The following is a 1,153,433-nucleotide window of genomic DNA, read 5'->3' as shown; positions in this document are numbered from 1 at the left end:
GTTTTTAACTGTGTGTTAATAAACCGCATCTTTTAATACTATACTTCCCCCCTTCTTTCTCTTTTATCTTATGCAGAGCTGGCCAAACTCTGAGGATAGCAGCTGCCGGTATTACAGCCATATGTCTATTTAATATGGACTACGGACATTTATGGACTCTTTCAATACTTGTCCAATCTTAGTACTATTTTTACATGTTATATGCCTGTGGGCATGTGAACCTCTGTTCACCAGTCACAATTTCTATCAGCCACTCATTACCAGCCTTTGGCTTGTGTACTGACTATGCTGTTGCTTATCCCTGCCTGCTATATCTGTGACTTGCCACTGGATTGCTCACCTTCTGGTAGGGTGATCATTAAGAACCATGACCTGATACTGACATGCAGCAAAACCCAACTCCATCATCAAGAGCCCTGGTGAACACTGGTTAGTACTTAGACTCTGCCCCTTAGAGGAGTCCTTGTCATCCTCTATGGTGGCCTGCTTCTGTACTTATCCAGCTGATTGGTGGGTGCCTCGCTACTACTATAGCTACTGGCATCTGAGCCTAATTCCAGATCATGACATTTTATGGTTGCTATGCAGTTTCTAACTGATTTACTTTTTTACGGTAAGGTCCTACAAAGTATTAGTGCTCTGCCCATATTCTGTTTTATTAAAAATAATATATACTGTATATATGTGTCTGTGAACCTCTCAATTGTGGAAAAAATATATATATTTGGTGTGTATACGGGTGTACTGTATACTGCAAGTAGGCTCAGATTACAATTTACATGTCCATTTAGAACACTCCCAATGTTCAGTGCAAAGTACCCTTATCAAACGCTGGGTGCTTGGCATGTTTTTTTCTTTTCCAGGTTTTCCCTCCATCTCAGATTCTGATGTTGTAAGAGATATCCCGATGGCTAAAAAAATAAAACAACTAATAGTGATAGTTTTTCTGATGTCTTAGTGTATAGTCTCTTTCTTTTCTGACCATATATCAGTATGTGCATTGCTGGTTTTTAATGTTTGAGAAATGATAAAAATAGCTAAGACATCGCCTCTCAGCATGCATAGATTAAAGCACCAGGTGTAATGTTATTTTTTCATTTCATAATAATATCATACTCACATTGCTGAAGCCAGGCAATTCACTTGTTGTGGGTATTCTTATTTTTACATATTGTTTATACTGCTTCAATATTGATTGGCTAGTTCCTATTAGCATCCCTTGTTGTCCCCTGTTGTCAGTGAAAATGGGCTCTGTATAAACACCATATTGCCAAAAGTATTGGGACAACTCACCAAATCATTGGATTCAGGTGTTCCAATCACCTGAATGGCCACAGGTGTATAAAATCAAGCACCCTTACTGTACTGTTAGCTTGGATCTCTGTTGATCCACCTACTATTTGTTTTGTACAAAAAAGTGATTTGACTATTGCAATGTTGTATTGTTTGTTGTTTTCAATAAACATCTCTTTGGATGAAAAAAACCAAGCACCTAGGCATGTAGACAGCTTCTACAAATATTTGTGAAAGAATGGGTTGCTCTCAGGAGCTCAGTGAATTCAAGCATGGTACCATGATAGGTTTTCACCTATGCAAAAGGTCTATCTGTGAAATTTTTTTGCTACTAAATATTCCACGGTCAACTGTTAGTAGTATTTTAACAAAGTGAAAGCAACTGGGAACAACAGCAACTCAGCCACAAATGGTAGGCCGCGTAAAATGACAGAGCTGGGTCAGCGCATGCTGAAGCGCTCGGTGAGTAGAAGTCACCAACTATCTGCATATTCAGTAGCTAAAGATCTCCAAACTTCATGTGGCCTTCAGATTAGCACAAAACAGTGAGTAGAGAGCTTCATGGAATGAGTTTCCATGGCCGAGCAGCTGCATTCAAGCCTTACATCACCAACTACAATGCAAAGCATCAGATGCAGTGGTGTAAAGCACGCCACCACTGAACTCTAGAGCACTGGAGACGTGTTCTCTTGAGTGACGAATCACGCTTTTCTGTCTGCCAGTCTGATGGACACGTCTGGGTTTGGTGGCTGCCAGGAGAACAGTACTTGCCTGACTGCATTGTGCCAAGTGTAAAGTTTGGTGGAGGGTGGATTATGGTGTAGGGTTGTTTTTCAGGGGTTGGGCTTTGCACCTTAGTTCCAGTAAAGGGAACTATTAAGGCATCAGCATAGCAAGACATTTTGGACAATTTCATGCTCCCAACTTTGTGGTAACTGTTTGGGGATGGCCCCTTCCTGTTCCAACATGAATGTGCACCAGTGCACAAAGATATTATTATTATTATTATTATACAGGATTTATATAGCGCCAACAGTTTGCACAGTGCTTTACAAAATGAAGGTAGACATTACAGTTACAATACAACTTGGTACAAGAGGAAACAGAGGACCCTGCTCATTAGAGCTTACAATCTAGGAGGAAGAGTTGGGCGATACAAAAGGTAATAGTTGAGGGGGGATGAGCTGATGGAGGAAATAAATGGCAGTTTAATAGTTAGAAGCAGGATAGGCTTCTTTAAAGAGAAAGGTTTTCAGGGATCGTCTAAAGGTGGATAGATTAGGAGATAGTCGGACAGATTGGGGTAAGGAGTTCCATAGGATGGGAGAAGCTCGGGAGAGGTCCTGGAGGCAAGCATGGGAGGAGGTGACACGGAAACAGGAGAACAGAAGGTCTTAGGAGGATCGAAGAGAGCTGTTTGGTTGGTATTTTGAAATCAGGTTGGTGAAGTATCTGGGGGCAGAGTTTGGATGGCTTTGTAAGTTGTTGTTAGCATTTTTAATTTTATTTGTTGGGCGAGTGGAAGCCAGTGGAGGGATTGGCAGAGAGGGGTAGCAGACACTGAGTGGTTGGTAAGGTGGATGAGCCTGGCAGCAGCATTCATGGTGGACTGCTGTGGGGATAGCCTATGTAAAGGAAAGCCAATGAGGAGGGAGTTGAAGTGGTCAAGGCAGCATGATTTGGACAGGGATTGGATGTGGGCTTGAAATGATAGTTCAGGATCCAGCACCCTGGTATGCAGGCATGGTTGATAGTGATTCTATTGGTCCTGACCGAGAAATCAGGGGAAGAGGCAAATGGACAAAAACATGGATGAGCGAGTTTGGGGTGGAAGAACTTGACTGGCCTCTTGACTTCAACCCGATAGTACACCTTTGGGATGAATTAGATTGGAGACTGTGAGCCAGGCCTTCTTGTCTGATATCAGTGCCTGAACTCACAAATGCACTTTTGGTAGAATGGTAAAACATTCCCATTGACACACTCCTAAACCTCGTGGACAGCCCTCCCAGAAGAGTTGAAGCTGTTACAGTTGCAAAGGGTGGGCCAACTCAATATTGAACACTACGGACTATGACTGGGATGTCATTAAAGTTCATGTGCATGTAAAGGTAGGCGTTCCAATACTTTTGGAAATATAGTGTATATTTTCTGTTTTTTCAGTAAAGAAAAGTTTCTGTGAGTTGGAAACCGTGGCAGATCTTTAATTATGACATATGATTTTTGTTTTTGTCACCTATTTTTCTATTATTTTGTGCCATTGGACTCTGAACTGCAGGGAATCAAAACTTTTACTTGACAGTGTAAAATCAAATCTACTTCTGATTTAAATAGTTCCAAAAACTGTATCACTTAAAGCTACACTTCCAACTGCAGGTGTGTGGATACATCAGGGTTTGTCCATTGCCGGTAAACATCCTACAAAATTCCTAATTTTCAAATCAACACTAGTACCACTCAGAGACCACACATCTCCCTACCCAGGACTTAGTCATAGAGGTACAATAAAGGAAATGTAACATTTATAGTGATCACATTACCCTAATTACTGGTTTTACACACTGAAATGAGATAGATTTTATTTCATTAGATTAAATGTGCCATAAGTCTAATATACCCACCATCCCTTATAAACAACTCACTTTAATAAGTAGATCTAAAACTGAAGCATAATTCTGAAAACAGCAGAAAATAACAAACAAAACCAAAAGTCAATGTTGGCATGATTCATTAATTGGTGTTCTTGACTGCAATTATCCACTTTCAAGATATTCAAGTAGCACTAGCAGGGATGTTTATGAGAAGAGAGCGCAAGAGAAAGAAGTTGATTCCTAAGCCTATGATCTAGGTTCCAAAAGGAACGTAAATAAGACAAAGACTAAAGCACATGCAGATGCCACATTGAAAATGATTAGCATTATTGTCTGTCTATGCACTTTTTAAAGTCAAAACATGTTTATTTAAAAAAAAAAAAATATTTGCGCTTAGTAAAACAAAAAACAAAAAAGAGTGCTGTTCCCAAAAAAAGTTGAATAATAACCTTATAGTAATCTATACATGTGCTTGGTGCGCATCTCTACATTTTATAGCAATACAATATACACTTATGAACCCTCTTAATACAAAAAAGGTGGTTTGTTAGCCTTTTTTGTATTAAGAGGGTTCACAAGTGTATATTGTATTGCTATAAATGTAGAGATGGGCACCAAGTGTTTGTTTAGGTTACTATATGTTTATTTTAATGCAGAGGATGCAATATACTGTATCATTACCAATACAATACAATACAATTACCAATACAACTAGCATACTTAGTACTTCTGACTATCTAAATCTTCAATCAAAATTAGAATTGTAGCATAATAATATAATATACAGTATTGTAACCTTTTTGCACTATCACATCTTTATATATTATCACATGTTTACATTATCCAATCATATGTTGTAAAACTGGTTATAAATTAGTCCAAGTAGATTACCTTTGGATAATATAGTTTACTGGAACAGAACAGAAATGCTTAATGGGCCATACATTATAGAGAACAAATATGTGTGCTGGAAGTGTAGAGAGATTTTCATAGGAACAAGCAGGGAAATCTGCCTGCTGACCTCAATTTATGTTAAAAATGCATCCAAACTTAAGTGTAGAAATTTCGAAAGCTTATGAAAGTATGAGTCACACCAGGAAGAAAGCACAGAAGTAAAATGTTAACTAACAGTGACAAGCAGTCTACGACTCAAAACACTCTACAACTCTCTGTAGGCCATTTAAAAGAAAATTCCTTTCTGTTATCATTTCAGTTTAATTGTACTGACTAGACATCAGGTGAACAAGTTAGTCTCTAGAGACTGGAACATCTGCTTAAAGCTGGGACCCTGTATTTCTCATTACATCTTTTATTATTATGTTATGTACACTAATGCTCTTACTAAAGAGCTGTTAAAATTGCTGACACACATCTGGGCCATAGGCTAAGCACCCAAGTGACAAAGAGCATGTTGTATAAAATGTTATTGAGTGAAAGTATATGATTGTCTACATTACATTTTAAAACATAGTTTTTATTTACCTATCCACTGGGAAGAGGACATTTCAGAAAGGTAAGCAAATTCCAGATATTACTTTGTGTTAAAATGTTTTAGTATTGTACTGGTCTGTACCTTCAGATTTTCTGCTTGTTAATGAGGTTTTAGCTGGTTTTGTATAAAAGAAAAAAGTTTAGAGGGCAGGCAGATAGGCAAAGTGAAGTTTTAAGTAGAAGAAGAAGGGGAAGAGAGAGTCGAGGGAGAAGATTAGGGATGAGCTCAAAGTTCAGTCCGAACACAAGTTGGGATTGAACATTGGCTGTGCAGGCATTCAAATGATCGCCCACACTTTTACCCATTTGGCTGGAGCAGAACCTTATGCATAACCACTTCAAAACCACGGTCATGAAACACTGTAGCCATATGAAATTTTTACCATTTTTTTTTGATAAATATGAAAAACGACTGAATATTTTGAAAAAAAAAATTCCTGTTTTTATGCAGTTTCTGTTATAAAATTTTGCAAGTAATTAAATTTTCTCCTTTAATGATATGCACTGATGAGGCAGCACTGATGGGTACTGACGAAAAGGCACTGATGAGGCTGCACTGATATGTGTCACTGATGGGCACTGATAGGCAGCACTTATGGGCACTTATGGGCACTGATAGGCGGCACTGATGGGAACTGATAGGCAGAACTGATTAGGAGGCAGTGATAGGCGTCACTGATGGGCGCTGATAGGCAGCTCTGATGGGCACTGATAGCAACACTGATGTGCACTTATAGGCAGCACTAATGGACACTTATGGGTACTGACTGTCACTTATAGGGCTGCACTGATAATCAGGGCACTGTGTAGATGTCCCCATGAGAATCATCAGTTACTGGTTCTCTTCTCTTCATGCTGTCACAGTGCATGAGGAGAAGACTGCAGATAAGCACATCGCCTACCTAAAACATTGACATTGACACTGGTGCTTATACTAAGGCCTGATTCACACAGGCATACCTAAGCCTATGCCTGTGCAAGGGTTGTGTCTGTCCGCATGGGGATACATAGGTGTTTCATGCATCCCCATGTAGGCAGTCCCATTCATTTCAATTGGGGCACAGTGGCTGAATGGACACATGGTTTGCACCCAATTTGACAGCTAACCAGGTGAGGGGGTTGGTTTCCGGATGCAGACAGTGTGCATCTGTGGACACGCACCCACACTGCTGTCAAATTGGGTGCAGCAGCACAGCTATATCTATTAAATATAAAATTACCCCTTTGTTGCCACTTTAACAAATCAAAAAGTACTACCCTATGTGACCTTGGAGTTGCTGTTAACTCCCTAAATGTGTTCTCACATTAAACATTTAAAAAAATATTAAACTATGTGCAAAACCAAACCATATTCATAGGCTATATCACAAAGAAACAAAGGTGTTTGGATTACCATAAACTAACATGGGTGCATCCATAAATAGAACTATTTTATTAACAAGGGATTCTTCAAAAAAGATACGTTTTGCCTAAAAAATATGCTACAATGAAAAAAAAATCCTCAAATAAAGAGTGTTACAACTCCAGTGTTATCACTAAAACTGTGGTCAATTAAATAAATAAACAGAATCTTGAGCGCTTCTATGAATCACACACAAACTTACTCACAGTGATCGTGAAAACCACTGTAGCAGTTTTGTAGCTGCTATTACACACAACCCCTATCTCATAAAAGGCAAAATCAATCACGTAGTGAAACCAGTGCAGTGCTACAAACCAAACCTGACCTAAATCCAAATGTGTTAAGGAAAAATTTAACAAATGGAAATAAAAAGTCCAAATGTTTCTTCTTTATGGTTTTCCCTTCCTCCTGTGATCACCAAGTGTTTCAAACACAAGAATGCATAATTCCACCACCAGATGTTTGCTCACCTCCAGCAGTGTGACCTCACATAATATTTTGTTTGGTGTAACTGCACTTTTGGTCCCACAATGGACACTGAAGATAAACTTGATGGATTTCAGCTGCCCTTTGAGGACCAAGGGACGTATTTGTCCCATGTTTTTAACCTCCTTAGCGGTATTCCCGAGTGTAGCTCGGGGTAAAATGTCAGTACCAAAAGCAGTAACCCCGAGCTACACTCGGGCTTACTATGCGGTGTTGCTCTGGGAGTCCCTGCAGCACTTACCTTGTCCTTCGCTTCCGCGATGTGTCCCCTGCAGCATCCCGGCCATCTCCTCCGGCCAATGCCGACATCCAGCTTCCATGTTCTGGTCCCTGTGACATCGGAACCGGCGGCAAATTTGAAATTTTTAAAAAATGTCATTTTTTTAAAAATGACTATTACATAGTAAAACATTGCTGTTTCAGTGCATTTCACATACATTTTGTCCCTACTGCTTTGTCCTGTGCCCTGCCTGCATTTTGACTGTTCTTTCTGCCTGGAAACTTTGAAAAGTCCATGGCGTCCAAAAAGCGTCCCTTTATATCAAAAAGTGGTTTTAGACCAGCTAGAGAACAGCGATAGTAATTCAGAACCACTTGCAGAATTGAGTGATAATAATTCATGGGGAAATTCGTCATCAGACACTGAAAACGATTTTGCGACTTTACTCAGCGATGTGCGAATTTGCCTCTGTATTTCAAATTTCAGTGTTTTTGGTTTGATTATATTATTGAATTAAATTTATTATTATTATATTATTATTTTTTATGATTATTTAATAAATTATAATTTATGATTTCGTGTTTCAAATTTTATCATACCCGGGATGTTTACTAGACTCTTGTTCGGGCAGATTTCAGTGAGTTATTCCTAAAAATTACAGCCTACAATAAAAAACTACATATTTCCATGCAAAAAAATGGTACCGCTTTCAGCACAAAAAAACGGAAATAATCAGACCGCCGAGGAGGTTAATTGCCTGTATCATCTGATTAAGAACTTAAAATACTTTTTTTTTTTGGTTTGAGTCAAAATATTAGTTCTTATCAACAAATGGATCTAGCTTTTTGCCAATTATTTCATGAAATGGCTTAGTTACAGCAACTGAAGTGTACGAACTTTAAAAACAAAAAATTGATTCTTTTGGCGTTCCGTAATCTTATGGTCCTCAAAGGGTTATCACCTTGTTCAGAGTACAACTCTCACCACCAATTCACCTTATAAATAAAAAACTTCACATAGCGTGTACAACTTTAAAACATTTTATTGCCAAAAAATATATTCAAATGTGCAAAAGTGTGAAAAGCCTCTAATATTGCTCCATAATTTGGAGAAAATGTGCTAAAAGGAGTCAGCTATAATAAAACTGCAGCAGTGTTTCCTCCAATATAATCATCCTTTCATGTGTGAAATACCATAATATGCAGGTGCCGTAATGCTTAGATAGCAGTGTGTCCTCCGGTATGAATGAATATGGATCAATGTGCACTACCACTGTAGTAATCGCTGACTCCGTATTGCCTCGTGACATCATCCAAAGGTCCTGCCCGATGTGTTTTGTCACTCGTCATGTGACTTTCTCAACAGTGGTTTTACACTTTTATGTTTATATGCATTTATGCAAATATTTATGAGCATATTAATTTGAAAAATACTGATGGGCAGCAATGTTATTGTGATATCACTAGCTGTGTCTATGTTATCGCACGGGTGTATGCAGAAATGCAACAGTGGCCTTAGATGTGTGTTTTGGATCATTGTCATGTTGGAAAAGTTCACGTCGACCAAGGGCAGGGAGTGATAGTAGCATCTTCTCTTATAATATAGAGCACACATCTGTGGATACATGAAACCATCAATGAAATGCAGCTCCCCAGCACCAGCAGCACTCATGCAGCCCCACAGAAGGACACTGCCACCTCCATGTTTCACTGTAGGCACCATGTATTTTTCTTTCTACTCCTCGCCTTTGTGACTCCATACAGTTTTGAAGCCATCAGTTCCAAAAGCATTTATCTTGATCTCATCACTCAAGAGTACACAGTCCCAGTAGTCTTCTTCCTTTTCAGCATGGGTCCTGGCAAATTCTAGGTGGGCTTTGGCTTTAGGAGAGGCTTTCATTGTGGACGACACCCATGCATGCCATTCCTCTGCAGTGTATGACATATTGGCCCTGATTCACTAAGATGTGAGTGTAATAGCAGAGACTGACCATTCAGGCAGACTCCGGTCAATCAATCAGTGGTCTGACCAGCGTCTAGCAAGCTCATTAACGAGCGTCTACTGACTACTTTGCCATTAGTGAATTAGGTATCCTGTCTGGCACATTTTTAGGTGCAATACCGGATATATTCGCTAGATGGCGCACAAGCGCGGGCTTTATTAACATTGGCGTTTTTCTGATAGAAAATTCTAATACAGCTGTACTATTACATTCTGAAAATTCTCTTTTGCTATTTTTTTTTTTTTGCTGTTTCTCCAAAATGATCAGGAAAGTATTGCATTTACTAATGAATGGCATACATTCTATTTTCAAATGTTAAACATTTTCACACTTATATCTCAAATAATTTATATACTTCTAATTTCCCAATATAGTTATATATCTTCATTCTCTTTAATCACATAACTATTCTATGTTAAAGACAAGTGCAGCGCTATAAATGCATGTGATCAATAATGAACGCATGTAAGAACCAAAAAGTGTAAAGAATTGCAATAATGATGTAAACTGGTAAATCGTGCTAAAATAAGTTCATATAATTATTCCTGAATAATGGAATGTCCTTGGTGTGAGAGTACCAACTCAGAGAGTGCCTATGAATGGCACATGTGTTCTCTCTGTGACGGACAGTAGTGCATGAACTCGTGAAAGGTAAACCACCCTTGGGACTGGTCTACACTCACCAGAACAAAAGTATTAATGTGCATGGGTTATACACATCGCACATCTGGGGGTGCAGCGGTATGCTGGCAGCTATGGGTTAGTCATCCAGCTCCATCCATCCATCCATCCATCAGGGTGGGTGCCCAAATGGTCCTGGGGAGGAATTAGCTCAGCCACAGGAGCCAGAAAGGTGCTCAATAGTGTAGTACACTGTCACAGGGGTGGATGACCTTTCACGAGTTCATGCACTACTGTTCGTGGTTATATTTATCTTGTGTAAGACCATTTTACTAGTCTATATCATTTGACCAGCGCTCGCTTTATCATTTTTAAACAATGTAACTATTCTACATTATAACTCAAACTGTGTTTCCCACAGTGGTTTAGTGGTTAGAGCTCAGAACTTACAGCACTTGGGTCATGGGTTCTAATCCCAGTCTTGGCAACATCCCAAAAAAATGGAGATCAATTTTCTGGGTTGTGGCAGGAATATTGATCAATCAATTATGATTTTGCCTAATGACTAGAAAGTGGATGAATGTTACTTGCGTACTGTTCTTCTGCCAATTAGGTCATGTGCAAGTTTCATGCCGTGTATATTTCATTGTAACTTTTTTCTCTTTTAAATCTGTCTCCTTATACAACTTGACCCCCTCCCCCACCCCATCATCACCTGTCCCATATGCAAATCTATGGATCACCGCCCCACTCTTTAACTATCTATTTACTGATCAAGTGAATGTGTCTCATTTTCTATCAGCTACAGCTCAGATCTCACATTATTATACAATTGCTGATTGTATCTCACCACTAGTCTGATTGAATTCACAATTCCTGGTCAGTCCTGTTCCCTGACCTTTAGGGCCAGTTCACACTACATGTGTTTCAGTTGCTTTTTCAGCATCACAAACGCACAGAAAGAAGGTTATATGGTTGTCAATGTCATAGTTCACATCAGCGCTTGCATTTTCAATGCATTGCAGGTGCTGTAAACAAAGTTGACCACGCTGCATTGTTTCTGCACAGAACTGTACTGGAACACATTGAAACGTCCTTGAATGTACTAAAACGCACATGTCCCTAACTACATTGAATACAAAGAAAATAGAAAAAAATAAGTGGAAGGGATACAAAAATGCAATGTAAACATGTCCAAAACGCATCCAAAATGTACTGGAACACACTAAACATGCATGCCAAAAGGGCATGAAAAAAACCCATCAGGAACACATCTAGACTGTTTCTATAGTGTGAACCAGCCCTTAGGACTTGTTCACACCATTGGTGGTGCAGAAACGCATGCAAGAACACACATTTTCCAGCACAGCAAAGAAATGCAATGCCCTGTGTAGATGTGCGCAGGTACCATGATGAAAACGTTGTTGCACCTACACACGTCTATTAAAAACAGCCCCATTCACAGCCACAAATACGCATGGCACCACACTACTGTGCGGTTAGGTGCGATACACTTGGAAAATAACATAAAAATAAGCCAACATGGCTAAAACATATCTTGAAAATATGGGGACTCTGATATCCGGTGACAGTCCGTTCACGAACGAGAAGCAATTCTGCACCCCTAAAACCAACATAGAGGAAAGGGATGGTCAAATTGCTGTGCTGCTTCCAAACCACCTCTGGCATGCCAGGGTCATTATGCAGGTCCTCGATGCCAGTTCTTGCCTGCGGCCACAAAATATCCACTGGCCACAAGTGAAGGTGAGTGGAGGACGTGAAGGTGGATTTCTACCAGCTTCAACCGCAAGCAGTACCACTCCTGAAAAATGAGAGCAAATAATCATTGACACGTCATCATGACAGTCAATTCTCAGTGCAGGCTATCTAGAGTGTCTTTCCTTTTTAACCATTTCAAGAGTTTAAGGAAACATTCTTGGAGCATCTACTGTGTTTGGAAAGGCCAAAGGTCCCCCCCTCCCCCAGGCACACTAATGCTTATGCAGGCCATAGACGGGGAGAAAAACAGCGGATTTTTCTTTTAAAAAATGAAAAATCGGTTGTTCAAGCGGCCGACGTTACCAGCAATGGTAAAAAAAAAATCGGCCGATTTTCATCCCGTCTACAGCCGGCAAAAAGTGTCCCTGCAGAGAGCTCCGCTATTTCTTTGACAGTTCTTTGACATTTATAGCGGTTGCAACAATGTATTTGTATCCATTTCGGATACAGATGTTTTTATTCGGAAACAAATAGATACAATGTTGCAACCGCTGTAAATGTCAAGGAACTGTCAAAGAAATAGCGGAGCTCTCTGCAGGGACACTTTTTGCCATACTGGAATTCCTCTCATTTTTCATCCTTCTTCTTCCTCTTCTTCTTCCTCTTCTTCTTCATCATCATCCTCTTCTTCCTCTTCATCATCTTCTTCTTCTTCTTCATCATCATCCTCTTCTTCATCTTCATCATCATCATCCTCTTCTTCTTTTTCTTCTTTTTCTCTTCCTCTTGCAGGTCACTGCTCATGTGCAGATTTTTTATCAGTAAAAAAATCGGCCGATTTGCCCATCATTGCCGCGAAAATCGGCCGATCGGCAAATTCGGCCGTTTTTTTCCAACTTTACCGAAAAAAAAATCTGCCAAAATACCGAAAAACGGCCGAACAAATAGCCCACCAACGATCCGAAAATCGGCCGATTTTATTTTCGGCCGAAAAATCGGCCGATTTTCGACCCATCTATGGCCTGCATAAGATATGGTGTGGCCCTAGGGTCAATGTGTGTTTAGAATACTTCCAAAATGCACATACAAAAACACTCCATCCAAATGCATGTTGCATTTCTATAGCATGTTAAACAGAAGAAAAATGCACTTACATAATGTTAACATGCGCAAGTAAAAATAGACAAAATCCACATCCTTTTATTCTGGCTTCACATACATGCATTGTGGTCTAACACCGCACTCCTGGGCAAATCACATGCAATTTGTGTGCGTTGCAATTAGAGACAAACATTTTGCACACCTCAAATTGCACCGCATCCGGGCCAAAAATGTGCAGGACCCTTTTTCAGGGTATGCACATGGGTGTGAATAGGCATGCCATCCAATTTGGCAAATCGCAATACGCTTTGTGTACCAATATTGGTGTGTTGGTAACTTCACCTAGAAAGCCGCAGCAGGTGGCATGAAGGGGTTGCGGTTGTGATGCGGTGCAGCGCTTGCACAGAAAACACTGCAAATTTCACATCGCATCTGTGTGACACCAGAATGTGCCAATATGTGGCTTGACAAAGCACAGTGGTCAGTGCAGATTATTTTCAATCCATGTTTTTTTACACTTTTCATTCACTGGTTTAACTCAGGTGATCATTAATCACAATTATCTCCGGAGATCACATGCAGCCCCTCAACCATCTACACATATCTCTGGAAATCTATACAGATCTCCTTGAAAAAAAGTCTCCTCTCCTCTTCGGAAAACAATTGTCCTCCACCTCATAAACAGGGGGACAGAGAAGACTTCTCCTTGATAACTAAAATCAGATGAATTATCTGTGCTTAATAAACATACACCAATACTGCAAATGCATTGTACTGTCCAAGGCATTGCACACTAGAAATGTCAAATGCGTTAGTGTGTACAGTGCATGAGTGTAAAATGCTTTAGTGCACACTGCAGTGTACAACGCATTGCATACTGTAATACACTGTACAAAGTAATACCGTGTACACCCACACATTGTAGACTGTAATGCACTGTACACTGTCATGCAGGATGGAGCAACGCATTGCACACTGTGATACCGTGTACACCCACACATTGTAGACTGTAATGCACTGTACACTGTCATGCAGGCTGGAGCTACGCATTGCACACTGTGATACCGTGTACACCCACACATTGTAGACTGTAATGCACTGTACTCTGTCATGCAGGATGCAGCAACGCATTGCACACTGTGATACCGTGTACACCCACACATTGTAGACTGTAATGCACTGTACACTGTCATGCAGGCTGGAGCTACGCATTGCACACTGTGATACGCTGTCCACTGTCATGCAGAATCCAGCAACACATTGCACACTGTGATACCGTGTACACCAACACATTGTAGAATGTAATGCATTATACGCAGTATACATGTCCAGATATTCAAAGATTAGCCATGAAGGCCTAGCTGGTTACCTATTTGGCGACCGCAGATAGCCGAATAACGCTACACTGCATCCAGGCAGCTCTGGGAGGGTGTCATATGACATCCTGGCAGAACGCGCTCTCCGTGATTGCTGTGTCCTAAGGACACAGCTGATCACGTGATGTGGTAAAGACCAATCACAGCGGCTTTTTACCATGTGATCAGCCATGTCCAATGACACACTGATCACCGGGAAATGCATTTGCCGGGTCTTGGCTGCACTTTCATCACGCTGTCAGAATGTGTGGAAAGTACTGCCGAGAACCAGCAGTTATCAAAGCAGGGGTCGGCCCCGATGATCAGTGCCCACCAGTGCCACCCAACAGTTCCACCCACCTGTGGCCAGCAGTGCCGCCTCATCAACGCACATCAGTGTTGCTAAATTACCAGTTTACCAAATGTTATAATATAAACAGCCTTTTATTCATTATGAGCTATTTTGTGGTTTATCGAGCAAAAAGTAAAACTCACAGCAGCAAGTCAATACCACCCAAAGAAAGCTCTATTTGTCTGAAAAAACTGATACAAATTTAAGATGGGTACAATGTGGCATGACCGCACAATTGTCATTCAAAGGGTAACAGTGCAGAAAGATGAAAATTGGCCAGGACAGGAAGGGGGTATGAGTACCCAGTAGGCAAGTGGTTAATATAATTGACCCATCAATACCCAGGAGCTAATGTACAGATAAGTAGCATGTGCACCAAGTGAGATTCTGCTAGGCCCCACCCACAAAATTACAATTACTTGTCCCTCACATGTTCTAAACATATTTGCAATGGCCACAGTTACTTTACATATAAGGATCATCTCCTCAGTTGAGAACTGTGCTCTCGCCATGTCCAAATGCCAATAAAGTTATCAAAATTTTCAACCAACACAAAACCTCCAACCACTTCTCATCCACTTACACTCCCCACAACCACTTCCGGGTGCGTGCGCACCAGATGACGGACTTCCAGGAGGATAGCTGCTCGTGCGCCATGGGGGACACCTGTTTGGCGTTTATTTGTGCACGATCGCGCATATCTATGCACGATCGCTCATTTCTATGCACGGCTATGATAGCTTTCGCGAATGTGTGTTTTAGTGATTTTTTTCTTTTTAAACCTTGGCTAATATATCTTTGTTGCCAAAGGCCAAAAATCAACATACAGTGGGGATTATTTTATTACTGTAAATCAAATTGTAGAAAACCTGTAGCTGGCTGCACAGTGAATGTGACATATTCATTAGTACATAATATTGTGGTGCAAGCAGGTTTTTTATTTTTTTGTTTGGTTTTGAAAAAGCCAGTTTGCACCCACTTGCATATTCACGCTCTTACAAGCTACATTTGAGCAGATTATATAAGTATACAAAGTAACTATTAAGGTTGTTCATATATTGAACATAAAATAAACACAAAAACATCAGTCAAACATTTATTGATCAAATATATCTTCATTTATTTGGTCAGCAGGAACAAGTAGGTACAGTCAATATCTTGGTGAGTCACAAAAATAGGATTGATGTGGCAAAAATAAACCACTCCTGCTCATAAGAGCTTACAATCTAAAGATACTTCTAATGAACTGTGTGTGCTCAGGTTATAGCAGGAAACAAAGGGGAAGATGAATCAAGTAACATTTTCGTGCACATAAGGTTTACTTACACAATCATTTAGTATAAAGATCCATTCACAAAAAAGTCTACACATCAAAATATAAAGAAAACAAGACATATGTGAAAAACCCCTCCCACCTCTACAAATCCCCTCCCACCTCTACAAATCCCCTACACATACATTTGTCAGCAGGTTTGTAAGAAAAATGCATTTGAGTCTAAATAAGCAAGCAAAATTAAAACAAGAGCAGATTTTAAACAAAACGATTGACATGTGTGAGGCTTTCAATGCAAAAAGAAAAAACACAATCATTGTGCAATAACACACAAACACACTTTACAAGGCCAAAAATATGCAAACATTTCCAGCCCACTTCCAAACACAGCCTGAGTGGTGTCTGGGGCAATTCAGCACAAAATCTCTTCCTCCCCCAAACCACTACAAGCAAGGACTTAGTCACAAACCACCCGGCCTAGTAACAGGCCAAATCACTCCCTACTGCACATCTTTATATAAGCTAGGTTGTATTTGGAGCGTGCCAAACAAGGCCCCACACCCAATGAAGCCACACCCACCACTGACCTTAGTTTGGTCAGTGAAAGTGTTTTCACCTGATGAATCCGCTTCCTACCTGCATTAACCCTTGGTATACAGGCCCCACAAATCAGAAAGATATATACAGTGAAATGTACGTGTGCAGCATACAACAGAACATTGAGCAGGGATGTGAAAGGGAACCCCAATTGGAACCTTTATTGCTACTATGGTCACAATTCCCTCCAGATTCTCGCATGAGTTAAGACAGTCACATGACCACATCTTGTATGCAATACTGAAAATGACAAATCGATTTGACTAGTATGGTGAATTTCCCATCAATTGGTAAAACACTCCAGAAATCAAACATCACCAAACATTACACTCTGGGCAAAGCTGATTTACAAATCATGCAACTTACAGTAAAGTTGACCATTTCAATGCAATTTTCAAGACATCTGACACAGATCTCTATGCAAATTGCCACTAAAGTAGTACATGTACTACTATAGAAATCAGTGTTTGAAACGCACCCATGTGGTCACTCTAATAGCAGACAATAGGGTGCGACTTTGCAGACGATTTACAGCTTGCATGTTGTGCAAATCACATGCCAAGTCCCACTCAATGAGCACGCTATTGGAGCGTTCATATTGTTGTGGTTCAAACTTGGTAGGAGCCGCAAGTAATAATAGAGTAATGAATACACTACTTTTCATGCAATTTGCTGAGAGATCGATGTCGAATGTCTTGCAAATTGCACTTGAAATCACCATGTACCCCGACTTTGAAATCATGCAACCTCTATGCAAGTCACATGATGTGACTGTGGTGTCAATAACACCACTTAGAAATCTGCTTTAATGTGACCGGGTAGCCCCCAGTAACATTGTTTGCGATTGCCATGCAATTGGCATGACAGGCGACTTGCAAATCGTAGACCAAGTCGCACCCTATTGGCCACTGTAGGCTCTGTTCACATCCAATTGGATTGTGAACTCGTGCAACTTCACTGTAAGTTGGACAATTGCCGCATCGGATTAGATGTGACAGTGGTGTTGGCCCCCAGTAACATTGGGTGCAATTTGCCATGCAAAGAGCAAGCTGCTGGCCATGCCAATCACATGACAAGTCACATCCAGGGTGTGCAATTTCAGGTGCGATTTGTGCATTGACATCGTACCTGATATTGGGTATAATGAATGTGAGTGTATTAACATACACCATTTGTTGCAGCGAGAGTTCAAAGGTATTTGAGAATTGTGGCCATTTATTAGCAATTTAACATCTAGACTCAAATAGAAATCGCAATGCTACACACAATTGAAAACACAACTAGTTAGTAATTCTCTAGAAAACACAGTAAAATTGGCAACTTAAAGAGTAATTTTCAATTGCATATAGTGTGAGCGAAGCAGGAAAATCAACAAAGGAAATAAATCTTTGAAGGCGTGCGGTACCTGCCTGCTGGGATAAGGGTCTGCTATGCATTTGGGGGAAAAATGCACGCCAGGATTTGTGACAAGTTTGATGTGTGGATTCACCAACCAAGTCTTTTCTCTCTCTTTATCACTCTTCTGAATGTCTCTCTTTATCACTCTTCAGTATGTATCTCTTGCTCACTCTTCTTTGTCTCACTGGCTCGCTCTTCTCTCTCGCTCACTCTTCTGAATGTCTCTCTTTATCACTCTTCATATGTATCTCTCGCTCACTCTTCTTCGTCTCACTCTTCTCTCTCTCTGTCAGCTCTTTGCTTGCCAAATCCTTCACAAAAGTGGGTGGAGTGTAAACCATCATTATCAAATCTATTAGTGATTCAGGCCCTTATCTTATCCCATTGTATGACATTCACATAAGGTGCAGCTTTGAAGGTGTTTCAACAGACAAGGCCTCATTCTAATTCACATTTTAGGGATCATTTAGACAGAATGCAAAGATGTTGCCAGAACATGTATGTGAAGACAGCCACACACGGAGATCATGCTACTACCTCGCCGGGGTTGGGATTCGAACCGACAACCCTAGAGTTATGAGGCAGTAGTGCTAACCACTAATCCACGGAGCTACATTGCTAACCCAGCCTGTATTTCTGTGCTGTGAATCAATCCTAGGTCCCTGGGCATAGTCAGTTTAACTAGCCAGATATCTCCAATGTGACACAAATGTTGTGCTATGTTGCCAATTCAGATGTATGTTGGTTCTATGTATCCCAATACAAAGGATTGCAATACTAATACAGGCGTACCTCGGTTTACCAACGCCTCAGGGAACGTCATATTTGGGGTACAAATGTCAAACCATTTCAGTTAATTGGTCTGTTTACAAATGTTTGAATAATTTGGTATGGGCATGTGGCCTGGTATGGTTCAGGAGGGGGGGAGGCACTCGCTCGTCGTCGTCCCCCCCTTTCCTGACCTGCCGGGCTGCATGCTCGGATAAGTATGTGTTATGGATTTAGGGGGGTACCCCATGCTGTTTTTTATTTAATTTCAGCGTGGAGTTACCCCTTAACATCCATACGAGACCCGAAGGGCTTAGTATGGATGGGAGGGGGGACCCTATGCCAGTTATTTAAAGAACTGTTTATAAATCACTGCAATACTTTGACATTCAACTGTCAGTGGGGAAATCCGCCGACAGCTGAAACATGAGCGCTGCATTGGTTTTCATTACTAAAATGCTGCATGAGTTGATAACATAACTCATGCGGGATTGTAGGAGCGACAGCCATGAGTTAATGTTTCATCTGTCAGCGGGGTTCCCCACTGACAGCTGAATGTAAAATAATTCCCTTTATTGCATAAATAATAAAAAAAAAGCGTGGGGTCCCCCCTCCCATCTGTACCAAGCCCTTCGGATCTGGTATGGATATTAAGGGGGAACTCCACGCTGGAATTAAAAAAAAAACCAGCGTGGGTCCCCCTCAATATCCATACCAGACCCTTATCCGAGCATGCAGCCCGGCAGGTCAGGAAAGGGGGGGGACGAGCGAGCGCCCCCCCCCCTCCTGAACCATACCAGGCCACATGCCCTCAACATGGGGGGGGTGCTTTGGGGCAGGGGGGGCTCCCCCCCCAAAGCACCTTGTCCCCATGTTGATGAGGACAAGGGCCTCTTCCCCACAACCCTGGCCGGTGGTTGTGGGGGTCTGCGGGCGGGGGGCTTATCAGAATCTGGAAGCCCCCTTTAACAAGGGGGCCCCCAGATCTCGGTCCCCCCCCCCTACGTGAATGATTCCGCGGTACACGGTCCGCAGACTCATTCACAAAAAAACTAAGTGTGGTGTAAAAAAAACACAGTACAGGGTCTTTGACAAGTCCTTTATTAAAACAATGTCCCCCGAAGTAGATCCAACGTCAATCGCGGCGGCGGCGACCCGAAAAAAGGAAAAAAAAAAAGGTTCCGCTCCCGTCCGAGGCTTCCAGCCTAGTGAAGAAAAGCCTAGCTGACAGTTCTTATATAGGTATGGGCGGGGCCAGCCGGGAACAGCAAGCATGTGACATGGGGCGGGTCACTGGGATGATGTCCCCGGCTGGCCCCGCCCATACCTATACAGTTGTGTCCAAAATTATTCAACCCCCAATGCTGTAAAGGGGTTTAGGGACTATAGTGTACATTTGGAATTGTATTCAGAATCAAATCCTACAAGGACGTTGTAACTACCCAAATGCAACTAAAATGACATCAATTGTTTATGTAATACAGTAGTAAATGGTTCTTATGTGGTTTCTTCATTGCCACAATTATTCAACCCCTTAAAGACTACCACTCTGAAGAACAGAGGTTCATACAGGTGCTTTCCATCAGGTATTGAAAACACCTGTGGATGTCACCGAGCAGCAATCAAGCATAATAAGCACCAATTAGGCAGCTTTAAAATGACTGTGATACTCAGCTCCTTCTAGACATTTACTGGTGTGGTTACAAACATGGTGAAGGCAAGAGAATGGTCCAGGAAGACAAGAGAAGAGGTGATTTCTCTTCACAGGAAGGGCAATGGCTATAAGAAGATTGCAAAGATGTTAAACATACCAAGAGACACCTTAGGAAGCATCATTCGCAAATTCAAGGCAAAGGGCACTGTTGAAACGCTACCTGGTCGTGGCAGAAAGAAGATGCTGACTTCGACTGCTGTGCGCTACCTGAAGCGTAGAGTGGAGAGAAGTCCCCGTGTGACTGCTGAGGAACTGAGAAAAGATTTGTCAGATGTGGGTACAGAAGTTTCAGCCCAGACAATAAGACGCACACTGCGTAATGAAGGCCTCCGTGCCAGAACTCCCAGGCGTACCCCCTTGCTGTCTCCAAAGAATAAGAAGAGTCGACTGCAGTATGCCAAAAGCCATGTGGACAAACCACAAAAGTTGTGGGATAGTGTTCTGTGGACTGATGAAACAAAATTAGAACTGTTTGGGCCCATGGATCAACGCTATGTTTGGAGGAGGAAGAACAAGGCCTATGATGAAAAGAACACCTTGCCTACTGTGAAGCATGGTGGAGGGTCAATCATGCTTTGGGGCTGTTTTGCTTCTGCAGGTACAGGGAAGCTTCAGCGTGTGCAAGGTACCATGAATTCTCTTCAGTACCAGGAGATATTGGATGGAAACGTGATGCAGTCCGTCACACACCTGAGGCTTGGGAGACGTTGGACCTTTCAACAGGACAATGATCCCAAGCATACCTCCAAGTCCACTAGAGCATGGTTGCAGAGGAAAGGCTGGAACATTTTGGAGTGGCCATCGCAGTCACCAGACTTAAATCCGATTGAGAACCTCTGGTGGGACTTAAAGAAAGCAGTTGCAGTGCGCAAGCCTAAGAATGTGACTGAACTGGAGGCCTTTGCCCATGAAGAATGGGCGAAGATACCCGTAGATCGCTGCAAGACACTTGTGTCAAGCTATGCTTCACGTTTAAAAGCTGTTATAACTGTAAAAGGATGCTGTACTAAGTACTAAGATTGAATGTCACTTGGGGGTTGAATAAAACTGATAATGCTGTGAGCACAGAAAAGACATTTGTGGTTATTTCATTATAACTGTTATGTTATATTTGTCTGACCTACAAGTGCCTCTTTAATGTAAATGTAAGCAAGATGACTGAATGATCAAAAGCAATGTCAAACTGGCCAAAACACTCAATTTCAGTGGGGGTTGAATAATTTTGGACACAACTGTATAAGAACTGTCAGCTAGGCTTTTCTTCACTAGGCTGGAAGCCTCGGACGGGAGCGGAACCTTTTTTTTTTTTCCTTTTTTCGGGTCCCGCCGCCGCGATTGACGTTGGATCTACTTCGGGGGACATTGTTTTAATAAAGGACTTGTCAAAGACCCTGTACTGTGTTTTTTTTACACCACACTTAGTTTTTTTGTGAATGAGTCTGTGGACCGTGTACCGCAGAATCATTCACGTAGGGGGGGGGGACCGGGACCTGGGGGCCCCCTTGTTAAAGGGGGCTTCCAGATTCTGATAAGCCCCCCGCCCGCAGACCCCCACAACCAGCGGCCAGGGTTGTGGGGAAGAGGCCCTTGTCCTCATCAACATGGGGACAAGGTGCTTTGGGGGGGGGAGCCCCCCTGCCCCAAAGCACCCCCCCCATGTTGAGGGCCTGGTATGGTTCAGGAGGGGGGGGCGCTCGCTCGTCCCCCCCCCCTTTCCTGACCTGCCGGGCTGCATGCTCGGATAAAGGTCTGGTATGGATATTGAGGGGGACCCACGCTGTTTTTTTTTTAAATTTCAGCATGGAGTTCCCCCTTAATATCCATACCAGACCCGAAGGGCTTGGTATGGATGAGAGGGGGGACCCACGCTGTTTTTTTTTTTTTTTTTTTTTTTATTGCGGACCTTTATTTTTACATTCAGCTTTCAAAATAAATTTTATCTAGACCTTCAAAATAAGTAAAATCATAACAGAAATAATTATAAAGGATAAGAAACAAAAATATAATCACTAAAACGAAGGAAATCTAATTAGATTACATGAAGATATGCTTAATGCTGTTTATTAAACACAGTAGTCGCGACCGAGTGCCGGCTGTCAGAGGAATCCACAATCAGATTCACTATTAGTCAGTGGCTAAAAAGCAAACGCCCATGGCAGAGGACTAAAATGTGTTCTGCACATGCTCAGTTCTATCTGCCAAAGACACTGCACGGGCATCTAGATTTTTACTGTGTCGATTTCCTTGAGAAAAACGATTTTTAACACATTCTTAATTTTTTTGGAAATAGCAGATATTGTTTAAAGTGAAGTCCTGATATTTGGCAAAGCAAATTTTTAAGTGAACATGTCTCTACAGTGATTTTTCATGGTGTTAGACGTGCTTCTTAGCAAGTCTGCTTTTGTGAGTCTGATTCCGGGCGTGTGTCTTTTTGTGAATTAGATTGGGCGTCTGCTTATGGGCTCTGCTCAATAGTGAATTAGGTTGCAGGGTCAAAAATGGACGGACGCCCATGAAAATTGGGCTTAAGCCCATAAATATGCGCCCACGCCCAATAGTGAATCAGGGCCATTGTGTCAGGGGAAACAATCACCCCAGTTTGGCTTTCTACTTCTTTTGTTAACTGCAGTGAACTTGCCTGGTGATTTTCTTCAACCCTTCTCATCAGAAGACTCTCCTGTCGAGGTGTTAACTTCTGTGGATGGCCTGGACATCTCTGTGAGATGATTGTAGTTCCATCTTTTTCAAATGTTTGTATCACTTTTGCTATAGTATTCTGACTTATAAGTAAAGCTTTGCTGATCTTCTTGTAGCCTTCACCATTCTTGTGTAAAGAAATTATTTTCTTTCTCAGGCCTTGTGCTATTTCTCTTCCATGTGGTGCCATTGCTGACAGCATGAAATGGGAAGGGGTTTTCTTTGTTAAGTAACACCCTTTTATAGTCCACTGTCTGCTGGATACCTGTTTAATGAATATTTAGACTCACCTGTAGTTAAATTTGTGTTACTTAGGATTTTGTTGTCTAAAATTTAGCTTTGCTTCAAAGAATTTCATTGGGGTGTATTCATTTTTGCAACATGGTATTGAATAAATCTGTTAGTAAAAATACTTTTTTATGTGTGCAAATTAACAAATCTTGTTTTCAATCAATGGCCCGCATTTGTGGGAGTATTTTGTAGTACATACTTGGCCCCAGAAAATGTTGATTCTGAAAGGAAAGTAAATATTTTCTGAAAAATCTGTTGGGGTGTTCTCATTTATGCTGAGAACTGTACATGGTCCCTTTCGCTGATGGTTGGACGTGTCTACCTTTGGCTTATGTGTGATAAAAAGAGGTCAAAAAAGAAGATACGACTGCCAGAAGATTTAACCATTGTTGGGAAAAGTGTCTTTTGGCCTAACCGGTAACACAGGGGTCATATTTCTGAGGTGAGTGGCCAAAAAATTATTGGTGGTGGAGGCACGAAGAGCACGTTCTGATTAATTAGACACAGAACGCTTCACTTTTCTTTATCAAAGTGATGACATTGAAGAATTTTGGACTATGGTTCAGGAGGAAGGGGGCCACAAGCTTGTTTCTACCTTTCCTGACCTGTCAGTTTGAATGCTTGTATAAGGTTCTAGTGTGGAATTTGGGAGGGGCCATCAACATTTCCTAAATATCAGACCCTCATCCAGGATTAGGAAGCTACCAGGATCAGTAATTTAACTTAAACAGCAAATGCAATTTAAACCGCATTTCTTTCTTTTTAAATGTAAATGTTTCTGTTGTTGTGTACATCATACAGATGTGGCACTTTAAAGAAAGCTTAAAGGAATTTAGAATTTTTACCATTTCACTTCAAATGTGAAACTTGCTGATCCTAACTAAAATCTAAACAGATTTTTTTTTTTACTTTTTTTTGCTTTACTCATTACTCATTTTTAAGTTTCTGCTCCAATTGACTTCAAAGGGGTTCAAATTTAGCATTGGAATTCCAAGAAGTTTGTTGAACCTGCCCTGGTCCAAACCCAGTTATTTTCAATCCATCACTAATAGGAAGAAAAGAAAAAAAGAAAAAGAGACATAGTACGTTTTTATGTGTAATATTAATTTGAGTGTTATGTCTGATGGACAATAGGCTTGGTTAGGTCACAATGTAAGAGAGATGAGACAGGTTTTACCTTTAAATGGACAATAGAGTGTATCATTTCAGAGACAATAGTACCACTGTCGTTCAGTGGATGGACAATGCAGCTTCAGATGACAGCAGGATCAAATAATTAATACGGCCTTTTCCTTCTCCTCAAGAGTATATAGCAGCCATCTTTTCAACTGCTAATGCACCCTTTTATTATTTCTCCTCCTCAAGGATTAAAATAAGCCAGTTAGACTGATGATGCACCTTTTTTGTGGCCTGTGCTACATCAGTGGAAGGTATGCAGTCGCTGTGGCTTTGGTCAGACTGACATATGCCAATGATGTTATTTTGCACATGACATCAGGAAGCAGAAGGAAGAGGATGAATATGAGGAGGAGGAGTTTTGGGCTGCTGGTGGTTAGGGGGAGGGGGTGTTTGGATGCTGGCAGTGAGGATGAGGAGGAAATGTGTTGGGAGGCTTCAAGGAGAACATTTCACCCCTCTCTGATACAAAGGGGGGGGGGGAATCAGGGGGGGATCTACTGCCACTAACTCAGAAGGAGCCCAAAATGCCCCAGTTTGAGGAGACAAAAATAAACTTTTTGCTGCATTTCCTGATGGTGACAGGATCCACCACACTGGAGACATAGCTGCATAGCTTTTACTTTACTAGGGCATTTTTATGGCTTTGGCAGCATACACATGTTTCTGATAAATGCTAAGCTACCCATTGATTGCAACAATGACTGCATATTTACGAAGTAATGTCTGTGTGTACCAAAGAACCACATATACACTCACTGTCCACTTTATTAAGTACACTTGCTAGTGCCAAGAAAATATCCCCCACACCACTATACCACCACCACCAGCCTGAACCGTTGATACAAGGCAGGATGGATGCATGCTTTCATGTTGTTTATGCCAAATTCTGACCCTACCATCTGAATGTCACAGCTGAAATCAAGATTCATCAGACCAGGCAACATTTTTCCAATCTTCTATTGTTCAACTTTGGTGAGCCTGTGTGAATTTTAGCCTCTGTTTCCTGTTCTTAGCTGATGGAGTGACCCCCGGTGTGGTCTTTTGCTGCTGTAGCCCATCTGCTTCAAGATTTGATGTCTTGTGCATTCAGAGATGGTCTTCTGTCTACCTTGGTGGTTAACAAGTGGTTAATTGAGTTACTGCTGCCTTTCTATCATCTCAAACTAGTCTACCCATTATTCTCTGACCTCTGAAAGCAACGAGTCCACACAGCTGCTGCTCACTGGATATTTTCTCTTTTTTGGTCCATTCTCTGTAAACCCTAGAGATGATTGTGTGTGAAAATCCCAGTAGATCAGCAGTTTTTGAAATACTCAGACCAGCCCATCTGGCACCAACAACCATGCCCCGTTCAAAGTCACTTAAATATTCCCCATTATGATGCTCAGTTTGTACTTCAGCAAGTCATTTTCACCATGTCTAGATGCCTAAATGCATTGAGTTGCTGCCATGTGATTGACTGATTAGCAATTTCTGTTACCAAGCAGTTGAACAGGTGTACCTAATAAAGTGGCCAGGGAGTGTACAGTACTGTGCAAATCTTTTAGGCAGGTGTGAAGAAATTCTGTAAAGTAAGAATGCTTTTAAAAATATATGTTTTCATTGTTTATTTTTATCAATTTACAAAATGCAGAGTGAGCAAACAGAAGAAAAATCTAAATCAAATCAATATTTGGTGTGACTACCATTTGGTTTTAAACCAGCTTGAGAGCGGTACATTATTGGCTGCCTTTAGGCAGCAGGTAAGCATGGTGGATGTTCCTTGCAAGTTTGGGGCTGCATTTCGGCACATGTAGTTGGAGATTTGGTCAGGATCAATGGTGTTCTCAATGCTGAGAAATACAAGCAGATACAGTATTTATCCATCATGCCATACCATCAAGGAGGTGCATGATTGGCCGCAAATTTATTCTGCAGCAGGACAATGACCCCAAACATACATCCAATATAATTAAGAACCATCTTCAGCATAAGGACGAAAGAGTCTTGGAAGTGATTTTATGGCACCCACAGAGCCCTGATCTCAACATCATTGAGTCTCTCTTGGAGTACATGAAGAGACAGAAGGATTTGAGGCAGTCTACATCCACAGAAGATCTGTGGTTAGTTTTCCAAGATGTTTGGAACAACCCACCTGCCAAGTTCCTTCAAGCACAGGCTTAGTCAACATCTGGTTTGGCAGCCAAAGGTCTAGTTCACTTCCAGTCTATTCACATTGTTGTCAATCAAGCCTTAATGATGGTGCACTGTTATAAAATTAGGAGGATTTGTTTAATCTCTGTGTATCACCTGTTGTTTGCCACTTTAGTAGGTATATGTCAGAGTTTACAAGCTCTTTAAGTAGCAATTTTGAGTCCAAATTTAAAAAAAAAAACAGCACAGGAAGAGGGAATTATAAAGGGAATACAGCAATGTCAAATTAGCTGACAGCAATATCAAATAGCAATTTTATCCCCAAATTCACCAGAGACAAAAAGCACAGGTAGGAGTTTTACTAGAAAAATTAAGAGATGCTGCACAGAATAGACCATACTCAAAGCGATAAGGTTTATTGAGTACACAACACGCGTGGAAAGCAACGTATACACAGCAACCTACACAACACCAATGAACACATATGCAAAGTACAAACCACCCCATAATCTAACAAACTATATACAAACTGTTTACAGACTATATACAAACAGAATATAAGAGCAAGTCAGGAAAAGCAGGTCCAGACAGTGGGTACAAAGCGCAATTGGTTTAGGAACAGGGCAATAATAAGTTCAGGAACAAAAGTATAGCAGCAGGATCAGGAGATTCACGTGGAGCAGGGATGGGCAGAATCAAGATCAGAATGTTCATTGGGAGCAGGTGAAGGCAGCAGGATCAAAGATTTCTAGGACCAGCAAACAGAGTATGGATACACTGATAAAACATTGAGGCACCAAGAGATTCTAGAGGAGGACCTAAATAGCCTCCCAGCAGCCGGCATCAGGTGAATAGCAATTCCTGGAAACTGCTGACTGCTGGAAGACTGCTTCTGGTGAACACCAGAATTGCCGCTCCATGGACTAAAGTGCCAAAAGCAGGTGTACCAGCCCCTAAACTTGTATTTGGGGCTGAGAAAGGAAATTTTATTCCTTATTAAAGAACATTGAACCACATTTTATAAGGTTTTTTAACACACCCATTGTTCCTAGTCCGTGTATTCCTGCCTATGTAGTGTCTTCATGCCTCTTGTTCCTCTGTGTGCCAATACATTGCTCCTATATCTCCAGTGTGCTACTGTGTCTCTACTGCTCCCTTGTGCTCCACTGTTGCTCAAAGTGCACCCCTGGGCGTTTCATGTCTTCAGAAGACCTTTTTGAGCCCCTGTCAATTTTTATGATTCCTATGCACCCATGCAGCCTCAGGTAAACTCCTAATTACTTGGACTGTATTTTCATCTATGGATATGGATCCTTGTCTGTGACACTTTCAGGGGAGAATGGAATAGATAAGAAGAAAGAAGCCAGATGATGTCAATTTTCAATATCAATTTTCAAAGGTACATTTAGAAAGCAGAAAGCTGTCAAGGCTAGTTATGGGAATTAAATCCTGGGAAACTTATTCTGAATGCTTACCAGCAAAGTAAAAAGCATTTTGCAGAGTCTTTAGCATTTTGGCTATGTTATGAGTCCACCCATACATCCACACAATATTTTCTTTATGTTGTAGGTCCACTTTACAAACACAAATATACAATTTAAGGGAATATTATTATTTTTATTCAGTATTTATATAACGCCAAAAGTTTGCTCAGCGCTATACATTACAATGGGAGACAAAACATGAGACAGTACAATAACAATACAATACACAAGGGGTTCGAGGGCCCTGCCCCTTGGAGCTTTCAATCTAGGAGGGAGGGGATAGTGGTACAGGAGGAAATGGCTGTGGGGGATGAAGTGGTAGGAGGAGTGGTGGAGATTGGCAGTTAGGTGAGGGTGGGGTAGGCTTCCCTGAAGAGATGGGTTTTCAGGGTGCGCCTAAAGGTGAGGAGGGTACGTGACAGTCTGATGGATTGGGGTAGTGAGTTCTAGAGGATGGGGGAAGCCCTGGAGAAGTCCTGGAGCCGGGCATGGGAGGAGGAGACCAGGGAGCTAGAGAGTAGGAGGTATTGTGAGGAGCGAAGAGTATGTGTTGGGTGGTATTTGGATATCAAGTCGGTGATGTAGTTTGGGGCAGTATTATGGATAGCTTTGTATGTCAAAGGGACAAAGGGATGAGAACTAATAGCAGTATTTTATCTTGTAAGGATTAAGTGCCTTACATATCACATATTTAAAGTGATATTAAAATAGTCCCCATATTATGGCAAATAGTATATAATTTAAAACCAATTTTTATTTTACAATAAGTTCACAAAGATATACACACAAAAATGATTGAGTTCACACAAATCCAATCATAATGATTAAATGATGAACCATTTAAAAATCCTAATAGACAAAGATTTTATTTTGCTTAATGGATTGGACAATGATATGAATCTGTGAAGGACATGATAATATCATATGGACAATGCCAGAAACAAAAAAAATGCCTTCAGTATTTACTAAATTGTCAGCTGTAAAAGGTCATTTTAAGGAGAATGGGAAAAGTAATTGTGAAAATAATTCATTTGTTACAGAAAGGAGAACCTTGTTGACCCTTGAAATGAAAGCTGATTTTTGTGATAACTTAAACTTGTGCTTGCAGTCTTCAAGGTATTTATTGTTCTAGGCTAATCAGCTCTTCTTTTTATGGCATCAGGAATACATTTCCGGAATTTGGCTGCAGACATCAAATGGTGGTAAATTCTTGGTAAGGAGTGAACCATTAATGCACAAATACCTCTTTAAGGTCGAGACTATAAAGTCACTAATGGTAAGTGGGTTGTGACAATTAGGCAAAGTCAGCTAAACAATTTTTAGTGTTTATGCCTATATCATCTTGTACCATAATGTGTAATAACTGCAAAACAAAAAGTGTGAATGTTTTGCAACAAAACATCTGTTTGTAAGGATATTTTGATTAAATGTGTACAGGGTGTATGCTCTACTAGATTTTAAGTTTAATTGGCTGGAACCAGGGGCGGACTGACCATTTGGAAACTCAGGCACTGCCCAGAGCCCGGGGTCAGTAGGGGGCCCCATGAGATGCCCCTGGTACCTTTTTCATAGGCTTTTTTTAGTTTGGGCTAGGACACAGGGGCCCCATGACCCCCTATTGCCCGGGGACCCCATGAGTTGTCAGTCCGCCCCTGGCTGGAACTGCAATACTGTATATCTAATATTCTGTGAGCATAATTTGTTTAAAACTGTTAACATGCACATAGATCTACAGTAGTTTTTGGTTTATTTGGAGCAACATGCTATGAGTGAGTGTTAACAATCACCCCAACTGTGGAAGTTGTGCTCAAAAAGGCATGCAGAGGGCAAAGGACTAAGCGACAGTATTGTCTGTGGTCTACCTGCAGCTGGTCTTTTCCCCATTACTGGCTTTCCATACCTTACTGTGCACAGTGTCACTTTGTGGGGGGGTAGCCATCTTGGTAGAGGCAGAACTTTGTTGCCCCCCCCCCATAATTGGTGTTGTGATCATTTTGATATTGTAATGACTGATGAGACCTTATTTGAGTAGCAGCAAGACAGGAATACAGATTAAGAGAATGAATGATGTAGAAGAACAGAGATCTTGCAGATCATCTGATCAGCTTCTTCTCCAGCAGGGAGAACAATGAGTCGCACAGAACTGCCATCACTGAATTCTACCTAAAATCTAGTGATACTTAAGCTGGCAATACATGGATTGAAATTCAGCCACTTCAGCAGAGAATGACCAAGCTTCGATCCAAGTGTGCCCAGGCTGATTGTACTCAAGTTGATCCATTGATCAGCTGGGTACAACTAGCCTGCTGGATTTTTTACATTTGATTACTGGCAGTGGCTATAGCCACAGTAAGTAACCATTGTGTTCTGCTGCCCGGGAAGGCCCCCTGTGCAATTCCTTCCCCACCCCAGCAGAACACAATACCACTGCAGGAGGGATTCCCCCCATCAACACTGACTTTGTTGAGGAGGGAAATAAGCATTTTTGTTTACCTCCACTCATGGTGAAAAGAAAGAAAATTGAGTTATCTATGGGACAATCAATGGGACAGAGGTAGCAATACCTTGCAAAACTTTGTATGCAGATGAATCACCATGAGACTGTGGGTAAAGGGGTGCATTTGACATGCACTGCTATTTTTAAGAAAGAATTCAAAACAAAAGATATAATAAGTGTACAGCTTAGGTATAATTAAGAGTACAGCTTAGAGACAATTCACATGTTTTAGATGTCCTTATTCATAGAATTCATATTACTTTTTAAAACACCTGTACACTTTAATTCTGCTCAGCAGACATGTTATCTGCCTTTATATTACAATAGAAACTCTAGGAAATTTCAGTAACATTTTTATGGATAAACTGTGATTATCTATAAACTTGAAGTGTTGGTTTTAATTTGCAAAATATCAACTATATGTGTTCAACTGCTAAATTACTGAAAATCAACTTCAAACCATGTTTATAAATATAAAAAACTACTATAGAATAAGAAGAAGCAGACACAACTCCGCTGAGAGGGTTTTAACTAAATGAAACAATAACAATCTATCAGATAAGGAAAAGATTAGCTGTTTTAGCTTCTGGCTAGAAATCTACAGGAATACTATTTTCTAGAAATCTGACAAACAGTATCAAATAAAACCATTAAACCAAAAATGTAAGCTTGGGAATTCAGATGGTAATGGGAATGTATGACATGCTCTGTTACCATGTGGAAGCAAAACAGTTCTTCTTTGCTGCAACCCAGTGCAATGTATTTAACCCTTATAGCTGTACATGTCTACATGGATTAGAAGTACAAAACAGAAAACCTGTGTCAGTAAATAACTAAAATACTAAATAAGTAAAATATGAAACATTGAAAAAAAAGCCACAGGCTTTAAGTCTCATAATGTGATTTAAAGAGGCAACATTAAATATACACAATTTGTGCTTGCTTTGGAATGCCTTAAACATGCATGTGAAGTTAAGCACCAATAAAATGTACACCTGACAAAGTGATATTTAAAAAAAAAAACTATTGCCTCTAAATTACAGTTCCTGGCTGGCATGTAGTCCCCTTGAAATCCAAACCAGACCCTTATCCAGGCATGCAGCCTGGCTAGCCAGGAAAGGAGAACAGCAAGCATGTGGCCCCACCTTGAACCATACCAAATTCCTCAACAATGGGAAGATACTTAGTGGGGAAGGCGGCAATGTAACTTAAAAAAAAATAGAAAAACGTATGAGCTGCTGTGTCTAAAAACACCCAAAAAAAGGCAATGTAACTACTGAAAATGGTGACATCCAACTAAATAAATAAATATATATACTGTGTGTGTGTATATATATATATATATATATATATATATATATATATATATATACACAATAGTCTGCTGTTATATGTATGTGGAACTGCAGCTACCACTAAATCATTTTACTCATTCACTTAAACAAAAACTTGTGATGTATAGGAAAAAAATGGTGCGCTGTTCCTTTAAAAGTCAATAAATCAAATATACACTGAAAATGCTAATTTCAAAAATAACATACCATTAGTGCACAAGAGCTTGCATTCAATCGTGATAACCATCAGGGTATATATATATATATATACAGTACCCTGAAGAAGTCACATGATTAGTGATGAAACTGGTTGGGCAGAGACAGTGATGTAATTTCCTAACTTGTGCTATTCAGCAGTTTGGTGAGATAACTCCATGTTTCAGTTGGATCCAATACTGTATTTTACTATACCATTCTGAGTACATTTGTAGTGAAATATTTTTTTTATTCAATACATGGGGTTTGCCATGATCGCTATTTTCTTTTTTTGAGCTTGACTAACAATGGAACCAGTAAGGTGAGATCTCTTAAAGGGACTACATTTGGAAGTGGCTGCAAAGAGCTGGAGGCTGATCTACAGACGGATATTCACCTAAGCGCTGTATGACCTATTTCCTTTAGGTCTAATATTAAGGTGAGCAGACAATGCACTTAGAGGTGAATATTTGCAGCACTGAAAATTGGAACACTTATACCAGCATGTTTATGTTGTGTTTGGAGGACTGATCACATTGTATGGACACTTGCAAGTGAATTAGTGTTTAGCATCACAGATCACAGTAAACTGTGTAGAATGTACTTATATTTTACACATGTATGATTATTGTATGTTGTATGGTTATCAAAATTGATTGCAAGCATTTGTGCACCAATAGTATGTGATTTTTTTATATTAGAACTTTCAGTGTATATTTGATATAGACTTTTAAAGGAACAGCCCACATTTTTTTCCTATACATCACAAGCAATGTAACTTGTTCCCATGTTAATGGGAACAAGGGTCTCATACCCTCATTCAAAGTTGAGGGGGTCTGCATAGGGGGATTTATCAGAATCTGGAAGCCTCCTTTAAAATCGGGAGACCTCTAAATATCTTTTTCTCCTCTCTACATTAATGAGTAAAGGTAGTCATAGTTGGATCAAAGTTCAGCAGGGATGGGTCAAAATTGAATTCATGTGTGGCCACTGCAGTTGAACAGAAGTTCATCTTCCAATCAACTTCTGTTCAACTGGCTGCAGTGATGATCTGTGTATTCTGACAGCGGGGAGTCTCTCTGCAGTCAGAATACAGTAGTGCAGTGGGAAGGATTTCCCCATCCACCTCGAATGTGTGGATGGGAGAATCAGTTCTGTTTTTTTTTTTGTTCAGCCCACTAGCTAATTGAAAAAACTGGACCATGTATGGCCAGCTTAAGAGGTACAAAGCATAACTTGTTACTTCACAACAGCGATGCAGATCCAACATCAGTCATGATGAATGCTACCCCTATGTCCCACTAACACAACATCCCATGGCATGGTGATGTCTTCTGCCACTACTCCCACTACTCCCACTTCAACACTGCTGGTGTCAGGGAAGGCCTGCCCATAGTGCAGGTGAAGTTCCGCGGCGCACAAATAGGTGCATGCGCAGAGTCCTTACCAGTCAAATAGATGTGCAGGTACTTGGACATCAGCGTGCACACATGCGTACTCGCATATGCGGGCACGCATCTGTCACTAATGCTGGTGCCAAAAGGGCTATTTAAACTGGCTGCAGTAGTTGTCCCATTACCGTATGGACTTTTCCCTGCTCATGTTCCCTGATTCCCGTGATTGGCTCCTGTTGCCAAATCAGCCTGTTCCTGATCTCCGCTTGATTACTTCCTGCCCTGACCTCTGGCTTGTCTTGGATTATTATTCTGTCTCTGCTCCTGTCTGATTGATCTTCCGTTGCTGACCTGGCCTGTGACCTGACTACTCTTCGTCCTGCCGCTGTAAGCCTGATCTGCCTGACCGATATTGAACCCGGGTCATCTGACTCTACATCCTCAGCATCCCGCACGGCTACATCAGAACCCTGCTCCTTGCCTGCAACTCATCAGCTCACCTGCTATTACCGGACTGATCTCAGGCACTCATACCCCACCATGCCCCTGCGACCGCTGTCTCACCATCAGCAGTCCTTGAGCCAGAGTTGTACTGGAAGCCTGACTTACATCAGGCTCACTATCCAGGTACGTAACAGCTAGAATGTCAAAACAGCACTGGGGAACTTGGGTGACATCATTACCCAAATATGGCCATAACCATATATGGTCCATGGCATCACCAGCAATCCTGGCAGCTTGTTTGCAATGTGAAATAAGCCACCGGTAAGTTGTCATTTAGTTAGTGATACCATCCTTAAATGAATGATGTTGGGAAAACTGACCAAATCTTGGCATTCAGTTAATTTGTTTGCCAAACCAAACACAAGTTGGGCTCGGGTCCAACCCAAGGTGGACCCTAACCCTAAGTTTTCCCTTCTTGCTCAACATGTATTACATTCTCAAAAAGTGTGCCGGGAGTCATGGAGTTCAAAGTCCTAAAGACCCACACATTCAAAGAATCACACATGCAAATCTTAAAAAATAAACCAGATGTCATACTCTCTTGATGGATTTCCCCCAGTGTCGAATAAACAAATAATTGGAAACTCTAGCTCCAAGACAATGATACCATTGATTTTTATTCGAGGGAGGGATAGGAGGCAAATTGCTGAAGGTAAATCTCATTACTTGGAGTCTCATACAGGTGAAACTCGAAAAATTAGTATATCGTGCAAAAGTTAATTTATTTCAGTAATGCAACTTAAAAGGTGAAACTAATATATGAGATAGACTCATTACATGCAAAGCAAGATAGTTCAAGCCGTGATTTGTCATAATTGTGATGATTATGGCTTACAGCTCATGAAAACCCCAAATCCACAATCTCGGAAAATTAGAATATTGTGAAAAGGTGCAATATTCTAGGCTCAAAGTGTCCCACTTTAATCAGCTAATTAAGCCATAACACCTGCAAAGGGTTCCTGAGCCTTTAAATGGTCTCTCAGTCTGGTTCAGTAGGAATCACAATCATGGGAAAGACTGCTGACCTGACAGTTGTGCAGAAAACCATCATTGACACCCTCCATAAGGAGGGAAAGCCTCAAAAGGTAATTGCAAAAGAAGTTGGATGTTCTCAAAGTACTGTATCAAAGCACATTAATAAAAAGTTATGTGAAAGGGAAAAGTGTATAAGAAAAAGGTGCACAAGCAGCAGGGATGACCACAGCCTGGAGAGGATTGTCAAGAAAAGGCCATTCAAAAGTGTTGGGGACTTTCACAAGGAGTGGACTGAGGCTGGAGTCAGTGCATCAAGAGCCACCACACACAGACGGATCCTGGACATGAGCTTCAAATGTCGTATTCCTCTTGTCAAGCCACTCCTGAACAACAAACAACGTCAGAAGCGTCTTACCTGGGCTAAAGAAAAACAGACCTGGTCTGTTGCTCAGTGGTCCAAAGTTTTCTTTTCTGATGAGAGCAACTTTTGCATCTCATTTGGAAACCAAGGACTCAGAGTATGGAGGAAGAATGGAGAGGCACACACTGCAAGATTCTTGAAGTCCAGTGTGAAGTTTCCACAGTCTGTGTTGATTTGGGGAGCCATGTCATCTGCTGGTGTTGGTCCACTGTGCTTTATTAAGTCCAGGGTCAACGCAGCCGTCTACCAGGAGATTTTGGAGCACTTCATGCTTCCTTCTGCAGACGAGCTTTATGGGGATGCTGACTTCATTTTCCAGCAGGACTTGGCACCTGCCCACACTGCCAAAAGCACCAAAACCTGGTTCAATGACCATGGGATTACTGTGCTTGACTGGCCAGCATACTCGCCTGACCTGAACCCCATAGAGAATCTATGGGGCATTGCCAAGAGAAAGATGAGAGACATGAGACCGAACAATGCAGAAGAGCTGAAGGCCGCTATTGAAGCATCCTGGGCTTCCATAACACCTCAGCAGTGCCACAGGCTGATAGCTTCCATGCCACGCCGCATTGAGGCAGTAATTGCTGCAAAAGGAGCCCAAATCAAGTACTGAGTACATATGCATGCTTATACTTTTCAGAGGTCCGATATTGTTCTATGTACAATCCTTGTTTTATTGATTGCATGTAATATTCTAATTTTCTGAGATTGTGGATTTGGGGTTTTCATGAGCTGTAAGCCATAATCATCACAATTATGACAAATCACAGCTTGAACTATCTTGCTTTGCATGTAATTAGTCTATCTCATATATTAGTTTCACCTTTTAAGTTGCATTACTGAAATATATGAACTTTTGCACGATATACTAATTTTTCGAGTTTCACCTGTATACAAGCAATATATAGAAGCTAATAGTGAAAACCCAAAATAATAATAATAATAATAATAATAAAAATAATAATAATAACAATAATACTAAAGTAGTAAGGTTTATTATTACATCAAAGTAGTGGAGAAGGAAATAAAATCTGTGTTGTACATCGCAATCAGGTCTATGTATCTTTTTTTTTTTTTAAGTGCCTCTTAAACATTTTCTAAAATAAGAGCACCTTGGAAAAGATGGCTGTTCATACTTACCTTTCTCAGACAGGCGCTGACTAGGAAAGTTATTTTGCCACAGAGACACAGCCACTGACTACTTTGGCATCTGACAAGCTTGCAGGGTGTCAGGTGCCTGGTTCCTCACTGTGCATTTTAGTTTGTCCCACTGGTCAATAAATCACTACAGGACACAGTGGTGGCGCAGCAGCTAAAATGAAGACCCAGAAAGCACAGTGGGAGACGCAGCCATACGACACTGCCCAATGTGCTGCATTGGAAAATTTTCCTAGAGGCCATAGTTATTCAGCACAGGGAAGTCAGAACCCACCACAGAGTTAAGTATCTAAAGTTTATTTTGCAGTTGCACATATTTAAAAAAAAAAAATTTAACTGGGTGACACATTCCCTTAAATAGCAGTAAAAAGGATTACAGCTGGATTCTAATTTCTATGGGAAACTTATTTGTTTTCCTCCTGATTTTTTGTCTTCATTAAACTAACTAACTAACTATATATATATATATATATATATATATATATAAAGTCTTACAGCAGCTGCACTAAATCAGCACAAGGTATCTATATACCTTTATCACATTTCAGGTACATTGTATCTGCTATGTTAAATAGTGAACACTGTAAGCTTTAAAATTACTATAGGACATAGGAAATCGCTCCACTCTTACATGCTATATGTTCTGTCTAATTGTTGAAGTACAGCACTATATCTCTACACAGAACTTCTTCATCAGTTGAATGTAAAACTACCAGAGAATAAATGTTATTGAAAGAGTAATAAAAGATCACAGTCAATGAGCTGTCCGCAGGTCAAAGGATAGGTTCTGGATCATCAAAGCTGCTTTCAATGTTCTGAAACAAAATGTGAAAAGCAGAATAATACAGACAGTTTGTGACAAAGCTGACACCCAGTCCTCCAAGAGGAATGGAATCAATTGTGACATTTTTCATTTATTTGTAAATGCCTCTTTGGTCGTACACTCACTCAAAACGACAATTGCCTCTTGCAGAAAAAGGGAGGTGATGGCAAAATGGAGGAATCCTGACAGTTGTTTTAATGAGATTCTGCATTAGGGCCACTTTCTTACACTCTCCCCCGACAAGTAGCATGCCCCTCACTTTCAATCTCATATCCTAGTAATTTAAAAAACGTTAACCCTATGAAAATCTAAACTAACCTCTCTTAAATCTGCATGACTGCTCCATTTTTTCATCACATCGTGCAATTATATGTAAAAGTCAGGATTCCTAAGATGTTATTTGTGCATTTGTTTTCAAAGAGAGGAATGATGCACTGCTTCCTGCAAGTGATATATTATGTAAGCTTCTTGTCTGATGAGTTTAATGCCCTTCTTTTCCATAGTCAAATAAACTTAAAGGGACAGATAACTCATTCTTAGTTAGAAAAATTGCTTTCAGGACCTTTGTGATTTTAGCACAGTGTTTCTCAATTCAATTTCTCAAGTACCTCAAACTGGTCGTAAATGGATTTGGGAAACATATTTGAGATTTGCAAAAAATTTAAAAACTACAGTAATTAACTATGCAACTATTTGTTTTTGTCCACGTGGCAGTCTGGCTAGATTGCTTTTATTCTTTTATGTTTTTTTATAACTCGGATGCAAGGTTCCCATGCACAACATAACAGTCTTTTTATGCCCATAAGAAGAACTAGGGCCTTCCTTAAAAAAATCTTTGCTTCAACACTTAAAATCCAACTCCAGGTAGCTGTTAAAATTAACCATAAACAAAAATTGGTGCAGCGCTTAAAAAATGAATATATAAAAGTGCAATATTCAAAATATTATTAATATGAAGATATTAAATACAAGTGATAACATAGGAGTGAATGAAGTGCTGCAATGAGTGCAATTAAACAAGTTCGGCTGTGAAAGTCATAAAGCAAAAAAAGTGTTCATATGATGGTGAGGGTCTGACAAACACCGGTCATATAATTGTGCTGCACGCGAATCCTGTTGCACAGGTGGTATGAAATTATTCCATGTGACTTTAATCCATGCAGGGAATTGATAAAAATGCGCACTCACCAGATAATGCATAGTAAAAGCACAATGTGTTGAATCATATAATGACCTAGGATCTGCAGGAAGCCCCCTTTAAGTGGACCAGACAGACAGCATGGGAAGAGACTCCCTCCTCTGGATCTGAGACTGCTCTGCCACCGTTCTCCAGCTGGAGTCCTGGAAATCAATTAGCAATTCTTAGATGTGATGGCTGTATTCATTTTCTTTTTTTAGGCTTGATTATATTTTCATCTAATGATCTGGCCAGTAAGTCAGAGTTTCTGCCTTTAGGGGATGTAAAGAGAAGTTTTAGTCCAACATGTGCCCTTATCACTGGCTCCTTCTCTCTCAGTCTCTAAGATGGAGTTAAAATTAACTATGCACCCCCTGCACAAACAAACACACCAACACACACAAACTGCAAGGGTTACATGCGTGTTTAGTCTAGGTGTTTAGAAAAAAGCAGTAATACTTTATTCTTTGCTCCTGCAGGCTTCTTCCCTACTGTTCACTTGTTCCACAAAGCTGCTTCTCTTCAACACTCCTTTGTTTGGAGCTCCTCTAATGTCATCATGTACAATGCACACCAGTACTCCCATATTGTATCTGAGGATGCTAAGGTTTCACCCACAGAAGTGTCAGGGAGCAGAGAACAGCAATGGCTGTGGGGGAACAAGGTATAAATCCAGTGATTGTGCTTATTCCATTACCCTTTAGACTAAACCAATATTTAACCCTTGCAATGTGGCGGGGCACTGCATTATTACTTTTTAAAGCTCACTGGAGTTCTGCTTTATTTACAAGTTTATCTTACAGTTTTCTATTAATCCATATACATCTGTTTGTTGGGCCCATGAAATCCAGCTCATGCAGCTTCCTGTAATGGGGTGACAACACTGCTGTATTAAGACACATAAAAAAAACTCTTGCTCAGACAAGGGAGGTTAACATTATTTTTTTACTATAGTTTTGGACAGAGTATGATAGGCATAGATCTCTGTAAGATTTTTTTTTTTTGCTGCTTTTGGCCCTTATCAAAAAGCTTTTGTTACATTTTCTGTCTCTTGAGATGACAGGAAGTAAGAGGAATTCTCCCAAGTTTGAAGGGAATAACACCTTTAAGATGTGTTTCCAGAACAGGTGTACATTATTACATTACATTATTCCTTACACAAAAGGTGTAAGTGGAGGCAGATAATGGTAACTCATTCAGCATCATTTTCTGCAGAAAGCACACAGAGAGCAATGGCAGCACAGTGTCCTAATTTCTCTGTCCCCATGCTAAGCATTTGGCTATAGCTCTGAATTGAGCTAAACAATTTCCAGAACTCCAGCAGGAGAACAGTTGCAGAGCAGTCTCAGATCCAGAGGAGGGAGTCTCTTCCTATGATATCTGTCTGATCCACCTAAACGGGGCTTCCTGCAGATCTTGTGGTCACTATGTGATTCAACACATTGCGCTTTTACTATGCACATCTGGTGAGTGCGCATTTTTATCAAATTGCATGCACAGATTAAAGTCACATGGATTAAAGTCACATGGAATTCTTTGATACTACCTGTGAGACAGGATCTGTATGCGGCACTATTTTCTGATTGGTGTTTGTCAGACCCTCACCATCATGTGAACACTTTCTTTGTTTCTTTTTTGACTTTCACAGCCGCATTTATATACTTATTTGCACTCATTGTAGCGATTCACTCCCATGTTATCACTTGTGTTTAATAACTTATTCATATTTTTAGGGCTCATTCACACTTTACTGTTTTTCCAACTCTTGCCAAACACCCCTATAGCATTTGACAAGCGTTGGTCCGGTGTTTGAGGAGTGTTTTTAATGCTCTGCAAAAGCCGCATGCGCAGTCCAGCGGTGGTTGCTAGGCGTTTGCCAAGCATTAAAAATGCCCCACAAGCGCCTATAATGAAGTTTGAATGGTGCTAATGCTCTGCAAACGCCCTGCAAACGCGTTACAACCGCACCGCAAACGTCAGCCGAGCGTTTGCGGAGTGACACCATAGACTTGAATAGGAGGCTTCAACTCCTCCTGACTCAACCAGAGGCGTCCGTTTTGCCGCGACACAACGCAATGCTAACGCTCCCGTTTGAACAGCACTATGTGCTGCAATGTGCAGAATTTTCCCAGGCATTTGGAAAACGGTAAAAACGCTTCCCAAACGCCTGTCTGCTGCTTGCTTACAAGGCTAGTGTGAACGTAGCCTTATTAGTACACTTTTATATATTAATTTCTTCAGTGCTGCACCAATTTTTGTGCATGTTTTATATAAGGTTTTGGGTTCCTTTCTAGTGCATATACTGCTGGCCTTATCAGAATCTTGAGTGCTCGCTGATCTTTCATCATTTAGCTTACATTATTCCTGCCTAGGTGAGGAAGTAGAAGGTGCTGCACTGAAGCACAAAAAAGATACTAACTGCTTCCAAGATTGCTGAAATATTTTCCAGTTCTGTAAAAGGAAAGGGGACAGGATCTAGAAAAGAAAAAAAAATAGGTAAAGGTCTGCTTTGAAATCTTAAAGGCTAAGTTCACCTTTTGAAAAAAAAAAAAATACCCCTATTTTTGGAGGTAAGAAAATACTTTTATTAATTTTTTCTCTCAAGGAGCCTACAGAAAATTGCACCTACGCTCAGCAGATCACAGGTACAATCTCAGGCTCCTGCAGACTCTCAGGATAGCTGTCTGCCCATATATCATACAGTCAGGAACAGGGGCGGACTGACCATTTGGAAACGCAGGCACTGCCCGAGGGCCCGGGGTCAGTAGAGGGCCCCATGAGATGCCCCTGGTACCTTTTTCATAGGCTTTTTTGAGTTTGGGCAAGGTCACAGGGGCCCCATGATCCCCTATTGCCTGGGGGCCACATGAGTTGTCAGTCCGCCCCTGGTCAGGAAGTTACCTAACAGCAGGAAGAACAATGAACTACCAGAGTGCTCACTAGCACCCTCGCAGTTCATTGAAAACTACAAGCCATCAGCTGCAATGGCTGACAGTACCTGTAGTCTATCCATTCACAGAAAAGAGTGATTGAATGATGTGGCCATGTGGACAGTGTCACACATGGCTGCGTTATTTTAAAATTATGACAGTGGGTATGGGAGGATCCCCATCTGCTGTCACCAGAATGGGGGGGAATGTTACATGTTCCACCCTAAAAATGTGGGGAACCTGTAACATGTTTTAAAGGTGAACCTATCCTTTAAGGGATTACAGGGCAATTTCTAAAAGAAATTCACATATTTTGTGTGTACAGAATGTCACTGACAGATGTATCTTCTATACACTAGTCATCATATACAGTATATTATCCTACATAATATGACAATAATAGGAAGAGATCTGAAGCAATAGACATTATGCATGCATCAGTATCTAGTTCTATCCTGGATTCCCTGAACTGCAAATGAATTATTTTAAAGTGCATATCCAAAAATGAAAAGCCCTCATTTATTTATCTTATTGTAGAAAGTAGAAAAGTCTACTTCTTATAATTGCAGTCTGGTTTGACTTGTAGCACCAGCTGCTGGTTTTTTCTTCTATTACAATATAACCATTAAACACAATGGTTTGCCATGGGAACAAAATCATTTTGCTGTCCATGCTCTGTTTTAAAAAGTATGTCCTTAGGTACTGTCTCCAATTACAGCACCATACATACACAACTCAGTGCTACCCTTCCTGTAGATTTCACTGCCTCCTTTTCCTAACATGACAGCTAATATACAGCAATGGGCTGTACAGCTGTAGCTTTCATGTCTGTTTCCCATCCTAATTAGAGCTTTGTTTTTCTTACTAAAACAATGATATTTCCAGAATGATTTCACTTCTCTTGTTCCTTTTGCTAAAGTCTCTAAGAAACATGATTAATTCTTTAGCATCTACCAAACACCTGAAAAATCACTCTTAGGAGGAATGGCTGGTATTCTTAAAGGATAAGTTCACCTTTTAGACAAAAATAATAAATGCACATTTTTTTGCAGGTAAAAAAATGAGCATTCATAATTTTTTTGTGCCTACAGGAGCCTGAAAAGCATTGCACCAGCGATCAGTATTGGGATGTACCAGCAAGCAGATATTCTGACAGGAAGCATCAATGAACTACCACTAGCCACTAAGGCTGTCGGGACTTGCAGTTCATTCATTCATGGAAGTCCATGAATGAATGATGCAGCCGTGTGGGCGGAGCCCCATATGAAGGCGTTGTTTTAAAATTTGATAGATAGTATGGGGAGTCTGTTCCCTGTACTATCTGTCAGAGGGTGGTGGCTGCGGCTATGGGAACATATTACATTTTTCACCCTAAAAATGGGTGGAACACGTAACATGTTCCCATAGGTGAACTTATCCTTTAATTTAAAAGTAAAACAGAGAAGGATTTGAATCATTGTAAGTTTTTTTTTGTGGTTGTTGTTGTCTGTATCTCCACTTGAAATAGTTTTTTCTCCTGGTGATCATTGTCACTGAATAAAAGAGTTTTAGGAAATACTCTACATTTGTCACCATGACAAGAGGTGAGGGTAAATCTTTCGCTGAAGACACCTATTTTAGAGAGGAAGTTTTGCCAGTTTGAGAGATTTCCTCTCCTTTCCTATTGGGGTTGATTTACTAAAGCTGGAGAGTGCAAAATCTGGTGAAGCTCTGCATAGAAACCAATCAGCTTCCAGGTTGTTTTGTCAAAGCTTAATTGAACAAGCTTAAGTTAGAAGCTGATTGGCTATCATGCACGGTTGCACCAGATTTTGCACTCTCCGGTGTTAGTAAATCAACCTTACTCTGTCTCTGGAATGCAGGTAAACAGAAGTATCTCCAATAGGACACAAACAGTGAATAATAAACTGACAGGTGTTTTAATTCTTTAATTTTATCCAAAACAAAAAATGGTTTAGCATTACGTACACTAGGGGTGATAAAGCGGGACCTTGGTACACAGCCCAGCAAGTTTCCCAGTTCATGTATTTTTTCTTTTATTAAAGTGTACGTTTACCTTTACAGAAAATCTTTCTTTAAGGACCTTGCACTGGACTCCCTCCCCACCCCCCTGGTCCCACTGTACCAGTGTCCCATCACCCCCTGCTGTCAGACACCGCTTCACCGGTCCAAGAATTTTAATTAATCTCCTAACATACCTCTCCACATGTACAGACAAGAGGCATTTTAATTGGTCAGCACTGTCACATGGATGGCACTGGCCAATCAGAATCTGTCTAGCCTTTCCTGTCAGCACTGCAAGGAGAGGAGAGAAAACCAGGAGGATTTTTAAATCCTTAGACCAAGGAAGCCCTGTCTCGGTGCCTGACAGTGGGGGATCACAAGATACTGAGGGGATTGGGAGGGGGTCCAGTGTAAGGTCATCTTACATATTTTCTGTAAAGGTGAACTTACACCTAAAGGGTCCATTTGCACTTCCAGCACAATAAACTGGAGTGGTGTAGCATGGGCAGGTGTTAGTTTTGGCTGCAGTGAGCTGTGATGTGCATTTTAGCATATTGCACAGTTACCTCTTTTTCTGAACTTCACTTGAATTTTACAAAGTGACACTTTATTCATGTCGCCTCCAAGCAGCGTGGTGCATTGGGCTGCTGTGAGGTGGCATGCACTGCCATCCAGAGATGATGCACCATATCTGCATTTTATTGCATTTTACTGCACTTTACCTCACAGATGCATGAATGGCTTTTACAAGAATTCAGTTATAATTTAAAGATAATTTAAATAAGGAACTTTCTGATTTACAAGTATCCAAATTCAAGAGAGACTGCAAATCAATACTGAACCCAGGAGGTAACTTTGCGAATATGCAGACTATTGCAAATAAAACAAAAGATTACGGTTACATTTAATAGCATGATCCCACAAGTAAGAACCACTTCCATAGCATACGTCCTAATCTTTAATTAATTGATTGATATTGTATTGATACTGCACTGCAAAACTAACTAGCTGAAATAAGTGCATAGAAAAGTGAACTTGCCTAGATACCATCACTTGCAAAGATTTACCAATCTATCAAAATTCTTTTAACACTTTGCAAGTGATAAATAAATTCCCTGTAAACATATATTGTATTGAATCAATCTTGTGTTCTTGTGGTCATGAAGAGGTTGTGCATTTTTCTATTATAGTGTTGTGATAATAGTATTTTTCTGCAGTTAACACACAAAAGGGAAACCTACCTTTTGTCAGAGAGTGACCTTGAATCTGAACTAGCCCGGCCATGAAAAAAGGCAAAGAATTTTCATCTCTAAAGCACTGGAAACAGTCATCTGCTTGAAGTGACCTTTTTTGAGGCAGTGTTAAATTGGGCAGCACACTCACACAGGCAATGCGGTTTTTAACAAGAGGGGAACATTTTTTCGTTCATTGTTTGCTTAAGTTGAGCATTCTTTATATTCTTCATGTAACGTAGTCAGTGCAGAAGCAAGAATGGGCAAATATAAAAAAATTAATGTTTAACAAGCTCCTTCCCTATTTTTAATGTGTTCCTAGTGTATGAGAGTGAAGTAAAGTGACAAATTATAATGGCAGGGAAATCTGCAATGTCATAATTTACTGTGAGCATGCAGGGAGATGGAAGGAAAGCAGTAAATATTCATTATGTGGATGTCAGTTTACTGCAACTTTTACCTTTTAACAGAATGTTATTCAGTTATATAGTGATTTATATCACATTTACAAATATGAGATATTAGAAGGATAGAGTGCCCACCTAATAACTGAATATCCAAGCAAAGTGTTGTGATCAAATATATCAGCTAGAAAAAGCCAATGCATTTTGGGGTTCTGAAAGATACCCTTCATCGGGTTGGTAAAATGTTAATGGACCCATGAGATGCCCCTGGTACCTTTTTCATAGGCTTTTTTGCATTTGTGCAAGGACACAGGGGCCCCATGATCCCCTATTGCCCGGAGGCCCCATGAGTTGTCAGTCCGCCCCTGTCCAAGAGATAAAAATTTAGGGACTTAAGTGCCTAAGCAGAGACTTTACACCTCTATAGGGAGTGCCTTCTTTTTTCCCTGCTTATCTGTCTATATCAAAAATCCCTTAAATTAATGGTAAAACCCAGAAGACTAGCTTATTTTTTCAGCAAGCATCAAATATGGCTACAGCTAAAAAATCTTTCCCACTATTATCTACCACTCCTCTTTAATTACCTTGTAATATTTAAATTTTTTTTACCAGTTAAATATTTTGTGGAAGATACACAGAAATATTTAAATGCACTATATTCAATAGTTCTCTCATGACCTTTAACAAAAAGGCATGGCCTGATCTGTACTGATACCCTTGGGTATACCTGTATGCATAAACATGTGTAACAACACCCTTGGATATGCATAGAGAAAGGTCCCAAACACTGCACACCTAGCAAAGTCATTAGTAAACAGATGAAACCAGCCTCAACCAACTTGATGCATAGCCGTGCACCCAACCATAACTTTCATATTAGAAGGGCTCAAATACCATAAATTAATGCCACTCTACCATACTGGTGCTCTGGAGCTATAGCAACCCTTTTGTGGCTATGGGAACTTGAACTATGGATCATCAATGCCATTTAGGGCAAGTTAAATAACCAGCAGAGAAAAAATATGGGACTTTTTTCTGGTGCTTACTCTCAGGGACACAATAGATATATGCATATCACTTTTAAAATTCAATAGTTTATAAACAAATAGTATTCAACAAGATACATCATTAAAATGGATAAAAATTTGATGAATAGCATCCATAAGGCTAGACCATATTGTTATTGAAGACATTGTATCTCCCTAATCACATTAGCACACATTAACTCTAGTACGTGTATTAATCTATATCTATAGATCCATATTATATAATATTCAACAGCTCCACTGTGTGTAGTTGAGACTACATCTCTATGCATTTCACATTTTAACTTCCTCTAGAGCACCAAGGTGTTTAATGTCTAACATGTTCCAACAAGTAGGATCAATGTGGTCAACAAACCAACCAGGAAGGGGGAAACACCTAACATGGTACCCCTATAGGGAAGAAAGCCAAGGTAACTACTGGCACAGATAATTAATCTGCATTTGCATATAATTAGCATAGGGTACTTATTCACTATCTTCACATAAACTGAATCCCCAACAAGGTAAATTCCATCAAGCAATTATCAAGCAATTATGATGTGTTTCTCCTTCTGTCATTGAACCAACATTCAATTTATCAACATGCCAAGTTGTAGCTTCAAGTCCTTAGAGGAAACATTTAGACAACAATGGGAATTTTAGGTTCCTCATTTATCGCTCTAATGTTTTCCTAGACTTTATTTAACCACTCGCCCTCAGGGGAGATTTTACCCCCTTCATGTCCAGGCCATTTTTTGCTATATGGCACTGAGCTACATTAACTACATGCCCTCCTGAGGATTTACCCCCCTTCCTGACCAGGACTTTTTTTTTGCGATACTTTTTGCATTACTTTAACTGACAATTGCGTGGTCATGCAATGCTGCACCCAAATGAAATTTACGTCCTTTTTTCCCCACAAATAGAGCTTTATTTCTGTGATATTTGATCGCCTGTGCAGTTTTTTTTGTACTATAAACAAAAAACCCTGACAATTTTGAGAAGAAAAACAATATTTTTGACTTTTTGCTATTAAACATGTCCAGTAAAAAAATTTTAAAAACCAATTTTCATCATAAACTGTCTTTGCTAAAAAAAAATACGTGTAAATTCATTGGCTCACATGGAAGTTATAGCGTTTACAAATGGCATTATATATACTGGAATTTAAAAAATCTTTTTAAAGTAGTAATGGTGGCAATCAGTGACTTATAGCGGGACTGAGGGTCTGCAGCAGGCATTCTGACACTGGGGAGAACTGACTTGGTGTCACTGACATCCTCAGTGACACCAATACAGTGATCTGTGCTAATAAAAAGCACTGACACTGTATTAATGGCACTGGGCAGGAAGGGGTTAACATGTGGGGTGATCAAAGGGTTAACAGTGTGCTGTGTGCTGTTTCGCTGTGTGCTGTGTGTGTGTTTTCCACTGTAAGCACACTGTTTTGCAGAGCCATACAAAGCTGTGTGCAGGAGCTGACAGGGGAGAGATCTGTGTTGTTTATACACAGGTCTCTCCTCCTACAGTAATTCTCGGAAATTGCCGGGTGATGGCAGGGAATCACTGTCCGGGACCCGGTGATTGACAGCCAAGGCCACAAATGGCGGCGTGGGTAGGAACCCCTACCGGCGACTGCAAAATCACGTATATATACGTGATTTTGCGCACCTGTGCCGCCCTGTAGCAATATTTCTGCTATAGGGCGGAGCGGAAGTGGTTAACTGACAATTGCAACATCATGCAATGCTGCACCTAAATTAAATTTATATTATTTTTTAAAACAAATACAGCTTTCTTTTGGTGGTATTAGATCACCACTTTTTATTTTATATTATATAAACAAAAAAAGACCAAAAATTAAAAAACACGTAATTTTTTTACCTTCTGTGATAAAACATAGAAAATTTAAAAAATCTAATTTCTTCATAACATTTTGGTCAAAATGTTTTCTGCGACATATTTTTGGTAAATAAAATCCCAATAAGCATATATTAATTGGTTTGTGTGAAAGTTATACCCTCTACAAACTATAGAATATTTACTGTAATTTTTATTTATTTATTTTTATCCTAGTAATGGCAGTGATCACTGACTTATAACAGAACTGTTATAGTATGGAAGGCAATCTGACACTAACTGGCACTTTGTGGGAGCTAACTGCCACTGACATCTCCAGCGACACCAATATAGTGATCAGTGCTAATAATATACACTGATATTGTACTAATGACACTGGGCAGGAAGGGATTAACATCTAGGAGCTATGAAAGGGCTAACTGTGTGCCTAAAAGTGATTGGTATGAACTGTGTGCTGCTTTTACAGAGGGACATGCTGTTTTTTTATTCTCTTCTTTGCAGGGAAACAAAAATCAGCACATCCCTGCTGACAGGACAGAGATCTGTGTTGCTTCCATTCACAGAACTCTGTCCTGTCATCTGCTTCACCGATGGGTGGGTCCCAGCCATCAGTCATTGACTCACTGATCAGCTTGTGCTGTAACTAATCACACAAGCCCCCTACCTGGAAGAACTGGATCATGTATTAGATAGGTTATCCAACACAGAGAGGCCGCTTTTCCGCCAAACTCCTATGTGAGACAGCGGCAAGCAGTTTCAGTAGGGCCTTTTAATAGGCCTGTCCTAAATTTGTCATAGGAAACATTTAGGTCAGGTATTACTCCTATAGCAAGACATTATGAGGTGCATCTATTTTACCTACCCCCTCCCCTCCCAAAAAACGGAAATGTCCTCAGACTCCTTATCATTTACCAGTCTTTTTCTCAGAATCAGGTACATATGGTTTGGAATATACAGTGGGGATATATCATCAATATTATGTTACTTTTTGAATAGTTTTATCTTCCCCACATGTTCTAGAGCAATTGCAATTATCATGTTACAAAATTCATCAATGAGTAGAGCATACCCCTTCTTTACTTTGCAAAATGAATTTTTACTTAGCTTAAACTAAGTAAAAATTGACTTTGCAAAAAATACTCCTTCATGTGCAAGGATAATTTTAAAAAAGCAGTATTTTTGTGCACACAGGATTAGAACATTGAAGCAAGTTTCTCTCCAATCACTAAGCCAATACAAAATGAAAAAGCACTTAAAAAAGTAAACACGTCATGTCATGACCATTTTATTCTGGAACATTACACCTATGCTGTGCTTATTCAGTTTGCCTATGTTCACCAAGTCACTATGTACAATAGTCTATCTATACGCTTTATCTACTATCTGCAACCCTTGTGAGAAACCTAATTTAACCTCCCTGGTGGTTTAATTATGTCAATATTTTTTTATGTCAAAGTGTTTTGCATGAAATTTTGTTGTTTTACATTGTAGGCTTGTAATTCTTAGGACTAACTCACTTAAATCTGTCCAAACAAGATTCTAGTAAATATCCTGGGTATGATAAAGTTTCAAACACGAAATTATAAATTATAATATAATAAATAACTATAAAAAATAATAATATAATAATAAATTTAATTCAACAATGTAATCAAATCAAAAACACTGACATTTGAAATAGAGCGCCAAGTTTGCACATCACTAAGCTCAGTCGCAGAATCGTCGCTGTTGCCACTTTCAGTGTCTGATGACAAATTTCCCCACGAATCACTATCGCTCAATTCTGCAAGTGATTCTAATTCACTATCGTTGTCTTCTAGCTGGTCTAAAACCTCTTTTGACCTAAAAGGACGCGTTTTTGATGCCATGAACGTTCTCTAGTTTCCAGGCAGAAAGAACGGTAATAGTGCAGGCAGGGCACTGGACAAAGCACTGGGGACAAAATTTAGGTGAAATGGTTTAATACAGTAATGTAATCCTAACAGATTACAATGTATTGTGTGTATGTCATGTTTTTACATTTTTGAATTTCCAAACCGGTTCTGCTCCGTGCATCGCGATGCTTGCAAGGAAGGGAACCCGGAAGACGGATGCCAGCATTGGCCGGAGGACATGGCTGGAGGACACAGCGGGAGGACATCGGGGGATTGCAGGATAAGGTAAGGATCGGGGGATTACAGGACAAGGACTACAGTGTAACCCCGAGTGTGGCTCGGAGTTACCGCTTTTGGTACTGTAAATTAACCCCGAGCCACACTCAAGATTACCGCCAGGGAGGTTAAAGTGGTACTGAACCAAAAAGTGTTTTTTACCTTAATGCATTGCTTGCATTAAGGTAAAAAAACATTTTTTAAGTTTCCAGAAAGCGCCTCATCCACCAGCGGGAGAGGATGTCTATTGAGGACTGCCGCAGACTGATCCTCAGTCTGCTCAGAGACTATACCTTGATGGACTTTAAGGAGGAAGCGGACGTCTGAAGATTTCCCCCTTCCCCCTACTCCCCCTTGCGTGTCTTTGTCCTTTCAATATAGCTTCGGGCCTGTGTTTTTCCCCCTCCCCCCCCCCTTCCCCCCCCCCCACACACACCCGATGCCTATTGTAGATCGTAATATTTGGTTTTCGTTTTTTGCATGCATTAGTGATATTAGGAAACGTAATGTGTATTAGGATGCTATGGTTTCGGGGTAAGCGGCGTCATGCATGACGTGTTGGTCTGGGGGATTCATCCTCTACGCACATCACGTCAGGCATCATACCGCTGAGCGAATGTATTTATTTCTGAATGTATTTATTGTATGCTTAGAACTGTATTGCAATGTGGTGTGCTGCGTCGCAGTACAGGGTGAGATGTACCCCGATTACAAGTATCATGTTGTTTTTGATGCTTCTGTAATAAAAGTATCTTTTCAATCAAAAAAAAAAACATTTTTAAGTTTCCTGTGCTCCCCCTTCCCTGTGTAAAGGGGAAGAGAGGGGAGAAGATATCAGAGCTTTGCATGGCTACATCTCGTCTTCCCTCGCTTCCTCTACACATGGGGGCTCAAACTGTAGCAGAAGGCATTGGCTCTTGCTACTGTCAATCAAGTGCGGTGAAAAGGAAGTGGGGGGGGGGTGTGCAGCTCCGTAGACACACAGGTCGAGAGCAAGTGCACAGCGTTTGTCCTCATAGTAAACGGCTTGCTATGGGGATACACAAAGAAGAAGAGGAGCCAGAATCTCCAGTGGGGTACCTGAAAAGAGGAGGATTGGGGCTGCTCTGTGCAATAACACTTTAACCACTTGCCTACCGGACACTTATATCCCCTTCTTTACCAGGCCAATTTTCAGCTTTCAGCGCTGTCACACTTTGATTGACAATTGCGCGGTCATGCAAAATTGTACCCATATGAAATTTTTATCATTTTTTTCTCACAAATAGAGATTTTTTTTGGTGGTATTTAAATGCCGCTGGACACTTTACTTTTTGTACTATAAACAAAAAAAAAATGCAAAAATGCAACAAGAAAAGTGCAAAAATTTGGAGGAAAAAAAAAGTTTCTTTGTTCCTATTATAAAATTTTTCAAACAGGTAATTTTTTTCCTTCACTGATGTGCGTTGATGAGGCAGCACTGATGGGCACTAATAGGTGGCACTGATGGGCACTGATAGGCAGCATTGATGGGCACTGATAGGCAGCACTGATAGGCGGCACTGATAGGCAGCACTAATGAGGTGGCACTGATAGGCGGCACTGATAGGCAGCAGATCGCCGGGTGCGCGCCCTCAGGGGCGTGTAGGAGAGCACGTTCTGGGAGGACGTCATGTGACGCTCTCCCAGAACTAGCCGGACGCAGTGTAGCCATCATTCGGCTATCTGCGGTTGGCAAGTAGTTAAGGAACTTGTTTCCCACACTACCAAAAACTCCCATGTACTCGCCAGATTTGGGGGTAGCTCATCTAGAAGAAAATCTTCAGTAGCTTTGTAACTCTCCACGAAGCTGACCAGCTATTTACTATTTTATTTTTATTACAGGTACTGTAATTTATGCAGCGCTTTACTTATATGTTGTACATTCACATCAGTCCCTAACCCTCAAAGGGGTACAATCTAAGGCCCTAACTTACATTCATACACATACTAGGGCCAATTTAGACAGGAGCTAATTAACCAGGCAGCATGTCTTTGGAGTGTGGGAGGAATCCCATGCAGGCACAGGGAGAACATGCAAACAGACAGACAGGTGGTGCCATGGTTGAGATTTTAACCAACGACCCTAGTACTGCTAGATGTAAGTGCTAACCATTTAGCCACTGTGCTGCCACTATCATCAGGATTTCCTACCGGTCACCACATCTCCGTGAGCAGAAAGCAGGTATACTTGCCCAATACTAATATTTCAACAATCAAGCCTGTTGTTGAGTCAAGTAATTCGTTAGAAGTCAATGGGCCTGAATTCACACCTGAGCCAGACTGCACTGCTCAGAAAACTGACAGGACTCTCTCAATTTTCACTGAATACGCACTCTGACTGCACTGGACATACAGTTGTGTTCAAAATAATAGCAGTCAGACATCACTAACCTGATCAATTACTGTTTTTGGTAGAAATATTATTTGTACATGGCAAATAATTTACTAGCAGGCAGGGGTGGACTGACAACTCATGGGGCCCCCGGGCAATATTGAATCATGGGGCCCCTGTGTCCTTGCCCAAACTCAAAAAAACTATGAAAAAGGTACCAGGGGCATCTCATGGGGCCCCCTACTGACCCCGGGCCCTCGGGCAGTGCCCGAGTTTCCAAATGGTCAGTCCTCCCCTGCTAGCAGGTGTAGTAGAGTAATAGAAATCCAACAGACCCAACAGTCATGACATGCATGCTGCTGATTCTGTGTAATTGAATCACTAATTGAAAGGGGTATGTTCAAAATAATAGCAGTGTGGAGTTCTATTAGTGAGGTCATTCATTCTTTAAAAAACAGGTGGCAATTATTGCTCTTATTTAAGGAAGGAAGGCAGCAAATGTTGTACATGCTGGTTACAGTGCATTTCTCTCTGAAATTATGAGGAAAATGGGTCGTTCCAGACATTATTCAGAAGAACAGCGTACCTTGATTAAAAAGTTGATTGGAGAGGGGAAAGCATATAAAGAAGTGCAGAAAATAATAGGCTGCTCAGCTAAAATGATCGCAAATGCTTTAAAATGGCAACCAAAACCTGAAAGACGTGGAAGAAAGCGAAAAACTACCATTCAAATGGATAGAAGAATAGCCAAAATGGCAAGGACTCAGCCAACAATCAGCTCCAGGAAGATCAAAGAAGGTCTTCCTGGTGAGCACAGGGCCCACTAGAAGACGTCGGACCCTCAGGCCACCCTCATAAAGTCTTTTTATGATTGTTTGGTCAGAGACATTCACATCAGTGGCCTGCTGGATGTCATTTTGTAGGGCTCTGGCAGTGCTCATCCTTTTCCTCCTTGCACAAAGGGGCAGATACAGGTCCTGCTGATGGGTTAAGGACCTTCTATGGCCCTGTCCAGTTCTCCTAGTGTAACTGCCTGTCTCCTGGAATCTCCTCTATACTCTTGTGACTGTGCTAGGAGAAACAGTAAACCTTCTGGCAATTGCACGTATTGATGTGCCATCCTGGAGGAGTTGGACTGCCTGTGCAACCTCTGTAGGGTCCAGGTATCGCCTCATGCTAACAGTAGTGACAATGACCCTAGCCAAATGCAAACATAGTGAAAAACAGTCAGAAAAGATGAGTAGGGAAAAAAATGTCAGTGGGCTCCACCTGTAAAATTATTCCTGTTTTGGGGGTTCTTTCATTGTTGCCTATCTAGTGCACCTGTTGTTAATTGCATTAACACCAAAGCAGCTGAACCTGATTAACAACCCCCTTTGCTACTTAACTGACCAGATCAATACCCCAGGATTTTAATTGACTTGATGCTATACTCTGGTTAAAAAGTGTTCCTTTAATTTTTTTCGAGCAGTGTGTGTGTATATATATATATATATATATATATATATATATATAAAATAGTGAGTCACACCTGTTACTTGTAATTTTGAGCACCAGAAAGACAGGCTCCCAATATTCCATAAAAATCATATATAGAAAAAAGGAAATGCAGTATCCAAACTTACTTCTTGATTGGTATGCCATCACAATATTAGCAACTGTACAGTTTCAGACAACCATGCTCTTCTTCAAGCCATGTGTAAGTTTCAGCTAGTATGGAGCCTACTAACTAGACAGACAGAGCAAAAACAACACAGATGTATCCCATGTCATTAATTATCCAATTAGTGTGCTAATGATGGAACCAAAAACACCAAAAATCTCTTCATTTTTTTTAAATTTGTGAGCAGTATACCTGTCAATCCTCCTATGTCAGTTACACCCTTGCAATTTATTGTATGTGGGTGAGACAACACATAAAATGAAGGATTGATTGGCACAACACTATTCATCAATTCACAGCATGCAACCTGGTCCCCTTGTTCTGCTACATTTTGTGGAACAGGGACATAAGGATAGTGACTTAAAATTTACAATACTGGAAGAGATTGCCAGAGACAGGAGAGGAGGGGACTGGATCCTGAAATTAAAACAGAAGGACGTGTGGTGGATAACAAACTAACTAATATTTTTTTTTTTTTCACAAGCAAGGTGGATGGAGGAATCATCCCCACAGCGACATTGTATTATGACAGTAGGCACACAGACTGAAATTCAGCCGGTACCCACTGAACTGGGCAAATTTTGATCCATCTATACCCATCTTAAGAGTAACAGAATCATTCAAGGTAATCAATCAAGGTAAGTCAGGGATCATTCAAGGTAAGTCAGTCATGTGAGAAACTATGACAAGTTCAGAAGGAAGATAAAGGCTTCAGCTGGCCATAGACAGAACAAAATTTGGCTGGCTTGGTTCAGACCTGCCATTTTTAAATTTTTCTATGGCCCTCCCCACTCATGAGAAGTTGACCTATTTATTGACTTTTCATGAACGGCTTGCTGTAAAAGTTTGCTTTGATCACCATTGTAGCCAATCTGCTGCAATGCTGATTATATATTCTGATGGTGGGGCATCCTGCTGTCAGAATAAAATGACACAGTGCGGAGGATTCATCCTATCGGTCTCAAATCTGTGGATGGGGGAATTGGTTCCGTTTTTTTCATTTGGCCTTCTGGTTGAACGGAAAAAAACTACTAAACCATATATGACAAGCTTAGGCACTGTTTGTTGAAGTTGCAAGTGAAGAGAGGCAGAGGAAGGCTTCCTGCTAGTAGGTCAACAATGTATACCGTTGCCTGTAGAAGATAGCTCTGCATTTCCAATGTCTTCTATGGTGAGTAATCAGCTGTGCCCTGCCAATCTGTTCTCAGTCCCTGCCCACATAGCAAAATAGCAGATTAATGAATTGTTGCATTTTAGAACTTGCTTCCAGAACCTGCATTGTATTTATATTTGATGGTTCCATAAGGGAAAAACAGTTCTGTTAATGTAAATCTTCTGTGAGGTTGCACCTACCCTTAGCTACTAACTTGCTGTGGGTCTGTGTAAGGAAATAGTGCCTGATATTGCTGGCATATTTTTACAAGTTGGATTGTATCAAGGGACTAACAAGCTGTTGACCATGTCTTGGAGGGGCCACAGGATGCAAACAGTGGCCAAGAAAAGTACCTTTTTCTGCTACATGTGCAATATCATCGTTTACTGTTTGCTAATATCTCTTCAGTCACCAGTTCTGCATCTGTGACCTTAAAGTGGATCAGTCTATCTTCAGTGCTTTGGGGACCTATTCTAACTTAATGTGATGGTAAGGAGTTTTAGCCAACTTCACCTATACAACATAAGAAAACAAGGTTGGAAAATCAGCTTTGCGGACAAGAACAGTTCGAAAAAAGCATAACTGAGTGCCTGCTCTAAAACATGCCAAGGCATCTTATGCTACTCCACATTGGTAGGAACACACATTGTGCCTGTGGATTTTAATGCAAATTATTTGTTTACTACAAGCTTCATTGAGCCTCAACTCTTTCTGTTCATGTTTACATATGTGTTTCATCTTTTTCACTTGCTAAGAGACTTTTTTTTACAACACAAGCTTGTTATACTTGGGTTTACCTTGCCTTTATTATACACATTTCTATGCCAAATCATAAGGTACAATGTCCGTAACTGCTGTGTGAATTTACCACTTTTACTCGTATTAAGTATTTGTGCAATGGGTTGTCTAGTCACTTTACTTCCCTCCTAGAATTGCAGCCCCACCCCAAACAAAAACTATACTGTATATATATATATATATATATATATATATATATATATATATATTCTATATTGCCAAAAATATTGGAACACTCATCCAAATCATTGGATTCAGATGTTCCAATCACCTCCATGGCCACATGTGTATAAAATCAAGCACCTAGGTATGCAGACTGCTTCTACAAACATTTGTGAAAAAATGGGTCACTCTCAAGAGCTCAGTGAATTCAAGTGTGGTACCGTGATAGGTTGCCACCTATGCAATAAGTCTATCTGCAAAATTTCCTTGCTATGGTTAGTGGTATTATAACAAACTGGAAGCAACTGGGAGCAACTTAGCCATGAAGTGGTAGGCCACGTAAAATGACACAGCGGGGTCAGCGCATGCTGAAGCACACAGTGCGCAGAAGTCGCCAACTGTCTGCACAGTCAATAGCTAAAGGCCTCCAAACTACGTGTGGCCTTCAGATTAGCACAATAACAGTGCATAGATAGCTTCATGGAATTGATTTCCATGGCCGAGCAGCTGCATCCACTGGACTCTAAAGCAGAGGGGACATGTTCTCTTGAGTGACGAATCTTGCTTCTCTGTCTGGAAATCCAATGAATGTGTCTGGGTTTAGCAGTTGCCCTGAGAACAGTACTTGCATAACAGCATTGTTCCTAGTGTAAAGTTTGGTGGAGGGGGGATTATGGTGTGGAGTTGTTTTTCAGAGGTTGGACTTGGCCTCTTAGTTCCAGTGAAGGGAACTCTTAAGGCGTCAACATACCAAGACATTTTGGACAATTTCATACTCCCAACTTTGTGGGAACAGTTTGGGGATGGCCCCTTCCTGTTCCAACATAACTACGCACCAGTGCACAAAGCAAGGTCCATAAAGACATGGATGAGTGTGTTTGGGGTGGAGGAACTTGTCTGCACAGAGTCCTGACCTCAATCCGATAGAACACTTTTGGCATTAATTAAAGTGGAGACTGCAAGCCAGGCTTTTTCGTCCGACATCAGTGCCTGCCCTCACAAATGTGCTTCTTGAAGAATGGTAAAACTTTCCCATAGACACACTCTTAGACCTTGTGGACAGCCTTACCAGAAGAGTTGAAGCTGTTGTAGATGTAAAGGGTTGGCCAACTCAATATTGAACCCTACAGACTAAGACCGGGATGCCATTAAGGTTCATGTGTGTGTAAAGGTAGGCATCCCAATACTTTTGGCAATATAGTATATATACTGTATGTTATCTAGTGCATTGGTGTGTTCTGGGCACCATTTAAAATGTCACTGCTGAGGGAAGGTAGGGAGACCCGCAATCAAATTCAGCGACTCCTATGATGGTAGACTACATATATAGCACCTTTTAAGGCCCACTCATATCATATGCATTGAGCTGGACAGCAATGCCCAATGCTGTCCCAAAGCATATACGAAGCAAGATGCCTTTAGTCCACTGCACTGCAATGGTGTGAGCTGAGAAAAGTAGGAAATGCCTTAATTTTTGCAGTGTAGTGCAGTGCAATGTCTTGCTTATTTCTGTCCCAAGTGGAGGAACTTCTCCAAACCAGTCTGCAGGAAGGTCACCATATTTCATCTGACCATCAACCTGTACAAGATTAACATTACACCTTTCCATTCACTCCAGAAGATAAACTTTATTGTCTTTATTCAGAGAATGAATCCAAGCCTCGCTCTCAGCATTCATCTCGTTGTTGTCCATCATCATTCATCTTCTCTCTCCATTGGATCATAGACTGAACTGAGCTCTTTCCCATGCTCTGACCAGGAGAGGCAGACAAATCCTTGGTCTCTTCCTTGGGCCATAATCAATGGGCAGAAGGCTAGCACCCAGTCCCCTCTAAAAGCCCATGTCCCTGTTGGGTCTGTCACACCTGGGGTACCCCAAAACTATAAAAATTGTATTATTCTTGAATATACACTGTGATTAAAAGCATAAAAAGTAAGACATTTTTTAACTGCAGGAAACAAAATACAAAAAAGATGAAAAAGTGTATAATATCTTCAAAAGACTACTGAGTTCATGGTGTGCGTGTGTAAGAATAACAATATATAACATATGACCTGAAAAATGAACTCTGTGGATAAATCTGAGCAACCTACCATTACCCTTATTCTAGTACACAGTAGCCTTCAATGTCATATAAACTAGTAACATAGTTCAGTGGTTTTAGGAATTTGTAAGTATATTCTGTTAGGCATGGGGGACTTGTAAGTGGGTCTCCAATATTTCATTATTAATGTGAAACTGTATTATTTGGAAAATCGGTTTGCTTTAGGAGAAATACAATTCTCCAGACAAATGCTGAGATTCGACTTTATAATATCCATGAAATCAAAGAATACTCTCAAATCGTAATTGACAGGAAAATTTTGAAGATTTCACATAAACTTTCTTTCAGCCTACAAAAAAACACACTGAGGTTATTGAAGCAGACCAAGAAATACATAACAACACCCTGCAGGTGTCAGGTCAACTGCACCATTCATAAAGGAAACCTTAATTTGAAGTGTCAGGAAATAAAAAGTGTTTGGATGAGTTTCACATAGAAAGAATACTAATGGTGTGCTTCTTTATTTTTACACTGTGAGAATAGCTGGTTTAGATGTACCGTTTATCCCATTAGGACACAGTCTATGAAAAGAAAGCTTACTGGTCTATTTCCACGTTAAGTTGAGTACAGAAATGGGATTTCTTCCAAAGCAAAACACAAAGAGATATAGCAACACATTACATTAAAACCTGAGATGCGCAGATATTATTACAGAGCAAGTGTATTTTATTTTTCAAAAAATCAATATATCAGATGTAACCCAGTATCTCACTGCAGTTACCGTTGTCCAGGTTGTTCAGGACCTGCATAGTTTTGTTCTTTTTTAATTTAGTTTTTATTGAGTTTTAAGAGGCATACAACAAGCAAAAAGTTGCATATTATTAGGTAATAGTCACAAATCAACAAAAGAAGAGAGGAAACAATTTAATCGATGAAAATGCAGATAAATGCAATGTCAGTGTGTAACAGTGGACTAGCTAGCAAAATCAGACATCTGAGTAGACATATTGGAAATGGAAAAATCCCATGGTTCCCATACTGGTTCAAAAAAGGGGACAAGATTAGCATGCATAGCAGCGAGGTACTCCATTCTTCTAATCTCAGTGACAACCGTAACCAATTCTGACCTTGTAGGATATAGGGCATATTAGAAAGCCAATGCATGGGAATGCTTCTCCTGGCCGCTGTTAGAAAATGGGAAGATAGTTTCTTGGCAAATTTAGAGAGGCCTGTAAAAGGTAGGTCCAGTAAAAAGTGAATGGGGTCAAATGTGATGTGGACCTGTAAAAGTAGCCTCAAAAGACTAAGGACCTCTCTCCAGAAAGGTGCAATGTGTTGGCAAAGCCAAAAAATGTGGAAAAGAGTGCCAATATTCTCGCCACATTGCCAGGAGACAGAAGAAACACTCAGATTGCGAGCATGGAGAACCTCAGGAGTCTTGTACCAGTACATCAAAATGTTGTAAGTATTTTCTTTATATACCACACATATAAAAGATCTAGAGGTGGCCTCCCAGATCCTGCTCCATTGATCTAAGGGAATATCTTGTTGGAGGATTTAGGGCCACTTTTGCATGTAAAGATGTGTTTCAGTAGAAAGAGGGCAAGTGACTTGAAGCAATTTATAGATAGAGGAGATTAAGCCCCGTTGGTATGGACCCTGAATGCAGATGCATTCAAAAAGAGTAGGCTTCTCTAGGGTCAGGGAGGGAATCTTAGAGAAGAAGTGCCGTATCTGTAGATAAAAATAATACTGATGAGGAGGCATGTGTGATGTTTTTTGTAACTTGATAAAGGGTCTAAGCTTTTGGGTCACTGGGTGGACCAGGTGTCACAGTTGGAATAAGTTGGCTTTAGCCCAGGGACTTTTACGGGCCGGGGTCAAACTATCAGGAAGATTAGGATTAAGGATGACATTGGTAGGACCTGCATAGTTTTAATGGCCCCCATACTGAAAGCTTAAAGTGGTTCCTAAGACTTGGTGTTTTTTACCTTAATGCATTAAGGTAACAATCACCCCACTAACTATTTCCCTTCCCCTCTCTAAATAATTACCTCTCTTAACCCAGTGCTGTGTCTAGCTGCTCTCTCCTTTTCCTGCTCTCACAAGCCATATTGAGAATAGCAGGGTCCATTAGCTCCTGCTGCTATCAGTTAAATCCTGTGAGGAGGGAGTAGGAGGCATGGCCAAATCATGCTGTGTGTGTCTATGGATGCCCATGACTTTCTATAGGGACACTCATAAGAAGAAGGAAGGTAGAGTGCAGTGGGGGACAGCCAAAGAAGAGGTAAGGGACCGGGTCTGTGCAATATCATTGCACAGAGCAGGTAAGTGTATCCTCTTTTTTATTTAAATAATAAAAAAATTGCTTTGGGAACCACTCTAGGTTGGAATCATATGTTTGCTCCAAATATGGGGTCTCCCTCCCATATTTTCAAATCAGCAAATTCACACAATTCTTCAAGTGCTATTGCTAGTAGTCATTAAGTCAGTATCAAGCAGGCAAGGTGGTGGAAAGAAGACTTTTTTCTGCATGGTGGTATATGGGGTTATATTGTACTTAGATTATAGCTGCAGACGTCAACAGTGAAGGGAAATGAATACTGATTTTTTAAAAATATATAAATATCCTTGAAAGAAACTCTATCATTATTGGTATACTCATTTCTGATTTTGGTCAGCTTATTGTAAATAATAACATCAACACATCTAAAAATATTTTACTTTTTACCTGAATGTGGGCAGAACCATAATTTATTAACATACAGTATGTGTGCTATTCTTCTTGCTTAGATTAAAAAATTAAATGGTTGTGCCTTACATGGTAGACATGATTCGATTTCCCGCTGCCCTATAGCAGAAATACTGGTACAGGGCGGCAGGGCTGTGCAAAATCACGTATATATACGTGATTTTGCATTTCTGGGTAGGGGCACACCACCACTGGCTACCTCAGCTGTCGATCACCCAGTCCCTGCCTGTGATTCCCAGCCGGCACCCGGCAATTGCTGAGTATCATTGACGGGAGAGAGACCTATATGTAAACAATACAGATCTCTCCCCTGTCAGCTCCTGCACATTGCTTTGTATTGTTCTGCATAGCAGAACAATACAAAGCAATGTGCTGGCACAGTGAAAGACACACACAGTACACAGTAAAACAACACACAGAAAAACAGCACACAGTTAACCCTTTGATCGCCCCACATGTTTACCCCTTCCTTCCCAGTGTCATTAGTACAGTGTCAGTGCTTTTTATTAGCATTGATCACTGTATTAGTGTTACTGGGGATGTCAGCGACAGTTAGTTCCCCCCAGTGTCAGAAAGCCCACCGCAGTCCCGCTGTCCTGCTATAAGTCACTGATCGCCACCATTGCTAGTATAAAAAAAAAAATCAAGTGTATATACCTCCATTTGTAGACGCTATAACTTTCACGAAAAACCAATTAATTGACACGTTTTGGGATTTGTTTTAGCAAAGACATGTAGCAGAATATATTTTGGCCTAAATTTATGGCGAAATTTGGTTTTTGCATTTTTTTACTGGACATGTTTAATAGTAAAAAGTCAAAAATATTGTTTTTTTTCCTCAAAATTGTTGACCTTTTTTGTTTATAGCGCAAACATTAAAAATGCACAGGCAATCAAATACCACAGAAAGAAAGCTCCATTTGTGGGAAAAAAGGACATAAATTTTATTTGGGTGCAGTGGCATGACTGTGCAATTGTCAGTTAGTAAAGCAGTGCCATATCGTGAAAAATGGCCTGGTCAGGAAGTGGGGTAAATCCTCAGGAGGGCAAGTGGTTATTCTATGGACAGCTCACAGCATCTCATTTAATGCTGAGCTTCAGGCTTGCAGATACAGACACAGTGAATATACATATATGGGAATAGTTTTAAAGTCCAAATAATGATTTAATTCTGTGCTGAAAGTTTTTTGAACCAGGGATCCCTGCCAGAAAGCACAGCCATGCCGTTCACCTCCTCCTAAAGCACAGCACATTTTTGTCAAACTTACACCCTGTTCTTCTTGCTGGTCAATGAGAGAACAGTGGCACAGTGATGGGTCCTGTCAGCATGTTCAGTGACAGTACATGAACATTCAAGCAGTGCCTAATTGGCTCCCATTGCTGATCCTCCTACTACCAGCCTGCATCTTGCTTTGAATAAGATTACAGGAGGATTTTGTTCAAGATTTCCAACATAAATAAAACTAGAGAGTAGTTTTTTTCTTCCCCATTCTATCTGAATGTCAAAACAAAGTTTTTGGTGGTTATTCACTTCATTTCGGAATAGTAAATTACTTTATATTAATACAAATAGATTCTGAATTCATACAATGAATGCTAATAAATAGATATGGATGTACCATAGTATGAATGTTTTACATGCTGGGTTCCAAACAAGAAGTCCCATTTTTGGTGCAATATGGCTTTAATAAAATAGTTTACTATAGTTAAATAGGATAGTTCAACATAATTCAATAACATAGTTTGCCACAGTCCAGTGACATCTACTATCATTTCAACCAAAAAATACAGCAGTTAAAAAGATATCACCAATTAATAGCCTGCCTGTCTGCCTGCAAAGGTAGGGGAAGCATAAGCATGCCTTTAAAAAAGCTTTTGTTCGTGATTTCATTTTCTTTATTTTGCCATAATTTCAGGATATTAGTCAACAAAAGATACATTTTTATCAGACACCAAATATGGAACTACCTCTTTCCTCTTTATACATTTCTTTTTTGCAAGTGCATTGCTGCCTCTTCACACTATATAGTAACTGAAAAAAAAAATGAAGGTTGCTTGGAGATAAATGTATGTATATATATATATATATATCAGGGGCGGACTGACATATGGGGCCCCCGGGCAATAGGGGATCATGGGGCCCCTTGCCCAAACTCAAAAAAGCCTATGAAAAAGGTACCAGGGGCATCTCATGGGGCCCCCCACTGATCCCGGGCCCTCGGGCAGTGCCCGAGTTTCCAAATGGTCAGTCCGCCCCTGATATATATATAATATATATATATTTATATGATTTATATAATCTTTGCATTGTTACTTGTCCCCTTATTTAAATCATATTCATGCAAGGCCACCTAGGTTACTATAGATCAGCAATTTCCTTGTTAAGATACAGCACAGAGCTAAACAAATATAAAGCAAATTAATCAAAGAAATACATTTCTATAAAAGTGATGTATCTCCTTGTTTCCATTTAACTTTGATTAACATACAGCTACGTAAATCAGGCATGATTTTATTGTTTCTGGCTTTTAGGAATGAAAATACCATTAAAATATTCAACTTCAATTATATTTTACACTTTTTTTTACCTATCGTGTTTTCTAAAGTGTGATGGACATTTTAGTCTTTTTTTTTTAACTTCGGTATTGCTGCGCCATCTTACCTTTTGCCATGTTAGTAGTAGAATGTTTTACCATAATAAAAGCAGAAAATTTGAGGCTGAAGTAAAAACTTCTATTGGATAACTCAGTAGATTAAAACTGCAAGCTTCTAAAGCAATATTTCTCAAACAGGTTATCTAATAAACAAATGTAACCACCTCAAAACTGGACATTTTCACCCCCTTTCTGCCCAGGTAAATTTTCAGCTTTCAGTGCTCTCACACTTTGAATGACAATTACTCAGTCATGCAACACTGAACCCATATGACATTTTTATCAGTTTTTTACACAAATAGAGCTTTCTTTTCGTGGTACTTAATGTCAGGGCAGGAGCGGTGGAATGGGCAGGCAGGCCTAGTGGTAAGTGCATGCAGCGACTGACGACAGCCGCTACTCACAGACCAGAGTCCCTCAGGGCACAGAGTCTATGCCCCAGGCTGCCATTCACCAGGGCCCCTGATGGTGGGGATGGACTTGACGCAGCCTGAGACCAGGTTGCGGCCCCTGAATAACTCCAGCTGCGGTAACGACTGCCGCCAATGGCGTACAGTTGGTGGGAGCCAGATGGAAAACGCATAGCGTGGTCGGACAGGCCGGGTCAATAATAACGGAGCAAACAGTACAATACAGTAGACAAGAATACTCAGGTGACAGGCCGGTTTCAGCAACGGGAATGGGATAAAGCAGAGAATAGTCTTGTCCAAGCCGAGTCGGTTACCAGGAGAGCAACGAGAACAGAACAAGAGCTTACTGCAAAGGAACATACAGGACACGAATGCAAAGAGCAACTGCAGACAGCAGGCTTAAATGTGATCAGCCACACCCTTCTGGAGGACGAGCTGCAGAGGCCAGAAAGCATAAAGGCTCCCACCATGCTTTGCAGGAACTTAAGATGGATGCCAGCACATGGAGCAACACAATCTCTGAGGAAAGGTTGGACCTTGACAGTACCTCCTCCTCAAGGACCCCTCCCTGGCTCCACAAAAGGCTTCTGAGGAAATCGGGCGTGAAAAGCGCGGAAGAGGGCAGGAGCATGAACATCCGCGGAAGGAACCCAGGAACGCTCCTTGGGGCCATAACCATGCCAATGGACCAGGAACTGCACCCGACCGCAGACCAACCGAGAGTCCAGGATGCGGCTCTCCTCATACTCCTCATGACCGTCAACCCGGATAGGCCGAGGCGGAGAGGCAGTAAAGCGATTACAGACCAGAGGCTTCAACAGGGATACGTAAGCTGAACCCCTATGACTATGAGCAGTCGCTCAAAACGCGTCAGACCAGAGCTACAGAAGATGTGACGCCATGCCGCCGGTGCCACGAGGGGCCCCGGTGGCCATCTTGTTACTTTATGGTCAGTATTGTTTTATCAGTACTCCTCCTTTGTATATTTGCCTTTATAAGGAATAAACATCCTAAGGATACTGCACTATGTGGCCCCCTCTGTTCTTTTGAGCTCCCATGGGAGCTAGCTACATTCACAGAGCAGATGCATCCATTAAGAGGTTACCTCCAAGTGTGACAGTACCACCAGGCAGTGAGGGATACTTGACCAGATCTGACCAGACCAATCTGATGATAGCTAATGTCCTGTGGTTATCTACTATTAATGCGCATTGAGATTGAGTATCTGGTGAGTGCGCAATCTTTAAACATTTTGTCACCCTTTCCACGGTTCCAGCTATTGGATATCTGAAGATCACCTGAGATCTTACCAACACTCCTGTCTTGGACTTTTTTTTATTTATAGTGTTTGACACCTTCTTCACGTTAATAGCCACCATTCAGTGGCTCATTTATTTGCACATTATCACTTTATTTTATACTGTTATTATTCTTCAACATAACATCTGTGGATTCTCTCTAGCGCTGCACCCCCCTCCTTTTACTTGTTCTTGTGGCATAAATTACACATCCAAATTCCTGACTACCTATTACATTTCTGAAGGCACTATTCCATCCAGACAGTGGAAATATCCACAAAATGACAACATTTTGTAAAGCAAACACCCCGACGTATTTTCTATGAGGCATAATGAATCTTTTGAACATGTAATTTTTTTGCAATAAACTTTTGGGAATTGTGGAAAGAAAATGAAAATGTTTTTTGTTTTACACAAAGTTGTCAATTTCTAAGATATTTCTAACACACAGCAGCACAGGCATACTTAGAATTACACCCCAAAACACATTCTAATACTCCTCCTGGGTATGGCAATACCACATGGCCCTAATTATTTGTGGTGAACATGACAACCCACTACTAGTACCTGACCTACCATCTGGGAGTACTGCACTACTGGTGTTTGCCACTTCACCAGGATTTACAGCACTGCTGGTGGTTGCTTGCTCCTCCTCAGATCACCTGAATCTCTTTGTTGGAACCCCTTCCTCCTCTAAGTAAGTTACTGACCCACTGACACCGACATGTTGATGTTGCACTGGGACACTATTGCAGATGATGCTGGTGCAACAGATGTTGATGGTTCTCTGGCGCACAAAGATGTTAATGTGCACTGGGACACTATTGCAGCTGTTCTGCACTGGGACACTGACAAATGTTGATAATGCATTGGGACACTGACAGATGTTCATATGCACTGGGACACTACTGCAGATGTAGTGCACTGGGATGCTATTGCAGATGTTCTTCACTGGGATAGATATTGATGATCCACTGGGAAACCAACAGATGTTGCTGTGCGCTGGAAATTTGTTTTGGATAGAATGGTGAGAAGTAGGAACCCCTGTCAGATTATTGTTGTGTGGGTCCTTGAGAGGGAGATTCACTTTATGTATTTGACCTGGTCACTATTTTTTGTTTGGACTGAAAGTGGAAGACTATCCAAACTTGTCAGCTGTTATCAAGACAGGAATAGAGGGGAAATCGTCAAATGGGGACACTTTTGGCAAGAACAAAAAAAAAACTGGACTCATCTACAACCAGCGTAAGGGGGATAACCCTCTCTTTGGAAAGATATCCTATAATTTCCTATTGTGTCTATAGGACAGGTAGTGAAGAGGTGCTGTTTCTCCACAATTGAACACTGATGACAAAAAAAAAAAGATAGAAGCTTTAACCATTCCTTACTTTGTCCAAAATTAGGAAGGAAAGCTTTGGATTTACTTATGCGTTTAAATGATAAATATGTAGAATATGTATTCTACCAACCTTTCCTTCTGAGAATGCTAGTTTCCTGTGTCAAGGTCCTACCTTTTCCCTGAGGTTATGTTACTCCATGTGCTGGTGTCCATCTTGGATTCTGCTGTGCATGGTGGGAATCCTTTTATGCCTTCAGGTTTCTGTGGTCCATCCCCCAGAGGGGTGTGGCTGATGACATATAAGCCTGTGGCCCGCACATGCTCTTTGCACTTGTGTCTTGTGTCTTTGTGTTGCTATTACTCTGTTCTGACTCTCGTGACTCTCCTGGTATCTGATTCGGCTTGTGACTTGACTATTCTTCGTATTCTCCTTTGATCTGACCCTCTGTTTCTGAACCCGGCTCATGACCTGTGATTCTTGTCTGCTGTCCTGTACTGTTTTGTCCTGTTGTTGTTGACCCCGGCTTGTCTGACTACTCTTTTGTCTCTTCCACCAGCTACACGCCATTGGCGGCGGCCATTACCGCAGCTGAGGTGTCTCGGGGGCCGCGACCTGGTTCCTGGCTGCGTCAAATCCATCCCCACCATCAGGGGCCCTGGTGAAGGGCAGCCTGGGACTTAGACTCCGCTCCCTGAGGGACTTCGGTCTGTGGGTGGTGGTTGTCGTCAGCCAGTGCGTTACATTGTTAGGCCTGCCTGTCCGTTCCTCAGCCCCTGCCCTGACAGCCTGGCAGTTATGCTGATACTGTGGATTCAGTATTTTTCTAGTCACTGCTAAACCAAGCATAGAGATGAATAATTATGACTTTTCACTAACCTCCAGTTGTTGCATGATTGCATTTGACCGGAGACTCAGAAGTATTATAGCCATACACAGGCAGACTGCTATCATTTTCAAGAGGAGGTCAACAATGGAAGTATTTGAGTAATATGTTAACATGATTCCACAGCTGGAATGTTCAATCTTCTGAGTGAGCTAATAAAGTATATTACTTTAACTTCAAAAGTTGAATCTACCATGTCAATCACTTGAGAACTTTTCAAATAAATGACTGACTACAAGTAATAAAAAACACTTCTTGGTTTTCCTGCATGTTTTAAATAAAGACTGTAACTAAATTCAGTCCAAGTACAGGCCATAATGTACCCAAACTCAGACAAGAAAATATAATTTAAAACAAACAAACAAATCTACTTTCTTAGAAACTGAGATACAGTTATTCATATTAAATATACTAGGAAGTAGAGAACAAATTATTCCTATTTTAATCAAATTTACAAATGATTAGTTGCTCTTTGTGCGCACAAGGTAACTGACATATTCACCCAATAGAATGGGTTAAAGATTGCAATGGGTATTAATAGTTTAGTTATCCTGTCTCAGATTGGCTAATGAATATAGCACAACATTTATTTATGCACCATCCTACTAAAAACAGCAGATTTAACACAATATCAAAATATTTTATGACAAATACATTATTAAAAAATGTTTGATTATATGTAGAGTACGTAAAACGTGACTGCAAATTGAGTCAAGGCAAACAGCTAAAACACTGTTGAATTACCTACATGTTTACAGGTTTACTTGCCAAAGGATTTGTAATTGTGAATAGCCAGTTTTGGTATGTCCACACATTTCTCACAATGTATAGCCTAACAGGTCACACACATTATTTTATTAATGAAAGAATCATCTAGCTTCTGCTATGTTGCTTCCTGGGTCTACTTCCGAGGGTTAGAAAGCTCAGGGGTGGCAACCCTGGATGTCACTGCTATCCCTAACAGCCGGAATGGTAGACCATCTGGGAGGGGTGGTGAGGGTAGTGCAGGCCTAGACAGGTGGTGGTAATAGGGGATAATATTATCAGAAGGACTGATATATTTGTCACCAGGATCACCTCAACTGAATGGTTTGCTGTCTCCCTGATGCCAGGGTTCGGCATGTGGTGGACCGGGTTTATAAATTACTGGGAGGAGCTGGGATGACCTAGCTGTCTTGGTCCATGTTGGAACCAATGACAGAATACATGGAAAGTGGAGGCTCCTTAAGAATCAATTTTAGGAGCTAGGCTGCACGTTGATGGGAAGGACTCCCAAGGTGATACTCTCTGAAATATTACCTGTGCCATGTGCAACACAGGAAAGACAGAGGGAGATTAGAGAACTAAATGCATGGTTAAAGACATGGTGTTAGAGGGAAGAATTTTGCTTTCTAGAGCACTTGGCTGACTTTTCATTGGGGTGCAACCTACAGTATATGCTAGGGATGGTTTGCACCTAAATGGAAGGGGTGCTGGTGGAGAGGTTTATGGAATGGCTGGAGGAGTATTTAAACTAGGATTGAGGAGGGAGGGAAGGAGAGTTTAATTATAGTGGGGCAGACAGATCAGCCAGGGGTCAGTCCTTATTGGTGGGTGGAATGGGGAAAAATGGGGGGAGGACTATGGCAGGTGATAAGAAGGTCCCCATGTAACAAGCAACCATTGGAATTGGTACCATTTGTATGAAAATAAAAAATATGCAACATACATGTGCACAAGGTGTCAATGATATAAAGTGTGCACCAATGCCAGAAGTCTGCCAAGCAAAATAGATGAGTTGGAAGCTTTGGTGCATGAAGAGAAATATGATTTAATTGGTATTGCTGAAGTTTGGCTTCATTCTTCACATGCCTGGGTCATTAATATTCCTAGCTATGTTCTCTTTCGGAGAGACAGGGTAAAAAGGAAAGGTCTCTATGTGAGAAGTGATCTCAGAGTGACTGTGAAAGAGGACCTAGTTGATGGAGAGTGTGATGAGGCTGAAGCATTATGGGTGGAACTGCACATGGGCGTGCGTACAACAAAGGTAATCGTTGGAGTTTGTTATAGGCCACCCAGTGTTAATGAGGAGGTGGAGACTCAGCTCCTTGTACAGATCAAAAGGGCAGCAAGGGCTGGGACACTGATAATAATGGGGGATTTTAACTACCCGGAAATTGACTGGAGAAATGGCACTGCAGGAACAGTTAAAGGGCAACAATTTTTAAACCTACTACAGGATAATTTTATGGTACAGTTCATAGAGACCCCAACTAGGAATGATGCTCTGCTGGACCTGGGAATATCAAACCATGCAGAGCTTATTACTAATGTCTATATAAAAGAACATCTGGGTGGCAGTGACCATAACTTGATTTCATTTATTGTTAGCTGTAAATAACAAGTATATATGGGAAAAATAAAAATGCTCAATTTTAAGAGAGCTAATTTTCAAAGGCTGAAAGCTGCTCTCCAAAACTTAGACTGGGAGGGAATATTGGCATCGATGAACACAACACAGAAATGGGAGTTATTCAAAAAGAATGTAAGTGAACACACTGCAAAATATATTCATATGAGTAACTAGTTTAAAAGGCTAAAAATCAAACCTATGTGGCTTACGGCCAAAGTTAAAATGGCTATAGATAATAAGAAAAGAGCTTTTATTAATTATAAAAATGAAGGAATGCTATAATCTTTTAAACATTACAAAGAACATAGCAGAAAATGTAAAAAGGAAATCAAGGCTGCAAAAATTTAAAATGAAGGACCAACCCCCCAAAAATTCTTCAAATATATTAATAGTAAAAAGGTCGGGTCCGAGCATAAAGGCCCTTGACAAAATAATCTAGAGTGGGTGACTGGGGACAAAGAGAAGGCAAATTTATTAAATACCTTCTTCAGCTCTGTGTATACAAAGGAGCATGGGGGAGCTCTGGTCTGTCACGTACCTTGCTTGTGAACCTGACGGCAGAGGAAGGCCTCTCGTACAGCTCCGGCTTGGGGGTCACTGAAGGTGGAACAGCAACCACAAGAGCACAGCGGGGTATGAGTGCCTGGTCAGTCTTGTATTCTGTGCAGGAATTGTTGGCACTTCAGTGGCAGATGGGACAGCTAGACCGGCTGGCAGAAGAGCAGGCTGATAGCAGGCAGACGTCATGGCTGGACAGGCTGGTGGCAGAGCAGGCTGGCAGCTGGCAGAAGTCATGAATGGACAGGCTGTTGGCAAACCAGGCTGGCAGCAGGCAGACATCACAGCAGGACAGGTAGGTTGCAGAGCAAGGTAGCATGCTGCATGCAGAGTCAGACAGACTGGGTCAGTAACGGATAAAAGGATCAGGCATAAATGGCAGGCAGAAGAATAGTTGGGTCACAGGCCAAAGTCAGTAATGGTGGGAGCATTTCAAGCAGAGACAGAAGGCAGAGGCGGAGTCCAAGAAGCAAGCCACGGTCAGTCACAGGTATCACTCACAGGAACAGGCACATGAATACACGAGGGGGAGCTGCAGATCAGACAGCACAGGCTAATTGTTTAAATAGTCTAATTGGTGCCAACATTAGCAATGGGCAGCCGCGGGTGCGTGCTTGTGAGACGCAAATGTGCATGACTATGCACAGCAGAACGGGCCCTCGGACATCTACACCTGCATCATTGTGTAAGCTCAGAGACTTCAGCTGCACTATGGTGAGCATCTTCCTGACATTGTCCATAATGGGCATGGTATTGACACAACCCCAGATGATCCACATTTGCTCACAATTGATATGATCCAGAAATATTTAGACAGAATAAAGGGTGAATAAAGCACCTGGGCCAGATGGCATATACCCACGGGTCCTTAATGAATTCAGCTCTGTCATTTCAAAGCCATTATTTCGAATTTTTAGAGACTCTTTAATGACTGGGATTGTACCATTGGATTGGCATAAGGCCAATATGGTTCTTATATTTAGAAAGGGATCAAAATCATTACCAAGTAATTATAGACCTGTTAGTTTAACATCTATAGTTGGGAAGATACTGGAGAGTTTAATAAAAGACCGTATAGATGATTTCTTGCTGAAAAAAAAAATATTTTAGGCAAAAGACAGTATGGATTCATGAAAGACGAAAGTTATCAAACAAATCTGATTTCTTTTTTTGAGGATGTGAGCAAAATCTTTGACAGAGGGGTGGCTGTGGGTGTGGTATACTTGGATTTTGCAAAAGCGGTTCGCACAGTTGCCCACACACGGTTAATGTGTAAGGTAAAGTCTACAGGCTTGGAAAAATCAGTATGTAAATGATAGAAAACTGGCTAAAATAATGAATTCAGAGAATAGTGGTTAATGATTCATACTCTGAATGGTCTAGGGTGTAGCAAAAAAAGGGGTGCGTGAAAAGAAATTCACAAGAAAAGCTGTTACATCATGGACAGAAAGCAATAAATACCCAAAAATTTCTCAAAAATTATGCTTTATTGCAAAGAATGCACATGTTAGACATTTAGGTAAATACCTCAGTTAGCCATCACCACAAGATGAGACAGTACAAAAAAGTATGACCTAAAACAAAAATGATTAAAAGCAAGACGTCATGACCGGCCATAAGTACAGTTGTGCTATAAATACAATGACACTAGGTCTAGTGTATATACAGCACAGACACATTGGAAACACCACCATGTAGGCAATGTATGCAAAAATTGTAACCTTAAAAGGCTATACACCAAATATGCAATTGTATGAACATTGGTACCAGTATAATATGGACTGAGCAACCCCATTAAACAATGCTTATATGCTAGTGAAAAATCCAACTCAGGGCAAGGATTCAAAAGAGACATATGCAGCACAAAAAATTGGATTGCTAATGTACGCACCAGTGACCTGATGCTGTAATGTGTTAACACACTCTTTCATGTAGGAAAAATATATAGCGCTTTCAACAGGGATGAGTGGTTCTTGACTGATGAATAGACAATAATGTCCAGAGATAACACTATGGAAAAAACTTAATGACAATGATGACTTCTCCATATGACATCCATCATCTGTAGTTGAAATGGCAGGGCCCTGCCAGTGTAATATATAGGGATTCTTCACCGCCTGCATGCGGACTAGATGTCTCCCTTATTATATATCTGTTGTGTAGATGATAAGTGAAAGTAGGTAGGTGGTCTTTTTCCTTTTCCTTGGGGGCCCCCTCAAGATACCAACGGTCACACCTGGACACAGCTACGAGATCTCGGAAAGTGAATGCACTCAAATCACCTCAGTTGCGATTGCAAACACTTCAGTTTTATTGGCATAACATCAGGGTTATTATACTGTAGTCTTTAGGCAAACACACCCTCAGACCTTCCAATCAAATACATGGACATTATTTTACCTTAACTCAACAATTATTTGTATGAGGTTTGCATTTTCACTCTTCTGCTTTATCTATCATACCATATCTGCTCTATCGCCCAGACCATGGCTGTAATCTGACCCAACGCCCAGACCATGGCTGTAATCTGACCTAACACCCAAGTTGTGGTTAAAACTTTTCAGAAGTGAGAGTAAACCTTATCTGCTTTTTTGTAAGGTTTGCAAAAACACTCATTTCTACATGAAGCTGACATAGACAGTTTTGTTAGTGTGCACATATCTCATATATGTATATTAAACTAGCATCTTGTATTAGTGTATACAAAATGGATTCAGTTATATTCCACTTAATCCTTTCAATAAGAATATCCATGCTGTATAGTGAAAATAGGGTGCTGTGCACCATCTAAGAAGTATGGCATGATGTCCCATACTGTAGTGAATAAGTGACATAAGAGATAGTCAATATAGTTGTCACTAAGTAAATCAGATATTGTGGTGATGGCTAACTGAGGTATTTACCTAAATGTCTAACATGCATTCTTTGAAATAAACCATAATTTTTGAGAAATTTTTGGGTATCGCTTTCTGTCCATGATGTAACTGCTTTTCTTGTGAATTTCTTTTCATAGCCCACTTTTTTTGCTGTTTAGTTTTTGGTTACTTGGCATATAATATACGTCCAGCGATAATGATAAATATACATGGCCTCATGTTCTCTTGTTATTAGTCTAATTGTCAGTGGTGCACCCAAGGTTCAGTGTTGGGATCCTTACTTTTTAATATATTTATAAACGATATAGGGTCTGGGATTAAAAATGCGGTTTCAATCTTTGCAGATGACACCAAGCTGTGCAGTGGAATAACATCCTTACAGGTTGTCTCCAACTTACAAGCCAACCTCAATGCACTGTTTAATTGGGTAACTATGTGGCAAATGAGGTTTAATGTTGATAAATGTAAGGGTATGCTCTTGGGGGCTAAAAATATGCATGCATCATATATACTAGGGGGGGTACAACTGGGGGAATCAATTGTGGAGAAGGATCTGGGAGTTCTGGTAGATCACAAGCTTTAATAATGGCATGCAATGCTAAGCTGTGGTTTCTAAAGCAAGCAAAATCCTCTCTTGTATTAAAGGAGGTATAGACTCCAGAGAGAAAGATATCATTTTACCCCTGTACAAATCATTAGTAAAACCTCATCTGGAATATGCAGTTCAGTTTTGGGCACCAATTTACAAAAAGAATATTGAGGAACTGAAGAAAGTGCAGAGAAGGGCAACCAAACTGATAAGAGGCATGGAGGAGATCAGCTATGAGGAAAATTTAGAGGAACTGAATTTATTCTCTCGAGAGGAGGAGATTAAGGGGGGATATGATCAACATGTATAAATACATCAGTGGTTCATATAGTGAACTCGGTGTAGAGTTATTCACCCTGAGGTCATCACAGAGGACAAGGGGGCACTCTTTACGTCTGGAGGAAAAGAGATTTAATCTCCAAATACGGAAAGGTTTCTTCACAGTGAGAGCTGTGAAAATGTGGAATAGACTCCCTCAAGAGTTGGTTCTGGCCAGCTGATTGGATCTCTTTAAAAAAGGCCTGGATTTTTTCCTAGGTATACATAATATAACTGGATACTAACATTCATACATAAAGTTGATCCAGGGAATATCCGAGAGAATGCATATTGGGGGATCAGGAAGGAATTTTTTCCCCTGCAGGAGCAAATTGGATCATGCTTTGCTGGGATTATTGCCTTTTTCTGGATCAACTGTGGGTATAGGTTTATAACTTGTTTTTTTTATGGTTGAACTGGATGGACTTTTGTCTTTTTTCAGCCAAACTATGTATCTACTCTCCTCCTCCTCCAGCCACCTAATTGGACAGGTAACAGAAATGTTATTTTATTTTATAATAAATATTTGCAATTTTATATATAAATATGATTGTGTTCTTTTTCACGTTTCTAGATAAATGGCAGTTAGTTAACACTAGCTTTGTCAGCAGGCATCAGACAGGCATTTTGGAAGCGTTTTTAACGCTTATCAAATCCCTATGAAAATTCTGCACATGGCAGCACACAGTGCTGTTCACACTGAAGCATTAGCACCGTGTCACATTGCGTCGCAGCAAAACTGACACCTCATGTTGAGTCAGGAGGAGTTGAAGCCTCCCATTCAAGTCTATTGTGCCGCTCTTCAAACGCCTGGCAGGTGTTTGCAAAACATTAATACCATTTAACTTCATTATAGGCATTTGTGTTGCGGTTTTAATGCTTGGCAAATGCCTATCAAATGTCTCAAAAACGGGCATAGGGCGTTTGGGGAGCATTTGTGGCACTCAGTACCCGACTGCTGTGAGAGGCCAGGGTATCGTGCGATTGCTATGACCAATCATCATCATCATAACATGATTACAGTATAGGAAAAACTGCCATTAATGGCTTCCATTCATGACAACTTGCTTATTGGTGAGATGATGTGATTGGCCCACAGCTATCACGTGGTACCTGGCACCCTGTACCAAGTGATTAGCTGTAGCCAATCACAGCGTCACAATGGCAAGCCAGCTGTCATGAATAAAAGCCATTCAGTTAAAACTATTGCTTATAACAGGGACCATCACTATTATAAGAAATAATAATGCAAAAAAAATTCCCAATCACTATGGTAATAAAAAAAGAGGTATAGAAAGAAAAAAATAAAACAAAATTGAAAAAAAAGTTTAAAAATTATTTAATCTTTTTTATGATGCTGTACTGCACTTGTATCATTATGTAAAAAAAACTAGAAAAAGCTCAAATTTTAGTTATTTTTTTCTTTTTTCCAAAGAATTGTCAACAAAAAATTAGAACTTCAAATAACATGCCATGCTTCTTACTAAATACCTCGGACTGTCAAATTTCACAAAACAGGAAATGAGGCCATAAGTACATCAGGATTTGATAAATTTTCAATTATATATACTATATATACCATAGTTTGTAGACCATATAACGTCCATACAGACTAAATAATATACACTGATTTGGGTTGTTTTGACCAAAGAAATGTTGCAGACTACATTTTGGCCTACATTTATGAAGAACATTTATTTGTTTGCAATATTTTCTAATAGAAACAAAGAAAAATGTGTTTTCAAAATTTTTGGTATTTTTATTTATAGCAACACATAAAAAATGCAGTGGTAATTAAATACCACCAAACAGAAACTCTATTTGTATGAAAAAAAAAACTTAAATTTCATTTGTGTACAGTGTTGCATGACTGAGCAATCGCCAGTTAAAGTATTACAGTGCTGATTAGCAGAAAATGCCCTTGTCATGACAGGGGTAAAGTGGTTAAACCTTCAAAGGAGGGAATGTTGTGATAATGATGGAAGAATGATATTTATCTAAGTGCTAAAAAATCTAAATCAATTACTTTTGGTATTGAAATATTGTTATAACTATTAAGAGATTTCAACAGGAATTCTTTCAAATTATTGATAAAGCCTATTAGGCCCAGATAATTATCCAACACACTAGAGACTTTTTGAAGGTAGACTACCCAAACTTGCCAACATTCTATGTACTTCCCAAAACTAATAAATTCTTGAGTGATCCCCAGGAAGACCAATCATCTCAGAGGTAGGCTCACTGACTCATAAGGCCAGTAAGGTCACTGATGACCATTTAGCCCCACATGTTGAAAGTCTTCCAAACTATTTGAAGGATATGAACCATTTACTTACCATTCTTGATAATCTGCATGTTCTGCAATACACAATTTTAACATCTGTTGATGTAGAGGCATTACATTCCAGCATTCCTCATTTTAAAGGTCTCTCTACGGTAGCTTCTTTCATATCAGAAAGAAGCGATAAATTTGTGGCATGCAACAAATTAATTGTTCATAGGCTTTCATTTCATTCATTGTATTCAATGGCTCCCACAACCTCCAGGTGCAGGGCATGGAGATGGGGACTACATGTGCCCCGTCCTACATGAACCTGTACCTGGGGGGATGGAAGCACACTTTCTATTGATGCCTTGTCAATGTATCTGCGCCACGTATGTTGTGGTGAAGGTACACCAACAATATCTTCATCATTTGGACAGGCTCTAGCTAAGAATTGATCGAGTTTGTCAATTGCCTCAACAGAAACAATTTCAGTCTAATGTTTACTCTGTCATAACACAATAATTCCCTCACCTTGTTAGATCCACAAATCTACTACTGGTAATTCACTATTACATTTCAACAGTGCTCAGTCTAAACCAGCCTTTTTCAACCTTTTTTTAAAAAGAGGAACCCTTGAAATGTTTTTTTTTTGTTTCAGGGAACCCCTTGCTTAAAATGACTATATTTACTACTTAAGATACATTAGTGTGATGGTCAGTGGGAAGAATGCTTCTTATACTTGTCATTGGGAAGAATTACCCTCTTACAGATAGCTAAAATGATCATTGGTGTCAGTGGGAACTTATCTGAGAGGTAGAAATTGCTAATTGCTCAAGGAACCCCTAGCAACCCCTGGAGGAAACCTGGTTGAGAAACCCTGCTCTAGACAACTGATTTGATCAATACCCAAGGGGCAGTATCTTAGAGTCAGGAGAAACTGCATGCATCAAGGTGACTTTGAAAAACAAGCTAAATTACTCCATAGGTGGTTTAAAGAGAATGGTTATGGTAGTAAACCCCTAAAGTTTGTTTCCACATGATAACACAACTTAAATTCAAAATATTAATCCCGTTACTACAACCAAAGTGGTAAACTCAGACATATCCTCGGTAAAAATTGGCACCTACTGATGGATAATCCATTAATTCGCACATTTGTAGATGAGTTATCACGCATTACTTGATGTAATAGATGTAATCTATTGATATGTGATTTACTAGTCAGCAGCTTTTTTTGGGAATAGAGCAGTTGATCCATGTCACAGATTACAACAAGGAACATTTAAATGTGAAAATTGTTCTTACTGTTGTTTTATTAAAGAGGGGAACTTAGTGTCACTACCAAATCATAATATCTAGCAGTTGAGACATTTTGTCAATTGTGACATGATTGGGATCGTGTGTTAACACATGCATGTGGCTCATTTTACATTGGAAAAGCTAAGTTAAACTTTTGGAGATGAATTAAGGATCACATCTTGGAATTACTAGGAGAACTCTTAGAATACCCAGTAGCCAGACACTTTGCAGGATGTCAGAATTATAAGGTGAAATTATTAAAATTCCAAGCTCTAGTTAGGATCTACCCCCATTTAAGGGGGGGGGGTGATAGAAACCAAAGAAAGAAAGAAAATGGAAATACACCATAAAGTCTACTGAGCCTCCGGGAATATGAGTTAACCAGTTTTGCTCCATTTTTGGATAGCTGATGAGGATGGATTATATTTAGGAGTCCTGTAATATCCCTCGGGATACCCATGTTTACTGAATATTGATTATATATTAGATGTAAACACACATAGCTATGTGTCAGGCATTACCATTCTGTACTCTATATTTATTATTTTTATTTTTAAGATTTTCTTTTTTATTATATTACATGGTGCATGGGTTAATTGCTTATTTTGAGTGTCATTTAGATTCTAAAGCTTATAGGAAAAAAATCCCTTTATTTTTGTGCAGTTTGTTCTGGTTTAGTCTTTTGTGTGGGTGAGTGTATGTTGTTTTGAGTGATTGTCTTTTTGTGTTGTGGTGTGGTCCCCTCCCCTGAATGGCCCCTATGTGATACCGTCTGGGTGAGCGTTAGGTGAGTATTTTGTGGGGCAGCACTTGCTTGTGTCTCTTGGCCCATGTCCTTGTCCTTACATGTATTTCCTAGTTTTAGTGGAGGCATATATATATTTGTTGCATCATCTTGGCATCCTAGGATGTCTTGATGTGGGCATTGCTGTGGTTTCTCCAATTTGGCTGCTCCTGTTGTTGGGAGTTCCGCTTGCTGTTTCCTGTGTTGATATGGCCACTGACAGATGCCAGACAGATTTATATTGAGCCCAAACTGTTGCATCACTCACGGCCCTGACATCACTTCCAGTTTCATTGGTTGCCAATCCGCAGGAACACTATGGAGGGGGGCAAGAAGGAACTTGTTCCACTCCCATGAGCATTTTTGGGCCAAGCAAGTGGCTTGGCTCTGCCCATGGGAGGAGCCCCTTGTTAGTTCACTATATAAGTCATTGATAGTAGGATGTGGTTGTCGGCTTTACAGATGGTAGGATGCAGGTTCATGAGAATTGTTGGACATATGTCATTGTCAGCTTCTGGTGCATGTGGCAAAGAGGGGGGTCTTTTTAAATTAAATGTCTTCATGTTGGCCCATGGTTTCTATTTTCCTGTCGGGCCTGTTTGCTCTCTTTTGTTTGCTCTTTGTTATGTTTATATATCCTATTCTCCTTTTGGGGACTTTATAAGATATATGACTTTTTGGTGACCTAATTATGAGACATATTTGTTTATTCAGACATATGTATCTCTTATTTTAGTGGTTGCTCAGAGAGAATAATTAGAAATCAACCACCTCCTATCCTACTATAATTACCCTATAACACAAACAACACCTTCCCCTGAAGGTGTACCAAACTATATATATGACAGTGTTATTAACAAATGTTCCAAAGCAAATATAATCATATAGATACCCAATTATTATAAAATGAATCCACTACCAATATAAAGTCCACTATGATTTATATGAAAATACGCAAAATGTCCCATCAATAACTCCAACGGTGTTCAAAATTAGTCCACCTCAAAAAAAGAAAAAACTCATATAGTGCATTAACCTTTAACAAATAAACTTTATCTATATTTCATCCAGTGAAAATAAGTAAAAATTGTGAAAAACGTGAACCACACGTGATCAGTGAAAACCCACTTCAATGTGCATAACACTATTTCAGTGCCACATCACAAAAAACTCCAATATAAAAGGGTGTATCCACTTCTAAAAGCAGTGAGGATACCCTTACCAACTTCCCACTATAATGGGCTTTGTAGTCATCCAGGGAATTCACAGGCTGATCCACTCAGGAAACTCTGCTGTATCACGCAGCCACCCCACTCTCTGGATTCCTTAGACACTTTGCTCCCAGTGTCACCACAAAAAAACACAGGACATAGTGTGATACCGCCAATAAAATAAGTAACATACACTTTATTAAAACTGCTCACATTGCCAAAGCTTTATAACCGCATTAGAGGGAGTACAGAAGGTGTAGGAATCTCACGGTCATCCAGGGAGACACGTCCCGTTGCTCCTGCTCGATCTCTCCCTTATTAGAAATGGCCGCCAGGTAACTTCCGGTTTCCGGGAAAACGTCTTGACGTCACTCCACCTTGACGCGTTTCGTCATCGACTTAGTCATAAGGGGTGTGAACGTCAAGCAACACAGTTCTATTTAATCCCCTCCTCATCATGGCGCCGGAACACTCGCCGCCATATTAGAAATGGGAGCAGTGCCAGTACTATCCGGTAACTGGTTAAAAATGATCCGGCAAACATTATCTAATATACAAAACGTCCATCAACATACCATACTGCAAAACTCTACCTCATAATTTCCTTTTAGCAATCTATAAATATTCAATAATTATTTCATACCTAAGATTATATCATTAACCCCTAAAACCACAATCTACTAATCTCCTGAATACATACTATACATTCTAAATGACATAATATGTATATTAATTTCCCTTTTAAAACAATGCGGTTATAAAGCTTTGGCAATGTGAGCAGTTTTAATAAAGTGTATGTTACTTATTTTATTGGCGGTATCACACTATGTCCTGTGTTTTTTTGTGGTGACACTGGGAGCAAAGTGTCTAAGGAATCCAGAGAGTGGGGTGGCTGCGTGATACAGCAGAGTTTCCTGAGTGGATCAGCCTGTGAATTCCCTGGATGACTACAAAGCCCATTATAGTGGGAAGTTGGTAAGGGTATCCTCACTGCTTTTAGAAGTGGATACACCCTTTTATATTGGAGTTTTTTGTGATGTGGCACTGAAATAGTGTTATGCACATTGAAGTGGGTTTTCACTGATCACGTGTGGTTCACGTTTTTCACAATTTTTACTTATTTTCACTGGATGAAATATAGATAAAGTTTATTTGTTAAAGGTTAATGCACTATATGAGTTTTTTCTTTTTTTGAGGTGGACTAATTTTGAACACCGTTGGAGTTATTGATGGGACATTTTGCGTATTTTCATATAAATCATAGTGGACTTTATATTGGTAGTGGATTCATTTTATAATAATTGGGTATCTATATGAATATATTTGCTTTGGAACATTTGCTCAGAGAGAATGCCTTACCCGTTACGGTTGGTTGTTATTGTTGTAAGATTATTGATCCTTACCTTTCCTTTTCCCTTCTCATCCCTCCTCCTTATTTTCCCTTCTTTTTTCCTTCTTCTATTTTTCCCTTCCAACTTCTTTTACCTCCTCTTTCCCCGTACTTTTCCCTCTCTTCCCCCTTCCCCTCCTTTCCCCTCTCCCAATCCTCCATATACATATATTTCGTTTTCACAGGATGTACCAATTTGGATAGTATATGTCCTCATCAGTAGCCTTGGGTTGTGGTGATTTGCAAGTAGGCTCACACCTGCCCTTGTTCATGTGTGCATTCCCCATGAGGTAGGAATCACTATTATGTTCCATAGGGTAGGATGTGTTGGTGGTGATTGGTGTGTTTGTTTTTTTTTAATATGGGTGAGTTTGTGTATTTATTATGTTTTGATACATTTGCATAAATACTGTGTTAAATAATGTGATGGCTATTATTATTTATAATAGTGATGGTTATTATTTTTTATACTTATCTCCAATATGATCTTGTGATGTTGACCAGAAGAGTCCTGAAGTAGTAGGGAAACCCCTCAAAATGCGTAGACTTTAGTCTTGAATTTAAATACTTAGGCTGATTGTATTTGCAATCATGTGATTTTGGTCTTCTATATATATATATATATATATATATATATATATATATATATGTGTGTACAGTACATCTATTCAGCACTAATATGTGATTCTAAGCCTTGTTTTGGCACAGTTTATATGGATTTTGTAATAATAAAAATGTGATTTTTTTTTTTTTTTAAGTGTAAATGTGACAGTGTTAGTTACTATTGGAGGCATATTTAAAGTCAGATATGGAATTAGTAGCTTTTCTGGATAGGTTTGTACTGTTGGGCTGTTGAATAAATGAATTTGAGGAATTATAAAACAGTGAGTAGTTCCCTTTTTTTTCTGAAGTTGCTGCAGAGTCTATTTTAGTGGCTGATGACTACAAGAAATCTTCTCCCGATATTGATGAGAGTGTGAGGCATTAGTCTTTTTCTTTTCCCTCCTTCATAGGTTTTTCCTTTCCCTCCACTCCAATGCTCAGGACAATACTGGCCAGAGGACTATTTTTGCATAAACTATGCCTTTTATAGGAACAACTAATTAAAAAACTAATGACTGATGTGGTGTATGATTTAAAAAAAAGTTGTTGGGGGGCATGGCTTGGCACATGGAGTGATAGCAGCAACCCTGCACAGCTGACGGCCCGGATCTCTCCATTGCAGGCTCCCTCACGGGCTTTCCTATATGATCTCCATGGGGAAAAATCAACACCGAACCCCCCGGAGAGCAACGGGGAGCAGGTCCGGTGGTGACATGAGCCTCTTCCTGACCCGATCTTCAGCCGAGGCCTTGGATGCCCCAGCCTCCAAGATGGTGTCAGCACCTCTCCCCTCCTCGTTTCCTGTGGATGCAGGGATCCATGCAGAAGAAGGGCAGGTAAGCCCTCGGGCTGTATCTCTCTCTCTCCACCTGGGGATCCTGTTCTGCAAGCACAGGGCACTTAGAGATCCCGCAGCCCCTCTCCAGCATCTCTCTGCTCTGAGGATGGCTGGGGTCTGCAGTCCCACATGCGGTCCCTGCACACCTACATTAAATCCCTTCCTACAAAGGCATATTTTGAGCTTTATGTGAAACGTATTGAAAGCACATACAAAAATACCGCTGACGGTCTGTGTAATGCTTTACAAACCCATAAAAGAGACCCTTAACTCCCATACGGTTCTTGTACAACAGCTCATGTACCAACAGGATGACATTGAGAACAGGAACAATATTCGGATCAGGGGCATACCAGAATCCATTGAATCTAAAGATGTAGCTGCAGCTGTTACCAATCAACTGCTCCAGCAACCTAAAGACACCTATATTGAGTTGGACCACGTACATCGCATGATGTGCCCCAGGAATCCTGATCCATCTTTTGTCCGTGATACCCTGTGCAGGGTCCTCTACTTTAAGGTCAAGGACGCCATTATATATGCGGCCAGCCCGCGAGACACCATCCTATGCAAAGAAGTGCCGGTGATGATCCTCCCTGTCCTTTCCCCCCAGACTCTGGCTATGCGCAGGGCTCTGTGTCCTCTCACTCAGATGTTGCAGGAGAGGCATATCCGCTACCAGTGGCGGTTCCCATTTCAACTTCATGCCTCCCAGAACGGTAAATCTGCTCAATTCCGCACCCTTGACTACTTGCCTACATTTCTCGGTGTGTTCAAACTACCTCAGGTGTCCCTCCCGGACTGGCTCTTTAAACTCCTGACCCTTGGCCTTCCATTCCCCTCTTCCTGGCAGTGGTCCGATTGCAAGAAGAAAAAGCGTTCCAGATCCTCCTCCCAAAAGATCCCTAAGGGATGATTCCCTATCTGCGTGAATTGAGAGGTTTCTCCCTTTCTCCCTCTTCCTACAGTTTTTGCACATTCTGATGGTTACTCCTGTTGGATCTGTGCCTTATATTTGTGCCTGTTGTTTTTTGGGTTCTGGGACTGTGGCCTGCGGTTAATCCCCGAGTTCCGGCACCGCCATTTGCTGTGACGGGCGGGACACCTTCGGCCCTAGTCTCGGGGGCTCTGGGTCCTTCCTTTATTTGTTTCATCCATTACCGTGTTCTGTTTATGTTTCTTTGTCATGGGCAGGGGCTTATTTTCTCATGCCTGTTTGAGGGTTTATTGAATACGTTTTGTAGGGGGGGGGTCGTCCTCATCTGAGGGTGACCTTCCTCAAGTTATCATTTGCCTGCAGGAGGCCTGGGTCAGGATCGGATACATGCACCACTAACGTTCCCCACCTAGGCCTTCGGCGTAGTATCACACTGTATGTTATTTTGACAGCTCCTTCTCATTTCTCTCTTTTTTCTGCTCTTCCTTTCTTGGCTTTTTTTCCTTTTTTCACTAGTTCTTTGCCTAATCCCCTTCTTTTCTTTCCTCTTACTTGGTTTTTTCTTTCTTCTCTCCTCAGGGGTTGGGGGCGGTTCGGTGGAGCTTTATTGGTGACATACTTTTTTCCTATTTGTTCTCCCACAGCCAAATATGGCTCCGATTAAATTTTCCTCTATTAATTGTAGGGGCTTTAACACTCCGGAGAAGTGGAGCCAGATGCTCTACCATTTCCATAAACATGGATCGCAGATCTTGCTCCTCCAGCAGACTAATTTTCGCTCTGATGGTATCCCAGTCCTCCACAATCGTCACTATAATCAGTGGTATCATAGTACTAATCCGCAGGCTAGGTCTATGGGGGTGTCGATGGCCTTTCATCACACCTTCTGCCCAGAGGTCTTGGACTCCCTAGTTGATCCAACTGGTCGCTACCTCTTCCTTAAATTGAAATACCAAGATTTTGTTTTTACAGTGGCAAACGTTTACGCTCCCAATCTAGATCAGGCTCTGTTTCTAGTGGCGGTCCTCTCTAGGCTGTCTACTTTTGGGGTCCCTGTTTCATTGTCAGAAGGGACTTCAATGTAGCTCTCTCTCCAGACTTGGACACTTCAGCGGGTAAATCTCCTTATCGGTCTTATCTCAACTTAAGTCGTATTTGCATGACTTACACTTAGTGGATGTTTGGCACATCCAACATCCTTCGGAGAAAGACTATAGTTATTATTCCGCAGCTCATGCATCATACAGTCATATAGACTATTTCTCTGTTTCACAGTCTTTTCTAGATTGTCTGACTTCATCCTCTCTCGGTCATTTCTTATGGTCAGACCATGCCACAATCCATCTTACGATTCAGGACTGGCCATCGTCTTTGCGTCGCTTTTTGTGGCGCTTGAACGATACCCTACTCAAAGATTCTCTATGTATCGCGGAGGTCGTGAACACTATCCAGGACTTTATTTTGGACCACACATTGGACATTACTGGCCCTCTCACTCATTGGGAGACCCTCAAATGTGTTCTTAGAGGGGTTCTTATTAAGCATGGCTCTCGCTTAAAAAAAGCTTGTACGATGGAGATGCATCAATTATTTTCGCTCATTGCATGTCTAGAATTGTCCGACAAATGTACGTTGGACCCGGTGCTCGTGGTAGACCTATCTAACGCTCATAGAGATTTACTCCAACTTTTAGATTCTTCCTTTCTTGTTGCTCGAGACAAAGCACGCAACACTCATTACTCCTCAGCTAACAAATGTGGCCAACACCTGGAGCGTGTACTCCACCCTCGTCCGTCCCATCATCCGATCCAACACATCAAGACGCCTGACAATACTAAACTCTACCACAATAAGGGAATCTGTTCTGCGTTTGAGCGCTATTATTCCTAACTTTATAATCTCTCCTCGGCGAATCCTGATGCTCCTCCCATTTCCTCCCTGCTGGCTATGTACCAATATATTGTGGAGACGGTGTTACCTGTTCTTGATGTCCAAGATGCATTGGATCTAGGGGAGCCCTACGTCCTAACTTTTCCTTTCAATAGCTACCAAAGGCTATCATATACCTGGGGGTCATGATTTTGTCCGATCTTAATGCTCTATATTAACTTAATTATTTACCCTTACTTTCAAGTATCCAAAAAGATTTGGCTTCACGGGGCGCTTCAGCCCTGCCCTGTTTCGGCCACATCAACACCCTCAAGATAGATACCTTACCTAAACTACTATATGTTTTTCAGACTGTACTGATCACTGTCCCTAGGAGTTTTTTCCTTTCTCTACGGCCCCTTTTGATTAGATTTATTTGGCATCTTGGGTTTTCAAGGTTAAAACACAGGTTACTTACTTACCCGAAACTCGGTGGTGGAGTGGGCTTACCGGACTTTGAGCTTTATTACAGAGCCAGGTTACTAGCCCAGATGCTTGATTGGTTTCCTAGACCCTTCTGTAGAGCCACTTGTATGACTGAACAAGATCTTTCTCAGGTTGATCTTCAGGCATTACCATGGGGGTATGACCGGGACTATTGGCATTTTTTCGGCATGTCCCCTTTGACTTTAGCTGTAATGCGGTTGTGGTATAAACGAGGCATACTTGCTCTCTTATCTTCTGATCCCTCTCCCTTATCACCCCTATTTGATAACCCCACTCCTCCTCAGGGAATTGGCTGTTCTATTATTGGACCCTTTACATGTGCCTCCTGGCCCATAGCTCGAGACTTTATCTGCCCCCAGTCGGGTCTTCCGCTCCTTCAAGGTGGGTCTAGGGATTGGCATACCACTTTACACCTATCCTCATTTTGCAAGCACTTACACTCTTCCTCCAACATTCATCGCCCACTTTTTGAGATTGAACGGTTGTGCTCCCTCTCTGAACCACCAAGACACGTCCTAGCTTCCCTTTATAAAGTGCTCCACAATGCTCTTCACTCTGAACTCCCTCCCTACACTAAGGCGTGGGCTCGAGACCTAGGTAAAGACATATCAGCGGAGGACTGGTCCACATCATTCCACTTTACTCATAAATCATCTATTTCTTGCTATTCACAAGAAAAGAATTTTAAGCTTCTTTCTCGATGGTACAGGGATCCTGTCGCGTACCTGATGGGAGACTGAATTGACAAGGTCGGCCTCACTTGTGTCACTAATCCTGAGCCTGCTGAGGTTGGAACAGAGGGCGTCTAAGGACCAGGGGGACAAGAGCGCCAGGGTTTTGCTTAGGCTCTTGCAGATTATGACCTTGGTAAGCAGGATATCCACTGATTCGGATACTGTAGAAATAGATCAGGCAGGTACAATGGATTGTCAGATGCACAGCAGAGCCAGGTTTGCAGCCAGGACACAGGACTGGAGTGGAGTCGTAGGATAGCCAGGGTCATAACAGTCGGGCAGCGTGGTACAGGATCAGGGGAAAAATGCCAAAGTCAGGAACAGAGCCGAAGTCAGGAACCGGGGGGCAGAAGAGAACTCAGAGTCGGGTTAGGAACAAGCCGGGTCAGCATTAAAGGAATCACACAGGAAACAAGCAGGACACTGGGGGAGCTGAAGATCAGTCAGCACTGAATCAGCACTGAGGTGCTCTTTAAATAGCCCGCCCAACACCAACAGGCATGCCTGGGTCCTAGTGCCTGCCCGGTTCCGTCAATGGTGACAGGCGTGCCTGGGTCCTAGTGCCCGCCTGCCTGTATGCCTTGTCGGGATCCTGCGCCTGCGCAGATTCATGCGCTGTGGCGATCTTCTTGTTCCCTGATATTGCCCCCCCTATGGGCAGCCTCCAGATGCCCACTAGGGCTCATTTCTCAGGATGATGACGGAGGTAGGCTTGAAGTATCCGTGGGGCATGGACATTAGTGGACGGTTCTCAGGAGTCATCCTCTAGTCCATAACCCTTCCATTTGTTGAGGAATTGGGTCTGTCCGCCGCTCTTCCTACAGTTTAGGATAGCCTCCACTTTGTATTCTTCATTTCCATCCACCAACAGTGGAGCAGGTGCCTCAGAATTCCGGTTGGGGAACCCACTTGGGACGTGTGGTTTCAGTAAAGAACAATGAAATCCTGGGTGGATCTTTAGGTTAGCTGGTAGTTCCAATTCAAATGCTACAGGGTTAACCCTTCTCTTGACAGAAAATGGTCCCAGGTATCTCAGACCCAGCTTTTTTGATGAACAATTTAATTTCAGATCAGCCGTGGACAGCCAGAATTTATTCCCTTGTTTTAGTTTCAAGTTGCACCTTCTTTTTCTATCAAAAAATTTTTTGTTACTTTCTTGGGCCTCAGAAATCGTTTTTGGTAATATTTTGCCGTTCCTCCTGAGGAACTCCATCTTTTCTTCTACTGCCGGGACAGCGGCCTCCACTGGTATTTCTGGAAGAAAGGAGGGGTGGTATCCGTAATTAGAGTAAAAGGGGCATTGTTTGGTGGCGGAATGTATGGAGTTATTATATGCGAACTCCGCTAAAGGAAGGAGTGATGCCCAGTCATCCTGTGAGTATGAGGAGAAGCATCAGAGGTATTGATCTAGCGCTTGATTTTTCCTCTCCGTTTGTACATTTGTTTGAGGATGATAAGCAGAGGAGAAGCGTAACTCGATCTCTAATGCCTCACAGAGAGCCTTCCAAAATTTAGACGTAAATTGTACCCCTCGATCCGACACAATATTTAAGGGAACACCATGTAGCCTTACAATTTCCTTGATGAAAGCGGAAGCCGTTTCTGTAGCGGAAGGAGGAATGAAGTGGGTCAACTACTACTAAAATAGTGGTGAATTCCTCAGATGGGGGGAGTTCCACAATAAAATCCATGGAGATCATGCTCCAAAGTTTTTTTCTGGTACAGGCAGGGATTCCAGCAGGCCCCAGTCTTGGCTCTATCCAACTTATTCCTCAGACAGACTGTGCACGATTTTACATAGTCCTGGCAATCCTTTGCTGCGTTGGGCCACCAAAAAGAGAGAGAGACTAACTCAGATCTTTTGCGAATCCCAAAGTGACCTGCGAAGGGATGGTCGTGACATCTCTGGAGAATAAGTGCTTCAAGTCCTTCGGGCACAAAGATCTGTCCCTTGTGGAAGTACAGGCCATCCTTAAATTGTAGATGCATATTTACAGGAGGTGGGATATTGTCCATGGCTTCTTTTACCTGAGTTACAAGATCCATTTGCAGAAGTAGAAAGTTCTTGGCTGGCAAGATCGTATCGGGTTCTGACTGAACAACTGGGTCAGGAAACATGCGGAAGAGTGCATCAGGTTTACCATTCTTTGATCCCGGACGGTAGGTCAGATGGAAGACGAAGCGTGAGAAAAATAGTGCCCACCTAGCTTGTCGTGGCCTGAGTCGTTTTGCAGTTCTTAGGTACTCTAGATTCTTGTGGTCAGTAAAGATGAGAATAGGATGGGCTGCTCCCTCTAGTAAATAGTGCCATTCTTCTAATGCTGCTTTGATGTCTACTAATTCCCTGTCTCCCACATCATAATTTCTCGCAGAGACGTTCAGTTTCCGGGAGAAGAAAGCGACAGGATGCAGAAGGGATTTGGGCCCCTGCCTTTGTGACAAGATGGCTCCTACTGCATTTTCTGAAGCACCAACTTAATGGATGAAGGCTAGCGCAGGGTCAGGGTGTTTCAGGATGGGTGCGGTTGTGAACATGATCTTTAGCTGCTCAAAAGCTGTTTGGGCCTCAGGAGTCCATTTGAAGGGCACATGTTGCCTGGTGAGCTGTGTCACTGGTGCTAGGATTCCAGAGAAGTCCTTGATAAACTTCCTATAGAAGTTTGCAAAGCCTATAAAGCGCTGCACAGCTTTCCTATCTTCAGGGACGGGCCATTCCAATATGGCGGACACCTTCTGAGGGTCCATGGAGATGCCTTCTGGAGTGATCACTAGCCCAAGGAATTGGATAGATTGTTTCTCGAACTCGCATTTTTCAGCTTTTGCATAGAGTTGGTGTTGGCGTAGTCTCTCCAGTGTCTTTTTTACATGGTCACGATGACTTTCGATGGAACAAGAAAAAACCAAGATATCATCCAGACAAACGATTAAAAATAATTCCAGGTAGTCCCGAAAAACATTGTTTACCAGGTGTTGGAAGGTTGCTGGGGCGTTGCAGAGACCAAAGGGCATTACCAGATACTCAAAATTCCCAAATCTGGTTCGGAAGGCTGTCCTCCATTCGTCTCCCTCCCGAATTCTTACTAGATTGTAAGCACCCTCAGATCCACCTTTGACAAAAAGCATGCTCCTCACAATCTTTGGAACAACTCGGGGATCAAAGGAAGAGGATAACGATTTTTGACCGTGATCTTATTCAAGTCCCGATAATCTATACAAGGTCTCAAAGTGCCATCCTTCTCCACGAAGAATATGCCGGCTCCTGCTGGTGAAGTAGATGGCCAAATAAACCCTTTTTCCAGGCTTTCATCTATATATCCCCAGAGTACCTTTAGTTCGACTTCGGACAGAGGGTAAATCCTACCCAAAGGAATTTCGGCGCCGGGCAGGAGCTCAATTGGACAATCATAAGGAAGATGTGGAGGGAGGGTGTTGGCTCTTCTTATTGAACAAATCCAGGTATTCGTGATAAACCATAGGGACAAGCTTCAGGGTCAGAATGAATACTGAGGAGAGGGGTTGTCCCACCTGTCTCTTTGAGGGTGCAGTGACTCTGACAATTTTCAGAAGGGAAAGAGATCTCTCCGGTCAACCAATTGATGGTTGGATTATGTGCTTTTAACCAAGGCATACCGAGGATAATTGGAAAAGTTGGTGAAGTGATAATGTCCAGACATAGGAGTTATTGTTGTCCTGACTGAGAATAGCAAAATATTGGCAAGGTTTCTTGTGTTACCGGACCGGAACTAATACCAGACCCATCCGCCAGATGAACTGCAAGCCTCTGTGTTTTTGTGCGGAGGGGAATCTGATTCTGAGTAGCAAAATGGGAATTCATGAAGCAGCTACAGGCACCTGATTCAATGATGGACGGGACCGTGATAGTCCTTTTGGCCAGTTGTAATTGCAGCTGGAAAGAGAGGTGCGTTCGGTCAGTTCCCTGAGGATGCATCATGTAGAAGCAGTTGGGCAAAGATTTGTGAGATTTGATCGGGCAGGTAGCCATGAAATGTCCCGCTTCACCACAGTAGAGGCAGAGATTGGACTTCTGCCAACGGAGACGTTCTGCTGAGGATAACTGTGGTCTCCAAAAGCTCCTTCTAGCTGGATTGGTGGGCGACTCAGACGGGACAACATTCTTAGCTGGCCCAACTTCGGGGCATACCAGAAGTTTACCACTGGTCCTTTCATTTAACCTTTCCTGAATCCGCCGATCGATATGGATTGTTAGGTCTATCAGAGTCTCCAGTCTTGTTGGTACCCCCACACGGGCCAGCTCATCCTTGAGGGTGTCAGAAAGACCAAGGCGGAACTGATGATGGAGAGCAGACTCGTTCCACTGAGTATCAGAACTCCAGATATGAAAGTCAGTGACATAATCCTCCACAGGCCTTTGGCCTTGTTGTAGTTTACTGATCATAGCCTCCGCAGATTGGCGCTGGAAGGGATCTGCATAAACTTGCGCCATTGCTGAAAAGAATGAATCCACAGAGGTTAGGGCCTGATCATGTTGTTCACGAAGATGGTATGCCCAGGACTGGGGTTCATTTCTAAGAAGCATGATGACAAACCCTACTTTAGTACTTGGTGAGGAGAAGGTCCTGGGGAGCAGAGAGAAATATAACTCACAGGAGTTACGAAAAGTCCTGAACTTCCGGCAATCTCCTGTAAAGAACTCAGGCATAGGTACCCAGGGTTCCAGTAGAACCGGGGTTTCAAGAAACATACTGATCTCGGTTTGAGTGGCTGTACCACAGGTTACTGTGTCGGAGAGGACATTAGAGTCGGTTCGCAGTTTGCGCTATAGGTATTGGAAGTTTCTCTGCAGGTCATGTATTACGTTGGACAAGGAAGTCACAGTTTGGCGAATGTCCCCCAGTTGTGAGGCCTCCCTTTCAGACTCCATCATTGGCTGATTGGTACTGTCACGTACCTGATGGGAGACTGAATTGACGAGGTCGGCTTCACTTGTGTCACTAATCCTGAGCCCGCTGAGGTTGGAACAGAGGGCGTCTAAGGACCAGGGGAACAAGAGCGCCAGGGTTTTGCTTAGGCTCTTGCAGATGATGACCTTGGTAAGCTGGATAGCCACTGATTCGGATACTGTAGAAATAGACCAAGTAGGTACAGTGGATTGTCAGATGCACAGCAGAGCCAGGTTTGCAGCCAGGACACAGGACTGGAGTAGGTACAGTGGATTGTCAGATGCACAGCAGAGCCAGGTTTGCAGCCAGGACACAGGACTGTAGGATAGCCAGGACACAGGACTGGAGTAGGTACAGTGGATTGTCAGATGCACAGCAGAGCCAGGTTTGCAGCCAGGACACAGGACTGGAGGATAGCCAGGGTCATAACAGTTGGGCAGCGCGGTACAGGATCAGGAGGAAAATGCTAAAGTCAGGAACAGAGCCAAAGTCAGGAACCGGGGGGCAGAAGAGAACTCAGAGTCGTGTCAGGAACAAGCAGGGTAAGCACCAAAGGAATCGCACATGAAACAATCAGGACACTGGGGGAGCTGAAGACCAGTGAGAACTGAATCAGCACTGAGGTGCTCTTTAAATAGCCCGCCCAGCGCCGACAGGCGCACCTGGGTCCTAGTGCCCGCGTGCCTGTATGCCTTGTCGGGATCCTGAGCCTGCACAGATTCATGCGCTGCGGCAATCTTCTTGTTCCCTGATAGATCCCCTCTCCCTACACAAAATGTTTCCTTCTACGCCTGATCTTTGTTGGCACTGTAATAGAGCTGTTGGTACACAGCTCCACATTTGTGATCAAATACAACCCTTCAGGCGACGAGTCTTTGCTATATATAACAGGATCTATGGTGAGTCCTTGGCCCCTTCTCCGGAAATTGCTCTTCTCTCTATATTATCGGGCTCATTGGCAGCACAGAAGAAAAGTCTGTTGTGTTACTTTCTGTCTGCGGCCTACCAATTGATACCCCTCTTTTGGAATATGGCCACTCCCCCTCCCTTTCCGATATGGGTTTCTGTGCTTAATGATACCATGCGTATGGAGGAAATTCTGGTGTTTACCAGTGATACCTATGATAAACATAAGTTGCTGTGGTCAGTCTGGCTCCATTTCTCCTCCTCTGCGACTCTCCGAGATATGTGTTCCCCTGTTGTGCTCTAGTGGAATCGAGCCTTGCTCCTTCAACTCATTTTCATTTTGGCTTGTCCGCCGAGAGGGCCCTGCGGTCCGTGCCGGGATGCAGGGGCAGGGTCGCTCCGGAGAGATACAGGTGGGGAGCCACCCTGATGATGCTTTCTGCCGTCCCCTTTCTCCCAATCCACTCTCTTCTCTCTCTTCTCATCCTTCACTATCCTTACCACTGGCTCCACCCCCCCCCTTTTTTTTTTCTTTCTTTTTCCTCTCCCTTCTCTTTCTTATTTTGGGTTTACACTCTTGGTTGTGTGGAGTTCTCTCATATTGTTCCATACATGTCGCCAGGGATACCCCCCTGAAACTATGTTATATCTCCGTAATATGGGTTATCGATCCATCCCTCTTGCTGTTGTACTGCATCATTTTCATCCATGCACATGGATCATAGCCACATCTGTGATGTTTTTCTGTTTACTTACTTGTACATGTTCTTTAAACTTCTCATTCTCTGTCTGCTAAATTTGTGCAAAATAATAAAGACAAATTTGCCTTTAAAAAAAGTTGCCTTTTTAAAAAATGTGTGTTTCTATGAAATTACATTTTCACAAATGTATTAAGTTGGAAAATTACCATTCATAATGATACTTGTTAACTGACAAAGATTGATGGCTACAGACCAGTATTATCAGGCTTCCAGGTAAAGGCAATAGTGGTTTACAAGGCTCTTTGTTTAGATACATGCACAACAGGTTAATTTAACTAGTAGTACATGGATATGATCAAGTGTTTCTGGAGGGTTTACAGGGTACATGACACGTCTACTTGTGCTTTCATCAACAGTGTAGAATATTAGCAAACTTTTTTTAGTGTATTAGTTAAACATAGTGGATACAAAACAGGCCAATCATTTTAATCAGTTTTTAAAATATAGTAGATTGTTTGGAGATAATTAACAATGATTACTCAATCAAAAAACATTAGAGGGTCTTTGATTATTCTGATTTGATCATCACTGGTAATAAATGTGTGCATAATGAAAGTTATAAATCATATATCATTATTAAGTACAATTTGTAATCTATGCAGGCTTCAAAAGTCAAAAGGTCAACTATTTTCAAAGGTAAACCCCATATGTTTATAAATAATTACAGAAAAATATATGTTTTATTAATTGTATTTTTGCTAAGGTGGCTTTTTCACTTCCATTTATTTGAAAACACAATAAAGAATTTTAGCACAATAGGCAAGACTGCACAATTTATCTATTAACACGTCTAAACAAAGAGAGCTATGGAATCTTGGAAAAATGATTTAACAAGATAATTTCATCTCATGCTGATGTTCTATATGTGTAAAGCAACCCATTTTGCAAAATACAAAACATCTATTCTATTCATAACTACAAAAAAAGTAAATCATCTGGAAGCATATCATATTAATTTATTTTGAGAAAGAATCTGGACCTTTGGAGTGTGCTAATGCCCTATCTGGAACTTGCAAATACTCCTTTAAAACAAATGTCATTTCAAGTGTAAAAAGCTATTTGGCATAAAGCATTACAGGAAACAATTTTTATTTGAACTGAAATAATTGAATAATTGAAGGCATAACAACATACTAAGGCACAAATACGTTTAACATTTACGTACATTCATTCTTCATAGTTTAAATATAATGACCCATTAAAATATATTGCAATTTTGGTAAAAAAAAAAGCTGAATTTGAAAATAAAAATATTTGAATATACAAACCCTATTGGGGTTATTTACTAATACTGGATAGTGCAACATCTGGTGCAGCTCTGCATAGAAACCAGTCAGCTTCCAGGTTTTATTGCTAAAGCTTAATTGAACAAGCTGAATTTAGTAACTATACTCCATCCCCTGGTCTTTGAAAACCAATTCAAAGTAGTGCCGCATATCTATTATAGACAGATATATAAAGGCATAGATTTTGGGGGGACTTTAAAGGCACCATATATATGTAGAAAACAACTGTCAAAATTAAATGGTATTTATTTATTCTTTTCTTATTAAATTAAGTAAAAAAAATCACTGTACATACACCATATGTACGCATAGTTTGAGCTAGCCTTCAATGTATGAAATTTAGTTGTGGCAGTCTAATTGTCCACTGGTGGGAGCATTATGATTGATGCTATGTATTTTTTTTACAGGGATCGATTTTTGTTCATCTTTATCAAGTCTTCTATGATTTGAAAATACTGCAGCCCATCTCACTTGATTATTCCGAAAATATAGGTTTTTTTTTTCCTTTCCATTTTTATTGTACACCAGTTGTTAATTGAAGTGTGATTGGATGTTTTGAAATATATATATATATATATATATATATATATATATATATATATATATAAATATATACTGTTGATTGTCATTAGTCATTAGCATTTATTGCTCCTCTCTCCCATTCTCCACCTGACGGGGGGATCACTATGAGGTTTTTTATGTTCCAACGCTGCTGGTGGAGTTTTATGGAAAAATAGTTTTTTTTTATAAACTGACAAATGATTGTGTGAGTTTATTACCGTATATTACTCTATGTTTATCTTATGCAACATAAAAACAGTTTTTCTATATTGTTTAAATGTTTCATTTTGTAGAAGCTTCTCTTTCCTGCTTAGGAAGATTCTAGTGATGAATTGAAGTGCGTCAGTATTTGTAATTGAGGGAAGACTTCTTGCTACAGATGAAGCAGTTTGCTTGACCATTGAAATTAATATGTATACCATGTTGTCCGCTGTGGGTTTTTTTACTTATTATAATACGAAAAGAATAAATAAAATAGGTTTTTAACAGTTGTTTTCTAAATATATAAGTACCTTTAAAGTCCCAACAAAAATCTATGCCTGTACATATCTGAAGTTAGTAGCTGATTGTCTACCATTCATAGCTTCAACAGATTTTGAGTGCTCTGGTTTTTTTAAATCTCCCCCTATATGTCTCTTCTAAGGAGAATTTTAATTGTTTGATGTTAATTGTGTGTTTATAATCTGCATTTGTTATTATTTATTTATAAAAATCTTGTTTCATGATACTGTAATACTAGTTACACACATGAGAAAGGATTCCCAGAGCACTGTTTTTTTAAAGAGAAACAGTATTTGCCAAATTTCAGACACTCTGATGGAGATTTAATAAAACTGAAGCATGCAAAATTGGGTGCAGCTCTGCATAAAATCCAATCGGCTTCCAGGTTGTATTGCTTAATTAAATAAGCTGAAGTTAGAAGCTGATTGTCTACCATGCACACCTGCACCAGATTCTGATAGCTCCAGCTTTAATAAATTTACCCCTCTGTCTATAATTGAAACCTCAGACAGAGATTTATAAAGAGAGGTAAGAGATTCTCACTTTAGAGATTTCACCTAGAGCTACTGAGCTCAATGACAAATAAACACAAACAAAAAGACTGGAGCTCCATCTATGCGAAAAAATATCTAGAATATTGCTTTTTTCCTGATAAAAAAAAAACAAAAAAAATAAATTTTGGTCTAAAAAGTATTTTTTTCATGACCACCAGCAACTGCAAAACCACTATACAGTCACTTTAAGTATGATGATAATGAGCTAATTGTTCATAGGCAATAATAATTGTTATAATTAAAATTGATTATTATTATTTGATTTGCTTGGCATCAGCAACAGCTAAACAATTCCAACAGACAACAGACTTATAAAGTTGATCTCCATATAATATACTGTTATTTGCCCTTAGTTTTTCTTTGTTACCTTCTACAGTACTACTAGTATAGCAAAGGGGTTGAAAGTTGAATCTACAGTGTGTGCCTAGGTTTTGTATAAAACAAAGCAAAAAAAAAAAAATATATGTATATATATGTTTACAGGCAGGCCTCAGACCTTTATGGAGAAATATTTTCCTCTAAACAGTGCATCCAAAATGAAAATTTGGGCTTATTGGTCATTGGGTTGTCCTTCTCTTGGCATGTTTTCTTAAAATATTTTACAATAGTATGTTATTAAAGTGCACCTCTATGCAGCATACAGTTTTTTTGTATCATCGCCACTGCTGCAATACACTAATCAATATTAACAGAAGCTGTAAAACACTTACTTTTATGCAGGACATTGGAATTGTGGCTCCTTCCACCGGTGGATCATGTGGCCAATGTGAAGACTGGGAGGGTCCCTGTTCAGATAAAACATTGCTTGGTTATACCATCATATCAGTCCTCCAGAGAGGATGTAACAGCCTGTTGGTCATGTTTGCTCAATACAGACTAGCTTAAGGTAAACCAAGCAGAGCTTTAAATATTAACCAACAGTTACTGTGTATTGACACACAGTAGATATTATTATAAAACCAAAATAGATGTTCTTACAGCTATATGACTATTTCATGGTTCCATTTCCTACTGCTTGCAAAATATGAACCTCTGGCAAAGAAATCATTCTAATATAATTTACTTTATTCCGTGCATGCTATATATGCAATATGCCTATTTTTTAAAAAATTTGCATACAGACACATGGAAATGCAAGCTTTGATTTATTTCAGTAGATATAAATGAAACAGAGAGAGATGAGGTAAGTAATAGTATTCATCAATGCAGTTTAGATACCTGACACATCTACAAAATATGTTACATTATTCCTGTATAAGCCAAGGCAGTATTTTCCATAAACATATACTACCTGAAGGTTTAGTCAGCAGCAGTTATTTACAAACACTGTCAATTGATTTATGTAGTATCCACCAATGTCCTTGGTGAAATGTTAAGACAGGTTGCAAATCTAGTATTTTAATGGTAGAACAAGCAGGATTGATGACTGAATTTAAAAAGGCAGCATATATATTGTTACAACCTTTTGTTCTGCAGAGGTGTTTCATAACATATTTAATACAAAATGAAAAATATTAGATAAAATAAATAAATTCAAGAGCACTTAGTAATTATAAACATTAATCAAAATTAAAAGGTATGCGCTAATAACAAACTTATACAAAAGTGCATGTCATCATCCAAAAAACATTAGTGTTTTATTAAATAAATTATAGTGTCCAAACATAAATTAGTGTCCAAAAAAAAATATATATCTTCAGTGACTTGAACCAATTGTGAGAAATCCACCACCAAAGGAGATTAAATAAACTCACCAGAGCTAATGGCTGGTCAGATTATAAACCAGCAACAGCGCTTGTGCTCTGGGAGCAATGAACCCGATGTCCAAATAGATTTGGTGATGTTTCAGATACTTCCAGATAATAATCACAGCCAAACAACTTTGCAGCCCAAGCTCTTATGATGAACGTCTCCACTCTTTCTCATACCTCCATGAGATCATGCAGTACACTCAGGGACAAAAAAGAGAACATAATGGTGCAATACGTTTTTTTCATTTATCTCTTTAATAAAAAAAGGTATAAGGAAACTCACAAACAAGGTGTCCAACAGACACCAGCTTCAATCGCAAAAAAGGGTTGAGATACAGTTAACGCTCACCGCAGATCTCTCCCATACAGCACAGACCAGCAAGGCTCTCTAACGTCCACATCAAATAGGCTACGCCCAACCGGTTTCGTCACACCGACGTCATCAAGGGGCAGTACAGATGGGAACGTCAGACAGCTCTTATAAATACCACCCTTCATCTACATAGTTTTAACACCCAGCCAATCACTGCGTTCCTAGTCTCCTTAATCACGCCGGCTAGAACAGGTGTTTCCCAATTTAATTATACATATACTGTATTATATAAACAAAAAAGCTAAATATATATACCCTGCAGGTTTGAATCAGCACAATACCGTTCTCCTTCAAAATCACCCACAAAAAAATATAAATATAAAAACATAAATATATGCAGAAAAGCAATATATACCATCCTGTGCATGGCTCTTCAAACCACAGAAAAACCCTTAAAGGGCCATGCACAGAACTTAAAGCACAACTCTTCTCATACACAAAAAAATTAAAAAAATATATATATTTTTTTTTTTTTATAAAAATATAAACCAAATTAAAATAAACTATATATAACGATCACTACATATAATCAATATTTTAAAATATTTATCTTAAAAAGTAGTCAAAAAACAATTTAAATCAATATCTATGTTTAAACCTCTTGGTACTAAAGACTCCAATTCATATATCCAAAAAGTCTCCTTTTTTGATATTTCTTTAATCAGATCTGAACCCCTCCAATGACTTTTTACTCTCTCAATTCCATAAAATGTCGCTAAACTCGGATCACTATTGTGTCTTAATTTAAAATGTCTTGAAACACTATGTTTGTCAAACCCTCTCTTTATATTGTTCAAATGTTCATTTATCCTAGTCTTCAACTGTCGCCCTGTTCTTCCAACGTACTGAAAATGACACGGGCATTCCAAAACATAAATCACATGAGAGGAATTACACGAAATAAGTTGTTCGATCTGATATTCTTTCTTAGTTATATTTGAAATAAATTTCTTCCTCTTTATTTTATTCGATCTATTTATCGTTCTACATGCTTTACACCTGTTACAATGAACAAATCCCTTCAAATCGGGAAAAAAATCCACCTCTTTTGGTGGATCTAAAACATTATGCACTAATTTCATCCTTATAGATCGATTTTTCTTATAAATAAATTTAGGTTTTTTTAGGATGATCTTTTTCAATACCTCATCTTTTAACAAAATCGGCCAATATTTCTTGAAAATACCCTCAATCTCTTTATACTGATTATTAAAGTTGGTAATAAAAGCCATATCAAAGTTGTTATTCTTTATCTTTCTATTAGACAGAAAAGTACTTCTATCCTTTTTATCAATCATTTCCCTTTCTGTTGACAAAAAAGGTTTTTTATATCCTTTCTCAATAAACCGATCGATCAATACATCAGTTTGATCAACAAAATCTTTCCTTAAACTGCAATTCCTTTTAATTCTTGTAAACTGACTTCTTGGGGTATTATATAGCCATTTAGGATGATGTCCACTTGAAACCGGGATATAGCTATTTTTATCAATATCTTTAAAAAAAGTTTTAGTATAAATCTGTCCATCATATTTATATAAGATCAAATCCAAAAAATTAACCTTTTCAAAATCTTTAGTAACAGTAAACTTCAACCCATAACGGTTTTTATTAATATAGTTTGAAAATCCTTCAAGATCTATTTCAGAACCCCTCCAAATTATTATAATATCGTCTATGTAGCGCCTTTACAGCGCCACCTGTGGCTATTTTTCAAATATACATTCTTCTTCCCATTTATCCATAACGATATTAGCTACACTGGGAGCATACTTAGCACCCATAGCAACGCCCCTACATTGCTGAAAAAAAGTATTATTATACCAGAAGAAGTTATTCGACATCACAAATTCTAGTAATTCATAAATAAATGCTCTTTGAGTTCTTTTAATATGTGATTTATGTTTCAATGCCCATTTAACTGCTTTCAAACCATCATCTTGTTTAATGCTGGTATATAAGGACTCAACATCAATAGTGACCAAGTAGCAACCTTCAATATTCTCTAAATTCGCCAAAATACCAATAAGTTCTCCACTATCCCTTAAAAAGGAACGATTGTTCTTCGCTATCGGTTGTAAAAATGAATCTATGTATTCTCCGACTCGAGAGAAAATAGAATTAATCCCACTCACAATGGGTCTACCAGGGGGTGTTTTTTTATTTTTATGTAATTTGGGTAGGTAGTATATAGTAGGAATTCTTGGATTATTAATACATAAATATCTCGCCTCTTTCTTGTTTAAGACTCCTAAGTCTTTACCTTTATTAATCAGCAGTTTTAATTCACCCTTCAATCTTTTAGTAGGGTTTGATGCAAGAATTTTATATGTATCTTCAACTTTAAGCAATCTATCCATCTCAAGTTCATAATCTTTTTTATTTAAGATAACAATGCTACCACCCTTATCAGCCCCTCTAATAACAATCTCTTTTCTTTTTTCTAAATCTTTAATACCTTGTCTGAGTTCTTTTGAAGTATAATATCTCTTTTTAAGATTCATATCTTTAATTTCAGTCTCAACCATTTTTTAAAAACATCTAAATATTCATTCCTTGTATTTTTGGGATTAAACGTAGAAGAATTCTTCAGATTACTATGCATGTAGACCTTTGCAGGTACTTTACTGATCCCTTCTTTCTTATTATCTTTATTTTTCTCAAAAAAATTTTTTATAATCAACTTTCTAATGAACTTTTGCAGATCGATAAAAACATCGAATTTACTTACATTTTTTCTGGGTATATATTTTAGCCCTAAATCTAAAACTTTTAACTCTTTTTCAGTAAGACAAACATCACTTAAATTAAAAATTCCAGTGCCTATAGATCTCTTTTCCTTTTCTTTTCGTTTTAGTTTACCTCCTCTTTTTCCTCTATACCTCCTCCATTGTTTTTCATACCATATGTACCTCTTTGATTCCATCCCCTGTAATTGGGATTGTAATATCTCATCTCTGGGTCCCATCCTCTGCTCGGGTCCTGAAAACCCCCTCTATTGGAAAAATTACCCTGAAAACCTCCTCTCTGAAACCAATTGCCTCTAGCTCTCCCCGCTCTCCTATAATTGAAGGTCCCTCTATATACCCTTCCTTTTCCTTCATAATAAGGTCTATGAGTGGGATTATTCAATTCGAGGGTATTCATATCATTTTCATGAAATTTTATCTTTTGTTTTTCTTGGGGAGCATTGGGAGTTTTTTTCTTAACCGAATTTGTATTGACTGACTTTTTCTGGTGTAGATTGTCGAGAATCAACTTCTTCAATACTCAAATTTTCTTGCCATTTGTAAACTTTATTACTTTTATAGTCATCTGTATCTCTGTTATATTTTTTTACTTTTTTATTTTTAGTATCTTGATCAATTTTTGTAATGTATTGTTGAACTACATCTGATCTCTCTTTATATTCAGTAGTGTCCACAAAGGGCAACATAATATCTTTAAGTTCTTTAATCTTTGATTCTACTTTCCTCAATTTCACCTGTCTCCTTTTTATGATCAACTCCAAAAGTTTACTCTCACAGTGATTGAAAAAACAAAACCATTCTTCCATCAAATCCTTATCCTCTAATCCATCATTAGCAGGTATATCCCATCTAAGTCTTCTAGGTGTAATTTTCTCTTTTAAATATAATTCCAAAGTGTTCACATCCCACCAAATACGAATCTGTTTTTCTAACAAGTGCTTTAAATTTTTAAAATTATCTTCCAATTTCACTCCATTTTTTCCCCCTATAGGGTTAAATACTTCAACTAAATCCACCTTTCTTTTTTCCATATACCCAAAGATATCCATGGCAGCTCTTCTTAATCACTTCAAAAAAGTTACAACCAATACCAAATTAAAAAAGAAAAAAGCGCCACTTACAAAAAACACCAAAGTGTCAGCAGCATATCCCACCCAAAATAAATGTTGGCAACGAAAACGAAAAGAAAAGGAAAAGAGATCTATAGGCACTGGAATTTTTAATTTAAGTGATGTTTGTCTTACTGAAAAAGAGTTAAACGTTTTAGATTTAGGGCTAAAATATATACCCAGAAAAAATGTAAGTAAATTCGATGTTTTTATCGATCTGCAAAAGTTCGTTAGAAAGTTGAATATAAAAAAAATTTTTGAGAAAAATAAAGATAATAAGAAAGAAGGGATCAGTAAAGTACCTGCAAAGGTCTACATGCATAGTAATCTGAAGAATTCTTCTACGTTTAATCCCAAAAATACAGGGAATGAATATTTAGATGTTTTTAAAAAAATGGTTGAGACTGAAATTAAAGATATGAATCTTAAAAAGAGATATTATACTTCAAAAGAACTCAGACAAGGTATTAAAGATTTAGAAAAAAGAAAAGAGATTGTTATTAGAGGGGCTGATAAGGGTGGTAGCATTGTTATCTTAAATAAAAAAGATTATGAACTTGAGATGGATAGATTGCTTAAAGTTGAAGATACATATAAAATTCTTGCATCAAACCCTACTAAAAGATTGAAGGGTGAATTAAAACTGCTGATTAATAAAGGTAAAGACTTAGGAGTCTTAAACAAGAAAGAGGCGAGATATTTATGTATTAATAATCCAAGATTTCCTACTATATACTACCTACCCAAATTACATAAAAATAAAAAAACACCCCCTGGTAGACCCATTGTGAGTGGGATTAATTATATTTTCTCTCGAGTCGGAGAATACATAGATTCATTTTTACAACCGATAGTGAAGAACAATCGTTTCTTTTTAAGGGATAGTGGAGAACTTATTGGTATTTAGGCGAGTTTAGAGAATATTAAAGGTTGCTACTTGGTCACTATTGATGTTGAGTCCTTATATACCAGCATTAAACAAGATGATGGTTTGAAAGCAGTTAAATGGGCATTGAAACATAAATCACATATTAAAAGAACTCAAAGAGCATTTATTTGTGAATTACTAGAATTTGTGATGTCGAATAACTTCTTCTGGTATAATAATACTTTTTTTCAGCAATGTAGGGGCGTTGCTATGGGTGCTAAGTATGCTCCCAGTGTAGCTAATATCGTTATGGATAAATGGGAAGAAGAATGTATATTTGAAAAATGGCCACAGGTGGCACTGTATAGGCGCTACATAGACGATATTGTAGTAATTTGGAGGGGTTCTGAAATAGATCTTGAAGGATTTTCAAACTATATTAATGAAAACTGTGGGTTGAAGTTTACTGTTACTAAAGATTTTGAAAAGGTTAATTTTTTGGATTTGATCTTATATAAATATGATGGACAGATTTATACTAAAACTTTTTTTAAAGATATTGATAAAAACAGCTATATCCCGGTTTCAAGTGGACATCATCCTAAATGGCTATATAATACCCCAAGAAGTCAGTTTACAAGAATTAAAAGGAATTGCAGTTTAAGGAAAGATTTTGTTGATCAAACTGATGTATTGATCGATCGGTTTATTGAGAAAGGATATAAAAAACCTTTTTTGTCAACAGAAAGGGAAATGATTGATAAAAAGGATAGAAGTACTTTTCTGTCTAATAGAAAGATAAAGAATAACAACTTTGATATGGCTTTTATTACCAACTTTAATAATCAGTATAAAGAGATTGAGGGTATTTTCAAGAAATATTGGCCGATTTTGTTAAAAGATGAGGTATTGAAAAAGATCATCCCAAAAAAACCTAAATTTATTTATAAGAAAAATCGATCTATAAGGACGAAATTAGTGCATAATGTTCTAGATCCACCAAAAGAGGTGGATTTTTTTCCCGATTTGAAGGGATTTGTTCATTGTAACAGGTGTAAAGCATGTAGAACGATAAATAGATCGAATAAAATAAAGAGGAAGAAATTTATTTCAAATATAACTAAGAAAGAATATAAGATCGAACAACTTATTTTGTGTAATTCCTCTCATGTGATTTATGTTTTGGAATGCCCGTGTCATTTTCAGTACGTGGGAAGAACAGGGAGACAGTTGAAGACTAGGATAAATGAACATTTGAACAATATAAAGAGAGGGTTTGACAAACATAGTGTTTCAAGACATTTTAAATTAAGACACAATAGTGATCCGAGTTTAGCGACATTTTATGGAATTGAGAGAGTAAAAAGTCATTGGAGGGGTTCAGATCTGATTAAAGAAATATCAAAAAAGGAGACTTTTTGGATATATGAATTGGAGTCTTTAGTACCAAGAGGTTTAAACATAGATATTGATTTAAATTGTTTTTTGACTAATTTTTAAGATAAATATTTTAAAATATTGATTACATGTAGTGATCGTTATATATAGTTTATTTTAATTTGGTTTATATTTTTATAAAAAAAAAATATATATATATTTTTTTAATTTTTTTGTGTATGAGAAGAGTTGTGCTTTAAGTTCTGTGCATGGCCCTTTAAGGGTTTTTCTGTGGTTTGAAGAGCCATGCACAGGATGGTATATATTGCTTTTCTGCATATATTTATGTTTTTATATTTATATTTTTTTGTGGGTGATTTTGAAGGAGAGCGGTATTGCGCTGATTCAAACCTGCAGGGTATATATATTTAGCTTTTTTGTTTATATAATAGAGTATATGTATAATTAAATTGGGAAACACCTGTTCTAGCCGGCGTGATGAAGGAAACTAGGAACGCAGTGATTGGCTGGGTGTTAAAACTATGTAGATGAAGGGTGGTATTTATAAGAGCTGTCTGACGTTCCCATCTGTACCGCCCCTTGATGACGTTGGTGTGATGAAACCAGTTGGGCGTAGCCTATTTGATGTGGACGTTAGAGAGCCTTGCTGTTCTGTGCTGTATGGGAGAGATCTGCGGTGAGCGTTAACTGTATCTCAACCCTTTTTTGCGATTGAAGCTGGTGTCTGTTGGACACCTTGTTTGTGAGTTTCCTTATACCTTTTTTATTAAAGAGATAAATGAAAAAAACATATTGCACCATTATGTTCTCTTTTTTGTCCCTGAGTGTACTGCATGCTCTCATGGAGGTATGAGAAAGAGTGGAGAAGTACATCATAAGAGCTTGGGCTGCAAAGTTGTTTGGCTGTGATTTATTATCTGGAAGTATCTGAAACATCACCATATCTATTTGGACATCGGGTTCATTGCTCCCAGAGCACAAGCACTGTTGCTGGTTTATAATCTGACCAGCCATTAGCTCTGGTGAGTTTATTTAATCTCCTTTCGTGGTGGATTTCTCACAATTGGTTCAAGTCACTGAAGATATATATTTTTTTTTGGACACTAATTTATGTTTGGACACTATAATTTATTTAAAACACTAATGTTTTTTGGATGATGACATGCACTTTTGTATAAGTTTGTTATTAGCGCATACCTTTTAATTTTGATTATTGTTGCCAAAATTTATTTTGGGTGGGATATGCTGCTGACACTTTGGTGTTTTTTGTAAGTGGCGCTTTTTTCTTTTTTAATTTGGTATTAATTATAAACATTGTTCAGATTTTTTTGAATTACCTTCTGCAAAGCTGCATCCCCTGCATTTCTTATTTTAAAAAATCCAAATTTTGAATATTAAGGTGTGCAGTGGCATCTGCCTACTCTTTTGTGTACTAGGAGTAAGTTAAACTGCCCTGGATTCAGTTCAAGCAGGGTTTGGTGAAGTTCAAAGATGTTCAGATGTTTATATTGTAAAGCGCTGAGCAAACTGTTGGTGCTATATAAATCCTGTATAATAATAATGTTGAACCCCATTCAAATCAATAGAAGCAGAATCTGTCAAATTAACCACTTCCTGTACCCCCCTTCCTGTCCAGGCCATTTTTTGCTATACGGCGCTGCGTTACTTTAACAATTGGGCAATCATGCAATGCTGCACCTAAAAGAAATTGTCCTTTTTTCCCGACAAATAGAGCTTTCTTTCGGTGGTATTTGATCACCTGTGCGCTTTTTTATTTTTTCGCTATAAACAAAAAAAGACCGACAATAGTGAGAAAAAAACAATATTTTTGACTTTTTACTATTAAACATAAATTTAAGCCAAAATATATTCTACTACATTATTACTATATGAACCGTATATGCACCACGCAAATGTGATGTGAATATATATAAAACCTAACACCTGAAAAAATGCACAATAAATCACTCACCTAAATAAATGAGTACATAAAATGTGTAAGCATGCAGCTGCCCTAATAGTGAATAATCCAATAATCACCTCATGAAACAATGACAAATAAAAGCAGCACATAAAAAAATGATAAAACACAATAGCAAAGTGAAAATATGACACAAAATATAACACGTCAATAAATATACACAAATATTTAAATCATTTGATGTAAGTCCACCAACTGAAAAATGAAAATTGTGATGAAGTGCAAAGTCCTTATTGATCCACCAAAATCACCACTTGCACAACATAACAATAATTGGTTGAATAAAATGCACTCAAATATCACCACGTGCTCCAGAAGAAAACCTCCCCCAATTCAGTGGCACTCACCAGATATTGTGGCCCATCCAAGCCTGATAGGCAGTAGCACTTGTGGTGAGTGTCAGTGTAGTACAGATCATCAATCAACAAACCCTTCATCAATTAGAGACTGATATGATGGCGGGACATCCTCCAAACTATTACACTATGTAAGCAGAGAAAGATGTGAAAGGAAACTCATAGTGTGAATCCATTAAAAACCATATATTGGATAGAAAGTATTGCTCTCACATAAAATAAATGAAAGCATGCCAGAATATCCACAATAACCGTAGAGGCTATCTGTATATCACATGGAGCGAGCATTTCACCCGATACTCCTCGCTGCTCGCAAGCGATATGCCACTTTCGACAGGGGATGTAAGGTGGATGCCTCATTACAGAATAAGTCGTGAGGCTCAACCCTGACACGTGTTTTGTCACCTGACTTTATCAAAGGGTTCTGCTATGTCTTTGCTACAAAAAAATCCCAATATGTGTAAATGAATTGGTTTACGTGACGGTTATAGCATGTACAAACGGTGGTATATACAGTGGAATTTGTTTTATTTTACTAGTAATGGCAGTGATCAGTGACTAATAGTGGGACTGCGGTGGGCATTCTGACACTGGGGGGAACTGACTTGGTGTCACTGACATCCCCAGTGATACCAATACAGTGATCAGTGCTAATAAAAAGCACTGACACTGTACTAATGGCACTGGGCAGGAAGGGGTTAACATGTATGCTGTGTGCTGTTTCACAGTATGCTGTGTGAGTGCTTTCCACTGTAAGCACACTGCTTTGTATGGCTCTGCTATTCAGAGCCATACAAAGCAGTGTGCAGGAGCTGACGGGAGAGATCTGTGTTGTCAGATCGGCAATCACCGGGTGCTGGTGAGTATTCACCGTCCGGCACCTGATGATTGATAGCAGAGGCCGCAAATGGCTATATATATGTGATTTTGCACACCCGTGCCATACTGTAGCAGTATTTGTGCTACAGGGCAGGATGGAAGCAGTTAAAAATATACATTTTCCTGACTGATAGGCAAAGGAGTATAAAAAAATTTCATGGGGATGGGCACCACCCTGGGGATTATGTACTTATGTTTTTTTTTTCTAAATTTTTGTTCTTTCTGGAGCAGTGATTTTTTAAATGCTTGAAAGTGAAACATTAAAAATGTTCAATTCCTTTAAATAACATGTGTGGGGGTTGTTCTAATCCTGTCTGTGAATGGGGCATATCTTCATGGTGTACAGAGAGTGCTGCAGCAGCATTGACATTTACAAAGGAAAATCATTACAATTGCTTGTGAATAACATGTCATTGACAGCTTTATAACAAAAACAGAAAGCACTCAGACCCCTCTAGGGGTCCATGATGTATTTTGGGGGACATTTGGAGGGGTCTGTGTCCTTTTTCAGTGAATGCAATTTGCTGGCAATTTAACCTGTATCTTTTTTTTGTAAATGTCACTTTTGCTGTAGCACATTGTAAATTAACAATGGAAAAAAGTGTGTAGAGTCCCCCCCCCCCCAACCAAAATACATACCAGACCATTTGAGCCTGGTATGGATTTTAAAGGGGTACCTCATGGGGTGCAATTTAAGAAGGATCCCATGAAAAGAAACAAAAAAAAGCATAAGCCCCCCCCCCATTAAAAAAAAAATCATACCAGACTTTTTTACCCAAGCATGCAGCCTATCTAGCCAGGAAAGATTATCCATCTGGAAGCCCCGTTTAATAATAAGGAATGCCCCAGATACCAAGTTCCCCCCCCCCCACGTAAAGTGTATATAAAAATTGTAACCTAGAAATAAAGACACTCAAGCATTCTTTATTAAAAAAATGCAAATCCCGAAAAAGTCCCTTGTTATAAATCTTTAGTCAATCACGATGACCATCTCCAACCAACTCAACTCAACTAGCTGTATGTATCAAAGTATATTTAACCACTTCCAGTCCAAGCTAATTCTAAAATTTTTCTCATACATGTAATAATCAGCATTTGTTTTGCTGGAAAATGACTTAGAACCCCCAAACATTATATACTGTATATAGTTCTAACCAGGGGTCTCTGGTGAATAAAATGGTTGTTGTTGCAATTTTGTTATGTCACATGATATTTGTGCAACTGTTTTTCAAATGCCAATTGTCAGGAAAAAAATACACTCTAATGAATTTTAGTGCATACAAACACAATCTAATACTGACCTTTTGGTAAAAATATAAGATGTTACACCAAGTAAATAGCTACCTAACATGTCTTGCTTTAAAATTGTGTACGCCCGAGGAACAGTGACAAAAAGTACAGTACCATAAAAACTCCATAGGCAGCAAAATCTCAATCAAAGTCAAAAGAACACCAGGGCTCAAATCTTCGTGCTCCGCAGAATATGACGGAAACTGTCACTAGTTGAGGTGCAGCCCTCTGAAGACGGGGAAATCTTAGCACTGACAAGAAAAAACAGAACAGGGAGCACTCTCCTCTTGCATTACCATGGTATCAAATGCTTTATTAGAAAAAAGTGAAAAGTGCATACTCACAAAAGAACCATGAAAACAGACATGTAGCCAAGTGAATCAGTCCTAAGTAGCGGGGGTCCTGTAGAACAGGTTACCAGTTGTAATAGCTGACACATTTTGGGAGACGCACTCCCTTCCTCAGATTGGTCTATAAATGGCCTTCCTCTATATATGGGTCATTTGCTTGTCTGGTTGCCTTGGCTCTGAAGAAGGGAGTGAGTCTCCTGAAATGCGTCTGATATTACAACTGGTAACCTGTTCTACAGGACCCCCGCTACACCCAATTTGCTCCTGCAGGGGACAAATTCCTTTCTGATCCCCAAGAGGCAATCGGATATTCCCTGGATCAACTTTAATAAATGTTAGTATCCAGGTATATTCTGTGTATCTAAGAAAGACTCCTGGCCTTTTTTAAAGCAATCCACTGAGCTGGCCAGAACCAACTCTTGAGGGAGTCTGTTCCACATTTTCACAGTTCTCACTGTGAAGAAACCTTTCTGTGCTTGGAGATTACATTTCTTATCCTCCAGACGTAAAGAGTTCCCCCTTGTCCTCTGTGATGACCCCAGGGTACTTCAAAGTCAGGCTCTAATAGGAAAAGAGGTGGTATCCAGTGAGAGCACCTGAACTCCCTGAGTTCACTCCAGCTCTTTGCAAGTATGGTTATGATGTCCATTCCATGCATGTCACCTGCTGAATGGCAATGGCTACTACTTGATGACCCTACCTAGGGTCACTGCCCCTGGAGATTGCTTGGGACTTGAAGGTCTCTCCACCTACTGAATGCATGCTGTATATTTCCTCTCATCCTATGTACGGCTGGTACGGTGAGACACAATATAATTACTCCCTATTGTGATTGTCACATCTAGGGGCTAAATATCAATAGTATAACTATAAGTGGTTCGCAGTTAATGGTTGAATGACTAAAGCTGCATGATATCTATCATGAAGCAGGCTTTCTTTAATAAGACATTTGTTCTCCTCTTCAAGCATGGGCACAGCTAGACCTATGATCAGGGAAATAACAGAACAATAAGAAGGGCCATGCTCTTAACAATTGTGTTAAGGCCTAGATAGACATAAAACAGCATTATCTAGCATACCAGATGAGAACAAACAGTAGCCTATTATACCATTATCAATCCAATTATTTGGTGGTGGAAATTCTATGTGTTCTCAAATCTTTTCAAGAACCTTATCTTTTGCTAGATTGTGTACCTGTTTTCATATGTCCTTGTCAGCTACAATACTCAAGTTATGATGTTTATTGTGAGACAGCTACCCTCTGGGAAGCTTAGGCTGTGAGATTTTAATGTACACAATAGCGAGTGATTAGTGTCACTCGAAAACCATTGAGAAAACAAGACTTGTAGTTTATTCATTCACAGATCTATGAATGAGTGACATGACTGTACACTAAAAAGCCTCACAAAGCAGCACAAATTTTAAATGTGACAGTGGCTGCAGGGGAGAGGAACCCCCATCAGCTATCACAGGATTGGAGGCTCAGGGAGTGAGGGTAGAGGTGCTTAGCAACACGTTATATGTTCCACCTTAAATGCGGTTGTAACATACAGTATAACATGTTATCCACTGGGGTGGCCTGCCAGTGTACTCTTTCTCTTGACCTCTCTACGGCTATAGCTGCTGGACTCTGAGCCTGACCCCTGACCCCTGACCATGGCACTAGGGATATGAAAGACATGGGGTAGGTTGGAACAGAGCAGAAAAATAAGTTATGTAGCAAGCATAGCATTGACTTAGTGGCATAGAAATGAAATAAGATTCTGGTTTAGGCTGAATGTAGGGAACCCTGACCATGACACTAGGATTATGAAAGACATGGGGCAGGTTGGAAAAGAGCAAAAAAAGAAGTTCTGTGGCAAGCATAGCATTGACTTGGTGGCATTGAGATTGGATGTGATTCTGGTTTAGGATTAAAGTGGGTTCATGGTGAACCTAGTTTATAGCTATTGCTCTCTGATCCTGACCCCTGACCATTACACTAGGATTATGAAAGACATGGAGCAGGTTGGAACAGAGCAGAAAAAAGAAGTTCTAGGGCAAGCATAGCATGCTGTGGCAAACAATGTGGATGGCTAGTGGGAGGCTCTTAAAGGAGGACTGAACAGAATCTGTGTCTGCTGTATACATAGCACACATATACTACAACCCTTGTACTCACAAAATACTAATTACTGTGCCAAACCTGACAGTCACACAGAGACAAATAAACCTCAGGACAAAGGATTTTATTTTTAATTAAACATTTCCATTACAAGTGTTTTTATGCACACAAAAAGCATTTTTTTGTTTTACACAGTCTACCTTACAGATAAACTTCATTAAAAGAAAAGTATTGGATTATTTTTTTTAAAAACATACTTACCTAACTGGATGCAGCATCTATCCCTCGCTGGCTCAAAGGCTGAGAACTGAGCGATCAAACACCACTTATCACTTAGTTTTCCCCGCTGCTCTGAGCAGAAGTGGTGACTGTCAGTAACCGCTGTTTGCTCTGCCCCCCAGCGCTCACTGGAGTGTTTGGCTGTGAAGGGGGTGGGAGCTGCTGGGTCACACATATGTAAATTGCATGTGAGGTATTGACACAACTTTATTGTGAGAGCACTATTCCTAGCACAAAGCCTTCTGTGTAACTACTTACCTATAAAGGCTTTTAAAGCATCGCCTATGGAAGTACTGTTGTTGCCATTCCACGAGCGTGCACAATTTTAAAACATGACCTTAGGTATGTATTTACTCTGCATAACATCTTATTTTATATGTTACCAAACAATTGGGTATTATATTGTGTTTTTGTGCTTTATAATTCATTAAAGTGTATTTTTTCCCAAAAAATTGCATTTGAAAAACAATTGCAAACACTGTGTGACATAAAACAAATTGCAACACCCACCATTTTATTCTGCATGGCCTCTGCTTAAAAAATATATAATTTCTAACAAAAAAGCTGTTTTTACATTTATGTGTGAAGTGTCAAAATAGGCTTGGGAAGTAAGTGGTTAAACCAGCAACTGCTGACAATGAACACCTTGGTCAGGTCTATGTACAACATGATGTATAGAGTCAGGTGTAAGTAAAAAACAAAAAAGGCATGGAATGCTGCAGTCAGGCTGATTACTACATTCACATCAGAGTCCTCCTGTCAGGGAACTAGCTCAGCTAATGCTAATTCTTCTGCAGCTTATGCAAATTCTTCTTCAGCTAATGCTAATTCTCGCACAGCTACTGCTCATACCCATGCAGCTAATGCTCATGCACATGTACCAGCACACAGATAAGCCCAGGCTTCCCGCATTGGTGTAAAGCTGCCCATATAAAGGAGACTCTGTGTACTAATCGCTGGATGTTCTTCAGCTTCCTGTGTTCCATATTCCTGTATTCCTGTTTGTACTGACTGATCTTCTGTTGAATATCCTGGTGCTAACCTTGGCTTGCATCTGGCTATTCTCTGCCTGATCTCCTGGTGCTGACCTCAGCTTGCAACTGGACCTCTCTCTGCTTGCTAACCTGTTACTGACTCCTGCCTGCTTCCTGCCTATGCTGCTGTCTCACTGTGTATGACCCTGGCTCATCTTGACTACATCCCTGACCATGACAGTCACCTGCTATCAAGCTATCAGCACCCATGCTTCTTTGAGCCTTGTTCCTCTGTCAACACATTCAGGGGTGCTCAGACCAGTGCCACAAGGGAAGCCCTCTTGTCAACTCAGCCTTCAATCAAGACACATGACACCTCCCTTACATCAAAGTCCCCAACTTTCTCCCTATACATCAGAGTCTACAAAATCCCCCCTACATCAGTGTCCCCTTACAATAGTCAGTGTCCCCAGAGTACCCCCTTACATCAGTCAGTATGCCCTTTAGGGCTCCTCCTTACATCAGTCAGTGTGCCCCCAGAGTGCCTCCTTACATCAGTCCATGTGCCTCTAGGCCCAGTGTGCTCCCTTATATCTGCCAATGCTACTTTACATCAGCCATAGTACACCCTTACATCAGCCAGAGTGCCCCCTTACATCAGCCAACATGCCCCCTTAAATTAGCCAGTGTGCTCCCTTACATTAATCAGAGTGCCCCCTTGCTTCATCCAAAAGTGCCCCTTACATCAGCCACAGTGCACCCTTACATCAGCCAGAGTGCTCACTGACATCATCCAGAGTGCCTCCTTATATCAGTCAACGGCATGTCCTCCCCTTACACCTACCTTCATCTTGGTGTGGTGGCTTGAGGGAATAGAAATATCCAGTCACAGGCTCTGAACTGCTCATGTGCAGTTCCAGAGGATGCCAAAGGGTGGGTTGGGTAGTGGGGCATGTGAATGGCCAATGTGTGCCATGATGTCACCAAGCAGACATGCACCCAGAACTGCCCTACTGCCCAATGTGATGCTGAATTCAGCAGTTCATTTTTCAGTGGGATCCAAAAATGTGCATGTGCAGTTCAGAGTGCAGTAACAATATGATTTTTTGGGCACTTTTCTCCTGTCTACAGACATTTATGGACAGGAGAAAAGTACCTGGTTTTTACAATCCATCCGTAAACTTACAGTTGGAAAGACTGGTTGGAAGCATATTTTTTTACACTGCAAATGTGATTATAACATTGTATAAATTGTATTGTATAAATAAAAAAATGTGTAGTTTAAGTATAATTTATTGTCAAAAGTTTAAACACTATTTTTCTAAAGTTTACTCAGTGGAATAAGCTGAAAATAATTCACTTTACAACAATAAAAAGGGTACTTTTTTCGGTGTGTTAACTTTGTGAATTGAGATTTGTTCTGTTAGACTGTACTTTTATTTAAAAGTTTAACATGATTGGGTGATTGCTTAATTTTTAGTGCAGCATTTATTGGTGCTTAAGAATAAAGCAAATATTTCCAGACTAAATGGAATATTTTTGAACTGCCTAAGCTAGATATTGGAAAGTCAAATGAAGGTATGCATATGCAAATAGTTTGGTAAACATGTTGGTTTTGCTCATAGAACTGTAATTAGTGTGACAGAATAGACTTAAGCTTGTTTATGTTTAATTTTCCAAAAGTTCAGATCTTTGTCATAATCCAGTGCTTTTTGCTATTAATATTAAAACATAAATGACAACTATTAATACTGGCACTGTCTAGCCAACCACATTGCTTATTTATTTATTTTTCCACCATGAGTTGTATACACTGTGCTTCACTGCTGTCTTTGCTGCCTATTTTAATCTCCATTCCTTTATACAGTGTTCCCTGCACGTCTTCTATATGACTGTTCTCTTTTCCTTTATACTACTGTACTATTGCATCTATTTTTTAGCCTGTCTTCCTTGTGTCTCTTGATTATTGAAGATATAAACAAAGCTTCTTATCTGTTTTCATAGTTGCAATTTTAGAAGTACAGTATTCCCACCAGTTCTTCCTTGGCAAAGATGGAAATTAGGCTATTTAAGATGCACCTGAGTCTGTTCTCCTAGGCACAATCAGCGGGCTACGAAGAGGAAAAAATAAACCAGAAGGGAGAGATCACAAAATGTAACAGTAAAATACCAATAAATATTTAGATATTCTAAGGCAAACACTTATACTTGGCCTGAAACTTGCAAACATTTTAAACACAATGTACTTTTTCAGGTTGATATACAAGCAACCCATACACAGGTTACAGTACATACAGCCTTTTTTTTAAAAGTAAACTATAGTGGTGATGGATTATTTTCATTTAAATGTTTACAAGGTTTTAGGATACATATACATTGAATGCTAAAAATCAACTTCCACGGAAACCACTTCTGGTAGCAAAAAAAAGCTTGACACTGGTAAATACGTGTACAGTCAAACTTGCGTGTTTATTCATGTCCAGTGCTAGTGCACGTTTAGTCTCATTTACATGTGTTTATGCTGCATTTGGTGTTTTTCTGCCAAAACAACACTCTCCTGAATGTGATTCTTCTGCATTCAGGAGAGGAGCGTTTTGCTGCCTCTAAACTCTGCTGCTCCTAAATTCTGGTAAAGTCTTATGTGTGCATGGAAACATATGCTTGAGTTCTAGGGCTTTGGCAAAAATTGCCAAAAGCTCCAAAAATGTGAGTTTAGGAACAACAGTGTGCATGGGGCCTTGGGATAGTTTAACAAGGTTTAGGAGCATTTGCTGTTTTAGAATTTATTTACTTAATTGCCCAGTTTTTTAAAAATTTATTCTGGCCATTGAAATGAATAAACGCTGAAGTGCTAAAGGCACCTAGTGCTTAGGCAAGTTTAGATGCGTTTATCCATGTTTGGTGGTTTTTCATGTCCAAACACTCTTCGCCTGAAAGCAATTCTTCTGCATTCAAGAGAAGAAGCTTTCACTGCCTCCAAACTAAGCTGTTCCTCCTCTAAAAGTCTATGTGTGCATGGACACATAGGGGGGGATTTACTAAAACTGGAGAGTGCAAAATATGATGCAGCTGTGGTGCACAGCAGTCAATCAGTTTTTAACATCAGCTTGTTCAATTAAGCTTTGACAAAACTCAGAAGCTGATTGGTTTCTATGCAGCACTGCACCTCATTTTGTACGCTACAGTTTTTGTAAATAAATCCCATAGGCTTTTATTGAAGTGTGTTCAGGGGCTTAGGCAAAAAAGGCCCAAAGCCCCCAAAACATCAGTTTAGGAGCAGCAGTGTGCATGAGGCCTAAACTGATGTCATATACCTGCGTTTTGTCTATATAGGCACCATATCAGTCTTTTTTAGGTACCCTGGGATGCCTTCAGGTGTCTCCAAAGGTGCCTTGGCAAAATGCCTAAAAATTGCCCAAAAATTGTATATAAGGCAGCAGGTTGATCAAGTCTGCCTTTTATTTACACAGCACCCAAACTTTCATTGTGCACTATTACAACCATCTAGCCGCTGTCAATCTAACAACCAACAACGTCATCAGTTGATAAGGAGGACGTTGGGCGACTGCACAGCATCCTTGTTTGCCCATCCCCTGACCTTCTCTGCCCACACTGGGGTCACATTAGCTGACTGAGGGAGAGAAACTGAGGGAGAAGAGAAGCACTGGAATACTAGTCAGTATCAGTGTGCAAAGGTATATTTGTTTTGCTGCTTTATGGAAAACTATTAGTTTAGTTTTTTACATTTTAGAATGGGGTGCCTTGAGATTGTGCATAATTTTAAAGAGTGTCTTGACTGAAAAGGTTGAGAAACACTGCTCTATATGCAATCATTGTTTTAGAAATAAACTATTACTACAGGGTACACATGCATTAAGGGATTCCCCTAGCACTATGGGTTAGCTAAACAAGGAGCACAGCAAAAGCTCCCTTCCTTAGATCTATGGTTTGTCTGACTGAAACATCCAATAAATCAATCTAATATTGATAATAATCATCTAAGAGATGAGTGACACCTCTGACTTATTGACCTGTGTCTATGAACTCTAGCTTGTGCTAGACATTATTAACAAAAGAGCAAAAGTGACAGAGTAAACAAGTGAAAAGGAACTCAAAGTTCCACCTCTTGAATGGATAATTCAGTGGTTAATTCATGTGCAATATTTCATATTTGCACAAAAAATGTTTTTTAAATATGTAGGACCATAATAAGTAAATGTGATATATTTAAAACCACTTTACAATTGACATGGATGTTTTAAATCATTTATATGTACTGTACGGTGCATCTACTAAATACAACATTAAAATCTATGTCTGAATGTTGTCCTATTCATTTTAAGTGGTGTTCTAGACAGTGAATACCAGACAGTGAAGAAATGTAATAAGAGGCTGCATGGAACCAAACAGTTGACACAGCAAAGATCTCAGTGGAGCTGGGATAGGTATATAACTTGCTATGTAGTCCAATACAGTTAAGTAAGTAGAAGTGTGTCTACAATTTAAATAACAAAAATGTCCTCATTCTTTGGATATTTAAATATTTTCTGTTTTTTATACAGATACTGCAAATGTTATCTTTTCCTTTAATACCACTTCAGTCCCTGAACCATTTTCGAATTTTTATGTTTAGCTTACAAGTTATTTTAGGGTACACAGACATAACATATTAGCAAATCTTTGGTACAATACAAAAGATGAGGTTCACCAAGTAAATAGATACTCAACATGTCAAACCTTCTGATAATAGCTGAACCATCAGCATCACGTTCCTACTGAATTAATCAAAAGAAAAAGAAAAAAGGGTATATGGAACTTTTTGGGTGCCATAGTACCCTCAGGAAAGATTACTCAGACATAAATATGTATATAAAAAAAAACTAATTTTATTACACATATAAAACACAAGATTTGTAAACCCTCCCATAAAAACAGTGGTAACATGAGCTCTTCAGTACAGTGAACCCCAAACCACCTTCCTTAAATAAAAGTAGTACGTATGGCATAAAATAGCTTTTTTATCTACATTGAAAATGCGAATTAGGTGGTATGATGGTAAATTCCAACGCGTTTCACTCAATTGGCTTCTTCAGGGGTTCGGAGGGGGAAACACTATAAACACAGTGGAAATCATGAGATACAAACAAATAGACCATCACCCATAATTGCATATAATAAATTGCTATATTAGACATCATAACCTTATATTTTTATCAAATAGGATAGCAAGATTTACATTATTTATAACATAAATTTACCCATACTGAAGACTGTCCACACCACATGACCAAACTAGAGGAGAAGTTGGGTGTAAACAGGTGAGATATGGGTAAGAAGTTCCTGGGCGGGGCCACACATGGGATGAGAGCCAACACAGCGCGAAGGGAAGACAATTCCCACAATCAGAGGTAACAACCTTTAAATCAGCGAAAAAAAAAATCATATATATATATATATATATATATATATATATGTGTGTATGTATCCACCTAATCCTACTTCATGATGTAATAGTATAGTACCATTTATACATCATTCATAAGCCAGCTGCTCCAGTTGTCACACTTGAGACATAAATGTATTCATTCATTCCTTAAAAAGACAAAAGACAATAAAGAGCAGGGCCCTTGAATCCCTTGTGTTTTGTTTTGTTACTGTATTGTCTCATGTACTGTCCCCCACTATAATGTACAGCGCTGAGCAAACCTTTTAGCGCTATATAAATACTGTATAATAATAATAAATGCATATTTATCACCACCAACCCATTTCAGTGCTCATGTTACTAACACCAAACCACGTATACTATGACAGATAAAGAAAAATACATCTGGTAGCTTTGAATGTAAAAGTCACAATAGGTAAATCCCCAGATAGTAAAGAGTGGAAATATTGCTGCAATCAATGGAGCATATCTGCATAACATAATCAATAGAAGAGATATATAAGTCTCAATAACAGATCACTTCATCACAGTTAAGTGCTCCAGAAGCTCCTAATATAAATGCCATAACACCAGTCTGTCATAATTTCAGCTCACTCCAAAGGAAGGGTGCAACACTGACACTAATTCAAGCTTGGGATTATATAGCAACACACTATATTGCAACACACTCCATTTTCGAAGTCCAGCAAGGGAATATCCCAGCGTGTGTGGATGTGCCTCCATGCATGCGCATATAGAACAGCATGCACCTAAAACGCAGATACGCTGCTGGGCAGCCTGAATGCACAGTGGTGGCAGGGTAGATTGAACTGCCAACATTCCCGCAATGTTGCTCCAAGCCAGACAACCACTCATCCTCCCCCAGCCAATACAAGTCAGAGCTCATACTGCATGGGAACAGAGGGGCCGGGCCACTGTCTCAACATGAAGGCAGCCAAGGGGAGGCAGAGTGATAGCCTCCCCACCTCACCCCACCATGAGCCATTACCATGACAATACAATGCCTTTACTCCACAATCTACTTACAGGCTCCTTGATCTAGTGATAAAAAAAGCAATATAGCATTCCTGCCAAGGCAGTGATCAATAACATATGCAAAATATTGGGTGCCATCATTGTCAGAACAAATGTATCGCAATCAAACTCAGCCTGAGAGATTCTCCATCAAAGTAACCAATAATAAATCTTGTCCCCCCAATGGGGGCATCCACATATAAACCGAATTAATAGAAGAGATTGAAAGAGGGATGGCTCACACATCCAATTGTCCCCCACAGCCATCTATGTGCGCACCATCCAGGAATTCCCAAAAGCATAAACCCGATGTCAGGAATCTAGGAATGACCAGAAAGGTGTGGACTGACACAGGGAAACGCAGGTCTCAGGTACAGTATAATACAGTTATTATTAGCCACCCAGATATATATATATATATAAATAAACGCACAGTGAACAAACCAACCTTTCACTACTCTTAGTAGGTGCAGGAACACAGGCGCAGTCAGGGCTGGAGAGGTGGAACGGTCAGGCCGGCCGTAGGGTTCTGTAATGACCGTTTGGTGGTACCTCTAGTGGTCCCCAGGACAGGATTCCCCAGGGCGCGGAGTCTAAGTCCCAGCCTGCTTATTCACCAGGGCCCCTGATGGTGGGGATGGACTTGGAGCAGACAGGAACCAGGTCGCGGCCCCTGAGTACACCTGCTAGTGGTAGAGGGATCCGCCAGAGGTATGTGCAGGTACGGCTGGATCCGTGCAGGATGGATGGATGGCAGAGTAGTTAGCGTGGTCAGACGGGCCAAGCCAGCAACGTGCAGGCAGCAAGGTACCAAAGGAGCAGGCAGAGAATAGTCAAGGTCACAAGCCGGGTTCAGTAACTCACAGACAGCGCAGTACAGGGGATCAGACAGAAGGATGGTCAGGCAAGCCAGGGGTTCAACAGTAGACGGTCAGCAGAGGTCAGAATCAAGCCGGGTCAGCAACGAAGCAGGAACTCAAGATACTAGGTACAGAGGCTCATGGGAAAACATACACCAAGGCCCAGAGCACAGGCCTGGTCATGCCTTATATACACCTTTCTGCAATCAGCCCCAGGTTTGGCTGATTGTGAGCTTCTGGCTGCTAAGAGCACCCGCTGGTCAGCTCTGGTACTGCAGCCCACACGGCAGGTGAGTCCCACTACCAGCGCTGAGAGCACCCGCTGGTCAGCTCTGGTACTGCAGCACACACGGCAGGTGAGTCCCACCACCAGTGCTGAGAGCACCCGCTGGTCAGCTCTGGTACTGCAGCCCACATGGCAGGTGAGTCCCACCACCAGTGCTGAGTCCATTCCTGACACCCCCTATCACTTATCAATTCTCAAGCTTCAGGGTCGATAGAACAATCACCAGTATACAAAGGAAACCATCAATAGATAAAGTATGTATACAGCTAGAACATTTATAGAGATAAAATAATAATGAAGATAGTAATATTTGTTATGGCAGATGAGTATTATCGGACAAAAGGCTAGCTCCACAGTACTAGTAACCAGGGATCTTTAAAAAAAGGCTTAAAACTGATGTAAACCTGGTGACTTGATAGCTACATGCAGAAAAATCTATTTTGTTTCCAATTGAAGGAGACGTTTGTCAATATTGGCTCTTCTAGGAGAGTGTGGCACATGTTCTAGAGCAAAAAACTTGATAGCATCAGAGTTAACCAATGGTACATGCCTACATGTCGGCTTATGATGTAATCATTTTACTATTCTTGATTAAATAAATGATCTCTAATTTAATACCAAAAAGGCCTTCTTCTTTTGCCCACATAGAACGCATTGCATGAACATTGCATGTAATAGACTACTGCAACAGTCTCTGACAATTAATTGCTTACCGTGGGGTCCATGTTCTGCCATTTGGCAGAGATATGCTCTATCTCATGTGGATCCAACTGCAGAATTTGCAACAACCACATGGGAGAGTTCCTTTCCATTTAGAAACAGGAGGCATGCAATTTTGTAGATGACTATGCATAAGATAGTCTCTTAGTGACCTAGCCCACCTAAATGTAATCTGGGGCCTGCCATTCACATATTTGGCTACCACCAGCTCTTCCCTCAATAGATGCCAATGTTGATTAAGGATGTTAGACATCAATGCTTGATGTTGAGATAATTGCGTAATTGTATGTGTAGTATTTGGCTTAGAAATGTTCCCAGAGGTGTGAGTCAAAGATTCTCGTGATCTGAGTTTGGCTTTTTTATATGCCTTCTTGAGACTTTTTTTTTTGCTATATCCCCTCTGTAACAAACAGTTTTGTGACTGTCTTGTTTGAACAACAAAATCCTCTTCTCTAGAGCTGTTCCTCTTAACCCTTAAATATTGGCCATACAGTACACTATTTTTTAATGGCAAAGGATGGGCACTGGTGGCATGTAATATCATATTTGCAGCGTATGGATTGCAATATAAGTCAGAGGTTAAGTGACCATCATCACTGACTAATATTTGAATGCCCAAGTACGTGACCCTTGTTTGGTCGCATGTCATGGTGAAATTCAAGTTATATGTATTTGTATTGGCACCCCCAATATGAATACATGGGGGGAATTTTAAGTGCTTGGGTGTAACTTTATTTTGATACACCTTTTTAACAAAACTTTTTTTTTCATCACATTGGGTCAAAAATTCATGATTCTTTGGTGACATATTCTCTTTAATGAGATATCAAGGGTCTCAAAGACCGTTAATGTCTCACCTGTCCTCCAATTAAATTAATGGGATGCAGCTCACATTCCATTATCTTCTTCCACAGCCTTACTGGCTGGGGAAAGTGACACAGGGATACAGAAGTGATGTTTTACACATCACTTCAGAGTAAGAGGAAGGGGAGACCATTGATGGGAAGTTTGCAGGTCTCCTTCCCCTCTACCTGGTGGTACCTGCCATGCTTGTCTTGGGTCCACTGATGGTCACTCGGGGGACAGCATGTTTTGATAGGTGTGGAAATGACTGAATGGCTTTATCACCACCAATATCACTTTTACGTGAATCCAACAGTTGGATTAACAAATGTACACACATTCCCAGCCACTAGAGCAGTCAGGAGTTTGCTTAAAAAGCTGCTGATCCTAGTGCCACTTTAAAACAGTGCTGGGACTGAAGTGGTATAAAAAAAAAAATCAATGGTGTTATTGGAAATCTGAGAGGTAGAAATTGCCCATTGCTCAAGGAATCCTTAGCAACCTCTAGAGGAAAAATCAAATACTAGACGGCCAATAGGAAATGTCTACACCTATTAGGCCACCAAAAGAACTCTTCTACTCTGCTGTAGAATAAGAAGAAGATTCAAGAGTTTTAGATTTTAGATTTTTTTCAAGCCATAAATTAGTTAGAGAGGGTGGGGGTGTGGGGCCTTGAGAACAGCTTAAAAGCAGACCTATATATGTATTTGGATTTATTGCATACTGCCAGGAAGAAAATATGCAATTATTCTTACTTACAAAAGTGTCCAGTTCCATGTAACTGCATAGGTTCCATGTTGTATGTAAGTAGAGCAGCCAGATCTTGTAAGGACATTTAGCTGTCTGCAAGTGGGTTGTGCATAGCGTTTGCTAGAATATTAATAATTTTTATTATTATTATACAGGATTTATATAGCGCCAACAGTTTGAGAAGCACTTTACAATGTGAGGGCAAACAGTACAGTTACAATACAATTGAATACAGGAGGATTAGAAAGCCCTGCTCGTTAGAGCTTACAATCTAAATAACTTGTATTTCTGACCATTCAGTCGTGAGTCTTACACAGCTCTGTCCCACAGCACACCCCTGTCTATCAGAGAAGGGGTTCTAATCATTCTTTACTGCAGATTCCCTTTTGTCTATAGGTCCCCTATCCTCCCCAACCTTGTGACAGGACAGTGAAAGGAAAATCAGAACATCGATGGGCTCATCTCTCTGTCATTCTTCCTTCTTCTCTTATAAGCATGATCCTTGTGCTGCTTCTCCTTCATCCTGATCTCTACTGTACAGACATTACAGCAGACTGCAAGAGGCTGCTACCAAGTTAAATTCAGGTACCCACTCTTAACCACTACCATCCGGAAGTACGCATATATTATTATTATACAGGATTTATATAGCACCAACAGTTTGCTCAGCACTTTACAATATAACGGGAGACAATACAGCAACAATACAGTTCAATACAAGAGGGATAGGAGGGCCCTGCTCCTTGGAGCTTACAATCTAGGAGATATATGCGGCCTCTCGGCGGGTGGGCTTTAACACTGAGAGGCTGCATAAATGTGGCTCTATGTAAACACTTTTCTGTGCTGAGAGCTCACACCTAGCTCACTTCCAGCACAGTTACCGGTGGGGACCAAAAAGCTCATGATCACAATTATGCATCAGGTCACATGATCAGAATGCCTGCCTCTGCCTCCCTGCATTTACACCCTATTAAAGGGCCAGGAGTCAAAGTGAAGGGAAGGGGTTAATGACATATTAATGATTAGAAAGTTTAATTAATTAGTGTTTTTTTATCTGTCTTTGTATGTAAACTATAACATTACAGTACAGGGCAAAAAAAAACGTAATGCAAATACATTTGTTTAAATGCTAACTGAGCTTCACTCACTGTGCTAAACTACCCCAATTTCCCCTGCATAGATGCATATGTTTCTCACAATAATGCTCAGCCTTTACTGTTTGTCTAAATCCAGCTGGCAGATCTTCAGAGCACTGACTTTATCTGTGCAGTACCTCCTCATGGGGGTTATTTAATAAAACTGGAAAGTGCAAAATCTGATGCAACTCTGTATAAAAACCAATCAGCTTCCAAGTTTTATTGCCAAAGCTTAATTGAACAAGCTTAAATTGGAAGCTGATTGGCTGTCATGCACAGCTGCACCACATTCTGAGTGCACCAGTTTTAGTAAATCTCCCCCATAGAGTTCTGTAGGAATGTCTTACAAAGGTTGGGAAGAGGCAAGGTATTAAAACATGGGTGTCCTGCCTTTCACAATGTGTGTCACTACAATTTATTTATTGAATTATTTATTACAATGTTAGCCATATCAAGCACTATTTCTATAGAAAGAGAATTTTATTAGTACAAGTCTAAAAGAGGTGTAAAAATAGGTGCTAATGTTTGCTTTACTACATTAGCCTCTTTGCAACTATATAGTACAACGTATTATAGTTGTACATACAGTATATTACTGGTTATAGTGATTATACCTTTATAGAGCGAGAAACAATTGTATGTTTTTTAATCATTTTCTGGGTGTTCATTTGATTCACATTTTATTTACCCAAATGTTTAATATTCCATTTTCAGTTATTATCTTGTTGTACAACCTGAATAAAATGAATTACCTTTAAATTTAAAATACATTTGTGCATTCAAGTTCAAGAAAACAAGCATCTCTATGCCCTGCACAATGGTATGTTCATTGTAGACAGTTTCTATGATAATGAAGCAGGGTGACCCAGAATGAAACTATCTTTACTCCAGTCTACACATCTACACGTCTAAAGCAGCATTATAGGGATGTTTACCTCTTTGCTACATCTCGTATTCACTGCTATTTTACCAGCTGGCAAACTACACAGTATTACATTTCATGTTAATGTCTCTGTAGCATTCATCAACTGAACTCTTTAATTATTGCCCAGAGCACTAATTTTCAACCAAAAAATGAATTCAGACTACAGCAATGGTAAACTGAAAAAGATAAATGTTTCCTTTCAAATGAGAAAAACCTAAGGGGTAGAATATGATATCACTGAAACATTTTGCAGTCATATTGTACAGCACTTGCATGGGTGCCTAACACTGTTCGTAAAATGATTTTGAACAAAACTCTTACAATAATGTATATATATATATATAAATATTGTGTGTGTGTGTGTGTGTATATATATATATATATATATATATATATATATATATATATATATATATAAATATTGTGTATCTATATATATATATATATATATATATATAAAATGTATGCATTTATTTATTTTAAATAATGAGGTGATAGTATTAGAGATGTGATGCCAATGCAATGAGCAAAAACAAACAATCAATGACCAATCAACAATTATCAATTATCTCACTTATAACTTACAACTGACCTACAAAATTTAAACATATTTACCCCTGCAGTGGTGGCCCCCCTCTTTACTTCAAGGATTAGCTGCTTGTTTTGCCTAGATTATGATGAAGGCGATATTTGTACTTTATTCCTCTCTCATATAGTTGATGCCCAACCAATCACATCACAGATCTCTGATGTCATCCAGCAAAATGTATGACCAGCAGTGCTACATTTTATGGAAACATGCCAAGGGACTATCCACATTCTAGAGCAGCAGGGGCGGACTGACCATTCGGGCATTGTCCGAGGGCCTGGGGTCAGTAGCGGGCTCTTGAGAGGATCACTGTCCAGTGACAGTGTGGGGAGCAGAGGAGGAGGCAGTCTCAAATCCCAACCCAGAAGTAGCTCACCTTTCACTTCAATGATGGCAGAGTGAGTCAGGTGATGGGTTCAGACACAGTGCTGGTGATGCAGCCGGTGGGCAGTGGGAAGGAGAGAGGCATATCATCCATGGGTGTGAGGTGTTCACCGCACATACCCTGCATAAACCCCCCCATGGATGATATGTATCAGGAACAAAGTCGGAGGTGATCAGTGCAGTGGAGGGACAGTGAGAGCACCGATCTCCCTTCATGGATTTCAATGAAGCAGCTGAAAACCACGGGAGCGAGAGACTTCTAGCTGCCTCATTGAAATCCATGCAGGGAGATTGGTGCTGTCCCTGTCCCTCCACTGCACCAATCATCCCTGACTGCATTGGATTTCCCTCCTGGGCCCCACCCTCTGTGATCCTCAGCCCCCCCCCCTCACAGGTCTCTGATGCCTCATCTTCTCTGACAGTGTCCAACCCCTCCCCCCCTACCAGGTCAGTTCTCCTTCTCTCTCTCTCTCCATCTCTCTATCTCTCCCCCTCTCTCCCCCTCACTCTCCCTCTTCTCTACCCCCCTCTCTTCCTCCCCTCTCTCTCTCCCTCCCCCCTCTCTCTCCACCCCTCTCTCTCCCCCCTATCCCCCTCTCCTCCCTCTCCCTCCCTCTTTCCTCCCTCTCCCCCCTCTCTCTCCCTCTCTCCCTAACCCTCTCTCTACCCCCCTCTCTCCTTCACTCTCTCTCTCACCCCCCCCTCTCTCTCTTCCTCTCTCCCCCCTCACTCTCTCCCTCTCCCTCCCCTCATCTGTTCTTCCTTTCTTTCCTCCACCCCCTCCTTTCATTCATTCTTTCCTCCCTCCCCTCCTATCATTTCCTTCCTTCCTCCCTTCCTTCATTCCTTCCTTCCTCCCTTCCTTCATTCCTTCCTTCCCATCCCCTCCTTCATTCCTTACTCCCTCCCTTCCCTCCCCTTCCTTCATTCCTTCCTCCATCCCCTTCCTTCCTTCCTTCCTCCCCCCCTTTCCTTCCCTCCCTTCCTTCCTTCCTTTCGCTCTCCCTCCCTACTCTCCCATTCCTTCCTTCCTTCCTTCCTTCCTTTCTCCCTCCCTCCCTCCCTCCCTCCCTCCCTCCCTCCCTCCCCTCCTTCCTTCCCTCCCCTTCCTTCATTCCTTCCTCCATCCATTTTCTTCCTTCCTTCCTCCATTCCCTCTCTCCCTTTTCTTCCTTACCTTCATTCCTTCCTCTTCCTTCAATCATTCCTTCCTTCCTTCCTCCCCTCTCCCTCCCTTTCCTTCAATCATTTCTTCCTTTCTCCCTCTGTTCATTTCTTCCTTCCTTCCTTCCTTCCTCCATCCCCTCCCTTCATTCTTTCCTCCCTCCCCTCCTTTCATTTCCTTCCCTCCTCCCTCCCCTCCTTTCATTTCCTTCCTTCTTCCATCCCCTCCTTCTTTCCCTCCCTTTCCTTCATTCCTTCCACTATCCATTTTCTTACTTCCTCCCTCCATCTGTTCCTTTCCTTTTTTTTTTTCCTTCCTTCCTCCCTTCATTCCCTCCCCTTCCTTCCTTCAATCATTTCTTCCTTTCTCCCTCTTTTCATTTCTTCCTTTCTTCCTTCCTCCATCCCCTCCCTTCATTCTTTCCTCCCTCCCCTCCTTTCATTTCCTTCCTTCTTCCATCCCCTCCTTCTTTCCCTCCCTTTCCTTCATTCCTTCCACTATCCATTTTCTTACTTCCTCCCTCCATCTGTTCCCTTCCTTTTTTTTTTTCCTTCCTTCCTCCCTTCCTTCCCTCCCCTTCCTTCCTTCCTTCCTTCCCCTTCATTACTTCGTCCATTTATTTTCTTTCCTTCCTTCATTCCTTCCTTCCTCTATCCATTCACTCTCTCCCTTTTCTTCCTTCCTCCATCCCCTCCCTTCATTCTCTCCTCCCACCCCTCCTTCCTTCCTTCCCTCCCCTTCCTTCCTTTCTTTGTTCCTCCCTCCATCTATTCCCTCCCTTTTTTTCCTTCCTTCCTTCCTTCCTTCCTTCCTTCCTTCCTTCCTTCCTTCCTTCCTTCCTTCCTTCCTTCCTTCCTTCCTTCCTTCCTTCCTTCCTCCCCTCCCTTTCTCCCCACCCCTTCCTTCCTTCCCTCCCCTTTCTTCCTTCATCCATTCCCTCCCTCCCTTTCTAACTTCCTCCCTTCCCTCCTTTTCCTTCATTTTTTCCTCCACCCATTCCTTCCCTCCCTTTTCTTCTTTGCTCCATTCCCTGCCTTTATTCTTTCCTCCCACCCCTCCTTCCTTCCCTCCCCTTTCTTCCTCCATCCATTCCCTCCCTCCCTTTTCTTCCTTCCTTCCTTCTGTAAGGGATTTCTGGCAAGAAGAATTGCGATCGGAAATGCGCATGTGCATAGGTATTCCCGCAGAAGAATTGCTGGTTGTGTGCATGCACGCAGGAACGCGCACGTGCACACGCACTGCAAAGATTGTCGCCAGACGGCCTATTTAAGGAGTGCCTCTGCTCATGTTCAGTGCTGACTGGTCTTCAGCTCCCCCGTGTCCTGCTTGTTCCTGTGTGATACCTTTGTTGCTGACCCGGCTTGTTCCTCACCTGACTCTGATTGCTCTCCTGATTGATACTGGTTCCTGACTTCAGCTCTGCTCCTGACCTTGGCTTTTCCTTCTGTTTCTTTACCGTGCTGCCCGACTGTTGATGACCCTGGCTATCCCATTACACTGCCCCTGTCTCTTGTCCTCACTACCTGCCATGCTCTGGTGCACGCCTGGCAATCTACAAAACCTGCTCTGCCTACTACTACTGTGCCAAAATCAGAGGATCATCAGGCTTCCAAGGTCATCATCTGCAAGAGCTGCAAACAACAACTACTGGCGCTCTTGTTTCCCTGGGTCCTAGACTCCCTATATTTCACCTCCTGCGGGGTCAGGGCTAGTGACACAAGTGAGGCCGACCTCGTCATTTCAGTCTCCCATCAGGTACGTGACACCTTTCTTTCTTCCTTCCTTCCTTCTTTCCTTCCTTCCTTCCCTCCATCCATTTCGTTCCTTCCAATATAAGGGGGTACAGGTTCTGTTTATATATCCCAATCTAATGACAGCCCAACATATACTAGTGCTCCCTGTTCACTCCCTACTGACACGGTCCACTGCCCCCACAAAATCATTGTGAATAAAATAATACAGAAATAAATTGTACAAAATAATTAAAAAATTAGATCTACTGACACCATCCACTGGCCACCCAAAAGCATTTTGAAAAAAATGATAAAAATAATAAAACATTAATTTGTATAAAAAAGCATAAAATTATAAAACAAATAAAATAATACTAATAAAAATAAAGAACCTCTGACACTCCTCTCCATGTACATACTACTCACTGTCATGAACTCCAAACTGTACATTCCCTGTTTAACAATACCTCATTCTGCACTATATAAGTAATCTCAGACACTATTTAACCACACCCCTTTTAAGCCACGCCCAGTTTTTAGCGCAATTTAAAACACACCCCTCCTCTCTCATCCCTTCCTATCTCTCTCACTCCTCCTCCTCCTCTCTCTCTCACACCCCTCCTCTTTTTCACTCTCTCACTCCCCTCTCTCTTTCACTTCCCCTACATGCCAGCCATCTTTAAACCGGAAAGTGCCCAAAGCGCCCAAAGGCTTCTAAGGAAAGAAGCCAGGAACATTCATGCAGTTTTTGCTGCAGTAAATATTTAAATGCCCCTTCTATGCAGCTGAGCTGTAATATGTAGGTCGGGTGTTGTGTGGGTGTGGTTTGAGTGTAGGTGGGGGCACAGAAGGCCCCATTATCTCTTACTGCCTGGGGGCCCCATGAGTTGTCAGTCCGCCCCTGTAGAGCAGCCTTTCTCAAACAGGGTGCCTTGAGGTTTCTACAGGGGTGCCTTGGCAAAATGTCTAAAAATTGCCTGAAACTTGTATACAAACCAGTGGGTGGAACAAGCCTGCCTTTTAGTTACACTAAGGCACAAGTTTTCATTGTGCACCATTACGACCTTCTAGCTGTCAGCATCCTGACAACCAATGATGTCATCAGTTGATAAGGAGGATGTCAGCTGCCTACACAGCATCCTAGCTTGATCCCCCCCTGCCCCTCTCTATCAATGCTGGGGTCACATCAGCTCAGTGATGGAGAAAAACTGAGGGAGAGGAGAAATACTGGAATACTAGTCAGTACCAGTGTGCAAAAGTGTATTTGCTTTGGAAGAATAAATCACATCTAACATTGGGTACCCTATGTGTGTGGATGTTGCTGCGTTATATGAAACTATTAGAAAAGCTATTCGCATTTTGGAATAGGGTGCCTCGGGACTATCCATCATTCTAGAGGGTGCCTTGACTGAAAAAAGGTTGAGAAACATTGTTCTAGAGTGTCAGACAGCAACGGAGAATGCCAGTTGCTTGAGGATTGAGGAATAATGTAATATATATATATATATATATATATATAATCACTGCAAATGTAAAGATTTTTTCCTCCCTGGATTTAAAATACATCCAAAAAATAATTACTAAATTCACACATAAACATTACCATCCTAATGTAGTTCCAAAGTTGTTTTCAATATTTTTAAAACTGCACATATTGCATAGGCATAGTTTGCCATTATCACCATCTTGAAGCCAAAAGTTCACATTCATTACTAGAGGTAAAGTCTTATAGGAAAGACAGAGGAGGAGTGGTGAAGTTGCATGCATTCAGCCTATAGTGCCTGCAGGCAGGAACCAGCAAACTTTAGGCCCATGTCTACAGCTTTGTGTTCTACAGAGGTTATTAACATAACCAGCTTCTGTCAAATGGGCATGCTGGAAAACCAGCACTCAACTAGCATCTTATCAGTACTCTTGTCTGTAAGGCAAGTAACAAGTGACATAAATTATTATATTTTTAGCTGTCCTTTAGGGGGCACTTTTCCACTAACCAGCAAAGTTAGGTGCATTCTTCCCACTGCCCACCAGTCTAAGAGGCATTTGTATTACTGACCGTGAATATAAGGGTTATAATACCCACTGACCCACTGACCATCAATACAAAGGGCATTTTCCCTCCCACTGACTACTGTAAGTGGGTTCTTCTTCCACTGACCATCAATATAAGGGTCCTTTGCTGCATTCACTAACAATGGCATAACCTGACCTCCTCAAAATTTCCAAGCAGTAAACCACAGTGCAGTTTTATTAGGTATCTACTCACCTGAGTCCATTTAAGCACAGTCAAAATTCTTAAGCCATAATGAAGGGAAAGGTTTTTGGCCCCCGAAATGCATTGGCTCTATTCTGCTATGAATCGATTTTATCATTAAACTACCTTGGACTCTTAGATGTTTATTTGGCGCTCTTATTGGATTGTATGATCACCAGTATACAGTATAAGGGGCAGTTTTCTACCAAAGGGAACTCCACTAAAGGGGAACTTCCCAGACTACAAATATAAGGGGTCACTTCTCCACTGCCATCATTGTTAGAGGTCACTACAATGACCATCAATTTAAGATACAATGTACAATGATGGCTAATATAAAAGGACACTATGCTGACCACTAATGTAAAGGGGGATGTTTCTGCTGACTACCAATGCATGGGGACAGTACAATTTTCACTGTGCTTTGGTTTTTTTTTTGGTTATTTTTATAAGTTTAATTTCATCTTCATTGCACAAGATAATTTTTTCCTTAAAGTCATCAGCATCACATTTATTTTGATTGGATTACTATTAATCATTAATTTTTGTTGGTACTGGATTTGTAGGGGGTTGTAGGGGTATTTTCCAAAGGTAATATGCTTTCTAATATTTAGATGCTAATATTATTAAACATGATAGTAATCATCAATATACTTTTTTTCAGTTCTGGGTTTATTTATACAGATTCTATGCAAAATGCTCAGCTATGTATTTTAATTAGTATCTGATGTTATTTCTTTTGCCATTAGAGGTCAGTTTGCTTTTTCAGCAAATTCACATGATTTGCCAGTTAGCCTGGCTTCAAAACAATGTAATGAGCAAGTGTGAGGAGCAAGTCAAATGTTTCTGTCTTTATGCTAATGTGTTATAGCTCTCAAGGGGATGGACAGTGAGAGCTGTGTTTATTTGCTGTCACGCTCTTGGACATTCAATGTAAGCGATGGTGTTTTAATAGATCTCATTGTGCTCAAAATTTGCATCTTTATTTTAGCAATACATTTTTTTTCTGAGTTGTCTTCTCTAATATTGCAGTATTATTACATTTCTTGCTAAAAGTTATTCTCATTACATTTTCAATGTCATGTAAAGAATCAAGCACTAGGAATGATAAACTGAAAGCAGCTTACAGTGTGCGTTTTCTTATTGTGATTCAAATTTCTGTAGAAAATTGATAAAGCAAGGCCACTTTGTCAATGCAAGTCTCTCAGGTAAGTCCTGTCTGTAAGGCAAGTAATAGATAGAATGATTTTCGGGAGATTTGATAACAATTTGACAAATGTTTTCAGTTAACATGAATGACATTGCAGCAATCAAGCTACAAAAACAATTGCTGATGACAGATAAAATGGGAGTATTAGTCAAAACTATTTTCAAAATAGAAAATCATTCTTTGCAGACACATGCATTTTCAGAAATTGTATCAGTAAAAGTGATTGTGAAAGCACATGGGGCAATTACAGTATTTGAGTTTTCTGCATTCAATGTGCATGCTTTTGAAGGAAAGAACACCAATTACTCACACAAGTTGTATAAAATACCCACACAATATGTTCCTGATGTTTGCCACTGTCAATGAATTTGATAAAGAACATTTTTACTTTTTAGCTAAGGAAAAACTTTTCTAATGCAATGTAGACTATAAAGCCCTGCCTAAGTTTACCAACTTTTCTACCACACCAATTTTTTACAGTTTTTGCACACATTAAAAAATGCACATTTTAGGTCTGAAAGTTAGTTAAACTCTCCAAATATTTTATATTTTCTTAAAGTATAGACCCTGGAGATTAAAACTTTGGTATTTGCAACTTTTCTGTCATATGATATTTAGCACATATGTTTATCAAATGCAGATTTTCAGTAAAAATACCCTAAAATTATGGAGTTGATTTACTAAAATTGGAGAGTGTAAAATCTGGTGTAGCTCTGCATGGTAGCCAATCAGCTTCAGCTTGTTCAATTAAACTTTGAAAAAAAAACTGAACGCTGATTGGTTTCTATGCAGAGCTGCACAAGGTTTTACACTGTAAAGTTTTAGTAAAGCAACCCCATTATATTACCTACATTTCTGGTAAAATATAACAAATGAGGATGCAATGAGTAAAATACATAAACATGTCAAGTCTTTAAATTGTGCATGCCTGTGAAACGAGGACAAGCTTTGGTACCCAAATTTGTCCATAGGTGTAGATTTAAAAGCCTTTACAGGATATCAGTTTTGCATTCAACATGAATGATGGCCCTAAAATCATTGTTCTTGGTCTGACTTTCATAGCAATACAGTATGAGTAACGTACCTGGTGGTAGAACCTGAAGTACAGAGGAAGGCCTCCCTTACAGCTCTGGCTCGGGGGAGCTGGCAGAGCAATAGGGAGCGCTGGAGCACAGAGGTGCATGAGCACCTGGTAGGATTTCTGCTGACGGATGTTGATGTGCATCTGGGATGCAGGAGCTGCTGGTAGATGGCACTCTGGCAGAAGTGCAGCAGCAGACTGGCAGATGGCACGCTGGCAGAAGTGCAGGAGCAAGGATAAGTTGGTTCAGGTGTAGGAGGCAGAGTAAGGCAAGGTCAGACCGTCCAGGTTGGCAACTAGCAGGCAGAGCAAGCATAAACAATAGGCAGAAGAATAGTCAAAGGGCAGGCCAGGGGTCAATAAAGGCAGCGTTCAGTCAGAGTCAATAACAGATCAGGTCGACAACAGAAGATCAACACAGGAACAGGATGCATGGATGCCTAAATGTAATAGACCAAACGGATCTAATATAAGGCACTAACTCAGCTTATATAGCTTGCCTGGCGCCAATGTGCAATCACGTGCACTTGTGTGCGTGATAGCGCATGTGCACCTTCTAATTGGCCACGAGCAGGGCTTAGATATGCGCATTCCGTGACAGTATGTAACATATGTAGTGCAATCATCATTTTGGTTTGTAGGCACACATCTCTTGCTTTTATGTTGTTTTGTGTGCGAGCATGAGGTTGGGGACTCTATTTTTTTTTATTATTTGCTATATGTTACTTAATTATTTTTTACCTTTTTTTTAATTTAACCTGCCATTACAGTATGCTATCACATAGGGGCTATTCTGTTCTTGTGACAAATGTAAAATGTTAGATTCCCTCTCATTCTCTCTCTCTTTCTCTGTGACACTGGCCACTGAGATGACAAACCTCCACAATGGGTCCACAAACAACAGCAACAAAAATTTGTGAAACGAGCCCTAGTGGTTCATAATTTTATCCAAAACTAGGAAAAAAACACTTTGCTTAAACTTATATATTAGATACTGTACATTTATTACACCATCCTACAGATTTTATTAGAAAGCAGTACTGGTTCAAGAAGTGCTAAACGTGAGGTTCAGAATTAAATTGTATGGGCTGTCAACCTATACTCTCAGCTATCTGCTGTTGATGCTAGCTTTGCAGTTTGTATTGTATACAAGTCCCCCTCAAATATATGCTTCCATTTCACTTTTTTTTATATAATTTACTTTTTATTGATTTTTAAAGAGGTTAAAACAAACAGAGTTGCATAGAACTGCGAAATAACAGTTGTGATGGGCACGGCGTCAGAATCCAGTCCTTCTCACCAACTTGTGACTGAAGGACTAGCCAATCTAAAACTGCGCTGCCACTTGTGTAACAATTCCACTCTTAGCTGCACCCTGCACAAAGATTTTCCAGCTCACTGGACCCCAATCTAGGTGCCAACAGCCTGAGAGCAACTGTTACGGGGTCAAGTTAATTACGCAATTAACCCTTCACACTGCCACCACCACCTTTTTACAGAGAAGGAGGAAACTCACAAATCTTAGCAGTAACACTATGATGTTTCAATAAGCGTCTGTATACACCCTGTCACAGCAGACAGATGTATCCAGAGGTTTTAAAACACACAGTAGCACTCTTCAGAGACAGGGATTCTTAGTTTGTATTAAAGAGCTTTAGAAACAATTCAACACTTTTCAGAAAATAGGATTTATTACTAAAAAGGTCAAAATGGTGCAATAGAAATATTTACAGCAAATATGTAACCAATATATAAGTAAATAGAGAGAGCAATAACACAACAGAGAGATAAAAGAAAGCAGTTTAAGAAGGTAGAATACTTGCAGAAGTCCTGGTTTAAGCAGCGTTCAAGTGTCCTAAACAAAGGGGTAACTTTTCTCCCGAAGTTGGTTCCTGATGTTAAAAGGGAGAATCTCTTCATCTTCCTCTCCAGGCATGACAGCCTGTTTTCTAGGAACCCAGCAGGGTGTCTCCTTAAAGCAGAGAACCAATCGCCTCATTTGGGGAGGGGTGTTTAGGCGGGGACTCAGACTGTGACCCAAATCCCTCCCAAGTTTATACCATGGTCAATAACATTCCATAGGTGCATGCAGCAGCCTAGCCACTGGCAGGTTAATATGCAGAATGATATTATGAACGTCCATACATCAAATATGACATATCTGGCTGTGACGGTTAAAGAGATATCGCTTTCTGCTCTCTGGTAGACATTATCTAGGGGTGTGAGGTATCAGGTGACTCATATTAAACTGACCTATTTGAATATATGCTTTGATTTATTGTACCTTGTTCCTGCCGGGATCTATGAACTTGTATGAAAAAGTATTTTCAAGTGGGATGTATGTTTTACTGCCACTCGGGAATGCTTTCATGTCCAGTGACTGACTGGTTTATAGATTTTCAACCAGGCCAAGGCAAGAACCTGACAGACACCCTGGAACCAGTTAATTGGGTTTATAACCATGAAGCGTATCCAGCTGTGCCCTGTGCACTCCTGAACTCAGCACACACTCAGACCGCATTCCATTCAAATAAAAGGAGGGGGAGAGAATGATATTTGCAGAGTATGATCCAAATTATGGTTGTCATTGTCCATATCTGTGCGCACAATTATCACAACAGTCAAAAGTTAATGAAAAAAGAATGAAATAGGCTCATCGATGAAAGGCATATAGATACATACAATGTCAGTCCATAACAGTGAATTAGCCAGCATTTTTAGACAAGCGAGTTGATAAATCGAAAACAGAAAGATCCCACAGTTCCCAAACTGCTTCAAAGGTGGGGACAGAGTTAGCATGCATAGCAGTGAGGTACTCCATTCTTCTAATCTCTGCTATAACCTTCACCAATTCCAATTACATAGGAGGCATAGTAGAAAGCCAGTGCATAGGAATGGGACATTGTCTTTGGAGACAACTAGCTTAAAAGGAAATCCCCACCGGTGTTTCTGGAGATGAGTGGTGACCGGTTTTAAGACATGTCGTTTTGCCAAAGTGATGGGAGATAAATCACTGAAAATCTGAAGCCTTTCTCCTTTAATTTCCAGGGAGGACTTGTTGTGGGTAGAAGAAAGCAAGGCTTCTTTGCTGTCAAAGTAGTGAAAATGAATGATAACATCTCTGGACCTGGTGCCCTCAGGAGGCTTCAGGCCAAATGACCTATGGGCCCGATCCGTGTGCAAATCAACATCTGGGACTTTGGGGGCCAGAGTGGTAAAGAGAGACAGCAAGTAACACTGAAGTTGGGAGTCAGGAACTGTTTCAGAGATGCCACGAACACGAATATTCTGGCAGCGCTTCCTGTTTTCCAGGTCTTCCTGCCGAAGCTATAATTGAGAGACAGAATATTTCAGATTCACATTATCCTCTTCCAGGACATGTACATATTGCACCAGTTCATCAAACTTTGATTCAAGGTGGTCTGTGCGGTCTCCCCTGTAAGCTCCTGAGCCAGCTTCCCAATTTCAGCAGCGATAGTGTGGGTAATATTGTGTAAAAATACTTGCAGTTTGTCCTCCAGGATATCCAATATCAGAGGGGGGACCACTGGAGTAGGGGCATCTGTGTCTGTCCCCTCCATTTCAGCGGACCCTCCGGAGCACTCACTTGGACTGCCGCAGCTACTCGAGGCCAGGGATGCAGGCCTAGTAAAGAAGCAATCCAACATGGAAGGCCTCGGGTCTGGAGGAGGCTGCATAGGGGGCTTCCAATGCCCAATTTTGCCCATGAGGGATGCCTGGGAGTGTCCTGACTTGGGGGACAGCACTCCCGAATCTGTGGCTGCTGCAGAAGCATAACAGGAGGTACGTCAAGGCTGAGGAACGGAAAAGCTCACCCTTCAGACGTCCGCCATCTTGGGATGCCACCGCTTCCATTTTACTTTATTAAACCTCTTCAGAGCAGATGTCATGCACATCACCAGAATTTTCTCTATTTTAAATACATGTTGGATCATTCTCAGATCTCCTGAGGACTGAGGAACACTAACTTGGCTTTAAAGAATCTAAACCTTCTAGACCTTATTTAGTAGTGTAATGCAATCAATGGCAGCTATACATGAGCTTTTTCTTCATCCAAGTAAAGCTGATCCATTGTAGATTTGTCTATAGTTTGAAATACACATGAAGTCCAAGGCAGAGACACCACTGGTACTTGGTCCCTAACTAAAACAGCCATTTTATCGTCATGACACAAAGTGAGAATGTTTGCCTCATGTTCTATCTCCAAGGAGCATCATGAGTTAAGGATCACATCCTGCCTTATGTCCTACAGTTGTCTCAAACATAACCGCAAACAGAATTTACAAAGTTGAAAAAGCCCAAAATTCACTAAGTTCAACATCTCTGGCTAATGTATACAATGTATAGAAATCTGTACTCCTGTGCTGTTTCCCTAGATCACAATTAGCCAAGACTGAGCAAGAATGGGGTAATTAACTGAAACAAGATGCCTACTGCAGATGGCATTGACTATGGACATTTTCATGAAAATTAAAATAATATTTAGCAATATCTTTTGGAAGTGCATTATTTTTTTATACTCCCATTTATTAGTTGCCCAGAAGTCATGTAAGTCTAAAACCAAACTTTTTTTTCTGATCTTCTAACAATAAAAATCCAGTGTTTTTAAGAACATTTTTTCTTCTTTTTGATAATAGATGTTAAATCAAAACCAAATCAAGACTTTTTCTCCATACCATTTTGCTCTTATCATCTAATAATAAAATTGTGTTTTTAACAAAACCCTTTTCTTTTTTTTTCTTTTTTGATAAAACACGTTACATCACTACCACTGCAAGGATGAATAACATTTTCATCAAAATGTTCAGAACACATTTGACAATGACAGTTACAAATTGGTCTCAATATCTGACAAAATTAAAACACAAATTATCATTGGGCACTTAATAGAAGCTTTATTTTTAGATATTATTAGTTGCATCGAAAGGAGCTTTCAATCCAAACAAAGTAAATATTTCACTTAGCCTTAGTTTCCATAGCAACACTGCCATCTGTAGTATTTATCCTTAGTAGAAACACATATAAATATTCATGTGGGTAATTTTAAAAAATGCATCAGTAACCCATAACCTTTACTTGGCAAATCCATTTTATGTATTATTTTATGTAATTTTAGAACTTTTAATAAGATTCTAGTCATACAACAAATTGAATAGTACATCACAATTGCAAAAACATGACACATCTGTCATAAGTAATTTTGTCAATATGCAGAGCATGTAAACCAAATTAAAAGTAAGTTCATAACTATTAAAGACAACAGTTTTAAACTTTTGATCTCAATATACTTTAGGTTAAAAGCAGTCTTATTCAATAAGGAGTAATACTTCTTAATGCCCTAGACTATGTTATTGTCATTTTTGTAAACTATACATGGTGTAACCCTGGTTAAATAACTATTAACCACTTGCCCTCCTGAGGATTTACCCTCCTTCTTGATCAGACCATTTTTTTCGTTAAGGCACTGCATTACTTTAACTGACGATTGCGCAGTCATGCAACTCTGCACCCAAATGAAATTTACGTTGTATTTTTCCCATGAATTGTGCTTTCTTTTAGTGGTATGTGATCACCTGTGTGTTTTTTTTTTTGCACTATTAAAAAAAAAAGACCGTCAATTTTGAGAAAAAAACAATATTTTTGACTTTTTGCTATTAAACATGTCCAGTAAAAAAATGTTAAAAATCAAATTTTGTCTTAAATTTAGGCCAAACTGCATTCTTCTACATGTCTTTGCTGAAAAAAACAATACTTGTAAATTAATTGGTTTACGTGAAAGTTATAGTATTTACAAATGGAATTTGTTTTTTTTTTACTAGTAATGGCAGCAATTAGTGACTTATAGAAGGACTGCAGCGGACATTCTGACACTCTGACACTGGGGGGGGGGGGGGGTACTGACTTGGTGTCATTGATACCAATGCAGTGATCAGTACTAAAAAAATAAGCAGTGACACTGTACTAATGGCACTGGGCAGGAAGGGGTTAACATGAGGGGCGATCAAAGCGTTAACTGTGTGCAGGGAGTGTTTTACTAGGGGGCCGTGTTAGTGTGCTTCACTGTAAGCACACTGCTTTGGATGGCTGTGCACAGTCATCAAAAGCAGTGTGCCTGAGCTGACAGGGAGGAGAACTGTTAGTAAACAAAACAGGCCTTCTCCCTGTTGGAGATGCTCGGTAATCACCAGGCGCCAGCAGGTAATCACCGGGCGGGACCAGGTGATTGACAACCATGTGGTTTTGCACACCCATGCCTCACTGTAGCAGTATTTCTGCTATAGGGTGGACGGGAAGCAGTTAAGGAAAGTGTCCGCTGTTGGATATAGAATTATCGGTTTTAGAGCTTTGGCTGTATTACTTGCCTGGGGAGATTCCACATTATTGTTGTGCAGTTTATATTTCACCTTCTGCCATCCCAACGTTGGCAAGTGATGCCATCCACAGTGTTGTAAAACTTCAAACTAAACATCCCATTGCCCTTATCATGATCTCAGGTTTTAAACATGTCAGATCTTGGATCTGCTGTATGCCAATGTAAAGAATGCACACATATCTTCTCCTATTTCACTTTTGGGCAGATCAGTTAATAATTTGGTCTACCTCAATCCTTGTAATGTGCCCTTGATTAGAAGACAAATGGGGACTACCATATTGGCAAAAAGATGGTCTGAGGAGTTCTATGAATTATTGTGGGGCTGTTTTTGAGGTGATTGATTGGAATGTTCTTTGTGAACCACATGGAAGGGATATTCATGGGCTTACTAAGTGCATAGCACATTATAGTAATTTCTGTGTAGACCTATGGCTTCAACAAGAACTGTTCATTGTTGTTTAATAAACTGTGAGTGATCAGGGATATTAAGGACATTCTTAATTCCAGGAAGATGGTTTTTAGAGTAGGACAAAGGGAGGAGTTAAAACAATTCAGAGGAACCTGAAGAAAAACATTAGAGAGGCTAAGGAGAAATATAAGAGGACACTGGAGTGGAAACTCCAGAAACACAATGTGAGAGAGGTCTGGACTAGCATGAGAACTGTTACAGGTTTCAAAACATTTGGTGGAGGAATTGGGGGAGGTGTGTGGAGGGAAAATATTCTGAACTATTTTTAATAGATTCAATTTAGCAGCCCTTGCCTTGATTCCCTCAAATTTAATTCAAAGCGGTAGACAATCAGTGTTGAGACAAGTGCCCTCTACTTATCATGCTAGATGTCCTCCTTCCTTTAGTGGGTGTTCAACTTCCACCCTATTGGATGCACTCACCAACTGTTCTCTTTATAAAAAAATAGTTCTACTTCTCCTTCATGGGAAAGTACAACAATGTTTTTTTACTGCTGATCAGGTGAGTAGACAGTTGAGGGGATGTATGGTAGGAAAATCATCTTTCCCTGATGGTGTTAGCCCCAGGGTGCTTGGGGTATGTGCAGACCAGCTGGAGGTGTGCTTCAATGGATCTTTAATCTGAGCCTGAGTCTCTGAAAGGTCCCTGTGGAAGATATCTTGCCTTGTTCCTGTGCTCTTGTGTCTCCAAGAATTACAGATCAGTGGCTTTGACCTCCCACATCATGAAGACCTTGGAGAGATTCCATTTACATCAGTTACAGTCCATGTAGTGTATATTTAGACAGTTCGCCTACCAGCCTAGATTGTGAAATGAAGAAGCTATAAACTTCATACTAAATTGCATATATGCACACTTGGATAAGCCGGCAAGCACTGTGAGGGTAATTTTTTTTACTTCCCCAGTGCTTTTGATACCATCAGGCTGGCTCTTCTGGGTTATAAGATAACAGTGATGCAGGTTGGTGTCTCCCTTGTGTCATGGATTGTTGAGTACTTAATTGGAAGACCACAGTATGTGCATTTGCAAGACTGTGTGTCAGAAACGGTGATCAGCAATATTTGGGTTCCACAGGGGACAGTTCTCTCTCCCTTTCTCTTTACTTTCTATACCACTGATTTTGGCTATTAGACAAAGTCCTGCCATCTTTGGATGTTTTCTGATGACTCTGCTGTAGTGGGATGTATTAGGAATGGGGATGAGTATAGGACTGTGGTGGAGAACTTTTTCACATGGTGTGACGATAATCATCTGTATCTAAATGTGACTAAGACAATGGAGCTGGTTGTGGATTTGAGAAGGAGCAAGTTACCTGTGACCCTTGTTTCCATTTGTGGAGTGGGTGTGGATGTAGTAGAGAATTCAAGTATCTGGGGGTGCACATAGATAATGAAATGGACTGGAGTAAAAACACTGAAGTACTCTATGGGAAGGGCCAGAGTTGCCTTTATTTTTTGAGGAGGCTGAGGTCTTTTAACATCTGCAGGATGATGCTGAAGATGTTTTAAGAGGCTGTGGTGGCCAGTGATCTCCTGTATGCAGTGGTATTCTAGATAAGCAGGCTATGATTGGCCAACACTAAGAGACTCAATAAACTGGTTTGGAAGGCCATTGATGTTGTTGAATTGGAGATGGAGTCTTTAACAATATTATAGAGGAGGATACTGTTCAAGGTACGTTAGATCTTGGGCAACTTCTCCCACCCTTTCAACAACATGCTTGTTGCAGGTCAGCTGCTTGTTGCAGGGAAGATTAGGTTTATTGGGAGATAGACCTTTTTTTTACTCTTCAGAAGCTATGTTGGACCTTGTGCAATTTAAAGGGTCATTTGCTAAAGGTGAACAGATTTGATGTACTTTGGTGAGGAGTGAACACACTGGATTACTGCACATTGTGAAGAGCACTTTGAGGAACTTGTATGAAACATGATATTTTGAGTGGAGGTTTTATTTAGAAATATTTTTAATGACAACAGTGAGCACTATAATGTATCCTTTTCTTTGAGCTATTGTCGTTTTGGGAAAAATCGGTAGATGAGAATCCTTTCAAGATTGAATTTTGCAGTTGATAAGTAGTGGCAGAACCCCCTTTTCCTTCCTTGATGAAAAAATGCTCTTTTCTGTAGGAAGAAGTCTATTTATGAAGGTGAGTGATACAGGCACACAGATTTGGTAGTGCTCCTTGTGAATATACCTCATATATGTTGATAATCTTACTGAAGATAGAATTTGGAGACTTTTTTGAATGATGTGGCCTTTTGTGTTTTGGGACTAGTATATGAATTTATGACATGGTTTTGATGTATTTTATGTTTTAGCAAGTTTAAGGTATCGGTAATCTATTAAGATACTGTAGAGTTATTAGTGCTGCACTGTTATTTTGTTTTGACTTTTGAACTTAGGTGTAAAATACTTATCATTGCTTGCTAGCTTTAAATATTTATGTTATTGGGATTAGGCATAGTTGCGCACACCGTTTTTCTTGTATTATATGAACAAGATATTACTCATGGACATAAGCCACAGTGTGGTGGAATGCTCTAAATTTTGAGCAATTATTAATCACCCCACAGAGGGCCTGGAGGCATGATTTTGCATACGCCAGACTGGATTAACCTCCCCGAATAAAGAATTTTAGGAATTATTGTTTGCATCTAAACAGAGACAGTGCTCCAAGGTATGTGAGGGAGGGAGCAAGCAACAAAAAGTGCGCTGACATACCTGCAGTGGCTAAGATTGATTAGTCTGTCCTAGTACAAACCTGCCTCATTTCATTATGGAAGAGATGCTAGTAATATTATGTGCATGGTAAAAGAAAGCAGTATCACAAACTTTTCCACTTCCAGAACAGAGTAGACTGAACACTTCCGTATGTGAAAGTTGCATTGTGGAACATGGTAAGTTTTGGTATTTTTGGTAAAGAGCTGCATAGCAGATATGATTAGTGTTATGGGTTAGAGATTGATAAGTTACATTTATGAGCGGACCTTACTAGATGCTAGCTTATTCAAGTGCACTTATATAAAAGAGGGAGTTGAGGTAATCTTAACTGTTATCTTTGTATTACATTTACATTTATATTTCATGAAACAGAAAAATGCATTAGTGTTGTTAGATGTTTATAGCCTACAGTCATTTAGTTGCTATGGTATTACAAGAACCAGTAAGATACAGTATATATATATATATATATATATATATATATATCCATAGCAGCTGTAAATCTACAGGTTTTAGAGTGATGCCTTAAGTACAAAAACGTGTGTATTTTGTGCAAACATGTTGTCATTCATGAGAAACGTGATGCTGTGATACATGTGCAAAAATTTATTTGAATATGTGCTTAGACCATTTTTGCCCTGTCCACTACCTAAGTCAATTTCGTTTTCACTTTTTGCTCCCCCCTCTTTCTCACCTTCACAGTAAAACGTTTTGAGGAACAGTGTTCTTGGTCGGCATGATACCTTATGAAAGTCCTTGGGAAAAAAGGCAGAAAATAGTAAGCCCACTTATCCTTTAAAAGAATAAGCCTATAATATACCTACTAATCATGGAATACAAGCTGTCATAAACACTTGTCAAGACTGTAAACTGTGGTGCTCTGTTTGCCCCATTCTCCAACTATAGATTCTATCAATGAAAAGTAATATTTGAATGGAGGACAGGTGGATGAAAGAAAAATCTTCCTTCTCTATTCATACATTGCATTTCATTCATGGTTACTATTTGTATATGTTGGTGGCATTTTGGAACATTTAGTAAGTATATACTTCGCTTATCTGCAGGTTTTAAATAAGCTTTTAAATAAGCATGTTCAATTTGAAGGAAATCTATACAATAATAAATAAATACAAATGCTGCCATTCCTTCTGCAAATGCTATTTGTGTTGTTTTCTCTAACTTCTATCCTTTGAGAAAATGTCCCAGAACAAACTTGCAGATTACAAGAGGTAGAAAGAAGTGAAATGTACTGAAATTGATGGACCATCATGGTAAAGGGCAGCCTCCAGATGATCTCATCGAAAATGGCATATATGTATACTCCTGCTTTGGGGGATGGACTCCACAGAGGCTACAGCCACATATGGGATGCCTTAAAAAGTGCCCGCCTTGCTGCCCTCATTGGACCATGGAAATCCAAATGTACTGCATGCAAAGAAAACAAACAGAGGGTGCACAGGCCTAGTGAATTACCTTTAAAAAAACATTTATTGTAATATGGTAATATACTCACAAAGGACAATAGTGTCAAAAGCACATCATGTAAAGAACAGCTTTGTCCAGTCTCATTGAGTGATATCTGTAATGGGAATTTTGGACCTCCAACCAGCTAACATGTTTTAAGGACTTGCCTCTTCCTCAGAGCCTCTTCCTCAGAGCTCTAAGAAAGAGGAAAGTCCTCAAAAAATGCGTTAGCCTGTTGGAGGTCCAAGATTCCCATTATGGATATCACTCAATGCGACTCGATATTTCTGTCCTTTACATGATGTGACTTTGACACTATTGTCATTTGTGAGTATATTACCACTTCTTTTATTATAATAAATTGATTTTTTAAAGGTAATGCACTAGGTCTTTGTGCCCTCTGTTTGTTTTCTTAGCATCCAGATGTTCTCAGCATAGGTTTCCTTTGGCTCAGAATATTAGTTCTAACAACAACACATATTGCACATTTTTGGTTGGTCACATAGTTCACATAATTGTCATCTTGGATAATATGCTTGTTTATAAAAGGTGTGCAGGATATTTTTAAATTTCATAAATGCTAAACAATCATGAGATTCCTCCTCACTTCATGTATCTTACACTACTGTCTTTGTGACTGTTCGATGTATATTATTAGCTGCCATCTGCAGGTTTAAAATTAAAATTGTGAAGGGATGTTACAACACGTCTGAATTTATGTTGTTTAAGATAATATAAAATTATCAAGTAAAGCAGTGTGAACTGTAGGTATGCTTGGGGTACCTAATTCTTTTCTGTTGATTATATATTTAAGGGTTGTACTATAGTAGCTCACCATAAGTGGTATATAGGTAAGTGAAAAACAATATAGGGTTTTTTATATACAGTAGTTAAAAGAAATGTTTGAAAAGTAATGTGTTAAGTATAAGTATTATTTCCTTAACCAGGAAACCTTATTTCAGAAAACAAGTCACTGCAGTCCTGTCAGACAGTGCTCTGCACATGTTGCCCCACTGCTTCAGACAGTGTGTATCAAAGAGTATAAGTGAATTGATTGAGGCAGTATTTACATCAATTGATTTAGAAAGCATGCACATTGACTTTACTATAATCCTTTTTACATCTCATTTGCACATGTTAAAGGCTTCACAATCTTACTTTTCCTTGAACTTGAGTTTTTTTTGATGAGGAAGGGCTAATTGTATCAAAGACTCATTTTAAGAGCCCATTTAGGGCAGTTCTTTGCATGCTATGAGTGGACATCAAACCCGGCGAATGTGCCATATACCTCTGAGTCAGTTTTGTCATTTGAGGAGGACCTGTATTATGTGAAACATTAAGTTAAGCAGATTGAAGTGTTGAAAGAGAAATTTAGGGGAAATCATATCTGAGATAAAAACTGGAACATGGGGTGATAGGCAATTTAGATCACAAAAGGGATGTGTGCAGAAAGGAGGGAGATTAATTTCTGTAGCAAATAAATTGGGCCTTTATTGTTAAAAGACGTGAGTGGGAACTGGGGAATTTTGAAAAAATACCCCATTCTAGATAAATGTTTCCCTGACAAACCCACAGTTATCTATAAGAAACTATGGAATTTGAAGAGTCCTTAGTAGAGTTAAGAACCTTCCGTAGAGAGAAATCTAACCCTAACCCTAAGTAAAAAAAAGCCAGTGTGAAATCCTAATACAGGTAGCATATCATCCTTCTAGGCACCATTCATGCTGGCATGTTGCCATGCTTTGAATGCCAGTAGCAAGAATTTAATGATTTCTGCTACTAACAGTGGATACGAAGCCCATACACTGCAAGACAGGCTGTTGGCTATATATGCCTGTTCACACAATCAGTGATAACCTGTGGTTTTCTCAAAGTCAATGTGCCAGTATAAGCATACATATCAGCCTCTCTAATTCAACTGGATGCATACTTGTCTCAGGTAATTTACAGACAGGAAAATAGCTGTTTCAGAGATCAGCAATGTTTTTCTCAAAACAAGTTTACTTTAAAGGAAATTCCATCCCTCAGCATAAAGTCATAGAAAAACAGATAAAGCAGCTGCATTGTCATTACAGTGATTGCTTTAATTTGGCCATTATATTTCACTGTACCACTGACATGGTAATGCAGCATAAAATGACCCCAACTTATTTTCTGCCTACTGTCCCATATCAGTTAGAGGTAAATTCAGTAGATGTTCTGAATATGCACCAGAATATCATTCACATTTTAGGTCAAACATAGATGAAACCTTTAATGTCTCTAAAGGGGGAATGGACACTTCGGAGTGAAGATTCTCTTTCAAGTCAGGAGGATTTGAAGTGCATAGAAACATGTTTTGGAAGGGGGAATGAAAATTTAAAGGTGATGATTATTTCCATAAGGGTTAATGCATGGGACAGAATAAGGAATGTCACTGGTAGGTGAATGGATACTTCAGAGTGAGGAAGCTGTGTGGACACTGCAGAACAAGGAAGTTTGTCAATACTGTACAATGGGGAAGGACATTGAAAAAAAGGTGTGCATTCATACATACAATGGGGACTGACATTGAAAAAAAGGTGTGCATTCTGCAGAGTGATGAATATCTTAAGTGGAAGCATGGACATTGCGGGGGTGGCATCTGGGAGCCCAATTATTATTAAAGGAAGTCCAAGATTCAGATAAGCCCCATCCTGCAGACCCCCCACAACCACAGGGAAGAAACCCTTGTCCTCATCAACATGGAGAATAGGTGTTTTGCCAGAGATTTCAACCTGGAAAGTCACCCCCATCATTGAGGGCATATGGCCTGATATGGTTCAGGAGGGAGGAGCATGCCCACCCCCCCTTCTCTAGCCAGCCAGGCTGCATGCTCAGATTAAGGATCTGGTGTAGATTTATTTTTTTGTTTTTTTGTCCACGTCAAAATCTGTACCAGATCCATAGGGGCATTTTTTTGTGTGAGGTACCCCTTACAATCCATACCAGAGTCAAACAGTCTGGTATGCATTTGGTGGTGCTGATGGAGGTGGGGGTTCTACACAAATGTTTATTTTCATTTTTGCTGTAGGATGTGCTATTGCAAAAAAAAAGAAATTTACAAAGAAGAAAAACAAAAACTGCATTGCTGGCTTCTTAAAAAAAACCCAACACCACACAGACCTCCCCAAAGTTCCTCCACAACTCATAACAAACTCTTAGGTGTCTGCTAGGTATTCTGGGGGACCTTTTGGCTCTGTATGCTGTTTTTTACTTTTAAAAAAAGAAGTGAGAGGGAGATGCCTTTTGAGGTCAATTTAAAACTCTGTATTCATTTGTAAATGTCAGTGGGTCATCGCTAGTCTTTAGGGGTGTTTGCATTTCAGAGCAATCAATGTCTCTGTAGGGTGCATCAATATCACAATACAAAGAGCACCCAGCTTCTCCTCTTCAAAGCTCCTTGACACTATATGAGGTTCGCCAGCCTCTCAAGTTCATTTACTTGTGTGGAGGAAGAAGGTTATTTTTGTTTGTTGCTGGTGGAATTGACATTAAAGTGATACTCCATGTATGAGATCACTATCCTAATAAGGACTGGGTTATTGATCAAGGTGGATTCATTAATCCAAAGCAATTGTTAACCCAGTAAATGTTTTGGTATTCTCTCATCTATGCACATCAGTAATGGCCAGTCTTTTTCAATGATAAAAATATAAACGCAGATTTTATTTTTTTTTCTTGTGCTATTCTAGAAAAAGAGGATACATTCTATTCTGAGAACACAATTGCCCACTTGTGTTTTTACAAAGATACAAGCTCCCATACTTTTACTGATGCTCTAGGCAAATGTCTTTAAGAATCCATTTGGACTATGCCTTGCATTTATGTATGTGCATTACCACAACATGTTTTTGTTTATTGAAACTTTAAATCCATTAACAACTTGACCAACTTGGAAGATTTTACCCCCTTCATGACCAGGGCATTTTTGCTATTCAGCACTGTGCTATTTTAATTGGCAATTGCTTGCTTATGCAACACTGTACCCAAATTAAATTTATATAATTTTTTTTCACACAAATGAGCTTTCTTTTGGTGCCATTTGATCACCACTGGGTGTTTTATATTTTATTATATACATGAAAAAATACCAAAAAGTTTGAAAAAAAAACACATTTTTCTTAGTTTTTGTTTTGCAAACAAAATGCTGCAAACAAATAATCTTTCTTCATAAATGTAGGCCAAAATGTAGTCTGCATTTCTTTGCTAAAAATAACCCAAATCTGTGTATATTATTTAGCCTGTGTGAAAGTTATAGAGTCAACAAACTCCAAATTGACTCCTGTTAAATTGGTACTAGTATGTGTATGTATGAATGTCAGTTAGGAACCTTAGATTGTAAGCTCTTGAGGGTTAGGGACCGATGTGAATGTAATTTATATATGTGTAAAGTGCTTTATAAAATTGATGGTGCTATGTACCTGAATTAAATACATAAATAAGTGCATACATATATAAACAAACTATCGTATATATATGTATATATTTGAGAATTGATCAGTACTGGTGGACTGACTGCTTATCTAATTTCTTGAGGCCCTAAAATGCCAGGACAGTACAAATACCCCCAAATTACTCCTTTTGGAAAGGAGACAGTCCAAGGTATTTAATAAAATGCATGAAAAGTTTTTTAAGTCGTAATTTTTTTTCTATTTCTTTTTCATACTGTCACTAGTGCAGTACAGTGTCATCATATGACTGCTGTGGAAGTGATCAGGGATACTGACGTGATAGAATGTAAAACAAAAAGATTAAATTTTTTTTTTTTACATACTGTCATCAGAGTCCTTCAGTAATCATCACTGTTATAAGCAATCTTTTTAACTCTCATGAATGGCTTTCATTCATGACAGCTTGCTTACTTGCTGCGATTTGCTACAACTATCACATGGTATAAGGCCACTGTGAATGTCTTTGTACTATGTGATCGATCACAATAGTAAGCAAGGTGTCATGAATGGCTGCCATTCATGACAGTTTTGTTTACATTTTATCATGTGATTGCCTTGATTAGTCATAGCAATCACATGATACCCCAGCCTCTCAAAGTGGCCAAATACCAACCATGTGATCCACTGTGACCACCAGACACAACGGTCACAGAATCATGCCACTACTCACCCCAGGAGCTCATGGAGCCAGTGTGCTTGAGCGGTGCAATGTACAGGTATGTCACTGTGCCTGCTCATGCCACTGTCCAGCAGTAAATGTACTATTGCTGGCCAGCAAGTGGTTAATTATGAATGGACTGCCAATTCCTCTTAAGGCACAAACAATGCATTTTTTGGCTTCACAGCACTAGCTATGTGCATTGTTGTGGGCTGTACTTCTTGTGCACTGAGAGCTATTGTTCAAGTGCATTGGATTGGCACTCAATAAATGGCACTGCATATGGCAAATGCATGTGGTAATGTGTGATAAAGTTTGAATGAGCCCTAAATAGACCTTCACTAGGTATACTGTGGCAATAATATAGGAGAATCATATGTAAGCATTTTATTTAAACAAATTGATCCCCATCTCTGTATTCATGTGAAAACAAATCTAACACACACGCTTAAATCCTGCAATGTGTTATAGAAGTAATCCACAGAAAATGTCAATCTTCATGAAATTCTTTGCAAAATGATTTGCTTTGCAAAATGACTTTCTTTCAAAAGATTTGTACAGAAAAACACGGCAAAGTGATGTCGCTGTCATGATTTTTGATGTTTTTAACTAAAATACATATGGTATGTGGGAGTTTGCATTTAATGGGAGGAGGGTGGAATCTTTTTTTTTGTAAATCTTTGAAAATATAAAGTAAAAAAGAGAAGAAAATGGCAATGGTAATGTACAAGCTTACTTCTAAAGCTATTATGTAGAAAGTAGCTTAAGACTGGCCTAGTTTTAACAAATGAATGTGGGGACCTAACCTTTACCTCAGCACACAAAGATTGTTTTTTCCCATTCATAACATGGTAATGTCCAGGGACTTGCAATGTAATGTGAATGTGTTGGAATGCTTTAAAGTTAGGTGTGTTTGTTACAGACAAAATAAACATTTGTTAAAGCATTTTATGTAAGAAGTATACTGAACACCAGGCTTATTCTGAGACAGTGCACAGAACAGCAGCAAACCAGATTTTACCAATCAATAGGTAAGAGCAGTCAGCCCACTGAAATTGTGGATTTGTTGCCATTGTGACTGAATGGTTGCTTACAATTTTTTTTGTTACTCTACTTTTTATAATTTCAACCTGTTAGTGACCCAATGTGTAACATACTCAGGAGTGGTGCCCCATACTGAAAGCATTCTAATCTATATTCCATTGTATAACCAGGGGCGGACTGACAACTCATGGGGCCCCCAAGCAATAGGGGATCATGGGGCCCCGTGTCCTTTCCAAATGGTCAGTCTGCCCCTGTGTATAACTAAGAGCATCATTGGCCTCATATCTTGGGGTCCCCTTGTTGTTAAAGGGGGTTCCAGATTCCATTAAGTCCTACCACCAACACAACTACCAGACCAGGGCTGTGGGGAAGAGACCCTTGTACCCCATGGGGACATGTGGCGTAGTATGGTCTTGTCTGACCCCTTTCCTGACCTGCCAAGATGCATGTTTGGATAAAGGCCTGGCATGTATATTTGGGGGAATATGTAGACTTTTTAGGGAATTTCAAATTGTATTGTTTCACTTTAAGCATTACTTAAATTGCTGCTCCTAGCCATATTTTTTTGTGGGCTTTGATGCCTACTGTATCCCAGGGCAGTGCTTAGCCATTTGTTTAACAATCCCTCGCCTGTTATTCCATTAGAACATTCCCATTGCTGTTTTTTCTGTTTTTTTAACATACGTCTCTCATGGACCTCAAAAGGGTTCAGATTCTCATCTGAACTTTAGCAATGTTTGCAGAACCTTCCTGGAACCAAATACAGGTATGCTCAGCTCATTATTACCTGTCTGATTCTTTCTCTTACACGCACTTAGAAGCCATGTCCTACAAAATATGGTTATATGAAGTGATTGTAAATCTGCTGCTGATCTGATGGTCCATACAACAAAAATCTGACCCTTTGCCATTCCACATTATTCCTTTGACAGATCTGCACCACAGAGCTTTATGAAACTTGCATATTTGTATTCTATGAAACACTACCTACAGAGTTAGGACCAAACCTTACACCTCCCTCAACTCTCCCTAAAAGATAAAGAAAAAAAGAGTGATACAACCCATAGAGGCAAGTCAGATATTAGAATACTGGAGGCAAAGCACTCAAAAATAATTTCTATTTTTTTCATTTTTATTTTTTTTATTTGATTTATCAAGTACACTTAAAATGAGCTATTGTTCAGCTTGAACAATGAAGTCATTGTTATTTCCTTATCCTATGGAGTAACTATCAAGTTTTAAATCCAAGAACATTTTTCCTCCTTCATACTTCAGTCATTTTCCTTTAGATATTATCATCAGATTATAAAGATATAGCTCAATATTTAATTGTGATCATGACAGGATGGTTAGGAATGTGGCATGCCATGATGAAAAGTCACATGCAACTAGTATGCAGTCATTTGGGATGGTATTGTAGATATCACTGTAGATTGTAGATAACACTGTAGATACATGCAGCTGATTAAATAAAGCACAAACAAGTGTAAAGGCTGAAACTGGTGATCATATCTTATAGAATTTTCAACTCTATTTTGTTCTTCAAAGAGCAGAATTTGAAACACAATAGTTTAAAAAATGTGTATATGATGGCAAAAGGCTTTTGTGTACATGCTGACAAGAATTTCATAGGAAGTTAAACTGTTATACTTATAGGTATATCTAAAGGGAACATATAGGTATAATATCTAAAGGGAACAAGGTTAAAGTGTATGTAAATGCAAACCTATTTTTCAGTATCTCCAGCATCATGCTTGCTGTATAAAATTTTCTTGAGAACATTTTTTATAGTAGATCTGTTTTTATAGTACAAAGAACAGAGACATTTGGGATTTTTCAGATCTTACCTGGAGTCACAAAAGACCTTTGTTTAAAATAAACATATATGTTATTAATATAAACATGCTCAAGGTTTTGTAAAAAAATTATCATATTGAAGATCATCGTACATAGTTAAATGCACAGATCAGTAAATAATTATAAAACCAAAATCATTATCCCACAACACCAGACTATAAAAGCCAAACAGCCTGGATCATATAATACCACTACTATTCTCATAAGCGGGCTTAAAGGGGTTGTAAAGGCTCAAGGTTTCTTACCTTCATGCATGAAGGTAACAAACTTTCTGTGTGCAGCAGCCTCCCCTACAGTAATACTTACCAGGGTCCCATTGCGATCCAGCGATGTGCACAGGAGCCTCAGCTGCCCGAGAACTCTCTGCTCATTGAATGAGACAGCATGAGACCATTGACTCCCTCTGCTACCAATCAAGCCAGTGAGCTAATGGGGAGAGGGGATGGAGCCAAGTCACAGCTCCATGTGTGAATGGACATGCAACGCAGCAGCTCGGGAGCCAGCCTGCACGGATGCCCTCATAGCAAGTGGGGCACTTAGCAGGAGGGAGGGGCCAGGAGCATCGGAGGGAGGGTGATGAATTTAATATCACTTTAAAGCTTAAAACCTCATTTAACCCTGGTAGCCTATAATAAATTAAACAGGCTTCTTTCCTCAAGATTAATTGGATCCGATCTCCACCCCTAGCATCCTGATGTACATGATCCAAGGCCAAAAAGTCAATCTAATAAGTATCAAAATGGTGTTTTAAGCCAACATTGCAGATAGAGTTGGATCAAGCTTAGAAGATCAACCTCTATCTGTGATCGTACAAGTGGAAACAATATCATGGCACAGGTAGAGGTAACCTATGTACAATATAAATAAGGAGAAGCATACCTTTAAATGCGGAAATTGTACTTACTGCCTATGGGTGAGAGAAGAACATAATCTTCTACTAACGAATGTAAGTGTATGATCATATTTATCTTATGAGTAGTGGAAAAATCATGACTCCCATCAGTAGATATGTTGGCTCAGAAAAAAAATTTGATAATTCTTGGAATTACTTTTTGGGCTTAGATTATGTACATTAGTATCTTAGGGGTGGAGACTGGGACCAACTAATCTTGAGGAAAGAAATTAATTGGGTTTATTTATTAAATATTACAGTTCAATCAAAGTTAAATTTGTTTTATGCCTTAAGGCCATTTTATGAGAATAGTAGTGAAATAAGGGATTGTATGATCTGGGCAGTATCGCTTCAAATGTTTCTTGTTGTGGGATAATAATTCTGGTAGTAGAATTTGTTACTGATCTGTGGTTCCAACTATGCAGGCTGATCTTCTGTAGTGAAGTTTTGGATTTACTTTACTCTACATTGACAACTCTATACATAAGAAAGTTAGTATTATGTTTCTGCAAATAAACTGTGGTAATTTAAAATTGTTAACATTGTTGTGTGATATATGTTATACTAAGATAATTATGCAATGTTTTCACATATTCATTATATATTGGCTTTATTGCAATTTTGTGATTCTCCAAATCCATGGTTGGCATTGTGCCCTTTGCAGGGATCTGTAAGGGGGAAGGGACTCTCCCAGTGGGTCTGCTGTAGCTTCCAGAGGTGACACTCAGAAAAGCGCACATAGATTGAGTTCTTTGTAGTTCTTCTCATTTCTGTTTTTATTCTGGTATCTTCCCTCCATATTTATGGCAAGGATAGGAGGTGCCCATATAGTTTGGCTTCTCTTTAACCAGAGCTTGGGTTTAGTGGGGACATATCCATCTCAGGATGCAGGGGGCTGAGTATACAACTGTGTATGTGTAAGCCGTGTACCGGGATGGGCTCCCCAGGATACAGTGAAGTCACGAACGAGGAAAGCAACCCCAACACCAACTTTTACCACAACAGAATTTTACTTAGATGTGGCAAATAAACACAACCACAAATGCTGGAAACATACAATAAATTTACATACACCCAGCCCAAAGGCTGAGACCCTTGTGCTGCACAGCATGGTGCCTTCTGATGGATGAAGGTAGAAAGTGAAGTAATTTACCTACTGGCGGGCACAAATAAGCTGCCACACCTTACCTGTTATTACCCTAAAAGAGCAGGAATCAGTGTATGGGTGTACGGTATGGACTAGCCTGCAGCGCAGTACAACAGCTTACAATCTTACACAAATTTACAGAATTCCCCCTCCCATAACTGGTCCTGTAGCTTGTGCCTGAGTATTCCTTCTGAGCAAAACGCCAGTCTGGCTTGAGTTTGTAGGATTTTATCAGCTCTCCAATGTGAAATGTCACTTTAAGTTGTGGAGTCCTTCCAATAATCAGTAACAACATTTGTGGCCTGACACAAACAGAGACCCTAATTAACTAACTAACTATAGGCCTGGACTCAGTCTATAGGCGCCAACACTGAAATGAGGTGCGTGCACGATCTTACCGACCCGGGTCTGCTTTGCATCCGCTGGTGACTCTGAACAGAACAACTGTCTCTCCAACAAGCATGCGGTCTTGCCGTATATGTTGCTTAGTTCCTCTGCTCTCATCAGCCTTCCTGGCAGCAATCTCATCAGCTTCCTGACAGCAATCTCATCAGCTTCCTGGCAGCGATCTCATCAGCATTCCTGGCAGCAATCTCTGGTTACTGAGGGACGCATTCACACCTGGATGTCATCGGATTCTCAGCTCACAAGACCCCTTCATTCAGCATCGTCCCAAAACATGGCTGCAGTCTCCTCTTCGTGTTTACTAAACTCCAATTCTGAGTGCAAAAACCCCACCTCTTCATGAATATACAAATATCTATGCAGTCTGAGCCTGTGTTAGAAAAACAGTGACATCTTGTGGCTAAACCGCAGAATGTCAGTCAAAACATTAATTTACTTCCACACAGTGTTCAAACAATGAGAGCTGTTTCCCCATCTCACATATGTCTTCCCCTTGCACATGCATGCCGGATATGATGCCACCTCTGGATGGGCTCTGGAAATGACATAAGCTGGATGCAACATCACACCTGGAAATTATGTTACTCCTGATGTTATGTCACAAGCTGCAGTTTGCAGCATGGTTTGATTTATCCTAGTGACATATATAAGGGAGAGTAGTGTGGCTAGTTGCCTCAGGACACAGGGGATAGTGTACCACCCTCTAATATGTTTGTGCTTCTCCCAAACCCTTAAGGACCGTTGCTGGGCACATCCATGGATACTGGTGGGTGAATTATTAAATGATTCTTTAAACTTGCCTTCAGATCTACTAAACTATCATATTATTGCAGGACTAGAGATTACATCTCATAACTTGCTTATCAAATTTTTCTGGTACATTTCTGGTGCATTTTTCCATAAGTACCTATACTTTGAAAGGTGCCCTTTTTAACAAAATATTGAGAATGTATGTATTAATAAAATATATGTTTATTTTAAACAAAGGTGTTTTGTGGCTCCAAGTAGCACCTGAAAAGTCCCAGATATCTTCCTTCTTTGTACTATAGATATATATTTAGAGGATGTGGTACAATGTGACAACTTAAGCCACTTCATATTTATTGTTTATATAGTGAGTCTGTTACAATATATCTTGCCTGAAGACCCTGTCACTTCATATTTCAGGCTGACAGCATTAAGCAACTGCCTTGCAAGTGCAGAAGAGAAGGAAAGCTGAGTATGTGGTGTTTGGAAGGGGGACTTTAAAGTAAACCTCTTAACTTGCCTATCCAGGAGGCATAACAAGTAAAAAAAAATCTACAAAATGAGGAGAAACCCCTCTTATACAGTTGTTACCAGCACAGGTACCTCATTGGACAATGTACCCTTGTATCAGGCTGTAAGCTCCCTTAATGTAGAACTCCCATCTCCAGGTTGCTTAATGACCTTTTCCTGCTATCAATATTTTAGATATGGGATATATAAGAAATGGTGGAGCTTCTGGGCTCTTTGGGGGCAGAGGAACAGTAGATGACTCATTTCTTCTTGTTAATGGTCAGTAAACAACATGTAAATGCAGGTGCTGGGATGTATGACCTCTTCAGGAGGAGTGCTGGGATTAGGAAGAGGACCTGCACTGTGTTGAAATGGGTCTCTCTACTGAGGTTTAATTATTTAGAACCTTGCAAAATGTATAAATCAATAAGTACCCATACCCTCTACTGCTGTTGGTTGTCATGTTATCATTATTTTCATACAGGATTTAAATAGCACCAAGTTTGCACAGCACTAAAGGTTTGGAAGGTTTTGGAAAGGTTGGAGTTCATTTGATCACTATTCTGTGTTGGCTGATAAAGGGACAGTTATGGGTGAAGGGTGGGCTGTAATCTGGTTTGGCCAAGCAGGACCTTGCCCAGAGTTCCCAAGAGGGTGATGTTGTCTCATTGTTTCCACCCTTAGAGAATCTGGAAATATGGGCATCCTCTTGCAAGATATTGTAGTGGCACCATGGCAAGACTTTGGTTTCATATCTGACTGTCCTAATCTTACGCATGGTATTCTAAGCCTGGTATTCTGAGACTGAAGAGGTTAATTCTTCCATGAGGCGCCCCTTTATGCTTCCATTTATGTCATATGTAACACCCTTAAAGGATAAGTTCACCTTTGAAACATGTCACACTGTTCCACACATATTTAGTGTGGAACATGTAACATGCTCCAGCTTCTGTCTCCTCTCCACCGAATTCCCCTCCCCTCCGTGACAGTGATCAGGGATCTTCTCCCCAGATCTGCTGTCAGAATTTTAAAACAGTGCTGCCGTGCGGATCTCTGCCCACACGGCAGCATCATTCATTCACAGAATTCTGTGAATGAAGGAACTTTGAGTACAGTCAACTGCCGCAACAAATGGCTTGTAGTTCTCAATGATCTATGAGGCTCCTGGTGAGCGCTTTCATAGTTCATTGATTCTTTCTGCAATTCAGTAACTGTCTGTACGAGATATGAAAGACAGCTGACTGAGAATCTGCAGGAGCCTGGAATTGCACCTCAAATCTGCTGATCTGAGGTGCAATGCCTTACAGGCTGCAAAGTAAAAGAATAATACATGCACATTTGTTACCTGAAAAAAGATATGCATTCATTATTTTTTATAAAAAGTAAACTTAGTCTTTAACTGATGATTCTGTGACAATGCAAACATTTTGCATTTCCCCCCACTTTCTGCAGATAACAAAAAGAAAACTTTACAGAGATACTTTTCCTTATCTAGTCTCGAAAAAAAAAGTTTTGTCTATACATACACTTCAAGAAATGATTGCTTTTACCTGCTATAGACTGATGAGATCATCTAAGCCTAGGGAAAGTAATTGAATTGGAGCTCAAGGACTGCTTTTTATTAATGCCATTTCAAACGATTTGTTTTTTTTAATCTAAATTTTTTTGTCATTTTTCATTCATTCAGTTAGGTTTCCACAAGTGATTCTTCCTGTGCTGGTATACCATATATTAAGCTTGTTTTAGTGACCAAGCAATTTACTGCAGTCTTTGCTGCATACGATGATAATTATGCATTTTCTTTGTAAGTGCAGTATTTTATTTCATTTGTCATACTTTCAATTTTATTTCTTTATACTGAGAAAAATGTCTAGAGATAGTTTCCTTTTCTACTGAAAACATTTAGCCTTTTGTGTTGTTTTACCCCTAGCTTATATCAGTTGTCAGGCTATTCTTCCTAAAAATGTCACTTTATAATAGTTTCCTTTGTAATAAATCCATTGAGTTTCTTCATATTTTGTGCCCTTTTATCTTGTATTGATAGGGTATACCATCCTTCCCAAAGCATGCTAATCTTGCCCTTTGAAGAAATTTAATTATTTCCAGCTTAAGTTATGTTTCTCCAAATTGTCATTATTTTAATATGCACAATTGCTTGTAACTAACAGAGCTACAACAAAGTGCAAGACAAGAACATAGCACAAAATATAGTATAACTTTTATTACAGGAACAAAATCCCTCAAAAACTAAAGCTTAAAGAGGATTTCTACATTATTCAAAGAAGTCCTACTACAACAACACAGTATGGTGAGTCCCTCCACAGAATATGTTAATATATAAAGCTATGCCGTCTTTAATATGAATTTTATTACATTATCCAGCTGATTTTATTTTCCTTTCAGTTAATATACAATAAATGGCTGGATTTTTTCACTCAGTGACACACATTTAACAGGTACTGTTTGCTAATTATTTTCTTTCCTCTTGGAAGGGCACCATTATCCTAGATACACTTAGTGAACAAAATACAATTTTGATAATGCTTCGGGACATTTTACGTACTAAATTCTCTTATAACATTAAAAAACTGTTACAATCAAATTGTCTGTTTATCTTCTAATATTAAAAAGCAATGCACATTTGTTACCTGAAAAAAGATATGCATTCATTATTTTTTATAAAAAGTAAACTTAGTCTTTAACTGATGATTCTGTGACAATGCAAACATTTTGCATTTCCCCCCACTTTCTGCAGATAACAAAAAGAAAACTTTACAGAGATACTTTTCCTTATCCTTAACAAGTTGTTATGCATTTTAGAAAGTCAAGAGAATTCAGTGGGTTTCTCACCCTCCATATATCCAACCACCTCACCTCCTCCATGAAGCACTCCCGAAGAGTATCTCTACTGATGAGACCCATGTGCAAGTGAGGGTGGACCACCCCTTTGAAGTCTCTCATGACAAAAAGGGGAAGGTCTGGTTTATCCAGCAAAAAGTCCATTAGCTGTCGCAGGACCAGATTAGGGAAAGGAGGTGGTACATAGACCAAGGAAAATACACTGAATTGCATATAATTTAAAATGTACAAATGTAAATCTACCTTCATGGTCAATACTAGAAGAAAGCATTTGGAGGTCCAAGGACCGGTGAACTAGAAGGTGAGAGTAAAGTGGTAAGAGCAACCAACCCAAGCATACTCAATACACTTTAATGTGTCCCTGGTCAGATGTGTCTCCTGCAGCCCATACATCCCCGGAAGGTATTTACACATTGATCATGGAACACTTCAAGGTATCATGCAGCCCCCTAACATTCCATGACAAAATTGATGTATTAGCCATTATAAAAAGTGAATACTATTAGGATGCCCCCTGGCAAGAGGGAGTCCCTTGCCAGGATAGAAGACCACAATATCAGATCATGTGCTAATGTTAGCCTAAATAGAGGAAGGTTAAATACAATCACTTTAGTTATTGCTGAAGTCATCTGCACCAAAAATCTCTTTGTGACATATTAATATTCAGTTTCAAGAAAAAAAGGAAAAAGTTAGGAAACAGGCCACAGCACAACGGTGCTGGGCCAAACCTTGGAGGACAGGTAAAACCCAACAGGAGTATCCAGGCAGAGCCCACCTAAACAATTCCGAAGAGGACCAGGCTGCAGGAGCTGGAAATACCATATCATTCAAAACAAAAGAAAAATCATCTTTTCCAAACGCATGGAATACAGGAAAGAGTTCATTAGCTTGAACAGTTCCCAAAATATAAAGCGTTGTAACAGGTTCCCTTGGCACAGACAATAAAACTTAAAACATATGTCTCTTGATCACCGCCAAGCATGTAGAGGAAAGGTCAGAAAAATGGCAGAAGTAAATTGGGAAGGCATATTGGCCTGCAGCATCTTGGTGCCATGACTTTAGGGAGGCTTCATTAACATCCTGCCACTGCACCTCCTCACCTGCTGTTTCAAAGAAATTAGATCATCATCACACAGTATTCCGCAGGAAAGTCGGGTACAGCATGGCTAATTTGACTTGACACTCTGGCTCCATTGTACTGTATGGGTGACCTCTCTCTAGCCAAAAGAAGAATGGTTTCTCAATCTCTGTAGTGTAACATGCGCACCGGAACAGGTCTGGACACATCTCTTGGGATGGTTCTGGCAGGAACACGGTGTTCTTGTTCCACAGCAAATAGTGGGGTAAAGGAAACCTTGCAGAATATGTCCAGCAGCCATGTCTCAATAAAGGTTGTGAGGTCACTCCCTTCAACACGTTCAGGTAGCCCAACTATGCAAACATTATTGCGTTGCAGTCTATTTTCAATATCATACGGTATATAAGTTACCACATGGACTTGGCGGGCAGTAGCTCGGGTCTCAGCTACTAGCGGAGGTAGCTGATCTTCCAAGTGCCTAATGTGGCCTTTGGTGGTGGTTGTTCTTTCTCAGATTTTTTGTAGATCCTGTCTCAGGATGGAAACCTCCTAGTTTACCGATTGTACCAAGGCTGTACATTTAGGCTGTACAAAATATTACTCAGTGTGGGCTGTTCACCCCCCTCCAGGGATTCTGCATCCTCCTCTGCTGTGTCATTTGATGCTTCCTGTATAGCAACTAAGTCAGGGCTGGGGACAGTGAAAGCCATGTCCCCAGACAACTCTGAGCAGCCCTCTCCAGCTCCTGCATCAGTCTCAGTCTGCTCCTGCACTTCTGAAAGTTTGTGGATGAAACTAATCATGTTGCCATCCTTACTGGTGGAGCAGCCATTCCATCCTGCTATGCTGGCAGACTCCTTGGGGTTACCAGAGCCTTGTGGTGTCCTCAGGGAGTGCTCCAACACCACATTAAGTCTCCAGGACCACCGCTTCCTCCTTGGATTTGTGGGTCATCATGTGTGATCCAGATATCAGCAGAGAGCTAGAGCTGAGAGGAAGCCAGCGGTGGTAGTGTGGAGAAGGTCCAGTGCCAGGGAATGGATCAATATAGGATTAGAGCTGGAAGCCTTGTGAAGCAGGTTCCCTCACATGCCCGTCTTGTCCATGCCCCCTTCCTAGAATGTTTGCAGAAGTTTTTTTTAGAACATACATCCTACGTTTAAGGTTTTGAAGTAGTTAATGAGAACATACATTGTGTAAGCTGCACCCAAAATAGGCAAGCAGAGTTAACCCCTTGTCTACCATGGTATGGTCATAAACTTTTTGGTAAACAAGGCGTTAAGAAGCTGCAGCTTGGTATTGATTTTTTTTGGCAGCTGTTGCTGCAGCTTGGTATTGATTTTTACAGCCAGTGAGGCATTTTGAGGCAAAAGTGATCTGGGTGGCTCTAAAGCAGTCCAATCACTTTTACAGGGCTCCAAATGTGCCTGCCCCTCCACCAGCGTCCACGATAGTTCCTGTGCCCTATCGTTTCTATTAGACCCTTGATGTCTCCGTAAAGAGGACCTTTTACCTGCCCATACTATCATAGGAGGCTTGTGATAGCAAAAAAAAAATTAAAAAGTGTAGAAAAAAATTGTAATAAAGCAAAAAAATAAGAAAATTAGATTAAAGAAATTTTAAATCACCCCCCCCCCCCATACAATTCAAATGCACAGAGTAGGGTGTGCACGAGTATGTACGCATAAATTTCACCATACATGTGAAATACCACTGTAAATGTCAAAATCAGAGCAGTACTTCTAGTGCCATTAATCATGCTGAACTTTAAACTGGTAAACTGTAAAAGCTTTCAAAGTATTGCCTAACAAGAAGTTTGATTAACAGTTTTTCATGATTTCATGGGCACAAATAATTTTAAGGCTTGACATGTGGGTGTCTATTTACTCAGTTCAGCTCAATCTTCTATATTTAAAAAAAGGAGGGGGGTATCATATTATGCCTGTTTGAACAAAAATGAATTTCAGGGTTTTTTTAGATGAAATAATGCATGTTATAAACAGTGGTGCCAATATCATACAACATGAAAAGATTCAACTGCCACCATTTTATTCTATAGGGCCTCTGCATTCACAAAATGTTAAATTCTTTGGGGTATAAGGTAATTTCCAGTAAACAAAATGAAGACATGTGTGTGTAAACAAATCTGGTAGATAATGGGTTAAAGCACTAGTTACAATCTTTCCTGTGGGCTCCCCATCCCCATTAAGAATAAGGTTGCTCCCGGTAAATTCAAATGCAGAACTGATGTTTCTTCACAACCACTTTCCTTTTTAATCTCCCTCAAGGGGATGCACCAGTGTAAAAAATCAAAATGCTTGACCTGCAATCACATTAAGCATGGCCAAAAACAATTTCAGGTAAAAGGGAAAACATATGATATTCTATAATTGCTCATCAGAATTAGTGGTTTATTGCCTCACGTGTCAGTGTCGTCTGTTCTACATTGGTAGAACCATATGGACACTGAGGAGGTGTTTGGTGAACACTGCCGCTTTGTGGAAGAAAGGGAACAACAAACATAGCATTCCCCGACACTTCAAAGAACATCACAATAAACTCTACGAAAGTTTGAAAGTGTGGGTCACTGAAGGCATCCCTAGAACTTACCCTCCAGGTGAATGTTTCAAAAAGTTTTGCCAACAGGAGACCTACTGATTCTATGTTCTTGATACATTGGCTCCAGTGGATCTCAATGAGAAGATCAAAATAAGTTTGATCCTTTGAGTATATCATTCTTGTAGCATAGCAATTGTTTTCATTTCGATCAATCTTCTTTCCTTATTTGCTGTTACCCTCAGAACCAATTTTGTCTGCTACTGGTTAAGATAGATGGCTATTATACATAGTATTATGCATTCTTCATAAATCCTATCATTTTCCCTTTTCCTAGCTACCACTTTCTGGGATATGTGCACAACCGTTGCCAGACTATGATATTTTAATATAATTTCACCATATCCTTTTATGGTTATTGTTTTTTGTTAGTTTTTTTGTTTTCATTTTAACTGTATCATACCAATTTAAATGTAATTTGATCATTTAGCAATTTTCAGTAACATATGGTGTATTTTGGTGTATGCTGGCAGTCCGTGTCCAAGTCTGTGAGATGGGCGGTCATGATGTTTCTTCGTGGTCTCCTCTGTGGCTTTTTGCCCTTTCCTTTAGTGCTCGTGTGGCCCACCTCTTTTGCCGTTTCCATCAGTCCTCTCCTTATATTTAGAAAAACAGCCACACACTCCCTATTGGGTTTGACAAAGGAGCCTATTGGGGCTCTGAAATGTGCTACCTTGGTTACAGGCCATCCCCCAGCCCAACCTTTCTTCCGATTCTTCACTCAAGGTGGTTCCCGATTACTTCCTGCCTTGGCTGACATGCAGCTTCAGGCTCTTCCATGCCTGCTGGATGCTGCTGCTGACAGACCTTCCCTGCTACAGCTATTACAAAAGTGACAAGCACTTCTTATGTGGATTTATGTAAGTGTTCATTTAATAATAATACTGCACTTAGCTGGTGCCCCTTCTGTTCTTTAGCTCCCCATCCCCACCTGTGAACTGGCCATCTAGGTAGAGTTGCAGACCTTTTTTTTTTCATATTAGAGCTGGCCCTTGAAGATTGGTTATCCAATAACTGGCTGGGTAATATTTAAAAAGGAGCAGAATACATGGTGAAAGCAAAGGTTCACAGAATGAATGAGGAAATAAGGGAGATGCAGTACTAGAAATGAGAGTCCTCAGGTACAGATATCTTTTCGGCAAGCAACATAGTGGTAACATCACCAAAGCATGCTCCATCAGTGCTCTATATATCACACTGCAGACATGATACAGCCAGGGGCAGACTGACAACTCATGGGGCCCCCCGGGCAATAGGAGATCATAGGGCCCCTGTGTCCTTGCCCAAACTCAAAAAGGCCTATGAAAAAGGTACCAGGGGCATCTCATGGGGCCCCCTACTGACCCCGGGCCCTCGGGCAGCGCCCAAGTTTCGAAATGGTCAGTCCGCCCCTGGATATAGCTATGAGGCTCAAGGCCCAGAAGTGCACAGACAAATAGATTCAAGGGATAGGTAATTTTTCAGCGTTCTGTTTAAGCAACTAAAATTTCTAGATGTTACCTATAAATTAGAAAGTATTTACTCTTTTAGTTCAGGTCAATTTTAATTGCTTACAGAAGCCAATGGGCACACTTTCTTTTGGATCAATGACACAGCAAATGGTAAAGCAGGGATAAGGATAAAAGCCTGAAAACATGAAAAATATTAATTAAATAATAATTAAAAAATAAATTGTCAGTGGCAGCTCCTATATTTCTGTGCTGAAAGTTTCCCTTTAAACTTCATGTACACAAAATACTGTTACTATACTTAGCATGCTAGGGAAACTTGCACTCTAGTCCCGCCAAAGGGGAATTGTACTAAAAATATAACACCAAATGCATCTGTGAGTAAGTGCATGTTAGTTGTAAATAGTATGCTGTTTCACAGTTTTTTTTTCTCAAGAAAGTAAGCTTGCTCCAATATCAGTATTTCACCTGGGATCCATCAATTCAATCACTGCTAGATCTATTATTCAATACTTTCTTATTTAAATGCAATATTTTCTCTGATAGTTTTCTGACACACAGTGATGGATTTCCTACTATCATTTCCAGTATGGTGCACAGGTGAGCATCTGTAATAAATATCAAAGTTATTATGTTATATCTAAAAATCATCAATAATTTGTACCACCATTTTATTTAACGAGAATGACCTTAACTTTGACTTCTTTAATCATCTTCATGACTGGTGGTCTCTTAGGCTGCTGAGCTTAGAGAACCTCTTGTGAATCATTTAGTCTAATTTAGTCTTTCACAAAGTATTAACGCGCTTTGCAAGATTCCTCTTTTCTGTTTTTCTCTGTGTGAACAGAGAGGGCACAAACAGAATAGCTCTTCATACAACTGTCTGATATGCACCAGGAGAATTGTGTTTAATATTGTAGGTACATATTTAAAGGGAATCTGTCATGGGGATATAAGGGAGGTTGCCATAACTAATTTCCCTTGCTGAGACTACTTATTGCCTGTCTGTAATGCTGATGCTTTGAATGCTGTGTAAGTCACAGATCTAAAACTAGTTTAAAGATAAAGAAATCTGACACTAATTTATAGCCTGCTTGTTCCAAGTTTGTGACTAAAAAGTAACTAAGCCAGGCATCTAACATTTTCAGGAGACCATCAATTGTACTTTTTATGATAGAGTAATTTTAAAGTAGACTTAAAACCCACTGATTTAATGGTTTCAAAAACCAGTTACATTCCTTTTATGCTGGGAATGCTAACTGTCACATTTGCTTGTGTTCTCAACCAAATAGTCAAACCATCAAATGGCTGGTGTCATAACTGATCACATGTGCAGCATCATGGCAGTTTCAGATCATACATAGGCTAAGATGGAAGTTTCCTTTGCTGAAAAGGATATGAGGGTTTAGTTCTGCTTTAAGGCCTCATTCACGTTGTCATGGAAATTTTGTATTGTTGGTCGAACTTTAAATGTGTCATATATTCGTGTTATTCATATGTCTCTTGTGTGGCTTAATTAAAGCTCTGAAGGCTGCAATTGGGCCATGCGCATGTACAATGTATGTATTACATTACTCAGCTTGGTAATGGATGAGATGGCAGATCTGCGCTTATAGACCGGCGTGTATACCACCACGGCATTCGATGCGAATGTCGCTGGCAGTAGACCGTGGGCCTGTATCCACATATCAGCAGCATAGTACCACATGGGCTTCATAACGCAAGGCGCCAAGCGGTACGAACTCCGCGTGTAGGCTTATGCATATCTTACAACCCATTACCAACTTGAAACTGTATCTTGGATGGATGTGTTTTAATAAAGATCGTATCGGGCCCATCCAGGTACAGACTGATATTTTTAGGGAGTGCTTGTACATAGAATTTACATACCAATAGAAGCTAGTAGGACAGGAAATATGACCTCAGATGGCTCATGGGGGGGAAGGGGAGGAGATATGCTCTCCACAGAGGGCTCATGGAAAGGGGACGAAGTCTGCTGACCACAGAAGGCTCATGGGGGAGGACCAGTGATAGATAATAGGAAAGGCTATGCTCCAATTGGAATGTACATCTTGTGTATAGGCACTCCCCATTGCATTGTTCGGTGGGAGGGGATTGACTTTATTCATGTGGGGGGCATGTGTGTATTTTTAATAAAACAGAGAGCTGGGTCTAAAACCAGCCCTTATGTGAGTTGCAACCATCATCCTGAGAGTGTCGTGTGATCATTCCTGGGTAACAGAGCTCTAATTCCCCCACATCTCAACAGAGCCAAAGTATTTGGATGGGCAGGAATCGTGTAGTTTGGCTGCGGTCGTGGTAAGCGAGATTCGCACAGCTTTATGGGGGATTTCTGCGCATCCAACTGCGAGTACTCACGGTAAGGAGAAATTCGTTAAAGCGAATTTCCAAGACAGTTTGGCGAGCCTGGTGGATACTAACGCGTATTCTTGCATAGCTAACCAAGAACGGGGGGGGGGAATGGGCCATCATGAACTAGCAAAAAGTATGCCGGCACATTTCAGGTCTCTCTGCCATTAAGAGGATCGCTTTTTGCGTGTTCGTGTGGCTGATTTCGCTCTCTGTTAGCTAACAAGAAATACCGCTTGGCAAGGACCTAGTTTTTTGTCCTAAACTCTTGATTTGTGGGTGAAAGACAAGGGTTTGTCTCTGCGGAGAGCAGCAGAGGGGTGGGTTTGGTTGGCTGGATTTGGTCAAGTTTAAAAATCTTCCAACCAAAAATTAAACGGGTATATGTTTTAGCGGGTAAAAGTTGTTGCATAGTGTTAGGTAAGTATTTGTGGGTTGTAGGTACTGTGGTGATTGCTTTACCCCCTCCACGTGAGGTCATTATTACAGTGCTGAAAGGTTTAGGTTAATTGTTAACTGCTGTAAGATCTTTGTATGTAGTCTGTGCAATGTTTTGTGGTACTACTGCTCCCAGCAAGCATGCAGCAGGGGGTCCTTTCTGTTACATGTGCATGTTAGTGTGATATGTTGGTGTTTTATGTCCGTTCTGTGATTGTGCCCAAATTGTGTTGTATGTGTACTGCATATTGTTGTGCAATTGTCCAGTGTATGTTCTGTCCAAAAGTCTGTTTTATGTAAGAGGTTAGAGGCAATTTTGAGGCTAGAGTCTGCCGTGTGCTCCTCTGTGGGGGGGCCATTCTAGTGTTACCATGTGCTTCCCTGTGGGGGGTCACTCTAGTATCTGCCATGTGCTCCTCTGTGGGGGGTCATCTTCTTGACTAACCACATGGACTCCTTTTGTTTGGTGGCCATTTTGTTGACTACCATGTGCTTTCCCTGTTGGTGGCCATTTTGTTGACTACCATATGTGCAGTAATCTCTATGCAATGTGCATGAAGTTTCCTATATGCATTTGACCCATATTGTGTTTTTAATCCAAATTTTTTACAGTTTCATTTGTTTGCTTTTAGCTTTAAATTTGCATATTGCCGGCCAATTTAAAGTGTGTTAAGCGAGTTTTCCCTTCAGTGTTCCACATTTAGTGAGCGCGGTGAAGTCTGAGTTTTTGCACATAGATTTCTTGTATAGTGATTATGTTTTTCTTGTGTTTTTCCTGTTAAAAGTAGTTCCTTATTGTAAAGCGGGTTTGTTTTAAGCTGCTGTGTCACGTGTTTCGCGTCCAGCAGACTTTTTGTGTAAACGGTTTTAGGTGGTTGCAGCGAAGATTGCGTGTGTAACGTGGATCGTTTAGCGGTGCTGATAGGAGTGATTTTTGCGTCAGCAACAAGGTTACTTTTGGCGCAGTTTTTCGGTTTACCTCTGTGTAATTGTTTTACTGTGAAACGTCCCGTGTTTTTTCATAAGGATCCACTTTGTCCTTTTTAACAGTTTTTCAGGTTGAAAAAGGGTTTTTCTGTGTGTATTAGGAAAGTTTTTTTCTTTACACAAATTTCCTAAAGGTCAGTTAGCAGGTTTCCGGCCAACCAGTGACCCCTAAGTAACATCCAAGAACCCCTCTTTTTGTTTTGACTTGTGTTAGCTACTGTGTGCAGGGAGAGAAAAGCCACTTTCATCATTGTGCGGTGTGGCCTGCCAAACACAGTGGGTGATGAGAACCACATAAATTGCGCTGTGCGAGTGGGCGGTCCAGGGAAGTATAACACTTAACCTGGTTACCACAAACACTTCGGGTGGTCAGGATCACATAAATTGCGCTGTGGGAGTGGGAGGTGTGCTCTCAGTCTGACCGCCACTTGATGCGCTTCGGGTGATCGATAAGAATCACATAAATTACGCTGTGCTGGGAAAGTGGTGGAATCAGGCCTCTCGGTAGGATCCCACCGAGTGCTCCAGGGAGTAAACAGGTACCCGGACGCGGGATATATACCAGTGACTAGTCACGATGGGCAGTAGTCAGTCCATGAAGAGAGAGGGGGAACCAGCCCTCTTCAGGGTAAGGACAGCTGCACAACTGATGAAGGTGAGTTTGGGGGGGAAGTCTACAGAACCCCTCAAAAGGTGGAATAAATGGTCGAAGGGTACCAGATGGGAAATTCCCCGGGAAGGTACATTTGACGCATGGAGGTGGGAAAAATTCATCTCTGAATTTGAACCACGGATGCAGGCGTCAGAACTAGAGATCGCACAGCTATGGCTTCACAGGTCAATCCGATTAGGGAAGCAGGGCATACATAAACTGGTGTCTGTCCGGAAGAACCAGGTGATGTATACCTGGCCTCCAGAGAGAATAAAACAGGAGGATCCAGTGTCAGAGGTGGAGGAAGCTCTTTCAGGGCTGACTCTACTAAGGCAGGCAGGATCAGGGTCTGCTGGGGTTCCCCAACAACCAACAGTGGCTGAGAGAAGTATAACTGCACCTGTCTCTTCTGTTAGTGACATCACTCTTGATGTACCTTCCGTGTCTTCTGTATCTATGCCTCAGCCTCTACCTCTACCTCTCCCTTCTTCCTGCTTCACCCCAGCTCCTTCTGTTTCCAACTATGAAGCCTTCTCAACAACCGATTTGCAGACTATCTGTGAATCAAGGGGAATAGACACCCGGTTAAGAAACAGGGCGGATTGCATCAAAGCGCTACGAACCACTGATCAGACCCCTGCCCCCCAGCTATACCCTGATCTGAGGGACCTCAAACCTGAAGGTGCAGTAAGCGAGGTGGTTAATCTAAGCCCACCGATGAAGCTGGGCCAGCCCTTGCACTCTTCCCAGACCGAGGCCTATCCAGTCAGGGTGCAGCAATTTGAAGGTCCTCCCAATGCACAGGGGGAACGGACTTTAGGGGAACGGGTAGTTTGGCATGTCCCCTTCACTCCGGCAGAGATCCGCACTATTCTGGCTGAGCTCCCGGACTATCGAGTCAATCCGAGAGGATTTGCTCGAATGTTTGGACAAAACCAGTTCAGCTATGGTATGAGCGGGTCAGATTGTGCGCAGATCCTGCGGGCTAAGGTGGGCATGGAAGTGGCCAGTACAGTGATTGCAGGGTGCTCTATAACCACGCATGAGGAGATGACTTCAGGGGGCAAAGAGTTCTGTACACAGCTAAAGGCAAAGCTTCCAGAAATGTATGGTGCTACCTCTACTACGGACATGATGAAGCTCACCCAGGGTCCTAATGAGGAAAGCGCCTGCTTCTGGCGCCGTCTCAAGCAGACGGCACTGGATGCGGATCTGGAAGTTGGACCTGATGCTCCAACTGAAGGGGTAAAGGTGACCGCGACGCACATTCTGTTGCGGGCCAAATTTTTGGAAGGCATCAATATTAAAATTCGGGAAAGGCTGGTTCTGGCCCGACCCGAATATAATGAGATGTCTATCCCTGCTATCCTTTCCACTCTTGCGGCAATAGAGAGGGAAATGTATAGAAGAAAACAAGACAAGGCCAAAGTTCTTATGTCCCAGACCCCACACGAAAAACCAAGGGATCTGGGTCACAGGAAGGATAGGCCCCCACCCAGGTGCTTCCAGTGCCACCAAACGGGGCACATGAGGAGGAGCTGTCCCCAATTACCTAAAGGTCGGTGGCAGTTCATTCCTGATGAGTCCTCCGCCCCTATGACCACCATGGTAAGTAACTCCTATGAATCCTCATAGGAAGTTGGCAAATCGGTGTCGGCCCAGATCCATCTTTTTCTCGAGGAATTAAAATATCCCCTCCCTTGCCTCATCGACACCAGTGCAGCAAGAACGGTCCTGCGAAAACAGGACATCCAAGGCAAGGTACCCCTCTCAGGGGAAAGCCCTCCTAACCCCTACTAACCTCACTATCAAACGATGCACTATTCTTAAACCAGCTTCTCTTCTTCCTGTGTTGGAAGATGAGAAGGGGGGGGAGGACAGCAATGACAGTGCTGAATTTTGCAACACGACTAACAATACTAACACCTCTTCTGCTAACATGTCTTCTTTGTCCACTACTAATCTCTCTTCCAAAGGACACGACTGCATTTCTTTGGTGGAACTGGAGTCAGCGGCGACACACCCCATATCACCCCGAGAGTAGCGGTAAGGTTGAACGTCTTCCGATACCCAAAAACCTTGGCCTGAGTGTCTCCCCATTGCCCCCTATTCCATCCGGAATGCCCCTCGGCAACCACATGGGCTGTCACCCTACGAGGTGTTGTTTGGGGGACCTCCCAAAACAGGGTTGTACTTTCCTCAACAGTTGTCGTCTTTGCATTCACAGCTTACAGGTTATGTGCAATCTCTGCAACGGGAGCTGCAGAAGATACACCATCGGGTTCGCGAATCGCTCCCCGATCCAAATGCAATAACAGGTGTTCTTTCTATTGAGCCAGGTGATTGGGTCGTCCTAAAGAAACATCAAAGAACCGGACTCGAGCCACGGTTCACCGGACCATACCAAGTCCAGCTGACGACACCTACCTCACTCAAACTCGAGGGACGAGACAACTGGGTGCACGCAAGCCACTGCAAGAAGCTTTTCAGCTACACCAGAGAATGAGGGGTGTCATTTTCCTTTTTCTTTTTGTTTGTATGTCTTACATGTGTGTGAACGGAGGAAAAGACGGCAGATACCCCAACCTTTTATTTAAAATGCACCTGCGTTTAGCCAGAACCGCCAACAAAACCAACTGTTGGGTATGCTCTAAGCCCCCACCCAGTCATCACATGTCCGCAATGGCCGCTGTTCATGGCCTATATGACATCCGCGTCGGCATGAAAAAGCAAGGGACCCCTGGTCAGCCCCCACATAGACATTTGTCGGTAGAACTTAATGACACATTTTTAGCAGGTAACATCAGTTTCAGCACCAATATTAGCTCTAGCTCCTGTAGGGCCCTCACCAGTCCATTATGGGTAACTGGGCAGCTAGGCAGCCCTCAGGTGTGCTTTAACATCAGCTTTGGCACAGGTAACAAGTTTGTTGGGACTACCACCTGCGAGGGAGGTATAACTGTCAATCTGACTAACCAGACTTCCCTTCTGAGTAACCACACTGACCGACCAGACCACGTGTGTTGGAAGGACGGATGTAATGTGCAGACTGAGGGAGCAATCCCCCAGTCTGTGCAACTGTTGCTCAGTGCCAGAGGCCGAACGAGGAACTCCTCCTGTTCTGCTCTGACAGGTCCATACTATTTTCTGTGTGGTTCGGCAGCCTATAGAACATTTCCCCAGAACGCGAAAGGTTCGTGTGCCCTCATAAAGCTAGTCCCAGCATCCTATGTAGTGATGGATCATGAAGAGTTGATGGTCCACAAGAAGGTAAGGATGGCAGGGAGAGTTCGCAGGGAGCTGTTCTCTGAGGGCGACCAAGCATGGGCTTGGTTCCCCTCATGGACAGGATGGGGAATAGAACTTATGAAGCGCCTGAACAATTTTTCTGTCATCGTGGATAGTATGTTTAATGAGACCGTAGAGGCTGTCAGAGAAATTGCCCAAGAACAACGGCAGATGGGAATTTTAGTGCTTCAGGAGAAGATGGCCCTTGATTATCTTTTAGCCGCCAAAGGGGGGTTCTGTGAGTTCATCGGAGAGGATTGTTCTACTTGGATAGAAGACACCGATGACAAGGTCCAGGCCCATATGGACAAAGTTAGTGAACTACAGGGAAAAGCTAGAGCTATAGCTAGTGAGGGTTGGAATCCGTTCAAGGGTTTGGGAGGATTGGGAGATTTCCTGTTCTCCATCGGATCTTGGTTGAAGGAAGTGGGAGTGTATGTCCTGATGCTTCTCTTTTTCATCTGCCTTTTATATGCCGCGGTGAGGTGTTCCTGTTGCCTCATCGACCGTGTAAGCCAAGCTCGGGCAGACGACCACATCTCCATGCCCGCTCCTGGGATCCCACTCCAACCACTGATCGGAGGAAGACCTCACCAACCATCCACCTTCTCTACAGATTACGTCCTGGCTTCCCTCTAATTTATCTCTCTGAAGACCACATTCTCCAAGACCTTCAAGCAAGCTTCAAGCCTCATCATGGTTTGTGTCTGCAATTTGGAAAACCGTCTGGGTCGAGACCAGCCTTGTGTGGCCCCGTCTGCAGGGGCAATTTGAGAATCTATTGCTGGATCTCCCCAGACCACCGTGGGATCACAAGCCTTATTCATACCACAAGTCTGTTTGTGGTTTTTGCAAGAGCCTTCCTGTAGTGAAGGTTCCAACGCTCTTGAGGATCATTGCTTCAATCAAGCCTGTTTGCGTCGAGTCTTGTTGTTTCAGGTACCCCGTGGAGCTTTATTCTCAGGGACAACTACAGGAACTCTTTGAAGTTTGAGACTACACCCATCAAGCTGAAGAAGATCAAGAAGGGACACGAGGAGAATATGATAAAACAGGAGGGAATGTCATGGAAATTTTGTATTGTTGGTCGAACTTTAAATGTGTCATATATTCGTGTTATTCATATGTCTCTCGTGTGGCTTAATTAAAGCTCTGAAGGCTGCAATTGGGCCATGCGCATGTACAATGTATGTATTACATTACTCAGCTTGGTAATGGATGAGATGGCAGATCTGCGCTTATAGACCGGCGTGTATACCACCACGGCATTCGATGCGAATGTCGCTGGCAGTAGACCATGGGCCTGTATCCACATATCAGCAGCATAGTACCACGTGGGCTTCATAACGCAAGGCGCCAAGCGGTACGAACTCCGCGTGTAGGCTTATGCATATCTTACAACCCATTACCAACTTGAAACTGTATCTTGGATGGATGTGTTTTAATAAAGATCGTATCGGGCCCATCCAGGTACAGACTGATATTTTTAGGGAGTGCTTGTACAGAGAATTTACATACCAATAGAAGCCAGTAGGACAGGAAATATGACCTCAGATGGCTCATGGGGGGGAAGGGGAGGAGATATGCTCTCCACAGAGGGCTCATGGGAAGGGGAGGAAGTCTGCTGACCACAGAAGGCTCATGGGGGAGGACCAGTGATAGATAATAGGAAAGGCTATGCTCCAATTGGAATGTACATCTTGTGTATAGGCACTCCCCATTGCATTGTTCGGTGGGAGGGGATTGACTTTATTCATGTGGGGGGCATGTGTGTATTTTTAATAAAACAGAGAGCTGGGTCTAAAACCAGCCCTTATGTGAGTTGCAACCATCATCCTGAGAGTGTCGTGTGATCATTCCTGGGTAACAGAGCTCTAATTCCCCCACATCTCAACAGAGCCAAAGTATTTGGATGGGCAGGAATCGTGTAGTTTGGCTGCGGTCGTGGTAAGCGAGATTCGCACAGCTTTATGGGGGATTTCTGCGCATCCAACTGCGAGTACTCACGGTAAGGAGAAATTCGTTAAAGCGAATTTCCAAGACAACGTGCATGTACCTATGCATACACCCATGTAAAAAGTTGTCATTGCCCACATGGGATGCACAGGTATTATGTGCTTCAGCATGCAGGCAGGCCTTTAATGTCTATTGGAATGCAGTGGCTGCACAAACACAATCTCTGGTCTTGATCTGACAGTGTGCATTTGAGGTAGGGTTGCCACCTCATCCCTTTAAAATCGATCACATATTAATTACACAGGTTCTGTAGCTGATTAAGGTGGTGATTGAACTCAGTGCCTTATCTGCATTAAATTAGCCTCAGAGACTGTGTAATTAATATATGTTTGGTTTTAAAGGGATGAGGTGGCAACCCTAGTTTGAGGACATGCACCCACACAACTGTTAAAGTGGTAGTAAACTCTTTTTTTATACTTTTACCTACAAGTAAGCTTAAAATAAAGCTTACCTATAGGTGGAATGAATATCTCCTAAACATGCATCATTTAGGAGATATTAATTCCTTTTGAGAGCCGGCGCATGGGCTGTGAAGGAACGGCAAACCCTTGCCATTCCTTCAGAGTGCTGTGCTGTGGCCTGGGACTCCCGACCAGTCAGACGGCCGAAGCTTGTGAACTTGTAAGGAAGACCAGGTGAAGATGAAAGCCACTGCAGTGATGACAGCTCGTCGCTGGAGGGCTTAGTTTTAAGGTAAGTCCTTCATAATCTGCTAGTATGCGATGAATACTAGCACATTATGACATTACCATGCAGGGGATTTTTTTTTTTAAGCTACGGTTTACTACCACTTTAAATTGGAACCTGCAGCTGTATATGTGCATCAGCTTCATCCCAATAGACACAAATGGGCTGCCTTCACCCAAATGCATGTAACTCCTGTGAATCCCATAGACCATAGACCATGAGACCATAGATGGGTAGAATGTTGAACAAAAATTATTGGAAAAAGAAGGCTCTAAGAAATTTTGTTTGTTTTTCTAACCATTAGTGGGTCAAATGGATTTTCATTTTCAACCACATAGAGGGGAAAATTGGAAGCAGAGGGATGACATTTTTTTCTTTAACCAATAATACCAGTGTATGTGGTTTTTGTTCAATAAAGTCCATTCATTCCAACATTAAATAGTAAAAGCAAAAATGAAATCTTTCAAATGCTATAAATTAATGTTCTGATAATGTTCATACAAATTTTTAAAGATTTTTTTCTAAGAATTTTAATTTGAAATTCTGTCCATCTGTGGCCAGCTTTAGGCTGCACTCCAGGCAGATTCAGTAGATTCAAAAATCATTTGAAAAAGAAAAAAAGACAAAAATATAGTTTGAAACCTTGCCTCCCCACTGCTGATAAACATGCCTCATACAGTATACAGTTTAAATACCCTTCACCAGCTGTGTGTCAGTGACAGGCTTGCTGTGCCTGGTGGGGCTGAACTCTCTCCCTTCTTCACAACAAATAGCACACTGGAAGCTGCTGGGTGACATTACTGCTCAGTGTACTTAGCCCCATTTTCAAGCCTCTCACTGACACACAGCCGACAGGACCAGGGACGGACTGACCATTTGGAAACTCGGGCACTGCCTGAGGGCCCGGGGTCAGTAGGGGGCCCCATGAGATGCCCCTGGTACCTTTTTCATAGGCTTTTTTGAGTTTGGGCAAGGACACAGGGGCCCCATGATCCCCTATAGCCCGGGGGCCCCATGAGTTGTCAGTCTGCCCTTGGACAGGACTGTTCAATCACATGACTACTCCAAGAAAAAACAAAGTATTTACATGCAATTTATTTCTATCAGTGAGCTGCATGTTTATCAGCCCACTGGAAGCTGCTGGGTAACATCACTGCTCACTGTACTCAGCCCCAATGTCAGGCCTCTCACTGACACACAGCAGACAGAACTGTACAATTAAATAATCATTCTAATCAAGTTATGGATGACCACAGTTTCAACTGACTTTTGTTGATGGAGCAGGGTAGGAAATTGCTGGCTGAACACTGACTGTATCCAATCAGATGCAGTCACTGTTAGGGTATTCATCAGCCACTGGTCCCACAGGATGATGAATACAATATTTGGCAGGGGTGATTCCTTCATCCATCCTGAACAAAAGAAGCCTTTACATATTTGGTTAAATCTGTAATATCACATCAAACAACAGTAATAAAAGGTATACATAATTTTATTGGTTCATTATTAAAAAAAACAAAGTCACACTTCACATTTTAAAACCAAATGATCTTTGAAGATGATGTCAGCATGTGGTTACATTCAAATAGCAGTAAGATGCACAATAAGTGTATAGTATTAGTGCGTTTTGCTGCATTTACTTGCTTAGGATCCACGCTTTAGATGAACCACTATAACAATAGAAATATAGTCATAAAATACGTCAAAGCTAAGGTAAGAATATTGACATCACATGAATTAATAGTCATAACAAGTAGCCAACAGTTGGGCGGAAAAAAATTCAGTTATGCTCCAGTTTTGTGATAGAATTCAGCATCCTGTTGAAAGGTGTATAAGATTACTTTGATGTTTATATAAGAATTTGTATAATTTATGTTTTATTCTGTTATGTAATTTTATCTTTTCTATGGCAACAAATGAAGACTTCTGGTATGGGTTTTTTTCCCCTTCCCCCTCCCTTTTTTTTTTTTGACCCGGCTTTGGTGAGTGACCCATGTTTGCATATCAACTGAGGTAGTTTTGTTGGTTTGATTTATGGGATGAGTATATGTATTTTTTGTATTTGGATGGTGATGGCGACAGGGTACTCCTGTGCCCTGGGATGGGCATTGTGTATGGATGCAGCCAAGAGATTTTGGCTGTGGATGTGAGGGGTTTTTCTGGCTGTCTATCCACGCCTTACCCTGTGTTTTCCCTCTTTTGGAATTTTCAAGATGGCAGTTTTGATGATTCCAGTGTCACACCGGAGATAATGTCACCGGATGTGATGTTGGTAGTGCTGCCATCTTGTGACTACATAGTTAATATGCAGAAGCATCCACGCCATCTCTCCCTTGATTACAATGTGGGAGAGTATTTTTAGTGCGGAACGATAGGGGTTAAAAGACCCAATGGGCAGCACAAGAGGCGGGGAAGATATACATTTAAGGCAAGCCAGGGGTAGCGCCCTTCCATTTGTTGTTTGGTATCAGTGGAGGGTGGAGGCAGTTTGAATAGACATCTTTGGTGAGTGTGGATTTTCCATAATCTATGTAGCTTTTTAATTATGGTTGGTATACAATGTTGGACTATGTGTACTCTCCATTTCTATATTTAGCTTAGCCAGCCTAATTTTTTCTCCTTCCCTTTGTCTCTTTATTGTTTAAGGTCAGTGTTGAGGCCTGGTGGCCAGTCCATTTGTGATTAGCTAGCAAGTGGAAAGCATAGTATATTCAGCTGTATGGTGGAAGCTGGGTTTGGCCATTTGAGCTTGTAGCTGTTGATGAGCCATATGTACTTTTTACAGACTTCTAAAGACATTAGGTGAGGATGCTTTTGGATGAAGAAAGGCATAAATCTGTATAATGAAGACTGGCACAACTTATATGGTTTGTGCTTTTCTGAGTGTTACAAGAATACACTCTTATCTTTCTAATCATCATTAGGAACATTCCGAGAAGGGCTTATGACCCTCCCTTTATACAACTAAGTACTGCTTACTAAAGTCCAACCCTTTGATATACTTGCAGTCGATACTAGGTAAGTGTTATTGTCAGGGACCATCGCGACGCATGGGTCTACACAGGCGTAGGTGTCTACCAAGACGTGTAGGTGGCAGGGCACTAGGACCCAGGCGCACCCGTCATCTTGACAGTACTAGGCAGGCACTAGGACCTAGGCTGCACCTGTCAGGTGCAGGGCGGGCTATTTAAAACAGCCCTGCACAGACACTTGTTGCCGAATGGTCTTTGTATGCTGGTACCTGTGTTTGGTGGTTTGGTCTATTGCTGGGAGAGCTGCCAGGGGGTTCCCGTTTTTTTAGGGGCACCTTCCGGGTGTTATTCTATCTGGAGGCGAGACACGATTGGGTGTCGAACATGGGGACTCGTGGAATGAGAGACTCACTGCGCTTTACGGTGAAGCCGGAATTTAAGGATGTCGTGGATTTAAGGATGGTCGTGGTGGATTTGTTGCTGGATTCCCTAGGCTTGGCGGTAAGGGATATTATGTGTTTGCAGGATTTTCCGCAGCAGAGAATTTACGACATTACTTTTATATCTACCGAGGTGTGTTGGAATGCGTACGAGAAGGCCAGAGGAGCTGTGGATTCTGCTGTCATGGGAAAGTTTGAGGAAACACCACTGTTCATGCAAGAAGAAAAGGTAATAACTGTGCATATGTACAACCCCTTTGCGGACTTACATCTGGTGTGGGCATTCTTGCACACCTACTGTGATGAGTTGAGAGGTGGAGAAAGAGTCCTGAACAGATATGGGATTTGGTCTGGAAAGTATCATTTCATGGGAAGGTTTAAAATGGATCCTGACTGTTTAGGAGGGGTGCGGAGGCCCCCTGCAGTCTTTACTATTGGAGGTGAGAGGGGCTTTCTCTTTTACCCAGGGCAGCCTAGTTACTGCAGGAAATGTCTTGTGTATGGCCATACAAGTGGAGACTGTGAACTGAGACCTAAGTGCAGATTTTGCAAGAAAGAGGGTCATCCCTCGGGAGAGTGCAGAGATAGGAAGCTCTGTGACATTTGTAAAAAAACAGGCCATTTGGCTAAACAGTGTGAGGAATACTTTGCAGCGAAGAGATGGGCTGCGGTGGAGAAGAGACTTACTGGACAGCAGGAGAAGGTGGGAGCTAAAGGGCAGTCGAGGCCGGGGAGGAAGGCATGGGAGGTGAAGGATGGTGCGGGACCCATTGGTAGGGATCCGCCTGTCCAGCCCCCTGTCTTTTCGGCTGATGACACTGCGCCCGCCGAGGTTGCAGCGGAAGTGAACGGAGCCGGGGGTTCCAGTGTAGCCACCGCGTGTGCGTGGGTGAGCGGGAACGCCAGCTCCGGGAACGCTGTGCCCGAGGTGGGGGAAGCCGGCACCGGAGTGGAAGGGGGCGTGCCTAGAGTCTTCGGTGGAGAGGAGGAGGAGCGGCGTCTACTGTTGTCTCCGCCGGGAGAGGAGGATCTGCAGCGGGAGAAGGACTTCATGTTAACCAGTGCCTCCGGTCCTGGAGTGTTGGAGGCGCTGATGGGTGGTCTCTCCTCGAGTGACGAGGGGGAGGAATTTGAGGACGTTGACAGAGAAGCTAGCCTGGAATGTGGGCGCGCGGCTGGTGGTGTATGTGCCGGGGGCGGAGGCTCTGTCGGCCAGTAAAAGAGTGCGGGTGGAGGTGCAGGAGGCGGGCGGTGGTAGCAGCACTCCCACACCATTTGATGGGGATTCCGAGGCGGAGTCTGCCAGCTCTCCTGTGCCGAGGAGACGTCAGAAGAGTCATGGGAGTGGCTTGAGTTTGAGTATGGATGGGTCACAGATGGACCATTAATATTCTGTATGATGGCTGTCTGTGGGCTCATTTATTTCATTATGATGGCGCTGACCATTAGCTCCATCAATGTAAGGAGTGTCATTTCTAGGGAGAGGAGGGCTGTGATCTTGGAGGAGTTAAGTAATGTGAAGGCAGATGTGACTTGTCTGCAGGAATGTGGAATGGGGAGAGGTCTTGAAGCGGAGTGGAAGCAGGGGGCATCCTTCTGGGCTCCTATGTGTGGGGTACGGAGTGAAGGTGTGGGGGTTCTAATTAAGAATGCTGCTGTGCAGTGTGTGTCCCATGAGGTGGTGGTGCCCGGTAGACTGCAGGTGGTGATGTTGGAATTTCTGGGGAAGAGGTTTCGTGTGTTGAACTGCTACACCCCGGCTAATAAGAGAGAGCGGTGTGATTTCCTGAATACCGTGAAATTGTGGCTGCCTGGAAGAGTCCCAACAATGCTTGTTGGAGACCTTAACTGTGTGAGGACGAGTGCGGAGAGAGAGGGGGTGAGTGGAGAGGGAGGGAGAATTGATGTGTCCTCTAAGGTGCTAAATGAGATGGTGGGGAACTTTCATTTGAAAGATGTGGGGATGGAGGTGGAAAAGGGGAAGCCTTCCTCTACCTTTTTTTCAGATAAGGGATCAGTTAGGTCCCGGATAGATTTTATTTTTGTCTCACATTTTGTTAAGATTAAGGGGTACCGTGTGGAGCCTACTCTGTTTTCTGATCACTGCCTGATTACTGCTTCTTTTGATTTGGAAGCAGGGGTGCAGTTTGGAAGGGGGCTGTGGAAGTTGAACTGGGCTTGTTTGGAGGAGGAGGGTGTGTTTGAAGCCTTTGTGTCCTTCTTTGAGGGACTCACCTTCAGGAAACGTTTTTTTGAGGATGCTTTGGAGTGGTGGGATTGGGCAAAGAGACGGATTGGAGGTTTTTTTAAGAAATTGGGGAGTGAGAAGGCACGGAAGAAGCGGGAGGAGAGTCGGAACTTGATAGACAGGCTGCATTTTTTGCTGCAGTGTAAAAAGATGGGAGTGGAGGTGGAAAAGGAGATAAAGGAGGTTCGGGAGGAGAGGAAGGTTTTTCTGGAGAAGCGGGGCAGGGAGATTGTCTTCCGGGCTAAGATCCAGGTGATGGAAGAGGACGAACAATGCTCCAGATTCTTTTTTAAGAAGACCTTTGGCCCAAAGAGGGTTTTTCAGACTGTACTGGAAGGAGGCGAGGAGGTGTGTGGGGCAAGGATGGAGGAGGCGGTCAAGGAGTTCTATGATAGATTGTATGATGGGAGTGGAGGTGGTAAGGAGGAGGAGATTGAAAATTACTGTGCTGTGGTGGAAGGAAATCTGGGTGATGAGGAAGCTGAAACTCTGTTGGATCCTGTGACGGAGGTAGAAGTGGAGGGTGTTGTGAGGAGTATGAGCAGGAACAAGACCCCAGGGGAGGATGGATTGCCCATAGAGTTCTATGTGAAATTCTGGCCAGTGGTGGGAAAGTATGTGGTGGAAGTGATGAAAATATGTTTTGAGAGGAAGGTGGTGTCCAGATCAATGAGGGAGGGTATAATTACATTGTTATACAAGAAAGGGGATCAAAGGGAGGTTAAGAATTGGAGGCCAATCACGTTGCTCAACTGTGATTATAAGATCTTGGCAAAACTTCTGGCCAATAGACTGAGTGGTATTATTTCTGGAGTAATTGGAAAATGGCAGGTGTGTGCAGTGCCTGGCAGGCGAATCTCTGATAACCTGATCCTCTTGAGGGATCTGATATATTACGCTCAGAGCAATAACACCCCTTTGGCGGTGGCTGGCATAGATTTAGAGAAGGCGTACGATCGGGTGTCTCACAGGTATTTATTTGCTGTATTGAGGCGGATGGGCTTGCCTGGAGGTTTTGTGCCTATGGTGGAGGGTCTGTACCAGGGTGTGCAGAGTAGGATCCTGGTAAATGGCACTTTGACGGGGGCGGTGGAGGTGAGGTCCGGGGTGCGCCAGGGGTGCCCCCTGTCGCCGATCGCCTTCATTTGTGTCATGGGGCCGTTGCTGAGGCATCTGCAGAAGGACAAGGTCTTTCAAGGGATGTTTGTACCGGGCTGTGGGAATGAATGCTCCAAGGCTCTCTGCTATATGAATGATATCACGCTCTTGTGTGGGTCCGCTAGAGATCTGGGAAGGGCTGAATTGCAGCTTAAAATTTTTGGTGGAATGTCTGGTTTGAGGATTAATTGGAGTAAGAGCGAGGTTTGTGTTCTTAGCGGATCCTGTGATGTGTCCCGGAGTAGTTTGGAGAAGGTGGAGGAGTTGGATGTCCTGGGAGTCCATTTTGAGAGGAATTTAATGAATCAGGTGAATGCTGAGAGGAGTATAGGGAAGGTGGTCAAGAAGCTGGGGCTGTGGAAGATGAGGAGGCTGTCCTTATCTGGAAAGACTCTTATTGTTAAAGCGGTAGTTCTCCCTGTGTTGTTATACTTTGGGGTGATCTTTCCATTTAATAAGAGGATGTGTCAAACTGTGACCCGGATGTTATTCCAGTTCTTTTGGGGGTCCAAAATGGAGAGAGTGGCTAGGGAGGTGGTGATGAAGGCTGTGTCTTTGGGAGGTTATGACTTTCCCAATATTGCCCGGTTCCTGGAGATACAGTGGTGGTTGGTGCATTGGAAGGCCTTTGACACGGGTGGTGCTGTAGCTGCCTTAATGAGGTTTTTGATAGGATGGCCTCTGTTGAGATGGGGGTGGTGTGAGAAGGACCTTACGCGGCCCATGTCCCTAGTGTCCCATGCATATTATCTTGGCATGGGGAAGTTTTTTAGGGACCACTCTTTGGGTGAGTTGGGGCAGGAGGCGGGGAAGAAAGAGAGTCTTTGGAGATGGCTGAGGAGGGCAGAGCTATTAACTAACATCAGGGGCTTGGGCTCGAAACAGACGGAAGATTGCTGGAGGAATATGGGAATGGTAGGGGTGACAAATAAACAGAAGGAAGTTGTATGGATGTCGTTGCATAATGTCTTGCCTACAATGGATTTCCTGAAAGGGAGAGCTTTGGTGAGGAGTGAGAGGTGTCCAAGAGAAGGTTGTGGGGGAGTTGAGAATGTCAGGCAAGTTTTTTGGGATTGTGGCTTTGCAAAGGAAGTGTGGAGGAGGTTGGGTGGATTTGTGCATAAGGTGGTGGGTGTTCAGAATATTACTTTTGAAGCTGGAGTGTTTGGACTAGTGGAAGGAGGGAAGGTGGTACAAAGGCGGGCGTATGTGTTTTCGGCTATTTTTAGAGAGGTGATGTGGGAGGCCCGGTGTGCTTTGCAAAAGAGGAAGTTGGATCTGTCGGAAAGTGATTGTGTTGACTGGTGTTTTGCTAAATTGTACTGTATGCTAGTGGTGGAAAGAAATCGGATGGGAGAGGATGGTGCGAATGCGTTATGGAGGTATAGGAGGTGGTGGGAGGGGAGGCGGGAGCCTCCCTGAGAAATTGGGGTCTTTTAGCTTTTGTATTTGCCTTTTACTGTCCTAGATGATGCAAGGAACACAGCTCAGTTAAGTTCTTGTTTTTGACAGTTACTTCTGAGTAGTTGTGATTCAGTCTGATGGGGAAAAAAAAAAAAAAAAATCTTGATCTGGATTATTTGACCTTGCTGCCTTCTCCTGTCCTGACCTGACTCTGCTCCTGGATGTTTCCCTTTAAATCTGATCTTTTGGTATTGACCCTGCGTGTGACCCGACTATCCATTGCCTACCATTTTGTACCTCACCGACCCGCTAATTACCGACCCGGCCTGTATGACTCTGATTTGGCTCATCCATCCCACAGGGATCACTGGGCTCCCTCACATCAGACTCTTAGCCCCCTGGAGCTCCTGTCAGACTCCTCTACCCCTGTTGGAGATACCTAGCAGCTGCGACCTGGTACCGGAGCGCTCCAAGTTCATCCCCACCATCAGGGGCCCTGGTGAACAAGTGCTCCGGTGCTTAGACTCCGCACTCTGGGGAGGCTCTGCCAGGGGATTGATAGAGGTGCTGTCAGGCGGTCCGTTACAGTTATGTTACATGTGCATCCTGCACCCTTTGTGTCTTTTCTACTTGGCCCTTTACATGTTAGTCGCCCCCATGGATCGCCCCTCAAAACTTGGGGAGATTCCTTTTGCCCCCCCAACTGTTGGCTACATGTTACTATTATTAGTTCATTTGATGTCAATATTCTTACCTTAGCTTTGTTGTATTTTATGACTGTATTTCTATTGTTATAGTGGTTCTTCTAAAGCGTGGATCCTGAGGAAGCAAATGCAGTGAAACGCGTTCATCCTATACGCTTATTGTGCATCCTACTGCTATTTGAAACTAACCACATGCTGATACCATCTTCAAAGATCATTTGGTTTTAAAATGTGAAGTATGACTTAATTTTAATGATGAACCAATAAAAGTACATATATTTTTTTACTGTTGTTTAATGTGATATTACAGATTTATTCTCCTGGTGGCTGACACATATAAAGTCCCATTTTCACTGGAGATAGAACAGGACCACCCGGGTTCACCGGATGCAACTGTATACTCTGGTTTTCTGTTCTAGACATATGTTGGGATGGTGCCACACCAGGGGTAAATATATTAAAGTCCAGACCCATCTTTTGTCTTATAGATACAATGGCTTTCATATAAGTGCCCTGAGGCTGCTTCACTATTTATTTACAGGTTGGAGCAGAACTTCCTGCCCCACATACCTTAGTAAACCTTAAAACTTTCAAACACACTCTTAAAGGAAAGCTATTCTTTCTTACAAAAATAGTTTGCTATTACCTTTCAAATTCACTCTGCAACCAATTACAGGTTTCAGACAGTAACAGAATATAATATGCTGCCTCCTTGCATATATGACTTTTCCCAGTATGTTTTACTAATTACAACCCTGGAATAGTACATGTCATTAGAGCAGAGAGGTTCTTTTACCCATGGGAGGCCACATGGCAGTAAAAATAGGCAGCTGAGTCATGGTTTTACTCCACCCACCTAAAACATAAAACTGTCCATACATTATACAATTTCCATTTATTCAATTTCACTCAGCAATTTGTATGCAAGGGCATGACTGATTGCATACAAATTGAAAGTGTTTAGGGTTGATCTCATATTTTATGGTTTTGGTAAATCCAAAGGAAAATTGTATAATGTATGGCCAGCCTTACATGCATCTGTAGTGGACTTTGCAAATGCTATTGTCATGATGCTTTGTTTCATGGCTGCAGAAAAGTTAACCCAGCATGCTAGGTGGCACCACCTGTCAAACTTGCCCATTGAATTCAATGGGGATGTGCCACAGCTGTGAGACAAATCCCCCTTTGGTTATTAAAAAAAATTGTCAAGAAAATAGATTGCCTCCTGAAAGCCCAGAAGCCCTTGATCTGCCACCTACCTATCCACAGTGGGTCACTTTTCAGAGGGCGATAGAAACTGCCGCCCATGTAAAAAAAGACTCAGAAGGATGTTGTTGGGTTTGTATATCACAGTATTCAAACACCAGAACACACGTAGGGAAGCATCTATGACCTAATTTAAATTATTTGACAGGCACATCATCTTTTATATGTACAACAATCACACATTAACTTTTAAATATGCCAAGCAGCAATAGATTTGAATGCAAATCATGAAGCTATAATTGTAAAGTATAATTTTCCTTCTCAGAAATGGACCTCTTCCTCAGCTTCCAGGTTTTATTGTGAAAGCTTAATTGAACAAGCTGAAGTTAGAAGCGGATTGACACCATGAACAGCTGCACCAGATTCTGAGTGCTCCAGGTTTAGTAAATCTTCATTGTCTCCTTAATCAAGGACTGATCTTGAGGCAGATCTCAGGCAGGATCACCATGTATGTTTGGGGAGTTACCCCCGGTTCACATATATGCGGCTGTGCGGGCCACGTTTTGCACAGGCACGAGAGCCCATTCATTGGAATTGACTCCCGTGCCAGTGACACTCAGGGAAGAAGTCTCTACACTTCTTTGGAAAACGCAGCCTGCATGGGAACCTTGGTTCCCAGTACGGTTGGACTTTCCATTAGAACTAATGTCACCCGCGGCGGGTCCGCATTTCTCTGTGTGGGTGGTGCCTCAAAAGCAGCATTTATACTCCTAACTGTACACATGATGTCTTACACAGTTCAGTCTCCTGCCTAAACCTCTTAACTTTAAGCGGAACATTACACATAACAACTTCATAAAAAATAATGTTCTTAATTAAAAAAAATACATTCTACATTAATAAATATGCTACCATAATTAGTGGGTGCTGTTTCCTCTTGCTGGAAACTGCCATTTTGCTGACATTCAGAGCCCCTGAGCAGCAGTAAATCATTAGGCTGTCAGCAGAACAAAGTTGGTACAGTGCCTAAAAATATAGAGCAACTGAGCATGTGCAGAGCAGGATGAGACAGTGTATTGCTGGATTTTAAACAGTATAGGCACTTATTTTTAATGGTTTACATGGTTTTACCTGCAAAAGGGGCCAGCCTGAAGTGATTTAGCAGGACAACATTTTCTGACTAAAATTCCAATTTATTATTCTGTTACAGTATATTTGTTCCTGAATGTAAGGGGGCAGAACTAATTGCAATGTATTTGCTTAATAGCGGCGATTTTAGCTCAATGCAGTAAAAATAAAATCATCAATTGCAAAAAAAAAGGGAATTGTTTCAGTGGGTATTGCTCATCAAGACTGACATGAATCTGCAGCATTGGACAATGTGATTGATATTGGATTTACATAGTTGGACATTTTTGGGGTTATCAATTTTTATTAAAAGACAAAGTGTTTGTGACACTCTTGTCTGTCCCCTTTTCCTGGCCAGCCAGGCTGCATGCACAGATAAGGGTATGGTAGGTATATTGGGGGGAACCATGCCTTTTTTGCATGTGTTTTCCTTAAAGTAGAACTAAAGGCAAAACTTTTTTTTTTTTTTCATTTTGGATAGAGTAAGGGAGGGTTATAACCCCTGTCAGTTTTTTTCCATCTGTGTTCCATTGGGGAGATTTATTTCACTTCCTGTCCCATAGCCAAAACAGTATGTGAATCTCTTGAAAATGAGAGAAATCTTGAGATGTCACCAGGGTCAAAGGAACTAGTGCCCCCATTGAAAGACTTCCCCTCTATTACTGTTCTGGTGTCAACCCTAAATTTGAAATTTTCTTCTACTTTTGATTATAACTATAAACATGACAAATAGAGAAGGGGAATCTCCATAACGGGGCACAGACAGCATTCAAAACCTGAAGGATTTAGTCACTCTCTACTCTGTTCAAATCTAAAAAAAAGTTCCAGTCAACTTATTTTTGTTGCACCTTTTTCTTTTAGTACATCCAACCCCCACCCTATTCCCCAACCATGGCATTTGTTTAACAATCTCTCATTAACTAGAAAATAGTCATTATTATTCTTTAACATTCAACACCCATTTACTTAAAAGGAGTTTAGATTTGGCACCTTAGCGATGAAAAAAAAACCATCAGCATGGTTTTGATATGGGACATGAATGCTTTTCCTGCAAGGTGAATTCTTTGTTTTCTTCTGTGGGCTCTGGCATTTTGTTTCTGGATCATACTGGAAACACCATGTTTCATCAGCAGTAATAACTCTTTTAAACACCTCTGCATTCTTCAAAAGATCAGATGAAATTTAAAGATGACGTTCTTTCTGATCTTCTGTCAAGATTCAAGGCACCATCTTTTGTGGAAATCTTTCTCATTCCCAAATCTTCAGTTTCCCTGTTCATGTGTAATTCTTCTGTCATCATTCGGACACACAATCTTCACACTTTGTCCACATTTGCACCCATCTTTAGCATTTTTGGCTGCCCACTTGTTGCATCATTGTGGATATCTTTCTGCTTCCCCTTCCTTAAACCACCAATGCCATTTGAAAACACTTGATTTCTTGCAATGATCACCATAAGCCTGTTGTAACAGCTATAATTTCCTCCTCACTTTTGTCAATTTGCACACAAAATGTGATGTTTAGGCATTGCTCCAGATTCCTGTCTCATTTTCCACCACAATAAAGCATACAAGTATTATTTCTTGTATGTATGTAGAATATTATTCTATTCTACTTCTCCATAAAGTCAACTGGTCTGTGACCCTGGTGAGTGCAAGCTAGAACATGTAGGAACATGCACATGTGTAAATGGCTGTGTGACTAACCAACACGGTACGATACTACACTGTGAACATTCCGGGAATTAAATTGTCTCCCCTCGTATGTGGTCATTAAAGCAAAACTTTCACCCTTAGCGCTCGGTGCTATATTTTTGTAATATGCTTGCTATGCAGCTGTATGTACTTGTGCATTTGTTTTATCTGTATATCTCATTTATGGGAAACATTTTCTACAGTTCCACAAGAAATGCTGAGGCTACATAAATCAATGACATTAACTATTTTTTTCAACTTCCTATTACATAATCTCTTCTAAACACTCTGCACATGTACATATTACAAAATTCAGTTACACTACATATCTTTTTTTGTAAGGAGCAAGACAGAAGACTTCTACGATAAAAAAAGAAAATGTTATCTTTCCTTAATTACCAAGTGCATGTGAGAGTCTTGTTTCCCCTGGATGAGGGTATAACATTGAAAATTAAAATCAAGACGGCAGTTCACACGTCCACAGCTGCTTCAGTCCTCATGTCAGGAAATTGTATGATGATGGCATAAAATAACATTGCTATTATACATTCATGTTATTATATAACTTTGATGACATTTGACTGTTGCTGGAATTTAGAAACATTGTCAGATGCAGAGGGAGAACAGCTTTTACAACATCTGGTGAGAGAAAAATCTTCAACTTGCTGGAAATCTGTTTGGATACTCCAGAGACAATCAAGGCAGAAGGAGCCTGTAACATTGCTCTATGTTCATGAACTTCAAGAGAATGTCAAAAAAGGCACAGCATCAAAGCAGGTGATACTTTACTATTTGTTTTGTGTATGGATAAATTCATCGACTGATGCTGTACAATGTTTGGGTAGGCCACTTGTGGCACTACAGCTGTTACTCAATTATAATTGCCAGAGCATATACATAAATGGCAGCTATCCCCATGTATAAATGTGATATCAAACTGCTTTGATTATGTAGACAAGTTTGCAGTTCAGAAATGATTCTAATTTGCCTATACAATTATTATTGGATTTATAAATGGCTATTGTAAGCATTAAACTGTAAATTGTTTTGTTAGCTGCAGGTCAAATACACTAGTCGAAACACCATAAAGTGAATATACAGTGCTCAGCATAAATGAGTACACCCCTTTAGAAAAGTAAGATTTTGATCAATATCTCAATGAACACGGGAACAATTTCCACAATGTTGACAAAACTGAGTTTTATATAACATTTGTTTAGCTCATTACATGAAAGTAAGGTTAATAATATAACTTGGATTACAAAATCATCAGTTTTACTCAAATTATTTGATGCAATAATGAATACACCCCATAACAAAAACGACTACATCTAGTATTTTGTATGATCTCCATGATTTGTAAGGACAGCACCAAGTCTTCTAGGCATGGAATGAACAAGTTGGCGACATATTGCAACGTCTATCTTTTCTTCAAGAACTACCCCTTTTAGAGCCTGGATGCTGGATGCAGTGTGATGCTCAACTTTTCTCTTAAGAATTCACCATTGGTGTTCGATTGGGTTCAGATCAGGAGACATACTTGGCCACTGAATCACTTTCACCCTGTTCTTCAGAAATGCAACAGTGGCCTTAGATGTGTTTTGGATCATTGTAATGTGGAAAAGTGCACAACGACCAAGGGCATGGAGTGATGGTAGAATGTTCTCTTTCAATATAGAGCAGAACATCTGTGAATTCAAATGAAATGCAGTTCCCCGACACCATCAGCATTCATGCGGCCCCACCGAGGGTCACTGTCACCTCCATGTTTCACTGTAGGCACCATGCATTTTTCATTGTACTCCTCACCTTTGCAACACCATACAGTTTTGAAGCCATCAGTTCCAAAAACATTTATCTTGGTCTCATCACTCCAGAGTACAGAGTCCCAGTAGTCTTCTTTTTCAGCATGGGCCCTGACAAATGCTAGGTGGGATTTTTTGTGCATGGACTTTAGGAGAGGCTTCATTCATGGACAACACCCATACATGCCATTCCCCTGCAGTGTACGCCATATTGTGTCATGGGAAACCATCACCCCAGTTTCTACTTCTTTAGCTAACTGCAGTGAACTTTTATGATGATTTTCTTCAACCCTTCTCATCAGAAGACACTCCTTTCGGGGTGTTAACTTCTGTGGACAGCCTGGACGTCTCTGTGAGATGGTTGCAGTTCCATCTTTGTTAAATTTTGTATCACTTTTGCTATAGTATTCTGACTGAAAAGTAAAGCTTTGCTGATCTTCTTGTAGCCTTCATTTTTCTTGTGTATAGAAATTATTTTCTTTCTCAGGCCTTGTGATATTTTTGTTCCATGTGGTGCCATCCCTGACAGCATCAAATGGGCAGTGGTTTTCTTTGTTAAGTAACGCCCTTTTATAATCAACTCTCTGCTGAACACCTGTTTAATGAATAGTTAGACTCTCCTGTAGTTAAATCCTTCTTAATTAGGATTTTGTTGTCTAAACTTTAGCTTTGCTCCTAAGACTTTCATTGGGGTGCATTCATTTTTGCAACATGATCTTGAATGAATTTGTTAGGAAAAATACTTTTTTGTGTGTGCAAATTACCAAATCTTATTTGCAATCAATGGCCCTCATTTGTGGGAGTATTTTGTAGTATAGTGTTCCATAGAAAATGTTGATTCTGAAAGGAAAGTAAAGGTTTTCTGACAAAGCTGTTGGGGTGTACTCGTTTAGGCTAAGCACATGCAGGACTCCACCCACATGCCCCCTTCAATCATTCACAGTGTCCTGTGAATGAATAGATTACAGCTGGTAGTTCTCAATGATCTATGAGGGCACTAGTGAGTTCTTGTAGTTCATTGATTTTCCTACTCTCAAGTAACTGCCTGCCTATACAGGGGTACATGCAAACAGCTATCATGAGAGTCTGCAAGAGCCTGACATTGCACCCACAATCTGCTGATAGCAGGTGCAATACTCTGAAGGCTCCTGAAAAAAAAATCTATTTTAAAAAATGCAGATTTTTTTTTTACCTGCAAAAAAATGTGCATTATTTTTTCAAATGTGAACTTTAAAGTTGTTGTACAGGCTAAAAGTGTTTTGCAGAGAATGCATTAAGGTAAAAAGCTCTCCTTGTTCTGCTCCCCCCGAGCCTCCACAATAACTTACCTGATCCCAATCTTGATCCAACGATATGCCTGAGAGAAACATCTCTGCTGTCTCTCCTCACATGACTCTGAGGCAGCAGTGGAAGCCATTGACTCCTGCTGCTTTCAATCAATTAATGTGAGGAAGGAGTGTGGGCGGCAAGCAATACTGTGTGTGTCAATAGATGCACACAACCCAGCTTGGGGATGAGTGACTCCATAGCCAGCTGATTGCTATGGGGGCACTCGGAAGGGAGAAGGAGCTGAGAGAACAGGATAGGGACCCCAGAAGAGGAGGTTCAGGGCCATTCTGTGCAAAACCAGATATAAGATCTTCATTATTTAAAAAAAAAAAGTAAACCTTTAAAATCACTTTAAAACTACAGCTTTGGGAAGCTGGTTAATAAAACAAAATCTCCGCCAGCTAATAAAGAAGTTAATACTTGTTTTGCCCAGGAGCAAAAACAGAGTAAAAGAGTAAAACTTATTTCACAGTCCCACGTCCGTGTCCTGCAAAGTCACTTTTCTTGCACATCTCGACAATTCTTGTCGCTGTCCATCTTGCCGACATTATCATGTACATCACTGCCATACAAAACTATAGGATCTAGCTGCAGTGGCCATCTCTAGCATGGTGCAGGAAGAGGAAAGAGCTCTGCTTCTGATAACAGAGCAGAAAACCAACATGTTCCTCTCATCTGTGCCCTTATACCTCCCATTGACTCTTAGGGGTTGATTTACTGACAGCAAACAGACTTTCCACTTTGCAAGGAAAGTTGCATTTTACAAGGGAATTTTCCCCAGAGCTTAGTGTATGCGATGAGGCTCCACTGACTTCCATCATCCAATCATATGCAAGCAAAAAAAATGTTTTCATTTGCATGTAATTGGGTATTATTATTATTATACAGGATTTATACAACATCAACAGTTTGCTCAGCGCTTTACAAAACGAAGGTAGACATTACAGTTACAATACAATTTATTACAAGAGGAAACAGAGGACCAGGGGCGTCCCTAGGGTTAGTGTCACCCGGTGTGGTAACACTTGGTGTCACCCCTCCGACGATCCCCATAGGATGGATCGGATCTTCGGATTGAGCATTATGGATTGGAGTCCGATCCATTATAGATTGCAAGCTGACGATCCCCGCAAGATGGATCAGATCTACGGATTGGGGAGCATAATGGATCGGATTCCGATCCATTATGGTCAATCCGCAGATCTGATCCATCTTGCAGGGATCGTCGGCTTGCTTTAAAACTTTCCTTTTTGTGGAGCTCCTGGAGAGGGTCCGATGTCATCCGCATAGGGACACCACTGCAGAGGGCCCTGCTAGTTAGAGCTTACAATCTAGGAATTCTTTTCAATGTCAAATTTCACCAAGTTCACTAAGCTCTAGTAAATTCCCTTGTAAAGTGTGCCTTCCTTAACAAAGTAAACAGCCTATTTGTCTTTAGCAAATCAAAGTCTTTAATTTTTGACAGCTTTATTTGTGGATGTGTGTTTTACTTATATATACAGTATTTTAGATGGATTACTTTGAGGCATACACACAGGGGTTGCTCAGCAAAAACAGGTTTAGGGTGCAAATGTTTGTAGGGACAGAAAACTAATTACAGTACAGGGAAAGAGCAAAATAAATATGGAAAAGATTTCAGCCTCGGTGTTATTTTATTTTTCAGTAAGACCAGGGGAAAAAATGAAGTACATTAATCATATACACATGGCAAACATGTAAAACACTACAACCTTTTAATGGAGACACATAGAAGTGCAATGCCATGGTTCTTGTCTATTGTGGTTCTTTCTTACCCCAGCGGAAAGTGAATGTATGTACATATTCTTTGCATTCTTTGTAATCCATTTGTTTTCTTATAAAAAGGATATAAGGCATTCATATTTGCATCATTACCATTCCAGACGCTTGTGTCTATTTTTAGTCTTGATAACAGCATTATAGCAGTAATAGAATAGAAAGCGACAAAAGACTCACACAACGCCTTTGGTTAACTTCAGGCTACTTTCTCTTTTCACAGTGACCCAAGGGAAATTCTCATTTGCTTAATACTCTTCAGCAGAACAATTACTGCAGACTAAATAGGGCTGCAGGATCTTGTTCATAGTATTTCTCTCTATACGGGCTTCTAATTCTAGGCACATTATTGAAACTGTAAAATGGCCACCAGTGTAAATTTTCATAATGATATTACGTGCCATTAAACTCAATGAAGTGAAAAGGTAAGCAAAGGAGATAAAGATATGTAGATTTCTATTACTGATACCAAATATCATTACAAAGGAAAGATGATTCGGTCACTTGCAGGACGTAATTCTGTTAGACAGAACAAAATGAATCATAGCAAGATGAGCCACCCTGCAAGATCTCCTTCTTGGCCCTTTGCTGTTAATTGTTTCCGGGACTGAGACTTATGCATGTGCTATTAGGTAGATCTGCATATTTTCCTGCCAACTTCTACAGTACCGTGCCTTTGTGGTTGCCTGCCATATAATTGTCATTCTGAAGAGGAAACTGACAAAGGTATATTTAGGTTAGACTATAAAACCACTAAATTTACTGTATATTTTTATTTCTCTTTTCTTTTTTTTTTTTGAGTTTTAGCGCACTTGGTATTTCATGTTAGCTCATATCTAGGAAGCAATTTAAACACTATCTGCTATAATATTTCTGCATGTTTGTAGTGTGCCATTCAAAAATAAAAGCTTTTTATCAGTGGTTAGTGAGTGGATATATGTCTGGAATTATCTAAAGGTTAACAGGTACATTTGTTCTCATTTGCAATTCATTGTTCTTATAGTGCAATCACGTGTCTTGTTTTCATATTTTCTGTGTATCAGAAAGTCGTGTGATTAAATAATGCTAGATTTGGAACTATTTGTATCTGGGTGTGCTCACTGATTGCAAAGGTCCTTTTCCTCCATAAATAATAAACAACACCGCAAGATAGCTATGTCTATTTATTACATTTACACATTGCTGTCCCCTCTATGGGTATCTTGAAATCAGATTTCTTGTGAATTAGGAAGATAATGGAGCTAGGTCATGAATACAGGAAAAAAAAATGAGCACACAACTGCGACTGCGTCTGATACTAACCAGCAATTCTTGTAAATTATTTTATAGAATAAGAAGTGAGACCAGATTGGTTTCTATTGGTAACAACATAGATATTTAACTTTTTTAAAAATAGCCCCTAATATGTCCTGTTTATTTAAAGGGAAATTCCAGTTAAATCCAAATTTTGACAGAATCACTACATTTAAATATGTATATGCTATTAATTTAGTGAAACAGTGGGGTGATAAAAAATTAGCTACACACAAAGGTCTAATTTGGTATAATTATTTGACCTTTGGAATCATATCTGGTTAACCTTGTTGTACCCAGGCTTGTCATACAGCCAGGGGCAGACTGACCATTTTGAAACTCGGGCACTGCCCGAGGGCCAGGGGTCAGTAGGGGGCCCCATTAGATGCCCCTGGTACCTTTTTCATAGGCTTTTTTGAGTTTGGGCAAGGACACAGGGGCCCCATGATCCCCTATTGCCCGGAGACCCCATGAGTCGTCAGTCCGCCCCTGCATACAGCATAAGATGTTGTAAAATTATGAACTTCACTCCTGGTCTATATACAGCTTTGTTAAGCACTTCAATACCGGACACTTTTGCCCCCTTCCTGTCCAGGACAAGTTTCAGCTTTCAGCACTTTGAATGACAATTGAGCAATCATGCAACACTATACCCAAATGAAATTTGTATATTTTTTTCACACAAATAGAGCTTTATTTTTTCAGTATTTAATCACCACTTGGGGTTTTATTTTTTGCTAAATAAACAAAAAAAAAGGCCAACAATTTTGTTTTTGTTTCTCCTATAAAATGTTGCAATAAATATTATTTATTCATAAATTTAGGCCAAAATGTATTCTGCTACATTTCTATGGTAAAAATAACCAAAATCAGTGTTTATTATTTAGTCTGTAGGAAATTTATGGAGTGCACAAAACATGGGATATATCTAAAAGTTGATCCTGATGTACTGACTGCCTCATTTCTTGAGGCCCTAAAATGCCAGAATAGTACAAATATTTCCCAAATAACCCCTTTTTGGAAAATAGATAGACCAAGGTATTTAGTAAGAGGTATGGTGCATTTTTTGAAGTTGTAATTTGTTATGATTTTTCTGGAAACACAATTTATAAAAATATTTTTTTGCAGCATGACATCAACATATAACTGGTATGGCAGTAAGCAGGGACACTGACTGGTAACAGTATGTAGGGGGAAAAAAATATAATTTGTTTTTTAACTTTTTTTTTAAATACTGTCACTGTGAATACTGCTATACTGTGCATATCACTGCTATAAGCAAGCATGTTTACTGCATTACATAGATTCAGTCTGTATGTATTGTAATTAGCTGTGATTGGCCACAGTTAATCATATGGTACAGATTCGGCTGTGATTGGCCCTGTCTGTACCATGTAGTCACTATGACCAATCCCAGCTAGCAACACAATTGTACATGAATCAAAGACACTATTTGTTTACAATTGTCATGTGATCTGCTGTAATTGGTCGTAGCGTTCACATGGTACTGGCAGTGGACCGGTACACTGACCAGTCATCCACCATGTCCGGTGGACACAGTGGGTGACAGATTGCGCTAGAGCATTCTGGGGAGGACATCATATGAACAACAGAGCTCCCACTGTGATTTTAGAATGGCCTATTACTATTGCAATAATATGTTTGTTTCTTGTATTTCTCTAATAGAAATGAGCTGAATGTACTTGGAGCCAGTTTCATAGATGTTTGCCAAACTGTACTATACTATTCTGAACCCACTAAAGTCAATGGGAGCTGAATGTTTGAAACCAGCCCTGGCTATTTTCAAAACAAATAGGCAAGGGATTGCAAAACAATTGGCATGAAGGCCTAAGCACTGCCTTGGGGGACATTTACTAATGCAAAACACATTTTAAAAAAAACACCATTTGGTGAGGAGCAGCAATTTTAATAATGCTTAGTGTTTAGTGCAAACTGAAACATTAAAATGCAAATTCCTTTAAAGGAGAAGTACAGCCAAAGCTCTTTTGGCTGTACTTTTCCTGTGGATCACAGGAGTGCAGTTTGTTCTGCACTACTGTGACTCATTTTCAGCTGACAGTGGGCTGAAGCCCACTGTGAGCTGACATCACTCAGCCGGTCCAGGTTGGGGAAAGATCCCAACTTAACCACTAGGGGTCCGCCCACAGTACATATACTGCGACAAGGCGGCCTCTGTGTGCAGGATCATGTATATAAACGTGATCCTGCATTTCCGAGTAGGGGGCGCGTGTGACCGCCCTATCAGCGCAGCTGATCATGGCCCCGGGAGTCAATCACCGTGTGACCCCAAGTCAGTTCCCCCCAGTGTCAGAATGTCCACCGCAGTCCAGCAATAAGCCGCTGATCACTGCCATAAGTTGCTGATTGCCGCCATAAGTCGCTGATTGCAGCTATTATTAGTATAAAAAAAAATCCAGTATCTATCACTATTGGTAAACGCTATGACTTTCACGTAAACCAATTAATTTACACGTATTGGGATTTTTTTTTAGCAAATACATGTCACAGAATACATTTTGGCCTAAATTTCTGACGAAATTTGATTTTTGATTTTTTTTACTGAACATGTTTTATAGCAAAAAGTCCAAAATATTGTTTTTTTCTCAAAATTGTCAGTTTTTTTTTATAGTGCAAAAAATAAAAAACGCACAGGAAATCAAATACCACTGAAAGAAAGCTCAATTTGTGAGAAAAAAAGAACGTAAATTTAATTTGGGTGCAGCGTTGCATAACTGCACGCTTGCCAGTTAAAGTATCGCATCGCCGTAATGCAACCTGCTTCTGTAACCGCTTCCTGACAGAAATACTGCTACAGGGTGGCACGGGTGCACAAAATAACGTTTACATACGTGATTCACGCTCCCATGGTTTTCACGCCCCTTCCAGATTGTGTCAGATTGCCCATCAGTACACCAGTAATCACATTTAACCCCTTGATTGCCAGGAACACGCTCATAAACAATAAACTTCTATTGCTAGTATAGTGTCTGAATGGATCAATATCTTTTATCAGATCAGCACTATACCAGCGTTCAAATTAGTATAGTGTCCCCAAAAACACAGCTGTTGTAATGGTCCACAGACCCAATTCATCATATGCCCGTGTTCTCTGCTGCCATGGCCAGGCAAAGATATGAGAGTATAATGTGTTTTATGCATTTCAATGACAATACACTCTGTCATCCGTGGGGTGACCCTGAATTTGATCAGCTCCACAAAATTCAGCCCCTCGTAAATCACCTTAACCAAATATTTGCAGATGTATATACTCCCTAGCAATCCTAGTGGCTAATTAGCTGCAGGATTTCTTTTACAAGCATTGGGAGATGATACCCCCCCTCCCCCGTTACCTTCCACGGCCTTCTCGGGCAGTCCCATGCCATCAAGGGAACCTGAGAATGCAGCTGGTGTTTCTGCCAGCTGACCATAGAGCTGATTGGAGACAAGAATGGTGCCAATCATCTCTATAGTCTAAGAAATCATAAGCTACGAGCATTTCATCACTTCAGTTTCGCAGGATATAAACAGCTCCATTTGTAAATTGGGAAAGCATCTGATCACACCGATCTTGGTTTAATTAGATAATGTAAGAGCAGAGGAGATATCTAGAGTCTGATAGACCTCAGATTTCTCAAAAACAAATATATGACAATGCCCATTGAAGTTATAGGGGATATTTGCATTCCCTGTGATAGCATTAAACATGATAAAAAAAATGAAAGGGACAGTGTAAAAATTATTTAAAAACTCAAAATAGCAAAACAAAAAAAAGCACCCTTGCCCCCCCCCCCCCCCCCCGCGCACGCACACCTGTGTGCGCAAGCAGTGACCCTGTGTGGATATGTAAACAGCGGTTGCACCATGCATGTGAGGTATCGCCGTGAACGTCAGATCAATGGCAGTAATTCTAATGCTAGACCTCCTCTGTAAATCTAAAATGGTAGCTTGTAAAGGCTTTTAAAGCGTTGCCTATAGATATTAAAAATGTATGCAGTTTGTCACCATTGCATGGGGCATGTGCAGTTTTACAGAATGTCATGTTTGGTATCTATTTACTCGGCATACCATCATCTTTTATATCTTACCAAATAATTGGCCAATATATTGTGTTTTTGTGCATTAAAAGTAAAAAAAGTGTATTTTTTTTTTAAATATGCATTTGAAAAATCGCTGCGCAAGTACTATGTGACATAAAAAATTGCAGCACCCACCATTTTATTCACTAGGGTGTTTGCTTTAAAAAATATATAATGTTTGGGGGTTTAAATTTTTCATGTGAACAAAAAGTGTCAGAAAAGACTTGATCTTCAGGTGGTTAGAAGAGTGAGTGATGTGTGGCATAAACTTCTAATCATAGCATAGGCTTTTTGGAAAGTAGACACCCAAAACTATTTGCTTAGAGGCATGTTGAGTCAATAGAAGAATTTCTTTTATCACAAGTTTTTGGAAATTGACAAAGTTTTTATTTTTTTACGCAAAATTGTCACTTAAATGATTTATTGCTCACACATGCCATGGATATTTGTGGAATTACTCCCCACAATACATTCTGCTACTTCTCTTGAGTATGCGGATACCACATGTGAGAGACTTTTTAGCAGTCTAGCCAAGTACAGGACCTCAAAATCCAATAAGAACCTTCAGGCTTTTAAAAGGCTTTATTTCCTCATTACACTTCCTCACTACAGTTTCAGAGGCCCTGAAATGCCAGGATAGCACCAAACCCCCACAAATGACCCCTTTTTGGAAAGTAGACACCCCAAGGATATTTGATAAATTTAAAAAAAGGCATGGTGAGTATATTGCAGATTTTGTTTGTTGCCACAAGTTTTTGGAAAATGAAGAAAGAAAACAAAAATATATTTTTTCTTTTCTTTTTTTATATTTCAAAACCTTGTAAGAAAAAATGAGATCTGCAAAATACTCACCATGCCTCTTTTTAAATTTAAATAAGTGAAATAAGGAAGTTGTGCACCTTCAGGCTTTCAAAGTGGTCATTGGATTTCAGGCTCCTGCATGTGGCTAGCCTCCCATAAAGCCTCACGTGTGGTATCCTCATACTCGGTTGAAGTAGCAGAATGTATTTTGGGGTGTAATTCCACATATACCCATGGCATGTGTGAGCAATATATAATTTAAGTAACAACTTTGTGTAAAAAAAATGTTTTTGTCATTTTCCAAAAACATTTGGAAAAAAATAAATCTTCCATGATCTCAATGTGCCTCTCAGCAGATAGCTTAGGGTGTCTACTTTTTCGAAAAGGGGTCATTTGGGGGTGTTTGTACTATCCTGGTATTTTAGCACATCAAGAAATGTGATGGGCAGTCAGAAAGTAAAAGTTGGTGTAAATTCCATTATCTATACCATAGTTTGTAGATGTTATAACTTTCACACAAAGCAATCAATATACACTTATTGTGATTTTTTTAACCAAAAACATGTAGCAGAATACATTTTGGCTTAAATTTATGACGGAATTTGAGTTTTTTGGATCTTTTTTATGACATAAATGAGAAAATATAATTTTTTTCAAAATGTTTTTTTTCAAAACTTTTTTGTTTATAGCACCAAAAATAAAAAGCAGGCAAGGAAAGGAGGGGGAGTGAGTTTGAACCCTTTGCACAACATCAGGCTCCATGCCCTGAATATGAGAAGGATACCTTACCCCTGGCAAAGCAACTTCTTGCTAAATGACAGATTCCTAGATTACTGCTGGTTTGTAAACAAATGGGAGGGGATGGTGACTGATGTCATCAACCATATATGGCATCCCTGACTGACAACTAAATGGGCTGGGTTGCTAGGAAGCTGGCAGACATTGACTTCTCAGCAACCAGCCTGAGTGGGAAGTTGTAACATTTAGCAGTGGTGATACTATTGTTAATTGTGTCACTTTCCGCTGCTGCCTGAGCTTTGGCAAACACTCTATTTATTCCAGGTGCTTGCCAACAGGCAAAGTTAGTACTGAATTCTGCTTTGGTTTGAACCAAAACTATAATAATCTACCTGCAATAAAAGACAATAGAATTGTTTTGTTTAAAAGAAATAAGGGGGTGCTGTTGCGCTTAGGAAAACAATTAATTACCATATATATGAAAGAATTATGAAATTAACTATATATAAGATACCTATATAGCAGTCCTAAATGTGAATTTCTAAACACAAAATCTTATATATATCAAAAATGGACCATGCTAAGGTCACAAATTGACAAGATAAACTGTGCAATCTTTAAAGTGATAACACTGAGCAAAATACAAATAAAATATTATTATTCAGTCCCAACATGTGAATAATTGGTGCAACGGTGCTGTATTCAGTAACGTTGCAGTCATTTATAGCAAAAAAAAAAAAGAGTGCCACAGCTGCAAAATAATTGGAAATTCAAGTGGTGATTGAAGGGTGTAAATACCCTCTTCAATATGGCAGATTTTGTACTTCCTGCAGACGATCTATTGGTCGAACCTAGTCAAGGGCTTATGATACAACTTCCGCTGACGTCACTTCCGGTATTTGGAACGCACTCTGGAACGCGGTGGCCATCTTAATTCCCATTCATAATATACAAAGCTTAATACACCTAGTGCCAGGAAAGGCACTTGTTTTGTGAGTGTCATTTTTATTGTTTGACCCCATATTAAAGTTTTATACAGTTTTAGACTATGGGATGTCTGCTTTTGTTTTGATTTATGCTGAAAATATGAAATACTGCCTGTGGAGGAGAGGAGTTTCCTAACATTGATGCAGATCTAGTGGAAAGTTATTGGTAACTACCAGCAACCACGGTTATAAGGGTGAAGGAATATCGGCCATCAGGACAGGAGTGCATACAGGGATAGTCCCAAAAAGTGAGTGTGACTTACCTAGAGATAGGTGGTCATGAAATGACAGTGAGTTTACATCTATGTGGGCACCAGTGTGAACACAGTGAAGCACTTGTTATTCCACTATGGAGCATCACCATTAGAGATTGCACCAATTATTCACATGTTGGGACTGAATATTAATATTTTATTTGTATTTTGCTCAGTGTTATCACTTTAAAGATTGCACAGTTTATTTTGTCAATTTGTGATCTTAGCGCGGTCCATTTTTAAAACAGAATTGTTTCAAAGTCTAATAAGACAATCCTCCACATTCACAGGACTTGCCCATGGTGGACTGGGTGGAAAGATTTCACTCTACACAGATCATGTAATTTATATAGATGAGAAGAGGCAGTCACTTTCTGAATTGTTCAGGATTATTGAAATATTTTGTATTTTCCTAGGTCTAAAACTTAATCTAAAAAATCTATGATCTCTTTTCAATTGGACCAACACAACCCCAAGTCTTCACTGTGTGTGTTGCACTATGCTGTGCTCGCATCAACTAAACACGGTATGCTGCGTCATGTTCTGCAGAAGTATAGGAGCTTCCTGTCTGCTTCCAAAACTAAATCTATTTGGCCTGAATGCTTCTCAACCATTCAGAAGAAGCCTTGTATTTTTTAACAATTAATGCAAGAGCATTGGAATTGGTGGAAATTGTGACATCATCCACCCGATCAGAGGACAACTTTATTCATTGATTAAACCATCACTTTTACAGATACCTTACTCTTCAATACTTAGTTCAGGCCAAACAGGGAACAAAAACTCTAAATATACTGGCTCCTCCCCTTAAAAGTATCCTAAATACAATGACTATCCCCAATAACAGACCCCTGCTCCAATTGACAAAGCCTGATCCAAGTGACCTAGAGAACATCTTTAAAAAAAAAAAAAAGGAAACTTCAGAGAAAGTATATAACAATAATACATGATCCAAGTTGAAGCTTGACATCACTGGCAGCAAATAACATGATGTGAAGTGAGCCCATATCCATACTATGGACAATAAACCACATATTATTAACAAATTATTCAGGAGCTTTAAAACAAACCATACATATGCTTTTTAACTGTTGTTATATGCATCTATTATTTCTCTAAGATCCTTAAAGTGAACCTTTACCCACACAGGGATGTTTTACTTTCCTACTTCCACCCCCACTCCTCTACCACTTTTGGATTTTTTTTTTTTGGGGGGGGGGGGCTGGTACCTGGTTTTTACATGTACTTCCACCCAGATCTCCTAGGTAATCCAAGCATAAGTTCACCCCCCCATCTCTGCCCTCAGCCTCTTGGGATGCATCATAGATCCAAGAAGGCAACAGGAGGATTCACACAGAACAGGGTGGTCTGTGTATGCGCAGTGGAAAGCCAACTGTGAAGATGCAAGGAGTCACAGCTGGCTTCCAACAGTTAGCATGGCATTGCCGTGGACCGGAAGACCATCATAGAACAAGCCTGGGTGAGGACAGGGTGAGTAACTTTTATTAAAAGTCAGTAGCTACAGTAATTGTAGCTGCTGACTTTAATTTTTTTTCTATTGGGGAGGAGACCGAGGAACTGCTTTAAACTTCACAACAATAACTCTAGAGTCCAGTTTTATTGGGTCTCTAAAAGCTTAGAAACAGTTGCTGGTTATTTACATTAGAGGACTAACAGCCTGCCACGATTCTGTTATCATATAAATTCTACTGCCCATGGTGTGAGCTTTGAAACTTAATTTATTCAGAATGTTTAAAATGTTACTAAACCCAGGACCCTGCATTCACTATAACTGCTCTTCCACAGTACACAGAACATGGAAGTGCAATTATTTTAGTAAATATATACTGCTAAATACATTTTCTCATCAGCAATTAGAGCAGTCTTGTGACTTCTATCAGTGTCCAGCAGAGCACTGGTTAAAGCTTGTAGGAGGAGTTTTCTTGCAGGACCCCTGACCTCTTTCTGGACAGTGCTGATCACATGCACTCTCCCAAGAGAAAAAAAAAACCCTCTCTAGCAATACACACTAAACTGAGCATGTGCACAATGGCTACGGCTTAGTTTGTCTCATCAGAAGATAAGACGTGGACATTTGAACAAGAGGAGGAGCAGAGAAGTCAGGATAAAATTACTTTTTTAGACAATACAGAGGATTAACACCTTCGGTTTCACAGTAAGTATAACAAGCATGCTTTACTGCATATACAGACTGAGTTTATTGTTGTGGGTTTAGTAACACTTTAACAATACAGAGATGAATAGGGGTTTGTTTTAGAGTGTTTTTATTGCTTGCACAGAATAGATACATATGTGAATTGGGTACAGGTTCACTTAAGAAGTAGGTAATAGCCTTAAAACTTAAATCTAGCAATAACCACCATTATCTTTTTGAAAATGTAAGAGAGGACTGAATGCATTATGGATTAAATTGTAAGTCTTTATTGATTCCAAAATAATCATATGTTTCGAAAATATTTGTCCTTAAATTTTCAGTATAAGTAAATACTGTCTAAATGCAAGAGGCATGTGTATGTTTATTTAAACCTTGGTGTATGTCTTGTATTTCTTTCAGATCTTTGCAGTAATCCCATGTAAAACTTTACCTCTGTTCACAGAGTTTTGTATATCAAGGCTCCTTGTGCAGGGTGACTGGTCTTGTATCAGTCCCTTGCTGTAGTTTTCTGTAGGCAGCCTGTAGTGAGTGGACATGTTTGGTTCCTCCAACAGCTCTGCCCTTTATATAGTTTATGGGCATCTCTGTGATGATATCACCACTACTGGGTTTGCAAAGGCACGCGGTACACATGGATTTATATCCTTGACTATTAAGGAATATATATATTAAAAAAAACATTTTTGTGCCCAGAGCTCATCTTTATTATTTCCTATAACGTATACACCAGGCATCATTTTGGCAACAGGGGAACATGGGGCCCCTGTATCCTCGCCCACACTCAAACCATACCCAAAAAAGCCTATGAAAGGTACCAGGGGCATCTCATGGGGCCCCTTACTGACCCTGGGCCCTCGGGCAGAGCCCGAGTTTCCAAGTGGTCAGTCCTCCCCTGCTAGTGACCATTACCAACTGAACAGAAATAAAGTTTTGAATGTAAGTGGTTGTACTATGTTGACTGTTGTTGATAAATACAGGTTCTTTATGACAGGAGTGGAAAAGAACAGACAAGGGCGCACACTCATCGTGCATTACCGTGGTATAACACATATTTATTGAATAAAAAGAGGATATATACTCACAAACCAACGTGATATAAGGCAGTAAAAGTAGTCCACAAAGACAGTCACAATGCATCTGTGTCTAATGATGCAGAGTGAAATGTCAGCTGAGTGGGAGGGTTTCATCCACCCTCCTTCTGACATTTCACTAGTATATAAGCTTGTGGCCAGCAGGCACATCTCTAGCTCTGAGGAAGGGGGTTCAGCTCCCGAAACGCGTTAGATTATCTGCATCATTAGACACAGATGCATTGTGACTGCCTTTGTGGACTACTTTTACTGCCTTATATCACGTTGGTTTGTGAGTATATATCCTCTTTTTATTCAATAAATACGTGTTATACCATGGTAATGCACGATGAGAGTGTGCCCTTGTCTGTTCTTTTCCGCTAGTGGTCAGATTTCCCGATCTTAGAAGGGCAGCACCTCTTCGGTTGGCATTTTGGCATCGCCTTGGTTGTATGAAGACTGGAGCACCGGTTTCGTTCGTTTATCTTTATGACAGGAGTTACAGCACTCCATGCCAGTTTGTGTCTGCATATATATACAGGTGTACCTCGGTTTACGCATTTAATGTGTTCTCTGTGATGTATCGTATTGTGAAAAATTTGTAAACTTAAATGCGGTTTCCCATAGGAATGCACTGAAAACCAATCAATCCATTCCGGAGGTCAGAAATTTTTTTTTAATAAGTCGCTGTTACTATAGGTCAGTGCCGGCTTTTAAATGTAATTACCGGCGTTTTTTTTCTTCACTATAGCTCAGAGAATCAGCTATCACTTTTCCCCCAGCTAAAAGAAAGAAAGTTTCCTTTTAGTTTATTTTCCCGAGTTAAAAGAAACAATGTTTCCTTTTAGTTTGTTTACAAAGATAAAAGAAACAAAGTGTCCTTTAGCTCTGGGGAAAGTGACAGCTAATTCTGTGAGCTATAGTGAAGAAAAAAAAAACCAGCAATTGCATTTAAAAATTGGCACCGACATACACTTCGTATTGAATAAAAATTTGTAAAAAATGTGTAAACCGAGGCATTATTTTAAATGGATTTTCATTCATAAACTGAAAAGTATGTTAATCAAGGTGTTCGTAAACCGAGGTACACCAGTACATACTGTATATAGTCTTAGGTATCAGGCATCGTCCATTCTCAGATTAAACAGTTTGATTGGGTGGAAAGGGGTAATCTTAGCTCAGAGAGGACAAAATAATACACTGCGCATCTCCCATTTGGATAAGCTGTAAAATAAATTTATTAAAATGGTAAGCAGATTGGATGATAAATATAGTACTGGTGAAACAGTTGATTGCTATAGAGTTAGCAGGTGGGGTGATAATTACATTGTCAGAGGATTGGCTAATATATAACTATGTACACAAATCATAAAAGCAAATATAATTGCTCTGAAGGAAAGACTGAATACAAGAGAAAAGTGATTTTAAGTCCTGGTAGTATCACCAGATCAAATGGCAGAATCAATTCTTTAAATGTGTTTGTTCCAGCTGCAACTGCTTCTGGCACTGAGTAAATGTTATTAAAGAAAAAGTGATTTTATCCTTGTTACAAAAATATATGTTACTACTGTTACTAAGAATGTGTTGGGTTGGAAAAGAGCAAATAGCTGAGCTCCTGAGTGGTATTATTTCATTAGCAAGTTGCTGCTAACCTTGGATTATTGTCTGTTATTGTTACTGCCTTGTTCAGGGCATTTTCAAAGTGTTCAAGCAGTCTGAAAGAGAAACACATGGCTTCCAGATTCAGTAATCGCTTGCTGAGTTTTTACTGAACTCTGGTACTCACAAACCTGAGTTTTCTGACTGCTTTACGTGATTTTAAAAAGAATGTTGAGAGAGAAAGAAATTTCATCTATGAAAAGGTAAAAAAGCACCTGTAGCTCCCTTTAATGTGCTTTCTTTACCTTTTCCTTCCTAAGCATCTAAACATTGGGATAAAGTAGCTATAGGTTGCTATTCATACAGTAATTGCTCCTTTAACTGTGCAATTTAACTGCTTCCCAACCGCCTATAGCAGATATACTGCTACAGGGTGGCATGTGTGCGCAAAATCACGTATATATACTGTATGTGATTTGCATTTCCGGGTAGGGGTACGTGCCCTACCTGCGCCGCCGTTCGTGGCCGTGGCTGTCAATTACTATGTACGGGCCCGTGATTACTCGCCCATGTCTGGTGATTGCTGAGCAGCTCCGATAGGGAAGAGAACTGTTTGTAAACAAAACAGTTCTTCTCCCTGTCAGCTCGTGTACACTGCTTTGGATGGCTGTGCACAGCACAGCCATGCAAAACAGTGTGATTACAGTGAAGCACAAACACATGGGCCCCCTAGTAAAACACACCCAGCATACAGTTAACCCTTTGGTCGCCCTCATATTAACCCCTTCCTGCCCAGTGCCATTAGTACAGTATCAGTGCTGTTTTTTAGCACTGATCAGTGTATTTGTGCCACTGCAGATGTTAGTGACACCAAGTCAGTTCCCTCCAGTGTCAGAATGCCCGCCGCAGTCCCGCTATAAGTCGCTGATTGCAGCTATTAGTATATATATATATATAAATATATATATAGATATATATATATATATATATATAGATATATACTGACATTTGTAAACACTTCAACTTTCACGTAAACCAATTAATTTATACGTATTGGGATTTTTTTTTAGCAAAGACATGTAGCAGAATACATTTTGGCCTAAATTTATAATGAAATTTGATTTTTAAATTTTTTTACTGAACATATTTAATAGCAAAAAGTCAAAAATATTGTTTTTTTCTCAAAATTGTCTGTCTTTTTTTTTTATAGCGCAAAAAATAAACACCGCACAGGCGATCAAATACCACCGAAAGAAAGCTCAATTTGTGGGGAAAAAAAGAACATAAATTTAATTTGGGTTCATTGTTGCATGACCGCTCAATTGTCAGTTAAAGTAACGCAGCTCTGTATTGCAAAAGATGGCCTGGTTAGGAAGGGGGGTAAATCCTCAGAAGGGCAAATGGTTAATAAAGTTCAACAATTTTTCTAAATTATTTTATGAACAATAACATAAGAGACCAATTGTTGTGTAAATCTAGATTGTGCAACACCACTTAAAAGTAGAACTAAAGGCTAAACTTTGTTTGCATTTTGGATAATGTAAGGGAAGGGTATACCATTTGTAGGATTTATTTTTGCCATCAGTGTCCCGCTGGGGAGATTTCCCTTCACTTCCTGTCTCATAGCCAAAGCAGGAAGTGAGAGAAAATCCTACCAAAGTGAGGGAATTGCCAGGGTCACCAGAATTAGCATCTTCATTGGAAGATATCTCCCTTGAACTGCTGTAATACTGACACTCAGTGGCTGAATATCTCCTGCCATGGGAACTCTGCCATACTGAAGTTTCTATCTGCCAAACCCAGCTCTGATGAAGAAGGGAGCACCCTTCGAAACGCGTTAACCTTCATACCCCCCCTTTTTGATTTACCTGTAACTCTGTTTGGATTATGGTTACTTATGCCTGTTATGCAATCATTTTGTGAGTATATTTCCTTATTAATAAAATTAGTCACTATTTATTGAGGTAATGAGCAAGGTTTGTGCGCTCTTTCTTTCATCTTCCTCTAAAGTTTTATTAAGCTTCCCCAGCTTCATGATAGAGCTGCACAACCTCTGATCACCAGTGGATGAATACACAACTCGCTGCTTGTCACTAACGCCTGTTTGATCTGAGTCCTTGAGCGCAGGAGATAATGGATCTTTGGTGACTTTTTTCAGAGCACAGGGGATCCAGGATGGAACAGTACAGGGGGGCCAGGAGAGAACAGTATAAGGGAGTCAGGAAAGAACAGTATAGGGGTGCCAGGAGGGAACATATAGGGGGGCCATTAGGCTCAGTACCTGGGATGGACTGACCATTTGGAAACTTGGGCACTGCTCGAGGGCCCGGGGTCAGTAGGGGGCCCCATGAGATGCCCCTGGTACCTTTTTCATAGGGTTTTTTGAGTTTGGGCAAGGACACAGGGGCCCCATGAGTTGTCAGTCTGCCCTCGCACAGTACAGTACAGGAGGCAAAGGGAAAACTGTACTAGAGGGCACAATACTGGGGTCTGTAGTGGTTTTCCTCATGCAAAGTAGATCAGGAATGCTTTTGGATTGTATCTGGTGCTCTAATCCCCACCCACCCTCCTCTCTTGCCCCTGCCAAGTGATGTAACACACAGGCACTTGGGACATGCAGGAGGAGAGGGCTGGTTGGGATTGGCATAATACAGTGATGCAAGTTGTTTCACTCTCTGGCTCTGCTGCTTGACTGTCAGCAATGTGGGGATGCAATCTACCCATCTTCTGCTCGTGATGGACAAGCAGATTGTGACGGAACCCCTGGGGACCTCTCGTGGAACCCGGTTGAAAAACACTGCTCTAGATGTTGGTCTCACCATTGTACTGAGAGGAGGAAAAGAAAAAACAAGATGGTAGAGAACATTAATAGGATGTTTTAAAGTTATAAATATAAACTCATTTGTCAAATGTACCCTTTTACCTTTCAATTAAGGCCTGAGAGGAGAACAGAAGCTATCATCTACTGTATCCCAACAATCACCCAACTGTAGGAGGTACAAGATGGAGCTCATAAGCAAACTAAATTGAAGCCTTTCCCTTGCAGTGTCCCCTAGTGGCAGAAATGCATATTTCTCTTGTTTGAGAACTGCATTGAGAAGTACAGTGTTACTTGAATTGTATTCCAGGATTTGCTTGTCTTCAGCTGAGAGAACTTTACATAAAGTCTCAGAACCTTTCATTAAGGTCTTCATGCTATGTAGTTTTAATACCATGTCATGGATATATTATTTATCACTTTAAAAAAACATATTCCACACTTTTGTTTTTTTTATTTTTTTCCGACTTTTCCTTTTTTGCCCTACCTTCCATCTCTAGTCAGGAGTAGGAGAAATTATTTAGCATGAGTTTTTGGTGGTGAGCTATGGTAAAGGCATAAAAATACAAGGCAAAAATAAAAATTATATATATTTTGGGACAATTTTCCTTTCATAAAAAAAGGTAAAATCCACCTGGATACACTAAGTAATCGTGATGATATGTTTAGTTCTACTTACACATGTCAAAGGTGCAAATAATTGGGTTTAGATGTTAGGATTTGTTTTGGTACTGGTCATGAAGGGGTTAGCATGTACCTTTACTCAAAAACAATACTTATTATCTTACCAGGACATGTAAAGTGTTCATTGTTCCCCAGCAGTGTCCTGAAACACATGTCTTCAGACACATTTCTTGAATTCCTCCATAAAAATGGCAGTTAATTTCCTGTGTCTAGACAATCCTTCCTAGAGCCTTACAGCTGCACTGTGTGATAGTCTAAGGCATACCTGCCTGTAGCCTTTAGTCTTTTTACTTGCCATGCTCCATCCATTCTGTGCATTCTACACCATTCTGCACCTCCCCTGATGCCACCAGCCATCAGGGGTTAGCTTTGACATGAGGAAGGAAATCCCCCTATCCTCTACCAAAATGGATGCCTTCACAGTGCGGAAGAAGTTATGGTAAGAATGTACTGTGGAAAAGATTGCATGAAGCCTCCAGGCAAGGTTTGCTCTTCATTTGCCCTTTTGTGGCACACCTTTTATGGTTCAGATCATCGTTAATTTTATAAACTGAAAAAAAGTATCTGGGTGCAAAATTGCTATTTAATACTACTGTATTGCAAGGAATTTTTAATCTCACAATCTCCTAAATCTCCAAAAATAAGCAATTTCTTAATAGTTAATTTGCTATAAAAGAAAGAAGATTCAATACTACACTATTAACTGGAGGCATTGTGAAATTAAGAGGAGACCAATTACTATGTTGCACCTCTTCACATCTCTTGTGTAGCAACTCACATTAAAAGTAACATGATTTGAATAAAAAAAAAAGATCAGTTTCAGGAAATTTGTATCAGCTAAACTGATCTAGTACTAAGAGACTCATGGGGGTGGGGCCCCTTTGGCAGCCTCCTTCAAACAATGCTAGTAGTCTAGCTAGTACACTGATCTAATGGACTCCATAAGACTGGCTTACTGTTATCTTTAAAGTCAGTATAAGAGCTGATATCTTTATTTACATGCTTGTTTCAGGTAGAGAATAGTATTGAAGTAAGGATGTAAACATACCATCTAAGAACCTAGCATTTGCAGAATAAGAAGAATCGATGGCAAGAAACTTTCAGGAAAGTTTATCTTTAACCCAGGATGGTCAAACACAAATGAAGCAGGTATGCAGATATAGTAGAATAACTCTTCAAGGGGCCAGAAAAGATCTACTGAGGTCCACACCCATCTAATTCCAAAATCTGCTGAAGAGTCATAACAAAAATAGTAAAAGCTTCCCCTAAAATATCTGCTACTGATAGTTCAACATTGATAGAAGTGTCATAAAACACTATCTAAAATATTTAACTGCAAAATTATACAATAAACTGCAGGATTTATGAGCCATAGAACAGTTTTGAGACATCACTCAATGCAAATGAATGAGAGCAACAAAAAAGTTGTAAGGAATCTATTGTAGGCCAATATTACAAGTTTGACACGGCTGCTTTGACCCCTACTGGTTAACTGCTGCAAAGGACAGGGAGTTTGACAACCCATGTAAAGACCCTGACACTGCAGAGGTGGAGGTGACAAGTGTGTGGAATAATTATTGTAAATCACCACGTTTGAATCAAACTGATCTGGGTTAAATTATAGGCAGTGTAAATTGATCTGTTGACTAGTAATCATGCACAAATTAAAAAAAAAAAATCACTTTTTATAATATTTGATTTTGCAAGCTGTGCTAATGTTAGTAATATTTGTAAAATTATACCTTAGCTAGGTGAATTTGATTTTTAAATTAAAATGTGCAGTCTAATAGTATTGACATTTTTCCAACAAAATGTAACTAAATCTTGAGAGACTGCCCATGTAAGACTTTGGGGGTTTACTATACAGGTGCAGTTATCAGCAAACATTTTGTTCACAGGATGGAAACATGGTGGCAGTTATGTTGCTATAATTAGATTGCAAAGCAGTTGGGGGATCCGAGTTAGGTTGGGTAATTAAGGTCAGATGGACAAGTCAGGTTGGGTACACACTAACTTTTTTCTTTTTTTTTGTGTGTTCATCCCAGTGGGCTGAACAAAAAAAAAACTTAAGAGCTCAGGAGGAGCTCACTGTATTAACTATCTACTCTGAGCTAATGTGTTCTGACAGGGGGACTGCCCCCCCCACCACATTACACTGGTCAGCGTTCGCAGCCAATGGCTGCCGGAATTGATCGGATGCCAATCAGATGCTGGGTTTCCAGCATGCCTGTTTGACAGAAGCCGGCTGTTCGGCTGGCTTCTCTCAGACAGGCTGTTGTACACACGGCCAAATGTAGGCCTGTTTCTGTTGAACCGACCGATACCTGCATTTATCTTTACGGCAGACATATGGAAAATAATTGGAACATTAATCATTTGTTTTTTAGATGCATGCCCCTTAAAACTTAGAAAGAACAGAGATAATCATCAAATAATTATCATTTTCCATTTTCCGCTTGCATTAAGTCTTTAAGATATGACTTCCAGTATTTGTACTAGTAATATTTTTTAAATATTGCTCTGTCTATGATATTGCGATTCCCTCAGATTGCAGGATACAGATGAGTTATCACATTAGAAACTCATCTGTGAAGTAACATGAAGCCAGCATGTCATTTTAATGTATATGTCATTGGTGTATGCTGCAGAATAGAAACCATCATTCTCTATTTCTAATAACAATGCAAATAGATTTGCTAGGTAAGCTAAGTCTGCATATCTTGTTGTACATGCCATAAATAATAAAATGTTAAAGTGTTAAATACAGTTTGAAAGCAATGCATCCCTCTCACTGGTAAGTTGCAGTTGTAGGATATTACGAACACACTATTTAAAGGGATTCTATCAATATAATTGTCAATTGTACACCATCTATAATATAATTCAGTCAAAAAGAATCTTGAGTTTTGGAAGTGCCAAGTTTTTTTTTTAAATATTCCTTGAAGACATAACACATCAGATTAGGTTGTGTGACCAGGGCAGAGCTACTGATAGCAAAGTGTACCTCTCAAAAACATTAGGGTTGATCACTAAAGAATGTTCACTTTGCTAAGTACATTTTCCCTTTGCAAGGGATATTTGACTTGGCTTAATAAATGTGGTGAAAATGCACTTTGCAAAGAATACCCAATCAAGTGCATGAAACTTTTAGTCCTCATGCACACTGGACGTTTTGATAATGCTGGTAACGTTAGATGTAAAATCACGTTAAAAACATGAGTTTTTCAGCTTTTTTTTAGCATTTTTGCATTAGCGTTTAGCGGCGTTTTGCCACGTTTAGAGTGGTTTCCCGTGTTTGCATTTTTTACCCCCCAAAAAATTTTGAGGGGTCCAAAATAGTCCAAAACTGCAGATTTGCAGCATTTTATTGCATTTTGCTGCATTTTTCAGAGTTAAAGCGTTTTTACAGCTAAAAAAAACTCCTCTAGAAACCCACTAGTCCTGGGGTTTTTTAGCAGCCAAAAAACATCTGAGGCAAAAAACTTTGATTATAGCCTGTGTGCATGGACACATAGGATAACATGCTGGGGGCTTTACTAGCTGTAGAAAAAAAAGTCAAAAGCCAAAAACAGCAGCTATAAAAACGTCAAGTGTGCATGAGGACCTAAAGAACAGAATGTGTTTGCACAATATTGGATGATTGAATTTATCTGGGCTTTCACTAAAATTCATTTTCAGTGTGTAAATTCAGTTTGCTTAATGAACAGCCTACACTCATCTAGTAAATCACCTCCACTGGGTATATGTCAAATGTCACTGACCTCTGTACAGTATGTAAGCTTCGGTAAAGCTTTTCTTGAGCAGAGGGTTTGACCCAGTCACAGCACACTAGCTTATGAATTCAATGGAGATTTTAATTCTTAGACACAGTGTGCTATTCTGAGAAATTCAAGATTCAGCATTGTTCTCTAATTGTCTATACTGTTGTGCCATTGTTAAACTCTCTGTAAGGGTTGCTGGGCATCTTAGCTCATATATTTACAAGATGCAAATTTACCTGGTAATTTTTTCATTAGTGGTAGAAAAACATTTGTGATTTATGTAAAACCATATCAAAGCCTAACATAAAAAGTTGCAAAGGACAGAACAATCCATGCAGTGCTGAGTTGTTGGCATTTTCTAAATGTTTCTGGACATTGATAAAATGAGGACTGCTAATCACTTTGTGGGATTTTACTGAACTCTGGGACAGGTATATTCAGCAATAAATTAATGATTCTATATACAGCTGCTGATTATGTAATAACATAAACTTACTATCAGGGGCAGACTGGCAACTCATGGGGCCCCCGGGCAATAGGGGATCATGGGACCCCTGTGTCCTTGCCCAAACTCAGAAAAGCCTATGAAAGAGGTACCAAGGGCATCTCATGGGGCCCCCTACTGAACCCGGGCCCTCGGGCAGTGCCCAAGTTTCCAAATTGTCAGTCCGCCCCTGCTTACTATTGCATTGCAGTGATGTGATATATTACTCTGCCTGTTTATTTACTGAGTGTGTCTACTGACCTGTGATGCAGTGTGTTTGTTTTGCCCTTTTCAAATATGGCTGTTGTGCCTTCTGTGTTGTGTGTTAAAGTCATCAAGAGTGGCCTGCCTATTGCAAGAGATCACTGGGCAAGTCCTTAGAGCACATGAGAAATACATGAAAAGGCACAGACTATAAGATATTGTAAAGTTTGATGGTCTACTGGATTTTACTTGTTCCTTCTATTCAATTTCAATACTTTGAAATACAATAGTCTTTGGATTATTCTCTATGAAAAATTAGGCATTTTCTGAAGTGGGACTGCACTTGTTATCCATAAGACCCTATTGAGTGGAATCACTGGTAATTATTAGAGAATATAAAACAATACATTTAGGGAGGCTTTGGGAACCTTCAAACTTGTAGAGTATGTGCAGTCAGATGAAGAAAGGAAAATTCATTAGTTCCTGCAAGGCAGTTCCTGCACCACATGGCTTACCTAAATAGACACCCAACAGTAGCTCAAACCATATAAATTACAGAAATAAATGCCACAGAACCAAGCGGGAACACGGAGGTACCGCCAGCACTGAATATGTGTAATGGCAGGGGTTGCTGGGGTGGGCTGGAGGGTTTATTAATGCTGGCTGCTGGGTGGTCTATTGTTCCTGGGAGTATCTATTTTTGCATGGCGGTCTATAGGTGCTGCGATGGTTTATTTTTGTTGGTGGGGGGCTTATGTTGCTAGGGAGTCAGTTGTTGCTGGAAGTGATCTACTGTTGATGGGTGGATGGGCTTCTACTGTTGCTGGCTGCTGGTGGTCTATTGTTGCTGGAAGGCATCTATTATGGGTGGCTGTCTATTGTTGCTGGGGAGATCTATTGTTACTGGTGGGTAATCTATTTTTGCTGGGGGGTTAATTGTTGCTGGAAGGGATTTACGGTTGAGTTAGGGGTCTACTGTTGCTGGCTGTTAGAGAGTCTATATATGTTGGCTGCTGGGAAATCTGTTGTTACTGCCAGGGGTCTATTGTCACTGGGGTCCATTGTTGCAGGGGGTGGAATCTATTGTTGCTGGGGAGGGGAACCTATTTTACTGCTTTTCTTGTTATTAAGAAATTCCATACAAATTACTTAGCACCACAATATGATACTTGGCTCTATATTCTTTAAAAGGGTGGTGCTGTTAGGTGGGTAGGGGGTGGAACCAAGGGACAATGCTTGGAGGTGGGTATGGGGTGGAGACAAGACATAACTCTGAAGGGGGAGTTTCTGCACCTATTCTCTGAGAAAAAAAGCCCTACAAACAACAATAAATGTATTTCATGGAGCAACACCACTCCCCCTTCATCAGCGTTCAACACAGGAAAACTTAAATGGCAATAACAGTATGACAACTAGTTACTGAGTAGAAATGGAGCTTCTGCTGGTGTTTGGATGCAATCACACATAGAACAATTACTTGCAGTTAGGAACAGATTACTATCCCCAGATGCCAACTGTTTGTGTCAAGGGCCTGTTCCTAAATGCAGGTAATTGCTCTATGTGCGATAACATCTCCATAATGGTGGACAGCTGACCCCACTCTCAGCCTTTTATTGCTTTGTACAGATTGAGCAGCTGCAACTGTCTGCCATTAACTGTAATTTCAGCCCCAGAAATCCATTGGATTTTTGCTGTAGTTGGCACTAAAAATACAGTGTAAATGGGGCTTAGTGAATAAATTAAAGCTGTGTTCATGTCAATCAGCCAATCATGTGCAAGAAAAAAAGGGATAAGTTCACCTTTTGGAACATGTAACATGTTCCAGCATCTGCGGGGGGATCTTCTTCCCTTTGCCCACTGTCTCCATTTGAAGATAACGCAGCCATGTGGAACTCTGACCACGGGGTTACATTATTCTTTCACAGGTTCCTGTGAATGAATGCCTACATGTACTGTCAGCATTTGTGGCTGATGGCTTGTAGTTCTCAATGTACTGCAAGGGCACTGGTGAGCCCTCTCAGAGTCCATTAACACCTTGGCACCGGTGCCTCCTGGCCCTTTAAGGGTTTCAGAAGGCGGGAGGAGGGGCGTGTTTTAGGGTCATATGACAGCGAATCACGGCAGTCACATGATTGGGAAAGGTCCTGATCGCAAGAGGAGATCGGGACCTTTCCGTGAGTATCGGACATGTGTGCTGGGAGCGCGCAGGGTACGTCCTCTCAGCACATATGTTTTTCTTAATTGCACGCAAATGTGCGGTCGCTCGGTGTCAAGGCCCAGACGCCGGGAGGCTTCACATTTGTGTGCGGCCGGCGCCAGGAGGTTAAGTTTCCTGGACTGCAGTAACTGCCTGCCCATATTATACAGTCAGGTCCATAAATATTGGGACATCAACACAATTCTAACATTTTTGGCTCTATACACCACCACAATGGATTTGAAATGAAACGAACAAGATGTGCTTTAACTGCAGACTGTCAGCTTTAATTTGAGGGTATTTACATCCAAATCAGGTGAACGATGTAGGAAATACAACAGTTTGCATATGTGCCTCCCACTTGTTAAGGGACCAAAAGTAATGGGACAGAATAATAATCATAAATCAAACTTTCACTTTTTAATACTTGGTTGCAAATCCTTTGCAGTCAATTACAGCCTGAAGTCTGGAATGCATAGACATCACCAGACGCTGGGTTTCATCCCTGGTGATGCTCTGCCAGGCCTCTACTGCAACTGTCTTCAGTTCCTGCTTGTCCCAATATTTATGGACCTGACTGTAGGTACAGGCAGACAGTGTACTGACAGTCTGCAAGAGCGTGACATTGAACCCGTGATCTGCTGATAATAATAAATGCACATTTTCTACCTCCCAAAAATATTTGCTTTTTTTTAAGTGAACTTATCCTTTTAAAAAATTACCATTTCATAAGTATGACTTTACCATATTTATCCAGCTAAGTGTACCTTTACTTTTTTAAGTGAACAGCCGCTACTCATTTAGTGAAGCAGCCCTTTGAATGACAATAAAGACACCTACAGAGTTATACATTCATGGAACCCTATTGTGTTGCAGGTTCCTGTTCTGGAACCACAGCATACTGTGTAATGAAAAGCCACACCAAAGGTGTGTGTGTGTGTGCGTGTGTGTATATATATATATATATATATATATATATATATATATATATATAAATTAATACAAACATATGAATAGAAACAAAATTTGCCACATAACATTTGACAACAAAGGATAAATTATAAATGCAGAGTAGGTAGTCTTCTTTCTTATCATTTATATACTCTTCAAAAATGTTTTAAATTATGTACATCAAGAGGCCATTACATAGCTCCTTAATATAACAATTTCTGAAAACAATGTGCTTGTTCCAGCACACAGTGCACCTACATAACTGCTCTTGTTAGTGTACATTGCAAGGACACCATGTCACTTGCTGCCTCGGGCAGAGGAATGATTAAATCTTCTCCCGCATTTCAGGGCTTACTATCCCTTATGTCCATGTTGAAGATCCACCTGTAGATTTATACTCACCGTGGTAATTATTTTTTGTTTTTAGTGTTGCCATTGCCACTGACAGCACACGTGTTTGTTCAAAGCAGCTGTTACAGGAAGATGAAAAGATTATTATTTTTGCTCCTGAAGAAATAAATTTCAGTGTCAGTTGATTCCTTGCATTAACAGGAATAAACACCCTTCATATTTACTTAAGCATCTTTTATTGTGGATGGTTATCCCTGCTTGTAAGCTGATTATAACAAGAACATTCCAATAACTAGAGGCTTACTCAAAAGGTATTAAATCAACTGGATGTTGAGAACATGAGTATCCTTTCATTCAACCTCCAGGTGGTACTGAAGGCTAATGTTATTTATAGAAATACAATACAGACCAGCAAGCTTGACTCCAGTCATGAGTAAGAATTAAAACAAATGAAGGGATTTTCGAAGACAGAATGCAGGGAAAGATTTTATAATATAAATTGATACCAGCATGATTTTATCAATAACCTGTCCCAAACATCTGTTCAGTTTCTTTGAGGAGACAACATCAGCTACAAATCATAGAAATGCAGATTATTCCAGGTAATTAGATTTCTATTGCATATATCTGCACACAATGGAATAAGACAGAGAATCCTAGAAAATGCCCAGTTAACGAGCCCTCTGCCTCCTCCTAGCCTCCGATGTTAGGCTACATACACACATACATTTTTACATACACCTATGTTGTATGAGGTGCTCTGGGTGCACGTCAATGCTCCTGTCAATCATGGCAGTATTGACAAGGTAAAGATTGCATCTTCCATCCGCACAAGGATATTTTAAAGGATAAGTGCACCTTTAATAGAGGTCTTTGCATTTCTAACCCCAAGCCTTTGCAGCGGCTTTGTTAACTGAATCACTTAAGAGATGTGTTGAAAATTGGACCAGTGCTGCTACAATCCAATTCAGTTTACAAATCCGTTGCAGAGGATGGAAAGGGGCTAAGGGGTAGAAGTACAAGAATTTCTATTAAAGGCTCACTTATCTTTAGTGCACACTTAAGAACGGATATGTGTATTTTATCATCTTTCAATGTGCATTAAAGACTTCCCATGTGAACAGAAGATTTGATATTCCTCTTGACAGTGCTACTACATTTTACAGGTTCAGTGTGCTTGCAATGAGACAAGCACATGTGAGCATGTGTCAGTGGGCCTACTGAAGAGCACTGGGCACATATATAAATATACATGAAAAAAAATATATAAAGTATGTTTAGACATCTTGGTAATTTAGTCTGATTTAAATACATTGTTGAATAAATAAATACTATATTCCTTAAAACTGAAAAAAAAATATTCATGCAGGTACTGTGCGTGTTAATTAAATTGGGTGTGAAATGAAGGAACTAGTTTAATTAAATAGTTAGTCTGACTGAAAAAAAGACAAAAGTCCATCCAGTTCAACCCCAGAAAAAAAAAATAAAGTTATAATCCTATACCCACCATTGATCCAGAGGAAGGCAAAAAACCCCAGCAAAGCATGATCCAATTTGATCCTGTAGGGGAAAAAATTCCTTCCTGATCTCCCGAGAGGCAATTGGATGTTCCCTGGATCAACTTTACCTATAAATGTTAGTATCCAGTTATATTCTGTCCATAAACACAGAGAATGGCTTGGCCCCACCCCCACTCCCTTCTCACTGGCTTTGATTGACAGCAGTGGGAGTCAATGGCTCCCGCTGCTGTATCTGAGCCAATAAGGAAAGAGAGAGCCAAGAGAGCCTCTGCTCTCATCCACATTCCTGGACTGAGATCGGGCTCAGGTTAGTATAAGGTGGGGCTGCATACTGAAAGTTTTACAGATAGAATAAAATATCAAATATCATTGTAAATGTAAATAACAAAGATGTCATACTTACCTGCTTTGTGCAAAGTTTTTGCACAGCAGCCCCAATCCTCCTTTTCTTGAGTCCCCCGTCAGTGCTCCTCCCCTCCGCTGAGTGCCCTCGTAGCAATATGCTTCCTATGGTGGCATTCATGCATGCCTGCTCCCAAGCCCTGCCCTGTGAGTCCATAAACACACAAAGCGTGGCTCGGCCCCACCCCCACTCCCTCCTCACTGGCTGTGATTGACAGCAGTGAGAGCTGCTGTGTCTGAGCCAATAAGGAGGGAGAGAGCCGAGAGAGCCAATAAGGAGGGAGAGAGCCGAGAGAGCCTCTGCTCTTGTCCATATTCCTGGACTGAGGTCGGGTTCAGCTAAGTATAAGGTGGGGCTGCATACTGAAGGTTTTACAGATGGCATAAAATAACAAATATCTGTGAAATTATAACAGTAACACCAAGGAGCAAGATAGCACTTGGAAGTGATAACGCTTCACCTCAGGTTGAGCCAATAACAAATTATGTAGTTCAGCGCTAACCTCACTAAACTCAATTCACAGAAAAAGCTTTCAATAATCAAGTGATAGAAAAATAATGGTGAGAAAACTGTAAACCTTACTAACAAAACAGCACTGTGTGCAGACTAAAGCAAAATCATAATAAATTCAACAAGTGTGTTAATATATAAAATACATCTCAAATATTACAAATGAAGTGTTATTTATCCTGAATGCTGTGAACAATCCACAAATATATGTGAACAACAAAATATTACAATCCCAATCCAGATGAGTCCACAGGTTTTGTGTATTCCTTTAAATTACACACTGTGAAATGCAGCCCAATCATCAGTGTCACTCCAACAGGCTCACCTTCATAATATGACCTCTACAAGGAAATGAGGTCTAACATGCCTGTATCCTCACATGAATGAAATACTGCTCATTCATCCAGATCAAGAGTTGTTTTTAGGTCTTCCAGAACTAAAACTCCTCTGCATAATACTCATCACCACATGTGTCCATATGAAACAGAAAAAAATTAAAATTCTTACTGAATGTTTTATTCAGCAATACTAATAATTAAAAACACAAGTAGATTACAAAAAACCTCACAAGGCAACAATTGAACAATTCAACAATTCAACAATTAAAGCTCACCACTGCTCTCATGGATCCCGAGCACCCATTAGCATGATGGCATCAATCAAATTACAGATTCCACAGCTTTATGTTTATCCTCCTGCAGCAGGACATCTTCAGAAGTTGATTCACCTGGATTTAGATTTTTATTATTTTCATGTGCACCTATATTTGTGTATTGTTCACAGCATTTTTTTACTTAACACTTCATATAAGAGGTATTTTACACATAAACACACTTGTTGGATTTAATATGATTTTGCCTTAGTTTTCAAACAGTCATGTCTTGTTTTTTACAATTCTTTTATATCACTAGATTATTGAAAGCTTTTTCTGTAAATTGAGTGTAGTAAAAGCAATGCTGCATTACATATTCTGCAATTGCCTCTAACAGATAAGTCTGCTTTAGTACATTACTAATGGCCAGGGGCGGACTGACAACTCATGGGGCCCCTGGGCAATGGGGGATCATGGGGCCCTGTGTCCTTGCCCAAACTCAAAAAAGCCTATGAAAAAGGTACCAGGGGCATCTCATGGGGCCCCCTACTGACCCCAGGCCCTCAGGCGAGTTTCCAGATGGTCAGTCCGCCCCTGCTAATGGCATTACTAATGGCAATAATTAACCTAGAGAAACCAGCCAGGATGATCAGAGGTGATCAGAGCTGGGAGCATGGCTGTCTTTAATGCAGGGCAGCTGCCCAGGGCCCAGTCATTGTTGTGGGACTCAAAGCAGCTGCACATTGAGCCCGCACTGTCACAGATTTGAAAAAAACTGTCCTGATATGACCTTGTGCAGACCAATCATAGACAGTGCTGTGGATGCTGTGCACAGATCTGGCTGTGTCATGTCAGGGTAAGCATGACAGGAGCTCAGGTGTGCTGGCTACAAAAAACAGAAGAAGAGATCTTCAAGGAAAGATCCCTCTGCCTACCTGCAGACTGTGAGAAGTTGGGAGGTAAGTTCTGTGGCAGTTGAATGCTGAATAATTAGCTGTAGCACGGAGAATGTACTTTAGGTGCCGCACGGAGGATGTACTGTAGGTGCAGCAGGGAGGATGTACTGTAGGTGCAGCACGGAGGACGTACTGTAGGTGCAGCAGGGAGGATGTACTGTAGGTGCAGCATGGAGGATGTACTGTAGGTGCAGCACGGAGGATGTACTGTAGGTGCAGCACGGAGGATGTACTGTAGGTGCAGCACAGAGGATGTACTGTAGGTGCAGCAGGGAGGATGTACTGTAGGTGCAGCAGGGAGGATGTACTGTAGGTGCAGCACGGAGGATGTACTGTAGGTGCAGCAGGGAGGATGTACTGTAGGTGCAGCACGGAGAATGTACTGTAGGTGCAGCACGGAGGATGTACTGTAGGTGCAGCACGGAGAATGTACTGTAGGTGCAGCACGGAGGATGTACTGTAGTTGCAGCACGGAGGATATGCTGTAGGTACAGCTTGAAGGATGTACTGTAGGTGCAGCATGGAGGTACTAGGTGCAGTACGCAGGAGGTGGGTGCAGTACAAACAATAAGTGGTAATGATGCATGCTTATCTCTAGCAACCAATCAGTTATCAGTAATGATGTGCTTTAACCTCTAGTAACCAATGAGTGGTAATGATTTGCTGTAACCTCTGGCAACCAATAAAAATCACTGCCTAATCTGCTGCAGTATACTGATTTTGAGTCTAGCTGCTATTTGTTGTATGTCTCAGAGAAGGTGGAAAGCAAAATTGCATGAGGGTGGGGCCCAAGAAAATGTTTTCCCAGGGTTAAATCAATATTAAAGGTGGTCCTGGCTGGATGTGTGCTTTGTTCATGTTTATTTGCCTTTTTTCAACTGCTTACTAGCAACTTACAGTGGGGTGGGTAATTTTTCAAGTTGTCTCAGTAAACTGTTAGTTTTAGACAATTATTCATGCATTCTTTAAATTAAGTGAGTTTCCAGTGTTTAAAATATCCTACACCTGAACAGTATTAAAAAAAAAAAAGAAAAAAACTAGGTTCAAGTGTAATTTTAATCCATCTTAATGACAGGGGAAACTACTGTACTTTTAAAAAACAAATTTGTATGGCAAAATATTTGACCTTGCCCTGAAGTGATCTGTAGCCAACAGCAGCAGAAATCTTACGATTAGAGCTTCTCATTACTGAAACAGATGTTACCAAAATGGATGAACTATTTTAATAGATGTATTGTGATCATTCAGTATAACAATAAAAATCAACAAATTAAATTTTGTGAGGTGGAGTCTAGCATAGTTAATCACAAATGGAATGGATAAAATGTTATAATGGTAGAGAACAGAGGATATTAACTAGGGGTCATTTCAATTAAAATTTGAAATAAACACAAAATAGTATACCTAAATATATAGCCTGTTCTTGAAGAATGTTGAGGAAAATTGAGTTTATATTGTCATATGAACAGTGTAAATTGCATTTTAGAATCTGTTTTCTAACTTTCTAACACTTCAACAAATAAGAGTCTGACATAAATATTCTGCTCTACATATGAGTCAGAATTGAATGACCCCTGTCCTTGATAACCCTACTATTTAAAGTGTGTCTAAAAACAAATTATATATTGCAGCTTGTCAGTCCTTAGTTGTTGTGGTCACCTTAGATTCTATTCTTTTGATTGCTACCTTTATTTTTACCCGATGATCCTGTTATTTAACACATTCTGTTCAAGGGTGGTAACACTCACTTTCCATAGTGTATCTATGGAGAAGCAGCGCTGTCAACCTTGGACAAGACCACAGAACACCAACCCCTCTTATTCATACCATAAGAAAGAGATGTTCTGTAGTCTAAAAAGATAGCTGGAAACAATGTGATTGATAAGAGTACAGCACAAACAGAAAGCACAATATTTTTAAAGAATCAACAGGTATGTTTTTGCACTTCTCTACTAGATATAAGAAATTATTCCAATGGTATATTTAACCACTTGCCCTACAGAGGATTTACCCCCTTCCTGACCAGGTCATTTTTTACGATATGGCGCTGTGTTAATTCAGCTGACAATTGCACGGTCATGCAATGCTGTACATAAATTAAAATTTGTGTCCTTTTTCCCCACAAATAAAGCTTTCTTTCGGTGGTATTTGATCACCTCTGCGGTTTTTATTTTTTGAGCTATAAACAAAAAAAGACTGACAATTTTGAAATAAAATCCCAATCTTTTTGCTATTAAACATGTCCAATAAAAACATTTAAGAAATCAAATTTCACCATAAATTTAGGCCAAAATGTATTCTGCTACATGTCTTTGCTAAAACAAAATCACAATGCGTGTAAATTCATTGGTTTACGTGAAAGTTGTAGAGTCTACAAATGGCGGTATATATACTGGAATTTTCTTTTTATTTATACAAGTAATGGCTGCAGGACTGCAGCGGGCATTCTGACACTGGGTGGGAACTGATTAACTGCCACTGACATCTCCAGTGACACTAATACAGTGATCAGTGCTAAAAACAAACACTGGCGCTGTACTAATGACACTGGGCAGGAAGGGGTTAACATGAGGGGCATTCAAAGGGTTGACTGTGTGCTTTGTGCTGTTTCACTGTGTGTACTGTTTTATCTTGGAGACATGCTGTTTTGTATTTCTTTTCTGTGCAGATAAATACAAAACAGCATGTCCTTGCTGGCAGGAGAGAGACCTGTTTTGTTTACACACAGGTCTCTCCCCTGTAAGCTTTGCATGGCTATCACTGGGTGCCGCTGGGGAATCACTGGCCGGGACCCAATGATTGACATGCCTAGCCGCCAATGGCGGTGCTGGTAGGACGGTCGGGTACGCGTGCATGCTCGCTACCCGGAAATGCAAATCACAAATATATACGTGATATATAGTATTTCTGCTGTAGGGCGGCGGGCAAGTGGTTAACAGTGTCAGGAATGGACTGGCCAGCAATGGTGGGACTCACCTGCCTTATGAGCTGCAGTACTAGGGCTGGCCAGCGGGTGCTCCCAGCAATCAGAGACTCAACCTTGCAGCAAGTCAAACACCTGGAACTGATTATACTGGTGTATTTAAGGGATGGCCAGACCTGCAGACTCTGCCTTGGTGTGTGTTTCTCCTGGGCCCTGTATCCTGTTCCTGCTCCCTGTTCCTGTTCCTGTCTGATTCGTTGCTGACCCTGCTCTGATCCCTGGCTTTGTCTGACCATTCTCCTCTGCCTGACCCTCTGTACCACGCTGCCCGCTACCTGCTGAACCTGGCTTGTGACCCCGACCATTCTCCGCTTGCTCCCCTTGTACCTACCTGCCCGATTGATATTGACCCGGCCTGCCTGACGATGCTTGCATTGTATGTACTGTTATCTGTGGGTGGTTGGTTTGGTTTGTTTGCACTGTGTTATGTTTTAGTATTGCACTGCGTTTATGTTTGTATTGTTAGTGTTAATAAATTATATTTATAACATATCTGAAGTCTGCGTTTCCCTGCGTCAGTCACAGACCTCTGGTCATACCCGGGAGCCCTGACATTACACCAAGGCCAATCCTGACCAGAAGTGGCTGCACAGGGAAGCCATCTTGGTTTGTTGATGGGAAGGATGGATCTTGATGAGGTTGTGTATTTATATCTGCTAGTGTTTGATGACAGAGAATATGCTTATCAAACTCTGAAGGAGTATCCCCGGGATGAACTGCTAGAATGTATACGGCTCGCTCATGTTCTAGTAGATCAGGGCACAGAATTCTCTGAGGTGCAGCCATTGATTCAGGTTTGTGCGGAGTTGGTTTCATCTGGTACCCCCGAATGCAGGGATGAATTTTTGCCGCCATTTAGTGCCGACCAGGTAGAGTCCCTGGTATGGTTATTAGAGGATGATGTGGATTACTCACCACAGGTACTAAGAGATTGTATAAACGCAGTGCAGTCTTTGGTCAGACAGGCTTTGTGTAAGCTCAGCTTTGTTCAACCCATACTGCAGACATGGACAGATTTGTTGCACCCAGCCTCAGTCAGCCTACAAAACCCAGTCCTGCTTCTAATATATTTCCTCAAAGCTCTATTCCTGCATTCCCAACAGCTCCTCCTGCCCTGCTATCTACTGCATGTCAGTACCCTGTTCCCACTCGCTGCACCTGTCCTGCCTTTAACCCTGTAAAAAAGCCCTCTGTAGCAACTGCTCCCTCCTCTGTCCCATCCTCCAGCTCTTCTCTGTCTCCAGCTGCTCCATTCGTTTGCAGACCTGCGTTTACTTGCAGTGCTCCAGTAGTTAAAACCAGAAAAAAGCGAAAATTCTTTCCAACCAATACCATCCTGCCAGTATCCAAACCGGTGAGCCTGCCGTCTGAGAACCTGCCTTCTGTGGTTCAGCCTGATGCCTCTCTTCAGCCTGATGCCTGTACTCAGCCTGATGCCTCTACTCAGCCTGATGCCTCTCTTCATCCTGATGCCTCTACTCAGCCTGATGCCTCTACTCAGCCTGATGCCTCTACTCAGCCTGATGCCTCCACTCAGCCTGATGCCTCTACCCAGCATGATGAACTGATCCAGCCTGATGATCCTATTAGGCCAGTTGACTCGATGCCCACTGTGGATCCAGATGATCCGGTACCTGATCCGGTGCCCACTGTCGTGCCAATTGACTCAGAGCCCGCTGTCAAACCTGGTGACTCGGTGCCCACTGCCTTGCCAGATGACGCGGTGCCCGCTGGCGAGCCAAATGACCTGATGCCTGGTGACCCAGTGCCCGCTGTCATACCTGGTGACCCGATGCCCACTGTCGAGCCAGACGATCCAATGCCTGGTGACCCGGTGCCCACTGCCTTGCCAGATGACGCGGTGCCCGCTGGCAAGCCAAATGACCTGATGCCTGGTGACCCAGTGCCCGCTGTCATACCTGGTGACCCGATGCCCGCTGTCGAGCCAGAAATCCGGTACCTGATGACCCGGTGCCCGCTGTCGTGCCAATTGACTCAGAGCCCACTGTCGTGCCTGGTGACTTGGTGCCCACTGTCTTGCCAGATGACGCGGTGCCCGCTGTCGAGCCAAATGACCTGATGCCTGGTGACCCGATGCCCGCTGTCCAGCCAGACGATCCAATGTCTGACCCAGTGCCCGCGGTCATACCAGTTGACTCGGAGCCCACTGCCTTGCCAGATGACGCGGTGCCCGCTGGCGAGCCAAATGACCTGATGCCTGGTGACCCAGTGCCCGCTGTCATACCTGGTGACCCGATGCCCGCTGTCGAGCCAGACGATCCAATGCCTGGTGACCCGGTGCCCACTGCCTTGCCAAATGACGCGGTGCCCGCTGGCAAGCCAGATGACCTGATGCCTGGTGACCCAGTGCCCGCTGTCATACCTGATGACCCGATGCCCTCTGTCGAGCCAGACAATCCGGTACCTGATGACCCGGTGCCCGCTGTCGTGCCAATTGACTCAGAGCCCACTGTTGTGCCTGGTGACTTGGTGCCCACTGTCTTGCCGGATGACGCGGTGCCCGCTGTTGAGCCAAATGACCTGATGCCTGGTGACCCGATGCCCGCTGTCCAGCCAGACGATCCAATGTCTGACCCAGTGCCCGCGGTCATACCAGTTGACTCGGAGCCCACTACCTTGCCAGATGACACGGTGCCCGCTGGCGAGCCAAATGACCTGATGCCTGGTGACCCGATGCCCGCTGTCCAGCCAGACGATCCAATGTCTGACCCAGTGCCAGCGGTCATGCCAGTTGACTCGGAGCCCACTGTTGTGCCTGGTGACTCGGTGCCCGCCGCTCCGCCTGGGGGCCCGAGACCTGTCGCTCCGCCTGGGGGTCCAGCGCCCGCCGCTCCGCCTGGGGGTCCGGCGCCCGCCGCTCCGCCTGGGGGTCCGGCGCCCGCCGCTCCGCCTGGGGGCCTGAGACCTGTCGCTCCGCCTGGGGGCCTGAGACCTGTCGCTCCGCCTGGGGGTCCAGCGCCCGCCGCTCCGCCTGGGGGTCCGGCGCCCGCCGCTCCGCCTGGGGGTCCGGCGCCCGCCGCTCCGCCTGGGGGCCTGAGACCTGTCGCTCCGCCTGGGGGCCTGAGACCTGTCGCTCCGCCTGGGGGTCCGGCGCCCGCCGCTCCGCCTGGGGGTCCGGCGCCCGCCGCTCCGCCTGGGGGCCCGAGACCTGTCGCTCCGCCTGGGGGTCCGGCACCCGCCGCTCCGCCTGGGGGCCGATGCCTGTCGCCCCGCCTGGGGGCCTGATGCCTGTCGCCCCGCCTGGGGGCCCGATGCCTGTCGCCCCTCCTGGGGGCCCGATGCCTGTCGCCCCACCTGGGGGCCCGATGCCTGTCGCCCCTCCTGGGGGCCCGATGCCTGTTGCCCCACCTGGGGGCCCGATGCCTGTCGCCCCTCCTGGGGGCCCGATGCCTGTCGCCCCTCCTGGGGGCCCGGCGCCCGCCGCTCTGCCTGGGGGCCCGATGCCTGTCGCTCCGCCTGGGGGTCCGGCTCCCGCCGCCCCTCCTGGGGGCCCGATGCCTGTCGCCCCTCCTGGAGGCCCGATGCCTGTCGCCCCTCCTGGGGGCCCGGCGCCCGCCGCTCCGCCTGGGGGCCCGATGCCTGTTGCTCTGCCTGGGGGTCCGGCGCCCGCCGCTCCGCCTGGGGGCCCGATGCCTGTCGCCCCTCCTGGGGGCCCGATGCCTGTCGCCCGTCCTGGGGGCCCGGCACCCGCCGCTCCGCCTGGGGGCCCGATGCCTGTCACCCCGCCTGGGGGTCCGGCGCCCGCCGCTCCACCTGGGGGCCCGATGCCTGTCGCCCCACCTGGGGGCCGATGCCTGTCGCCCCTCCTGGGGGCCCAATGCCTGTCGCCCCTCCTGGGGGCCCGGCGCCCGCCACTCCGCCTGGGGGCCCGATGCCTGTCGCCCCGCCTGGGGGCCCGGTGCCTGTCGCCCCGCCTGGTGGCCCGGTGCCTGCTGCTCCGCCTGGTGGCCCGGTGCCTGCTGCTCCGCCTGGTGGCCCGGTGCCTGCTGCTTCGCCTGGTAATCCGATGTGCCTGCTGCTTCGCCTGGTAATCCGATGTGCCTATGCCCGGAGTCCAGCCCGATGTGCCTCTGCCCGGAGTCCAGCCCGATGTGCCTCTGCCCGGAGTCCAGCCCGATGTGCCTCTGCCCGGAGTCCAGCCCGATGTGCCTCTGCCCGGTGTGCCTCTGCCCGGTGTGCCCCTGCCCGGTGTGCCGCTGCCCGGAGTCCTGCCCGGTGTGCCAGTCTTTGATATCCCGCCAGTTACCAGACCCGGGCGGTAGAACATTTTGCCCAGCTAGGACTGTTTGGAGCATCCTGAGGCCGCTCCTTGAGGGAAGGGTACTGTCAGGAATGGACTGGCCAGCAATGGTGGGACTCACCTGCCTTATGAGCTGCAGTACCAGGGCTGGCCAGCGGGTGCTCCCAGCAATCAGAGACTCAACCTTGCAGCCAGTCAAACACCTGGAACTGATTATACTGGTGTATTTAAGGGATGGCCAGACCTGCAGACTCTGCCTTGGTGTGTGTTTCTCCTGGGCCCTGTATCCTGTTCCTGCTCCCTGTTCCTGTCTGATTCGTTGCTGACCCTGCTCTGATCCCTGGCTTTGTCTGACCATTCTCCTGCTCCTGATCCCTGGCTTGTCTGACCATTCTCCTCTGCCTGACCCTCTGTACCACGCTGCCCGCTACCTGCTGAACCTGGCTTGTGACCCCGACCATTCTCCGCTTGCTCCCCCTGTACCTACCTGCCCGATTGATATTGACCCGGCCTGCCTGACGACGCTTGTATTGTATGTACTGTCATCTGTGGGTGGTTGGTTTGGTTTGTTTGCACTGTGTTATGTTTTAGTATTGCACTGCGTTTATGTTTGTATTGTTAGTGTTAATAAATTATATTTATAACATATCTGAAGTCTGCGTTTCCCTGCGTCAGTCACATACCTCTGGTCACACCCCGGAGCCCTGACAAACAGAATAAAGGGGAATACATAATAGTTATTAGGAATTACATGTGGTTTACTTTACTGCATAGTATATATTTTCTTTATTATGCTCAGGACTAAACTTACTAATTTTTAACATATGTCTCAGTCTTTAGACAAGTGAATATAAAATACTGCATATGGAAATTTGCTACTGTAGAGCTCCTACAGAATCTAGAGAAATAGAGGAAGGCGTCTCTAAGCGCAGTATTGACAATTTATTTAGTAAACAATGGATAAATTGCACTTACAAGATAAATAGTTAAAAAGAATAATCATATGGTAATTAGATCCAGGTGGGACATCCAGCCGTCCAGCAGGAAACTCTATCTATAGGATCAGGAAGTAGAGTCCAGGATGTGCCTGTGCATCAAAAGCTAGGAGAGCAGAGTCAGATATAGGAGCTGAAGGGGGCAGTAATGCATTTCGGAGCATGCTCAACATGCTCCTTCTTCAGATCCAGAGAATCTGAAGGACTCTACTTCCTGATCCTATAGAAAGAGTTTGCTGCTGGACGGTTGGATGTCCCACCTGGATCTACCACAGGATGACTCTTTTTAACTATTTATCTTGTAGCTGCAATTTGACCATTGTTTATTAAATAAATTGTCAATACTGTGCTTAGAGGTACCTTCCTCTCTTTTTCTTGTTACTGCATTAGAACCTTGATTCCACTCTAAGAAGAGCTGCCTCAGTGTTACTGCTCCCATCCATCCATCCATCCCTCCATCCCTGATATCCATCTGGCACCTTTATCCTACAGCTACAGAGGTTGGGCTCCAACAAGTGTGCCCTATATAATATACATCTCCTACAGAATCTATAGCTTATGTTGACAGAACTCAATAGCTCAACCTCAGACCAAGATAGAAAGTTGAATTATGAAGTCAGTGCAGTTATCATTTCCCCCTTCCCATCTGTCTTGAACATCTACATATTTTTCCAACTACAGCGATACAGTCTGGTAAAAATAAAACACTTGTGCTATGCTGTATTTTTAGAAAACCCATAATGCCATAGGACACCAGAGTCCTGGGTGCCTCCTGTATTAAATGTTTATTCGCAACAATAAAAATGTTATATGAATAGTAAGAGTAAAAGTTTGAAAATATTTAAATATATATACATTAAAAACTATTTTTTAAAATTAACCAAGCATTTATAGTTTTCTAGGTCCATGAGTGTGCTGGCCTCTTGCTATTAATACAAGCCACACATATCTGAATCACATTAGTTTAATGCACAGGACATTCTACAATTCTAGGGCTGATGGGGGAGGAGATCTGGTATTTGTAGGTGGTTGGATTATACAGTGAGGAACAGACGTATTTGAATACCCTGCGATTTTGCAAGTTCTCCCACTTAGAAATCATGGAGGGGTCTGAAATTCACTTTGTAGGTACATTCCCACTCTGAGAGACAGAATTTAAAAAAAAAATTCAGGAAATCACATTGTATGATTTTTAAAGAATTTGTCTTGCACTGCTGAACATAAGTATTTGAACACCTGAGAAAATCAGTGTTAATATTTGGTACAGAAGCCTTCATTTGCAATTACAGAGGTCAAACGTTTCCTATAGTTCTTGACCAGGTTTGCACAAACTGCAACAGGGATTTTGGCCCACTCCTCCACACAGATCTCCTCTAGATCTGTCAGGTTTCGGGGCTGTCGCTATGCAACACGGAGTTTCCGCTCCCTCCAAAGATGTTCTATTGGATTTAGGTCTGGAGACTGGCTAGGCCACTCCAGAACCTTGATATGCTTCTTACGGAGCCACTCCTTGGTTATCCTGGCTGTGTGCTTCGGGTCGTTGTCATGTTGGAAGACCCAGCCACGACCCATCTTCAATGCTCTGACTGAGGGAAGGAGGTTGTTGTTCAAAATCTCACAATAAATGGTCCCATTCATCCTCTCCTTAATACAGTGCAGTCGTCCTGTCCCCTTCGCAGAAAAGCACCCCCAAAGCATGATGTTACCACCCCCATGCTTCACAGTATTGGGATTCAACTCATCCTTCTTTTTCCTCCAAACACGACGAGTGAAGTTTAGAACAAAAAGTTCTACTTTGGTCTGATCTGACCACATGACTTTCTCCCATGCCTCCTCTGGATCATCCAGATGGTCATTGGCTAACTTCAGACGGGCCTGGACATGTGATGACTTGAGCAGGGGAACCTTCTGTGCAATGCATGATTTGAAACCATGACAGCGTAGTGTTCTACCGACAGTGACCTTTGAAACTGTGGTCCCAGCTTTCTTCATGTCATTGACCAGCTCCTCCCTAGTTCTGGGCTGATTCCTCACCTTTCTTATCATCAGTGATACCCCACGAGGTGAGATCTTGCATGGAGCCCCAGTCCGAGGGAGAGTGACAGTCGTCTTGAGCCTCTTCCATTTTCTAACAATTGCTCCAACAGTTGATCTATTTTCACCAAGCTGCTTGGCAATTGCCCCGTAGCCCTTTCCAGCCTTGTGGAGCTCCACAATTTTGTCTCTGGTGTCCTTTGACAGCTCTTTGGTCTTGCCCATGGTAATAGTTGGCGTCTGACTGTGGGGTGGACAGGTGTCTTTAAAGAGCTCAGACAGGTGCTACTAAGTTAGATTAATGAGTGGAGTAGAGGTGGACTTTTTAAAGGCACAGTAACAGGTCTTTGAGAGCCAGAATTCTTGCTGTTTCTTAGGTGTTCAAATACTTATGTTCAGCAGTGCAAGACAAATAAATTCTTTAAAAATCATACCATGTGATTTCCTGATTTTTTTTTAAAATTCTGTCTCTCAGAGTGGGAATGCACCTATTATGGAATTTCAGACCCCTCCATGATTTCTAAGTGGGAGAACTTGCAAAATCGCAGGGTGTTCAATTACTTCTGTTTCTCACTGCATGAAAACTATCATTAGGGTTACAGTTTTTTTAGTATCCTATGAACCCTATGAACAGACTTATTATTATTATTATAATACAAGATTTACAGTATATAGCGCAACAGTTTGCTCAACGTTTTACAATATAAAGGATGACAAGGTATTAATAGGAGTGACAAAGTAGGCTTGTTTGGCAACATGGAGGGAGGAATTGTATGTTAAGAAAGCAGATTTATATAGGATGAATGCTTGAGTTATTTATACTGCATGTTTATCCATTATAAGGAAATACCAACAAACATGTTTTCTATCACTTTATTGACATTAAACATGACACCTTATGTGGGGCATATTTTAAATATTTACTAGTACAATGCTGTCTGATACTGCTGCAAAGAAACCCTGTCAGTCAATCATTTTTCTAAAATCTGGTATACAGGTAATGTATACCAGATACCTTTAAATTCATGCCTTGATGATGAGTTAGCAGCTGCATTGAGATTCTAGTGATGTATTGTCACTGGAGGGGGGACAGCAGACATTCAGCAACAAGGAGCAGAATTTCACACCTGGCCATGTCGATTTGGCCCCCAAAAGAACAGTAAATAGGACAACAGAGGGGGAAAATATGAGTACCAAAGTTGCATTACTGAAACATATGCTGAGAGTAAGAATGATATCTGGAGACAGGGTCCCTTTAAAACACCATGGAGACACCTAGGTGTGGAATGACAGGCCTATCTGCTCACTGATATGATGAGAGACGCATTTCCCTTTTTAATGTGAATTTATAGTGCTTTGTACATTTTCTTTTTTTATATATATTGTACCATAAATTAAACATTCACATCTCTTTTAGCCAGGTAAAAATGAAATATTGCCTATGAATATTTCATATGTAAAAACTGCCGTCAGCAAGTGATACAGTCACATTAGTTCTCTGCCACCTAGTGTTAATAATTTTACCAATTTGCTGTCAAAGTATATTATTTGCTCAGAATACACAAAGAGCTCAATAAATAAGAGGACAGATCCCTTCCACTCAATATGCTTTGCCTTTCTTCACATGATGTTTAATTTATACAGGGACAATCAGAGTACGAATCTTTAGTTTGACTTTGTAATTAGAAAGCTATGTGTGCTCTGTAAATACTGTCTCATTAAAGAATCCTATATAAAATGTTGAAGGAAAAAGGTAATAGAATTAGCCAATGCATTTCAGGGAATGACCTCCCCCTTCATCAGGGCTAGATTTCTGAATTTATTTGGAACAATTAATAGGCCTTAACTGGGAGTTTATAAAGCTTTAAGAAGAAACCACTGTTTGTTTCACCATGTCTCAGACATGATAAAACAAACAGCAGTTTCTTCAGAAGGCTTTATACAAGGCCAATTTAAAGTGGTTGTAAACCTTTACATATATCTAATGAAATGACTAGCCTTAGATGATATAAAGAGATTAAACAAATCATCCTACATAATTTGGATCTGTTCATCTGCAGCCTTTTCTCCTCTACAGTCTTTGAAAACACTCATTTTATACAACATCTTTCAGCAGCAGAAAGTAGAGGGCAGAGATTTGACATCACACACTGCAAAGGTAGAGCACACAGCTCTGTGAAATCGGAAAGCTGATGGGAGGACAGTGACCCCTCCCCCTTTCACAGGGCTAAGGGAATTAGTCATCTGCTGAGTGCTGGAGAAGGGCAGGCATCTCTTGGGAGGCTGAGGTCAAGTTAATCCATTAGGAGTGATTCATGTAGATAGCAGAGAGAAGAGAGATCAAACAGGAACCAGACTCAGTGCTTTGGATTTGGGTTAGTGCAAACTATAGTAGGATGTGCTTTGTTAATTTTTCATGTCTGATGTTTACAACTACTTTAAGCCTCTTTGCTGTTCCAATTAGATCCAGAAACATATTGGCTAAACCTTCAATAAACTTCTCAAATAATCCTTTGAGTGAGATGAGCTTTTGGTACTGAGTGCTTCTTTATAACCAATCAAGTGTCTACTGCTGAAATGTCCTCACTGTCATATCAGAGAGAAAACAGCCCAAGACCATAACAGGTCTACTACCATTGCACATCTATTGGATATCAAACCCCAGCCCTACCCAAAAAATCAATCCATCAAATACCAAACTTTGGTTCCATCAGCCCAGTGTTGTCATTACTGCACACCAGAGCAGTAGGATGTGTCTACTTGCACTACAATGTGATAAAAAATATCAGAGAAAGCGTGGTTATCAGCATTGTCACTGCTGATTCACAAGCCAGTTGTCAATTGTCAGTTAGCACCAAGCCCCACCTAGCCCTGCCCACTGCTTTCTGGATTGCCAACACTGCCTGTTACTTAAGCACCCTCCCACTGTAAGGTGCCTGGGAAGAGAGCATATGAGCCACAAATGAGCTACATCACCAATCTTGTATCCCTTGTCACATCCTACCATGCTTACTTCCAGGACTTCTCCACAGCCCATTTCATATTCTGGAACCCCCTACCTCAGTCTGTCTGGTTATCTTCTGCTCTGTCCACCTAGGCGATGTCCATGATGAAGTACTTGGGGTGGGATGAAATGCCTCAGTGGGCGTGGCTTGATCAGAGACTGCTGAGATTTCTTTTAGCCTCATAACATATGACTTTACACTGTGTGCTGCAATTGAAACCTTTTTCACTTGTTCACCTTTAGTTGATCCCTGAACACTCGTTTCTTTAGGGAAGTCTATCCCGACTCAACCTAACAGCTGAATTCCTAATTTTTCCGACTCATCTACACACAGTTATTATCTTTTCATATCACTTTCCCCACCCTTTTATATTGTACATTCTCACTAGCAGGGCCCTCCTAACCCTCTTGTCTTAATGTGTATTGTAACAGTACTATCTTTATATTGCAAAGACTGTGCTAACTGTTGATGTTATATAAATTCCTGTATTATAATAATATTAAAAATATTAAATGAATTATAATTTGGTTCAGTCTGAGAAGGTAAAGAGAAATTTATTTGTTGACTTTATGAGTCTTGTGTATCATATACGGTAGTAACAGAGTTTGGTACTTGTTTATATTGTCGTACAGAAGCCTTTAGACTTCATTTACACAGCTGGGCCATAAACAAACAAGAATATGTGAAAATCTCAGGTAGGATCCATAGGTACAATCAACTTCATCTGTACAGACTGTCCAGCGCTGCTCAATTGTCTCTAAGCGCATGTAACAACTCAGGCCATTCACATGGGAATAGCCATGATGGAAACACTGAGGTGCAAGTTTCAATGGATTTTATCGAATGCCTTGCCTAATATAGAGCCAACATATAAAATTAAACTGTCGGTGGAGAGTTCTTTGAGAGTGCATCAGGACAGAAGTGCATAGTTTGAACAGCAGTAGCTGGATATTGTAAGTTTCAAGTATTTCTGATTGCTTTTCTTAAATGTGTTGCTTGTTTTAACTTTTGTATTGTGCATGTTGCTATTGGTGATTGTTTACTAGGTACTGGAGTAATTGTGTATTATGCACTGTTGATTAAGTGTTGGGAGTACTGGGTGTGTTCTTATTAGTATCTGTAAGAGAGGTGAGCTATTATGGTAATTACTGTGGTATATAAGAGGAGTAGCAACTCTGTAGAGTTTACTGTGGAGTTTGCTCATTGTGAGTTCATCAGGACATACGTGCTACGGACAGAAGTGCACAGTTTGAACAACAGTAGCTTTAAAACAGCAGGAGTTTGGAGACAGCCAGCTATGTTTGGTTAGTACCTGTGTTTGGTTTTAAATTAAAAAAAATGAAAATGTCTGGATTAGTTCAGTGCACTTGCTTGGCATTTTTTTTTGTGGTACTTTTATGAAGCCTGATTGCTGCCTTTTCTGTATGCATATTTCTAGTCTACATGGTGACCTTATATAAATTCCTTGGTTTGTGCACTACGGTCTGAGATCTAGAGACTGTCCAAGACAATATGTTCTGTTGAGATGCCTTGCAAAATGCCACCTCTTCCTCATATACTGCACAGAAGAGCAGTGTGGACAACTGTTGGGTCTGTAGGAGAGAGTACCATGGCCCATAAAAGATGTAGCTTTTTGTGTGACACTGTATAACACTCATTGTGTTCTTTATGAGCTAGAAAAAGATAAAAAGGCTGCAAACATACCGTATTTTTCGCTGTATAAGACGCACCTGACCATAAGACGCACCTAGTTTTTAGAGGCAGAAAAAAGGAAAAAAAAAATTCTGAACTAATGGACTGCAGACACAGTACAGGAGATTACCAGAGACTGCGGACAGCACAGGGATGTAGAGACTGCGGACAGCACAGGGATGACCAGAGACTGCGGACAGCACAGGGATGACCAGAGACTGCAGACAGTACAGATGACTGCTGACCTTTGGGGAGGTGGGGAGCGGGTACCTGTCAAATTCACTTCCGCAGAGTTTTTGTTTGATCTAACCTGTTCCTCGATCCAGCCGTGCGCTGTCTTCCCGGCTTCTGTAATGGCGCTCAGCATGACAGCCGGGTGCCCAGTGCGCATGAGCAAGAAGCACTTGCGCTTTGTGATTGGTCCGGCGGCTTCTGGGATCTGTCATGTGTCCCAGGTACCGCCTTACCATTCACAAAAAGCACCGCTTCTTGCGCATGCGCACTTGGCACCCGGCTGTCATGCCCAGTGCCCACACTACAGAAGCCAGGAAGACAGCACGCCGCTGGATAGAGGAACAGGTAAAGTCCCGCTGCAGAGCTGAGAGGCCGGCCCGGTATTCTGACACGGCCGCGGTGGAAATACCGGACCAGCCGCTCCATATTCGCTCCATAAGACGCACTGACATTTCCCCCCCAGTTTTGGGGAAGAAAAGGTGCGTCTTATACGGCGAAAAATACGGTAGCTGTTTGTTAGAATGGCAATCCTTCTTTACATAGGAAGAAATTGCCTGAGAAAAAAAAAATGATTTGCCAAAAGTAAATTTTCTGATATTGCAAATTGGGCAAGAGTTGTGGATAAGTGTTTCTTTAGGAAATCATGTGAATTGTCAAAAGAAGTTAGGCGTCTACCTTGTGCTACTGTCAGGAGCGATAAAAGGTGCATTTTAAATATTGTCAAGAAAGTTAGTCATGAGTGCAATGATATGTGTTCTTTACAAAATAATTTTGAGAATGTGGGCCAGGATCTTCACTAACTAGGCTGCACTCTTACATGTCAGAGGTCTTACCTGTTAGCTGATGGGGTAGTTAATCCAGTTTTTGGTGTTAATAAATACAGCAGTAGATATCAGTGTTTGTCAGGTAATATGCACTAATGCTCATGGTTTAGGCAACAAGCTTTGTGAGCTGGCAGTGCTTATGTCTAGGAACAACTTGGACCTTGTTGCAATTACAGAGACATAGTTCAAAGATACAAATGTCTGGGAAATAACTATACCAGGATATGCACTATAAAGGAAAGACAGACTAGGAAAGAGTAGAGGTATAGTTGCTATATATGTAAAAAATAGCATAAGTTTAGCATTCATTTAAAATATAAATGAAATACTTGAAACCCTCTGCATCTGCATTCCAACCAAAGAGAGATCTTCCCTTAGAACTGGCGTAGTATAAAGACCCCCAGGACAGACTGACAATTCTGATAACCTGTCGACTGACAAAATAACTCAAATAGCAACAAAGAGGGAGGTTTTAATTATGGGTGACTTCAACATGCCTGACATTAATTAGAATTCTCAAACTGCAATTACAAGAAGGAGTAGAGGCACTGAATGGGATTTCTCTAAAACAGTCATGAAGTTATGTTATTAAAAGCCCAAAGAAAGAAGATCATATTATAGACCCAGTACTGACAAATGGGAATAAATTGTCTGATGATGAGGTAGGAGAACATTTGGGTACTTCTGATCACCAATGTCTTTGGCTTGATTTGAAAAAATCCTAAAACTAAAGTTTTGGATTTCAAAAAGACAAATTTTGGTGAAATAGATGAACTTCAAAAGTTTTCAAGAATTAAAAGACTGCAGTAAAACACTATAAATCAGTAATCACAGCTAAAGTCTACCATCCTGAAGGCAACTAGAATATATATCAGGCAAATTAGTAAAAATAAATGTGGGGAAAAAACAATATGATTCGCTAAAGAGTTAAGTAGGATAATAAAGGAGAAAAAAAACAGCTTATTGGAGATTCATGTAAACAGAAAGTGTAGTTGATATAGAAGTGTATAAACATAGAGAAAAGGAGGCCAAACATATTATCATTGCTACCAAAGCACAGGTAGAGGAGGAAATTACAAAATATATATATAAAAAAATACTTTTTTAGGTAAGGTGATAGAAAGAAAAATACAATGGGATCAGTAAAATGAAAACTGTGCACTTATGTTGAGGGAGATCTGGATGTAGCATATCTTCTTCCCCCTAGTCCTGCTCTGTATGGACAAACTGCATCACATGACAGCTGTCTTTTCAGACGTACATTGACTATAGGACATTGTTTGCATTACCTGAGTAATACTTTGTGTGCTTGGCTTGCCCTCTCACTCCATTGACATTCTGCCTTTCAGAATAAAGATTCAAACTTTAACAATAGATCTTTCAAGGTAACAGCTTTTCATCTCATCATTAAAAGACAACAGTTTTACCTATTAAAAAAATATACAGGTCAGTGCATATACATGGATTCCACTTAATGAAGCCCATATTTGATTACCCTCTTTCCAGCCCCATAACCTTCTGCTTGGCTAAGATAAACATTTGTTTTGCTGGTTATTATATGCTCTTTCAAGTTGATTGTTGCAGAGGAGTAAAGGTTATTCTCAAGCATTATTCTCAATGCTTCTCGGATATTGAAATATGCTACAACAGTGTGTGTGTGTATATATATATATATATATATATATATACGTATATATATATATGTATACATATATATCGATAGAAATGGTAAACGAGCGCTAGAAACGTATAAATGTATAAATAGCAGCTGGCATAAAAAGGTTAAACCTCCAACCCTCATAAACAATAATATCCAACAATGCAGCGCTCAGATAGAATGATCCATAAAATTCATCACATAAAAATAAGTGCATCAATGTATAACGTATTTATAAACGCATGCGAAAAGAGCTAATGCTCAGTCCAGTATAGAAAATAGTTATCTTAGAATCCTAAGAAGTGTCACATAAGGGTGCAAGTCTGCATCTAAAGATGCCAAATGGTGTATTAGTGACATATAAATCTTCAAAGAGGTGCAGATCCATGCATCAGGTGCATGTGGGAAACAGAGTAAGTTGCACTAACCAGACAGCGCAAATTATAGCGCTTTTGAGTAATCAAGACCACTCCTGGTCATCATCATCCTGGAATGTATGGAACACCTCTGGCAACAGGTCTGCACACAGCCTCTCCTCCACTGACACTCTCCGGATCACGGGGAAGATTCACTTTTACGCACCCAAAGGTAAGCACTTACAAGGGATCCACCTTAGTGGCTCAAAATGAATTAGCCAGAGAAGAAAGTGCTATATAGTGCAGTAAGTTTATTGAATCATCAAAAGAACCATCAATATGAACAAAGTGAACTCACATCTGGACCATAAGAATGCAGCTATGGTGTACAGGAATGCAAAACACAGATCCAAGATGGCTTCCAGCCTCCCTTGTGGCTCAGGCAATCTAGTGTCACTGGCTTAGGCTCCCCCCTAATGCATTTCGTGCACTTGCACGTTTTCAAAGGGCCCTTTGATCTTGGATCTGTGTTTTGCATTCCTGTACACCATAGCTGCATTCTTATGGTCCAGATGTGAGTTCACTTTGTTCATATTTATGGTTCTTTTGATGATTCAATAAACTTACTGCACTATTAGACGCAGGCTTGCACCCTTATGTTACACTTCTTAGGATTCTAAGATAACTCTTTTTTATGTGGTTTCATACTGGACTGAGCATTAGCTCATTTTGCATGTGTTTATAAATACGTTATACATTGATGCACTTATTTTTATGTGATGAATTTTATTGATCATTCTATCTGAGCGCTGCATTGTTGGATATTATATATATATATATATATATATATATATATGCATTGTACCTCAATATAATATCATGTGTACAGGAGTTCCAAAATGCCAGTGCCATAAGAAATACTTGACCATAGTTATTATAGTTTAAGTCATTGCACTATATGTGCTATATTTCACTGAATATGTTATGCTCAGAATAGCTGAATCAATTGAAATTACGCTGTTGTACTCCGAAAGTCCTGTTGTTACTCTTTGAATCTTTGGCTAAGAAAATAATGGATGTTGATACCTTTGATACTTATCAGCCCTGCTACTGTACTGGAGTACTGGATGACATAATGCATAGGGTGAAGCTGTGTTCACTTCATACAAGCATTTTTTTGTTTTTAATTTGCTTTCACATGATAGGGTATTCAAAGTGAACACAGCTTCACTGGATTTTTTAAGCTAAGTTTGCATTTACTTAGCTAAGCAAACCACCTCTAATACTGTACCAGACATCTCACACATTGCCAAGTAATTTTTTTTTCTTATTAAAACAAAAAATACAAACTAAAGTTTTTTTCTTCTACAAATATAAGCACATGTTTTACAAAGAGCAATTGACTTTTATATGTTAATTTTATATTGTTTTAGATCCCACCAGTTACTTTCCATATTCATTTACAAATATTGTGGATACACAGAAATTAAATAGTTTGTATTGTTAATATATTAGGAATATAAGGAAAAACAACTACATATTATGTGGTATTATTCATTTCTTGAGGTATATTTGGTACTAAACGGTAAACAAATGACAAAACAATAGTCAACAAATTGGCTCTTTAATGAGCAAAGTCATCTTTTCAGCATTGGAATAATATTGGTTATCCAGATTATTTTTATTTCACTCAATGACCAGTATGCTAGTCAAGAAGTACAAAGTCATTTTCATTAAGTAATTACAATTTCTGTGTGTAATAAGCTTTTATTCTTGAAAAAGAGTAACTGAAAAGAAAGTTACTGCAGTTAGTTTGTCAGAGAAACGTATTTGCATTATCTTACAAACTATCAAAATTACTAATAATTTTGAAAAATGTAAAAAAAAAAAAAAAGAAAATAATAAGGGAAAAAAGAAAAAGCGCATTAACTGTTTTCTATTAGAAATATACAGGTAAGAGAGAAAAGTATTTCTTAGTGATGTGCTCTTAACTCCACCTTTTATCATTTTCCATATAAATGTACATCTGTTACATATACAAACACCTTGAAAAGACTGTGATAAATATTTTCCTGATAAACAATAGGGAAATTAATACTTTTGTGACTGGATAGTATTAGTATAAAATTACAGACCCAGAACTGGGTTTATAAATCCTGTTGGCACCCTTCATTATAGTGTATTCTTCATATCTACATATGTATACATTTTACCGATAATACTGCTGTGAGGTAACATCAATATATAAATAAATTTACAGTGATGTAGAATAAAATTCATTTTTGAACACTTGTGGACATGCATCATGAGAAAAAATATTTTAAAAATTTCAGTAGTGGGAAAATACTTGTAACTCAAATTTTTCTTTGGACACATTGTTACTTACCAACATCATATGTCAACTATTCTAAATGAAACTGGACCTGTTTTCTAGAAATTGTTTAGAATTAGCACAATCTATAATAAAAATTTAAATACACATATCCTTTGGGATTTTGCACCAGTTTTTCACTTCCATCTTTAACTTACAATGTACCTTTCAGTTCTAGTTCAATGCCGAGGACAATACATTGAATTACTGAGCTTCAATTACTTATCCCTCCCCTCTAAAATCATCCTGAGGTTTGCCAATCGATGTAGTAATCTGGTATAAAAACTTTAATGTGATGAGAACAACTTTAATTGTGGCTTAATCAGCAGCGCAGCCACCAAGCATACAAATTATCATGCACTTCGTGCTAAAAATATCATTTCCTTTATTCCCACATTTGATAGTGACAGCACTTAAGTGATAATATTGTACCTGCCAGGACTTAAAACTCTTTGCTCAATTGGCAGTTAATAGAATGGGGCCAAATTAAGGCCTTAACAGCATCGGTGCTTTGTGCACTTATATATGATCTACACAGTAAAACAGTTGTAAAATAAAAAAGGTGAAAAAGATCAGACATTCCATGAGTGAGTCCCTTGTGCATATAAATACATTTAAAGTCTTTGTCCTCTCTTTTTGTGAAGCACATGCCTAAAGCCAATTTGTAACATAAATCCTAAAAAAAAAAAGAAACGAAAAAAAAAAGTTGAACATGAATTAAAAAACAAAAAATATTGACAACAATTGTTTCAATTGTTGCTTTTGTCCACTTTGAATATTTACATTTTTGTTTCAAAAATCCAAAAAGTTTTTTTGATATGTATATGCAGTATGCACATTGTAATTTTCAACGTTTAAATAGCATAAGTCTTGCAAGTTTGAAAATCCAAGAAATTCCCAGTAAGGTCAACTACTGTAATACATCAAAAATAAAGTTTGTTTTCCATCTAGTCTGGCTATACTCTGGTTGTAGAATGTGAATGTGGATGCGGATGTGGATGTGGATGAGGATGGGGAAGTGTGTTATTTTGTCCCGTAGTAAAAGTATTAAAGGCATGTATAGGTTGAATCCCTGGTATGGTGTTAGGGATCATTGTTATAGTATTGGGGGTCATTAATGGAATATCATCTGGGGACCTTCTCATTGCTAAAGTGTAGTCCGGAGGGCAGGCATTTCTGAGGACAACCTCATGAGGATGGATGGATTCACATTCATGGTCCAAGTCTGTGTGCTTCATTTGAAGAGACATAATTTCCTCTTCTTGTGCATGGGCTATGTCATTTGTAGTATTGCGTTGAGGACTACATCTCCTATGCACATCATGTCTCCTTTTGTCCTTTTTGTAATATAGTGCTGCAAAAGCTAAGATGTTGAGAAACAGCAGAGATGCCCCAACAGCAATAGTGACACTCAATTCAGTAGAATAGTCTCTTTCCAATGAAAATGGACTAGGCTGTTGCTTAAACGTATCTTCATTTATTGTTGGAATAGCTGAAGTTACAGGCAAAGGAGGTTTCCTTGTTTGTGTAGAAGTGATGTCTGTAGATGGCCCTTTTGTTGTAGTGAGGTCATTAATAACATGAAGATGTGGAACCAGCTCTAACCAAAGATTAACTTTATTAGCCCTATAATGCTCTTTAACTCTGGGTTTTAATCCAATATGGAGGTATAATTGGTCCTTTTGTGAATATCTAGTCCATGCAACTTCTTCAAAGCGATTTGGCTTTGTGTGGATAAATTTTGTGTCTTGTGGTACAGGCTGATTTGGATCTCTAAAACAGAAACAAAATGAATCATATCAATATGGGATAAATATTTAATTACATGCAACTGTTCAACATCCACTGTTTAACATGTTTAACATGTTTAAAACCTAACTTTACCTTTCTTGAAAATCCAGTAGCATAACTAAAGCTAATGGAATAAGTAACACCCTCAACAGTTGTATTATAGCTGTCTGTTTAGATTTCCTAGCAAAGTTGAATTTTGATATATTAAGGCAGCATGCAAATATTAAAATTCTTTAAAACGTTTGGAATAGCCTTCTACTGAATCTGTTCTTTGCATTCTAGCTATAAGCATGATCAGCAAACGGGAACAGAGCTACTGATATGTGTCAGATAGGAATTTTCCTCAGCAAGAAATGTCGACAGTTAAGAACCTGTCAATAATGTCAGCTGAAGAGTCTAACTAAACCACTGTGATGCATAAGTTACTATGAGTATTTTCTGATAGTCCAGGTACTAAACTAATGTGCCAGTCTCCCATAGCAAACAACAACAAATCAACTCCAGGTGACAATAAAGGATAAAAAGGGCTAAAAAAGGAAGATAATGCAGCCACAACATCTAAGGACTGTATACGTACAATATATTATATTTTGTTTTGTTTATACCTTGTTGCTAAATTTACTATAGTAAAACACACTGATAAAGTATAAGTGAGCCTTACCTCATAAAATAACCCATTCAGTTTAAAATAGAAACGAAAGGCAAAACATTTGTAATGTATACTGTATATATTGGCAGGATCACCAGGTATTTCACACAAAGGAAGAATTACAAAGAGAATGCGATATTTTTTAAGTACATGGTACAACAGACACTTATCAGTAAAATGAAATGTTGGGGTAATATATTCTTTAACACAAGTTATAAAAAAAACAAGAGAGAGCACACTGGCTCTGATGCAATAAACCTTTATTAGAGAAATAAAAACAAAGTTACACTCACAGCCTTGAAACTTGAAAAAAGGAGACCACACCTTTGAAATGCATTGTCCTAACAACCACTAGCCTATCCTGCCCTCTGTCAGCCAGACTAGATGGTAGGAACTGAACTGGCTTGTTAGCTGGCTGCTGTGTCCTGCACATCTGCTCTCTGCGTTCCAGGCAGTGGTGTGTCTACATGCAGAGCAGCTACTCCAGGGAGGTCACAGTCATCATCGGCCCAGGACTATTTAGAGGATCGACTGTGACAGCGGAGGAGCTCAGAAGTACAGCATTGTCATGGAGGTCTGAAACAGTGGGTTCATATTATGATATGCCGGACACAAGTTTCAAGTTTGTTTTTTTCTTTATTAAAGGTTTATTGCACCAGAGCTGGTGCACTCTCTTGTTTATTGTTTTACAGTTACTGGTCCCTGCTGGTTCAGAGAGCTGCAAGACTTGGGCAATTATCCTATTAACTGTTTAAAGGCTGGATTCTCTATTGAACATTGGACTTAGTGCTGCAGGTTACCATTGGCGCTAGCGCAATTTTTGTTTTTATAGTTAGTTTAGCATAAAATGCTAATTTAGTAAAATGTATATTTTAAATGCATCCTTTCTGACATATCAAACATTGAAAGTCAGACATTTATTGGAAATTAATTTATATTTGTATACACTTCACAGCACAAGCTGCACCCACTGTGAAAACAGTAGAAACTCTGCTGTTTAACATCCGAAAGCAGGGATGGGTTTTATGGGAAGGAGGGGGCTAGGATTAACCTTGATTAGGGTAGAAGTTGAGCTTGGCCTTGGCCTAGGATTCAAAGGGTCTCCTCAAGGGCACTAGGATGAATTAAAGACTAATCCTGGTTATTACACATCAGCACCTTTGTCACCTTAGCAACATTTTAGGTCAGGTTCACTTTAAACATTAGAAGCCACTTAATTTTGTCCAAATCAACATATTAACATTTAATAAGACCATAGTGGGCGCCATCATGCTATAGAAATCAGTGGGACATTTAAAGTGTTTACATACATTGTCATGCAAAAAAAAAGAAAATACAAGCAAATAACGAATCAGAAAGAAACTGAAAAAACATCTAATGTAGTAATATTATTGCATAGAATTGTTTTGTTTTTAATTATTTAATGCAGCAGACTTTGTGTGCACTAACAGGAACTACCAACGATAATTTGATCATGTGCCCAAGAATACCACATTATCACAAACATTGCTTGAAGTTGTCACATCACTTAATAACCTATTTGTATAAGGATGGAACACAATATAATAGTTTCCATTTAATTAGCAAATGATCAAGCTAATTAAAGTAACTGCAGCCTAGATAAACCTTGCCTGGTGTAAGCTGTAAATGGTAGTGCAGGGTTTAATGGTTTATTTGATCAAAGGGCATTGATGTCTACATGTCCAGACCATGTTTAGCGTGTCAGTATGCATCTGTTAACTTGGAAATAACTCGATCACAAATTTTGTTTTTAAAGGACATACTATATAAGGATTTGATTTTAGCAGTCTCCTTTTAAATATAATCTTTGTTGTGCACAAGTAGTCAATAACAGCTGCTTAAAAGCAAAGTCATAACTACCATAGTGATCACATGATCGGAAAATGTGCTGATTTGTTTCAGTCATTGGTGGGGACCAGCAGAGGCGTAGCTAGGATATTTTGCGCCCGGGGACGAACTATAAAATTGTCGCCCCAGCCCCCCTCCCCGTTTGATCACATCAGTGACACCAATGATAGGGCACTATTCCTCCCACTGACACCAATGACACATACCTTGCTGACCCATGCTCCAGCCTAGGCTCCTTCCCTCTCCCATCCACAGCCAGCATACCTGGTTGCAGCAGCACCATCTGCACGGCACACTTACTGGTCAGCTGTCTTCTTCACTTTCTCCGGCCGCTCCCTCACTCGATCTTCGCGCTGCCGCTTGGCTCCTCCTTTCCAAGCTCCGCCTCCTCGCAGGTGATTGGCCGCCTGTGTGCCTTTCCTGAGCTACAGTTCTGGCACCCAATCACCGGTGAGGAGGCGGAGCTTGCAGAGGAAGGTACAAGCTTCCATAGGCTGTCTAGTGATCCCGAGGGTGTGGTCAGATGACAGGGGCGGAATTTCATACTGCCCACACATCGCGTCCAGGGAAAAGAAGACACCGGACCTGCAGACCTCTCTACCCCTACTCCAGCAACGCCTCCTGGACTGGATCGTCGTGGGACTGGGACACGGAGCCAGGTAAGACACAGCAGCCCGCTGCCCACCCCTGTAATGTATCCCTTCTGTTGGAAGGGGGGGTGGCGGCACCGCGCCGCCCCCCTAAAAAGTGCCGCCCTAGATAAATGCCTTGTTTGCCTCATGGCAAATACGCCCCTGGTTGTAAACCTCATTTTGGCGCCCCTGTACCTTGGCGCCCGGGTACATATGTACCCCCCTGCCCTCCCTAGCTATGCCTCTGGGGACCAGACCATCAGTGAAAGCCCAGTCAGAAAGCTGGCAGTCGGGTACAAGCTGTTAAAGTGGAAGTGTAAATCTGTGTAACCTCTGCACAAGGTATTTTGCAAGAGCACATTAATCTACAGATTACAATTGGGAAGGGTGTAATACCCAACAGTGAAGCAAAAGTAATTAAAGGATAAGTTCACCGTTAGGAGCATGTTACATGTTACACCCATATTTAGGGTGTAACATGTTCCTATACACCCACTTCCCACCACCAGCACTCCTCTTTGTGACAGCGGGCAGGGGATCTTCTCACAATTTGAAAACAGCATGGCTGTGTGGGGCTCCACCCACATGCCACATCATTTGTTCACAGTTTTCTGTGCAGGAATAAACTACATGCACTGTCAACCATTGCAGATGATGGCTTGTAGTTCTCAATAAACTGTGAGTGTGCTGGTGAGTGCTCTCATTGTTCATTGATTCTTCCTGCCATTCAGTAACTTCGTGACCATATGGGAGGTATGGGCAGACAGATTATTGAGAGTCTGCAGGAGCCTGGCATTGCACTGTGCTCTGCTGATTGCAGGTGCAAAGCAGGGCTGCAATGTAAAAAAATAATAAACAGTTTTTTTTACCTGCAAAAATATGAGCATTTATTATTATTTTTTTTTTTTTAACAAGAAGGGAACTTGGGCGTTAACATAGTAACTGTTCTACAGGAATTTAATGGATGAGCTAGCAAGATACCCATTTATTTAAAACAATATGATGTTCATATTTTGAAATGTTTCCAAAATATAGCATGAAGTTTCTGAACAGTGGTATATAATTTAATATGTAAGAATGGAGAATTTCTACAGCTTCAACTAACGACACTTGGGTAATTTTGTCAAATGTATAGTTTTTTTGTCAAAACTGGTACAAAGAAGTGACAGTACTCTGTCTTAATTGGCTTTGATAATGAATGTGTGAAATGAGATGTCTGGTCATTAGTTCTGGCATTCTTATGGTAGTAGTTAATAGAAAGACTTAAACAAAATTTTGATATATGATATACTAGTGGTTTTGCAGTCTGAATTTTAGCCCTTCTACTAGATGTGTGCATTCAGGGTTAATGAAATGGCTAATGGCATATGTGTTCAAATATTGATACACTAGCATAAACTATGAAGAGTAAATTTGCAAAAGGAATGCTACTTACCCAGTTTTTGCAAAGTTTGTCCAATATGTCATTACCACCGCACTGAGCATAACATCATTTTTGGAGAAATTGCAAGGAAATAACTCTGTAGGTCCAATCATGGGAATCCCAAAAACATAGGGAACCTCATCTCCATGAGCTGTATCTGCCCAAGCAGGCACTTGATCAGATTGGCAATGATGGAAAAAGGCATAGAAGTATGTAGGAGAACCAAAATTGGAGTGCAAATCCGCAGTTGCTACTGCTGGTGCAACCCATTGGTGGTCGGTAAACAACGCCAACAATGTTTTTCTTCTTGTTTCAGGATTATGTCGATCTGCCCAATCTGTATACATAAATTTTATAGTTTCCCTCATTATATCTTTTCCCTCTGTATATCCATACAAGTTATCCACAAAATTTGAAACTGCAAAGTCAAAATCACTTGCAGAAATTCCATCCTCGTGGTCCACAATGCTTTCCACAAATTTAAATCCTTCTCCTTGATTTACACCCAGCATTATATCATAGTTTAGGAATTCACCTTGCTCCATCAGAATCTGAGGATCATCAGGAATAACATCCCCATCAATTACTGGTCCAAAAGCGATGTGATATCTTGCTGGCTGTATGTCTTGGTCAACAAGTTCTCGGTAAGGCTTTTTCTGCAGACATTCCACTAATTCTACTGTATCTGTCATGTTGCATCCTACTTTTGTTGCTAAAATCCGGGTATATTTGGCAGGCTGAAAGCTTACAGCCCAACTAGAAAGGGCAGTTCCACTTTGTGCAATTGCCCTTTGAAAAAGTCCTATGTAAAAAAAAATACATAAACAGATATTCAATTAAATTTTACAAGACCAATAATCATCAGTAACTAACATTTTTGGAAGAAAACCATCAGAAACCATCAAAATCTATTACATGCAATTAAATACATGCATTAAATGAAACAGAATAGATACACACATGGACATTGCCTTATCAATGCCTTTGAAGAGGAATCAATTAAAGGGAACCTAGCATCAGATATATTTTATATACCTGTATATTAAAGCTAAACTCTAGCCCCATTATAGGAATCTATCTAAATGTATGAGAGAGCTACAACTAAGGCCACTCATCCAAAACATGTTTGCTTTTGTACCACTATCTTAACAATTAACTTTTAATAGTAAAGGATTTTGACATTTTCAATCAAGCTATTGGCATTTTCAATTTCCTCTACAGCAATTGCTTACTCTTATTTCACCTCACACTGTAAGTTTCTCACAATGTGCATTGCAAATTTCAGCAAGCTAGATAGCATCATCTAGCCCTTTCCTGCCCAGCCTCGCTGTTCTTGGCCTGCTCCTTTCTTTTTTTAGCTTTCATTCATAAAGGCTCACCTAGGGTAGTCTGAATCCAAATGCAGCCTACCTAGGAATACCCACTCCTCCATAAAAAAAGAGAGAAGCAGTGCCATCTAGGTTCAGCAATATATGCAAATAATTTATTTCCACAAAATTGGCAACGCACAATAGTAGTAGTCAAATGAGTGCTTGTCGAACTTCTGGTGGGTCCTGATGCAGGAAAGTCTCCAATGCACTGTCCTTGGCTATGCTGGTGGTTCCCAGTACTTCCAGGTCAGTGTGGATCCAAACGGACAGCCAAGGACAGTGCATTGGAGACCTGCCTGCATTGTGACCGGTCAGGAGTTGCACAGCGGTTGGCACCAGTTCAACAAGTGCTCATTTTACTGCTGCTATTGTGAGTTGCCAATTTTGTGGAAATATATTATTTGCTTATATTGCTGCACTTAGATGGTGCTGCTTCTCTCTTTTTATAGTTCACGCAGGGTCTCTTCTAGCTCTTTTTGAATCGGCTGCCACTGAGTCAAGTACTGTTGGATTAACCCTTATCCACCTTTAGACGTTAAGGACTTTACTTGTGTGGTTAATATACTGTATATATACGTGATTTTGCATTTCCGGGTATCACGCGTCACCCTACCTGCACCACCATTGGCAGCTACAGTTTTTGATCACCGGGTCCCAAACGGAGATTCGCAGCGATTGCCAAAGAACACTGACAGGGGAGAGGTCTATATGTAAACAATACAGATCTCTCCCCTGTCAGCACCAGCATGCTGCTTTGCATTGCTCTGCATAGCAGAGCAATACAAAGCAGCATTCTTACACAGTAAAACACACACAGCACAGTTAGTAAAACAGCACACAGCACACAGTTAACCCTTTGATTGCCCCAGATGTTAACCCCTTCCTGCCCAGTGCCATTAGTACAGTGTTAGTGGTTTTTATTAGCAATGACCACTGTATTAGTGTCACTGGGGATGTCAGTGGCAGTTAGTCAGTTCCCCCCCAGTGTCAGAATGCCCGTCGCAGTCCCACTATAAATCACTGATCGCTGGCATTACTAGTATTAAAAAAAATTCCAGTATTTATTCTGCAATTTGTAGACGCTATAGCTTTCATGTAAACCAATTAATTTACACGTATTGGGATTTTCTTTAGCAAAGACTTGTGTGGTTAATATACTAGCCATCACATTATACATCTGGTGTTTTTCTTCTTAGTGCACCAAATATTTCTCTTCTACTCACTCCTCCAGACTGACATCAAGGCATTTTGATATTTGCATAATTCCTCCCAAGAGCCACCCCACTGTTTGCATCAGGGTTGAGCTTTTCTAAAATGAGTACTGAGGCCGGGTACTGTGATATACATAATTTCCAGCTATGTAAAGCACTCTGAAGGCCCCTCCCACCAGCCATGATCTTCGTGCATTGTAGAAATGAGTAAAATGACCTACCGTATTTGCCGGCGTATAAGACGACTTTTTGACCCTTGAAAATCTTCTCAAAAGTCGGGGGTCGTCTTATACGCCGGTACACATGTTAGGGGGGGCTGCGGCATTAAGTACAGGGGTTTGCAGGGGCTGACGTCTCTTACCTGGATCCAGTCCCACGACGATCCGGTCCAGGAAGCGCGGCGTCTCCTTCAGTTCGGCCACTGGATGTTCGTGCGGCTGCGCGGCTCCGCCTCCTCACCGGTGATTGGCCGCCAGAACTGTAGCTCAGGAAAGGCACACAGGCGGCCAATCACCGGCGAGGGGGCGGAGCCGAGCGGCCCCGCGAAAATTGAATGCCGGAGCAGCAGGTAAGTGCTCTGTGTAGAGGTGCTGCTGCAACCACATATGCTGGCTGCAGCAGCACCGTACTAGAACAGGGTCAGCAAGTGTCAGTGGGAGGAATAGTGCCCCATCATTGGTGTCACTGATACCAATGATGGGGCACTATTCCTCCCACTGATACCAACGATGGGGCACTATTCCTCCCACTGACACCAACGATGGGGCACTATTCCTCCCCCCCACTGACACCAACGATGGGGCACTATTCCCCCCCCCCACTGACACCAACGATGGGGCACTATTCCTCCCCCCACTGACACCAATGATGGGGCACTATTCCACCCCTCACTGACACCAATGATGGGACACCATTCCTCCCACTGACACCAATGATGGGGCACTATTCCTGCCACTGATACCAATGATGGGGCATCTATTCCCCCCACTGATACCAATGATGGGGCACTATTCCTCCCACTGATGCCAATGATGGGGCACCATTCCTGCCACTGATACCAATGATAAGGCACCTATTCCCCCCACTGATACCAATGATGGGGCACTATTCCTCCCACTGATACCAATGATGGGGCACTATTCCTCCCACTGACATCAATGATGGGGCACTATTCCTCCCACTGACATCAATGATGGGGCACTATTCCTCCCACTGGTGTGCATTGGAAGAGGGGTAGTCTTATACGGCGAGTATAGCCCAAACACTACATTTTAGCAGGAAAAGTAGGGGGGGCGTCTTATACGCCCAGTCGTCTTATACGCCGGCAAATACGGTAGTTATGACATAACTTGGTCTAAAATAAAGTATTCAAAGAAAACAAAGTTTTTGTTAAAAATTTTCAATAGGATGTAAATGAGGGTGAATGGAAGAACCAGTGGAGGCAAAATAAAATAAGTATAAGTAATGTCAATGTAATGACAGGTATTTATTACCACTCACAAAGAACATCACATTTCCCATGCCATTGCCTACATCTGTTTTTCTCTTCATCAGGATAACATTGAGGGCCAGCATCTACTGCTTGGACTGACATGCTGATTACATGATTGATAGCACAATCATGTAAAGCACAGTGCCCGTGGACTGAGCAAATGGTTCCTCCTATGTCCAACAGGCTGATGACATTATCTCATCCTAGACAAAGTCACTTGGTTGGAACTCAAGCACAGCTTTTTAATGATTAAAGGTACACCTTTTTTAACAAGAAAACAAAAGCTATGTCTTATGATTTAACAGAAATTGAAAGAACTGCAAAATTATGGAAATGTAATTTTATTTGAGCCATACATTTACAATAACCAAGAAAAACTTACAACAGACATATGGAAAATGTGAAAATAATTTATTTAATTTAAATGAAGGAACACATGGGTACATTTATACAACTAAAATCAAGCTCTTTTGAAAATGTGAAAACTACATTAGAGCATGGAAACACCCTAACATGCCTGTTATAAAGCTTTTACTCAGCGCTGATCAGATGACGATCGGCTGCTGTTTTTCCAGCATACCCATTCGATAGAAGCCAGATGTTCGGCCGGCTTCCGTCTGACATGCTGCTGTATACACAGGCCAAATGTCAATATAAAGGTGCGTAAAGTTGCCATAAAGGTGCCCAAAGTTGCCATCATTTAGATAAACTAATGCCTGGTACACATAGGGCAAATATCAGCCGGTTCAACAGAAAGTTTTAGTTTTTTATTTTTACTTCCCTCCACCTAGAAGATTTCAGTTTGTTGTTCAATTGAGTTGTACAGTTTATAGGTTACATTAAAGGTGGAAAACGTTCTGAAATGATTTATCTTTGTCTCATTTTTTTACATCACAGAAACTTGACATTTTAACAGAGGTATGTAGACTTTTTATATCCACCGTAACATGGCTATACAACCCATCTTGTAACCTGTTTATTTCAGTTGTTTCTCCCTTACAAAATGACAACCCCTTATATATGCACATAGTTCCCTCAGAAATATTACTTCCTGCATATGTGATTGGCTTGCCGATTTTGTCTCTGAACTGAGCTTTAAAAACAAGTTTCCTTGCAAATATGGATTACAGGCATTCTTTGCACTCTCTAAGTCTCATACTTGCATGGAAGGATGCAGACACTGCAACATTTCATACCCGAATGCTGATACTAATGCTAACAGATGTTCATCCTAACATTAAGAAATCAGCTTAAGAAAGCATGTATTAAAACATGTATTAATTGCTTCAAAACAAGGAATGTTACGAAACTGTAAAAATGTTTACTAAATACTTTGCAAAGTGTTTGCCTGGAGTGACATTTTTTTTTTTTTCTCACAAATCTGGAGTTACATATTTGACTGCACTAAACGCAATTACCGGGCTCATAAATATAGAATCTGCCATGTTTGACTTTTTTTTTTGAGGATGCAGGTTTCAGGGCTGTGATTTTTATCTTTCTTCACATTATTTTGCCCATCACTTACTTAACCGCTTCCCTGCCATCCTATAGCAGAATTTCTACTACAGGGCGGCAGGGCTGTGCAAAATCATGTGTATATATACGTGATTTTGCATTTCCGGGTATCACGCGTCACCCTACCTGCACCACCATTGGCAGCTACAGTTTTTGATCACCGGGTCCCAAACGGAGATTCGCAGCGATTGCCAAAGAACACTGACAGGGGAGAGGTCTATATGTAAACAATACAGATCTCTCCCCTGTCAGCACCAGCATGCTGCTTTGCATTGCTCTGCATAGCAGAGCAATACAAAGCAGCATTCTTACACAGTAAAACACACACAGCACAGTTAGTAAAACAGCACACAGCACACAGTTAACCCTTTGATTGCCCCAGATGTTAACCCCTTCCTGCCCAGTGCCATTAGTACAGTGTTAGTGGTTTTTATTAGCAATGACCACTGTATTAGTGTCACTGGGGATGTCAGTGGCAGTTAGTCAGTTCCCCCCCAGTGTCAGAATGCCCGTCGCAGTCCCACTATAAATCACTGATCGCTGGCATTACTAGTATTAAAAAAAAATTCCAGTATTTATTCTGCAATTTGTAGACGCTATAGCTTTCATGTAAACCAATTAATTTACACGTATTGGGATTTTCTTTAGCAAAGACATGTACCAGAATACATTTTGGCCTAAATTTATGATGAAATGTAATTTTTTTAATTTTTTTACTGGATATGTTTTATAGCAAAAAGTCAAAAATATTGATTTTATTTCAAAATTGTCAGCCTTTTTTGTTTATAGCACAAAAAATAAAAAATGCAGAGGTGATAAAATACCACCAAAAGAAAGCTCTATTTTTGGGAAAAAAAGGACATAAATTTAATTGTCAGTTAAAGTAAATTGTCAGTTAAAGTAAAGCAGTGCCATATAACAAAAAATAGCCTGGGCAGGAAATCCTCTAGAGGGCAAGTGGTTAATACTTGTTTATTCCTGATCACCAACACACTGGATAAGGATGCCAGCTCTAAGCATACCCAAAAAAAAAATTTCCGTATTTTTATCCTGAGCACTGGGCTAGGCAGCAAAGAGGGGACCTACAGCCTGCAGGAAGGAATGTAACTTAATAATAGGATACATAGCTATTCGGACTAATCACAGCATTACAGATCACTACAAATTGCAGCTTCATTTTAAGAACATGAGATATAAATGTATATTTGTATTATCATACCTTTAAAAAGTATAAAACACCTAAATTAATGTTCAGTATTAGGATTTTAAACATTAATATTTGGGCTTCTTCCTAAAAGTGCTTACAACTGTCATGTATGTTCAGTTGTCACTGTGAACGGGAGGGAAATTTTTTTCTGGCGACAGATATCTAAGAGGAAATCTACCTCACTTTGGTCAGATTTTCTCTATCTTTCTGTTATGTTTACAGGGCAGGAATTAAATGGAACTCTCAGACACGGATAGAAAAGAATCCACTACTCTATTAAAAAAAAACATTTTGGCTTTAGATATACCTAAATGCATTCCAAAATAGTAAAGCTTTAATGACTCAGTATTGACTTCATTATATTTTATAGTTTGATTATTTTCTAGGCATGTGTTAGTTTATGCCTTACAATGAATTCCCTTTCAGAGATTCTCTAATATAAGTACAAAAGTAAAAAAAAAAGGATCTTAGGTTTAAAATCCCAGTATCAGTTTAGATTTTTGTAGCATTTTACGGGGTCAGATATCAAAGACCCATAGAGCTACAGTATATTTGTAAGTGAAGGTACTGTGCCAAAAAACTTTCTGTGATGCAGGCGTATCCAACTTGAGAGATGTCCCACACCTATAAATCAGGAGTAAATTAGGGCACCTTTGTTATGTTGAAAGATAAGTTGTCCTGCCATGACCACTAAGACAGACAGATGAAAGAGTAAATTATTAAATAGACCATGTTACATATTTAAACCTTTACATCAAAGCACATAATATCTGTAACGAATATATTAAATACTTAACTTTCTTCCTGCCTGCACCACTAAACACTGCTCCACTGCTGAGAACTGGTTCCTTAAAGTTTGCTGGGACACTCCCTAAAGTGCTCATGGTTCTCCACACATCCCATTGTTTTATTCTCTTGACCTCCACATCACTGCATAAGAGAGCAATAACATGGAGGTCAGCAGACAAAAATGGTGAGAACTGTGGGGAACCATGGAGATCAACAGTCCCTGATGTATCAGTTTACCAGTGGATTGGTGGAACGGAGTGGTCCACTTCTCTGCAACTTGGCAGCATTGAGTTTTATCGGCAGCAAGAGAAGTATTTCAAGTTGACCCCTTGGTTTGAAATAACTTTTCCTCCAAACCTTTCTCTGCAGCATTTCCCATTAAGAATTTTTGGTTTGTCTTGTTCTTGTCTTGAGAAATATTTGTTTTGATCTTCTGTGACATCAACTGCCTATTAGAGCATCCACTACCACTGTGATTGCTGAAAGGAGGATCTGCATAGCACATGATATTTACACAGAGTATCCTGCAGAATTACATGTCCCAAGAACCCTCATCCTTCACACAAGTAGTGTGTGGGTAGGAACATGGCAGTCTAAAAAGTGGTGGTTGGTTGTGTGGGCAGTAACAGGTAGCAGAGGATTCCCATCATTGTCCTCATGTAGCTGCTTGCAGAATTTATAGGATAGGCAAAGGGAGACAGTGATGGGTGTGTGGGCAGTGACAGGGAATAGAGTATTTGTGTCATTTTTCTCATGTAGCTACTTGGCAGAATTTCTGTTATAGACAGAGAAAGATATGGATTGCAGTGTGGGCAGTGACTTGGGAGCAGAGAACGTCTTTGCCATCACTCTCATCTGTCTGCAGAAAGCATCACTGGAGAGGAAAACGCGCTAGAAGCTGTGTGGGTGATAATATACAGTAAAATATAAATAAACGACAGACAAAATTAATGCAATAAGCAACAATGTCACTGTTTCTGAGGACAGACCACAGCTAAATGTTCCCTGCTATCAGTGTTGCTGTAGGCTGCACAGAGAGAGACACATGGCAGCTGTGTGGGTGGTGAAGGGAGACAGATAATTTCCTTTCATCATTCTCTTGCTGCACTAGGATGCACTAGCTGGGTGGAGGCACAGGCTCCTCCAAATCTAGATGGCAGTGACACTCCTCAAAACTGAACAACTACCAGGGGTTGATCAATCGATGTTACTGGGAAGAATTATAGGCAAAAAAATACCCTTTCATTGTCGCCCATCAGCAGCATGGATAACATCATAATATCACCTTTGTAGTCTCTAGACTACAAACTACAAAGAATAAAAAGACACCAGGAGTGAACAATTTGTATGAAGCCCTGTGAAATATTTGGATGGCAGTTGCGGATATGCTGGTCCTCTACGAGGTGATATCATTAAAGTTGAACTTCACTCTCTCAAACAACATATACTATTTTTAATTCCTTAATGCTGCTAGCATTAGTAAATAGATTGGAAATTTCTTTAGTTACTTCCTGGTTTCCAAACTTAGGCAAATGATGTCTCAGAAAAAAAAACCATGGAGACATGGATGGATGGTTGAGTTTACTTTGATGAATAAAATTGAATTAAAGCGGCAGTAAACTCCACTGTAAAATTTTCTTTTTAGGGCCTCCCAGGTGGGTTAAGCCACAATGTACTAGTATGCATGGCATATTAGTATATTTTGGCAGACTTACCTGTCAAACGATGCCCTCTACTGCTACAGAGGGATCGATCTGGAGAGCCCCCGGCACTTCCATATTCACCCGGTCCTGGGTCCTGTGCCTTTGGCCTTGCGATTAGCCAGGCCATGATGACGTCACTCCCGTGCATGCGTGCGGAAGTCACATTGCCACGGCATGGATCAAGGCCGTAAATGTTCGCTGAGCTGTGCATGTGCAGCTCAATGAACATGATAGCTGAAAGGCAGGAGGATTCATTTATGGCAGATGAGACCAACAGGGTCTCTTCTGTCATAAATACCCTGCACGTCAGCATCAGCAACTTTTTAAAAATTAACTTTACTTCCATTTTAAGGTATTTTACTATGCTATCATAGTTCTTTTCAACAAAGTTGAAGTTTTACTTTAATTATTTCTTAAAAGCATGTGCTTTACTGTAACAGTTTTCTTGCATAACAGGGTTTTTTAAATGATGGTAATAACTGAGTAAATACATCCACTTCTACACCGAGCCAATTCTGACACTTCTCAAATACTGTATATGTAAAATATCTACCTTTTTTTTATTGAAAATTACTTAGAACTCCCAAACATTTTATATATACTGTACTTTTTTTTAGCAGAGGTCCTAGTAAATAAAATGATGGGTGTTGCTATTTTTTATGTTACACAGTATTTGCACAGCGGTTTTTCAAACTCATTTTTTTTGGGGGGGGGGAATAAACTTTAATGAATTTTATTGCACTCATATGCTACATGATACCCATTTTTTGGGTGTAAAATACAAAAGATAATACCTAACATGTCATGCATAAAATTGTGTATGCCCGTAGAATGGCGCCAAATGAAGGCACATAAAGATCTCCATAGGCAATGCTTTAAATGCCTTTACAGGATATCAATTTAGGGCTGGAGTTAAAATTATTGCACTCACTCTGACATTTACCACGATACCTCACATGTGTGGTTCAAACTTTTACATATTTGTGCAGGACATACGTGCACGTTTGCATGTGCGTGTGAGCATGGGGGAGGTCAATGTATTATTATTTATTGTATTTAAAACATTTTTTACACTGTCTGTTTATTTGAATTAATTCATTTTTTCATCAACATTATTGCTATTACAAGAGATGAACAACATCCCTTGTAACAGCTTAGGCCATGACAGGTCCTCTCTATGGAGACATTTGGGGTCTATTAGACCCCAGATCTCTCCTCTGGCCTTTAGTGCCACTGATCAGAAGAAAACCTGTCTGGCTGCTTTCCTGGCTGCCAGTGGCCCGGAAAACAAAGACCCCAAACTGGAAGTGACTATATCCTCATCATTCCTGGTTTCTGGGGTCACAGAGAGGGAGGAACAATATAATTTCCTCTCCCTCTGTGTAGTGCTGCTGTTGCAACCAATTGGAGCAGTCCCAGGCTTCCCAATCAGATGGGAGAGCATGGGAAAGGTGGCAGTGGGGAGGAAGGAGAACCCCTTCCAACACCCATAGAAGTGATTTAGCAGCTTTTCAGCCACTCTAATCATTTCTGCAAGCATCATCCCAGTATAACCCCTTTACTCCTAGGACGTCATAGGATGTCCACCCAGGTGAAGTAGTTAACTTATTAACCCCTTTATGACCAGAGTTAAAATAAAATCTGAAAGCAGTATTAAACCAAAAAGCAAACATTTATTATATTGCAGCTTACCAATTCTTAGATATGATTAATTTTTTTAGGCTTTCTTTCTTCTATTTTCATCTGATAATCCACCCAAAAAGTCTGTTGTTCTTCAAAAACAAAAGCTCTCTAGCGAAATGTATCAGTTGCAGAGATGAGACATACCATTTACCACTGACAAGGGTGCTTACAATGATCATCTTTTATATTTTTATGTAAAGCCTTTATTCCAAAAAGAAAATAACTGTTTGCTGTAACTGATTATAAAGTATTAGCTGGAGTTCAGCATAATTTGTTACTGTATTTATTATAGTACATCTAACACTTCCCTCCCCCCGACTGATAATGCTGCTATCCAAATCTGCCCCCTGTGCTGTGTGTGGGGGCACTCTAATACAGGAGGTGTGTTATAGACCAGATGACCAGGTAAAAACAGAGGGAGGTAAGCTTACAAAACCATTATGGCCACCACATCTAATGATTGGTAAAATGCAATATATTACATTTTTGGTTTTTGGGTTTAATACCGCTTTAATGCTCAAACCCAATTTTGTAATGTTGACCTGTTAGTATAACTGTGCTTATCATGCCAACTGCTCAGTGTATCCAAGTGGATTATACCTTATTTTTTCAGGACAGACCGAGCTTTTATTTGTTGCTAAATGCTGATGGATATCTCTGTAGTGGATTGTGATAGACAGTCCACGTTTTATTAGATGATCAGTAAAATGACAATTTTATAGTCTTGCTACTTTCTGCTTCTTGCTCTTTAAATTCCTTACTCTCTTAAGTAAACAATCAGATATAAGTTGACAGAACAATGATAATTAAGATGGCGCCTTCATCCGGAGTCTCACCCTAGGTGACTCATTAGAAGGAAAGTATCTTTTAAAGTAAACAACCCCCCATAAAAGGGAATGAGTCGTTTTGGGGACAGTGATTGGAAGATATCAACACGGATGGATGAACACACAGAAACCTAGTGGACTTTTCACCCAATCAATGTATATGCTTTGCCTGCATCATGAGACCTATAAATGTTACTAAGAACCAGCAAACACAAATGCTCCTGCGTTTGGGGATGGACTCGATGCAGGCTACAACCACATTAAGAATGTCCTGGAACATGCACACCTTGCTGCCCTCAAATGGACCGGGGGAATCCAAATATACTGAGTGGGGAAAGAACAAAGAGAGGGCGCACAGGCCTAGTGCATTACCATAAGAAATGTTTAATAAAAAATAAAGTATGTGTTGTACTCACAAACAACAATATAGTCAAGGCACATCATAAAGAACAGCTGGGTCAACACCGCGCTGAGTAACAGTCCACAATAGGGAGTTTAGACATCCAAAAGGCTGACGCGTTTCGAGGACTTGCCTCTTCCTCAGAGCCCTCGTTTGTGAGTACAACACCTACTTTATTTTTTATTAAACATTTTTTATGGTAATGCACTAGGCCTGTGCGCCCTCTCTTTGTTCTTTCCCCACTCTATAAATGTTACTGTTAGTTCCTCAATAAAACAGAATTTTAGGAATTTGGCAAACTGCATTTATGTGCCATTGTCTTACTTCTATGTGCACGTATTCTCACATTAATTAGGCTCACTGGTAGATCACAACAGCTGTGTTCGGTAAGTGACCGCATCCAAAACATTTCCTGAGTTTGTTTTATTATGAAAGGAAAACTGGGCCAAAATAGAAAAAATCATTTTTAACTGCTTCCCGACCGCCCTATAGCAGATATACTGCAGGGGTGTTTCCGGGTAGGGAGAGCCACACATGCACCCTACCCATGCCGCCATTCCCAGCTGTCAATCATTGGGACCCGGTGATTACCGAGCATCTCCAACAAGGAGGAGGACTGCTTTGATTACTAACAGTCCTCCTCCCTGTCAGCTCAGGCACACTGTTCTGGATGGCTGTGCACAGCACAGCCATTCTGAGCAGTATGATTACAGTAAAGACCACACACACCACCCCCTATGTAAAACACTCCCTGCACACAATTAACCCTTTGATCATCCCTCATGTTAACCCCTTCCTGCCCAGTGCCATTAGTACAATATTAGTGCTTTTTTTTTAGCACTGATCACTGTATTGTTGTCACTAGAACAAAAAGTCAAAAACATGTTTCTTTTCTCATCCCAGTATAGCCATTTTTTTTATAGTGCAAAAAATAAAAAAACTCACTGGTGATCAAATATCACCGAAGGAAAGCTCAATTCATGAGAAAATTGAATTTGGGTGCAGCATTGCATGACTGCTCAATTGTCAGTTAAAGTAATGCAGCACCGTAACACAAAAAATGGCATGGTCAGGAAGGGGTAAATCCTCAGGAGGGCAAGTGATTAAAAAATGTAAGCCTTATATGTTTATGCATTTCCATAACCTAGCACAAAAAAAACTGCAAAATAAATACTCCTGATGATCTCAGTGATACCACATATGTCTGAGTTCCTTGTTCTTTGCACCTGTGGTAGGGCAAAGAAACAATAGTAGGCATTTTGGTCTTCTTTTTGTCCTACTTAAACATACTTACGCTGACATAAACACTCTCACTGACACTGAATATAAACCTTTTTCTTACCTGAAACACACTAACCCTAACGCTGTCACTAACTGACACTAATACTGACACTAACTGCTATGGCCATTAACAATAACTGCTTCCTCTGACCATGCTGCATGTCCCTGATCGTGGTAGTGGTGGTTGAAAATGTTCTTGATATACTAAGGGTTTAACAGTCTGCTTTATATGGATAAATTGCAAATATAGGAGGTTGGTGAGGTGGTGGCCTGGTCTGTCCTAGTATGCCCCAGTGGTCTCGCTTTGGGGATGGTGCATGGTTCCAGGGATATCTTTCCCTCACTGGGTGGTCTTGGGCTGATGGTTACACCTGGATAGCCACATGCATCTTGGATTGTAATAGATTCTGACATGTACTGCTCCTGATAGAGCTCATCAGTGACCCACTTTTCCTCAGTCATTGTATAAAATGTTATTATAGTATTGTACATGGTCCTTTCTTGGACAGACCATATGGCTATCTTGATTTACAAGTGTAATACGGTTATAGAGGGTTGGATATTGTTTTGGATGCACCTATATTAATGATTCAGAATCTTTTCCCTTTTTTTAATGTGTTCTATGTACCCATGTATAAACTTTTTTTTGTGTAAAAATATTGTATGTTGATACGCAGTTATTATTTGATACCTGGTGCCTTAAAAGCCCAAATGTTTTGGGATTCTGTGACTGTAACTAATAGGGTGTGGCACCTTCCTCCTGATTTGAAACAATAACTGCCACTGACACCTACACTGTGGTTAACACTGACACTAACACTTACAAAATTAGATCAAGCCCTGATCTAGTTAATCTGTATTTATTGATTTTTTTCAATATACCTTTTTTTTTTTTAACAGACTTCTCCTCTTGCGAGTAAGAAACAAAACATTTTATCTTTTCCTCCTCACTAGAGGAGAAACCTGTTGTTTCTCTTTTACACAGAGGAGAAACATCACAGGGCCAGGCTACAAACTGAATGATCAGTAGCCAATCACAGACAATCACAGTGCTCATGTGATTGGGATCTGTTTTCCTCAGGTTCCTATTGTTAGAACGAGACCCAGGGCTGTCACCGACAGCTTGGTCACAGTGCTGGGAGCATACGATCAAGCACGTTTTAAGAAAAAACAGAGGGACACATATATGTGGCACCCACTATTAAAATCCACTTTCTGGACACTGCATACATATGTAATGTGGCCATGGAAGGGTACATATTCCCTTCATTGTTTTACTTTATTATTTATGTATTTAAATCTCATTCTCTGATTAAGATAATTTATGAATATATTGTTTGTGCTTAAAAACATGATCTGAAAGAAATTGTGGCAATTACTTTTTACACATTTTTACACCTTTAATAAACCAATTTTTAGGCCCTATTCACACTTAACAAGGCTTTGACCATTTTTAATATCACCTGTTTCCCTATTTTACATAAAGTCTGCAAGAAAACAATTTTATTCTTTTCATTGGGTGGAACTGAAAAGGACAAGGAAAAAATAACTAAAAGTAAAATAAAATATGACTCAGAGCTCAAGGCTTTGACAATTTGGAATCATGCATGCAAAACATTTAAACCTACTTCTCACAGACAGTAATAAATTCAACTCATGAATTTTCAGTGAGTGTGCGTTATCGTGAAACTCCTCTTTTAACCTAGATAATGTTTCTTGAGCATCAACCATTAAAATAAAATTGTATTTTGCTTTTACAAGGCAGGGTTTCTTGTGAGAAGCTAAACTTGCCAATGAAGAATGACAGAATACAATTGACCTCATTTAGTACAGTTCACTGGATCTTTTCCAAAAAAAACACCTTTAAGAAAAAACATGCTTTTTGGAAATGTGCTCACGATGTACAAGTATTCTAAAGCTGTCCTTCGAAGTTTGTACAGTAAATACAAACATGTCATTCACCAGCACTTAATCATGCACAGGAATGTCAAAACAAAAAAAAGTTAAGATTCTCTGCACACATTTGTGAAAGTCAAGCACAGTTACAGCAGTGTCGCAACATGCAAGACAAGCCAATAGTGACAAAAATTAAAATCTGCATTATACCTTTGGTGGAGTTGCTCCAACGGTTACCTTCTGAATAATGGGACAGAGTCAACAGATTCACACATGATGCACCTGCACCAGATCCAAATACTGTTATTCTTAAAGGATCACCCCCAAAAAACCCAATATTTTCACTCGTCCATCTTAAGGCTTGGATAAGATCAAGGAGTCCATAATTTCCTTTTGCAGCTTGGTCACCAGTGCTAAGGAAACCTGCACAGAAACAAAAAAAAAAGAATTAAAAAGGATGATCACAGGGACCATAAACTGTTAATATTAATAGTTTCCACTGACAATACATTTAAACTGCTAGAATTATTATCATCAGCACCACTTTTCCATCAGTATGGCCCTTTAAAAGGTCCTGTGCCAGATTCATAAAGCCCCAAGCCCTTTACAGAAATGTGCAGCATACTGAGAAAGAAAGCAGGCAGTGGGTGAATTCTATGGCCAATAGAAAGCCAATAACAGGCCAATAGTCTGGCGGGGTTCTCACTAGACCAAATTAAGACCCACCCCTGTGCTCTTGTTTTCCTCCAAGAGCCTTGTCCTCCTCCAAGAGCCTTGTCCTCAAACATACCTCATTGATAACATTGCTACCTCATTGATAACAACCTTCTCAACTCCCTACAGTCTGGCTTATGCCTGCAACATTCCACTGAAACTGCCTGGCTAAAACTCACTAATGGCCTTATAACTGCTAAAACCAATGTACATTGCTCCATACTCATACTCTTAGACATTTTTGTTGCCTGACACTGTTGATCACCTATTCCTTATGAATAAAATCCACTCCCTTGGCCTCTGTGACTCTTTCTCTTGCTCTTTCCTGGTTCTCCTCCTACCTATCTCAATATCACCTTCAGTGTCACATACAAATCTATCTACTTTACTCCTTTCCTCTTTCTGTTGGGGTTCCCCAAGGCTCTGTCGTTGGGCCCCTACTATTCTATCTCTCTACATCTCTTCCCTGGGCCAGCTGATAACTTCCAACAGCTTCCAAAACACCTTTATGCTGACAACACCCAGATCTATCTCTCTACTCCCCAGCTCACCCCTTCAATCTCTTCTCATCTCACAAATTTACTAAGCGATATATCAATATGAATGTCACATCGTTTCCTCAAATTCAACCTGTCTAAAAATGAGCTTGTAATATTTCCTCCTCCTCAATCCCCCCTCATGACTTTACCATTGGAGATCAATAGCACAATAAGGCCCTCCTACTCCTTCTGCATTGAACTGTATTGTAATTGTACTATATTCCTTTAAATTGTAAAGTACTGTGGACAATGTTGGTGCTTTATAAATCCTGTATAATATTAATAATACATAGCATGCTGTCTGTTGGCTAAAGATCTGTCCACTGCCTGCTGTCAATCACAGGGAAGTGGTTATGATAAGGGAACTAGTGTCTTTGAATTCTCATCAGGCTCCAACTACCCAGCTTTAAAAATCTCATAGCATACTAATTGGTATCTCCATGGATGTACAAAGTAGTATGCTATATGTAATCAGGAATGATAGCAGCTACATCTTCTGACACAAAGACTCTCCTTTTTAGCTTCAAAAATACTTGGCTGCTGGGCTGTCTGTGTTACAGCTGGGAGGGAGCTCAACTGCATTGAGAATGGAGTGGATGTATGGAAACTACAGTTTCATTGTGCCTCTGTATGCAGTACTTGCCCCAAGATTGTATACCTGTTTCCAACTGATACATGACTCTGTCACCTATGCCAACTGTGGAGACATGATGGACGTCTAAAGAGTCTACTTGTCTATTTAGGCACACTGTTTTAAAGTGGAATGCCAGGATAATCCTAATTATTCTTAGCAGTTACGTTCCCCCCTCCTAACACCTATGCTTACTGTACTGTGTGAGAAAGATCTGTATACTTACATACAGTATATATTTTACTCTAGTCTGGTCACTGAGCTCCCTTGTGTCACCCAGCACTGGCTTCATGGGAGAGGAGAGAACAACAATGGCTGATAATGCCTGGGAGCATGACGTCACACCTAGGCTTCAATGGCCCATCTATTGTGGATACTCCCTCCTCAGCCATGCTGGCTGACACAGGGGAGTGGGATCACATGACCAGACCACAACAACTTGAAAATAGGTAAGTATATACACTGCTCAAAAAAATTAAAGAAACACTTTGAAAACACATCAGATCTCAATGGGGAAAAATATAATGCTGGATATCTATACTGATATGGACTGGGTAATGTGTTAGGAATGTAAGGATGCCCCATTGTGTGGTGGAAATGAAAATTATCAACCTACGGAGGACTGAATTCAAAGACACCCCAAAAATCAAAGTGAAAAAATGATGCAGCAGGCTAGTCCATTTAGCTGAAATTTCATTGCAGCAACTCAAAATGGTACTCAATAGTTGTATGGCCCCCACGCGCTTGTATGCATGCCTGACAACGTGCTCCTAATGAGGCGATGGATGGTGTCCTGGGGTATATTCTCCCAGATCTGGGCCAGGGCATCACTGAGCTCCTGGACAGTCTGAGGGGCAACCTGATGGCACCGAATGGACTGAAACATGATATCCCAGGGGTGTTCTATTGGATTTAGGGCAGGCAAGCATCAAATACTTCATCCTCCAGGAACTGCCTACATTGTTGTGCACCAAGAGGAACCTAGGACCTAAGGTGCCATTGTTTAGCCTGTAGAGGTCTGTGTATCCCTTCATAGATATGCCTCTCCAGACCATCACTGACCCACCACCAAAACAGTCATGCTAAACGATGTTACAGGCAGCATAACATTCTCCACAGCTTCTCCAGACCCTTTCACGTCTTTTACATGTGCTCAGGGTAAGCCTGCTCTCATCTGGGAAAATCACAGGGTGCCAATGGCGGACCTGCCAATTCTAGTGTTCAATGGCAAATGCCAATCAAGCTCTGTGGTGCAGGGCAGTGAGCACAGGGCCCACGAGAGGATGCCAGCCCTCAGGTCACCATCATGAGGTCCGTTTTGATTGTTTGGTCAGAGACATTCACACCAGTGCCCTTCTGGAGGTCGAGGTCATTTTGTAGAGCTTTGGCAGTGCACATCCTGTTCCTCCTTGCACAAGGGAGCAGATACCAGTCCTGCTGATGGGTTAAGGACCTTTTACGGCCCTGTCCAGCTCTCCTAGAGTAACTGCCTGTCTCCTGGAATCTCCTCCATGCTCTTGAGACTGTGCTGGGAGACACAGCAAACCTTCTGGCAATGGCACATATTGATGTGCCATCCTGGAGGAGTTGGACTGCCTGTGCAACCTCTGTAGGGTCCAGGTATCGCTTCATGTTGTAATGACACTGACCCTAACCAAATGCAAAACTAATGAAAAACAGTTAGAAAAGATGATTAGGGAAAAAAATGTCCGTAAAACCATTCCCTTTTTGGGGATCATATCATTGTAGCCCATCTAATGCACCTGTTGTTAATTTCTTTAACACCAAAGCAGCTGAAACTGATTTACAACCCCCTCTGCTACTTAACTGACCAGATCAATATCCCAGGAGTTTAATTGACTTGATGCTATACTCTTATTAAAAAGTGTTCCTTTAATTTTTTGGAGCAGTGTATATCTTTTAATTACAGGTTAGTAAGCATAGATTTTGTGTGGAGGGGACAGTATTAAGAGTAGTAAGGCTTATCTCATAATTCCACTTTAATAATTAAGAAATAAGATTACTATCTGTTAGTAATACACGTAAGTAGAAGCAACCTAATGTAAAACTTGCCTCCAAATAATACACATGGGGTCTCAGCTGCAATCTGCATACTGTTATAGACAGGGTGAAAGCTTTTTAAGCACTGATGCCAATTTAGTAATTTCTTTGTATATCTAAAGGCTAAAGTTTTCCTTTTTTTTTTGGCTGTTCTGGAGATGTGACACAAAATTATATATAATCTCTATAAAAGTAACAGAACTATCTTTTTGCTCTGTTGACAACACCAAAATGATGGTGTCTATGTCTCACAATGTGTTTGTAAAGGTATGCAATGGAGGCCTATGCCTTTATTATTGCTTTAAGCACAGGTTTTACATTTTATTCCATTTATTCTATTTTATGCATTTGTAGTAAAAAATGTTCTCCCACGCATACCTTTGCTGGTTTTAAAATAATTTATCAGTGTGCAGTTTTTACTTATGGAAAATGACCCAGCCACAATTAGGGGAGGGCAAACTTTTAATACTAGCTAGGTTTAGTCTGGAGTTCTACTTTAAGTATAGAGAATAAACATTCAGTAACACAGTCAATGACAGGCAAACTTACAATAGTCTGGCAACATTAAATTGTTAAGGATGAATCCTTTTTGTTGCTGTACTGTAAGCTGCTGTAAGCACTTATGTACTGTTTGAACTATACTCTTAAATAAACTTATTTTCGTGAAAGTCATGAGGGCACTACTTTTACCACAAACATTTTTAAAAGTTAAAAAATGTTAATTTTATAACTTTCACAAATATAACTTTCAAAAAATGGATTGCTGCAATTGACAGGTCATGAGGTGCCATCACTGCACATGTACAGTGGCTAGTACACTAATATTTGCACATTTTAGAGTATCTGCAATCACAGAAATGTATCTATTTTTTTTCTTATAGCTATATTAAAAGGCTCCTTACATGGCTCAATATTAAGCCATTAAAATTAAAATTGAAGCCTCCATCTAACTGTACTCTTTTAAACATGACACCAGCACCTGCTATAATGTGTAAAAAAGCACAGGAGGCTATGCATGTAAAGAAGCTAAAGCAATACAAGAGCAGATGATAAAACAAAACTAAGTCTAAATGACTACATGATAAAATAATAGCATAATAATTAATTAACCCAAACTAATTACTGCACTGTTCAAGAACTTTGTGTATGCCATAATTCTGTGAAGCTCTGCTAAACAGAATAACATTTCAATTAGCAGTTCTAAACCAGAGATTTATGGGATCAAACTCGGGCCAATACCAACGTAATTTGATACATGTGACAATTAATTTTGTTATACATATGCATCTCTTTTGCTCATACATGCAATTATGCTGACATAGATAAATATGGCATAAACTGTATTTACTGCAACTATATTTAACTTTATGTTAAGCAATTATAATGGTAATTTTTGGAGAAGAAAATAAAGAGAAATAGGCAGTGGCATAGCAATAGTAATAACAACCCACATTGTTTTCTTCACTGCTGACCAAATGTCTGAAGACCTACACACTTAGCTAGGTAATCTCTTCTGAAGGGGAGAATCAAAGCTTGGCCAATCCACCAATTCAGCAGAAATCACTTGACCAAATGACCATAGTTATACTCTATGTGCTGAGGGTCTACATTCATTGCCAAGTGATCTTCTTTGAAGGGGAGAATTAAAATTCAGTTTTACCAATTTTTATTTTCAGAAGAAAACACATGACCAGGTATCTAGATCTTCACATATATACTGTAGATAGTACAGAAGGGAGCCTGAAGCAACATTGTCATGACATATTTTAGCCTTTTCTTGCTCTTAATCCATCCATCCATTCAATCAAGGATTTTAACATAGCCGTTTGTTAACATCAAGCATGTAACCTTTGAGGGAAAGCAAACTGAAAGGTGCTAGGTTCCCTCCCCTTTTTAAGAAACATATTCTATCCTTCCCCAAGACAGCTTTTCTTTATCCAAACATTTCTACCCAATACCAAAAAATCGAATTATTGAGACTTGTTATGTCTTTCACCAGGTTTTGGAATAGTCAAATCCTGAATAATATTGAGCTATCAGTAAAGGTCTTGTTTCATACTACCAGCTACCACCACTCAGATTATAATTGCATTAATAGGCAAAGTTAATCATATATCAGCCCAGTGTTTTATTTTTTTCTAGTCAAAAAAGAACATGCTATGGAAAGCCCTGGCTGCTAGGATGGAATGAGAACTTTACTTGGCAACAGGAATTGTCAATTCCCACCTGGAACTTCTGTTTTTTAGTTGAAAATTGTTGTACTGGAAGATATCCCCCTATTTTCTTTGATGACATTGAGTGCATATTTGTACATCTCTCTCAACATTCCCTGCATTTTGCAGGATTTACAAAGTTGCTTCTGACGTTCTGTCAGTGTGATCATAAGGCACTAGTTCCAAACAACGGTCATTATATAGGTGACAGAAATATGATGAAAGATAATGAAAGCTACAGGAAAAAAACTGCATACAACCAGGGGGAGCAAGCTTTTCTTAGTCGTGTAGTGCTAGAAATCCTGTCAGAGGTTTATTGTTGTCTGTTTTCCTGTTGCAGAAGTTCCCTCACTTCATATCTGATAAAAATAGAAAGTGAGGCTAAATCTCTGTAACTAAGCCCCCAATAGCAGTAAAACCTCACTGGGGTTCTAACTTTTCTCATTCTATCCAAACCTAAAAAAAGTTTTGGATTTAGCTATTATATCAACTGCCATATGCAGGAGAGTCTCTACTTTAAATTTAGTATTGCCAGACTGCAGGCAGCCTGGACTGCTTTGAATAGCCTGTCTGCTCAGGTAATCATTTGTTTCCTTCTGCTGCAGGAGAGTGTCCCTAGCATGATACCCTAAGTGATGAATACATATTCCCCCTGGCCAACCACTAGGAGTTTTGTTTAGTAATAGTGCATGCTGGGGAAGAGGACACTTGAAGGACCTTTCAGGAAGCTCTGTCATACCCCCTGGGTTCTGCCCTGGATGTATGTGTGCTCTCTGTCTTTTGCCTCCCAAGCCTACTCTCTGGAGAGGATTGTTGCAATAAGATGGGCATGTCTATGCTGCCCTTCTTAAAGGTGACTCCAGGGGAAGGGGAGCATAAGGATGGCTGCCAGTTAGGAGCATCCTACAGAGGGAACTTTGCTGTTTTGAGAGACTGCCAACAGACCACACAGGAAGCCAGTCTCAACAGTCATTGCATAAAGCACACCAAACTAGCCACTGAGAGAAGCTGAAGTTGTCTGTCATGCTGGAGTTCTTTTCTCGACTTGAACTAGTCATAGAAATAATTCTTTGGAAACTACTGGGTGCCCTGTGCACCCTAACATTCACTACCTCATAGTTATCTAAATAAACTTCTCATCAAGCTAAGATAAATGGAATGGAGATCCATTTGTGGGTTGTTGCTGAGTAGTTAGTGAGATCTGCGAGGTATTGTGGAACTGTTACCACTAGACTGGCTAGGACTCATAATACACATCAGCTCCTTAGGCGGTACCGCTACACAAGACCCACTAAAAGATAGATGAAGAGAAGTATAGATAGAAAGATAGGTAGATAGATATCATCACTAAACATAAGCTAAAAAGTCCAGGAGTTTTTATGTTTTAACACTGATAATTGTTTTTCTTTCACTAAGGTATATTTAGATGAGCTACTAGAATTTATAACATTTAGAGGACATTTACCGTGTTTTTCTTATTTTTCCAATTATAATGGACAATAAAAGTGCTCCCAGCTACTGCCAAGTGACTGCTAGAGCTATTTTTTATAGCTATAATTATGTTATTTGGGGAAACATGGTTCATAGATGTCTTGGCAATTGAAGTTGAGCTTTGACCTTTGAAGCAAATCAAAAAACAGCAGCACACATGAATGTCTTCATCCTGCACACTTGTCATTGTGTGCTCATAAAGACAGATCTACCATCTCATATTAATTCTCACTCGCAAACAGGTTGTGTCCTCGGGTCAGGAATGAAGTAATCAGCTCAGCATGAACTGCAGGAAAACTGACAGTAAATTTGGCAGTCCCATATCGTACAGCGTTTATCCTATAGCTTTCTGCTTCCCTGGCTCATCTGTACCCTTTATAGTCACCTTTATTTGACATAATAAAAATGTGAAAAGGCATCTTGTTGTTTATTTATGCAATACAACTGTGATTTACTGATTAAATCATAGCAATTTTCAGATTTCCACACCACATATAGGTGAGAAAAAATACTGTTTAATCCAGTCAAATATTTTATACTGTTAAATAATGCAGTAGCTACTTTAGTTAATTGTGGAGTTTAATGTGAATGTTGTCAAGTTATTAGTATGCAGTGCTAAGTAGATTCTAAAATAATAGGGACTAAGGAGTGTCCAGTATATTTCTTCTCATACATATTCATGTAAATAAGAAAACATAAAACATATAAATGTGCTCTGCACTCATGTATAAAAACAAAATCTTGCTGGAGGTCAATATGTTTTAACCCTACTGTGTAGCTCTTTACAAAATAAACCATGATGTTGAGTGAAATTTTATAAATCTGCTCAACCCCCCCAGTTTTCAAGTGTGGTCAGGAAAACCTGGGCAAATTGTTCGAACCTAATGCTAACAAATATGTACTTCAGCAGTGTGAATATTGTACATTTCTACGTCTGCACAAAGGAGCAGAATGATTTAGTAAGGTAGCTCAGTGGCCAATCATGCGTGAGGAAAATTAAAATAACAGGGTTTTTTTTCCTAGTGATGATTGATTGAGGGGAATACAATTTCACTTATTTACTAAACTCAATGAACATTCACTTTCCAAATAATTTAGAAAATCAACACCACTGACATCGAACAATCATTCTACTATGTAAAGGAGACAGAATTAGGATAACAGCCCAAAACTTGCACAATTAATAACTCAACTATCGCCAGTTCTTTATTTCTCTTCTCAGTGCATTCCTTTGAGGTTGCTTTGTTTATGCTCAAAATGAAATGTTCATACTGTAATACTATTGTAAATGTTTGAAATAAACAAATATAGATGTAACTACTTGTTTAGGATCAGTATCTCATTAAAATGAGAAGGGTACGATCACTTGCAAGGTGGTCTTATCTTTGAGAGCAAAGTAATCTTATTAAAAAACAGTCTTTAGATCAAATCCCCTTGACATTCACAGTTTACTAATCTTTTAATACAAGAGATTAATCACTCGTAATGCTATGTGGGTAAACCTTAAGGCATTACTATGACTACAGGAACAGTCTTTCACTTATCGTTGCTTATGAACATGAGCTTAATGATAAGGTACCAAAATGAAGTATGCATAGTACCATATCTAGACAGATATTTCTAGGTTTGTGGAAATTGCTCAAAGCTGAATGCCTGCCATAAAAAAAGAAATCCACTTGGGGCAGCTTTTATCTTTCTTCCATAGCTTTTATCATTCTTCTATAGCATGTACCCAACTACAGGATCACTACTACCAGTAACATTAGCTATAGGACAGATAAAATGAACCTATTCAATGGCAGTGATGCCATTACCTACCACAAATACGTAACCAGGAAGTCAGACATCATAGGAGGATTGAGGATTTTTTGATATATCTGACATTCATCTTCCCTCATTACAAAATCCTTTAAATTCTATGTAGAAAGCACACATTACATAAACGTGATACAGGACTACAAACAGTTTATTTATATGTATTAAACATTCACCAGTCCTAACATGCAGAGACCTCTTGGAAGGTGCCCATGTATATTAGTCCTGAGCTATGTAAATTCAACACAAACAGGAAACTGTAATTACTAATAAGTACTTAAATATGATACATATAGATCAGATAGATTAATAATGAGAAAAAGAGAGGAAAATTAGGAATAAACTACATGCAGACAGCTGCATATACTTAGATAAATGCATTGTATGTTATAGATATTGCACATTTATCTTACAACTAAACTGTGTATTTGCCAGCAATTCGAATATGAAGACATATTTTCCAATGTGTTATGTAAACGCATTACCTTAAAGTGGAACTTTAGGCTAAGGAATTAAAATTGGCAGACAGGCAGGATTTTGGATGCAGAAGAAACATGCTTCGTCTCCTCTGCATTAAAGCTACTTACCTGCCTGTCTGCCCTTGTACAGTGAGTTGCACATGCACAGCTCACTTTAAAAATGTGTCAATGCTAAATCTGACTGAACCCTGCCTAGCCAATGACAGAAAGAAGATTGTACAGCATTTATCTTTAACAGACATTTTATTGTTTACAAGGTAATTCCACCCAAAGTAGTAGTGATAGCTTTATACATCTGCCACGGGGGTTACTCTACTAAAGGAGTTGAGGCAGTTCCCTTAGCAAAGACTATGGTCACTTAAGCCAGCCATAGATGGTTTGAATGTCAGCTGGTTTAGTAGCGACTGGTTGAGATTAGAACCTTGTATGAGTACAATCAGCCAGTTGGATTTTACATGCAATTATTGCTAGCGGCTATTATAGCCACTAACAATAATCATTGTGTTCTCCCATTGGGAATGGATCCCCCCACCACTCCCTGGGAAAATACAATGGCTCCGCGGGAGGTATTCCCTGAACAACACTGACTGTGTTGATGGGGGAATTGAGCAAGTTTCTGTGGCTGGCTTAAGAAATATGAAAATTGTGTAATCTAACAGAGTTCACACAAAAAATATTTATATTACCCAAACATATGATTGGGTATTTGAAGCCAGTTTGATCTTTTTCACTAAGATAAGTGAACCATCTCTACTTCTTTAGTAATTCAACCCAAAAGACTCTGGTTGTAAATCCTCTTTATCTTTTCCAATCCCCTGCCACCCTCCAATGCAATTACACAGATGTCTTTCTTTACCTCTACTATTTCGCAACCATTTCATACTATTTAGAATGCAATGGGAGAAGGGAGACACTCATACTCTTGCAGGAGATATTATAGTATATCTTCTAACTAGAGACCCCAGAGTGGTAAAAGCACACAAGGGATGATTCAGTCTGCCAAAGTTCTTATCATAATATCTGTTTTTGTTACGTTTGTCCTTCAATAATATGACAGAGGTATGTACTCTAAACATTTTAGATAATCAATTGTACATGAAAAATAAATGTTTTGGGCACGAAAGACATATTCACACTGAATATACTAATGTGTATTACTTTTACTAAAGCACAATAAATGGTTTAATCAAAACTGTTTTGAATCTAGTAAACGAGGAAATGTCTGTTAGTCAGAAAGGGCTCTGAAAATTGTGTACTATGCATTTGCAAATGAAAATAATGTTTAACACCCACAATTGTCACTAATTTCCTAGCAACTGTTTAAACAACTACAAGTTGTTAAGCAACAATCTTCACTCAAAGATTAAAAAAAAAAAAAAAAACTCAATTCTACACAAGTTAATTGAGGCTAGAATCATTTCTGCTACATCTATGGCAATTTCACATTGGTGCACTTCAATTAAGAAATAATAAGACTGCAAAGTAATTTATACTCATAGATTAGATGTCGTCTGTGAAAAATTGCTGATTAACTTCAACTGGTCCTCTGGTGTATTGCAAAGCTACTTAATAGTGGTCTTAGTCCATCCCAGCCCCCAACCCAACAACCATTTCCATACAAGAGAATAGCAATCTTCAATTTACAGTCACGGTATGAAAAGAGCTTATTGTGAAATATCAAATATTAATATGCAAAAATAAAGACCTATTATTTCACAATCTTGTAAATAACCTGTTGCATGGTAAATATAAAAATATACCATGGCTTAAAATTATAGATGTCTGGTATTTAAATTAATCCATCCGTAAAGACTATGGTTATCACTATATCCAACATGCTATTTAATTAGGCAAAAACAACCTAAGGAACCAAAATGTAAAAAAAGGCATAGGGGAATTTGTTTTCATGTTTTTTTAACTTATGACTTAACATATCTGATAAAGCAAGTAAAATATGTAAGGTTAGCAGGTGAGAATATGCATGTTTTCAACTGATATAAAAACAGATTGTGGGGTTTATTTCCTAAAAAATATTTATACTAGTTTTGTTTTGGAATTTTATTTTTAAAAGCTGAAGCCAGCAAGTGAGGTTCTGACTTGGATAGTGCTGATTTTTGTAGGCAGACAATTGCAGAATGTAGCCATTTCCTGCATACTTTTGTGCCATTTGTACATTACAGTGTTGCCATGCAGCCTTGCCATTCTGCCCCTGTCTTTACCTCCTTGTTCAACTGCTATCCACGAGAAGACTTCATCAGACACAATGTTCCATTTCTGTGTTTGTCAGTGCTTGAAAACCAACCTGTCCCAATTTCATTGCTGGGTAGAGGCCACCACTAAACAAATTAATTTCTCTTTATGCTTACCGTCATTAAAACTTCCTCTTCCATTGTATCATTCCAGTTCCCTGTAAAAAAGCTGATGCTGCTGATATTGCCTGTGCTGACCAGTGCTGAATTAACTGTACATCACCTTTTGCTGATGTTATGTATAATAAATTTCATCCCTACCAGCAGCAAATTAATCTTTTTGCTTCTTTTCCCCTTTTTCTTCCTACCAACTCTATTCATACATCAAAGAGTCTCTGGGCAGGATTCAAATACATAGCCTGTCACGTACTTGATCAACAGACAAAGCTGCTGGTGGTATCATCACCATTGACTCATTACTCAGTTCCATAACCTTTAGAAAACCATGCTACCTGAACCTTGCTGTGTGCCCAGATACACTTTGTACTACCAGCACCTGCAAAAGGCGCCGTTGACAAGGACAATACAGTATTTGTCATTAGGTCGGTTTGGTAAGTGGCAGTGAAGCACTATGGCAAAATATATTTAATGTTTGCTCATTTGTAATATTATTATTACATATTATTGCATTTGGCGACTGATTTGTTAAAGTATTTGAAACTGTTCACACAATAAAATTCTATCATCTGATCATGTGAAATGAACAATCCTCTTTGATTATTTCATTTCATTTGAACATGACTGATTGACTGAAACATATACAGTACATATATCAGATATATATATATATATATATATATATATATAACAATTTCTGTGTAGGTTTATTCTGTTATGTGGAAGAGAATGCAGCAATGCGAAGGCTGTATTTCCACACATTTCTGTTTTCATTTACAGTCAAAGCATTATCCTTTGCTGGAGTTCTTTGGGATTTCTCTCCTAATACAAAAGACTGCCATGTTTTATAACTAATAGGGAAAAGTAATTTACCTTGTAAGGCGAAGGAGCATGCTTATCAGTCAAAAGTGATAACAATCTGTGTTACTTCAGGGGCTTGTTTATCAATGCTCTCAAAATAACCACAAGTTCATAAATCAGCCCTGCAGGATATCATTCAATTTACAGAGTGTCTTTCCATCTTGGTCAGTGTTGTTGAGTACAGACATCTCAATGTATTTTTTCATAGTATTCTAATTGTGCCTTCATGGATTTGATTATCCTACTGGATTTTGTAAATTATCATCTCACCTTTAATTTTATTATTATTTTCAATATTATCCCACTGCAAAAATTAAGTAAATGTACATTTACCAAAGTTTAGTATGGGTATGTGATTATTTTCCATATACACATCTATTTTGGGTCGCAAAACATTCAGCATCTAAAAAAAGTTAATAAGTGTTGCTTTTGTGTAAAAGTGCTATATACACTTGCATCATCATCAAGGGTTGTAACACTACTTAAAAGAGAAGTTCATGATTGTAAAATAATAAACATATATACTCAATCATTTGTTCAATGTTGCATCTGTTTCCCAGCACTGATCACTCAGTTTTCAGTCTTCAGTGAGCAGAGCTGGTCACTGTCAGTCACTGCCTTCTGCTCTACCCCTCCAGTGCTCACTGGAGTACCAGGCTATATAGGGGGCGGGGGCGGGGGCGGGAGCTGGCTCAGGCTCTTAGCGGCTTGCCATCCGGGTGGATCCAAACATTAAAGATAGAGTGACATCAGCCAACAGCAGACTTTCGCTCGCTGTCGGCTGAATCTGGGCTACAGCAGTGCAGAACAAAATGCACTCCCAGTGGTCCCCAGGAGAAGTAGGGCCAAAAGAACTTTGGTCCTACTTCTCCTTTATGAATGCATTTTTAACATGCAGTTCCCCAGGAATTTTCCCTTTCTTCCCTCTGATTTGCCAGTGCCCCTGAAAATGCTACTGCCCACCTATCTCCAGTTCAGCAAGAGGGTTTCTCTGGAAGGATCAATGTTACCATCAAGGCTTAGCTGTCCAGGACTTGCTCAGTAGTATAAGCCTTTTTTAAAATGTTGTTATTAACTGAAGAGAATGGCCTTTAAATATGTCATCAAAGAATATGGCTAGGGCTGCACTGCCAATTAAATCTCTTTGCTAATTAGAGATTTATCTGTTTGTTGTCAGTAACCAATTTGGTAGTACACTAAAATGAATTCTGGGTGGATAAATCTCTCAGTAGCAAGGAGTTTTAATAAACAATGTAGTCCTAGCCTAATGCACAACAACTCACAGCAACCAGAACTCATGTCTTACCTGGTTGGACTTCAGTAAAAATAGAACCAATTGGACCATTGGTTGCCACCATTTGTACATCTCTGTTTAGCTTTGAGCTGTTTATTGAATACCTTTCACATTAATAACATTTGATATGAAGAAACTGCCCAATCAATAACTTTGACAAATATTGCAATTTTTAATAGTATGCATTGGGCACCAGGGGACCACCAATATTCCCTGTTTGCAAGGAGTGCATTGAAATACAACCATTGGTTAAGACTGGTGAAAAATATCAGCACATATTTGGTTGGGGGGAATGCATTTTCCTTCTATGGGAAGAATCAAGGATATAAAACTCAACTTCAGAATGAAAAGTAACTATTCAAAATTTGTCAACCCCACAATACACCACTTCTGTAGCAGATATGTTTATGTTGAATCTTATTTTACTGATTTTTCGTAGAAAGAAAGTACAATCCACAGTGTATTAAACATACATAATTAAAGTATGAGATTCAACTTCTACGATGTATGTCATAACAGAAAAAATATACACAGTCCATGTAACAAAGTTTACGTTATGGAGTATAAAGTGTAACTGAGATATTTGATAACATTGTAATAAAAGCAATTATATAGTCAGAATTGGGTTCCCTAATTTTTAATTCGATGGGTAAATAGATGCATGCATAGCACAAAATGTATTCAAAGGGTAATGTGTATTTGATAAGGAGAAGAAAAGAAGGAAGGAAAAGGCATAATAAAATGATGCCAAATATGTAATTTCCGGCCTACAGTTTTGAAAGTTTAGGGCTGCAAATATGCATTAAGGAAGGAAGGAAGGAAATTACAGAGCCTAGAACCACCTCTAAGTTTTCCACATGGTTAGAGAAGAATAGGCCATTTAACACTATCAAAAATGTCTGAAGAGTGTCTGTAGCAAGTCCATACTGACCATGTGACCTTATAGGCATCTGATCTGTCATTTTTCCAGAAGATCATTCACTCTATCTGACATAGGGAGTCCATTTCACCCATTTCCCATTCTGTTGATGGGTTAATGACTGATAATAATTTGATAATGATGGGTTGTCTGATTGTACCACATCCTTTTAGACACAGTAATCAGTCTCAGGCATAGCATTGATTATTCAGACTGATAAAGTTAGAGGGTGCTGTCCACCACAGTCAATTTGCAATCTTGTCCTGCGTGATGGATCAGTGCCTTTATTTCATAAACAATTCTTGTCTATATCTAAGAGATATGAATAGTTTTACTGTTCATTCACTGCTAAACCTTCTGGCCATTAGCAAGTGTACCAAAATTGACACTACAGAGCAGATAATTTCAAAAGACCCCTCTGCAGCAATGTAAATACAAAGCCTGTTTTTGTGTCTGTGGTTGTAGCAACTCAAGAATCATGGCATATTTGCTTCAGGAATTGTAGAAAATACATATATCTGCTAAGCTATCAATCCATCTATCTAGAGAAATATTTAAAAAGTGAAATTATTACATGATCTATTGCAATTTTCTAATTATATTTACAGAATCAATGAGTTCATTAATCGTTCTGACATCTACAAATCATTTAATAGGTTTCATGCTGTTCTTCCATCTCGTTTACGCTATATCACTAAAACACTTAAATCCTGCAGTTTTTTAGTTGCCAGAGATGATTAATTGGTGTAGGAAAATCATTTTCCTATGAAATAACAAATGATTGCTTTATAGATCACTTAATGCATTTGTTCCACACATAATGTAATTCTTTTATTGATTTATTTACAAATGCAGTCCACTAGGATTAAAAAAAAAACAAAAAACTATAGATATATATGTACTGATAAACTGTATAATCTCATAGCGCAGTTAGTAAATTAATTATCCTGCAGTATTGTTTTCTTTTTTTGCCTCTAGTCAGCAGTGGATTAAGACATTATTTGGCCCTGAGTAGAACAATATCCACTGTCTAATCACTCTAAGTCAAACTGATGTAGCCATATATGAGTTTTTATTAACTAGGCACAAGAAATGTACATTAATTGGCATGCAGCAACCCATAGCAACCATTTAGAACTTACTTTCACAAATCCATTACTAGTAAGCAGGGGCAGACTGACCATTTGGAAACTTGGGCACTGCCCGAGGTTAGTAGGTGGCCCCATGAGATGCCGCTGGTACCTTTTTCATAGGCTTTTTTGAGTTTGGGCCAAGGACACAGGGGCCCCATGAACCCCTATTGCCCGGGGGCCCCATGAGTTGTCAGTCCACCCCTGCTACTAAGGTAAAATCTGACTAGTAACTAGACCATTTTTATTAGTAGCAGACAGCAGATAAAAACTTACCCACAGTCCCACCTTTTTTCACTGCAATTTTCTGAACTTGAACAGGGAGGGGCTTTGTTGCAGGATTACAGCTCTCTTGCTAAAGGAAAGCCAGGTTAACTTTAAGCTATGTACTCATTGGCTTGCTTGCTAATCTTTTTGGCAGCATAAAAGGAACCTTCCAAAGGTGACTGGGAAAAACTGAATTAAATATTGAATAGACAGACAGCTGAGAAAATCCCAATGGAGCACAGCTTAGTTCTTGCCATCAGTCTCTGTCACTTTGCAATCAAAGTATTGTGCAGTACACTAAAGGTAACTGGAAAAAATTATATTGTTCAATTACATAGTTGCTACATATTTTTTAATCCATATGCATATATTATTTCATCTGTTATCTGGCTGGTCATGTCACATGTCCTCTTTGGTTGTTCTCTGGGGGGGGGGACGGGCTCTGAATAGTGTAGACAAGCTCACATAGTGACTTGGCTTCTGTTCTTTGAATTATTTTCCTGTTAGCCTAGGTCCACATGATGATGCAGCCCCCCCAGTAGTGTGCATCCTGGACACAAATGATATGGTTTGCATATGCTGGCTGCAATTCAACTCAGAAGAAAACTAGCATCATTGGGCAGAAAATTGAGATTGTTGAGGAACTTTACTGGAGACAAGGTGAATATTGAAGCCGTAATTGCCTCTTTATTTTTTACCACCCTGGGCATTTGATTTATTTAAAACATTTAAAACAAGTTCTTCTTTATGGATACTTTGTAACACAGGGACACTTAGGTAAACTGTAGGATTTATACATGTATTGGGCACTGACAGCACTGTACTCAAGAAGTAACATATGTACAAAGTGACAGACAGCCAAACACTGGATCACAGCACTTCATGAAAATATGACTTTTATTGCCAATCTACACAATGCATCATGTAAGAAAAAGAAGAAAAACTGGCATCCCTATGTTAAGTCACAAAACTCAGCATATCATTTAAACATGGTTTGTGAGTCACAAAAAATCATGGCATTTTTAGGTACCAACGTGCCTAGGTATTCTGTGTGATCATAAATATTTATGTACACATACAGAATAATTATATTTGCTCACATCAAAAATTGAGTGCTACAAAACTTAAAAGAATAATGAAGATGAATAAGAAGACATCATTTAGAAAAACAGAAAATCTTCTCAATCTCCTTGATCATTTAAAAACTGCTCTATATTAATAAAACATATGAAACACATTTGCCTAATGTTTACTTTCTCGCCTCCAGCACTTTTTTACTAGAAACGGTACAACAAGCAAAAATGTCTTGCAGTGTTTGACAGTTGTTCTATATATCACAGAGCTGCAAAAAGTTCTGTTCTTTAACTCTGTTGTAATCTTAGGTTCCCATTTCATAGCTAGAACAGATTATGGTTTATTTTTAATAAAAAATATATATATAATTTTGGATCTGTCAGCTGGCTGTTGTAGGGTTTTACTTCTTAAAGGACAAGGCAACACTCACATTAATTTCCAGGAAACCATTTGCAATTTACAAATAAGATGCACAATATGATAACTAAATCTTATTAGGCATTAGTCAAAAGGCAAGTCTAAAAGCTAATGGGAGACTTTTGGGAGTCTATGGGCACTGCTCAACATAATATAGTCACATTTATAAAGCAGTGATATGGCCTTACCATGACCATACTGCTGCTTAAACCCCCCCCCCCCCCCCCCAAAAAAAAAACAAAAACTCACATTGATAAAGCACATCAGCTTGTGCTACAAATGTGTATTGGGCTTTGCTTGCTTTGACAATGCAGGCTTCGCACCATAGCCTGCATTTCGTGAATGGATCACAAAATTCAGGCCTGTGTGGAGTAAAATTGGTATGTCTAGGGTCTGAGATTAGTATCAATATGTCCCTTAGTGTTAATAAAATAGCACAATGGCTCCAGCACTATTATATATATATATATATATATATATATATATATATATATATATATATATATGTACAAACACTATATCCCCTCCAAATCATTGGATTCAGGTGTTTCAATCACCTCCATGGCCACATGTGTATAAAATCAAACACCTAGGCAGACTCCTTCTACAAACATTTGTGAAATAATGGTTCACTCTCAGGAGCTCAGTGAATTCAAGCATGGTACCGTGATAGGTTGCCACCTGTGCAATAAGTCCATCCGTGAAATGTCCTTGCTACTAAATATTCCACTGTTAACTTTTAGTGGTATTACAACAACGTGGAAGCAACTGGGAACAACAGCAACTCAGCCACGAAGTGGTAGGCCACGTAAAATGACAGAGCGGGGTCAGCGCATGGTGAAGCGCACAGTGTGCAACTGTCACTAACTGTCTACAGAATCAATAACTAAAGACCTTCAAACTTCATGTGCCCTTCAGATTAGCACAACAACAGTGCATATAGATAAAAAGATATATGGAGGAGAGCCCCCATAGAAAAGAAGGTACTCTCATGTGACCAGGTAGATTTAATGATACGAAAATCCTTTATTGATTCACATATTACACATATGCACAAGCATGTACAAAATTTGAAAATAATCTCCACCCATCACCATTAAAATATGACAACGTTGTCACTTAAAACTAGGAAAGCCCGGGTAAAATGTAAAATTGTAAGATGTCAATCCCCAAAATGGTATATCAGGGCGTTTTCCTTACTGATTGGTTTGCCTGGAACTTCTATTAGTCTATTGATTCCAAGTTAGGATCTTTTCCCTCTGAATTACTCATAGCACAACCTTTATGAGGGTGGTAGGACTTTTAGGTTTTTGAGTTCCTAATTTAAATGGTGAATTTCTTCAATTATATACATGATTGAGAATTATATAATCTCGATTGATACAAACATTAATTTATATGCATGACTTCATCTCTTTTGGATTAGTTATTCCCCTATTTGCCATGTCTGTGCTCCGCCCCCACACATCTTCTTTACCAGGTCATATGGGATGACTTTGTGGTGGTGAATGTGAGCCTCGTGATATTCCATTTTAGGGATTGACATCTTACAATTTTACATCTTACCCAGACTTTCCTAGTTTTAAGTGACAACATTGTCATATTTTAATGGTGATTGGTGGAGATTATTTTAAATTTTTGTACATGCTTGTGCATATGTGTAATAGATGATTCAATAAAGGTTTTTTGTATCATTAAAACTACCTGGGTCACATGAGAGTACCTTCTTTTCTATGGGGACTGTCCTCCATATATCTTTTTATCTAATGTCTTTTGAGTACTGTGATCCGCACCTTCATTTTTGGTGAGTTAGTTAACACAATAATATTTCATTCCCCTGTGTGGTGTTACAGTGGTTTCATCTGTATAGTCCCCTTTTTTTTATATTTCAACAGTGCATAGAGAACTTCATGGAATGGGTTTCCATGGCCGAGCAGCTGCATCCAAGCCTTACATCACCAAGTGCATGGCAAAGCGTCAGATGCAGTGGTGTAAAGCATGCCACCACTGGCACCAAAGCAGTGGAGACATGTTCTCTGGAGTGATGAATCACTCTTCTCTGTCTGGCTATCTTGTGGATGTGTCTGGGTTTAACAGTTGCCAGGAGTATGGTACTTGCCTAACTGCAGTGTGCCAAGTGTAACGTTTTGGTGGAGAGGGGATTATGATGTTGGGTTGTTTTTCAGGGGTTGGACTTGACCCCTTAGTTCCAGTGATGGGAACTCTTAAGGTGTCTAAATATGAAGACATTTTGGACAGTTTCATGCTCCCAACTTTGTGGGAACAGTTTGGGGATGATCCATTCCTGCTCCAACATGACTGCACACCAGTGCACAAAGCAAGGTCCAATTAGACATGGATGAGAGAGTTTGAGGTGGAGCAACTTGATTAGCCTGCACAGAGTCCTGACCTCAACCCAATAGAACACCTTTTGGATGAATTAGAGTGGAGACTGCAAGCCAGGCCTTCTTGTCCAACATCAGTGCCTGACCTCACAAATGTGCTTCTGGAAGAATGGTCAAACATTCCCATAGACACACTCCTAAACCTTGTGGACAGCTTTCCCAGAAGAGTTGAAGCTGTTATAGCTGCAAAGGGTGGGCCAGCTCTATATTAAACTCTACGTACTAAGACTGGGATGCCATTAAGTTCATGTGCATGTAAAGGCAGGCATCCCAATACTTTTGGCAATATAGCATATATATATTTATATGGTGTCTGGTGTCAACAATTCAAGGTAATATGCCTGATATTTTGCATTTGTAAGAATTAAAACCTCTATCAGGTTTAAAATACTGCTTTGCAGTTTATAAAAGAAATCTGAGAGATTTTATTAGCTGCCTGTATTCCCAAAAAAATGAAATGTCTTTATCTGTGTAATTTAATAACTGTCACCAGAACAGGGAAAGAGGTGAAATCCCCATTATTAGGGCACACAGAGAAATTTTATTCTGATGGCTAGTCTAAGGGCCTGTGTTGGTGGACCTTTGGTCACTTCAGATAGGCTTTTAATTTCCGTACAAGTCTATGAGGATGCAAAACTCCCTTGCAGCAGGTAACATGCCGTTTAGAAGGAACTGCAGGTGAATTGAACCCGTCAATGACTTCTGAATAATCTCAAAATCATCTCAAAATAATTTCAAACTGATATCATGGGGACAAGAAAATAGAAGAAAATAGGAAAATAGAAAAAAAAAATCACATTTTTTAAATTCCCATTACACGTAATTGGGTATTTAAAGTGAACACTGCTGCCCCTTATCTACTAAAATCAGTGAACATACAATTTGCAAAGTGAACATTCACTTTGTTAAGTGCAAAATCTCTACTAATTTAGTATATTAACCCCAATGTGTCTAGCTCTCAGCCCATTCACTGTAGCCAAAGCTGCCAGACATGTACACAATGAAATAAAGATAGATCTTCACCTAGTAGTAGTAGTAGATGTTTCAATAAATTCTTTATTACAAACTTATATGTCCATGTTACAAATCACAAAAATTGACATAGTAAATCTTTATTAGTTAGAAGCCATGCTAATTTGTAGAGGAAATACCATAAAAATAGTAGTTATGATGGACATGCCACTATAACAACAGAAGTTCTATTTGAGCAGATTTTCTAGTGTAGAAGAGACATTCCTTTTGTCAGCTTTGCGTTTTCATAAACATTTTGGCTTCATAGCTAGTGAATGAGTTTGTAAAGGTTAGAAATACATTTGGGAAAAATGGTTGCAAATGTCTATTGAAGCACCATTGTTGAACAACAAATTCCATAAAAATGTCAGAAGCAACATCAAACTGACCTATTGAATCCTTCCAATGACTTGTTTTACCCCAGAAACATCAATCAAAAGAAACTAGGAATGTTTTAAAGGGACCAAATATGAGTATGTATTGAAAGTGTTTGTAAAAGCTAATTTTTCTTTTTCTTTTTTGGAAAATAACAAACATGTTATATTTACCTGTCTTTGTAATTGTATTGCACAGAGTGGTTTGGAACCTCCTTTTCTGGGGTCCTCCACTGGTGTTCCATGTTCCTCCTCTTCTCAGTTTGCATCCATAAGAAATTGCTTCCTATGGGGGTGCTCCTGCAGACTTGATGCCGAGCCAGGATCAGACCTACCCCCAACTCTCTGCTCATAGAATCTGATTGACAGCAGCATGAGCCAATGGCTCCCACTGCTGCCTATGTGAGCAGAGAGAGAGAGGAGAAAACCACTGTAAATGGGCACAGTGCTAGATTGAGATAGGACTTGGGTAGGTATAAGGGGGCAATACAATTACTGGGACATTTTTTACCATAATATAGAGACTGTATTAAAGATAAAAAATGTTGAGCCTTTAGAGCCACTTTAAGTCAAATTTCAGGCCAAATCAATGAGCCTGTGTTGGTCACTTTTTTTTCTAATATTGTATATTGATTAGGCTTAGTTTGGGTGCAGATCAGGAAAGAGTTGAAGTGGGTTGTGCATTATGCATTGTACAGATGCCCACTGTGCGACTTACTCTGATACTGTCCAAAATATAATATGAGTTAAAGAACATTCAAACCATGTAGCAAGCGCTTTACCTCACATTTGGGCTGGAATTTACTGCAGATGATACAGATATAGCCTAAACATGTATAAATAGGTGTGGAATTGAGAGTGAAATGCAAAATAAATAATAGTGTTTCGCTTGAATTTGGCAGCTGCAATGTTCCCAAGTAGATACAGTACTCCCAATAGGCCTGAGGTTCAAATGTGAAACAGTAAACTGTAATACAGAGCTGTGCTTTCCGACAATGAATGGTGGTAATAAAGAAGGAAAAAACAATCTGTAAATGGTAGACTGAATACTCACTAACAATATTCACATGAAATGAAGTAAATAAACTGTATCCAGTGTAGATCACGATAATGATTCAATGCAGTGTCACTGTAACATGAGAAGTAGCTGTGGGAGTGATGGAAGTATTGCGGTAATCCTCTTTAGGGAAAGTGAAAGCCGACAATCCTCTTTGATATGGCAGTATCTAGCAAAAAGGAATGCTAAGCAGCAGTAGAAGTATAATGTACAATCTCAGTACTTGATGTTAGGCTGACTGGACATCGCTGTGGCTAGTAGGTCAGTAAGTCAGCTATGCAGAAAGAAGTCCATCATATACACACCATGTGCATTTTTGTGTAGATACAGCAATCCAACACCCCCATGCAGAGTCAAAAGCAGCATTCTCCAATATCAGAATAAGGAGCATAAGTTTTGCTGATTGCAGAGCTATATGCTCTCCATGTGATCAGCTATGAAAGCAGCTATTTGATCGTTTGATAGTTCAGTTGAGAGCTAACATAAGCACACCAACATCTGCCTATGCAGATAAGGGGCATCTGTAGATAAAAACAAACTGTGCAGCTGTGACTGAAGGTAAATAATGCCCCTGCTATAGATGTAGGCCATTTCTGTACCTCATGAAGCCTGACCTGAAAACCCTTTAAGGTTTGGGTTTTAAAGGTTTAAAGCTAGATAGATGGTTTAGTTGGGTTTTGGGTTTCCAAAAATGTAATGTGAAAGTAAACACAGGATACTCACAATTCTTACATTCAATCAGTTGCTCCACAATATTTTAGTATCTGTTGGATGATCGCAGGCAAAGGAATGCATCAGACTAAAGCTGGGTATACATATATCAAAAGATGGCAGGTTCAACAGGACTTTCGGTGCATGTGTAACGCTGTCTTTTTGACAGAAACCAGTCTAACGCCTGGCTTCTGTTGAAGAGTCATGCTGAAAAAGCAGCATTCGATGAGCACTTGCAGCCAAAGGCTGTAGCGCTGATCTGTGTATTCTAATGGAGGGGAGAAGCCCCCCTGTTAGAATGCAATAACTCATCAGGATAGATCCCTGCATACACATCATTTCTGTTGATGCAGGGATCTGTAATTTTTTTTTTTTATTCAACCTGCTAGTTGAATTTAAAAAAAACTGAACGTGTATACTCTGCTTAACACAACAACCTGATCTATTATAGTGTGAAATCAGAAAAGTGCAGTGAACTGGCTTCACTTCAAACACCCAAGCATGCACCTGGAAACATAACCAATAAAACTTTGCAACTGGGTATTATAGGTTACCCTTAGTGCGGTTCACTGCATTTCACATATTAGTAAGTCAGGCCTATTGTCTCCAGCCACCAGGTGGAAGACAATGAATGACAAAGTGAAGATGGTGTTCTAATGTAAAAAAGGTCCTTTATGGTTCAATGTATACTTTGTGCAAAATCTAAAAATGTCAGCTTAGACTTGGCACCAGTATATAACAATACTAGTAATTTTAAACATTTCACAGAAGAAGGTACTGTCTTTTATGATACCTCTTTTACAATACATAATCTCAATGGTGCATAACAGCAGCAAAGAGAGTGGGCATAAGGCATTTTTCACTGAATACAGGTCTCTTTGAACATCTGACTTATGCAGTAAAGAAGGTGGGAATGCAACTGTGTAGTGTAAAAAGGCCTAGTCTCCAAAGAAAAGATTAATGGATGTGGAAGTTATATTATGAGACATGTTCAGGCACTGACATTAGCACTAATACTTTAGAGGTCATGTCATTTAAAACTGCTTTCAAGGAAGCTGTTAATCCTTGGAAAGCATAATACAGTCTAGAAAAATGTATTTATTTTAATATCAAACCTTTAGGAGATTCCTACAGCTCATTGCTCTTGGAAACATCTAGTTCTGAAGAAATAGTAAAGTGCCGTACACAAGGCCCCAGGCCTAAAATCAATAATGGGACATGACAAAAGGTGGAAGACAAATGAAGTGTAAATTCTCCACATTTTATAATGCTACTTTTTCTAAGTAAGGCATTTGGCAGAAAGTACTATGGTTTACGTGACTTTTTTTCCCATAGCAGAGAATATATTTACTTACTATCAATACATATTTATTAAATAAATACAGGATGGATAGATAGATAGATAGATAGATAGATAGATGTAGACCACTGTGTGGAGTGCAAACGGAGTGTCCAGGGGAACGTTTAGTGTTATTAAGCCCTTTAACAATAATAAAATAGCAAAATGGCTCCAACACATACTACATCAGTTATGGTGGCAATAATTTAATGCAATGCATACTTTTTACTGTAGATAATTGCAAAAACAGATCAACTTTTTATAAATAATGTTTTATTATGTGAAAACATTATCCTTTGCATAGTTTGCAAGTACAGTGTCTAAGTGATTAGCACTTCTGCCTGGCAGCACTAGGGTTGTCAATCTTAATTCAAACCACAGCACTGCCTGCCTGGAGTTTGCCTGTACCTGCGCCAGTTTCCTCCGAGTACTCTGGTTTCCTTCCACACTCCAAAAGACATGCTGGTAGGTTATTTGGCTCCAGTCTAAACTGGCCCTTGTATATGTATGTATAAATGTGAGTTAGGGACCTTAGATTTAAAGCTCCTTGGGGGTAGGGCATGAATATGAATGTACACTATAAATGTAAAGTGCTGCATAAACTGTGGGTGCTATATAAATACCTGTAATAATAATTATATACACACATGGGTCAACCACTTTTATTCATTACCTGCTTAGGTTCTACTTCTAGCCTTGCAGTACCACACAATGGTTGTGCTTCACTGCTAATTTTTATAATGCAAGTCTATGTAGGAAATTTTAATTAAAACGGTGCACAATCTGGTGCAGCTGTGCATAATAACAAATCAACTTCTAACTTCAGCTTGTTCAATTAAGCTTTGACAAAAAACCTGGAAGCAGATTGGTTTCTATGCAGAGTTGCACCAGGTTTTGCACGGTAGTGTTGGTAAATGGTATACAAAAGCTCTAATCAGTTTATTGAATAAGATGGTATGGGCCCTCAAGGAGCCTTGGGCCCTTATGGCCTACTCAATCATCAACAGAAACCTGCTACTGGATACTGTTTCAGTGCTAAGTCTATTTGATTAGTTAGTTAAATTCTATACAAGATATTCTAGATTTCACCCAAACGTATTGCTCACTATAAAACAGAGAATTTCCTCAAAACATTCAGTGAACATAGGTAAGTTATCAAAGGTGGACTATCTGATTGCTTTATATTGTGCATTCCAGTACATGTAGTGTATATACTCATACATATATTGTACTGTATGTATATATATATATATATATATATATATATATATATATATATATGTATATAATAGTAAAGTATACTATACTTTTTGTTTATTCTTTTTTTTTTTCCAATCATGTTTACTCATTGTAGTGCTCATAGTGCTCACTCTAACATTTTCTCACAGATTTGTTTTTCAAACAAAACAGAATCTTTCATCTAAGCAATCCCATCCCGACCTTTAATCAATCTTTGAGGAAAATGTCAGAGCTCTGCTCTAGAGGACAAACACGCATGTAGCATTATTTTGCTATATAGTATACAGAACACATTTCTTTCCCAGACGGCAGTACTTTACTGTAGCTTTCTACACAGACTACACATATTAACTATACCATAATGTATCCATTGAATGATTAGCATTTTTCTTTCTCTATTGCCAATACAATTTGCAGTGCAATACAATTAAATTCAAAAACATTCATTCCTTACTTTATACTGGCATAAATACAGCACAGATAAAAACCTAATTATCCAAAAGAAAAAAAAAATTATATATATATATATATATATATATATATATATAAATTGCCAATTGCCAAGTGCACCAATCACCTCCATGGCCACAGGTGTATAAAATCAAGCACCTAGATATGCAGACTGCTTCTACATACATTTGTGAAAGAATGGGTCGCTCTCAGGAGATCTGTGAATTCAAGCGTGGTACTGTGATAGTTGCCACCTGTGTGATAAGTCCATCTGTGAAATTTCCTTGCTGCCAAATATTCCATGGTCAACTGCTGGAGGTATTATAACAAAGTGGAAGCAACTGGGAACAACAACAACTCAGACACAAAGTGGTAGGTCATGTAAAATGACAGAGCGGGGTCAGCGCATGCTGAAGCACACAGTGCGCCGAAGTGGCCAGCTGTCTGCAGAGTCAATAGCTAAAGACCTCCAGACTTCATGTGGCCTTCAGATTAGCACAACAACAGTGCATAGAGAGCTTCATGGAATGGGTTTCCATGGCCGAGCAGCTACATCCAAGCTTTACATTACCAAGTGCAATGCAAAGCATCGGATGAAGTGGTGTAAAGTACATCGCCATTAGACTCTAAAGCAGTGGAGACGTGTTCTCTGGAGTGGAGAAACACACTTCTCTGTCTGGCAATCTGATGGACGTGTCTGGGTTTCACGGTTGCCAGGAGAACAGTACTTGCTTGACTGCATTGTGCCAAATGTACAGTTTGGTGGAGGGGGATTATGGTGTGGAATTGTTTCTCAGGGCTTGGGCTTGGCCCCTTAGTTCCAATGAAGGGAACTCTTAACCTCCCTGGCGGTATGATTATTTCAGATTTTTGGTGCTGAAAGTGGTACCATTATTTTGCATGGAAATTTGGGGTTTTATATTGTAGGCCTGTAATTCTTAGGAATAACTCACTGAAATCTGTCCGAACAAGAAACTAGTAAACATCCCGGGTAGGATAAAACTTGAAACACGAAATCATAAATTATAATTTAATAAACAATCATAAAAAATAATAATATAATAATAATACATTTAATTCAATAATATAATCAAACCAAAAACACTGAAATTTGAAATAGAGCGCCAAGTTCGCACATCACTGAGCAAAGTCGCAAAATTGTTTTCAGTGTCTAATGATGAATTCCCCCACAAATCATTATCACTCAATTCTGCAAGTGGTTCTGATTTACTATCGCTGTTCACAAGGTTGGTCTAAAACCGCTTTTGACCTAAAGGGACGCTTTTTGGACGCCATGGACATTTCTCAGTTTCCAGGCAATAAGAACAGTAAAAATGCAGGCAGGGCACAGGACAAAGCACTAGGGACAAAATGTATGTGAAATGGTTTGATACAGTAATGTTTTACTATGTGATTTTAGTGATTTTAATGAATGTCACTTTTTGTCATTTTCAAATTTCCCGCCGTTCCGTCCCCCGTACATCCCGACGCTCGCAGGGGACGGAACCCAGAAGACAGATGTTGGCATCTGCTGGATTACATTGCTGGGGACACTGCAGGAGGGACATCGCGGGAGCGCAGGACAAGGTAAGTGATCGAGGGATCTCGGAGCAGTGCCGCATGGTATTCCCGAGGTTACCGCTTGTGCTACTGAAACTTTACCCCAAGCTACACTCGGGAATACCGCCATGTTAAAGCATCAGCATACCAAGACATTTTGGACAATTCAATGCTCCCAACTTTGTGGGAACAGTTTGGTGATGTTCCTGTTCTAACCTTACTGCATGCTATTGCACAAAGCAAAGTCCATAAAGACATGGCTAAGCGAGTTTGGGCTGGAGGAACTTGATTGGTCTGAACTCAATCCAATAAAATACCTTTGGGATGAATTAGAGCGGAGACTGCGAGATAGGCCTTTTCGTCCAACATCAGTGCCTGACCTCACAAATGCGCTTCTGGAAGAATGGTCAAACATTCCCATAGACACATTCCTAAACATTTTGGACAGCCTTCCTAGAAGAGTTGAAGTTGTTATAGCTGCAAAGGATGGGCCACCTCAATATTAAACCCTATGACCTAAGACTGGGATTCCATTAAAGTTCATGTGCGTCTCAATACTTTTGGCAATATAGTGAACAGTGTGTGTATATATATATGAAATGGAAAACCAAAGCCTTAAATTTTGGAAATACAGGGCTGCCATTGCTGACCTCGTTTTGAAAATACTTTAAAGCAATATTCTCTAACCCTAGAAGGCGTGTATGGCATCTTGCTGAGGTGCTAAAACAAATCATTAGAACTCTGTTAAGAACAGTTTAATGTGTTATGAATCTCTATATGCACTCTAGGAGATTTATACCGGTATGGCCATTTGTTATAGTACATAAGCCAATAACACTATTCATATTGCCTGCCCACAGTTGATGGCTCAGAGAATATTACAGGAACTTTAACATACATATTTATAAATAGATACCATACATTGTATTCTAGCAAGGACATAGCTAAATTTTAAAGAGGGAAATGGCTATATGTAACTTTCACTTGTAAGTAAAGCTTACTGTATATTAAAAATGTTCTTCGGAGGGAAAAATACATGGAAAAGCTGTTTCAGATTATATATGATTAAATATTTCAGTCTGAATCCTGATTCACAAGGCAAGGAACACTTCAACAAGCTGGGAATGTCTCTTGAGATTTTTATTTCAAACTTGTCTAGAAATGCAAAAGCAGCTTTTACCCTGGAGTGTGCAACCACTAAGCTTTACAGAGGATCTCAGTGTGCTATGCCGTTAAGGTTTAGAAATCAAAATTTGAAAGCTCTTGTATGTTTCTACAGAAATGTTAAAAATATTTCTGGCCTATGATTATATTAGTGGGAGCTACAGACAACATCTTTATTACATCCCAGTTAAATGTTATACATGCAAATAATATTATAGTCCAAAGGATAAAGAAGTGACCATGGGCCAAGTTTCCTTCAGCTTACTTTGCAAATGCTATCCTATGGTCCTACCAAAGTCTGTACATCCAGTATCAATAGATCACTGACAGGCCGCACAATTAATAAACACAGTTGTGTAGTGACACCTGACCCCACTGGCTAGAATAAAGATTAGTCTTTAGGCTGTAGTAGGTGATGAAGCTGAACCTCAATCATTCCCATTTTGTCACATGGGTCTGTGAAGTGTTATATAGTACGAGTTGCATCATTAGCATACATATGAAAACAGCAAAATGTATATTTTTTTTAGAATTGTATCTTTGGGAAGATACCTCTCCCTCTCCACTGGCACTTTCCCCTCCCCTCTAAAGCACGCGCACATCACCCCCATACTCAAAAAATCCTCCCTTGACCCCACTGACCTTAAGAACCTTAGACCCATCTCCCTGCTGCCATTCACTTCCAAGCTCCTTGAGCACCTGGCCTACAATCGCCTAAGCACCCACCTCACTGATAACAACCTCCTTGACCCTCTACAGTCCGGCTTCCGTCCCCTGCACTCCACCGAAACTGCCCTACTTAAAATCACTAACGACCTGCTAACCGCCAAAGCCAATGGCCACTATTCTGTCCTCCTGCTTCTTGACCTCTCCGCGGCCTTCGACACTGTTGACCACCCTCTCCTCCTTGCTAAGCTGCACTCCCTTGGCATCAGGGACGCTGCTCTCTCCTGGTTCTCCTCCTACCTTTCCCAACACTCCATCAGCGTCACCTATAACACTGCCACCTCCCCCTCCCTCCCCCTCTCTGTCGGAGTCCCCCAAGGCTCTGTCCTCGGACCCCTCCTCTTCTCCATCTACACCTCCTCCCTTGGCAAACTAATACACTCCCACGGCTTCATTTACCACCTCTATGCCGACGACACACAAATTTACCTCTCCACCCCCCACATCACCCCCTCATTCTCCGCCCGCATCGCCCACCTCCTAAATGACATATCAGACTGGATGTCGCTCCACTTCCTCAAACTTAACCTGTCCAAAACCGAGCTCTTGGTCTTCCCCCCACCCCGCGCCCCCCCACCCATCCTCTCCATCACTACTAACAACACCACCATCACTCCCACCCCAACATGCCAAAGTCCTGGGTGTCACTCTGGACTCCCACCTCTCCTTCCTACCCCACGTCTAATTTCTTTCAAGATCCTGCAGGCTCCACCTCTGCAACATCTCCAAGATACGTACATTCCTCACCCCGGACACTACCAAACAACTCGTACACTCCCTCACCATCTCACGCCTGGACTATTGCAACTCCCTTCTCACTGGCCTACCCAAACAAATGCTATCCCCACTCCAGTCGATCCTGAATTCAGCAGCAAGACTCATCCACCTCACCAACCGCTCCACATCTGCCACCCCCCTCTGCCAATCCCTTCACTGGCTCCCGATTGCCCAACGCATCAAATTCAAACTGCTAACCCTGACCTACAAAGCCATTCACAACGCCGCCCCAAACTTCCTAACCGACCTGATACCTAAATACCACCCTACCCGTGCCCTTCGCTCCTCACAGGACCTCCTACTCTCTAGCTCCCTGGTCTCCTCCTCCCACGCCCAATTGCAGGATTTCTCCAGGACCTCCCCCATTCTCTGGAATTCCCTACCCCAGTCCATTAGACTGTCTCCTACCCTCATCACCTTCAGGCGCACCCTGAAGACCCACCTCTTCAGGGAGGCCTACCCCACCCTCACCTAACAACTGACCTCCTCCACTCCTCCTACCACTTCATTCCCCACAGCCATTTCCTCCTGTACCACCTTCCCCTCCCTCCTAGATTGTAAGCTCGAAAGAGCAGGGCCCTCGAAGCCCTTGTGTATTGTATTGTTTCTGTCCTGTCTCATGTTCTGTCCCCCTGCTATTGTACAGCACTGAGCAAACCCTTTGGCGCTATATAAATACTATATAATAATTTATTGGAGTAAAACTGGCAATGCTGGTTATTCTCTTGATCCTTTGAAGAAGTCATGTGGTTAGTGACGCAACACATCTGGTAGAGATGGTAATATCACTTCCAGTCTCAAGGGAAAACTGGAAGTTGGTGAGAAACTGCTTCTGTGCATAACTCTACTGAATCATATTACTTGCTATTTAATGTAAGTGTATTTTTAGTGAATAAAAAATAATTTTTTAAATGTATTACGCTATTGGCGATTTTCCCGTTTATTTCTTTTATTGCCCCTAGCTGCTGCAAGCTCGGGCTTGATCTCTTAAAAGGACCTGCACATCCATTTTTTGGGTCTAGGAATTATATTTTGGTGGATAAGATCTCATATATATTATCCGGATAAAGAGCATATGACTTGTGTGATAGATCTTGAAGTGAATGTGTAATCTGCACAGAGGTGTAGCACTGTATATTCTGGAGTGTAGTGGAGCATGGGAAAGGCATCATGTGTAATTATGTTTCACTCTTTGATATTATATGGACTTGTGTCTTGTATATTTATACACATTGAGCTGGGTTGACAGCACTAGTTCTGGGAGAGCAACTGTAGACGGTTTAGGTTGTATGGAATCTTGAATTAATTTTATATATTAACAGTAATCAGCCACTTTTACACCTCATTATTGAGTACTGGTGTTATTTTATCACTCACTTAATTACATGGTAAGTTTTATGTATATGTGTAACTTTGCTTTCTGTTTATTTTTTCATTTGAAACACATACTGTAAGAGCTAGTATAGGAATATTGAGAGTATTGCATAATTTGTACTTAAGAGGTGATTCGTGTTTTATCGCAGAGATTTCTATTTATTGTTTTAAGATAGAGCAGCGCAACACAATATATCATCTCATTTACGGGTTGATGTGGGAACACATTTAAAGTGTTTATGGCAGCTTTTAAGCATATTTAAGGTGTTTGTGAAGGTAGAAGTCGCAGCTCATGAGTAATTACAAAAAAAATGATGGTGATCAAAGATGTATGGTCAAAGGCTAACATATGTTCATGCTTAGATCTGCAGTCCAATAAATAAGTACCCCATGCAGTCATAATTAGCTGGATACACAAAAATTGCTGGTGGGACTACGGAGTGAGGTCAAATAATGCACTTGTATCTTACCTAAACGTGACATTTTCCTTATATCTGTCTTGAGTTTTTAGCCTTTCTTCCAATATCCTATGGTGAGCCCTATCATCCAGCATTATCCCAAATGTGACCCAATTACTTCCAGTTACTATCACAGAGCATTGTGTCTTATAGAGGGAAGAGAATAATCCAAAAATGATGGTTGATTGGATGATTTTGCTGTCTTGCGGAACGTGTGTGAAACCAAAGAAAATGGACAGTGTGCAGCACTAATACAGATTGTTCTAAGCTAGGACAGCAGGTCTTCTCTTCCAAGAATAAAGTGACTGTGGACCCACTCCTCCCCAAGAAAGTGGAAATGAGGCTACATTGGTAGTTATATTAGCAGTCTCTGACAGTCTCATGTGTTAACCATCTGTTTATACTTGGAAGTAGTCTTTAATAGTCTATTTTCACATTTAGTCTGTCTACCCAGCTGTTACTTAGAACAAGAGAGCAGTCTCTTGTAACATGCCAGTAAAAGAAGCAAATTGTTAGTAGAGTTATCAAAAGCACCCTATCAACTTCTATTATATTTATAAAAAAAAACATTTCCCCAAAATGTTACTGTGTCATCATCATTTTATGATTCACACCTGTTAATGTCTTGGACTTGCTATTTTAATTGCTACCACTACACTAAAAGTGGAACTTTAGTCAGAAAATTAAGTCCTTCTAGATTACTTCAGGCTGGCCCATTTTGCTGATATAGCTATGAAAAACATTAAAAATAAGTGCCTATACTGCTTAAAATCCAGTAATACACTGTCTCACCCTGCTCTGCATATGCCCAGTTGCTCAATTTTTAGACACTGTACTGAGTTTGTAGAGGTCGATCTGCTGACAGATTTACAGCTGCTCAGGGGCTCCGGATTTCAGCAAAATGGCAGCCTCCATCAAGAAGAAACAGGAACAATGCTAGAGGCAATTTAAAGCTCATACAATGTTTGTAGCATAATTATTACTGTGGAATGTGTATGTTTCATGTTAAAGAACATTATTTTTTATCAGGTTGTTATGGGTAAAGTTCCACTTTACATGAGTTGTGGTAACAGCTATACCACAATCAAATAAGACAAATAAATCATGATTACAGCACATGTGATCACTTCCTCTGTTTCCCCTCCATGATGTCATGCTTTTCCATTATCCACTGCTACAACAATATTCAGGAAGAAGGCAATAAAACAACTTGATTATTATGTATTTGAACAAAATATTCTGTAAACAACTTAATCAGCATCCTTTTGTTTCCCCGTTGCAAATGTTATTGCACATCAGAATGAACAGACAGATTCAGCAGCATGTAAAATTTGGCTCATCTGAATATTTACAAAGATTAATTAAATGGCCATCACACAAGATTTTCCCTGTCTGCTAACCAAATATATCACTATGCAATGTTTTCAGGATATAAACAACAAACAGCTAAAAATTAAACACAGGGCAGCTGTTAGAAACCACGGGTCCCAATACAGCCAACCTGACAGGGCCCCCACCAAAAAAAAAAAAAAAAAAAAAAAAACACAGTTATGAATGAAAACAGTGAGTGATCGGTACCGATCACGCATTGTGTTCGTTCAGGAAAGAAGGGGCTTGTAAATAGGACAAATTTACCTAACCCTTTCCCCACTCTTTATCCTGATTGATCCTATTGTGTGTCTACAGCTGTTAGAGAGGAGGGAAGCCGACAGCACTCCAGGAGTGGGTGCACACAGAGTTGGCATGGGCAGCAGGGGGAAATGTATGGTGAACAGGGAGGGTGATGGGTGTAAAAAAAAGGGGCAATTACTTGGACTCATCCCATGTATGGATGCAAAGCCACTGGAAAGAAGAGGAGAAGATGCCAGCTTTCAGCTGCAGCAGAGAGAGCCATACAGGAGATAGTTTCAAGCAATTCCACCCACACCATGCCGATCACCCTCCCTGCTCACATATGATTCACCCAACTGCCTGGGCCCCCCTGCTGGTCTGAGCCCCATACAGGAAGATTGGTGGTACCCCCTTATCCACAGCCCTGAATACAGTGCATTAAAGTGAACTGAAACTATAGGACAAATGGCTATCTGAGCCCCATACAGGAGGACTGCTGGTACCCCCTTATCCACAGCCCTGAATACAGTGCATTAAAGTGAACTGAAACTATAGGACAAATGGCTATCTGAGCCCCATACAGGAGGACTAGTGGTACCCAGGGGCGGACTGACCATTTGGAAACTCGGGCACTGCCCGAGGGCCCGGGGTCAGTAGGGGGCCCCATGAGATGCCCCTGGTACCTTTTTTATAGGCTTTTTTGAGTTTGGGCAAGGACACAGGGGCCCCATGATCCCCTATTGCCCGTGGGCCCCATGAGTTGTCAGTCCGCCCCTGGTGGTACCCCCTTATCCACAGCCTTGAATACAGTGCATTAAAGTGAACTGAAACTATAGGACAAATGGCTATCTGAGCCCCATACAGGAGGACTGGTGGTACCCCCTTATCCACAGCCCTGAATACAGTGCATTAAAGTGAACTGAAACTATAGGACAAATGGCTATCTGAGCCCCATACAGGAGGACTGGTGGTACCCCCTTATCCACAGCCCTGAATACAGTGCATTAAAGTGAACTGAAACTATAGGACAAATGGCTATTTGCCTTGTTCCTGCATTGGGGCTATGTCAGACAATGCAAACCTATGCAGCCCAATACTATTAGTGTGGATGGGCCCAAAGTGGATAGAAATAAAAAATCAGAGATATTTCTCTTCCCTATTCTATTTGAAACTAAAAAAAGGAAAAAAAAATGTTGGTAATTGTGATTACAACTACTATTTAGACAATTATCATGCCTGCAAATGTGATGTACATTAAAAAAAAAAACACGTATAGCCACTCTCCTTTTATAGCATTTCATTGGTTTCAGTGGTAATGATAGCATGGCTCATGCTGACTTCCACTGATCGTAAAGAAAAACTTTCACTTCAGGTTTTTCAATGTACATATAGTACTTTGTCTCATGTTCCTACATGATTTGTAAGCCTAGCTGTGTGATTGAATAGGGTGATCCCCCTTCCCCCATCATTGTCTGACAACATAGATAACAAGGAGACAGCTGCTCAATAATTGTGTTGCTTTCAATATCACAAGGTGAAAATAAAGAGGAAAAAAGCCAAAAAGTGAGCAGTACCACCCGCTACTGCAATTCAACAGCATGAATGGGATTTAACAGCTTGAAGTGGAACTTTAGTCAGAAAATTAAGTCCTCCTAGATCACTTCATGCTAACCCTTTTCCAATTATAGCTATGTAAAACATAGAGGCCGATTTGTGACAGCCTCAAGTTGTTTGTAAGTTCTGCTTTAGGACCTATTTCCAAATGAATGCTATGTACCACATTAGGCAGCCCATTTCAAATGCATGGGATATAACACACCTCAAAGCATAAAAATTTAGGTCCTGCTGTTTTGTTTTTTCTTGCAGTGCAGTGCACCACATATACCACCTGCAGGGAATTTTAACTATGGATGAGCTCAAAGTTCATACCAAACTTATCTTGTTCATCTGAATACCAAACTTTTGCTCATTTAGTATGCGCTGATGGTCATGTATAGTAGAAGTTTTTATACCGCTACTCTATATTACAACTTCCTTGTTGTCAATAGTTGATAAGAAAGCAGCGTGTGCAGAAATCTACTTAGCAATTAGTGAAGTCACTTAGCCCTATTTATTTGTTGGTCAGAATTCACCAGCCATGTAAACAAACAGGTGGGGTTAGTGTGCCCTCAAGAGAATTTACCCCAATTCCTGACCAGGCCATTTTTTGCAGTATAACACTGCGTTACTTTAACTGACAATTACGCAGTCATGCAATGCTGCATCCAAATGACATTTACATCCTTTTTTTTCCCCACAAATAGAGCTTCTTTTGGTGGTATTTGATCTCCTTTGCGTTTTTAATTTTTTGCACTATAAACAAAAAAAGACTGACAATTTTGAAAAAAAACCCTATATTTTTGCTATTAAACATATCCAGTAAAAAAATAAAAATCAAATTTCGTCATAAATGTATGCCAAAATGTATTCTGCTGCATGTCTTTGCTAAAAAAATCCCAATACGTGTATAAAAATAGCAGTATATATACTGAAATTTTTTCTATTATTTTTTTACTAGTAATGGTGGCAATCAGCAACTTATAGCGGGAATGCGGCGGGCATTCTGACACTGGGGGGAACTGATTGGTGTCACTGATAATAAAAAGCACTGGCACTGTACTAATGGCACTGGGCAGGAAGGGGTTAACACGTGGGATGATCAAAGGGTTAACTGTATGCTATTTTACTATGTGGGCTATGTGTATGTTTCACTGTAAGCACACTGCTTCATTTGGCTCTGCTATGCAGAGCCATACAAAGCAGTGTGCAGGAGCTGATAGAGAAGAGATCTGTATTTTTTACATACAAGTCTCTCCGCCGTCGGAAGTCTTCAAAGATTGGCAGGTGCTGGCGGGGAATCAGCGACCGGGACACGATGATTGACAGCCGAGGCCACGAATTGCGACGCTGGTAGGGAGTGTGTGTCCCCTACCCGAAACATGATTTTGTGCACCTGTGTCACCCCGTAGCAGTATTTCTGTTATAGGGCAGCGCAGAAGTGGTTAACCAATATGGCCATGTTGTACAGTTCATCAATAATACAGTGATTGTAATTAGACTCACTACTGGGGGTGAAGCCATTGTCAGTCGAGTGCAATGGTCCACCCCGACAGATAATGCTGCCTGTAATAGAGAAACTTGAAGCATATAGGGGCAGTAAGGCATACATAGACACAGTTTGTCTTCTAAAGATCCTCAGCATGCCCACAAGATAGTCACTGTTGGGATCAAAAGATATTTTCTACAAAGCAAAACCTAAATCAAACTAAAGGAAAATATTGTAAAAAATGTTTAATGGCGAATGCTTAATGAAGTTTTTTGGGGAGTTCACAACTGCTTTTGTGTTTACCAAGGCAGCCAGTAACTTTGCACAATCAGAAAGTTTATATATGTGGGTGAATCTTACAATCTTTCAAACACACAACCATTGACACTTCATTAAAGTAGCATGCAATCAAAACCTAAAACAGAAGACTGTAAGAAAAAGATTTTAACATATGCTGGCACTCAATACTCCATTGTAACAAAGACTGGAATATTCACAATGCCGCAGTCTCCACACTACAGACACAAGGATTTGAAATAGTACTTGCTAACCAACAAAAGACAAAAGACAAAGAGAGACGTCGTTTTGGATGATAGCAGTTTAGTTCACAGCAATCTGAACGCACACCAAATTTATCTTTTCAATATTTTCCAGATGAATGTTTGCTGAGATATGCTGGAGGAATTCCATGCTTTCTAAGCAAGATCAGTCGAGTTCCTTATTCTGTGCACGGCGTCAGCAAAGATTAAAACACTACTTATGCACATTTATACTAAGTGAATCCAATACACTTTACAGGCCTTGCAGAACTACTTTGCATTTTGTATCTGATTCAAAGGCTGTTTTATGTGTGTCAGGTATTTCAACAGGATAGCAGCACCCATGAGATCTGCACTGAAATGCTGGCTACAATATAAGCATGAAAAGGAAAACAACAGATATTCTCATCATGCAGATTTATTTCACAGGCTCACTCCACAAATTGCAGCAATAAATTAGATATGCAATTTGCAAATGTACATAACATGGAACACTGTATCGCAAGAGTTCTTTCCAAATAATTTTTCTGACATATAAAAGGCTAGCTTGTCCATCAAATATATGGCTGTAATTATTACATTTAAAGAATGATGTGTTATGTTCATTAAACCTTAATCAATCAAAAATAATCTTTTACCTTTTCACAACACTATTAGTGCTCAAACCTAATTTTTCATGAGATGCCCTGGATTACCACACACTGAGGTTAATTTACTAAAGGAATAGAGGCTGTTTATTGCAAATTTATACTTAGATTAACGAATAATGGAAAGCTTCAAACATCCAATTACATCCAAGCAAAAATTCATTTTTTTATTTTTTTCTCACACTTCCTTGGATATGAAAAAGTGAAAAAATGTCACCTTTATTTTCTAAGTTAAAGCGGAGATTTAGTCAAAATTTCAAAAAAAATTAGAGTAAGCTGTCCTTTCACCGAACGTCCTGTGTCCCCAGCGCCAGCATCTTCAGTGTGGGCACCCAGTTGTGACAGCTTGTGGCTTTACAGCCGGGTGCCCATTGCGCATGCGCAAGTAGCTCTGCACTTTGTGAATGGTCCAGTAGTCTTCTGGGACCTGTGACTTGTCCCAGAAGACTACGGAGAGGACAACTTCACTGCCTAGGTGATCTCAGTGAAACTGGCAGTGGTTACCTGTCAAATTTGGGTACTCCCTTCCCAAAGGTTCCAATCCTTAACAGGGAGCAGGGGTCGAAGCCTTAAAGTGGAACCTCCCCTTTTGGGTGGAGCTCCACTTTAAGTAAACAGTCTTTACTCCTTTAGCTAACTCAACTGCATGCCTTATGGTATTATTATGGCATAAATATCTCTTTTTTTGTCACTACTACCTAAAATGTTTACATGAAATAGTGCAGCACTAGGTTTACATAATAAAAAATGAATCACTACATAAAAAAAAAAATATATATATATATATATACTGCAAGTGTTAAAACATGAGAAAAATAATAAATGATCATAAGTAATCCAAAGTCCTCCACGTTTGTTAATACAGCGTCCTTTTCTTTAAATATAGTGTCCTTTTGCTTTTAGATATAAGCCACCTTCTGTGCTCAAATTGACAATCTAATGTGCTGCATGCATAAAACTACCACCTGATGTGATCTCGCCTTCCTTTTTTGACCTCATAATATAGTTTGGTCAAAAAGCTCCTTTGTCCCTTAAATGGATCAAGATAACTTCCTGGGTACACCCAATGTAAATCTCCACAGTTGTATTATCATCTGCTCCTTTACCTCCGCTCCATAACATGTAAACGGAAACACAGAAAATAGTGCTTTATTCCTTATAAGGTTTATTCTTTAAAAAGCCAAGTATTATTATTATTACTATTATTATTATTACACAGGATTTATATAGCCCCAACAGTTTGCTCAGCGCTTTACAATATAACGAGAGACAATACAGCAACAATACAGTTCAATACAAGAGGGTTAGGAGGACCCTGCTACTTGGAGCTTACAAAAAAACACAGTCACATTCAAAAGGTGACAAAGCGCACCAACTAGATACAGCCTGTGTAAATAGATATGGCAATCTTGTGCTTTATCACCTCATGCAATGTAAAGGTTACCACACTTCTGCGAGCATTGTGACATCATCCAAGATCCCACCCCAACGTGTTTCATCACCACCATGTGAATTCTTCAGGGGGATCTTATTTTTTTGGTTGATAGTTGGTGAGGGAATCTTATGTAGCAGCTATCAAAATCTGTACTATATACCTAGATTTTGTAAACCTGGGAATGGGGAGAGGACTTAGAAAATTAATGTAATATTTGGGGTTTGTTAAGACCAAAGGTGCGATTTAGATAATGCTTTTTTTTACTGCAAAAGTGAGCACTTCGGTTGACTGAAAAACAGGAAGCCTACAAATGCTATAAGAACTATTTATTATATTGGGGGATCAATTTACAAGTGTTAGACAACCAGTATGCTAGTGAACAATAGTGCACCATAGTGTTATAGTTTGTTTTCAATTTATTTCTCTTATAGTTGTTGCTACATGCATCTTTAGACCTCAGATCACTCCCAGTTCCTGTACCTTCAGATGTCAGATCAGCCTTTATTCATATGCCTTCAAAATTCAGATCATCCCCTTTCCTACACCTTCAATCCTCTGATGAGCCTCAATTCCTGCACCTTCAGACATCAGATCGGCCTCAATGAACGCATGTACTTCAGACCTCAGATGAGCTGCAATGCATACATGCACTTCAAACCTTAGATCAGCTTCAGTATGCATACACTTCAGACCTTTAGATAAAACTCATTATATACGTGTCAAACTTCAACTGAGTCCCAGTCTATATACTTCAGACCTCAATCAAAACATTTCAATCCTCAGATCAGCCCCAAACCCTGTACATTTTGAAACACAGGGTACCTCTGGGCATTCCCAGCACAGGCACTTTGTCTGATATCATAGCCGATGAGCCAGGCTTTGCTATTGACAACCCAAGGAGCTATCAATTACAACCAATGACATTACACACCAGCACAGAAGGCATACATGTCATGAATTGCCAACCCCTGTGTTAGATATATGGAAATTATTTTGAAGAAAGATGCCTCACGTTCATTTGGGCTCTTCCCCTTGTGATAAAGCTGTGGTGATAAAGCTGTGATAAAGCTGTGGTTTAAATCATTGTGTTTTAGGGGTCAGCCTCCTAAAGTTGCGATTCCATAAGTTAAAGCCCAAGTTATGGGCTTTAGGGCAATACAAGCAAAGAGGGGAAGAGATTGGAGTGATGGTTTCATCCGTTTATTGCTACTTCTTTAATGTTCCATCACAGGCTGGGGAAGATCTTAGACTAGGCTATATTGCTCAATTGTTGTGAAGTCTGCGCAACGACCTTATGATGTACAGAATTGGGTTGTGCTGTCTCATAGTGTTGTCTGGATCACAAAACTGAAAATGTTTTGGTAAGTAGAACAGTTCACAGATATACAGTATATGTTAAAAACTAAAGGCAAACTAAATGTATTTGTCATCTTTTTTGCTTTGTTTTTGCATTTAAGCTTTATATAGTCTCCCTATAGCTTAGGACTATTTATTGCTTTGCTGACCCTGCAGCAAGTAAAATAAATCAGGTATTTTCCATACAACCTTATATAGGTTTTTTATATATTTTCTATAGCTAATAAGGGAAAAAAAGGTTTAACCAAATGACTTGGCACGGAGAATATTCTTTTTAACATTTGCACAAGCCTATTACGCTTCTGCAAAGTTCAGCCCTGTGTACCTATATTCAACTCTTAGAATGTTGTAAAGATAAAGGTTTTTTCACCTTAATGCATTCTCTGCATTAAGATAGCAAACCTTTTACATGCAGCTCCCCCCGCAGCCCCCCCCAAATACTCACCTGAGCCCAATCTTGATCCAGCGATGTGCATGTCTGCAGCAGCTCTTCTCCCCTTTCCTGCCTCTCACAGGCTTGGCTGAGAGCAGGGAGGGCCATTGGCTCTTGCTGCTGTCAGTCAAAACATGTGAGCAGAGGGGAGGGGGTGGGGCAGAGCTAGGCTGTGTGTCTGAACAGATACACAGTCTGGCTCGGGAAAGGGCCCACACGAGTGATCACCACTCGAAGATCTATAGTGGGCCCCCGGTGGAGGGGAGGAGTCAGGAGTGTCAGCAGGATACCTAAAAAGAGGAGGATCGGAGCTGACTGTCCAAAGCCATTGCACAGATCAGGTAAGTTTAACATGTTTGCTATTGTAATTAGAAAAAAAATAAGCTTTAGTATTACTTTAGGTCAATATGCTAAACTACTAAGGAGTACACATTCCACTATTAAAGTATCAAGAGAGAGAAGGGAGTAAGTATCCCGAAATGAGTTTGCATACCCTGTTGCCAGACTACTGTTTGCTCAGACTGTCACATTAGTTCCTAGCTTGTTTTATGAATCTTGGTTTGTGAGTATATACTTTGTAATTTTTAAATAAATTCCTTTTTATCACGGTAATGCACGAGGAGAGTGCACCCCTTCTTTGCTTTCTTCCACTATTAAAGTGTATGTAAACCCTAATAACAAACTCATCTTATTTTGTCTCCAAGCTTTGAAGTTTGTTGATGACTGGATGTCAGCAGTGCTTTTTTTCAGCAGGAATGTGGGGGGAACGCAGCCTCCAGCACTGGATGTACAGTTGCAAGAAAAAGTATGTGAACCCCTTGGGATTACGTGGAGTTTTGCATGAATTGGGCATAAAATGTGCTCTGAACGTCATCTAAGTCACAACAATAGAAGAACACAGTCTGCTGAACATAATACTACACAAACATTACATTTTGCCATGGTTTAATTGCACATAATATGTAAACATTCACAGTGCAGGGAGGAAAAAGTATGTGAACCTTTGGACTTAATAACTGGTTGACCCTCCTTTGGTAGCAATAACCTCAACCAAACGTTTCCTGTAGTTGCAGATCAGACCTGCACAACGATCTGGAGTAATTTTGGACCACTCCTCTTCACAAAACTGTTTCAGTGTAGCAATATTCTTGGGATGTCTGGTGTGAATCGCTCTCTTAAGGTCATGCCACAGCATTTCAATCTGGTTGAGGTCAGGACTCTGGCTGGGCCACTCCAGAAGGCATATTCTGTGCTGTTGCAGCCATTGTTTTGTTGAATTACTTGTATGCTTTGGGTCATTGTCCTGTTGCATCACCCATCCTCTGCGGAGCTTCAGTTGGCGGACAGATGGTCCTACGTTTTCCTGCAAAATGTCTTGATAAACTCTGGAATTTATTTTCCCATCAATGACAGCAATCCGCCCAGGCCCTGAGGCAGCAAAGCAGCCCCAAACCATGATGCTCCCTCCGCCATGTTTTTCAGTGGGGATGAGGTTTTGATGTTGGTGTGCTGTGCCATTTTTTCTCCACACGTAGTGTTGTGTGTTCTTCCCAAACAACTCAATCTTGGTTTCATCTGTCCACAGTATATTTTGCCAGTAGTGCTGTGGAACATCTAGGTGCTCTTTTGCAAACTTCAAACGTGCTGCAATATTCCTTTTGGACAGCAATGGCTTCCTCCGTGGTGTCCTCCCATGTACTCCATTCTTGTATAATGTTTTCCTTATTGTAGATGTGTCAACAAAAATGTTATCACGTGCCAGAGATTTCTGTAGGTCTTTAGCTCACACTCTGGGATTCTTCTTTACCTCATGCAGCATTCTGCACTGTGGTCTTGCAGTCATTTTTACAGGACGACCACGCCTAGGTAGAGTAGCAACAGTGCTAAACTTTCTCCATTTGTAGACAGTCTGTCTTACCGTGGACACATGAACATCAAGGCTTTTGGAGATACTTTTGTAACCCTTTCCAGCTTCATGCAAGTCAACAATTCTTGATCGTAGGTCTTCTGAGAGCTCTTTTCTGCGAGGCATGGTTCACATCAGACAGTGCTTCTTGAAACCAGTAAACCCAAAACAGGTGTGCGTTTTTTAAGGGCAGGACAGCTGTCAGCAACACATCCAATATCATCACACTGATTGGAGTCAAGGTTGGCTCACTCCTGGCTCCAATTAGCTCTGGGAGAAGTCATTAAGCTAGGGCCTCACATACTTTTTCCTCCCTGCTCTGTGAATGTTTACATGTTATGTGCAATTAAACCATGGCAACATCTAATGTTTGTGTAGTATTATGTTCAGCAGACTGTGTTCTTCTATTGTTGTTACTTAGATGACGTTCAGAGCACATTTTATGCCCAATTCATGCAAAACTCCACGTAATCCCAAGGGGTTCACATACTTTTTCTTGCAACTGTATGTAATGGTAAGGGGTGCTAGGATGTGCTGGAAGGTCTATTCATGCTGGCTTCTGGGGGATATCTTATCACTGGTGGGGATTTATATTTGTGTGACAGCCTATTGTTGATGGGGAGGTCTATTGTTGCTGGTGGGGGATCTATTGTTGCTGGGGAGTCAATTATTGATGGAAGGCATCTGCTGTTGAGGGAGTGTTCTATTGCTGCTGGCTGCTGGACAGCCTATTGATGCTGGTTGTTGGGAGATATGTTGCTGCTGCTGGGGTCTATTGTTGGTGGGTTGGTATTTTGTATTGGGGGTCCATTGTTGATGGGGGAATCTATTGCTACTGAGGGGGAGGGTGTCTATCACTGATGGGTGTGGGGAATCTGTTTTACTGCTTTCTTTTTTATCATTAACAAATTCCATGCAAATTACATAGCGCCACAAAATGATACTTGGCTCTGTACTCTCTAAAATGAGCAGTACTGGAAGGTGGATAGGGGGTGAAACCAAGGAATGGTGCTCTGAGGTGAGCAATGGGGGGGCGGACACAAAAAGTGATCTGAAGGGGAGAGTTCCTGCATCTATTTACTGAGAAAAAAGCCCTGGATGGCAGACATATTCTATTCAAAATGGCAATTTCGTAAGAATTAAAGGTGCCAAATTTGCATTTCCACCAACTAATGTTTAATTGTAAACATGTATAGCATTAAATATTATATTTTATATATATATATATATATATATATATATATACAGTGTATGTACTGTATGTGCATGTATAAAGTTTTCTTACATTGCTAACCACTCATTTTGCCAAGTTGTCACTTGGAACTTACACAAGGCTGAAGACACCAGGTTGAAGATTCTCTCTCTCTACCCCTTGTGATTGTACTGAATGCCTAAATAGCCAATCACCAAATACCACTGTTGTCACAATGCAGGATGGACAAGGGGAAACATGGACCCATACCTGGGACTATTAGATATTTCTCCTTGCTCCCATGGATGAACAGAATGGCAAGGGAGCAAAGGGTAGGTATATGCCATGGGGCTAGAAATGGTGAACATCAAGTGACTTTGCTGCTTTGTCCTGCATGTGCAAAGCACAGGTTCACTTTAAACTTAATTAACTATTTACCACACACCTTTGTCCTCAGTTACTGGTTACAATACTTATAACACAACAGCTTCATACGTTTATTAATTTAATAAATGTTAAACAGAAAAGAAAATGAACAGTGCTCTAATACACTGTGTGCAGGGTATTTTTCTTTTCTTTTCAAATATGCCATACATTTAGATGAGTCCAGAAAAAAGAGGTCTGTGTGCTATAGTGGGCAGTAAAACTGATGAAAATTCAGCCTCTCTGTGCTTCTCACTGTTTTATGTGTGTACATTTGTGCTCTGATTGTTGCCCTAAATTGTATCAATAAAAGCACAGTCTGAATAGAGTAGTAAAACGCACAGCATCAAGATAGAACTATCTTCCTTCTGGATAACAGCTTTGATATAATTAAGGGCTTTACCTTTACATATTTAAATGAACAGTCTGATAATATATGTACCAATGGACTTCTAAAGTTTAAATCAGCTCATATACATTAAGTAGCTACCTAGCAAGGCAGTTATGCACTGAACACAGTAATAGCTAGGGAGATAGATGCATAATATGCAACTTTAGTCTGCTTCACTAGAGGGCTCTCTTAACCATTTCTGTATAATGAAGAAAACTGGGAAGGCAGAAAAGACAGAAACACAAACAAATTTTGTTTTTTTTTATCTTTAGCTACTTTAATGTTGTAATATCTGATGAAAATAAAGCTTATGCATATGCATATGCCTTTAATATAATACTGGTGGACTGATAAATTGATCTTGTGAAACATATGACTTGGGATTGCTAGATTTTACGATATGTCATTTAGCGCAGTTATGTATTCATTAAAATAAACATTAAAGTAAATCTAACATCTAACTGGATGACATTTAGTTTGCTAAAGCACCGTATATCATAAATAATTTCTATTCCTTGGCTTCACTAACCCTTCTAACATGAGCATGCTAGCGCAGGCACCTGGCGCACCTACCCCACATCTCTTGCCCCATATGTTCACACCCTCTATGGTAGCCAGCATCTCTCCCCACCAACTGCCTGTATAACCATTCACTGTAGAGTGGACCGAAGCTGCCTCCACCCTGCCTCTGATGATTTCATGTATACAGGTCAGAAGAAGGAGCCGGGGAGGAGGAACACCTCTGTGTATGAACCTGTGCGGATCTGATGTCTGTTCAAGAAGAGAGAACACAGTGATCGGGAAGGGGAGAAAACAGTGACTGGGAAGGAGGAGAAGACAGTGACTGGGAAGGGGGAGAACGCAGTGACTGGGAAGGGGGAGAATGCAGTGACTGGGAAGGGGGAGAATGCAGTGACTGGGAAGGGGGAGAAGAGAGTGACTGGGAAGGGGGAGAACGCAGTGACTGGGAAGGGGGAGAAGACAGTGACTGGGAAGGAGAGGAGACAGTGACCAGGAAGGGGAGCAAATAGTGACTGGGAAGGGGAGAAAACAGTGACTGGGAAGGTGGAGAAGACAGTGACCAGAAAGGGGGAGAAAACAGTGACTGGGAAGGGGGAGAGAACAGTGACTGGGAAAATGGAAAACAGTGACTGGGAAGGGGGAAAAAATAGTGACTGGGAAGGGGAGAAGTCAGTGACTGGGAAGGTGGAGAAGACAGTGACCGGAAAGGGGGAGAAAATAGTGACTGGGAAGGGGGAGAAGACAGTGACTGGGAAGGGGGAGAAAACAGTGACTGGGAAGGAGGAAAAAAACAGTGACTGGGAAGGGGAGAAGTCAGTGACTGGGAAGGGAAGAAGACAGTGACCGGGAAGGGGGAGAACACAGTGACTAGGAAGGGGAAGACAGTGACTGGGAAGGCAGAGAAGGCAGTGACTGGGATGGGGGAGAAGACAGTGGCCAGGAAAGGGAGGTAGGTTGCAGGTAACAAAGTTTCTTGCGAGGAGTGATTTGAGGGGAAGATATTTTGTTGCTGGGGGGGCACTTTGGAAGGGGAGAGAACTTGTGCTAAGGAGGTTGGATTTAAAGTCTGACCTCACTCCAACCCCCCCTCCCCCCTTCTAGCACAAGTACACTCTGCTCCCATACCACCATCCCAGCACATATCCTTCTACTCCCTCAAGAGATGCCAGCTGCCAAAAAGGGGGCCATCATGGTATCTGGGACCTCGGGCACCCCAAGCTAGGCATGTGCTCTGGGTGCCCATACCAGTGCACCCCTACCAGGCAGGTTAGTGAAGCCAAGTGCTAAAACTTGCTTTGGCATCTAGCTCTGGAGCTAAGCCCAGATTTGTGGGACAATGTGATTTTCTTGAGGAAGGTCCTGCCAAATCCAGGATGGTTTAGGGGGTTTATGGTAAAAGTGTGGAAAAGATTCGTGCTGGGAGGAGGGACTAGGGGAAGGAGGATTTGGGATGGAGGATTTGAAGAGGGGGAAGAAAGGTTTGTGCCAAGACAAGAAGGGGTAAGATTTGTGCTAGAAGTGGGGAGAGGATTTATGTAAGGAGGGGGGATTTGGGGGAAGGAGGGATTTATTCTGGGAGGTGGAGTTGTGCTGGGAGGTGTGATTTGGGGGGGTGAAAAATATTTGTGCTGGGTGGCCAGATTTTGGGAAGAGGATTTGTGCTAGAAGTGGGGAAAGGATGTACTCTGGGAGGGGGAGGATTTGTGCTAGAAGGGGGATGGGGGGGATTTGTGCTTGAAGAGAATGTTTGCTGGGAGGAGGAATATGGGGGGTGAGTGGGTTGTGGTTCTGGGAGGGGGGTAAGGAGGATTTGTGCAGAGGGGATTTGAAGAGGGGAATTAGGTGGGGGAGGATTTGTACATGAATGGCTGTTGTGCTGGGAGAGAAGATTTGGTGGTAGAAGATGATTTATTTTGTAATGGGCCATTGGGGGGAAGAGTATTTATGTTGGGAGGGGAAATTGAGAGGGGTGAGGATTTGTGTGAGGATGGTAAAGAAGAGGAATTGTGCTCGGAGGGGGAATTTGGGGGATGGAGAAGGATTTGTTCTGAGGAAGGGGGAAGAACATTTGTACTGGTAGAGGGATTTGGAGGGATAATTTGTTCTGAGAAGCAGATAGAGGATTTGTGGTGGGGGACAAAGATATTCTCTGGGAGGGGTGAGCTTATGTTTTTTTTCTTGTTTGCGGGAGGAAGTGGGAATTGTTGCTGAAAGGTAAAGCACGGGATACACTGTCTTGTACATTACATACTTCTCACCAAACTGTTTATTGTTTCACTAGTTACTGGTTTCTAAGTAGTCCTTGACTATTTTAAAGAAGTTCTTCTATAAGGCAGGCTCAGCCAAAGTATTAGCGCTCTGTCTATTTTCAGGATATGCAAAACCATATATAACGGAAGTGGGTTTTTTTTGTTGTTTTTTTAATTAATGACTGTGCTGGAGTATTTATGTGAGACTCTTGCCTGTCGGGTACAAGGGTACAAGGAAGCCCAGGATTTGTTTAACCATGCCCCTTAAGCCTGTCCCACTGTTAACACCCACTTTTTGCTGCAGCTCAGTACACTGCCTCCCTCAAGTGTCTCCCAAGTGTCCCTATACATCATATATATAAATTTAAACACTATGCTAATGATGACTGTGAGATGCTTATGATGATGATCATCATTATCATGATGATCACAGTAAAGGTGTTTAGGTGTATATGTATGATGTATAGCTTTGCATTATGGTGCAACACACGTAGTTTAAGGGATTAAGATAGGTGGTGAGGAGGCAATATAATTCCACCTCACTGCCTGTCAAATGCTCTGAATGCAGATCACTTTTCAGACAGCAACGCTAGTGTAAGCTAGCCCTTAAAGATTTTCTAATAATTACTGGAGTGAATTCTGTAACTGATTTAATGGAATAATAGATTTGCCTTAACGACTTCCGCTTGACCACTATACATAAACAGCCAGGCAAGAACTTCCTAGTTCCAGGGGAACATACTGGTATGTCCTCCCATTCTAGGCACAATCTGTGATTGCTGTGCCCCCGGAACCAGAGGATCACAGATCAAGGTACAAGGCCATTGTGATTGGCCCTGTACGATGTGATGCTGTGACCAATCACACAGCCTGTAGCAGTACAATGTCACCATAGTGACATTGCACTGCTCTGGGAAGAGTGGTCTTTTTTAACCACTTCATGTCCGGACACTTTTACCCCCTTCCTGACCAGGGCAATTTTCAGCTTTCAGCGCTATCACACTTTGAATGACAATTGCGCGGTCATGCAACACTGTACCCAAATGAATTTTTTATCATTTTTTTGAGACAGATAAAGCTTTATTTTGGTGGTATTTATTCACCGCTGGGATTTTTATTTTTTTTGCTATGTAAATGAAAATGTCCAAAATTGTTTGAAAAAAAGTGTTTTTTTTTAATAAAATTTTGCAAATAAATAATATTTCATCATAAATCTTGGCCAAAATTTATTCCGTTATCTTTTTAGTAAAAAAAAAAAAATCCAAATTAGTTTATAACCAAAAATTATAATTTTTAAACATTTTTTTTTACATCTTTATTTTATTTTTTTATATTATTATTTTTTATTTTTATTTATTATTTTTACATACTGTCACCCTAGCAGTACACTGTCACCATGGTGACACTGTACTACTTGTGGGGGGTGATGAAGATTTTTTATTTTTTTTTACACTGATTGCTTTTACACCCATATAGCATGTAAAAGCAATCATTTCTCTTTCTCTCTGTCTGCATTTTTGCAGTCATTGAGAAGTACTGAGTGAGCTGTGATTGGTCACAGCTTGTCACATGGTACAAAGCTGTTGTGAATAGCCTTGTACCATGTGACCTCTGTGATCATTCACAGATTTCACACGTAGTAGGCAATGATGTCAGAAGTGACATCTTGCTTACTACTTTGCATGTGATCACTGATTGGCCAATCAGTGATCACATGATCGGGACCTCGTACAGAGGTCCCGTCCGACGATCGGTGTTTCACTGTGTCCGGAAGACACAGCGGGCACCGGATCACGGTGCTGCGCGCTTCCAGGGAGCGCGCACAAGCAGGGTGCGGGGAGGCCGTTTATAAACGGCCACCCGACCCTGCGCTGCCACTGTCCGGCCGTTTATATACAACGGCCAGTCGGGAAGTGGTTAAGAAATGTAAATAAATAAATAAATTGAAAAAATTATTAAGGACTCATTCATGGTGGTGGTGCTGAAAATGACTAATGTATAGCTTAGGCAGAGCTCAGTTGCCTTCACCACCTGTTCAGTGAGGGACATTTATACCTAGAGAGCTTCCACCCAAGTCCCTTCTTCCACCCTCTCTATCTTTTCAAGTTGTGATGTGTTCTGTTGGCTCTGCCACCCGCTGATCCAGCTGAGCTTGCAAGGATACATAACATATCACTGCATACAGCAGGGCTGCACATTGCCACTCTGTTTTTAGGATGCAGGCAGGCCAGTTGCACAGTGCCAATGGTTGTGATAGTGCAGAGGCTGACTGCATCCTAGGAACCAAAGATGAAGTATTTTAGGAGTCTCCTGTACCCTAGCAATGTGCAACTCTCAGGAAAAACAGCTCTTCAGAACTGACACTGTCAATTGGATAGAAGAAGTACAGATCACTCACTTTCTGCACAGAGGTAAACTTGATAGGTGGGGGAGCGTCTGTTCCCTGTTGATTGGGTTGAAGCAATTCTGCTGCTGATAGGTAGGAGGATTTGTGCAGTGTTTGCTAATTAGCTGTATTGGCTGCCTATTAAGGACTAAGTTCACTTTTGGAGCATGCTACACCTTACAGCAGTATTTAGGGTGTAATGTGTAACATGCCCCAGCACCTCCCTCTTTCCTCTATTTTCACATTCAGAATGGGCCTGGCTGTGTGGGGCTCATTCACAGAGATCTGCGGCAGACGGCTTGTAGTTTTCAATGGACTGTGAGGGTGGGGGTAAGCTCCCTCATAGTTCACTGACATTTCTTGCAGCTTCCTAACAGAAATCCAATACAGAGGTAAGGGCAAGAAAGCTGGAGGATGCGTCTGCAGGACCCTGACATTGCACATGCAATACACTGATTGTGGGTGCAATATTTCGCAGACTCTTGAAAGAAAATATAATAAATGCACATTTTTTCCTGGATGTATTAGTTTTTCCCTAAAGATGAGCTTATCCTTTATTACAAGCAGACAGCACAGCATCATAGGCTATTTTGGTGCACATGGACAGCCTGCACCAAGGACACCATGCAGCAGGAGCTATCTGAATCCTATCAACCAATAAAAAGACAAAGAAGGTGGGCCAAGAAATTGACACACTCCACCTCCTGTGCACCTAACCGTGATTGACAGCAATTGTGTTGGGGGCAGGGGCGGACTGACCATTTGGAAACTCGGGCACTGCCCGAGGGCCCGGGGTCAGTAGGTGGCCCCATGAGATGCCCCTGGTACCTTTTTCATAGGCTTTTTTGAGTTTGGGCAAGGACACAGGGGCCCCATGATCCCCTATTGCCCAGGGGCCCCATGAGTTGTCAGTCCGCCCCTGGTTGGGGGAAGAACCTGGTTGCTGAGAAGACAAGGGATGTCAGTCATAGTCAAATAAATATTCATATGCTTGCTAGATGTAGGGGGTTTTGGGGTGTTTTTGACCATGCTATCTCAGCAATGAGACAAGCTAGAAAGATAGGACAAAGTGCAACATAACCTTGTTGCCTGGGGAACAATAACAAAACATTGTAGTGAGTCTTCCTTAAATTTTCCACACACATTCTGGGATATAATACACTTGTGTTACAACCGTCAATCAGGAAGGACACCAACTGTACTGTTTGTTATATCAACAGGTGTACACTCTAGTGGCTGTATATAGTATATGAAATATTGTAAACAATCATACAAAAAAGGTGTAATTCAACATGAAAAACAAATATCAAACATAATATAACAGTAACTGTTCCAATCACAACAGCAGAGAACTGTACTTATAAATATATTCTAGCTGTACTTTACGTCAAGCTATAAACCCATTGTATGCTGAGTAACTGAAAATTAAACTTTTCAACATCTAAAGCCCATCTACAGTTATTACCACTGGTGTTATACGTAGCATTTAAATTTAAGTTCCCTTTCCCTAAGCAGCTTTGTTTTCTTTACTGTTTCAACATCATGCTAAGAACTATTATGGCTTTTATTTCATGGGAAATGTTTGCTGGATTTTACATCAGCCCAGCAAGCCTTTTATCCTGTTAAGCACTACATGAGTGAGTCCTGCATTCTGTAAAATAATGTGATTCTGTGCTAAATGTTATCTATGCACAGCGGTTCCTGACATCAGCTGGCAGGAATTCTTGTATTAGAGAAAACAAAAGCACTTTAATCAACATGCAACGCTAAGGTGTCAACGCTAAGTTCCATCACAGATGTTTGTTTCAAGGCACCCCAAACAGAGTTGCTATTAGGCAACACGCTAGGAACAGTGAGAACACTGGTCTAAGAGGGTTTTTCCTTTACAATAATGCACATATAAATATGATAGGTCAAAGAATTTTCAAGATAGATATCCAGCAGGGACTGCATTTAAGCTGGGAAAAGTCAAGCATTGATCAGCTGGAGTTCCCCGTTCAGTTTAAAGGACACCTGTCATCTAGATATAGTGCAATCCACCATTTTCTAGGCTAAATGTATATTGTTGAAATGCAATCTGTCAACTGTCTTGGAAATAATCTGTTTTGGGCTCTTAATGAGGATATTTATTAAATACATACGGTGAGTATATTGATATATAATATTTTCTACTGTCTACAAGAATCAAAATAATATTCTATAAAGCCAAACCATATTGATAGGTAATGAGTCTAACAACATAAATAAATAAATGCACAAATAAATAAAGTTTATGAAACTCCACTTTTTGTAAATTAACACAATGTAGAGTATGTTTATAATAATTAAAAAGCACCTTAAAAAATGCAAAAGCGCTTTTTGCAGTTTTTTCAGTGGTCATGTGACTGCTTCCTCAGTTCTTCTATAAATGCATGGGAAGGGCAGTGGATGAAAAGATCCTGTAGCTGATGATTGCTTCCTTTCTGGTATGGGAAGTTACAGAAGCCATTACCACAATTTTCCACTGCTATAGGGGAGGGTAGAAGGAGTCTGACATTTTTGCCCCCTCCCTTTGGTTTTCATCAGTAGGAAGTGCTCTAACAACATGGGGAACACAGACTTGTTGTGTCAGCCTTTTAGGCATTCGTTCTTTAGTCTGCACAATATGGACGTTGCTATTGACCTCATGGATATCTGTTAACATATTTTCAGTGTTGGTTTGCCACAAAGGATCAATCTGAAACACTGTCCAGTAATGTCAAAGATCAGTTTGATCTATATTTACGTGATATGTACATTGCAACAAGCCACACAACATAATCCATTGTAGTAAAATATGGGTAGTTCATCCTTACATATCAAATAGACATTTTGAAATTCATAAAACTTTAATCAAAGACACAAACTAATAAAATAAATAAATAAATGTAGACATGAATAATACTAATGCTATGGTTACAGTATAGAACATGACCTCCTTAATGTGCTGGTTCAACCAATCCTTCACTGTATTCTCATTACAGCCTAGTGAGCCTTGTTAAAATGGATTCAACACTAACAGCATATAACATTCAAAAAGGATAGCCTCAAGCATGCCGAAAGCACAAGGTCAGATTAGTTCAGTGAATTTGAAAGTTAATTTTGAAACATGTTTATGATTTTAAAGATTTATTTTTAATTTGTACTAATAAGAATGAGCACTCATCCTTGACAGTAAAAGCTTTTAAAATTCATTATTTACTTATTAAATACCACCTGCTGTATTAAGATTGCTGTCAAACATTTTTTTTCTAAATGTCTCAACTCCAAGGATTCTTAATGTTCCTTGCAAAAGAGCTGCATTAGCAGATATAATCATGGAAATAGAAATTCATTTTCTGTATATTCATCATCTTTCTGTGGTTCATAAATTAATCTTCTTATGTCTAAGAACAACATATTTAAAATGTTAAAATATGCAAATAACATTATATGCATTTTAAAATATATATATACAGTACCACTGAAGTTAATACATGCTACCTCTTTCTTTTTGTGTATGTGAGAGAACGTAATCAAAAACACAATGAGGTAGATTTACTAAAATTGGTGCAATCAGAATCTGGTGCAGCTGGGTATGGTAGCCAGTCAGATTCTAACATCAGCTTGGTGAATTAAGCTTTGACAATAAAACATGGAAACTGATCGGTTTCTTTGCAGAGCTGCACTAGATTTTGCACTCTCTAGTTTTAGTAAATTAACCCCAATGTTTTAAAATAGCCCCTAAACATTAGAGCATGATATCGTTATATTCAATGCAAAAGCACAAAAGATTTCTGTTTAGACTACAGGTATACAGTATATTATGTCCTTATAGTCTGCATAATGAATAAATACCAGTAAATATTTCACTTTCTGTATATATGTTAAAAAGGTATGAAAAAGACAGTACAGTGCACACATGTAAACTTTGTTACAATATAGCCTATTGCTTTTTACATCCTGCAATTCCACACCAGGGTATGCATCCAATAGGAAAGCTTTAGCTATGATGATCTTATCACAGCTACTACGGATGTGATGGGGAATTGGCAACAACATAACCTCACAAGCTCTATGATTGTGCATTGTTAAATACAAAAAAAGTGTGTTATTATTCACCTGTCAGGAACAAGGCTACCAAGGGTGCAGGGACAAAGCTGGCTGATCAATATGGAAAATGACCAGCATGCTGGTAAATTATCACAAATTCCCTAATCCAGGCACAGGTAAAAGCAAAACAGTGCATACCCTCTAATCGCCCACCCTTGCCACTAGATGTCAAGCAACCACACCCACAATGACCCGCTTACCCATTAAGATCTTGTTTGGTGGAGAAGGACTGAGGAGAGAGCTTACTTTGGGAAGGTAAAACCAGCTATGACATAGTTATCACAGTCTGCAATTCCGCTTGCCCCACTAAAGGGACTCACTCGGAATCTAGCTACGTAGCTGGAGAGGCAGGCAGATACAAGTTTTGCATGCAATCTGATGCATTCTAAAGGCCGTGGAGCAGGAGTGATTACCACACACTTCTTAGATTCCTCAGGCTAACCTGTGAGATACAATCCCTTTGCTATCAATTTCCCACTGCCACACACCAGACACAAAACTTAGGGCCCTTTCATATGGACATTCCGATCGGGTCCACCTGCCCATTTTTCAGGCGGATCTGATCGGAACTTCCATTCTCCTCTATGGAGCAGCAGGTATAAAAGGACATGTGTTCGTTTACACTTGCCGACATCCGATCTGCCAAAAAGGGATAGATAGGGATCCAAATTCTCTTCCGTCCGTCGGATCAGGTCAGATGAAAATGGAGAGGTGGTCCGTTTTCATCCGACCACCCATTAAGGAGATCGAGCAGCTCTGTGTCTGCTCTGCAGCAGACACAGAGCTGTCATCCGCTTGCTCAGCAGAGAGATCCGCTAAACGGGTACACTCCATCTAAAAGGACCCTTAGGCTAGCCATACATCAAGCAGTTATCTTTCCTTCAACCATGGGTTGAAGGAAAGAAAATTGCTTGAATTCCCCATCAACACAGTCAGTGTTGATGGGGGAGTCCCTCCCACTGTGCTATTGTATCCTGACAGTGGAAGGTTTCCCCGCCATCAGAATACAGTGATTACTGCTGCTGGCTATAACCGGCAACAGTAGTGGAACTAAAAAACAAAACAAAAACAGACTGGTTGTACTGAAGTCGATCGATAGATAAACTTCAGTATAACGAACCTGTCCAAAGAAGGATCAAAATTTGATCAGTCTACGGCTGGTTTTAAGGAAGCTTGCCACCACCTGCAGTTCAGCTGTCTCATTTGCTAGGCAACCACACACACACTCATGTCTAGCAGATTCACTAGTTTACTCATGGATGCTAATCTACACGCATTCCACATCAACACGATGCAATTTCATACAGGTCAATAATGAGCAAATACCAATCATACAGACACTGGTAACATAATGCACTAAGCTCTCTAGGAGTATAGATTCTTAGCTTAGAACACAGAAAGCACTTACTAATTTTATAGTTTGATGTCCCTGAGTGGGCAGTGTATAGAAATGAGTACAAAGGTAAAAATTACACAAACACAAGAAAGAAAAAGGCAAGACAGAAATTTAGACTATGGCTATACATATACTAAAAGAGGAGAAACAAGAAATAAACTTAACTATTTGGTCAGTATTATTTTATTCTGTTGGCAGAAGAATGCAGAAAATCTGTACACACAGTGTCTTTGACTACACACTCCCAGATCAATACAATGTTCGTTTTTCAGACTACTTAATTTATAGAGGAAAAATGTTGGATGGACTTATCCATTTTGTCCAATCACCGTCAGGGGTGTTACCTTACCCACTGGTAGGAGAGATTTTGGCCTCCTAAACTGGGCCAGGTTTTATGGACCAGGTTAGGATTTATAAAATCAATGCATCAATCACAAGTGCCCTACACTGCATGGCTGTGCATGTGAGCAGGCCTCAAATAACCATTTTGTTAGTCTCTGGGATATTTTGTACAATCAAACATTTTTGGATTTGCACATACGTCATAATACATGCTTCATCCCTCAATTAATATTTTGGATTTTATTAGAGATAAAACACAATCCCTCTGATCTTTAAGTAAATAAATGCGGCAGCTGACTGGCAGGTGCCTCCACTATGAGATGACATCGGCCCCCTGCTAATTCTGATGTCAAAAGGTCTGAAACACCCCTTTGGAGGCTTCTGAGGTGATATTGAATAAAGGCCTGCAAGACCTGTCAGACGTTCTATAACAGCACAATATTAGTTCCTTCAGTGCCCAGACCTGAGCTGCCTATTCAGATTCAAAGAATTGACAATTGTCAAAACTATTAACTACTGAATTAATTAAAATGTTACTACACCCAGGACCCTGCATTCACTAAATCTGGTCTCCCACAGTACACAAAACATGGAAGTGCAATTATTTTAGTAAATATAAACTGCTGAATACCTTTTCTCATCAGCAGTTAGAGCAGTCTTCTGACTTCTATCAGTGTCCAGCAGAGCACTGGTTAAAGCTCGTAGGAAGAGTTTTCATTTTGCTGTAGCAGGATACAAAACCCCTGACCATTGTCTGGACAGCACTGATTGGCCCTGTGCTGATCACATGCACTCTCCAAAGGAAAAAAAACTGAGCATGTGCAGAGTGTCTCCACATGATATATATAAATAAGAGGGGGACACTGGAAGAAGAGGAGGATCGGAGAAGTCAGGATCAAACAGCCTTTCTCACACAATCTCTAGTGGAACTGATATAAAACATATTTTTACTCATTACCTTCCTTCTCATCTGCACAATGTACAGTTAAAAAGAAGAGGACTTTCCCATTATAGCTTATGGAACCAAGCAGTGCAAGTGCATTCTGCATGCTCCAAATATGTTAAATACACTGCCAAAGTTAGGAAAATGCCCATGTCTTAGGTCTTTTTTTTGTGTACATGTTATAAAAATGTGAAGTACACTACCGCAAATATGTATTATTTTAGCCCTATTTTAATAATATGAGGCCTCAGATCTATCACACCCCTAAGATTAAACCCTTAACAACGCCATCTTCTGGCCCTTTAAGAGGTTTCTGATTCCGGGGGGCAGGGTTTCTGATCATATGACCACCGTGATATGCTGTCACAGCGGTCACATGATCAGAAACTCTCGGCACAGCTGTGTTTACATTCTGGTATGCATATGTGCACCCTTTCAGCATTAAGCAAAAGAGTTAAGCGCCACTCCTCCAATATTCGACTTTTTATCATTACCTACTGAATTAGTTATTAAATACTCAACTCCTGACCTTCTCACTACCCTTTTCATTGTAAGCATCTGAGCTAAGTTAGTGCAAGCTTGTGAAGAGTTTCATTAATTGTAAGCTCCAAGGAGCAGGGCCCTCCTTTCCCTCTTGTATTGAACTGTATTGTTGTTGAATTGTCTCCCTTTATATTGTAAAGCGCTGAGCAAACGGTTGGCGCTATATAAATCCTGTACAATAATAATAATAATAATTAAAGGAGACTTTAATCAGACAGCTAAAGAGAAAATCAGGAGCAAAAAATATCTGTACAGTATTATGACCACTATTAAATTACAGGTACATTTTGACATAACAGTATATATAAATATATATATATATATATATATATTTTTTTTTTTTTTTTATAACGTAAGAAATCAAATTCATAATGTAAAAAAAAAAATAAGAAATAAATGGAATTAGAAAAGTGGCCTAAAAAAACAACAAATCCTAGTTTAGCAAAAAACAGCATTTTATTCTGAGTCCAGATACCAACTAAATTCGCTTTTATCTAACATACTTATATTTAGCTGCGCTTCCATGGATGTAATTACTGCAAGTTTAGGAAGGAGACCAACTGTAAAATAAAATTTTGTTGGAAAAATGCAAATACTGTATAATGTCATGACTATTTCCAGTTTTAGACCTTTTTATTCTACATATATATATATATATATATATATATATATATATATGCAACCAATGTAAGCATCAACTTTAATCCTTAAAGCTATCTTGGAATGGCTTTAATTAGTTGATAACTGTTGTGACCACACACACGCACACACAAAAACTAAAACAGGTAAGAACACTAGAAGCCAAAATGAGTAATTTTTGAATTTACAACAAGTAAATATACTATGGTCGTCTTATATTTAGAATTAGCTTAGGGGATCTTTTGAGAGTGTATTTGGAGAAAAAAAGTAGTGAGATCATATATATTTGATTTTGAGCAAATAAAAATCACTCTTTACGTTTGTCATAAACTGTGATACATTACTATGAGATCTGACAAAGGAAAGTGTGTGTGTGTGGTCAAGGGGTGGCAAAGGAGAGTCATTTACACAGGTTTAATGCACAGAAGTGCACTGATGGAATTCAAAACAGAATGTTAATCTTCCTAGATAAATGTAGAGCACAGGGTTTCAGAAATAATTAATAATTTTGGGTACTCATTAAAATATAGCAATGTTCACTTTTTTAATTCAGGTTCATGTTATGTGTTACAGGTTCATTTTTAGTATTAGGCTAAGGGTTAAGGTTAGGCTGACATTAATAGTTAGATATTAGGTTGAAATGAAGTGTAAGGGTATGTTAGAGTTAAGTTTAAAGGTTTAGGTGGAAGAAATAAAGTGAGGGGTTGCCCGAAGTTCAAGTTAAGGCTTACATTTATTTTGGCATGAAATGTTTATTGCAGTATTTTGTTGAAGTTTAAATATGAAGAAATACCAGTAACACATCTTTAATTGCATGCAATAGACTGGTGCATTCTGTGTTTCAACAAGCTCTAGGCAAGCAGCCTTTATAACACCTGTTTTTTTCAAGGCTTTATTTTCAGAAATGTTTATGCATTAATCCATTACGCTTAATCAAAAAATAGTTATTTTATCAGGGTATCTGGTCATACTTTCTAAACATCAACTATTAGTAGAGAATCCTCTACTAACTGCTTAGCAGTGTCTACTTTCAGTAAGGTGGTTGATACCATCTACATCCATTGACAGTATAAAGCCTGTTGAATAACCATTGCTCTGAGCTAGACCAGAAAAATCATACAGAAGCACCAAGAGTCAAAATCTCAATACAGAATTATGTGGCACCCGGCAGCAAAAACTCTGTAAGACACCTGATAAACATTTTAACAACAATACAGAGAATGTATACAGGCCATCTGGAAAATTGCAAAGTTTTGCAGTAGAGATGTACTGGCAATGTGGATGTGAAAACTGCAAAAACACAAAGGACTTATAACACTCAAAGGTATAAAAATGTCCACAATTTAAAAGCTGTTCCCAGCCCTTGAATATTGCTAGTACCACTATAATCATCTGGCATTTTTCTTTATCCGTTACCTCATAGGAATTGTTTTTCAATGCATCAGAGAAAGAATGACTATTGTCAAATGCTATGCTAAAACAGCTATGCACCACGAAAAAGTACAAAATTACATATCAGCTCAAAACCAGGAACAAATCTGGAAGGAAACATTTTCAGTACTTCTTTGCAACACATTCTATGAAAGAACCTTAAGTCTGTGATCTATAAATCATCTGTGATTATAATAACAGTTATATTTCATAAAATCGGTTTTAATAAAAGCCTATTATTTGGATAGCAATAAAACATGACAAAAAACACCTTTTTAAAGTTATTAAAAGCTGTTTTACTGCAAAGACTGAGATATTTTTTCAACTGCTCAGAGGGTAATATAGCACAGATTTGTCAGATTGCAAACATATATCCCCTTTTAAGCACATTTAGGAGAAAAAAAAGCTTTCAATAATACAGCCATTCTCAACCAGAGTGCCATGAAATCATAGGGTCCCACTAAAGATTGCCAGGGGTTTTTCAAGCAGTGAGCAATGTTGGGTTGCTCTCCTGTTTGACAGTGCCTGCATAATTCTGGCAGTAATGTTAGTGTCACCATCATGGTCAATGGTATGGGACCAGTGTAGATGTGTTACCTTTAAACTGAATATAAGTTATAAGCACATTTGTCTCCAAATGGTTATTAACAGCAGCTGCCTTCTTTTGTTGATCATGTGATATCTCATAAAATATCAGTATTCCCCTCAGTGTTATCGCATTTCTTTATGGTGAATGAAAATGATAACAAAGGTGGAGTTTTGTTCACAGAGACCTGTGAAATTTCCTGTTTCATTTTCCAAGTGAATGGAAGATAAAACCTGATTGGTTACTATGAGCACAGATTTTACTTCTGTTTCCATTTTCTTCATTTTTATACATAGTCTCTTTTTCCAGTCCAATTATTTAAAAATAATTTCTCTGTCAGAGCTTTTTTTTTTGCGTACATAATGCACATTCTAGGCCTGATGACACCTTAAAACTCCAAAATATTATATATTTTCTGAAAAGAGAGAAACTGTAAAAAAAAAATGGTGGCAGTTGCAATTTTTCATGTCACACAAATTTGTGCTACTATTTATCAAATTTATATTTTTACTAAAAATATCCTAAAATCTATTTTTGTGATGCACACAAAAGATGAGGTTGCATTGAATAATGTGTACCAAATATGTCAAGCTTAGAAATACTGCATGTCTTTGAAACAACAAAAATACTACACTCCCCTATAAAAGTCCATAGCCAACATTTCAACCCACTCGCTGTTATGCTGCCAATGAGAGATACGTTGAATTCCAACACAATTTTATTTTAAATTAATGCAGCATAAAGGATGTGCTTCCAGTCTTTTAAAGTGTAAGAAGGCAAGGACCTTCTATACCTTGTCCCTGCAATGACTAATGCTCTCTGAGGAAATGTGAAACAAGCAGGAAGGGTCTAGCTAAGAGTAATCTAACTAGAACTAAAACAGGAGGGGAGAACAGAGGGAGAAACCAAATAAAGAATAAATAAGCTGTAGTTGTCCAGAACTAGTGGTAAATTTCATAACACATCAGAACAATGATAACATACATTTATTAGCAATAAATACATGAGGGATACAACATAGGGAATCTAAATATCAATGAAATCCCTAAAGGTAAGAACATTGACAGCTTGCTTTGTGGTATACTTATTAAGCTGGATGATTGAGGTGTTTGCAGTGTACAGAAACGACTCATCAATAAAATTATTTTTCAAAGGGAAAAAGCTTCTTCACAACGCCTTCCATAGGTTGTTTCCAATCTTTGTAGGGGAATGTTTTTCATACAAAGTGTATTGGAAATGTCTTTCCAGCCATGAGAGCTCTAAAAGACCCTATGCTTGAAAGAGCAGGATGATCTCCAATATGTATTGAATTAATATGATAATTAAGAACTCCTTGTAAACCTGAGTCATATGAAATTTGCTAAAATACAGTTTTTTCAGTAGATGTCTATGGGGATTGCAAATCCAAATCATAGATTGGCAATAGGGGCCTCAAGCACACAAGTAGACACAAGTACTACACAAGTAGAGGTCCAGTAGGGTCAGAGTTAGATTCTGTTGTGGACGGCACAAGACCACAATTAGAGCATCTGTAAGCAGCTTGCTCCAATAATCTTGTCAAACCAACAAAAAAATTCCAAAATGGATATTTAAGGTCTTGTGGACATATGGCAGGTCTATATAAGATGACCATATAGTAATAGGGGCCCCATGATTTAGGTTACAGGCATTGGTCCTTTCTGGGGATACAGAGAAATTGCCTCTAGGAACAACTGAGTATGGGCTAAGATTACCCACTAAAAATGGACCACACACTGGGAGAGATTTACTAAAACTGGTGCATTCAGAATCGTGCAGCTGTGCATGGTAGCCACCCAGCTTCTAACTTCAGCTTGTTCAATTAAGCTTTGGCAATAAAATTTGGAAGCTGATTGGTTTCTATGCAGAGCTGCACCAGAATTTGCACTCCCCAGTTTTAGTAAAAAAAACCCCACTGTATGTCTTTTGCAAGACATGTTGCCCCACGTAGCGTTTAACAAGTAGACCCAAAGTAAAGCAAAGTCATATGCGCTCACAAATTCAAGCAGCTAATGCTGAAGAGAGTCTTAGATGGCTGGAGGTGACCATGCTACTGGAGGTGGCAGTGGAATGAGACCAGTTGATTCACAAAAAACTTCAGAAACCAGAACAGCAGTGGGAAGTTGCTGAATCTAAGCTGACTGGCAAGAGAATGAGTGTAACACTCTTTCTAGCAAATAACATCAGTGTTCAGTTTCTTCAGCCTTAACTAGTACCACTGTAAAATGGCAGTGCTGTGAATTTTTAAAATGGTATCCAACCTTACCACATGTGAAGTAGTTCCCAATGTTTTACTTAACCCAACCAGCCTTACTTAACATGTGAGTCCTCAGAGACTGGGTCACACTAAAGGCTGTGCCACAGCTCTGAACAAGGAGAGTGCTCCTAATTCACACAGTACACATAGGTCTGGAAAGAGTCACAATGAGGAGCCCAGTGCCTAAAGTTCTCATTCCAGGCAAGCCCCGAAATCTTCTGATCCAGCAGGATTCAAATAGAGGCTACAAAGCTGTTGCTGAGGATACACTAACTGGATAGCTAAAGTGTGGTAATTAGCTCAACCAGGGTTTTCAAAGCTTTGATTAAAGTTACAAAAGAAAAAATAACAATGTTTTACTGAGGGTCTTGAGTGAAGAAATGAATAAAATTAAAAAGTAAGATTAAATAGGCTAGCAAAAATACATTTGGAGCACAGCAAAGGAAAAAGGCATCCAATCTCCTATGACATTAGCAAAGAACTGAGCCATGACAGTTAGAGACTGACGTTATTTTTTTTTCCTTTGCCGGTGTCCCAACCTCCTTTAGGTGGCAGTATAGTTGATACAGGGAATATCCAATTGCCCCTCGAGGGATCAGAAAGGAATTTGTTCCCCTACTGAAGCAAATTGGATCATGCTTTGCTGGGCTTTTTGCCTTCCTCTGGATCAACTCTGGGTGTAGGATTATAACTTTTTTTTTTTTATGGTTGAACTGGATGGACTTTGGTCTTTTTTTCATGCAGACTAATTATGTAACTATATATACCCACATGTTTAGGAATTACTTTATTTCTGTGTCCCTCAATGGATTATATCAAATGCTAATTATTATTGTGAAAAAATATGAATACCATTTAAAATAAATAAATAATGTAACTCGCAAGGTAGCAATTTTTTCAGTTTGTTAATAATATATGTAATCCATGTATATCATAAAATACACATTGTAGGGATAATAGTTTTTTTATGAAACAAACACAGAATATTTTTTAACAAAGATGTGTTGTCGGTAACCTCAATAACTCATATTATCTAATCAGAATTATCTCAAAAAGGCCACAAGGAATGGATGATATACTTCTACATTCAAAGCTGAGCAAATCCAAGAAATGCTCTGAAAGATGACATTTTACACTCAGCAGGCACAATCTTCTTAACTTGAAGCCCAGCACTACACATTAACCAATAACATATTTTCTTTTTAAATCCAAGTGGAGCAATATAACAGGTTTCCATTTTTAGCTGGCAAAACAGATAGTCAAATGAGAACCAGCAGGGTTGTGGTAAATAGAGCAATATGAAAAATGTGCTAGTTAACTATTCAGTGGATCCAGCCATGATTTCCATGAGTTCCCATCCAAAAATAGATTTTAGGAGTGAAGGATCCTGGTGCTAAATGTATTGTGTTTCATTAAATGCTATTTTTATTTTTCACATTCTTATAGTTTTGCCATTTAATTATAATAATTAGTGTGCCGTAATAAAGTGATTTTTCTAGTCTGTCCAAGACTGTACTAAATGAGTTACCTCTTTATAAATAAAAATCCATAGCTAGAGTAGTGTTGCTTGAAACCTGAAATCCCTGATACTATTGTGACATCAAGCATGGATGACATTAAGCTTAAAATGACCCTGTCATCACAGGGTCACTTTCACAAAATAAGATACTGGTAAAAGAAGCATTTTTATACTTGCTGGCAGGCTGTGAATTGAAAAGCTGATGAATCTCTGCTCCCCATTCACTGCAAGTAGTTGACCATCTTTTACACCTTTTACCTCCTGTAGTGGCATACAAGATGATGGAAGGAACCACAACAGCTGGAGGGGCAGCAAGTATTCAACACATTTGAAAATGCTACCAAAACGTATACAAATACGTTGTTTTTGTTTAACTGCCCCTATGGTGAGAAAGTCACTTAAAAATAGGTGTAAATGCTAAATGAACAATATTTAGTTTGCTAAAACACTGTGTATCATAAACAATTTCCAGTTATTAAATCAAATACTTTTTTCACCTTTGTTTATACTTTGTTGCATCTCAGTGCTGTTGACCTCATGCAGCTTTTTTGCAGCCAATTCCTGCCTATATGTATGCACTATAGTAATAGTTGCTTGGGATTTCCCAGGATCAGTTTCCTGGTTGTTAAATAAGAGGAAGTGCCTGAATAAGGACCTTTATGGCAGGATAATGTTATTATTTTAATGAAATCTGCAAATTAAAATAAAACCTGAAAATTACTTTTAAAATTGCATTGCCATGTTAAATGTTATATGAAATTTTGCTATTCAATTACCACTACCCACAATTCAACTACTTTTGTCCCCATTGTCTACATAAAATGATCAAAGCCATAATACAGATCACCAATCCTCACATTGCACATTACCATTTTTTTAATTAAAATGGCATGTAACTTTTGCAATCTACCAAATTCACAAACTCTTTTATTCTATATACAGTAGTTGTAAGTAATACAAATCCTATGGAGTCTATAAAAATACCAATGTTCAGTTTGATGGCTTTCTTTGTTGAGCCTTGACACTTTAATTGTAGTATGTAAATATGTTTTCCTATTCATCTGTCCATTTTCCTGACCCATTGTTGAATTATAGAACATTAAAAAAAATACACCCAGCAACAGTGAATTTGAAACTTTAGGAACTACCGCATCTGTAGAGGTTGACAAATCTTCCACAGCATTAATGTTTAAAGATTTACTCAAACAGCCATCACATGACTATATGTGTAACTAAAAAAAAAAAGTTGTTTTAATTATCAAGGAAACTGAAGACTAATTGGTTGCCATAAACAACACTTTTTTTTAACTCTTCTGATCCATAGGTCTTCTACTACCATCCACAGTTGGAAGTCCATAATAGGCTCCCTTTGGAGCCATATTGTAAGACTTAATTGAAGGTTAGACAGTTATGCTCAGGGTATCAGAAGTGACAAATGTCAAACCTTTTGACTTCATGACATGCATGCATGACTGACAGAGCCCACTTCTATAGCTACTCTTTCAGAACATCCAAAATGTTGGCAGAATACAGATAAATTAGTCATTTGCTATAATGTCAGCCCTTTACTTTATATTATTGAAGTAAATCTCCATCAATTTGAAATGTGCTTACTTTTAATATACATTTTACATATCTATGACACTGCTGTCCCCAGAATCTTTACTGTGTCATCTGCACAACCCTTTAAGATGTACTGCGCCTATGCAGCATAACCTCCTGGCACTGCAGTTTGGAAGATAACATGTCAGTCTGTTAAATTGGTAAAAAAAATTCTGGGGACAGCCGTATTGCAGGTATATACAGTATGATGCATGCAAAATATAAGCTTGTACAGCTCTGTTTAATCCATGTGGGTTTTATTACTATAAAGTAGGAAGCCGTGGATATCCCTATGTTTGAATTGCTGAGAGGGGAGTAGAATATAAAGTGCGCTGTTAGAGACCCTAAACACCTTGTACACTTATCTATACCATAAAGTCTATCACATTTTAATCTGTCATGGATATGCATATTCAGCAGCAAAAATACCCATAATTCATTCCAGGCATTTCTTTTATACTGATGAAAATGAGATTTCAGCATTTTTCACACTATGAACGCAAATGAACATTACACTGAAGTAAGGCATCCAAACCTTCAATCTTGTCATCTCCCTTGTAAGACAAATATTAGGTTATATGACACCTGTGTTATTATATTTCAGTAACGGAATAATGTTTTATCTTTATCAGCCTTATCATTACATTATGGCTTATTTTTATGTTAAAGACACACAATGACATAATAAAATTAGGTGGGTGAAGGCAATTTCCTATTTCGATCATCCTCGCCTCGCGTCTGCTCATAATTAGGAACACTATAAACAGCAGGAGCTACCAATTGCTGTACTGCATTTATTTTTCCATGCTTCATTATCTATGCAGCATGGTGGTTCAGACAAGCTAGTGCAACTGGCATGAAGGAAATCATACACAGTGTAATGGACTGGCACAATTCCAAACTGCTAATCTACCATGTGATTGATATGACTCGCGTTCCCTATGAGAGTGAAGTTTTCACATCTTTTCCATTTCTCCAGAGTTATTAGGATTTCAGTTTAGATTGTCAAGATATAATGCTTGATAATATAAATCAGATTATACATGAATATATATTTTCAACAGGTTCAAAGGAAATCTCAATATCAAGGCTAATTGAGTAAAAAGTGTACGATCCTTATGCCAGTTAGGTTTTTAAATTACTTGTTTTCTGGAAACAAGAAAATATCATGCTGGCATGGATATATTAGCAGCTGTACAGATGGAGCTCTGTGAGATAAAAGTTGCTTTCCGTTTGACATTTCAGTCACACTATGGACCTCTTTCTACATAATACATATCTTTGATAATGTACTTTTTGTAGTAAATAACAGGTATTGAATCTATTGCAGAATGTTTATAGTCCAGCTCTAGCTTTTCTATGCTTTGTTTCCTTTCTTGTGGTTTGCAAAGCACCAGTGACACTTCAGCGATGCCCTCTGCATCATCTTCTTCTACTGCTTGTCCCTACTGGTCACTCAGTCTCACCCAGCTCCTTCCTATAATTCTAGGCTTTCAATGATTCACCACTGGGCTAGCTTTATCACACAGCCTAGGTCCACAATGTAATGTGGTATAGGACAGCACTCACACATCACAATGTGAGCACCATATTATTCAGTAGTAAGGGCTGTCTTCCACAGAGAAGTGAAGAAAACACTAAAGAAGAGCAAGAGAACAGTGCCTGTAATGTGCTTGTGTGTGTAAAAGACACCTCAATGTAATTTATGAATGCATGTTAATTTTAAAAATTAGGTGAAGTGAAGGGAAGAGAAGGAGTTAGGTGTGGGTGAATATGGGGGCATGGGCTTTTATTTTTTTATTACAGATATTTATATAGCATGAGCAACTTACACATTTCTGTACATTCACATCAGTTCCTGCCATAAATGTGCTATCAATCTAAGGACCCTACCTTGCAAGCATACATATATATACTAGGACCAATCAACCTACTAGCATGTCTTTGGAATGTGAAAGGAAACCCACACAAAAACATGCAAACTCTATGAAGGCAGTGTCCTGGTTTGGATTCGAACCAAGGATCCTAGTCATACAAGGCAGAAGTGCTAACTACTAAACACACTGTGCTGGTCTCAAAGGGCTTTAAAATAAATTTGGTAAACATCGAGAAAATATGTAGTTAGCCATTCTGGACCTTGCCTTCTGAAAATGTTACTTATGTCAAAATGACCCTAGATAAGTGTGCACATCAAAGGTTTGTATATCACTTTCTAATCTGTTTGCTTGATGCAGGTTAGTGCCTTAGAAAGTACCAAAGCATTTTCGAAAGGAGGTCAGCAATGGCAGCCCTGTATTTCCAAAATTTAAGGCTTTGGTTTTCCATTTTTATATATATATATATATATATATATATATATATATACACTGTTCGCTATTGCCAAACGTATTTGCACACCTGCCTTTACACGCACATGAACTTTAATGGAATCCCAGTCTTAGTCCGTAGGGTTCAATATTGAGTTGGCCCACCCTTTGCAGCTATAACAACTTCAACACTTCTGGGAAGGCTGTCCACAAGATTTAGGAGTGTGTCTATGGGAATGTTTGACCATTCTTCCAGAAGCACATTTGATGCCAGACAAGAAGGCCTGGCTCACAGTCTCCGCTCAAATTCATCCCAAAGGTGTTCTATCGGATTGAGTTCAGAACTCTGTGCAGGCTAGTCAAGTTCCTCCACCCCAAACTTGCTCATCTATGTCTTCATGGACCTTGCTTTGTGCACTGGTGTGCAGTCATTTTTGGAACAGGAAAGGGCAATCCCCAAACTGTTCCCACAAAGTTCGGAGCATGAAAATGTCCAAAATGTGTTAGACATTTACTGGAACTAAGGGGCAAGCCCAACCCCTGTAAACCAACCCCATGCCATAATCCCCCCTCCACCAAACTTTACACTTGTCACAATGCAGTTAGTCAAGTACTGTTCTCCTGGCCACCACCATACCCAGACACATCCATTGGATTGCCAGACAGATAAGCGTGATTCATCACTCCAGAGAACATGTCTCCACTGCTCTAGAATCCAGTGGCGCTGTGCTTTACACCACTGTATCCGACCTTTGCATTGTACTTGGTAATGTAAGGCTTGGATGCAGCTGCTTGGCCATGGAAACCCATTACACAAAGCTCTCTATGCACTGTTGTTGTGTTAATCTGAAGGCCACATGAAGTTTGGAGGTCTTGAGCTATTGACTCTGCAGACAGTTTGTAACTTCTGTGCACTGTGCACTTCAGCAAGCACTGACCCTGCTCTGTCATTTTACTTGGTCTTTTGCTGTTGTTCCCAGTTGCTTTGTTATAATACCACTGACAGTTGAGTGTGGAATATTTAGTAGCAAGGAAATTTCATGGATGGACTTATTGCACAGGTGTCATCCTATCATGGTACCACGTTTGAATTCACCGTGCTCCTGAGAATGACCCATTCTTTCACAAATGTTTGTAGAAGCAGTCTGCATGCCTTGGTGCTTGAATTTCTACACCTGTGGCCATGGAGGTGATTGGAACACCTGACTCCATTAATTATTTGTTGGGGTGTCCCAATATTTTTGGCAATATAGTGTATATATATATATATATATATATATATATATACATACATACGGGCTGCTGCCATGTTGCCGTGTGCATACCCCAGTGAAATATAAGGCAGAGTGGATAAATGGCCAAGGTCATGCAGTAGCCCAGTTATGATAGGTTCTCTGGAAACCTTCATAAAAGAAAGTAGTTGTTTGTACTTATTCATGTTAACCTTTCTTATTTCTTTTAATTCCTTATTTGTAAAGGCTATCAGAGAAGATAAAGTTGTTGACAATGTTCCATACCTACAAAGAACACTGTATACTCCATGGTCTACAAAGGCTCTGAACCAAAGATGCATGCAACAAAATAGTGATCCACAGATCATATAGTATATAGTATATATATATATTTATTTATTTTTTTAAAGAAAAGTCTTGATGAAAGAAAAACATCCTTGTGAACAGATCAGCAGCAGCTAACAGTGACTAGCAAACTCAAACCAACCACAATTTAAAATAAAATTTAAAAAAATCACATGGGTAATAATAAAAAAAAAACAAAGGATAAAAACAAGGAAGCTAATGGGGTGAATGTCTATCATCCAAATTTGTTGCTGAGCTAGTAATACTAAATAGTTAACTAAAGATTCGTACCCCAGCACTGCAGTTCACAAACTTTTTGCTACGCTAACCATTAACTCTCCCTGCCCTCTTACTAAAGCAGCTCCAACATTCTGAACTATGGCTGATCTCAATCTCCCATTCAATAGTGATGTTCAGGTTTATACAGCTCCCCCATATCCTTGGTATTCTTGGTTGCTGACAAGGATAAAATGTTGTGCAGGGCAATATGGATCAATTTTAAAATGTATTGACTGTGAATTCAACTAAAATTCAACAGTTTAAGGGAAATTCCAGAAATCTGTCACAAATTTATGTTTGTGTGAAATTTAATCTCATTACTAGTGATTAAAAGCCCTAATACATATTTTCTATAGCCACTCCACAGTGAGCATGACCAATCCTTTTCACACATTGAACTGGCATTCCCCATGGCAACTACAATCAGTTTAGTTTTTGAAAGTTATATTTTCTAATTTTATTAAGGTCTAAACTAGTTGCCGATAGAAACCTTTTTTCCTTTATAAATTAAGAATCTGCCAAAGTGAGCATAATTGTTTCTTTTCTCATTAATATAACAAGTTGTGTAATTTCACATATACACTTATCTCATCATGAATGGAAAATAAAGGAAAAAACAATAATGAAGCTCAGAAAGAGAAGAAAAGCTTCCATCTTCTTCCAAATTATATGTTTTACTGTATGCCAAAACCAATAAAATCAATTAAACAAGAGAACACAAATACCTATCTATCTACAATCTACCCGACATGCCGTTTAAAATGAGTCTAACAGGTCTGTTATCTTTCCGTGGTTTTGAAAGATTATTAAAACAAAGCCTTCCTTAAATCGGACAAGACCTAAGGTTAATTGGCAGGTATGTAGGAAGTGTTGAGGAAGATAATGGTAACATTAATTGACCTTTACATTTTCAGAGAAACACAGAGTGATACAACACATCTCAGACAGCTAACAAGGCTTAATCTGTCTCAGACAATTTATGAAGGCTCCTTTTCTCATGAGCAGGAACATTGCATATTCAAATTATTTTATCAGTGCAGTGCATGCTCTTAAAGAGCAAATGTTTGAGATGGATCATGGCAGCCAATGAATTTCACTGAGCATCAAGTTGCCCATTAACAGCAGTTCAAAAGGTCAGTATTTTTACACACATGTATTAGCGTTTACAGTCTCAGATGGCACATGTTATTTTACAATATGCCTTTATTGTGGCTCATTTCATGAAGTCATTGCAGTAATTAAAGTTTTACAACCTTTAGCCGATCAGGTGTTTTCTTCAAACAACAAATCACAGTAGACAAAACGAAAAGAACAACACAATTTTGCCACATTTCACCTGGCTCCTTGAATATAAAAATAGTTCACTGTAGCGGCTAAAGGATATCTAAACAAAGGAACAAAAATGTAATATATTGCAGCTTTTTAGTCCTTAGATGCAGTGGCTGCATTCATTTTTTTTTTGTTCTTTTTTTAGTCTAAGAACATTTTCAGTAAGTACAGAAAATCCCAGTTGATCTTGACAAAAATTCAGTGTCTTACTCACTTCCTTTGAGATAAACTAAAAGCATAAAGCAATTTTATCTTCCTTCTGTAAACTTCTAATCTTGTTACTCCCCATGTAATGAAAGCAGAACAAAAGAGATCAATACTCACCATTTCAATAGTCCCATGTGAGCACCAACACTTTCTCCTGTGTACTGGTGTATAGTCATCTTTTTTGGCCAGCAGAGGATGGCATCACTTCTGTGCATGCACAGGAGCTAGTCATTCTGGCAAACAGGGACTAGGCAAGGCAGTGTAGGCTGAGCTACACATGCATGTCTATTTTGAAATACAAAAGCAGCCTGCTCACAGTATGTAACAGCAGAGCTTTAGTTCTGTTTGAATATGAAAAAAGGAATACATGCTTGAAGTCCAACCTACTGTATGTGGCAACCATGTCTCCCTCCTTAGAGACGGTGGAGGACTGAGCTTATTTTCTGAGGCCTGGAAGTGTTCTATTCACAGCATTACTGGGTGAAAAGAAGGAAAAAGGAAGGAAAAATATAACTAACACAGACACCTTATTTAAAGCCCAACTACAAGCAAGTAAAAACATATCCCTAACAGTTGGTTTGTGCCTGCACTGCAAGGGTTAGTTGCTTGTTTTGTCTAGGGAGGAGGAGAAACAGTTTTACTTACCTGACCCTCCACTTCCCTGGCAAACATCGCTCCCCATAATGCAGCAGTGGACTGTCCCTCTTTGTTCTTTAATCCAGCGTAGGGCTATGGACCCTGCTTTGGTCTTGATGATGTGCAGATGCTGCAGGGACTGGTCTAGATGTGGGGAGGAGTTGAGGATCAGGTAAGTAATCTGACTTCTGAGGTGGAAGGAGCTTTCCTAGAGATCCTCATGTTGAGGGAATGCTGGCTCACTTGGCTGCCGCTCCTCAAACTAATTACAACTTTTTCTTCTAAACCTTTACTTCAATTCTGGTTTAAAATTCTGATTGCAAAGATTGATTTATCTGGGTTTTCGGTTCCTTGGATGGAATTATCTGCTTTCTTGGATTTCTGGGATTGTTTCCCCATAATCTGCTGCAGTTTTCTGCTGACTCACCTCTGAATCTTTCCTAGATCACCGGATCTCTTTTCTTGCCCTGCACTGGACCTATTTCCTTACACTGCACTGTGAATAACTGGACTTTTTATACTGTACTATACCCAGATCCTTCAGTCATGCTGCTCAGGTACACTGCACTGGAGCTCCTGCAATTATAACAGAATTATTTATTGGCTAAAGGCGCATATGATCTCTGCTGGAATATTGGAATTTTACAATCAAAGTGATACATGCATCATGGTACAGGATAGAGATGAGCGAAGAAATGAAAAATTCGATTCGACTGATTCGGCGAATTCGTGGACAATATTCGATTCGAGTCGAATAAATTCGCTGTGAATTTAACTTAAAAAAGGGTGTTTCTAGGCTTCAGAGAGACTTAATATTAGTGCAGAACACTGTACCTTTAATTTAAATGCCCTTGGAGTCTGCTGGGGAAGAGAAATAATACTGTCAGTCAGTATGACATGCAGATGAGTGCCGTCGATCTTAGAATCACCGCACACTTCACTCATTTGGGCAGTCACGGGGCCAAAACCAGAGTGTGGAGCCACAGTGTGGCGGTGGAGGCAGCAGCAATGGGAGGCCATACAGCACCCTATGACAAAAATGGAAACCACCAGCAGTGTGAGGAGACCTGAAAGTGGCACATGGCAGAGTGTGGCGATAGAGACAGCAGCAATGGGAGGCCGTACAGGGACCCATGACACACTCTGGACCTGGCAGCAGCATGAGGAGGCGGTACAGGGGCCCATGACAGATTACGGGCCTGGCAGCAGCATGAGGAGTCGGTACAGGGGCCCATGGCAGATTACGGGCCTGGCAGCAGCAATGGGAGGCCGTACAGGGACCCATGACACACTCTGGACCTGGCAGCAGCATGGGGAGGCGGTACAGGGGCCCATGACAGATTACGGGCCTGGCAGCAGCATGAGGAGTCGGTACGGGGGCCCATGACACACTCTGGACCTGGCAGCAGCATGAGGAGGCGGTACAGGGGCGCATGACAGATTACGAGCCTGGCAGCAGCAACTTGGACAGGAGGACGTTCAGCTTCTGCACCGTCGGGTGCGTGCTCGCAAACTGTTGTCTCTTGGAAACGGATTCCAAGAAAGACTGCTGACGGAATCCGTGAAGAGGAGTAGCAGGAGAAGGAGCATCTGAACGAGCGGAATATGCCAACAAGCGACAACAGTGGCCCATGACAGATTACGGGCCTGGCAGCAGCATGAGGAGTCGGTACGGGGGCCCATGGCAGATTACGGGCCTGGCAGCAGCTATGGGAGGCCCGTAATCTGCCAGCACCCTATGACAAAAAATGGAACCCACCAGCAGTGTGAGGAGACCTGAAAGTGGCACATGGCAGAGTGTGGCGATGGAGACAGCAGCAATGGGAGGCCGTACAGGGACCCATGAGAGACTCTGGACCTGGCAGCAGCATGAGGAGGCGGTATAGGGGCCCATGGCAGATTAGGGGCCTGGCAGCAGCTATGGGAGGCCCGTAATCTGCCAGCACCCTATGACAAAAAATGGAACACACCAGCAGTGTGAGGAGACCTGAAAGTGGCACATGGCAGAGTGTGGCGATGGAGGCAGCAGCAATGGGAGGCCGTACAGGGACCCATGAGAGACTCTGGACTTGGCAGCAGCATGAGGAGGCGGTATAGGGGCCCATGGCAGATTAGGGGCCTGGCAGCAGCTATGGGAGGCCCGTAATCTGCCAGCACCCTATGACAAAAAATGGAACACACCAGCAGTGTGAGGAGACCTGAAAGTGGCACATGTTTGGGGCATGATTCATGGCGGATTTAGTCAGTTGTGTCAGGAACTGGTGGTTTGAAATCCAGACTAATCCACGCCTGATTCATTTTCACAAACGTCAGTCTCTCCACACTTTGGGTGGACAGTCGTGTCCTCCGCGGAGTTGCAATACCTCCTGCCGCACTAAACACGCGCTCCGATGCCACGCTACTGGCCGGGCATGACAGCCTTTCAAGGGCAAATTCAGCTAGTTGGGGCCAAAGGTCAAGTTTCGTTGCCCAGTAGTCAAGGGGATTGTCTACCTCGGTTGGCAGGGTGCTGTCCAAGTAGGCCTAAGCCTGTTGTTTGAGGTCCTGCTCCAGGTCCACCTGATGCTGCTGCTGCTGCTGCGGCTGGTTAGTAGTTTCCTCACTGCGCTGGTGAAGAAAGCTACTCATCATCGACTGCAGACTGAGGCAGCCGCTGCTGGTGGAGCTGCCACTGCTCCTACCACCCCACCCCTCCCCTGCTGCCATGGCAGCGGAACACGAGCGCACAGGGCCCACAGTGTCTGAGGATGGACGTTGGCGCAGACAGGCAGAGACCAGCTGACTACATAGGTGTTTTTTATAGTACGTTATTTTGGCCTCCCTCTCAGCAGGTGTGAAAAAGGCCACCATTTTTGAACGGTAGCGAGGGTCCAACAAGGTGGACAGCCAAAAGTCATCCCTCTGTCTGATGGTTATTATTCGGCTGTCGCTACGCAAGCAACCGAGCATGCTATGGGCCATTTGTGCCAAGGAATGCGAGGGACTCCCTGCCTCCATCTCCACAGCATACTGCCACGGTGCGTCTAGGTCCTCTGTCTCCTCTTCCTCCTCCTCTACCAGATGCTCCTGCTCCTCCACTCCTGTCCGCTGAGTGGAAAAACCACCCATTTCACTCAATAATTCCTGAGCACCAATGTCCTCCTCTACCTCCTCCTCTTCTTCCAGTCCTGCCCCCACAGGGGCCATGTGGCGTTGAGATCTGTGCGCCACGTCTACCGCACCCTGACCAGCCATTGTTAACAGCATTTGTTCCAGGACGTGCAACAGAGGAATGACGTCGTTCATCCCATAGTCCTGCCGACTCACGAATAGCGTGGCCTCCTCAAAGGGCCTGAGCAAGCGCAGGTGTCACGCATGAGCTGCCAATGGCTGACATCTAAGTTACACAGGGAGTACCTTTATCTGCTTTTAACATCAGGAAATCTGTGATGGCCTTTTGCTGTTCGTAAAGGCGGTCTAACATATGTAGGGTTGAATTCCACCTTGTTGCAACGTCACAGCATGAGGAGTCGGTATAGGGGCCCATGGCAGATTAGGGGCCTGGCAGCAGTTATGGGAGGCCCATAATCTGCCAGCACCCTATGACAAAAAATGGAACACACCAGCAGTGTGAGGAGACCTGAAAGTGGCACATGGCAGAGTGTGGCGATGGAGACAGCAGCAATGGGAGGCCGTACAGGGACCCATGAGAGACTCTGGACCTGGCAGCAGCATGAGGAGGCGGTATATAGGGGCCTACGGCAGATTAGGGGCCTGGCAGCAGCTATAGGAGGCCCGTAATCTGCCAGCACCCTATGTCAAAAAATTCAACACACCAGCAGTGTGTGAGGAGACCTGAAAGTGGCACATGGCAGAGTGTGGCGATGGAGACAGCAGCAATGGGAGGCCGTACAGGGACCCATGACAGACTCTGGACTTGGCAGCAGCATGAGGAGGCGGTATATAGGGGCTTATGGCAGATTAGGGGCCTGGCAGCAGCTATAGGAGGCCCGTAATCTGCCAGCACCCTATGTCAAAAAATTCAACACACCAGCAGTGTGAGGAGACCTGAAAGTGGCACATGGCAGAGTGTGGCGATGGAGACAGCAGCAATGGGAGGCCGTACAGGGACCCATGACAGACTCTGAACTTGGCAGCAGCATGAGGAGGCGTTATATAGGGGCCCATGGCAGATTAGGGGCCTGGCAGCAGCTATGTGAGGCCCGTAATCTGCCTGCACCCTATGTCAAAAAATTTAACACACCAGCAGTGTGAAGAGACCTGAAAGTGGCACATGGCAGCAGAGTGTGGCGATGGAGACAGCAGCAATGGGAGGCCGTACAGGGACCATGACAGACTCTGGACTTGGCAGCAGCATGAGGAGGCGGTATATAGGGGCCCATGGCAGATTAGGGGCCTGGCAGCAGCTATGTGAGGCCCGTTATCTTGCAGCACCCTATGTCAAAAAATTTAACACACCAGCAGTGTGAAGAGACCTGAAAGTGGCACATGGCAGCAGAGTGTGGCGATGGAGACAGCAGCAATGGGAGGCCGTACAGGGACCCATGAGAGACTCTGGACCTGGCAGCAGCAGGAGGAGGCGGTATATAGGGGCCCATGGCAGATTAGGGGCCTGGCAGCAGCTATGTGAGGCCCGTAATCTGCCTGCACCCTATGTCAAAAAATTTAACACACCAGCAGTGTGAAGAGACCTGAAAGTGGCACATGGCAGCAGAGTGTGGCGATGGAGACAGCAGCAATGGGAGGCCGTACAGGGACCCATGACAGACTCTGAACTTGGCAGCAGCATGAGGAGGCGGTATATAGGGGCCCATGGCAGATTAGGGGCCTGGCAGCAGCTATAGGAGGCCCGTAATCTGCCAGCACCCTATGTCAAAAAATTTAACACACCAGCAGTGTGAAGAGACCTGAAAGTGGCACATGGCAGCAGAGTGTGGCGATGGAGACAGCAGCAATGGGAGGCCGTACAGGGACCATGACAGACTCTGGACTTGGCAGCAGCATGAGGAGGCGGTATATAGGGGCCCATGGCAGATTAGGGGCCTGGCAGCAGCTATGTGAGGCCCGTTATCTTGCAGCACCCTATGTCAAAAAATTTTACACACCAGCAGTGTGAAGAGACCTGAAAGTGGCACATGGCAGCAGAGTGTGGCGATGGAGACAGCAGCAATGGGAGGCCGTACAGGGACCCATGAGAGACTCTGGACCTGGCAGCAGCAGGAGGAGGTGGTATATAGGGGCCCATGGCAGATTAGGGGCCTGGCAGCAGCTATGTGAGGCCCGTAATCTGCCTGCACCCTATGTCAAAAAATTTAACACACCAGCAGTGTGAAGAGACCTGAAAGTGGCACATGGCAGCAGAGTGTGGCGATGGAGACAGCAGCAATGGGAGGCCGTACAGGGACCCATGAGAGACTCTGGACCTGGCAGCAGCAGGAGGAGGTGGTATATAGGGGCCCATGGCAGATTAGGGGCCTGGCAGCAGCTATGTGAGGCCCGTAATCTGCCTGCACCCTATGTCAAAAAATTTAACACACCAGCAGTGTGAAGAGACCTGAAAGTGGCACATGGCAGCAGAGTGTGGCGATGGAGACAGCAGCAATGGGAGGCCGTACAGGGACCATGACAGACTCTGGACTTGGCAGCAGCATGAGGAGGCGGTATATAGGGGCCCATGGCAGATTAGGGGCCTGGCAGCAGCTATGTGAGGCCCGTTATCTTGCAGCACCCTATGTCAAAAAATTTAACACACCAGCAGTGTGAAGAGACCTGAAAGTGGCACATGGCAGCAGAGTGTGGCGATGGAGACAGCAGCAATGGGAGGCCGTACAGGGACCCATGAGAGACTCTGGACCTGGCAGCAGCATGAGGAGGCGGTATATTGGGGCCCATGGCAGATTAGGGGCCTGGCAGCAGCTATGTGAGGCCCGTTATCTTGCAGCACCCTATGTCAAAAAATTTTACACACCAGCAGTGTGAAGAGACCTGAAAGTGGCACATGGCAGCAGAGTGTGGCGATGGAGACAGCAGCAATGGGAGGCCGTACAGGGACCCATGAGAGACTCTGGACCTGGCAGCAGCAGGAGGAGGTGGTATATAGGGGCCCATGGCAGATTAGGGGCCTGGCAGCAGCTATGTGAGGCCCGTAATCTGCCTGCACCCTATGTCAAAAAATTTAACACACCAGCAGTGTGAAGAGACCTGAAAGTGGCACATGGCAGCAGAGTGTGGCGATGGAGACAGCAGCAATGGGAGGCCGTACAGGGACCATGACAGACTCTGGACTTGGCAGCAGCATGAGGAGGCGGTATATAGGGGCCCATGGCAGATTAGGGGCCTGGCAGCAGCTATGTGAGGCCCGTAATCTGCCAGCACCCTATGTCAAAAAATTTAACACACCAGCAGTGTGAAGAGACCTGAAAGTGGCACATGGCAGCAGAGTGTGGCGATGGAGACAGCAGCAATGGGAGGCCGTACAGGGACCCATGAGAGACTCTGGACCTGGCAGCAGCAGGAGGAGGCGGTATATAGGGGCCCATGGCAGATTAGGGGCCTGGCAGCAGCTATGTGAGGCCCGTAATCTGCCTGCACCCTATGTCAAAAAATTTAACACACCAGCAGTGTGAAGAGACCTGAAAGTGGCACATGGCAGCAGAGTGTGGCGATGGAGACAGCAGCAATGGGAGGCCGTACAGGGACCCATGAGAGACTCTGGACCTGGCAGCAGCAGGAGGAGGCGGTATATAGGGGCCCATGGCAGATTAGGGGCCTGGCAGCAGCTATGTGAGGCCCGTAATCTGCCTGCACCCTATGTCAAAAAATTTAACACACCAGCAGTGTGAAGAGACCTGAAAGTGGCACATGGCAGCAGAGTGTGGCGATGGAGACAGCAGCAATGGGAGGCCGTACAGGGACCCATGACAGACTCTGAACTTGGCAGCAGCATGAGGAGGCGGTATATAGGGGCCCATGGCAGATTAGGGGCCTGGCAGCAGCTATGTGAGGCCCGTAATCTGCCTGCACCCTATGTCAAAAAATTTAACACACCAGCAGTGTGAAGAGACCTGAAAGTGGCACATGGCAGCAGAGTGTGGCGATGGAGACAGCAGCAATGGGAGGCCGTACAGGGACCATGACAGACTCTGGACTTGGCAGCAGCATGAGGAGGCGGTATATAGGGGCCCATGGCAGATTAGGGGCCTGGCAGCAGCTATGTGAGGCCCGTAATCTGCCAGCACCCTATGTCAAAAAATTTAACACACCAGCAGTGTGAAGAGACCTGAAAGTGGCACATGGCAGCAGAGTGTGGCGATGGAGACAGCAGCAATGGGAGGCCGTACAGGGACCCATGAGAGACTCTGGACCTGGCAGCAGCAGGAGGAGGCGGTATATAGGGGCCCATGGCAGATTAGGGGCCTGGCAGCAGCTATGTGAGGCCCGTAATCTGCCTGCACCCTATGTCAAAAAATTTAACACACCAGCAGTGTGAAGAGACCTGAAAGTGGCACATGGCAGCAGAGTGTGGCGATGGAGACAGCAGCAATGGGAGGCCGTACAGGGACCCATGAGAGACTCTGGACCTGGCAGCAGCAGGAGGAGGCGGTATATAGGGGCCCATGGCAGATTAGGGGCCTGGCAGCAGCTATGTGAGGCCCGTAATCTGCCTGCACCCTATGTCAAAAAATTTAACACACCAGCAGTGTGAAGAGACCTGAAAGTGGCACATGGCAGCAGAGTGTGGCGATGGAGACAGCAGCAATGGGAGGCCGTACAGGGACCATGACAGACTCTGGACTTGGCAGCAGCATGAGGAGGCGGTATATAGGGGCCCATGGCAGATTAGGGGCCTGGCAGCAGCTATGTGAGGCCCGTTATCTTGCAGCACCCTATGTCAAAAAATTTAACACACCAGCAGTGTGAAGAGACCTGAAAGTGGCACATGGCAGCAGAGTGTGGCGATGGAGACAGCAGCAATGGGAGGCCGTACAGGGACCCATGAGAGACTCTGGACCTGGCAGCAGCAGGAGGAGGCGGTATATAGGGGCCCATGGCAGATTAGGGGCCTGGCAGCAGCTATGTGAGGCCCGTAATCTGCCTGCACCCTATGTCAAAAAATTTAACACACCAGCAGTGTGAAGAGACCTGAAAGTGGCACATGGCAGCAGAGTGTGGCGATGGAGACAGCAGCAATGGGAGGCCGTACAGGGACCCATGACAGACTCTGAACTTGGCAGCAGCATGAGGAGGCGGTATATAGGGGCCCATGGCAGATTAGGGGCCTGGCAGCAGCTATAGGAGGCCCGTAATCTGCCAGCACCCTATGTCAAAAAATTTAACACACCAGCAGTGTGAAGAGACCTGAAAGTGGCACATGGCAGCAGAGTGTGGCGATGGAGACAGCAGCAATGGGAGGCCGTACAGGGACCATGACAGACTCTGGACTTGGCAGCAGCATGAGGAGGCGGTATATAGGGGCCCATGGCAGATTAGGGGCCTGGCAGCAGCTATGTGAGGCCCGTTATCTTGCAGCACCCTATGTCAAAAAATTTTACACACCAGCAGTGTGAAGAGACCTGAAAGTGGCACATGGCAGCAGAGTGTGGCGATGGAGACAGCAGCAATGGGAGGCCGTACAGGGACCCATGAGAGACTCTGGACCTGGCAGCAGCAGGAGGAGGCGGTATATAGGGGCCCATGGCAGATTAGGGGCCTGGCAGCAGCTATGTGAGGCCCGTAATCTGCCTGCACCCTATGTCAAAAAATTTAACACACCAGCAGTGTGAAGAGACCTGAAAGTGGCACATGGCAGCAGAGTGTGGCGATGGAGACAGCAGCAATGGGAGGCCGTACAGGGACCCATGAGAGACTCTGGACCTGGCAGCAGCAGGAGGAGGCGGTATATAGGGGCCCATGGCAGATTAGGGGCCTGGCAGCAGCTATGTGAGGCCCGTAATCTGCCTGCACCCTATGTCAAAAAATTTAACACACCAGCAGTGTGAAGAGACCTGAAAGTGGCACATGGCAGCAGAGTGTGGCGATGGAGACAGCAGCAATGGGAGGCCGTACAGGGACCATGACAGACTCTGGACTTGGCAGCAGCATGAGGAGGCGGTATATAGGGGCCCATGGCAGATTAGGGGCCTGGCAGCAGCTATGTGAGGCCCGTTATCTTGCAGCACCCTATGTCAAAAAATTTAACACACCAGCAGTGTGAAGAGACCTGAAAGTGGCACATGGCAGCAGAGTGTGGCGATGGAGACAGCAGCAATGGGAGGCCGTACAGGGACCCATGAGAGACTCTGGACCTGGCAGCAGCAGGAGGAGGCGGTATATAGGGGCCCATGGCAGATTAGGGGCCTGGCAGCAGCTATGTGAGGCCCGTAATCTGCCTGCACCCTATGTCAAAAAATTTAACACACCAGCAGTGTGAAGAGACCTGAAAGTGGCACATGGCAGCAGAGTGTGGCGATGGAGACAGCAGCAATGGGAGGCCGTACAGGGACCCATGACAGACTCTGAACTTGGCAGCAGCATGAGGAGGCGGTATATAGGGGCCCATGGCAGATTAGGGGCCTGGCAGCAGCTATAGGAGGCCCGTAATCTGCCAGCACCCTATGTCAAAAAATTTAACACACCAGCAGTGTGAAGAGACCTGAAAGTGGCACATGGCAGCAGAGTGTGGCGATGGAGACAGCAGCAATGGGAGGCCGTACAGGGACCATGACAGACTCTGGACTTGGCAGCAGCATGAGGAGGCGGTATATAGGGGCCCATGGCAGATTAGGGGCCTGGCAGCAGCTATGTGAGGCCCGTTATCTTGCAGCACCCTATGTCAAAAAATTTTACACACCAGCAGTGTGAAGAGACCTGAAAGTGGCACATGGCAGCAGAGTGTGGCGATGGAGACAGCAGCAATGGGAGGCCGTACAGGGACCCATGAGAGACTCTGGACCTGGCAGCAGCAGGAGGAGGTGGTATATAGGGGCCCATGGCAGATTAGGGGCCTGGCAGCAGCTATGTGAGGCCCGTTATCTTGCAGCACCCTATGTCAAAAAATTTAACACACCAGCAGTGTGAAGAGACCTGAAAGTGGCACATGGCAGCAGAGTGTGGCGATGGAGACAGCAGCAATGGGAGGCCGTACAGGGACCCATGAGAGACTCTGGACCTGGCAGCAGCATGAGGAGGCGGTATATTGGGGCCCATGGCAGATTAGGGGCCTGGCAGCAGCTATGTGAGGCCCGTTATCTTGCAGCACCCTATGTCAAAAAATTTTACACACCAGCAGTGTGAAGAGACCTGAAAGTGGCACATGGCAGCAGAGTGTGGCGATGGAGACAGCAGCAATGGGAGGCCGTACAGGGACCCATGAGAGACTCTGGACCTGGCAGCAGCAGGAGGAGGTGGTATATAGGGGCCCATGGCAGATTAGGGGCCTGGCAGCAGCTATGTGAGGCCCGTAATCTGCCTGCACCCTATGTCAAAAAATTTAACACACCAGCAGTGTGAAGAGACCTGAAAGTGGCACATGGCAGCAGAGTGTGGCGATGGAGACAGCAGCAATGGGAGGCCGTACAGGGACCCATGAGAGACTCTGGACCTGGCAGCAGCAGGAGGAGGCGGTATATAGGGGCCTATGGCAGATTAGGGGCCTGGCAGCAGCTATAGGAGGCCCGTAATCTGCCAGCACCCTATGTCAAAAAATTCAACACACCAGCAGTGTGAGGAGACCTGAAAGTGGCACATGTTTGAGGCATGATTCATGGCGGATTTAGTCAGTTGTGTCAGGAACTGGTGGTTTGAAATCCAGACTAATCCACGCCTGATTCATTTTCACAAACGTGAGTCTCTCCACACTTTGGGTGGACAGTCGTGTCCTCCGCGGAGTTACAATACCTCCTGCCGCACTAAACACGCGCTCCGATGCCACGCTACTGGCCGGGCATGACAGCCTTTCAAGGGCAAATTCAGCTAGTTGGGGCCAAAGGTCAAGTTTCGTTGCCCAGTAGTCAAGGGGATTGTCTACCTCGGTTGGCAGGGTGCTGTCCAAGTAGGCCCAAGCCTGTTGTTTGAGCTCCTGCTCCAGGTCCACCTGATGCTGCTGCTGCTGCTGCGGCTGGTTAGTAGTTTCCTCACTGCGCTGGTGAAGAAAGCTACTCATCATCGACTGCAGACTGAGGCAGCCGCTGCTGGTGGAGCTGCCACTGCTCCTACCACCCCACCCCTCCCCTGCTGCCATGCCAGCGGAACGCGAGCGCACAGGGCCCACAGTGTCTGAGGATGGACGTTGGCGCACAAAGGCAGAGACCAACTGACTACATAGGTGGTTTTTATAGTACGTAATTTTGGCCTCCCTCTCAGCAGGTGTGAAAAAGGCCACCATTTTGGAACGGTAGCGAGGGTCCAACAAGGTGGACAGCCAAAAGTCATCCCTCTGTCTGATGGTTATTATTCGGCTGTCGCTACGCAAGCAACCGAGCATGCTATGGGCCATTTGTGCCAAGGAATGCGAGGGACTCCCTGCCTCCATCTCCACAGCATACTGCCACGGTGCGTCTGGGTCCTCTGTCTCCTCCTCCTCCTCCTCTACCAGATGCTCCTGCTCCTCCACTCCTGTCCGCTGAGTGGAAAAACCACCCATTTCACTCAATAATTCCTGAGCACAAATGTCCTCCTCTACCTCCTCCTCTTCTTCCTGTCCTGCCCCCACAGGGGTCATGTGGCGTTGAGATCTGTGCGCCACGTCTACCGCACCCTGACCAGCCATTGTTAACAGCATTTGTTCCAGGACGTGCAACAGAGGAATGACGTCGTTCATCCCATAGTCCTGCCGACTCACGAATAGCGTGGCCTCCTCAAAGGGCCTGAGCAAGCGGCAGGTGTCACGCATGAGCTGCCAATGGCTGACATCTAAGTTACACAGGGGAGTACCTTTATCCGCTTGTAACATCAGGAAATCGGTGATGGCCTTTCGCTGCTCGTAAAGGCGGTCTAACATGTGTAGGGTTGAATTCCACCTTGTTGCAACGTCGCAGATCAGGCGATGCTGTGGAATTCCGTTCTGCCGCTGCAGCTCAATGAGGGTGTTCTTTGCGGTGTAGGAATGGCTGAAATGCATGCACAGTTTACGTGACATTTTAAGGATGTCTTGCAGTGGGATGGTGGATTTTAGGAACCGCTTGACAACCAGATTGAACACGTGAGCCATGCATGGCGCATGGCACAACCTTCCTTGACGCAGAGCAGACACCATGTTCTTTCCGTTGTCAGTCAACATGGTTCCGATTTTTAGTTTGCGCGGAGACAGCCATCTGTCGATTTCTCTGTTCATTACACTCAGCAGTTCCTCCCCTGTGTGACTACGTTCGCCAAGGCATACCAGGTGCAGCACAGCGTGACACCGTTGCGCCCTGCACATGTGATATGCCGGTCGGGTAATGGGACTTGGCACGGGGGTGGCGGCTGAGGACACGGCGGAAAAAGAGGTGGTAGAGGCGGACATGCTTGCTGGACCAAGGACGTGCAAACGTGGAGGCAAAAGCGTCGTGACCTGTCCAAGTTGCTGGTGCGGCTGTGCCGGCACCACGTTCACCCAGTGGGCCGTAAATGACATGTACTGTCCCTGACCGTAGTTACAGCTCCACACGTCGGCGCTGCCGTGCACTTTGGCAGAGACCGACATGCTCAAAGACTGGCCCACCATCTCTTCTACATGTGAATGCAGGGCTGGCACTGCCTTTTGGGCAAAGAAATGACGGCTTGGCACTCTCCACCGCGGCGCGGCACAAGCCATCATTTCTCGGAAAGGTGCTGAGTCCACCAGTTGGAAAGGGAGGGACTGCAGCACCAGCAACTTGGACAGGAGGACGTTCAGCTTTTGCACCGTCGGGTGCGTGCTCGCAAACTGTTGTCTCTTGGATACGGATTCCAAGAAAGACTGTTGACGGAATCCGAGAAGAGGAGTAGCAGGAGAAGGAGCATCTGAACGAGCGGAAGATGCCAATGAGCGACAACTCCCCTCAGCAGAGGTGTTGGAGCCTTGACTGGCTGATAGAGGGCGATTGACGACGTCGGGTGACGGAGCAAGTAACGGAGCGGGTGATGGAGCGGGGGCTGGGGCAGGCAGAACCGCCGTATGTTTATCACGGTTTTCCCAGGCCACCGAATGGTGACGCTGCATATGCTGACGCAACGCTGTAGTCCCAACATGGGCCCCCTGGCCACGCTTGCATTTCTGGCCACATAGTCGACATACGGCTACGTTTACTTCCTCGGGCGGCTTGAGGAAAAATTGCCACACCACCGAGTAGGAAACTTTGCCCCCGCTACTCTTCACTGGCTGACTGCTACTTCCTCCGTGCGCACCGGCACCACTACTGGCCGTGGTGGTAGGCTGCAGTGGAGCTGGTGCTCTACTCCGTGGACGTTTGGCTCCACTGACACTGATGCGACCCTGCTGCTGTCTCCTGGGCAACCCACCGACTGTTTTGCTCGCTGCCAAGCTGCCACCCTCTTCTCCTGATGATGCGGAAGAAATTGCCTGATGACGACGAGGCTGCCAAGTGCGATCAACCTCCTCATCATCAAGTAGGGTCTCCGCCTCACTACTAGCCCCCTCGGCTGCGTCTGGGTCAGGAGACAGACCTGTCTCTAGACCGGCTACCGAGCCACTCTCCTCGCCAGTACTTGTTCGCTTGGCTGCTGAAAAGGCCGATGTCTCCCCCCGTTCCTGACCGCCCTCTGTTAGCTCTTCCTCACTGTACAGTGGGGCTGAGCCCACAGCATGCGATACTTCGCTTGGTGAGGGAACAGCAAAGGACAGGGGCAGGTAGAGGACACGTGATTTCAGTGGGCTTGGTCCCGGGCCATGCCAACTAACGGTTGTGTCTGACGTACCCACCGACCGTTGGCTGTAGGTGTCAGAGGTGACCTGGGAAGAGGAAGACGACCGAGCCAACCAATCAATGACGGCAGGGTTGTCGGTGGAGACACGACCGCTGGATGACACCGGGAGCACTGGCCTCTGGCTGCGAATACTGCTGCCTCGACCCCTTCCTCTGCTGCCACGTCTGCTCGCTCCTAAAACATTGCCTCCTCTGCCACTCCTCTGCATGTTGTCTGACATACTATTTAATTCAACGATTAGGTGTCCCTGAGTAACAATTCTCTGGCACTCAGTAACAATTCTGTCTGTCCCTGAGTATGAATTCTGTGGCCCTGAGTAACAATTGTGTGTCTGTGCAAGTAACAATTCTGTGTCTGTGCAAGTAACAATTTTGTGTCTGTGAGAGTAACAATTCTCTGGCACTCAGTAACAATTCTGTCTGTCCCTGAGTAACAATTCTCTGGCACTCAGTAACAATTCTGTCTGTCCCTGAGTAACAATTCTGTCTGTCCCTGAGTATGAATTCTGTGGCCCTGAGTAAGAATTCTCTGGCACTCAGTAACAATTCTGTCTGTCCCTGAGTATGAATTCTGTGGCCCTGAGTAACAATTGTGTGTCTGTGCAAGTAACAATTCTGTGTCTGTGCAAGTAACAATTTTGTGTCTGTGAGAGTAACAATTCTCTGGCACTCAGTAACAATTCTGTCTGTCCCTGAGTAACAATTCTCTGGCACTCAGTAACAATTCTGTCTGTCCCTGAGTATGAATTCTGTGGCCCTGAGTAACAATTCTGTCTCTGTGCGAGTAACAATTCTGTGTCTGTGCAAGTAACAATTTTGTGTCTGTGAGAGTAACAATTCTCTGGCACTCAGTAACAATTCTGTCTGTCCCTGAGTAACAATTCTCTGGCACTCAGTAACAATTCTGTCTGTCCCTGAGTAACAATTCTCTGGCACTCAGTAACAATTCTGTCTGTCCCTGAGTAACAATTCTCTGGCACTCAGTAACAATTGTGTGTCTGTGCAAGTAACAATTCTGTGTCTGTGCAAGTAACAATTTTGTGTCTGTGAGAGTAACAATTCTCTGGCACTCAGTAACAATTCTGTCTGTCCCTGAGTAACAATTCTCTGGCACTCAGTAACAATTCTGTCTGTCCCTGAGTATGAATTCTGTGGCCCTGAGTAACAATTCTGTCTCTGTGCGAGTAACAATTCTGTGTCTGTGCAAGTAACAATTTTGTGTCTGTGAGAGTAACAATTCTCTGGCACTCAGTAACAATTCTGTCTGTCCCTGAGTAACAATTCTCTGGCACTCAGTAACAATTCTGTCTGTCCCTGAGTAACAATTCTCTGGCACTCAGTAACAATTCTGTCTGTCCCTGAGTAACAATTCTCTGGCACTCAGTAACAATTGTGTGTCTGTGCAAGTAACAATTCTGTGTCTGTGCAAGTAACAATTTTGTGTCTGTGAGAGTAACAATTCTCTGGCACTCAGTAACAATTCTGTCTGTCCCTGAGTAACAATTCTCTGGCACTCAGTAACAATTCTGTCTGTCCCTGAGTATGAATTCTGTGGCCCTGAGTAACAATTCTGTCTCTGTGCGAGTAACAATTCTGTGTCTGTGCAAGTAACAATTTTGTGTCTGTGAGAGTAACAATTCTCTGGCACTCAGTAACAATTCTGTCTGTCCCTGAGTAACAATTCTCTGGCACTCAGTAACAATTCTGTCTGTCCCTGAGTAACAATTCTCTGGCACTCAGTAACAATTCTGTCTGTCCCTGAGTAACAATTCTCTGGCACTCAGTAACAATTGTGTGTCTGTGCAAGTAACAATTCTGTGTCTGTGCAAGTAACAATTTTGTGTCTGTGAGAGTAACAATTCTCTGGCACTCAGTAACAATTCTGTCTGTCCCTGAGTAACAATTCTCTGGCACTCAGTAACAATTCTGTCTGTCCCTGAGTATGAATTCTGTGGCCCTGAGTAACAATTCTGTCTCTGTGCGAGTAACAATTCTGTGTCTGTGCAAGTAACAATTTTGTGTCTGTGAGAGTAACAATTCTCTGGCACTCAGTAACAATTCTGTCTGTCCCTGAGTAACAATTCTATGGCACTCAGTAACAATTCTGTCTTCCCTGAGTAACAATTCTCTGGCACTCAGTAACAATTCTGTCTGTCCCTGAGTATGAATTCTGTGGCCCTGAGTAACAATTCTGTCTCTGTGCGAGTAACAATTCTGTGTCTGTGCAAGTAACAATTTTGTGTCTGTGAGAGTAACAATTCTCTGGCACTCAGTAACAATTCTGTCTGTCCCTGAGTAACAATTCTCTGGCACTCAGTAACAATTCTGTCTGTCCCTGAGTAACAATTCTCTGGCACTCAGTAACAATTGTGTGTCTGTGCAAGTAACAATTCTGTGTCTGTGCAAGTAACAATTTTGTGTCTGTGAGAGTAACAATTCTCTGGCACTCAGTAACAATTCTGTCTGTCCCTGAGTAACAATTCTCTGGCACTCAGTAACAATTCTGTCTGTCCCTGAGTATGAATTCTGTGGCCCTGAGTAACAATTCTGTCTCTGTGCGAGTAACAATTCTGTGTCTGTGCAAGTAACAATTTTGTGTCTGTGAGAGTAACAATTCTCTGGCACTCAGTAACAATTCTGTCTGTCCCTGAGTAACAATTCTCTGGCACTCAGTAACAATTCTGTCTGTCCCTGAGTAACAATTCTCTGGCACTCAGTAACAATTCTGTCTGTCCCTGAGTAACAATTCTCTGGCACTCAGTAACAATTGTGTGTCTGTGCAAGTAACAATTCTGTGTCTGTGCAAGTAACAATTTTGTGTCTGTGAGAGTAACAATTCTCTGGCACTCAGTAACAATTCTGTCTGTCCCTGAGTAACAATTCTCTGGCACTCAGTAACAATTCTGTCTGTCCCTGAGTATGAATTCTGTGGCCCTGAGTAACAATTGTGTGTCTGTGCAAGTAACAATTCTGTGTCTGTGCAAGTAACAATTTTGTGTCTGTGAGAGTAACAATTCTCTGGCACTCAGTAACAATTCTGTCTGTCCCTGAGTAACAATTCTCTGGCACTCAGTAACAATTCTGTCTGTCCCTGAGTAACAATTCTGTCTGTCCCTGAGTATGAATTCTGTGGACCTGAGTAAGAATTCTCTGGCACTCAGTAACAATTCTGTCTGTCCCTGAGTATGAATTCTGTGGCCCTGAGTAACAATTGTGTGTCTGTGCAAGTAACAATTCTGTGTCTGTGCAAGTAACAATTTTGTGTCTGTGAGAGTAACAATTCTCTGGCACTCAGTAACAATTCTGTCTGTCCCTGAGTAACAATTCTCTGGCACTCAGTAACAATTCTGTCTGTCCCTGAGTAACAATTCTCTGGCACTCAGTAACAATTCTGTCTGTCCCTGAGTAACAATTCTGTCTGTCCCTGAGAATGAATTCTGTGGCCCTGAGTAAGAATTCTCTGGCACTCAGTAACAATTCTGTCTGTCCCTGAGTAACAATTCTCTGGCACTCAGTAACAATTCTGTCTGTCCCTGAGTAAAAATTCTGTGGCCCTAATAACGTTTCTGTGGCCCTAAGTAACAATTCTCTGGCACTGAGTAACAATTCTGTCTGTCCCTGAGTATGAATTCTGTGGCCCTAACTAGCGTTTCTTTGTCCCTAAAGAACGATTCTGTGGCCCTCATTAACAAGTCTGTGTCCCTGAGTAATGGTTCTCTGTCCCTAAGTAACTTCTCTCTGTCCCCAAGTATTGTTTCTGTGGCCCTAACTCTGTCCCTGTCCCTAGTACAGAGCGGTCTGCCTCTGTTCAATGACTGCAGGCAAATGAAGATTTCCAAAATGGCCGCTATATATACCTCGACCATTACACAGTGCTGGCTGGCTGGCTGCTGATTGGCTGATGCGATCACATGTCGTTGAGGAATGCATTATGGGGCAGCGCGCCTTGTCTGCGCGCCTTCCCCGACATCCCCGCTCCGTCGCCGCACATGTCAGCCGCCATTTTCGGAAAAATTTCGATTCGCGCGTCCGAATTAGGCTGTTTTTCGGATTCGGCACGAATCGAAATTTTTCCGAAATTCGACTCGAATTCCACTTCGGATACTTCGATTCGCTCATCTCTAGTACAGGACGCCGTCTCCTCCCTTCCGGTACCTGTGCTGTCTTGATCCCTGCTTATCAGCACAAGGTTGCAAGACCATCCCACACTGGCGCCAACCTCAAAAGCCTTCTTTCGCTGACATGCCTTGACTTCACTCCGATTCCAATGGATCCTCCAAGGAAGACCAGATCAGCTATCCCGAACACTCGCTCTGCTAATGGCAGTAAGTTAGACTGTGCTTAAATAAAACCTGGCAAAAACAAAAAGATGGCATCCTTTTCAACCAACTCGCCCTTTCGGGGTAGATTGTTTGACCTCCCACATCTCTCGGGCAAAGGTGGAGTTATATTTGTTATTTACAGGTCGCTCTACTGTTTATCCCCTGTTAATGTACCCTCTTTCTTTGAATACTTTGTTCTCAAGGTATGTGTTCCCCACTCCTCTGTTATTATTACCGTTTACCGACCACCCAAGTCTTGTGAAGCTTTCTTAGAAGAATTTGCTGACCTGATTTCATTTTTATGCCTTAGTTTTAAGAGAACCCTTATCCTTGGGGATTTTAATATACACATTGATTCAGGGTCTTGCAGTTTAGTTAAAGATTTTTTGGCTTTTCTAAGATGCTTTGACCTAACTCAATTTGTTTGCAAACTGGATTCTACTTTGACTGCTTCTCTTCTATCTAAGTGTATTTGTGATACAAAAACATGGATGGCCCAAAATTTCCTTTGATTAAACTGTGACAAGACTGAAGTCATGCCTATTGGCACCCTCTTCCGTTATGTAAGGTCAGCCCTGCTAGCCTATCTATAAATAGCACTGTACTTGAGCTTTAGTCTAAATTGAAATATATTTGATGCTAGGTTAACTCTTGATCCAAACATACAAAATTGTGTCAGAACATCTTTTCTCCAATGGAGAAACAATGCTTGGCTTCATCCTATGCAATCATACACTAGCTGAAAAGCTAATTTATACATACTGTATGTGTTCTATTGACTTGACTTCTTCAATGTTCTACTCGCTGGTGTACGTAAACCCACAATTAATCAACTATAATATGTACAAATTTCTGCAGCCAGAATCTTGACCAGACGTGTGTTTCATTTCATTACTATTAGTTTTTCGGACAAAAATGTATTTTTCAAAGATTTGGATGTATACAAATCTCCAAAAGGACATACTAATGAGTGTCAATGAAACAAAAAAAGGAATTATGAAATTAATGAATGCATTTGTTTATTTCATTTCATTTGGATGATATTACATGGTGTGGTAGTAATTAGGTCCCTCGGGGAAATTAATTCAATTTTCAAAGTCATTTGATAATTTGGTTTTGGATAATGAATGGATCCAAATTTTGTCAGTCTGAATGCACATGACGCCAGTCAATATTGTCCAATGGACTAGCATCTGAAAATATTGAATCCTTCTGATTTGAATCCATCTGGTTCAATACTATATCAAATATATAACAATCTTCCAGAAACACTGAAAAATGTTTTGAATCCACCCAGACCAAAAAACATATGAAAGGAATAGTAAAGATTTTGACTTTTACATTCTCTTGCTCACCTACAAGGTTCTGCATGGCTTTGCACCCCCTTATCTGTTTGACCTTTTATCACCCCCCCCCCCCTTGATCTCCACTCCTCAAATTCTGGTCTTTTGTGTGTTCCCTTTACTCACCTACAGTACACTCGATGGGAGACAAAGCCTTCTCCTGCTATTCCCTAAAACTCTGGAATTTACTTCCAAAGAACATCAGAGAGTCATCTTCTCTAAACTAGTAAATCTCCTATTAATTTTGAATAATACTCCTCCTGAGTGTTGTGATACCACATTTGTGAGACTTTTATACAGTTTAGCATCACAGGAGGAGCACCTTAAGGAGTTCCATTGGCATAAATTACACAGGACAGTAGGAATGTCACAAAATGTCCACATTGATTAGAAATCAAACACCTTAAGGTATTCAGTTGCTGCACAGAGCCACGTGGGTGCAAGAAAACTCTGATGGGAAGGGGGAAAGGTAAGTCATCCTCTAAGTTTGCCTAGCATGAAAACAATACATAGTAGACTAGATGCCACATAAAGGTAAGGATAAAGAGTAGTGATTTTTTTTTTAAGGTGTCTGAATCATACACATTGTGTATCTAAAGAGAAGATCCTATGGAATATACTGCATATATCACATGAAACTGCTGCATCCAGATCATTAAATAGATCAAGCCTAGTGATGAGCAACATTTTAGCAAAAAACTATACATCTTGTTGACATTTTGACAATTGAAAGAAATGTATTCAAGCCAAAGCGGAAGGCCCATTTAGGGTGCAAAAGACCTTGTGCCAAGAATGCCCGTCATTAGCTGGAACAATAAAGTCAGCACTATTTCAGTAATGAAGCAAAGGAAAACATAATGGGAGTTATTTACTAAAACTGCAGCATGCAAAATCTGGTGCAGCTCTGCAAAGAAACCGGTCAGCTTCCAAGTTGTATTGTCAAAGCTTAATTCAACACTGAGGATGGGATACAGGACCAGCGATGTACTCGTACATCACTGTGGATGTCCTAACACAGGGGGTGCCTGAGAGTGCACGCAGCACTCCCCCACAACCTGTGACCAGCGGAATGCAGATCCCGGTAATCGGGACCTGGTGGTCATGTGATCGCTATGCGATCACATGATCATAATGCTAGCAAAGCTGTTGTGAATCAATCTGATTCATAACAGCTTTATTTCTCTTTCTTGTGAGCTGTAATTGCCCACAGCTCTTACATGGTGCATGGGTCAATCACAGCACCCTGTACAATGTGATCAGCTGGGGCCAATCAAAAATCACTGTATTTTGCACTGTCATGAACGTAACCCATTCATGACAGTTCAAAGCAAGCATAATCTTTATGGTTCCTGCAAGTGTAGAACAATTTTAAAAATCCCTGATCACCCCCCCAGAGTGATACAGTGTTACTATGGTAACATTGTACTACTCTGATGAATGTATTTTTTTTAAATAGTAAAAAAAAAGAAAAGTAATGCGAAGAATTAAAATAAAGTTTAAAGGTCTTTTTTTAACTGCTTTCCAACCGGCTCTGGGCAAAGCAATGTACCCTTATGCTGCTTTCTATTTCCTGGTGTGAGCGCACGAGTGCGATCTCTGCTGCCCCCCTGTTTGTCCAGGGAGAGAAGAGAGAACACTCCATATTTTACACACACATTAGATTGGCAACCCTTTGATCGCCCCTATTAACCCTTTGATCACCCAGCCAGTGCCATTAGTACAGTGTCAGTATATAGACTTTTTCACTGATCACTGTATTACTGCCACTAGCGACATCAGATAGCATCAGGGTCAGTTAGCACTCCTCTCAACCAGGGTCAGCTAGCGTTAGACTGCCCACACAATATTGCACTCGTGCTGTAGGTTGCTGATCACACCCATTAATAGTATAGTGTTTGTACAGATCAATATATTGATCATGAACCAAACTATACTAGTGCCTCCTTAGTATGTGTCCCCAAAAACTCAGTGTTAGCAGGATCAGCCTCGTTTACTTCCAGCACTAGTGTTTAGCCCCTCAGCTGTTTTTCACAGAAGATTTCTATCAATTGATTGTGGACGAAAGCAATTTATATGCACAACAATACATAGCTCCCACCCAAATTCAGCTCTCGACAGACAATTAGCATGGGAACCTATCATGGTTTCTGAATTTAAAACTTTTTTGGACATAACCCTCAACATGTGCATTGCAAAAAAGAATGAATTGTGGTCATATTAGTCCACCGATTCATCATATGCACATGTTCTCTGATGTTACATATATGCCTCAACAAGGACCAGCAATGTATTGGTACGTTGCTGGACTTTCCCACATGGAAAAAAATATATAATTTAAATATATTTTAAAAATATACTTCCCAAATGTATTGATATATTTTTGAAATACTATAATTTTGGCCGTATTCAATATATATATATATATATATATATACTGTATGTTGGAATGTATTTTTTATATATTATAAAATATATGAAAAATATTTTTAAAAATATATATTTTTTAAATATATTCTTCAGATTTTTTTTAACATATAAAAAAGTAATTTTAACATATGTTTTTACATATATTTGTATATACATTCCAAAAATGTAGATTACATGTATTTTTACAGACATACAGTATATTTGATAATGTATTTAAAAAATAAATATACATTTATATTGAAATATATATTTAAATATATTGAATACGGCCAAAATTTTAGTATTTCAAATATATGTCAATATATTTGGGAAGAATATTTTTAAAATATATTTAATATATATTTTTCTTCCATGTGGGTTGAGTGGTTATACCAGGATGATGCCTGTAGTTACAGGCATCATCCTGGTTTAATTTTTTTTCAGCTTTCATGTAAAAGCAATCCTAGTTGCTAATTAGCTGCTGGATCACTTTTGAGAGCAGCAGAAAAGGACGACCCCCTGCCACCTTCCTCTGCTTTCTTGGGCTCTCACGTCCCACTGTGCAGCTGGAGGTTTTACCTGCTGGCCATAGACCTGATTAGAGACCAAAATGGCTCCAATCATCTCTATGGCCTAAGAATCCAGAAGCTATGAGCATTTCATCATTCCCATTTTCTCAAATATAAACAACACAATTTTAAAATTGGGAAAGCATCTGATCACACTGATCTTGGTGTGATAAGCTGCTATAAGGGCAGAGGAGAGATCTAGAGTCCTTTAGACCCCAGATTTCTCAGGAAAGTGTACCTGTAACTGCCTATTGCTATCACAGAGCATATTTACATTCCCTGTGATAACAATAAAAGTGATCCAAAAAAATAAAAAAAGATAGGCAGTCAGAAAGTAAAAGCTGAGTAAATTCCAATATATATTCCATAATTTGTAGATGCTATAACTTTCACACAAATCAATTAATATACCCATATTGTGATTTTTTTTCCAAAGACGTAACAGCATACATTTTGGCCTAAATGTATGACTAAATTTGAGTTTATTGAATATTTTTTATAACAGAAAGTACAAAATATTGTTTTAATTTTTTTCATAATTTTCAGTATATTTTCGTTTATATCACAAAACATAGAAAAATCCAGTGGTGATCAAATACCACCAAAAGAAAGCTCTATTTGTATAAATGAAAGGACATTAATTTTGCTTGGATGCGGCTTTGCATTGCCGTGCAATAACCAGCTGAAATAGCACAGTGCCGAAAAGTAAAAAATGGCCTGGTCAAGAAGGGGGGGGGGGGCAAATCTTCTGGAGCTGAAGTGGTTAATAAAAGCCCCATATTTTTAAAGATACAAAATAAATGTAATTATATTATCATTTAATGTAATTAAATTAGTTACATTGTTTAGTATTTGGGTTTACATTTACTTTCAGAACAATGAAGGATATGTATGAAACAAATTTGCAACACAATAAGACACAAACCAGTCTGCCTGTTAGTTAACAAAGTTTATGTAATGGTTTTTATGGGTATTTTTAATCCTGGGCTGAAAAGTCGGCCGTACATGGAAAAAATGTTTCCTTGTTCAGCAGGGACCAGCTGATTTTTGATTCATGTAGTCAATCTACCAATTGACTTCTCTACAATCAGCACTGAAGGCTATAGCCTGCAAGTGTGTGGATGGTGGATTTTTTTTTTTCTTTCAACTCACTGGTTGCACAACAAAAAAAAAAATCGGACTCAGCTTTGACTTCCTTAAGACAGTTTTGTAAAGATCTGCAACAGAATTACAACAGGGGATGTTGTATTGTATATACATTGTACAACACATTACTGAATTTAATGCAGGGTTCTGTAGTAAATCAGTGGATTGCACCATGTATTCACAGGAAAATAAGGATCTTATGTTTTATGTCAACAGAGAAAGATTATCACTATATCAAGGTGTTCTGGTGAAGATCCTTATTTACCACAGGAGATGAGACAGATTTTCACTTAAAACAGACACACAAATAAAGGATAAGTTCACCTTCCATAACGTTACATGTTAAACCCATATTCAGGGTGTGACATGTAACATGTTATGAATACACCAGGCCCTGCTCCCTCACTTTGACATCTAGCGGGGATCTTTCCTCCTCCCGCTAGCTGTCAAATTTTTAAAAAGTAATCTGTGAATGAGAAACTACACAGAAAGGCACAAAATCAGGATCCGGAAGAATAGTCAAGGACAGGCAGAGGTCATACACAGTCTGACAGAGGAAAGAAGAATATTGTGTACTTGTCTCAATTAAGAGCACAAAGTATAATTTCTGTCTGTTGTCTAGCTCCTTTGCTATCAACATGAATCACTTATGACAAGTTTTTCTGACAACAAGAGAAAAAATGGTGACAGGGGAGCAGGGGCAGACTGACAACTCATGGGCAATAGGGGATCATTGGGCCCCTGTGTCCTTGCCCAAACTCAAAAAAGCCAATGAAAAAGGTACCAGGGGCATCTCATGGGGCCCCCTACTGATAAACTGTTTAATCCTATTACCACTGTGAGTAGCTGCCGCAGTGGCCCTGCCAGCCCCTGAATAATACTAGAGACCAGTAGTTGTCTATGACGGCTCACTCACTGTGCTGGGAGCATGTAGTGAGCACACTTTCAGATCTTGACCCATAGATGCATATGTGCAGCTTGTAGGTGCTTGGATATTTAAAGCCCACTCTTTTTGCTGTTGCATATAAGCATTACATGTGTGACTAGAGGTTAAAAAAGCATGATGTGGTGAACCTTCCAATCCATAAGTAATTTCTTTAAATAAGGTCCTGTGACATCATATGTATAGATACAAGAAATGTGTATTTTAGTAAATCAAACTGTGGAACAAATATGCATACAAATTCCCTAATATTATTTGCTTAGAATTATAGTGTTAGAATTAATAGGAAATAAGAGATTTTTTTCTATGTTCAGTAAACAAATACCTTTAACTAGGTAGCCAAGGAAAATAAATAACCGAGTGGTGTATTTTAAGACATTGTTGGCTGATAAAGACCACATGGCAGAAAATAAATGTAAAAGGAAAAATGTAATTACAATTAGAACAATTCCGGTTCGGCCTTTGGGAAGGCAATGTCTACTTTACTTACAGTACATGGTACATATAGCCCTGCTCACAGCAAGATCTGTTGCTGCAAGGTATGTAAGATCACCACTGAGAACCTACTGGTAATAAAAGTTGCATTACATTAGTAATGTTAACTGACCCCTTTAGGCTGAAAAGACAAAACTGCTTACGTAAATAAAACAATTACATTGGATTGCTTGTAGTTAAAACATAAAAAGGAATTTTACTTGTTTTTCTTGATATTTCTCACCTGGAGGGAAAAAGCATTGAAAATATCATTTTTATCTAGTCATTTGTTATTTTTATCTTAGCAAATTGTTTTTATTTCTGTAAAGAAGCAAGTTGATAAAGAGGTTTAATTGTCTGTCAGTGTGCCTTATGGTGCAGTTGCTTCATTTACTTCAGCCCTGAATCCTATTACTAGTTCAATTCTCTAGACTCCCCTCAATCTAAAAGTCGGGCTCTTAATTATTGCAGTACTGGCAATGCAAGCAAATAAAGCACACTCGTTCTCTCTCTCTCTCATTCTCATTCTGTTTCTCTCTTTCCCTGTCTTCCTGACCAATCTAATAGACTATTGATTTTTCATCCTCCAAGAGATCAGGCTCCACTTTTACCATTCAATCATGATATTAGCTGTCCATTAACTTGAATTTCATGGCCTGACAACATGTTGACACTTCCAAGGCTGTTCACTCGTCCAATCAACACAAAGGTATTGCTTTCAATATTAAACTTCTGTCAGGAACGTTACTCAGTGTTTTGTCACATTAGGCCAGGCAAATTCCACATTCGTCACAGTTTTCCTGTCATTCTACTTTCATATGCTGTGTACTGTACATAATTGAAAGTCTATCGAAGACCTTACATATTCTCTACACAGCATCACATCACATTGAACAACTGGAAACTGGCAGAGTGTGCTGCCTTACCAAACCTATAATATGTAAGTTTATGGAACACAGTACATTTACACTCTTACTATCTGATAAGCTAGAAAGAGGTAATCAAGACTGTGTTTGATACAAATAGGTCAGGTCACTTTGTCAAGTTACTTTGTCAAGTGATCCCTGTGAACTGATATTAATCGATATCTTCTAGGAACCTTTGTTTACTGTTTTTTAGACTCGCGGACTATGTAATGTAGGGTAGGGCTGGTAATAAAGCACAACCCTGGTATATTTAGAACAGAAAGCATCATTTATGCACATGCTAATACACACTGTAGTCCATGTGGAACTTATCAGAGATGCCAGATTTGCAATCTACATCTGTCCCTGACTTTGGCTGATGATAACTTTTAAAGGCTAGCAAGAAGAACATGAAAGATAATTTTCATGTATTTTCTCACAAGCATGGGCAAGCACACTGGAGTATAGGTTTGGCATTTGAATATAGAATGTGAAGATAGCTGTCTTCTTATGCACATGCCTATTGCCAGCTGTGTAAAAAATGGCCACAATTAGATACTAAAAGGTTTGTAAAGACAGAACTTTTGCTTCTTACAAATAGGGAGAAACACATAATTAAAAAAAATAGCTCTGTCAATAGTTCAAAGTAAAAATATACTGCCAGTGTTAACTTTGACTTAGGTGATGATGTTCCTGGTTATTTCTCTTTACTCGCATCCAGCAGCTATAAAAAGAGTTAAGACATCCTGGAAGCTTGATGATCAGGTACAGTGCAATCTGTCTGCATGCCTGCATTCCCATAAGAGGGGCTGTAGAGCCATAGGTATTACATGTAAATGAGGTCGGCTTTAGGAATAGGTAACCTAATGATGGTTCCAGAGAATTGAAGATGATCACAATAAGCTCCACTGCCTGTGACTCCACAGCTCCAAAAGCTGTGTGATGCCCATTTCCCTAAAATTTAGCTGTATTTGGATACCTGCAACCACTACTGTTCAGGGAAAAAAATATAAATTGGGTTTCACCTAAGTACGTAGCTCAGAAGATGTACTTTAGAAGTTAGTGAGAAGTTCACAAGTTATTTGTAAGTTACCTCTATGAAATGCCATGACAACTTTCCATGTACCCTCAAAAATGAAATGATTGCTATCTGATACTGTCTGAATTAAACACTATAGCCTATTAAGGGTCTCAGTGTAGATTCTGGGGACACTCTCTACCCAGTAATCTTAAGGCACAGCATGAATTGATTGTTCTGGATTAATGTTCCAGATGATCTGTAAAGATAAAACAGTTCATTTGGCGTCTGACTGAAATTTTTTATGCCATGGTAGTGTTCAATGGTCAGGTCTCCATGTCAAATTTTATGTTTAGAAGTATCCTTTGCAGGCTTTGTTTCCATTTTAGTACTTTAAACGTATTTGTAATTGTTAAAATTGATAAAGAAGAACTTAAACATGTAATGTCAGTTGCTATGCGCTGCTAACTTAAGTTCTGTGCATGTTTTTAAGACAGCCAAAGAAAATCAATTCTTATTTGCACTTCTGAACTCCCGCAGTCTCACAGCAGCAAGTTGTCTAGTGCTTTCTTGTGCATTATAAAAACCATTGCCATAGGACTTTGCAGATACTGAAATACACTGTACCAATAGCAAAATCAGGAAATTCCAAAATTGCACAACTCACATGCAAAAAACTACATGAAGTTGTGTATTCCTTTAAAGAGGAACTCCAGGCACATATCCCTGTATGCCCCCCCCACACACACACACACACTCCTCCATAAAGCCCACCTGCATTTTGATTAAGCAAAAAAAAACCTATACTTCCCTGCAGTGATATGGCCAGTATAGCGATGTCATGGTTCCCTCCCCTTCCCTCTCGCCTCAGCAGTGGTGGGGAGGCCTCTCTTCTTGAACTGGACAGTGCTCACTGACACACCAATAGGATGTGTATCACCTACAGTTAAGCCTCACAGGAAATAAGTAAATTAGGCTGGCTGTTATTCAACCCAGAAGAAGCCCAATGCCGCTGGATGGGGGAGCACGGAAAAGGCAAGTAGAGCCTGCTCACTTTCTGTCAACATCATATGCATATTTTGTTTAACGTAATCTTAAGCATAAGTTGGTTAATAAATATACTACATTTATTTGATTCCTGAAGTGTGGACATTGCATTGCTGCTTGTTAATGTAAATGCAAAATGATGTTAAAGAGTATAAAGATTAAGTCTGGACAATACTGCCCAAATGTCCCAGATTTTTTGTAATTAACTGTCAAAAATGACCCGACTTTGTTAAAAATGGTGATATCTTTGCATATTCCTGTGGTAGCTTGAATGGATCCATTCGTAGTGTAAGCTGACTAGGTCTATTACATATCTTGAGCATATTTTCCGATTGGTGTTGTTAACTATGTTTTTTCAGCCTAATTACACAGTTTAAACTCATGACTTGTTGACAGACCAGAAAATTGTTGTTTAACTATTTCTTCTTTCTCACCTGTAATACTGTTTTATAAACGTTCTGATCTGGATGTGATCTAAGCATAGAGTAAAAGGCTTAATGCTTAAAGCTTACATTTTCGGGAAAAAAATTCCATCTCACACTGTAAGGGTTCACTGCTTTTTTTAGCTAGAAAATTATGAATTAGGTGATATACTTACCTTATTCCTTGATCCCTCAGAAGGAATATTGGTGGCCCCTTTCTGTCCTCCCATACAATGCAGAACTGCTAATTCTGCATTGTAGGAGGTTGTATCAGAGAGATGCAACCAGGGAACCAGTCACAAGAACAGAAGGAAACATGCAAAAGCATGAAATAGGGTAAGTGTATCACTTTATTCTTCATCCCCTAGGCAGGAGAGCCACTGCAAGGATACACCTTTTTTCCCACAGCTCAGCTTTACTCATAGGGCATCTCACGTCTATCCTCTGTGTGACTAACCTCCCTAATTATACTATAATGTCTCTCCTCTCCTTTTACTATAAACCTGTTATCATATCCACAGCAATAAAAATGTGATCATGGCTATTGCCAGGCATCAGGTGTTGCTGGGGTGTAGATAAGGGAAGGGGATATGGGCATCCAAACCCAAAGAGTGCCCATCCATGGTGCATGCTCTCAGACACTTTAAGGAGCAGGAGCTGCGCAGCATAGTTATTGATACTTGATTGGCTACATAAAATTGACTGTTTTTTTAGCCCCACTCACTGAACACACAATGTATGCTGCATAGTACAGAGAGCCTTGGAAAGCTGCTGTATCGGAAAAGAATGGAAAGCATCACACGGTGAGCTATACTGTTCATGGAGGAGAAAATCCCAGAGAGTTTGCAGGGGGAACATGTTCATATGACATGCTTCTGACCACTGCAAAATGGACTATGGGTTGTGTATGACTTGTTCCTGACCACTGCACTCTGAACCTTTAGCTGTATTTTATATGTTTCTTTGCACTACCCTTTGGTAAAATATGGCATATTCATGATCATTTCACTCTGTATGCTGAGCTGTATATGACATGATCCTGACCACTGCACACTATATTATATACTCCTAACCATTGCACTCTTCATATTGTACAACTGATGCTCATTGCTAGTCACTGTTAACAAAGTCCTTCTTCAAGGTTGGTTGTGTGCAGAAAAAGTATATGTAATGGGAGGTTTTTGTTTTTTAAAATTATTGTCCTGAGGTTTATACATGTGTCTGTTAGACGCTTGCTTAGGCACAGTATTTAAAGCATATTTTTATAGATACAAGACCTCTGCCATATATTATTGTGTGCATAGCGAGCAGGTTCCCATTTTAAGCCCCTTTGGCTGTAGCACAACTTTGCCACAATTTGCCTTACTATTTTCTGGGTACCCAAGATAAAAATTCACCCGGAAAAAAATATCTATGGCCCTGATGTGCTGTGAAGGGATTTCAACTTCTCCATCTCTATCTAAAACTATAATATATATATATATATATATATATATATATATATATATATACAGTATATATATACTTTAAAGTGTATGTATAACCAGCACCTTTTCTTGTTTTAGCTAGAGTAAGCAAGGGTTAGAACCACTGTCAGTTTATTCTCTGCTCTCTCTGTATCCTAATAGGGAGATTTTTCTTTGCTTGTTGTACTGGAGAGGCTATCTCTCCAAAAGGAGGGTAATTCCTCTTTTAGGCAGTTTTTCACTTAACAGGTGCTTCCATTGTTCCTGTTCTAGTGCAGAGGGTAATTCTCCACAGTGGGGACACAGAAAACAGTAAAACCTAACAGGTATTAACCCTTCCCTACTTTCCCTACCCTATCCAAATGGTAAAAAATGGGCTACAAACACACTTTAAAGTAATTACTTGCGTATATTGGGAGACTCTGAAAAGACATTGATTCCTATTAGAATACTGGAATTGATTATGTAATATAAATGTAAAGACAGGAGTTTCCACTTTGCACACATTTGAATTTTAGCAAGTGCACAGCAACGCTCTATCTCAGTGGTTACAGAACAAAATAAGGCAATAAAGTCAAATATATTTTCCTGAAAGCATTGCAATGTATATATTTGATCTAAAAAAAATTGACTTTAAAAGTAAATAGATTTTATTACAAATGCACATTATTCTTGAGTATACAATACACTAAGGAGTAGTATTTTGACTCTATACATAGCAGCTTTTTCATTTTTTTCTACCATGTTCTGTAATAGATGTCTTTGCTTGCATTCAGAATAGGCGCTTGTACTTTATTAATCTTGTCACAGACCCTGTCTTGGGCATTGAAAGTTATTGATTTTTTTTTACAGACATTCTTCCCATCTATAGCCTACTTGAGATCTATTTCAAGTTTTCTCATAAACAGCAACCTCAATTTATAGAACAAGTTAACCCCCACACATATAAGAGGCACTTTTATGAAGTGATTTAAACATAACCTACAAAATACACCTCCAGAATAAATAAGGCTTTCAGAGGTCACAGACACCAATGTCTGATGCTGAGTACAAAACCTAAAACCTCCTGTTGTTGAGTTAGTGAGGAGGCCTTTCACAAATCCTTCAAAGTTTTCCTGCACAATTACTCTGAGAACTTATCACTAAATCATATGTGGACGCCTGCAGATATTCATAAGGCTCAGGTGATTCGGGTCGAATAAAATTTGTGCATCCTACTACATTATCTTTGCAACCATACTAGATAAATGAATCTCTTGTTCAACTTAATATTGGCTACTTTACACACATATTCTACTATATATGGTATATAATTTGTTCTTATGAGCTATATATAACTATATTGTTAGGGCCTTAAATTGCAACTGAAGGTCCAATGTACCACCACTTCATTAAGAGACCAATGGCTGACAAATTTAGCAATTTGCTTTGAAAATGTGTGCACATGCTTCACATCTACCCTGGATCACTTTATTTACTGACATACAATTTTCAAAGTGAACATTCACTGTGCTAAGTGAACCAGCTCTATTCCTTTAGTAAATCAAACCCAGTGACTCTACACATCACTTTTCTGCATGTGTCTGAGAGTTTGAAGCCACTGCACTTGGAATCCCAACACTTGTTATGTTTGTGCATGACCGACACTCCCCCCAACACTACTGTATATTACAAATATTCTAGCCCATCTGAGCATGTACCAGACTAAAAAAGATGGCAGCATCAGGGGTGGAGCTAAAGTTCCTCTTTCAAAACAATGTTGAAGTATGTACCCCATTGTGCTCTGTAAAACACATGGTGCACACCTGGGACTTTCTCTCCTATCATTACTGACTGGCATTTTTGAGAGATCAGTGAAAAGGTTTGATGCCAGCATCAATACAGAACCTTCAACATAACAAAGTGCAAAGATAATGGAGGGATTAACAAAGACGGGCACAAGCCCAAAATTGAACAATTTCTATATTCTTGTTTTAATAGGACTTTCTGCAACAAATTGTTAAATGCGGCACATTCCAATTCATCCAGTTGTTGCATGGTGATGGTAGTGAGCCAGATTTGAGCTTGCTTACTCAAGCATAGTCCAAATTTGTGCTCAAATTACAGGAAGTCTTTCACGGGGTTCACCCTAAACTTTCTACTTCTCCTCTCTTTCCTGTATATCTGCACATCGCTGGCTTCCAATACATATTCCTCTCTCCCCTCCTTGTTACAATGCTGATCATCGCTGTCCACTCCTCCTCACAACTGTATTTTACTGGACAGCTTAGCCTATTCAAAGGAAGTAGAAAGTAATGGGTCTACTGGCAGGATCAACTGGTAATAAAACTATATTATAGGGAGGACTCAGAAAATCATATAGGTTATTTTTATGTAGCCTATTGTTTCACTTTAAGTATATAATGGGCTAGGAGCTTTGAAGATCTTAACTTCCTGTGGTAACTAACAAAATAGTGCATTGTGTTGTGCTGTGATTCATATTGAATGGTGTACAAATGCACCTAGCCAGTGTACAACGACACACATGCACTTTAGAGCACCACGACCAAATTGTGACCCATCGGTGCATTGTGCTAAACTGTGTTGGAAGCAATAAAGTGAGTAGGATGCTGCTCAAACCAGCCCAGTCAGGTTGGTATATGTGATGGCTGCTCGAGTCATGCCCCCTGATGAGTTTTGCACCACCCACCGTGTTTGGTGGATTAGTATAGGGACACCGGCTCCAGCTTTCTGTGTACTGGCAGGGTCATTTTTGTGCTGTCTGGCTTGGAGCGGCTGGTTGGAAGCAATTCTGTAGGTCCATTAAACCCTGTGTTGTGGAGCATTGGAATCTAATTTAAAACGAATGTGCTACCTTACCTCAATGCACATTACCATGCCAAAATCTAAATATTGACAGTAATGCATCACAATACAACAGAACGTTCTAAATAATTATGTTATTGTATACAACTATACATAAGAACTATATTAATATTAAATTAGAAAAGTGAAAACGTTTTATTTATTCATATTTTTATCAAATTATTGTTTACTACTTTTATAATTTACAAATGTTTGCAATATATTTTTAAAGGGAATTTTTAACAAAAGCATTGTACTGAAAGCTGAAGAACACACTGTTACTTATTTTTTTTATAAAGATAAACTGTAATAAAGTAGAAGGAATGGCTACAATATACCTAATTTAAAATGCTTCCTCTACATTTCTCTACATTTCCCTGTTTACACTTTAGCATAAATTGCCATGAAAATATCTTTTTTTCAAGCGTTCTTATGTGGTCACAAAAACACAAGTCTCCGGATCTTCAGTGGAAATGTGTGAGCCTGCCAGGAAGGCAGTGATGTCACGCACTGGCTTCTGCTGCTCTAGCTATTTGCAGAAGGGGTGAGAATTCTCTCCCACCAGTTCTCTATTTACTCTGAAGAGCCAGAACATTGTGGTCATGTGACTACTCAGAAAAACATGAAAAAAAATGTATGCTTTATGCTAAAGCGAATATGGGACAACAATGGAAATCTGCTCATTCTAAATGAATGCATAGCATTCTCTGATTGGACGAGGTGCAGTGGTGGGGAGGTGACTTCACACTCCACCTTATTTAATCAGAAATTGTTTTGAAAATTCAAAACATTCTCCAAATGGTGCCCATGCTGAGTGGCCTGCCTCCTGTACTCACAAGGCATCAAGCCGGCAGGTCAGCTTAGGAACCAGAAGCAAGTGGAGATCCCTGAAGAAGCAGTGTCTGCTTGAGTGGTTTTCAGCTTGCAGCGGCATTGAGCAGGTATGTCATATAAATTATTACATTGGTCCATGCTGAACCAATGTAACTATGTATAACATGCCAATGCCTGGAATTATTCTTTAGCCGCTTCCCCGCCGCCCTATAGCACAAATACTGCTACAGGGCTGCACAAAAATCACGTATATATACATGATTTTGTATTTCTGGGTTGGTAGCTACAATGTCAATCATCGGGTCCTGTCTGGAGATTCCCTACCAGCACCCAGTGATTGCCAACTATCATTGACGGGGGAGAGGTCTCCATGAAAACAATATAGATCTCTCCCCTGTCAGCTCCAGCATACTGCTTTGTATTGCTCTACATAGCAGAGCAATACAAAATAGCATGACTTCCTAGTAAAGCAACCACACAGCACACAGTAAAACACACACAGTACACAGTTAAACCTTTGATCACCCCAGATGGTAACCCCTTCCTGCCCAGTACCATTAATACAATGTCAGTGCTTTTTATTAGCACTGATCACTGTATTAGTGTCACTGGGGATGTCAGTGACAGATAGTCAGGTCCCACCAGTGTCAGAATGCCCACCGCAGTCCCGCTTTAAGTCACTGATTGCTGCCATTACTAGTATAAAAAAAATTCCAGTATCTATACCGCCATTTGTAGATGCTATAACTTTCACGTAAACCAATTAATTTACACGTATTGAGATTTTGTTTTTAGCAAAGACATTTAGCAGAATACATTTTTATCTAAATTTATGATGAAATTTTATTTTTTATTTTTCTACTGCATATATTTTATAGCAAAAAGTCATGTTTATAAAAAAAAAAATAATGTTTTTTTTTTCAAAATTGTTGGTCTTTTTTTCTTAATAGCGCAAAAAATAAAAGACACAGAGGCGATCAAAAAACACCAAAAGAAAAGCTCTATTTGTGGGAAAAAAGGATATACATTTCATTTGGGTGCAGTGTTGCATGACCACGCAACTGGCAGTTAACCACTTGCCTACCGGGCACTTATACCCCCTTCCTTACCAGGCCAATTTTCAGCTTTCAGCGCTGCCGCACTTTGATTGACAATTGCGCGGTCATGCAACATTGTACCCATATGAAATTTTGATCATTTTTTTCTCACAAATAGAGCTTTCTTTTGGTGGTATTTAATCGCCACTGGGCGCTTTACTTTTTGCGCTATAAATTAAAAAAAGTGCAAAAAATTTGAAAAAAAAAATAAGTTTATTTGTTTCTTTTATAAAATTTTTCAAACAGGTATTTTTTCTCCTTCACTGATTTGCGTTGATGAGGCGGCACTGATGGGCACTGATAGGCGGCACTGATGGGCACTGATAGGCAGCACTAAAGGGCACTGATAGGCAGTACTAATGAGGTGGCACGGATAGGCGGCACTGATAGACAGCACTAATTAGGGGTCACGGATAGGCGGCACTGATATGCAGCACTGATAGGCGGCACTGATAGGTGACACTGATGATGGGTACTGATAGACGGCACTGACTGGCATCACTTCTGGGCACTGACTGGCACAACCCCTGGGCACTGACTGGTGGCACTGACTGGCAGCACTGCTGGGCTGCACTGGTGGGTGGCACTGGTGGACAGCACTGGTGGGTGGGCACAGGTGGGTGGCACTGGTGGGCACAGGTGGGTGGCACTGGTGGGCACAGGTGGGTGGCACTGCTGGGCACATGTAGGTGGCACTTCTGGGCACAGGTAGGTGGCACTGCAGAGTGGCACAGGTGGGTGCACTGCTGGGCACAGGTGGGGGCACTGCTGGGCACAGGTGGGGGCACTGCTGGGAATGGGTGGGCGGGGCTAGTGGGCGCACTGCTGATCGGAACTTGCGGGGGTCACTGCTGGGCACCGATCATCAGGGCACTGATCATCAGTGCCCTGATGATCGGTGCCGATCCCCGCTCTGACAACTGCCGGTTCTCGGCAGTACTTTCCTCACGATCTGACAGCGTGAGGAAAGTGCAGCCGAGAACCGGCACTTGCATTTTCCTGTGATCAGCATGTCATTGGACACCGCTGATCACGTGGTAAAAGGCCGGTGGGATCGGCCTTTCACCACATCACGTGATCAGCTGTGTCCGTAGGACACAGCGATCACGGAGATCGCCGGGTGCGCGCCCCCTGGGGCGCGCAGGAGAGCGCGTTCTGGGAGGACGTCATATGACGTCCACTCAGAACTGGCCGGCCGCGGTGAAGCCGTCTTTCGGCTATGCGCGGTCGGCAAGTGGTTAAAGTAACGCAGCGCCGATCACAAAAAATGGTCTGGTCAGAAAGGGGGATAAATCCTCTGGAGGGCAAGAGGTTAAGCTATGTTTGTGTGTGCCCATGCAAATATATCTGGGCAAGGAGGCACAAGTAATATTCTGCAAGAAGGAGAGATTAAACTCTGCTCACCCATACTCGCAATGTGAACTCAACATTAGTGGATAAGGTCCTCAGGTTCAAAACTTGATACACACATACAGTCTAGCTGCTGGTAGTGTCCCTGGTCAGAACTAAACCTATACCTGCAGCAGAGCAAGGCAACTATATCAATCAAACACTAATATTTGCACTAATAAAATGTTCCTGTACCAGAGTCTAAAAAATTCTGCCAGTAGTGTGCATTCTATTGCTCAGTAAATAATCTATTATTTAGGTAAATAAGTAATTAGGTATATCTTAAAATAATAGCTGTGACCATGCTATGCAATCACACAACACACAGGAGGCATTATAACCATACCTTGGAACTTAACTGAAATTTTGATGTGGTTGTTGGGTCAGAAATTCCCTGACTGGCTATAATTCCAGAATGTACGACTGGTTACACATTACAATGAATACGTACATTTCCTGTAAAATATGAAGTCATTTAGGCAGGTCTAAGTGCTACTGGGGAAATAGAAGGTGGGCTTAGCCTAAAGCTTATTAACAGCTTATAAACAGTATATAGTCTATAAAACAGGAATGTCTTTTTTTATTTTGATTTATAATTTACTGTAGACTCTGGACCTACATTAAAGTATATGTAAACCCACAACTTGCAACACATTCAGTTTAAAATAGAAATGAAAGGAAAACATTTGTGTACAGTATAGATATAAAAAATCTAAATACCTTTTTTTATGTTTTTATAAGTGATCAGACACCCTCTGTTCTCAGCTGCATAAGAGCTGGAGAAAGAGAAATAGCAGCACTCTGGTCTTCCCAGTGAATGGCTGCGCAGAGTGGTGTATCAGGACAAGTCTCATCAGGTGCAATAGCATAGCTAGAGAACTGACCGTGGTGTGTTCTCCTGCATAGTGTGGTCAATTTTTAATAGGAAAGCAGAGGGACTGGCAGGTCCAAGTATTTCACACAAAGGAACCAATACAAAGAGAACAGGATACTTTTTCTTACAAGTCCCTTCCACTTTTCACCCTTATTTGGCTACACCTACACCCATGTCAGTCTACAAAATTATGATCTTCAAAATTTCCCTTGGTATAATTATTACAAGTTTTAGAGGATAGACAAAATAACCAAGATTGTGTTTTCCTCTGATGATTGCCAATTTTAAGACAATGGTCTCTCTACCCTTAATGTGTAGCAGAATGGCAAATTACTTTACTTTACATGGTCACCAAATGCCACAAGATATTGTTCTATCCCCTATAGCAATTCTATACCTTACGGTAAAATTGTGAATCTAGGAAGCATTACCTATATACCAGCAATACGTTCCTAAACATCATGAAATTATAGAGATGATGAAAAATATGTTTATCAGTTAATTTTGCATTACAATATCCTTTAAAATATCAAAGCAAAATTACAGGTTTAAACAACTCACAGATGTTAACAAATATGTAACAGTAAATGGATACAATACTTAAAAAAAAAAAAAAGAACCCTGAGTAAATCAATTATCAGGGAAATGACTGTCATTATACATGACGTTAGACATTTGGTAACAATATCAATCTAATTATAATAATTATGAAAAATACATACCTTTTATGCATGAGGAATCCAGGAAAGCAATTTTAATTTAGTTTTTCTTCAAGACTGCTTTTTTTCTTTTCTTCTATTGTATATTCAAGGTAAACTGGTATTATGGGAGCAACTGTACATTATATTGTTAGACACACAGATGAATGATGTAGAATAGCTAGAGTGTATTATCATACAAAGTTCGCTAACAGAACAGAAAGCTGAGAATAAATTCTATTCTTTTGTTGCATGTCTCCTAGAAAAAGGCTAGTGCATGAATCTTTTTACAAAGAAAGAAATGGGAAAGGAACCTTCACATTCAACGAATGCCTGTTATATCATCTGATTTTCTAACAAGGTTGATATTCATGAACTCCCAGCACAACCATTACCTTTGTATTTCAGAGACATTTAAAAAGTTTTCAATGCTGTTCTGGATTTCATTTTTATTGTGTATTGTTGTACAGTGTTATAAAGTCAGTTAACCCCATAGCTGCTCATTTTAAATCTCTATTGGCAATAATAAGATAGCTGTGGAATTTATGTGCACTTGTTCAGTTGTGGATTAAAGGGGCGTCTATGCTCTTTTTTACATTAAAAAAGAGCATTAAAAAGGCATTTTTATAAGAAGAGAATAAAGTGAATTTCTAAGACATAAGTCTCCTATTTGTCTTTACTATCGCCACCTAAAATGCTTTTGTAAGCAACCGCAAGACCCCCCTGACCCAGCTGGGAATGTTTTCTATAGAGAGTTGCTGTATTTTATAGGTACGTTACAAAATCAGATTTTAGCAGCCAGTGAACTGTGTGAATTATAGCTTTTGGACTCAGTAACATGGGCATCTAAAACACCACATTTAGATGTGTGCAGTTTTGTATGCTCTAAATGCAGCACTATAGGAATCAATGGAGCCATACACGTAGCTGTGTCTACAAACATAGAAGTTGCCACATTTAGCACACAAAATTTTAGGACACGGAGGAAGGGACTTAAAGCCTAACTTCAGAAATACTTTGACGATAAACAGTTTGTTTGGATCGAGCTGGCCCAAACTACTTATTTTACTAATCAATGCAGAGGTTGTCAGCACTGTATAAACTATACGTAGCATCAGCTACATACAGTATACAGTGCTGTGTTCTGACAACAATATAGGGAATTCCCATCCCTTTCCTGTAATAAAATAGAGTAGGGTGGAGTGCTGCTCAGCCACTCACAAGAACTCTTGTATCAATGAATACAAGGGTACCTCTCGGATTGGCTAAGGTGCAGATTGTAAAGTTATTCGCCTGCCTCTCTATCTCAGCAAATCAGAAGAAATCTTGTATTCATTAATAAAAATACAAGATTTTCTATCAATGGTTGAGCAGTGCTCAGCTCCACTTGATTTTGTTCTGGAAACAGGACAGGAAGTACCTGCACCAATACTGTAATACAGTGCTGTATACTGTATGTAGCTGATGCAAATGAAATGTACTGTAGTTTACTAGAGTTCCCAACTTAGAAATTAATTATTTGCTTTAAAAAGACAGGCTAAAAATAATATATTTTATTACTCAGTAAAATGAATTACTAATTGCAGCAAAGAGACCAAGCACCAGAAATTTCAAAGTATTCCACATCCCGGTACTATTATAGATTTACATGGATTACAGCTTCAGTGCTGTGCAGAGAACTGGCCACTATGAGGAAGAAAAACATTCTTTGATTAAATTATCATATTATCTAATTCAAATTTCTTATTTTTCTTTATGTGCCTCAAAGTTGAAGGTGGGGGTGTAATAGTCCCCATTTAGCTGTATCTGTCAGTATCTGCTTTTGACTTGGGTAAATATGGAGTCATGGAGTCCACTGATGATTGACAATTGGCTGTTTTGAACAGATAATATAATGTTTTTAGGGTCCCATCTTAAAGCACCCATTTCTTGCTTAGAACATAATAGCATGTATTACCAAACTGAAGGCCTGCATGTTTCTGACCTAGGTGCATCGTGTACCAGTTTAGTAATTGTGAACTGATTAAATGCAGGTCAGACATCGTGGAAAATTTGGTTCAGTCATCTATGGTCACAATTTTTAAAAACAGTCACAGTTCCCTTTGAAAATGGTGTGAATGTTTATTTACTTTAAAGAGGATCTTCACCTTAAGAACAAAAATGTTAAAGTCAGCAGCTACAAATACTGTAGCTGCTGAATTCTACTTTAAGTTCAGATGCCTGAAATAGCTTTGATAACCAATATTTTTGAACACATTGAATCCTATTGCTCAAAACATAATAAACGTAATAATATGTAGGGTTTAAAAAATTAAATATGATATTAGTCTATATCCAATAAAAATTATACATTAGATTTCTACTATAACCCATACCTTGAAAGTGCAAGTGCATGGCTATTTATGACAACATAGGCTATCCACTTTGTGTAAACCAGTATAGATTGGATTGTAGTCATATAGTAGTAATAGACAAAGAAAAAGCCTTTGACTTAGGTACGGATAACAAAATAATTTAAAAACTCCAGTCATACGGTGCCAGTAATATGTAATCTTGTGGTATATACTGTTCCCTTATGATAGTGCATCTGCACTTATCATATTCCCTTAGCTTCAGTAGTAACAATGCTGCACTGCTTCTGGATTCAGGGCAGCATTACCACTGTCATGTAGGCTGTGCCTTCTTGCACTACTATGGGATTAAAAAATGTTGACATCACTGCTTCTATTGCTGAAACCTTCCCATTGTGAGTTGCAATTTCTGGGAGAGAGAACATGTGAAATACATATTTTCACAACTCAAGAACGGCATAAAACATTTTTTGTTAACTCTATGAGACTTGTACATCACATAGTAACTGGAGTTGGTACTTGTCTAGACTGTCACAGAGGAGCAGTTGGCTGTTCTTTAACCACTTGCCACCCAAGGACATCCCTGTACTTCCTTGAGTTGCAGTGGTTATACAGGGATGATGTCTACAGCTACAGCCATCATACTGGTATAATTTTTTTAAGATGGAGATGCTCTTTTGCTGCTGGAACGTTTTTATATATGGTGGGAGGGGCTCCTCGACGGGATGGGAGAGTCTGGGACTGCAACCAGTAGTTTTGCCATATGACCATAGAGATGATCAAGGACCATAATGTCCCCTATCATGGTCTAAGAAACCGGAATTGATAAATATTTTGTCACTTCTGGTCTTGGTTTCACGTTTACGGGCTGATTACCATCCAGTAAAGCAGGCTATCAGATTGATCAGTATCTGATTGGCTGTTTTGGAGGCCAGAGGAGAGATCTGGAGTCTTATAGACCCCAGATCTCTTCATAAAGAAGATCTGCCACAGCCCATGCTATGTTGTTGATCCCTTGTGATAGCAATAATTTTGATAAACAAAAAATGAAGAGTGTAAAAAATAAATAAATACAATAAATAACATTGAAATTAAAGCATCCTCACCCCCCCTGTGCTCAAAGGCAAATGAACACCGAGGTTGAACATGCATATGTTAAGTGTGTTTGCACCACACATGTGAGTTATCACCATGAATGTCAGAGCAAGAGCAATAAGAGCACCAGACCTCCCGTTACTCTAAACTGGTAAAGGCTTTTAAAGTGCCACCTATGGACATTTTTAGGTACCGTAGTTTGTGGCCATTCCATAGGCATGCAAAATTTTAAACCAGCACAAGTGTGAATCTAGCTTTAGGCCTTGTTTACACTTATGGCCGGGGGGGGGGGGGGGCAATAAAAACAGGATAAAAACAGGTGGTTGCTAATTGTCTTTATCCCCCCCTGACTGTCCTCTTAACCCAAGGCGGCCACAGGGGGTGGTACACATGTACAAAATGTATACCACAGGCCACATTCGTTGGGCAGTACTAACACCAAACATGGGCCATTCAAAAGAATGCACATTTTTTTGGTCCGCAATCCACTGCGAACAGCTGCAAGTGTACATGAACACTCAAGCTGTTATTTTTTGTTGCTCATCAATTATACAAAAACATTTAAAGTGTTACTAAACCCACAACAGTAAAATCAGTCTGTATATGCAGTAAAACATGCTTGATATACTCACTGTGGAAGCTAAGGGGTTAATCCTCTGCATTGTGTAAAAATGCTGTTTGATCCTGACTTCACTGATCCTCCCCTTCTTCCAGTGCCCCACTCTTATCTCCTGATAAGACATATTGTATGGAAACACTCTGCACATGCTCAGTTTGGTGTGTATTGCTAGAGAGGTGTTTTTTTTCTTTGGAGAGTGCATGTGATCAGCACAGGACCAATCAGCACTCTCCAGACAGAGTTCTGCATCCTCCTAGAGCCAATTGAAATCTCCTCCTACAAGCTTTAACCAGTGCTCTGCTGAACACTGATAGAAGTCACAAGACATCTCTAACTGCTGATGAGAAAAGGTATTTAGCAGTTTATATTTGCTAAAATAATTGTACTTCAATGTTCTGTGTACTGTGGAAGACCAGATATAGTGAATGCAGGGTCTGGGGTTTAGTAACACTTTAAGTTCAATGTTGCCTAAAACTTATTGGTTGCATGCAGTGTTTTTTAATGGCTTACATTTTGAACAGTTTTCTAACTTTATTCAATAATGCTTATGTGATTTTAAAGTTCCCCACTGTTCATCCTGTAACCATTATACATTAACATAACAAACTAACGTAGGTACCAGAGAATCACAGTTACTCTCTAAATACGTGTACATTGATTTAAGTGTAAAGAAATCTAATATCCACCACTGATGCATATGATCTGAAATTGCTTTTGTATGTGCTTCATTTCCACAATAAAGTTGTCTGTACACTAATAAAATTGTGTAAGAAAATTTTCCATTTAAAGAATATTCATTCAATTTTACACACAGTAGTTTGGTCAAACTGACATTCATTTTCAACCACAGTGATGAGAAAATTTAAAGGAGCAAGATGCAAACACTTATTAAAAAGTGAACAACTTTCTAACAGTGTATGTGGTTTTCATGAGGGAAATTACATGCATTCCAAAATCAAATGTTAAAACAAGCAAAATTTTGAAGCACTTTCTAGTGACATTTATCCAGCCTTCAAATTAACAACAAATTTTCATTTGTATGTTTGTATGAATATTTGTTGTAACACTAGTTCAAAGATGTACTAGCGTATAGCCAGCCTGAAAAGGTTCTTCACCGTAGAACCAAAAAATTACTAATACTGTAGCTGCTGACTTTTAATACAATTACCTGTCCAGGAATCCAGTGCGATCCTCACCCAAGCTGGCTCTTTGGGTCCCCGGCATGTTTACTTTGGGAAGCTGCTTACAGCTTCACAGCTGGCTTCCCATTGTTGATGCACAAGCCACTATGTGCTTTGTGAATGATCTCACAGCTTCATGGAACCTGTGATGTGTCCCAGAAGGCTGCAGGAGAAGGGGGGGCAAACTTTCACTTGGATTATTGTGGTGATCTGATTGGAAATGGGAGCGATTACCTGTCAAAACTAACCCCCCCCCCCCCAATAAATATAAACAGAAAAATCCTAAAGAGAAGGGGGAGGAGGCTGACAAGCCAGACTTGAGGTTCCGGTTTAAGGGTTAAGATTGGTGATTTAACATCTACTCACCTGCACTGTCATTGTCATGTTTATGATGCACAGGGCACGTACAAACACTTTGATGTCTCCTTGGGCATGATGAAAGTTATCCAGGTAACATAAAAAGTTACTTTTGTTCCCCCACCTGCTGCAAAGGCTACATCATTTTTGTGTAGGGGAAACAAAAAAAGCAATTTTACACACTTTATTTCTTACTCCCATAGGCTTCCTTCCAGCTGCATGATCAGTCTTCTAAAGATCCTTTTGCCGATTTATCAGTCACAGACACTCTGATGTCATTCTGTGAGTGTAGCCAGTAGTCCTACCCTACAGTGTGATGGAGGGCACTGAAGGCCCAACTGCATTCCGGAGCATCAGAGAGTGAAGAAGATTGTCGGCTGCCGGGTTGAAGGATAAGGTAAGTATGAAAGCTTTTTATGTTCTACCCCAACAAAAACAAGCAATTAACCTGTGCAATGTGGGAGGTGCCCCACTGCAAGGGTAACCTTTTATTGTAACCCTGAATTCAGCTAGTAAAGTAAATTAAACAAAATATACAAAACTTTTCTTTAACATGAGCTAAAAAAAGCTGAATGTGTGTTCAGGTACATATGCAATGGTAATGTCTTCCCAGTTGTTAATCTAATCTCCTTAAAGAAGATTTATATAATGCTGTTGTCTGCTACAAGGGCCATTTCGGCCATTCTGTGGTAGCCTCACCATGAATGATAAATGCAGATGCATATTTTCTTTTACTGCACAATACAGCATCCTGCAAACACATTTATATTTCCAGTAGAATACCAATTCAGCATGAATACTTCATCCAGATTATCAAGTGGTCTCAGTCCCCTGCTATTACATTTTACACTTTAGAAAAGATGAATGTGCTTACATCGAGTATTGAGATTACAAGTTACTCAGCATCGGCAAGCAAAGTGGTTTAAATACAGCGCGATGGATTTTATTTCTAAGTGTGAAAACCCGAGGCATGATTATATTACTTTGGGAGGAAACAGTTTTTTCTTGCATAGAAATGTTGAACACAGTAGGATTATATGTAAACGAGAGCATTAAATGTAGTCTTGAAGCATTAAATTGTCAGAGGCAGCATTTGATCCAAAGGCATATAAATGGGATGACATTTCCCTTGCTCTATTTTAGTTGTAGCCATCATTTTATGTTCTATGTATTTATTTTTTGTGCTTGATTGCAATTCCTGTTTTCAATATGAAGTTTAATTTGCTTCTGCACATTTGCTGTTTAACTGAACATATTTGGAAAGACACAAATATTTCCACCTGCCAAGACTTAGAAATAACTTATTGAGGGAGGTCACTGAATACAGGACAGAAATCCTCGAGAAAACAAGTCAGATCAGAGATGGCATATTAACGTGTATTATTTTTTAGTAAACAGCATAGACCAGCATATTTTCCTTAAAGTTAAACTCTAGGCATAAAAACTTTATTTAAATAAAATCCAACTTAGCCACAAAAAATGCAAATCCACTTTGTGTGCAACAAATGCCTTTACAAACTCAGATATACCTAAATATAGTTATCAATGGGCTGTGCATAGCATGTACAAAGAGAAAACTTGTTGGAGAGGCCCAGTACATCCACTATAGGCTCCCTGCAGAAAACTACAAGAGGGGGCATCTACAAGACCGGTTGCCCTGCACAAGGAGAGAGCTCATCAGTGACTGGTCTTAATTACAGGAAACTCCTGCACAGCTAAAGTAGTGTCATGCTAAATTACTTCATGGTTATGGAGGAAATATACAACTTGTACAGAATACACCAAGATTTAAGTAAGAAAACACATACCTATTGTATTTAGACAATATTTATTTAGCCTTCACACTTTAACTTTTTTTTTACCTATTTACATATACAGTATTTGTGACTTTTAGAGTAATTGTCTCCAGGTGTATTATACTCACTGAAATTATTTAATGTCACTTTATGTATCTGTGTTCTTCAGTTCTTTCAGTTGTTTATGCTCAGCATATACACAAAAGAAAGACTGACATGAATGACATGAGTCATTTTTTTTCACTCAAGCAGTTGATTGAACAAAAGAAACTGACTCAATTCCCCCAGCCACACAGGCAATGTGCATGAGGGAATCCCTCCTGCTGTCCTATTGTATTGTGTCAGCTAGGAAACTTCCTTACCCTCAGAATACATTGATTAGCACAGCTGACTCTAGCCGGCGGTGCTGATTGAGAGCAAATTTTTGAACAGGCTGGTTGTACACAAGTTGATCAATAGATTGATTTGTGTACAACCAGCCTGCCCATACATGTATTGAAATGCACCGGGTCCCTGCTGAACCGGATGGATTTTGTTCTTGTATGGCTGGCTTAAGGCACAGTATTTTCTATGATATGTCGCACACTCATGTTATCTACATTTAAATTCAGGCTCTGTTCAGCTATGCATTAAACCCTTTCACTCTTAAATTGGTGACAATGCCAGTATGTAAACAAACTTCAGGCTGCTATAGCTGTCAGGAGTTTGTTTACCTTTTCTCTTCAGGATGCATGCTTTCTCATAAAAGTGATTAAGGTGGCCATAAAGCTGCCCAATATTTTTTACCTTTGTGAAGGTGCTTCCCCCCATACCATTGTCCCAAGTTTACATTGTTCTCTTAGTTGCCCAGGACCTTCATGGCAGGTGTAAGGATGGAAAGCAGCAATAGATCAGATTCTCTGCTTTCTCTAGGGTAGTATAAATCTCTGAGCACTTTTGAGGTCAGTTGTGAAACCCTAGCAACAATGGCCAGGGGAGGAATTAATTGAGTACAGTCTGTACTAGGTCAGCTCCCTGACCACCCTATAGCAGATATACATGATTTTGCATTTCCGGGTAGGGGGTGCATGCAAGGCGCATGCGCGTGCCCTACCAGAGCCGCTGTTTGTGGCCACGGCTATCAATCACCGGCGCCCGGTGATTGCCGAGCATCTCCGATGGGGAGAAGAAATGTATGTAAACAATATATTTCTCCTCCCTGTCAGCTTGTGCACACTGCTTTGGATGGCTCTGCATAGCACAGCCATCCAAAGCAGTGTGATTACAATGAAGCACAGACACAAGTAAAACAGCTCACAGCATAAAGTTAACATTTGATCACCGCTCACATTAACCCCTTCCTGCCCAGTGCCATTAGTACAGTTCCAGTGCTTTTTTTTTTAGCACTGATCACTGTATTGGTGTCACTGGGGATGTCAGTGACACCAAGTCAGTTCCCCCCAGTGTCAGAATGTCCACTGCAGTCCCGCTATAAGTCGCTGATCACCGCCATTACTAGTAAAGAACAAAAATTTCAGTATCTATACCGCCATTTGTAAATGCTAAAACATTCATGCAAACCATTTAATTTACACGTATTGGGATTTGTTTTAGCAAAGACATGTAACAGAACACATTTTGGCCTAAATGTATGATGAAATTTGATTTTATTAAGTTTTCTTACTGGACATGTTTAATAGCAAAAAGTAAAAAATACTGGGTTTTTTTTCAAAATTGTCAGTCTTTTTTTTATAGCGCAAAAAATAAAAATGCACAAGTGATGAAATACCACAAAAAGAAAGCTCAATTTTTGGGTAAAAAAAGACATACATTCCATTTGGGTGCAGCGTTGTATGGCTGCTTAATTGTCAGTTAAAGTGATGCAGCACCATAACGCAAAAAATGGTCTGGTCAGGAAGGGGGGTAAATCCTCAGAAGGGTTAAAGGATAATTTCATCTTTAACAAAAAATATTAAATGCACTTTTTTTTGCAGGTAAACAATTACTATTTTTTTTTGTAGGAGCCTCGAAGGCATTGCACCTTCAATCAGCAGATTGTGGGTGCAATGCAGGACCCTTTCAGACTGTCAGCATAAGCTGTTTGCTCATACCTTATACAGGCAGGCAGTTACACAATGACATGAAGAATCAATAAATTATCTAGAGTGTTCAACATCACTCTGGTAGTTCATTGAGAATACAAGCTGACAGCCACAAAGGCTGTCGTTACTTGTAGTTCATTCAGTCACAGAAATATGTGAATGAATGACAAGGCCATGGGGGCAGAGCCCGGTACGGCCGTGCTTCTTTCAAATAGAGACAGCGGGTGCGGGGAGAAAATCCCCTGCCCCCTATCACAGGAAGGGGGGATCAGGGAGCAGCTGCAGGAGCGGGAACATGTTACATGTTCCACCTTAAAAACGGGTGGAACATGTAATATGTTCCCAAAGGCGAACTTATCCTTTAACTATACAAGCTACAGAGTAATAAATACTTATAGCCATAGCTTAGAACTTTTCTCTATATTATCCGTACATCAAGTTTACATACCTGCCTCCTCTGTTGACCTGCAAGCTGTCATTCTTTTCCTAGACTGATACGGCTTTGAGGTATCAAACTGAATATATGTGTTATGTATATGTCATTTTTTTCCTGAAAAGTCAGAATGATTCAAAACCCACCACCACATTCTGTATCCATGATTTCCTACCTAGTGCTTTTATCACTGTGGCATTAGAGCTTTTAAATTCATTAATAAATATATTCATTTTCTATTTTTCTGAGTATACAATATATTAATGTGTTCCTTACTACCCTGATTGCAACATGAATCCCTTATTTTTAAAATGCTAATTGCCTGAATGTCATATTGATCCAGTGGTTTATAAATGTTCACTGACCAGGAATGGATGCAGATTAGGTGATATGACTTCAGTCTGACTTTCTCATGTGCATGCTTGTTCCAGATCAGTAAGTCAGAAAGTACTGAAGGGACAGCAACCAGGCAACCTACATTATCAGAAATTTGTAAGCAATGGCAGATTCTATATTTCTTTCAGAAAAGGTTTCTTTTAGCCAATCCTTTCTGTTTTTCACAGGTATCACCAGTGTTATGTTAAGTGATGCTGCAGTATTTCCTATGACTATCAACAGGCTGTCTGAGATATCACTGGCTGATGTTTGTTTTGTGAAATAAACATACATCAACTGCTTTATTGGCAAACAAGGCTTCTGAATATGTTTCTTCTATGTGCCTTCAATTTTACTGAATCTACTCTGTTTTTTTTTGTTTTGTTTTGGTTTGTTTTGTGTGTGTGTGTGTTTTTATTGGATATATTATTGAGTATTACATTGAGAAGCCAATTAGAAATAAAAATACAAATTTAATTGGTCAGGTAATTAAAGTCTAATTGAGTGACAGAGTGATAGCAGAATAGTAAAGGATGTGTCTGGCACCTGAGGTCATATGCAATAGAGATTTAAATGCTATAAACCCATATTAATTTCAAACAAAGCAATATGAATTTATTTCATTAAAAATGCATAAACTATGCACATGCATGATTTAACACGGTAAAACATAATTTACCCATAAAGCACAATAAAGCATCTCTGCACTGGCCAGGAATCTAAGATGCTTATGATTTTAGTTAACAGACTGACAATGGAATTTTAAAGTTAATTGAATGAGTTCTTTTAAATGTTGGAGGTTGTTAAAATCTATAATTGCAATAGTTTTTTTTTGAAGATGTGCACAGTTAAGCAAACATCAATTACTTTCTAAACAGGTCCTGAACAAGAAGGAATGGTTTGTACATGACAAGCAGCCAGGTTTCAGCTTCCTGAGAATTAAAGTAGATGGACTAATACACTCTGCTCTCTGATTGATTGGTTGCTATGATATGTATACTTTATTTATGAGAAACAATTGTATTTTACCATTTGTTTTTAAACATTTTTAGAGCATGATTGCTGACATATTACCTCATAAAAATGACCACTAGAGGGAATATGTTGAAATCTATTTGATGATATGAAAAACAATGGTAGATAGGGGTAGGATTTATGATTGGTTGAAAAGGGATGTAGTTAGTTTTGCATAAAATGAGGAATTATTCAAATCCCTGTTGGTTTTTTTCTGTTATCTAAGACTTCATGGCAGAGCTTTCCTATCACCTTCACAGTGACAATGGTTATACCAGACAGAAAGTGAGGGGAAATCTACAAAGGGACAGAGACTGCACTAAACAACTGATAAGTGTTCTATCTTTCCCCTACTCTCCTATAAAAACATAATTTTTTTATTTCAGCTTCCTGTTTGGTGAGCCAGTTTTCACTGGGCTTCATCTCTCTAATAGAGCCCCTGGATAGCAGTGACAACCCAATTGGTGTTTTAATCCCAATTTTTGTTATAAACAATTGATTTTGTTATAAACAATTGAGATGGTTAAATATATTTTCCAGCGTAATGAAACTAACCTTTTCTCTGCACCTAACCATATTATTTGTGTGTACGCATCAATAAACTCTGCAAGTTTTATTGTGTAAATGACAATCATTGCTTAGCATGTATGGTCCAAATTCATATATCACCTTCAACTCATTATATTGAACTGCAGTTATGAGCTTGGTATTTTTTTTTTATGTAAAAGTGACCTGGGCAGCTGAAGAGCTGCCTGATCACTTTTACAGTACCCAAAATGGAAAAGTGATCCAGGTTACCATCTCCAGGGGGCTTGTTACCCTATTGTGATAGCAATTAAGATAAATGAAAAAAATTATTAAAAAGGAAAATTATAATAAAGCAAAAAAATAAATAAAAGTAACACCAACAGCCTGGGGAAAAGGAGATAGAATGCTGCATTCCAAGAAAACAGCCCAGGACTATTGAAAGTGAAAGTGGCCTCAGACAGGCTCCTCCAAAGCCACATCCTCTGACCAGTTACACCTCAACCATGGGCTTAGTCATGTATATATATATTAGCATTTTTCCTCAACAACATAAAGTACTGTACAGAACAGGGTAAACATTCAAACAGTATCATACATGCCAATGGTTAGCAATTCAGATGGGCTTCAGTGTTTAAATATTTCAAAGTATAAAGGCTAAGTTCACCTTTTGGGGAAAAATAATAAATTTTTGGAGGAAGAAAATGTGCATTTATCATTTTTCCCCTTGGGAGCCTGCAAAGCATTGGATCCATAATCAGCGGGTCAGGGATGCAATATCATGCTCCTGCAGACAAGTCATACAGCTTTTAGCCTGTACCTGTTTCCAACCATAAGGATGCTTACACTGTAATGTCAAGGAAAGTGAAAGATGTAGTAGTGCTAATAGGGTAATGTAGTGTTTCTGGATTTTTTAACTGTTGTCTTGCTACAGTGTCACTATCCTGACAATGCAATTACTAAATTAAGTTTAGATAAGCAGATAAGAAGACTATCTCATCATGTACATTAAACATAAATATTAATATACTTAACATACTGATTAACACTAGGTTACTGTATGTCTGCCTATGATTTCATGTACAACATAAAGTATTGTAGTACTGTCTTTTAATCCATCTTTCTATTCCTTTAAAGCTTGCGACATGCTTATTTTATTGCTACAAGCTTCTTACCTCCTTTAGTTTATGAGACACAGCTTTGTGAGGTCAATCAATATTGGTTTTATCTCAGCGCAATTGTGTTGTGTGAGATTAACATTTTGGTACTAAACATTATAAAACAGATGCTACCTAGTGCTGTCATTAAACTTTAGAAGATCTGTTGTTTTCTAATCATTTGAGTTGTTTATGTTACCGGGGGGAATTTTTGCCACCAAAGACCTTTAATCAGCAGCAGAACCTGTCCTCGGTACACCTTTTTAATGAAAGTCAGTCAAGGTCGATCAGTTTGAATTACAAGTACAAGGTGTTTTTACAAGATCAAAAACCCATATGTCACTCTTTAGAGGTCTTGTAAATTTAACAGCTGGATTTATTTATGAAATTAAATTGTAAAATGTGCACCATGGCTTCTATATATTTTCCAAAATGTCTTCCCAAAAAGAAATAATATTGCTATTCTTATTTTATCTATTGTACTTTTTGTCTTCTAGCTCTGCAGTCTAAGTAATACAAATTTTATATTTATATTTAAAGGTTTGATCTGTGATAGAATTGAATTTATTAACAATTAATTTTATATTGATGCCACTATCCTGGTGTGACTCTTTAAGGGCCCTTTCACACAGATGGACGCTACTAAGTGGATCCATCTGCCCAGCGGGGGAAACTGTCCGTTGATCCCCGCTGAGCATGTGGATGACAGGTCTATGCCCACTCTGCTTGTGCAGAGCAGATATGAAAACAGCCCACTGTTCTCTATGGGACGGTCGGATATACACGGACCACCTGTCCATTTACATCTGTCATCTGATCCAATCTGCTAGACGGATGGGGAACGGACCCCCCATCCATCTGCTGTTAGCAGATCGGATGCAGGTGAGTGTAAACTGACACATGTCTGTTTACATCCACCTCCCCATAGAGAACAATAGGTAGCTTGATCAGGTTCATCTAAAAAAATGGACAGGTGGACCCGATCAGTTGGCCCGTGTGAAAGGACCCTAAATCAGTAGTTAAAAAAAAAATTATTATTCCGCCTGCAAGTTACTGTTATAATGTGTTAGTATGCATTGCATACTAGCACATTATGAGAGACTTTCCTTAAACCGAAGCCCTCCAGCAACACGCTGTTGCCGCTTACAGGGCTTCCATCTTCACCCAGTCTCCCATCTGGATTTGTGGTCTCTGGTCATTTGAATGGCCGAGTTGTGATGGCATGCGCATGGGAGCCACGATCGCAGCAGTGTTCTGAAAGGGTGGCATGCCATCCCTTCACAGCACACTGTGCATGTGCAGGTAAAATCACCGACAGCAGAAGTAGTAAATATCTTCTATACAGCGCACATTTAGGAGATATTCCTTGTACCTACAGGTGAGCTTTATGATAAGCTTACGTGTAGGTACAAGTGGTCAAGTGGTGTTTACTACCCCTTTAAAACAGGAGGTGAAAACTCTGGGCATGCAGTACATAACATTTTCACTACAGGTAAAGTTAGTACACAGTCACATTTTTATTGATAACTAAGGTTTAGGTTTTGAAGGGTGGTTAAGACTTATGCTGGGAATAGATGGATTGAAATTTAATGGGTTCAGCAGGGACTAGCTGAATTGTGATCTGTGTGCCGCCATACCTGTTCGACAGAAGTCAACTATTAGATCTACTTTTGTTGAACAGACATGCTGTAAAACTTTTGTCAGTCAGTGGATGCAGCCAATCAGCTGTTCAGTGTATTCTGACAGCAGTGGGAGCCTCTGTCAATTTACAATGTCTCTGCAGGGTGATTCCTCCATCCACCTCACTTGTGTGGATGGAGGGGTCTTTTAGTTTCTTCATTCAATCTGCTGACTGAATGGAAAAACTATACTATATGCCCAGCTTTAATGGGATCATTTAGGAGTTACATCTTGGAGTGAGGTTAACAGACAAAGGGATAGTTAAGGATTTGGCCAGGGACTATGTGTTAAGAATTTAGCCAGGGGACTGGTGAGTGTGGATAGGGTCTGTAAAGCAGAACTTTGACTTAAAAAAGCCCTGCCAACCATCATGCTATGACATCATTGTTGCTTTTTTATGTCTAATGTGGTAACATACCCCGGGTATTTCCAGAACAGGGTTAAATGGCTCTGGCTGTCATTCACCCTGAAAGAGAACTATTTCTGAAATGGTGAGTTTTCAGTGGACAACACTGAAGAGGAGGTGAGTATTGCAATGAAAGTTTTTTTTTTTGTTTTTTTTTTTACTGGGCTACTTAATTACTGTTTATTCTTGTAGAGGCAGTTTTCCTCCTATGGATAGTACACTATATTTCCTTAAGTTTTTAGCACCAAATGCCCTGGGTCAAAAACAAAAGAGATGGGCTGATATTACTAAAATATAAAAGTATTGTATATGGAATTTATAAAATGTATTTCCAAAATGTTCTAATATCTAGATGCTAAATTGAATAGTACTGAATTCCAAATTCTTTAAATTTCCCCTAATTTGTTTATGTGTTTGAATAAAGCCCAAGTTTTCTGTGCCAAAAACAAAAATAACTGCTTTAGTAAATCAGTCTGCTGATTCCTGTCAAATAACCATGCATTTCTTATAGGGTAAAAATCAAATGTCAATTTCAGACACCATGCTCTTTTGAAGTGAGTCAGATTTGCAGCAGCAATGTAAAGACCTTACACAGTTATAATGACAGTATTTTCGAACAGCAGCATTGTGTGCTTTTGGAAATAACAGAGTCTTTACTCACTTTGTTGAAAAGTACAAACTAATTACCAGCCATATTGAGAAATGGAAAAACAGCTCAAAGGATGAAGTAAGTGGCCAGCTTTGACCATTGTTAACAAGTCCCACTAACATCAGATGTATGCAAAAATAAAAATGAACTATCTTGTTTGATATGAACCAACAATATATGTTTTACAAATTTGTAATTTATACTTGTTACATGGACCTGGTTTGTCATAGATAATTTAGGATATGAGATTTGTTTCTCTATTTTTTTATAGTGCTATCCATATTACTTATTGCTTTTATCAAAAAAAGTATCAACATCTGGGATATGGCAACCTCTTGTGCACCAGATGTGCTCCAGTACACACATATACATACCGCAATATCATACTTCTATATCACATGATCATACTAGCATTTTATCCAAGAGACATTCAATTTTGAAATGGATAAATTAAATTCATAATGTAATAGTACACTCTAGAGCACCAGGTTTTTTATATGGCTCACTGCTATACAGCTGTAACTGCGCACCCTTCTGGAATATCTGAATAACTATACGTCAGCATGTTTGTGCTAATTGGGTTCTGCACAGTAAAATACAAAACTACATGTGAATTATAGTGCCATGACCTGCTGGGAGGAGGTGCTTTTAAATATATTCTGTATTATATATGTGCACGTTACTTATTTTGATATGGATAAAATAATCTTTTTGATATGGATAAAATAATCTTAGCTGCAATCTAACTACTTCATTTGTGTGCAAAAGACAAAAAAGGTAAAGTTTTATGTCAAATACTGCAAAAATAATGCCACCAAATGGCTGTAAAGTTATTTATGAACATTGGATTATATAGAAAGATAAATGCCTTTAGCACAGAAATGGACACAGAGGGGGTTAATTACTAAAACTGGAGCTTGAAAACTCTGGTGCAAATCTGCAGAGAAACCAATCAGCTTTTATTGCCAAAGCTTAAGAGAACAAGCTGAAGTTAGAAACTGATTGGCTATCATGCACAGCTGCACCAGATTCTGAGCGCTCCAGTTTTAGTTTTAGGAAATCTACCCCAGATACTTATGAAGTGTGTGTGTGGGGGGAGACAAATTCTAGTTTTACAGGAAAAGTGAAAATTTGCAAAAACAATCAGTAGTTCTTCAGATTGTTTTGACATTAAGATTTTACTAGAGGTAATCTCTAATTATGTATTTTTTACATCCTGCAATTGTCCAGGATTATGAAAGGTTAACTTTAAGGACTTTTTAAATGATGGCCTTGTGTCGTAAACCTTGTATGAACAATTTAGCTTGTCTTGTACCATTCCATCTAAAACATATTTAACTGTCCTCGTTGCTTTCAATAGACTGTAATGACTTTTCTCGCACTCTGGTAAAATACATCCCCACAAATCAAAAGGAAGCAGACTTGGACTAAGTGGCAGAAGAGATTTACTTTCCATTGCTAGCCTAGTTATTACTCTGCCGTATACCCTATAGCATCAATATAATGAATCCCTCAACCATTCCACAAGCACTATTTTTCATCCCAACCTCATTGGTTCCTAACTTTTTACTTGCCCTCTCTGTATTCTGTGTGCATCACAACCTCTTTACAACAATTTAATGATACAAAACACACACAAATAAAACAAAGGTCACTTCAAATCCCAACTGAAAACAGTTCAAACATTCCCTGAATAAACAATGTAAATACACGGGATAGAAAAAAACTATGACAGAATACATCATCAATAAGACACAGTATATACAGTATGCTCAGTGCCTTTCTTTGTAATTTAGGACTAAAAATGCTTTATTTTAATTCTTGTCCAGTGGTTCTGTGCTTGCTAAACATATTTTTAAATTGAACCTCTAAATAAACCCATATCATTTCTTGGTCACCCCTCTGCTCAATCTCCTGGTTGCTGGCAAACTGGTGTTCTAGGTATTCCTAATACTGAGTCTGTGAAATTGCAAGCTATGTAATCTCAAATCAGTGGTGAACATACACCAATGGACCTAGGTGCAAGACCAATTTTTTGGGGCCAAATTAAACTATTGGTCATGTTAAAACACATATTTACTGTTTATCAATACAGCTGGATAAAAGTAAGATGTGTCCAGGTCCCTTCTACAAGTTGAAGTTATCCAAGCATCCATCTGACCTACATATAGTATAAAAGAAACCTCTTAGGCCTTGAGGGCCCTTGTGCAGCTGCTCAGTCTGCAGATATGGAATGCCTACCCTGACCCAAATTCATTAAAGTATTTCTGTAAAAGAATCATATACATCTCTGATGCATTATTATCACACACATTCCAGAATATTTGAAATGATTAATGCATCTGCTTCACCTACACTGTAGTCTGCAGTAAGACAGGGAGCTCTATTCTTGAGTTCTCAACTGCCTGCTCTTCCACAAACCAGAATACCAGATGAAACATTTCTTTCATAGCTTAGAGAATCATCACCAGCACCTAGCGAAATCCTAACACTCCAACCACTTGAAATGTGTGCTCCTCTGGTTCACTTAAGAGTAATTCCATATTCAACCTCCTTCCTCCACTTCAGTATGGAAAACTGTATATGCCCATCTCTTGTGTTTTGTATATTTGTACTTGAGTTTGTTACACTTGTTTATTAGTTAGTTAAGCAAATATAATAAAAGTGAAGATTCATATTTCTACATAGGTTGTGGCCTAGGGCTACAGGACTGCCAGGGGTGGCACACACCATGTTAAATCTCAGTAACACTTTCTTGATAAAATAAAGAGTTTTGGATGGCTGCCCTACCTGCCAGAGTAATTCAAATAGTTCTTCATTGTGGTCCCAGTGCATTTTTGTTGGTGGAATAATATACGGTGTAATTATAATTCTCCAACTATTATCCATATACTTCTAGATGTTAGTTCTAGGTGTACTGTTGCAGAGTGGTCAGTGTGCCTCTTTTAGCTTTTATACCCGGGCTTCATCGTGCCTTGCATGGCTATGAAGTCTGATATTGTTTGTGTGATGCTAAGGCTAGCCACTCAAGTGAGGTAAGAGAAGGAAGAGCAAGTGGGCCTAGAAGGGCAAAAAGTAAAAATCTGGACCTTGCTATATGAAGAGCAATATGAGGAATGAAGAATGGCTGACTGAAAGAGACTGCAGTTTTGCTTTGAAGGGACTATTTAATCTGGCTTTAAACAGTCATAGAAGATAATCTTTAGAGAGAATCTGTTGGAAAACATAACAAGCAGATGAAGCAGAAAAAAGAGAACACATGACTGCTTATTTAGAGGTTGCACACAAGCACTTCACTACACATGTATCATACATTAGTAATGAACCCAAGTTCACTTCACAATTTAGTAAAAATCTATCCCAAACAGTTTTTCCATCTAGTCTGTTGGATATTTGAGGCACATACTGTAGAAGGTGCTAGACATCAGTGTGGTAAATTCCTACTGAAAGGTTGCTAAGAAGAAAGGGGAGGTTAAGTTGGAAAAGTGTCAGTAGTTTGGCCTGAAAGAATAAAGCACTTGCAGAGGGCATAGTCTTCATTTCAGCTTAATACTGTATATAACAAGGTGGCAGTAGTAATGTAGCAGCATTAAAATTATGTTGTCAGTTGTCACAGGGATGAAAAAATGTCACAGTTGCTCAGGAAGTCTGCTTGTTATCATGTTATGTTTGAACTTGTTATGATGTCAGCAATTATATTGCTCGTGGTCAGTACTATACATAAATCTTTTCTATATTTCCTGACATTAAATTCTTTAGCAACATTTTTTTTTCAATAGATCATGGGACATGAAATTGAACATCTGTAAAAACTCTCAACATATGGATGCAAAATTCATAAAGTTCTGTGATTTGTTGTTATATACAGTAGGAGTTTTAACTAATTACTGCTATGCATGCTTGCCATTTATATTTGTCAATTATGTAAACTGACCATTGAGTTTTCTGTAGCTAAAAAAAAATAATTTGCATATAATTCGAAAAAAATGTCAACACTGTAACATGAAGTGTGTTACATAATGTAGAAATATTCATATAAAAGTGATGCACTTTAATTTGCATACACTTTGTTACACAATTAAAATGTTTTGTGGTTTTCTCTTTTCAAAATGAATCCTTGAGAAACTCTGCAGAGAAGAATTGTGTAATGAAAAAATGTGGATCATAGAGATTCATAAACTAAACTATTAATTACTAGTTAATAATTAAAGGAGAACCTTTTTTATATAGTTTTTTGTTGCTCTGGCAAAATAAATCAATGTTTTTCAATTAAAATGAATTGTCTGATGACTGCCCTTTCCTGAAAATATCAGGAAACAACCATAGAGCCCAAAGTTATTGTCGTTTTTCATATAATTGCTTTTATTGCAGATTTGTTTACTTATGCGTAACCAGCTCAGCAATTGGGACATTAGAGAAAAGTTCTAAAAAACTTTAGCAAATTTTTAGGATGCATCTCTAATATCCAGCTGTTATTGCCAGCAACTACCAGTTGTTAATTGCTTTTTGTATTATACAGCAAAGGCAGCTACTGTGTAAAATAACACTTGCAGATAGTCTGCAGCTGCCAATGGGTAAAACTGGCCATACACAATTCAGTTTTTCATACAGTCAGCAGGCTGAGTGAAAAAGACTGAACTGAGTCACTCATCCACACATTTGAGGTGGATGCAGAGCTGATTGTGGCAAAATGTTCCAATAAGCCCATTAAAGAGCAGTTGGTCCTTAGATAAACTGCTGTCAAATGGGAACAGAAATGGATTGATCAAAATTCAGCTGGTCCTTGCTGAACCAACCGAATTTGAATCCATCCATGGCCAGCTTAAGTGCAATGAATCAATGAATTGTTTAATTGTATTTAGTATTTTATTCATATGTACAACACAGATTTAATGCGCGATCCATGGTCTGTATATGGCATCATTTAAAGAAACTACAAGTATTTTTTGTTTTTTTTATAAGCAAATGTTTTTCTATTTAACACCTTATTAATCCATAGTTAAGACAAATCATTCCTAAGCAGCTCTCTTCTACCCTTTCCTACCTGTAGCTATTGGTTTCCTGTTTTTAATTGCTATTGTTTTTTACTGTTATTTTTTAAATTTCATTTTCATTCATTTTGTTTGTTACTTTTTTCATTGTTGGATAAAAGAAAATGCAATATTGAAAGTAACATCTTGTTTCATTTGCAAATAACTTTGGATATTCTGACCCATTGCAATACTAAAATCGGCATACATCAATTTCTGACATGTACCAACATGAAATAGCAGAATCTTATAGTCTGCTTCTTAGAAAATATATAACAAACATATTTTATTTAAAAAGGATTCCAGCTTGGACCAATATAACTATGTATATACCATACCTAGCCGATGCCCCTGGAACCTGGAAATCACTGAAGTGAACACCGCTACTCCAATAATCTCCACTTGCTTCTGGGTCCAATGCCGAGTGGCTGCCCTGCTGCATTGTGAACACATAATCTCAGTCGCCATGGGCAAAACAATTTCTGATAGGATGAGATGGACAGAGAGACATCACTGCTCCACCTCTCCACCTTATTCAATCGAGGAACACTTTGCATTAATTCATAAAATGCAAAGCATTCTCTGAAAGGTGTCCATGCTGGGTGGCTGACCTCCTGTGTTGACATCATCATTTTACACACTGTCTGTGTTTTGGTTGTCTCCTGGTGGTGGTATTACAACTGAAATACTATGTATATCGTATGCTTTCCATGCATATGACAGTGCCATCAAACACTCCTTTAATGTGAGTATATGGATTATATTTTTAATTAAAATATGTACTGTATAGCAGCTTTTCACTATGAGGAGTATGCATTTTCTTATTTGAGTATATTGCAAAAAATTATTTTTGGGAAGATTTAAAATGCTGATGGGTTCCTACTTACTATTTAAGGTGAGGATTCCCACATCTTGATTTACATTGCTGGTGATTTCAAGCATTTTTTGACCCTCCTAGAAATAGGGGTCATATAATAGTGCTTGCCATAGGTGGTGGGTTGAAATGCTCAGATGTATGTGGCAGTGAAGCAAGATTAAAAGTACTTTTATTTAGATTGATAATGATTGTATGTTACTTGTTATATATTATAAAATATTAGAATATTTTATTTAGTTTTTAGGATTCTGGTATCAATGATATGAGTTATATTCACTGCTGAGCACTTCCTCTTTTCCTTGGCATATATATATATCTATATATAGATATATATATATGTATATATATATATATATATACAGACATAAACACACATATCCCAGGTTGAATGCTTAACCCTTTGAGGACCAAGGGACGTATTTGTCCCACGTTTTTAATTGCCTGTATCATCTGATTAAGAACTTAAAATACTTTTTTTTTTGGTTTGAGTCAAAATATTAGTTCTTATCAACAAATGGATCTAGCTTTTTGCCAATTATTTCATGAAATGGCTTAGTTACAGCAACTGAAGTGTACGAACTTTAAAAACAAAAAATGTATTCTTTTGGCGTTCCGTAATCTTATGGTCCTCTTAAGATGTCTAATTTGTGTTATGTGCAGAAAGGGGCAGTAAAGTAAAATAAACCTTTGTTACCTTAAAACATTCAATCAGGCATGCCATTGTGCCAATTGTGCACAAATAGGATTTTGAAATGATTATAGGTTCACTTTAGCCCATTTCTCATTTCAATTATTTTAACTTCTACAAATCATGCCCAAAAAAGTCACACTGCCATTGCATTAAGTCACATTCTGATATCTACAGTTCTTTGGAGTGCTTCCTCTACTTTACAACCTCATTCAGTTAGGCATCATGGCTTCCATTGAATTAATTACTAATGAAATAATGTGATAATTTACATGACACAAGTTTAAATTTTGAAGGTTCTGCTTGTTTCACTGTAAAGCCTCCACATTCATAACTAACCTTCCTTTGGCTCTGATTGCAATTTAAGACCAATTTAAATCCAATTACATTTAGCAGATTTTTCTTTTATACCGCTGATAAAAGACACTAAATTACAGTATGAAAGAAGTAGTGGTTCATGAATTTGTTCAGACAATACTTTCTCCACAGCAAGTAGTCAGCCTAATATAAAAGAAAACAAAACAGTCAGATCTAATTACGAAAAAAAATAAAACAGCTTTGAATTGTGTCTAATTAAACATGATGACGAAGGATAGAAATAAAACAAATCACACCTAATATCACATTTTTATTGGAAAGTGCAAGAAAGACCTTTAATTCATTTAGTTGGCACTCAGGTAACCTGTAATGGAAGGAAACTTTTGTTTAAACAAAGCTAAAGCCATAGGGTAAGCTATATACATCTCCTTTGGATATGCCCTTCGGTTATAGTTTAAACTATCCACCTTGACCAGTTTTTGTATGCAAATTATTGCATCCTGGCATAAGTATTAACAACTACCGAAAGTATAGTAACAACCATCAATCATATTAACACCTATCCTGGCCTATGGCATCTCATACCAGATGTTTTTTGTCCTGCTTGAGACATAAGATAAACAATTTTCTAAAGATGAGGCTGCAGATATTTCACAGTTTGTAGCAGCAAAATAATCTACTGCAAAAATACTAACAAAAAACCTGAAAACAGAATAACAAACCCTCAACGGGGCACTAGAATTGTACTGATATTGATTTTGCATAAATCTGAACCTGGACCACTTTTGGATATAGTGATATTAACTAGTAGATGTCTTAATAAAAGTGATGAAAAACTGTTAACTGCTGATACATTGCCTTCAATCTGCCTAGGGAGTATCAACTTAGAGGTACACTCCAGTCAAGCATGAAAATGTTGTATTAAAACTGACTCAGGGGACACAGCTTATCTGCTGAGAGTTTATAATTCAACTCCTGACATTTATCTTAACATCTGGCTATCCCAGTAGCTAAATCCTTGGTTTAGCTAAGGCATTTTCTGCATAGGCCTGAATCTGAGCAAACGATGGTGTCCGATATGTTCAATGGTTCATGCACTGCCAGCTGCAGTCTTACCCACAGATTGGAGTATGACAGTACGCTCTAACAGCAAATAATAGTGATAAGAGACAGAAATCCCACACAAAAGCCTTCAGAGATGTCTACTAAATCTAGATCCTTAGGACATATCAAACTCAGACTTCCAGACTTTCAGGTTTCTACTTAAACTATTGTTCTTTAGAAGACTTCTTTAAAACTATACCTCCTGCTAAATCTGTCACAAAAGTTAAATAAGAACTCCAACAAAAATTTTTTGGGGTGGGTAGGAAGGGTTAGAAACTTTGTGGGTATATGTCCCCATTGTGGAGTTATTCTCTTATTTCCAGCCCAATGACAGTGGACACTAAGATATGTAGTGAGGAATTATCTGCCCAACAGAGTTACATACAACAATAAAAGCATCAACTGCTTCATGATTCCCAAAAGATTTTTGACTGTACGTCAAGTGTTGATTATTTCCCTTTCAGAAATTGGTGTAAGTTTTGCTCACCTCCTCATAAAAAGAAATCAGATTTGTTTGACAACTTCTGTCTTTCATGAATCCATGCTGTTTGTTGCTTAAAATATTTTTTTCCAGCAAGAACTCTTCTATTTGTTTTTTATTCAACTCTCCTGTATCCTCCCAACTATAGAAGTTAAACTAACAGGTCTATAATTACTTGGTAAAAATTTTGACCCCTTTTTAAATATTGGCACTGACACAGAACCAACACAATCACTGATTCAGGCCTTTCTCTCTCCCTTACATCTCCCCTCTTTAATACTACTCAACTAGAAGCCCTTTCCCACCCATTTACACATCAAGAACTATGGGTTGCAATCAAAACCCTTCCTTCTCACAAAGCTCCAGGGCCTGATGGTTTCAGCAATGCATATTACAAAACCTACCATGAACAACTTCTACTTTATCTATGCAACTCTTTCAATAGATTTTTATATACAAGAGAAATACCATCAGAATCACTTGCAGCGCTTGTCATTACTATCCATAAACCTGGGAAATCCCCTCATGATCCTGAAAATTACTGCCCCATCTCTCTACTCAATACAGTTCTTAAATTATACACCAAATTATTAGCAACTCATCTTGCTCAAGCTATGCCCCACCTCATACACCCAGAGCAGGTAGGATTCATCCCTCTTAGACAGGCCTTCAGATGGGACCCACCATTTTATTGATCTAATTCACTGGGCCAAGCATCATCGGATGCCTTCTCTGCTGATATCTCTTGATGCAGAGAAGGCATTTGATAGAGTGCACTGGAAATACCCAGAGGTTGTTATAATCTAATTTGGTATCAAACCAACTTTTTAAAAGCCATTCTCAGCCTTTACTCCTCCCCCAGTGCTAAGGTCTGGATGTCAGGTATCCTCTCTGATTCCTTCTCAATCACCAATGGATTCCGCACATGTTAACCCTGCAAATGGGTGTCTTTGGTCTAGACTCTTCTTTTCTGGCCCACTAAATTTCTCCCTATTATCATTATGGCATGACTATCCCTAGTACGTACCTAAAAGATTCCTCTCCACCGACGTTCTCATCTGTCATATCTATAATTGTCGAATGGAATCTCTATTTACCAAATCACACTTGACAGGAAACAAATTTACTGAACACTGGTTTCCATGGTTATAAGATCCCAGATTCATTAAACTCTCCTGACGTAAATTTCCCAAAGCCTTTGATTGATCCCTCTTTCAGGCCCTGTAATGCTCATTTCGACCAAACAAAGCCAGATGCATATGCTCATCTATTGTTTTATATATGCAGTTTGATGCTATTCCACCTACTCAGTGATACTCTAACCATCCCTTCTCATCTTCCTTCTTCTCCTCCTTACATTTGCCTCTCTTTTTTTTCTTTTTTTTTTTCTTATCCTGACACTACCTCCGCTCCCGGGAGTAGTGTAATAGTTTGACTCCTGCACCAAATGGACAATCTGTTCTACCTCTGATTAGTAGCTGTTAAGAACAGTTCAGATAGTACAGTATGTTGTTATAATGTCACCTGTTTCTGTACTGTGTATTGTTGGGGGATATCCTTCCCCTTTTACTTGGAACTTTTTGAATTTTTTTTAATAAAAATGTTGAAGATAAATACATATCTGTGGGGGAATCTCTCCAGCAGGGACACAGACAGGAATAAAAAAAATGTTTTTTTTAGTAGAGATAACAAGGCTTAGAACCTATATGATGCTTTTACTGCTGTCCCCATTAGGAATATTTTTGCTCATTTGTATCAGTGGGATACAATATTCCTAAAGGAGACACAAACAGCTTTAACAATACATCACTATATTGTGTGTTAGTTTGAAGTTTTCAGTAAAAGAGAAAGAAAATAACAATGTTAAACTTTCTGGTTTAATGTGCAATGTGTAGTGACAGATTATGTAGTCTACACAAATAGAAGCCACCTCCTCACTGAAATACTTCCTATCTAATCAGTGAGACTGATCAAATGAAATAAACTACATTTCTCCCAAATTATGCAATTATTGCTTGTCAACCCAGTCCAGGGATTGGGGATGTTAAGGAATTTGGATCTTTTTCCACCTGTGGAGCTCAGGAGGGGAAGACCATTGACTAATAATATGAAGAACAAAAAGGGTGAAACTGGAGTCAGAAAGAAGAGTACAGTAACGCTCATTCTAGGTGTCTGCAAGTGTGTGGATACCAGTGCAGCAGTAGTATAACAACTGGTTTGTGTATGGTTTTCAAGATTATACAAAGTGAGCAGGAAAGCAAGAAATGGGGCTGCCTGGTTAAAAGCTAAACAAATGGCAGGCAACTATACTTCTATTGTGGGAATATTGGTGAAAAGAGGTTTCAGTTTATGTACACCTTTCAACAGCTGTATAAACTGATGAAATTCATAGGATTTGATTTACTAAAACTGGAGAGTACAAAATCAGGTGCATTGCAGCACAGAAACCAATCAGCTTCCAGGTTTTATTTTCAACGCTTAATTGAAGAAGCTGAAGTTAGAAGCTGATTGGCTACCATATACAGCTGCACAAGATTTTGCACTCTTCAGTTTTAGTAAATCAACCGCATAATGAGGCTTCCTTGGCAAAAGCTGAGAAGATACCTACCATAATATAAAAAGCATATCCTTATTAAGAGAATTAGAAGTCTGTGTGGGGGCAGCATCTCTTGACATCTCTGGACATCAGCAATCCTTGCATTGCTAAGCAATATTTTACTAAAAAAGCTAACAATAATTAAAGCATTTACAAGAATGTTAACTTTTTTTAAGAGGTAGTCAAGTTTTAGGCAAAGATGGTAAATCAGCTAGCAGGAGCACTTTTTAGCTTCTTCAGTAGAAATGTGTGATTATATGCAATGTTTTTAATTTAATCACAAAAACAAACAGACAGAACACCGAAGTACATGCAATAACTCTGGGTCATACCAAAGGTGTTTCTTAGCACAAAGAAAATAAACTGATAAAATAAAAAGGATTGATGACTATAATGGGCAAAGTAGTAAATACGGTTTTAAATCTGGATAAACCTTTTGATTGTCAGAACTTTCAAAAACCAACACTACTCTGTTCAAGAACCAAAAACAACAGCATTTATAAATCTTTTCTATCACAGGGATTTTGTTCTGATTTCTTCTGTGGCTGGTAGCATTAGCACCCTGCCCTGAAATGTTAAGTGGTAATTTTCTGAAGTTCATTCATACTGGCAAGGGTCAGTTTCCTTATTCTATTTTGATGCTTCAGGGAAAAAATGTTCCTGTAACACATCCTTTCCATCTAAGCTTAGTTATTTGTACATCCATTTCAACAAAGACTCAAGTTTTTTGCTATAACCTATTTTTTTGTACATTTTCTTACTGTTCCATCCCATAATACTATAATTATGTATACATTTTTTACTGGGGTACATGTACTTGAGGCAAATAGGCTGTTCCCTCTGCAAGTAAATCTTCCCTTTGCTTAGTAAATCTGGTGAAAATTTGCTTTGCAAAGAATAAACAATCAACTGCAAGGAAGATTTTATAAAATGTATTTTTGTTTCCACATGATTGAATGATAGAAGTAAGCAGAAAATCATCTCATTCACTAAGCTAAGGGAACCTTTTCTTCTAGAATGACAATTCCTATGCAAAGTGAACAACCCATTTGCTTTTAGTAAATCAACTGCATTATATCTATATGTTTTACTTGTGTTACTATTATTAAAACTGGAGAGCACAAAATCTGGTGCAGCTGTGCATGGTAGCCAATCAGCTTCTAACTTCAGCTTGTTAATTAAGCTTTGTCAAAAAAAAAACTGGAAGCTGATTGGTTTCTATGCAGAGCTGCTCCAGATTTTACACTCCTAAGTTTTAGTGCAGTAAATCAACTCCTCTGTGTTATGCCTCAAGCAGATATGTGGGTCCTCCATTAGATATTTTTTAAGTGTAGGAGTTGTTGTTTATAACATCTAGAGGCAGATGATCATTAAGAATTCTACATATAGGGACGTTCATCAATCTTTAGTAGTATGTGGAAGTATTTTCCCCATTTTTGTCAAAATTAAAAACCAGTTTGTAAAAACAACTTATAGGTAGATGGTAATAATGGACTATATTAAAACATATACAATTCCAGTTAGTTGTTAGCATGCAAGATTAATGACGGGTCCATTTATTTAACTTATTATCCCCTTCCTCTCCAGAGTCCATAAATTAAAGTTCCCCTACACAATGCCCTGCACTAAGGGAACATCAATCTATGTTGCTGCATGATTACTACCTGTCAGACCTGACTGTCACTGACAGGTTCAGTCCTCACTATAAATCAAAAACCAAGCAAAGTGATTTTCAATGACACCCAGGCTGAAGGCTACAAAATAAGTCTTTACCCTGAAGGTTTCACTGTACAGTAGATGTAGAAGTGCAACATTACAGGTGGCAGTGCACCTTTGTTTAATTCTATAATTAACAGATACAATACTATGATTAAAAAATTAATAAATTATTAAAATGTTTTACATTGTTGTATATTTGTCAGCCTATAAACAAGTCATACTGGACATTTTTTGTTTAGATTATAACCCAGGGCATCAATAACACTATTAAACAATTAAACTATTACATAGCCTATAAACCAGAACATTTTTTAAATAAAAATCATGTACCAGATAAAAGACTTACACTGCATATCCTCAATGTATTAAAAACTAGAATAAATACAGTTTTGTAAATTAATCATAGAGTTTAGCCAGTACAGCATTTAACCAACACATACGGAATCTATTAAATTTGTCTTGGGCATCTAGACCTCAATAAAATCACCCCGGTCATGAAAGTGTTATTGTTTTTGGAGATGATAGATGTGTATTACTTCTAAATGTTTTAAAACTCATTTACTGTTGATTTTTTTCAACAATCACTCTTTCTCTCAATATGGGTAGGCTGATGGTGTATAGTGTGGTCTTTTGGTGCCAGGGGACATGATGGGCAACAGTTATCTCATATATTAGATCCATTGATGGAAGTAACGACTTGTTCTGCAAACTAAGCACACAATGGTGGAGATTTCCTAAAACTACTACACAGGGAATCTGGCTGCAGTTGTGCATAGTAACCAATCAGTTTCCATGGTTTATTGTCAAAGCTTAATTGAACAAGCTGATTGGTTACTATGCACATCTGCATCAGATTCTGTGTGCACAATTTTTGTTGCAAATCTCCTCCAGTATGTACAAACTATCATAGTTCCACAAGTATTATCATAAAGATGTGTTCTGCTCTACTGTATCCCCAAACTGACTTAATCATTACTTTTAAAGTATATACCACACAGAGATATTACAAAGTATATACTGTTTTATAAGTGTTATTTATTTCCAAGTATGCTTTGCTTTGCTTTGCTTTGTAGCAGTTGATGTAAAATTCATATTGTAACAAGTTTAGCACATTTCTTCAAAATGTCATAAGTAATAGATTTCTTTATAAAAAAAGACATTAAATTTCATTATTTAGAACAACAGCTCTGTAGGAGTGAGACCTAAATGTTGAAATAATTAATTGGGATTGTAGAACTTTCACAGCTATGTTCTAATGAGCTAATAAAAGTGAGACAATCTGAAAGTAAGCTAGAAAATAGTTCTAATTTAAGTTTTTAACCTTGGAAAGGACACTTGGTTTTTGTATAATAAAACAATAAATGATATTTACAACACTGATGTCATGTTTCCCTTATGACAAAGGGACATTTATTAGCATAATTGCACATATAATTTGTTTAAAATTTTAACACAAATGTAAATTGACAGCACATACATTTTGCTTCCTCAAGCATTCCTTGGGCTGAAATCAATTAACGATGAAGTTAATTGAAAACAATAAAATTGCTAATTGAGCCAAATTATTTGTGGTAATTTTATAAGATGAATAAAAATGTGACTTAAATGAATTTAAGCCCTTTGAACCTACAGTCAATTATTTAATTAAATATGATGAGCTGAGTTTAAACTAACACTCTCTCACATATCCTTACATTCTGTTTATATAAACTTTTAACATGAGATAGGTGGGAAAAACATTTATATATTAACCATTTTCAGTTCCATACAGGGGTTTATTTCTCAATTAAACTCTATATATGAAAATACAGTTTTGGGTAGCTGTGGGGCAAATTGTGTATATAATGCATGAAGCTATAGCTACCCAAGAAATTGCCATTGTGAAGGCTACTCTCCAATGTTCCTATCAATGTATAAAAAGCACATGCATCTCCAAGTGCGAGTAAAGGGAGTATCTGCTTGTACAACCTTTTTCCAGCCAGTAAGATTTCAACTCATTGGGCATATAGGCGCCAAAGCAAGGGTGCCCTAACTTTGTAGGTTCCAGCCATACAGATATTAGTCTGTAGTTTATTTAGCATTGGGCTGAAGTTTCAAGGGTAAAGAACCCCCATGCCTTCCCTATAATTGGCATCATGCCTCAAAACGTCTGATACAAACAAGCACAGGGCTCTCCTGCACTGAACGTTCCTTGGTGTCTTTTATGGTGCTGGAGTTAGGTGTAATTTACCTTACTTAAGTAAGACATTCAACGAGGAAAGTAAATTACTTTTCTACTTCAACATGAGTAATGATCTATAAGTAAACTCATGGGCATTCACTAGAATAGTGCAGACTGAGATCAATTCACTAATTGCTTCACAGGAAATACTGCAATAAGGCATGTTAACTGAGGCCCTTAAACTGTCTCAGCACCTTTCTCAACTTTCTTTACATAGTTACATACTGTAGTTGGTAAGGTTGAATAAAGACACCAGTCTATCCAGTTCAACCTGTGTGGATTTGTGTTCATGTTAAAAAATCTTCATATCCCTGTATACTGTGTTCGCTAGGAAGCCCATCCAAGAAATTTTGAAACTATCAATACTTCCCGCTGATACCACCAATTGTGAAAGGGAGTTCCACATCCTTACTTCCTTGACACTGAAAGATCCCTTTAGACTCTGGAGCTGCAGAAGAGCCAGATAACTATCACCAAATAAAAGAAAGCCTTCTGAATTGAGTTTGAACTTGGTGCAAAGGACTACGGGAGTAGGTCAGACTGGCAGCCAGAAGTATAGATTGTCCTGCTTGTGTGAGTGCTTTATTTGTTCAGGTACCAAAGTCGTTAGTTAGCAGTCTCCAAATCCTCCAATAAAAGGACAGATTAGTGGAAAACCTAATATCTATGGAGAAGCCACAGTGTCCATTACTAGCATTAGATTCTGATTGGGCTGGCAATGTAAGATAATTAAGACGTTTGCTTGGCAGTAAGCTATTTGGGTGAACTGAGACATACTTTAAATGATCTTACATGAGGTTTCTTTTTGCTGATTTTAGCTACATCGGCAGTGCCCACCCTCTTCATTAATTTATTTTGACATCCCTTTGCCTATTAGTCCAGGAAATGTTTTTTTTTATTTGACAGATCTGGCTCCTGATGATTTCAATGATATTCTGGTTCAGCGTAAAAACTTCTTTAAAACAGTATTAAACTCAAAAGCAAGCATTTATTGTATTTCAGCTTACCAATTCATACAAATGATAGCTGCATTAAATTTCTTTTTTAGGTTTTCTTTCCTTTATTTCCAAGTAAAAAAAAATTAATAAGACGTGTGTACTCATTCCCCTGTAAGGTGTGGTCCTCTAACATAAACAATACTCATAGACTACTTGTGAGAAAGACCACAGAAATCAACATCATATATGAGGATTCCAGAGCTTACACTCTTTTCCTAAAAAATTATTAAAGTTTATTATCAAAAAAAAAAAAATCTAAAAGGTATCAGACCAATACAAATAAATATCTCCACCTTTTTCCTTTTAAAAAACATCATGACAACGTTGTCATTACACTGGATGTCCCCATCCTCACCATATCACACACTTAATATGATAATGTAACAATTTTGGCTGCTTCTTGTGACACGTGCCTCATAGATCGCACAGCATGTGTGTATCGGAATTAGTTGTCATGGAGGCACATCATTCTCCTGCATCCAAATTTATATATACTGCATCAGTAGCAATGCATTTCTTAAGAACTGGAATTCGCTGTAGCCTCTATGGCAGGAAAAAAGCAAGCAGAGTGTTACTAGGCAATCAATGCTGGAATCCAAAAGTGAGTATACATCCAGCCGCATGGTTCAATTTGCATAGATGTGAATCCACTGTAGTGTCTCAGACCCTTTTAAGGAATAACACCATGCCAGCTTTAGGATCCACAGTTCACCTACTATATACAGATCACTGATGAAAATGCAAATAACAATAGATGGCAAGGCATACCCGAAGCACACTGGTATAAGGTGATTCTATAGCATATGGCATAGAAATCAAGTAAGCAGATTTGTAGATATATGTAGTCTGCACATTTCTGTCTGTCTGTCTGTCTGCGGTCTTTCCCACAAGTAGTGCATTTATTTCTTTAATTTCACCTGGTGTTCTAGTGAGTGAGTCTCTTGTTTTTCAACAAAACAATCTGTTGTGCAGATATAGCAGTTAGAGGGTTGAGAAAAGTCATTTTACACTGACAGGGGTGTTTACAATGATCAGTTTTTAATTATTTATGCAATACCTTTATCCCAAAAGGAAAAGTGCTGCTGCAATTGCTTAAAAAGTGTCAGCTGGTGTTTGGCTTTAATTTGTTTAGTGTATCTGAATCTGCTTGTTCATCCTACACTCTCCTCCTCCCAGACAATGCTGATGTCCAAAGGTGTCTCTTATGCTTCTCCATACAGAGTGTAGGCACCCTAATACAGGGAATGTGCTACTGGTTGGATCACCAGGTGAAAACAGAGTGGACAAAAGCCTAAAGAAAGAACACTAATGCAGCCGCCACATCTAAGGACTGGTAAGCTGCAATATATTACATTTTTGGTTTTGGGTTTAACACCATTTTAAGCCTGGGTTCACATATATATGCAGTGCGGTATATCGCATGTGATTCGCACAGGAACCGCACCGCATTCCAGTGCAAATCACATGCGGTTTGTGTGCGGTGCGATTGAAGCCATACCTGGCTCTAATTGCACCACACCCGGACCAAAAACGTGCAGGACTCTTTTTTTGGTCCGCACTAGAATCGGATCGCATGGGTATAAACACCTATGCGTTCCAATTCTGCACATCGCACCGCGTTTTGCAGACCACTTTCGGGGTGTTGTTAACTTAACTTTCACACCCACAGCAGTTTACATGAACAGGGTGCGATTTTGATGCGGTGCGGAATTTGCACAGAAAACGCTGAGAATCCCGCACCGCAACAGTGTGAACCAGGGCTAAAGTTTGCCGTACCCAGGGCAGTTTGGCTTATACCTATAGCAAAGTCTAAATGATGTCAGAAAACAATCCATGGCACTAATAATTACAGACATTGTGAGATGTGGAAATAGCAGGTAAAAATTGTAGGAGTGTTATCATCAGAAAAAAATAGGTTTATGAATATTGAGGTACCCAAAGTCATGTTGTCATTATTCACATGAAAACAAGTATTTTGTTTGTTAGATTTGATTCTGATTTTGTTTAATTTACATGATCTTAGAGTCACGAGCATAATATGAAATGAAGCTCAACTAATTATAAATAAATAAATACATTTTTGGATCTAATACCTATACTATATGTGTCAAAGCTTATTTTTGGATCCAATACCTATACTATATGTGTTAAAACTTATACATACTGTACATCATTGATATGCTTGTAATCAAGACATACTGTATAAAAAAAAGAGAAAATTTAAGCAATTGTACAATATTAAAAATGTGTGGTTGCTAGAAATAAAAAGTGTATATAGTCTACCACATTAAAGCTTATCAGGTAGGTATGCATACAGTTAGAAAGTTGTGATGAGCCAACCTTCTAAAATTGGGTATCACCTCAACTGCATGGAAAATAGGGAATGCACTTTAATGGTCAACTTTGGTTGCAAGCAGTTGTAACACAAATAACATTGGACCCCACACACACACACACAGCCCTCCCATTGAGTGTTCATCTGTTTGTTTTTGGATGTAGTTTGTTGTTACTTTGTTACTTGAGGTGCTTTGAACAAGTAGGTGTGAAAAAATGTAATGATAGCACCTTGAAAACTGTACATAGACAGTACACTGTATTGAGTTCCAAAATAGCATATTTTATGCTTCTCAAAGCAGATCATTACCTCGGAGACAAGGTTCATGTACTCAAGCTACCCCTCTCTTGTTCTATAATATGCTGGATGGAAATGGGAAAAAACCTCTGGGGGAAAAGTTAGCTAATATACTTGCCTTTCTCTGGATTTGTTCCACAGCACTAGCCAGGGGTCACACCACCCTCATTCCAGACAGATCTTACAAGAAGATGACCCTGCATTGTGATGCAACATCCTCTTGTGAGATTTTTGCTACTTGGCATTCTCAGGGATCTGGTCAGCAGGAACCCTACACTACGGTTGTAAAGTAAAGTTACCTGCTCATAGGTTCAATTCACACATTCATCATTTGCCCTAACAATCTATTTTTAGTCATTTTGCTATTATTTATGAATCTCATTGAGTGGACAATGGGGCTGGTCCTAAATCTAAAAGGACCAGCAGCGGGGCTCCCTGTTAGAAGTGCTGTTAGCAGTAAAAAGCAGGGACTGCGTCCAGCAGCAGGCCTTATCTGGCCAGACAGCCAGCCATTACACCAGCTAGGATGGGAGATGCCACTTGTCCTGCCCATAGGAGGAAGAAAAAGGAATGATGCGGCTGAGATGATCTCAGCTGCAGGAGTATGGGAACGGCGTGCAGAGGAATAAAGAGCAGCCACCAGAAAAGGGGACATTCCCAATCAATTGAGCATTCCTTCTTAGGCTCTTGGCATAAAAGCAGTTGGTTCAAGGAGAGAGAGAGACGGAGCTTTAGATCGCTGTAATATAGGCTAAAGACCAGCAAGTTTTCTGGGGAGTGCAATATGGTGGAGGATTTTGCACGGAGGAGCAACACCTTTTTGATTCAGCTAGTTTTGTAATTTCTTCACTTTCATTCTCTTTTGGATTGTCACCTGAATGAAAATTTTTTACAGGATTGCACGTGACACTTTTAATGCAGTTATTACTGCATGCATATAGAGGACATTTTTTTTTATAACATTGCACGTGACACTTTATTTTGCATAAGATATATGTATTTGAAAAAAAAAATTTATGTTACTGCATGTGGCACCTTATCTAAAACTGTGTATATATTTTGTGTACTGATGTATCATAATCTGATTTATTTATTTGGGTGATTATATTTATAACAGCACTGCACCATTTTGATACATATAGATTCTTTTGGTATTGTCTCTTACCTTTTCTGGCAAGCAGCCAGTTAGCTTTGGATTGAAGGTGCTGTGATTTCTTTAATAAACACCCCGTCCTCACCATACACTTTAAAAGGAATTATAGTATACTGGGCCATTATCATTCTGCCCTTTAACACCATCTTCCTTGCCATTTCCTTCACTTCTTTTCAACTACTGGGGGCTACTGAAGATGGCACTCCTGTGGATACACACAGGAATCATCATCTATAGCACCTGGCTGTATCTCAGCATCTGAAAACTGTTAAAGGTAAGTGGAAGAAGTTGTTTGGTGAAAGAGACTTGCATGTATCTCCTGTCAAAAAACCCCTCTAATTTAATTTTAATGTAATTTCGGCGTTTAGTTCTGCTTTTACATGGATCCCCAATGTTCTCCTTTAAGCACCATCCCACTTACACTAATACAAGTAGCACTAGTTACAAAACTTTTAAGGTTCTCAAAGTTACATAATAACTCACAAATGTGATTATTCCTGTTTTAAGAATTGGCAACACATTTATCAATAATATACAACGAGCAAATGACTTTTATGAATATGTAGAAGTAGTTGTAAGAATGCATGCTATTCTTGTATGTGTATTATAATTTCTTTATTCCCTTGAATATACTTTCCAAATCTGTTTTGCTGATCTGAAACAAAAAAGGCAATTTAAAACATTAAAAAAGTGCACAGTCAAAATGTAGTTTATTATAGTAATTCAGAAACTCCAAGTGTTAGGAGCACTCAGGAATAACTATCTTCTGCTTCATAAACATTTACGACAAAACAGACATTTACTTCTTCATACATTCAGCGGAAGCAGGTTATAACTAAAGTAAAAATATTGTACTGCAGGTAATATTATTTTGTTGGCAAGTGAGTCCAAGCAACTGCAAAGAAAAACCTTCAGACACTGAAAAAATAGCTGAACACTTTGTTTTCATTGATTCATAGTCATCAATATATATAAAATCCATTATCCAATTGGGAACAAGATTTAAGAAGCTCTAAAATTAAAATGAGAATGTAGAGCTCCTGCTTTAAAATGCTATTCATAAAAATTAGAGAAAAAAAAAAAGCAGATCTGATGCTTATAGTAATCAATCAGACAATTGATCCTCACTAAATTTAATAAAAGAAACCTGATTGGTCACCAAGGGCAACATCTTTGCTTTAGTTTCTGTTTTCTCCAATCGCTATGTAGTTTTTTAGTTTTACTACACTTCTCAGCCTCTTCATTTTTATAGAATGCCAACAACTGTGGGAAGTGTGTATTCAGCCATGATGTACTGATTACCATATATGAACATAGTCATCTTTCACGTATGTGTTAAAGTATACACTTTTAGAATGCATGTTGACAAAAAATTTTAATTTCAGCTGCCTTCAAAATGTAGTTTTTTTATGTATTGTATATAATTTACTGTTTTTAGTGAGGTAAGAATTAAATACTGCATTTTAGTATACTGTATTCTTATTTTTAGCCAGCAGGTGGATCTTTATTTCATGTTTTCCTCTTTCTCCCTACCACCTGTTGTTAAGAAAAAAAAAAGATTTTTGATTTCAGAATACAATAGTTAAATCTGACATTTACACACACAAATGAATGCATCAGAGCAGTAAAACATCTCTCAGCAGGCGTCCCTGTCCAAGTTTTCAGTCAGGCAAACCAAGCCTTAAGGCATACGGATTCTCTTGTGCTGTCTCTTTAGCTTATGGGCTCAATCAATCCTTTATTTTGTATAAAATGTGCATGTGTAAAATAAAGCTAAGTGGCCATACCAATGTCAAAGCCCACCCTGAGCAATGACATGTAGGTGCTGAGTGTATGTAGCCAGGGAGTAGCTACAAAAAGGTTGTAGGATATCAGCAGCACTGACACAAGGTAAAGAAAGGCAAAAACAGTATTTTCTAAAAGAAACAAACATAGCAAGTGTTTATGACACAAAGAGCTTGAGCAAGCTTAGAATCAGTATTTGCATATATATAAATAAGAGGTCTCATGCCACAGTTACTTTGCTGCACTTGTCTTCCAGGTGACAAATTGCATTTAGCACTTTGCCCCTTCTTTCTAGCTTGTCACATGGCTGAGAAAGTGTAGTTGACAGAAAACCATCCCTCTCCAACCATGCAGCTAGCAAGAGGATTGATATTTAACTGGTTATGATTAACAGCAAATGTCTCAGGCACCGTCTTGAGACAAGTGGTGTTGCCAACTACGCAGAGGTCAGGGGTTGTCAGCTTCCCTGTTCCACCCCCTCCATTTTTTCATTGGTTACTATGATGCAAGCGGCCGGGCTGTGCAGTATTGTTGGTTGCTAGGAAGCAGGTGGTAGGTGGCACAGCCTCTGGTGTTTCCATAGTGTGGCTAGAGAGTGGAGGGGGATGTGCAGCATAAGAAGGACAACAAAGGATAACCTGTGTCCTAGCAACCAAGGACATTGTGCAATCTGGCCACCTGTGTCCTCACTCAGCAGGATTCCACTGGATAGGTAGCTGACATGCCCCTTTCCCCAAGTGTGCTCAATGAACAGGGAGCGGTTGAAGCTGAACTCTGCATGAGCTCAACATTAGTAACACCCACAAATTGGGCTTCTATCAGGAGAAGAGCAATAAGCTGTAAAGCAAAGAATAAAGAAGGGATTTTCATCACATTTCAATACCATTTCAGAGTTTTCAGAGTTTATGAATGTATGAACCTATATTTAGGTTTTGTAATGCTCATGAGAGTTCTTCTTTAACAGTCACATCAATATTCCATCAGAGACTTTGACCCATTGTAAACAAAACTCTTATGCAGTAATATAACACAAACATATAATGTAATATTATATTTCATAGTTCAGTGTTCTGTTCTAACCTGTTCTTTCACTTTCTTTGTACTTTATGAATTTTACGTATCAAAAGTATCTTACTAAAATCTTATAGTTTTGAAATAAAAGTAATTTAAACACTGACAGCATACTCCTTTTAATATTTCAATACATTGTTAACATAAAAAGTTGGGTTTTACAGCCTTAGCACAGCATTTTCAGTCATAACATTAGGAAATTGAACAAGTAATGCACATAAGGAAAATAACAGAGCCTCAGAGGAATTATTAATATGTGCTGTATAAAGAGCTGTAAAACCAGTTAACTTGTACATGTTAAGTTTGTGAGTGAGGCAAGCTATTGCAAACAATTATTATGTTATGAAGAAGGTAAGGTATACCTAAAGCCAAAACGTTTTTTTTTCATTTTGGATAGAGTAAGGTAGGGTTAAAACTGTGTTCAGGTTTTTTTTTTTTTCCGCAATCTGTATCTCATTTTGGAGATTTGCCTTCACTTTCAACCCTCAACAGGAAGTGAGAAATTATATTTACAATGTGAGAGCTGTCTCTCCTTAGACATGGCAACAAGTGTTGTCATTGGAACAAGTGTCCCCACTGAAAGATGGCCCCTCAGTTCCTAGTCTAGTGGACACTCATACATTTAGATTTACCTTCACTTTGTTTCTGGTGACATTAGGGAACAGTACAATGAAAAAGTGTAGATTTCCCCAATACAGACACAGACAGCAATAAAAAATGCTTCCCCTTGCCATACACTCCAAATCTAAAAGATGAAAAAATTTTACCCTTTGTTATAGTTGGATTGAAAAAATAATAAATAGCAAATGTGAATATCTTACACTAACTGTAATTGTTAAAGCCTACGTTTAGGTAAAACAGGGACGGTACTTAGCATTAATCTGTAGAGTCCCTTGTGTTATGCTGACTGTCATAGTTGGAATCCTGTGTTCTTTTCTCTCCTTTCTATCTATGGATGAAAGGCGTGTAGATGAAAGAAAGGTCTGCCTCCTCCATTCACAGAGTGCTTTTCATTCATGAAAGCTATAATAGTTTCTATGAATGGAGGAGGGAAGGAAAGGATGCGTATAGTTGGCATTCTTGATGAGTGCCTGTGACAAATCTCTAAGTTGTGTTAGCCCCTCCATCACCAGAAGATTGCATCTGTGGGGGGGGGGGGATAGAGGACAGAGGATTTCAAATATGACAGCTGGCACCAGCACATAGGACACTTTGAGGTTGATTTACTAAAGGAAAATATACTGTGCACTGCAAGTGCAGTTGAACTAGATTGGAGGGAAAGCTCTGAAATGAGGCAAAGCTCTGCTGATTTCTATCATCCAATTATGCGCAAGCAAAAATGCTGTTTTTTTTTTTAATTTTCCTTGCATATACCCCTCAGATCCAGAGTGACTGCCTATTTGCTTTTAGTAAACCAACCTCTTTAAATTAAAAGTAAATACCACCCCTTGCTGAAAAAAAAAAAAAAAGCAAAAACTAAGGCTTTAGCTATTGGAAAAATGGTAATACCTATATTGAACCTAAGGAAATTTCAGCAAATTGCACCAAAAGGTGCATGTGTAGCCCTAGAAGGGTTGACCAGGTGAAGCAAGGGGTAGAAATTTGTACACACAGTCTCCAATTAATGGCCAAGAATACATAATGGAGTAATATTTATTCTAATGGGAACGAAGTGCAGCATTAAAAACAGTATACTTACCTTTTTCAGGTATCTTTAGATGGGTCCTCTTCACCTCTGGCAGTGGGCGGATACTAAATGCCGCAAAGAACAGTACATGTAGCAACATGGTACCACTCTCTGCAGAATTTTCCTATGAGTCCAGGGTTGGGGGCATTCTCTTGCTGCATTGGGCTCAATGATTTATTGCTGGAAACCAGAGCAGCAAGTATGTGGGGGACAGCACTGGAGATTGGGTAAGTATAACAGTAGGAGCATATTTACATATTTTATTTTTTTTTGAGATGTAGCATTTTTGGCAGAGCATTGTACTGTAATAGATCTGTTGGCAAGACAATTAGGTCACCATTCAGAATGAATGGCACTACAATGCACCAATGTTCACAATTTGGTAACACGAGCAGAATCATGTGCCTTACCATGGATTGATATTGTACAGTATATGGGCTCTTAGTGATTTAGCAAAACTTTCTAAATTTTGTTTACATATTGTTTATTATGCTGAAAGTTCTTGTGAGGATAAAGTTGATACCAGGGGCAGACTGACAACTCATGGGGCCCCTGGGCAATAGGGGATCATGCGTCCTTGCCCAAACTCAAAAAAGCCTATGAAAAAGGTACCAGGGGCATCTCATGGGGCCCCCTACTGACCCCGGACCCTCGGGCAATGCCTGAGTTTCCAATTGGTCAGTCCACCCCTGGTTGATACCCTTATAACAATGTTAACAAGAGTAAAAGGCTAACTAATTTTCAGCAATGTAACCATTAAAAGCATCCAAAGATGAACAACAACTTTCTTTTGTTCTACCTAAGGTGATTTCCTTCCCGCATAAACAATGTTCTTTATGGAAAGTTACTTGTATGTTTTAAAAATGCTGGAAAAAAGTCTGGTAATAGCTGTTTTTAGTAGCATTCAGCAGCATGTAGGAATGTTTAGGAGCCTTAGCATTTTATTAGCATTTTTACAGTACATGTAGAGGGAAAAGAAAGCTAGAAAAAAAGCCAATAGGACTGTCCTAGTAGCGTTTAGGAGCGTTTCATGTTTTTTTCTGCTAAAAAAATGCTCCAAAAAAAAATTCTAAAAAAAGTTTTTTTTCTGCTCCTAGACACTGAAACTCAGAAACATGCTAATATCCTAAAGTAGTGTGCAAGGACACATAGGATAACACCATTTAGCTACTAGAAGCAGAAACAAATGTTATAAACAGCTTCTAGGAGCTTAAAAAAATGCTAGTGTGCATGGAGCCTCAATCAGATAATGAGACATAAAAATGTAATAGATACAGTAGTATTTAAAGATCAGCTAGAAATGAAAACTCAGCTTGTGTTAATATACATACTTAGCAGCAGAAAACTAAGTTATAGCAGATTACTTGCATCTTTCATTTAAATTTTTTCTGGCCCTTTGTGGGTTGCTAAAATATCTTCTCCAGCTATCATGACTGTCTAAAGAACTGTATGCCAGACCAAAGATAGGCTGCTGACATGACTGGTTTACATGTGGCCAGCAAAGCCAATGCTTGGCCAACACTCTTTTTCCTTACTCTAAACACCTACTTTCCCTTACTAAAAACAGGCTACACCTGAGGTTTAAAGAGGTATAAAACTTAACAGAATTTTTTTTTTCAAAATAGACTGCCTGCATTTTTATGCCATAATGTGCTATTACAATATAAAAAGCACCAATCCAATCAGTTTGTGTTACCAAATTTCATATGGAATGCACACAAAGGCATCTAAATGGTGCCAAAACCCTGCCTACAAGAACCAGAAGAATCCCACCACCAACTACTTTTTAGAGGTGATTACATTTAATGAATAATGTTCATAATAGGACATATTCAGTCAGAGGCAGACAAGGTTCAGACACACATATCCACATTCCTATAAGGAGCACATTTATGTATTACCCCTGTTGATAGATCGGAATGCATAAAATCAGAAAGATCCGCAGTGGTTTTAATGTACTAAAACAAACTTGTTTCAGAATTAAACAGGAGTTCAGATAATCTAACACATACTGTCACACATTACAGCTTTTCTAATAAATTTTAGAATTGCCAGATTGTCGGTTTGATCCTGCAGTCTCTTGGAAATTATAAAAGTGCTTACTATGATAATAAATTATAAATAATTTAATTTTAAATTAGCATTAAATGCAATTATTTCCTCATAATCCAGGTGTATTGAAGAACATTATAACATGCAGCAATTCTACTACATGTTAGTTCCTTTGTGTTGGTAGTCAAGAGAATTACATTATATCAACACAGGAAAAGGTAGTATTAAAATGTAATGAATATTCATTTCACAAATGAATTTTTACACTAGAATAGCTGTGATCCGTTTACTAATTCCCATTTTAAATCATTATGACATTATCTCAACAAGACGCATATTGCTATAACTAGCATCACAAGTGAGGATTAATCCAAGTGCCAATAGTGTAACGACTACAGTGATATTGGCTTTCAGGCTTCTTTCTATTGCTGATACAATCTTTTTTCCAGCATCTCCTAGAGAATGAAGAAACACTATCTTCCACCAAATTAGTCTTACTGAAGTAAGGGCAAATCAACCAATAATTATTTCTCTAATGAGCTGTTTCAGAGTACCATCTCTTATTGTGTACACTTGATAATGTTTACTTTGCTTTAGCTATGTTTTTTTTTTTTCTTTTAACTGTTACCATGTAAGCTGTAAAATCATCGCAAAAACTGAATACCCGCTAGTCTTATGAGCATCTGAACACTAGAATCTTATCATGCTTAATATGTTGATGCTGTGTTATTATACACCATCTTTATCTCAGCCATAGTCAGAGCCTTCCTATACAATAGACAATGCCTAAAACATTTAAATTTTTAATTTAACCTTTTTTAACTTTAAAGTTATGAATACTAAGTATTATTACCTGAGTAAATCATTACTTTCTTGGGTTCCTACTCTTGTGAGTTCCTATGCATGGTCTTTTTACCTAATCATTAGGGAATGGTGGGAGATTATCTGCATTGCCAATACGTCATGACTGAAAGCCTGATGTGTTAAGCTGCCCATACATGGATCAGAATTAATCCGGTTCAGCAGAGACCAGCTAAATTTTGATCCAACTATGGCTGTTCCAGCTTGACAGAAGTCAATCTAATGATCAAATTCTATCAAACGGGACTGTTAAAAATTGTTTTTCAATTAACTGGCAGCAGCCAATTCACTGTAGCCACAGACCAGTATATTTTGACATCAGAGGAGTCCTGCTGTCAGAATACAATGGAACAGAAGGAAGGATTCCTTCATCTACATTGCATGTGTGTGCATAGATCAGCCTGCTGGCTGAAGAGTGAATTTCTTTCCTGAGTACTGGTGGAAGCTGTCCCTGCAGGGAGAACACTAGCAATAAATGCATGTAAAATGCATGTAAAACCTGACAGGCTGGTTGCACCCAAGTTCAATCGATCAACTTGGATAGATTCAGCCCGCCCATACATGCATCGAATCTCGATCAGTTCCTGCTGAAGCGGCTGAGTTTTGAACCATCTATGGCCAGCTTTACTCCAGAAACAACAGCTCTCATGATCCCCTATGCATGTATACTGAATCGGGTGTACTGTATCACTGGAATAATTTTTTAGTGGCACGAAGATTAGGTATGGATTAGGTATTGTTTGCCAATGAGTGCTTCACCCACATCATGCTGTAGTTCCAGCTTACTACAGCTGGTGCAAATGTGTCAAGTGGCCATCATTTGTGGCATATTGCTACAGTATTGCCAAAGGATTAAGGAAATTGAGGGAAGCCAATGCATAATGGGGAGTTTGTGTTAACTTATTAAATTGAATTATTTTTGATAAATTTGCTTTTAGACCATAAGCGTGCTTTACATTTTTCATGACCAGTTGCCATTGATGCCTAGATGCCCATGTACTGTACCTCCATATTTAGTGGTATAATCATGTGTCAGTTAACTTGCATAATGCATAATGGGGAGTTTGTGTTAACTTATTAAATTGAATTATTTTGATACATTTGCTTTTAGACCATAACTGTGCTTTAAATTTTTCATGACCAGTGGTCATTGATGCCTAGATGCCCATGTACTGTACCTCCATATTTAGTGGTATAATGATGTGTCAGTTAACTTAACATTATCTCTATAACTAATTCTCTGGCGAAAATAAATGTTCTACATATTTTTAAGGAAGATGAGGATTTTATATGGTACACTGTTTTACTGTTTTAATAATAAAATAAAACTGCTCTGGTTTTATTATAGGCTGGCAAATGCTAAAACAAGTAAAAACAATCCCATTGTTTAATGCATTATCCATTTTAATTGTGAAACTGTATTTGTTAATAACACTATTAAATGAAGGGCACTCAAGCCTTTCAGTTTTGTCAATGGAGCCTCCAGCCTCCTTGTGATCCTTATGCCACAGCTGACACAGTCAGCAGGGACCCTGGCTGTCAGAGACACCAAACGGTCAAGTGCTAACTCTTAAATTACAGGAATTTTATTAACATATTCTTGATATTTGTCATCCTGCTGGGGAACCTTAGATACAGATTTCATGCAGGAAAGGGTTAAACTCTTCATATAGTGAGATGTATTATACTATTATCAATTATTATAAAAAATAATTGAATGCTCAAAGTAATCTAAAGTAATCTACTCAATTTAAACCTGTAGCATCCACCCAGTATCATGCAAAGTTGCCTCTACGTAAGTTTACGGCTTACTCAATGACAGTGATTTCACAGAAATTATATAACTGTCATCTATTTATTAAATGCTAATGATCTTTCCAGAAGATCTTCATTGTAGTGGTTGCATGAGATCCCGCAGGTCAATATATTTTGCTGAAATGGCTTTGAACTCTGCTGCTAAAGCATTGATTGAGATGTGCTACACTGTACTTTGGAGATTGCCCAAAAGACACTAAACAGTGCTTGTCCACTTAAAGTAGGTTATTCAACAAAAATTAAACCCTCTTTATCTCCTTCCTCTCCCTCCTCCTTACCAAAACATATTTTCATCCCTTACAAATACTTTATTTTCCCTTTTTTTCATTGGTTAGTATCATCCACCTATTCTCTCCTAGATGATGGTTATATGTACTATGCCCTCTAGATGTCCTCTGTAGCAGGACACACTGCTGCTACTACTACTACTACTACTAACATGGCAGACTTATCCAGTGGATCCAGTGTTTAGCACCATTCATCACTTGTATGTTACTGAAGTCTTTATCATACAGTTATCTTACATGTTGTAATTTATATTATTACATAATACAGTAGAGGGATATAAGAATAAAGCACTAACCACACATTTCTGGCTGCATGACCTCTTTAAAATGGCCTGTGCCACATAATAAAATCTGCAGCAAGTTTAAGTAGCTTTACCAACGCATGCAGCAGATTCAGGTAGTTTTTATTAGTGCCACTTTGTATGGCTGCACTAGTTTAAAATAAAAATTACTTCCTGTTTGTAGATTACAAAACTGAAAGTAATTAGGACCAACTCAAACCTGTGTACATAGACAGGCAGAGTGCCTAGCTCTGTATCATGAGTAGCAGATTGGCATGTTTGCTGTTTCAACCCTTTCCCCACCTGCCACTGATTATCAAGGATGCTGTCGGCTTCACAACCAACATGTTCCAAGCAACCCGTGGTGCTAACAGCAGGTGCAGCCTGATGGGAAAGGTGAGGGACTAGATTCCCATCACGTTCAATATCTCTGTTTGATTTACAGCAGTCAGTGGTTGGATTCCACAGCCAATTGCCAATATCTCTAAATCTCCATCAGACTCCACCCATCCTATCTGAGTGACAGCTGCAACAATGTGAAGGGAGGTTACCTGCATTGAGGATGGAGTGTCTGTACCCAGGGATTGATCATAATTCATATATGTACCTTTTTCCAACAGGCACTTAAATCTGTCACCCACATTGAAATTTGCAATATGAAGGCAAAACAGAATAGTAAAGAGTGTTGTGGAATTTGTCTGTTGCCATGCATTACTTGGCAGTCTAGTCTGCAAACATTTTTATAAATGTAAAATCACTAGACTTTAAACAGAATGCAAACCTCTAAAGGTAAAACAAGTAGTGTCACACCATGCATCTGATTTCTTTTTGAAGCACCCTGGAATGCCCATAACCTGGGGTCCTCTGTGATTCAAACTGCCATTTACCTTCCTGATGGCTCATTCTGGAATTCCCCTTCTTTCATTATGCCCTTGCAACAGAACCATCACTATGGTAGGACACCATTACAACCAGTAATAAGGCACAGGATGCAGGAAGCATTGGGCCAGACCCTCTGACTTGGAAGCTGGTTGATACTTTGCAATACTGTGTGTTTGACATTCTGGGGTAATCTAAAAGCAACATGCAGGCAGCTGGAGGTACTTGCTTATCATAGTTAGTGCAGCTTCATTTTTTATTTTTCCCCACAGGTGCACTATTTTTAGATACTGTATTATAAAATTGCGTATTATGTAAACAGATGGTTTTCCATTTTTGAAATTTAGTCATTTTAAGCTGAAATTATACTGTTCTAAAGACTTAAATTAGCTGGGCAACCAATGCATCATTTAATATGGTTTGATCTGCTTGACATTCTTAATGACCTTAGGATAATACATTGTTAGCAATGGCCTTCCACAGTTTGTGAAATAATTGGTATATTTCTATGTGACTAACAGATGTGTGCATGTGGCTTCTTAAAGGAAGTAATCACCTCTTCCTTCACAGTTCTTTACCACAAATATTTCAGCATTTCAGCCCACTGTTTTTCATAGTTGGATCCTCTGACATAATTTGGCTTGCTGGTATGAAAATCATCTCATTAATTGAAGAACAGGAATCTTTGGTCATTAAAAAGGCAGGATTTCATGTTCAAGCTTTGCTGGGAATGTGGATCAGAACAATTTACACAATAAAAAAATCAGTATTTTAACCTGAGGTTTCCAACAAAATTGGAGAAATAGGGCTTCTTTTATGCATTAGTTCTTAAAGGTAAACGTGTTAAGTACTACCTGTATCTAAAAAAATCATATAGATCAGAAATATCAGTCAATTCAACATAATGATGAGGGTGGGAGGCTGTTTGGTATATTAGCTGTTTTCCTCATTTTAAAACAATATAATTTATAATTAAGTTAAGACTCAAGTTCTTTCTTAAAATCGCTGTTATTAAATTTGGGTATACATGTGCAGCTTTTTTTTGCATTCAGCCAGAGGCTTGAATGCAAAAAAACTGACAGATCTCACATCAATACACCTGATGTGTGATGCAGGGATCTCCCCTGCTGCACTACTGTATTCTTACAAGTACCCCCCCCCCCCTTTCCCAGAATACACTGATCAGTGCTTGCAGCCATTGGCCATTGCACTTGCTTCTGCTGAACAGAGAGCAGTACACATAGACTAAAAGTTTTTGGTCCCTGTATACCTTGCTTAAGTTACACAGCATTAAATATTTGATGGTGATTCTCTAGTTGTGAAACCTAGCAAAACTAGCAATACTAAAGATCAGTCATATCAATAAATAGTTTTAATCAGTAGTGACAAGAAAACAGTTTATACAGGACTTGTTAAACCCTAGGATACTATAAAAATGTTTTATTATTTATTAGACCTAAATTAATAATGTCATACACAAAATAGAAAAAAATATAAAACTGACAACACCATGATGGTGAAAGCCAAGATATTCATTTATTACACATTTTATTTATTTTCATATGATTCGACTCCTATTACTTATTTGACTTGTTCCCTCATGTTTTTATTTGTACATTTTTAGGCCCCTTTCAAACGGGCATTCCTTATGTCCGTTTTTCATCTGTCCATTTACGGATGAAAAATGGACACTTGTGTATTTCTATGGACTAGTGGATGTAAACGGATGATCATCTGCTTACATCCATTAATGTCCGCATCCATTAACATTCCTTTTTTTGAACGTAATAAAACTGTAACAGATGAAAAATGGATGTAAATGGACAAAAATGGATGTAAACGGACAAAAATGGATGTAAACAGGTGTAAACGGACATACTGTCTGTTTTTGCATTAGAAAGGGTTGAAAAAAAAACTTATGTAAACTGATCTAATACGTATGTAAACTAATGAAAAACTGCCGTAAACTGATGAAAAACTGATGTGAGCTGATGAAAAACTGATGTAGACTGATGAAAAGCTGATGTGAAGTGGTCTTTTTTTCTTGGAAAAAACGTGACTGAACTGATGAAAAAAAACGCATGAAAGGACCCTTACTTAGTTTAGCAGCTAGGGGTGAATTGCACTCCTGTTAGCTGCTGCCTGAATAATGATAACTGACATGGACTTTTAGAGGTGGCCCTTCCATTGTAAAGACACCTGATATATGTCAATTGAGAGTACTGAGGAAGTGTTCAACAGTTACATTAAAGTACTTGTTACCCCAGCACTTCATACTCCTGATATACTGTATGTCTGCTGTACCATGTACTTGTGTTAAAAAGTATCCCTGCATTCCTATTTCAAACTGACCACGCTAGGCATAAAAGCACATTCGTCTCAGCATGGTCAGCTTTCTAGCTGTGCTGGAAGCTTAGGTTGCCTGTCCTCCAATGGCCAAGACTTGTGCTGACACTTCCTTCTGCACAGTTCTTAACTGAAAAGATTAGAGAATTGCTCTTCACCTGTCTTCTGCTCCTGCAATCTCCACCCCCAGCTCTAAAGCAACTGAAAACAGAGGTTATATGATAATTTATATAAGAAAGAAAAAAGTATATTTATAATATATATATATATATATATATATATATATATATATATATTTATATATATATATACAAATGTTGTTACATGGTAAAGGTTCACATATACTTTAAGACAAGACTTGCGGATATGAGTCTCCTGACATCTAACAAGGTACAAATAGTCAAATGTTATGTATCGTACACACTATAAGAAAATCGGAAGAATGATCGTCCAGTTAGCATTGATTGTACGCTGCTGGTCGAAAGCGATGTGCTGTCATGCATGAGAATATTGTATGATATAAAGGCATTGCGTACGAACATCGTAGCGTAGCTGTGGAAATGATGTAATGTACGTGTGACCCTGTAGCCACGCCTTTCGGTGCCATATTTGTTTTCCCTCAGCAACGGATCTTTCATGATGAATTTTCAGAATAGTCATGGATACTGTATCCAAACTGTTTAATGACATTAATGGCTGTAATGCTACGAATATTCCATGGTGTTTATTTTCTTCAGGTTCTTCCGGTTCATAAGCAGCTTCCGATTATGAGCGATTTTTCGTATCCAATTCTTCTCGTACGAAAACTGTACACATTAAACGAAAATCGTTCGTTCTGTTCCCAAACAACAAAAATGTTGATGTTTGCACTATCGTTAATTTTCATTTGTAAGATCAGAATCAGCTGTCGAAAATGATGTACACACCGTCAGAAAATTGCACGATTGCTCGCAATCTACCCCTGGTTAAGCAGTTCTTCCCTCTTTTGCATTTTTAAATTCAAGAGCAGTGCTTTCAAGATTTGCACCTGCACTTGGCTGCTTTGACAAACATAGCCAAGGTAAGGAGAAGTTGACCTTTGAGTCTTTGAAATCCCATGTACATCTACCCTATCACGGAGGGATTGTCTCCTTAGAACTTGTTATTTCCTTTACATCTGGCCATTTAAGCTGTAGAAAGACCATGTAAAATACTATGAGCCTCAGACAACAAGGTTGATTTACTAAAGACAAATAGACTGTTCATTTTTAAAATAAACTTTCTCTTCGCAAGTGAGTTTTCCCTTCGCTCAGTGAATGTGCTGAAAATTCAGCCTTTCCTCAGTCTGAGCTGTATAGTATAGAGAATAGCATACCTTGGAACAGGACTGAGACCAAGGAAGACACACAGGGATGTAGGAATGTATTCAAATTTCCACAATTGATGGTGTGGAATTATACTGGATGGGGAGGGAGGCAAGACACAACTAAACCTTTACAGGTACTGTTTGCTTTCTATTAGTTTCTGGTTCATTTCTCTAGTGATCCTACGATTGTAGTGAAGACTATAAATCATCATTTATGGCTCCTGGCACTAAAGACAAGCACATCAAGCGGGTAGATACTGTCTATACTGTACTGTTGATCAGAGTAAACTGCAGACAAAGCAATGTTTTCACAGGTCTGAATTTGTGAAGCTAGCATAGGGATAAAAAGGCAGAGATTTTAGGTTACATTTGCAAAGTTGTTTGCTGTAGCTGCATATTTTAAAAGAGCCCATACATTTTAAAAGTGCAGTTATTTTTTAAGCCAGGCAAGGTATATGCATGCACATGAACCATCCAGGCAGAATTTTTCAGGTTTCAGGTGTAACTGTAATTAAAAATAAAGAATGTCAGATGGATATCAGCCAGACTTCCACATTTCAATATAAAAAAGCACAGGGCTTTTTACAGTGGGAACATGGGGAAACACAGCTCTGGCACCCCAGCGCTGAATGAACGTAATTGCAAGGGGTTCTGGGGTGTGCTAGAAGGTCTATTGTTGCTGACTGTTGGGGTAGCTATTGTTTTTTTTGGGATCTATTGTCGTAGGGGGTCTATTTTTGCTAGGGAGATCCATTTTTGCTGGTAGGGGATCTAATATTGCTTGGGGGGGTCTTATATTACCTGGAGGGGTCACTTGTTGCTGAGTGATATCTACTTTTGAGGGAGTGGTTTATTATTGGTGGCTATTGAAGTTGGCTGCTGATAGATCTATTGGTGCAGGTGGGGGTGGTCTATTGTCGCTGGTTGCTAATTTGTTGTGTGGCGGGCTCTATTGTTTTTTGGGGTGGTCTGTTGTTGCTGGCTGCAGGGGATCTATTTTATTGCTTTTCTTGTAACCACCAACAAATTACATACAAATTACTTACAGTACAACCACAAAATGGTATTCTCTAAAAAAGGGGTGGTATTAGGAGGTGGGTAAGGGATGGGACAGTGCTCAGAGGTCAGTAGGAGGTGGAGACAAAGGGATGACTTAGAAGGAGGCAGTACCTGCGCCTATTCTCTGAGAAAACAACCTTTTAAAAGCACATTTACATACTGTACACCCAAAGGGATTTACCATTTTTTTGGAAAGGCTAGTCAGATACTGATTGATCTGCACTTAAGAAAGGGTTACTCCTTTCTATATTACAATACAAGTGTAAGAGTGAATGATGTTGCAGTTAAACTAGTCTTTCTACAGTTTAACCAATTTAGGATTGAGATTGCTCCCACATTTTTAAATTCAATCTTCACATATTTTTAGTTGAATACCAGTAAAAGTTAGATTCTTATTGGTCCTAGGGATTGACATACAGAGTATGTCGCTATATTTTTTTTTTTTTACAATCAAATAGGAAGGACATTACTTCTACATAGTTAGTCTGAGTTTAATAATGATGTGTTCATGTTGCGTATTACAGATGGTTTCTAAGGGTTCTATAAAACATATGTTGGGTGAATGGCACACACTTTCATGCAGGCTGCACCAATTTGGGGTGTAATTTCCATAATAGAATGATTCCCAAGATCATCAGCTCTATCTAGTGGCCAAAATGCAGCATAGTTTTCTGAAATACCCTAAAATTAGAAAATATAGAGCATTTTGGCCATTGGATGGAGTTGACAATCATAGGCATTAATCTATTACAGAAATTACAGCCAAACTTTGTGCAACCTTCATGAATGTGTGTGACATTGATCCAATTAATGTTTTATAAATAGAATATTTTATAAACAGACCCCTAAGTGAACGGGGAAGGCAATTAAAGAATGTCAATTCCAGGAGCCTGATTTAAAAGTTCTTAATGCATCCATTCGTAAGAGATCTATAATGGCTTAAAAATTGACAGCTCAAAACTGTGGCCACTGCATTGCTAGTTTGTTAATAGCTTGTGTGAAGAACATGTACTAAGGTGCACTCTCCTTGGCGCCGTAATCTCCTGTTTGCATATCCTATATATCTGGGGCCATCGGGCTGGTCCTGCATTGACATGCACATGAGCGCTTTATGAAAGAGTGCTTTATTGTCTCAAAAACCAGGACTGAATGGGGATGTAGACTCTTTCAGTGTTTTTAATGACAAATTAATATTATTATTATTTTAATGAAAGTATCATTATTGACACTATTATGAACTGACTTTTTTCAAATATAGTACTTTACCTAAAACTTTTATTTTTATGTATTAGCTCACTTTCATATACTGAAACAAAAATGCTAAATGGTCCTTTTACATATTTTTTTTATGTTTTACATATTTATTAACTAAGCTGGTATATACTGTTATTTAATACCATAATTTTTCATCATTACATAGATAGAATATTTTGAAAAAGAAGCCCAGCATTATATTGCACTGCTCAATTTTAATTAAAAAGCAGGTTTGGCGTATGGTAATCATTTTTGTCCTTAACATCCATTTTCAACTGAAACTTACTCCTGCTTAAACTGACTACTTGCCTTCAATTTTGCTTTATGGTAATCATTGCTGCTCTTAACATCCACCTCTAACTGAAACTGACTTTGTACTAATAATGATGTCTTAAGGTAATCATTGCTGCTTTTAACAGCCAACTTTAACTAAAACTGCCTTCTTGCTATCGATTATGCCTTATGGTAATCATTGCCACTCTTAACACCCTTTTTAACTGAAACTGACATTTTGCTTCAACTGGATTCTTACTATTAATGTATTATCCACCTTTGACTGAAAACGACTTCTTGCTATCAATTTTGCCTTATGGTAATGATTTTTGCTCATAAACATCTGTTAGACTTGTCCATATTATTGTGGTTTTTTCCTTGCCTAAACCATAAACTGACCTTAATCTTTGTAACTCTGACCTCCCTTTTGGTATGTCTTTATTGTTCAAAGTATGCTCTGCTAGCTATGTGTCTTAACACTTCTTGACTGAATAATTGACATGTACTATGCTCACGCCATCTCAGAATAAATTTAAATCATCTTTAAGGGACAAGGCACAGGCTGAAGTTGTGCAGGCTGGAGTTGGTAATGGCATATAACATATTGTCTAAATAACATCTTGAACAAGTACCAAGGGCACTTAAGCACATCACCAAAAGTGCAAAAAGAATATCAGCAACAAACTATGCATTAAACCGAACAGATTGACCCAACCAGCCCTTATTCTTCATCCAGCTTATTCAATTCTTTCTTTCTCAGTCTGCATCCTGCTCTCCCCACCCTGTAAAATGCTCTCTACCTTTTCTTCTTCCAATAGTATCTTCTTTCCTTAAATTCCTTTTCCTTCACCTGTCCTCTCCACCACCCAGCTTCTACATATCACCTTCATGCCTGCCCTCTCCTTATTACTGCATTCATCACTCACCTGCTAACTCTGAAACCATATGTGAGCAAAGCCTCCAGGACACTGGAGCATATGCATTCATATAAATCACATTCCCATTCTACCTCCCTTACCTTGCTAACTATTGGAGGTATATCCACATTCGTGTACTACATCATCTAACTTCTACCCTCAAACCTGACTCCTCCCATCCCAGTAGCCACAATCCAAACACTGCAATTTCTATTCCTCTTCTTTCTAGAACCATCTCCCTTCCTTCTCACCTGCCCTCTGGAACACCCACTCAGTCTACAACAAGCTCACCTCTGTCCATGGCCTTTTTATCTCCTTCTGTGCCTACAAAGTATTTTTCATGTTCTTGCCTCAACTTAACCTTTCTGGTGCTTTGATAAAGCTGACCACCTACACTTCAAACTTTGGTTTTTGAGACTCTGTTCTTTAAACTAACAATATCATACATAGCCATCCGCAACTTTGTAGCGGGTAACATCACCAACCTCATTTCAAAATACCACTCAAACCATCCTTTTTACACCTCTTAAGATCTCCTGTTCTAGCTCCCTCCTTACCTCCTCCCTTGCTCACCTCTAGGACTTCTCCAGAGCCTGTCCCATCCTCTGGAACTCCCTACCCTAATCTGTCTGGCTTCTCCTACTGTGTCCACCTTTAGATGATCCCGGAAATCTTATCTTTTTAGGGAGGACTGCCCTGCCTCTATTTAATAAACTCTACTTTTACTTTTTCCCTCAACCTATCCCTAACAGTATTAACTTTTATATCATTTGACCCTTCCTTTTAGAAAGAAAGCACTCACCAGCAGGCCCTCTGAACACTCTTGTACTGCATATAATTGTACTCTCTCCCTTTATGTTGTAAAGTGCTGTGCAAACTGTTGGTGCTACATAAATCCTATATAGTAAAATTAATAATTATATTTAATATCCAGGAGAAGGGTAATCTTCTTTCTTACTCAGCTGTTTGCTTGTTTTTAGTACAACAAAATAGTTAGGGATAAAATCAAAGCCTTTTATTTAGGACCTTGACAGCACAGAAAAATTACACTGCTGAAAACCTACACCAACAATTACTACTTGCTGAATACAAGTGGTAAATATAAGATGTTCGCATGCATGGTTTCATATGTATCTACCTAAAGGATAAAAACATAAAATTAATTTGCATTTTTAAATATAAAGAGAATGTATACAATAACTATATCCTTGTAGGATTGGGCCAAGAAAAGAGAATGTAAATATTTTAAATGATGGAAAATGTGGTCCAAGGATCAAAGCTTGATACTGACAACCAAATAATCACACTCAAAAACTGACAACCCCAAATTCATACCTAAAATTCAATCGCCCTTTTAAATATTTCTGGTATCTTTTGTCAAACTTACCAGTGCCTCAGTTGACTGTATTTGTAAACCACTAAACTAAAGACATCAGGCGATAGAATTCTTAGGAGAATGATGAGATTACTAGATTATTTACTTGGTGATTTTCTTAGCACTGCTGTGTTCTCTTGATGCACTTTAATTAAATTATTCAGGCCTTCCAATAATTATGTAATTCAGCACATGTAATTGAGCACTCTACTACCACTTCCCTGGTTCATGACTGTGAATACAAGTAGAACTTCTGTTAAAAATAAAATATGATGTTATGGATTTCAAACTTTTCATTTCATTTATTTTTACGTGATAACATTTCTGAAATACTGCTATATCAGAAATTAAGTAAACTGTGACACATCTGCATAACAGTTGGAGTCAACTGTACATGCTGTGTTTTAAATGAATATCTGTTTCTCTAAACATGATATACCAGTCCATATTAGTGAAATATCAAATATAATATAGTGAAACACTATTAAATCTTACTGCTGCCTGGCCCAGATGTCTTCTGCGTACAATTCCACCAGCTGTTGGATCTCATGAGAACCTGATCTGTGAGGTGATCATTAAAATGAAAAGGGGGGGCGGTAATATGTCAGTTGCCTTTAAACAGCACTATTTGTTCGAAAGAGATACACTGTGTTCTAAAAATCTGTTAAAACTGGTGCAATAAGTAAATAATGGCACTCTCTGCCTTTAGGGGGCATGGCATACATTCCTTGCTGAAATAGTTTGTGGTTAAAGGCCTTTTGCTGGCTTGCATAAGTTTGCTTTCTCCTGCCTCAACAATGGTTTAAAAAAGCAGAACTAAACATTAGCATGTAAGAATTTGGGGGCTTTATACATTCTACAAAATTTCACATCCAAATGAACAAGCCACGGCAAATGTAGCTGGCACTTTTTTTTCCAAGGAAAGGTGGCAACTTTGATGCCCTACAGTGCAGGTTCCATAACAAAATCCTGGAGCATTGGACACAATAATTACCAAAAATATAGATCACTGTTTAGCAAAGCTAAAAGGCTAACTTTCATGATCTTAGAGCAGTGACCATGTGATCAATGCTACAGCATTTAACCTTATAACTAACAGCAACAAAGGTATTATTACTTTTCTTACCATTTGCTAGATTATTAGTCCAGAATGAGAAGTAAAAAATACCATTACAATTTAAGTATAATAATATTCGTATACAGTGTTGCTGAAACTTATCAGAGAAAGCCGTGACTATCCCTGCCACAGAACACACAAATCTCCCATACACCATAGATACAATTGTATTTATGAAACACTTTACTTATAAGTTACATTAATATGATATTTAGTGACAAATGTGTTTACTGATGGAGTAATACAAGCATTATGGTAAGATTTGAACTGGCCTTATTTTTTTTTTTTTTAATTTAGATATTTATTAAATTTTTCATATTATTACAAAAACCCAAAAAGGGAAAAAAATTTTCATACAAATAAACATTTCTAACATTTCTATCTATCCCTTACTATAAACTCTTTTCTTTCCCATCCCACTGTCCCCCCTTCCCACCGCTCCTCCCCCCTCCTCCCCCTCTGCAGACTCTATCCCATTCCACTCTCTTGAGGCTTATTAAATTTTTTTTTTTTTTTTTTTTTTTTTTTGCTAACATCCTGGTTCATATTTTCCTATATTTCTCTTTCAATCCTGCTCTTTCCCATTTTTCCCATCTCCTGAAATAAACTCTCATCTTATCTTCCTGCATATGATATGATCTTTCCATTCTACCTATCTGGTTTACTCTATTAATCCAGTCTTCCTCCTTTGGTACCTCAGCCCTCCGCCAAAACTTGGGTATCAACCCTTTTGCCGCATTCAAGAAATACCAAATACCTGAGTCTTTATATTTATTTACTGATGTCTCTACATTGTGTAGGAGGCACGTCGTTGGGTCTAACCCTATGTCAATTTCAGTTATTTCTTTAATCAATTTGACTATTATCTTCCAAAAAGCCTGGATTTTCGGACATTCCCACCATATGTGAAACACCGTGCCCATCTCTCCACACCCTCTCCAACACTTATCTGAGTCCTCCCCATTCATCTTGTGCTCTACACTCGGTGTAATGTGCCATCGTGTCACACACTTATAATTAACCTCAACCTCTCTCATACTCACATTATCGTGTATCAATCTAAACATCTTTTTCTGTCTATCTTCGTCAAACCCAACTCCCATATCTCTTTCCCATTTTGTGATAAAGATTAACTTTGTGTTTGTGTCTAATTCTGTGAGTATTCTATACACTTTTGAAACACCGTGCTTCCCATCTCTTCGTGTCTCTAACAACCTTTCAAACATATTCCACTCCTGTTTTACTCTCAAGGGTTTCGGAAGATTTCCAATAAAACATTTCAATTGATGATATTTCCACTCATCTATTCTAATAAAAATATCTCCCTTATTCTCCATTAAATCTTTAAGTGGTCTCAATTCCCCCCCCACCAAAACATCTCTCAGTTGGGTATCCTCCTTTCTAACCCATCTCCCCGATATCTTATTTTTTCCCGGAGGAAAGTAATCAGTATTTGTGAGAGGCATTAATATAGAATTAAATTCCCATTTCATGTTTTTGTGTAAATTATCCCATATCCTAAGAACATTTAGAGTGTAGATACTTGTGCTTTCTTTAATTCCCCTAAACTGTGGTGGAACCCATATCGTCTGGTTCAATCTAGTGCCACTAAGATCGTTTTCAATTGTTACCCAACTTTTCCCCTTATGGTTAAATGTCCAGTCATATATTCTTGCTAAGACCACTGCTTTATAGTATCTCTTGACATCTGGTAGACCCAATCCCCCTTTCTCTTTAGTCCTGCTCAATGTTTCATATGCTATTCTAGGTTTTTTATTCTTCCATATGTATCTTGTTAACATTTTTTTCATTATCTTAAAGAAGGCTTCTGGGATTTTAATTGGTACCATTTGAAATCTATACAGTATTTTAGGCATAATTACCATTTTGACTAAGTTTATACGTCCTATCCAGGATGGATTTCCTCCTTCCAGTCTTTTTAGATCTTCCCTGATCTCATTTATCAAAGAGATATAGTTTAATCTATACAGGTGCTTAGATGAGGCAGTGAGTTTTATTCCTAAGTATTTTATCTCTTTTTCTCTCCATATAAAGGGGAATTCTTTTTGTAGTTTTTCTTTTTCGTTCTTTGATATATTAATATTCAGGATCTCTGTTTTCGTTGGATTAATTTTTAAATTTGATAGTTCACCGTACTCCTTCAGAATCTTCATTATATTTGGGAGAGTTATTCGGGGGTTCCCCACATAGAACAATAAGTCGTCCGCAAAGGCCGCTACTCTGTGTTCTATAGATTCTATCTGAATTCCCTTTACCGATCCGCTATTTCTTATTGTTGACAACAAAGGTTCGAGTGACAATACATATAGCAGGGGGGATAGTGGGCAGCCTTGTCTTGTACCATTGGACATTCCAATGGGTTCTGATCTCTCCCCATTTACCGTGATGATTGCAGTAGGCTCCCTATATAATTTACTTATCCACTCTCGCATTCTATCGCCTATCCCCAGCACTTTTAAGTTGTCCATCATAAAGCCCCAGTCCACTCTATCAAATGCTTTCTCTGCATCAATTGACAAGAGCACTACCGGGGCTTTCCCTTTTCTACTTTTCTGAATAAGCATGAGGGTTCTCAAGCCGTTATCTCTACCTTCTCTCCCCGGTACAAAGCCCACCTGATCTCCATGTATCCATTCAGGCATCAAGTCCCTCAACCTGTTTGCTAACACCTTTGCATACAGTTTAGTGTCAGTGTTCAATAATGAGATAGGTCTGTAGCTGGAGCACTGAGATGGATCTTTTCCCTCCTTATGAATAAGCACTACATGGGCCTGTAGGGATTCTCTCCTCACTTCCATCCCACCTCCCAGAGCATTCATATATTTCTCCAGTTTGGGTAACAGTACTTCACTAAATTTCTTATAGTACTTAACTGTATAACCATCCGGGCCTGGGCTTTTTCCCCCCCCTGTGCTTTTTAATGCTGTTTTGATTTCTTCCTGGGAAATTTCTGCGTCTAGGGAGTTCAACTGTGCTTCACTTAGTTTTGGTAATCCCGCATTTTTTAAGTATGTCATCTTTTTTTTGTTAATTACCTCTTGAGTTTGTTTTAGAGGGCCTTGGGGACTAATATTATATAACTTTTTGTAATACTCCGTAAACACTTTAATAATCTCTTTATTTGAGTGGACCAACTCCCCCTTTGAGCTTTTTATCTTTTCTATATAGTTCCTATTTTTCTTTTTATTCAAAGCTCTCATTAAATATCTTCCTGGTCTGTCTCCCCATCTATATCTCTCATTCAAAACCCTGTTGTATACTCTTCTCTTCTCCTCATCCATCAATCTCTCTAGTTCATCTTTTTTATCCAATAACTTCTGTCTCGTATCTTTTGTTATTTTCTTCTTATGTATCTGCTCTAAATCCAATATTTCTTTTAATATCCCACTGACCCTCTCTCTTCTTTCCTTTTTCTTCCTTGCTCCTGCCGCTATCAAGATTCCTCTTATGAATACCTTATGGCTTTCCCAGACTGTGGCTATCGATACTTCCTCTGATTCGTTCTCCTTAAAGTATACCTTAATCTCTTTCTCGATTTTCTGAACTACCTCCTCATCCAGAAGAAGAACCTCATTTAACCTCCACCCTAATCCTCCAGTCCACCTTCTTCCCCATTCCATTTTCATTACGACCGGAGCATGATCCGAGAACGTCCTTGTCTCTATGTCAATTTTAACCAGGTGATCTATAAGTTGATGGTCTATTAAGATGTAATCTAATCTCGAATATATCTCATGTGCATTAGAGAAGAAGGTATAGTCTCTGTCTTTCATATGCGTTATTCTCCAGGTGTCCACTAGTTGACATTCATGCATCACTTTCTTCAAAACTCTCAGAGACCTACTCCCCTCTCTCTGCACAGAAGAGGTATTATCCCTTTGTGGGTCCATACAGAAATTTAGGTCTCCAGCTACTATCAAACGCCCTTTTTTGAATTCCATTAATTTTTTCAACAGACCCTTCATATATATCTCCGGGTTTCTATTAGGGCAGTATATATTGGCTAAAGTACACTCTATCCCCTGAAGTCTACCTTTTAGGAATAAAAACCTCCCCTCCGGGTCGGTTCTTCTATCCTGCAGCTCAAATCTCATATTCTTTGCCAAACCTATTGCAACCCCTTTTGCTCTTTTTATTGGAGAATCTGCATAGTACCATATTGGGTAGTATTTGGATTTTAATTTCACGTTTGCCTCTATCTCAAAATGCGTCTCCTGTAAAAATACCACTGACGTCGCCCTATGATGTAACTCATTAAACAACCTAAATCTCTTCCCTGGACAACTCAGCCCATTCACATTATAAGTTATAAACTGTATTTCTTCCATCTTTCCCTATTAACTCCATCTCTCTTCTAGATTGCCTCTTCCTCTTTGTCCCTTCTGTCATGCAGAGTATTAACCCAATACCTCCTCCCCTCCCTCCCACCCAGCTCCCGTCCCACCCAACTCCCCTCTCCTCCCCCCTCCCACCCATTTTCCCATCCCACCCCCCTTCCTCCCCCTCCCCTCTTTTTAGGCCTGTTGATTGCCTACCAATCATTTGTGGTAATACTATCCACTTTTGATTTAATCTATAGGGGAAAAACTCCAGCCCTGGACAGCATTCCGCCCCTTCCCCCCCTCCCCCTTAACCCCTAAATCCTACCAAAATATCTCAATAACAGTGGTTTGAGGGCGGAAGGGACAAGGCGGAGAGAGAGAGAGAGAGAAAAAAAAAAAAAAAAAAAAAACACTATCTCTCTCCCTCTCCCCCTCCCCCCCTCCGCCCCCCCCCCACCAACCAGTTGCCAGTCCTCTTTTCTTTTCGTTCTAATTTCCCAGTGTTCTTCTTCCCAGCCAGGAATCTCCATTCTTTGTAGATTGAGTCTGTCGCAAAAATTTTTCAAATCTTCTGGGAACCTAAGATATGCTGTATTTCCATTTCTCCATCCTATTAGGCACTCAGGGGTCCCCCATCTATATTGCACCTTTTGTTCTTTCAATCTTTCCAATAGAGGTCTAAGGGTTCTCCTTCTCCATAAAGTCTCTGGTGACAAGTCCGCATATATCTGTAAGTCCTTTCCTTCATACATAATTACTGCTTTTCCCTTTATCCTCTTCCAAATTTTATCTTTATCTAGGAATTCACAAAATTTGACAAGTATATCTCGTGGCCTATCTTTTCCCGAATTTCCTTGGATTTTTCCTTGTCTAGAGATTCCTTCTATTTTAGTTTTTTCCATATTAGTACTGTCCATTATGGAGTTTAATATTTTACAGACCATCTCTTGCAAATTTTCTCCTTTAGAATTCTCTGGGACTCCACGTATCCTAATATTTCTCCTCCTATTCCTATTTTCTTGTATCTCAGCCTTATAAAACAATTTTTCTTGTGCTTTCCTCATATTAATTATTTCTTTTTCCAATTCGGCAATAGTTTGGGACTGGTTTTTGACTTTTTCCTCCGTTTCTTCCACTCTCACCAAAAGGTGACCCAAATCATTTCGAATATTTACAATTTCTTGTTTTATTGTTTTCTCCAGATCTTTGAACATTTCTGCCATTTCTTTTTTGTTTGGTATTTGTAGCTCTGTCTCCATCTCTGTATTAGCAGATATTTGTTGGCTGCTAATGTCAAGGCCTAGTGATAGTCTAGGGCTACTTTCCAGGCTTAGATCTACTTCACCTTTTCCACTTTTGCCCTGAGTCCTTTCTGGGGTTATATTTCCCTGGGAAGTGTATTTTTTAATAGTGCCAGTCTGAGTCCCTTTTAGCCCACTTCCTTTTGTACTTTTATTTTTCATTCTTCTATTGCTCTTATTCTTCTTTATTGGCTCGGGGGTTAAGGAGAGATAACTATTAATATATACGTCACTACTTATCCACTCATTTGATTTTCCAGCTTTTTATTCGTTTTTCCTCTTCTCCTTTTCACTATTTTATATTTCCCACTCAAGGGGCTCCCCTCTCTTCTCTCACACACTGCCTCTCCCAACAGCCCACAGGAAGCACATAATTTTGTTGAGACTCGGTCAGAGTCACTCACCCTGCTCGTGTCTCTCTTCTTCTCGGGGCCCAACCAGCATTCCTCTCTGTCCTTCAGCTGGGCAGTGTGATCATTTTAGGGGTTCCTCCAAAAAGAATCCTCCTCCTTTCTCTCTCCAATCCCCCGTGTCTCTCCTCCTTCAGAAGCAGGACTCAGAGCAATGGACCAACCAGCAGGGCCCCAAACAACGGACCGACCAGCACAGCCCCCAGCAGTCCAGCAACGGTCAAGATCCCAGCCAACAAGCCGGCAGACAGAGCTCCAGGTAGAAACCGGCTGACAGGATTCTGAGCACTGGGCTAGGATGCAGAGCTCCGAGCAGTGAGCCTATTAGCAGGGCACCAGACTATCGGAGCTATAACAGGGGACCAGGTATTGGGTCTGCAGCCGTGCACCAAGGGGTAGATCCACAAGCCGATCAGCTCCTCTCTCTCTGCACCAAACACCGGCCGGCTTCCTGGTTTCCCAGTGGTGCTTAGCGGCCGGTCACGTGTCTGCACCGCTCCACCTTGTCTCCCCGCTGCCCGACACACCTTCACCCCGAGCACCGGAGCCGGATCCCTTCTCACAACTCAGCTCTCCCGCAGGGTTCCTCCATCCATCCAAGGGGGACCACCGCACCGCAGCTCCACATCACAGGTAGGGGTTTGGGGAGGTGGGTGAAGGAGCTTGCCCGAGAGCTCCTACATCGGGCTCTCGTCAGCCGCCAGGGTTAGGCTCCACCCCCCGAGAATCCGATTGGATCTAGCCCAAAAAGGCCAGTATCCGGCTGAACTGGCCTTATTACCTTTCATTTTTCTACTATTATTGTTGAATGGGTCCTGTTACTGAAAGCTCATCCATGCATATATCTTGAGTTCTAACAACTACTACATAGTATTTCACAAACACGAAGCAATTAAAAAAAAGAAACAAAAAGAAAGAAGAAAACCATATTATGGACTTTTTAGGCACATACACAAAAATATAAAATTATAACACAGTATATAAAAGTATATAATGTAACACAAAGCTGATAAAATAAAAGAAATAAAATAATGTACCATTACAAAAATGTAATCTATGGGTGTCCCCTAATTAAAAAACTGTAATCTCTAGATCAAGTTGTAATATAGGTAGACTTGATTATATAACACATGGGGGTCCCCAGTTCCAGATACTTGTGGTTCTATATGTTTTGTGACTTGGACGTATCCTCAGGAACTTTGTGGTGCATTAAATTATAAGGAAGAGTACACATATAAGACTGAGCGGGAGCACAGGGGCCAACACAGGCCACAGATCCCCAAATGGATGAGGAGTGCATACACAGTATGTACACCGATCAGGCAGGAAAAAAGCATGTTCAACAGGAACTAACCCATTTAGGGGTGTAAAAAGAGTTGTGCAGATAACCAAGCCTTGAATAATCCACTATATTACCATACTCCAGATGTCACCCGCATTCTTGTATATCACATTTGCCAAAATAATAGAAGGATACCTATATGCCAAAAACAGGGCCAAATAATGGGGGAACCAGTGGGGGCACTGAAATGATATGATATTCCTCTGCCAAATACACCATCAAAAATATCCCTAGGGTCATTCTTGGTTGGCTCTATTGACCAGCTATAGTATGTACGTTAGTCATATAAATAAATGAGAGGCTAGCTCTCTAAAAATGCAATTAATGTGATGTATTGAAAGCTAAATTTATGTTACTTTAAAACACATTTTCCTCGTTAGCAAGGGCAAGTGCAATGCAACTGATATAAATATACTGTGTGTGAACTGTTTTACGTGTTGAGGATTTATAATTCCGTTTTGACAGTCTTGTGATTCACATCCTTGCAAGACTGCATAGCCAGGAAGATGGCTGTTAATTTCCTTGTCAGTTTCACAACTTTCTGTGCCACTTGTCTGATCACTGCACTGTGAATCAGCAGTCTGTCACCTTACTGGCTGTATAGTGTGGTAGGCAATCACAAAACTAGCTGAGCAAGATTAAAAATCCTGTGCCAGGTAACACAGTCATGTACATATATTTTAATTGTGTATTTAGCTGTGTTCCTGTAGTGTAGTTATAAATTTATACCTGGAACAGTGTTTCACATCGAACTTTACTTATAGTACTGCTTGGACCTTGAAGAAGGGGACATACCCCGAAAGCTTGTCCTCAAAATTGTATGTTAGTGCAAATAAAAAAAGTATCATGGACAGTACACAATTGTTTACATCGAACTTTAGATGTGAGCTAAATACATTTTTACCCAAACTCTTTCAGCCAAAGGTACTTTCTTGACTTAAAGTAGCCTTTTAGCTAGAGCTCATCAACATTTTCCAGTGAATATTTTGTAATTTCAAAAGTTGAAAATATGTAAACAATCAATACATGTATACAGCTGTTATAACGATCAATGCAGGATGACATTTGGTCTTCAACAAGGTTTCAGCAAATCACACGGACTGATTGAAACCTGACCTTAAGCAGTTACCACACTAGAAATGGTCTCTTAGCAACATTTGCTAAAATGAAATTTAAACCGCACTTTAGAGCTCAGTAACACGGGGCTATATATAAATTGTGCGCTTAAGATCTATTTTCCAGTTGATTATAACTAATACCATCCATGTAAAATAATTAGTAAAAACTGGTTTTGACTCAAATGCTTTAATTAGCATAAAAATAATGCTTGACTAACAATAAGCTGCTTTTTTCCTAAGTCTAGCTTTGTAATAGCACCAAAGTACAAAGTCTACTAATAAGAGGTCTGAATAGAACATGAAGAAGAAAGCATAGAGAAGTCAAAGCAGTTTATTTAATGAAGAACAATCTGCAATAAATATATTTACATATTGAGGCTAAATTTATATTCTGCCAGGTAAAAAAATGGTATTGGTATCTAGTTAAGCCACTAGCTATAAATTGCCCTCATTATAAAAGATTTGGGATATTAAGTCTGGCAAGAGATTAAGGCGCTTAGACAGTATGGAAAATAAATCATACTACAATTATTTCTTATATTCTGTCTCAGTATAGTATAATTTAGTATAATGAAGAAAGCCAATACCAGGCATATTTACAGATATGATAAGCATTCAGCAGGTTTAACCACTTCAAGTCCAGACACTTTAATCCCCTTCCTGCCCAGGCCAATTTTCAGCTTTCAGTGCTATCACACTTTGAATGACAATTGCGCGATCATACAACACTGTACCTGTATGAATTTTTTAGCATTTTTTTGAGACAGATAAAACTTTATTTTCGTGGTATTTATTCACCACTGGGATTTTTATTTTTTTTCTATATAAATGAAAAAGTCCAAACATTTTGAAAAAATGTTTTTCTTATACAATTTTGCAAATAAATAATCGTTCATCATAAATCTTGGCCAAAATGTATTCGGCTATCTTTTTAGTAAAAATAAATAACCCAAATTAGTTTATAACCAACAATTATAATTTTTTAAAATTTATTTTACATTTTAATTTTATTTTTTTAATTATTATTTATGTTTTTTTGTTTTTTCTACATACCGTCACCATAGCAGTAGTGTCACCATAGTGACACTTTACTACTTGTGAGGGTTGAAGAAGATTTTTTTTCTTTTTTTACACTGATTGCTTTTACACCCATAAAGGCTGTACAAGCAATCATTTCTCCTCTCTGGCTGCATTCTTGCAGCCATTGAGAAATACTGTGTGAGCTGTGATTGGTCACAGCTTGTCACATGGTATAAGGCTGTTGCCTTGTACCATGTGACCTCTGTGATCATTCACAGATTTCACAAGTAGTAAGCAATGATGTCAGGAAGTGACATCTTGTTTACTACTATTCATGTGATCACTGATTGGCCAATCAGGGACTACATGATTCGGGACCTCACACAGAGGTCCTGTACACTGACTAATGTTCCGCTGTGTCCTCCGGACTCAGCGGGCACTGGATCGCGGTGCCTCATGCTCCCAGGGAGCGCGCACAAGCAGTGAATGCGGGGGTCATTTATAAGCGGCAACTGCTCCCATCTGGCCGCTTATGTACATGGGCTGGAAGTGAAGTGGTTAAACAGCAGAAATATAGTAAATAAGGTTATACAAAGATGGAATGACAAGGGTATTATGGATTAAATGTGCCTATACAGTAGGTAAAGTAGGTAAATTGTATGTACAGCCAAAACTTTTTTTTTAATATGGTAGGGAAGGGTTAAAACCCCTGCCAGATTTTTACTGATGTCTACGTGTAAATTAACCCATTGATGCATGTGTCACACACATATGTGACATTTTGGCGGTGCAGGCACTGCACATATGCGCACTGGCATCTGTGCTGGCAGCACAATCCATAATGCACTGCCAGCATGGAGGCTGAGCTATCAACAACAGCTCCAGATCTATTACCAATGATCGGGAGCATGGAGAACTGGTTCCCGATCACGTGATCCCTGTGATAGCCTGTGATTGGCTATCATAGCCATCACTCTGTAAAACCCAACTTTGTACTCTCGTTCACCTTCTGAATGGAGAAAAAGCTCCATCATATCTTTTTATCTTGGGCTGAGAAAAAGAACATCAGCAAAAAAGCCTATGTGTAACAAATATTAATAAAATAAATGAATAAGATAAAAAGGGTAAATCAGAGCTTGATCTAGGTTACTGCCAGAGTATGTGTCAAGGTCAAGGTCAAGGCTGCGGTCAAAGGTCAGGGTCAGTATGTATTAGTTAGAACTAATAAAGAAAAACTTTTACTTGGTGTCAGTGTGTTTTAGGTAGGATCAAAAATGCACACTTTAACCCTAGTACAGATACAAACAACAAATAATATACACCTATGAGTTTCTACTGTGAACACCAGTAGCTGAAGAATTTATTTTGAGTTTTTCTGGTGGTGGGTCATCATAATAGAAATAAATATACAGCTATATTTATTTTTTTTTAAACTATTCTGGGAAAGTTTTTCTTTGATAATAAAAAATATCAGGAGATACTATTTAAGATTTACCACCAAATTAAGGCCGAATTATCCTAAAAATAAATTCCCCTAGATACAATAAGTAGTTGTGATGATATGTAGAATTAATTAACAGATGCCAAAGTAGCAAAACTGTGTTCAGGCACCAAAATTTGTTTTACCTTCAACATTAAGTCCCTGTTTGAACTGTGCGTGTCTTGGAATGTGATTTGCATGCCATGCAACTTGCAAAGCGCATGCCAAGTTGCACCCTATTGTCCACAATTACAGCGGTCGTATCGGTGCGGTTCCAACTTGGTCAGAGCCGCACCAATTTCTAAATTAGTACATGCACTACTTTTGCTGCAATTTCCATAGACATCTGGGTCAGATGTCTTGCAAATCACACCAGAAATCGGAATGTCCCCTGAATCTGAAATCATGCGACTTTACTGTAAGTCGCACGATTTCAAAGTCTGGCTTGATGTGACCGGGGTGTAAGAGGATAAGAATACAAAGTAAACAAAACAAAGGTCACACCCCACCTAGTACTGAAATCCCCAGTTTTCGAAAAAACAGGCATATTTTGCATACAAAAACATGCAGTCCACCCTCCCTAGGCCTTCTAACCTGAACTAGATAACGGACACGTGGGGATTGATTTACTAAAAGCAAACAGGCTGTTTACTTTGCAAGGAAATTTTCCTTTTGCAAGGGAATGTTCCCTTAGCTTAGTGAATGAGGTGAATCCATGCTGACTTCCATCATTCAATTATATACCAGCAAAAATATTGCTTTTTTAAATTTCCCTTGCATGTAATTGGCTATTCTTTGAGAGAGAAATCTCACCACATTCACTAAGGTACCGTATTTTTTGCTCCATAAGATGCATTTTGTTCCCCGAAAATAGTGGGGGTAAATGTCTGTGCGTCTTATGGAGCGAATATGAAGAGGCCGGCCCCGTATTCCCCCCATCGCCGCCATGTTAGAATATCGGGCAGGCCGTTCGGCTCTTCTTTGGCAGCGCCAAGCAGGGCCCAAAGCAGCTGCCCCTTAAAGCAGAGTTCCGGCTGAAGAAAAGAAGTCAGCAGCTACAAAAACTTTAGCTGCTGACTTTTAAAATACAGCCACTTACCTGCCCCTTGGTTCAGCGGTGTCCTCACCACTGCAGGTTTCACCGACTGTCCTCTCTCCCTGGCGCCGGCATCTTTAGTGTGGGCACCCAGCTGTGACAGCTTGTGGCTTCACAGTTGGTTGCCCACTGCCCATACGCGAGAAGCGATGCGCTTTGTGAATGACCCCGTAGTCTTCTGGGACCTGTCACGTGTCCCAGAAGACTACGTGGAGGGATGACAACTTCCACTTCTGATCGCCTAGGCGATCGCAGTGGAAGTGGGAGCGGGTACCTGTCAAATTCGGGTACCCACTCCCTCCCCCGCTCCTCAAAGGTCTAAACTTTTAATAAAATGTTTTTTTAGAAATGTATTTAGCCTTTAAAGGATAAGATTGCTTAAACAAAAAATTATAAATACAGATGTGCATTTAATATTTTTTTTGTAGTAGCCTGGAAAGCATTGCACCAGCAATCAGCAGATCGCAGGTGCCATGCAGGACTCCTACAGACTGTCAGTGTAAGCTGTCTGCCCATACATCATACAGGCAGGCAGTTTCACACTGATGGGAAGAATCAATGAACTACCAGAGTGCTCAACAGCACCATGGTAGTTAATTAAGAACTACAATCCAACAGCCGCAAAGGCTGTCATTACTTGTAGTTTTCACATTTACAAAACTCTGTTAATAAATGACACAGCTGGGTGGGAAGAGTCCCGCAGGGCCATGTTTTAAAAAAAATCCCCTGCTGTCTGTTACAATGGGGAATCTGGAGGGGTGGGGGTGTGGGGGCTGGTTACATGTTAATATGGGTGGTGGGGTGGGGGCCGGGAATACCCTTAATATGGGTGTAACATGTAACATGTTACAAAAGGTGAATTTATCATTTAACAACCTCCTGCCCAGCCTATATGCAAGTGAGGGATGAACAGGAAGTTTTTTATCCTTGGTGGACATCATATGAAGTCCTCCATATGCGCGCCTCCTACAAGCTCTAAACACAGCAGATGTATAGACAGTCTAGGCACAGCAGATGACAGCTCATTGTACTGGGCCAGCCCTGGTACCATGTGATCGATGTAACTAATCACAGCCATCACATGTCAAATGTACACAATGAATGGCTTTCCATTCATTTCATTTATTGTGTATTATTGTGACCTCTGTGATTAGTGATCACAGTGCACCTGTAGCATGTGACAGCTGTGCCCAATCACAACTGTACGTAATATCACCTGAATGGATGCCATTCATAAAAATTATTTCTTATAACAGTGGCCATCACTGCTATAAGCAATCATAATGTAAAACAAAAATCTGATCACCTCCCCAGAGTAGTACAGTGTCACTATGGTAACAGTGCATTGCTCTGGTCACAGCATGTAAAAAAAAGACAGTTAAAAAGAGAAAAACATGTTTAAAACATTGAAAAAAATATTATTCATATTTATAAATTTTATATCATTAGTATTTACATTTTTTTACATACTGTCCCCAGTCAGTATCTCTGTTCATGCCCCCCACCAGTCATAGTATGATGTTGATGATGTTGTATTGCTTTGGTGACGGTGTGTAAAAAAATTGTGAAAAAAACTAATTTTCTTTATTTTCTTCATTTTCTAAAAAAATTGTTATTGAAATTCAAATTGTGACAGCACGTAAATCTGAACATTGGTCTGGGCATGAATTGGGAGATAGTGACCAGTATTGAAATGGTTACAGAGAATATACAGTATTTTGGTTTTGGTCAATTTTATTCTACACTTTCATTCACTATTTTTTTTTTACATATTTTTTAGAAAAAATGTCAAATCAGGCTTATATTATTAAACCCCAGAAGTGGCAACAAGCTTGGAAACATTCTGTGTGTAGTTTAACATCTGCTACATTTATTGCTATACATTTAGTGCACACATTGATAAAAGCTCAGTTGTATGCAGTGTTTTTGGAAACAGTCCCTTTCTGGTTTCTTCTATTTCTTGCAAAATATCTTCTTCAGGTCTTCTTTCCATGCTTTCTGGCTCTGTATAAATATAAAGCCAGTTTGAAATTTTAGGTATTCCTAAAAATCCTACTGGGGAAAATGGGCCCCCCTCAAAATAGTTATGGAAGGTATACAGTCCTGGAATTCAAGCAACAAAACCTCACTATTTGAATACTCAAAAGAGAAATTATTAAGTCTTTTAACATTTATATGTATTAATTATGTAATAAAGTATTATTATGTAATGAATAAATAAAGTGCTATAAACATTTTGGGCTAATTTGGGCTAACTCTTTAAGCTAATAAAATTCTATAAAGGTTTTATGTCCATCACAAAACATATGAATACATAATGTATTAAAGGGTTATAGTAACAGGACTGCTGAATGTAAATCACAAATGCTTTACAATATTAATGGCTTACGTTAATGAACACATACTTCTAAAGTCTAATTTTATATAGATAAAAGTAATGGTGTAAAACAAATGTATAGTAAGTGAACCTTTTTTTAGCCTTTTTCTCACCATTTTAACATTTAATCAGCCCAGGATTTGTTGATCCCCAGTGTAATTATTTTAGCTCTGGCTAAAGGTCGTTCAAATCTGCAGTCACACTGTCCTGGTTCTAACGGTTTGAGTTCATTTAATAAAGATATGCTCCGTAGATATTCACAGGTCACTTGTTTAAAGGCAAACAAAGGCTACAGTTGTAACGAGCTTGTGACCCTATGTCATAGCGCAAGCACTTATGTGGTCACGTCAGCAAAACCAGACAGCTTTTATACAGATAATAAATTACTGCTCCCAAAATGATATCTTGTAGAATATGCTTGTGTTATAGAGGTGAGATATACAGTACATTTATTTAGGTAATATTTTTTACTTTTTTCCTAAGAAGTTATCGATGCATACAGAAGCAATGCAGAAGATGCAATGAGGAATGTTTAAATCTTGTTATATATAAAAAAAAAAGTCTATATATATATAAACCTTATAAAAAAAAATAATAAATAAAAGTTCAAACCAACCCTGTTACGTCTCCATATAAAGACTGATTTACTTAAAATGTGTGTCAGGATAAACTCCACTGTATAAAAAGGTCCCCACACCAAAAGTTAAATTAACAACAAAAACAATTTAAAATGAAGATGATGCTAAAAATAAATAAATAAATAAAAAGGAAAAAATACTACAGATCCAGCTTTGAAGGATCAGGGAGGCACGGATGACAACATTGTGCCTTGCCACTGCTTCCTGGGATAGCTGTGTTCTCATAATTCAGTAAGAATACACCTCTGCAATAGGCTGGAGTGCTTTCTTGTGAGATTTCAAGTGCTCAGCTATCCCAGGAGGGAGAAGTGAAGCACAGTGACCCCACAAGCATCTCCTAGAAGCTTTGATAGCTGAGGCTGTGGTAGTTTTTTTCTTAAGTCAGCTTTAAGTCAGCTTTGCAGGTAATTTGACTTTGAAAGGTATTCAATAGAGTGTACCTTCTATTTTCATGGAAGATCCACTTTAAATGGTGACAAGAATGGAATATGCCTGGGCAATATGCATCAGCACAGCAGCTTATACTTTTTGTTTGGGAGCACATATGAGAATGATTTACAGGCAGGGTGGAAGTCAGGGCAGAGTGTTAGCACCTCGCAACACAAACTGTAAACAATACCTCAATATAACTAAGTGTTAATTTCATTAAAGATAGCATCTAAAATAAAAATAGGCTTTCCATTGTGCCTTGCCTGTGTACAAATCTGAACATCCAAAAATCTTTTAAGGACTGATTGTCTGTCCTCAACAACTGACTGATAACTGGCTCTTCAAATGTTAACACCGTGGTTACTTTTCCTTTGTAATTAGGGTGTTTCCCCTTTTTTTTAGATGATCACTTTTAGATTGAGGTGATTACAGGTTTAAAGGGACTCTCCCTCCTCATTGACATCTCTTAGTGGGGCTCTTCTGATCTGGAATATAATGTTGTTAGATGATGGTGAAATTCATCTAGAGTCTGTACAGGACTGGATGTGGTCTGGTCTTGAGAAAGAGAATGGGCTGCTTAGGAAGGAGTAATACCTATAACACTGGGATGTGGGAATAAATTCATGCCAAGCACTGATGAGGTAATGTGACTTAAGTAATGAGGCAAAAGTTTAGGAGGCCATTGAAGGGGTTGAGGAGTCCAAGTGAGACTTATCAACACTCGAAATGATATGATAGAATATCCATGGAGTAATCATTTACCATTACGGTGAGCTTATTTAGTACAGGTGATATCTACAGTGTTTTTGTTTCTAAGTGAGGGTATAGTATGCATATATAGTGACCTCATTATCATGGAGACCCCCTTGCAGTTTTAATTATCTGCCTTGAAGGTCTTTTATAGTTTAATGGCACCTAAAGGACATATGTTTGCAAAAGGCAATAAGTATACTGCTCTCCTTCACTGGAGCTGTTTCATGGAATATTTGTGCATCAAAACACCATGGAACACGTGTAAGAGATAATTGTGTCTCTTGGAGGTATGCTATATTCATTCTATGAAAGAGGGAGTATTTAAAAGCTTTACTCTTTTTCTGGGTGGATTTCAGGCCATGTTAGCCAGTTAGCACTGTTACTGTTAGCCAGTTAAAAGCCATTGTGGATAGTTTAAAGGTGGCTTGGTTAGAGGTAGATAAGCAGCCTCTGTGGGAATAGAGAATAAGTATTAGAAATAAGTTAGCAAAGAAAGTAATAGAGAGAAAGTGGTGCAGATTGTAGTATACCGTGTATACCAAGTGCATCAAAATGAGCATGTGAATCCTTTCCCTGCATTTCAAGGAAGGGATGGCATGTGTGTCCTCAGGTGCCTGGCAACTCCCTCCCAATGAATGTGAAAAAGGTGGGAGGGGGTGCTGAAGGGAAATATAAAATGAGAAATGGAGAAAAGGGTGGGAAAGGCAGATAGATAATGTGTGTGACACCAGAAAATTTTGAGAAAAATCTTGCAATACCACTCTTATCATCAAAGTATCTAGATCATAAAGCTTAATGCTTAAGGTCCACAATAAGCTAACAGAACGCTGATCACAGTTATCCCTGCAGTGGGGAATAACAATGCAGTAGTGTGAGGCATAATTTAACCTTTAACCTCCCAAGATAGTCAAGCTTAGAGAATAGATTCCATAAAGCCTCACTCACCTAGCAAAGAATATCCAATAGTGTTCAAAGAAAAAAACAAAACAAAAAACAGCATTTTGCTTGGACATGATTGGATGATGGACATCAACTCTAGAGAAAAATCCCTTGCAATCCGAACAGCCCACTTGCCTTTAGAAAAACAACCCCAGTGTATTTATGATATTAGGGATAGTAAGAATGTTTTGCTTGTTGCTAAGGATTTGTGACCAAGGAAAATCTGTAAAGTTATCTAAACACTATTAACACTTAGGCCTGTTGATGGCAAACCATGGCCTAATTTTATAACAACTCTATTCATGGTAGAATAAGCCATTTGCCAAAGAAGACCCAACCCAAAGTTATATTAAATCTGCCATGACAAATGAAACTATTCAAATGATGAAAGCATGCCTGAGCAGACGTCCCCTTCAGAGAAACAAACCCTTAAGGAATATAGGCACCTACATTTACATGCAAAATTTGATTTCTTCTTGAAAAAAAAATAGGCTTGGTCTTGCCCATTTTAACGACAGGGGGCTTTATGAGACATAAATGGGAGGGGCATACATAACAGGAAAATGTAAATTAGCATATAATAACATCTGTCATGTCTTGATCTGCCTTAAGCCTTTTTACTTTTTTTTCTATGCATTGCATAATTAAGGAAGATGTGATAGTGTAGGAAAAAAGGGAGCATTCTACCCATGCCTAATATTTTATTTTTTGTTAACTTTGTATGGTTCCTTTTATTTTAGTCTTTTCTTTAGCTTTAAGACGTTGCTTGCATCTAGCAGCATCAATTGGTTGTGAATAATACAGTTTATGAGCCTATTTTGTGTATTTCACAGTTTTGTAAACCAAAGCCAAGATTCCAAAAGGTGTATTTTTTACTTGCACACATAAATGCACACTGTTTTTTTTTTACATTTTGACAGTTTAGCTTTGATGGTACAGTATGCAAAGTATAATATTTATTTTAGGAGATTTTAGCTGTAACAAAGTTTTTGAAACGTTAATACAAATAAAACCCCATCACATTACACGTGCCCTAGTTAGTTAATTTACTGAAGTAAGGTTTTGTTCACACTTTCTTAGAATTAAAGCTGTGCAATACTTGTGGTATGGTGGCTTTTAAAAAATATCTCCATAGAAACAGTTATTAAAGCTCATGGACACTGAAAATGTGTGCTTGTATTTGTAGTTGCAAGGTTCCAGGTTCATTATCCTCATCTTCACTTTTAGTAGCTCACTAATGACAAGTATTCAGCTAGCATAGGTGGAACTCCTGACCAGCATACTGGTAAAATGGCAAACTGTTAATAATACAGAAGGCATAAATGTAACAGGTACACCTGGAAATGAGGTTAAATGCTTACTTTTATTGGCTAGCATCACTTCTTCAAGCATGGTGTAGACAAGATTTGAGCTCTCTTAAAATCTTGAAAATTATAATCTACTCAGATAGCCAGGTATCATCTAACTGAAAATATTCCTGGTACTATCAGTGGTTAACATAATTCAACAAACTACTACAAATGAGAACCTGGCAGTTTGCAGTTTCTACAACATGTCAACAATGGTAAAACTCACATACTAAGATATGTCCAATTTAATGCACTCATTGTAATTACTATGAACCAAAATGATTCTTATTTGGATAGTCTTAATCTACCAACAGAGGTCATGGTTGCTTCAAAGTCTACATCATTCCATGTACTATTTCAAGCTGAACTTCAGTATGAAATAACATTGTAGGTTTTCAAAAGCTTTAGCTTCCTAGGAAGTTATAGATAACAGTATGTAGGTCATATAATTTCAACATTACATAAATAGAACAAATGCGTAAATGTATTTTTAAAAAATGTCTGTTTTTTGAACAGTATAGGACTCATGAGATTACATGGAGATGGAAGAAGAAAATGTTTTATTCCACTAACTAGGACAGGGATAAATTAAAAGTAATGATATTGGTTGTTTGACATGTATTTTGTTCACGATCATTAAAACAACTGAGCAAAGCGAATGTCACGTATAACATTTTATAATATATTAAACTTTCCTATAAATCATAAATCAAAGAACTTGAAAACATGGCATTTTAGAATCTTTGTGTGTGAAAGCATTTGCAAAGCAATTGGGGTCGCCAATGAAAAATAGACTAACACAGCTTAACTGGTAACTGATTAACCAATAAATAAATGCATTTCTATGACTGTACATAATCTAGTAAAAATATAACAGTTTGGGCTAAGACAGAACTGGAAGTGTACCCTTGCTCCCTGACATAAATCAGCCGAATTGAACCTTTATTGGGTTTGATTTGCAGGCACATTTGGAGAACTTGTTCGAAATACCACAAATTGTGAATTGAAGTCAATAAGTCCACATTTAATGCTAATAGGCAAAGAATTGTCAAATAAAGGGCATAAGGAGCTGGATACTTCTCTAGGGGACGTCTACTACTGCCACAAAAAAAACAAAAGAAAAAATACCATTCAGCAGGGAGCAGGTATTTTAATAAAGCTTAGAGTGATATTAAAGGAAGATTTTAAAACAATAATAAAAATCATGTTATTCTTATCTGCTCTGTGCAATAATTTTGCACAGAGCAGCCCTGATCCTTCTCTTCTCGGGTCCCCCAGCAGCACTCCTGGCCCCTTCTTCCTGCTGAGTGCCCCCATAGCAAGCAACTTGATCTGGGGGCATCCAAGCAGGCTCTCTTCCGAGCCACTGCTCTGTGTATCCATTCAGAACACTAGCACAGCTCTGTCCCACCCCTGCCCTTTCCTCATTGCCTCACTAGCTGTGATTGGCAATAGCAGATTTTGGGGAGTACCCTATAACATTTTTTTATGGTGTCCTCCTTAGAATCCATACCAGACCCTCATCAAAAATAAGGGTCTAGTATATTTTTACGTCATTCATAAAAAAAACCTTAACCGTGCATATCACATGATCAACAAATATGTAATCATAAATATAAAATCAATGCGGTGAAAATAAATATATAGTGTTCAAATATGTGTTGAAAATGCTAGCGTTCAAATGAAACCAGTCCTGTAACAATTATATAACCATAAATATGGCATCAATCCTGTGAAAATAAATATATAGTGTGAAAATAAATATTGAAAGTGCTCAAATGAAACCAGTTCTGTAAAACTTAAAATATAATGTCTCAATTGATGCAAAAGTGCCGGAGCTCAAATGATAATAAGGTGCTCAACTTGACAGTGCTCATGTGCCCCACTTACACCCACCCTGTATTAGTGACCACCTATCTCTAGTATGGTCAGCAGTGCTTGTGGGGAAAACCATTTCATCATCTGCGCCAGCAAACTTTCAAAGCCATACAGTTTGGGAGGACAAGTTTTCTCAAAAGAGAACATTAGATCCTATAGCGTAAAACTATAAAGGGGTTTGCCCCACAAGCGTTGCTTACCATACTAGAGATACTAGAGATAGGTGGTCACTAATACAGGGTGAGTGTGAGTCCATGTGGGGCACAGGAGCACTGTCAAGTGAAGCACTTTATTATCATTTGAGCACCGGCACTTTTGCACCAATCAGGACATTATATATTAAGTTTTACAGGACTGGTTTCATTTGAGCACTAGCACTTTCAATATTTATTTGCACACTATATATTTATTTTCACAGGATTGATGTCATATTTATGGTTATATATTTGTCACAGGACTGGTTTCATTTGAGCACTAGCATTTTCACATTTATTTGGACACTATATATTTATTTTCACCAGATTGATTTCATATTGATGGTTACAGATTTGTTGATCATGTGACATGCATGGTTAAGGTTTTATATCGATTGTGTACTGTGGTTACATGCAATTATATTTAATTGCAGCAATGACTGATATATTTTTAATTTATTGGTCACTTTTTAGTTACGTTCATCCTGGGGGCAGAGCTGCTTACATATTTATCCACTATTAGAATATATTTACACTACAACAACCAATGACTGTGTGGCCAATGACTAGAGACTCAGGGGGCATCCTGCACTGTGTTTTTAGTTGCAGAAATGCAGGAAGAAAAGTGGGGAGTTGTTTTTTAGTGTCAGTAGTTTTACACCCACTAAATGAATAAATTACTGTTACAGCTAGAGGTGACAATTTAGTCAGCCTCTTCTGAGAATCATGAACATGCAGAGTCCAAAGCTGAACTTCATCTCTAGTTAGCATATGAAGAGGTAAACAACTAATGCAATGTCCACTGTTTGTTCTTCAGCTCACCACATTCACCTTCTTCAAAGTTTGACTCTGAGCAGTTTCAGGCATATCACAAGCATAAAGAGGTTTTGAGGTAGATGTATTTATAAGCATACCACATTGACCAAAATATCAATGGGAAAACGGTGTGCAGCCGTTGATGTGTGGATAAACTCTCCTGTCATGGTGAAGAACACTTCTAACCTGTAAGCCACAGGTTAGGACATGGAGATGAATGGGTGCTGGAATACTAGAAAAATGGGAATGGAAACTGAACACCTAGGTGGACAATATGAAGCAAGGAGAAGTGTGGAACATCAAATAGTTCCATAGAGATAAGAGGGCACATTTGTCATGTAAAGATCAATATTCATTCATGTAGGGGATCCATATATGGCTTGTCTCATCTTTTCTGTCATTGCACTTCTTTTAAAAAGATGATTTGGCTATTTTGTCCAGTTTTAAAACATTAACAAGTTAACCCAGTATTCAGTCTACAGTTGGAAACCAGTCTTTCAACCTTATTCACTTCCCTAAATTATGATCGTTGCTTATGGATATTCAAGGAAATTAAGTGGACACGGATCAAATACATCATTACATGATCTGGCCTACTACTTCCTGGCCAGAGCCTTGGCATGGGCAGGATTAGTGTGACATAGAAGCATCGACTGGCTTAGTGTGTCATTGATTCTGCCCCTGTGGCTGTAACCAGGAAGTAGTCAGCCAACGCTAAACTGATAAAGAAAGACACACTAAAAGATAGATATTTAAGGATTATTATTATTACTTTTGAATGGGTCCATTTTAATTTCCATTGACATTCAATAAATGAATGAATTAATGAAATCACAGAGTGTTTTCAGAATGAGAAGAAATTTTCAATATCTCTATTTCCCAGGATCTTCATGTTTAGAAACACTGCTGTATATCTAGTCATAAGTGTGTAAACAATGTCAATTAACATCATAAAGATATCAGAAAAATATTTTTATACCCAGCTCAAACACATCTGTGTCTCACAACCATAGGTTTTAAAACATGCTGTGGACTTCAAATAGTGATGAACAAACCAACAAAGAATGACTCTTCTGATGGTTTCCCTGTAGATCATAATTAGGAAGTATAATGATTCCATGTTTGAGCACTTACATCAGAGGGAGAAGGTCTCTTGTCCCTTTGTAGTGTTAAAAGTATGAGAATGCAAAGCTTTTTTTTTTCAGGTAAAACAGTTAACATGTTTGCATTTGAATTTTGTATTTAGTGTTTTTTCTGGAGTTCGGTTTTAAGTAGATATACTTATTACATTCCTAGGTATACACTTAACAACTAAATGGAGGAATTACGAATCAGCATATAAAGTACAAACACCAAACTTTTGATCACTAATTAAAGTATTAATAAAACAGAATTTTAAAAACAATTACTTTATGTTGATGTTACAAAATGTAAAAATTAAAGAATGAAAACAAACTATAGGATAACATAAAGATAAACAAATTACACCATCTACATATTTAGCACTTAGCTTTGTATTGTACAGAAAAGCAAAGAAGAAAATTATAAGGAAAATGAGCTTCCTTGTAAATGGTTTCCATTATCCTCATAAATTCATTTTTTACAGCTCTTACACAAAGAAGCAACTCGTGTGCATAACAATGAAGCGGCTTAGCTGTCAGTCATGGAAACCTTATAGGTGCCCAACATAAATTAGGCGCCTGATATGTGCTGTTGACTTCAGTGAAACAAAAAAGGCCCATCAATTTCATATGACTCTAGTAAGCAGGATTTGAAATTAATTCTTAATTTCTTTTATGTTTGCTATGTGTTGTGAAAATGACCTGCCATTCAATTTTCTTTGGTTAATCTGTGAATTAAAGGTGGCAGTGAATTTAATTTGGAAAATAATGTGATGGATATTTTTAAAGTTCTAGTCTACCGTGCTTTTATTGCAGACTTTGCTTTGAAAATGAATTTCAGGACCTTATTTTTTTATTAACGACTTCATCTTTCACACCTGTGTACCCCCATGTAAAAGAGCAATTTTTTTATTTCAACTATGGGTCTATTGATCCTGCAATAATTTTGTCTGTTCTCTTTTTATTTCTTCCTCTGTGTAAAATACAGGGTGATCCTGGTAGCCCCCCTATATTCCTATTTAAAACTCAACAGGCTAGATTGAAGTACTGAATAAAATAGCAATAAAAGTGAGCGCTCTTTAAGGTAAGCAGTTGAACACTCAAGGAAACCAAACAAAACCTTGTCATAAACGTATAAAATTATGTGCAGCGCTAATCAACTAATTAAAATAAAGTATATGTGAGAAATGTCCCCAATATTAAGAACATAAATCAGTGACAGTCTCTATGATGAACATAGTGTGATATACAGCTTCAATCCAGTGGTGGTGCTCTCAGTGGTAAGGTAAGAATCACGCACTCACCAGAAGCATAATTTAATTACGCAGAATGTAAATCAACAGATTTTATAGATTGAAGTACTGTACATCCTTCCCATCGTGGCCAGTTTTCTGGCTGTGCTGGGTTCACAGCCTGCCTTTCCTTCAGTGGCCAAGACTAGTGCTGACACACCCGCCCACACAGTTCTTCACTGGGAAGATCAGTGTATTTATGCTCTTTCTCTGCCTCCTGCTGACCCCCACACACAGTCTTCACCCACACCTCTTACGTAGTTGAGAATAGAAGTTATGTGATTATTTCATTTATTAAAAATTTTTAAAAAGTTTATAATGTTTTTATATATACACACGTTTAGCCTTGAATTTCTATTTTAAGCTGAATGGGTTGTTTTACAAGGTGGCGATTCTCCTACTCATGCTTTCCAGGTAGTGTTGCCATCTAAACAGGAAGTGAGGGGAAATCTACCCAATAAGGATTAATCCTTCACCACTCAATACATTTTAAATGTTTCTTACACAATCTAGCCACTCAAAAACAATTGCACTTTCTAAACAATAGCAAAAAATATTTTGATTGCATTATGTAAAAGTACTTGTAGATGCTGAATTCAACTGCTTATCAATGCCTATAGCATTTTTAAAGCATTTAATAAATTGTATGTGTTCCTCAGAAAATGCTATTACAACAACAACATTGCTGAAGCTTTTTGGACAGTTTGTAAACTGGTTAATGACTACATGGTAGCCACTTTCATTATTTCTGTTATGAGCTGCTTCTCAACTGCTGGCATGTGTACTATCCAGTTCATGTGTAATACAAATATAAATAGTGAGCTGTAGGCAAGTTGTTCAATAGTGGGCCAACTGCTTATGTCACCTATTATATAACAGGGAATGTTCCTATGTGCCTCTACAAAACCCTTTACAGCAATCTCTAAATATATGTAGTTTTTTATTCAGACTCTACCACTTTATTTTTCTTTTTTATTGCAAGGTATGACCCAGCTCTACCATTTTATTTTACTTTTTAATGCACAATATAAACCAATCTCTGTTGTCTCACTGTAAAATACTATTATATGCACATAATATTATGTTGTATCATACATTTTCAGTAGCCAAGTTGTCTATATTTGTGTTTTTTATTGAAGTAAATAGCAGGAAAGATTTTTTTCTCCAAGGACATCTGCAGTGGCATCATTTACTGTTGTGGGTGGTTGCTGGTAGTTCTTTATTTTTGTCAATAAAAAGATCTTATTCATGTAGCTTTTGCACAACAGTTTGGTTGCTTTAATGCTGCTGAGAAAATGGTGTATGCTTTATTAAGCATTGAAATGTTTGCTTTAATATAAGTTACAAATGTTATTTGCCAGAGCCACTGCTATAGCACAAACGGACCCAAAGTGATAAGAGAAGATGCGTGTAAAAAGTGTTGCTATAGAGGTGATTAAGCCCAATGTGGATGAAACATTCAAAGGGATGTAACTGATGGTCTGGGATCTGTGCTGAAATCTGTTTTTTATTTATCTTACATTGAAGTTGAATACAGTGTGCAGTGGTACCTGCATGCCATATGCTTTTGCATGTCATATGCTATAAAGGTGCCAATGCACCATTTATCAATGCACAGCCTGCAATGCTCTTAATAGACCACACCTTGTCTAAATAGTAGAGTACCTGTGCTCAGTTGTCTGTAGAAGTGAAGATAGGAATACTAGCGCAGAAAACACACCTTATGATGAGATCATAAAGCTAGCTATCACATTGACTGACCAATCATGAGACAAATGATATAGAAAGGGGCAGGGCCAAATGCATACTTTCAAATAGAATTGTATTTGTCAGTTAGGACTCAACAGAGTTGGGGGCTCCAGAAGTGTCCTAGAAGGTAAAAAAGGAGCTTTATCAGGCATTATTGAGTGTGACTGCCAACATTTTCATGCCAATTTACATAAACAGAGCACAGCCCAGAAAAGGTTTCCCAAAAAAGTTTGAGCATAGCAACATTCTTGCACAGAAATTATATCCACAGAATATGAAGTATCCATTGGTTGTGTCAAAAATACACAGAACAATTTGATAACAGGTACAAATATATACATTGAAGTTCATTCAGGGTATTGCAAGGTGCATCCTATTACAGGCTAAATATTAAATACATGATAGAATAATATTAATTACAAATTAAATAGTTAGAAAACAAGTACAAGTCACAATCATGATTTAACCAATTCAACAACAAGGTATTTAGTTCAAAGATCCAATATACTTCTCTGCATCTGAGAGTAGTAACTATTTATTAACTTCATCAATTAATATAAATGTTAAGTTGGTATCATTATGTCCAACTTCCAAAAAATGTCTAGGTATTGGAAGCTCCATTTGTTCCACTTTAATGGAGTACCTGTGCTGTGATATCACTTCACTGACTTTCTAAGTTGTTTCACCCAGATAAAAGAGGTTCCAGGGGCATTTTAGTAAGTATATGGCATGCATGCTCTGACATTTAGGGTGTTGTTTAACCCAATAACTCTTGGAGCCATTAGAGTTGGGGACAGTGTTACCTTTAATAACATGGGTATATTCAACTCACATCAAACATGGGTATGAACCCAACCTTACAGAACCTAGAAAAGTGAGGGGAGTCTTGCATTTAGGTTGATCTATCCTTTCCCTGATCGTGGGATTGTGCCTTTATAGGCATGTTCTTAAATTCCTCTGTTTTAGGGTATGCTGTGCAAAGGATATGCCAATGCTGTTTTGAACAATAAAATCCATGATATTGACATACAAATGGTATCCACCTTTTCTTTATTATTTTCTGCATATCCTCTGAATGCAAACTGGCCTGGACACTTTTCAAAAGGGGTGACTGAAAATTTACTTTCCATTTCTTGTTTCTCTACTTCTAATTGGTTTGGGGGATCCACAATTCTCTCCCATCTCATAGTTACATAGTTAGTCTGGCTGAAAAAAGACAAAAGTCCATCCAGTTCAACCATTAAAAAACAAAAGTTATAATCCTACACCCACAGTTGATCCAGAGGAAGGCAAAAAACCCCAGCAAAGCATGATGCAATTTGCTCCTGCAGGGAAAAAAATTCCTTCCTGATCCCCCGAGAGGCAATTTGATATTCCCTGGAACAACTTTACCTATAAATGTTAGTATCCAGTTATATTCTGGGTATCTAAGAAAGAATCCAGGCATTTTTTGAAGCAATCCACTGAGCTGGCCAGAACCAACTCTTGAGGGAGTCTATTCCACATTTTCACAGCTCTCACTGTGAAGAAAATGTTCCATGTTTGGAGATTACATTTCTTTTCCTCCAGATGTAAAGAGTGCCCCCTTGTCCTCTGTGAGGACCTCAGGGTGATTAGCTCTACACTGAGTTCACTATATGAACCACTGATGTATTTATACATGTTGATCATATCCCCCCTTAATCTTCTCTTCTCAAGAGAGAATAAATTCAGTTCCTCTAACCTTTCCTCATAGCTGAACTCCTCCATTTTGGTTGCTCTTCTCTGTACTTTCTCCAGTTCCCCAATGTTTTTTCTTGTGAATTGGTGCCCAAAACTGAACTGCATATTCCAGATGCGGTGTTACTAATGATTTGTACAGGGGTAATATGATATCTCTCTCTCTGGAGTCTATACCTCTTTTAATAAAAGAAAGGATTTTACTTGGTTTAGAAACTGCAGCTTGGCATTGCATGTCATTATTAAGCTTGTGATCTACCAGAACTCCCAGATCCTTCTCCACTATTGATTCCCCCAGTTGTACCCCTCCCTAGTATGTGTGGTGCATGCATATTCTTAGTCCCCAAGTGCATAATCTTACATTTATCAACATTGAACCTCAGTTTCAACATAGTTGCCCAATTAAACAGTGCATTGAGGTCGGCTTGTAAGTTAAAGACATCCTGTAAGGACGTTATTCCACTGCACAGCTTGGTGTCATCTGCAAAGACTGAAATAGGATTTTTAATCCCAGACCCTATAAATTGGCTTTTCACAATTGACCCAAATGTAGTAGATAAATAAAAGCTTTCAAAAGTCAATAACTGGTTACGATCTGTGGATTTCACATACAGATCAATAACCAATTAAGAATTTATCTAACTAATCCGATATCCAAAAAAGACACACAATCCTTATCATATGTCATGGTAAATTTTATCTGGGGATGAGCCCTATTAATATGTTCATCAAAGGCTAATAAGGATCCCATGTACCCAAACACACTGAATACATATATGTGTAGCACGGGTCACTTTGGAGAACCTGGACAGTTGTTCAAGTTTGTTTACAAATGCATCCACATATGCCAGGGCAACATTGGGTCCCATAGAACTGCCCCTTCACTGGCCATTGTTTACAACTGTAAACAAAAACTGTAACAGTTTACAACTGTTAAACAAATGAACTCCAATAGTTTCATGAGGAAGTCAATCTCTAACTCACTATATAGACCACAATTGTGTAACAGTATTTTACATTCCAATATCCCATACACATGGGTAATAGATGTATATAAACAGGCTACATCCCAACTCACTAGGTAAGTTTCCTCATCTAATCTTACTCACGTATACTTAAGTTTTCTGCACCAAAGGTGACAGTACCTTATACAGTAACAGTTATTAGGGATAGGATACCTTAGTTACCGCTTACATAATACTTTTTTAACATCTTTGTCAACCAAATTAATAAACATAAACTGCAGTAACATATGTAGTGAGTGATGTAAACTTACTTTTTTTCTGTAGTAAAAAACAATGAGTAGGTCTGTCTTAGGTTTACAGACAATACCTCAATATCTGGTTTTAAAGGTACAGTAATATAATGTACCTTCAATCTAATGTTCCTAAAAACTATACAAGTTCTGTGCCATCAACAGCCCATTTATTTTAGCTTTAGGACTAAAGCCCAGACCTTTGCTCAGCAGGTCTATCTCACCCAATGTCAGTTCAGCTAAAGATATGTTGACAACTATGTCTGTTACTATTGATGATGAATCTCCTATTGGCTGAGTGTCAGATCACTTATTGCAACATTGATGTTTCCTGCCTCCCCTGTGGCCCTATCTCTGCTGCTTCCTTGATTCTGATGTACAAAACAAGGCCAGTGTTGTCACTGTGTAGCTTCTAAAAAAATGCCACTAGCAGAGGAGGAACTGATGATTCAGAGCCTGTACAAGAGGCACTGGTGACAAGTATGGATTGACACAGGAATCTTGTGTAGGTGCCTGTCCAAGAACACACCTGATTACAACAATAGTCCTCTAAGTGGAATTACATGGGATAACATCAACTCAATATTATAAAGCACGGTGTATCCCAAGGGGACTGTGTTAAACTGATACCAACTTTACTTTCTTCTATCATTTATTTCAGATTTATCCTGAAGTAGGATTCACCTTGCAATATTCTGAGTGAACTTGAGTGGATACACCTGTTATAACATTGTTTTAAATGTTCTGTGAATTATTGACACAACTAATGGACACTTTTTACTCTTTGGATATCATTTCCAGTATTCAGCTTTACAGATAATTTTACACTTTGTTGCAATTAGCTTGAGAAATAGCAGGGATTCCTGAAACATTGCTACATGCAATCATTTTTGAATGCGCAATAAAAGAGTTCTCTATGTTGCAATACATTCAGCACTGATAACTGAATTTTGTGTGGATGTCAGTAGGTCACCTGCCAATACCTCATAACATTCTGAGACTCAGAAAATGATACCCCTCTAACTGTGTTTTTTTTTTTGTTTGTTTTCAGGAGAGTAAGATGAGAATCCATTAGAAACTTATTAAGCAAAGACTTAAACATAAAATAGCCTGACTGAATGTTGACTGTCTAAGAGGTTTCTAATAAGATGACAGAAATAGCCAGGTCCCAAAATTGTGACACTAGGCATGAGTTACCAATTTCTGGCTAGTGTTATAAATATATAAACTCACCGGCCAGTTTATTAGGTACATTTGTTCAATTGGTTGGCAACAAAAATTGCTAATCAGCCAATCACATGGCAGCAACTCAATGCATTTAGGCATCTAGACATGGTGAAGACAACTTGCTGAAGTTCAAGTTGAGCATCAGAATGGGGAAGAAAGGAGATTTAAGTGACTTTCAACGGGGCATGGTTGTTGGTGCCAGACGTGCTGGCCTGAGTATTTAAAAAACTGCTGATCTATTGGGATTTTCATGCACAACCATCACTAGGGTTTACAGAGAATGGTCCAAAAAAGAGAAAATATCAGGTTAGCAGCAGTTGTGAGGATGAAAATGCCTTGTTGATGTCAGAAGTCCGAGGAGAATGGGCAGACTGGTTCGAGATGACAGAAAGGCAACAGTAACTCAAATAACCACTTGTTACAACAAAGGTTTGCAGAATACCATCTCTGAATGTACAACATGTCGAACCTTGAAGCAGATGGGCTACACCAGCAGAAGACCACACCGTGTGCCACTGCAGTCAGCTAAGAACAGGAAACAGAGGATACAATTCGCACAGGCTCATCAAAGTTAGAAAAACATTGCTTGGTCTGACGAGTCTCGATTTCAGCTGTGACATTCAGATGGTAGAGGCAGAATTTGGTACAAACAACATGAAAGCATAGATCCATCCTGCCTTATATCAATGGTTCATGAATGTGCAGCCAAAAAATCTGCAGCAACTGTGTGATGTTATCATGTCAATATGGACCAAATTTTCTGAGGAATGTTTCCAACACCTTTTTGAATCTATGCCACAAAGAATTAAGGCAGTTCTGAAGGCAAAAAGGGGTCCATCCCAGTACTAGCAAGGTGTACCTAATAAAGTGGCCGGTGAGTGTATATTGTATATGTACACACAGTATATATACATAAATAGAAATAGATGTATACTAAAAGGTATCCATTCCTACATTGTTCTGACTGATATTATTAATTAATTTATTTAAAATAACTAACAGTGTAAATCTGGTCATACATGGCTTGCATTTCAGCCTATTCCTGTGAATTGGCCAAATTGTAAGCCATTGGTGGCAATGCCAACACTACCTGACTCAACAAACTTCAATTTAGAAATCAATGGAGCATGTGGAAAAAAAATTGGCCAGTGACTGTAGCACATCAACTGCAGTCACAGCTCAGGTTTACAGTAGCCGACAAGTGAATATACAATACCCACACTCAACTGCCAGCTTATCTTCCTATGGTTGAAGACCGGTGCTCTAGCAGAAGTGTTCCCACACTTAAAGTGATAGTAAACGCTTTTGTGTCATCTTTGCCTACAGGTAAGCTTATAATAAAGCTTGCCTGTAGGTAAAATGAGTATCTCCTAAACATGCACCATTTAGGAGATATTCCAGCAAGCAGCAGCCAGTGACATCACCGGTGCATGCACTCTGAAGAAACGGCATACCTGTGCCATTCTTTCAGAGCTCTGTGCCATGCCGAGGGCTCCTGCGAGCATGCGCAGGAGTGATGACATTGCAGCTCGGCCAATAAAACGTCAGGAGCCCTCAAACCCAAAAGAAGACCAATCAGCAGTGACAGGGCGCCACTGGAGGGATCCATTCTAAAGGTAAGTCTGTCATAATGTGCTAGTATGCAGTGCATGCTAGCACATTATGGCTCAAACCTTCAGGGGGAACCCTTTTATTTTTTTGGTACCTTTACTACCGCTTTATGCAAAGTAGTCCATAATGGAATTAAACCGGCACTCCGTATGATCCTTGAAACCAAGAATCTTTATTGGCTACATGTAAAAACATATTAATAATGACATGTTTCAGCTATAAAGGCCTTCCTCATAGCACCATACAGTAGCCGGCAGGCAAAATTCCTTCAACAATGCTGAAAAAGAGAAATCTTTATGTATATGGTCAGCTTAATTGTATAAGGTAGGGGAACCCACATCACATAGCCTTGGGACATTATCTACTGTACAAAATCAGAAATGATCAATTCAGTTACTTCTCTATTAGTTTTACAGTTCAGACATCAGGGTAATCCCATTACTTTACAGGTAAAGAAAACACAGCAGCAGCAACACTGGGTTGGTTTCTTGAGTATCCTTATTCCATACGATTTTTATACGATACTTGACTCCTACTAAATGAGTATGGACAGCTTAATGAACGGTTGAGAGAATGTATAGTTTGTTACTGTTTGTTTTATGTTTTTGACTAACAAATGTTTTTATTTAAATGATTCTTATTTTTAGTCCCATACAAACAAAATATACCATATTAATTATATCAACATACTGGCTAGAGCTAGTGTGTGGCAAAAACAAGGTAACAGAACCATCTAATCACAATCTGACTTAATACTGTGTTGTGGTTATATCTAAATAGCAGCATTCCAGATTATGCAAACTGCTAATTAAGCTGGGCGAAGATAGGGGGGTCAGGGCTCTTTCTTTGTCAATAGATATGGAAGCCATATGGATGTGCATGTTGAGTGCAAAGCTAGTGCTGGACTTTTAACACAGCATGCACTGCAAAAAAGAGCAATGTAGTACCACCATGGAGTCTATTTATAACAAACTCATTAAACAGATGTCATTAACATTCGCTAAGGCGTGAATTCTGACCATACTGTACTTAACCACTTCCCGACCGCCCTATAGCAGAACTACTGCTACAGGCGGCTGGGCTGCACAAAATCACGTATATATATGTGATCTTGCATTTCCGGGTAGGGGGTGCATGCTGCCCTACCCGGGCCGCCATTGGCGGCTACAGCTGTCAAAAAAAAATTCCAGTATATATTCCACCATTTGTAGATGCTATAACTTTCACGTAAACCAATTCATTGGGATTTTTTTTTAGCAAAGTCATGTCACAGAATACATTTTGACCTAAATTTATGACAAAATTTGATTTTTAAAATTTTTTTATTAGATATATTTTTTATGTTTATAGCACAAAGAAAAAAAATGTAGAGGTGATCAAATACCACCAAAAGAAAGTTCTATTTGTGGGAAAAAAGGAAATAAATTTCATTTGGGTGCAGCATTGCATGACCGCGTAATTATCAGTTAAAGTAACGCAGTGTTTTATCGCAAAAAATGGCCTGGTCAGGAAGGGGGGTAAATCCTCTGGAGGGCAAGTGGTGAATGTGTTAATTTTGTATGATTGTCAGCTACATGGTGCATCTTGTGCTCAATATGTGATATTTTCTCGAGAGAAGTATGTCAGGAAAAAAATGCATTATGGCCACTAGATGGAACTGACGATCATAAGGATTCAACATACTAAACATTCATCCAACAATTTCTTTTTATACATAGACACCCACATGTTTGTTCAATACAGATTGAAATATGAAAAATTACATAAACATGTTTGTTAAAAATCAAAGAATGTCAAATACAATCATAACTCTTTTAGACAAACAATAACATTTACATAAAAAAAACTATTGTAAGGAGGAATGGTGGTCACTCCTAGGTCTGGCATCCTATTAGGTTAAAAAGAAGCAGGGTAAATAAATCCAAGATAATAAAAATGGGCATTATGTACAGAACAAAATATCTCATCACCTGTCATTTAGTGTAATAGATCTTGCCATATCATTTTGTGTTGGGGGGTGGGAAGATGAAGTATTTTATTTCTGACATTCTTATGGTAAAAGGTGTACAGCGGGCTTGATTTACCAAAACAGGAGAGTGGTGCAGTTGTGCATGGTAGCCAATCGGCTCCTAATTTCAGATTGTTCATTTAAGCTTTAACAAAAAAAATGGAAGCTGATTGGTTTCTAAGCAGAACTGCACCAGATTTTGCACTCTTCGGTTTCAGTAAATGAATCCCACTATGTGACATACAGATTATATAGCACCACATATTTTAGAAGATTTCCCTGTACAAGTCCCTTTTAAAATAGAAGTAGTGTCATATAAAAAGATCAACACTTAACATAAAATCATTGAGATACAATTAGAATAGAATGTGATTGTGTGTATGTTTGTTGACAGCTTTGTATCTATGCCATATTGTAATCTATACTCTACATATGAGCCTGGAAAGCTACTTTGCACTGTGATCTTTAAATGACCTCAATTACATCATATAAGTACAGCAATTCAGCATTACTGAACCTGCCTAATACTTCTGTTTTCCATAAAACATCTCCACTTGTCTTGGCTGCATAATATGAAGTAAAATAGTGGCACAAACTGATTTCTGAAATAAAATTGCTTCAACCTATATTCTTATTACATTACCTTAACCCACATTTCATTTATACTGAAGCACTGCTCAATGAATATTTATGAGCTCACTCAGTAATGCCATCCAATGAGAAAACTCTTCATGGCAGAGTACTGATTTACATTTAACACATTACAGAGATGTTAGTCATTTGAAGAAAAAATGTCAATCAGGTTATATCATGGCTAAAAATAGGTGTCTACAGGTATAAACCGAGCCTACTAATTGAGAATTTCACAAGCTGATATTTAGGCATTGCAAAAATGAATCTATTGAAAAGTACTTATTCAACTACTAATGTGTTTATTGAATATACAAACTGGGCAAGTACGCTTTTAAACTGAATTTCAACCAGATATTAAAAAACACTGTTTAATCCAGCTATGTACAATGTTTTTATATGTATTCACTCCACTTCAATCAAATTTTCCAAATTTTGTAGAGCTACAATCTGGAATTAATAGGAACTGAGTTTATATGTTAGTGATTTACAGAAAGTCCCATATTTAGCTGAACAAGGTCCATTTGTGGATAAAATGTAACGTTCGAATAGAAAATAAATGTTGCTAAAAGGCCCCTTAATTTGTACAAGAACATATCTAAACACAGTGAAGTTTATTTACTGCAGGCTGTTAATTTTGCAAGGGAAGTTGTATTTTGCAAGGGAATTTTCCCCAGGGCTTAGTGAATGTGGTTACATTTACAAAAAATACCCAATCACCTGCAAAGAAAACTTAAAAACAGCATTTTTGTTTGCACACGATTAGATAATGAAAGTCCACAGAGCTTCACCTCATTCACAAAGCTCTGGGGACAATCCCCTTGCAAAGTGTAACTTCCCCTGTAAAGTGAATGCTTTGCCTTAAGCAAATCAACCCCTCTGCATCATGAAGACCAAGGAACTTGATAAAAGCTCTGGATAAGCTCCAGTCAGAAGTGGGGTATTAAAAATATGTCAAAGTTTGAACATCCTGAGAGGACCATTAAAATGGCATTAATATTAATGGAACCAACCGAGATGAAGATGGTGAAAGTGAAGGAGTTGCAGGCAATCACAGTTGAGATGGGAAAACCAATTCAAAGGGCACATATTGTTAACCCAGATTCTTCACAAAAGCTGACCTTTATTGAAGAATGAGTGGTAGAACATAATTTACACAGTGAAGAACAACAGTATTAACATTATGCGTGGGGATGTTATTCAGGTGCACAGACTGGGAGGCTAATCAAGACAGATGGCAAAATGAATAAAGCCGAATCAAGGGCAATTGTAAAGAAAAAAAAATATTCTAGACAGCAAGGCCTTAATTCACTATTGGGCGTGGGCGCATATTTATGGGCTTAAGCCCAATTTTCATGGGCGTCCGTCATTTTTTACCCTGCAACCTAATTCACTATTGACCAGAGCCCATAAGCAGACGCCCAATCTAATTCACAAAAAGACACACGCCCGAAATCAGACTCACAAAACAGACTTGCTAAGAAGCAAGTCTAAAACCATGAAAAATCACTGCAGAGACATGTTCACTTAGAAATTTGCTTTGCCAAATATCAGGACTTCACTTTAAACAATATCTGCTATTTCCAAAAAATTAAGAATGTGTTAAAAATCGTTTTTTTCAAGGAAATCGACACAGTAAAAATCTAGAAGCCCGTGCAGTGTCTTTGGCAGATACAACTGAGCATGTGCAGAACACATTTTAGACTTCTGCCATGGGCGTTTGCTTTTTAGCCACTGACTAATAGTGAATCTTACTGTGGATTCCTCTGACAGCCGACACTCGCTCGCGTCTATTGTGTTTAATAAACAGCACTCAGCATATCTTCATGTAATCTAACTAGATTTCCTTAGTTCTAGTGATTCTATTTTTGTTTCTTATCCTTTATAATTATTTCTGTAATGATTTTACTTATTTCAAAGGTCTAGATAATATTTATTTTGACAGCTGAATGTAAAAATAAAGGTCCACAATAAAGAAAAAAAAAAAAAAAACAGCGTGGGTCCCCCCTCTCATCCTTACCAAGCCCTTCAGGTCTGGTATGGATATTAAGGGGGAACTCCACGCTGAAATTTAAAAAAAAAACAGCGTGGGTCCCCCTCAATATCCATACCAGACCCTTATCCGAGCATGCAGCCCGGCAGGTCAGGAAAGGGGGGGGGCGAGAGAGCGCCCCCCCTCCTGAACCATACCAGGCCACATGCCCTCAACATGGGGGGGGTGCTTTGAGGCAGGGGGGGCTCCCCCCCCAAAGCACCTTGTCCCCATGTTGATGAGGACAAGGGCCTCTTCCCCACAACCCTGGCCGGTGGTTGTGGGGGTCTGCGGGCGGGGGGCTTATCAGAATCTGGAAGCCCCTTTTAACAAGGGGGCCCCCAGATCCCGGCCCCCCCCCTACGTGAACGAGTCTGCGGTACATGGTCCCGCAGACTTATTCACAAAAAAAAAAGTGTGGTGTAAAAAAAACACAGTACAGGGTCTTTGACAAGTCCTTTATTAAAACAATGTCCCCCGAAGTAGATCCAACGTCAATCGCGGCGGCGGCGGCAGGGACCCGAAAAAAGAAAAAAAAAAAAAGGTTCCCGCTCCAGTCCCAGGCTTCCAGCCTTGTGAAGAAGAGGCTAGCTGACAGTTCTTATATAGGTATGGGGCGGGGCCAGCCGGGGACATCATCCGAGTGACCCGCCCCATGTCACATGCTTGCTGTTCCCGGCTGGCCCCGCCCCATAGCTATATAAGAAATGTCAGACTGTCTCCTGCATTCAGCTAATTAGCCTCAGTGGAGAGACAGGGTGACATTTCTCAAATAGGTAAGGGGCGGGGATGATGTGCCCGGCTGGCCCCGCCCTTAACCTATTTAAGAAATGTCAGCTAGCCTCTTCTTCACAAGGCTGGAAGCCTCCGACGGGAGCGGAACCTTTTTTTTTTTTTTTTTTTTTTTTTCGGGTCCCTGCCGCCGCCGCCGTGATTGACGTTGGATCTACTTCGGGGGACATTGTTTTAATAAAGGACTTGTCAAAGACCCTGTACTGTGTTTTTTTTACACCACACTTAGTTTTTTTGTGAATAAGTCTGCGGGACCATGTACCGCAGACTCGTTCACGTAGGGGGGGGCGGGATCTGGGGGCCCCCTTGTTAAAGGGGGCTTCCAGATTCTGATAAGCCCCCCGCCCGCAGACCCCCACAACCACCGGCCAGGGTTGTGGGGAAGAGGCCCTTGTCCTCATCAACATGGGGACAAGGTGCTTTGGGGGGGGAGCCCCCCCTGCCCCAAAGCACCCCCCCATGTTGAGGGCATGTGGCCTGGTATGGTTCAGGGGGGGGGGCGCTCGCTCGTCCCCCCCCTTTCCTGACCTGCCGGGCTGCATGCTCGGATAAGGGTCTGGTATGGATATTGAGGGGGACCCACGCTGTTTTTTTTTTTAATTTCAGTGTGGAGTTCCCCCTTAATATCCATACCAGACCTGAAGGGCTTGGTAAGGATAAGAGGGGGGACCCACGCTGTTTTTTTTATTATTTATTTAATTTGAAATTCAGCTGTCAGTGGGAAACCCTGATGACAGCTGAAACATTCCTTCTGTCCCTGCAGAGAGCTCCGCTATTATATTTGACATTAAAAAGTATAGAGACTGCAACATTGTATCCATTTGTATCCATTCCGGATATAGATGTTTTTATTCGGATACAAATAGATACAATGTTGCAACCTTTATACTTTTTAATGTCAAATATAATAGCGCAGCTCTCTGCAGGGACAGAAGTAATTACTTTGCTATTATATTTGCAGGCCGTAGACGGGGTGAAAATCGAACAATTTTTTTACCATTGGTGGTAACGTCGGCCCATTGAACAACCGAATTTTTTTTTTTTTTTATAAAACGGTCAGTTTTCGCCCCATCTATGGCCTGCATTTTTCTTTTTCTTCTTTTTTTTTATTCTTGCAGGTCATGGCTCATGTGCAGATTTTTTATCTGTTAAAAGATCAGCCAATTTGCCGATCATTGCAGCTAAAATTGGCCGATCTGCAAAATCGGCCAATTTTTATCCAAATTTACCAATTAAAAAAAGTTGCAAAATCCCCAAAAATGGCTGACCAATTAACCCACTAACGGGCCGAAAATCAGCCGATTTTTTTTGCGGACGATTTTAGACCCATGTAAAGCAGGCCATAGATGGGTCTAAAATCGGCCGATTTTTCTGCCGAAAAAAAAATCGAACGATTTTCGGGCCGTTAGTGGGTTAATTGGTCAGCTGTTTTTCGGGATTTTGGCACATTTTTTTTATCAGTAAATTTGGAACAAAAAATTTTCAACTTTACTGGTAAACAAAATATGCTAAAATCCCAAAAAATGGCCGACCAATTATCCCAATAACGGAAGAGGCCCTTGTCCCCATTAACATGATGATGTGCCCGGCTGGCCCCGCCCTTAACCTATTTAAGAAATGTCAGCTAGCCTCTTCTTCACAAGGCTGGAAGCCTCCGACGGGAGCGGAACCTTTTTTTTTTTTTTTTTTTTTTTCGGGTCCCTGCCGCCGCCGCCGTGATTGACGTTGGATCTACTTCGGGGGACATTGTTTTAATAAAGGACTTGTCAAAGACCCTGTACTGTGTTTTTTTTACACCACACTTAGTTTTTTTGTGAATAAGTCTGCGGGACCATGTACCGCAGACTCGTTCACGTAGGGGGGGGCGGGATCTGGGGGCCCCCTTGTTAAAGGGGGCTTCCAGATTCTGATAAGCCCCCCGCCTGCAGACCCCCACAACCACCGGCCAGGGTTGTGGGGAAGAGGCCCTTGTCCTCATCAACATGGGGACAAGGTGCTTTGGGGGGGAGCCCCCCTTCCCCAAAGCACCCCCCCATGTTGAGGGCATGTGGCCTGGTATAGTTCAGGAGGGGGGGGCGCTCGCTCGTCCCCCCCCCCCTTTCCTGACCTGCCGGGCTGCATGCTCGGATAAGGGTCTGGTATGGATTTTGGGGGGATCCCCAAGCTGTTTTTTTTTTATTTCAGCGTGGAGTTCCCCCTTAATATCCATACCAGATCCGAAGGGCTTGGTACGGATGTGAGGGGGGACCCCACGCTTTTTTTTTTTTGTACATTCAGCTGTCAGTGAGGAACCCCGCTGACAGTTGAAACATTAACACATGGCTGTCGCTCCTACAATCCCGCATGAGTTATGTTATCAACTCATGCAGCATTTTAGTAGCGAAAACCAATGCAGCGCTCATGTTTCAGCTGTCGGCGGAGTTCCCCACTGACAGTTGATGTAAAAGTATTGCAGGGAATTATAAAAAATTTGTAAAAAACCCGGCGTGGGGTCCCCCCTCTCATCCATAATAAGCCCTTCGGGTCTCGTATGGATGTTAAGGGGTAACTCCACGCTGAAATTAAATAAAAAACAGCATGGGGTACCCCCCAAAATCCATAACAGATACTTATCTGAACATGCAGCCCAGCAGGTCAGGAAAGGGGGGGGGGGACAAGCGAGCGCCTCCCCCCCTCCTGAACCATACCAGGCCACATGCCCATACCAAATTATTCAAACATTTGTAAACAGACCAATTAACTGAAATGGTTTGGCATTTGTACCCAAATATGACGTTCCCTGAGGCGTTGGTAAACCGAGGTACGCCTGTATTAGTATTGCAATCCTTTGTATTGGGATACATAGAACCAACATACATCTGAATTGGCAACATAGCACAACATTTGTGTCACATTGGAGATATCTGGTAGTTATACTGACCTTGCCCAGGGACCTAAGATTGATTCACAGCACAGAAATACAGGCTGGGTTAGCAATGTAGCTCCGTGGATTAGTGGTTAGCGCTACTGCCTCATAACTCTAGGGTTGTCGGTTTGAATCCCAACCCCGGTGAGGAAGGAGCATGATCTCCATGTGTGGCTGTCTTCAAATAGATGTTCTGGCAACATCTTTGCTTTCTGTGTAAATGATTCCTAAAATGTGAATTAGAATGAGGCCTTGTCTGTTGAAACGCCTTCAAAGCTGCACCTTATGTGAATGTCATACAATGGAATGTCATACAATGGGATAAGAGCCTGGAGCACTAATAGATTTGATAATGATGGTTTACACTCCATCCACTTTTGTGAAGGATTTGGCAAGCAAAGAGCTGACAGAGAGAGGCAAAGTCTGCAAAGTCGCACCCTATTGTATGCTATTAGAGCGACCACATGGGTGTGTTTCAAACATTGATTTCTATAGTACATATAGTATATGTATATAGTATGTAGTATATAGTAGTACATGTACTACTTTAGTGGCAATTTGCATAGAGATCTGTGTCAGATGTCTTGAAAATTGCATTGAAATGGTCAATTTTACTGTAAGTCGCAGGATTTGTAAATTAGCTTTGCCCAGAGTGTAATGTTTGGTGATGTTTGATTTCTGGAGTGTTTTACCAATTGATGGGAAATTCACCATACTAGTCAAATCGATTTGTCATTTTCAGTATTGCATACAAGATGTGGTCATGTGACTGTCTTAACTCATGCGAGAATCTGGAGGGAATCGTGACCATAGTAGCAATAAAGGTTCCAATTGGGGTTCCCTTTCACATCCCTGCTCAATGTTCTGTTGTATGCTGCACACGTACAGTTCACTGTATATATCTTTCTGATTTGTGGGGCCTGTATACCAAGGGTTAATGCAGGTAGGAAGCGGATTCATCAGGTGAAAACACTTTCACTGACCAAATTAAGGTCAGTGGTGGGTGTGGCTTCATTGGGTGTGGGGCCTTGTTTGGCTTGCTCCAAATACAACCTAGCTTATATAAAGATGTGCAGTAGGGAGTGATTTGGCCTGTTACTAGGCCGGGTGGTTTGTGACTAAGTCCTTGCTTGTAGTGGTTTGGGGGAGGAAGAGATTTTGTGCTGAATTGCCCCAGACACCACTCAGGCTGTGTTTGGAAGTGGGTTGGAAATGTTTGCATATTTTTGGCCTTGTAAAGTGTTTGTGTGTTATTGCACAATGATTGTGTTTTTTCTCTTTGCATTGAAAGCCTCACACATGTCAATCGTTTTGTTTAAAATCTGCTCTTGTTTTAATTTTGCTTGCTTATTTAGACTCCAATGCATTTTTCTGACAAACCTGCTGACAAATGTATGTGGGAGGGTTTTTTTTTCACATGCTTTGTTTTCTTGATATTTTGATCTGAAGACTTTTTTTTTGTGAATGGATCTTCATACTAAGTGTATAAGTAAATCTTATGTGCACGAAAATGTTACTTGATTCATCTTCCCCTTTGTTTCCTGCTATAACCTGAGCACACACAGTTCATTAGAAGTATCTTTAGATTGTAAGCTCTTATGAGCAGGAGTGTTTTATTTTTGCCACGTGAATCCTATTTGTGTGACTCACCAAGATATTGACTCTACCTACTTGTTCCTGCTGACCAAATAAATGAAGATATATTTGATCAATAAATGTTTGACCGATGTTTTTGTGTTTATTTTATGTTCAATATATGAACAACCTTAATAGTTACTTTGTATACTTATATAATCTGCTCAAATGTAGCTTGTAAGAGCGTGAATATGCAAGTGTGTGCAAACTGGCTTTTTCAAAACCAAAAAAAAAAAAAACCCACTTGCACCACAGTATTGTTATGTACTAATGAATGTCACATTCACTGTGCAGCCAGCTACAGGTTTTCTACATTCGATTTACAGTAATAAAATATTCCACACTTTGTTGATTTTTGGCCTTTGGCAACAAATATTAGCCAAGGTTAAAAAAAACAAATCAATAAGAAACACACATTTGTGAAAGCTATCATAGCCGTGCATAGAAATGCGCGATTGCAAACAAATAAGCACCAAACAGGTGTCCTCCATGGCGCATGAACGGCTATCCTGGAAGTCCATCATCACATGTGCGCACACCCGGAAGTGGTTGTGGGGAGTGTAAGTGGATGAGAAGTGGTTGGAGGTTTTGTGTTGGTTGAAAATTTTGATAACCTTATTGGCATTTGGACATGGCGAGAGCACAGTTCTCAACTGAGGAGATGATCCTTATATTCAAAGTAAGTGTGGCCATTGCAAATATGTTTATAACATGTGAGGGACAGGTAATTGCAATTTTGTGGGTGGGGCCTAGCAGAATCTCACGTGGTGCACATGCTACTTATCTGTACATTAGCTCCTGGGTATTGATGGGTCAATGATATTAACCACTTGCCTACTGGGTACTCCTACCCCCTTCCTGTCCTGGCCAATTTTCATCTTTCTGCACTGTTACACTTTGAATGACAATTGTGCGGTCATGCCACATTGTACCCATCTTAAATTTGTATCCGTTTTTTCAGACAAATAGAGCTTTCTTTGGGTGGTATTGACTTGCTGCTGTGAGTTTTACTTTTTGCTCGATAAACCACAAAATAGCTCATAATGAATAAAAGTCTGTTTATATTATAACATTTGGTAAACTGGTAATTTAGCAACACTGATGTGCGTTGATGAGGCGGCACTGCTGGCCACAGGTGGGCGGAACTGTTGGGTGGCACTGGTGGGCACTGATCATCGGGGCCGACCCCTGCTTTGATAACTGCCGGTTCTCGGCAGTACTTTCCACACATTCTGACAGCGTGATGAAAGTGCAGCCAAGACCCGGCAAATGCATTTCCCGGTGATCAGCGTGTCATTGGACATGGCTGATCACATGGTAAAAAGCCGCTGTGATTGGTCTTTACCACATCACGTGATCAGCTGTGTCCTTAGGACACAGCAATCACGGAGAGCGCGTTCTGCCAGGATGTCATATGACACCCTCCCAGAGCTGCCTGGATGCAGTGTAGCGTTATTCGGTTATCTGCGGTCGCCAAATAGGTAACCAGCTAGGCCTTCATGGCTAATCTTTGAATATCTGGACATGTATACTGCGTATAATGCATTACATTCTACAATGTGTTGGTGTACATGGTATTACAGTGTGCAATGCGTTGCTGGATTCTGCATGACAGTGGACAGCGTGTCACAGTGTGCAATGCGTAGCTCCAGCCTGCATGACAGTGTACAGTGCATTACAGTCTACAATGTGTGGGTGTACACGGTATCACAGTGTGCAATGCGTTGCTCCATCCTGCATGACAGTGTACAGTGCATTACAGTCTACAATGTGTGGGTGTACACGGTATTACATTGTACAGAGTATTACAGTATGCAATGCGTTGTACACTGCAGTCTGCACTAAAGCATTTTACACTCATGCACTGTACCCACTAACGCATTTGACATTTCTAGTGTGCAATGCGTTAGTGTGCAATGCCTTGGACAGTACAATGCATTTGCAGTATTGGTGTATGTTTATTAAGCACAGATAATTAATCTGATTTTAGTTATCAAGGAGAAGTCTTCTCTGTCCCCCTGTTTATGAGGTGGAGGACAATTGTTTTCCGAAGAAGAGAGGAGACATTTTTTCAAGGAGATCTGTATAGATTTCCAGAGATATATGTAGATGGTTGAGGGGCTGCATGTGATCTCCGGAGATAATTGGGATTAACGATCACCTGAGTTAAACCAGTGAATGAAAAGTGTAAAAAAACATGGATTGAAAATAATCTGCACTGACCACTGTGCTTTGTCAAGCCACATATTGGCACATTCTGGTTTCACACAGATGCGATGTGAAATTTGCAGTGTTTTCTGTGCAAGCGCTGCACCGCATCACAACCGCAACCCCTTCATGCCACCTGCTGCGGCTTTCTAGGTGAAGTTACCAACACACCAAAATTGGTACACAAAGCGTATTGCGATTTGCCAAATTGGATGGCATGCCTATTCACACCCATGTGCATACCCTGAAAAAGGGTCCTGCACATTTTTGGCCCGGATGCGGTGCAATTTGAGGTGTGCAAAATGTTTGTCTCTAATTGCAACGCACACAAATTGCATGTGATTTGCCCAGGAGTGCTGTGTTAGACCACAATGCATGTATGTGAAGCCAGAATAAAAGGATGTGGATTTTGCCTACTTTTACTTGCGCATGTTAACATTATGGAAGTGCATTTTTCTTCTGTTTAACATGCTATAGAAATGCAACATGCATTTGGATGTAGTGTTTTTGTATGTGCATTTTGGAAGTATTCTAAACACACATTGACCCTAGGGCCACACCATATCTTATGCAGGCCATAGATGGGTCGAAAATCGGCCGATTTTCGGATCGTTAGTGGGCTATTTGTTTGGCCGTTTTTCGGTATTTTGGCAGATTTTTTTTTTCGGTAAAGTTTGAAAAAAAAGTCCGAATTTGCTGATCGGCCGATTTTCGCGGCAATGATGGGCAAATCGGCCGATTTTTTAAAAAATCTGCACATGAGCAGTGACCTGCAAGAGGAAGACAAAAAGAAGAAAAAGAAGAAGAGGATGATGATGAAGAGGATGATGATGATGAAGAAGATGATGAAGAGGAAGAAGAGGATGATGATGATGATGATGATGAAGAAGAAGAAGAGGATGATGATGATGAAGAAGATGATGAAGAAGAAGAGGATGATGAAGAAGAGGATGATGAAGAAGAAGAAGAGGATGATGATGATGATGATGAAGAAGAAGAGGATGATGATGATGAAGAAGAAGAAGAGGATGATGATGATGAAGAAGAGGATGATGATGCAGAGGATGATGATGATGAAGAAGAAGACAATGAAGAAGAGGATGATGATGAAGAAGATGATGATGAAGAAGATGATGATGAAGAAGAGGATGATGATGATAATGAAGAAGAAGAGGATGATGAAGAAAAAGAAGAAGAAGAAGAAGAGGATGATGGTGAAGAAGAAGAAGAAGAAGATGATGATGATGAAGAAGAAGAAGAAGAAGAGGATGATGATGATGATGAAGAAGAAGAAGAGGATGATGATGATGAAGAAGAAGAGGATGATGATGATGAAGAAGAGGATGATGAGGATGATGATGATGGTGAAGAAGAGGATGATGATGAAGAAGAAGAAGAGGATGATGAAGATGATGAAGAAGAAGAGGATGATGATGAAGAAGAAGAGGATGATGATGAAGAAGAAGAGGATGATGATGAAGAAGAAGTAGAAGAGGATGATGATGAAAAAGAAGAAGAAGAAGAAGAGGAAGAAGAAGGATGAAAAATGAGAGGAATTCCAGTATGGCAAAAAGTGTCCCTGCAGAGAGCTCCGCTATTTCTTTGACAGTTCCTTGACATTTACAGCGGTTGCAACATTGTATCTATTTGTTTCCGAATAAAAACATCTGTATCCGAAATGGATACAAATACATTGTTGCAACCGCTATAAATGTCAAAGAACTGTCAAAGAAATAGCGGAGCTCTCTGCAGGGACACTTTTTGCCAGCTGTAGACGGGATGAAAATCGGCCGATTTTTTTTTTTTTACCATTGCTAGTAACATCGGCCGCTTGAACAACCGATTTTTCATTTTTTAAAAGAAAAATCGGCTGTTTTTCTCCCCGTCTATGGCCTGCATAAGCATTAGTGTGCCTGGGGGAGGGGGGGACCTTTGGCCTTTCCAAACACAGTAGATGCTCCAAGAATGTTTCCTTGAACTCTTGAAATGGTTAAAAAGGAAAGACACTCTAGATAGCCTGCACTGAGAATTGACTGTCATGATGACGTGTTAATGATTATTTGCTCTCATTTTTCAGGAGTGGTACTGCTTGCGGTTGAAGCTGGTAGAAATCCACCTTCACGTCCTCCACTCACCTTCACTTGTGGCCAGTGGATATTTTGTGGCCGCAGGCAAGAACTGGCATCGAGGACCTGCATAATGACCCTGGCATGCCAGAGGTGGTTTGGAAGCAGCACAGCAATTTGACCATCCCTTTCCTCTATGTTGGTTTTAGGGGTGCAGAATTGCTTCTCGTTCGTGAACGGACTGTCGCCGGATATCAGAGTCCCCATATTTTCAAGATATGTTTTAGCCATGTTGGCTTATTTTTATGTTATTTTCCAAGTGTGTCGCACCTAACCGCACAGTAGTGTGGTGCCATGCGTATTTGTGGCTGTGAATGGGGCTGTTTTTAATAGACGTGTGTAGGTGCAACAACGTTTTCATCATGGTACCTGCGCACATCTACATAGGGCATTGCATTTCTTTGCTGTGCTGGAAAATGTGTGTTCTTGCATGCGTTTCTGCACCACCAATGGTGTGAACAAGTCCTAAGGGCTGGTTCACACTATAGAAACAGTCTAGATGTGTTCCTGATGGGTTTTTTTCATGCCCTTTTGGCATGCATGTTTAGTGTGTTCCAGTACATTTTGGATGCATTTTGGACATGTTTACATTGCATTTTTGTATCCCTTCCACTTATTTTTTTCTATTTTCTTTGTATTCAATGTAGTTAGGGACATGTGCGTTTTAGTACATTCAAGGACGTTTCAATGTGTTCCAGTACAGTTCTGTGCAGAAACAATGCAGCGTGGTCAACTTTGTTTACAGCACCTGCAATGCATTGAAAATGCAAGCGCTGATGTGAACTATGACATTGACAACCATATAACCTTCTTTCTGTGCGTTTGTGATGCTGAAAAAGCAACTGAAACACATGTAGTGTGAACTGGCCCTAAAGGTTATTAGAGGTCAGGGAACAGGACTGACCAGGAATTGTGAATTCAATCAGACTAGTGGTGAGATACAATCAGCAATTGTATAATAATGTGAGATCTGAACTGTAGCTGATAGAAAATGAGACACATTCACTTGATCAGTAAATAGATAGTTAAAGAGTGGGGCGGTGATCCATAGATTTGCATATGGGACAGGTGATGATGGGGTGGGGGAGGGGGTCAAGTTGTATAAGACAGATTTAAAAGAGAAAAAGTTACAATGAAATATACACGGCATGAAACTTGCACATTTCCTAATTGGCAGAAGAACAGTACGCAAGTAACATTCATCCACTTTCTAGTCATTAGGCAAAATCATAATTGATTGATCAATATTCCTGCCACAACCCAGAAAATTGATCTCCATTTTTTTGGGATGTTGCCAAGACTGGGATTAGAACCCATGACCCAAGTGCTGTAAGTTCTGAGCTCTAACCACTAAACCACTGTGGGAGACACAGTTTGAGCTATAATGTAGAATAGTTACATTGTTTAAAAATGATAAAGCGAGCGCTGGTCACTGATATAGACTAGTAAAATGGTATTACACAAGATAAATATAACCACGAACAGTAGTGCATGAACTCGTGAAAGGTCATCCACCCCTGTGACAGTGTACTACACTATTGAGCACCTTTCTGGCTCCTGTGGCTGAGCTAATTCCTCCCCAGGATCATTTGGGCACCCACCCTGATGGATGGATGGATGGATGGATGGATGGATGGAGCTGGATGACTAACCCATAACTGCCAGCATACCGCTGCACCCCCAGATGTGTGATGTGTATAACCCATACACATTAATACTTTTGTTCTGGTGAGTGTAGACCAGTCCCAAGGGTGGTTTACCTTTCACAAGTTCATGCACTACTGTCCGTCACGGAGAGACCACACGTGCCATTCATAGGCACTCTCTGAGTCGGTACTCTCACACAAAGGACATTCCATTATTCAGGAATGATTCTATGAACTTATTTTAGCACCATTTACAATATTACATCATTGTTGCAATTATTTGCACTTTTTGGTTTTTACATGCATTCATTATTGATCACATGCATTTATAGCGCTGCACTTGTCTTTACCATAGAATAGTTACGTGATTAAAGAGAATGAAGATATATAATTATATTGGGAAATTAGAAGTATATAAATTATTTGAGATATAAGTGTGAAAATGTTTAACATTTGAGTACAGAATGTATGACATTCATTAGTAAATGCATTAGTTTCCTGATCATTTTGGAGACACAGCAAGAAAAGAAAGAAGAATATAGAAAATTCTAATACAGGTGTACTATTTATTACATTCTAAGAATTCTCTTGCCATCATAAGAACGCCAATGTTAATAAAGCCCGCGCTTGTGCGCCATCTAGCGAACATATCCGGTATTGCACCTAAAAATGTGCCAGACGGATACCACATTTAGTAATAGCAAAGTAGTCAGTAGACGCTCGTCAATGAGCTTGCTAGACGCTGGTCAGACGACTGATTGATTGACCGCAGTCTGCCTGAATGGTCAGTCTCTGCTAATACACTCACATCTTAGTGAATCAAGGCCCAAGAGTCCTGAGACTGGGGTGAAGAATCATTTTCCAGCACTGATAGTCGAAGCTATACTCTACTTGTTTGACATCAAAAACTGAATTAAAATCTTTTAGAATGGTCCAGCCAAAGTCTAGGCCTCAATCTAAGTGAGAATCTGTAACACGATTTTAAAATTGCTATTCAACAACCCCATATGATTACAGCCAAAATCATGTGTTGACCTAGAGTGGAAAATATATACACAGCCAACCAATGTCTGCGTTATGCTTGAATAACTTCTGTCACAAGAAAAATATATAAAGTAAGGAATATACTGTAGCTTTGGTGTCTGGAAGAGCTGCTGGAATGACAACACTTAATGCACAGAAATGCATTTTTTGGCATGTCAGATAGTTCACATACAGTATATGGGTGGTACTGTTATTCAGTTGTTTGGTGTTCAGAATTAACATATTGGATCATTATATGGTTTGGGTTTGCAGTTCTGAATAGTCTTTAAATATAATATATAAGAAAGTCTTACTATGTAACTACTTCAGCTCTTTGGACATATATAGTACTTCCAGAGACTGAGGGGTTAAGCACAAGCTCATGGCTTAGAAGTAGCAGCAATAGGTTTGTTCCTGTTTGGTTCAGCTGGCTTCTGGCTGTAAAGTAAAAGTAATCCAGGTGGCTTTATAGCCACCCGATCACTTTTACAGTGCGGGAGATGTTCCTGGGAGCCTGGAACCATGTTGGAAGGCTTCAGGATGGTGAGCAGAAGGAGACAGAGAAACATTAGTTTCTGCAGAGAATGAAGCCATAAGCGGTGATGATTCCATTTCGTATGGTTTCAGAGCTGTCATTCTCTGGCTGATACAGCCAGAGAAGAACTTGACTGAGCAGATCTGTGCTTGGCTCGCTGATTTGGAGAGGAGGAGACACACTGGGGTCTAATAGATCCACAATGTATCAATAAAGAGTACCTGTCACCTGACCAATGTTATTACATGGGGGTTTGTTAACCCCCTTGTGATATCAATAAAGCTAACCACTTGAGTCCCAGCACAGTGCTTTTTCTGCAATAAATGTTTTGTTTTGTCTGGAATCAAACACCTAGTTTGGTTTTTTTTTCATAGTTATATCTTGGAAAATATATTGAAAGGCCGAAGAAATTGCTCCATTTTACAGCAAACAGTTTGAAGTGTTAGACTGTGAATGTTTTGAATATCTGTAATTCATACTTTTATATTAGGGTTAATTGAAATTAAGGCAAAACATTTTTAATTAATTTAAAATTGTTGGGGTTTTTTTCTGTCTCTTGTGCATACAGTATACATTGGTAATGATGCTATAAAATACTTTATAATACAATATTACTGCTATACGTGATTAAATCACATAAGTCTGTCTAAGTTACATTGTAAAAACATGGCAGGGCCCAGAAACATGGGAGGGCATTCTGCTGTCAATGGCTGAAAACTGGCATGTCTGATTTTTGGCACAGTTTTGGAACTGTAACAGGGAAAATTCACACATGTGCCTTGTCTGACACATGTCTTCAACCTGATGGTACAGTGGTTCCTAGTTAGATAGCCTGGTTTCCAGGATGCCCTATAACAGACTAGAATAGTATGTAGAAAATGTAGGAGGTCATACTCAGCAAATGTTTGGCTGGCCAAAATGTCTCAGCAACATGAGCTGCCTGCCAACTGCCTGCTATCCAATACACACTCCTACATTATGGAGCTGGATGCTGGCCATGCTGCTTCAGCCACTCATGCAGCCGTGGTCTGTCAACAAGCGTTTGTTCAAGTATGGTACGAGGACTGGTTTTGAGGTTCTTTTCACCATGTGATTCTGGACACATATAAAATTATTTCATTATTTGAAGTAATGACTAGAATGGTGAGCCTCAACAAAGCAGGGATCGGTGACATGATCCCTCTTGTGTTCACATTTGACTTAATCCCTATGAAGCAACAGCAGGGATGAAGTACAAAGAGGAGAGTTGGGTGCCAGCAGTGAGGAGGAGGATGATCTGGGTAAGGCTCCCAGGAGTACATTTCCTCTGCCCCAAACCATGGAATATGCACATGGGTGTGGCAAGATTGTTGAGGACACCATTGTCCTTAGCAACACCAAGAACTTGGGGTCCTCTGCTGCAAACAATTTGTGGTGAATGGGTTCATTCATGTTATAGAACCTGTAGCCCCCCCCCCCCCCCACCCCAGGATTTGAACAAAGAAGGAGAGGGACCATTAATTATTGGCTATTCCTTTGGATTCCTAATACAAGGAGAATATATAGGTTTCATGTTACTATCTCAAAGAGAGTAAAACTGTACCACTTAGAAGAGGTTCTGAAGATGAACATCTTGGCTACCTTTCCATAGAGTTGCAGGATACCCTTTCACACATTGACAAGGTCTGTGCAGCACCTAAACCATATGATCTTGGATGACCTGTGTCAAGACCTGATGCAGACAACCTTTTAACTGACTGAACATAGAATTTTGGGTCTCCAGGCTGTAGCATTGGTCAGAGCTATGTCGGTACCAGGGGCTGACTGACAACTCATGGGGCCCCCGGGCAATAGGGGATCATGGGGCCCCTGTGTCCTTGCCAAAACTCAAAAAAGCCTATGAAAAAGGTAGCAGGGGCATCTCATCGGGCCCCCTACTGACCCCGGGCCCTCAGGCAGTGCCCAAGTTTACAACTTGTCAGTCTGCCCCTGGTCGGTACAGAATGAAGCTTGCCCTGCAACAACGTATCATGAAAAAAAAAAATTGCCATCCAGGCATCAAACTAATATTATGCCAAAAAACATATGCAATTGTTTGATCAGATTTCCTTACTTAGTCATTTACATTCTGTGTGCAATTTACAGAGAAGCCTATAATATGAAAAATATGCTCTTAAAGCAATATTAAAGGTTCATTTTTTAAAAAAAATAACAAATATGTTATACTTACCTGATCTGTGCAGTGGTTTTGCACAGAGCAGCCGCAATCCTCCTCTTCTCGGGTCCCCGTTGGAACTTCTGGCTACACCTTGATATGGGGGCACCCGCTGCTACGTGTGTCTATTCATACATGGAGCCACAGATTGGCCCCACCCCCTCTCTCTCCTCATTGGCTGACTCTGTGATTGTATGAAGGTAAAAAATGCATAAAGGTAAAAAACCTTGAGCCTTTACAACCACTTTAGCCTTCAGAATACATCAAAAATTGCTCTTAGTGATACTGTGATTTGACTGATCATTATCTTTTCCAAATAAACACTCTTCCTGTCTTCTCAAACAGGAACTCAAGTCAAATCTATTTTCAACTTTGGATTGAGCCAAATAGAGTTCCTCTGGCATTCAATCCTTAGAACCACCTGTCCCCAGGCCAGAAAGTAAAGGAAATCTCCTCAAATGCGGATACAAACAGCAATATAAACCTGACAGACACTTAAAAATCAAATATCTTTTATTGGTTCTCACTGAATAGTTGACTGACAATCCAGAAATGAGGGCATGCCTGAGAGTATTATGGCCTACTCAGTATTAGTGTTTGTTTAGTTTATTTACTATTTTTAAAATGATAAATTAATGACAACTTACAGTATGTCATAATGTTAATCATAAGAATCGTATGTCAGAATGTTAATCATACTTTGGGACCCTTTCACACCAGTTTGGTGTGGTAACGCAATTGGCAGTATTGGGCATTGGATGCACTTGAGTAACATGTGTTCTGATCATTGGTGAAATTCCTTCTGAGTGGAACCCCAATGCCCATTACCAGGGAACTTGCATGGCTGCACAGCACAACACATATGACAACGGACTTGCCCAAATGATGCAGGTCCAATTTTTGATTCATAGCAGTGAGTTAAGCAGTCTGTTAAAATGAATGGCTGCCTTATTACAGTGCATATGAACACATGATGCAACAAACATTAATGTGTCTGTATTTAACACACAGCAGGAGGTCCTTACACATACAAACATTTAGTATCACTTTTAATGCAGGTAAACTCTTGCCTTTCTGTGCCCATGTCATAAGTCAAAATGAAAATATTACCAATATTTTCAAGTTGACAGCCCTACTATTTATGCCTCTGAATGTAGCAGATAACATATTCTACAAACCAGAAAACATGTGCGCTGAATATAAGTCTGTGATTAAAACAAGACAGGTAGATTAGTGCCATTCTGATTAATAATGAACTCTAGCTAGGTCTGCATTGCACTGAATCTGTGTTGCACATTTTTTTACAGCAAAGGAGTTAGCTGTGTTCTCATTATAGGTGATGTGTATTGAACAAACATATATTCTTTTTTCCCGTTGTTTGGAAAAGTGACAGATATTGGCTTATCGTCCAAAGAGAAGCTTTCTACATTTTCAATCTTGATTTCATTACACCTACAGGCCTAAATGCTGAGCTGTTGAGCTTGCTTTATGGAGCATAGGACTTAATGACGGACTGTACATAAAATTATATTGTGCGCATCTATTTGTTACAGCATATTTTACATACTACCATTTGATTTTCATTCCAGATTACTATATTTTTTGACATTCATTTTGGATTACTGTATTACTTATACCTCAATTTCTTTTTATTGCATTTATGTTATCAATGTTACTTTGCTGCAGTTCAAAGACAAATTTTTAATTAATATTGAGCACTCATACAAAGATACTGTACATACATACAAACCCACACACATAATCAAACAAAAACAGTATTTTTATATAAACTAAAAACTGATCATACATTGTATATTTCAAATCTTGCTTATCAAATGCATCTGTTTAACCTGTTACCCCCAGCCATATGCATATATGCATATTTGTGCCCCAAATGTAAACATTTCTGTGCTGAAAGCATGCACCTTGAGTGCTCCCACCACAGTTACTGGCGGGTACCAAAAATCTCCCGATGTCTACTTGCAGGATCTTTCAGATCATGCGACTGCTGTGATTGCCAATCACAGCTGTCACATGATTGGAATGCCTAATTCTACCTCCCAGCATTTAGAACCTCCTAAATGGTCGGGAGGTTGTGTCAAGAATTAGTTAACATTTTAACTCTTTAATATTCAATCAACGATATCTTCAAAAATCTAAATGCAAAATAACCAGGGCTTTTTTCAGCAGGAGCGTGGGGGAATGTAGTTTTGGCACCTGCAGCACTGAATGTATGTAATTTCAAGGGATGCTGGGGTGTGCTGGAGCGCCTATTGATGCTGGCTGCTGGGGGATCTATTGTTGTTGGAGGGGATATATTTTTGCATAGGAGTCCATTGTTACTGTTGAGGGCTATTGTTGCTGGTGGGGAATCTATTGTTGTTGGGAGAGGGGAGGGGTCTAAGGTCCTGGGGGGTCAACTGTTGCTGGGAGGGATCAACTGTAGTCTATTGATGCTAGCTGCTGGGAGATCTGTTGTTGCTGCTGTGGGTCTTTTTTTGCTGGAGTGGATCTATAGCTGACAAGGTGGTATTTTGTTGCAGGGGTCCATTGTTGCTGTATCAGTCTATTGTTGTGTGGAGATCTATTGTTGCTGTGGGGGCTTCTGATTTTGCTGGCTGAGGGGGATCTATTTTACTGCTTTTCTTGTTATTATAAACAAATTCCATACAAATGACTTAGAAACACAACATGATACTTGGTTCTGTATTTTCAAAAAGGGGTGGTACTGGGAGGTGGGTAGGGGGTGGAACCAAGGGACAGTGCTCGGAGGTGAGAAAAGGGCCAAGATAAGGGGTGGCTCAGAAGAGGGGAGTTCCTACAACTATTCTCCAAGAAAATGCCCTGAAAATAACCTTTACTCTCAACTCAAAGGAGAACTCCAGTTTACCAAAAAAAGAAATTGGGACACTAGTTTGTAATTATATATATGAACATAAATATCAGACACATCTGCTCATTACATATATGGGCTTGTTTTCTGAAGTGAAGGCAGGCAATTGGGGAACGATACTCTTTTCTCTTTAATATTATATAAATGTAATAAATGTCCTCACATATTATAGTTCTGCAATACTTCCTATTATTTTCCTGTATAACCTATAACATCAATACTACCAATAAGAAAGTTATTTCTTTGATTCTAACTCTGTTCTACTGAACCTAGTTCAGTTTCATAGCTTCAACTTATTTATTTACAGGGAGAAGAAACAGCCAGACTGCTGTTCCCTTTACACAGAGTTCTGTGATTTTGTAAACAACTTACGTTCAACTTACTTCAGCCAAAATTAGTGGCTGAAATCAGCTGCCAAACTCTTGCTGTGTCCAATCACAACATGGGTTGTCAGGGGGCGTGTGCATGGGCACCGCTGAACCTAGAAGAATCAGCCGATGTACAGGTATGTGATTGTGCCTACATCTATCGTCTGCTCACAGTATATTTACTGTGAGCAGTCGGCAGGTGGTTAAGAGTGACAGCAAAAAAGAGAAGTTGTTTGTTAGGGTTAACTTATATAAATTAAAATTCACAATAAAAGTATACAAGCTACATTAAAAAACATAAAACTATAAAAAAAAAGGTACTGCTGTTTTTAAAAAGGTATTGTTACCATTGTTTTGAAGACAAAAGTTTTTGAGAGACATAGCACAGTAGCCTAAATACAAAGCTAGCATCTGGCTTTATATATAAATTTAAGTATATTATCAGGGCAATAAAACTTATATACAACACCATACAAGGAAAAACCTCAGCCTTTACCTTCACAGTTATTTAGTGAGCAGAAGTAGTCAGCAGTGTTTTATGTACTTGTTCCCAAGTCTGATCATTTATTTTCTGTCTCATTATTCTCCTGTTTTTCTGTGGTTAAACAGGTGCAGAACAACAGCATAGTATTAATGATCAGTGGCCACTATAAACAAAAAAACTATGATAAAAGTGCCACATTCAGTTTACTAGTTATTGATATGTATGGAAGTAAACAATGCATCATTTAAACCTAATTTGTGTATGACCTAAATCTAAGAACCTATTTAAAATGTTATTCAACCAAAACATATAGAAAACATAGTGATTAGAAGCAAGAATTGTGGATATGCTTATTTTTAAAGCTGCAGATTAATTGTTAAAGTGTACATACAGCTAAAACTTCTTTTCACTTCTGGATACAGTAGAAAAGGATTATATCCCCTTTCAGTTCATTTATTGCTGTCTTTTTAGTTTTAGAAATGGTAGGTAAGGAATAGATCCCCTGTTAGTTGATGTATTGCTTTCTGTGTCCCGTAGGAGAGATTTATGTTCACATCGTGTTCCAAGAAGCAACAAGAAGGAGAATCACCTTAAATTCACATGAAAACATGACCCTATTTGAAGAATTCTCACCTCTATTTTTGACATTCTAAAAATTTGGATTTCCCATCACTTTTTCCTGCCAATACAAATAGGGTACATTATAAAACATCATGTCAACAAGTGGTTATAGCAAGCTGCAGCTTCGGTATCATTTTTACAACCAGTGATCAACTATTCAATAAAAGTGATCTTGGTGGCTCTAGACTTTTACACTTAATAAAAAGTGTCCGCCCAAAGCTAAAGTCACGATTCAAGGGTTTGTACATCACTATCATATCCCCTATTAGGCATCTCTTCTCCAGAAAGAATAAAGTAAGTTTAATGTTTCTAGTCATTTCTCATAAGTGAGGTCCTCCAGTTCCCTTACTAGCTTTATGCCCTTCTCTGGATTCTCTCTAGTTCATGCACATACTTCCTGAGGATAGGTTTACATAACTTTACAGCATACTCAATGTGGGGAAATATGCGCTAGGGCTATTGATTCAGGTATACCATGTTGTATTCATTATGCTTGCATTGTGATAAGAGTTAGAGTGATGTTTTAAGTAGATGAAATTATGATATCTTAAGTAAATGATATAAGAAATGTCAGCATTATTTTTCAAGCTTATATGGAAAATTTTAATATGTGTATGTATGTAACAAGTACAACCGCAAAATGTAACAGGAAGAACGCTACACTGCAGGTGTCTGCAAAATATCGTAGAAAACATAGATAGATGTTCAGATAAGAGATCTGGGGACACAGCCAAAAAGGCAGGATGTACTGACTGAGGTTTAACAGTTTAACAGTTTAAGAAAAGGTGAACCTTGTCTGGTATCTGGGTGGAAGTAAAAGGTACACTTTACTATTGGATAAGTTAGGTTTACTTTACTATTGGATAATTTGAGTTTGTCTTACTATTGGATAATTTGGGTTTGTGGTTTTTACCTTTATAAACTGTAATGTACGTAATAAACTTTGCAATCTTCCTGTATCCTACTTGAGTGTTGGTTACTTTGATTGCCCGATCGCGATCGAGCCCGTGCCACACCCAGACGCTGTGCAGCACAAAGAAAATATAAGAAATAAGAATATAAGGATTCCAGGAAAGGGGGGAATACCTTACACTCAAGATGTTGCTGGACCAGAGTTTTGCAATGTGGTAGAACTATAGATTTATATCTTGGATAAATACCCTTTTGAATGCATGCTATTAGTCTGCTGGTGCTGTGTGCTTCAATTTGACCTTGCATGCTGTTTCTGAGTCTGTCACCTACTAGGATACCCAGATCCTTTTCCATCCTTGATTCCCCCAGATGTTCCCCCCAGCATGTAACTTGCATGCATACTTTACATTTTTCTGCCACAATGCTGCCTACCCTTCTGTTTTAACTAGGTCTTCTTGTAAATGTGCTATGTCCTCTTGTGACGTTATTGGCCTGTTTAATTTGGCATTTGCAGTAAATACTGTCAATTAACTATTTATTCTAACCTCTATATCACTTATGAAAAAGTTAAACTGAGTTGGTCTCAGGACAAGCCCTGGGTAACTGTGTTCACAACTCCAAACCATTTAGAAAACATGCTATTAATCACCACCCTCTGGACACACTCCTGCAACCAGTTTTTTATCCAGGTACATATATCATCAATGCTAAAAGACCCTAATTTGTAAAGTAATGATTTTTGGGGTACTGTATCAAATTCCTTAGAGAAATCAAGATAGATTATGTCCACAGGCCTTTCTCTATCCAAATTACAACTCACCTCATCATAGAAAGGTTAAAGGTTGGTCTGGCAAGAATGGTTCATTATACAATCATGTTGGTTGCTACTAATGATACTATTTTAATCAGCAAATTCTTGAATATGGTCCCTAACTATTCCTTCCAATAATTTACATATTACTGATGTTACTGTCTATAATTTCCAGATATATATCTCAGGCCTTTCTTGAATATTGGCACCCCATTTGCTTTTCACGAATCTGTTGGTACAATTCGTTCAGTAAGTTGTCCTTAAAAATTAGGAACTATAGTCTGAGTATAGCATGACTAAGTTCTTTGTGAAACCATCCATTCCTGGTGATTTGTTCACAATAATGTTTTGTAGTCTATTATGAACACTGGTCTCTGTCAGCCACAAGAGTACATTCAATATACTAGTACTAACATTACTGTCTTGTTTATTATTTCCCTCCTTTTCATTCATATAAACTGAGTAGAACAACACACTAAATACAGTAGCCTTCTCTCTTTCGTAATTTATTTTAGGTGCCCTAATTGCACTCTTGCATTTCTTACTGCATTCTTTGTAATTTCGGAATGCCACTGATGACCCTTCAACATTATATGAGAGGGATTCAAAGTCAAACCGGGACTTTTAATTGTACAGGTATAAAAAGGAATGCTAGCGTGGCAGTACTAAATGCAGTACAAAGTGTCAAGTGTGTCCTATTACTGATAGATGGCGCGAGCCAGTCCAGAGACTGCTAATCAAGATGGCAGACAACAATGTTAGTGTGTGCATGGAACAGCGTGTGGCAATGAAGTTTCTTCTGAATAAAGGCATAAAACCTGTGGATATCTACAGAAGACTTCAAGCACAGTATGGTGATGAGCCACGTGGCTCAGCTATGGTAAGACATTTAAATAGTGTAAACATTTCAAAGATGGCAGTACATCAGGGGAGGCCAGGATTTTCTGGATCGCATCATCACATGACGAAACCTGGGCACATCATTTCACTCCAAAACTAAATAAGCATCAAAGCAGTGAAAGCATGCAGACTCACCCCCACCAAAAAAAAAAAATTTAACAATTGTGTCTCCACGTGAGGTGATGGAAATATCCATGGTGCCACTATGAACAGTGAATATTTCTGTCTTGTTTTGAGTGATGTGCATATTTGTCTGCGGAAAAAATGGCCTAGTTTGATCACTAAAGGAGTTCTGTTTCTCCATGGCAACGCATAAGCTCATACTGCTCACCATACTACGTACACATTACAGCAACTCAGCTGGGAGGTATTGCTACATCCCCCTTACAGCCCTGACCTCGCTCTGAGTGATTTCTACCCATTGGGACCCATAAAAGAGTTCCTCGGAGGTTAGCATTTCAACACTGATGACGAATGAAGCAGGCTGTCCTAGGATGGTTCAGGTGTACTAACAAACCTATCTTCACCGAAGCTTTCCAGGCATTGGTTAAACACTTTGATAAGTGTATAAATGTAGAAGGGGAATATGCTTAAAAATAAATGCAGTTTCAACTTCTTGAAATTTGTTCTTTTATTTTACAAACTCAAACGTCCCAGTTTTACTTGAATGCTCCTCGTATTTATTAAATGACTGTTTTTTTCTCATTAATATGGCATTTTTACATTAGTATTTAGCTATCCAGGTTTACCTTTTGTTTTTTATATATTATTATTATTATACAGTATTTATATAGCGCCAAAAGGTTTGCTCAGTGCTGTACATTATAGTGGGGGACAGTTACATAGACAATACAGTAACAAAACAATACATGAGGGGTTCGAGGGCCCTGCTTATAATCTAGGAGATATATATGTTGCCCAGTGGATTGCACTGGTGAATACCCTTGAGGAATAGGTCCTTAAAGCACTCCAACTTAAGTGTTCCTTGTTGCAAGAATTTGATCCCATTTAGTGTAATATAATATGGAGAACAACTTATTAATGTTGGCTTTTTTAAAAATTCAGCATTGTTGTTCCCACATATTTGACCCAGAACGTTGTTAAAGTAAACCTAACCCCAATCACTAAAATTTTATATAAGCTTTAACATGTTAATGTGGTTTCAATGTTGTTTTCAATATTTTTTAAATCTGCAGTTTTCCTTAAAAAAACTTTAGAATAACTTACAGGTTCATGGACTTAATGTTATGGGGTAACAACCATTTTTCAGTTATGTTCTTACAGTTTGACCCTGTCACACATTCCCCCTATGTTGCCCAGCCATGGTCCATTAGTCCATTCTTGTAAAAAAACAGTAACAGTAACAAAGCAATGATGTGCAACTGACACTGGAGTGAGGGTGTGTAGACTTGAACTGGCTAAAAAAGGCAGAAGGAAAACAGCAATGCTTAAAAATGGCTGAAAAAAGGTAAAAACAATAATATAAATGCTTATGATAAACAGTGCTGCAGCAAACTAAATATCCCCCAGTTATGGTGTACATCTATTTTAACCTAACAAAAACAGTAAATCACTTCAGCATTCTTAAAAAAATCACACCTTCAGAAAAATTCAACAAACATTTATTAATGAAGTAGTAAAGTGCAAAGATCCACTTTGTAGTTTCCTGAGTATGTAAACAACAGGGGTAATTGTTTGTATATTTAAATTGAAGGCATAGTCCATCTTTTGAGAAAAAATAATACATGCACACACACTGAAAAAATAAATAAATGTGCATCTATTAATTTTTTTGCCATAAAGTATACAAAGCATTGCAGCCATTAAGGCAGGCCATAGACAGTGTGAATTTCTTTCCTACAACCACATGGCAAGCCATCCCTGCTGGGAGAAGACAGTGATTATTGCTAGTGGCTATAACAGCTGCTAGCGATAATCACATGTAAAAACCATCAAGCTGGGTGTACCCAAGTTGATTGATCGATAAACTTGGTACATTCAGCCTACACATACATGGTTCAAATCAAACTGACTATGGCCGGCTTTAAAGTGTATCATGAGTGCAATGCACAGGCTCCTGCACTGTTTACATCCCTGTCCCATATTGGGATGTCACTGCACTTGTGTTCCAGTGAGCTCTAGGAGCTCATCTGCCACTGTGGCAGTTGGGCTTGTAGTCTTTCAATTCACAGATCTGCGAATGGATTTTTGAAAGAATAACATGGCTCTGTGGGTAAAACTATGCACAGCTATGCCAAATTTAAACACAGACAAAAGGCTTCATAAAGCACCCTGTGGAGGCAGTTTGAGGTGGGGGGGGGGTGAATGTGACCATGATTCTTGTTACACTGGCGCAGCTCTGCATGGTAGCCAATCAACTTCTACCTTTAGCTTGTTTAGTTAATCATTGGCAATAAAATCTGGAAGTTGATTGGTTTCTATGCACAGCTGCACCAGATTTTGCACTCTCCAGTTTTAGTAAATAACACCCACTCTAACTATGGGTGTACAAAGAAACCTGGTCCTAGACGTGTACCAAGCCTTTAAAGGTTATTTCATATTTATTCTTCTTAGTATAATTAAAAATGAGTATGAATGCAGTTCTTTCACAACTTGTGTCATAACTTGACACTTTTAGAAAAACTGTAATGTAAAATATAACTAACATGAAACTGTTTAGCTGCAGCTAATAAGGATTTATTTCAGGTATATTTACTTTAATATAATCATTGATGTATAATGGAGATACCTTGCATGTGTTTACAAAGTCAGGAATAAAGACTTAGAAAATCAGTTGTGTCTATAATGGCTCAAAAATGATTTACAGTGAACCAATAGATCAACTGTACTCTGCTGGATGACTGGAGATTGTCATGAGTATAGTTTATTTACAGAAACACATGGGCCATTGAACACATGTGCAGTACAAAGGATGTGCAACTTTGCAAAGAATGTGCAACTCTGGGCAAGACCACATAGTGAAAAGGAAGTTATTGGGGAGGTAGTTATGTGTTTTAACCTCCCTGGCGGTATGATTATTTCAGATTTTTGGTGCTGAAAGCGGTACCATTTTTTTGCATGGAAATATGTAGTTTTTTTTATTGTAGGCCTGTAATTTTTAGGAAAAACTCACTGAAATCTGTCCAAACAAGAGTCTAGTAAACATCCCGGGTATGATAAAATTTGAAACACAAAATCATAAATTATAATTTAATAAATAATCATAAAAATAATATAAAAATAATAAAAAATTTAATTCAATAATATAATCAAACCAAAAACACTGAAATTTGAAATATAGCGCCAAGTTTGCACATCACTGAGCTCAGTCGCAGAATCGTTTTCAGTGTCTGATGACGAATTTCCCCCACGAATCATTATCACTCAATTCTGCAAGTGGTTCTGATTTACTATCGCTGTTCTCTAGCTGGTCTAAAACCACTTTTGACCTAAAGGAACGCTTTTTGGATGCCATGGACATTTCTCAGTTTCCAGGCAGAAAGAACAGACAAAATGCAGGCAGGGCGCCGGACAAAGCACTAGGGACAAAATGTATGTGAAATTGTTTGAGACAGCAATGTTTTACTATGTAAAATGTAAAAAAAAAAAATGACATTTTTTAAAATTTTTAAATTTCCCGCCGCCGGTGGCGGCGCCCGTACGTCCCGACGTCACAGGGACAGGACACAGAAGCCGGATGCCGGCATCAGCCGGAGGAGATGGCTGGGGACGCTGCAGGGGACACATCGCGGGAGCGCAGGGTAAGGTAAGTGAAGCACAAATGCCGGAGCAGTGCCACATGGTATTCCCGAGTGTAGCTCGGGGTTACCGCTCTTGGTACTGAAATGGTACCCTGAGCTACACTTGGGAATACCGCTAAGGAGGTTAATAAGCAGGCTACACTCGAGGGGATTAATGAGCAATTGTCAGTTAAAGTAGTGCAGTGATGCATAGCATTAATGGCCTGAACTGTTGCTCTACCACCCTTCAGCCACCCACCCAAGTTTTAACAATACAGCCAGACAGGGCTGTACACATGCTATGACCTTAATGGTTTGCTTTGAAGCTGCAGAATTTTTAACTCAGACTGCAGAGTTTTACAAGTGCACTGCTGAGCTACAACTGAGTGCAATGCATGTGATTACAGCATGGTAGTGTGGCATTACAGGGTTAAAGGCAATAGTACACCTTCTTTCCACCTGTCAAATGTTCTCTGAAATGCAAACCAGAATGGATCACTCTTCATAGGGCACAACAAGGCAAGTGTGAAAGAGCCCTTAGACTTTTGTTTTGATTTGAATTTGAAGGTCAATTGGGATTTAATTGCAGCATGCATTAAATCAAACAGAGAAAAAAAAAGAAATCACAAAATGTAACAACACTGGACCTGGCACCTGAATTTGTTAAATGCTTAGGTAGAGCATGCAATTGTATCAAGCAGTGAAAGCAAAAAATCAAACCCTTTGTATATTTTTTACTCAGATATCCTGTTAAAATATAAATTGCAGTTGCCCTTAAATCAACAAATACTGTAGCTTGAAACTATGATTTTTACAGACTTTTTACAAACTTTAGTAATACTACAAAAAATTAAGTTGCTTAAAAAAATGACAGAACGTTTTGTAGTCATACCATGATTTCATGGGTCTGTTTAGCAAACAGATACAAGCCAAACATACATGAAATAAAATGCAGACAGTTTGAAATTCAGACAGTAATTCCTGGTCCAAGAGGAAATGAAGGCACTCTCATTACAGCTGTCAAATTATTATGGTAGGACTGTATTGATGATGAATACATTTTACTTGTTATCTACCAATACTGCACATGCATCAAGTAATTACTCAGAAACTTCTAGCAGAAAAAAAGTCATCAGTGTGTGCTTTAACCATGAATGGGAAAATTTCTATTAATATTTAAGATAAAAGAAAAGTGAATGAATTAGCCAAACACGAGTGAAGCAATCTTTGGAATGCAGATCAGTCTAGGCACTCTTCCATTTGGAAAGATTATAATAACAAATAAGGACTAGAGTATTTTAGCTCCCATAGCTGTGTGGAAAGAGCATATAAAGACAAAATTTCCGTGGAAGAGAGCCTATTGTCCTCTGCACTTCTGTATTATCAAATGTAATCTTTTATTAATGGGTAAGTCATGCTATTCAGATATTCATGTTATTCATTAAATCATCTCAAGAAACCACAAAAAAGGAGACTGCATTTAAGGGAAATGATAAAAATGCAGTATACGAAACCAAAAGGTTAGCTATACTGTTCATAAAAGTCTACAAAGAATAAGTGAATCAACTAATAAGCATAAAAGATTTTTCTACAATAACCTAATTTATACATACAAAGTCGTTTAAGGATAATGTTAAGCAAAATGGAATAGAAGAGAATTCAAAGATAATAGCAGAGTAAAAGCAATAACAGTGCGGAGATTATTATTATTTGAAGGCAGCAGATTATAGTTGTGCAAATGCTTAATGTAAAGGATACATAAACATGAAAAAAGAAATGAGGCCTTACTTCATATAACACTGGTTATCCAGCTCTCAGGTGCCTAACCCAAAACAACACTTAGTGCCCGTTCACATATATGCGGATTGGATGAGGTTTGAGTGTGGATTCAGTGAGGCTTTAAAAAGAGTTATGTCCAATTTCTGAGCAGTGCGGTCCGGTTCAGGTGCGAATTACAGGCTATTGACTTCTATGGGAACCGTTCCTAAACTGCATATGTGTGAACAGGATAAGATCCTGAGCTAATCCTTTCCTGAACCTGATGTAAACCTGACGTGAACCTGTGAACAGTTGCTGTATCAATTAGTTCTGAAACCTGCACCGCATATGTGTGAATCAGCTCTTAGGGCCCATTCACACCACTGCACTGTGTTAGAGCAGACGGTTCATTTTATGTGCTGCCTAATGATTATTTTACAAATGTAGGTCTTTTGGCATTGGTCATATGACATGTACCTGGATTGAAAACTGGTGACAGGGGTGTGTCCAGAGGTTAGTGATGAATGGCATATTTTCTGAATGGTCTAGAGTTGTGAGTGGGGTAATCCAGGGCTTTGTACTGGGACCAATTCTGCTTAACTTGTTTATAAATGATTTAAAGGTTGCAATAAATAGCTCAATTTCAGTATTCAGTGATGAGACAAAGCTTAGCAGGGCACTAGCTACACCACAGGATATAGTAACTTTACAACAAGACCTAGCTAGAATAGAGGGGTATTCAACTATATGGCAGATGAGATTTAATATTCAAAAATGTCTCTTACTGATGCCCAGAAGGATAAAAGTCTGCAACTCTCTCATACGTTTTCAATTCCATCAAGATTGGATAAAGTCCTTACTCGTTGGCACTACACACCTATGAAACTCCACACTATGTTTCCTTCTCAATCTTCATTGTGCTGGAGGGAATGTGGTGGGAGTGTCCACTAATCCACCTCTACTGACATGAAGAGCTTCAGTTTGATTCATAGGTGCAGTATCCCTTCTGACCCTTGTATCATACTGTTCCACTGTACAACCAAACTAATCTGTCGATATAAACAGTCCGTTACTCCTCATTTTTTGAATGCAGCCAAATCCCTTATTTCCACAATGTGGGGACGGTTCCAACCCTGGTTTAATGGCTATGTAGAGTAGACGATATAGAGATATCCAAAATATGGGCTTGTTGGTTTGAGTTTAAAACTTCTACTGTTTACAAAGATATTATTGCTGACATAGTAGCATGGTGGCTGCATAAAACCCACAATTTATGTTTCTATTTGGTGATGATGTTTGTGCCATCTGAAATTGGTGCCCCTCCCTTCCCTTTCCCCCTCTTACCCTATTCTATCCCTTCTCTTTTTCTCACCGGATTTTCACTTCCTACTCATGTTTACATATCTTTTTCACCACTTCTCGTGATGTATTTTTGATTCTGCAACCATAGTGATTGCCTGAGACCATGGTGTTACTGTTTATTACTGGTCTTCCTGTCCTGATAGATCTTCTGGTTCTTGGGTTTCCCATTCCTTGTGAATTCTTCTACCTGAGAATTTATATGACTTCAGGTTCACACTTGAATGTGTTCTTTAAAAATTGTTTTAATGATTTGTATGTCCATGTTTGATTTTCAATAAACAGTTATTAAAAAAAAATTAAAAAATGTAAAGTAATGCACTTGGGAACTAAACACATGTATGCCTTTTACACACTAGGTGGAGAACCTGGAGAAATCGAGACTGGAAATGGATCTAGGGGTCCTTATAGATCACTAACTCATCAATAGCATGCAATGCCTAGTTGTAATAAACAAAGCTATCAGACTATTAGTATGCATTAAAAAGGATAAAACTATAATTCTACCACTTATAAAACTCTGGTTTAGCCAGGTCTGGTCATCGATCCTCCAGAAGGATGTGCTTGAACTGGACAGAGTCCAGGGAAAGCAACAAAGCCAATACTGGGGTTGGAGGATATCAGTTATGAGGAATGACTACAAACATTAAACATATTCTCCCTGGCGAAGAGACACTTAAGAGGGAATATGATTGCAATATGCAAATCTTTGAATGGTGACTCTAGCATTGAGAGAAAAACTAAACTAAGGTTTCTAAAGAAGACACATGGCCACACAATGAAGTTGGATGAGAAGCACTTTAATCTTAAACTGCGCAAGGGGTTCTTTATTGTTACAGCAGTAAGGATGTGGCACTCCCTTCCACAGTTGGCGGTATCAGCAGACAGTGTGGATAAAGTAAAAAAACTTTAAGATGTGTTATTTAGAGAGTGCAATGTGCAGAGATATGGAAAATTGTAGACACACACACACTGAACTGGATAGACTGGTGTCTTTATTCAACCTTGCCAACTATGTAATTATGGAACGTGTAACGTATAGTGTAAATGGGCCCTTATTGTTGACAGTGTTTAGCAGAGTAAAATTAACAGATCAGTTATCAGCAGCACATACTGATTACATTGTAGCCGAAAGTTGAATCACAAGAAGGATGAGACAGAGCCTAAAGCAACCCTGTCATAAAATAAAATGTGCTATTACACAGCGACCCGTAAAGAGGAAAAAAAAATACATACCTCTTCCTGGCTGCTTCCCCATCACTTCTACTGTATGTCCTGTATTGACATAACGGTAAACTGAGAGAAGCACTGCCACAGGGGACACAACAGATCAATACTCACAGAAGTATCAGTCTCAGAAGACACTTCAGTGGGCGAACTACTTTACAATGGATGGATGCTTGCTGGCATGGGCTGTCGGAAATGTAAGTATATAAAAAGTGTGGCAGTTTTATTACTATTTTCAACACTTGTGCAACACTTTTACTGCTATGACTGCAACAAATTCATTAAGAAATACCACTATATCAGGTATATGAAAAGTGTATGTAAATAGGTCTTTAAAGTGATACTAAAGGTTCTTTTTTTTGTAAAATAACAGACATGTCTATACTTACCTGCTCTGTTTAGTGGTTTTGCAGAGAGCAGCCTGGATCCTTCTCTTCTTGGGTCCCCCACAGGCTCTCCTGGCTCCTCCTTTCTGTTGGGTGTCCCCATAGCAAGCAGATCAAAGAGATTGCTGGGTGCACGCCGCTGGGGGTGCGTGGGAGGGTGCATTCTGGGAGGACGTCATATGACACCCTCCCAGAAATGGACAATCGCGCTGTAGCCATAATTCGGCTATAGCGCAGTGAGAATGTGGATAAATAAATGTCTAAAACACTCTTCATGAGCTTCTCAGTAGTGCATTTTTCAGGTCACAGGTTCACATTTCCCATGCCTGCAGAAAGAAAAGACGTGTAAAATGCACAGAAAATGCTTTTAAAAAGTGTCCTATATTGCGTTACACAATGCACTTTGGGATTCTGTGGAGCTCAATAGTTCCACTCTACTGGTCAATTGCTGGTAACATTCTAAGATTTAGTACTGAAAATGTTCCTTAAAGTAAAACTGTCTCACAATTGAGCAATTTTAATTATGAAACTTTTGGTTACAAATTCTTTTTTTCTACAATTAATAGAGTGCATGCTGCTTTTAACTGCAGTTAATTCCACTCTGGTGTATTTGCTAAACATTAGCAGCAATTAGTGTTGTTTCATTATATGCACCTGGGATGTGGATAACAGGCTCTATGAATTACATTTTATAAGGCACTGTTTCTTTTCACTCATGTGGAGGTCCCAAGACAAATTTTCTTGGAATCATAGGTAAATAACAGCAGTACTTAGAAAAAGAGATGGCCACTGGGAGACATGTACTACATCACAGCTATTAACCGATTTCATGTATTCTGCACTTAAATTACTAATATGGTTAGGCACACCACAATTTATTAATAATGACAAATGTATACAGGTCACTTATCCCAATGCAGTTTAATATAGCTTATGAGATATTTAAATATAATTCCAAGGTTTCTGTAGAAAGACAGTGTGGAAGTTTTAGGCAATGGATCAGTTACATAGTTGGTAAGTTTGAAAAAAAGGCACCAGTCCATCTAGTTTAACCTGACAGTGTGTGTGTACTATTTTCCATATCCCCGTACATTACACTCTATCTACATTCCCCGCTGACATCACCAACTGTGGAAAGGAGTTCTACATCCTTACTGCTCCAAGAACCCTTTACACAGTTTGAGATTGAACTGCTTCTTGTCAACCTTCACTGTTTGGCCACATGTCTTTTTTAGAGACCTGAGATTAAATAGTTTCCTCCCTACGGGGCAGCACAGTGGCTAAATGGTTAGCACTTCTGCCTGGCAATACTAGGGTCATTGGTTTGAATCCCAGCCATGGCACCACCTGCCTGGAGTTTGCATGTTCTCCCTGTGCCTATGTGGGTTTCGTCCGGTTACTCCAGTTTCCTCCCACACTCCAAAGACATGCTGGTAGGTTAATTGGATCCTGTCTAAATTGGCCCTAATATGTGTATGTATGAATGTAAGTTAGGGACTTTAGATTGTACACCCCTTGAGGGTTAGGGACTGATGTGAATGTACAATATATATGTGTAAAGCGCTGCGTAAATTGACGGCGCTATATAAGTACCTGAAATAAATAAATAATATGTTAGAATTGTATATCATGATCATATGTCCTCTTAAACGCCTCTTCTCCAGAAAGAATATATTTCATTTATGTAGTTGTTCCTAATAACTGAGGTCCTCCAGCCACCTTAATAGCTTTGTTGCCCTTCTCTAGACTCTCTCCAGTTCAAGCACACCCTTCCTGAAGACTGGTGACTAGAACTGGGCAGCATACTCAATATGTGGCTAAACCAGAGTTTTGTAAAATTTTAGAATTATAATTGTATCTCTTGAGTGAACACCCTTTTGAGTGCATGCTAATAGTCTGCTGGCCTTGCTTGCTGCAGCTTGGAATTGTATGCTGCTGATCAGTCTGTGACCTACCAGGACCCTTAGATCCTTTTCCATCCTCAATTCTCCTAGAAGGTCTCTCCCTAGCATATGCATTCATATGTTTAGCTCCCACGTGCATTACCTTACAATTTGCAGTATTAAACCTCATCAGCCATATAGCTGCTCACCCCTCTATTCTAAGTAGGTCCTCTTGCAAGGTTGCTATGTCCTGTTGTGACTTCATTGCCCTGCTTAAATTTGTATCTGCAGCAAACACTGAGATTGATCTATTTATTCCAACTTCTGTATAATTTATAAACAAGTTAAACACTATTGGTTTACCAAATGAAAATATTGTAACTGTAAACTTCATAAATTTACAGCAACATATATAGCAAGTATTCTTACTATTGCTTGTAATCTCTACATGAACTGCTCATTGACAAAATGCAACCAACACTGAATGAACCCACAAGGAGGGCCAATGGAAAAAGAAGGTTTTAAAAAAATATGGGTCCTCTATGGGCACTTGCTGATTAGACAGCTTAGCTAAGATGGTGTATTGCAAACAACCAAATAGCCCCTACCAACACCACTATAACAGTTTGCTGCCTTTGTACATTTGCCTTATAACAATATTTTAGTTGAGAATCTAGAGATTGTTCAAACCCTTGGCAAGACATCTGCCAAGGCGAAAGATTTCTATGGTTTACAAAGTACATTTTTATGGCAACTACAGCTATCCTTTCCTCCTACTGCTGATCCTGAGAAAATGTTAATCTGCATAGTACATTACTGCCACTTCTAAGCTGTGCACAAATGCATAATTCCTGCAATAACAGCTAGAAACTTTAATTCACTGCACAAACTTGCAGTTCTTACTTGTGTCACAAGTAGAAAGAAGGGATATACACTCAGATAGGTGTACACAGATACGCAAGTCACAAATAATCATGACTGCACAAAAAACAGCACAAAGTGCAAAGCAATCCCATATTAATGTTGACTTAAAAATCCCTGTACTTCTGGGCAACAAATCATCCTATGTCAGAAAGGTATATAAACCCTAGGATCCATCAAGACATTGTAGATATGACTGCAAAGCTATACTCTTCTGCATCTCTAGCCTCTTGAATGCTAGACAGCCAAATCTCAACTTTTGTATTAGGTTAAAGGCCAACTGAAGGAATATTGTCTATGAACTATTTAGAAAATGTTCCCCTCATTGTTATCCCTGTGACATCAGAGCAAGAAAAAGCTTCAGCAGGAGTCACAGAGTCAGGACAGACAGTAACAAAAACCTCACAAAACATCTTATCTTTCCCATTTTACTCACAATCATTCTTGCTGTTCTCTATGTCCCCATTCAAGAGATTTCTCATGTTTTCCTGCCCTACTGAAGAATGATTGGGGTGAGCTTTAAAGTGACCCTGCCAAGCATATCAAATCGACCAAAATGAACACCCTGCAGTAAGTAAAATACTGTGTCCTGTAATGACATGAAGGTCAGCAGTAGGAATTAGAGCCAAGCAGTGATACAAGAGATTGACACTCCTAGGAAGTGTTGATTTCCCAACAGATGCCTATGCTTCAGTGGTGTTTGGCTGCATGGGCAGTGACAAAGGTGTTTGCTCAACTATACTGCAGGGTATTCTTTTTGATCAATTTGATATTTCGAACAGGGTTGCTTTAATGCATAAACAGTTAAAACAACTTTCTAAAAAAAATATTTTTTTAACCTTAAAAATATTTTAGGCCATCTCATGCTGCAATCTTCACCTAACCCTAAGCATCTGGCATTTGAGATGAAAAAAAAATCACCCAAAATGTGTGTATATAAAATATGTCATTCTAAATACAAATAAATCAATCCTAACTAGTGTATCACATTGTATGTTCTATACCCATACACCTACTATATATCATCAATTGTATTAATACATACCAACATGTACTGCATAATTAAAATCAACACATTGGGGTTGAATTACTAAAGGCAAATAGGTTGTGCACTGCAAGTGCACTTGGAAGTGCACTGCAAATGCATTGAAAGTGCAGTTGCTCTAGATCTGAGGGGAACATGGAAGAAAAATTAAAAAACAGCATTTTTGCTTGTACATGATTGAATGGAAGAAATCAACAGAGCTTCAGCTCATTTCAGAGCTTCCCCTTAGATCTAAAGCAACTGCACTTGCAGTGCATAGCCTATTTACCTTTAATATAAAATACATTAATACATTAATATAAAAATAAAATCACAATAACAAATCTTCAAATGTAAACATAGAAAACCAAAAACTTGAAAGCAATGGGGTTGCTGTATTAAACTGGAGAGTGCAAAATCTGGTGCAGCTGTGCATGGTAGCCAATCAGTTTCTAGCTTCAGCTTGTTCAATTAAAGTGTTACTAAACCCACAATACTAAAATCAGTCTGTATATGCAGTAAAAGGTGCATGTTATACTCACTGTGGAACCTAAGGGGTTAATCCTCTGCATTGTGTAAAAAGGCTGTTTGATTCTGCCTTCTCTGATCCTTCCCTTTTTTTTTGTTTACAAACGTTTTTACTGAAAGATAAACTACAAAACTGCACATCATAGATGCGGTAGGGTAAACAGTGAAAAGGCACATACAAAACAATTATTCACAAAAAAATTAAAGATCAAGTAAATGAATGAGGTAGTCAACAATGTAGACAGATTAACTACATGATTGACAAAGAATCAAAGAGAAACAATGGTATAGCAGAAATTTAATCTATCATTAAGTGCTGATGCGTCTTCCAACCATCCCATTTCCTGTTGGATAAATGCATCCTGTCCAGTAATGTGTACTGAATACATTCCAGGAGCATGACCATATCAACTCTCCGCAGTACAGAGGACAGAGGGACTAATGGGGACTTCCAATGAAGGGCAATGGCCCATAGGGTGGAGACACAAATAGTACGGATTAGCCTCATTATGTTCGCTGGAATCCCCGCAATGGGTGCACCTAATAAACAAATCTGCAGTGTCAAGTCCACCGGGGAACCCACCAAGGCAGAGGCCACCTCAGATATTTTACACCAGATCAAAAAGAGGCCAGGGCAAGCCCAAAACATATGCACAAGAGTTCCGGTAAGGCCACAACCCCTAAAACAGAGGTGTGACATCCCAGGAAACATGTAATCTAGAGGGGATGTAATATCAACAGGTTAAGACCTTAAGTCCCGTCAAACAGACCGAAAGGGATTTAGAACCCCTACATATATTATCCAACATGGAGTCCCAGTCATCATCTGAGAATGTAATGTTACAATCAATCTCCCATTTCAATCTATATGAAGGAGGTGAGGGATAAATGGTGCACAAAAATGAGCGGTATAAATCTGAGATAAGGCACCTACCCCTGGGCGAGTCATGGCAAATACATTCAAAATATGTAATCGGGGACAATAGCGATAGTCTAAAATGGGATTAAAAAAAGTGACATATTTGCAGATAACGAAAGTGTTCACGGAGCAGAATATCAAAAAGTGTGCGCAAGAGGTCAAAAGATATAAACGACCCGCCTCTTTGAAAATCCATTAGTTTGATGAGGACATGATCATACCACCAACGATACGCTAGTGGATGTGAAAACACCGTGGCAAGATTTTGGCCTCCGAAAAATGTTGACCCTGGAGGGACAGGGGATATAACACCCAATTTAGATTTATAAAGGAACCAAAGTGTCAAGCAGTGAGATACAATCAAATTGTAACCCGACAATGAACGAGGGGGGATATTTGTCCACAATAAACCTGGTAAATAAAATGGGTCTGTCGAATCCTTCCCTTTTTTTACTGTCCCCAATCCATCTGCCGATTGTACAGAGCAGTGGCGGCAAGTCTGCCCATGTTCTGTTTTGTGTGCATTGTTAGAGAGAATATAGGATCGGCACAGTGCCAGTCAGCGTTGTCTGGACAGAGGGTCAGGGGTCATGCAGCCTCTGCTAACATACAGATGAGATGTCAGAAGAGAATGAAAACCCCTCCTACAAGATCAACCAGCACTTAGCTGGACACTGACAAAAGCCACAAGACTGCTATATAACGTTGATGAGAAAAGGTATTTAGCAGTTTATATTTGCTAATGAGAAAATGTATCTAGCTGTTTTACTTTGCCAACATAATTGCATTAGTATGTTCTGTGTACTGTGGAAGGCTGGATATAGTGAATTCAGGGTAATGTGTTTAGTATCACTTTAAGCTTTGACAAAAAACCTGGAAGACTATTGGTTTCTATGTAGAGCTACACCAGAGTTTGCACTCTCCAGTTTTAGTTAATCAACCTCTAAGAGTAAACAGGGTGATTACAGCTTCAGGCATCACTGAGAAAACAACGTCTAGCTAGTCTAGTTGAATTCAATTAGAAAAAAGTGTGATCCTGGGAGAAAGTTTTTGAAAAATAGGTAAAATGAATTTATTATTGACCCCCTAGTCTGTGTTTGTTAAATATTGGTAATAAAATGTAAGATTTTTACAAGCATGCTGGATATTGAATGTATTATACCACAACAAGACAAGAACACAATAAAATGTAGTCATCTGATTTGAGACACACACCTTAATAAACACATTTTTATTCCAGAAAAGATCTTTAATGGAAGTCTTGTATAATAAAAGAAAGAATCCATAAAAGTTACAGTAAGTATATGATACAGATGCTGGGGGATTTACCTGTCCTGGTGACTTATGTCACTGGATAAAGAAGTGATGGGAAATCAAAATGTTACAGTTGTTACCAGAAAAGGAAGTTAGGGCAAGCTTTCCAATCTCTGGAAAGTTTTCTTTTCATTTCTTTTTGTATTTCCAGCCAATATGTGAAGGAAATTCAGATAATGGCACACAAAAAAAAATGGCAAGGATTAAACATTTTATAGCTACAGTATATCCAAAGCTAAAAATACTTTAGGCCATACATGTACAGAAAAGGACTAGAAAATAGAGAATATGTTTTAGGCTTCATGTACGCGGGCAGCTCCTAAACTCGAGTTTAGCAACTCTTGGCATTTTTTTGCCAAAGCTCCTAAACTCAACTCCATAAATGCCTATATGTCCATGTACACATAGGCTTTTAGCAGAGTTTAGGAGTTGTTGTGTTTAGATGAGGTTAAACCTCCCTCTCCTGAACACGGAAAAATTGCGTTCAGGATAGGACCGTTTTGACCGCCAACTGCAGGAAAACGTGGCAAAACCACGGTTACCACTTTTTGCCGCAATTTGAGTTTTCCCACAGCCGGCAGTCAGGGTAGGCTCATGTACATGGAACCTTATAGTGGAGAATGGGCAGTCTTTGGAGCATTCACTGCATATTTACAACTAGGACCCCAGTGCATCTGTCATTCAAATTATATATCATGTTTGCTGGCCTGTGTGCTCTTTCTGATGACTCACATTTGCCATTCCTTTTGGATTTCTTCTTTTTTTATTTTAATGTGAAAATGTGATTAACAATGGGAGTTGCCACAACATTTGACCAACATGACCATGTAAGAAAAGCAATGCACAATTTGTTAGTATAGTTTGATCAAACAAACTATCTGTGCTGGGTCTAGTGATGAACATTAATAAACACTTAAATGGATGGTGGTCAGATCTAACAAGTAGCTGGCAAAAGAACAGCAGAGGGGCCACGGTCATTAAATTAGAAAGTATAATTTGGTTTATGTGGAAGGTGGATCATCAATTGGGGGACCATTAATTAAGACTCTGAGGTGATACCATTGTATATTGGAAACATTGCACTATGGATTGTTGAGTTTCTATGGGCAATGTTTTCTGCATTCTTATTGAGAAGGTCTCCTCACTTCCTGTTTAGTCACCTGGACAAGAAGTGGATTGATAAGTTGGCAGTGAAAACCTGACAAAGTTTATACCCATTTCCCACCCAAGTCAAAACAAAAGAAAAAAATATGTATGAGGTTGGGGTTTAAGTGCATTTACTTTTAAAGTCAATACTGAAAACTGAAAGTTTATGAATTTACATATAACATGTTATGCAGAAACAAGAGGCAAACCTCATTTTATCATATTGCTAATTTCTGTTGAAACCTTTAAAACATTAGGAAATGGAAAGTTAGTCATCTGAATGTGATACTGTTGAACACTTCTGGAACAAATAACCTCAGAGAGGTGGAAAAGTGATCACCCCAACAGGAGCATGTCCGTCTTTTAAGAGTAGGCAGATATCAGATATTTTATAGAGATCATCCAAAGATCTGTACATTTAGCTACAACACTTTTTATTTCCCAGATGCAGTATCAAAATTAAACTGCAGATTACTGAACTTTTCTAGAGAAAGGAAAGAGTGTGGATGAGCACAGAACCTTATAAAGTAAGCTCGAAAGGGCAGGGCCCTCTAACCCTCGTGTATCGTGTATTGTTTTGCTACTGTATTGTCTCATGTCTTGTCCCCCATTTTACTGTACAGCGCTGAGCAAACCCTTTGGCGCTATATAAATACTCTATAATAATAATAATAATAATAAAGTTACCAAACCCCTGGTGCCCAGCCTACATCCCAAAGCCCAAACATGGTTCTTTGGTACTTACTGTGTGACCAATGGACCCCAGCACCGAGTGTTTTTATTACCTACATGCTTATTCAGGTACAGTATAGTTAATAATAACATCCATTAAACTGGTTTCTAATAATTACATGCCTTTATTATTTTTTCACATTTCTTATTTTTTTCTATCTATTCTTTTTTATGTTTTTGCATAATTATTATTACGTCTTTGTATAGTGAATCGCGCTGAAAAGAATATCAAATGTAGTGCTAGTAATTTCTTTTTAGAGAACTGTTGTAAAATGACTGTAATGTCCTTGATCTTCAGCCATCTTGTGCAACATGTCCCCAGTCTTTGAGAGTTTACTGTTACATACCCCTAGTTTCTGACAGACTCCTGCATTATATAACCTGTCTCTGACAGTGTCCTGCAACTTAACACCAGTATCCAAACATGTGTGTAACTTGTCTACAGTCCTTTGCTCTGTCATGCATGCAGTTTCTGAGCATATACTGTACCATCTACTGTACTATGTCTAGTCTCTGACCACTTTCTTTGGCATTATATGCACTGAACATTAGGTGAGGTGTCTATAAAGAACTGTCTTTGGTGGCCTATCAGTTGAAAACTTGGCACTGGCAGAGCAAAACACAAATCTTTCAGACACACTCAAATAAAAGACAGAAATACATTTAGTTGTTGATTGCAGACTTGCAATTATGTAAAACAAAATAAGAAAAGTTCTAATATGGGTATTATTTTAATGGTCTTACTGCCACACCCTGTGATCTACTGTGGCAAGACATTTTTTGATATTTTTCAATTTTTATTTTTTCCTTACAGCTTGCAGAGATTGTGAAAGACTCCCATACCATACATTTTCAAAAAACAAAGGACCAATAGAATAAAAATATACTAATAATGTTTTACTAGCCAACAGTTCATATTTTATGCTAATATTATTTTTATCTCACAATAGTTGTGCAAATGTTTATCAAATGATATTTTTGCTAAAAAATACACTACAATTATAATTAGCAGATATAAGCAGAGCACAGCTTACAAAATTCCTGCTAAATTCCTACTAAATCTAAAGGATAAAACTGTAATGAGTAGGGACTGAATGCCGCTCAAACCAATCCCCAGGAGTCATTAAACAACGTGTGTGTGATAGATGGCCTCTGGCCATGCCCTCAGATGCATTTCTCCCTGCCCATGGGGGCTTGGTCATAGAGGCTTCACAGAGGTCACAGTAGCCTGCTTGCTGCTATCATCTTCATTGTACGATGTTTTATGCTCTGGTGCTCTATGTTTTAGCAATATTTACCTAATAAACACCATTAAATACTACACTATGGGCATCTATGTTTCTTGCTCTGAACCAAGCAATTAAACCCCATCCCAGGACCCCAGGTGATCTATCCGGACCTAAAGAGGGAAGCCTATAACCAGACCCCACCACAGACAACCGTTAAAGGGGTCCTCTGAGTGACATCTTTAACACCCAGATCTACAGAGGAGGGGATCTTGCACCAGGCTGTACCCTAAAGGAGACCGCCATATATTTGATCAATGCCCATTAAGATTACGCTTCCGGTGAGTGCGCACTCTTACCACTTGTCGCTTATCCCTGGATCACCAAAAGCTCACACTGGGATTTTGTAGCTGGCACATCTGCTATTATCCAATTTTGAACTTATATTGTCACTTGACACTTTGTCACGTTGTTATATATATATATTTATAATTGCATTTAATATTGCATTCCTATTGGATGAACACTTTGATACACCTTATTGTTACGCATACCACTTATTATATGGTGGTTACAGGACTTTATATTGTTCCTTTGAGGTATCTTATAGCATGTCATAATTGTGTTTTTAGCGCTGCACTGTTTTTTTTCCTCTATCACAGTAGCCTCTGTGAACAAGCCTCCTATGGGCGGGGTGAAACGCATCTAAGGGCATGGCTAGAGTGACAGCTGAGACCATCTATCACACACATGTTGTTTTCTGACTCCCGGGGATCAGTTTGAGCGGCGTTCACTCCTACATACTACACCAAGTCTCTGGAGTAACTTGGAACGCTGCCCTCTCTTTCTTTCTCTGCTGACAGGGTGATTATCATTTACATACAGCCTTGAGTGGTGCCACAAGCTCCTCAGTGGTACTCATAAAACTGGAAAAAGTTAACAAAAAACAAATATTTGAAAATTTTAAGTTGTGGCTTTTTGCGAAATGGTGAAAATCAAAGGTACACAAAACTGTAAAACAATCTGGAGGGTGGTTTTCACTTATGCATTTTGTTAACTTCCATTCGAAGTGCCATGTGTACACTGCACTGCTGTACATTATGATAAAACAATGCAGGCATACAATTTATTGCAAAGCAGTGTGTTACAATGCGCATCAATGCAGATTTGTGTTGTGTTTAGGCCTTATTGACATGGCCACAAAGGGCCTCAAAAAGGAGCAGATTTCTGTGCCCAGGAGTCAAAGGTGTTTGTGTACAGTCATGGGCAGAGGCCTGTACAATTAGGCTGACAAATACTATGGCTGTATGTAACCACATCTAAGTGGGATTTATGAGCACCCCAGTTTGTGTCCAGAATGTGAGCTTTCATGTGTACAGAATCTCTCAGCCTGTTGATTCGTACATTATGCTGCCTGTGGTGAATGAAATCTTGGGGCTCAGTCTTATGGGTGATGTGGCCTGTATGTGAATGTAGCTGTGTGCAGACAGTCTATGTTACTATAGGGACCCAGCAGCTATACAAACACAGCTGCAGGTCCTAACTTAACAGGTGTGTGGGTACATAGTCCTGAATGCTGAAAGAGTACATTTGGGATCACTCACCTGCACCCATGCACCTGCCAGATTAGGACTTGTGGCTGTGTTAGTCAGTCACTGTATTCCCATAGAGTAACATAGGCTGCCTGCATGCAGCTTCAACCACATAAACAATCTGCTCAGTATGCTGTATGGGCCAGAGCACCCTTATGAATGTACCCTAAGGTCTTGCTAACACTGGAGTACTATGGTGTTTGCCCATGCAAGGGCTGTGTTTGTCCATATGGGGAAGCACAGGTGTTTCTTGCATCCCCATGCAGGCAGTCTCATTCATGTCATTGGGACCCAGCAGCTGCACAAACCCAGCCACTGATCCCAATCTGACAGCCATGCAGATGCATGTCTACAGCTTTGAATGGGGACAGTGTGCCAATCACTCACTGTGTTAATTCAGGAAAGGAATGGTTCAGCAATAAACCTGACAAATTTATCAGCCACTAAAGTGACCATAAGCTCACAGCAGAAGGGGAATACAAGAGATGTAATGCACATTGATCTAGCCAGGTGGAAATGGTTCTGTCCCACATTATGCCTTATGTTGTTGACAGCAAGAAAGTTAAAATGATGTAGGGGCAGTGACAATTTGTTCCAATGCTATTTTAAAATGCTGCCTACACTCAGCAGCTCCTGACGGTCCTTGCCAGCACAAATACTAAAATAACTAGCACCAAACACAGAAGCTGAAATGGTAAGCTCCTAAGCTTCTGATGCTTCTACAAACCACTCCATAGGAGAGTTTCTGCATTGTGTTTACATCTAGAGAGTAGTGATCTCACAAGTGACATGACAACACTACCTGTCAGTACTGAGCCTTGGGCAAAGCGCTTTGTCCAGCCTCTCCATGCTATAGTGATTGCTTTCTGGCTGATTGCAGACAGCAATAGATCACTTAAGAATAGTGGGGTTGATTTACTAAAGGCTGCAAAACTACAAGTGCACTTCAAGCATACTTGGAAGTGCACTGAAAGTGCAGTTGCTCTAGATCTAAGGGGAATATTCAAGGAAAATGAAAAAAATTAAAAAACATAATTTTTGCTTGCACATGATAGGATGAAAGAAATCAGCAGAACTTGGCCTCATTTCAGAGCTTCCCCTCAGATATAAAGCAACTGCAAGGTGCACTTGCAGTGCACAGTATATTTGCCGTTAGTAAATCAACCCCAATGCAATGTGTTAGCAACCGTAAATCTGTGAAAAAGTTGCTATTGTGCTAACTGGTGCTTTTGTGAACCTGACTTAAGCTTATACTAATGTTACAATAACAAATGAAACAAGCCATTTATTTTCTTGTACGTGTTGCAGTGTAGCATTGAGAGAGGAATAACATTCTATCAAAGAACACATACATTCACTTTGATGTTTACCATTAAAATATAATACGTTAAAGTCACATTAATGTGATATAATTTTATTCTACAGGCTTTGTTGATTATATTTTGGGGTACATTTATGGTGATACTTAAATTACGTAAATGTTGCATTCAGGAAAATTAAAGGAAAGATGTGTTTTTTCCATGTTTTTACAAATTAAAAACCTATCTGTACCATAACGGAAAAAAAAAAGAAGCATAATATGATAGGTTAGACCACAAAAGGTAAAAGGTATACTGTGCAAAACCAAGACATAGCCGAAACAAAAAAAAACACCTCTTTTTAGAGATAAAAAGGCATGTGGACTCAAGTGGTTAGTACAGTTCATTCATGTACATAGAACTCAGAAAACCCAATGTCCTAAAATGCCCACATGCATTACCATTTATAAATTCTCATGATGTGACTCTTTACTCCTCATGTACCCCTCAAAAAACACAATTCATTCTTCTTTTTGCACAGGCATGTTTTTATAATGAACGATTATAACTTCAGATAATAAATGGAATTCTCCAACAATACATCTAGGGGACTCTTAGACATCAATTGAAAAGCATCATTACTGCTGCTCTGAAAGCAATTTATATTTCTTCTGAACACGACAAAACCTCCAGCGTATATATTCAGTGTTGTGGTACATTATTCAAACTAACCAATGCAGGTGGATATTTTAAGAACAAGAAGAAATATGTGCACACAAAATTGCACAAGGACAGATTGTGACTTAGTGATAGTCGGTTTTGTTCTCAAAAGAAAAGAAGAAAAAAAAACAAAACAATAAAAACGCACACAAACAGAGCAAATGTAATGGCAAATGATATTTGATATTAATGATAACTGAAAGTTGTGACTTATATTAGCAAAAAAATAAAAAATAAAAATATAATAACATTCCAAAGTGGAACTTTATGGAAGGTGTTTAAAGCTTTATGTATTTATTTATTTTGCTACTCATTGTGACAGATGTGTCCTTGACTTTGATATCTAAAAAAGAGAAATTGGAAACAAGCATATTTATTTATTTATTTCAGGTACTTATATAGTGCCGTCCATTTACACAGCGCTTTACACATATATATATATTATACATCCACATCAGTCCCTAACCCTCAAGGGGCATACAATCTAAGGTCCCTAACTCACATTCATACAAACACATACTAGGGCCAATTTAGACAGGAACCAATTAACCTACCAGCATGTCTTTGAAGTGTGGGAGATAACCGGAGTACCCGGAGGAAACCCATGCAGGCACAGGGAGAACATGCAAACTCCAGGTAGGTGGTGCCGTGGTTGGGATTCGAACCGCCAACCCTAGTACTGCCAGGCAGAAGTGCTAACCATTTAGCCACTGTGCTGCCTATTTCTACCTATTATCAAAACTGGTAGTGAAAATGGTAAAATCTTGGATGAAAGTTGAGTGAATCTTGGGTGAAAACATTAAAGTGATATTAAAATGATTCTAAAGCCTCAAGGTTTTTTTTACCGTAATACATCCTATGCATTAAAGCACAAAAACCTTTGTAACCTGTGTAACAGAATGCCCCCCCCTTATAAATACCCAAGCCCCATCGTAATCCAGCACTATGCATGAGAGCTTCTGCTCTCCTTTGTCCCTCCTCACTGGGCAGATTGATAACAGCTGGAGATATTGGCTCCTGCACCTGCAATTCAACTCCAGTAACAAGGGAGTGGGGAGGTGGGGCCGAGTTGCTGTCTGTGTCAGTGGATGCAGCACTGGGACTCGGGAATGAGCCCACACAAGTGCCCCCATGGGAATCGACTTCTTATTGAGGGCACCAGCAAGAGAGGAGAAGCCAGGAGCGCAAGCAGGGGACTCAAGAAGAGGAGAATCATGGCTGCTCTGTGCAGTTATATTGCCCAGAGCAGGTAAATATAGACATGTTTGTTATTTTAAAAAAAATATTTTACATCCACTTTTCAGGTTTCATTTTTGTAAAAATTTAAATAAGATGTCATACTTACCTACTTTCTGCAATGGTTTTGCATAGAGTGGTCCCAATCCCCCTCTTTTTGGGTCCCCTGCTGGAGCTTCTGCCTCCCCCACCCCACACTATAAGGTGCCCTTATAGGAAACTGCTTCCTATGGTGGCAATTATGCAGGAACACTTCTGAGCCAGGCTGCTTGCATCTATTCAGACACACAGCCCAGCTTGGCCCTGCCCACGGTCTCTACTCATTGACTGATTTTGACTGACAGCAGCAGAAGCCAATGGCACGTGCAGCTCTCAGCGAAGCTTATGAGAGCTGGGAAATGGGAGAAAAGCTGCTGCAAAGTGTACAGCGCTGGACTGAGATTGGGTTCAGGTGAGTATTTTGGGGGCTGCGGGGGGAGAACTAAGCTTAAAAGGTTTTTTTACCTTTATGAATAGAATTCATAAAGGTAAAAAACCTTTTACCTTTACAACCACTTTAATAAATAGACCCCTTAATTTGTACTTGATTAAAGTTTATCTCCACCTAATGGAGGATAATGTTTATTTGTTTTTGTGCTTAATGGAACACTTGGAAGAAAGTTACGAACACAGCTAATGACCTTACAAACACCTAGTCCAACAGAGTGCACTAAGACAAATGGTTAATTTCATATGTGGCTGATCATCATTTCTTTGATTTCTTTGGTTTGTAAAACATTTTAATCACAACTAGAACGCCCCCCCCCCCTCACTTTTTAATAGTCAACTAATCCCACTATCCTTCGCTGTTACCCATTTATATGTATTTTCTAATACTACCTAATCTAAATAGGAAAAAAGGGCAACAGGTAGCACACCAGTCGTCCCTGTGGCCCTGGTGGTGAGTTGAACAAAAATAATGGTCTTTCCTTTCCAACAAACATGTAGACAGCATGCGCAAAAGTTCTACTGAACAGAATTGAGACTCACTGTCCAAACCCACACCGAGCCTTTTGATGGCTATATAGGGGCCAAGCTACAGCTTCCCCTTATAAACAAAGATCATGTTACCTAATTTAAGAGAGGAGATGCAGTTGAAAACTACCACCCCCCCCCCCCCAGATAGGGTGTCCTTGGCTGTTCAAAAGACCCTATGCAATTATGCCCGTCTCCCCACCCAAACACCACTAATTTATTTTCATTCATCTACCACCAATATCTATATTTGGGGTAAGTCAGACCGATGTTAGCTAGACCCAATCATTTAGAAAATCAAGACACATGGATATGCATGAATAATATTAGAATGAAACACATTCCTTACACTTTTCTATCCAGCTATCAGAATTTTCGGGAAAAAATCATGTCAATACATTCCTTTCAGAAAGAGGAATAATTTCAGTTTCTTTATGGAAGTAAATGCTTATTATCGGAAACATAAAAGATCAATTAGAAGCAGAATACAGAAAGGTGAAATAATTAATAACAATGTAATGGTGGAGGAGGTAGAAAAATAGAATTTATTATATAAAATGGGGAATTATAGAGAAATGGTAGCTGACTTTCATAATAATAAAAGTCAATTAGAAAAATCAGAAGCAAAATGAGATGAGAACACGTGCAAAGAAAATACAATTAAAATATTAAGCTGCTGTACATTTTTTTTTAGAAAAAATAAAGAGTGTTTCTCTGTATAATTTATTAAAGTTCCTATGTATATTTTATAAAGCTTTACCAATGTTAATGTAGTCAGACCAACCAAATGAAAAAACTTGAATATAAATAGCTAAACTTCCTAGGACTGTCAGACACACCTTTAAAGGAACCAGCCAGATAGGTATATGGCAGCTGCTGTTGCTGCATAGATAAGTTTGACATCCCTGATGAACGCACTTTTGAACACAAGTCAGCAGGGACAGCTCCCATATTCCTATCCTGACAAGTTATTTTTAAGATGCTCATACATGGGCTGATTTTAGGATTCAGATTTTGTCTGCCAATAATTTCCCTCTTTAATTAAGCTGACCTCTCTCACAACTAAGCCCTGTTCCTCACTTAACAATCCAATGCTAACAGAGGCCATGTCATCACTTATAAGAAAAATAAAAAAGGTACTTATAAGCAAATACACACACACACACACACACACACACATATATATATATATATATATATATATATATATATATATACTGTATATACGAGGGGTGTTCAAGTCAAACCGGGACTTTTGGATTTATACAATAAAAGAACACATTTCAAAGAGTGAAAACTGCATTTATTTTTCAACATAAGTCCCTGCTACATTTATATACTTATCCCAGTGTTTAACTAATGCCTGGAAAGCTTTATATTTAATTTTTAAATTAAATATAAACCATTGCATACAAATATTATGCAGTCTTCTATCTAGTCAGTAGGTGGAGCTCTTGGTTCTTTTCAAATTTTCCTTTTTCTCTTTTGTACCTATGTTGTAAAAGTGTAACATCTGTTTGTAAAACTGCAACATCAAAAAAAAATAAAATAAAACTGATACAAAAATGATGGTTTGCCTTGGCCTAGGAACTAACAATTACGTGTTCTAAATTGTGACACTAGATATATATATTATATACCCACATATCATTCAGTTATTTTTCCTCTTGCAGTGGATAAACTGACCTTTTTTCTTATTTACTATGGTCATTGTCATGCAGTAAATGAGAGGACCTCAACATTCTTTTTCCATAGATGCAACCTTATAATTGAATCCATAACAGAGCTGTTTTCCACACAAAACAATTATTGGTCTATGTATTTGTTGTCAGGATAAAGCTAACAAAGAAACCATTGGGAGTATCTTTGTTGTTCATTACACACACATTGCAATTAGACTGAGACCACAATGAAGTCAATTATTTTGCAATCAATGCTGATCGCTAGCCCCCCACAAATTTGCTTGCAGAGAAATATAAACAGCTTGTGTAGATAATATACATGACATTTTCATTAGAACATTTACATTCACTCCTGTTGCATTTGGCAACATGCAGGGATTTCTATTTGAAATTCCAATTCATTTACACAACGTGTCCAAACAATATTTCAACAATACATTTGACTAAACTAAACAAAAAAAACTTTTATTTTCAGAACTGTGCCTGTTATAATGCAGCAATCCCTGAAATTAGCATATTAGTTTTAATAAATAATAAGTTAAAGGTAAAGTTCAGAAACCTTTACCACAAGATGCATACAGAGCAGATAGCTGCTGCTGCAATGTACCAATCCACCTCACACCTCAGTAAGCAAGCCATCTGAAAAGACCTTTTCAGATGTGATCATCTCAGATTTTACCTCAAATATCTGAATCCTGCTTAACCCCCCTTTGTCCCTGAAATGTCTTTAACCCAGCTGACACCTCCACCCATCACTACTGAACAGCACAAGCAAAAAATCTGCAACTGACCAAGCAATTAGCTGCCAATTGGACGCCTGCCCATCATCCCACATGTAATGATCTGCCTGGAATCTAATTGCAAGGGATTACAGAAAAGTCAGAATAAGGTAAATTGTGTGAACTTTCTATTCACTTTTAAGTTCAGTTTTACTTGTATGAAATTAATATATAAGGAGCAGCTGCACTCAAAATAGATTTCTCCATATTGAAACAAAAAAAGTTTCACATAAAAATGTAAATGCGCCTCACTGCTACCTCCTGCGCACTCAAAATCTGAGAATAATGTACTGTAATAGGGGCACATTATTTTGGAATTTTGAGTTTCCAGTTACTGTATACCAGGAGACAACGGTGAAGTGCTGAAATGTCACTCACACAGCCCAGAAGAGTCAGAAGCTGGGACCCAAAGAGGTTTTTTTTACATTTTTCAGAGAAGACTTTACTTTTAAAGTTGTTTTTGTAGCAAGAGCTGACAGGAAAGCAGAACTTTTTTTTCATGAAACATTCATGTTAATACACAATGAAAATCTGGGGTAAGGGGGATTCACATTGCGGGGATTAAAAACATTGCTTTCATGGTATCTAAGGTCTGTATTTATATTTATAAAAGTTAACAAGGGGTGGAGCAGATTGTCTATTGAAGGATTTCAATGTAACCTCAGCCCATACATGTACTTGATTAGCATTTCATATATGTAATGTGAGCTGCCTCAGAATATTTATTATTTGCAAACATTTATGCACTGCTGAAAATGTATACAGTGCTTTACATATTGTACATTCAGATCACCCCTGTCCTCAGGGAACTTACAACAGAAGGTCCCTAAACCATGTTTTAACCAAAATAAAATATCATGGATCAAGTTCTATGAAATACTGGTGAGCATTTTGAAAGACAAACAAGCCACATTTGATAGGGTGTGAAATATCTAGATTAAATATCTGCAGTCACCTGAATAGCGGGGGAGACTCTAGGGGGGCATATGGGGATAGGCTGACAATAGTGCTGCCAAGTCGCCTTCTTTTTGATTCTTCTTTTTTTTGCTTTTTCCTTTTTCTTTTAATGCTCTTTCTTTTTTCCTCTTTATTCTTTTTCTCTTCCCTTCTTTTGTTTTTATATGGTATATAACCAAAAGGTTAATTGTATCTTCATTATGAATACCTTTAATGAACATTCCATATATTATGACAGGAGTTGGGCCTATATTTACCTCCTATGGTTACATTGGGTTTTTTGTGCCCCTCCAGGGGCAGCAGGCCCTTTAATTGCTTATTTTATCCCCCTGTAATGGGTGGTGTTACTCACCCTTTTGATATCGTTTGTCAGTCGTCCTGATTCATGATCATGGTTTCCCCCCCCCTTTCCTCTTTCCCTTTCCCTTGCTCCACAGAGTCAGGAGTTGCCTCTTTGCATATAAACGACAATCTGTGGTATTTATTCTGAAAGGTCAAAGTTTATCAGATTTTGATTCTCTTTAAAGCTTTTTTTTCATTAGATAACACTATCTACAACATTGTGTCATATTTCTTGGTTGTATGTTAAAACTGATAATAAAATGATGGAATCAGACAATAGAAGTCATATAACCTAACAGCATGTCTTGAGTGTGGGAGGAAACACACAAGCATCCCTGCCTAGGATTAAAATCAATGCTCCATGTGCTCCAAGGCAGAAGTGCTAACCACCAACCCACTGAGCTGCCCACACAGAAGTTGATTACCTACTTCATAGGCATTCTGTTATTTTGGGAACATACCATGGGACATCTTAGATACACTTTATCATTGGTTCTCCATGCCATATTATTGTGTTGCTTCATATGTGTGCAGAAAGCTTTAGCCTGGATGGCTTTGAACATTTATTGTAAATAAAGTTAAAGGCTTAGTTCACCTTTACTTACTCTCCCTATACATTATTAATTAACCTCCTTGGCGGTATTCCCGAGTGTAGCTCGGGGTAACATTTCAGTACCAAAAGCGGTAACCCCGAGCTACACTCGGGAATACCATGCGGCGCTGCTCCGGCATGTGTTCTTCACTTACCTTACCCTGCGCTCCCACGATGTGTCCCCTGCAGCGTCCCCGGCCATCTCCTCCGGCCGATGCCAGCATCCGGCTTCTGTGTCCTGTCCCTGTGACGTACGGGCGCCGCCGCCGCCGGCGGCGGGAAATTTAAAAATTTTAAAAAATGTCTTTTTTTTTTTTTTCATTTTACACAGTAAAACATTGCTGTTTCAACCTAATACACATACATATTGTCCCTAGTGCTTTGTCCTGCGCCCTGCCTGCATTTTGTCTGTTCTTTCTGCCTGGAAACTGAAAAATGTCCATGGCATCCAAAAAGCGTCCCTTTAGGTCAAAAGCGGTTTAGATCAGCTAGAGAACAGCGATAGTAAATTAGAACCACTTACAGAATTGAGTGATAATGATTCGTGGGGGAAATTCATCATCAGAAACTGAAAACGATTTTGCGACTGAGCTCAGCAATGTGCGAACTTGGCGCTCTATTTCACATTTCAGTGTTTTTGGTTTGATTATATTATTGAATTAAATTTTTTATTATTTTTATATTATGTTTATGATTATTTATTAAATTATAATTTATGATTTTGTGTTTCAAATTTTATCATACCCGTGATGTTTACTAGACTCTTGTTCGGACAGATTTCAGTGAGTTTTTCCTAAAAATTACAGCCTACAATAAAAAAAATACATATTTCCATGCAAAAAAATGGTACCGCTTTCAGCACCAAAAATCTGAAATAATCATACCGCCAGGGAGGTTAATAGGTAAAAATAGTAGTAGTGACCGCTTCTCTATAATAGCAGCTAGAACACTCAGGTAACCATATAAAACCTCTGGTATAAAATAAACAATAATATAGTGCAGCACTAAATAGATAAAATTAAGATCATAGTCAGATTCAGTATGAAGTTAGAACAGTTCATAATGCCAATAAATGTATCTTTCTTTGCGGTGCTCCAAAATAAAAGGACAAAAGAGCAATTTATGCGCTTATCAGAAGTGCATGGATCATGCGCATTGAGATATCCAAAGCCAGGGGCATCAAGGTAATAGGGTATGCATCTGGGGCATCCGTCTCCAAGTGGGCAGCTCAGCAGTGACTGGGTAATGTGTATTCCAGAGGCCTCCTTTAAGGATCAGCAGGGTCAGCCACCTGATTACAGGAATTCCCCTTCTCTGGATGGTGAAGTACTTCCCAGGGTCTGCATACTTAAAAGCTCCATGAAGGAGCCATAAAGAAAGTGCCCAGGCTATTTAAAGAACCACTGAGGCACATTTAACAGTGTTGATATTCCTCTGAAGACGTGCGGTTGCACGAAAGACTTAAGGAATCAACACACTGTGGCATATAGCCACCGGAGCCTTTTATTGGTCCGGTGGCCATCTGAATTTATTGGTCAGTGTACCTTTTTTTACTGTCATTTTTTATATAATTGAATATTTTATTTGGCAATATTACGCTATGGGCACGTAGATCTAGAACTCCTGATTTATATCTGAAATGTAGGCTAAATTTATAGAGTTTTGTATGCCAACTCACACACAGCTAGTTCAATCTGTGTGTTCCTTATTAGAGCAAGATATGAACCCTATGACTTTATAAAGTGGGGATTAGGGAGTATCCAGCTATGAAGTTCCAGAAACTAAAATTAGGCTTTAACCACTTGAGTCCCAGCAGCCTTTTAAAATGGCACAGAGATGCTATTCATGCCAGCTCCTTTTTAAAATGGCAGCCAGGCTCAGTGTCCCCCGCAAGCCCACACACTACTGCTGAAACTGCGGGCTGTCAGTGACAGTTGGAATCTAGTGCTATGGCCAGAAAAAGAAAGGATAGTACACTAATAGTTTCTGTAAACCATTTCTGCCCTTGCATTCATCACAAATTAACATTGAAAGGGAAATAAAGCTCTTTTAATGTAGAATGCAAACATTAAGTTTGAGCTTTGCCATTCTGCTATGTTACATAAAAGTTGTACTAATGTGATATAATTTTGATCAGCAGAGCTTGCTGCTTTTAATATGTAATATATTGGAGTATGTAAATTTGGTTTTGAATTTAAAAAAATACATTTTCACCAAGCACAGATGCATGGTATTGTGCTAATGGATGCTTTGTTTTTGTTCACTCAGGATTCAATTTTCCAATGCCAAATGTCCATTTGAAAGAGTTCAGTGCATCTTGCTTATACAACATACAAGGGGTAACGTTTGTTGGAGGTACTAACATTCTGTGCATTACTTGCTTTCTTATGTTCTTTTCGGTATATGCTCTCTTGATGATTGATCATTTGTAGAATTATTACACAAGATGTCTGCCATTGTCACTTTCCATAAATGTCAGTGTTTAGACCAACCAAGAAAAATGATTATCGAGAGCCATTGATAGCGAGTTGAAGCAGTGACATTTAAAGACATCCAAGCCTTTCTCCAATCACATGGAAACTTTCAGTGATTTAGAACTATCCATATGTGTAGCACCTTGACCACTTAATGTCATAAGCAGTTAATGCTATTGCTCAATGAATGGCTTAAGTGCACTTTCAATTGCATGCTTAGATCAGAAGTAGAAGATCAAAAAAGCAAATGCTGATATGAATCAGCATACATCCAAAATAATGAAATAAGTTTTTAAGGTGGCTGAAAGTCCTTGAAATTGCTATGATTTAAGTGTAATAGCATGCACACTGCAAAACCCTAAAAGTACTGAGGTGAACTAAAGTTTATATATATTTTAATAAGAGTATTATACATTTTATATGAGTATATGTAAATTATAGTATTCTTCATCTAGGACCTGCATACCCATACTGATGGGTCATCCTGTCTGGTGGGCCACACTAGTATTTTAGGGGAAAACACTTTTAGGCTTAAAAACATGCAACAAAATGAGGGTGCATTAAAAATGTGCCCAATCTCAGGCAAATTATGATTTATTTTATAGGATTGTGCATCTCTAGAATAGATTGCATCATAAACAATGCAGGGCAAACACAGTAATGATTCCAGTATGCCCTCAGGTCTTGCAATCTAAACTTTCACAACAATGGTTTTAAACAAAAACAAAATTTTTTTCGGTATGTTTGGCATCATGCCAATATACTGTTTTCTGACGCAAAACCAATTTTGTACATTTGTTGCAAAATTTCCTGCCTGGAGATCCTAACAGTAACAGCACTTCCAATTGCAGGCTGACGATGCTATGCCACAACATTACAAACTGCAGGAGCATTGTCAGTCTGCTATGGAAGCTCCTCCAATTGGCCTCAGGTTTGCCTATCTGATAGACCTGCTAAGCATACCAATGGTCAACTGGAACAGTGATCATGACAGGCTGGTAGTGCTGCTACTAGCACTGAATAAAAGTCAGAATCAGAGTGGCATAATCTGTGCCAGCTATAGTTCTCCTCAAAATCATATTAGCACCCATGAATATTTATTTAAATCTATCTAGGTAAAAGGAAATTCAAATATTTGTAAACAGAAATGGCTGCAAGGACTACTATTCCTTTATGATGAAAATTAGGCTACAGTATTAATTACCACTTTAATCACCGTGTCTCCTCTGTGATTTTTGGAGGGCTTTCAGTCAATAAAATCATTGGTGTTAAATTACTAAAGGAATTGGAAGTGTTAATGTTAAAGTGCAAAGTGAATGTTTATTTAGCTTAGCGAATGAGGTGATGCTGCTTTAACTTTAGTCTTCCAATTATCCAATCTGTTATATATTTTGCATATTTAAAGTAAAGTAATTTTATCTTATTCACAAAAAAAATAGCTTTAGCTAAAAACTAATTTACACCTTCATCATTTTTTGATTTATCATTCTTATTTATGGTTCACATTATTGGCTAAGTGAGCAAAGGAGACACTCTCTTTTGGTAAATCAACCCCATAGTTGTTTCTCGATTTAAAGCTGGTTTTAGACGGGTCGTTTTTTTTTTTGTTATGCTTTTTTCATTCAGCCAGTGGGCTGAATGAAAAAAAAACAAACAAATACATTTCTCCAACCACACAAGTGAGGTGGATTAAGGGATCTCCCCACTGGCACACTGTATTCTGACAGTGAGACGGTCTGCTGTCAGAATACACTGATTATAATAAGCTGACAGAAGTTTTCCTGTGTTGCCATTTGAACAAGACCAATTTTATCTATGGCCAGCTGGAATAAAGGCAAGTAGAAAATATCCATAAAACTATAACCTAGTATACATCATAAAAGTTTACTGGTCTTTTAACCTGCTGTTTACAGGTAACAGGTCTGCTTTAAACATACATCTATTTTATTTTTTAACATACTCTGAAGCATATAATAAGCAAATAATTTTTTTTACTTAAATGCATGTTTATTTGTATTCACATTATGTATTCTGTACCCTGTTTATCCAAGAAGCAGAAAAGATTACATTCTTAGCAAGATTCCTCTTCCCACTTATTTTCCTCATTAACAGTTCAACTTGTACACTGTTAGAACATGTTAAACATTAGCAACTTGAAACTTTAGAACTTTTTTATCACATGTGAATACCTAAAATACTAATACTTAAAGCATAAGACACAACTTCATAAAACAGCGGGGCCATATTTTCCAGTAATTGCTTGGGCTATAAAAACAAATTTACATTTTGTTTAGAAAAGTCCTCATGCAAACTTTTAAGCCAATACCTGTCATATTTCATAACAACAAAATTAAATGATTTCTATAGCTGGTCATCTTTAAATGATGGTTTAAAGTTTGGTAACCTCACCAGCTGTTGCTTTGCAAAGCATCCTCAGCTGTACATTACACATCACATGCTACATGCATGGCTTTCCCTATATTTTTCATACTGTTTTTCAAGACATAATGCCTAGTTTGTGTATATGGCTGCAGTGATAATAGCTGTTGCCTTTGACCTATTCAAAACAATTTATTACTACTGATGAACCAAGCAACTAATATGAAAGAAAGAAAAAAAATCACATCAGCCCAGAACTTAAAGGTTTAGAATTGACATTCAGCATGAAATGAAAACCAATATTGTGTGGGCAAGGGATTACCAAGGGAATGGACTACCAGACACCATTTTAAATTAAAGCTGTATGTTTACTGTAGGATAACCAGCTATAAAAAAAAAGCATGAACTTTTAATTCCATTAACACAGAATGTATGCCATGGATTCCAAGACGAAATTAAATTGAATAATTCAAGCTTTGACATCTAATGTGTATGATTTAGAAAATGCAGCTCACTAAGTGTGCATAGTTCAGTTCCAGTGCACAGTGACATGTTCCTGATTACTAAAGGCATACAAAATACAAAGTAAAACATATAAGGAGCATCCAGTCTTCAATTTGTGTTTGTCTTGTAATAAAGACTGATGTGTCATGTCTTGAAAGCTCAGAATCAGCAGTTTTAAGGTAAATACACTATATTGCCAAAAGTATTGGGATGTCTGCCTTTGCATGCACATGAACTTTAATGGCATCCCATCTTAGCCTGTAGGGTTCAATAATGAGTTGGCCCACCCTTTGCAACTATAACAGTTTTAACTCTTTTGGAAAGGCTGTCCACAAGGTTTAGCAGTGTGTCTATGGGAATGTTTGACCATTCTTCCAGAAGCACATCTGTGAGGTCAGGCACTGATATCGGATGGCCTGACTCACAGTCTCTGTACTAATTCATCTCAAAAGTGTTCTGTTGGGTTGAGGTCAGGACTTTGTGTGGGCCAATTAAGTTCCTCCACCCCAAACTCACTCATCCATGTCTTTATGGATCTTGCTTTGTGAACTGGTGCACAGTCATGTTGGAATAGGAAGGGGCCATCCCCAAACTGTTCCCACAAAGTTGGGAGCATGAAATGTTCCAAAATGTCTTGGTATGCTGACATCTTAAGAGTTCCCTTCACTAGAACTAAGGGGCCAAGCTTGAAAAACAACCCCACACTATAATCCCCCCTCCAGCAAACTTTACACTTTACAAACTTTACACTTTGCACAATGCACTCAGGCAAGTACCATTCTCCTGGCAACCATCAAACCCAGACAGTCTATCGGATTTCCAGACAGAGAAGCGTGATTCATCACTCCAGAGAACACTTCTCTACTGCTCTACAGTCCAGTGGAGGTGTACTTTACACCACTGCATCCAACATTTTGCATTGCACTTGGTGATGTAAGGCTTGGATGCAGCCTCTCGGCCATGGAAACCCATTCCATGAAGCTCTCTATGCACTGTTGTGCTAATCTGAAGGCAACATGATGTTTGAAGGTCTTTAGCTATTGACTCTGCAGACAGTTAGTGACTTCTGTGCACTGTGCACTTCTCTGTCATTTTGTGTGGCCTACTACTTCGCGGCTGAGTTGCTGTTGTTTGGTTGCTTCCACTTTGCTATAATACCACTAACAGTTGACTGTGGAATATTTAGTAACATGGAAATTTCACAGATGGGCTTATTGCACAGGTGGCAACCTATCACGGTACCGTGCTTGACTCCACTGAGCTCCTGAGAGTGACCCATTCTTTCACAAATGTTTGTTGAAGCAGTCTGCATGCCTAGGTGCTTGACTTTATATACCTGTGGACATGGGGGTGATCGGAACACCTGAATCCAATTATTTGGAGGGGCATCCCAATACTTTTGGCAATATAATGTATATCTACTGTCTTAATCCTTAATGTGACCCTAACACTTAAAGTGCTAGTAAACTCCTTTTTCTTCACTTCACTACTTACAGGTATGCTACCACTTTAACATAACTCGAATATATATCCACGGTTATCCCCTAATCTAAGCCTTAAAATTAAGACCTATTATAGCATTAAGATATTGAACCGACTGATCCAAATATGCCACTGACTGTTTGTATAGGAAATAATGAAATCTTAATGATGGCAGCAATGAATCACAGATTACCATTATCACCATCAAATTCCATTCACAGTAGCTTTCAGTGTCACTGAGCTGAGCTAACACAACAGTTAAATTAAACTGATAGGAATCTTACTATACAACAACCCTGGGTAGGTCATTTATACAGCATTATTAAAATGTTACATCTTTTTAAACCATGTCCTCAAATGGAAAATTCATGTGTTTTAAATAACTCTCAATGGAATATCTTGAACTGATTGCAACACCATTAATACAACTTGAATTATTAATGAGATGAGTTTTGAACTTCTTTTTTCTCCATAAATTTAATATCTAAAATTGTTACAAAGCATTTTAAACACTGACAAGCAAAACAACCCAAATGAAACAAGAAGAAAATTAAAACATATTCACTACAATATTTATATTTTGCATTTAGAAAACAAATGGTTTTCCACATTTGAAAACCTCCAAAATACACTTCAAACTTCAACCAAAATACACTTCAACTACTTTTGCATTTAAATGCATCAAAAGGATAAAGCAAACATCGGCTAATAGATTGTAACTTCCCACTGAACAGATTCCTAAGCTTTTTGTCTTGATAAACACCTATTTTGCTCATAAACTGAAGAACTAGTACATTTGGCAATGTGACTAACATTTTGAGAACTAAGTGCTTGAAGCACTTAAAAAATCTAATGTTTCCAAGCAACATGGCCATTAGGATAAAATGAGTATAAAGTCCATTTATATTGCCTTTTTGTATAATAACAGTGTGCATATTTTGTATATGAAGTGCTATTAAATATTGTGTAAGATACATACATTTCATAAAGCTTGAAATTACATTTGTTGCATTAAAGTTAGAAATGTGCAGCTCAATTTTCTTTAGAGATTAAAAACCTAAAAGGCTAAAATAGAAGTTGGTGATAGAAGGATTTAGTATAGTTTCTAAGCTGTAAGACTGCATGACTCTTGTAGAGCAACCCACTAACAACTTTGTTTTACAGAGGTCTGATGAAAAGGCAGGTTGCCTAGAAACGCGTCACCGCCCCCTTGGAGGATTCCCAGCAACGTCCTGATGTCATTTCCTGCCCGGCAGCCATCTTGGATGTGCCTCAAGCTGGCTACTGTACCCACGCTGATGTGAGAGATCAGCAGTTCCTGCCCTGGATCCCGGTTCTTATCTGCGCCGCGACTCCCGGTTACTGCGCCTGCCATCCTCGCCTCCTCCTGTGGGACCCGCCTACAGCGCCAGCCGTGCAACACCTTGGCATTGCAGCCATCCATTTGTGAGGTTCAGCACAGATGACATCCTCCTCCTTACATATTGATGCCTGATATCTACCCACGTCTTGTGAGTTTTTATAATCTTGTGTGCAATAAACTTATATATTCATACTGCACTTAGTCTGGCGCACTTCTCTTTCTTCTCCATTTACCACAGAGTCCGGTTTACTCTAGAAAGTGCAAGCCTCACGACGGTGTCTACATTGCAGCGTTGTATATATATGTATACACATATATATACCATCTATCTCAATCCAGTACTGTTTGCATCACAAGGCCTTTTTTCCCCTCCTTTCCCTACCCCCCTCCCCTCCCCCCTTCCCTTTCCTCACCACTAAAGCTGCATCATTTACTTGTTGTCACTTTATTACTAGCATATATGATTATATATTTTAATTTCTGTTTACTGGATTATTTTGTTTAAGATTTACTGAGTGAACGTTATATCCACTACAAATTCTCTTGCGCCAATTGCATTTTTATTTTTGGGATGTAAAACTTGTGGACTGGTATTATGGGTTAAATTAAAATGGCAAAATTGGAACGCCAAAAGGAAAAAGACCGAACTTCACTGCTCTAAAGGTCATCACATTCAGATCTCATCATGGTATAATCCAATTACTGATGCTAAGTACTGAAATGTATGGAATGCTTTTAGTCTAGCGCTGAGTTGCAACATTAAAATAGAGTTGCCAGTGACGTTCACCTATTTCAGCTTCCTGTGATAAAGTAGCAATGATGCTGCACTGCTACTAAATTTAGAGCACTGTTGCCATTCTCATGTAGGCTGTGCTTGCTTGCACCACAGTGTAAATGGAAGGTGTTGCAGGCAGTGTGGCCATCAGCATTGTCACTGATGATTTACAAGCTCAGAGCTGGCCACACTTAGTCTCACCTTTGCTTTCTGGAATGACCACACTGCCTCCATTGGTGAAAACCTCCCACTGTGAGCTGAAGTGTTTAGGAGGGGAGACATAGGAGGCACAAATAAAGGAAGATTTTAGCTCAGTCTGGGTAGCTAAAGGAAATATTTTTGATTACTTCATGGGGCTTGTGCATCACATAGTTACAGGATGTGGGACTTGTTGCGTCTGTCATACCGGAGTATTTAGGAAAAAAACAAATGGTAACTGAACCATGATAATTCTCACATCTAGTTTTAGTTTAAACAATTCATCCATCCCCAACCTCCCATCTATCCCAACCCTTATAACTGTGTTATCACAGCTACCAATAAAAATCATATCTCCTATGTGGACATGCAGTCCATTCTGCCAGGCCATATAATCTTTAAAACACATTATTCACCATATTCCCCACTATGTGATCTATAGTCTATTTACTAAACCTCATGCAGGTGCTTGGTGCATGCAACCAGGAAGATCTTTGTACCCTATAGCTGCCCAAAGTCCACAACTGGGATTTTGTGCACAGGCCACAGAGAATGCTTTGTAGAAAAGGACAGTTGTTGCCTGTCCACAGTATGCTGGCCAAGGAAAACAGTATGCTTACACTGAGAAAATATGATTCTTATTACCAGCTGCAATGAGGAAGACCCAGAAGTGACATAGGGTCACTTGTAATTTTGCCCTTTTAGATATGAATAGGAATTAGTGGTATCCCTGGAGGATGGAAATATGAGAGCTGTCAGTGCTAACTTTCCATTAGACTTGAACACTCCATAGTTGTTATACTGATCTTGAGATAACTACATTAAATCACTGCCTGGGAACAAGCATGTTGAATGAGACTTTTCAAACTTATGGGCTACATACTTGTCCTGGATCAGTGTCACTGAGTCACTGAGTAGTGATAAAGGGTCAGGATGACAGTCTTGGAACTTTTAATTATAAAACAAATCACCCATAGCAGTTCCTATATTTCCATCTGCATAGGTTTTCTTTTTTTCTTTTTCTTTAAATGATCACTATTAGTCTTCATGGCTGTGGCAGGACTGAACTTTGGCTGTGATGTTTATGGCAATTTTCAAACCTTTGTTGATGTACTAAAAATTAAATACAGTTTTTTTTTCAGAAAAGTACATGTTCACTGAGCTTTATAAACAATGTGAATTTTTGTTTCCTTCAATCTTTTAGTCACATCCACTAACAATTTGTTTTATTATATTTATTTCACTTTCACATAATGGGGAACTCATAGTGAACACAGCTGTACTAAACTCTACTAAAGCAGTAGAGAACAATCACACTGCAAAATGAATGTTCACTTAGCTTGTTGAATAAGGTAAAGTGGTAAATAAAATATATCCAATTATATGATTATATGCAAGGGATTTTTTTTTTCATTAAACACACTTGTTTGCTTGCACTTGATTGAAAGATAGAAAGTAACACAACTTCACCTTATTTACTAAGCTAAGTGACAATTCATTTTGCTATGTGAACCTTTCTCTATTGTGTTAACTAATCAGTCCTTGCTGCACAGTGACTCACCAGGTTAGAAAGACACCCACACAATAGAAGTGTTTTTTTTTTTGGTGTGTCTATTGAAAGTTCTGCTATGTGCAAGTCTTCAACCTAGTAAATAATTAGAAAATGGTTATAATATAATCTCATAGTCCAGGAAGCAGTGATGAACAACCTAAGTTACCTACTTAACCTTTTAAGACCTAATAACATTTACACAAAAGTTGTGGTTCCGACATATGTGCAGAATGCTCATTTCTCAAAAAAGACATCTAGATCAATTTTGTTTAAATATACAACATGACCTTTAAATCAAAAAATCTTACATATATAAAATAAATAATAACAATACATGTACACTATTACATGTTAAAATAGAGGCCCAAAGGCCCGAACAATATGTGATATCAACAAACAATATCCTGCATCAAAGTTCATCCCAGTGGAAAAAGTGACAAAACAAAATGTTCTTGTGACATCCATATCCACCACCATCCATCCAATATTAATCAACTCAGTGTATGGTTACAGCCAACCATCAGCTCTCCTCCTTTTCTCATCTCTACCACTAGGGACAGTAGAACTGGCACATAGCTCCATTGACAGGGCTCACAAAACAGAGCAAGCAAGGGGGGCCATGCTGTAGTATGTTTATTTAAAAGCCAATACATATGATTACATAAACGAACATCTGCAATGAAATCTAAAATTTGTGTAAGAAAGAACTCACATGTAAGGTCACCGCTCGGAGACTGATGCGGCAACATTGAGTCAACATGTAGACTCCACCTTACGTGTTTTGTGCAACAGCACATCATCATGTCAACCTTCATATCTCAGAGATACTAAACAAGTAGTTAATGATCTTAAAAGTGTATGCATACAAGATTATGCTTTTTAGGTTACAGCTGATGTAGTGTCACTGTATACTAATGTTGTACATGTGGATGGGATGGAAGCAGTTGACCACTATTAGGCTTCATGTACATGAGCAGCTCCTAAACTCGAGTTTAGGAGCTTTTGTCATTTTTTGCCAAAGCTCCTAAACTCAACTCCATAAAATCCTTTATGTCCATGTACACATAGGCTTTAATCAGAATTTAGGAGCTGCCATGTTTAGGTGAGGTTAAACCTCATGATACTAACATTCTGACCACCAACCGTGGGAAAATGTGGCACACCACGGTTTTGCCGCGATTTGTGTTTTCCTGCTGCCGGAGGTCAGGGTAGGCTCGTGTACATAGAGCCTAATACTCCATCTACACAAAAAAACAGTTTATTCTGGAGCTTTTATAATTTGCCATGTCTCATAAATGCAGGTTTGATAGAAAGTTTTACTTACAGAAAAAGGGCGTGGCCAAGGGAGCCAAGTTTGCGCCAGCCTGACAACTTTACTTATTAACACCTTTTTTGATTAGATTTTTTTTTACTGCAATGGCCTGGTTAGTATATAGTAATGTATATATGGCAGTAAATAAATAACCTTTTTTTTTCTTTTTTGTCATCTAAACAATGAGTTAATGATATGCTTTTTATCTATACAATCATGGCTGGATGTAATTAAGGTTTTTCCTGTAATAAATAATTAATGGTGCAGCGCTGAATAAATACTAAATCAATATACAATCAAACTAATTAAATAAACATAATTTAGTAAAAAATGGTGTATTACTAATTAGTGCTCACACATATAATCAAAAATTATTTTCACCCCAACATTAAGATCATATTAAGTGAATAACATAATTCATGCATGTGTATAAAACACTCTGTGAAATAATTTAAACTATGTATATATATATATATATATATATATATATATATATATATATATATACACATATATCCACTGCAAAAATGTCCCAGCAATGTAAATATAAATCCGTGCTCCACAGCAATGACTCGCGTGCAAATATTGTGAATTCAGTGCCCACAACTCGTGAATCCAAAACCTTCTAAAGTGGCCCCTCACCTCCCAATAGTGACCACAAAGGCCAGCTCGCTTTTGGGTAAGTAACTCTTTCCCAGGAACAATCTTGTCACCACTAGATGAATCCTCCTGGATATCCACAGGCCTTTATCCTCCTGAGTACTCCCCACCCCTGGTACTTGTCTCAGTAGTTCACCCACACAGGATCATGATAAAACAGATAGAGATCCTCCATAGTGTAAATCAGTATTTATCAAATCGATAAATCAAAGAAATCCTACTCACATGTCTCACAGTAACATCAGGCATTTCCCCATACTATGGGTGTATGTGCATGGTTCCGGGTGTATAAAGATGGCCCCCACACCGGAAATGACGTCACCGCGTATCGGAAGTCCTGTCACCGTGTACCGACACGTACCGACGCGTTGCGTCACGATAATCACGTAACCCTGAAGAAGTCACGTGATTATCGTGACGCAACTCGTCGGTACACGGTGACAGGACTTCCGGTACGCGGTGACGTCATTTCTGGCGTGGGGCCATCTTTATACACCCGGAACCATGCACATACACCCATAGTATGGGGAAATGCCTGATGTTACTGTGAGACATGTGAGTAGGATTTCTTTGATTTATCGATTTAATAAATACTGATTTACACTATGGAGGATCTCTATCTGTTTTATCATGATCCTGTGTGGGTGAACTACTGAGACAAGTACCAGGGGTGTGGAGTACTCAGGAGGATAAAGGCCTGTGGATATCCAGAAGGATTCATCTAGTGGTGACGAGATTGTTCCTGGGAAAGAGTTACTTACCCAAAAGCGAGCTGGCCTTTGTGGTCACTATTGGGAGGTGAGGGGCCACTTTAGAAGGTTTTGGATTCACGAGTTGTGGGCACTGGATCACTGGATTCACAATATTTGCACGCGAGTCATTGCTGTGGAGCACAGATTTATATTTACATTGCTGGGACATTTTTGCAGTGGATATATGTGTATATGTGTGTGTGTATATATATATATATATATATATATATATATATATATATATATATACATAGTTTAAATTATTTCACAGAGTGTTTTATACACATGCATGAATTATGTTATTCACTTAATATGATCTTAATGTTGGGGTGAAAATAATTTTTGATTATATGTGTGAGCACTAATTAGTAATACACCATTTTTTACTAAATTATGTTTATTTAATTAGTTTGATTGTATATTGATTTAGTACCATTAATTGCACCATTAATTATTTATTGTTGTTTTACACTTTATGGTTGAAGGGGGGTGTTAGCAGCTTAGTGGTAGGTTTCTCCATTCAAGCGCAGGAGATTACATTTATTCATTAAGGTTTTTCCTGTAGTCTCCAAAAACATAGCTGAAGGTTCTAGTCTCCTTCCTGAGAGGTGGAGAATATCAGGCTACAAAAAATGGCAGTGTGTCAGCACTAGAAGCCCCTGATCATATGCTGTTGCATGAAACCTGTACGACTGAGGCTACCTGCTGATGTCACGTTGTATGTTTTTTCTACATGGTTTTTAGATTTCATTGTGGACGTTCGTTTATTTAATTGTATCTATTGGATTTTAAATACATATACTACACCATGGTCTCCCTTGTTTGCTTCATTTTTTGAGCCCTGTCAATATAGCTATGTGCTGTTTCTACTGCCTTTAGTAGTGGAGAGGAGAAAAGGAGATGAGATGGGTCCACTGGTCAGAGACTGATACTGACAGGACAAGGAAGTCCACCATTCTGAGATAATCAGGCTGTTTTTGCTGCTAGTTCTTGAAGCCCTGGCTTCTGGTGAGTGTGCAATTCACTTAGTGGTTGGCTGTAACCATACCCTGGAAGATTCAGCTTATTAGTGGATAAGGTGGTGAATATCACAAAATCATTTTGTTTTGTCACTTTTTGCACTGATATGAACTTTGATACAGAAGATTCTGTGTTGTTTGGAACTTTATTTTATACCTTATTTCACATGTAATAGTGTATACTTATTTTTTTATATGTAAGAATTGTTTTGATTGAATGATCACGGGCACTGTGATAGGCACTTCAAAACCTTTTTACACTTGATTTCTCTAGGGTTTGTATATCTACCTTTTTTTACGTCTGCCTTCCAATTCATGCTGTAGCACTGACGTTATATTTCCCTTTGTTTACTTTTGTTTAATTGCAAGAAGACCACCGTCATTTTCAGCCTATGCAAGTGGTGATTCTGGCAGACAAGGCAATCATTCCATGTGTGCTTCTATAGTTAAAGCTGATATTTCTATACACTGTATATATAGACCTACTACTGCCACATAAAACCCTAACTCAAAACTATACCAACCATGGGGCATATATAGCAATGTGTAAATTGACTGCAGGCTTACCAGAAGGATGCCCTCTCCTCCGTGTTGATAGTATGAAAGGGCATCAGACTGGGGATTTGTTCTTCATCAAATTTGGCTGCAATGGTGGTCATGGACAAGGCCGTGCTGCCTGGACCACAAAGTGCACTTAAATATAAAACCTTTCACCCATAAGACAGTTCCCATATATGTATTTCAACTGTAGATCAAGCTGGCTGACTGGAGCAACACATTATTTATGTTCTTATATGATTTATTCTGCAACAAGGCAGTAAAATGGGCAGTTGGTTTGGCAAGCACAACTGTAGCTCACTAAAATTTTAAAAGCAGATACAACAGATCCTAACACATTACACAAATTCAACAAAAGTAATTGCTATACTTATGTACAGTAAGGATCTCTAATATCCAATAACTATATGTATTCATGTATCCACATGTAGGAAGAACACATCTTTAGCACAGATTTCACTTTGGCCACAGAACTGGTAGAAATAGAAATAACAGTACATATTGAATATGGAAATGTTTGAGGACGTGAATCATTGTATGTATAATTCACGTTTCCAGCAGAGAAAACAGATTTTTCTAGCAGTGGGTGTTTGTATGCAAAGTGAATCACTCAAACTAGAGATCTTATTCGTCATATTTCCTATCCTTTAGCATGCCCAGTATTTAATGTTCTATGGAACAGAACTGAATGAATCTTCTGCTATAGATTATAGTCTATTTATAACAATGAACTCTCAGGATACTTGTCTATGGAAATAAAAACACCATGTAACATATTGTAAGAATAGCTGGTTGTTTTGTATTTATTCAAATTCTGCATCCTGCATGATCATCAGGACAATATTCTCATCTATTCAAGCTCAAAAAAGATCATGTCACACTTGTATATACAATAGGTACTGTGTGTGTGTGTGTGTGTATGTATATATATATATATATATATACAGTGGGGATAAAAAGTTTGGGCACCCCAGCTAAAAATTTGTATTAATGTGCATAAAGAAGCCAAGGAAAGATGGAAAAATCTCCAAAAGGCATCAAATTACAGATTAGACATTCTTATAATACGTCAACAAAAGTTAGATTTTATTTCCATCATTTACACTTTCAAAATAACAGAAAACAAAAAAATGGCGTCTGCAAAAGTTTGGGCACCCTGCAGAATTTATAGCATGCACTGCCCCCTTTGCAAAGCTGAGACCTGCCAGTGTCATGGATTGTTCTCAATCATCATCTGGGAAGACCAGGTGATGTCAATCTCAAATGTTTTAAATGCCCAGACTCATCTGACCTTGCCCCAACAATCAGCACCATGGGTTCTTCTAAGCAGTTGTCTAGAAAACTGAAACTGAAAATAGTTGACGCTCACAAAGCTGGAGAAGGCTATAAGAAGATAGCAAAGCGTTTTCAGATGCCAATATCCTCTGTTCGGAATGTAATTAAGAAATGGCAGTCATCAGGAACAGTGGAAGTTAAAGCAAGATCTGGAAGACCAAGAAAAATATCAGACAGAACAGCTCGCAGGATTGTGAGAAAAACAATTCAAAACCCACGTTTGACTGCACGATCCCTCCAGAAAGATCTGGCAGACACTGGAGTTGTGGTACACTATTCCACTATAAAGAGATACTTGTACAAATATGGTCTTCATGGAAGAGTCATCAGAAGAAAACCTCTCCTACAACCTCACCACAAAAATCATCGTTTGAACTTTGCAAATGAACTTATAGACAAGCCTGATGCATTTTGGAAACAAGTTCTGTGGACCGATGAGGTTAAAATTGAACTTTTTGGCCGGAATGAGCAAAGGTACGTTTGGACAAGAAGGGGCACAGAATTTAATGAAAAGAACCTCTGTCCAACTGTTAAGCATGGGGTTGGATCAATCATGCTTTGGGGTTGTGTTGCAGCCAGTGGCACAGGGAACATCTCACGAGTAGAAGGAAAAATGGATTCAATAAAATTTCAGCAAATTTTGGATGGTAACTTGATGCCATCTGTGAAAAAGCTGAAGTTAAAGAGAGGGTGGCTTCTACAAATGGATAATGATCCTAAACACACCTCGAAATCCACGGGGGATTACAACAAGAGGCGTAAACTGAAGGTTTTGCCATGGCCTTCACAATCTCCTGACTTCAACATAACTTAAAATCTATGGATAGACCTTAAAAGAGCAGTGCGTTACAGACAGCCCAGAAATCTCAGAGAACTGGAAGACTTTTGTAAGGAAGAATGGGCAAAGATACCTCAAACAAAAATTGAAAGACTCTTGGCTGGCTACAAAAAGCGTTTACAAGCTGTGATACTTGCCAAAGGGGGCAGTACAAGATATTAACTCTGCAGGGTGCCCAAACTTTTGCAGACGCCATTTTTTTGTTTTCTGTTATTTTAAAAGTGTAAATGATGGAAATAAAATCTAACTTTTGTTGACATATTATAAGAATGTCTAATCTGTAATTTGATGCCTTTTGGAGATTTTTCCATCTTTCCTTGGCTTCTTTATGCACATTAATACAAATTTTTAGCTGGGGTGCCCAAACTTTCAATCCCCACTGTATATATATATACACAGTATATCCAGTGAATATCTATTTAAAATGTCCACATTCCAGGAACAGCCCTCACCGGGAAGTGCACCAGGTAGTGTCTGTGAAGAGGGACATCCTTGCATTACTCTGTTCTGTATGTTTTAACACCCTTGGTACCAGCATTTTTCTTCAGTTCCAAAAATTCTGGCAAAAAATTAGATAACCTTGAGTTGACTTCTTTCCACAAAGGATCATTTCTGGCATGTTTTTAGTTTTCTAGCTTTTGTATTTGCTATCTTTTACAACAGAAAGTAAGGAAAACTTTTTCAAGCAATTATTAAATTCTAAGTTCTATCTGTCTCAAAAATGATATAAAATTCATTTGGCGACAATTTTGCAATTTTCAAAGTATAACAGCACTGAAAAGTGAAAAATTGGTTAGAATACCATTTTTGGCACCTTAGCCACTATTTAAGTCCCTATGATAGACACAAGCAAGGGGCTGAACTGCAGGCTTTATTGTGTCTTGGGCATACTAATATATTTACCATCTTTGGGTACATTTATGGAGCTGAAGTTTTACTTTGGAAAGGTTTGTGATTGTGGTGAGCACTGTTGTTTACTATCTGGTATTTATTTATTTATTGCTTTCTCCTCCATTTAAAGTAACTAAGTGGGCTTGTCTTGCCTAAATATAGATGAGTGAATCATGGTCTTATAGATGGAGATTTGCTGTCATGTAACAACTTGAATTTATGTATGGTGTCCCAATCTATTGTATTGTTTGGGGAGTGAGGTTGTACTTTGGAAATGCATGGGACACAGTGGTAACCTAGATGAGTGAATATATATAACTATATGCCTTTAAGGGACAAGGAGGGGGGGTCTCTCCTCTCCATCCTCTTTCTCCCCCTCTCTCCTTTTTTTTTTGATAAATTAATTGTATATAATTTTTTCTTGTAGACAGTATGGGCCTAATCCTATTATCTGGCAGGCCCATACCTCCTTTCATTTTTTGTAACTGCTGATAAAAGGGTCTTCTGGGAATCATATGCTCATGGCTCCTTGGCTTCCTCATGAAAAACTAAATGCCATCAACTGGTAAAATTTAAATATTTTGGTGATGGATGTCTTTTGTTTTCCAATATATATGTTTCAGATTGTTTATTATTGTTTTATTTATCATTTTAGAACTGTGTGTTAAATCTCCCTGAGGAAACAGGCATTTGTACTGTGAAACGCATTGTCGAACATTTTCAAGACATTATATACAAGCTGTACATGCACCCACTGCATAGTATATGGGAGTCTTTTGGAAATAAGCCTGATGTTTCTGTATAGTCACAATATGTAATGGCTACATGTTTTTTATACACAGAGCTATATTTATGTTCAAATCTTCTATTGCAATTTTTTATTTAATTTTTGTTTAATAAAGCTATACATTTTTTTATCATTTGTATATGGTGCTTTGTTGGTATGGTGTCTATTTTTCAGTGTCTTTTCATTAAGGGGTGTGGCACCAGTAAAATCCATTCTAGGGGCCATTGTATATATGTGTGTCTCTCTCTCCCTCTTTCTCTGTAAATAGCATCTTGTAAGGAAAATTATCTACAAGTGGGGTACATTTTAAACACTTTCTAATTTGTCCAGAACTAGTCAGTCCAGCAAATTCAACCTAAAAACTAACAAGATTATGCTAATCAAAGTCTTCAAGAGCCAAAACATTTGTTGTGGGGTGCTCAGATAACTCTTGCAATAGTTGGTGTCAAAGTGCATGTATCTACAATCCAAAGGAGATTGTACCAATTTAACCTGCATAAGTGGTATTGATAAGAAAATTGCTTTTGCTGTGAAAAAAAATATTAGAGCAAGATTACAGACCACCATCGAAAATAGAGGCAACACCAGACCTTCTGGAACATGTACAAGAAACTGAGCAATCAAAGATAGAGTTGTTTGGTCAGAATAACAGTAGACATGTTTGCCACAAACTGAAGACCATTTTTTTTAGAAGAGATGTCTCATTAAAACTGTGTGGTATGGTCATGGAAATATTTTATCATACATTCTACATCATATCAAAGTGTGATTGATGAGATTGTGAGACCATCTGTCCAAAAGGTGAAGTTGAATTGAAAATGAGTCTTTCACCATAATAATGATGTGAAACACTAGCAAATCCAACAAGGATTGCCTTAAAAAGAAGAAATAGAAAGTTAAGCACTTGCTTAGTCAAAGCCCTGATCTGATTCACATTGTAAATTGTAAATATCTTTGTGAAGAAATTTTGCATGATGAAGTGGTAAAAACAATTTCACTGGTGTCAGAGACTAATGGGCAGTTATAAACAATGTGTACAAGAAGTTATTTATGCTACGGAGGGTGGGGGTAACCACCCACTTCTTATGCTAGGGGTGTACTTAATTTTTCCATAGCACATTATCATCTATTGAAAAGGAAAATTTGTTGTGTTCTTATTCAAATATGTCCCCTCTATCCTTCAGCACTGTTTGAAAATATCCAATATTGTTGAAAATATCTGTTATAAAATTTAAAAAAAAAAAAACATATTTACCTTAAAAGAACCCTGGACTTTGGCAAAAATAAATTGATATGTTTTAACAAAAAGGTTGCTTTAAAGTAGAACTACTTGCAAAACTTTTTTTTTTTTGTAGCTTGAATAGGGTAAAGGAGAGCTACAAACCCTGTAAGGTTTTTTTGCTGTCCTATTTTGGAGATTTCCCTTCATTTCTGTCCCATAGCCAAAACAGAAAGTGAGGGAATCCCTGGTTGTCATCAGAGCTAGTGTCCTCGTTGATAGATTTACCCTCTATTACTGTTTTAGGGAAAACCTAAAATAGGGATTTTCTATAACTTTCACTTTTGGCAATAACAGTAAGACCTAAGGTGCAGGCATCAATAAAAATATCCTTACACTCTATTTAAAACTAAAAAAACAGGTTTGAATTTAGTTAAACTATAAATCTAAACTTGGGAATTGAGTCAGAGGCGAGTTAATACTTATTACATCCACCTGTCATCTATTTTCTTGTTCAATATTTCTATTAGCTTTCAAATATATACACAAGAGGACAATTAAAATGTGTCACAATGCTATAATGCATCCACTGTACAACATAAGTCATAAAAGTAAAGTACAAGGTATTCATAAAATCATGGAAGCAAATGGAAATATATAAGCTGTGAGAGGCAACAAAGAGAGTTATGCCTAGTACACATGATCACAAAATCGGACAAAGTATACCACTTTCGAAGAGATTATATGATACTCTAACCATTGGTACACAGCTTTCGAGAGCTGATCCCGACATTTCGTGTAAAATTATCTGTAGGGATGAATACGAAAAATGTTTTTGTATGATGCCAGAATAAACTATTTTTGTTTAATCAGTGCTGTATATTCCGAAAAAAAATCGGAAGACCAAGAATACACATGCACAGAAACGAAAAAAATACATTACAATACACTACATCACTTCCAGTTGTATTCTGTTGTATAGGAATTTTCATAACTTTAGTAACATATTGTTTTTTGATATGAGACTAGCATACAGAAAAATAAAATGGACAATCATTTGTCCGATATTCTCATTATGTGTATAGGGCTTTATCCAAAGGATGTGTCAGTGAACAATCTTCTGTGAGAATCCAAAGATAGAGAGTAGGGAAGGAGGGCAAGGAAGGAAGGAGACTGTAAAACAAATATAAGTAAAAATGGGTGGTGGGTAGGGGTGGGAGTAAATGAGAGACAGACCCACTCGGCATTTCATAAGGACAGAAGGTCCATGTCAAAACCTACTAGAGGGTACCCAGATGGCCTAAAATTTGACCAACCTATTATTGAGCTTCACCTCTATTTTTTATGCAGGAGGACAGAGCTAATCCTGGATTTTGTGTCACCTAAGGGAAAGGATTTTGTCTTCCAGGCCTTAATGATAGTCTGCTTCACTGCCGTAAGGACAAGTAAAAACTCAATTTGGTAATGCCAGGACGTTTAAGGTTCAGGAGAGCATATTGGGCAGAAAAAGGGACTGGGAACTCTGAAAATTCAGAAATTATCCGTAAAAGATTTTTCAAAAATTAACATGCCACATGACAGGTCCCTTCTGTCATCTCTTTTATAATTTTTCTCCTGAAAGGGGGTGTCACTGGTGCAGAGCAAAAGCAAGCTATCTTCCGTGGCTAACTCCCCCATCCCCAAGTTCCAACTAAAGAATGAAAAACTTTGTGGGTGAAATAAAGGCTACCCTAAAAAGTCAACCTTACCTAGAAACCCTACAGAAGTGTGTGAATTTCCCACAAGCATCATTGGTTACTGTTGTCATTTGTTACCATTAACTTAAATAAATCAACGCTAATATTTTATGCAAGGGTGTGGATTGGTTGTTGCATACAAATGTCACTAACTTAACAGATCCAAGACAATCTAGTCCCAGGAGATTTTACTTTGTTGAACCAAATTCCCCAGACATGTATTTCAATTGTGCATCATGCTGCCTCACTGAAGCAAAGTATTAAAAGCTAGGTTCATTTTTTGAACATGTTACATGTTCCCCCATTTTTTTGGGTGGAACATGTAACATGTTCCAGCTCCTGGCCTCCCTGACATTGCACCCCTGATCTACTGATCATAGGTGCAAAGCTTTCCAGGCTTTTGCAGGAAAAAGTAATAAATGCACACTTTTTTTCTGCAAAGATATGTGTACTTATTATTTTTTCCTACAAAGGTGAATTATCCTTCAATTATGTTCACATATGGTTTATTCTGCAACTAAACAGTAAAATGGGCAGTAGGTTGGAGGAGCAAAACTGACTTTGCACTGTAGCCTGCTAATATTTTAAAAGAAGCTGGCACAGCTTCTCTAACACATTACATAAAATTCAACAAATGTAATTACTATACTAAATGTGCAGTAAGGATCTCTAATATCTATTAGAGATTATGTGGTCATGTATCCACATATAGTGAGAACACATTTTTAGCATACATTTTACTTTTGGAGTAGAACTGGTAGTAATAAAAACAGCTGTATATATTGAATATGGAAATGTCTGAGGAAGTGTATTAGGTGAATCGGGGCCTTATTTCAGGTCCCACTGTCCCATGAATTTTACTTTGTTATGACAAATTTTGGAGCCATGGAAATAACTAGCAAACTAGTAAATTTAGATGCAGATGTATACATTCTAAGTTAATATACTGACCAATTGAAAACAAGGACAAAGCCATGTGAATAATGTGCTTATGTCTTTTGTAAGCCCTCTAGTAAACATCTCTTTTATACAAATTTCTGTCATTTCTTCTACATCATAGATAAAATGATATTCCAAAAGGCGTCATTATGAATGACTGCCCATACCATGTAACTAAAATTGGTTTTCTACATATTTTCGGAGTTTTTAGAAAGTGTATAATAAATCATAAATGTGTATAAGTACATGATCTTTCTGAAGCTGTTGGATAGGGAGAAAATATATTAGTACATGTCCATTGTGGTGTATCCTTGAAAATAAGTTAATTTACAGAAAAGTGAAAGGGCATAGGCCACATCAACAACAAGCAGTAAAACAAAAACATCTTTTTCTAAAGATTGGGTAATCAGCTACAGTGGATATAAAAAGTCTACACATGCCTGTTAAAATGTCAGGTTTCTGTGATGTAAAAAAATGAGACAGATAAATCATTTCATAACTTTTCCACCTTTAATGTAACCTATAAATTGTACAACTCAGTTGAACAACAAACTGAAATCTTTTAGGTGGATGGAAGTAAAAATAGAAAACTAACATAATATTGTTGCATAAGTGTGCACACCCTTAAACTAATACTTTGTTGAAGCACCTTTTGATTTTATTACAGCATTTAGTCTTTTTGGGTATGAGTCTATCAGTATGGCACATCTTGACTTGGCAATATACCAGTGATCCTCATTGTCTTCGCGCAGCGCTTGTACTTTAAAGCAAGGGCATCATCCTCTTTTTCTTAGAGCAAGTTTTCAAGTTCTCAGTATCGCACCTACTTTCAATATCTCTTGAAAAGCAAATTCTCAACATTGAACTTCCAGATCTCTTCCCCTGCCACATAATCCCCTGCACCCCTTTTGGCTGTATAAAACACTGATCTCCAGTGAATCCTGATCAAAATGAAAGTTATGGATATTGAAAAATAAAGTTATTTTATTAAGGCCCCTTTCTTGGCCTCCTCAGTTGCGACCGTTCATTTCATCAGTTCAGTCATGTTTTTCAAAGAAAAAACAGGATCAGATTAAATCAGTTTTTCTATCCACTTAACCACTTGAGTCCCAGAGCAATTTTTTCAATGTTTTAACATTTTTGGTTTACATGATTAAAAAATAATTTTAGGCCTGAAGATTGCGTAAACCTCCGCAAAATTATTTTCTAAAAACAGAAATATCACATGATATTAGCGCAATGGGTTATAAAATGCAATATTTCAGTAAAAAATTACACTAAAGTTAATTTTAGGGCACAAAAACAAAATAATGTACCAAATTTTTTGGTAAAATATAACAGATGAAGTTGCACCGAACAAAGACATACCCATCAAGGATTAAAATTGAGTACACCTATGAAACAGAGAAAAAATGTCAAAACCCTATAATTTCCATAGTTGATGCTTTAAAAGCTCCTACAGGTCATCAGTTTAGCATTACCCATAAGCTCTGGTGCTAAAATGATTGTATTTACATTTAAAGCCGGCAATGACAGTTAGCGCCAGGAAGTGAGAGAGCCCATCCGTATACACTGCTCCCTCACTGTATATACTGCTCCTCTCCTCTCTCTGGTCCCCCAACCTATCTGCAGTACACCAGTACACACAACACCCCCCCCCACACACACACACACACACACACCGCTTTTTCTTTTCTTTTGCTTACTTTCTGCTGTCAGCAGAATCCTCGCTGACAGCAGAGATGAGTCACTGGTTGTTAGGATGCTGCCAGCTCCTAACAATTAATACAAAAACACATGCAAAAATTAACTGTTTGGCCATTTATATTTATTTATCTTCCGTTCTGTTTTTTTAAGGGATCAAAAATTGAGCTCTGATCCGTTTAAAAAAAAGGATATGGAGGGATGCATATGTAAATGGATGTTAATAGGTGATCATCCCTTTACATCTGTTTTTCCATAGAAATGCCTTGATGTCCGTTTTTCTCTCGTTAACGGACAAACGTGCCATAAGTGTGAAAGGGGCCTATCTGTAGGTACTTGTTCATTTTAGGTTTTTTGCAAATTACTTATGCCCACATTGTCCACTAAAACAGAACTAACATAGAACTGTAAGTATGTGAAGAAGATATATTTAATAATATATTCCTTCTTACATGAAAATAATACAACACTGGCTGGATATCACATATTAGATATTAAAACAAATACTTCCATGCTAGGCCATACAGACGATATATGTTTGTGTGAGTCCATATTGTCATTTTAATGACACAATCTTCCCTTGTCTTTCAGCATCATTACCCATATGATTCCCTTCGGATACATCCACAGACGGCCAGCTAAATGTCATGATTTTCAGCAAGCCAGAAAGCTTGTGCTAATCATATGAACTGACCTGTGGTATTAGAGGAATTACAAATGTAAGAATATTGTATTTTGTCCGTTTTTTTCTTAGGGTCATGCACAGATGACTTGTACTCTTGCTAATCTATCTGAAAAGCAAGAGGAATTTCAAGCCGTACTAATTAAGGTAAGTGCAGTGGCAGAACAGATGGATAACCCAAGACACTGATGGATATATCTAGTCATTAACCAGAGGTTCCTAGATACCATACTCATTAAAGTAAACTGAAATTGATTTTTAGAAATAGTGCTGACAAACTGTGGCTTGGGGTTTTGCGCGGGAAGGTAACAAACATGTATAATCTTTTGTCAGAAGGTATATTTAAGTAAAATTACCTTTCAGAAACAAGACCTACCAAATGCAAGCACCATTTTTCAGATAATTTTCTGTACAGGTATGCTTAAAATAGATTTTACTGAGCTTTATAGCACAAGGCTTTCTACAAGAGGAACTACTGCTTTTGCAACAGATAGGGGGATAATTTACAAAGAAACTAAGAACTAAAATTAACAAATATCTACACCCCAGTTAGAAATAGAGATTGATATGTCTACCTAAAGTTTAATTAAAAGGGACATTATCTAACAAGAGCATTTACTTACATGCAAACTTTCTTTGCTCATTTTTTGAAGGGACTCGCATAACAAGCTTTCTTTTCTTCTTGGTGGTCACTAGTTTAATGCTTCACATAAAATAAAATCTTAGGATTAAAACAGTAAACACTCACCTTATATGCTGCTCCATTGTCTCTTCTTTAGTACCTATAGATAAAATTGTTGACTGGTAGGGACTGCGGGAAAACTGAGATTGATCTCTTCAAAAGCAAAACAAACTCTCTTGTATCAATTCCAAAAAACAAATCTTTACTCTGTCTTGAAAAAAAAGAATATCTTCTCTACTATTACTGTTTAACAATAGGACTAGGTCATTAGGCTGAAAATGTTACAACGCACCAAGCATGCAAACATTTTTCCTGTTCCATATGTTTAATTGTATTTTTTTCCCCTCTACTGACTATTGTCCACAGTAAGAGGTATGACAAATCTTTATTTAGTATTATAAAATCTCATACAGCAGTATACTACACATTTTGTAATATAATTTGCTTTAGTGTAAGGTAGTGTAGGTCCTTTGTTCGACCCATCCTACATCCACTCATAGCCATATATTCATCTCTCCCCCACTATCCACAGCCACATATCTAGACCTCTATTCTACAGTCATATGACCATGTATCTCCTCTATCCCACAACCATATAGCCCCCTCCCCCCAATATTTATACTAAAATCTCCTATTTAAACAGGTTTATTACCAGGATGTAAGAATCAATATTTACTGTGTTGCCATACTGTTTCAGACTGGCTTACTGACTCCCATATATATTTTGCATTATTACTTTGAATTTAGGCATTATATAATCTATTTTAACTGTCTTAAACTTCATAAAATATAGATGTAATTTATGAATTACCTAAGTGTATGTGAAATAATGTTTTCATGTTTACATATTTCTAACATCTATAATTATTCAAGATAAAGATCCCTCTTAGCATTACTAGAATATATTCTGTAAGTTATACTCTAGGGCATCTGAAAATATGAAATCAATCCTTAACCATGCATTTTATCTTATGTGAAACCATATTATTTGTTTCATAAACTATAGGGGATTAAAAGAAAACAGTCCTGTGAATTGCCACACTGATTTTTAACTATAAAGGTACTTGAAGAGAATGAAACTATGCTGTGATAGCTTTGAAAATGCCATATTTTTGGAATGATGGAAAATGGAATGGAATGAGTAGGTCAATTTAACAAAGAAAACCAAAGAGAGTCAACACACAGTGGAACACAGATCTGAGAGATATTTATGCAGGGTTGCATTTCTAGAAATTAAAAAAAGGATAACGTGTAGCTGTAGTTCATGCATAAACCAGCAATGATTACAGATAGAGTGCAGATTATTGTGACTGCAGGGCTGTATTTACCATAATGGTATTTGTAAACAAGTGACTAGGGCAGTTGGAATTATAATGGGAAGCACCAAGCCTCAAAATATACTAAATGTAATAAACTTTTACATATTCGATTTTCCTCTCCTGGCCACCACAAAACACTTCTTCAGAAAATTAAAAGGGGAAGAGATTGGAGTGTATGTTGAGAGGAGTTAGAAGGCTTTTATTGCTGAGGAAACATGATACCATTCTCCTTTCCCTCATTTGATGGTATGCACAATTTATAAAATACATAAAATTATCACATTTGAAGAGCGTGTAGAAAAATGTATCCTTGTTCAGGTGTGCATAAAGCTGCATGATATCTAAATGCAGCCTTGTTGGGCTGCTAATAAACAGACAGATGTCTCACCAAGAAAAATGAGCAGTAATACATCTGTCCATTCTCAAATAACTCACATACTGTAGATCAGCCACAATACTCTTTCAGATTTAATCACCTAATAGATGCAGCATATGTATGCTGAGAGCTTTGTTTCCTTATGGCTATTGGTTGCAAAGGGATTTTACAGCTTGTGAGAAAATCTGTTTCTGCATATACAGTTGCTTCCAACAATCATGAGCACTCTCGGTACCATACCTTTAGAAGGCCCAACTGTTGCAAGTGATGCCTGAATTACATGCATTACCTGCTCTTCTGTAGTAGTATATGCCTCGAAATAGCAAGCACCTGAATTACAACGTATTTGGATCACCAAATTAGTAACCCTATAGATTGTTATCGATAACTGAACATTGCTCAATGCTATTTGCCTCGTTAAATGTATTTAGTTATGCTTGTTTTTTTTTCTTTTTATGAAAAATGTGCTTATATGATTGAACCAGCATATTGATATTGGACCTTATTGTGTTATATTTTTGTTTTTCAAAAAGGATTTTTACTGTTTTAAAGTCGGCTATTCTGCAAGGGCAAAATATTCAATACTGAACAAGTAGACTCAAACTTGGGGATTTAACGTCCTGATATGCAGCCATAAGTGTGGTGAACAAGGTAATATTGATAATATTTGAAAAATGTTGTATGATGGAATTGAAAACAGTCAAAGGGGTAGAAAAAACGTATATGGTTATTACTTCACGGGAGCTGTTTATAGAAAAATACATTTAAAAAAGCCAAAAAAAACCAAAGAACTGCACTTGATTCTAACTACAGAAGTATTCTGCCAACAAAGCACTTTGGAAAACTGAAGTGAGCATTTGATTTTTTGCTATGGACAAATCAAAATTTGTATGATACAACAGTTTCAATAAACAGCACTTGTTATACTGTATTTAATTGCATAACACCTACTGAAAAAAAGATATTAAAAGTGTCCTTTGCACTACATCACCTGCTCTAAGTCAAAGAATGCCACTGTAGGTTCTACTATCCTTGCATTTCCTAATTTTTTACCTATTTACTGTATATGTTAATTTTCTTTCTCAGTGCTCATGTTTTAAGTGAGCCATTTGCATGTGAAAATGCTGTAGCTGAATTTTCATGGGTCAGTTTTAATAGCAAGTAGAATTTCTGCAATGTAACTTTTAATATTTTGACAAGATAACAAATTAACCTTGAAAATAAACAATGCGTGATGGTAATTTTTAAATTACTTTGGGAACACCATGAGCAGCTGCTTGATGCATCATGAAAAAATCCAACAAGTTTCTTTGAATATGCTCTTGCCTATTTTCTCCCCCAGCAATGTTATTTTAATGACAAACTGCTTATTTTATTATACACCCTCTGTCTGATATAAATGCAAATAGGATTAAGAATGGCATTTATCATTAGTGGATAACAGAATGATTTCCTTAATTCTTAACCTCAAACTCACACAATCTCTCAGCATTTGTTAATGTTGAACATTGTTTTAGGCATATTTTAACAACTATGATAAACCAGAATTTCAGAAATACTAAAATTCACTACAGGGTTCAAGTTCTGTTAAGTAGAAGATTTTGCTTATTAGATCCATATCCACCCATATATAAGAAGATAGCTTGAAGCTTTAAACCTAACCTGCAAACTGTTGTTTGGTCTGTAGTATTCCAGGTTCCACTGTTGCTGTTTTTTTCTAGTTCTTAACAGCATGAGGAGAATTTGAAACATAAAAGAAATTACTGCTGGGGGTGTTCCTTTAGGGAGAGATTGTCTTTTGTACTGTTGACCACAAAGGTAAGTAGGAGAAATCCCTGCAAAGAGGTCACATACAGTATCAAAATGCATAACAAAAGATCAAATCTTTCTCCACTCTATAACTAAAAAGTAAAATGGTATTCAAGGCATAATGCATGTAGTACTGCCACTATATAACCATTTCTCTTGCTCCCTCCAATCTGTTTGGCCTCAGAGCAAAAGGTTTGGATTTTTAGCCAAACTAAAATGTACAGTGTACCACAGGGTAGTATTCCTGTGCAAAATCACACACACACACACACATATATATATATATTGTGGGGTTAGCTCAGGTGGGGGATCTCCTTCCCTGGGACAAAGGTAGACCGCACAGCAGGCTTTCGTCAAAATCTGACTGGTTGTCAGTTTTATTAAAAAGGTTTGCAAGAAATAGCAAAATAAACAAAACATCAAAATAAACCCTTGCCATCCAGGCACTAACTAAACAGAAGATGATTCCTCTCTCAGAGGTGAAGGGCTTCTCCCTGTCACCAAAACAAAATAACAGCAAACCTTTTCATGTAGGTATAGTCCATACACACAGCTCTCTCAGAATACCTCTCTGAGTCCCAGGCCATGAGCGGCTCCTTGCTCCAGCCCTGCCTTTTTTATACCACCTGTTGGTGGTCATTAGTGGAGTTCAAACTCTGGTTCGGAACCACCTCTGCCATTGTGGCCCCGAAAACCCGGAGTGGACTCCACCTTACACCTCACAGTATAACCTCATGCGAGGTGACACATATCTTCCATCCATCACTTTGCCGTTCATACTGTCACATATCCCCCCCTCTGCTCAAGCCCCTGCGGCTGAGCAACTGTCCCAACCAGGCAATGGACCCGGGAAAGGGCATCTACATTACTTTGCAGTTTCCCCGCTCTGTGTTCCACTGTGAATTTGAACACTTGTAGCGCGAGAAACCACCTTGTCACTCGACTGTTTTTCTCCTTATTATCACACATCCATTTGAGCGGGGCATGATCAGTAATCAACTTGAACGGTCTTCCTAACAGGTAATATTTCAGGGCCTCCAAGGCCCATTTGATGGCCAAACATTCCTTCTCCACAATGGCATAGTTTCTCTCATGTTTGTTGAGTTTTCTACTTAGGTAGACCACAGGGTGCTCCTCCCCATCTCTGATTTGGGACAGTACCGCACCTAGTCCCACATCAGAGGCATCAGTCTGTACCACAAACTCTGTTGTGAAATCTGGAGTCACCAGCACAGGTTGGGCACAGAGAGCTTGTTTCAGCCTTTGAAATGCGGTCTCCGCCTCGGGATTCCACTTAATCATGACCGACCCCCTACCTTTCGTCAGATCTGTCAGTGGGGCTGCAATGGTGGCAAAATTGGGGATAAACCGCCTGTAGTATCCTGTGATCCCATGAAATGCCCGGACTTAGTTTTTATTTACAGGTTGGGGCCACTTTTGAATCGCCTCAATTTTATTGATCTGAGGCCTAATGAGACCTCGACCAATGATGTAGCCAAGATATTTGGCCTCCTCTAAGCCTATGGCACACTTTCTGGGGTTGGCGGTAAGACCTGCTTCCCTCAGCGAATCTACTACCGCTTGCAGGCAGGACAAATGAGACTCCCAGTCTGGACTGTGGATGACGACATCGTCCAAATAGGCAGCTGCATATTGGCGATGTGGTCTTAACGTTTTGTCCATCATTCGTTGGAATGATGCCGGAGCACCATGTAGACCAAACGGCATCCGCTTATACTGAAAGGACCCCTCGGGGGTAGAGAATGCCGTCTTTTCTTTTGCAGCTTCCGTTAAAGGAATCTGCCAATAGCCTTTGGTTAAATCTAAGGTGGTTATGTACCGAGCGGTTCCCAACCTGTCAATGAGCTCATCCACCCGAGGCATCGGGTACGCATCAAATTTAGACACACTGTTCAGTTTTCTGAAATCATTACAGAAACGAATAGTTCCATCGGGTTTTGGGACCAACACTATGGGACTCGACCACTCACTGTGAGATTCCTCAATCACTCCCAGCTCTAACATGTCCTTTATTTCCTTTGCCACCGCTTCCCGCCTGGCCTCGGGTATTCTATAGGGCTTGACATTTACGCGGACCCCGGGCTGGGTAACTATGTCATGCTGTATGACCGTCGTCAGTCCAGGTAGGTGGGAGAAGAAATCTCCATTTTTCCTCACAAACTCCTTAACATCATTTTGTTGGGCTACTGACAAGGTTTCAGTTATAGGTACCTGAGGGGCCACGTCCTTTTGGGGGCTTGGTACTGCCAACAAACTTTCCCTGTCTTTCCAAGGTTTTAAGAGATTAACATGATAGATTTGTTCGGGTTTCCTTTTTCCTGGCTGGTAAACTTTATAATTTACTTCCCCCACTTTCTCCCGAATTTCAAAGGGACCTTGCCACTTTGCGAGGAATTTACTTGTGGGGACTAGCACCAGCACTCTATCGCCAGGGTTGAAGGTACGGATCCTGGCACCCCGGTTATAAACCCTTCTCTGGACCTCCTGGGCTTGCTCCATGTGTTCCCGAACAAGTGGCATGACAGCTGCGATTCTATCCTGCATCTGTGAGATATGCTCGATGACACTTCTATAGGGCGTGGACTCTGTCTTCCAGGTTTCTTTTGCAACATCTAGCAATCCCCTGGGATGTCTACCATACAGTAATTCAAAAGGTGAATATCCTGTAGATGCCTGAGGTACTTCCCGTATAGCAAACGAGATATGGTAGCAAAAAATCCCAATTTCTCCCATCTTTGTCCACCACCTTTTTTAACATATTCTTAAGGGTCTTGTTAAACCTTTCCACAAGCCCATCGGTTTGGGGGTGGTAGACCGAGGTACGGAGATGGGAGATTTTGAACAATTTGCATAACTCTTTCATAACTCTAGACATAAATGGCGTGCCCTGATCCGTTAATATCTCCTTTGGAATACCTACACGACTAAACACCCGGACAAGCTCTTTGGTGATATTTTTAGCAGAGGTATTACGCAAGGGGATGGCTTCAGGATACCGGGTGGCATAGTCAAGTATAACCAGTATGTGCTGATGGCCCCGGGCAGACTTTACTACTGGACCCACTAGGTCCATGCCCACTCTTTCAAACGGTACTTCAATTATGGGTAGAGGTACTAGCGGACTGCGAAAATGGGGTGAGGGCGCAGAATATTGACATTCCGGGCATGACTCACAATGCGCTTTGATGTCTCCATGTAAGCCTGGCCAGAAGAATCTCTGGGTTATTCTCTCCTTTGTTTTCTCTACACCCAGGTGTCCACCCATTATATGCCCATGGGCTAAATCCAGTACCATCCGGCGAAAGGGTTTGGGGACCACTAACTGTTCTACCACCTCCTCCCCTTGCTTTACCACTTGATAGAGCAAGTTATTGTTAAGAGCCATGTAGGGAAAAGACACCGCTACATCATTTTCCACTGGTTCCCCATCAATCATTTTAATGTTTTCACGGGCTCTATTAAGTGTGGAATCTTTCAGTTGTTCCGTACAAAAATCCTCTTTTCTGACCTCTAGGTCAGGCACCACATTCTGTCCACTCTCACTAGAGCCAGCGATCATCTCTTGTTCTATATCCTCAATGTCTGGGTTTGGATCCAACTCCTCCTGCTCCCCAGCCATTACAGAGAAAGGGAAAAGATCTACGCCTTCCTCGGACACACCCACAGTTTCCACTTCCACTCGGCAGTCAAAGGGGTCAGGAGTGAGTTCAGGAGTTTCCGGCGTTTCCCCAGCAGGGGGAGCTCGGTCTTCCTGACTCCCCTCCTTATCCCATAACTTCCAGAAATGGGGAAAATCTCTCCCCACTATGGCTTCATGAAGCAGAGAGGGCACCACCCCCACAGAATGGGTCACAGGGCCCCAGGGAGTACCAATCTCCACCAGAGCAGTCTGGTAATTACGTGTATCACCATGAATACAAATAACTCCAATCATGCTAGGGTGTAGGCTGGCAGGGTTTACCAAATCACTTTTAACTAAGGTCACAACACTACCCGAGTCTAGCAGAGCAGTTACTGGCTTTTCATCAATGGCAATCACACACATTTGCTTTTCCATGCGTTTCTGACATGCTGCAGTACATACCACCTGTGAAAAAAGAGACATGCGTTTTCCTAAATAAGCATTTTCACATTGCATAGGTTCATCATTTAAAGGACAGTTTGCAGCAATATGACCCAACGCATGACACCGATAACATTTGATATGTTCAGTACCTAAACCCCTAAATGGCTTTGGGGACCTTCCTGACCTATTTGGCCAGTCTCTAGGTCCTAAGCCTACAGTCTCATTATCTGACACAATAGTCTTATCATTTTTTTCTGAGCCTTTGGTCCATGGAACAGTCTTACCGGATCTTCCGGATAGTTTTCCACCCCTAGTGACATTGGGGTATGGCCCAGGTGAATGAAAAAAGTCCTCAGCGGCTGCATATCTCTCCACCAGGTCCACCAGCTCGTTTGCAGATTTAGGGTCTCCACGGCCGACCCACTTCCTCAAAGTGGCAGGGAGTGCACGCAAATATTGGTCCATGACCACACGCTCCACAATCTGAGGGCCTGACAATACCTCTGGCTGGAGCCACTTTTTGGAGAGATGTATCAAATCGAACATCTGAGATCTGGGTGGTTTGTCAGCCCTGTAATGCCACTGATGCACCCGCTGAGCCCGGACTGCAATGGTGACACCCAGGCGTGCAAGGACCTCAGCCTTCAGTTTCTCATAGTCCTGGGCATCCCCTGGTTCCAGGTCATAATAGGCTTTTTGGGATTCACCTGTCAAAAATGGTGCAAGCAGTCCTGCCCATTGCTCCTTTTTCCATCCTTCCCGAACAGCAACCCTTTCAAAAGTTGTGAGGTAGGCCTCCACATCATCCGCAGGTGTCATCTTCTGTAAAACATAGCTGGCCCGTGCCATTTTCTGCTCCACTGGCAGCGGATCTGCAGATTCCTTTTTAATTCTAATAGGTGTTGGGCCACCTGCTTAAGGAGCTCTCGGTCTGCTTCTTGGGCCTCCGCAAACTGGCGATTTGTCTCCCGTTGTGCTGCATTGGCCTGCAGCAAGGCTCTTATTATTTCCTCCATCTTCCCACTTGCTCAGGAAGTGCCCGCCAAGTCCACCATATGTGGGGTTAGCTCAGGTGGGGGATCTCCTTCCCTGGGACAAAGGTAGACCGCACAGCAGGCTTTCGTCAAAATCTAACTGGTTGTCAGTTTTATTAAAAAGGTTTGCAAGAAATAGCAAAATAAACAAAACATAAAAATAAACCCTTGCCATCCAGGCACTAACTAAACAGAAGATGATTCCTCTCTCAGAGGTGAAGGGCTTCTCCCTGTCACCAAAACAAAATAACAGCAAACCTTTTCTTGTAGGTATAGTCCATACACACAGCTCTCTCAGAATACCTCTCAGGGTCCCAGGCCACGAGCGGCTCCTTGCTCCAGCCCTGCCTTTTTTATACCACCTGTTGGTGGTCATTAGTGGAGTTCAAACTCTGGTTCGGAACCACCTCTGCCATTGTGGCCCCGAAAACCCGGAGTGGACTCCACCTTACACCTCACAGTATGACCTCATGCGAGGTGACACATATCTTCCATCCATAACTTTGCCGTTCATACTGTCACAATATATATATATATATATATATATATATATATATATATATATATATATATATAATTTTTCACTTTCATCACAAGGGGGGGGGCACGTGTGCCGCCAGAGGATTGCTTCTGCTGTAAAATGTCACAGCACAAACCGATCTACAAGTCTTGGTGAGCAGTTGCTCAACAGCACCTCCAGATCATCAGTCAGGGAGAAAGAACAGTGCTGTGTCTGTGTTTCCATAGATACCGTTCTGTTGTGACAGGGGGGAGTCATGAACAGTGTGTCTCTGCAGAGCTGAGAACAAGATCCATCATTTCCCATAGTAAAAGCACCACCTAGTGTACACCAAGCACATAGCTAGGCACACACTTAACCCTTTGATCACCCTAGATGTTAACCCCTTCCCAGCCAGTGTCATTAGTACAGGGACAGTGTGTATTTTTAGCACTGATCACTGTGTTAGTGTCACTGGTTCCCACAAAGTGTCAGTTAGTGTAAAAATGTCCTAAGCAAATCACAGTCCCACTGATCGCCAATCGCTTATTGCCACCATTACAAAAAAATTCCAGTATATATACCATAGTTTGGAGACGTTATAACTTTTGCACTAATCAATATACAATTTTTTTTTTACTAAAAATATGTAGCAGAATACATTTTAGCCTAAATTTATGAAGATATTTGATTTTTAACATTTTTTTATTGGATATGTTTTATAGCAGAAAATAAAAACAATATTGTTTTGTTTTTTTTTTAAAAAACTGTCAATCTTTTTTGTGTTTAAAGCGCAAAAAGTAAAAACCACAGAACTGAGCAAATACAACCAAAAGAAATCTCTATTTGTGAGAAAAAAGGACATCAATTTAATTTGTGTATAGCGTTGCATGACCGCACAATTGTAAGTTAAGGTAACGCAGTGCCATATCACAAAAAATGGCCTGGTCAGGAAGGGGGGTAAATCTTCTGGAGGGCAAATGGGACTAATATTTCATGTTCTAACCTGTACTAATATAGCAGCAGCTGGAATCAGATTATCTGCTAATAACTCAATAATACACAATATAAACCAACAACATTTCTTTTAGAAATTGAACAAAATTTTATACTAAGGCTGTTCTTCTCTCAGTACACCAAAATTTTACAACAGTTTGTCACGTTAGTACATAATTGACTGAAAACCACATGTGCCATCAAACTGTTCAAGTGGATCTGAAACTAATTATTATTATTATTATTATTATACAGTATTTATGTATTTATTAACAGTTTGCTCAGCACTGTACATTACAATGGGAGACAGTACACGAGACAGTACAGTAACAATACAATTCGATACACGAGGGGTTCAAGGGCCCAGCTCCTTGGAGCTTACAATCTAGGAGGGAGGGGATAGTGGTACAGGAGGAAATAGCTGTGGGGGATGGAGTGGTAGGAAGAGTGGAGGAGATCGGCAATTAACTGAGGGCGGGGTAGGCTAATTAATAATTACAGCATATTATTTTGGTTAACTGATACTAATATGGCATTTTATATACAAGTAAAATGGCAATAACATGTTAGTCATAATGAATAGCAAAGAAAGTCCGGTCGAATGCACTCCAATCAATCCACTTTATTAGGCATACGATAAAACCAAATGACAAACAAATACAGTAGGGGACAAGCAGGTAAACTAGTTTCCCACTAACAACAGTGCTTTATCATTACCCCAATATTGCAGTCATACATATCTGTATTTATTTTGCCATTAATTGCATTTATAGTCCATTAAAAGGGTAACTCATTAAAAAAAATGAAATAATGTATATCATGAAACAGTGGGTTTATTTACTAAAACTGGTTCACTCAGAATCTCGTGCAGAAACCAATCAGCCTACAGGTTTTATTGCTAAAGCAAAAATTGAACAAGCTGAGATTAGAAGATGATTGGCTACCAAGCACAAGATTCTGAGTGAACCAGCTTTAGTAAATAAACCCCAGTATGTTGAAAGTGCATTAAGTCTCAACAAGTGTTTTAATGTATACCTATTAGATTAGGCCAGTTATTATTTTAGATTGAGCAGGGTAATTGTTGAAACCTCTAGCTATTATATTCCCAGAAAAATGAGGGAAATGGCAGCATAGACAGTTGTCACTGCAACAAGTGTCCCTATTGGAAAGTCTCCCCTTTGTTCCTGTACTGGTAACATCTTATAATTCCAGATACTTAGTTGCAGTGACAATAATCGGCCAGACAAATTGTGAAAGTAAATATCACAAATAGAAACATAGAAAGCAGTTAAACTCTGAAATGTACTGTACCTCTAAATGGCTGAACACTTAAAAATACTTAATGATCTTCTTTCTAACTCATAGAATATGAAACCTTCTATTAGAACCTTTCATTTTTTTTTACTTGTGAGAGAAATGTCACCATAGACAATTGTCAATGGAACAAGTGTTTTCCCCTAATTACTGTCCTCAGGACAATTCAAAATCATATTTTCAGTTCCAGTGACAATAATAAACAAAACAATTTGTAAGAGTAAATCTCACTAACAGGGGCACAGAAAGCACAAAATCCCAACAGGGGTTCGAAACCCTCACCACTTTTTCCATGAAAAAAAAATGCTTTAGATACTTTAGGAGCTCATTCACACAGCTATACCTGACTGTATGCCATGTGGTTCACACCTAGGTGCTTCCGCTCATCCTGTACAAATCAATGACAGGCCCAGAGGCTTCACTGCTATCCGCAATTGCACATGTAGTAAATTCCTGCAGTTAAGGGGCTAGATGATTTATGCTCTGGATAATAGGATTCTAGGGTATAGGATTCTGTATATGGAGGTTTTATAATTATTTATTCTGTTATTTTTGGGGTTTTTTTGTTTATTTTTTTTATTGGTAAACTAGATGGACTTTTTCAACCTAAAAACTATGTAATTATGTGCAGTCCTAGATGCAAACGGTGGAGTAAATGGCCACTTATCTGCCCCTAGCTACATGTAAACACTCCGTGAATAATAACATCTTAGCTAATCAGAAACAACTGATCATACCACCCCTCCCAAAAAAATGCTGATATGGGTAGTGTATGCCAGGAATGGCTCTGTAACTAGCTATGGGATTCCATACTTATCAACTAATCACTATGCTTGATCTGCTTTATGTATGTTTTGTTATTGTATGGCTATTCTTATTTTATTGGGTTATTTACTACACCTATGCTAAAGTGGGACTTCTAAATGGAAGTCTAGAACACTAATCTATGAAGCCATCACTATAGGCATATGTACTGTATCATACCTCTGAATGGTTTAATCACTTGACCTCTGGAAAGCTTTTACCCTCTTCATGACCAGGGCATTTTTTTGCTATTCAGCACTGCGCTACCACTATAACGGGCATTTGGTCAGTCATGCAAAACCCAAATGAAATATATATAATTTTTTTCACACAAATAGAGCTTTCTTTTGATAGTATTTGATCACCTCTGGGTTTTTAAATTGTTGCTATATAAATGAAAAAAGACCAAACATTTTGAGAAAAAAAAAGATATTTTATACTTCCTGTTATAAAACATCCAATAAAAAAATAAAAATATCAAATTTCTCCATAAATGTAGGCCAAAATGTATTATGTTACATATCTTTGGTTTAAAAAAAAAACAATAAGTGTTTGTTAATTGGTTTGTATGAAGGTTATAGTGTCTACCAACTATGTTATACTGTATACACTGGAATTCATGCAGCTATAGATGCTATACTGGTAATGGTGGTGATCAGCGACTTATAATGTGACTGCAATAGTGTGTGGGCAAAGTAATGCTAACTGACCCTGGCTGGGAGGGACGCTAACTGACCCTGATGCTATCTGTTGTCACAAGTGACACTAACACAGTGATCAGTGATTAATCATTTGTCTGTGTTTACAGAACCAGACACAGAACCCTGCTGTGATTGGCTACAGATGATCAGCAAGGTCCCGGACAAAATTATTGGCTGGGACCTGCTGACAAACCAAATGAGAAAACAGGTCAGCAGGGGGCACATATGTATATACGTGACTGTGCCTGCACCTGCCACTCTTCCACAGTAAATGTACTGTAACGGGGCTCCAAGTGGTTAACCTCTTGAAATCTCTTATTCCTTGCTGCAGTCAAAAGACAATCCACTATAAAAAAAATAAATCTCTATATCAGCAGCCATCACTGCATGCAATGCTTTTCATATTCTTATCAAACAGGAACATGTACTGTTCTAACAGAAGAACAAGAATCATGTGTAGCTGACTTTGTTTATAAAGGTACCCTGCACTGATACAATCTTGGGGCTGTTGGTGCTCTGAAGTTTTCTTCCTGTCCATAACACAAACACTTATTTCCCTGCCTTACATATTAATACATACATCAGTGCAATATAAAGTGTTAATCGATACTCATATAAATAAATACCAACATACACTAACACATTTTAGTTTCTTATTATTTTATGAAAAGTCCATGCTGAATGATGGAGAATCCTTTTTATTTCTAACCATTGTGTGACTTTCATCTCAAGCATACTGTAGATATAATGAAGGCACAAGGAAAAGTCATTTAATCTTAGTAATTTTTTTTTTAATATATTTTATCACTAGAACTACCGAACAGCACTGCTAGTTTTACATTGCTGCTCTTAATAATGCTTTCTATTCAATTCTGAAAATAACCTTACATAAAACAATTACTTTGCCTCAACGCTTAGATGGAGACATACACAGAACTGGAAAATATATATATATGCAACTGAAAAATTTCCATAGCAAGTTCTTATTTTCCACACTCTTACACATGCATGAGGAATATGCTGCCTATTTATAAATGTATACAAAATTAATTTCACGTTTCAACTTCAGGCTGTAAGCAGAAAACAGTACGCTAGGTAATAGAAAGAAATGTGACAAATATTTATAGATACTGATAGAAAATACAAAAATAGAAAATCATTGATTCATTTAATTTATGTAATCATTTTTATCCACACAGTACAAATGGTAGGTAAGAAAAATAATTTTATGTATATTTATAAACCTAATAAGGCAATTAGCTAAGCATTTTTTTTCCTTTCATGTAATAACTATTAAATTGTATCCCAATCCCAACACTTAAAGGATAAGCTCACTTTTTAAAAAAAAAAAAGTAATAAATGCACATTTGTTTGCAGGTAAAAAAAATGTGCATTTATTATTTTTTTTCTTGTGAGCCTGTAGATCATTGCACCCGCAATGAGCAGATCACGGGTGTAATGTCAGGCTCTAGCAGACTGTCAGTACACTGTCTGCCAATACTTCCCATACAGACAGGCAATTACCTCAATGTTTATTACTGCAATTACTGCAGTCCAGGAAGCTCAATGGACTACGAGAGAGTGCTCACTCGCCCCTTCACAGTACACTGAGAACTACAAGCCATCAGCTGCAAAGGATAACTGTACTTGTAGGCATTCATTCACAGGAATCCATGACTGAATGACACGGCCATGTGGGCGGAGATGCAGCTACTGGAATATGTTACATGTTCCATCCTAAAAATGGTTGGAACTTATAACATATTCCAAAAGTTGAACTTATCCTTTAAATTAAATAGGCAATTGCTCATTGGCAGCAGTGGCAGCATCTACACACACTCCCAGCAACTAAAGAGCTTAGTATTAGTGAAGCACCTATGCACACAAATGATGACTATATTACACATATTAGGTATTGCCGTGTGCAAAGGAGTGGGAGCATAATGCTGTGGTTATCATTAATGATTAATTCTAAAATGCTGACCTGCAAAGACTTTTGAAGTATTGCCTATGGACAATTTTGGGTATTGTAGATTTCAGTCACATGCAATTTCAGGACTTGACATGTTTGGTAACCATTTAATCAACACAAACCTCATCTTTAATGGTTTACCAAAAATAGGGAAATATATTGTGTTTCTGTGCACTAAAATTCACATCAGTGTATTTTTACTGGAAATACAAATTTGATAAACCACTGCTATTAATATTGTGTGATGTGTTGCTTTTGGAAAATATTTAGGGGTTTGATTTACCAAAACTGGAGAGTGAATGCAAAATATGGTGCAGCTGTGCACAGTAGCCAATCAGCTCCTAACTTCATCTTGTTTAGTTAAAAAAAAAAGTGGAAGCTGATTGATTACATGCAGAACTGCAGCAGATTTTGCACTCTCCAGTTTTAGTAAATCAACCCCATAATGTTTTGGGGCTTTTAACTAATCATCTTGCCTAAAACGTGCATTTCGACATGTGTGCAAAAATGCAAAAATGGCTCTGGCAGCAAATGGTACATTAGATGCAAATAAACATTTAACCCTTGCATTGTGGGGGTGCTCCACATTTAACATTTAACCCTTGATTTCAGCTTTAAAGTGTATCTGGTGATTCTACCAGCAAGGGGTAGCTACATGTCCTTACTTTCCCAGGGTACTTACGCAGTTCAGCTGTAGTGTTGTAGCTCTTTCCTGTGTGTTCCTATGGGCCACTAATTTACACAGCAAGCAACTGTGCCAATGTTCTGGCATATTTACTGTAGGTGCCACAATAAAACGGTGCCATTCATTTACTACTGGTAGAAACACCCTCAAGAAAGTCACACAAAGAGTATACAGGATGTGAAAAGAACAGAGAGCAATAATGTGAACAAAGTAAGGGAAAACTGGATTTGTATTAATTAATAACGCAATTCTATTTTACTTACAGTGCTTTTAAAAGCTACATTTTTGTAAGACTTTAATTCTATTTTAATTATGTTCACTAGATCCCAATATAACCTATAATCATGCACATCCATAACTTATGACCACCCACTTAATATTGAGCAGGTCACTCTTTTACCAACATATCACCCTAACCATCAAGGCATGGGTTCCATTTGACCTCTGAAGCTATGCTGTGGTATCTGGCATCAAGCCATCAGTAGCATATCCTGTAAGTCCTGTAAGTTGCGAGATGAGGCCCCCATGGGTCTGACCTGTTTTTTTAGCACCTCCCACAGATGCTTGATGGATTGAGATCTGAGATGGCCAACATCTCAGACTCGTTGTGTTCCTTAACTCATACTTTAACTGTTTTTGCAGTGTAGTAGGACACATTGTTCTGCTGAAAGAGGCTACTGCCATCATAGAATACTGTTTCCATAAAGGGGTGTACTTGTTCAGCAACAATGTTTAGGTAGTTACTACATGTAAAGCAACATCCACATGAATGGCAGGACCCAAGGTTTTCAAGCAGAACATTGCCTAAAGCATCACACTGCCTCTACCAGTTTGTAATTTTCCCAAATTACATTTGGGTACCATCTCTTCCCCAGCTAAGCGAGACACACACACACAGCTATACACATGATGAAAAAGAAAACATGATTTATCAGACCAGACCACCTTCTTCTATTGCTCCGTGGTCCAGTTCTGATGCTCATGTGCCCATTTTTGGCTGTGGTAAAGGGTCAGCATGGGCACCCTGGCCAGTCTGTGGCTACACAGCCCCATACACAACAAACTGCAATGCCAATACAATCTGCTTTCAATACATCAACTTCAGGAAAAATATGTTTACTTTCTGCCTAATATATCCCACCCACATTAAGATGCCAAAAGAGATAATCAATATTATTTCCTTAACCTGTCAGTGGTCATAAAGTCATGGCTGATTGGTGTATTTTTTTCAGTTTTCTACAGGTACTCTTAAATTATTGTGGTCTGATCCTGGCTCACAGGGTACACAATTCCATTTCAGCAAGCATCATTTGCTTATCTACCTAGGCTTGGCCAACAGAATAGAAGCCAGCATACTTTAATAAATACATTTGCCAACTTTTTAAATCTACTTAATGTAATCAATTGACATTCATGTTCCCTGGCGCCTTTCAAAGACACATGAGTATAATATTTTGGTTAGTGCTCATTTTTTAGCTATTATTGTAAATAGTGATGGGCAAATATGTTCGGTCCTTGGATTCACAGCTGAGGAAAGACTTTGGGGCGTATTTATAATATAATTTTCACCAAACATTCACTTGTGGTGAACCTGTCACTCTTATTTTAAACACATGCATCAGAAAGATTGACTTGCAGTGAATATTTGGTTAATTTCAGCTTTGCTACATTATAAATATGCTCCTTTATGTAATTTCACTCTGTCTATCTTAAGTTTAATGGTCTCCATTGGCAAACTCAGTCTATCCCTAGGAAAGTGTTAAAAATAAGAGCCAAGGGCAGCCTGCAAAACATGGGGCCTAGATCCTCTCTACCATCAGTATGAATATTTCTTTAGGGTATGGGGAATATGTTATACCACCACTACCTTCCAGAGGTCATGGATTCAAGTCTCACTTGGCCCAATGTTAATTTTTATCCTTAGGAAGCCAAAACATGCACAATAATTCTGGAGGGGGAGGGGGAGGGGGCGGTCTAGTGGCAGATAAGAAGGAGAGAACAGAAAAGTTCAAAAAGAAGTATGGTATTTTTTTTTTAACTTTACTTACCTAGGTGGATGCAGCATCAGGTCGGATGATGCTGCACCTGCCCCCCTGCCGGCTTTATGGGTGAGATCTCAGCGATCACATGGAAGCTAGTTGCTGAGTTCTCACAGCCGCTCTGAGCAGAGAATGGTGACAGTTATGCAGGCCATAGATGTATTTTCGCACCGTTAATGGGTTAATTGGTCAGCTGTTTTTCAGGGTTTTGCCCCTTTTTTTTCAGTGAAGTTGGAAAAAAATCGGCCATTTTCCCGGCAATGATGGGCAAATCGGCCGATCTTTTTACTGATAAAAAATCTGCACATGAGCCGTGGCCTGTAAGAAGAAGAAAAAGAATAAAAAGAAAAAGAAGAAGAAAAAGAAAAAGAAGAAGAAGAAAAAGAAGAAGAAGAATTCCAGTCCGCTATTATATTTGACATGAAAAGTATTGCAGTTGCAACAATGTATCTATTTGTATCTGAATAAAAACATCTGTATGCAAAATGGATACAAATAGATACATTGTTGCAACTGCAATACTTTTTCATGTCAAATATAATAGTGGAGCTCTCTGCAGGGACAGAAGTAATTAGATGGGACGAAAATCGGCCAATTTTCTTTACCGTTGGTGGTAACGTTGGCCTATTGAACAACCGTTTTTTTAATTTTTCTTTTTTTTTAATCGGACGATTTTTGACCCGTCTATGGCCTGCATTAGTCATCGCTGTCTGCTCGGCCCCTTTCCCCCACTCTCACTAGAGTGCTGGGCTATGGAGGGAGAGGGAGCAGCTGGATCAGACTCTCAGAGGCTCGCTGAGAGGCTGAGCCAAGTGACACTTCAGAGTCTTTTTCTAGACTGAACCAGCTGAATGACATCAGCTGACAGCGGGCTTCATCAAAAGAGCTTTGGCTGTACTTCTCCTTTAAATACAGAAACCTTGTGGTGCATGCTATGCAGCAACATAACTATGTTGGTTAGTGTAAGAGATTTATATTAAGGAGGGAAAACATTTGCTATAATATGTATAAGATGAAATATGTTGTAAAAAAACTCATAATAAATACTTTCAAAATGAAAAATATGTTTGCACCTAAAGGATAGATACAAAAGTCACAATTTTGATTATAAAAAAAATCAATAAAATGAAAAAAAAATCTTTATTATTCTTTTTTCACAAATTGCATCTTGGAGAACACAGTAAAGGAAAACTAGACATCTGGGGCTTATATTCTGACATAAATTAGGCAATCAGTTTGACTGTTGTTCATCTTAATAGTGTCGTATACAGTACCACATTATCATTTAAATCTATAAAGTATGTTGAAAAAGGCATTTTAAGGATAAACTATAAAAGACAGTCCTGCAAAGCAACTATGAGAAAATATCAACACAATAGGGTTGATTTAAAGTGATAGTAAACTCTTTTTGTATACTTTTATTTACAGGTAAGCTTATAATAAATCTTACCTGTAGGTAAAATGAATATCTCCTAAATGGAGTCAGCGCATGCACTCTGTATAGCCTTGCCGTTCCTTCAGAGCACTGTGCTGTGGCTCAGGACTCGCAAACCCGGAAAAAAGACTAGGTGAAGATGGAAGCTTCTACAGTGGTGACAGTGTGCCGCTGAAGGGCTTCATTTTAAAGTAAGTCCTTCATAATGTGCTAGTATGCGCTGCACATTATGACATTACCGTGTATGGTTTTTTTGGTTGTTTTTAGGTGCGGTTTACTACTTTAATAAAGGCAAATAGACTGTTCACTTTACAGTGGAATTTGCCCCAGAGCTCAATAAATGAGGCAAAACTCTGTTGACTTCCATCATCCAATCATGTGGAAACTAAAACATTTTTTTTTCCCCAGCACGTGATTGGGAATTCTTTGTATAGTGAAATTTCACCACATCCATTAAACTCTGAGGAGCTAAGTGAACAATTAATTTTCCTTTGGTAAATCAACCCCAATGATTTCTTAGTTTTATTTTAAACCTACTGACATATCACAATAAATAGCAGCATGTCAGTCGTCTCTGTATTCTGATGTTTTTGCCCTTAAAGTTGTTCTTAAAATGTTAAAAAAAAAAGTGGTCCTAATAATTTTTAGAAAAGATGTAAAAATTATACCATTTTAATTGAAAATAAATATGTGTTAGACTTAATAGTCTGATTCAGATATTTCCTGAATTTTCTAGAGCCAGAGGCCATTCTGCAAGAGACATATTTATGTGTAGCCACAGACTGCACAAAGATAGCTTGTTTGGTAATTCCTCCCTCTCCCTCATATACTCAGACATCTCATGAAATTACAAAAATATCAATGCCGTTTGTCTGGGAAAGAGGGACACTGTTAACATTGCATATCACATGACCATCGCACCATGAAGTCTGGATATCGGCTTTGCTGAGGAGTATCTAGCAATGTACAGCAGCTGGTGCCAAGGGCTGCACTATACTACATAATTCATCTACTTTATACAGCTATGCGTATACTAAGAGAATGTAAGGTCTGTTTTGAAACCATTGTTTTAAAGCTTTTTTAAGAATGTAAAGCATACAGTATTACCTAAACTTACTCTTCAGTTTCTTCTTTGTGCAACACTTTGGGGTTTGATTTGCTAAAAGGGAAAAGTGAATATTACTTTGCTTAGTTAAAAAAAATAGTTGAATTGGGTATCCTAAGTGAACATAGTTGCTCATGACTAAATTACTGAAAGGATATGAGTACTTTAAACGCAATATTATTTTCATTTCCTATAGCTACCCTGGCAAAATTACATCCATCTTTACCTTCAAATATCTGTACTAAGGTTAAAATCATCACTGTTGTGCACTTGACCTCCACAGACATTTATAGGCTTGTCAACAAACTACCTTTTATGCCAATAGTGGTCTAAGGGAAGTATGTATGCAGTCATTGCTGGGACTAAAAAGTATGACATTCAGGTAATTATGCATCTGGGTTGAAGGAGGGGTGTTTCTTTTGACAAAGGAAGCTAAATCATAAGTATACCTTAAAGTGTTATTAAACCCAGGACCCTGCATTCACTATATCTGGTTTCGCTGTACACATAATGCGTAAGGAGTTTTCATTCTACTTCTGCATAAACCTTTATCCTTTGTCTGGACAGTTTTGATTGGCCTTAGGCTGATCACATGCACCCTCCCAAAAAAAAAAAATGCTCTAGCAATAAACACCAAACTGAGCATATGTAGAGTTTCTCCTAGGGCTCTGTACTATCAGCAGATAGATTGGGGACTGTGGAAGAAGGGGAGGATCAGAGAAGTCAGGATAAAATAGCATTTTAATACAATGCAGAGGATTAACCCATTAGGTTGTGGAAGAGTATAACAAGCATACTATACTGCATATACAGACTGATTTTACTGTTGTGAGTTTAGTAACACTTTAAGTGAAAGTGCACCTAATAATTCATGCTGATCCAGAGGACCTATGTTTAACTCAGATACAAACATCTGTCTACTGGAATTTTCTTTTTGTATTGAGTGCCTGCATTCTCATTCGCACACAATGGTTCAATCCACTGACTTCTACATTGCTACAAGATACATGGTAGATTGAACCGAAAGGTGGGGGATGAAGGTATCTGATATACCCAGAAGTGCATCAAATGTGAAGACACTTTTGGCAGTTTTGCTCTTCAAGGGAATGAACAAGGTTTGGGCAGAAGGATGTGTAAATATAAATTATTTTGTTTTGCGCCTTTTTTTTACATAGAAGACAGAGCTGTGTTAAAGCCGAAGTCACATTTCTGAGGTGTAGTAATGTGTTATTGCAATGCACTGTAACCTGCAGGTACATGTGTATTGTGGTCCATTGTCTTTCATTCTAAAGGGCATCCCAAAGCACATACAAAGTAAACAAAGGACCTGCACTAAACATCAAGACATACACTGTGAATAGTATGTGCATTGTGGTGCACTGTGTTGTCAAAATAGTGCAAGTGAAGTTTTTTTCTGCCTCGAGCCACACTGCCTGCTGCCACAACACAAAACGCTTCAACACACAAAAATGTGACTGGTAATGCAGGCACATCAATGCATGCAAATGTGGCGCTTAAGGGTATCTGTCATGAGAGAAACACCAGTTTGATTTATTAAAGGCAAATACCTGTAGGCTATTCTTGTTGCAAGGAAGGATGCAGTTTGCAAGGGAATTTAACCCAGAGCATAGTGAAGGAGGTAAAGCTGTGCTGAATACCATTATCCAATAATGTGCAAGGAAAAATGCTGTTTTTTTTCCTTTGCACATGATTATGTAGTCTTTAACAAGTAACATTTTACCACATTCACTAAGCTCTGGGGCAAATTCCCTTTGCAAAGTCTGTTGACTAGCTGTCAGGATGAACTTCTTGCTTCAATTATGAAGTTATTGACATTGATTAGGTATAAAGATCTGAACTTCAGACTCTTACACAGACTTAATGCTTTTTGCAGGTCAGTGACTATAAAACAATTGAAATCAGTGGTTCAGCATGGTGTTCTGGACACATGTATTGCTGAGAAAAAAAAACCAGATATTTCCAAGGCCACCTAAAAGCTTATCTGACCCAAGGGGGCCAAACAACTTCCTGAAATCAAACTGCAATTGACCAAAACTTTATCTTTAAGTATACAATTCTCTACAAAAAAGACTTTATTCCTAAAGATTAGTTCTACCCCAAACTAATGTTTTATGTGGGTACTTATGGATTACAACATGCTTCATTGACTCCTGTTGTATGTGGTACCTGTGTCAGTTTGTGTCTCTTCTCTCTCTCACAAGGTCACATGATGGTGTCCTTAACTCACAGCTAGACCTCTTAGTAATCTGTTTATCCTACAGTTTGAGAAATCCCTAAATGCGCTAGAAAATTCCTTAAAAGAGATCCATATGAGAGTAAAAAGACCAGCATGTAATCAATTTGCCAGCAAACAAACCAAACAAAAATATTTGGGGTTTTAGATGGCCCAAACAACTGTATATGTCTATGAGAGTTTTACAGCAGATGTTCTAAATAAAGAAATATGAAATATAAATGATTGGAGAATGTTTTCAACTAGAATAAATATGGAATTAACATATCTTGATTCATACAGCAACTGTTATCACACTCTTTCTAAGGTTGCTAGGTAACACAGCAAAGAAATCAGTTGTTTAGTACAGAGCCTAAGTATCTAATGATAAACAAAATATATATTTGAATGGATAATTGTCATCTCCAGGAGATAAAGGACAAAATAATTTGAAAATAAAAGTAGTAATATCCACATTTCTAAAAATTATTTACACCATAGTTTTAAATACAGGTTGAAGACAATTTCCAGTCATTATGGGGTTTATTTACTAAAGCTGGAGAGTCCAAAATCAGACTCCCTTCTACATAGAAACCAATCAGCTTCTAACCTCAGCTTGTTCAATGAAGCTTTGGCAATGAAACCTGGAAGCTGATTGGTTTCTATGCAGAAGGGAGTCTGATTTTGGACTCTCCAGCTTTAGTAAATAAACTCCTATATGTCAAGATAATGTTTACTGGATACACGTGACAAAGACAAAAAAAACTGGCCAGAAATGTAGACCTGTAAAAACTAGTGTAAAGCCGAAATGTCAACAACTACTCTCATATAAAACACAAACAACAAGGTGCAATGTCCAGGAAAACCAATTTTTTACTGCTCTAACCTTGGTAAACCAAAATCTGTGTATTGTCTGTTGTTTATTACAGTTCATGCAACATGAACTTTTTGTACTGTCTTATAGAACAAGGCAAAATATAGTGAAGTATCAAAGAATCATGAGATAGTAAAATATTTTTATAGATAAAACAGTCTAAAAAAAATCTGTATATATACCACTTTTTATTCAATGGCATCGCAGAACGCCAAGCAACTTCAATAATCCCACTGACAAACCAGACAACAAAGAAGAAAATATTATAGAAAGAAAGAAAGAAAAAGAAAGAAAGAAAGAAAGAAAGAGAGAGAGAGAAAGAAAGAAAGAAAGAAAGAAAGAAAGAAAGAAAGAAAGAAAGAAAGACTTGATGATAGAAGCAGATGCTCATAAACCTGTCAGTAATAGTTACATTGATGATAAGGCCTGCCAAGTTCAATGTGTGTGTGTGTAAGTTTTACATGTTTGGGCCAGAAGAAAGCAAAAACAACTCCGACAATCATAGGCCAATTTCCTAGAAGAGGAGAAAAAAAATCTAAAAAAAAAAAACGATTTTGATTCATACAATATATTCATCATGTGCAGTATAAAAGCAAAATGCATGAATCTACATAATTAAAATATGCTTTGCATTTTCTAATACAAAAATATGATATAAGAGATATCATTGTTTTAACATGGACACTAAATAATGCACTTTGAAAATTCAACTGTTTAGTATTTGATCTCAATCTTTTAGCAAAGTATATTGAAACAGTCTAACAGCAAATAGTGTTTTGTATCAAAGGTCAAAGAAAAATGTCCTTCTTACCAAGTACCCCAAGGCGATAGTTGACAGTGATGACTATAACATTTCCATAACTTGCTAGGACACTTCCATCAAATAAATTACCAGTTCCTTCCATATAGGATCCTCCATGAATATACACCATCACAGGCTTGGGACCTCCGCTATCTCTGATGTCTGAAATAAAAACATTTTTAAATATAATTCTGGCACGTTATCACATAAAGAGGAAATATTAGCTTACCCCATTTTCAATGTTTCTTAAGTTAAAAATACAATTAAATTATTGTCATTAGAGTAATCAAATGTAGCAAATATACATCTAGTACTCCTTAGGACTTTCTTTTTCTTCATATTTTTCGTTTTTGCTTTGTAATATTAATATGAAAAAAATGCAAATTAATGCGATTTTACTTTTGAGGTGTTTTTATTTTTCAAAGAAGGTATCTGAAACTGGACATATAGTTCAAGAAGCATATGTATGTATTACATAAATGACATATTATCTACCCTATTTTAACAACTAATAAAAATAGATTATGTTCCTGTTAATATAATAATTACATAAATTAATGACGTAAATACAGAAGTTTATTGTTATTATTTTAAGATATAGTTCAAATAAAATATGGGAATTTTTGTACAAATCCAAAATCCACAATCTGACAAATTCATGGTTAATTTAAAAAATGCATAATTTAAAGTCTGAGACTATTGTTTTTAGCTATGTTGCAGTTGTAATCTTGAATAGTTACACTTTTTTCATAAAGTATACACTATTATTTTGGCAATGCTGCAGCTGCTATTTACTCAAAGCGGAACTTTACTCTCTCAATCAACATTGATTATTTTAAATCCTCATGCTGCTAGCATTGGTAAATTGATAGGAAAGTATATCATATTTACTTGTTTTAAACTTGTTTTTACATTTATTTGGTTACTTCCTGTTTTTCTACCGAGGCAAATTATGTCGCACAAAACGAAAAAAGATATTGGGGGATCCAGAAGACCCCTTCAAGAAAGAGATTTTGAAAGAGAACCAACAGCGGTTTAAATGAAACCAACAGCTTTATTAAATTCACAAAAAGGTAATAGACCTATTAGGCTAACAGATCCTCTATTCACATTAATGAGGTATGATAATGTTATCACCTTAAAATGACCCGGGCCACACACAGTAACAAATTGAGCGCTATACAACTACCATCCATCTTAAATGAGCAAAGTTGATGAGTCAATTCTATTCAGAGTCTCAAACATCGGGAACACCCGTATTCAGCCACATAGGCAGGTAACTGAGCTCTGTATGGACTCACCAAACAGACCAAGGCCTTCATAAAATTAACAACACATTAAGTTGCATGTATATGACAGGGAACTCGACTGAAAACTCAGTATGAATATAGGGCCATACAAGTCCTGATCGGTTCCACTATCGGAATATATCTGTCAGGGATCCCGGTCTTCACCGCGGTGCGTGAATCTGCACATGCGCGGATCGCCCACGTACATTGCGGCCGCGCATGCGCACTCGCGCAGACGGGCGAGCGCCTGGCGCGCGCTATTTAAACCGGCCAGGCAATGTCCTCATTGCCGCAAGATCTTGTTTCTGTTCCTGTGTTCCTGTAAAGTACGTTTCCTTGTTGCCAAACTCTGCCTGTCCTGACGTATGCTGACCCTCTCCTGCTCTGACCCCCGGCTCGTCCCTGACCATTCCTCTGCCTGTAGTTACTGCTATTTGGACCCTCTGTTACCAGGCATGTGACCTGACTACTCTTTGCCTACTGCTTGGTACCACACCTGTCCCCACTGTTACCGACCCGGCTAGTCTGACCACGCTCACTCCTAGCGGTCATCCATCCATCCCGCTCGGACCTGGACCCGTCAGCCCCTTCACAGCAGGCTCATCCCGGGCACATACCCTCAGCGGGACCCCTCTACCATAGCTGGGTGCGCCCAGGGGCGTGACCTGGTTCCAGTCTTGCACCAAGTCCATCCCCACCATCAGGGGCTCTGGTGAAAAGGCAGACTGGGCTGGGACTTAGACTCCGCGTCCTGGGGAATCCCGTGCTGTGGACCACTAGAGATCCCGTTGGGCGGGGTCTGACAGTACCTTGCGGCCATGACTGAGCCTGGAAGGGGAAATTCCCCTCTGGATGACATCTGTCAACAGCTGACGACCCTTACACAAGGAGTTAGGCCCTACAGGAGGGTTATACGGAGTTGGAGGGTCGCATGCAGACCTTAGCTACACCAACCAGGGGGTCTGGGGAACCCACTGGGGAGACACTGGGGTTGTTACCCATTTCGGAACCCCGTGTCCCCACACCAGAACATTTTTATGGAGACCGAAGTAGCCTTTTGTAGTGCCTGTCAGCTATACTTTAACCTCCAGCCTCGGACATTTTTCTCAGAATCGGTGAGGGTCGGGTTCATCATTTCCCTACTACAGGGTGAACCCCAAGACTGGGCCCACCAGCTCTTAGAGAACCGAGACCCACAGTTGAGATCAGTGACAGTATTTTTTGAGGCAATGACACTCTTGTATGACGACCCTCAGCACCCAGCGACTGCCGAGAGGGCCCTACATACACTGAGGCAGGGTCACAGAACAGTGGAGGACTATGCCGCCGAATTCAGGCGTTGGCGTAGTGACACCCAATGGAATGAGGCGACCCTGCACCACCAGTTCCGCATAGGGTTAGCTGAATCACTGAAGGATGAATTGGCCCGAGTAGACATACCCAGTACTTTGGAGGCCTTAATAACCTTGACTATCCAAATTGACCGCCGGTTGCGGGAGCGCAGGCAGGAAAGGTCCAACCAAGGACAGAGGCCAACTGGAATACCCCCTCATGCTTTAAACCAGTCACACACGCGGCAGGTCAACCAGAATCAGGATGCTATGGATACACCAAGGCCCGGGCTATCAGGAAGGATACGGCAGACACTTACACCTGAGGAACGCCAGAGGTGTCTGGCCAACCATCTTTGCCTCTACTGTGGGGGAGCAGGTCATGTGGTACGTACCTGTCCAGCCAAGATGGGTAAGTGTTCCGCTTTTTTTTCTACGGCCACTTCTAAAGGTATAGGCAACACCAGTTATCTAGCGGTACCTGTTTCACTTCAGCGGCCTGGGAGAACTGTGGTAACCACAGCAATCGTGGACTCTGGGGCATGTAGCTGCTTTATAGATTTGGACTTTGCAGCTCAGCAGCAGATTCTCCTACAAACGAAAGACGTGGGATTGAATATTTTTCTAGCAGATGGGTCCCGTATTAGGTCAGGGGTGGTGGACCACGAAACCCCACCTATCCGTACTACAGTATTGACCCATCATCAGGAACTCCTTCGGTTGGACGCCATAGCATCCCCATTATTCCCAATTATCTTGGGGCTCCCTTGGCTACGAACCCACAATCCCCAGGTGGACTGAAAGACGGGATCTATCCAGTTCCATTCAACCTATTGCCAGCAGCATTGCCTCCCTAGGACCTCCCCGATTCCGCAGGCCTTGTTGTGTCTGGAGACAGATACAGAGCTGGCTCAAGTTATTCCGTCAGCCTACCATAGCTTTTTGGATGTGTTTAGCAAGCGGGGGGCAGACACTCTTCCCCCGCACCGAGCTTATGACTGCCTAATTGATCTTCTCCCAGGGTCAGAAATTCCATTTGGGCGGATATTCCCCTTATCCAAACGGCAGTTAGGGGTGCTAAAAAGAATATATCGATGAAAACCTCCGTAAGGGGTTTATTAGACCCTCCACATCACCAGCCGGGGTGGGCATTTTCTTTGTGGAAAAAAAGGACAGGTCCCTACGGCGTAGGGATTATCGGGACTTAAATAAGGTCACAGTCAAAAACCGCTACCTGCTGCCACTAGTCCCCGAACTTTTTCAGAGGTTGAAGTCAGCCTCTGTCTTCACTAAACTAGACTTGAGAGGTGCCTATAATTTAGTCCTTATCAGAGAGGGGGATGAGTGGAAGACAGCATTCCGTACCAGATTCGGACACTTTGAATATTTGGTTATGCCCTTCGGCCTATGCAACGCACCAGCCACTTTCCGGCATTTCATAAACAATGTGTTCAGGGACTACCTGGATATCTTTTTCGTTGTGTACCTAGACGATATCCTCATCTTTTCCATGACCTTGGAGGACCATAGAGGTCATGTGAGGCGTGTGTTAGAACGGCTTCACCAACACAGCCTATATGCCAAGGCAGACAAGTGCTGTTTTGAACAGTGTAGTATTTCCTTTTTGGGTCTAACCATCTCTACCACGGGAATAGCCATGGACCCCCAGAAAGTTTTGGCCATCTTGGATTGGCCAGCACCCACGGATAAGAAGGCGGTCCAACGCTTTATCGGCTTCGCAAATTTTTATAGAAAGTTTATTAAGAACTTTTCGGGCCTGGTGTCCCCTATCACCCAGCTGACTAGGCAGGGGGTTCGCTTCCAGTGGACACCTGAAGCACAGAGGGCATTCGAAGCCTTAAAAGAGTTGTTTACTGCAGCTCCTATTCTGAGCCACCCTGATCTGTCCTTACCATATATCTTGGATGTAGACGCATCCAAAAATGCAGTCGGGCGATCCTGTCTCAAATGAAGGGCATCAAGGAGCTTATGCACCCGGTGGCCTTCTTCTCCAGAAAACTAACTACTGCCGAAATGAACTATGATCTCGGGGATCCGGAACTCCTGCCAATCAAGGTAGCACTAGAGGAATGGAGATACTTATTAGAGGGGGCGGTACACCCAATATTGATTTTCACTGACCACAAGAACCTAGAATATTTGAGAACAGCTAAACGTCTAAGGCCACGTCAAGCCAGGTGGACACTTTTCTTTTCACGGTTCTCATTCCATATTACCTATAGGCCAGGGTCAAAGAATAGAAGAATAGAAAGAAGCCAGGCGCGCTCTCCCACATGTTTGGGGATCCCGAAGAGATTCCCAAGCCAGATACTATCCTTTCCCCAGGGAATTTCCTAGTCCTCCAATCAGAGCTCCGTTCTAGATTGCAGACCGCGTCTGTAGGAATGCCAGGTCTACCCAGTGTCCCCTTACTGAGTAGGGAGGGACTTCTCTGGAAGGAGGATCAGATTTTGGTCCCTGAGGAAGCCCGTACGTTAGTACTAGGATACTGCCACGATCACCGGGCACTTTGGGGTACGTAAGACCCTGGAGCTGTTGCAGCGTACATTTTGGTGGCCTAATTTGGCCAAGGAGCGCGAATCTTATGTGAAGACCTGCCCCGTTTGTCAGAGAAACAAACCAACTAGGGACAAGGCTTGGGGTCTCTTGCGTCCATTACCAATACCTGACAGACCATGGACAATGATCTCCATTGATTTTATTGTGGAACTTCCACCCTCTCAGGACCACACAGCAATCTTTGTGATTGTAGACCGCTTGTCCAAAATGGCCCATTTTGTACCTCTGAAAGACACACCTATGGCCTTGGAGACAGCACGAGTTTTTATTAGGGAAGTGGTAAGACTCCACGGGATTCCCAGGGATATTGTATCTGACAGGGGGGTTCAGTTTACATCTAGGTTCTGGAAAGCTCTATGTGAAACCCTGGGAAAGCTATCAATCTCCTCAGCTTACCACCCACAAACCAATGGCCAGACGGAGCGAACGAATCAGACCCTAGAGCAGTACCTCAGGTGCTATACCATCTTTCTCCAAAACGACTGGTTAACTCTCCTGCCACTTGCGGAGTTTGCATATAACAATGCGAGTCACTCTGCTAAGAAACAATCCCCGTTTTTTGCAAATTACGGGTTCCACCCTGTATTCCTGCCAGATCTGATCCCAGAGGTCGCAGTCCCGGCCACGCAGGATATGTTGAACTTTTTGTCTTCTAATAGCAAGGTGTTACAGGAAGCGATGGCAAAGGCCCAGGGTGACAATAAGAGGGCATTTGATAGGAAAAGACGAGGGGAATTAAGTTTGCAGCCGGAGGACCAGGTTTGGTTGTCAACCGCAAATCTAAAAATGTCCTGCCCATCGAGGAAATTGGCACCCAAATTCCTGGGCCCTTTCCGGGTAAAACATAAGATCAATGAGGTGGCATACGAGCTCGCACTTCCCGAGTCTCTGAAGGTTCATCCGGTCTTCCACGTGTCTCTATTGAAACCAGCAACCCCAGACCCCTTCCCAGATCGAAGGTCTAAACCACCGGAGGCAGTGAACGTGGATGGGGAGGAGGAATTTGAAGTTGAAGCTGTCTTAGATTGTAGAAAAAGGAAAGGCCAAACTCAGTTTCTGGTTAAGTGGAAGGGATATGGGGCTGAGGAAAATTCGTGGGGGCCGGCCCAAAATGTGCACGCCCCAAGACTTGTGCAGGAATTGTTTCAAAACCAGCCATCAAGAAGGGGTCGGTTGGGCATCCGGAGGCTGCCCGTGGGGGGGGGGGCCATGTCAGAGATCCCGGTCTTCGCCGCGGCGCGTGAATCCGCACATGCGCGGATCGCCCACATACATCAGCGGGCAAGCAGTAGGACCTGGTCGTCCGCGGCGGCAATTGTGGCCTCGCATGCGCACTCGCGCACATGGGCGCACGTCTGGCACCAATAATGGTGCAGGGCGCACTATTTAAACCGGCCAGGCAATGTCCTCATTGCCGCAAGGTCTTGTTCATGTTCCTGTAAAGTATGTTTCCTTGTTGCCAAACTCGGCCTGTCCTGACTTATGCTGACCCTCTCCTGCTCTGACCCCCGGCTCGTCCCTGATCATTCCTCTGCCTGTAGTTACTGCTATTTGGACCCTCTGTTACTGAACCCGGCATGTGACCTGACTACTCTTTGCCCACTGTTACCGACTTGGCTGGGTGTACTTGCTGGGTTCTCTAGCAACCCAGCAAGTACACCCATACATGAGGTTCTATATGCTCTGTACAAGAAGAGGATAAATGTGAGTGTCCTGTATATGTTATTTTACTGTATAATAAATGATAATGCACTATGGAGGCTTTTCTCTTTGTGGATTATGTGGGAGCTGATAAATCTGGATAAGAGCCAATAAGGATATTACTGGTGGATACGCTTTAACCCAGGAGGATCCAGGAGTGATCCATAAGGCATTTAGGCCCTTTTAGGGTCGCAGCAAGGAGGTGAGGGGCCAATCTAGCTGAGTGTGCTGTCATCACCAGGACCTACCAACACACGAGATTCACCTGCATGTGTATTTATGACGTGGACACTGGTGGCACATTTTGTTTATATATCAAGTTTTTTTGAGTGATGTGTTCACTTATTGCATTTTTATGATTTAGTAGTCATTCATATAGAGTGTGTTGATACTGAGCACTATTATTATTAGATTTATCCCCTGGTATAGGGGGCCTATTATTGGTTATTTCCACTTGTAGCACTATTGTGTTGTTGCACTTTTTTTCTTCAATTCAACTTAATGTGTTGTTAATTTTATGAAGGCCTTGGTCTGTTTGGTGAGTCCATTTCCAAGTGGCTGAATACGGGTGTTCACGATGTATGAGACTCTGGATAGAATTGACTAATCAACTTAGCTCATTTAAGACAAAAGGTAGTTGTATAGCGCTCAATTTGTTTCTGTGTGTGGCCCGGGTCATTTTAAGGTGATAACGTTATCATACCTCATTTAATGTGAATAGAGGATCTGTTGGCCTAATAGGTCTATTACCTTTTGTGAATTTAATAAAGCTGTTGGTTTTATTTATACCGCTGTTGGTTCTCTTTCAAAATCTCTTTCTTGAGGAGGTCTTCTGGATCCCCCCCCAATATCTTTTTCACTTTGCTTTGGTTTTTGAGGACCCCACCATGTTACAGTAAGGTCAATCAGTGATTACAATAGCAACCAATTTTTGGCTCCCTAGCTAGGGAGAGGTAATATATATATTTTTTTATTTGATTATTAAATTATGTCACACATGCTAGGAGGGGAGGGAGGGTTCTAAGCTCAGCCTGAGCTAAGTGCAGATGGGTTCCAGGAAGTAAATGCTACATTAATCATCTGCCCTTTCTGAAGATGACCACTGCCAAATATACCAGGGGGTGGTTTTCAAAATGAATTCTCAGCAAAATAAAGCATGGAGACATGGATTGATGGGGGAGTTTGCTTTGAATTTTAACAATTAATTAAACAGCATTTTTGGTTTGTAGTGCTCAGATGAAGTGCAGTTCCTCTTTATTCTTGTGCATGTTAGGAATAAGCACAAGAAATGGCAAACTTTATAGCTTATAAAAAAGACAGAATATATTTGCAAAATTTTAAATTATTGTGAGACATGCACTATAAACTGAAGTACACATTCAAGTAATGTTACTTCACCTGCTTTTTTAATGACAGCAAAGTTAAATCTTAGGAATTGCAAAGCATCACCTGTTGAAATTTGGTCTTCCTGATAGTGACATTGATATGATTAGGAATGAGAGATAAATTATTAATCTGAAATCATTAGCTGCATGTTCACAGCAGAATTGTACACTGCTAATTGTATGCTTGGAGGTAACACAGAGGGAGATTGTTTCAGAACTCTTCCTTAATTAAAATTACATAGAATTAGTGAGTACCCACTGAGAACAGTAATGAAATGTTAGCACTACAGTTAAACCAGTTAACATTTTTAGAGTACTTGCAAAAACTGTTGTTTATTTCATATATTGGGTAATTTCTGGAGATCTTTTACCTAGACATGTCCCCTCTTGTCTTGATGAAGTGTAAATCAGTGGAAACGACCATGTAATTAGATTCTTATAGGTACACTCTTCAAGCTGTCATTGAAGACAAGCAAGCAAACCATTGTGCTTCCTTTTCTGTGTCAATTAGATCCAATATAATTGATTGTTTGCTGATAGTTATCAGTTTAACAAATCCCCCAGTTTATGAAGGCCACTCGTAATATGGGGTCTAATCTATTTCTGTACTCTCAAAGGGGCCTTTTTCATGTGCTCAGCACAGCAGTATTAAGTGGCACAAGCAAACAGCAGGCTTATCACCAATGGTAACATTAATCACTCTGGTTAGCATCAATGTTCAGAAAGCCTAGAACACACTGGATTATCTTTGTATTTATTTGTATTAGTTACTTTATACTTAAACAAGCAAATGCCTCAAAGACTTGTGTTATTTTGGTAAAGCAAGAAATATAAGCAAATACAAGAAGAATGCTAAAACAACTAAATAAATATGGATATCTGTGTTAGAATTTCATAGGAAATATAAAGACCATGGGGTAAAAATCATAAGGGGAATTTACTTAAACTGGAGAATGCAATATCTGGTGTAGAGCTGCATAGAAACCAAACAGCTTCCATTTTTTTTTTGTCAAAGCTTAATTGAACTGGTCTGGTGTCTGGTCTGGTTTTGACCAACCTCCCCCAAAATTCATGTGATCCTTATCAGTTCCTAATTTGGGCATAAAGGAGTTGCTCATTTGATCATCTCCCTATAAATTTAAAGCAGCTAATGGGGGAGGTCACAGACGGGAGGGGGTACAGTCGCAGATGGGGGCATTGTCCTGCGTGAGTGCATTTGCTGCTGGAGTGCAAAACAGCAGTTGAACACAGCAGTTTAACTAAAGCAGAATAATTCAAGCAGCAGGTAGATACAAAAAAGAACTCTACTGCACGCTGGATGGATTGTAAGCAAACACTCTGGGAAACATCTACAAGTTTGATTCCCACTCCAACTACCTTATAAAATGCCCCCTCTACTCTTCCTTTTCATATTACTATCCTCTGCTCTCAAAATTTCCTTTCTTTACCAGTCTGCTCCACACCAAAGCTTATACATATCACCCGCACTTCTACCATCTCCCTACGACTGCGCTCATCTCCTCCTGCTAATACTTTACTCACCTGCTGACCCAAACACCAGGACAGGAAGGCATGGGCACTCATATACATCCCGCTCCCATCTTACTTTCCTCACCCTCCTTCTTCTCCTAACTTCTTGGGATATCTACCCAAACCCTGGTCCTCCCGTATCTCACCCCCACACTAGGCACCCTCCTTCCCCTGGGAATAGCCGCAATCCACTCAACTTAATCTCAAACCCCATGCTCCTAAAAACCACTATCCCTTTTTCATGTGCACTCTGGAATGCCAGCTCTGTCTGTAATAAGCTCACATCTGTCCATAACCTTTTTGTCTCCCACTCCCTTAACCTACTAGCAATTACAGAAACCTGGCTTCAAGCATCAGATTCTGCTTCTCCCGCTGTACTTTCCTATGGAGGCCTTCTCTAGACCCACTCACCCAGACCCAGTGGTCCTAAAGGAGGTGAAGTTGGTTTGCTTCTATCCCCACTGAGCACCTTTCAAGTCCTCCCTAACTCTCCCTTTCTATCCTTTTCTTCTTTCAAGACTCACTGCATTCGGTTGTTTTCTCCCATTTCTCTGAGGGTTGCAGTGATCTACAAGCCTCCTGGAACGGTGTCATGCTTTCTTGATGACTTCTCTGCTTGGATATTTTAACATCCCCATTAATGTGAACAACCCAGCTATATCCCAACTCTTCAACCTAACCTCATCTTTTGCCTTAACACAATGGATACAGTCCTTCACTAACTCTGATGGGAATACATTAGACCTTGGTTTCCCCCACCGTTGCACTCCCTACAACCTCAAAAACACCCTATTTCCTCTCTCTGATCACAATCTTATCACCTTTACAGTGTCCTTGTCTTCAAACACTTATCCCACCAAGCAGCAATTACCCGCAGAAACCTTCACAACTTAAACCCTTCTCTTTTCCACTCTGCAACTGACCACTTCTATGACAGAATCTCTCCCCTGTCCTGCCCTGACCTGGCCACTGCTGTCTACAACAGTTCACTTTCATCCACTAGACTCACTTGCTCCTCTAACTACACGAAGTATCAGGCCCCGACCATTACAACCATGGCAGACTGACAACACCAAAAATCTTAAGCAACATAGTCGTGCACTGGAGCGACTGTGACGTAAAACCAAATCTCAGCAAGCATTCACTCTAAATAAATCTGCTTTTTTAATATACAATTCCTCCCTCTATGCTGCCAAACAAGCCTACTTTGTCACTCTTATTAATAACTTGTCATCCAGTCCTCATCATCTCTTCTCTACTTTTAACTCTCTACTTTCTCCACCTCCATCTCCACCCAGTAACTCACTCACTCCTTACAAGATTGCCAATCATTTTAAAAAAAAAGATTGATGCAATTCGTAGGGGCTTCTCCACTACACAGACATCTATCCAACTTAGCATACCTTATGCTAAATCTCCCTCAACACTTTCCTCTTTTGTCCTTGCTACTACTGAAGAGGTCACAAACGTTTTCTCAGAAGCCGTGTCACCACATGCCCCTGGATCCTGTCCCCTCTCAACTACTATGGTCACCCTCTTCTTCCATCCTATGCTCCCTCACTCACATCTTCAATCTCTCCCTCTCTAATGGTGTCTTACCCACCCCTCTAAAGTATGCATAGATGACTCCCATACTTTAACCCTCCCTGGACCTCACCAACCTGAACAACTTAAGACCCATCTCCCTGCTCCCGTTTACCTCTAAACCTTTAGAACACTTAGTCTACAATCACCTGAGCTCCTACCTCACTGACAACAACCTTCTTGACCCTTTACAGTCTGGCTTTTGCTCACTACACTCCACTGAAACTGCCCTACTAAAACTCACTAATGATTTACTAACTAAAACAAATTGCCACTACTCCATACTCTTACTACTTGACCTCTCTGCAGCTTTTGATACTGTTGACCATCCCCTCCTCAAAAAACTCCACTCTCTTGGCCTCTAAGACTCTACTCTCTGCTGGTTCTCCTCCTACCTATCAAAACGCTCCTTCAGCATTACCTATAACTCTGTATCCTCCTCTCCACTTCTTCTTTCTGTAGGGGTACTTCAAGGTTCTGTCCTTGGACCCCTTCTCTTCTCCATCTACACCTCCTCTCTTGGTCACTTGATAAACTCCCATGGCTTTAAGTACCATCTGTATGCTGATGACAAACAAATCTATCTTTCTACTTCTCTACTCACCCCTTCAGTCTCCTCTCTCTTTACTAACCTACTAAGTACATATCAGCATGGATGTCACTCCACTTCCTCAAATTAAATCTTTCCAAAACAGAGCTCATACTATTCCCACCAGCTCCTGCTCCCTCCTCTGACTTCTCCATCAAGATCAACAATACAACCATCAGTCCCTCCCCTCATGCCAGGGTACTAGGTGTAATCCTAAACTCCCATCTGTCCTTTGAGCCGCAAATCCAAACACTGTCCAAATCTTGTAGACTTCACCTCCGCAACATCTCCAAGATATGCCCGTTCTTAACCTCTGAAACCACTAAGCAACTTATTCACTCTTTTGTTATCTCTCGCCTTGACTATTGTAACTCCCTCCTCATTGGGCTACCTAATCACAGGCCATCCCCTCTTTAGTCTATCATGAATGCTGCTGCCAGACTCATCCACTTTACTAACCGTTTCATATCTGCCATCCCTCTCTGCCAATCCCTCCACTGGCTTCCCATTGTCCAATGAATACAATTCTAAACATTAACAATAACATATAAAGCTATTTATAACTCTGCCCCAAATTACATCACCAAATTTGTCTCCAAATATCACCAAAACTGTCCCCTCTGTTCCTTCCACGTCCTCCTGCTCTCTAGCTCCCTTGTCTCCTCCTCCCATGCTCATCCCCAGGACTTCTTGAGAGCCTCCCCCATCCTCTGGAACTCTCTACCCCATTTCTCTTCAGGGAAGCCTATCCCACCTTCAGCTAATAATGAAATCTTCTGTTCCTCCTATCAGTTCATCCCCCACAGTTATTACCTTTTGTGCCACCAGCCCCTCCCTTTTAGATTGTAAGCGCCAAGTAGCAGGGCCCTCCTAACCCTCTTGTACTGAACTGTATCATTGCTGTATTGTCTCCCTTTATATTGTAAAGCGCTGAGCAAACTGTTGGCACTATATAAATCCTGTATAATAATAATAATAATAATTGAACAAGCTGAAGTTAGGAGGGGGTTGGCTACTATGCACAGCTGCACCAGATTCTGAGTGCTCCAGTTTTAGAAAATCTCCCCCACAGCATTAATGGTTGACAAGCTGGTATTTTCTACCTGTACATTTTTCAAGAATATTAAATTGATTGTTAATAGTCATCTCCTATCTTAGAAATTTTTACAGGTGGAGCTATGAAATTACATTTTTAAGGCCAACATGGGACAAGAAAAACAAAGACAGTAAATTACCTAACCCTTGTTCATATAATTCCCTGATTAAATAATATTCTTCCACCTAATTATATAGGTCTTTTTTCATACTCAAAAGGAGATGTCAAAGGGGAATTTTCTATTCATGCAAATTGGTTCTACTAGACAAGTCTGTTAGACTGATTGCGGGTCCCATTTAATTGCAAAATTGCTGTTGTACAGCTTTGTCAGACTTTATATTTTTTTATTTATATTAACATTACATCAAAGGTGTTAACCTACATTTGGGCTGACTTTCACAGAATAAAATCAAAGTTTATAGTTTTGTTACGTAGTGCCTTTCATTCTATTTTTAATGCTAAATATGGGAAAACAAAGTTATTTATTTGTTCAGATGACAAGGTTCAGGCCCTGTGCTATGTAATTTTCCAGCTGTGTTACCCAGTTACATTTTATTAATTACTGACTGAATGGTGCACAGAAGTAATCACAGCCTAACGCTAGTCTGAATAAAGCCTGACCATGTTATTTAAACTAGAACTGTTAAAACTAGCTTACCTTCTTAAAAACTAAAAATAGTTTACTAAAAATACTAGTATAAAACAGTAGAGAATGTGGACAGAAAATTCTTGAAAGCTGAATTCTGGGAGTAAAAATCTTTGTTTAAATTATTTTCCTCATTAGCAAAGGTCATACAGCCACTTTGTGTACACCAAATGCCTTTGAAAATCCAAATATTGGCTTGTAAAAAGAGGAATGACATTGTCATTACTGTGAAGATTGAAGGAGATAGACACCGCATCAACCAGTCCAGTGAAGGTAATGGTGTTGGCCACAGACACCTCTCCAGCCCCGCCCCCTGATACATTTCACCCTGCCCAATGGGGCTTGGTCAAAGAAACCAACACCATTTTGTTCACTGGACTGGTTGATGTGGTGTCCATCTCCTTTAATTTTCATTGTTCTAAAATCAATGTAAGGACACCAGCCTCTCGGTGGGGCTACTTCAAGTCAATCCAGCTTCGAGTGGCTACTGTGCTGTACATAGCCTGTGCAAAGGACAGAGTTATTGGTAAAGACCCAACAGGTCCAATCAGTACACAACTCGTTACAGAATGTCAACAGAAAACTACAGAAGACTGGTACAAAACCAGTCTTCCTGCACAAGGAAAGAGAGCGGCAGTTGACAGCCTTTTTTATCAGAAACTCCAGGCAAAGTGTAGAAGTTGTTTCATGCTATATTACTGCACACTTTGGAGAATACACAGAGGACAGCCTTTGATTTAATAAGGCAAATGTGTAAAATGTAGCAAACAAAAATAAGAATTTATGTATTACTGTCCTGACAAGTTTTAGATGTTGAAAGTTGAAATCTCATTAACTTTTTTAATTGAGACCATGTTAAACACACCCAATAGCATGAGAACCTAAGTAGTAAAATTTGAAAACCTTTTTTTGAAGTTCTGCAACTAGTTAAGTTTAGGAAAATGCTCTTAAAATGTTTATTACATTAAATTTTAACATTAAAAGGTTAAATCTCAAGGCATACTGGATAAAAAATGTAATATGTTTATGTATGTCAGTGAACTATACTGCTATATTTAGGTTAAAATATACATACAGTATATACACTCACTTTTAAATGGAGAACATACACATATGATGCTTCTTGATCTAATGTGTTGATAAATTATTTTTTAAAAGATAAAACAAATGTCTACATCTTAAGAAACATCAAACCTTTAGATAATTAAATATCATAAAAGTTATTGCCAGCTGTTTGAAAATAATATAGACACTGTATATTGTCACTAGCAAGATTTAATATTCAGGGAATGTTAGAAAACATGCAAAAAAGGGTATGTTGGGAGACTTAAAACAGTGTTAGTTGAAAGATTTCACAAAATATATTCAAGAAGTGGGATGTAAGTTATCAAAAATTCTTGTCAAGAAAACAAGAAGAGCTTTGGTGTATACACTTACTGTTTGCATAAAAATGAAAACGCAACAACATTCAAATCAAGAAAAAAATGTAGAAAAAAATATAAAACAAGCAAGAAGACAAAACACATCAATCAAAAATGGGATAAAAAGAAAAAACTCTTCAAAATAGATACAAGAAGTCAAGAAAAAGTAAAGGAGATATATTTTCAGGGGTTCCTTGTCATGCAAATTGGTTTGGTGGCAAAAAAAATACCTTCATCTTCAGCACCTTCATTATCACCTAAATCATCTGTCTGTTTCTTTGTAAGGGGACCTAGGATTGAGAATGGAAACATGGAGCAAAACAGTTCAAGAATATAGCACACTAAAAAAAAAGAAGAACAGCAAAATACCACACATCCCCAATATATTGCAAAATGCAAGAAAAAAAGGAAAAAAAAAAAGAAAAAAAAAAGCATATACAGTATGCTTTCAAAACTGTCAAACACTAAAATATTGCATATGTTTGATATGTTTTCAGTCATTTAATTTTTAAAAGAAAACATGACTCCAACAAAATATTGTGATTTCTGCTAAATCTGGGTCTGTTAACAGTATCTATCTATCTATGGGGGTGTCAAAATAAAATCTTTTTCTGAGAGAACGTATCAGTAACCCCTAAAAGGTTGATGTAATAAAACAAAAACAATTATTTAACAACAAAAGAAATAAATGGCATTCCACCTGAAACAAGAGAAAGACCCCTAATTCAGACCAAGCCATGGAGCAACATAGGAGAGTAATGCTGCAATGCTTCTCACTCTAGCATTGCAGAATCAGTGCGCCCATACTAGTGCTCACAATATGGGTGTACCGCAATATTAGATCATGCCTCCTGTGTTGTTTTAGATAAAATATGACCATTACTGATCCAGGCCAATGGAAAAAAGGTGATGCAGACAGCATGGGTAACTCTGTCTTGCTACACAGAGGGGTCTGAATCAAAATCTACTTATTCCGAAAAGCAAAAACTGTTTTAAAATTAGAAGATTTACCAAAATAGTTGACCAACATACAAATATGTTCTTTAAAATAATATTCTATATTGTAAAAACTGAAAAATATTTGGTGGGAAGCATATAAGTACATTAGTGTCTGTTATCTGTTATACTTAATCAGTATAACTCAAACTGTATTAGTGACATGAAATTTACTGAACAGCTGAACACATAAAAATTTCACGTCCACACATGATGAAACAGAAGCATGATGAAGATGTGTGAAACATCTGGCATGCACAGAATATTAACAACACATATGCTCAGTAGCTGCAAGAGTAAATAAAACAGAACCATGCATTAAAAAATAGCACTGCAAAGCAAGTGGGAAATACAAAGGTGAATGTCAACAGCTTTTTATCAAGATGCATGCATTGCGTCAGAACATAGTCCACAAGGAAACACTGGCAACACTCTGTAAATATACTTTCTAACTGTCAAGATGATGTATTTTTTAAAAAATGTTAAAATTCCTGGGGACAATAGAAGTGTAATATATCACTGAGCACTTTCAAAGTATGTCTCTAAAAGACTCCATCTTAGACTAGAACTGAGGTCTAGGCTTGGAGTTTTGCCTAGAGCAAATAAATGTTATCTAAAAGAAGTTAATTTTTTTTCTGTTAAATCAAACAATGTGTAAACATTAATATTCCATCCAACCACAAGGTTAACATCACAGGCTACATTGTAGCACTGAAGTTTGAAATGTTTGTTCTAAAAATTGAGAGTTTAATTATTTATAGAAATTTGTATAGGTATTGCAAGTGTTTTGACATTAAATCTTTTTTTTCACTGTATGTCACTGAAAAAGAAATAGAGAGAAATATGATTAGACCACCATATATAAAAAAGCACCAAAGGCTACTTCCTACTATAAATATATCATAGACAAACCCTTGCACAGTGCATGTACCAAAAGTAAGCACTTGGGAACATATCCCTACTGGCATTTTCAAATATATTTCTGCTGTCCTAGCTGTGACAATAATCATGCATTATTTAGCTTGTTGCAAATTGTTTAAAATCAATGTTTTCTGTACTAGCAAAGGTAACATAATTTACTATAGAAATAAAATGAAATCAATCCTTAAACACTACCTGATCCATTTGCTTGCACTCAACAAAGGTATTACTGCAATTCAGAAGTTTTGGATGAACATTTTCCTGTTAAATAGACAATCTGTCCTAAAAAAATACTTATTTTATAGGATGGGCTTGGCAGATTAAGTTACCTGATAGATTTTTTTTATATCATTTAAGGATTGTACTGGAAAAATCCTTCTACCACAGTTTTGCTCTGACTCTGCTTAATGGGTTGAGAATTTGTGCTGCCCACCCTAAAGTGTTCCTCCTTTTCTGCATTTTCCATTAAAAAAACAAAGTTCAGTATCCAAATGGGAAAATAGACATTTCTACAGAGGCTTTAGCAGCTTGACAGAGCTGGGAAATCCAGAGTGAGGGGATCTAGCATTAAAGGTCCCGTACAACCAAAACTAACTTCTCAGTTCAGTTTTGAAAGAGTCATTCTCCACCTTCTAAAGTTCCTCAGAGACGCCAGTATCAGCTTCTCACCTATCACAGCAGTCACAGTGTTATGTATGATCTTTACACGGCTTTTTTATTTTATATTATGGAAACTTTAGATGGAAAGGTGTTATTTTCCATGCTACATGACTAGGTTTCATGGGTATCAAGGTGATAGCAAAGCAGATGAATATATCACTTGCTTTTCTTTATAACTGGATACCATGAAAAACATAATCATGGTCCTTACAGATAATGGCACACAGGTAATTTGGTAATCAGTTACCTAATTTGGAGCAGTATCTCCGAAGTGTTGGGCTTATCTATAATAACTTATCTATATATTTCCATTTTGAAACACATTTTTTAAATTAAAAAACATGGCATGGCAAAGCTGTTCACTGTTCAAAATGCATGTTCACTTTGCAAAGTTAAAGTGGAACTTAATCAGAAAATGAAGGCCCACTAGATCACTTCAGATCACTTCAGGCTGGCCCATTTTACAGGTATAGCTGTATAAAACATTAAGAATAAGTGCCTATACTGTTTAAAATCCTGCTCTGCACATGCTCACTTGCCCTCTATTTTTTGGCACTGCCAATGTAGAGATCGATCTGCTGACAACCTAAAGATTTACAGAGACAATGTTGGGAGCAAATTACAGCACACTGTAATTTTGGTAGCACAATTATTAACATGGAATGTATGTTCCTTGCTAAAGAACATTATTTTTTTATCAAGTTGTTATGGGTAAAGTTCCACTTTAATCTCAGTAAATAACATGAACCTGTGTTAATTTTGTCCACACAATCAATTCAATCAGAACCCTTTTTTGTAGCACATGACTTACTGACTTAATTGAGCACATCTTCAGCTTATTTAGTAAGTGAATATTCACATTCAAAGTAAGGTCAGTGAACATTTATTTTGCTAAATGACAGTCCTTACACCTTCAGTAAATCAACACCATCGGGGAAAAATTAGGAATCTTGACCATAAGAAACAATCACATGTTAAACTGTTAGTTAATTGCCAGAAAAAAAAGCAATGCTCCCCCCCTGCCCTGCAGGTTTAGGACATCTTCACCCTGTCTTCCTTCCGGGATGAATGGGCCACAATGACATCACTCCTGCACATGTGCATGGGAGTCCTCAGCTCTGGCATGGAGCACTGAAGGTCCTGAATGGTATGCCACCCCTTCAGAGCGCAAGCACTGGTGACAGCACCAGTTGCATGGTATATGAATATCTCCTAAACAATGCAAGCGAGATATTCACTGTACCTACAGGTAAGCCTTAATATAGGCTACAGGTAGGTACAAGTTCAAAAATGGACTTAACTTCCATTTAATTTTTCATCAGCACAGTGACCTAGTGGTTAGCACTTCTGTCTTACAGCATCGTGGTTCCCAGTCTTAATCTTGGTCAGGATACTATCTGCATGAAGTTTGTATGTTCTCCTTTGTGCTTTTGTGGATTTTCTTCAGGTACTCTAGTTTCTCCCACACGCCAAAAACATGCTGGTAGATTAACTTACTGTACAAATTGGTTGTAGCATATGTGTACATGTATGTATGCATGTCAGATAGAGACCTTAGACTGTAAGCTCATTGAGAGAGAGACTGATTATAATGTTTAAATTGTAAAGTGCTGTGTAATTTGCCAGAACTATATACTGTAAATACCTGTAATTAATAATAATCAGCTTAAAGTAGAACTAAAATTGCTCTATGATAAACTTTTAGCAGGTAGGCATTTTATTGCAGAAGAGACAAGCAAAGTCTCTTCTGCAATACAACATACCTTCCTGCATGCTCACAGTGAACCCCAGATGGTGAACTGAGCTGTGATTGCACAGTTTGGCTTACAGTGGCTGGCTGATCCTGTGTGCCAGGACGCATGCTACTGCGCATGCACAGAAATGACATCACCCCACGCCGGATAATGAAGATGGCCAGAACCCAGCACACAGGAGAAGTGCTGGTGAGGGAGCTTTGGGAAGGTGAGTATCCTCCCATTAGTTCAGCTTTACTAACTCTAGAAAAATTATAGCTGGATTAATTGTGCTTACTATATCCAACCTAGGCAATTTTATCCCAAGTCATACTGCCTTTATTAAACATTTATGATACTCATGGCTTGGCACCCATATTGCATGTCTCCATAATGCAAAAAAAATAACACACCTAGTACCTTATTACTGGTTAAGTATTCATGCTACTGGCTTTTTGAATCCTTTTTCACGTTTATTTAGGCCATAAAAGCACAATCAGCCCAATTGATGCTATTTCCCAAATGCAAAACGGAAGATCCTAAATATTCATTTGTGATAGCTATGTCATGCAAACTAACTTTTTTCTTCACAAATATTTATATTTCATTAACACAGAGGACTTTTAATGGCTATTACAGGAAGTAGCTATTTTACTGTATTTTATAAAAGACCATAATAAACGTTTAACATTATTTCTGACTGTGATAATGTAGCTTGATGATAAATTCATTTATTATACCAATTATTTCCTTGTACGGAATGAACACCTTTGACATCTACAGACAAGAAGAAAATACTTTGTATTGCTTTATTTTGAATAGGCTGCCACAAAAGATTAAACAGCCGCAATTAAGCACATAGAAATGATGGGTTGAGCAGTTACAGAACTGGTACATTCTTTATAATATCCTATTTATCTATGCTGATAACAAACAACTCATCTTTACCTCCTAATGCCATCTAATAAACCCACACCTACCATGGCCAGAGCTATGAAACTAACTTCATTACATTTAATTTTAAATACGCTACTTGTTCTACAATAAGCTGTTCAGTTAATATTCAACAACAAACTGTATATTGTCACATTTATTTAAATCAGTCTGACACAAACAATACTGCTTAAGGGTAAATCCACCCGCAAACTGATATTTTAGGTATAGGTAAAGCTGGCATCTTATGTTTTAGATACTCCAACATTGAGATCTTCCTGTCACAATTTCCAGCTCTTGAGAGTTTTTGGTGTTTCTTCCCACCTTGTTGTATTGCAGCTCCTCCTGTTGTATTTCTTTTAATACAAAAAAAGGAAAATCCAACAGTGAGAGTAAACATTCCTCATACTGGCTATAGCGGAGGTGCAGGCCCAGTAACTCAAATGCAAAGAATGTATCTAGAAAGTCCTCAAAGACATGTCAAGTATTTAACTTTTCAGGATCTAGAAAAAGATTAAATATACATTTTGGGATGCCTGGTACTTTACAAATTTTGTAAGAAAGGTTATGACGGATACAAATGTGAAACATACTTTCTTGCAGTTGCTCCTGCTATTTCTTGGTTTTAGAGTAATGAGCAATGACTTATCGCCTTCCGGTTATCTCTATACAGTTTTTAAGGCAGTTTTATTAACACTGTACTGTAAAACTGAACAATGTTGTATTGTAAATTAGAACTCTATTGTGTTTTATCTGTGCAAGTAAACACACCAATGATAGGATCCACTACTACAGTGCTAGTGTCCTACACAAATTACCTTTTGCCTCAACAAAAGGGCAATTGGCACTCTGCAGCACTGCATTTAGTTTGAGTTCTCCTATGACTCCTTTAGATTCTTCTGAATACTCTTGTTTCTTTTCAGGACCTGAAAACATGCTGCTAAGTTAACTGACTTCTGACAAAAAGGGGTTTATTTACTAAACCTGGTTGACTCAGACTCTTGTCCACTTCTGCATAAAAACCAATCAGCTTCCAGGTTTTATTGCTGAAGCTTAACTGAACATGCTGAGGTTAGAAGCTGATTGGCTACCATGCACAGGTGCCCAAGATTCTGAGTCAACCAGGTTTAGTAAATAAACCCCAAAGTGTCTTTAAGTTTTTATTTGCACATGAGTTTATATAACTGTGGAAAGAGCATTACCTTTTAAGCTGTATATAACATTTATAATATAATAAAGCTGTTTACTTTGTGCACCACTGAATAGTACAATGGCACTACATAAATAATACAATTTAGTATAATATAATATTATATAATCCTATAGAGCCAGGGTGAAGGTTAAAAAGGGTTTACAACAACAGACAGACAGACAAAGGAAGAGTATGAACAAACCAAAAATCATGTCAACTAAACCCCCTGTACCCAAAATTAATGGAAAGAGTTTTATTTTACCATAGGCGTAAAGTAAAACATTAACATTTTCACTTAAAAAGATCACTTTTACAAAACTAAACTCCATCACTATATGATTGATATCATCAGTCATTATTCATAATTTTTTACCTAAAATATTTCATCTTGTGCTTTTTGAGTCTTATTCAAATAATTCAAAGTATTGGCATACTCTCTTTCTGTTCAATGTCCTTCTTTTAATTTCTGTCTTTCACTTGTTGAAAAAAATCTCTTTTAAAGTTATTTGAGTTGAGAACTATGACTTTGCTTTTTGAGAATAAGATGATAGATGGTATATAGATCTTGAGCTGGTCTATAGTTGGTTAGCCATTATTATTTCAACTGGTAATGTTGAGTTTTGATTTGGCAGTATTCATTGTTGGTTGACCTGTGAATTTTACAGATGCTATGATGTTTTACTAACTGTAAATTTATCATTTGCATGCCTTTTCACATATCTCTTAATACAGTTTATATTGTGAATAAAAAAATAGGGTCATACTATTGCAACTCTCCAGGAACTGTAGTCAAGTGTAACATGGTAAATTCAACTAAAACCTACTTTTAAATACTGAGTTTAGGCAGGCCATGAAGGAAGCATTCAAGTCTACAAACCTGCATTTCCCATCTGTCCTAACAGCAAAGACCAATTGTTACAGGCAATCATAATCAACTGCAGATAGGAAACAATAGTAACTACTGGACAACTTATCTGTGATATTTGATATCCAATATAATAGCGGGTAATTTATGTGCACAGTTCCACTCTGCTCACAAAATTAAAAAGTTCTTAACTGATTGCCTGTACCATACATTGTTTGTAATTTCTTGGTTTAGAGTATTTTCAAAGACTCTTATAGGTCCAGTAACCAGGGCACACAAATCTAAGCTTACAGAGTTAGTCCGCCTTTACTAAAAAACTGCATATGCAGGTAAAAACAAACTGTGCAGCTTTGACTAAAGTCGAATAATGCCATTGATATAGGTATGCACCATTTACGTACCTCTTGTAGCCTGACTGGAAAACTCCCAGGATGTTGATAAGGACTTTGCTAAGACAAGCCCAACTGTTAATGTTCAAAATCACCATCACAAGAGTGAGTTTTCAAACACTAAGCTCAGAGCTACTGCATCAGAGAGAGAAAGTGCATGTGAGAGGGTTTGAGTCAGAGAAAGAGATCACTCCTGTGATGGTGAAGGTGAACAGTAAAAGCTGGGCCTCATTTAGCCAATGTCCTTAGCAACATCTTGGAGTTTTTCAGTCAAGCTTCATGAGGTATGTAACTGGCCTACACTTATAGCAAGGGCATTATTCAATTTTGTTCAAAGCTGCACAGCTTGTTTTTATCCACAAACATTCTTATCTGCATGGTTGTTTTTTTTTTATAAAAGGTGAACTATGCCTTTAATGCTCATGGAACCCCAATGTATTTGCAGAAGATCTAGTAGATCAGAAGAATGGAGGCACTGGAATTAACCTTGCTAACACACTACACTCATCCATTTCCCAATAGCCCAACCATGGTTAGTGGAGTCCCCCTTTTAATCATACTATCTTTTATAATTTAATTTTGGTTTTTTTAAAGCTACAGAGTTAGTAATTTGAAGAAATAACAGGAACACATCAGTACAATCACCTGCATTTTAACCAGTGTTTTCTGTGCAGAGTAGAAAAGGATAAAGCACCTACAAGGAACAATGTATGTGTATTTAAATTGCAAAGTAATCTATGATCTGTACAACATGTGCTAGCACAAGTAAATAAGGAGTTTCCTCTGAGATTTAGAAGTTAATTAAACTTTACCCTCAACATTAAAATTTGCATATTCCTTTATTAGTTTGAAATGGCATTTCAATGTACATGGAAAATAATAAAATATCAGATAACATTTAAGGCTTGTTAGCTTTAATCCTCTCTCATAAATGTTGAACATGTGAGTGTTCATGAGGAAATTACCAGTTAAGGGTGAACGATTATTACAACAACTTTGGTGGCTCACAGAGCACTTATTATACTTAGTATAAAAAGTACAAACACAATACCAAAGAAAAAAGAACAGTTTTACCTAGTTCCCAGGAAATAACAATATATTTTATTTTAATAAATTATTTTATGAAATCTAGGATCATCAATACTTTATCTACATTAGAAGAACAAACTGGAAGATCATGGTCTACAGTGTATGTATAGCAATACACATATGTTATTATCCTGTCTGTATATGTCATGTGTTTTGGTGTTCCCTAAAAATGCTAAATTATACTGTTTACACTTTCCAAAATGTTTAACTGTAAGGAAAACAGAGTAAAAGCAAATATTCAAGTTTTTAGATCCTGTGAATAAAAAATCTATAGACAGTAAAAGAAGGATATATACCAAACAGGCAAGGTAATTATAAATATGGGATTTCCAGCTTTTTTTAGACGCTGTGATTAGAATGGATTCATTCTAATCACAGTGTCTGGATAAATACATACTTTGAATCACTAGTGAAAACAAAACCTTACCCCAGCTGCTATACTCCAAATTCAACAGCTGGAAGGTGTTGCTCTGACTGGGATGTTCAGTCCTCGATACAGATAATCCATAGCAAATTAAACCGACTACTAGGTGTACTCTGAAAGATGAATCTTTATTGGCTACATAAAAAATGACACAGCATACATACATACATACATACATACATACATACATAAATACATACTGCTAATGCATTTTGGCTTATACAGCCTTTCCCATAGCATCCTGCCACACGGAAGGCTGTATTAGCTGAAACGCATTGGAGGTATGTATGCTGTGTAATTTTATATGTAGCCAGTAAAGATTCATCTTGAAGAGTACATCTGCTTTATTTGCTATGGATACTTTGTATTATTGCCTCCATTGCGTGGAAACTTATTTCAGAGTTACACATGCCTCTAAAATCTTCAGCATCCAACACTTAGGCTATATATTTTTCTCCCTAAAGAGACACTTGGGCTGATTTACTTATTGAGAATGTTCACACAAAATGTAAATATTTTAACTTCATTTATTTTTAGTTATGCAATCACATAAAGATACTTTACATATGATTGGGTATTCAAAGTCAACAGGAATTTGGTTTTCACATGATTGGATTATAAATAAATAAATATTTACAATTAGTTTTGAGCGAAGATTGTCAACTTCACTCTTCTTGTTATTAGGAAACATCAATCCTACCAAAAGTGCCACTTTAAATGCAAGTCTCCTGCCAATGCCATTGATCTAATTGGGCCATATGGCCATATTAGGTCAATGACATCATGAGTATCCCTGCCCCTTTGTTTATATTTAGCTGCAGCATGGGTAGTGCCCTAGGCATTGCTGTTTAGGCCAGTGGGGATGCAATCATGGGACAGCTTACCACAGGTTCTGCTGAACTGTGTTTGGACCAGGTTCAGACCGAACTCAGCTGAACCCTGATCTCAGTCTCCTGGGTTAAATAACACTCGCCTTCATTCAACCCAGAAGACCGAGGACAACTGGTGGTAGAAGAGAATTATTGTAGGGAACAATGCTAAAGATTAGGTGAGTATTGCAGGTCAGAGTGGCTTTTTTCTTTTATACCCATTGTGGGACTTTTTTAAAGATGCAGTTTCTGCTACAATGCAACACAAAAGCTAAAATGTATAGTGAACAGTGACTGTTTAGTAAACCTTATCATTTTTACAGTCTGCGGTTGTGCCTGGGTTCACATATGTGTGGTATAGCGCATATGATTCGCACAGGAACCGAACCGCATTCGATCTGTGTGAGGTGCGATCGGAGCCATACATTTTGTATGGCTCTATTCGCACCGCACCCGCACCAAAAACGTGAAGGACCCTTTTTTGGGTCTGCACTAGAATTGCATGGCATAGGTATTCACACCCATACAATCTGATTCTGCACATCGCAATGCATTTTGTGGACCGCTTTCGGGTTGTTGTTCACAATATACACACCTGCAGTGGTTCGCATGAACGGGGTGTGATTCTGATGCGGTGCAGAATTCGCACTTAAAACGCATCAGTGTGAACCAGGGCTTATTGAGTAAGGTCAATTCAAACAGTTCTTGTTCATCAAATAGTCTGCAGTATATTCCATGTTACAAACAGCTGCTGACTTATGCAAAGTGACCAACCACAGACAGATGCCCTCATTAGTTGCAGGTGACAGTTTTGATCAAAAGAATGCATAACAATCAGTCCTGTAAATAGAAATGTCCTATATATTTCTGTATCATACAGTAAATGTATGATTTTCAAGTGAGGGAAGTGTAAAAGACCAGATGAAAGTTTGGTAGATATTGTTGCACTGAAAGAGAATGCAGAAACATAAAAGGCACTCTTTGATAAAGGATTGCTTTGTCTTGATGTTCGAAAATACATTTGAAGCAGGCCCACTGACACACCAGTATAATGTACAAAAAAATTTCATAAACAAAAATGTGATTTACTATTAAGATGATACAAGTGACCTTTATTGCTTAGGGCCTAGCTGTAGCTCTCTAACGCTCAAGGGCTTGTAACTGACAAGATTTAACACAAACCTATGTGTAAGCACTTTTGTTTCAATAAGTGCATTGCCAGTTTGATTGACACACTTGTGCTTAAGGGACGTTTTCCTCCATTTCCTATAACAATTTCTTGAAAGTCAAACTTATTTCAGGCGTACCAAGGGTTAAGGGTAATATTTCATCAATAGGAACACAGTAGAATTACTGAATAGCAACCAATATAGGTGGAATAATGTAAATGCATAATCTACAGTAATTCTAAAGTAAATGTCTTAGCACTGTAGATTAATTGAATTGACATTTTGAGGCTAGAAGATAAATCGACATTTTGACACTGGAAGAGTAAATAAGATGCATTACATTCACATTGAAAACATCATAGATGATAACTTAAAGGGTAACTCCACTTTCGTGGGAAAAAAATGAGCAAATAAAAAAATATATAGCTTTTACAATTGTGACTCAACTCATATTGCAATTGAATGTTATTAAAAATTAAGTTTCCTTTTTAACCGCTTCCCGCCCACCCGCAATGTACTGCGGACTGGCGGTAGCTACAGTTTAAAGCGTGCATGCCCATACCCCCCCACTGTCATTTGTTGTAGGAGGTGTATGTCAGCAAGTCTCGGTCAGTGATTTTGGTCAGGACTCTGACGATCTCCTACAACGAATGGAGATGCAGAGCTGTGTCTGTATTTGTAAATACAGGCACAGGATCTAGCTGGTTCTTCTCTCCCTGGAACCATTTTGTTTCAGAGAGAGAAGAAAGACATTACACATGAGTAAAAGCCGCACACTGCATTCACACACAGTAGATAGAGACATTTTAACCCCTTGATTGCCACATTTAAACCTTTGATTGCCCCCTGCCACCCTGCCAGTACCATTAGTACAGTGTCAGTATACAGTGTTTTTCACTGATCACTGTATTAGTGCCACTAGCGACATCAGATAGCGTCAGGATCAGTTAGCATCCCTTCCAGCTAGGGTCAGCTAGTGTTAGATTGCCCACACACTATCATACTCACGCTGTAGGTCGCTGATCACCGTCATTACTAGTATAGTGTTTGTACGAATCAATATATTTATCACGAACAAAACTATACCAGTGCCCCCTTAGTATTAGTGTCCCCAAAAACGCAGTGTTAGCAGGATCTTCCCCATTCGCTGCCTGCACTAGCATTTAGCCCCTCTGCCCCCCACCCCTAACAAGAAGTTCAGTGTCAGTATAACTTCTGATCACTGTCACCTGTAATACATTGCACACAGAACCGCAGTGCTCGCAGAATCAGGCCTGATCCATGCCAGCATTAGCAGGTGAATTTTATTGGTAGTGGTTCAAGCAGTCCCTGACAGTCAGGTGCTCTTTTTCCAATGAGTAACACTAGGTACCTATAAATTTAGAGCCCAAAATGTCCAACCAAAGGTACACTAGTGAAGAGGCCTACAGGATTCTGAGCATGTCAGGTAAGAGCGAAGGGGAATACTCCGTGACACAATCCGCCTAAGAATACGAACCTGTAGACAGCAGCGGCACCCTGACAGGTATCTCGGACAATGGAGAAGAGGTCCCTGTTAAGATCAGGCATACCCGACTCCATGAAGCTAAAGTGCTAGGATCACATGACTTGTCTCATATGTAGCAAAGTGCCAGTACTAGTGCCGCACTACCTTTTGGTGAACTGGCGAGCACCAGCGGCCTAGTATATCCGCGTCTTTTGTTATACTAGCACTGCAGTATCACTTGGTGACGTGACAAGTCCCATAAGTGCACTACAAGCTGGTGTGGTGGCGAGCACAAGTAGTACCCCGCAGCCACCAAGAATTTGCACACAGGCCCTTAGAGCCCCTAGTGTCCTTACAGATGTGCTTGCAAATCCTGATTGGCAGCCGGCAGATTCTGCAGCACCCGTACTCCCCCCATTCACTGCCAAACCCGGAATTCAGGTAGAAACAGCAAATTTAAATACTCCCCTTGATTTTTTGGAGCTGTTTTTCACAGAAGATTTGTACAATTTGAATGTGGGCAAAAGCAATTTATATGCTCTATAATATATAGCTGCAAACCCAAATTCAAACCTTGCCAGACCATTTGCATGGAAACCTATTACGGTTTCCAAATTTAAAACTTTTTTGGGCCTAACCCTCAACATGAGCACAACAAAAAAGGATGAGTTGCGGTCATATCTGTGGATATCTTCCTCTGCTTAGGATGCATGCTGGCAGTTGTGGTTTTACATTATATGCTGTCCAGAAAAGAGCTTTAGAGCACACAGGACCAACAGTGTTTATTTGGGTGTTTTTTTTTCCATCCATCCATCCTTTTTTTTTCATGTTAGGCAAGCAGTACATAATGTGGTGCCATCCTATAAATATACAGTATAAAATAATATTAATGACGACGCATAATAATAATTGTTATTATTATTATTGTTATTTCAGCACTGTAACAACCAAACTACTTTTCCTCATTCTACATAAAAGGTTAACATACTACTTAGTAAGAAATATTGTGTACTGAAATTTGCTTTTGGACTAGAAAAGCAAATGACAATTGCCTAGTGATAGTGTTTCATATCTGCAAACTGTAATACCATTATATTTTCAAAGATTAATGTCTATTCCATGTTTTCTATTTCTTTATATCACAGCAAGGTAAAGCTAGTTTTTCCAGCATTAATATTAGCCATTGAAAAGGCTAAGTGTGGTATGATGACCAAGAAGTTTGCATGCTGGTATATAACTTTGCATTTAACTGGTGATTTTGTGTGAACATGGCATAACTATAAATGCCTTGCTAACGACACTACAGAGAGTCCAGTCATCATTTCTGTAAAATTTATACTGGCCATGGCCAGACAGATGTTTTATTGTGGACAGTTAGACATTTGTCTGTGTTTGCATCCATCCGTACAGGGCATGGTGTACTCCCTAACTTGCAGCACAGATGCTGTGCACATGAAGTAAAGGCTTCAGTCCATTTTCTCATTTCACATAGATAGAAAATGGAACAGTTGGCCCTCATTCAAACATATTTGACAACATATTGGAAAACCACAATGTCAAATAATGAGTGCTTTCCATACTTCCAGGAATTGTTAATTTCTTTATGGTTTCATAGTCGCCCCATAGCGGCAAATGACATTCAAATCTCTATGATCATGTCAAACTATAATAATGTGTATGTATAGTCAGTCATAAGGAAATGTATGTCACAATACTGATTATATACCCAGGAGATGCAACTGAAGCCAAGTCCTGAAGTTGCCAGCACATCAAAATGGAAGCCTACTGCCTGCCAATGAGAGAAGTATGAAGCCATGTGGGTGCACAAAATGTGGAGGCATCTCTCCTGGAAGAGAGGACTATTACACAATTTCACATGAGTCTTTGTGCTCTTAAATGACCACATAATTAGGGCAAGCATTGTTAAATTATTGCTTAACAACTACAATGATGTGACTGCAGCACCAAGACCTCTTCAGGATTTAGTTAAATGTTTAGCCTAACAGGTTAATCCAACCTTTCAAATCTCCCTTTCCAAATTAAGTTATATTAAAAGGTTCAGATTTATTTTTTAGCAAACATGTCATACTTACCTGCTCTGTGCAATGTTTTTGAACAGAGCAGCCCCGATCCTTCTCTTCTTGGGTCCCCAACAGATGCTCCCCCCTGCTGAGTGCGTGCTTGCTCCTGAGCCACCTCTGTGTGTTTATGAACCCCCCATTCCCTCCTCAATGACTGTGATTGACAGCAGTGGGAGCCAATGGCTCCTGCTACTTTGTGTCAGCCAATGATGGTGAGAGAGACCCGGGAGAGCTGCTGCTAATGTGCACATTGCTAGATCAAGATCAGGCTCATGGTAAGTATTGGGGGGGCGCTGAGATGGCAGCTGCAATCTGAAGTTTTTTTACCTTCTTGCATAGAATGCATGAAGGTAAAAAAAACCTTAAGCTTTTAGAAGCTTTTCCCAGTGGACACCTATGAAAAAATGTTGGGTCTGCGATAGGATCTTCACCTGCTGGAAATGTGAGAATTGGCTCCAGCTGGACCCTTCCAGGCTATACCTCAAAAGGAACAGCTGATTTACTTGGCCTGCACTGAACAGTATGCAAGCCTGAAGATACACCTCAGTTTATTTCCTAATGATTGACCTTTTCCTTCCACCCATTACATGTACCAGCATTTCTGTCAGTGGAAGGCTAGGACCAAGATATAGGTCATTTACCTTCATACCTTTGATCTATAAGATTTCGCTAACATGCATATAAGTAAACGGTGAAGAAAGTTTCCTTTAGCAAAGTTATTGTAAATAGAGTTAAAGCAAAAAGGTTACCTGCTACATTACAAAAGTTTTTTTTTCTAATTCAATATTTCTCAACTCCATTCCTCAATTACCCCCAGGTTAAAATGGGTGTTTCCCTCAATAAACATCCTTCTAATTGTCAAGCCAATAATCAAGCAATAGCAATTAAATTAATCAAATCAGCGTATATCAAAAGAAATTCAGAAAACATCACTTGTTGGAAGTACTTGAGGAATTGGAGTTCAGAGGAACCTATCAAAAATGAATCCCAAAATATATAATGTATATATACAGGCTGAACTAAAGTGTAATGCACTGATAGTAAAACTACAGATACCACTTGTCATAAATAGTAATTTCTGAATAAATTATAGAATGAAATAAAATGAATTCCATAATAAAAAAACGAGTGGGAGAAAAAGAGAAAAAGAAACCTTTAGGGTCAAAAGAAATGTTTGTTCCTTCCTTAGAAAAGATATCATTTCAAATGCAGCTTGATTCTGTAATCTTTAGCTTAATTAATTGCAGCAAAGAGGATAATGGATATCTTGTATTATCGCATATGTGTTAGTGGTGCTACAAATCCATTTTTGGAGAATTTTTCAGTAAAACAAGTCATCATTTTCAAAGAATAAACTCTTATCCCAAATTTTACAATGAATATGTTATATAATCAAGCAGCTTACTGCTTCCAGAGTACGTACATTAGTCAAAATGTTAATTAACATGTAACAGGAACTGGAAATAAGCCAATGCCATTTGAAATCTGTTTTCTACTTTTAATGACTAAAAACCAATTAATAAAAATGTGCTATGGATTTTGTTTCCTTACCAGTCACTATGAGTGATTGATGTAATATTATACGATCGAAATATAGGATTAAAAATCTGATAGATATATACAGGTGAAACTCAAAAACTTAGAATATTGTGCAAAAGTTCATTTATTTCAGTAATGCAACTTAAAAGGTGAAATTAATATAAGAAATAGACTCATTACATGCAAAGCAAGATAGTTCAAGCCGTGATTTGTCATAATTGTGATGATTATGGCTTACAGCTCATGAAAACCCCAAATCCACAATCTCAGAAAATTAGAATATTGTGAATAGGTACAATATTCTAGGCTCAAAGTGTCCCACTCTAATCAGTTAATTAAGCCATAACACCTGAAAAGGGTTCCTGAGACTTTAAATGGTCTCTCAGTCTGGTTCAGTAGGAATCACAATCATGGGAAAGACTGCTGACCTGACAGTTGTGCAGAAAACCATCACTGACACCCTCCATAAGGTGGGAAAGCCTCAAAAGGTAATTGCAAAATAAGGTGGATGTTCCCAAAGTGCTGTATCAAAGCACATTAATAGAAGGTTCTGTGGAAGGGAAAAGTGTGGAAGAAAAAGGTGAACAAGCAGCAGGTATGACCGCAGCCTGGAGAGGATTGTCAGGAAAAGGCCATTCAAAAGTGTTGGGGACTTTCACAAGGAGTGGACTAAGGCTGGAGTCAGTGCATCAAGAGGCACCACACGCAGACAGATCCTGGACATGGGCTTCAAATGTCGTATTCCTCTTGTCAAGCCACTCCTGAACAACAAACAACATCAGAAGTGTCTTACCTGGTCTGTTGCTCAGTGGTCCAAAGTCCTCTTTTCTGATGAGTCAACTTTTGCATCTCATTTGGAAACCAAGGACCCAAAGTATGGAGGAAGAATGGAGAGGCACACACTGCAAGATGCTTGAAGTCCAGTGTGAAGTTTCCACAGTCTGTGTTGATTTGGGGAGCCATGTCGTCTGCTGGTGTTGGTCCACTGTGCTTCATCAAGTCCAGGGTCAACGCAGCCGTCTACCAGGAGATTTTGGAGCACTTCATGCTTCCTTCCGCAGACGAGCTTTATGGGGATGCTGACTTCATTTTCCACACTGCCAAAAGCACCAAAACCTGGTTCAATGACCGTGGGATTACTGTGCTTGATTGGCCAGCAAACTCGCCTGACCTGAACCCCATAGAGAATCTATGGGTCATTGCCAAGAGAAAGATGAGAGACATGAGATCGAACAATGCAGAAGAGCTGAAGGCCACTATTGAAGCATCCTGGTGTTCCATAACACCTCAGCAGTGCCACAGGCTGATAGCTTCCATGCCACACCGCATTGAGGCAGTAATTGCTGCAAAAGGGGTCCAAGCCAAGTACTGAGTACATATGCATGCTTATACTTTTCAGAGGTCTGATATTGTTCTATGTACAATCCTTGTTTTATTGATTGCATATAATATTCAAATTTTCTGAGATTGTGGATTTTCATGAGCTGTAAGCCATAATCATCACAATTATGTGACAAATCACGGCTTGAACTATCTTGCTTTGCATGTAATGAGTCTATCTCATATATTATTTTCACCTTTTAAGTTGCATTACTGAAATAAATTAACTTTTGCACAAAATTCAAATTTTTCGAGTTTCACCTGTATATATATATATATATATATATATATATATATATATAGTATATGGCAAGGTTAATATGATTAGACTTCTGCATGAATCTGAATGTTCAGTCTTAAATTATAATGTATGTGCAGGCCTACCTATGGAAAATTCCCATTTTTCTTTTTCTCCTTTATTAGACTTTGTTCATTCTATCTGAGAACAATTAGTTATGGGAACTAGAAGTGAGAGGTAACCGGACTTTTGCAAGTTGCTGCTCTGCTAACCTCCTGACCTCATGCTAACACACACTAGGCTCAATTCACTAAGCTAGAATGATCATGATTTGCCATAAGAACTGTTATTTTCAGCAATGGCCACCAAAAGATGTTAAAATTACCATCACATGGCTGAACATTACAGCCTTTTTGACAAATAACACGTTTTACAGTTCAGTGACTTGTGTCTATCATATCCTAAATATCTATATATAACAGTATCACGTAAAATAATCTTTTGTAAACAACTGCCGGGCTTTGTGTTGGATACATTTGTGCTTTCTTCCTCTAACTCTTAGGTCCGTAAGTCATCATGCACTGATAACCTAATCAGAGGACAGTGAAGCTACTTTGAGCTTTGGCTTTTCATGCATTCTTCCAGATTCTCAGAACTGCAGCACCAGTCACACAAACCAAATTGTAGCACTTTATTAGAAATATACTGTATACAAAAATTATGTGGCCTTAAAGTGATACACACTCTGTTTAATTTACATTGTCCCTTCTATTTCTGTATATGGATGATTGCACTGTAATTGTTAAAAAAAAAAGCGCCTTTTTCCTAATTGTTATACAGCTGTCACATGACCCAGCTCTTTCCCAGCCTGTCTTCAGGGAAACATAAGCAGGAGGAGCCTCTAGTCCTTTGCTGCTGGTCCAAAAAAAAAAATACAGCCTTTGGAATACAGAGTAAAAATAATTAAGTAATATCAATAAACTTTTTTAAGTAGGCATACATATATCTATTTGAAATTATATCTTTATTATTTTTTGTAAATACCATGGTGTGGACAAATTTCTGCAAGTCACAGGCTGTGTCAAGCCCCTCCAGCCTGTGTCTTATTATAAGAGGAAGGTGAAGCAACCATTAATCTACATGTAATATCTCGCCCCCATTGTGTTTAGCTAGTTAGTGGACATGGAGGAGGAGGAGGGAGTGGGCTGTATATTATCACCTTGTATACACCCACATGTGTGACTCTATAGTCACATGGGCTGCTCAGATGTGATAGGGAGAAAAAATGCTCAGCATAAAAACTCTCTGAAAACTGAGCATGTGCAGAGTTGCCACTACAGCTGCAAATTAGGAACATGAACAGAAGGTGGAGATAGAGAGCAGCAGGCTCAACCAGTTTTTTTAAAAAATACAAAAAATTAATCTCATAGTGACTGATTGACTAGGAACAGAATTTAATACAGCATTCATTGATAATTTTTCATGATGTAGGTTTAGTGACATTTTAAAGTAAATCCGTTCTTAACTCATATAGGGCAAAGTAACAGGTTTTCTGCTGCTTACCTTCCCTTCATGTTTTCACCAATCCATTTGGCTGTCAGGTGACAATAAAATCTCCAGTAGTTTCTAGTATGAGTAGCATGTGCCGCACTACCCATCTTTTCAAGTGACAACAATGGTTCTTGGTGAATGGTTCCTTTGAACTAATGAACCAAGACAAGACATCTTTCTTTGAACATAGCAAATGAACACAGAGGCTGGGGAGCAATAAAAATGTAAGTATGAGCAGCTGGTGGGGGGTCACCATTAAAATTAACCTGTTGTTTGCCCTACATGGTCAAAACACAGGTTCACTTCACATTATATGCAAAGGAAAGGATGGGAAAGGCGCCACTGAGTGCAGACTGTAAAACATGTTTATTAGAAAGTGGACATAAAATGCACTTACATACAAGAGTAGAAATACAAGCACATCTGGGATCTTGTGATGGACCGGGACTGGTAAGCGTAGGGCTACTTATGTAGTCGCCCCTTTCCTTTCTGTGCCCAGAGTCGGCTGGATGGTAGAGAGGACCAGAATAGGAATGGTAGCGCTGGGTGGAGCACAGCGCGAGCGTGACTGCGTCTACCGGAAGTGATTCAATGGCGTTTCAGAGAATGTGCACCATAACAGGGGCGCGCTCCTTTATCAAGCTGACAAGATGGGAAGATGTACTGACTAATATACTCTAGGGCAGTAGTCCCGCCCTTTACTCTTTCTCATGGGGTAATACAATTGAAAACAAGAGCATTGATAGACAATACTAATGCCATCTAGTGGCTGGATAAAATATCAATAAATACAAGAAAACCTACAATGTAGTCCGGCTGGAGATCTAAAAGGTAATTGTGTTGGCTGAAAAAACTAAGAAAAAGTTTTTTCATGGGTGAGGATATTCAATAAATTGCCAGAAATTTCTGTATAACAGAACAGGAAATGTGACATATGAAAAAAACATATAAAAACATATTGGTAGTGTATGAAAACAGCTAGTAACTGTCAGCTTTTTGCGCCAACACATAAAAATGTATCACTTCACATTATATGATGCTGGTCTTATATGAAGCTGATTATGGCTTTAAAGTTGATGTAAACCTGAGACATGAAATATGACCAAAGCATATCCCTCTAAGAGCACTAAGTGTCGTTTCTGTCTTCTGCCCTGTTCCTCTGCTATCAGCATGAGTCACTTATGACAAGTTTTCCTGACACCAAGAAAAAACGCTAACAGGGGAGGGACCTCCAGCCTCAGTTCTGTTCTTGTGTGCTGTGTGGAGGTGTGTGGGTGGGTGTCTCTTCCCCACAATCAGCTCTCAGAGCTATCCTCAGCTCTAAGCCCCCTTTTTTCTGAGGTCTCAGATAAGCTTCGTAAATTTAGCACTTTGAACGGATTTAGAGAGGATATTGTTGCAGATAGACAGGTACAACTTATGTAGGTGGATTTGTTTCATCTCTGTGTATCACCTGTGGCTACTCAATTCTCTGGGTATATGTAAGGGTTTACAACCACTTTAAACTTTAAAATGGAAGCAAACCAAAACATGCATGGATAAAGCAAGCCTACTGCCTGCCCTTCAGCTTTTCAGCTCAATATCTGTTACAAAGTGACATGCCAGCCTTTAATTCAGAACATACTTATTTATATTCCTAAAATAATCCATGTTGTGCCATATATACAATCTATATAGGGCTGCAACAAATTAAAAGGTATCATTCTGAGGGGGTATTGTTTAACAAAGTTCATTGCAAATGGCCTTGTATTCCTACATAGCATAATGTTGGTATGTAAAACACGTTAGAGGTTAATGCATGGTTTACACAGCATGGTAGTTTTCTTTATTTTGTTCTCTTTGGTCTTTTGTTCTAAAAGCATCTTAGCAGAATTGAAATCCATTAAGATTATGTCCTTACAGGGTGTGATATTTCTCACTTAACAAATAACATATCCAAAATGATAAACTATAGCTGACTAATGCTGGCATAGACAGTCAAAGATTGATCACACATTTTTGTTACAGGATATTTTTCACAAACTCATTTTTAATCTCCCCGAGCTTTTAGGGTTGTTGGAAGTTTCTAGTTGCATTTTAGATGGATATCAACAGATTTGGTACTAAATAATGGAACTCTTCATAGAAATATATGGTCGAAGGTGGCACATGTTACAGCAAAGGTGTCACAGCAAAATAGTAAAAAATGTACCAACATGTTCACTGCAGTCCAAGGACACTGAAAGGAAATGTTAAAACATTTCTTCATGGGCTAAATTTACACAAAGGGACACTGTAAGAGAGATTAATGGAGGCTTCCATTACTGAACTCTCCTTTGAGATTTCGATGTCTATGGCTGTCATTCTGATGCTTTGACTTCAATACTGTCTGAATTGCTGACTGGGAACCTCTATAAAAATAAGCAGTTTTGACACTTTTCTGACACTTCACACAGGCTTCAGACATACTGTTTTGCTATGATTTAACCACCGTCATTTTGCAATAGGTCAGGCGGGACATTCATCATTCCAGGTGACTCTCATATAATGTCCTCCCATAATGAAGCTTACGTGCAGCCGCGCGGCCACTCTGCACGTATAGATTGTCACTTGCTGTGTCCACTGGAAATAGCCAATGACAGATCACTGTACTTGTCCACTGCTGGTACCATGTGATTGATGTGACCAATCACAGAAGATTACATGACAAATGTAAGCAATAAGTGGTTTCAATTCATGTCATTCATTGTGTACAATTGTATTGCTAGCTGTGACTGGTCACAGTGATCACACGGTACAGACAAGGCCAATCACAGCCCATCTTTACCATGTGATTAGCTGTGGCCAATCACAGTTAATCACATCAATACACACAGCATCAATTTCATTCAGTAAAAAAGGTTGCTTATACCAGTGAAATTTGCTGGTATAAACAATTATACTATGTACAAAATGTTATGGTAACATTATATTGCACTGGTCACAATGTGTTAAAATGATAAAAAAATAAAAAACATAATATGGTTTTTTGGACTGTCACCAGTCAGTGTCCCTGACCACCACCACGCCAGTTACACAATGATGTTGTACTGCACTGGTGACAGCATGTAAAAAATTAAATTATGATTTTGAAAATGTCCAGTATTGAAGTAGTTAAGGCATATCTAAAGCCAAAACGTTTTATTTTGGGTAGGGTTGGGTAAGGTTAAAACCCCTGTCATATTTTCTTTTGCTATCAGGGTCCCATTAATGAGAATACCTGTCCTGTAAACACAACAAGAAATGAGAGCAAATCTTTTCAGTGATCCTGTCAAAAGCAAGGCAAAAAACGATAGGAAATGCAGGAAGAATACATAGTATACCTGCCATGTCACTCTGCAGGTACTGAAACTGCAGCAAAACCATTGCCTTGCCTCACCAGCCAGCAAGAAAGTGATAAATGCAAGTAAGTGATCCAAAGTGATCCTGTCAATGCGGAATTATCACAAATGAAAGGATCAGGAATGGCTCTTGTTGCTAGAACAAATTGAAGGATTTCTTGTCTATTGCTGCACTGTGAAAAATTAAAAATTTTGGATATTCTGGCACTTTCAGTCCTGTGATGGGGGGTCAACAGGACAAACAGAGAAGGGGAATTTCCTCATCATAGACACTGGCAGCTTCTTGCTTCTCTCTGTGTTACAAAAAAAAATGTTTTGTTATAAATCAACGCTAAGTTGAACATAGTGGGGGTTATTTACTAATACTTTGCATAGAAACCAATTAGCTTCTAGGTTTTATTGCCAAAGCTCAGCTGAAGTTAGAAGCTGATTGGCTACCATGCGCAGCTTCACCAGAATCTGAGTGCATCAGTTTAAGCCCGCATGCACACTGCACGTATTGATAACGCTGGTAATGTTAGCTGTATAAAGTCACGTTAAAAATGTCAGTTTTTCAACTTTTTTTTAGCGTTTTTGCACTAGCATTTGGCGGTGTTTTGCCACAATTAGCAGCGTTTTCCCACGTTTTTCTGTGTTTGCGTTTTTCGCATTTTTTAACCAAAAAAACCTGTTTTTTTGGTCATAAAACTTCCTAAATGCCAGTTTGCAGAGTTTTACCGCTTTTTGCCGCATTTTTCAGCGTTAAAGCATTTTTACAGCTAAAAAACTCCTCCTAGAAACCCACTAGTTTGTGGGTTTTTTCCTGCCAAAAAACATTGATTACAGTCTATGTGTGCAATGACACATAAGATAACATGATGGGGGGTTTACTGGCTGTAGAAAAAAAACATCAAATGCCAAAAACAGCCGCTGTAAAAACGTCCAGTGTGCATGAGGGCTTAGGAAATCTATCCCACCATGTCATTTATTGAAGATTGGAATCTTCTGCATGAAATAAAAGGTATAGGTGACCCCCCACCCCATAAATGTATATTCACAGACTCAAAAAAACAGATAGCTCTTGTGAAAAAATGAAATGTGATATGGATATGAGATTTTAAAGAATATATACATTGTATCATATTAAGTTTAAGCAACTCTTAGCATTTCAAATGCACATGGGATTATACCAATTGCTTGGTAAGTACATATAAACCAATCAGGTGTGCTGCATGCAAATGTGCTGAAAAGCCACATGCTGGCAGGGGAAAGCAGAGTAAGTCGACCTCATCAGTATGCTACATCTCATTCACTATGCAATCAACAGGCTGAGAGTGGAGAGAGGAACTCACTGTATTCTTTCTACAGTCTATAACTGCAAAAAAGTGTTGCCATCCACTTTGAAAGGCTATGCAAGAACTGGATAGACAGATACACATACACTTCAGCAGCTGAAGGGCTTTAAAATATGTAATTGATCTGCATATTTAGATGTTTGCCTAGAGTTCAGCTTTAAAGGATAATTTTATCTTTCATAACATGTTACATGTTACACCCATATTCAAGATGTAATATGCACCATATTATGAACAGACTGTCCCCCGCACTCCCCCAATCCCCATTGTGATAGCTATCGCGGGATTTTCTCCTCCCCGCTAGCTGTCACAATTTTTGAAAAAGCGGCCGAGCGGTACCAGCCCAGTCACGTCACTCATTCACAGTATTCTGTGAATGAGAACACTACAAGTTCCATAGTAATTCAGTTCTCAATGGCATCAATGATCTTGGCATTGTGGAGCGCCATGGTAGTTCACTGAGTCTTCTTGACAGTAAGTATCTACTTGCCCATATAGGATGTACAAGCACACAGATACACTTACAGCTCTGCAGGAGACCTGCATGGCACCAGTGATCTGCTGATCCCTGGTGTTCCTGCCAGTCTCTATGCTTTCCTACTAAAAACTGACCACACATTAATTATTTAATTTGTTGTTTTATCTTGGCCCCATCTAGTCTCCTCACTTGCTCATCCCATTCCTATGGGCGGGGATATACCCTGTGGACTCTTCCATTTATGTCCCGCATACTTTTTTCAGGAAGCGCTCTTTACTTCTCGTACTGACTATGTATAGTATTATGTTTGTTTGCCAAGGTCACTTTACTTTGAAGTTTCATCCTGTAACACTCCTGTTTTCACATCATGGCTATGATGGTCAATGTAATGTCTTTTGTGAAAAATCAATAACAAATATTAAAAAGAAAATGATCACATTAGGTATGAGAGCACAACATAGTAAGTTTTCTGTGAACTCAGCCTGCTCTCCTCCATTGATCAGACTTTCGCTGACACACTCACTCTGCACAGCCATTCACTGGGAAGACCAACTATTGTTTCTCCTCCCTGAGCTCCTTATGCAGCTATAAACAGGAAAATGGTACTTGTTGTTCTATCTCATGCCTAAGTATTATATACATTGTCTATAGCTTATTAAAATAACACAGGCACTTCATGCTTCACCTAAAAACGGCATACATTCTATAGATTGCCTAAGAAGTCTATACAATGCCTACTTTTCACACATTGCTGGTAACATATACAGTGTAATGAAAACAAAGCCTATGAGTATAGTACTGCAGTATAAATAACCAATAAACCAAATCAATATGAATATATGAAATAATATAAATGTGTATAAAAAGTGCATGTAATCAAGTGCAAAGAATAGCAAAGAATAGCAAAACTAAAGTGTATACACAAAACACCATTTTAGAGTTGTATCCCAGTGCGAGATAAATAATAATGTCCAAAAAATATATACTCAACACAGGTGTGAAACGTCAGGTTAGAAACATCCATGAAGACCACCACCAGGGACCTCCAAGGGTATGTTTTCACCTCACAGATGGGCCCTACTCATAACGACAACTGGAGCTTTTTTTTTATCATATTATTGATTTGTGGATGTTCTTTGCACTTGTTTACACAGTGTTTTTTATATACATATATATTATTTTACTTATTCATATTGATTTGGTTTATAGTTATAGAGCAACACTATACTCATAGGTTACACCTTAAAGAAGCATAATTTAATCTCTAAAAAAATATGTTTCAGTTCATATTTCTGGAAAATGCCATTTATGTTTACCTGGCAAATATTTGCCATCACTGTGCAAAGTGTACAAAAGATGTCCTATGGTTTGAGTGGTAAAATAGAGCCATATCATTAAATATAACTGTGATACTTACTTGACTCAAACAACTTAAATCACAGGCTACCACTCTTAGGTTGGCCATACAATTTATATACAATTTTCTTACAATTTTCTGCCCAATTTCTTTTGGATTTACCTTCAACTATGTAGTGCAAGGGCCTGCCTAACTGGATACAATTGAAAGTGTTGTTTAGGTTTGACCTCATATTATATGGATTTTGGTAAATCTAAAGCAAAATTCTCAAGAAAATTGTATAAAGTATGGCCAGCCTTAGACTCTTGTCATAACAACAAAAACATAATTGTTCTTCACATTTTCTCAAATCCGTGTTTGTTGGACCAATAGTTAAGTTAGGTTGAGTTAGATGCCATTATTTCTAATATTTAGGGACTCTTTAATGACTAGCATAATACCACTGGATTGACGTAAGGTCGATGTGGTGCTTATATTTAAAGAGGGATCAAAGTATTTACCAAGTAACTATATACCTGCTAGTTTAACTTCTATATTTGGGAAGATACTGGAGAGTTTTATAAAAGACCACATGGATGAGTTCTCACTGAAAATAAATATTTTAAGCAACAGACAGCATGGATTTATGAAAGACAGAAATTGTCAAACAAATCTGATTTCTATTTATGAGGAGTGGAGCAGAACCTTAGACATAGGAATGGATTTGGATGTAGTATACTTGGATTTTGCAAAAGCGTTTGACACAGTTCCCCACACGTCTAATGTGTAAGGTAAAGTCTACAGGCTTGGACAAATCTAAATCCTTTCCTGTATTAAGAGAGGTATGGACTCCAGAGAGAGAGAAATAACATTTTACCTCTGTACAAATCATTAGTAATACCTCATCTGGAATATGCTGTTCAGTTTTGGGCACCAATTCATAAAAAGAACATTGGGGAACTACATAAAGTACAGAGAAGGGCAACTAAACTGATAAGAGGCATGGAGGAGCTCAGCTATGAGAAAAGATTAGAGGAACTGAATTTATTCGCTCTTGAGAAGAGGAGATCAAGGGGGGATATGATCAACAATCACCTCCATGGCCACAGGTGTATAAAATCAAGCACCAAGCATGCCGACTGCTTCTACAAACATTTGTAAAAGAATAGGTCGCTCTCAAGAGCTCAGTGAATACATGTGTGGTACCGTGATAGGTTGCCACCTGTGCAATAAGTCCATCCATGAAATATCTTTGCTATTAAATATTCCACGGTCAACTGTTAGTGGTATTATAATAAAGTAGAATCAAGTAGGAACAACAGCACAAAGTGGTAGGCCACGTAAAATGACAGATTGGGGTCAGCACAGGCTGAAGTGCACAATGCGCAGAAGTCACAAACTGTCTGCAGAGTCAATAGCTAAAGACCTCCAAACTTCATGTGGCTTCAGATTAGCAAAACAACAGTGCGTACAGAGCTTCATGGAATGGGTTTCCATGGCCGAACAGCTGCATCCAAGCCTTACATCCCTAAGTGCAATGCAAAGCGTCAGGTGCAGTGCAGGTTGCAGTGCAGTATAAAGCACGCCGCCACTGGACTCTAGAGCAGTGGAGACGTGTTCTCTGGACTGACCAATCACGCTTCTCTGTCTGGCAATCCAATGGACGTGTCTAGGTTTGTTGTTCGCCAGGAGAACGGTACTTGCCTGACTGGGTTGTGCCAAGTAAAAGTTTGGTAGAGGGGGGATTATGGTGTGGGGTTGTTTTTCAGGGATTGGACTTGACCCCATAGTTCCACTGAAGAGAACTCTTAAGACATCAGCATACCAAGACATTTTGGGCAACTTTGTGGGAACAGTTTGAGGATGGCCCTTTCCTGTTCCAACATGACTGCGCACCAGTGCATAAAGCAAGGTTGATAAAGACATGGATGAGTGAGCTTGGGGTGGAGGAACTTGACTGGCCTGCACAGACTCCTGACCTCAGTCTGATAGAACACCTCTGAGGTGAATTAAAGTGGAGATTGAGAGCCGGGCCTTATTGTCCAACATCAGTGCCTGACCTCACAAATGCACTTCTGGAAGAATGATCAAACATTCCCATAGACACACTCCTAAACCTTGTGGACAGCCTTCCGAGAAGAGTTGAAGCTGATATAGATGCAAAGGGTGAGCCAACTCGATATTGAACTCTACAGACTAAGACTGGGATGCCATTAAAGTTCATTTGTGTGTAAAGGCAGGCATCCCAATACTTTTAAACACAAATGCTCCTGCGCTTGGGGATGGATTCAATGCAGGCTACAACCACATTAAGAATGTCCTGGAACATGCACACCTTGCTGCCCTCAAATAGACCAGGGGAATCCAAATATACTGAATGAGGAAAGAACAAACAGAGGGCGCACAGGCCTAGTGCATTACCATAAAAAATGTTTAATAAAAAATAAAGTAGGTGTTGTACTCACAAACGACAATATAGTCAAGGCACATCATAAAGAACAGCTGGGTCAACACTGTGCTGAGTAACAGTCCGCAATAGGGAGTGTAGACATCCAATAGGTTGACGCGTTTCGAGGACTTGCCTCTTCCTCAGAGCCAACTGACCAAATGTCTGCTCCCTTTTTTATATGCTCACTACTAGTTGAACCAAAGGTCACATTATCCATGCTGGACACTCCCCTATGCAGGTGGAGGAGTCACAGGGACAATTGACATAGTAGAAGTAAACACAAAAGATCTATAAAAATATATAAATATATATGTATAAATAAAACCATTGAAACTAGTGACAATCATAAAATCATATGAACGATAAGATAACCTTTCGTAATATAAGAGCAAAATTCAGTGCTGCTTATACATATGGCTTTCAGTTCTAATACTATGGAAATACAAATATCAATACATTGAGTTTATAAAACTACAATCTATGCAGGGAAATACCATGCAACTAAATACTGTTGTTTTCCATGGTCAATAACTATACAACTTTTTGTTTTTTCATTCTAACGAAAAATGGATAAAAGTAACATATTTTTGATGAGTTATTTGCACTTTTTTTCACTTTTATAGGTTTTCATGCTTTTTTTGCTTCATAAAATGCTATTTTGATAAGGAGATCTACAGACCATTACTGAAATAACAACAAAAAAAAAATACAGGAAATCAAAACAAATAGAGTGGAAAGCATTGTGATATTCTATCAAAATCTGCCCACTTGACCTGATCATTTCAGGATGAAGACTCCCCACACTTAATTTATGTGATTCTCCCGTAAAAGCATCAGCTAATGAAAATTCATTGTACCTAGTGTCAGTATCACAACGTATTAACGCTTTTGATTTCATGCCCACAATGCTATTATCTTACCAAGCACATTATCACACAGAAAAATATTTGCCATTTTCAGCTTTAGGCATGCCAGCAGAACAGTAAAAAAAAAATCTAACAGAACAGTAAAAAGTAATCTATATATACATACTTATTAGCAAGAAGCAAACGCTTAGACTTTCCCAACAGAAAGAGTTTAAAAATGTCAGCCATGTTTTCTCAACACCGAGCCATATTCCCTTTATATGCTTTAATCAATACGATTGATCTTGGAAACAGATGTGTGTGTTGCAAAAATGATAAAATGTTAATGATAATGCTATTATGGAATTGGTGATATGATTCTCAGGAAGATTGTGTTTATTACATAAGGCTTTAGTACTTTCAGTTAATAAAAAAAGTAGCCACATATTTACACTGCCCCCCTACCGCAGCAGGGGCGGAGCGGTAAAGCTCTCCGACATTTTTTTTAAGTTATTTTATTTAAAAACGTTTTTACACATTCACTTTCATTTTTTTTGGATCAACTTTATTGCTATCACATGGGATGAACACCATCCCTTGTGATTGAATGGACAGTGACAGGTGCTCTTTACTGAGACATCTGGGGTCCATTAGACCCCAGATCTCTTCTATGCCCTCAAAAGCATTGGATTATACTGAGATCAGTTACATCCAATGCTTTCCCAAGCCAGTAATGGCTTGTTTACATCCAACAAAGCAGGAAGTGACAAAATACTCATTGCTTCGGCTTTCTTAGACCATAGAAATGATCGGGGATGTGCCTGTCCTCATTCATCTCTATGGTCGGATCACTTTTACATTGCACAGCATTTCCAGCTAAAAAAATGATACCAAGGTCATGATTGCAGCTGCAGCCATGTCTTTGTATAACCACTGAAGACCAATGGATAGGTTCTAAGGACAGCAAGTGGTAAAGAGTAACTCCACTTTTGTTGAATAAAAAAACATTTCTCTCTGGGTGATCTATGTACATTGCAGGGATTTTAAAAAATGTTGTTGCAGATTCCTACCTTTTGTTATTCTGAAGAAGTAGATGTTTATCTGTGTCCATGTGCTGAGTAGATCTGTATGAGAGTGATTTTATAATTCCAATGAGGAAAGTGGCTGGGAAGATGTGATTTCTTCTAGGGAGTACCTCACCAATAATGACATTTTTGTTGCAGGGGATGCCAAAAATCTGACTTTTATCTTAGTGCAGACTTCCGGGAAAATCAGTAAGCCAATCACACAAGCAGGAAATTACATTTCCAGGGGGCGTTCTGTACACCATCTGGGTACAGGATACTTCCAGGCTGCCATATTGCATTCCCTTTTACAGAAAATTACAATAAAGCAGATTGAAAATGAAAGGAACTTTTTAATAACATTCAATAACAATATTACTTGAGTCGCAATTGTAAACGCTTTTTTTTCTGTGCTAATTTTTTTTCCCATGAAAATGGAGTTACCCTTTAAATACTTTGTAGTACTACATTTTAAATACTTTGGAGGTCCTCTCTCTCTCTCTCTCTCTCTCTCTCTCTCTCTCTCTTTCTCTCTCATTCTCATTTCATTTTCATCTCACAAGGTTGATAAGTATTATCTTATTTAAAAAAAATCTTTGCTCCACTATTCTGCAGTATGTGAACCAATATTAGAAATATTGTATTTGTGTGTTTGGATCATATCTATATTAACAGAAAAAATATATATCTCTAATAATAAGTAAAATTAGTCCCTACCTTTAATTTCAAGCATTTCAAAGCAGTTAACATGGTTTAGGAATAAATTCAGACACTCATGTTTCACCAGATGTGGAACTACATGTCCCAGCATTCCCTGTTAATAAAAAGCTGGCACATGATCCTGCAGGAAACACACCATCCTTCACAAAAGAAAGCAAAGGAAATGCACTGCAAAGAACTATGCCTACTTTCTCCATATGTTTTGCAAGCCTCACTGGGAAGATATTTAAAGATCATCACAAAATGTAATCAATCTGATTGATCAAGCATTCATGATGTCAGGGCAACCTTTTGCCAGCTAATCTAGAGAAGTACCTTTCTTGAGCCTGTAAGTACAACTACTTAGCTTAGATATTAGTACAAGGTCATGCACATTGATGATGTCTGCCAAAATGAGCAAAAAAAAAAAACTATTTTTGCAGAATGAAGTGCTGAGAAGCCTAATTACATATCAAGATTGTATGCTGTTTTATGGGTTCAAAGTATCATGGGAATCAAACTGCAATTTAGGATGATGCTGTAAAATTGGATATAATTAAATACACATTTACAATAGTGGCTTATTTACTAAATCTCCATGTTGTTCTAAATGATGGGCTCTGACACACAATTCATGTGACATATAAATGTTATAGGAATGAGGTTGAGAGGGATACACTGAGCCAAAATTAGACTACATAAAATATTGTCAGGCAGTTCAGCGACAGTCATGTTGCCCTATTTTGAATAACACTAAATAAACTGACAGTCCAAATGGAAAGCCACAGATACACGTATACTAGCACATGCATAGATTTGTGATCAAGCCTGCTAAGTCAGAATTTATTAAGATGCCCATCACAACCAGTTAGCTTCTATTCTTCATGTCTTAACGGTAAATTAGGAAATGAAAGGGAAAAACTGAGTGGTTACTTTGGAATATATTGTAGCTGTGTTAACGTTGAATCATGTACAAATAAAATAAACAGTTTAAAGCGGAGATCCACCCAAATGGGGAAGTTCCACTTTAAGGACTGGTTCCCTGCTCCCCGTGAGGAATTGGCATCTTCGGGGAGCAGGGAGGAATAGGTACCCGATTTTTACAGCTACCCTTTCCCACTTCTGCTGCGACCACCTAGGCGATCGGAAGCGGAAGTTGTCCTCTTCCCCACTCCCGCAGTCTTCTGTATACATGATAGGTCCCAGAAGACTGCAGGACTATTCACAAGGTGCAGCACTACTCAGGCATGCGCAGTGGGAACCCAACTGTGAAGTTGCAAGCTGTAACAGCTAGGTGGCCACACTTAAGATGCTGGGGAGAGATGACGGCCAGTGAACCCGGCTGATGTGATCAAATCGCAGGATTGCAGGACAGGTGAGTGGCTGTTTTTTTTTAAAAGTCAGCAGCTACAGTTTTTGTAGCTGCTGACTTTTATTTTTTTGTTCAGATTTGACTGGAGCTTCGCTTTAGCTTTCACAGGATTGCATAATTAAAGTGATTTGTTTTTACTTCCCCATGCCAGCGCTCCTGGCTCCTCCCCATGCCCTGCCCCTGCTCCCTCCTCACTGGCTCTGATTGACTGCAGTGGGAACCAATGACTCCCACTGCTGTCTCTGAGCCAGTAAGGAGAAAGAGAGCCAAGAGAGCCTCTTGTTCACATCGCTGTAACTAGATCGGGCTCAAGTAAGTATAAGGGAGGACTGGAGGGAGCACAGAATGCATTAAGGTAAAAGTACCTTTTGCCATTAGAACCACTTTAAAGGAGAACTCCTTCACTTTTGTCCTTAAATGTTATTAAAATTACCTTTCCATTTCATCTAAAGTTGCAGTCATGTTCTAAAAATGTTCACAATATTCAAAGCAGTATGGAAACCTGGAGGCATTCTGTATGGAGCAGCAGTCATAAGTGTAATTTCCTGCTTGTAAGGTTGCATCACTGATTTTCCCAGATATCTGAACTTAGATAACAGTAACATTTTAGGCATCCCCTGGAACAGGAATTTTATTTTTGGTAAAATACTCCTTAAGGTTTACCTACTTCTAAAGGGATGCAGACACTGCACCTTTCCTCATTAAAACACCGAAAGGTGACCAGGTCATTATAATGAACACAGAATTTCTCATTTAGGAATCAGCCTGGAACGGACTTGGGGAAATAAGTAGCTATTTCTTCACAGCAGAAAAGGGCAGGTCTACAAGTCTGGTAAAAATCCTTGCAAAGTACGTGGATTACACAAGGCTGCTTTTTTCCTACAAAAAGGGAGCTACAATTTAATTTGATGAATATTATCACTTCCTTTAGCAAATCAGTTAAGTCACACATTAACAAATGCAATTCATGTAGTCCAGCTCCAGATGTGGGGGTATGTTACAGCAAATGACATTTTTGTGTCATTACTAGATGACATATTCATACTTGGAGCAGTTATAGTATTACATGACATTTATCATTTCATCAGAGGCTTGCAGGTAATTTAACCTCCACATTCAAGCCTCATTCAGCTCCTGGGGTCTTGAAACTGCCAAACCTTCTCAATAGTTTTGATTCCTATCCAGGTACATCATTAGGATGCTTTCACACTGATCCCTTTTTCTAACATTTTTGCAAAATAAAAAAATGGAAGAAAAAAACATGACCATTATAATCCTATGGAACTCTTCACACTGGTCAGTTGCAGGTGCGTTGCATTTTTCAAAGTCCTGCTTGGTGCATGTTTGGTGTGCAAAACAAACACTGCACCAAAAACGCACCTCTCTGTTGAAATGAATAGAAAATGTGTCAAAAACACAGCAAAAATGCATCAAGAACGCAGCCACAGCAATGACGCATCAAAAAACACCTTCCTATTGAAATGAATGAAAAACACACCAAAAATATGGCAAAAATACATCACAAATTGACCCGTGGTCACATTTCTTTTGCTTATTTTGAGTCGCAAGTCAGGTGAAAATGCGATAAAAAACCGCAGAAAACATGCAGCAAAAACGCACGTGCGTTTAATGTCCTTTTCAAGCGAGCAGTGTGAAAGTAGCCTCAGGGCCTTTTATAAAAATGAAACAGGGTGGTATACATTACATTTCTGTACAACAATATAAATATATACACAACTGTACTAATTCAAGAGCCGCTACGAGTTTCTTTTTTTCTTTCAGCACAAGCTATTTTAAAATAAATTCATTAAATCTTTCCAATAAAAGAGAAACTCACTATTCTTTTTCTTCTAGGTTAGAAAAGGACATGAAAAAAATGCAAAAATGTGGAACAATAATAAAAATGTAGAAATGTAGAAGATGAATGCACAAGGATATTGGTTAAATAAGTGAGATCAGTCTCAATCTTGAAGGTACTATACTGTGTAGCTAGTGCTAGCATCTTAGGCCTGCAATGACTATGTATCCTAGGCAACTAAGCAATAGTTAAAGCAGCACACTGTTTGTTTTAAACGTGATGTGAAAGGAAATTAGAGATGCTAGAATTCTATGGAAATTCTAATGTGTCTAAGTGTATTAGAAACTGTTTTTACAAATAACAAAACAAGAGAACGTAGAACGCAGACGGTGGTGTAACAAACGCTTCCCCTATTACCATTATTTATGTATCCATCCAAGGCTTCCCAATTACATATTTTTTGTTTCCATGCTTGGAATGTATCGAGTGATATTGATGCAAGGCCCTTGAATTCCATTATAAAGCACTGGTAATACAAAACCTATGCTGTTTTGAAATGCAAACTAATTTGGCAAACAAATATTTCGAGTTATCCCTCAAAGCATTTGCAATGCACAATGTCAAAATGTGGGTACAATTACTGTTTGTTTTTGTAGTACTTAATAAAACAAACATCTATGTGCTGTACCGAACACTCTCAAAGCTCTGACTTCTTTCCTAAGCACAGGCTTCACTATTAAATATAATAATATAGAGAAATGATGCTATTGCACAAAAGAAACAAAGCCTAGTTTTTGTGTTTTATTTGTTTCTCGATAAAAAGTTTAACAAATGGTTTCAATTAAAATATATGATGTCAGATTAGGTCACTTTATGTAGGTTAAAAAGTAATTACAGGCAAAAAACAGAATTGATTAGTGGTTTTGATATGTTTTGTAGGTGTAATTCAATCTATCAGTCTAGGTTCACATATGTGCGGTGATGTATATTGCATGTGATTCGCAGAGCAACAGCACCGCATTCCTGTGCAAAAAACATGCGATTTGTGTGTGGTGCGATTGGAGCCATACATTCTGTATGGTTCTATTCGCACCATAGCTGCACTAAAAACGTGCAGGACCCTTTTTTGGGTCCGCACTAGAATCGGATCGCATAGGTATTCACACCTATGCGATCCAATTCTGCATATCGCACTGCGTTTCATGGACCACTTTCGGAGTGCTGTTAACATAACATATACACCCACAGTGGTTAGCATGAATGGGGTGCGATTCTGATAGAGTGTGGAATTTGCTCTGAAAACGCTGCAAATTGTGCACCGCATCAGTGTGAACCAGGGCTTAATCTATAAATGTGGTAGCTGCATTAGTTTTCTTGAGTTTGTGTTTTTTTCCTTTATGTTCACTTGGTGATCCAGGAAGTAACACACATCCTGTCCTAGGGAGTCACCCTTGTACAGAAGCACTGTCTGGAGAGGCAGCTCCCCCCCCTCACAGTCCTTACTGGCAAGCTGTAATATATGAAATTTTTGCTCTTGAATTAGGTAAACTACAGTCTACAGGAATCTACTGTAATCGGATTCTTGGGAGCAGCTCAGGTCTGGTTCATATGAGTGCAGACCATGTGGCTGCGTTTGCGCGGGCATGGCAGTCCATTTATTTCAATGGACTTGCTGTGTCCGCGTTTCGCGCAAGGAAAACCTCTTCTAAAACGCATCCATATGGAAATTGCATGGTCATTTTGACCATGTGGTTCCCGCACATTCAGAATGAGTGTCAGCACCGTGTCTCACAAGAGAAACGTTATTCGGCCATGGGTGGTTGTGGGTGTGGGAACAGGTGCGATTCCTGCACCCGCTACCAGCCCACAGCCACACGGCCAGTAACCAGTGAACCAGGGGTCACATCCTAATTGGTTAGTTGTATTTCCTGAAGATTGAGCCGTATAACTTCCACTCTCTCCGTTTCATAAATCACAAATAACTTTAAAACTTACAAGGCAAATTCGGATCTGATTGGTAGCAGGAACTTTTTAATACTAACATTTTGATATATTTGACTTTATGTGTTTGAGAGACAGCAAAGAATCTACAGTGGGTTGGGAATACAAACTGATTAGCAAAATGTATTAAATAATGTTCAGTGCTATATACGCTACTGCCGCGTATCTTCTTACCTCCCCCCCACCCCTATAAAAAAAAATGTTTTCTTTTTTTTTTTCTCTTCTTCCCTTCCTCCGTATTCCCCCACCATCTCATCCTGCATCACTTTTTCTTTCTGTTCTTCTTTCCGACCTCTCTTTTTTTCACACCTGTCATACCACTTTATCATTCATTCTTCACCAACCAAGTAGAGCATTTACCTTCACACAGATATGACTCATCTCAACTATATCATACACTCAAGATATGAATACGTAAGCCATGACGTCCACAACATCTAGTGCCTTCCATACCCTAATCTTCATATCACTCCATCATAAATAAATACTGAGATTCAAGACGTGATAACATACACCTACATTGCTGTATCCACTTTCCTCTCCGTATCCATTGGTTGTAGTGTATGCTTGATGTACTGTTCCACTCCACATGGCCTTGTATTACATTTTACAATAAGTCCCGTTTGCGAAACGGGAGAAAACATGTCATGTCTATGTTCTGATTGTGATCTATAGCTGTATATGCTCTATATGCTATCTTGTCTATTCTCATATTAATAAAGTATTTTTGGAATAAAAAAAAAATAATCTTCAGTGTTGTTCTACCAATTTTAACTACTTCCTAAATACTGCTAAAGGGCAGCATGGGTGAGCAAAATCAAGTATATATACATGATTTTTCAGTTCTGACTAGGCCATTCGAGGCCTTGACTGTCAATCACCAGGTCCCGGCCGGTGTTTTCTCACCAGCACCCGGAGATCGGCGAGTATCTCCGACGGTGGACAGACCTGTGTAAAACAACACAGATCTCTCCCCTGTCAGCTACTGCACAGTGCTTGGTATGGCTCTGCATAGCAGAGACATACAAGCAGTGTGCTTACAGTGTAAAGCACTCACACAACACACAGTTAACCCTTTGATCACCGAAAAGTAAACCCCTTCCTGCCCAGTGCCATTAGTACAATGTCAGTGCTTTTTATTAGCACTGATCACTGTATTGGCATCACTGGGGATGTCAGTAACACCAAGTTAGTTCTCCCAGTGTCAGAATGCCCGCTGCAGTCCTGCAGTCCTGCTATAAGTAGCTGATTGCCGCCATTACCTTTAAAAAAAAAAATCCAGTATATATGCCGTCATTTGTAAATGCTACAACTTTCAGGTAAACCAAATAATTTACAGGTATTGGGATTTTTTTTAGCAAAGACATGTAGCAGAATACATTTTGTCCTAAATTTATGATGAAATTAGATTTTTTACAATTTTTTACTGGATATGTTTATTAGCAAAAAGTTAAAAAATAGTTTTTTTTCTCAAAATTGTCGGTCTTTTTTTGTTTATAGCACAAAAATAAAAAACGCACAGGTGATCAAATACCACCAAAAGAAAGCTCTATTGGTGGGAATAAAAAGATGTAAATTCCATTTGGGTACAGCATTGTATAACTGAGCATTTGTCAGTTAAAGTAACGCAGCGTCGTATCGCAAAAAAGGCCTGGTCAGGAAGGGAGGTAAATCCTCTGGAGGGCAAGCGGTTAAAAGATAAGTAAGGCTTTCTGTAAACAAAAATATTTATACTCATCTAGCTGGATGCAGCATTGATCCTATGCTGAATCTGTCCCCTGCTGGCTCTGCAGTGAGAACTAAATAATCAAACACCAGTGATCGCTCAGCTCTCCCTCCATTCTGAGCAGAGAGCCGGGACTGCCAGTCTCTGCTCTGCCCCTCCAGCGCTCACTGGAGCACTGTGCTGTGGAGGTGTGGGAGGGGCTTTCTTAGGCTCTCAGGGGCTCACTGAGAGGCTGAGCCAGGTGCCGAGCCAGGCTTCTGGGCGGATCCCGACCCTATGGCTGGGATCTTTCAGAGCCTAGACCAGTTCTGTGACTTCAGTGCAGAGTGAACTGCACTCCTGTGATCCATAGGAGAAGTATAGCCAAAAGATTCCCAACTACACTATAGCCAAAAGACGGCTACAGAGCGTCCATGGACGTCCTCCCAGAATGCACCCACTGCGCCCCCAGCGGCGTGCAATCGGCGCTGTCAGTGATCGGTGTCCTATGGACACAGCTGATCACGTGATGAGGTGAAAGGCTAATCACAGCGGCCTTATACCAAGTGATCAGCTGTGTCCAATGATACTGCCGATCACAAAGTAAATACAGTTGCCGGTTGTCGGAAGCACTTTCCTCATGCTGTCACAGCGTGAGCAAAGTACTGCTGAAAACCGGCAAATGTGAAAGAGATCTGCGCTGATTATCAGTGTCATCCAGCAGTTTTTTTATATAAACTATTATTCCTGCGCCAACAGATTCCCACAGGTGCTATACTGCTGCTGTGCACTGTGCAAAAACACAAACCACAATAAATGATAAATAAACCAGCGCAAACATAGACCTCTACACACCGTTAATCAATAAATCAAGTGCATCATAATAAAAATTAATAAAATAATAATAACAATTAATATATTAAAAATCAAAACGGAAAGTCCACAAAACAGAAAAAAATATTTTTTTGTCCGTGAAATATACATATATATATCAAGTGAAAAAATATATATATCAAGTGAAAAAATATATCAAGTGAAAAAATCAAGTGAAAAAAAATCAAGTGAAGAAACATTAATCAAGTGACTTTCTTCTTTCCCAAAGACTCTTCAAATACACCAAAAAGAAACTTTCACCTTCCACCCGTGAGACCAACATCAAATACACTCACCAGATTTAGGTGAATGGGACACTTTTTAGGACTTTAAGGGATCCTAATACCCTCTTTGCTGATCACTCTAGGGGATCTTCAACGATACAAATAGGCTCCACCATTCAACCAGCGAGAAAAAAACTTACATAGTGTAATATTACCACTTAGAATCATCCTTCATAATAAAGACTATTACCACTCACATTTTTCTCCTCTTTCAAAAAGCATGTTTATTAAAAGCCAACATCTTCCAGATCGATAATGGACACTGTTAATGCCTCCTTAGAACTCTCACATCCCAGCTCAGGATACAGCAGCAGCTATGCAGACTATGACTTTCCACTAATCCAGCAGTGCCCACCAATGCCGCCCAGCAGTGCCACCCATCAGTTCTGTCCAGCAGTTCTGGCCAGCAGTGCCACCCATCAGTGCCAACCATCAGTGCTGCCCAGCAGTGTCACTCAGCAGTGCCGCCCAGCAGTGTCACCCATCAGTGCTGTCCAGCAGTGCCGCCCATCAGTGCCCAGCATAGCCATCCCATCAGTGCCGCCCCTCAGTACCGCCAATCAGTGCTGTCTGTCAGTGCCTCCAGTCAGTGCTGCCCATCAGTGCCCATCAGTACCGCCTATCAGTGGCCATCAGTGCCTCCTCATCAATGCCCACCAGTGTTGCCTCATCAGCACTGCCTCATTAGTGCCCATCAGTGCTGCCTATCAGTGCCCATCAGTTCTGCCTATCAGTGCAGCCTCATCAATGCACATCAGTGAAGGAGAAAAGTTACCTGTTTGCAAACTTTTATAATAGATACAAAGAAAACTTTTTTTTTGTTTTCACATTTTTCGCTCATTTTTATAGTGCAAAAAATTAACACCTCAGTGGCGAGTAAATACCACCAAAATAAAGCTCTATTTGTGTGAAAAAAATAATATAAATGTCATATGTGTACAGTGTCGCATGACCACACAATTGTCATTCAAAGTGCAACAACACTGACAGCTGAAAATTGGCCTGGGCAGGAAGGGAGTGGAAGTGCCTAGTAGGCAAGTGGTTAAAGACTTTAAAGGGTCATAAAGTTGTCTTGGGCTTACTGGGAAATTGGGTGTTGGGATAAGCTGGAAACAGACATTAACAATAATCATTCCGTATATAAGCAAAAACACTCTTACTGCTAAAATATAAATTTAGCATCATAAATGCATATTGGCAATGTTTATTGTTGATGACTATAACTGTATTATTTCTCCAACCATTTCTGCCTAAATGAGTCCACACTACTCTAATAAAATAATTGGTATAAAACAATATAGTCGTTCAAATGCTTTTAGTGACAAGGTATAACAAATACATATTTCATGAGGTGGGCAAGCCTTTCTGTTCCAGCAGAATCACTGAACTACAAAGAAACAGTCTATGGAGAATGCCATGGGAATAAGTCAAACATCCCCCAATTAAACAACTATTAGGGCCAGTGTCCAAGGGCTATGATGGGAAAATGCAGAGTTTTTCTGACATTCAGGCTGAGGAAGAAGTAGGATTACTTCAAAACATGTTCCATATCCCGTGAGGTGTACAACAGTAAAGGCGGGTGACTTTCTGGTCCAGGTCCCACGTTTCAGCGGCGACTCCTTCGTCTATGCTGGAAAAGTTACATTCAAGGCATTCAACCTTTCCCTAGCCAGTGGCCAAGGCAGGGATCCTTGCTTTTTACAGTGTCCGGCCCTGTGCTCCTTTCATGCTTTGACACTCAGTCAGCTGTCTGTGCAATACTTTATACTGATACTCACCTGAGCCTCCTCTCGAATCAGCAATATGCATGGGAGTCTCGACTGTCCTGGGTCTCTCTCTCCTCATTGGCTGAGACACAGCAGCAGGAGCCAATGGTTCCCACTGCTGTCAATAACAGCCAGTGAGCCAATGAGGAGAGAGTGGGGGGCACGGCCGAGCCACGGTTCTATGTGCCTTAGGGGGTTCGAGAGCGAGCACACACCAGTGCCCCCATAGCAAGCAACTTGCTATTGGGAGCACTGGTCAAGAGGGAGGAGCCAGGAGCGCTGGGCCCAAGAAGAAGAGGATCAGGCTGCTCTGTGCAAACCATTGACAAGTGCACATAACCTGCAATTGGCCTCCTACTGACCTGCATTTTACCTATTTGAAGCACATTTTTCATCCCCTAGACACTTATAAGAAGAGGAATTGTTCTAAAGAGAACTAAAGCTCCTTGACACTGGACCATAAAATGCTTACTTCATGCTTATGGCATGGTATACGTGTAATGCACAGCAATAACAACCATACATAAAGGATGAAAATTTCACTCAAAAGGATTAGGAAGGGAACTGCTGCAGTAATGGTTGACCACTTCCAAGAAACTGACCTTTATGCAGGATAATCTTATTAAATAACAGAGGTTGCCTAGAAATACTTCATATATCTTTGCACTGCACCAGGAGGTGCTCTATATATACACTTTTTTTCCCTGCACTTAAATTTTCATTGAATTAAGATTTCAATCACACAAATTGTTTTAAATCACATAAAAAAATTCTCAGAACTCTACATTAAACCATTTTTAGATAACATAATGCAATTTTAACATAACACATTTTTTGCTCAACATCTTTTTCATTTTGACAGTAAATTTAATTTTTTTATGTGCCAGTATCTTTCAGTAACCGTAAAATATTTAGAGAAGCTTACTTTTTTTTTCCAAACACAATTTTAGTGAAAAAAAAATAACATGAACAATTCACATTATGATCATGCAGTGTACATGCGGATGCCCCCAGTCGGGGTAGACAACAATAAAACATACAAAATCCCAAAATGTAACAAGAAGTGAAACTGGTACCAGAAGAAGACACTAACAAAACGTCATGTTTTCCCATCATCAGTGATGGGCTGCGTAACGGGGAAGTCATGGCATAGTCCATTGGCGGCTATATTCAGCGACTCATATCCACGTATGGAGGCTGATCGGTAGCATAAAGTTATGCTACATGTGAATATTCCATCTGATAGTACTGAGGAATGAAACCTTCCCGGCAGCCGGATCTGGCGTCTGTCCATATATTATCCAGGGGGAAGGTAAGGAGGGGAGGGGGAAAGAGAGGGAGAGGAAGACAGAGAAGAGAAAGAAAAAAAAAATAATAAAAAAGGGGTGGGGGGAGTAACTTTATAAAAGATTAGAAAGTGCAACAGCTCTGGGTGAAGTTGTCAGTCGTCAGTCAGTTGTCAGTTGTCAGTCAATAGGGTAATTCAAATCCTAGGGATGGTCAATGTGGTTTGGCATGTGCCAAACTAGTCAATACGTATAAGATTTTTTTTCTTATTTTAGTTCAAGTTTACTACCGCTTTAATTTCAGTTCTAAAGAATGTAGGATAAATGCTTAATTTTACAGATGGTAGCTTTGGTCCAGAGTCAACACGTGTGATCAGTCTGTGGACTGGAGCAACAAGTCATGTCCTAAAATTTGTTAGACCTACTAAATGTACAATGCACTGCAGCTACAGACTGTAATATGTAAAGGACAACATTCCATGAAATCCGACTGATTTTCGGCAGCTTGTATTTGCTAGTAGTTCAGGCATACATAAGCAATTGTTCAAGAAAAGCATACATTTGATTTTTTTTTCACCATTTAAATAATTAGCAAAATCATGTATATTTAGTAAGTTCCAAAAATGCCTAATTTTTAGCGGGTTTTTTTTTATTATATATGTCCCCTGTATTATAAGGCAGTTGCTTGGGGGGGGGATTCTGGGGTTCGGGAAGCTGCACAATTAACTAGAGGTCTCTATTGAAATTGGAAACATGTTATAGAATTGTAACAAGGCTAAAATAAAATGTGGCTACTTTCACCCCTTAAAAACCTTAGGTAAATGAGCTCTATCCCATATTCTTAGTATCCACTAAGTATGTGAACATTTTTGTGAAAGGCATATGTAATCCTTTGACAAAATTCAAGTGTGACATACACAGTACAGGTCTGATCCTGGTGATTATTTCAGATTTCATCTCAATTTGTACCTAGTTTAATCATTCAGCAGCAAAATCACTTGATTAGAAAAAAAAGACAATAAACCAACAAAAGCAGTACTGTTCTTTTCAATCTCTTCAGAGATTATCCTTTCCCCTGTTCTCTTGTATCACAACAAATTCTGAGTGCACTGCTTTAAAATGTATTGTAAGCAGTTCACAGTCCCAGCTCCCTGTTTACTATGACAACACCTCTTATGTTTTTTGAGTTTGAACCTCCTTCCCATATGAGCTTTAACATGTTTTGGTTTTTTTTTTTGCAATTTTTTCCCAATGAAAGTGGAATTACCCTTTAAGGTTTAGAATGTACTTAAAGTAAGAAGGCAGTTTCATGTTGCCAGCTGCTTAGGGTTAGAGGTTTTTACTTTCCGTGAATACTTTCCTTCTTTTGTTGCTTGATAAAGCAACCAGATTTTAGTTACAGAATTCCCATCTGTTGCGGTGGCTTTTTTTTTTAACAATATTAATTTAGTTTTAGATGTATCACATTTTTTTTCTTTCTATTAATATATCCTAAGGACACTCTACCCTTTCATTTAAACAGTATCGCAGTCTGTCAGTCTTTGTTATCATCTAAGTTCTTACTTACTGTGTTTGATAAAACAGAATCATTTTAAGCAGGTTGCTTTTAATCTACTTATAAAGTTTTGTACTCCCATCTTGATGTGGGTAGGATGGATACAGTATGGCTTCTTGCAGATTGAAGAAACTCATCAATATAATCAAAATATGTATAGGATATTTTATAGTGGACTCCTCTGAATACTCCTCAGCGGTCTTACAGAATAGTGCTGTTTTTATCAGATAAGCACAACAGGATTCATAAGATTGAGGTACTGTATAACCGTGTGCCTAATGGGTCTAATTTGGCAGAGGACTCCATGGCTATAGCAGATCAGCGTGCAGCCCATTTTATCGCAATTATTACAGTGTGTTTCTTTGATTCTTGTAACATAATGCTATTCATTTGTGAATGTCTTTAATTTATGGATTGTTGCTTAATCATCGTAAACCTGTAGCCTGTCAATTCAATAGAATTTGCAGCAGCAAGATGCTTCAAGATTCAAGTGTATTATTACTGTACGTGCTTAACTATTGTTTCCCACACCTGCCCTGAAAATCTCATCAACAGTATGTGTTTTTCAGAGAACCTCACATTCGTACATATGGTGTAATAAGTTCCAAATAAAGTGTGTGTATACCCAGAAAACAAGAATTGTTAGTTTGGTTTGGAGACTGGGGTGAAAAATGCTAGACAGCACTACATTGGAAGGAATTAAGGGGAAAACATAAAGAAGGTACCCAAGAAGGCACAAGGGAAACAATTCAGGATATTTCAAGGACTCAGAAGATTGCCTGTGTGGCCACTAAATCGTGCCTTTTTCTACTCTCATGTAAGTACTTTTGCCTAAAACCAGTGTTAGGACAGAATATCTATTTCTTATTTATATCAAAGGTCAATAAAACTTCAATAAGCACTTGTATTTATTATGATACATTGAACTAGAGGCCTAAAAATTTTTAAAGCTGAACTTTAAAAGAGAAGCAAGGCCAAAGCTTTTTTTAGCTATACTCCTCTTCTGGGTCACAGAAGTGCACTTACTTGTGCTCTTCCATGACCCAGAATCAGCCGACAGGGGGCTAAAGTCCACTATCAGCTGATGTCACAGAGCCACTCCAGGCTCTCGAAGGATCCTAACCATTTTGTCAGGATCCATCCAGCTGCCTGTTGACAGCTGGCTCTGGCTCTCAGTGCTTGACTGAGAGCTGAAGAAAGCTGTGCTCAGACCCTCTCCAGCTTGGCTCTCCAGTAAGTGCTGGAGGGGCAGAGCAGAAAGAGGTGACTGACAGTCATTGCTCTCTGCTCAGAGAAGACTGAGAACTGAGAGGTCAGCTTAGAGCCAGCGGGGGGGGGGGGGGAGCAGCTGAAGTATCAGTGAGGTGAGACCAAAAGCCTTACAGTAAACCTTTCTTGAGAAACTTATAGGAGCTTTCATTTCCCATCCTCATCAGTAGATGCTAGATGCCTCAATAGCACACTGACCAACTACATAGTTCAGTGAAGTTTGAGTCGCTGATCTGTATGCATAACTGTAAAGTCAAAGTATGATTAAACATCTATATTTGAATGTGTATTCTAGGAAAAAGAATACTATTAGGATAAACATGGCAACCAGGAAACTATAATTTATAGAATGAGACATAGCAGTGGTATGTCTCTACTCAGGAAAGATTTCCTGTAAGATAGTGTAGAAACATCAGTAGCTCAAATAGTTGAAAGGTCACTGTCACGGATCCACCCACATGCCACGCCCACAGCGACTAGCTAACCGAGGCGTGCCCGTGCGGCCGTGAACTGGGGTATGAGGAAATAAAGGGGACTTAACTTTGAATATATAAAACCGTATATAAGATCAGCCGTGATACCCTTCCACAGCCCGCACTACCTTTTGGCCACCATCAGATGGAGACTCCACTCCAATCCAGCTGGTCAACCACACACTGGCAGATACAAATCTTATATGCAATCTGGTGCACTGATTAGAGTTGAGGACCAGCTTAGTAATTACACACCCTTCTAGAGTCCTTCCAGCTATCCTACAGCTAGAACCCCGGAGTTAATCACCCTTCCACTGTCCACACCCCCCCCGCACCAGACACACCACAAAAGGTAGCCTGCCACCACCCAACAGTTTATCCACAGAACGGTCTGCTGGGACACCACACACACACAGATCTCCATCTGGCCGATCTGTTACCTTTAACAATCTGCAAGCAATCTGCCCACACACAGTGAAATTGCATACAGATTGGCAATGACCTTGACCAAGCATTTAAAGGCACTAAAATATGATACAATCTAATCTAATCTAATCTCTCCAAAGATATGAGCACGTGCTTAAATACACAGAAGTCACTAATTAATTTTAAGCTTTAATTTCCCAAAAGTGGGCAGTGCATAAAATATGTACAAAATATAAAAAGTTACAGAAATACAAAAAATACAAGAAGGCACACAAATGACTATTCACTATAAAATAAAAGGGAATAAAACAGAATAAAACTATTACCAAGATCTATCCTGTGACTGGAGCAAGCCAGAGCATCAGCAATCCATCAGTCAAATCGAACTGGCTCCATACGAATCACAAATGTCCCAATGCCCGGGTACTCCATTTATGGGGATATGGACGTAGGCGGGACATTAGTCCTTGGCCAATTGACCATGGGGGCTGCTCCTGTACCTGCCCACAGGATTTTCTGGGAGCTGACCTGCCCAAGTTCAATCGGACTAAGATCGGCTTGAAGCACCAAGTCGGGGATTGGATTTCCAACACCAGTGCATCGGCCCGATCGCGACAGTACCAAACACCATTCGACTGTTGCGATTCAGCGCCACCTAACCATTTTCTGTATTTTCCTGGCCTTCTACCTAAGTCACAAATATGATTTTTAGGTGTCGATGTGGCGCACAGAATGCCCTACAAGAAGGAAGCATTTCCATCTCTCTGCAACTAATATTTTAGCTTTTAGGAGAGATTAAACATACTCCTTTGATGTATGTAGACACTTTTAGCTCCCCAGACAGATCAGTGACCCCCTGCTGTCATGAAGCCAAAATGTCTGGAGCCACTTCCTTTAAATGGTTTAACCAGAAGGTGACAAAACCTTATTTAGCATTGTAGGCCTCACAATCAGGAAGCCGGGCTTTTCGGGTGCTAATTGATGAGCCTCTGTGTCTCAGTACCTCATTTCCCCCAATGACAAGGACTGAATATTTATTTAATCTACTCAAAGCTGTACATTTATGTCACATGTATGTTACATCATGTCACTGTACATTACAGTCACATACACCACTGCCTGAGGCAACAGAGTTTATGGGGGCAGCAAGGTGCACCTTGTTTTAAAACCAAAAATTCTCTTGTAGGTGTGGAGTCCAGGCTTCTGGCCTGTAGATGTCACTGCTTGCATTTCTTGCATATATAATACTTACAATACTCTGTTCAAGTTTGTTCCAGTCCCTGTTCCTGTTTTATGGACAGAGGGAAGGGGGGAATCTGTGTGGTGGTAAACCACATCTACAGTAAAATGTATAGCAATTTTGAGAGTTGGTTGTTACCTTTGAGGTTGGTGTCCTAACAGATAAAATGGTATGCTAAGAAGTCTGGTAGAAAAAAAAACAATCTCAGTAGAGAAAGACTGATCCTAGAATAGAATTTAGCTCTAGCAAAAGAAGTTGCAATTTCAAGCCAAACAGAAACTGCTTTGCTAAAGAGCTTTTACAAACTACAGGAGAGCTTTCATGTGTTTTGCAGGAGAGGAGAGGCTTCCATCTAACCACTTTGCCATAAAGCCCAGATTGGTGGACAGCTGCAGTGATGTCCTTCTGGAACTTTGTCACATCTTAACACAGGATCTTTGGAGCTCAGTCAGAGTGACCATCAGGTTCTTGGTCACCTCTCTTACTAAAGCCCTTTTTCCCTGATTGCTCAGTTTGGCTGGGCAACAACCTCTTGGAAGAGTCATGGTTGCGTCAAACTTCTACTTGAGAATTATGGAGGCCATTGTGCTCTTGGGAACCTTCAGTGCAGCAGAACAATTTTTGTAGCTTTCCCCAAATTTGTGCCTTGCAATAATCCTGTCTCTGAGCTCTGAAGGCAGTTCCTTTCCTCATTGCTTTTGCTCTGATACAGTATACATTGTCCGCTGTGAGGCTTTTTATAGAGAGGTGTGTGCCTTTCCAGATCATGTCCAATCAATTTAATTTATTACAGGTGAACTCCAATCAAGGTGTAGAAACATCTCAGCAATGGTCAAGAGAAACAGGGGGCACCTTAGGTAAGTATTGTTGCAAGGAGTTTGAGTACTTATGCCAATGTGATATTTCAGTTTTTCATTTTTTATAAATTCACTAATATTTCTAAAATTCTGTTTTCACTTGTCACTATGGGGTACTGAGTGTAGATTAATGAGATAAAAATGAATTGTAACAAATGCAGCATTTTCAGAAATTGAAAAAAGTGAAGGAGGTCTGAATACTCTATGAATGCACTGCACATTCATACATACACACACTCACATGTGTAATGTACATACACTCACATGCATACTGTACATACACTCACATACATACATGTAGCCTCTTAAAAAAACATGCATTCACTGTTCAAGACAGCAGGGCATGGTTGCGATTGGGAGGCGAGCATCTGTGACTCAGGAGGTGGAGGAAACACAGCATTCCTAATATCCTCATTATTCTGGTCTAGGGTAAGCCTATGGAGACTACTGGGGGTGTGGACAGTGGTTAGTGTGAGGGTGGCAGGGAACGCTTGTTTCTCAAGGAAAGACCATTTACTGTAAAACAGGTACTGTTTCTTGAAAACAGGGACAAATTATAACATAACTCAAAGCCCATCAGCACAGGCCCTAAAGCAATTTGCTAACAAAGAAAAAATCAACAAAAAAAGCAGCTTGTAAAAAAATGCAATAATGTTACCACTCCTGCTTATACACCTGCTGGCAGAATCTTCAGTATCTGACACTTCCGGGTATAATTGTTCCCTCCACTGTGCACTGTGGTTCTTAGGAGATATTGTGGTGAGCAGCTGGTAGATGAAACCACAGCGTGCTATGGGGCATGGAGGCATTCGATGCATATTAATGTTGAACATTCTATCCCTGGTTGTAACTCATGGTCATAGGCATGGAACTGATAAGTATTTTTACTGTTCCTTAACAGGCTGTGTTTTTTAGCAACAGAATTGCTTTGAGATGTCAGCTATCTGATGCTGTAGATAGCTTTTTTTTCCTTTTTTAAACAGGTTTGTTTTAAGTTATTTTAGTTTACTTTTAACATTAGCTCTCCTCACATTATGCTTGATATGTTACACAAGCCTCCCTATATTGAAACCAAAAAATACTTATGAAATAAAACATTCAGCCTCATTCTGGGCAAGAAGAAACAATTTTATTTTGAGCTTAATACTTGTTAGCATTTCTTTTTGCTAACTTTCTAGATAAATGAAAGCCTGGCAAGTAAAAAGGTGAAGTTAGGGCTACGGTCATAGATTTTTACACATCACAAATATTTCGTTTGGGAAAAGGATGAAGTGAACAATGGTGGCATGAGTAATAAAAGTATCAGCTATGACTCACCATAACCCTTAGCTGTATTACATAAGGAAGGCATTGCTTAAAGCTTTAATCTAGCTGATATGTTTTCCCGGAATCACTGACTTTCTTAACGGTGTTGAGCTTAAAAAAGAACTTGGTGATGCCCTATTTGCATCAATAACATAGAGAAAAAATAAACCTTTCTGTAAAAAAGTCATATTATGAATGCTGCACTGATGTCTATTGCAGTCATACACATGCAGAAGAATTCCAATAATTAGAAGTCATTTCTTTCGAGGGGTGTTCTGGCTAACAATGATGGTGGTAGTCACAAATACTGTACATAATGCCTCCCAATGATTTCCAAACTGGATTGTTATGGAAAGACTATTACTTCAGGGTTTTTTGGAGATCAGCTAATCTTTTTATCAGCAGTTATTTAAGCAATGGAGACAACCAAAATTGTTAACATTCTATTTTTAGATGTAAACAGCTGTGTTGTACACTATGGAAAATGTTTCTCTAAGGCTAGACATACACATATACCCTGCAGGCTGAACATGAGAAATTTAAAAGATAAGTTCACCTTTTGTAACATGTTATGTTACACCCATTTTCATATAACATGTAAAATGTTATGAATGGACCCCCCCCCCCCATCCACCTCCGATCCCTGTTGTGGCAGCTAGCGGGGGATCTTCTCCCCCCTGCTAGTTTTCACAATTTAGAAGAAAAACTGGCCTTGCAGGGCTCTGCCTGCCTTGCCACATCGCTCATACATAGAGAATAAGAACACTACAAGTTGCGGCAGCCTTTGCGTCTGTCGGCTTGTAGTTGTCAATGAATCACGGCGCTGTGGAGTGCCATGGTAGTTCATTGAGCCTTCCTGTCAGTAAGTATCTACTTACCCGTACGAGATGTATGGGCACACTGATACACTGACAGGTCTGCAGGAGACCTGCATAGCATCAGCAATCTACTGCCTGCAAAAAAATGTGCATTTATTATTTGTTTTTAAAAGGTGAAGTTATCCTTTAATAGATTCCTCTATTGATGCTAAATGGCATGATGGAGACATCTCCCAGAGGACTATTGTATTCAGACACCAAGCAGCCATGGTTGTCTAAATATCTGAACAGTGACTGAATCTAACTGAACACAGTCACTGTTTGGCCAACAAATTTCTTCGATTTTTAGTCTACGTTTGTTGAGGTGGGTAGTGTCAACAGTGCCACTCACTGCTCAAATTTCATCAGGTGCAATATGAACTGGCCAAAATTCAAGCTGTGCATAGCGAGCTTTACATTTACAAATCAAAATAAGGACCAATGTCCAGAAAAATGTCTTGTCCTTGCAAACTGACGTGTTCTGATGCATGAAGCCTGTCATTCGTACAGTGTTTAGTGACTGAGAAGACATCTCTTCAGTGAACTAATGAAATCTGGGATATAATCTAACCTTTTTCCAATATATCCCAAGTTACAAAATAGTTTAGGCTGGGCATGGGTATTTTAAAGTATATGCAATTCCTAACAATAAACGTCTCTTATTTGCTCTCTTTTGCTCTGTTAAATACAATATTACAAGATATTTCTTATATCTATTCAAAGAGTGCAAACAAATACATGTTAATCCAGCCAGAGAACTTGAGACCTGAAAACGTACTGTGCTTTTTGTGTGTGCTGCACTGCTATCAGTTAGCATTGTTCTCAGCTCTTTCTGTGGTCTTTAGAACACCCCTCATGTTATGGAAAAGATGAAAGGGGAAAATGTTCTGTAGTTCTAACAGACTTTCTGTCCTAGTGTGACGCTTTTTCTAGGTACCCTAGGACAAAAAGTGCACGTTTGAAAAAGGGAATTGAATGCAGCCACTACATCACATGACAAGTAAACAGCAATACACTTTGGGATTATTATTGGGTTTAAATTCTCTATAACTATTTGCCCTCCAGAGGATTTACCCCCCTTCCTGACAAGGTCATTTTTGTGTTACGGAGCTGTGTTACTTTAACTGACAATTGCACAGTAATGCTATGCTGCACCTAAATGAAATTTATGTCCTTTTTTTGCAATGAATAGAGATTTCTTTTGCTGGTATTTGATCGCCTGTGCGTTTTTTATTTTTTGCGCTTTAAAAAAGCCGACAATTTTGAAAAAAAAAACCAATATTTTTGACTTTTTGTTATTAAACATGTCTAGTAAGAAAATGTAAAAAATTTAATTTCATCATAAATGTAAACCAAAATGCATTCTGCTACATGTCACGCCCCCATCCGGAAATGCAAAATCACATATATATATACATGATTTTGCGCACAGCTGCTGCCCTGTAGCAGTATTTCTTCTATGGGGCGGAGCCGAAGCAGTTAAAATAATGAAAGAGTGAAAATGAATAAATCTGCTTGCTTTGGGCATTGAAAGTTTTAGAAAATAGCCTAACTGCCTGGTCCTTAGAATTCACTTGCAATGCTCCACCCCACAGCTTCCAGAATTGCCAAAAGCTTGACCTGCAAAAGAACAGTTGATACTCATTCACCCCCGCCCTTTCCTCCAATCTTTCCTTTCTTGCAGAGCAATAGCTTTTTTGAATTCAACGCACTTCCAGAAGTTTCAGATTCCTGCTTCCCCTGCAACACTAAAAGACACAATAATAGTACAGGGGTACGAAGGTGAAACCAAAGCTTGCAGCTGGACAAGCCCATATCTGACTCTCCCAGAAGTGAAGATTTTTCAGGTGGTTGTAGCTCTTACACAGAGGCAAGACAAGAGATATGGCCCTCAGGACAAGCATGTATAGACAGTCTGGTCCATTTTTTTACATTTTCAGTGCTTTAACAAAAGGGTATGCTTTTATTGTGAAAAAAATAAGTTTATACAGCTTAGTCTTTCCAAGAGCAGTACAGTTTATACCTTCATCTAACATGCTTTAGGCATGCACGGGGCCTGGTCACTGGTTACATACATGCCCTGTAAACTTCATTCTTCTACTGCCAAGGCATGTACAATTAACACTTTGGGCAAGAAGGGTATATGTGTGTGTGTGTGGGGGGGGGGTTTGAGTAAAATGATGAGACATCACCAGAAAACATACACTCATTTATTAGTGTAATGTTACATCAGTCAAATAAGCACTGCAGTGAAACGTATATTCATAAGTGAACATGTAGAACCAAACATTCACCCCACCTGATCTCGTAGTGACATAAACCCGTCTACAAAATCTTTGATGCTGCACTCAAAAAGTTATTCTAAAAAGATAAATATTCCACATAAGCAACAAAAACTGAAGAGTACCCCAAAACCTAGCAACGCCTTTGGGTGGCGAAGTAAATTGAGAATTCAGCAGGGGCATCCTTGTTGCCTAGCAACCCCATTTGGGTCAGTGCCCACCTCCACCAATGGGAACAGTACACTGCCTTAATAAATTAGTGTATTTTTATCCGCTATGGTCACTACGAGCACCCAACCATTACCAAGGTTAAACACTATAGGAAGTGTGATCCTCATCCTTTAATTCCTTTTGAGGTGTGGGTTGAATATGTGATATAACAGTGCACTTTCTTTTTATAGTGACCCTGTACAAAGGGACACAGTAGAAGCTGGCAGAAAGACCCAGAGTACCCAGCAAGAAGACCAAGCATCCAACAACCCCTAGCAGCTACCACTTAACTTAACTTGCTGCTATTTAGTATTAGACATCATTTTACAATGTTCTTGTAATTTAATCATATTATTTAAAGTGTTAGTAAATATAGACTGCTAAATACCTTTTCTCATCAGCAGTTAGAGCAGTCTTGCGACATCTATCAGTGTCCGGCAGAGCAAATTAAAGCTTGTAGGAGGAGTTTTCATTCTCCTCTGATTGTAATATAAGGTTTCATGACACCTGACCCTCTGTCTGGACAGTGCTGATCGGCCCTGTGTTGATCACGTTCTCTCCCATGAAAAAAAAAAACTGTCTAGCAATTCACACCAATCTGAGTATGTGCAGCTTGCCCCCAAGGCCCTCTTCTGTCAGCAGATGGATTGGGGACAGTAGAAGAAGGGGAGGATAAGAGAAGACAGGATCAAACAACCTTTTTATACAATGTGGAGGATTAACCCCTTAGGTTCCACAGTGAGTATAACATGTATGCTTTACTGCATATACAGACTGATTTTACTGTTGTGAGTTTAGTAACACTTTAAGGGGTGACTCCACTTTTATCCGGGAAAAAAATTAACAAATACAAAATATATATATATATATATATATATATATATATATAGTGCATATATATCAGCATAAATTAGTTCACCCCAACAGATTTGTTAGAAAACCTTTACTTTCCTTTCAGAATCAACATTTTCCATGGGACACTATACTACAAATACTTCCACAAATGATGGCCAATATTTGTTAATTTTCACACACAAAAAAGTATTTTTCCTAACAAATTAGTTCAGGACCATGTTGCAAACATGAATACACCCCAGTGAAAGTCTAAGGAGCAAAGCTAATTTTTAGAAAACAAAATCCTAATTAACAAAAATTCAACTACAGGTGAGTCTAATTATTCATTAAACAGGTGTCCAGCAGACAGTTGATTATAAAAGGGTGTTCCTTAAAGTGTTACTAAACCCACAACAGTAAAATCAGTCTGTATATGCAGTAAAGCATGCTTGTTATACTCAATGTGGAACCTAAGGGATTAATCCTCTGCATTGTGTAAAAAAAGGCCCTTTGATCCTTTCTTCTCTGCTCCACCTCTTGTTCAAATTTCCACCTGATAAGACAGACTGAACCCATAGCCACATGCACATGCTCAGTTTAGTGTGTAGTGCTAGAGAGGTTTTTTTTTTCTTGGGAGAGTGCATGTGATCAGCACAGGGCCAATCAGCACTGTCCAGACAGAGAGTCAGGGGATTTGCATCCTCTTAGAGCAGAAAGAAAACTCCTCCTACAAGCTTTAACCAGTACTGTGCTGAAGTCACAAGACTGCTCTAACTGCTGATGAGAAAAAGGTATTTGGCAGTTTATATTTACTAAAATAATTTAACTTCCATGTTCTGTGTACTGTGGGAGACCAGATATAGTGAATGCAGAGTCCTGGGTTTAGTGACACTTTAAAGTGAGAAAAAAATGGGAAAACCTCTTCCCATTTCACAATACGGCATACACTGCAGAGGAATGGCATGCATGGGTGTCATCCACGGAGGAAGCCTCTCCTAAAGCCCATGGACAAAAACCCCACCTAGAATTTGCCAGGGGCCATGTTGAAAAAGAAGAAGACTACTGGGACTCTGTACTCTTGAATGAAAAGACCAAGATAAATGTTTTTGGAACTAATAGCTTCAGAACTATATGGTGTCGCAAACGTGAGGAGTACAATGAAAAATGCATGGTGCCTACAGTGAAACATGGTGTTGGCAGTGTCCTTCTGTGGGGCTGCATGAGTGCTGCTGGTGTTGGGAACTGCATTTTATTGATGGTATCATGAATTCACAGATTTACTGCTCTATATTGAAAGAGAAGATGCTACCATCACTCCGTGCCCTTGGTCGTCGTGCACTTTTCCAACATGACAATGATCCAAAACACACATCTAAGGCCACTGTTGCATTTCTGAAGAAGAACGAAAGTTGAAAGTGATTCAGCGGCCATATATGGCTCCTGATCTGAACCCAATCGAACACCTATGGGGAATTCTGAAGAGACAAGTTGAGCATCACTCTCCATCCAGCATCCAGGCTCTAAAAGAGGTCGTTCTTGAAGAATGGAAAAAGATAGATATTGCAATCTGTTGTCAACTTGTTCATTCCATGCCTAGAAGACTTGGTGTTGTCCTTATAAAACATGGAGGTCATACAAAATAGCAGATGAAGTAGTTTTTGCTGTGGGGTGTATTCATTTTTGCATCAATTAATTTGAATAAAACTGATTTTGTAAACGATTTTGTAATCTAAGTTATCTTATTAACCTAACTTTCATGTAATGATCTAAGCAAATGTTCTAAAAAAAACTAAATTTTGTAAATATTTGGGAAATTGTTCTTGTGTTCAATGAGATATTGATTAAAGTCTTACTTTTCAAAAGGGGTGTACTCATTTATGCTGAGCACTGTGTATATGTATATGTATATATATATATATATATATATATATATATATGTATACTGTATATATATAATCGTATACAATTGCGACTGAAGTCATTTTGTACTTTAATGTTATAAAAACTGACCATTCCTTTTCAATCTGCAGCACTGTAATTTTTGTAAAATGCTGTGCAATACTGTGTTCTGTACACAGATGGGGTGCAAACGCCTCCTGAAAATATAATTTCCTGCATGTATGACTGGCTCTCTGATTTTCCCAGAAGTCTGCACTAACACAGGCCATACATGGGTCAAATTCTGAACACATTTTCTTTAGAAAATCAGACATTTTTTAATCCGATGGTGCCACCATTGATTTCAAAATTCGACCAACCAAGCCTCCTCCAATATCACCTCATGTTGTTACAGAAAATAATTTTTTGTGGCTGGGAATCTTCTTTGCTCTTCAGGTCACAGCTCATGCTCATTTCATTTTTGATTATATTTCTCACACGATTCTCCCATCATTGATTAGAAATTTGTTAATTTTTAAAAAAAATTTCCAACATGCCTGATCATTCAAATTCGATGGCCACACGAAAATCGGCTTATGCTGAGGCCCACTAATGGTGCGCAATTCAAATGAAAATTCTTAGTAACCATTTTTTCAAAGAAAATTATTTTGGAATTTGACCCATGTATGGCCTGCATAGGATGCAAGTTACATTTTAGGCATCTTCTGCAACAAAAAGGTAATTTGTTTGGTGAGATACTCCCAAAGGGAAATTACGTCTAGGGGGAAGAAGACTTTGCCACTTTCATTTCATTAGAGCCCTGTGGGTGCAGCAGCTGATTTATAATTATAAAGCCACTCCCATTCATATTCACTCTGCACATGGACACTGACAAACAGATAGGACTCTGCAATATAGTTTGTTAAAATCCTTGCAATGTACATAGATCACCCAGAGGGGAATGTTTTTTTCTCAATAAAAGTGGAGATATTCTTTAAGTAACAGATTCACTTTAAAGAGGTGCTAGATAAGCACTGTAGAGAAAGAAGTAAAGAGGACAGCCATGACACTTTATTAAAAAGCACATTTATTTACACTAACGGACTCCTATGTATTCCTAAAGAGCTTTTTATATGTAAGTAATTGGAAGAAAGTAAAATCTACAACCTGATTGCTCTTGGTCTATTTGCCACAGTAATGGTTCCTGAACACGCCATTATATGAGATTCCTATTGCAATCTGAAATGAAACATGTTTAGCCATTATATAATTTTGTGACAGTGTGTTGCTTGTGCTTTACAGAGCCAGTGAAGTAAAAGTTAATTTGCCTCAGGGTATGTGCCAGGTCTATATGTGCAGAGTTAGAATACCAGAACAAGATCAGCTGTTTACATTAATCTTTATTGTCCCACTAAGACCATTGAAATGTTGGAAAGTGTGCAGCGACTTCATTTATGCTACCTCTGCTCCTCCTTCATCTGGCATCTCTCTCAGAACACATATACTGTCAGTCTGTAGGTTTATTACTCTGGCATACTATGTCAGATTTTGGCTCTGAGCCTTAATGTCAAAGGTAAAAAAAAAGCTTGTGTATGCAAGTCATCAGGCCACGTTGGCTCACATTTTCTACAATGCAATTAAAAAATAAACACATATTTTTTTTCATCTGTGCAACGGTTTATAAATAAACCTATAAAACCTAACAATTATAAATAATTTATGCCATTTCTGAGAAACGAACCCTAGAAAAATTAAAGGTACCAGCATGTCTTAACATGTTTACTTAGAGAATTCCAGGCCAGGTTCTTTCCTCTCTATGTTCTGCAGCAGCTGTTGACTGTAATAATCTCTGTATTTTAGACCATTCTCTATACGTTTCTAAGCAATCATCTCATGTTAAGGTAGAGGTATCTGTAGAGCCTGGAAAATGTTTTTTCCAGGATGGACGTATCATTGGAAGTGGTCACAGAGGTAACATTCTTCATTTCTTGATTTATTTTTAACAAGATTTTTGTTTGCAGTGCAAAGCAAACGTTTCACTTGGACACCTGCCCAGCTGCAAATATTATCCTTTGCTTTACTCTCCCACCATTTTCTTCGGTCAACCAAGATAAAAGAATGCTCAGCATTCCTGGGTTTGGAGGCATGTGGCTTCTGCTACATGATAGTGCTAATGTTTGGAGGTTGGTTGCTCAGGCAAGTAGCAGTATTGTGTGAGTTTAAAGAGAGAGTTATCAGTCTTGTGTATCCTCCAATTTCCAACTTACAGCACACACAAGGCTCTTTTTTATCCGGGTGGCTAAGGGAGTAAAAGGAAGGTAAACAGTACTACTGCAAACAGTGGCGATAGATGTGCAAACTCACCTTCCTTCGCTCTCTTGCCGAGGTTGACATCTTCACCTAGTCTTCTTCTGTATTTTGGATTTTGATTGGCAGGGCCAAAATTATGAAGCACATGCATGGGAGTTCACCCATTCTAGTACCAGGGTGTGTCAAAAAAGTACAATGAGCTGTGTAGAGAGGCAGGTACATCTGTTTTATTTAAATTCACACTGCAAACTCAATAGGGTAACTAAAATAGTGGTAATTTGTGAATGAATACCAATAAAGGGGTATCAAGCAATTCACAGACCAAACAATTTACAAGACAATAAAAACAATAACTATATACTCCTATTTCCATAGAAAGTCCTTGTGATTTCACCATGTGCTGAGTAAACTCAGAGTGTAACAGTCCTTCTTAAAACTCAATATTGGTGACATAAAAATCCATGTGTTCACACCTCAGTGCAAAGGAAAACAAATGGCTCACTCACCAGATATATATGACCCCATTACAGTGGTCATATATCGCATTGTGTTTTATAAACCAGGATAATCTCTAGAGGTTCCTCCACATATGGTCACCATCACCCACACTTCATAGTTGGATAGCCAGTGGGACTGATGTAAAATTGCCTATACATTCCCCAAACGATAATTGAAGGGATTGGGATAAATAATCCTCGCTGTTTATGCCATACCACTCGAAGGAATCATAACAATGAAAAAATGTTCTAAGTGTAGTATTTAATAAGGCAGCAGTAAGAATTACGTATTTTTCCCTCTATAAGATATACCTGACCATAAGACGTGCCTAGCTTTTTATAGGAGAAAAACAAGAAAAAAAAATTCTGAACCAATGGACTGCAGACATAGTACAGGAGATGACCAGAGTATGTGGACATAGTACAGGAGATGACCAGAGACTGCAGACACAGTACAGGAGATGACCAGAGACTGCAGACATAGTACAGGAGATCACCAGAGACTGCAGACACAGTACAGGAGATGACCAGAGACTGCGGACACAGTACAGGAAATGACCAGAGACTGAAGACAGTACAGGAGATGACCAGAGACTGTGGACATAGTACAGGAGATGACCAGAGACTGCGGACACAGTGCAGGAGATGACTAGAGACTGCGGACACAGTACAGGAGATGACCAGAGACTGCGGACATAGTACAGGAGATGACCAGAGACTGCGGACACAGTGCAGGAGATGACCAGAGACTGTAAACACAGTACAGGAGATGACCAGAGACTGCAGACAGTACAGGGGATGACCAGAGACTGTGGATACAGTACAGGAGATGACCAGAGACTGCGAACACAGTACAGGGGATGACCAGAGACTGCAGACAGTACAGATGACCAGAGACTGCAGACAGTACAGGGGATGACCAAGAAAATGCAGACAGTACAGGAGATGACCAGAGACTGTGGACCTTTGGGGAGGGAGGGGGAGCAGGTACCTGAATTTGTGTTGTCCTCCCTTTAGTGTACAATACACAACAGGTCCCAGAAGATGCTGGGCCATTCACAAAGCGTGGCGCTTCTCGCGCATGCGCCGTGGGCACCCACCTGTCCAAACTAACAATGCCGGCACGGGAAGACTGCACAGCGCTGGACCGAGGAACAGGTAAGGTCCTGTTGCAGAGAAGAGCTGAGCGGCCAGCCCGGTATTCTGACACTGTGTTGGCAGCGGAAATACCGGACCAGCCGCTCCATATTCACTCCATAAGACGCACTGACATTTTCCCCCCTTTTTTGGGGGGAAAAAAGTACGTCTTATGGAGCAAAAAATAATAGTAAGAAGGTTGCTGGCTTCTCAGGCACTGTATCATGTGAGTGTATCTAGTTTGTTTTAATTCTTACTGTTGCCTTATTAAATACTACACTTGGAATGTTTTTTCATTGTTGTGCTTCCTTCGCGTGGACTGTTACACTCTGAGTTTACTCAGCATGTAGTGGAAGCACAAGGACTTTCTATGGAAATAGGAGTATATAGTTATTGTTTTTATTGTCTTGTGAATTGTTTGGTCTGTGAATTGCTTGATATCCCTTTATTGGTATTCATTCACAAATTACCACTATTTAGTTACCCTATTGGGGTTATAGGGTGAATTCATATTTTATTTAAGTACAGCGCCTACCTATTCACTACCAGTTCACACACAAGTGTCGCTTTCACTTTTTAGGGGCAACTGAAAAAAACCCATAGGAAAGCTAACTAAGTTATCTACACCACTCATATTTGGCACCACAATAATTTATTTTGGTTTGGTTTACATTTGTTTTATTGGAGAAGAGACATAGTATGTCTCTTAAAAAAACATTAAATTGCTCTGGGACTTTAAATGAGGTGCAACACACACAGCAGTTAAATGCATAGTATACATGATTGCCAATTTATTGATGGAGAAAAACGATTGCCAATTTATTGGTGGATAAAAACAATTCCTATTATATTGCATAGAAAACAGATAAAATTATATCTAGCTGATTTGATCAATGCATAATTAGATTGAAAAAAGCATCCTGAAACTCAAAGCATTTTGTGAATCTCTATTTACCCCTTTAGGAGTAGATGCACATATAATTATCTGTAAAGTAAAACACTAATTTTGAATTATAAAGTACGGTTAATAATTACTGATGTTGGCCACTTAAATGACCCTATACTTACAGCTAAAGTTAACTACCCATGGCAATTTTTCCAAAATGGTGACCACAAGGGATGTCTAAGTCAGGAGCTGTGAAAGTAGGATTCGTGAGGATCCAAAGGGACAAACCGAAGTTAGGTACAGCGTGGGTGAAGTAAAAATTCATCCAATCCATATTATCACTCAAAATGGATGTAAAGAAAATGGTGTGCTTAGTTATATTGTATATCTAGGTCCAAATAAAAATATCATCAAAAGTGGTGAGAAAATCAACTGCAGGAAAGAAAAGATTATAAAGAAATATGTGGAAATAAATCCCAAAAAAGGAGAAAAAAAAACAAACCACCAAGTCCACAGAACAGTTAAGAAATAAATAATGGGCACCCAAAACACACCAAAAGTAAAACCTGTTGGAGCAAGAGAGATAGAGTGTTGCTAACAGTGTCTTAATGAGAAGAAGGAAAACCACCCCCTCCTGTCCCTCCCATTTATACCTCAAAGGGTCACCGCTGGTCTCTTTTGCAATAAAGAACCTGCCTGTTTGCAATTTTTTTCCTGTTTAGTTCTACTTTAAGCCAACGTTTTGCTCTGCCCTGCATTGACGCAGAGCAGGCTTACTTGAAGACATAATAGTTAACAGTTTGGCCTTGCAGTGATAAAATACTTGTTTCAACTTCCTTGACAGACATTATCTACATGGTATTTAGAGACATTAGGCTCACTACACTCTTAACAATTGTTATTTTTCATAACAACCAGTATTTTCAGCAACATTAACTAGGTTAATTGACTTCCCCGTAGAAAGTCTCTCTATTGTGAGTGTGTGTCTGTGCTAGAGGCATATACAGTAATTCCGAGCTGCTCCAAAGTCGATGTAAACCCAATCACTAAAATCTTTGTATTTCATTACAATAACCTGGTGATCCTGCCATGAAGGTACTGGCTCAGACACTTTCTGTTACGGTGTAACAGCACGCACTGTTCCTGTCTCCCACTTACTTCCTGTATAGTCATCCTGTTAAGTGGGCTTCCAATGGAGACTACAAGTGACTCTTCCAAGGCATGGTTCATTGTTGGGACCATCAGAAATCCTGATATGATAAATGTTATCCTGAAGTGCATGCAAAGATGATGCAGGAGAGTAGCAACACTAAGATGCAGCAGAGGACAAAAAACTGGAAAACAAGTATATTACTACAAACAAATGGTAATTGGGTATGACACAGTGGTATAGCAATCTAAATGGCATTCAGTTAGGGTTTATATGTACTGTACTAGGTACTGTGACAAGAGAAACTCTGCTTTCTCACTCTGCGGCAGCTCTGCCCACCCCACCCCTCCGTTGTCCACTCACAGAAGGCTTTGTATTTTGGGTTCACATTATACAAAGCTCTCTGTGATTGAGCAGTAGGAGAGGAGGGGAAAGGGGGGCAGAGTGAATGCATATGACAGTGCAGCGGCAGGAGCTGAGACCAGAAGATATAGTGTTGGAGCGCAGAAAGTAAAACGAAATTATGCTCCCAGCGCTCAGTAAAAATATAAACTGTAAATTAAAGAGATAAGTTAATGAGGTGGCATGCACCCTAGTAATCCAGCACTTTTTAGAAAGTGGCTGAATTCCCGGAGTTCAGCTTTAAGGCAGAGGATAATGTATTAGTTATATATAGCTTGTAAATTGCTGCAACGTGCAGGTGCAATATGAAAGTAATACATCAAATCACCAGTATAAATTTGCTAAACATGTCCACCAAAATAGGAAGAAAAAGCTGTGCTCATTGAGTACTTTAAATATTTATCTGCTTCTTTTAGGATATTACAAAAAACATGTGCATTATAAATTTGTTGCTGCTGGTTTTAATACCACCACAAACAGAAGGTTAAGAAAAAACACATTTTTTTTCAGGGTGTTTTATACTACAGCATACGTTTTATGTGTCTGCACACAGCTATGAAATTAGTACCTCTACCAACATCCCATCAAGTTCTACTAATGAACAGAATTCACTCAAGGCGCTTTGTAACTGAAGATTTATTGCAACCTAACAAAAATGAAATTATACTGCATAAATGTTCCTCATTCTAGATTTTTTTCAGACTATGCTCCTGCAATTTAGAAGCACATTCTAGCTGAACTTTATTTTCTTACAAGCAGAATGGGACTGGTTTATAAAAAGAAAATGGAAGAAAGAAAAGCATGCTTATGGCTGGACAGAAGGTTGCTTGAAGCTGATATAAAGATATTTAATGTACTTAAACCAGTTGTCTTTACAATTTATTGACTTTTTAAATCACAATATACCTTAAAATGTGTTTCTATATATTCCAGGAGTCCATCTATAATTATAAAAAAATCAGACACAATTTGCCCAAATGCAGTTTAAGAGGCACTTTGCTTGTAAGCAGTTCTGGAGATGCTGGGGTTGATTTATTAAAGGAGGAAATGCTCTTCACATGTGCAAAGTTAATGTTAGCAAATAAGGTTATGCTCAGTTTGATTACGCAATCATGTGCTAGCAAATGCATTATTTTTTTTCTGATTTTCCCCACATGATTGAGTATTGTGCAAAGTGAACATCCTCTAAACCTTTAGTAAATAAATCAAATTTATGAGCTGGTGTAAACAGAATCATTTCACGCAATATTTAAGTGGAGGACAATACAGAAATACATATAGAACTATGACATTGATTTACTAAAATTGGAGCTTGCAAAATCTGGTGCAGCTGTGCATGGTAGCCAATCACCTTCTAACTTCAGCTTGTTCAATTAAGCTTTGACAAAAAAAACTGGAAGCTGATTGGTTTCTAGCAGGCTTTGGAAAACAGTCTTCTACTTAACAGGAATAGAGGTGCATGTGTTTATTTCCTACAGAGAATTAGGAGGTCAGATTAAGGTAAACTGATTTTTTTTTTTTTTTAGAATGTAGCACAATTGATAGAGCAGCAAACACTTTCACGTTTTGCCTGGAATTGTCCTTAAAACCTTAAATTGGTTGTAAAGCCTTAAGGTTTTTTTTACCCTAATGCATTCTATGCAGTGAGGTAAAAAACCTTCTGTGCCTGGAATCCCCCCAGCCCCCCCCCCCCCCCAAACTTACTTGAGCCCCATCATGATCCAGTGCTGTGCGTGAGAGCAGCAGCTCCCACTGCTGTCAATCAAACTCTGTGTGGAGGGAGCGGGGCTGGAAGTGTGCCCCGCTCTGTGTGTCTATGAATGCAGGCATTGGGACTGGGTAGTGAGCCCACACAAGTGCCCCCATAGGAAGTGGCTAAGTCTTATAGATGTAAATGTTATTCCATAAATAACATCTCTTTCCAATGGCCACTTTAGTTAGGAATATCTTCGGGGTTGACCTTTTCAAAAAGGGGTAACCCAATCCTCCAGGTTGGGTATGAGAATAACAACCTCAGCTTATATAAAAGTAATTGCTGGTAATTCTAAGCAAATTGCTATGACCCTACAAGGGTAATTCCACCTCTGTAAGAGATGTCAATAATTGTTTCCTTCAAACTTCGAAAGAATTCCCGTTTTGTCCTATGATAAACTGAAAGTTTTCCACCAGTTCCACTCCTGTGTGGTGAATAAACCATTTCTTTGCACACCTGAACACACTGAACATATTTTCTTAAAGATGTCCTGCATGTAAATGTGTAGCACAAAATTTACCCATGTCATACTATGTAGATTAACACAAGAGTAGACTGCTTTCCCAGCCACAAATCGTGTTGACTAGATATTTGCTATCACTGAATTTGATGGTGTGAGAATGGGATGAAACAGGAAAGCTACAACACTATTAACAAGTGGTGGACCAGTGCTTGTCCTGCAAATCCTTCATTCAGACACAAGATAACTGAAAGACTGTTGCACATTTCTGCAGGCCCATTAGGATTTTTTCCTTTTTTTGATATTGTTTTAAAACTCGGTTTAGGTATGCTGTAGTACTATAAAAAAAAGTTTGGTTGTCAAAGTGTTTTGAAACTATTTATGTTGTATTACTATAAAAAATGGTTTGCTTGTCAAATTCGGTACTAAAATATTTTAACAAGAGAACACGCTTTCCTTATTTTTGACGTTTTGATGATGAATTATGTTCCTTCAGTGAAATATAGAATGCTATTACATCAAAAATTATATAGTTCTATGTACAGTCAGGCAGTGGGCAGTCAACAAAGCTACCTTCACCTCTGCTAATGAAAGAGTTAAGCTTGGTTTTTCATACAGAGTTGTTGTCCATTAATAATCATTCAATCATTATCCCCTGTCATGAATTGCTGTCAGGCCATCCCATGACTCCATTACCCTTTAAGTGAATTAATATCTCTTCCTATATATTACCAAGTCAAGCAGAAAGCAGTACGCAGTTTGTGTGCTATTGCTCCTCTGTCCATGACATTTACTTCCTTCTTGTGTTTAGTTTTCTTCCTTAATTAGAATGGAGGCCATCCCAGCCCAGCTCAGATCAAATCCTTTGAACAGCATCAGCCCACTTTCTGTCCAGTTTAGCCAGACCTATAGGATAATAAATCTTAAAACTGCCTGAAAGTCCTTTAAAAGTGCATCCTTATTGCATTTCAGGCAAACAGATTAATCTTCAAAAGCCAGCTTGAGTTTCCTCATTTCTCCATGTTCCATGTCCTGTTATGGTGCAAAATTGAGTGTGCCAAATGCAAAATACTGAACTGAAGAAAGAGAAATACCTTTGTAGTTAAATAGAATGTTTTGATTGCTTCCACTTCCACTAGCTAGTATGCACATAGTATAAAAATACAGAAACATCTATTTGGGAATTATGCTGTCTTAAGGAATTTCTGATGAAAGGAATGCAAAGCAATCTAAATGCATCTTATGTATAATGAATATTATCGAAACACCAATGGACCAGTTGGTTAGAAATTGTGCTGAGCCGGGCATTTTAAAAAGAATGTAATTTTTTTTTGTACTGTGCAGCTTCTAAAACAGCACAGCAAACAGGATTTATCTGCAGGAAAAACATTGTGATTTACGTTCAAATTTGTTTCTGGAAGTCTTCCACCTTGCACCTGTGGGAAATTTGCCATTCAAATTGAGCTTCTACACTATTTATATAAGCATTTAATAGCCCAGGTAATATACAGGATGTGTTTTCTGGAGTACAGGCAAGAAATACTTACTGTTCTAAAAACAAAAACAGTGTGTGCTTGTAAATAATGGGACTGATACAATGAAAACGGGGAAAAGAAAATGAGATTGAAAATGTGTTGCCCTTTGTGACCAGTGCCAGTTCACACACATCATCTGCAACTATTGATATATATATATATATATATATACTGTATATATAAATTATAATTACTAAACGCTAAGCAACACATGGGTATGTCTCCCAGCTTTAAGTGGTTGTACTGGGATGATGCCAACAGCTGCCTGCAGCAGTGAGAGGGGTTGTTCTCCCCCTGCTGCCTTCCACGACCTTCTTGGGCTATCCAAAGCTAGAGTCTGATTGATTGCTTTAGATTACTGCACTTTGCAAGTCACCATCGCACAATGTACACTATTTAACATACTGATTTGGCCCAGCATATGTTTTTTTTTTTCTTGGCCTTACAGAGGTCTGCATAGGATATGAAGGAAAACATTTATTTGGAAGGATTCTAGTTTATTCACTTTAAAGAGCTAATTGTAGCTCTTGTATTTTTGGCTTTGTAATTGTATTTTTGGCTTTAATGATAACAGAATGAATTAAGGTGTATCCCAAAACAAGAACAACAATCTATATATTGCAGCTTACCATTCCTTAGATGTGGTGGCTGCATTAGTTTTCTTTTTAGGCTTTTTTTGTCTTTTATTTTCAGCTGGTGATCCTGCCTGACAGCTCTCACTCACTGATCTATAAAGCATCAGTATTGTCAACTTAGGGCATGATATGTATTAGGACTATAGTACTCCTGTCCCTCTTCTCATCTACCTAACATGGAGTTCTGTAGTTCTAACACACTTCGTGATAACCTTGTTTGAGATAACACTGCAGAGTGCACAGGACACCACTGGATTTCTGGAAGGATCAACAGACATTTTTTGGATTTGTGAAGCAGAGGTATTTATTATCACAGATTTATTTAACAGACTACAAGGGAAAAAATATGACAAGTTTATTGATAGGGTTTACATACATTTTAGGTAGGTAGTAGGGCGCGTCGGTGGACGATACTGTGGAAGTATGGCAGCTGATGATGGATGGTGTGTAGGGAAACTGGTACTGAGCAGCACTTCTAAAGAGTGAAGACAAACTCTGTGCAGAAGAAGGTGAAACAGGAAAGCATTTCTAAGTGCAGTATTCCAGGTCAAATTTAATAAAAAGCGGTTAAAAAACACTTACAATGTAGTAGTACAAACAGGCTCTAATGTAATCCGTCAGTAGCAGGGCTCTGTACTCTGAGCGATGGAGCCACTGTGCCAGCCAGCAGCAGCAGGGGGAGCTTGAGGAGAGGTGTTAAAGATGGCCGCCGCTCTGTTCGGACCACTGGAGCACACGCTGGAACGCATGCTGTCCACATTCCGGAAGTGACGTGAGCATGGAGTGGTGATGTGTTTTGGAGCATGAGCAGAGCTCTTGAAGAAGGAGCTCTGCTTATGTTCTGAAATGCGTCACCACTCCATGCTCACGTCACTTCCGGACTGTGAACAGCGTGCGTTCCAGCGTGTGCTCCAGTGATCCGAACAGAGCCGTCTTTAACACCTCTCCTCAAGCTCCCCCTGCAGCTGCTGGCTGGCACAGTGGCTCCATCGCTCAGAGTACAGAGCCCTGCTACTGATGGATTACATTAGAGCCTGTTTGTACTACTACATTGTAAGTGTTTTTAACAGCTTTTTATTAAAGTTGACCTGGAATACTGCACTTAGAAGCGCCTTCCTGTTTCACCTTCTTTACATACATTTTAAAAACATTATTAAACAGGTTTTCTGAGATTCCATAAGCCTAGGCTTTTATTTGGAAATTTCAATGCAAGGTAAACTCAACTGATATTGATAAAAAAAATTAATATAATATTAATAATAATAGCAATACGTTTGAAGAATTAGTTCCAGAGAATCGACACAGTCTGCAGATAATTAATGAGTTATAACCATATTCCTATTATTATATGCAGATTCTACTGACTGTTTTCATGTATGGGAAACATAACAGTAGCCTTAAAGATCGGCGGTCACAGGAGCTGCACATTAAAAGAGAGCTAGGGGAGCAGATAATTGAAATCTGGCCTTGAGTGGTATTGCTAGCATTTCTGTACATTTTTATAGATCATTATCACCCTCAGCAGCATATAAAATAACAACACATAAATACAAGTTATGGCTGAACAATAGCTGTGAGGAAGTTCTTCCCTTGCAGTCCAAGAGAAGAAGGAAATTGAAATATAAGGCACAAGAAACCCGTAAAATTAAAGGCATATGCTAGTGGATAAAGTGTGTGGTAACAAAGCCCAAATGCACTTTGCAGTGGGATATGATACGTTTTCAAGAAATGGTATAAAGATTTGCTAGCTAATAATATTATCTAGGACATGGTAATGGGAAACAGTGTGACTTTTGTAGAAATTGTGAAATATGCTGATGAAACAATAATGAGCCGTGTGAATAAAGGATGGCCATTAAATATCAGATCACTCTCTGTGGACAATGGACAATTTCTCCAAGCAATGCCACTCCCAAACAGTTGCAAGAACTTCAAAGTTCATTATCGCAAACACAGATTTAAAAAAAAAAGTTCTCAGATAGCATATATCCAAACATTTTTTTCTGAATTCACAACCTGGATACTTATACCATGTATTTATTTTAGTTCAATTTAATTAAAGCCTAACTCCTTGTTTGCTTTCATCTTAAATAGTTCATTTGGACCAAGCTGGGACAAGTTGGCCCAAATGACCTTTTTCTTTTACTAGTAGATGAGGCTGCTGTCAGCGCTGTATAAACTGTATGTAGCATTAGCTACATACAGTATACAGCACTATGTTCTGGCAACAGTATGGGGACTTCCCGTCTGCTAGTGGAAAACAAAATTCAGTAGGGATGAGTGCTGCTCTGCCATTTAGGCCTAGTTCAAAAAGTGTACAATACCGTACACCTGTGCAGGCCCATATTTACCCACACAGGGATGCATCTGTGCATCCCCATGCAGGCAGTCCAATTGATGACTATTGGGAATTAGCAGTTGTATGGCCACTGTGTCCCAATATGACATACATGTGGGTGCGGGTGTGTGGCTGTGTTACAATAGATATCAATGTGGCTGCTTGCATGGAACACTTGTGCATCCCCGTGTGAACACAGCCCTTAACATGCATGCCATATTGTGAAAGAGACTTTACAGGACGCCTTGTATTTTATCAATGAATACAAGGCTTTCTTTGATTGGCTAAGGTGTAGATTTTGATGCCACCCACCTGCCTCTCCATCTCAGCCACTCAATGGAAGCCTTGATTACACTGATAAATTACAAGGCTTCCTGTGAATGGCTGAGCAATACCCAGCCTGGATTGACTTTGTTCCAACAACAGATGGGAAGAATCCATGCTGTTGCTGGAATACTGTATACTGTATGTACCGTAGCTGATGCTACATACAATGTATATAGCACTGACAGCAGATGAATGTTTTAGTAAAGGAAATGGTTTGCTAAGGCCAGCTTGGCCCAAACAAACTATTTAAAGTAGAAGAAAACATGGCGTTAGGCTTTAAATCAAACATTTAAAAAAGAAGCATGGCTTCTTTTAAACAAAAAATTATACAACCTTGGCACACTGGGAAAATTGGTTTGTATTATTGTATTACTTAGGCTGTAACCGGGCCTTGTTAGGGGTTGTGTACATGGGTGTAGTTTACTTACATTTGAATTGTGATTGAAATGCATCTCAAAGCAGGTCAGTAGATTCCCATTTAACTGGTACAGCAGGAGCCAAGAGGCCTGATGTTCACTAAAAAATCTACACTACAAATTGGAACCGATAATATGATAAATAATGGGTTTCCCATTAATGCTACCCAGGGGCGGACTGACCATTTGGAAACTCGGGCACTGCCGAGGGCCCGGGGTCAGTAGGGGGCCCCATGAGATGCCCCTGGTACCTTTCATAGGCTTTTTTGGGTGTGGTTTGAGTGTGGGTGAGGACACAGGGGCCCCATGATCCCCTATTGCCCGGGGGCCCCATGAGTTATCAGTCCACCCCTGATGGTACCCCAAACACATCTAGCAAACACGCACATTTGTGACCAACAAAATGCATGGTACTGCAGTACCATGCGGTTTGGTGCGGTACATTTTTAAAAATGTGCACATGCGATAGTTTTTGTGTGTTCCCACATGTTTGGCAGCCCTTTGAAATTAATGGATTTTCAAAAATGTACCACACAAGAACGAGCATGTTGTGGTGTGAACTGAACCTCAGGCAACAATTCTTACTTCCTGCCTAGTCTAGATAAATCTGGCAACCTTAGGTTAAGCATGCCTGGCACAATGTGTAGCAGATGACTGCATAATGTTCTTTAGCAAATAAGATCAGAACTGGGCCCAATCACTGGAGATGGAGGCAGATTACTCATTTCACCTCCACATGATAAAATGGTACAGAATGCCTATTTTGTTAGCATTCATGTGTTTGTTAACAGTTCACTATCAACAAGCAAGGAGTACTCTTTGCACCTAGATCCCAATATATTTATAATATATGCTTATACAGTATATTGTTTACAATACTATATATGAAAATTTACTTAAGTACCTATATATGGTCAACCACTAATATGAGGAGAAAAAATAGATTGACATTGTATTTTGAAGTATTTTATTGCATCTTCTTTAAATACAAAGCACACAAAATCCCAAGCTAATAAAATAACTATGGCACCAACAACCATTCTTTTGGAATGAAAAAGGGAGTTATTGCTAATACTCATGCATAAACTTTTTTCATTCTGCAAGATGAATTTATTTCATCGCACAAAAATGCTTTTCAAATTCTTCATCCACTTCAGCTTTTGTATGTTTTAGATTAATGCGTAAGATGTTTATTTATTTTCCTCAGTGGAAAATGCACTATGTCACTGTTTATGATAGTTGGGTGCAATGAAGGGCAGAGATCTTGAAGAATCTATTAGGAAGAAAAGCTGTCAGTGGTTGTTCTGCTTCATGAAGTCAAGCTCTCTAAGCTGCCTAAGCAAGTGGACAACTGGGCTTTGCTACTTTTGTGTGTATACGCACATTGTGAAGGCTACAGCATAAGGAAGATTAATTAGCTCTCTAGTGGGCTATGCATTGTAATCTTGATGAAAACATCAAGCCACTGAATAGTTTTTCAGATGACGTTATACACATTAGGATAAATTATTACGTACATGGTAATATGTTACTCCAATAACTTAAGTTTGCTTTTCATGGACAACGGGTTTGAAGAATATTCAGAATTCTATTACAGATAAGACATAGACATAGACCGCACTCTACGAACTTGTTTATTTAACATTTCAAAGTGTAAAAAGGATCCACATAAAAATCCCACCAAAGCACAATACAAATCTCCACCACAAAAAGTGTCTTTAAAAATACAGCCCCCTCACATCATGCACTTGCACTAGATCAGCCCTTTTCCACCAGAGTGATGAGACACCCTGGGATACTTTCTGGATTCTTTTGGGGTGCCTTGGAAAAATGCCTAAAAATTGCCCCAAATTGCCCAAAAATTGTGTACAAGCAAGCAGGTGGATCAAACCTGCTTTTTTGTTACACAAAGCCACAGGTTTTCATTGTGCAATATCACAACCTTGGGCACTGTGCAGCCAACTGCTGACATCAGTGGTTGATAAGGAGGATGCTGGGCACCTGCACAAGATTCAATGTGCAAACGTGTATTTGCTTTATAAGAGTAAATTACCTCTAATGTCGGGTGTATTACGTGTGTAGATGCTGCTGCAGTTACTTTATTAGTTTAGTTTTTTACATTTTAGAATTAAGTGTCTCGAGATTGTGCAGTATTTTAAAGGGTGCTTTGAGTGGAAAAAGGCTGAGAAACACTGCACTAGATGACATAATCACCCATGTCTACAGGTGTTCTCACCAACCTTTTACATTAGATAAGGTCATTGCCTCTCAGTCTTGAATTCCAGAAGCAACTTTATACATAAATATTGCACAAATAACTACAGCACGTATCAGCCATTAAATAACATTGGCACAAGAAACATTATTGTCCTTCAATAACACGCATTCTAGTATGAGAGCTTTAGAGCACTATAGACCAGGGGCGGACTGACCATTTGGAAACTCGGGCACTGCCCGAGGGCCCGGGGTCAGTAGGGGGCCCCATGAGATGCCCCTGGTACCTTTTTCATAGGCTTTTTTGAGTTTGGGCAAGGACACAGGGGCCCAAGATCCCCTATTGCCCGGGGGCCCCATGAGTTGTCAGTCCTCCCCTGCTATAGACATTTATAATTTTATGAATACAAGCACCATGCATCCAGACTGGGCTGTCCTTATTTTATGGGAGGTTTTTTAAACAAACACTACATCCTTTCCACCTCTCTCCATCCACCTATGTGGGCTTGTACAAGTGTTCTCCAAACCGACAATTGTTCATGATATACAATCCAGCCGCTGCACACTAGTACTCCCAGTGACATCTATATCATTAAAATCGCAATAATGCACCAATGTTTAACAAAGCATAGGATATAGTTAATGTGACTTAATGACTTCTTCGAAACCTATATGGCTGATGCCTCAGCCCGAGTAACAGACACCTAAACGACTTATAGCTGCAATGGATGTTTGTCCATAGTAAGCCTTTATGGCACAACCCTAACATTCTTGAGCTCTTGGGTCACCCTGACTAAAGTTGGTAGTGCCATCTTGGTATTAATCACCTTTCACGTCTTTTTGAATGGTATTTTTAGATCTTTTGATGACCTAAAGACTCATTATAAGGTGGCCAATACATTTTTTTACACATTTTTGTAGCTACATCATGCTTTGCAGACACAATTTGGGACTGTGACTCTTGAGCTCTTGGAATCATTCTTAGAATTACTACTATTAGATCCAGATATTACTAAGTTGGTTTCACTTTCTATTCCTGTCTTCGTTCAGCTAGGGCGAACCCCTTCCTCATTGCTAAGTGTAAGAGGGTGGTGGTGTTCCCTGAGCTGTTTGAAGAGGGATGGGAGGAAGTTATGGAAGTCTGTTTTCAAGACCTCATTAGTACTGCCGATAAATTTACTCAATTCAAGTTTATTCACCATCTTAACTATACCTCTAGCTAATTTGGCTCATATGGGTTTTCGATCTGAGGCCTCTTGTCCTCGTTGTGACCTTGAGGGCGCAGATCTGCTGCACATGTTCTGGGCATGCCTGGCTCTTACATTGTATTGGCAAGATCTTTTTGTCTTTTTTGACACTACCCTACATTCTTACCCCACGAGTGGGTCTTTTGAGAAGTTTGAATAATTTCACATCTCAGACTCATCCCAGAATTTTAATACGTATGCTTTTGTTTTATGCTAGAAAAAATGCTAATCCACCTACCATAGGACTATTTTATTGTATGGTTAACTTTCATCTGCCTAAATATAAGTTGATCTATAAAGGTCAGGCTTGGCCTAAAAAGTTTGCAAAAGTGTGGCAACCCTGGTTAGACATCTCAGATTCATTCTGGGGTGATAATCCATTATCTCAGTCACTATCACATGTCTCCACAAATTAAGTTGATTCCTATATCACTGCTGTGGTGACCATGGGCTCTCTATCTCTCCTGATGATTATGGGGGAGAAGGTGGCATGCATATGCTTGGTTTTGTAAGAATGTGTTTGTGTATTTGTTCAGTGATCCCATCTTGTTCAATTTCATGCATATAGCTGTAACATTCGGGTTCTGCGTAGCCCCTACACACTTGTTATTTTTGGTTCTTGTTGAGTACAACTTATTCTGCCACTCCTTTTTTGGGGCTCCTGACTGCATATGTGTATATTTAAACTTTTGTTAAAAAGTTAAAATAAATACCTTTAAAAAAAAAATATGTCCACTGTGTTGGGTGTTTGCGGGAGTTGCAACTGTACCCGCACCCACAACCACATACAGCCAAAATGCACTGCTTTGTAATGTATTTGTAATTCATTCTTAATGGCACCCCCACACATCTCAACCCACAGCGCGTTTGCGGTGTGTGGGAACCGCAGGGAAAACTCATGGTGCAAAAGCAACGTGATTTCCCTGCGGCTGTGTTTTGAAAAAGGTGCAAGCACCTCTTTTGCAGGAAATGCAGGTACAGCAGCCCATTCAAATGAATGAGCTGCCATGCCCACACAAACACAGACTGCAGACCCAATGAAGTGAAAACCTAGGCTTAAATCAAAACTTTTTTGTTTTGTGTTTGGTGCGAGTTTTTCTGTCATCTCTTGTCTAGTGTCATATTAAAAAGATGACGGAGTTTCTAAGCTTTTCTTAATCTATCTGAAACTTCAAAAAAGGAATACATATTGTTCTATTGCCTTTTTTTATCAACAGCAAAAAGTCTTTACACCTTGTTTCTGTAGTAAAATTAATGGGTTTCTCTGGCTGGAGCAAATTGCCACGTGCCAAACGCAGCACAATCTTTCATGGTATTCTGTATAATAATCTAGGCTATAGCTGTAATATATGTTTGGCAATACACATATGCTTCTCTTGGGTATCATGAATCTCTGTATAATCAATATGGTTCCTTGCCTTCACTATGCAGTGGCTGATAAATGGGATTATCCTGACATTTAACCTCTAATCTAATCTATGAGAACTAAAGGTAGTTTTTTTTCCCTTCAAAACACCTTTACCAGTCCGGCACATGTATAAAACTGTGTGTGCTAAGTTCTAATATACGAAGGACAAGATGAGACAATTCTAAATTTGGAAAGTTAATCGAGTCAAGAAATCGTTGTGGTTGGCCTTATTTTATGAATCACATAATGCACTTATTTTGATATGTTTGAATTATGAGTAATTTCTACATCATGATGGATATATTTTAGCACACCCTACATTTAAATTCATAAGCTAATATTCAGGCTGCCAAAAATGTCATTTATCAGGTTGCTTTTTACAAACTGTTTCTGAAAGCAAGGAATCTTATCTGTCATTGTTAATTAAACCTCCACTTTGTCAATACATGATAATCCCTTTGTTTGAGCTGGAAACATTATTTTCTCAACCCTACAGAAAATATGCAATTGCAGAGCTTGTCTGATTTAAGAAGGAAATTGTGAACTCATTTTCAAAAGCTTCCAACAATTCAGATAATCTAAGAACAATAAAATACCAACACATACACTTCTGTCCAGTGGTAGTAATTCTAAGTAAACATACAAAACACAAATGGACACTTTTATAGAAGGAAGAATGGTTATTCACTGGGTTGATATGGGTTGTGGTATTTTGGAACAAATGTTAAAGCATAAATATGGACAAAAATTGAAAATCCACATTCCTGCATAAAGCCAGGATGCTCTTGTACTTTTTAGCCAGTTAAAATGGAGGAAGATTTGCACATCACCAAATTTCTTAGGCCAGACATGTTCCTGCCATGACAACTTTAGATGTGAAAATCATCATTAACTTATTAGGGCAGGTACGGGCAAAGTGCACATTCAATTGGTTGGGCAAGGATGCCTCACTATAGAGGTATCTCCCATAACCCCTAGCAGCCCACAAATGAGACATGAAGATTGATATAATGATATCGCCTAACTGGAAGTCAATGATCCAGGGTCTAGGGCACTGCGATAACAGTTAGAGCCGGAATAAAGATGTCACCAGAAAAGATATAAAAAAATAGAAGTATAACATTTGACATTGCTCCTATCTTTGGGGATGTGTTTTCATATTTTACCTGGTTCTGCTTTAAAGTCTTTTGGTCCATCCCTACAATGGGCTATACCAGGGGTTAAAATTTTGAGTCCAGACCTACTAGCCAGTCACAAAACTTACTCTCCACCAGTTGCCCCACCCAACCTTGCCCTGGTCCGCCCCCAAACCCCCTAAACCCCACCCCCGGCCCACCCCCAACCACGCCCCCTTAAAGCTTATGAAATTACATTTTTCTTTAGAATAAAGAGTCCAAAATATAAAAGAGTACACAGTAATGTATATCCAAGCTCCCCTGTACTCCATTATAGTGATATGACTACTATACTATGATTACTATATACATGTCATATCACTATAATGGAGTACAGGGGAGCTGGGATATACATACTGTATACATGTCATATCACTATAATGGAATACAGGGGAGCTGGGATATACATACTGTATACATGTCATATCACTATAATGGAGTACAGGGGAGCTGGGATATACATTACTGAGTAATGTATATCCCAGCTCCCCTGTACTCCATTATAGTGATATGACATGTTGTATACACTACTTACTCCTAGTACCTCCGAGTCCCCCGCGGCGGTGGAGAGGGTGTCTCCTCTCAGCGGAGGAGAGCGGACCTCTCTTGCACCTGTCCTATCAGAGGCGGTGCCGCAGAAGCCGGAAACCAGACGTTGTAAACCGGAACTCAGCTTCACAATGAGGCTTGGAGTGCAGGTCCAGTCGCTCCATGCTTCATCTGTGCTCGCTGCTCGCCGCTTGCCACAGAGGAATTTCTCCTCGCATTTGGCGAGTGGGCGAACGGCTTTTTCAAGCCCTGGGCTATACCAATATGTAACTTAATTGACAAGAAACCAGAGACATCACTGAGGCATATAGTGATTTCAAACTGCTGCTTTTGTTTTGTAAAAATGCATTAACACACAACTTTAGCTCTTACTACCCATTCTAAGGAGCATGGGGGTGATTCAGTGCCCAAGCAAGTGAATACAGAAGGAGGGCTAAATGAGGCACTTTTTAGAGCAAGAGAATTGCAGTGCCAAAATCAGTGACTGCTGCAGTCTGCAAGGCCATCGTCAACCAAAAATCAATCCTAAAAATATTGGACTGCAACATTTATTGCATAATGACATTATTGTGTTAAAGGCTATATTTATTATGCAGTCCCTATTCCTCTATCGCACATTTTTTTCCTTCTGACCACATAGCTTTGGAAAACTTCTCTAAATCTGAGATGTAGTCTGCCAACTCCCTGGAATCTCTGCCACGCTAATATGGATGACCATGACATCAGTTGTGATAAGAACCATTACTGAATGAAAGGGGCAACATTTCTATGTATTTCTTACACAAATTAAAGTAAATAAAACCCACTCACAGAAATTTCATAGAATCCATGACATCCTAACATTTTTATTTTTAAATAGGCAACTTTCATTAAAGAGACGTGGTGTCATAGTGACACAGTGGAGTTTATTTACTAAAGCAGGAGCGAGCAAAAAAAAGCTCACTTCTACATAGAAATCAATCAGCTTCTAGGTTTTATTGCCAGAGCTTATTGAAGCTGGGGTTAGAAACTGATTGGTTTCTTTGCAGAAGTGATTTCTGATTTTGCACTCTCCAGCTTTAGTAAATAAACCCCACTGTCTCTGGAAAGGAGCCCTTTAAACTTGTATACTACCTACACTCCCCCACTGCTTCATCTTCTTTTGCAGCTGTCTACAATACCCAGAACTTTAGAGTATGGAGAATAATGTGACCTGCACCCCTGTGACAGTGCTTCAGTCGAACAGACAATCAAAAGACCTAAGCCTTGTCACATAGCAAATTTTGGAGGAGGAATGACTTTGCAGAGACACTGGGGTTGATTTACTAAAGGCAAATAGGCAGTGAACTGCAAATGCACTTGGAAGTGCACTGAAAGTGAAATTGCTCTAGATCTGAGGGGAACATGCAAGGAAAATAAAAAAACAGCATTTTTATCTGCACATGTATGGATGAAAGAAATCAGTAAATCTTCACCTCATTTCAAAGCTTTCCCTTGGATTTAAAGCAACTGCATTTGCAGGTGGGGTTGATTTACTAAAGCCAAATAGACTGTGCACTCCGCAAGTGCAGTTGCTCCAGAGCTTAGTTAATGAGGTAAAGCTTCACTTTGCAAAGAATAACCAATCTCATGCAAGGAAAATAAATAAACAACATTTTTGCTTGTACTTGATTGGATGATGGAAGTCAGCAGAGATTCTGCTCATTTACTAAACTCTGGAGCAATTGCTCTTGCAGAGTGCAACTTCACTTTGCAAAGTGCACATTCTATTTGCCTTTAGTAAACCAACCCCACTGTCACATTCCCCTGCCTAGGCAAGGTAACAGTATCTCTTTAAAATATTATCTAGTGAAGCTGTAATGAAGGTCCTTGGTCAGGCACTTCTTCTTCTTCACCTGTCTCATTATTTTCTCTCCTGCTTGTCCATCTATCACCATAGTTTATAGCGACTATACCTGACCACTTTTACACAAATTATACCAGCTTATTCAGGCAGCAAACCCTTAGAATTACCATATAGCCATTGCAGGAGTGCATGTAAGTAGACAGGCCTGCATTGCTGCAAAGAGGCTGAAGGAGATCGGCAGTGCTGAGATGCAACAGGATGAAAAATGGCACAAACAGTATATTATTACAAAAAAATTCCTTTCTTCCTTTCCTTTCACTCCTTTAGAGCTTATCTCTACTAGAAATACATACAAGGCTCACAAATACTTTGAAAATGTGTTTTGTGTTTTTTAAGTATTTGTGTGCCTTTTTGAGTACGCGTGACCATCCTTGGGTTGGGAAATTTGATGGCTGCCAAATGTTGCCTCTGTTGAGTGCATTTTTATTAACATATCACAATTATGCCACTTCTGCGGGTTCTGTGCCTATCAATTGCATTGTTGCAGTTGTATTAGACAGTTTTGGGCAAACCTGGGACAGAAACAAATCTGTCTATCTATCTATCTATTGCCAAAAGTATTGGGACACCCCTCCAAATAACTGGATTCAGGTGTTCCAATCACCTGCATGGCCACAGGTGTATAAAATCAAGCATCTAGGCATGCAAACTGCTTCTACAAACATTTGTGAAAGAATGGGTTGCTCACACCAGTGCACAAAGCAAAGTCCATAAAGACATGGATGAGCAAGTTTGGGGTGGAGGAACTTGACCAGCTTGCACAGAGTCCTGACCTCAACCCAATAGAACACCTTTGGGATGAATTAGAGTGGAGACTGCGAGCCAGGCCTTCTCATCCGACATCAGTGCCTGACCTCACAAATGTGCTTCTGGAAGATTGGTCAAACATTCCCATAGACACACTCCTAAACCTTGTGGACAGCCTTCCCAGAAGAGTTGAAGCTGTTATAGCTGCAAAGGGTGTGCCAAGTTAATATTGAACCCTACGGACTAAGACTGGGATGCCATTAAAGTTCATTTGTGTGTAAAGGCAGGCGTCCCAATACTTTTGGCAATATAGTATATTTATAGTCACTGAAAGCACAACTCAGATTTTAATAGTTGTATATGTACCAATTATTTTTTCAACATACTAGTAACAGTTAAAAAGGTTTGTGTTTATCACCCACACACACACTAAATCTAGAAATTGCAGACAGCACACAGCAACTAGGCATTCACTGAACTGTCACCAGCTCCAGCACTGATGAAAGCTACAAAAGACAGTAAAAAGATGCATAAGTAGGGCCAATTCACTTTTGCAGGAATGCTATGATGGTGGGGGCAGCCACAACAGCCAAAAATTGTAAACATCAACTCACTAAGCTTTGCAGCAAAGTGAATGTAATTACAGCACGTGGAAGCAGAATCTACCCTTTATCTGCATCTAGACTGAAATGTGACAAGGAACACTTCAGTCTTTCTTCCATTTAAAGGAGAAACCATTTTATGACCACTATCAAAGCTAGCCAGAAGTGAATACATAAAAATATATTTACAATGCCACAAAATTACATCTGTGCTTCAGGGGTTGAATTTTTCAGCTTCATGAGTGTCCCTTTCTCATATAACTTGTTTATAGGTAAAACATGTCAAAGTTTTAACAAACATTATTAAGCATCGTATAGGATGCCATAAAATATGTGGACAACAATGACATAAATAACTACTATGAACTGATAGTTTATCACGTGTGTCATTACTGAAGCAACAGTGTAGCGGACAATATAGAAATGGCTTTTGCTCTTTTAATCCACATTGTTAGTGCCATCTTAATTTTGAAATAGAAAACTATACAACAGGATTTTGTGAAAACTAGCATATTTGTTCTCGATGGGTGAGGGAAATTTGATCCAGTCAAATCCCTGTGCCTAGATCTTTCCTTGTCCAGGCAAGAAAAAGCTGCTTTTAGTTGGATATAATCAGTCTGCTGCAGACTTGAGGAAGCATTTTCTCAGTGTTCCTTCTCTAAGGTATCATTACTGGGAATGCTGTAATGTTGAAACTTTCTAGCAAGTTACAGGCAGCAGCAAGGGAGCTGATTTCTGTGATCTGATCTGTCTATACACAGTCAAGGGGGGCCATGTGTAATCCAAGATTTACATGACTTTATGATCCCTGAATCAGCATTTAGTCCAGGAAGAAGATGCTGACCCTGGATGGTGCCTTCTAGGGGGAAAGGAAGCTGACATTGTCAGTAGGAGTACATAAATGTCTTTTTGAGAAGGAATACATTTTACACTTGTACACCATTTAGGATACAAATAAGATGGACCAAGCATCAAATATTTTTTTTTTATGTTAACTTACACAGTTACATAGTTGGGTTGAAAAAGTACACATCCATCTTGTTCATCAAATTCTATATGCACAATCCTATACCCACAGTTGATCCAGAGGAAGGAAAAAAAACCCTATGAAGCATGGTCCATTTCACACCAGCAGGCAAAAAAAATTCTTCCTGGTTCCTCAGGAGGCAATTGGATATGTCATGGATCAAAACTCTCCAGTGTTATTACCTAAAATGTTAATATCCAGTTATACTTTGTGCACTTAAGAATGCATCTAGTTCTTTTTTAAAACAATCCACTGAGTTGGTCAGAATTAGTTCTTGAGTGAGCCTATTCCATATTTAACAGCTTTTACTGTGAAGAAGATTTTCTGTGCATGGAGGTTAAATCTCTACAGCTTTTACTGTGAAGAAGACTTTTTGTGCATGGAGGTTAAAGCTCTACAGCTTTTACTGTGAAGAAGACTTTCTGTGCGTGGAGGTTAAATATTCCTCCAGACAAAAAGCGTGCCCCATTGTCTTTTGTAATGACCTGAAAACGAATAACTCTACACCAAGTTCACTGTATGGACACTTAAGTATTTATGCATGATGATTAAATCCCCCCCCTTAATTCAATTCAGCTAATATTTCCTCATAGCTGAGTTCTCTATACCTCCTAACAATTTGGTTGCACTTCTATGCATTTTCCCCAGTTCCCAGACTTAATTTTTTGTGAACTGGTGGCCAAAACTGAACTGCATATTCCAAATGAAGTCTTTTTAATAATTTGTAACTGAGCTTGGCATTGCGTGCTATTATTAAGTCTATGGTCTACTAGAACACCCAGGTCCTTCTCAACCATTGACTCCCCCAGCTGTTCTCCTAGAATGTATGATGCATGCATGTTGTAAGCCCATGAGTGCATAACTGTACATTTATCAAAAATAAGCCTCAGTTGCCCAAGTAAATAGTGCATCGATGTTAGCTTGCAAGTTGAACACATCCAGTAAAGTCTAATTCCACTAAATATAGGCCACATTAGCCTCATGCCAATCCAATGGTCCCATGACAGTCATTAAAGTGTCATTAAAGTGTCACTAAAAATTAGAAAGAAAGGTTTTAAAATAACAGAGCTCAAATCTTTGAGTACATGGGGTGTAATTCATCTGTTCCAGGTTCTTTTTAGCTTTTATTTAGTCTAAATGTTTCTGGTCCATATCAATTTTGAGCCACTTGGGCTATGTCAATACTATCCCTATTTTGACTTGAGCTCTCCCATTTTTCTTTGTATACGCAAAGCTGAAAAATGCATTTAATACATTTGCCTTCTTTTTTCCCCAGTCCCCATCTCTATATTAGTTTTTAAAATGCTCAGACCTTATCTTTTTTACTATTAATATATTTGAAGAATTTTGGGGCATTTGTCCTACTTTCCTTTGCAACTTGTCGTTAGTTTTGAATTTTTGCTGCCTTGATGCCCTTTTTACATAACCTGTTATATTCTCTGTAACTCTAAAATGATGATAGTGTGCCTTCATTTTTATATTTTTAAAAGCCCTTTTCTAATTATATATTGCTTCTCTAACTTTGGATGTAAGCCACATAGGTTTTATTTTAAACATTTAAACTTACTGCCCATGTGAATATATTTTGCAGTGTCTTTGCATACAGTCAATTTGAAATATTCCTATTTCTGTTCTGTGTTCTTTAATTCCAATATTCCCTCCCAGTCCAAGTCTAATAGAGCAATGCTCACTCTTAGAAAATTTCCTCTCTTAAAATTAAGTGAAATAATGTTATGGTCACGACTGTCCAGCTGTTCGTTTCCTTTATATGAATATTAGTAATAAGCTCCGCATGGTTTGAGATTACCAGGTCCAGAATAACATCATTTCAAGTTGCAGCTTCTATAAACTGTACAAAACCATAAAATTGTTTTGGAACGTGAGTCTCAATTCACTAAAAAATATCTCATGAGATAATTGAATCATGTTACATATTTTTTTGCAATTATCTCATGAGATAATGAAAAATGTCAATTCACTATCACCTTGTGAGGAATTTACCTCAAAAAGCAAAAGCATTTGGTAAATACCTCATAAAACAGTGTTAGTCAAATCACTAAAAGAAATGAATAAATAAATGCATGAGATACATAAGTAGTGGTCCAGGCATGCGATTTTTAAGGAATGTAAAAATATATTAGACAATTTGGAATAGTCTCTGCCTTTTTTAATCAGTTTCTCAACAGTAATGCTTAGAAACCTAAATAAGGAAAAACACAGAATCGTTAGGATTGATTTACTTAAAGTATAATTAAGGCAAAACTTTTTTTTTTTAGTTTTGAATTGAGTGGAAAGGAATTAGAAACCCTGTCAGGTTTTTATTTCTGTATGTGCCCCCGTTAAGGGGGCCCTGTTTACTGTTGTCACTGAAAATTAAGGTAAAAGAAAATCCCAAATTTTGGATTGTCCCCAAAAAAGGAGGGGAAATCTTCCAATGGGGACACTGGTTCTGGTGATCTGAGGAACCCAAGGAATTCTTTTAATTTACAGGGATTTCCTCTGACTTCTTGTTTTAGCTATGGGACAGGAAGTGAAAGGAAATCTCCCTAAAGACAGCGTCTTTTTTTTATTGATGGAAGAAGGGTATTTATATATTTGTGTGATCTTTGTATTACTACTTTCAGTCAATATTTTACATTTATAAAGATATTTTTACTTAATTTAGCTTAGTTGTTTTTGATACACCACGAATTCTGTGAAAGCAGCTTCACTTTGACTGGTATTCTAGTCACCTTTTTTCTTTTGTATTATTAAATATGCTGCAGGGACCACACTGACTTAGTGAGTTGCCAGGTGAGAGTGCCAAAGGGGAGAGAAAGAGAAGACATAGGAGTAGGATAAAAGAGGGAACAAGTAGGATGAAAGGAGATAGGGAAAGAAGACAAAAAATAGGATAGGGGGTGGAGGTCGAGAAAGATCGAGGGTACTGGAAAGTGAAGCAGAGAAGAGGAGAGAAAAAAATGTAAAGAAGTAGGGTAAAAGAGAAGAGACATAGGACAAAAGGAGATGGGGAAAGAAAGCAAAAAAAGGAAAAGGAACATGGGGAGGAGGGTGCGGGTGCTGGGAAGTAAGGTGTGAGACAGGTAAGAAGGTAGATGAATGGAACTACATTATTTCACTCCCAGTGAAAGGAATACAAAAAAAGGTTTCAACAGGGAACATCTTGTAAGAGAGTGATTACATCACTTTCCTCAGATGGTAGCAATCCTTCCTCACCTCCTGCTAATGCTGACGAACGGACTATAAAAGATAGCATCTAGATAATGTGGAATATAAATAATGCATAGGGTAACACAGATCTGCAGATAAGCAAGCATGAACAATTTGTCATTTTCAATTTCAAAGTGTTTGAATTAAAAAAGATGTTTTTAGTTAGGCTTGAAGCCATTGAACAAAGATGACAACTAGGCAATTGGCATTTCAAACCAAAAGTCACCATTTTCAGCCTCCATGATTCTCTAAGCATAGGTCTCATTTAAGCCCCTTCAGCAATTTTTTTATTCATACCAAAGAAAAAAATAACATCAAGGACCTCATCTGAGCCTTTGACTAGGCATCTTCAATACATTTCTTACTTAATAGTGTTATACCTGTTTAAGACACCATGGTAAAGTGCTGTAGCTGGGTAATTTAATTAGTACTCTTAGTGTTTCACTACTGAAAATATCAGATGCTAGTTTAGGTGAAAACATATGCCTTTGTAAGGGCTCAAATGCGTAGGCGTCTTCCTATCAACACTGTAATCACCAAATCCTTCAGCCAAGGTCACCGCTTGATGTATACTATTTCCTTTATATCAACAAATACTCCTTGTGTTTATGGATTTGCAAGTCTGTCTGATAATCCTCCCCAATGCACCGTTTTCTTGGAAATATACTTGTTTAAGTGACATTTTATTAACTCTGGATAAATATTTGAAAACAAGTCAAACGGAGGAATCTGGCATAATGTCCAGTTTCCCAGCTGTCACCTCAGCTTTTACAAGGACTGCACGAGTCATGCCAAGTTCAGGTCCCAATACACATTCTGAAACTGAACCTCATTTCGGTAAGGCAGATCAAAGGATTATTTATTTATAATATTCAGCAAAGACAACATATTACTAAATTATTGTGCAATTTAAAGCAGGTAGCAGACAGCAAATACTTCACATAGTGTTGAATTTTAGATGATGTATTCAAATTCAAATGTAAACATTCCTGAGTAATAAAGGTAAATTAACTTATTATTACATCACTAGGCTACAACATCAGGACAAATCAAGGTATAGGAAGAGGAAGAGTTGAAAGCGTTTCCTTTGATAAATATTTCAATATTCTCTTAAAGGTTTGTACATAATATATACTGTACATCAAATCCGAATTCTGCTTTCAAACGCATAGCCAGAACAAAGTGACACGAATTTCTGTACGAAATATAGAAATAAGACCCTTTGAAAAGGTGTATTGGTGTTATTTCATGGATCTAAATTAAAGGCTTCATTACACACTTAAAACTGAAATCCAGGCAGATACAATAACTACCATATAATCCAGATATGCATTCACTAGAAAATAATTAAAGGCATTTTTACACATAGGTAGCTAGTAGCAGGTGCCTGAATCTCTCTATCAGCCTCCTATAATCCAGCCACAGCCTAGGAGAAAAAAGGTCAGCTCTATAAGTAAATCAGGGTATTGTTTTGTACATCAGAGGGATCAGCAGAGGGATGACCTCACCAGTGTTCCCCTGTTCTTTTAATGTCTAGTAACAGACTAAGGCATGTCCTGGAGCTTAACAGCATCATAGTCTGCAGCAAAGTTGAGGTCCTTGCTGCAGTATCTAGATTGCTAGGATAACATGACTGGCTGCACAGAATTGTAATCATGTGAATGTAAGGTCACCCGTGCACATTGTCCAGTCTTCTCTGCCACTGCCCATCATGATTTCTGATGTGCCTCTGCTGGCCCTTGCACCTGCACATCTTGGCATTCTGTTTTTCTGTCAATGCTTCCTGCTTCCCTGATGATCCTTCTTGCCTCCATAAGCTGGGGTGTCTGGTTTCCCAGGCAAAGTGACCACTGTCTGCTCCTCCTTCCTTGCATCCATATAGTCCCCTTTCAAATGGTGCCTAATAAATATCAGAAGCCCTGCACCTGGTGCCTTGGATAGGTTCCTGTGCCTCCCTAACTGCCACTGTTTCACACTGAATCCTGACCTCTCTGTTATCTTACTCTTGTCTGTTTATTGTTTTGCCTGCCACCAAGATTGGCCCTTGCCTATTTACTGATCACATCATTGCCTGCAGCCTAGATCGACATTTTGCTAGACTACTGACCCCATTCGCACGCCACCTGGACAAACCTCTTTTAATTTTGTAGACTACGCCATATCAGCTTGGTCACCCTGCTTTCAGCCATTCTACTACTGGCCCAGTCTTCTATTCCACCATTAAATTCAACATTGCCCAGGCACCCAGTCCTCTCCATCCAAAGCAGACACCTGTAACTCCTGTAGTATCACAGGAACTCTCTTGTTTCTTGTTCTGCCTCTTGTGCAGTTTGGCTAGAGAATATAGAATTGTTTAATAAGTCCTGGGGGCAATGAAGAACCTATAAGCTTGCTTGCCCTAAGGGAATGGGGGTGGCTATAGATAAAGCTATACTTCCCAGCTATATTAACTGACCACAGAAGTTAGCTTTACAGTAAAGCAGTTCATGCATGCACCTGATTGGTAGTTGTGAGGGACACGATGATACATTAAGCTTTCTGAACATAAAACACAAGTAGGAATCTACAGTGGATGTGTTTGGAAATACCACTTCTGCATTACAAAATGTTGGTCCAGAATCAACTATAGATCTTTACATTAGAGTCAAACATGAACTAGGATAGCATGGCAATGCCTAGATGAAGACCAAAACCTTTGCAAGATTACATTCACAGTAATTATACACTACATACTGATCAGATGCATATAAGATCCCAAGTTTAAAAAAACGGTAATTGTACATGATGCACACTGGTTTAGCACTAACTGTTTTCCAGTTAGGGTTTACATTTACTTTAAACAGACCTTTTCACCAACTTAAAAAATGCAAGTAAAACTGCAGAAAAAAATCAAATATTTACAGTGTTTTCTGTAATTGTTTTCCACTTACAACAAGCTCCTTCCCTCCTTGCAGACATAGCCTTCTCCAGTTGTGGGAGTCTCTAGTTACTATTTGTGGTGGCTCAGCTACTCTGCCCTTCCTTTCACTTCCATAACTATTTTTTAACCACTCAACCCCTCAGCAATGTACTGCAGAATGGCGGCCCGTGCAGGCAAAGCAACGCACTGGTACATCGCAACTTGCTTCCAGGTATAGGGCACATGCATCCCCCCACCTTCATTACCACCCCCACCGATGACACCAGCTGTGCATTGTTCACAGTGGGAGTCTGTTAGCAAGTCCCAGCCAATGATTCATTGGCTGCTGATTGGCTGTTGACAATCAATACAGGGCTCTGTACAGAGGGAACAATCTCTCTGTATCCTATTCCTACAAAGAGAAACAAAGAGATCTGTTAGTAAAAGCAGCACACATTGCACATTGTTAGGCACACCCAGTGGTGTATTTAGCTTTTGTGCTGCCCTAGGCAACACAAAAATCGGCACCCCCCCCCCCACAGAAATAGAGAGAGAAAGACACTCACCTTCACAGCTCCGGACATCCCCAGGATTGAGAGTCGGGCTGTGCATACACCATTATGAAACCCACAGCCGCTCTCGGAATCTAAAGGTCCCCATGCCGCATGTGTCCCTTCTTACGAGGGGCAGTGCTGCCCCCCTGAAAAATGCCACCCTAGGCAAATGCCTTGTTTGCCCTGTGGTAAATACACCTCTGGGCACACCTAACAATCACCATAAATGTTAACCTTCCCAGCCAGTGTCATTAGTACAGTGAACGTGTATAGTATTATCGCTGATCAGTGTATTAGTGTCACTGGTGATGTCGATGCCAGTCTTTTTCCATTCAAAACGCAAAAAAGCAAAATCCCAGTGGTGATCAAATACCGCCAAAGGAAAGCTCTATTTGTGTGAAAAAATATATACAGCTTGTTTGGGTACAGCACCGCATGACCGTGCAATTACCAGTTAAAGTAGCGCAGTGCTAAATAGCAAAAAAGGCCTGGCCATGAAGGGGGTAAAACCGTCTGGAGCAGAAGTGATTAATGTAGCAGCCAGTGGAGGAGTGTAAGGGAATACTATAGAGCCGGGGTCTCCAATCTTTCTAAGCAAAGGGCCAGTTTACTGTTCTTCAGGCTTTAAGGGAGCAGGACTGTAGCCACTGGGAGTAGAAAAGCCCTGGCATCAGTGTACCATTATCAGTTTTAATAGGAGGAATAGTGCACCATTGTTGATATCAGTGAGAAGAATAGTGCTCCATTGTTGATATCAATGAGAGGTATAATGGCCCATTGATGTTGTCAGGAGAGGGATTGGTGCTCCATCACTGGTGACAGTTGGTGGAATAATGCCCCAATGGCCAGATAAAGGCAAGCAAAGGGCCAAATCCGGCCCCCGGGCCACAGTTTGGAGACTACTCTATAGAGTGTCACTTGAGCTTTGAGTTTCTTGGGGCTGCTGACATCACCTTCAAAATGATAGCACCTATCAGCAGTCTCAGGCTTTGTGGATGTCTTCTACAAAAAAGGCTTTTGCAGCTAAATAACATAAAACATGTTAAATGCATATATAATCATCATTTACAACCCAATCTCGACTATGTTTTCTTATTAAAGATCAGTACACATAAAGCCCATATCAAACAATAATGTTTTATAGTATTTTTGTTTTCATCACTATAGCTATAAATTATTTTACCTGCAAAAAACATTGTGTAAAGCTGTTCATTCAATTGGGACTGTATTATTCTTGTGCAGGATTCTTTGGAAACCTCCAGAGGTTGCTAGGGGTACCTTGAGCTTTGGCTGATTGACCTCCAATCTGATAGTGTCTGCAGAATTCTGGGGCCATTGCAACCTGACACCAATAATCTGTTTAGCTGTCTGTAGGAGCTTGATGACACTTGCCGCAGCCAACCCCACCATCTGAAGAGTGATCTAAGGCGAATTTTCAGTGCGTGGTTTACAGTCAGTTGGGAGGTGATATGCCACCTCCTCACTGACTATATTCATCCTGAAAGGCCTGCAACACCATACAGACACAAAAATGCACAGTTGAACAGTGGTTGTAGCACAGCCCCATTCACTACCGAACACGACATTGGGTATTATTTTTCCCTTGCCCGCATCTACAGCATATATATGACCCTGCCTGGCCTCGCAACTTAAGGAGGGTGGCCAAGGGGTGGTTTAGCCGCAACCCAACCATCTATTTTTACTACACCCTGGCCCCTCTTTTGAATGAAGCCTAAGAATGGCATTCTGATCACCACTGTAAGGGACATTCTTCCGATTGGCCAACAAAGTAAGATGCATTTTTCCCATTGACCCCCCAATTAATTGGTTTCAGCAGGGGTTCCCTAAGACCTGAAAATTATTTGGAGATAAAAAGGTTGATAAAGCTAGTATAGAAAATTGAAGGCTGATTGAGTACCTTAGAGCTGAAGGTCTTCCTTCCCAAACCCATTGCCCTCCAGCCCCTTGGCTCCTAAAACATGTTAAGATGACATCCTCGAGTAATACAATGCAGCATGATTATCTCATGTTATTGGAAATATTGTAATGAATGGTTTCAGCTACAAGCAGCATTTCAAAATACATTAAACAAATCTGTGATCTGTGCAAGCATACATAGATGTACTAAAGGTTGAGTTTTTGTATTTGCATGGTATATCACTTAACATTTTTCACTTTAACATTCAAAATCTGGAACATATGCAATAACCTTAGCGACATTGTATTATACCGTTTGCCAGTTTAGTTATATAAACAGTGTTCTGAATTTCCCTATTAAACTCCTGGGTGTATTTGACTAATTGTTGGTCAGTTCAATAATCAACAGAGGATGACTTTATGTTCTGCAATTTTCTCTTTGTACAGCTCTCTTAATGGCTGCAAAGGATCATTTGTCTACAGCCAAGTGATAAAAATGTACCTGAACAGAACATTACAGGCTGCACCTTTCCAACTTAAATGTTTTGCAAGAATTAGCAATTACTGTTATGTTAACATGGCAACAGAGACAGAAGGACCCAAGGCCCATCAATATTGAAATATTAAGAGCCGTACTTTCCCCAGCTGTTACAATGACAGGTTAAAATGCAATAGGGCAATATGTATGTAATTTAAGCGAACAATACATTCACTGCTTCTAATTGCTCTCAGGATTTGAATTGGTAAAGCTATAAGATGTTCAACAAAAGACGCTGTACAGGTAGGACTCTAAAACTTAATTATTACAAAGCGAAGCATTCTTTTTGAATAAAAGATAGCTATGAGCAATAAAGACGGTGCCATTATCAATTAGTCTTCTGCACACATAATTAGACTCGCAGAGATAAAAAAAGCCAGTAAATTTAATGGCAAATCCCATATTTTTTTGCCCGAGTTTAATTCTCTGTACAAATTATGCTAAAAGATCTCATCAGGATCAATGCCAGGTAAGCGGTCTGTTTTTTCTGTTTACTATGGGTTTTATAGCTCACAAGCAAAACATGTCTGGATAAGAAAGAATGTAATGGTAGCAGTCCTCTATATTTATAATTGTACATCCATCAGTCATTCCATAAGTTGTGTCAGCTTGATAAGCTACATTTATTATTATACAGAACTTATATAGCGCCGACAGTTTGCTCAGCGCTTTACATTATGGAGGGAGACAGTACAGTAACAATACAGTTCAATACAAGAGGAATTGGAGGGCCCTGCTCCTTGGAGCTTACAATCTAGAAGAACATTTATAGTTCACTTAAAGCTGAACTCAAGACAGATATAAAGAACACACAATAATGCAACTCTGTAATTAATCTTTAAGGGCCAGTTCACACTACATGCGTTCCAGTGTGCTTTTTTCTGCATCTAAACCGCACAGAAAATAGGTTATATGGTTGTCAATGTCATAGTTCACATCAGTGCTTGCAGTTCCAGTGTGTTCCGGATGCAGAAAAAAAAGTATTAAAGGCTGCATTTTTCCTGCATAGAATTGTACTGGAACACGGTAAAATGCATCAAAAATGCACTGGAACGCACCAAAAGCACTGAAACACACATGTCCCTATTTAAATTGAAGAAAAAGAGAGGGGAAAAAATTAACTGGGAAGCATCAAATACACACTGGAACACGTCAAAAATGCATCAAAAACACACAGGAAAGCGCCAAAAACACATCAAAAACGCACATGCAGAAACACATCTGGAACTGATCTGGATAGTGTTTCTATAGTGTGAACCAGCCCCAAGGGCTAGTTCACATTAGATGCAGTCCAATGCGTGTTTTTCTGCATAAAAAATGCATGCACAGTGTTTTCCATGTAATCCAATGGCCCTAGTTTACACCAGTGCAGTCAGTTCCATTCAGTTTCCAGTGCAGAAAAAAAAGTAGAACATGCTGCATTTTGTTTGCACAGAACTGTACTGGAACATGGCAAACTGCATCAAAACTGCACCGGAACGGAGTGTGGTGTGAACTATAAGCAAAAACATATCTGGAATGCATCTAGTGTGTGTTTTTGTAGTGTGACCTGGCCCTAAGGGCCAGTTCACACCATAGAAACGTAGTCCAGATGCGTTCTGGATGCATATCTGCATGTGTGTTTTTGACAAGTTTTTGGCGTGTTCTGATGCATTTTTGATGCTTTCCAGTTCATTCTTTCCCCTCTCATTTTCTTCAATTTAAATAGGGACATGTGCATTCCAATAAGTTTTGGTGCATTTTGGTGTGTTCCAGTGCATTTTTGATGTGTTTTACTGCGTTCAAGTACAGTTCTGTGCAGGAAAAATGTAGCCTGCTCTTCTTTTTGTTCTGCAACCGGAATGCACTGGAACTGCAAACACTGATGTGAACTATGACATTGACAACCATATAACCTACTTTCTGTGCATTTTGGATGCAGAAAAAAAGCACACTGAAACAAATGTAGTGTGAACTGGCCCTAAATGTATTTTTTCTTACAAACAGTATAAGCACTTAATTAGAATTGGTATCAGCCTCTTATAATCCATTTTACAATAGAGCTTACAGAATGGGTGAGAGAAGGAACAAGGAAACAGGTGTGTTGCAGTGCAAAGAGCATGCTCACAGGAAGAGTAGCTCATCAATGTGCTGCTTATTCTTTCACTGTCCAGTCACAAGGTGGGGCAGGAAGAAGAACTGTAAGTGAAGGTGCAACAGCAGCATAGACAGGGCAGGTCCACTCCCCTGTGCTGTATGGCAGAAGTGGATGGGCAGAAATACAAAAAGCTCCCTTATATGTGTTCCTTTTATATATTTCATTGTTTGGTAGGGGAATTAAGATTAGTAGCAGCCCTAAAAATATATGTTTTATTTTATGGATTTAATTAAAGTGGTTGTCATCTCTTGCATATACCCAGTGAAGTGACTGACCCCAGGTAATACACAGAGATGAAACAAATCCTACTAAATATATTGTACCTGTTTTGCTGCTATCTTCTCTTCTCTATAACCTATCAATGTGCAACATTTATGCAGCTTATCTGAGTTTCCAGAAAATGGGGGGTGGGGAGCTGAAGTTACATTATGCAGAGCTCAGTGAGAACTGTTTGGGGAAAGGGACACACCTCCTTCATACAGCACACAAGAACAGAACTGAGGTTTTCAATCACATGTTGTGTGCTGGAGGTCCCTCCCCTGTCACCTCTTTTCTCTTGGTGTCAGGGAAACTTGTCAGAAGTGACTCATAGCGATAGCAGAGGAATAAGGCAGCAGACCGAAATTACACTCAGTGCTCTGAATTGAGACAAGTATGGATCATAGAAGGATATGCTTTGTTCATATTTCATGTCTAAGGTTTTTAATCACTTTAAGGAGCAAAAAGTAGAAAGAAACAAAAATCAACATGTTGAGGAACATTTATCAAGCAGATTAGTAATGAAATTAGACACAAAATGGTTTGTCTCTCAGCAACTAAAGCAGGCCATGAACTAGTAGAACTTAGTGCATTAACTACATCATTAGTGGGTTCAAATTGGCATTCATTTTCAGCTGCAGTGAAGAGTAAATGAGAAAAAGGGAGCAGGATGGAATTTATTTTCTTCAAACACATTTCTAGCAGTGTATGTGTTTTTTGTTTGTGAAAGTCAATTTATTTCAAACTCGAATGTTAAGAGCAAGCTAAATTTAGATGGTACTTATAAACATTTGTCAAGTCATCGAATGTACTGATCAAAATTTCTGCATTAATATTTGTACAAACGATTGCTTAGAAATCTGTATGGCCAGCTTAAGACAGCTTTGCACAAGTCAGCTGAGAAATTTGATGAAACACATCCTCTTCAAGAACAGAATTTAAAGCACACAAAATTAAAAAGTAGTCAAGGAAAGGTTTAACACCTCCTGCCTGGCCTACAGTAAAATGGCTAGACGGGAGCACCATTATTCCAGGTGGGTGTCATATGACGTCCTCCCAGTTGTGCACCTCTTGCGAGCCCCAAGGGCCCTGCAGCTGATCAACCTGTCACCTGCTGTGTTCACCGGACACATTGGATGACAGATCATTCACAGTAATCACATGTCAAATGTACACAAATAATTTTCATTCATAGCAGTTCATTGTATACTATTGTGAACTTTGTGATTGGTCACAGTGATCATATGGTATAGACAGGGCTAGTCCCAGCACACCTGTGATAGCTGTGGGCAATCACAGATATCACAATTGTACATAATGGCAAATAAATGGATGCCGTTCAAAAAAAAGTTGCCTTCATCTGTGATCATCACTGTTATAAACAATCATAGTGTAAAAAAAACACTATTGTGACATTGTACTGCTCTAGTCACAGAATGCAAAAATACTTTTTTAAAATAAAAATAAATATGTAAAAAAAATTAACAAATTTTGTTTATTTTTTACTTATTTATAAAATGTTATAAAAAGATTACAACTTAAAAAAACTCACCACGCTTCTTTCTTACTAAATACCTTGGACTGTTTACTTTCCAAAAAGGGGTCATTTTGGGGGTATTTGTACTGCATTTTAGGGCCTCAAGATTACACCAGTAGTACACCAGGATTGATCAATTTCAAATATATATACCATAGTTTGTAACTTTCACAGACTAAATAATACACACTGATTTGGCCAATTTTACCAAAGAAATGTAGTAGAATACATTTTGGCATTAATTTATAAACAAAGATTATTAATTTGAAAAAGTTATAACAGAAATGAAGAAAATGCGTTTTCTTTTCAATCTTTTTGGTATTTTTTCATTTATATAGCAAAAATATTTAAATACCACTAAAAGAAAGCTCTGTTTCAAAAATGCTAAAAATGTAATTTGGGTACAGTGTTGCAGGACTGGGCAGTTGGCATTTAAGGTGTGACAGTGCTGAAATCTGAAAATTTGACAGGAAAGGGGGGGGGGGTGTAAAGGGGTCTTAAAGTGGTTAAAATTTGTGCTTGGTGGAGTGCTACTTTAGAGAAGCTGAGGGAGGAATTTATAACTCAAGCTGCAATATTATAAGAAATCGGTCTAACAATGGGTCCCATGTTCTTCTGTTATGTACAGTAGATGATGTATGTACACTCTCTAGCCACTTTATTAGGTACACCTGTTCATTTTTTTGGTAACACAAATTGCTAATGAGCATATCACAAGGCAGCAACTCAATGAATTTAGGCTTCCAGAGGTGGTAAAGACGACTTGTTGAAGTTCAAACCGAGCATCAGAATGGGGAATAAAGGGGATTTAGGTAACTTTGAACATGGTATGGTTGTTGGTGCCAGACGGGCTAGTATTTCAAAAACTGCTGATCTACTGGGGTTTTCACGCACAACCATCTCTAGGGTTTACAGAGAATGGCCCAAAAAAGAGAAAATATCTGAGGAGTCGCAGTTGTGTGGATTAAAATGCCTTGTTGATGTCAGGGGTCAGAGGAGAATGGGCAGACTGGTTGCTGCAACATCCAGATGGTAGGGTCAGAATTTGGAGTAAACAAAATGAAAGCATGAATCCATCCTGCCTTGTATCAACAGTTCAGGATGGTGGTGGTGTAATGGTGTGGGGGATATTTCTTGGCGCTAGCAAAGTGTACCTAATAAAGTGGCTGGTGAGTGTACACTTACATTATACGCATTGTGATATTTGTAGTAAGACTTTATTTCATGTAACTAATCAAAGCCCAGAGGTAAATCGTAGAATGGCATGCTTTTTTTTATATGATGGTGTCATTATGAGGGTCAGTGTGCTTATCATTTTAGTCCAATTTATCTCACCAAAATCTGGTAAATGATACACCTCTACTTAAAAAAAAAAAAATCAGTGTAGCAGAAGAATATTTTAGAAAATCTTAAAGCTGTAGCTTCTGAAATTGATTCAGAAAAAAAAATCAAAACTATCATTCAATTTACCTTACAAGGAACAAACCATATCCTTCTTGATCCCATTACAAGAGCTTAATAAATGCCCTGCATTAAGCAACCAGGTTAGTTGATTCACTGAGTAAAGCCACAGTTATTATTCTTTATAAGTAAGTCATTCGATCAATGTTTAAATCCAATTAGTGAAGTAGCCCTCACTGTTTCTATTAGAGGGGCCTTCTGTAGACTGGATGGCTTAAGGCCTAATACAAATGACCATTATAGTGTAATATAATTGATGTTTTGCACCATTTTACTTTGCATATTATTAACACAGCTATACTCAATTAGCTCCAGATAGTCTATAATACTGATTATTACCTGATAGAAAATATGGCTAAATTGCAAAGACCTGGATACAGATAAAGCACGTGAATGTTATTTGTTACCTGCTCTTTTCTAGTGATGAAAAAGAAAATTAAGCATAATCCTTTTTTTCCAATAAATTAGATTTTTTAAGACAGGGTAACAAGATCAGAATATATTTACAGTATTGTATATTTTGCTCTGTCATACTTTCAAAACATTAAAAACTAAGCTTTGGGGAAATATCAAAGGCCACCTTTTCATTTATGTATTTAAAAACAGTTATGGCATTTTAGATACTTCTAGTAGAAATACCAGAATCTGTGCTGTATTGCCTTCCTATAATTTCCTAGCAGAAGTATGGGCAGCACTGTAAGTCAATAAGGCATTTTACTGCATTGCCAATGTTATGGGAGTTTGCTAAAAGCAGTAGAGAGCAGAGTGATAACTCATCAATGTGGTAAAGTTTTTTTATTTGTTCATTCGGCAAGCAGAAGTCAGGATGATAACCAACCTGCAATTGTTAACTGCAGAGAAAAAAAGTGTGGTCCCTCAGCTGGCTATGCTATATAGCAGGAAACTTTCGATTGTACCTTATCTTTTTTAAGTAGTTAAAAATATTAAAAAATAATAGTTTTTGAAACATCTTACTTGTAAACAGGGGTTGGTATTTATTCCAATGTGGACATATTATATGCAGACTGCCATTAAGCAGCTGCAACAAACCAATAATTAATGTCTTGCAGTCAAGAACTAGATACATAAACAATTTACTGACTGCCCTTTCACAGTCTAATAATTTGGCACAAGCACCCCTGATTAAGAATTGTCTGCCTGTATTAAAGCAGGGGTAGTACACTAAAGGAGCTCAAATTTAAGATTCTATTAAAATATTTAATATTATAAAGTCATGCTCTCAGAAATGAATGCATTATTGAAGACAGCTGTAAATTTGTCTGTAATTTAATATCTGGAACCAAGTGTTAATTTTCCCCTCTTTCTCTCTCTCTTTTTCTCTCCAAAGGTCATTGATTTAGTTATGAGAGGTACCATCTTAATCTATACTAACGTACGACCCATGCTAGGATTCATTTTCCAAACTATAAATTTTCTGGGAAAAATATGTGCATGTCATCCACTTATGTCTGTAAAAATCACGTAAGACAATCCCAATCAATTAAAGCCCTTCTGCAAGAACAGTTAAATGCAGACTTTTCACAGTACCCAAATGAGCCACAATGTCTAGTCAAGTGTGTAAAGTGTATTGAGTCAAATGCTGATGATGTCGATGACGGAAAATAAAACATACACTGCTTGTTCTTATAATGGAAAATTATGTTCTTCTTAAGATAAGCTAATTTTTACCATTAGCTATTATAGCACCATGCAAAAAAAATGAATGATCTTCCTTGTCCAGTGCAAGTTGACATGGGAGAAATATTTAACACAAAAAGGAAACTGATGTGGTCAAGAATGTTGAGCAGGCCATACTGAATGCATTTTTCTCATTCTGACAATTTTACAATACACAGGCAACACGCTTTTTCTTTCGCAGGGCAACAATTACAAAGTACAACAATGTGGAAGGGCCAATATTTAAAACTAAGCAGATCGACTTTTCAACCACTTTCATCTGCTACAGTTTTCCTATCACATTTAGAATATAATTGATAAATGTATACAACTGCTTGTATAAGGTAAGAGAATCTCTCTTGTAATGGCCAGTGTCATCTCTTAGATGTTCCTAATGTTTCCATCATGTTCTATATTCCGTTTTTTTTTTTTTTCAAACAAAACATGCAGTTTTTTCTTTCCTCATGCATAATTTAGTCCCTGATGTAAATTACAAAATCCCCCACAGATTAGGGGGAATTATTAAAAAGTGCCTTCTATCTCAACTGGTGCCACTTTTATTAAATTGGTAGTAAACTCTCTATGCTGATTTTTACCTACAGGTACTGTAAGATTATAATAAAGTTTACCTGTAGGTAAAATGAATATCTCCTAAACGTGCACCATTTAGGAGATATTCCAACTTGCAGCAGCCGGTGATGTGACTGACACATGCGCTCTGAAGGAACAGCATTCATTCATTCGTATCATTCCTTCAGAGCTCTGTGCCGAGCCCATGGCTCCCGCATGCCTGTGCAGGAGTCACGTGGTTGTGGCTCAGCTGGAGCCCATGAGCCTAAAAGGAAGACCAGATAAAGATGGAAGCCATGTCAGCAGTTACAGTACGCCTCTGGAGGGCTTTGTTTTAGGGTATTTCATAATGTGCTAGTATGAGATGCATACTAGCACATTTATTACCTTGCAGGGGAAACTTTTTTTATGTTTTTAAGAAGGTTCACTACAGCTTTAATTAGCCATCTCCTAAACAGAAGATTTGGTATTAAATAGTAAATTCAAATCCAAAAATGCAATTCTTATATAAATGAATAGGAAGAGTGGTACCTTCATGTCTAATTTTTTTCACTAATCAATGCTGTAGCCAAACAAGAGTTTCATCCTCCTCTAGTTATGCTAGTATTCTGCTGCCTCTTGGAGTTTTAGTTTAATGGAGTCTGCCATTGCTGGCCTTTGCTTTTGTTTTGATGCTTTGTCTTCAGTGAGTTTCTGACCTGGTACAAGTGTAAAGATACGTACGTCCACTTGTTCCAGGTCTGCGATTCAAAAGTACTAAAGTTGACACTACCAAGTATCTTGTATTTTTAGAAGAAGGCCTGTGATGGCAGTCCCCATACTCTTTTATGACTCTTTAAGATTCTCTAACATCTTAGCAGGTATCAAAAACACACATTAATGGCTATAAGGGGTGGCTAAAAGTTCTTGGCTCAACCAAGAAGGAAATGAGCTAGAGCAAAGAAACTTGCCTACTATTCTACATATTCTACCCTAAGTTCAACACACTTAGCACATTGTCTCTCCAATTTCTTTAACCCTTCAAAAGAAAATTATTTTGTCGCTCTGCGAAAAACTTCTCTGTTGCTGCTATGACCTCTGAATCTATTGAAAATGTCTGTCTTTTCAGGTGTCTTTTTACGGTTAGGAAATAAGTAATAGTTGGACAGAGTAAGATCTGGTGAATATGGTGGATCATCTATGCAATGAAACCCCAAATCCCTCAAAACAGCTAGTGTCTTGCCTGATTTGTGTGATGGTGCTTTTTTCCTGCAAAAACAACACACCCTTCTCTGCCATGATTCATTCAATTACATGCAACAACTGAGAAATAAGAGCTGTTATCCTCCAAATTGGCATTATGTCATACAACATATCACTATTTACCAGGGGCAGACTGACAACTCATGGGGCCCCCGGGCAATAGGGGATCATGGGGCCCCTGTGTCCTTGCCCAAACTCCAAAAAGCCTATGAAAAAGGTACCAGGGGCATCTCATGGGGCCCCCTACTGACCCTGGGCCCTCGGGCAAGTGCCTGAGTTTCCAAATGGTCAGTCCGCCCCTGCTATTTACCACTAAAACAAAATTGGTGACACATGTTGGGAAAGGGACCAGGCCAAGAACTTTTCAGCCCCTCCCCCCCGTATGTATTTAATAAAAATTGTTAATAAATATTTTAATACATCTAGTATAAATATTTGGACTTGACTTGATCAAAGCTTCATGTAATCCTCGGTACGTGTGTGTGTATGGTGGGGTGGAAGGGGGGTGCATTGCTTCAGGTTAATCAGGTGTCTGGCACTCAGAACATGCTGACAGGAGAAGGAAGCAGAGAGATGACCTCATCACTCTGTTGTTGCTTCTGTACTGTCCTGTAGGCTGGGGGCGATGAGGTGACCTAACTGCAGAAAAGAAATGCCAAGTTACAAAACTGTCAATTAAGGCTGTTTAATTCTGAGAACTGGGAAGCAGAAATCCAAATCCTTTGGCCAGAAACCCAGCTCCCATGTACATATTTCTTTCATGTATATGACTGTGACTTTGGATTTTACTCGCCTTCCAAGTATCGAAGTGTGTATATACACACACTGAGCATACACTGCATATATGCAGGGTATACACACACTCGCACACATAGCTAGATATATAGATAGACACACACCCACATGGATGAACACAGCCTCGCTGCTGCTGCTGCAGATAACAGCACAAAGGCACAAAGCTCTGAATAATAAACCGATTCTGGCATGAATCAGATATCAGTGTGGTGCTCTATAGACAAAGATAATTATATATCCCCTAGTTCCTCATGAAAGGGCTGCGTTTATGCCTTCGCTGCATTTCTATTATGTGCACTTTTAGTTTTAGACATTTTTTAAAATAAATGTTCATGTTCAAACAGAGAACTGTCATCATTGTTCAGGAATATTCATCTTTTATATTTACGTATGAATTATTTAGGATGAACAGCAGATTTATGGTTGCTATGAGTTACATTGTGTGAGTGGACTATTATACATACTTATTCAGAAAGGGCAGAATAGTTTCATTAATTCAATGCTTAGGAGAACATACAGTACATACAGGTGACGTTCTTTAACACTCGCTACACAGGACTTTTCAAAGATTTCATTGTCAAACAATGTGTTTGGTTTTCTTTTGTTATTAGTACATGACTCCCATTGCAGTGGTTTCCTTATTATGCCTATTGTTTGTACACAGCCGGCACCACATTAAGGTGGGATAACTAGCTTGCAAAAGTAAAAGTTAAAAAAACACTACAAAAACAAACAGATCTAAAATCAAAGGCAGAGGTGCTGCATGTGGTGGTAGTAAAAGGGTGAGTAGGTCCTGCTAGACATAGCTGAGGTAGGGCTGAAAAAACTGGAACTAGGGCACTTGAACCTTTTCTTTGCCCAAGCAGCCAACCAGCCAACCAGTCATAGCACACCCAGCAGATAGTTGACTGACTGAAAAAACTTTCTGCATCTGAATTCTCCTAGGGACAGAGCAACCAGCTGTTTGTCAGCATTAATATAAAAAAAAAACAAAATAAAGTCAGCGCTAATCAAAAAAATCAGATAGTGAAAAATATGATATGTAGCTACAGGCAATGGATACCAATATACCAAAATCCTATACGTGATAAAAGAGAACTTGCAGTGCTAAACACAAAATTATTATTCAGTATTCAACATTTTTGTGTTTCGCGCCCCAAATTCTCTTTCAGCATTAATAATATGCCCCTTCCCCATCCTCCTCTCTGAGGCTGTCTGTAAATATTGTGATGTTCCACCTAGCAGCACTTGGGTTGTCAGTTCAAATCCCAACCACGGTACCTGCTTGAATATTGCATGTTCTCCTTGTGCCTGTGTGGGTTTCCTCTCTGGGTACTCTAGTTTCCTCCTACACCCCAAAGACATGCTGGTAGGTTAAATGTCTCCTGTCTAAATTGGCCCTAGTATGTGTAAGCATGAATGTGAGTTAGGGACCTTAGATTGTAAGCTCCTTGTGGGCAAGGGCTGATGTGAAAGTACAATATATATGTAAGTGCTGCGTAAATTGACAGCACTATATAAGTACTTGCAATAAATAAAATAAAACAAAAGTTACAAAAAAACAGTTTTAGCATATCACCCGAAATTGCAATTTAAAGGATTTGTTATCTTCAATGTAGCCTCCAAAGTCTCACAGGTGTACATAATTATTATTATTATTATTATTATTTTTACCATATCCTCCATGGCAGTTCCCAGCTTCCCATGACTTTTTTTTATAGGGGTCTGGAAATTAGTCTTAAAAAAAGAAAGAACTAAATATCAAGTCTTTATAGACTCCATAAATTTCAATGGGGTAAAAGGAAAAGTTCTGATTTTCTGAATTTTGAGGGTGTTTCACAAAAGTGGCTGTGAATGGACAGAGAGCAGGTTCTCTCATCTCTAACAGTGGTTAGAAGGAAACCTACCCTACAATCTGATCACAAACATCAACATTGCAACGCAACACTTAAAAGATAAGTTCACCTTTTTGACAAAAATAAAAAATGCATATTTTTTCAGGTAAAAAAATGTGTATTTATTATTTTTATCTGCAGGAGCCTGGAAAGCATTGCATTAGCGGTCGGTAGATCCCTGATACCATGCAGGTCTCCTGCAGACCTGTCAGAATATCTGCTCACCGTATGGGTTGTACGAGCAAGCAGATATTCTGACAGGAAGCTTCAATGAACTACCACAGCATTCCACAGCGCCAAGGTAGTTCATTGAAAACTACAAGCCAACAGCCGCTATGGCTGCCGGGACTTGTAGGCACTCCTTCACAGAACTCTGTGAATGAGTGACACGGCCGTGTAAGCAGAGCCCCACACGGTCACGCCGATTTCAAATCTGACAGATAGTATAGTCTCTCCGTACTAACTTTCAAAGCGGGGGGGGGGTAGTGGGCACGGCTGCAGCTAAGGGAATATGATGCATGTTCCACCCTAAAAACAGGTGCACCCAAAGGTGAACTTATTCTTTTATTCTTTAAAAGGACAGAAGCATTTTAAACTAAGGACTATATCTGTCTGAGACGCAAACTGAATTGGGGACCATTAGACCAAAAAAAAGTAAAGAAAGTAACACATTTCTAACTATTAAGCATGGAGTTGTTCTGTTATGTGTCTGAGCTATACATCAGGTGGTGGTACAGAAGAATGAATGTTATAAAGTGTCAAAAATCCTAGATATTAATGCATCATAATAAGTGTAGAAACTAAAGTTGTTAAGAGTCTGGATATGTCAAAAACATACATCAAAATATAATCATGATCTACTCTAAAAAACAAATAGTTGAAGTATATCTTAAGGCATTTTTATGCGTAATTTTGTTTGTATTTATATTTGTAGCTGATGTAAGAAACAGCTAAAACTCCTGTTAGTTTTTTTTTTTTGGAGGGGGTCCTATTTTAGAGATTTCCCTTCACTTTATGTTCTTTAAATACAAGAGGAAGTGAGAAAAACTCTCTGCAAAGTGAAGTAAATTCCCTCAAAGACAGCTATCATAGGAACAGGTGTCAGGTGAGGTCACAGTATGGTGTTGCTGCCTTACAAGGGTTAAAACAGGCATCCCAGAGACAACATATTGCCTGTGAAACTCCTGTCAAACCTTTCTGAAAAAAGATTCACTGTGGACCACTTTTCATAGGAGCGGCAAAGGCAGACATCAGTGTAAATGAGACTCAAGGTTTTTTTACCATCATTTATTCTATGCATGAAGGTAAGAAAACCTTCTTTGTGCAGCAGATCCCCCAGCCCCCCCCATACTTACCTGAGCCCCCCTCTTGATACAGTGATGTGCACACAAGCCTCAGGTCTCCCTCTCCTTATTGACTGGTACAGCAGTGGGAACCACTGGATCCTGCTACTGTCAATCACAGCCAGTGAGCCAATAAGGAGAGAGGGGGGCAGGGCCAAGCCGCATCTGTCTGTAAATGGATACACAGAGCAGCAGCTTGAGAGTGAGTCTGCTTGGGTGCCCCCATAGCAAGCTGCTTGCTTTGGAGGCACTTGACAGGAGGGAGGGGCTAGGAGCATTGGCGTGGGACTGGGACTGCTCTGTGTAAAACCACTGCACAGAGCAGGTAAGTATGACATGTTTGTTATTAAAAAAAAAACAAGATTGCCTTTACAATCGCTTTAACTGTCTAACTTGACAAAATATTTGTAATACACTTTGGCTACTTTTGTGATTCACACACCCCTGCCAGACTGCATAGCCAGCAGAGTGACTCCATTATATAACTTCATTATATCATATAATGTGTCTTCCTGTGTCACCTGCATGCTCAACAAGCTAGAACAGTGACATCTTGTGCAACGCAGCAGAGTTGACTGGCAGTGCAAAGTCTCCAAAACTTTGTTGGATTACTGTATAGAGGCAACATATTGGGAAAAGAAAATATTAAATACATTCCAGGAATTTATATTGGCAGTATTTTAAATTATTAGAAAGATTTTAGTTGATGATCATGTCATTTATTTTTTTGAATTAGACTTTTAAGGAAATAAAAGAAAAAGAAAAAAGATCACACCATTCATTTGTGCATGTATTTTTGTTTATATTATATGTAATTTATAGATAGTATAAAATTTATAGAAAATAAAAAAAATAGGAGAAAACAGATATTCACTTCCTCCATGGCTCAAATATTTTCTATTCCAAAACTACCATAATAATCTACAGGGAGTAGTGTGGTAGATAATCTAATTTCTCCAGGACTGAGTTAATTAATTTTTACATGCCATGAGATAAGGTCATGATTTGGTGTTGAAAAGCTTAAGATAACTCAGGATGCCTGGAAACATACTGGGTATACAATGGGATAGAGAAAGGAGAATAGAACATTTCCTCTCATTAGCTTGTCCCTTAACCACCCAGACAGCTCGCGATGCTCATTAGCCAAATGGACCGCTGGCTTTCTTTGAGAAATTGCAGGAACCTTCCTAGGCTCCCAGAGCTAATTATATCAAATTTAGATTGGCTCTCTAATAAAAGGCAGACATTTTTTATGCCATCTTTTATTTAATATCTGGATGTGCAGCTACTAGAATCTCTAATGTCACCGCATAATCATAAAATGATTACAAGAAATACCTAAAACCTCCGGTTTGGGATTGACAAGGCATGCCAAGTAAAAGGTCAGACTGCATTCGCTGACAGATTACCTGCAATGTAAAGCGATGCAAGTCTATTATAAGGTCAAATTTCAAAGCTGTTCAAGATCAGAGATGGACAGCAAGAGATATTCACTGAGTTAAGGATGCACGGGCATCTCACTAAACATGGTGTTTAACATGATGTTATTGCTGGTGCTTGGGATTCTAGCTAGCACAGCATGTGCATACGCATTACAAAAATGGCAATAAAAATATATCATTTACCATTAAGTTGACTGGCCTAATAAATAAATACTGTTTGGTTAGATATGCTATACTGTATGTTCATATTCCGGTATTAACTGGAAAATGGAAAAAAGGGTTATTGCAGTTTTTAGAAATTGTTATAAGCTACAAGTTGAATGAGAAAAGTCAGAGCTTTTACTATCCATGTTCAGATGGGACTCATCTGATTTACGTTGTACAGTCTTATGATAGGTTTGCCAAATTTGAGCCCAGTCTGATCTGACGTTTGGCAAGACTGTACAGATTTGAGCAGGTTTTGGGAGGACAGTAGACAGAGCTTTAGTCTGTCCTGGTTCATATGGGCAGCACAGTGGCTAAATGGTTAGCACCTTCACCTGGCAGTACTAGGGTCTTTGGTTCGAATCCCAGCCACGGCACCACCTGCCTGGAGTTTGCATGTTCTCCCTGTGCCTGCGTGGATTTCCTCTGCGTAATCTGATTTCCTCCCACAATCCAAAAACATGCTGTTAGGTTAATTGTCTCCTGTCTAAATTGGCCTTAGTATGTGTATGTATGAATGTAAGTTAGGGACCTTAGATTGTACGCCCCTTGAGGGTTAGGGACTGATGTGAATGTAAATTGACAGCGCTATATAAGTACCTGAAATAATAATAAATAATTCAAAAATTTTGGGAGATGTCTGTGTATTACCCATTGCTGAATAATAAGTTTAGGTAATTAACAAACCAAAACATTTTCTTGCACAAGGGATGGTACTTAAATGCTCGTGTTAACTGTATTAGTTAAAATTCAAAGTCCTCTGCCCCCCTTCACACCCTGCAAGTTGTAACCTTCTGGTCCTTCAAGAGTTAATACGTGAGAATGCAGCTGCAGGGATTAATATGAGCGATGGATTGGTCACAGCCACTCACTCTTTCCACCACCTCCTCCATTCATAGAAGCTCTACTACAGCTTCCATCAAGGAGAAGGTGGAAGGAAAGGATGGGCATAGATGGCATTCTTGACAAGTGCCTGTGACAGGTCCAGTGCTCATATTAACTCCTGCAACACCAACAGATTATAGCTGTGGGAGTCCAGGGACTCTGGTCTTCAACTAGGACAGCCGACACCAGCACAAAAGACACTTCTCATTAAATGTAAGTATTGTTCCTTGTGTTGGTTTTAAAAAAAAAAGTTTACCTAAACTTCATAATGGCTTAAAAACCCATGATGGTGTTGATTTGGGGAGCCATGTCTTCTGCTGGTGTTGGTCCACTGTGCTTCATTAAGTCCAGGGTCAACGCAGCCGTCTACCAGGAGATTTTGGAGCACTTCATGCTTCCTTCCGCAGGCGAGCTTTATGGGGATGCTGACTTCATTTTCCAGCAGGCCTTGGCACCTGCCCACACTGCCAAAAGCACCAAAACCTAGTTCAATGACTGTGGGATTACTGTGCTTGATTGGCCAGCAAACTCGCCTGACCTGAACCCCATAGAGGATTTATGGGGCATTGCCAAGAGAAAGATGAGAGACATGAGACCGAACAATGCAGAAGAGCTGAAGGCCGCTCTTGAAGCATCCTGGTCTTCCATAACACCTCAGCAGTGCCACAGGCTGATAGTTTCCATGCCACGCCGCATTGAGGCAGTAATTGCTGCAAAAGGGGCCCAAACCAAGTACTGAGTACATATGCATGCTTATACTTTTCAGAAGTCCTATATTGTTCTATGTACAATGCTTGTTTTATTGATGGCATGTAATATTCTAATTTTCTGAGATTGTGGATTTGGGGTTTTCATGAGCTGTAAGCCATAATCATCACAATTATGACAAATCACAGCTTGAACTATCTTGCTTTGCATGTAATGAGTCTATCTCATATATTAGTTTCACCTTTTAAGTTGCATTACTGAAATAAATGAACTTTTGCACGATATTCTAATTTTTTGAGTTTCACCTGTATATCCTATTTTACCTCTTTTTTAAAGTAAACATTTTTATTGTGATTATTTCTGGTAGTTCAGTTGCAGAGAAGGAAAACTAAATGAATAAGTGGAATGGAGGCGATCAACTAGAGGACAGGCTAATTAAACGGAATGTGTTTACCCTTGAGAAGTGACAATTAAGTGGGGGCATGATCACACTGTATAAATATATTAATAGTCTATATAAAAAATTCAGTGGAAACCTGTTCTCTTTAAGGTCACTACAAAAAACACAGGAGTACTTGTGACTGCAAAGAACGAAGCTAAACCTATGCTAGGGCTCTGTACTGCATATGCTCTGAAAATCTGGAATAGCCTTCTAGAAGAAATGGCTCAAGCTGTTGCTGTTTAAAAAAAGGCGTAGAAGTGTTCCTAAAGGAACAAAATGTACAGGGTTACTTACATTTCTAAAAATACAACGTAGAAGGTTGATCCAGGGATTTATCTGGTTGCTTTTATGGGTGAGGAAGGATTTTACTTTCTGCAGAGCACACATTATAAAGTTTTTGACTTTCCTCTGGATAAGCTAGGGGTTAGGGGTTCTGAGGTTAAACTCAATGGACATGTCTTAATTCAACCCATATAAGTATAGTAGCTATAACATATATACTGAGTATTCTTGCCTATGTTCAAGGTTTCCTGCTAGTCTAAAAGGTATCAAACAGGGTTCTCAATAACAATTTAAGATACCCTCAGGGGCGGACTGACAACTCATGGGGCCCCCGGGCAATAGGGGATCATGGGGCCCCTGTGTCTTTGCCCAAACTCAAAAAAGCCTATGAAAAGGGTACCAGGGGCATCTCATGGGGCCCCCTACTGACCCCAGGCCCTCGGGCAGTGCCCGAGTTTCCAAATGGTCAGTCCACCCCTGAAATTTCATACCCTATAGCACATATTGCAAGTCTTAGATACATTCTATAAAATTTCTGAAGCTTAAAGGATACGTTCACCTTTGGGAACATGTTAGATGTTCCACCTATTTTTAAAGTGGAACATGTAACATATTCCCACTCCTGCAGCCTCTCGATGACCCCCCACTCACTGTGACAGTGGGCTGAGGATCTTCTCCCCACACCCGTTGTCACAATTGGAAAAGAAAGTGACTGTGCAAGGCCCTGTGAATGAACTACAAGTACCGACAACCTTTGTGCCTCATGGCTTGTAGTTTTCAATGAACTACCAGGGCTCTAATGAGCACTCTAGGTAGCTAATTGAGTCTTCCTGTCATTCTGTAACTACCTACTTGTACGAAGTATGATCAGATGGATGCATTGGCAGTCTGCAGGAGCCCTGAATTGCACCCGCGATCTGCTGATTGTGGGTGCAATGCTTTACAGGCTACTCGAAGAAAATAATAAATGCACATATTTTACCTGCAAAAAGATGTACTTTTTTTTCATAAAGGTGAAATTATTTTTTAAACAAAGAAATAGGCTACAGTAATAATGGGAGAAGTTTGAACCAGATACCCCTGAATGTGATATGATCCCTTTTCAACCCCTTAAATATCTTTGCTATAAAAAAAAAGCTAAACAAAGGTCTAAAATCATGAACTTAAAGTATAAAGGCAAAACTGATTTTACATTTTGGATAGAGTGAAGAGGGATTAGAACACCTGTCCGGTTTTTATAGCAGTATGTGCCCCAGTTACCCCTCTGTTATAAATACAGCACAAGTTATTGAGACCTGGTTTCACATAAAATAAAAATCACTTTTTTTCTAGAAAAAAAAACATGATTTTTGTTTACTCGTACTTGGATTATTGAAGAGAAGCTCATCAACATGCTAATTGTATAAAAAAATAAGCCTGTTTTCATTACATACCTTGGGTCTCTGTGCTTCTCTATGCGATACAGACATATAATGGCTAGTGGGAGGGGCTGGCAGGGTGCTCCACATAGCTTTATGAAAAAGATCACATCACCCTGCCTCAGTATTTCACTCAATCTCTGATGTAAGTAAAAATCTGGCTCTTCGAAGGAGTTATGCAAATATCAAAATACCTTAAAGTGTTACTAAACCCAGGACCCTGCATTCACTGTATCTAGTCTCTGACAGTACACAGAACATGAGAATTCAATTACTTTAGTAAATGTAAACTGCTAAATGCCTTTTCTCATCAGCAGTTAGAGCAGTCTTCTGACTTCTATCAGTGTCCAGTAGAGCACATGTTAAAGCTTGTAGGAAGAGTTTTCTTTCTGCTCTAGGAGGATGCAGAACCCCTGAATTCTGTCTGGACAGTGCTGATTGGCCCTGTGCTGATCACATGCACTCTCCCAAGAAAAAAAAAAACCTCTCTAGCAATACTCACCAAACTGGGCATGTGCAGAGAGTCTCCATGCGGTATGTCTTATCAGGATATAAGCGAGGGACAGTGGAAGAAAGGGAGGATCAGAGAAGTCAGGATCAAACAGCCTTTTACACAGTGCAGAGGATTAACCCCTTAAGTTCCACAGTGAGTATAACAAGCATGTTTTACTACATATACAGACTGATTTTACTGTTGTCGGTTTAGTAACACTTTTATGCACAGGTGTCAAACTGCGGCCCTCCAGTTGCTGAGAAACTACAAGTCCCATCATGCCCCTGCCTTTAGGAGTCATGCTTTTAACTGTCAGCCCTGAAATGCCTCATGGGATTTGTAGTTCTGCAACAGCTGGAGAGCCGCCAGTTTGACACCCTGCTTTATTGGGTAGATGTTACCCCGGAAATGAGGCAGGGGCTCTATCTGACTGGCTGCAGCTTCTAATGCACCTTGTAAGAAGCTCACAGTGTGCAGTGAATTCAGAGATACAGTGCAGGAGAGGGACATGCACAACTGTGCAAGACTGAAGTGAAAGCCATTTCAGCTTTAACCACTTGCTGACTGCAGATAGCTGAATGACGGCTTCACTGCGGCCGGTCAGTTCTGGGAGGGTGTCATATAACGTCCTCCCAGAACACCCCCCCCCCCCCCGCGCGTGCGCCCCCCCCGGCGATCTCTGTGATCGCTGTTTCCTACAGACACAGCTGATCATGTGATGTGGTAAAAGGCCAATCACGGCAGCCATTTACCACGTGATCAGCCGTGTCCAATGACACAGCAGATCACCTGTAAATGCAGTTGCCGGTTATCTGCTGCACTTTCCTCACGCTGTCACAGCGCGAGGAAAGTACTGCCAATAACCGGCAATTTTCAGAGGAGGGATCGGCACTGATGATTAGTGCCCTGATGATCGGCGCCCAGCAGTGCCACCCACCAGTGCCGCCCACCAATGCCGCCCATCTGTGCCCAGCAGTGCCACTCACAAGTGCCCAGCAGTGCCACCCACCTGTGCCCAGCAGTGCCACCCATCAATGCTGTCCAGCAGTGCCACCCATCAGTGCCCATCAGTTCCACTCATCTGTGCTGCCCAGCAGTGCCACCCATCAGTGCCCAGCAGTGCTGCCAGTCAATGCCCAGCAGTTCCGCCAGTCAGTGCCACCCATCACTGCTGCCTATCAGTGCCCATCAGTACCGCCTATCAGTGCCCATCATTGTTGCATATCAGTGCCAGCTCATCAGTGCCACCTATCAGTGCCCATCAGTGCCAGCTCATCAGTGCTGCCTATCAGTGCCACCTCATCGGTGCCGCCTATCAGTGCAGCCTAAACAACGCACATCAGTGAAAGAGAAAAATTACCTGTTTGCAAAATTTTTAATAGAAACAAACAAAAAATTATTTTTAAAATAAATTTTTGCTCTTTTTTTGTTCATAGCGCAAAAAATAAAACACTCAGAAGTGAGTACATACCACCAAAAGAAAGCTCTATTTGTGTTAAAAAGATTACAAAAATGTCATATGGGTGCAGTGTTGCATGACCGTGCAATTGTCACTCAAAGTGAGATAGGGCTGAATGCTGAAAATTGGCCTGGGCAGGAAGGGGGTATAAGTGCCTGGCAGTCAAGTAGTTAAGCTAAGTGAACATTTACTTTGCAATGTGAACAGTTTTTATTTAAGTGACTCCACCGCACTACAAAACATCAAGACGCTTCTACAACAAGTGTGCATATCGTTTCATTTCATCAACATAAACTGGATTGTTTGAGGCACAGCCAAATGCTATTATTTTGTATTACAGTGTGTCAGTATTTATACGACTCCTGTCAAACGGGATCACGGCATGGAGATGCTGCAGGCGTTTCATAAAAGCCCCCAAACTATAATCTCAATTAAGGACATATGCCTTGGGAGCAGACAAGTCCCTGAGCAGTATGTCCCCGCACACCTCTCCACCTCAGTCTGTCTAACATCTCTTAAGAAACAGAGTGCTGCCATTATACCTTTTTGGCCAAACCACATGCAGTCAGCAAGACAATAGTGTCATGTCCCCCACCCCCTCTGAGGATAAGCCTGAATAAACAAACATTCATGCAAGGATCTTTTTTATATCAAATGACAAGGCTCTGTTTAGAGCAGGAAAAAAAAATAAAGTTTTCCAGCTGCAAATTCCTACTTTATTCTATATCACTAATAAGCCATCTTATACAAGTCCCAGGAGGCAAAACATTTATTTCAGCTCTAGTATTGCAATTATATCACTTAAAATAATTGCCAGGGACATTATTTCTGCTCCATGTTTATAAAATGCCAGTGGCCTAAATCTAGAAAGGTGCAAGCAGTCTGGGAATTGCGTGCTAGCACGTAGTGAAGTGATTGAACTGGCATGTCAACACTGCTTTCTAATTTAGCCACATTCTGGCCTTGTTTCTCAGTGGGGTTTCTGTGACTGCTAACTGTAATTAGTAACTGTCAAGTGTTCTTCACATTGTCTATATACATTGTCACATTAACAGGAGCTCATTTAAATTGATTCTCTACTGAGATGAACATTGGAGACCTCATAATTATCTCTTATTTTACACACAAACACTGTAAACTATTTAACAGGATCATCAGAAAATATAACATAACACTGCAGCTGGGTAGCATGAGGTGACAGAAGTGCCTACAAAACTGCTCTTTGCAAGGTCTCTAAGGTGACACTTGTCTTCTGCAAAGGTTAAGTTCACCCAAAGCTGATACCTAAAGTGTAAGTTCAGCTTTTCACAAAAAATGAAAAGTTGAAGTAACACTGTATACCCTCCACACTTCCCCAGTCCCCACTGCACTTACCTCTTCACATGATTAGCTTTTACTGTCCACACTGCCAGGGGTTTGAAAGTTGAGACGTTCTTCCAGGATGGATCAGAAAGATTATGATTGGTCAGGCATTGGCAGGTGACCACTTTGACCAATCAGAATCCCTGAAGGACACCAGGAGGGATTATTATACAGGATTTATATAGCGCCAACAGTTTGCTTAGCACTTTACAATATAAAGGGAGACAATACAGCAACAATACAGTTCAATACAAGAGGGTTAGGAGGGCCCTGCTCCTTGGAGCTTACAATCTAAGAGATCAGAACGTTTCTGATTGATCAAAAGTCCCAACATCTGTAAGGAAAGAAGGGGAAGAAGACCAAGGTTTAGAAGTCCCCAGATCCTTACACCAGTTGTGTGGGAAGTGAAAGCTAATCCCCCATGGAGGTAAGTCCAGTGTGAATCAAGGGGGGTTGGGAGGATGTACATGGTATCAGTTTGTCCTTTTTTTTGTGAAAACTACACTTTAAAGGGTAACTCCATTTTCATGGAAAAAGAAATAGCATATATAATTGCTCCACAAGCCACACTTAATTTCATGTTATTAAAAAATACTTTTTCCATTTCAAACTCTTATTTTCTGCAAAATGTAATGCAACATGGCAACTCCAGAGGCATTATGCACATTGTTGTACAGAATACCTCCAAAAATGTCATTTCCTGTTTCTGTGATTGGCTCACTGATTTTCCCAGAAGTCTGCACTAAGATACAAGTTAAATTGATTTTAGGCAACAAAAATGTAATTTTTATTGAGATACTCCCTAAGGGTTGAGTATTTCTAAAGGGATGTAGACACTGTAACTTTTCTCATTAGATTGCACCAAGTGGTTATAATGAAAACAGGTAAGAATCTGCAACAAAGTTTTTTAAAGTTCTTGCAATGTATATTGACCGCCCAAAGGGTATCATTTCTTTTTAACAAAAGTGGAGTTACTCTTTAAACACTTAATGTGATTCTAAAGATTAAATAAAACAATCCTCTTGCTATCTATGGCGGCACTCAAGCAGGCTCACTTCCGAACCGTGCTCCTATGAATAGACACACAGAGCACAGCTTGGGCCCACCCCTGCTCTCTCCTCGTTGGCTCACTGGTTGCGATTGACAGCTGCAGGAGCCAATGGCTCCCACTGCTGTGTGAGCCATTGAAGAGAAAGAGACCCGGGAGAAACTCAGGCAGGTATAGGGGGGCCTGAGGGGGGAGCAGGACTCAGAAGATATTTTACCTTCATGCATAGTATGCATGAAGGTAAAAAAAAACCTTCTGCCTTTACAACCACTTCAAAATGTTATAGGTTCATTTTGATACAGTCTTAGCTAGCAGCATATACTTAAGCCGCATACACACGATGAGAATATTGAGTGAATGCACGTCTGTTTTCGTATGACATATTCATAGGACAGAAAATAACTTGGAAGTAATGTAATGTATTGTATTGTATATGTATTGTATTTTTGTATGAAAACTGTACTGATTAAATTAAATTGTATGCGCTGGTATCATACGAGAAAAATGTTTGTGCTTGTCCCTTTAGGATAATTTTGCAAAACCTGTCCTGATTGGCTCTTGAAAGCTGTGTACTATCAATCAGATAATCATACAATCGCTTTGAAAGTGGCATTTTTCATATGATTTTATGATCATGTGTACTAGGCTTAAGGATATGGTTAGCACTGATTGGCCCAGTTCTGCCAGCTCTTCCAGTGCTGACCATGGAGGAGAAAAATAAAGGTAGAAATACTACAGGGGATGGGGGGGTTAATGCAAACCTATTGTGCCTTGGATGGACAAAGTATAGTTTTGCATTAAAAACAAAACCATCAAGCTGTTTCTTATATACGGTATCTCATGAACATTCAATTGCCAAGCCTATCCCAAATGTCAAGACTATCCACACCTGTCATGGTAATGATACAATGATCCTACTATCCTTGCTGTATTTTTATTTCAGCTTACACTATACATTATGCAACAGAAGGGATTGGAAATCCAAAAGTAAATGTAAACACTCAAAGTGCATTGTTACCCAGAACTGTTAGGAGTCATGCGCCGACGAGATCACTTACGTATTCCTAGAATACAAAAGCCATTTTGTGATTTCATCAGACTCCCCGTGTATCTGATATATCACTTTTTGAGTGGCTTAGCCCTTCAAAGGTCAAGCTTCCTGAGTACACAATTTAAACTAAAGGTAACCCCTCTAATAGTGGAACAGCAGGGTGCTGGCCATACAACATACGATCAAGTGAATCAAAGTATGCATTATATAGTCACATCTTCAACAGAACAGACATGGCATAGAAGAGTACAAATCTGGACGTCATGAAAGAGAAGCACAGAAGACAAACTTACAAAACAGTCCCGGAACTGTATAACTATTAGATGATTTTCACACATGAGATTATTTTTGTACTATGGAGAATGCAATAAAAATGTCCCCAGATGGACACAAACACTCGAAACCCCAAGGTGGCTGCGATCAGAAACAGAAAATATATACTTACTTCTAGACTTGTCAAGAGATACCACAGTTTTATGTTTGCCATACCTTTTGAAAATTAGTCAATTACATTATTAATTCAACAGGATCTGTCATTTGAATGACACAAGTAATTCAAAGTATCAATAAGAGAACTAGAGCTTGGGAGCTTCCTATGAAGCTGGAACTTGGTAGTTTCCTATAGCCCACATATCCAATTATCCACACTATTGGCTGAGGCATTTGTGGTGCACAATGCCTCGCACATTTATTGTCTTTTCTTGTACCTGACCAATGCTGAGGTTAGGCTCCATGCACACTTGGCATTTTAATAACGCCGGTAACGTTTGCTGTGTAAACTCACATTAAAAAAGAGAGTTTTTCAGCGTATTTTTAGCATTTTTGCATTAGTGTTTAGTGGCAGTTTGCTGCGTTTTTTTATGTTTGTGTTTTTTAGCATTTTTAGCATTTTTTTTTTACCCCCCCAATTTTTTTTTTGCTAAAAAAAATCCAAAAATGCCGGTTTGCTGCGTTTTTTCACGTTTGTGTCTTTTAGCGGTTTGTAGCATTTTTTTTACCCCCCCATTTTTTTTTGCTCAAAAAACATCCAAAAATGCCGATTTGCCGTGTTTTGCCACGTTTTTTAGCATTAGAGTGTTTTTACAGCTAAAAAACTCCTCTAGAAACCCACTAGTTCTGTTTTTTTTCCAGCCAAAAAACGCCCCTGCCAAGAAACACTGATTACAGTCAATGTATGCATGGACACATAGGATAACGTGCTGGGGAGTTTGCTGGCTGTAGAAAAAAACGTCAAAAGCCAAAAGCAGCAGCTGTAAAAACATCCAGTGTGCATGAGAAAGGCATGTGGACACCAATCAGTACGCCTGAGAAGCCAGGATTTTGTTCTTGGAAGGAGGGGCTTGTTGTTTTTATTGTGGTAAAAAGGGACAGAAGCAGTGCTTATGCCTTGAAAACAATTGGTCATCCTTGTTCAGGAGTGGCAGAGAAAAAAATTAAATTGTGGACTTGCAAATGTGTCTTCTCATCATTATATAAAATGGTTACAACCTATTAGCTTAACATTCAACAGTGATAATATCACAGAAACTAAAATAAAAGAAATCCCTGGAAAAAGAAGATACATAACTGGAATTTACGGAACACATTCCATGATGGCACTATCACTGTGGCCGATCTAATTACTTGTGACACACATCTCTCCCTCTTTCAAAGTAGAAAAAAATAGCAATTCATTCAAAACCCTTTTACTTCTTTTCCAATTTGTTGGCCTGCAAATCGCTGCATTGTGAAGCTGAAGTCAAACTTGATTCAGTTTGCAATGCTTTACAAATAGATCTTTTAAAGGTCTGCACATTTTAGCTTTGGTAAGTCAATCTGTAAGTTAACATTCAAAAACCCAAATACAGCAATGATGTAACTACAGCCACACAGCCGTTATGGGTGCCAGGAATCGGAGAGGTCCCCACTAAGGTGGTTGTTGGGGCAACAACCCAAACACAAAAAAACTGTGTGTATATAAGGATATGATAATTTAAGCATTTTCATTAACCCTGATCCTCTGAAGACTCAATGGGACAGCAGGCAGGACATTTAATAACATTTAATAAATAAAAGACACTAAAACAATGGATTGGATAAAAAATTTGCCCACAGACGTTTATTACTGGTTTAAAATACAACTGGAATAAATATCGATGAAAGATAACTTTCACAGAAACATACTGAAAACAACCTAGTCAGGCTGCATAAGACATCTTCTGAACCTAATATTTTTCAAATACTTTGAATTATAAAACAAACCTTTTACTAACTATGCATCAAACAACTAGCTTAGCCATTACAGCTCAAACTACCTTTAACAGAACAAAGAGCCCCCCTTTGCTTACAAAGGTGACACCAACACGTAATAATAGCCGTGATAGAAAGGGCAGGGAGCACCACAGCTCTACCTTCTGAGGCATCTGAGCTCTGCTGTGACAGAACCCCCTTTTTTTAGCTTCAGAATGGGGTTCTGGAAGCTTCCATACAAAGGTCACCTGTCTCCTGCAGAGGTCACCTGACCTCTACTAAGGTCACCTGACCCTATATAAATCTTCTGGCAATCTATGGGATCACATGGGGGACTTGGGACTTGCTGTCCCCTGCAGAGGTCACCTGACCTCTACTGAGGTCACCTGACCCTATATAAGTCTCCCCACGATCTACAGGATCACAGGGGGGACTTGGGAGTTGCTGTCCCCTGCAGAGATCACCTGACCTCTACTAAGGTCACCTGACCCTTTATAAGACTCCCCACAGTCTACAGGATCACGGGGGGGACTTGGAACTATTTCACCCACCACCGTCCCATGAAGAAAACGGGGGCTAGAAATCATTTCCCCTTTTCCTATCATACTAGAAGAACTGACTGCCAGATGTACATGAAAGTCCACAGGATCATGCTGTGGCCATTTCTTCTGACCATCTGTGAGAATATTTTTTGCCTTCAGAGCGTAATCCTGGTTAGCTACCTGACATTAACCCTGTACTCCTAACACATTCTTCCAGAGGCTAAAAAATCACAGATAATCTCCCAAGCTAAAAAGTCTTTTGAGGTTTGTAGTGCTGTAAAACAAGCCACAGTGCAAGGGTCCATTCACACTAGATGCAGTGGGATAACACCGGGCGGCTATTCCAGCACAGACCCACTGCAAGACAAGACAAAATGCCTTGTCTTCTATGTGCCTAGCTCACACTACCATGTTGAGGTGGTGTGCGGTTGCCATGTGCTGAAAAAAGTAGCCAAAAGTGGTCATACAGCCAACCATACTTTTTTCAGCGCAACACAGTGCGAGGCCACTGCCTCGCAGCATGTGGCAGCCAATAGAACTTAATAAAATATCCCTGTGTGACATTTCAATAAAGTTTCTTTCGAAAAAAAGTAAACAGTGCAATACACCAGGATCAGTGCATTGGCACTGCTGTTCTCCAGCTGGATTGCATTGCACCGCACACCAGCCACTGCATTGTAACACAAAGGCTGGTGTGAATGAACCCTAATGATGTTTGAATTAAGGTATTGGAGTAACTGCATATGAGCACTGACTACTAAATCACAATGTCCAGAACCTGCTGACTGGGAAGGCTAAAGGACTTAAGATCAGTTGATGCTGAAATATGTTGGAAAACTACTGAGCAAATCTGAAGTGAATCCCTGCACTCCTGCTCTTTCTAACTTTGTTTTTAGCAGCACTGATCCCTAACAGTGTGCTGACTATGCTTACAGCCCTCCAACTACCTAACCTTGATTTAAGGACACTTTATATTAAAGTGTATGCCATCTCAAAAACTTTTTTTCTAATTTTGTATAGTGTGAAAAAGGATTATAAGGCTCCATGTACACTGCAGCTGATAAACTCACGTTTAAGAGCTGTTTAGCGTTTTTTTTCAGCAGCCCCTGAACTCACCCTAATGTTTTCCTATGTGTCCATGTACACACCATCGCTTACAGTCTTTTACAGGAAGTTGAGTTTACAGTAGTTTTTTTGAACGCACCAAACTTGCGTTCAGGAGTAGATTTTATCAGCGTTTCAAACGCCAAACGCTTGTAAAGGTGTGTAAATGCGGCTAACCGTGTTTATAAGCATTTGAGTTTGGAAAATTTTTTTAACTCTTCCATTTCCAGATGCTGTCCAGAGCCTTTTTTCATCATGAAAAATGCTTGCAAAGCATTTTACCAGTACTCAGGTTTTGTATGAAAGAAAATATGTTAGACACTGCTGTAATAATTTCTGCACAGAAATGAGCTGGAACACATCCAAACACCACAAAAAAAAAAAAACAGCTAATATAAACAAATACTGCTCTCTCTGGTTCTGCTCTTTCTATTTCTCTCAAAATGTCTGAAATACCGTATTTTTTGCTCCATAAGACGCACCTGACCATAAGACACGCCTAGGTTTTAGAGGAGAAAAACAAGAAAAAAAATATTCTGAACCAATGGACTGCAGACACAGTACAGGGGATGACCAGAGACTGCGGACACGGTACAGGGGATGACCAGAGACTGCGGACACACTACAGGAGATGACCAGAGACTGCGGACACAGTACAGGGGATGACCAGAGACTGCGGACACAGTACAGGGGATGACCAGAGACTGCAGACATAGTACAGGAGATGACCAGAGACTGCGGACATAGTACAGGAGATGACCAGAGACTGCGGACACAGTACAGGAGATGACCAAAGACTGCGGACACAGTACAGGGGATGACCAGAGACTGCAGACACCGTACAGGAGATGACCAAAGACTGCGGACACAGTACAGGAGATGACCAGAGACTGCGGACACAGTACAGAAGATGACCAGAGACTGCGGACATAGTACAGGAGATGACCAGAGACTGCGGACACAATACAGGAGATGACCAGAGACTGCGGACATAGTACAGGAGATGACCAGAGACTGCGGACATAGTACAGGAGATGACCGGAGACTGTGGACACAATACAGGAGATGACCAGAGACTGCGGACATAGTACAGGGAATGACCAGAGACTGCGGACATAGTACAGGGAATGACCAGAGACTGCAGACAGTGCAGGGGATGACCAGAGACTGCAGACAGTAAAGGAGATTACCAGAGATTGTGGACCTTTGGGGGAGGGAGGGGGAGGCTCCCACTTCCGCAGAGTTGTCCCTCCTTCTTCCCGTGGCGGACACAATACAGGAGATGACCAGAGACTGCGGACATAGTACAGGAGATGACCAGAGACTGCGGACACAGTACAGGAGATGACCAGAGACTGTGGACACTATACAGGAGATGACCAGAGACTGCGGACACAGTACAGGAGATGACCAGAGACTGCGGACATAGTACAGGGAATGACCAGAGACTGCGGACATAGTACAGGGAATGACCAGAGACTGCAGACAGTGCAGGGGATGACCAGAGACTGCAGACAGTAAAGGAGATTACCAGAGATTGTGGACCTTTGGGGAGGGAGGGGGAGGCTCCCACTTCCGCAGAGTTGTCCCTCCTTCTTCCCGTGGCGGCTTCTGTGACAGCCGGGTCCCCATTGCGCATGCGTGAGAAGCGCTGCGATTTGTGAATGGCCCGGAGCCTTCTGGGACCTGTTATGTGTCCCAGAAGACACTGGACCATTCACAAAGCGCAGCGCTTCTCGTGCATGCGCAGTGGGCACCCGGCTGTCACAGAAGCCAGCGCGGGAAGACTGCAGCGCTGGAGCGAGGAACAGGTAAGGTCCTGCAGGAGAGAAGAGCTGAGCGGCCGGCCCAGTATTCTGACATGGTTGCGGCAGAAATACCGGACCGGCCGCTTTACATTTGCTCCATAAGACGCACTGACATTTCCCCCCCTTTTTTGGGGGAAAAAAAGTGCGTCTTATGGAGCGAAAAATACGATAGTTAATGTTTTTCTGTTTTTCAGTGCATTCTGGGCATTTTGGAAGGTCTTCTGAGGTTATCTTTAAAAAAAATGCTTCTAAACCCAACCGCTCATAAACGCACACAAACACGGTAAGCAAACACGGCTAAACAGATGTTTTTTAACCTACGTTTTCCAGCAGTCAGTTTCCATCGTTCAGAAGTGTCTCGTGCAGGGGCGGACTGACCATTTGGAAACTTGGGCACTACCCGAGGGCCCGGGGTCAGTAGGGGGCCCCATGAGATGCCCCTGGTACCTTTTTCATAGGCTTTTTTGAGTTTGGGCAAAGAAACAGGGGCCCCATGATCCCCTATTGCCGGGGGCCCCATGAGTTGTCAGTCCGCCCCTGGTCTCGTGTACATGGAGCCTAACTCCTGCCTAATCTGCTGAGAATATTTTAACAAACTGGAAGTAGGTAAAATATACCACATGAACATATACAGCATACAATATGGTCCTTACACAGGTTCTGGGACACTAGTTTGTGTTTTTTGTAGCTATATGCATTGCTGTGTGCATTGGCCTATGCAGCTTTATCGTATTCCAAGGGTCCGAGCACACAGCATATAGCTGCATACACCAAAACTAGAAAAATCAGTGCCCTAGGTCCTCTGTAAGGATTATATTTGATGCTGTATGTACGTAAACATTTGCCCAGCTTACAAAGAATCTATTTGTCATTGTCACTGCTCAGGGTTGCCATGTAAATATCAATGATGTGTGGTCAGCGGTGCTTATGTTGCTGATTATATACTATTTATGTTTATATGTCTGCCCTGAATGAATCATTTATGCAGGTGCACCACATGTGCAGAATGACCAGCCTTAAGTTTATCAATTCATGAATGAGTGTCTGAGGTCATATAAATTGCTTATTTGTCCCTGAGCAGTAGCAGCGCCCAATAGAGTACATTTACAATATATGTATATAAACGTTAGCACCAGCATTGTACGCCTACACGTCAACTTTTAATGCAGGATTTTGCTGCCAGCATAAAGACGTAAAGCTCTGTGTATATGACATCTAAGAAGTATTAGCATAATGCATTGTATCTGAGCTAAATTAAAGCCAGTATACAGAAAATGATGGCAGTTAGTTACAGTTCAGTAAGAGTTAATCGCATACTCTGGTTTAATTTCTTTGCTATTGATTTCCTGCAATCAGTTCACCCTCCAACAGATATTACAGCTCAGTGCACTGTATGCAGCACCTTGGAAACTGCTGCCAGTCGATCATCACACCAACAGATCACTGCACTATTTCTGTGAATTTATGAATCTCACTTAACAAAGGAAAAGAATTCCACAAATAAAATTCCATAAAGATAACACAAATTAATTTAATTTTGTGTTCATAGCTTTCAGTTCATACATTTTGATTTCAATGCACAATGAAACACAATATAAGGAAACATGATTCATTGAGTCTATTGGGGCTTTTTTAAAAAACTGATGTCATTTGTTTTTGCAGTTTCCCTAAAGGCTATTATAAATCATTTTTTTATTGTTATTCCTTAAAGCAGAATTTAACTTACCTAAACAACAAACGCTAACTTTGTCCTTCCCCGCTCCCTCTTACTCAAATGCTAAAATGCAGATTTCTACTTTATTGCTTCTTTTTGTGCTGCAAGGCAGCACTTCCAGGTTTCCTGCCTAGGCCGGCCTCCACTTCATTAATTTCAAATGAGCTGAAATTGCACTGCACCGCACCAAAAGTAGTGCATGCACCACATTTGGAAGTGCACTGCAACCATGCAACCATGCAATCCTGTGCGGCAAAATGCACTGCGTTTATCATGTACCACAATATTCAGGTGCTAAACTCATAGCAGCAAGCTTTAATTAGGTAGCAAAAGTCTCTAATAATAACTTCTAGTCCCCAGCAGCTTAACAGCAAAAAGACCAAGAGTGGTGAAAATAGAATCAAGTCCAATTTAGACTTATAAATACTACCAGTGTCATTGTAATAAATAAAAACAAATGCTCTTTGTGTGATTCATTTTGCATAAAAACCAGAGCTAGCCTGAGTCACTATTTAGCAGGAAAACCAGCTTAAAACCTTCTAGGAACAAACATCCAGGAGGGTGTAGCTTACTATGGCCTGGAATGTGGCAGCAGTGATATGCTGGTGATGGAATAAAGACCGTGATTGTGCCCACAACTAGATTCCAATGTGACTGTAGGGTACAAAAGGCAGAACATTCAGGCTCTCTCTGCTGTGATTCCAGGATCCTCTCAGCAGTCAGGTCATAACAGGACGTGGTGTGCTTGATGAGATCTCATTAACTCCCAGAAGGAGTGTTGCTGCCCAGAACTGGATCTCAGGATGGAATGCAGGCTGGAACACAGCAGATGAAGTCTTAGACTGTCACTATGACAATGCATTTCAGGAGTTGTCCTTTCTCAAGTCACCTAGAAAAGTCCTCCAGACTTTTTTTAAGCACTGGACTACCCCCTTTCACACCATGACAATGCATTTTAGACAAGGCCCAAGTCACCTCAAAAAGTCCTCCAGACTTTTGTAGGCTTTGGACTATCCCTTTCACAGTTTTATACTGGTGCAAAAGGAAAGCTAAAGACCACAAAAACCTGTCAGGATGGGCATAGAGGGACATCAAGGAACATCTGTTCCCCAATATCCTCTGCACCTGGAATTGCTCAGATATGAGCTCTTACTCTCTATCCAGGTGTCCAATGTCTAAGAGGGGATTTCCCTCTTAGAGAGGGGCAGAAGACTGAAAATTTACACTTTGACAGAGGAAGCAAGCATAAGGGACACTTTGCATTAAATGTGAGTAATGTCCCTTTGATCTTTAAATATGCTTTCCTTTGTTACTAATCTTGGGCTTTAATGATTTTTTAGCAAAATTATGGGCACACACCACATAGATCAACCACATCTGTTGGCAAGCTAACAAAGGCTTCAGCTACAGTCCAGCATCTTGGCTACTTCCCACTAACGCATTTCATACTGATTGGGCTAAGGCATAATAGGCATTGCTATAGTGATTGTTCCATGAAGTGAGACATGCTCCTAGAGGGGCTGGCACCCACAGTGGGAGGAGAACTAACAGAAGGACCATCGGGAGACATTTGAGTGGCGCTATTTATTAATGATTATTTCAGCTACATACATTCAGTTCAGGGGCGGACTGACCATTCGAGCACTCAGGCACTGACCGAGGGCCCAGGGTCAGTAGGGGGCCCCATGAGATGCCCCTGGTACCTTTCATTGGCTTTTTCACAGGCTTTCTTGGGTGTGGGCCAGGATACAAGGGCCACATGATCCCCTATAGCCCGGGGGCCCCATGAGTTGTCAGTCCACCCCTGATTCAGTTAAGTTATCTTAACCAGTACACATGCAGGGGTTTATTTAATAAAGCAATACTGAATGCTTATTTAGCAAGGTGAATGTCCACTTTGTTCAGTGCATATGATGAACCCATGGTAACTTCATATACCCAATCACAAACAGGGAAAATGATAAAGATTGCATTTTTACTTGCTAATGTTTGGATGACTGAAGCCAGCACAGCTTCTCCTTACACAGTGAGTTAATATTATCTACTACTTTATCTACTCCTTTAGTAAATCAACCTTCCACTTTCTAGAATGATCTAGACAACTGTATCAAAAGTAATCGAAGTTGTTATGGTTACATGCAAATTATTCTCTGTCTCCTTCAAGACATTCATTTATCAGCCAGAAGATCACCCCATTGAAACAGCTAGCTGTATATAGAACTGATCAATATATCTTATAAAGATAGGGTCAGGATAGAAATTTGAGAAATGCCACTTCTGATAAGGCTTCTGAAAGGATATTTGTTCAGTGAAAATGGTTGCCCTTCCTAAAAAAAGCTTCATGTTTTATTAATTGTGTAGTGCTCATTTCTTAAGGATGAGTAAAGTATGTACACTCCTGAAAAGCAGAAATAGAAGAAACAGTGCACTGCCAGCAAAGCTTAGACAAGACAATCAATTGCAATGTTCTGATTTTAGTAATTATTATTATTCACACGTTATGTTAATATGCAGAATATGCTGACAGTTGAACAAAGCCCCTACATATGTGTAAAATGCATTTTGCTGCCACCAGCCTGGGACCTGATCATTTTTATTATAAGGAGAATGTGTTAATTGAGCTGTAGAGGAGAGTTGTGTAATGTGCTGCAAAATATCACAAGTGAACCTGTAGTTATACTAATGCTTTAAAATTGCCCCTGAAGCTGCTCATATACTGATCAAAATTCAGCCACTTTAGCAGGGACCAGCCAAATGTTGATCAGTGTGCAGCCATTGCTGCTTGATAGAAGTCAGTTGTTTAATCTACTTCTTTAAAAGGTACATGTTTCAACATTGTTCTGGATCAATGATTACAGCTGTTAATCAGTGTATTCTGACAGCAGTGAGCGTCAGGGGGATTCCTCCATCCACCTCATTTGTGTGGACGGAGAAATCATTTTTTTTTTCATTCTGATGGGCAGCAGTACTCCTGGTAGTTTTTCTTCATTGTACTCTAAAGACATGCGGGAAGGTTATTTGGCCCAAATATGTGTGATAGGGTCCTTAGACTGAAAGCTTCTTTTTTATTAATCAATACGTCTATAGCGCTTTGCTCCCTGGGGACTCAAAGTATTTTATCTGCTATTAAGGATGATTGTGATGCAGCCATCTTGGGTTCATTCAGTAGAACATTATACTAGGGTCAATTTTAAACATGAGCTAATTCATCTACCATCATGTCTTTGGAGTATGGAAGGAAACCAGAGTATCTGAAGGAAATCCACGCAAGCACAGGAAGAACATGCAAACACCACACAAATAGTGGCCAGGACCCAAACCAAGGACCTGTAATCAACAAATAGGTGACTAATAAACTCAAGAACCCCAGAGTGGAGAGACCTTGTATGTAATTAGTGATCACCTATCCTACTCCCTGCTCAACTCCTAAGCCGTACTTTACCACATTACCTTGTTTGCATCCTTAATGACCAATAGTGAGTTTTACCAAGTGAGAAGCTGATGCTGGATGTGTTGATTAGAAAGTTGAAAAGATCAGAATATCCAGGTATTTGTGGCTTTCCAGAAAATCTGGAAGGAGGAACAGGTACCAAAATCTTTCTACAAGGTTTGCTGCAATGTTTACATTCTGCTTGTTTCCTCACCCATTGTTTGCATGTATGAAGTAGAGGCCAATAGACTTCTACAGAGCTAGGAAACAGCCCTTGGAGGTAAGTACTAGGTAAGTATGGGTGGCATTTTCAGCTTAGGGAGGTGTAGGAAAAAGGATATGGAAGCTTTTCTCATATAAGATATAAGCATAAAACTAAAAAAAAAAATAAAAAAATACAGAACAGTAATATCATATGCATAAAAAGTTCTTAGTGATTTTCTGTATTCATATAAGTACTAAAGTTCTTGCTGACCTGTAGAAGCATGATCAGTTTCTGCAAACACTGCAGCTACACTGACAATGCCTACTTATAAACCTATGCAAAATACAAAAACAAATCACAATAATGCAATGCAGAGAAATTCATTAGGACAACCTAAATACCTGAACAGAGGATGACATCGAAAAACCGTGACAAAAATGTGAAGGTAGAGCCTTCAGTAACCAATTCCGTGTATGCTTTCATTTCCCAACCTTAAGAATGAAAGCTTAAAACCATAAAATCACACTTTGCTAAATTGTGTTATTGTTGTATAGTGTGGTTTATTTAAAGGGTAACTCCACGTTTGTGGGAAAATGGAAATGGAAAAAATATATAGCTTATACAATTGCTACACAAGTCATATTGTATTTAAATGTTATTAAAAATTACCTTTCCTTTTCAAATATGGCAACTTGGATGAGTTAAGTACAGAGATGGTGTACATAACACCCCATAGAAATGTAATTTCCTGATTGTATGATTGGCTTAGCGATTTTTCCAGGAGTCTGCACTAAGATACAAGTCAGAGTTTGGGCATCCCTTGCAATAAAAATGTAATTTTTGGAGAAATACCCTCAAAGGGAAATTATGTCTAAAGGGATTCAGACCCCGCCACTCTCCTCATTAGAACCCTGCAAGTGCAGCAGCTAATTAATAATTATAAAGTCACTTCCATTCACATTCACTATGCACATGAACACAGAAAAGCAGTAAGAGGACCTCTGGGTCAGGTCTCTCTTCATGTCTTCTTTTTGCCCATTCCACACATGAAGTTTGGAAATATATATGGCAGTTGATGTCTTGACTTTTTGTATATTGGAAGCTTTTCCAAAATAAATAAATAAATAAAAACACAGTAAGAGTAAAAAGATACTCTTTAAAGTTTATATAAACCCAAGAACAAAAAATGTATATTTTGCAGATTACCAGACCTCCAGTCCTTTAATGCAGAAAATGCATTTGTTTTGTTTTTAAGGCTTTCTCTCCTTTATTCTTCACTGGTGATTCTGCTATTTATCTTTCAAAACTGCATTTACATTTGTTCTGTGTGAACTAACCAGATGTTGTGAATGGGGCAAAATCAAACGTTCTATTTCTTTTCTGGTCAAATGTTCTTCAAATATTATGGGCAGTAAAATGGATAGATTCATTCATAAGGCACAGGGTGAAAAAGGTAAGATGGTTGAGGATCACAGAAAATAAATACATCTTAGTAAGATGAGATACAATATATCAAGTCTACAGAATCCTGGAGGGAATTAGCAAATAAATGTAACAATTGCTATGACTGGATCACTATTTAATTCCCTCCAACATTGTCTAAAATTTTTACTTTGTAGCTCTACTTACTAAGATGTATTTTTTTTATATGATCCATAGCTTCATCTAGTGGCCATAGTGTACTATAGTATATTCATGATTCACTCTATGTTTGTTATGAAGGAAACTATCTTTACCACTGCCCATAATATTTGAGGAACATTTGACCAGAAAAAAAAAAAAACTAGCTCAGGAACATTTGTTTTTTTACCCTATTCTCACAACAGCTGCTTAGTTTGTACAAAAACAAACATACATGCAGTTTCAATGGACTGATAGCTATGCAATTATTTTATAAACAGATTCCTAAGTATGAACTGCATTGTTTTATAATCCAATCTGGATTGCAACACCCAAACCGTCCTGAATATTACCAGCTCAAATGTGTACAACTTTTTTAAATAGTCTTTTTTTGCCATTATTTGTATGCATATGTGTATGTATATATGACACATATCACCAGCGACAGTAAAATCCAAAGCAAATCACTGGACAAACTGAAGTGTATAATTAAAACAGCTGTCTAGAGACATAATGGGAAAATAGTTTACTCTTTCTTTCAGGTATTACAAAACAAAAGATTCTTCTGTTGACTAAGCAAAGTAAAAAGCACGCATAAAAGGATGAAGATAACCTGAATAATATTTTTTTCATCCAGGGAATTTATCATTTGGAGTGACAGAGAAGTAATGGGATTGCAAATTTACCTTGCATTTAGGAAATAGTTTGTTTCTCCGGAATAGGAGAAGGGTTAGAAGTCAATGATTATCTATCATGACAAAAGTCTCTCTTCACATACCAATAATAAAAGCTTTACACTGCTTATCTGAAAAACAGGTTCTTTGGAATCATCACTATAGGAAATTAGGCAAGCATGATATCTGCAAAGCACTTTCCTTATTTCTAAACCTTCCTCTAAAAGCCATAAATATGTAAGAAGAACTGGATCAGATTTCAATACACCATCCATGTGCAATTGATAAAACATTTACCAAGTGATTTATAAGGTTATTCTTATGTTTTCTCATGTGAATTAATCTTGAGGGCGATGACATATTGCGGTCTTCCCAGTAAATATTCAGCGGTGTAATAGCAAGACATGCTCTCTACAAAACTGTTTATGTTTCAGTTTTACAACAGAGTGATAAAATACTATACTAAAAGTTTCTCCTTCCACTATAACATCATGAGGGATTATTATGAATAATTTAAAACATAATACTATGCAACGCTGACATTCCCTAACCTGGCCAATTCATGTGCTGAGATTAAAGTAAGCTTGTTATAAACCTTAACAATTCAGACTTTATGATGAGTAAACGATGGGTAAATGATGGACATATGAGTAAATTATGATAAATGGCATAGGCACCATCAGTGAAACTGTCAAAATGATCATTGAGCCAAAGATATAGGCAGAATGTATTAACATTGATAAATAAGAGAGAAGGTGACTGGCCAGTATATTTTTAGGTCAATGCATAGTAAGGCTATAGGATATATGGCACCAATTACCGCACACAAGAAAATTCTTACCAGCCTTTGGAATTAGAAAGCTATGGGCTGAAAGATTATCTCAAGGAAAAGGAGCACAGTCCAGGAGCAAGTTCTAAACATTTAGGAAATATGGGATTAGATTCTGATAAAAGCTTTTGAAATAAATTAAAATGTAGTCATGTGGACATGGAGCTTTACCCAATTTAATAGACATGACTGCAACCACCACCTTGTCTTCTGAAATACAAGATTCTAGTTTAGCCCTGACTCTCAGTTTAAAGTTAGGGGGAGGGGAGTTCTTGAGGTATGTACAAGTGGTGTCCACATGTCCTATCAGTCCTTTAAAGGGGAACTAAAGCCTAAAAAAAATGTGAACAGGCAGGCTCTTTATTTCAGAAGAGAAATGTAATGTCACCTGCTACAATCTTCTGCAAAATGTACACGGAGCTGTACGTGTACATGTGCAGCTCCATTTACATTTCTGACACAGTGTCAATGTGCCAGGATGGATGACATTATCCCACACTGGTCAATCTAGATGGCCAAAGACCAGCACTAGAAGAAGCTAGGAAGAATATGCAGACGCCTGCAAGTGACCACATGGGCATCAGACCATTGGAGAATAGGTATCAATGACTTTAGTTCCACTTTAATGTGATGGACTGCTGTTGAGGCTTGGGAGGCAGGAAAGGATGGAATCAAGCTCAACTTTTACAAAAACAACCAAGATTTCGCTTTACTGTAGGTACTGTTCCAGTAGATCTACTGATTATTTTGACACGCAGTTCCTGTAGGTGCCATGGCAATTTAAATTGAGCATAATTTGTGCAAATCAAAAAAGTGTATTTGGACCTGGGATTATTCAGTGTGTCTAATGGTAGAAGTATAAATAACATATAGGAGAAAACAGTAAAGGACTTTTAAGGTACCAGAAACAGACATAAAGTGCATACAATATTATAAAATAATGGTAATTTTTTATTAAGAAATTTTGCTAAAAAATGCATACTAGAACCCAATATTACAAGAAAGGACTACACCACCATGCCTGTATTTACCATGCCTAAATAATAAGAAGACCTTCTAAGGATCCAATTTATAACATACTTGCAGCATTTCTGGAGCATGATGAGCAAAAGACTCTTGGGGGAATTTACTAAAATTGGAGCACACAGAATCTGGTGCAGCTGTACATAACAATCAATCAGCTTTTAGGTGTTATTGTCAAAGCTTAATTGAACAAGCTGAAGTTAGAAGCTGCACCAGATTGCATAAGCACCAGTTTTAGTAAATCGCCTCCAAGTTTTTCACTGATTTCCAACTTCTTTAGTAGTTAGTGGTGGGTAAATATGGGTAAAAAAAATAAATACACCACAAAAAAAATTATAAATAATTATTGACAATACCTATAAAAGTACAAATGCCATGTTTTATCATGTGTACTTACACAAACATGATAACAACATGTAGATTTCTACGCACTATTTGATAAATCATATACAACTTGTATATCATTTATGAAATAGTAGAGAGCAACTATGTTGGGGGCAAAGCCAGATGGGCCAAGGTCACTACATATTGTACTACTGATTGGGAATTGGAATTTGTATACTGATTATTGCTGTAGTACTGTACATTGGCACATGAGTGTTTTTAATCTTTTATAATAAGGTTATTTTAACTGATAAACACTAGTGAAGTATTTTGGTTCCTCTTTGCTATATTTCAATCCTTGGGAGAAATGGTTATATGTGAAAGGTGGAGGAGACTGTGACCAAGCCTGGAGGAGGGCATTTGACCCCTCAACATTTTGAGGCTCCTCTGCCTCTAGCACGCACTCTTTGTTGACACTGCGGTGGTGTGTATTCACTGGAAGGATTGTGCTTACAAAGGAGAACAAAGAGGTTTCACTGGCACTGTGTTTTATGATTTTTGATCCATTGTATGTAAACATGTATATTAATACATATGTTGTGTGCACTGAGTGGAACATTTCTGGACATTAATTTCATTTTTAATATGATCACATACAGTTTATTTAATAGAAACAGTACTGCATATTTTATTTATAGCTTATTTACCTGATTATTTATTGTATAATTGTTTAAATAAAAGCTTCCATTTTTATCATACTGTATGCAATTTATGACTCTTTTTGGTACCTTAAAAGTCCCATACATGTTTCTCCTTTATACATAATATGTGCAGTTTGAATTTTCCAAGTTTGTGACAGGTTTAATAGGACAGGCTAGTGAGCATTAATGCTGCATAGAATTACTTCCTAAAGTGTTCATTAAAATCTCACACCATGTATTGTACAGGTTTACTTAAATCAGCCTTAGGTTTGTAGCAGGAAATCCTAAGGCTGCCATAAACTAGTGGATTTTCGAAACATTCAAATGAACACTCGAACAAAAATACTCACCACATTCAATAACTTGATGAATATTGTTCAAAAGTACTTTCAACATTCAATTTTGGAATGAATATGCTTTCCAGAATGAAAACCACATTCACTTTTAGAAATTTGTTGCTCAAGAAAAGATTTCAATCCTGCTCCTTTGAATGCTGTCATCGCGGCACTTGAAAACGAATGACAGTTTGACCCCACTAATAATTAAAAAATCAATTGAATGTTCTTCAAATTAAAACTTTCAAATTAAATTCTACTAGTGTATGGCCAGCTTAAGGCTGCTTTTTATCAATACCATGTTCCTTGCTCCACAGCCATAAAAATTCTTTGCAGATACAAACCTTCAAGACAAGCTTCTTTGTGACCATGGGACATTACTCTCAATTAACTGATCACTAAAGTGGTAAATTAGGGGAGGCAGCACAGAGTGCTTTGTGTGGTCTATACCCAGAAGTCCTAGATTTACACTGGGATCTGATGGTGGATTTTCGTGGGAGAGAACACTAGGTAGGGTAGACGCATGCTCTTTAACCACTTGCCGACCGCGCATAGCCGAATGACGGCTGCACCGCGGCCGGCTAGTTCTGGGTGGACGTCATATGACGTCCTCCCAGAACGCGCTCTCCTGCGCGCCCCAGGGGGCGCGCACCCGGCGATCTCCGTGATCGCTGTGTCCTACGGACACAGCTGATCACGAGATGTGGTGAAAGGCCGATCCCACCGGCCTTTTACCACGTGATCAGCGGTGTCCAATGACACGCTGATCACAGGAAAATGCAAGTGCCGGTTCTCGGCTGCACTTTCCTCACGCTGTCAGATCGTGAGGAAAGTACTGCCGAGAACCGGCAGTTGTCAGAGCGGGGATCGGCACCGATCATCAGGGCACTGATGATCAGTGCCCTGATGATCGGTGCCCAGAAGTGCCACCTACATGTGCCAGCAGTGCCACCCACCTGTGCCCACCCACCTGTGCCCACCAGTGCCACCCACCTGTGCCCACCAGTGCCACCCACCTGTGCCCACCCACCAGTGGTGCCCACCAGTGCCGCCCACCAGTGCAGCCCAGCAGTGCTGCCAGTCAGTGCCACCAGTCAGTGCCCAGGGGTTGTGCCAGTCAGTGCCGCCAGTCAGTGCCCAGAAGTGATGCCAGTCAGTGCCGTCTATCAGTACCCATAATCAGTGTCACCTATCAGTGCCGCCTATCAGTGCTGCATATCAGTGCCGCCTATCCGTGACCCCTAATTAGTGCTGTCTATCAGTGCCGCCTATCCGTGCCACCTCATTAGTACTGCCTATCAGTGCCCTTTAGTGCTGCCTATCAGTGCCCATCAGTGCCGCCTATCAGTGCCCATCAGTGCCTCCTCATCAACGCAAATCAGTGAAGAAGAAAAAATACCTGTTTGAAAAATTTTATAAAAGAAACAAATAAACTTTTTTTTTTTTTCAAATTTTTTGCACTTTTTTAAATTTATAGCGCAAAAAGTAAAGCGCCCAGTGGCGATTAAATACCACCAAAAGAAAGCTCTATTTGTGAGAAAAAAATGATCAAAATTTCATATGGGTACAATGTTGCATGACGGCGCAATTGTCAATCAAAGTGCGGCAGCGCAGAAAGCTGAAAATTGGCCTGGTAAGGAAGGGGGTATAAGTGCCCGGTAGGCAAGTGGTTAAGGTACCACAAAGCCTAAAGCTGACCATACACTGATCAAATTTGGCCAGTTAAGTAGGGACTTGTCAAATTTTGAACAGTGTGTGTGAGCTCTCCTGCTTGACAGAAGATTCAACTTCTGTCAAAGAGACATGTTGAAAAATTTTCAGTTGATTAGTGTCTGAGGCTGCTGATTAGTGTATCTTGACAGCGGTGGATGCTGATGGCAGAATATAATTTTCGGGCAAGGATAATTCCTCTATCCACTTCATTTGTGTGGATGGAGGAATTTGTTTTTCTTACTCCTAGCCCACTTAAACTTACAAACAGGTCTTTTAAGAATGAAAATGTGGTAAGACTAGAAGTTGAATTGATAAAACTAATAAATAAAACACATTTAACAAATACACGAGGAGAAATAAAGGACTAGGGAATTAAAAAAAATGAAGAGTTGTTCAGTCTAATTAATAAGATTTCAGCGATAATTGCTCTAATGCAGGTTAGAAAATAGAAGCAGCTTAGTGGTTGCTTTTATTCCCTAATTGATATAGACTGTCTAGTTGTGTGTATCACCATTTGTCCCTGTTTTTATGGTCGACACACACAAAGCATCACGTCTTTCAACCCAGATTGTGCTAGTCAGGCTTCCTGTCCACATATAGTTAAACTAGGCTACCTTTTCATATCTACAGTATATCTGCAGGCCATCTAGTATTTCACGCACATGCACAATTTATGGCAGTTTAACATCCTTATACACATAGGGTACTGTCACCTTCCATGCTGTGCAATAGTGGGCTAAGGAAAGCCTTCTGCCACAAATATATGAGTGTCATGCATAGGAAGTGATATCAGAATTCCAACTTATTCATGAGTCCCACAAAAACTTATATATAAAAAAACTGATGAAATTAAGTAGCATATGTGCTAGCAATTCTGATTTCAGAAATCATTATTCTAGTGCAGACTTGAATATTACATAAAAAAATGGTTACTACAAACATATTTTTCATGTTTATGGTGCACACATGTTATTACATTACAACTAATTTAAAGTAAAGAGGTCAAACAAATGTTACATAGGTTAGTAATTTAAAAAACAAATCAAACCAAAATACCTTCGCTACAATATAATTTCTTAGCTTTTATTAGCCATCCATACATTATTCTAAGAAGTCTAAAAATTGTGTAAAGCCAAGATGATCATATTTTTATGGATGAAGCAAGGTGAAAAACTGTATGTTAGCGCAATACTTTTATATAATTTTATTATCAATATACTGTAATTATGCTGCTTAAGAGCCCCAGTGAAATGTATGCATATAGAATGCAGCAGCCATATATTAAATTCTTGGAATTTCAAGCTTATTGCTAAAGCCTAGCTCAATTTTACAACCCTAACCAACTGGATCCATAATTTGGAAACAGCCAATTCTGCTATACATTTATTCACTCTGGTCTCAATAGTACTGAACAGGGCCTATTTAATCAAGACATGGAAAGTCCAATGGTGATATGTGAAATACAACATTTAATAGCAAGGAATTGCTTTTTAACTATTATTATTATGCAGGATTTATATAGCTCAAACAGTTTATTTAGCGCTTTACAATATAAAGGGAGACAAAACAGCAACGATACAGTTCAATACAAAAGGGTTAGGAGGGCCCTGCTCCTTGGAGCTTACAATCTAAGAGGGAGGGGTTAGTGGTACAAAAGGTAATAACTGTGGGGAATGAACTGATAGGAGGAATAGAAGATTCCATTGTTAGATGAGGGCAGGATAGGCTTCTCTGAAGAGATAGGTTTTCAGAGATCACCTAAAAGTGAGCAGAGTCGGCAATAGTCTGATAAATTGGGGTAGAGAATTCCAGAGGATGGGGGAAGCTCTGGTGAAGTCCTGGAGATAGGCATGGGAGGAGGAGACAAGGGAGCTAGAGAGTAGGAGGTCATGCGAGGAGCAGAGAGTACGGTTTGGGTGATATTTGGAGACAAGATTGGTGATGTAATTTGGGGCAGAGTTATAAATGGCTTTATGTGTTATTATTAACGTTTTGAATTTTATCCATTGGGCAATGGGAAGCCAGTAGAGGGATTGGCAGAGAGGGGTGGCAGATACGAAACGGTTAGTAGTGTGGATGAGTCTGGCAGCAGCATTAATGATAGACTGCAGAGGGAATAGCCTGCGATAAGGTAGGCCAGTGAGGAGGGAGTTACAATAGTCAAGGCGAGAACTAATGTAGGAAGTTTATTAAAAACATAAACCCTTTGGATTTTAAAGTTCCTAAAATTTTCCCATTGCTCTTTTCGTATTATTATGACTATTTATTCCTGACTTAAAGCTGAACTTCAACCAGACAGCTAAATACACCAATAAAATACAACCATGGTGGCTGTTTCTATTTCTGCCTTCTTAGTCATGAGATGTACAAAGTTCTGCCACAAAGCACAGCACTATTTAGCAGGGGAGGGAACCTGATCTTTCTCTGCGGCAGTTCCACTTTCACTTACAAGCCTCTTTTCCACCCCTACCAAGTGACTGTACAGTGAAAAGAGAAACAACACACTTGTGAGCTCAGCTGGATGTCACACTACTTTTGTCTCCTTGCTTCTTGCACTGTATTAAACTGCACTGGCTCCTTGTGCTGCCCCCCCCCCCATCTCTGAGCTCTGCTACACAGCAGATTACAAGAAGTTAATAAAAGTCAAATTTACTGATTGCATTTAAGACAATACTTTTAACAATGTATTAATAAATGTGGAACTGCACAAAGTGTTCCTTTTATATCTGCCTGGAATTTAGCTTTCAGTGTATTCAACTATCAATAGCCTGAAAGTTTGGATAACAATGCAAAAATGTAACCTCAATTTTCTGGACTGACACACTTTATTTCTATAAATTAGCTTGCTAAGTTTTGCCTTGCAGGGGACTTTAGCTTAACAAATATGTAAAGAGACATGTTTTAAAGTGTTTAATTCTTCACAGTGTTAGAATATAAATTTTTGTTCCTTACAGATATGTTTTTTTTTTTTACTTAGCTACAAGCAATTCTTGGCCTATTTATCCCCTACCACATTTGCTATGTAATATGTGAGTGCATCATGCTTCAATGATTTAGGTGTAAGCAATGGGTTAGTAAATCTCCTGCACATCCTGGCTTATGGTGTAATTCTATGAACAGCATCACTGAGTTAAAGCCGAAAGATTTATTTTAAAATGAGCTACAAAGCTGCAGATTGGATTGGGGTAAGATAAAAGACAGTCATATTAAAGCTGTAAGCAGAAACAGAAAAAGAAGCACAGCTGTCAGTTTTCAAGAGGTACACGTTACAAGACAGCTGCCAGAGACATATTCCATGTCGTTGGTTCTTTAAACTTTAACCCTTTTGCAGCCTGCCTTTGTTCTCCACTTTTAACCTCAGGTGGCCTGACTGTTTTTTACTAATTTTCACTTTTTTATCATATTTCGTAATTTTTTTACTTACAGATTTACCGGTTTTTAAAATACCCCCTAAACCACAGGATTTGTAGGATAAAAAGATGGTGCTGCTAAATTAGCACATCCTGTAATAGTTGCACAAATGTTTTTCAAAACAATATTTCTATAAAAATGCACTAAAATCATTATAAGATCACACAAACATAGAATGACTTAAAACATTCCCATTTGGCCTTGTTCACATGAGATGTATGAATTTGCACCAGTGTGAGGGCCATGTTTACCTGCACGGGGATGCACAGCTGTTCCTTGCATCCCCATGCAGGCAGTCTAATTGCTCTCAATTGGGATGCACAGGATGCACAAACACCAAAAGTGAGGGCCCTGCACCCTCACTTGCATTAACCACTTGCCCTCCTAAGAATTTACCCCCCTTCCTGACAAGGCCAGTTTTTGTGTTGCGGCGCTGTGTTACTTTGACAATTGCGCGGTCATGCAACTCTTCATCCAAATGAAATTTATGTCCTTTTTTTTCCCCACAAATATAGCTTTCTTTTGGTGGTATTTGATCACCTGTGTGTTTTAATTTTTTGCGCTATACAAAAAAAAAAGACCGACAACAAAAAAACTATATTTTTGACTTTTTGCTATCAAACATGTCCAGTAAAAAATATAAAAAATAAAATTTCATCATAAATTTAGGCCAAAATATATTCTGCTACGTCTTTGACTAAAAAAAAAATCCCAATACTTGTAAATGAATTGGTTTACGTGAAAGTTATAGCGTTTACAAATGGTGGAATATATATTGGGATTTTTTTTTGTACTAGTAATGGCAGCGATCAGTGAATTAAAGCGGGACTCTAGATTCTGACACTGGGGGGAACCGACTTGGTGTCACTGACATCTCCAGTGACACCAATACAGTGATCAGTGCTAATAAAAAGCATTGACACTCTACTAATGGCACTGGGCAGGAAGGGGTTAACATGTGGGGTGATCAAAGGGTTAACTGTGGGCTGTTTTACTGTGGGCTGTGTTAGTGCTTTCAGCTGTAAGCACACTGCTTTGTATGGCTCTGCTAAGCAGTGTGCAGGAGCTGACAGGGGAGAGAACTGTATTGTTCTCTCACTCCATTGGTAATGCTCTGCAATCACCGGGTGCCGGCGAATAATCACCGCCCAGGACCTGGTGATTGACAGCCGAGGCCACGAACTGCAGCGGGGGTAGGACGCGTGCACGGCTCGTGTGCACCCCCTACCTGGAACTGCAATATCACGTATATATACGTGATTTTGTGCACCCCTGCCGCCCTGTAACAGTATATCTGCTATAGGATAGAGGGAGTGCTGATGTGACCCAACTGACAGCAATGAGACTGCCTGCATGGGGATGCACAGAATACTGGCAGGTAAACACAGCCCTCACACTGGCTGTAGATTCATAGGCTTCATGCGAATGAAACTTTAATCCAAAGGATAAAGCTGTATTGAGTTATTAAATAACAAATATTGTGCCCTTTTGTGAAATTGTTAAAATTAAATGGCTCACAAACTGTAAAGAAGTAATGCTAAAGTAATGCTGCAATCTGGAGTTGGGCACCACAACTATGCATTCTGATGATGTTCATCACTCTGTGCCCATGTGAATGAACACTAGTGTGTCTAATTTGTAGGGGGTTGTTTTATTTCTGATTATTTTTGTTTATTTTATGTTTATTTATTTTTACCAGCAGAGGCTTTATGTTTCAGGGGTCTGAAAAGACCCTTGGACTTCCCCTTTGAAATAGAGAAAGAGAACAAGGACACAGAGTTCTCAATATTCTTCTCCCCTGCTGCCTGGCACTTACTGTTGAACATGGAAGTGATGAATAGTCAGCACATTTATTCATAAAAATGGAAGAGATAGTAAACAATGCCATTCATTCATTTAGCAATCCATCCTCTTCAGTTGTGAATGAACACTGGAGTTTATAGCACTGATCACTCTAGTGTTAATTCAGGAAAGTGAAAGGATTGGTAAACATAAGACATATTTACTGATCTTTTGCTCTGCATTCCTGAATGGCCTGATCCTCAGCACTGTGTACAATTTACCTGCTGATCCTGCCAGGGATCTTGTGAGCTGGTTACTACTTCTGCTACCGGTCTCTACTATCAGTTTTTGTGGACTAAAGAACACCTCTCTTCTATGTTATGAAGTGGTAGGTGTTCTGTCCTAGGGTGACAATATTGCTCCTTCATAGATACATTACAGAGAGTAATGGTTGTTAATGGTGAGCCTTATGTGCTGACGTCATGCCACCGCTGCCAGAGTTCAGAGCGGCCGCCATCTTGCTTCTTGCCCTAGGAGGAGCCCTTGCTGGTTTTGCATAGCCCTGACCCTGGAGAAGTCCGGTCCCTATTTATGGCTTCCTGAGACCCCCCATAAGGATCAACAAGTAACGTTCTGGTGAGTGCACATGCATATAAGGTGGTGGATTCCCATGTTGAATCATGAGCACTCTCGAGCATCCCAGATGGTATTGCTGCACCTTGTTGTTCCACGATCACCGGGCATTGCTGTGACCTGTAGTGCCATTGATTATGAATAATCACTAATACTGCTAAAAAGCACACACGTATCACTTGGCACTTCTGTGACCTGAAGTGCCACGGACTATTTACATTCACTATTTATGTTCAGATTTTTTTATGATTCTATGATTTTATATGATCTACGGCGTTTTTATTTTATGAACACTTCTATTCACATAAGCACTCTATGATTGCATTTGTCACTTATGCTTTAGCACTGCACTTACATTTGAATTGTTTACTGTGGGTTTGTTACCTTGTCTTTTGTGCTAGCAGCTACCATATTATCTGCACTATATCTTGAGTAATGGTTGTTACCCTGGGACAGAAAGTATGTTACAGGCAACATTACCACGTGAAAATAAAGCCCCCAAAAAGAAAACTAATGCATATAAGGACTGAAAAGCTAAAATATATTAACGTACTGTCCTGTGTATTTATGTAAATTTGCATTACTATGCACACTATCCCTAACATGTATGTTCACTCCAACAGGCAACATATGCATTGTATATAATGATAAATTTAAAATAAAATGGAATAAAATGTATCAAGTAAGAAATACAGGCAGAATCAAGTAACTAGTGAATATTTTTTTATTTATTTGCCAAACGTCTTCAAATGGTTTTGTGTTTTTGATCCTTAAGCCTGCGGTCATTGACAGTTTTAGAATATTTGTACCTGATCTTTAGTTGTACTTTCAATCATTTGCACTAAAAATACATGCACAACTAAGAAGTAGTACGGGTAGGTTTACTGGTTCAGTGATATTATTAAGCAGCAGGGAATTTATAAATCAAACTGTGATCTTGAAAACTCTTCCTTTACAAAATGTCACTGCTTTTTTTCAATGCTTTGCAGATGGGGAAAAGTTGATAGCAGGGGCGGACTGACCATTCGAGCTCTCAGGCACTGCCCGAGGGCCCGGGGTCAGTAGGGGGCCCCATGAGATGCCCCTGGTACCTTTCATTGGCTTTTTCATAGGCTTTTTTGGGTGTGGGCAAGGACACAGGAGTCCCATGATCCCTTATTGCCCGGGGGCCCCATGAGTTGTCATTCCGCCCCTGGTTGATAAACATCTCCCAATGTGGTTAGCATGCAGTGTTGTCTTTTACACCTGTTTTAACTGCTTCCCACTCGCCCTATAGCAAAACTACTGCTACAGGGTGGCAGGTCTGTTGAAAATCATGTATAAATACGTGATTTGTATTTCCGGGTAGGGGGTGTATACAGCTGTCAATCACCAGGTCCTGGACAGAGATTCCCCACCGGTACCCTGCGATCTCTGAGGAACACTGACAGGGGAGAGGTCTGTATGTAAACAATGCAAATCTCTACTGTCAGCACCAGCATGCTGCTTTGTATCTGCATAGCAGAGCAATACAAAGCAGCAGGTTTCCCTAGTAAAACAGCATGCAGCACGTAATGTGAAACACACACAGCCCACAATTAACCCTTTGATCGCCCCAGATGTTAACCCCTTCCTGCCCAGTGCTTTTTATTAGCACTGATCACTGTATTAGTGTCATTGGGAATGTCAGTGGCAGTTAGTCAGTTCCCCCCGAGTGTCAGAATGCCCCCCGCAGTCCTGCAATCCCACAGTCCCTCTATATAAGATGCTGATCGCCGCCATTTCTAGTATAAAAAATGTGTTTTAAAAATCCCAGTATACAGTATATACTGCCATTTGTAGATGCTAAAACTTTCACGTAAACCAATTAATTTACAAGTAATGGGAGTTTTTCTAGCAAAGACATGTAGCAGAATATATTTTAGCCTAAAATTATGTTTTTACTGGATATGTTTAATAGCAAAAAGTCAAAAATATTGGTTTTTTTTCAATATTGTCGCTTTTTTTGTTTATAGTGTAAAAAATGAAAAACACAGTGGTGATCAAATACCACCAAGAAAGCTCTATTTGCGGGAAAAAAAGGACATAGATTTAATTTGGGTGCAGCATTGCATGACCGTGCAATTGTCAGTTACAATAATGCATCACTGTTTCGCAAAAAAAGGCCTAGTAAGGAAGGGGGGTAAATGCTCTAGAGGGCAAGTGGTTAAAATGGATCTATAGGCAAAATATAAAATTACATATATGATGCAGTTTTTCAGTAAAATAATATGGTAGTCTTTGTTTTTCAGAGTCCCCCCATAACATAGTTTTATACCTGGCAATCCTGCCAGTAGGTCTGTTATTTTCAACATTATTTTCCAGATCAATCTGTCCAGCAAAAGTAGCAAATAAAGCATTGAAACAAAACATTTTTTTTTTATTTATTTGTTAGTTCCTTGTGTAACATCAATCTTAATCTTCTACCTTATCTATTCTACAGCTTCACATTCATCAACAGTCTGTCTATTCATCTCTTTACAAGCAGAAAATGCTGCTATCCTAGGTCCATAGGAGGAATGAGTTTAGTCACCCTAAAGCCTTGTACACATGGGCCAAAAATCGTCTGAAATCAAGAAGGTTGGCAGCTGTTCATTCTACAGAAGTTGGTCTTGTTATTGGCTTCTGTTGATCGGGCATGGAAAGCCAGCATCCGACCAGCATCCGATCAGTGCTGGCAGCCAGTGGCTATGAGCACTGATCAATGATTTTTGGTGGGGGGCAGTCCACATGTCAGAACACAAAGGCACAGCCTTTACCCAATTGGAAGAAAAATATATTTGAAATGTGTTTTAAAAATATTCTTCCCAAATATATTGACATATTTGAAGTGCTGTAATTTTGGCCATATTCAATATATTTCAATTAAAAAAAAAATATATATATATATATTGCATGTTGAAATGCGTTTTTATTACAAAATATATGAAAAATATTTTTAAAAATACATTTCAAACATACCGTATGTCTTTAAAAATACAAATCTACACTTTTGGAATTCATTTACAACTATATGTAAAAATATATGTTAAAATGACATATCTGTCCTTGCTGCTATTACGAAGAAGTCCTAAAAAAGCAGTTCTGAAAGGACAGGAATAGGGGGTCAAGATTAAAGGTAATATACATATACACACATATAAAACACACACATACAAACACATGTACACACACAGACATACATGTGTACGTACACACACACACACATGTACGTACACACACACACACATGTACACATACACTTACACATGTACACACACACCCGTACACACACACTTACACATGTACACACACACAGATATACACACATGTACACATACACACACAGGTACACACATACACATGTACACACACACGTACACACACATACACATGTACACACACACACGTACACACATACATGTACACATACACACACACACAGGCACATGTATACATCATTAAGAAAAGTTACAGTACCTTATAACTTCCATCACACAGCCGGGTACTGCAATCTATGGGGAGGCACAGAGCACAGAAGACATTCCCCTTCCCTTTGCTTTCACTTTGCTGAGCTGTGTGACGGCTCTCAGTGCCAACATACAGTGTGGCTGGGGATCGGGAGATTGAGCTCAAGTGACCATTCTCCCCACGGCACCCCTGAAGACCTCTGGCAGCACCCTGGGGTGCCTAAGCACCCCGGTTGAGAAAGGCTGGTCTAAATTATGGTTTGTCTTACTTTCATAGTTGTTAAAAGTTTTTCTCTTTAACCACTAGCCTACAGGGCACTTATACCCCCTTCCTGCCCAGGCCAATTTCCAGCTTTCAGCGCTGTCACATATTGAATGACAATTGCACGGTCATGCAACACTGTACCCATATGAAATTTTTATCATTTTTTTGAGACAGATAGAGCTTTCTTTTGGTGGTATTTAATCACCTCTGGGATTTTTAGTTTTTCTTAAACAAACCAAAAACCACTTAAAATTTTGAAAAAAATATGTTTTTTCTTAGTTTTTGTTATACAATTTTGTAAATAAGTGATTTTTCTCCTTCACTGATGTGTGCTAATGAGGCTGCAGTGATGGGCACTGATAGGCTGCACTGATGGACACTGATAGGTGGCACTGATGGGCACTGATGAGGAGGCACTGGTAGGTTGCACTGATGGGCATTGACAGGCATCACTGATGGGCACTGAAAGGCAGCACTGATACATGACACTGATACATGACACTGATATATGGCACTGATAGGCAGCACTGACTGGCACTGATAGGCGGCACTGACTGGCACTGATAGGCGGCACTGATGCGCACTGATGCGCACTGATAGGCGACACTGACTGGCACTGATAGGTGGCACTGATTGACAGCACTGATAGGTGGCACTGATTGGCATTGATAGGTGGCACTGACTGGCACTGATGGGTGACATTGAAAGGCAACTCAGATGGGCACTGATATATGGCATTGATGTGCACTGGTATGCACTGATATGTGGCATTGATGTGGCACTGATGGGCACTGGCACATGGCACTGATTGGCACTGTCACGTGGCACTGATGAGCACTGACAGGTGGCACTTCTGGGCCCCCACTGATCATCAGGGTACACTGATCATCTGTGCCCTGATGATCAGTGTACATGTCCCCTCCGTGGAAAGCCGATTACTGGCTCTCCTCTCCTCTCTAGCTGTCAGCGTGACAGCTCGAGAGGAGAGAAATGCCGATAACCGGCATTTCCGTGTTTACATGTGATCAGCTGTGATTGAACACGGCTGATCACATGACCGAGCTGACATCTTTGGCTCTTTCCGTGATCCGCTGTGTCTGAGGGACACAGCGCACCGGCGATCGGCTCCCTGAGCCGCGCATGCGCAGTGAGAATGGTAGGACGTCATATGACATCCTATCAGAACGAGAGAACCACCTTGCGCCAGTCATTGTACTATAGGGCAGGCAGAAGGTGGTTAAATTATGCTTAGATCTTTTATTTATTTCAGATGTTTCTTATCTGGCTTTCCTTACTTATTTTCATATTTTAAGTTTTTTCTTTAAATTATGCTTTGATCTTTTCTTTATTTAAGATGTTTCTTAGCTCACAGAATATTTATTCTGACTGTATTAAAACTGACTTTTTTGCTTTTACACTATCTCTGTATATACAAGCTTTAAATGTTAAAAAATATCATCTATACTGTTGAGATGGTGCAGTGTTACAATAAAGAACAGGGCTTTTATTTGCTGGTTTAAATCATATTCTGAGAGCCCCATGCTTTAAATTCAGTCATTTGGTATTGGATGGTGTGTAGGTTTCAATTCTCAGGATAGCAATGAATCTGTAACACATCCAAGGACTGGGATCAGTTTCAAAGTACAAGGATATCATCAAGAGAATCCCTGCTCATGACATGATTTATCTGTTAATCAAAACAGTGCTGTAGGACAGAAGATCTGTTGCATTTTACTATCTAGCTCCATGATGAAGTATGAAAATTCTGTTACCACTCTCCAAAAAATATACAGCACTTTCAAAGTTATCACAGAGTATTGGCTTCGGCTACCGGCATAAAGTTATGAATTACTCATTTGTAACCAAGCAGTACATCACAGCTTAGATTTGATTTTAACTTTTACTTCTGAACATTCTGAGCCGACTGAATACTTAAGATTGGAACACAGAGCTATGGTGCCCAGTGGGCTGCACTAATATTTAGACACAAGGGTACAATTTGTGATCAGTTCATTGTAATTCAAGAAAAAGGCAGCAGTTTTGTTATTTTATAGTTAAGGTAATTTTTAAAACTAAAAAGTCACAAGTGTGCAGTGAATAGTTTTGCATAAATCTGGGGGCTTAGTCTATGCATACAAATGTACACTTTTATCTTGTTACGGTAAATGTCTCTTGCCAGCTTGCTGATTCTTAACTAAAAACTGATGAGCTGTTTTGACCAACATTATTATTATTATTACCGTATTATTATTATTTAAATTTAGCATGCTACTGTAGATTTTTTTAATTACACAGTATATTATTTAATGATTTGCTTTTTGAGCCAAGAAATAACCGGAAAGTGTAGTGCAAACAATAATTACAGAACCGAACAATCATAAACATTATTTTCAGCCAAGAGAAATACAATGGAGTATTGGGTAGAGCATGTTCAATTTGGAAAGTGAATTTTCACTTTGCAAGGAAATTTTCATTTAGCTTAGTAAATTTAGTGAAAATTTACTTTGTAAAGGATACCCAATCATCACAAGCAAGGAAAAAACATTGTATTTGTTTGCACATAACTGGATGGTGGAGATCATCAGTGCTTCACCTCATTCACTAACCCAAACTCATTCACTTTGTTAAAGCTAATCATAGATGGATCAAAATTCGGACTCTTCCATCTGCATATGCCAGTTAAAGTGCATCTGTAACTCAAATTTTTATTTTACATATCACGTGATCAGCTGTGTCTATAGGACACAGCAATCACTGGCAGTGCTAGATGCGCACCGCTGGGGGCACACAGGGGGCGTGTTATGGAATGACATCCATGGACGTCGTCCCAGAACTAGACAAGCGCGCTGTAGCCTTCTTTTGGCTATAGCGAGGTAGGGAAGAGGTTAAAAGCAAACTTTGCTTTACCCTAATTTATTCTGATCAACTCCAATTAACTGCTTTTTCCTCTTCTACTCTTAGCTATTACTTTCCTGCTGATTTTTTCTAATCATTAATATTTATTTTGTCAATTTGTTTAATTGTTTTAGTGAAAAAGCACAAACATAATTTAAATAAATTTTAAATATAGTAACGCTATTTTTTTAAAATACTGATGAAATTAGAAAGATGTGCATTGTTTGCATTTTTTTCTAAGGATTGCATAAAAATATACTCATTTTCGAAAGACAAAATCGCTGAAGAATCCTTGTTTAATACAACATTACTTTGTTACCTTACGTCATGACAAGGTTTTTGCTGAATAAACAGGTCCATAGAAAAAATGTTTAAAACATTGTGCACATCCGTAGGGAATATTGTCAGAGCTGAACGTTAAAATGGAGCTCCTCCCAAAAAGTACTGCTCCACTCCCACATTTTAGCATTAAATTTTTTTTGGGGGGAGTGGGTACCTAGTTTTGACAGGAACCTGCTCCCACTTTTGCTCTGATTGCCAAGCTGACCTGAGTGGAAGTTCTCCTCTCCCCCTCCCTCCCTGCAGTCTTCTGGACATGTCACAGGTCCCACAACACTACAAGACCATTCAAGAGGTGCAGCACAACTCGTGCATGTGCAGTGGGCACCCAGCTTTGAAGCCACAAGCTGTCACAGCCGGGTGCCCACAGTTGAGATGCCGGCACCAGGGAGAGAAGAGGGATAGAAGGAACAGCACATCGCTAGGACAGGTAAGTGTGTGTTTATTAAAAGTCAGCAGCTACATTTTTTTGCAAAAATGACTGGAGCTCCTCTTTAAGAAGATTTAGCAGTATTTTAGACAAACTATACCATAGGAATCTCAGTCCTTAACAAATGTGTACATAAAGTGACTGACAAGGTCCTAGAATCCCAGACAGGGAACTAAAGGCTTTAGGGATTCATTGAAAATGAACTGTTTTATGACTAGTTAGATGTGAGCTGGAAATCCACATTAAAAGGATTTTATTTCCTGTGCATGATATAGATGGCATCTGCCTTTAGATATGAGAAAGTAATATAGGAACATTAGACATGTATTAAAATTACTTTATATATTATAGCCTATGTAACAATTAAAGACAATACATCATGATCATTCATTTCTTGCATATCTTTTAATGTATAGTACAGCTATGATGTTCAGTGCTCCAGCAATTAAAAGTGTTAGGTTCAATTTCTTTTTATTGTATTGATTTAGCACAGCTGACTGTATAAATATATGGAGGCCAATATTCTGTTTTAAATGGTCAACATTTATAGCAGTTAAGCAAGACCTTCAAGATTTAGGAGGTTAAAGAGTGGTATCTACAGCCAACTAAGCCTTACTAGCACTAGGTTAGGTGAACCAACATATATATATATACAGTATACACACACACACACATATATATATATATATATATATATATATATATATATATATATACACACACACACACACATATATATACAGCATATGTAGGACCACTTAAAGTGGTTGTACAAGCTCAAGGTTTTTTTATCTTCATGCATTGAATGCTTGAAGGTAAAAAACCTTCTGTGGGCATTTCCCCCCAGCCCCATCCTAATCCAGCGATGTGCTCGAGAGCAGGGACTCTTCTGATTGTCTTCCTCCTCATTGGCTGAGACAGCAGCAGGAGCCATTGTCTCCCACTACTGTCAATCACAGCCAGTGGGCCAATGAAGAGAGTGGGGGGTGGAGCCGAGCTGCCCTCCATGTGTGAATGGACACACCTACCATTGATTTTGTTTTGGAAACAAGTGGTCAATAACAGCTTACCACTCTAAAAGGACACATATACAAATGGAGGCTGCCCTAAGAAGTCCGACAAGGTGTGGTCCACATGGTTGACTGATCCCTCTACTGCTTCAACGATGACTATATGATGAGTTAAACTTCTAGCTGCATTTCTGTATGTGTATGTCCTGACGCTCGCAGGGAACAGAACCCGAAAGACGGATGCCGGATGGCCGGGGATGCTGCAGGGGGGACATCACGGGAGTGAAGGACAAGGTAAGTGCAAGAGGGAATCTCTGAGCAATGCTGCAGGGTATTCCCGAGTGTAGCTCGGGGTTACCGCTTTTGGTACTGAAAGTTAACCCCGAGCTACACTTGGGAATACCGCCAAGGAGGTTAATACCACTTTAAAGCATCCCCTGAAATTCCATTTCTTCAGGAAAGCCTATCCTGACTCCACCTAAAAGCTGTACTCTGAGCCAATCACAAGCAGGGCCCTCCTAATCCTATTGTAATGGATTGTATCTTAACTGCACTATCGCTTTATTTTGTAAAATGCTGCACAAATAGTCGGTGCAATATAAATCCTGTATAATATTATTATTAATATTAATTATTTAGCTGTCACTTATCGCAATATTAGTTCTTGGGGGACATTTACTGATTGACTTGTTTTCCTGCCTGTGCACAGTTTTTTAAATCTTTCTGTATTCCACGTTTATGTTCCAGGACTTTCTTGAAGGACTTATTTTAAATATTTGACTCAGACCAAGAGCTCAGCACTGCCAAAAAACGTAATCAGGAACTGGCTGTGCTATGAGATGCTTAATGCTAACATTTCTTTATATTGTGACATCTGTGTACTATTATTTAATGGTGGCAGAATTATAATAATGAGATCACATCCAAGCTCATTAGCAGGAAGCTTTTTGATAGATGGGTCAAATCAGCATGACAGGAAAATGCCCCCAATGCCCTGACAGTAATTCAGTTAGGATGATGACACAGACACGAAGAGGAATCAGTGGAGGCTTATGTGACTTAATTGCCATCAAAATAAAATGACTGTGATAGTGATAGAGAGCCAATACTTTACATGATAATTTAAAAATAATCCATTTGTATAATCATACCTCAATAAATAATAGGATGACATAAAAATGACAGACCCAGTGTTCTTCTTATTATGTTGGTAATTTGATGCCTACATATTTTGTAAGATATGTATTTAAGATAACAGGCAACAGATAACATTTACAGAACTAAAAGAAATGTGCTGGGGCCACCAATAAAGCTGTGGTCCTATGTTCTTTGACATTCCACATATCCACCAAAGTACATCCAGTTAACATTTTGCTGACATTCACTCAGCAGGTTTTAACTTTTTTTTTCTAAATGGATCCCCAGGAGCTCTAAGTCATAAAGTGAACAGCATATTAGGTCATTATGGCAGATTTACCTGTTAAATTAACCCCTCCAGCGATGTGCTGTCAGCACTCCCACTGGTCATAGGTGTTTTCATCTTCTCCTGATCTTCTTTTCAGGTTTGGACTGTTTGTCCACTTGATATGCCTGGGCTGCGATGTCATCACTCCCACGCATGGGCACGTGGGTGACATCATCATGGCACAGAGCAGTGCCATAAATGTATGCTAAACTCCACATGCATGGCTCAATGTGCATTAAGTTGACAGGCAGGGAGAAGCAGTTATGGCAAAAGAGACCAATAGGGTCTTTTTCAAACTTTTTCATTTAAGTCTAAATTTCGTGAAACACATTTTGGCTAAATACAAGAGGTATGTGTATCTTGGTGTTCCATGCACATTTCTTTCAGATCTGTTCAGTAATCCAGTGTGAAATGTTATGTCTGTGCAGCACCTTCTTATAATAAAGCTCTGCTCTCTACACAGGCTGTACAGCACAGTGGTGATGCCACTATTTTTAAATTTTACAATGTATTATTTTTTTTGTTTTGTAAAGGTATTTGTTGCACATAAAGCAGTTTTATCCTTTGTGCCTATCGAGGAAGTTATTTAAAGTGGTTGTAAACCTCAGATATGAAATATGAACAAAACATGTCCCTGTATAGTGTGTGCTTGTCTCAGTCCAGAGCACCATGGTTCATTTCTGCTGCCTAATTCCTCTGCAATCTGCATGATTCACTTATGACAAATTTTCCTGACACCAAGAGAAAAAAAGTGAAAGGGGAGGGAGTTCCAGCACACAGCCTGTGAATGTCAGCCTCAGCTCTGTCCCTGTGTGCTTTGTGAAGGGGTGTGTCTCTTCCCTCCAAATTGCTCTCAATGATCTCTTCAGAGTGTAACTTCAGCTGCCACCCGATGCTTTTCGGAACTGAGGGATAGTGTAAAATCTGGACTTTGAATGGATGTACAGGACAGATGGAAGCAGATAAATGGGTAGAACTTATTTAAAAGGAGTTGTCACTTCACTGTGTATATGTGAAGGTTTACAACTCCTCTAAATTAAAAATGTTGTGCCCAGAATTCATATTTACACAAAAATAAACCAGCAAATGAGTAGTGGCTGACAAAATCACACCTAAACTGAAGGGCCACAACTTCCCACACAGCAAAAATATTAGACTGAAGGGCAATGCTGCAAACATTGGTGCACAGGTTATTTGGCAAGGTTATTGTAATTGTATGGCCTATGAATTCACCATTCATATAAATGGAGAGATCAAGAGGGAAGTGATAACTCTACCAATCAACTTCTGTTCAACCACCCTGTCAGTATATTTCTGCTCAGTCAGCACTGCGGGCTTTAGACTGCAAAACTGATCTGTGTATTCTGATGGTGAGGGAGTCTCCATGCTGTCAGAATACAATGACACAGCAGGGAGGATTCCCACATCTACATTAAGTGTGTGGATGGGGAAATTCGGTCAGTTTTTTTTGTTCAAAACACTGGTTACACAAAAAAACTGACCTGTGTATGGTCTTACCGTATATGTAAACCATAGCAATGAACTTCTCTTATTTCTCACGTTTGGTCTGTTAAATATACCATTAGAAACAATTTATTATATCTGTGCAATAAGTGTTAAAAAAAAACGAATCAGCTTATAAATTTCTTTGCTCTTTGTCTGTGCTGCATTGTTCTTAATTCTCTCTGTGAATTAAATAATACCAACCCTCTATGTAGTGGAGAATAAAAAAGATCTTCTGCAGTCCTAAGACACTTTCCACCCTGGAGGGGCCAACACTGTTCCTCCAAAGATACAAAGAGCATTGTCACCCCAGGACATGAAGTATGCTACTGGCAGAGTAACCTAGTGAACATAAAGGAAAAAAAGGGAAAAAAAGATGCAGCCACCTGATGTAAAGCTAATAAGCTGCAATATATTATATTTTGTTCTTGGGTTGAGATTCACTTAAAATTTTCCCATAAGCAGAAAAAAATCAAAAAGCATTAGCAGAAAAAAATCAAACATTATTGTCAGTGAAAACCACATGTCAAACAATCAAGAGATTTAGGTAGTTGAAACTGTATGGAAATCGTTGCTTTTCCTGTAAGTTGATGTTGACCACTATCGCTTTCACCTTCTGCATTTCCTCCTTGGTCAGATAGGCTACCCATTATCTTAAAGGACCACTAATGTCACTGTGCAAGGAAAAAGAGAGTAGTCAGAATGTGCATATAACTTAATTTGCCTATAGCACTGATTCTTAAGATTGTTTTGAGAGATGTTTAACTGAAGGTGACTTCTGTTTTTTTGTTTTTTTTCATGTGCTTAATCAGAATTGGCATGATCTGAGACAAGTTTACTTTACCTACATAAATGAGTATTAGTATGTGAAGGCATCTTATTTAAATGGATTATTAGTAATTGTGTGATTCTTTTTTAAAAGAAGAAAAACAGAACAAAAAAGAGAAAGAATTTGAAGAGCCTTTTGAAGAAGAGTTCAGTCAACAAAGAAAGCTCAGAGATGTGCTTTTTATAGATCATCGAGGAAGACAGATGAAGGAAAGACGTTGAATGAAGATGCTGATGAAAAGTCACTCAAGGAGTTTGGAGAGAATACAGGAATGCCAGGAGACTGAAATGGTCTCTTTCTTTTGTAATTTGGAGGGAAGTTGACATAAAAGTGTTCCACCAAGAAGATGTAACTTTGTTCACATATGAATGATGTGATTTATAATAAGCTTGCACAATTTTGCCTTTTTTTTATCCTGGTTAACTATAGGAGAAACAGTGAATTTTCGGATTTAGGATTTTTAGGATTTTCAGATAGGAACATCTGGAATAATGAGACCTTCTCTTCACCCTAATTGTAGGGCTCATGCACATAAATGCTCCTAAAGCAAACTACCTGCATTCAGGACACACATTTGTGCATGTGTTTTACATAACCTATGCTGCATACCTGTGTACAGTCACATCTTCGATTTGTTGTTTATTGGTGGCTGTGCACAGTAGCTGCAGGTCCCAGGAAAGTGTTTATGCAGGCTAGAGGTGCTCTATAGCCCCTTTATGGCCACGTACATGAGTTTTTAAATAATTACACTTACAGCCAGACTTAGAGTGACTGTAATTGTTTTTTTGTTTTTAAATAAAGATGTTATACTTACCTGATCTGGCCCCGAACCTGTCAGAATTGTTTAATAGAAATGCTACTCGTAGCTCTGCAGGAAAGTGAACCCACCCACCAAAGAGGTACGTGTTCATCATCTTCTTTTACAGTGCTCTTCTGCCTGCATCATTGGTTGCATACATGTATTTTAAACCTGTCCAGTAATTAAATAGTCTAGGCCCACCATAAGTTAATACATAGTTACAAAGTTGGTAAGGTTGAATAAAAACACTAGTCCATCCAGTTCAACCTGTGTGGCTGTGTGTATTCATGTCAAAAATAATTTCTCATATCCCTGTATACTGTGGTCATTAAGATACCCATCCAAGAGTTTTTTTGAAACTATCAATACTTACCGCTGACACCACCAACTGTGGAAGAGTGTTCCACATCTATTCCAACCTGACAGTGAAAAAACCCCTACAAAGTTTAAGGTGAAACTGCTTCTCCTCTAATTTAATTGAATGGCCCTGTGTCTTCTTATACTTCCTGAGACTGAATAGTTTATTCCCTATGTTAGAATCACCTTTTGTATTTGGCTATCATATCTCCTCTCAAGCGTCTCTTCTCCGGGGAGAATAAGTTTAATGTTTGTAATCATTCCTCGTAACTGAGGTCCTCCATTCCCCTTATTAACTTTGTTGCTCTTTTCTGGACTCTCTCCAGTTTGCGCACATCCTTCCTGAGGATTGGTGACCAGAACTGGATGGCATATTTCAGATGTTTAATACAGTAGCTAGCAGGATTATAATTTAATCTCTTGAGTAAATTCCCTTTTTTCTGCATGCTAATATTCTGCTAGTTTTGCTTGATGCAGGTTGACTTTGCATGCAATTGCTGAGTCTGTCATCTACTAGGACCCCCAGATCCTTTTCCATCCTTGATTCCCCCCAGAGGTTCCCCCTCTAGTGAGTAAATTGTATTCACATTTTTAGCCCCCAAGTGCATTACTTCACATTTTTCAACATTAAACTGCATTTGCCATGTAGTTGTCTACTCCTTTATTTACAAAGTTTGTAATAAGAAAGGGCATTTTGGCAGTCTAAACATAAAGTAATCTATTGTCTACATATTGTTAAGAACTACCTACCTATTTTCACATATATGTAAGAAACCTACAGTTGCATGTTTATCTGTGCAGGAACAACCTATTCATTGCTCATGATGTATATGTGTCATCTCTTCCATCCCAACTCTCTCAAAGGCCCCAATCTGGGTCATGGTCTTTCTAAAATAGCCATTGAGGCCCATTAATACAGCTTTCAGACAATGGCTTAATGTCTATACTATTCTAGTGTGTGAATGTTGCCTCCAGACAGACACGCTCTGTTACATGTCTAGATGTTTCACGATAAAGATGCAGTCACAAGTTCCATCATTTGTAATTAACAACTGTCATAAAAAAGACCAGTTAAATTACAATGGCACAGCAAACTAAGAATTTGGCTTTCAGAGATAACAATCATTGTACTTAATAATTAAAATATCTTCTAATGTAAAGTACAATAAAGTCACATGAATTAGATGATGCAGTATATCTTATCATCAACTATATTAATTTACATCTTAATGAACAACTGTATGAAACCCAAGTCTACAAATATATTAGGACCAAACAGATGACAAATGAAGTGCACTTTGAATTAGTATTCACCAGGAGATAAGGTATTCATTATAGGAATATTTTATTCTATCTAGCATTTGTAATTCTGATATTAATATTAAAATCTTTTCAACTGAATGTAAAAAAAGATCATCAACCCTAGAAGAAAATTATTCTAATACTAATGTGCTCAAAAAGAAATGTTTCATCTGACTATTGGTGTTAAATATTAATAGAAAACACCATGCTTTGGGAAAGATAGTGTAACTACTTCAACAATTTACATAATGTATTTACAAGCACAATAAAGACATAGAAACCACATACCATTATGATGCTAATCTTGGTAACTTAAATTTTAAAAGAAAAATTTCCTTCAATAAACCATGTTTGAATTATATTTGGTCCTCTTTAATGCTTATTATTCACCTTTCTTTCATGGCTCTGTATAATTGCCTTTGAGGTCATTGTTTAAAAGCCTGCTGTCCATTTACAATTCCTTACAATAGGTCAATCAGTATAACCTTCATGTGTTTTTTGTTTGTTAAGATCTACTCCAGGCCTTGCTGTGAGAACAGTACCCATGTGTATTTCTAATCTTTTATTTTTTATAGCCTGACTCTTTTAATACATCAGGCAGTGTATGAAGCAAAAGGTTTTGAACACATTTACAACCCAGTCTCATAGCTAAGTGCATCCAGTTCAATTTTTCTGCTGAATGTAAAGTATTGTTTCATATGGCCCTTATTTTGTAACATAGGATTTTTAAATCTCAGTTGATAATACAAACACAAAATAAAATCAGTTACCTGATAACCCCTGTCTTTCAACAACTTGAAGTAGAAAACTGGACTTTTTAAAACATTATCTTATTTACCCTTACCCGTATTCTATTTTCATATGCTTCTTTATTTTATCAGGAGAAAAACATGTTTTAAATATTTACTGTATCTTTACTGAGATAAATATGCAATATAAGAAAATAAAAACTCCAGGATATAAGCCGTTCTTAACATCTTTTAAGAGATCTGATACAATGCAGACCAATTGAATTTCATCCTCTAATGCATTTAACTCATAATGAGCTTTTTCGTAGAATAACACAAGTGAAATGTGTTAAAAGGCAGAGTTCAGATGGCCTGCCTTGCAGCAGATTGCTTAATACATTTTACTAATGGCCTTTATCTTGAAATGCAGCTCCATTTCTTTTTCTCAGTACCAGGTCTTTGGTATGCAGTAGTCAAGAAATTCTAGAGCAAGTGTGGGGCTGTCTTATTAGACTTTCCTGTGTGTACTGTGACCACTGAAGCATGGGTGAAACTGTAATAAATGCTAATTTGTCAAATAAGGATTTTATACAAAGAACATGATGCTATAAAATACCAGTTTAACCAATTTGTTTTGCCTATAAAGCTAGTATAAATGTGTTTGTGGGAAACCACAGTTACATTTCATCCTAAATCCCCTAAAGGGATGCATATCATATTAACGTAATATAATCCAAATATCTAATATAAGGTGTATTTATATTTATGTTTGCACTTCATATAGATGACTGACTAATTGCTGCATTTTGTGATTAATTGTTGCACTTTGTGCTTAATTGTTGCACTCTGTGTGGCATTGCAGATAATTATCTTTATGGTTCCATAGTATTTTTATTATTGTTGTAAGAAATAAGGAACACTTTTCTTCTAATCTTTTGCATTTTGCAGACCACAAAGACTGAAATCATCAGCACTACAACTTTTCACATATATAACCAGTTCTTGCACTTCTTAGGTTCTAAGACTAAAACTGGCTACACTAGTGAAAATCTGTATTGCTTATGATTTCAGCACTACTTTGTGGTCCAGTGAATACAAAATATAATTATTTCTTCTTTTCTTTTTTTGTGGTTTCCCATAAGCATATCTGTGCTAGTTTCAAAGGCAAACTAATTAGTTAAACTGGTATTATAGCATAATGTTCATTACACAAAATCCCTATTTGACAAATTAACATTTATTACAGAGTTCTTTCAAGCTTCAGTGGTAAAATTACATACAGCACAGTGGCTAAATGGTTAGCACTTCCACCTGGTAGCACTAGGGTCATTGTTTTGAATCCCAACCATAACACAACCTGCCTGGAGTTTGCATGTTCTCCCTGTGCATGCATGGATTTCCTCTGAGAACTCTGGCTTCCTCCCACACTCTAAATTGGCCCTAGTATGTGTATGTATGAATGTGAGTTAGGGACCATAGATTGTAAGCTCCTTGAGGGTTATGGACTGATATGAATGTATAGTATATATGTAAAGTTCTGCATAAATTGATGGTGCTATATAAGTATTATTATTATTATTATACAGGATTTATATAGCGCCGACAGTTTGCTCACCGCTTTACATTATGGTGGGAGACAGTACATGAGACAGTACAGTAACAATACAGTTCAATACAAGAGGGATTCAAGGGCCCTGCTCCTTGGAGCTTACAATCTAGGAGGGGGGGGATAGAGGTACACGAGGTAATGACTGTGGGGAATGGAGTGGTTGGAAGAGTAGAGGATTCCAGTATTAGTTGAGGGTAGGCTTCCCTGAAGAGATAGGTTTCCAGAGTGCGCTTAAAAGTGAGTAGAGTAGGCGATAGTCTGATGGATTGGGGTAGGGAGTTCCAGAGGATGGGGGAGGCCCTGGAGAAGTCCTGGAGATGAGCATAGGAGAAGGAGACAAGGGAGCTAGAGAGTAGGAGGTCTTGTGAGGAGCGGAGAGTACGGTTTGGGTGATATTTGGAGACAAGTTCGGTGATGTAGTTTGGGGCAGTGTTATGAACAGCTTTATACGTCAGTGTTAGCATTTTGAATTTTATCCATTGGGCAATTGGAAGCCAGTGGAGGGATCATATTTTGCAGATGTTGTGGAGGTGGAGTCTACTTGAGTTCAGCAATTGGACCTGGCGCTGAAAGGACAGGTTGGAGTCTAGAATGATACCTAGTACCCTGGCTTGAGGGGTGGGACAGATGATAGTGTTGTTGGTCTTGATGGAGAAGTCAGGGGGGGCGCGGGCTAGGGGGAATACTAGGAGCTCAGTTTTGGAAAGATTGAGCTTGAGGAAGTGGAGTGACATCCAGTCCGATATGTCACTTAGTAGGCTTGTGATACGAGCGGAGACTGAAGGGGTGAGGTGAGGGGTAGAGAGATAGATTTGTGTGTCATCAGCATAGAGATGGTAATTGAAGCTGTGGGAATTTATAAATTGGCCAAGGGAGGAAGTGTAAATGGAGAAGAGAAGGGGTCCGAGGACAGAACCTTGAGGGACCCCAACAGAGAGAGGGAGTGAAGAGGAGGTGGCATAGGTAACACTGAAGGAGCGCTGTGATAGGTAGGAGGAGAGCCAGGAGAGAGCGGTACCTATAATAATAATAATAATTCAGCCCAACACTTGCTCTAGGACTTTTTGACTAATGAAAATCGAAGAACTAGTTGATATTGAGAATGATAATTGGTTGCTATAAATTACTGTACTGTTTTGTTTATCCTGCTCTGCTTTTAATAATGAGCATTTTTGTTAACCACAAGTACCAGCTTTGCCTTTTAGTAGAGTTTCACATTTGCAGAATTTAGAATATTTTCTATGACATTTCCATTCAAACAGATGTACATTCTATGTAAATGCAGAAGAATACATTTAATTTTAACACAACTCATTTTTAAATAAGAATTGATGGTTCCTAAGGTAGTACTGAAAAGCTACACTTGGCCTTTACTCAACAAATAAGTAACACATTATTAAAGTGTGACCATCAGCAGTATTTTGATTCTCTCAGCACTATAAATACATTTAAAAATTAAATAAAAACACTAAACAAAATCATGCATGTAGCAGAGTGAAAAATGAGATTCACCTGATCAAGATGGTAACAGTTATCAGCCTAAACTGATGAAGGGTCTCTTTGGATCTGTCTCAAAATGTGTTCTCCCTGCTTCTTACTACCAGTGAATGTGGGTTCCAAGGGGAATCTTGCTTACTTACCGTCAGTGTTGATATTTCCTGTCCCCTGTAACATTACTGTTCTGTTGAAGAGTTATAAAGACTGATTTACTAAAGGCAAATAGGCTGTTACCTTTGCAAGTAATTTCTCCCTTAGCTAAGTGAATGTGGTAAAAAATCACTTTGTATCTACTCCATTTTAACCTCTAACATGGTCCACCTATTGTTTATCTGCCCCTGAGCTCTACTCGTGAAGATTTAAATACATCTCTGCTTGTAATGTATACATATTTCTTCTTAATTGGATTCTGTTTGTACTCCTTGTTTGTTATCATTGTAACACCCACTTGTTATTGTTCACGTTTTATGTGTAGACCCACTTTGGATCGATGTTATCACTTTTTTTTTCCAATAAAATATTTGAACAAGAAAATTCATTTTGTAAAGAATACCGAATCATGTGGAAGGAAAATAAAAGAAAAGTATTTTGCTTGCACATGAATGGATAATGGAAGTCAGCAGAGTTTCAGCTCATTCACTAAGCTAAGGGAAAATTCCATTGCAAACCAAACATCTCATTGCCTTTAGCAAACCAATACCAATATGTTTCCTTATTAGTTTACATTAATAAGGTAGTATGTATACTACCTTTATTATGGCATTTCTTATGTTAATACCTGAAGAATACATCTAAATAGAGATTGATTATTTTAAATAAACTATATAGTTACATGAGACTGTCCTCTGTCCAGTTTTCTTTCATTCCACATGAAGAGGAACAATTACAAAGTTTTTTTTTCAATCTGCATTATATGTAATTGATTAAAGTGATATATAAAATGACAGCTCTTGAAAATGGGCTTTGAGATTTGTTAAGACCTCTCCAAAAAGTCCACTATGAAAGCAATGAGACTCGAGCATGTTCACACCATGGTGCAGAGATGTCAGTTTTCTGCATGCATTCTGTAAGGGCACGACAAAATCAGTTGTTCTCTATGTGTCCTGTTCACACCACAACACTGGAATACCACAACACTGGAATCACGTGCAGATTTTTTCTGCCCAGGAAGCAGCAATGTGTATAAAACTCATAGCAGCTTATGGACACATAGAGCTTCGGCTTGACCCCACCCCCTGCTCTCTGCTCATTGGCTCACTGGCTGTGATTGAAAGCAGTGGGAGCCAATTACTACCACTGTTGTCTCAGCCAATGAGGAGAAAGAAACCTGGGACAGCCAAGGTTCTCGTGCACATCGCTGTATCGAGAAGGGGCTCAGGTAGGTATTAGGGGGGCTGTAGGGGGAACAGCACACAGAAGGATTTTTACCTTCATGCATATAATACATGAAGGTAAAATAAACCTTTGGCTTTTACAACCACTTTAATGCCATTACACTGTTGGGTTAAAGTGTATCTAAGCCTAATTAAAAAAATGTGATATATTGCAGTGATCTTTCCATTAACACAATTCCTGTCCTAGGATGACAATACTCTCTCAATGTACTGTATCTTTGGAGAATAAGTGTTGTTATTCTGGGGCAGGGAGTGTTTTAGCACTACAGAATACCCCGTCTCTACGTATCTATATTGCATAAAAGGAAGTTGTTTTGAAGTCATAGAAGATAACTGGGAAGTACTTAATATATTGTTTGTGATTTCAGTCTAGCGCACATGATGTTATGAAGACACTGGGATCCTGGCATGATCAACAGAAATGTTCTGTACTTGCAGAGAATGTGTTTAGCCTACTGTATAAAAAAAAACAATACAGCCATTACATTAAGGACTCACAGGCTACAATATATTACATTTTTGTTCTCAGGTTTAGAATTCCTTTAGATAAATCTGCTCCAGACCACAGATGGCTGTGTTAATTTTAAAAGCATGCTACACCTAAAATGTGTTAATTGTGGTATATTGGAACTGCAAACTAAGAGCTAAATACACCCTTGAACTTCATGCAGTGTATTTAGCACATGAACCATTTTATCTACCAAATGGTCTTTAATTCTGATCAGCCCGTGATTCACACACCTCTGCCACATAGTACAGCCAGACATGCAACTGAATTATTTACCATGTCAGCTTTGCAGTGGAAAATAAACCATACGTATGAATTTGATCACCCATAGAACAATGTTCAGCCAGGTGACAAGGGAATTTGCAAACATAGAATAGGATAGTGTGTGTTACCTGCCTGGCTCACAAAGTGGCAAATGTATATAATAATATAATATATATATATAATATAGTATATATATATATATATATATATATATATATATATATACACACACTATATTGACAAAAGCATTGGGACACCTCTCCAAATAATTGGATTCAGGTATTCCAATCACCTCCATGGTCACAGGTGTATAAAGTCAAGCACCTAGGCATGAAGACTGCTTCTACAAACAATTGTGAAAGAATGGATCGCTCTCAGGAGCTCAGTGAATTCAAGCGTGGTACCATGGTAGGTTGCCACCTATGCATTAAGTCCATCCTTGAAATTTCCTTGCTATTAAATATTCAACTGTCAGTGGTATTATAACAAAGTGGAAGCAAAGTGGAACAACAGCAACTCAGCTACAAAGTGGCAGGCCACGTAAAATGACAGAGCGGGGTCAGCTGAACTGCACAGTGCTCAGAAGTTGCCAACTGTCTGCAGAGTCAATAACTAAAGACCTCCAAACTTTGTGTGGCCTTCATATTAGCACAACAACAGTGCATAGAGAGCTTCATGGAATGGGTTTCCATGGTCCAGCAGCTGCATCCAAGCCTTACATCACCAAGTGCAATACAAAGCGTCAGATGCAGAGGTGTAAAGCACGCTACCACTAGACTCTAGAGCAGTAGAGATGTGTTCTTTGGAGTGACGAATCACACTTCTCTGTCTGGGAACCCAATGGACATGTCTGGGTTTGGTGGTTGCCAGGAGAACGGTACTTGCCTGATTGCATTGTGCCAAGTGTAAAATTTTGGTGAAGGGAGGATTATGGTGTGGGGTTGTTTTTCAGGGGTTGGGCTTGGCCCTAGTTCAGTTGATGGGAACTCCTAAGGTATCAGCATATCAAGAGATTCTGGAAAATTTCACACTCCCAACTTTGTGGGAATAGTTTGGGGATGGCTCTTTCCTGTTCCAACATGACCACCAACCAATGAACAAAGCAAGGTCCATAAAAACATGGATGAGCGAGTTTGGGGTGGAGGAACTTGACTGGCCTGCACAGATTCCTGACCTCAACCTGATAGAACAACAGCCGAGACTGCGAGCCAGGCCTTCTCGTCCGACATCAGTGCCTGACCTCACAAATGCGCTTCTGGAATAATGGTCACACATTCCCATAAACATACTCCTAAACCTCTTAAGCCTTTCCACAGGAGTTGAAGCTGTTATAGCTGCAAAGGGTGGGCCAACTCAATATTGAACACTATGGACTAAGACTGGGATGCCATTAAAGTTCATGTGTGTGTAAGGCAGGAGTCCAAAAACTTTTGGCAAGATAGGGTATATATACGTATATCAACTTTATATCAACTTTGTAGCCCTTGTTCTGCAGTTCTTTTTTACAGATATTATTACCCTTTAAAAAATATATGTACTGTATAACATATACAGTATACACATACATTCAGCATGGTAAAAAGGGGTTTATATGCACTTTACTCTGAAATATATTGAAATGTAGATTAGCTAAGTGTATAAGCTTTGGCAAATCACTTGTTTATGTCAGGCTTTGAATGCTTGCTAAATTGATTTTCTGGTGATGCAGTTGTTCACCTTTAGCATTTCATAAACAGAATATCCATTGCTATTGGGACATCAATCAATGTAAAAGATAATGAGCCCATGTTTTAAATAAAAATAAAAAGGGAAGAAAGGAGTAGAGTGCATGATAGTGTACACGCTGAGATCTAAAGAGGACATCAAACATCAGCCATGTTTGTGATGTTTCGTCAATTCTTTTTGTACCCAGATTTTAATTCAACTGGGATGCAACAAAACATGGCTATTGTGACAATATTAAAAAGCATCAATGGTATTTCCTGCTGTGAATGTGTCATCAGCCATTTCACTAAACGATGCTGTCTATTTTCAGTTTTAATTTCTCCTAGAAACTGCTCAGTAGTTCAATATAAAGTCTGGACACATGCTGCTATTAAACATCTGATGAACTATTCTACTGATCACTGGTAGCAACTGTTCTGTGAACGATCACTTCCTTAATGGGCAACTTACTGTTAACTGCATAGAAATATGTTACTTGCAAGGAATTAAAGCTCGGAAAATTAGATGTTCAATAAAATTATTCCCTCTACGTGGTTAACATTTAAATGGGTTATACAAATTAGGATAACATTTTATCTTTGGTAGCTTCCCCCACAGGATTTTTCCCTCAGCATCCCCTGGGCGAATTTGCTTGGGGGAAAATCTATTGGCTGAGAGAGACTTTCCTCACCAACTACTATTGGTTTCCTACAAGGCAGGCTAGTAATTTCCTCCTCCCTGTTCTGCGGGGACAAACATGCATGCGTACTGCCCAACCTTCTAAGATGTGAAAGTGGGACATCAGTTAGAAAAGAATATTTGAGCAACAATCTCTTCATTGCAAAGTAAATTCAAAATACTAACAACAATTTACAAAGCCTTCCACAACTCGGCCCACAGCTACATCACTAACTTAGTCTCAAAATACTAACAAAATCATTCCCTTTGTTCCTCTCAAGACGTCCTGCTCTCTAGCTCCCTTGTTACCTCCTCCCATGCTCACCTCCAGGACTCTTTCTGAGCCTCTCCCATCCTATGGAAGTTCCTATCCCAATCTGTCTGGCTTTCTCCTACTCTGTCCACATTTAGGCGATCCCTGAAAACCCTTCTTTTCAGAAAAGCCTATCCAACCTCAACCTAAGAACTGTAATTTTATGTTTTCCATCAGCTCATCCTGCACAGTTATTACCTTTTGAATCTCTTGACCCTCCTTCTTGGATTGTAAGAGCAGAGCCTCTGATACCTCCTGTACTGAATTGTATTTCAACTGTACTGTCTGTCCTCATGTTTTAAAGTGCTGTGCAAACTGTTGGTGCTATATAAATCCTGTACAATAACAATAATAATAGTAATAATAATAATATTCCCCCAGTCACACTGATCATGGTCAATTAAATCAAAGAATGACCATTTAAGACCATTTTGAAGTGGAATACCGGGGTTATGGTTTCAGCAAGATGCCATAACCCTGGTATTACAATTTATAGCAGCTGCTGCTGTTTCTTTTAAAACTGATCACTTTTAGAAGCAGCAGGAGGGGTCCCCCCCCCTTCCTGCCACATTCCAGTGGTTCTTGGGCTTATCTGCCTGATCAGTGAACCTGGGAACCGATCCGGCATTCGCAGCGGCTGGTCATAAAGATTAGCTAAGGCTCTATGACCTAGGAGGACTGGAGCGATGTAATGACGTCACTTCCAGTCCTGCCGAATGTAAATAAGGGCATTTTTTTTTCAGGAAAGCATTGGATCAATGTTTTTTTTTTTAAATCTTTGCTTGCCATTGTAGAGGAGAGAAGTGGGGTCTTACAGACCCCACATCTCTCCATAAAGAGGACCTGTTATGATTTTATTGGGGCAGTTAAAGTGATCATTTAAAGGGACAATGTAGAAATAAAAAAGTAAAAAAATAAATAATTTAAAAAAAATTTAAGCACCCCCATCCCCTTGTGTTCACATGTGGTGAACGCATACATAGGTCACGTCCACATATGTAAATGGTGTTCGCACCACACATGTGAGGTATCGCTCCAAATGTCATAGTGAGAGCAAAAATTCTAGCACTAGACCACCTCTGTAACCTTAAAACTGGTAACCTGTAAAGGCTTTTATAGCATCTCCAATGGAGATTTTTAAGTACTGTAGTTTGGTGCCCTTCCACGAGCGTGCGCAATTTTAAAGCATTACATGAAAAGTATCTGTTTACTCGGCATAACGTCATCTTTCAAATCTTACAAAAAATTAGGTTATATAATGTGTTTGGTTTTTTTTATTCACTAAAGTGTATTTGTTTTTTTTTTAAAATTGCATTTCAAAAAGAGCGGCCCAAACACTATGCTAAAAAAATATACATAATGTTTGGGGTTCTAAGGAATTTTCTAGCAGAAAAATACAGATTTTTACTTGTAAACAAAAAGTTCCAGAAAATGCTTGGTCCTTAAGTGGTTAAATCAGCATTTACAAATAACCAAGCAGCAACATGAATGAAGGAAGAAATATATCAACATGATGTTGCCATATAAACAACTTTAGCAGTTAAATAGTACATTTATTTATACAGATGTCTACGCCAGAGCAAAAGGAGGAACATTTCATAAGTTAAAAGGACAGGGAGTTTGGTTTGAAAGCATGGACAGCTGGAAGCTATGTGCATGTTTGTTCCATGTGAACATGCTTGTTTGTTCATAAAAATAACTGATCGGTGGCATATGCATGCATACTCAGTAACCATCAGATATCTGTAGGCAACTTTACTTCAAAGCTACCCTTGCACTTTAATGTATTCAGTTTCATATAATGGGAGCACCATTAGCCGTTTTACTTATGGTGCAAGATGATTCAACACCAAATTATGTTTCAGATATAACCAGGGTTAACCTTTAGCATGAACAACCAGCAATCATTTTCATCTGTCTTAAAAATATTTCAAGTAAACATCATAACAGACTGACAGACATGAAGCTTTTTTTCTTTTGTAAAAAAGCTGGAGGGCAATTCTGTATACATAAATATTTCATTTCAAATATTTATAACTCTGTTTTTATCCACCATATTGAGTCATCAATTACTGTATTGTTTGCTATTTATCAACTTTACATCAAATTACAATTCTGAAGAAGGTAATCCAGTGGAATATAAATGATTTTATGACAAATGTATTTTTCTAGACATTATCAAAACATTTTGACACACTAATCAGTTACATCATGTCAATGTCTCACAAGTAAAAACTTGGTCTTCTAATTATTGCTGAAAATGCTCAAGTTTTATGTATTTGTGGAAACGTAACTTACAACATCTATATGCTCTGTAAATGTATATAGCAATAATGTCACCTACTTATGTACCTTAAAGCCTACGTTTAGTCAAAATGAAATAAATGAAAAAAGTAACACAAGGGGCATCACTTATTATTGATCTGATGTGGTCCCTGTGCTGCTGGCTCCTGCTTTTTTTTGTTTTTAAAATATTCATCCTACAAACCCCCCACCACCCCTGCCAACACAACCTTCACTCTTTACATCTAACTCTTCCATGGGGTGGGCCTCTTAACCTCTTCCATATAGGGCACTTTTACCCCCTTCCTGCCCAGGCCAATTTTCAGGTTTCAGTGCTCTCACATTTTGAATGACAGTTGCGCGGTCATACAACACTGTACCCAAACTAAAATTGTATCATTTTCTAAACACAACTAGAGCTTACTTTTGGTGGTATTTAATGACCGCTGGGGTTTTTATTTTTTGCTAAATTAACAAAAAAAGACTAGAAATTTTGAAAAAAAAACACGGTTTTCTTTGTTTCTGTTATAAAAGTTTGCAAATAAATAATTGTTCTTCATAAATTTAGGCCAAGATGTATTCTGCTACATTTCTTTGGTGAAAATAACCCAAATTAGGATGTATTTTTTAGTTTGTAGGAAAGTTATAGAGTTCACAAACTATGGTATATACAGTTGCAAGAAAAAGTATGTGAACCCCTTGGGATTACGTGGAGTTTTGCATGAATTGGGCATAAAATGTGCTCTGAACGTCATCTAAGTCACAACAATAGAAGAACACAGTCTGCTGAACATAATACTACACAAACATTAGATGTTGCCATGGTTTAATTGCACATAACATGTACATTGCTGAAGGCCCTAGCTTAATGTACAAGGCCCTAGCTTAATGACTTCTCCCAGAGCTAACTGGAGCCAGGAGTGAGCCAACCTTGACTCCAATCAGTGTGATGATATTGGATGTGTTGCTGACAGCTGTCCTGCCCTTAAAAAACACACACCTGTTTTGAGTTTACTGGTTTCAAGAAGCACTTTCTGATGTGAACCATGCCTCGCAGAAAAGAGCTCTCAGAAGACCTACGATCAAGAATTGTTGACTTGCATGAAGCTGGAAAGGGTTACAAAAGTATCTCCAAAAGCCTTGATGTTCATGTGCCCACGGTAAGACAGGCTGTCTACAAATGGAGAAAGTTTAGCACTGTTGCTACTCTCCCTAGGCGTGGTCATCCTGTAAAAATGACTGCAAGAGCACAGCGCAGAATGCTGCATGAGGTAAAGAAGAATCCCAGAGTGTCAGCTAAAGACCTACGGAAATCTCTGGCACATGCTAATATTTTTGCTGACACATCTACAATAAGGAAAACATTAAACAAGAATGGAGTACATGGGAGGACACCACGGAGGAAGCCATTGCTGTCCAAAAAGAATATTGCAGCATGTTTGAAGTTTGCAAAAGAGCGCCTGGATGTTCCACAGCACTACTGGCAAAATATACTGTGGACAGATGAAACCAAGATTGAGTTGTTTGGGAAGGACACACAACACTAAGTGTGGAGAAAAAAAGGCATAGATGGAGCATCATGGTTTGGGGCTGCTTTGCTGCCTCAGGGCCTGGACGGATTGTTGTCATTGATGGGAAAATGAATTCCAGAGTTTATCAAGACATTTTGCAGGAAAATGTACAACCATCTGTCCGCCAACTGAAGCTCCGTAGAGGATGGGTGATGCAACAGGACAATGACCCAAAGCATACAAGTAATTCAACAAAACAATGGATGTAACAGCACAGAATACGCCTTCTGGAGTGGCCCAGTCAGAGTCCTGACCTCAACCTGATTGAAATGCTGTGGCATGACCTTAAGAGAGCGATTCACACCAGACATCCCAAGAATATTGCTACACTGAAACAGTTTTGTAAAGAGGAGTGGTCCAAAATTACTCCAGATCGTTGTGCAGGTCTGATCTGCAACTACAGGAAACGTTTGGTTGAGGTTATTGCTGCCAAAGGAGGGTCAATCAGTTATTAAGTCGAAAGGTTCACATACTTTTTCCTCCCTGCACTGTGAATGTTTACATGTTATGTGCAATTAAACTATGGCAACAGGTTTGTGTAGTATTATGTTCAGCAGACTGTGTTCTTCTATTGTTGTGACTTAGATGACGTTCACAGCACATTTTATGCCCAATTCATGCAAAACTCCACATAATCCCAAGGGGTTCACATACTTTTTCTTGCAACTGTATCTGAATATTGATCAATCCTGAGGTTCTGACAGCCAATCTAATTTCTTGAGGTACAAGAATGTCAGAACAGTACAGATATCCCCCAAATGACCCCTTTTTGCAGAGTAGACAGTCCGACGTACTTCATAAGAGGCATGGCGAGTTTTTTGAAGTTGTATTTTTACTTTGTCATAATTTTTCGGAAAATGAAAAATGAAAAAAAATATTTTCACTATTTTGTTTTTACATACTGTCACCAGTGCAGTACAGTGTCATCATATAACTGGCATGGCAGTGATCAGGGACACTGACTGTTGACAGTATGAAAAAAAAAATTATAATTTTTTTTTATTATTATTTTTAATTTTTTATTAAATTTTTTTCTTTTTTTTTTAAGATTTTTTTTCATATTTCACTATGACCAAAGTAGTACAATGTAACCATAGTAACATTGTACTACTTTGGGGAAGTGATCAGTATTTTGTTTTTTTTTTTACACAATTTGCTTATAGCAAAGAATTACTTTGCTATAAGCAAGCATTTACCTGAATGACATCGATTCATTCAGGTTTTTTTTTTTTCTGTGCTTAGCTGTGAATTGGCCACGGCTTATCACATGACACAGCTGGGCTGTGATTGGCCCAGCTTGTGCATGTGATTGCTGTGACCATTCACAGCTAGACACACTAGTATACAATGGATGGCACGAATGAAGCCATCCATTGTATACAACTTTCATGTGACCTGCTGTGATTGGTCACAGCAGGTCACATGGTACCGGCAATGGGGCCGGTACTCAGATCTGTCATCGGCCGTGTCCGAGGTACATGGGTGGTGACAGTTCGCGCCGCTGCGCGGCTCTGCGCATGCCCAAAAGGATGCCATGTGACGTCCACCCGGAAATTTGAGGGATTTTGATGGCTGCTATTCAGCCATAGGCAGGGTGGGAAGAGGTTAATCATCTGCCATCCTCCATTCATAGATCACATTTCATTCATAGGTGTAGTATGGCTTCTATGAATGGAGAAGCAGTTTGAAAAAAACAGGCATAATCAGGTGCTCTTGATGAGTGTCTCTCACAGCTTCTTCAGTTCTTTTGACCTCCTTCAGATCTTTTTTTTTTCTTGGGGGGGGGTGGGGGCAGAGGCCAAGGATTTCAAGGCAAAACAGTAGCCAGTATCACAAGGGATACTTCACATCATTAGCAAGTAATGTCCCTTGCGCTGATTTTTTTCTTTTTTTACTAAACCTAGGCTTTAATGTGAACCTGTGATTAGCTTATACAGGGCACATGGCATGAGGTAGGTTCTCTATACTATCAGCCCCTCACCCTGCTTATATTTACCTACCCTTAGCTCTCCTACCATTCTGTATGTTCCAGGAAAAAAATGAGGCCCTATGTAAACAGGCGCTTTTGAGCTCCACTGTATATGAGGTTTTATATTACAATGTATATATATATATAATCCCTGTATTAGTGTCACTAGTGACATCAGTGTCAATTAGTCGATTAGTTTATCTCTCAGCCAGCGTTAGCGCCAGATTTGCCACCACGCTATCACAGTCGTACTATAAGTCGCTGATCACGGCCAATACAAATATAGTCTATAGCTGCATAAATTCCAGTATCTATACCATAGTTCGTAAATGCTAGAACTTTCACACAAACCAATTAATATACACTTATTGGTATTTTTTTTTACCAAAGACATGTAGAAATATACATTTTGGACTAAATTTATGAAGAAATTTGATGTTCTGATTTTTTTCATTAAATATGTTTTATAACAGGTATAAAATCTAGTTTTTTTCCCTAAATTTTCCTTTTTTTACCATTTATATAATAGAAAAAACACGGTAGAGATCAAAAACCACCAAATGAAAGAAAGCAGTTGCCAGCTAAAGCAACACAGTGCTGAATAGAAAAAATGCCCTGCTCATAAAAGGGGTAACATACTCTGGAGGTCAAGTAGTTAAATTAGTTAAAAAGGACACAAAGATGGAAGAGAAAAAGATTTCTTAAAATACGAAAGCAGAACCAAGCTCGGTCTTTCTATAATTAATTATACCAGAGTTACAGGTGCGATGCCGCTAATAAATTCCATTTGTCAAGCTGGTTGCTGACACAGACAAAAAGGGAGCTGCAGAAAGCTCTTAAATAAAGAACTTGAGGTTGAATCATAAAAGTCTTTCACATGGACACAAAAGGTTGATCGACACATTAACATAGCTAGAACAGTGAAGGCACAGACACAAGTGACTACCACTGAATGTTCATTTTTGAGCACTAGTCAAATAACTGATTTAAGCTGTATATAACAGAGGTCTAACACTCAACTCTCCACAGTGACTAGCTTCTGATCCTAAATTGTCTTGATTTCCACAGTATCCAAATATTTCATTCTACTTAAATTACAGCTCTCTAGTTCATTTCAACTGCTGAATATTTTTTAAAAAGTGGTGTCTCAGTATTGGGATTGTGATACCTAAACAGTGGATATAACCAAACCATTAAAAAAATATAAATTCTAAGTAACTATAAATGTAAACTGAATACTAACAGGTCTTCTCACTGACACCTCTGCATGGTTCCTTAACCAGTTCCCCTGTGGAACAATTTTTTTAATTTTTCGCACACTCTGCATTTTTGGGTATAAAAATATTTAAAACCCCAGAACAATTAGTATTTTCTAAAAGCCGAGGCCTTGTAGAATAAAAATATAGTAGTTGCAATGTTCTTTGTCGCATGATATTTGCGCAACTGTTCATCAGACCTACTCGGGTTGATTTAATAAAACGTGAGAGTGCAAAATCTGGTGCAGCTCTGCATGGAAACCAACCAGCATCCAGGTTTTATTGTCAAAGCCTAATTGAACAAGGTGAATTTAGAAGCTGAGTGGCTACCATGCATGGCTGCGCCAGATTTTGCACTCTCCAGTTTTAGTAAATCAACTCCACATTTTCAAGGAATATACTAAAATGATTTTTTTTGTACACAAACACAGTTTAATCACCACTTTTGTGTACCTAATAAAATATAATGTAGAATAAAAATTTACCAATTGAGTGCACCAGCAAAAATGGTGAAAAAATATGGTACCTAAAATTAATGTCTTTACAGCTCATAAAATTTAATGTGATCACTTTGATGTTCACAGTGATACATAACATGTGCGCTGCAATCACGGTTTACATACACGTGCGTTTGTGGGGGGGTGTAGAGCACTGGGGTTCCTTAATTTTATTTTTAGTTAAATTTTATTATAATTTTATTTTATTTTTAGATTTTTTTTTTTTTTTTCATTTAACTTAATGCTATTACAAGGGGGATAACAAGCCCCTTATAACAGCATTGGGCAGGTGAAAGGTCCTCTTTATGGAGACATCTGGGGTCTCCATAAAGCATTATTTACAGCATCTAGGAAGAGTTGAAGCTTGGGAACCACAGATGATGGGGTGGCAGAGGCAAGGTGGGCACACTGTTCGCACTGTAAAAGTGGTTTGGAGGGCTATACAGCCGCCGAGATCACTTTTATCTCCTCAAAAATGTTATTGAGACACAACAGGAACATAGAATATGGGGAAGGAAAGGGGGCCCAAAGGTCCGTAACATATAGCATGAAAGGTAAACATAACATGCATGAAAAAGAAAATGTTCCTATAGGTAATGTTCAGTACAGCACATCAGGAGCATCAACATTGTGTGTAACAAAAAATACAGCCAGGTAAATTGTATATTAACAAACATTAATCAATGCAGTGAGCTGGGATCCTGACAAGATGGGGGTCCCCCTGCTGGGAAACAGGCCTACGTTAGGGCAAGAGGGTAAGGCAGTAATAGTGGCCTGGTGGATAGTGTGTTAAAGGGGAGAGGCGGGAGATGTGACCGACAAAGTTTGCCGGACAGGTTGGTGGTCTGAGGAAAGGGGGCATTCACAGCAAGAAAGGGTGTAGAGGTGGACCCAAGAGGCAGTAGTATGGGAACAGTTGAAGGGAAGGTGGTACAAAGAGAGAAGGACAGAGAGGGGGGAAGACCAAAACAGGAAAAAGTAGAGGTTTAATTAAGGAGAGATGAAAGAAAAAAAAGGGGGGGAAAGGAAAGCGGAAGAAAGGGGGATGGGAGGGGATGGGGAAAGGTGAGGGGGGAGAAAGGGAACTTTCCAGTTTGGGACTATCAGGCCAGGGGGGCAAGGGGGCAGGGAGCACCCTACACCTAGAAACTTTCTGCCCCTAATCTTCCCTCAGCAGGAGAGGTATTATTGGTTGGGAGATTACAGTGGAGGTGGGTGGGCAATCAAATACCTTTGTGGTCAAGTGGTCTCATTTAAGTAGCCAGTTACGAAATGTCTCTCATGAGCCTGTAGTATTTAGGTGTAGTTTGGAAGTGTATCCAACAGGACCAGGTGTTAATATATTTGGAGGGAATATCCTGTGTCATTTCAATCAATTCCTCTACATCAGAATTTTTTTTGTTGTTGTATGTGAGATAGTTTTGTTTATTTAGGTTAGGTTCACATCAGTGCGGATGATTTCCACTGCTGGTCCACACCTGTTCGCACAACCACAACCACTTGCACAGAAAAACGCAGATGTTTGCGGGTGCCATTAATCCTAATGGCAAGCTGCACGCATTGGAAATTGCTCCCAAATTGGGAACCGTACTGCACCTGCCTTCAAATGGATGAGCTGTAGTGCACAGGCAAAAGGCAGCTCACAGAGCTGCATCAATGTGAACCAAGCCTTAGTTTGTTATATTTCTGTATATGTATTTATATGTATTCTTCTTTTGTGAGCATGTACTGTGTACTGTCACTTTAAACTATTTTATTATTTTTTTTTTTTTCTTTACCACCACCTGTTTCCTCTTTCTGTACAAGGGGCAATTTGTTGGCTCAAGAACAAGAACAGAATAGTTGAAAATGACCAAATACCAATTTAACCCTGCCTTCCTTACTAACTCACCAAAGGGGTGAAATTTATCTGAATCTACTTTTCCACCAAAATTTCAGGTAATTGATAACCTTTAATTTCAGTCAATCCTAATGGTGAATGGAAAGACAGTGCCTGTTCAAGAAGACCAAGGTAACATATATTTTGATCTTGCAAAAATTGCAGCAATATTTCATTCTGGGTATTTCTCCTTCCCGTGCGTGATAGAGTAAAGCAAATATTTTTGCTGCATCTGTTTGTAGTCATGCTATTTCCTAAACATGAATACGATAAAGGAGCTAATATTTTTTACCTTGATCTAAACACTAACTGAATGACATTTAGTTTGCTAAAACTGTGTAACACTCACTCCAGAGTCAACTGTATGTCATTGCTCACGGTGGGCAAACCTGGAGCATGATTAGGTATTAAACATAAGCAAAATCACTTATAGTCCTCACCAGAACTGCATGTGACAGTATGACAACTTAGTAGCATAACTGGGAGACAATAACAGAGCATGGCCACCCTATATGCTGAACAAGGACCTTCAAGGCATGATCACTAGGAATTTTTTTGTAGACTTAAAATTGAAAATGAACTTACAAATTACATTCAAATGTTAGTGATTTGGTTTGTATTTACTTTAAAATCAGGTGAATATGAATTCCCTTCAGTACAAATATGTCCTTTTTTGTAAAACAAAATTTTAAATTGTAAATGAAAATTATACTCTTCTTATTATGATTCCATATGGTCCTGTTGAAAATAAATTCAATAAATGGACTGATATTTTAGTTCTGATTTTCCTTCTTTGGCCAGAGCAGTTATGTAAATATTAAATTAAACTGGCCAACTTGGCTGATTTTTAACTGACCGATGCAGTCCTAAAAATGTAGTGAAGTTTTCAGATGATTTTCTGGACCGTAAGGAATATAGTGTGCAGTGCCAAGAAAGTCAAAAACTAGCTGCCAAATTGTCATATCGTCAAATACTTCATTAAAACTTGCCATAAACACGATAATTTTATCTAATTGTCATTGTATTCTTTTTTTTTTCAATAAAATGCTTTGGCATCAATAAGGCCATGAACAAATAAAATCAAATCATTAGCTGGATAACTGGATGATATGTAGGATGGCAGACTAGGCCACTTTAAAACATTGTGTATTTTGTTACTGGATTACACCGAAAGCTCTACAAACCTTGTTGTGTATTTATTTGGTGTTTGGTCATGCCTTTAATGAAAGGAGTTTTTCTATGTCATAACTGTGTGATAGAATTATGTTTGAAGTCTGTATATTTTCCTGATTACATTGAATTCATTAAGGTTACTTCTGTGTTTTATATTCATTACTTCTTAAATTCCTAGTGTAGTACAGAAAGACATAAGAAAAGATATTTTTTGGTAAGAATTATGGATTGGCCATGTATTACAGTATCTTAGTCTGCTCTCATTCAGGACCTGCAGGATAATTTTCTTTTTACAGGTAGTAAAGACAACGTCCGTAATAGAAAATTTTTGTCAGTGTACAGATATTTGATCTACATTTTTGAACCCTTAGACTGGGGTCCTACAATGGGGTATCTATACTTCTTGAGGGTATGGGAACAAAATGTTTGGTGTATGAGACTCAATCTTTAAATAAAAAAAATTAGAACAAGATTCTCTGCCTTGATGAACTTGAAATCAATTTGAAGAAATAAACCCGATGTGGCGGATGACATATAAATAACTGCTTCCATTCAGTGTTTTAGTTTCACAAGTAAAGCCAACAGTAAATATCTTACTATTTGTAGCTAGCTTGTCTGTTTGTTATATACTGCTTATATACAAATAAATATAATCAAATCCTAATTTTCTTTCTAGTGATCTGTTCTTAGTTCTCCTTATGCAAATGGATGCTATAGCTTCAACATGCAACTAGCACTGTAGTTAAGTGCTAAGTGGTTATTCGTTTATAGGACAGAGTGATGGAATCAATCTCCATGTCGGGAAATGAGGTGCGTGAAGATAAAAATGTTCTCCTGAGACTTTTGTTGGCTTTTCTTTATTGTTCAAAAATTGCCTGGTAAATTAATTGATTTCTGACAGTCCCAGAATGTGGATGACTCTCGGGGGTATTAGAGGCAAGATCCTTTGGGCAGTAGTTTAGGGGCTGTAGCTGCAGGGAGGCTCACTACAAAATGTTTGCTGGAGTGCATTCATCTTTAGCTATGAGTAATTGGTACTATGTACTTTGTAATGTGCTGCACAAAATGACACAGTAAAAACAGTGAAAAACAGGGAAATAACTCAATTACCTGTACAAATTACTTTAGATGTGTTGAATAATGCTTGAGCAGTGATAGTCTAAATTTTTAAATTCAATAAGGATTCTTATTGCAAATGTATTTACTTCCATTAAACCTTTTGAAATTATTTTATGTAAGTGGTTCAACTATTTTATGTAACAGGAGTATAATTCAGTTTAAAATATACTAAAACTTAAAACAGTGTGATCATGACACAGGAAGTGTCAGTTCACTTTGCCGCAACAGTAAAGAAAATTGAGATAAACAAGCAGAAAACATCATCATCTGTTTTTTCCCCCAAGTAAAAACTTTGTAATATATGCAAATTGTGTGCATATAAGAATTTAACCCTGATCACACTTTACTGTATTCATATAATACAGGTATCTTCATAGATTTTTTATTTTTGTTTTCTAGTCAATTTGGAAGGATCACATATGCATGTTTTCCCATTTTCCCTTTGTCTGCCCACCCTAGTCTGGAAAGAGACCTATACTGGTTTTAGACATCAACTGATCAAGTTATATTAACTAAGTTTTTTTGCTTCACTGCAAACACTGTTCAATTCACATATACATACAAATATTGTGTACATAGATGCAAAATTGCTATTTTATGGTTAATTTCTTTTTATTAATTTTGCAGAGTAAAATCATAGAGCACACCTAAGAAGAGACGTTTACAGATCACTTTCAAGATAGCACAAGGGAAAATATCAAGAGTTCTTCTGTATCTGTGGCAAACAGCTTCAAGTCAATACAACAAATATCAAAAAAAAATCTGTATACTTATGAACAATTTAATGAGAACATGGATTTTATTAAATGGAATACAATTTAGATATAGGTTGTATTTGAGCTGTGTGTACATTTATTGCACTGTTTGAATACATGTCAAAGCAAACAATACAATACAATACAACTGTAGGAAGTCAAAGTCTTTCTTGCATAGGATATAGTGATGATTTATAGGGAACAAATGGTGCCCATCTCTCCCGCGTATAAATTGTATTAAAACATAAGGGAATAATGGAGAAAAAAAGGAGGGAAGAGATGGGACAGGAGAGAGAATACACACATAAAGAAAAGATCAGTAGTAGAGCTCTACATCTTTCATATACTGTGAAAGAGGAGGGACCTGTGACAGATGGACATCTGTCAGTCATGGCTTCAACACTGTGGGGTCATCATTGTGGTACATCTAAAGTCCAACCAGGTAGTGTAATCAGGTAATCAGGTATATATCGGTGGAGTCCCTGTCTTGGGATACTGATCGTTCCATCTGTTGAATGGAGTCTAGTTCACACCTCTACTCTGTGAACTGAAGAGTGCATAGCAAAGTGATAATCTGCTTAATTTGCTAATAAGACCCTAGTTTACTCCAGGTAATTTGGGGAGTATTAGGAATAACATCTCCTGTAAAATGATCTTTTAATTGGAGAAACTTCTCTCAGTAAATTATGATCAGAGGGCATGTACACCAAATATGTGACATTGTACATTTTGCAAAGAAGCAAAACCAACAGTTATAGGGAAGGGAGGAGCCCATTTTATGAAGAACAGATAGGTAATGATGCTGTAGTTGTGTTCCTGGGCATTCAAAAAGATTAATATTTTTTTAGCAAAAATGAATGCCTTTTTCCAGTCAATGTCTCCTGTGAAAGTCCTCAACAAAACTTGGGTAATGTGGATGATTTTCAGTAAACAAAAGGTTATAGACTTTGGAGACTAACAGGTTGATTTACTAAAGGCAAATGTGCTACTCACTTTGCAAGGGCTCCTTCCCTTTGCTTAGTGAATGTGGGAAAACAGTGCTGACTGTCATCATCCAATCATGTGCATGCAAAAATAGTTTTAGCTCGCACGTCCCCCCCTCCTTTCCTAGCCTGCCGGGCTCCATGCTTGGATAAGGGTCTGGTATGGATTTTTGGGGGGACCTCATGACATTTTTTTATTTTGGCATGGGGGTTCCCCTCAAAATCCATACTAGATCTGAAGGACCTGGTAAGGATTGGGGGGGGACCCCAAGCCATTTTTAAATGAATTTTTAATTGCCGGCAATTTTTTTTTTTACATTCAGCTGTCAGTGGGGAACCCGTTGATAGCTGATGACTCTTCAGTTGCTAAGGACACAACGGCTGCCCACTCCTAAATACCATAACAGTTACTGGTTGTTAAGGACACTGGCGGCCACCCATTCCTTAACAACCAGCACATATCACATGCCTCAACCACTACTTAATTACCGCATGCATTTCATTCTGTGAATTGACTTTAATGACTTTCTATTCAGTATTTTCCAAGCGTTTTTGCTATTTGTGGTAAATTCCGCATACTAGCAATAGTGAATTGGCATTTTCAGTATCACATGTGATATGTGGTCATGTGACAGACATAACGCATGCGATAACCTTTAATGAATTGTCCTCACAGAGCGGAGACTGGGCTGTGTGCAGGACACAGCTTTTGTTTTTTTTTCTAGTGCCCAGTGGGGAGGATCAGTGCCGGTAGAGCAATGAGCATGGGGGTCAGTTTTTGAATGAATAGCTGCAATCAATGGCTTGTTAACAGCTGATCATAGGAATTCATTTAATCTGATATTTGTTCATGGTCGCTGAAGCAGCCACAAGCTTATAGTAGTGGGAAATGCAGCTGACATAAGGCATACTGGCCTGGCCAGCTGGAAGTGGTTCTGTGCTGCACTTACATTGGTGGTAGCATAAAGGTTAAAGGGTAATTTATTTATTTGTGTGGAGCTCATCTTCAATTCAGACATTGCCAGACTAGGCAAAATAAATTGTTAACTCCCCTAATTAGTGAACTGTTGTGTTTCCATGTTATTTGAAAAGATTCCCTTTTAATAAAAGATAAATAATAATAATAATCACCATTCAGAACATGTTTTAGAAAAGCAGCTCAACAGGCTGTACATGTTCCCAGGGGGCTTATTACTAGTTCAGAGGGTGTTTCTGTTAGCTAATTCAAATTTAGAATAACAAGCTTGATTTTTTTTGCAAGCAGTAAATCTTATAAGAAAAACACTTTAGTGGGTATAATGTATGATTTAATAACCATAATAGCCTAAAATAAATGTATATATATTTAGAGAATACCAATTCTCAGAGTTTTTAAAAGTGATTTGGATAAACTGAAGAGCACTAAGTGTAGGTACTTGGTAAACATCTGATGATATATGTTTTTATATTCTATACATAATAAAACAAGGAGTAAGCGCACTACAATCAAAACTGTTGCAAAAACTGTGGTTACATTTATTTTAAATATAAATCTGTTCAACATTGCATGCTAGTGTCAAAAAAAATTCAGAGAACTAAAGGGGCAGGTTTGTATAGTGTTGGGATAAGTATATAATAGCTACAGATAAAGGAGAAGACTGTTGGGGAACTATAGCCATTGGAGCTGATAAACTAAAAAAATCAGTTTGCAAACTGGAAAAGGTCAAGTTAATGGCAATTCAGTCATCCAATCATGTGTAGGCAAACATTCCCCTTGCATGTGATTGAGTATTCAAAGTGCACACTGTTTCACTATTATAATTCAGTCAAGTCAAAAAACTTCTTTCGAAATGCAACCTCTAATAATTTTTTCTCTGGAAACAGTAAAGTTTATGTCATTAGCATACAAATTAGTATATAATTTAGGGTATGTTCATACCATCCGCTGCGTCATGTGTGCAGTGCGTACTGTGCAGTCTGGCTGGATCAGTGCAGTGCTGATGTGGCGATCTTGAAGCATTGCACTGTACTTTTTTTTAAACAAATTATATTGAAATATCACAGAAACATTTCATAAAGTTCAATTGGCTGCAGCATGCTGCAAGGCTGTGGACTGCCTTACAAGGCATTAAAAAAAAATACTGTATGCAGTATTTGTTTTTTACTGTACACTGCCACTACACCACCGCAACACAATGGTGTGAACGGGGCAGATAAGGAGAGAAGGCATTTTGCCTTGTCATGTGGTGGGGACAGCGATGGAATAGCCGGTCAACACAGTCCCCCCGCATCTGGTGTGAATGTACCCTTATAGTTTGTATCATTTTGACATTTTAACCCATAATATTTTGTGCTGAGGTATGTTAAAGTGTTACTAAACCCAGGACCCTGCATTCACTATATCTGGTCTCCAACACTACACAGAACATGGAAATGCAATTATATTAGTACCGCCCAGCACGCACACTCCGCTCCTCACAAGACCTTCTTCTCTCTATTTCCCTGGTCTCTTCCTCTCATGCCCACCTCCAGGACTTCTCCAGGGTGTCACCCATCCTCTGGAACTCATTGCCCAAACCCATCAGATTATCACCTACTCTCCTCTCCTTTAGGCGCACCCTGAAAACCCATCTCTTCAGGGAAGCCTACCCCACCCCCTGCTAACTTGCCGACCTCCTCCACTCTTCCTACCACTCCATTCCCCACAGCTATCTCCTCCTGTACCACTATCCCCTCCCTCCTAGATTGTAAGCTCGAAAGAGCAGGGCCCTCGATCCCCTCATGTTTTGCATTGTATTGGTATTGTTCTGTCACATGTTCTGTCCCCCTTTGTAATGTACAGCGCTGAGCGAACCATACTGTATATTAATAATAATAAACTGCTAAATACCTTTTCTCATCAGCAGTTAGAGCAGTCTTGTGACTTCTATCAGTGTCCAGCAGAGCACTGGTTAAAGCTTGTAGGAGGAATTTTCATTCTCCCCTGCTTGTCCTATGAGACTGCATAACCCCTGACCCTCTGTCTGGAAAGTGCTGATTGGCCCTGTGCTGATCACATGTACTCTCCAAAAAAAAAAAACTCTCTAGCAATACACACCAAACTGGACATGTGCAGCTTGTCCCCAAGGGTCTGTTCTATCAGGAGATAAAAGGGAGACAGTGGAATGAAGAGGAAGATCAGAGAAGTCAGGATCAAACAACCTTTTAACACAATGCGGAGGATTAACCCCTTAGGATCCACAGTGAGTATAACAAGCATGCTTTACTGCACATACAGACTGATTTTACTGTTGTGGCTTTAGTAACACAAACAAGAGTGGTGTCATGGCCATGCAGGGTTGCTAAAAGGGCACAAGAATACTGATTAAGCAAAAGTTGGAATTTGTAGGTAAACTTTTATAAGAAAACCAATCTCAGCATCAGAAACTCATCTCAGCTCTATGTGGGTTATCGTAGGAAGAAATGAGTGTGGTACGATATCTCTGCAATGTGCTAAGATGAATATTTTGTCACTTCATGTTAGTGGTGAGAATGGAGTAATGTTGCTTTATACTTCAGGCAACTTCTAGCTAAGTCAACAACTGTGGGAGCTGGAAACTGTAAGTGTAAGCATGGCAAAATGAGCAATATATTAACCACTGAGTGCTCAGAAAGCCTCTTTTCATGACCCAATGAGCACTGCATTTGCACCTGTTAGCACTGGATTCCGTAGATTAGATTTTTACTGAAATAGCGAGCTTTGAGCAGAACACTAGAGATGTGCACAGCCATGTGTTCAGTAGCAATATGAACATTAGTATCACGCTTTCGCTAGTAAAGCCATTAACTAATAAAGACTGTTTGCCAGCTGCCAAAGTACTGGGTTTACTACACCTTATATCACAATCTTCAAACATGTTAGAAAATGCATTAGCATGCTAGAAAAATACACTCATGGCAAGCAAGGAAAATACAAAGAGGTCCTCTGCGCTGAAAGAATTTGGGGGAATGCCAAGCATGCAGCCTGAAAAGTAATGTATTAAGGATCTACCTGGATTTGACTGTGTTGCTTTGACAGTAAAGATTGTCTTCATATCACTATATAAATGGACCTCAATTAAAACAAATACTTTGTATTTATATTTAACATCTGTTTTTAGCATCTAAGTTCTTTGTACAATAAGTTGGACATTTTGCTGTATATATCACTGTATTAGTGTCACTGGTTCCCACCAAGTGTCAGTTAGTGTAAAAATGGCCGTTGCAATATCGTAGTCCTGCTATAAGTCGCTGTCACCGCTATTACTAGTATGAAAAAAGTATTTTTTTTGTGCAAACCAATCAATATACACTTATTGGGTGTTTTACAAAATACATAGCAAAATACATTTTGGTCTAAATTTATGAAGAAATTTAATTTTTGATTTTTTTTTGGATATGTTTTATAGTAAAAAAATTATTGGGCTTTTTTCAAGATTGGCAGTCTTTTTTTGTTTATAACGCAAAAAGCAAAAACCGCTGAAGTGATCACATACCCCCAAAAGAAAGTTCTATTTGGGGGATAAAAAGGACACAAATTTAATTTGGGTACAAGTTGCATGACCGCGCAATTGTCAAAGAAACGCAGCGCCATATTGTAAAAAAATGGCCGGATCAGAAAGGGGGGTAAATCTTCTAGAGCTGAAGTGGTTAAACTCCACCCTTGTGCTGCTTGTACTCCCCGCATTCGGATCTCTGATGTATAGGAAAACAATACATAACCAAATTAAGGTAATTAAGCTGTTCATGAAAATACAATTATTTTTTTTAACCACTTGCCCTTGAGGATTTATGCCCCTTCCTGACCGGGCCATTTTTTGCGTTACGACATTGCGTTACTTTAACTAACAATTGCGCAGTCATGCAATGTTGCACCCAAATGAAATTTTTTTATCCCACGAATTGAGCTTTCTTTTGGTGGTATTTGATTGCCTGTGTGTTTTTAATTTTTTGCTCTATGAAAAAAAATATGACGACAATTTTGAGAAAAAAAACTATATTTTTGACTTTTTGCTATTAAACATGTCCAGTAGAAAAAATTAGAAAATCAAATTTCGTCCTTAATTTAGGCCAAAATGTATTCTGCTACACGTGTAAATTAATTAGTTTGCATAAAAGTTATAGAGTATACAAATGGCTGTATATATACTGGAATTTATTTTTACTAGTAATGGCAATGGCAATCAGTGACTTATAGCGGGACTGCGGTGGACATTCTGACACTGGGGGGAACTGACTTGCTGTCAGAGGCACCAATACAGTGATCAGTGCTAAAAAAAAAAGCACTGACACTGTACTAATGGTACTGGGCAAGAATGGGTTAATATGCGGGACGATCAAAGGGTTAACTGTGTGCAGGGAGTGTTTTACTAGGGGGCAGGGGGTGTGTGCTTCACTGTAAGCACATTGCTCTGGATGGCTGTGCTGTGCAAATCTTTAATACCATTTTTTCCCCCAAATACTAAGTATTTGGACTTTAGCCCTTTAAACAGCCTACCCATGACCCCTGCTAATTTATGTATACCTAACCTAAGTAAAAAAGCCTAAGGCTGACTATACATGTATTTTTTTTTTCAACCAGTAGATTGAACAACAGAAGATGACTTGATTTCCCCATCCACACACTTGATGCGGATGGGGGAATCCCTCCCACTGTGCCTTTGTATTCTGTCAAAGATTTTCCCCGCCATCAGAATACAGAATACACTCATCAGCACTGCCAGCTGTAGCTGGCAAGCTGATTGAAAGAAAATTTTCCAGCAAGCTGGTTGTACATAGTTGCATTACTTGCATGTGACCATTGGGGAATGAATGAGAATTGAACGAAGAGCTTCAAAGGGCAGAAGTCCAATAATGATTGCCATGTATGCCTTCATTTATACATTATGAACATTGAAAGTGTCGATTTACAGAACACTTCCAAACTGACAATTCTAAAGCTAAAAGCAGATACCAGTAATCAGTATCCTAATGATTACACTGTAACCTGGCACTCATAAATAATTGAAATCTTGTTTTATATATATATAAAATTGCTACCTTTCTAAAGACATCTTTATTTTGATGTGCTCATCCAAACACATATTTGCTAAAACTTCAATCCACACATATACTTGCTAACATTTTAAAATCATTTTTAACAGAACATTTTCTGCCTTTCAGGAATATCTAAACACAATGTGCATAGTAATGTCTATGGAACACAAATTGCTAAATAATCATTGTACTAATGTATTTGTTACATTTCAGTCTAGACCTTTGCATTTTTAATCATGCTAGGAAGCATTGACGCATGGTCAAAACCAAGTTGAATATGGAATTTTATAGTAAAAATGTTTAGTAGTAAAACTAGGGTCAATTCCAAGTACAAGATATCAAAAGGCAAAACCTTGAGATCCCATTTAGAATCCACAGTGGTGTGTCAATGCAAATGCATTACATTGCACATTAACATGCATTGCATTAGGGCAACCTATTCTGCAACTGCAACAGATGAGAAAATGCACATGGCTCTTTTTTATTGGAATTCAACATGTGCTGCGTTACAGAGCATGAAGCTCTACTGTACAGTTTATTAGGGTGCTATTTACATAGGTCTGGTGCATAGCCATGCATTTCAAGAAAATGTGAGTCCTAGCATGCATTGCCCCATGCACAAGTGTAAATGGGTTCCTACATGCGGGACTGTCGTTATACTTTAAAACAGGTACATTTTAAACCAGCCATAGATGGTTCGAATCTCAGCTGATTCAGCAGGGACTGGCCGCAATTTGATTTTTCTATGGGTCGGCTAGTTTTACTGAAGTTAATCCATCGACTGACTTCAGTACAACCATCCTGTTGGATTTTTTGCATGTGATTACTGCCAGCAGCTATAGCCAACCAGCAGCGGTCATTGTGTTCTTCCGGAAAGGGAAAGCTCCCTGCTGGCAGAACACAATAGCTCTGTGGGAGAGATTCCCCCATCAACACAGTGTTGATGGGGGTATCAAATGATTTTCTTTCCTGCAATATGTAGCTGCAGCAAAGAAAATTGCATCATGTATGGCTTGCTTTAGTCAAAGAGTAAAGATGCTTAATATGCCAGGTTTACAAAATGTGGTAATTCTCCTTTTTATCATGAGCTTAAAAGACAGATCTTTTGTATTTTATAAGAAACTTGCTATGATATAAAGTTTAGTAAAGCTAATGACTGCACACCTCATTAGACATACTAAGTGTATTGTGTTGGGAAAAGTCTATCAACTGTGTATGAAACCTCTGGGCAAAGGCCTGCTATTCCCCACTGTTAAATGCAGAGATGTGTGTTGCCACCTCTATAGTGCAACTGTCATCTCATTGCTCGTGTGTCAAGCAAGAAAAGATCTTTTGGAGGTTACATAACCTCCTAGCAACCAACTGCTCACTTTAACTAATCTCCTATCTAACTCTAATGACAAAAGCATTAAAAATAATTATAAAATATTCTTGATTTTGTATTTTGTAAACATTTTTTCTATTGAGCATTTAATACAGTTTGCTTCTATTGTACAGTGTCTGTAAAGACGAGTGTGCTGTTTCATAACAAACTTAAAGTGGTTGTAAACCTCAGACATGAAATATGAACAAAGCATATCTCTGTATACTGTATACTTGTTTCAATCCAGTGCACTAATTGTCATTTATTTCTGCTGCTTCGTTCCTCTGCAATCTTCATGAATCACTTCTGACAAGTTTTCCTGACACCAAGAGAAAAATGGTGACAAGGAGGGACCTCCAGCAGATTGCCAGCCTCAGCTTTGTTCCTGTGTGCTGTGTGGTGGGGGATGTGACCCTTCCCTCAAGTCAGCTCCCAGAGCTCTCCACACTGAGCTCCGTAGAGTGTAACTTTAGCTCCTTTTTAACAGTTCTACAAGCTTTATAAATTCTGCACTTTGAATGGATGTAGAGAAGAGAAGACTGCAGATAGACAGGTACAACTTATGTATGCAAAACTTCAAACATAGCCCTATGAAGAGGGGGAGAGAGGAAGATTGTGTCTCCTCTAGTTCAAAAATCTGTGTGTTCTAAATAGCAGATTAAATTGCAGACTTTTCCCAAAAATGAAATATCATGATTACATCCAAAAAAATAATGTCTTAAATTTTTAGTTCTTGATGAAGAAAATCTGATTACTCTCTTGAAATGTAACACAACTTATATTTGTACAAGAAGAAAAAAACAAACCCTTAAGGTAAACGTTATATGCAGGGAAACATTTTAAAATACTTATTTCAAACATTCCTTTTTAAAAGCTGATTGCTAAATGTTGGAGCTTACCTGAACAATCTGTATTGTAATACAATAATTCTGGTTTATGTAGTTTTATATTATGTTAGTATTGGTTAATGTCTAATAATTTTTAGGGTAATGTTTCGAGAAAGTGGTGCAATATTAGCATTTTGTAGTTTGATTTTCTGTTATTTTTCAATCGGTGTTATTATTCTATGTATCATTTTAATAGGATGGCATGGTTTATTCAAGCATAGTGCTAATTTAATTCTAATTTGTTTATTTTAGTTCATGGTTATTGTATATATTAACTTGGCATTACTGCTAATGTTATTCTTGTTATTGTGTCGTGTTTCTGTTTGTTATTGTGATTTTGTGTTGCCTTTATTGAAAGTACAGTAACTGTATTTTAATAATTTCTCTTTGGGATTACTAAAGTATTCTGAATTTAAATCTGAAATAGCTGCAGTTTCTGTATCTCTATAGACATGGATGAGCCATAGTTTCAAAATCAAAATTGCAATTGCTTGTAATATGATGTGTAGTACCATGTAGACATCTGGCAAAAGCAATGAGCCAATCATATTTTTCCTGGGAGGGTTCAGTGAACAGAATATTCTCCACTTGCCATATTACATATTAAACATTTGAGTTATTTGACTGCTTTAAAAAAGTGTAACAACTGCAGATTTAAATGTAAAGATGCTTTAACACCTTCCCGCCCGGCCTATAGCAGATTGACGGCCAGGCGGGACACTCGCCTTTGTGACTGGGCGTCATATGACTTCCTGTCAAAACGAGCTGCTCACGTGGATGTGGGGCCATGCAGCGATGCGATCTGTCATCAACTGTGTCCACGGGACACAGCCAATGACATGTCACTACACTGACCCGTTGTCAGTGTCATGTGACCGCTGTGACCAATCACAGCAGATCACATGTCAATTGTATACAATGGATGGTTTCCTGCCATGCCATTCATTGTATACAATAATCTTGTTAGCTGTGACTGCTCAAGGCAGTCACATAATACAGACAGGGCCAATCACAGACCATCTGTATCATGTGAACAGTTTTGCCCAATCACAGCTAATCACAACAAAAAACTGAATGAATCAGTTTCAATCACTAAAAATGATTGCAAATATCAATTAAATACATTGGTATTAGCAATCATAATGTGTTAAAAAAAATCCTGATCACTTGCCCAGATTAGTTCAATGTTACTATGGTAACATTGTATTGCTTTGGTCACAGTGTGCTGAAAAATGAAATAGTAAAAAAAAGAAAAAATGTAATAAGAAATAAAAAAAATATTAGAAACATTTGAAAAAAAGATACAAATTCAATTATTAGTATTATTATTTACACCAAAGAAATGTAACAGGATACATTTTGACATAAATTTATGAAGAAATGTTATTTATTTGCAAAATTTTATAACAGAAACGAAGAAGTGTTTTTTTTTCCAAAAGTTTCAGGTGTTTTTTGTTTTATTTAGCAAAAAATAAAAAAGTCAATGGTGATTAAATACCATCAAAAGAAAACTCTATTTGTGTGAAAAAAATTATAAAAATTTCATATGGGTACAGTGTTACATGACTGCACAATTGTCATTCAAAGTGCGACAGCACTGAAAGCTGAAAATTGGCCTGGGCAGGAAGGGGGTATAAGTGCCTGGTATTGAAGTGGTTAAAGGTTAAGTCTCCGCACTACCCCCCAACACCCCCCCCAACTGCCACTGTGACAGCTGTCACAATTCAAAAAAGCTCCACCCACTCAGCCAAGTCACTCATTCACAAACTCCCGTGAATTAAAAACTAGATCGACCGACAGCCTTTGCGGCTGTCAGCTTGAAGTTCTTAATGAACTATCATGGTGCTGTTGAGCGCTGTTGTAGTTCATTCTCTTTTCCTGTCTGTGAATATCTGCTTGCTCCTATGAAGTTCGACAGGTCTGCAGAGTCCTGCATAGCACCCACGATCTGCTGAGCATGGGTGCAATGCTTTCTAGGCTGATAGTAAAAAAAATAATACTGCACATTTTTTTACCTGCAAAAAAGATGTGCATTTATTATTTTTTGTACAAAGTTGACCTTATCCTTTAAAAAAATTAATAAAAAATGACTTTGAACTATTAATATTTAGTATCTCTTTTTAGTGAAATTGGAGTTTTGCTTAAAATGAGTATCATTAACCCATATGATAGTCATCTGTCATTCAATCAAATTAAAGGCTAAGATTCCAATAATGCTGCCTGAAACCACACACAGTGGGCTCTCTAAACATCGTATTACAGATTTTTTTTTTTTTAATCCAAATGACAATTACGCATTGAAATGAGTTTCTTGATTGACTGTCTTGTTAGCATCTGCAAAAGGTTGTTCAGGTGCCATGATGTGTTACTGGCATTATCTAGAAGAGACTCAGAGGAATTTAATGCCACCTGGTACAATGAACATAAGAGCAAATTAACAATGTTACAAACTTAAAGGGGTAATGTAGTAATGTAAAACAGAAACAGACCACATGTGACTCATACGCTCACTATTTACAAACCTTTATTCTCTATGTGTATTGTGTGCATGTGGGTGTGTGTGAATACATACACACACACACACCGTATACCTATATAAACATGGGGGAAAAAATACAATAAATATGCTAACAATTTTACTAATAATACTAAGATAAGTAAAGGCTACAGGGCTGAAGCATTTATTATGAGTGGATGAAGTGGTCTACTACAAGCTGACGGATTGGAATGCCAGTTTTAAAATTGTGGTCTAATGCATTTATGCTGCACTTTTTTAGTAAGGTAGCCTCTACCTCTGAATATTGAAGGAGTGGGAGATGGGGAGAAAGTGACTGACCCTGACCTGACATATGTCTATATCTGATGAAGATGCTCCACCTATGGGTGTTTTTTGTAACCAAATAAAAGGTGTTAAATTGTATCTACTGTTCCTATATTTATTCAATTCACTTTTATTGGTATGGTTTGGTACCTTTAAAGCCCCATTAGTTTTTCTGGTTAGGGTTTTTTTCAGCCTCTACCTCTGGTGAGTTGAAAATGTAGTTAATTTACACAGAAAGAAGGATTTAATATCACCTGTGAAGTATTTCTTTTCTTACGAAGTATTCTTTAAAGGGACTTAAAAATCACCGGTATACTTATGAAGACTTTAACATTATTAGTGAGATGGCTGTTGGACTTTTCTTTAGGGTTTCTTTTTCAGCGCTTCATTTATTGTTTATTATGAAAATTTAAAAAAAAAAGGTAAAAATGAACTACATCAACTTTTAACCCTTTTTACAGCCAGAAGAGTTTTTGCATTTTTGTGCACAAATTAAAAAATAAATGTAGGCCTGAAAATTACGTAAAACCCCTGCACAGTATATACTTTCTGAAAGCAGAGACCTCGAGACCTCGGAGAATACAATGGTGGTATTTTTTTATGTGTATCTATATATATATATATATATATTTTTATTTTTTTTTTTCTTAGCACAGCTCTTTATCAAGCACAATTTTTTCAGTAAAATATAAGCTAATGATAAATTTAGTGTACACAAAAGCAATGTATTACCCAATTTCATTGAAAAATATTGCATGAAGGGTTGCACCAAATAATGGATACTCAGAATATCAGGCCCTAAAATAGTGTGCACCCATGACATGACAATGTACTTCAGCACCAAAAAATGTTTCCATACTCAATGCTTTTAAAGCCATTACAAGTCATCAGTTTAGAGTTAACCCCAGTTAATAAATTATTGCTCTCACTCTGTTGTGTGCAGCGATATGTAACTTGTATACCTCAATCAGCATTTTTTTAATACATGGGTTCCTCCCAACATGTATGTTTACACATGCATCTTCCTGTATGTGGGGGCTTTTTTAAGTTCTTGCGCGTACCTTTAATTTTTAACACTTTGTTCACTGAACTTTATTTCTATCACATTAGGGACCAATATAGTATAGTCTTTTCAATATTTTATGGGCACAGATGTAAAAGACATTAGTTGGTAGACCAACTTCTGTACAACCTGTCTGATCATACCTGGATCAAAATTCAGGCGGTCCCTGTATGGCGGTCTTAAAAGAAGTAGAGGTTGGTTACTCAACAAAGTGAATGTTCACTTATTTCAGAAAATAGGATAAGGCCTTGTGTTGGCACCTATACTGCATGCAGGCTCCCTTTGTTTTATCATCTGTGTCCACCCTGAGCTGCATGCTGGCAGCCTATAGAAGTAGATGCAGACGCAGTAGCTCCACACTGCCTGCAATCAGGGCCATGAAGCTGCTCATGTATAATTGTCAAATTTTGACATGGAGCTTTTTCTGTGCAGCTGCTGCATTTGTGTCCACCTTTCCAGGCCGACTGCCCGCAGCTGGAGGCATACGCCAAAGGAAAAGCAGCCTACACACAGTACAGAGGCTAATGCCTGTCTTAATGAGGAGTTAAAGCGTTACTAAACCCGTAACCCTGTGTTCACTATATTCCATCTTCCACAGTACACAGAACATGGAAATGAAATTATTTTAGTAGATATAAACTGCCAAATACTTTTTTCCCATCAAGTATATAAATATATATATATACAGTGGGGATCGAAAGTTTGGGCACCCCAGCTAAAAATTTGTATTAATGTGCATAAAGAAGCCAAGGAAAGATGGAAAAATCTCCAAAAGGCATCAAATTACAGATTAGACATTCTTATAATATGTCAACAAAAGTTAGATTTTATTTCCATCATTTACACTTTCAAAATAACAGAAAACAAAATAATGGCGTCTGCAAAAGTTTGGGCACCCTGCAGAATTTATAGCATGCACTGCCCCCTTTGCCAAGCTGAGACCTGCCAGTGTCATGGATTGTTCTCAATCATCGTCTGGGAAGACCAGGTGATGTCAATCTCAAAGGTTTTAAATGCCCAGACTCATCTGATCTTGCCCCAACAATCAGCACCATGGGTTCTTCTAAGCAGTTGTCTAGAAAACTGAAACTGAAAATAGTTGACGCTCACAAAGCTGGAGAAGGCTATGAGAAGATAGCAAAGCATTTTCAGATGTCAATATCCTCTGTTTGGAATGTAATTGAGAAATGGCAGTCATCAGGAACAGTGGAAGTTAAAGCAACATCTGGAAGACCAAGAAAAATATCAGACAGAACAGCTCGCAGGATTGTGAGAAAAACAATTCAAAACCCACGTTTGACTGCACGATCCCTCCAGAAAGATCTGGCAGACACTGGAGTTGTGGTACACTATTCCACTATAAAGAGATACTTGTACAAATATGGTCTTCATGGAAGAGTCATCAGAAGAAAACCTCTTCTACGTCCTCACCACAAAAATCATCGTTTGAACTTTGCAAATGAACATATAGACAAGCCTGATGCATTTTGGAAACAAGTTCTGTGGACCGATGAGGTTAAAATTGAACTTTTTGGCCAGAATGAGCAAAGGTACGTTTGGAGAAGAAGGGGCACAGAATTTAATAAAAAGAACCTCTGTCCAACTGTTAAGCATGGGGTTGGATCAATCATGCTTTGGGGTTGTGTTGCAGCCAGTGGCACAGGGAACATCTCATGAGTAGAAGGAAAAATAGATTCAATAAAATTTCAGCAAATTTTGGATGGTAACTTGATGCCATCTGTGAAAAAGCTGAAGTTAAAGAGAGGATGGCTTCTACAAATGGATAATGATCCTAAACACACCTCGAAATCCACGGGGGATTACATCAAGAGGCGTAAACTGAAGGTTTTGCCATGGCCTTCACAATCTCCTGACCTCAACATAATTGAAAATCTATGGATAGACCTTAAAAGAGCAGTGCGTGACAGACAGCCCAGAAATCTCAAAGAACTGGAAGAGTTTTGTAAGGAAGAATGGGCAAAGATACCTCAAACAAGAATTGAAAGACTCTTGGCTGGCTACAAAAAGCGTTTACAAGCTGTGATACTTGCCAAAGGGGGCAGTACAAGATATTAACTCTGCAGGGTGCCCAAACTTTTGAAGACCCCATTTTTTTGTTTTCTGTTATTTTGAAAGTGTAAATGATGGAAATAAAATCTAACTTTTGTTGACATATTATAAGAATGTCTAATCTGTAATTTGATGCTTTTTGGAGATTTTTCCATCTTTCTTTGGCTTCTTTATGCACATTAATACAAATTTTTAGCTGGGGTGCCCAAACTTTCGATCCCCACTGTATATATATGTATATATACAGCCAAGCACTGCCTCTAGGCTAAGTGAACATTCACTTTACATGTTTGATTCCTTTAGTAAATCAACCCCCGTGGTTGCATTAGGTGTTATTTTCCAAAAAACAAATAGAGAACTTTAAAAGCTGTGTTCACTTCAACCCTTCAATTGAATGCAAGATGGAATCCTTTATATTTTTTCATTTCTCTTCCACATGAAAATGTAAAGTCCCAATAAACTAAGCAACCGCTCTCTACTACTAAATCAAGTTATACACATTCATTGAAGTGTTAAAAATTCTTTTTTCTTTCTATTTGTTTATTTATTGTTCATTTTAAGTTTCCAAACAAAGCAAATGTTAATTAAGAAATACAACACTTACAGCATGAATCCTATCTTTCCAATAATTAATGGCTAATTACAAGTTTGTAATAAAACTGTCACTTCCATCAATGTTAAACACAGTACAATGAGAGATGAGACAAAACAATTCAGTTTGGCATAGTATGGAATCGTTCTCTGTGTGATTTTGTTAGTTTTAATCAGGATGTTCTATATTTTGAAAACTTAATTAAAGTAGAACTAAAGTTTTTTTTCTGTTTCTCTTTTTTCATGCAAACACTCTGAAATTGCAAGTTAAATGTGCATGCATACACATTTGCAAAAATATGGGGAGTGTTTATAAAAATTTGTATAGCAATTTACCCTATAAAATACATTCTGTGTGAATGGGGCCAAAAAAGCAATTGGGCAATTTTTTTTCTGTGCTGGTCGAATGTTTTTCATTGATCTAACATGGAAAAAAAAATTCTCCTAGATTGTGGTAAGTGACATAGCACCATCTAGTGGCCACATGTGGTATTTTCTATTTTAGATCAATGAAAAACATTCATACAGCACAGGAAATAACAGAATAACATGTTTTGACCCATTCTCAGAGCATGACTGTACATTCATTTTCACTGGAGACACTGCTGTACAATTTTTTTTTTATAAATACACTCCTATGGAGTTGATTTACTAAAACTGGAGAGTGTAAAATGTGGTGCAGCTGTGCATGGAAGCTAATCAGCTTTTAACTTCAGCTTGTTCAATTAAGCTTTGAAAAAAAAAAAGAACCTGGAATCTGGTTGGTTTCTATGCAGAACTGCACCAGATTTTGCACACTGTGGTTTTAGTAAATCAGCCCCTATTTGTCTTGTATAGGGTCTAGGGTGTGATTGCCAACCTTTGGCCTGAAGGCTTGGGTCCTATAAAGCTGGCCAGAAGTCTGTGGTGTAGCTCGGGGTGTCCACCAGAAAAAGAAAAGAGGGAGAAGGGAGAGCCCTTATAGTGTAGTAAATCACTTCAAAAAGGATAATTAGGAGAGTGATTCCACAGTGGTATGAAAGGGTTAAGAAATGATTTAAGCTGTTAAGCATGTGGTCAACCAAAGGGGTGGAAAACAACCGTCCGAATGCATGGGTGGAGAAATTCACATCTCCAAACTCATCTCCACGCAAGATATGGGTTGCTCTCTATGCCTCAAGGGTTCCCATCCTGGGTCCTGGGTTTTCAGATGGGTGTAAGGAATCTGCATGTGCTAGAGGAGTGTGCAAAAACAGACCATCGATGGTCAGATCCGCAGAGGCACCCATAATGATGTGTCTAAGAATAGGTAGACATCATCTGCTTTAATGAACACTAATCGCCACTCCCTCAGTTCAGGGTGATAACACCGAAGTTGCATGTGAAGACATGATGCCATCCAGTGAGGGTGGATCCCGCATTTTATTTGGTGAAATAAAGACATCTGATGTTACTCCTCCTCATTCTTAGACACATAACTCCAAACACCTCTGAGGATCAGACAACCAGCTTTTTTCTCAGACCCCTCTGATGGCATCTCTAGAAGGTCTCCCTGGTGCTGCACGGGCACAGTGCAAGACCCAGAATTCTCTAGGACCTCTTGGATTTAACTCCTCTGGCTGTACACAAAGAGGTTATAGGCTTTACACACCTCCCTCTTAGTATGACATTATGCTAGATTCACATATCGGGCAGAGACCACCATGGAGCTGAACAATGTGATTCCTTCCGATCCTTTCCTGTGTTATCTCTTCTCATTTGCTGACAGCTGTATTTAGTAAAACAAATAAAAAGTGACTGAAAAATAAATGAGATGGGGGATTTGTGGCAATCCCAAGAGCTTCCCTTATACATGCCCAATTGCTGGTAAAGAGTGCCAAAAATGTCCTGTGAGGGTCTGATTTCATGACTTTCTTCAGATGGTAGCATCCCTTCTTCACCTTCCACTAATGCTACTGAACAGTCTCAGCAAGATGGCATATCGATATTATGAAATATCAATGATGTAGGTAACACGGATTTGCAATTCTGCCTGCATGCACAATATTGAAATTGCAATTTCAGAGTGTCTGCATTAAAAAAAGATACATTCTGCAGTTTTTTTTTGTACAAAGGGAGATATGGTTGATCATAAACTTCACAATCTGAGATGCAGAAAAAGGAAATTTTGTTTTGGTATTTCCCAGTCAATAAGTGGACCCATGAGGCATGCCTGGTACACTACAATATTCTGAATGCCACACTGACAAAATGTACTGAAATCTCACACTGTGAGCTTCTCAAAGTCAGATATGGCCTGTTTTATTTTCTGGCTGGAGGATGTCCAGCATCATTCATTGCTTTCCTTGGCAGCCTTGTTATCCCTGGACCACCTCTTTCATTCATTGATTTTATTCTATTTATTTTTTATTTCATGTACTTTTATAGTGCTGTCAATTTACACTGTGCTTTACATATATATTGTACATTCACATCAGTCCATAACCCTCAAGGGGTGTACAATCTAAAATCCCTAACTCACATTCATACATACACATACTAGGGCCAATTTAGACAGGATCCAATTCACCTACCAGCATGTCTTTGGATTGTTGGGTGGAAACCCACACAGTTACAGGGAGAACATGCAAACTCCAGGCAGGTGGTGCCTTGGTTGGGATTCGAACCAGCGAACCTAGTACTGTCAGGCGGAAGTGCTAACCATTTAGCCACTGTGCTGCCCATTTTAGTTTTTTATCCTCTTCATACCATCTGTACAGATATATGCGGCTGCTCAGCAGGTGAGTGGATATATCAGGGAAGCCTACCCCAACCTCACCTAACACCTGACCTCACCTAACAACTAACCTCCTCCACTCCTCCCACCACTCCATCCCCCACAGCCATTTCCTCCTGTACCACCTTCTCCTCCCTCCTAGATTGTAAGCTCGAAAGAGCAGGGCCTTTGAACCCCTCATGTATTGTATTGTTACTGTCTTGTCTCTTGTGGCCCTGTATAAACAACTTAGCATGCTGAGAGCACGCTCCCAGCACGGTAGCTGACAGGGACCAGTAAGCTCCCAATGCATACTTGCGATATGGAGCTTTCCAATCATGTGACCGCTGTGACAGCCTATCACAGTGGCCACTTGACCTGAATGCCCACCTTCACCACCTGGCTTTTAGAACTTTGAAAGGTCTGGGAGGTGGTCAGTGGGAAGGGGTTAAATCATGGAGGCCCAGGATCACATGGGAATAATGCCTAGGGCAGCCTGCATAGGAATGCCCAGTCCTTCAGACTGACATTCACTCATCAATGCCTTTAAATATATTTGCACAACTTCACTCAAAAAACAGCCTCTGGTTGCATCAGAACTGAGGGACCTAAGGAGTACTAAGGCAGGGTATTGTGTTTTTTCAGGAAGCTATGTACAGCATCTAACTGGTCCCTCCCACTAACCATGATCTGTCAGCATTGCATAGAGAATCACAGCGACACAGTAATGTCACTGGGTCTAAAATTTGTTATGTAGTGAAAATAGAAAAGTTTTATTTACAAATATCATTAGCATAATAGTGTGTGTGTGTGTGTTGGGGGGAATCATCTGACTTAACTATTGTTCTGTGTTATTTAAAAATCTAAATATATGTCTATTAGAATTTCTGGATATCATTTTTGTCAATGTTTTGCCTTTTAAGTTAAAGTGGCTTTGGACCCAAATCAAAAACGTAATATACAGTAGTTACTGTATAGTGCAATTGGTTGTTTTGATAACACTGGTATAGTTAGCTGTGTAAAGTCACATTAAAAACATGAGTTTTTACTCTTTTTTTAGCGTTTTTGCATTAGCGCTTAGTGGCATTGTGAGCATTTAGCAGCATTTTCTCACATTTTTCAGCATTACAATGTTTTTACAGCTAAAAAACTCCTCTAGAAACGCACTAGTCCTGGGTTTTGTTTCCAGCAAAAATACGTCACTACCAAAAAAACATTAATCACAGTCTATGTGTGCATGGACATATAGGATAACATGCTGGGGGGGTTTACTAGCTGTAGAAAAAAACGTCAAATGCCCAAAACAGCAGCTGTAAAGTGTGCATGAGGACCTAAATGTAGAGACTGCATTAGTTATCTTATTTAGGGGTTTTTTTTGTCATATGGTGATCTGGTCAATAGCACACCTCCTATGTTATTGGCTTCACTCTAGATGGAGAACCAATAGAGACACCTTTGAGCAGCAGCATTGTCTACCTCTGGAGAGGATAGTGTCAGATGCCCTAAAATTTAGAAAAATGAATAAATTAAAGAGATACTAAAGGTTAATTTGTTTTTGTTATAAAATAACAAATATGCTATACTTACCTGCTGAGTGCAGTGTTTTGCACAGAGCAGCCTGGATCCTCCTCTTTTCGGGTCCCTGCAGGCTCTCCTAGCTCCTCCTGTCTGTTGGGTGCCCCCACAGCAAGTAGCTTGCAATGGGGGCACCCGCTGCTCCATGTGTCCATTCACACACGGAGCCGCAATTTGACCCTGCCCCCCTTTCTGCTCATTGCCCCCCTCTCTACACATTGGCTAACTAGCTGTGGTTGACAGCAGCGAGAGCCAATGGCTCCCGCTTGCTGTCTCAGCCAATGAGGAGGCGGAGACCCGGGACAGCCGTGGCTGTTGTGCACATCAATGGATCGTGATGGGTCTCAGGTAACTATTGAGGGGGCTGGGGGTACTGCTGCATACAGAATATTTTTTTACCTTCATGCATGAAGGTAAAAAACCTTGAGCCTTTAGAACTGCCTAAAGCCAAATTCCAGCTTTTTAAGCAGATACAACGACAGGTTATTTTCCTGATAATTTTAAGCAACCTTTCAGTGTTACACGGTTTGTTTCGACCCTCTAGCTGCCATGTCTGCCAAGTAAGGCAGCTTGGTCTGTTAAGGGAATTTGAAAAATAACAGATTTTCTGGCAGGTGAAAATAAACGGAAAAGGATAAAAAGAAAACTAATGAAAATCTAAGAATTGATAAGCTGCAATGTATTTTTTCGTTTTTCGATTTAATATCCCTTTAATTAAAAAAATGGTTTGGTAGGAATCACAGCATAGTAGGTCATTCCCTGGCTTTAAAATCAATAAAATTATTTTCTCCCTCATTGTGTCTAAAAAGAATGGTTATATATACCTAACAGTTTTCTGCTAATTAGCTCATGAAATTGAACATACCCTTCCACGGGGAATCCATCAAGTTCAGTGTCTTGTGTTTAGGAAATGACCTAATGGCCACCATCATTTTTTCTACCGCGATAGGCGCATCCAATTTTAAATTCTGCTGCTTAGTGAGTTTTGGAAGATTAATGCAATCTAAATAGAGTTTAAACTACAGTGTAAACAGTTTAATGGGAATTAAAGTTCTTACAGTATTAAAAAAAAAAACTATTGCTATCTCGGCAAGAGAGATGCCAGAGATGTAGAGATTTGGAAGTTTACTGAATTATATATTTTAACTGCAAGAAGGGATATACATTTTGTTGGCATCAAAACAATGTACCATCTTTCATGTGTGAGCCATTTTTCTGACTGAATTAGTAGTTTTATTTAATTTCCTTAAGAAGGTAAAGGTCATAAAGCATTATTTTTATTTGACATATGTATTATTAATTTCCAGGTCAGGAGATTAAACTATTTGAGATGTTTTTATGCCAAATACACAAGTGTCCTGAAATCTTTCCTTAAATGCATCTCATAGTATCTGTAATTTACCAAAGCAAATTCATGTGCCGCAGTGAGGTTCCATTATCAGAAAGGACAGAGCTAGTGGTAATTTATGAAGATAAAAATGGTATCCTTGTTACCACTGACACAATATGCAATAGATATACACATTAGACACTGAAACACATACCGACAAAGAGATACTGTATTTCCACCTCCAGATACCAGTTAACATTTGCTTTGAAATCTGTGATATAAAGGTTGGAAAGTGGTGCACAGTGGAGCCATATATATCCTTGGTAGAGGCATAAACATCATTGAGGTCGTAATGATAGGAAAAGTATATCTTACCTCATAGTAAGTAACTAGTATTGTAAATTCAAATGATTAGAACACAGATTTAGTAGAGTTAAAGTAATTAACAGCTTCCCCTCCACCCTGTAGCAGACATACTGCTACAGGGCGGCAGGGATGGGCAAAATCACGTATATATTTATGATTTTGCAGTTCAAAGTAGGAGGTGAGCGCGAGCTGTGCACACGTCCTACCCGCACTGCCATTCACAGCCTCGCCTGTCAATCACCGGGTCCCGGCCAGTGATTACTTGCCGGTATTACCAACGGGGAGAGAACTGTATGTAAACAATACAGTTATCTCCCCTTTCAGCTCCTGCATACTGCTTTCTATAGGTCTGCATAGCAGAGCCATACAAAGCTGTGTGTTTACAGTCGGAAAGCTCACATACAGCACACAGTGAAACAGCACACAGTTAACTCTTTGATCACCCCAGATGTTAACCCCTTCTTGTCCAGTGCCATTAGTACAGTATCAGTGCTTTTAATGATCACTGTGTTGGTGTCACTGGGGATGTCAGTGACAGCAAGTAAGTTCCCCCAATGTCAGAATGCCCGCCGCAGTCCCACTATATGTCGCTGATCACCACCATTACTAGTAAAAACGAAAAAAAAAATTCCAGTATATATATTGTAAACACTATAACTTTCACATAAACCAATTAATTTACACATATTGGGATTTTTTTTTAGCAAAGACATGTAGCAGAATACATTTTGCCCTATATTTATGACAAAATTTGATGTTTTAAATTTTTTTATTGGACATGTTTAATAGCAAAAAGTAAAAAATAATGTTTTTTTCTTAAAATTGTCAGTCTTTTTTTTAATAGTGCAGAAAATTAAAAATGCACATGCGGTCAAATACCACTGAAAGAAAGCTCTATTCGTGGGAAAAAAGGATGTAAATTTCATTTGGGTGCAGAGTTTCATGACTGAGCAATTGTTAGTTAAAGAAACGCAGTGCTGTAACGCAAAAAATGGCCTGGTCAGGAAGGAGGGTAAATCCTCAGGAGGGCAAGTGGTTCAAGTTCTGTTTTGTTTCCTATAAAATAACAAACATATCATACTTACCTGATCTGTGCAATGGTTTTGCACACAGCAGCCGCAGTCCTCTTCTTCTGGGGTCCCCCGCTGCTGCTTCTGCCTCCTCATCTTCGGTAAGTGTCCCAGGAACCCAGGACCCACTATACCAACGTAGGGTCTAACAATGGGTCCAAGGATTTCATCCCAATACCTAATGACAATCAGGGTACCATTGTCTGGTCTGTAGATGTCTGTGTGTCCCTCCATGGATATGCTTCCCCAGACCATTACTGAGCCACCACCAAAACGTTGAGCAATTTTACAGGCAGCATAATGTTCTCCACAGCTTATCCAGACCCTTTCACGCCTGTCACATGTGCTCAGGGTGAACCTGCTCTCATTTGTGAAAAGCACAGAGTGCTAGTGGCGGACCTGCCAATTCTGGTGTTCAATGGCAAATGCCAATCAAGCTCTATGGTGCTGGGCAGTGAGCACAGAGCCCACTAGAGGATGTCAGGCCCTCAGGCCACCCTCATGAAGTCTGTTTCTGATTGTTTGGTCAGAGACATTCACACCAGTGGCCTTCTGGAGGTCATTTTGTAGGGCTCTGGCAGTGCTCATCCTGTTCCTCCTTGCACATAGGAGAAGATACTGATCCTGCTGATGGATTAAGGACTTTCTACAGACCTGTCCAGCTCTCCTAGAGTAACTGCCTGACCCCTGGAATCCCCTCTATGCTCTTGAGACTGTGCTGAGAGACACAGCAAACCTCCTGGCAATGTCACATATTTGCCATCCTGGAGGAGTTGGACTGCCTGTGCAACCTCTGTAGGGTCCAGGTATTGCCTCATGCAACCAGTAGTGACACTGACCCTAGCCAAATGCAAAACTAGTGAAAAACAGTCAGAAAAGATGAGTAGGGAAAAAAAAATCCTGTTTTGGGGTCATCTCAATGTTGCCCATCTAGTGCACCTGTTGTTAATCAGTTTCAGCTGCTTTGGTGTTAATGAAATTAACAACCCCCTTTGCTACTTAACTGACCAGATCAATATCCAGGAGTTTAATTGACTTCTATACTCTGATTAAAAAGTGTTCCTTTAATTTTTTTGAGCAATATATATATATATATATATATATATATATATATTATACACTTTATGTAATGCTATACAATACAGACATATAGATAGCAGGGACATACCTTGTGCCTTTTTCCATTACTGGATTTAGATTTCTTCTGGAAATTTTCAATTTGTTTCAATGTACCTGTGTATTGTACTACCCATATTTGCTTTTCTCTAGAAATTACATGATTCTATAATATACTCATTAGAATGCAATTAAAATGTTATCCTTGTTTAATGTCTCTTCCTATTTTCACATCAAAAACATTCAGCTAGGTCTAAACTAACAGATCGTTTCCTGGCTAACAATCTGTGCAAAATGTAGAAAACTTCATTAGCAATTTTTTACACTTGTTGCAGATGAAAGCAGTAAGTGCCTAAAATAATTGTGCTTTACACTATTTTTTTATGTTATTAACCTTGGTTTATGCTGAAGCACAACTATCCTGACTTGAGAAACAGTTTAAATACAGGCATGCTTACTGGTTTACCTGCCAAACTAATCTGTAGGTTTTTCGGCTAATATGGAGGTATATATAGCTTTGCCAGTTACTAAGATCCCTTGCTACATCCTGAATAATATTTGGAATCAGCTCCTTTCTGATTGGGCAGAAGTGATAATGTAAATTTAACATGCATAAAGTAGGCTGGAATTGAAGAGAAGGTATGGGGAGCTAAATTGTTGTTACATTGCTAAAATTCATCTAGTTGCCTGTGCAGTGTGCAAAAGGTACATAAAGTGTATGTTTATGCAGTGTATTCTCAAAGAGCCTTATAGGCCCTGCCCAGGTTACCTCTTTGCATTACACATCCCCCATGTTATTGAGATGAGGAGAGTGGGAGGTGTTCTGTAGTACTAGCACATTTCCTGTTCTAGGTTGCTCCTCCATAGATACAGTACAGTAAGTGAATGTTGTCACACTAGGAAAAAGTCAAAGAATTAAAATAAATTCAGACACCACACCTGAGAACCGGTAAGCTGCAATATATTACCTTTTTATTTTTGGGTTCAGATATGCTTTAACCACTTGACCTCTGAAAGATTTTACCCCCTTCATGACCAGGCTATTGTTTGCTATTCGGTTCTGCGCTACTTTAACTGACAACTGAGTGGTCATGCAACTCTGTACCCAAATTACATTTATATAATTTTTTCCCCACAAATAAAGCTTTCTTTTAGTGGCATTTTATCACCACTGGGTTTTTAATTTTTTTATTATATAAACGAAAAAAGACCAAATATTTTAAAAGAAAAACTATATATTTTTCTTTTTGCTATAAAACATAGCTAATAAAAAATAAATTAAAAATCTGATATGGCGTACGCCTACAGAACTGCTTCCAGCAAGCCAGGTCCATACGCCATATGGACCTGCATTCCTCCTCTGTTATAAGCTCATGGTCAATTCCGTGACCATGAACTTAAAGCAGAAATATTCAGCTGACTGCTGAACAGATAGCTCTGATCAACGACTAACAAGCCACTGGTTAGAACTATTCACCTGGAATGTAACCCCCCCGCCAATACTGCTGCTTCCTGCACTTCCTCTCCACCTACTGCCACCACTATTTTTTAGTAAATGTCCCATCCCCCTCTACTCTCACCCTCCTCAGCACAGATTTTCCTCCCACAATCCTTTGAGGCCATCGGCTTCCCTCCTCTGCCTCTCCCGCCGGCTTGCTGCAGGGGCTTTGGAGCAAAAAAAGTCCCCCCCACCACTCCGACCTCCCCTCTGCCAATCTGACCCCCCTGCTGCTGGCCCCCTACTCACCGATCCTCTGTGACTGGGAGGTGTTCCCTCCTCTCCCTCCTGCCGCCTGCAGTTGCTTCTCTGGCTCTGGCTCAAAGCTGTCAGTACGGAGAGCGGGGGGGGGGGGGGGGCTTGGCAAACATGTCTTTACCAGCCCCCTCCCTTTCCTGCAGTGGATACGTTGACTTGCTCCCATATTTTTTTGATAACTAAAAATTGCATACTGTGTTTATTATGTGAGTTTCTGAATGAAAAGGAGTCTCTATACAGACTCCTTATTCATGTAATCTGAAGCTTAGGCTGTGGAGAAAGGGAATGTCTTCAGTCCCTTTCTGTTTCAAAAGAGAGATATCATTGGCCCTTTTTGACCCTGATATCTCGCAAAATCCCCCTCTCTCCCACCCAAGAAAAGTACAAAATATTTAAAAATAAAAATGTAAAAAAATAAATAAATATATACATAAATGAATAAAAAAAGTTTAAAAAAACATAGTAAGTAGGGATGTACCGATATCCTTTTTTATTTATTTAGTACCGATACTTTCGGTGCAATTTGCATCCATACAAAAAGAACTGGTGCAAATTACACTGCAAAGAATGGCATATGATTTGAACAGGAATGTGGTGCAATTCTTGTACAAATTTTATGTGGTTTCCCCACTGCTCCTGTGTGATTCCAGGCTTGTCATAGTGATTTCAGCCTGGGTTCACACAGGAGCAGTGCAAGAAACCACATGCAATTTGGACAGGAATCACACCACATTTCTGTTCAAAACACATGCCATTCTTTGCAGTACAATTTGCACCCAGTCATTTTGTATGGACACAAATTACACCACAAAGTATCAGTTTCAAGTACTTAGGAAAATACTTGGTATCAGCACTGATGCCAATAACGGTATTGGTAGATCCCCAATAGTTAGGTCTTATTCACACAGGGCATACACAGCGTATTCCCCTGCAGGACTGTGTTTACCTGCACAGGGATGCACAGGTGTTATGTGCATCCCTGTGTAGGCATTCCCATTGATATCATTCGGGATGTAGCAACTGCATGACATAAATGAGACTGCTTGCATGGGGATGCATGGAACACCTGGGCATCCCAAACAGGGTAAACATGGCCCTCCACGACCATACATTTTAGTATGCCCCATGTGAACAAGGCCTTAGTAGCAATATAGTAGGAATTAAAAAATGTATGTTTTTTTTGTGTGCACTAAAAAATGTTTTAGGGTATTTTTAGTGAAAACATCAGTAGCACTTTTTTTTCTACAGGTCATGTACTTTCAGAAAAAGTATAGTTTGTGGGTCCTTTCAAATTCTGAAAGCTTTAAGTGAAAAATGGTGACCTCCAGATTTTTAGTCTAAATTGATTTTTTTTACAGTTTTGTGCATATTCCGTATTCATCATTTCATAAAAGGTGCAATTTAAAATGTACAAATATTTGTTTTTTATTAATTCAGTACAGTTTGAGCTTTTGTATTTATGTATGTATCCACTAATATTGATTGCAGTGTATTTTAAGTGAAAATAGCAATTTGATGAACATTTGCACAACTACTGCAAGGCCTGAAAAATCAGTAGCACATTTTTTTTATTCTAAAAGTCATGTGCTTTCATAAAATATATGGTTTAGGGGTTCTTTTACAAATGCTGAAACTTGAAAGTGAAAAATGATAACCTCAGATTTTTAGAGTAAATTGTTTACATTTACAGTTTTGCATACCTTCCATTTTCCCATTTCACAAAAAGGCGTAATTTAAAATGTGCAAATATTTGTTATTTAATAACTCAATACAGTTTTATCTTTTATATTAAGCAGGAATTATGTACATTTTGCCATGTATGTATCCACTAATAATGATTTTACTGTATTTTTAGTAAAAATATTGCTTTGGGAAACATTTGCGCAAACAGCACAGGGCCTAGAAAAATCAGTAGTACTTTCCTTTTGTTCTACTGCTCCTATGCTTTCAGAAAATATATGGCTTGGAGGGTTTACAAAAAATCTGAAAGCTGTAAGAGAAAAATAAACAAATGAAAGAAATGCAAAAATGGCCTGGCCACCTAAAAGAGCATGGCAGCGAAAGGGTTAATTGGTTTATGTGAAAGTTATAGAGTCTACAAACTATGGGATATATACTGCAATGTTTATTTATTTTTTCTATACTAGTAATTATGTCCATCAGAGACTTATAGCAGGACTGTGATAGTGTGGCGCGCAATAATGACACTAGCTGACACTTTGGGGTTTATTTACTAAAGCTGGAGAGTCCAAAATCAGACTCCCTTCTGCATAGAAACCAATCAGCTTCTAACCTCAGCTTGTTCAATGAAGCTTTGGCAATGAAACCTGGAAGCTGATTGGTTTCTATGCAGAAGGGAGTCTGATTTTGGACTCTCCAGCTTTAGTAAATAAACCCCCTTGTGGCAACTGACTGACAGTGACATCACCAGTGATACTAATACAGTGATCAGTGCTAATTATGTACACTGACACTGTACTAATGACACTGGCTAGGGAGGGGTTAACATCAAGGGGCAATCAAAAGGTTAACTGTTTGTCTAGCAATATGTAATGTGTTTACTGTGTGCTGATTTTGCTAAGCAATATGCCACTTTTTATTCCCTGCTTTGTATGAAGAGATATATCTGTGTTGTTTACAATCACAGAGCCCTCTCCTGTCATCCGCTCTGACAATCGGCGGGTCTCAGCCATAAATCACTGGATTGGCATGTGCTGGAGCCAGTGACAGTACAACCAGATCAGCACACGTGCCCCTACCTGGAAATGCAAAATCACGTATATATACATCATTCTGTGCAGCCGGCCCACACTGTAGCAGAAAAACTACAGTACTCAGTCGGCAAGTGGTTAAATCGCAAGACTACAGAATTAGAAATGCTTTGGCTGCTAAAACTCTACATGTTTATACATTTAAACAGCGTATTTAGCTGTTTCCCAGAGTTCTACTTTAATTCTGGTACACCAAACATGCATCAACCCTATAAAATGATTTTCTACTTTCAGTAAAAAGAAAAAAAAAACATTAAGCTCTTTTTGCCTTTGTGTCAAGTTCAGAAGTGAGGGCGTCATCTCCCCTGGGCTCCTGCTGTTCCTGGTGGCAAAACCTTGCTCTGTCAGCCTAAAGCCCTAAGAACTTTGCTGCTATCTTCTGAAGAAAAGAAAATAGAGAATATGTGTGAAATAGAAAGCACTATATTTTTAAATGAAATACTGTGAAAAAGTTTTGAGTGTTCAGGAATGCCTAAAAAGTGTGATTTTTTTTTGAGAACATGAATCACCAGCTAAAATATGATCTTTTTTTTCTCTTTATAGGAAATCCCCTTTAATGTTAGTCAATCGCTTGGAAAAATCTAGTAATGCAATATATTTGCTTTTAGACAAGATATCTGTATTTTGGGTAAACACCGCTGTATTTTGGGTAAAATCTGCTACTACAGGACCCAGGGGCCCAGTACATGCAAATCCCTTCATGGTTCCCAAGCTGAACAATCTTACAAGCCCTCTGCATCCCACAGTTCAAGGACAACACTTCTGCTTGTCTTTGTAAAATATAAATAAATGTTAGATATGGACAGTGGGATGCAGAACATATAACAGTAAGTCCCTAGGACCCTTAAGATATGGTGGGTTCACTTTAGTGTACACTCTCCTCCTTAAGATGGCCACACACATATTGATATGATCAATGCAACTAAAATGATCAAACTGAATGAAAATCACATTGATCTTGATCTTTTAAGACTGTCAAGGCGATTGGCTGTGACGGAATTTTGTCGAATGGCTCTGACTAAACAAATATCTGCATATTTTTCAGGAGAAATAATTGTAATTCAGATTGATTAAAGCAGAACTTGACCCAGGGATATTATCTCCTGTTTGTCTTCAGTGCTGCCATTTTTAATTATCTGGTGTGTGCACAGATGTGTAGTAGGTCACTAGGACCTGTCAGAGACCCACAGAACATCTAAGCATGTGCTGGACGTTTCCACGCAAGTGTGGTTGCACTGCAATGGGTTTTTTCAGTTTCCTTAAGGGACTTTGTGATAGACATGTGCACGCTGGAAATTTTAATTTGTTTAGTTTCAGGTGCATTTGTTCACTGAAGAATTCCATTTTGACATATTCATTATGTTGACCCGATTTGATTTCGGGATTCGTTTTATATCTTCAGCATTCATTTTGAATATTCATTGGTCCAGGTGGACTCGAAAAACTTGCATTTTTTCCCGAAGATTGCTATTTATTTAATATATTATTGAATCAGAGGGATGCAAATCAGAAGGATATGATATTTTCAGAATGCTGATCCAACACACCAAGAGAAAAGGCATGAGCTGAGTGGACAATATCGACTGGTGTCATGTGCATTTGAATTAATGAATGGAACAAAAATTGAATCCATTTGTTATCCGAATCCTAAATATCGAACAAATTTGAACATTGAAATTCATTTCCCCATTGGCAAAAACTACTATCGCACAATGTGACATCATCCAAATGAAACAAAATCTATTTGTTCATTTCGTTATAACTTTTTTTGGATTTGCTGACATTCATTACTATGTCTATTTGGAGATTCAGATACATCCAAATATCTGAAAATTAAATTTTCATCTGAAAGTCCAATTGAAACAAAACAAAACACACATATCTATTTTGTGGTTTGTTCATGTATTAGCTGAAAATTTCCTAGAGACCTGCCACACATCTGCACACAGGCAAAATCTGACGGTTCACTTGCACCTCACATTAAACTATTGAGAATCCCAAGAGGCAGCGGGGCACAATGTCATTCTGGCCTAGGCTGGAAAGCAGAAAGTGCTGCAGTGTAGCACAAAATAGGTACTATTACCTATTAATAACTGATATAAAAAAATTTCAGTTGAACCAAAAATGCAGTATATTGCATGCGTTGCAGTGTTCATATCTCAATCAATTACAATGCTGGTAATTTTTAAGAGAATCCAGATACCTGCAACCTAACATAGGATGACCATAGATGGACCTTGGGAGAGTTCCATAGATGGACTTTGGGAGGGTTCATTGAAACTAATTTAACCTGTACCTTTACCTTTCAGAAAAAAATTAAAAAAGGTTGACTAGCACCCTCTACCTCCCCCTGTCCCCACTGTGTTTACCTCCATGGATGATGAGCTGCCAGTGCCCATACAGCTGGTGCAGAAGTTATTTGAAATCCCTGCTCCTCTTACCCTTCTTTATGTAGGGCTTCCAGTATGGATCAGAGCAACTCGGTCAGAGCTGACACAGAGCATTGCTCTAAGCTGTCCCAGAAGCCCTGCAGAAAGAAGGGGGAGAAGAGTGGGGACTTCAGACTACTAGGACCGCTGCACCAGCTGCATGGGCACCGACAGCTCTCACCCATGGAGCTCTAGGGTGTTCATTTTTTCTGAAAAGATGAACTAACCTTTAAATAAAACAAATAAATAAAGCTGAACAACACTATGGTATTCTAAGTGCTAAAATGATCCCCAATAGATAATACGGGAGGTATGAGCCATGATCATTTTCCACTTGTTGGAAAATCACAGTCTGCAGATGATAATTTTTCAGGATGTTTTATCTGTACCAGTGAATATTTCACAAATGCAACAAAAGACAAAACATTGTAAAATAAATCTGCCACGGCTCAAAGGGGAAAACCTATTGTAGCCCATAAACACTGTTGTAGGTCTATATAGTGGTAGTTTCAATAATTATTACCCACTAACCTGGAAAACGCTGGTCATAAAAATGAATGTGAGTGGTTGTACTTAAATTTATGGTTTGCAATCTATACATAATTTGGCCTGTCCAGCAGTCAGAGAAGTGTCATTTCACCAAAAATAGCTATTTATCTCCTAGGATGAAGCACATGCATCGTGATCAGATTAAAGCAATCTCAGCAAGATGAAGATGCCTGTGTTCCTCAGTGATTTTATAAACTCGGACAGCTGTCATGCAAACCCCATGCCACATGACCCATCTATGAAATGTATGTCTCCACAAAAAAGGCTAGAAACTTTAAATTATTATCAGCTTTTGTCTTTCTATTCTTCTTGCATACAAATAAATCTTGCTTAACAGCTGTGAATATCCCTCTCATCTTAGTTTTCCAGCAAAATCTAACTGAGATTAATTATACACAATATATCTAACAATGTCAATGGGGAAAACATAGATATAAATATAAAGTCCATACTTCCTTTGCAGGCACAAAATAAATCATCAGAACAACAAGAGTGTCAAAGAGTGACACACATTTAACTTTTATTTGCAAATAAGAACATTTAATCAATTGCCACACTCCAAACCCAATTTACTTGGCCAGCGTCTGTTAACAAGAAGAGATTTTATAATGATGAATAGCAATAAAAGTTTGTACAGGGTACGTAGGAGTCATGCATCTTTATTCACGCCTCTCTGAACCTAAGTCAGTGTAATAGGTTGCGCTGCTAATTACATATGCCTGACGTGCTGCATAATAAGAAGCACTGCTGCATTGCACACTAGCAAATGACATGTAAATTACTGCAGCCTTGTCTCAGACTACAGAGCACTTTGTACAATTGCCCACTGTACCCCCATTTAGCATCATGACATACTGGCAAAGACATGCATTGTATATTGAGTGCCTTCTACAATTCTGAGCCAGGAAAAGCAGGTCTTTACAGAGACACGCTCTGACAATATTAATTTTGCCTGCATAAAAACTGCCTTTATAAATGTATAGTTAAATAAATAGAAAAGTAATATCTTCCTCACTTCTTTACATTTGCATGTAATAACCGGATTAGGCTAAAAAAACATCTTCTAAAACAAAATCAATCATTGGTACTACTAATCATCTGAATAAGTGGCTCAGACGTTACACATAGCATCAGCTGCATTTAATGTTACCAGAGGTAACCTTTCTATAGATGCAGGTACAGGTACATAGTACCTATATTCCTGGGCACCTGTTATACTGCATACATCAAAAAAGAAAGTTGTAAGCATGACCAAACCCTATATCTAACCACTCACATTTCTGTAATTTTTTCACAGATGTCATTCCTTACCTTAAGGTGATTATCTAAATCTACCAGTCATGCTCTGGATTTCATGCTCACTGCTGACTGGACAGCTTCAGCTTTGACTCCCTAGGCTGTGTGTTGGACATCTGTAGAAAAACCACTGCGTTCACACAAAGAGCAATGGTCCATCCCTCTGCAGCATGGGACAGGCTTTCCCACTCAGACTTTGACTGCTTTATAAGGCCTCAGTCATATGGGTGTTGCAATCCATACACTTGTGCAAAGGGCCATTTCTATTCAAGAGGGATGCACAGGTTTTCCGACAGGCAGCCAGGTGCACAAAGCTGCATGGATCTCCATGCACATCATGGAGGTTACATTCGTGTAGGACAGATGACAGGCTCTGAGATAAAAGGCTCACAATGCAGTTTGTATGTTCAGCAAAGCAAAGGATAGGTATATTATGGAGGTAGTGCTTAAGGGGACTTGACATCAGTCTCCCAAGATGCAAGTGGAAAGCCTAGGCAACAGAAAACCCGGAAATGGGGGTCAAATTACAGATGATGTGATACTTTTTTTGCACAATCTGTTGTAATTTTATGTTATGTTTTAGGTCCACCTATGTATTGTTTACTTCTAGATTTTAGATCTGACTTAAGTTCACCTTTACCAAAAAACCTACTATGCTGCCCTATGGGTATAGAAGCATTGTGTGGTAAACCTACCTTCCAGCCAGGGCTCCCTTTTACTTGTTCAAAGAATGTAGGCCTACACCACATAAAAAAAGGCTTAATCCTCTACAGCCTGTAATGGGTCCATCTTGTATTGTAAGACAGCCATTGGGACCAGCCCCCCCGTGCCATGGTACGGAGCACCATACTGTTCTTTTGGGTTAGCCCCTGGTGCCTATGTCACCTATGATGAGCTCAGAAACTACTACAGAAGTACACACTGCTCATATGAGGACTTGTAAGAACAGAATGGTGATACCCCCCATAGCAAGTGGGGGTGCTGATCCCAACAGCTTCTCCACCCTACAATAATACGAGATGGATTCATTACAGGCTGTAGAGAACTTTAAGAAGGTTCTTTGAACTGAAAGAGTGCCCTGGCTGGAAGGTAGTTTTAGCACAGTAGGCGGCTATAACCATGTTGGGAAGCATATTGTGCTTTCTAGTAAAAGCAAACTCACATTTCAAGTAAATAAACATTCTTACCTTTTTCCTTATTCCCCTGGTATCCACACTCATCTGCTGTTCTCAATAGGAGGATCCTTGATGTGCTCAAACCCAAATTGCTAGACCTCTGGTCTTGCAATTTATGTGATGATTTCAGAGAGACCATAATTGGATAAATGGCAAAAAGATGCAGCTATGGAGGGTCATCTGTATTGTGTGTGTGTGTGTGTGTGTGTGTGGGGGGGGGGTGTTCTAAGGAACCAAGACATATGATATGTGTTTCACCTTATTCCTTACTCCTAGGCTAAATGAGCAGTCAACCCTTACTTTATGAATGGGGGGCACTAGTCTTTTTGACCATTCAGTTTCCACTGTGGGATGAGATGCGTGGGGTGTCATTCCCAAGAGAATGCACCTGTGGGTGGTTGCTGGTGCGGGAACAGGTGCGATTCCTGCACCCACAACCAGCCTGCAGCTGTGTGACAGTGTGAGCCAGGCGTTAGCTGACTTTCCTGATAGAAGCACGAAAATGTGTGAATTCAAGGAGATTCAGCGTAGATTGGTGGTGATGACAAGGAGGGGTTTCTCTGAAAGATATGGGTTGTCTAATTATAACACCAAATAAGAAATGACCCTGTGAAAAAGTAATGAAAAAAGAGAGGCAATACAATAGGGTGTTCCCTAAGTTGTATGAACATGTTATTTATTACATTTATAATTACTAAGCAGAAATGCTGAAGCTCTGGTAATACATTTCTTTTCCTTGACAAACATCATTCAATATACTAACTAGTATTAGTCTTAGCTAACAGAAATATCTGTGCAGTTAAGTGTTTTCACCCAAACATGGTACAAAACAATCTGAATCTGATTATATGAAAAAAAAGGATGTGTACTGCTACACAAAGGTAAAAACTATCTCCAGAATATTTTCACTTGAAAGTTTCATAAATTTTGCATTGCTCAATATACAGTATGTATCTAAAAGAGAGCTTCAACCAAGTTTGTATATAACACGATAAAAAAAAAATCTTTTCTGTAAAATAAAAAAAATCTTTTACTTTTTGCTTTATACAAGTGAATAAATGTATGCACATTATGTGTAGCTCATATTCATTCAACTGGCAACTAATTTGTGATTATTTTTGTCCTGTAATTATTTACAACCTGGCACTCGCTGTGTGCTCATTAATACAAGTTGTGATTGAAGTCTTTTTAAAACCCTAGACAGAAGGTGGAATTATTAAAAGGAAAGTAGGTAAGGATTCATTTACTGATTTTTTTTTAGCACTTATCCTGTTAATTTGCCACCTTTTACATTTCAGAGTAGAGGCAGGTGAAATGGATTTTTTCATTTGACCCACAAAAAAACTATGCCATTAAAGGGCTGGCCAAGTAAAGTGAAAATGAAAAAATATGAAAATATTTACACAGACTGTTAGACCCTTAAAATGTATCTTGTTCAGAAAAAATAATATAAATCTCCATTCACACATGCACAGGTTTGCATTTTTGTATGGCCAATCCTCAAACTAAGATGGTGTCTTATGACTTGAGCTTCTCATGTTCTGCATTATATCTACTTTAGTGTAAGTAATCCAGCTCAGGAAGCAACATGGACAAATAGTCTTCCAAGCTGTCAGGTCCTAAACTGCTAATTAGCTGTTTACTCACTTAGGGGAAAGTATGTAAAAGGGCTCAGTGGCTGCAGAGTGGTAAAGCAAACCTGTGGTTTAAAAAGTAGGTTCAGTTTAAATCCCTTCTCCACCAGCACATGCTCATCTTTACACTACGGCCTTGCTAATCCACACAGCTTCTGTAACAGAAGAAAATATCTGGAAATTCCAGGTATCACACATTCAGCTTTTTTTCATTGTCTTGCTAATCCATACAGTTGCTGTAAGGGAAAAAAATATCTAGCACTTCCATGTATGGAGGAGTATGTAACTTCCTTCATGTAAGAGCAATGGTACTCAGTGGTTGGCCAAGAGCTGGGGGGGAGGGTCTTTATAAATGTGTAAGCTCTGCCTAGAAAAACTCAGACCTTACATAAAGCTGTCTTTCCTCACGCCGGCTGATTGAGAGGAGCAGTAGGATGTAAAATGCTGGGGATTGAGACATTAAAATGAACCTGTTACTTTGCCCTGCACAGTGTTATTTAGGCACAGTCATCAGTAAAGTGTATCAATAAATGCAATGATAGCATTTTATGGGTACCCACAGCACACAGCAATACAAACATAAACATAGACATTAACATTGTCTGGACTATATAAAGCATCTGATTTTTTTTTTATTTTTATAATACCATAACACATTGCCAATTGGTATACATTTATACATTGTGAAATGGCTGAAAGAGTTTGAAAATGATAAAAAAAATACTGCTTTTAAAAGATTGCCTATTTTATATGCAAAGTGGATGAAAAACATACCACTGCAAAAAATCATTCAGTAAGACTGAACTTTGTCTTCAATTTATCTGAAGTTTTGACAGCCTACCAGGAAACATCAAGGGCAAATAAAGCAAAATACAGCAAGGTCTAGCAGGATAAATGAAAATTGCACCACAGCCTTCAACCTCACATTCCTGTTTCAGAAATAAAGTGAGCAGCTATATGTCATTACAGCTGAAAGCACAGCTAACAGTAGGATAAGAGTACCACTGTTGCTTTCTGTATGTGTGTAAGGAGATGGGAGGAGAAACTGTGTTACCACAGGAAGAAGATGATCAGCAGCAATTTTCAAATATCAGAGAAAAGTTATTTTATCTGGTGATATTAAAAATTGGCAATTCCTGTAAACATACCTGTCAAAAGCCTAGGCAAAGAAAAATTCATAAGCAGCAATAACTATTGCGCAAAACAAAATCAAAATCGGTAATGCATACAGAGATATAGACTGCTGAAATCAACTGCTTAGCTATCACCACTTGAGTTTCCATATATGTTCTTTAAATTGGTAGGTAAGGTCAATGGTCAAAAGGGACCCTCCAAAAGTGTAAAAGTCAAGCTTTGTAGATAATTTTAGAAGCCTATGCCTCTGCATTGGTTGAATTATCTTATTGACATGTTCTTAGCATTACCTTAAAAACTAGCATTGTATATAATTGTATGTGAACTGCCCAGAATAGTGACACATTTGAATTAAAGAAAATGATTAACCAAATCACCTAACTTATCTGAGAGCCCAGCAACCCTTTGTTCACTTCAAATGTCCACTGGTTATGAAGAATTGTAACTTTTTCTTTAGCACTTCATTTAACTTCTAGCCTGATTGTACATCTGCAGTGAATATGTTTACTGTTCTTGAACAAAAATATAAGGATCTACGTAAGATGTTTGCAAAATGTATCTAGCTCTACTTCTTAGTATAGCCATTTAATGTTACACCTAAGAATCTTTAAAGGAGTTAAAAGGTGACCACATGATCTGGGTTCAGTTCAAACAACTAGCTCTAGTAAGGAAGAATATGTTTTTTTTCTGAAACCAGTATAATGGTTTTGAATATATTAATATTACCAGTCTTAAAAGTTTTAGAAAATTACAACCTTTAAAAAATGTTTCACAAGCTAACTTTTTTCTTTATTCAAAATATATGTATTTACTGTTTTTTTCCAACACCTAGTTTTCTAGACACTGTTTCCTTTTATGCATAATGTAATACCTTAATGATGTAAAAACATACAACTCACAATACTGATTGTGTATATGTTTTGTTTTTCCTGTTGGATGTAGCATACATCTAGTGCTGTTATACCTAACCTCCTTCGTATTTCCCATATGTTTTTTTTTTACTTTAATACATACCTTCTTTTCTACATATTTTCTTGCCGGGTTTCCGGGCACATTCCTTGGATATTCTTTTTACTGAAAAATGAATAGAAGACTAAAAAATAACATGGAGCTCCGAGACAGAGAGTAGGAGCATGCAACACCGTTTACCTAGCTCTGCCTTTGGCTATGTATCCAACGCTGTGGAGCCCGCACATGCAAATGGAGGAGGATGTATCATCAATGGGCAGGTAAGAGAGAGGGAGTACCTTCCATTGTAATACCCGTGTCTCGGGAGGACATGAGTGTAGACATGAGTACAGAAACAGGATCACACATAAAAGAGCTGCATGCACATTGAAAAGCCAGCATGCCAACAACTAACCAAGCATGCAACCTATACACAGGATTAATATGGTTAGAATTTAGAAAAGTGGAAAAAAACTAAAATCACAAGGTTTCCCTGGTTTTATTCCCGCATGGAACTCACCATCCTCAGTCGGAACGTATATATTTAAATATAGGCAGTCTTCACTCTGATCTTGCACATAGGAAGAAACTACATCCAGGTTGTTGGTGAACCAAACAGGAAGCATGACTTCAGGAAGCCTGCCTCCTACAATGTTTTGAGGGCAAACAGGGGCAAATTGAGTGCCATTTTTTATATTCTCCCAAGTTGCTGGAGGTTCTGGAGGTTGGAAACGTCGTTCCCCTACTGGGGAAGCAGCATAAGGAACACCAAGGAATTGAATAACAGGCCCTAGGATTTCATTATTGAGTTCTTTCTTAACGCCTCGTACTTTGCCATAAGTTGTTGTAACTATAGGGTCTACATCATCCAGTTTTTGTGAGCACACAGTTGTAATGTGAAGCAAAAATCCCAACAGGCACAAGGAAAACGTGACATCCAGACCCATGGACAACAGACGCAACCTTGCTACTCTCCACAAACATTTCAGTCGCATGGACCTTGGAAATGCCATAGTCCAACATTAGTTGCCGAGGAAAGCAATGTTATTTGTATCCACTTATGTGAAACAGGGCAATCGAAGGAAATGTATCAGGTTTGTTAAATGCGATCCTGCCAGGAAAATCTCAGAGGGGTTTTCACGCAGCAAGATTCTTCCATTGATTTCCCACTCACTGAAGCAGTATCTTCACTAAGCACTATTTATCAGGCTACATTCTATTGACAATACTGTTTTCCATAGTAGCAATATCACAGGAGCTGCCATTTATTCCACACTGACTTCTTATAAATCAAATCCAGTTAGCCGCAGGTCTATATCCTGGAGAAAATGAGAATAAGTCATTAATAGGAAAAAAATGATAACATGGACAGTAATTAGTACATGCTGTGCAAGCTACCGTGCATTTGTTAATATTTTCTCTTTTCTAATTATAGCAGAGTAAGACAACTTTAATTAATTTTACGTTTCATTGGATGGATGTTTTGTTAGACACAAATCTACTAAGCATTTCTTTCATGTAACCTAGAAAAGTTAATGTATAAAATTGCAAACAAGTTTTCAGCATTCACTAAAGTTTTGTACAAATATTAATTGCAATATATGTTAAAATATATTAGAAAGTGAATAACTGAAGCAGAACTCCAACCAGGCAGCGAAATACACAGCTGAGATATACAATTAATGTATATCTCAGCTGTATATGCACCAGTATCACAGAATTTAGACAGAGGATGACATTGCTATTCGTAACCTGCAATTCTATCTTTCTTTGTCACCCCTTCACCTCTTTCTTGCTTGTTAGATTTTAAATGAGCATCATCTCACTGTTAAGCCTCTCCCTGTTTAATTCCCCTGCTGTAAACCTAAGTAAATACCCCCCCCCCCCATTTAGCCCCCCAGTGCCTGAAATGTGTTAGGATCCCAATTCAGTTTAGCCCGATTAGTGTATAGTGCAGTTTAACAGTCAGAAACTCATTTCAGGACACAAGACAGATTTGAGAAATTAGAGTAACAACATTCAAATTAATTATAGGACATAACAGTTTTTCATAATAACATGTGCCCAGAATTTAGCTTTAATTGTAACAGAAATTGCATTTTTATTAAAATAATAAGTACAAAAGGAGAAACTACCATATATTAAACTTTGTTGTAGCTGCCAAATTTTGTGCAAGCAACCTCCTGTACACCACAACTTTAGTGTTGTGACAATTCCTATAGAATTCCTATATTGAGGATGTATTACATATTCATTGTTTGGCATGGAAAGCATAAAGTCGAATGCTAACCAAACTGTTTTCTTAGTTTTGGCAGAAAGTAGAGAATGTTTACATCTACTATGGATAAAGTAATAAAAACCTGACAGATAAAATCCTAGCTGGTTATACTAGAAAATTCCCCACTAATTCCTTTTCTGGTGACATAACAGAACATTTAGGCAAATACCACCTGAAGGAACAAAGACAGTCATAAAAATTGACACAGGTTCTAACATTTCAAGATGTTATCCACAACTGCAACTAACCAGCAATACATCTATTACCACCAATGGTGGGATTTATAATACCCACTGAAATACCACCTAAAGGAACAAAGATAGTCATAAAAATTGACACAGGTTCTAACATTTCAATATTTTATCCACAACTGCCACTAACCAGCAATACATCCATTACCTCCAATGCTGGGGTTTATAATGCCCACCTATTCTGGGTTATCTTTGAGGACACTGACACCAGTGCTGGGAGTTATTGTTGCATTCACTAAAACTAATGCCGGGGTTAATTTATTAGCCACTAATGCTGAGCGCATTATTGCTGCTATTGACACAAATCCTGGCAGTTATTATTCCTGTCACTTACACCTATAATAAGGGTTATTATTTTGGTCACTGACATCAACACTTTGGATTATTATTGCAGTTACTGACACTATTGATGGGGGTTAATATGGTGGTCACTGACCAAGTTAATACTGCAGTCACTGACACAAATGCTAAGGGTTATTATTGTGCCAACTGACACCAGCATTCAGCGGTATTATTGAGGCCACTGACACCAATACTGAGGGTTATTATTGTGATCATTGACACCAAAGCAGGGAGTTACTATTACTGCCACTGACAGCAATAGAGCTTATATAACTTCCACTTTCTCTTCAGTGTGTGTTGCAGTACTTTGCAAAAAATGCAGAAAGGCTGAAATTTCTGGTATGTTATTGCCTATTAGTCTTGAAATGGCTACCTAACTCAAGGCAGTTCACCTCAGTTGTGTGATATTTTGGGAGTGTTGGGGTTCTCACTTGACGCCTCCTATAATTTCCAAGATGACCACCACTACTCTATATAGTCATACAATGGCTTGTTAACATTACGGGGCATATACTTTTGAAACACTCCCACTCATACTGTACAATTTCACTAAGAATTGCAGAAATTGTTCCAAGCACAATATATACTTTTTGTCTTTCTCTTTAATTCAGTATTGTAGGGAACGTGTCTTAATCAAAAATGTTTGGCAAACACTAGGGCCTATGAAGAGGCAGCAGAAGGGAGTATATGTATACAAAATGTGCTGTGCACATGTCTTAAGAATTTACACAAGCACCAAGGATGATTACCATATTCTTTGTAATATGAGTATCTTCTATGAGCAGCTCATGGCAATAATTTCCTGAAATACCTGAATAAAAATGCATTATGGCTACTAAATGATGCTGACAATCATAGCAGACAATCATATTACAAATAATACAGAGATCATTCATGGTACTTACGCGAATGCTTAAAACATATGCACAGCTAATTTTTCATATATAAACCCCCTGGTGTCTAGATGTATCTTTAGATAAAAGCACCCAGCAAGTGTGCATAAACTTTAGCCACGTGTCCCTGTGGCGCAACACGTTGGGGAGGAGCTTTGACGTCACCACAGCAACCCGACGGCAAGTATAAGTCTATGTGAGCGAGTGTGAGCAACCACGCAGGAGACCTGTCACAAACGCATTTAGCGGTCTCACTGATTTTAACTCAGCGCTTTTTATACTGAATACTTGTGAGTGCATAAGAAGTAGTTGTGAATAAAATTGTTTAAAAAACGATAAGGCACCATGTACTTTTTTCTTTCCCACTATACCAACGAGGAGTAATACAAGGAGATGGAGCACTTTTTATTGCCATGAGAAAAAGCTAACCCGCAGACCCACAATCATCTATAATCAACCATCAGGAGTATCCAAGGGAGTCTCTAAAGATATCCATCAAGGATAAACATCACAAAGCTGTGTATATAAGTATCTATATTCCAGCAAGAATCCATCTGCAATCTTGTTTGACTAATCAACTTTAATCGAATTTATATAGACTTTTTTGAACACTATTCATTTCTTATTTAAATTACCAATATTATGATATTTTTTCACGTTTTTTGTTTTTTTCACATTCTATTATTTATTTATTTTGAAGTTTTAATAAGTTGATTTGGATGGTTCATTATTTCTGGAAGTATTCATATCTCACATTTAGGGCGTGGCAATAAGCAAACAATTTATTGTACAATACTACAAAACACATTTATATGAGGATGTGAATAGATGCCTGCTGACCTATATATTTATTTATTATACCTCAGTGGCTTGCAAGTAATTATAATATATATTATGTGCATAAACTTTAACTTGCCTGTTTGGCATCTCCCCTTTCTGCATCCCACATGGAAAGTAATTTCCTCAGCAACCAAAAAGAAGGTTCCTATAATGCTTTAAGGTGATGGTGGGACGTGTATCAGAGCCCTAACTTGGAGCTAAACTCAAGACCTGCCTTCTGATCATGTCCCAGTTCAAGGGTTGTAATGTTTTACATGTTCTTAGGCTCTAGTACTTTAAACATCTATTTAAATATATAATTTTATGCAAAAGCAGAAACAATCTAGGAAACAAAAATGATCTTTAAGAGCCCCTGCATCCATAAGTAAACAAGATTAGCCATTCTATGTACACTGAAAACGATTTTTCAGCTGTACTTAACTAATTTTAAGTAAAGTATAACTTGTCATATTTTGTAAAACTTTTCAGTGCCTTGTGATAAACTGAATTTTTTTATTTTAAAAAGTATTAAATCTTAAATAAAATGGAATGTACAGTTGCATAAACATATTGTAAATATGTAATAATATATTGCAGCAACATTTTTGAAGACCTCCCCAGATCTTAAGTATCCAAAGTGTGCTCCTGCCAACCCTAACTCTCACGAGTTGTAAGAAGTCATGTATTTTTCTTGAGAGTAAAGACTTATGGAATTTCTGGTAGCCCCAATATCAGTCGTGTAAGGTTTTTTTCCACTGCAACTGCAAATGTTATTTTTGCCTTATGTGTTGCATAATCAAGTGATTTGTGAGGAGTATAACAAGTGTTGCAAGGGAGATACTGTATAATGTGCATAACACACATTCAATAAATGCAGCACACTAGAGTGCAATGGTAGGGAGAGGAGTGCTGTTTCTGAATGAATCGTGTTGAGGAATCTTGTTAAAGAGCAGTTCTAGGCAAGTGAAACCCATAGGTGAACTTCTAAAAATTACCAGCAATAAAACAATACAATTGTTTGCTAAAATCAAAAGTATCAGTCAGGGGCGGACTGACCATTTGGAAACTCGGGCACTGCCCGAGGGCCTGGGGTCAGTAGGAGGCCCCATGAGATGCCCCTGGTACCTTTTTCATAGGCATTTTTGAGTTTGGGCAAGGACACAGGGGCCCCATGATCGGGGGCCCCAAGAGTTGTCAGTCTGCCCCTGTATTGTATTTTACAGTTTTACTAATTCCTGTCCTTCCACTAACATTCAAACATTGAGGAGGGCAGGTTTGAAATTAATTTGAGTATGTGAGCAAGGTATTATCACTATTTATTTTCTTTTTACATCAGGCTTTCTGTAACTGAAAGGTGTGTTTGAAAATATCAGATCACAGACAAAAGGGGTATTGGGCAGATTGGCATACTATAGAAATGCCTGGATGAAAAATAAAACTTCCTGAATAGGTAGTCTGTATCCTCTGTGTAACTCTAGTTTTCATTTTTGACAGGAGTATGTCTCTTAGAGGATAGCTGTGATATAAATAAATAAGTGTATATACAATCAACACTTCTTCTGTAGTTTTAGACAAAACTTCTATCAGGTTTTTTTCTGTCTATGTCAAGCTGGGGAGATTTTCACTTAAAGTATTACTAAACCCACAACAGTAAAATCAGTCTGTATATGCAGTAAAGCATGCTTGTTATACTCACTGTGGAACTAAAGGGGCTAATACTCTGCATTGTGTAAAAAGGCTGTTTGATCCTGCCTTCTCTAATCCTCCCCTTCTTTTACTTTCCCCAATCCATCTGCTGATAGTACAGAGACCTAGGAGGCACTCTGCACATGCTCAGTTTGTGTGTAGAATTTTTTTTCTTTGGAGGGCACATGTGATTGACACAGGGTCAATCAGCACTGTCCAGACAGAGGGTCAGGGGTCATGCAGCCTCATAGGACAGTCAGAGGAGAAATAACACTCCTCCTACAAGCTTTAACAAGTGCTCGTCCGGACACTCATAGAAGTCACAAGACTGCTAAGATATTTATCAGTTTATATTTACTAAAATAATTGCATTTCCATGTTCTGTGTACTATGGGAGACTAGATACAGTGAATGCAGGGTCCTGGGTTTAGTAACACTTTAACTTGTTGAGACGTAAAAGGAAACATGTGGAAATCTCCCCAAAGTGAAGGGAGTTCCTTACAGTTGTCACTGCAACAGGTCTCACAATTGGAAGAATAACCCTCACCTCTTTAGTAACATTACCTTGTTGAGACGTAAAAGGAAACACATGGAAGTCTTCCCAAAGTGAAGGGAGTTTCCTACAATTGTCTCTGCAACAGGTCTCACCATTGGAAGATTAACCTTCACCTCTTATTCCATTGACAACTCTAACATTTCCTCACTCTTTGTCTTGGTGCCAATGATCAAAAGGACAAAAATAAGGGTTTATCTCCCCAAAGGAGCCACACGAAAAAATGGTCTAAATCTCCCCTATTCTATCCAAAATGAAAATATTCAGCCTTAATATACACTTTAATTCTTTCTACAGCTACTAAACTACCAAAATATTTTTTGTACATTTTAAAATGTATCATTCAAGGCTGGGTGGTTTACTAAAGGGTGATTGTTTTATGCAAGCCCAGCCAAAGACCCAGTGAGAGGAATATGTTACAAAATCTAGGCAATTCTGCAAGCTGATTGAAACCCGTTATTTGGAACATTTACTGTATACCTTTTAGATTACAAATGAGATATTAGAAAAAATGTGTTATTTACTGCATCATAATGACACCAACAGAAAAAACAAAAGTTCTAACACTGCTAAAGTTAAAGACAAAATTACCCCCCCAGTGGGCCCCCCTTCCTCACTGCTAGGGCTGAATATTTATTTTGTGTAGGGATGATGAATAAGGTAATGACCTCCCTTATTCCTCTCTCCCCTCAGCAGAAGGCACTCTTCTTTGCTGTCCAATGTTCCCAGCGTGTGGATGGGCCCTCAGTGTCTCCATGTACAATGCAGGACCACTGGCCCTGCACTGTAAGTGATGGTGATGAAAATATGCAATCGGTTGGGAGGTGAAGAAAAGGGGACCTGTATTATTAAAAGAAGTAAGCATGCAGGAGTGAGAGATACAGTAAGTATTATACCCTATTCTAATCCCCCTAGACAAAATGAGCATTTAAATGTTGCAGTGCAGAGGGGGATGCACTGCAATGGTAAACTTTTCTCTAGGACTTCAGCTTTAAAATTAGTTTGACTAACTGGGTTTGCATTCACAGATATGCAGATGTTTAATACTTTGTTTTTTAAACATTTTAACAAAATAAAAATTGGATACACCTAAGAATTGCCAGCCAGACACACTGGAAATACAGGCAATTATACCCATAAGTACAGGGCTACTAATATAAGGGACCCTGCCATGCTGATATCAGGCTGTGTGCCCCTTATCACTGAGTGGGTGGTTCAAAAGTTTGACCTAAAATTACTGAGGCTCCTTTCCTAAATTCCAATGAGGTCCTGGTTTTTAAAAACCCAATGGTGTCCAACAACAACTTATAAGTGTGTATATTTGTGTTAAAGTTTGGTAAATAATTCGTAAGATTCTTTTGGTTTCATTCGTGTTCTGCTCAAAAAAATTGGCTAAATGAAAAAAAACTTACTTTATATAGATTCACTGATGTGACTGGACAATTGTATTCTGGGAGATTTCTAATGTCTAGATACTGTTATTGGTTAGATACTTTATCCAATAGGAGACATTATAATTCCAAAGAAAATGTTAAACGCTCACTGAATTTTGTTACTAACAATTTCTGTGTGGAAACTAGACCAACAGGATTTCCCAGAAGTCCACAGTCCCATTACTACAATGACTTTCAGTTGATTCTCAATTTTCATCTGGAAGCTGCAAATTTTAGCACTGCACTTTAGCAACAAAAGAGCATGCTTGAAAAAACAAAAGACGTTTGTGCATATCCTTCTACCTTTTTTTCATATACTTGAGAAAAGAATATGGAGAAATTGGTTCTTGTATGTTTTTTTCAAATTTTGATTTGAATTGATTGAAGGGATACAGGGACTCTTTTTTTACCAGACAAATAAAGGTAAAATGTTTTACACTGAGAGCTCTCCAGCCCTAGACATCCACCATAAACACCACCCCATATGCCTGGAGGATGGTATATATTTGTTTTAGTTAAAAGAAAGAGGGAGGGTGGCTCATTTTTGTTTAGAAAAAGAAACATGTAAAAAACATCAGAATTAATAAAGTGAATTTCATATTACTCACTGAAATAGCCCACGGCCACAAATCTGCCAGATTTAGGTCAATATTAAACCTGACCTGATCAAATTTCTCATCTCTAGTCTAAGCCTTATCTTACATTTGTGAAAATAAACTTTATATAGAGTGAAGAGAAGTGAAAGCTACTTGAATTCTTAGCATTTATCTTGTGACATAGTTCTTTAGGAGTCAAAGGTACATGTTTAAGAATGACAGTGACAGACACTTCCGCTTACATATTACAATTCATTCTCTTTCCGCTAAACCTCTCTTTGTTAAGCATTTTAAGAACTATTTAGAATCAAAAACCTGCCTTCAGCCATGCATTCAAACACTAATTAGGCCTCTTGCACACAGTACTCATGTTTGAGCATCTGCTTTTTTTTTTTTTATTTTCTTTATTTGAGTTTTGCAAGAAAAGATGGTACAAAACAGCCTCTGGGCATTCCCCGACTCAGGTAATAGAACTACAAAACACAACGAATAAAAACCATAACAATAACAACAGCTCACTCTCTCCAGCTAACCAGAAACGTAAGATAGTTAGGATAGGTATGACTTGTAAAGAAGTATTGGTCTCGGCATATATAGGATAAAAAGAGGGAAATAAATGGGAGGAACAATCAGATCCCTGTTGAAATTCCTAAAGAGCACAATGGAGATCATGAACAAAATAAAGCAAGAGCAGATTAGCTTGAACACACTGGGTCAGTCGCCACTGTGGAGGAGGATTCTAACCAGACATCCCAAACTTTGTTGAACTTCAATGGACATCCCTTGGATATATAGGTCTACTTGCAGAAGGGAACCACAGAATTCACCAGTGTTTTCCAACAGTTTAATGAAGGAGACTGGGCATCTTTCCACTTTATCACAATGGCCTTTCTGGCATAGAAACGAAATAGGCCAAGAAGCGTTCTGGTATCGCCAGGTATGCGACTGACACACATCCACCATCCGGGGAACGGAGATGGTAGTCAGAGAGCAAATAAAATCTATGATGTCCATCCAGAAGGTGGAGATTTGAGAACAATACCAAAAAATATGGAAGAAGTCTACCGAGGCTGCACCACATTGCCACCAATTGGATGCTACCCCGGGAAAAATTCTATGGAGCCTAGCAGGTGTTAAATAAGGCATATGCAGAATTTTAAACTGCATTGATCTGTCCTTGGTAGCTACTAGTTGTGCAAAGGGGTAATCCCAGGCATCTTCCCAAACCTCCCCATCAAACTCACCAATCTCTGTCAGCCACTTCACTTGTAGAGGGTATAAACCCACATGGATTGTAGGTAACATCACCTTGTAGATTGAGGACAATGGCTTCTTTAAGGATGGTTCCTGAATGAGGGACTCCAGATTGTCCATCAACAGATGAACTGGGTCTTCTCCAAACTGTGAGCGAAAAGTGTGCAGAGTTGGAGGAATCGAAAAAAAAAAAAGAATTGGGAAGATCATATTTGATTTTCAAGCTATCAAAGGTGAGTAACAAGCCTCTATCACATATATTCTCTAAATATTCAATACCTCTTGAGGCCAACACTGGGGGGGTCTGGGCAAGTCTCAAATTCAGGCAGGTTAGGGTTGTACGACAATGGTGTATGCAGGGGCGTATTTACCACAAGGTAAACAAGGCATTTGCTTAGGGCGGCATTTTTCAGGGGGGCAGTGCTGCTACCTGGAAGAAGGAACACACCCAGCATGGGGACTAGGTGGGAGCCAAGAGATGAGAGCTGCTTGATGTATGCAGAGCCCAACTCTCATTCCCGGGGATGTCCGAAACTGTGAAGGTGTCTATGAGTTTCTTTCTCTCTCTTGCCAGGGATGGGAGGGGAGTGGCGGCGGGTGTATAGGGGAGGTGGTGGTAGTGGAAGGCTCTCTTGACCGGGGGGGTGGTGTTGGTTGGTGTCAGGCTCTCTCTTTGAGGGGGAAGGTTGCTGGTTGGTGTTATGCTCTCTCTGCGGGTGGGGGGGTGTTGGTGTCAGACCCTCTCCTTTGGGGGGGTTTTTGGTCGGTGTTATGCTCTCTCCACAGTGGGGGGAGGGGTGTCGGTGTCAGGCTCTCTCCACAGGGAAGGTTGGGGCGGTTGATGTTTATGTTGCCTAGGCCAGCACAAAACCTAGATACACCACTGGGTGTATGTGGAGACCAGAAGGCAGAGGCCGAAGCGTCCTTGGGCATGACCATGGCCCAGGCCCCGACAACAGCTCGCATAAAGGAGGTAAGGGATGGACATAAAATTCACACACCTAGGTAAAGTAAAATTTTAAGTGCTTCATAAGAGCCAACATAAGCCACCTCCAGAACAACCGAGGAATTGGTATAATCAGAGATCAGCCAATTGTGGGTATGGGTGAGGATAGCAGCTAAAAAATAAGTGTGAAAATCCAGACATGCCAAGTCACCTTGGCTTATCTATGGAGAATTTGTTTGTTAAATTTAGGCAGATGAAATTGCCAAAGGAAAGAACTGATAAGGGAATGCAGCCAATTACAAAATTTTTTAGTATCCATACTGGGGAGTGACTAAGCACATATAAGAGCACAGGGAGCACTTTCATTTTGATCAGATTTATCCTGCCAATAAGATTTAAGGGGAGATTGTTCCATGCCTTCAGCCTCTGCCTAACAATCTAGACCAGTGGATGCAGGCTAAGCAGACAATAGTCACATACCTCAGTAATGGGATAATGATACCCAAACAACGAATCACTGATACCCACATCAACAGAAGAGCCGGGTGTGCCGCCCCGTTGAGCACCTGTTGTGTTTAAACATAATTTCATGCTCTTGTTTTGTGCATATTTGCATATATTTATGCGCATATATGTGCACGTGTGCGAATTTGCATGCATGTGCGCATTTGCACACACAATATATTCTTAGGTAAAATTAATTTATATTTATGCTCATATGCATGTAATTGCGTGCATTTGTGTGCAGGCAGTGGAAATTACTGACCATAAATGCAGATTTTCTTTTTTTTGTTTTCTTACTGAGGAATATGCTGCAATTTTTTATGCACCTGTGTGCAAAAGCATATTGTAAATAATGGGCTACATTTTACCTCTGTAAAAAAAATGCTGTACTGAGCTTTTTCAAGCTGTAGTGTGCAAGAGGCCTTACTGTAGGTTCTTCATGTATCAAGATGACCATTTATAAAGTATTTAAACAGCACCAAATCTGTAGAATGTATGTGTTGTTGCAGAGACTTAAACCTTAGCCATCAAAAAAGTTTAAAGTGTACGTACAGCCAAAATATTGTTTTTTTTTCTATCAAGTTTTATTGCTGTGTCCCCACTCTCTATGTGTCCTGGTGGCTATTGTCTTAGAATGTCATGGACAATCTAAAATGTTACAGTTGCTACAAGGAAAGAAGTGAAGGGAAATTGTCCAATAGAGACACCTGTTCTGGTGAGGGAATTGGGAGATATTTCATCATACTCCCGGTTGTGTATCTGGGACAGGAAGCCAAGTGAAATCCCCAATGGGGATTTACATATAGTAAAAGTTAAAAAAAAAAAAACAACTTAAAGGAAAAGTATGGCCAAAGCTCTTTTGGCCATACTCCTACTGTGGGTCACAGAAGTGCACTTAGTTCTGGACTCCTATTAGACAGATTCAGTGGGCTAAAGCCTACTGTCGGCTGATGTCACAGAGCTAGTCCAAGCTGTGGATGGATCTGATCTCAACAGTAATGTCAGGATCCACACTGATGCGCTGCTGAGAACTTAAGGCAGCCACTCCTGCCCCCTCCACATTCTAGCAGACAGTCACCACTCTGTGCTCAGAGCTGACCTGAGAACTGAGTGATCAGTGGTCTTTGATCACTCAGTTCTTGATACAGAGCCAACAGGGGACAGCTGCAGCACTGGATTAATGCTGCAGCTATTTAGGTATGTATGTTTGTGTTTTCAACTTGTATTTCTCTTTCAACAGTGTTTCCCATGCTATCTACAGTACAAAATTGCCTTTGCATACACATAAAAACATAGCAAAATGTACACTCTCACTATAATGAATGGTCTATTATTAAAGTAATGCACATTAAAGTGTTACTAAACCCATGACCCGGCATTCACTATATTTTGGCTGTATGTACAGTCAAAATATTGTTTTTTTTTCTATCAGGTTTTATTGCCTTTACAGTACAGAGAACATGGAAATGCCATTTTTTAGTAAATATAAACTGCTAAATACCTATTCTCATCAGCAGCATATAGTAGTCTTGTGACTTTTATCACTGTCTTGCCGAGCACTGGCTAATCTTGTAGGAGGAGTTTTCATTCTCATCTGTCCGTCCTATGAGATTGCATAACCCCTGACCCACTGTCTGGACAGCGCTGATTGGCCCTGTGGCGATCACATGCATCCTCCCAAAAAAAAAAAAAAAATCTCTCTAGCAAAATACACCAAAACAGAGCATGTACAGACTTGCTACTGCTGCTTCAACTATGGTGGATGGATTGAGGGAAACAAAAGAAGGGCAGGATCAGAGAAGTCAGGATCAAATAGCCTTTTTACAAAATGCAGAGGATTAACCCCTTAGGTTCCACAGTGAGTATACCAAGCATGTTTTACTGCATATACAGACTGATTTTACTGTAGTGGGTTTATTAACACTTTAATGCATACACGTTAATGCACTGCAATGGATCGCTAAAGTGTTAATGGGGCCTCAGGTATTTTTCAGATGTCTTAGAGGCAGCTTAGGTTAGCAAGAGAGCGAAGATTCCCCCTAAAATGTGAACCTTGTTCTTTGGCAAAGAAACAGGTCCATATTAACCAGAAGAAACAGCTTGCTAGGTAAATTGGGACTGGCTGATTCTCTGCACACATTCTGTGATATTCTGTACATGAAAACAATGGCAATACATCATTGTGTGATACAGATATATCAAATATAATACATTGTGTTTAATTATAATACATAATGACAATGTGAAAGGGAAGGAGAACAAATCCAATGGCTCATGCTATGAGGTTTATTTACTAAATCTGGAGAGTGCAAAATCTGGTGCAGCTGTGCATATTAGCCAATCAGCTTCTGACTTCAGCTTTTTCAATTAAGTTTTGACAATAAAACCTGGAAGCTGATTGGTTTCTATGCAGGGATGTAGCAGATTTTGAACTCTCCAGTTTTAGTAAATCAACTCCTATGTTGGTAGCAAGTAACTTGCAAACAAATTAAAAGTGCCTACACATAAGGATATCTAAACATTCAAAAATGTTTTTAATGTATACATTAAAATACATATACTGCTCAGTGACCATTAAAAACAGCCTAACAGTCTTGGTGGCTTATTTGAACACCATAAAATTATTTGAACACCATAAACTTGGTAAAACCTTTTAAACTACTCAGTCATGCAAAGATGGTACTTTAGGTTATCTGCTAAGAACACATGTAGCAAACATAGTTACAGGTACACTCCATTTAAAGCTGAAGATCAGATCTTGAGGTGCATGCAATACTCATATTCAAGCTGCTCAGTATTTTAATTTCTTATGCAGGCATTCCTGGTGCTGCTGGGAACAAATCTCAAAGATACCTACTTTAAATTCCTTGCTGTCTCACTCATACAGTAGAGTTGAAGTAAAAAAGAAAAAAAATGTTTTTCACAGCCACCAGATTCAAACTTCATTATTTCTCTAATTGCTTTTGCTTTTCCACCTGAAATTGCTATTTAACCGCTTAAGGACAACCCTACAGCAAATATACTGCTACAGGGCGGCACATGTGCACAGAATCACGAATATATGTCATTTTGCATTTCTGGGTAGGGGGCGCGCGTGGCCATTCGTGGCTGTAGATGTCAATCACCGGGTCCTGGCTGGTAATTACCTGCCGGCGCCAGGTGATTACCGAGCATCTCCGAAGGGGAGAAAGATTGTTTTGTTTACAAACAATCTTCTTCCCTGTCAGCTCGAGCATACTGTTCGTAATGGCTGTGCACAGTACAGCCATCCTGATCAGTGTGCTTACACACACACCCCTAGTAAAACACTCCCAGCGCACAGTTAACATTTTGATCGCCCCTCACATTTACCCCTTCTTGCCCAGTGCCATTAGTGTCAGTGCTTTTTTTTAGTACTGATCACTGTATTGGAGTCGCTGGGGTGTCAGTGACACCAAGTTAGTTCCACCCAGTGTCAGAATGTCTGCCGCAGTCCCACAGTCCCACTAAAAGTCACTGATTGCGACATTACTAGAAAAAAAAATCCCATTATCTATACCGTCATTTGTAAATGCTATAACGCACACGTAAACTAATTAATTTACACTTATTGGGATTTTTGTTTTGTAGCAGAATACATTTTGGCCTAAATTTATGACAAAATTTTATTTTTTTTACTGGACATCTTTAGTACCAAAAAGTCCAAAATATTGTTTTTTCTCAAAAATGTTGGTATTTTTTTTTGCTTATAGCACAAAAAATTCAAACCGCACAGGCGATCAAATAACACTGAAAGAAAGCTCAGTTCATGGGAAAAAAATTAATTTGCGTGCAGCATTGCATGACTGCGCAATTGTCAGTTAAAGTAACGAAGCGCCGTAACGCAAAAAATGTCCTGGCCGTGAAGGGGGGTAAATCCTCTGGAGGGCAAGTGGTTAATTTCATGAAGATGCCTTATCTTTTTTTATTATATTTTCTGTTACAGATATGTGTATTTATCAGTCTTAGCCTTTGTGCTTTAGAACTTCCTTCCTCCTTTTTGCTTCCTTCCTTTTTCTGTTTTTCTATTATTCTTCTATTGCTGTGTTTGTCACACTATTGTTGTGCTCATTTCTCTTGTTTGTTCATGTATAATAACTTCTACTAAATCATTTCAATGTCACATTGCATGCATCTTCCTCATTGTGGTCACTTTGGGTTTGATTTACTAAAACTGCAAAATCTGGTGCAGCTCTGTATAGAAACCAAACAGCTTCCAGGTTATTTGTCAAAATGTAATTGAACAAGCTGAAGTTAGAAACTGATTGGCTACCATGCACAGCTGCACCAGATTATGAGTGCTCCAGTTTTAGTAAATCTTCCCCTCTGTGTCTCATTGCTTAGATCAGATTCCTTCAATGGAGCCTTTACAAAAGCAACCATAAAAAAATGCATGCAGACTATAGGATGTATTTATAAGGGATCTGCAGACACAATCACCTTACATTTGACAAAAATTAACTAAACAACATTATTCCTACTTATAAAGCACAGTGTCACTACATTTGCCAGCCCGGGGTGCTTTTAGAGGGGATTGATATCATTGTGAAGTTCTTTGAGAGGGGTTCTCCAAAAAAAGGGTACTTTAAAATTAAAGTGCATTTTACCTAAGTGAATTCCCTGCATTAAAGTGGTCCTAAAAGCTGAAGGTTGCTTCTACCTTCATGCATTCTATGCATGAAGTTAAAAAACCTCCTGGATGCACCTCCCCCCTCAGCCCCCCCCCCCATACTTACCTGAGCTCCATCTCGATCCAGCGATATGCATGAGAGCTGAGTCACTCTCGGTTCTCTCCTGGGTCTTTCTTGCCTCATTGGATCAAACAGCAGCGGGAGCCATTGACTCCTGTTACTGTCAATCACAGCCAGTGAGCCAATGAAGAGAGAGCAGGGGTTGGGGCATGGCCATGCTCTGTGTGTGTGAATGGACAATGTCCATTCACAGGATAATGGCTTTGGAGTGAGCCTGCTTGATAGCCCCTATAGCAAGAGCCTTTAGGTATCACTTTAAGGTACAAAAATTTTACATCTTGCTGTCCACCACCCTACACTCTAAATACTTACCCGGGTCCTCATTCGATCCAATGCTGTGCACAGCTTCAGTCATCTCTCCTTTCTCTTCCGCTTGACACAGGGACTTGGGCAGCAACAGGAGCCATTGGCTCCTGTTGCTGTCAATCAAATGCTGTGAAGAAGTGGGGGTGAGGCTACGCCCTGCTGTGTCTATGAAGCGTGGCTCCATAGATGCAAACAGCTTGGGAGAGCACGCACTGTGTGCCTCCATAGCAAGCAACTTGCTATGGGAGCACAGGGAGAAGAGGAGGAGCCAAGTTCGCCGGCAGTGGAACACAGAGGAGGAGGTTCAGGGCTGCTCTCTGCACAACCATTGCACAGAGCAGGTAAGCATAACATGTTTTTATTTTAATTTTAAAAAAGTCTTTAGTATTACTTTAAGGAACTGGAGATCACTGAGGTTTTTGACGCCTCCAGCTGATTATGCCTGAAAGAGGGACATGGATTTCCCTTTGTTTCTATTTAAGAAAATTGCCTTTTTTTAGTATTGAAAATGTGTAGAAGCGTAGTTTCAGCACTCTGGAGAGCTCTGGCTGGTAAATTCACCCACCAGGATAATATCTGTCCATACAGCTTGAAGTAAGGTGACATTCGCTGGCTGTCTGCATTTGTCTTTGCACATTCACTTTTTTTAATTAGAGTGAAGTGCCAGGTGAATGTGGATGCATTTTAGAAAAATGAATTGCTATAAAATGTTTATTGCCAAATTTGCTAGTGAATCATTTATAGATATACCCTGAAGACTTTTATTTGCTTTTTTGATAAGAAAAAGTGCTGCAAACCATAATCCATTAAATGAATTTGCCTTCCTGATGCTGCGGCACCTGGGAGTCAATTCCTGCCCGTCAGATTTAAGGATATTATAAAGACAACATTGGCAAATATAGAATACCTTCATTGTACTAGAAATAGCTGCACAGAGGCAAATACCTCACTGTGTGTCAGGTTTTATTGCTGTTCTGTTCAGTAAGCCTTCCAAGTGCTTTGCAATTTTTGCTGCACCCATATTTTAAGGAAATGACTGCAAAACTTAATTTTAGCTATTGAAATTAACTGTGTATTCAATTGTCTTTTCACTTGTTCTCTCAGATTCTACCATCCTATAAAATGATGCATACATAGAAATACTCCTACCAAAGACACTCTTATTTCACATATCTACAATAAGTAACATAGCGAGTAAGAATCCATCTATACGAAATGAAAATAAAATGCAAAGAGTCAATTATGGTAATATATTAGTGCCTACAGCACAGAAAATTTCAAGCAGATTCATGAGATATAATATGAGCCCCGCAAGCAAGAGCTACAGTTGGTAAACCTGCCGTGAATATATAATTGTAATAAAATGAACAAAGGAATAATGTGAGAATGGATTATGGGTTTTTCAAAGCTAAGAATTTTTTAGCACTGAGATCCCATTTTCAGAATCAAATGCAATCATCAGCAGTAACGTGATATTTACAAAAATGTAATTTAACAATAAATAGTTATATATATATTTTCATCTATCTATACATACTGTTATTAAAGATTTATTAGAAAACTACAGCAAAGTAAACAAAATCCATAAAGCTACTTATTTTTCTCTATGCAGTTGATTTGGTGGCATGACAAATATATTATTATTTGTTGTGCTCAGGAATTTATCACAGAGCAGTTTACCATTAGTTACAATAAGCCTGTGCCTAGGGACCACTATGGCTTGAAGGTAGATTCTATCCCTCAAGCTTTATATTTTATACATATTTTTCTAACAGCACTGGAAGTAAAATCTTTTTGAGTTTATTTATCAAATGTAGCCATATTTTATTGGATGACAGGACTAGGAAGACCAGAGAACATTCTTCTGCATGAGAAACTCAGCTTGGTGAAGGAATTCAAGATGCCAAGTATAATATAGTATACCTTTTTGTTTTTGTTATTTTATTATATTTCAGCATTTTACAGTAATTTTTAAATTCAGAGCAAAGTACATTTTTGCAGCCTGTACCAAACCTCTTTGAAAAACCGATCCCATTTTAATCATCTAATGAGATGGAACACTGCAATGGTAAATTTATATTTTACTCAACAGCTAATGAAATTGGCAATTATTGAGAGACAACATACTTAAAGTGGTTGTACAGCTTATTTTTTATATATTTATATATGTTACATTTACCTGCTCTGTGCAATGGCATTGCACACAGCAGCCCCAAACCTCCTCTTCTCAGCAGGAGTCAATGACTGCTCTCAGACAAGCTTGTAAGAGTGGGGAAAATGGAGGGAAGAGATGAAGCCAAGCACAGTATTGGATCGATACAGGAAAATATTTAGGGAAGGGGGGAGCACAGAAAGTGGAAGATTTTTATACCTTAATGCAGGAATGAGAGAATGCAGGGGAATAATTAGAAACACTTTAAAGACTCCAGCAAGGTATATTTAGCAAACTGGAACAAAGGCATCCCTTAATAATAGGATATATTTAATTACATAGTTCTATGAGCCTAAATATCCATATATAAGACACAGTCATGAACATCCCATCATAGTTCTGCCTGTGCTACTTACAGTCAAGGCCCCCCTTCCAAAACTGCAATTGGACATCTAGCATTTTTGCAAAACTCTTTGGATTGTATTCCCAATACTGCAGTATACAGAAAATAAGTTATCCATTTACTCCATTTCTAAAAGCCAATATATGTGTTACCAAAAGTTGCATCAGTCTTAGCGCCAAAAGAATTCAGCTATGTTACCCTTAGCAGAAAATGACCTGCAAGAATAACCTACAAACATGACAAATGGGATTTGTATGTTTTCTATGGACAATACCCTCATGATCTTGAGCTTTAAAAATAATCTTTTATGTCACATTCTTATTATATAAGACCTGTTGTGCGTGCATTGCACACCCTCTAATTTATGACATTTTACAATGAATGCAAGGAAAACAACGGCAATATTAATAAACCAACGCAGAAACTGATTTATGTCTATATGCTTGACCCACCAGGAAGGATTACTGACAATGCTTATGGCTTTTCCAGGTAATGAAAATAAATCATTGTATGTGACTTTGACTTGAAGTAAGTAAACATAAATCTCATTTACAGATGTTCATCAAAATAGCTTGAAAACATCATATCAATGTATACAAGTACAGAAATATATAATGTACATTTTTTTCAGTTGCACGTTTTAAGCTACCGGTAATTGTTTAGCTATGTTTTCATGTGCACTTGCATATATATATATATATATATATATATATATCATGTATACTTCTTTCTATTACAAGTAACCAGTACATGAGAAAGGATTTCCGAAACACATTTTTTAAAATATGGAGCACAGCCTCCTCTCAGGTAGATTTTTCCTTAGTAAAGAGAAAGGTGAAAAAAGTGATAGCTCATACACCTGAGAGTAAATTGTACCTTGAGCTACTGAGCCCTATAAACATGCTTTATACAACACAGCAAGGAGAAAGTAGAAAACATGAAAGGGGGGCTAAAGTTCCAACTTCTGGTTGAAATGAAGATTAAAAAAATATTAACATGCACTATTTTATGTTTGCTTATTAAAAATAAAAAAATTAGTCCTGGACATAATCACTAAAGAAAGAATATGCATGCAGAACTACTAAACATCTTGTTTATTTTTGGAAAGACATTCATCAACAGATAAAATAGATGCATATTAACATGCTAAGCCAGTTTGCATGTGTGCACATGACTTAGCCTTGCACTGTCTACTGCTTGTGCTTGTTCAACATTAATTAGTATGTATTTCTGTTTTAAATGCTGCCATAGTATTTGCTAAATATATTCAAAATTCAAAGCCATGCTTAACTTGTTTTTCCTAATTAAAAATAATTTTAGTAATCCTTAGACCAGTTACCTCCATGCTTCAACAGCTGTTTAAAGTGTTCTGAAGTTTCTATATACAGAAACAACAGGCACAATAAATACACAGTAGGCCCCGCTTTTTTAAGAGAAACAGGTACTACAGCTGTTACAAAATTATTACTATAAATAAAGTGTATTATTAGTCAAATTCTTTTTTTTATATACAGTGGGAAAAGTAGGGCCCACTGTCAAGTTGTATTGCAATCTGTGTCTCCACTGGGGAGACTCACTCTTTCTATTTGTACTGGTGAACATCTTCTATGAATAAAGTGAGTGGAAGTCCAAAATTTTAGAGCTGTCCCCAGAAAAAAAGATAAGGAAAAATCATACAATGGAGACACAATTCTTTACAGGGAAATTCACTTTGGAAGACTTCCTCTCACATCCTGCTGCATTTCAGACAGAAAGTTAACGGAAACTTCCATAATGATACACAGATTGCACAAAATAATTTGTCAGGGGATTTGACCCTACCCTACTTTACCCAAAACTAAAAAAAAATTTACTATACATACACTTTAAGAATATATATTAATATTTTGGGGTTTATTTACTAATAGGATACTTTGCAAGGGAATTTTCACATTGCAAGTTAATATTGCTCTAGCTTGCACATGTTGGGATGATGGAGATGAAGTAAGCAGTCTATTTGTCCTTGGTAAGTCAACCTTATCAGATTTAAAGTGGTTTTAAAAGCAAGACCTGTTTTAATTTAATGCGTTCCCTGCATTAAAGTAAAAAATGTCTTACTACTTGCTCCTCCACTTCTCACAGGATAAAGAGGCAGCAGTTGCGGACATTAGCTACTGCTGCTGTTAATCATATCCTCTAAGGAGGGAGCATGGGACTGGGCTGAGCCATGCTGTGTGTGTTCATGGACGCACAATTGCCCTCACAGCACACAGCTTGCTATGGGGGCACTCACAAAAGAGGAGGAGCAGAGAGCTGGTGGGGGACCCTAGAAGAGGAGGTAAAGGACCACTCTTTGCAATACCATAGCATGTTTATTATTTTAGGAAAAAAAAATACATTTTTACAACCACTTTAAAGTGGAGTGGACCTTTCATGAGCCCCAAAAGACAACGGGGAGGGAGGGAGGAGAACAACTTCTGTTTCCAATTACCTAGGTGATCGCAGCAGAAGTGGGAGTGGGTACCTGTCAATTTCAGATACCCGCTCCCCCAAGGAGTGGGGGACCAATCCTTAAAGCTGAACTTCCCTTTTTGGGTGGAGGTCCGCTTTAATGACTAATCTGATTATTATTGAATTTTTTTTATTAATGTGAAAGGATAAGTGCTCTTTAATGTACTTACACTTAGTAGGACCCCAAGTCCTCTCTCAGCATTCATGACAAGCCACATACAGCCTTTTCTTGAGGACGTCCTGTCCCTTTTATGATCTCACAATAAAATCTCTATTAATTCCAGTGTGCAAACTCTATGGACTCCCTACTGCTGTCATGCAATACAGCTTGGAAAAGCACCACCCTAGTCTGTGATTGGAGAGTGAACGAGCAGCAACACACTAATGGCAGTACCCATTCTTCTTCTAGCTGAGGGCTTGTTCACACCAGCGGCGCTGGGCTGTATTGCCCAGTGCAGTCCCTATGCAAGAACAAGACAATTTGCCTTAGGTCCTATGACTTCAATTCACAACACACAAAAAATAGGATGTGTATTTTTGTGCGCTACAGTGCGTTCTAATGCAACATAATGCATTGCAATGGAATGTAGCCCATAACAATAACATTTAAATTGTTTTTTAAAAGAGAGCACTACAGTGTGTTTTCACAATGAATTGCAGTGCTTTGATAACGTGCAAGCTGTGATATGAATTTGACCCAATTCCTGATATGTGTACTACATAAGGCTAACATAAAGACACACATGAAGCTTACATGTACTTTTAGCAACAAAGCGGCTAAGTGGTTTCCGCCAGGATTGCACTAGAGTCATCGGTTTTGAATCCAAACCACGGCACTGCCTGAATGGAGTTTGCATGTTCTCCCTGTGCCTACATGTGTTTCCTCATTGCACATTCCAAAGACATATGTGTCCGTGGACACACAAGTGCCCTCACAGCACATAGGGGTCAACTGGCCCATCTAAATAGGCCCTAGTATGTGTATAGATGTAGTTAGGGACTTTAGATTGCAAGCTCCTTGAGGGCAGGGACTGATGTGATTGTACAATATATATGTAAAGCATTGAGGGAAATTATCGGCACTGTATAAATAAATGTAATAAATAAATAAAATAAAGACTGAGTTACTATTTAAAAACACATTTACAGATTTCCAAATGAATGCATAACTTTATTTAATAGGGGTCTCTCTGCCTACATGTGTGCTTTAAATATAACCATACTTTCAGTACAGAAGTAAAAACAGTGTGGTTTTCAAAGGGTTAGCCACATTCTTTTTGTTGTGGAGTGATAGGGGTTTGAAGATCAAGGGGTTAATGAAACTACGACTTCAATAATGTTTAGTCAAGTGACACAGTACCTGACCACAAATATTCTCAATTTTGCTTTATACAAAAGCTCAATAATAAAGATCAAAATGAGAAAATAATGGAGGGTGAGAGAGAAGTGCATTTGTCAGCCTGAGAGGTACATAAAGCTATCCAGCCAGAAAATTAGAGATAAAAGAAAGGGCTGAGGTTGTAAGGTTGTAGAGTCCCATAAAACCATCAATATCAAAAAATAAACATAAAGATAAGGGGTGTCGCCTTGTGTCCTCAGAAGGATGTACCAATTATTGTAAGGAATTGAAGGAAGCAGAAAATAGCAGGTTTCTACTTTCAAGCCAAGGAAAGAACGCGCTTTTTTTTTTCTAACGACAATACATGTAGGTTTTTACCTGACCCATTTTGTAGAGTTCACAGCTTCTGTCTCAGGTATTCCCTAAACTATTGATGATATCACTTTGAGATGTGACTTAAAGATGAACACTGGGAACATTATAAGAGATCACTATATTATCCAGGATTAGATTTAATGAAAATGTACACCTATCTGAATCTGTGTTATATTAGCTTACTAAAACACCATTTGCGCTGGGGGAAAAAATGGAGAGTGAAAGGTATCGCTATGACCCAATCAGACTCTACTACACAGTGCTAGCAATCTGACACTAGGGAACAGAATAATCAGTGTGTGATAGGAATGATAGGCAGCGTACAATCAACAGGGGGTAGGATTCATTGCTTTGGCTCAGTTTTTTGGAAGGGACACCTGGATCACTTACAGCACTGTACTTGTGTAATGAGAATTAAAATCTTTGGTAGATAGGCCTTTTCACATAACAGCCCCACTTATTTACAAAACTAGATTTAGGCTTCCTGCACACTGGGGCTCTTCTAAACGTTTTCCTACTGGCAGGAGAAAGCAAATGCAAAAACCCTTCCAAGAAGCTTTTTTTCAAACACGTTTAATAGCGTCAAGTGCTTGGGGGTATATAATATTAATTTACTCTGTCCATTGAAATGTTAAAACATTCAGACGCTAAAAGCATTTGTGGCTAATGTGTTTTTAGACACATTTTCACGCATTTACCTGCATTTAGGCACGGCAGACATTTTTTTTTGCCAAAATGCTCCTCTCCTAAATGCACAAGTTATGTATTTGTTCTGCCTCTAAACACCTATAGTATGCATGGACATATAGGCTAACATGGAGGGGCGTTTAGAGGCAAAGAAAAAAATGCTGAAATGCCTGTAAAAGCAGTGTTTTCAAGGTCAAGTGTGCATGAGGCTGATAGTCTATAAGTGCATTCTCTTGGCAAAAAAACTATATACAATCTTCACATATATTAACCGAACTGTTATCCCTGCCAAATGATTTATAATCCTGTTTCAACCTTTTGAATCACACATCCTTACCAAACTGCACAGCCATGAAAGTAACTCTGCAGCTTGCTGTGTCACCTGTCTCCCCATCTGACATATTATGATGCTGATTTACTATGTCATTTCCAGATTTGACATGAAAAGCAGCACATCAGATCTATCTGAATAGAAAAACTGGCTCAATAGAACCAGAAATACTTTTTCATGTAAAACAATTCACATTTTATTTATATATATATATATATATATATATATATATATATATATATATATATATATATATATACACACTGCTCAAAAAACCAAAGGAACACTTTTTAATCAGAGTATACCATCAAGTCAATTACACTCCTGGGATATTGATTTGGTCAGTTAAGTAGCAGAGGGGGTTGCTAATCAGTTTCAGCTGCTTTGGTGTTAATGAAACTAACAGGTGCATTAGATGGGCAACAATGAGACGATCCTCAAAACAGGAGTGGTTTTACAGGTGGAGGCCGTTGACATTTTTTCCCTACTCATTTTTCTGACTATTTTTCACTAGTTTTGCATTTGACTAGGGTCAGTGTCACTACTAGTAGCACGAGGCCATACCTGGACCCTACAGAGGCTGCACAGGCAGTCCAATTCCTCCAGAATGGCACATCAATACGTGGCATTGCCAAAAGGTTTGCTGTGTCTCCCAGCACAGTCTCAAGGGCATGAAGGAGATTCCAGGAGACAGAAAGTTACTCTAGGAGAGGTGGACAGGGCCATGAAAGGTCCTTAACCCATCAGAAGGATCGGTATCTGCTCCTTTGTGCAAGGAGGAACAGGATGAGCACTGCCAGAGCCCTACAAACTGACCTCCAGCAGACCACTGGTGTGAATATCTCTGACCAAACAATCAGAAACAGACTTTGTGAGGGTGGCCTGAGGGCCTGACGTCCTCTAGTGGGCCCTGTGCTCACTGCCCGGCACCATAGAGCTCGACTGGCATTAGCCATTGAACACCAGAATTGGCAAGTCTGCCACTGGCGCCCTGTGCTTTTCACAGATGGGAGCAGGTTCACCCTGAGCACATATGACAGATGAGAAAGGGTCTGTAAAAGCCATGGAGAATGTTATGCTGCCTGTAGCATTGTTCAGCATGACTGTTTTGGTGGTGGGTAAGTGATGGTCTAAAGAGGTATATCCATGGAGGGACACAGACCTCTACAGGCTACACAATGGCACCCTGACTGCCATTAAGTATCGGGATAAAATCCTTGGACCCATTGTCAGACCCTAAGCTGGTGCAGTGGGTCCTGGGTTCCACCTGGTGCACGACAATGCCCACACTCATGTGGCGAGAGTATGCAGGTAGTTCCTGGAGGATGAAGGAAATGATACCATTGAATGGCCCCCACACTCATCTGACCTAAATCTAATAGAACACCTCTGGGATATTATGTTTCGGTCCATCCAACGACACCAGGTTGCACCTCAGACTGTCCAGGAGCTCGGTGATGCTCTGGTGCAGATCTGGGAGGACATACCCCAGGACGCCATCCGTCATCTCATTAGGAGCATGCCCTGACATTGTCAGGTATGCATGCAAGCACGTGGGGGCCATACAAACGACTGAGTACTATTTGGAGTTGCTGCAATGGAATTTCAGCAAAATGGGCTTGCCTGCTGCATCATTTTTTCACTTTGATTTTCAGGGTGTCTTTGAATTCAGTCCTCTGTAGGTTGATAATTTTAATTTCCTAACACATTACCCAGTCCATATCAGTATAGATAGCCAGCATGATATTTTTCCCCCTTGAGATATGATGTGTTTTCAAAGTGTTCCTTTAATTTCTGTGAGCATAAATATATATACTATATTGCCAAAAGTATTGGGACACCCCTCCAAATCATTGGATTTAGGTGTTCCAGTCACTTCCATGGCCACAGATGTATATGATCAAGCACCTAGGCATGCAGACTGTTTTTACAAACATTTGTGAAAGAATGGTTCGCTCTAAGGAGCTCAGTGAATTCAAGTGTGGTACCGTGATAGGTTGCCACCTGTGCAATAAGTCCATCTGTGAAATTTCCTTGCTACTAAATATTCCACGGTCAACTGATAGTGGTATTATAATAAAGTGGAAGCTACTGGGAACAACAGCAACTCAGCCAAAAAGTGGTAGGCCACGTAAAATGACAGAGTGGGGTCAACGCATGCTGACGCCCACAGTGCACAGAAGTTAACAAGTGTCTGCAGAGTCAATAGCTAAAGACCTCCAAACTTCATGTGGCCTTCAGATTAGCACAACAACAGTGCGTAAAGAGCTTCATGGAATGGGTTTCCATGGTCGAGCAACTGCATCCAAGCCTTACATTACCAAGTGCAATGCAAAGCGTTGGATGCAGTTGTGCAAAGCAGTGGAAATGTGTTCTCTAGAGGGATGAATCACATTGCCTGGCAATCTGATGGATGTGTCTGGGTTTGGCGGCCAGACAGGAGAATGGTACATGCCTGACTACATTGTGCCAAGTGTAAAGTTTGGCCCAGGGGGGAGGGGGATTATAGTGTGAGCACTTCTCTGTCTGGCAATCTGATGGAAGTGTCTGGGTTTGGTGGTTGCCAGGAGAACGGTACTTACCTGACTGTATTATGCCAAGTGTAAAGTTTGGTGGAGGTGGGATTATGGTGTGGGTTGTTTTTCAGGGCTTGGGCTTGGCCCCTTAGTTCCAGTGAAGGGAATTCTTAAGGCGTCAGCATACCAAAACATTTTGGACAATTTCATGCTCCCAACTTTGTGGGAACAGTTTGGTGATGGCCTTTTCCTGTTTCAACATGACTGCACACCAGTGCACAAAGCAAGGTCCATATGGACATGGATGAGTGAGTTTGGAGTGGAGGAACTTGACTGGCCTACACAGAGTCCTGACCTCAACCCGATAGAACACCTTTAGGATGAATTAGAGTGGAGACTGTGAGCCAAACCTTCTTGTCCAACATCAGTGCCTGACCTCACAAATGCGCTTCTGGAAGAATGGTCAAACATTCCCATAGACACACTCCTAAACTCTGTGGACAGCCTTCCCAGAAGAGTTGAAGCTGTTATAGCTGCAAAGGGTGGGCCCTATGGACTAAGAATGGGATGCTGTTAAATTTAATGTGCGTGTAAAGGCAGGCGTCTCAATAATTTTGGCAGTATGGTGTATATATATACACCCCTTTTGATAACGTGCACTGGCACGAAATGCATCAAGGAGGAGACTTAACATTGTGACGTCACGCCGCTGGAGCCGCACGAAGGTCCGGCGGCCATTTTGGAAAGTGGCTCATCAGTCACATGTGCTGTTATATATACACTATTCTATTGCTCTTGGACTGTTTTTTGGAATTTTCTTTTTGACATAATTTTAACAACTGGATTGGATAATCATCTATTAATAAAAGGATTAATTTACATACTACACCATGAGGCTTTCGTATCATTTGGCTCTGATCTGAGCTAAGATCACAGAGACCCCCAGAGGAAGCATGGCTACAGAAGAGGCTGGTGTCCAGAGGAGGCATCCTTGTTCCAGGCTGGCTAAGAGTTCAACTTAAAGGGGCTCCCTACAGAGTCATATTGGTTTAATGCGCATAACCTATGGCATCTGGTGAGTGCGCATTTTATATGTTGCTGCACGGATTAAAATCACACAGATTTCTTAGAGGCACTTATGAATTTTAAAAGTGAAGCACGTAATTGCTGACCTGACCAAGTCAAGCCTGCACTACTTCTGAACACTTCTTATCTATAAGACTGTTTACTATCACATTTCATTTTGCGTTTGATAAAGCGCCATATCCACCTGGAATTTTGTATATATTATTATACTGCTCATTATTTATTTCTTCATTCATGTAATTCATTGAAGTTATTAATCTTTTTCACGTCTAACGCTGCACTTATATATATAATACATTTTCGCCTGAAGATCTTTACATTTGCTTAGAATGCCAAGCACCCACTTATTTATCTCATAATATAGTCTCCTAAAAAATGGATTTTGGCAAAGACATTTAGTATAAAAGCTAATGAATAGCTGTGGTCTGGAGGAGTAGAGGGGTAGGAGCTCTCCATAGGAATGAATGAACAGTGCACAGTGCAGAAGATGTTGACAAGAGGCTAGTAGTCTCATTGGCAAAATCTCACTGCATCAGGGACAGGTGAGTAAAAGATTAGCAAAGGGTTGGGGAATTTACAATACACAGTTGTACTCAAAAGTTTGCAAACCCTCGGAGAATTGGTAATATACATATTTACAATTTTGAAAGAAAACATGACTGAGCAGGCAAAAAACATTCCCTATTTTTTCTTTATGGGATTCATATTCAACTGTAGGTCATAACAGATAGGCACAATCGTAAAACAAAACATAGCAACAACAAACAAACAAATGATATTACCCCTGTTCAGTAGTCTGCATATCCTTAGTTCTTAACCACTTGCCTTCCAGAGGATTTACCCCCCTTGCTGACTAGACCATTTTTTTGCGATAAGGCGCTGAGATTCTTTAACTGACAATTGCACAGTCACGCTACGCTGTACTTAAATGAAATTTATGTCCTTTTTCCCACAAACAGAGCTTCCTTTCAGCGGTATTTGATCATCTGTGTGTTTTTCATTTTTTGCGCTATAAACAAAAAAAGACTGACAATTTTGAAAAAAAAAACTATATTTCTTACTTTTTGCTATATATCATATCCAGTAAAAAAATTTAAAAAAATCTAATTGTGTCATAAATTTAGGGCAAAATGTATCCTGCTACATGTCTTTGCTAAAAAAAAAAAAAAATCCCAATACATGCAGATTCATTGGTGTACATGAAAGTTATAGCGTCTACAATGGCAGTATATGTACTTAAATTTTTATTATACATGGACTTATAGCGGGACTATGGGACTGTAGCAGGCACTGACACTGTACTAATTGCACTGGGCAGGAAGGATTTAACATCTAGGGCGATCAAAGGGTTAACTGTGTGCTGTTTTACTGTGTGTGCTGTGTGTGTTTTACCAGGGAAACATGCTGCTGTGTATTTCTCTGCTGTGCAGCATGTTACTGTTGGCAGAAGAGATACCTGTGTTGTTTACACACAGGTCTCTCCCCGTCACTGTTTTTCAGTGATCAATGGGTGTCGGCGTGGAATCTTAGTGATTGACATCTGTAGCCGCCAATGGTGGCGCGGCTAGGGCTCACTGAGAGGCTGCTCCAAGTGCCGCACCAGACTCTGGGGTGGATCCCGACTTTAAAGGCGGGATCTTTCCCCAGCCTGGACTGACTGAGTGATGTCAGCCATCAGCAGGCTTCAGCCTGCAGTCAGCTGAAAACAGGTCACAGGAATGCAGAATGAAAAGAGCTTTGGCTGTACTTCTCCTTTAAAAAGGAATCAAACATTTATGTGATAATAAATGGCTTCATATGATCACTATTCCTACATAAAAGACAGTTTTTTGGCTAGATCAGTCACGTTTTCAATATCAATCTTAAAATGATTTCTGCCAGGGTGTGCAAACTTTGGAGCACAACTGTAGGTCTAACTGCACCAGAGGCAGCGGTACACTTTAATACCCTTGAATTGGTATGCCAGCCTGGCAACTAGCTTTTTCAGAAAGAGAGATCAGTAATGGCAGCAAAAATGCACCTATTTTCAGAACATGTTTTCTTTAAGCGCAGAACTACAAAGGCTAGTGGTAAAACCAGCCCTGATTATAACGATATCAGCCAAGCACAAAATAGAGAGCTTTATAAAGGAAAAGCAGAAATCCAGCCAAGCAGCTAAACACCCAGCTGAAATATACATGTGTATGTAGACTGTTTTCTTATTTGATAATATTCTAATTCACACACCTTTGCCATGGAGCATGATCCTTGTAGAAACACTAGTTATCACTGCAGCTGGACAGCTTTCTGTTTCACCATCCAGCATTTAAACCACGAATGAGGATCATGACAATTCTAGGACCCTGACTGCCTTGCCCTGCATGCATTGTTCTGCACTCAGCTTGGCCACTGGGAGGTTATGAAAGATAATAATAAAGACCAGTTTCAAATCTACTGCTTGAGTCTTAATGGATGCATGACCAGACTGAAGTGCTTTATATTTATCTGGAATTCTTTAAGACTGCCCACAGCTTTAGTAACAGTAATATACTATAGAATATAATAATGCACATAAGTTTCCTTTATTTTCCCAAAAATATCCTTGCTTCATTATTATTTTGTCTGCAAATTCTGAAGAAAGGATTTATTAAATAAAAGATCATTATGTACAATGTTCTCACTTGTTACATAGTGTATGAGCCCACAAGTCTGTTACCATGCCTACCTTCATGCCTAAGGATGTTCTGTTATTTTGGCTTAACAATCGCTGAAAAACAAAGTTATATTTGACATAAAGTTTACAAGGCTTACCAAAAAATGAGATTGCATTGTAGCTGAGAGTCCTCATATTTCTTTTTTTAATATTCTGACCAACAATAGACCCTTCTTTCATTCAAAGGGTTTGGAATTCATGTTTTCAAATTCCTTGTACCAAACTATAGTTACATAAAAAATGAAAAATGACACAAGTCTATTGAGTTTAAGCAACACAAAATCATTGGCAATGAACTGACAGCTCATAATGATAAATATAGATATTGCTATAGTATATTCTCACCAGATCCATTGTATTTGATTTTTCTAAAGAGAGCTTGTTTACTGTAATGTTTCCTAGCATAGCAGCTACCTCACCGTCATAAGAAAGCCAACCATTTATACACCACTTTGTGTGTATGACCATCTTCAGAAATTACATTCACATTCTAGCTAAGGCTGGGAAAATACTATCTTTATAATCTCTTACCTATTACCTACCTACCTATTACCTATATAATCACGCACCCTCGATATCTTTCTGACCCTCCCACATGAATAGGAGATTTCTCCTATTTTGTATAGATTTCCTCTCATTTCCTGTTGTAAATATATTATATTGGACTGTAAGTGTACCTCATCTCTAATATGCAATACAAAAAGAAACAAAACCTAATGGGACTTTACTGGTACATTAAGTGGACAACCTCATGTTGTACATTAAACATATTTATTGAAATGCATCTTCCAAACACATTATGTAAAAACAAGACTTGGCTAATGAGACCAAGAAATCACAGCATCATGTTCTATGGAATCAATGTCCTCCAGAGGACGACACGTTTTGCTTGTTAGCTTCTTCAGGACCCCAAAACTGGAGGCGAGGAAATCAAATGCCTAAGCTGGAAGATGTGTTAAAAAAGTCTATTTGATTTACATATCAAATAGACTTGTTTAAAAATGTTTCTTCTCCTTTTTAATGCAACGCTAAAAAGAAATAAGGAGCAAAAAATAAAAAAGTTAAAGTATTATTGGTTAGAAAAATAGAAAAAAGAAACGTTAGCAGGAAAATAATAGCTAAGGGGAGAAGGGGAAGAAGTAGTTAAAGTGATACTAAACCCAGGACCCTGCATTCACTATATCTCGTCTCCCACAGTACAAAGAACATGGAAATGAAATTATTTTAGTAAATATAAACTGTTAATGAGAAAAGGTATTTAGCAGTTTATATTTACTAAAATAATTGCATTTCCATGTTCTGTGTACTGTGGGAGACCAGATATAGTGAATGCAAGGTCCTGGGTTTAATATTACTTCTTCCTCTTCTCCCCTTAGCTATTATTTTCCTGCAAACTTTTCTTTTTTCTATTTTTATAACCATTAACACTTTAACTTTATTTTTTGCTCCTTATTTCTTTTTAGTGTTGCATTAAAAAGAAGAAAAAATGTTACAAAAAATGTTTTGATACGTAAATAACTTTGCAATGCTTTGTACCAGAATCGTTATTAAAGTGGCATTTTAAAAGGGACAAATCATGGAATAATTTACACTTTTACCTACGGTAACACTACTTTTTACCAAACACTGATCATAGTATACAAAAGTGCATTTTTTTTTTAGTTTTATAACATTTTTTGTTCTGTATTGCATAAGAATAAAATTATTTTTGCAAGACTATAGCACAGGAAAAAGCCTTCTTCGTCCTTAACAAAGTAATACATACAGTATATATTTTCTATTTTATGCAATGTCCAATTATTGGCAATTCAATAGGCCCATAGCAGAAATGTAAAAGTTGCACTGGTCCATAAGGGGTGTAGCATTGTGAGAGCTGAAGTGGTTAATCTACCATGAATTGTTCTGCTTTACAAAAGAAAAAAAAAGAGCTCAACGATCTTATTTAGATCTCCAGCGAAACTGGTCTCTGTCAGACTGCAAATCCAGCTCTATATTTATCATAGAAATGAGTTACACAACAATGGATTATTTCCTTTCATGCAGCGAATGCAGTCACTTTGTTTCAGCCTTTTCTTACTTTAGCTGTCAGTGAGCAGACAGTTACCCATATTGTTTTAGTGCTACTCGTCTCTTTTTTTCCATATAGTTTAGCCACAGGCACATTTATTCACTGGTGGACTAATCCTTGAAAAAAAAAGACCTAACGTTGAATACTCTGGGGACTGTTGATTAGCAAAGTGCAGACATTTCTAGTTACCACAGACATGTTTGATTATGTATGTAAATATTGTTATGAACATTTAGGGCCTATTCACACTACTGTGCTGTCTAAACACGTTAGGCTGCACTTTAACCACTTTCCCGATGCCCTATAGCAGATACACTGTTCCAGGGCAGCAGGGGTACGCAAAATACATGATTGTGCATTTCTGGGTAGGGGGTGCACGAGAGCCGTGTGCGCCCCCTACCCACGCCGCTATTCACGGTCTCGACGAAATTTGATTTTCTGGACATGCTTAATAGCAAAAAGTCAAAAATATTGTTTTTTTTTCTCAGAATTGGCCTTTTTTTATAAAAACCGCACAGGTGATCAATTACCACTGAAAGAAAGCTCAATTTGTGGGAAATAAAGGACATAAATTTAATTTGGGTGCAGCGTTGAATGACCGCGCAATTGTCAAAGTAATACCGCGCCGTAATGCAAAAAATGGCCTTGTCAGGAAGGGTGGTAAATTCTCTAGAGCAATAAAAACCTTGCAGATATTCTAATGCTTTCCCACTCCCCAAAATCAATGTGCTTTTGTTCCTGTATCTGTTCCCATTGTAGCAATATCCCATCACTTCTTGCTCTTGTGAAACTCTATCACCAGGATGGTGGTGGAAAATCGGCACCATCTAAACAAGCCTAAAAAAGTTTTAGCTGAAGGGCTTTAAAACAGTACCATAGAATTTGAAGAACATTTATTTAGTATACTGTTGCCATACAAACAATGCCAATCCACATTCTTTGGACTGTTTCACATGGGCTTCAGCTTATATAAGAGCAGTGTGAATAGCAAGCTTAGACAAAGCATTTGCAGAGCTTTCAGCAAGCATTGGTGAAGCTTTTAAAGTGCCACTCAACTCCAGCTTGTAAATTGTGAGCCCAGATCCAAATGGTAGTGTTGATTGCCTCTTTAAGCAAGCTGCTAGCAAGCTTCAGCAGGCTTTCAACAAGCTTCAATAAGTGCTGAATCCTACTAGAAGCTTGTGTAAAGTGGAAATCAGCAATCCTATTAGGATCTGTGTAAAATATTTACAAACTGGAGTTGAATGGTATTTTAAAAGCTTGCTGAATGCTTTGCAAATGCTTTGCCTAATCTTGCTGTTCACACTGCTCTGAAAGAAGCTGAAGCCCACGGGAAAAAGGCCTTCAGCATTAGTTATGTGGTTTGTGCTAAAATAGCTTAGGGAAGTGATGATTAGGAAGACCTGACCATTCAGTCAGCCTGCCAAAACACTGCTCCCCCTTGTAAATGTAACTCCCCATGTAAAGGGGTTCAGCTTATGATATAGGCTAGGTTTATTGGTAATAAACCTAGTGGATACCTTGAGATTCCTCCTAGCAGCTATCTATTGATCCATCACCATGATGGGCTTCCTGACTGACAAACTGGAAGGTGTAGGTTAGAGGGAGGCAGGTGAGCTTCACCATTACCAGGAACTGTCAGAGTTCAGGAAGAATGGGGCACTGAAAAATGCTACAGAAATATAAAGACACTTCTGAAATTTTTGTTCGCAGAACCTACAAGCCAATTTACAGAAGCCAAAAATGAATGTACTGATTGTGTCTGTTATTTTGCTCATCCTTATATTTTAGTCTGATCTCACTTGTAATGATTACAAGTGGCTTTATATCATTAATATAAAAATCATGCTTGCAGGAAATGAGAAAAATGTCAAACAATGCAAAGAATTCTAATAACTCCATTATGGAAGTTTGATGAAGACCTAAGAACTAATATAGAGCAGCACATTACCAGTAGGCCTAATGAGCTGCATTGCATTCACCTGAAGTTAATCTGCCCGGGATGTAATTTAGAGCACCTACTGATATCATTTAATATATTGATGTCCTGAAGCAATCTAACTAATTAATAGTAAAGCATCAAAGTACAAACAGATGCTAAATAATTAACTCCCAATCATACTTTTTACAGTGACCTGTTCTACAGATTCTAAGAAGTCCAAAACTTTATTCATATCACAACGTAAGACACTTGCATCATTTTTGCTGATCTAATTACAAAACCTTGGGGTTCTTTAATACATTAGCATAAATGGCAGCGACTATCTATAAGTGCAATTACCCAGAGCAACTAAATTTTAGTCCATATAATGTGAAGACTGGCGATACTTTACTGCACATTATCCTGTCTTATTAAAGCAGAACCACAGCCAAATAGTTTATTTTTAGGTTTAGGTTGGGCAGCACAGTGGCTAAATGGTTAGCACTTCCACCTGGCAGTACTAGGGTTGTTGGTTCAAATCCCAACAATGGCACCACCTGCCTGGAGTTTGCATGTTCTCCCTGTGCCTGTGTGAGTTTCCTCTGGGTACTCTAGTTTCCTCCCACACTCCAAAGACTGCTAGTAGGTTAACTGGATCCTGTCTAAATTGGCCCTAGTAGGTGTATGTATGAATGTAAGTTAGGGATCTTAGATTGTATGTCCCTTGAGGGTTAGGGACTGATGTGAATGTACAATATATATGTAAAGCATTGCATAAATTGATGGTGCTATTAAGTACCTGAAATTAAAATAATTATAGGTTTTGAACAGTGTGAGGAAGGGTTATAAACTCTGTATGCTGTGTAAGGATTGTGTTGCTGTTTGTAGCTCCACTGCTCATTTTTTTTCTTTATTTCCTGTCCCAGGTGAAAAAAATGAGAGAAATATCTTTAACAAGGACACAGCATCAGCTTTTTATTGCTATCTGTGTCCCAGCTGGAGATTTCTCTTAACTTGCTCCACTTACAAGAGGAAATGAAAAGAGAGGTTTTAACCTTTCACCCACTCCATAGAGTTAGTTAAAATTATTGTAAAGGCAGACGTTTTCTTACCTTAATGCATTTTATGCATTGAGATATAAAAATCTTCTGTGTACAGCTTTTCCTTATACTTACCTGAGCTTGAGCTCGATCCAGCAATGTGAATGAGAGCAGAAGATCTCTCGGCTCCCTCTGTCCTCACTGGACAAAGAAGCAGCAGTGGGAGTCATTGGATCCTGCTGCTGTCAATCACAGCCATTGAGGAGAGAGGGGGGACAGGGCCAAACACACTCTGTATGTCAATGGTCACATACAGCCGGCTCAGGAATGAGCAAGCAGCTTACTAGGGGGGCACTCGGCAGGGAGAAGGGGCCAGGAGTTCCAGTGGGGGACTTGGGAAGAGGAGGATCAGGGCTGCTCTGTGCAAAACCATTGCACAGAGCAGGTAAGTATGACCTGTGCTATTTTTAAAAATACAGTTTTTGGCATTAAAATCACTTTAAAACTGAACTCTGGGAAAAATTAAAATCCTCCCTTAGAGTGGGGTTGCCCCTGCACTGCAAAGATGAAATGGTTGCTTAGCTCTAGGGGAATAGGAAAAGCTTTTACTTACCTGACCCTCAGCCCTAGCAGGCTTCCTCCGTGCTGCAAGACCAGTCCACTCAGCCTCTTCTCCCCTATGCTCCGGTGGTCTGCTGCTCTCTGACATCATCAAGACTGATGCAGGATACTTCAGTGGATGTGAGGACACTGAGCAGCATTCCATTCCTGGAACATAGGGAAGCAATAGCAGCTGAAAGAGCCGAGTATTGGGAAAATAAAACTGCTTTTCTCATCCCCTAGACATAAAGAAGCATTTAAACCTTACAATGAGGGCAAACCCCACAGGAGCATTTTTAACTTTTCAATTTAGGCTTTAATCAATAACTGTAAAAGAAGTTTTTAATTTAAGGACCATCCTCTTTTTAAGAGATGCCTGCATTGCAGCTTTCCCTATTACAACAATCAGAATACGTGATTGTGATGAAGGCTGACCACGCCATTCAGAACTCAGTTTGAGAAAGGACATGATGAAACAGCAATTTCTTCAGAACACAGAATGATATGAATCTGCAAAAGGTTTCCTTAAAACCCTCCAATGTACATAGTTCATCCACAAATGTATAAAACTGGAAGAAGCTCTGTCCCTCAGCCCATTCAGCAAAAAGTGACATTGTCTTAATAGAGCTCCCTTTCTCTTCCAGGCCTATTTATACTCATCATCATGTCATGGTGATGATATCAACCCTGTGTAGGATTAGGGAATCCTAGTCTTGCACAGGGTTGATGTTAACCTACCTCCCCCCCCTCCCCAAACACTGAATCATGCCAGATGCTGTCATAGCTGGAAGCACTAGGTCATTTGCAGCAGGGAAGCACTGTGAAGGTGAGTATAAGTTTATCATGGGTTGAATTTTAAAAGAATTCTGTCACTTTTCCTTGAGTCTCTTAAAAACTGGGTTCAGCTCACACTGGAGTTAATACAGGGAACTTTTATCCAGAATTTACTTGTGAAATATTCTAAGCAGAATTATTAAAACGACTGAATAAGATACACATAAATTACCATAACTGGATCATAAAAATGTCCAATAAAAAGGCCAATGTTTAAAAGAGAAGTTTGGGATTGAAAAAAAAACAAACCTACATACTCGATCTGATGGACAAAAAAAGTGCAGCGCTCACACTCCACAAATGTGACTATCCCCAAATAATAAACAATATCAAATAAACTTCAATCTTTCTCCGCATATAGTAAATAAGTGCAAAGTTATGTATTTAAAATGTAAAATAATAAAGTGCTTGATGTGGTGCTTAGTGATGTATCTTCCAACTGTTTGATTATGTCAGTGCTCCACCACATGTGCCCCTCCAATGCACTCACCACAGATCCATGACCTCTTATTTAATAACCACTCCCATTTATAGACATGGGCTGGACGGGAGCACTGCCAAAGCGGGTTGACGTTTCACCCGCATTCACTGCCTGTGCACGCTCCCTGGGAGCATGCGCACCGCGATCCGGTGTCCCGCTGTGTCCGGAGGACACAGCGGAACACCGATCGCTGTACAGGACTTCTTTGGCCAAGATTTATGAAGAAAGATTATTAATTTGCAAAATTTTATAAGAAAAACATTTTTTTCAAAATTTTTGAACTTTTTCATTTATATAGCAAAAAAAATCCCAGTCGTGAATAAATACCACCAAAATAAAATTTCATCTGTCTACAAAAAATGCTTAAAAAATTCATATGGGTACAGTGTTGCATGGCCGCGCAATTGTCATTCAAGGTGTGATAGCACTGAAAGCTGAAAATTTACCTGGGCAGGAAGGGGGTGAGAGTGTCCGGACTTGAAGTGGTTAAAAGGAAGGTCATAAGCACTTGTTATCCCAGGTTTCTGATTCAGCAATCAAAAACCGCTGATCTCTCAGTTCTCTGTCTTCAGTAAGCAAACAGACAGAGACTGTTAGCCACCGGCTGTGGAGGGGTAGGAGTGGCTGGCTCAGGCTCTCAGCAGCTCTTTGAGGTTGAAACAGCTACCAGTCTTGACAAGCTGAGTGATGTCAGCCAACAATAGACTTTAGCCCACTGTCAGCTGAAAATAAGTCACAAGGAGTGCAGAACTAAGTGCACTCCTGTGATCTCTAGTTCTCCTTTAAAAGGTAAGAAGCTGCTGCCATTAATTTAAAATGTCTGTACATAACCAAATATTTGAATAAAATATAGAAAGGTTAAAAAAAATCTTTCAGGTTTCATTTTTGTGGTCTCTGTACTACTGAGAAAATTTCTATTCACTACTTGTCTCAGAGACACGATAGGAAATAAATCTTCCAAAGTAAGTGGAATCCCTCTCTTAAGGCTTATTTACACTTGTGGTGTAACACATGGCTGAGTCACGTTTTTACTGGTCCCCCAACCTTGCCCCCATATGCTGCAAAGGCAGCGGCCAGGGGTGTTCACATGCCGCAGCCGCGATGCTGGGCTTCACATAGGCATCAAGAATGAAACCCCTGTCGCCAGCAAGCCGACTGTGATCCATTCAAGTGAATGGGGCTGTGGTGTAGTAATGCTTAATTTAGTGGGTTAAAATAGGTGGTGAGAAGGTAACCTATTGCCTCCTTATTATCACCTGCCAAATGAGAAAACAAGTACTTGCCGCTAGCGTACACAAGCCCTTAGACATCTGATTCCAGAACATGTGTTCCCATTGGAAGAGTTCCCTTGACCATGTTCTGGGGACAACTATAACACTTTGGATTTGCCCCCATTTTCTTTTTTCTTGACATTGGTAACAAGAAGCGCAATGCCAATTTAAATACAGTTACATTTTCTGCAGTAACTAAGAGTTCTCGCACCGGCATTGCTGGTGTTCACACTCAATGCATAAGATGGGATTCCTGGGACATCAGTAATCAGTCAATGTCTTGGCACTTCAGTCTCATCTTTCCAGTATTCTGACATCGCTTATAAAAGATAGCTTCGTTTTTATTTTAGATGAGGAGACTGTCATGAACATTTCAGCACTGTATTGCTTCAGTGACAACCTATATGCATTCTCTATGCAATATTTGACTGACTGTATAATACAGATAAGAAGGCCTAACCACACACAGTGTCAGACAGAGGTTATATCCATAAGCATTAGGATATACGATTGGATGTTTGATCTTAACCCATAAAGTTTCAAGAGTCCTTTTTCCAGCTGATTATTCAGAAGCAATAACTACAGCATGACAAGGTGTCACCAGATTTGCAGAATAAACTAATGCAGCCATTTCTACTCCTCATGAAATTGGATACAGTATTAAATGGCATATTATTTCATATCATGCTTTTACACAGATTTGCTTCTTAAAACATATTACTAGACAAATTATAAAACTGCACCTAGACTAGCATAATAATACAAAGATCAGTCAAAAAGATTGTACACATGTATTCTAACCTGTGTGATGGATACATTTGTGCCTGTCTTCCTACATTGTTTTTGTTTGTAAGCAGTCACATTTCTGCACTAATGCATTAAAACTGTGCAAAAGTTGATAATAGGATTTGTGTACTCAGTGTAAAATCTGTTTATTTACGTCCACTGAGGGACACAGGAATTCAGAAACAGTGGGGTGTTACTACCAACTGCAGGAGGTTGGGACACTGGCAAACATATCATAAGCCCGTAACTTGTTTTTATCAAGCATGCCTCAGTTTTGTGAGAAAGCAATACAAAGGGCCAGCAAAAAACTACAGAGAGGCAGGGTCATCCATTGAGAGACACAGGAATTCATAAACAGCTGGAATATCCATAAGCAGTCTAACTGAGGGGAGGGCAACAGGTACTGACAGAACCAAGGGACTAAGAACCATTTGTAACCCACGACTATCAAAATGACCAATGCCTGAACCTGACCTAGATTAGGTGAAGTCCCCTACAAGACGAAGAATCTCCCATTGACTATTAAGGGTTACATGAGACCAATCTGATGCTCAGACCAGAAGAGAAAAGATTACCGCCAAGGGGAAAAACTTCACCAGAAGAAAACTGAACCCAAACCAAAGGAGTGCTGTGTACTAAAAGATGTGAAAAAGTGGGGGGAGGCCCACATTTTATGGAGTGACTGGAGCAAATGTTCTTTGTTGTGATAGCTTACTGCAAGCCTTAAAATTCGTGTCTCTAAGGGGACTGATGTCTGTGGAAATGGGTAGGGTACTCTGGTTATGCTGATGAGGTAACTAAGGAACATCTGATTCACTTTACCTTTTGAGGGACATCTTTGATCTGCTCTTGACACTGTCTATAGCAACAACATGATGATCAGGAGAGTACTTCTGCCTCAACGCAGGAGATCTGTGGAAGGGGTTGAGAAATCCTACCCTCTTCCTCCATTTACTTTGGTAGTAAGCACTCAGAGTAGGCCTTTACAGCCCAACTACCATTCAGGCTGTAGGACCTGGAACCACAGCTCTAATACTCTCTGATAGGCCTTTTGGGGCACTATTTCTTCCAGTGACACCAACAATGGGGCACTATTCTTCCCACTTTCACCCAGCCATGAGGCACTATTCATCCTACTTATACTAGTAATGGGGCTCTATTCCTTCCACTGACACTAATGATGGTGCACTATTCCTCCCACAGATGCCAATGCTGTTGCACAATTTTTTTCATTGACATTAATGATGTTGCACAACTCCTCCCACTGACACCAACAATAGCGCATTATTCCTCCTCCACTAACCACAGGAGCTAGGCCATTTTTTTTATCCCAATTCCTCATCAACCTGGGGGCATTGTTTAAATTCTATAAACTGCTGACACTGGGGCATTTTCTACTCCCACTGGCCAGACAGTACACTGGCCTATTTTAAGAGAGTCAGAGGAAGCAAGCCTGCATGAGCGCCCCTAAGAAAACAGGCTTTCTATGGGGGTACTCGGTGCAAGGGAGGAGCCAGAAGGGCCGCTTGGGGACCCAAGAAGGGAAGGTTTGGGGCAATTCCATTGCACAGAGCAGGTAAGTATAACCTGTTTGTTGTTTTTTGTTTTCTTTTTTTTTTTAAAGAAAAACAAGCATTTACAATCACTTTAATGGCCACAATTGACCCAGCTTTCATACATTTCCTTGGCAGTAGGGACCCATAGGCCATGGTAAAGAAAGTGAATGAGACTGCAGCAAACACATGTGGCCAGATGCTGCAGACAATATACATATATTTTTTTAAACTGAAGGATGTGCATGGCTAAGCACTCATGGCTATTAACGTAGTAGGATCAATACACCTTTTTGGCCCAGTACTTGAGGTTGCTTATTTTGGCAGATGTTTTAATTGAATACATTGAAATCTTCCTCTGCTACATGGCTTCATATAATCTCACCTGAATCACCTCCTTTCAATATCCTTATGTTCAGTAACTTCCTCCTCTTGTTGGATTGTACACAGAGACCTGCCAGCCATATGACCCTTTAATTGCTCCAACATACGAGTTAATGTCTTTTTTGGTAGCTAATCTAAGTAAGTTTAGGCATTTTGTTTTGTTTCTATGAACCTAGCATGTACATTAATGCTTCTCGCTCTCATCTCTACAGCATTGTTTCTCAGTATGTAGGAACACGTCCATTTACATTATTTGTGCAGTGAGCTGCTTCTTCAATAGCAGAATTACATTTTGCTCATAATTGCCCTTCAACATAAAAGAAAATTTGCTGAAGTGCAAACACTTTAGGAGCACAATAGCATATTCATCTGAAAAACTGTTTGCACAATGCTGCAATAAATGTGCTTTCAGTGACAATTGCGATTATGCTGGCTTTTCAAGGTCTCAGAACTGAACAAAAAAGAAAAATATAACAACTTTTTCAGCGTAATTAAGATGAGCAAATTATCCCGTGGCAACCACTGTTCAATGTCCCCATCCTATTAAGATCCATGGTTTCACAATTAAAGGCTAAACAGAATTTACATTGTTTGTAAGCATATTGTATATACAGCATAATAGTATTTGCTCATACAGCAGAGCAAAGCTTTAAAAACTAAAGTCATCCACCATATTTAGGAAGCACATGCACTTCAGCTGAACAAATGGATTGCCAAGAGGTATTTTTACACACATACATATTCTTATCCAGGGATGGTTTCCCCAGATGGCATCATAAGCACATGTCTACAGACACCACTGTCAAAGGATGGCAGTCACTGGAGATGCAGTGATTTGTAACATTTTGCTGTGATCCCCACCCAGCTTTTAAATGTGTGCATATACTGCTCTCATCACTGGGGGATCAATGGTGTGGTAAAGTGCTTACTTTGTACCCTACCCAGACCTGCAATAACCCAACCAAAATTAGTACAGCTTCGCTTTGACTGGCTCCTCTTGCAAAGAGTATCAATGACCACAGCACTCCCATTCTCTCTACTTCTGGGTTGTTAAATGTAATATCTTAGTGAGGTCCATAGGAAGCTCTTTATCACTTAACCAAGGGTAATGCATACAGCATAAGTATGAATGAATGTGTGTTGGCACTTGTAGTTGTACAAAAGCTATATTTGGTACTGTGCATGTGTGTCATATTTCGTGGTAGTACAATCCAGGATAAAAATGGATTCAATTAGAAGTTTAAGTTACTGATATTTGCAAAATACATACAACTTAATAAATATTAAAAAAAAAACCAGAAAAGTCTTAGTTGTTTAATATTTGCTACCTTCGTAGTAAAATTCCTAACTCCAAAAGTTATATAACTTGGTAAATATAGTCTACAGTGTACAAATAAAGTGTCCCAAAATCTCACAATAAAGACACCTGTTTCTGGAAGCCCACAGAATTTGATAGATAACATATTTAACCAAACAGCATCAAAAAGACCAAGGAGCTATTGAAACATGTTCAGAGGAAGCAATCATTAGGCATGGGTAAATAAATCTCAAACCTTTTTCCAGATATTGTAAAATCAATTATGAAAAAGAAAGGAAAGAACATGACACAACTGAGATTGCCTAGAGAAGGCCATCCAACAAAACAGAGTGATCAGGTACGGCAGTCAAAAAGCAACCAAGAGTCCAGCAGCAACTCTGTAAATGAAATTGAAGAAACTACCCATGGGAAATGCCAATCACATAGCTGGGTTTTTGAGCATTAATAACTTGAAGAAAGCCATTGCTGAAAAAAAAACCCAACTTCCATTTGGAGTTTTAGAAAAATTATATGTTTGAAGGTTTGGGATTAGGTTCTCAAGTCACAATCCCTAAAACATATAGAGACAGTGAATCTCCCCAGCAAGAATTCAGACAGCAAGCCACTCACCACTCTATCCAAAACCACAATATGTTTTGTCAAAGGATGCACTTTTAATTCAGAAACAGATAAAACTTACTTTTTCAGGCAGTTGAAAAATGTATGGTCTAGTAAATGAGAAATGGGCAGGCCTACTTATATTTTTATAAACTAGGGTCTGAAATTAGTACAAGAGAGAACCTCTGTTAATGTAGAACAGACTTAACACCAAAATGCATAGATGTTGTTCGCAGTATAAAAACTATAATTTACCAATAGGATTAGCAATTAAAGTGCTACTAAACTCACAACAGTAAAATCTGTCTGTGTATACAGTAAAGCATGCTTGTTATACTCACTGTAGAACCTAAGGGGTTAATCCTCTGCATTGTGTAAAAAGACCATTTAATCCTGACTTCTCTGCTCCTCCTCTTGTTCAAATTTCCATGTCTTATCTCCTGATAAGACAGACTGAACCGTAGCCATTCTGCACATGCTCAGTTTAGTGTGCATTGCTAGAGAGGTTTTATTTTTCTTGGGAGAGTGCATGTGATCAGTACAGGGCCAATCGGCACTGTCCAGACAAAGACCAGGGGTTTTGCATCCTCCTAGAGCAGAAAGAAAACTCCTCTTACAAGCTTTAACCAGTGCTCTGCTGAACACTGATAGAAGTCACATGACTGCTCTAACTGCTGATGAGAAAAGGTATTTAGCAGTTTATATTTACTAAACAAATTGCATTTTCATGTTCTGTGTACTGTGGGAGACCAGATAGAGTGAATACTGGGTAAGTAACACTTTAATAATAAATACAGTGTTATCCATTGGGAAAAAATACTGATGAATCACTACAGGTAGTTTCTCTGTAGGTTACATATAGTGGATGCAACATGAACATAGTGGTTGCCTGCAGCAAATAGCAAGACTCTAGCTATCATTCTTCAGTGCAGATCAGAAAAGGGAAAAATAACTGAATTGGTTGGCATGGACAACACAGCCACTTTACTCAAGCGCTTTTATAAATCCTTCAATATTTTAGTATAACAATTTGCTACACTAAATCCAGACATAGTGCAGTTGTACTGTGGACCATCTAACTGCCAAGACCATAAGCAGCCTTAAAATACTTCAACAGAATTACATGGGATTTAACAGATTTAGCAAACTTCCATGCTTTACAAAAAAATGACTAAATTAATGATGATGGCTTTGCATAATAAAAAATATTTTCTATTAGTACATGTGAAACATCTTCTTCTACTCTATATAAAACAATTTTTCAGTTATAATGCATGTGTGCACTAATGTTAAACTGGATCTGTTCTTAAAGTTTATTACATTGCCATGATCGCAGCTTAAAACATATTAAAAATAAACATCCCTAGACTTGCCCTAACACTCAACTTCCCGACTGTCAGAACCGTATCACTGAAACATACCCCCAACATTTAACATTAAAGTGTTACTAGACCCAAGGCTCTGCATTCACTATATCTGGTCTCCCACAGTACACAGAATATGAAAATTCAATTACTTTAGTAAATATAAACTGCTAAATACCTTTTCTCATCAGCAGTATACAATGTAGCAGTCTTGAGACTTCTATAAGTGTCCAGCAGAGCACTGGTTAAAGCTTGTAGGATGAGTTTTTATTCTCCCTTGATTGTCCTATGAGGCTGCATAACCCCTGACCCTGTGTCTGGACAGTGCTTATTGGCCCTGTGCTGATCACATGCACTCTCTCAAGAAATTTTTTTTCTAGCAATACACACAAAACTGAGCATGTGCAGCTTTCCCCCAAGGCTGGGTTCTATCAGCAGATGGATTAGGAACAGTAGAAGAAGGGGAGTATCAGAGAAGACAGGATCAAACATCCTTTTAACACAATGTGGAAGATGAACACCTTAGGTTCCACAGTGAGTATAACAAGCATGCTTTACTGCATGTACAAACTGATTTTACTGTTGTGGGTTTAGTGACATTTAACTTTAAAATTAACCCTATCTCTAAAGACTTTAACCTGAATCCTAAAACATGACATGAAAATAATGCCTAATCCCAAATTGTAACTGTAAAAATGAATGTTAACTCCTTTGCCTCTAAAAGTAGCCTTAAGACGATGGCTAACGGTAATTAACCTGCATATTTATTTTATTAGGTACCTTTATTAGGTATTAGGGCCAAAAGATACCCCTCCTGCTCTGAGATCTCTGTAATGACATGAAGGTGCCAAAACTGATCAGTTCTGGCTGTATTGCTAACAGGAAACTGCATTGACTTGCTCAATTTAGCACAGTTGAAATGTTTTTTGGACAGCAGTTTACTAATTGATTGTTGTCTAGACTTGTTCTATAAAGTATTATTTATTGTTACAAATTATATCTTATATGTACCATAAATTCCACTTGATGTCATCCACTTTTGCTACTCATTGTTTATTTACTCATGCAGGTTACGTTAATAACATGAAACTGTTATTTCAAACGAGGCCACTGCAAACTTTTAACCTTTTTTTTTAAATAAAAATAAGCAAGGACATTTCATGAGTATCAAACTGTTATAAAAGCCTAATAAAAGAAGTAAACAAAATGATTGCACTGGCATTCACCAAACCTTTCAACAGAAAAGTTTGCTATATCAACAAGGGTGGAGGACATCAAAACTTACATAAACTGATAAATACCTTTTCTCATCAGCAGTATACAGTATAGCAGTCTTGATACTTCTATAAGTGTCCACCAGAGCACTGGTTAAAGCTTGTAGGAGGAGTTTTTATTCTCCCTTGATTGTCCTATGAGGCTGCATAACCTCTGACCCTGTGTCTGGACAGTGCTTATTGGCCCTGTGCTGATCACATGCACTCTCCCAAGAAAAAAACATTCTATAGCAATACACACCAAACTGAGCATGTGCAGCTTTCCCCCAAGGCTGTGTTTTATCAGCAGATGGTTTGGGAACAGTAGAAGAAAGGGAGGATAAGAGAAGACAGGATCAAACATCCTTTTAACACAACGTGGAAGATTGACACCTTAGGTTCCACAGTGAGTATAACAAGCATGCTTTAGTGCATATACAGACTGATTTTACTGTTGTGGGTTTAGTGACACTTTAATTTTAAAATTAACCCTACCCTAAAGACTTTAACCTGAATCCTAAAACATAACATGAAAATAATGCCTAATCCCAAATTGTAACTGTAAAAATGAACGTTAACTCCTTTGCCTCTAAAAGTAGCCTTAGGATGATGGCTAACGGTAATTAACCTGCATATTTATTTTATTAGGTACCTTTATTAGGTATTAGAGCCAAAAGATACCCCTCTTGCTCTGAGATCTCTGTAATGACATGAAGGTGTCAAAAAAAACTGATCAGCTCTGGCTGTATTGCTAACATGAACTGCATTGACTTGCTTAATTTAGCACAGTTGCAATGTTTTTAGATAGCAGTTTACTAATTGATTGTTGTCTAGAAACGTTTAACCTTTTTTTAATGTTTAATAAAAATAAGCAAGGACATTTTATGAGTATCAAATTGTTATAAAAGCCTAATAAAAGAAGTAAACAAAACGACTGCACTGGCATGCACCAAACCTTTCAACAGAAAAGTTTGCTTTTGCTATATCAACAAGGGTGGAGGACATCAAAACTTATAGAAGGATATAACTGAATATAACTCACCTATAATGGATTTAGGACACAAATGGACCCACACTGTGAATCAATTGTATTGATTTCTAAAAGCAAATCAGACTTTCTTTCAAATCTTTGGAATGTAAGGGAGGTACCATATTTTTTTTCTGGCACCATACACATTAGCGACTGTAAGCATCTTCTAACCAGTACTGCATATAGAGGTTTACACAATAAGGCAAGTTAAAGATGTGTAATATTCTGTAACCTTTAGCAACCAATCAAAGTTCATCAGCTAGATAACAGCAGTATTACTATATGCTTGTATAGTGGTACTGTGCATATCATCACTTGTTCTTGCTCAGTCCTACTTAAAAAGAACATCAGATCACAGTCTCTGAGTTTTGGGCGATACAAGAAAACATGCTATCTGCCCAGTGTCTGTTTCCTCTAAATCAGGGGTGTCAAACTAGCGGCCCTCCAGCTGTTGTGAAACTACAAGTCCCATCATGCTGCTGCCTTTGGGAGTCATGCTTGTAACTGTCAATCTTGCAATGCCTCATGGGACTTGTAGTTTGGCAACAACTGAAGGGCCGCCAGTTTGACACCCGTGCTCTAAATGGAGATACATATCGAGCCTTCAAGGTTTGACTCTACATCTTACTATGAGTTATCATGCTGCTCCCTTACAGTAATGAAATAATTATTGACACCTACTATATCAAAACATATATTGCCAAAACACCAACAAACCTTCTCTTAATCTGCTAAACGATAAAGCATGCTAACTGGACTCTGTACAATCCCAACCGAGTTCTGGAGAGGTTCAGTGCTCACTAAAGAAGAACAGATCCTGGCAAGCTTCTACAGAGAGTTCCATTAGTACCAGGGGCGGACTGACAACTCATGGGGCCCCCGGGCAATAGGGGATCATGGGACCCCTGTTTCCTTGCCCAAACTCAAAAAAGCCTATGAAAAAGGTACCAGGGGCATCTCATGGGGCCCCCTACTGACCCCGGGCCCTCGGGCAGTGCCCGAGTTTCCAAATGGTCAGTCCGCCCCTGATTAGTACTCAGAATGACAGACCTCATGGGTCCTTTCAGTGGAAACAAACCTTCTGTACTTCACTTCATGATAAAACATGCTAACTGGACTCTATACAATCCCAACCGAGTTCTGGAGAGGTTCAGTGCTCACTAAAGAAGAAAAGATCCTGGCAAGCTTCTGCAGAGAGTTCCACTAGTACCAGGGGCAGACTGACAACTCATGGGGCCCCCGGGCAATAGGGGATCATGGGGCCCCTGTTTCCTTGCCCAAACTCAAAAAAGCCTATGAAAAAGGTACCAGGGGCATCTCATGGGGCCTCCTACTGACCCTGGGCCCTCGGGCAGTGCCCGAGTTTCCAAATGGTCAGTCCGCCCCTGATTAGTACTCAGAATGACAGACCTCATGGGTCCTTTCCATGGGAACAAACCTTCTGTACTCCACTGCATGATAAAACATGCTAACTGGACTCTGTACAATCCCAACCGAGTTCTGGAGAGGTTCAGTGCTCACTAAAGAAGAACAGATCCTGGCAAGCTTCTGCAGAGAGTTCCATTAGTACTCAGAATGACAGACCTCATGGGTCCTTTCAGTGGGAACAAACCTTCTGTACTCCACTGCATGATAAAACATGCTAACTGGACTCTGTACAATCCCAACCGAGTTCTGGAGAGGTTCAGTGCTCACTAAAGAAGAAAAGATCCTGGCAAGCTTCTGCAGAGAGTTCCATTAGTACTCAGAATGACAGACCTCATGGGCCCTTTCAGTGGGAACAAACCTTCTGTACTCTACTACATGATAAAACATGCTAACTGGACTCTGTACAATCCCAACTCAGCTGTGGAGGGGTTTGGGTGATCACTGAAGAATAAAGGATCATGGCCGCCTTCTGCAACGAGTTCCATACGTACTCTGAATGGCAGACCTCATGGGTCCTTTCAGTGAGAACAAACCTTCTGTTACTACACTAAAGGATAAAGCATGCTAACTGGACTCTGTACAATCCCAACTCAGCTGTGGAGGGGTTTGGGTGATCACTGAAGAAAAAAGGATCATGGCCGCCTTCTGCAACGAGTTCCATACGTACTCTGAATAGCAGACCTCATGGGTCCTTTCAGTGAGAATAAACGTTCTGTAACTACACTAAAGGATAAAGCATGCTAACTGGACTCTGTACAATCCAAACTCAGCTGTGGAGGGGTTTGGGTGATCACTGAAGAAGAAAGGGTCATGGCCGCCTTCTGCAACGAGTTCCATACGTACTCTGAATGGCAGACCTCATGGGTCCTTTCAGTGAGAACAAACCTTCTGTTACTACACTAAAGGATAAAGCATGCTAACTGGACTCTGTACAATCCAAACTCAGCTGTGGAGGGGTTTTGGTGATCACTGAAGAAGAAAGGGTCATGGCCGCCTTCTGCAGAGAGTTCCATTAAAACTCTGAAAGGTAGACCTCATAATGTCCTTTCAGTGGGATATAAAGCAGCAACTGGGAGGCAGAGGATGGATTGCATATGAAGTTCTCAGAAAAGGAAATGTGGGCTGAAATGATGACAGCAAATACTGGTATAATGAGAGTACAGGCTCATACAATATGGAGAATTGTTAAAAGACGCTATATATAAAAAGCCAGCAAGACTAATAACAATATGGAAAAGCTTAATACAATGATAGTGGTACAGGCTGGATGTTTACTAATGCTAGCTACAGCTTGACAGCTGAGACACGGCTCTGTCTCCAGCATTACAATTCCAACTCAATACTGATGCTTACTGCCATCAAGAACAAGCCTTATTACCACCTAGAACAGGCATTACTGCATGCAAAATCTGGCTAGAATTTAATAAGAATCAGATTAGGACTGATTTTCTTGTTCCAGATGAGCTTTTCATCACAAAATAATCAATAGCTAAAGACATACAGGTTACTAGTATCTGCTAATGAAAGCAGAGTTCCCGTTTCTGTACCTGAAGATGGTAAATTATAGAAATTTTGTCTACCCTAAGCAATCTATTATGATTCTAATTAGCTACGTAGCTAGGGGTGCCATAGAGATTTTTAATCCATGGTATATGTAATCTGGCCTCCTTTTCTATTAGGCCAGAGTATTTACCAAGGTCATTTTACAGAGCAAGCCTGGGACTTAAAGAATCAATGTCTGGGGGTGGGGAGGAAGGGAAAAAGGACTACCAATTGGTCATTATATATTGTAATCGGGAGCTATCTAACATAACACACAAAAAAATAATGAATTTTCTATTTGAAGGTTATGGCATGCTCACGCCAGACAACTGCGCTTATTGTATGTCCACTGGCAAGAACAGTGCTGATGCGCCAATCCTGGTGCACATTGATTTCCTTTTTTTGTACGAATTGTATTCAAATGTCAAAATGACATTTAATAAAGTTCTATTCACACAGCGGCATTGTAATAGAGTAGTTTGCTCCGTAAAACACTGCTCTGAAAAAAGTGCTGCCTGCATTACTATTTTCCAGTGTACCCCACTGCAACACAGTCATGTGAACTGACACCACTGGAAGCAAGGCTTATTTCCCTTGTCTTGCACTGGGACTGTGCTGGGAAAAGCTGCCTAGTGCAATCTCAGTTCACATGGTATGAATGAGCCTTTAAAGCTCCCAAAATAAGGACTGGTCCAATAGCTGACAGCAAACGTTTACACCAAAATGCATATTTTGAACCATTTTTCCTGCCACATCAGTGTTATACTAGACTGCAGGCCTGCCTGGGTTTCTATCTCACAATCACAGATGTATGTACTGTAATTTAATGACCACTGTACCCCCCAACATAGGAAATAACTGAAAATATAAAGTGTGCATGTGTCCAATAGAATAAAAAACTGTTCTCCATGGTGAATGCAATTGTTAAAATGATTCTACACCTTACAAAAATGTTTTTTTTTTTTAAATAATTACGGTAAACATGGTATACTTACCTACTCTGTGTATTTGTTCTGCACAGAACAGCCCTGATCCTCTTCTTCTGGAGTCTCCCACCAGTGCTCCTAGCTTCTCCCTTTCAGCAAGCACCCTTATAGGAAGCTGCTTCCTATGGGGGCACTCTTCCGGGCTCGATCCTGAGCCCTGCTGTCTGCATCTATTGACACAGACAGCGCCCCTAGCTCCCTCACCATAGGATTGGATTGACAGCAGAAGAAGCCAATAGTTCCTGCTGTTTTCTTTCTGTCCTGTTAGCAGGGAGAGAGCAAAGAGAGATGCTGTTCTTGGGCACACCACTGCATCGACATTGGGCTTAGGTAATTATAAGGAGCGCTGGGGGGATCCTAGACACCAGGGGTGGACTGAAAATTCATGGGGCCCCCGGGCAATAGGGGATCATGGGGCCCCTGTGTCCTCACCAACACCCAAAAAAGCCTATGAAAAAGCCAATGAAAGCTATCAGGGGCATCTCATGGGGCCCCCTACTGACCCTGGGCCCTCGGGCAGTGCCCGAGTGTTTGAATGGTCAGTCCGCCCCTGCTAGACACAGAAGGTTTTTTTTACCTTAATGCAGAAAATGCATTAAAGTAAAAAACTTGTGAGCTTTAGAACCATTTTAAAATATTTGAAGCAGTGATCAGTGAGCAGTCCAGTGATCCAGTGATGTCAGGCATTCACCATATAGAAAAACAGCATAATAAAGAGATGCAAACAATTCACTGCTTCCAGGGGCTATTGACCCACAATGGCCCAAATGGAAGTCAAGAACACTTGCCAGTAGGAGCTTTTCAATATCTTTTTACCCTTCTCTTCCCAGCCATATCTATTGCAGCACATGAGACACAAGGCCTGTTCTAACTGGTATATGCTATACGCCTTTCCAAAGTTCACAGATATTTCTTTGTAACGATTCCCAGAGCTGATCCACCTGTAATGTAACAGTTTACATTTAGCCAATGCATTTAAGTGCAAACTCACAATCTACCCCAGTGAAAGTATAATAGGACCTCCATCCAACCTTCATATTTCTCTGGGTCCACCAATAAAACACAACAGCACAGCATCATAAATACAGCATCCCACTTACTAGAATTACTGGAGGAGCTATACAGGACTGCTCCATGAAAGATAAACCGCCAAATAAACTGCTTCAAAGGGTGCCTCACCGTTGTTTTATGGACATGACACTGCACCCTGGCAGAGTTGATGGATGGCCTTTATTATTTCATCACATGTACAATGTGTGCTTCAAAATGCAATTACCAGCACTGGACCTCTAATCACCTAGAAGTCTCACTCTACGATGCTGCATGTGAGCTCATGCTAACAAATGAAGGAGCCTGACATCACCAAGCACACGAAGATAAAGAAAATAAAAGCATGCAACTGCCATCCTCTTTTTTTTTTGGAGTTTTTATTGTTTATTGATCCTAACATTTAGCAAGGCAGACACACAGCTTCAAAGGGATTCAAATAATGAGCATGTAAAGGGCATTAAAAATGAAACTTAAGAATGTAATCTAGATGACAGGAGGTTGCTCGAGTTCAGCTGTAAGAAATATGTTAGATTTAAGTCATCCTCTGCAGACAGAAGAGATAATGCCAATGAATTTTAAGGACCTATTACGGACGGCATCCACCTTTTTAAAAATTAATGAAAAGTTCACCTCTTTCGACACATCTTGCAGCGATTTTATTTACAGTGTACAGTCTAGCACAGACATGATGCCCCAGTTTAATTTATACGTCTTGACTTTAACAATGGGGTTTCAGCATAGGAGCACATGAAGTATTTAATAAATGGCTGGCTGCATGGATTTAGATACAAGCTCATGGATATAATGAGCATGCTGCAATCATTTTTTTTTTTAAACTGTTGCTGGATGGCAAAAAATTAATAATGTATAAGCAAAGCATTTCTAAGGACACCAATACACAGAAAATGACATTTCAGCCATATCACATGAATAAATCTGCACAATCCCTCTATGTCTAGTTTTCTGTTGTTTAATATGGAATCTATAGGATTACAAAAAGCATCTAATTGACACTGAAGATTTGATGGAAAGGATAGTCTGGTCATTACAGTCATGGTTTGAATGCATACAGCTAAATATCATTCAAACAAAGCTTGGTGCTGCTTCTAAAAACACATCTGTGGCTGGGGATTTTCACTAAAAATAGCTCTCTTCATTCAATGTTTTTTTACGAAGCATAAAAATCGGTCAAAAAAAAAAAAAAAGAGAGAGATTCCTAATTAGTTTTGATATCAACACATCTCCTTCCCAGTGCCTGATTTCTGACATGCCTTTTAAATAGGACCCATTCACTGCATTAGACAATACGGCACATTTCCAAATACATTCATCCAGGGGCAGGAAGCAAAGATGCTAAATATGTTTATTCTTAAATTCTCTAGAAAATAGGAAGCTGATTAACCTCTTTTTTTTAGAGATATTTTTAAAAAGTCTGAACAATCCTCCCTAACCCTCCCTATACCCAAAAGCCTAGTCTTTGCATGCAGCTAGAAGCCTCAGCAGTGCAATAGGGAGCAATGCAAAAATGAAACAAACTGCTTGCACAGATTGGATGGGGTGAAGTCATGTCGCTGTTTTCTCATTTTATCTTTTTTTTTTTTAGAGGGGGGGTGAGGCATCAGCAAACCTCAGACATCCGGAAAGGCAAATCCTAAAAGCAACATTCGTCTGCCAAAAAAATTGGGCCAAAAGGTCCATCGAAGCTATGTGCATGTGCTAAAGGAAATCCTAAATAGCAATCATGTCATCAGGTTACAAAAAAAAATAATAATATTTGAGATAGAACACAAGGCTGATCATAACAGCTCTACCATTAACCCTTGCCAGCCCTAAGAGCAGCATTTAAAGATAGGAGAGATATAGATATATGCACAAGAACCTTCACCCTGCATTACATTATGATCTTTGCATGATCGCTACTGCTCACCAAAATATGGAGATAGACACTGACAGATGCCATTTAACCCCTGCACTGCCAGGCCTCGGAACATGATGCATTGAAAGATATCCCACATATGACTTATATATGCATAGATCTATAGAGATACACAAGAGCCCTCCACTCTATGGAACATGGTGCTCTTGGCATGATCCCCATTACTGATAAGTATATGAAGACTGACACTGACATGTCTTTAACCCTTGCACTGCCAGGCCTAGGAACATGATGCACTGAAAGATATGACACATATGACTTATATATGCATAGATCTATAGAGATACACAAGAGCCCTTCACTCTATGGAACATGGAGCTCTTGGCATGATCCCCATTACTGATAAGTATATGAAGACTGACACTGACATGTCTTTAACCCTTGCACTGCCAGGCCTAGGAACATGATGCACTGAAAGATATGACACATATGACATATATGCGTAGATCTATAGAGATACACAAGAGCCCTTCACTCTATGGAACATGGTGCTCCTGGCATGATCCCCATTACTGATAAGTATATGAAGACTGACACTGACATGTCTTTAACCCTTGCACTGCCAGGCCTAGGGACATTATGCATTGAAAGACAAGCCACATGTGACGTATATGCATAGACTTATAAAGAGAGAGATGAGGGAGTACAGAAGACCCCTCGCTCTGTAGTACATTGTGCCCTTTTCCATGATTCCCATTACTGACAGACACTGCATGTCTTTACCTCCTGCACTGTCAGTCCTAAGAACCTTTTGCTTTGAAAAAGATATGCCACATATGACTTTTGCTTGCAAATATCCTTGGAGATACACAAGACCCTTCACTCTATAGAACATGGTGCTCTTGGCATCAACCCTACTACTGACAAGTATATGAAGACTGACACTGCATGTCTTTAACCCTTACACTGCCAGTCCTAAAATCCTAAAAGCAATATGCAGTGAAAGATATGGAGGGAGAGAGAGAGAGAGAGATTGGGTCACAAATGACCCATAGTACATGATACTCTTTCCATGATCCCTATTACAGCCTTTAACCCCTGCACTGTCAGTCCTAAGAACTGTATGCACTGAGGGCTATGCCACATATGTTTTGTAGAATATATAGAGGTGGGTACAGAAGACCCTTGACTCTGTAGTCGATGGTCCTCTTTACATGATCCCTAATACAGACAGACACATGTCATTTAACCCCTGCGCTGCCAGTCCTAAGACCATTAGTCATCGAAAGCTACGCCACATACAATTTCTACACGCATATAATACAGAGAGAGAGAAGAGTACAGAAGCCCCTTGACTCCATAGTACATGGTGCTCTTTGCATGATTGCCATTACTGAGAGACAATGCATGTCTTTACCCCTGCACTGCCAGTCCTGAGAACATTGACTACGCTAGATATGATCTCTATATACATATATATCTATATAGAGAGGTGGGTCCAGAAGACCCTTGGCTCTATAGCAGATGATGCTCTTTCATCCCTCATGATCCCTTTACAGATGTCTTCCAGCATCAGTTGTAGGACATGCAGCAATGCCCCCCTCCCCCCCAGAAAAAAGACTCCTGAAAGTTAAGGGGGGTTGCACTGCCTCCTCCCCCCTCAGCCCCCCCTTGTACTGAGCCCCCCTGGCCCCTGTGAGCCCCCTGATTGTATCAGACAGAGAAGTCTCACCAGGTCTTCTTGCAGCATCCGCTGATCCCTGCAATGTGAGCGCTCCGGAGACTCCAGCATCCCACACACTGCCCCTTCACTACTACAATCCATATGGAGGGGGGATCCGATGGATGGATGGATGTGGGATCAGGGCTGAGCCCCCGCCGCCGCTCTCCTCATCCTCTCCATCCCAGGAACATTCACCCCGGCTATCCACACTGCTCCGGGGATTGCTCAGCACAGCTCGGTGAAGCGGGGATTGTCTGGATCCTCTGGACGCCGCTCTCTCCGCTTTCTAGCACGCCGAGACCAGAAGAGCGACAGAGAGAGAGAGATAGAGAGAGAGAGAGGAGAGATGTAGGAGAGATGTAGGAGAGAGCCCTGTTTTCCTGTACACAGGTTGGAACTTTAATGTGCTGCCTGCGCCAAAACTGAGCACCAGGCGCCCCCGCTGGCGGCCGCTCGAACTGCACCCGACCGTACAGCAGCACTGCACAAAGCAACACATGGAGAGAGATAGAGAGGAGTCTTTGATTTCTTTTTTATACATCTGGGGAACTCTAGGAGATGGTCATCAGTATTATACACTGCTGACCATTAGATGTATGGTAGGAGAGTATGCATCTGATGAACTCTAGGAGAAGGTCATCAGTAATTTACACTGCTGACCATTAGATATGGTAGAGGATATACATCTGGGGAACTCTAGGAGAAGGTCATCAGTAATATACACTGCTGACCATTAGATGTATGGTAGGAGAGTATGCATCTGATGAACTCTAGGAGAAGGTCATCAGTAATATACACTGCTGACCAGTAGATATGGTAGAGGATATTCATCTGGGGAACTCTAGGAGATGGCCATCACTGAGAAATAGTGCTGAAAGTAAGATGCATGGCAGAGGGTATATATCTGGGGAACTCTAGGAGATGGTCATCAGTATTATACACTGCTGACCATTAGATGTATGGTAGGAGGGTATGCATCCGATGAACTCTAGGAGAAGGTCATCAGTAATTTACACTGCTGACCATTAGATATGGTAGAGGATATACATCTGGGGAACTCTAGGAGATGGTCACCACTGAGAAATAGTGCTGAAAGTAAGATGTATGGCAGAGGGTATATATCTAGGGAACTCTAGGAGATGGTCATCAGTAATTTACACTGCTGACCATTAGATATGGTAGAGGATATACATCTGGGGAACTCTAGGAGAAGGTCATCAGTAATATACACTGCTGACCATTAGATGTATGGTAGGAGAGTATGCATCTGATGAACTCTAGGAGAAGGTCATCAGTAATATACACTGCTGACCAGTAGATATGGTAGAGGATATTCATCTGGGGAACTCTAGGAGATGGCCATCACTGAGAAATAGTGCTGAAAGTAAAATGCATGGCAGAGGGTATATATCTGGGGAACTCTAGGAGATGGTCATCAGTATTATACACTGCTGACCATTAGATGTATGGTAGGAGGGTATGCATCCGATGAACTCTAGGAGAAGGTCATCAGTAATTTACACTGCTGACCATTAGATATGGTAGAGGATATACATCTGGGGAACTCTAGGAGATGGTCACCACTGAGAAATAGTGCTGAAAGTAAGATGTATGGCAGAGGGTATATATCTAGGGAACTCTAGGAGATGGTCATCAGTAATATACACTGCTGACCATTAGATGTATGGTAGGAGGGTATGCATCCGATGAACTCTAGGAGATGGTCATCAGTATTATACACTGCTGACCATTAGATGTATGGTAGGAGGGTATGCATCTGATGAACTCTAGGAGAAGGTCATCAGTAATTTACACTGCTGACCATTAGATATGGTAGAGGATATACATCTGGTGAACTCTAGGAGATGGTCATCAGTATTATACACTGCTGACCATTAGATGTATGGTAGGAGGGTATGCATCTGATGAACTCTAGGAGATGGTCATCAGTCATTTGCACTGCTGACCATTCGATATGGTAGAGGATATACATCTGGTGAACTCAAGGAGATGGCCATCAGTAATATACACTGCTGACCATTAGATATGGTAGAGGATATACATCTGGGGAAACCAAGGAGATGGAGATGGCACTCAGTAATATACACTGCTGACCATTAGATATGGTAGAGGGTATACATCTGGGGAACTCTAGGAGATGGTCATCATTAATATACACTGCTGACCATTAGGTGTATGGCAGGAGGATATACGTCTGGGGAACTCTAGGAGATGGTCATCATTAATATACACTGCTGACCATTAGGTGAATGGTAGGAGGGTATACATCTGGGGAACTCTAGAAGATGGTCATCAGTACTATACACTGCTGACCATTAAATGTATGGTAGGAGGATATACATCTAGAGAACTCAAGCAGATGGTCATCACTGAGAAATACTGCTGAAAGAAAGATGTATGGTAGAGGGTATATATCTGATGAACTATAGGAGATGGTCATCAATAATATACACTGCTGACCTTTAGATGTATGGTAGGAGGGTATACATCTGAGGAACTCAAGCAGATGGTCCTCACTGAAAAATACTGCTAAAATTACGATGTATGGTAGGATGGTCTGCATCTGGGGAACTCTATTTGATGGTCATCAGTAATATACACCGCTGACCATTAGATGTATGATAGGAGGATGTACATCTGGGAAACTCTAGGAGATGGTCATCACTGAGAAATACTGCTGAAAGTAAGATGTGTAGTGGGAGAGTGCATATCTGGGTAACTATAGCAGATGATCACCAATGGGAAACACTACTGACCATTAGATCTATGGTTGGAGGGTATACATCTGGGGAACTCTAGAAGATGGTCAACATTGAACAACACTGCTGACCATTAGATACAGTCAGGTCCATAAATATTGGGACATCGACACAATTCTAACATTTGTGGCTCTATACACCACCGCAATGGATTTGAACTGAAATGAACAAGATGTGCTTTAACTGCAGACTGTCAGCTTTAATTTAGGGGTATTTACATCCAAATCAGGTGAACGCTGTAGGAATTACAACAGTTTGCATATGTGCCTCCCACTTGTTAAGGGACCAAAAGTAATGGGACAGAATAATAATCATAAATCAAACTTTCACTTTTTAATACTTGGTTGCAAATCCTTTGCAGTCAATTACAGCCTGAAGTCTGGAACGCATAGACATCACCAGACGCTGGGTTTCATCCCTGGTGATGTTCTGCCAGGCCTCTACTGCAACTGTCTTCAGTTCCTGCTTGTTCTTGGGGCATTTTCCCTTCACTTTTGTCTTCAGCAAGTGAAATGCATGCTCAATCGGATTCAGGTCAGGTGATTGACTTGGCCATTGCATAACATTCCACTTCTTTCCCTTAAAAAACTCTTTAGTTGCTTTTGCAGTATGCTTTGGGTCATTATCCATCTGCACTGTGAAGCAGCATCCAATGAGTTCTGAATCATTTGGCTGAATATGAGCAGATAATATTGCCCAAAACACTTCAGAATTCATCCTGCTGCTTTAGTCAGCAGTCACAGCATCAATAAATACAAGAGAACCAGTTCCATTGGCAGCCATACATGCCCACACCATGACACTACCTCCACCATGCTTCACTGATGAGGTGGTATGCTTAGGATCATGAGCAGTTTCTTTCCTTCTCCATACTCTTCTCTTCCCATCACTCTGGTACAAGTTGATCTTGGTCTCATCTGTCCATAGGATGTTGTTCCAGAACTGTGAAGGCTTTTTTAGATGTCGTTTGGCAAACTCTAATCTGGCCTTCCTGTTTTTGAGGCTCACCAATGGTTTACATCTTGTGGTGAACCCTCTGTATTCACTCTGGTGAAGTCTTCTCTTGATTGTTGACTTTGACACACATACACCTACCTCCTGGAGAGTGTTCTTGATCTGGCCAACTGTTGTGAAGGGTGTTTTCTTCACCAGGGAAAAAATTCTTCGGTCATCCACCACAGTTGTTTTCCGTGGTCTTCCGGGTCTCTTGGTGTTACTGAGCTCACCGGTGCATTCCTTCTTTTTAAGAATGTTCCAAACAGTTGTTTTGGCCACGCCTAATGTTTTTGCTATCTCTCTGATGGGTTTGTTTTGTTTTTTTCAGCCTAATAATGGCTTACTTCACTGATAGTGACAGCTCTTTGGATCTCATCTTGAGAGTTGACAGCACCAGATTCCAAATCCAAATAGCACACTTGAAATGAACTCTGGACCGTTTATCTGCTCATTGTAATGGGGATAATGAGGGAATAACACACACCTGGCCATGGAACAGCTGAGAAGCCAATTGTCCCATTACTTTTGGTCCCTTAACAAGTGGGAGGCACATATGCAAACTGTTGTAATTTCTGCACCGTTCACCTGATTTGGATGTAAATACCCTCAAATTAAAGCTGACAGTCTGCAGTTAAAGCACATCTTGTTCTTTTTATTTCAAATCCATTGTGGTGGTGTATAGAGCCAAAAATGTTAGAATTGTGTCGATGTCCCAATATTTATGGACCTGACTGTATATGGTAGAGGGTATACATCTGAGGAACTCTAGGGGGTGGTCATCAGTAATAAACACTGCTGACCATTAGATGTATTGTAGGAGGATATACAGTACATCTGGAGAGCTCTAGGAGATGGTCATCACTGAGAAACACTGCTGACCATTCGATGTATAGTAGGAGGGTATACATCTGGGGAACTCTAGGAGATGGTCATCATTAATAAACACTGCTGACCGTCAGATTTATAGTAAGAGGGTATACATCTGGGAAACTCTAGGAGATAGTCATCAGTAATAAACACTGCTGACCATTAGATGTATGGTAGGAGAGTATACATCTGGGTAACTCTAGTAAATGGTCTTAAATAAGAAACACTGCTGACCATTAGATATACAGTGGGAGAGCATATATCTGAGTAACTCTAGTAAATGGTTATCAATGAGCCATACTACTGAATATTAGATGTCCTGTAGGAGAGTATAGATCTGAGTAACTATAGTAGATGGGAAAAAAAACTTGGAGCACCGCTCAGAGTACTGCAAAACTTTTTCCTGCAGTCCAAAACACAGATAAGATGCTAATGTTCAAACAAGCTCATCCAGGCTAGCAGAAACAGATCAGAAAATTCCTGAACCATAGTAGATGGTCATTATTAGGAAACACTGTGTACCGTTAGATGTACTGTATGGTAGGAGAGTATGCATCTGGATAACTATAGTAGATGGTCATTAGTGAGAAACGCTGCTGACAATTAGATGTATGAAAGGGGTATGCATTTTTGTATCTTTAGTAAATGGTCATCAATAAGCAGTGCTACTGAAAATTAGATATTTGGTAGGAAAGTATACAGTACACCTAGGCAACTGTAAAATAGTCATTAATAGGAAACATTGCTGACCATTGGATGTACGGTAGGTAGAGATGTACACAATACAAAAATATGCTTTGTTTTGGATCCATTCGTTAAGTCATTTCATTTTGTCATATTTGTTATGTTAGTATGATTCATTTTCAGAATTAGTTTAGTATATTCGGATTCATTTCGTATATTTGTTGTTCCTAATTGGCTTTGGCCAATCATAACAATACAGAGTGTGACACATATTGAACTTATAAAACCATCTGAAGTTGCAAACAAATGAAACAAATGAATACAAATGAATTTCTTGTTTTTTTATTATGTATTTCAGATTAATTGAAATTCATTACTATTGTAAATCGGAGATTCAGAACCTTCTGAGTCTCTGAATAAGGACAATCTCATCTGAATTTTGATTCATAATGAACCAAATCACACATGTTAATTGGTAGGAGAGTATACATCTGGCTAACTATAGCAGATAGGCATAAATAGGAAACACTGTTGAGAGTATATGTACATCTAGGTAACTGATAGATGGTAATTTATAGGAAACACCGCTGACAATTAGATGTATGGTAGGAGATATAAATCTGGATATCTATAGTAGATGGTCTTCAATGAGAATCACTGCTATCAAATAGGTGTCTGGTTGTTTTACAAATCAACAATGCTGGTGGTTTTAATGCAACTCAACCAACCGTCCACCACTACCCATGGCAGTTGAATGGGGTCATATGCATGCCACGGTCCTGATACTCTTTATTCCCCCAATTATACCCTTACTCAAGTGAATGAAGCCACGCCCCAACTGCCATTCAACTGCGTGCAATGCATGTGGTTGCCAGACAGTGCTGTTGGGCGGCAAGGGCGGCAGGTGTGAACAAGCCCTTAGTAGGGAATCGTTAAAAGCCATGTTAGGTTTTCACTTCTGTCTCTGTCAGGTTGGACTGATTTCCCTTCCCCTCATGTCCTGCAGATACAACAGTGACAGGACATTTCTACAAAGTGATAAACTCTTCTTTGACAGTTGTCACCAGTACAAATAGAGAGGGTAAATCTTCCTAGTGGGGACACAAGGACAGTAATAAAAAACCTGGCAGAGGTTCCAATTCTTCCGCAAACTATCCAGGACTAATTTAAAAATTTAAAATGGCACCTTTAAAAACACATTAAAGGGCATATGTGCTAGTAATGTGTAAGAATTCCAGATGATTCAAGTATTTTCACATGCTTCCACTGTGACAACCACCACCAACACACTGCATTCTCCGGACCTGATAAATCATATAGCTGCATTGACAAAAAAGCTCTACAAATCCTCAAGGACCCCTGAGGATGGGCTAGAGCGAGAATCGTGTTGGCTAAAACCAAAAGTGCTGATGTCATATCACCGCATGCTTCTGTTTGTGGCAGCCATATTTGTGAGTTTTATGTTTCAGAGTTGTTCTGGCTATATGTTTGTGCTGTTTGGATTTTAATAAAAACTACTACACTATGCACATTATATCTAGCTCCTGCTGGTGAGCACTCTTTTCATGCAGCTATATGATTTATCCGCTGGCTCCGGACTGTGATGCTCCAACAGATACCATTTCCATTGCCATTATCAGAAGAGACCACATCTGGTGACATGAGACTGCGGTGTTGAATGATTATACAGAGCTTGTATCCTGCATATAATTTATGCAGGCATGCGTTCTGGTGAGTGCGGTGTGTTGGTGGTGGTTGGCATAGTGTAAGCATGTGTAAAAATACTTGAATCACCTGGATGTTCCTAAAGGAGAAGTACTCAGAATTCTGAACTGTTATTGATATCACTTTAGTTTTTACAGACATAAATATATATATATTTATCACTTGATGTCACATTTCATTTTTATTGTTTAACCCTTTTGCCACCAGGTCCGTACGTCGTACCCCCCCATGCCCGCGCTCCCGCCACATATCCGGGCCCCGCTTGCTCATCTGCAAGGAATGCCATGGTGGAGGAGAACATCTGCTTTCCTCCCCTTCTTACTGTGTACTGAAAGGGAATGTGTGTGACGTCATTTCTAGGTCACACCTGCGACTTTCTTGGCTAGCACAACCAATTTGGAGGTGAAAACGTTGGTTGAGATACATATGTTACATATCATCACGCACGCTGAAGTGAGAGCAATAATTCTAGCACAAGATCTCCACCGTAAAACTAAACTGATGACCTTTAAGGGCCTTTGAAGCATTGACTATAAAAAATATAGGGTACTGAAGTTTGTCACTGACCTACCACTATCTTATTCTCTATGGTGTCTGATTTTAAAAAAATAAATATTTTTGGCGGTTTTGTGTAATCTTCAGACCTAAAATAATTTTTTAAACATGCCTGCATAAACAGCTCTGGCAGTGAAAGGGTTAAGGAAGAAGTATTGGTCGATTTGATTACAGTCACTTCACTGTTTTATTTGTTTATTCTACCATACAAATTTTTTTTTAGTTTTGTACTTGATTCACCTTTTGCGCTGCACTATTATGTATATTTTGTTTTGAAGGGTTTGGCGTATTAACCTATGAGCAGGGGCGGACTGACCATTTGGAAACTTGGGCACTGCCCGAGGGCCCGGGATCAGTAGGGGGCCCCATGAGATGCCCCTGGTACCTTTTTCATAGGCTTTTTTGAGTTTGGGCAAGGACACAGGGGCCCCATGTTCCCCTGTTGCCCCATAATCCATGAGTTGTCAGTCCGCCCCTGCCTATGAGTGCGAGCTGCTATACAGTTTCCGCTGAGTGCTGATTCCACACACCTGCTTGATGCTCCTTGCACTACAGCAGCACATCTGATTGATTTATTTTGCTGCATTTCCCTCTTTCTCTCTGAGCTCTTCTGCACAATAGACAGAAGAGGCTGATATCTGGTCAAATTTAGGTACTTACACAAATTTCCAAATCCCTTTTTTGCTGCTGTAATCTGAAGTCCTGTAAAGAGTCTCTACATTCATTCTCCATAGTCCCACCATATGTGGGAATATAGACATCCTCTCTTGCATACTCATGTGATGGACTAGGTATCATGAACTATGGACTATGAGATGTGTAGTGAGCAGTGCACATGCCTGCAACAAACATTCACTATTTATTCAAAAAAAATGTAAAGCGATACTAAAGGCTTAATTTGTTTTCCCTAAAAATAACAAACATGTCTATACTTACCTGCTGTGTGCAGTGGTTTTGCACAGAACAGCCCAGATACTCCTCTTCTCAGGTCTTCCACAGGCTCTCTGGGCACTCCCTCCTGTCGGGTGCCTCCACAGCAAGTAGCTTGCCACAGCAAGCACCCGATGCTCCATGTATCTATTCACACATGGAGCCGTGACATGGCCCCACCCCATCTCTTCTTATTGGCTCACAGGCTGTTATCAATAGCAGCAGGAGCCATTCTCAGCCAATGAGAAAATTAAGTCCCGGGATAGCCGATAATCCAGTGCACATCGCTGGGTCAAGAGGGGGCTTAGGTGAGTATTAGGGGGAGCTGAGGGGGCTGCTGCACAGAGAAGATTTTTTTACCTTCATGCATAGAATGCATGAAAGTAAAAACCCCTGAGCCTTTACAACCACTTTAAATGATGGGGGGAAGGAAAGGCTCAGGAGCTCATGGAGGACATTACAAGAAGGCTGACGAACACATTAAGAAACAATTTCACAAAAATAGATTATAGGGCTGTTAAGTAGTGGATGTATATGGATTATATTTAGAGAATAAGGTGATTGTTTAGTTTCAGTTTAATAACATATTAATTATTACAGAGCTGCATTTATTTGCTCCTTTCGTATCTGCCTGGTGTTCAGCTTTAGTGTTATGATTTTGCATTTTTTGTCTCGTTTGGTTAGACTGAACATCCATTTCTAAGGTGACCTGGGCAGATGCATATTATCATGAGTTTGCTCTGGCTGTAGTGAAATTACTTTGCTGGAACCTATAAGCATACAACCTTTAGCAGCATTGAGCCCTGCCAACTATGCCCGGTACAACTCTTTCAAAGAACATTGTGTTGCTTTCATAGTCTTGCTTTAGTGTAGCGTTCTGGCACATTTTATCTTAGCTTGTAATCATGTTTTTTTTTTTTAAGAGATGATTTCCCATTTTTTTCTGATGCTTCATCAAATAAAACAAAATATTTCTGTATGCTTTCACTTACTCAGAAAGTCATAGACATTGTCTGTGGCTAATGTTAATTTTTAAATGAGGATAAAATACCTTTAGAATAGCAAATGGATGCTATTTGCCTTATAGTGGCAGGTATCAGTGCCAATAACACAGAACTCTACGTCTTCTGGTTTACTCTAAGATCTGTGAAAAGCAATTAAAATAAAAAGATGAAGGGATTTTGAGGTGAATAATTGAAAGAATATTAACCAGTTAACATCGCCTCCCAGTGGCCCTTGAAGTGGGCTTTAGTGCCCAGGTGGTTTCTGTGTCATGTGACCACTGTGATTGGTTTTCAAAGTGGTCATATGATCATTAACCTTGACTGAGAGCTGTTGGGGACAGTTTGCTCAGTGTGCTGTTCACACTTTTTCAGCACACATCCGCCTGTCATTGAGAACACATATGTATAGCTGCCAGGCCTATTATAAACAGACCTTCCATTGTACTGAAAAGTGCACTTTAAAGTGGAACTTTAGTCAGAAAATAGATAGATTACTTAAGACTGGCACCTTTAGCGGGAATAGCTATGTAAAACATTAAAAATAAGTGTCTACATTGTTTAAATGGCAGGAAGGCCCTGTTTCATTCAGCTCTGCTCAGCCTCAGTTGTCCTCTATTCTCGGCACTGTGCTGATAATCAGTGAGTCACTAGAGACCAATCAACTGACAGCCTCAAGATTTATTGCTGATGAGAGGGAAGAAGCAGAAGGAATAACACAGATTCTGTCTAGGGAACACACATTACGAAGGGAGAAATGAAAAGCAGGAGAGATGAAAAGACAAACTCTGCTGCCATGGAGACACATAAGAGTTAAACTTACAAGAATAGTGTCTTATGCTATCTTCCTAATATTCTCTCCTTTCTTCCTCAGGACTGCAGCCCTATGAACTTTAGCACTGTAACACTTCTGTCAGCCTTCCTCTCTAGCTGAACCAAGACACACAATCAAGGCTGGCCATTCACACATTTTAATTGCAGAAAGTGACATATAGATTTTGAGACCAGGGACAGGGGGAGAGTTCTCAGTAAGGAAGTGATTGCTTTAGGCTTCAACAAAATGGCGGCCTCTGGCAAGAAGAAACAAGAGCAATGATCAAGGCAATTTATAGCACACAGACATTTTGGTAACAAAATTATAAATTTGGAATGTATGTTCTTTTGTTAAAGAACATTTATTGTTATCATACATTTACGGGTAAAGTTCACCTTTAAAGTATATCTAAAGCCAAAACAAATTCATTATAGATAGAGTAGCGTGGGGTTAAAATCACTGACATTTTTTGTTGGCCATTTGTGTCTAATTAGTGAGATTTTCTTTCCTCTCCTGTTCCATAGACTGAATAGGAAGTAGGAGGATAACTTTCCATTGTGAGTAAAATTCACTCTTGCACAGTTATAATGGGAACAAGTGTCCCCATTAAAAGATTCCCTCTCTATGCCTGCTCTGTGGCAACTACAATTTTGGATTTTATGGTGATCAGGACCATCAGAGAAATTGAGAGGGTTCACAGACAGCAATACAAAGGTTTCTGCCCCCATATCACTTCATCCAAATCTAATAAAACATTTTACCTACAGTTATATTTATTTTTTTTTTAATTTAAATATTTATTAAATTTTTCATATTAATACAAAAGTCCCAAAACAGGGAAAAAAAATTCTCAATACAAATAAACATTTATAACATTTCTATCTTTCCCTTATTAAAAAAAACTCTTTTCTTTCCCATCCCACTATCTCCCCTTCCCGCCCCTCATCCCCCCTCTTCCCTCTGCAGACTCCAATCCATTCTGATCTAATAAGGCTTATCCATTTTATTGTTAACCTCTTAGTTTATATTTTCTTATATTTCTCCTTCAATCTTGCTCTTTCCCACTTTTCCCATCTCCTAGAATACACTCCCATCCTATCTTCATGCATATGGTATGATTTTTCCATTCTACCAATCTGGTTCACTCTGTTAATCCAGTCTTCCTCCTTCGGTACCTCGGCTCTTCTCCAAAACTTGGGTATCAGCCCTTTCGCTGCATTCAAGAAGTACCAAATACCTGAATCTTTATGTTTATTTACAGATGTCTCTACCTTGTGTAGGAGGCACGTCGTTGGGTCTAACCCTATGTCAATTTCGGTTATTTCCTCAATCAGTTTAACTATTATCTTCCAAAAGGCCTGGATTTTCGGACATTCCCACCATATGTGAAACACCGTGCCAATCTCTCCACATCCTCTCCAACACTTATTTGAGTTTTCCCCATTCATCTTATGTTCTACACTCGGTGTAATGTGCCATCGTGTCATACACTTGTAGTTAACCTCAACCTCTCTCATACTAACATTATCGTGTATCAATCTAAACATCTTTCTCTGTCTATCTTCGTCAAACTCAACTCCCATGTCCCTTTCCCATTTTGTAATAAAAGTTGACTTTGTGTTTGTGTCTAATTCTGTGAGTATTCTATACACTTTTGAAATACCGTGTTTCCCATCACCTCGTGTCCCCAACAACCTTTCAAACATATTCCACTCCTGTTTTATTCTCAGGGGTTTCGGTAGATTTCCAATAAAACATTTCAATTGATGATACTTCCACTCATCTATTCTAATAAAAATATCTCCCTTCTTCTCTATTAAATCTTTAAGTGATCTCAGTTCCCCTTCCACCAAGACATCACTCAGTTGGGTGTCCTCCTTTCTAAACCATCTCCCTGATATCTTATTCTTTCCCGGGGGGAAATACTCAGTATTTGTGAGAGGCATCAATATAGAATTGAATTCCCATTTCATGTTTTTGTGTAAAGTGTCCCATACCCTAAAAACATCTAATGTGTATATACTTGTGCTTTCTTTAATTCCCCTAAACTGTGTTGGGACCCATATCATCTGACTCAATCTAGTGCCACTAAGATCATTTTCAATTGTTACCCAACTTTTCTCCTTATGGTTAAATGTCCAGTCATATATTCTTGCCAAAACCACTGCTTTATAATATCTCTTGACATCTGGTAGACCCATTCCCCCTTTCTCTTTAGTCCTACTCAATGTTTCATATGCTATTCTGGGTTTCTTATTCCTCCATATATATTTTGTTAACATTCTTTTCATTATCTTAAAGAAGGCCTCTGGAATTTTAATTGGTACCATTTGAAATCTATACAGTATTTTAGGCATAATTACCGTTTTGACTAGGTTTATACGTCCTATCCAGGCTGGGTTTCCTCCTTCTAATCTTTTTAAATCTTCCCTGATCTCATTTATCAAAGATATATAGTTTAATCTATACAAGTTCTTAAGTGAGGCAGTAAGCTTTATTCCTAGATACTTTATCTCTTTTTCTCTCCATATAAAGGGGAATTCTTTTTGTAGTTTTTCTTTTTCATTCTTTGGTATATTAATATTCAGGATCTCTGTTTTCGTTGGATTAATTTTTAAGTTTGAAAGTTCACCGTACTCCTTCAGAATCTTCATTATATTTGGGAGAGTTATTCGAGGATTCCCCACATAGAACAATAAGTCGTCCGCAAAGGCCGCTACTCTATGTTCTGTGGATTCTATCTGTATTCCCTTTACCGATCCACTATTTCTTATTATTGACAACAGAGGTTCGAGTGACAATACATATAACAGAGGGGACAGTGGACAGCCCTGTCTTGTCCCATTAGACATTCCAATGGGTTCTGATCTCTCCCCGTTTACCGTGATGATTGCAGTAGGCTCACTATATAATTTGCTTATCCACTCTCGCATTCTATCGCCTATCCCCAGCACTTTTAAATTATCCATCATGAAGCCCCAGTCCACTCTATCGAATGCCTTCTCTGCGTCAATCGACAAGAGCACCACCGGGGCTTTCCCTTTTCTACTCTTCTGAATAAGCATCAGGGTTCTCAAGCCGTTATCTCTACCTTCTCTCCCTGGTACGAAGCCCACCTGATCTCCATGGATCCATTCAGGCATCAGATCCCTCAACCTGTTTGCTAACACCTTTGCATACAGTTTAGTGTCAGTGTTCAGTAATGAAATAGGTCTATAGCTGGAGCACTGAGATGGATCTTTTCCTTCCTTATGAATAAGTACTACATGGGCCTGTAGGGATTCTCTCCTCACTTCCGTCCCACCTCCCAGAGCATTCATATATTTCTCCAGCTTGGGTAGCAATACCTCACTGAATTTCTTATAGTACCTAACTGTATAACCATCCGGGCCTGGGCTTTTTCCCCCCCCTGTGCTTTTCAATGCTCTTTTAATTTCTTCCTGGGAGATTTCTGCATCTAGGGATTTCAACTGTACTTCACTTAGTTTTGGTAATCCCGCATTTTTTAAGTATGTCATCTTTTTTTTATTAATTTCCTCTTGGGCTTCTTTTAGAGGGCCTTGGGTACTGATATTATATAATTTCTTATAATACTCCGTAAACACTTTAATAATCTCTTTATTTGAGTGGACCAACTCCCCCTTTGAACTTTTTATCTTTTCTATGTAGTTCCTATTTTTCTTTTTATTCAAGGCTCTCATTAAATATCTTCCTGGTCTGTCTCCCCATCTATATCTTTCGTTCAAAACCCTGTTGTATACTCTTCTCTTCTCCTCCTCCATCAACCTCTCTAGCTCATCTTTTTTATCCACTAGCTTCTGTCTCGTATCTATTGTTATTTTCTTCTTATGGATCTGCTCCAGTTCCAATATTTCTTTTAAGAGCCTACTGACCCTCTCTCTTCTTTCCTTTTTTTTCCTTGCACCTGCCGCGATCAAGATTCCTCTTATAAATACCTTGTGGCTTTCCCAAACTGTAGCTATCGATACTCCCTCTGTTTCGTTCTCCTTAAAATATACCTTAATCTCTTTCTCGATTTTTTGAACTATATCCTCATCCAGAAGAAGAGCCTCGTTTAACCTCCACCCCAATCCTCCAGTCCACCTTCCTCCCCATCTCATTTTCATCACAACCGGAGCATGATCCGAGAACGTCCTTGTTTCTATGTCGATTTTAACCAGATGATCTATCAGTTGGTGGTCTATTAAGATGTAGTCTAATCTCGAGTATATCTCGTGTGCATTCGAGAAGAAGGAATAGTCTCTGTCTTTCATATGCGTTATTCTCCAGGTGTCCACTAGTTGGTATTCATGCATCGCTTTTTTCAAAGCTCTCAGAGACCTACTCCCCTCTCTTTGCACAGAAGAGGTATTATCCTTTTGTGGGTCCATACAGAAATTTAGGTCTCCAGCTACTATCAAACGCCCTTTTTTAAATTCCATTAATTTTTTTAACAGACCCTTCATATATATCTCCGGATTTTTATTAGGGCAGTATATATTGGCTAAAGTGCACTCAATCCCCTGAAGTTTACCTTTTAAGAATAAAAACCTCCCCTCCGGGTCGGTTCTTCTATCCTCCAGCTCAAATCTCATATTCTTTGCCAAACCTATTGCAACCCCTTTTGCTCTTTTACTTGGAGAATCTGCATAGTACCATGTTGGATAGTATTTGGATCTCAGTTTTACATTTGCCTCTATCTCAAAGTGTGTCTCCTGTAAAAATACCACTGACGTCGCCCTATGATGTAACTCATTAAACAACCTAAATCTCTTCCCTGGGCAACTCAGCCCGTTCACATTATATGTTATAAACTGTATTTCTTCCATCGTTCCCAATTGGCTCCATCCCTCTTCCTGATTGCCTTTTCCTCTTTATCTCTTCTGTCTTGCAGAGTATTGACCCCATACCTCCTCCCCTCCCTCCCTCCCCTTCCTCCCTCCCACCCAGCTTCCATCCCTCCCAACTTCCCTCCCCTCCCTCCCACCCCCCCTCCTCTTTTTAGGCCTACTATTTGCCTACTAATCATTTGTGGAAATACAATCCACCTTTGATTTAATCTCAGGGCAAAAAAAATAAAGAACTCCACCCATGGACCACTTTTCCCCCTTCTCCAACCTCCCCCTCAACCCCTAACTCCTCCCTGAATATCTCAGTAATAGTGGTTAGGAGACGGTTGGGAGAAGGCAGAAAAAGACAGGAGGGAGAGAGAGAGACAAAAAAAAAAAAAAAAAAAAAAAAACCCCACGTTATCTCTCTCCCTCTCCCCCCCCCCCCCTCCCCCCGCCTCCTCCCTCCAACAAGCTGCCAGCGCTCCTTTCCTTTTATTCTAATTTCCCAGTGTTCTTCTTCCCAACCAGGGATCTCCAGTCTTTGTAGTTTAAGTCTATCACAAAAATACTGCAAATCTTCTGGGAACCTGAGATATGCTGTAGTTCCATTTCTCCACCCTATTAGGCACTCAGGGGTCCCCCATCTATATTGGACGTTCTGTTCTTTCAATCTTTCCAATAGAGGTCTAAGGATTCTCCTTCTCCACAGAGTCTCTGATGACAAATCCGCATATATCTGTATTTCTTTTCCTTCGTACATGATTACTGATTTTCCCTTAATCCTTTTCCAAATTTTATCTTTATCTAGGAAGTCACAAAATTTAACAAGTATATCTCTTGGCCTTTCCTTTCCCGAATTTCCTTGGAATTTTCCTTGTCTAAAGATTCCTTCCATTTTAATCCTTTCCATATCAGTATTGTCCATTATGGAGTTTAATATTTTACAGACCACCTCTTGCAAATTTTCTCCTTTTGAATTCTCTGGGACTCCTCGTATCCTAATGTTTCTCCTCCTATTCCTATTTTCTTGTATCTCAGTCTTATAGCGCAGTTTTTCTTGGGCTTTCCCTATATTAATTATTTCTTTTTCTAATTCAGAGATAATTTGGGATTGTTTTTTAACTTTTTCCTCCGTTTCTTCCACTCTCACCAAGAGATGTCCCAGATCATTTCGAATATTTACAATTTCTTGTTTTATTGTTTTTTCCAGACCTTTAAACATTTCTGCCATTTCCTTTTTATTTGGTATTTGTAACTCTGTCTCCATCACTGTATTAGCTGATATTTGTTGGCTACTAATGTCAAGGCCTAGTGATAGTCTAGGGCTACATTCCAGACTTAGGTCTACTTCTCCTTTTCCACTATTTCCCTGAGATCTTTCTGGAGTTATATTTCCCTGGGAGGTATATTTTTTAATGGTACCGGTCTGAGTCCCTTTAGGCCCACTTCCTTTTGCATTTTTATTTTTCATTCTTCTATGAATCTTATTCTTCTTTATAGGCTCGGGGTTATGGAGAGACAATTATTAATAAACAAATCGCACCTTATCCACTCACTTGGTTTTCACACTTTTCTTTCGTTTACCCTCTTCTCTTTTCCACTCCTTTACATTCCCCAGTCAAGGGGGGTCCCCTTTTTACTCTCATACACTTCTTCCCCTAAGCAGTTTACAACAGGGGACCATACTTATCAAGTGTCGACCAAAGTCACTCACCCTCCTCGTGTCACTCTTCCTCTCGTGACCCGGCTAGGAGCTCTCTTCCACTGTTGTTCGGCTGGGCAGTGTGTGTATTTAGGGGGCTCCCAAGTGTATCTTCCACCTTTGTCTCTCCAATCCCCAGTGTCTTTCCTTCACAGACAGGGCTCTGAACAGTGGGCCAATCAGCAGGACCCCGCACAGTAGACCACCAAGTATGCCTCCATGTAGTTGGCCAGCGGTCAGGTCTTCGGCTAATAAGCCGGCAGGCAGATCTCCGGGTAAGGACCGACCACCAGGGCTCCGGGTTCTAGGTTTAACATAGGGGACTGCAGATCGAGAGCTAGCTAGCTGGGCACCAGATAGTCTGCCGGCAGACAAAAGTCCGGTTATTTGACCCGCAACAGGACTTCATTTAGTGAGCCCGTAAGCCGGGCAGCTGCTCTCCCTCCGCTCCGAACACCGGCCGGCTTCCTGGTCTCCCAGCACTGCTTAGCGGCTGACCACGTGGCCGCACCGCTCCTCCACGTCTCCGAGCAACCAGACACGCCCTCGCCACCAAGCACCGCATCCGAACCCCGTCTCCCAGACTAGCTCTCCCACAGCTCTTCCGTCCATCCAGCGGGGACCACCCTGCCGCAGCAACCCCTTTCACCACGTTTCCTCATCACAGGTAGGGGTTTGGGGAGGTCGGGTGGAGGAGATTGTCCGAGAGCTCCTACATCGGGCTCTCCTCAGCCGCCATGGTTAGGCTCCGCCCTGCACAGTTTTAGATTCTGATCCTTTTCCACCATTAGGGCAGAATGACCTACAGTTATATTTAAATGCTACTGAACCTTCCTTTGCTTTTCTAACTGGTTTGATTAAATATACTGTATTTCTATAGTATTAAAAAGATATTTCTAAAAGGCTCATTTTAGAAATTATGCTTTTTTTTCTTGTCATTCATTTATTCATCCATTTTTATATGTCCTGTGTTGACAAAGCATGGAATATTTAGCACCATCAACTGTACAAATTTAAAACCAGCGTTGTCAGAAGTAAGTTAACTTGCATGTTTTTTTTTTTCTAGTATGAAAATTAAAAAGGAAGCTAGTACAAGGTAAAACATATAAACACCATTTTCCTGGAAGGGATTGAATCCAGGGCCCCTCAGCTACAAGGCAAGAGCCATTGTTCTGACCAATTTGACTTAACTAGAATAGTTCCAGAGCAGGGGCGGACTGACAACTCATGGGGCCCCCGGGCAATAGGGGATCTAGGGGCCCCTGTGTCCTTGCCCAAACTAAAAAAAGCCTATGAAAAAGGTACCAGGGGCATCTCATGGGGCCCCCTACTGACCCCGGGCCCTCGGGCAGTGCCCGAGTTTCCAAATGGTCAGTCCGCCCCTGTTCCAGAGGATAATATGTTTTTGTATAGCAATACAATTGCATGACTCTTTCCGTAAGTATGTAACAGCATATACTTAAACTGAAATGTCCAGTTCTAAGCTTGCTGGATTCTGTATTATTCACACTTGTTGCAAACTTATGCCTGTTAGCTGTTTTCCAGCAACTGTTATTTTAGAGGATTCTCATAAGAAAATCAGTGGATGTTGAGGACACCGTCACATATGCTGTTGATGGTGTATACCCTGCAGTAACATGAGTTCAGCCATGACAGCTTGGCATTAGATCACATTTGTGAACCTTGATGAATATGCCACCCGACTGTTGCTGGAATCATCTGTAACATACATACTAAGTCAAAGATGCTTGTATATTTGGATCTGGAATTGAAGTGCCAGACCAAAATATTTTGATTATGCGATAAAGTTTATTTCAAACATAAATTTATTACAAAATCCAATGCATTTTGGGGGTCAAACATCAAACCCCCCCCTTTATTTGGGTGGGAATAATGTATTAACCCAGAAACACAGCAGCATTCAGCAGATGGTTTAAGCAGTTTTGCAGTTTAAATCAACTGCTCAATGTTGCTGTATTAATACACCATTGCCACCTTGATAAAGCAGCCAATGTTTGGCCCCTAAATTTTAGACTTGAACATTTTGGTGTTGCGCTTCAAAATTCCAGATCCAAATATATATTTCCTGGCCCAAAATAATTGTGGTAACCTTGTGTATGGAAGCCTATTACCATTTGGATGCCGTACCATAAGCATACCATTAACATTATTATTAATTCAAGGCTGTCATCCGTCTGCACCTGAAGGCTGTCGTCTAACCACCCTCTAAAGAAACCTGTATGATAGACCTAGTATGTAATGTCTATGGTTACCTATACAAACATTATACTAACTATACCAATAGCAAAAAGCTGGCAGAAGAAGTTTTCACTGTGACGTTAACCATAATTAAAGCTGACGTTTATGGAGATATAAAAAAATAATTTGGTTATGTGTTTATTAAAAATAAAAAAACATTAAACAGATCTGTTAATATTCGAAAGTAGAAAGAAGGAAAGTAGCGGCTTCAGTAATGAAAGCCATAATGGTCATGTTATTGAACAGCCCAGTGCAAGATAGACCACCTGAACTTCTGTAACGTGTTTTACTCACAATGCATTGACTCTATTACTAAACTTACTGCAAGTGAAACCGGGTTGGATCCCTCAAATATTGAGTGGAATTTAAAGAACTAGATTTTACATACAGTTCATAAATCACAACCTCCAAAGAGCCATCAGTCTCTGCTTAGGTTGTTTCAAAATACACCGTTGTCTATTCCTGAATGGTGAAGTTCAGTTCACAGCACAGAGCTCAGTCAGTGTTTTCAAACTACCATCCATTTTCAACAAATGTAGCAGCTATGCTGCAAATCTAATTCCATTTTGTAGCATGTAGGGGGATTATCTGAAGCATGTCTTGAGGATCGGGAGAACTTAAATGTCAAGTAAAGGGCTTAAATATCCACTTAAAGATCGGTAAAAGCTAGTAAGGTCAAATAAAAGAAAAAAGTAATGGACATTTTCAGTTTGCTACAGCAGGTTATAAAATTAAAGGAACAATCTGATTGGTACTTTTGGAGACAGAAGCTTGAATCTTTAACTAAAATTGTCTTATAAGGGAAACAGCTAAAACCCATCAGATTAAGACTCTGTTGCACAATTTGAATCCATGCAAAAAAACCTGGATGGCACTCCTAGGTAAAATATTAATTTCTTTTCTTTCAATAAGCACACCTAAAATTCTAGCAGCAGATAACGTAGCAGACTTGTCTATGATATATTTGAGGCTAGCCTGAGGGAAGTCCTGGGCCTTAGGGCAATATTGGAACATGGTCCTCTCATATCTAAACCAAAACCTCCAGTAGCCTTATGATTTTTAGTATGCCTAAAACTATAAATTTAAAGTTGAATTCCAGGCAGATATAAAAGACCTAAAATTATGTAGCTTAAATGTATTTTTTTTCAAAAAAGAATTGTAAATATCTAGTTTTGACTTGGCATCAGACTCCTGCAGCCCTTGTACAACAGTGTTTAAACTGCTAAAGTTAGAAGCATCATAAGAAGCCAGTTACAGTAGATGTGCTGCAGTGAGCGTGCAGTGCCAACAAGAGTCACGCTGATCAGAGGAGACGGCAGAGTGACAGAGAGATGAACTCATCACTATGCTGCTTCTCCCTATGCTATTTAAATAAAGGGAAAGAGAGACAAGCACTGTAAGTGTTATATAACTGCACTAGAGAAAAATAAGTTTCCTTCCCTAGCAAAGATGTTTGTGCTGTGTGGCACAGGGATACAAATTGTTTTGCAAGTGACACAGCTTGTATGTACTGTTTTTATTTAATATGTATATTTAGCATTTTTCAGCTCTAAAGCTCAACTCCAGGAAACCTAAATATTCTCCCTTACAGGGGGTTGCATCTGCACTGCAAGAGTTAAGGTTTGTTGCTTGTTTAGGTCTAGCGGCATGGCAAAGTACATTTACTTACCGGATCCTCTTTTCTTCTAGACCGGTCCCCACAGCATCTCCCTGCCCCCTATGCTTCAGCAGTCTAAGGTCCTAACATAATCAAGGCCAATGCAGAGTCCATAGCCCTGCATTGCATGTGAGGATGGTGAGGAAAAATCAACTGCCAGCTCATTGGGAAGCACTATCTGCAGTTACCCTGTGGTGTAGCCACTCTCCAAGGGAGAGTTTTTTTTTTTTTTTTCAGAAATAGGCTTAAAATTACCAGCAGGAGTGTAACAAGTAAAGTATGAGGAAAGCTTGATGAAAGGGACTTCATGAGTTCAAATGCAGTTTCACTCTCTTTATACTTGTGGATCTACCTGTGCCCCATGACTTTATAGGCCCAGGTGCCTTTGCACTTCTAACCAACTGGAATTACACCTTAAATGGAAAGAACTTGTTGAAGGAAAGGACTATGACACATCCATCATTTATGATAAATCCACATATGATATTTTATTGCAAAATCATCTTTTCATTTGCAGCTATAATTAAATGACAAACAACTTACCAAACAAATATTTAGAGGTATCTCTTTTCACAGAAGTGATATTAGTTTAGATACATATTTCTCCTACTGGCATCTGTTATGAAGTTTTAAAAAGCTCCAGGCTATCTTGAATAATTTTTACCAGTGCATGAATATACTTCACATACTGCACATGATTATTTAGGGAAACGGTTTCTTTGTAGAAGTTTTGGTAAAAGTATGTATAGTATTTGATAATAATCAGTACAACATAGCTGCTCACTAATGCGGAGCATAGCCATGAATGCATCCTTAGGATTAAACAGAGAGGGGGAATTTAAAATCAGAGACTGAAAAATGAGTCAGGAGTCACAGCTAATGGTTCATAGTCAAGACAGAAGGTATGAAAAAGGAATCCAAAGTAATCAATACACTTGAAGCTGTAGAAAGAGACAAGATAAAACTTCACCGAAGTGGCCAAGCTTGACCAAAATGGCTCAATAAATTTTAAAAAAAGGTATACACATAGAAGAAGCATCTGATAAGTGAACTATCCGTGAAATAAATGCATCTAACTTACATTCTTGTTAAAGCTCCATTATAACTAAAGGACTTCTAGTTTAAAAAGGAATAACCTTCACTTCCTTGAAGTTCTGACATTATTCCCTTCACCTTATGTAAAAGCATTATTATAACCAAAAAAAGATGTGGAATGGTTTAGATGCTTGCTGCCTAGGGAGCTGACACAAAACACGACAATATTAAAAAAATTATATATTTTATTAAATTGTACATGTTAAAACCATGCAACAAGTTAAATAATGTTATATTATGGAGGCATGCACCTTATCCCACCCACTGTAATGATATTTAAATGAATAGATAAATAATAAAATATACATTTAATAGATGTTATACATAGTAGCAGATAGGACTCAGAGCATGCTAAAGAGTGATTATCCAGGGAATACATTGCTAAAGAGTGATTATCCAGGGAATACATTGTCTCAATGCGTTTCAAGGATTAAGCTATTTTGGGAGACTTTAACCACTTGAGCTCCTGAGGATTTACCCCCCTTAATGACTAGGCCTCTTTTTGCTACTTGGCGCTGCACTAATTCAACTGATAATTGCGTGGTCATGCAATACTGCTTCCAAATGAAATTTACGTCCTTTTTTTCACACAAATAGAGATTTCTTTCGGTGGTATTTGATCACCTGTGCGCTTTTTATTTTTCACGCTATAAACAAAAAAAGACCAAAAATTTTGAAGAAAAACAATATTTTTTACTTTCAGCTATAAAAAATATATAGTAAACTCAAAGTTAGTTATAAATTTAGGCCAAAATGTATTCTGCTACATGTTTTTGGTAAAAAAAAATCCCAATAAGTGTATATTGATTGCTTTGTGTGAAAGTTATAGCGTCTACAAACTATGGTATAGATACTGCAATTTACGCCATTTTTTTGCTATACAGCGCTGTGCTAGTTTAACGGACAATTACGCGGTCATGCAATACGGTGCATAAATTAAATTTACATCCTTTTTTCCCACAAATTGAGCTTTCTTTTGGTGGTATTTGATCGCCTGTGCGTTTTTTTATTTTTTGTGCTATAGAAAAAAAGGCTGACAACTTTAAAGAAAAAAAACAATATTTTGGACTTTTTGCTATAAAACATGTCCAGTAAAAAAAATTAAAAATCAAATTTAGTCATAAATTTCTGCCATTTTGCGACATGTCTTTGCTACAAAAAACCCCAATATGTGTAAATTAATTGGTTTACGTGAAAGTTATAGTGTTTACAAATGGCGGGAAAGATACTGGGATTTAAAAAATTTTTTTATACTAATAATAGCGGCGATCAGCGACTTATGGCGGCGATCAGTGACTTATGGCGGTGATCAGCGACTTATGGCGGGACTGCAGGACTGCGGCAGACATTCTGACACTGGGGGGGAACTGACTTGGGGTCACTGACATCCCCAGTGACACCAATACAGTGATCAGTGCAAAATAAAAACACTGACACTGTACTAATGGCACTGGGGAGGAAGGGGTTAACTTTCTTATTCAGTGACAGGGTTAACTGTGTGAGGGGAGTGTTTTACTAGGGGGCGGGGGGGTGTACTGCAGGGAACACCGCTGATCGGGACAGATAAACTCTTCTGTCCCGATCAGCGTGTCCTGGAGCTGTCAGGGAACTGCAGCTGTGCTCTCTGTCACTGATTGCCGCTAATCGCCGGGACATAGCCGGTAACGACCGGCTGTGACCCGGCGACTGACATCCGCGGCCGTGATTGGCGGGACAGGTAGGGTGTGGTTTTGCCCAGCCGTGCCGCCCTGCCGTCGGATTTCTACAGTGGCTGGGCGGCATGTCTGTTAAAGGTGCTGATGATAAAGGATCACCTTTTGTATTAAAAAGATGTGGGACTTTTTAGGTGCTGACAGCCTCAGAAGTGGACACCAAACACTACAATATTAAAAATTCCATATATTTGATAAAATTGTACACGTTATAACCATTCAACAAGCGAAATTACTATATATCGTGGAGCCATGCACCTTATACCACCCACTGTAATGGTATTTAAATAATTAAATAATCAAATAGACATGTAATAGATGTTATACAAAGTAGCAGATATGACTCAGATGATGCTGAAGAGTGAGAAGCCAGGAAATACTGTGTTGCAATGCTTCTCACAGATTAAGCTTCTTCAGGAGACTTTAAAGGTGCGGATGATAGAGTATTGCCTTGTGTAATAGTTTAAAGCTTTCTAATTGTAGCTGCAACATGAAACTGAATTTATTTAATATCTGAAATACTAGCCATCAGCTAGTATTTCAGTTCTGAGGTTGCTGTAAAATGAATATCCCATGCGTATATGTAAATGGCAGTTTTTCACATGACAGGTAAATAATAAGAACATTGAGAGGAGTCCCCTGCTATTGCTCAAGGTTGGTTGTGAAAGAGGGCAGCTACATTAGAATTAACACTGCATTAAAGGATCAGATAGCGCAGGATAGATTGGGGTTCTTTATTTAGATGCATGCAGTAAATCATTTTATGTAACATTACTAAAATGACTACAAAAATAGTCATAGACTCTAAGATGTTGTAGTGATACAAAAAATGGTTGCTAGTAAACTGGCTGGCAAGTTGAGCTGGGAACTTTCTTTTCTTTTTGACAGATGTTGTAGTGATACCACTAAGATTAGGAAAGCTACCTTCCTTTCCTGTGCAAATGTGACAGACATTCTTTAAAGCTACTCAGATATTTTACTTATTTCCTCTAGTATTTATGGTTTGGTATGATTCTTAAGATCTGTAAACTATTGAGGATATTAACTTCATCCACAAAAAAATGTCATCTCCTGTTTGTAACACATACACTTTAAAATTCTTTATTATTATACAGGATTATACAGGATTTATATAGCGCCAACAGTTTGCTCAGCACTTTACAATATAATGGGAGACAATACAGCAACAATACAGTTCAATACAAGAGGGATAGGAGGGCCCTGCTCCTTGGAGCTTTACATCTTTTATCTTAAGTGTATTCATAACCAAAACTTTTTTTATAGTGTTAGATAGATTATGGATTAGGACTGACACCTCTAAATTATTTTTGTTGCCTGTGTCCCACTGGGTAGATTTCTATTAATTTCCTGTACTTGAGAAGCAACAGGTAAACCTTTCCAAAGTGAATGCAATTTTCAACAAAAGAGTTGTCACTGAAACAGGTGTCCCCGTTCAAGGATTTTCCCTTTTGCTCTGGTGATAAGTTAAAAAGGAAGAAGAGATATTAATGGATCAATCAACGTGTGGATGAACATTTTACTATTTATTATACATTCCATATCCCAACTCAAATATATGCTGAGTGACTTAAAAAATAACAAGCTGAAGATTGTACTAGTGTTCAATGAAAACAGAGGGGAACTTAGTGGGACCCCTATAACTGACTCCCCCATCCCTTACCCCAGGCATACTCACTGAACAGGGGGCAGCAGCAACTGAACTCCATCTGAGCTCAACATTAGTAAAGCCCACAAATTGGGCTTCAAACAAGGGAGGAACAGAAAAGCTGGACAGCAAGGAATAAAGAAGAGAATTTCTTCCAATTTGAATATTGTTTCAGTTGGGTTGTTGGGGAGGCAATTGAATATTCCCTGGGTCAACTTTACCTATAAATGTTAGTATCCAGTTATATTCTGTGTATCCAAGAAATAATCCAGGCCTTTTTAAAAGCTGGCCAGAACCAACTCTTGAGGGAGTCTATTCCACATTTTCACAGCTCTCACTGTGAAGAAACCTTTCCGTGTTTGGAGATTAAATTTCTTTTCCACCAGACTTAAAGAGTGCCCCCTTGTCCTCTGTGATGACCTCAGGGTGAATAGCTCTACACTGAGTTCACTATATGAACCACTGATGTATTTATACATGTTGATCATATCCCCCCTTAATCTCCTCTTCTCAAGAGAGAATAAATTCAGTTCCTCTAATCTTTCCTCATAGCTGAGCTCCTCCATGCCTCTTATCAGTTTGGTTGCCCTTCTCTGTACTTTCTCCAGTTCCCCAATGTTCCTTTTGTGAATTGCTGCCCAAAACTGAACTGCATATTCCAGATGAGGTGTTTCTAATGATTTGTACAGGGGTAAAATAATCTCTCTCTCTCTCTCTGGAGTCTATGCCTCTTTTAATACAACAGAGTATTTTGCTCGTTTTAGAAACCGCAGCTTGGCATTGCATGCCATTATTAAGCTTGTGATCTACCAGAACTCCCAGATCCTTCTCCACCATTGATTCCCCCAGTTGTACCCCCCCTAGTATGTATGATGCATGCATACTTAGCCCCCAAGTGCATGCCCTTACATTTATCAACATTAAACCTCATTTTCCCAATTAAACAGTGCATTGAGGTCAACTTGTAAGTTAGAGACATCCTGTAAGGACGTTATTCCACTGCACAGCTTGGTGTCATCTGCAAAGAATGAGATAGTATTTATAATCCCAGACCCTATATCGTTTATAAATATATTAAAAAGTAAGGATCCCAACACTGAATCTTGGGGTACACCACTGACAGTCCTAGACCATTCAGAGTATGAATCATTAAAAACTACTCTCTGAATACGATCTTTTTGCCAGTTTTCTATCCATTTGCATATGGATTTTTCAAAGCCTGTAGACTTTACATTACACATTAGCCGTGTTTGGGGAACTGTGTCAAACGCTTTTGCAAAATCCAAGTATTCCACGTCCACCGCCACCTGTCTGTCAAAGGTTTTGCTCACCTCCTCATAAAAAGAAATCAGATTTGTTTGACAACTTCTGTCTTTCATGAATCCATGCTGTCTGTTGCTTAAAAATATGTTTTTCCAGCAAGAACTCATCTATGTGGTCTTTGTTTAACTTCTATAGTTGGGAAGATACTGGAGAGTTTAATAAAACAGTTCCATAATTACTTGGTAAAGATTTTGACCCCTTTTTAAATATTTTCACCACAATGGCCTTACGCCAGTCCAGTGGTGCTATGCCAGATATTAAAGAGTCCCTAAAAATTAGAAACAATGGCTTTGAAATGACAGAGCTTAATTCTTTAAGGACCCGTGGGTGTATGTCATCTGGTCCAGGTGCTTTGTTTACCTGTCTGTCTAAATATTTTTGGCTCATATCAATTGTGAGCCAATGTGAATCATCTGGGGCTGTGTCAATACCATGCCCATTATGGACAAGAGCTCCCCCATGCTCCTTTGTATACATATATTTGAAGAATTTTTGGGGGGTTGGTCCTGCAATCTGTTGATCGTTTTCAATTTTTGCGGCCTTTGTTTCCTTTTTGCGTATTCTGTTATATTCTTTGTTTAAATTATGATAGCATTCCTTCATTTTTATATTTAATAAAAGCTCTTTTCTTACTGTCTATTGCTTATTTAACTTTGGTCGTAAGCCACATAGGTTTGATTTTTAGCCTTTTAAACTTGTTGCCCATGGGAATATATTTTGCAATGTGTTCACATACAGTCTTTTTGAAGAACTCCCATTTTTGTGTTGTGTTCATTAATGCCAATATTCCCTCCCAGTCTAAGTCTTGGAGAGCAACTCTCAGCATTGGAAAATTAGTTCTTTTAAAATTGAGTGTTTTTATTTTTCCCGTATGCTTGCTGTTTACAGCTAACAATAAATGAAATCATGTTATGGCCACTGCTACCCAGATGTTCTTTTTCATGGACATTCGTAATACGCTCTGCATGGTTTGAGATTACCAGGTCCAGCAGAGCATCATTCCTAGTTGGGGCCTCTATGAACTGTACCATAAAATTGTCCTGTAGTAGGTTTAAAAATGTTTGCCCTTTAACAGTTCCTGCAGTACCATTACTCCAAGTCAATTTACGAATAGTTAAAATCCCTCATTATTATCACTGTCCCAGACCTTGCAGCCCTTTCAATCTGTGCAAGGAGCCTCCACCTCCTCATTAACACTGGGAGGCCTATAACAAACTCCAATGATTACCTTTGTAGTACACACCCTCATGTGCAGTTCCACCCATAATGCTTCAGCCTCATCACACTCTCCATCAACTAAGTCCTCTTTCACATTTGCTCTGAGATCATTTCTCACATAGAAACAGACATCACCACCTTTCCTATTTACCCTGTCTCTCCGAAATAGAACCTAGCCAGGAATATTAATGGCTCAGTCATCTGAAGAATGAAGCCAAGATTCAGCAATACCAATTAAATCATAGTTCTGTTCATTCGCCAAAGTTTCCAACTCACCGATTTTGCTTTGAAGACTTCTGGCATTGGTGAACAAACACTTTAATTCATTGACATATTGTACACACATATGTTGCATATTTTTTATTTTCATACAAATGGTACCAATTCCAGTGGTTGTTTGTAACATGGGAACCTTCTTATCATCTGCCATATTCCTCCCCCATCTTTCCCCATTCCAGCCACCAATAAGTACTGACCCCTGTCTGATCTAACTACCCCGTTATAATCTAATTCTCCCTCCCCCTCGATCCTAGTTTAAATACTCCTCCAGTTTTCCCATAAACCTTTCCCCCAGCACAGCAAACCCCCTTCCATTTAGGTGCAAACCATCTCTAGCATAAAGGCTGCAACCCAATGAAAATAAAACAACTACAAACACCAGCAGTCACCAGCAGTCAAATGTAAAACATTTTCACTCGCCACTCAAATTTCCCACTCTTTTTAGCTATCAGCCAGCAAAAAATACTTTAATTGTTTAATGCTCATGATAGTTAATGAGAGTTCATGAGAGGCCAGAGTGACCATACTTCATCTCACGTGACGCTTTTGTAAAGAAAGACTCATAGTCCACCAAACAGGCCAAAGACAGAGAGATGACACTGGAAGCTGCAAAGCTTAACCAGAAAATAGGAGTGCCATCTGTCTGTTGTGCATTGTGGCAGAGGTAAGTGAACTGGAAAGCTACCTGAAAAAAATTCCAAAGAATCATTTAGGAAAAAGGAAGAACATTTCATAAATATGTATTTTTCTCCAGTTAGCCAGGATTTTTGCTTTAAAAGATGGAGTTCTTAAAGAAGTAATAAAGGATTAGAACATCAGCATTAATGTACACTTTTCAACAATTATTCCCAGTAACTGTGAAGGAAAAAGCACATAGCATAACAAAAATGATTTATAGGCTTTAGTAATTCTAGTTAGAGAACAGGAAATCATTTCATCCAAGTTGGGACTAATCCATTGGAGGTGTGAATTCATTGTAAACCTTTAGTGGTTTACACTAAAGGTTTTGTACCACCATGAGTAGAATGTGGATGTTAAAGAGGGCCATTCCCATCATCTATTTATATGCATCTTTTGTGCCAATTACCACTTGTAACAGCCATAAATAAAAGCGTTGCAGACCACTGCAGTTGTTATTTTCGGTGTGCTCCTAGCTTCATATCAAGTGGTCCTCAAAGTCTGCTGCACTACAAAACTTCATTGAGTGATGGTGGAGTCTGCTTAGTTTATGTGGACTCAAATGACCCTGCATACCATAACAAAGTTTTTAGCTGCCTCAAATTTAACAAATTCAAGGAACTCCCTTCTTTCTTGAATGTGTTGTGGTTTCATTATGTTCCTCGACATGTTTTATATGCTTTGAGATGTTCTGTGATTTCAAGAAAAAAAAATATAATTCTGTTTTAGTGTTCTGGCATCATAATCATACTGCAAACTAATATCAGTTATTTTGTGTCTGAATTATGTATGTGCCAAAGTTGCGTCAATGGCAAGAATGTGAACCCAATTTTCATCCCACACCAAACATTCTTGCAGTGTGCGTCAATAAGTCAATATTTCTTTTACACCTACAGACTCTCTTTTTCAATCTCTCTGTATATTTAGGTTTGAAAAAATCCTGTGCTCTGTGATTGATTCCTGTAGAAAGAATGTAGCCAGTTGCAGATCCCAGTAGAGCAGCTGGCTGTGAACTGCATTACATAACACAGTTACCTCAATTCTGTACCCACTTAAAGCCCAAATCCAGGCTGCCCCAAAAAATGCAATGCGTCTGTCAACCCAAACATATGCAGATGGATGGGGATGCTGGTGATGTCATTGGCAAATTATGTCACCAGCACCATATACCTTTGTTTACTTTAAGCTGTTGATTGGAGAAACTCTGCTGAATTGTACTCAGATGAATGGAGCAGGAGATGAGCCATTGGTTGCTATGATGCCATCTGCTACTGGCTCATAGCAACCAGAGGGCCTTGTGCAAGAAATTATCATAATAATGGTAGCTTCCTAGTAAAAATGCCTCACATTTTACATACATCTCATTTTACATAACCACACATGTACAGCTGCAGTAAGGGGGTAGGGAGCCCAGATGTGTGCTTATGGAAGCATTGTTTGCTAAAGCCTCCCTATAATGCCAATACGACTTGGTTCCTTCAACCCTGCACACAGCAGACAGAAGACAGGCTGAAAAAAGGCACAAGTCAGTCTAGTTTAACCAATAGAAAAATTTTAATTAACAGAAAATATCTATGTACTGAACCTATAGTTGATCTAGAGCAGCGGTCTCCAAACTGTGACCCGTGGGCCAGATGTGGCTATTTGCTTGACATTATCTGGTCCTTGAAGCACAATTCCTCCCAGTTGATAGGAGGCACTATTCATCCCACTGACACCAACAATAAGACACCAACAGTAGAGCATTTTTCCTTCCTTTGACACCAACAATGGGACATTACTCCTCCCATTGTTAGCAACAATGGGGCACTATTACTCCCACTGAGTCTAAGGATGCCCAACAATGGGGCACCCCACTTACAATTGCTACTATTCCACCCACTAATAGTAGTGATGGGCCATTATTCCTCATCCTACTGACCATAGGCTTTGGGCATTATTCTTCCCACTAACACCAGTAATGGGAATCTATTCCTCCTATAGACACCAGTGATAGGGCACTATTCCTATTACTGATACCAACACATGGACAATCTTCCTCCCACTAATATCAGTGAAGGAGCACTATTCCTCCTCCTACTGATCACACACGCTATTTAATTTTTTTAGTCCCACTGAACACCAAGCTGTGGCATTGTTTATTCCCACTGCCCACAGTCTGCCCCCCCAAAGTCTGAAAGACATTAAACTGGCTCTTTGTTTAGAAAGTTTGGAGACCCCTGATCTAGAGGAATTAAACAAAACCCATATAAAGCATGAAAGTGATCCATGTTTCCCAGGTTGGGGCAGGTGATGTCACACAATGACCAATAACAGTGGAAGATCTCTCTCTTTGATATGAGACCCCACCCCTGCCCTCTTCAGCAGCATTGAGTTGAACTATAACAGTCATGTGACCTCAGTAAAAAAAACCTTACGATAGGTATCTGACATTTTTTTGGTATAACTGTGGTCTTTATATTGTTATATTATCCTGCAGATATAATTCCCTGCCCCGATTACCTTCACTTTATGGGTGCTTTAAATTGAAGCAAGCAAGCAGTTTGCTTTTTTTTGGCATTCGAGGAAATAAAAAAGCATAACACCAGCACAGTGTATGACAAAAGTAATTTCACCTCTGTACTTTTCATACAATTTATATGCTGAAGAAAAAAGTAATATGATAGAATTTATCAAACCTTTCTTCCCAGTGTAAGTCAGCATGCAATACCCAACAGGGAATGAAACCTATCTGTCTGTGGCACATTCAACAATAGAATCTTTGTGTGCTTCTAGTTCTCTGTGTTAGAAAAGAAGCAACTGAAATGGTTCATTGATAAATTAAAAAAAAAAGTGATGCTTATGTTGTGTCCTGGTAAACAATAGGCAGGACATCTAAGAATGAGTGCAAAATATGACATAAATAGATGTAATGAATATATATGAGATACCATATTCTGTTAGGGGAGTAGTGATATCACACCTGGTGAAAATAAAACAAAGCAAAAAACAAAAACAAAAAACAAAACAAACTAGACATGTGAAATGTGCTTTATTTAGAGGTTTGCTTGATAAAATCTGAGATCTTTCCAGGTCTGTTTACTAAATTGAAGTTTATGTATAGCATTTTTTTTAAATAGCTACATTGGTGCTGCAATGTATAGTGTTAAAGCTGAAGTTTAGGTATTGCACTCTTTACATACTTATACTGGTCCAGCTTGGACTAATGTAATTATGTATGTGCCATACCTGTGAGATCCCTGTTAAAGCTGGTGATCACTGTAGGAGGCACTGCTACTCCAGTGGTCTTCACTAGCTTCTAGGTCCTGTGACGACTGGCTGCCCTATTGCTTAGTGAAGACAGGAGGTCACTCACTTGGCATGGGCACCATTCAGGAACCACTTTGCATTTTCTCAATGAATGTAAAGTGTTCTCAGATTGGATGAGGTCAATTAAATTCCACTACCATACCTCCTTCCCACCTTGTCCAATAAGAGAATGTTTTGCATTCACTGAGAAAATGTAAGGTGTTCCCTGAATGGTTTCCATGCTGAGCAGCCCAAATCCTATGTTCACAATGCAGCAGGGCAGGTTCTCAGCAAAGAACAAGGAAAATGGTTGAGACCACTTGAGTAGCAGTGTCTACTACAATGATTTCCAGCTTCCATAGGAATCCCACAGATATGGCACGTACATACTCACATTTGGGCTAGCTGGATCAATGTAGTGTAACTAGTAAAGAGTGCCATGCCTAAACTTAAGTTTTAAACTGTTACTAAACCCATGACCCTGCATTCACTATCTGGTCTCCCACAGTACACAGAACATGGGAATGCAATTATTTTAGTGAATATAAACTGCTAAATACCTTTTCTCATCAGTAGTTGGAGCAGTTTTGTAATTCTATCAGTGTCCATCAGAGCACTGGTTAAAGCTTGTAGGAGGAGTTTTCATTCTCCCCTGATTGTCCTATGAGGCTGCATAACCCCTGACCTTCTGTCTGGACAGTGCTGACTGGCCCTGTGGTTACCGCATGCACTCTCCCAAGAAAAAAACAAACTCTCTAGCAATACACACACGATTGAGCATGTGCAGTTTGCCCCCAAGCTCTCTTCTATCAGCAGACAGATTGGGGACAACCAATGCAGCTTTCCGGCAGTGGCTGCATTGGTTTTCACTTTTCAGGTTAGAAACATTTTTTTGTACAAAAAATACCTGTTAAGCTGGCGATATATTAATAATTTTTTCCATTCAACCAAAAAAAAAAAAAAAAAACCTATTTCCCCCATTTACACATTTGACGTGGATGGGGACTAACTCTTGCTGTGCTATTGTATTTTGAGGCTATGAGCCTTCCCCACCATCAGAATACAATGATCAGTATTGTTGGCTATAGCTGGCAACACTGAGCATTCAGGAAATAACAAACAGGTTGGTTTGAAGTAGATTGGTAGATCAACTTCTGTACAACCAGCCTGCCTAAACATACATGGTACATTGGTCCCTGCTTAACCAGCAAATTTCTATCCATGTATGGCCACCTTTCATCATGCCAGTGTATTTATCACTTCCTGTGATTTTAAAAGAAAGAACAAAAAGTCCTGTCTCTCTTGTGTAGTCCACTGTTCCCATCAATCCACCATGGAGATGAACAAAGACCCACACATTTGAATGCCAGCGTGTATAACAACTATGACTGCCCCATAGACACAAAAGAGAAATTAGTATATACACCAAAGGACAGAAAGTGTGTTATTGTCAGGATTGCTGGGTGAAAATAAAAATAAAAAATGCCTGGAAAACAATTAAACTAAAACAGCTGCATTTTGTAAACCCAACATTTCATATTACTGATATGTGCCTGCTGTACCATGTACTTGTATTAAAACGTATCCTGTTCTCTTAGTATTGCTTCCTTTGTGTGACATCCTTGGTGTTCCTGCCAGTTCCTCTGCTTTCCAATTAAAAACTGACCACACTAAGCAGGAGAGCATAGCTTGGTCAGTTTTCTACAAACCCCCCCCCCCGCCCCCACACACACACACACACACACACACAGAAGCTCTGATGAAAACAACGATAACTTTGGTTTAGAAATGGAAATTTCACTATGGAGAACAGTGCCTCTAGGTTGACCTTACCCTATACAATCTGATCTTAAATCTCCCTTACATCTACAATACCATTAACTATGTAGTGCAAGAGGATGTCTGAATGGATAATAATTGAATTGGTTTTGTAGGTTTGTCTTAATATTAAATATTTTGGTAACACTATAGGAGATTGTACAATCAGATTTTATAGCCTATGGCTGGGAAATGAGAAACTGGCTAGAAAACAGTTCACATATGAATTCCATAAATGTTACTGTCTGTGGAAAAAAAAATAAATGTAAGGAACAGTGCACGCTGTGCAGACTCTTTAGGGGAGATCTACTATAGCAGTGGAGAATGTTACATTTTTAAAGTATAACTAAAAGCATTAAAGGCATTTCAGATAGAGTGGTGATGGTTAGAATACCTGTCCATTTGTATACTTGTCTGTGCTCCTGTTAGGAAGATTCACCCTCTCTATATGTCCTCGTCATCATTATCATTGAAAGTAAAAAAGCCCCAAATTGTGAGTTGTTAACTGAATAGGAAATCTACCAATGGGGGCACAACCATGGTGACAACCATGGATTTCTTCCTGTTGGAGGGATTTCCTCTCACTTCCTATTGTAGCTATGGCAGAGGAAGTGAAGGGAAATCTCCCCTGTAGAACACAGATGGCAAAAAATAAACAGACAGGGGTTCTAACCCTCTACAGGGGAACTGTATTCCCTTAAATCATCCAATTATGTAGAAGCAATAATCCCATTTTTTAAAATCTCTCTTGCACATGATTGGATATATAAAATGAACACAATTTCGTCCTATTCACTAAGCAAAAAGAACAAAGTTGGCAGGTGTCTGTGGGACTGAGATTAAGTTTAAAAAAGGTAATTATATTTGTCATCGTGATAAAGTTTCACCAAGTAAAATAAATTCTGCTCCAAATATTTGCTGTCTGTGTTTTATCTCTCTCTCCAACTCTATCTCAGTCATTTGCATACTGCCAGTCATTCCAATTTTTGAGTGTCATAAAAAGGATGTGACTTTTAGAGGTTCGGCTGGGATTGAGTAGACAGGGAATGTTTATACAACCTTGGTAAATACATTTCTTTATGTTACATTGTCACCTGTGTATTCGGAAGAATAATGTATTTCTCTGCTAGAAAATAAAACGTATTTAATGATTGATATGTATACAAACGTTTAAAAAATGACTATACTTTTCATATAGCTATTCTTTAAATTACCCATCCCCTTTCCACCTATCAATATCTCAAAGTCTAATCCTCATGTGGCCATGGTCCCACTAGACTCACTGCAAACTCTACCTCCAGACCTTCACTTCTTCTAAGCATGTGTAGAAAAACCCCATTAATTCCATGGAAAGACCATCTAATGTTGGGGTGCATGATAGATGGCCTCTCCATAGGACTGAATTGGATTTGTTCTGCATATGGGCAGAGATAGGAGACTGGCCAGGAGTAGGGGACTGGTGGCTGGTGATGGACTCCACAGTATGGACAGGTGAGTATAAGGCTTTGGGTAGGAGATGGGGATTGTGGGGCTTAAAGGATAACTGTATGGAAGTGTAATTAAAGTGGATGTAAACCTCATACATGAAATATGAACAAAGCATATTCCTCTATAATGTGTGCATGTCTCAACTGAGGGCACTAAGTGTCATTTCTGTCTGCTGCTTTGTTCCTCTGCATCAGCACGAATCCCTTCTGACATCATGAGAAGAAAGGTAACAGAAGAGAGATCTCCAGCACTCAGCCTCTGATTGCAGCCTCAGCTCAGTTCCTGTGAGCTGTGTGAAGGAGGGTATGTCTCTTCCCTCTAATTGGCTCTCACTGAGCTCTGCAGAGTGGGACTTCAACTCCCTGCCACCTGCTTTCAAAAAGCTTGGACAAGCTGTAGGAATTCTGGACTTTGAACAGCTGTAGAAAAGAGAATACTGCAGATACACAGGTACAACTTCTGCAGAAGGATTTGTTTCATCTCTGCTTATCACCAATCACTTCACTGGGTATATGTAAGAGTTTACAACTACTTTAAGCTTTAACCCATTGCTTTTTTACTATTATACAGTTTTTCTAGACCTAATTTTTCAAACTTGTATATAACTTTTGCTGAAAAAGTACAATTTGTGACATATAAACTATTCAAATAAGTGAACGTGCGACTGAAAAAACACTCAAGGAGCAATTTTGAAATATGCTACATAATGGGCTTGATTTACTAAGGCAAATAGGAAGTTTGCATTGCAAAGGAAGTTAAATTTTGCAAGGGAATTTGCCCCTGAGCTTAGTGAATGTGGTGAAATGTCATTTTCCAAAGAACACCCAATTTTGTTTAAAGAAATTTGCCCCAGAGCTTAGTGAAGCTATAGGGTCCCGGAATCCATTGTCAAGTATTCAATTTTATTTTTGGCTATTAGTTTTTTATTTTGACGGTGCCTCCTCGAGGGTCAAGGGTAGCAGAAATAATGGCGGCAGGCAGGCAGGCTCAGATGCAGGTCCATGTTTCTTTAAATTTATTTCTCAAAAGTCCCTAGGTTCCTGGACATGTCCACAGAGTATAAATTCCTTAGCAGCAGCTTAGAGAGGTCACACCTGATGATGTAGAGGCAGCTGGGCAAGTGATCTGCATCCAAGTGAGAAGCTCTCCACTGTCAGAACTGGCAAGCAAGCAGACAAGCCAGAGCTTAATAGCATGAAGCTGCTCCAAAAGACCCAGTTACTGCGGGGGGTTCCTCTCTGATTGTTACCAGGGTGCTCCAGTGAGTTAGCCCTTTGTGCATGGGCCTTGGAACCCTCCATCTGTTCTCCTGTGTTACCAGAGTTACCCTGGACTTCACTGTAAGGGAAAGTGTTTATGGATAATTGTGTGTATAAAAAAAACCCAATGTATATTGTGAACCAGTGTATAAATAAATAAAAATAAAAAATATGTATAAATAAATAAATGAAAAAAATAAATACAGTGAGCTGCCGCTACTCTCTTTCTGAGTACTTGAACAAAAAAAAAAAAAAGAGGTGCACTGTTCACTGGTGATTTCATAACACAATACATAGAACATGACCATAAATTCAAATTCACATGTGTACATACATACAAAAATCAACATAATAAGTGCTATAAATCAATGTCCATGGCACAAATGTACAAAATAAGTCCCAAATACAATGTGAAAAAAGGAAAAGTGCTGCGTACTGAATATAATTACCAGCAAGGTTCTTTGGTGGTCACAGGTGCTCTCCACAAAAAAACAGATCAGCCTCTTACCAGACCAAATTGACCTCAAATAAAGAGATCAAACGAGCAGATAGTGTCGTGATTCAACACTGACACTCGTGTTATCAATTTCAAAAGGGATAGATGGACCGCCTCAGGCTCACCTGGAGCGGATTCCTCACACCAAACCACTCTCCTTATGATGTAAAGAAGGGTGAAAACATAAGAGACTTCATAGTGCAACCCAATAAAAATAAAGGTTTTATTTAATAAAACATTGCACTTACATAGATAAGGTGCATGAAGGCAATACACTAATTCAAAACAGCCGCGGTGTCATTACGCCGGCCGGTATGTGGTGACATCATAGAAGACCCCGCCCGACGCGTTTCCCCACCAGAGAATGCCAGTTGTGGGGATGTGTGTTGGGCGGAGTCTTCTGTGATGTCACCACATACCGGCCGGCGTAATGACACCGCGGCTGTTTTGAATTAGTGTATTGGCTTCATGCACCTTATCTATGTACGTGCAATGTTTTATTCAATAAAACCTTTATTTTTATTGGGTTGCCCTATGAAGTCTCTTATGTTTTCGCCCTTCTTTACACCGTATGGAGAGTAGTTTGGTGTGAGGAATCTGCTCCGGGTGAGCCTGCGGCTGTCCATCCATCCCTGTTGAAATTGATAGTATGAGTGTCAGTGTGGAATCAGGACACTATCTGCTTGTTTGATCTCTTTATTTGAGGTCAAGCTGGTCTTGTAAGAGGCTGATCTGTTTTTTGTGGAGAGCAGCTGTGACCACCATAGCACCTTGTTGGAAATTATATTCAGCACGCAGCACTTTTCCTTTTTTCACATTGGATTTAGGACTTATTTTGTGCATTTGTGCCCTGGACATTGATTTATAGCACTTATTATGGTGATTTATGTATGTATGTACACATTTGAGTTTAATTTATGGTCATGTTCTATTTATTGTGTTAAGAAATCACCAGTGAACAGTGCACCTTTTTTATTTTTACTTATTTATTTTTTTGTTTATGGATAATTGCTGTTTGTTAGATGAGTTCATGTGAAATCTCCATTAACAGATGTAAATAATGTTATGATTATATTTTATATAAGTATATTTTAGTTAGATGGAAATATACAGTATTTAAACCGTTGAGTGTTTTGCAGTATCAACATATTCCTAGCTTCCATACTGGTGTAAATGTATGTAGTTTTCCACTATATATGTTCTGGTCTTTTGTTGTCCCTTTATCACATTTCACAAGAATTGTAAACAGCAGCCTTCTTTGAACTTCCAACCAGGCTGTGCCCAATATACATTTGCTAGGTACAGTATCCAATTAGGGAACAGTACATTAGCCACAGTACAGAAAGGAAGGGGGAATATAATGCTTTGTCACCAAGCTATAGGGCTCTCTTTGTGTTGGGACGCCCAGCAGGCAGCATGACCATACTGGAAGATGAGAGGTAAACTAACTTCATACTTGTATTGTACATTGTATTGTAAATATGGTTTTGTGGGTAATTTGTAAATATCGTAGAAGTTAAGGGACTTAAACTGTACATTGTGCTGTAGATACTGTTTAGTGTGTAATTTGAATATATTATTTATCTACATCAATAAATGTATATTGCAGATGGAACTACTTCCTTTTGTGTAAGAACTCTCAGATCTAGCTGTGTATATGTAGAGACTCCTACAGGGATTGAGGTGTATTCACAAATACACGGAACTTAGGCAACAGATGGCGACTATGAAGGGATGCAAATTTGGTGGTCTCTTTCAGCAATATTTTAAGGGGTTGCAATATCTACAAAAGCACACTAATGAAAGGTTTTTGTTTGAATGCTAAGAATGAACGTTGGGTGCTCTATATGCTAGATACAGATATGGGCTATAACAAATAACTGGGTGGTGCAGTTTGTAATTAGTTAGGAACCTATTGTTAATATATCAAGGAAACATAACTTTAGTTGTATATTTCAAAAGCTAACTATAATATAGATTTTGTACATGAGGAGTCCAGGTCCATGAGAATGAGATAAAAAGAGCTGTTGCCCAATATTTCTATGCACAAAGATACAGGTTTTTTTTCGTAAGATATTTCTTGCATTTTATAAAGGATATGTATGCAGATCAACAGGAATTGAAAGCATGGCACAAAAGATGGCTAGTGAGCACATGCAGTCTTTAGAAAGTGTGCTACTTGTAGCTAATAATATTGGCAAACTATTGCCAGGAGTGCACATAGTATTTCATGCAGACAATGTCTTGCAACAATGTAAATTACTAGGAGTTTCCAACTCAAGTGACCAGATAAAAGTCTTACTTTTAACAGTTGAATTGGACACATGGTTTTCCTTACCAGACCATGTTAAAGAAGGAAGAGCAAATTACAGTGAAACTGTAGATGAATTGCTAAAAGTATTACATCCCTTTGACATAGGCTTAAACCCAGCTCATAGAACAAAGCAGGAAAATAATGAGAACCCATTTCTTTATGCAAACAGGCTATGGTCAGCCTACCATTAAGGCAAAGGGAGAAAAGAACACAGAGAGGATTCTGAGTACAAAGTCCTTCTAATATCTGATGCCCATCCTAAATTGAAAATTAAATGTGGATTTTTCATGGATCCCCTTAAAGACTCATATACATACATTATGGACTGTATGCACACTTTTTTCCATGTATTCAGAAGGGCCAAGTCATTAAAACCCAAGGAATATCCTGAGAATACAAACAATACCTGTTTAGCAAGTCACACTGCAAGAGAATTGGCCACCTTATCAAACAAAAAGAGGCACCATTACAATTACAATGTCCCTAAAGATAAGATCAATAGACATGGCCCTGCAGTTACCAATCATAGGCAAATAGCATCAGGTTTCACTTTGGCTGTAATGCAGGCCATAGATGGGTCAAAAAACGGCCGTTTTTTTAACAAAAAAAAAAGAAAAATCGGTCGTTCAATAGGCCTGCGTTACCACCAACTGAAAAAAAATCAGCTGATTTTCGTCCTGTCTATAGCCGGCATTTAATCTTCTATTTCTGCTTCTTCTATTTCTTCTGCTTCTATTTCTTCTATTTCTTTCTCTTCTATTTCTTCTGCTATTATTTCTTCTTATTCTATTTCTTCTTCTTCTTGTTCTACTTCTTCTATTTCTTCATTTTCTCTTCTTCTATTTCTTCTTCTTCTATTTCTTCTTCTTCTATTTCTTCCTCTTCTTTTTCTTCTTCTATTTCTTCCTCTCCTTTTTCTGCTTCTTCTATTTCTTCTTCTTCTGCTATTTCATCTTCTATTTCTCCTTTTTCTATTTCTTCTTTTCTTCTTTTTATATTTCTCTTTTTCTTCTTCTATTTATTCTTCTTCTTTTTCTTCTTCTACTTTTTCTTCTTCTTTTTCTCTTCTTCTATTTCTTCTTCTTTTTCTTCTTCTTGCAGGTCACGGGTCATGCGCAGATTTTTTATCGCTAAAAAGATCGGCTGATTTGCCCATCATTGCTGCGATTTTTTTTCCAACTTTACCGATAAAAAAATGTGCCAAAATCATGAAAAACGGCCGACCTATTAACCCACTAACGACCCGAAAATCGGCCAATTTTTTTTTCAGAAGAAAAATCGGACGATTTTTGACCCATCTATGGTCTGAATAAGTTTCATAGAAAGTGATCTAAGATTACAGCGCAGAAGATCTTTTCTAAAGGAGCTTGAATTAAATACCACAATTAGTGCTCTTAAAACAGAGATTGAACTACTGAAGTCTAATATTCGTAATTGTGAAAACAGCAATAAAGTGATAGAAATATCCCAACATGCTCTTGAGGTAAAATATGAAGCATGCCATGCAGAGGGGGTAAAGTGCAGGAAAGAAATTAATGCAATAAAAAAATCTTTTGGCCAAATGGTCAAGATTCCACAGAAAACAGTCTGTCCCATTCAAACACAAAATACAGGAAGAAGCCCCACATATCTATGTTGTATGCTAGGATTCCAGCTTACTGGGAACAAAACGTGAATACAAGCAATGTGGAAACAGCAGATGAAATGCCAGATATAATGTGTGATTCAGATGTCTATGGTCTGAGTATTTTATTTTCACCGGATGAAAGTGGGAATGTCAGTGACCATATACCAATGTAAATGTAACAATGTTGTACTGTTTGCACTCTTTGTGTGTTAAAGGATAAGAATAATAACTTTTGTTTATAAGTTATATTTTTTAGGTTCAGTGAGTTCATGAAAGAGATGTTTCACATATAAAGACAGGTATATGCATATAGATGTATATATACATAAATACACACACCCAACAAAGGTAAAGTATATTAAGCTAGGGACACAAACATGGAGATTATCAATGTAGTTTTATTTTTATCTTTCCCAAACAATCTAAAGAATGCATTCAAATATATTTATATATATATATATATATATATATATATATATATATATATATATATATATATATATATATATATATATGTATGTACAAGTATTGCTTAGGAGAGAAGCTAACTCCGGTTTCAACAGATTTTTTTTTCTTTCGATCTTTTTTTCCTTTCTTCTGTTTGCAGGAACACATTATTTGGAATTACATAAGCTTTCTCAAACCATAAAGTATTTGGTTCAATTGATGATTTCAATTAATGGGTGTGTCCGTGTGAAGTATTGGATGTGTATGAACTGTCTATATGTGTAAAGTGAATATTTTTTTTTTCCAGAGGTGTGAACACACCATTGTTTGATGGCCATCAACTAAAAAAATGTGATCACTTTTACGCGCACGCAGTTACTATTTTTTTTGTTTCTCTTTCTGTCCCCTTTCTAATGAGCTCAGTACTGGTACCAAAATGTTTTTTTTTTAAATCTTATCTGCTAATAAAACTGTGCACAGATATAACATCTTAATCACAATAACTGTCAGAAAATGTAGTAATGTTATTTTTCCTTTTCTTTCCTGTGGCTCAGAGTGAAGTTTTCATTCACTCTGACACTAGGAAAATACTTGATAATATGTTATTTTGCACTTGCTGGTATTTTGCAGATTTAGTATGTTTGTGTTTTTTTTTCTCTTCCAAATGGACTCATGTCCTATTAAACATTTGTGAAGACTACAGGTTTACATGTTTGTTCTAGAATTCAGGTACTTAGAAACCCACCGAGTTTGGGTCTTCTTGAACTTTTTTATTTGTATAACTTTTTTGTCAGAGTATAGACATATGTGTATCCCCAAGCTTTTCTAAATATACTATCAACGGTCTCATTACCTCTGCTGGAAGTCAGTTCCAAGCATTCACTACTAGTTTAGTCATTGGGAACCTCTCAGAGAGGTTGAGTGAGGGGTTATTAATGGTATTTGAATTTTGTATTTTAGGAAAAAGACTAGAACATCAATGGATAATCCAGATGACTGAGACTAAGCAAAATACTTTGAAAAGAGAACCTTGAAGCACAGCAACATTTTTATGTTTGTTTTAAGGAGAATCGCTTCAATTAATGGCAGTCAGAACAAACTAAAACTCTAAAATAAAAGTATTTTTTTCTCTCTCTCTATGTTTTAATTTTTTTTGTGTCCCTGCCTTGTAAAGTTGGTTAAAAACAGGATCATTTTACTCACTATAGGAGAGGAGTGGCTTGCGCTAAGTCACCGTATAACAGCAATGGGTTGTTTTTATGCAGTTTGCATTTTGTTTTTGGAGACTGAATACAGATTCAATGCTCTCTTACAAGTTAAAGAGAAAGGTGTAGGATAAATGTCAGGCTGAGTCAGCATTAAATCTGTACCTTTATTTTTTGTACTTTTTTTTGTCTATTCATTTAGCAGAATTTTTCTTCCTGCGTGCTTCTTAAGTTGCTTGGTTTTGCTATGGTGAAATAAAAAAAAGGGGGGGGGGGGATATGGAGAACATTATAGGGAGAACATTTGGAAATTGCACATGGAGAACATTTTTGTAAATGTTTGATATACGGTAGAATATTAAAGCTCCCTTACAGCATTTTGTGTTGAAGTGAATTTCTGACATTTTTTTTTCTCTTCCAACATTGAATAACTGTTTTTATATAAATGTAGGGAAGCTCCCTTATTGTCATTTAATTATTGCCAACTACAACAACAGTAAAAGTAATACCAGGTTTAAGAAACAGTTTTGCATCCATTCTAGCTCTACATGTCACATGAAGTCCTCTCTACAGTCCTATAATCTACTGTATCAGTCCTCATATACTGTCATTTGTTTTTGTTTGTTGATTTTTGCCATAATTAAGTTCAAAGGGCATTGCCTGAGTATCATCGCGCTGCTCCGCGATCCCTCGATCACTTACCTTGTCCTGCGCTCCCGCGATGTCCCTCCTGCAGTGTCCCCGGAAATGTAATCTGGCGGATGCCAACATCTGTCTTCTGGATTCCGTCCCCTATGAGCGTCGGGACGTACGGGGGACGGAACGGCAGGAAATTTGAAAATGACAAAAAGTGACATTCACTAAAATCACATAGTAAAACATTACTGTATCAAACCATTTCACATACATTTTGTCCCTAGTGCTTTGTCCTGTGTCCTACCTGCATTTTTACTGTTCTTTCTGCCTGGAAACTGAGAAATGACCATGGTGTCCAAAAAACGTCCCTTTAGGTCAAAAGCAGTTTTAGACCAGCTAGAGAACAGCGATAGTAAATTAGAACTACTTGCAGAATTGAGTGATAATGATTCATGGGGGAAATTCGTCATCAGACACCGAAAACGATTTTGCGACTTTGCTCAGTGATGTGCGAACTTGGCGCTATATTTCAAATTTCAGTGTTTTTGGTTTGATTATATTATTGAATTACATTTATTATTATATTATTATTTTTTATAATTATTTATTAAATTATATTTTATGATTTTGTGTTTCAAGTTTTATCATACCTAGGATGTTTACTAGACTCTTGTTCGGACAATTTCAGTGAGTTATTCCTAAAAATTACAGGCCTACAATAAAAAAAATACATATTTCCATGCAAAAAAAGTAATGCTTTGAGCACAGAAATATGGACATAATCAGACCGCTAGGGAGGTTAATAGCAATAGGGTGCAATCAAAATATCAAGTTTTACTTCTTTAAACCTGTAGTGAACGTTTTGTATTTGTTTGTTTATCTCCTGCATCTTTAAAAAGAGACTTTAGTAACTAAAGTCTCTTTTAACCTCCCTGGCGGTATGATTATTTCAGATTTTTGGTGCTGAAAGCGGTACCATTATTTTGCATGGAAATATGTAGTTTTTTTATTGTAGGCTGTAATATTTAGGAATAACTCACTGAAATCTGTCCGAACAAGAGTCTAGTAAACATCCCGGGTAGGATAAAATTTGAAACACAAAATCATAAATTATAATTTAATAAATAATCATAAAAAATAATAATATAATAATAATACATTTAATTCAATAATGTAATCAAACCAAAAACACTGAAATTTGAAATATAGCGCCATAATAAGTTCGCACATTGCTGAGCAAAGTCGCAAAATCGTTTTCAGTGTCTGATGACGAATTTCCCCACAAATTGTTATCACTCAATTCTGCAAGTGGTTCTGATTTACTATCGCTGTTCTCTAGCTGATCTAAACCGCTTTTGACCTAAAGGGACACTTTTTGGACGCCATGGACGTTTCTCAGTTTCCAGGCAGAAAGAACAGACAAAATGCAGGCAGGGCACAGGACAAAGCACTAGGGACAAAATGTATGTGAAATGGGTTGAGACAGCAATGTTTTACTATGTAAAATGTAAAAAAAAAAAAAAGACATTTTTTAAAATTTTTAAATTTCCCGCCGCCGGCGGCGCCCGTACGTCCCGACGTCACAGGGACAGGACACAGAAGCCGGATGCCGGCATCGGCCGGAGGAGATGGCCGGGGATGCTGCAGGGGACACATCGTGGGAGCGCAGGGTAAGGTAAGTGAAGAACAAGTGCCGGAGCAGCGCCGCATGGTATTCCCGAGTGTAGCTCGGGGTTACTGCTCTTGGTACTGAAATGTTACCCCGAGCTACACTCGGGAATACCGCTAAGGAGGTTAAAATATGTACGTTTAGTTTACAGAAGTATAGCATAAGAAAAAGTGCTTATTTTGATGCAAAAAAACATGGAATATTAGTTACTGTAAACATGTTGTATTTTTTATCTCCAGCAGAGACCCTAGAGAAGTGTGGCATTAAGAAAAAAGAAAAAACTGCCTCTTTTGATGGCCAAAAAACATTGCATAAAATAAATAACAATAGTAAACATTTTGCATTTTTTATCTCCAGCATCACATTAAAAGAGAGCTTAGAGAAGTAGTGCATTAACAAAAAAATGCTTATTTAGATGCCAAAAAAAAATGGCATAACAATAGTAAACATTTTACCAAAGATGTGCTAATAGAGCAGCCATGGTTTGTGTTGTACAGCAGGACCAAGACTTGTGTAATATCATTTTTCTGAGGCAAAATACCACTGCAATGGCTGTGTGTGGATTGCATTGTATTCAATTAAGAAAAAACACACCAAAAAAAAGATTTTTTGGGATGACAAAAAGCAGTAGGAAGCCAGTTTCACATCAAGATTTGCTTTGGTTTTCATTGTACAGCAGGAACAAGACTTGTATAATACACAAGGCGGTGAAGAGCGGGCCTCTCCTCATGTCCCCCACGACGGGGGAGAGCAGACCTCTCCTCGAGTCCCCCGTGGCAGTGGAGAGGGTTTCTCCTCTCAGCGGAGGAGAGCGGACCGCTCCTGCACCTGTCCCCTCAGCAGCGCTGCCAGTGTAATGGCAGTGCCAAAGAAGCCAGAAACCGGAAGTTGAAAACCAGAACTCGGCTTCACAATGAGGCTTGGAGCGCAGGTGCAGCTGCTCCATCATCTGTGCTCGCCCCTCGCCACACAAGAATTTCTCCTCGCATTTGGCGAGCGGCTTTTTCAAGCCGTGTACTAGATAAACATCACTTTGAATGAATCTGTCTTACAAGTACTCTTCAGGAAACCTGTGTAAAACATAAGTCTATCTTCAGAAAGCCAGGAAAGTTGATCCACAAGCCCCTACTGAATATGCTGTACCAAGATAAAATCGCCATGGAAGGATGTCACAGTAGCAAGTGCAACGTGATCAAAACTGCATTATGGGCTTATTATTATGGGGCTGTTGAGAATCAAGATCCTCAGTTTTTTTTGTTTTTGTCTCTTATTATTATTTTGGACTTATTACATCCAGCACAAGTGATGAGCTACAAATATTGGGATCCAGAATTGTGGACTGTAGAGATTGAAAGTTTAAAGAGTCTTTTCAAGGAGTTTTTTCTTCTTTCTTTCAGAAGGCAACAGCAAAATTCTCAATATTAAAGGAGATTACACATAAATCATTACAGGTGAAACTCAAAAAATGTGAATATTGAGGAAAAGTTCATTTATTTCAGTAATGCAACTTAAAAGGTGAAACTAATATATGAGATAGCCTCATTATATGCAAAGCAAGATAGTTCAAGCTGTGATTTGTCATAATTGTGATGATTATGGCTTACAGCTCATGAAAACCCCAAATCCACAATCTCAGAAAATGCAATCAATAAAACAAGGATTGTACATAGAACAATATCGGACCTCTGAAAAGTATAAGCATGAATATGTACTCAGTACTTGGTTTGGGCCCCTTTTGCAGCAATTACTGCCTCAATGCGGCGTGGCATGGAAGCTATCAGCCTGTGGCACTGCTGAGGTGTTATGGAAGACCAGGATGCTTCAATAGCGGCCTTCAGCTCTTCTGCATTGTTCGGTCTCATATCTCTCATCTTTCTCTTGGCAATGCCCCATAGATTCTCTATGGGGTTCAGGTCAGGCGAGTTTGCTGGCCAATCAAGCACAGTAATCCCACAGTCATTGAACCAGGTTTTGGTGCTTTTGGCAGTGTGGGCAGGTGCCAAGTCCAGCTTGAAAATGAAGTCAGCATCCCCATAAAGCTCGTCTGCGGAAGGAAGCATGAAGTGCTCCAAAATCTCCTGGTAGACGGCTGCATTGACCCTGGACTTAATGAAGCACAGTGGACCAACACCAGCAGATGACATGGCTTCCCAAGTCACTACAGACTGTGGAAACTTCCCACTGGACTTCAAGCATCTTGCAGTGTGTGCCTCTCCATTCTTCCTCTATACTCTGGGTCCTTGGTTTCCAAATGACATGCAAAAGTTGCTCTCATCAGAAAAGAGGACTTTGGACCACAGAGCAACAGACCAGGTCTGTTTTTCTTTAGCCCAGGTAAGACACTTCTGACGTTGCTTGTTGTCCAGGAGCCGCTTGACAAGAGGAATACAACATTTGAAGCCCATGTCCAGGATCTGTCTGTGTGTCCCCAACACTTTTGAATGGCCTTTTCCTGACAATCCTCTCCAGGCTGCGGTCACCTTTTTCTTTTACACCTTTCCCTTCCACATAACTTTCTATTAATGTACTTTGATACAGCACTTTGGAAACATCCAACTTCTTTTGCAATTACCTTTTGAGGCTTTCCTTCCTTATGGAGGGTGTCAATGATGGTTTTCTGCACAACTGTCAGGTCAGCAGTCTTTTCCATGATTGCGATTCCTACTGAACCAGACTGAGAGACCATTTAAAGGCTCAGGAACCCTTTGCAGGTGTTATGTCTAAATTAGTTGATTAGAGTGGGACACTTTGAGCCTAGTATATCGCACCTTTTCACAATATTCTAATTTTCTGAGATTGTGGATTTGGGGTTTTCATGAGCTGTAAGCCATAATCATCACAATTATGACAAATCACGGCTTGAACTATCTTGCTTTGCATGTAATGAGTCTATCTCATATATTAGTTTCACCTTTTAAGTTGCATTACTGAAATAAATTAACTTTTGCATGATATTCTAGTTTTTCGAGTTTCATCTGTATATTAGGTGTGGCCTAGTTTCACTGGCCACAAGGGTCGGACTGTTAGATAATGAGTTTATGTGAAATCTCCATTAACAGATGTAAATAATATTATAATTACAAGTATATTTTAGTTAGATGGAAATATTGTCAGGGCAGGAACGCTGGAATGGGCAGGCAGGCCTATGGTACGGTCACGCTGCGACTGACGACAGCCACTACCCACAGACCAGAGTCCCTCAGGGCGCGGAGTCTAAGCCCCAGGCTACCCTTCACCAGGGCCCCTGATGGTGGGGATGGACTTGACGCAGCCTGAGACCAGGTCACGGCCCCCGAGTGACCCCAGCTGCGATAACGACTGCCGCCAATGGCGCACAGCTGGTGGGAGCTAGATGGGAACACGAGTAGAGTAGTCAGACAAGCCGGGTCAATAACAACGGAGCAGACAGTACTAGACGGTAGGCAAAGAATACTCAGGTCACGGGCCGGGTTCAGCAACGGGAGGTCAGTTAAAGGGTTAACGCAGAGAGTAGTCTTGTCCAAGCCGAGTCGGTTACCAGGAGAGCAATGGGAACAACACAAGAGCTTGCAACAGGGCAACATACAGGACACAAGTGCAGCGCACACTTGCAGACAGGAGGTTTAAATGTGCTCAACCACACCCTTCTGAGGAGGAGCCGCAGAAGCCTGAAGGCATAAAGGTTCCCACCATGCTTTGCAGAAAACCAAGATGGATGCCAGCTCATGGAGATGCACAAGCTCTGAAGAAAGGTAGGACCTTGACAGTACCTCCTCCTCAAGGGCCCCTCCGCGGCTCAACAAAAGGTTTCTGAGGAAATCGGGCGTGAAACGTGAGGAGGAGGGCAGGAGCATGAACATCCGCGGAAGGAACCCAGGAACGTTCCTCGGGACCATAACCACGCCAATGGACCAGAAACTGTACCCGACCGCGGACCAACCGAGAATCCAAGATGCGGCTCACCTCATACTCCTCATGGCCGTCGACCCTGATAGGACGAGGCCGAGGCGGAGAGGCAGTAAAGCGATTACAGATCAGAGGTTTCAACAGGGATACGTGGAAGACATTGGAGATGTACATTCCAGGAGGAAGAGCAAGGGCATAGGCAACCGGGTTCACCCTGCGAAGAATGCGGAAAGGACCAACAAAACGGGGGGCCAGCTTTGGTGCGGGCACCCGAAGCTTGAGGTTGCGAGTGGACAACCACACCCGATCTCCGACCTCGTATGAGGGAGCGGGCAATCATCTACGATCAGCCTGGAGCTTCTGGCGCTGTGCTGAGTCCTTCAAGGACCTCTGAATCTGCCCCCATGAGGAGCGCAGAGCAGCCAGGTGGTTATCCACAGCCGGAATGTCCTGTGGAGAGAACAACTCAGGCAATACAGCGGGTTGGAACCCATAGTTGGCCATGAAGGGGGACATCCCAGAGGAGGAGTTGATAGCCGAGTTCCTCCCAAACTCTGCCCATGGCAGGAGATCGACCCAGTTGTCCTGATGATCCGATATATAGCAACGAAGGAATTGTTCCAGGGCCTGGTTGGAACGCTCCGCAGCCCCATTGGACTGAGGGTGGTAGGCCGGAGAGAAGGAAAGCTCGATACCCAACTGGGAGCAGAAGGCGCGCCAGAACCTGGACACAAACTGGCTCCCACGGTCCGAGACAATCACCTTGGGCAACCCATGCAAGCGAAAGATCTCCTTTGCGAAAACCGTAGCCAGTTCTTGTGCAGTCGGCAATTTCTTGAACGGAACGCAATGGCACATCTTAAAAAAACGATCGATCACCATAAGAATGACCGTATGACCTTGAGACGCAGGAAGATCCACAATGAAATCCATGCCCAGGTGTGACCAGGGACACTCCCCATTGGGAATGGGTTGCAGAAGGCCCAATGGAAGGTGCCGAAGGGAGATTTATTCTGGGCACAGACCGAACAAGCTGCTACATATGAGGCGATGTCAGAACGGAGAGATGGCCACCAGAATAACCGAGAAACGACCCAGGACAATTGTTTCCTACCAGGATGACCGGCAGTCTTGGAATTATGGTAGGTACGTAGCAAGCGGGTACGCAATCCCTCAGGTACAAAACATCTTCCAGCCGGTCTCTCAGGGGGAGCGTTAGTTTGAGCCACCAAAATCTGCTCCCCAAGGGGAGAAGTCAGGTTGGTACGAATGGCAGCCAGGATCTGGTTTGGAGGAATGACCGAGGTCGGCTCAGTGTCCTCCCTGGACAGCTCAGAGTATTGCCGCGACAAGGCATCGGCCCTGACATTCTTGGAACCAGGCAAGTAAGAGACCACATACCGTATTTGCCGGCGTATAAGACGACTTTTTGACCCTTGAAAATCTTCTCAAAATTTCGGGGGTCGTCTTATACGCCGGTACACATGTTAGGGGGGCTGCGGCATTAAGTACAGGGGTTTGCAGGGGCTGATGTCTCTTACCTGGATCCAGTCCCACGACGATCCGGTCCAGGAAGCGCGGCGTCTCCTTCAGTTCGGCCACTGGATGTTCGTGCGGCTGCTCGGCTCCGCCTCCTCACCGGTGATTGGCCGCCAGAACTGTAGCTCAGGAAAGGCACACAGGCGGCCAATCACCGGTGAGGGGGCGGAGCCGAGCGGCCCCGCGAAAATTGAGTGCCGGAGCAGCAGGTAAGTGTTCTGTGTAGAGGTGCTGCTGCAACCACATATGCTGGCTGCAGCAGCACCATACGAGAACAGGGTCAGCAAGTCTCAGTGGGAGGAATAGTGCCCCATCATTGGTGTCACTGATACCAATGATGGGGCACTATTCCTCCCACTGATACCAACGATGGGGCACTATTCCTCCCACTGACACCAACGATGGGGCACTATTCCTCCCCCCCACTGACACCAACGATGGGGCACTATTCCCCCCCCCACTGACACCAACGATGGGGCACTATTCCACCCCCCACTGACACCAATGATGGGGCACTATTCCACCCCTCACTGACACCAATGATGAGACACCATTCCTCCCACTGACACCAATGATGGGGCACTATTCCTGCCACTGATACCAATGATGGGGCACCATTCCTGCCACTGATACCAATGATGGGGCACCTATTCCCCCCACTGATACCAATGATGGGGCACTATTCCTCCCACTGACACCAATGATGGGGCACTATTCCTCCCACTGACATCAATGATGGGGCACTATTCCTCCCACTGGTGTGCATTGGAAGAGGGGTAGTCTTATACGGCGAGTATAGCCCAAACACTACATTTTAGCAGGAAAAGTAGGGGGGTCGTCTTATACGCCCAGTCGTCTTATACGCCGGCAAATACGGTAGTTAAAACGTGACAAAAACAGAGCCCACCTGGCCTGACGGGGTGTCAACCTCTTAGCCTCCGAGAGATATGTGAGGTTCTTGTGGTCAGTGAGAACTAGGACCGGGACCACAGAACCCTCAAGCAGGTGCCTCCATTCCTTGAGAGCCAGAATAATGGCCAACAACTCCCTGTCTCCAATCTGGTAGTTGCACTCTGCAGAGGAAAGCTTCTTGGAGTAGAACCCACAAGGAAGTAGGGGTCCCTCGGGTGACCGACGCTGGGACAAGAGGGCGCCTACTCCTGTCTCAGATGCATCAACCTCGAGAACAAAAGGCAACCCAGGATTGGGATGAGACAGAATTGGGGCCGAAGTGAAGGCAGCTTTCAGAGCCTTGAAAGCTGAGATGGCCTCGGGTGACCACTCGTGAGGGTTACTGCCCTTCTTGGTCAGGTCTGAGAGAGGCTTGGACAGTGTGGAAAAGTTCCTGATAAACTTCCGATAATAGTTGGCAAATCCCAAAAAGCGCGAATGGACCGAAGACCACTGGGACGAGGCCACTGCAGAACCGCTGAAACCTTCTCAGGGTCCATAGAAAAACCCACCGGGGAAATGATGTAGCCCAAAAAGGCAACCTGGGATTGGTGAAATTCACACTTCTCGAGCTTACAGAAAAGCTCGTTTTCACGTAACCGCTGCAGCACCCGCTTAACATCCTGGATATGAGTCTCCATAGACGCAGAGTAAACCAGGATGTCGTCCAAGTAAACCACCACGCACTGCTGCAACAAGTCACGTAAGACATCGTTAATAAACTCCTGAAAGACCGCGGGTTCCGCAACAGATGCGGAGGTAGGTGCAACAACCGGAGCAACAGTGGGAGAGTCCACCGGAGTAACAACTGACCTAATAGCCCCAGGGGTAAGGTGCGCTGTGCGTGCAAGCAGAGCCTGCAACGCCTGAGCGAACTGATGCAACAAGTGATCCTGTTGGTCAAGTCTGGCGAGTAACATAGGGATCGAAGGCGTACCTGCACCGTCAGGATTCATGGCACTTGTGTAATGTCAGGGCAGGAACGCTGGAATGGGCAGGCAGGCCTATGGTACGGTCACGCTGCGACTGACGACAGCCACTACCCACAGACCAGAGTCCCTCAGGGCGCGGAGTCTAAGCCCCAGGCTACCCTTCACCAGGGCCCCTGATGGTGGGGATGGACTTGACGCAGCCTGAGACCAGGTCGCGGCCCCCGAGTGACCCCAGCTGCGATAACGACTGCTGCCAATGGCGTACAGCTGGTGGGAGCTAGATGGGAACACGAGTAGAGTAGTCAGACAAGCCGGGTCAATAACAACGGAGCAGACAGTACTAGACGGTAGGCAAAGAATACTCAGGTCACGGGCCGGGTTCAGCAACGGGAGGTCAGTTAAAGGGTTAACGCAGAGAGTAGTCTTGTCCAAGCCGAGTCGGTTACCAGGAGAGCAATGGGAACAACACAAGAGCTTGCAACAGGGCAACATACAGGACACAAGTGCAGCGCACACTTGCAGACAGGAGGTTTAAATGTGCTCAACCACACCCTTCTGAGGAGGAGCCGCAGAAGCCTGAAGGCATAAAGGTTCCCACCATGCTTTGCAGAAAACCAAGATGGATGCCAGCTCATGGAGATGCACAAGCTCTGAAGAAAGGTAGGACCTTGACAAATATACAGTATTTAAACCATTGAGTGTTTTGCAGCATCAAACTATTCCTAGCTTCTATACTGGTGTAAATATGTATAGTTTTCCACTATATACTGTGGGGTTAGCTCAGGTGGGGGATCTCCTTCCCTGGGACAAAGGTAGACCGCACAGCAGGCTTTTGTAAAAATCTGACTGGTTGTCAGCTTTATTTAAAAGGTTTGCAGAAAAATAAACAAAACATGAAAATAAATCCTTGCCATCCAGGCACTAACTAAACAAAAGGCTTTTCCTCTCATAGAGGTGAAGGGCTTCTCCCTGTCACCAAAATAAAACAAAAAGCAAACCTTTTCTTGCAGGTATAGTCCATACACACAGCTCTCTCAGAACACCTCTCTGAGTCCCAGGCCACGAGCAACTCCTTGCTCCAGCCCTGCCCTTTTTATACCACCTGTTGGTGGAGATCAGTGGAGTCCAAACTCTGGTCCGGAACCACCTGCTTAACTGTGGCCCCGAAAACCCGGAGTGGACTCCACCTAAACGGTCAGGTATGAGCATATGCGAGGTGACACATAGCGTCCCTCTATCACCTCGCCGTTCATCCTGTCACATATCCCCCCCCTCTGCTCAAGCCCCTGCGGCTGAGCAACTGTTCCAACCAGACAATGGACCCGGGAGAGGGCATCTACATTATTTTGCAGTTTCCCCGCTCTGTGTTCCACTGTGAATTTGAACACTTGTAGCGAGAGAAACCACCTTGTCACTCGACTGTTTTTCTCCTTATTATCACACATCCATTTGCATGATCAGTAACCAACTTGAACGGTCTTCCTAACAGGTAATATTTCAGGGCCTCCAAGGCCCATTTGATGGCCAAACATTCCTTCTCCACAATGGCATAGTTTCTCTCATGTTTGTTGAGCTTTCTACTTAGGAAGACCACAGGGTGCTCCTCCCCATCTCTGATTTGGGACAGTACCGCACCTAGTCCCACGTCAGAGGCATCAGTCTGTACCACAAACTCTGTTGTGAACTCTGGGGTCACAAGCACAGGTTGAGCACAGAGAGCTTGTTTCAGCCTTTGAAATGCGGTCTCTGCCTCAGGATTCCACTTAATCATGACTGACCCCCTACCTTTTGTCAGATCTGTCAGTGGGGCTGCAATGTTGGCAATGGTGGCAAAATTGGGGATAAACCGCCTGTAGTACCCCGTGATTCCAAGAAATGCCCGGACTTGTTTTTTATTTACAGGTTGGGGCCACTTTTGAATTGCCTCAATTTTATTGATCTGAGGCCTAATGAGACCTCGACTAATGATGTAGCCAAGATATTTGGCCTCCTCTAAGCCAATGGCACACTTTCTGGGGTTGGCGGTAAGACCTGCTTCCCGCAGCGAATCTACGACCGCTTGCAAGAGGGACAAATGAGATTCCCAGTCGGGACTGTGGATGACGACATCGTCCAAGTAGGCAGCTGCATATTGGCGATGTGGTCTCAACGTCTTGTCCATCATCCTTTGGAATGATGCAGGAGCCCCATGCAAACCAAACGGCATCCGCTTATACTGAAAGGACCCCTCGGGGGTGGAGAATGCTGTCTTTTCTTTTGCAGCTTCCGTTAACGGAATCTGCCAATAGCCTTTGGTCAGATCTAAGGTGGTTATGTACCGAGCCGTTCCCAACCTGTCAATGAGCTCATCCACCCGAGGCATCGGGTACGCATCAAACTTGGACACACTGTTCAGTTTCCTGAAATCATTACAGAAACGAATGGTTCCATCTGGTTTTGGGACCAGCACTATGGGACTCGACCACTCACTGTGAGATTCCTCAATCACTCCCAACTCTAACATGTCCTTTATTTCCTTTGCCACCGCTTCCCGCCTGGCCTCGGGTATTCTATAGGGCTTGACATTTACGCGGACCCCGGGCTGGGTAACTATGTCATGCTGTATGACAGTCGTCAGTCCAGGTAGGTGGGAGAAGAAATCTCCATTTTTCCTCACAAACTCCTTAACCTCATTTTGTTGGGCTACTGACAAGGTTTCCGTTATAGGTACCTGAGGGGCCACGGGAACCACGTCCTTTTGGGGTCTTGGTACTGCCAACAAACTTTCCCTGTCTTTCCAAGGTTTTAAGAGATTCACATGATAGATTTGTTCAGGTTTCCTTTTCCCTGGCTGGTAAATTTTATAATTTACTTCCCCCACTTTCTCCCTAATTTCAAAGGGACCTTGCCACTTTGCGAGGAATTTACTTTCCACGGTGGGGACTAGCACCAGCACTCTATCCCCAGGGTTGAAGGTACGGATCCTGGCACCCCGGTTATAAACCCTTCTCTGGACCTCCTGGGCTTGCTCCATGTGTTCCCGAACAAGTGGCATGACAGCTGCGATTCTATCCTGCATCTGTGAGATATGCTCGATGACACTTCTATAGGGCGTGGTCTCTCCCTCCCAGGTTTCTTTTGCGACATCTAGCAATCCCCTGGGATGTCTACCATACAGTAATTCAAAAGGTGAATATCCTGTAGATGCCTGAGGTACTTCTCGTATAGCAAACATGAGATATGGTAGCAAAAAATCCCAATTTCTCCCATCTTTGTCCACCACCTTTTTTAACATATTCTTAAGGGTCTTGTTAAACCTTTCCACAAGCCCATCGGTTTGGGGGTGGTAGACCGAGGTACGGAGATGGGAGATTTTGAACAATTTGCATAACTCTTTCATAACTCTAGACATAAATGGCGTGCCCTGATCCGTTAATATCTCCTTTGGGATACCTACACGACTAAACACCCGGACAAGCTCTTTGGCGATATTTTTAGCGGAGGTATTACGCAAGGGGATGGCTTCAGGATACCGGGTGGCATAGTCAAGTATAACCAGTATGTGCTGATGGCCCTGGGCAGACTTTACTACTGGACCCACTAGGTCCATGCCCACTCTTTCAAACGGTACTTCAATTATGGGTAGAGGTACTAGCGGACTGCGAAAATGGGGTGAGGGCGCAGAATATTGACATTCCGGGCATGACTCACAATGTGCTTTGACGTCTCCATGTAAGCCTGGCCAAAAGAATCTCTGGGTTATTCTCTCCTTTGTTTTCTCTACGCCCAGGTGTCCACCCATTATATGCCCATGGGCTAAATCTAGTACCATCCGGCGAAAGGGTTTGGGGACCACTAACTGTTCTACCACCTCCTCCCCTTGCTTTACCACTTGATACAGCAAGTTATTGTTAAGAGCCATGTAGGGAAAAGACACCGCTACATCATTTTCAACTGGTTCCCCATCAATCATTTTAATGTTTTCACGGGCTCTATTAAGTGTGGAATCTTTCAGTTGTTCCGTACCAAAATCCTCTTTTCTGACCTCTAGGTCAGGCACCACATTCTGTCCACTCTCACTAGAGCCAGCGATCATCTCTTGTTCTATATCCTCACTGTCTGGGGTTGGATCCAACTCCTCCTGCTCCCCAGCCATTACAGAGAAAGGAAAAAGATCTACACCTTCCTCGGATACACCAACAGTTTCCCCTTCCACCTTGCCGTCAAAGGGGTCAGGAGTGAGTTCAGGAGTTTTCGGCGTTTCCCCAGCAGGGGGAGCTCGGTCCTCCTGACTCCCCTCCTTATCCCATAACTTCCAGAAATGGGGAAAATCTCTCCCCACTATGGCTTCATGAAGCAGAGAGGGCACCACCCCCACTGAATGGGTCACAGGGCCCCAGGGAGTACCAATCTCCACCAGAGCAGTCTGGTAATTACGTGTATCACCATGAATACAAATAACCCCAATCGTGCTAGGGTGTAACCTTGCAGGGTTTACCAAATCACCTTTAACCAAAGTCACAACACTACCCGAGTCTAGCAGAGCAGTTACTGGCTTTTCATCAATGGCAATCACACACATTTGCTTTTCCATGCGTTTCTGACATGCTGCAGTACATACCACCTGTGCAAAAAGAGACATGCGTTTTCCTAAATACGCATTTTCACATTGCATAGGTTCATCATTTAAAGGACAGTTTGCAGCAATATGACCTAACGCATGACAACGATAACATATTATATGTTCAGTGCTTAGACCTCTAAATGGCCTTGGGGACCTTCCTGACCTATTCGGCCAGTCTCTAGGTCCTAAGCCTACAGTCTCACGATCTGACACAATAGTCTTATCATTTTTTTCTGAGCCTTTGGCCCATGGAACAGTCTTACCGGATCCTCCGGATAGTTTTCCACCCCTAGTGACCTTGGGGTACGGCCCAGGTGAGTGCCAAAAGTCCTCAGTGGCTGCATATCTCTCCACCAGGTCCACCAGCTCATTTGCAGATTTAGGGTCTCCACGGCCGACCCACTTCCTCAAAGTGGCAGGGAGTGCACGTAAATATTGGTCCATGACCACACGCTCCACAATCTGAGGGCCTGACAATACCTCTGGCTGGAGCCACTTTTTGGAGAGATGTATCAAATCGAACATCTGAGATCTGGGTGGTTTGTCAGCCCTGTAATGCCACTGATGCACCCGCTGAGCCCGGACTGCAATGGTGACGCCCAGGCGTGCAAGGACCTCAGCCTTCAATTTCTCATAGTCCTGGGCATCCCCTGGTTCCAGGTCATAATAGGCTTTTTGGGATTCACCCGTCAGAAATGGCGCAAGCAGTCCTGCCCATTGCTCCTTTTTCCATCCTTCCCGAACAGCAACCCTTTCAAAAGTTGTGAGGTAGGCCTCCACATCATCCGCAGGTGTCATCTTCTGCAAAACATAGCTGGCCCGCGCCATTTTCTGCTCCACTGGCAGCGGATCTGCAGATTCCTTCTTTAATTCCAATAGGTGTTGGGCCACCTGCTTAAGGAGCTCTCGGTCTGCTTGTTGGGCTTCATGTTGTGCTTGTTGGGCTTCCGACAACTGGCGATTCGTCTCCCGTTGTGCTGCGTTGGCCTGCAGCAAGGCTCTTATAACTTCCTCCATCTTCCCACTTGCTCAGGAAGTTGCCCGCCAAATCCACCATATGTGGGGTTAGCTCAGGTGGGGGATCTCCTTCCCTGGGACAAAGGTAGACCGCACAGCAGGCTTTTGTAAAAATCTGACTGGTTGTCAGCTTTATTTAAAAGGTTTGCAGAAAAATAAACAAAACATGAAAATAAATCCTTGCCATCCAGGCACTAACTAAACAAAAGGCTTTTCCTCTCTCAGAGGTGAAGGGCTTCTCCCTGTCACCAAAATAAAAAAAAAAGCAAACCTTTTCTTGCAGGTATAGTCCATACACACAGCTCTCTCAGAACACCTCTCTGAGTCCCAGGCCATGAGCAACTCCTTGCTCCAGCCCTGCCCTTTTTATACCACCTGTTGGTGGAGATCAGTGGAGTCCAAACTCTGGTCCGGAACCACCTGCTTAACTGTGGCCCCGAAAACCCGGAGTGGACTCCACCTAAACGGTCAGGTATGAGCATATGCGAGGTGACACATAGCGTCCCTCTATCACCTCGCCGTTCATCCTGTCACAATACGTTCTGGTCTTTTGTTGTCCCTTTATCACACCTCACATGAGTTGTAAACAGCAGCCTTCTTTGAACTTCCAACCAGGCTATGCCCAATATACATTTGCTAGGTACAGTGACCAATTAGGGAACAGTATATTAGCCACAGTACAGAGAGGAGAGGGGAATATAATGCTTTGTCACCAAGCTGTGGGTCTCTCTTTGTGTTGGGACACAGTAGGCAGCATGACCAGACTTGACATGAGAGGTAAACTAACTTCATACTTGTATTGTACATTGTATTGTAAATATGGTTTTGTGGGTAATTTGTAAATATCGTAGAAGTCAAGGGACTTAAACTGTACATTGTGTTGTAGATACTGTTTAGTGCAGGGGTCCTCAAACTACGGCCCGCGGGCCACATGCGGCCAGCTGAGGACATTTATCCGGCCCACCGGCAGGGGTGTATTTGCCGCGAGGAAGGGACACTAAGTACAGGGGCTGCCAGGGGGCTGCTGACCTTACCTGGCTCCGTGTCCCAGTCCCATGACGATCCAGTCCAGGAAGTGCTGCTCCTTCATTCACTCCAGCCACTCCCTCACTCGATGTTCACGTTTCCGCACGGCTCTGCCTCCTCACCGGTGATTGGGCGCCAGAACTGTAGCTCAGGAAAGGCACACAGGCGGCAAATCACCTGCGAGGAGGTGGAGTCGAGCAGCCCCGCGAACATCGAGTGAGGGAGAGGCCGGAGTGAAGAAGGACAGCTGACAGGTAAGTGTGCCATGCAGATGGTGCTGCTGCAACCAGGTATGCTGGCTGCAGCAGAACCATGCCGGAACAGGGGTCAGCACGTTAAGTGTCATTGGTGTCAGTGGGAGGAATAGTGCCCCATCATTGGTGTCAGTGATACTAATGATGGGGCATTATTCCTCCCACTGACACCAGTGATGGGACACTATTCCTCCCCCCACTGACACCAACGATGGGGCACTATTCCTCTCCCCACTGACACCAACGATGGGGCACTATTCCTCCCCCCCACTGACACCAACGATGGAACACTATTCCTTCCCCCACTGACACCAATTATGGAATACTATTCCTCCCACTGACACCAATGTTGGGACACTATTCCCCCCCACTGACACCAATGACGGGGCACTATTCCCCCCCACTGACACCAATGACGTACTATTCCTCCCACTGACACCAAAGATGGGGCACTATTCTTCCCACTGACACTAATGATGGGGCACTATTCCTCCTACTGACACTAATGATGGGGCACTATTCCTCCCACTGACACCAATGATGGGGCACTATTTTGCTCCATAAGACACACTTGGGGGGAAATGTCTGTGCATCTTATGGAGCAGCTGGCCCAGTATTCCCACAGCCGTTGAATGTCCGCAGTCTCTGGTCATCTCCTGTACTATGTCCGCAGTCTCTGGTCATCTTATGTACTATGTCCGCAGTCTCTGGTCATCTCCTGTACTATGTCCGCAGTCTCTGGTCATCTCCTGTACTGTCTGCAGTCTCTGGTCATCTCCTGTACTATGCCCGCAGTCTCTGGTCATCTCCTGTACTATGTCCGCAGTCTCTGGTCATCTCCTGTACTGTCTGCAGTCTCTGATCATCTCCTGTACTGTGCCCGCAGTCTCTGACCATCTCCTGTACTATGTCCGCAGTCTCTGGTCATCTCCTGTACTGTGTCCGCAGTCTCTGATCATCTCCTGTACTCTGCCCGCAGTCTCTGGTCATCTCCTGTATGGTGTCCGCAGTCTCTGGTCATCTCCTGTACTGTGTCTGCAGTCTCTGGTCAACTCCTGTACTGTGTCCGCAGTCTCTGGTCATCCCCTCTACTATGTCCGCAGTCTCTGGTCATCTCCTGTACTATGTCTGCAGTCTCTGGTCATCTCCTGTACTGTCTGCAGTCTCTGGTCATCTCCTGTACTGTGTCCACAGTCTCTGGTCATCTCCTGTACTGTGTCCGCAGTCTCTGGTCATCTCCTGTACTATGTCCGCAGTCTCTGGTCATCTCCTGTACTGTGTCTGCATTTGTTCATAGTTTTTTTTTTTAAACTATAGTCCGGCCCTCCAACGGTCTGAGGGACAGTGAACTGGCCCCCTGTTTAAAACGTTTGAGGACCCCTGGTTTAGTGTGTAATTTGTATATATTATGTAACTCTATCAATAAATGTATACTGCAGATGGAACTACCTCTTTTCTCAGATCTAGCTGTGTATATGTAAATACTTCTACAGGGATTGGGGTGTATTCACAAATACACGCAATTTAGGCAACATGTTTGTGTTCTGAACTGTTTTACTGAAGTAGTAATTCTCAGCTCAGCTCTCAATTGTTACAGTCTTATAGAGATTATGCTATGAAGCCACATATTACCCTGATTGAACCACAGAGGTATTGCTGTGAAGATTCCATATTTGCGTCACATTCATGTTTGTGAATTTCTTATTATTCTGCAGTGTTTGCATGCTTTTTTCCCATCCTGAAGCTGCTTTGTATTATTGCTTCTAAATGTGTACCTATTTAGTAAACTGTAAGCTACTGTATCTCTATGTTTGATCATTCTGACAATTACCTATTCTAGTAAATAACCATGCTATCAATTTGATTTCTTACAGTAAATCTAGAGCACTCAGAATAATCCACCAAAACACAGGCAGTACTTGCAAGCTCATACAGAGTATGTATATGTACTAATAATAGTCCAGCTTTCATAAGAAGTTATGTCTTTACATTTTATTACATGACTATAATATAAAGCTTCTGTCACATAGGCTTTCATTTCTGAGAGAGAAAAGTGGCACCTGCCACCCCATTGCAACATAACTGGAGGTGCAGTGTGAGCATTCTGCATTAACTCTTCACCTTGGACAGCCCAACATTCAGAGTAAATACCTTCAAGTATATCATATAAGGAAAACCTATTCTTATACTGTATTATTTAACTAAATTATATTGTAGGGTTACTTAAAGTGGAACTATAGGCAAACATCAAATAAAACCAGTATAAATATATACCTACTAAACGTAATGTTGTAGAGCTGTTTTGTGATTTACACATATCTGCCACACCGCAGAGCCAGGCAGGTGAAAACCTTATTCCCTGGATCAGCAATGAAACAATTCAACCTCCTATCTGCCTACGCCTGTTAGCTGGCCATTGAATCAGCACCGTAACCTAGAACCAGTTGATACAGGAAGCAGTAAATTTGAACAAAGAAACAGTAGAGTGTTTTTCTCTGGTTTTGAAACCAACTTTGCAAACAAATGACAAAGTCTTTGGCAAGTAACAAAGCCTACTTCATACACATGTATTTCAAAATGTTGTTTGACATTTAAAGTATGACTGTGATGGGAGTCACTTTGGGTGGGGGTCTCATGGAACCCAGCTTACTTTGCAGGGGTGGGAGACCCCTGTCTCAGGTCCCCATATCCCTCTCATGTGCAAATCACCCTGTGTCTCTTAGGGGCACAGGGTGACTAATGGACACTGAGAATGCGGTTGGAATTACTTCAGATGGGACAGTAATATTTATCGACCATATAAAGACTATTCCTGCTTGTTGATTCTGAACTAGACATGTGAATTGAAAGAGCTGATCACGCTGACCTCTCCTCTACTCCAGTGTCCCCTGCCAAAGTGCTGGCACTGGGCCCAAGGGCCACCAGCCCATGCCATGGACATTTAGCCATTCAGAGACTGGGGATTTGATAGACTTCTCTGCTGAGGAAAAACAACCTGGTGAGCTTCCAGCAGAATAGCTGGCAGCAGGGGTAAATATTGCTGAGCTCTACCCAGCACCAACTGCAGCTTTAGTCTCCATGAGAGAAGAATTTCCTGCCAGCAGCATCTTTGAAGGTAAAAGAAATTTCTCCAGATGAAGCGCTCACAACTGGACAGAGGGTCCAGGACCTCTGCCCCACACAGTTTCAGAGGCCCAGGGGGAGAAGGGAGAGGAGGTTGTTGTCCTCCCTCCCCCACAATCAGCTAGAGTGGAGGAAACTGTCTTCCCTCTCAAGCCAGGATCTGTACACCAGGTGCACAGTGACAGAGGAATGTCATCCCAGCAGCAGATCCACAGTCTGGGAGTGGAGGAAGCCGGCCTCCCTCCCCCATGGTTAGCCAGAGCAGATGTGGGGTCCCCAGCAGAAATGCTGGCAACAGGACAGAGCACCACTGGCCTCTGCCTAGCAACTACAGTGTCTCCACAGCATCAGGGAGCTGGGGCAATTGGCCGCTCTTCCCAGCAGCAGACTGAGCTCCAGAATGTTCAGAACCATACAGCTGATTCGCTGGCAGCTGGACAGAGAGTCAATGACCTCTGCCCCACCCCCACTGAGGACAACTACCCCTTGCAGTCAAGAATGAAAATCAGGTTGACCATCTATGTGATTTCACTCTGCCCTCAACTAACCAAAGATGTATTTCCCACTACGGTTCCCACTGGTATATCCCAGGGATGCTGGACAATCGGCCCAGATCCCCAACAGCATGATATATGGAGCCCAGCCACCCTGTCTGCTCTTCAGCAGCTGAAAGGATTCCAGGGAGAATGACCAGTCCGCACTTCTTCCCAGCAGCGGGTATGTTATCCGAGAGAGGCAGAGGTTGGCTGGGTGAGTTATGCTATGTTTGGGATAATGTGTTTGGGGTACTGTGTGGGTATGGGCAGTGGGGGACTGGGACTACGTACTAATGTTGAAATCAACCCATCTGGGGTTTCTTCCAGTGTTAGTCCCATGCCGAAAGGGGAGATATGTGACGGGAGTCACTTTGGGTGGGGGGCTCATGGAATCCAGCTTACTTTGCAGAGGTTGGGGGACCCCTGTCTCTGCTCCCCATATCCCTCTTATGTGCAAGTCACCCTGTGTCTCTTAGGGACACAGGGTGACTAATGGACTCTGAGAATGCGGTTGGAATTATTTCAGATGGGACAATACAGTATTATTTATCAGCCATATGAAGACTATTCCTGGTTGTTGATTCTGAACTAGACATGTGAATTAAAAGAGCTAATCACACTGGCCTCTCCACTACTCCAGTGTAGGAGCCGGACCATCTGCTCTGTAGTGAGATCCTAATTCATCAAACCATTGTCTATGTGTGAATTCCCATTCACCTTTTGTTTAGGTCACCCAGCTAGCTAACCTAGTTAACTTACTGTTTAGAGTGTTAAGTCTATTTCTGTATATAGCTGCATTTGCATGTGATCATGTGATCAGTCTCAGTGTGTATTGTATAAAAAGCCTGTTTGCGTTTAAAATAAAGAGTTCCATGTTCAGACAGACTGGTGTTGTCTAGTCTTGTATGGTCGGCTGTGGTGTCTGTTGTCGGTGTTCAGATGGGGAAGCGGTATTCTAACGGAAGTACTCAAGCGCAGTCTGGGTCGGTTCCGTTACAATGACTTTAGAATGTTTAATTATCTTGATAAAAGTAATTCAGAGCTAAAATATATAGGGGTTGATTTACTAAAGGCAAATAGATGGTTCACTTTACAAAGGAAGTTGTAATTTGCAAGGAAAGTATCCCTAGAGCTTAGAGAACGTGGTGCAGTTCTTCGGACTATCATCCGACTTGCAAGCAAAAATTTATTTTCCCTACATATGATTGGGTATTTTTGAAAAGTTATTTTGAAACCTATTCACTAAGCTCTGGGGAAAATGTTCTTGCACAGTGCAACTTCCTTTGCAAAGTGAACTGCCTATTTGCCTTTAGTAAATCAAACCCATAGTGCTTGCATCATCTTGGCATCAACCTATAAGCAGAAGAAAATGTTGGGTGAGTAGGAGAAGATGCAAATACATTCCAATGTTCTGAGAGAAGAAAGAAGGATACCTTTTACTGTAGAACAAGGTGTGTAGGCAAGGGACATGCCCCTACTACACCCACAGTTTTAGTGTCTTTTTTTAAAGCTCTATACATAAAACCATAAAGTAGGGCAACTATTAAGAAAGGAGGGATAGAAGGATTTGGTCTCAAAAGGGGGACAGTCCTTCCAAATAGGAGGTGGCTGGGTGCTTTGGATACAATAAAAAATTTACTAGGTACTTGACAGAGCCACCACAGTTAAAACCCAAGATGATATATATAAAATGATGACTTTTGTATTAACTCTCTATTCAACAATAAAGTAGACCTTCACCCTCTTTAATCCGTGACCCCCCACACACACACACACATCACACCACCACTATCACTGCTGTTACAAAATCAGATATCAACTTTTCTTACTCTCCTAAATATAATTTTAGCAGGACTTGACCCTGCACTTGAAGCTTTCTCACCAAGGTGAATGTAACACAGCCTTGTGGGATACTGATTTCACGCATCCCAGGACACATTGGGGCATCTCCAGCACATTGTACCAGCATTGGTGAATGAAAATGGAAGAGAAAGCCACCCCCCTGATGATTTCAGAAGAGAAGATTGTGGTGCGGGACCCAGCTTGTGCCAGTGGAGTGGCAGGTTACAGCAGACAATGATGGACTCACTGGGCGTCAGTATGTTTTTAGAAGAATACCCAGCAGTCAAGTTAAAAGGAGAAAGAAATTAAAGGGAGTGAAGAGCATGTTACACAAGGAAGTTTGTATTAAAACTGTTGATTGAGCTTCACTGTACTTCTTATAGTGAAGTTCAAAGTGCCATTATGAAATCCACCAGTGTCTCACATGGCTGGTGGGTGCCGGCATCCAAAGAGCTAATTCTGTCTCCAGAAGCAATGCACAGAAACAACTAAAGGGACAACACACATTGAAAGCACAGCCCAGGTACAAAAACATGAAATGTGACTTCAGGCACATCTCATCTTTGTACTTGGGCTGTGCTTTTGGAGTCTGTTGTCCCTTTGGTTGTTTCTCTTGATTGAGCTACAAGCATACAAAAATATTGGATGTTATCAGTGTCTGTTTAAATTATTTTTAAGAATTTTATGGTCTTGTAAACAGTAATGGAAATCCTTATTCTGCTGATTTGTACAGTGATTGACAATCCAAAGTCCAGTCATTCAGATCATGTTTCCTTGTGCTTCATCAACAGATTTGTTTAGCTGGTAACCTCATATATAGATTACTTTATATCTAAGGAAAACAATTTACTTGTCTAGCCATGTAACAACTAGATATGATCTATAGGACTTGTGGACAGGTTTGGGAAAATTATTCAAGCACAAAAGCAGATTTCATGGGCAAGTGACACTGCTGACATAATCTGGAATTTCAATTTTGGACTTGGTCCTTGGGCTATAGGAGAGGTGATTCTTCCATGTTATTTTCCTGATTTGCCCCAAATCAATGGAGGATTTCAAGTTAAATCTGAAATATTCTTTGAACATCAAGTAAACATATGAACAAAACCTAACTAAAATAAATATATAAACAAGCAGTAATTTGCAGTTAGCTTATAACATGGGTTATTTATATGTGGCATGTCTACCAAGGGCACAGTTTGATCATGAACCTTTCCATTTTTTGCTCGTAGTTTGAACTCCCACAGTCTTCGTGCAGTTCCTTTATTCTGTTTTCTTTGTATCCTTCCCATTGTTTTCAAAGTGTTTTATTCCAAAGATCCTTGTCAGAACTTCTTCCAGTGTCTGCAGAAGAATCTCAGGGGTTGAAATGAGCTATTCATCTATTCAAACCTGACGTAAATGATCTGCCCAGTGTAATGGCAAACTGTTTATTTATGCAAATATAGCTGTTCTTTTATTTACTGATAACAATGATTTTGCTTTTTTTCTGTTCATTTTTCATCTTTGAAAGTGACATGTATGAAAATTTGTGATGATACAAACACTTTGTGTTTATCTGTTTGCCCTCTATTTTTCTGCAGTGTGACAGATTTGGAAACGTGCTGCTTACATTTTAGACTTCTGTGATATAGACTATTACCAGTGGCAGACAGTCAGCAAACAGTCTGACCAACACTAGATTAAACAAAAAAAACACGTCATTTTGGTTTCTATGGGCTGCAGTACATTCAATTGTATTGTGTTTTCCTTTTTTTCGTCTCTGGTGGTCTTCCAAACTAACTGGATGATTTACTTTTGGTACCATTGTTACAGGAACACTAGAGGCAATACTGAAAATTATGCAATAAGATGCTTAGAGGCATTATGGCCTTCTTGCTAAATTTACATCCAGACATTACTGTGATACACTGGTCCAGCTGATTCTCTTTTGTCAGTAATATGGTGATACATTACCACACTTGCTTGTAATTCTGCAACACAAGCTACAGGGTTCTTGCTATCTAATATATATATATATATATATATACGTAGAAATCCTGAAAACTTGATCAAAAGTTGTGCCCATCTAGAGCAAATCTTCTCCCTCACAGGAAGCTTGGCAGCAGTGGAAGCCATTGGCTCCTGATGCTGTCATTCAAATCCTGTGAAGAGGGAACAGGGGGTGGGACATCTATGGATGCACACAACCCAGCTCAGGATTGAACCTACTCAAGTGCCCCATAGCAAGTGGCTTGCTTTGGGGGCACTGAGAGAAGAGGACCCAAGATCCCCAACTTGGGACCCCAGAAAGTTTAGGGCCACTCTGTGCAATGGAAATGATAACATGTTAATTATTTTCAGAAAAAAAGAAGCTTTACGACCACCTTTAAACAAGTTCTCCCTGATCTATGTAGCTGAGTGTTAATTATTTTGTAAAGATCACAACAGAGTCTCTAGAGTTGGACTTCAGTCAGTTTCCAAGCGCTTACAACACATGCTGTTTGTTTTGTATTAGAGGGCTGGCAGACTTCCAGGTTTCTGCTGTCCTAGTAAATAGGAAGAGAAGTGCTGCTATTTTAGTGCCTCTGTTGTAAAGTATGGGTAAATAAGTTATTGCCCATAGCCTGGGTACAAGTGCACATTAAATTTAAAATTCATGCTCAAGGCAACAGATTTTAATGTTGGCTTCTGCAACTGCCTATACTTACTTCTTTCTACTGTCGTACCACTCTGTTTGCTTGAGAAGCGAACTGATATGGGGAAGAATACAATTGCCTGCTCCCTGACTTAGTGCTGTCACATAGGTGTGGGCTAGAGCCCTCAGCCCTGTGAAATGTACAATTTGTCACTTGGGAATTACATAGGACTTCTTCTCTTTACATGGATTGGTGTGGATTGAAGAAAGAAGGTGTGAGAATTTGGCTGTGCTCACATCAAAGTGACATGTTCACTTTAAACTTACAGTATTATTAAACCCAAGATCAAAAATGTACCACAATTCAGCTTACTAGTCCTTAGACATGGTGGCTGCATTACCTTTTTTTGCAGGCTTTTGTGTTCTTTATTTTCATCTGGCAATCTTGTTAGCAATACACTTCCTGTCATGGGGTGACAATGCTTACTCACTGTATTATAAGAATTGTCACTGTGTCAGAAAGGGTGTTAAGACTACAGAACACATTGCCCACTCCTCTCCTCCACAATGGGGAGGGGTGTTCTGTATCCAACAAAGGGAACTGGGAACAACACTAAAAAATGATAACAGTGCCACAGAGGCAGTGAGCACAATTACCTGACAATATTTCTGGCAGTGTTTGTTTGCAGTCATTGAACAAAATGGTAAAGCAGTTGTAAGATTACATTTTTTTTACTAAAATAAAAAATATATTATACTTACCTGCTCTGCTTTTCTGGGGTCCCCAGCACTTTTGGCTCTTCTTATTCACGTGCCCCCATAGCAAGCATCTTGCTATGGGGGCACTTGTGCAGGCTAGATCAAGGCTGAAATGTATCCTGTCTGGTGTTTGGACAGCCAGCAGTCAGGTGGCGTTGTGGAATAGCTGCAGGTGTTTTGTCTATGGACCCATTTGTATCCCAGATTACTTATTGGCTTATAATACATATCTAGATATTGGATATGGTGTCATCTGTCTCTACAATCAAGCCCTACAAAGGTGATACATGTTAGAAGGGCTTTCCTGATGGGGGAGAGCCAGCTGAAGCCATGGTGTGTGCGGTCCTGGGAAGCATTTGTGGCTATATGGTTGGACTTGACATGCTCTTATCAGTTACCCAGTACCCAGCAGCAGTGTTTGAACTGGCAGTTACATTTGACAGGAGCATGTGAGTGGTGCTGCTTTTCATTCAATACATTTTTAATTTGTCACAGAAGGTGAAGAGAAATCTTGCAATGAGGATACCCATTCTGGTGATAACTGTTTGGAAAGGGGTTCTCTCAATTAGGAAAGACAGGAAATTATGTTAATTCATGTTGTGTCTCTGCCAGAGAAAGTGAAGAAAAAAAAACAGAAGTCTTAAATACTCCCAAGTCTTTTGGCATTACATATACTTTGGAGTGATATTAAAGGTTTTCTACAATAATAAACATGTTTTACCTACCTCCTCTGTGCAATGGTTTTGCACAGAACAGCTCAAATCCTCCTCTCCTGGCTTCTCCTTCCTCTCCCCTTCAAGCACCCCCCTCAGCAAGCTGCTTGCTGGGAGGTACTCATGCGTGCTCGAACCTGAGCAGCACTATGTACGTTTATTGACACACATAGTGCGGCTCGCCCCGCCCTCCATCGCTGGATTTGATTGACAGCATGGATTTTTTTGACTATATTACCAATGTTTTGGACCAAGATGGTGCTTAATTTCATCAAGGCATTTGATACAGTTCCACATCATGATCTAATACAAAAGTTGTACAAGCTAGGACTTAACCCTTGGGTGGTTCAGTGGATATGCAGCTGGCTAAAGGATAGACACCAGAGTGTGGTTGTAAATGGGGTTCACTCTGAAAATAGACCAGTCACTAGTGGTGTACCACAAGGCTCTGTACTTGGTCCTGTTCTATTTAATCAATATGTAAGTGATATACCTAAAGGTTTGTTGGGTAAGGTATGTCTTTTTTGCTGATGACCCAATGTGTGCAATAGGATTGATATCCCTGGAGGTGCTTGTAATATGAAACATGATTTGGCATTACTGGAAGATTGGTCAAATAAGTGGAAATTGCAGTTCAATGTTTCTAAAGGTAAAATAATGCACATAGGACAAAAAGAATACCTTGAGAGAGTACAACATTGGGGGAACATTGTTGGCCAGCACTTAAGAGGAAAAGGACTTGGGGGTACTTATTTCAGATGGTTGCAAAATGAGCAAACAGTGCAGCCAGGCAGTGGGGAAAGCAAATAGAATTCTAGGATGTGTTACTAGAGGGGTCACCAGCAGGAGGAAGGAGGTCCTGATTCCCCTATATATATCTTTAGTTAGTCCTCATTTAGAATACTGTATCCAGTTCTGGAGATCTATTCTGGAGTTCTGGAGATCTCACTTACAAAAGATATTGATAGGATAGAACGAGTACAGAGACGGGTAACAAAAATAGTGAAAGGTCTGGATGATAAAACATATCAAGAGCGACTTCAGGAACTTAATATCTATCTATCTATCTATCTATCTATCTATCTATCTATCTATCTATCTATTTTGCATTTTCAACATCTTACTTTTTAATTATTGCTATTCATGCATTCTACAAAACAACCAGTTATGCTTTCTGGGGAATTTACTGTTCTTCAAAAGCACATTCACAGATCAATAATACTACTTATTGAATAAAACTATTTTAATGTGCCAGGTTTCAGCACAACTGTATGAAATGCTGTTGTTTACGAAAAGCAATCATTAAATAGTTCTCAGCATACCACTGAAAAACATTTAAATCATTTTGTGTATTAAAGAACCTTTTTATAGTGCATTCACAATTCACAATATGTATATTCTTTTTTTTTTAAGGGAAAATGGGGTGAATACTTGCAGAAATATAAAATATCAATATTCATATACGTTAAATTCCATAAATATTTTTGTACCAGTAATAACAATATTAAGTTATCATTTACACTTAAGGGTCTATTTAACATTTGGTGGGTGAATATCACAAGCCATAACAAACTCTCCCTGCATTTTGTCCAATATGACCATTAGACATCCAGTAGCCATAATGGGGATTATTTACCAAAACTAGAAAGTGCAAAATCTGGTGCAGCTCTGCATAGAAAGCAACAAACTATTAGCTTGTATTTTCAAAGCTTAACTGAACAAGCCGAATTTAGAAGCTGATTGGCTACCATGCACAGCTGCACCCGATTCTTAGTGTACCAGTTTTAGTAATTCTCCCCAATGGGTTATTTTCCTGACTGAGGAATTTCAAGCAAATACAGCACTATGACCTCTAGGTGGAGGTAATGATAATAGGAAATAATCCTATCACACAAAATACAGAAAAATTTGTTACAGCTGGGCAAATGCTTGTTATTTTCGCCCATCAATTTTTTAAAAATAAACAGGCCACTTAGTGTAAAATGTATTAGGCTGGCTATACAGAGTGAGATGATGACTGGCAGGTTCAACCAGCTTTGCTGCCAATAACTTGATATTACAGCATCCCATTTAGTGTAACAGTTAAAATCTTGTTGTCATATTACTTTAATAACAGCAGCATAACCTATTTCTGCTAAGGTAACGTATTATTTGAGATTATTTAACAAACGTAGCTCAATAAACTCATCTTCATTTAATCTTACACTCGATTCTACTGTAACAGATTTTATGATTGGTTATCACTGCAGAACACCTGCCAATTTTAACTACAACAAGAAATAAACTTGGTATTTTGAATATGCTATGAATATGCTGAATATGTTGTGTAAAGTGTATACTGTACCATTACTAATCCACTCCGTGGCTGATGTTTCTTTACTTAGAGTCTGTACATGTAATGGCTGCATTCCTAAAACAACATTCACAGTTCAAGAAGATGTCATACTAGAGTTGGTTCAATTGCAATACTGAACTCTAGAAAAATTGACACTTTAACCCTAGTGACATGGAATATGTAGATAGTATCTAATAAATGAATTACATTACATTATGCTATACTCACACTTTCTAAAAATGGAGCTGGGTCTCTGATCCTGTTTTGTGTATGGCTATTTCAAGACCACCATGCTTATGACTAAAGAAGAAGAAAAGGGTGGCTATACTCGACAAAGAAATACTTGAATAAAAAGTCTTTATTCCAAATGACAGTAACACAGGATTTCAGGAACATTAATGCTTTTCACACATCTTCAGTGCTTATTCATTCACGGTTATGACTAGCTGTGATTTCTGTCCACCCTCACTCAAAATCTGCTCCCAAATATATATTTTTGGGAATACCAACACACTTTAGTCCTGCCTGCTTCAGGCCTGGTCCGGATAATCTGTCCACAAATGTTGGCTTGTGTGGCAACATTATATTTGTTTCTTTTTTGCAATTGCCCTACCATTTACACTGCTTATACAACAAATATAGTGCAGTTTAAATGTTTTATACCTTATATGACTTATATAAAGAAGAAACTCTGATGTGATGTGGTAATGTTAGTTTCGGGGGTCTTCCCTACTATGGTAGACAATATGGGCCATGAAAGATGGTTTTTCCAAGATCAGAGATGTTCAATCTTCCCACTGGGAAATGGGGGTCATGTCATGTAATACATTTAGACTGGTCTAACAGGGAAGCAGCCAGGATGAAAAAGTGCACATTCTGTGTGAGAGCCAAGTAGCAGGACAATGAATACTTGAGGAATGGCAGTGGGCCCATTTAGGCCTATTCAAATGTTTGAATTGTGAATATGCAATCTTACAATGAAGTTAGGTATTGCCCCTGGTGCCAGAATTCCCCCATCACTAATGTAACAGTCAAGATTTTCCGGGATGAAAATGATGCATGACAAGCAATTTTCGAGGCCAGCATCCCAGTTTATTATGCAATGACATTCTGGAGACTGTCACATGCTAGGAATGTCTTTGCACAGTGCAAACACTATTGTAGTGATTTAAGGTACTGCTGCGTAATGAAGTTTTAGTTAAGGATACTGCAATTAGATACTTATGATGGTGACCTGCATGTGCAAAGTTTGCTCAGCTGCCTGAGAACCTGAACATTATATTTGTAGCAGTGGAAAATGTATTTGATTTTTTCCTGAAATCAAAACTCCATACCTGTTTCTGTAAAAAAAAAAAGACAGGACTTTAATGCATCTGTTCGGCCATTTGAAATATTGTAAGGGAACAATATGAATATAAAATCATTTTAGGATTCTCTTTTCCATTATGTGAGCCAATTGTTCATACATTTCTGGAAAGATCAGTCTAGCAGGATTTAAATGGGTTGCCTGTAAGAGTGCTTTTTGTGAAAGATCGGTATGAAAGGTACTGAAAATTACTGATATGACATGCAAGTTAGATCCCTTGCCTGTATTCTTCTTTTTCTTTATACTAACCTACTGAAGTAAATCACTTGTCAATTGCTGCAAGTATGGTGGGGAAAGGGTAACAAATCAATCCTAATTAAAGGCAAAACATGCCGTTTGCTGTATAGGGTCTATTTCCATGGTAAACAATGTAGATGACTGAGAATACAAATCAGATCAGATTTTTACATTCATTAGCTACTTTTGATCATGAGTCACCTACAAATGCTTTAGTTTTCTGTATGAGATAGAAATAAAGTGGTTAAGGTAGTCACAATTTTCGGCAATGGGCATTTTTCTTTCTGTATCTGCCAGAATCTATGCACAAACACAGTGAATGGGTGCTGTAGTTAATTGGTGCACTGGATGGGTGCTATAGTGTACCTATATTGGCTGCCATCGCTGAATTTGAATATGTATAGTTTGAGATCAGTCTACATTGGCTTGCTTAGCCACTTGCCTACTGGGCACTTTTACCCCCTTCCTGCCCAGGCTAATCTTCAGCTTTCAGTGCTGTTGCACTTTGAATGACAATTGCGTGGTCATGCAACACAGTACCCGTATGAAAATGTTATCTTTTTTCACACAAATAGAGCTTTCTTTTGGTGATATTTAATAAACACTGGGTTTTCTATTTTTTGCACTATAAATGACAAAACAACAAACATTTTGAAAATAAAAGGTTTTCTTTGTTTCTATTATAACATTTTGCAAACAGGTAATTTTTCACCTTCACTGATGTATGCTGAGGAGGCTGCATGGATAGGCAGCTCTGATGGGCATTGATAGGTAGCACTGATTGGCACTGATGAGGTGGCACTGATAGGCAGCACTGATGGGCTGCACTGATGAGACAGCACTGATGGGCACTGATAGGCAGCAATGACGGGCACTGATAGGCGGCACTGATGTGCATTAATAGGTAGCACTGAAGGAAAAAGACTGGTGGCACTGACTGGCAGCAATGATCAGTGGCACTGACTGGCTGTATTTATTGGCAGGGATTGTCAGCACTGCTGGGCAGCACTGTTGGACACTGATGTGCAGCACTGCTGGGCACTGATTAGCAGCACTGTTGGGCACCGATGGGCACTTTTGGGGCTGCACTGATAATCAGGGCACTGATCAGTGCCCTGATTATCAGTGCAGATGTCTCTTTTGACAGTTGCTGGTTATCGGCAGTAGTTTCCTCACACTGTTACAGCGTGAGGAAAATACTACCAATAATCGGCAAGTGGATTTACATGGTGATCAGCTGTGATTGGATACAGCTGATCATGTGGTAAAAGGCTGCTGTGATTGGCCTTTTACCATGTCATGTGCTTGCTGTGTCCAAAGGGCACAGCGATCACAGACAGCCACTGGGGGAAGCATGGGGGGGGGGGGGCGCATTCTGGGAGCATGTCATATGACGCCCTCCCAGAAGTGTACAACTGCGATGTAGCTGTCATTCGGCTATAGCGTGGTAAGATAGTGGTTAATATGCCCAACAAATCCAGAAACCTTTAACTCATAAGCAGGCTTTAAGGGTTGTAATAATCAAATGTCTAAGGTAGATCAGTAGCTTTTCCAGTCAAGACTGTATCAACATTTAGTCTTATGGCTTATTTGTTGCTGAATTATTGTTTTGCCCCTATCTCTTACAAACTATAAACTGTAAAAAATGAATCAGAGCAGCAGGATAGGACTGTGTTCACCTCTATACCCAAATTGTAAAATACTTGACTAAAATAATTTTAGAATGATTTTTGTTACTTACTCCTGTACCTTCCCTCTACAACATATTGAAACCAAGAAAGTCTGTAAGGGCATCTCATCTAGCTGGGAGATGCAGGAGCTGGCAGTAGATCCTGGAATACATTGTATCACGTATGTGAAAGGGCAGAGAAGAGAATGAAAAATTAAACTTACATACCTCTGCTCCACATGTATCCCCACCTAACAGGTTCAGTTAGAGCTGCCTGAAATTGTAATGAAAAGATCAGTATTCTAAAACCCGTTATAGTAAACATTAGTTCCTTGGCTATTTTTTGGAGAGGGTTTGGAGAGCTTGTATTTGGTCTGGAAGATTTCAACACTTTTCTTATTTCAGGCTCAAGAAGAAGCATGTTGATTCTGGAAAAATTATTTGTCTACTGGGCATACCAAAAGGCAAAAATTAGATGTTTTGGCTGCCATCAGGATTTAGAGTGGAAAGGCCTGCAAGTCTGACATCTTGGAAGAAGGGGTTAAAAATGGAAGCAGATGAACAAGTTTATGGAAGATGCTGATGACTAACAGAAAGTATTTAAAACTGTTATTTAATAAAGACAGGCTATTATAGGGCTTTGGTGAGCTGGCTAGACGTCAAGATATTCTGGTCCAAAATTATCAACAAAATCTAATGGAATAGAGCAGCAAAGGAAGCAGGACTTAGATTCATGATGGGGCTAGAGCAGGTCAGGGGCCTCTGCGAAGTCTGAAAGGGCTCAGGTGAGGGTGACTCAATTTCAGTAAGGTTGGGTGAGGTGTCATGATTTGCCGTAAGGCTCTTTAGTGGTCAATGTCTGAAAAGTATCAGATAAACCTGTGTCTTTCAGATTTTGTTGCCATAAATTTGGTGCTACAACTTCGGGATAGAGATCGAATGGACCAATCAGATCTTAAATACACCTACATTCCTCTGCTCCACACTTATCCATACCTAGCAGGTTAAGTTAGAGTTGACTGAATTTGAATTGAAAAGATCAGTATTTTAAAACTCATTACAGCAAAGATCAATTATTTTGCTTAGCATGGGGATTTGCATATAATTCCTCCTACCATACCAATTTTTCCTCACCTGGACACAACTAAGTGTAGAAATTAAAGGTCTGCAGAATTCGCAGGAATCTTACGATCGTGGAAAACATCTGACTGACAGACTATACAACTAAATGAATGCCCTGTGCATAAGGCAGGTGGTAGTTTGCACTCATTCAAGCATAGCTGGGAACATATCCAGCATTAGCGAGTCAGCAGGCCATAGGTTGACAATGCAGTTGGTGCCCCACAGTCCCAAATATGTAATTTAGGATATGTGCATGCACCTATAAGTGATTCAGTTAATTTCTGTGGGATTTCTAGGAAAACACATTTGAAGCATACATAAAAAGACCTAAGCATCTCATAGGCCTGGGATAGCATAAACCATTAATAGTGCACTGAACATGATAACTAACGTAAATATTTAAAGAAATGCATTGTTTGAAGATGCTTTGTAAATGAGTCATTACCAGTCTAATACCTCAAAGAGCAAAACTTCATTTAGAGTGTTTCAACCAACTGGTCAGATCATTATGATCATACTGGGATTTTAGAGGTTCTTTGTTGTTTGTTTTTATACAACTTCATTCTCAGTGGTGGGTCTCAAATGGAACAAACAAGAATGCCCTAATGAGAGTAGGCAAACAATGGCCAAGTTTCTAAAATCTGTTGATGTCATTCTGTGGATGACAGATTATAGGCACAAGAATGAGAAAAGAACTAAAACGGTCTGAATCCAGACAATGTATCTGAGCGAAATAACTAAGATTTAAGAACTGGCACAAGTACAAGCATTTCTGCCAGGAAATCTATGTTAAACTTGCAACCTTTCATTCAAGTGCTTAATGGATAGCTAGCAGAGCTCAACGTGAACACTTGCTTGGCTGTTTTATTGCACAGGGAGATCACAAAATCTTATAGAGAGGTATTATGAAATTTATGGAGCAACAAGGCTCAGAATTCCACTTCACAATACAAAGGGAAATCTCACAATCTCTCTGGTTGTAAACCATTAATGCAATGATAAAGTACATAGTTATTTGGATATAATAGCCAGACATCATGTGTGTTTAGATGTTGCATTCACATGCTGAATGACAAGGAAGAAATCACATTGCTTTCTCCTTTCTGGCAATGAAAGACTTAAAGGCAGGCTCTGAATTCACTGAGGTCAGTGAATGGAAAATGAAGAAGACAGATGACTGTGGTTCTGTGCTAAATACATGTCACTTTCTGTCCTGATTGAGTCACAAGTGACCTAAACTAAAGCAGACGTGACTAAACCCTCAATGAGCACATGATACATTCTGTTTAACCTTTCTGCAGTGACTGATAATATTCCATTATTCGTGAGTTGGGAAAAACTGCTGATTATTTTTTGCTTGAATGGTACAGATAACAACAGTAGGATTCTGATCTAGTTGAGCTACATTGCTTATAAAAGAAGAAATTACTTAAACCACTTTATAAAGCACAACTCCTTTTTCAGTTTAAATAGGACTATAATATATTTTTCATATTCACTTTTTTTACTTTTCATGGGAAACAACACCTAAACTTATAGAGAAATCTACTATCCTCAGATGGAATTATGCTTCAAATAAGCAGTGATAACTTTGTAAAATAACTATACAGTTATAACTGCTTATTTGTAGCATATTTCCATCTGAGGATAGTAACTTTCTCTGCATAAAGGTCTTATAAAGGTTTCACCAAAGAGACCCATTCAAGTAAATGGGGAAGTGCTAAAAACACCCCATATCCATGTGTAATGAAATTACAGGGTTAAAACAGGCAGTGAGGAGGCATCACATAGCCTCCTCACTGCCTGTCAAATGCTTCTGCAGATTATTTTTCATAGGTGTGGCAGTTTAGACTCTAAGGATAAGTCTAAACTTATCCTAAAAGGTGCATATATCAATCGACTACTGTTGAGAGAGTCTGTTGGTAAAAAAGCTGCTCAATCAGTGGTTGCAACCAATGGCTGCAGCACTGATCTGTGTCTTCTGATAACAGAGGAGTCCTCCCATGTTCAGAATACAATAGTGCAGCAGGGAGGATTCCCCTATCCACCTCAAATGTGTGGATGGAGAAAGTGGTTCAGTTTTTTTACACCTAGTAATCACAGAACAGTGAATGACTGGGATAAAACTAATCACAAAATTGACCTATTTTTAGTTTTAGCAGGGCTGTCAAGTACTCAGGGCTCCATCAGAAAGATTTCCTCTCATTTGCAGTTTTTTCTATTTAAAAACAAAAATGAAAAAAAAAGGTTTTGTCTGAACATTCATATTTACAGTTTTTCTACCATCAATATGTTTATGTCACAGATTTCTTGAAGCTGATTTAATAGAAGAGTTGAGCATTTTTTACTCAAATTGTGTGAATAATTACATCAATTAACATATATGTGAAAAGCAAATTCCTGTTTACTTATTTCATCAGCAGTAATTATTCACTCAATTTATTGGGTAAAAATTGTCAACGTCTGTGGTAAATCAGCCTCCTTATCTCTATATTTATGCCATTCTCATGCCTTAAGCTGAATGAAAAAAGTAACTATTGAACTTAATGGGCTGCCAATGCATCGCAATGGCCCATTTTTTGATACAGGGCACCACACTGCATAGCAGTGCATTACCATGCACTGTGGTGCACTGCCATTCAGGTGCATCAGAGGTGCAGCACTTTAGTGCATTGGGGTGCATACAAAATAAAAGCCATCACATCATAGTAGCACATGTATAATACATTGCCGTGCATTGGAGTAACCATATGTTACCATAATGCATAGGTGTGAATGGGTACAAGTTCTTCCATGACAGGAGTTACTTCGGACTTTGCTGTTACTTGTGACCATTTTGAGACCCAGTTGCACCACACATATTTTTATTAAGATTGATATCTAGACATCGTCTGACTGGTCACCTAACATACAAGATCATCTTCCTTTCAGAATCTTCTCCAGGTTGTGGATGGCTCTCAATAATGTATCACGTCAGCACCACTCTCATCACTGTTAGTGCATAGTGCCATAGTGACACCCCCTGACAGGCAGGTCCATGACACCCTGCACTCATAGTATGTCCTTGATCTTCTTTATTGAATGATGCTGGATGTCTAGAGGACTGAGGACATCTAGAGGCGGGATGGAATTATTGTAAGGGACAGCACCAGGGAGAAGGTTAGTATTAGAGCAGAGTTTTTATTTTAAACCCCCACTGTGGGTTTAAACAAATGCTTAGAGTTAGGGTTTTATATACCTGTAATTGCCATTATAGTAGAAATAGCTCTGATTCCCATCTAATAGTATACAATTAAATAAAAAATAAGTCTATTTAGCCAAAATGGGGTTTTAAAACTTACCATTGACTCCTCTTTGTAGCCACTCATAATACAACTATGTTATTTCATAATGCTCTATTAGATTTCACTTTACTGCAGTCCAGTCAGTTCCAAGAATATTTCTGATTAGTTGTTATTGCTTTCTGCACATAACCTTTACTCTTTGCACTGCCTTAATTGATATATATGTTGGAGTGTTAGATTGTCTGGTCAATTGAGTAGGTGCAAAATGATATAGATATAATGGTTACACTGGTTGCTGTTTTGCAGGGTGATGCTTCACATAATATGGCTAGATGGCTGTTATATTGGTTTCAGAATGATTTAACAAGATGACACAGCTTGACACATTAAAGCGCAGGTTGCCATAAAATAAGCTATAGTATGATTTTATGGTATGATACACCACATAGTACTCCTGGTTCCAATCTGAAAAATGCAATAGCCTAAAGTTAAGGATTCCACCCTGAATTTATATGTCTCAGTCACTAAAGTCCTACTACTGCTTATTTTTTAAATAACAGAGTTAAAAGAGTTAGAATGTGGTATTGAAACTCCAATATGGCGATTCCACCACACTTTGGGCGTATTTATAAAGCAATCAATGTGACTTTTACCGAACATTCACTAATAACAAATCAATCACTGTCATTTAAAACACATGCACAAGGAATGTTTATCCGCAGTGAACGTTAGATTTAATGCTTTAAAAATTAATTTTCACTTGAAATGGGTTTGCTATTACATTCTTAGCGCTTTCTGAAGAATTGCCCTTGATATCCACGGGGCCATTAATCTTTGACTTTATTTCGCTAATATTGTTTTTCTAACCTGTAGTATCATTTTTCTAAATAGACAACAAATTGTTTCATAAGTCCTAGTCTATTAAGGTATTTAATGTTAGCACACACCAGGTAAATGAAAGGCAGCTGTAGTGAGCTTTACCCTTCTGACATTCAAGGTTCTAGTGCAATGGTACCCTATACACATTCTGTAGTTACACCTACTCTCTACCATTTTTTGATGACAATTATTATTGTTTTTTATGAGCCGTGCCGAATTCATCATTCATTCCTCAAAGTTTCTGATTCATGCTGGCATTTCCTGCCAAATCTCTTCTGTTGTCATCAACCACACTACATTATCATTGAGAAAATGAAAATCTGATTGTGATAATTGGGGATAGAATGCTTTACCACAGGGGAACTATCTAAGATTGCTCCCTGCCTTATAGACAGGGAAACTATTGAAGGTGGAGCACTGCCTGCTTTATATGCAGGGAAACTATTGGAGATAGAATGCTACTGGCAGGGGTGGACTGACAACTCATGGGGCCCCCGGGCAATAGGGGATCATGGGGCCCCTGTGTCCTTTCCCAAACTCAAAAAAGCCTATGAAAAAGGTACCAGGGGCATCTCAAGGGCCCCCCTACTGACCCCGGGCCATCGGGCAGTGCCCGAGTTTCCAAATGGTCAGTCCGCCCCTGGCTACTGGCTATATAGGCAAGGAAGTCTTTACAGGTGGAATGATTCTTGCTTTATACACAGGTAAAGCTATTGGAGGTATAATTTTTATGCAGGGAAACTATTGAAGCTAGAATGCTTACTGTTTTATACGCAGGAAAACTATTGAAGGTGGAACACTATCAGAGGAGCAATTCTCCTGCTATATATGCAGGGAGACTGTTGGAGGTGAATCATCCCTGTTTTGTATGCAGGAAAACTATTAGAGGACAAAGATTCCTACTATATACACAGGGAAGCTATTGGAGGTAGAATGCTCCTTTCTTTATATGCAGGGAAACTATCTGTCTGGGTTTGCCAATAAAGAGGTGACCCCTGCAGGTTAGCTAAGTAACCAAGAGTCTGCTGACTCTTTAGTGACACCTGCACCCCTTTCCTTTAGTTCTGCAGCTGGATATACTATGTCATTTGGTAGCCTGAGTAGACAAAACATAAGGGAAAAAAATACAAATGATAAATGACACCTTTTTAATGCTTCTCTTACTCTGTTGTTTGGTCAATGGTCTATACGTGCCTAATGGTAAATGTGACCTTGATTATATGTGTAATTTTGAATGTGATTTAATATTGAACTGTAGAAAATGTAAGCTTTATGGTAAAATAATCACTATTAGTCTTCTGTATACCTATGCTCATGAGTCATTTGTATACATACAAATCAAATAGCTATTAGGAAAGTCTGCACTTAAATATACTTTCAGTGACCAGATGCTGTAAAGACACAAAGATGTCAAACAGTGATGGAGGGGGGAACTGCTCTAACATTGTATCTGTTTTTTTTCCTTCCCCTTCTTTTATTTTGCTTTCATGTCACATTTAGGCAATTTGTAAGCTGAACATAATGGCTCCCAAGAAATCAAAAGGGAACATTACAACCACAGTAGAGCAGTTGTTGTTTACCCTGTTTAATGCTCTTGCCCAGAAGAAGACTTTGAAATAAACCTTTTAGGCTGCCATGCATGCGTCAGTGAATGAAAATAGAGCACTCGCTGAAAAGAGAAACAGTGCAGCTAATTATCTGCATAGACTGGCACAAAGTTGTAAACAGTTGAGTGGGAAGGAGGGACAGGTGAGGGGCTGGGAGTACAACAAGCATAACAACCATGGCACATCGAATGTATTAGCTTACCAAATCAAAACAGATATCCAGCAACTGTAGTTGTTTCTAAAACGTCCCAGCCATCCCCTATTTTGGCTAATGTCTATCTGTGCATACTTTCTTAGATGTTAGCGCCTGTGCAAGAAAATGGTAATTTTTTATAGTTCTCTGATTTGCCAGTATGACACAGATCATAGCTTTCAAAAAATGAAACCAGCACTCAAATCTTCATGCTGACTAGGGGTACTGTGACTGTCATTCACTGGGGAAGTTCAGGAAATCTTGGTACTGGTGAACAAAAGCAAAAACAGGGCGCACTCTCTTCGTGCATTACCGTGGTGAATCACAATTTTATTAAAATGCATAAAAGTGCATATTCGAAAAAAGAAAGGAGATCAAAACAGAGACAAAGAGTCAGTGGTGATGGTCCCAAATGATGGGAGACCTACTTGGCTGATACATTTCGGGACGTTTTTGTAATCACCACGGTAATGCACGAAGAGAGTGCGCCCTGTTTTTGCTTTTCTTCCACAGATCATAGCATAAATACCCTCAGAAATGTGCAAATATTCCATTATTGGCTGTTATGGAATTTGTTTTCTCCTTGGAGAAGGAGAAAGAAATTTTCATACACATTTCACCCTTTGTGTAACCAGAACAGCCCTATAAAAATTGACAGATATAAATATTATAATAAATCTCCTAAAGATATTTCAGTAAAGGTATTCTAATAATATTTTTGTCATAGGCATCAATGCCGGCAGCACCTCATGATGACAATAAGGTAGTAGAAAGCAAAAAAAGGAAGTTTTTTTTAACAAACTTTGGGGGATGATGGTGCTGCAATACAACATTCTTTATTTCCAACAGCAGCATTGTGAATTACCTGAGTACAGTGATAAGCTTAATAATACGAAGAAAAAGAGAATGCTGCTATAGACTGTGGCAGTTGCATCATCATCTTGAATCAGACAGTGAAAAAACGTAAACTACAAAGGAAAAAATTGATAATTTGTTATGTTTTTTCATTATACATTAACTATATTTGGGTAATGTCCTCAAAAGGAAGTGGTATTAAGGCCCAAACAGGATGAAGTGGAGTTCACTGCTGTATACAGTTAATCCATGTGCTAAGTGACTGTATGGCTGCAAAATAAAAGTTACAGAGTATACCGTATAAATGTCCTAGCATGAACCTTGCTGTTAATAACTGAATAAAAAGAAAAGAAATGTATGGACCTCTACAGCCTACTGAATGTGGCTTTATGTTTCTGGATCAACCAAGAGAAAATGCAGCAGTAAGAAAATCTTCATTTCCTAAAAATGTCAGCAAAATTTGGGAAATCTTTCACATTTTTGACATGTTGTGAATTTCAGTAATTGGAGAAGGCCCAATTATAATGGGTTTTAGTGTTTAAGAGTGAATGGGCTTTGAATGGCTTCTAAAGGTTATGGAAGCTTCTTTCAGTTATTCTGGACCTGTTCTTGTGCCACAAATGGCCTATGTTAGCCTAATATTTCTAAGAGAAGACAGCAAAAATGAGTACACAAATAAGAATCATACACATAAAATCATGAAAAAAAAATAAAGAAGATGAAGTTAAAAAAACACTAAACTACTTACAATACACCTTCCAAAAATACAAACAAAAACACTTTCAGATTATTTTTCCAATACATTTACCTTCAGCATATCATTGAGGGAAATTGAAAATGTTTGCCTCAGTGCAATTTTAGAGAAGGTAAAATTGGAAATTTCCCTAAATTAATTTTGAAGAAATAAGTCTTCTTATCCCACACCAACAGCAGTATTTACTTGAGGGTCTCTGAATCTAGAAGCATTCATCAGCAGTCGCTGTGTTTGGATAATATGATAATGGTGTCTAGGAATAATATAATAGAATAATAATGTTGGTGACTAGAGATGAGCGAATTATTCAAAAATTCGATTCGGCTGATTTGCCGAATTTGCGGGAGAAATTCGATTCGATGCGAATTTATTCGCTGCGAATTTAACTTATTAAAAGGGTTTCTAGGCTTCAGAGAGCCTTTATATTAGTGCAGAACACTGTACCTTTAATTTAAATGCCCTTGGAGTCTGCTGGGGAAGAGAAATAATACTGTCAGTCAGTATGACATGCAGATGAGTGCCGTCGATCTTAGAATCACCGCACACTTCACTCATTTGGGCAGTCACGGGGCACGACGAAGAAGAAGAAGAAGAGGAAGAAGAAGAAGAAGAAGAATGAAAAGAAGAATGAAAAGAAGAAGAAGAAGAATGAAAAGAAGAAGAAGAAGAATGAAAAGAAGAATGAGAAGAAGAATGAAAAGAAGAATGAAAAGAAGAATGAGAAGAATGAAAAGAAGAATGAAAAGAAGAAGAAGAAGAATGAAAAGAAGAATGAGAAGAAGAATGAAAAGAAGAATGAAAAGAAGAAGAAGAAGAATGAAAAGAAGAAGAATGAAAAGATGAATGAAAAGAAGAAGAAGAATGAAAAGAAGAAGAAGAAGAAGAAGAATGAAAAGAAGAATGAAAAGAAGAAGAAGAATGAAAAGAAGAATGAGAAGAAGAATGAAAAGAAGAATGAGAAGAAGAATGAAAAGAAGAATGAAAAGAAGAATGAGAAGAATGAAAAGAAGAATGAAAAGAAGAAGAAGAAGAATGAAAAGAAGAAGAAGAAGAATGAAAAGAAGAATGAAAAGAAGAAGAATGAAAAGAAGAAGAAGAAGAATGAAAAGAAGAATGAAAAGAAGAAGAAGAAGAATGAAAAGAAGAATGAGAAGAAGAATGAAAAGAAGAATGAAAAGAAGAATGAGAAGAATGAAAAGAAGAATGAAAAGAAGAAGAAGAAGAATGAAAAGAAGAAGAAGAAGAATGAAAAGAAGAATGAAAAGAAGAAGAAGAAGAATGAAAAGAAGAAGAAGAAGAATGAAAAGAAGAATGAAAAGAAGAAAAAGAAGAATGAAAAGAAGAAGAAGAAGAATGAAAAGAAGAATGAAAAGAAGAAGAAGAAGAATGAAAAGAAGAATGAGAAGAAGAATGAAAAGAAGAATGAGAAGTAGAATGAAAAGAAGAATGAGAAGAATGAAAAGAAGAATGAAAAGAAGAAGAAGAAGAATGAAAAGAAGAAGAAGAAGAATGAAAAGAAGAATGAGAAGAAGAATGAAAAGAAGAATGAGAAGAATGAAAAGAAGAATGAAAAGAAGAAGAAGAAGAATGAAAAGAAGAAGAAGAAGAAGAATGAAAAGAAGAATGAAAAGAAGAAGGAGAAGAATGAAAAGAAGAAAATGAAGAATGAAAAGAAGAAGAATGAGAAGAAGAATGAGAAGAAGAATGAAAAGAAGAATGAGAAGAATGAAAAGAAGAATGAAAAGAAGAAGAAGAAGAATGAAAAGAAGAATGAAAAGAAGAAGAAGAAGAATGGAAAGAAGAAGAAGAAGAATGAAAAGAAGAAGAAGAAGAATGAAAAGAAGAATGAAAAGAAGAAGAAGAATGAAAAGAAGAAGAAGAAGAAGAATGAAAAGAAGAATGAAAAGAAGAAGAAGAAGAATGAAAAGAAGAAGAAGAAGAATGAAAAGAAGAATGAGAAGAAGAATGAAAAGAAGAATGAAAAGAAGAATGAGAAGAATGAAAAGAAGAAGAAGAAGAAGAATGAAAAGAAGAAGAATAAGAATGAAAAGAAGAATGAAAAGAAGAAGAAGAAGAATGAAAAGAAGAAGAAGAAGAATGAAAAGAAGAATGAAAAGAAGAAGAAGAAGAATGAAAAGAAGAAGAAGAAGAATGAAAAGAAGAATGAGAAGAAGAATGAAAAGAAGAATGAAAAGAAGAATGAAAAGAAGAAGAAGAAGAATGAAAAGAAGAAGAAGAAGAATGAAAAGAAGAATGAAAAGAAGAAGAAGAAGAAGAATGAAAAGAGGAAGAAGAAGAATGAAAAGAAGAATGAAAAGAAGAAAAAGAAGAATGAAAAGAAGAAGAAGAAGAATGAAAAGAAGAATGAAAAGAAGAAGAAGAAGAAGAATGAAAAGAAGAAGAAGAAGAATGAAAAGAAGAATGAAAAGAAGAATGAAAAGAATGAAAAGAAGAAGAAGAAGAATGAAAAGAAGAATGAGAAGAAGAATGAAAAGAAGACTGAAAAGAAGAATGAGAAAAATGAAAAGAAGAATGAAAAGAAGAAGAAGAAGAATGAAAAGAAGAATGAAAAGAAGAAGAAGAAGAAGAAGAATGAAAAGAAGAAGAAGAAGAATGAAAAGAAGAATGAAAAGAAGAAGAAGAAGAATGAAAAGAAGAAGAAGAAGAATGAAAAGAAGAAGAATGAAAAGAAGAATGAGAAGAGAATGAAAAGAAGAATGAAAAGAAGAATGAGAAGAATGAAAAGAAGAAGAAGAATGAAAAGAAGAAGAAGAAGAATGAAAAGAAGAATGAAAAGAAGAAGAAGAAGAATGAAAAGAAGAATGAAAAGAAGAAGAAGAAGAATGAAAAGAAGAATGAAAAGAAGAAGAAGAATGAAAAGAAGAAGAAGAAGAATGAAAAGAAGAAGAATGAAAAGAAGAAGAAGAATGAAAAGAAGAAGAATTCCAGTACAGCAAAAAGTGTATCTGCAGAGAGCTCCGCTATTTCTGACAGTTCTCTGACAGTTCCTTCACATTTACAGCGGTTGAAACATTGTATCTATTTGTTTCCGAATAAAAACATCTGTATCCTAAATGGAAACAAATAGATACAATGTTTCAACCGCTGTAAATGGGAAGGAACTGTCAGAGAACTGTCAGAAATAGCGGAGCTCTCTGCAGTGACACTTTTTGCCGGCTGATCGGGGAAAATTCGATTCGTGCATCCGAAGTTTGCTAAAATTCGGATTCGGTGCGAATCAAATTTTTCCTAATATTCGAAACGAATTCCACTTCACCAAGTTCGATTCGCTCATCTCTATTGGTGACCAGTCAGAATGATCTTTGAGTTTTGGGTCGAGCATGTTTTTGAGGCAAAGCTAAACCAATTGCAATTCATGGAAATAAAAAAATAATGGGGCCAATTCTCTTGGCATGTTGTCATTACCAGTCACTGTTACCTCTGCTGGACTGCCACTATTATTACTAATATTAATATTCAGTATTTAAAATGTATATGTGCCAACAGTTTGCTCAGTGCTTTACAATATAAAGGGACACACTACAGTTATAATACAATTCAATACAATTAGGTTAGGAGAACCCTGCACATGAGAGTCTATAATCTAATTACCAACTACTGTTAACTCTCCTGGCCTATTCTGGTAATACAGCACTGTAAAGATGCCAAACATAATGTTTACAAAGCAAAAGTAGTAATACTTTCTGAAGGGTTAATCCTGCGTTGCACCTCAAAGTTTTCTCCTTATTTTGGTGCTCCAGCACTGTAATGGTGCCACATATAATATTTCTGCAGCTGGACTTCGGCTGGAAATTTTGTAATGTTTGCCACAGGGTAAATCATGATTTGTGGCTTATTCCACTTCTCTAACACTAAAATTATTCCTGGCTATAGTTTCTCAGATAATAGACTCTAATGTTTATGTCAACTATTCTTGTGAATATTGTTTCTTAAATGACATAGTGAGACAGTGCATTATGTGTCTCTCGCAGTCTATTCTAGCTACCCTGATCACTCTCTTACATTTCCTATTGCATTCTTTGTAGTGCTGAAACGGTGACTCTTCAGTCTCTTAAATATGCCTTTTTATGCTAGAATGTAGCTACTCAGGTTTAGTTCTTTTATATTTGTTGGCTCTTTGAATGCAGTGGCTAATGGATTTGTTTTAATATGCCCTTAAAGCACTTTCATTTTTTCTCAGTGCTCTTTGTTTCGTAGAACCTGATCACAGTTTACTAAAGTTGGCTCTTTTGAAATACTGGGGGAGAATTGCTAAAACTGGATCTTGCAAATACTGGTGCGGCTCTGCATAGAAACCATTCCGATTCCAAGTTTTATTATCAAAGCTTAATTGAACAAGCTGAAGTTAGAAGCTGATTAGCTACCATACACAGCTGCACCAGTTTCTGAGTGCTTAATTTTTAGTAAATCTCCCCCTTAGTGTACTTGTCCTACCCCCCTAATTCCTTTTCCTAATATTTATGGTGAACATAATTATTCTGTAATTGCTGTTTCCCCATGTATCCTTTACATCCACATCTGCAAATAGCTCTGTGTTGTTTGTAATTAGTGCAAGTTATGTCAACAGGATCAAACTGTGCAAGTCTCCAATCACTTTATCCTACAAAGCTGCAAATATTAAAGAGGATAAAGAAGATATCCTCTGTTTTATAGTAAAATATTGCGCTATGTAAAACAGTAAACCTCATTAAACATGCATATGCACTATGAAGGCCCTCATACCTATAAAAAGCAATCAAATCAGTAAAAACAAATTAATATAATAATGTGTGAATTTCACTAGTTATTTACATACATTATAAAGACACTCAAATCTGTGAAAAGTGATCAAATCGAAAACAGTGACATATAGTCCATATAGACACGTAATAAAGTCCATATGAAGATAAAACTCCACCAAGTACCTAAATGGAGGCTTACCAGAAATACAGACCCCTTAATTATAGGGGGGTCTCAAACAGCATTTCAGTATAGAATGTTAGCAGATTCTCCTATGCATACCCGAATCATGAATCTTCCAAACCTCCAAGACCCAAATGTGAACTCCAAACAGTGCCAAATGATATCATAAAAAAGAAAACACGTCTCTCTTAGTGCAGTGCGTATCACAATCCTTTATTTGCACAAGTAAAATCCTACTTACAGACTGTAGAACAATGAAAAGCAGTCAAAAGACCACTTCCAAAATGGCCGACAGCACGATGACAGCAGAGGGAGGCTCTGATCGAGCGTTTCATTATCAAAAGACATCTTCTAGGGGCTACGGAGCCACCCTCTGCCACCATGCTTAAATAGAGAATAACCAAGCCTCGATTTGTAACACAACCAGCCTCAACTGATCACTAGAAGTGGGTAACACAGGAAGTGAATCCAAGCCTCGATTTAACAATTCTATCCTCCAGCATATCATACTGGAAGGAGCCGATTTGCAACCCAAACCTCAATTTGGAAGCAAGGAGAGACATACAAAGTGGCCAGGTCCACTACCCAGGGACAAAAAACCCTGATAAATTAACCTTCTGTGGATACTATGAAAATAAAATATATATATATTATCTGTTCAGATCAAGTTGAAAAAGATGAATGCTCCAAATTTACAAAGCATAGAATATATGGGAAGGATACACACACATATATATATATATATATATATATATATATATATATATATATATATATATATATATATATAGCCATCTATTGTACAAAATTGAAAATACATATGACACTTGTATAAATATACAATGTTCCCTGTCTGGAATAAAAAATAGACTAGGGAAAATTATACAACAAAGAAAGAAAATCTTTAATAAATTGAATTCTACCAAAATAGATGATAATAATAATATTAAAATTCTTTAAAAATTTATAAAAAATTTATAAAAAATGTAATTAAAAAAATATTAAATCATAAAAAAACATCCTTTCTTCATATCTAATCGGGCGTGCCAATAATGATAAGGGATGTTGTTCCTCATAGCCTTTCAGAAAAGCAAGAGGATGTACTAGAATAATTGAAAGGTCCATTAAGCATAATTGATAAATGCATTGATGTCCCAATCCACATTCATGCTATGGGGTTCATAACATTTAACGTTGTATATCCACTTTGTTTATAACCTAGAAATTTCCCTCCTAAAAGCACTTCCTCTCCAATGTGCAATAACTTTGTCTATTCCTAAAAATGTTGTACCAGCAGGGTCCTTATTGTGAAACTTGACATAATGTTGGGAGACACTATGTCCCTTGAGACCTTGCTTGATATTCCCTACGTGCTCCCTCAATCTAATTTGAAGGGTAGTGGTGGTCCTCCCAAAATATTGGAGGCCACATGGGCACTGTAAGAGATAAACCACATTAAAAGAAGAACATGTGACAAAAGATGAAATAACATGTTCCCTGGAGGTGTCAGGTTACCTACAGGATTATACACCCCTACGTGAACAATTATTAATCTAACAAATAGCACATTTTTTACATCTAAAAACCCTTTTAAATCCTGAAAGAAAGTTGTACAGCTAGGGGGATTGTATACATTTGGGGTAATTCTATTGCGCAATGATGGACCCCTCTAAATATGATTTTGGGTTTGGGGTGTAATACTCCTCCCAAGATACCATCATTTTACTATACATACATAATTAGTGCAAATTGCCATATGTCTTCCATAAATTTTATGTAAGGCTCTACACTCTGCTGGTGATGCCTACAACACATTGGCACCCTTTTCCACTTTTTTGAGGGAGCGTCTGACTCTCAAAGCATTATTTCTGGGAGAAAACAATTTCAATCATATTTACACTCACTGATATCTGAATACAGTATATCTAATACTTGATGAAATACACAATAACCCTGCAACCCTTCTCCTCCATTGGACTCTAGTACTGAAAGAGAAATAAAAGCAATCTTTACTCATTCATCTGATTAATGTTGCAGGTTTCCCTCTTTAGTGGCAATAACCAAATAATTTATCTGTGAATATATGGTTATCAAGTCTAAGAAAGTCCAAGAAATTAAAAAACAGCATCCTTGAATCAATGGAAAGATCAGCTTCGAACAGTCTGGTTCTACTGGATGAAGTACACTTATTATTATTATTATGCAGGATTTATATAGCGCCAACAGTTTGCGCAGCACTTTACAATATAAGGGAGACAGTACAATTACAATACATTTCAGTACAGAAGGAATAGGAGGGCCCTGCTCGTGGAGCTTACAATCTAAAGGAAGGGGGAGGTGATACAAAAAGTGATAACTGCGGGGGATGATCTGGCGGAGGTGATTCAAGTACAGTTCTTAGGTGGAGGTGGGTAGGCTTCCCTGAAGAAATGAGTTTTCAAAGATCGCCTAAAGGTAGACAGGGTGGGGGCTGACCGGACATGCTGTGGTAGGGAGTTCCAGAGGATGGGAGAGGCTCTGGAGAAGTCCTGGAGGTGAGTGTGGGAGGAGGTGAAGAGGGAGCTAGAGAGAAGAATATCATGGCAGGAGCGGAGTGGGCAATTTGGGTGGTATCTGTGGATGAGGTTGGTGATGTAGCTAGGGGCAGTGTTGTGGATGGCTTTGTAAGCTGTGGTTAGTATTTTGAATTTTATACGTTGGGTTAGTGGAAGACAGTGGAAGGATTGGCAGAGAGGGGCAGCAGTCGTTGATTGGTTGGTAAGGTGCATAAGTCTAGCAGCAGCATTCATAATAGACTGAAGGGGGGATAGCCTGTGTAACATGTAGACCAGTGAGAAGGGAGTTGCAGTAATCGAGGCAGGATATAACCAAGGCGTGGATAAGTTGTTTTGTGGTGTCACTGGTCAGGAAGGGGTGGATTTTGGAACTGTTCCAGAGGTTGAGGTGGCAGGATTTAGCCAGTGAGTGGATGTGGGGCCCAAAGGAGAGGTCAGAGTCTAGGATTACGCCTAGCACCCTGGCATGAGGGGAAGGACCAATGGTTGTGCTGTTGATCTTAATGGTAAAGTCGTGAGTGGGGGATCAGGGAGGAGGAAATATTACAAGCTCAGTTTTTGAAAGATTGAGTTTAAGGTAGTAATGTGACATCCATGCTGATATGTCGCTTAATAGATTTGTGATACGCGAGGAGATTGAGGGGGTGAGCTGGGGAGTGGAGAGATAGATATGGGTGTCATCAGCATAGAAGTGGTATTGGAAGCCATGGGAGGTTATCAGTTGGCCCAGGGAGGAGGTATAGAGAGAGAAAAGGAGGGGCCCAAGAACAGAACCTTGGGGTACCCCAACAGAAAGAGGGAGCGGAGCAGAGGAGGAGGAGTTGTATGTGACACTGAAAGTGTGCTGAGAAAGGTAAGAGGAGAACCAGGAGAGAGCAGAGTCACGGAGGCCGATGGAGTGGAGTTTACTGAGGAGGAGCGGGTGGTCGACTGTGTATTCTAAATATAGTGACACCCTACCTTTCTCTTAAATTGTTGCAGTAAGGGACTGGACTTACCCCTTCTGTAAATTTAAACGATCTCACAGGTATCACAGGTGGTTGTTTCATGTTACCAGGAAATAAATAGGGCTCTCCAGTCAGGGGTGAGGGGCCAAAATTTCTCATGTTATTCAATAGAGGTCAAGCTGGATGACATGAATACGTTTCATTTAGGATTATTATTTGGAAGCCTTTTACTAAATGTGCACTGTATATTTGGTTTACTGGCTCTTTAAACATCCCATGTTAAACAGTTTGTTGCTGCATCTCTAAAGCAATAGGATGCCATCAACAGCAGCAGCAGAGCACAGTTTTGAGATAGTTTTGGAACAGTTCCCAGTTTCTTCCTTTATGTATGTATATACAACAGGCCATATTTAAAGGGATTTAAATATCCTTTTGACAAAGCAACTGAAATAGGTTAAATATCTCCACAGATAAAGGAGTATAATTATATAAAAACAACTGACAAGAAAGAAGTGACAGGATAAGAAAACACAGTGGGATACAAAACAATTACTTTTTGTATCTTTCTTAGCCATACACTTGACTAAGTCTAAATCATATTTGCAGTTCAAATGATAAAACAAACAAACAAAACACTATAAAGACACACAGCTAATACCTAAATTAAGATGTCACTTGTCAAAATAAAGCAAACAATTTAAAAGGCAAAGATAACATATCTTGGTATATAAAGGGTTTTATTTTGCATAGATTTTGTGTATATATTTGCATATATTTAAGCCAGATGCAGAGAGGCTATGTTGTAGGATACATAGCACAATGACATATTTTTCTAAGCTAAAGGGCATTTCATACAGCTTTGCATTGTGGGTTTGATATTATAGCTCTAAACTCTCATATGACAATACAGTTCTCTGCATCTATTGCACTCCAGTCAGAAGGTCACCTGCAGCATAAGAAATAGTTTCTATGGAGTCATATACATTTACAAAAATGTTAATTTTGTTGCAGAATGTAGACACTGCTCTCCATTAGCAGGCCATAACTGAGTTGTTTGGTTTCAAAGAAAAGAATATAGAACAATATTTGCTTTATGAAATGCCTATCATTGTTCTAAAACTCAGAGAGGTTTCGTATCTAGCCAATAGTAAGTGAAGTTAGCTTAGGGTAGCCATAAATAGGTCGATATCTTCTCAAGAATGGCTGAAGCAATTGACCATTGAACATGACCCATTAAAATACTTGCCCATTGTGATAGAGGCATATTGTTGTACTTTGATCCTTTTCTCATCTACGCAGAAGCAGGAAGGATCACAATGAACCTGGATTAGTTTCAGTGCTATGATTCACTAGAGCAAAAGTATTTTTTTGCCACAGTTAACTCCTGTGTTTAATTTAAATTAAAAAATAATGATCAAAGTTACATCTGAAGAATGTCTGCAGTCTATGCATTTGGCTACAGATATAACATCCTACAACAGAAGTGCAATGGTACAAAAGCAAAGGTTAGTAAGTGGGCCTGTCTAAAAATTTCAATATATACTAAAGTACTTCCTTATACATTTTCTATCACATCCATTGTAAAAAATAATCAACACCATTATCCAAAAGTAATAGGAAATGCATGTGATGTAAAAAGACTGTATTGCAATATTCTGTGATTAATTCATCATTATCATATAAATCCTGCCAATTTTCCAAGTGAGCGGAATTTCACTTGCTATTTGCAAAGTAATTCTTTGATTAATAAAAGCTTTTAGAGTTTTTTTCTTTTTTTTGCCATTGGGAGAACATTCAAGTACGAAAAGTTGCAGATCGCAGATATAAGCTATAACGCTTTAGATTTTCTTCCACGTGTCGAACACCATACATTAATTACATCCTTGATATTTCCTGCATGCTCTATACATGCTCTGGGCACTTCATGAATGTATGCAGTGAAGCGAACAGAAAAACATTTATGCAGATTTGGAGGGAGTCCAGATGAAGAAACAACATTTAAGTGGTAGGCAACCAAGGATAGCAATTTGCCTTGGCATGAGCTGGCATAACAAGTCTGGTGTGTTTTTTCGTCTTTCTAGTTGCACATGAACAAAAGGACAATTAGAATAGTGATACATCTTAATGCATCTTATATTTGTTATTGTAAATATCCCTTTAATATTCTCATAATATCACCTGTAATACAAGCATTGTGGTAAATAGGGCACAGAAGATCTTCTAATACTTTCCTGTTTGAATTTCTAGGCTGCCTTTGGTGGTTGGCATGCAAACACAGCTTTAGTAGTGGGTAATTGCTCATAAAGGGTGACAGTCAGTGGCTTAACTTTTTAAATTTCAATAGTTTTTATTGAAGTTTTAATAACAAGACATTGTAGGTAAATACGGTTCAGTTAGAAATAATGTAGTAAAGGAAAGTAAACAAAACAATATTTTCCCCACCATTTGGCTGGGGGTAATACTAGAATAAGTGGTGTTGCCATGAGAGGTATGCTCAGTATAATCTGAACCATGTAAGGTTGTAGAAGAGATCTATAGGGGGTGGAGAACAAAGGAGTAGGGAAATAGGGGAGGTGGGAAAGGGGAGAGGGAAGGGAAGGGTAAGTGCACCAGTCTAGGCAGATGGGTCAAGGTATTTTATAGTGAATTTATCAGACTTTTGGGTTTTGTAACCATTGAGACCAATGGAGCTTAAATGTGTGATAGGTAGAATTGTTTAGGGCAGATCTTTTTTCCATATCGCATTGGAAGTTAAGATCTGTTATCAGTGAAGTAAGAGAAGGGGATTTAGTAGTGTTCCATAATTTAGTTATGTTTATCTTAGCTGCCGATAATGTGTGGATAATAATGGTACGGGAGTCTCGAGGGAAATCGTTGATTCCAATATGGAGGAGTGCTAGAGCAGCGTTTGGGGTTATTGGAGTTTTAGATAATGTTGAGAGCATTTGGAAGACACTATTCCAGAAGGATTTGAGTGATTTGCATGTCCATAGTGTATGAAGCGTTGATCCTATTTCTCCGCATTGTCTCCAACAGGAGGAGAAGTGTTGTGGATAATATAGTGAAAGTTTAACGGGTGTTAAGTACCATTGATGTAGTATTTTTAGGTACAATTCCCAATGAGAACTACATCGTGAGGCTCTATAGGTGATGGTGAAGGTTTTTTCCCACAAGTGTGGAGGTATTGGCTATAGGAGCGTTTTTTCTCAGTTAATTAAGGCGGAAGATTGTAGAGTGAATAGTGAGTCTACTATTAGTGTGTAAAAGGTAGAGATACTTTTACCTGGATATTTTGTTTTGTCAAGAAATTGGTATGCGGTGGTAGGAACTTTCATAAAATGAGGAATATTTATTGTTCATAAGCAGTGAGCTATTCTCAGGTCGGTGAAGTATTCAGTTGCGGGTAGATAAAATTTATCGTGGAGAGTCTGGAACGATTCCAAATTGTGATTTGTGTAGAGATCTTTTATGTCAGTTAGGCTGGATTTTTCCCATTGTAATAGAGTTAGGAATGGAGTGATGAGGTGTAGTATATTGATTGGGGTGGGTTTGTGTTTGATATTTTCAAATGTAGTAGTTGTAAGGTTGTACCAGGCTTGGAGAGAGGCTTGGATACAAGGGTGTTTAAGTAGGTATTTGGTTTGGGGTATTTGCAGTGTGAAGAGTATGTTTCGAGGTAAAAGTGGGAGCAATGGGAGTGTTTCCATGGTAGACCATAATTTTTGTTTTGTTGGGTGCCACCAAAAGTATATTTGGTCAAGAAGAGTCGCATTGTAGTACGATCTTAAGTGTGGAAGGCCTGCTCCATCTCTGAATGTTGGACGTAATAGTAGATTTGTAGTACATCTGGGTTTTTTAGAATTCCAGAGGAATTTAGAGAAGACTGTTTGTAGTTTAGAGAAGAAGATATTGGGAATGGGAATAGGGAGAGTGCGGAATATGTATAGAATTTTTGGTAATATGAACATTTTCAGAGTCGCTACTCATCCCAGTTTGGAGAGTGTTGATGTACAGAGTGCTGAGATTTCTCGTGGAATAGATTCAAGTAGTAATTTATGATTTGCAGGGTATAATTGGTCTATTGTTGCGGTGAGTTTAATTCCTAAATAGGGTATGTTGTGTTGTTCCCAGGAGAAGGGAAATTGTTTGGCTAGTGACGTTTGGGTATGGATAGGTGTGTGGAGATTTAAGATGGAGGATTTAAGTTTGTTAAGTTTGTAATAGGAAACATCTGAATAATTTTGGAGAATTGAACGAATCGTTTGAAAAGATTTATGTGGGTTGGTTATCGTTAGTATGATGTCGTCTGCGAATAAACTGATTTTGTGTTCTGTGTGGAGGTGGGTAATTCCTGAAAATGATGGGTCATTTCCTAGTTTTGAAGCTAAGGGTTCAAAAAGTAGTGTAAATATTATGGGGGATAAGGGGCAACCTGGTCTGGTGCTGTTTGTGATGTCGAAGGGATCTGATAGTGTTCCATCTGTTAATACTTTGGCAGAGGGATTGGAGTAGAGGGAAAGGATGGCTGATAACATCCAATCTGTGATGCCGAATTTTTGTAGGGTTAAATGGATAAATTGCCAGTGTATTCGATCGAATGCTTTCTCCGCATCTAAGGATAGTAGTATGGAGGGCTGTTTGGTGAATTCTAGGTTAAGGAGAAGAGATATGATTCTCCTAGTTGCGTCAGGAGCTTGGCGACCGGGGATGAATCCTACTTGGTCTGGGTGGATTAATGTAGGTAGGTAGGAGAGGAGTCTTTGGGCTATTATTTTAGCATATAGCTTTATGTCTGTGTTGAGTAGTGATATTGGTCTATAATTCTGGACATTTAGAGGATCTTTACCGGGTTTCGGGATAGTCGCAATTATGGATTGTAGCATTTCTTTGGGGAATGAGGCTGTAGAGGCGGCATGGTTAAAGAGCTTGGCCAGATATGGTGAAAGGTCAGGGGCAAATGATTTGTAAAATTCGTTGGTGAAACCATTGTTTCCTGGTAATTTGTTGAGTGGTAAAGCTTTAATGTTTTTTTCTATTTCCGCAGGGGAAATTGGGGTGGAGATAGCAGTGAGTTGGTCTGAAGTAAGTTGGGGTAATTTGATAGTGTCAAGAAATTTTTGTATGGATATGGGTGTTGGTTGGGTAGTGTCTGAGTCAGTTTTGAGATTGTATAATTTTTGGTAGTATGTCGCGAAGGCATTTGCTATTTCTTGTGGGTTTTTGAGAGAAGTGTGAGTAGTTGGATGTTTGACTAGAGGGATTTTGGTTTTTAAGCGTCTTTGTTTGATTAGTTTAGTTAGTAGTGAGTTTGCTTTGTTGCCTAAGGAATAGAATTTTGCTTTCATTTTTTGCAGGTTGATATCATATTTATATAGTAGAAGGGCTCTTAGTTTATTTCTATCTGAGGTGAGGGAGGAAGATGTGGAGGGGTTGGGATTTTTTTTGTTTTGGTCTTCTTTTAGTTTAATAGATGCAAGGAGTTGGTCAATTTGTTAGGTTCGTTGTTTTGTGATGCGGGAGTTTAATTGTATGAGGATACCTCTCATGTAGGCTTTGTAAGCGGGCCATAGTGTGGAAATAGAAATGTCAGGTGTGTCATTAAGTTCAAAAAACGTTTTGTGTGCATCTAGTATGTGCTTCTTTTCGTCTGGGTTCTTCAGTAACGATGAATTTATTCTCCAGATTCGGGGTATCGAGGAGTATTGCTGGTTGTCAAGGGTAATGTTGATTGGAGCGTGATCTGACCATGTTATGGTACCAATTGATGAGGAGGTTATGCATTGTAGGGTCCATTTGTCTGTGATAAAAAAGTCAATTCTGGAGTAGGATAGGTGAGATGGAGAGTAGTAGGTATAATCTCTTTCCGTGCTGTGTTGGCATCGCCAAATGTCATAGAGATCATTGTTATGAAGAAATTGGTTGAAATTCTGTTTGGAAGATCGTTTGTTTGAAGAAGAGTCCAGAAGTGGGTTGCCAATGATGTTGAGTCTGCCTTGTTTTTGGGAGTAGATAATTGATTGAAGTCTGTTGTAGAATTGTAATTGATTGGAGTTAGGGCCCTAGACGTTGACTAGGGTGTGTACAATTTTGTTGAGTTTGCAGATCAGGATATGGTATCAACCTTGAGGGTCTATTGTTTCTGAGATGTTGGAATTGGATAGAGTCTTTTATGGCTGTAATGACACCATTTTTCTTTTTAGGGTTCGTTGCCATGTATATATGGGAGAAATGTTGGAGGTGGAATTTAGGGATTTTGGTTGTCGCGAAGTGTGTTTCCTGTAGAAAAAGTACATCAGCATGTAGGGAGCAAGTTTCTTTCAGGAGCAGGGACCTCTTAAAGGGGGAGTTTAGACCGCAAACATTAAGAGATGATATTTTAATCATTTGATAAGCTTTTGATTGGAGTTAGTGAGTAGGAGAGTTGTTTCTTATCTTGATGAGCAGGTACATGTGTTGTAGTTATAGGTGGTGGTCTTCCATACACAGGATGTGTTAGTTGTGGAACGATCATTGGATCAGGTGGAGTTTTGCTGGTGATGTCGGAGATGGTAGTTGAACGGTGGAGTGATTCCGTTGACTGGTGGTGCAGGAGGGGGGGAAGGGTAGAGAGGGTAAAAAAAGACTTGCGAGAAATGCAAGTAACATGAGTAGCGTGAATTGCTACTGTATAACAGGGGGGTTTGAACAAGCATAGACCATAAGAGAGGTCATGCTGAAAAGTCTCTTGTAACTTGAAAATGTTCGATTTGGGGCCGTTTGCCAGCAGTTGGTTAGGTAAGGGAGAGAGTTCCCAAGATGGCGGGTGTTTAGTAGTATGAAGGCTTGTAGAATCAGGACCACTCAGCATCCATTGGTTGCGTGTTGGGAGGAGTGAAGTGTTGAGATTCTGCCGGTATTATGTTCCAGTTTTTTAGGAGATCGATGCCTGCTTCTAGATTTTTGATGGTGTATATTTTCCCATGTTGTTTAATGGTAAGCTTTGTGGGGAAGCCCCATTGATAACCTATCCCATGGTTCCTCAGAGCTTTGGTTATGGTAACGAGCTTTTTGCGGTTGAGGAGTGTGACTTTGGATAAATCAGCGAATAATTTGATACTTGCGTGTGATGGCGGAAGGGGTGGAGGATTTCTGGCTGTTGACATTATTGGTAAAAGTGTATACGTGCCAGTACATCTCTGGGTGTAGAGGCTGGTAAGAAAGTTGGCTTGGGTATTCTGTGCGCCCGATCTATGGCGAGTTCCATATCCGTGAGTGAGGGAATGAGGATTTTGATGTATTGTTGGAGATATGGAGTCAGGGTATTGTTGGTAATTGATTCAGGTATGCCTTTAAATTTGATGTTATTGCGTTTGGATTGGTCTTCTAAATCAGCTAATTTCAGTTTTATTTGTTCAATATCAGCTTCATGGTCTGTGTGTGCGTCAATCAAGTCGTTATGGGCTGTGAACATTTCTCCCATTTTGTTTTCAATATGGCGTATGCGATGTTCTTGTTGTTGTACCACATTAGAGATTTGGGATAGTGACGCTGCTAGATCAGTGTGGAGTGTTTGACGCAGAGAAAGAAGCATGTTTTTCATAGATATCTCAGTGATAGGTTGATCAGAAGCAGGGAAAGATTCAATTAAAGATGGAGCAGAATTTTGAGGTAGAATTTGTGAAGTAAAGAGTTGGTTGTCAGGAGTGGATTCAGTATCCAATCTGGGTCTTGATTTAGCAGGGCTGCTTGTGGTGGGAGACAGGAGAGGAGAAGACTCACCCGGGTCTCCTGGGTACAGTGGTGCTTTTAATCTGGCATCCAGGTGCTGTGTTGCGGTGTTTCTGTCACAGGCTCTGTGTCTATTCATGCTGCAGCCAGCGCCATCTTGGCTGCATGAGGGGACAGCAGGGAAGAAGCTTGTCAGCTTCCCTGGCTGTCCTGGGGCTTTCCTCCACCGTGGCATGGTAGATGAGGGGTTAATGTACCCTTATGTGTAATATGAGTCACTCCTATCTCTCCATTGTAGGTGTGTGCGGAGTCTCTGCTGACAGATGGACAGAGCTCTGTCTCTCACACGTCCCTTCTCGGAGCCGGCCGCCCCCCCCCCCTTGGCTTAACTTTTTGATACAGAGCACCTAGCCTTGGTTGTGTTTGGGTGGTGGTTGCTGGAGAGAGGCTGGGGATGCTGAAAGAAATGAAACTTTTCCTGTCAGCCTAAAATAAACCTTTCACTAAAAAGAAGGATTTGCTATTACAGCTACAGTTCTACATTGCACCATACAAATAAAAAAAAATCTGTGAAGAAAAGTTAGAAAATACACTTACTTTCTGCCCAGCTTCTGCTTGAGGCACCAGGAGGGTGACATCTTGATCCCTCCAGTGAAATCATGGGAATGCTCCTGCACTATGCAAAACCATCTTCTTGTGAGTGTTGAAATACTCAGAATTTATTGGACCTTACCGAAAGGATTGTGATGTCACCCTTTCCAGTGTGAAGGCTGTAAAGTAAGCATATTAGTACGTATATTTTCCAACTTTTGTTTTTCACATGTATGATGCAATGTTTTGGCACAGTTTGCTTTTTAGGTTTTTTTTGGGACAGGGGTGGTTGATGAACCTTGTTTTTCAGATTCACTTTAATCTACAGGAAAACACAGGAGTTAACTTCAGATTTGATGATCCTATAGTTCTGTATCAACGTTTTCACGAACATGGCTGAGTTTAACAAATGGATGTTTTTAACGTTGTGAAAACATTTTTGTGTGTTTGTATTGCCCAAATGGATCTAGTCTTCACAGACTTACATTCTGAATGTTATTTTAATAGTAGATTTGCCTGTTCTCTTCATTATGCTTTCAGGGTATATTGTATATACTTTAGAACTTGTCATTTAGAAGATGTCATTTTTGACAAAACGTAAGACAGAGCCCATGAAACCCGGAAGTTATCTACATATTCCCTTGGGGATTTTACTTGTGCAGCACTGTCTATGTTTTTATACATGTGAGTAGCACTGTTTTAAAAAATATTGGTCAGCATTGATTTTATACTACGTGGACAGTTTCTATTTTTCATACACATTCCCTTGAGTGGCTCTCAATATATATGGTGAGTGAAGTGGTGACATTATATATCCAGAATCTGAGATAATCGCTTTCAAGCACTATATGACTTCTCATTGTGAGGATCATACCATTCCGTTAAACCTTTGATTTGGTGTGGAAGCGCAAAGTGTACTGTTATTTCACTTGGAGGAGTATTTTACACTATAAACTTTTTTCATCTTTAATTCTCAGTGGACTTTTTTGTTTGCATGGACATTCTATTTTAGACTCACATTCTGGACTGTTGTTAGTTTTGATTTTGTTATACAGTATGAACACTGCACTACAGTTTGGATATATTTGATATTACCATTTTGTATCTAATGGTGTGCTAGTGTTGGTTCAGGGATTTTACCTTTTTAGAGCATTTTAAAAAATTTTAAGTACTTCAGAACTTAACTAAACTGCTGCATTGTAATACTCGTCATCTCTTCTCATAAAATATATTGTAGTATACATAAAAATACAACTTTTTAAGTTAAATGATGGCAGAAGGCTTACTATTTAGTAAGACTATAGACCATCCTTAACCAGTGGTTGCTGGTGGGTCACATGTGTCTTTAAAACCCATATAATGTTGCTTATTAAACAACCTCTTAGCAAAGATTCAACTGTAAATTTCCAGATTGCCTACCTGCTATGTTATACACGTCTCTTATAAGAAATCTCTCATGATCAAAGAACCTGTCTGAGAAGCCTTGAAAACAGCCATTCTTTACCTCTCGAACGGCATTAACTTCACTGTGAGTAATGCTGCTGACCCAGTTATTTTATGCAGCAAAAGGATTTAGTGAATGGTTGCTTCCATCAGAGACTTCAGAATGACTGCTTGGCTGTCATGCTTATTTTTTGACATCAGTGCATTCTAAGTCAGTGACCTGTTTAGGCAGTCTGATTTTGGTATGACATCACTGGCCCCTTACCTTAATTATATATTTGTGGCTCATAAAATAAGTCAGGCAACTAGAATTCTCAAAGGAAAGTCTACAATGGTAGCCTTAGCTTTTCCTTCATGATAAGTTTCTTTTAAAAAAATATGTCACACATGAGGCAACATCACCTTGTTTTCAAGCAGACCTAAATACTATAGAAATCTAATTTACTTTTTTAAAGCATCTCTGTCACTATACTAAAACAAAGAAACCTCTAGGTACCTGCACATACTTATAGAAGCCTTTAAAGTGGTTGTAAAGGCAGAAGGTTATTTTATGCTACTGAATTCTCTGTAAAAAAAACCTTCTCTGATTATTTCCCAGCCCCCCTCAAATACTTACCTTAGCCCTATCAGTGGCATCACTATGGGGGTTTAGGAGATGTGGATCACACCTGGATGACACCCACCAGAGGGGTGACACCAGGCCCAGACTGGCCATAGGCCACACCAGCCTGAATGTCTCAGAGCCGGCACCCGCATAATCCCTTTCTGCCTGTCATGCTAGAGGAGGAACCTGGAAGAACCACCTGTACCTCCCCTCACAGACAGCCTGCTGCACTCAGAGACTGGTTAGTGTCCTGGCTCATCACTATGGACACCAACCCCACTGAGTGGAAGCAGTAATGAGGAGGATCTAATGAGCAGTCACAGCCCTCACCATCACCAAAGCATCAAGCAGGAACTATTCTCTCCATCACCCAGATCTGCTATGGTCTCCAGTATGACTTTCATCCTAGATGGGATTGGGGACTACCATCCTGAGCTGTCTATCCCCTTGCACCATGCCATGAGCATGCCCTGTGACTCTTCACCATCTGTGATGAGCATGAGCAGAACCTACACCACCCTAACACCACTCCAGCCACTGCCCCCTATCTCCACTGTGTCAGACAGGTTCCACCACCCCCATCACCATCACCACCATCACCACCACCAGTGGCTCTCTGATAATGTCAGTGGTGGCTTCACCCTGAAGAGAGATGAGATTCCCCTCAATGAACAACCTGTACAGCCCCTACAAGGACATGACTGGAATGGGGCAGAGCTTGCCCCCCTTCACAGCTGCCCCTCTAGGCAATGGATTGGACTCCATCTACAACAGCCAACAGAGCCTGCACAAATATGGACAACCTGGGCATGACAAGATGCTCAGCCCAAACTTTGATGCCCACACTGCCATGCTGGCATGAGGCGATCAGTACCTCTCTAGAGGGCTGGCTACCCCATCATCTGCCATGATGTCTCACCTCAATGGTACGCACCACCCTGGTCATGCTTAATCTCATAGGCCCATGTTGACCTCCAGCCATGACAGGCCACCCTCCTCCACTGGATCCCAGCTGAGCAGCTCTGGACAGTTGGAAGAGATCAACACCAAAGAAAGAGAATCACAGCCAAACTCAAAAGATACAGTATCCTCAGGCTATCTTCATCCAGAGGGTGCTATACAGGTTGCAGGGTGCCCTCTCAGACCTTCTAAGAAACTCCAAACCTTGGAGTAAACTGAAATATGGCAGGGAGACTTTCAAGAGGATGTGGAAGTGGCTGCAGGAGCCTGAATTCCAAAGAATGTTGGCTTTCAGGCTTGAAGGTGAGTGGGGACCACCAGGGGTCTTCAGGATGAACCTCAAAGGTGCCACTTATGACATTGCTGATTGTGCCATTGGAACCAGTAATGGCATCACTGAATATATAGCACTCAAAACAGGACAAGGGCTAATAATTGTGTCCATGTGTCCATTATTATGTCCAAATTGCGAGGCAAAGCTCCCGCACTAATGGTTAGTATCAAAGCATTTTCCCTTACTCCTGCCACTTGCACATTTCTGTTGGTGCTGCATTATTATAAACTGCCTAGCTGGTCTAAAGGAATGTACATGAGGAAAGACTAGAAAATTGGTTGGTAATCGAATGTAAAAACAGGGGTGCTGCAAGGTTTGTGCAGGCACCTCTAGGTGCTTGTACTTTATCCTTTAAAATAGTTTTTTGTTTTAGTAAAGTAACAAAACTGATTTAAAGTGAACTTGTGCCCATATTATGCACACTAAAGTATTTACATATTGTAAACAAACAGTAAAGCCACTTTAGAACAAGCCCTCATCCATCTCTGTATATATAAATGTTGTGAATAAATTACCTTTTAAAAATTCACAAAGCTGGCGTCTTTTTTTTTATGAGAACAGAATCTTGGTATTTTAACAGTCTTTTAATGTAAACACACAGCAGATGTTTCTAAAGCTGGCTGTACACTAGCAGATTTGTAGAACAATTCTTTGTACATTCGATGACTGGATGAATGTAGTTCAAAAAGTACTTCAGCATTTTGTTTGCTTTAAACACTACATTTTGGAATTAATGTAATTCCTCAAATAAAAACCAAATACACTGTTAGAAATTCATTTGTTTGAGAAAAAAATTTCTATCCTGCTCCTTTGAATATTGTCATCATGTAAATGAATGTCAATTTGACCCCACCAATGATTCGAAAATTGAATGAATGTTCTTAACATGAAACATTTTCAATGAAATTCCAGTATGTGCTACTAGAATCAGACTGAAGCCTGACTTTAAAGTCTTTGCAACAAAAAGTTACATTAAAAGCCTCTAGAGATGTCAGAGATGGCATGTTTAAATTTCCTTTCTCCTGCATTCACACCTAAGAGTACTTAAAATGCTTGCATGATTGCTTTACATTTGTGTGCATTTTGTACGCATTCTTGCACTATGCACATGGCATTCATTTCAATGGGATGTCCTATGTACTACAAACACAGTAAAGTAGCTCATGAATTTTTTTTGCCACATTCGCCCTGGCATGTTTTTAACAGTGTTTTGTGGAGTTTCTTGTGCATTTTTCTGTATAGAAAAAGATGTCTGCTTGCCATGTTTGGTGTACCATTAACAAGCAATGGAAATATGACAAGCTTTTTGATTTTGCACACGCTTATGCTCAAGCCTTATGGTTTATCAAGAATGTTTAAATGCTTTAATGTCTATAGTCTGAGAACAGGTGCACATTAACCACTTATCTACTGGAACATTTTTTTTTATTTTATATACATGTGTTAAATCTTCATTTTGTAATGGAATATAGCTTACATCCTCAAACAATTATATATTTTCTGTAAACAGAGGATATGTAGAAAAAAACAGTGGGAGTTGTATTTTTTTTGTGTAGCATGATATCCACGCAAATGTATGTCAAATGCATATTTTCGGAAATAAATTTTAATGCAAACAAGCAAAATATATTACCCAATGTTTTGGTAAAATTTGAAGTATGGAGTTTTGCTGAGTAAATGGATACCAAACATTTCAAGCCTTAAATTGTGGACCCAAACTTCTGGTTAGGAGACATCTTAAAAACTTGTACAGGCTATCATTTTAACCACTTGAAGACCACCCTTTAGTAGTTTTACTGCTACAGGGTGGCCCTCCTGTGTAAAATCATATATATTTATGTGATTTTACACTTCCACCATAAGGGAATTGCGCACATCACCGACAGCCGTCTTCTGCAGTGAACAGTTACAGCAGAGGTCTATCTGCGAGTCCAGGTGAATGGATGTTTGCCGGCACCCGCCAATCATCGGGCAGGACAAAGAATGTGTGTAAACAAGGCAGAGCTCTGTTCTGACAGGGAGGGAAGTGAAAGATCATGTGTCCCTGCAAAGCTGGGAACATGTTGGCTTGCAGAGAGAATTTCTGCTTAGAGAGTAAGCGTGCTGATGGGGGAGATTTATGCTGAGACATGAAATGAGTGCATTTAACAGATCTCCTCCCCTCACAGCACATAGCTGAGATTGGATTTCCTTACAGACACAGCCTCAATCTGTAGCCAGCTATAAACTGTGCAGATGGATACTTTGTCTGTAAGGGAATCTGATCTCAACTATGTGCTGTGTGGTGTACCCAGGCTGTTTGCAGTGTGGGGATGGGAGGAGGAGGTCTGCTGAGTGCTGTCAGCAGTGACCCTGTCCTCTTCTCTGCTGACCAATGTCTTCTGCCCTGCTGACCCATCCTCTACACTGCTGACCTAGCAATCCCTTTTTCCACCTTGTTGACCTCTGTCATATGCTCTGTTGACCCTTGTCCTCTGCTCTCATGACCCTCTGTGCATTGTCCAGCTGCACACTGTCCTCTGCTCTGATAACTCACCGTACCGTGTCCTACAAACTAATAGCCTCTGTAGACTGCCCTATAAACTATTGACCCTATCCTCTGCCCTGCTGACCCCTGTACACTGCCCTACTTACCTCACATCCTCTTCTCCCGCAACATGTTTTACTGCACTCCTACATCAGACAGGCTAGATCTGGCCCTGGTGATAGGTCTTCTTTATGGGAATATCAAGGGTCTGTTAGACTACTAGGGGTTTATTTACTAAAGCTGGAGAGTCCAAAATCAGGCTCACTTCTGCATAGAAACCAATCAGCTTCCAGGTTTCATTGCCAAAGCTTCATTGAACAAGCTGAGGTTAGAAGCCGATTGGTTTCTATGCAGAAGGGAGTCTGATTTTGGACTCTCCAGCTTTAGTAAATAAACCCCCTAATGTCTTCCCTGCCCTCCACTTCAGCCAATTAAGCACAGGCTACATTGCCAAAGAATGACAGATGTGAACCCAGACATGGTATAATGTATGCATCTTCCAGGTTCATAAATTGCAGAGGAAATTGAAGGACATATTCAGATACTTGTAAATGTACCAGTTTAGCCTGATATTTAAAAATCTGGTAGGGAAACAAAAACTTGAAAGGTAAATGTTGAAAATCCAAAAATTGCTATTTTCTATTAAATGAAGTGGCTTATAATATTTTAAAATAGTTCAAAACATAAATCACATTATGGCTGGCCTTAATCAAATAAAATTAGTAGGGCTTTTCCTCCGAATTTTTTTTTGTCCCCAAGCCACCATAAAATAAATGTTTCATATTTCATACAGTTCTAACAATGCATTGGGGTTGATTTACTAAAACTGGAGAGAGAAAAATCTGGTGCATCTCTGCATAGAAGCGAATCAGATTCCATTTTTTTTTCTTGTCAAAGCTTAACCATTTGCCTACTGGGCACTTATGCCCCCTTCTTGCCCTGGCCAATTTTCAGCTTTCAGGGCTGTCACACTTTGAATGACAATTGCGTGGTCATACAACATTGTACCCATATGACATTTTTATAATGTTTTTCACACATAGAGAGCTTTCTTTTGGTGGTATTTAATCACCACTGGGCATTTCATTTTTTGCACTATAAACAAAAAAAAGCAAACACTTTGAAAAAAAATTTTTTTCTTTGTTTCTATTATACAATTTTGCAAACAGGTAATTTTTCTCCTTCACTGATGTGTGTTTATGAGGCTGCACTTATAAGCAGCACTGATAGGCAGCACTGATGGGCACTGATGAGGTGGCACGGATAGGCAGCACTGATGGGCACTGATAGGCTGCACTCATGAGGTGGCACTGGTGGGCATTGATGAGGAGGCACTGATGATGCTGCACTGATATGCAGCAAATGATGGGCACTGATAGGAGGCACTGATGGGTGACGCTGATGGGTGGCACTGACTGACAGCCCTGACTGGCAGCAATGACTGATGGCACTGACTGGCGCACTGTTGGGCACTGATGGGCAGCACTGATGGGCACAATTGCTAGGTGGCACTGATGGGTGGCACTACTGGGGGGGCATTGATGGGTGGCACTGCTGGGCACTGGTGGGAGGCACTGCTGGGCACTGGTGGGTGGCACTGCTGGGAGGCACTGCAGAGCACTGATCAGTGCCGATCTCCTCTGTTACAGCTGCTGGTTACCGGCAGTATTTTCCTCACGCTCGGACAGTATTTACTCTGTGATCTGCTTTGTCATTGGACGCAGCTGATTATGTGGTAAAAGGCCGCTGTGATTGGACACAGCGATCACAGAGATCACCGGGTGCGTGACCCTGGGAGCGCTGGAGGGCACGTTCTAGGAGGACATCATATGACGCCCTCCCAGAACTGGAGCTCCCATCATTCGGCTATAGCGCAGTTACCAAGTGGTTAATTGGACAATCTGAAGTAGGAAGCTGATTTGCTACCTTACACACCAGATTGTGCACTCTCCAGGTTTAGTAAATCAACCTCATTACATGTACTGTATATGTATTCTATTTTACATAATTGTACAAACATCCATTACATGTTGTACTTAATTTTTTTATTCTTGAAGAAGGAGGGGGCACAAATATCACCGCAGTGCTTTAACACTCTGTTAATCAGTGTTTATGACTTCACATTTAGATCTGATGATATAAAATGAGCTGGGGGCCACATTTTTCTTTGCTTGCCAGTGAAAGGTCACATATTATTTGTGCACAGAAAACAGATTTACAGTTACAATATGAAAATATTAGGTACTATTAAGCATTTTTAACAAATAAATCGTGACCTTTCATCTCTATCTCTCTACATATAGAGATGGAAGACTTGTTATTTTGTAAAAGTATGAGGTTTTATGTTCTGCATAATTTATTTATTTAGTATAGGTATTTATATAACATCAACCATTTATGCAGTGCTTTACATATATATTGTACATTCACATCAGCCCCTGCCCTCAAAGAGCATCCTGTCTAAGGTCCCTAACTCACATTCATACATACACATACTAAGGCCAATTTAGACTTGAGCCAATTAACCTACCAGCATGTCTTTGGAGTGTGGGGAAACTCCAAGCAGGTAATGCCATGGCTGAGGTTCAAACTAATGACCCTAGTGCTGCCGGGCGGAAGTGCTAACCTCTTAGCCACTGTTCTGTCCATAATTGAGTTTATTCTTTCTGCCTAGTATAATTTCAAGGGAAACTTTGCTATCTAACCTGTATCCCTAATATTGCAATGCACAATACATTTACAGATGACCTGTCTATATGCTCAATTGTATAACATGTCTATAATATTCAATATAACATACAAAGAAAATTGTATTATCAGGCTTGTGATAACCTGGCTTTTTTTTATTTAAGCGCTCTAATTCTCCCATTTAATTATTTCGGAGTAAACATCTGTTGTTTTAGTACTGTAAACAATATGTGTGGCATTAAATGTTATTTTTCATAGCCGGTACAAAGATTATTTTTATGTCTGATCCTTTCCAAAAGTTTGGCAAATAAAATTTGCATCCAAAAGCGGTTCAAATTGATTTTTTTCATTGTTCTTGGCTAAATGTTTTATTCTATTACCTATGTATCCAAATCATGTGCGGGTTTAAAAGGTTGTTTCATTTTTTCCGCAAAAGGTACTACACAAAACATACAGATTGCCTTGGAAACTGTCTTGCTTTTGGCTTATTATTATCATAACATCTGCCTGCACTCCAAGCAAAACAGCTCGTCATCATAATCCATACAACCTCTTCCTTGCCACCGTCTCCTCGGCTCCAGCAGCAATAATGTGAGTGGCTGTAATTCACTGCCCTAACTAAAACTGAGCAAGTAAATAAGATGTGTATATTTCAAGTTTACTTGGCTATAGCATATGGTCCTCTCTGTATTAATGAAAAATAAAAGGCAATTAAATGTGAAAACAAATAAGCCATTCTAAAACGAACTGTTGCAAACAAACAGGTACCTCATTTTATTTTATTGTTTACCCGGTATGAACTGAACAAATAAATCATATGCTGTGTTTTACTTCTGAATCAAAATGTTGTCTACCCTAAACCTCTGTAGAAAATAGCTAACAAAAAGCTAACTAGAAACTTTAGATATCTACGGTATCTTAAACAGTTGGGGAGATTTACTAAGACTGGTGCATTCCGAATCTGGTGTAGCTGTGCACAGTAGCCAATTAGCTTCTAACTTCAGCTTGTTCAATTAAGCTTTGACAATAAAACCTGGAAGCTAACTGGTTTCTATGCAGAGCTGCACCAGATTTTGCACTCTCCAACTTTAGTAAAGGACTCCCAGTGAGTCTGATCTTGCCTTTGAAGACCACGTGACTCCTTAAAGTCACAGTAGAAGAGGGGTCTCAGTACAGCCTCACTGCATAAAGATATGTGCTTTGAAAATGACTTTAGATAAAATATGTTTCTATGTGTTTTAGGAAGGTTTTATAAAGTTGTTATGAAAGTGACCAGTATCCTGCAGGTCTCTATCATTTGCATTTCCTTTAAGATGGCCGTTTTTCTGTGTTCTTCTAATGACGTGCGTGGCAATGAAGTTGTCTTTTAGCCATGACTTAGCTGGGTCTAGATGCAACAGATATGACTATGTTCTGTATTAAAGTGATTATCAACACTGCCATGCGTGTAAACACAACTGGGCATCATGTAGCCATATGTGGATATGTTGGGAACTTGTCCTAGAATGTGTATTTGATCATGAATGAGTCTTTTTCTGTGTTCACTTTATCAGTTGTTGGTTATGATGATGAGTTTGTCAGTACAATTTCTAAGATTGAGATTGCTGTCATTATGCATTATTAAACTGATGAAACACTGATTACTAAATGCTGCTTTGACAAGCACATCTCCCCACTCATTGCCAAGGCCAAGCAGCATTATTTTTAATAAATTAAGGTGGTCATAAATGTTTGATTTTTTTCTTAAAATAATAAATAAATAATAAAACACGTCATACTTAATGGTTTTGCACAGAGCAGCCCTGATCCTCCTCTTCTCAGGACTTAGCCGGTGCTTCTGGCCCTTCCCCTTTGCCGAGTGCTCCCAGAACAAGCTGCTTGCTCTGGCAGCACTTGTGCGTGCTTGCTCCTGAGTCGGTTCTGTGTGTCTATGGGACACACAGAGCGTGACTCAGTACCAATGGCTCCTGCGTCTCAGGCAATCAGGAGAGAGACCCAGGACCCCTCTCTCCACATGTTGTTTGACTGAGATCGCGCTGAGGTAAGTATTAGGTGGGTTGAGGGGGGAACTGCACACTGAAGATTTTTTAGCTGCTTACATAGAATGCATGAAGGTAAAAAAACCCTTCACCCTTTACTTTAAAAAATTAAAAAGAGTTTTATAAAAAAAAAAAACATCTGTTAAAAATACAAACACCCATCTAGAGAAATCTGTAAAGATTTATTCAGAACAAATCCCTCTCTCCTAATCTCCATCCGAAAAAAGACTGACAACACTGCTTGGTGCATTGGAGGCAGAATTTAGGTGCATCGGAGACAGGATTTTCAGCTCATTACAGGAGGCAAGGAATTCACTGGACTTTTAGCAGATTTCTAAACAGGTATTCTTCCATAATTGAACACATTTTAAAGAAAAAAACATGGGAAAATATGCATTTATTGCAGAGTTGTACTAAATATACTTTTATTTTGCCCAGACATACACTTTAAAGTGGAAGTACACTTCATCTGAGTATCACAAAACAATGCAATTAAATTAATGTTTAAGATTCAAAGCAAAATCGCCCATCCATCAATGTCTCCATGCTTTATTTTGCTGAGCAATCACTTTGGAAACCACCACTTTGCATTTCTGGCAGTGACCACCTAAGGGCAGAAGATTCTTGTAGCATTTACTTCCCAAAATCCATCTGCACTTAGCTTAGGCATGCAGGCAGGAAGGTGTGCTTAGCTGGGAAAACCCCTCCTCCTCTCCTGAAGACTCTTGGGATGTATGACATAGTTTGCCTAGGCATGGAAACAAGGGAAGTTACTGAAGAAATGTAACAAAATGTTTAAAATAAGTGCATATAATATAATATAATATACTTTCTTATCTATTTACTAATGCTAGCAGCACAAGGATTAAAAATAGTTAATACTGTCAACTGAGGGAGTGAAGTTCCACTTTAAGTGCATGGTTATCCTGATGCCTTCTATTTAGAAGCCAGGAATAGAGCTTATTGCCATCTTCTCATGCTCGCTGTCCTACTGAACCTTGTAGAATAGAACCAGTTGGAAACCACAGGGAGGAAATGTATTTTTCCCCAGAGGTATTGTACTTCAAGAAAATACTTTGATGTTGTATTCAGCCTGTTGTTTCGTGTGAAAAAAAATCATTGTTTAGCATCACAGTGTAAAATAATATGCTCATAGATGTGACTGTGATTACTGTACCCAAACTGACACAACATATGTCACTTTCTTGAGAAGGACAGAAGCAAGTAATATAATTGCATATTTCTTCCTTTGATACTATATAGTTTTGAATTACACCTGTGATTAAACCATAGAACAGATTGGATGGGCTTAGTTAAAAGGCAAAACCACTGAACAAAACATTTCTGATGTTTTCTCTACAAGTAAAAGACACAATTTAATCCTCTTGAAAATCTTGGATCAAAGATCGGTCCCATAAATTGATGAGCAGAAAGGTGTTAATAGCTTTGCTTACTTTAGCTACAATTAAATGCTTTTTATGTCTTACTTAAAACTCATAATCTAGAACTAAGATCTATCTTGAGCATCATTATGAGACTTTCTGCTGAAATGGGTAGAAGATTCCCAGAATATTGTGTACTTAGGAGACGTTGATATATTACAGATGGGCAAAAACAAACAGCTTGCTTGAATTAAAAGCAGTCTCTCAAGAATTTAGAGAAAATCTATCTAACATTAACATTTTTTGAGAAGTTAAAATAATAATTACACTTCATGATGTGTACTATAGAAGTTGAATAACATTTATTTTTATTGTATAGTGGTGTTTTAAATTATGTTACATCTACTATTTCCTCATTCTTATTTAGCAAAGGAAAAAACTAATGGGGTTTTTTCGAAAAGACAAAAAGATCTTTTTGTAGACTACTCAGTACACACTTAAGGATCATGCCTTTTTTTGACACATTTTGTGTGGAAGCAAAATTCAGTATATTGCTAGAAGTTTACATAGAACCTCAGAAAATTATATATATATTTTTAGCAGAGGCCCTAGAGAATAACATGGTGGGCATTGCAATTTTTTATATCACACGGTTTTTGTGCAGTGGTTTTTCAAATGCAACTTTAAAAAAATATATATTTTAATTAATTAAAAAAATAAAAAAGCACAATATATACCCCCATTTTTTGTAAAATAGGAAAGATGATGCTAGGCCAAGTAAATAGATACATAACATGTCATTGTAATGGTGCCAAACTACGATACTTAAAAATCTCCATAGGCGACGATTTAAAAATTACTACAGGTTACCAGTTTATTTTCAAATATTTTTTATTGAAAAGATTTTTAACATCAGTACAAATATATAACCATTAGAGTAGAAAGGTACACATATGTAGATTGAAAACATGTAAAGAAGATGAAGATGTTGCAAGTCCCCACCATGTGGCCGGGGAACTGAATATCGTAGTCATATTTACATGAGAGGTATGCTCATTAATATGTGAACCATGTTGGAGTAACAGGATCTTAAAGGTGGATATAGATTGGAATATAAATTTAAACAGGGATTGGAAAGAAATAGGGAAAGGGGGGAGGAGGGGGATTAGGCACCGTTATCTTTATCTTAGAAGTATGTATCCTATAAAAAAAGTGAAATTAGTAATCAGTTAATTGAACAGTTGGGATGGTTTAGCCATCGAGACCAGTGTAACGTAAATTTGTGGTACATAGAGTTCCGAATGGCCGTTCTTCGCTCCATCTCGCACTGCAGGTTAAGGTCATTCACCAGACGTGAGAGCAGAGGAGAGGATGTGGATCGCCAGAGTTTGGTGATGTTGATCTTTGCCGCCGCTAGGATGTGTAAGATAATGATGCGTGAGTTTGAGGGGAATTTATCTATAGTTATATGAAGGAGGGCCAGGGCAGGATCTAGAGTCACAGGTGTGTCTGTGATTGAAGAGATCAATTGGAAGACTTTATTCCAGTAAGATTTGAGAGATTTGCATGACCAAAGCACATGGAAGAGGGAGCCAGTTTCTCCACAATGTCTCCAGCACGCCTGGGACTGTTGAGGGTAATAGAGAGATAGTTTAGTGGGGGTAAGATACCATTGGTGGAGGAATTTCAGGTATGATTCCCAATGGGCACTACATTTCGACGCTTTATAAGTAATGTTGAACGTCGTTTCCCAGGGGTGTGGGCTTGTCGAGAGTGTTAAGGTCTGTTACCAATTAGTCAAGGATGAAGTAGAAGTTGTGAATTGCGCTACGGTTAGAAGTGTATAAAAAGTAGATATTCCTTTCTTCGGATATATGGTCCTATTCAGGAAGTGATGTGCAGTAGCTGGGATTTCTATTTTAAGTGGTATGTTTGTTTTGTGAAGTGAATGGATTATTCGCATATAGGTGAATTGGTCTTTATCAGGAAGACAAAATTTCTTATGGAGTCTGAAATGTATCTGGTTTGTGGGTGCTAAAAAGGTCTTGGATATGATATATACCAAGCACTTTCCATGAGGCCAGGTTCAGATGCGGGGATACAAAATGTAAGGATGAAAGCGGTGTAAGAATTCGAAGATTATCCTTATTGGAGCAAGTATAAGTTAAGAAGTCATGCCAAGCCGTCAGGGAAGCTTGCACGCATGGGTGTGTATGTAGAGGTTTATTCCAGGCCGCACGAGGCACAAATAAGGCATCTGTTAGTGAACTTGGTGTGTGCATGGATGCCTCCATGACTGTCCAAGTTTTATCCGGGGACGGGTGCCACCAGAAGAAGAGCTGGTCTAATAGAACGGCTTGATAGTACGATTTTATATGCGGGAGACCTGCTCCCCCTCTGGCAGGCGGACGTATTAAGAGGTTTGTAGTACATCTAGGGAGTTTGGAATTCCATAAGAAATTGTTTAGGATTTTTTGAAGTTTGGAGAAAAAGGTGGAGGGGGCTGGAATAGGAAGCGTGCGGAAAATATAAAGTATTTTGGGCAATATGCACATTTTTATAGTTGCTGTTCTGCCTAGTGTTGAAAGGGTATTTGTGCGGAAGCTTCTGAGCTCTTGTGGGATTGTGTCAAGTAATGGTTTGAAGTTAGCTGTATAGAGTTGGCCTGTTTTGGCAGTCAGTTTGATCCCCAAATAGGGTATGTTATGTTTTTCCCATTTGAAAGGGAACCGTTTAGTAAGTAGTTTCTGGGTTGCAACGGGTGTATAGAGGTTTAGGATGGAAGACTTGGGTTCATTGAGTTTGTAGTACGATACTGCTGTGTAGGCATGGATATGAGTGCGAATTGTTGTAAGCGATTTGTTAGGGTTTGTAATCATTAGAATAATGTCATCCGCAAAGAGACTAATTTTATGTTCGCACTTAAGAAAATTAACTCCTGTGAAATTTGGATCGTGTCTGAGATTGGACGCTAGCGGTTCGATAAGTAACGCAAAAATTATGGGCGAAAGAGGGCATCCTTGTCTAGTGCCATTGGATATTGGGAAAGGTTGTGAGAGTGTGCCTTTCGTAAGTACCCTAGCAGAAGGTTTGGAGTATAGGGAGAGAATCGCTGACAGCATCCAGTCTGTTATTCCGTATTTCTGGAGTGTAAGTGTCATAAATTGCCAATGGATTCGGTCAAATGCTTTTTCCGCGTCAAGTGAAAGTAGGAGTGAGGGTTGATTATCAGATTCAAGGTGGTGCAGTAGTGATATAATTCGTCGGGTTGCGTCTGGGGCCTGTCTCCCAGGGATGAATCCCACTTGATCAGGGTGAATTAATGTAGGAAGGTATGGGAGCAGTCGTTGAGCTATTATCTTGGCGTATATTTTTAAGTCTGTATTAAGTAATGAGATCGGCCTGTAGTTTTGGACTAATTGAGGGTCTTTACCTGGTTTTGGGATAGTGGTAATTATTGATTGTAGCATATCAGAGGGAAATTCCCCCTTTGAAGCAATGTGATTATAAAGGGCGGAGAGATGTGACTTAAGGTTGGGTGCAAACGATTTGTAATATTCGTTAGTGAAACCGGCATTACCTGGTGATTTGTTCACGGGTAAACTGTTAATAGTTTTCTCAATCTCTGCGGGTGAAATCGGCATAGAGAGGGAGTAAAGTTGGGAAGAGGTGAGTCGAGGAAGAGCCGTGCGGCTTAGGAAGTTTTCAATGGAGGGATTTGTTGGTTGTACTGTATCCGGATCATCTTTTATGTTGTATAGAGTTTGGTAATAGCATGCAAATGCATTAGCTATGTCTTGTGGGTTCGATAATGGGGTCCGCGAGTCTGGGTGTTGGACTGTGGAGATTTTGTTTTTAAGTCTTTTTTGTTTAATGGTTTTGGCGAGAAGAGAACCTGTTTTATAACCAAGTGCATAGAATTGTGTTTTTGTTCTTAGGAGGTTCGTGTCATAGGTGTGTAGTAAAATAGCACGTAATTTATTTCTATCTCTATTTAGGGCCGCGGATGTGGAAGGGTTCAGATTCTGTTTATTAATTTCTTCATTTATATGTATAGAGGTCAATAGTTGGTCTGTTTGCTGGGATCTCTGCTTTTTAATACGGGAGTTTAGTTGTATGAGGATACCTCTCATGTATGCTTTGTATGTCAGCCAGAGTGTAGTGATAGAGATATCTGGGGTGGCATTAGTTTCAAAAAAGAGATTATGAGCGTCCATTATATATTTCTGGTTATCCGGTAGTTTCAGGAGTGCAGAATTAAGTCTCCATATGGGTGGGATTGCCGACTTTTGGCTGTCATCCAGGGATATGCTGATCGGGGCATGGTCAGACCAGGTTATGGTACCAATATTAGAAGATGAAACGTGTTGCAGTGTCCATTTTTCCGTGAGGAACATATCAATTCTTGAGTATGAAAGATGCGGTGGTGAAAAATAGGTGTAGTCTCTTTCAGAGCCATGCTGGCATCTCCAGATGTCGTATAGGTCATGGTCATGTAGAACGCGGTTGAGGTCGAGGTTGGCGGCTTTTTTGTTGGAAGATGAATCCATATAGGAGTTATTGAGAACATTAAGGTCTCCCCCAATAATGAGTCTACCTTGTTTGTGCTTAGAGATGAGATTGAAGAGTTTGCGAAAAAATTTTAGTTGTTTGCTGTTTGGACCGTATACATTCACCAAGGTATAGGTAATGTCGTTAATTTGGCATATCAATATAATATATCGCCCTTGCAGGTCGACTATGGAAGAGGTGTGTTTAAACGTTAGAGAGTCATTAACGGCAATAATTACTCCGTTTTTCTTCTTAGCATTAGTCGCCATAAATAATTGAGAGAAGCGGTTAAGATATAGTTTAGGGGTTTTTTCCGTAGTGAAGTGGGATTCTTGTATGAAGAATAAGTCAGTTCTAGATTTCCGGATTTCTCTGGAGAGCATCGATCTTTTGAAGGGGGAGTTGAGGCCTCTAGCATTAAGAGAAGTGATAGTAATCATTGAAAATATTTCCTGAGTATATATCTAGTTGGGTTGTTGTTTGATAATAATTAAGCGTGTGAGGTTTCACTCCGGGGAGAATAGTGGAAAAATGACTAAAGAACAGGTAAGTCTCGATATGAACTGTAGGTAGCGTATTCCATATACAGTCCTGTATTTCAAATCTTGTGATACTACTGTTTAGTCGGTGGTGCCAAGTGAGAGGGAGGATGGGAGAGGGAGAAACGACAGTAAAAAAACACTTGCATGTAACGCAAGTAACCAATGTAGCTATGATCGCTACGTCAAAAAGGAGGGGTATGGACAAGTTCTGACCTCCAGGGGGGTCATGTCTGTAGCAAACTTGAAAAACAGACAACCTTGAATGTAGGCTGATCGCCAGAGGTTGTAGAATCTGTATATTACCTCCGGGGGAAGGTATAGTAGAGTATAGGTGCGGTGTGTGCCTTCGTGCCCTTCAGGTCGCCTCCATATTTTGGATGGATCTAGACGTATTTTCCCGTGAGTCAGCGGGCAAAATGCTCCAAGCCTTAAGGAGATCTAGGCCGGCCTCTAGGTTCCGGATAGTATAGGTTCTACCTTGGTTCCGTACTAATAGCTTAGTGGGGAAGCCCCATTGATAGGCAATGCCATGATTTCTCAAAGCTTTAGTGATTGATATCATTCTTTTCCTGTTTGAAAGTGTGGCTTTGGATAGGTCAGCATATAAGCGTAGATTCGCATGAGACTGCGGGAGCGGTGGCGGGTTTCTAGTCGCTAACATAATTTTCTCTTTGATATGATAGAAATGAATGCGGATAAGCACGTCTCTAGGGATAGAGGCCGGTAAAAATGAGGGCTTAGGAAGTCGATGTGCTCGATCGATCGTGACCTCTACTTCGGAGAGTGTTGGTATCAGCAATTTGAGGAATTGTTGTAAATATAGCAGCAGTGCCTCATTGGTAATTGTTTCAGGGATCCCTCTAATTTTTATATTATTACGGGGTGATCTATCTTCCAGGTCGGCTAATTTTAGTTGAATTTGTTCGATGTCGGACACATGATCCGCATGGGCATCAATCAAATTATTGTGTGCTGCGACTATGTCTCCCATGTTGGTTTCAATGTGGCGAATTCTACGTTCCTGCCGTTGCACTAGGGTGGTAAGCTGATTAAGTGGAGCAGATATGTCGTTGTGTAATGTTTGCCGCAAAGACGCAAGCATATTTTTCATGCTTATCTCTGTGAGTGGTTGATCGGACGCAGGGAATGCATCTATGTTAGGCATAGCCATGTGCGGTAGCTGATGTGGGAGGTTTGGGGCCTGCAATATAGTATCATCGTCACAGTCCAGTCGTGGCCTGGATTTGGCCGGGCTGCTGGTCGTGGGAGATAAGGGAGGCGACAACTCACCAGGGTCCCCTGGGTAAAGCTGTTGCTGCAGCCTAGAATCCGCACACTGGGCTCTGTAGTCCTCCTCAGATGGGCTGCTGCCTCCCTGCACTCCTGTGATGCGGGCGCCATCTTGGATTCCCGGCATGATGGCCGGGAAGAAGTTAGTTAACTTCCCTGGTTGCTCCGGGCTCTTTTTCCTGCGGGGCATGTCTAGTGGGCTGCGGGCACACTGCGGCTATCAGTGTGTGCCGTTCGTTTCCCCCGGAGTCGGTGAGTGCCGAGTTATCGCTGGCGGGTGGACGGAGCTGTCACTACTGCACGTCCATCACCGAGCCGGCCGCGCATGCGCCCCAGGTTACCAGTTTAGAGTTACAGAGAAGGTCTAGTGCATGAATTATGGCTCTTGTTCTGACGTTTGCAGCAATACCTCACATGTGAGGTGTGAACACAATTTACATATGTGGGTGTGACCTACATATGCATTCATCACTAGACGCAATCACAGGAGGGAGGGGTGCTTTAAAAAAATTATTATTAATTTTTTTCTCACATTGTCCCTTTAATTTTTTTTATCACTTTTATTGCTATTGCAAGAAATGTAAACATCCCTTGCAATAACAATACAGCATGACAGGATCTCTTTATGGAGAGATATGGGATCTATAAGTCCCCACATCTCTCCCCTACAATGAAAAGAGTTATATTAAAAAAAACATTGATCTAATGCTTTAAAAAGAAATGGCCTTGTTTACTTAGGGCCAGAACCAGAAGGGATGGCATGACATCGCTCTGGTCCTCCTAGACCAAAGAGATGAGAGGAGGTCATCTTTCCTCCACTCATCTCTGTTACCAGCCACTGCCAATCCCTGTAGGGTTCCCGGGCTCCCCGGTCATCCAGGTAAGCCCATGAACCAAGGAAAAGCAGAAAGGGGGGGGGGTGACCTCTCCGAACGCTTCTAAATGTGATTCAGTGGCAAATCCGCCGCTCAGATTACTTTTATCAGAAAGACTGGCGCCTTTACCTGGGTTATGGCATCTAGTCGCAGCCATAACCCCAGTATTAAACGTCAAACTTATGATGTATTTTCCCAGTTAGGCAGTCGGCAAGTGGTTTTGTGACATTATTATTATTATTATTATTATTACTACGAGTTTATATAGCGCCAAAGGGTTTGCTCAGCGCTGTACAATAGGGGGGGACAATACATGGCACAGTACAACAAAGACAGACAGCGTACGAGGGGTAAGAGGGCCCTACTCTTACGAGCTTACAATCTAGGCATTACATAGATGGGGTACAATGCTTGAAACTTCTATAGTAACTTAAAACTGGCTGGGCTGTTTTTGAAATTTAAGCTGCAAGAAATTCTTACACCTTTAACCTCCCTGTCGGTATGATTATTTCAGATTTTTGGTGCTGAAAGCGGTACCATTTTTTTGCATGGAAATATGTATTTTTTTTATTGTAGGCTGTAATTTTTAGGAAAAACTCACTGAAATCGGTCCGAACAAGAGTCTAGTAAACATCCCGGGTAGGATAAAATTTGAAACACAAAATCATAAATTATAATTTAATAAATAATCATAAAAATAATATAAAAATAATAAAAAATTTAATTCAATAATATAATCAAACCAAAAACACTGAAATGTGAAATAGAGCGCCAAGTTCGCACATTGCTGAGCTCAGTCGCAAAATCGTTTTCAGTTTCTGATGACGAAATTCCCCCACGAATCATTATCACTCAATTCTGTAAGTGGTTCTGATTTACTATCGCTGTTCTCTAGCTGATCTAAACCGCTTTTGACCTAAAGGGACACTTTTTGGACGCCATGGACATTTCTCAGTTTCTAGGCAGAAAGAACAGACAAAATGCAGGCAGGGCACAGGACAAAGCACTAGGGACAATATGTATGTGAAATAGGTTGAAACAGCAATGTTTTACTGTATAAAATGAAAAAAAAAAAAATGACATTTTTTAAAATTTTTAAATTTCCCGCCGCCGCCGGCGGCGCCCGTACGTCCCGACGTCACAGGGACAGGACACAGAAGCCGGATGCCGGAGGAGATGGCTGGGGACGCTGCAGGGGACACATCGCGGGAGCGCAGGGTAAGGTAAGTGAAGAACACATGCCGGAGCAGCGCCGCATGGTATTCCCGAGTGTAGCTCGGGGTTACCGCTTTTGGTACTGAAATGTTACCCCGAGCTACACTCGGGAATACCGCCAAGGAGGTTAAAATAATTATCGCATGCAAAAAGTAATATATCACCTTGAACACTAATTTACCATTATTCTAAAACTAATCTTATCTCAAAGTAATTTCTAAACATAACCACTTACCTCAACCTAAGTGGTAACCCAAGTTTCAGTCATTTGCCAAATGCAGCTCTTGGTACATAACATGCACCTTAAGGTGCCTGCACATCAGGTCCTCTCATGTAAGCACCCCTCTTCCTGAAATCCCCATGTGTTTTAAAATATTTTTAATTCCTGGGTTGATGGCGTTTCATCTCAAATCTAAACTATAGGCCAATGAGGCTCCCTATCACAATAATGAACTGATTGTAACGGGAAGAGGTGGAGACAGACTTCTGACCCAATGACTTTGGATGTAAGGGCATTTTGGAACACCTGATAATTCTGGATACTATGGTAGGAGGGGTTATGTAATGCCCTGGCACCTTTTATGTGTTGAAATTATTTGGTTAGATAAGAATGAGGCACTTAAGAATTTCTCTAGCCACTTTAAATAGAGTGGGGAGACATTAAAGCTTTTTTTACTTGTTTGTATCCCCACCAGAATAATTTACTTTTACTTGCTGTCCTGGTCATCAAAGAGTGGATAAGATGCCATCTTGCCGTTTGTTTGCCCATTGCATAGATTTCCCCTCAGTTGCTGTACAACTGACCACATACAAACTAAAGGGAAAATTTCCCAATGGGACACAGATAGCAATAAAAAGCTCCCCTTCTCTACCCCTTCCTATCACTCCATCTGTACCTAAAGGTACACCACACCTAACATCTATAACATCTAAACAAAACCCTAATCACAATAATAGCTCAACAAAATAATGTAATCAATATTACAATAACAGCACACTCATTTTACAAATAAATATTGATGCTGGAAATAGGACACCTGAAATCCATAACAAACTCTGCATTATTTGACATGATCCATATGGATAAATATTTGGTTTCCAGGGAAGCAAGAAATGTTTTTAACAGCTTATGTTCTTCATGAGAGGCATATGTGACAGTTATTAATATTCCACAGTTTAGCTTCTGGTCAGACTGTAGCATGAATGTGAGTTTTTTCTTTGGCACATTACCAGTTAAATATTTACCCACACCCAAAAAAAGCATTCTTAGTAACACTTACGGTATTAATACACCTAATACATGTTTACTAGGCTAACAGATGTTAGAGTTATCAATTGATAATGATCTATCCAATACGTATTGAAACTATACCATAACAGCCAAAAGTTTGAACACTGAACTACGTCTTGGTAAAGTAAACCTGTAAGGTGAGTAGTGTGGAGTTTAGTGAATCATATATACAGAAACTTCTTTCATCGAACTTTTTTTAAATTGAGTGGAAATGTATTTATTTATTCATTTCAGGTACTTATATAGTACCCTCAATTTATGCAGCATTTTACGTATATATTGTACATTCACATCAGTCCCTAACCCTCAAGGGGGGGTCCTAACTGACATTCATACAAACACATACATGGGCCAATTTAGACAGGAGCCAATTGACTTACCAGCATGTCTTTGGAGTGTGGGAAGAAACCCCACGCAGGCACAGGGAGAACATGCAAACTCTAGGCTGGTGGTGCCATGGTTGGGATTCGAACCAACGACCCTAGTACTGCCAGGCGGAAGTGCTAACCATTTAGCCACTGTGCTGAAATTGTTAAAACTGTTACATTTACATGTTTCCTGGTATAAAAAGAAGGTTAAATCTTTCCAACAGGGAAACACTGTCACCAACTGCATTGGACGTGATTTAGTAAAAAATTGCAAACTGCTAATGTTCACTGAGTTTAGTAAAAAGCATGAAGAAAATGAAAAAAATGAAAAAAGAAATCTATTATATGAAATGTCAAATAAAGTTAAAACAAAAAAGAAAAAAAAACACATCACATTGCTCCCTTCATGGAGTCTTACAGCCCATTCAGTTACCCACATTTTTCTGCAAGTGTCACTGTGTCATTGCAGTTACCTGTATTTTTGCAAGGAAAAATGTAGGTAACAGCAAATAAACATGAAAAAACCATAGTTTTCTATGCGTCATGTTCACACCAAAAGGCAGTATTTTACTGCATTCCAGAGCAATGTGATTGTATGCAACATGTTTGGAAATCATTACACCACAATATAAAGAAATGCATGTAAAAGTGTGCAAACATGTCAAAATGCACCACAATGCAACACATCTTAATAAAAGAAATGTATTTGTCCCTTTCTGTCACCCTTTCTGCAGCCAAACCACTTCCTGTGACCCTTTGTGCAGCCAGTGGGGAAATAGTTGTACAGAAGAGCATCTGTTCCCAGCACAATAGGTGTTGGCACAGCAGGTGTTATTAGCACAGCAGGTGTTGGCACAGCATAGTTAACATGTCAGGCTTGTTACAAATGTATCAATTTGCAGCTTTGGTGCAGCAGCATAGCGAACCTTATCATCATCAACATAGATCATAGGAACAATAGAAAAAAAAAAAGAACTTGTGCAGAAATGGACATGGCTTCACTTTGTTTACTAAGCAAAAGTAAAAACTTACTTTTTAAAGTAAACATTCTCTTTAGTAAATCAACACCATTATGTTCAAATGAGCCTCGTTAACACTTTAACACACATTAAGGCTAGGTTCACACCTATGCAGTTTGCGTTTGATCCATTTCTGCAGTGCGTTTTGCGATGGATTTTGTGTTTTTGTCACATTTTTGATGCGTTTTGAGTTTTTTATTGTTTTATTTTTTCTTGTTGCTAGGCAGATTTAAAACACAAAATGCATCCAAAAACACATAAAAAATGCTGCAAAAACACAGCTAAAATGCACTACATGCTTTTCTGCAGAATTGAAGTCTATAGAACCAAAAACGCAACTTTTTACATTTAAAAAAGTCCCTGACCCTTTCCAAAAAATGCACCGGGTGAAAATGCGGAGATGTGAAACTGTCCCATAGGAAATCATGTTAAATGGACTGTAGTGCGCTTCTGAAAAATGCAAAATGCTCCGGAAAACGCTTAGGTGTGAACCCTGGTTTAACACATATAGTTGCAAGACAACATAAAATGCACGCAAATGTACGGTACTGCATTTGCATTTCTAGTGCATTTTTACCTGTAGAATGGTGTGAAAGGACTTTTGTAAATAAACAAATTAATATTTACAGGCATTCTGAGAGCAATAGATATAGCTTACAAATGAAGAAAATATAGATGCTGTGCTCTATCAAGGCCTATTACCTGTATATAGTATAAAAACTGTATTTGCATTAAATCTCTAATAGCTGCATAATCTCTTATGTGTAACCATACATGATTGTAATGCCAATCATTACCCAAACATGTGTTGATAATAATGAATAAATGAATTAGAAAAATATATATCAAAATTGGTAATATAAAAGAAAACAAAAAAATAAATAAATAAATAATAAAAGTCTGTGCAAAATTATTCAAATTTGTGTCCTTCGATGATTAAATAAATAATCCAATTAATAAATTGAAAAATATGGAAAATGAATAAAAAGTAAAATTTCAATAAATATTGTGCAAAAACACAAAACAAACTTGGTGCAGAGTTCAGCAGGGATGAGATATCTGTGTGCTCTCCTTCCAATCAGCCTGCGGTGATGCAGGTGAAGGTTGCAGATAGAGCTCGTGAAGTCAAGTGCACTTTTAATGGTTAGCATAGTGTATTCATGTGCTATATGCATGTGTGTTTAGATGTCTGACTAATGTAATTTGAATATATATATATATATATATATATACTATATTATTATCATATGTGTATATACATACACACTAAATTGTCAAAAGTATTGGGACACCCCTCCAAATCATTGGTTTCAGGTGTTCCAATCACCTCCATGGCCACAGGTGTATAAAATCAAGCACCTAGGCATGCAGACTGCTTCTACAAACATTTGTGAAAGAATGGGTCGCTCTCAGGAGCTCAGTGAATTCAAGCATGGTACCGTGATAGGTTGCCACCTGTGTAATAGGTCCATTCATGAAATTTCCTTGCTACTAAATATTCCACGGTCAACTGTTAGTGGTATTATAACAAAGTGGAAGCAACTGGGAACAACAACAACTCAGCCTAAAATGACAGAAAGGGATCAGCGAATGCTGAAGCGCACAGTGCTCACAAGTTGCCAACTGTCTGCAGAGTCAATAGCTAAAGACCACCAAACTTCATAAGGCCTTCAGATTAGCACAACAACATTCATGGAATGGGTTTCCATGGCCGAGCAGCTGCATCCAAGCCATATATCACCACGTGCAATGCAAAGCATCTTATAAAATAGTATGGTGCAGCGCTACCCTAAATATTGCCGTACTAGCACACTAGCTTATCCCAAAATACCAGATGTAATAATTAAAATTGCACAAAATGGTACAGTGAATAAATATGCCACTCACTCACCGCTCATGAAGTGAACTGATCCACTAAGGGATCCATAGTGAGACAGGAAAGTGAATAAATATTGTAAACATAAAGAAATGCCAGTGGAAGAAAAAAAAAAAATCCTAATAGGACTGTAATATTGTGAAAAATATTGATAAATAATAAAAAATTGTGAATCCCTAAATGTGGGATCAATTATCACTCTGGCAATAATAGTGACTACAGAGGCTATAAGTTCGCCAAATAAAAGTGAAAAGTAAGTGAAAAAATCTCCACGAATCCCTAAATGTGGGATTAAATATCACACAGTAGTGATAAGTGCAGTGATTAAGCGACAAAATTATAATAAAGAATAAATAAACATTATAAAAGTGATTAGAGATGAGCGAATTATTCAAAAATTCGATTCGGCTGATTCGCCGAATTTGCGGAATAAATTCGATTCGATGCGAATTTATTCGCTGCGAATTTAACTTATTAAAAGGGTTTCTAGGCTTCAGAGAGCCTTTATATTAGTGCAGAACACTGTACCTTTCATTTAAATGCCCTTGGAGTCTGCTGGGGAAGAGAAATAATACTGTCAGTCAGTATGACATGCAGATGAGTGCCGTCGATCTTTGAATCACCGCACACTTCACTCATTTGGGCAGTCACGGGGCACGATGAAGAAGATGAAGAAGAAGATGAAGAAGAAGAAGATGAAGAAGAAGATGAAGAAGAAGAAGAAGATGAAGAAGAAGAAGAAGATGAAGAAGAAGAAGAAGATGAAGAAGAAGAAGATGAAGAAGAAGATGAAGAAGAAGATGAAGAAGATGAAGAAGAAGATGAAGAAGAAGAAGAAGATGAAGAAGAAGATGATGAAGAAGATGATGATGAAGAAGAAGAAGATGAAGAAGATGAAGAAGAAGAAGAAGAAGAAGAAGAGGATGAGGAAGAAGAAGAAGAGGATGAGGATGAAGAAGAAGAAGAAGAAGATGAGGATGAAGAAGAAGAAGAAGATGATGAAGAAGATGATGATGAAGAAGATGATGAAGAAGAAGATGATGAAGAAGATGAAGAAGAAGATGAAGAAGAAGAAGAAGAAGATGAAGAAGAAGAAGAAGAAGAAGATGCAGAAGATGAAGAAGAAGATGAAGAAGAAGAAGAAGAAGAAGATGCAGAAGATGAAGAAGAAGATGAAGAAGAAGATGAAGAAGAAGATGATGAAGAAGATGATGATGAAGAAGATGATGAAGAAGAAGATGATGAAGAAGAAGAAGAAGAAGATGAAGAAGAAGAAGAAGATGAAGAAGAAGAAGAAGAAGAAGAGGATGAGGAAGAAGAAGAAGAGGATGAGGAAGAAGAAGAAGAGGATGAGGATGATGATGATGAAGAAGAAGAAGAAGAAGAAGATGAGGATGAAGAAGAAGAAGAAGAAGAAGATGAAGAAGAAGATGATGAAGAAGATGATGATGAAGAAGAAGAAGAAGATGAAGAAGAGGAAGAAGAAGATGAAGAAGATGAAGAAGAAGAAGAAGAAGAAGAAGAAGCAGAAGAAGAAGAAGAAGAAGAAGAAGAAGATGAGGATGAAGAAGAAGAAGATGAGGATGAAGAAGAAGAAGATGAAGAAGATGATGATGAAGAAGATGATGAAGAAGAAGATGATGAAGAAGAAGATGATGAAGAAGAAGAAGATGAAGAAGAAGATGAAGAAGAAGAAGATGAAGAAGAAGATGAAGAAGATGAAGAAGAAGAAGTAGAAGAAGAAGATGAGGATGAGGAAGAAGAAGAAGAGGATGAGGATGAAGAAGAAGAAGATGAGGATGATGAAGAAGAAGAAGAAGATGAGGATGAAGAAGAAGAAAAAGAAGAAGAAGATGAGGATGAAGAAGAAGAAGAAGAAGATGAGGATGAAGAAGAAGAAGAAGATGAGGATGAAGAAGAAGAAGTAGAAGAAGAAGAGAATGAGGATGAAGAAGAGGATGAGGATGAAGAAGAAGAAGAGGATGAGGATGAGGATGAAGAAGAAGAAGAAGAAGTAGGATGAAAATAAGAAGAATTCCAGTACAGCAAAAAGTGTATCTGCAGAGAGCTCCGCTATTTCTGACAGTTCTCTGACAGTTCCTTCACATTTACAGCGGTTGAAACATTTTATCTATTTGTTTCCGAATAAAAACATCTGTATCCTAAATGGAAACAAATAGATACAATGTTTCAACCGCTGTAAATGTGAAGGAACTGTCAGAGAACTGTCAGAAATAGCGGAGCTCTCTGCAGGGACACTTTTTGCCGGCTGTAGAAGGGATGAAAATCGGCCGATCGGGAAAAATTCGATTCGTGCATCCGAAGTTTGCTAATTTTTGGATTCGGTGCGAATCGAATTTTTCCTAATATTTGAAACGAATTCCACTTCGCCAAGTTCGATTCGCTCATCTCTAAAAGTGATATCACACTGCATTTGTATCATGTATGGTGTATTTGAGATACAATGCATACATGGTATTATTGCTAGATACTGATCATCTGGCCATGGGTTCCACATACTCATGGATTTATATGAGGGAATTTTCTAAATGATCTTTTAAAATAATCTCAAAGGTATTTTCCACGTGGCAGAGATGTGGGCCTATTCACATGATTTGCTACCATTGAACAGATTATTATGACTCGTATGGGATATCATTAAATGATTAGCAAGAAAGAGACAATCTGTGATTAGGAGCCAAGTTAGAAGTATCCACATTGTGGTACCATCCCAAACTTCCAATCAAAGCAGGAACAAAAGAGCAAGCATAAATAACCATACCTAAGCATAAATCTGGAACTATCTTACTCAGAAAAAAGGGAATTTATACCTCACAATGGGATAAATATGGGATATATTGCAAATAATGGGATAAATATGCAACACAAAACTATAAACTTTGGTTGATGGTCTATGCAGTTTTGGCAGTTACCAGCTATTGGTTTGGTTAATCTCATACTTGTGGATAACATCGTGGGAGTGAGTTTTGGATGGCCATGGGTATATGAGCAGTGTGTAATTGGATCTAGGATAGGAGCCATATGGGAACAGGCTGGAGTGGTATGTACCTAATTACAAGCTGATCCCTGCTCTCCCTTGTTTAGAGCCAGATCAGAGTTTCAATCTTTTCATGCTAGGTAATCTGACATGGCTTAGTGTTGCATCTCAAGCATGGATCCTGAGGAAGCAAATGCAGCAAAACGAGTTGATCCTATACACTTATTGTTTGTTCATCACCAACTTAAAAGCCTGTATGCTGGCGCTAGATTGTGATACTCATTGTTTTTATGTAAAATGACTATTTTAACTGGATGGATTCATGAATATTAGATTTTTTATTTTTGTGTTGTATATTTATCCCATTGTGAGGTACATATAAAGTCCCTTTTTTCTGAGCAAGATAGTACCACATTTATGCTTAGGTGTGGTTACGTATGCTTGCTCTTTGGTCCTGCTTTGATATCATTAAATGAACCAAAGACTGTAACTGCATGATTGAAACTGTGTGTGTATTCCACATATGAGGACACATATTGGCAGCTCCCCAGCCAGGAAGTCTGCCATATTAATTTGCTTTGAGACACTATTTTGCTGAGCCTCTGTTTCTCTTAAGTGCCATACTGCATATTGAAGCTATCCATATGTTTGAATTTGTGATTTTATTATTGTAACACTACTGCAGGAGGTCCATTGCTTTTCATTGAACAAACCAGAGTCCGCATATTTGGAACTGTGGGGTTTATTTATTACAGCTAGAGAGTGCAAAATCAGGCTCACTTCTCCATAGAAACCAATCAGCGTCTAACAGCTTGTTCAATTAAGCTTTGGCAATAAAACCTGGAAGCTGATTGGTTTCTCTGCAGAAGTGAGCCTGATTTCGCACTCTCCAGCTTTAAAAAATAAACCACTGTGGGTGTTTATATCTGAAGACATAAATTGTCATTTCCCCAGCTCCCAGGGTCTGTCATGTCTACCCATTCTGATACACTGTTTTGTTGAATATCTGATATACTTGAGTGCCATACTATATACTGAAATTCTAATATTTTTGAACTTGTGTATAAATCATTGTAACACAACATTTTGAGGTCAGTTTTTGTCTTCATCTGAAGCACTCATTAGAGCTACTGTTGATTGGCCTATCAAAAAGGAAAAGCAAATTATAGATGATACCTGTACATCGTATGCATCAGTGGGAAAAAAGTTGCATAACTTATTTCAGGCTGTTGTGCTGAGACTGTTGTGACAACTTGGGGGTTGTTTAGCTCACATGTAACACTCACCAGTGAGTTCAGTCCACATTGGGTATGCATTTTCAGGGCCCACTTTTATTTAAAACAGAAAAAAAAAATTCACAGCAGTAAATTCTCTCAGAGAGGGTTTCCACTATCAGTATGAACCTAACTCTCTTTGGCAGCCCTGTTGCTCAGTTCTCATGCCTTGGTCCTCCTGACCATCTAACACATCTTCCCAGTGCTTGAGTACAAACACCGTAACCCTGTCAGTTCTCTGTCTCTTTTACTGCAGCTCCCATCTGCTCCATCTCTCCGGCTCAGGCCTCTGTCTTTCCTGTCCTAGACAGCACTGTGCAGACATGCACACCTCTCTGGCAGCTCCCTTGCAACCACACACTGACTCTTTGGGAAGGTGGAGCCCCGAACTATAGTCAGGTTCTAGATTATAATGGCTACTGACACCTACATGCTCAGCCCTCTGGTTACTGGCAATACCCAAACCTTGGGTTAGAGACCCTTTGTCACTTTCTTCTACACCGTGGAAAGCCACGCCATATTCCAGTTAGAAAATAAATGTGATGAGTATACAAAAATTAAAATACCACATGGACTAAAAATAACCATCTGCACTATTTAGTGAGAAAGTTAACAACAAAGTTTTTATATACAAAATATATTTATTAATATTTGGATCTGTACATCTTAATGCTTATAAAGTAAATATTTGGTATACACTATTTTGATTTCTAATATTTATTTAATTTGTGCCTGTATCCTCTAAATATAATGGACCTACCTGCTGATATTGCCAAAAAGTGTCTTTGTCACTTTCTGTGAGTTAAAAAGAAAGCACAAACATCCTTATCTTTACTGTGTAACTACTAGTCTCATCCACCATGTGTTGAAGATGAACAAAGGCAAACGTGTTTGAAATCCAGCCTGTGTGAAGGACATAGCTCCTTAAATACAATGTCATGAAGGGCAGAAAGTGTGTCATTTGCAGGATTACCAGTAGAAAAAGCCTGAAAGGGGAAATTAATGTAGCAATTCACCTAAGGACTGGTAAGCTGCAATATATTCAATTATTGTTTTTGGGTTTAGACATGCTTAGTTAAAAAAAGGCCAGTAGACTACATCTAAGTATGATCATATATCCATGTTTGTGTTTGTCTTGCCACAGTTTGTAATTGAAGTCATCAGTGTGCAAGTTAGTTTCATGGTTGTTCACTGTGTCAGCAAGCACCACTTTATTTATGTTTTATAATACCTATCATTGAAGAAATACAGAATCATTCTATCCAAAAGAAAGCCCTCCAAAGCTCATATAGGTTCATAGAAGGTATAGCTATTTTCAAGTTCACTGCCTACTAAACCTAAGCCACTATCAACTTTTAAAACAGTTGATGAGGAGATCTCACAGGTAAGATATTTTGGGGTATACCTCATATTAATACCATTATTTAATAAGGTATGATTTTTTTTGCTAGTCTGATCAGTGGACTTTAATAATACAATTGTACACTGTGTTTGCTGACTTACACTGTGTTTTTAGAACCCAATAAAGGATCACATACACTTGTAGGTATTAAAATGACATAAGCTTACATATTTAAAATATATAGGTTAAAAGCATTAACACTTAAGCTGGTAATAGATGGACTGAATCTCGGCCAGTTCAGCAGGGACCGGCTGAGATTTCATCCATCTATAGACAAGCTGGTTGTACCTAAGTAAACGAGTTGACTTGGGTACAACCAGCCTGTCAGATTTTCTACATGCAATTATAGATGCTAACAGTAATCATTGTGTTCTGCTGGCAGGGAGCCTTCCTGGGTTAGCTTCAGTGAAGGCATTCTCCCTGTGACACGGATTGTGTTGGTGAAGGAATTGAGCAATCATCTATAACTTGCTGTAGTAACCAATAAGATTTCAATACAATACAATTAGATAACTGACAGATGGGCTTTTATTTGTAGCTATAGGTTAATGCACTTTGCATGCCATCAGTGCTCTCTATACTGCCTTACTAAATAAGACTTGTTTTCCTTATTCCAAAAGAGCTTACTGTAAATGCAGTGTGCAGCTTTTACTCAGCTTGTATTTCTTGTGTGAAATGACATGCATGTTTCCTTCTGTTGATACATGTTTCCTGCAATACACAAATGTAAAAAAAAGCCAGCACTGAATAGTGAGGTGAATGATGTCTAGAGTAGATTAGGTCACTCGCTTACTGTTTTCAAGTGTTAAATAATCCATCAAGCACCATAAATAAAGTGGAAAAAAAACCTGAATAATTCAACAATTCATTAGCATAGTGTTTGGTAAGCAACGTGAGTGTGTTCTTATAAATGTAATTTTTTTAATTAATTAAATGTAATTCAGAACAGCGTACAATGCGTTGCACTAACCACATTTTCCTCTATGTAATAAAAATCCAATCCGCTAAGATTAATATGCTTATTGAAATGTGTAAGCACATTTTGAAAAGAAACACTTTTATGCTGGAGTTATTATCATTAACCTCTGTCTTAATTGGGGAGAGTAATGCCAATTATCTTTATTTTTTTGTGGTTTTTCATTTCACTGTTCCAATTCACTGCCACAAATTTGAATAAATAAAAAAAGTACTTTATATCAGAGACAAGGGAGGTCCAATTAAAATACTACTTTGAGAGACATATCAAGGCAAATATTTACATTTGCTACTATTACCTCAACTGGAATAGACATCAGAATTCAGTTAATATTGTTTAAACATCTAGTTTCATCTAGTGCTAAAATTAGGTCCTTATTCGAAGATCTGCTGCCACGTTGGACCATGTGGACTCCGTTGAATATGAACTAAATCTGGCCATACATTTTACAATTTCCTTATTCAATGCCCTTTAGATTTACCTTCACATATGTAGTTCATATTTCATACAAATGTAAAGTCTTTAGATATGACCTCATATTATATTGTTTTGATAAATCTAAAGAAGAATTGTACAAGAAAATTTTATAATGTGTGGTGAGCCTAAGAAAGAATTTGGTGCAGCTGTGCATAGTAACCAATCAGCTTCCAGGTTTTATTGTCAAAACTTAATTGAACATGCTGAGGTTAGAAGCTGATTGGTTATTATGACCAGTTGCACAGTGTGCAGCTTTAGTAAATTGACCCCATAGACTTTCCCACCCCATATAATCCTCTTTCACAGTAGCAAAAAAAGAATCTAAAATGTGGGCACGTTAGTCAATAACTTAGCCTTTGCTCACTTTACATACCAAATGTAATATGAATAAAACGGGACTTTACCTGGGCATGACTCGATTTTTATTTCACTGGAAAGTGAACATTAGGGATAATCTAAAAGTGTGAACTTTTTTCTCGTTTGGCAGGAGCTGGGGTATTCCTTTTAATACCTAACCAGATCCTTATCCAAGCATGCTGCCAGGGTGGCTAGGAAAGAGAAGGGAGCAAGCATGCATCCCCTCCCCTTTTTCTGCACCACACCAGATCACATGCCTGTCAACAATGGGGGTTACCTTATATGGCACCTTGTTCCAGTGTTGAGGGACAAGCACCTCTTCATCACATCTGATGCCCCAAAAGTGTGTAGGGGTTTGTGGGGGAACTTTTAGAAATCTGGGATACATATTTTAATAAGGGGGTGGGGATGATATTCACCTCCTCCAAGGAAATGAGTATGGGGTACATTATAACTCCTTTACCTATTCCCAGAAAGAGTTAAAAGTAAATAAGGACATCCACACCTTAAAAGGGGAAATTATTGCCAAAAAAGTAAATATTGTCCCTGACATAAATCCATCAGTCACATCCAGTGTTACAGATCCATTGTCAGTCATGATGACTCACCACCCACCAATGTTTCCCCACCACCACATCATGTTTCCCTAGCCTCCAAGATGTCCTGCTGCCAGATAATGTTGTCCTGCTGCACTCCCACTGCTGAATGACAAACCCCCAGAGCTCCGGGGTGACATTATTAAACAAATATGATTTGTTTGGCAGTTTGGTAACCAAAAGCAGGTTGGGTTTGGGTTTAACGTGAGTATGACTTGACCCCAAAGTGTTTCTGTTGGAAGGAACATACTAAGTTAACTCATTCATATCTGCTGCTAACATTCTAATCAATAGCTAAAATTTTAGTAAATACTAACAAATGTGTTATATATAACAGACACCCTAGCAATACAAAATTAAAGTTCAGGGTTTGCTACTCTCTTGTGTGAAGCCTAATATATGGATAGGGCAAGACACAACTAATCCAGGGCATCAGGTTTAATAAAGCGGATCCCTTGAACACCATCAACCCTTCCAGAGCCAGGATATAAAAAAGAATTGATGCACAATGTTATTCCCAAATGTTAAGAGTTTCTTCATTACAGGCTATATACAGATAGCCATTAATATATTAAAATCAGAAGTAGCAAGTAGTCCCATTATAACTGGCACTGCTTGCTTGAAACCACAGCAGATTATTGAAGCATGTTTGTTGTTCATCCCTCATGAGTTGTTCTTTTGCATGCTGGGGGATCAGGCTGCAGGGTGCTTAGAAATTACTCCTATGTATTAGAAACTAAATGTATTTAAACTTGTAAACAGATGCCAATTTCAAAGAGACTGCATAGTAACAACAAGCCTCCCACATCTGCAAAAAACCTTACATCACAAAGTGTAGGCTGTAATAGTAAACCATCAATGCTTGTTTTTAATAGCCCGAAAGCATGAATGTAGTATAACCATTTTATGGTAAACATTTATCTAAATTAAATCTGCAGGTTATCATTACTGACCTGCTTCTAAAAAATTCATGTTGTCTGGCTGTTATGCTGATTTACCTGCTTCAATACTGACTTTTGTTCTGTGTACGTTTAATGGGTTAGTCACAAGAGGTATTGATGTAATAGGATCAGCATTACTGCCAAGAAACAAGTATTTTCAGAACTAAAAGTCTGAAATGGGCATTTAGTCCTAACCCAGACAAGTTGTATTTAATGTACATTTTAGTTATAATATTAGGCTCAGATCCTTATACTTTCAGTGTTAATATTTCTAAAAACTAGTTGTTTTCAAATGATTTTCTGAGGGATTGTTCACACCATGGTGCAGAGATGTCAGTTTTTCTGCACGTGTTCTCCAAGGGCACAACAAAATCAACTGTTCTCTATGTGCCCTGTTCACACTAGTATCACATGCAGATTTTTTTCTGCGCAGGAATCTGCAACATGTATAAAACTCATTAGGGCGTGCATGAAAACTGATGTAAACTGATATCTCTGCAAGAGAAATCTGTGCGCCAGTTTCCATCAGTTTTTCTGCACATTTAGGCATTACTGTTTCACATAGCTTATACTGGTACAGTTCCTACTAATGGTAGATTTTTGGACATCTGGATGGTTAACAGCAACCACACTGTAAGCTGCAATGTCTGGAAAAATCAATGCACAGAGAAGATATAGAATTTATTTTCATAAATAATTGGCTTAGTAGAACAGCAACATACATTTTCACTTTGTGCTGTAATTCAACAGATGGCAGGATTGATTTACTAAGGAGGTAGAACATGTTCACTTTACAAAGTAATTTTTTACTTTGCAAAGTATAATTTCACTTATCCTAGTAAATGATGTGAAATGAAATCATGTGCCAGGAAAATTAAAGAAACAGTATTTTTTTCTTGCACATAATTGGACAATTAAATTCAGCACAACTTTATCTCAATCATTAAACTAAGTGACTTTTGCTTTTGCTAAGTTAAACATGCTTTACCCCTTTATTTAATCAATCTCACTAGATAACCTAACATGTCCTATCACCAAACTCTGCAAGAGGACTGTGGCTCTGTTCTTTATTCCATTTAGACTTTCTTACAGCGTTTAACAGTAAGATCCTTTATTTGTAGCTACAGGTCATTTGCTTTTGGGGAACTCAACTCAGGTGTTACTAAACCAAAAAGCCAAAATGTAATATAGTTCAGCTTAAAAATTCTTAAATATGATGACTGCATTTGTTTTCTTCTTCTAGGCCTTTATTTTCACCTGGTGATCCAGGCTGTAACACATTCCTTTTTTAGCTGTCTTCCCTCCAGTGGAGAATCAATGGAGACACTCTTGGACAGCAGCATTGTCAACCTGTGGAAAGGGTAATGTTTGATGCACTAGTAGATTTAGATGGACTTGACTAACAAATAAAAGCCTAACTTTAGCTAATACTTTTTAAGCAGTTACAGCAACAGTTTTTTCCTTTTTGGATAAGTTTTTACATAATTAAATTAACACTGACAATTATAAACACCCCTGTCAGTGTTAAATGGTTTGTATCATTTACTGGTCATATTAACAGGTGAAAATAATGGAAATTACATCAAAGTAGGCTCCACATTCTAACAATAGTAAGCTGCAAAACACATTTTTGTTTTTTGCTTTAATGCTTCTTTAAGGCAAGTAGTCTGTTCACTTTGCAGAGGAATTTTCTCTTTGGAAGGGAATTTTCCCCTTGGCTTAATGAATGGGGCAAAGCTCTTCTGACTTCCATCACACAATCAAGTGCAAGCAACATACTGTCTTTTTAATTTCCTTGCATGTGAATGCTTGTATGTGGTTTTTATTTGTTTGCTTAATAAACCTTATATTTAGTGATGATGAAGCCACATTTAGAAAAATGTAATTAAATGCACCACTACTGAAACTATTTTCAGTATCGAATTTTTAACTCTGAAATATCATCCCTTATCATTGTTCAGGCATGTTACAACATAGATGATTTCCTAAACCCATTCCCAAATTTCAGACCTTTAAAAAAAAAAATAGCTAGATGGTGAAATCATGGTGTACTTGAGATAGAGTAGCCTACTAAATCATAATTTTAAAAAAAGGACATTTTTAAAATCATACATCTTGGTCAATACTAAGGACAAAAATGAAATTAATGAACGAAAAGCAGAAACAAAATAGATAAATGGGTATAAAGTGAACCTTTCACTAAGCATAATATAGTAATGTTTAGAAGTTCATAGAAGGCTCCTGTCTGATAGGTAGGTTGTTTTTATTGGATTTATTAATTTTATTCCCCATTGTCTACACATAAATTGTTTCACCTACTTTTGTTGAACAAATGATTCAGCAAATTACTTTCTTTACAGCTTCTGAGTTTGCTATTGTAGAGCATCACTGTCTTTCCCTAGGTCAGTCATGACCAATAATCCTAATCTCAGCTGACACACAGAGTGGGGCTATCTTTGAACCATCATATCTGTGTACCAATATGATGTATGGTATGAGCATAGGACTTCCTTAATATGAATATATAGTATTTTAACAATGATTAGACATGTGTGTAGAACAGAGCAGCATTATGTAAATCATTTTATCAATTTCTGTTAAGGTTTTAAAAAATGTATAATGCACACAGAGCAGCCTTATTTGCTTCTTACATACTCATGCTTTGCTTCATTCTTTTTTAAAATTAAATCTATGGGTTTGCCAACCCTTTAGCCACTTTAAGTCCATCTGTCCATAATGTACTGTGGATGGGCAGAATCTAAAGGCAAAGCGACGTATCAGTACACTGCTCTGCCTCTCCTAACACAAGAGGGCGTTGCACATCCACCAGACACAGTGGAATGAAGAATCCAGTGAACGGGACTGGGTAATCATTTGATCGCATAGCTAGCAAAGCTGTTATGAATCAGTCTGATTTATAATAACTTTGCTTCTCTTCCTGGTGAGCCGTGATTGGCCCACAGCCCTTACATGATACATGGGGTTAATCGCAGCACCCTGTCCCATGTGACCAGCTGGAGCCAATCACAGATTTTTGGGTGTACCTGTGCCCTCCACTGCCCCCGGTCAGTTCAGGGAGAGAAGAGAGACTGCACTGAGTAAATACACTACATTTTACACGTGTTAGATTAGCACATTTACCCTTTGATTGCCTCTTTTGACTCTTTGATCACCCCGTCACCCATCCAGGGCCATTAGTACAGTGTCAGTATATAGAATTTTTCACTGATCACTGTATTACTGTCAATAGCGACATAAGATAGCATTCACAACTGTAAGCTCAGCTCCTAGCCAGGGTCAGCTAGCATTAGATTGGCCGCACACTATTACACTCACACTATAGGCCGCTGATCACCACCATTACTAGTATAATGTTTGTTATGGATCAATATATTGATCATGAACAGAACTATACTAGTGCCTCCTCAGTATAGTGTTCCCAAAAACGCAGTGTTAGCAGGATCAGCCTTGTTCTCTGCCAGCGTTTAACCGCTCCCCTGTTTTTCAGTGAAGATTTGTACCAATTGATTGTGAGCCAAAGCAAGTTATACGCACAACAATACATAGCCGCCCACTCAAATTCAGCTCTTGATAGACAATTCGCATGGAAACCTATCATGGTTTCTAAATTTAAAACTTTTTTGGGCCTAAGCCAACATGGGCATTACAAAAAAGAATAAATTGCTTTCATATTGGTCCATATTCAGTGGTTATACCAGGATGATGCCTGCAGCTACAGGCATCATTCTGGTATTGTTTTTATCAGCTGGAGGTCAGATTTCCTGTAAAAGAAATCCTAGCAGCTAATGCACTGCTGGATTGTTTTTACAAGCAGTGGGCAGAGACGCCCCCCCCCCCTTCTACGGCTTTCTCGGGCTCTCCGTCCCACAGGGATATGTGAGAAGGCAGTCAGCAGTTCCACCGACTGACCATAGAACTGATCGGAGACTGGAATGCCTCCAATCATCTCTATGGTCTAAGAAACTGGAAGCTACAAGCATTTCATCATTACCATTTTGATGGATATAAACAGCGCCATTTTAAAATTTGAAAAGCATCTGATCACACTGATCTTGGTGTGATCAGATGCTTTAAGGGCAGAGGTGAAATCTAAAGTCTAATAGGAAGGGAGAATGTCGCCAGCACACAGAGGATCACCAATATGGGTCCAAAAGTTTTAATGAACGATCACATAGTTACAGCAAGGCAACGTTTTGGAGTCTCACAGGACCCCTTCATCAGGCATGTGTTCCAGCCGATGATCGCTGCAGCACCCACTTATACACACAGCCATTTTTAATGCAGAAATGTGTGCGTTTGGATTGTACACTTGCATTCTAAAGTCTAATAGACCCCAGATTTCTCAGAAAAGAGGGTACTTGTCACTGCCTATTATATCTATTCCTAAGGGACAGTGTAAAAATAAAGAAAAAATTAAAATTAAAATAAAAAAAGCTTTGTTGACTTACATCATCCTTCCTAAAATAAAATAATAAATGTACATTTTTTATGCAGGTAAAAAAAATGTGCATCTACAATTGTTTTCTTGTAGGAGCCTGGAAAGCATTGCATCCACAATCACGGGTGTATTGCAGGGCTCCTGCAGACTGTCAGTGTAAACTGTCTGCTTGTACCTTGTACAAGCAGACAGTTACAGAATGACAGGAAAACTCGATGAACTACTTAGAGCACTCATTAGCACCCTGGAAGTTCATTGAGAACTACAAGCCATCAGCCACAAAGGCTGTTGGCACTTGTTGTTTATTCATTCACATAGGTGGAGCCCTACAGGGTCGTGTTCTTTACACATTGTGACAGTGGGTTTGGAGAGAATATCCCCGGCTCACTGTCACAATGAGGGGGGGGGGAATCTGCTGCAGGAGTGGGAATATGTTATATGTTCCACTGTAAAAACCCTAAAAACGGTTGGAACATGTCACACATTCCCAGAGTTATACCTTTTTACGTTGGCAAAGTTACACCCTTTTACTTCGGCATTCCCTTTTAGTTCAAATGGATAGTGCAACATCACTTTTAATTTATCATGTATTCAGATAAAGTTTTAGGGCAGCTTTCCTCTTGATATTCACACATGCAATTGAATTCACAAATTTTGCTCTAAGTGCAGTCTCTGCACAGTAAACCTGATTGGGTATTCTTTGCATAGTTAAACTTTCCCACATTCACTAAGCTTGAGGAAAACTCCCTTGCAAAGTACAAATTCACTTTCAAAATTAACAGCCTATTTGCCTTTAGTAAATCGACGCCTTTGTCTGAAAAGTTTCTAGAGGTGCAAATGTCCAGTATAGGTTTACATCTTTCCCTTTGTTCTTATTTACTGACTTATTGCTTCACTTGTCAGATTTACCTTTATTTAAACTGCAGCTTTCATTAGCTGAATATTGGTGAAGTGAACTTATAATGCCCTGAACAATTTAATAATATATTAATGGCACCACAAGTACAAACTGATATGTCATTTATTTCTGCGTATTGGGGGAGTTGAATCCAAGTGTCTGTTATCTTTCAGAGCCTTTTATATTCGGTTAAAGTGAACTTGTCACTTTAGCTTGTGTCTAATTTTTTTCTTATGCTACACTATGTGGAATTCTTTGAGGACCATAACAATATCCTTTGACTTCAAAAGTCTGGGTGGAACTGGGAGTTCTGAAGAAGCATAAGTTCTGAAGAGATAAAAGAAAGCAGCAAGCGATTCCATCTGTTAACAAGCACATAAAACATCAATTTTTGGTGGTGTTGGCCTTTAAGTTTATGTTAACTGTAACATTTTATTGAGATGCATTTTTTGGATACAAAAAGCCTAAGCACGTCTTTCCATGCTTGTACAAATTACATCGTGAAAAAATATATAAAAATGATTTGTGTTTACTTTGCTGCAATACAGCTGTAATTAGCAATATCAATAAATCATTGCACAGAGCTATTGATTTTAAAATGTTTAACCAATTACAGAGTTTTCTCGGCAGAATTTGCTCCAAACCATATAAAGTAGAAGATCAAAAGGTTTGTTGCATCAATGAGATCTTGGTACTCTGCATATGTTGTAACTAGTTTGTTGGGCTTCTTGACTACCACCAGAATAAATACATGATGCAATTTATTATATTATCCTTGACCCAACTAGATCAGTCTACTAATGCATATATTTCTAGTCATAATTTACCGTACAGTTTTAAAATTAGTAATATTTCTTTTCATATCAAATTTTTGTAAATTGTATTACATACAAACATACTGTATAGTGGTTCCTGATTTAGAGCAGTCTATATTACAACCCTTACACAGTTTTGCGGTAGTGAAAAAGGACCTATATCTTTATTTTCTGCATTTTTTGTTGGTGGGTGAGATCCATTCATTCTGCTGTAACATTATACCATTGGTATATATTTCTACTTGTAGACTGCTGCTATATCTCTCTATAGAAAACCAGTTAATATCAGCAACAAGCAAATATAACATATAAATACCATGTAATAATTGTGGTTGGGGTAAGAGTTTGTAAAAGCTGAAGTTTAATCTGCTTATATTTTGCTTTCTTTGAACATAAAACATTTATGTTTTGATTACATACCAAGTGATGTGATCACTGCATCTCCCTGCTTCTCTATGCAATGCAGGTAAATCATGGCTAGTGAGAGAGGGCAGTACGGTAATGTACACCATGCCTAAGTACTTTAATGAATGCAGTTGGGAACAGTTATGCTAATATCAAAATACCTTGATGAGTTGATATCAGTCTGGGAGATGCCAAACCTTTATAAAAGAATTGACATTTAATGAATACATAAAGATGGCCTGGGGCAGTCAGGCTGTGGAGGAATGAGCTAGGGGGTGCAGTACATTACTCAGCTAGGAAATGAGGTAGGCTCTATCTAATTTCTTGCAGCTTCTATTGCATGCTGTGAGAAGCTCAAAAAGTGTAGCAAAAACCAAGGAAGCAATTTCAGTACAGGAGAAGAGCTTGTAGAAGTGTGCAAGACTGAAGGGAAAAGTTGGAGTTCAGCTTGAAAGTACTAAAGTATTTTGTGGGGTGCAGCACCAAAACCATTAGTTATGTGTAATGGTGTCTATCCCAATACTTGCAGGCAGCTGCTCCTGCTTAAAGTGTTCCCTTCAGTTTCTCCATCAAAGAGTCTAGATACGTCCCCGACTAGCTGTCTTCTGGTGCTGTGAAGCTTAACATCAGCTGCTACTACTACAGAGAAAACTGGTCATCTTGCCTGCCCTGTCTGCCTTCTCCACCATTCACTAAACTCAAACTATTATTGTTCCACAATGTGTCTTATTCTGTTAAAGGGGGAAGACCAGTTAAATGACAGAACTGCCCCTGCCCATTCACACGATGTGATACATTGATGAACAATTTGGCAGGAGTTCTGTGAATGGTGAAGAGGGAAGAAGAGGACAGCCAAGCGGATGTTATCTTTTACAGCACTGAACAGTCACTCAGGACAGTATCCAGCAGCTATGATGCAGGCACGGCAGGGAGAACTTTTAGCAGAAGCAGCCTCCTGCAGGTCATAGGATACACACCATTACATGTAACCAGGGGCGGACTGACAACTCATGGGGCCCCCGGGCAAAAAGGGATCATGGGACCCCTGTGTCCTTGCCCACACTCAAAAAAGCCTATGAAAAAGCCAATGGAAGGTACCAGGGGCATCTCATGGGGCCCCCTACTGACCCCAGCCCTCAGGCAGTGCCCGAGTGCTCGAATGGTCAGTCCGCCCCTGCATGTAACTAATGTGTTCTGTGCTGTATCCCCCAAAAAAGAAACATTAAACTTCAGCTTTAAGGCACAACAGATTTTTATAGAAAGTGTTCAGAAGTTCGCATTTTCCAAAAGTTTGATAATATGAGATAAAAAAAATGGATTTTAAAGTTTTTTTTGAGTTTGCTTGTCTTAAAACATAAAGACTGAAACTGTCAGACTGCATTGTGCAGCAGAATGGGAAGTGCTGTACATCATGCATACAGCACCTTGGACAGCGGTTACATGTCATTCAATTATCCTTGAAACTGCAGTACAACTGAGTAGCTGGAATAGATCATCAGAGACCTTTAGCAATTTTCTTACTTGCATTAACTTGTCATACTCCAATCAGTAAGTGAAGAACTCAACCCTTGTACAGTCATGGCCGAAATTGTTGGCACCCTTGATATTTTTCCTGAAAATCAAGTATTTCACACAAAAAAGGTATTGCATTAACACATGTTTTGCTATACACATGTTTATTCCCTTTGTATGTATTGGAACAAATATAAAACAGAGGCAGAAAAGCAAATATGACATAATGTCACACAAAACCCCAAAAATGGGCTGGACAAAAGTATTGGCACCCTTAACTTAATATTTGGTTGCACACCCTTTGGAAAACATAACTGAAATCAGTCGCTTCCTATAACCATCAATAAGCTTCTGACACCTCTCAGCCGGAATTTTGGACCACTCTTCCTTTGCAAACAGCTCCAGGTCTCTCTTATTGGAAGGACACCTTTTCCCAACAGCAATTTTAAGATCTCTCCACAGGTGTTCAATGGGATTTAGATCTGGGCTCATTGCTGGCCACTTCAGAACTCTCCAGCGCTTCTTTGCCATCCATTTCTGAGTGCTTTTTGACGTATGTTTGGGGTCATTGTCCTGCTGGAAGACCCAGGATCTTGGACGCAAACCCAGCTTTCTGACACTGGGCCCTACAGTGCGACCCAAAATCCTTTGGTAATCCTCAGATTTCATGATGCCTTGCACACAGTCAAGGCACCCAGTGCCAGAGGCAGCAAAACAACCCCAAAACATCATTGAACCTCCACCATATTTTACCGTAGGTACTGTGTTTTGTTCTTTGTAGGCCTCATTCCGTTTTCGGTAAACAGTAGAATGATGTGCTTTACCGAAAAGCTCTATCTTGGTCTCATCTGTCCACAAGACGTTTTCCCAGAAGGCTTTTGGCTTACTCAAGTACATTTTGGCAAACTGTAGTCTTGCTTTTTTATGTCTCTGTGTCAGCAGTGGGGTCCTCCTGGGTCTCCTGCCATAGCGTTTCATTTCATTTAAATGTCGACGGATAGTTCGCGCTGACACTGATGCTCCCTGAGCCTGCAGGACAGCTTGAATGTCTTTGGAACATGTTTGGGGCTGCTTATCCACCATCCGGACTATTCTGCGTTGCAATCTTTCATCAATTTTCCTCATCCGTCCACGACCAGGGAGATTAGCTACAGTGCCATGGGTTGCAAACTTCTTGATAATGTTGCGCACTGTGGACAAAGGCAAATCTAGTTCTCTGGAGATGGACTTGTAACCTTGAGATTGTTGATATTTTGCCACAATTTTGGTTCTCAGGTCCTCAGACAGTTCTCGTCTCCTCTTTCTGTTGTCCATGCTTAGTGTGGCACAGACAGACACACAATGCAAAGGTTAAGTGAACGTCTCTCCTTTTTATCTGCTTTCAGGTGTGATTTCTATATTGCCCACACCTGTTACTTGCCCCAGGTGAGTTTACAGGAGCATCACATGCTTGTAACATTCTTATTTATCCGCAGTTGTGAAAGGGTGCCAATACTTTTGTCCAGCCCATTTTTGGAGGTTTGTGTGACATTATGTCGAATTTGCTTTCTTTCCTCCCTTTTTTTGTTTTGTCCCAATACACACAAAGGGAATAAACATGTGTATAGCAAAACATGTGTTAATGCAATACGTTTCGTGAGAAATACATGATTTCCTGGAGAAATATCAAGGGTGCCAACAATTTCGGCCATGACTGTATATAGTTTGTTTTGAACTTAGCCTCAGCATATATTTTTTCTTTTTTAAAAAAGGGTTTCAACCTTTCAAAAGTAAACTGAAATTCTTTTTGAGAAATCTGAAACTTAAAAGGTATTTCTTATCTAGTAACCTCAGCAGGCTTTTTTTACACTGTCTCAAAGTGAGATTAAACAAAAGTATATAAAAAATTAATAAACTAATGTTACAGTTAATTTGGTTTAATATTTTTGGTATAAGGGCAGTTAAATAAGCAACTTTTAGTCAATATAAAACATAAGGTCATTTCCATATGCTAAAGAGAGACATCTCTAGGTTTTCTATAAAACAGATTTTTTTTTTACATAAAGTAAGGCAATGCTGTGTCAATGCTTCATCTGCAGTCTTTGTAGGTTAGCCTGTCAAATTCCTCTGCTGTGATTGTCAGTACAGTAGTATATGTGCATTGTGTCAGAACTCTTAGAGGTACATCTTCCTTCAGGCTAAAGGACACATGGAGTATTTAGGAATGAATGCTCTTTCTGCTATGACAGGTCAATATATGCTACTCTACTTAAACTGATAAAAGTGGTTGTTGTTAAAACAATATGCATGCCAGCAATAAATGAGGTGACCAAGTAACACACACAGGTTTAAGGGGTGATCATACATTTGGCCACAGATGACTGAGCCAAGAGCAGTTTTTAAGTTAAACATGGCTATTGAAATGCTTTTATTGTCGTTTAAAGCTCTGATACAGTGTATGTAGTACAGCAACAACAGTAGAATTTTAATTCAGACATGCTGATTTTTAAACATTGTATTTAGAATGACTTCTTTTTAGGTAAATGTGTAATTGAAGAGTCTTTCATCTCCCCACCTTCCAGCATGAGATATATCAGCAAGACATTTTCAAGACTTGTTGATGCTGACACAAATAATTATTATGAAGTAGTGGATATGCAGCTAATGCCTCAGACCCACAGCTCCTGCAGATTACACAGGGTAGCTACTCCTCTGATGTAATCTGAAGGGCTTGACTGTCAGTTTAACCACTTGCCTGCTGGGCCTTTTAACCCCTTTCTGCCCAGGTCAATTTTCAGCTTTCAGCACTGTCGCACTTTGAATGACAATTGTGCAGTCATGCAACACTGTACCCAAATTAAATATTTATCCTTTTTTTCACACAAATAGAGATTTCTTTTGGTGGTATTTAATCACCACTGAGTTTTTTTTGTGCACTGTAAACATAAAAATAGCAAACATTTTAAAAAAATGTTTTCTTAGTTTATATTATAACATTTTGCAAACAGGTAATTTTTCTTCTTCACTGATGTGCTTTGATGAGGCTTCACTGATGGGCACTGATAGGCAGCACTGATAGGCACTGATGGGCACTGATGAGATGGCATTGATAGTCAGCACTGATGGGCACTGATAGGCTGCATTGGTGAGGTGGCACTGGTGGTAATTGATGGGGAAGCACTGATGATGCTGCACTGATATGTGGCACTGATGGGCACTGATAGGTGGCAATGTTGGACACTGATAGGTAGCACTGATGGGCACTAATAGGTAGCACTGAAGGGCTCTGATTAGCAGCATGGCTGATGGCACTGGCTGTTGGCATTGATAGGTGGCACCGATGGTGGGACTGATGGACACAGACTGGCAGCACTGTTGGGAACTGATGGGCAACACTGTTGGGCACTGATGGGCAGCACTGATGGGCACTGATGGGCACCACTGACGGGCACTGATGGGCACTTTTGGGGCTGCACTGATAATGCAGATATTTGCTTTCACAGTTGCCAGTTACTGGCAGTATGTTCCTCACGCTGTGACAGCATGAGGAAAGTACTGCCGATAAACGGCAAGTGTATTTAAATGGAGGTAAGCTGTGATTGGACACAGCTGATCATGTGGTAAAAGGCCACTGTGATTGACCTTTTACCATGTCATGTGATCATCTGTGTCCAAAGGACACAGCGATCACAGAAAGTGCCGGGTGTCCGCTGCTGGGGGTGCATGGGGGGTGCGTTCTGGGAGGACGTCATATGAACTGGATGACCACGCTGTAGCCATAATTTGGCTATAGTGGTTAACAAGCAGGTGTTCCTCTGTGTATGAGGGGTGCTGACAGTAGCTCCTATTTGAAGGAAGCCTGCAAGCAGCAGTGTCCATCAAATTCAATCAAAAGAAAAATAAATGAATCAATTGAAAACCTGGGAATAGCATATCACTTGGATCAATAATCTAATTTATTAGACTTGGAGACACTTCCATCTTTTTCAAATATAATCTACCATGATAGAAACAGTATAGCTAGCTTCTGTATAAGTCTATTTCACACTTTCACAGCTCTTAGTATAAAAAACAGGACCTTATGTCAACACAATTACCATATGGATCATGTATATATATGCCCCTTATTGATTTTGTAACCCTTCTTTTCCCAGTTGTCAATTTCTGTCAGGAGGCCCATGCAGCAAGTGCTAATTCCTGTGTGGCAAATGTTCATCTTCATGTGCATATGCATGGTTATGAGCATAGAAGCCTAAATAGATGAGGAGGACAAGAATGCACACATGCATGAGCATGCCTAGCCTCAGTGCTGGATTGTCTTGAATTCTAGTCCGTATATCCTAAAGTCCTGAATGTCTGCTTACTTTGTTCCTGACCCTGATACACATGACACTTCTCTTGGATCACCCCTGACTGTTATGTCTGCTGTGGACTTGTGTTATCGACCACAGCTTTGACTTGTGACCATGATTCTGCCTTCTGACATGGTACCTTACCACCAGCATTTTACCGACTTCTGCATTTTACTGACCTTGAACTTGATCCTGACCCTGCACCTGTCTGTCTAACTGCTACTGAACATAGCTTGTGACCTGACTCCATACTGCTCCTGGAAGGACTCCTGTGTTTCCAAGCTCAAGTTCACTACTCCAGTTTCTTGGCACCTGCACACTTCCACTGCCCTTGCAGTCCCTGTCTCCACTAACAGGGGTGCTTAGACAGGAATTGAACAAGAGCCCACCCTCATCATCTTGGGCTCCACAGTCAGGTAAGTGACAGTTTCACAATATCTTTTTTTTAAGAAATAGTGTACAAAGCGGAACTAAATTTTCAAGATAGATTTTATTAATGCTTTGTACATGGGAAATATTATGCCTCTCTCTTGCAGTTTATACCTCTTTTACTAGTGGACAGTATCTTGCTTATTCTATAAACCGCAGCTTAGCATTGCAAGCTTTTATGAAATCTAAGATCTACCGTATGTGTTCAATCCACACTTTGCCTTATTAAATAATGCAAAAGGCATGAAAGGTATTTACATTGCTAGAATAGATAGCAAATTTGCCTTTGTTTTCCTTTTTTGTACTTATGTAATCTGAAAAATATATATTTCTTGATCACAAACTTTTTAAAGTAAAAAAAGAATTATACCCCTACAACCGAGCAATAATAGATGTTTTTGTCTAGAAAAAAAATCCCATGGGTTTCTGCCACAATGGGAAATTAAAGCAAATAACTGTCATCATTAACCCTACCATGTATTAAAAAGTCTGTGTACAGCAACTTGGAAAGAGTGTGTGGGTAGGAAATGATTGAATCTGTCATTTTGAGACCTGCTTCCACAGAGCTATGTTTAAGCATTATGTGCAACTACATTTAAAAGTCTATTAGCAAATGTGATCTGAGAACATGATACTCCCCCAGATGATTTTGTTATCTAGTCTTTAAAGTGTGTTACAATTGTGGTCTATCATGATAGGCTCTTAGGGATTATGTTCTGTGCTTGGAAAGAATGCTGATCATTCCCACTCATTTATTATTTAACAGAATACACTTTTTACAAAGCATGGCATACGGATTTCTAGATATTTTATCATATTTTCTTTCTTCTTCTGTATCACTTTATAGAATAATTTTATTATGCTCCAGAGTGGCAGTACATGGAATGAATTGAATTGGCACAACAACACAACAGAAAAGGAAATTAGCCTTAAGGGGAAACCATCATGCAGTAGATATATCTACTTCATATACAGAATAGTTCTAGAAGAGTCAAATTGATTCTTCAGCTTCACTTTAAATAAAGACCTTCACCTGAAACATAGTGAAGCTGAAAAAGTCTTGACCACCTTGGGACTGTGCTCTTAGTGAAGCTAGATCATGATCATCCTCCTTGATAAAGGCCTGTCTTATAAAAGATTCATTTTAGAAAACTATTATCCTAATGCCTTTTTACATTATCTTGTACCACAACTAACTTACTCTAGCAATATGTTATATGCTGTGTATGGCCTCTAGGGGTCTCACTACTTAGATACTGGTACAACTGTGTTATTGAGTCTCTTTGGTTGTAGTTCTAAAAGCAGACACATGTTTAATGGCAGCTATGAGCACCTAATAAAATGTCTGCTACTAACTACAGTGTGTGAGCATCTGAGCAGGATCGACTAACAGAGCACTTACTATGCCTTGTTCTGCATTGTGTCTCTCTGTGGGAGCAGCCATCTTAGTAAAGACAGGGCTTTGCTCCTTTGTTTCAGAGTCCCCAGAAAAGAGAACATTGATTTTTTGCAGCACTGAAAATACCAAATATTACTCCAGATCTGCTAAGACTACCAGTCAGAGGAAGCAGTGCCTTAGATTCCACACTGCAGATATACAGTTATGAGGCTACACACACAGGAGTGCATAGACACCCTCACATACCACAAAGTGCACTGCTATTTTTCTGCAGGAATTCCAGACAAAGGGTAAATTTGCTTAGGCAAAATTAACATTTTTAGACATTCCCTTTAACACTTGCCTACCAGGCACTTATACCCCCTTTGTGCTCAGGCCAATTTTTAGCTTTCAGCGCTTTCACACTTTGAATGGCAATTGCACTGTTATGCAATACTGTACCCATATGAAATGTTTATCATTTTTTTCACACAAATAGAGCTTTCTTTTGGTGGTATTTAATCACTACTGGGTGTTTTATTTTTTGCACTATAAAAAAAAGAGCAAAATATTTGAAAACAACAAGTTTTTCTTTGTTTCTATTATAAATTTTTGAAAACAGGTAATTTTTCTCCTTCACTTATGTGCGTTGATGATAGGCAGCACTGATGGGCACTGATGAGGTGGCATGGATAAACCACACTGATAGGCACTGATTTGCTGCACTGATGAGTTGGCACTGGTGAGGCAGCACTGGTGGGTATTGATGAGGTGGCATGGATAGGCCGCACTGATGAGGTGGCATGGATAGGCCGCACTGATGAGGTGGCATGGATAGGCCGCACTGATGGGCACTGATAGGTTGCACTGATGAGGTGGCACTGCTGAGGCAGCACTGGTGGGCATTGATGAGTAGGCACTGATGATGCTACAGTGATAGGCAGCAATGATGGGCACTGATAGGCGGCTCTGATGGGCACTGATGGGTGACACTGACTGGCAGCACTGACTGGCGGCACTGCTGGGCACTGATGGGTGCAACTTCTGGGTGGCACTGGTGGGTGGCACTGTTGGGCACTGGTGGGTGGCACTGCTGGGCAGTACTGCTGGGCAATGATCATCAGGGCACTGATCATCAGTGCTGATCTGTTCTGTGATGTTTGCCAGTTATCGGCAGTACTTTCCTCACACTGTTGCGGATAACCAGCAACTGTATTTACTAGGTGATCTGCTTTGCCATTGTAGGACACAGTGATCATGCAGAGTGCCGGGTGCACACCGCAGGGGGCCAAAATGTATTCTGCGACATGTCTTTGCTAAAAAGAAAAAACCCCAATACGTGTAAATTAATTGGTTTTTGTGAAAGTTATAGCGTTTACAAATGGCAGAAAAGATACTGGGATTTTTATTTTTTTTTATACTAATAACGGCGGCAATCAGCGACTTATGGCGGCGATCAGTGACTTATGGCGGTGATCAGCGACTTATGGCGGGACTGCGGGACTACGGCGGACATTCTGACACTGGGGGGAACTGACTTGGGGTCACTGACATCCCCAGTGACATCAATACAGTGATCAGTGCAAAAAAAAAACACTGACACTGTACTAATGGCACTGGGGAGGAAGGGGTTAACTTTATTATTCAGTGAAAGGGTTAACTGTGTGACGGGAGTGTTTTACTAGGGGGCAGGGGTGTGTACTGCACGGAGACACACTGATATGGACAGATAAACTCTTCTGTCCTGATCAGCATGTCAGGAGCTGTCAGGGAACTGACAGAAAGCAGAGCTACTGCAGCCCTGCTCTCTGTAAGTGATTGCCACTAATCGCCGGGACATAGCCGGTAACAACCGGCTGTGACCCGGCGACTGACATCCGTGGCCGTGATCGGCGGGACAGGTAGGGCGGCGGAGCACCTCATGTGCGCCCTCTACCTGTTTTGAAAACACACGTTTTAAAATGTGGTTTTGCCCAGCCCTGCCGCCCTGCCAACGTATTTATACAGTGGCTGGGCGGCATGTGGTAATATAGCAAATCTTCACTATTTGAGATCATTTTTACTATAAAATAGATTCAAGAGCTCAGCTAATGAGTGCCCACACCGTTAACACTCAGTAGCTGAACAGGAGCTGCTAATGGTCTGGACTCTGCAGATGAATCCACTGCAGGAACCTTGAATACATATTTTGAATATGATATAGTCAGTAAACCCTAAACAAAAGCAAAGATGTAAATATTCATTTGGATCACAAGTGGAAACTCGTGGGTGGCTAAAGAAGGTAGTACAGTGTGGTGTGATTTTTAAAACAATAAATATCACAAAATTGTTTTTGGATAATGGGATAATGATGCACTTTTTTTACAATTAGGCAAAAGTAGACTTAAACATTAAAGGATAATACTTTGATGGAAGTCAAAACAAAGGTGTTGTTGTGACTGGCTCTACTGCACTGTCTGTGCTGCGTTGTTTCTTTGATAAATTGTTCTGATTTAAATGTGCCGATAAACCATCCTAACCATTGTAATCTTTGTTAACTAAAAATGTGCTGTTGCACTGTTGTAATCTGGTATAAAAGCTACTGCTAAAATGTATGTATTCAGCACCTGCCAAAAATACAGAAAGCGAGTTAAAATCTTTCCAACACAAACAGGGTAAAACATTTGACAGATCTTCTGACCCTTCCCCATCATAACCAAAACTAAAAGAATGTTTTGGCAGAAATCCACTTTTCTGTACTCATTTAAATTTAAGTCAACAAACCTCTATCAATCTATTGTAACAGACACAACATTGAACTTTAAGCCCTGGTTCACACTGATGCGATTTCTGATGTGTTCAGAATGCGTGGAATCTCATGACAAGTGAAATGACATGAGTTTCTATGGAGGCATTTCACAAATACGCATTTCAATTCTGCTGCGATTTTAAAAAGGGTGCAAGTTTAGCGCAGTGCAATGTGATTTGTAGCTACATAGACTTGAATGGAAATTGCCTATCTGTCCTAAGATAACACAATTCCAGTACGTTTTTTTCGCTTTGTTCCTTATCTCCCACCCCTGGTTCATGTCAGGAAACAGACTGACTGGGAACTTGCCAAATCACTGCCAAATTGCAGCAGAATTGAACCTGAATTGCTGAACAACTACCCCTTGAAATTGCACTGAAACCAGCAGGTAAATTGCACCCTATGTGAACCTAGCCTTAGTGAAATTGACTAGAAGCTGTGCTACAGACTGAAAGTGATCACATACCTAAAAATAAATAGCCAAAGCTATGTTACCTTCTAAATGGAAAGGTAAATATTCATCTTTCTCACTACTCATGCTGCAAAGGTCTGCTTTAACCCTGAGAAATCATCCCCCGAAGTAAGCTGGGAACCCAACAATTCAGGTAGTGCTGATTGCCTAGGTCTCCCATGGCTAATAATGGTTCATGTTGAACTCCACATCACTACAGAACATAATGGTGTCTTAGAAGTCAGTGAGAGCTGTGGAAGACTCTGGTGAGCAATACTTCCAGAAGTATCAGTCTCCCAAAGACTTTAAGGGACAATTTCTTAGGATCCAGCAGTCTTTGGCGGTAAAGGGCAGTAGGAAAGGTTAGTATTCACCTTGTTCGCTACAGGTAATATGCATTTAATTTTGTATTATAATGGGGGAATTTTAATACACAGATATTGCTGTCCAGTTTTGATGACAATGGGGCAGAATATACTGTATATCATAAAGTTAACTGATACCTTGGGAATCTCAAAATTTAAATTTTAACCGGTTCCCCACCACCCTATAGCAGAACTACTACTACAGGGCAGTGGCTGTGCAAAACCACTTATATATACAGCACAGTGGCTAAATGGTTAGCACTTCCACTGGGCAGTACTAGGGTCATTGGTTCGAATCCCAGCCACGGCACCACCTGCCTGGAGTCTGCATGTTTTCCCTGTGCCTGCATGGGTTTCCTCCCACACTCCAAAGACATGCTGGTAGGTAAATTGTCTCCTGTCTAAATTGGCCCTAGTATGTGTATCTATGAATGTGAGTTAGGGACCTTAGTTTGTACACCCCTTGAGGGTTAGGGACTGATGTGAATGTACAATATATATGTAAAGCACTGCGTAAATTGACAGCGCTATATAAGTACCTGAAATAAAAAATAAATATCACCTTCCTATTCGGCCTATAGCAGATTGATGGTCGGGCAGGTCACTCCTCATTGTGTCTGGGCTCCATATGAGACTCCTGTCAAAACGAGCCGGCCACGCAGTCCGCGTGATACAGCCGATGACATATCACTACACCAGCCAGTTGCCAGCGTCATGTGACCAATCAAAGCAGATCATAAGTCAACTGTATACAATGGATGACCTCCTGTCACGCAATCCATTGTATACAATTATGTTGTTAGCTGTGACTGGTCAAAGCAGTCACATGATACAGACAGGGCCAATCACAGCCCATCTGTATCATGTGATGAGCTGTGCCCAATCACGGCTAAAAAACACAAGACTGAGTTAATCAGTTTCATTCAATAACAATGATTGCAATTATCAATGAAATACATTGGTATTAGCCATCAGTTAAAAAAAAATCCTGATCACTTGCCCAGAGTAGTGCAATGTTACTGTGGCAACATTGTATTACTTTGGTCACAGGGTGTTGAAAAAAAATAGTAAAAGAAAAGAAAAAATAATGTAATCAAAAATAAAAAATAATAGAAATATTTGAAAAAAATACAAATTAAATTATTATTTTTATTTTTTTTACCTACTGTCACCAGTCAGTGTCTTTGATCACCACCATGCCAGTTATATAACACTGGACTGGACTGGTAACAATATGTAAAAAAATTTGATTTTTTTTTTAATTTCTACATTTTCCAGAAAATTGTAACAAGAAATTACAACCTCAAAAAAAACTCACCATGCCTCTACTAAATACCTTGAACTGTCTATTTTCCAAAAATGGGTGATTTGGGGGGTATTTGCACTATCCTGGCATTTTTGGGCCTCAAGGAATGAGATGGGCTATCGGTACATCAGGATTGATCAATTGTCAGATATACATAAGCGCTGAGCAAACTGTTGGCGCTATATAAATCCTGTATAATAATAATAATAATATATACCGTGGTTTGTGGACTCTATAACTTTCCTACAGACTAAATAATATACATTAAATTGGATTATTTACACCAAAGAAATGTAGCAGAATACATCTTGGCCTAATCTTATGAAGAACATTTATTTATTTGCAAACTTTTATAACAGAAACAAAGAAACATGTTTTTTTTTTAATTTTCGGTCTTTGTTAATTTAGCAGAAAATAAAAATCCCAATGGTGATTAAATACCACCAAAAGAAAGCTCTAGTTGTGTGAACAAAATGATAAAAATTTAGTTTGGGTACAGTGTAGCATGACCGCGCAGTTGTCATTCAAAGTGCGACAGCTCTGAAAGCTGAAAATTGGCCAGGGCAGGAAGGCGGTAAAAGTGCCCGGTATTGAAGTGGATATATACATGATTTTGCATTTCCAGGTAGGGGGCACGACACCCTACCGGCTCCAACATTGGCGGCTACAGATGTTGATCACTGGTCCCAGCCAGAGATTCCCTGCCGGAACCCGGTGATCTCTGAGGAACAGTGACAGAGGAGAGGTTTGTATGTAAACAATACAGATCTCTTCCCTGTCATCACTGACATGCCCTTTGAGCGCCCCAGATGTTATTCCTTCCTGCCCAGTGCCATTAGCACAGTGTCAGTGCTTTTATTAACACTGATCACTGTATTAGTGTCACTGGGATGTCAGTGGCAGTTAGTCATTCCCCCCCCAGTGTTATAATGCCCACCGCAGTTCCACAGTCCCGCTACAAGTCGCTGATCGCCGCCATTACTAGTATAAAAAAAATGAAAATTCCAGCCATGTACACCCATTTGTAGATGCTATAACTTTTGTAAACCAATTAACTTACAAATATTGGGATTTTTTTTAGCAAAGACATGTAGCAGAATACATTATGGCCTAAATTTATGATGAAATTAGATTTTTTTTATTTTTTTGCTTGATATGTTTTAGAGCAAAAAGTCAAAAATATTTTTTTTTTCCAAAAAGTCTTTTTTTGTTTATAGCGCAAAAAAATAAAAAATGCACATGCGTTCAAGTCCCACCAAAAGAAAGCTCTATTTGTGATAAAAAAGGACATAAATATTTGGGTGCAGCGTTGCATGACTGCGCAATTGTCAGTTAAAATAACAAAGCACCGTATCGCAAAAAACTGCCTGGTCAGGAAGGGGGATAAATCCCATGGAGGGCAAGTGGTTAAAAAAAACAATGTTCTTACAGTCACTGAAGAGATACAAATGTTGGTGTTCTGCATTATAATACACATGTGGAAGATATGCTGGTCAGATCAGAGAAGAAGAAAGATCTTTTAGAGGTTTGGATAATTTCCTAATGTTTGACCACAACCCACTGTATATGGCCATCTTTTGAACAGAATGAAATCACTGCAAAATGGTAAAGCAGTTGTTTTAACATATTTTAACCTCCCTGGCGGTATTCCCGAGTGTAGCTCGGGGTAAAGTTTCTGTACCAAAAGTGGTAACCCCGAGCTACACTCAGGCTTACCATGCGGCGTTGCACAGGGAGTCCCTGCAGAGCTTACCTTGTCCTTCGCTCCCGCGATGTGTCCCCTGCAGCGTCCTTGGCCATTTCCTCCTGCTGATGCCGGCATCCGGCTTCTGTGTTCCGGTCCCTGTGACGTCGGGACGTACGGGTGCCGCCGCCGGCGGGAAATTTGAAAATTTAAAAAAAATGTCATTTTTTTCAAAACGAATTTTACATAGTAAAACATTGGTGTTTCAAACCATTTCACATACATTTTGTCCCTAGTGCTTTGTCCTGTCCCGTCTGCATTTTTACTATTCTTTCTGCCTGGAAACTTAGAAAAGTCCATGGCGTCCAAAAAGCGCCCCTTTAGGTCAAAAGCGGGTTTAGATCAGCTAGAGAACAGCGATAGTAAATCAGAACCACTTGCAGAATTGAGTGATAATGATTCGTGGGGAAATTCGTCATCAGACACTAAAAACAATTTTGCGACTTTGCTCAGTGATGTGCGAACGTGGCGCTATATTTCAAATTTCAGTGTTTTTAGTTTGATTATATTATTGAATTAAATGTATTATTATATTATTATTTTTTATGATTATTTATTAAATTATAATTTATGATTTTGTGTTTCAAATTTTATCATACCCGGGATGTTTAATAGGCCTCTTGTTCGGACAGATTTCAGTGAGTTATTCCTAAATATTACAGCCTACAATAAAAAAAACTACATATTTCCATGCAAAATAATGGTACTGCTTTCAGCACCAAAAATCTGAAATAATCAGACCTCCAGGGAGGTTAAGGAAACATAGGCAGGTCAAAAGTACAAGAATTATAATTATTGTTACTGTCATGTATATGTTATTTTTCCTGCAGCAAACAATAGCTGATAGATGCCTATAAATCATAGACTTATTTTTACCTATGCAGAAAGCACTATTTTTCTTGAGTGCCTCACAATGGATGAACTGTCATGGCCGTTTGTGGCCTGTTACAGAAGAAAAGGCCTGAATGATATGAGGAGTGGAAAACTATGCACTTATATGTCTGCTTACAGAGGGGGAAAGCAGTTTAGTTTCTGTTAGAATAAAGAGAAAAGTAACGTGTTACAAAAATATGCTGCTAAGTGATCCTTGCCCTGCGTCATTACTCAAAATTACCTTGACACAGACCACTACCTATTTATAAAGCTCTGTTGTGGAGCTTTTAGCTCAGGCAGTAATCACTTCCATCATTCTTTTGCACTGTTATCCCTGGCCATGGCATATTTATCACAGAGACCCATTATGCAATGCTCTGATAAATGCTGGTTCTCTCCATCACTTAGCAAAACTTACGGGCATGGCGAATGACTGTTAGGCAGCAGGGGAAATTTCATAAATAACCATAAAAAGAAAACAGCAGCAAAATATTGTTTAAATATTATTTATACACATGTAACACATGTTTCATGTCTGCAAAAAAATAATATAAATATATAAATACTGTTTAATGCCAAAAAGTGTTGCATGGAAGTGAAATCTATAGTAATTCTGAGAACAATGCCATGTACAGTATATATTTCATATATTTGTATAGCTTAGGCATATCACACAGTGCTTTATAGAGTATAGGTTCATTTTCTGACAGATTTTGCCCCAGCATTAATTGTCCCAATCACAAGCACCAAGGTTAATTTCTTCAGAAGACTATTTAGCTATCAGTTTGTTTTTGGAGTATTGAGTGGAATTGGAACACTTGGAAGAAATACACACACACACACACACCCACACACAAGATAAAAACTCCAAGCATTAAGGGTCCCAAAGGAATTCTGTGTTGTTGTTAGCCCTGGCTATGGCATATTTATCACTTTGACACTTTATGCGATGCTCCAATGATCGGTTTATAATCACTTTTGGGATCACACAAAGTTACTGTCATGGTGAATCAATGGTTAGATCTTGTACACACAAGCTTAATTTTGCATATGAGCAATGCTTGCAGCAAATGTTTACAATGCATTTGCAGAGCTTTCCAGAATCTTGAACAACTTTCTTTAGGTTTTTAAAGCATCTTTTAGCTGTAGTTGTGAAGCTTTCTAAAAGCCTAGAAGGTTTCTTAAAGTTAAAGTTTAATCTGCTTATATTTTTATTTCAATGGCTCCTCCTTTCCCCCTTCATCAACATGCTAGTGAAAAGAAAAAAGTCCTGTTTTTATTACATACATTATTTTAGAACCAGTGACACCACCACAGAGTCTCTGTGCTTCTCTATGCAATGATCACGACTGATAAGAGGTACCAGCAGGATGCTGTACATAGCTTTGAAAAACACTACAACAGCCTGACTCAGTACACCTCCCAAGAGCTCTCAGCCCTGATTCAAGCACTGGGTTGGCTCTTGGGAGGAGTTTTGCAAATATCAAAATGTCTTGATGGGTAGGTGTCAGTCTAGGGAAGTGAATGTTCCTAAGCAGGCTATGTTTGCATGCAGACTACCCATATGTGATGCTGAGCAGGCTATGTTTGCATGCATACAATGCCCATATGTGATACTGAGCCTCCATAATTAAAAGAACTGAAATCAAATGGACAAAAGAAAGAGACTAAAAACAGTCAGCATGGAGAGGAAAGATCTAGATAATGCTGGACATCCCCCCAGCCAGGAATTCTAATGCTCACAGTATGTGGTAAATCTCAGTAAGCAATGTAGTAAAGGAGAGGGGTCTGTATGACTGTACAAGACTGAAGGTAAGGCTAGAGTTCATCTTTGAAGATGAACTGCTGATATGGCATTTTTTACATAGTTTCATTGGTCCAGCTTGGACCAGTGTTACTATGCATATACCATACCTGTAGGATCTCTATGGAAGTTGGAAATAACTGTAGTAGACACTGCTATTACAGTGATCTCCACTTGCTTCTGGGATTCGTGCCAAGCAGCTGCCCTACTGCAATGTAAAAACAGGGAGGTTGCCCACTCAGCACAGGCATCATTCAGAGATCGCTTTGCATTCATTGAGAAAATGTAAAGTGATCTCTGAATGATGCCAGTACCAAGCGAGCAACTTCCTGTCTATACAGTGCAGCAGGGCAGCCATTCATCGTGGAACCCAGAAGCGACTGGAGACCACTATAGAAGTTGGGTCTACTACAGTGAAATCCAGCTTCTAGAGGGATTCCACAGGTATGGTATCTGCATAAACTATGTAAACCAAATGTCATACCTGGTATTTTTCTTTAAAGTAGTAGTAACCCCTAAATGGACACCAATTAGTTTTCTGAAATATAATTTGAACAATTACCTTTCACCACTTTTCATCCTTTTTCAGCTCAGCATTTCTAATCTCCTCTGGCCTCTTTACAGCCACGTTCTTTCAACATATAGGTGCTCTGGCTGCACATCATTGCTCAGTGTTAGCTCCCAGAGCTGCAGGAGTGTTGTTACCCTCTTATGTGAGCTACAGGCTGCTGTGTTTTCTTCTATCTGCTAGCGTGAATACCAAAGTTAGCTGATCTGAACGTTTGGCAGCCAAGACTGTGACCTCCAGCTTCAGTGATAACACTGGCAACCTTAGGCAGCTGCTTTTCTCCTAGTTCTAGTCTGCAAAGACTAAATCACTGATAACAGCAGGTAAACCATGTATTTCTTTCTATCTCTCTATATTGTATACCTTCACTGTGCTCTGCATTTTTTTTTGTGAAATGCAGTCACATATATTTTTTTTGTTTACAAACTGTTTATTGAAAAAATTAAACATCAGTACAAAGTCATCAAGTGTAAGTATACAAAAGCATAATAATAGACTGCACATCAAACATAATTTTTTTTTAGAATAACAAAGAAGCTCAATGATAGCACCAGTATGAGGGTACAATAAAGAGTAATATCAGATGATCAAAAGATACCATAAATAAAGGGCTAACAAAATCCCATAGCCAGCCATTTCACGTAAGGCACATGTACATCAGTTAAACCTTGAGTTATACAAAAAAAAACTGATGTTTATAAATCCAGATATCTCATTTAGCAGAGAACCTCAACATTTTATCCTGTAATGTGTAAAGGATCCTTTCTATTAACATGACGGTATCAATCCTATCCATAATCCAAGAAAATGAAACAATTGAAGATTCCCATTGTAGAGCAATAGCTCACAATGTTGCAAAGCAAATAGTATGGATGGATCTTCCCTCCCTGCGTAAAATCCCTGGGATAGGAGCACAAAGAAGCCACATGGACAACATTAAGGTAAGTGGTTGTCCTGAAATTTCTGAGGCTATAGTCAAGATCTCATGCCACACTGGGGTCAACTTCTCACAATCCCAGAAAATATAGTATGTTTAATGGAACCACTAACTGGGCATCCATGTAAGCATGATTTAGAAACCCCTGGGTATATAGCATGAAGCTTGGAGGCTGTATAATACCATCTGGTCAGTAACTTAAAGTCTTACTCTCTGACAAATACCGACTTTGTGCATTTACATATATTATCTAAGATGGTGTCCCAGTCTTTGGCAGAAAATTGAGTTGTTCAATCATTCTCCCAATCTGGCTATATAAGGAAGAGAGTCAAAAAAGAGGGTACTAGTGACTGGCATGTAAAGGTCTGAGATCAAACCTTTTCCCCTGCAGGAGTCATGGCAAATTCATTAAAAATTGTTACTGGGGAAGTGGGGGATAGACCATAATGTGAGGCATAATATAATAATAATATGATATAATATATAATAATAATTTGTAAATGGTGAAATCATTTGTGGTGTGGGATGTTTGTATGTGTCTGTGCAGGTAGTCAAAGGAGATAAACATCATACACACATGGAAAGGGTAAAAAAGTTATTAGCATGCCACCAGGAAAAAACTTCTGGTGAAAAAAAAGCTGAAACAAAAACAGGGTCACCAAAAAAGGAAGATCTAGGGGAGTTGGGAGAAATCAGACCAAATTCAGATTTGTAGAGAGACCACAACTGAAGTGATTGAGCAATTAAGCTGTTAAGAGACAAATAGATATGACTTACTATAGAAGAAGACCACATAATGCCTGGGAGATAGTATGGCCATAGAGAACCTGCTTCAAATCTAGTCCAAGGGATTTTAGAATTATTAATATTCCATCAAGCCAATTAAGAAAACTTTGAGATAAAACATGTACTATATGGAGTATTTTGGATATCCATAAACTGGAGTACAGTGATGGAGTGCTGGTTTTATACAGATACGCTGGTTATTCACCAGTTTTTGGTGAGTGGTGCATTTTGATGGGGTGTTTAAAACACTGAATATCACACCGATGAAAGAAAATTTAATGACTTCATTGATTGAGGATCATATTTGATATGGACTTTTTGAATGGACTTCATGAGGATTCAATAGATTTCATTTGATTAATTGCACACATTAATGGTGGTGGATTAATATATATTTTTTTAATTATTTATTTATTTATATATGTATGTATTTAAGGGTTGCACTATTATTTATGGTATAATTCTTTATTTATTTTATCACAATTTTGATTATAAATTACAGTGGTTATATAATAGCAGCACCCGCTTTAATTTGTTTTGTGCTATCATACTTCCAAGTACATAGGCGCAATGATTTAATCTTATGGTGTTTTTTGGAGGAATCTTATTTAAACACCATTTGTGGATTGATTGATTTATAGAATATTTGTAGTTAGTTTAATGTGAGTCACATATATTTTAAAGGATATAAGAAAGTTTACAAAATTGGATGAAAATGCCAAAGCTTTTGAACTGGAAATTCAGTAAGCAGTCCTACCAAGAAAACAACTGCATTATGCTTAAACCTTTGGCAAATGGTAACTTCATACAGGGGTTTATTTACTAAGACTAGAGAGTGCAAAATCTCTTGCTGTTCTGCATAGAAACCAATCTGCTTCCAGGATCTTTTTGTCAAAGCTTAACTGAACAAGATGAAGTTAGACACTGATCAGGGGCGGACTGACCATTTGCAAACTCGGGCACTGCCCGAGGGCCCGGGGTCAGTAGGGGGCCCCATGAGATGCCCCTGGTACCTTTTTATAGGCTTTTTTGAGTTTGGGCAAGGACACATGGGCCCCATGATCCCCTATTGCCCGGGGGCCCCATGAGTTGTCAGTCCACCCCTGACGCTGATTGACTACCATGCACAGCTGCACCAGATTTTGCACTCTCCTGTGTCCTAGAAAGATTTGAACCCAGAACCCCTTTGGTGAAAGTTTTCAGGGTGTCAATGCTGTTAACTGTAGTACTAATTTAACCACAGTACTAAATTAATTGAGTAATTTTCCTATTTATGAGGAAAATGCAGCCCTTTCTTAAGTGTTTGGGCTGAAGGATAGCTCAAGGGTAAATCAACTAAGGCAGTAGCCATAATTCACATCCTTTTTGCATGCAGCATACATTTTCTTATAAATGCCAATATTTGGCAATTCCCCCAGGCCCTACACTTTGTTTATCTGGTGCTGCCATTCCTGCAATGTCATGATGCTGAATTTACCATAAAATCTATTGAAGGTTTGCAGGCCTTGTCATTTTATTTAGCATAAATTCTCTTGGTGCACCTAATATTTTGCCTAGCTAATAAAACAGTTACATTTGGATGGCTGTAATATTTTCATAACATTCTCATAACATAAACTGAATAATTTTCTTTTTAATGAAAATATTGCCCACGGTTTTACTATTCTTCTAATTAGTCAGAAGATGGCATTGTTCCAATACTCACATTTCCCTAAATGCCAAAGAAAACCTCAAGCTTGTGTACAATTAAAAAAAGTCTTACATTACTGATTCAAATGCTACATTTTCATACCTTGAAGCATGGCCTTTGTTAATATTTGTATCTATTTTCCACTCATTGATTTCAACTTATTTGTAGCAGCAACATTTATCATGAGATGTATGAAAACAAACATATGCTCTGATAAATGAGTTCTCTAACATGCTACACAAAATCCAAGTACAAGACTCATGTGACTTATACAGAAATGCTGACAGAAAATTACCAATAGCAAATTGGCAGAATCCACTGCCTGGCCTACAACACTTGGCAGATGAGTGCAGCTCCTAATGGTGTCAATGGATGGCAAATTGGACAAATGTACAGCCATCCAAAGCAATTTTCATCCCTTTCCTGAAATAGAACAAATTACACAATATGTTAATCGTATATTTACAGTGCTCGCAAGCCTACCTTGGTTTTACCTTTTGAATGCTAACTTCTCTGGTTGTTTAGAACACATAGATTGAACACAAAAACAAAATGCAACTTTGTTTAGAGAGCTTAGACTCTGTTAGTAAAAAAGTTTATGCATTGTAAAGAGCAGCATATAGAAGTGCCTTCAGCCATCAAATCTCATCCTCCACTTCATGTATCTTACACATTCCTATTGGCCAGTGAGCCAGTCCACCAAAGAGTTGAACCAGAAGTGTTATAGCATTTCCTGTTGGAACAGCCTGGGATTTACCCAGACTATGGCCACAGGTGCACATTAAAGGCAATTTATTGGAGACAACTGCAGGTGTATGCAGGCAATTTCCACCTTGTAGAACTTTTTTTTTCCTAGTACCAACAGAATGTATTTATTGTCGAGTATTTAAGCACTGTCTAGTGTTAATAAAGTGGAACTTTATTTGCGCAAACTCACCCATACATCCATGTCCCCATGCTTTATTTTGCTGAGAAATCACTTTTAAAAACAACCCCCAGCATTTCTGGCTATGGCCATCTTAAGTAAGGGCAGAGGATTCATGTAGCATTTACTTCCTGGAATCCATCTGTCCTTAACTCAGGCATGCAAGCATGATGGTGTTTTTTGCTGAGAAAACCCCTCCTTCCTTCCTGAAGACTCCTGGGATGATGCATGATATCATTAAGTATCAGGTAAATATGACATACTTTCTTATCTATTTACTAATGCTAATAGCATAAGGATTAAAAATAATGTTGACTGAGAAGGTGAAGTTCTACTTTAACTTCAAAACAATGTTCCATGTTGTGTATCAGATCTGACTTCCAGAGTCTCTGTAAAAACATCAAATCCTTCACACAGAACCATTACTTCAATGCACTCTATTCAGCTAGCTGCAAAATAAGTTTTAGTGCTATTGTAAAATGTTATATGTTTTCTTAATACCCCAAAGCCTAGCTAACACTGAATGTATTCTCTATGGAAAGGGAATTGACAATCGGTACTACCATCCTCAACTGAAAATATGTGTTGGGTCTGTACTATATTTTATCCACAGTACATTATATACAGTAAGTTTAGAACAATTTACATATACTGCAGGCATATCATTTGTTATCAGCAACCATAGAGACACCTCTTTTCCCTTGCTGTTATAGAACTGCTGTTCAGGGGAGTTGATTATGTTTGAGGGACAGTTATTTTTGTGTCCAATAATTTGAACAATAACAAAACTGAAAATTTTTAAATACATTTGGAAAAATCTGGGTCCTACAAATGTTTTAATGCCAAAGCCTAGTATGTTATAAGGGTAGAACAATGTTACAGTACAGAGCAACAAAAACTAATAGTGATGAGTGTCCATGTGAGAGTCAATGTCCACGGTGCCTAGTGAAACATGCAAATTGAATAGATAAAAAAGAAATCAGATACACACAGAATGAAATTATTCACAGTAAAGAACATAATCAAAGCTGATTTCCACATATTTTCAGTTTACCTTACAGCAACTTTTGGAAGCATATGGCATATTGGTGCTGAGAAATTTCCTGAACAAACAAGAACCATAAATAAAATGCTCACATTAAAATCGAATATGTATGGCACATTACAATGTAACACTAAGTCATATGCTATTACTGTGATCCTGACATCTAGCATTAGGAAAAAGGAGAGACCCCCTAACAATGGGACTTTAAGGGCTTAGAAAGTACTGGAAGTATTAAAAAAGTATACATTTTATTGTCAATAAAGGTGATAACACAAAGACATACAATACAATACATCATACAGAGTCATAATAAAGCTTCACAATCAGAAAATGAAATTACATGAAAAGGATACCCATAAATGCATATGAAAAGTTCTTATCTTTTCCCTGAGGAAGGAGTGTAATCACTATGAAATGCGTTGGAACAATTAGATTAGTATCTCTGCAGCTTTGTTACCTATGATGATACCAATTTGTATCTTTTATGACCAGTCAAACACAGTCATATTGGGTATCCTTATCATGTAATTTCATTTTCTGATTGTGATGCTTTATTATGACTCTATGATGCATTGTATTGTATGTCTTTGTGTTATCACCTTTTTTGACAATAAAATGTATACTTTTTTTTATACTTCCAGTACTTTCTAAGCCCTTAAAGTCCCAGTGTTAGGGGGTCTCTCCTTTTTCCAACGGTTGTCTTGGGGATGTTGGCTTACAATCAGGATTTTTTCCCTTCTTTTAACATCTAGCCTTATGTTTTCTTAACAATAATTAGTCAAGCATCACAATAATATTCTAATTATTAATAATAATCTAACCTCATGTAGACTGACACTTACTGAGACCTCAGACATGGTCATTCCATAAGGGATGAGTTGCTGCAAAGAGGCACTGCTCTGACTCAATCACTTTCTCTGAAAACAACAGGATTTTGTCAGTAGGACGTAAGGACACATTAAAGGAAGCTTAAACTCTATTAACTGGCTCAAGGAGAACATTACATACTAATTTGCAATATCCCAGTCAAAAAATATACATATTTAAATTCTATTTTATTAACCCTTAGCGAGGCGGAGTGGGGTTTATGATCATGTGACCACTGTGATTGGTTTTCTCAGAGGTCACAAAATCAGAAAGTTTTCCAATAGGCACTGGTAATTGTGCCAGGAGCACGTCAAAACCCACCCTGCCGAGAGACTGCATATTTGCCTACCGGGAACGCCAAGAGGTTAATTAGTAACATAATATATACAAAATAAAATATATATCCAAGAACCACACTAAAGAAAATATGTACAAAAATCACAATACTTTTCCTTCAGCCCAAAAAATTAACCCCTAAACATAACCCATAAACTCAACCTGACTATACCTAAATAGAACTTGAGCTGAGAGAAACCTGGAGTCTATCATTACTGAAAGGGACAAGCAAGCATATCAGAAGTTCTGACTTGCTGCATGACTGTTTCAGCTTATTGGCTCAGGGGTATACCGAAGTTGAAAGTTCAGAACTGCTGCCAAGCATTTAGCATTTTCAGAAGGCGCTCAGCAATGGCAGCCTGATGTCTATAACAACACATTTCCTAGAACCCCTAAAGGTCTAGTCACAATTGTGATTTAGCTCAAAAGAACATGTAGTATCACAGAATTTTAGGACACTGATGGCAGATAAAGACTAGGTGGATCACTTTGCCTGCCAATGTACATATTGCAGATTCATAGGTTTAAACTGTTCATTTTCCTACCAAATACAATTTTTTTTCATCTATTATTGTTTTGTATTCTGTTACCATATAATTTGGTCTGTATTCAGTCCCTTGGTCCTCCAAAGTGAATTCAATTTGCCTGATTACATGCTGTAATCATCATAATCCTTATTTAATTTAATATATAACATATTTACATGGTATTTTATAAAAATATAGGAGTAACATGTCAAGGTCATTGGAATATGTTTCAAATTCCTCTAAAGTTTTTTTTTATTTTGCTAAAAGCCAATACAGTAGCAATAGTATTTTTATATGAAAGGTCAGCTATGGACCTCAGACTACCATTTAGATTTCTCCTAATAAAAATAAAATATTGCTGACGTAGAGACGTAATAAATAAATAGATATACAGACAAGTATACCAATGGGAAAACAGACTTATAGAAATAAAGATAGATAGAAAGATAGATAGATAGACAGACAGATAGATAGATAGATAGATAGATAGATAGATAGATAGATAGATAGATAGATAGACTTTAATGCATACACAGGGTTAAAACAGCATGATGAATGTGGAACTTTTCTGTGTTAGCTATTCTTTTGGAAAACCTTTTTGTATTTTATGGACTGATGTGCTGGTGATTATCTTAATTTCATGGCAATTCAGGTACAGCCTGTACAACTTTAGTAAATGGACAATACTTTTTTCAAAGCACATAATAATAAAAGAGCACATCTACAAAATAACTGAGCATTGTATGGTAAAAAAAAAAATATTATTCGAGTAGCATTTTCTAAAGTGCTCTTTATATGTCTTTATTATTTTTTTTGAGTAAATGTGAAGTTGTATTTTATGCTCACATTTTTTCACAGAACAATGGATTCAGACACTGCAACTTACATACATTGCAAATCAAACAGTGGGATGTAGTAATCGCATGTCTTTTTGTGAAGTAAAATATGTCAGGGACATACAGTACATTTGTGATTAATGATTTGTAATGATACATTTATGCATTCAAGAATGGGCAACATTTTAATGTTATCATCCCACATACTTTAAAGATCTGCACAAATATGAATTTGTTTAACGTGACAGACTTGGGGGGTATAATAGATAAAGAGCACAGCAACAGCATATATTGTTTAAATAAAAACATTTTATTCTCTCTCTAAGAATATTTAGTTTTAGGCAATTAACACAAAGATTTTTAGTGAGGGTGAGGAGATTTTAGAAACATGACTTTGACGTTGGTTCAGCGCTAAGTGTCACTACCCATTTGAACCGCATCTAATCCACATGTCATGTGATATAACATTGCTCCCTATGGTGCCTGCTCACATACAGTATGTCCGGTGCACTGACAGTGCAGATTGAAAAAGAGTCTTGTCTGATTTCTGAGTAGTGCGGTCCTGTTCAGGTGCGGATTACAGGCTATTGACTTCTATGGGAACTGTTTATGAAATGCACGTCATCAGTTGTGAACAGGATTTCAGCACTGAATCAGAATTTCAGTCCAGGACAGGGTTTCAAAACAGTTTGATCCCCCCCTCTCCACCTCAGCAATACCAAAAAAGCCTTGCAAAACTGCATCCAAACAGGCCCTTAACATGTGAACAGTACAATCTGCAACTGTGCCACAAAAAACAGTCCTGAACTAGCCCTGAACTGCTGAACAATTAGATTGCAATCCACTCTGAAACTAGACCTTGAAATCCTGAACGTACATGTGTGAATCGGCACTAAACCATTTCTAAGACCAGCCTTGTGCTGTTCCTTTTCTGTTTTTTCTCTGTCTGCAGTACATGTTAATAATCTCCATGGGAAACCAACAGTATATGCAGGAAATTTTTGTTATCCATTTAGAGTCATTGCTCCCTCTAAGTCCAGCAATTTGATATCTACATTATTATATTGTAGAAAAGAAATCTTGCTATATATGGAGCATACAGTAGCTGCAAATCAAATAACTGTCAACATAAAAGTATCTGCTACTAAGGGAACAAATATAAAAATGAATGTCCTATCAATTGATTCCAGTAAACTTTCCATTTACTAAAGTAAAACTGCAACTAGAAGACAAAACGTCTGATGAGGGTACTTGCAATTCTCAAATCTTCACCTTTATACAGTGTTTTGCAAAGGTTGGTGAACTGATTAGGTTACAAACAATCTATTCTTATTTGAACCATTAACATGCTAGGTATCACTGTTGTTGGTGGCTGACTGGGTCTTATACAACATGAACTCTTCCTATTGCCATCTGTGTAAAAAGTATTGGTAAGTGGACTATTTCCTTTTAGTTTCACCCAGAGGCATAATTGCAGTGGTCTGGGTCTGAGAATGAGATAAGGTCTTTACACCATGCCTATTCCACAAGCAGGAAGCCTTCTTGCATTTCTATAAGCATTGGTTCAGGCATGTAGAAACCATGTCAAGATGCTCCTGTTCATCTAAAGGTTTTATGTTTCATGGTAGCCTAGCAGGGCTGTTTCCCTACCTGTGCTGTGTAGATGGTTATACTGGTCCTTTTGAACCTCTAATGCAATACTGTTTATAATCTGGCAAATATTGATTTCTTGCATAACCATGTTAAATGCCCTATATACGTACTACATCTCCAGTTTGAATGCCCACAGTGAAAAAATATCTAATGAAACAATGAAGGTCAGAAGTTAATATAATAGGCCTGTTTTGACACCATGGCAGCAAAAGCTACTTTGTTCCATTTTTATTTAAAATAACAAAGCACGGTAGGGGACAAAAGGTGAACTATTTCAGAATCAAAGTGCAGTATAAACTAAAGTAAAAATATATGTGGACAAAACCGACAGAAGGATGTCTACATTTCCTTCAATTCTTGTCAACATTGCATATACCTGTATTTCCACGCTTATCATATGCAGGGAGCTAATCCCCCTTTTTCTCACTTAACAACCAGCCTTCAGATTGAATTAAACACATAATACCTTCTTTGATGTTACAGTATCTCTCACCACACAGAGAAGGTTCAGTTGTTCCAGCTGTGCCAGATCAAATGTTATACTTACCCTATCTACCAAAATAGATTAGTTTCATTTCCTTTCAAAGTTAGAAATGGGTGATAGGGATGTTTCCTCCCAGGTCTCTGTGGATGGGTCAGAGGTTTTGGATTCTAATTGAAATGAAGCTCTTTGAATAAAAAAGCTTTTCAAATGACACTGGAGGGGCTCTTTAAACAAATGTACATCATTTAGGAATCACCAGATTTTTCAAATGCAATGATATCCTTTGTGTTTGATCTCTATGATTATATATCTATGAAACACTAGCAATGCTTGCAGCACAGTACTCCGATTTGGAGTCCTGACTGCGAATGGCTTAGAGTGCTGTATAGTAGTTTGGTATTAGCAGCACAGTATGAGGAGAATCTTGCCTTAGGTAACATGCTGAACACTAGTATGACAGCGATGCTGGGAGTTTGGGTCGAAAATTGATAAACACAGCAGAATATTCATTTGTTCAAATTCTGGGCATCAAAGTGCCCTTTAAAACTTAAACAGCGGCAGCAATCAAACACATGATAAATGTGTTGGAATCTCAGTTTGTAGAACAATGAATCATTGAGAGAGATAACCTCTCTATACACCGCTTTCATGCAGGGCTAATTTATTTTATTATTGATGTTTTGAAGTACATGTATCTACAAACTGCTGTGTTGAATATATTAGGTTACAGCTGACTTTTCAGGCTACAGTCATCAGTGATTAACCTACCTATGCAAATAACAAGTATCTAGTGGAAATCTGGGATAATTAGTAAAGGATGAGCTTAAACCAATCTTGTGTGTTTGAACAGTGGCTTATTATACCCAGAGGAGAGGTGACTGGATGGAGCTGCTTCATTCTTTACATGGAGTCAGCTGGACTTATTCAATAAAGTAGTGTAAGGAGCAGGGACAGTATACACAGTCTTGTAACTTGTAACAGCTAAGCAGCTTTTCAGTTTAGTTTGATTTCTGACTGGTTGCTGTGGGATTATACTCTTTGCACAATGCTATTTGCCCTACTGAAAAAAAGTTCAAAAAGATGCATAAAACCCTATAAACACAAATTCACTGTGATAATTCTGATGCACAGAAAGGTAATATGGATCCTAGCATGATCAAGAATGTAGTTTTGGCATTCAGTTTAACCTACATTCACAAACAGAGACATTTTTTTTTTGCTACCAACAGGACCCTGTCAAAATATATCTTAACTGGGGAAGAAGTAGTTTCAATCCTCCCACAGCAATGGCTATTATCTCACTCCCAGACCATAATTTTTCAACAGCTTTTCTGTCTATGACATATTACTGTGATGTTGGCCTGTGGATACATTGCTTCTTTGATAACCCATGGATATCCAAGAACTCTTTAAATCAAGAAAAAAAAAAAGATTCTAAAGGTTACCTGTCATTGCAAAGGCTGTTATTTAAATTGTGTCTCCTGTCCTTAAATCATTTTGCCCAGAGTGGTCCACTATGCAATAACTAACCAATCTAACTTTTCTTCATTATTGGCCAACCGTTTTCTGGCTATCTTAGTGGTTATTGATCACCAGGCACAGCTAAATGCAAAGGTCAGTTCAAAATTATACTCCATATAATCCAACTCAATCTCTCTGCCATATTCAGTTATATTGCCAACCCCTTCATCCCTCCAGTTATTAATTCTCTTGGTATCTATAATATTGTTGCTTTCTTTCTGCTATCTACAATTGCAGTTTTTTTATACTGACATTAAATTCCTTCAGGGCTTTTCTGCAAGTGCTCCTACTCAGCAGTGTTTAAATTTCTTAACTTTTTCATATGAAACCAGTCTGAATGTCTATCTTTATACTTTTTGTACAATTAGTAGTTTATAAACTCAGGAAAATTAAAGTATAACTAAAGGCAAAACTTTTTTTAGATTAGGATAGAGTGGTGATGGGATACAACCACTGTCAGGTTCCCATTGCTTTCTGTGTCTCTGTTAGGAAGATTTAATCTCTTTAATTGTCCGGGTCACTGTTGTCATAGTTGGGGTTAATAAAATACAAATAAATAAAAAAATAAATAAAAAATGTGACTTGTCATCAGAACAGGAAAAGAAAGGACATCTTTCAAAGAGGACACTTGTTATTTTGACAACTGACACATTGGAAAGATATCCTTATGCATCCTTTTGAGTCTACAGGACAGAAAGTGAAGGCACATGTTCCCATTGAGGCACAAATGGCAAAAACTGACAGTCATTTTAAACCCCCTTCTATCTCCAAACAAAAAAATATTTGCATGTGAAAATTCAACACAGCAATTCTTAATGTGAATTAAGTAACCCTAGAAATAGTCATAGACAAGTTTCTGTAATTTTCTTTGGTTTTTATATGTCCATCACCTTGTAAGGATTTGTATCTTTTAATTTGTCCAAACACTGTCCAATCAATTCCCAAGACATTTTTTACACTTTGCAGATAATTGTGCCATATAAGAACAGCCTCACATATTTATGGACAATACAGTATACTCTTTCTTGCTATCTATTAGCTAGGTTGGAAGACGCTGTTACCCTCATTTAACTAATTTTGATGGAGGACTATGATCTGTTCCTGTTTTGCTTTTCTCTGCTGTGTGCCCTCCAGTATCTGCCACTTGTCATGAGCCAGTATGCCAGATTTTGCAGCATTTTAGCAGTGGGTTACATTTATTGTTTTGTGGTTATTTTATTCAGTAATTAATTATATATTTTTTAAAACACTCTTACCTGATTTTTCATCTGCACCTCACAAGGTTGTACCTGAGGCAAGATTATTTGTGCATATTTTCAGCCAATATGCATATTTGGCTCTACATATCTACCATGCATTAGCAGATCTGCAAAACCACATCTTCCATTAAAATGTTCTAGGTTTAGTCTGTAGAAGGGGTTTTAACCTCCCTAGTGGTCTGATTATGTCCATATTTCTGTGCTCAAAGCGATACATTTTTTTGCATGGAAATATGTGTTTTTTTTATTGTAGGCCTGTAATTTTTAGGAATAACTCACTGAAATCTGTCCGAAGAAGAGTCTAGTAAACATCCAGGGTATGTTAAAATTTGAAACACAAAATCATAAATTATAATTTAATAAATAATCATAAAAATAATAATATAATAATAATACTTTTAATTCAATAATATAATCAAACCAAAAACACAGAATTTTGAAATATAGTGCCAAGTTCGCACATCACTGAGCAAAGTCACAAAATCGTTTTTAATGTCTGATGACGAATTTCCCCACAAATCATTATCACTCAATTCTGCAAGTAGTTCTAATTTACTATCGCTGTTCTCTAGCTGGTCTAAAATGATTTTGACCTAAAGGGACGCTTTTTGGACACCATGGTCATTTCTCAGTTTCCAGGCAGAAAGAACAGTAAAAATGCAGGCAGGGCACAGGACAAAGCAAAAGGGACAAAATGTATGTGAAATGGTTTGAAACAGTAATGTTCTACTACGTGATTTTAGTGTAATTAGTGAATGTCACTTTTTGTCATTTTCAAATTTCCCACCGCTCCGTCCCCGTACGTCCCGACGTCGCAGGGGACGGAACCCAGAAGACAGATGCCGGCATCCGCCGGAGGACAATACAGGAGACACTGCAGGAGGGACATCGCGGGAGTGCAGGACAAGGTAAGAGAAGAACAGATCCCGGAGCATCGCCGCATGGTAAGCCCGAGTGTAGCTCGTGGTTACTGCTTGTGGTACTGAAACTTTACCCCGAGCTACACTCGGGAATACTGCCAGGGAGGCTACGTACATCAATTGTATAGAATATCTTACCCAAAGGTTTACTGTTTTATTTTCTATTCTCAACACTATCCTGCATCCTAAAATTATATACTGTACACATTCTGCATCATTTATTACTTACATTTTCCTATCTAATAATTGCTTGGAATTCCAGATTCATGATTCACCATACCCCTTTTTTTGCAGGGTGCTCATTTTTATATTGATTAGTGAAATAATATTCATGTGTAATGTAGCATTTTATTTTTATTTTTTTTTACATTCGCAGGCGGTACAGGTCCTTTCTCATCCAAGGCTCACTTGTCTTTCTCCAAGCTCAAGTGTGTTTTGACAACAATTGCATTTATCAGACGGTCTTCTTGCTCGCTAAGGGAATTTCCTGTCAAATATAGTAGGTATTTAGGCAAAGCTTAGAGTCAGACAAGCGTACCAGAGAAAAGAACACATCCAATGTAGAGCCATTTATTAATATTATAAAGTAAGAGCTCATTATATTTTTCAGCTAAGAGTTGAAGACTGATGTAAAATCAAGTAAAATGCAATCAAGTAAAGTATCAAATGAAGGGAAATAAATAGACACCTAAAGTGGACCTATAATTAAAATCTAAAGCTTGGCTGCCTAACCGGGATTTTTAGCAGAGTTAAATGTGATAAAATTTAAACATGTTCCTTTAGCATATACAGTAAGTTCCAAGTAGATGTGGTAGAGCACTAAATATGTGACACTGCCTAAACACCCTACGCTCTTTCAACCACACAGTAACCTACTCCCAGCTCTAATGACTGGATTACATTGATGGTGTCATCAGAGGCGGGTTCTAAGAATGGACATTGCTGCCCAGTGATAAGTTGTACTTAAAGCAATATAGTGGCTTTACAGAAACCAAATATTATATTTCTACTGGTAAACAAAGGGAGATGGAAAGACAGAGAGAAAGACCCTTAATGGAGATACAGTTTGTTGGACAGTCCTTATTGTTTCATGTGTATGTCTTTAGGTCACCATCTCATTTTACATTGCTTTAGCTTATTAACTTCAACAATCAGCACCAATGGACAGAGTCCCATGCCACATGCACCACAAAAAAGCTAACTCAAAGAATGTGTAAACGTATAAATTGTTATAAGCCAGTGGTAGATGAACCTAGAGCTACAGCGTCACAAGGTATCCATGCATCAAAAACATCACTTCATTTAATCTTACTGTAGTATTCATGTTTTAAAAAGATTTTCAAGTATATCTATACATTTTTATGAGTATCAGAAGCAAGCTATGGGATTGTGTGTGCCCAGAGATATAATAGATAGGATTTGCATATTGTTAAAAATGTGGATTATATTTTTAGGAACATCAACAGTGAAAATACATTTTAAATTCACATTATCACAGTGATCTGTTGTTAATGTTATCCCTATAATTTTCTATCCAGCAGATGTTTTCAGTAAGTATTTCTACTAAAAAAAACACACTGTCAACCAATATAGAAACAGTGTTTAAGTATTAGGATTGTATATTTTCTCTTTCGTTTGCTTGCTATATATAACTGAAAGATCCATGTTTATTATACATGTGCACATTTCTTAGTTTGGACTTAAACTAGCCAAAAATCAGAGATATCAGTCAGTGGAAAGGCGTGGTGTTTTTTAAATGGCCATTACAATAACATGCATGTAAATGTAATACAGGAAAGTAACAAAAGAAAAACCTGGGATCAGCCACAGATATCCAACTGACCCAATCACCCAAAATAGGTATGTTTTCATGCTTACACAAGTGATTTAAATGATAAAATATTGAACTGGTTCTAGATAAATTTTATTACATCTTTAAAGTTTTATGCGTTTATAAACTGATGTTTAAAACACTTGAGTTTTAGCTGCTATTTAAAATGATGTTGGTATTACATTTAATTGTCCCAATGTCACCATAAAATAGCTCTCGATTTTTGTGTCTGTGGTTGGTCTGGAAAGCGTTTAATGCGGAAATTGATGCGTGCCAGTGACATTCACAGTCTAACACTATTCAAGCAACACAGTGGCTAAGTGGTTAGCCCTTCCACCTGGCAGCACTAGAGCTCAACTCCCAGCCACCGCACTACCTGCCTGGATTTTGCATGTTCTCCCTGTGCCTGCGTGAGTTTCCTCCAGGTATTCCAGTTCTCTCCTACACTCCATAGACATGCTGGTAGCTTAATTGGCTCCTGTCTAAATTGGCCCTAGTATGCGTATGTATTAATGTGAGTTAGGGACCTTAAATTGTACGCTCCTTGAGGGTTAGGGACTGATGTGAATGTACAATATATGTAAAAAGCTGCATATTAACACTAAACTAGGACCTAAATGATCCACTCAGTAGTAGTGCTCTCTTGCAGAAAAGGGCAACATTACTTTTGAAGGTGAAGTTTCTTGATGCCATCTTTTTATGTTACCAGCAATTGCCATGAGCTCCAGCAGGCATTTTACATGGCCCAGATCTGTCATATTCTTCAGCAACAGATCCCTGTAATTGTGAACAGGGGGACATAGTCACCAGGACAGGGAGACAGAATGACAGCAATGAAAAACTCACACATATTCTAACTGTTTGACACTCTACATCAAAAAGAAATGTTTACTGCACTGAATCTCCATAGTGAAGACAGATATACAATTTTGTATGCCTGATATGTGTGTGATAGCGCTGGACTGAGAGAAGCAAAAGTTGGTTCCAATGGGCTTTTTTCTCCTCAAACCATGTTGACTGTATCTGATATTCTTAACCATTAAATGCTTCAAAAAGTCCTCAAAGCGAGATAAACTTTTATACCAGGCGCTCCCTGACACATTCATGAAACGTTTTTGTATAACATCTATGATCTTATACTTTCTTCCATCCATCCAGAAACAAATAAACTGAAAAATCTTAGTATATGTTCCAATAACAAGCTACATCTAAGTTGCTTTTGCAGCAGCCTGGAATTTTGCATAAATCAAACAATATGTTATTATGCTCTATTCTGGCTGGTAAGATAGATAGACAGACAGACAGACAGACAGACAGACAGACAGATAGACAGATAGATAGACAGACAGACAGACAGACAGATAGACAGATAGATAGACAGACAGACAGACAGACAGATAGACAGATAGATAGACAGACAGACAGACAGACAGATAGATAGATAGATAGATAGATAGATAGATAGATAGATAGATAGATAGATAGATAGATAATATGTAGCTAGATTGATAATATGTAGCTAGATATTAATAGTCATCTTAGTATTTTTTTCAATTTCAGTACATTTGAACAAACAAAATGTATCCTGTATTATAGCAAATGCAGTTCTAGAAAAAAAAATGTCACGCAACCATATGAACTGTGATTTCAGAGATACCATGGAAACAGAAAGTTTAGAAAATAACCATAATTGGCTGAGTTTTATTTCCCACTTTTATAACTATAACCCTCTGTTAACAACTGTATTGCTTATAATTCTTTTCTGAAATTGCAATAACAATGTAAGCTAAATAATTGATCCCTTGGGTACTATTTGGACATGAGGCCAAAAATGTATGCAACTGGGCAAGTCAAGTCTTGCCATGAAGAAATTGTAAGCACAGTATTACTATGGATTAATCAGGAAGTAATGTATAGATAAGAGCAAATATATGTTACCACATATAAACAAAAAAACCTGCAGCTAAAGGTGGAACTGAAGTTCCTTTTATCATAAAATGACACTTAAAGCGTAACTATACTCACCTTGTCTCCAGTGATGCAGGGTCCTGAAGCTTCCTGCCCTGCTTCTGACATATTCAAGTCAGCTTCTGGGTCTCGATTGACAGCTGCTGTTATTGGCTGCGAGGGGATGACGTCACTCCCACCCATGCACGGGGGTTCAATAAGATTCAGCAATGCTGAATTTGCACAGTGATCTGTGCATGCGCAACTTACTGTGCAAGAGCTTACAGGCAGGTATGTACCTTTAATGCAGAAGAGACAAAGCATGTCTCTTCTGCATTAAAAATTCTGCCTTTTCTCCCTTTTTTATTTTAATCATATACTGTAGTTCCATTACATGACCATCCAGGAGCTGACATCTACCTGCATGTTTTCATTTTAAATTTGTTTTGCTGTAGAAGGTTGTATACATTGTGTAGATACACCTTCATGGGCCAGTTAGGACCTTCATGGGCCAGTTAGGGGCATCATTTAGACTTTTTTAATCTAAAAAAATATAATAAAATATAATATCTGCTCTACCAAAAGTTTTTTCTTACCCACTTTTATTTATTGCAAGAGGTAAACCTTTACAGCTTAGAGGTAGCCTTACAGCTTAGAGGTAGCCTTATTGCTAGCTTTCCCTTTAAGGTACTGAGCCCTTAATTCCCCTCTGTATTTAATAACTGCACAAGTCCAATTTAGGATGGAATATCACTTTCACCATTTAGTCTCCTGTCCTTAAGGCGCAGATATAGCCTCTTGCCCCATAGATGCCATATTGTATTCACTATAAAAACATACCAGTGAGCCCTAGGTCTTCTTTTTTTCATGCCATGTAACATAAAGCCAATTATGGGTGGTCTTGTATTACCAATCTTGTTGTTAACTAAAGGTAATTTATATTACAATATTTTTGTTTTATCTTTTGCCATTTCAAATGTTCCTTGAGGCATACATTCTGTGAACCCCAGTTCAGTGCACAATAAAAATGGTTTAAACAACAGTAATTAAATTCACAACACTGTTAAATTATTAATAGTAACTATTTAAAATTACAGGGTTGAACTGAAAATTTACTGCTCAATTTAGACCTGTGCAATGGATTTTACACACATTGTCAACTCTTAAATCTTTCCTTTACAGATCTGGAGTACTGGGAGTGCGATAGAAAATAATATGTTTTTTCTACCAGACACTAGACCAAATCATTGGATCAAAATTAAAATGATCTTAAGTGTTTCTTCCTGGGTTGAGACTTAGAAACTCAAGTATAGAAGCTCCGGGAGGTTTTAATAGCAAGGTCATGAATCCAGCTCCTTGCATCCCAGAAAAGCTGAATCATCAGTATTGGGTAAACACACCCTTAAAGTGAACGTGAGCACTGCACATTCGGGACAAAGCAGCAAGTTCAGGTTCAATTGCAGGCTGAGCCCTCCCCACTGCTACAACTAGGTTTCCTGTATTGCTCTGTTCTCTCACCTTCTTCACACCATGCATGTGAAAGTTCCAGATGAATGGGTATTTTAAAGAAACACATCCACAGAGGTAGTGGGTGTTAGGTTGGCCATAGATACCTCATTTTATTTTTCAATCAGCCAGAGGGATGATCAAAAAAGACAAAAACGAACATACTCCCACAACTACACATGTGGGGTGGATAGAGGAAAGCTCTCTGCTGCAAGTGGGACTCCTTTGCTGTCAGAACACACTGCTGATCAGTGGTTCCAGCCAAATAGCTGCAGCCTCTGATCAAACATTTTCCAACAGACCCATTTGACAGAAGTTGATTGTTAGGCAAACTTCTGTAAAAATGGGAACAGGCATAGATGGAACAAAATTCAGCTGCTATCTGCTGAACCAGCTGAATTTTGATCCATTTATAAGTAGCTCTAGTAAATTATGTAATTACACCACTCTGTTTACATGGAAGAAAAAAGCACCGTGAAAATACATTATGAGCTTTCTATAGAGTTAGGAGGGAGTCTCAAAAACATTTGCTGAAATGGAACAAAAATAATTTCTTTTAGGAATCTCAGTAAAGCCCCTTTGCTTTCTTTTTAACGGCCTTTTGGGAAATATAAAAGACAGACAAACAATTGTGTTATGAGGTCATGTAAGGTTGTATAATACTCTAAAATGTTAGTCTTTTCTCTACATGACATTAAGTTTGATATATTCTTCCCAGCATGTCACAACAATTGCTTCCACTCAGTTTTTGTTTTTAGACGTCTGACATTGCTACAAAGGACAGATAAAACAAGAGGCAATACATTTCAGTTTATGTAAACCTTGAGCAGTATTGTCATTTTATTACAGATATTTAATGTGCCCCTATTAAAAATATGTACTTAATAAAGACCTCTAATTTTTATGGTAAAGGTCATATTATGAGTGTGGTTCAGGACAAGCATTGGGTTTAAATTTTATACCGCTTAGACTTTACAAAAAGGGGGTATACCCCAACTGCTTTTCCTGAAAATCTAACTAGTTCACCTCACAAAAATTCACTTTGGGTAAAAATGCTAACTCCCTGGAAGCTCTTTAAGAAAAAAAAAACAGCTGAGGTTGTTATATTCACCAGATCTGTGGTACTCTTCACCAAAGACTCACTGATCCACTCTTCCTATATACAGTATGTACATACAATGTACAAACAGCATATGATTGATATGTATATATATATATATATATATATATATATATATATATATATATATACACAGTATATATAAATATATATATATATTTTTTTTTTATTATTATTATTTATTTATTTTTTTAAAAGTGCAGAAGTCCTCAAAATAAGTGGGGAAAACAAGGGGTAGACTTTGGAATCCATAACAAGGTGCTGCAACTCCTATAATCCCCATGGGATATAGCAAAGTTCCACCTGTGCCAAGACTGAAGCTAGACAGGCTGTCAACATATTTGTCCATATAGTGAAAGGTTGGCACCCAGGAATGAGATGCAAATAAAAAGTTCTTTACATACCCATCGGGATACAAAGGGGATTCTATAAAAAATAGATGCTAGCATCCCTTTGTATACCGATGGATATGTAATAAATAACTTTTTATTTGCATCTCATTCCCTAATTGTACATATGAGCAATCACATTTGCTTATTACGTATTCATATTTAAATATGGAAGTATTCATATTTGTTTATAACATACTCAGATTCTACTTAACATAAGTACAAAATGGTTGTATTTTGCTGCCCCACCTATGTCACTACAAGTGTTAAAACCAAAAGACTATCCAAAAATTAGACCTATTAATTAAATGGAGATTTAAAAAAAAAAGAAAAAGGTAGGAAAATATACTATTTATCAAGGAGCCTAAGAAGATAATTGTCTCATACAGTTTATGTTGAACCAGAACAAGCAATCATATTATGCATTATTACGTGCTTCGATATAGACTGCTCTCACTGATGCATTTCATTCTGTGATAAATTAACTCCTGATGTGTGGCTTACCAGTGCTTTTGATGTATGGTGTAGCAGCTTGGACTTGTTCCTTCTAGTGTTTTCAATTGTTAAGCCCTTTTTAAAGAAAACCAGGGATAAAAAATCACTGAGCTCTTTCTAAAAATGGATATCTGTCAGGCTATACCTGTAGATTCAATTTTCTGATTAACTGATTCAGATTAGGTGTTCTTGTTTTGCTATGGCTCAACTTGTGTTTGGTCAGCTACTCTACAGAGAGAAATTCAGACATCTAGTATTTTCAGAAAGTGATCAGCAAAGACTTATGCAGGCCATAGATGGTTCATTTATTGGCCAATTTTTCGTCCGAAAGAATGATCGGCCGATTTTCGCAGTATTAGTGGGGCAATGGCATCGGCCGATTTTCACGGTTCCTCCTCATTTCGTTTATCGGTCATGCTGGAAAATTTGTGAAAAACATCCAATTTTCGCAATCATTGGTGGCAACATCGGTTTACAGAACGAACGATGTTTTGTTTTTTGGACGAAAGAGAGAGAGAGGGAGAGAGAGACAGAGAGACAGAGAGAGAGAGAGAGATGCATCACATTATATAGTAACATTTTTAGTAATCAACTATCAGTACCATTATTTCCTGCTTTTCTCAGGAGTTAGCTATTTTGTCTGATAAATCTCTTTAGAATTATTCTTCATCTCTCTTTTTGACAACACTCTTGAAACTCAATTTTAATAATGGCATTATTCAAAATTACAAACTTGACATGCTAGTAGGGAAGAATTATTTCCATGGCCTAGCCAACTGGATATCAAATAAACTATTTCAGTAGTTTCTGGCTCTCAAACAAAAGAAAACTTTCACTACAGTTTGATTTACATGAAAACAGTTTTACATTTTGCATATCCAAAAAATGTTCCAGTCTGCAAGAGGTAAAAAAAAAAGTATTTCTTAGTGTATTTAAGTTTTGGTAACATAGAACCCCCACTTTAATAAATGTGTAAATATTGTAATTTCATAGACATACAGGTCAGTTGTAATAGAGTTACAACAAAGAGAGCAATAGCGAAGTGAAAGGTAGGGACTGACTTGTTAAATGAGTAAAACATGTTTAGTTAGCAATAGAGATGTTTAATTAGCTTAGTCAATAGGATGAAGCAAGTCTCACCCTAAATACCAAATGATGCCTTTAATACCTAATTGTGTACAAGTACCAAAAAAAACAGGCTTTGTGCTTTGCATGATTTGATGTTGGAAGTTAACAGTCATGTTGTTTACTAAGCTAGGAAAATATTCAAACTGAAAACTGAACATAAAGTAAAAATGTTTTTTGGTAAAACAAAATGTACAAAAGTTTTACTGCTTCTAAAACAATGGCAAGTTGAGAGTTGGCATAACATGTATCACATGTAAATCCTTTCTTTAAAAGGCATTACATTACTGGGTTAGAGCACCCAATTCGATGTCTGCTTTTACTTTCTAACCTTCACAAATCTCAGGAGAAATTTCTCTTTTCACCCAGAGTTAATAAACCAAGCCTGAAGAAGTTTCTCATTAACTTACTTATGTAAGCTTGCAGGGGATATATAAAATAAATGCTGTAATTGAGGTCAAGCGATAAATAGAAGGTAAAATTATTTGTGAAATAAAAAAAGTGGGATTTCTAATCTCAGAGCAATTATCTTTTTTTGGTTTATCAGTTGTTTAACAAGCTTGTTATGCAAATTGAGCCACTTGGGCTTCTAAAGCAACATGCACAGCCACATCAAATTTATGCATCACAAAGCTCTAGCACCAAAGAATTTCTACAAGAATTGATTAGCAGTAGATAATATTTAAACTGGAACTATGTGAAAAATCAAAAATTATATATGGGATGCAGTCTGTTCTAAACCCCACCTCATACCATAGTTTTATTGCCTGTTGATCCTGCCAGTCTGTTTTATTTTTCAGCTTCCTTTAAAGCAGCCCCTCCCCAACCCCTTAGAAAACCTGAATATCTAAATACATTCTATTAACTAAAACAAATAAAGTTAGCAGTGCTTACCTGCCTCATGCAGAAGACTCTGGTATGTATTTTTAGGGGGAACCCTTCCTCTAAGCCAATTTATTTTTGTGTGGGAGTCCTCTTTAACATCTATACCACCCCATTTGGTTAATGTTATCTGTATAACTATTCTCTGCATAGCTGATATGTATCATTTTAACAAGCAAGTGATCTCCATACAGTTTTTGTCAAAACCCAATAAATGTTTCTTTTAAAAAAAAAACCATCTATACCAGACCCCCATCTAGGAATCTAGGATAAGGTTCTAGTATAGATGAAGGCAATCCCCGGCTGTTTGTTTACAAACACAAGTAAAACAATGGAAGCTGTCATTTGCCAGCAATTTTTGCTCGTGCACATGTAGGTGCAAGACCCTATGTAAAATCTTTTCTGCACACCTTATGCATGGAGTGTTTTGCAAATGCTAATATTTTTTCAGCGTATAGTGCAAATGTACCCTCTTGGTCCTATTAGTTGTTAGGACCATCTGATACCTAGGATGTGGGCAGCTCATGCCACCTACAGAGATAAGCTTTCAAACATGTGAGTGATGCCTGTGGAATTCTGCATCATATCCCTATATTTCTGTCCTAGAACTCTAATGTCTAGGTAACTGTTACTATTCTCCCTGTTTTTATCTGCAATTCTACCCAATTTATACCATAGAGACATTGAGATCCATCCAAATTTGTTTCTGCAGAAATCCATTGTGCGTTTCCATTTCAGAGAAGCCATGTTCACTTAGTGGTTGTCTGATAGAATACATTGCCCTGCTTTGTTCAGTTAATCTGTTGTGTGTGCAGGAAACCTGCCCAGACAATATTAGGGGAAGTTTAGATTTTCTTAATATGGCTGCCAAGCTTTTCATTGAATTTTTGGAAAATTTGTTTTTATTAAAGTTTACTCTAGATCATGATTTTTAGTTATAATAATTGGTCTGCTGATGTGTACCCAGTGGTTGTGCTAGGAACAATGATATTCTAAATTGAAATATTTCCTGTGTGTTGATGGGTTCCAGAGAGAGAGGCTTGGACTTGGATGGAAATAATTGGTTGGGTGTTCTTAAGGATTTTTCAGTCTGTTACGTTTGTCAGCTATCCCTGTGCAATTCCCCTGCTCTGGTTCAGTTCCAATTTTGTGTGTGTATGGAAACCAACATAGGCATTAATAACAGTGTTTAACTGTTATTATACGTAGTCGCTAAATGAAGGGTCCTGGAATTTTGTATATCTCACATGTTTAGGAAAATTTCTATGGAGAAGGACCTAATCATCAACTATGCAAGGGATACAATTTCAGTTGCTACATAAGTTTAGGTAAGTCTGAAGGAAATAAAGAATACACAAGAACCTTTCCTCCAACCTCTTTGTATCAATTATAGTTCATCATACACAGGAACCTTTGCTAATAATCTATTTCTAAAGAATACAATAATACACACACAGGAATTTTTGTTTTTGGAGGAATTGATTTAGGAGATATGAGAATGCAAGCAGTGCAAGAGTGTATTGGCATCACAATTATTTCTTGCCAACATATCTACAAAAAAAAAAAAAGGTGTTCTTATTACTCCTAACTACTACATGTCAAAGACTCTGACATGCAGTGTTCAGGAGTAAATAGAAACTGTAATGGTTTTTGGTCAGTTGTATTTTAAGGTTATTAACTGATGTGTTTTATCTTTTGTAAATTACTGGGTGCATCCATGATACTGTTTACAGAAATGTAATTTGAAGTCAAGGGGCATTTTAGTGCTCAAAATAAACTCTTTAAATTCATTTTAAAGTGTACATGTTTATCTCTAATTAAATAAAAAAATCCCTCTAAACTTCAAATAGAAGTTATGATACATGTCCTGCGGAGTGGCTATCTTCCAAAAAATGTGAGTATTCTGTAACATCTCTTTGTGGTATTAAAGTGCACCTATGCCCAGACTACAAACATTAGAGTATTTACATAGTCTTAATAACAAGCAGTCAAATAATTTTAACCACTTGCCCTCCTGAGGATTTACCCCCCTTCCTGACCAGGCCATTTTTTGCGTTACGGCGCTGTGCTATTTTGACTGACAATTGCGCAATCATGTAACACTGCACAAAAATGAAATTTACATCCTTTTTTTCCCAGAAATAGATCTTTTTTTTGGTGGTATTTGATGTTCTGTGCATTTATTTATTACGCTATAAAAAAAAGACTGACAATTTTGAGAAAAAAGAATATTTTTGACTTTTTGCTATTAAACATGTCCAGTAAAAAAATGTTCAAAAATCAAATTTAATCATAAATTTTGGCCAAGATGTATTCTGCTACATGTCTTTGCTAGAAAAAAAATCCCCATACTTGTAAATTAATTAATTTACGTAAAAGTTATAGCATTTACAAATGGCGGTATATATACTGGAATTCTTTTTTTTACTAGTAATGGCGGTGATGAGCGACTTATAGTGGGACTTCTGACACTGAGGGGAACTGAATTGGTGATCAATGCTAATAAAAAGCACTGACAATGTACTAATGGCAATGGACAGGAAGGGGTTAACATCTGGGGCAATCAAAGGGTTAACTGTGTGCTGTTTTACACTGTGTCCTGTGTTTGTGCTTCACTGCAAGCACACTGCTTTGCATGGCTGTGCTAGGCACAGCCATGCAAAACAGTGTGCAGGAGCTGATAGGGGAGAGATCTGTATTGTTTACAAACAGTTCTCCCACCCCATCAGACATGCTCGGCAATCACTGGGAGCTGGCGAGTAATCACCGGCTGCTGCCCGGTGATTGACAGCCGGGGCCGCGAATGGTGCATGCCCCCTACCCAGAAATGTAAAATCACATATATATATACACGTGATTTTGTGCACGCGTCCCGCCCAGTAGCAGTTCTTCTGCTATAGGGCGGACGGGAAGTGGTTAAAACAAGTCATATTTGACCTCTCCAACTGCTTTTATTGTAAAGGGATTCCTTTTCAAAGATCCTCAAAGATCTTAACAAAGACTCTAATGGCAGGTTTTTAACATCTTAGAAACATTTGCTTTGTGTTTACTTTTGAGAGCTGGTAGGCTGCCTATCAGGATTGTACTGCAAATTAAAGTAGTAAGAAGAGAGCTAAGATTTTGGTGTTTCTGTTGTGATCTTTGAAGATGAATTTCTGTGCAATACCTATAGTTACATATGTAAATGAGAGCTTTACTTTAACTTACTTTTCCTGTTTGTCCACAATAAGTTAATACTTTGATATGCATAGTCATGGCACAGGTTCACTGGTTACCTTATCTCAAAGTGAATCTCCTCTTACCTAGTTATACATCCTTTTAATTATTGCTCCAGTATTTTTGCCCAAGACTATACATCAATAACTAATAGTAATAGGCTGACTAAAAGTCCTCATGCACACTGGACATTTTTACAGCTGCTGTTTTTGGCTTTTGACATACTCCCCAGCATGTTAACCTATGTGTCCATCCACAGATAGACCGTAATCAATGTTTTTTGGCAGGGACGTTTTTTGGCTGAAAACGTTTCTAGAGGAGTTTTTTTTAGCTGTAAAAACACTCTAATCCTGAAAAATGCGGCAAAATGTGGTAAAACACTGCAAACCGGCGTTTTTGGCCATGTTTTTGACCAGCGTGGCAAAATGCCGCTAAATACTAATGCAAAAATGCTAAAAAAAAAAGCTGAAAAACTCACGTTTTGACTTTACACAGCTAACGTTACCAGCATTATCAAAATGCCCAGTGTACATGGAGCCTAACTTAGCTTCTATAAACTAAACACTTGGAACTCATAAAAGAATGATATAAAAGCATAGGGATGTATTTTAATTCTAAGTTGGATTCTTTTATCATCCCAATGACGTGTTTCTTTCTCTCTTGTACCAGCCCCAGTAATCTCATATTGCACAACCACAAATAAACTTCTTTTCAATATTGATCAATGTGATGAAAGGTCCAAAATGCTAATATGGTTTGTACACATGGGATGAGTAATTCTACAGACATTCTAATGTGCAGCTTTACTGCATTGCTCTTTGCAAACTCTAATTAAATCATTTGAAAACCATATGCTAAAATACTTTCTTGTCACATGTTATGGAGACTGAAACTCTTTATCAGCTATCAGGTTAAGATTTAGCTCCAGCACTGTCTTGATAATAGCATATCATTAGGAAGTACAAAACAAGAAGAATCCCTATAGTAACCTTATGTCTTACCCAGCCATCTTTTTAGCAGCACAGTCTTATTATTTGGGAGATTGCACTGTCTGGCTAAAAGTCTGACATTCATATGCTGTATGTGCCTGTAGGCATCACAGAAATAAGTTGCTGTGGCTGTAAATTAGTGTGCTCACTTTAATTTCTGACTGTATGGAAAAAAGGACACAACATGTTCCAAAACTGTTCTCTGACAGCAAAAGAAAAGTGCAGGAGTTTAATTTTGTAAGTATGCTTTCTGCTAGCCTACTACAAAAAAGTTTTTCTCTATGACTATAGGATTGAAAGATATTATTTCATATAAGCAATTATACAGTACAGCACTGATAATTTATGCAGTGTTTTACATATTTTATATTCACATCAGTTCCTGTCTTCAAGCGGCTTACAACCTAAGATCCCTATCTTATATGCATACATATATGTGCACATATTCTAAAGGCAGTTTTGGATTGTGCGGAAGGAGAACTGACTATTTGCAGGAAACATATACATGCACAGGAAGAACAATTCAGTGTCTCAAATGGAATTGAAATCTAGGACCCAGTGCCCCATGTTAGAAATGCTATCCACTAAGCCACTGTGTTACTCTGCACATTTACATGTAAACACCTAGTCATCCCTGGTTTAAATATAGTTTGATGATTTTTTCAGAAGAAAGTAAAATAAAAGCTCTGAAATACAGGAAAGGGAACAACATTTAACCACTTAAATACTGGGCACTTATACCCCCTTCCTGCCCAGGCCAATATTCAGCTTTCAGTGTTGTCGCACTTTGGATGACAATTGCATGGTCATGCAAAACTATACCCATATGACATTTTTATAATTTTTTTCACACAAATACAGCTTTATTTTGGTGGTATTTAATCACCATTGAGTTTTTTATTTTTTGCTAAATAAAACAAAAAACACCTGAAACTTTGGGGAAAAAAACACACTTTTCTTTGTTTCGGTTATAAAAGTTTGCAAATAAATAACATTTCTTCATAAATTTAGGTCAAAATGTATTCTGCTACATTTCTTTGGTAAAAATAATAATAGTAATTGAATTTGTATTTTTTTTTAAATGTTTCTATTATTTTTTTATTTTTATAAAATATTTTCTTTTTTTTATTATTTTATTTTTCAGCACAATGTGACCAAAGCAATACAATGTTACCATAGTAACACTGAACTACTCTGGTCAAGTGATCAGGATTTTTTTTATTTAACACATTATGATTGATAATACCAATGTATTTCATTCATATTTGCAATCATTATTACTGAATGAAACTGATTCATTCAGTCTTTTGTTGTGCTTAGCTGTGATTGGGCAAAGCTGATCACATGATACAGATGGGCTGTGATTGGCCCTGCCAATATCATGTGACTGCCTTGACCAGTCACAGCTTACAACATAATTGTATACAATGGATAGCATGACAGGAAGCCATCCATTGTATACAATTGACATGTGATCTGCTGTGATTTGTCATTACATCACATTGGTCATAGGTGTTAAAAAAAAAAAAATCCTGATCACTTGCCCAGAGTAGTTCAATATTACTATAGTAACATTGTATTGGTTTGGTCACAGTGTGCTGAAAAATAAAATAGTAAAAAAAAAAAAGAAATAAATAATAAAAAATAAAAAAAATAATAGAAACATTAAAAAATACAGATGGATTATTATTGTTTTCACCAAAGAAATGTAACAGAATACATTTTGACCTACATTTATGAAGAAATTTTATTTATTTGCAAAACTTTATAACAGAAATGAAGGAGAGTGTTTTTGTTTTCAAAAGTTTCAGGTGTTTTTTGTTTTATTTTGCAAAAAATGAAAAACTCAGTGGTGATTAAATACCACCAAAAGAAAGCTCCATTTGTGTGAAAAAATGACAAAAATGTCATATGGGTACAGTGTTGCATGACCGCGCAATGGTCAAAGTGCGACAGTGCTGAAAGCTGAAAATTGGCCTGGGCAGGAAGGGGGTAAAAGTGCCCGGTATTGAAGTGGTTAAGCTGCAAATACACTATACATTCTGCTTGTACAACTCCCTTAAGATCTACCATCAACTATGTAGTGCAAGGGACTGCCAGATTTGATACAAATTGAATAGATTGTTTAATCCTGTCCCTATATTACATTGTTTTGGTAAATCTAAAGGACATTGTACAGAAATTGTACAATCAGATTAAATAGTGTATGGCCACCTTTAGACTTGGCACATGTTCTCAGAGAGGAAGAAGTCACTGCACAGGGGAAGAGGATGCATCAGTAAGCATAGACCCAGCTGAGGAACATGTTGATTTGCAGACATTTATCTGCAGCAGGGAAAGATGTGGATAACACCATAGGTCAGTACCAAAGGGACTGAACGGTGTCAGAAAATTTCAGTTTTATTTGCTGCATTGCTTTATATCAAATTGACAGCATGTTTATGAGATTTATTGATTGATGCAGACACTGAAGCTCATCACTGCATGACCAGAACTACCAAGGAAATGTTTTATCGCTATGTCCTGCAGTTTTTAAACCTATACAGGTATATCTTAAGATAGAAAAAAACATAGTAGGAATGTGTTCCTTTAATCCCAAGTTTCTCTCCCTTACCCTGACCCTAATTTGCTAATAGACCCTCAGATTAAATCGCCTGATATTTCTTGCTCTCTTACGTATGAAGTAATGTGAAAACAAATCCTTGTCCTCTCTACTCAACATACTGGATGAGAACAACTGACAGTTTGTATTGAATATTGCCAATGGGCAAATGCAGCATCTGTAACAGTAATGAATGATGATGATAACTGGGCACTGAGTGACAGCAGCTTCTGGTACACTCTGACTATGACTGATGATAGATACTTGACAGTATGTCTGACGAGAGGAGGCCAGCACCATTGCAGTAAGGGGATGGCTGCAACTGTTTTCCTGCAAAGCTTTTATTTTAGGTTGTGCCTGATAACAAAAAAAATCACTTGATTGTCTGTAGTAAAGTATAGTACATGTAGTAATAATGAAGGATGGCAAGGAATGCAAGGCAGCCAGGGAGAGCCCAAAGGCCCGTACACATGATGAGAAAATCATATGAAAATCCCTGTGCAAGGAGCGATTGTCCGATAATCTGATCGTTAGCACACAGCTTTCGAGAGCTGATCTCAACAGTTTATGCAACAGTATCCGAAGGGACAAATGCAAACATTTTTCTCGTATAATACCAGGACAAACGATTTTGATTTAATAACTGCAGTAGTCATTAAAAAAAATGGAAGACCAAGACCACACGTGCTCAGAAATGAAATAATACATTACAACACAATAAATTACATCACTTATGAAGTTGTATTCTGCCGTACAAGAATTTTTGTAATTTTTTTTTGTAAACCTCTTCATTTTCGACCTGAGACTAGCATGCAAAAAACAAAACGGGTGATCATTCATGCGATATTCTCACCGTGTGCACGGGGCTTATCAAACATCACCAAGAATTGAAAGTGGAGTAAACGCCTTTGGTACAAATTGCCAAAAGTTCACAAAAATCCAAATGGTGCAAATCACTTCGATAGAATGTAACAGACAACCAAGACTTTGGCTTGATGCCTCATTTCAAAGTTATAAGTTCCTCAGCAAATAAAAACTGTATTGAACTAATTAAAAATAGACTTAGAGTCCAAATGGAGAAATATCAAAGACAAGAAAAGAAATGCACGGGTGTTTGACCACTTGCCGCCTGGCCTATGGTCAAATGACGGTTGGGCGAACACTTCATCCCTCCGGGAGGACGCCATATGATGTTCTTCCCGGATCACACTTTGCGCGTGCCTGCAAGGCCGGGCTGTGGTGAGATCTGTCACTGACTGTGTACCTCGGACACAACCGATGAAAGATCTGTGTACCTGCCCCATTGCCAGTACCATGTGATCTGCTGTGACCAATCACAGCAGGTCACATGACAGTTGTCTACAATGGATGGCTTCCTATCATGCCATCCATTGTATACAAGTGTGCCTAGCTGTGAATGGTCATAGCAATCACATGCACAGGCTGGGCCAATCAGACCCCATCTGTGTCATGAGATTAGCCGTGGCTAATCACAGCTAATCACAACAAAAAAAACCTGAATAAGTTATCATTTTGTTTTTAAAAATTTTTGGTCTTTTTTTGTTAATTTAGAAAAAAATAAAAACCCCAGTGGTGATTAAACACCACCAAAAGAAAGCTCTAGTTGTGTGAACAAAATGATAAAATTTTAGTTTAGGCACAGTGTTGCATGACCACGCAATTATCATTCAAAGTGTGAGATTGCTGAAACCTGAAAATTGGCCTGGGCAGGAAGGGGGTAAAAGTGCCCTATATGGAAGTGGTTAAGGTACCCAGAGCCTACAGTTTACATCTTTATAAAATTTTAAATTTTATTGCTAGCATTTAAAAGAATACATATTAAATATTAAAAAAAACACATATGAGGTGGTATGAAAAAGTTTTCAGACTAGTTTTGTAACACACCAACAAATGGCAGCACAATGCCTAATGCACAGTCACAGGGAGCACTAACATTAAGTCAGTGTGCCAAAAGACATTGTCTTGTGTACACCAGGAGCTGTGCAACTGGTGCTATTCTGACCACCTGTGTTACCAAGTCTGCTATTTCATCATGGACAGCAAATTAGAACAAAGAGTGATAGGGTGACTGGGAGTATTTTTTATACGTCTATTGTTAACAAATGTAATAACATTATGGGTTTTTTAAATAAACATTTGTGTCAAGTGGGTACCTTGAAAGTCTGTCTAATTCTGTGCTTTCTAAAATATTATATATGCAGATGTGTGGAAAACTGTGTTTTGTTATACATTATCAATGTTGGAGCATTTTAACTACCAGTACATTTCCAAATGAAAAGGGAAAATTGAAGGATACAGATCATGTCAGCTTGTACCAATATCTCAAGCTCTAAAATATAAGAGCATCAATTTCTGTATAAGGATCTGGCCCCAGTCACCTACCCACAATTACAGCAGTAAAGTTTAAAGAGTCAGTTAAACAGCCCAAAGTTCTAGTGCACTTGTTCAGTGCTATGTTTTGGAATCCTGGAATTAGCCTTGTTTTTCCCACTGGATGCATCAGTTAGAACATTTATTGTCCTACTACTTTTTTATCTTAAATGTCTTACTGTCTGTTACAAACAGCTTAGAAAAAATAAAATGTTACATCTATTTTCTACCTGTTACATCTATTTCTGTCTGTTAATGTTTTATAAAGCTAGATCTAGAGAAAGTAATGTTGAATATAAAAGTCTGAAAAAGCTACAGAAAAAAAGTTATCGTTTGTGATTTAAGTGAACGTCCAGCACCTGAGAGATGCATTTATAGAGTAAACCATTGATTCCTCAAGATAGATGTTATATTCCTGAAGTATTTAGACTTATCTCCTGCTGAGTGTCTCTTTGTCGGTGGAACAGTGTCTGGAAGTACAATGGTACAATAAAACACTGAAGGTATGATAAAGTGAGGAGATGGTGCTTCATTCTTTATAGTCTAAAAGTAATGTTTGTTTCACGTAGCTTGATTGTTACAGGAAAAATATAGACAAGGACAAACTGTTTTACTATAGAAAAGCTAATTAAGCAAGAAAATAATTATAACTAGAAATAAAAAGGCTTTGAATGATTTACTCTGCTAGTGGTTTTGCCAGGTACACATCTGGCAATAATTTTCTAAATGTTTTTTTAATTAATTATTTTTTAACTGGTTACCGCCCAGCCTTCAATCTGCTCATATGACGCCCTCCTGGTCATGCTGCTCGTGCGTGCCCCAGAGGGTGTGCAGTGTAGTGATCTGTGGTGAGCTGTGTCCCTCTGACACAGCTCATCACCAATCAGGGTAAAGAACCAACGACGTTGACACGCATGTTATCTGCGGTGTCCAATCACAGCTGACCACATGTAAACAAATGCTGGTTATCGGCAAAATAAAGCTGATAACTGGCTTTCCTGTGACAGGGTATGTTTACATTGATAATCAAGGCACTGATCATCAGTGCCCTGAAGATCAGTGCAGCCCCATCAGTGTCCATCAGTGCAGCATATCAGTGTAACCCCATCAGTGCCAATCCATGTCCATCCATGCAGCATATTAGTGCTCATTAGTGCCACCTTATCAGTGCAGCTTATCAGTGGCCATGAGTCCCACCTCATCAGCGTTCCTTGCATTTTACTTCAAGTCATCTTTAATTTTATAAGGATTGGAGAAGACCGATCTTGGACTATTTTGGAGCTGCCTTTTACCCTAAGGGGACACAGTGGCTGTTTGACAGGTGTGCAGGTGCAAGTAAGTGGCCCCAAATGCACACTGTCTGTGTTCGGGGCCACTAGGACCTGTGGCTGAGTTCCCATTGCATAACATAGGCTGCCTACACACAGGTCCAGATAGCTCCAGCCACAGCGTCTATGTGAATGAGCCCCAATACCTCAGTTGCACACAAAGATTTTTTAATTTAATGCAGTTTTAACTTTTAGATTTAGCAGAGGGCATCAGTGCAGCCTCATCAGTGTACATCAGTGCAGTGTATCGGTTTCCATCAGTGCAGCCTCATCAGTGCACATCAGTGATGAAGAAAATTTACTTATTTGCAGATTTTTATAACAGAAATTAAAAAATGGATTTTCTTTTTTCTTTTCAATTGTTTAGCAGAAAATGAAAAACCCCAGTGGTGTTAAAATACCACCAAAATAAAGCTCTATCTATCTAAAAATGATACAAATTTCACTTGGGTAAAGTGTTGCACGATCACTCAGTTGTTTTTTAAAGTGGTCTTGGCAGGATGGGGGTGAAAGTAACTGGTATTGAAGTGGTTAAATAAACAAAAACATGCCTGCATGTTTCCCTAAACTATAGCAGCCCAGTGCCGTTTTTAACAGGTCTTAGGTTTTTCTGCACCACCTGTATCCCAAAAAGGTGTAAGTTTATGGTAATTTATGCTCCACTTACCTGCCCTCAAAGGAGGGCAAGTAAGGTGTTTCCTGCCCTAAGCAAAGGGTAAGTTAAAAAAAAAAAGGTACCAACTTGAAAGAAATAATTCTCCTGTCATTTCGTTTCTTCAATGGTTTCATTCTTCAATAAAAACCCCAACTAGAAGACATTTTCGCCCTGAGGCTTTTAGAGTAATGACTAACTCTACTGTAATAAAGACTATTTCTATTAAAGATGAATTTTCACTACATTTTTTAAACATTCATTTCATCATGAAGGGGATCAGGTGCATATACATGCACTTGTTCCCCCAAAGGGTTGAACTAAAGTTAAAGCATCCTAGTGAGACTTCTCCTTTGAAGTAGAACTCTTGCAAAAGAATGATTAGTTTGGTAGAGCACTGAAAGTAAAATACGATTTTTTTTCTAATTCTCTTCCCTTTAGTTAATTCATGTTTCCCATGCATGTTTACATCCTGTACACTATTTGTATGAACTCTCTGTGGATGTGTATGCTCCAGTTTTTCTTTGGTCACTACAGAAAAGGTCTGCTGTTTTCTATGTGTCAGCTTCATGTAGTTCAACTTGTGAGTATACAGAAAAGAGTGATAGTGCTGTAGCTGATCCAAGTATGTGATGTCACCCTGGGAAAGTAAGTGCCTGTGTATATACCTTGGATGACATAAAAAAGGGTTACATTTTTAAAAATCATAGGGGCATGGACAAATTAGGTTGTTGTTTATGAGATTGAGTTTAGATTCACTTTAACTGGAGTATGGGAGCACTGAGAGCACTGGGCATCAGGGTGGCTAAGTGGTTAGCACTTCCGCCTAGCAGCACTAGGGTTGCCAGTTTAAATCTCAGCCATGACACTACCTGTTTGGAGTTTGCATGTTCTCCCTGTTCCTGTGTGGGTTTCTTCGGGGTACTCTGGTTTCCTCCCACACCCTAAAGATATGGTGGTAGGTTAATTGGATCTTAATTGGGGTCAAAAGATCTGGCGAGTGAGCAATTTGTATTTATTACTCCTGTTGGCACATGGTGAAGTTTTCAATCACAATCTTTTTCCTTGTCCAGTTTGGGTCACAGGCGAAAGAAGCTGCAAGGACTGTCACTTTAATTTATTTCATGGACTTTATTTATGTGTATTTTTTGCCCTGATATTTGTATGAAAACATAATTTTTGCACATTGGGATGTTTATGCACAGTTGGAGGTTTATACACTGGGACTTTTAGAATTAATAGCTTCTTACCAATTGCACAATTATTTCACTTAACTGTGTGGTTGTTTATAGTGGCTTTCTATTCTAACATAAATTGATAATACAGTAATATTTCACTAAAATTAGGGGCAGCTTCACTCTATATAAAAAGGACACCTATTTATGTTGGTGCCTTAAATAATAATTTTTCTATAATTGGATCCTGTCTAAATTGGCCCTAGTATGGATGAATGCATGAATGTGAGTTAGGGACCTTAGACTGTAAATTGATAATACAGTAATATTTCATTAAATTAGGGGTAGCTTCACACTATTTAAAAAGAACACCTATATATGTTGGCGCCTTAAATAATATTTTTTTTTATAATTGGATCCTGTCTAAAGTGGCCCTAATATGGATGAATGCATGAATGTGACTTAGGGACCTTAGACTATAAGCTCCTTGAGGGCAGGGACTGATGTGAATGTATAATATATATATGTAAAGTGGTGTGTAAATTGACAGCACTATATAAGTTCCTGTAATAAATAAAATCATACCAGAGTTTCTAACATTTCCTCAGTAAAAATATTTATGTTTAATATATGTGTTGTTTGCGCTGGCAAATGTTATGTGCATTATATGATAATAATTATACTAATAATAGTATTACGAAAATCCAGTCCAATGCAAGTGAGATGTCCTATCCCCTAGGATCCAGCTTGAAGGTGTGTGCAGAAGACAGGGGTGAGTAAGTATAAACCCTAACTGTTTTCTTTACAGGCACATTTTATACCTACTGTACTTATAGTTGGTGATTTGTGAAAGGGAAGAGGCCTGGGCAGAGTAAGCGTTCCTTGCATTTAACTGCAAGTCATCTTTAATTTTATAAGGATTGGAGAAGACTGATCTTGGACCATTCTTTCTGAACCACCTACCAAACTCCACCTCCCTGTTTGGGTGTTTCTTCTTTGAATAGCCAGCTGCATATGAGCCACCAGTGCATGCTTTTCATTGAAACACACAGCTTCCAAAAAGCCATGTCCCGCTTCCTCCTCTCATTTTCTGACAACTGCAGGATCTAATCACTCCCCTACCTCCACCTATATTTTACAATAAGGAAAATAGAGCAGATTGTGGAGGACCTGGTGGTAGCTACAAGGACAGAAGGCAAGTGTTTCATGGCAGAGGGGGCATCACAAGCACTTAGGTGTTTTTATCTTAATGCTGTAATTGCATCAAGGTAAAAACACTGAGCCTTCAGTAATACTTTCAGCTGTGTTGCATTAGAAGAGATTGAAACTTAGAAACTAGCTAAATCTTGGCAACACAAGCCGTATGAAAAGTGCTATCACAGTGTGCAGTCTTCCTCTTCTGGTGGAACAATGCACCAAGGCATATTGTTTGTAATTAATTTGTAAGCTGAAAATATTAGCTTTTATAAAGTAGCATTTTCAGATTTTGTAACCTTTTCTGATTTAACAGGAATGAGCTTGATAGGGAGTCATAAATCTCATTTTGGACCATCCAAACAATCTGACAAAAAACACCTGCCAAGCAGGGGAGCCAGCTGTTCTGCCTTATTGTTGACATTGAGCCTCTTGCGGATCCACTTGCAGCACTGCCAGCTTTTCCTTCTCTCCCTCCAGCTGTGCTGAAGGGGGATTTGTTTTTGTATCTGTGCTCCCTCCCCTGCTGTCTGCCCTCCCCCCATGGCGTTCTCCACCACAGCACTGCTGGCTTCCCTCCTCTCCTTCCAGAAGCTTCTGATGGGACACAGGGAGATGTTTCAGAATGGAGAGCAGGGGAAAGGGGACAATAAATATTGCCTGAATAAACACAGTGAGTGATCGGTACTGTGTTTACTATGCTTCATTTTGTGAATAAACATGAAGCCTCAGAAATCTTATTCATTTGTCTGTGCAGCTGAGCCTGCAGGGAAAGGGACTGATGACTCTATGTCCTCATTCCCTTTCTCATTCTTAAATGGGAGACATCAGGGGTCTGTTTAGACTCCTGATGTCCCACTAGGCCCCCAACAGGGCAGTTAAAAAAGTAAAAATAAATAAATTAATAAATAAAAAATAAAATTAAAAAAAGTAAACATATTAAAATTCTAAAAAAAAAAAGAAGAGCAGTCAGCATGTGCATTGCTTTTCAGAAAGCATTTGACCAGTGGTGAGGAGGCATATTGCGTCTTCACTGACTGATTAAACCCCACACTAGAATGTTGTGGATTGTTCATACAGCTGGAGCTGCCTTTTACCCTAAGGGGACACAGTGGCTGTTTGACAGGTGCAAGTAAGTGGCACACTGTCTGTGTTTGGGGGCCACTAGGACCTGTGGCTGTGTTCATACAGGTGCTGAGTTCCCATTGCATAACATAGGCTGCCTACACACAGCTCCAGATAGCTCCAGACACATAAACAAACCTCTGATTCATGCTGTACAGTCCACAGCGTCTATGTGAATGAGCCCCAAGACCTCAGTTGCACACAGAGTTTTATTAATTTAATACAGTTTTAACTTTTAGATTTAGCAGAAATGTTGTGTTTTTGTCCACTGTTAATGGTTTTAGTGTATTTTTATTGAAAATATAATTTGATATTTTCTTGGGGCTGTCAGATGTATGGGGTTCCATGGTTTCTAACAGCAGCCCTGGGGACACATACAAAAAAACACCCCTGATGGGGATGATAACTTAAGCCGGCGATAAATGGAGCAATTCTTTTTCCTGCAACCCATAAATTGATTCCCACTAGTGGAGCCATTGTGTTGTGTTCTCCCGGCGTGAACACAGAGATTACTGCGAGCAGCTATAATAGATGCTAGTAATCGCACATAAAATCCAACAGGCTGGTTGTGCCCAAGTTGATCGATCGATTCAGCTTGTCCATAGATAGTTTTAATCTCGGCTAATCCCTGTTTAACTGGATGAGATTTTAACCATCTATGACCGACTTTATCCCCACTCTGTCCAAAATTAAAAAACAAGTTTTGGCTTTGAACACACTAGCATCATCATGCAATATATGTAGAAGAATAACCTAACAGTATTTTAAATGTCAAGTTGTCACACAAAAGTATCCACTATAAAATGGAAATAGTATATCTTCAAATGTATGACTCATCTCTGTAAGATTTCTGTGATGTGAACAGATAATTATTACCCATTTAATCAACTCATCAAGAAAATGTTTGCACTATATGTTTAAGTAAATACAAGGATATTTAAAATAACAATGTAGCTACAAAAGAATGCTCTGTCAGTATGGTGTTATAGTATAGAGGAAAGTCAAACTCATGAATGACTAAAAGTTAATGATTAAAGGTAAATGATTACAGATTTCACTTTTACCTAATGTTGCCTTGTTTAATAAAAGGTAAAATAAATGGCCCTCCTGAAAAAATCAAGGAGCTGACACAATTATTAACAAAAATATGGAAAAATCCAGTCAAGAAGCATGGATATACACAATTTACTCTACAGGTGTCAAAGGGCTAGCTCAAGGGTAAAGGCTCAGACTCAATGGAACTGTACTTTAAATCAAAAAGGACATTCTTTGAGTGACTTACACACATGAATGTCAAATTTCAAGGTCTTTCATCAAACTTCATAGTGCATTCTTCTTTTTCTATGGCCTAGCACAATGCCGTTAACATTTCTGCACTCCCTCCCTGTTGTCTTTGAACTACTTAATCAGAAAAGTATAAAGAAGTCCATTCAAGTACATGACTATCATACAAACACCACACAGGAAATAGTATTACACAAAGTTTGGTTTAGTTGAATGTGAATTATCGTTATAGATTACTATTAAAGCTGAATTCTAGGCAGCTATAAAATACACACAATAATGCAGCTCTGTAATTATTAAACTATTATTAAATACATTTTCAAAATGCAAGCAGAGTAAATTTCTGAATTTGGCTTGGTTGATCTTTTGAAGTTCTGTATAGCAGTGCTGGAGTGTGAGAAGAAGTACAAGTGCAAGAAGCTCATGTGCTTAAGTTCATGAGCTGACAAGGAGCATGCTCACTGGAAAAGAAAGCAGAGTGACTGATAGATAAGCTCATCACTCTGTTGCTTCTCTTTTCACTATTTAGTAACAGGCTGAAATGGGTCTATGGCAACCTGGGCTCAAAAGAAGTGGACTGAATGATGCTCAAGCAGCAGAACAAAGTACTGCAGGGAAAACCTTTGTATTGAAGCTGAATCTGGCTTTGTTATTTTTGGCTGTAGTTCTGCTTTAAAGTCCATAAATCACTTTAAAATAATAAATAATATATGGAATTGTCTACATTTTATTTCCAAATTACTGTATCCTCTAGCAGTAAATGAGGCCATTTGAATTTTGCTTACCTGCTACCCTATCTATTTTTAAAAATGAAAAAAGCTTTTATATTTAATAGTTATGCAGAAATACTACCAGTTTTTTTAACATGCATTAACCCTTTCCAGCTCACAATCTGTTCATATCATCCCCCAGACAGGATACTCTATGTATTACCTATTTACATTAACAACTGTCCTTTGAGAGCCAGCAGCTGACACATTGTGTGGCTGGTGGGTCTCAATCCTGGCTTTAACTGACAACTTGGGTCTCTGCTGATGACTTGGGAACCAAACAGAATGGTTACTGATCACTATGTCATAATGACAATATGCAAACTTTGATATCTGCAGTTACCAGTTTTATTGTTATTGTCCAGTAATAGAAACAATTAAATACAATATAGAAAAAAAATGTTTTTTGCATATTTTTTAGGACTCCTGAAGACATCAGATTGACAAATGTGGAGGGCAAGGCTAGGTGATGTCATCATGCACACACAAAAGTGCTCTACAGATTTTTGTAAGAGATTGTGCATGCTAATTCTGCATTAAGGCTGGCATTGTTCATTGCAGCACATGCAATAAATAATGTGCGTTTGCTTTTAATGAGGGACTTTTTTGTAAAAAGTAAACTGCTTTATACTTTGCAATTTCCGCTATGTTTATATTGTAAAGATAATGGAAGTAAGCTAAAAAGAGAGAGGCCATTTACTGTATCTGCTGATTCAGGATTACACTTTAAGGATTATATGTGGAAAAGGTTTTCTGACCTTCCTACAATTCTGAGGTTATTATTTCTTGTGAGTTTTGCATCTATAGGTTGTGCAACTGACGTGTGGAAATTGCATCAGAATTTCAATCACTTCACTTCAATCACTTCATTTTTTTTTCTTAGGACTAATTTAAATTTATTAGGACTTTAGTATAAGGGTTTTTATGAACTTTATTTATTATTTTTGACTCATATATATTGTGGGTTGATTAGTATACTGTATACAGTATAAGTTGCTTTTGATTGTAATTTGATTTCTTTTCTAATAATAATGCCTGGGTTCCTAAATTGAGTGATTCTCTACAGATCAGCCAATACTACACACAAATATTTAAATGAATAAAAAGCACACATGAATCTAGGATTCCTTTCTTTGTGTATAGTATGCCGAAATAAACACAGGTCAGTTACAATGCTTTGGCAGGGCATGATGTCACAAGGGGGTGGGGTGATCCTGCCCCCTTGTGATGCCATCATCCTATTTAAGAACTGTCATCATGGCTCAGCTGTCAGACGAATAGAGCCAGTAGCGAGGGCAGAGTGGATTTTTTGGGGGTTGGCGGTGGCGGCAGGCATTGTGATTGATGTTGGATCTACTTCAAGTGATATTTTTTTTATTTGTATTTTTAATAAAGGACTTGTCAAAGAGTGTCTCCTGTCTTTTTTTACACTACACTTTTTTTTTTGTGAACGGGTAGCGGTACCATGTACTGCATACTCATTCACAAAGGGGAGGCCGGGACCTGGGGCCCCCTTATTAAAGTGGGCTTCCAGATTCCAATAAGCCTCCTGCTTGCAGACCCCCACAACCACTAGGCAGGGTTGTGGGGAAGGGACCCTCAGTGTCATCAACATGGGACAAGGTGATGGCAAGGTGCTTTGGGGGGGAGAGCCCCTGCCCCAAAGCACCCCCCCATGTTGAGGGAATTTGGCCTGGTATGGTTCAGGAGGGGGGGTGCTCACTCGTCCCCCGCCTTTCCTGACCTTCCAGGCTAGTTCTCAGATAAGGCTCTGGTATAGATTTTGATGGGGCCCCCACGCCATTTTTGAAAATATTTGGCATGGGGGGGGGTTCCCCTCAAAATCCATACCAGACCCGAAGGGCTTGGACCCTATGCCATATTTTTAAATTATATTTGTAACGGTCAGGCAATGGCGACAATTCTTTTGACATTCAGTTGTCAGCAGGGAACCCTGACAGCTCAAACATGAATGAATGTTTCACTATTAAAATACCGTGTGACTTAATAATATAATTCATCCTGTATTTTAGTAACTGAGCGGTATCTTACTGCATACGCAGATGTGGTAAGATGCCGCCAAGGAAATTGTCCCTGTTTGAAGTTTGCGGTCAAATGTTTGCTAGGTTCGAATGTTCGACCACAGGGGGATGTTCAACCTATCACTACTGTGGACTATGTATTACCTATTTGCATCAACAAATACAGTAAATAGGGATAAAATGGATAAACAATGTTATTGCATGTGTAAGACTTCTTACAGAAAAAGGATTTTCAGTGAGCACATATTTTGAGCTATTACTGCAGTATTTACCAACAAATAGTTTTTAATATGATGTTACATTTTTTGCCTGATTAACTTTATGACATCTGTTAAGATAAAGAAGCTGATTTACTGAAAGAGTTGAAAACTTGCACACAATAAATAGTGTAAATTTTACTTCAATTATACAATCTTGTAAAAAGAATGTTTCCATTCCCCTATTTCTATACCCGTGAGGGAGTCTTTGTGACAAAACATGTGTTGAGTGGGTTCTTGTGATATCACCACGTACAGAGTTGCCTATAGATAGATGCTGAGTGGCAGAACAATTTGTTTGTTGCTTATGCCAGTCATATGACTGAGCTGTTTTTTTAAAGATCTCTGATGGTATTGTGAGTTAATTTGCTCCTTGAATGTAATTGTGTGGATGATAATCTGTGAGAGCTGGTCACAATGTCTATAATCCTAGACAGTGAGCAGCCAGCTCATGGATATTTATTGAAGCACTGTGTGACCTTGTAAAATAGAGGTCTAAACTAAGAGTGAGTTGCTGTCCTTTAGGGTGTGTGACACAAAGTGATATCGTAAGGTTTTTGGACAAAAGCACATTGGGTGGTGGAAGAAGATGACATTTAACATATTTATATATTTAGTTTTTTTCCACATGTAATATGATTTTCGCATGATGTTTATGCATTAATCGTTCACATACAATCAATGCACATTTATGATTTTATACTTTTCACATAAATTGAATGTACTTATATTGATTGATATTTGATGTATATTTACATATGTCAATTAGTGCTTCCTTATTTGAATATATTTTTTAGTTTCTATGTATTGGAAGAGAGCAGCTTTTTAATTCATGTGGATTCACTTGGAGTATATAATAAGTTTCTTTGGATACAGTGAATTTTTTTTTTTTCTATTTACTTATTTTATCTATACACGATTGAGTGTTCAAGGTGAACATGGATTTATTTTTAATTGATTGGATAAATTAAGTGAATATTCGTTCAATTTATTGTGGGAAGATTCTCAACTCTTTGTATCAGCCCCAAATGGAGAGCATTGTTTTCAAAGTTATCTGACTCGTATAAAAAAAAAAAAAAAGGATTGTTTGCTTTCACATGTGTGATTAAAACAAACACAGCTCTATCTTGTGCACTAAGCAAAGTAAACATGCACTTTATATGTGTGCATTCAATTTGGTCAGAAAGTGAACAGTAAACACTTATTTAGTAAAAAAACCTCATAAACTTGGATTGTGAGAAGGAGCAGTAGTGCTGGATTTATGAAAACATAAGTAGAAAAGCTTTAATCAAGCACATACCTTTACAGAGAAACAGAATACTTACGTATCTCACCATCTGTGCTATTGAACACCACTTAGTTGCTAAGAAATAAGGTTCCCCACTGGGAAACTGACAAGACTGTGTCCTGTAGTAATGTGGAGATCAGCAGGAGGAACAAGAAAGAGGTGGTAACAATTTAAGAATTGCATTATATATATGATTGTAGCATGGATTTTTTCTTACAGTTTTTGGTGTTATACATTTGTCTAATATTGCCAAATTTCCATGTCAAGTTTTAAAATATTTTTTTTTTAAAGTAGACCATTGTGGTTCTAGTTAAGCAATAAAGAAATTTAGGGGGGCGCATGCGCTGCCGGCTCCTGGATGGACGCGCTTCACTGACAGCTCCGTCCACCCGCCAGAACGAGTGCGGCTCACACCAGCCCCAAGGGATATAAATCCCACAGCGACTACCTGACCTCCCCAGCTATGCCCCGCAGGAGAAAAACCCCGGGACAACTGGGAAAATTACCAAAATTCTTCCCTGCTGTCACAGCAGGAATCCAAGATGGCGCCGGCTGCAGTAATACAAGAAGCAGCAGCAATGAGAGGGACCACACAGCCCAGCAGACGGATCCCAGACTGCAATACCTGCTGTATCCAGGGGACCCTGGTGAGTCATCTCCCCCTATGTCCCCCACCACAAGCAGCCCGGCCAAGTCTAGACCACGTCTTGACGCTGAGCAGTCTTCTGCCTACCAGGCCCTCAGCCACCCATCACCTCAGCTTAACACTGACCTACCAGTAATAGAAGCATTCCCTGCGTCAGATCAGCCTATTACAGAGAGATGCATGAAAAACATGCTTTTATCGCTCAGACAAACCCTGCATAGGATATATCATCATCACTAGCCAAAATTACTAACGTGGGTGAGCAACAAGAAAACAGATTACTCCATATTGAATCCAGAATGGGAGAAATAATTATAGCGCATAACGATTTGATTGACGCACATGCGGATCATACATCTGACATCAAACAAATCAATTTGAAACTAGCCGATCTGGAAGATCGATCAAGGTGTAACAATATCAAGTTCAGAGGTATTCCTGAAAGCGTCACTAATGAGGCACTACTACCCTATATACAGCAATATATAAAACTCCTCATTCCATCTCTCTCTGACCTGGAGCTTGCTATAGACCAAGCCCACCGACTACCTAAACCTTCATTTCTGTCAGCATCTATCCCAAGGGATGTTCTGGCGCGTATTCACTTCTACCACATTAAAGAAAAAATTATGTCGGCAGCCAGAAACCCACCTCCGCTCCCCCCATCACACGCAAATATCCGACTATTTGCAGACCTGTCAAAGGCCACGCTCCTTAACCAGAAAAAAATGATCACTATTACCAAAGCCTTAAGAAACCACGGCATAGGCTATCAATGGGGGTGCCCCATGAAACTAACCGTGAAACAACATGGTAGAGTCTTCACAATCAAAACCCTCGAAGCGGGCCTAGATTTACTTAAAGCTTGGAATATACTACCTGTGGACACACAGCAATCCACTCCTACCAATATCCAACATATGGAGGCAGAATAATGACAATGCAGCACACCTTTTATACACCACCAATACGTCATTTCAGATGTTATATCCCGCTTTACTAATTTCTGGCGATCGGCCATGTTCCGAAAATGTTCATGTTACAAGAAAATGTTTGGCATGACCTTCTTCACGGTCAAAGCCTGTTCAAACCCCCCAGTTCTGAAGTAGCAAATCGAGCTACTCAGGTCACTTGCATTGTACGTAAGTTCTTTTTTATCTGCTTCCACCTTCCTCTTCTTCTCCTCCCCTGGCACCACCAGTCAATCAACTATACTTCAATATTCACCTTCAACGAATTATCGTGGAATACCCACCCTAACTCCTCGATCGAGCCCAATCTGCACCGCAAAATTGATAACATTCTCCCTCTCACAACCACATTCAATCAACCGCGATTTTTTCAAACAACAACTCAACTATTCTGTTCATCACTCAAATGATTCACATTATGATTAATATTACATCTCTGAATGTACGTGGCTTAAATTCTCCCTTCAAAAGATCGATGCTTCAAAAAGAAACCTGAACATAACAACACGTGATGTCGTCCAAAATTGGTACCATAACCTGGTCAGACCGCGCTCCAATCAACATATCCTTAGACGACAATCAACGCTCAGCAATCCTGCCCATCTGGAGACTAAACTCTACAATTCTGAAGAACCCAGATAACCAGAAACACCTGTTAGAAACCCACAATTTATTTTTTGAATTTAATTCTACTCCCAACATACCTATAACCACAATCTGGCCCGCTTACAAGGCTTACATGAGAGGTATCCTTATACAACTAAACTCCCGTATCAATAAGCAAAGATCCCAACAAATCGATCAACTATTAACCTCCATCAAACTAAACGAAGAAATCAACAAAAAAAACCCAAACCTCTCCACATCCGCATCTTTGACCTTAGACAGAAACAAACTGCGAACTATTTTACTCCACAAATATGACATTAACCTTCAAAAAATAAAATCAAAATTCTATGCACTCGGTAATAAAGCAAACTCACTTTTAACGAAAATAATTAAACAAAAACGGCTCAAATCTAAAATCTCCACAATTCAACACCCAACCACACACACCTCGCTTACAAACCCGCAAGACTTAGCCAACACTTTTGTGACCTATTACCAAAATTTATATAATATTAAAGATGACCCAACCACAACCCAACCGACAACTACATCCATTCAAAACTTCCTAGATACCACCAGTCTTCCTCGACTCACACCATCTCAACTCACATCTCTTTCCATACCGATTTCTCCTGTAGAAGTAGAAAAAACTATAAAAACCTTACCTCTAAACAAATCGCCAGGAAATGATGGTTTCACGAACTAATTCTATAAAATATTCGCACCCAATCTCACACCGCATTTATCTGTTCTATACAACCATGCTGCCTCTACAGGTGAATTCTCTACCGAAATGCTACAATCGATAATCACAACTATTCCAAAGCCAGGTAAAGATCCCCAATTGGTCCAGAACTACAGACCAATTTTACTACTGAACACAGATATAAAACTATACGCCAAAATAATTGCCCAAAGACTGCTCCCCCACTTACCTACACTAATACATCCAGACCAAGTGGGATTTATGCCTGGTCGACAAGCACCAGATGAAACCAGATGAATCATATCCCTCCTACACAAACTTAATCCACTAGCCAACCCTCCTTACTCTTATCTCTAGAAAGCATTTGACCGAATTCACTGGCAATTCATGAAACTTACACTTCAAAAATTTGGAAATACAGACTGGATGTTATCGGCAATCCTATCCCTCTACTCCAACCCTTCTGCCAAAGGTCTAACTAACGGCACACTTTCACAAGCCTTCTACATATCCAATGGCACTAGACAGGGCTGCCCCCTATCCCCCATAATTTTTACCTTACTCATCGAACCGTTAGCATCTAAAGTTAGAGACGACCCAACATTCACGGGAATTACTCACCTTAAAAAAGAACACAAAATTAGCCTTTTTGCAAACGATATCATCCTAATGATCACTAATCCCTATAAATCGCTCCAATCAATACATACACATCTCCATAACTATGCAGAAGTCTTTTACTATAAACTCAATGAACCCAAGTCCTCTATCTTAAATCTTTACACACCCGCTAAGATCAAGAATATATTGACTAAACATTTCCCTTTCTCTTGGGGACAACACAGCATCCCTTATTTAGGGATCAAACTCATCACTACAACTAACCAACTATATGCTGCCAACCACAAAATGCTACTTGAAACCATCCCACAAGAACTTAAAAATCTACATACATCAACTCTGTCGACAATGGGTAGAGTAGCAACTTTAGAAATGTGAATACTTTGTATATTCCGCACACTCCCCATTCCTGTTCCTAGCACCTTTTTTTTCCAATCTCCAAGCAATATTAGCCAGATTCTTCTGGAGCTCAAACAAACCTAGATGCACTACAAACCTCCTAATACGCCCAGCCTCTAGAGGAGGAGCCGGTCTCCCGCACTTAAAATCATACTACCATGCCACCCTTCTAGACCAGCTTTTTTTCTGGAGGCATCCTACTAATGAAAAAACTTGGACCACCATGGAAACTCCTCCACACCTACCGCACACACTTGAAAAAATGCTGTTCCTACCCCAAACATGTCAAACCCAACTCCTACCCAAACATCCTTGTATACAAGCCTCCTTACACGCCTGGTATGACCTCTTAACTTCCAACCAGTCAGATATAGATACAAAATGAATCCCTACACCAATTTCCACTTTACACTTCATCACTCCCTCCCTAAATCTAACACAATGGGAGAAACGAGGCATATCTCATATTCAAGACATATACACAAACCACAAACTACTCTTTTTCCACTCTTCAGAAGAAATTCCACCTCCCTGACAAAGAAAACTTTACCTACATGCGAATAGCCCATTCCCTACACAAAATAAATATACCACGTGAAATGACAATTCCTGCTATTGCATACCACTTCTTTCATAGAGCACAATATCCAAAGAAAGGAATTTCGACCTTCTATACGCTTATAACCAAAGCACAATTTACCCTTCACACTACCTCCCTAACCAATTGGGAGAAAATCCTTCTTCAAGCAATACGTCCACACACCTGGGAAAGAACCTTCACTATCACTCACAAAGCCTCTAAATGTAGTTCCCACTGGGAAACACATGAACATTTTACACCAGTGGTACTTAACACGTGTGAAACTCACCTTATATTACTCTCAACACTCACCTACATGTTGCAGACAATGCGGAGAAAGAGGATCAATTCTTCATTTACTCTGGACATGTAAATCCCTCAAATCCTACTGGAATAGAGTCTTCCAACTGATCTCCTCAATCACTGGAGTCCCGGTGACCCCAAACCCCGCTCTCGCCCTCCTACACATAGGAATAGATAAATTCCCTACAGATTCACGCACCATCATTATTCACACATTTGCAGCTGCTAAAATCAATATTACTAAATTATGGAGATCCACCAAAACTCCCTTTCATTCAGCTCTTATATCTGACCTTAACCTTCAATGCGAAATGGAGAGAAGAACAGTCTTCCACAATTCCTCCTACCACAAATTCAAATTTCAATGGTCTCGATGGTTACAAAACCCTAATTGTTCAATAAAATGATAATTATAGAATAGCACCACACTATGACCTATACACCTGACTGGTGCCCTTCCCCCCCTCCCCCCCACCCCTTCTTCAATATGTACCTCACTTCCATCTAAGCACGGTTCACACCATACCAAGCATACCGCTCAGGTAAATGTGATTTAAGTCTACAGTTTCCCCAGCCAATTGGTGGGGACCTCTTTTATATCTACCGACTGTTATAATTGATTGTGAACCTCCTCTATGTTAATGTTAATATACATGAATCTGTATGTTAAAAATCATTCAATAAAAAATATTTGAATATAAAGAAATTTAGGAAATGAAGTCTGAGCACTTAAATTAAGTAACTACAGTAAACTCCAATCATTCAGTTAAAGCCCTGTTTTCTATTCTCTTTGAGATGATTGGGTATTCAAGTTGAACACTCTGCATATTATATATTACGATGATTGAATATACACAAGTGAGTAGCCCAACTCCAATGTCTATGCTGCAGTGCATACCAAGCCTGTGTGAACATTACTGAAGAGTGAAAGGAATGGGCAAGTTAGAAAACCTTGCCCATTTGCTTATATTTGCTCTGGTGCCTGGAAAGCTTGTGGATGGCTCTCCTCCTTTGCAACAAGAGTACTCTTTTTAGGGCATTAACTTATCCAGAACACAGTTGGGGAATGCAATAAATTCCTAAAGACACTTTTTTGGTGCTATGGCCCTTTAAAATGATTGCACCAGATAAAAAAAATTATATCCTGCTATAGTAACTTTACTGAATTGTGTGGCAAATTCAGGTAGTTCTTAATATTGCTGCTATTAAATGCATGGATTTTAAAAATAATTATCTTCAATTTGTTGATAAGAAAACTGAAGGTAATTAGGATGAACAGTAAGTTGGTGTACAGAGATGGCAGAGTCCCCATTGAAGAATAGCATACTTGCTGCTGGTACCCCCTCCTTGTCACTGGTTGTTAAGGACACTGTCAGCTTCACAGTATACAACCTCCTAGCAAACAGTAATTCTATAGTGGGCGGTTTCTGGTGGGAATGATGAGACACTAGTTTTCCTTTAAGTCCATTCTCGCCTTGTAATTGACAGCAGGCAGTGGGTGAATTCTATAGCTAATATCAAGATGTCTACTGGCTAAGAATCCACCCACTGACTACTGTTGATCACAAGGGGAACAGACTAGTGTATTTGAATCTCTATCAGGGTCTGGATACAAAGTTCCCTGCTGCTACTACAGTATGTTTGTGTGACAGAAGGAGTGACAGGAGGAAGCATGGCTGCATTGAGGATGGAGTGTCCATATGGACACTCCAGTCTTAGTGCACTGTCAAACTAAGTGTGTGCCACAAATTCATGTACCTGGTTTCAACAAGCACACAGAATCTGTCATCCGTACCAACATTTGACATGTGGAGGCACATCAGAGTTCTAAAAAGTGTCTGAGACTCTCTTTATGAAGTCTCCACATTTTGTGCAGCCAAGTAGAGAACACCAACTGATATGTAAAGTAAATATAAACAGCTCCAAGCTGAAAGTTTATCTAAACACAAGTGCAAAACTTACTGAACCGAATCTTTGAGGAGCAGTGTGGTTACCCTAAGAAAGAAAGCTTTGTAAAACTATAGAACACATTCAACTTTTTTTTTCCTTGATAGTAACGGTACAAGGTGCAATCATCCTAGATTGTAAGCTCGAAAGAGCAGGGCCCTTGAATCCCTTGTGTTCTGTCCCCCACTATAATGTACAGCGCTGAGCAAACCTTTTAGCACTATGTAAATACTGTATTATACTAATCAAGTATTATTTGCACCTTATTTCATAGACATTAAAAACACTTTCAATGATATAATTAACAGACCAAAAAGGAGCAAAGGTTCATTGTTCACCTTAGGGAACATGTTACATATTCCACCCAGGACTTGTAGTTCATTCTTTCACAGTGTTCTCTGAATGAATGAACTACAAGTCCTGACAGCCTTAGCGGCTGTCGGCTTGCACTTCTCAATGAACTACCACGGCACTGTGGAGCACCGTAGTAGTTCATTGAATGCTCCTGCCAGTATCTGCTTGTCCATAAATCTCATACGGGCAAGCAGATTTACTTACAGGTCTGCAGGAGACCTTCATGGCACCAACAATCTACTGATTGCTGTTGCAATGCTTTACAGGCTCCTTCAACCAAAAAATATGAAATGCACATTTTTATCTGCAAAAAAAGTGCATTTATTATTTTTGGACAAAGGGCGAACTTATCCTTTAAGGTTTACATGCACTTTAATAAAACAGTACCTTAACAATTTGGGAAACTTTACTCCAGTGTAGTATTTATTGTATTCCACAGTGTTTTACGTTTAAGTTAATACTATAGCGATAAAACGTTCTGTTAAATCCCAGGACTGGAGATTTTTATTTTAAAACCTATAATAGTTAAATTTCAGTCTGTGTACAGCATTTAGAGGAAAACATCACTTTTAAGTGTGCACTTCTGAAAGGTGACAGCATTTATCAATCTGGTTTCCCAGAAGGACAAACATTGTTCTCTTAAATTCAGACAAAGTTAGAAGATGGTATTTACATGTATTTTTCCACTCTGTTAAACTGAGAAAAATAAGCTTTTTGTAAATGCCATGATTTTACTGTTATATTACTGGAAACTGTATTTTATATCCACATTTTAATTTTATTTATTTGTTTTAAATGTAATGTAGCTAAGCTTATTTATTTAAGATACGCATGCTGACTTAGTGGTAAGCATCAACGTATTGCAGCATTGGCATATCAAGTTTAATTCCATGAGTGATTCTATATGCATGGAGTTTTCGTGTTCTTTTCATGTTTGCCTGTGTTTTCTTGGGATGGTTGGGATTCAGATTCATTACCTTTCATGCTCTGAACAGATTATGCTTTGTTTGGTTGAATAAGAAGAGCCAAGTATTGTACAGTATATATTAAGCTTGTTATTTTTTTAATACCATAATTCATCCTGTCCTGTCATCTATGCAGTGGATATTTTGTTTGAGATTAATTACCCTACTGGTCTACTAGTAGGATGGCACTGCCAATTTCACAGAAAACTTTATAAATATGTATTCCTTCTCTGTTCTGCCTGGTGACTTCATATGGCAAGTTGCAGGTCAGAGACTTGAAGTCATTTCAGCTGGGTTTAGGTGGTATGATTTTGTCATTAGGCTCAGCCTGCTAATGTGTTTTTCCTGTTGAATGGCTTCTCTGTGTCACATTTTATATATCACCACAGAATTTGCTTTTCTAAGCTGTTAAGATATCTGCATTTTTTACTATTTATGGTTTCACCTTATGGAATTGATTTCTATTAGACTTTCTTCAGACTGCATACAGATATTGCAGTTCTGCATAAGAGAATATATTCTTCAAATTCTGTGGCTGCATTTGTTTCTGATTGTATAGTATATTATGCAAGCCTAGGAGAACCTAGGTGAACAATGTTTTCAAATTATTATTATGTGCTAATTTCTCATGTAATTATATGCATGTATCACCTGTTGTGACCAATTAGATGGCAGCTTAATAGAACTGTTGCAAAAATAGCCAGCCCACCAATGGAAATTGGATTCTGTGGAGCCTACAAATCTAAAATAAGCAGTTAGGCTAATGATTTGCCTCTAGGAGATGTAAAACATTCCTAAGATATTTCTGACACAGAACAACAGTCATAGTGAGCTAGGGCATAGTAATCCTCTGACTTTAGGCTTTTAGTATGTGTAAGGCTAACATATATAATAGTGGCACATTAACCTACGTTGGATCAGTAACCAAACTGAACACTGTAATGCCCAGGCTTTCAGCTCAGAGTATAAACTGTGTGTTTATATCAAATGAACACGTCCTGCATAAAGAACAGAGGTGCAGTAACCTTTGCAAAAAAGAAAAGGAAGATCCTTCAAGTGTATACCAAAGTTTTCAGAATATAAGAAGTGTTAATTTTCAGCCCAAAGCATAACATGCACCTAACTCTCTACCTAAAATTGTTATTCATATTGAAAAATGTACTAGTAGCCTTCTAATCTAGTGAGTTGTTGTGCGGGCTTCTGAGCATGCTTCTAGGCTGAATTAGTTGAGGAAAATGGAAAGGCAGCACTGGACCCACAGGTACACTCCACTGGTATTGTTAGAAATGCAGGGGTGGCAAAATTTTTGGCCATGACTGTATATATCAATCAACACCCTTTCTTAACATCTGAAGAGAAAAAGTAAATATCATAAAATGCTATCTTGTGAATGTATTGTGTTATAATAATACGAGTGTTAAAAGGATCCGAGCTACCCAAAGAGGTGTGCTTAGGTAAAACAACTAGTAAAGCCCTTGTGCATTTAGTAAAAAAGGATGCCGTGTTCACTTTGAATACCCATTCACATGCAAGCGAAATTTAAAAGAAAAAAATACTTTTCATCTTTTTCATATTATTTACTAAGCTCAGTAATTATTTCCTTTGCTAAAGAAATGGTCATTTTACCATTATTTAATAAACCCCCCTGAATAGGATTGTAAAACATGAACCCACAGCAATGAGCTTATTAAGCTTATCACAACCCACACATATATTTATACAAATAAATTTGAACAAAGGTTATGGAGTTTAAATAAAAAAAACAGGCATGATAACCATATAAATCATAGAAAGGGAATTTCTATAGAACATCTCTAACCACTGCCATTTTGAGCCTGTTAGGTTGGATGTTTCATGTTGGATATATTCTGTACTTCTTTGCAATGCATGAGGTACTTTCTATGTTCTGCAGGAATGTTGTATCCAGAATGGAGGATTTCTGATATTAGCTTCCTTGATGTTAGATTAGCACTTGGTAAGGAGAAGATTAAAAGCTCAGTATTACATTATGTCAGACTAACTGATCACAACAGGCTATTACTATGAGATGGACGAACTTATCTGTCCTCCAAATCACTCATGTTACCTTTATTGATAACAACCACTGAGCTGTGCACAACAAGTGCAATTTCAGAGAGAAGGACTTTCTGCAAAGAATTTGGAAACATTTATATGTTAATTGCCAGACCTTTAGCCCCTGAAAATGAATATATTTTCTGAAAGAAAAAGAATATGCCTTTTATTTGGGCAAAGATATGCTTTGATCTCAATACACATAGAGTATTTAAAAAATATGAGCAATAATAATAAAAAAACTCATTGGAGTTGGTTTACTAAAATTGTAGAGACCATTCACTTAAAATGTGAATGTTCACTTTGAAAAAGTTTATGTGTAATCTGAAAAATGAATGAGGGTAAATAAGGGAAATCAAACCTGTATACACTTTAATTTCCCATTAATGTGCAAGGGAAACATGCTTACAATTAATAATAAGTGATAATTGATGTGAACATGGATTCGGCATTTCACTGTAAATATTCATTTGCTAGTAGAACAGCTTCCATTCCTATAGTAAATTCACCCTATTTTAAGAAAATCTGATTTGCAATCCAGAATGACATACAATGTGTACATGGAAATCTATTATTGGAAGCACCGCACATTTTTAAGACCTTCTTCCTCATTAAAAAAACAAAAGGTCAGCTGGGAGTAAATCACACATGTATGTACTGTTGTTACTAAAACATTATGGTAAATTTTAGATATTGAACAATGCTTGAGGTGATTGTAGCCGTATTAGTGCACTTGCGACAGAAACAATTGAGTACTGTCCGTGATACTTTTTTTTATTTGCACTAACATACAATTTTGAGGACAAGCTTTCGGGAGGAGTATCCCCTTCTTCAAGGTCCAAGCAGTACTGTTACAAAGTTTTAGCAGAATGTTAGAAGAGACATCTCTTCTAACATTCTTCTAAAACTTTGTAACAGTACTGCTTGGACCTTGAAGAAGGGGATACTCCTCCCGAAAGCTTGTCCTCAAAATTGTATGTTAGTTCAAATAAAAAAAAGTATCACGGACAGTACTCAATTGTTTCTGTATATATTGAACAAAGAATAGAATTTGTTTGCAGAGTACTTCACAGTAAAGATCACCTTAACCCTTCTGCTATCCCGAACACTAATCTTCTCTTATTTAAGTTTAATCCCTGTTACTTGCACCTATGTATATTTACCTTTTGTTCTAAAGTCCTCTGCACCAAACACCTTTCCTTTTGGCACCCAAATAATTTGCCCAGAATTTATGAATTCGGGGTAGACTGAAATCTCTACTGGCAAACCCAAAATACAGAGTTGCCCCAGTGATACTTCTACTGTCACATAATATTTTCCCTTTACAGTAAATTGTAATCTTGGGTTTCTCTGACTGTCGAATCATTGGTTTTATAATATATGCAGCACATAGCTTCCTATATTTCTAATTATTGTAAACAAAAGGTTTGTTTTTCATATTCACAAAGGTAATACTATATCTGATGATATATTAGGAGTATGTTATTTAACAAACAAACCAGCTACAGTATCTAATTTTTACTTGGTAGAAAGCAGTTATTGAAGATTTCAATTTTCCCATATCAATAAATGATTATTCACCTAAATACCATCATTTTGCACAATTTTACTTTTGCCTAAGCATACCAAGCATTTTTTAAACTTTATCCACTGGTCTTGGTAGCAGTTTTTGCCATTACATTGTTTATATTTTAGCTAATACCTTAAAATAAATATTGTGCACAAAAGAAGAGATAAGTGTCATCAAATAGAGAATTAACATGATTTATTTTGATAACATATTCACAGTCATAAACAATACCATCGATCTGCTTTAAGAAAAAAATGTGTATAAACTGGATATACAGGACAGCCATCTGAGATCATAAGATGTAATTTCAGTTAACTGGCTGATGTGATTTGATGTATATATCCACTGTAATGTAGCAATCTTCACCAGTTAAACCCAGGATTCAGTATCGGAACAGAATACCCCAGTGACTGACTGGTCAATAGTTAGTTTAGCACAATCAATAGCCTGAGAGATTTTGGATAAATCAGCATACAAAAGGGTTAAACAAATTTCAGAAAGGTAAAAAGAGTGGGTCTATTGCAAAGCAAGCAATTATAGCAAACCCCCCAACCCCTATGTATTGCAAGAAGGTCAGTATGCAATAGTGAATTCAATTGATCATCTAGATATGGCAGGGCTAACAAATTGTAAATGATCATACTAAGGATGGAGGATGATAATGCTATGGACCAATACTTCAACAAACAAAATATCTGAAAAGTACATGCCACCTTATAGAAATGAGGCATTCTACCTCTTAGTTAAGATGGCTTGTTGTGAATCAACTTCTGCCACTGAGGGTGGAATAAGAAACAAGATACTGCTGCTTAAAGAAAGTATAATGAATATTAACATTTCACACTGAATTATTATTTCACACATTTTAAAGACAGCTTTACAGATACCGATACCTAGATAGCATTAATTTTGCAAACATTGTCTGGCATAATAATAATGTGTTTGGTTCTAATTCGTATATATAATTTATTTTCTCAAACTATTTCCCAAGCACTGCATAATTAATGCTGTAAATATCTAGTTATTTGTAATGTGATCCTTTGTATCATTAATTCACATGTGCCTGAAAATGGACCAGAATCTGAAAGATGTAAAGAACATCTATGCAGTGTGTCTCCTTAGTGTGTTTTTTATTTGATGACACTTAAGTGGCTAACATGGTGGACCAACTCAATTAGCAGAACACCTGATTCTCTAAATTATCAACTGGGAATGTTCACTTCACAAAGCAAATATTAGTATAAAAGCAAATCTGCGATACCTTAGGTACCCAGTCACGTGTGAAAGAAAAACACACATTTTACTAGTATGTGGTAAGTTGATTGAATTGAGCATGGATTCACATTATTTACCAATCTCAGGGAAAATTAATCTTACATTCACTATGCTTTTTAAGTAGTCATTAGTAAATCAACCCAGGGAATAAAAATGTAAAAAATCTGAAAATATTTCACTCTCATCTAGGTATTTTTGGGCATTCTTGTGTAAAGATGAGCTGCAGGTTAGGATGATATGGGTTTTTTTGTAAAATGTGCAGTTCCTGAACATTTTGAGTAAACATCTATGTTGATGAAGTTTTTGTTATTGATTATTGTGTATATTTGAAATATATATATATATATATACAGTATATACACACCGGTATATATTCTTTTTTTTTTGCTGATCTTATCTCCTTCATTCTCCTATTTGTGCTTGCTCCTTTTGCCCCTTTTAGCTTACTGTAAGTATAATTTTGAGCCCTTTTTTGATTGAGGATTTCCACCACAGATAAAGGATGTTCTGGAAATCTATGCTATATAGGATATAACAAAAGCATGCATGCACCCTGTAGGGTATATTAAAAATAGGTAAACTAAGCATTTCATTTTCCTGATGTGTCTGCTGTACCATGTACTTGCATGGAAAAGTATCCTGTTCACCTTGTATGGCTTCCCTTGTGTGAAATCTTTGATATTCCTGCCAGTATCTCTGCTTTCCTATTAAAAACTAATCACACTAGACATGAAAGCACAGGTTGGTCAGTTGTCTAGCTGCTCTGGGAGCTAATTCAATAATCAGGCTTGGGCTGCCACACCCTCCCCTTCAGATCCATCTACTGAGAAGATCAGTGTACTGCTGTTTTTCCTGCCCCAGCTCCTGCTGCACCTGAGAACAGAAGGAATGTGATCACTTATAAAACAAGGGGAATTAGGTATTTATCTGTTTTTTTGTATATGTATACACAAATGTTTTGCCTTTTGTTTATATTTTAAATTGAATGGGTTGTTTTACAAGGTCAGGGTTTACATATACTTTAAACTTATCCTTGAATTGAAAGGTCATACCTAAAATAATTAAAATAATGTCATGGTGGCTATTTTATGCTGCTGTTTACTTTCTTTTTACATGTGTTCATAGAAATGCCAGTATCATCTAGACAGATAAATATTCTAGTATTCTTATGACAGAGTAAACAACCTCTTATAAACATGGATCTTGCTCACTGTTGTTTGACAGTTCATGGACACTGGCAAATTTACTATCAAGCTCCACAGAAATGCAATTGACTCTGAATGGTCATATCACAGCTGAGTTCAAGAAATTCTTTATCTCCTAGTTATTACTACTTTACTATAAAACCAGTTCATGCTATGATATTTCCCATGCCCCTAACTATATGTCGCTATTCATCTTTACTCAGGCCTTAGCATCAAGGTTTTTCAGTTTTACATGACAGGTTCACTATGAATTACTATATACTCATCCTTAGAATATCCCCTTTTGATCTTTTTATGGAATGTCTACGTTATTTAATAAGCATGAAAGGGAATATCATGGCACAGCTGTGGACAAGGGTAAATGCACTGATGCTTCTTCTCTGAAATGACCCCCTGTATTATTAAGATTTGGCAGCATGGGAAAGATCTTCGTGTGGCTTTATAAAGGGTTTAAATTCTTGATAAAAAAAAAAAAAATAGGCCAACCTTTAAAAAAAAAATTTGACTTATCTTTAATTGCGTTTACTAAGACTATTTCTGAATTCCTATTACAGCCAGACCTGCAGCTATGAAGTGGACAAGTAGCTCCCTCTAGTGTCTTTTACTCTTCTCATACACAGTTCATCTATGTTTGGCATTTATTGTGAAAACAGCTAAACTAAAAAAAGACATTTGCCAATCATTCCAAAAAAATGACTGTCATTTGCGGTGCATTACATTGTTTACCTTTAGAATTGCCTGTAAACATTTACAAATGTAAAAGAGCCAAATAGCTTTCTTTTCTTCAAAGTAACTTTCAGGTAAAGCTTTTGTTTAAACCTGGTCTTAGCATACAAAGTGCATTTTCTTTTGCATCCAACACTCTCCAAATACCTTTAACAATTATAAAAAAAAAAAAAAAAAAAAAAAAAAAACACCATTCAGATTTCCAGTTATTTTCAGGGAAGGATAGAAAATTAATGCCAACAGCTTGTTGGTTGCTGAGGCAACAGTCCAATTTTTTTTCTTGCTCCTATGTTTATGAATCAACCTTTGACAGTCTGTGAGCCACATTTAAACATAAAATGTGGCAAAGAGCCATGGGGAGTGTAGAAACACATCCCGATTTTTGCTGATATTAAGCAAAAATTAAACGGACTCTGTTACAAAAAATTGCAAATAAAAGATATACCTGCAAAGGAGAAAGTAAATGCTCACACCTCTCGCTGCCTGCAAAGCTAAACGCTGCTCCATTGAAAAGAAATCACCATGTGACGTATCATCTAAAACATACATTTTCTGACAATGTCAATCTCCTGTGTCCCCTGCTGCACTCAGTAGTTCCTTCCACTGATGATCCCACATCACTGCTGTGTCCTGTTACTGTATCGACATAGGGGTCAGCAAAAGAAACCAATAAGTCTGTCCTTCAGTGTCGCAGTAGGATAGCTGAGGATTAACTATTCCCTTTGCAATTACTTCTTTTATTTGCAAGGTTTTTTTTTATTGACATGCTATATATTTTAAAGCAGAACTACATTGTATTTGAGCGCCACACAGTAAAAACGCCATTTAATTCATTTTTAATATTCTAAGCAAACTCTCCCATCCATCCATGTTTACATGCTTTATTTTGCTGAGAACGCACTTTGAAGTAGGATAGGTGACGATTAACTATTCCCTTTGCAGGTTCTTCTTTTATTTGCAAGTTTTTATTTTTCCGACATGCTATTTACTTTAAAGCAGAACTTCACTATATCTGAACACCACACCGTAAAAATGCCATTTAATTCATTTTTAATATTCAAAGCAAACTCCCCCATCCATGTTTCCATGCTTTATTTTGCTGAGAACTCACTTTGAAAAACACCCCTTAGCATTTCTGGCTGTTGTCATGTAGAAGTTACTTCCTGGAATCCATCTGCTCTTAGCTCAGGAAGTCAGACAGGAGGGTGTGCTTAGCTAAGAAGACCCGTCCTCCCCTACTGAAGACTTATGGGATGTATGACATAATTGCCCTAGGCATAGAAATGAGGAAGTAACCGAAGAAATGTAAAAAACTGTTTAAAACAAGTAAATATGACATACTTCCCTATCTATTTACGGATGCTAGCAGCATAAGGATTAAATATAGTTGATGTTGATTTTGAGAGTGAGGTGTATGAATTGCACAAGTGGCTGGGAAGTATTTTAAATCGAATGAAATTTAAGGCAGTTCATGTATATTTCAGCTGTGTACTGTAGCTGTTTGCTTAGATTTAAAGCGGTTGTAAAGGCTGAAGGTTTTTTACCTTCATGCATTCTGTGCATGAAGGTAAAAAACCTTCTGTGTGCAGCTGTGCCCCCAGCCCCCTCAATACTTACCTGAGCCTCATCGCGATCCAGAGATGTGCACGACAGCCTCGACTGTCCTCTGCCTCTTCATTGGCTGAGAAAGCAAGCGGGAACCAGTCAGCCAATGAAGAGAGAGAGAGGTGGTGGGGCCAAGCCAAGGCTTTGTGTATGAATGGACACACGGAGCAGCAGCTTGGGAACACACCTGTTCGAGTGCCCACATAACAAGCTGCTTGCTATGGGGGTACCCAATAGAAAGGAGGAGCCAGGAGCACTGGTAGGGGACCCAAGAAGAGAAGGATCCAGTCTGCACTGTGCAAAACCACAGCACAGAGCAGGCAAGTATAACATGTTTGTTATTTTAATTTAGTATCGCTTGTAAGGGACACTAAAGTCACATTTTTTTATAGAATAAATGTAATATGTTTTAATAGAAGTGGAATGTACCTTGTATTTCTTTTTTCCTTTGTTTCATCTGTCAAATGCAAACTTTTTCTGCTGCTCTCAGAGTTTGTGTTCTAGGGTGGCTACATTTGTTCTTCATACCCTCCTTGTTTATGTGAATGTAGCCACCCTCTCCTGCTTGCCTCCGAAATTGACTACACATCTACAAGCAGCAAAATTCAGCTCTTTGGGAATTGTAGTACAAATAGTGTGGAGCATGTGACCAGAAAAAAATGGCAGTGGTCGCTCTATATTAGTAGCTGTAAGGTGCATCAGTGGAAGATAGGGAGTGTGCCTAGGACAAAAGAGAAACCTGAAAAAATACTGGTAACAGACTTTTGAAACGAAAAAAAAAACAGAGCATTTGGGCTGATTTACTAACACTGGAGAGTGCAAATTCTGGTGCAGCTTTCATGGTAGTCAGTTTGTAACCGCTTATTGTGCTCTACTGGTAAAGAATCCAGTGTCTCAGAGCAATATAAGGGTGCAGGCTGCCTTGCGCTTGATCCAGAAAACAGTTAAGAAGGAAGGGGATGAGAAACACCACACACCACTGGTTCAAAAGAGGGAGAGAAATGTGAAGAGCCTCCTCCTATGTCATGCCTTACTGATGCATTTCACCCTGCCCACTGGGGCATAATCATAGCAGTCTATGATGGGTTTATCATAGACCTCTATGTTCAAGCACCTAGTGGGAAGGGTAAAATGCATCAGAGGGATCAGAGGAGTTCCAGGCTGAGGCCAGTCACATTCTTCTCCACCTAGTGAGCTAGTGGTGTGCCTCTGATCCCCTCTAACATCAGTTTGTTCAATTCAAATTTGACAAAAACAAATGGAAGCTGATTTGTTTCCCTGCAGAACTGCACCAGATTTTGTACTCTTGTAATTCAACCCCATTCTGTAGATGATATTTTAGAAACATTGGTGTAAAAAAAATGAGTTTAGTGTTACTTTGAGGGAAAACAAAATTGGTCTCCAGAGCACCATAGTAGCAACAAATGGCATTAGTGTGTCTTGGTGCACCACAAGTGGTACTTGTATAAAAAACACAAAAACCCATAGCAGGGTGGCTGTGTTTCCTTTATGCATCCCAAGACTTATTTCTCAATTCTAAATTGAGTTTACTTTTATGTATATAATATAAATCAGACAACCTCTGCTTCATGCTACACTTATGAAAGTCTTTAATGCAGCAGGTGTTCACAGAGAACAGAGCGCCTGCTGAGAGGCTATTGGGAACCACATCAAAGTAGCAAAGCGCCATATTGTAACTTCTGACCTGAGCCACTGGTTGGAGATTACTGTTATAAATTATCCACACTGTTCTAAGCAAAAAAGAAATATCTCCCTTAGTGCCATACAGATTTCTTATAAGTAAATAATAGCAGTGTTAGTAGTTTTTGTTATGAATCTGCTGTGATCTAAATGCAACATATCTTAATTGAAATCTTAAAATACATTATACAAGGATCTACATGAGAATATATAAAAGTGTGAAATAGAGAAGGTTCGAAGCCATAATGTATTCTACCTACAAGTATTAGTTACGAATAAGCTATCTTTTTCAAATAACAGAAAATGATACTATATTTTTCATTATTGTGTAGTTTTCAAATTGTTGACTGTTGGGTATGTTTTACAAAGGTTTACGGAGAATAAGAAATAGAGTAATTAATCATAAATCAGCTTACATTAACCCACATTTAACCACCTTATACATTTATTTCTATTTCCTATGGGATATAGTACACTGCTGTTTGTTTTTTAAATAAACATATTAGTTTAGTTCAGCCAGAGCATATGGCTCTGCAGTTGGTATTTACAGTATGCCTGGCTCCAAAAATACACTAGGTTTTATTTAACAAAATGTCTAAAGGAGGAATGTCTCTTGTTGTTCATAGCAACTAATTAGACTCTTCCTTTCACTAAGGTATACTGCAGAGACATAATTAATGGGAGATGCAGGTTGGTTACTGTGTGCAATTTGTTTTAAAAACACTTTAATAAAGTATTTTGTGGTTAGCACCAAGTTCAATGTGATTCCTGCAAGCCCTAGCATGTTAATCCAATGTATTAGCACTCATTTATTACTGATTGATTACTGAATGCACACTGGTTTACAATGACAGATTTTCGTTGTTTCAATTTCAGTATTAACCCCCCATGACCTTAGACTAGTGTTAATTTCCAAGTGCAGTAATCAATGGCAACCCACTAGAATTCATTTTGCTCAAGTCAGACAAGGACTAGATGGATTCTAATTGGTTCCTATAGCAAGTATGATTTAGTATTTAAGAATTTTAAGAGATGTTTAATGAATAAGGCATAATACCTTGCAAAAATCTTGGAAACCATACAAATTTCAACACATTACTGACATACCAATATAAATATATTGTATAAGTCTAATGCCTCATCTAGAATATGCCATTCAGTTTTGGGCACCACTTCACAAAAAGGATATTGGGAAAATGAAGAATGTGCAGAGAAGGGCAACCAAACTGATAAGAGGCATGGATGAGCTCAGCTATGAGGAAAGATGAGCTGAACTGAATTTGTTCTCTCTTGAGAAGAGGAGATTAACCACTTCAAGTCCAGACACTTTCACCCCCTTCCAGTCCAGGCCAATTTTCAGCTTTCAGCACTATCACACTTTGAGTGACAATTACTCAGTCATGCAACAGTGTACCCATATGAAATTTGTATCCTTTTTTGAGACAGATAGAGCTTTCTTTAGGTGATATTTGATCACCACTGGGTTTTTTTATTTTTTTGCTATATAAATTAAAAATTACCAAAAATTTTGAAAAAATCATTTTTTGCTTAGTTTTTGTTATACAAATTTGCAAATAGATGATTTTTCTTCATACTTTTAGGCTATATTTTGCTACATTTTTGGGGTAAAAAACCCCCAAAATAGTTTATATTATTTAGTCTGTATGAAAGCTATAAAGTCTCAGGTACTTATATAGCGCTGTCAATTTACACAGCTCTTTTTTACATATATACTGTACATTCACATCAGTCCCTAACCCTCAAGGGGTGTACAATCTAAGGTCCCTAACTCAGCCTTCATACATACACATACTAGGGACAATTTTAGACAGGATCCAATTAACATACCAGCGTGTCTTTGGAGTGTGGGAGGAAACCAGAGGGAAACCCACATAGGCACAGGAAGAACATGCAAACTCCAGGCAGGTGGGGCTGTGGTTGGGATTTGAACCAACAACCCTAGTAGTTCCAGGCAGAAGCCACTGTCCTGCCCAGGTATGGTGTATGGAGGTGATCAGCATGCTGGTATGGTGTATGGAGGTGATCAGGGTGCTGGTATGGCATATGGCAGTGATCAGCGTGTTGGTTTGGGGTATGGTGGTGATCAGGACATTGGTATGGCGATGATCAGGACATTGATATGGTGTATGGGGGTGTTTTGCATGCACAGGGACAGGTGACAGGGCTTCCCTGCATTATTTATTATTGATATTCTGCAGCAGTGATCAGGGATACAGGGGCACAAAACTGGGGCACTGAGGTGGCTGGCACTGCAGTGTGTGAGTGTACATGCAGCCTGACTTTATTTTCAGTTTCATTGTTAACTATATGTGTACTGTGATTGGTCACAGCAGTCACATGGTAAAACACCATGTGATCACCCAAACACAGCGGTAATGTGATCCGCTGTGTCCAGGCAACACACCGATCACCAGGCTCCGGGGTGCGCGCTCTGTGAGCCGTGCACGAGCCATCGATGTGGGCTGAGGTACTGGAATGTTAGCCTGCATCGGTCCTGCTTCCTTTCCGCCGTCTATGTAGAAAGGGCGACAGAAAAAGGTTAAGGGGATATGATCAACATGTATAAATACATAAGTGGTCTATATAGTGAACTAGGTGCAGAGTTATTCACTTTAATATCATCACAGAGAACAAGGGGGCACTCTTTATATCTGGAGGAAAATAGATTTAATCTCTAAATAATGGAAAGGGTTTTTCACAGTAAGAGCTGTGAAAATGTGGAATAGACTCCCTTAGGAGCTGGTTGTTGCTAGCTCAGTAAATATGTATACATAAAGTTGATCCAGGGAATATCTCATTGCCTCCTGGAGGATCAGGAATGAATTCCCCCACCCCCACCCACTCGGGATTTTCCCTGACTTTTAGCCCCGGCGATAATGGTCACAGGATAATTAGTGTTATTCACTGGTCTTTCTCCCATTCACAGAACATGTTGCCTTCTGTGAGAAAGATACAAAGAGTTTTCCTAAGGAATGAGGGGAGATATGGAAGGACAGGCATTGATAGACGTTCACAGCAGGGGCATATTTACCACAAGGCAAACAAGGCATTTGCCAAGGGCAGCATTTTTCAGGGGGGTAGCACCTCCCCCCAGAGGAAAGAATGAAAGAATGGACATGCGCCCCACGGGAACCAGGTAGGATCCGAGAGAGGCTGCGGGCTGCTTGATGGTGTATGTAGAGCCTGACTCTCATTCCCGGGGATGTCCGGAGCTGTGAAGATGAGTGTCTCTCTATCCCCGGGGGGGGTAGTGGAAGGCTCTCCCGGGTGGGGGGCAGGGGTGTTAGGGGTCAGGCTTTCTCTGCAGGAGGGGGAAGGGGGGGTTGTGGTGGTCAGTGTCCATGGGGGCAGATGATTTTTGTGTTGCCTAGGGCAGCACAAAATGTAAATACACCACTGGTTCACAGACATAATTTTTGCTCTTAACCCATGTGTCACTGGATGTTCACAGCTATGAGGAGCATCCAACATCAGTGAAGGGAGAGAGACAGCAGGATATAAAACACCCATCATTGGAGGTAGGTTATGTCTATGGTGCAATGCCAAAACATGTTTTAGCTAAACTTCAGCTTTAATAGCCTATTTCCTTTCTTGCAGTTTTAAAATCATATATTTTTATTCCAGCTTGCATGAGTTCTGCCTCTGCTTGTTATACTATTTTCTTCCAATTTACACGCTGAGCCCCTGAAAACAATGAGTATGCATCTGCTGAAAACTGGAATTAAAAAACTGCAAGCTGCATTTTGCTAAACCGGAGCCCACATAGATTGGAAATGCTGTACTGAATACAATCATACAGACTTCCTTGCTGTTTCTCTGCAGCTTGTTTTTACTAAGCAGCAGGCAAATCACAACATTGGGAATGGGCGCTTAAAAATATATAGAATATACATACAAAGGAAAATGAATAAGTGCAATAATTAGTAGATAGGCACAAAATCCAAAACTGTTATTACATTTCTGTTACTTTACTGCAGAACTGTATATATTGCATTTAAAATATTTTCCTTAAATATATCTGATCTAATTGTAATGTATTGTGAATGTATTATATATATAACGTGCTTCCTACTCAAGGAACTATACTACCTGGAGCTACTGGAGGGGAAAAAAGTTTAAATAAAATACATACCCCACTGACCTCAAATTTCATTGCTGCTGATGTTTTATAGAAATAACTATACCTGCTGTTTAAAGCATGGATACCTGCTAGAATTTGGTCTAGTTAAAGGAATAATTTCACATTCAACCTTTTACTGTCTGACAATTCATGGACAAGGTAGTCACCGCACCCTTCTCAACATTACAGTACATCCAAAGGTTACTGCTACCCTTGAGAGAACAATCATGCAAGCCTATCATATGGAAATAAGACAGGTTCATATTCAGCTGTGTATATTTGCATTACAGAATCTCCTGCAGGTCTCTGTGAGCTGAATGCAGGCAGGCAGCAAGGAAACTATCCCCATATTAAATATCTAAGAAATAATGGAAAACTTTATTATGTTTGGCAATTTTTAGAGAAGATTTGAAGCAACCTTGCATAAACAACACATTTATCTCTGAGGATTATCTTCTTCGTCTGTCATCATAATCCTATTTTTGACTACCAATACCTATTTAAAACGTCTCAGCTAATAAAAAGCACATTAAAATTCAGTGACCTTCTGTTTGCACTAGTAGACGGTTTCATCATTTTTAGCAAGGATCCTCTGATTATTTAAGTATATGTGGCATTTCACTGTTGGCCCAAAATAGATTTAACAGTGGATTTACGATAGAATCAAAAGTACTTCTGTAATCCAAGTCTTACTATGTGAATCACTGCAGTGTACATTTTTTTTCTGATTTCAGCACCATGAACAGCATTGATTGCGAAAGCAGGAAAATGGGCTGCAGAGCTTAACCATGCAGTGTTGCTGTTTGTGTAAAAGTGAAATTCTCCCAAAATACTGTGTTTTTGATTTTGGAATGCTTTGGCAGGCTTTCCCAAAATTCCCCCGGGCCCTGGAATCCTATATGGGGAGAAAAGAAAAAACAGAGGGCGCACAGGCCTAGCGCATTACCATAAAAATGTTTAATAAAAAATAAAGTATGTGTTGTACTCACAAACGACAATATAGTCAAGGCACATCATAAAGAACAGCTGGGTCAACACCGCGCTGAGTAACAGTCCGCAATAGGGAGTATAGACATCCAAAAGGCTGACGCGTTTCGAGGACTTGCCTCTTCCTAAGGGGACTCCAGGTGCTCGGGATCCAGAGACTCAATCATTACAATCATTGTCTGCAGGCTCTGAGGAAGAGGCAAGTCATCGAAACGCGTCAGCCTTTTGGATGTCTATACTCCCTATTGCGGACTGTTACTCAGCACGGTGTTGACCCAGCTGTTCTTTATGATGTGCCTTGACTATATTGTCGTTTGTGAGTACAACACAACTTTTTTATTAAACATTTTTTATGGTAATGCACTAGGCCTGTGCGCCCTCTGTTTTTTCTTTCCTCATTCAGTATATTTGGATTTCCCTGGTCCATTTGAGGGCAGCAGGGTGTGCATGTTCCAGGACATTCCTTATGTGGTTGTAGCCTGCATTGAGTCCATCCCCAAGCTCAGGAGCATTTGTGTTTGCTGGTTCTTTATCCTATTGGACACCTGTGCCTTATCAAGGGCCCTTACATACCAGTCATTTAAAACCAGCAGGCATTCTGATAGACAGAATATAGACAGGATGTTTTGGGATGGAGGAATAACTAATTTCAATTGCTGTATATGGGGCATAGTCTACAGCAGTTGCAGGATATTAGAACTTAGTACAGCCAGGGTCTCTCAAGCAGGGACTGGTTCTCTATATTTGTGTTGTAAATCACTCTTACTGTTCATTGCTTTGTGCTGTGGGGCTTAGCATACTTCACTGAGCTGACACTGTATTGGCCAGGCAGAGAGGGAGCGAGTATTGTAGATTTGGATACATTTATTCAACGTCTTCTCTCACCATGTCATTTTTGTGCTGGAATTATTCTATCCCAGTTACACTATATTACAATAGGCAGGAAAAAAGTGAGTATACATTGCTGATTTAAAAACAAGCAAGGAGTGGTGTTTTTAATGAGCTTTTCTAACATCACTATCATTGATATTTATATGTCTAAAAATGTGTACTGCTCTGGGAATTATTATCCTTTTAAAAAACAAAACATTGCAGTGGGCATCTCTGCATGTTGCACGTAGGATAGCCTATTTGCTTGAATGGGATGCCCTATGTGTGATTGCCATGACAACGAAGCTCAGGATCCCAATTTGTGGCCCTGAGCCAGGTGCTATTTTACATGTAACACATGTTTGGGGTGCCATTCAGAATGAATGTTGCATGTTTTGCAAGACAAATAGTGGAAGGAGGTGGTAGATGACAATGTGGTTGAGGCAGCATGGGCTTAAGGCATGGACCAGAAAAGCAATGTGAAAGGGCATGATAAGGAGAAAGCAGCAACATGATGGGAGAGGCAGCCACCTGATCACTTCTATATGTACAGTAATGTGCTGCTACCCCACTTGACCCCTGCCCGCCATGTTTCCAGAACTTACCTGTCCCTTCTGGGTGCTAGGTCCTCCATGGCAGGTCTCAGAATGGAGAGACGATGGAGACAAGTAAATCTCTATTTGTAGATCTCCCCTGTAAAAAAACAGATTGGAAAGCACGCAGCCCTGAGTACTGACCTGAATGGGCCCAGCCTTCCTGGCCAGTAAAATAAGATGATTGAACATGATCTGTTCAAAAGAGTGCAGGAGAACTTGTCACCTGCACCTCGACAGCCCCTCCCCCTCTTGTGATAGCAATAAAAATAAATACAAAAGTTTAAAAATGATAGTTTAATACAATATGTAAAAAGAACACTCCACCAAAATGTTTAAAGCCTCCAGCCCCCACATACATACACTTAAGAATGTGCACACATGTACTAAAAGAACAATTGCACAACACATATTAGGTATTGCCACACATTTCACAGACATGTGGAATTTTAACACTTGGCATGTTTGGTATATGTTTACTTCATGCAGTCTCATCTTTTATATTTTACAGAAAAATTGAGTAATATATTGTATTGTATTTGTAAAAAGTGGGTTTGATACACAATTGTGCTAATTGTGTCACCATCTTATTCTACAGGGTCTTTGCTTTCAAAAAATATAATGTGTTGTAGGTTTTCAGTACTCTTCAAGCCTAAAATGTGCATTTTAACATGTGTGCGAAAATAAAACAATTGTACTAGCAACAAGAAGGTTAAATACTAAAAAATGTTAAGTTTTATAATGATATAAAAGATTACATAACTATATAAGGGTTGGTTCACAAAGCAGCTGCAGCAAACCAAGGCTGTAATAGGGATTAACAACATTTACCTGCAGCCTATTGACAATTTTGTAAAGTGGATGAATCAACAAGGATAACCTCAAACCACTTCCACTCCCCATGAACATAAAAAAGAGCTAAACCGTTATAACATATAAGACTCCAGGAGCCTTCTTTCCCTGTGCTGAAGATGAGCTACTTTTTAACTTTTAATCATTTTTATTGAAGTTTACGAATATGTTTTATAGAGAGTCAAGGTTACATAAAATAATATAGTTGCACGTTCAAAAGCATGAAATAAAAAGAAAAAATAAATAAATATATACGAAACCGCATGTTTGTTTGCATTTATATTGAATTTGGTGACCTTATGTTTTTCATAAGGAAATGACTGGCATGTGCTGGAACTTATGGAACTTAAAGTATATGTAAACCCTCACCTTTTAAAATAACCTATTCAATTTACAATAGAAATGAAAGGCAAAACATTTGTGTATAGATATAAAAACATTATAAACACTTGTTTCCCTTTTGTATAAGTGATCACTCCCTCCGCTCTCAGCTGCATAAGGGCTAGGGGAAGAGAAACGGCAACAAACTGATATACCCAGTAAAAGTCTTTGTGTGTGTATGTGGTGGGGGTTGTCAGGACAAGTCTGATCATTGGAGGAGTGCTGGCTCAGTTCCCTAGATAGTGACCATGGTGTGTTCTCCTACTTAGGTGTCCGTTTATGACACAGAGAATAGCTGCGATTCAACAGATCTCAGCTATTCTCTGGTCATTCACAGTTTATGACACTCAGGAGATCATGTCAGCCCTTCTCTGGAGATCTGTGTTCTCCCTCCAGATTCTCCAGCCCAGAGCTGGAGAATCAGAGGGACCGAAAACTAAGCAGAGATAATTTACCTCTGCTTAGTAAACTGATCTTTTACTGTAATCTCGCGAGATTATAGTAAAATTTGCCGTTTTCCAGAGTTTGTAGACCGTTCTCCAGCGTTTGGAGACCGTTCTCCCTTCGTTCGGAGAACTGCTTCATAAACTGCATTCACAGGAGAACTGTGTTCTCCGAGAATGCCGGAGAACTGAGCAGCGATCTATTACCGCTGGTTCATAAACGGACACCTATGTGTGGTCAGATATTATTAGGAAAGCAGAGGAATTGTCAAGAACCAGGGATTTCACACAAAGGAAACAATACAAAGAGAACAGGATACTTTTTCATACGAGTACATGGTACAGCAGGCATGTATCAAGAATATGTTGGGTTTATGTATTCTTTAACTACAGGAAGAATTCCTAATTATCAAGGAAGGGTGGGGAAAAGTACATTTCCAATTATGTCCATCAAAAGTCCTAATTTTTCAATATTGTGAACTCTGCAACTACGTGTAGAGAAGAAATAGAGTAAGGCAACCCATAGACTATTCAGTTTTTTGTTCAACCAACAGGTTGAATGGAAACAAAAAATCCATCCTTCCATACATTCAATATGGATGAGGGAATCCTCCCCGCTATGCCTTTGTATTCTGACAGTGGGGATACTTCCAATGAGCGGTGCTGATCGAGAGGCTTAAATCTGACAGGGCAGTTGTACAGAAGTCAGTTGTACAACTATTCTTCCCATACATGAATTGAAATTTGGATGATCCCTCTGGAATTTCGATCCACTTATAGCCAGCTTAGGTGAAGCCAGGAGACAGAAGTGAACATAGGGGAGTCAAGAAGAGAGATAAGTGAGTACGGAATGGAAAGGGGAAAAAGGAAGAGAACTCTGGCATCTCCAAATTGATCCCTTGCAGATTAGGATCTTATAAAAAGGTGAAGATTTCTGGTGGATGTGAAGAATAGGTATGCTAGATCCAAGGCCAGACTACTTCTTCACATTTTTATAAGAAAAATACATACTTTCACATTAGACTGAGAGTTTTCTGCTGTCTTATTCAAGCAAAAACACTGTAATTTTGAAGTAGATGCTAAATCATTTAAAATATTACATTGAACATTTAAATATTGAAATTACAATATTTTGGAGGTGGAGGTGACTAACCCCAGCATGGGTCAATCATCTCTACTTCCACCCCCTTGTTCTTCTATTTTGAGGCCTTTTCCAGGGACACCCCTCTACCTCATTTTAACACCGTCTGGACCTCCAAAGCCACAGTGGGCAGGCTTTCCCCTAGGTGCCATTCACCCCTGGTAGTTTGTCTCTTGTGGAATATATATTTACAACATTAGAAGCAAACACAGTTCCTGCTAGGTTCTGCTGATGCTGCTGTCTCCTTATTCATCTCACTACAGCATAACCATGATAATTCATGTATAGCATAGCCTCCTTCCAACCCCCCACCCTGTTCCACTTCCCTGCAAATACAAAATTAATCAAAAAATATATAGATAGATAAAGAGAAACATCAAAAATAAATGAAAAAAAATGAGTTAACCCAAAACATTTAATATTTTTTCTGAAAGCAGGGACCCTGTAGAATAAAATGGTGGCAAATGGATTTCACACAACACTGGTTATATATTACAAAACAGGTGACATGATAGGATGATATTGTTATGTTACTTCTGAGAACTTATTATTTTTACGTAGTGTATATCCAACAAACTCACATTTTACATTTCTAAAAACTGTGCCTTAAAATCATTGTAAGTGATGTTTTAAGGATGTGTCACAAGTTATGATGGTATTTTATATTCACTTTATATCCTGTGACTATATATATGTCAGACAGTGAAATCATTATCCATGATGTACAACTCTTGTCAATGAAAGAATGTATTATGATATATCATACATGTGAACTTGGCAGAAGCCAATTAAACCACCAATATGTGACAGCCTACCAACAGGAAATCTATGTTAGCATTGGGAGACTTTTTTATCATTTCCACACAGTCTATTCTACAGAGCGAAAGTACTTATCAGATATTGTGATGCTCAATTTACATGAATTTTTATAGTTTAACCTGCAAAACAATTTGCTGATTTATTCAACCAGTTTTAAAATGTACCCATCCTGTCAGACAGAAGAATCAGGTTGGTGACCCGACTTCTCCCTTTTACAGATAAGCAATGTGCCTTGGGCACCTAACCGCCTCCAGTCTGTGAATGGAGACTGAAGTAGAAGCAAACTTATGAGGTTATCGCTCTCCTACTGTGAAAATATAACTTGTCAGCACATGTGCATGTCACAGAGTCTCACTTGCTTGTAATGTTGGCCCTCCCTTTCTGTACAAGGGATTACAAGAGTATTATATCAACGCAGATTTAGGTACTTAACTTGATAGATTTAAAGTGAAATACTAGGAAAAGACATAGACACACAAACGAAATACATATATGGGAGCTTTGAGATTTACATGTGTCTGCCATACAGTGCAGTCCCCATATTGTAGTTAAGTTACACTTACAGGTCTTGTCCCAACCCCAACATGTGATTGAACAGTGGAAGGAGAACAAGCACACTGATGAGATAATTTCTCTGTCACTTTACTGTCTCCTCCTATCAGCTTTGGAGAACAACTGGCTGATTTCTTGTTTTGCCTTTTCCTCTCCCAGTCTGAGCTCTGGTGTATATGGGTCTGCAAAAGGATGAAGCCTGAAAAAAATGCAGGTACTTGCACTGTTTTCATTAAAAAAAATGTAATGATGTATCAATGAATATTTATTTATTTATTTATATCTTTCATATTTGCACAGAGATCAGCTATAAAAACACATTTAATGACTTTCTTCCATTGAATGGATAGTTGCATTACATTATGTTGTTTATATTTGACTGGAATTTGTCTTAGCAATTTACATTAGCAAAATAAATCCCCTTCTTTAATGGTACTAGGTTTTCAAGATCGGGGTTATAGGTATGACTCAATGACCTAGATATGAAAAGTGTGCTATAAAGAAAATGCATTGTTGTGTCCATAGCAAGCAATAGCCAATAATAGTATCCAGAATCTTTGTCTTTAATATCTCTGTGAGCCTTTACTGAATAATGAACTTCTCCTCTGAGTTAATTAACCCTGCCAATCAGCATAGTCACATACTTGACCTCCGCTCTAGTAGTGCATTGCTTGGTCCTCCTGACCTGCTAAATGTGCAATAAGCAGCAGAAGTACACTGAAAACAAATCTCTGCTACCTGTGCTCTCTCACATTGTCAACCTGTTCCTTGTTAGCATATGTGCCTTTTAGCATAGCCAAAAAACACATAGAGAGTACAGTAGGGTGATATTCAAACAAATTCAGTTACTTACAATAGCTACATTTAAAATACCTTTTAATGAATACATTACCTCAATAATTGATTTATAACAATATCTTATGGTAGTTCAGCTTAAAGTGAATGTGAACTTTGGGGCATTGACCAGAAAGTCTATTGAATAATGAGCCCTGCACATTGTAAGGGGGTGCAACTATACACTAGCACACATATATAATGACACATATTAATGCAGCTCTGTAATATATAATACATCCTTAAATGTATATTTTTTTTAATGTAAACAATAAGATACCTCAATTTGTGTTGATATCAGCTTTTTGCAGTTCATTGCACAGCAGAGCTCAGACTGGGGTAGGTAGAAGTACCCAATTAGTTGTGCTGCAGTTAAAGGACCATGCTAATAGAAGGAGAGAGCAGAGTGACAGAAATATTAGCCCATCAGTCTGCTTCTTTACCTTTTCTGTCCAGTCATATGTCAGAAGGTAGAAAATACATATAAGCGTTACTGAACTGCATCATATAAAAACTGGGTCTCCAGTCCTGAAATATAAGGCTGTGCTGTGTTGCAAAGCTGTGAAAATCTCAGGATTAGATCGGCAGTAGAACAAATCCTTTGACAAGTAAGACAACTGTCATATATGTGTATTATTTTATAGTTCAGTTGCTTGCCTGGAGTCTAGCTTTAAATTATTGGGATGTTTTCCTGAACACAGATGATAGTCTACTGAAACGGAAGCAGGCGGCACTGCCAATTCAGAAATATGGCATATACTCTTGTAATGGTAAAAAAAACCCCTTTAAAACACAAACCCTGAAATATTACAGCTTATGTTTAGCCATTTACACAAACTTTATTAATGTTGTGTTGTTATTCTCACTAGAGCGCAATTCCACAAAGTCAGCCTGTAGTGCTAAATATTTTAACACATATTAACATATTTATGAGTACTATGGAATGTATATATACCAGATGAAGAGCAAAGTCAATACAAAGATAAAATTATATGACAGTTTCTCAAGATTCACTTCTGCATTTTTCATACCTGTTATCAATTTTTGGTAAAACTGGAAGATATGAATAAAGCTGTACATCATAATGTCTCATTACATATACAGTACCAACTAATAAGTTATTAATCTCTGCTCTTGCATTTCTTCCCCTTTTATGTGACATGCTGGTATTTGGTTTACTTTTACAAGCAACCTTTCAGGATTTTATATGAAAAAAGAGGACTACGGGTAGAATGTCTGCTAAGACCACTAAGACAAAATCTTAAAGTTGTAGTAAAAAGCAAAACAAGCTGTAAATAATATATATATATATATATATATATATGTATATATAATGCAGGCTTGCAGGTCACAAGTTTGTTCTGAAACATATACAGTTTCCTAGGTCTTTCAGGTTAGAAAATTAGCAATATGCAAAGTATGGTAACCAAAAGTAACACTTGGGTACAGGTACACAGTCAGGAAAAACAGTCCAGATAAATTGCTGGTGCTGGAGAACACACCAGGAGCACCTGTTCTTCACCAGAGCCATTAAAGTGGTTAAAAACTAAATTTTTTTCAATTGTGCCTACAGGTAATCCTATAATAATGCTTAATTATAGGTACAGTGAATATCTCCTAAACATGCATTGTTTAGAAAATATTCACTGTTGCTGCAGCCAGGGATGTCATCAGTACATGTGCATACTCATGCCATCCCTTGAAAGCTCCGTGCCATAGCCATGACGTGATCGCAGCTCTGCCATTCAAAGGACCAGAGCCTGCAAACCCTGGAAGGAAGATAGGGTGAAGATGGAAGCCCTGTCAGTGTGCTGCTGGGGGACTTCATTTTAAGGTATGTTTTTCATAATGTGCTAATATGCGATGCATAAGAGCACATTATGCCATTGCCTTGTAGGGGATATATTTTTTTTAATTGCCAGAGTTTAACACCACTTTAATGATAAAAAGGGACTTGTATGGCAGGACAATTTCTAGTATGTGGCTCAAAGCATTGCCTAGCTGCATCACCACAGACCAGAGGGCCAGTACACTGTAGACAGGAAGTTATATACTTAGTAGTAAACAGGGGGAAACAGGATACATATACAAATAGACAGGATCATAAGCCAATATAGACAGAGAAACAGTATCATAGGCCATTGGCAATCTATGTCACATCACCATAAACAAGACAGAATGGCCTGGCTCAGTAGTATAATGGACTGAAGCTGAAGTGCTCAGTGGTCAGTATGACTAACTTGGTCCTAGCTAGTAAGGCCGGACCCCTTAAATGAAACTAAACTTAACTAATAAAAAACTGCCAGTAGGCAGCTTTTTATCACAGAAGAGTCATGCTATATCTCTTCTTCAATAACAAACATTTACCTGCCTGTTTGCAGTCTTCTAATGAATGCACATTAAACTGCGCATGCACATGCGCAGCTCAGCGTGCATACCAAGTACACTCCAACAGTTCCAGAATGACACACTCCTGTGTGCATGCATGAGATAAGATCATTCCCTGACCACCCAATCAAGAAACTGAAAATCCAGCAACTGGAAATAGCCAGGGAGAAGATGAAAGTGGCCTATGAAAGATTTAACCACTGCATTGATGGAATGAGGAGGTGAGTATTCCTGGTAGTTTAGTTCCACTTCAAATAGAAACAAAAATAAAACAGATGAAAAATTAACGGACAAAAAAGCTGACGGGAAAAACACACCAGACTTTAGATGTGAAAGGAGGCTACAAACCAATTTTTTTCCACACCAATGTCCTAAAAGCTTGCATAAGTCATACTATTGGGACCATTTTCAGCTGCTGAAGCAAAATTAGCAAAAAACCCCTAATATTTACACATACAGTATGACTTAATTATTGTTTTGTTCTTTTTATCAGCAAAAAAATAGAGAAAAAATTTGTCACAAGCCAACTTGACGGGGCCAAACAACCCCATTTTACTTCCGTGGAAGTGACCACTGCTTGGCCCTAAGTATGTATGCCATGCTGAGCCCATTGGAAGATGGTGCAGAAGGTGACTTGTATACCATGAAGTTAATAGATGCCTCACTTCCATAGGAGGTAAGGGGTGGAGATGGATAGACATGTTAGAGACAGGTTACTTGTAAAGGAACTTTAAAAATAGAAGTTTCACTTTCGATAGGTAGAGAAAAAGATAAAAAGCCCTTTCCATTCATGATACATGGCTGTATCAGACCACAACTGCTTTTTTATCATTCAAATTTCACATGAAGAACCTCTCAGCCTATTTAGGATGAGGTGAAAGACAACACATCACCTAATGCAAAATGTTAGTGGTATTCTGAAAAGTATGATTGTATTTCCTCAGAGTTAGCAGACTAATGCATAAAGCTTAGAAGCACCAAAATTTTATTTTAGATGAGTCAATTAGCGGTAGTGCAAAAAAATAAGGACTCTGCTGTGGTTGTGACAACGGCTGAGAGGTTTGCACTTTTTTTTGTTGGCATCTAACTTGGCACCATGTTATTTTGCAAGAAAGTCTAATTTTAATTAAAAAGGTTGGGTGATAAGTTACTTTTAACTACTGAACTTTAAAATGCTGAACCAGAAGTCTTATTATGTTCATATGTTATGGGAACATTAGACTCAAATAATTATGGCACTAAAAATAATTGTATTTGCAGAAAAACTACATTTTGCCTGCATTACTATGAACATTTTATCATATCAAAAACGATGGGTAAGGGAAAATTGACCTTTAATGTACAATTCAATACAATTGACTGTTTACCTGAGTTCACTAAAATAAAGAATCAGCAAAACTCAGATCATTTCAGTACTGTAGTTTTCAGGGCTCCACGGCTACAAAACTGCAATTTGCATAAATTTAGAAGCATTGCAGCCATAACCCAGCCTGGTAAAAGTGCTTTTATATCTGTTCACATGCAGCTTTGAAGTAGCTATTTTTCTTCCACAGAAATTGTCATTCTAGTAAGTTTTGAGTACATTTTTAAAGAGACAGCAGTGTCTATATATATATATATATATATATGTATATATATATATATATATATATATATATATATATAAAACACAAGGGGGGGGGGATTTACTAAAACTGGGGAGTGCAAAATCTGGTGCAACTCTGCAAGGAAACCCATCAGCTTGCAGGTTTTATTGCCAAAGCTTAATCGAACAAGCTGAAGTTAGAAGCTGATTGGCTGCCATGCACAGCTGTACCAGATTCTGAGACTCCAGTTTTAGTAACCCCCCGCCAAGTATAAGATTGACTATGGAAAGGTAATAGAGTATTGTATGCTTTTCATATTCCTGGATTATACATCAAATCCTTGCTGTAAACAAGATTAAAAGAAATCATCACAAAGGTTTGAATCACATGTAAGCCATTAACCCTCAAAAATCTAAGCATGCTTTTTTTTAAATATATAAAATTAAAGTGTATGGATTATGAATTGTTTTGTTTTGGGCTTCATTCACATGCATACATTATAGTGTATGCCCATGTGAAGACCATGTTTTGCCTACTCTCCTTCCTAAAGCTTGATACACATGGAAAAATTCTTGAAATAAAAAAGCTTAAAAATTACCCGGATTATGTACTGTTTACGCTCTGCTCAGGTGTGAAAACCTCCTAACACTCCAAGTGTACACCAAAAAAGATCACCATGCTAACCAAAAACAAGTCCTGTAATAAAACCGTAAAATATGTTGCCGCTACTCACTGTTGTATGTTTCCACACCTAAGTAATATTGCTATATCCCAAAGTGCAGCACAACAATAATGTGATAAAAAAGCCAACTACTAGTATCCATTTGGGCGACAAATATGTGTTTTGTCAGTGGATACCTCAGGCCTTTATATGGGTCTCTAATCTACTATTTTGGTCTGACTCCTCAGACCTTTTGAGGACGACCACCACCTGAATCTCATGTTTTTAAAATGTTTGTGACCCTAAAAAATGGAAATATAGATGACATCCTACTCACCTGGCAAAATAAAAGTTTCAAAATGTCAAATCCAAATCCAAATATTTATCTCAGCATTTAAAAATTGTTTTATCTAACAATAAACAGTCAATTTCTGTACTGCGTGATTAGGTGCAATCTGCGATTGTAAATAGAGATACTCTTGTGTTGTATTCATGTAAAGATATTTATCTACAGACCCTTATTATAAAGGTTTTTTCTACTTTGTGCTTAGACTGTCTTTTTGGCTGCCATTTAACCTTGGCTGTGTCTCATAAATAACATCTTATCGACTTTAGTGATTGGCAGCAGAGGACAGAGACAAGTTTAAGCCCTCTATATTAACACTACTTGATACATAATGATTTAAGATTACTAATCTCTTTGGGCACCATTTTTACACAAGGAAAATACTGAACCAACACATGATTTCATTTTAAATATATAAAGTTCAAGTATTTATTGTTTGTGACTACAGTATCACGAATAGATAATGTTGTTAATGTTGGGCTTTCATCCATTAAATACAATCTAACACAATGCAAGACAATTCACAACTACAAATAAAAGTGTTACTTCTTGTCTAGATAATTTATCCAGTTTATAACATAATTAAAAGTGTTATATTTTGCCTGGTAAAGTTGTAGTCTTTATAGCAGGCATGACTGGAAATATTTAATAGGATATATTTCTTTTTATTCCTTTAATAACCAATTAGCTTCTCACTTTCAACTCTGCATCTGTGCTGGAAATATGAGAGTAAAGTCTGCTAGCAATACTGAAGGTTCTTTTATATTCTATCAGGCAGAGTATAAAGATAAAGAGTGATCAGTAACCCCAAGCATAAAGAAATTAATTTAATTAGTTTGCTTACCCTAACATCAGGTTTTTGTTATAGTGAGCCCTTGTACAGTAGATTACCAACCCAGGGGTTCCCCATGGTGCAGAGCGATGGTGGGGATGAGCCTGCAGAAAGCTGACACCAGGTCAGCCCACCGGTTATGCCCAGGTGAGGATGTGGAGACCACTAATGTGTGCATAGTGCAAATATCAGGAGACAGAAGGAAATCTATGAAATAAGTTGAGACCAGGCTAGGCTGCAGACAAGCACAAATGGTAGACAAAGCTGGGATCAGTACATGGGAAGTCAACAATAAATACATGTAATAGTAGGCAAAGAGGAGCTCAGAGAACTGAGCATGAGCATATAGGGAAGCAAACTGGGAGGTGGGCCAAGAAGTGATAAAAAGAAAAGGAAATATAAACCCATAGAATAGCAGGCCAAACACCTCTTGTAAATAGAATCACAGTTCTAGGAGAAGAACTGCAGAAAGGAGGTAAGAATTATACAGGCAGCAAAACTGAAAGCTAAATCATGACACCTAATATTGGGGGAAGTGTCATAGCCTAAAAGATGTCAAAAAGCATGCCAGAGTTTCATGCCACTGAGGATCTGCCATTTTAGAGCGTAATGGTAGGAGGCAGGGGCGGACTGACCATTTGGAAACTCGGGCACTGCCCGAGGGCCCGGTGTCAGTAGGGGGCCCCATGAGATGCCCCTGGTACCTTTATCATAGGCTTTTTTGAGTTTGGGCAAGGACACAGGGGCCGCATGATCCCCTATTGACCGGGGGCCCCATGAGTTGTCAGTCCGCCCCTGGTAGGAGGCAAGGCTTAGTACTGGAAGGGGGCAGGCTTAGTAGAGATTAGGACAGAAGGCAACGCCCTTTGTTCAACCTAAGCTTAGAACCAAATGGTTCCATGGGAACATATTTATTGATTTTAAGAATAACACAAGTACTTGCAGGCACCACAAGGTTTCTGCACTTCAGCAGTGCTGTTGTCTTACACATGGATTAAGCTATGAAAAGTTCACTTTAAATTCTTATTGCTGGCATTGGGTCACTGAATGCTATTGCTCCTTTTACTGTGTTAAAAGGCTCAGGAAAATCAGTCAGAGATTTATTTGCAATATGTATTGATTAGTATTGTTTATTTAATTTCAGCCTATATATACAATTGACAAAATTGGTTGGATTTAAAAAGTGCCTAGTAGTTAAGCATCTAGGCATTTCTAAACAAGTATGCCTGATACCAGCTGGCATTTTTGGAACTGCAGCAATAAGATACTCTTTGGAGATGTTATATCAATTTACCTTGTGCCAACTGGTAAAAGTGCAATCATTTGTGAGTGGATTTTCCAAATTATACTAAAGAGGAGTTGTTGAACTGCAGTGTCATGGGCAACTTCTAAGCAACTAATTATAGTCTCAGTGGCAGCTTCGGCTCAAGTTGGATTTTTACATTTTGGAATGCAGCCTAATTGTAAAAAAGTCCCTTTACAACTTGTATATTATTATTTAGATTTTTATAAGATTAAATTCACAGTTCATTTCATTTCATTCTTATACTTTTTGTTTCATATGAATATATTACAACCTTTTATATTCATTATTGGGGACAATTATATTTTTTAAAAAGTAATACTAGTTCATAGCTATTCTCACAAAACTTGGACCTGGTGGTAGGTAACCATAAGATAAAGTGAAATCTCCCTAATTGTTGATAATATTTATATATATAATAGTATAGATCTATATCTATATAATTTGTAGATGTTGATTAACCACTTAACAGCCAATCTATACCAGGTTTACTGCTACAGGGTGGCATCCCTGTGCAAAATCATGTATATATAGCTGCTTTTGCACTTCTTCCACATGGGGGCGAGCATGTGCCGCCAGAGGGTTGCTTCGGCTGTGAAATGTTACAGCACAAACAGATCTACAAGTCTCGGCAAGCAGTTGCTCACTGGCACCTGCAGATTGTCGGTCAGGAAGGAAGAACAGAGCTATATCTATGTTTACATAGATACAATTCTGTTGTGACAGGGGGGAGTCATGAATCGTGTGTCTCTGCAGAGCTGAGAACACGAGCCATCACATCCCATAGTAAAAGCACCACCTAGTGTACACCAAGCACATAGCTAGGCACACAATTAACCATTTGATCCCCCTAGATGTTAACCCCTTCCCAGCCAGTGCCATTAGTGTATATATACAGTGATTAGTGTATATGTTTAGCACTGATCACTGTATAAGACCCTGGTCACTCTGGGTGTGATTTGGCATGCAATTTGCATACCATGCAACTTGAAAATCGCATGCCAATCACACTTTATTGTCCGCAATTACAGCGACCAGAGTCCCTGGTTCCCACAAAAGTGTAAGTTAGTGTAAAAATGTCCACTGCAATATTGCAGTCCTGCTATAAGCCGCTGATCGCTGCCATTACTAGCATAACAAAATTTTTAAATTACAATATATGTACCATAGTTTGTAGATGCTATAACTTTTGTGCAAACTAATCAATATACAATTATTGGGATTTTTTTTTACCAAAGAAGTGTAGCAGAACACATTTTTTTTGCAAAAAGTAAAAACCACAGAGATGATCAAATATCACCAAAAGAAATCTCTATTTGTGGGACAAAAAGGACATAAATTTAACTTGGGTACAGCATTTAGATTTAATTATTTTTATTGAAGGATTTTCAACATACAAAACAATGTGTATTAACGTTAGCATGAATAAGATTCACATTCAGATATAATAGTTGGTATATGGAAGAAGGAAGCCCACCATTTGGCTCGGGAGGTTGTAGACTTGAGTCGCGCTTACATGAGAGGTATGCTTAGGATAGTGTGAATCTTGTTGGAGTAGGAATATTGGGGTGGGGTAATGGGGGGAGAGGGGGACACCAGTCAAGTGTTTAGGTCATATAATAGAATTATTTTGTAATCATTTTGTGGAACAGTTAGGGTTTCGTAACCATCGTTCCAGTAGGATTTGAGGGATTTACATGTCCAAAGTAAATGCATAGTTGATCCTGTTTCTCCACACTGTCTCCAGCAGGTAGCTGAATGTTGAGGGTAATATAGTGCGAGTTTAACAGGCGTTAGATACCACTGGTGTAAAATTTTTAGGTATTTTTTCCAGTGGGAGCTACATTTAGAGGCTTTATAGGTGATGTTGAAGGTTCTTTCCCAGGTGTGTGGGTGTATTGGGTGAGGGAGAATTGTTTCCCAATTGGTTAGAGAGGTAGTGTGAAGTGTAAACTGTGCTTTGGTTATGAGCGTGTAGAAGGTCGAGATTCCTTTCTTTGGATATTGTGTCTTATGGAAAAATTGGTATGCGGTAGCAGGGATTGTGAGTTCGACTGGTATATTTATTTTGTGCAGAGAGTGCGCTATTCGCATATAGGTAAAGTTTTCCTTGTCAGGAAGGTGGAATTTCTTCTGGAGAGTGGAAAATGAGTCTAAATTATGGTTTGTGTATATGTCTTGAATATGTGATAGGCCTTGATTTTCCCATTGAGTCAGATTCAGATTGGGAGTGATGAAGTGTAGGGTGGAAATTGGCGCAGGGATTCGTTTAGTATCTAAATCTGACTTGTTGGAAATTAAGAGGTCATACCAGGCGTGTAATGAGGCTTGTATACAAGGATACTTATATAAAAGTAGGATTTGAGACGTTTGAGGTAGAAACAACATTTTATCAAGTGTGTGCGGAATTTGAGGAGGGTTTTCCATGGTGGTCCATGTTTTTTCATTAGCAGGGTGCCACCAGAAAAAGAGCTGGTCTAGAAGGGTGGCCTTGTAGTATGATTTTATGTGCGGAAGGCCTGTTCCTCCTTTAGAGGCTGGGCGTATTAGGAGGTTTGTAGAGCATCTAGGTTTCTTTGAGTTCCAGATGAATTTGGCTATTATTGCCTGGAGTTTGGAAAAAAAGGTGCTGGGGACGGGAATGGGGAGTGTGTGGAATATATATAGTATTTTGGGTAATATGCACATTTTTAGGGTTGCTACTCTTCCCATTGTTGACAAAGTTGATGTACGTAGATTTTTAAGTTCTTGTGGGTTGGTTTCAAGTAGGGGTTTGTAGTTGGTAGCATACAAATGGGTAGTTGTGGTAGTGAGTTTGATTCCAAGATAAGGGATGTTGTGGTGTTCCCAGGAGAAAGGGACATGTTTAGTCAGCATATTCTGGGTCTTAGCGGGTGTATAGAGATTTAAGATAGAGAATTTGGGCTCATTAAGTTTGTAGTAAGAGATGTCAGCATAGTTCTTGAGATGTGTACGTATCGATTGGAGTGATTTATAGGGATTGGTGATCAATAGGATGATGTCGTCTCCGAAAAGGCTGATTTTGTGTTCTTTTTTAAGGTGGGTAATTCCCGTGAATGTTGGGTCATCTCTGAGTTAAGATGCTAACGCCTCAATGGTGAAAATTATGGGGGATAGGGGGCAGCCCTGTCTCATGCCATTGGATATGAGGAAAGATTGTAAAAGGGTGCCATTAGTTAAAACTTTGGCAGATGGGTTGGAGTAGAGGGATAGGATTGCTGAAAGCATCCAACCTGTAATTCCAAATTTCTGGAGTGTACGTTTCATGATTGGCCAGTGAATTCGGTCAAATGCCTTTTCAGCATCTAGAGACAAGAGTAATGAGGGTTGCTTGGTGGATTCAAGATTGTATAGGAGGGATATGATTCATCTGGTTGCATCTGGTGCTTGTCGACCAGGGATAAATCCCACCTGGTCAGGGTGGATTAGTGCTGGTAGGACGGGGAGCAGTCTTTGGGCAATTAATTTGGCGTATAGTTTTATATCTGTGTTCAGAAGTGAGATGGGTCTGTAGTTCTGAACTACTTGGGGATCTTTACCCGGTTTTGGGATAGTTGTGATTATCGATTGTAGCATTTCGATGGGGAATTCACCTGTAGAGGCAGCGTGATTGAATAAAGCAGATAAGTGTGGTGGGAGGTTTGGTGCAAATGTTTTATAGAATTCGTTTGTGAAACCGTCATTTCCTGGAGATTTGTTTAGCAGTAGGGTTTTTATATTGCGTTCTACTTCTACAGGAGAAATTGGAGTGGAAAGCGCTGTGAGTTGGGATGGTGTGAGTTGTGGAAGATTAGTAGTAGCTAGGAAGTTTTGAATGGAAGTGGTTGTCGGTTGGGTTGTAGTTAGGTCATCTTTAATATTGTATAGATTTTGGTAGTAAGTTGCAAACGCGTTGGCTATGTCTTGCGGGTTTGTAAGTGAGATGTGTATGGTTGGGTGTTGAATTGTCGAGATTTTAGATTTGAGACATTTTTGTTTAATTATGTTCGTTAATAGTGAATTTGCTTTATTACCAAGTGCGTAGAATTTTGATTTTGTTTTTTGAAGGTTAAGGTCGTATTTATGCAGTAAAATAGTTTGCAGTTTGTTTCTATCTTGGGTCAGAGAGCTGGATGTGGAGGGATTTGGGTTTTTTTTGTTGATTTCTTCATTTAGTTTAATGGAAGTTAAAAGTTGGTCAATTTTTGGGATCGTTGTTTGTTAATACGGGAGTTTAGTTGTATAAGAATACCTCTCATGTAAGCTTTAAATGCTGACCATATTGTGGTTATAGAGATGTCGGGAGTAGAATTAAATTCGAAGAATAAGTTGTGGGCTTCTAGTAGGTGTTTCTGGTTTTCTGGGTCTTTCAAAATTGTAGAATTTAGTCTCCAAATGAGCGGGATTGTTGAGCGTTGATTGTCTTCTAAGGATATAAGGATATGTTGATTGGAGCATCGTCTGACCAGGTCATAGTACCAATTTTGGATGATATCACGTGTTGTAGTGTCCATTTGTCTGTGATGAAGAAGTCTATTCTGGAGTAGGAGAGTTGAGAAGGGGAGTAGTAGGTATAGTCTCTCTCGGTGCTGTGCTGGCATCTCCAGATGTCCTACAGGTCATGCTTGTGGAGAAAGTGGTTGAAGTTTAGGTTGTGAGATCTTTTGTTGGAAGACGTGTCTAAAAGAGTATTGCCAACGACATTGAAGTCTCTGCCGATGAGGAGTCTGCCTTGTTTTTGGGCAGAGACGATGGAGAAGAGTTTGAGGTAAAATTTCAAATGTTTGTTATTAGGGCCATAGACATTAACTAGAGTGTAGAGAATGCCATTTATTTGGCAAATTAGGATGTGGTAACGACCTTGGGAGTCAGTGATTTCTGAGATGTATTTGAACTGAACAGAGTCCTTTATAGCTGTGATGACAACGTTTTTTTTCTCTGGATTAGTAGCCATATAGATGTGTGAAAATCGATTAAGTTGTAGCCTGGGGGTCTTGTTTGTGGCAAAGTGGGTTTCTTGTAAGAAAAGTATGTCGGCCTGGAACGTTCGAGTTTCTCTTTGAAGCATCGATCTGTTGAAAGGCGAGTTTAAGCCACGAACATTGAGAGATGTGATATTAATCATACTGGATATCTGTTGAGTGGTGAACAGAGCTGTCGGGTTGTTGATTGAAGAAATCGAGGTTGAGTGGATGCATCTTTGAGAGATAGGGTGTCTTCAATTTTGTAGTGTAGATTGGGCTTGGTCGCTGAGTCAGAGGGGGTATTCCATGAAAGGTTGTTGAAGGTGAGTGTTGAAGTATGGTTGGTTGACTGGTGGTGCCAAAGGGGAGGGGGAATAGGAGGGTGAAATGAAGTAAAAAAGAACTTTCGAACAATGCAAGTGACCCGAGTAGCTTGGTGTGCTACTTCAGAACTGGGGGGTTTGAACAGGCTTTGACCGTAAAGAAGGTCATGCCAAAAATTTCTTGTAGTATGAACATTTTCTAGGTTGGGCCGATCACCAGAGGATAGTAGATCGGGGTATAACAATCAAAATGAAGTATTGGTGGTGTATAGGAGGTGTGCTGCGTTTGGATTCTTCTGCTTCCATATGTTGGACATTAGTAGGTGCAGATTGTTGTGTATCCACGGGTAGAATATTCCGAGCTTTAAGTAAGTCTAGGCCCGCTTCAAGGGTTTTAATCGTGAATACTCTTCCGTGTTGTTTCACGGTCAATTTGGTTGGAAAACCCCATTGATAGCCTATGCCATGGTTTCTGAGGGCTTTGGTGATAGTAATCAACTTTTTCCGCATAAGGAGCATGGTTTTTGACAGATCTGCGAATAGTGGAGGTGGATTTCTGGCTGCCGACATGGTTTTTTCTTTTATATGGTAGAAATGAACCCGCGCTAGCACATCTTTTGGGATAGAAGCTGACAGAAATGAGAGTTTTAGTAGTCGGTGGGCTCGATCTATAGCAAGCTCCATGTCAGAGATGGATGGGATGAGAATTTTTATATATTGTTGTATATAGGGCAGTAGTGCCTCATTAGTGACGCTTTCGGGGATACCTTTGAACTTTATGTTGTTACGTCTTGAACGATCTTCCAGATCGGCTAATTTCAAATTGATTTGTTCGATGTCAGATGTGTGATCCGCGTGTGCGTCTATCAGATCGTTATGCGCCATAATTATTTCTCCCATCCTGGATTCAATATGGTGCAATCTGTGTTCTTGTTGTTTAACCACGGTAGTAATTTGGGTTAACGATGATGATAAATCATTATGTAGGGTTTGCCTGAGTGATAAGAGCATGTTTTTCATTCAGAGCTCGGTGATAGGTTGATCTGATGCAGGGAATGTTTCTATGGTCGGCAGGTCAGTGTGAGGTTGAGGTAATGGCTGGCTGAGGGCCTGGAAGGCAGAAGACTGCTCAGGGTCAAGACGTGGTCTGGACTTGGCCGGGCTGCTCATAGTGGGGGATCTAGGAGGAGATGACTCACCAGGGTCCCCTGGATACAGGGAATATTGCAGTCTGGGGTCGGTCTGCTGGGCTGTGTAGTCCCTCTCCTGGCCACCGCAGTTCTGTATAACACTGCCGCCAGCGCCATCTTGGATCCCTGAGGTAACAGCAGGGAAGAATTTTGTAAGTTTTCCCGGTTGTCCCGGGGTTTTTCTCCTGCGGGGCATAGCTGGGGATGTCTGCACACTGCTCCTGTGAGTTGCTGTATGGTTTATATCCCCTGGGGCCGGTGTGTGCTGCGATTGATCTGGCGGGTGGACGGAGCTGTCACAGAAGCGCGTCCATCCAGGAGCCGGCCGCGCATGTGCCCTCGGGTACAGCGTTTAAACTGGATTACTCAGAATCTGGTGCAGCTGTGCATGGTAGCCAATCAGCTTCTAACCTCAGCTTGTTAAATTAAGCTTTGGCAATAAAACTGCTGATACTGATGCTTACATGGTTTCTATGCAGAAGTGAGCCTGATTTTGCACTCTCCAGCTTTAGTAAATAAACCCCACTGTCTCTAAACCAGTATCGCCAGACCAGTGCAGGCAGCAGCAGTGTTCCCGATTGATAGCCAAACCAGTGTCACCAGTGCACTGTTGTGGTACAATACTGGTTAATTTTTGTGATAGATAATTAGTCCAAAAGTCTCACTCATTCTGATATAAGGAATAGCAGAATATGCTTTGGGGTATGATGCTAAGAATACCCATGCTTTGTGTGGGATACATCATGTTAAAGTAACACATTTGTGTATAAAACACATTTTAATTTTCTTGCATTTTTTAAAAACTGTGGCAAAAAAATAAAATCTTCAAAAACTCACCATGCCTCTTGGTTTGTTGTGTTTCATTATTCCTGTCACTTCAGGGCCTCGAGAAATGTGATTTGAAGTCAGGAAATCAGATGCAAAATGTATGGCCATTGAAAGCCTGAAGGTGTTTCTTGGATATTGGTCCCCTCTGTGTTTATAGGCAGTGAAAAAGTCTAACACATATGGTGTCTACATTCTCAGGAGGAATAGAGGAATGTGTTTTTGAGCAAGCAGGGAATTGTAAGTATGTCTATGCTGTGTGTGAAAAACAGATTGTTAAAATGACAACTTTGTGAAAAAAATCACATTTTATTAACTTTCTTCATTTAGAAAATATTACAACTTCAAACAAATCACTATGTTTCTTACAAAATACCTTGGAGTGTCTACTTTCCAAAAAGGGTTCATTTTGGGGGTGTTTGTCCTAGTATTTTAGGGTCTCAAGAACTTAGATAGGTAGTCAGAACAACATTGTTGATATACTTCAAATATACATATATATTTGGAGGCAGGCACAAGTTTAGATTTTTCAGGTATTTACTAAAACATATTCAAGCTATAGTTATATAATGGATATGGGCTGAAAGTGCACACTCTCAGGTTTAATTTGAGGGTATGTACATCAAAATTGGAGGAAGGGTTTAGGAATTACAGCTCTTAAGAGTAGCCATACCCCATTTTTCAATGGACCAAAAGTAATTGGACCATTGAATCCAAAAGCTATTTCATGGCCAGGTGTGGGCTACTCTTTCATTATTTCTGCATCAATTAACCGTTTCAATACCGTGCAATTTTACACCTTCCTGCCCAGGCCATTTTTCAGGTTTCAGCGCTCTCACACTTTGAATGACAATTGCGCGGTCATACAACATTGTACCCAAACTAACATTTTATCATTTTCTTCACACAACTAGAGATTTCTTTTGGTGGTATTTAATCACCGCTGGGGTTTTTATTTTTTGCTAAATTAACAAAAAAAGACCAAACATTTTGAAAAAAAAACACATTTTTCTTTGTTTCTGTTATAAAAGTTTACAAATAAATAATTTTTCTTCATAAATTTAGGCCGAGATATATTCTGCTACATGTCTTTGGTGAAAATAACCCAAATTAGGATGTATTTTTTAGTTTGTAGTTCACAAACTATGGTATAGATCTGAATATTGATCAATCCTGAAGTACTGACAGCCAATCTAATATCTTGAGGTCCAAGAATGTCAGAACAGTACAGATATCCCCCAAATGACCCCTTTTTGCAGAGTAGACAGTCCGACGTACTTCATAAGAGGCATGGCGAGTTTTTTGAAGTTGTATTTTTTTGTCATAATTTTTCTGAATATGAAAAAATTCAAAAAATTATTTTTACTATTTTTTTTTTTACATACTGTCACCAGTGCAGTACAGCGTCATCATATAACTGGCATGGCGGTGAACAGCGACACTGACTGGTGACAGTATGAAAAAAAAAAATATATATATATATATTTTTTTTTTTATTATATTTAATGTTTTATTTTTTTTAAGATTTTTTTTCATATTTTACTATGACCAAAATAGTACAATGTTACCATAGTAACACTGTACTACTTTGGGGAAGTGATCAGTATTTTTTTTTTTTTTTACACAATTTGCTTATAGCAAAGAATTACTTTGCTATAAGCAAGCATTTAGCTGAATGAAATCGATTCATTCAGCTTTTTTTTTTTTTTTTGTGCTTAGCTGTGATTTGGTCACAGCTAATCACATGACATGTGCATGTGATTAGCTGTGACCATTCACAGCTAGGCACTAGTATACAATGGATGGCATCATGAATGAAGCCATCCATTGTATACAACTGTCATGTGACCTGCTGTGATTGGTCACAGCAGGTCACATGGTACCGGCAACGGGAGCCGGTACTCGGATCTGTCATCGGCCGTGTCCGAGGTGCACGGGCGGTGACAGATCGCACTGCTGCGTCGCTCTGCAACCGCGCAAACCACGCATGTGCGGGAGCACGCCAAATGGCGTGCACCCGGAATACAGGAGCACATTTCAAGCCGCCAAACGGCCATTGGCCGGGCGGCTAATGGTTAAGCAGGTAAAAGGTCTGGAGTTGATTCTAAACGTGGTATTTGAATTTGGAATCTATTGCTGTGAACCTATATCATGTGTTCAAAGGAGCTGTCCATGCAAGTGAAACAGGCGATTGTAAGGCTTCAAAAATTAAACAAATCCATCAGAGAGATACCAGCAACATTAGGAGTGGCCAAATCAACAGTTTGGTACGTTCTGAGGAAATTGGAACACACTAGTGAGCTCAGCAACATAAAAAGGCATGGACAACAACTAAAGACAACAGTGGTGGATGATCGCAGGATCCTCTCTATGGTAAAGAAAAACCCATTCACAACATCCAGACAAGTGAAGGACTCTCCAGGAGGTGGGCGTATAATTGTCAAAGTCTACAATCAAGAGAATACTTCATGAGAGCAAATACAGAGGGTTCACCACAAGGTGCAAACCATTCATAAGCCTGAAGAATAGAAAAGCCAGATTAGACTTTGCCAAAAAACATCTAAAAAAGCCAGACCAGTTTTGGAAAAGCATTCTTTGGACAGATGAAACTAAGATTAATCTGTACCAGAATGACGGGACAAATAAAGTGTGGAGAAGGCTTGGAACAGCTCATGATCCAAAGCACACAACGTCATCTGTAAAACATGGTGGAGGCAGTATGATGGCATGGGCATGCATGACTTCCCATGGCACTGGTTCATTGGTGTTTATTGATGATGTGACAGAAAACAGAAGCAGCCGGATGAATTCTGTAGTGTTTAGAGATATACTGTCAGCCCAGATTCAGCCAAATGCAGCAATGTTGATTGGATGGCTCTTCACAGTACAGATAGACAATTATCTAAAACACACTGCAAAAGCAACCCATGAGCTTTTGAAGGAAAAGAAGTGGAATATTCTGCAATGGCCAAGTCAATGACCTGATATCAACCCAATTGAGCATGCATTTCACTTGCTGAGGGCAAAACTAAAGACAGAAAGACCCACAAACAAAGAACAACTGAAGACAATTGCAGTTATAGCCTGGGAAAGCTACAGAAAGGAGGAAACCTAGTATTTAGTAATGTCCATGGGTTCCAGACTTCAGGCAGTCATTGCCAGTAAAGTATTTTAACAAAATATTAAAAATAAACATTTTATTTATGATTATATTAATTTGTCCAATTAGATTTGAGCCCCTGAAAATGGAGGGACTGTGTATAAAAATGGTTGCAGTTCCTAAAATTTGTACTTGATAGTTATGTTCAACCCCATGAATTAAAGCTGAAAGTCTGCACTGCTAATTCATTTGGATTGTTTCATTTTAATTTATTCTGGTGGTATACAGAGCCAAACGTATGAAAATTGTGCCTGTGTCCAAATATATATGGACCTAACTGTATATACCATAATTTGTAGACTGTATACTGGCCACTAAATCTAAATAATATGTATATATATATATATATATATATATATATATATATATATACATACACACACACACATCAGAATACATTGGCCTACATTTATGCAGAAAGATTATTTACTTGTAAAGTTTCAAAACAGAAACTAAGGGAAACAGTTTTTGTCCTATATATTCTGTCTTTTTTCCTATAATACATATAAAACCTAATGGTGATTAAAAACCACCAAAAAACTATATTTGCATTAAAAATATATAAAACTGATGTAGGTGCAGTGTTGTGTGACAGAGTAATTGTCAGTTAAAATATCACAGTGCTGACAATGGGAAAATGGCTTGGACAGGAAAGTGGTTTAACACATCAGTTCTCAGGTGGTTAAGTAAGTTGTTCCTTGATTGCCTAGCATCCATTAGTAATGTCACCATTACTTTACAAAATATGGTACAAATATATTGCTACATATAACTAAACATATAATAATAAACTAATTACACAAATAATGAATAAAGTTTATTTAAAAAACATCAAGAATCCTGTAGAAAGTGTTCTAGCAATGACTGCCAAACCCATTGGTCTCTATGGAATTCTCTTTTCTAAAGTTAATTTTGTAAGCTGAGAAACCCTGACATGTATTCCAATAAGTGCCTCTTCCTATTAGAGAACAACCTATGTATTTTGGAAGGCCTTTGACCTCTTGTGTAATTTAAAAGTAGCTGAGAGAATTACCAAGGATCCAAATAAAACCTATTGTTTTCAATTGAAATACAAAATATATCAATAAGCTTTCTGCTGATGCAGCACACATACACCAGAGCAATTTTGATTCCCTTGACTCAAACAGCATAATTTTGATATATTTACTGTTAATCAGGTCTCATGGTACACAACTTGTTAGCCCATTCCACATAAATCACGTAAATTATGTCAGCCCAGCTGTATTCATACAGTTAAGTGTTATCAGCAGTTTAGACATAATGTTCAATTTTTTAATCCATTGGGGGCTATTTATCTGAGCTGTAAAATGTATTTCAAGAAAATATGACCCATTAATCATCAGGGGATTACTTGCTTTAGAAAATGATATTATGTGAATTATTAAATTATACACAGCTAAATCATACTATATGTTTTAATACATTATACAATAAACCTAACAAACTACTGTAGATTTAATTAAAATTCCATATAATACACTTAGTGTAATTTTTTAACAAAGATGACAGTATTACTTGAAGCCATTTTACATGGGTGGGGATTAGAAAAAACAAAGCGTTTGTTAACTAGTAGTATATTGTGCTTTACTAACAACATGTGTTACTGATCTACAGGATATCACCCAACTTTTCCTCTAGCTGGAAGCATAGTTGTGGATGTGGCTGGCAAAACACAGAGATACAGCCTATCCACACTAAGATATTAACGTTCCTGTGACTACATGTCAAGGTGAGTGCAGGGGGGAAGAAATCCTCTCTCTTACAATCTGTTCTCTTTTGGAATAAGGAAACAACAAGTAAACTTATACTTTAAGCCAGCCTTTATCAATCAGGGGTCTGTGAAATCCTGTAGTTCCTGCAGAGATTACTAGGGGTTTCTTGAGTGGTGAGAAGTGGTTGATTGGTTATTAAAGATGATTGTGTCTGGTACCAACTTCACTTAGCAGTGGCAATACCACTGGCCACCAATGAAATAGGGCATTCCTTCCACTGGCCACCAATTTAATAGGCTATTCTTTCAACTGACTACCAATGTAAGGAAGTGCTTCTCCATGTTATCTTTAGTGTTTAAAGATAACATTTGTCTTGGTGTAAATGTATGCATAAAAAGATTAACACTAAATGTGAATGCCTTCAAGTGACTCTTATTAGAGACAAACATATTTAAAGGATAGCTTTCAAGCATAGACAAGTGGTAGTGTATACATAAAAAAATAACTGAAGTGAATTATACACTGTTAATAGGCAGTTTTTTTTTCTTTCGTTCCCCATGTACTGTATCTCCATGTGCTCCCCATTCCAGAACATAGGAAAAAAAAGGGAAGAACATATAACAGCTGTTCATTTCACAGTATACTGCTAGCAAAAAAAAGATATAACTGAAAACAGAAAATTTGATTAGTGTTTTACAGAGTGAGTTCCTATTTAATTACAATGTTTCTAATTATGGTCCACTTTGTTTCTTATAAATCAAATCTGCAGCTGTGAGGATGTGTCAACAATAAATTGTCTATACCAACAACTGAAATTCCAATTAACTCTCTGGGGTTGATTTACTAAAGGCAATAGGCTGTTTACTTTGTAAGGAAAGTTCCCCTTTGCATAGTGAAAGCATGGGAAATGCACTTTGCAAAGAATACCCAATCACATGCAACGAAAATGTAAAAATATTTATTTTTTATTGCACATTATTGGATATTAGAAGTCAGCAGAGCTTCACCTTATTCACTGAGTTAAATATAAATTCCCTTGCAAGGTGAAAAGTGGACAGCCTATTTGTGTTTAGTGAATCAACCCCTGTGTATGGTGCAAAATATATTTTAAGTCTACACAGAAAGAATAACATTTATGCAAGCATGAGTTAAAGGCTGTTTCACGTATGTGCAAAATAATGAACATGTTCTTTAGAGTTGCATTACCTGAAAATAGTGCAGGAGTGTGCTAGGTTTTAAATTGAAGGCAGTATGAATTTAATCATGGTAGACAAAGAAAATGTGCGAAGATAGAAAATAAAGAAGAGTTGGGCATTGATGCATGAAAAAAGCATTGCTATTCTTGTCTACAATCACACTGACACTGAACTACCTTGATACCTGTGGATAACCTGAAGATAAATCCCTATAGGCAAAAAGCTTGCATAAGCCCTGCAAACATCTGTAGAAGGAATTCCAGTGAATGCATTGGATTACACTTTATTACTGGAAGTAGATGGATTCTAGTAATATTATTCTTGGATATGTCCTCAGGTGGTATGGATGAAGAAATGTTTTCACTTTACCATTTAGCCTGAATATTGCAACTTTTTACATCATTATGTTTTTCTATTCAAACAGTGTAAGTATCTACATGTGTCCTGATATCAGATATTAGATGGAAAAGCAGCACGAGGAGCCAATCAATTTTTCTGCAGTGTAAGGAGCATGTTGATAGGAAGAAAGAACAGGGGATTAGTGATGAACTAATCATACTGCTGCTTCTCCTTGCAAAGTCCAGTCACAAACTGGTGCAAGGAAAAGATCTATAAGTGCTACTGAACTGCAGCAAATAAAAAGCAGGTCTTCTGCCCTAAATAGGGCTATACTGTGTTGAAGAGCTGTGTAAATCCCATGCAAATGCAGTCTGTTTAGGAACTTCCATTTCTCCAGATTGACATCCACCCTAGGCATTTTGATATTTGCATCATTCCTGCCAAGAGCCAGCCCACTGCTTGCATCAGTGCTGAGGGCTATTGAAAGCAGTACTGAAACAGGGTGCTGTGATGGTTTTAGGAAACTGCTGGCACTGCCCATCAGTCATAATCTGCTTGAACTGCATCGAAAAGCACAGACACCTCACCTCACCTCTTCAGTCTCCTCTCGCATTACTAACCTACTAAGTGACATATCGGCATGGATGTCACTCCACTTCCTCAAACTCAATCTTTCCAAAACTGAGCTCTTAGTATTCCCCCCAGCCCATGCTTCCTTCCCTGACTTCTCCATCAAGATCAATAATACAATCATCAGTCCCTCCCCTCATGCCAAGGTACTAGGTGTAATCCTAGACTCCCATCTGTCCTTTCAGTCCCAAATCCATTCACTGTCCAAATCTTGAAGACTTCACCTCCGCAACATCTCCAAGATACAGCCGTTCTTAACCTCGGAAACCACTATGCAACTTATTCACTCCCTTGTCATATCACGCCTTGACTATTGAAACTCCCCCCTCATTGGCCTACTTCATCACAGGCTATCCCCTCTTCAGTCTATCATGAATGCTGCTGCCAGACTCATCCATCTCACTAACCATTCCATATCTGCTATCCCTCTCTGCCAATCCCTCCACTGGCTTCCCATTGCCCAACGGATAAAATTCAAAACATTAACAATAACATATAAAGCCATTTGTAACTCTGCCCCAAATTACATCACCGATCTTGTCTCTAAATATTACCCAAACCGTACTCTCCGCTCCCCACAAGACCTCCTACTCTCTAGCTCCCTTGTCTCCTCCTCCCATGCTCCTCTACAGGACTTCTCCAGAGCTTCCGCCATCCTCTGGAATTCTCTACCCCAATTTATCAGACTATCGCCTACTCTGCTCAATTTTAGGTGATCTCTGAAAACCTATCTCTTCAGGGAAGCCTATCCTGCCCTCAGCTAATAATGGAATCTTCTACTCTTCCAACCAGTCCATCCCCCACAGGTACTACCTTTTGTACCACTAGCCCCTTCCTCCTAAATTGTAAGCTCCAAGGAGCAGGACCCTCCTATCTCTCTTGTATTGAACTGTATTGTTGCTGTATTGTCTCCCGTTATATTGTAAAGCGCTGAGCAAACTGTTGGCGCTATATAAATCCTGTATAATAATAATAATAATAATATAGTAATGCCATATTAGGGGGGGGGGTCACCAAAACTGGAGCACTCAGAATCCGGAGTAGCTCTGCACAGAAACCATTTCATGATTTAATTATCAAAGCTCAATTGAACATGCTGAAGTTAGAAGCTGATTGGCTTCTATGCACAGCTGCACCAAATTCTAAGCGCTCCAGGTTTGGTACATCTCTTCCATTTGGTATTAAATAAGCCAGGTGATGAACATGGAAAAAGGTTTCATTTAAAATGTTCATTAACATGTAAATAGGTGAGGGAAGAAGGAACCAGGGAAAAATACCAGCAGATTAAACTACAATTTTAAAAATATGACAAATATTTTTTTTAATGATTGTCCATACCCAGATCAATCACAAATCACTGCCTGTATGATCACCATAAAGGTTACGTCACATGAGCGATTCTGATGTTGGTGACTATTGAGGAGGTTTCTGAGTTTATTGGACCATTGCCATGCTATATCAGTCATTTAACCACATCCCACCTGCCATATAAGGAAATGGGCAGTTGCTCTCTCATTCTTGGAGGACGTCAATGACGACCTCCCACTCTAACTGCGCATGCGCGCCCCGGCAATAAGTGGTGCGCTGTGTCCCTGGGACACAGCAGATCACTGATCACAGTAAAGAGAACTCTATCATGTGATCATCTGTGTCCAATCACAGCTAATCTCATGTAAACAAGTTACCGGCAGTCCTCTTCTCCCACTGACAGCGCTTGAGGAAAGGAGGAAAGCCAGTAATTGGCATTCCTCAGGGGGGAAATCTACACTGATCATCAGGGCACTGATGATCAGCGCTCTGATGATCAGTGCAGCCCCATCAGTGTCACCTGTCAGTGCCCATCAATGCCACCTGTCAGTGCCCATCAGTGTCACAAGCCAGTTCCCATCAGGGCACATCAATGACACATATCAGTGCATACCAGTGCACATCAATGACACATATCAGTGCCCATCAGAGCTGCCTTTCAGTGCCATATATGAGTGCTGCCTTTCAGTGCCCATCAGTGATATCTGTCAATGCCCATCAGTGCCACCTACCAGTGCCTCTTCGTCAGTGCTGCCTATCAGTGTCCATCAGTGCAGCCTATCAGTGCCCATCAGTGCAGCCTTATTAGCGCACATCAGTGAAGGAGAAAAATCACTTATTTACAAATTTTATAACAGGAACTAAAGGACATTGTGCAGTCAGATTGTAAATTGTGTGGTTAGAAATGTACTGATTCACAGAGCAAATGGCAGACCTTTTCATATAAAATGCACATTCTTGCCCCAGCACTTCCAATTCCCTCAGAAACAGGTGACACAGCTTGGATACTATCATAAATTAATCTAATGTCCAAAAAATAGAATTATGTCTCAAGTAATTTTAATTAGGAGAGCCATATTTTTAAAATGGTCCATGATTCAAGACCTGTAAAAGATTATTGATTAAGATTTTGATGAAGTTCCGAACTCCTTGGTATTTGGCAATGGCTCCTTGTTCTACTTGCCCACCCCATATAATAATGCTGCTCTGAAGAGGATCAATACATTCCAATTCCTTGACATAAAACATTTTTTGGATTTAACTATTTCATCTTATCTAACAGCAAGAAAGAGATAAATAACGGTGGATGGATCGTGTCTTTTCAACATTTGCATTTTTGTTCTCCAGCTAAATGAGGCAAAAGGGTCTTCAAACGCAACCACAATAAATTAATTAAAATTAATTGAAACATAAATGAAATGACATCAAACTGGCTTCATGTGAGACAGCTCTGTAGAAAGTCACCGCCTGAATACAATGTGTGTGCTGACTCTGACTTCAATTCAATAGCTTTGTGTCATTTTGCTTTCTTTCACCCACCCCTCCTAACAGAAACATTTCCTCTAGTCCTAATTATGCTTCTTCTTTTTATAACCGCTGCATCTGGCAATCCTTTTCTCAGTCTATTTCACTTGTGTCTGAGCTCCTGATGCCTGCTCTTTCCATCTCTCCAAATGCTGAGAATCTCAGGCAAGCAAAGAACCTCAGAGGAACCAAAAAGAAGCAATAAATTGCTCTTTCTCCTACTGCATAGCAATACTGTTTCCATATCTTTTAACACGGATGTTTATTGCAGTTGCAAAAAAGAGGCCAAGTAGAGAAAGTAGAAAAAAAAATTTCTGAGAATATTAAAAAATAAGCATAAAAACGTATGTCACCACAAATAATAATACATTTACTCTACAGATGACCCATGCCATAGTCTAACATCATGTGAGTTGTAAGGAAATATTGCAAGAAGCAAAATGGACTAGGTTTTTACAGCTTGTATATATTTAAAGCCATATAAATCTTTGGTCTTATGTTAGATATAGGTTTCATCTATATTTTGGGCTATCATTGATGTTTAAAAAAATGTGTAGCCAAAATAAGGAAAATCAGCACAAGGGACATATCTTACAGCTAGTGAATAGAGGGGTTGAATCTATCAAGCATCTGCCCATCCAGCCAATAACAAAGATGTCTATACTTACCTGCTATGTGCAGTGATTTTGCACAGAGCAAGCCAGATCCTCCTCTTCTCGGGTACCACACCAGCATTCCTGGCTCCTCCCTTCTGTTGGGTGCCCCCCCAGCAAGCAATTTGCTATGGGGGCACCTGAGAATGCGCAGTCCCCAGCCGCTGCTCTGTGTGTCCATTCACACATGGAGCCACTGCTTAGCTCCGCCTCCTCTCTCTTCTCATTGGACCACTGGCTGTGATTGACAGCAGTGGGAGCCAATGGAGGAGAAGCAGTCCTGGGATAGCCGAGACTCCAGTGCACATTGCAGGATCGAGAAGGGGCTTAGGTAAGTTTTAGGGGGTTGGGGGGATGCTGCACGGAGGAGGTTTTTTACCTTCATGCACAGAATGCCTTTACAACCACTTTAAAATGAATTTTACATGTGCTAATCTTCATTGCTTTCTGAAAACCCCACACTTGTGAGCCACAACCTCAAGCATTGCATGCAGAGCAGTGCCATTCACTTGAATGGGTTATGTTTGACAGGGGTATAAATCCTGCTTTTGCCTCCATGGCATCACGGCCATAGCATGTGTACACCCCCAGATACTTCCTCTGGGAAGCTAAAGGGGTAGTGGTGGGTGGGTGATAATAAAATGCAGCTCAACCTCCAAATTTTACCGCCCACCAACCTCACCAGTGAATGAGTCCTAAGGGAACGGGGGGAGTCCTGTTAGGTAGGCTGTATTGGGCCCATTCTTTTCTAACAGCAGCCCTTGATATGATGGCTGCATTCGTTTTTTTTTTTTTTTTAAAGCATTTTTACTTTATTTTAACATGGTGATCCTTCCAGGAAATTTGGTATTTTCAACTTCCTTTAACAGAGCAAGCTGTCCAGAAAAAGTGGCAGTTAGAGAGTTGAGAGATGGATGTATTTTTGATCATTACTAATGGTGAACTGTACCATTCATTACCATCACTTTTTTAGTTCCGTGCACATTGGTACATGTAAAGTGGTTCTGAACCTAAACCATTACCTGCATTAAGATAAAAAACACCCCTACCTGTCCTAGCCTTCTTCCATTCATAAACACTTACCTGAATACTCTATTTATCCAGAACTGTGCCTGGCTGCAGGTTTCTTTTCTCCACTCTTCCTGCTCTCACAGCACAGACTGAGAACAGTGAGAGCCATTGGTTCCTGCTGCTGTCAGTCAAATCTTGTGAGGAGTGGGGTGTGGCTGAGCCATGCTGTATATGTCTATGGAGGCACATAGCCTGGCTCAGGAGCATGCCTGCATGGGTGCCACATAGAACAAATGTAAAATGTAACATTTACATAAATTGCTTTCTAGTTAAATTTATAAATAAAGTTATAATAACTCAAAATTTGTAAATGCATTATAGCTTTCACTTATATACCAGTAGTTGATGGCACTATCAACACTTTACCCTCCACCATGAAGTACAGTATAGAAAAGATGTCTTGCATGCTGCAGTGCCAATTTTTTTTACGACTGCACTTGGGAAACATGAAACATGTCTGGCTCTCGTGTTCCAAGAACACAGATATAACACTGGCTATTACTGAGTTTCTGGAATTTGACAGTTGAATTAGAGGAGACAGAGCTGGGAGGAGTGGGGCTTAAACACAATTGCAGTGGAATTAAAGTGAGCATAGTTTTGGATGGATTTTTGCTGTATCACACAAATGTGCATAGCATACTTGCACATTATGGCACACTTACCTCCCAAAGTGCTTCCACAATATGACTACCTATTGCCACAGATAACATCTTCCCTTGGTCGTTTTCTGCTAGGTTCAGCATCTACAGCCATGTTTATTTGCTGGCTTGGTATGATGTAACTCCTCCACATGAAATTTAAAAGATAAGTTCACCTTTTTAAAAATGTTTTTGCAGGTAAAAAATGTATTCCTTTTTTTTACCTTGAAGCCTGTAATTATTGCACCTGTGATCAGCAGATCGAGGGTGCCATGCAGGACTCCTGCAGACTTGTCAGTGTGTCTGTCTGCTCATATTTTGTACAGGCAAGCAGATAGACACTGACAGGAAGAAAGAATTAACTACTACAGCACTCAACACGGCCATGATAGTTCATTGAGAACTACAATCCAACAGCTGCAAAGGTTGTCAGTACTTGTAGTTTCCCATTTACAGAACTCTGTGAATGAATAATGACGCTGGGAAGACAGAGCCCCACACAGCCGTATTGTTTTTTAAATAGTGGCAGCTAGTGGGGGGAGAAGATCCCTCGTTATCTGTCACTAGATGCAGAGGAGCGGGTGGCGGCTGCAAGAGTGGGAACATATTACATGTTCCACCCTAAAAATGGGTAGAACATGTAACATGTTTCCAAAGGTGAACTTATCCTTTAATTAGTCCTCACCACCCTATACCAGAAATACTGCTACAGGATGACACGGGTGCACAAAATCATGTATATATATTTATATATGTGATTTTGCAGTTCTGGGTAGGGGGAATGCATGCACCCATTCGCGGCTGGTGATTACTCGCTGGAAGCTGGTGATCACAGAGTATCTCCGACGGGGGAGAGACCTTTATGTAAACAATACAGATCTCTCGCCCATCAGCTCCTGCACACTGCTTTGTATGGCTCTGCATAGCAGAGCCATACAAAGCAGTGTGCTTACAGTGAAGCACACATACAGCCCCCACAGTGAAACAGCGCACAGTTAACCCTTTGATCGCCCCACATGTTAACCCCTTCCTGCCCAGTGCCATTAGTACAGTGTCAGTGATTTTTATTAGCACTGATCACTGTATTGGTGTCACTGGGGATGTCAATGACACCAAGTCAGTTCCCCCCAGCATCAGAATACCCACCCTAGTCCCACAGTCCCGCTGTAAGTTGCTGATCACCAACATTACTAGTAACAAAAAAAAAATCCAGTATACAGTATATACTGCCATTTGTAAACACAATAACTTTCACATAAACCAATTAATTTACACATATTGTAATTTTTTTGTAGCAAAGACAGCAGAATACATTTTGGCTTAAATTTAAAGTGAAATTCGATTTTTAAAAAAATTTTACTGGACATGTTTAATAGCAAAAAGTCAAAAATATTGTTTTTTTTTCTCAAAATTGTGGGTCTTTTTTTGTTTATAGCACAAAAAGAAAAAGAAAAATGCACAGGCGATCAAATACCACCACAAGAAAGCTCTATTTGTGGCAAAAAAAGGACGTAAATTTTATTTGGATGCAGCATTGCATGACTGCGCAATTGTCAATTAAAGTAACGCAGCGCCATATCGCAAAACATGGCCTGGTCAGGAAGGTTGGTAAATCCTCTGGAGGGCAAGTGGGTAAGAAGAGATGAGCACATGTATACAACCTGAAAGTTAGGACCTATGGCCTCCACCAAACACAAAGCAGCACATGTAGACAAACGTGTACTTGCAAGCATGACTGAGTGCCTTCACGTCACCACCATCCACTTTGATGGATTTGACAGGTTTACTTTAATGATTGTCAATAAGTCATTGGATTCACACTCACACTGAGCATGTTTTTAATTATTTACAAAAACAGTCTAATGAGTTAAAACGACTCAACCAAAATTGTGCAGTCTTTCTAGTAATGGATAAAAGGAAGGCCATATTTTCAGTGGTATGTTTAGTAACTGTACATGGGCTCCAGTGATAAAATCAGCCATACTTTGAACACACCATCACTGAAATTGCAGAAGTGGTGTAGTAATGTTTTACTGTGTAATGGGAACCACCAAAGGCTAATGGTCTATAAACAGTAAGGGGGAGAAATGATATTGACTATACCCAGTCAGAATAGTATACTTTTTAGGCATAATATTCTTCAAAGCATGACTAAGGTAAGCACATTACAAATCCAATAAAAAAAGAAAATGATGAATGAGATGGAGAACCTGGCCTTCCCACAGACACAACGTGACAACAGTTTGATGAACTAGTGTGCAATGTCTACAGAAAAGGTCAAACCACAAGCAATACTACAGGGCTTTATGGCTATGCTTTTATTTACCTATTACAGTATCATCGCATTTCATTATTTACACTTTCAGCAGAGAAATGGAAAAGCTTCATAGTTTTTTAGATGGGTAAATGCACCACTTTTGCCTCAATTATGGAATGGAAATACTTTGATAAATTACACTGCAAACTGCAGAATCAGCTTCCCAAACAGCTGCATCCTGTTGGAAGTAAACAAGTGAATGTGAAAAGATGTTCTGTATTGAGCAGAGGTATTCAACAGACTGAGCCATACTGCCTTCACCATTCAGCTAAGTAAATTCATTAACCAGGAAATCATTTCCCTAGTTCTATACAAATGACAAGACATACTTCAGTACATAACCTCTACAGTACATTTGTATAGGGAGGATCATTGTATTCATTCATTATAATTAAAAAAAAACTTATATAGCAAAGCTCCCATGTAGTATTCTTGGTTTCTAAGGTTTTTTTTTATTATTTAATTTCTAAATTTCCATAGCTACCACTGTTTGATATACCCTGATAAAGCTGGAAAATGGAAGTATATATTAAAGTCCAATAAAGTGATATCAGTGACACTGAAGACAATGTGGAATTTCCAAAGTAGGGGGTATATTTATATTGAAAAAAAAAACAGAAAAGTGCAAATACATTTAATTTTATATGTTAGCATTACAGAAGCTAAACAACACACTATGCAAACAAATGTATTTAGTTATTAGTTTATATTACATTAAGACTCTTGTGCTCTTAGGGCACACAAGTATTGTACAGTTGTGCAGGAATATAGCGCATTTTGTCAATGTACGATTCACTGGTTAATGGTCATGGTTTGTCATGTTATATGTTTTACTTTGCATGCACCCAGGTTTTACTCTACTACTTTACATCTTTTTACATAGAAGTAATCACAAATAATTGTTACATTTAGGTAATATTTCTATGCATTATATATCCCAAACACATGGAAAGAACTCTATACAGTAAATATATAATAGTTAAATGATTCCATAAATGTTGACTCCTACTTTCACAAAGTTATTTTTTAAAAGACACTTGTATGATTAACCATTCAAACATTAGTTATTTTCCAGCATGTAGCAGACATTGTGTCACATGTAAGAGGTCAGAGCAGCAAATGGCCAGCATTGTGTAATTCATATATCTCAATGAGATCACACTACGTATTATTTCCCTCCTACATCATGCTTGGTGCTCTCATACTCTCCTCCACACTTTCAATTGCTTGCCTGCAGAATACCCAAGTGTTCCATAGACATGAATTTAACATCTTGAGTAGAAAAGAGTTAAGTTGACAAACTGTCAGGACAAAAACCCTGAAGATATGAGCTGAATACGAAATTCCCAATATAGACCATCAGTATGAATTTGTATAAGGAGTCAATTAACTCTTCCACTCCTAGCAAATAATAACCCCAATGGAGTTTCACGTTTTTGCTTATACGCCAGCATTTTAAGAAAACATTCATGGTATATGTATAAGGAAAGAACAGATTGTAGTACTAGAAAGGAAATAGCAGCATCTAGCAGTTATCTAAAACAATAGATGGCAGGGAAGGCTAGTTCATGTGGTGTATTACCAGGGATGAACAAGAATACAGCATGGTTTAGCTATAAGGAAGCCACATTCGCTGACATAACTTGCCCTTGCTTGACTTGTACTTAGCAGGCACCAAATGCTTTGCACATATGTCTAAATTCTTCACATAAATGTTTCTGAGTAAGACATACTGTACCAGCCTTATGCTCCATGTGCTTAACTAGCCAGCTATTGACTATACAGTACATAAGCCTAAGAGCTATCCACATACACACAATATGGAAAGACATCCATCAAATGGTATATGTATCAAAGAATATCTAGAAGATCATGCTTTTAAGTATGTTACTTTGAGTTTCAACACAAATGGTCCTGATGTAAATGTAAAAGCTCTACGATTTAATGGCATTCAGTACGAAGACTTTAGCATGCTGTGTATTAATTATCTTTCGCATGCACGTGATAATCCCTATTATACTTTGAAGCATATTGATTCATTAAAAGCAAGTCTCTGGACAATTGTTAAATGTAATGAAACAATTAAATGACCGTGGAATACAGAGAACAGACAAAAGTTATTTATAGCATTGTCAATGAGGCTGTAGAGGAATTCAGCACAGCAGCACCTTACATCTGCCTTACCTTGTACACGTCCAGGATAAGCAATCATAAATACTTGACTTAGCCTAATAAAAGGCTGGAAGGATGCTGAATCGAAGCATTTTGCAGTACCTTCACTTCAAATGAATAAAGGCTTTGTTGTTAAGGAAGCATCAGTAGCCAGCAGCTCCAGCAAGACTCCTTTTTTTTTTTACAATCACAGCCAAAAAATAAAGATAAATCCAAAAAGCAATCTAAAAAAATATCAGAAAACAACTTAAGCGTGCCAAAAGCCAAAATCCACAGATTCCAAGACTGCTTAATAAGAGAGAAATCCCAGGGAGAGAAAAGTGGAGGGGGTGAGAGGGAAAAGCTCTGAATATATGCCTAGAATAGCTATCAGAATGAACAGGTCTGCCAGTGGCTCTTGTCTCAACATCCAGGAGCAGCAGCAAACGCCTCCGTGCCCATATATGGCTTCTGCAGCAGTTTACTTGGCTCTGTGTAGTATTAGGACCCAGAGGTGGCTCCAGACACTTACCAAAGGGGGGGGGGACGTTGCAACTTTAATGGGTGTGCAATCTGGAAGAAAAAAAGGAAAATACTGTATAATGTGCTCTGCAGGATCAAGAAGTGTTTTAGCTAGTAGAATAGATGGGGAGGGGAATTTGTAGGTGTGGTTGATGATGTCAGGTGGGAGCTGAGAGTAGTTTCATCCTCATATTGTACCTGATTCCTCCTGTCCCCTTAGCTCCACACTATTGCTTTTTATAGCAGGTGTAATCAGTGTTGCATTGGGCCACTTGGACCCCATGAAAGGAGATGAAACTGAGGGCATGTCCAGCAAGCTGTGATGAAATGGGGTGTGGCTTAATGTAAAGGGGTCATGGTTATATTGACATTGTTTAACCACTTTCCCTCCAGAGGATTTACCCCCCTTCCTGACTAGACCATTTTTTTCGATACAGTGCTGCGTTACTTTAACTGACAATTGCATGGTCATGCAACGCTGTACATAAATGAAATGTACGTCCTTGCTTTCCCTCAAATGGAGCTTTCTTTCGGTGGTATTTGTTGCACTATAAATGAAAAAAAGACTGACAATTTTGAAAAATAAAAAACAATATTTTTTACTTTTTGCTGTAAAGAATATCCAGTAAAAAAAATGTAAAAATCTAATTTCTTCATAAATTTTGGCCAAAATGTATTCTGCTACATCTTTGGTCTAAAAAATCAGAATACATGTAAATTTAATGGATTACGTGAAAGTTATAGCGTCTACAAATGGCAGTATATATACTGGAATTTTTATTTTTCATGTTTAATACTAGTAATGGTGGCAATCAGTGACTTATAGCGGGACTGCTGTGGGCATTCTGACACTAGGGGAGAACTAACTAACTGCCACTGACATCCCCAGTGACATTAATACAGTGATCAGTGCTAATAAAAAGCACTGACACTATACTAATGATACTGGGCAGGAAGGGGTTAACATCTGGGGCGATCAATGGGTTAACTATGTGATGTGTGCTGTGTTTTACTAGGGAAACATGCTGCTTTGTATTTCTCTGCTGTGCAGAGCAATACACAGCAGCATGATACTGCTGGCAGGAGAGAGACCTGTGTTGTTTACACAAAGGTCTCTCCCTAGTCAGTGATACGCGGCGATCTCCGGGTACCAGCAGGGAATCTCCGGCTGGGACCCGCTAATCGGTGTCTTTAGCCACCAATGGAAATGCAAATCACGCATATATACTGCTATAGTATTTCTGCTATAGGGCGACGGGGAAGTGATTAATAGCAATGATTTATTTTTATTCCACACTGAAAAGAATGATCAGTTTAACACTTCAGCCTGTAACACCACTTCGTTTCCAGACCATTTTTAAATTTTCAGTGCTCTGATTATTTGGCTGACAATTACTTAGTGATGCAATATAGTGCCACAATTAATTATATATATTTTAAGACTGATAGAGATTTATTTTGTTTGTATTTAATAACCACCAGGTTTTTTTGGGTTTTTTTGGGGAGGGTGACATCCTCCCAGAACTGTGCCCCCTGGGCACCCCCTACGGCGTGCACCTGCCGCTCTCTGTGATCCCTGTGTCCTTCGGACACAACTGATCACATGACATGGTAAAGGGCCAATCACAGCTGCCTTTTACCACATGAACAGCTGTGTCCAATCACAGCCAATCACGATGTAAACACACTTGCTGGTTATTGGCAGTACTTTCCTCACACTGTGAAAGCGTGAGGAAAGTACTGCCAATAGCCAGCAAGTGTTAAAGTAGACATCTGATTATAAGTGCAGCCCCAAAAGTGCCCATCAGTGCTGCCTATAGATGCCAACCAGTGCCCATCACTTACAGTATGTCAAACTGTGCCCAGCAGTGCTGCCAACCTGTGTCCAGCAGTGCTGCCAATTTGTGTCCAGCAGTGCCGCCTGTGACGATCGCGGTGTCAGACCCCAGCCCTTCTCACCAAACTCGTGACCGAAGGACTAGCCAATCTAAAACCATGCTGTCACGTATGTAACAATGCCACGCCCAGCTGCACCCTACACAAAGATTTTCCAGCTAATGGACCACAATCTTTGTGTCTGCAGCCTGGGAGCGATTGTTACTGGGTCAGGTTAATTACGCAATTAACCCTTCACACTGCCACCACTTCCTTTCTGTGCAGAGAAAGAGGAAACTCGGCAATATCAGCAATACACTATGATGTTTGCATAAGCATCTGTATACCACTGTCACCGCAGGCAGAGATATACGGAAGTGTAAAACACACACATTAGCGCTCTTCAGAGGCAGGGATTCTTAGTTTGCCTTAAAAAGCTTTAGAAATAGTTCAACACTTTCAAAAAGTAAGATTTATTACTAAAAGATCAAAAGGGTGCAATAAAAATATTTACAGAAAAAGATGTAGCCAATATATACATATATTATTATTATTATACAGTATTTATATAGCGCCAAAGGGTATGCTCAGCGCTGTACAGTAGCAAGGGGGACATAACATGAGACAAGACAGTAACAATACACTACACGAGGGGTTCGAGGGCCCTGCTCTTTTGAGCTTACAATCTAGGAGGGAGGGGAAGGTGGCACAGGAGGGGATGGCTGCGGGGAATGGAGTGGTGGGTGGAGTGGAGGAGGTTAGTTGTTAGGTTAGGTCGGGTGTTAGGTGAGGTTGGGGTAGGCTTCCCTGAGGAGGAGGGTTTTCAGGGTGCGCCTGAAGGTGAGGAGGGTAGGTGACAGTCTGATGGATTGGGGTAGGGAGTTCCAGAGGATGGGGGAAGTCCTGGAGAAGTCCTGCAATCGGGTGTGGGAGGAGGAGACCAGGGAGCTAGAGAGCAGGAGGTCCTGTGAGGAGCGGAGGGCACGGGTAGGGTAGTATCTGGGTATCAGGTCAGTTATGTAGTTCGGGGCGGCATTGTGAATGGACTTGTAGGTAAGGGTTAGCAGCTTGAACTTGATGCGTTGGGCAATCGGGAGCCAGTGAAGGGATTGGCAGAGGGGGAGGCAGATGTGGAGCGCTTGGTGAGGTGGATGAGTCTGGCCGCTGAGTTTAGGATCGACTGGAGTGGGGATAGCATTCGTTTGGGTAGGCCAGTGAGAAGGAAGTTGCAGTAGTCCAGGCGTGAGATGATGAGGGAGTGTACGAGTTGTTTGGTGGTGTCTGGGGTGAGGAATGTGCGTATCTTGGAGATGTTGTGGAGGTGGAGCCTGCAAGATCTAGATAGCAGTTGGATGTGGGGTAGGAAGGAGAGGTGGGAGTCCAAGGTGACACCCAGGACTTTGGCGTGTGGGGTGGGAGATATGGTGGCATTGTTAGTAGTTATGGAGAGGATGGGGGGGATCATATAAATATACAGAGAGCAATAACACAGCAAAGAGATAACAGAAAGGAATTTAGAGAGATAAAGTACTTGCCGTCAGCCTTGGTTTAAGCAGATCAAGTTTCCTGAGCAAAAGGGCTTTTATCTCCCGAAGTTAGTTCTGATGTCAAAAGGGAGAATCTTCAACTTAGCTCAACTCAGCTTAGCTTAGCTTTTTCTAGGAACTCAGCAGGGTGTCTCATTAAAGCAGAGAACCAATTGCCTCATTTGAGGAGGGGTGTTGGGGCAGAGACCCAAGCTAGAACCAAAAACCCTCCCAGTTGATATTGTTCATAACTTACTCTCGGTGCGTTTAACATTCCACCCATGGGTAGATTAATACGCAGAATCATTTGCTGAACGTCTAGGTATGAAATATGACATACCTGTTGTGACGGGGTCTCTGCTTGTGTCTTACTATGACCCTGGGAGGAGCTGGCTGCTAAACTGGTGGACGCTGGAGGAGGAAGATATTTTCTAGAGAGTGATCCACACTGATAGGATCGTGTGATCCTGAAAGCGTGCTAGCCCCTTGGGGTCTAAGGAAGGAGGTGAGGGGGCATTTTGGCTGTTAAGGATTGTCACGTGTGCATCATGTATACTGCACATAATTTTGCATGAAGAGTGGAGTGCGAAGTTCATCATTAAGCACAGCATCATCAGTATTGTTATTAACTTTGGACTTTTCTCGTATTTGAACTATCGTTTATTCCTTTGTGCACTTTTTGTGTGGCACTGTTTATTATTAGTATATATGTTATTATAGTATATATTACTTTATTTTCACGTTTTTGCACGAGATATTCCCCATGAGGGAATACATGCATGACACTGTATATGTATTGAGTATTTTGGATTTATTTTGGGGATTGAGTATATATTGTATTACGGTTCTATTAGATACTAATTAGCGCTGCACTCATAATTTTTGCACTGTTTATTCACTTATTTTGGGTATAAGCTTAGTGTCAGCAGCTTATGGTTATAGGGTAGGAGTCCTTGTGAGCGCAGGAGGTTTTTTGTAATTATCACTGATGAGGCTGCACTGATATGCAGCACTGAGGGGCATTGGTAGGCAACAGTGATGGAGATTTATAGTTGGCACTGATGGGCACTGATAGGTGGTACTGATGGGCATTGATAGGCAGCACTGATGGACACTGACAGGTGCAACTGATGGGCACTGACAGCCAGCACTGATGGTCACTGATAGCCAGCACCGATGGGCACTGATAGCCAGCACTGATGGGCACTGACAGCTAGCACTGATGGGCACCAATAACCAGCACTGATGGGCACTGACAGCCAGCACTGAGAAGGCACTGATAACCAGCACTGATGGGTACTGATAGCCAGCACAGATGGGAACTGACAGCCAGCACTGATGGACACTGATATAAAGCACTGATGGGCACTGAAAGGGCTACACTGATCATCAGGGCTCCTATTTACTTCTAAGCTTCTAATGTTGGCCCTGAAATGCCAGGATAGTACATGCAGCCCCCCAAATGGCCCCTTTTTGGAAAGTAGGCACTCCAAGGTATGTGCTAAGAGACATGGTGAGTATTTTTCAGATCTCATTTGCTGCCACAAATTTTTAAAAAATGAAGAAAGAAAACAAAAATGTATTTTTTCTTTTTCAAAACCCTGTGACAAAAAAAATATGTATGAAAAATACTTACCAGGTCTCTTATCAAATTCCTTGGGGTGTCTACTTTCCAAAAAGGGGTCATTGGGGGAGAAGTGTTTATACCATCCTGGCATTTTAATGCCTCCAAAATTGTGATAGGTAGTGAGAAAGTGACATGAGGAAATATCCCTTTGAAAGTCTGCAGGTGGTCATTGGATTTTGGGAGCCTGTATGTGGCTAGGCTGCCAAAAAGTCTCTCACACGTGGTATCCCCATACTCAGGAGAAGTATCAGAATGTGTTTTGGGGTGTTATTCCACATATACCAATGGCATGTATGAGCAATATATAAGTGACAATTTTGTGTAAAAAAAATAACTAGTCATTTTCCAAACATTTGTGGCAAAAAATAAAATCTTCCATGGACTCAACATGCCTCACAGCAATTTCCTTGGGGTGTCTACTTTCCAGTAAGGGGTAATTTTGGGGTGTTTTTACTGCCCTGGCATTTTAGCACCTCAATAAATGTGATAGGAAGTCAGAAAGTAAAAGCTGCGTAAATTCTAATATATATACCATAGTTTGTAGAAGCTATAACTTTCACACAAACGAATTAATATACACATATTGGTATTTTTTTTTACCAAATACATGTAGCAGAATACATTTTGGCCTTAATTTCTGACCGAATTTGGGTTTATTGGATATTTTTTATAGCAGAAAGTAGCAAATATTATTTTTTTCCAAAATGTTTTTGTTCCAAAACACTGCTGATGAAATACCACTAAAAGAAAGCTCTATTTATGTGAAAAAAGGACATCAATTACTTGGGTACAGCGTAGCATGACCATGCAATTACCAGTGGAAATAGACAATGCCAAATAGCAAAAAATGGCCAAGTCAGGAAGGGGAAAAAACCTTCCGGGGCTGGAGTGGTTAAAGAATGCTTTAAAGAGGAACTTCAGTCTCTTTTACCTTTGGCCTTTCCATCCCTCTGAATCTGTCATCTTTGTAAGGTCTGCACCTGGCCTTCAGGTTCTGAAGGTGTGATACAGCAAATGTGCATGCACAGGAGCATTTATATGCATGCACAGACACAGTGAGGTTTTGGAACACACTGCATACACAGTTGTGTCTCAGATGTTCTACTTGGACCCAAAGCTCTTTGGCAAATTTGCACCCACGCGGAATCTGGGGGAGGTGGGCTGGGGTGAATGTTTAGACTAGGCAAGAAACACAGAGCTGCTGCATTAGTTAGTAAAAAAAATAAAAATAATAATATGCAAATGTGAGAGAGGTAGGGGGAAGGGTAAATATATATTTTTTTAGGGTGAAGGTTTGCTTTAAGAACATTTTTAGTATTTTTGTCCAAATTTCCAAACATCACAACCCAGGTAAATGATACAAGGGGGCGTGGAAGGATTTTTGAGATGTTAATATGTCACATATAGAGCAATAGTCAATATACAGTATTTCCCCAAAAAATTACTTTTATTTACAATTTCACATAAAATTTGACGTCCTATAATTTTGTAGCACCTTCCTAATTTAGAGTAGGCTCCTAGGTAAATTTAGTTCAGCTCCTCTATACACAGTGGAGCAGGGGTTGATTACTTAAGGCTGTTCAGGGTTTCACACACTGCTGCTCTGATACACAGTGGAAGGAAGGACAGAGTATGCAGCCTGAATATTTATGGGATTCTAGCTAATACCTGGGGAGTTTTAACCAGAAAGCGGAGAAAGCCCATAAGTAGTCAGAGGTTTGAGCAGCAGGAACATTGTTCCAGGGTCCAGTCCTGCATGAGGAGACCCCTGTGCAGGGGTTCTGCTCCCTGGGGCAGCAGTCTTGGAGAAAGTCAGCTTGAAGACACAGAGGTCCCAGCTAGGCTTAACTGGGGGCCCTATTTACAAGTCCTAGTTTAGGGTTCCAGTCAGTCAGGAGAAAGCTCATAGGAGAGAGCCAGCAGGGAGTTGTGGGAGACAGCCCAAGTTGTCCAGAAGCAATATGAGTCTACATCTTCCTCACTAGGAAAAACCTGGTGGGTATCTGCAGGAGGAAATCGATGATCCTGTGGCTAAATATAAGACCCCAGTTCTGCAGAGTGTGACAGTATGGTGCTTTGAAACTCTGGAAGAAGTACAGGTCACAGTCAGCCTAGAGATCCCGTGGGACATTTCTTTTGCAAGTGCAGTACAACCAGGAGTTGTGCAGTGCAGCCAGAGGTTGAGAAGTCCTCAAGTTATACAGTTTTGCAGTTTTGGGGTATCCCACGACCCCCATCCCTATTCAAGTTGATCATTCCCAAATAGAAAAACACAAAAAGAATCCCTTAGACTGATCTTTTGAGCTAGAGGAAGGATGTCGCAAATGCTGTGTGCCTGGCTGTGGGTGCTTTAAGGGGAGAAATAGGGCCAAATTTAGCAGCTCCTGTGGGGGAGGGGGTTCACGTTAAAAGTTTATAAACTGTTCAATAAAAATACACGCTCACATATAATCTAGTATGACACAATATTCTTACATATATATGGTTTACACTTGGTAGCCTTGATTTGGGGAATGATATCTTATCTTGTTCACTCCATAGAACCCTCCTTTAGAAATGTATTGCAGGATCCCATTTCACTATATCTCCTGCATTCCCACAGTGATTCATTTGAGCCCATGCAGGATGTCACAGTCCTGCACATCAAATACTTAAGCAACAAAGACAAGCTGCATGACCTATGAAACAGAATTATTATTATAATTTTCATGATTTATTAATATTTGTATAATTGTAGATCATATTCCCATGCTATCTGAAGAAGTAGAGTTCATCTGTGAAACACATAACAGACAGTGCCACCATCTTATCTTTAAACTTCAATGTATTCTGAAGAAATAATCTACTTGATGTATATCCCATAATGTAAAACACTACTAGGTAGACGTCACTTACAGTATGTGGGAACATTATGTGATACTAGATTTTTATTGAACATTTTAGGAACTTACAGGATTTTAAATTGATATCAAATTGTAAATAAAAGTGATGTTTTAGATAACATATTGTCTACTACTCTAAGGCCTTATGCACACTGACCGTTTGCTCAGCATCCCTGAATGCCTTTTCTCCTGGCAGGACAAAGCTGTTTAAAAAATGCTAAATTCACATTTTGCATATGCATTTAGGCAGGTTTAGAAGTGCTTTTCTCCTGAATGTACTGGTGATGTTATTCTGCTTGTAAACGCTCCTCTTCTTCTTATTCTGCTTGTAAATGGCCCTCTTCTAACATGCCTGTAAAAGGACGCATAGGCTAACATAGAGGTGCTTTTAAAATCAGAAAAAAAGTCAGCGCATGTAAAAGCAGCATATTTTAATCATTATGTGCATGAGCTATAAATGTGACATACTGACACCCGTCAAACACCTCTGATCGATCAGTTGTCAGTATTCTGTGAGCGCAGAGCTGGGGACTGTCAGTCACTCGCTCTCTTTGCTGCTCCTCCAGTGTTCACTGGAGCGCTGGGCTGTGGAATGGGAGTGAGCGGCTGTCTCAGTCTCCCAGCAGATCACTAAGAGGCTAGGCCAGGTATCTGAGTGGATCTCGACTATATGGTTGTGATCTTTTCAGAGCCTGAACCAACTCTGTGACCTCAGCCGACAGCAGGGTTCAGCCTACTGTCAGCTCAAAATGGGTCACAGGAGTGCAGAACTAACTTCACTCCTGTGATCCATAGGAGAAGTATAACCAAAAGAGCTTTAGCTATACTTCTACTTTAAGCAACAAGCAGTTATCTAGTCTTTCTCTGTGGACTGATCAGTTTACATTGTAGGAACTCTGAACATAAACCAAACATATATATCAAACAATAACACAGCACCCTGAAAGACTAAAATTTACAAAAAAACTCTCAAATACACCTTGTGAAAAAAATTAAATATGTAAATAAACTAAACTTATTACAGTGTTGCTGTCCCTTTCAAAAATTCAAAACTCCAAATTGTGTCTGAAAAACCTAAATATACAAACCATAAGTGGCGCTACACTCTACTAAACTTTGCAATGCCACATGAATATAACAGCCTATGCCTCTATAAATGAGACATTTTACATTAAAATAGATGCATAAAAAAAAGAAACTCAAATTCCAATTTAAAAAAAAAATACACAATACAATTATGTATGAAAAGTTCCAGCACTAGTGTCCTAAAATTATCCACAAGATGTCTTCACCATTGCAGTGCTCATGTTCAACAGTCCCAAAGAGCAATAGGTCTCACTCACCAGTTGCCTCACATCTTGACCTGCCTCACATTTTTGATGTAAGGTAACTATTTCCAGTGAGTGAGACCTTTTGCTCTTTGGGAGTGGTGAACGCAAGCACTATATGGTGGAGACGTCTTGTGATAATTTATGGACACTAGTGGTGGAGCTTTTTTTACACATTTATATGGTGGACTTTTTTACATTTAGAATTAATTGGAGTTTCTTTTATTGCACTTATTTCAATGTATAATTTCTTATTTATATATGTATGGGTTGTTATATTCAGATGACATTGCCAAGTTTATGAGTGTAGTGCCATTTATGGTCTGTATAAACCAAACACAATCTTGCACCATACAAAATATTTGATGTATATCAGTTATAAAACATCATATATCTGTGTAACATCTTACAAGCATCGTTTTGGAAAAAAAATCCATTTCACATTTTATTACTTTGTGAAAAGACTTAGGTTTATTTACATAAACAATTCTTCATCAATGGGTGAAGAACATGGTAATCGTGAAGAACTTAAGTTGATAAAAAAAAAAAAAGCCAAATGATCAAAATCATTACCATGAGTCTTGTGATCACCATGTTTCTACTTGACAAAGACACATGGCAAAAGATAAGTGAAAGCAATGTAAATACAACTAAATAACAGATACCAGGGTCATATTCAGCATAAGGCAGCCACAGACAATGAGCTTTGTGGAGCACAATTTATTATTTATTTTATTTAAAGTGGTTGTAAACCCTCTCATATACCCAATGAAGTGAATAATCTCAAATGATACACAAAGGTGAATCAAATCCTCCTACACAAGTTTTACTTGTTTATTTGCAGTCTTCTCTTTTGTGCATCCCTTTAAAGGTGCTGATTTTAGTTAAAAACCTTCTGCATTTCTCAGTATCACAGAGAAGGGGGCAGGGAGCTGCACAGCACACAGCTGCACAGCTGAATAGGACAGATGTCTGCTGAGCTTTCTCCTCTCCCCCTCCCTCCGACACAAACTTATCTCATGTGTTGGGGAAACTTGTCAGAAGTGACTCATGCTGGTAACAGAGGAACGAAGCACCAGAAAGAAATGGCACTTAAAGCTTTGGACACAGACAAGAAAACACTACAGATAGCTGTACTCTGTTCAGATTTTATGACTAAAGTTTACAACCACTTTAAAGTGTATCCAAAACCAAGAACAAAAATGTAATGTATATCAGCTAACCTGTCTTTAGATGTGGTGGCTTTTCTTTATTTATTTATTTTTTTTAATATTCTCCTAGTAATTCTGCTAGTCACACACTTCCTGCACTAGGATGACAATGCTAACTCACAATATTGGATTGATAGGGAAATTGCGATGTCACCATAGGACAGGACTATGAACCACCCCCTCTTCCTCTCCATAACAGAGATCAGAAATCGCAGAGAACATATAGAGATATCATTTCCAGAGAGAGAGATATGTCATTTTACCCCTGTACAAATCATTAGTAATACCTCATCTGGAATATGCACTTCAGTTTTGGGCACCAATTCACAAAAACAAATTGGGGAACTGGAGAAAGTGCAGAGAAGGGCAACCAAACCGATAAGAGGCATGAGGACTGCTATGGAGGAGCTCTGCTATGAGGAAAGGTTAGAGGAACTGGATTTATTCTCTCTTGAGAAGAGGAGATTAAGGAGGGATATGATCAACATGTATAAATACATCAGTGGTTCATATAGTGAACTTGGTGTAGAGCTATTCACCCTGAGGTCATCACAGAGGACAAGGCGGCACTCTTTACATCTGGTGGAAAAGAAATTTAATCTCCAAATACGGAAAGGTTTCTTCACAGTGAGAGCTGTGAAAATGTGGAATAGATTCCCTCAAGAGTTGGTTCTGGCCAGCTCAGTGGATTGCTTTAAAAAAAGGCCTGGATTCTTTCTAAGATACACAGAATATAACTGGATACTAACATTTCTAAGTAAAGTTGATCCAGGGAATATCGGATTGCCTCTCGGGGGATCAGGAAGGAATATTTTTCCCTGCAGGAGCAAATTGGTTAATTCTTTGCTGTGTTTTTTTTTTTTGCCTTCCTCTGAATCAACTGTGGGTATAGCATTATAACTTTTTTTTTTAATGGTTGAATTGGATGGACTTTTGAATTTTTTCAGCCAGACTAACTATGTAGCAGCAAAAATGCAGCAGAAGCACAGATGGGGGGAGGAGCTAACAAGAGTTTTGGCAGATTTAACAGTTTTTTTGCACTTATTGAACAGATATAGCAAAATGTTTTTAATGTTATATTAATAGACCAAAAGGGAGCAAATAAGTCCATATCAGGCTTACATACCCTTTAATTTTACCAGTTCTGGACATTATTATTATTATTATACAGGATTTATATAGTGCCAACAGTTTGCACAGCGCTTTACAATATAAGAGAGACAGTACAATTACAATACATTTCAGTACAGAAGGAATGTGAGGGCCCTGCTTGTGGAGCTTACAATCTAAAGGAAGCGGGAGGTGATACAAAAGGTGATAGCTGCGGGGGATGATCAGGTGGATGTGATTTAAGTACAGTTCTAGGTGGAGGTGGGGTAGGCTTCCCTGGACATTTGTGAACTCAGCAGTGGAAATGTAGAGGTTGCATAGGGGAAAATTATTCAAGGCTATTATTTATGCCTATTTTCCTGTTGTGATAAAAAAAAACCCTCAAAAACAGCAAAGTACAACAAATATATGCACCAAAACAGAAAAAGCAAAGGAAATTGGATGTGAAAAGTTATTGTATTTTTTTCTTATTACTTTTTACTTTAAATAAAAAAAAAAAAGATGATCATTATACTTGCGTTAAAGCTTTGAACATATACAATACATTAAAAAAACAAAAAAACAAGCAAACAAACAAACAAGGTGTTTCAAGGTGTGGTTTGTGGGAAGTCTGAAAAAATAAAAAATTTTAAATCTTAAAATCCCATCAAAGTCCATAGGGGCTGGATTAGGTTAATCAAGTTATGCCATTTTCAAATTTTCATTTGAGGTGAAGCAGCGGAAGCTTCATATGGGGTACCTTTACAGTGTTGGAGCATAATAGGCCAGGGTAGGTGACAGGAGCTGGTAATGGTAGCAGACCAGGATAGGTGACAGGAGCTGGTAATGGTAGCAGACCAGGAGAGGTGACAGGAGCTGGTAATGGTAACAGCCAGGAGAGGTGGCAGAAGCTGGAAAGGGTGTTAGGTCAAGAGAGGTGGCAAGAGTCAGTAATGGTGGAAGGCCAGCAGAGGTGGTTTTAGCTAGCAATGGCAACAGTCCAAGAGCGGTGGTAGCAGTTGGTAATGCTGAAAGGCCAGGAGAGGTAGAAGTAGCTGCAATGGTAACAAAAAACATTTGTTGGTTGGGCCAGATGACAATGCAAAAATAAGTCAGTAGCATTAGCAGCAGGGGATTTTCATTGCTAATCCAAGACTAGTTCATTTTTATGAAAATGAGTCGGTGCACAGTGTCAGGGGACAAGTAGATTTGCCTGTCAGTTACAAACTCTTCCACTGCACTGAAGGCCCTTTCAGACAGCAAACTGGCAGCAGCAAGCTATAGTGATTACTGTGAAAGCTCTGGCAGGAGGTTCAGCCTGGATGCCCAATAATCTATGTGGTCCTGACTTCTAAGAATGTCAGCATCAGCCCTGAGCCCCAAGTACTCTGCAATCATGTGCCTGTCCACTGTGGTTGAAAAAAATATTAAAACATTGCCTCTTACTTCTCCCTGGGGGATGCCTCCCTTTCCACCATGATGCTGGCATTCTTTTTCCCTTCCTTGACATCAAAAACAAGGAATTGTTTCGCATGACCAAGTCCCTCCTCCTGCAACAAGTGACTTATAGTGTATAAAATAATTCCACCGACTCCTTCATGCCAATTTGACAAGGTATTTTGTGATAAGCAGAAGAGGAGGAAGGGTAGGAAGAAGGCACATTAGCAGAAGTTGCAGACAAATGGGTGCTCTGCATCTGAATGTGGAAGAAGAGCAAGACTTTGTCAGCCACTCAACTACCTTTTCACCATGCTCTAGCTTCTATAGCATTTCCAGCTGCTCGAATGGTGCTACCTAACCAACTCTTTGTCCCGCAGAACCTGTGTGCACCTTACTACCTCTCCATGCAGAACCTCTGCGTTTACGTAATTGATACTTTTTAACCACTCACCTGCCCGTAATGTACTGTGGACGAGCAGCCCGTACAATCATAGTACCTGCACACACACCTCCACCCGTAATTTTCTGCTTTGATTAACCACTTGCCCTCTAGAGGATTTACCCCCCTTCCTGACTAGGCCATTTTTTGCAATACGGCACTGGGTTACTTTAACTAACAATTTGCGCGGTCATGAAACGCTGCACCCAAATGAAATTTGCTTCCTTTTTTCCCACGAATTGAGCTTTCTTTCAGTGGTATTTGATCGCCTGTGCGTTTTTTATTTTTTGTGCTATAAACAAAAAAAAAACAATATTTTTGACTTTTTGCTATAAAACATATCCAATAAAAAAATGTAAAAAAATCTGATTTTATCATAAATTTAGGCCAAAATGTATTCTGCTACATGTCTTTGCTAAAAAAAAATCCAAATACGTATAAATTAATTGGTTTACGTGAAAGTTATAGTCTACAAATGGTGGCAAATATACTGGAATTTTTTTATAATTTATTTTTATACTAGTAATGGTGGCGATCAGTAATTTACAGCGGGACTGTGGGACTACGGGACTGCAGAGGGCATTCTGACACTGGGGGGGAACTAACTGTCACTGACATCCCAATGACACTAATACAGTGATCAGTGCTAATAAAAAGCACTGACACTGTACTAATGACACTGGGCAGGAAGGGGTTACCATCTGGGATGATAAAAGGGTTAACTGTGTGCTGTGTTGTGTTTTACTAGAGAGACAAGCTGCTTTGTATTGCTCTGCTGTGTAGAGCAATACAAAGCAGCCTGTTTGTGCTGACAGGGGAGAGATCTGTGTTGTTTACACACAGACCTCTCCCCTTTCACTGTTCCTTGGCGATCACCAGGGCTGTAGCTGCCAATGGTGGTGCGGGTAGGGCAGCGTGCGTCCTACCCGGAAATGCAAAATCATGTGTACACGTGATTTTGCGCAGCCCTGCCGCCCTGCAGCAGTAGTTCTGCTATAGGCAGGTGGGGAAGCAGTTAGACACAACGGGATTTATACATGTGCGGAATAAAAAAATGTTTTGTTTCCCTTAGCTATTTAAATAATTTTGTTTAGTTAAATTCATTTAATTCAGTTTTGAAATACTATTCTTTTATTTTCTATTCTACTCTTTTTTATTCTATTCTTTTCTATTCTGTTCGAATTTAAATTTATTCTATTCAACATTTGAATTTCAGAGATGGTTATATTCTTTCTATTTTATTCTATTCTATTCTTTTTCTATTATTTTCTATTCTATTCTTATCTATTCTATTCAAATTTGAATTTATTCTATTTGAAATTCAAATTTTGGGAGATGATTATATTCTTTCTATTCTATTCTATTCTATTCTTTTTTTCTATTTTATGCTATACTTTTCTCTTCTATTCTATTCTATTCAAATTCAAATTTATTCTACTCAAAATTTAAATTTAAATTTTGTTTTCTATTTCAAATTCATTTAAAATTCAAATTTTAATAAAATTTTCTAATGATGAAAAACTGTGTCATGTGTGATGTCAGCGTCACTTTGTCAGTTCCCACCCAGTGTCAGTTAGGGGTTTATTTACTAAAGCTGGAGAGTCCAAAATCAGACTCCCTTCTGCATAGAAACCAATCAGCTTCTAACCTCAGCTTGTTCAATGAAGCTTTGGCAATGAAACCTGGAAGCTGATTGGTTTCTATGCAGAAGGGAGTCTGATTTTGGACTCTCCAGCTTTAGTAAATAAACCCCTTAGTGTCAGATTGCCCACCGCAGTACTACAGCACCAATAAGTTGCTGATCACTGCCATTAGTAGTATAAAAAAATCCAGTATATATACTATAGTTTGTAGACACTATAACTTTCACGCAAACCAATCAGTATACACTTATTGGGATTCTTTAGCAAAGACATGTAGCAGAATACAATTTGGCCTAAATTTATGAATATAGTTAATTAAAATTTTTTATTAGGTTTGTTTTATAGCAGAAAATAAACAATTTTTTTCAAAATCTTTGATCTTTCGTCATATATATAATAAAAAATGAAAATAAAACTCAGTGGTGATCAAATACCACCAAAGGAAATCTCTATTTGTGTGAAAATTATATATAATTCTTTTGGGAACAGCGTTGCATAACTGCGCAATTATCAGTTACAGTAGCACAGTGCTAAATAGCAAAAGAACGGTCTAAAAGGGGGTAAATTTCCTGCCTAAGTATGCAATGATATATTGCAAAAAAAGGAAAGCTTTGTATGTGACAGTAGCAAGTGTAGAAATGAATGAAAGATTGGTTCATGTGGGCCCTTTTTAAAGTATCTACTGCTGACAGCACTGTTGTGATCTGCAGCCTCTACCTACAGCATATCAGCCATGGTAAAAGTACCAGCATAAACACCAATGCTTAGTGGGAGCAGGACCACTATGAGACAAGTTGGAATCAAAAAGCATGCACTCTTCCTGCTCAAGAGAACATACAAGAGAAAAAAGATGAGGGATCTACTGCCATCATCCCAGACAGAGCCAAAAATGTCCCGTTCTGAGTATGTGGTTCAAAGGAACTCCTAGATGCATTTCCTGATGGTGCCTGGATCCCACACACTGTAGCTGCAGGAGGAAAACCTATGACCATAGGCTGACTTCCCTTCTGCAACAAGGCTTTGGCTCTGACATTTGTTGCTGACACAGGAAAAACTATCCTTTATTTGCAGCATGTAGAAATATTGTGTTCATACACCTAAAGGTGCCATGTCCCTGATTCATGGAACATAATACATTGCTAAACCCCCCATAGGACTTTATAGGCACTCATATAACAACTTATGATAAATCATCCATTAATCTTTCTATTCCTACACATAATTAAAAAAAAAAACACACATATATACGGTGTACATTACATAAGATCATACATAAAGTTTATAAAGCAACTTTTTCATGAATAGATTGCTAGATTTGATGTGTTTCCATTCACCCATCGCGTTTCAGGGATACAAAACTCCTTCTTCAGGGGTATTGAAAATTCCATAGCTCTAAAAATTAATTGTATAAATATATGTAACAATTCATTTATTTGGTTGTGTAAAATAAATACAATAAAGAATGTTGCGCTACTCCTTAAGATATATGTACACATAAATATTAAGTGATGTGTAATCTCAAAATTGCATTAATTTAAATAAAAATAATAAAAAATAAAAAGTGAAAGTGATATCAATTCATATTAATTATTAATTTGTGCCCATGATTCATTAAATCTATAAAAATAAATTCATATAATGGAAACAAGTAAGAAACACATTTAAATATATACATAAATATATATATATAATACCGTGCATATAAAATCACACGTGCCTCTCGTGTAGTGGGAACACCCCAATACAACTATACATCAAACAGTGCTCACAAAGTCCAATAGGTATTAATAGTGATAAAAATAAAACACGTGCTTCCGATGACTACAGTTGGTGACCATAAATAAAGAGAAATCATGTGGATCTTTGGGTGAATGTGAATTCTGACAATCCGACCACCATCTGGATTAACCTCTCACCTCATCACTTCGACCCTTGCGGATCAAAGCGCTTTTGTGGATCCCCCTCACAGATCCTCCAAGATAGCTATCACTCCAAATGCTGCTCCTTGTCGCACCCAAATCTCTCAGGATTTAGTATCCCACCAATGGCTCCTCTCCAGGAAATTTGCAGCATCAATCTCTCAAATGAGAAATAAGATAGATCCTCCCATAGTGCAGTATATTTTATTTTCCACAGTAGCCCTGAGGAAGTCACATGATATTGTGACACAACGCGTCGGCGGGACGTGGTGACGTATTTCCGGCGTGGCGGCCATCTTGGTACACCTGTTTGCAGAGTTGTACACCCATACATACATGCCCCTATCCGAAAGCATGGGGTATTGAATTGGCTGCCACGTGAGTTATAAACTTTTATATGGTTATATGCTATTTGTCCCTACTGTGGAAAATAAAATATACTGCACTATGGGAGGATCTATCTTATTTCTCATTTGAGAGATTGATGCTGCAAATTTCCTGGAGAGGAGCCATTGGTGGGATACTAAATCCTGAGAGATTTGGGTGCGACAAGGAGCAGCATTTGGAGTGATAGCTATCTTGGAGGATCTGTGAGGGGGATCCACAAAAGCGCTTTGATCCGCAAGGGTCGAAGTGATGAGGTGAGAGGCTAATCCAGATGGTGGTCGGATTGTCAGAATTCACATTCACCCAAAGATCCACATGATTTCTCTTTATTTATGGTCACCAACTGTAGTCATCGGAAGCACGTGTTTTATTTTTATCACTATTAATACCTATTGGACTTTGTGAGCACTGTTTGATGTATAGTTGTATTGGGGTGTTCCCACTACACGAGAGGCACGTGTGATTTTATATGCACGGTATTATATATATATTTATGTATATATTTAAATGTGTTTCTTACTTGTTTCCATTATATGAATTTATTTTTATAGATTTAATGAATCATGGGCACAAATTAATAATTAATATGAATTGATATCACTTTCACTTTTTATTTTTTATTATTTTTATTTAAATTGATGCAATTTTGAGATTACACATCACTTAATATTTATGTGTACATATATCTTAAGGAGTAGCGCAACATTCTTTATTGTATTTATTTTACACAATCACTGGTATATGATTTAATGTTAGCAGCTTCTCCAGGTGTTTTTTGTTTGTTTTTTAGTTGATACACTTGGGAGCGCAGGAGGTTCACACCATTACATTTATTTGGTTGTATAGTGTGTCACAGCATCTGTATATACAAGGTTACTTACAAAGATAACAGCTATTGTATAAAAAGAAGCAGTAAAACATAAAAACAACAATAGTGGATGTCACCGTTCGACCAAGGTGGACAAAGAGGTGTGCAGGTGACCAAAGCTCAAGGGCAGCAGAAAGGGGAGAAAGTCCACAAGGACCGCTGAGGCCCAGGATGTCAGTCCTATAGTCAAAAAATAATTACTAAGTGATTTCTAATTCAAAATTGCTATTTTGTCTTCCTATCAAATTACCATTATTGGTATAGCAATCTCACAAAGAAGGGATTAGTCCTACGATGTAATGAGTTGGTTCCTTAGAACGTATTCATAGGTTTTATAGATATTCTCACGCTTCAGATCTATACAATCATACTACTTAAAAGTAAATACAGTAAAGAACAAAAAATATCACCACTGGATGTAAATACTCTATCTGGTGAAGAAGATTAATGTTGATTTATATCATATGGGCCGTAGTACAGCGCATAGGAGTGAGATAGGGTCAGTCAAATCTTATTGCAAAGAAACCATAAAGAGGGTGAAATAAACTGCGACAAACAACCTCAAACAATAGAGGAGGTACAAAACTATGGTCCATCAAGAAAAACAATCCTTAAAGTTACTCAGCCTATCAAATGTCGCATTATTCATTTAATAAAGTGCCAAACTATACAATTTTCCTTACCTAAGATCTCAGTAATACAGGATAAAGTCTGCAGCCTCTCACAGTGAAAGATGAACAGTCACAAACTGCTGCCTAACTGTGCCATTTAAGTATAGGTGAGTCAATCCCAAACCGCCAACACCTGGGTTTGGGTCTACCAAATTGTCGCTAACCAGCATCCAACAAAATGCCCCCCTGAGCTGGTGCACGTGTTGCCGTTCTGTCCCGCAATTCTATGCAATTGTGTCATCATGTCGACATTGCAGGGCAACGTCACACACACCCTGCCCTCCTGCGTGCACCTCTGTGGGTCCAAACGATCAACCAGATAAGTGGAAGGGGGGGACAAGCACCAAACAGCACCTGCCCACACCCCCCTACCACAGATGCCATCACATGCCCCGCCCCCACTAAGCTGCGTGTGCATGCTGGGTGGACATTGTGTGACACCCCCATCCATCAAATAAAGCAGAGGTAATCTCACCATCTAGTGGTTAAAAAACAAGTGACACCAAAACAAAAAAAGAGGAGAGAACAAAACTAAGACAAGAAAAACCAAGACAGAAAAACAACAATACAACAATTTGTAACAGTACACAGGACTCACTGTGTGACCCAAAATGTGCAGCATGTCACCACATTTGCCATTGCCTATTGCAATTGCTACCATTAAGTTAAGGAAATAGCCCTTATTAAAATGCAAGGTCGGGCAGGCTGAAAGTGAGAGGCAGAGGTTCTGTGGAGGTAGTAGCTTTTTATGTATTCAGTATTTTATACTTACAGATTTACCTTTTTATTGTAATTTTTTTTATATTTTTAAATTTGACTTTTTTCTTTGTAAAGTCTACCTTGACCCGGTGAAGCAAACAAGGGCAAGGGTGGAAATGAAAACAGGTAGTACCTTGTTTGGAAACAGGAAGTCCCATCCCTACACTCCATCTTGTTCCTATGAACCAATAAAACATAGCTTCCTTGCAAAATAAATCTCCCAGCTTAGACACTGACCTCACAGAGGTGATGGACTACAAGAAGTTCTCTTGGTGTTATCTGACCATTTTTTAATGTAAAATAACATTTTGATTTGGCCTCAATGGCATCACTGGAATCTTCTGAGAATATGAAGGATATTGATACCATAATGGAAAATGTGGGCATTAGCTTGCACAGGAGTTAGAAGTTTCATACAAGGAACCCAATGAAAGTGAACAGAAAATAATAATTGGCACATTAAAGAGAGTTGTAAAGCAGATCAATGACGAAATGATTTACAAGTTAGCAATTTTTCTCTTGTAGAATCATCCCTGTGTTACAAATCCGCCTGATGGTGCCTCTGGCAGCCCACTAGGCAGGATTACCCAGAGCGTGGAGTCTAAGTCCCGGTCTGCATGTTCACCAGTGCCCCTGATGGTGGGGAAAGACTTGAAGCAGACCAGGACCAGGTCACGACCTCCGAGCAATCCCACCCGTGGCAGAGGGAACCTCCGGGAATGGATACAGGAGGAGAGCCAGATGTGAGGAGGTCGGCAGGCCCAGGCAGGATGGATGGATGGACGGATCGTGGTCAAACTAGCCAGTTGTCACCGAGGGGGGCAGCGAGGTACAGAAACGGTAGGCAAAGGATAGTCAGGTCACACGCAGGGTCAGTAAGGGAAGGTCAGTCCGCAGCGAGGTCAAAACAAGCCGGGGGTCAATATCAGGAGAAGGCAGAGTAGTCAGGGCAATCCGGGTCAATAACAGGAGAAGGCAGCGTAGTCAGGGCAATCCGGGTCAATAACAGGAGAAGGCAGCGTAGTCAGGGCAATCCGGGTCAATATGGTACAGGTACAGGCACAGGCACAGGAACACAGGTACAGGAAGAGACCTTGCGGCAATTCATTACAGTGCAGGGCATCTTTAAATACCGCGCCCTGCGCTGTCATTGGCCGCCCAGCAGGGATTCGCGGCGCCTACTGCGCATGCGCGAGTCTCCCTCAGCCGCGGCCGGCCGGGACCTAGTGCCCGTATCCCGGCACGAGCCGACAAGACCGCTCATGCGTCGGGCGCAATGCTGCGGCGGACCCTGACGTTGCCCCCCCCTTATGGGCACCCTCCGGGAGCCCCACTGATTTCTCCACCGCGGGTGGTCACGATAAAACTCCCGGATGAGCCTGGGAGCGTGAACATTTTGAGCAGGTTCTCATGAGTTCTCCTCAGGACCATAACCTTTCCATTTTATCAGAAACTGCGTCTGGCCCCCCCTCTTTCGGCAATTTAGGATCGCTTCTACTTCGAACTCCTCTTGCTCGCCAATGGCGACTGCCTCTGGAGGTCTGGATTCTCTATCCGGGAAGGGATCTCGCCTGGCTGGTTTCAGAAGTGACACATGGAACACCGGGTGGATCCTGAAGGTCTCTGGAAGCTCCAGTTCATAAGCCACCTTGTTGACTACTCACTTGATCCGAAACGGGCCAATAAACTTCGGGCCCAACTTTCTAGATGGACACAGCATCTTCAGGTTGGTTGTTGCCAGCCAAACCTGATCTCCAGGTTGTAGTAAAAGCTCCCCCCTTCTCTTCTTATCAAAGGCCCTTTTGTTATCATCCTGGGCCTTTGCAGTGGCCTCCTGAAGTGCCTTATTATTGGCAGAAAAAAAATTCAAAGTATCTTGCGATGCAGGTACAGAACTTTCGGGCATCAGATCGGGAAGAAAAGTAGGATGAATGTAGTTGGCAAAAAACGGGGATTGCCCCGTAGCTGAGTGGTTTGAGTTGTTATATGCGAATTCTGCAGTAGGTAACAGCGTCAGCCAGTCGTCCTGTAGGTAGGATGTGTAACATCTCAGGTACTGCTCCAAGGTTTGGTTGGTTCTTTCCGTCTGACCATTTGTCTGGGGGTGGTAAGTGGACGAGAGAGATAGTTTGATTCCCAATGCTTCACACAAGGCCTTCCAAAATTTTGACGTGAACTGGACTCCACGATCAGACACAATATCTTCGGGAACTCCATGTAACCTTACCACTTCTTTGATAAAGATCTGTGCTGTTTCTGGTGCTGATGGCGTATTTTTCAGAGGTACGAAGTGGGCCATCTTAGAAAAGCAATCCACGATCACGAATATTGCTGTGTAGCCTTGAGATGGTGGGAGTTCGACAATAAAGTCCATGGCGATCCTTTGCCAGGCTCGATTGGGTATTGGCAAAGGGCGCAACAAGCCCCAAGCCTTGTTTCTGGAGGGCTTATTTCTTTGGCAGGTAGCACAAGTCTGGACGTAGATCTCGCAGTCCTTGATCATGTTTGGCCACCAAAACGAGCGCTGCAGCAGCTCCAGAGTTTTCGTGATTCCGAAATGGCCCGCCATTGGGTGGTCATGGCAGTGGCCCAGGACCAGAGTTCGGATTCCTTCTGGTACTACGATCCATCCTTCCTTCCAAAACAACCCTTCGTGGCTCTGAAGGACCGACCCAGGTGGAGTTGGCATACCCACGGATGCGTCAAGAAGCTTGGAGCGCAACTCCGTCTGAAGAATGAGAAAATTTCCCGAGGGTAAGATAGTGTCTGGTTTAGGAGTGACTTCGGGGTCTTCAAACATCCGAGATAAGGCATCTGGTTTTGTGTTTTTAGAGCCGGGTCGGTAAGTAATATGAAATGAAAATCGAGAAAAGAAGAGTGCCCATCTCGCCTGGCGAGGTCTCAGTCGTCTTGCTGTTCTCAGGTACTCGAGATTTTTGTGATCGGTAAATATGAGGATTGGATGTGTGGCTCCTTCTAGCAGATACCTCCATTCTTCTAGAGCGGTCTTTATAGCCAGGAGTTCCCGATCACCAATGTCGTAATTTCGTTCTGCCGGTGACAGTTTCCTAGAAAAGAACGCTACAGGATGCAGGAGCTCCTTGGTACCTTTCCTTTGGGACAGAACTGATCCTACCGCGTTTTCGGAGGCATCCACTTCCAAGACATATGGTAGAGATGAATCAGGGTGGCTGAGAATAGGAGCGGAGGTGAATAGTCCCTTGAGAGTTTCAAAGGCAGTTTGTGCTTCAGGAGTCCACTTAAAGCGGGTCCCCTGTTTAGTCAATTGCGTGATTGGGGAGACCAGACCAGAGAAGTTTCTGATAAATTTCCTGTAGAAATTTGAAAACCCAATAAAACGCTGTACACCCTTCTTATCTGCGGGTATCGGCCAATCTAAAATTGCCGTGACCTTCTGAGGGTCCATCGCAACCCCCGCGGGGGAGATGACCAGACCCAGGAAAGTGATACTATGCTGTTCGAAACAGCATTTGTCAGCCTTAGCATACAGCCCATGTTGGCGTAAGCATTCCAACACCCTCACCACATGATCCCGATGAACCTCGAGTGAGGGGGAGAAAATTAAGATATCGTCCAAATAGACGACCACAAAAACATCGAGGAAGTCACGAAAGACATCATTAATAAAGTGCTGGAAGGTGGCCGGGGCGTTGCAGAGCCCAAAAGGCATAACTAAATATTCGAAGTGACCGAATCGTGTACGAAAAGCCGTCTTCCATTCGTCACCTTCCCTGATACGAACCAAATTGTAGGCCCCCCGCAAGTCCAACTTAGTAAAAATCACCGCGGTCTTTAATCTCTGGAGGAGTTCAGGGACCAAGGGTAACGGATAGCGATTTTTTATCGTGATCCTATTCAAATCACGGTAATCAATGCAGGGCCGCAAAGACTTGTCTTTCTTTTCAACAAAGAACAACCCGGCCCCGGCTGGGGATGTGGAAGGGCGAATAAATCCTTTCCGGAGATTTTCATCAATATATTCCCTTAGTACCCCTGACTCAAGCTCAGACAATGGGAAAATACGACCGAATGAAATCTTGGACCCCGGCAAGAGGTCTATAGGACAGTCATACGATCGGTGTGGTAGGAGAACGTCTGCCCCTCATTTGCTAAACACGTCCAGGAAGTCGTGGTAGGCCGGGGGAATAGTCTGAGTCAGGTTAGTGTCTCCATCCATGCATAGGAGAAGTTGGGGAGCCATGGGCCCTGAAACGTGGCAATGTTTCTGACAGTATAGGGACTTAAACTGAACTGTCCCCTTCTCCCAATCAACCCGGGGGTTATGGGCCTTCAACCAAGGGAGCCCCAGGATGACTGGGAAAAGGGGGGACGCGATGGCGTCCAGACGGAGAAATTCTTGGTGATGGTCAGCTACTATGGTGTAAATAGGAGGTGTCTCCTGATCCACCACCCCTGATTTAATGCTGGACCCTTCTGCTAGGAAAATGTTAAGCCCCATTTCTTTGGTTTGGAGAGGGATTTTTTGCCGATGGGCAAAAGTGAGATCCACAAAGCAACTACATGCTCCCGAATCAATGATTGCTGTCACCGACACAGTTCTTCCGGGGAGTTGTAAAGACACAGGTATAGCCAGGTAACTAGACTGATTAACCCTCTCTGCTGATAAAGAAGAAAAACTGGAAGCGGACTTACTCATTTTTGCCGGACAGGTGCGTACCAGATGACCAGCTTCTCCACAATAGAGACATAGATTCTGTACCCGTCTCCTCTTCAGCCGATAGTGACGGCCGGGCCAGTCCCAGTTGCATGGGTTCCGAGGTGTCCCCAGGTTCCGAGTTCCGAGTACCACTCAACGGGGCTGGTGCTGCTCCCCTTGGTGGAGTCCATGCTGCCCTTTGACCCTGGCTGCTCCTCTCAAACCGGCGCTCTCTTAGCCTGCGGTCAATCTGGATGGCCAACTCAATCAATTTTTCTAAGGAGTCAGGAAGGCCTACCTGTGCTAACTCGTCCTTTAGGGCCTCAGACAGCCCGATGCAGAATTGGTGGCATAATGCCGCATCGTTCCATCTTGTATCCCCCATCCAACATCTGAATTCGGACGCATACTCCTCGGCTGCCCGTCGGCCTTGCCGCAGAGAGTACAGGGCCGTCTCTGCGGAAGCAACTCGCTGCGGATCGTCATACAATATAGCCATGGCGTCAAAGAATTCTGTCACGGATTCAAGACGGGGGTCGTGGCTCTCCATCAGACGATGAGCCCAATCCTGGGGCTCATCCTGAAGTAGAGAGACTATGAATCCCACCTTGACGGTCTTGGTGGTGAAAGTGCGGGGCTGTAGGTTAAAAAATAGGGTGCATGCATTCCGGAAGGCCCTGAAGCGACTCCGGTCCCCACGGAAGCGTTCCGGCAGGGGCACATGGGGTTCAGGAGTAGGGGGTGCGGCTACTGCTCCGGAAGCTGGGGTTGCTGGCGACTCCCCGGAAGGTGCCGCAGCAACAGGAACCTGGGCAGGGGGTGCAGGTGTGACTAGCGTCTCCATACGATTCTCTAAATGGTTGTAGCGGTCGTTCAATGTCTGGACGGCCTGGGTTAGTGCTGCTAGGTGCTGGCAAATATCCTCTAGGGAAGCCGGTCCTCTTCCTGGCTCTGTCATGGCCGCAAGGTACTGTTACGAATCCGCCTGATGGTGCCTCTGGCAGCCCACTAGACAGGATTACCCAGAGCGTGGAGTCTAAGTCCCGCTCTGCGTGTTCACCAGATCCCCTGATGGTGGGGATGGACTTGAAGCAGACTAGGACCAGGTCACGACCTCCGAGCAATCCCACCCTTGGCAGAGGGAACCTCCGGGGATGGATACAGGAGGAGAGCCAGATGTGAGGAGGCCGGCAGGCCCAGGCAGGATGGATGGATGGATGGATGGATCGTGGTCAAACTAGCCAGTTGTCACCGAGGGGGGCAGCGAGGTACAGAAACGGCAGGCAAAGGATAGTCAGGTCACACGTAGGGTCAGTAAGGGAAGGTCAGTCCGCAGAGAGGTCAAAACAAACCGGGGGTCAATATCAGGAGAAGGCAGAGTAGTCAGGGCAATCCGGGTCAATAACAGGAGAAGGCAGCGTAGTCAGGGCAATCCGGGTCAATAACAGGAGAAGGCAGCGTAGTCAGGGCAATCCGGGTCAATATGGTACAGGTACAGGCACAGGCACAGGAACACAGGAACACAGGTACAGGAAGAGACCTTGCGGCAATTCATTACAGTGCAGGGCATCTTTAAATACCGCGCCCTGTGCTGTCATTGGCCGCCCAGCAGGGACTCGCGGCGCCTACTGCGCATGCGCGAGTCTCCCTCAGCCGCGGCCCGGCCGGGACCTAGTGCCCGTATCCCGGCGCGAGCCGACAAGACCGCGCATGCGTCGGGCGCGATGCTGCGGCGGACCCTGACACCCTGTCATGTTTTAGCAAACGCAGTGGACAGGAATCGCAAGGCTTTAATAGACATGCATACAAGTGGTCATATTTCCTGAAATAGAGACAGGACAATCTTTTTCTGCTATCACAGACATGTATACCTATGGAATGATTTGTTTCTACAGCTCTGCACTGGTGACAAAGATATTCCACTCAAACTAAATAAAACTTCTGAGCTTAAGAGGGCTGATGTGAATTCCAAAGCAAAAGTTCTTCTATAAAGCTTGGCAATGTTGTGGTGATGGAGGCCAAGCAGATTGACGCTTATGAATATTTTCTGATTACTGCTCATTTGCCTGACAAAGTTGAGGAGTTTAATGAGAATAAATGACTATTAGAGAATTACCCTTTTTGGTTGTTGAATAGGTAAGAAAAAAAAATTAATCTGTTTGGAAGGTCTAAGTGTGTTTAGGAATCTACTGAATGACTTGTTCTTTGGTGAGCAGATTATAAATAGTTATATATTTATCCATCTTTTTCTTTTAAGAAATACTTATCATTTTAATTTCTTTAGTAATGACATCAAGAGTTTCTAAATTAAACAAAAAGACTAAAAACACCAAAAAAGGATCCAAGAGTGTAAAATTGTCCAGTAGCAGGACAGGTTCAATCAGGGATAATAGGCCTAAATGGTGTATGCCTAACTTTTATTGCAGCTATGAGATGGTGGGGTGGGGGGCATTGAATGTAAATGATGTAATATGAGGTGGTTTAGATATACACTGTTCTTGTATTTATTTTGCTTTTCTTTCCAACAATACAAAAAAAAACTCTTGTCAGCAACAACTGTCTGATGTGTTCTAATCACACTAAGCGTAACGTTAAATTCTAAAAAATAGGGGAAAATACCACATTTAATATAAAAAGTAGCTCATGTGTTGTCAACTGAAGAGCTAGCTATCAGGCAAATGTTGCAAACAGATATTGGTCCTCAAAAGGATTTTTGGGTGTACAGATCTGTGCACACAGCAGAGCATAAAAGAAAATGTACCACAGCACTGCAATTTAAACATATCAAAACATCTCAAGCATATATTGTTAAAGTAGATGGTAACCGAACTACTAAAAAGCTTTAACAGTTGGTGATACTGATATATTGGTCCCCATTTGGGCATTGCCCTGTCCCTGTCTCCCATAAACACCTGATTGCAAATTACCCTGTCACATGCCTTTCCAAAGGAAAAATAAAGCTTCAAAGCAGATGCACTTTGCCCAGGAATATTTTTACAAAAAAGGCCTAAAACATATCCTCTCTTGTTTGCTCACTTTTGCTCAGTTAAATCTGCCATTGAAAAGGTTTTTTCTAGAACTAGACATAAGTGATTTCTTTCATTACTAATCAAACTTTTTTGTTAATTGAATCACTCATATCACAATAGAAATGAATTTCAACAAATACAAAATAAATGACAACAAAACAAATTATGCTTTAGCACAGCATTTTCTTTTTCCATAAAGCTGCGCATGCATTAGGGAGCCTTCTAAGGAAATAAAAGGAGCCAGGCATATTTATAGCTGTGTCAGCTACTGGAGCCATGGACTGGCCTCTCAAAACATTAGCCTGCACTATGATACAGGTATTTAAACTGCACTTAACAGTAGTGATCACTCCTTTTACTCAACAAAAGTTCAAAGAAAACTTTCATGCCAGTTATATCTGCACTAGATTTTAGTATACTGTTTTTCACTACAAACTAAAATCAATAGTTTAGAAGATATGCTACCTATTATCTTCAGTCTGCTCCACTGGCAAGTCTCATTAGCCCATTGATCACTCCTGACTGAGCCTATTCTACAGTTCATATCTTATGCAGCATAACAAGTCAGATGAAATGACTTCATGCGCAAATGTACTGGAAATGATCAATGAAGTCCTCTGACATGCCAGTAGCACAGTCAGGTAGTGCATGTCACAAATCATAATATGTAAGGTGTTTATAGAGCTTATCTATGTCCTTATTGACACTTCCAGCATTTTCTTTTGCAAAACACCAGTCTTTTAGTACTATGAACTCTCTAAAATGCTTTATTAAACAAGTAAAATAACTGTGGTGTTTTACCCCCAGCAATGTTATAATGAAAAGTATGAAAGAGTTTTGAGAGTGAATAGTGGGAGAGTAGGGCAACATATTCAATAATCTAAACCAATGGAATTTAGAGGTCTATGTTAACACATACATATCCAAGCTGTACGGATAGCTCCAGGTCACTCAAAAACACCATTAATTAAGCTACTAATTTTTCTTGCACAGCCAGGACATAAATCTTGGATACCCTGTCATTGTAGGAATGTAGCTGGGCATACTCTGTCTTGATAGAAATGTAAGGAGAACTCATCACTAATGAACATTTGTAATGACCTGATTTGTCAGTTCTGATTTGTTAAAATAGCATAGCCTTACCTTTGTAAGCAGGTGCTTTCAAAGGTTCTGTGCAGGGGCGGATAGACAGCTCATGGGGCCCCCGGGCAATAGGGGATCATGGGGCCCCTGTGTCCTTGCCCACACTCAAAGCACACCGAAAAAAGCCTATAAAAGGTACCAGGGGCATTTCCTGGGGCCCCCTACTGACCCTGGGCACTCGGGCAGTGCCCGAGTGCTCAAATGGTCAGTCCGCCCCTGGTTCTGTGTATGTTACAGGTTTCCTTCTGCTATGTACATGTTCCTGGGTCAGGTAGTTCAACCGTGTTAAGATGTTGAAGCCAATTGTTACAGGGGAGGTTAATTGCACTATGTCCTTCGTTGACCTGGTAAACTGGTGGGTTGTGAGAAGTCATATCATATAAATAAGGGTTCATTAGTGCTCTGAGAGAGAAGCGGAAATAGTGCTAAAATGTAGTCCCTTGGTGGGAGCTCAGCCAGGGTTCCCAGTGGGGTCTGGAACCTGTGTACCTGTTGCTGAAAACCTGTGTATGGATTATTGCTACCTTGTGTGGATTACTGACAGTTATGGACTTTTACATTTAAAAGGACTCTACAGGAACTTATTTGGATGATGTCTTTGGGAACTGTTCTCTTGTTACCTTCAATTACTTCAGTAAAATATCTTTTTTTGTTTATCTAATCTGCCTGGTCTGAAATCTCTAAATGCATGTAAGGAATATCAAAATAACAGGACTCACAACATGGGGGACTGGTAAGGTTAGAGAGGATACAGTACAGAAGTCAAACGAGCACAGCAGCTGTCCTGAGGAGGCTATAATGCCATTGCTAATGACCACTGTATTTGTGTCCCATGCTAAATCAGCCAACCAGCCAGGAAACTGATGACATGGCAGGGATGATGGATACTATAGTAGTGAAGGGTTGTTATGTTTGGCCATTTCACTAGTGACAGGTTCCCCACACACTGGGACTGACCTCATGGCACAGAGTACCTAGAGACCAAGTGTGTAGTTTTGGAGAGAAATATAGAGGGGGAAAAACTTAAGAGAGGAGATTCAGATTTATACAAGTGGCAGATTCGAATGGGTTAACTTTAAGGATAATCAACGTGTAAACTCATGATTTTGTCTCATCCTTTTCCACAGTAGTTATATATCTCATTTGGCCTTATGTGAAGCAACATCTCACCCCTGCTGGGATATTTGGGAAAATTAAAAAAAACTTGTATACCTGCTGTCATCCAGTAAGAAATGAAAATTAACCTTCCTAGATGGCTCCTAATGTTTTTAAGACTTTACTGCAGAGACAAGATATCCACAAGCAACCTAGACAGGAGCCTATGACCTGGTGGAAGTACAGGAAGCTCATCAACAACCTTAATGCTTTTGCAGTAAAGGGAGTAGTATAATTGGTCAAAGCTGTGAACCTACCTGTCACTCCACATGGCTGAAGGTACTTGGTGTCTGATTCCGTGAGCCATGACAATACAGAGAGTGCAAATGGAGAAAGCTTCTACGTTGTCTAGGACTCCATTCCCCATTCTGCCTTAATCAGTCTCTGATTTACTGTTTATATAATATATAAGACACACCTGACCATAAGACGCACCTAGGTTTTAGAGGAGGAAAACAAGAAAATAAATATTCTGAACCAATGGACTGCAGACATAGTACAGGAAATGACCAGAGACTGCGGACATAGTAAATGAGATGACCAGAGACTGCAGACATAGTTAATGAGATGACCGGAGACTGCAGACATAGTACAGGAGATGACCAGAGACTGCGGACATAGTACAGGAGATGACCAGAAACTGTGGACATAGTAAAGTAGATGACCAGAAACTGTGGACATAGTACAGGAGATGACCAGAGACTTCGGACACAGTACAGGAGATGAACAGAGACTGCGGACATAGTACAGGAGATGACCAGAGACTGCGGACACAGTACAGGAGATGAACAGAGACTGCAGACATAGTACAGGAGATGACCAGAGACTGCGGACACAGTACAGGAGATGACCAGAGACTGCGGACATAGTACAGGAGATGACCAGAGACTGTGGACACAGTACAGGAGATGACCAGAGACTTTGGACATAGTACAGGAGATGACCAGAGACTGCGGACACAGAACAGGATATGACCAGAGACTGCGGACACAGTACAGGAGATGACCAGAGACTGCGGACACAGTACAGGAGATTACCAGAGACTGCAGACACAGTACAGGAAATGACCAGAGACTGCGGACATAGTACAGGAAATGACCAGAGACTGCAGACATAGTAGAGGGGATGACCAGAGACTGCAAACATAGTACAGGGGATGACCAGAGGCTATGGATATAGTACAGGGAATGACCAGAGGCTACGGACATAGTACAGGAGATGACCAAACACTGCAGACCTTTAGCGAGCAGAGGAGGGGGGGAACGGGTACCTGAATTTGACAGGTACCCGCTCCCACTTCCCTGGAGCTGTCCTCCCTCCCCATCTTCTGGGACATGTGACAGGTCCCAGAAGACTGCCAGACCATTCACAAAGCACAGTTCTTCTCACGCATGCACAGTGGGCACCCTTGTCAGGGATCTCCACGATCTCCGCAGCGATGGTCCCGGCGCAGGCGCAGTGCGCCGCCCTGTGCAGGGTCGCGGGCACTAGGTTTGGGCCGGCCGCAGCGTTCGAGTTCGCACATGCACAGTAGAAGCCGCGACCGCCCGCTGGGCACCAATTGCAGCGCAGGGCGCGATATTTAAACGACCCTGAGCTGTCATTTGGTGCCTTCTGGTCTTATCCTGCATCCTGAACCTGTTTCTAGTGAGTTGCTGACCCGGATTGTACCTGACCACTGCTGTATTCTCCTGCCCAGACCCTTGTTTTGCCTGACCTCTCTCCTGGATGCCCCCTATTGGACCTGACTTACTGTTGCTGACCTGGCGCGTGACCCGACTATTCTCTGCCCACTGCTTTGTACCACACCGTCCCCATCGTTACCGACCCGGCTTGCCTGACTTTGCACTTGCTCAGCCATCCATCCCTCTCAACGGGGTCTCCAGACCTCCTCATATCAGGCTCTCTCCCGTAGGAGCCCCTGGCGAACACCCCTACCACTGGCGGGTATCCTCAGTAGGCACGATCTGGTCCCGGAGTACTCCAAGTCCATCCCCACCATCAGGGGCTCTGGTGAACAAGTACTCTGGGACTTAGACTCCGTGCGCTGGGGACGCCTGATTAGTGGAGTGCTAGTGGTGTCGCCAGGCAGTCCCCTTACAACCCGGCTCTGAAGCCGCAAGCTGTAACAGCTGGGTGCCCACACTAAAGATGCCCGAGAGAGAAGACAGCGAGGACAGTGCTGGACTGAGGAACAGGTAGGACTGAGGAGCACAGAAGAGCTGAGCGGCTGACCCGGTATTCTAACACAGGAATTCCAGGCTGCCCGCTCCATATTCGCATAAGACGCACAGACATTTTCCCACTTTTTTGGGGGGGAAAAAAGTGCGTCTTATGGAGCAAAAAAATAAGGTGTATATATATATACAGTGGGGATCGAACGTTTGGGCACCCCAGCTAAAAATTTGTATTAATGTGCATAAAGAAGCCAAGGAAGGATGGAAAAATCTCCAAAAGGCATCAAATTACAGATTAGACATTCTTATAATATGTCAACAAAAGTTAGATTTTATTTCCATCATTTACACTTTCAAAATAACAGAAAACTAAAAAATGGCGTCTTCAAAAGTTTGGGCACCCTGCAGAATTTATAGCATGCACTGCCCCCTTTGCCAAGCTGAGACCTGCCAGTGCCATGGATTGTTCTCAATCATCGTCTGGGAAGACCAGGTGATGTCAATCTCAAAGGTTTTAAATGCCCAGACTCATCTGACCTTGCCCCAACAATCAGCACCATGGGTTCTTCTAAGCAGTTGTCTAGAAAACTGAAACTGAAAATAGTTGACTCTCACAAAGCTGGAGAAGGCTATAAGAAGATAGCAAAGCATTTTCAGATGTCAATATCCTCTGTTCGAAATGTAATTAAGAAATGGCAGTCATCAGGAACAATGGAAGTTAAAGCAAGATCTGGAAGACCAAGAAAAATATCAGACAGAACAGCTCACAGGATTGTGAGAAAAACAATTCAAAACCCACGTTTGACTGCACGATCCCTCCAGAAAGATCTGGCAGACACTGGAGTTGTGGTACACTATTCCACTATAAAGAGATACTTGTACAAATATGGTCTTCATGGAAGAGTCATCAGAAGAAAACCTCCTCTACGTCCTCACCACAAAAATCATCGTTTGAACTTTGCAAATGAACATATAGACAAGCCTGATGCATTTTGGAAACAAGTTCTGTGGACCGATGAGGTTAAAATTGAACTTTTTGGCTGGAATGAGCAAAGGTACGTTTGGAGAAGAAGGAGCACAGAATTTAATGAAAAGAACCTCTGTCCAACTGTTAAGCATGGGGTTGGATCAATCATGCTTTGGGGTTGTGTTGCAGCCAGTGCCACAGGGAACATCTCACGAGTAGAAGGAAAAATGGATTCAATAAAATTTCAGCAAATTTTGAATGGTAACTTGATGCCATCTGTGAAAAAGCTAAAGTTAAAGAGAGGATGGCTTCTACAAATGGATAATGATCCTAAACACACCTCGAAATCCACGGGGGATTACATCAAGAGGCGTAAACTGAAGGTTTTGCCATGACCTTCACAATCTCCTGACCTCAACATAATTGAAAATCTATGGATAGACCTTAAAAGAGCAGTGCGTGACAGACAGCCCAGAAATCTCAAAGAACTGGAAGACTTTTGTAAGGAAGAATGGGCAAAGATACCTCAAACAAGAATTGAAAGACTCTTGGCTGGCTACAAAAAGCGTTTACAAGCTGTGATACTTGCCAAAGGGGGCAGTACAAGATATTAACCCTGCAGGGCGCCCAAACTTTTGCAGACGCCATTTGTTTGTTTTCTGTTATTTTGAAAGTGTAAATGATGGAAATAAAATCTAACTTTTGTTGACATATTATAAGAATGTATAATCTGTAATTTGATGCCTTTTGGAGATTTTTCCATCTTTCCTTGGCTCCTTTATGCACAGTAATACAAATTTTTAGCTGGGCTGCCCAAACTTTCGATCCCCACTGTATATATATATATATATATATATATATACTGCTTTTGCAGCTTTCTCCAGGTTTTGGTATTCCTGAAAAGGGCTCCGTAGTTTGCAGATTCCATAGTGGACAGAATCTCCAACCCAGTGTCCAGGTTTTGTGGAAGAACAGCAGGGTGTGTGCCCAGGTGAAAACAGGCCTTATAATGGAGGTTTAGGGATACCTCAGGGCTCCTCCCAAGAGAGTCAGGAGGTTTCCTACAGGAGTCAGAGAGGCTGCAGATGGTAGCCGGAATATGAAGGTCTGCAAGAGACAGTTAATGGCCTGAGGAGCTGTGTGTGTTTGAGTTAATGGCCTGAGGAGTTGGCCAGAGGAGTCGTGTGTGGCACTAAGCTGTGTGCCTGAAACAGCTGGTGGTCAGAAGGACCAGTAACTATAGTAGCAGTGCTGCTGAAGAGTAGATAGGTGGGCTAGTATTTTTTTCATTTGGACTGCGTGTATTTTACTGGAGAAGAACCCTTGCGAGGGAAACCTTATGTTGGACTTTTGTTTTGCCTTTCCTTTTAATAAAAGTGGGCTACCAAGCCCTGAAAATAGATTCTGACTGGCGTGAACTCACTTGAAAAGCAACTACCACTGAGCCATCTCCGAATATTACTATACATATATATATTTAAAGTTTATCAGTCATTATGTACTGACTGCCTAATTTCTTCAGGTCCTAAAATGCCAGGGCAGTGGAAATGTGCCCCAAATGACCCATTTTTGGAAGGTAGTCAGAGGAGCTTCCTAATCTTGGTTGGATATCATATGATATTATCCGAGAATGCACCTCGTGTGTGCTCTAGGGGTCATGCAGTGGAGCAATCTGTCAACTGCTGTGTCCATCTGACAAAAATAAAAATGCAATTGGCGCAAGAGAATTTGTAGTGGACATAAGGTTCACTCAGCAAACCTTAAACAAAATAATCCAGTAAACAGAAATTAAGATATATAATCGTACATGCCAGTAATAAAGGGGCAACAAGTAGATGATGCAGCTTTAGTGGTGAGGAAAGGGAAGGGGGGAGGGGAGGGGGGTAGGGAAAGGAGGGGAAAAAAGGCCTTGTGATGCAAACAGTACTGGATTGAGATAGATGGTATATATATGTGTATACATACAGTTGCAAGAAAAAGTATGTGAACCCCTTGGAATTACGTGGAGTTTTGCATGAATTGGGCATAAAATGTGCTCTGAACTTCATCTAAGTCACAACAATAGAAGAACACAGTCTGCTGAACATAATACTACACAAACATTAGATGTTGCCATGGTTTAATTGCACATAACATGTAAACATTCACAGTGCAGGGAGGAAAAAGTATGTGAGGCCCTAGCTTAATGACTTCTCCCAGAGCTAATTGGAGCCAGGAGTGAGCCAACCTTGACTCCAATCAGTGTGATGATATTGGATGTGTTGCTGACAGCTGTCCTGCCCTTAAAAAACACACACCTGTTTTGGGTTTACTGGTTTCAAGAAGCACTGTCTGATGTGAACCATGCCTCGCAGAAAAGAGCTCTCAGAAGACCTACGATCAAGAATTGTTGACTTGCATGAAGCTGGAAAGGGTTACAAAAGTATCTCCAAAAGCCTTGATGTTCATGTGTCCACGGTAAGACAGACTGTCTACAAATGGAGAAAGTTTAGCACTGTTGCTACTCTCCCTAGGCATGGTCGTCCTGTAAAAATGACTGCAAGAGCACAGCACAGAATGCTGCATGAGGTAAAGAAGAATCCCAGAGTGTCAGCTAAAGACCTACAGAAATCTCTGGCACATGCTAACATTTTTGTTGACACATCTACAATAAGGAAAACATTAAACAAGAATGGAGTACATGGGAGGACACCACGGAGGAAGCCATTGCTGTCCAAAAAGAATATTGCAGCACGTTTGAAGTTTCCAAAAGAGCACCTGGATGTTCCACAGCACTACTGGCAAAATATACTGTGGACAGATGGAACCAAGATTGAGTTGTTTGGGAAGAACACACAGCACTATGTGTGGAGAAAAAAAGGCACAGCACACCAACATCAAAACCTCATCCCCACTGTGAAACATGGCGGAGGGAGCATCATGGTTTGGGGCTGCTTTGCTGCCTCAGGGCCTGGACGGATTGTTGTCATTGATGGGAAAATTAATTCCAGAGTTTATCAAGACATTTTGCAGGAAAACGTACAACCATCTGTCCGCCAACTGAAGCTCCGCAGAGGATGGGTGATGCAACAGGACAATGACCCAAAGCATACAAGTAATTCAACAAAACAATGGCTGCAACAGCACAGAATACGCCTTCTGGAGTGGCCCAGTCAGAGTCCTGACCTCAACCCGATTGAAATGCTGTGGCATGACCTTAAGAGAGCGATTCACACCAGACATCCCAAGAATATTGCTACACTGAAACAGTTTTGTGAAGAGGAGTGGTCCAAAATTACTCCAGATCGTTGTGCAGGTCTGATCTGCAACTACAGGAAACGTTTGGTTGAGGTTATTGCTGCCAAAGGAGGGTCAACCAGTTATTAAGTCCAAAGGTTCACATACTTTTTCCTCCCTGCATGTGAATGTTTACATGTTATGTGCAATTAAACCCTGGCAACATCTAATGTTTGTGTAGTATTATGTTCAGCAGACTATGTTCTTCTATTGTTGTGACTTAGATGACGTTCAGAGCACATTTTATGCCCAATTCATGCAAAACTCCACGTAATCCCAAGGGGTTCACATACTTTTTCTTGCAACTGTATATATACAACGCTGCAATGTAGACACCGTCGTGAGGCTTGCACTTTCTAGAGTAAACCGGACTCTGTGGTAAATGGAGAAGAAAGAGAAGTGCGCCAGACTAAGTGCAGTATGAATATAAAAGTTTCGCTACATTCAAACTAATTAAAGTGAATGTGGAATTCAATAACTCAAAATTAAAATAATAACAATAATAATAAATAAAAAATGTGCTTGATGATTACAAAAATAATGACAAAACACAAACTTAAATCCATACGCATGTGCAAAAAAATGCACATACATATATTGAATCACACGTGCAAAAATGTGAAGTGGAATGAAAACTAAATAATAAACGCAAACTCAAAGTCCAATAATGGAATATTAAAAGTGAAAAAAAGTCCAATAATGGAATATTAGAGTGAAAAAAAACTGTAAACTGTGTTTCCAATAATACTGTAAAGTGACCACAGGTGAAACAAATCGTGCAGATATCTGAGTGTAGATAGAGCTTGTGAATCCGACCACCTTCTGAATTAGCCTCTCACCTCATCTCTTCGACCCTTGCGGGTCAAAGAGCAGTAATGGATCCCTCTCACAGATCCTCCAGGCACCAAGGCACTCCAAAAACCACTTCTCAGGATATAATATTCCCACTCAGCTCTTCTCCAGGTATAGGTGAAATATCAATTTCTCAGAACAAAAAAGAGGGATCCTCCCATAGTGTAGTAGGTTTATTATACCATAGGAACATCAGATATTTAATAGAAATACACTTACGTAGCAGCCAGTCCACATTAGACCCTCATGCTCTCAAATGAGGATATATCTGTGTTTGTTGGGTGTACAGCTGAATCCACAGGTGTACCAAGATGGCCGCCACGCCGGAAATACGTCACCGCGCTACGCCGACGCGTTACGTCACAATATCACGTGACTTCATCAGGGCAGTCATGTGACTTCATCAGTGCCCTGATGAAGTCACGTGATATTGTGACGTAACGCGTCGGCGTAGCGCGGTGACGTATTTCCGGCGTGGCGGCCATCTTGGTACACCTGTGGATTCAGCTGTACACCCAACAAACACAGATATATCCTCATTTGAGAGCATGAGGGTCTAATGTGGACTGGCTGCTACGTAAGTGTATTTCTATTAAATATCTGATGTTCCTATGGTATAATAAACCTACTACACTATGGGAGGATCCCTCTTTTTTGTTCTGAGAAATTGATATTTCACCTATACCTGGAGAAGAGCTGAGTGGGAATATTATATCCTGAGAAGTGGTTTTTGGAGTGCCTTGGTGCCTGGAGGATCTGTGAGAGGGATCCATTACTGCTCTTTGACCCGCAAGGGTCGAAGAGATGAGGTGAGAGGCTAATTCAGAAGGTGGTCGGATTCACAAGCTCTATCTACACTCAGATATCTGCACGATTTGTTTCACCTGTGGTCACTTTACAGTATTATTGGAAACACAGTTTACAGTTTTTTTTCACTCTAATATTCCATTATTGGACTTTTTTTCACTTTTAATATTCCATTATTGGACTTTGAGTTTGCGTTTATTATTTAGTTTTCATTCCACTTCACATTTTTGCACGTGTGATTCAATATATGTATGTGCATTTTTTTGCACATGCGTATGGATTTAAGTTTGTGTTTTGTCATTATTTTTGTAATCATCAAGCACATTTTTTATTTATTATTATTGTTATTATTTTAATTTTGAGTTATTGAATTCCACATTCACTTTAATTAGTTTGAATGTAGCGCAGCATTTATATGGTTTATATTCACTTGATCACTGGTATATGATTTAATGTTAGCAGCTGTTTGGGGTTCATTTATTTACTATTTCAGTTTGTATAAACACACATTTGGAGCGCAGGAGGGTCACACCATTAATATAAAAGTTTATTGCACACAAGATTATAAAAACTCACAAGACGTGGGTAGATATCAGGCATCAATATATAAGGAGGAGGATGTCATCTGTGCTGCACCTCACAAATGGATGGCTGTAATGTCAAGGTGTTGCGTGGCTGGCGCTCTAGGCGGGTCCCACAGGGGGAAGCGAGGATGGCAGGCGCAGTAACCGGGAGTCGCGGCGCAGATAAGAACCGGGATCCAGGGCAGGCACTGCTGATCTCTCACATCAGCATGGGTACAGTAGCCAGCTTGAGGCACATCCAAGATGGCCACCGGGCAGGAAATGACATCAGAACGTTGCTGGGAATCCTCCAAGGGGGCGGTGACGCGTTTCTAGGCAACCTGCCTTTTCATCAGACCTGATTGGCTAGTGGAATGAGCCAATAAATAAGGAGAGGAGGAAGGGGTGGGGCAACTGAGGGCGGGGTAGTGAAATTAAAAAAAATGTATAATGCATACAGGCTTAACAAGCAGTGGTGGAAAACATAAGAAATAAACGGTGAGCAGCTGCTTTCTGTAGAACATGTGAAAGATAGGAAGAATAGAAGGAAAGGAAAGAAATGGGGAAAAAAAAAAAAAAAAACAAAAAAAAAAAAACAAAAAAAAAAACGCATGTGGAAGATAAAAGATTACACAGGAAATATTTAGTTATAAACGTTATTACTATGATGTGGATTGTAAAGGGTAAGATGGGCAGGTAAGAAGGTGGAATATGAAGGGGGGGGGAGACAATCAGGGGAAAAAAAAAAAAAAAAAAAACCCACAAAAAACGCATGTAGAAAAAAAAAAAAAAAAAAAAAAAAGGGAAGTGGTGGGAATTGAAGTATATACAATAAAAAATAATAAATAATAAAAAAGATATGAAGATTAAATTAAAATAATTTTTTAAATTGTGTCCATCTGACACAATGGAAGACAGATCACTGTACTGGGCTAGCTCTGGTATCATGTGATCACTGTGATCACATGTGAATAGTACACAATGGCTTTCATTCATAGCCATTTATGTGGTACTATTGTGATCTTTTTGATTGGTCACAATGATCACATGGTACAGGGATCAATCACAGCAGATTTGTGCCATGTGATAGCTGTAGCCAATCACAGCTATTGTAATTGTACACAACGGCACATGAGTGGATGCCACTGATAAAAATGATTGCTTATAACAGTGATCAGATCATCACTGTAATAAGCAGTCATAGTGAAAAAAAACCTGATCACCTCCCCAGAGCACTACAGTGTCCCCATGGTGACATGTACTACTTTGGTCACATTATGTAAAAATAAATAGTAAACAAAAGAAAACAATGTTTCAAAAATGTAAAATATTTTTTTTTCTTTTTACATACTGACACCAGTAAGTTTCCCTAATCACTACCACACCTAGTCATATGATGACACTGTACTGCTCTGGTGACAGTATGAGAAAAAAAAATGTATTTAATTTGTGATAGAAAATTACAACTTAAAAAAACTCACCATGCCACTTACTAAATACCTTGGGTGCCTATAGTCCAAAAGGGGGTCATATGGGGGGGGGGGTAATTGTATTGTTCTGGCATTTTAGGGCCTCAAGAAATGAAATAGGCAGTCAGCACATCAGGACCAATCAATTTTAAAATATACTGTATTTGCCATAATTTGTAGACTTTATAACTTTCACACAGACTACATAACATACACGTATTTGGTTATTTTTACCAAAGAAATGTAGCAGAATACATTTTGGTCTAAATTTATAAAGAAAAATTATTTGTTTAAAAAAATTTATAACAAAAACTAAGAAAAGCATGTTTTTTTTTTCAAAATGTTCTGTATTTTTTTGAAGTTGTAATTTTTTTGTTACTATTTTTGGAAAATGCAGAATTTAAATAATATATTTTTATTTTAACAAGTTATTTCTCACACACAGCATATACAAAATGACATCCCAAAACACATTCTACTATGCCTTCTAAATATGAGGGTACCACATGTGTGAGACTTTTTCACAGGCTAGAGGGGTCCGCAATCTCATTTCCTGACTACCTATGATATTTCTTGAGTCCTCTAAGAGCCAGAACAGGGAAAATACCCACAAAATGACCATAATTTGGTAAGCAAACACCCCAAGTGTGTCTTTTGAGAACATTATTGTTTTTTGTCACAAGTTTTTCAAAAATGCAGGATAGAAAATTAAAATTTATTTTTTACACAAAGTTGTCTATAATAAGATATTTCTAACACACAGCATAGGCAAACTTAGAATTTTAACACAAACCACGTTCTGCAATTCTTCATGAGTATGGCAATGCCACATGTGTGAGACTTTTTCACAGTCTAGCCACATAGACAGGTCCAAAATCCAAGGAGCACCTACAGGCATTGCAGGGGTATAAATTATACATCTAATTTCCTGGCTACCTATCGCATTTTTTGAGTCACTGGAGCACAAGGACAGTGAAAACACACACAAAATTACCAAATTTTGGAAGTCAAATACCCCAAGGTAATCTCTAAGAGGCATGGTGAGTCTCTTGACTTTTTTTCTACACATTTTTGGATAATGAGGAATGAAAATTAAATTTTTTTTTTTACACAAAAGTTGGCAATTAACAGGATATCTCTAACACACAGCATAGGCACACTTAGAATTTCCCCCCAAAACACATTCTGCTACTCTATAGGAGTGTAGTGTTACTACATCTGTGAGACTTCTTAACAGCCTAGACACATAGGTCAAAAATTCAAGGAGCATGTTCAAGCTTTTTAGGGCATAAATTACAAATCTAATTTCCTGACTACCTATTACAATTTTGGAGTTCCTGGAACACCAAGACAGTAGAAACACCCACAAAATGACCACATTTTGGAGAGTGAACACTACAGGTATTTTTTTAAGAGGCATGGTGAATCTTTTGAAGACTTCATTTTTTGCCACACATTTTTGGCAAATGTGGAAAGAAAATGAAAATTATTTTTTTACACAAAGTTGTCAGTTTAACAAGATATTTCTGACACACAGCATGGGCATACTTACCATACCTAGAGTTTCACCCTATGCCCTCTATACATGGGGTGGGCTCTGCTAGGAGTCTGCTTGCTCAGTGGTAGATCTGTCTGCTGATCCCCGAAGAGCAGGTGGATGACTGGTTTGTATCCATTCTACACCGACACAGTCTCTTCTATAAGCAATCAGATGTAAATGAACCACCACTCCATTTACATCTGTCTGCCATCTGATCTGATCCACTAGATGGAAGGAGAATGGATCCCTAGCCATCTGTTTGGATTGGATTGGATTGGATTGGATGTAGGAGGGTGTAAACGAACAAATGTCCATTTACACCTGCCGCTCTATAGAGGACAATGGATGGTCTGAACAGGTCCACCTAAAAAAACCAAGTGGACCTGAGCAGTTTGCCCATGTGAAAGGGTCCTTAAATAAATTTTGCTACTCCTCCTGAGTATGGCAATACCACTTGTATAAGACTTCTCAATGTTTGAACTGATTAGGTACCAGACATTGTATCTTGTGTATCATAAAAAACAACCAACATTGTATAGAAACCAATGTACTGTAATGGTCACCTCTGTACAAGTGGTCAGGGAATATAGCTTAGTGTAGTGTCACCAATAGCAGTCCCCATGCCTATAGGCCAAACAAGCCTAGCCTACTGGTATGTGGCTGCCCCCAAGAATGTAATGTTCCCTGGCCAGGAAGAACAGGAGGCTGAAGAAAGGAAGAACAAAAAATTTCCTGTGATAGGAGAGTTCCAGGAGGTAGGCAGAGACATGATCAGTAAACGGGGAAAGGATCAGTCAAGGCACCAGGTAGGCAGGCAGGTCAATAAACATGCCAGGGTTGGTACGAGTGACCTGCACAGACAACACTGCACTGGTGTGGTGGTAATCAAAAATACTGTTGTAGGCTGCACTGGTTTGGTGACACTGGGACTTGTGTACAGCCGATCAAAAAAACTCTTTTGTTGCTAGCTTACACTGGTGTGGTGACATTGTGGCGATGAAAAGGAACACTGTTGCTGTTATACACTTGTCTAATAACATTGGGACTGGTGTGGTGATGATGAAGGACACTGTTGATGGCTGCACTTGTCTGGTGTGGTTTCAGATGTTAGATTTACTCTAAGTATAAATCCCATGTGTCTTTGGAATGTACAAAGAAATCTCTATGATATACGGTAGTTAAAAAAAAACAGTGCTTTATTACTTTTCATACTTGCAAATATAATTTCTCACCTTTACACCTTAACTGTATATACTGCAAAGTACACCTATTATATATACATAAATATGGCAGTAGTTGTAAAGAGGAAAGAGAACAAAACACAGAGCATAATTTTTGGATTTTTTAAATAAATATATTCATTAGTGCATAACTGGCCAAGTCAAAAATTTTGTTCATGAATTGCATGTGGCATAAACATTTAAGCAATGGAAAACATTTGAGTCAGTTTGTATTGAATGGAGCTTGTCACAGGCCTCAAAAAGCATTCATTTTTCTTAAATAACTAGTACTTCATATTATTTGCCAGCCAGAAGCCCTCAGGAGACTTCCAGTCAGCGAACAAAATAAAGCTTTTGAATCAGTTTGTCCAAAGAAAAATGTTTAAGATGGACAGATTCAAAGAAACTTAAAGGTCACATTACACAAGGGACATGATCACTTGCAGATTTGAAAAGCAAACGCTTAGCAAGCTATGCGGTATCATTTCAAAAACACCTTCAACTTTCCTCAAAGAGAGAGAGAGAGATCCATGAATCAGAAAGGATTTTATTTCATTCTGGAAATCCTGAGAGATATGTTGAATATATAACCTGTTAAATGATTTG

The 1,153,433-nt window shown here is 39.6% G+C and overlaps 1 protein-coding gene and 1 pseudogene across 5 annotated transcripts; one reads left to right on the top strand and one right to left on the bottom strand.

The window, feature by feature from the left end:
• Positions 1 to 240,475: 240,475 nt before the first annotated feature.
• On the bottom strand, positions 240,476 to 1,109,963 carry NLGN1 (neuroligin 1). 5 transcript variants are annotated; one of them, XM_089675527.1, is made up of 8 exons: positions 1,109,799 to 1,109,963; positions 792,087 to 792,885; positions 791,633 to 791,692; positions 581,291 to 581,350; positions 565,918 to 566,070; positions 263,187 to 263,399; positions 247,615 to 248,404; positions 240,476 to 243,011 (listed from the first exon to the last, which is right to left on the bottom strand). In XM_089675527.1, exons 2-8 carry the CDS (start codon positions 792,577 to 792,579, stop codon positions 242,195 to 242,197), a joined length of 2,586 nt encoding a protein of 861 aa, XP_089531653.1. In that variant the 5' UTR covers positions 792,580 to 792,885; positions 1,109,799 to 1,109,963; the 3' UTR covers positions 240,476 to 242,194. The 5 variants fall into 5 exon arrangements, with proteins under 5 accessions (XP_089531653.1, XP_089531652.1, XP_089531654.1 ...); XM_089675526.1 differs by lacking the exon at positions 1,109,799 to 1,109,963 and adding an exon at positions 847,382 to 847,776; XM_089675528.1 differs by lacking the exon at positions 1,109,799 to 1,109,963 and adding an exon at positions 827,910 to 828,028.
• Positions 949,389 to 950,711, top strand: LOC149463321 (one cut domain family member 2 pseudogene; annotated as a pseudogene).
• Positions 1,109,964 to 1,153,433: the final 43,470 nt, after the last annotated feature.

This window comes from Staurois parvus, unplaced genomic scaffold (assembly GCF_062004578.1).
Source record: "Staurois parvus isolate SC_StPar_1 unplaced genomic scaffold, SC_StPar_1.0 ptg000155l, whole genome shotgun sequence".
Lineage (NCBI taxonomy): Eukaryota > Metazoa > Chordata > Amphibia > Anura > Ranidae > Staurois > Staurois parvus.
Note: the sequence above shows the minus strand (reverse complement) of the source record. Positions and strands in the feature narration are given on the sequence as shown.

Coding starts and splice junctions, on each gene's coding strand:
- NLGN1 (XM_089675527.1), bottom strand. CDS start 792,579: ATGGCATTTCCAAGGTCCATGCGACTGAAATGTTTGTGGAGAGTAGCA. Junction 581,351..791,632: donor GAAAATATGTAGAAAAGAAG/GTATGTATTAAA, acceptor TCTCAATCCTAG/GTCCCCTTACAAAGAAACAG. Junction 263,400..565,917: donor CTATCGCCTTGGGGTACTTG/GTAAGAAGGACA, acceptor GTTTCTGTGCAG/GTTTCCTTAGCACTGGTGAC.